General features: G+C 37.2%; 3 protein-coding genes, 2 long non-coding RNA genes and 4 pseudogenes across 41 annotated transcripts; 6 read left to right on the top strand and 3 right to left on the bottom strand.

Annotated features, from left to right (window-relative positions):
- Positions 1-37,547: 37,547 nt before the first annotated feature.
- On the top strand, positions 37,548-54,965 carry LOC100385293 (cytochrome c oxidase subunit 6C). The gene is made up of 4 exons (XR_614675.5): positions 37,548-37,587; positions 39,109-39,253; positions 45,490-45,618; positions 54,843-54,965. It is a non-coding gene; the product is annotated as a cytochrome c oxidase subunit 6C (long non-coding RNA).
- A 745-nt stretch (positions 54,966-55,710) lies between these two features.
- On the bottom strand, positions 55,711-877,917 carry VPS13B (vacuolar protein sorting 13 homolog B). 29 transcript variants are annotated; one of them, XM_078353467.1, is made up of 63 exons: positions 877,803-877,917; positions 877,532-877,575; positions 877,086-877,260; positions 860,601-860,744; positions 820,447-820,567; positions 814,821-814,988; positions 809,741-809,922; positions 806,112-806,286; positions 800,566-800,834; positions 787,110-787,205; positions 786,543-786,665; positions 785,947-786,084; positions 784,913-785,000; positions 775,490-775,681; positions 767,810-767,979; positions 761,253-761,447; positions 748,720-748,844; positions 710,015-710,196; positions 624,712-624,846; positions 623,804-623,977; positions 539,185-539,294; positions 534,709-534,856; positions 505,038-505,165; positions 494,113-494,347; positions 475,622-475,842; positions 461,308-461,511; positions 440,305-440,476; positions 439,627-439,741; positions 427,813-427,954; positions 423,889-424,297; positions 408,837-408,948; positions 356,355-356,558; positions 341,636-341,762; positions 338,831-338,974; positions 269,766-270,453; positions 247,979-248,116; positions 216,299-216,706; positions 203,145-203,347; positions 199,950-200,157; positions 199,453-199,637; positions 162,621-162,817; positions 152,387-152,568; positions 150,650-150,999; positions 145,173-145,334; positions 120,808-120,963; positions 112,467-112,730; positions 111,711-111,794; positions 111,357-111,532; positions 110,683-110,853; positions 110,143-110,344; positions 108,822-109,010; positions 106,336-106,482; positions 101,296-101,579; positions 98,599-98,726; positions 97,460-97,659; positions 83,601-83,719; positions 78,908-79,713; positions 73,612-73,788; positions 70,865-71,035; positions 64,557-64,733; positions 62,069-62,171; positions 61,261-61,510; positions 55,711-57,664 (listed from the first exon to the last, which is right to left on the bottom strand). In XM_078353467.1, exons 3-63 carry the CDS (start codon positions 877,230-877,232, stop codon positions 57,416-57,418), a joined length of 12,069 nt encoding a protein of 4,022 aa, XP_078209593.1. In that variant the 5' UTR covers positions 877,233-877,260; positions 877,532-877,575; positions 877,803-877,917; the 3' UTR covers positions 55,711-57,415. The 29 variants fall into 29 exon arrangements, 18 of the variants coding, with proteins under 18 accessions (XP_078209593.1, XP_078209594.1, XP_017821151.4 ...); XM_078353468.1 differs by having other exon boundaries at positions 877,528-877,575; XM_017965662.4 differs by lacking the exon at positions 877,532-877,575.
- On the bottom strand, positions 190,527-191,731 carry LOC118148583 (high mobility group protein B1 pseudogene; annotated as a pseudogene). The gene has a single exon (XR_013528196.1). The product of XR_013528196.1 is annotated as a high mobility group protein B1 pseudogene (transcript).
- On the top strand, positions 575,038-576,069 carry LOC144579789 (MSL complex subunit 3 pseudogene; annotated as a pseudogene).
- On the top strand, positions 673,942-675,152 carry LOC103788688 (insulin-like growth factor 2 mRNA-binding protein 2 pseudogene; annotated as a pseudogene).
- A 58,625-nt stretch (positions 877,918-936,542) lies between the features above and the next one.
- On the bottom strand, positions 936,543-946,789 carry OSR2 (odd-skipped related transciption factor 2). Of its 8 annotated transcripts, none has more exons than XM_035276878.3 (5): positions 943,746-944,126; positions 943,127-943,239; positions 939,030-939,798; positions 937,895-937,994; positions 936,543-937,049 (listed from the first exon to the last, which is right to left on the bottom strand). In XM_035276878.3, exons 3-5 carry the CDS (start codon positions 939,683-939,685, stop codon positions 936,975-936,977), a joined length of 831 nt encoding a protein of 276 aa, XP_035132769.1. In that variant the 5' UTR covers positions 939,686-939,798; positions 943,127-943,239; positions 943,746-944,126; the 3' UTR covers positions 936,543-936,974. The 8 variants fall into 8 exon arrangements, with proteins under 8 accessions (XP_035132769.1, XP_035132767.1, XP_078209607.1 ...); XM_035276876.3 differs by having other exon boundaries at positions 936,543-937,131; XM_078353481.1 differs by lacking the exons at positions 943,127-943,239; positions 943,746-944,126 and adding an exon at positions 946,484-946,789.
- On the top strand, positions 940,658-1,023,710 carry LOC128929840 (uncharacterized). Its single transcript, XR_013528201.1, has 5 exons — positions 940,658-940,823; positions 1,007,342-1,007,558; positions 1,022,218-1,022,266; positions 1,023,100-1,023,192; positions 1,023,636-1,023,710. It is a non-coding gene; the product is annotated as an uncharacterized LOC128929840 (long non-coding RNA).
- LOC144579823 (uncharacterized) lies at positions 946,115-951,299 on the top strand. Its single transcript, XM_078353538.1, has 3 exons — positions 946,115-946,255; positions 946,414-946,924; positions 947,026-951,299. Exons 1-3 carry the CDS (start codon positions 946,115-946,117, stop codon positions 947,268-947,270), a joined length of 897 nt encoding a protein of 298 aa, XP_078209664.1. The 3' UTR covers positions 947,271-951,299.
- Positions 983,607-984,416, top strand: LOC100386719 (RNA-binding protein 4B pseudogene; annotated as a pseudogene).
- Positions 1,023,711-1,043,724: the final 20,014 nt, after the last annotated feature.

Genomic DNA, 1,043,724 nt, shown 5'->3' on the forward strand with positions numbered 1-1,043,724 from the left:
TAAAGGAACTATATTATTATTATTATTATTAATTTGAGCTGGAGTCTCACTCTGTCACCCAGGCTGGAGTACATTAGCACTGTCTTGGCTCACTGCAACCTCTGCCCCCTGAGTTCAAGTGATTCTCCTGCCTCAGCCTCCTGAGTAGATGGGACTACAGCTGTGTACCATTATGTCTGGCTAATTTTTGTATTTTAGTAGAGACAGAGTTTTGAACTCCTGTCCTCAAGCAATCCCCTCACCTCAGCCTTTCGAGTTGCTGGGATTATAGGCATGAGCCACTATACCCAGCCTAACTATAACTTTTTTACCTTAAGAACTTTTAATTTTTTTTTTTTTTTAAGATGGAGTTTCGCTCTTGTTACCCAGGCCGAAGTGCAGTGGCGCAATCTCGGCTCATCGCAACCTCCACCTCCTGAGTTCAGGCAATTCTCCTGCCTCAGCCTCCTGAGTAACTGGGATTACAGGCACGCGCCACCATGCCCAGCTAATTTTTTGTATTTTTAGTAGAGACGGGGTTTCACCATGTTGACCAGGATGGTCTAGATCTCTTGACCTCGTGATCCACCGGCCTCGGCCTCCCAAAGTGCTGGGATTACAGGCTTGAGCCACCGCACCTGGCCAGAACTTTTAATTTTTTTAAAAAACTTTTTGACTCTTTTGTCATAACCCCTATCTTAAAATACAAACACGTCATAAGTTGTACAGAAATATTTTATTTATATCCTTATTCTGTAAGCTTTCATATATATATATATATATACTGCTGTCCTCCTTCACAACTTGTCCTACCAAAAGGTCTTCAGGGGCAGCAACATTTATGGAGCTGTCATCTTCTATAACAATGTCTTTTTCTGGAATACCTCCTGAAGGACTTGCCTGAGGTTGTTTCACAGGTCACTTTAAGATATTTCTTTAAGTGGGAGTACAGTCTAAAATAATTATTAAAAATATAGTAAATACATAAGCCAGTAACATAGTTGTTTATTATTACTATCAAGTGTTATATGCTAGACATAATTGTATGTGCTATACCTTTTTGCAAATCTCTTCAATATTTGGTCAACAAAGATGATCTGCTTCTACTTTCAATCTTATGACATCTTGTTTTGATCACACTATATGAAAAAAATCTGACCTCACACAAATTTAGTTGGAAAACGAAGGAGTATTTTAATAACCTTGTCAGATAATAATGGATATTCTTTATACTATACTAACACTTGAAAAAAAGGTAGATTTTTAAAGGTTAGTTGCAATGTGGAAACTGAAACCATATTAGTAATTTTCATACTCTGACATATGAAAATCCATTAGTCTTTTTTGCTCTTTGAATGCATCTTTTATCTATGTGTGATTTTGTAACATCATTGGTCTTTAGGGAAAAGAAAAAGTTCATTGAGTTATGCAGGTATTCCAAATTGATGTTTCATTGTACACTATCAAAAAATCACATTAATTAACATCACCACCAATATCATCAGAAAAATCTTTGAGTATTGGGAAGCGATCAGATTCACCACAGTAGATATGTTTTCCAAAATTCTGATTTTCACTTATAAGCTTGTATTTTAATCACTGGAAAAAATACTGTTTGTTGTTTTCCTTGAAATGATAGTCTCACTTTGTACATTTTTGAGAAAGTGTCTGCCAAATACCCAAGTCTGAATAGCTATAATTCATATGTAAGTCCTTAAAGTGAAAATGGTGTCCCATGAAACAAATGGCTAGGCCAGCTGGCAACTGAAACATTTGTACAAGTGCTTTTTCTGGAGATAACCATTATATTTTGGTATATGACAAACATACTTTGTGTACTTCCATTTCACCACACAGAATATTAAAAAGATACGTCCTCAAGGGTCAACATTTAATAAAGTTAATTTTTTTTGAACATTCTTAAGTGAAACTGGCAGACCTCAAATCTGTGGTCTTTTTTGTTCTTTTTCTTTCCTTGCTTAAAAAAAATCTTTATATATTGCTCATCAATATACAAATGAGGAATCTTTTCTTAAAAAAGAGCTTTATTGAGGCATAACATAAAAAACTCTACATATTTAATATATGCAATTTCATGGGTTTGGACATATGCATACACCCATAAAACCGTCATAGCAATAAAGGTTTAGACATAGCCATCACCTCTAAAAGTGACCTGGTTTCTTTTATTTTTTTTTTTTTTTATGACATGAGATCAACCTTCTTAAAATTTTAAGTGCACAATACTGTCAACCAGAAGCACTATGTTGTGCAGTAGATCTCTAGAACTTACTCATCTTGCATAACTAAAACTTTATGCTCATCGAACAACTCTCCGTTTATCCCTACCCCTGACCCCAGAAAACCACCATTCTAGTCTCTGCTCCCATGAGCTTGACTGTTTTAGATACCATATATAAATAGAACCATGTGGTATTTGTCCTTCTTCGATTGGCTGTTTCACTTAATAGAATGTCCTTCAGGTTCAACCATGTTGTCACACATGGCAGAATTTCCTTCTATTTTAAGGTCAAATAATATTCCATTATCTAAATAAGCCACATTTTCTTTCTTTTTCTTTCCTATTTTTAAGATGGGATTTCTCTGTTGCCCAGGCTAGAGTGCAATGCCATAATCATAGCTCACCCATCCTCAAACTCCCGGGGCCAAGCAGTCCTCCTGCCTCAGCTGACTGAATAGCTTGGACTACAGGTGTGCACCAACACGGCTGACTAATTTTTGTAGAGATGGGGTCTCTCTTTGTTAGTCTCAAACTCCTCTCATGAATCCAGGCTAGTCTCAAACTCCTGGATTCATGATCTTCCTGCCTTGGCCTCCCAAAGTGCTGGGCTCACAGACCTGAGCCACTGTGCCTGTCCTCCTTTTCTTTACCCATTCATCTGTTGATGAACATTTGAGTTGTTTTCATATCTTAGCTATTATGAATAATGCTACAATGAACATGAGAATACAAATATCGATTCAAGATACTAGTTTCAATTATTTTAGATATATGCCCAGAAGTAGGATTGCTGGATCATATGGTAGTTTCATTTTTCATTTTTTGAGGAATCTCCATGCTATTTTCCATAATGTATATCATTTTACATTCCCACTAATAGTGCACAAGGGTTCCAATTTCTCTACAAGCTCGCCAATGCTTATTATCTTTTTCTTCCTTTTTTTTTTTATAATCGCCATCCTCAACAGGTATAAAACCATATCTCATTATAGGGTTTGTTTGCATTTTTCTGGTGATTAGTGATATTGAGAACCTTTTTAAGATGACTATTGAGTATTGGTATGCCTTCTTTGGAAAAATGTCTATTCAAGCCCTTTGCCCATTTTAAAATTAGTTTGAGTTTCACATTTTCTTTTGAGTTGCAGGAGTTTCTTTTTCTTTTTCTTTATTGAGATGGAGTCTTGCTCTGTCACCAGGCTGGAATGCAGTGGCACAATCTCGGCTTACTGCAACCTCTGACTCCCTGGTTCAAGCGATTCTCCTGCCTCAGCCTTCCAAGTAGCTGGGATTACAGGCATGTGCCACCATACCCAGCTAATTTTTTATTTTTATTTTTTTAGTAGAGATGAAGTTTCTTCATGTTGGCTAGGATTGTCTCAATCTCCTGACCTTGTGATCTACCCATCTCGGCCTCTCAAAGTACTAGGATTACAGGTGTGAGCCACCATGCCTAGCCAAGTAGCAGGATTTTCGTCCACGTTTTGAATATTAGCCCATTGTCAGATATATGACTTGCAAATATTTTCTCCCATTCTTTTTGTTCTGTTGTTCATTTCCTTTGCGGTGTTGAAGTGTTTTAGTTTGATGTAGTCTCACTTGTCTGTTTTTGCCTTTGTTGCCTGTGCTTTTGGTGTCATATTCAAGAAATAATGGCTAAAACCAATCTCAATAAATTTTCCCCCTATTTTTTCTTCTAGGAATCTTACAGTTTCAGTTTCTTATGTGTCTTTAAATGTAAGACCTGAAACTATAAACTAAAAACTGTAAACTGAAACTGAAACTGTAAAATTCTTAGAAGCCAAATTAATTCTTTTAAAGAAATTTAAATAGATTTAATTCATCCATTTTGGGTTGAATTTTGTGTATGGTATAAGATAGGGGTCTAATTTATTATTTTACATTAGGATATCCAGTTTTGCCAACATCATTTATTAGAGAAATTGTTCTTTTCCAAGTGTGTATTCTTGGCGCCTTTGTCAAAGTTCCATTGACCACATATGTGTGTGTTTTTTGGGGGACTCTCTATTCTGTTTCATTGGTCTAAATGTCTGTCTTTATGCCAGTAGCATCCTTTTTAAATTATTGCAGCTTTGTAATGTATTTTGAAATCAGGAAATGTGATGCCTCTAGCTTTGTTCTTTCTCAAGATTTCTTTGACTACTTTGGGTCTCTTGTTGTTCCATATGAATTTTAGGAGACATTACAACTAATGTTACAGAAACAAAAAGGATCATAAGTACTAGTATGGATAATTATACACCAACAAATTGTACAATGTAAAAGAAATGGATAAATTCCTAGAAACACACATTCTCTTTTATTTTTGAAACAGTCTTGCTGCCTTACCCAGGCTGGAGTGCAGTGGCACAATTGAGGCTCACTGTAACCTCCAGCTCCTGGGCTCAAGCAACCCTCCCACCTCAATCTCCCAAATAGCTGGGACTACAGGCACATGCCATCATGCCCAGCAAATATTTATATATATATATATATATATATATATATATATATATATATATATATATATATTTTTTTAGAGATGGGGTTTCACCACATTGCCTAGGCAGGTCTTGAACTCCTGAGCTCAAGAATCTTCCCACCTTGGCCTCCTGAAGTTAAAAACAGACAATCCAACAAGACTGAATTATGAAGAAATAGAAAACCTGAACAGACTAATAACAAGTAAGGAGGCTGAATCCATCAAAGCCTCCTAACAATAGCATAAAAAGCCCAGGACCTTTGGCCTTCGCTGGTGAATTCTACCAAATATTTACATAAAATTAATTCCAGCTATTGTCAAACTTGTCAAAAAATCTGAAGATGGGGAAACACTTCCAGACCCTTGTATGAGACCATCATTACCCTGATACCAGACAAAACTATAGGCCAATATCCTCAATCAACATAGATGCAAACATTCTCAACAAAATACTAGCAAACCAGATTTGACGGCATATTAAAATAACCCTACACCATGATCAAGTGGGATTTATTCCTGGGATATAAGGATAGTTCAACATATGCAAATCAATAAATGTGATATACCACATTAATACAATAAAGGCTAAAAATCATGTGAGCATTTCAATAGATGCAGAAAAAGGACTTAAAACAATTCAACACCCTTTCATGTAAAAAAAATTCGATAAACTAGGTATAGAAGGACTGTACCGCAACATAATAAAGATCAAATGTGACAAACCCACAACTAACATTACAGTCTACAGGGAAAAACTGAAAGCTTTCCCTCTAAGATCAGGAACAAGGCAAGGATGCCCATTCTTACCACTTCTATTCAACATAATATTGGAAGATCTAGCCAGAACAATTAGGCAAGAAAAAAAAAAAGACATCCAAGAAGGAAACAAAGAAGTAAAGTTATATATTTGCATGATCTTCTACGTAGAAGCCCCTGAACACTTCACATACCAAAAAATAAAATAAAGAGCTAATAATGAATTTGGCAAAGTTACAGGATATAAAATAAAATCAACATGCAAAAGTCAAGTGTCCTTCTATATGCTAACAACAAACTGTCCCCAAAGGAAATTAAGAAAATCCCATTAACAAACAATAGTGTCAAAAATAATAAAATAATAAAATATTTAGGAATAAAATTAACCAAACAGGTTAAAGACTTGTGCACTGAGGATGGGCATAGTGGCTCATGCCTGTAATCCCAGCACATTGAGAGTACAAGGCAGGAAGTTTGCTTGAAGCCAGGAGTCTGAGATCAGCCTGGGCAACATAGTGAGACCCCATCACTAAAAAATAAAGAATTCACAATGTGTGGTGACACATACTTGTAGTCCCAACTACTTGGAAGGCTGAAGCAGGAGGATCACTTAAGCTCAGGAATTCAGTGTTATAGTGAGCTATGATCATGCCACTGCACTCCAGCCTGGGTGACAGTGCAAGACTCTGTTAATAATATTTCAGTAGTACTATGAAAATAGTTTTGGCTGGACAAGGTTGCTCACCCTGTAATCCCAGCACTGGGAGGCTGAGGCAGGTGGATCCTTATATCCCAGGGATAAATCCCACTTGATCCTGGTGTAGGATTATTTTGATATGCTGTTAAATTAAACCTGATTTGCTAGCATTTTGTTGATAATTTTTGCATCTATGTTGATTAAGGATATTGGCCTATAGTTTTCTATTTTTGTGGTGCCTTTGTCTGTCTTTGGTATCAGGGTAATGATGGCCTCATAAAAGAGTTTGGAAGTGTTCCCTCATCTTCAGTTTTTTGGAAGAGTTTGACAATAGCTGGAATAGGCCGGGCTTGAGAATACTTTGGGCTTGAGCCCAGGAGTTCAAGACCAGCCTGGTCACATGGCGAAACCCCGACTCAAAAAAAAAAAAAAGAAAAGAAAGGAAATAAACTAGTTTTGATCTCATTGAACCCCAGAATGAGAGGTTCACAGATCATACTTTGGGAACCACTGTACTATTATAAAATAAATTGCTTATGGCACACAAGTGGTCATGGCAGTTTCATAACTAGTTCTTCTGTCCGGGGATTTCTTCCCCTTTTAACTGCAGAGCTCCTATCCGTTTTTTCAAAAGTCCAACTTGAAAATTGTTTCGTTTGTAAAGCTGTCCCTGACCCCTTCCCTTTTCTTCTCCAACTGAGTTGGTCTTTTTCTCTTTTGACTTGCTATGGTACACATATATCTGCTTTAGTACTAAACAACAGCATTCCACTTTTTGTTTACATGTCTTACTTATATCCTTAGCACTTATTGGACACTCAATAATTTAATGAGACTGAAATTCTATAATTATTTACCAGTAAACTGTGGCAATGACTGTTTCTTCTTACTTCTGTGGATTGTTTTCTAGGGTTTAAACACAGTACGGCTGCCATTGAGTCGTGCTCTATTCCTTATAATTGTACTAGGTTGGTGTGAAAGTAATCTTGGTTTTTGCCATGAAAGGTAATGGCACCAACTTAATTGTTCTCAGTTGAAGCTTTTTCCTTGTTATTTACATGTACATATTACAATGAAATAGTAACCCACATATTCAATTCTCATCACAAGTTATACTGAGATTATGTGTTTTCAATCAAATTTGTTTCAGCTTTTATGTATCTTTCTAAGTTAAAGTAATATTTACTGGACTTTTTCATTTATCATCAAAAGAAGAAAATAGCTGAAAATATTTTAAAAGAATAATTAAATTGCTTATAAGGAAAACACTTTATAACATAGTGAAAACACTTATTTCATCTGAGGATTTTAAATGGATTGTTACAAAAAAGTCCATGTACATTTTTCATTGTGTGTACTATTTATTCATTTTTAAGGCTTGTTGGCAGAAAAGGAGAATGCACTTAATGGATTGTGATATTAATTGAAGGATTCTTTTGTCCATTAAGACTATTATGGGCATAGTCCTTTTACACCATATGTGTTTGAAGTTTCCATCCTGCCAAAAATATATATTTTTCAAATCAAGAGAATTATCTCTTCTCAGAAAAATATTCTTGCACACAGAAAAGCAATCATCTCATTAACTAGAATGTGAAATGAGACAAATGACAGAACAAACAAGGAACAAACACATTGTCATACAGGAAGAATGTGCTAGCGTGCAAGAGCTTATGCATTACTGCTGTTAAGACAAATAACTCAATATATCAACAAAATGTAACATACCATGTAAAAACTTTTATAAGTGTATGTGTGTGGGTTTATGTACTTGGAGAGTGGCTGTTCTTGTTGATAAGTCTTCATTATTATATTTTGGCCTAAGAGAAAATGACTGTTTTAATTTAGATATAATTCAGCAAAGACCACTGTGTAATCATTATAGCCATCAACAAACTGATTCATGTGCAGTTGGTCCAAAAGTCACAAAAACTGTTTCTGAGTTATTGTTTGTACCCACCATTTTAAGATTACATCAGAATTAAAGCATGCAGGACTTGAACTGACTTCAAAGACTAGTCTTAGATTTCTAGCTAGTTTAGACTTTTTCTTTTATTGGTTCATGTTTTCCATTTGGCTTCCCTATCCTGTTCTAGCGTGATGCCCCTTCTAGAATTTCATTTACAAGTCTTACAGCCTTGGTTGGTGAAACACATTAATTAATACTGTGATGGAGGCTGAGTATTTTAGCAATATCATGCCTCCTGCTTGGAAAAATATCTGATATTTTCTACCCATGTCTAGTACCATATTGAACATGGCAAAATGCATTGTAAGTGGAACTTACAAAATGTATTTAATAAAAATGCATTTAATGACAATGCATTAAAGAGGACTGTTTACACTGTTATCTGTTGCCAATACTATTACTCACAAGCTCAAACCTTTCAATGCAACAGAAATATGAGATCTACTTTTTCCTAATTAGATTTTTTTCAAGCAAAACAACAAAGTAAAAACAGCCCATCTTATGATTTTTTTAAAGTCCAAGTAATACGTACACTAATAGCACTCCAGCTTTTAAAAAATGGGCAATTCTATGGGTTTTGTAAATCCCTTATGACTATATTAAGCAATACTAATTTAGGGGACAAATTTCAGTTCCATGAGTCTTTGGCCTTCCTGGAAACTCTATGCAGACAGCCAAACTTAGATTTGCAGCTTTATGCTTGAAGAAGCTATGCCTGGGACCAACTTCTCAGTGCATTTTAATTAGTGCTACAGTACATCTATATTTTAGTTGGAATGGAATAAACCTAAAATTATTTATTTGCCTACCAAATCTGTAGCAGATCTAGAAGGGGTCATTTATTTTTAGTTGATTCGAAGGTCACATTATCTGTATTCTGTCTTGTAATAATGTAACTACATGTGAATTCAGTATTTTTTTTTTTTTTGAGCAGCATGTAGGGCTCAGGCTTTTAATAGGTTTAAAACCTTTGAAAATATAGTTGGGTGGCTATATAATAGTTGAGCACTTTTTAGAATGTGAGATTATAGTTAAGTTTTCAACTCGTAGATTTCTCTAACCCTAGCAAAGTGATGAAAAGAAAAGAAAGACCAATGACTCTTCAAACTCAAAATTCATTGAGCATGGAACATAACACTCTTGTTTAGTGGGCTGACTTGGCTATGTTAGTTGGCTGTCTGTAAACCAAGAGAGATGGAAAGGATGCTTTGTGAATTTGTGCTGTAGATGGTGCAATCTACACTGCCAAGTTCAAAGCCCTATTTGCCAGGTTCCCTTCTTATCCAAAGCCTCATATATTGGAAAGCTTTATGTGTCCCTTGAGATTTTCTGACAAATGTGATTCCATCATACTCCGAAGAACCCAAGGATCTAAGATTAGCTAGTGAAAAAGTAATTTATAATACATTTACCTTGAGCTCTGATTGGCAGTGTTTGTGTTAGTGCAGTCCCGTGTTCTGTCTAATATGTGTGTGTATATGCAAACACAAAAGAATGACAAGTTGGTTCCAAACAACAATTTTTAAAAGTATGGGGGGAAGACATAATTTTATGTCTTCTCCAAGACAACATGCTCTAATTTTTTTTAACATTTAATTGAAAATTTCTTTTGAAATATGGATAAATCTCATTCAGAAATGTATTCCCTGACTTCTGCTTTAAAAACACTTATCACAGCTTTCAGATACTTTAACATGTGTGCCATTTATAATATTCCTATTTTACTAAAGAGGTGGGAAGAAAGTCCCAAAATGATAAAATGTATTGTTTACACTCTTTTTCACATCGGTATACAAAGTAAATGACAAAGTTGTGGTCAGTACTAATACCATCTGAATTCCCTTACTATACTGATGATGATGATGATGACTGTTAACATTTATTAAGCAGTTTTTATGTACCAGCTTGTTCTATGCATTCCTCACAACAACCAGAACCATCAAGGAAAATTATTACTTTATAGATGAAATAACTGGGGCACAAAGAGGTTTAGTAACTTGTCTATTGTACTGCTACAGCTTATATCATTAAGGCACAATGTCTGACTGGGTGCAGTGGCTCGTGCCTGTAAGCCCAGCATTTTGGGAGGCCAGGGCAGGAGGACTGCTTGAGCCTAGGACTTTGAGAACAGCCTGAACAACATAGTGAGACCCCATCTCTAAAAAACAAAACAAAAAAACACAATGCCTTTCATCATTAATTCCCTTTTGATCCTGTCAAATACCAACTCAAATTTGAATAATGATAGCACTCAGATTTAGTGTCAGAGGAGAATTAAAATTCAAGTCTCATATTAAGCAAATTAGCCTTCTCATTTTACATTAATAATAACATTGCTTATTTCCTAGAAATAAAATAGACTATTAAGTAGTAAGTGTAGATCTTATACTTCTGTGGCAGATAGATAGAATAATCTCTTTAAAAGTATTTGGTTTTTCTAAAATGTGATGCCTTACTTTGGTTTTCGACTCTAGTATGTGGCCTAAAGAAACAGCGACTTTGTGCTGGGCATGGTGGCTCATGCCTGTAATCCCAGCACATTGGGAGGCCGAGGCAGGTGGATCACGAGGTCAGGAGTTCAAGACTAGACTGGTCAACATGGTGACACCCTGTCTCTACTAAAGATACAAAAAACTAGCCAGTCGTGGTGGCGTGTGCCTGTAATCTCAGCTACCTGGGAGGCTGAGGCAGGAGAATTTCTTGAACCCAGTGAGCCAAGGTTGTGCTATTACACTCCGGCCTGGGCAGCAGGGCTAGACTTCATCTTAAAAAAAAAAAAAAAAGGGTAACTTTGTTTTTAAATTAAATATTTATTTTTATAGATTAAGGGGGTACAAGTGCAGCTTTCTTACATGCATATATTTCATAGTGGTGAAAGTTTAGGCTTTTGGTATACCCATCACTCAAGTAGTGACATGGTACCCCATAGGTAGTTTTTCAGCCCTCACCCCGCTCCCATCCTCCTACCTTTCAGAGTCTCCAGTGTCTGTTATATCACTCTGTATGTCCCTGTGTACCCCTTGTTTAGTGCCCACTTGTAAGTGAGAATATGTGGTATTTGACTTTCTGAGTTAATTCATTAAGGGTAATGGCCTCCAGTTCCATTCATATTCCTGCAAAAGACATGATTTCATTCTTTTTGTGGTATTCCATGGCACGTATATACCACATTTTCTTTACCCAATCCTCTGTTGAGGACACTTAGGCTGATTTCACATCTTTGCTATTGTGAATAACTCTGTGATAAAATACGAGTGCAAGTTTCTTTTTAATATAATTATTTCTTTCCCTTTGGGTACCACCCAGTAGTGGATCGCTGGATCAAACAGTCATTCTATTTTCAGTTCTCTGAGTATTCTCCATACTGTTTTCCATTAAGTGTGCACCAATTTACATTCCTACTAACAGTATATAAGTGTTCCCTTCATTCCTTTTCTCCACATCCTTGCCAACATCTGTTGTTTTTGACTTTTTTTTGAGACAGTGTCTCGTTCTGTCACCCAGGCGGGAGTGTAGTGGCATGATCATAGCTGTCTGCAACCTCAAACTCCTGGGCTCAAGCATTCCTCCCAGGATCAGCTCAGCCTCCCGAGTAGCTGGGACTATAGACGTGTGGTTTTAATTTGCATTTCTCTGATAATTAAGGAAACATTGACTTTGAAGACTTTTTTCCCTCTGGTAAAATGTTATTTGGTAAGACAGTGCTTATGGGTATAATTTTGTATTGTTGGTCATATAAAAATTGATTAGCCACTTTAATTCTCAAAGTATGAAGTGAGAAAGTCAATCTTTTAAATATGGAAGTGATTTTCTGAATGATCTCTGAGATCTCTTTTAATGGCATGGCAACTTAAATGTATGTTGTGTATGTGTGCATGCATGCACGAGTGTTAAGATGGGTTTTGTATCTGAACTTTGCCATTCAAATATACACATGCTCATGGTATTGTTGTTCATGGGTGATAACAATATGGATACTTTGTAGCTTCCTTTTTTACATTTTAAAAAATTGTCTTATTACATGCTATGATTAGTACTGATGTCCAGAGAGGCCAAGCTCTGCTATTGTAATTAACCCTGAAATCTAAGTGGTTTAAAATCACAAGGAGGCTTCACGCCTGTAATCTCAGCACTTTGGTAGGCCGAGGCAGGTGGATCACCTGAGGTCAGGAGTTGGCGACCAGCCTGGCCAACGTGGTGAAACCCTGTCTCTACTAAAAATACAAAAATTAGGGCTGGGCGTAGTGGCTCACCCTGTAATCCCAGCACTTTGGGAGGCGGAGGTGGGCAGATGACCTGAGGTCAGGAATTCAAGACCAGCCTGGCCAACATGGAGAAACCCTGTCTCTACTAAAAATACAAAAAAATTAGCCAGGTGTTGTGGCAGTCACCTGTAATCACAGCTACTTGGGAGGCTGAAGCAAGGGAATTGCTTAAACCAGGGAGTCAGAGGTTGCAGTGAGCCATGATTCCGCCATTGTACTCCAACCTGGGTGACAAAGCAGGACTCCGTCTCAAAAAAAGAAAAAGGTAGGGGTGCAGAAAAAAAAAAATCACAGGGTGTTTGTTTCTTATCACAGTCTTAGTGGGTTAGTCGTCTCTCTTTTGTGACTCTCCTTCAAGCAGTGACTTAGATTTCTAGGCTCCTTCTATCTGTGAGGTTGCCATCCTAAAATCATGACCTTTGGGTCACTGTAGAAAGGGAAGGAAATTGAGGCAATTGTACAGGGGTGTAAGTGGGAAGGGAGCATTTTATGGAAGTCCTGGAAATAGTATATATTATTCCACATTGTACTGTCCAGGATTCAGTGACATTCCCCTAACATAGTTGCACAAGAGGCTGGGAAATGTAGAAATCTAGTGTACCTAGGATAAAGAAAGTGAAATGGAGCTTGGTGAACACATAGCATTGTCTCTGCCACAGTCAAAAGTCAACTTCTTGGACAGAAAAGTGAAGAGGTACAAACTACAACTACATTGTGACTAGCTACAGTTTCATACAAAATGTAAAATGTCCCTAATTCAGTATGTACATTCCCTCTTCTACATGAGAGATTTAGGGTTTAGCGGCTTCCAGATTGCAGTAGATCTAGTCTTAGAGCCAGTGGTCAAAGGAGATGGGGTTACTGAATTGTCTTCATATTCCAATAATTGAATGGCACTTGGATACTACTTGGATGGATTCTTGATGTTTTATCTTTATCTTCATGAATTAACAGATCATCTTCTCCATATGCTCAGTACATGTTAAGATTACTAAACTTGGCCAGGCACGGTGGCTCATGCTTATAATCCCAGCACTTTGGGAGTTCAAGGTGGGTGGATCACTTAAGGCCAGAAGTTCAAGACCAGCTTTGCCAAAATGGCAAAACTCCATCTCTGCTAAAACCCCCAATCCAAAAAAAAAATTTTTCTGGGCATGGTGGCTCCCACCTGTAATCCCAGCTACTCGAGAGGCCAAGGCATGAGAATCACCTGAACCCAGGAGGTGAAGATTGCAGTGAGCCAAGATCCTGCCACTACACTCCGGCCTGGGTGACAGAGTAAGATTCTGTCTCAAAAAAAAAAAAAAAAAAAAAATTACCAAACTTATAGGAAGCACAATGGTAAGGGTCACATGTGTTTCCTATCACATAGAGGACTAAACTGGAAATTACATGATATAGGTTTGTTTTTGTGCCTTTAATTTCTCACTGTATAAGAATAGGCTTGGTCTATAAGAATTTAAGAAGTATTTGTGCACTTCTCATACTGGTATGAGAAGTGCATAATGATGAAGTAACTAGTATCAGACCTTCCCTCCTTCCATGAACAACTATGAAACTAAACAAAATGTATAAAACAATTTCTTTTGGGCATCAGATAAGGAACATGCATTACTATAATCCTTGGGAGAGAATAAGCTCAAAATGAGAACTTCACATTCAACCCTGGGGGGCCATTTTCCAAACCACTTTCAGAGAATTGGAGTAGATAAATAGGCCGGACGGGGTGGCTCACGCCTGTAATCCCAGAACTTTGGGAGGCCAAGGCGGGTGGATCACGAGGTCAAGAGATCGAGACCATCCTGGTCAGCATGGTGAAACCCCGTCTCTACTAAAAATACAAAAAAAAATTAGCTGGGCATGGTGGCGCATGCCTGTAATCCCAGCTACTCAGGAGGTTGAGGCAGGAGAATTGCCTGAACCCAGGAGGCGGAGGTTGCGGTGAACTGAGATTGTACCATTGCATTCCAGCCTGGGTAACAAGCGAAACTCCGTCTCAAAAAAATAAAAATAAATTGGAGTTTGGGCCTGCAAAGTTTCCTTGACACGGTATGTAGACAGGAAAGAATGACAAAGAAGGAGCCCCAGGAATCTGCATAGGAGTTTTTTTTGCGGGGGGCCCTTGGCCAAATGCTAAACTGCATATGTGCTTGGAAAGATTCTGTAAGATATACAAGCAAAAAAACAGCTGGAGGAGCTGAAAGCCAAACCTAGATTTCGGAAGTTGCACAAAGCTATGAAGATATTGGAGTTCTGATCCACAGAGTGAGATACCATGTCGAGACCCCAAAAAGGCCATGCCCTAGGAGTAAGGACCATACCATTAAGTAAAAGCCAAATTCTAGAACTAAGGAAAACCTGAAATAGACTCACGTTAGAGGCCTAAAATAAGCCTCAACAGAATCAAAGTGATCCACCAGTAATTTAACTTTCTTTCAGAAAAATAGTCATCACTCTTCAGAGGAAGATAACAAAATCCAAAGTTTTTCCATGTTCAGCATAAGATTTTTTAAATTGCCGAATATGTAAATCAGCAGAGGAAAAACTGACCCATAATTAAGAGAAGAGGTGGTCAATTGAAAAGTTGTACAGATGACCAAGATTTTAGAATTAATGCAGAAGGACTTTAAAATCATAAATGTTTTAAAATTTAAAAGATCTTTCTCCTGTTGAACCTTATATGAGACCAAAGCCCTGCCTGGCACCTTGACTGTAACCTTATGAGTGAGCTTGACCCAGAGTCATCCAGCTAAGACAACTAAACCACACTCAGATTTCTGATCCACAGATAATGTGAGATAATAAATTACAGTATGTAAAGGAAAAGACTGAAGAAATGGCATAATAAATGGATGGAATTACAACAGAAAAAGAGAAACTCTGAGAATCGAATAAAAATTCTAAAACTGAAAAATATGGTAATCTGAAATGGAAAAATCCAGTGGATGGGCTTCCCAGCAAATGGTCACAGCTAAAAAAGGAATGAGTAAACTTAAAGACAGACTAATGGAAATTATCTAAACTAAAGCACAGAGAGAAAACAAAAGGAGAAAAATAGGACAGAGTTATAGAGAATAGTGGGATAATATAAAATAATCTAACAGGTATAATGGAGAGAGAATGGGTAGAAAAAAATATTTGAAGATAAAATTCCCTCAATTTTTCTGCATTTTTGAAAGATATCAACCTACAGGTGCAAGAAATTCAGAGAACCCCAAGCAGATAAATTATCTGCAGACCACACCTAGGCTCATTATAGTCAAAGTGCTGTAAACCAAAGATAAAGAGAAAATCTTAATTGCATCCAAAGAAAAAATACACATTACAATTTAAGTTACAACAATAAAAATGATGGCTGATTTTTTTTTTATAAGAAACAATGAAAACTAGAATGAAAAGTCATTTTTAAAGTGATGAGGCTGGGCACAGTGGCTCAGACCTGTAATCCCAGCACTTTGGGAGGCCAAGGTGGGTGGATCACCTGAGGTCAGGAGTTTGAGGCCAGCCTGGCCCACATGGTGAAACCCCATCTCTATTAAAAATATATAAATCAGTTGGATGTGGGGGTGGACACCTGTAATCCCAGCTACTTAGGAGGCTGAGGCATGAGAATCACATGGACCTGCTTGGTGGAGGTTGCAGTGATCCGAGATTACGTCACTGAACTCCAGCCTGGGTGACAGAGTGAGGCTCGGTCTCTGTAAATGAATAAATAAATAAAGTGATGAAAGAAGAAAATAATTTGTCAACTTGGAATTTTATATCCAGTGAAAATATTCTTTGATATTGAGGGCCTTCACTTCACTTTTTTCTTCCTCTTTGTCAGAGCCAAAAATTAGTCTGGCACAATCAGTGGGGCCAGGGTCAAGAATTTAGCTGGCAGGTTTGGCAGAGACAGGATTAAGAAGATGGCCTGTATAGTCAGGAGATCGATTACATATGGGGATTACCAAAAAGTATGTTGAAGATAATAGGAGCCAGGTTTTCACTGTTGGAGAAATTACAGACATGGTGAGGGAGGTTGCTAGAATAAATCTTGTGGTGCTGGATTGGTATTGGAAGTACTAGTGAGAATTCATGGTTTATATAGTTTCAAATTATCTTCCTATAAAATACTTACTAATTGTTAATAAGCACAGAGATTTATTCACTTGACAGTGAAGAAATAAGGCACATGCCATCTTTTTTAAAATTGTGGTAAAATTCAAATAATTAAAATTTACCATTTTAATCATTTTTACTGTATTTTCAGTGGCATTAAGTACACTCACATTGTTGTGCAACAGTCACGATTCTCTCTCTCCAAAACCTTCTGTCTTCCTAAACTGAAATTCTGTATCCATTAAGCAACAGTTACCTATAACATTTTCCCTTTCCTCCAGACCCTAGCAGCTACCATTCTACTTTCTGTCTTTGTGAGTTTTACTACTTTAGGTATCTCATATAAGTAAAATCATACTGTATTTGTCTTTTTGTGACTTGCTTATCTTACTTAGCATTATGTCCTCCAGGTTCATCCGTGTTGCAGAATTTTCTGTTTTTAAAGACTGAATAATATTCTGTCATATGTATATATTGTAAGGGTTGTTCTTGTAAGGTTTATTGCCGAGTTTAAAATGAGGAAATTGAGGCCAGCACACGAAAATTAAATGCCAATTTATTTATCTCCCCGAGGAGGTTCCATGGTCCCGGGGAAAGGGGCCAGGGAAATGTGCCGGACTTCTCTCGGGCATGGGGTTTTATAGGGAGGGAAGGCGTCCTGATTGGCTGTGGAGAAACAGGACGTGGATGGGGAAAGCTGCTATTGATAGGTAGGCTGGATTTCCGGTGAGCGGGCTGGATGGGGCAAAATGCTATTGGGCAGGTTTTGGGGGGGCTTCTTTTAAATTTTGGCGGGTTTTCCAATGGCTGGCTAGGTGCCAGTGCAGAGTTTAGTGTTGAGTGCAGATTCTGGTGCAGAGTGCAGAGGTGGGCGTGTGTTGAGTGCAGATTCTGGTGTGGAGTGCAGAGGTGGGTGTTGATGCCAGTGCAGAGTTTAGTGTTGAGTGCAGATTCTGGTGTGGAGTGCAGAGGTGGGCGTGTGTTGAGTGCAGATTCTGGTGTGGAGTGCAGAGGTGGGCGTGTGTTGAGTGCAGATTCTGGTGACATAATTTTCAGGCATGGAGAGGGATGGGCATGTCCGAGCTCCCGGTGAGGCAACCGGCCTTACATATACCACATTTTATCATTCATACATTAATGGTCACTTGGGTTGCTTCCATCTTCTGACTATTGAGAATAGTCTGCTGTGAACATGGGTGTAGAAGTAACTGAGTCTCTACTTCCAATTCTTTGAGGTATATATGGAATTGTAGCATTGTATGTAATTCTCTGTTTAAGTTTTTGAGGAACTGCCATACTATTTTCCATATTGGGTGCACCAGTGGGACAAAGGGTTCAAATTTCTCCACATCCTCAACACTTATTTTCTGTTTTGTTTGTTTGTTAGGTTTTTATAACAGTCATCCTAATGGGTATGAAGTGGCATCTCATTGTGGTTTTGATTTGCATTTCCCTAATGATTAGTGATGTTGAACATCTTGTGCTTTTTGGTGTCTGCATATCTTCTTGGAGAAATGCCTATTCAAGTTATTTGCCTTTTTTTTTTTTTTTTTAAAGAAATTGGTGCTCCTTATGTTACCCAGGATGGAAAGGCTAATCATAGTGTACTGCAGCCTTGAACTCCTGGGCTCAAGCAATCCTCTCATCTCAGCTATTCACCACCATCCCAGACCCCTTTGCTCATTTGCAAATTGGAGCTGTTGTTTTTGTTGAGTTGTAGGAATTCTTTTCATATTCTGAATACCAGCTATATGATTTGCAAATTTTTTCTACCATTTTGTCAGTTGCCTTTCACTTTATTGGTTGTGTCTTTTGATGCATAAAAGTTTTACATTTTGATGTAGTCCAATTGCTTTTTTTTTTTTTTTTTTTTTTTTTGAGACAGAGTCTCACTCTGCCACCCAGGCTAGAGTCCTGTGGCATGATCTCAGCTCACTGCAAACTCCGCCTCCCAGGTTCAAGTGATTCTCCTGCCTCAGCCTCCTGAGTAGTTGGGATTATAAACATGAGCCATCATGCCTGGCTAATTTTTATATTTTTAGTAGAGGTGGGGGTTTACCATGTTGACCAGGCTGGTCTCAAACTTCTGACCTCAAGTGATCCACCTTCTTTGGCCTCCCAAAGTGCTGGGATCATAGGCATGACCCACTGTGCCTGGCCAATTGCACTAATTATGCTAAACCTTGTCTCTACTAAAGATACAAAAAATTAGCCAGGTGTGGTAGCTCATGCCTGTAATCTTGGCTACTCGGGAGGCTGAGGCAAGAGATTGCTTGAACCCAGGAGTCAGAGGCTGCAGTGAATCAAGATCACGCCATTGCCCTCTAGCCTGGGTGACAGGGCAGAAACTAAATAAATAAAAAATAAAGCTGGGAAAGGGAATGAAGAACATTATCAAGACAAAGTGAAATTTGAGTAGAATATGTAGATTAGATAGTAATATTGTATCAGTGTGCATTCTCTGAATTGGGGTCCTTATATCTACAACTTATTTTTAAACAGTTTAAAAATTATTTTTGTGTCTGGCTGGGTGTGGTGACTCATGCCTGTAATCCCAGCACTTTGGGAGGCCAAGGTTTGAGGATTGCTTGAGGCCAGGAGTTTGAAATCATCCTGGGCAACATAGTGAGAAATCATCACTACAGAAAAAATTTTTTCTTTTTTTTGACTGACTTCCCCCTCCTCTACAAAAAATTTTTTAAAAAAAATTATGGGCCAGGTGTGTTGGCTCATGCCTGTCATCCCAGCACTTTGGGAGGCAAAGGAGGGCGGATTGCTTGAGCTTGGGAGTTCAAGACCAGCCTGGGAAACATGGTAAAACCCTGTATCTATAAAAAATACAAAAATTTGCCAAGCATGGTGGTACATGCCTGTGGTCCCAGCTACTTGGGAGGCTAAGGCAGGAGGATTGCTTGAACCCAGGAGGTAGAGGCTGTTATGAGCCGAGATCGTGCCATTGCACTCCAGCCTGGGTGGCAGAGTAAGACCCTGTCTCGAAAACAGAAAAAAGAAAGAAAAAGAAAAGAAAGATGTGGTGTGTGTAGTGGTGTAAGTGTATCCACACATACATAGAGACAGAGAGATTGATTAAGCAAATGTGGCAAAGTGTTAACAATTATATGTTACCAGCTGAAAAGAGTACTTGGGAGTTTCTGGTGCTATTGCAGTTTTTCTATAAGCTTAAAATTAATTCAAAGTAAAAAGTTTAAAAACCAGAAAAATGAAGGCCAAATATAGACATTTTTCAGACAAACAAAAGCTGAGAGAATCTGTTGGCAATAGACCTGCACTGCAGAAAATACTAAGGAAGTTCCCAGGGTTGAAAAGAAATGGTCCCAGATGGCAGCCTGCATCTGCAGGAAGGAAGAAGAGTGCTAGAAATGGTCAGATTTCTAAATGACGCTTTCAGACTGTAATTCAATATGGTGGATTAAGCACATGTGTTTAGCTCTTCTCCCTCCCAGCTCCTAAAAATTACTGTAAAGTCTGGAGTTATAAATCCACAAAAATAAATAGAAGGCATTAGTTGATGAAGAGATTTCAACATCTGCAGGGATTGGGTCGGAAAAAATCTATTTTAAAAAGTAAAAGTAAAAAATAAAAAGATTTCAACCAATTTCTGGAGACTGAAAGCGAATAATGGAGTAAGTATTGAAGGGGGAAGCAGGGAGGAGGAAAGCTCACTTAAAAGAATGTATGATGGATACTATAGTTGAGGAAACTGTACAGAAGCCTGCAGAGGCTTAGGATTCAGAAATTCCAGGTCCTGCAGAGATAGCCAAACATTAGGCTGAAAAGAGTGGGGTTACTGGAAAGTCTGTAGGCAGAACATTCAACTCATACATTCTGCAGAAAATGCCTCACTCTCCCCAGGCATAGATGGAAAGAGAGAGAGAGAGTGAGAGAAGGAGAGATTGGTTGATCTACTGATTTGAAAAAGAAATGAAAAAAGTATCTGGTGAGAGACTGGACAGTGAGCATGTGAATTGACAATGAGCAAGGCACAGCTCTCCTCATTCTATTTTTTAAGATCCAAAGAATAATGGCTGCTTCCTATCTGCTCAACTGAAGTGACTCCTGTCAGGTGGCAAGCCCTGCCATGACATCTAACTGATAATGAGTTTTTATATTGCTTCATTCTTAAATGTAGGTGGGCATGATAGAAAAAAGTGTGCAATATTAAGGAAAATGACCCAGATACATGCAAACAAAAACTACTCCATAGGAAATAGTTGATTCAAGGAAAAAATAACTTTTAAAAATGTGTAATTAGTGTCTTCAGATATCTGTATAGCTACAGATCTATAAAGATACATCAGAAAACAAAAACACAATGCTATGGGAAAAAACTCAAAGGAAGTGCATTTGGGAATAAAAAATAAGATTACCAAGTTGGATGTGGTAGCTGTAATCCCAGTACTTTGGGAGGCTGAGGGAGGCTGAGGCAGGAGGATTCTTGAGCCTAGGAGTTCCAGACCAGCCTGGGCAATATAGTGAGATCCTGTCTCTACAAAAAATAAGGAAATTAGCCAGGCATGCTGGCAAGCGCTTGCAATCCCAGCCACTCAGAGACTGAGGTGGGAAGATAGCCTGAGCCAAAGGAGGTTGAAGCTGCAGTGAGTATGATCATGCCACTGCACTCCAACTTGGGAAACAGAGTGAGACCCTGTCTCAAAAAGAAAAAATAGGGCCGGGCGCGGTGGCTTACGCCTGTAATCCCAGCACTTCGGGAGGCCGAGGCAGGTGGATCACGAGGTCAAGCGATCTAGACCATCCTGGTCAACATGGTGAAACCCTGTCTCTACTAAAAATACAAAAAATTAGCTGGGCACGGTGGCGCGTGCCTGTAATCCCAGCTACTCGGGAGGCTGAGGCAGGAGAATTGCCTGAACCCAGGAGGTGGAGGTTGCGGTGAGCCGAGATTGCACCATTGCACTCCAGCCTGGGTAACAAGAGCGAAACTCCGTCTCAAAAAAAAAAAAAAAGAAAAGAAAAGAAAAGAAAAAATAATAAAAGATCCATTGGAAGAGTTGGAACATACTCCTCACAAAGTAGAACACAAAAGGATGGGGAAAAGACCAAGAGGATGTATTGAGGATGTCCGATCTATAATTATTAGGATTTCTAGGAACGAACAGAGGCAGTTGTGGGGGAAATGATTAAGGAAACAATACAAGATAAAGGATGTGAGACATCAAATTGAGAGGGCAGGGCTCACTAGGTATCCATCAAAGTAAATACAGATCCATTCTCAGATTCATCATTCTGAAATTGTAGAATACCAAGGAAACAGATGTAATATAGAGAAAAAAAAAGCAGGCAGTAAATAAAGGAATGAATTATGAGACTAGCAGCAGCCTTCATATCAGCAAGAAACATAGGAAGGCTGTGAAGAAATGCCTTCAAACTTCTGAGGGAAAGGGATTTCATTGTAGAACTCTCTAGATCTCTTAAACGTGTGTAGTCAGAATACAGATATTTTCAAACATGTAAGGACTCAGATGTTTACCTTCTATGCACTGTAGTTCCTTAGAAAGTGAATGCAGCGCGGGTGAATGCGGACCGATCTCTGAGGTCCAGCCATGGAAACAGGCCTGGAGAGGACCTGGGAGGAAGAGCTTCAGAAGAAACATATGGAAGAATAAAGGATGAGAGTGATTCAAAACAATAGATATGTTGGTGGATATGAAAAAAAAAATTGAGGATATGTTAGACTAACCATATAACAAATTAATGCCAATATAAAGGAGGAACGCTGGAGAACTGGGAGAAACACATATGCAAGGAAAGAAATTTTATGATGCTTACTTTGGGTCTAAATTGAACCATATTTAAATCATAAGATAGCTTTGTTAATTTTGAGTTTTTTAAATCAAGATATAAATATAGAATTATTGTATGATCCAGCAGTCCCCTTGGATTAGTCTGTTTTCATGCTGTGATAAAGCCATACTCCAGATTGGGAAGAAAAATAGGTTTAATGGATTCACAGTTCCATGTTTTTGGGGAAGCCTCACAATCATGGCAGAAGGCAAAAGGCAATTCTTACATGGCAGGGGCAAGAGAAGATGCGGAAGAAGAGAAAGCAGAAACCCCTTATAAAACCATCAGATCTCATGAGACTTATTTACTACCACAACAGTTTAGGGGAAACCATCCCCCTGATTCAATTATCTCTCACTGGTTCTCTCCCACAACATGAGGAAATTATGGGAGCTACAACTTAAGATGAGATTTGGGTGGGGACACAGTCAAACAGTATCACCTCCTTTCTGGGCATATCCACAAAGAAACTGAAGGCAGGAACTCAAACAGATATTTGTACATCCATGTTTATAGCAGCACTATTTATAATAGCCAAAAGGTGGGTGCAGCCTCAATGTTAACCATTGACCAATAAATGGATTAGCAAAATGTGGTGTATGCATACTGCTGTCGTTTGGATATGGTTTGTCCCCCACAAAACTCATGTTAAAATTTGATCCCCAATGTGGCACTGTTGGGAGGTGGGGCCTAGTGGAAGGTGTTTGGGTGATGGGGATGAATCCCTCACAAATGGCTTGATGCCATTCTCACAGTAAGGGGTTCTTGTTCTTGAGGGAATGGATTAGTTCCCACAAGAGTGGGTTGTCATTAAAGCCAGGATGCTCCTCAGGTTTTGCCTCTCACGTGTCTCTGCTGCCCATCTGACCTTCTACCATGTTGTGAGGCAACACCAGAAAATGAGCAGATGTGTTTTAACACAATATGGACTAAGACAGCCATATTATTATTCAGCCCTAAAATAGAAGGAAATTCTGACACATGCTACAGTATGGTTGACCTTGAGGACATTATGCTAGGTCAATAAGCTCATTACAAAGAGACAGATACTGTATGATTCTACCTGTATGAGGAAACTAAAGTAGATTCATAAAGACAGAAAGTAGAATAGTAGTTGTCAGGGTCATGGAGAAGGGGGACTTGAGAGTTGCTTAATTGGCATAGACTTTCCATTTTGCAAGATAAAAAAGTCTAAAGATTGATTGTACATCAATGTGAATATACTTAACACTATTGGACTCTACACTTGAAAATAAGTAAGATAGTAAATTTTATGTTATATATGTTTTACCACAATTTTTAAGAAAATTTAAGAAAGGACCCTTGAACCCAGAGTTCAGGCATGTCCCAGCAGACCCTGGGGCTATGTTAGATATAGTTTATATATGTTTTACAGGCTAATTCTGCCTCCACAGGCCCAAGCCTCAGGACTACCCCTGTGCACCTAGGCTCCAGGCTCCAGGTCAGCCTCTGGGGACTCAGTACTTGACTCTACAGGCAATGAGATAGCATTGACAAACTTATTCTGGGGAGAAAATGGAGAGTTGTGCAGGAAGAGTGACCTAGGAGTCAGTCACTGGTGTGACTGCCTTCAGCCTGGTGGGTGGGGCAGTGATCCTTCTTGCTCTTGCTTCTTCCCAACTCTCCCTTCTTCCTTTCCCTTTCTTTCCTTCAAAAAATATTTATAAGTGCCTCCTATGTGCCAGGAACTTCAGTGTGTTACTATGGACACATTGTGTTATACATAAAACTATATTCATATATACATATATATATACACACACACATATATAAACCACATATATACATATATACATATTTATGTATTGTATGTATATATGTATTGTTGTATAAATATATAAAACAATACACATGTATATAAAAATACATATATAAACTATATATATATTATTATATACATATAATTATGTATATGTGTTATGTGTGTATAATGCATATATGTATGTATATATAATATATGTGTGTGTTATATATCACATATCTAACATTTATTCTACATATATTATGTCTTATATGTATGTATTATCTATCACACATACATATATATGTATATATAATATATATGAATATATATGTTATATATAAACATGTGTTATCTATCACACATATACATTATATATGTATATGTAATATATATGAATATATAATATATAAGTTATATATAACACATATATATATGTGTTACATATGGCTAATTTTGTTTTTCTTTTTGTAGAGATAGGATCTCACTATGTTGCCCAGGCTGGTCTTCAACATATATATGTGTTACATATGTTGTATGTGTTATATATAACATACATAATATACATAGTGTTACTATGTATAGTCAGTATGTAACACAGTATAGTCACTGTGTGGTCACCATGGATAGTCTGTGTTCCCCGGGGTGTGGGTCACCTTTCACTGCAATGTGATTTTAAGTGGAATATGGCCAATATATTTTTTTTAATCACAAAAATTTCAAAAGACGATAAAGAGATAGGGAGAAAACCAATAAATCAGAAGACATATCAACCAATGACAATGCATGGCCCTTATTTGGGTCCTGATTCAAGCAGTTAAAAGATACTTGGAAATCCGAACATTGGATATTTGATGATACCAAGAGATATTATTGTTTCAGATATGATAATGATATTGTAGTTATGAAGTAGACAAAATTTTAAAAAATATATCATGAAATATTTACTGATAAAATTATGTAATTTCTGAGATTTGCTTCAAAGTAACCGGTGAGGGGAGGGTCTAGGGGATTGGGATGAAAAACAGATGCCTCATGGTTTCACCATTGCTGCTGCTGAGTGATGGAGCCTTTCATCATACTAGTGTCAACCTGGCACATATTTGCAATTTTCCAAATTGAACATGTTAAATGATATAATAAAAAGGTGAATGCCTTTTGGTACTCTTTCAATCCATTTGACTTGACTAGGCTAAGTGGAAAGTCTCTAATCCTTTTTAAAACTCTTTTTCAAGAAACAACAACAACTACAAAACTCCAGGCTGGAGTGCAGTGGCAAGATCACGGCTCACAGCCTCAACCTCCTGGGCCCAAGCAATCCTCCCACTCACCCTCCCCAGTAGCTGGGACCACAGGTGTGCACCACCATGCCTGGATAATTTTCATTTTCTATTTGTAGAGATAGGGTGTCACTATCTTGTCCAGGCTGGTCTTGAACTCCTGGGTTCAACCGATCCTCCCACCTTAGCCTCCCAAAGTGCTGGGATTACAGGTGTGAACCACCATACCCAGCCTAACTTTTTTTTACATGAAGTTAGGCTCAGAACCTTCAACTAGACATTAATAAAATTGTTTGTTTTTTGGCCCGGCCAAAACCAAATAATTTTATTAATGTCTAGTTGAAATGACTCATGCCAGTAATCCCAGCACTTCGGGGGGCTGAGGCAGGTAGATCGTTTGAGTCCAGGAGCTTGAGATCATCCTGGGTAACATGGTGAAACCTTGTCTATACAAATAAGTTTAACTGGGTGTGGTGGTGTACACCTGCGATCCGAGCTACCTGGGAGACTGAGATGGGAGGATCACCTGAATCTGGGAAGTGGAGGTTGTAGTGAGCCAGGATTATGCCACTGCACTCCAGCCTGGCTGACAGCGTGAGACAATGTCTCAAAAAAAGAAAAAAGTTATTTGGTTTTCAAGTGATCCTGACATAAATTCTGCTGTGATATGTATTTTATACAAAATTTATTTTTAAAATTACTTAAAAACATAATATATAATTTATACATAATAAATCTTTCAAACAAAAATGTTAGTAGATATGAAGTTTATACAATGTGCTCCCATGTGTAAGAGTTGCAATTTTATTTCTCTGTAACTGAACTCAGGTTAGTTCTTGTGCCCTATTTCTTCTTCAGCAACAGAAAGTAAATTCAGTCAATCCTGATTTAAAATTCGATCTTTTCTGGGGTCAGATCAGAATCCTTGTTAGAATTATACCCCCTCCCCCTTCTCTTCTCTCTGAATTGACTCTTACTCTATTGTCAGGGAAAAACAGGGTGCCAGGTCTCCTCAGTTCCTTCACAGGGTGCAGTTTCCTGAGTCCTTCATATTATGCCTGGGCATTCGTTCCTGAAGTCTACTTTTTGTCCTTCTCACCTGCCTTCTGGCTCTGTAAGGTCCAGAGCTCAATCTCAGTTCCCAAATGCCTGAAGGAGAACATAGGAACTTTTAGGATGTTCTACCGCCTTGCTCTTCAAAATGTGGTCTGTGGATCAGCAACATCAGTATCACTTGGGAACTTGATAAAAATGTAGACTTTCAGGCCCCACCCCAGACCTACTAAGAATCCACATGACGTTAATGTTTAAGAAGCACTACTCTGCAGCACCTGCGACAATCGGCTGGAACCCCCTCTCTGCCACTGATGAAGCATCAAGCTCCAGCTACGTCCTCCCTGATTCTTCTCCTCCCATCTAATTTTATTTCCCTTAAAGCAGAGATTCATGTATATTTTGGACATATTGCTTATTCATTCTTTATAATCCTGTTTCCTGATGGAAGTTTCCCTTTCCTTAAAAAGAAAAGAAAAATTTCTCTTTCCTCAAAAAAATAAATCAGGTTGGGTGTGGTGACTTCTGCCTGTAATCCCAGCACTTTGGGAGGCCAAAGTGGGAGGGTCACTTGACTCCAGGAGTTCGAGACCAGGCTGGGCAATATAGTGAGGCCCCATCTTAAAAAAAAAAAAGATAAATCAAAAGATGTGGCTTTGAAGACTATTTATCTGCTGTGAGGTTTAAATCACTTCAACGTGTTGATCACCCTTGAGCATAGTGTGTGTCCATAGAAAGCTCTTCCTCCCGGGTGAATGGTGGAGATAGGAAATTTGGGAAAGCCCAAGTTATTGTCCCCAAATTTTAATGATTATTATTTTTAAATGAGTCAATCTAAAGAAAAATGTTAAGTAGTATTACTTAACTACTACTTAACAATTTGTTAAGTAATTGTTGAGGGATGTGCGAACAATTGAAACTTGGAAAACTCTAGGTTAGACTTCGGGTACCCTAGGACTCTTTCCTGGGGCTGCACCCATCTTTACTTGTCCTGAGTCAGTCTCTCTCTCTCTACAAGACAGAGGGGGATAGCACAGGTAATTGATCCACTGAACTTAACGCTGCCAATAATGAGGCTAGCTGATGATATTAAAGATACAGGAAGCTTGGAGGACAGTGTTCTGTTGTTCAGATGAGAAACAAGGGCTCTGTAGGACTCTGAACTCTCTAGAGTTTGAAACTGAGCTATGTTCATCCTCACTTCCACAGAAACTACCATGAAGTCTGGCACGTAGTAGCCTCAGTTAATATTTGTAGAATGGGCACCTGAGACTAAAAGAAAACAGAATATTTGTATTAAAGTATTAGAGAAAAGCTAGATGTGGTCTGATTCTACTTAAAATGGAATGGCTTAAAAAGAATGAGGGACCTAAAAGTGAAAATATAATAAAAGAAAGGAAAAAATGAAAATTAAAATATAATTGTGGATAATCTCAACATGGAAGAAAACAGGAACACCAAAACAAAAATAATGTGGTTGCTCAGGGAGAGAGTTTGGTTTGAAAGCCTATATACAAAAGGCAAAATGAAAGCTATGTGACCCCAGTTGGATATAAGAGGAATACTCACTTATAAGAATGCCAAGAAGGCTGAGGAGTGGTCTGAGGCTTGTGAATAACCTTAAAACATTCTGTTGTTTTAAATGGAAAGCATCAAACTTCTTTTATATGCAAAAGTAGACAGAATTTTAGTATTCACGTACTGCCATGTACTCATGATGCAGCTAAAATAATGATTATTTTACCAGAGGGGATCAAATCATGGTCCAAAGACCAAATCCAGCCCACTGAATGTTTTTGTAAATAAAGTTTTATTGGAACACAGTCACACTCATTTCTTCATATTTTGTCTGTGACTGCTTTCACATTACAATGCCAGAGTTGAGTAGTGGGCAACACAATTTGAGATCTTGGCCCACAGCTACTATCTGGCCTTTTATAAAAAAAAAAAGTTGTGGCTCACACTTGTAATCCTGGAACTTTGGGAGGCCAAGACAGGAGCTTGAGCCCAAGATCAGCTTGGGCAACATAGCAAGACCCTGTTTCTATATATAAAAAAAAAGGAAAACAAAAGAGAAAGCTGGTGACCTAGGTTTTACTTGCCTATGATCAACACCTTCCACTCCATCTGCCCACCTGCCTATGCCACGCATATTATTTTAAAGCAAATCATCATATCATTCGATTGGTAAATATTTCAGTGTGTATTTCTATTTTTTTTTAAGTGGCAAGGTCTCATTCTGACACCCAGGCTGGAGTGCAGTGGCATGATCATGGATTACTCTAACCTCAAACTCCTGGGCTTGAGCAATCCTCCCACCTCAGCCTCCTGAGTAGCTGGGACTACAGCTGCACACTATGCCTGGCTCATTTTTTATTATTTTATAGAGACAGGGTCTTGCTATGTTGCCCAGGCTGGTCTTGAAATTTTGGACTCAAGTGATCCTCCTGCCTGGGCCTCTCAAAGTGCTGGGATTACAGGCATGAGCCATTATGCCCTGCACCTCCAGATTTAAAATGTGGTGGTGTCAGGTGACCATACAATATTCTAACAACTGTGTCCTGCTATCAACACAGTGATTGTTTACTCAGAAGAGCGTGTGGAAGCTAAAGACATCCATGTTTGTTGAATCTGAGAGTTCACCACATCCATAAATTGAAATAAACATAAATTCAAAGTGGAATTCCAAAGTAACTACTAAGACATCCTTTTGCTAAAAAATCAATTAAAGTCATTATCAAGTGTCCTAACTTAGAATGATAATTTATATCTTTTGGCTCTGTTGTATCCTCTTAGAAGTTAAAGTAGATATTTCCTGCTCGTCTTGTTTTTTTTCTCATCTAGTAAAATTGGATTTTTTTTTTTCTGCTGTCTCTGTATTCACAATGCAGCTGAGTTGAACATGACTTTCATTTAACAGCTTCACTTCATGAAGGCTGTCATCAGGTTAGGTCATCTCTGTACAGCTTCTGTGACTGATGTCAGCCTGATTCTGAGAAAATTGTTTTAATTAGTGCTGCCTCCGAAATGCCCAAAGAAACACAAATATCTGGTACTTAGTTATTGCACAGACCTTATCATCTGAATAAATAGCCTCTTTGATTTTCTAAGTAGGACCTAGGAGGATTTATCAATTTAACTGAAAGAAACTGAAGGCTCTGGAATGATCTACTGATTTAGGAAGTACCCTCAGTAGCTTGATACTATCCTCTCAGCCATTAGGGACAGCCACACAGGGCACACCATCAGTGCTCAGTGAAGCATCCTAGAGTAATGAGGGCTATCTACTGAGATGGATTTGTTTCCTTGAATGTGCTCTCCACAGCCCTGCTGTGGAAGGTAGTTCCGAGATACTCACACTCTAGATTCCAGTCCCAGGGTTGCTGTTTTCCTGCCACTATTATCCTCAGTTTATTTACCTAAAAGCCAGAGGCCAGACATGGTGGTTCATGCCTTTAATTCCTGCACTTTAGGAGGAGAGATGGGAGGATCAGTTGAGCTGGGGGTTTGAGACCAGCCTGGGGAACATAGCAAGACCCTGTCTCAATAACAAAAAATTTTTTTAATGAGTTGGACGTGGTGGCATGAATCTGAAGTACCAGCTACTCAGGAGGCTGAGGCAGGAGGATCACTGAAGCCCAGGAGTTTGAGGCTGCAGTAAGCTGTGGTTGTACCACTGCACTCCAGCCCGGGTGACAGAGTGAGATCCTATCTCTAAATAATTTTTTAAAAAGCAGGAATTCCTGCTTATCTCACAGGATTATTGAGAGGGCAAAATGAAAACATATGTGAACATGTTCTGCAAATGACTAGGGGCTACATAGGACTTACAAATATAGTGAAGTGGGAACCCAGCCCTAGGAGAGGCTAGAAAACATTGTCCCCAATCCACCTACAAGCTTCAGGGGAGCCCAGTGTCCCCTAGAATGCAGTACTCCATCAGAAGTCTCAGGGAGCTGGAGCTTCAGGCGCTCAATCCCCAAAGGGACCCAACCATCCAGCGTTCCCCTAGGGCAGCAGCAAAGCAGGACTCTTAAGCAGAAGACAGATTCTACTTCAACACTCAGGGTCTTTTCACAGCTTCTCTAAAGGTCAGTCAGGGCTGAGAACGGGGAAGCCCTTAACATTAAAGGGCTGGGCTCCACCGTTACATTTTGTTTTAAATTTAGAAAAAACTGTAGTGATGAACGTAGCTTATTTCCAGTGCCATCTTAATGACCCCATTTCTTTTTTGTATTCCCACTGTCTCTGTCAGTTTATCTGCCTCAGCATTCACACACCTGCATTTTTTTAAAACCTCCTGTACCGGTCAGGATGAGCTGTTTGTCTGTAGGACCAAGCAATCCCTGAAGCTCAGTGGAGTGGCACACCACTTACTTTTTACTCACCATATCTGACCAGCACAGGTTGGTAGGAGGGCTCTCGTCATCCTAGTGTCTCACAGACCAGGGGATATAGGTGCCCTCTCCATAAATACTTCCATCCTATCAAAGACAGGGCAGAGAGAACATAGTAAACCACACACGTCTACCCGGAAAGGACACATGCCATTTCCACTCATATTGCTTGGCCAAAGGAAGTCATGTGGCTGCTTTGAAGGGAGCAAGGAAGTATCACCCCACTGTATGTCTGAAAGGAGAATGGAAATATTCATTATACGTGACCATACTTCTTGTGGTAGGCAGGATAACAGCTCTTCAAAGATGTCTATGTACTAATCCCTGGATTATGGTATGTTACATAGCAAAGGGAAATAAGGTTGCAGGTGGAATTAAGCTTGCTAATCAGCTGACACTAAAATAAGGAGACTGTTTCAGTTACCCAGGTGGGGCCACTATAATCACAAGAGAGAATGGGGAAGAGGGAGAGAGAAAGGAGAGGCAGAGGAAAAAATGTGATGGAGCTGGCTTTGAAGATGGAGGAAGAGAACTACAAACCAAGAAATGCAGGCAGCCTCTTGAGGCTAGAAAAGTCAGGGGCACGAATTCTTCTTCTAGAGCCTCTGGAAGGAATGTGACCCTGCTGATGCATTAACTTGAATCTAGAGAGAGCTGTGTCAGACTTTTCAACTACTGAACTGCAAGATAATGAACGTGTGTGGTTTTAAGCCACTAAATTTGTGGCAATGTGTTACACCAACAATAGGAAGCAAATATACCTCTCTTTTAAAAAATTCACATTTATTATTAATTTTTTTCTAAGCATAAAAGACATGGTAAAACTTGGTTCATATAAAAATTACTCACAAGTTTTTGGTATATATCCTTTCAGTATTATTTCCTGCTTATATCTACAGTACCTATGTATAAGTGAATTGTACATATTACAGAATTCGATCATGTGGCATAGCTTTGCAGCTTGCCTTTTCATTTAGCAATGGCTCAAGAACATTTTCCTATGACTAAAATGTTCTAATTGTGCTATCCAGTACAGTCAAATGCAGCTATTTAGCCACTTGAAATGTGGCTAGTCTGAATTGAATTGAGACATACAGTAAGTCCTCATTTAATGTCATCAATAGGTTCTTGGAAACTGTGACTTTAAGCAAAAAGATGTTCAACCAAACCAGTTTTTCCATGGGCTAATTGACATAAATAAGAGGTAAATTCCATCGGTATATTTCTGGTCACAAAAACATCATCAACTTTTAAAGAAGGACCAAAATGCTTCTAATATGAAACATTGAAATAAATGTGAGCTATACATAAATCTAGGCAAGATTAATAAAGGCCAGGCATAGTGGCTCATGCCTATAATCCCAGTGCTTTGGGAGACTGAGGCAAGAGGATCACTTGAGCCCTGGAGTTTCAGACAAGTCTGTGCAACATAGCAGGACCCTTGTCTCAAAGAAAAGAATAAGTTAAAAAAATAAAAATAAACAAGTAAGATAATTATTTACCCAATTATTTCAGTTCAGGGTCATTGGAAGCTAGAGCCAGCTCAGAGAACAAGGCAGGAACCAACCTTGGACAGGGCACCATTCCATCCCAAAGGATCACTCTGTCTCTGTCTCTCTGTCTCTCTCTGTCTCTCTCTCTCTCTCTCTCTCTCTCTCTCTCTCTCTCTCTCTCTCTCTCACACACACACACACACACACACACACACACACACACACACTGGAACCATGTAGCTATCGAATCCTCCTAAGATGCACATCTTTGGGATGTGGAAGGAAACCAGAGCAGCCCGAGAAAACCCATGCAGACATGAGGAGAATATGCAAATTTCACAGAGGGGCCCCAGCCAGGAATCAAGTTTTTAAATCAAAGTTACAATGAAGCAATGTTAAGCCAAACGATGTTATTCAAGGATATGCTATACTATAAGTGAAAAATACACACTAGAATTTAAAGATTGAGTATGAAAAAAGAATGTAAAGTAATAATTTTTTATATTAATTTCATGTTGAAATAATATTTTTGTTATATTGGGTGAATATTTTATTTTATTATTATTTTTTGAGATGGAGTCTCACTCTGTCATCCAGGCTGGAGTGCAGTGGTGTGATCTCGGCTCATTGCAACGACTGCCTCCCGGATTCAAGTGATTCTCCTGCCTCAGTCTCCTGAGTAGCTGGGATTACAGGTGCCTGCCATGATGCTCAGCTACTTTTTGTATTTTTAGTAAAGATAAGGTTTCACCATGTTGGCCAGGCTGGTCTCCAACTCCTGAACTCAGGTGATCCACCCGCCTCCGCCTCCCAAAATGCTGGGATTATAGGCGTGACCCACTGTGCCCAGCTGGGTTAAATATATTATCAAAACTAATTTCATTTGTCTCTTTTTACTTTTTTAATGTAGCTACTAGAAAATGTAATGTTATTTGCATGGCTAGCTTTATAATTATATTTGATAGCACTGTTCTAACACATTTTATTTATTTTTATTTTTGAAAATTAGAGACAGGGTCTTGCTATGTTGCTCAAGCTGATCTTGGACTCCTGAGGTCAAGCAATCCTCCTGCCTGGGCCTCCCAGAGTGTTGGGATTGCAGGCATAAGCCACCGCAGGGGGCCTATGTAAGATTTTACATGCAAATAATATTCATCACACAACTGATTTAAGAAGTTATTTGGGGCCAGGTGTGGTGGCTCGTGTCTGTAATCCCAGCACTTTGGGAGGCTGAGGCTGGTGGGTCACTGGAGATCAAGAATTTGAGACCAGCCTGGTCAACATGGTGAAACCCCATTTCTACCAAAAATACAAAAATTAGCTGGGCATGGTGGCACATACCTGTAATCTCAGCTACTTGGGAGGCTGCAGCAGGAGAATCACTTGAACCTGGGAGTTAGAGGCTGCAGTGAGCCAAGATCACGCCATTACACTTCAGCCTGGGTGACAGAGTGAGGCTCTCTCTCACAAAAAAAAAAAAAAAAAAAAAAAAGAAAGAAAGAAAAAAGAAAAGAACAAGAAGTTATTTGGAACTTTTATCATGTCTCTCCTAATTAAGGTGAGGTACAGGACCATCTTTGAGGAAAGAGTCAGGTTTCCTCTGAACTGTCCCTGTGGTTTGCCATAAGCTGCAATGAACTCTATTTATGGGATGCTGCTGCCGCTGATGAGCTTGGAACACTCCTCCAGGCTCCTTCTTAAACCATACCGGGTCTTCCTGAGCCTTCCAAGCTCCATGCCAAACAACATCAGTGGAGAATCTCTGGTAGACGCTGCCCTTTTTTGAGGCATGTAGAGTCAGCAAACCTCCATTTACCTCAAACTATGTTGAATGTCATCTAGGAGCAGGGGATCATTTGCAGATCATCACTCACAGCATTAGCGTAGTCAATAACAACACAGAAGAAATCACAATATCATTTTATCAGCCCTATGAGTTCCCTTGGATCCCTATTTACATGTTGGATATGGTCAGGTCAAATTAAGTACCCCAGACTCAAGCCTTGTGATAGTCCATATCATCAGCTGGATTCTTAGAATATAATTCAGGGGAAAGAATATGCCTCCTTTTACCTGTCCACTTACAGGGTTAGATAAGTTTCCCTGTTGAATCTGGCTGGTGATTTCTTATTTATTAATCAGTGGAAAGGCAGAGTAGAAACTAACTCGAGTTACATTATTGGGCTGCATCACTGAAATCCTAGATTTTCTTGGTAATAATGAATAATAGTAAAGAGAAAAAAATCTTTCCCTCCTCTCTCTCCCACTCTCTCTTTTAGAGACAAGGTCTTGCTCTGTTGCCTAGGCTGGAGTACAGTGTAGCTCACTCGCTGTAGTCTTGAATTCCTGGGCTTAAGTGATCCTCCCGCCTCAGCCTCCTGAGTAGTTGGGACTAGTGGTGTAAGCCACCACACCAGGCTAATTTAAAAAAAAATTTTTTTTTGGGTAGAGACGGGATCTTATTATATTGCCCAGGCTGGCCTTGAACTCCTGGCTTCAAGCTATCCTTCCACGTTGGCCTTCCAAAGTGCTGGGATTACGGGTGTAAGCCACCATGCCCAGCCTATCATTTCTTAACTCTAGGCTCTAACTTCGATTCAGCCCTCTTATAAATTTGAAAGTGGAAATAAATTACATGTAAAAGAGTCAGATCTACCTCTGAGGTTTGTCAGATACTGCAGCTGCTGCTATTTTACCTCAGGTAGAGGTTGTTTTTGTTGTTGCTTTTTAACTTCTAACTCTCACATTTTCTTAATCTATAAAATTATTTATGGCCCTTTCCATTGATACTATATACTACGGTTGAAAGGATTGAAAGTTTGTCCACTTTTGGCCTGGCACAGTGGCTCATGTCTGTAATCCTAGCACTCTGGAAGGCTCAGGCAGGCAGATCACAAGGTCAAGAGATCGAGACCATCCATCTTGGCCAACATAGTGAAACCCTGTTTCTACTAAAATACAAAAATTAGCCAGTTGTGGTGGCACACGCCTGTAGTCCCAGCTACTTGGGAGGATGAGGCAGGAAAATCACTTGAACCTGGGAGGTGGAGGTTGCAGTGAGCCAATATCATGCCATTGCACTCAGCCTGGGCAACAGAGCGAGACTTCATCGTAAACAAAAGAAAAATAAAAGTTTTTCACTACTGCCTCCGAGACCCGCTCGGCCATAGAGACCGCCCCCCGCCCCCACGCAGGTGATGCTGGAGGAATTGAGAGGCAGACACCCAGATAGAACAACAAAGGGGGACTATCCGAAGGGCCAACAGCCTTCCAAGCTGAGCGCCTCAGAGCCTGACAGCATTCTGGGCTGAAGGTCTCGAGCAGACTCTGACCCACGCATTTATTCTCTCTCAACAGGTCTTTATTATCAACAAATAGATGTTCGGTATTTTCTCACAACATAAAATATGCCAAATAGGCAGCTGGTACCCACTTACCACTGATCACACACAAACTAAAAAGTATTATCCAGGAGGGAGCCACGGGGTCAGGGTCAGTTATCTTAAAGAATTGTTTTAACCGGTGTATGATATTTACATATTGTCCTGCCACTTTGGAATGCCCCAAGTAGTTTTCTACTTGGGGTGGGGGGCACTGCTAGGTTTTCCTTGCCATCATTCTTCCTAGCAAACAATATATTCTATCATATACTCAGCATTTCTCAATATTCATAAACTTAACATTTCTAAACCACTTAACAGTTCTCAACAACTACCTAATTTGCTTCAAGGTCCATTTCATTCCTTTTAGCTCTTGGCATTGTAATTTGCTAATTTGCCTTTCCAGGTGTTATATACTTTTCACGTGAAAGGCTGCAGCACCTGCGAGAGGTCAGCTCACCTAAAAAGCATGTTCAGAGCAGGATAGTGATGGAGGAGCCAGGACATTTCCTGGTGTACTGTGGTAGGCAGCCTATGCAAACCTACCCCCAAAAGTCTAAGAAATTTGCCAGCTAGAAGTTGATGAGCTGGGTCTCAAATTCAGGTCTGTCTTCACCCTTATTCAGGTTTTATTCATATGCCACCCTCAGTCATTCACCATGGGTTCACTGGACAGCTAGGGAAGCACAGAACAAGCACTCAGTATTTCACTCAGGGCAGGCTCTGTGCCCTGAGTGTGTCTGTCTTTGCCATGTTCTTCCAGCCCATGTTGTCTCTTCAGTTCTCCAGTTTTCCAGCCTTTCCATTAGACTGAAACTCAGCTCTGCTTCCTTCTTGTCATATCTTGTCTGAAGTTTTCCCTGATAGTTTCACATACACTAATCCCTGTGAACCTTGAAGTTCACCACTTCTTCTTTGGGCCAGTGGTGGGGTGGGGATGGAAAGGGAGTAGAAACAAATTACGCTGTGGACAAATTCCATGCAAAGATTTTCAGCTGGGTAGATCTTTGATACGAGATCTGAAAAACTGTTGGTAAAGCCCAAACCTGCTTCTGAGCCTCAATTAGCACCTTTCTGTGTGGCTGAAAGGTTTCACTCTCCAGTGTGAAACCAGAAGTGTTTATTAACAAGTTCAGGACAAAGACCCGCTGACAAGAATGAGCCTCCCTGGAGACCTGTCCTCTTGTTTAGCAGAACCTGGCATGTAGTAGGTACTCAATCTATATATTGAGTCAGTATCATGCATCTGTTGTGTCCCAGATATCTTCCACAGGGCTTGATGGGTTGACTTAATACTTTTCAAATTCAGGTTAATTCAATAAAAACAGCCCAGCATCATTAAGGCACAAGAGCCTCGCCCTTTTACACACTTTCCACGAACTTTTGGTTGCCTTCCTTCAAAACACTTGTTAAGAACCCCACACAAATACCGCCCCTCCATCAAAACATCCTCAGCTTTGCCAGGTAGAGAATTGCTTCTGCAGGAGCTGGGTCACGTCTCTGCGGTAGTGCCCATCGCATGGGATCGGTATTAATCTGTCTGTCTCATCTTCTGGGTTCTGAGCTCCTAGAAGTCAAGCCAAACGGTTATTCGCATAAGGTTAGTTATAATTAAAATGTCGGTTCCTGCACATGGTTTGGGACTCTGTGTATGAGTACGATTAATATCTTCAATTTATTAAGAAGATAAGGAGGTCGATAAATAAAGAGGTCGAGCCCGTTTTGCAAGGTCACACAGGAGGAAACGGACCACGAAAACGAACGTACGCTGTCACCTGCGGTGAGCGCGCTAGAGGCCTTTTGACCTCCTTTGGCTACCGTCGCCGGCTTCCCGTGCGCACTTTTTCTGCGCCTGCGCGCGGTGGAGAGCCGTCCATTTTTCCATCCGTCTGGAAGGACGTTGGTGTTGAGGTGAGTCCGGGTCGCTTTTGCATCCGTCCCGCTTCGCGTTATCACAGCGGTCGCCTCCCGCTTTCTGTCTGCCTCGGAGTTTAGTCGCGACTCTTGTGTCTTGGCCGTGGTGAAGCTTTGGGCCTCTCTCCTGCATCTACTTCCTCACGCTTCCGTTGCGGCCTCAGAAGGGCGGCGGGCGGACCACGGGGACCGGGTGGGCTGCGACCGCCCCACAGAAGCTCGGTGGGCTACCGGAACCTCGGGTTGGCTTCGGAGTGAGCTGACCCGGGGCCGGTACCCGCTGCGCTTTTTTTTCCAACCAGTGTGACCTTGATGAGGTCATTTGACTTATCTGGCCCAGGTGTTTCTCTCGTTAAAAAAAAAAAAAAAAAAAACGGTTGGGGTGGGGGGTGGTTTTTTTTCTAACTGGTCGTGTGGCGCAAGGGTCGCTCGCTGTGTGGCAGCATTTTAAGTTAGAGCTGGGAAGCTGGAGGAGGATCACCGTGCCTGTCGCAGGAGTGAAAGGATGGGCTTCTGCCACCTCCCTCGCCCCACGGCTTCCCATCCTACCCCGAGCCGCGTCAGCGAATGCCTTCGGGGACGGCCGCGCGCGGGGGTCTTTAGGCCCCCGGATGGGGCTGGGCAAAGGAGCAGTTAGGGAATTTGGGCACTCAGGGCAATCGCTGCGCTCCCGGTGAAGCTTTAACGGTATACCGTGTGACGGTGGAAAACACCTGCCTCGTGATCTGACAGGGTTGTCGCGAAGGTTTAAGGAATGGATGGAAAATCTTTAGAAGAGTAAATGTTACGTAAATGAGTAATTAATACGGAACTGCTGCTTGTTTTTTCCTGTTTCTGGGATGGATTTTTGTTGCCTTTGCTTGCCCATTACTAGTGTGCCACGGTTAGTCGCGTCTATTTATGGTAGTAAATAGGAGGTGAAGCACGCTAAGCCAAGAGACAGCTTAGGCTTTGTGGGAGGAATCCGCCCACTGTCGTTCTGTGTCTCTCTGGGTAGTAAAATGCACTATGCGTGAGAGTTTCTTTGATATCTTATTCTCTTCTGAGGTTTTCTTTCATTTTACCCGAGAAAGGGAAAAAAAGCTCAGAGTAGTGACAGTTACATGAGGTATGCAGGCCCAGAGACCTGAGTTGAACTTGAGTCACGCCCCTCACCCACGTCTCAACCCAAATCTTACTCCTGAATTTGTGACACAAAGGACAACGTGTAGTCAATAGCTTATGTTATTTTACTGTAAATTCATGGTAAACAATTTAGCATTTGCCTCTAATTTTTTCTTAACCCACTTGTAGGCCGGAATCCCAGCACTTTGGGAGGACAAGTTAGGATGATCACTTGAGGCCAGAAGTTTAAGACCAGCCTGGGGAACTCTAAAAAAGAAAAACATTTTTATTTGTAACTGCTGCTAATCAGAGTGTATATTCAGGGCAACTCCAATCAATGCTTCCAGGTGGCCATTGTGAAGTTTTTGGCTTAAATAAACTCTGTACTTGATCATGTTTTCTGAATCTCTTAAGGTTGGAGTACGTATCAAGGATAGTAACTACCATGGCTTCTGAAGTTTTGGCAAAACCTCAGATGCGTGGCCTTCTGGCCAGGCGTCTGCGAATTCATATGGTTGGAGCATTCCTGGTATCCCTGGGGGTTGCAGCTCTCTATAAGGTATGTATGTTTGTTTTTTACTTTGTGTCTAAGATTATAAAGTACGTGTTTTTGGTGGAAAAATCTTTAAAAGAAACCCCCCTTGTAATATGTTTCCTTCTACCCTTTCTGCACTCACCTCAGTGTGACAGGAACTACCGCTTGGACTCCATCTTGAAATGAAGCTGTGTTAGTTTGCTGGGAATGCCGTAATAAAGAACCACGGACTGGGTGTCTTGAATTTGCTTGCAGGTCTGGAGGCTAGAAATCTGTTGGCAGGGTTGATGTCTTCTGAGGCCTCTGTGGGCTTGTAGATGGCTCTCTTCTCTGTCTTCACAGTGTCTTCTGTGGGCATATGTCTGTGGCTGAACCTCTTTTCTTTTTCTTTTCCTTTCCTTCTTTTCTTTTCCTTCTTTCCCTTTCCTTCTTTTCTTTTCCTTCTTTCCTTTTCCTTTCTTTGAGACAGGGTCTTACTCTGTCACCTGGTAGCTGGGACTACAGATACACAACATCAAAACTGGCTAATTTTCATATTTTTTTTTTTGTGGAGATGAGGTTTCGGAGACGGCCACATTGTCCTGGTCAGTCCTGAACTCCTGGGCTCAAGGGATACACCTGCGTTGGCATCCTAAAGAGCTGGGATCATAGGTGTGAGCCACTGCACTTGGCCTGCTGAATTTCTTAAAAGAATAGCAATCATATTGAATTAGGGCCCACCCTAAAGGCCTTATTTTAACTTAATTATCTCTTGAAAGCCGTTATTTCCAAAATCATTTAGATTCTGAGGTACTGAGAGTTAGGACTTATACACATGAATTTTGGTTGAACACAATTCAACCCATTACAGAAGCTAGTATGCAGAGGGTCTGGGAAGGCAGCATAGCTGCCCCTCTATCCATGGGGGATTGGTTCAGGAGCCGTAAGGATGCTTTAAATCATCTCTAGAGTACTTAAAATGCCCAATGCAATGCAAATGCTATGTCAGTAGTTTATACTGTATTTTAAATTTTGTGTTTTTTGTTGTATTTTTACCCCCAAGTATTTTCAGTCCTTGATTGACTGAGTCCATGAGTGTGGAACTTGCAAATATAGAGGGCCAATCATGGTTCTATTTGACACCTTGAATAATTGTCACAGAATTGCATTTTAACACTGCCTAATGTGGATTTTGTTAGCCGTTTATTTTTTATCAAAGCCTGCATATTTACAACTTTTTCCATAAAGATGTTTTTGATGATACATATGTCTATCACTCTTGTCATAATATCCCATGAAAGAATTTAGAGCTTTGCTTTTATAACTTACTGTATTTAATTTTTGTTTAGTGCATACTGGGCTGTGAGCCTCATTAAGTCAGATACCATGTCTTTTGTTTACTGTGGTACCCTGTTGTTGGGGGCCAGACACATAAATAAGTTCTAAAAAAGACCTGTTGAATAAGAGGCAGTGTGTAAAATTCAGTACAGTTTTAGGTAACGTACAGTTCCAAGTGCTTTGGAGGACACAAAAGGTGTGTGACTAAATCTCTGTTCTCAAAGAACTTACAGTTAAGTTGGGGAGGTGAAAAAGAAGACGTTGCAAGATAGAACATAACTGAAAGAATGGTTTTGGGGGATGTTGTGGGTCACAGTTACTTTGGGTCATACTCTATGATAGAGGAGGTGGAATTTGAGCCTTGCAAGTTAGGGAGAGGGGCTGGATCTGGTGGCTCCTTCCTGTAATCCTGGTGCTTTGGGAGGCCAAGGTGGGCAGATTACTTGAGTTCTTGAGTTCAAAACCAGCCTGGGCAATATAGTGAAACCGTCTCTACTAAAATACAAAAATTAGCTGGGGGCGTTTCTTCTAAAAATACAAAAATACATGCCCTAGCTACTTGGGAGGCTGAGGTGGGAGGTTGACTTGAGCCTGGGTGTCAGAGGTGTCATTCAGCCAAGATTGGGAGGCAAGGCCGGGTGCGGTGGCTCATGCCTGTGATCTCAGCATTTTGGGAGGCTGAGGCAGGTGGATCACCTGAGGTCAGCAGGAGTTTGAGACCAGCCTGGCCAACATGGTGAAACCCCATCTCTACTAAAAAATAGAAAAAAATTAGCTGGACCTTGTGGCGGATGCCTATAATTCTGGCTACTCGGCAGGCAGAGAATTGCTTGAACCCAGGAGGGGGAGGTTGCAGGGAGCCAAGTTCTCACCGTTGCACTGCAGCCTGGGTGACAGAGCAAGATGCTGTCTCAAAATAAAAATAATAGATTGGGGGGTGGAGGTTGCGGTGAGCCGAGATCGTGCCACTGCACTCCAGGCTGGGTGACAGAGCCAGACTTTATCTCAAAAAAGAAAAAACAGTTAGGGAGAACTGGGAGAGCGAAGAGGAGATGAAACATTGAGTGAAAGCACTAAGTGTACCTATGCTTTGGGACTCTTTGAAGAGACAAGCACAGAAAATCTTTCAGTCTTTGAGATTCCTGCTGCCTGACATATATAATGGGCATATATGTTTGTAGAAGGGATGGATGTGATACAGAATTCTTGCTCTTCAGCCACATCTGGGTTCTTATGTCACGACCAGGAGAAATTAGGCACATGGACACATTGAAGGATGAGGAGGGCTGAATTTATTGGGTGAAAGGAAAAAAGAAAAAAGACTCAGCAAATCGAGAGCGGGGTCTGCTAACAGGCCCTTAACTTAAAGATTGAATACCAGGCCAGCACACAGGAGCCCGAGACTAGGCTCCTCCCCTCTGTACAAGAAGCAACTTCCCCTACCTCTGCCCCATTCTTTCAGTGTGCCTGTAGCCATTATTGGAAAAGAATCTGCCCTGAAAGGGTGGGCAGATGTGCAGTTCTCCCTCAGGGTCCTGGGATCTGGGAAGCACAGTTCGACCTTTCAGCCTTCAGGCTGTTCTAGGCTTCAAGGTGGGGTTTTGCCGAGACTCTTGGCAGTCTCCTGTCTCTCAGATGGATGACTAAATGAAGTAAGGCTAAGTATAGAGAAATGTGATAGGGAACTCATTTCTTTACGCAGTCATAATTGTCACTAAAGTTCAGGTCTTTGCACCGTCTTGTGTGGATTCTCACCACTTTTAACTGGTAACCCCCTAATAAAGCTGTATGTCATCGGCCTCCCCGGTGTCTAGTGTGTAGGGCCTTTTAAACTTTTGATGTACATTAAGCAGTACATTTTTTGCATTGTGATTTAACGGGTACATGGATTTATGTGTAGATTTAAGTGTATGTACATATAATATGAAACCATTTGCAACACTTATATGTGGTCTCTTAATACTTTTTGTCGTTTTTTTCTTTTTTCTTTTTTTTTTTTTTTGAGATGCAGTTTCACTCTTGTTACCCAGACTGGAGTGCAATGGTGCGATCTCGGCTCACCACAACCTCCACCTCCTGGGTTCAGGCAATTCTCCTGCCTTAGCCTCCTGAGTAGCTGGGATTACAGGCATGCGCCACCGTGCCCAGCTAATTTTTTGTATTTTTAGTAGAGACGGGGTTTCACCATATTGACCAGGATGGTCTAGATCGCTTGACCTCCCTCGTGATCCACCCACCTCGGCCTCCCAAAGTGCTGGGATTACAGGCGTGAGCACCGCGCCCAGCCCCATTCTGTTTTTTAAAGTGCAGGCTGTAACCTTCTAAATTGGTTTCATGACCTATTAATGGGTTGTGGGTGATGTGAACAACACACCTACAAGGCCAGTGCTAATATTCTTGATTCTAAGACCCATCTGATTTGCCCCTCTGCCTTTCCATCGTCATCCCCGTCACTTCTAACATACCCACCTCTAAGCCCTTCAGAACTATTTGCTCTTACCCAATTCGGGTGTCTCACATGCTTATGTACATGCCAGGACTGTCTTGAATCTCACTGTCTGGCAAATTCCTGTTTGTCTTTTAAGGCTCACACAAAATGTTTTTTTTCTGTGGAGTGATGTGCAGTCTGTCCCACTGGATGTGTTAGCTGTGCTCTCCTGGGTTCTCAGGCAGTTTGTACCAGACTGTTTGTGGCATCGGGTACATTATATTTTAAGTAATATTTGCTTCAGGGTCTGTATTTTCTATTAAGAGCTGGTACCATGCCAGACACATGATGAAAAATAAAAAATACTTGCATGTGAGTCAGTGTTTGTATATAGTTAGCTATTAGTGTTTGATTGAAACCAAGGTTCCCAAACCATTGAGGAACCCAGATTGTTATTAAAGAATAAGGCAGGAATCACCTTTGTTCTTTTAGTAGATGTCACCTCCTTCATTTCCCCTACCCAGGTTATTAAATACTTTTGAGGACTTGGCTTTTCTTTATTTCAATTCCTGGTTTTGGCCAATTTTCATAGTTTCAATCAACTGTTGTATTCTTTACATGATGCAGCATTCAGTAAATCCTTTTTGGTCAAGTTAGTCTGCTGTTAGCCTAAACTCTTGAATGTGGGTTAGATTTTTAAGAGGCAAGTGAAAAGCATTTACTCCAAATGTGGAATTTTTTCCTAGGTTTACCAATTACTGTTATGAATTAGGCTTGCTCTTAATCTTCAGGTGTAGATTATTTTATGGCTTTCAAGTTACTCATAATCTGGAAGACCTAAATTGTTAATTCATACATATTTTTACTGAAGTTCAGATTTTTCAGACTTTAAAATCATTAAAAGTGTAACAAAATAATTTAGATGAAGTTATAAAATGACTTTGCTTTCTTTTTTTGGGTTCACTAACTGAATGTATTTTTAATTAATTTTTTAAAGATGGGTCTCTCTGTTGCCAGACTGGTCCTGAACTCTTGGGCTCAGGTGATCTGCTCGCTTCAGCCTCGAAAAGTGCTGGGATTACAGGTGGCTTTTAGCCTGTTAGTTTAAAATGATAAATATATATTTTTTTTGCTAATGAAATGCTCACGGTTGCTTTCTAATAAAAAGCATTTCTAATAAAATGCTCACCGGAGTGTATTAGTTTTCCAGAGAAATGGAGCTAATAGGATATATAGAGATACCTAGATCTAGATAGCTACCAATGGAAATTGCTTCATGCATTTATGGAGGTCAAGAAATTCTGTCTGCCATCTATAAGCTGGAGAACCAGGAAACTAGTGGTGTAATTCAGTTCAAGCCTGCAAATCAGCGGAGCGGATGTTATAAATCCAAAAGTGGGGAGAGAGCTGAGAGGCAGGTGGTGCTGCTGGTGTTAAGTCCTAGAGATATCAGAGGGCAAAAGAAGATGGAAATTACAGCTCAAGAAAGAGACTGCCCCTCTTTTGCCCTTTCTTTAAGAAACACCCTCACATACACACCTAGGAATAATGTTTTGATAGCTCTCTAGCTCAATCCAGTTGACACATAAATTAACTGTACATGGAATGATGGCCCCTAGCACGTGCCCTTCAGCCTCCCCACCCCCACCCCAGATGGAGTCTTGCTGTGTCACCCAGGCTATAGTGCAGTGGCATGTTGAAATCTGCAAAGCAGTGTTTTGTAGAAAATAAAACCTTTGCTATATGACAGACATAGGTTTGAATGCTGCTTGAGCCATCTGCCGCTGGTGCTTCTTGCTAAGTCACTTAAACTCTCCATTGTTGTCTTCAATCCTTTGTTCTTTCTCTGTTGAGCCCCGCCCCCCCCCCCCCCTTGTACACGGAAACCTCAAACAAAATAGACACCTTATCCCTCATTCTTTACTTTGCAAATTTAGCAGTTTCTTTCAGTGGTCAGTTGTCATCCTCAAGTTGTTCTCTCACTTGTAAATTGGGTCAGTGCCTACTCTTAGGGCTTGTATGTTGATGAAGTGTAAATCCCCCTGAGCTGTTCTGCTCTGCCTTTCAGAGGCAGATCATTACCAAATTAATCTCAAGCTTTTTTGAAATTCATAGTCTTAAATTAAATTTAACTGATATTTTAGCATGTCTCACCTGTGGGAAATTTAGGTTTTGTTGGAGGGAAGGCTTATCTCTAATACCTTTCAGTTTTTGGGTTATTGTCCTTCAGCTCCTGTTAGTCTGCATTCGTTTCCTGCCAAACATACATACACAACCCACCCAGGACAAGGTAGAATCTGTCCTTAGGCAAGGGGGGCTCCCCTTTCTGTGTAGTTTCTGTGAGATAACTTTCTCTTACTTTTTACCTGTCACCACCTCCACTCCTTAGGAAATGTAGGGCTAAAATTAAAAGATGAACAAAAATATGTGTTCTACCTTGTCTTTAGATATTATAATCTGGAATCTAATTTCTAATAATCTGAAAAATAAACTCTAATGGATGGTTGCCTTTTAGTTTGCTGTGGCTGAACCAAGAAAGAAGGCATATGCAGATTTCTACAAAAATTACAGTCCTGAGAAAGATTTTGAGGAGATGAAGAAGGCTGGTATCTTTCGTAGTATAAAGTGATCTTGGAATAGAAAGGTAATACGGTTTTTTGAAGTTGCTATAAATATAAGTTCTGATTGTGGTAAAATGCAAATATAGATGACTGTCCCTGACTTACAATGTTTAGACATAAGATTTTTTTACTTTATGATAGTGTAGAAACCATACTTTGAATTTTGATCTTTGTCCACATGAGCAGTAAGTGGCACAGTACTTTCATAATGTGGGGGAATAGCAATGACCACAGCTCCCAAACCCAGAAAGACACGTGATCACAAGGGTAAACAACTGATAATGTACTCTGTAGTGATATGTGAGATACTCAGTGTTTTATTATACGCTAGGCTTTGTGTTAGATCATTTTCTCCAACTGTAGGCTAACGTAAGTGTTCTGAAAACATTTAAGATAGGGAAGGCTAAGCTGTGGTGTAGGTTAGGTGTATTAAATGCATTTTCAACTTTAGATATTTTAAACTTATGATGGCTTTATCAGAATGTAACCTGACGGTAAGTTAAGGAGCAGCTGTAATATAAAATACACCATCTTAACCATTTTTAATTTTGCAGTTTCATAGTTTTAAGTGCATTCACATTGTGCATCCAGTCTCCAGAACTCGTCATCTTACAGAATTGAAACTTTATATCTATTAAGCAACCCACTCAGACCCTGGCAGCTGCTATGTTACTTTCTAAGAATTTGGCTACTCCAGATATCTCATAAATAGTCATACAGTATTTGTTTTCTTGTGACTGGCATATTTCATTTAGCATAATGTCCTCAAGGTTCATCCATGTTACAGCATGTGTCCGTTTTTCCTTTTTTTTTTTTTTTTAAAGCTGAATGATCTATTTTAGGTGTGTCACATTTTATTACCCATTCATCCGTCAATATATGCTTGGATTGCTTCCACTTTTTGATTGTTGTGAGTGATGCTGTGAACCTAGGTATACAAATATTCCTTGAAGGCTTTGCTTTCAATTCTTTTGGGATATATTCAGAAGTGGAATTGCTGGATCATACGATTTTTAATTTCTTAAGAAACTGCCGTACCATTTTCCATAGTGGCTGCACCGTTTTACACTCTCGACAGCCGCTCACCAACTTTCCTGTTTCTTTCCAACCTCCCCAGCACTTGATAATTATTTTAAAATTTTCTTTTAACCCAGTAGTTCTTTTAGAGGCTTTTATTTTTTTAAACAGGGTGTCCTTTTATCACCCAGGCTGGAGTGATGTAGTGCTGTCATGGCTCACTGCAGCCTCAACCCCCCAGGCTCAAGGGATCTTCCTGCTTCAGCCTCCCAAGTAGCTGGGACTAAAGGCATTTGCCACCACACATGGCTAACTTTTGTTTTTTTAGTAGAAACAGGGTTTCACCATATTACCCAGTCTGGTCTTGAATTCATGGGCTCAAGTGATCCGCCCACCTTGGCCTCCCAAAGTGTTGGGATTACCGGCATGAGCCACTGTGCCTGGCATAATTTTGGTATTTTTGATAGTAACCATCCTAATAGGTATGAGGTGGTATCTCATTGTGGTTTTGATTTGCATTTCCCTGATTATTTGTGATGTTGAGCATCTTTTTCATGTGCTTATTGGCCATTTATGTTATCTTTGGAGAAATGTTTATTCTGTTCTGTTCATTTTTGAATTTGGCTTTTTGTTTATTGGTTGTTGTAGTTCTGTATATATCCTGGATGTTAACCCCTTATCAGATGCATGATTTGTAAATATTTTCTTCCATTTCATAGGTTGCCTTTTCACTTTTGTGTCCCTTGATGCACAGAAATTTTGATGTTGAATTTGCTTTTACTTTTGTTCTATGTGCTTTTAGTGTCCTATTCAAAGTCATTGCCAAATCCAGTGTCATGTTTTTCTTATATGTTCTTCCAAGACTTGTATAGTTTTAGCTCTTCTGTTTATATCATTGATTCACTTGAATTTTTTGTCTAGGGTATAAAGATCCAGTGGTATTCTTTTACATGTGGTATCCAGTTTTCCCAAAATCATTTGTTAAGATTGTCCTTTTCCATGGAATGGTCTTGGCACCTTGGTGAAATCATAACTCTAAATGCAAGGGTTTATTTCTGGGCCTTTCAGTAATCTGTATGTCTGTCTTCATGTCAGTACCACACTGTTTTGATTACAGTAGTCACCTTTAATCCAAGATGTTATGTTTCAAGACCCCTCCAGTGAATTCTTGAAACCACAGATAGTACCAAACCCTATATATATATTTTCCTATATGTACACATACCTTTGATGATGTTTAACTCATATATTAGGCATAGTAAGAGATTAGCAATAACAAAATAGAACAATTACAGTGTATAGTAATAAAAAGTGAATGTGGTCTCTCAATATCTTGCTGTACTTTACTTACCTATTTTTGAACCACAGTTGACTATGAGTAACTGAAGCGGTAGAAGGTTAAACCACAAATAAGGGATGGCTACTACACTGTAGCTTTATAGTATGCTTTGAAATCAGGAAGTGTGAGCCCTCCAGCTTTGTTCTCTACCCCCTTATCCCCCACCCTAAGAGTATTTTAGCTATTTGGGGTTCCTTAAGTGTCTGTGAATTTTAGGTTGGATTTTTCTGTTTCTGCAAAAAACACCATTGGGATTTTGATAGGGATTGCATTAAATCTGTAGATTGCTTTTGGTAGTATGGACTCTTAACAATATTAAATATTCCAATCCATGAATGCAGGATGTCTTTCCTCTTTGTATCTTTAATTTCTTTTAGCAATATTTTGCATCTTTAATTTCTTTTAGTGTTGCTAATCTCTTACTCTGCCTAATTTATGAATTAACCTTTATCATAGTTATGTGTATATATGAAAAAAACATATGTATAGGGTTTAGTACCATCCATGGTTTCCGGAATGCACTGGAGGGGTCTTGAAACATATCACCTTGGATAAAAGACTACTATAATCAAAACGGTGTGTCTAAGGACACACATTTCTTTCATTTTATAGTGACGTGTTTCAGTTACCTTCTTATTTCCTTTTCTGTATTTTCTTTGTGGTTACCATGGGGATTGCATGTTTGAGATTTGCTAATTTCTTTTAGCAGTGTATAGAAATTTATTTCATCTAGGTCACCGTTGAAATCTTTCACATTCCTGGTTAAATGCATTTCTAAGTATTATTTTTGATGCAATTATGAATAGTATTTCTTAATTTCCTTCATGACCATTTATTGTTATTGTATAGAAAGAGCTAATTTTGTCTCTTCCAAGTTAGCAGAATTCATTTATTCTGACAGTTTTTTTGTGAGAACTCTTTAGGGTTTGCTGCAGGTAAGATGCGGTCTGTAAACAGAGAGTTTTACTTCTTCCCTTTTTTGGATGCTGCTTATTCCTTCTTGTCTCATTGCTCTGGCTAGGACTTCCAGTACTACACCGAGTAGAAGTGGCAAGAGTGGGCATCCTTCTGGTTTTAGATCTTAGAGGAAAAGCTTTCACGTTTTCCTTGTTCAGTATATTAGCTTGTCCTTTTTGGCTTTTATTGGGTTGAAGTACATTTCTCGTGTTGATAGTTGTGATTATGAAAGGATGTTGAATTTTGTCAAATACTTTCTCTGCATTTTTTGAGATGGTCATGTGTTTTTTAATCCTTAATTCTGTCAGTGTGGTGTATCGCATCTATTGATGTGCATATGTTGCATTGTCCTTGCATCCTAGGGATAAATCCCACTTAATCATGGTATATGATTCTTCTAATGTGCTGTCAAATCTGGTTTGCTTGTGTTTTGTTGAGGATTTTTGCGTCTGTGTTCAAAGATTTGGCCCATAGTTTTCTTGTGTGTTTGTCTGTCTTTGGTATCAGGATAATGCTGGCCTTATAGAACGAATGTGGAAATGTTCCCTTTTCCTCATTGTTTTTGGAAAAGCTTGAGGAGGATTGGTGCTGGTTTGATAGAGGGCTGGGCATAGTGGCTCATGCCTGTAATCCCAGCACTTTGGGAGGCTGAAGCAGGTGAATTGCTTGAGCCCAGGAGTTTGAGACCAGCCTGGGCAGCATGGTGAAACCCATCTCTACAAAAAAAAAAATACAAAAAATAACATGGATGTGATGGCTACTTGGGAGGCTGAGCTGGGAGGATCACCTGAGCCTGGGAGGTCAAGGCTGCAGTGAGCAGTGATTGCACCACTGGGCTCCAGCCTGGGCAACAGAGGGAGACCCTGTCTACCCCCTACCCCCCAATTTTTTTTTGAGTTGTGTATTTCTAGGAATGTATCTGTTACATCTAGGTCATCCAGTTTGTTTACATATAATTGTTCATAGCATTCTCAGTCCTTTTTAGATTTGTAAAATCAGTTGTAATGTTCCCTCTGTTAGTTATTTGATGGTTCTTTTTCTATTGGTCTGACTAAAGGTTTTTTGATTTGATCTTTTCAAAGAACTGTTGGCTTTGATTTTTTTTTTTCTATTTTCTGTAGTCTTATTTTCTTTATCTCCAATATTATTTACTTCCTTCAGCTACATGTGGGTTTAATTCCACTTTTTCCAGTTCTTAAGTAAAGTTAGATTGATACAATCTTTCTTTTAAAATTTCCTTGGGATTTATTTTTTAATCCATTGGTGGTTAGAGTCAGTTTAACTTAAACATATTTGTGGATTTTCCTCTTTTCCTTTGGCTTTTGATTTCTGGTTTCATGCCATTGTAATCAGAAAAGATACTTTGTATGATTTCCAGTCTTTTAAAATTTGTTAAGACTGACTATGTGACCTTACATACAGTTTGTCTTGGAGAATGTTCCATGTACACTAGGGAAAAATGTGTATTCTGTTGTTAGATGGAGTGTAAGTCCAGTTGATCAATAGTGTTGTTCAAGTCCTATGTTTTCTTATTAGTCCTTCTATCTAATTGTTTGATCTGTTACTGAAAGTGCACTATTGAAGTCTTCTACTGTTAGAGCTGTCTGCTTCTCCCTTCAATTGTGTCAGTGCTTGCTTCATATATTTAGAGCTCTGATGTTTGGTGCATATGTATTTATAATTGCTAGATCTTATTGGTGAATTAATCTTTTTATCATTATAGAATGTTGTTCTTTTGTCTCTTGTAACATTGTAGACTTGGTCTATTTTGTCTGATTTAGTGTAGCTAACCCCGTTGTCTTTTGGTTGCTCTATGTGTGGGACATTTCTTTCTACTCTTTTACTTTCCGCTTGTGTGTCCTTAGATCTACATTGAGGCTCTTGTGAACAGCATATAATTGGATCCAGGTTTTTAATCCATTCTGTCATTGTCTTTTGGTTGGGGAGTTTAATCCATTTACATTTAAGGTAATTACTGATAAAGACACAGTATTGCCATTTTGTTTTCTGGATGTTATAGCTTCTTTGTCCTTCATTCCTTTCCTTTTTTTTTTTTTAGTTTTGTAGTGGTAGGTTTCAGTTTCCTTCTTATTTCCTTTTGTGTATATTCAGTATTTTCTTTGTGGTTACCATGGGGATTACATGAAATACGCTAAAGTTAAAACAATTTAAACTGATAAAAACTTCAATTGCATATAAAAACTCCTTTACAGCACTACCCTCTTCCTCCTGTGTTACTGATTTCACACATTATATTTATATATTATGAATCCATTAATATGGACCTGTAGTTATTTCTTATGCTTTTGTCTTTTAAATCCTATAAAAAAAATTAAAAGTGAATTTACAAACCAATTTCTTTCTTTTTTTTTTTTTTTTTTTTTTTTTTAGGAGACAGAGTCTTACTCTGTCACCCAAGCTGGAATGCAGTGATGCAGTCTTGGCTCACTGCAATTTTGGCCTCCTGGGTTCAAGCAATTTTGTGCCTCAGCCTCCCGAGTAGCTTGATTTACAGATGCTCCCCACTATGCCCAGCTAATTTTTGTATTAGTAGAGATGGGATTTCACCATGTTGGCCAGGCTGGTCTCAAACACATGACCTCAAGTGTTTGGGCCTCCTGAAGTGCTGGGATTACAGACATGAGCCACTGTACCTGGCAGAAACCAGATTTTAATACAAGCTTCACATGGCTTTGAGTTACTAGTGTCCTTTTGTTTCAACTTGAAAGATTCCTTTTAGTATTTCTGTAGGGCAAATCTAATAGTAAAACTCCTTTGCCTTTTTCTTTTTAAATCTGAGAACTTCTTTGTTTTTGAAGGACAGTTTTGCAGGACATATGACAAGTGTTTTTTGTTTGTTTGTTTTTTTCTTTTAGATGGAGTCTCACAGTGTTGCCCAGGCTGTAGTGCAGTGGCGTGATGTTGGCCCACTGCAGTCTCAACCTCCTAGGTTCAAGCAATTCTCTTGCCTCAGCCTCCTGAGTAGCTGGGACTACAGGTGTGTGCCGCCATGCCCAGCTAATTTATTTTTATTTTTAGTAGAGATGGAGTTTCACCATGTTGGCCAGGATGGTCTAAATCTCCTGACATGGTGATCTGCCTGCCTCCACCTCCCAAAGTCCTAGGATTACAGGTGTGAGCCACTGTGCCCAGCCAAGTGTTTCTTTTTTTTCTTTTTTAGCTCTCTGCCCTTTTTCTCTTTTGGGACTCCCATAATACCTATATTGGTCTGCTTGGTGTAGTCATATCTCTTAAGCTAGTCCCTTCTTTTTTTTCTCTTCAGGCTTTTAAAATTTTAATTTAGTTTTATAGAGATGGGGGTCTCACCATGTTGGCTAGGCTGGTCTTGAACTCCTCAGGCCATCCTCCTGCCTTGGTCTCCCAGAGTTTTGGGATTAAAGGCATGAGCCACCATGTCTGGCCTGCTCTTCAGACTTGATAACTTCAAATGCTCTGTCCTCAAGTTTCCTGATTCTTTCCTCTGCCTTTTTGAGCCTGCTGTTAAATCCCTCTAGTAGATTCCTACTTCCCCTCCCCGCATTCAGTTACTCTATTTTTCAGCTCCAGAATGTTTGGATTTAGAAATAATTTTCTTTGTTGATATTCTCACTTGTTCATATAATTACCTAATTTTCTTAGTTGTCCACATTCTCCTTTAGCTCATTGAGGATATTTCAGACAGTTGCCTCTGTTCTTTTTTTTTTTTTTTTTTTTTTTTTTGAGGCTGAGTCTGCTGCCAGACTGGAGTACAGTGGCGCAATCTTGGCTCACTCCAATCTCTGGTTCCCTGGTTTCAAGCGATTCTCCTGCTAGGACTACAGGCATGTGCCACCACACCCAGCTGATTTTTCTATTTGTTTAGTAGAGACGGGATTTCACCATGTTTACCAGGATGGTCTCAATGTATTGACCTTGTGATCTGCCCACCTTGGCCTCCCAAAGTGATTGGATTACAGGTGTGAGCCAGCGCGCCTGGCCACCTCTGTATCTTTAGAGTTGACTTGTGGAGATTTCTTTATGTGCCTTGTGGTCTTTTGTGAAATTCAGGCATTCGTAAAACCAGCCACCTGTCCCCTTGCAGACTGGTTCCATGCATGGAAAGGCCTTCACTGATTAGCCCACCTTAAAGGCTTGGTGTCCTCTCAGACTTTTTCTAGGGATGCGTCTTCTCTGGGCCTGTGCATATGCATTATAGATTCCTCCTGTACGCAGCTGCCTTTCAGTTTTTCTTTGTTTTCCTGAGTTTGACTCCGGCCTCCTCTTGGAGCCTTAGCTATTCTGTTTTATTCCTCTGCCTGTGATTGCTTGCACACAGGTTTCTGAAGATCTGTGTTCCCCTGTAGCTCATTCATTCCATGGTACTCATCATTGCTTTCAGCTGTTTTCAACCTCCTATCCAAACTATGCTATTATTCCCATTAACACTCGGATTCAGGCAAAACTGAAAGCAGTCCCTTGGGCACCTCCACACAAACCAGAACATTGCAGGCCTGTTCCATTCTTTATGTCCTGAGGGAAGAGCCAGGGTAGTTTTCTTCTGACTGTATTGCACTGCAGAGGGAGTGTGGCAAGAGTGAGCAAAAATGCCACGAAATTTCCTGCTACTTTTGAGTGTGGCTTTTTCTTGGTTGCTGCTCAGCTGATTTCTAGAGTTCTCATAAAGCTAAACAGTTTTTAATTTTCGGTCTATATGTTCATTATCTTGTGGGGGTTAGGGGGCCTGGGTCTTGACAGTCTATTATCTTGCTGACATGATATTACTTTGTATGTTCAAAATCATTTTTATAGGTTATGCTGTTAATTGCTAGATTGGCATTATGCATGTTACACTTTGAGAAGTCACTTTTAAAAAGTATTTATGACAGTATAGTTAGGTGAGTGTTAACGAGTGACTAGCTGGCTTTCCATAGATCCTGGTTTGGTCTGTTGTATCCACAAGATCTTTATGCCTCATGGACAGTGTGAATTAAAGTTCTATATCTAGAAAAGGACTGACTGGTGTGCTGATGAAAAGTCATCTACCAAATTGACTTGATAGCATGTATAAAGTACCTGAGGAGACTTCCTACTCTGGAATCTTACGTGTAGATTTAACTTCATTCAAGCCCAACAAAAAAGAACAATGTAAAGTTTGTTTGCCACTTCCGTCTGTGTTTATGGCCTGTAAATGAGTGTGCTGTGACATGGAGAATGTGAATCTATTTTGTCAGGCTGTTCCTAAATCTTTCAGTTGCACTATATATGGGGGTTACAGCCCAATAAACCTTATATGTTGAGAATATCATGTCAAAATGCATTTAAGACCCCCCAAAAAACCCATTATAGAGTCAAAAAATTGTAAGTCAAGCCATCATAAGTTGGGTACCATGTATATTAAGGAAAAAAGATCAAGAAAATATTAATGGTTGTTTATAATCTTAACATACCTGCTTTAACTTTGAAACTTTCAGAATTTACAGTGAGCATGCATTTTATAATCAGAAGATGTTAATAGGCTAATTTAAATTTGTTAGATATTTACCATTATTATTTATAAGATTATGTTTAAAAAAATCTATGAGAGCAGATTTGGAGATAGGAACGTAAATATTGCTTGGAACAGAAACAGTATGTGGCTATAAGAGGGAATAGGGATGGGGTAGAATTGAGAAGGAGAAAAGCAGAATTTGTTAAATGAAAGCAAGAAATCAGAGTAAGATGTGGTATGCCCAAAATGGAAAAGATGCTATTCAGAGTGGTCAGGGAGCTTAGAGGAGCTTAAAGGAGAGTGAACTTGGGAGTCCAGGTGGCCTGAACTGTGCTTTTTCTGTGGCTGAGGGTGAGTGAACGAGGTACGACATCTACTAGTAGGAATAGACCTCAGTTGATCCTCAAAGATGGTGGATATTGAGAAAATGTTTATCATTAACTTAGCCTTTGTGTTTCTCTTCACAGAATTTCTTCAGGTTGAATTACCTACAAGTTTGTCACTGACTCGGGTTCCTGAACTATGACACATGAATATGTGGGCTAAGAATTAGTTTCTCTTGATAAATAAAAGTTAACAAATACATTGGACAGTAAGTCTTTCTCAGTTCTTAATGATAATGCAGGGCACTTTAGTAGCATCAGAATTGGTTTGGGATTTAACTGTTGATAAAGCTAACTTGATTTCTGTGTTCTTTACAATTTCATTGTTCTGGCACCTCTTTAACTGCAATAGTTTGCCCGTTTCATTGAGATATTCCTAGGTGCAGTTACTTGGTCCTGGGCCATGGATTAAAGTGTTCTTTATGAACCTATAAGACTGCTGTGGGCTCTAAGAAGAGACAATCCTAATAAAATCTGTCCCTGGCCTTCATTGCCAGTATTTGGTAGCTGTGCCACCACCAGATAGATGAAGTAGGTAATTCAAATGTAGGGTTTCTTACGCAGTATTGCTTTACTAATAACAAGCTAACAGTACGTAACAGAATTTGGATATATATCTAATCCAGGAGAAAGTTACTTAACTAGAATTGAATGTCTGCTAATGACTAGCAGAGTATGGTACTTTTTCAGAGGTTGTCTTAGGACTTTAATTCATGCCTATTTGCAAGCAAAGTGATACTGGAGAGCTTGGGAAAAAAAGACTCCTATTTTATTCAAAGCTAATTTAATCATTCACTTTATTAAGATAACAAAACCTGTGTATTACCCTTTTCAACTTGTGTAAAATTCAATGATGTGAGCTATATTAAACTCGGGTATTAGTGAAAATTGGCGTTGTAAAACCTGTTGGTAACAGTAGACATCTGTAGGTGGTCAGTAATTCAAGGATACCTTTTATTTTAAACGATTTAATAGTTCATATCAATATGCAAAATTACCATATACAAGGATTAATATTTATTTACATTTTAAAAAATAGTTACTCTTGAGGTTGACAACTGTCACTTTCCTAAATTAGTATTACAGAACAAACTGAAAGAGCCATTTCTCATAGTCAGAATTGTTCATTAAACCTTGCTTTCAGTAACAATTACAGAGTGACTTCTTAGCCCAACATGTGAGAGTTAAAGATGTGGTTATTGGGCATGGTGGCTCACACCTGTAATCTCAGCAGTTTGGGAGGCAGAGGCAGAGGAATGCTTGAACTCGGGAGTATGAGACCAGCCTAGGCAACACAGTGAGACCTCATCTCTAGAAAAAAATTTAAAGATTAGCCAGGTATGGTGGTGTATACCTGTGGTGGTGGTGGTATAGTCCCAACTGCTTGGGAGGCTGGGGTGAGATCACTTAAGTCTAGGAAGTGAGCTTGAGCTGCAGTGAGCCATGATTGTTCCACTGTACTCTAGCCTGGGTGACAGAATGAGATCCTGTCTCCAAAAAAAAAAAAAAACCAATAATGAGCATTTAAAATTGCATTCTCTTAGCACCTCAAAATTGTAGGTAACAAGCTATAGACCCAAGTTTAAATGTAATCAGCAAACATGTTCTAAGTTACTGGACAATTTACTGAACATTTAAGATACCTGATGACCCAAGATCTTGAGTCAAACCCATTCTTAGGTGCACTATATTGGACACTGGGAATATCTTAATGCTTTGTCAAGTCAATTCCACAGAATAACGATCTGGACTGGTATTGTTAACATTAATATTGGGGTTCTTGTGTGCTCCACAGTGTACCAGGGAGTTTCCATGATGTATGTTTTGTTTATGGAACCAGGCAAACTCACTTGAGAACTTTGGGACTGGATTTCAATATAGGACAAAGGATTTACTCAAAGTTTGCTTAGTAAAACACAAACTGGAAAAACACTTTTTCTAAAATGCACCTGGACAGTAATTGATACTGTTTTGTAAATTTTAGTAAAATGCAGACTTCAGAGGAAATATACATAGCAGCGTTCAGTAAAAGAACAGCATTGCAGTTAAGTGACAAATGTCACAAGCCACAAAGTCCTAAGCATTTCATTTAAAGAATCCTAGGCCTTTGCAGACAAAGGAGCATGAGGCCAAGGTGGTGACAGCCCAAAAACAGATGCAACTTGAAGTTTTAACTTTGGTTCTCCACTCTTAAGGCCTGGTCACATTCTGTGATGGAACAGTGTGTGTTAATAGATCCAAATTACAGTAGAAATTTTTGTGAGTGTCATAGAACAAAAAAAAATGCATCTTCTATGTGTGGTAAGAACATAAAGGGCCCTGTTAATCATTGTCTCCAAGTGGGAAAGGAGCATGGTTTTGTCACGTTGAAGTGTCTTTTAGAGGTAAGGTTCTAAATACTAAAGGAAACTGACACTATAAGGAACTGTTGGCCTTGTGTCCATACTGGATGTTAAAGCTGATGAAGCTTTTTAAAAAAACGGCAGCCCTGTATAGTGGCATGTACCTGCAGTCCCAGCTACTTGTGGGTTGCAGTGGGAAGATTGCTTGAACCCCAGAATTTGAGATCAGCATGAGAATACAGTGAGACCCTGTCTCAAACCCAGAGACTAAATCACACAAGAAGGAATCAATATCAGCAGCATCTCCGAGGGGACTCAAGGAAACCCTTTCCTCAGGGCTTTATTTTTCACTATGGTAAATTTACTAATGAAGACCTGAGCGAAATGTGGATCAACCAAGTAACGGTATGTTTTAACAGTGGAGGGGGGAGGTTCTGCAGCCACCACAGGGCATGGTGTTTGCATGGAAGAGCAGCTGGGGGGCAGGTGACAAGATGTCTTTGTGATATAGTCCACAAGTCTGTTGTACTGTTGCTCTGACAGTCTCTCTCGGACTCCGTCTACCTAGGATCCAAAAATAAAGACTAATCAATTACTAGACCCTTATGAGAGTTGCGGAACAAAATAATTTTTTGCCTTGATGCACTTGTACGTTATGCCTTTTAGGTCATCTATTAACGCCATTCCCAAAACAGTGTTTCCCGTTTCTCTCTGAGATAAGGCAATGGTAATGCAGTTTTAGCAATATAACAAAAGCTGTACATGAGACTATCAGTGCAGCCTCCTTTGAATGCGCAGTTAGTGTTGCATAAATTCCCATGCTTGAAAGCTGATGATTTGATAACATTCTGCTCATTAACTATTAGAACATTTGCCATTGCTTTTTAGCAACCAGCCCAAGGGAAAAAAAAACTTTCTTCTGCATAAATCTAATCAACAACATTAAACTCAGCAGTGAAATAAAAGCTCTGTTTGCCTGGCTCCCCAAACCTCTTCAGATAGATAGAAGGTCTTAAAGTGGAGAACACCTCTTTCAAACCAGTGGCTTTGGACAGAGCATTTTAAAAATACTGTTTGAACTGTAACATTTTCTGATTTTATAAGTCCTAGGATTTAAAGCCAGAAAAAATAGAAAAACTGGGCAGTGGAAGGGGAAATTTTTATGGAAAATAGGATGCGAAGTACATTTATGGTTCATAAAAGTCTGGCTCGTCTTCAGTGAAACAAATAGAACTGAGATGTACTAGGTTCTTCCGTGAGATTCTGAGAAAGCGCTCATCAAAGGCAGTTGAAGCTGTAGATTCTTCCCACCGTATCTAGTCTGTAGATCAAGTGCAGTTGGAAGTTTGCAGTTGTAAGCCACTGGTTTACTCTGGAAAAAGTGGTAAAGACTTTCTAGTTGTGTGTGTGGCCCAGAGATAATGCAATCAAGGTGTCTGAAAAGCTGGAGAAAGCCCTTGTGATGGCAGAGATACAGTAAAGGGGCTTGCTAAAGGAATAAGCAGGGAATCCCTTAGAGTTTGGATCTTGTGGTGGTAAGCGTGAGGAAAAGTCCCAAAAGATTCACTAACAGATGAAAGCTGTGCACCACCAGGCAAAAGCCAGAGCTCTGATATCATTTGATGGGGCCAGAATGCAGCTGGAAAGCTTTGAATACACAGAAAGTTTTAATTGCCCCTCCTGAACAGCAGCACAGGAAAACCCGTGTTGTGAAAGGAACGCAGCCAAGGAATAAATTGACCTTCTGACTCATTCTGAGCCTCTCATAAGGGATTTCAATAATGTGCCAGGCATATTAAGCAATTATTACCCCTAAACTGGTTTCATTTAACCAAGAAAAGCAAATGCTGATTTTAAAAAAATTTCAATCCTGCCATATTTAAATGTACCACATGATGTCATCTACAAATTAATTCCTTCCAAAATTCAAAGGAGCTGTGTTTCCTAGCATCTCAGGCAAAAGCTAAAAACCAGAAAAGTTGTTTATACAAAGATCTTAAAATACTGCTTTTAGTCTTCACTGGAAGTGTTCAGAGCAGACAGGGTTCCTTATGTCTGGATTATGCTGGGATGCACTAAGAGCCAGGCAGCTCAAGAAAGATCACTGACAAGGCAGCACTGCTGGCCCCCTCCCCTGCCCACTCATTTGAAAATACCTTGGATTACAGCACTTGGGAGGGTTTAGTCTCAGATGCTCTGCAGCTTGAGTTTTTGTGGGGGTGGGTAAGAGAGGTTAGGTTATAGACACAGGATTAAGGGAACAGTTACTCCTATTAATGACTTAAGGAGAGAAGTAAAGTGGAATAGAGAAAGCAGAACGTGGAGGATTAAGGCACGATGGCCTATCCACCTTCTGGCCAGTGCCCAGCTTTGGCTGTGTGGGCACAGTGCTCCTGCTCTCAGTCATGTCTTCCCACCTGTTTTAGGCCTTCCTTAATCCCAACCCTCTTTTAGCCCTGGATACCAGTGGAAAATCTGTGTTAAAAATCGTATCCAGAGCTTTAGTGCTGCTTCCTCTGATGCCACAGTCCCAATAATCTTGGCAACTTTTAGGTGTGGTGACTTCAGATATGACCTCAACCCCTAGAGAAACTGAGGTCTATTCCCCTCTAGCTATGATGATTCTCCACAGTACCTGCCTCAAACACAAAAGAGAAAGATCACAGTTGAAGACAGGTCAACAGCAAAAGAATCTCCAGTTGCAATAGTGTAAGGTCTCTGAACTGCTTCCCAAGCAGCGAAGGAATCATGATGGCCACAGGGCCTCGGAGGTTTCTCACTAAGGACTAAAGACTTGACAGTAATGTATCCCTTGCCAAGTCCTGTAGCCAGATCACTGCTGCTTTATTGTCAACTGATCAGAAGATTTTGGCAGATCTATTAAAGTCAGCCTGGACATCTGACCTCTGTTTATTCCCAGAAAGTCATCAACTCGAAGCAGCAATGTAGTCCTGGTGCCAAACCGTAGCTTAAAGCCTGTGATCATGATCCAAGAAACTGGAGAAATCTTAAGAGTTGTTGTGGTTGGCTGCTTTCCATCTTCTCAGATAATTTTTCCCAAACAGTGATGTGAGGGAGACAGGCTCCCATCCCAGGAAGAGAATAATGAAAGAAGGGATCAGGCAGGACCTGCTGGAGGCAGGTTTGCTGTCCTTTGCTAGGGCCATTCAGTCCCCAGGTTAGGGCCAGCAGACTCTAGTTTGCCACTGATCCACCACCATCTTGCTATGTGAGGAAAGACATCTGTTTTTAGGTAAATAAAAATGAGGGTCTCGTGGATCAGGCCATCATCTGGGAAGGAAGGGCAGAGAAGTTTTCCATTAGGTGCACCTGTTTACCCTGGGCTGGACTACAGGAAGCTGGGGTCTTTCTGATCAGAGCTCACCTCTGACTCCTGATACCCAGTATGCCTTGCCTGAACATCCGTTCCAGATTAATTTGTGCATGCCAGGAGCCAGCCACAGAGCTGCCCCAAGATCCTAAGTGTCATCCCCAGGGGGAACTCCGGTACTTAAGGAGTGGGAAACTATCCTGTGGGAAAGACAACACAGCCAGAGAATACCCGTGGATTTGAGAGACAGACCAACTCAAAAAATGTTGACCCTTGAAGTCTCCAGGTTTGGGGGTGTGGGAGGGAGTGGAGAGTCTCTGTTTCATGATGCCCCTTCTGCAGAGGGCCTCTCCAGCATCCACAGACCTGTTGCAGCCAATTGCAGGCCTCAGGCAGCCAAGGACCTGACTTTAGGCTTTCAGACCAGGAGCCTCCTTTGTGGAGCAGTCGCCTGGAATTGCTGCCCCAATCCTGGCCCTTCCTGTACCGACCCACTCATTTTGGAACTCCATTGTCACCCCAGCCCCATGACAGCCAAGCCAGATCAGCCTTGTTCAATCCACATGGTAACTTAGCCCGAGACCTTGAGATCTGCTGGCTGCCTGCGGGGCTCTCCTGGGCAACTCATGTTCACCTCTGGGTGGGGGCTTCCCAGTGCCCTTTTGTAGTGGCCTTCTGGCCTGCACACTCCCCCCTCTGCGTAGCAGCTCTCCTTGGTCTCCAGCAGCTACACAGTGGCGGTAGCTTGTAAATGCCTGGGTACCATAATCAGCCTGCTTCTCAACCTTCCTGGCAGCTAGTCTTGGTTGCCCTGTTTTCTGAAACATACCTCCAAATCACAAGCCACTCTTGGCTGCTTGAGCTGCACTGTGAGTAGATTGTTCTGTTTGCTGTCCTGTGCACAGTCGATCTCTGTGATGGGGAAGGCCTGCTGCTGTGTGTCCTCACTGACACTCACCACGAAGAGCACTTCCGATGTCAGCAGCAAGCACCCTTCATGCTCCTGGCCTGAGCCCCTCACCAGAACCACATCCAGGGCCATGTGGACTTCTGGTCTGCCCAGAGACTGAAGCATTTTCCTGTTTAAAAGGAGAAAAGTGAGGCCAGGGGCCAGATTTGAAAAGGTAGTCACTTATCAGTGCTCATTATTTACCAATGGATGGGGCAACACTATAGAAAGCTCCCCAAGGGCAAAGGGCCCTCACCAATCCAATTATTCATTTTAGCTTGAAATGTAATTGTCAACTGATTCTGGCTAAGAAAACCTGCTTCCTCCTGGGAACAAAGATTGCCTTTGCCTAGCTCCTTCTCTTCCCATTAGAAATGGCACCTCTGATTAGAGTGCTGGTTCCACAGGGAATCTTAGGCCCTCTAGCAAGACTGGGCTTCTCTGCCAATGTGTGACCTTCCTTGAGTGGTCAGGTATGGAGCAGAGGAGTTGTGCAGCCAGCCCCAAACCTGGGAACAGCAGCCTCTTCCTGTCCCTCTACAGTGCTCTGGTGTCGCCTGAGATGCCAGTGCCAACAATGGCCACGCCTGGGCTCCCTGGAAGCGTGGCTCATTATCTTGAGAGCAAGCCAGGAGCTATTAACATACAGTATGGATGTAAAGTTGAGCAAGTGTCTCAATAATTTTACCAGACATATTTGACATGGCTGTTTGGAGCCTGGTCAGCATGTAGATCACTTGGCTGATAGCGCTGTTTGGGAAGCTGAGAAAGTCCAGCTCCATGTAAAATACCTGTGGTAAGAGAAGTAAGGGAGTTTTACTAGTTGTTTTCTGGAAAACAGTTTCATGCTGCAATGATGTCATCTGCTCAGAGCCATCCATAAAACGTTACAGATCCAAAATGATGTCACATCTTTGGAAGCTAGTGTATAGATAATCTTTAAACATTACGATGTCCTTCACCTTGGTGACCTTGCATTAGTAAACTAAAATATGAATGTTACAGTCCAAGCACAGACTAGCAATTAGAGGAAGCAAAAATGCTCCCGAGAGAGGCTGGTCATGAACAATAGCTTAGACATCATCTGTGATTGATGTGTTAAGAAAAGTCTAGACAGGTCAGCCTGTATGGTGGCTTATGCCTGTAATGCCAGAAGTTTGGGAGGTCGAATCAAGGTGGTAGGATTGCTTGAGTCAAGGAGTTGAGAGACCAGCCTGGAAACAAAAGTGAGACCCCCATCTCTACAAAAAATAAATTAGCCAGGCATAGGGGTGCACGCCTGTAGTCCCAGCTACTCCAGAGGCTGAGGTGGGCGGATCACTTGAGCCCAGGAGTTGGAGGCTGCAGTGAGCTATGATTGTGCCACTGAATGCCAACCTGGATGACAGCAAGACCCTATGTTTAAAAAAAAAAAGTCTAGATTGTTAGTTGACTTTCTTAATATTAATACTTCTTTATCTGTTCTAGGGCTAGTCAAAAAATAAACACAACACACACATATATATACAAAGGCACACCCTTTGCCTAGATACAGTATTTAAATGCTAAGTGACTTAATCCAGCTGTTAAACACAAATCCATATACATTTATGAGCATGCTTGGGGTCTCTGGTTTATGACATGCTCTCCCTGGTGCCAGCACCAAATGAGGGCACCCAGCAGCAGCCACATAGGCCTTTACAGAGACTCTCCAGAACCAAAGATGGTACAGCATGTGTGCTTTCAGAGGGCTTGTAAATGTTTATAAACGAGGCATAGTCATTAGACTAAGAGTTAGCGGTTTGTAAAACCTTCAGTTTGGTAATAAAAGTTTTACAAGAGTGATAGAAACCAAAAAGGCCATGTGAAGCTCTGCTCTGAGATCCTCTTACATAAGGGAGCATTCCTCAACCCTGGGAAACACGGTGAGGGACAATGGCACTTTCAAAACCAAAAGAATTTATGAAGTATGACTTGACTTGACCTCACTGAGGTCTGCATCAAAAAGAATACTATTTTTATTCACATGTAAGCGCTTGATAAGGGAGAGTTTAACTTTTCCCACTAATAGGTTATAGCAAATCTTATTGTCAGTTTCTTGTGAGTGAAAATGTCATTCACAGAAGGAGAGGGAAATGAGGGAGACGAGGGAAAGCGAAGAGGAATGCATGCTGGCGTCCGTGTGGTCTCTTAAAGGACGCTATCCGGATGGCTGCCTGAAGAAGTATGGGCACTCATTCATCTCTACTCCCTTCCTTTCAGATGCTGTTTTTATGCCCTGATCTGGCTGCCTCTTGTCAGGCCTCCTTGAAACATCCCATGGGCTTTATGGCCAGATGTGGATGCAGACACAGTGTGCTCACATGTGTGACAAACCGGAGGGCACTCCTGTGGTTTGTGGTACTAGCTAGACAGCCTGCTTCATGACCAAAATGATGACACCAATTTTAGGTAAAATGGTTAACAGTTCCGGCCACAGGTTTATGGAAAGTCACTTTAATGCACTCTGCCAAGAATGCACAAAATGAGCCTGGGAGGAGGAGCTTCCTTTTACAGGCACCCACTACTCATGTGTGCACACTGCTGCATGGGGAGAGGCCCTGGCACACCCCATCCAAGTGCAAGTAGTGCCCTGCGCCCATGCACTCCACAGCTGTCTGCCTGGGGAAAGGGCTTTTAGTTGTAGACTCTTTGCTTCTGCTGGCCGGGGGACTCAGCCTGGCTGCAGGGAGTGGGATGGTTGTTTTATGGGTGAGAAGGCTACCCCAAACCCAAAGATCCATGTGCACATCCACACTGTCTCATTCTCTACTGCTTTTTAAAGTTATCTTCCCACAACCTCTCTCCTTCCACATTTCTCATAGGAAAAATCATAATTCTTTTCTCTACTGTATTCTCCATTCTGCCCTCCACCTCTAAACTGGTCACTTTTCATTATGGTCTATCAAGTGTACTGGAAAAAGATTCTATGACATATGTAGACTGAAACTAGTAACTGGTTTCCCGATTCTACAGTTTTATTATTTTTTCTTAGTAGTAAACTTCTACTCTGTGTAAATAAGCATAGAGAGGTAAGAAAGCCACTTGTTTCCTACCCCTCTGCCATGTGAAAGGTTACATTATCTTGGGAAACCCTTGGTATAATCACGCAAATCAGTAAAGTCTGGGTTGGCCTGACGGGTTTTCCACCAGCTTACCATAGCCAGTCTGTGACACCAGCTCAGCGGCTCCTCCGATGGGCTTTGTGAACACCCCCATGATTCCTTTCCCCACACCTGAGATGACACCCTTGGCCTTGTGTCCTGCTGAAGCCTGTGCCTCAGATGTTTTCTGGAAGTTCTGCATCGGCTGATCAACGATACCAGCAATTGCACCTGGAACAACAAAAGTCCTCAGTAAGGACAGAGGCTTAGAATCCTCAGAAAAGGAAAGGCTCCATCTGGAACATAGTTTTATCTGGATTGAAAATGAGTCCCCACCCTCATTATAAAGGTTTTACTACCCATTTATTTACCAATTATCTAAGTACAACGAGGGCAGCAGACATTTATTATCATCAACAAAATACAATGTTCAGACAGAGTTTGGTTCACACAGTGAGGATCTGTGAAGTTTGGTTCAGAATTTCACACACCTGTCAGGAATGCAAAGTGTCGCCCATACATCTTTCCTCAGAAATCAGGCAACACAGTTTAGAGGGAGAAGCTAACAGTTCCCGAGGAGCAGAGAAAGACTCTTCAGCCTAATACTGATTCAGGAGGATGAAAAACCAGAAGGGTTAGCCCCTTTCTAATGTTCCACTTTTAATAATAATCGTAACAATCCTAATAATTTAGTAGTAGTAATAGATTAATACATAAGAGTAATTATTGATATAGTAATGATTATTTTGATTACAGGTAATCTATCTTGAATGCTTACTAGGTCTGGGGACTGTGTTAAGGAGATTTTCCCAAGATCACAGCTGTTAAGTGCACAGAGGGTCTGAGTCACAGCATAGCTCTTAACCACCAAGATATTCACTTACCCTGTTTATAAAACAGGCTCTTCCTCTTTGCCAATCTTGGAAAACCTTTCTCTCTCACTTCAATTGAGGTTTGGCCACTCACTCCTCCTTGAGAAGAGCGACCAAAACCCTCTGCAGCCCTGCTCCCACAGCGGCAGCACAGGCCATCCCTCGCCTGCACTGAGCCTGAGGGTTACAGATGAAAGGAGCCCCTCAGGCAGTCCTGTGGATACAGCCCCTTGCTCCTCCTACTTTGAGAGGCCAACCGTGAGAGCTAAAGAAGCCTCACCATTCTGATTTTTTTCATGATGGAGTGGAGGGTTCCCTGACTCAGAAAGAAGGGAACATTTCTTTACAATTCTTGACAGAATTCTGTTTTCAACTCAAAGCTGCTAGGATTGGTGAAAATGCTGCAGCTGTGTGTAGAAGTTTTAGTGCACATAACATCAATTGTAAAGGAAATGTTCTTCATGGACTCCATTCCTCTGGGTTTTCACAGAGCCATTTAAGTTTTTGCACTGACATTCAGAATGGGCTGAGGCAACAGGCCTGTTTCTCAGCCCAGAGTTGTGCTGCCCAAACCATCTACAGAAACGACAAGGATGAGCAGAGGAAGCTGCTCCCGGCAGGCCCAGGCAGCCCCAGCAGTCAAGGGTGAGGGTCACTCTTTCAGCACCGCAGACAGCCAGGCCTGGCTCTTGGCGGGAAGCACCCCTCACTTCCTAGTGACACTCCACTCTCCATCTGGAAGATCAGAAGTCAGAGTGGCCACACTGAGGGACAGGCAGGAACCCTGGGTCTTCTCTTCTAGTCACCTCAGCAGATTATCCAAATGAACAGCATCAAATCAGAGGGTGGAGCCTGGACCAGCTGCAGTCACCAGCACAGGGCACTGATGGTCACCTGCTCCAGCACACACAGTTACTGGGTGAAGCCTCCTCTGTTCCTGCTCTTCCACTTTCTCCGGCCACAGTGAAGGCTCCAGTTACTGTGGCTTTGATAGATACGACTATTCGGGCAGCTCCAAAGTGAAAGCCTGAGCCCCGAGACAAGGTGTTAGATTCTGAGAGTCAGAGAGGGAGCTGTGGGACCACCTGCCCCCACCTTAGCAGCAGACCCTTGAGGGGGAAAGCTGGCCTGTCACACACACCAACATCTCACCGGCCACCAGGTGCCTTATCTCCCTCTGCTCACAAGCTGGAGAACAGAGAGGCCGGAAGAGCAGCAGCCGCTTCATGGTCCGTGTAGCCCTGCTTTGAGAGAGGCAGCCCCTCACAGAGCCTGGAATAGCTCTCCTCTGAAGTATAATCCAGCTAAATCCCACAACTGGTAAATTATTGACTGTCATAGACTCAAACTCTGCTCGAAGGCTTTCAGGAGTGGAAGCTGATCCCAAGACTTGCCTGCTGGCATCAGGCCCGCAGGGTGGGCGGCCACATGGAGATGGCTGTGATCTGATGGCCAGTGAGGAGAGACGAGCGTGCCTGGGAGGGGTTTCCAGGACTGAGTGAGTGCTGCATGTCGCACGACACCGGAGCTATTGCCTGTTGTGCCTTGGAAGAAAGAGGAGGGGGAGGAGGAGGAGGAGGAGGAAGGCCTTCATTGTAGAGTGGGAAACCATCAGGCTTTCCCTCACCTCTTTCTGTCACTTGCTCCTAAGCCTTGGGCAGAACTGGGTCACTGAGCTCTGGAAGTTCCTGGTGATGTGGCTGTTTTGATGCTGCCTTTACCATGTGGTGTAATTTTGTTTCTGGCATTTTTTTTGGTCACACTATCAGAAGCACAGGTGTAAGATGCGATACCACGACACACCTCACCATTCTGGAGAGAAACGAGACCCACAGAATATACTGCAACATTCCAGCTTGGCGCTGCTTTTTTGGCCAGAACAGATGAGCAAACTGAGAAGGAAGCACTTTTGCCTGCCGTTCCTAAATTCTCTGCTGACTGTAATATACATCAGTCTGCTAACGGCAGACAGTGGTACTGGAGGGATGACTCTTAAGTGCTGTCTCTTGGGATGTGCAACTCTTGAATCACTCCCTTGGAGGGGATTTTTCTTTATTCTTTTTTTTTCTTTTAACAATGTAAAGAGGTTTTAAAAATTGTGTATATGTAACATTAACCAGGATTATTTAAAGTCAATAAATTTTTATTGAAGGAATTCCATGTTGTGATATTTTCTACTGTTCAACAAGGTTACTTTAGATCCTCTAAAGAGCTGGAGTGAAAAGACTTCTCTTCAAGTTAGCCCATTTTCATGAAACTGATGCTTATTTTAATCCAGTTGTCCTGTCAGCCTATACTTCTTTTATTTTGGCTTCTGTCGTCTCCTCTTAAAATGGATATACTGATAAAGACTTCAAAATTCACCAAGAATCACTGGGATCTAATTTCTTCAACCAGTTTACTTTAGGGTCCTTTTTACTGTAGGAGGTGGATCTGCCTGGTTCTCAATTTGACACCCTCTCTTAACATATTCATCAAATCATATTGACTCCTAAGCGATCACACTCAAGAACAGTACAGGTGTGGAAATATGCCGCCAGTACTTTCAACTCCAGACATCCTGTTCTCAAGATAAAAGCCTTTAAAACAAAAGCCATCTTATATACCAAGTCAACATGAAATTGGAATGCAAAAGTAATACTCCGGAGGATTTCCCTCATATCTGGAGGGGACTTTTCTGATTCACCTGATGGAGGCCTGTTTTGTTGGGATTCCAGATGGCATAGCCAAAAGTGCCCAAGAGAGAGGGGGTGGTCTCTGGGGAATCTAACAGCACGTCACAAATCAGGAAGTGACCCAAAAGAAGCAGGGATGAGAGAAGCAATTCTCGACATCCCGGCTTTGGTGTTCCTGAGAAGGCATCAGGTCTGGGAGGAAACAGAATGCAGCTGTGACGTGGAGCTGCACGTCCATTCTTAGTGCAGGCTCCAGAGTGTAACAGAAAGTGAGGGTGTTTGGGGAACCAATCTGGTAGATGCAGGCAAGGCTGATGCTAATACTGCAGGCTAAACAGAATTTTTCCAAGAGCCGATGCTTTTGGAAAACTCATGGAGCTCATCCAAAAGCCTCGGTGGCATCTCTCAGCCAGCAGACACTTTTCCTTGCTGACCTGGGGCAATGCGGCTGGGCATATAGCTAAAGACTTCCTTCAATTTTCAAGAGCCTCGTAACGCTCCACAGTGTCCCCATGAGGGTGAAGCAGAGTCAAGAGGTCCCGCCGAATCCATAAACATTGAGGGGAAATGTGTTTTTTCCTCTACTGGAACTTGCAATTGTTCAATCTCCCCACATCCAGATTATTTCCAGGCCTGGAGCCCCGCAGGGGTAGGTGACATGGTAGGAAGGCCCAGGCTCCTGTCCTTACTGGAGGTTTGACCTAGCCAAGTCACTTCCCCTCATCCAAAGTGGTGAAGCTGTGAAGGGTTAAGAAGTCGTGAAGGTTGTGAAGATCAAGTAAGATGACATCTTTGAAAATGTGTGGGCTGGGCTGGGACTGGGGCAGGCCAGTGCTGGCGGGTGCAGCCAGCATCTACAGAGGAGGTTTATATTACCCCGAGAATTCATAATCTTCTGGAAATTACCAGATATGCAGAAAGACCCCATGAGCCCATTGCATTTTCCAAAAATGAATTCCCTGGCATGCAAAAGAATATGCAAGACACAATGTCTACAGCAAAGATCGGAGCGTTATGACTCACCCTCTTGACGGGACCCACGCCCAGAAAGGTGACCTTATTAGGGCAGATTTGTGATTCGTCATACAACTGATTTTTCTCATCAGGTACAATCTTACACACTGAAAACTCAGCAGTGGCTGGGGCTTCTGGGTGGGAAGAGACTGGAACCCTCAGGCTGGAAGGGAGTCAGGGGGTTGGGGTGGAGACAGCCACACACCAGTCAACCCAGATGTCTCTCTCTCTCGATTGCCTAAAAGCTGCTAGAAGGGCTGGGGTAGAGACAGGGAAGCTCTCAACCCCAGAGTAGTGGTACTTAGTTAAGCTTCCAGTTCATAGCATCAAAAGGTCCAGAGTCGTAAAACAATGACCTTGAAATCCCCAATATAACCTCATTGTCCCTTCCACCGGTTACAGCCACATAATCTATTGGATTAAGCAAAACTATCCTGCCATTGCTCAAATGTTTCTCTTTGCTGAGACACTCTTGGAAACCATGCAACTCTTAAGAGTTCACTTGCTACCATACTATGACAACGGTAGGTGCTATTTGCCAAACATGAGCACAGTGGCTGCCACATAACTACCCACTGTTATTTCTAACGATGGTATCACTAGGCCCAATATAAAAGAGAAACGCAGGTTCAGAGAAGAACTTGACTGAGATCACAAAGAAAGGACTTGGACACCCCAGCCTGAGGTCTGGGGCTTCTGAGTGCAGGGTCCACTGCCATCCCACCTTCCCCAAAAGAGTCACCATCACCTTTGGGTTACTGAGTTCAGCAAGAAGGATGCTCCTTTACCTAGCTCATTTATCACAGGTCACCAGCTTCCCAGTTTCCACATATTATCAAATGACAGTGCCACTGTCAGTCAGCCACACCACTGAATGTTTTTCACCATATAACTTCTAGCAACTGAACCTGAACTTGTAACATTTTGCCATTTCCTCCCAGAGCCTCAGCTGGCTGCAGTTGCCAGTCCCGGAGTTCTGCAGAGAACTGAAGATCAGAGAGAGGGCAAGTGCTTTCAAGCACATCTTTTCCACCCTTTGCTTTGCACTGCTTTGGGTCACTTTGATCTCTGGGAGGCACATTCCCTCAGGTGCGCAGAAGGCACATTGCCAAGCAATGCAGTTTTAAATTCCATTGCAAACAAATAAACAAAAAATATCCTTGAAAATCCTGCCCTGAAAATGTTTAGCTCTGAAGCTTCCTTTTTATAGATTTCTTTAAAGCAACTTATTTTCAAACATTTGTAATATTTTGAAATATCCATAGCAGTCTTCACCTCTATACCATCTGGCTGCTTTACAAACAATAATTGTTCGGAGTCAGGCTGATCTCAAAAAAGTAAAAGGACAAAGTGGGCTCTTCACTGAAGTTTACATGACATTTGCATGTTGCTCTAGTGCTTCTCAAACAAAAGCAAGCATCTCAGCATGTGTGGGAGTGAGGGAGCCAGTGCTTGGGAAGGGTTGCCCATCACACTCTTCAGAAAGCAAACAGTCGGACACCGCCGTCCTCGTGCAGACACCACTGTGCTCAGAGGGGGTCCTATCAAATTAGGGTTTCCTATGAAGAACTTTAGTGAGGCCCAAGACACCTTTCATACACAAAGCAAAGGCAGGCACTGCATGTGCGGCTGTGCAGGTGAGCCCCTGGTGGGACACACTGCAGAAGTCAGGGCAAGTGCCTCACCTTCTCTGAGTATTTCCTGGCCATCTCCAGGGAGAAGGCGAAGTTGCCCAGTCCTGGGAGACCATGCACCTCAGCCTGCTGAAGTCAGACAGGCGGGAGGCCCCGCAGCTCCTTACCAAGCAGGCTGATGCCCAGCCGGGACAGGCCCTGTCGGAGCCCCTCGCCCAGGCTCTCGGGGAGCTGCCGCCGCCACTCCTCCTGCCGGTTGTAGTGCTCCTCATCCAGCGAGAGCCGGTCCATGTTCCGGGCCAGGCTTGTGGCCAGGTTGGTGATGGATGTGAGGGTACCTGAGAGAAAAAGAGCACAGGGTTGGCCTCCTTGTCACATATATCATGGACCCCAAGGCAGCAGTTTTGGAGGCAGCAGGAGCTCTTGTGGCCCCTCCGGGACATGACCAGTGGTGAGTGATGGTGGCTCCCTCTTAGGCAATTTGAAGCAAGAGCCTTAAGAAAAGAGGTAAACCACTGGGGCCATGGCTCACGCCTGTAATCCTAGCACTTTGGGAGGCCAAGACAGGAGGATTGCTTGAGCCTAGCAGTTCGAGACCAGCCTGGACCACATGGTGAAATCCCGTCTCTAAGAAAAGTTAGAAAATTAACTGTGTGTGGTGGTGCACACCTGTAGTCTCAGCTACTCAGGAGGCTGAGGCGGGAGGATCGCTTGAGCCCAGGACATCAAGGCTGTGGTGAGCTGTGATCGCACCACTGCACTCCAGCCTGGGTGATAGAGTGAGACCTTGTCTCAAATAAAACAAGTAAATAAAATAAAATAGAAAATGAGGCAAAGATGAACACTTGCCCACAGGGGTGATGACACTCTTCAAAGGGTAAGAATCTCTCAGGTTCTAGAAAGCAGCCTAGAGTTTCACATGAAACTATCCTTCACTATAATTGTCAAGGTTTGGTTAAAACAGTTAGTATTTGGCTCACGCCTGTAATCCCTGCACTTTGGGAGGCCAAGGCAGGCAGATTACCTGAGGTCAGGAGTTTGAGACCAGCCTGGCCAACATGGTGAAACCCTGTCTCTTCTAAAAATACAAAAATTAGCTGGGTGTGGTGGTGCACGCCTGTAATCCCAGCTACTTGGGAGGTTGAGGCAGGAGAATTGCTTGAGCCCAGGAGACAGAGGTTGCAGTGAGCTGAGATCACGCCACTGCACTCCAGCCTGGCTGACAGAGCGAGACTCTGTCTCGAACAAAACAAAACAAAACACTGATTAGGACTGATGCCTTCACTGAAGCCCAATTTTGAAAATTAAAATCTGATCTGATTTTAAAGGGAAAGGTTATATTGTTGAGTTTTAAAAAGATTATAAATATTTCAACTTTAGGAATATATTTTATTCCTTCTCTGTAACTTCAGTCATAGCAAAGGGAGATACTAAACCTTATTGTTTGCCATTCTGAGGATGTAATTACTGTGCCATGGAGAATATGTACAGTTTTGATAGGATGTTAATTGAAAAAAGAGTCAGGGGAATAAAGGGAGTAAATCATGTGAGAGCCGTGAATCTGTCTGGTTTTCCTAAGAAAAGCTATTTCGGCATCTTGCTTTCAACAGCCACAATTCCCTCTAGCAAGTCTGCTCATCTTAGTGAGCGAAACTGAGTTGACTTTCATGGACAGATCTGGACGCTAACAAACGAGCTCATCTGTTATTGCAGGTCCAGTTTCAGGAGGAAATGGTCAATGTCGTTTTTGCAGCTGCATCTTTACCAGTAATCAGAAAAGAAAAATATCTGTGTGTGTGCTCACACAGATACCAACAAACTAAACAGATTTTGCTAAGAGAAAGGGAGAACAAGTGTAAAAAACATTCAATGAGTCAATATGCTGAAAATACCGCTGAAGTTCAATTTAGCAGGTGTTGGTTGTCTTATTTTAACATAAAAACAACAGAACCACAGAGATTCCAGTGTCAAGAGTGAGCGGTCTGCCAGTGACTCATCGGATGAGTTTCTGCAGCTCGGCCTCCAGGCCTCCCAGATGATTTGAGGCCTGGGGGAGTGTCCTTTTCATTGTCCGTGGAATTTGTTTTTATGACTCTGGCTGTTCTCTTGCCAGCCCCCCACCCATAGTCCCTCACCCCCTCTATGGATCACGGATTCTCATATTTCAAGCTCAAGTCTTCTTTTGAGGCCTTCCAGAGACGTCCATAACCTGTCCTATGGCCTATGGTCAGATGCCTTTTACGGGGAAGAAGCCCGTTGCCCTGTTTTCCCTGCCTCCTGCTGAGAAGAAAAGGGGACTCAGATGGCCCTTGTTAGTTCCCAAGTCTCTGCCAACCTGACCAAAATAACATCAAGCAAACACACACGGGTAAAACTAAAACACTGTTCTTGCGGGAAGCGCTTTGGTTTCCGGGCCCGATGACCCATCTGGGCCACAAGATGGCACTGTTTACGTGGCGTGCTAGAGAAAAGTTGGCTGTTTCACCCCAAATCCGCTTCCATGTCAGAATGTATCCGTATCCTTAAGAGAGTTATGACAACTGTATCTACATTTAAAAAACTATGATGAGGCAACACGGTGTAGGGTTTCTGATGTTTAGCAGAAATCCTGAACATCTTTAAGATTTCTGTATTCATCACATGGAGTAACAGTTGAGCCAATCCTTGTTCTCCCAATGGGAGGCTTAATATTCTGAAGTTTCTGAAACATTTTCACACACCACAGGCAAGCAGTGATCTGTTCAAAACATAAGACATTATATGTGAGCTTTGCTGCAAATCCACACTCACCGCAAGTTAAGAGGCCAAACAAAGCTAGAGGCAATCTGAATGCATTTCAAAGTTTAACACATTAATAATAATAAAAGAGACAGGGAAGGGGTGAGGCATTATCACAAGGAACGGAAACCACTACCTTTGGAGATGTGCTTTACAAACGATGTGGTCCCTCTGGAGACGCCACTTACGAAGGCTCCGGGGCCCCGGGTCAGTCCCTCATACGGAAGCCTGAAGAAGTCAGCGACCCCGTTCCCAATGCTTCTCACCAGGCTCACAGGGCTGCCAAGAATCTCCAGCGAGCCAACTACCCAGCCTGCAACGGACCAGAGGGAAGGGGTCATTGAAACCTCAAATGCAGAACTTTCAACATTTGTGAAAAAGTGACCCATTTTTCCTGCAATTTTTTTTTCACACTAGAATTGGGAAAGTAATCATTTCTTTGGAAGAAAATAAGGGAAATAAATCATTCCCGGTAAATTCATAAATGGCAAACTTTCATACTTTATAAATCAAAGTGATCCTCTGATGGCCCCACAAATGGCTTTAATATGACTGCCTTGCCGAGCCTCCCATATTCCTGCTAAGAGGGGGCCACGTTCTGGGGACACACTCTGCCACCACCTGAGGAAGGGCGCTTTCTTGGGCTGCGGGTGTTTGCAGGTGGGAGGTTCTCTCTGAAGCCTCCCCAGGGCAGCAGAGGCACCAGGATGGAGGAGACACCTGGTTGGGGGCAGCCAGATGCTCGGTGGGCTGTCACAAAGGGGATGCAAACTTCTGACAAGGATGGAGGGTGGTTTTTAATCTTTCCCAATCCCACTGAGTTGAGTGCTTCCCTTTGGAGCAAAGCTAGAGCCAGACAAATGTCTCCCCTTCAACTCCAGCTCTGATTATGTAAATACTAGTGACAGGGACACTTTTTTTTTTTTTTTTCAGACATACTCTCACTCTGTTGCCCAGGCTGGAGTGCAGTGGCATAATCTCAGCTCACTGCAACCTCTGACTCCCAGGTTCAAGCAATTCTCCTGCCTCAGCCTCCCAAGTAGCTGGGATTACAGGCACATGCCACCATGCCCAGCTGTTGCGTGTGTCTGTGTGTGTGTGTGTGTGTGTGTGTGTTTATTAGAGATGGGGATTCACCATGCTGGCCAAGCTGGCCTTGAACTCCGAGACAGGGACATTCTGATGAGGTTAGTGAGAGGGGAGTGTTCCCTGTGCATGTCCCAGGAGAGCAGCCTGAATCTGGTTTCCTCCTGAAGCTCGGGCTGGCCAGGAGCTTGCCTGCTGCTCTGCAGCTGCGCCCCATGGGAACGTGGCTGTGTACAGAGTCCGGTGGGCACTGCCCTTACTTGCTTCCCCGGGGTTGGGATTTGGGGCGGTAGACCCCAAGGACTTGGCGGCGGGGGGAAGTGAGGACACAGGAGAGGAGGAGTCCAAAAAGATAGCTTTCTCCAGGAAGCCACTGATCTCCCCAGCCTGGCGCTCAAAGCCCTGTAATGGGAAGGACATGGGGACAGGACTGGGTGGGAGCCATCCCTCCCTTACCAGTGGGCTCTGAAGAGGAGGACAATCCTGTGACAGAGACCCTCAGCTCAGGGATCTGAGGGGATCGGGAAGATGAAGGTACAAGAGCCAAGCCGAGGTCCTGAAGAATACCATGCCCAGTCCACGTAGAGAGGGACATTCTTACATTTGAGTCCTCCTCCCTTCTCTGGAACGTTAGGATGGTAACACTAGGGTTTAGGGCAAAGCAGGGAATAATTTCTGGAAGATAAAGACTACAAATGGGAGGCTCTATGGATGCCAGGCATTCCACACATTTAATTCTCACAGTAACTGCAAGGAAAGTATTTGCTCCCTTCAGTCAATGCAGGTTAGCTGGTGACTGAGCTGCTGCCTTGGTCCAGGAATGGGCGAGGCACAGCAGGCAGAGGGGAATGCGACATGGTGGTGCTGCTACCACAGCCTCACAGGCAGGAAAAGGGAGGCTGAGGCGTGGAGACTAAGCCAACTGCTCACAGTCTCCGGGATGATCAGCCTGTGGGCTGGGTTTCTAACCCAGTTCTCCTGATTCTGAAGCCCACCCACCTCTTCCTTCTATAAGCTCACGCTGCAAAGAGTCAGCAAGGGAGCTGCGGAGGCTGTGGAATATTCCTCTGTGGATGGACTTCTCTGGAGGTTAAGAAAGAGCAGATTCCCTTTAGCCTGGAATGGCTGTAAGGGCAAACGTAAAGGCAGAAAGTTGGTCTAGAAACATCTTAATTCCTCTTCTCTCCAGTGAGTCTGTGTATAAAAGAGATGAGAGTAGCTATGGCCAAGCAGAGTCCCCATGACAGGCCTGTTCGGGTGGGTGCCGTGGGCACGGAGGGAGTGGGAAACCGGCCTCACTCCTGCCAGTGGCGGGTCCTCCCCTGTCCTGTGGGCCACATGCAGGGTGGGGTTGGATCCCTGGAAAACTGAAGCCACTGCCTGATGGAAGGGCTACGTGGAGGCCAGAGCTACAGCTCAGTGGCATCTGAGCTGGCCAGAAAAGGGCAGACAGTATCCAGGGGTCCTCCTTTATTGTCCTCCAAAAGCGAATCTATCTTTTGCTTATCCGTTTGGAAATTGTGTTGAGGAAGGAAGTCTGCCTGGCTCCCATCACACTGAGACTTGGGGTTGGAGAGGGGCCTGAGGAAATGATAAAGGCCACATGCTTTCCTTCAGACAGGGTCAGTTACTAATTTCCAACTACTGTTTATTTATTTATTTATTTTTGAGACGGAGTTTCGCTCTTGTTACCCAGGCTGGAGTGCAATGGCACGATCTCGGCTCACGGCAACCTCCGCCTCCTGGGTTCAGGCAATTCTCCTGCCTCAGCCTCCCGAGTAGCCGGGATTACAGGCACGCGCCACCATGCCCAGCTAATTTTTTTGTGTTTTTAGTAGAGACGGGGTTTCACCATGTTGACCAGGACGGTCTCGATCTCTTGACCTCGTGATCCACTCGCCTTGGCCTCCCAAAGTGCTGGGATTACAGGCGTGAGACACTACGCCCGGCCCCAACTACTGTTTATTTTTATTTTTATTCTGCCTCTTTCACTCATAATTTTTTTTTCTTTTTAGTTGTTTATTTTTAAAACCTCTTCCAGTTGATACCACAACTTTCCTTGACCTAGAAATGAGGTCAGGGTGTTTTCCACACAGGCAAGGGCCCTCTGACCCAGGTGAGATGTGGGTGGGCAGCTTGCCCCCCCCTGCAGCCAGCCCTCCCCCTCCCCCTAGAAGGATGCTAACCTGGGAGTCTGGAGCCTCAGCAGCTTCCTATTTCCTACTCCTTCCATCACTGCTTTCTTTCAGATGGTCTTCAGATCGCCCATAGATTTTTAATGACACTGTTTCCAACAGGCTCTGAAAACTTGGCCCACTGCATTAGAATCCCTAATCTTGGTATACAGTGAGATCAGAATGTCAGTTTAGAGGATTTTTAGGTGTATTATATAAAATTCAAATAGAATGTTCTTGTGAAAGCTCATTAAAAATATAAACCAAAACAAAGAGAGGTGGGAGCACATGGGCTGCAGGGACAGTTACTTGGTGCCACAGGTCAAGCCTCCCTGCCGCTCACTGCACTGCTGTGTCGTCGTGCAGAGACTGAATGGGAGCCATCGTCCTTGCCAGGCCTCAGACTGGTGCTCAGAAACCCATGTGCTTTATTCTCATGTGAAAAGCAAAGGCTCTCTGAAGGGAAAGTTTCTGGAATTGTATATAAATATACCCATCTATTAAATTTGAAATGTGAACTGCTTATTTTAAATGAGTTTTTGGCAAGAGGGAAACGCTTTCTTCATTGTTGGGCAGGCTATCAAGACAACAGGTCCTGCAGGACGCTCTCCCTGATCTTGTCATTATCTTTTATAAAAGAGTCTAGATAACCCTAGGAAGTCTATACATTTCATTATGGAAGAAAATGTGATCTTACCAATGTTGTTACCAATATGGCAAAAACACAGGTCCATTTACTGCCATAATCTTAATCTTATATGGGAATGCATTCACCAAATACAACATTACAACGAGGACAGAACAGAGGCTCTCTCCTCTGCTACTTTCAGAAAGTAGGATTTCCATGTTCTTTATTGGGAAGGGCTGACAAGGCTAACTCTGGATGCTGTTCTTTGCTGGAATTCCTGGGAGCCTAATTATCAAACTAAAACTGCTTTAGAGTGAACTTGGCTCAGGAACACACATTGTGATGCCAATTACTGTAACATATCCTGAGATCACATGGTTCCCACTCAATCCTTATTTATTTTTTGGGACAAGGTCTTGCTCTGTCACCTCAGCTGGAGTGCAGTAGTGTGAGCATAGCTCACTGCAGCCTTGAAGTCTTGGGCTTGAGGAATCCTCCCACCTCAGCCTTCCTAATAGCAGGGACTACAGGTGCATGACATCACATCTGGGTAGTTTTTTTGACCTTAAGTTTTTGTAGAGATGAGGTTTCACAGTGTTGGCCAGGCTGGTCTTGAACTCCTGTGCTCAAGTGATCCACCTCAGCCTCCCAAAGTGCTGGGATTACAGGTGTGAGCCACTGCACCCACTACCCGCCAGTCAGTCTTTGGTATACAGTAGTCCCTAGAAGAAATTCTGGATGTATGTTCAAGCCACCCCCTGCAGACTTTTCCAGCCAGACTGAAAAGGGAATCCTTACCTTTCTCACTGAGTCCCTGAGAAACAGCAGTCCTCAGCCTGCGAGAGGCCGCTTGCCTGGCCCCAGAGAGTGGTAAGGCCAGATCAAGGGCCATTCCTTCTCTTTGAGCTCAGGTCTATGGAGAGGCCGAGACACCCACAGCTTTCCCTTTGCCAGCTGTTTAGACAGGCAATGCAGCACCAGAGAGAGAGGGCTCAATGTGTGTCTTACGAGCACACAAATCCTCTGAATTTCTCACCTACTGCTATTCATGAACAGCAATGAAGAAAACTAATAAAACGAGAACTGGACTCCTTTGTAGGCCCAGGGACTGAAGACCTGGGCTAGTTTTCTTGGTTGCTCTAATGTGCTAAGAAAGGGCTCTGTGCTTGCAAGGTGCGAAAAAAGTGTTTGCTAAACTGAACTAAAATTCTAAGTTATAGAATAGCTACTATTGCTTGAATGTTTATTCAGTGCCAAGCAAATGTTGGGTACCTCACATATTTTCATCTGATCATCTCAGAAATCTTCAAAGCCATTTTATCGATGAGAAAATGGAGACTCAGGAAGATTCAATAACTTGCCCAAAGTCTTACACCTAACAGTGGCAGGCTCTAGATTTAGATGCAGTTCTGTGTAACTGCAAAGCTCACGTATATCACCTCCAGCCAATGGCTCCCTTAGGTCTTGAAATGAGGTGCTACCCCAAAGCGTGTCATTTCTACCCAGGCTCTAGCTCATCACAGACCCTCAGCTTGTGTCCTTACCTGCTCTAAAAAGGGCCCCAGCAGCATAGTGCATTGCCAGTGCGTGCACAAGCTGCCTTGCCGTGGTGAAGATGGGTCCTCTTTCAAACACCGAGAAGGAGAGAGGAGTGTGGTCCGAGGCTATGTACAGCTTAAGGGAAGCGTGGATACTGACAAGCAGATTCACTGGCTGGATCACCAGTTTCCGTAACTTCACAGGATTCACCAAGGCTCTGGCGTGCTGTGTGACCTGCATGGGCAACACCTGTTTATCCCTGGAGAGGTGCGTGGAGTGACCAGCCAACCCGCTGTTAGGAAGGTAAGTGTCAAACAAAGTCTTGATGTAATATACAAATGTGTCTTCCACATATAACCGAGCAGGTTTTAATTCAAAGCTGAACTCGTTGATATCACAGAGGATGCTCTTGCCTTCACTTAAGGTGACGCAAAGTTTGATAAAACATTTTTCCTTGTATTCTTCCAAATCTTTGTTGGATATGAAGAGACTCTGCATTTTAGAACACTGAATGGGTTCTGTTTTTTCTCCCTGGCAGACTAAGACAGCAAAGTGGAAATTGGACTTGTTATAAAGCTGGTTGTCTAGCTGCAGGTCCTCACAGTAGATCTCTACACAGTAAAATTCAAACAACGCAGCCACAGGCTCTTCCCTAGGGAGGGGACCAGCCCCTGGGGCCATGCGGAGAAAAACATTGTCCAGTGTGAGTCTCAGAAGCTCAGCTGATGCTTTGTGGTGGGTGAGGTCATCAAATACTGCCAGGCTCAACTGAGTGATGAACATTTTGAATGTAACGATCTTCTCCAGGGCTCTAGAGGAGAAAGGGAAAAGAACATTAGTCTCCCCCGCTGCCTTTTCTTTTTTCTTTTTTAATGACAGTTCCCTATTAAATACCTCCTGATGGGACATCAGATTCTCATAAGAAAGAAGAACTTAACTTTCAGTACATTGTGTCTGGACAGAGCCAGTCACACTCCAACAGTATTGGGAAGTGTTCCCAGTGGGACCATTACAAGTTCTTGTCATGTTTCTGTGTGTTTCCCTTTTCAACACCAAATTTTTACTACAAAATCCCTCTGGTCTTTGTATACTGATTCTCTATCATGATGATCACAAGACAGAGATAATAAAATAACCGAGACTCCCTAAATTGAAAAAGTGATGTGGGCAGAAGAAAACTCAGCAGGAACTCCTGCCACAGCTGTCCACCAACCATTCCTGAGTCCATGCTCGGCTCTTCCCCATCTCCAGTTCTGGGGGAAAACCACCCATGCTTCTGTCTCAGGCAAACCCCTCCAAAGTGCACCAAATCACTCTGCTGTCACCTAATCAAGGACATCCCTCCAGCAACTCACCGCTGTCCTCCATCATCCTTTTCTTCATTACTGGCAGATTGTAAACATGCTCTCATTTCTCAGCTCAAAAAATCCCTCTTGTGACTCTACTCTCCTTTGGCTACCACTCATTTTTCTGATCCTTTCTACATAATAGAAACTCTAGTGTGTTCTATACACATTGTCTCCAACTTCTCTCCTTCCCTGCTCTCTAAGGCTTGCTCCAAGCAGCCTTTTGTGCTCCCACCCCAAGCCTAACGAAACAACTCGTCAAGGTCACCAGTGACTTCCATTTGGTTACATCAAATGATGGACTTTCAGGTTTTTGCTTATTCGACCTACTAACAGCATGTGATATTGCTGACAACTCCCTCCTCCTGCAAAGTCTTTCTTTCCTGTCTTCTCTCAGCTCGTCTGCCTCTCTGAACACTCATCCTGTTACCTATGCAGATCCCTCCTCCTCCCCTGACCTCTTAGAGTGCCTAAGGCTCAGTCCTTGGTCCTTTTCTCATCCCCATCCCCACTGACTTCGTTGGGGATCTCACGACCTGAAATACCATCTATATGTTGATGACTTTTAAAGCATTCACTTGGCCTGGAGCTCCCCTGAACTCAAATCTTGTGTATCTAACTGCCTATCCACACAGTCACTTAGATGTCTATAACCAATCTCTTGATCTTACCTCCTGAGCCCGCAGATAGTCTCTCTCATCTTAGTTAATGGCAACTGTATCCTACCAGTTGCTCAGACTAAAAATGTGGGTGTCATCCCTGATACCTGTATTTTTAGCATTATCCAATGTATTAGGGAAATCCCATTGACTTTTCCTTAGAAGTATATCCAGAATCTGACAGTCTCTGACACTTCCACTGACACCACTGTAGTCTCAGCCCTCTTATCTCTAATGTGGGTGACTGTAATAATCATCTCCTAACTAGTCTCCCTGCTTGCTTGTGCCCGGCTTCTTTACAGTCTACTTCAACAAGCAGTCAATGACCTTCTAGAAATTTAAGTCACAGGGTGTCAATTCTTTGTTCAAAATGCTCCAATGACTTCCTCATTTTCCTTAGAATTAAAGCTTAGCCCTTCAGTGGCCCATGAGGTCTCTCTCCTTCTAGCTTTTACCCCCTGGACCTCACGCACTGCTGCTTCCACTTCCACCCGCTCCACCGGGCCCACAACAGCCTCTTCCCTGCTCCTCCACGATGCCAGGCACGTTGCTGTGGCCTTTGAAATGGCTGTGCCCTCTGCCTGGGAAGCTCCTCTCAGAGAGTCACATTACTAAACCCCTACTGCCGTCCAGCCTCTGCCCAAATATCAACTTCACAGTGTGACTTACTTACACCAATTTGTTTAAAACTACACACTCTCCTGGTCCCTTGGCCCTGGCAGTCCCAGTCCCTCTTACTGAGCTCTGTTTTCATTCCTGTAGAATGCTAGCCTTCTATTGCACCGTAACATTTCCACCCAATTCCATGCCTATGAGAAAGTCATCTTCCCCAGGGCAGGATTGGGCCATTTTATTGATGGATGTATCCCTCTTCTGTGCTAGGCGTCCAGTAAGCCCTTGAAAAACATTTGTTGAATGAATGAAGGAAGGAAGTTCCAAGAAATATTTGTACATTTCTCATGATAGGTTGCGTCTATTATCATTAACATTTATGCCCTAGATAAAATGTTTCTAAAATTGTTGAATAAACTGAAATTTTGTGCTATTCTAGTTAAAAGTTAGTCTCCAATTTTGTTATGCTATTAATTTTTATGAACATTTTTGGGCAAAGAAAACATTCTATCCAACATTGTTTGAAATATTATAAATCCAAATTACCAGAGTCCAAATTAATGAGTTCTTAACCATATATGAGAAGCGATGAACTTTTTTTCTTTTTGAGATGGAGTCTCGCTCTGCCGCCCAGGCTGGAGTGCAGTGGCGTGATCTCGGCTCACTGCAACCTCTGCCTCCCAGGTTCAAGCAATTCTCCTGCCTCAGCCTCTTGAATAGCTAGGATTACAGGTGCCCACCACCACGCCTGGCTAATTTTAATACTTTTAGTAGAGACAGGGTTTCACCATGTTGGCTAGGCTGATCTCGAACTGCTGACCTGAGGTGATTTTGGCCTCCGAAAGTGCTGGAATTACAGGCATGAGCCACCACACCTAACCACAATGAACTTTTTAAAAGAAAGATTTAAACAAATGTATGAAAGTTGGTGGTATTTATATTTTAATATAATAATTACATATTAAATAACTCATTAACCCCACATCCATTACCAATTTTGATTGCTTCTTTTCTTTTCAGTCTTATTTATAAGAATGTTTTCTGTGTGTGTATGCCTACATATGTACTTATGTGTGTATGTATGTATAGACAACACATAACTAGGATCATATTTATATTCAACATTATATTTGGCTTGCTTTATTTTACATTACATAAATGCATTTTCTAGTCCATTAAAATTCTTTGAGATCTACTTTTTGTGGTTGTGACATTTATAGTACAATTACATATCATCTATTTCCTTATGGATAGGCATTTTTACTTTGAATATTTTGCCATTGTAACTGTGTGACATCTCTCACTGTGTACACCTCTCTGTGTATATCTTTGCCCACTTCTTTAATTATTTCCTTAACTCTTAAATGTTTAACACATTTAAATGTGGAATTTCCAAGCCAAAGGGATTTTAATTAAAGTTCCTAACACATATTACCAAAGTGCTTTCCAGAAAATAGTACCAATATATACTTTCACCAGGACTCCATAAAAAACAGCATTGCTAATTTGATAAATTAGCATTTCTTTATTTATATTTCTTCTTCTTCGAATTTTCTGTGCATGCCTATTGCCCCTATTTTTTGTTTCTGTAAGGCTATCTTTATATTATTCTTAGTGAATTATGTGAATTCTTTTAAATTAGGGATATTAACTCTCTCTGTTTCATGTCTTTAAAACCTGACGGCAATATTCAGGTCAAAGCGGGGGCAAATATGGCCCTAGGAGGCATATTTATATTTGATGTAGCTCTAATTGCTAAGTTTTATTATTAATTAATAAATTGTCATGCAGTTGCAGTGGTATTAATGTGCATTTCATGCTAATAATAGTGGTATAATTCCAAGATGTATAGTTTGTAAATCAGTTTGTTAAACTTACCACAGAATAGAAATGGTATCCAAGAAAGATGGTATATTGCTGCCCATTGAAGGTGTGATTTAATGCTAATATTTTTATGGATTGCACGATAACCAAAAGCTCTAATACATATGCAGAGATAACAAAGAATGGTAAATAGGAAATTTACGACTTTGTAACAGGAAAGCTTACTATGTTTTCACAGGGAAAATAATTAAACCTACCTGTTGGTATTAGTTACAATAGGTCCTGCTTTTCCTTCTGGGGCCACAGTGATGAAGAGTGTGCCACACTGATATACAATGTCCACATACACATAGCCAAAGCCAGTCAGGAACACAACCTGCAGAAAGAATATTCAAAATCTAACTAAAAAGAAATAAGAAACACTACTAAGTGGCTTGACTTCAAATGTCTCCAGGTCTGATACAATACCACAAACAATTCCTGGTTATATTTCTTTATATCCATGTGGACAGGCTGTTTAGTTGACTTGAAAAAAAAAAAAAGACCAAAAAAATCAAATCCAGGTTTTTCAATATTCAGCTGTAAGGTTCATAGAAAAGATGATGGATGATGGGGCATGAGTGTCTTCATTCTCTGCTTCTTTGGAATTGGCAAGTAACTCTGTGTGGGCTGGAGTCCAGACATGGGGCTCGCTTTATGTGAGCATATGAATCGATGTGGAAAAAAACCTAAAACTCGGGACTTGAAGTGCAACGTGCAAACAACTTTCAGGCTCTTGGGTGTTGACTTACTACGATGGGGGTGTCCTTCTGGGCTGGGGACACAAAAACATATCTCAAAACCCACCTAAAAACATACCAGAATCCCTCCAAGGTCTTTCACATAACTTGTAATAAGAAAGTTAGATAAGTTATTTTGCTCGGGGTAAAAAATTAATTTTTCTACTACGGGAAGGTGGACTAAAACCTAAAAAATGTTCTACCTCAGGATCCAGGTGCCAGGCAGTAGAACAAATACTCTTTCAGCATTTAACAGCGAGCTGCTTAAATGGGTAAATATTTGAAAACAGCACAGGGCTATTTAAAGAAACTCCAAGTTCACAGCCACGATTATCTGAGGGCAGGGGCAAAAAGTCCTTACGCTCTGGGGAGCTTGCTTCTGACGATCTGCAGTGTCAATGCAGTCCAAGTCTGGGCCCTTTGTTATATTGTTAGGGCAGCAAATAAAAGCAGACACACTGAAAATTCCTGGATGAAGAAACAAAGATGGGCTCTTGCTTGACCAGTAATGAATGTGTGTTCGAATTGTGACCACACGAAGACACACCAGAGAGAGTGTACACAGAGCCACAGACTCACATCTGGAAGCAACTTCAAGGTCATGGGGCTTCTTTCTCATGTACTTCAGAAATTCAGAATTTCTGACCATCTTCAGCATCTAGGTTACCTGGGTGTCATCTCTGCCTCCTCCCTCTTCTCCTTGCTGCAGCCCAGCCCCTCCAGCTCTGCCTGGTTCCTCCACTCACTGCTATCTTCTTTTTCTTTCCACAGCCTCTGCTTCAGCCAATGCCCTTGTCTGTGACTCACCACTCACACGCCTAGAACGTACTTTTCCCCATACAAGTCCTTTCAAAAGCCTATATGTCCTTGTGCATACAGCTTACAGGATAGCTTACTCCATAAGCCATTCTTTAATTTTTCAGTTCCCTTCTGATTGACACCTACTTCCACATTCTAAAAAAACTTTAACTATATTTCCATTTGACCGCAAATTTTATTGTCTGTACTAGTTACTTGTTCAAGTGCCTGACCTAATTACTAGATTGTAAACTTCTTGACAGCAGAAATGGAGTCTATTTGTTGTATCTGTATTCTCTATGAACATGTTTTCCAAATGGATTGTTCTGCAAAAATATGTTTCAAAAGTCTCTGTATTCTGAATTTGCCCTATTTATTCCATGGTAAAAATTAAACTTACAATAAAATTTGAAAATAAAACATAATTAATGGCTTAAAAATGGCTCAGTTCGGCCGGGCGCGGTGGCTCAAGCCTGTGATCCCAGCACTTTGGGAGGCCGAGGCGGGTGGATCACGAGGTCAAGAGATCAAGACCATCCTGGTCAACATGGTGAAACCCCGTCTCTACTAAAAATACAAAAAATTAGCTGGGCATGGTGGTGCGTGCCTGTAATCCCAGCTACTCAGGAGGCTGAGGCAGGAGAATTGCCTAAACCCAGGAGGCGGAAGTTGCAGTGAGCCGAGATCGCGCCATCGCACTCCAGCCTGGATAACAAGAGCGAAACTCCGTCTTAAAAAAAAAAAAAAAAAAAGGCTCAGCTCATGAATGTACAACAAAAGACATACTCTTTAAGAAATATTCCCATTTATAAAGGCCATCTCTTTGCATGATATTTAAGGTAAATCGATTGCTTTTACTAGGTTGAAAGATACGAATTATCCATTCAGTAGAAACCTTTTTAAGGCCCATTCTCCCATCTCACATTCCTCTTTCTAAGCCAGTTCCATAACTTCAGGGCCCCTTGGAGGAGAGAGGGTGGGGGTGTGAATAGAGAAATATTTCCAAGTGATCTTCAGGCATTATGAAATGAGGATACTTATACTTTCTAAGATAATAAACCTAAGGTAAGCTGACGGTTTCTGTTAAATGGCCCAAGGGCCTTCTGAAGGCAAATTAACCTGTGAACTCTTGCTATACATCTTCTGGCCAAAAGTCTAGACTCTGGAGGAAAATTTTTGCTTGGTATCTCCTTCACTCACTGCTAAGAATGGAAGCAACACAGACTTTAGTTCTTGCAGCCTCTTCTTATCTTTTCATTTTTAGAGAAACAACACACACCTGAGCTGTTAGGTGAGCCTGCGGGATAGAATTAGGTACTTGATAGAGGAATTAGGCATCTATATCCAGGTTCCCCACAAGCCTAAAGTAGATCCTTATCTTGGTCTAATAGTTTGAGTAATCAATTACCTGACAAACACTTAAAGAGTCTACAAATGATTAGTCACTGAATCAGGCAGAGAGAAGATACAATCCTACCCTTGCATTGCTCACAGCCCAGTTGGTGAAAAAGACAAGCACACAAAGCATGAGATGATAACTAACATTTCCAGAGCAGAGGTGTATAAAATGCTTTTCCCTCTCAGTGTATTCACCATTATGGACTCTGCATAAGCTCCAATGAGGGTACTGGTTTTGTGTCTGCTTCCTTTAGTACTTACAACCAGTGCCAGGTACTCAATAAAGACAAGGCAGATGATCTCAATGTGGCTTCCGCTGTACCGAATTCTAGTGTCCACACATGTCTAGCTCTTCTCTCCTTCCGGGAACAGAGTAGGATTTTACTCCCTGTAACCCCTGCAGTTATATATGGACTTATGACTAGTTTTGGCCAATGGGCTAAAGGCAGAATTGACAATGTATGATTTCTAGAGAATGAAGGTTTTATGTTCCACAGCTCAGTGGTGGGGCAAATCTGGTCTACTGCCTGCTACTGTGAACAGGGCTTTACTGGAACATGCTCATTTACTTACATATATTTCTGTCTAATGAGAAGTTGGGAAAACGTATGAACTGCAAAGCCTAAAATATTTACAATTCAGATCTTACAAAAATACTTGTTGACTCCTGCTCTAGATAGTTGTAGAAGACTGTTGCATAATCAATGAACTGTACACCCCAGTATCCATGTCCTTGTGTAGTACCTTCCCACACTGACATTGGGCTTGGCTATGTGACTTTCTTCAGCCAACATGACATCAGCAAAAAAGCAGCTTGCTACAGCTTGCTTATTGGGGTTTTCCCACTTGCCACCCTGTGAGGAAGCCTGTGCTAGCCTCCGTAAGGAGGACAGACAGCATGGTGAGGGAGATGCCCAGACTTCCCAGCTGAACCCATCCCTCAGCCAGCTCTCCAGCTGAATGCAGATGCATGAGTGATCTCAGACTCATCATGCAGAAAAGTCACCTGGCCAACTCCTCAGAATCATGAGAAGTTGTTAATCGCTCTTCTTTTAAGCCAGTAGGTTTTGGGGTGGTTAGTTACAAGGGGGAAGATATCAGATAATGGACTTTCTATCAATCTGGGTCCCTGAGTGACCATGTAGCACAGAACCCCTGAGGATACACAATAGGCATGTAGCATGAACAAGAAGTAAGTTCTAGGCTTATGTATGATAGGCAGCATAACTGAGTTTATACTATTAATATAGATATTGGTGACAAAAGTAGTGTTCTAGCAAAATCCTAAAGTATGAGACCCTGGCTTAATGGTCAGACAGTAGAAATAGATATTTAAAGCTATAAAAATGGGCATATATGTTTTGAAGTGGTAAGACATTCAGTAAAACTGTTGCTTGAGATGACTTGGGAGGTATATCATAAAATGATAAATCTGCAGCTCTAGAAGATGAGGTCTGAAAACCAAACATCAGTGGTGTTGTATCAGCTGCTGCTGCCTGTGTCTGGAACACTACTATGTTTTGTTTTATGAAGAGATGAGCTCAGGAAAGAATTGGCCAGGCTGCAAATAAAAATCAAAGATAATAGATTCCAGAAATTTAGAAGCTTGAAAGTTAGAATTTTTTTTTTTCTTTAGACAGAGTCTCACTCTGTTGCGCAGGCTGGGGTGCAGTGGCACAGTCTCTGCTCACTGCACTCCACCTCCCAGGTTTAAGCAATTCTCTGCCTCAGCCTCCCGAGTAGCTGGGACTACAGGTGCACGCCACCACACCTGGCTAATTTTTTGTATTTTTAGTAGAGATAGGGTTTCACCATCTTGGCCAGGCTGGTCTTGAACTCCTGACCTCCTGATCCACTTGCCTCAGCCTCCCAAAGTCCTGGGACTACAGCGTGAGCCACCACGCCCGGCCCAAAGTTAGAAATATTTTTAAACCTGCTATGGTCTGAATGTTTGTGTTCCCCCAAAATTCATATACTGAAGTTCTAGCACCCAAAGGTGATGATATTAGAAGGCAGGGCCTTTGGGATGCAATTAGTGTCCTTCTAAAAGAAACCTGAGAAAGCCCCTCATTCCTTTCATCCTGTGAGGTTATAGTGAAAAGACGCTCATCCATGACTAGGAAGTGAGTCCTCATCAGATACTGAATCTGACAGTTCCTTGATGTTGGACTCCCTAGACTCCAGAACTGTGACAGTAAGTTTCTGTTGTTTATAAACTACCAGTTTGAGGTATTTTGTTATAGCAGTCAGAACAGACTAAGATAAAACCTGAAACAGCAAGGTCTAAAATTAGAAAGCCTCTGAACACAAAGGCAGATTAACACTCAGCCTTAGGACTGACTAGAGGCAACATACTCACTATTAAAACTTCTTTTTCGGCCAGGCGCGGTGGCTCAAGCCTGTAATCCCAGCACTTTGGGAGGCCGAGGCGGGTGGATCACCAGGTCAACAGATCGAGACCATCCTGGTCAACATGGTGAAACCCCGTCTCTACTAAAAATTACAAAAAATTAGCTGGGCACGGTGGTGCGTGCCTGTAATCCCAGCTACTCGGGAGGCTGAGGCAGGAGAATTGCCTGAACCCAGGAGGTGGAGGTTGCGGTGAGCCGAGATTGCGCCATTGCACTCCAGCCTGGGTAACAAGAGCGAAACTCCGTCTCAAAAAAAAAAAACAACTACTTTTTCTTTTTTTCTCCTGTAGAAAATTTTAATTGAATCTAAAATTTTTTTCAGTTCTGTGTGTGTGTTGTGTATTTTATTTTTTTATTGCATTTTAGGTTTTGGGGTACATGTGAAGAACATGCAAGACTGTTGCATAAAAACTTCTTAACTGTTATGTTGACTTGGAAAAAAATGTAGATCAAGGGTATAACTTTCCTATAAAAGCTCTCTTAAATCCAGAAAGGAAGGAAGCAAGTTAGCAAAGAAATGTGTCTTAAGGTCTATAGATGTGGTTACTGGCACAGGGAATTTTCTGGAATCGAATAGGTAAGAGTAGAGAAATTACCACTGCCCTATACACTTGTGGAACTGGACTAACAGAGACTGTGATTATTTGAGATGCAATACAAGCTTCAGATGGCCACGGAAGGTCTCCCAGAGGGTGGAGCCAGGAACCTGAAGGACAACAGTAAGAGCAGAAACAGAGCTCAGTGAAAGCTGATTTCTTGCTTCCAGGGTACAGACCCCACAATATGTGCCCAGAAAACATTGAGAATTGCCATAGGCAAGAGATTGCTGTATGTCTCTCATTCTTCCCCCTTCCACAGTGGAAGGGTTACTGCTATCCAGTCCTATAAAATGGCAGGGAAAGGGGGAGCAGGTAAGTCCATAGGTCTCTAGATCAAATGGCATCACATCCAGACTGAACATTGCTCAGAAGTGCTGGACTTCAAGTGTGACGGAGTGACTGCTTCCAACCTTGGGGGGAAAATTTGTTTTGTGTATGGGGGAAAAATAATAAATGACTGATGGCCAGGGGGATTTTTTTTTTGAGCAGTTTGTCTTCACAGCATAACTTGGCCAGTCCTGATCAATGCCACCCTTTGATTCTTTTTTATTTTCATCATTTCACTAGTAGGGTGAGGTGGGGTGGCGTGGAAGGCTCTTGGTGACATATACTAAGAGACTCATTGTTTTGCCACTTGAATCTGTGTTAGAGCACGTCAGTAAGACATTATAATATTTATTTTTTGAGACAGGGGAGTGTAGTGGCACGATCATGGCTCACTGCAACCTCCACCTCCCTGGGCTCAGTTGATCCTCTCACTTCAGCCTCCTGAGTAGTTGGGATTACAGGCATTTGCCGCCATGCCCAGCTGCTTTTGCTATGTTGTCCATGCTGGTCTCAAACTCCTGGGCTCAAGCAGTCTGTCTTGGTCTCCCAAAGTGCTGGGATTACAGGCATGAGCCTCCATGCTAAGCTCTACCGTACATATGTTAGGTCTAAGAAAACTATCTGAGGCCTGGATACTGCTTTCCACTTAGTACAATATCTTCTACCACAATTACAACAAGAAGCATTTTAATATAACTTATGCTTTTCTATGTACTGTTATATTTAATTGAATGATTATATGTAAAAAATACTTTTTAAAATTATAACAATTTTACTAAGTAAATCAATTACAAGGTGACATAGAAAATAATGGGAAGTTTTTTTGTGTGTTTTTTAAAAAGTAGAGACAGGTTTTGCTCTGTCAACCAGGCTGGAATGTTATGGTGTGATCATAGCTCACTGCAGCCTCCGGCTCCTGGGCTCAAGTGATCCTCCTACCTTAGCATCCTGAGTAGTTGGGACTACAGGTATGCACCACCATACTTGGTGATTTTTTTAAAAAAATTTCTGTAGAAATAAGGGTTCTTGCTATGTTGCCAAGGCTGGTCTCAGACTCGTGGCCTCAAGCAATCCTCTTGCCTTGGCCTCCCGAACTGTTGGGATTATAGGCATGAGCCACTGCACCTAGCCTCCCTACTTTTGAACATTTAAGGTGAAGAGAGTATCACCCTCATCTTCTGCTGCAAGTTGATATGTCTAAACTGATCTGAAAATATGCTACTTACGCATTTTGTTTGTGCAGCTGACTTTGGGCTAAAAGTCATTTTCCACAAAAAATTTCATCCCCCATTTTGGGAAGGAATAAATTTAAAATGTACTACTGATCTCTCTATATAAGTACTTTGTAAAAGAGTATCTTAAGTAGGAAGCCATGCTATGTAAGAATTATAGACTTAAGACTTTGAAGAGGAGATTAAGCCCTGGCCTGCAGAGGGGGATCAGAAGTGAGACCAGGCCTGCTTGGTCTCAGGTAGAGGTCTGTTTTCAGTGACCTGGTGGACTAGGTACCCTTCTCTGGGCTGGAGTCTATATTTTAAGAACCATCTGGGGGTAGTTATGGAGAGAGACTTGATAGTGGAGAGGCTGACAATGGAAAGACCTATTAAGGGGCTATAGCTAAAATCTGGGAGAGAGATGATAAACCAAAGGCCTGAAGCAGATCCTGGTCACAGAGGGAAGGGGCAGATTCGTGAGACAACACTGGTTATAGTGGGAAGGGGGATTTGTGAGATGACCCCCGTCACAGAGGTAGGGGGCAGATTCCAGAGACGTTTCTGAGGTGTTTCTGATGGGAGCTGGTGACCTACTGGATGTGTGGAGGAACTGAAAGAAAGGAAGACACTGGGATGCAGTAGGCAGAGGGAGGCTGGGAAGCCAGACAGTCCCAGGTTTGAATCCCAGGATCATTTATCCTGAGCAAGTTCACATCTCTGAGCTTTGGGTAACATCTACTTTTAAAGGATGTGACAGGAACTAATGACTATATCTTTAGAGAGCTTGAGATAAAACAGGCATTCAATATTATTTGAATCCTTATTATTTACAGTTTTTGTACTGGGAAAACAGTGATGACATTAACTGATGCAGAGACTCTAGAAGAAGCTGGCTTGCAGTAAGAAAAATGATCATCTTGCTTTCAGATGTGTTGAATTTGAGGTGCTTGTAGGATTTTCAGGCTGAGATGTCTAATGGGTAGGCAGAAATACAGATTTGTACGCTGGGAGTAATGTGGGGGCCAGAGATCAATGTCCGGGAGTGACTTGGTGACAGGCAGTAGCTAAAGCTATGAGATGAATTAGATATTCGAGAGAGGAAAGGAAGATGCATTTCTAAGTTGATCAAGGTAGAAAGTATTGGATAGAGATGAAAAGAAAACTGGATATTCTGGATGTAATTTTTTCCTACTGTATACTTTTGAAACTCCTGAGCATCTTTGGAAAGAGTTGTGACTCAGCCAGAACAAGCTGTAACCACATAGGAGACTCTAGACCAGGGCACCTGGCAGACATTCAGAAGTCAGCACCAACTTGCTGGTATCTGTTCAACTCTGCCCTGGATGAGCGATGTGAGCAGGAAGTCAAAATACCTCACATTTTATAAATCAGACATTTGCTTGGATTGACAGCTTTTCTTTTCTTTATAAAAATTCCTGAATGGAGGGTAGAGGTAACTCTGCAAATTACTACCTGCTGCTTTAGGCTTTAGTGTTCAAGGTTACCTCTGTGGGTCTGCACCAAATGGAATGATTACACATTTTAGTCCTGGTTCATCAAGGCACTTATCTTGTAGATACTACCTTATACCATGTGGTTTACAAGTGACTGGAGAGGCATTTTCTTATTTAAGAAACATGGGCTAGGTGACAGGAGAGTCTGGCTGACTGACCCCATGCATTGGGGAAGTCTCTTGTGATTCACTGCAGTATGTAGACCATGAACTTGTCCTCTTAAACATATTTATAATGACTTGGATGAACATGTAGAATGCACGCTCACCACATCTATGGATGATATAAAGCTACCAGGGATACTTAATATGTTAGATGACAGCATCACAATTTTTTAAAAAGTGATTTCAACAAGCTGGACTAGGCCAATATCAACAAGACTTAATTGACTTGGGATAAATGTAAAGTCCTGTCTTCGGGTTCAAAAAGTCAACTGTATAGTAAGTCATACGATAAAGACCTGGGGGACGCGGCTGACCACAAGTTCAATAATAACAGTCTGAACTGATTAATAAAAAGCCAACTTGATCTTCTGCTTTATTAATGGAAGCATAGGGAGGTAATAGCTGGTTAGACTACATTTGGAATACTGTGTGTAATTCCGGCTGCCAGATTTTTAAAAGGGAACATAACACGCTAGATGCTCAGACAAGGGTAACTGTGGTGATGGGTCTGGAAATCACATTTACTGAAGGAATGATTCAAGGAACCAGAAATGTTTGGCCTGGACAGGGAACACTTAGCAAAGATGTTGGAGCTGCCTTCAAATAATTGTAGCATTGCTGTATTTAAGGGGAAATAAACAATCTGTGATGTCCCAGAGGACAAAACAAGGATGAATGAACGGATGCTACAGAGTAATCGTTTTCAGATTGATACAAGAAGAAAATTTCTCATAGCCACTGCTAGATAAGTAATGACTATTACACTGGGAGCCTTCTGGGGTAAGATGTCATGGAAGGGATTCTTGTATTAGGTAAACAGGACATTAGAAAATCTCTTCTAACCTGTGTTTTGATGAACTTTCAGGCAGCAGTATTTGCAGCCAGGGCAAGACTTCAGAGGACAGGCAGCGGCCTGGGCCTGGTGTAGGAAAAACTGGACTGGACCACATGGGCACAAGATCCAGGCTCCGGCTTGCTCCTGCTTAGTTGTAAGTCACCTAGCTGATTACTCTTTAAGCCTCAAATCTCTCACCAGTAAATAAACATAAAAACTATTGCCCTGACTATCTTAGAATTTCTGTATGATCAAAGGCTTTCTCTTCTCTTTACTGCATTTATTGGTTACTCAAGTCCTTGAAGGTGGGAATTATGCCTTACTTAGGGCAAAGGGTTTGGCACCTGATAGGTCCTCAGTAAAAGTCTGAACAAATGAATGGAAGAATGGAGACTGTGCCTGTGAAAACGCTGGGTAAATGGCACAGCGCTGTAGAAACATGAAGGACTTTCATTCTCTCCTCCCCACAAAACAATCAGTTTGGAAAGAAACAGCAGTGACACTAACCCAACTACCAATGTCTGCTAAGAATCAAAGATCATGAGAATTTACTGGATCTTTTTAGAAGGGAATTTACCTGCAAAAGAATCATTTTAATTCACTTTCTTGGGTTCAAACTACTCATTTTTTGCAGTTCAATGGCTCAGTGAGTACTTTTCACAAACAATCCAATCACTTCCCGAGACTCTTAAGATAAAAACCAAAATCCTTGATAGGACCTACAGAGCCTTGGCAGGTTTGGTCTCTCATTGCCTCCCTCTCTTACCCTCTGTCATGTGGCACTGCAGCCAGCCACACTGGCATTTAGTTCCCTGAAATGACCATGTTCCCTCTGAACACTGAAGCTCCAAACACGCTGCTCTTTCTACCTAGAAGATTTCCCACTCTCTTGTCTAGGGAGTGCCTGTTCATCTTGAAGACACAGAGGCAAAGTCTCTCATTCAGCGACAGCCTCCTTGGCTTCTCAAACTAGTCTGCTATAGACCCACATAGCACAACTGTACCTTTCCTGCATAGCTCTTCTCAGTGCTTATAATACAACTACCCATGGGATCACGCTTATTATCTACCTCTTCCACCTGTACACTTGAGGGCAAGGGCTCTGATCCATTTTTGTTCAGTATATTTTACATAGTCCCAGTACTAAGTTATAATGTCTGGCACATATTGGAAACTCAGTATTTGTTGACTGAATGAACAAAGCAGGCGTCTCAATGTTGCTGGTGGTTAGGTGGTAACTACTAGGTTTTCTTTGTTCCTTGTTTTGAATTTTTCAAAATGATGTTGCCTAATTCTGACAAAAATAGTTTCTAAGTATGAGAAATTAAAATCCTATACACTATGACAGGAGTCTGAACGATTTTCCTGTAGGATCAAAATTATGACTTGAAATTATCAGTGTAAACTTACTTTCATGCCTTTATTTACTGAGCACCTAAAGACTGTTTTTGCCCTAAAGTCAGCCTAACACCCACTATCAAATCATGGGTATGAGCATCAGGTGCCACCTTTAGGTCTCTGGCTGACTAACCATGAGGTGTCTTCTGACCTGGTGTGAGCCAGGGATCCAACTGCAGAAAACCCACAGCACCTTGGCAATCAGTATTCTGCAGCCTATGTGTTAATAGGTCTTCTTGTTAACTGCTGGTCCAAAAAATATTCTGAGATTATACAACTCAGAATATTTCCTCATGCGATACATTTCAAAATTCTACAACATGAGACTATCTTATCTATACAACAGAAGCAGAGGGCCTGAATGAAAAAAGTTAAAGGAGCTTTCTTCCTTGCAGCATAATGGTATTTTATGGTGTTTTAATTTTGCTTGTTTAGGTCAGCTTTGAAATTCACGGACCAAGGGCTGAAGAAGGTTCCTGGAAGACAAACTCCCTCCTCCAGAAGGACTGCTCCTTCCTTTCATCAAAGGATGCAGCTCTCTTTGCTCCCCAGTGATTTATATGCCCTGGGATATTACTGAGGAGATGTCGGTGAGAGTCTGAAACAAATCTTCCTCCAAAGTAGGAAGTAAACCATGGTCTGCAGGACATATGGCACACAGCTCCTAAAAGATTAATGGGAACATGAGACTGCTGGGTCCTCAGACCACGGATGATAAGGGTGTTGGAAAGAGCACCTCCTCTTAGCTTTGAAGTATCCCTGACTACAAATTTTTGAGGAAATTCAGAGTGAATGGGAGTCCCCAAAATAAGGTTTGACAGGAAGAATGTATATTGTAAAGAATTCCCTAGTCAAATATAAGCAAGATTTCAAAAATCTTCAAACCCATGCAGGGAGTTCAGGGACTCTTGAGAAGCTTGCAATATTTATTTTGTAAATTAATGAGGCTGGGAACATCTCCTGAGGCTGCACAGATCCCAGAGGTTTTCACTGTTCCGCCCTTGAGCACAGCCGATAGAAAGCACACCCCTGGGTAGTTTGTGGCCACTACAAATGCAGGTCTGCAGGTGAGTATGGCCCTCTAGGTTGCTCAGCCATCCCTTCCCCAGTCTCCAGCCAGATCCTTCACCAGTTTCCACAGCTACTGCTCATCCCAGGCCCCTCCCTTTTTCCTTCTCTCTCTTAGCAGATCATTCATTCTACACTTCACGAATATACTCCACAGGGGCTTTAATGAAATCTTGAGAGATGAGAAAGCATGTGCCAAGAGGACTGGGAAAAACAGGCAGCAAGGAGTTCCAGGTAAGGAAACAGCATGCATTGTGCTCAGAGTACCAGTTTTGCAGTTCTGCAGGTCTGGATGACATTCCAGGCCTTTTGCTTCTACTACATGCAAATTAGACCAAGGTACTTCTGGAGATCTTAGTTTCTACTTCCTCCTCTGTGGAGATGACGGCCCCTAACTTGTATGGCTGTTGTCAAGGTTAGTTACATGAGAATGAATGTAAAGTGATTAGCACAATGCTTTGCATGGAGTGATTATTCAATGATAACCATTATTATTACTGTAAATGCATTTATAACTTACTACGTGGCTTGTAACCATTACAATAGCCTACTTCACAAGCTTGTTGTGAAGGCCAAATGAATAAATGTGAAAAAACTTTTTAAAAAAGTATGACATAATATTATCCACTCATAAAAACGAATGGAGTTCTGATCTATGCTAAAACATGAATGAACCTTGAGAACATTATGCTAGGTGAAATAAGCCAGACACAAAAGGATGAATATTTTATGATTCTACTTATCTGAGATACTTAGAGCAGAAAAATTCATAGAGACAGAGACAAAGAAGAGAGGATACCAGGGGTTGGGGGAGGAGAGAATGGGGAATTACTGCTCAGTGGGTACAGAGTTTCTGTTTGAAATGATAAAGAAGTTTCAGAAATAGTAGTGATGGCTAGACAACACTGTAAGTATATTTAACGCCACTAAATTATACAATAACAAATGGTACATTTTAAGTTCAGAAGAAAGGAAATGCTAAGTTCTTATGCCATATTCAACAAAATTAGTACCACCACCATGCAGAGTAAGACAGAAACAAATCAGGACATTTTATCTGTTCAGGTTTTTAAAACAGTACTTACATTTGTGGAGTTTTATGTACTATTAGGATAAATATATGTATTTTAAAATTACTAATTATAAAATACATAATATAAATACATAATTTATATATAAATACATAACACATAAAATACATTAATAAAATACATAATTTTAAAATATATTACTAATTAAAAAATATATATAATTATTCCAATAATACACAGAAGAGAATTGGTATTACGATCGTACTAACATCTGGACAGCTGAACTATGTTCTAACTAAACAAGCCTGATAATTTGATTTGCATTTGGCCTTGGAGGAGGTCCAGGATGGGCCTGCTTTTACTAAGTGCTCCTCTCAAGTCAATGGCTGTTAGTCTACTTTGCAGATACATCCTTGAGCTTGAGAATTTATAACTTAATGAGGATATAAAAATGAATACACGAGCTCCCTCACAAAGAGAAAAGATGGTCAACATTTAGAAAATTATGTTTAAAAATAGGCAATGAACAAAACCTCAGAAAAGGGCATTTTTCTTTGAGTCACTTTTCATGCTCACTGACCTGTGTTCCCTGACTGTTGATGTCGACGGCATCACTCCACTCAGTTGTTACTTCATCTAGCAGTTCAACTCTCAAAAGGAGGCTTGGAAGTAAGTCTTTGGTCTTACAGTCTGGATAACTGGAAATCTGATGATACAGCTCATGATGAATGGAGCACTCGGAGGGAATTTTTTTGCAATAAACCTCAAACTTTGGAATATCTGAAATTTTAAAAAAAAGGCATATACAGAATTATCCCTTAAAGACAGAAACTTAGGTACAGTAAACATAATGTGGCATTCTTCAAGGATCTAGAACTAGAAATACCATTTGACCCAACAATCCCATTACTGGGTATATACCCAAAGGATTAGAAATCATTCTATTATAAAGACACATGCACATATATGTTTTTTGCAGCATTGTTCACAATAGCAAAGACTTGGAACCAACCCAAATGCCCATCAATGATAGACTAGATAAAGAAGATGTGGCACATATACACCATGGAATACTACACAGCCATAAAAAAGGATGAGTTCATGTCCTTTGCAGGGACATGGATGGAGCAGGAAACCATCATTCTCCACAAACTGACAGAAGAACAGAAAACCAAACACTGCATGCTCTCACTCATAAATGGGTGTTGAACAATGAAAACACATGGACACAGGGAGGGGAACATCACACACCAGGGCCTGTTGGGGGGTGGGGGTGGTAGGAGAGGGAGAACAGGGAGGTGGGGGTGCTGGGGAGGAACAGCAGTGGGGTAGGAGGCTAGGGGAGGGATAGCATTAGGAGAAATACCTAACGTAGATGATGGGGTGATGGATGCAGCAAACCACCACGTGTATACCTATGTAACAAACTGCACATTCTGCACATGTACCCCAGAACTTAAAGTATTAAAAGAAAAAGAAAAAGAGCAGACAGAAGTATTATTTTAAATCCATGCTGTGCAGTAGAGTAGCTGCTGGCCACAGGCAGCTATTTAAATTAAAATTAATTGAGATTAGAAAAAAAAGAAACTTCTCAAAAAGAGATGATTAATAATTTTATTTAAACATTTTTTTCACAGGGTCACAAACTACTAAATCAAAAAACCCCAGAAAAAGAAATACACATTTTGTATTATGTAAATTCAATAGTATAAAACATACCTTTAATATTTTCCTTTATAAGCATCGTTACTGGACATCTGTTGTGGATAATGACTCGAGGACTAGGGTCTTCTGAGAGGGTTAAATAAGTCACTCCAAGGTGTTCTTGGTATGTCAGCACTATAGCCCTAGAACAGAATCAAGTCAAATGATAGAAACGGTTTAGGAAAAGAATGAATGCTTTCTCTCTTGGAACATATTTGTTTAGATTAGCAAGATTCAGAACTCTAAAACATCTTCTTTATAACTCAGGGGAGATATTTTCCACAAAAAGGAGGCTTTCTTCTCATTAATTGCCATACACTAATTATATTACAAGTCTACTAATTTTTTTCTAATAGTAATATATATTTGTAACATTCATAAAATGTGAAAAAATCATCAAAGGAAAACAAAATAACTATCACTCAGAGAGAACTACAGCTAACCCTGTGCTAATATTTCCTGCTGTTCTTTTCTTCCCCATGCACATGCGTCTTAAACTCTTTAGCCTGGCAGGATACTTTATCTTCCTTAAAAGCAGTTGGTAGGCTGGGCATGGTGGCTCACACCTGTAATCCCAGCACTCTGTAAGCCCAGCACTTTGGGAGGCAAGGCAGGAGGACTGCTTAGGCCCAGGAGATCAAGACCAGCCTTAGCAACAGGGCAAAAACCCCATCTCTACAGCAAAATACAAAAATTAGCCAGGTGTGGTGGCACACACTTGTGGTCCCAGCTACTTGGGAGGCTGAGGTGGGAGAATGATGGGCTGGTGCCTGGGAGGTGAGCTGTGATTGTGCCATTGTGCTTGAGCCTGGGTGACAGAGCAAGACCCTGTCTCAAAAAAAAAAAAAAGAGCTGACCTGCTTTTAAAAAAATGACTACTAGAGAATTTGGGTGCTTTTTCTTTTTTTGAATTCTAAAGGTAGACAGGCTGATAATGTTTGGTGTCAATTTCTACAAGCCCATCACACTTTAAAAAATGTTCATTTTGATAACTAGGAGTAAAGCTGTATTATTTGGAGTTAGAAAACCAGTTGTGTGAACATGGGTTGCCTTCTGTGATGAAGAGAAATTTTCCTATTTAGATTACAGACTACCAAAAAGAGTATTTCACATTAAAGCAGGAAAAAAAATTACTCTGAAGCCTAAATTACATGGACTGATTGTCAAAATTAGTCAAAGAAATCAGATAATTTGCCAAATGCAGCCCTTAGCTGACTAAAAGGGGTCAGTACTGCTCTAAAAATCTTCCATGTGCCATCCATCCTATTTGCCAGTGTACTTCCCAAAGATTGTATTTGTGTGAAATGTCAGAGCGAATGGTCCATTAGCATTTGGTAAAAGCACAGTAATAACACCGTCTAACGTGTGCTGTTGGTTGGATTGATGGAAGGAAATAGATGAGGAGATGGGACAGCATGAAATAAATTCATTTTCAGAGTACAGTTCTTAGATAAACAGAGAAGTTCCTTTCCCAGCCTAATTTTAAAAGAGCTAGGCAAGCCATCCTCAGATAATTTCTTTTTGATAGCCAAGAAAGCTGGGGCCAGGACTCAAGTATGGTACTTTCTGTCCAATATCTAGCTAAGTATTTTAGATAAGATTAAATTATACTGTAATTCTCAGCATTTTAAACTTTATTTCCAAATTAAGCTTTGTTCGAAATTTTCTTTCAGTTTTAAAATGTTTTATTTATAGACATGAATTCACATAACTTTCAAAAACACCTCCTTAAACTCACTATACTTAACATCTCCAAACAGAATATAAGGATAACCACTCCTCTACAGTGTCAGGGATGAGAAATGTTTGTAAATTCAAGGATTTTGTGAATACTGTGAAAGGCGGAGGGATGTGTTTAGGGAACAGAGCCTTACCATTATGAATAATGTCAGTTAGGCTCATCTTTTAAAATATTACTATTAAAAATATCTGTTGTCTTTTAAAATATTTCATCAAAAGAACATGGCTAAAACCTCAAATAAAGTCTATAAATTCATAATCATGAAAATAAGGTACCTCTCATAAGGTCACAAGATGTTTCTTTTGTAGCTGTTATATATACTATAAATAAGTTATTCTTGACAGCTGCAGAAGGGACATATTACATGCAAAACAACCACACAATAGAAGTCCAGTATGAACAAACCATTATATGTCTCTGGCTTGATTCTGTGGTTATCATTCGCATAATTGGTAATCAGTAATTAGAGCAACTTGTGTGTAGGAACAACCACAGAACAGAGTCTTCTGTGACTTGTGTTTATCTAAGTTATCTCTCTTAATGACTCTTTGAGAAAAACAGCATTTTGAAGTAAAAGCAAAACATGGGAAAAGAAAAGGTTTTCCAACTTAACTTGTTCATATTTTAACCCTGGTAATTTTTTCATTACGATATCATCTTTTCATACAATGCTATTTATATGATCATACATAGGATCTTTTTATACACTGACATTCTGTGGTACAAGTACCATCATTTCCCCCCAGCATAAGCTCCATAAGGGAAAAATCTCTTAAGCAGTATACTGGGATAAGCCATATGTGATCATACCACTTGACCCGGTGTATACAATGGCTAGAAGTAATTAAAAATAAAGTAAAGCCTAGTGTTACATATGGGAAGGACTGCAACTATTCTATCTCTCTTGGCATCTAGATGAACAGATAGACTGACGAGCAAATAAGAAAGACATTTATATAAACATAAAATACCTGGTACAGAATCCATTTTCCCTGCAATTCTCAAAGGGTACGGCCACACTCTGTCTGGGAAACTCTGGTCTAACTATGGCTGGCAGGCTCCAGCACTGTGAGCTGTCAGCACCTGGGGCAGGAGAAAAGCCCAGCAAGATCTGTTTCTCAAGCAGGGATGCATCCAGCACTGACTGACTGATGTCAGGCATCAAGTCCCAGCAAGGAAGGGAGCTGGATTTCATAGCAGGCTGCTCTCCACCTGGGCAAACGCTAAAAGTAGCACTGTCTGGAACGTGGAAATACTAAAAGAAGAAAACACAATGCAGAGAGTACGTTAACTAAAGTAATACAGCAAAGTTAAACATTTTATAGCAAATTTTTTTTTTTTTTGAGATGGAGTCTCACTCCATTGCCCAGGCTAGAGTGCAATGGCACGATCTCGGCTCACTGCAACCTCTGCCTTCCAGGTTCAAGCAATTTTCATGCCTCAGTCTCCCAAGTAGCAGGGACTACAGGCACACACCAAATGCCCGGCTGGTCTCCAACTCCTGACCTCAAGTGATCACGAGGTCAGGAGTTTGAGACCAGCCTGGCCAACATGGTGAAACCCTGTATCTACTAAAAATATAAAAATTAGCTGGGCGTTGTGGTTTGTGCCTGTAGTCTCTGCTACTCGGGAGACTGAGGCAGGAGAATAGTTTGAACCTGGAAGGGGCAGAGGCTGCAGTGAGCCGAGATTGCACCATTATACTCTAGCCTGGGTGACAGGGCAAGACCCCATCTCAAAAAAAAAAAAAAAAAAAAGAATTCCTGGGCGAGATGGCTGAACAGGAACAGCTCCTGTGTGAGACCAACACAGAAGGTGGATAGTTTCTGCACTTCCAACTCAGGTACCTGCTTCATCTCACTGGGACTGGTTAGACAGAGGGTGAGCAGAAGCAGGGTGGGGGTTGCCTTACCTGGGAAGCACAAGGGGTTGGGGAACTCCCTCCCCTAGCCAAGGGAAGCCATGAGGGACTGTGCCATGAGGGATGGTGCTATCCAACCCCAAATATTATGGTTTTTCCGTTGTCTTCACAACCCATAAACCAGAAGATTCTCTTGGGTGGCTACACCACCAGGGCTCTGGGTTTCAAGCACAAAACTGGGAAGCCATTTGGGCAGAGACTGAGCTAGCTGCAGGAGTTTACTTTTGTACCCCATTAGCACATGGAATGCCAACAAGACAGAACCATTTACTCCCCTGGAAAGGGGGCTGAAGCTAGGGAGTCAAGCTAGGGGTCTTGCTCAGTGGATCCCCAATTCCTACAGAGCCCAGTAAGCTAAAATCCACTGGCTTGAAATTCTTGCTCCCAGCACAGCAGTCTGAAGTGGAGCTGGGGCTCTCGAGCTTAGCGGTGGGAGGGGCATCCACCATTACTGAGGCTTGAGTAGGCAATTTTCCTCTCACAGTGTAAACAAAGCCACCAGGAAGTTCAAACTGGGTGGAGCCCACTGCAGCACCACAAAGCTGCTGTAGCCAGACTGACTCTCTAGATTCCTCCTCTCTCAGCAGGGCATCTCTGAAAGAAAGGCAGCAACCCACTCAAGGGCTTATAGATAAAACTCCCATCTCTCTGGGACAGAGCACCTGGGGGAAGGGGTGGCTGTGGGCACAGCTTCAGCAGACTTAAATATTCCTGCTTGCTAGCTCTGAAGACAGCAGCAGTTCTCCCAACACAGCACACGAGCTCTGCTAAGGGACAAACTGCCTCCTCAAGTGGATCCCTGACCTCTGTGCCTCCTGATGGGGAGGCACCTTCCAGCAGGGGTGGACAGACAGCTCATACAGGAGAGCTCTGGCTGGAATCTGGTAGGTACCCCTCTGAGACAAAGATTCCAAAGGAAGGAGCAGGCAGCAATCTTTGCTGTTCTGCAGCCTCTGCTGGTGATAACCAGGCAAACAGGGTCTGGAGTGGATCCCCAGAAAACTCCAGCAGACCTGCAGAAAAGGGGCCCATTGTGTTTGAATGAAAACTAACAAACACAAAGCAACAGCATCAACATCAACAAAAAGGATGAGCATGCAAAAACTCCATCCAAACATCACCAACAGCAAAGACCAAAGGTCGATAAATCCATATAGATGAGGGAAACCAGTGCAAAAAGGCTGAAAATTCCAAAAACCAGAATGCCGCTCCTTTGCCAAAGTCTCACAACTCCTTGAAAGCAGGGGAACAAAACTAGATGAAGAATGAGTTTGACAAACTGACAGAAGTAGGGTTCAGAAGGTAGGTAATAACAAATTCCTCCAAGCTAAAGGAGCATGTTCTAACCCAATATAAGGAAGCTAAGAACCTTGAAAAAAGGTTAGACGAATTGCTAACTAGAATAACCATTTTAGAGAAAAACATAAATGACCTGATGGAGCTGAAAAACACAGCATGAGAACTTTGTGAAGTATACACAGTATCAATAGCTGAATTGATCAAGCAGAAGAAAGGATATCAGAGACTGAAGATCAACTTAATGAAATAAAGCAGAAAGAGCAGATTAGAGAAAAAAGAATGAAAAGGAACAAACAAAGCTTCCAAGAAATATGGGACCATGTGAAAAGACAAAACTACGTTTGATTGCTGAACCTGGAAGTGACAGGAAGAATGGAACCAAGCTGGAAAACACACTTCAGGATATTATCCAGGAGAACTTCACCAACCTAGAAAGACAGGCCAACATTCAAATTCAGAAAATACAGAGACCACCACAAAGATACTCCTTGAGAAGAGCAACCCCAAGACACATAAAAATCAGATTCACCAGGGTTGGAATGAGGGAAAAAATGTTAAGGGCACTCAGAGAGAAAGGTCAGGTTACCCACAAAGGGAAGCCCAACAGACCAGCAGCAGATCTCTCTGCACAAACCCTACATGTCAGAAGAGACTGGGGGCCAATATTCAACATTCTTAAAGAAAAGAATTTTCAACCCAGAATTTCATATCCAGCTAAACTAAGCTTCCTAAATGAAGGAAAAATAAAATTCTTTACAAACAAGCAAATGCTGAGGAATTTTGTTGCCATCAGGCTTGCCTTACAAGAGCTCCTGAAGGAAGCACTAAATATGGAAAGGGAAAACCAGTATTAGTCACTGCAAAAACATACCAAAATGTAAAGACCATAGACACTATGAAGAAACTGTACCAACTGATGGGCAAAATAACCAGATAGCATCATAATGACAGGATCAAATTCAAACATAATACTATTAACCTTAAATGTAAATGGGCTAAATGCTCCAGTTAAAAGGCACAGACTGGCAAATTGGATAAACAGTCAAAACCCATCAGTGTGCTGTATTCAGGAGACCCATCTCATGTGCAAAGACACACATAGGCTCAAAATAAAGGGATGGAGGAATATTTATCAAGCAAACGGAAAGCAAAAAAAAAGCAGTGGTTGCAATCCTACTCTCTGATAAAACAAACTTTAAACCAATAAAGATAAAAAAAGACAAAGAAGGAGATTACATAAAGTGATCAATGCAACAAGAAGAGTTATTTATCCATCTGACAAAGGGATAATCCAGAATCTACAATGAAGTTCAACAAATTTGCAGGAAAAAAACAACCCCATCAGAAAGTGGGTGAAGGATATGAACAGACAGTTTTCAAAAGAAGACATTTATGTGGCCAAGAAACATATGAAAAGAAGCTCATCATCACTTGTCATTAGAGAAATGCAAATCAAAACCACAATGAGATACTATCTCATGGCAGTTAGAATGGTGATCATTAAAAAGTCAGGAAACAATAGATGCTGGAGAGGATGTGGAGAAACAGGAATGCTTTTACACTGTTGGTGGGAGTGTAAATTATTTTAACCATTGTGGAAGACAGTGTGGCCATTCCTCAAGGATCTAGAACTAGTAATACCATTTGACCCAGCAATCCTATTACTGGGCATATACCCAAAAGATTATAAATCATTCTCCTATAAAGACACATGAACATGTATGTTTATTGCAGCACTATTCACGAAGGAAAGACTTGGAACTCAACCCAAATGTCCATCAATGATAGACTGGATAAAGAAAATGTGGCACATAGACACCATGGAATATTATGCAGCCATAAAGAAGAATGAGTTCATGTCTTTTGCAGGGACATAGATGAAGCTGGAAACCATCATTCTCAGCAAATTAACACAGGAACAGAAAACCAAACACCGCATGTTCTCACTCATTAAGTGGGAGTTGAACAATAAAAACATATGGGCACAGGGTGGGAAACATCACACACTGGGACCTGTCGGGGGTGGGGGATGGAGGGGATATAGCATTAGGAGAAATACCTAATGTAGATGATGGACTGATGGGTGCAGCAAACCACCATGGCACATGTATACCTATGTAACAAACCTGCACATTCTGCACATGTATCCCAGAATTTAAAGTATAATAATAATAAAAATCTAAGATGCAATGGAAAGAAAAAAAATCTCTCCTTACTCTCTTAAAATGTAACGATTCATTTTAATTGTACAAAGAACTGAACATTCTTAGATTTATTTTCCACATATTCTGCCATCAAGATCTTAACATAAATGAGCTGGTATATTTCCACATTATTCTCCTCATAACCAAAGAGCTCACCACCAGCAGATACACAGCTCAGTTAGGTCATAGCCCTTTGCCTGCATGGCTTCCCCAGGCACTGCAGCCTGTAAGGCAGATGTGCTTTTCCATGTGACCCAGGAGCCAGTCCTCAGGACGATGTCTCTGCTTGTGGGAGTCTAATGAGCATGCTAGAGGACTGGGCTGGAGTCTCTGAGCAGATGGGGCACAGGCAGGATTAATCCAGCAGTGTGTTACAGGCTGTTGCTTGGTAGCATTTCTGCTCATTAATTACCTTGGAAGCAGTGACCATGACATTCATGGTTTTAATTGTAATAAAAATAAGTGAATTTCTCTTTACCTACATTCAGAGTTGGCTTTTTATTTGCTGTAGGTTAAAGAGAAGTTGATCCTATTTATTGTTTCTTTATCAAAACTTAGACTAAAAAATCATGTTATGATTTGCTTACCTCCTTTCCAGACTGGGGATTGGGGACAGATAGCTGTGGTTTATAAAATATTTGATATGGGGTATTATTGATTATTGTAGTCTTATCTTCAATCTGAATAATTTGTATACCTTGCTGTATCATGGAAGAAATGCAGAACTGACAGAACTACAAGATAAATGAGAAAAACATAATTTTGACAATACTGTAAGGCATATCAAAATCTCAAGTATTGCTAAAAGGTTATTTTATCTATTTGTCTGCCCAGGACAGTACCAATTGTACCTTTTTTTTCCCCAGAGTATTTAATGGTGTTCCTTTCAGTCTCAGAAATGTTCTGGCCCTGTCAGTATTTACCCTACAACAGGGTGCTTTAGCAACCCCATTACTTTGCAGCTGGTGACAGATAATGACTTGTTTTCAGGTTAGTTTACCAATAACTTCACAAAGTGTTCATTTAGGAAGCATGTATATGTAAATACATGTCACTCATCTTACTTGGCAGAATTCCACCCAGCCTCCCTCCTCCTCCTCATGCTCTCCCAGCAGCCACCTTACTAATGTCTATGATGAACCAAGGAGGGTTCTGAGAACTTCAGTAATGACAATGACAATGAAGACAGTAAGGACCGACCTTCATATATTGCAATCTTGTGTTCCACTAGTTTCAAGTACTTTATACATATTAACTCACAAAATCCTCACAGTATCTACATGGGGGATTTACTATCATCCCCATTTTACAGAAGAGGAAAGTGAGGCACAAAAAGGTTAAGTAACTTGCCTAAGGTCACAAACATAAAGAGGGTCTAACTAGGGGGTTGGAACCTGGGCAGTCTGGCTCTGTGGTGCTGCTCTTAACAACTACATGTATCAGTTCATCACCTTACCCTGGTATGCAAAGAACAGTGCTCAGAGATGTTTTCTGTTTAAACACACCCATCTAGCGAGTAATAATATCAGAGGATTGGTTTTTTCAAAAGGTGGTCTGGAGACTCACAGGGAATCTCTGGGCATGAGGTCCCACAGTCAAAACTACTTTTGTAATAACAGTAAGATGCTATTCATCTTTTATACTTGAATTCTCTCATGCACATAGAGTAGAGTTTTCCAGAGGCAATATGATGTGTGATATTACTACTCTTGATAGCTGTTGGAATATATGTTTGCATTCTTATGTTTAAAAAATTTCTGTTTAAATTTCGAATCTGGTAAATATTGATACAACCCACAGAAACAAAAAGGTCTTTGGAGATTCTCAATAATTTTTTAGAGTATAAAGGGGTCCTGAGACTAAAAAGAGTCTAAAGGGGTCCTGAGTCACCACCAAAGCATAATGAGACGTCAATATATTTTCCAACAGTTCATTCATTGATTCACAAACAGTTATTCAACACTTGCTGTGGCCACTTTGTTAGGTGCTAGCGGTATTGGGTGTTGACTGAATATTGTAACATTTTTTCCAGGTTTTGATGGTAGTTCTCAACTTACAACTATTCAACTTTGGGTGATTCATGCTTACAGCTCTTTGCCATTTACACCCATGTTACACTACTTTGGCCGTCACAGCATAAACATGTGTTGCCCAGACAACTTTGAGGAAATGGATACCAGCCTTGAATGCTGAAGAAAGACCAATTTCTTTGTATCAAGGAAATTATTTTTTTAAAAGTCACCAAATGACCCTAACTTTTCTCAAAAGACTTTTCAAAGACACCGGTCAAAAATCTAACTTCTCCCCTGAAAAAGGTCATTCTGAATTCTACTACTCTGATGCAGTATCCCTGCTTTTTCTAATTTGGGACACCTACAATAATGAAGACATCAGAAGTACAGAATAAAACTTCCACATGGCACACTATGATATTGTACCTTAATATATAATGTGATTAGTTATATTATTCAGCTAATTGGTTTTCATAGACTAGATTTATATTGAAAAGCACATACCATTTATATTTAAATGACTTATGCTTTTTGTATCCATCTCTAAAAACATGGGCACCAGTCCAGTATTGAAGAATATAATTCCTTCTTATAACTGGTTCTGGGGGAGAATTAGAATTGATCCACGTAATTTTGCTCAGGATGTCCTTTCCAGAAATATAACCTTTGCTGCATGAGGAGCCTTTGTCCTTTCACTCTATGCTCAGAATGTTAGTGACTCTACTTCCTGCTCTAAAGGAGGAGGCCAAGTACAATTTGTGGATATTCTGGAGTAAGTTCATTTTCTCCCCACTAACTATAAATCAAGTGACTGCTGAGTGTTCTGAAATAGAACAATTATTGGATAAATTATGTGACACAGCTTTTATCACTGGTGAAGGAAAGAAAGCACTGTAAAACAGAGAGGTCTATGAAGTTAAGAAATCAAATGTTTCACTGTTATAAACTGTTTAGAACAAGGAATATGAAAAAGGTATTAAAAAGAAAAAGGCAGATTCATTTTAAACATGTTAAGGGGATGGCACACTATTTTCTCACAGCCACACAGACTTTGATCTTACCTTCTGATGTCCTGGAAAAGCACCAAGTCTTATTTCAGCATCAACAAACCCTTCTTCATCCAATGTCACTACTTCACCATTACCTCCATCTTTCCACTTTGGAGATGTCAGGTTATGGACCAGTTTAACTGCTACCGACTTATGCACAGTATTTGTATTTGCCCAGTATATTCCAATCTGAAAAGCTTCCTGGAAAAATAATATCTCAATTATAAAGTAATTTTCTCAACTTTGATATTTTTTACTTCAAATCTCAGGAATTTTAAAAATATTATATAATAGCTCTACTGAAGCAACCAAATATCCCTCCATTTGTGTGTGTGTATGTTTCTTTTTTCTTTTTGTAATGGCAACATATATTTTATTTTGGTTCCCAGTGTATTTCTTTTTTGATTCACAATAGAATTCATATTTATGGAAGGGAGGGGAAAACCACACTCAAACAGTGACTACACTGTAAATACCAAAGCCTTTAAAAATGGAAGGTTTCATCTCATTTGACAAGAGAATAATATGCAACATTAGGTCCATATAGGTCAACATTCCAATTCCATAAGGTAACATCATTTGATTATTTTATAAAAAAAAAAAGGAAAATGCAATTGAATAAAGATGTTTATAATGTAGAGCTTAAAAAAGAATTCTGAAATTGTTCTCTATCAGAAAAACATTTTATTTAGGAGTTCTTTTTACTCTGTTTTTTAAGTAGATTTGTGTGTCTTCTTGAAACAGACTAGCCTTCTAAAGATGACTTTGTGACAGAATATAAATCTTCCTGTGATATTTTGGTTTGTAATTAGATTTCTGTGTCAGTAATCATTCCACGTTTTTATAATAAACAACTGGGTAGACAGCCATAATTATGAACATCCAGGTCCACTTGTAAAGGAAAAGGGACCCTGACAAAAACAGTTGCTCTGAAACCCTCAATATCTTGCAGACTGCAGAGAACTTCCAGAAGAACAGCAAAGAATACCTAGGGTATGGAAAAACACACATGATGGCTCTATTTCCTTAATACATACTGATAGACCAGCCCTAATACTTATCAAATGTCCTATACACAATGGAAATGAGAATGTAACTAATGTAAGTTATCAAATTTAATGGTAACTCAAGCACCAATAGTGTTGATGGTTAAAAAGAAAAACACACACATCAGAAAAGTCCTTGAATATCAAAGAACATTCCATACCTCTTACATACGCATCTAAGAATTTTTCACAACTGATTCATTCTGTTAAGATCATAAACGCAACTTTACAATAAAATCTACTTGTTGAGAGAAAAGAATTCATATTAGTTTAAAAAGTTATAGTACCTGAAAATTAGGAGGAATAATAATTTTGCCAGCAGGAACCTGTAGAACAATCTTCTCTCCTTCAAATAGCCAGAGGTCCCATTTGGACTGATTGATAAGCAGGGCCCAGGGCAGAAGTTCTATCAACAAGGTTCTAACATATGGCTTCCAGACTGACAGCTTCACTCGCATTGGGCTATCCCACTGACTTAGCTGTTCATTCCTGTTCCAAGGACCACATCCAAGAAACTCAATGAAATATGATAACTTTAATATTTGCGAAATATGTTTAAAGATTCCAGACACACAACACTCCTGCATGATACCTTTTCATATCAGAATCTTTCAATGCTGAATTTGCATGCAGGATAAAGCAACTTTTCATACAATAATATTCTAGATCATGAGTAAAGAAATCTACAAAATACACCTACTAGATGATAAAAGGTAAGAATCTGGCAGACACATGCACATACCACTTTTGGTATTTAATATTTTTGTGAATGATCATTTGTTACTATTGAGAAATTTTTGTAGAAAAAGATGGTTGAAGAATGTTACCTTTCAGAATCCTTCTTATTATAGGGCCATATGGGTTGAAGTGACTTTTCTGGCCCATAAAATTCATCAAGGATCTGATTAACTGTGCCTTCAGGGTATACCTTAGTGGCTATTTGCTTAATGAGGGATGTTGAGATGGGAACCGCACAATCTGAAGGATCATATTCTTCTCTAGGAAATTGAAAGAAGAAACAAGAATAAATACCAGATTTCTAAAGTGGTCTACAATTTATTGAAAAATACTTAACTATAAATGTATTAGAGACAAACACCTTCTTGGTAGATTGAGTCCATTTATGGGACAGCATTTGGATGATCTGGGCCCTGACTTTTCCTCTTTCTTCCCCCACCCCTCAATTCCTAGGTGTAGATCTCTATTCACATCTTCTTTACTAGAGAAATCATGTGTCAGTGAAATCTAAATTAAATTAAAATTTCTGATGATCCCTCTTGGTTATTTCTAAGCTTAATGAGAAAGGCTGATTTTTATCTAAAACTATAGATGAGAATAAGAGATCACTAGGCAGGGCATTTTAAAATAACATTCTCAAAAGATAAGATATCATATAGAAAACTCCCTCCACCCCCATCCTCCCACCCCACCCCCCTCAGTGCAAGGTTACTTCTCTACTTAATTTCTCTTAGGAAAATGTATGGAAGGACTTTTCTAGTACCTTGCTTGGAATGTCAGGTGATGTACGAGGTCAGGTTCTATGTTTTGCAGTGTTTTTTCCTGTCCTTTTCCTGGAATAATTTGTGTTTCATTCAATCCCAGACTCCTTTTCTCCAAATGTATGATAATGGGGTCTGGAAGATGACTCCTCATGATAAAAAGAGGGCTGAACACAATCTATAAAAATAAAAAGACAGAACAACTTTCATATTTGCTTTGTTGCAGTATTCCAGCTGTTTGATGCTGAAACAAACTTGCAATAAATCTCTTCCCTGGGTCACTCTGACCTTAATTTATTTCAGAACAGGAAAGGTCAGAGTCATATACCATATTTTAGGATTGGGAAAGCACTCACCATTCGTTGTTGCACTTGAGAGTTGGGTTCTAAAGTCAAAACTGTGCACCAGACATAAATAATGGAACTGTTTGAAGATGGCACCTGCACATGAAACAGAAAAGGGTCCTATTAAATACTAAGCAGTTCACTAATTAATCAAAATAAGGCACAGATATATCAGTTTGGAAGATTAAAAAGAGTTTAAAGTTATAGGAAAAAAGCCATTATTTAAAAAAAAAAAACTAAGCAAAAACAGACTTCGTTATGGCATAAAGTAAATGTGCAGGAGTCAATGGGGCCAACTCCTTCCATAAAGACAAAGAGATTTGTGTAAGGAGAGACTGATATAAGACTGAGTGGCAGAATGAAACAGAATTTATCCTTTATGGGAATGAAAGTGATGATGGTAAAGACTTGGGAAGAGATAAAGTAACAGACCATCAGAAAGATTCTTAAGTGAGGAGGACACCACCCCCACAGTCCCAACCCACTGCTAACTCTGGGGCATCAGAATCTTTTTCAAGATATCACTTGCATCTCGGAGGGACAGAGTCTTGGCTGTAAGAACTACTGGAACTGATACAAATGTATTGTCGTGGGATGGGGAGGAAACAGTTTGAGAAGCACTATTCAAAGCCTTTCTGTATTATTTCAGATCTCCCTCTTTTTGTATATATCACTTTTTAATAAATTAAGTGCTGTACAGGTGAAGAACATTTTGAGACAATTTCACTGTGAAAGGTGCTCCATTCTAGATTGAACTTCTTCTCATACCTGAATGACAATGCTGTACTCGGGGGCTTTGGATTCCAGGCACACATCTCTTGACCAGTCTTCATCTCCTTTGGCCTTCACACACAGCTCTGTCAGCTCATTGTTTTCTAGTATGTATGAAGGCAATTTCTGTTTGGCTGTGAGGCAGTCAAAATGTTCTCGAACTACAGCTTGTCCATCTTGACCAATGTAATGCTGAACGACTTTTAGTTCTATGCTTTGAGACAAGTAACTACAGATGATCTGTCTTCCACAGATGATAATCTAAAAGGCAGTAAGTATATAAGCCTTCATCAATTCAGACTTCATTACCTGGAAATACGTTATCATTCAAACAGAGTAAGCTATGTTGATGTTAATGGAATGAAAATGAAGTAATTAGCTTAAACAGTACAAGAAGGAAAAAAAGACCTGAAGTCAAGAAGAAATTTTGCTTTGGCCATGTTGAGTTTGCAGTATTTAGAGAACAGACATGTAGGAGGAGTCCAGTCCTCAACTGGAAATGTTGGTCCAGTGCTTGAGAGAAAATGTGCAGGTGGAGATAATGATTTGCGAAAGAAGAGCCTTGCAAATATGTAAAAACAGAAGACGGTTTACCTGGAAGAGAGGGTGGAAGCTCAAACCCAGAAACTGACCATATTCCAGGGCAGACTTAGGTTGAGAAGCTAGAAAATGGGACCAGAGAAGAAGGGGTGAGGAGAAATGAGGTGAATCAGGGGACAGTAGTTTTGCTGAAGCCATAAGAGAAGTGCCTACCCAGGAAGTGGCAGAGAATCTTGTCAAGTGATGCAGAAATGGAAAAGACTGGAAATTCAAAACAATCATTTAGCTCTGGTAACTGAGAGGGCAATTGTGATCAATCTGTTCCTTGAAGTTGATTTTCAAGGGTTTATTGCACTCTTACCCAGTAAGAAATCTCTCTATAAACAGGTAATACAAATAATCTTTAACACAGACATCTAATTTTTAAAAATTTTATTCAGTTTACTTAGTTTTTTTAGACAGGGTCTTTCTCTTTCACCCAGGCTGGAGTGAAGTGGCATGATCACAGCTCAGTGCAATCCTCCCATCTCAGCCTCCTGAGTAGCTGGGTCTACAGGGAATGCACCACCTCACCTGGCTAATTTTTGTGTTTTTTGTAGGATGGGGTTTTACAATGTTGCCTAGGCTGGTTGCAAACTCCTGGGCTCAAGTAATCTTCACACCCCAGCCTCCCAAAATGCTGAGATTACAAGTATGAGCTATTGTGACCAGCCTATACTGGATAAGTTTTATCTTTATAAACACACAGAATTATCCACTAAACCTGTGGTTTATTCAACTTTACACCCTGGTAAGAGTATAGTTCATAGTAGGTATTAAGAAATGGGAGCCTTGGCCAGGCGCGGTGGCTCATGCCTATAATCCCAGCACTTTGAGAGGCAGAGGTGGGCAGATCACCTGAGGTCGAGAGTTTGAGACCAGCCTGGCCAACATGGTGAAACCTCATCTCTACTAAAAATACAAAATTAGCCGGGTGTGGTGGCACATGCCTGTAATCCCAGCTACTCGGGAGGCTGAGGCAAGATAATCACTTGAACCTGGGAGGCGGAGGTTGCGGTGAGCCAAGATCGCACCACTGCACTCCAGCCTGGGCAACAAGAGTGAAACTCCATCTCAAAAAAAAAAAGAAAAAAGAAAAAAAATAATGGGGCCTGGTATGGAGACTTATGTCCCAGTGCTTTGTGAGGCTAAGATTAAGTTTGAGACCAGCCTGGGGAACATAGCTAGATCCTATCTACACAAAAAATTTAAACATTAGCTAGGTATGGTGGTATATGCCTATAGTCCTAGCTACCTGGGAGGCTGAGGCAGGAGTATCACATGAGCCCAGGAGTTTAAGACTGAAGCAAACTATAATTGCACCACTGTACTCCATCCTCGGTGACAGAGCAAGACTCTGTCTCTACAAAAAACATCAAGACAAATGTTTTCTTAAATTGGTTGAAATTGGAAAGGTAATGCAAAATTTAATATGGTGAATTCTTTCAGAGAGCAAATCCTTCTGTAATATGAATATTCACAATAATTGGAGAAAATAGGACTTTCACATATTGAATTTCCTATCTGTAATATTTTTCCAGATTATAACATACAAACACACACACACACACACACACACACACACACACCCCTACACAAATACACACACAATATATGTACAGGTCTAAGCATATGATGTTTAATTTTATTACGTCAGCTTGACTGGTCATGGTATGACCAGACATTTAGTCAAACATTATTCTGGGTGTGTCTGTGAGGGTGTTTCTGAGTGAGATGAACATTTGAAGTCGTAGACTAAGTAAGGCAGATTGTCCTCCCCAACATGGATGGGTATCATCTAACCAAATGAAGACCTAATAGAAGGAAAAGGTTAAGTAAGAAGAAACTCATTTTGCCTTACTGCTTGAGCTAGGGCATTGGTCATTTCTGGCCTTTGGACTTGGGATGAAGCATCAGCTCTTTTTGGGTCTTGAACTTGCCAGATTTTGGACTTGGAACTTACACCATTGGCTCTTTTGGTTCTCAGGCCTTTGCACTCAGATGGGAGCTACACGTTGGCTCTCCTGGGTGTGCAGCTTGCTGACTGCAGATCTTGGGACTTCTCTAAGATTATGTCACATGTTTCATAATCATGAGTTAATTTATAATAAATCATTCTTTTTCCACACACCCATGCATGTGCACACACACATCCCCTCATTAGTGCTGTTTTTCTGGAGAACACATTCTTATAGCAACCTTATAAAGTAGGTGCTACTATGACTCCCCATCTTAACAGAGAGAAAAAGTATGCACAGAGATATTTAGTAATGTGCTTGGTATTATTAAATATCAGAATTTGTTGATTATCACCCTGATAGTCTGTCTCTCATAAAATTAATATCTACTCATTAAGAAAACTTAGAAACTATAAAAGAGAAAATAAAGGCTGCTCATTATAACATAAATATGTCACACACCATTGCTTCCCTTCCCAATAGCTGTTCTCTCCTTTCCTCTTATTGTTAAAAACCCTCATTTGATTTGGTTAGGTATCAAAAGGCAGCAAAAACTCAGGGAAGGTAGACACCTCCTTTGGCCCCCAGTGGCTGTATTGTGATTCGTATAAGCCAATCCTGTTAATTCCATTCTCCTTTTGCCATTGATTAGAGTAAACAGGGAACTCTATTTTGGCCAATAATATGAGAAGGGAAGACTGGTAAAAGGCTCTGGGAAAGATACTATTCCTTGATAATAAGGGAGACAATTTGAGAAGAGAAGCCTTTCTTTTCTGTCACAGAAGCTGTTATGAGAGGATGTATACAGCTTTTACTGCCATCTGAGACCAGACAGGCAAATCTAAGAGAATGACAGAGAAGCAAATACAACACTGAGTTGCTTAGTTAGCCAGTACTGAACCAGCTAATAAACAATAAATCATATTGTGAAACAATAAACAGAAAACAGAAAGAACAGTAACTTGCCATGAAGATTAACAAGCATATTTTGTAACTTCAAACTGAATGCATCCTAATTGATACATTTTCCTATGTCACTAAGAGTTCTCTGTAACCATCAATTTTAATGAACTATTATTTACACAAGTAATTATGAATAACTATTTACAAATGAACTATTAACATTATCACTATTTTTCGATGGGGGTCTTGCTCTATCATGCAGGGTGCGGTGCAGTGGCAAGATTTCAGCTCACTGCAGCCTTGAACTCCTGGGCTCAAGGGATCCTCTTGCCTCAGCCTCCTGAGTAGCTTGGATACAGGCACATGACACCATGCATGGCTAATTTATTCTATTTTTTGTAGAGATGGGGTCTCGCTATGTTGCCCAGGCTAGTCTTGAATCCCTGAGCCCAGGTGATTCTCCTGCCTCAGCTTCCAAAAGTGCTTGGATCATAGGCATGAGCCACTACACTGGGCTAAACTATTAGTTAACCAAAAGAAACCTGCTAGATTGAGGAACCAAAAATTAAATGTCTCTGTTGTTTTAATTTGCATTATTTGAATAGTGAGGTTTAGCTTTTTCTGAAACATTTATTTCTCAACTATCTGCTTATTTGAATTTTCTTTAGAAGGAGCACATCTGTAAAGCCAAGCTGTGCTTAACTGTTATATTTCCCCTAGATACTCCAGCCATTATAATCTTTTAAAACTGTACTTTCACAATAACAAACCATAAAAGTCAACTGAACTATGGTCCTAAATTAGGAAGCAAACTTTTCTTTAGCATATTCTAGGGGTTACTAGACACTCAGGATAAGTCTTATGATGCCATAGCATTGCCTAACTTTAAATAAACATTTGAAAACTCTGAAGCAGTATTTAACTCTGTTATTCTGGATGTGCCCAGGCCTGGCAATACATGCACATGGCTCTTGCTTCAGAACCTTTGGACCCCAGGAGATTTAGAAGGGAATTTTGCCGTCTTTCACAGAAACCACAGAATCTACAACCATCTGGGACTCACTTTGTTTAAAGACGAAGATCCTCTTGGTGGGTTTTTATAGTCTCATTTCCAACAAAAAGCCTGTTAAATAGGCTTTCAAATTTGATAAAAAGAAAATTCTTAAAACTGGCCAGGGAGGGAAGGCTACTTTAGATGCAGGAAAATCCAAAAATGGCCACTCACTGGAGTTGTGTGCTTTCATGGCTGCTCCAGGGCCAGGTTCAGGAGAGTTATATCTGCTTTTCTTCAAAGTGGCAAAACTTACAGTGCCTTTATTTTGAAAATTATGGTTAGAATTTCAAGATTAATTTATCAGTTGAAGACAGCTACTTAATTTTTTTAAATGCATGGTTTCTCTTTAATACACATTTCCAGGTTTCACACTAATTCCCCTCCTTCCCCAAAGCCACAAAGATGTGTATTGAAGATTTCCACATATGATTTTACTTAGCAGGTTTCAGAACTCTTATTAGATCAGTGCCAAGAAGAATAGTGATATTAAAGAATAACTCCAGAGCACCAGATGCACAGGAAAATGATATCTTAACCATGATTAAAAGTATGTGTATAAAGACACCATTATACACACATACATATGTACATTTGAGATTTTAGAGTAGTAAAGGTTTCTTCAACAAAAGGATGGGAAACATGGAAGCAAATAGGTGTACGTGAGTAGTTGCAGAACATACGAAGTTCCCATGAAACTTTCTGTGGTCAATTTTCATTCAGTTGGGGGAAATGAAAGGGGTACAGGAAAGACAAAGCACAGATAACCCAACATCAATGTTAAAAAAGAGCTTTAGCAATTCTCCATTATCCAGGAGCAATAAGGTACATCTCAGATCTGCATACACTCAGTGTGGTTAAGGTACATCAGGGATCTACATACACTCACCTTCCCAAATGGCCTTGGTAATTAGGCAGCTGCAGTTTATTAGAAATTTCCAGGCCCAGGTGGGGTAGAAGGAAAGAAGCCAAGATGTGAGGAAGGCAAGAATCCACAAAGCTCTTCTGAAGCTTGGTTCCCTTCCTCCTTCCTAACCTTGCCAACTGAGGAAATCCTATGTCTCTGATGTACTTTAACCAGAGCAAATCTGAACGCTAAACTACCCTGATAGCAAAAATTACATCCAGTTGAAAAAGACGTTTAACAATTTTGCTTGTGAGTGTGTGTATCTGAGTGCATGACGGGGGAGGGGAGAGGTAAAACTATGAGAATTTTTTAGAAATGTATTTTTCAAATAACCAACTTTTATGACATTTGGTAGGTATACTGTTGCAATGTGTAATATCTGTCCAGGAACACTGTATATGTTAATTTATCCCTGAAATTTAACATTATTTCTTGAAAATACATAATAGCGATACAAGAATGAGGCACTATTGTTATAATACAAAAAAGTCCAACTAGTGTTACTCATGCCTAATAATATTTCATTAGCATAATTGTAAGTACGGTGTTTTGGGCTATAGCAGGAGGGCAGGCACATTGTAAGCATTTTACATAAACTCACTTAGTTAATCCTCACACTAACTTCTTGAGGAAGGCACTATTACTATCCCCATTTTACAGATAAGGAAATTGATTCACAAAGTTTAGATGACTTGCAGAAGATCACACAACTAACAAGGGGACAGAATCCAGTTGCCTATGATCTTAACCACCAGGACATACCATTAAAACAATTTCTATACGGAGGGACCCTGCCATTTCAGTAATTGGTAAATGTTTCAGCAGCCACACTAAGAAGAGCTGAGCCACCTGGGAAAGTTTAGACTGGAGCTATGGTAGTCAAATTGTGGTCCCAAACCAGCAGCATTAGCAGCACCTGGGAACTTGTGAGAAATGCAAATTACAGGCCACACCCAATCTGAAACTCTGGGGTTGGGGACCCAGCAATCTGTGTTTTAACAAGCCCTCCAGGGGATTCTTGATGCAAACTCAAATTTGAGAAGGCCTAGAGAGAAGGAAACCAAAGGGAAACATGCTAGCTTCCCTTATGTTTTTGAAGGGCTATAATGTAGAGGAGAGGTGACTTGTGGAGTTCTCACAAGTTTTGTGCTTGTTGCATATGCTTCGTAGTTCTAAGGAATGGAGAAAGGTGGTGGAACAGTGAAAGATCTTTGGTTTAAAATTAGGAAAAAAACTTAGCTGGTAGTAGCCAACAACAGAAAGTGCTGTTGTGTGAGGGAATGCACCTCATGTCAGCTGAACTATTCAAAGAGGCTGGATGACCTTTTCTCAGGCATGATATTGAATGAGAAGGTGGATAAGACATTCTTGAAAGACCATGAGTGACAGAATCAGAAAACCAGTATATACTTACTGGGCAGATAGTCACTGAGAGCAAATTAACATAAGAATGTTCTGAGGGCAGATGGGAGTTCGTGACACTTCTTGTTCTTATGACTCTGGCTCAGTGCTCACACTAGTAGGCCAGTCCCCACAGGAATCCTTCAGTAAGACTCATTTGTCCCATGTTTGTCTCTTTATTTTTGCTATACAGTCTACTTGGAATGCTGTCTCTTAATCCAAATTCTACATATTTTCCAAAGCCCAGCTCAAGTCATATCTTCTCAGTGAAACATCTAAATTCCCTTTATACTTACTGTCAGTTGTATACACTGACATAAAATTGCAATTTAAAAGCAAAGGTTGTATCACATACTTGATGTTTTCCATTTTACCTTGTTCCACTGTAGGCAATCAATAAATATTCTGAGAAATGCTCAGTTAATTGGGAAGAGTCTTCCATGCTTCTTTTCTGAGACTCCTCTGCTACAGTTCTTTTTATTTCTGTGGCCCACAATAATAAGATCATCAAGTCCAGCTCTTTGATTAGGTGCAGACCAAGAATGCATATGGTGTGGGTCCTACTGTTCATCTCTCTAGCAGCTTCCTGCTTCCTCCTTGGCATGCACCAACAGAACAGCCCCTACTGCTCCACAGGGGAAGCTCCCCTTTTACAGGGATTAAGTGCTGTTTCTATCATGTCCTCAGTTCACATAAGCTCTGGATAGACTGTTACAATCCAGACGTAGATGTATATGTTGAAACTCTTATGACAAACCCAGTTATTATGTGTGCAGTGAAGCCAGTTTTCAGATTTTAATACTTCCTTTTTTTCTTTCTACTCCTGTCATATGCTCCATGCTTGAAAAACATCTTTTAGAAACCACATTTTCACATCTTAAGAACACAAAAAAAGTGTCAGATACTTTTTTTTCCCTTTGCAGTCTTAGAACTTCAAAAACAGCCAAAAGGAAGTTTTATAAAATACGTAAAAATATGTGCTGAGAGCTAAGGTTTTATATGCCAAGAGTTAGGCTGCAGTGAATTTTTACTGCAGTTAATATTAACTCCCAGGAAAAGAAAAGCTTGCTGGAGACCCAGGCCCACTCTGTCATGGGAGAGTATCACCGCACTCCTTTACAGATCATTCTCACGTGCATGAGAACCAACTCTTGGTTATCCACCGGTGGATTATCCAGGGTTCCCACCACTCTTTGCTGCTTTTCCTTCTCAATAAAGGACTTTTGGCTATTTCACAGCTCATTAGCACCTCCACCAGAAGGCAGGTGGTGACAGGGAGAAGAGGTGAAAGTAAAATCAGTGAATTTTACTGCTCGTTAGCAGCTCTTGTAAAAGAAGTGGGACAAAGGCTTTGAAGCCATCATCACTGTCCGGATCTTAGACAAGCGTTTATTAAGTGCTCACATGCATGGTAGTAGTAAGTATAACTAGGCATAACCGCTGTGATTTCTAAAGTTATTAATTGTTTTCATTTAGGTCTCATCTCCATTACACTGAATAATTAAGAGGTGTCTGCGTCATGAACACAAAGAAACTTACCTGTTTTTGTACTCCATTGAGTTGCTGAACCTTGATGATGAGAGAAGCAGTTCTACCCTTGTACTGAATTGTTCTAATAAAAATCCCGGCATGGTCCACACTGAAAGGCTCTGACCAACGCCAGTTGCCCCAGCCTTCAATACAGATGTGTAACAGCTGGAGAGAAAAACAATAATCATCATAATGCCAAACATGCCAACAAAAATCTAGTCTTCAAATGAAAGTCTCATTGCTGGAAAACCTTTCCATTTGTAATATTCAGCATCTGTTTTCTTTCTAACCTGCATTATTCATCCACTTCCAGCTTATTCCACCAGGCTAAGAATAGCAAATATGCCACATAGCGTCAATGTGGTTTTTCAGATCACATTTTAAACCTTCTTAAAAATAATTGTCCTATCAAATGGTAAAAGGCCTGCTGAACATTTGAGAAAAGACCATTTCATTCATCTGGAGGACAAAAAGGTTGAAATGTGAGATCAAAGAACCTTGGTATTGGCTGATAGTTTATTTCTTCTTATGGCTAGACAATAATTAAAGCTAAATTTGGTTTTTGTTGTTGTTTTTTTAACCATAAATTGCCATACCTTATTTTTTTCTTCTGATAAAGAACAAAATAGCAATTTGAATATGCAATTCATTTAATATACTCTCCTTCTGAGATCACAGATATGTCAAATTAGAAATACCCTCAACATTTAAAATGTAAGATATGATGTATCTGTTCTATTTTTTAGTTATATACCTATTGCAACTTTTACCAATTGAGTCTCCTGATACATATTTACATTTATTCATGTAGCATTGCCACATCTGGCCATATGTGGATTTGTTTTGTGGTCATTCAAATATGTCCCATTTCTACTCTTACCCACTAACTGCAGCTAAGAAAATCAGTTTAACTACATGAGTAGTCCAAAAATTATATAATAATTAGTACTTCTTTAGGAAAGAGATTAAATGAAAACAATGTTTTAGGATTTTTAAGTACAAGGAAAGAAAACTGACATTTTAAGAAAAATATATTTATATCATATGCAAACAATTTAAAGATTTCCTTCACATCACATATAATTTTTAAACAGAGCTAACTAAAGGTAAATCTCATGAAAAACTCACAATTAGTTAACAGAATAAAACTTTGAAAACGTCCTGTAAGACTGTCATAAAAGGCCTTATAATAAATACATTAAGGATTTACATCGAAATTGCCATAATACTAAAAATCTTGGTGGAAGCAGATTATTTTTTAGTTTCAGTATTAGGAGGAGTCCTAATAACATGCTTAAATTTAAAAATTTCCCAAGGTCATCACAACATACGGTTTCAATGTTAAGATAGGGCTTTAAAAAAAATCTGAATACATTATTAAAAAAAAAATCTCCTAACTCATCTCCTTGCTAATATGGCCTCACTCCAGTTCTTCCTCCACACTGCCAGTGATCCTGTGATAGTGAAAGGCTATCAGTTAGGTGACTTCTAAAAAAGGCTAATAGCTAAGAAAACACATATGTGCAAGCACGCACACACACCCGTGGATAGCAAATACCTTTAAGGAAAATATGGCCTTATAACATAAAAGTACCAGCATATCTTTGATGTTTAAATATTAGTAACAGAGAAAAAAAAGAAAAATAGCAGTGTTTGAACCATTTCAGTTTTTTATAGCAGCAACTGGGAATCAAGCTCAGGGTACACACAAAACTAAAAGAAATAAGAAAGTTGTTTTCTTTGGACGGACTAGTAGCTGGAAATGACAAAAAAAAATAATAATGAGGCAAGGTACCTAAGATTAAGCTCAGCTATATTTTTTCTGAACATTTCATAGACTCTAGAGAAAGTTTAAATGTGCACAAGGTAATTTTAATTGAGGAATGTTCACATTTGCATATGAGCTCAGTTTTAGATAGCTGCTCACTCTGTGTACACAGCTTTTAAGGACTGGATGTCACCAAGGAATATGCTGTTAGGTTTTCCTTGGCAGCTATTTGTTCTCAGAATGTTGGCACAGATATTTTCTGTGAATTATGAAAATTTAGATATGTTTAGATTTAGTTCAAGCAGGAAAATTAAGTGGGAGAAAAACATTTTAATACTTCTTCCCACATGCATCATCAATGGAACATTACTAATGTTTGGTCTACTGTTAAAAAACATCTAAATATCATTGGCAATTAGATGCATATAATTCATTAGGAAAGAACTACATTCTTAAGAGAGAAATCAACAAAAAGAAATTCAGGAGGCCTAGCGGTACTCCAGTCCTCCTTCCAATGGTGTAATCACCCACGCCTGGGAACCCGTGGCAATGGATTTGGGTACTGGATGGCAGTGAGTGCTCAGATACCCACAGACACCCAGTCAAGGTGAGAGATTTTGTTATTGCTGGACCCACTGACTAAATTTCACTGCTATAGGTACTGTAAGTCTCCATTTAGTAACAAATACTTGCATACCTATTTTTATTTCTATACAGAAGGAAGCATAAAATCAGGCACAAAAATATGAGATTTGTGTTAGACTACCTGATTCACATCAGATTTCTATCATCATCCAATACATTTTCATTACTCAAGTACTATAAGGAAGGCAATATGCTAGGCACTATGGAGGAAATATGGAGGAAGAGAGATGCTTTCTGCCCCACAAGGAGCTTATGATCTTACAGGGTAAATAAGGCAAGAACAAATAACCAACATGAGGCAGTCAGGAAAGGAGAGGAGCAGTCACATAGTAGTCCAGATAAGGAAGGGCCTGTTTCAGGTTGCTGTGATTAAGAAAACATCAGGAAGCAGCTGGGTCTCAGAGTTTGGGTAGGATTTCAACTGGCAAAGATGACAGCTCTTTCACATGCCAAAAAGACAGTGTGAGAAATGCAAAGTAGTACGCATGCTCAGGACAAGGTTAATCATCCCAATTGGCTGGAGAAAAGGGAACATGGAAAAATGGGTTGGGGGATAAGGTTAAATACAAAGATTTAGATTGTGGCTGGCACTGATTTACTAAACTAAGGAATTTGAAGTTCATGCAGGAATTAGTAGATAGTCACTGATACCTTCCCAACAGGCAAGCAATGTGCTGACAAAGAGTGAGAGGACGTGGAGAGGCAGGAAGACTGCAGGAGTCAGTGTGAGGAGCGATGTGGGCTAGAAATACAGGGTAGAGGAAACCAGTGGGCTTCACAAAAAAAATAACTATTTCTTCTGCCTGAAGCCCAAGGCATTTTTATGTTCTTTTATCAATTTGGAAATTTTCTTTCCACTTCTTTTCTATTAAGATTTTCCTTCCTTACTTTCTCTACCATCATTCAGTCTATCCAGGCTTTTCAGTCTCTGGTCTACTTAGACAGTGTCTAATATTTTTCCACTGGGGGGAAAAGTCAAACAGGAACCATTCGTGTTGGAAGTTTTTGATGACAACTAAAACTAAGCAATACGGCAGGTTCTACAGTGGCCACACTCAATGGAATGCCCCAAGAGGCTACATGTTCTTTTTTTCCAGCAGACCCCCAGTGCTGCGCTGGCAGCCAGACTAAATTCATAGTTTTCCCGCTGAAGACCTCAGATGGAAGCATATACAGCTTTCAACTCATTTTTTTTCTACACAAAATAAAACTTAAAACAAAATTACTGATCAGGGAATTGGGGATCAGCTCTGAGGACCACCCACAGTTTTGTCCAAAGGGAGAATATATTTAGGAGGAAAGAAAAATAAGATAAAATCTAGGAAATCAGAATACACCAAGGAAGAGAAAGAAACGGTGGATGGTTAAGTAATAAATGTTAAGCTGCATCTTAAAACATAAATGACAAAGGTACCAAATACTTTTTGTGAACTTACATATTCCACTACTCATTTTAAAACTATTGTCAAGATTTTTTCTACTTCAATAATCACAAATTAAAAATTTGTCTTCACACTCATTTGTGGGTTTTTTTCTTTTGCATTTTGTAATAATTTACCCTACAGTAATATGTAATGTTCTAAAAAAGAAACTGAAGATTTAAACAACTTCAAAACTTTTCCTAAATCATTGAATTCACGGTAGAAATTTTAGGAGTTCTTAAAAATTAACACGCAATCGAAGTGAAATAAACTACTGAACATATATATTCTAGTAATATATTTTTATATATTATATATTTACATATCTAAACTTAGGCACCATTTATTTTTATTATTTTTTAGAGAGAGAGTCACTCTATTGCCCAGCCTGAAAAGCAGTGGCATGATCATAGATAATTGCAACCTTGAACTACTGACCCCTCAAGTGATCTTCCTGCTTCAGTCTCTCGAGTAGCTAGGACTATAGGTGCATGCCACCATGCCTGGCTTTTAAACATTTTTTATTTTTTGTAAAGATGAGGTCTTGTTATTTTGCCCAGGCTGGTCTTGAACTCCTGGCTTCAATTAATTCTTCCCCTTTGGCCTCCCAAAGTGCTAGGATTATAGGTGTAAGCTATTGAACCTGGCCCATTTATTTTTTAAACTTCTAAACTCATCACAATATCCCAAGAGCCTAGCGTATAGCAGGCATTCAATAAATATTTGTTGAATAAATAAATCATGATTAATACAAAATAACCAAAAGTAAATATTTTAAAACATTAGTGGTGATATTTGTGCATAAAATGGTATCATAACACACGTATGAGTGGCTGCTGGGGCCAGAGACTGCAGCCACTCAGTTCCCAAGTCAGCCCCAGTTGTGGTCCACAGGCAATTACTGTACCTAACAGGATGTGACAGATATTTGATAGGAGGTTGGTCAAATTCTCAAATCCTGGTGAATGTGTTCCCCCTGCCTCCTGTTTTCTGCAGACCAAGACATGGGCACTGGGTACTGTTCTTGGGCCCACTCAATGCAGATCATGAAGGCAGAAAAGACTGTGACCACCAAGGGCTGCCGGCCAGCAGCCAAGCAATTCTACAACTCTGAGACCGAATTCCTGCTGCTTCATGGCGTCCTGTGTCGCCAGCACAAGCCAAGCTTCACCACCAAGGCCCAACCCCTTCTTCTAGGTGTTGGGCCCTCTCACCCCAAGTCTGTCCAAATAAACTCAAGAATGTGAAAACAAAACCAAAACCAAAATGAGTATAAAATAAAAATATTTAGAAAAGTTTCCTATTTTGAATGATCTTTCAACACAGATCTGTCTTACAGGGATAACAATATTAGATTAAACACCAAGTCAATGTAATACGTTAGATTCATAATTCAGATACTGCAGTACTGATACTAAAATATCAAGTAGGCCCCTAATGATATAATAGGTGAGCATCGTGAGTAAAAATTAAGTTAAAATACCAAAAAAATTATTGCCTATCCAAAATACTATCTGGAAAGTCAATTAAATCACTTGCTTGGAATACATGAGTCTAAGTGGAACTGATAGTACATTCTACACTACTAAATTAGCATACAAATGAAAGATGTTGCTCATTATTGCTTTTTCAAGGAATTTGAATTTCAGGATGTTCAGAGTATCTGAAATAATGCCAAATACCAAGTAAAAAAATTTCTAGGTAATGACTAATGCTTGGTGTCATGATTCAATGCTGAAATCTTTAACGCTGAAACTCTTAGGGCCCTATATTTCCTCTCACATTTATAGAATACAATTTCCCACCTAAAAGAATAAGTTGAAGTAAATACAACTGAATTACTTTTGGACTCTTTGATGTAATTTGCTTTGGTAGGAAAAAGAAAAAGAGAATGTAAGCTCGACTGTGAAAGCCTTCCCAAATCAATCTCTCAGGGTGTAATATAATAGAGGCTGCATTGTCATGTGTTGGCTAGGTTATTCTTCCACAACATATGGGTGCTGTAGGTTTTCCCTCAAGATTATTTGGGTTAACTGAAGGCCACAAATACTGTGCAGTTTGCATGAAACAACCTCTTACAGTAGAGGGAAACCCGACACATTCATAAAAAGCTGTTTGGAATGAAAATTGTGGCTGAAAGGTAATCCTTATATCGAAAATCTTAGTTGCAATACCTATTGATGCATCAATTCTATGAAATAATTTATCCTAAGATAGTAGTTACAGATGGGTGTAAAAAAAATGTATGCTTATCCCAGCATTATTTAAATAATAAAAATTTGGCAGCATTAGGAAATTGGTCAAATAACATATGGTAAAAATAAAAACAGCTTTCCTTTAGTAGACATTATGTGTCAAGCACTGGGGGGAAGTACTTTTTAATATTACTTATTTCTTAACACACTCTTGTAAGGTAGACACTTCTGTTCCCTTTTACAGATGAAAAAACAAATGGAGATACACAGAGGCTGAGTTATTTCTTCAGGGCCAGAGTGCTGGGGAGGGAAAGATATAAGATCTGAACTTATTCAGAGCCTATATTCACAACTATATTTATACTGTAGTGCTTTCAAATGACTGAAAAACAACCATAGCATGAAAACATGTTAATGCTATCAGTTAACAATAAATTGAAAATGTGTGTACATTACAAAAAGGTATGTGCAGTACACATCATTTTTGTAAAACAAATGAACAAAAAGTATATATGCCTATTCCAAAGGAAGACAAAGGCTAGAAATATGCCATAATGCTAACAGTGGTTATTTCAGGGTTACAGGATTATGCATTTTAAGTTTCCTTTTTTTATGATGTGTTTTGTGTGCTTTCATGTAATTTCCAAATTTTATATTGTAACTATGTCTTATTTGGCAATCAGACAAAAATTAATGTCATTAAAATAAAAAATGTCTAATCAAATGCATATGGAGGCCACATTTTAGGTAAAAAGAAATTATGCATTTCTATTTTACAAATTCAGATTCAGCCTCTTACAGGAAGTATCCCCACATGTAATAGTCGAAGCCAAATTTTCCCAACAAGAGGGTGACATGATCTTCAGTTCATCTCTGTAGCCTCCACAATTCCTAGCAGAGTCTGGCTTGCTATATTGCTATATTACATATTCACATGATTCTTAGGAGCCATTTAATGTGATTATCTGAGCTTTTTCCCCTAGGGCAACAGCCTGTTTTTGAGACAAGGTCTCCTTTTATTGCCCAGACTTGAGTGCAGTGGCATGATCATAACTCACTGTAGCCTCAACCTCCTGGGCTCAAGTGATCCTCCCACCTCAGCCTTCTGAGTAGCTGAGACTACAGACATGCACCACAATGCCCGACTAATTTTTGTATCTTTTGTAGAGATGGCATTTTGCTGCGTTGCCCAGGCTGCTCTGGAACTTCTGAGCTCAAGCAATCTGCCCACCTTGGCCTCCCAAAGTGCTGGGATTGCAGACATGTGCCACTGTACCTGGCCTAATTTTGCAAGTATTTTTAAGGATTTACAGCTATTAAATATTTACTATAAGCCAACTAACTGTACTACACATGGTAGATATAGAAAAGAACTAGATAGTTTGCTTGGGCTGAAAATGCTTACAATATAGTAGGATAAACAGATATTCAATAAGAATAATTACACTGCAAAATTTTATTAGAGTAAGAAAAACATAGGGCTTCAGGGGTGTTCTGCTTGGGGAAGTTAAAAGTTTTACCAGAGAATGTATTTTACTTACTCCCAAAAGTAGTATGAAGAAAGACAGGCTGAAATAGAAAAAAAGATGAGTAATATTACTTCTGAGAAACAAAAGCAGGTGACAATCTAACTTGTCATGTGACAACCAGGGATGAAGTGATTCTTTCGGCACACAATTTATATCTACAAACCATATTGACTGCATTAGAAACAAAGACAAGGCATAAATGCAGCAGGCTATGGCTTCAAACTATTTGTGAAAACAACTCCTGGTCATTTGTTTTGCCAACAGAATTTGGAAAATTAACTTTCTATTATCAACTTATCAGCTTTCTTTCCCCTAATAGTTTTGATTGTAACCCAAATGGAGTCACTGAATATTTATTTTGGAAAGAAGAAGTCACTCTGGAATAAAAAATGATTGTTTTAGGAGGTCAAATCTTGAGAGAGAGGATGGGAGAGTGAAAGTGAGTAAGGGGAGGGAGAGATACAGGAAAGAAGGGTGAAGAGGCAGTGAACTCTTAGGTCAGTAACTGCTATTTCCTCTCAGAGCATCAATCATCAATAAATGCCAGAGACTGATGCATAAAAGACAATGAAACCAAGTAGCTGACAAGAATGTCACTGTTTAGCTGTTTGAAATAATGCTATTCATATGTTATATCTATATTCCTCATAGCTTTAAAACAGTGCATTGCGTCATTTCATCATATAGTTTATAACAGTCATTTGAATTTCCCTGGGTAAGTTAGGATATCAAATGTCACACATTTCTAGCAAACGTTAATGTTTAATCAATGTTTCAACATATGTATAAGCAAGTCATAAAATCTTTTTATTATTTTCACTAATAACTATAAATACAACTCTAAATTCAAGGATTTATTTATTGTTTTTTATTGTTCAGGAATTAATCTCTGATCAATCTCTGGCTGAAATTTACATACTTAACCTAAGAAAAGTGGGGAGAATAGTAGCCACATTTTTCATTTAAATTATTATCAGCAAAATAATGAAATGCTTAATGGTTATTCTGGGCTAAAAACATTAAATCGAAGTGACTTAAATTAGGGAAAATGGATACACTGCACAAACATTTTTGCAAAAAGATTTACTAAGATGTTTCATGCATTAAAATATTTGATTTTTAAATTTTATGCATAACTTTGAATTTTTCAATCATGAAATCAGATATAAATACACACAGTTAAAGTATGAAATGATAAATAGACTTGTTTTAAAGAGGTCATTTCAACATTATACATATCTATTGTTTTCATTCTTCTAAAGGCTTCCCTATAGTTAGATGATATGTGACTGAAAAAACATGAGCTGTGATATTAATAGCTGCCTTAAGTCTAGAATTGTGGGACAATCTTTAAGACTATTTACCTGTGGTACCACCACAAAGGATTGAAAAGCACAGATCAAAGAACTTTGATATATATGTATATCTGTGTATACAGAAGAGGATGGACTGTCTATAAAATCTGAAATAATTCATATTTTCTTTTTAAAAAAATAAGTAAAATAAACTTTGATTGTTTAAGTTCTAAAAATAACCAGGAGATTTTGATGCTATGCAGACATACTCCCTTAGAGTGATAATCAATTGTAATCATGCATTTGGTTCAACCCAATTATTCAGTGGAATAGTTAAGAGTATGTAGAAGAAAATGATGATGAGTAATTTAGGTGAGCTGAGAAATGGGAACCAACAAGGTAAGAAATTGGAGAGGCTGTTAGTCATTCAGATTTGGATACTCTTTGAGTCAAATTGTCAGATTTTGTTTGTTTGAAAATCAATTTTGACAAAATACAAACAATAGAGAAACCTACCTAAAGTTTGAATAAAAACTTTCTTTTAAACTGTTCTCAGATGTAACATTCACTATTCAGCAAAATTAATGTCAAATAGAATACATGCCAACACATGTCCTAAGAAAAGATCAAGTGATTTTTCCACAATCTGCATTTTCAGTCATCATGGCAATATGGACAGTTTTAATTATCTTTAATTTTTAATTAGAAAAAAAAGTCAGTAGATGGATATAAGAGAAATCCAAAATTTTTACAGTTATTTATTTTCATTTAACTGAACTGCCTTGCTGTACTAAGAAAACATTTTTGTAAAGGTTAAATAAAGTATTTCATGGCAACCGCTGCTTCTTAGTGCCTGTATAACAAGAAATATGAGCCAGCCAAAGTTGTGCAAGTTGGTTTTCTTTCCCAGTAAGGGAATGTGGTATCTAAGACCTAGTCCTAACTCATTTTATCCCCAAGTGTAAGTCAAGCAAGTCAAATATGAACTAATGCCTGAAGGGAAGTCCCTGACTCAAGAAGTATGGATTATTTCACATTTATCTTAAAATCTGCTCTCAGAGTTCTTAAAATTCACTAACTTGGCAAGTCAGGAATTATCATGAGAAATGAAATAATTTCATAACTATGAAGTCATCCAACATTCCAAGCATCTGACACTCAGTGGGCTTGGCCATGTCTTGGGCATTATTCTGACCTTTAAATAACAAGCTTTTCAATATTCTGGAAATAATTTAAAAGCATGGAAATAATAAGTGCCACAGTATAATAGGTATGCCATTGTATTTGAGTTAATGCTTTTGTTACACAGACTCATGGTAACAGGTTATGATTAAAGACAATCACATTATGTATGCTGAAATCTTTATAACATTCTTAATCAGTATTTCCCATTACTTAAAAATGGCAAAATACCATGCTTTAATAGTCCAGCTGCATTCCCTTTCTCCAAGTGCTTTGTATTAAAATTCACATTTAAAATTAGCTGGTAAAGGACCTTTATGTTTAGACAGCAAGAATTTACATTTGCAGAGCACTGGCTTGTGAAAAAGCTTTGAGTGTCTTGTAAAAAGCTTAAGAAATCTTCAGTATATTTTTCTCCAAAGCTATATTTCAATATCTGAGATTTACTGCCAGGGGAGGAACAGAGAGACCATTAGCAGCACCAGCAGCCATTCCTCTGGGTGCCTTGCAGTTGAAATATCCCCATTCTCTTTCATGCAGGCTTGTAGAAAACTCCAGAAATCAGCCCTGGGACTGGATAAAGTATCCTATCACAATCCTATCTTTGCCATTTCTTGTGAAAGACCTTGAAAGTCTTAAAATTGGTCATTTTATAAACTAGTTTTACAAAGAAACTTTGAGATATAAAGGAAAAAGGAAATTCAACCCTAAACTTCTGCCTCTGGTTTAAGTAGAATGTATATCCCAACAGAAAATGAAAAAATTCCAAATATGCTCTGTGCATTAAATACTTAATGACCAAAACTGCTAGGGCCCCACTTACTTCTACTGGTGACTTCAAAAGGCACTGTAAGCTCCCTCAGAGAATGTAAGTTTCCTGGAATCCCTGATGAAACTAAATATATTTTAAAAGAGAAAAGTGAAGGGACAGAGTCTACCGACTTTTTCTTTTCTATTTCAATTATTGCTAAAAACTGAAATAAAAATGCAGTTGATGGCGGCTGGACGGTAGTTCCTAGGTACTCAAATGGAGCAAGTGTTTACAGAATATTTTGGATTAAAACCCTTGCCAGATGGTCCCAAGAAGTGTTTACCTCACCGTTGATCTTAGCTATCTTAATGTCAGCAACAATAAAAAGAAGCCTGTTACTGCCACTTGGGAGAAAAGGCATAAAATCCTCCTCCCCAAATAGAACTGCTAGTTGCAGACAGCTGTGCCCTACACAACAATAAGGGTGATACTGTAGATTTCTGGGAAACTATTTCCACAATTAGAGAAAGACAATATGTGGCAAATGACATCTACTTTAGATATATAATATTTAGTGATTACACTACATACTTTTAGTTTATAATAAACAAGAAGAATTTTCATAGAATAAGCACAAAGGGCTAAACAAAAATGTGAAGAGTTAGACATACATGAAAGTTGTGCCCAATTTGAAGTATATTGCTAATCTCTTACTGTAGCATGTTCCTATTTTATGAGTTTTCATTAGAGGCCGTAAGGAGGCCGAAGGGGCAGGAATGGGAAAAAGGGGAGGGGTGTGCAAACAAAAGCTACTCTTAAGAGTCCAACTGAATTGACAGTATACTGAGGCATGTATTTTGAGATCAGTGCCTCTTTTGTGTATGTGTATATATTAATAGTATATACAAAAGTATCCGGATCAGTGCCTCTTTTGTGTATGTGTATATATTAATAGTATATACAAAAGTATCCAACATTATAGAAAGAATAGTGTTCATAAATAATAATTAAGATTTTCCATACTATGTTACTGAGAAATCCCAAAACATATTTATTCAATGAATATTTACTGGCTGGGTGTGGTCGTTCACACCTGTAATCCCAGCACTTTGGGAAGCAGAGGTAAGAGGATCGCTTGAGCCCAGAAGTCAGCGGCTGTAGAGAGCTACAGATGTGCAACTACACTTCAGCCTGGGCCACAGAGCGAAACCCTGTCTCAAAAAAAAATAAAAAGTAAGAAAAAAGGAACACTTATATCGGCTATTATGAGCAAGATATAGGATTGAATGATATGTGGAAGCATTACCTTATTAAAGCCCTCTCTTTCTTTCCTTTCATTCTCAGCAAACATCCAATACAACTTCAACTATATTCATGCCCACCTTCATTCTCTCTCTCCTGTCTCAAGAATAGGAGGAGACTATTGTGGTACACCGCAAATGGCCACAAATTCTCTGCCGCAACTCTCAGCAAGATCCAGTCCCTTACCGTTTGGGTCTGGCTTAACCTAGTGACTTGCTCTGCGCAACAGAATGCGGTGGAAGTTATGCTGTGTGAGTTCTGAGCCCACTTTCAAGAGGCCTTGCATCTGCTCTCAATTCTCCTGGGACAGTGTTACCAGGTGAAGAAGCTTGGCTAGCTCGTTGGTGAGATCATGTGGATGAGAACCAAGGCACCTGGTAAACAGCCTGCTGACCACTAAACATGTGGGTGAGTCCATTGTAGACCATCCAGCCCTCACTGACCTCCAAGCTGACTTCAGCCTCCTAAGTGAGACCAAGTGAGACCCACAAAAAACCTCTTGAGTGTACCTAGATGTCTGACCAACAGACTCATGAGCTAATAAATGGTTTTTAAGTCACTAAGTGTTGGAATGGTTTGTTAAACAGCAATAAATATTTGGTATAAACTTGGTCCATTCAAGGTCAATCCTTCCACTTGTGATCTGAATTCTTTCCTTTTCTTCCTTTGTAAGACTATATGCCATTAGTCATTCTTTCTTCTCCTATATGAATGTGCCTAACTTTCTTCCATTTAAAATTGTTCCTTGACCCTGTGGGTTTCTGTAGCTAATACATAATTAAGATTAAAAACAAAAACACCACCACCACCACCACCAAAACTTTGTGCTCATCTTCACCACTTTATAATTTCCCATTCACTTGTCAGCCCACTGTGATCTGGCTTTTATCCTCCTGTCTCTACTGAAAGTGCTTTCCTTGAGCTATCAATGATGTTCCATTTACCAAATATAATGGTCTCCCTTTTTCAATTCTTACCTCACTCAGTCCCCTTAGGACATTTAACAACACTGGTAATTCTATCCCTCTAAATAGTCACCTTTTTGGATTTTAAAACACCATGATCTTCTGGCTTTCCTGTGACATCTTGGTTTTCCTCATAGCTCTTACTTCCCCTGAATATATTCTATTTCACAGCCCAACCCCCAAATTCTGCTACTGATCCTTTTGCAAGCTTACCTCCAAGACAGCCCCAGTAATCCTTGCCTCTTGTTATCTGTGCGTTTGTGTAGTCCCCTCTACACTGAACAGGGAAGCTCTGTGTAGGATATTGCAAATAAGACAATGAATGACTTCTGAGGCTAGGTCATAAAAGACATTGTGGCTTCTGCCTTGGATCCCTTGATCTGGAAGGCAGCAGCTGCCATGTCATGAGACTACTCGATTAACTCTCTGGAGAGATCCCTGTACGGAGCTCAGCACTGAGGCCTCCTAGCAAGAGCCATGTATTTTGGGGATGAATCTTCCAGACCAGATGAGCCTTCAGATGAGTGCAACTCCATTTGTTGCTTTGATTACCTTATCAGAAATGCTGAGCTGGAACCACCCAGTTAGACCATGCCCCAAATTCCTGACTAACAAAACTGTGGGATAATAAATGCTTGTTGCTTTAGCTACTCAAGTTTTCGAGTAATTTTTTATACAGCAATAGGTGACTAATAGCGATTCAGTATCTATAAATGGGATACTACTGTAACAAAAGCCTAAAATGTCAAGGAGGGTTGGAACTGGAAAGTGAGTAAAAACTGGAAGAACCTGGGAAGAGTGTTAGTGAATGTCTACGTACTTCAGAGAGACTATGAACAGAAACATGATGGCCCTAGAGGAGACTGCCAGCTAGGGAGTGAGAAAAATGTTACTGGAAATGGGTGGAAAGGGGATCCTTGCTATGTGGTGGCAGAAAGTTTTTCAACACTGTCACTTGCAGTAACATGGAAAGTAGAAAATGTGTGTAATAAACTACATGATCCAGCTAAGGAGATTTCCAGGCAGTGCTGAGGTGCCTCCTAGCTTCTACCTGCTGATAATATTACAATCCACTAGGGGAGATAGAAGCTCAAGGAAGAACTGTCAGATAAAAAGGGGCCAAGACTTGCTATTTTGAAAGTTCCTAGCTTTATCAGATGCAAATGATGCTAAAATCAAGAAATGGCTTCCTAGCAAAGGACAAATCCAAGACACAGCCAGAAAAGCTGGATCTAAATATGAAACAAAGAATATACCTGTACATTTTTTTGTTAAAACCTTAGAAAGACCGAAATTGATGGGCTCAGAGAGTTATTCAAACAAAAGGAGTTCTAAAACACTTATGGATGATGTCCCTCAGTAATGCCAGAAGAATCTTAAAGTAGAGAAGGGCTTATCTAAAAAAGATACATGGGTGTAATTTTGTCTAATATCGTAAACCTCAATAAGAATAACAAGAGACCCATAAAGTTGTTTAAAGAATAATATTGACAGAAACACTGCCAACTTAGACTGAAAGAGACAAAGACAGTACAAAATGGAAAGAACTCTGAACCTTTAAAGTTCTACCAGCAGAAAGCAGGCTGGGAAAACTAAAAGGTACATACAAAAGCTACTTTTCATGGAAACGAATGGGTGACTGAGAGGCTGCAGCCAACTGCACAAAGCCATGAGCAATGGAGAGATATTTCCAAGCAGGAGTAGTACTGAGTACTAATTAAGAAACTTCCAACATTTATCTGATTGAATTTAAGAATCTCTATGGTCCAGGAACTCCTGTGTGTCTTCTGTTTTCACCTTTTACACATGGAAATGTCTACTGTAGTTATCGTGTGCCTGTTTCACCATTGTATATTGTTCTGCAGTGCCACGTAACTCTTCTCTTAGCTCTCCTTCGGCGTGTTTATTTATTCCCACTTCCAGCTAGGCACCAAACAGGCCGAATTTATATCTCCAGGTCAGACTATTCTTTTGAGCTCCAGGCTCTTACATCCAATTTGCCTACTCTACCTGTCCGCTTGGATGTCTAGTTAGGGAAAAAGGACTAAAAAGGAACCCTTGGTTATAGAGAACAAAGTTCTTTTTACTTTAAAGAATGTTTTGTAGAGACAGGGTCTTGCTATTTTGCCCCAGGCTGGTCTCCAACACCTAGCCTCAAGCCATTTTTCCTACCTTAGCTTCTCAAAGTTTTGGGATTACAGGCGTGAGCCACCATTGTACCCAGCCAAGCTGAGTCCTTTACTGGGAACCTTATAAATGTTTTTCATGGAATATTCACAACAACGTCTTAATTATGCAGAAGAGGAAGTTAAAGCTCCAAGAAATTAAGAAACTGTCCATTCTTACACGCAGCTACCAAACCTTAGGAGTGAAACTCAGGTATTGATGGCTTAAAATTCGTGCTTTTTCTAATATACCATCCCTCTCGCCCTCCAAAGCAGCCTAAAATTCAATATACACAAAATGGTTCTCAGGATTACTCTGCTGTGCTCTTAGACCCTGCTCCATTTTCTGTCTCTCAAACATTGTCTTACTCAGCTCCCTGTCTTGGTCAATAGCAAAATTACCAACATGTCACCTAAGTCTGAAATCTCAGAGTCAAACCGGACCCTTCTCTTCTATGATCAATAATCAAATTCTGGTGATTTTAACCTCCCAAATATCTTCCAGACAGACCTCTATCAAGTTAAACCTTCTCTCAGCAATTTAAAGATGTTGTTCCATTGTCTTCTAGCCTCCCTGGTATCTAAAGAGAAGTCCATAGTAATTTGATTATTGTTGTTCTAATGTGTTGTAGGTAATGTGCTGTTTTCCTCTGGCTGCTTTCAAAATTTTCTCTTTATCTTAGGTTTTCAGTAGTTTCATAATGATGTTCTGGGTATTTTCAAATTTACTTTTTTCTTCCATCATGTATTTTATACATACAGAGAGAGGGCAAGACCCCATCTCCAAATGTATATATATTTTTTAATTAATTAATTTTTTGGAGACGGGGTCTTGCTCTGTTGCCCAGGCTGGACCTCAGTGGCACAATCTTAGCTCTCTGCAACCTCCACCTCCCATGGTCAAGCAATCGTCCCACTTCAGCCTCCTGAGTAGGTGGGTCTACAGGTATGCACCGTCATGTCTGGCTAATTTTTTTTTTTTTTGGGAGAGACAGGATCTTACCGTATTGCCCAGGCTGCTCTTTAACTCTTGAATTAAGTAACATTTTTTTTTTCTGACTCTCATCTGTCAAGTAATTTTGGATTATATTATGGACATTGTACATGTTTTGTTGTGGAGACTCTGGATTCTCTTATGACTATTCCAAAGAATGTTGATGTTTGTAGTTAATAAGTAACCAACTTGTTTAGACTCAAACTGGAAATTCTCATACCTGGGTCAGCAGCAGCTCAGATTAGTTTACTTCTTTAAGCTTTGGATACAAACTACATTCAGTTTGCCCCAATGCATGTGTGTGGTTCAGCACTCTGCTGAACAGTTGGGCCAAGTTTTAAAATATTACATTCCCATTTTATGGCTTTCTCCTCTCCAGGGTTTTCTTTTCACTCTCTAGCAGCCTTAGATGCCTGGGCTATTTCCCCTGATATCCTGGGCCAGAAAGATGATAGGCCACCCCTGTTCTGCCGTGACTGCAGTTGCCCTCAAGGCAAAGCCACAAAAGATGGGAAAGTCATCCTGCAAATTACTCACTTGACTCCCTTCCAAAATCTGCTTTTGTTTAGACTCCAGAGCCTTCAGGTAGTTTTTTGTTTGTTTGTTTTAAGTTCTGTTCAGAACATATTGCTGTTATTCAAAGAAATATTAGTTTCTTAGGCATTTATACCATTTAATGCCTTCTATTTTGTCTTAGCTCAGCCACTATAATCTCTCTTACTCCTGGACTATGCAGCAGTGCTCATAGTAGTCTCTGCTTGTATTCTCAATCTTCCCTAGACTGTCTTCTCAAAAACACTAGTAGAACTTCTCCAAAATACATCTGTGATCCTGGCATTCCTCTACTTAAACCCATTCAGTAGCCAAGAGCTGCCTATCACATATTTGTATATCTTCTTGAAATAGATTCCTAGGCTCTTGAGAACATAACTCCTCCAGACACTGGTGTGCTGGAGCTGGCTCATACTTGTTTGTGAATACCAGCAATTCAGTATTCAGAGATTTTGCAAACTGGTGGTCAACCCACTCACAGCTTAAAATAAGCTTTGGAGTGTTTACACCACGAAAGTTGGCCAATCCTACAATCAGGGCTTCTCCATCACTACCACTCTAAGAGCCAGTGGACCAGCACATATCTCTTATCTCTTCTGCAATTTTAATGACTGAGTGACACTGCACAAAACCTGAAATCCCTTGACTATAACTTGCTGTTTACGTATACCTCCCTGGTTCTTCTTGGTGTACTCCCTCCACTATCGTATACTAGGCCACCCTATAATTATCCTTCAAACTCAGCTTCTGTGGAAAGCTAACTTTGATCTCTCTGGGTACATAGATTATCATACCTTCATGCTATCACAGTCTCAAGAGAGCATGAAAACTTCTTAGCACAGCGTACAAGAGCCCTCATGGCTTTAGCCTATTTTCCCCTCTTGCAGCTCCACACATGTACTCTACACTGTGGCAAAATTAGTAAAATTCCCCTTCCATGCCATATTGTTTCATGTCTCTGTGGCTTTCCCACATGTTGGTCCCTTTAGCTGGAATACTGCCTCCACCTTCACTTCATTGACCTAGCTAACTCCTAGGCATTAACATGTAATGCAAATATCCCTTCTGCCAGGAAGCTTTGCCAGATTCCCATCCTCATGCCGGATTTGAAACATTTCCTTTGAGTTCTCATTAAGACTTTGTTCATATCCAGATGCAATTGATTTTACTTCCTGATTCCCTGGCATTTCTTTGCTATGGCTAGTGTTTCCATTGGTCACCCCTCATTTCTCTCTGTCCTAACTATTGCAGTGATATCCTGATAGACTGATAGATACTGGTCATGTCTATAACAATTTGTTTACTTTTCTGGGTTCCTCAATAGACAGTAAGTTCCTTACAAGAATGTATATAGTTACATGCAGTAGATAATACACGAAAATTTACTGATTAAAATATGCATGTGAAGGAGACTAAATAAACAGCTACAGAGAAATAATGGCAGATAGGAGGGTCTGTGAAAAGACTGAGTTAGGCCTTGGATGCCAGATAATTTGGATATTCTTTAATAAATCATAGTGTAGCCTGTGATGGTTTCTGGACAGAAAAGTGTAACAATCAAAGTATTTAGGAAAATTACTTGAGCTGTAGTCTGCGAGATAAATCAGAGTTTAAAAAGGGCAAAACTGTTAACTAAGTGAACAATTGAGGAAACTATTGCAACAGTTTGTATGAGAAGTAATAAAGATAACCCCTCTTGATACATCATTACACTTGCTGCTGTTCCTAAGAAAGTATTTGAAGTCCCTTTTAGTCTGTAAGTGAATTTTGGGCACTGGGGTGCTTAATGTCTCAAATTTAATTTCTTTGCCCTTATTAAGAAGTTGAAAAGTACATAAAAATGTGACAAAAATAGAAAAATATCACCTAGGCTGGGTGTGGTGTCTCATGCCTGTAATCTTAGCCCTTTGGGAGGCCAAGGCAGGCGGATCACAAGGTCAAGAGATTGAGACCATCCTGGCCAACGTGGTGAAACCCCATGTCTACTGAAAATACAAACATTAGCTGGGTGTGGTGGTGTGCACCAGTAGTCCCAGCTACTCAGGTGGCTGAGGTAGGAGAAGCGCTTGAAACCAGGAGGTGGAGGTTGCAGCGAGCCAAGATCATGCCACTGCCGTCCAGCCTGGTGGCAGTGATGAGACTTGGTCTCAAAAACCAAAAAAAAAAAAAAAAAAAATCACCTTAACCCAACATTCAGAGGCAACCACTGATAACATTTTGACATGTCTTTTTCCAGTATTTTTTATGCATTTGCTTGTGTGTTGTTATGATCACACTGTATATATAGAATTTTATATTCTGCTTTTCTGACTTATATGGTAGGTAGCACTTCCCCCATTCCATGTAAAAATGTAAAGATCCCATAATATATCTATAAGGTAGTTTTATAGATATGCCATATTTTACTTAACTCCCTATTTGAACATTTTGTTGCTTTAAATCTTGTGACAAACTGTGATAAAGTTTTTTGTATAAAAATCTTTGTTTTAATTTGCATTCTTTCCAGAGGGTAGATTACTATTAGGAGACTTACTGGGTCAAAGTCTATGATAATTTTAATAGCTCTGAAGTTTTTTACCCAGTTGCTTTCTAGAAATAAAGTACCAATTCCATTAGCAACCTCAGTGTGTTCAGAATTATAAATCCTGTATTACGTTAAAGCAGAGGAGGCAAACTTTTTGCTTGGAATAGTATTGCCTTTATCTTGTATATAAGGATTATGCATTTTATATAGTGTCTATTCATTTACCCTTTCTAAACAAACTAATATGCATGTACGCATAGGAGAACATTTGAAAAATTTATCAGCTTTGCCAATGCAAAGTATTTCTTTGTCCCCCATGTCTGCTTTTTAAGTTTTAAAATTGTTATTGTGGCAACAAGAAATGTGCTTTTTCTCTAGTATGTATGTATACACGGATTATAAAAGTGACTTTGTAAAGCATAGTAACTGAGTAAGAATTACAGTCTTGTTAATAAAATTGACAACTGGCTAGAAGTACTAAAAGATAGTCAGATAGTCAAAACCTGCCGCTTTCCCTTTTAGACAAATGAAAAAATGACCAGATCTCATTTAAAAATATTGTTACCTTCAAAAAGAAACTTTCTGGGATACACTGATTAGGACCAGAACAAGTATAATAAAAAATATTTTATTGTTATTTGGTGAGTACAGGTTAATGACATAAAAGTTGGATTTAAACTATTATCTGTCATTTCTCAATTTCTGGAACTTTGTACCAAGCTTTCAAATGATAAGAATACCAGTTATGTCAGAGTGAAAATAATTTTAAATCAAACCTTTAGTCTACTGAATTTTATCAACTGAGAAACCTTAAAGCAGGTGTTGGCAAACTTAGGCTTATAGGCCAAATTTGTTATGTAGCCTATTTTTAGATAGCCTGTGAACAGGGAATGGTTTTTACATTTTTAAATGGTTGGACAAAGTCAAGATAATATTTGTGATGTGTGAAAATTAGATTAAATTTACATTTTATTGCCCATAAATACAGTTTCATTGGCACATAGCCACACTCATTCATTTACATATAACCTATGGCTGATTTTACATAGAGTTGAGAAGCTGCAACAGACTGTAAAATCCTGAAAGCTCAAAATATTTACTATCTAGCCCTTTACAGGAAAAGTTTGCTTCCTCTGCTTTAAAGTAATATAGGATTTATATTTTTGTTACTATATGTCACTCTGTTTAATGAATATTTCCAAGGTACTCATCAAAATTAATTCTTACCTTATTATACTTTGCATTTTTTTTTAAGATGGGGTCTCATAATATTGCCCAGGCTAGTCTTGAACTCCTGGGCTCAAATAATACTCCTGCCTCAGCCTCCCAAGTAGCTAGGACTACAGGTATGTGCCATCACACCTCTCTAATTCTTAAATTTTTTTGTAGAGATTGGGTCTTGTTATGTTGCTCAGACTGGTCTTGAGAAGTTCTGGTCTCAAGTAATCCTCCTGCCTCAGCTTTCCAAAATGCTAGGGTTACAAGCATGAACTACTATGCCTGACCTGCAGTTTTAAATATCTGGTACTTTTTCACGAGCTTATGAAACTTCTGTTATATTCACTTCGGATAAATGTTCTATTATTTTCCATAGCTCTGTCTAGAGCCTATTTCCACTTGCTTGATGGTTTGATTACTACAATTAAGTCAACGGTAACTAGAATTCTACAATTCTGAAAAAATGCATAATCCAAAAATTGTACATGTTTGAGGCTAAAAGCAAGTGTATATCGTCACATACGAGATAAAGGCAATACTATTCCAAGCAGTTTAACCAACAGTGCCCTCAACCAACCAGGAAAAGAAGTTCGGTTTGAAGGAAGTTTGAAGGAAGCCTCTACATAAGTCCTATTAGTTGGTGGAGATGTCACTATCGCTGGTTTGTCTAAATTAAACAAAGCTTCCCTTGACTATGAACTGCACATATTGGCTATGTTGTGGGGAAACATTCCATAAACTCACACTTCTAGTCCCTAGAGTCAACTTAGTATCATGTGGCATACTTCTTTGAGGACTACTCCCTTTCTGGTTACTGTTCTCATCCAACCTGATCTAAAGTCTACTGAATTGGAATATTTAAGGGCCCTTTGTGATGGCATCTATGATTCTGTGCAGCTGAATATGTTCAATTATTCCCTAGGAAATAGTTTTCTTCTTCCTTTGTTTGTTTAGGCAAGAAATCATTGTGAGATATCCAGAATGTTAAGTGATTCTGCCCCAGAGCATGTGTTAGAAACTATAAGGAGCATTTTATGACTTTCAATTCTAAAAGGTTTGTCAGCTTTGGATTTCTAGAATTGGTTGTGTCCATGTTTCTTTTCATCCTATTTGGACTTACTGTTGTTAGCAACCTCTTGTGTGGTTTTAAGATATCTTGACCTCTTTGAAACCTTTCCAGGTGTCACTGCCACTTTCTTGATCTCTGCAATGTTAGCTACATTGTTTAGTGGAGTTCAGTTCCATGAACTTTAGAAATCCTCCCTGAGACTATGAATTGACTAACACCCAAGGTAGCATAAACATGTAGACACAAATGTTCCTAAAATGAAGCTTGCTGGGCAATGCAGGATATGACTTGGAGTCTGGAAAAAGGAATATTTTGCTCAATTGTGTATCTATGACAAGCTCCAGGTGCAGTTTGAAGCTGAGTGGCTAGTTTTTCTGATCCTCATGTAGCCTCTCATTAGAACACAGCAGAATTTGCAACTGGAAATGTAAGGAATTCCATGAAGACCCTCTGGGCCCATTAAGGCTTCTGGCTTCAGAGGGTCCTAGAACACACTTATACTAGCATAAGAAATATAGTAAAGAGACACTGTTTTTTCATAAATATCCTCTAGGTTTTAGTCTTAAGAAGATTATAATGACTGCAGCTTATTTTACAAGTTGCATCCAGAAGATGCAGTTACAAATTTAAAGGAAAAAACTGTTTTACGTTTACAGTTTATCATTAAAAAGCTCCTTTTATTTTTGGTAATACAGTTAAGACTTTGCAAGGGTTCATACTTGGACTAAGAATCCCCCTATTAGTTTAACGTTAGATGTGGCCTACTATTTCAGTGATTTCTTAGCCCTTCTTTTCAAATTTCATAGCGTGGCTATTCTAACAGACACATCATGTTGCCAAAACCTAGGGATGTGAGAAAATGTAGAAGTGACACTGTACTAAGAATCAAAAGATAAGGAATTCAGTCCTAACTCTACCACTACCTAACTTAACATTTCGATTTGTTTCCTTATCTATAAAATATGCATAATAATACATACTGCACAGGAATGCTGTGAAAATAAAACTTGTATAAATAAATAAATACAAAAAGGCCTTGAAATAGTGCAAAGGAGTAAGAAAATGAAAGGTGCTGGTAACAGTGGTTGTCTATTCATTCGTTCCTGCTGACACAGAAACTATATGTCTGTAATGTGAAAACTGCTGCTCCCCACCCTCCTGAGCCAGTGGTTATAATCACCCTTGCCATCCCGGCTCCAGTGTCCAGGGAATCCTAAGAGTCTCTGAGGGATATGCAAGCTATGCATCTTCAAATGACTATGGAGGAGCTTCCTCTGCTTTGCTTTCTATCAGCTAAGGCCTGGAGCTTGTTGTGTGTGCAACAGTAAAGTGGCTACAGGTACAGTATACAATTACACGTTAACTGCAGCTTCTCAGAGGCTTCTTTCTTGTCCCTCAGAATTCATTGCTGGGAATGCAATGACAATGGAAACTTAGAAGATCTGAAAGGTTATATAGCAAGTATTACCATGAGTTATTTCTAGGTGGTTGGGATTATAGGTGTTTTTTGTTCAGTTTTGTCAGTTTACCTGTATGCTCTTACTTTTGCAATCCATAGGAAAAAAAATTTTAAATAGACAATTTTGAAACAAATAAAACACACTTTATGTTACAAGTGGAAAACAACTTAAACACTTCTAACACAGACATTTCTCAAGAGGAAAATTAGAAGACAACGGCATGTGATTTACCCTAAAATATGAGTACAATACCATATCATACAAGAAAATTTTGAGAACAATTTTATGAAAAAAAGACATGTATTTCAGTGTCTTGCCAGATTAATGTGAAGTAAATATATTCAAATAAGAAATGCTGCATTATAACTACTTTTCCAAATTGTATACCAATAGTGTGGCAATCTGATGAAAAAACAAGTAAGAAATCAGAATCTAGCTACCCTCAGTTGGAGCCCGAGGGATAATGTATTCTGAAGCTGGTCTAGAGACCAGATGGGAAAACTTGTTCTCTAATCTAATGACTTTCTTTTAATCACAAGCAGGCAGTAGTTTCCTTATTACCCGGAGCTTAAGAAATACATTATTCTTGAGAGTACTTCCTAGGTTTTCTTTTGCTCACTTAAGACTACATCTTTGCATTTAATTCATCTTCATATTATTGCTGCAGGGCACATATCCCTAATTATTCCCATCTAAAGGGACAGGAAAATTAAATTACACTCCTTGGAAAGCAGACATCCTTTGGTATGTCTTTTCTCAGTGTTCCCTTGGACATAGTTTGTCATTGTCCTCATTGCACACAAGATGGTGAGCTGTCTTTGGAGGGCAAGGCCTGTGACTACCTGTCTTTGAATTTCCAGTGCCTAGCACGTGCCTGGTACCAAGGACACACACAGAAAAAAATGTGAAAAACAAACAATAATAACACCCAACACATAATGTTTATGTATTAATGCCTTACACATATGAATGCACTTAGTCCTTAGAACCCTTTGAAATAGGTACTACTTTTATCCCCATTTTACATATGAAAAAACTGAAGAACAGAAAGTAGCACAAGGTTACACAGAGCTAGGATCCAAATCTGGCTCTCGAGTCAGCTTCGTCATCACCACACGCTGCTGCCCCCCAAAGCGCCGTGCTAAACGGGAAAATGCTCCATTCCAAGAGAAGCCTGTGCTCCCATCTCTAAACCGTCTTGGGTTTCTGTCAGATGTAGCTACACTGTGTGGTTCCTTTGGAGACTTAAAAAGGGAAATAACTGGACAGGCACACAAGTGCAGAAGAAATGAATCCCCAAACTTAACAATGGCTGTTTGTAAGGGTGTTTCTCAAATACCTGTGGGGATCTGTGAGAGCGCCAGCTGTACTGGTGACTGTGGAGACTCGCCAGCAGAACATTTTCATCAGTATCCACCTGGCCAAACCGCAGTGTCTCCTGTGTGTCATTACAGATCACAAAATGGCTGAAGACCAACTCCTCTACCTCAGGGCATTTGTTCTGAAAGAAAAAGGATACGAAAGCCAATGTGGATCAGATTAATTGCAAGATGTTTGGCAGCTGTCTGCCCAGTGGCGACTGTTACAACACAGAAACCCTAAAGATCTGTTGTCATTAGCTCTGGTATACAAAGTATTCTGTACTGCCAGGATAAGCACACACAAAAAATACCTTTAAGAGATTTTAAATGTTCCAAGAATGTGTTTTGATTTATACTCCCTCAAAATAAATCATGCACACAGAAGAGTAAAAGAACAATGAGATCCCTCAAACTTTTAACATTTCTTAAAGTGAATTAACGTGCTACAAAGAGTGCTATACTGGGTAGTGAACGTTTTTGAGCAGAGTACTGGAGGCTAGAATTACCATGTTCCCGGCCTTCTAAACTCAACAATCAAGACCAATTACCAAAGCCACAGTTTGTACCCTACAGAAAGTAAGAATCACTTAGGTAAAACATCCCCAGATCCCTTAAGAGGGAGGGTGGATATGTGTGCGTGTGTAAATCTGCTCAGGGAGAGATGTAAATAAAACCATAACTTTCCCTCTATTGTTAAGAGGCTGAACATACAAAACAGATCAACTCCAGAGTCAGTGTAAGCCAAGTTGCAGCTTTCATGAGAAATAATGTTAGTTGAAATAGTTTTCAGTATCTGTTTCAGTTAATAGTCATCGATCGGCTAAAATCCTTCATTAGTCAGCTAAAGCGCAGCAAATTAATAATACATTCATGTGTTGATACCTCCTTTCTCATTTAATGGTGTCTCCACTGGTTGCTGTTACATTAAAACAACGGCAAAGTGATAAAGTACTTCCGTGCTTACTCTTTTATCACTCTGGTTAGGCTATGGCTTAAAAACAATAAACACACTTTTGGTAAACTAAAAGAATGCTAGATAAATGATTACTTGAGAATATAAGAAAAAAATCATAAGTAGCTAATTAATTTACAGATAATGGGAGATAACATGTAACTGATGCTTCTCCAGTTGGCCTCTATTTCCTGGCTATGTATCTAAATAATGTCAAAATGCCACACTCCATCATTTGCCACTTTACTAAGAAGTTGGGGAGTAAACAGAGATACAACTTAGAAGCACAGTGATTCAGGTACACAGGAGGCATGAAGCCAGCTAACACTATTTCTCATGAAAACTGCAACTTGGCTTACACTGACTCTGCAGTTGATCTGATTCCAGACTACAGATGAATATACCTGGAATCTGGCCTGGGGCATGACCAGACTTGTGCCTATCAGGGTACAGACTCATCCTGGGAAACAGAATCTACTCCTAGTCACCCAGAATGCCCTTGAAGTAGGTGGGCAGGCTCCATGCTGCAGATGGTTAAGTGGCCCTGACACACCTCATTCTTCTGGAGGCCCTTGAGGACTTCTAAGCCCTCTTGCTATCATCCATATATTCCCACTGAACTGAACCTTGATTGACAGTCACACTAAACACCAAAGAAGTTTCTGGCTAAGGGAGACAAAGTACTCATAACAATCATCTGTCATCTACCATAATTCTCTCTAGTATGGCTTTTAGTTGGTAGCAATGATTTCAAAACTTGCCTGCTGTTGGGTTTTAGATGTCTTATTTTACCCAGACCCTGCCCATGCCTCCAGCTGCATCTTGAGCTACTCTTCATTTGCTGAGGGCATTTGCTCAGGACACTCCAGCTCCACCAGTGTTTTCTAGTTCCTCTAGTACTACACTGACCTCCTTCTAACTCATCCAACACATCAAACTACTTCCTGCCTCAGAGCCTTTTCCCTGCATGAACATCTTTTTCTCCATCTCTTGCTTGACCAATTTGTTTCTACTCAACTTTCAGATTCCTGTTTTAAAGTTGGGTTTTAAGAACAGTCTTCTGAGATCCTCCTGAGGTCAAGTTAGATTCTCCTATTTTATGCTTACATGAGTCTATAGCTCATCTTCAGAGCACTTGTTAATTTGTACCATTATGGGTTCAAAATTGCCTCCCTCATTAGACTATGCTGCAGAAGGGCAGCAACCAGGTCTGTAGTCTTTGCAATTTTATCTTCAGTATCCAGCATAATGCCTGGCTGATAAATATTTAGGAAATAAACAAAAACCCCAGATTTAATTTGTAAAATTATAATTATATATTCATTATACAAAGTTAGAAAATACAGGGGAGGAGAAAGGAAGGGAAAAATTAGGAAATACAGAAAGTATAGATTTAAAAAAATCTTTAATTTTAAACTCAGCAATAATTACTATTAACATTTTGGTGAATTTTCTTTGAACAGTTTTTCCCTTCTGAATGTCCTGCCTGTTACTATTCTGGTCTATCCTATCCAATCCTTTCTTATATATTTATCTGCAAACCTTTAATCAAACTGGAATCATAGTATATAATTAGTTTTGATGAGATTTTTCCATTTAGCATTATATAATCAACATGAACTGCTCTCCTTGTAAACATTTTCTCTCCTTTCAGTCCGGGTACAGACATGAAGAAAGGGATATGATTCCAATCTCCCACTTAGTTACACATCCTGAGATTAAAATTCAGTTTTCATAATGAATTGGGATCAATCTTCTGTTAACACAGAGGTTAAGTTACCAGATGGGGCTTGAGTAGAAAAAAAATTATACTACTTCATCTCTAAAAACTGATCTTTAATACATGATGAGGGTTTTAGGAAAATATGTAAATTAAAGAACACAAGGAGGTTGTTTATATTTTTCTAAAGAATATTCAAAGTTCTCAGGGAAATGTTTCTCTACTGCTCCTTCATCTGTGGAGTTCATTATAACTGTAATAAGTTTAAGCATTTCTTGGAATGTTTTAAATTCTGTTATAATATTTAAAAGTTTGTATGCATTTGATGTCACATCATAGCTGTCGAGCCTCAGAATGCTCACTTGGAACCGTAATTAAAAGATGGCTTATCCACATTTAAGTTTCATGGAGTGTCACACAACCATTTGCAATTAAACAAAGATACCATTTTGGTGTAAGGGAAGACACATAAGTATAACCTTAATTTAAGAAAAAACCCTTTGAATACTATCTTGTCTAAATCTGGGAAAGTGATATAGAAATGTAAAACAAACTGCAAATGGCATTTTGGATCCTTAATGTGTTTTCACAAAATAATCATCATTTATAAAAGAGAAAAGAAAATCTGTAGCCAGAGAAATCAGACACTGATGAAGGCTTCTGTTAATCTTGAACTCATGACCTAAAGGTGGAAGGCCAAATTGTTTCATGCTTCAACTGTCTGGTCCATCCACACTGGGTAAAAATGACTTGTCTCCAATATGAATCCAATAAAAAGTATGTGGAGAACTCACATCACTTTGCTTGCTTATTAAATTCATATTTTTCACTGGCAGCAATTACACTGCATGTGAGCAGTATACACACAATAAAATCCAAGTCTGGGAAACTAAACTTCCCCTTCTAAAGGGAATAAACCACATTCAGAACATCTTAGAAACAATGAGCTTAATAACTCTCTGTAAGTCCATTTCAATGTCAAATGTCCTATAATTTCAAAGTAGTGCACTTGCATATTTACTTTAGAATACACAGGGTTAGGTGCCTACCACATTAAAACTTGGTGGCAAGTACCCTTGACATGAGAGGAAACAAGAAAATTACAGCAACAATTACAGAAGTATATCCTCTTGTGGCTCATGTTAACATTGCCAAATCCCTGTATAAATCAGAAACAACTATTCATAGAATGTACCTGTCAGCAATATGCTATGTGACATATGGCTCTACTTAATCAAATATACAATTCCATTAAAGAAAACTCAGAATATTCCTTCAAGGCACTATGTTAGCCAGTCAGTCATTCACACTCTGATGTGGTTTAAAACATTTAAATATTTATGCACCATATTTTATTTATATGTATAGCTGTGTCTAAGAGAGCATTTTTACCCTGGGAAGAAACTGGTATTTCTGAAGGCCATTTTGCAGTAGTTGCTACATATGAGTCCCCTTATAGTGGCTCTGATACCAAGACAAAAATATCCTGGGTTTAAATGCTCTATCAATGATTCTTTTGTATTTTCTAGGTTTGTTTTTTATTAAATGCATTGTTCAAAATATGACCAAAAAACAGAAATTGGAGCCACAGAGATTTTTTTCACATGGCTATTTGAACCAGCTGCAAAGATTTAGATCACACGAGCTCTTATTTTACGCATGTCCTTTGCTACAAGAAAACCATGGAATGCCCTTAAAAAAGATTTTAAAAATATAAAACAGATGTGTTATCTTCTTTCCCTTTGCTATTGTAGTGCCATATTAGGTAATTAATTCCTTGGTCTTGTATAGGTCTTCATGCATATAAAGGAAAACATTTATTCCCATACAAATTCTTAGAGAACTAAAGCTCCTCTACCCCTTCACTGCTCCATCCCAAAAGGAGGTCAGTGGGGGATGAAGGACCATTTCTCTTGGGGAGCTAGCTTTGCACAAATATTTGTAACATATACAAAACATGGGTGAAATGTCTCAGCTTAAATAGCAACACAAACTTGATGGCAATACAATATATATTACTAAAATCAGTAAGGAAAGCAGAAGTGATTTGTTCTAAAATTACTCAACATATTATAATCCAAATAAATATTCTGTGAAGTTACTTTTGTGCTAGCAGACACAGACAGGTTTCCCATTTTAAATATGCCACTTATCATAGACTTATACTTCATCCCAATGGTTAATTTCTGATAAGAAATAAAAATTTAAAAATTATTTAAAATAATCAAGGCTCTCTAACTGATTAAAAAAATCCATCATTCAGTATTTTTATAGTGAATCAAAAAAATTCAGAATGATAGTAGAGAAAAAAACTAAAACTGTATTGTACTCACATATTTCATCTTATTGCTTTTTCTATTTTGTTTCAAAAGATGGAATGCTTATCATCAGAAAGGCTCACACAGGTTCTTTATTTCTGCAATGGACACTTCAGACAATTTGATACATAGCTAAGTTGAAGTTCTGGCAAACTAAAGCCACAATACTTGGAAAAAATTTCTGGGAATATGTTACTTTCCACACAGATGTGGTACATTAGTCACAAAAATGTGGGCACGATCTCCAATGCATGTGTAGAGAACCCATATTCTCCAAAGTTTTTCAAAAACAACATGCATCACTTTGCCAAAACAGAGAAGGCCTCAAGTAAAACGGTGCCCATCAAATTCTTCATTCTCTCACATTTTTGCTTGTGTTTAACTTATTATCAGATGTGATAGGATACATAACCTAATAAAAGATCATATGTGGACAAATTGTAAACTGTTCTGGAATGTGCATACCTGTTGCCAAGCTTGTATTGCAGTGTTTAGAGAATGGACTACATGCTGTCCAACGTTTACAAATACAGAGTCAACTATCATGGTGCAGTCAAGCAGCTTTTCCACTGCATCGCTGGAAACTGCCATCTGCCCGAAGATGCTGAAGGGTTTCACCACACTTTGCATAGTGACATTTCTGCACTCGAGAAGTTTACAGTCTGCTTGAGCTGAGAACTGGATCTCCTGACAGACAGAATCATTATTCCACTGTCGAAGATACATGTGTGGTTCTCTGAAGGAAACAATCATGTATTCTAGTTCAGATGGCATACTTCTATCAGAAACAAATGGCTGTAGGTACTGTGGTGCAGCTGTTGAGAAAACAAACAAGGAAAACGGCAATTAAGATGAGCTAATACTTTGAGTAAAATGACATTCAAACTACTTACTTTTTGATTATTGAAATTAGTTTTCGGTGTTTAATAAATTCAAATTATTTCTTGAAGATATAATCTTTAGATTGCCATTTTATATTTGCAAACAAACTGTTTTGTTCAATTAGGCCTCTTAAATATATGTTGTCCAAAAGTTAGTTTCACAAAAAGTTGATCACAGAAGTCAATAAATATTTGAAAAGCAGATATCTATCTAAAGAGAATTTTATAGAACTGCTCTGTATCTACCAATCAAATCTCAAAAACAATAACAAAAACACGACTCAAAGAGAGGTAGAGAAAGCAGGTTCAACTTCGTTTTTGCTGAAAAGGCAAGATGCTTAATAGCAGTTATGCTTGGTTTTAATCTGATTTTCTCCTCCTCTCTTCATTATCTGTAGGTTAAAACCCTAATAAATGAATCAAAACATATCACCTAGAAAAGGTTTGGTACAGAACATAAAGCTTGAGAAATACTCACTCAGGTAATATTAGTAAACTTATAAAAGGCCACTTCAGGTGTGTGGGAAAATTTAAACTTCCTTCTAAACTTGAAAAAATGAGACCCCTTTAAATTAATTTGAGACTATGCCTATCTTTTGTGGAAGGTGTTCATGCTTTTGAAATCAGGCAACACCAAGTACTTTCGGAATCTGTTTGCTACTAATGTAATGACTCAGGATACTGAATAAAGAGATCTGATAAGGTTTTGTTGGGTCTCCACCCAGATCTCATTTTGAATTTCCATGTGTTGTGGAAAGGACCCAGTGGAAGATAATTGAATCATTGTGGAAGGTTTTTCATGTGCTGTTCTCGTGATAGTGAATACATCTCAGGAGATCTGATGGTTACATAAAAACAGGAGTTTCCCTGTACACGCTCTCTTTGCCTGCTGCCATCCATGTTAAGATGTGACTTGCTTCTCCTTGCCTTCTGCCATGACACGTGGAACTGTAAGTCCATTAAACCTCTTTTTCTTCCCAGTCCTGGGTACGTCTTTATCAGCAGTGTGACAATGGACTACTACAAGATCATAACTGGAATTATGATAAAACCAGCAATTTTTGTAACTTCCTTGAAAATTCTTATTAGGTAGCTCAAAAACATGTCAGCTTAATAACTTTGACAACTTATAGGTTCATAAGTTGGTTCAGAAGTAAAGTGTATGCCTCTGCCAAGTCAACCTCAGAATAACTTTGCCATTGCTCGCTTTATACTTCCAAAAAATAAATGATCTTAGACTGATGACTTTTGTCTTGAAGACACTCAAGAGAAAACGGTAGGTATTAAACGGGTGTTATTCTGATGCTAAAGCAAAGAGTACCTGTGCCTAGTTGGTCAAGATGATGACAAAGGCGGAATTCCAGGTGAGCAAACTGGAAGGAAATGCAAAGGGATGGGACAAACCATGGGGTAAAGCAGGAGTCGACTCTGGTACAGGCAGCCAGGGCTGTTGGAGTCACAAGTGGATCACAAGTGCTTTGAGAACCAGACTCACTTGCAGAGCTATGGGAAAAAGGGGATAAAAGAAGTTCAATAACCAAAATTGCTCAATATTACATAAGTGAAATGTTTTTTTATAAGGGTTTCTAAAACTAGTACTCAAAATCCTACAGTCAATATTTTATCAAATCTTCTGTATTTTCTGATGTGAATTAGTTGTTTTTTAAAATTAAGTTCGTGTTAGGCCAGGTGCAGTGGCTCATGCTTGTTATCCGAGTACTTTGGGAGGCCGAAGCAGCAGGATCACTTGCGTTCAGGAGTTCGAGACCAGCCTGGGTAACATAGGGAAACCTCATCTCTACAGAAAATTAGCTGGGTGTGGTGGCATGCACCTGCAGTCCCAGCTACTCAGTGGCTGAGGTGGGAGAACTGCTTCGGCACAGCAGGTCAAGGCTGCCAAGCACTGCATTCCTGCCTGGGTGACACAGCCAGACCCTGTCTAAAAAAAAAAGTTCATATTGATTATTCTCTATGAATTGTTCACAGAAAACTTTCAAAACATTCTTCAACTGTCAAGTCATGCTGACCTATCTCCAAATCAATTTGCTTCCATCCACATCTCACAAAACGTATGGGGCATTTGTTCGTTTTTAGTTTAAGACCAATGCAATTCAGCGAATGATTCTGCCATTCAAAAACCCAATACTTCGACATCAACGTAAATATTTCACTTCCGTTTTACTTCTCCAGATTGTCCATATCCATATTCCTATAGGAGTCAGTCAATACTCTTCATTAAGCACTCACTGAATACTGTACTCGGTACCATAAAAGTTATGACCATGTCAAGAAGAATGAGGGTCCTGTGGACAACTACAATGCATGGGTTCTCTCTTCACTTGCCCATCCTCTTAACACTATTTTAGACAAGTTAAATATTTTTTTGGGGGGCGGGGATGGACTATTGCTTTGTTGTCCAGGCCAGGCTGGAGTACAGTGGAATAATTATGGCTCACTGCAACCTCTGCCTCCCAGGTTCAAGTGATTCTTCTACCTCAGCCTCCCAAGTAGCTGAGATTGAAAGCGTCTGCCACCATGCCTGACTAATTTTTGTATTTTTAGTAGAGATGGGGTTTACCATGTTGATCAGGCTGGCCTTGAACTCCTGACCTCAAGTGATCCATCAGCCTCGGTCTCCCAAAGTTCTAGGGTTTCAGGTGTGAGCCACCATACCCAGCCTAGATTTAACAAGTTAAATGTAATTAAAATGAATATTGAAGGCATCCATAGAAGGGAAGATGTCTGCACATGGTGGCTGTTCAGTGCACAGGAAGCATGCTGCCTAGATTGCATTAATGCTAGTAGGAGCACAAGACCTGGGAATTTGGGATTCTTGGGGGAGAACAAGGTGTGTCCTGTTAATTGTGGATCACTGAATCGATATTGCCCTTTTCCCACTACTCACTGTCCTCCACTCTCTTCTTTTCAACCTGAAATATGCTCTGTAGCTATCACAGTCTGGCTCCCAAATCCATGAGAAGCCTAAGGACAAGCACTGTGATTTATAGTATTCTAGGGAGAACTATGACAGGAAACACTAAAGAAACAAATCCTTGATTTTCAAAGAACTCACAGTCTAACTGGTGATACTCAATACATAGACATTTACAAAAATGACCAAACAGATCAACCATTCAGGAATAGGAAAGTGGGAAGGGCTGCCAGAGTGGAAACACAAGGGGAGCTTAATGGCATGGGGGAGTCATGTGGGATTTTCAGAGGTGTGACTCTTCCACTGGATTTTGGAAGAGGTTGTGAACAGGCTGGTGAAAATGAAAGTTAGGAGCATCCCAACATATTTACTGCATTGTTTAACCTCAAAAAGTTTACAGTTATGTGGCATAAGCATTTACTGCAATGCTGGTAAACCTCCATTGCATACGAAGAAAACAGACTCTGGGGCACTAGGTTATTGACTATGCAAAAAATGCAGCTAAGTATAGTCTTATAGTCAACATCTATAATTGAGGAATGTAATCCAAGTAACTGTCTAGGAATTTATCTGTAGAGTTAACAAAAGATTTCATTGTCAAGATAAAACTAAAACTTGTATTTATTCAGAAACAGGAAAATATATTAGTTGTACATATGTTTTACACATTAGAACTCTTTCCCTTATACTAGTCATATAAGTTTTTAGAAATAGGGTACAATGTTAGTCAAAATATTTTTAAAAATCCAGGCAAGAGTTGTATGGGGCCAATTTTTAAAAATGAGTACACAGTTTGAGGTGTTTATCTGAAGCATTTTTCTGGCCAATTATAATTTTTGGCACGCTAAGATTTTCCAAGATTTATTTTCTACCTCCTGGGAGTGGCAAATATTATAACATATCGCAAAAGGTTGCTAAAACATCAGGAGTATCTAATACAATCTTTAGTTATAACAAATGATAAATCCTTCATTTTTCCTAAATTAAGTGCACAAAACAATAGCCAGACGTATTTTTAGCTGTATACAGTAACTCCTGAATCATAAAATCATACTCCAGTAAGCATTAGTGCAGTAGCACTACTCTAGTCAGCGATACTCCTTCAATCTTGGAATCCTGACTAAAATGGTTACTAGGTTAATCTGTATTCAAAAATTAAGACTTTTATTTAAAAATTGGAGTCAACAAAATCACACACTTCTTAAACACAAAATATAGTATATGTAATTTAAATATACTTCATTCATTAGCACATTTATAGTTTTTGATATTCTTAACTTAAATATCCATTATGTACTATAAAAGTAGCATGTATGTGTTTGCCTTTTACCTAAGGATTAAAGAGGTCTCAGTACAATAGGACTCAATAATCATAAAAATGAGTGATGACCCTGCTAGAGACTTGCAGTAGCTACATTTGTATAATTTTCCTAATTAGGTACAACAGTGGACTTTAATCTGATTCAGATCTCAAAAGGTAAAACATCACGTGCATAATAGGTAAAAATAGAGAAGTAAAAAAAACCTCACAACTTATAATAGTTATATTTCAACACTTCCCCTTTTCCCAAAAGACTTTTAAAAGAGGTCAAATTCATGGCCAATGGCAATGCTCACAGAATTACCTGGTGCTCTTCACTTTTAACATGCTGGAAAATAGCTCCTGGAAGCAAGACCTCTCAAATAGCAATAAACACAATTCAGAATTCAGTAGTTTATTCAAAGAGCTTGAAGTTCAGAGGTCTATTTAAGTGTTATTTTTAGAACAGTGGAAATATTCTAGACAGTGCAAAGGATGACAGGTGTTTTATTTATTCCTTCGTTTTAGCCAAAGAATTACTTACCAACTGTCCTGAGTGACCTATACAAGGGATCAATTCTTTAAACAAGGAGTGTCCGGTACATCTAGATGTAGACTGATCCTATCTTAATGGCACTGTGGGGATCTAGGCACAATCCCTAAACATCCAGCCCTGAATATCACTCTGGTGTAAACCCCTACAGCACAGCAGGTAAGGAAGCCCTCAACTTCTTCATGGATCCCTTTATGGTAATAAAGATTTTATAATATAGCATAGATATTAAGCAGAGAATGCCCAGGGTAGGAGAACCTAGAATAAAATGTATGCACTGCATCTATACTGTAGTATTGGACAAGTTATTTCACCTGACTAAATCTCAGTATTTTTCATTTACAAAATGAGTACAGTAATGAGACCTGCCTTTTTCAAATATTATTACATGAGCTACTGAATATAAACTACTTAGCATGATGTCCACTATTTGATTTTAAAAAATGATGGACAAAATCCACCCCTCTTTTTCTTGTTGGCAAGACAAGGTACCATACTGGCTACATAGGTTAGTGTTAAGTGATTCTCTTTAGCTTTCTAAGAGGGATCTCACAACAGCATATTGGCATTCTCTCAATAGGGCACAGCCTCTCAACCTTGGTTCACATACATTCTCCCCTACTCACTGCATGAACACTGCTCTGTCCATCCGAGGAGAGGACGGGGGAGGACATGTGTGCCTGCTGCACTGTGTTCCTTCCACTCCTTACAATGGTTGTTTTCTAAATGTCTTAACCCTAACTCCAAATAACAAGCACACTTTTATTGTGATCCAGTATACACACATAAAACAGGGAAAAAGATTTTCTGAAAATACGACACACACTATTTTCTATTGTGATAGTAGATTAATATATAAAACATATTTATCATTTTAACGTGTACAGTTGAGCGACATAAAGTACATTCACATTGTTGTGCACCCATCACCTCCATCCCTCTCTAGAACTTTTTAATTTTTCCAAGATGAAACTTCATGTCCATTAAACTCTCACTCCCCACAGACCCTGGCAGCCACTATACTCGCCATGAATCTGACTACTCTTGGGATCGCATATAAGTGAATCATATTTGTTTTTTCTCAAATTATTTTCTATTTTATGTCATTTAAAAAATTCCAGTTGTAACCCAGTTATTTAATAACCCACGAATGTGCTCCAATTTGTAGTTTGAAAAATAACCTGAAATTAGCCCTCAGGTAAAACACTCCTTTAAATCTAACTTACCAAAAAAAAAAAAAAAAAAAAAGGAAGAGTAATCTCCCAAGGTTCATAGAGTAAGCAACATGACACAGAGAGTTCATAAGTACCATCATCCAAGAACTCCGAGACCTGAGGAGCACCTGAGTACTTTGGGGTCTGTGTATGCGAGAAGGACTACATGGCAAATGCCAACTCCCTGGAGGACTTTGTACACAGAGTTCAATCACCAACTAAAAGGAAATTGCAAAGGGCCTCAAAAGCAAATGTGGTGAAAAAAGTAATTATTTTTTCTACTCAAGGAAGAGAAGACAAAACTCAGCTTTAGCCCTAGGGAAGGATAAAGGAAAGAATTTTCTGGATAAATCCTGGATTATACCAGTGTGTAACTAGAAACACAGGTGACAAAGCAGTTCCAAATGTCAAGATTTATGTCTGAATGGCTTATAAAACTAAACAAGTTACCCAAAAAATCTAGATACATGTAAAAGTGCAGACCCAAGTAGCCAAATGGAGAGAAACAATATCTGGAAGGCCACAATCAGTTTTTGGGAAGAGAGAGTTCAACCCACAGAGAGAAAAGAAATGATTCAGGGACTTATCCATCATCATGCTTTCTCTGATTCCTTCACTGACTGTATACACAAGAACCAAGGTTTTGTGGAATGAAAAGCTTCTTCACACTCACCTACTCATTCATACACACATAGGCTGTGGATCGCTGTCTCAAAGATGACCAAATATGAGTGGACAGTGATTTTTTAAATGAAATCTTAAGGAAGTAATAATAATAAGAAAAAAATATATATACATATATATACTAAAAAGCACATCCAAAGATGGAAGCACTTTATAAAACTCACCAGAGGTTTAATTTTTATCACATGAGGAAAGATCTATACACCCTTAAGCCATTTCTCTTTCCAAGATCCCTTCTGTCATGAGTCAGCATTTTGGGGGTAAGGATAAAAAGTCCTTATAACCAATCTGCTCTCACATGCTTTAATACTGTGAGAAGATGACCATGAAATATAGACAAGAAAGTACCAAAGTCTTGGGACAGATCAAGAGTTTAACATTATTATCAAACAACTTATACATATTGAGATCTGCACAGTTACCATTGTGTTATATGATAAATGTCTGTAATTTGTGTGACTTTCCACAGCCAAAATAAGTATTTCTGGAGTTAGCTCTTCAGGGGTAAGGTAAGAGAGAGAAAAAAAAGTAAAAAGTTGTTCCGATCCATCAGAAGACACCTGACTGACATCAAACCCAGGGAACCTGCCAGGTTCCCTTTTATTCCTCACAGGCCTAGTCACCTGGTAAGAAGCTGCCAGTTGCAAACGTGAGAGTGTGCTTGGTGGGTGTCTTCTGTTTGTTCTCTCAATCCACCTTCTACCATTCCCCACCTTCTTTTCTGCTTCTGGAAGGGAGCTTTCTAGACTGCACCAACAGGCTACTTTGTCCTCTGGCTTCTTCTTGGATTCAGTCAGCGGGAGGCACCCCTAAGGCAACTTAGGAGGCAGAAGGGGAGTGAGGTAATAGTATGTATTTTCCCAGTTCCTCTGCAGCCAGATCTCTGTACATTAGCTGTGTTCCTCTACCAAACATAGCTACAAACACCCACTCTGAGTTAGAGTTTTGACAATGATTCCATCACTTGGCTCCCTTTGGCCTAAGATTGGGACCATTTCTCAGGGTTCCTAGCCTGAGAATACTTTTGTAGTTCATTAAACACTCCTCAATCACCCAGTCTGAGATGCCATCTGTTTCTTGTCAGGACCTGACTGATGAGAGGTTTACTTAGGCTTTAGCAACAGGTAATGGGTGTGGACAAATACATACATGATGGGAGTAAGATAAACAGCTGAAATGATAGCGGGACCAGGGCTTCAGAAGCTGCATCCCTCGCCTCTAGACCAGTACACAGCAAATAGAAAGAAGGGTTTCAAAGCTCAACACCATACAGGTCAACATTTACTTCAAATGCTCCATCCCAAAAACCACAATAACATCAATCCACTTATTTTCATATGACTAAGCAAACCATTAAAGAGAGTGGAACCTAATTAATGACTCATTTTTTATTTTTTGAGACAGGGTCTCGCTCTGTCACCCAGGATGGAGTACAGTGGCATGATCTTGGCTCATTGTAACCTCTGCCTCCCAGGCTCAAGCAATCCTACCACCTTAGCCTCTTGATTAGCTGGGACTGCAGGCATGCACCGTTATGCTTGGCTAATTTTTAAATGTTTTGTGGAGAAAAAAGTCTTACTATATTGCCCAGTCTGGTCTTGAACTCCTGGGCTCAAGCCATCTTCCCAAAGTGCTGGGATTATAGGTGTTAGCCACTGAGCCCAGCCAATTATTGACTCTTTTTGTCTTTAGTCATTTTCATTGGAGGCTCCCTGTCATCCACTGAACTGGCTGGCACCTATTCATACCTTAAAGTCTCAGTTTAGAAATCAGTCTCTCAATACCAAAAAGCATACTGGTGATGGAGATAGGTCTTAAACCTAGGTCTTCCACCTTGAAAGGTAGAATAGAAGTCTTCTACCTTTATTAAAGACTACCTGTATTTATATATTTACAGTGATGCCATTACCATAGGAACATTAAAACTTCATCTCAATTATAGGCAAGAGGCTTTTTTTTTAAAATTAGGCTTCATGGAATGTATTTTTGTGACCTTTCTTCTAGTAATGTCTAATGTCAATCCTTCTCAACCCACTGAGACTATCCCTTATAAGACAATCTAAAAGTGCCAGGTTTTTATCCAGATTTAGATTTCTCATGTGACAGAATATACTGAGGCTAACTGTAAAAGCTTTCTGTCTGCATGAAATGTTGATGTGTTACAAAGCAGTACAGTTTTCTTTCTAGAAATTAGATGAATTATATTAAGGATACATATTATCCTTAATAGTGTTTTATTATGTTGACTTTTAAACCAACTCTTCTAATTTATTTCATTAATATCAATTTCTATCTGAAAAAGTGATTAATCCCAAACAATTTAAAGTGAGATCAATTGTGAAATATTAGGTAAGGTGAAACATCCCTGGCGAGGACAAAGATCTGTGATCACAATGTCAGAAGCTTGGTGAAAAACTGCCTGACTTTGATTGTCTGCTTAAATTTTTGTTTCCTAAAGGCTCCAATTTCTATACTGCTAAGCTTACCACAAAAGTAATTTTTATAAATGTTTCAGATTCCGAGGCATTAACTTTCTCTATGCTTCTTTCAATAATGAAAACACATTATTTCATAATTAGAATGAAGAAGTCATTTCTAACTTGATATTATTAATAAAACTCAAATTTAAAAAAATCAATGTAGTTATCCATAGCTCTATTTTCTGAGATTTCCTGGATTCTGATGAGATAACCTAAACTTCAAAAAGGCAATCTTTCCATCCATCTGACAATTCATCAAAGGATGGGTGTTCTTTTTATTACTGAATTATATACAAGTAAAATTAAAACACTACTTCTCTAATATATTTTCACTAATTCTGTAATAATAGCTAAACTGTTAGGAAGGTAAATATTTTTAAAGAGCCAAAATGACCTAGTAATAGAATATATGAAATATAAAACACACAACACATTATCAAGCATACAAAATAATCAATGAAAAAGACTATGAGGTCACAGACCAAAATGTTAACAGAAGTTATCTCAGTGTGATTATGGGCAGTGTTGTTTTATTTTCCAAATGTTCTTCAATGAACATATATTATTATTATCTTTTTTTTTTTTTTTTTTTAGATAGAGTCTCACTCTGTCTCCAGGCTGGAGTACAATGGCTTGATCTTGGCTCACTGCAACCTCTGCCTCCCGGGTTCAAGTGATTCTCCTGCATCAGCCTCCTGAGTAGCTGGGACTACAGGCACCTGCCACCACACCCAGCCAGTTTTTATATTTTTAGTAGAGACAGGGTTTTACCATGTTGGCCAGGAAGGTCTCGATCTCTTGACCTTGTGATCAACCTGCCATGGCCTCCCAAAGTTCTGGGATTACAGGCGTGAGTCACCGTGCCCGGCCTGAACATGTATTACTAATAAAAATAAATATTTCCAAAGAAAAAGTATTCACAATAATTTATAATAAAAAATAGGAACTAGACCACAAAGTGGTATGCTATGATTATAACCTTGTAAAATTGTGTACACATATGGGCAAAAATAAAGGTAACAGAGAAAAGAAAAAACATTTGATTTGCAAGGTATTGGAATGGTAGATGGTTTTTTATCTGTTATTGTCAGAATGTTGTTTCAGGGGAAAGAAGGAGGTATTACATAAAAGGAATAAGAGAACAACACTAAGCCAGCCCATCAGGGGAAGTGGCATGTGGGGCATCGACAGCAATGAACAGCATAGCCTCATAGTGCACATTATAATATATGACCCAAGAAAACTGTTTCACTGGTTGTGGTTTACTTTGTTTATCATCTTTTATGGGGGCATGAGCAAAAGGATTTAGCAGGGGTGTGTAAGCTAGAAGTGTTGAGGAATAGGTTGCTGAAGCCATTTTTCTCTACTGTAAATCAGTGGATGTGTTAAGTAGGTAAACACTGAAATATAATCTGGTCTAGAGATTTTATTTTATTTTTTTGGTGACAGGGTCTTACTTTGTCATTCAGGCTGGAGTGGAATGGTGAGATCACGGTTCACTACAGCCTCGCCCTCCAGAACTCAAGAGATCCTCCTCCGCCAGCTTCCCAAGTAGCTGGGACTACAGATGCGTGCCACCACACTCAGCTTTGTATTTTTAAACCTCATCTCTAGATAGGGTTTTACCACATTGTTCAGGCAGATCTCAAACTTCTGGGCTCAAGAAGTCTGCCTGCCTTGGCCTTCCAAAGTGCTGGGATTACAGCTGTGAGCCACTGTGCCTGGCCAGCTCTAAGGATTTTTTATTCCCAAAGAGACTTTATAGGTGGATAAAACTTTAGCTGCATAAAATCCTTTGAGTATGAATTATATGGGTTAGCTAGACAAGTTTCCTAATGTCTGGAGGCTTGTCTTTTATCTTTTATTGGGAGACAGTCACACTTTGTTGCCCGGGGGAGGCTTGCCTTTCGAAGTTTTAAAAAACCAATTAAGATGAAAATATTTCTAAAATGTACCTTTTAGAAGGGGACAATTCATTTTATTTAACATTTCTTTTAATGCCCTAGGATAATCACTAAACATATTGATTATGATGTCATTAAGATTCTACTGAGGTGTGTGTATGACTCTATTCCTCCGTATTTTGAGATTCAAGATGACTAGACTTTTTGTTTAGTTTGCCTTTTTGCATTATTTTTTCCTTTTAAATATTTAAGGAACAGGTTCTTATTGAGGGTTCACAGAGCTGCACTGAGTAAAAACACAGGATTTTGAGTGCACAGACTTTGAAACATCAGATTTTGTCTTTCTTTGTGATTCTCATCTGTTGTTCAGACAGATGCAGCTGCTAGACAGCTGAGATACAGTTAAGTGAGGGGTCACTAGATAGGAAAAGATGACTTGATAATTGTTTCCCAGGGTAATGCTCCCATCTCATCTTTCACCGAATTACCTTTGGTCATCAGCTCCATTTTGACTGCTGTTCAAGACAATTCTCCAAAGATCTGAAGATACTAATTTCTTCTGGTCATTCACGAGATTGATATCCGGCAACTGCAGTTCACAAACTTTGCTTTCAGACAGACTAAATTCTCTAAATGCAACAAAAACCTTCTGGAATTCATCCCAGTATTCCAAGCTACAAGGAACCTATGTTAAAATAAAAGAAAATTAGAAGTTGCAAATAGAAACTATGCTTTTATATTGGTTGAAATTCAAATTAAATCTTTATAGAAGTTATAATATTAAGACCTTTAGAGGAGAATTAGGTTATAAAAGACAGTAGTTAGAATTTATTTTCATATTACTGTAGATTCATCCTGTTTGTTTTTAAAGACCAATTCAAAAATAATAAATAAAAACAGCCAAAATTTAAAAAGTAATAATGGAACAAATTCTACAAGGTGTTAAATGTATTATAAACCCACAGTAAGAAAAAGATAAGGCTGGTGTAGTAACATACAAATAGATTAAAAGAAAAGAATAAAATAGCAGAGAAAGGGCTAAGTACAGAAAAAATTTTACTATGTAATGAAGGAGCTGGCCAGGCATGGCGGTTCATGCTTATAATGCCAGCACTTTGGGAGGCCGAGGCAGGTAGATCACCTGAGGTCAGGAGTTCGAGACCAGCCTGGCCAACACAGTGAAACCCTGTCTCCACTAAAAATACAAAAATTAGCTGGGCGTGGTGGCATGCACCTGTAATACCAGCTACTTGGGTGGCTGAGGCAGGGAAACTGCTTAAACTCAGGAGGCAGAGGTTGCAGTAAGCCGAGGTCATGCCACCAACTGCACTCCAGCCAGGGCAACAGAGCAAGATTGTGTCTCAAAAAAAAAAAAAAAAAATTAATGAAGTTGCCGTGTCAGATAACTTGGAGAAAGATGGAAAATGACATTGCAAGAACTGACTAGTCACTTGGTAAAACCAAAGTGGGTCCCTACATCATTCTTTAAAGTAAGCTCCAAAGGATAAAAATGCTGAAAGTGTAAGAGAAAAAACATGTTAGTATTTAAAAAATATTATAATAGGGTAGGCTTTTGTATGTATGGCATGAAACCCATGATAAAATCAAATTTAAAAAGTAAAACAGGATAAGACAGGTAATATTTGATGATAGGTCAAGGAATATTCATTCTGATAGGAGAGCGCTCTTACAAATCAATGAGAAAATGACATATAATCACAGAGAAAAGACTTTCTTTAAAAAAGGTAGATTTTACAAATTCCTCAACTGTGCCAAATGTCTACAGCAAGCAGAGCATCCCCCTGGGGGCTCTTCTGCATCACCCTTGTGGGACTTCGGAACGTGGAGAACCAATGAAAACATGATGCACACGCTGCTTGCCATGCCACAAGCAACAGACTTCTTTGCTTCTGACCAGGAGTCTTACGCCTTCTGCAAGTATCCATGAAACACCAACAAGAAAACTTACTAGCTTGCACTGGGTAAGATCCGAGAACCTGATAGCAATTAGATTACAGAGAAAAAAAACTATACCCAGTCAGTAAACACAAAAAGTTACTCAACGTTACCAATACTCAAAGCGATTCAAATTAAAGCAAAAATGTAATATTTAATAACCTTTCAGTTTAAGAAGACCGACACATCTAAGTACTATACAACTATAAGAAAAAAATTTTTTTTTTTTTTTTTCAGACAGAGTTTCACTTTTTCACCCAGGCTTGAGTGAAATGACACGATCTCGGCTCACTGCAACCTCTGCCTCAGCCTCCCAAGTAGCTGGGATTACAGGTGCCTGCCACCACGCCCAGCTAATTTTTGTATTTTTAGTAGAGACAGGGTTTCCCTATGTTTGTCAGGCTGTTCTTGAACTCCAGACCTTGTAATCTACCTGCCTTGGCCTCCCAAAATGCTGGGATTACAGGCATGAGCCACTTCACCTGACCGATTTTTGTATTTTTAGTAGAGAAGGGGTTTCGTCATGTTGGCCAGGCTGGTTGGTCTTGAACTCCTGACCTCAGGTGATCCACCCACCTCGGCCTCCGAAAGTGCTAGGATCACAAGCGTGAGCCACCACACCTGGCCAAAACTTTTTTTTTTCTGTAGGAAGTATGCTTCTAAGAATCTGTTTTACAGAGATTCCAAAGCAAGAGTATGTGTGTGCACTTCAGTACTGTGTTTATGGATAAGAAAAGTTGAATATCTGTCAACGGAGGATTGGTTAAATGTGACATGCAGCTCTATAGAATGTATTTCTATACAACTGTTAGAATGAATAAAGAATATCTCTAGGCCAGGTGCGGTGGCTCATGCCTCTAACCCTAACACTTTGGGACGTCAAGGCGGGTAGTAATGCCATATCCATGGCATTACACTTTTAGCCATCATTTCTGAGGTCAGGAGTTTGAGACCAGCCTGATCATCAAGGCAAAACCCGTCTCTACTAAAAATATAAAAATTAGCCAGGTGTGGTGGCAGGTGCCTGTAGTTCCAGCTACTCTGAAGGCTGAGACAGGAGAATTGCTTAAACTCAGGAGGTGGAGGTTGCAGTGAGCCTAGATCATGCCACTGCACTCCGTCCTGGGTAATGAAGTGAGACTGTCTAAAAAAAAAGAAGAAGAAGAAAATCTCTACATATGAACACAAAAGATATCTAGGAAATACTAAATTTAAAGTATTTTGTTTAGGATGAGAACATGTGGGTTGATCCTATTTGTCTTAAAAAATAAAAGAGTGGCTCAGATGTGTTTCTTTTTTGGAAGCATTCCCTAATTACCATCCTCAGAACTGACCACTTCCTCTCTTGTGTCATCTCTATACCTAGCACACTCCTCTATCATAGGACTCAATATATTTTGTAATTACTTATTTATATGTTTGTCTACTTTATTAGACTCTGAGATCCTTGAGGGCAGAAATGGCACATTATTTTAAAAAATATTCCTAGTACCTAAAACAGTTTGTGGACATAATGGGATCTCAAAAAAGCTTCTTTAATGAATAGATTTCTTCTTAACTTTTCTCTCCTAAATAAATAATTCTCAATCTTTCGACAGGAATGAATGTTGAAATAAATGTTACCTCCACCTATAATTAAGTTTCTTTTCTTTAAACAGAGACTTGAGTATCCATATATAATGAGATGCTAGAAGAAAGAAGGGAGAGCAAAATGGAAATGCAGAAGAGGCTAAATGTGATGAAAGAGAAGTACACGTCCTGGTTAGTGATAAGCGACACATCCATGGCGTTACACTTTCAGCCACCATTTCTTAACATTCTCTCTTTTCTGGCTTCCATGACATAATTTTCTCTAACTTCTTTTCTCTGGGTTATTGTTCCTATAGTCTCTCTCACCCTGAAACACCTCTATACTCCCTACTTTCTTACTGTTTCATGTCTAAATCCTTCCTATCATCAAGAACCAAATCAAATACCACCTTTCTCATCCTTTTTACCTCCCCAGATGGAAAAATACTTTTGCCTTTTCTGAACACCAATAATTTTTTAAAAATAGGAATCTCGTTTAGGGCGCTTACCACTGTAAACTTCACGTTATAGTTATTTCTGTATATGACATCTTCTCTGGTGGACACATTCCTTGAGGGAATGATTTCCATTTAGCTAACCTTTGAATTTTCACAGCATCTGGGATAGTGTACATGACAAATGTTCAAAAAGAGTTGCTGAATAAATGAAATAATTCATGAATGAATGAATGAATGTACACACACTGGGTGATTCAACCCATCTCTGTCACATTATAGATTCTCTACAAAGAAGTATAGAAGTTGAAAGCATGAACTTTGAATCAGATCCATTGGGATTCATCTCCTAGCTCCATTAGTTTTTTCTTGGGCAAATTAATTTTTCTTTTTCTAATTTTTTTGAGACAAGGTCTCGCTCTGTTGTCCAAGCTGGGGTGAAGTGGCATGATCACAGCTGAAGCCTTGATCTCCCTGGCCCAAACGATCTTCCCACTTCAGTCTCCTGAGTAGCTGGGACCACAGGCGCGTGCCACCATGCTTGACTAATTTTTGTATTTTTTATAGAGACATAGTCTCTCTACGTTGCCCACGCTAGTTTCAAACTCCCGGACTCAAGCAATCCTCCTACTTTGGCCTCCCAAAGTACTAGGATCGTAGGCGTGACCCACTGTGCCAGGCCTAAATTAATTTTTCTAATACAAGTTCCCATGTCTGTAAAAAGGGGAGAAGAATATAGCTACCCTAATGAATTGTTGTAAAGATTAAATAAGACAAAGCATTTTAGTCAACACCACATAGTAAGAGCTTAAGAAACGTTAGTCACTTTTTACCCCTGTCATGCTCAAAGAACACTTTAGAAGCTTATCTGTTGTTACTAGAATCAGCTAAATTTGAAGAGTTCTGCTTATTAGGTTTCTTCATAATGGGTTGGACTTCTGAGAAGAAAACAATAAACTATTAGCCTGGATGCTCAGGAACACAGTACCTACAGTTCAATATGATTTTCTGCTACATACCTGTTAAAGCGTGGCCCTCCATATTTGCTATGACTTCAGAGATAAAGAAATGTATCATTGCTTAACTACTCTCTGGACTGCCAGTGAGTCAGCCCTGTGGTTTAAGACACTCATAACTAGGGGAGAAAGAGAGATGGTAAATGGGATATAAATCCCTAGAGAGACATATAAAAATCTCAGTGGAGGTCAGTAGCAGTGGCTAATGCCTATAATCCCGGCACCTTGAGAAGTAGAGACAGGAGGATTGCTTGAGCCCAGGATTTGGAATCAGCCTGGGCAACTTGATAAGACCCTCTCTCTACAGGAAAAAAAAAAGTTGGACATGATGGCATGTTATTGTGGTTCCAGTTACTTGGGAGGCTGAGGTGGGAGGATCACTTGAACCCAGGAGGTCAAGGCTGCAGTGAGCTGGGATTACATCACCGCACCCAGCCTGGACAACAGACGGAGACCCTGTTAAAACACACACACACACACACACACACACACACACACACACACACACACAGTGGACAAGGACAAATGAGTTGAGAAAAAGCATATTAATAATTTAATGATATAGTCACTTTGTTGTGCTATCAAATATCAGATCTTATTTATTCTATGTCCATATCAAAACATTACATGTACCCCACATCTCTCACACACACACACACACACACACACACACGATTATGTACTTATAATATGGCTAAAATAGCTACAAATTAAAAATTAAAAAATGTTTATTATAAAATGTTGCATAAACACAAGTACAACAAAGAATATAAAATTGCCTATCATTCCCCACAAAAAGAAAAAGCATATTAATATATCTGTTGTTTTTGGTAATACAAATGATGGAATGTGAAGTTCAATGTAATGGTTTTGGTGAAGAGGTTAAAATATGCAAAAAAAAAAATACTTGTTTTTGGCATTTTTTCCTGAAATTCTACATTAAAATTAATATATAATAGCTTATAAAAGTTAACTGAAAGGCAGAATAGGACCTTAAAAACAAAGTACCAGTAAGTTTTGAAGTATAAGGCAAGGGTTGGAGTAGGTCCATAATATAAAGCAGTCCAAGCTGGGAACCCTGTGGGAAGTCATTAGGCAGCTTAGGGGGCAATGACGTGGACTGTACCAACAGTGAGGCTTAAGGAAGGAGGAACTGTGGGAGTTTAAAACAAAAGATGTGGAAGAATGCCAAAGAAAAACTTTATTAAGTTTACAACTTGTGTGAGGCTGGCTGTGTAGTTGCATACTTCAGCTGGAATATTCTCAGCTACTCTGAAAATTCAGAAAACAATAGATAACTACTATGGAGGTATATAGCAAAGTATGTCAGTTATGTATCAGAATTTTCCTTGATGTGCCCTGTTTTACTCAGTTAACAAAGGCATATTCCTAAATTTACTCCAAATGAAACCCCTATTAAAAATTTACGTCGTATGCCTTTAAATACATTTATAAAAGTCACATACTTATTCTTTTTTCCCATTGGTAGAACATATAATTATCCTTCAGTATCGACGGAGAGTGGGTTCTGGAACTACATGGACACCAAAATCTATGGCTGTTCAAGTCCCTTATATAAAATATTACGGTATTTGCATATAACCTATGCACATCCCCCCACATACTTTAAATCATCTCTAGATTCCTCATGATACCTAATACAATGTAAATGCTATGTAAATAGTTGTTATACTGTATTGTTTAGGGAATAATCACAAGAAAAATAAGCCTGTACCTGTGCAGTACAAACACAATTCTCTTTTCTTGAATATTTTTTATTTTTTTTTCTTGCAGAGACAGGGTCTTGCTATGTTACCCAGGCTGGTCTCGATCTTTTCTTGAATATTTTTGATTGGTAGTTGGCTGAATTCATGAATGCAGAACCAACAGGTACAAAAGGCCAACTCTATTTTTCTTTCTTTCCCTTTTTTTTTTTTTGAGACGGAGTTTCCCTCTTGTTACCCAGGCTGGAGTGCAAGGGCGCGATCTCGGCTCACCGCAACCTCCGCCTCCTGGGTTCAGGCAATTCTCCTGCCTCAGCCTCCCGAGTAGCTGGGATTACAGGCACGCACCACCGTGCCCAGGTCATTTTTTGTATTTTTAGTAGAGATGGGATTTCACCATGTTGACCAGGATGGTCTCGATCTCTTGACCTCATGATCCACCCGCCTCGGCCTCCCAAAGTGCTGGGATTACAGGCATGAGCCACCGCACCAGGCCCTAATTTTTCCTTTTTTTTTTTTTAAGACAGAGTCTCGCTGTCACCAGGCTGGAGTGCAGTGGTGTGATCTCAGTTCACTGCAAACTCCGCCTCCCAGGTTCAAGCGATTCTCCTGCCTCAGCCTCCCGGGTAGCTGGGACTACAGGTGCGCACTACCATGCCCAGCAAATTTTTGTATTTTTAGTAGAGACGGGGTTTCACCATGTTGGCCAGGATAGTCTCAATCTCTTTACCTTGTAATCCACACACCTCGGCCTCCCAAAGTGCTGTGATTACAGGCATGCGCCACTGCGCCTGGCTTATTTGTCTTTAATATTTCAAAACAAAACCTAAAAACCACACTGAGTATAATTAGTATTTTAAAGAGAATTATATTCAAATATATATTAAACTATAAATTTACTTTTAAAAGCATATAGATAACATCTTTATATTATTTCTCTATCCTAAAACAAAATGTCATTGGTGTCACACTCTGGCTAAAATCTGGGCCCTGCCACTTAAATCACTACTCTATTATCTTGGGCAACCTACTTAATGATTCTGAGCCTCAGTTCCCTCACCTGTAAACAAGGGTAATAAAACCTTTTGGGCCAAATGAAGGATTTTGACTTTATTTTCTTTGAAAGGTTGAAAGCAAAGAGGTGATGTCAAATTTATATTTTTCAAAGATTTTGGATACTATAGACAATGGATTAAAAAGAGGCAAGCATGGATGCAATAAGTCCAATTAGGGGGTCTAAGCTAGAAATGTTAAAAGCTGAGAGTATGGTTGGTGGCAACAGAGTGATATGTAGGAGATTCTTGAGACATACCAATTAATAAGTTTTACTGATTGATTGGCTATGCGAAGTGAGAGGGAAGCGTCAAGAAAAACTCCAAAGTTCCTAGCCTGAGCAGCCATGTGCTAATGTCATTTACAGGGATGGGTAAAACTGATAGACAGTATGTGTGGGTAGAGGAGGAGAGATCATAAGTTCATGTTTAGCCACTCCGAGTTGAAGGCACCAATGAGCCACCCCAGAAAAACTACTGAATAAGGGATTGGCAATTCTGGACACTGGAAGAGGAAGTTATCTGTGCTGACACATAGCTACAGTACACTAGCCTTTTGTCAGGAGGGTACAATGGAAAAACAGAGAGCAATAAAGTTCAGGGTACTCATTTGCAAGAAGGTATTTTAAATGATGAACTAGGAATGCAACCGGTTAAAACAGGATATGAAAATGGTGAGCTGATGAAAAGAGAAAATCAGAGAACTAGAGTTTACTGAATAGTTAGTTTAACAAATAAGTGTAGTAGGGGTTGTTGAATAAGCAGGGCAGAGAGCTATGAAAGACTGTGAGGGAGCTTGAGATGCTGGAATAATGACTTAGGAGGCACAGCAGTTGTGGATGATGACAAGATCCAGAGCTTGAGCGTGGGAGTGAGTAGTTAAATGGAGTGGAAAAGATTCCTAGAGATATGAGATCAAGGTAGGGTTTTGGCTGGGCCATTTATGGCAGTGAAGAAAAAGGCTGGCAGCCAGAGGGTGAGGACCGGTGAGAATGAGAGGGAATGACCAAAAAGTTAGTAGATGGCAACAACAAAGATGGATGAGAATATAGTTAGAGAGAATCAGAAGCAAGGGGATTTGACAAGAGGGTAGAAGACTAAAGGCCAGTGGCACTAGTGAACAAGGAGAACACTTCCTCTCCTGGCCTTGAGATAAAAAGGACACAAGAAATGAACAGCCTCCACTTCAGAGGGTTGCAGTTGTGAACTAGGCCCCCGGGGACAGTGAAATTTTATTCAAGGTAATGGAGTAGAAGAAATGCTGGAAGAACAGGTGGAGGTTTAGGGGAGAGTTCATTAATCAAGGAGCAGATGCTCCAGAGGGCAAAGTGGAAGGGCATGGGAGGCTGAGGAAGAGGGAGGATGGTAAGAGTAGGTAACAGTATCTAGACAGTTAGAAATAAATATTATTGTTTGGGTGGTGACTAGAAAAGAAGGAAATGAAGCATGTGGTGGAACTGACACCTTATTTAGGAGGAGCAGAGACAATGGCTGTGGTTCCAAAAGTAGTCTACCACTACTTCTTGAGTCCTGGCCTGCATGCCATGTGTTCTCGGACTATTATTCTTAAAGATAACAATACTACCTTCTTTAACAGTTTTATTCTAAAAAGATCTTGTTTAATACACTGATACTTTCATTCAAATTATTTTGCATTCATGGTAATTTTTAACAAACTTTGCATTAACTTAATTCACTAATCCTCTCTCGTCTTTCAGTTATAAGTTGACATTGCCCAACTAATCCCTAGGTGGTGGTGACATAATTAAGCTAAACATCTAATGTGGTTATATTGTTCTTATAACTTCATATGGTACCAATTAATTATTTTCAAGGAATAACTCTGGGCTCTATTTTATGTGATATATTTAAAATAACTTTATTATGTGCTTTTAGGTTTGAAATAGATGACGTGAATGATCTTCAGTTACAATATCTATAACTGAGGATTTGTTATTAATGCCTGTGCTGAATAACTTGAAGGAAAGATGACTATTCCAAGAAAGTTTGGTTGCCAAAAAATAGTTTAGAAAGCCTGAATATCTAGTACTGAGTCATGGGAAGTGGGAACAAGTAAATTGGTTTCACTGGAAAACATTCCACAAGTAACACATGGTACATTTCAAATGACTGTCAAGATTATATATATTTTTATTACATTTTGTTTCCCTATCCATTATTTGACAGGACCTAAAAAATTAGCCAGCCATACATAATAAACTGTACTCTAAGCATATGCGGTCTTTGCATATGAATATATCTTAGGTTGTATATCTGCCAGTTGGTAAAAGCCCATGTATTTTTGCATTTAAAATGTTATTCCACAATTTGTTTCCATTTGGTGGCTAATTTGGGAAGATTTGCACGTGTGTTGGCCATTTAAAAATATTTTTGGTACAAAGAATATTTTGGCACTTAATTTGTTTTTATTACTTAATAGTACTGCCAAGACTGTTAGCAGAGTAATGACTGCCCATCTGTCCTCATGGATTTCTTTGCACAGGGGCTGCTGAAGCTGGGCCATTACCCCTTTCTCTACTCAGTCCCACAAAGCAACCCCAGCAAAGGATACCAAGGAAGTGTTTTGCTGTATATATGTGCATAATAAAGATTCCGTAGGTAAAGAGGGGAGATCTAGCAATTGAGTTAGCCTATCAGTCTGCTTCAACTATGACAAAACAGGGTAGCTGACTGTGTAAGGCTGGATAGTGAGTACAAAGCCAGAGCTTCCATTCTAGACTTAGTTATTAAAGTTTGGTTATAGCAGAGGATACCGTCTTCATTGCTCTTCCTGCTATATTTCTAGACTTCCCAGGGTGCCAAGTCGGGTAATTACAGCAGGAGAAAAACAGCTATATTTCTGCCATCATCTGTGTTTTGATTGTAGCAGTTAGTGACGGCAGCTGTGGTAGAAGAAACTACCCTTTAAATAGTCCTTTACAAGATACAAATTTACAGATTTTTCTTACACATTATTTCAGGGAGGAAAATATTCCCATTTTACAAATGAGTGAAATATGGCTCACTAATATTAGGTAACCTGCTCAACATTAAACATTTAGTAAGTGCAAACCTTTTGGTTGTAAATGCTATGCTCTTTAATGATTTTTAGATTAAAGAAGAAAGATAGACCCCATAATGTGTCATTTACAATTTCCAGTTCCACTTTTTTTTTCAAAGTGGATTCTTAGGAAGCAGTAAACAGAATACATTTTGATTTTTGCCACTTGTCCCAGTCATTTATAGTTACTTTATTTGGCAGCTTTTTTTTTTCTCAGTAGTGTTCTTTTTATTTCAGTACTTTGAATATGTCATCTTACTACCTTCTGGTCTCTATGGCTTTTGATGTGAAATCAGCTGTTAATCTTATTATCTCTTATGTGTGATGAGTTACTTCTCTTGTTGCTTTCAATATTCCTTGTCTTTTGACAGTTTGTGTCTAGGTGTGGATATCTTTGAGTTTATTTAACGTGGAGTTCATTGACCTTCTTAGATGTATAGATAAATGTTTGTCATTGAAGTTGGGAAATGTTTGCCCATTATTCTTCAAATATCCTTTCTTGCCCTTTCTCTCCTCTCCTTCTGGGTCTTACCTTATGCATATATTGGTACACTTGATGGTATGTCACAGATCTCTGAAGCTAGTTTTCTCCATTCTTTTTATTTTTGGTTCTTTAGACTCAGTAATCTCAAATGACCTAATTTCATGCTCACTGATTCATTCTTCTGCCTGCTTAAATTGTTGTTGAGACCCTCTAGTGAATTTTTTATTTCAGTTATTATACTTTTCAATTCTGAAATTTGTACCTGTTTTTACAAATTATTTTGATTTCATTATTAATATTCTATATTTGGTGAGACATGATTCCCATACTTTAGCTTTTTAGACACGGCTTTTTTTAGTTCTTTGAATACATTTAAAATATGTGATTTAAAGTATCTGTCTAATGAGTTAAACATCTGGGGTTCCTCAGGGATAATTCTTATTGATTTTTTTTAAATATATGGGCTGTACTTTCTTATTTCTTAGCCCATCTCATACTACTCTCTTGAAAATGGCATTTTTAATGATGTAACATTTTATGATATGAATAAATAACATTATTAACTATATTATTATAAGTAAACAATGGCAACTCTAAAAATCAGACCCTTTCTCTTCCCTAGGGTTTGTTTATTTATTTATTTTGAGGTGGAGTCTTGCTTTGCCACCCAGGCCGGAGTGCAGTGGCATGATCTCCACTCACTACAACCTCTTCCTCCTGGGTTCAAGCAATTCTGCCTCAGCCCCTGGGGTCGCTGGGATTACAGGCATGCAGCACAATACTGGGCTAAATTTGTATTTTTAGTAGAGACAGGGTTTCACCATGTTGGCCAGGCTGGTCTTGAACTCCTGATCTCAGGTGATCTGCCCACCTTGGCCTCCCAAAGTGCTAATATTATAGGCATGAGCCACCATGCTCAGCCTTCTTAGGGTTTATTATCCTTGCTATACATTGCAGTGTTACTTAGTAATATTTATGAGCTAATATTGTAAAGTGTGTAATTTTCATTGTGTGGCCACTGAAATCTCTACTCGGTTAGCCAACTCCCCACTTGGTTAGTGTAGAGGTCAGTTAATAATTAAACAGATTCCTTAAAGGTCTGTAGCCAGTAAGCCTCCAGTTCTTTGTTGAAGGGCTCTTTGTGCTCTGGTGCATACCTTCAACTCCTCCAACTCCTCCTAGGCCTTTATTTACTGCTTGCACAGAGCTTTAAGGACAGAGGTGAGAGTGCAGGACCTTCTCAGGTCTTCCCTGGGCATGCACACATCCCTGGGTGTGTACGTAGTCCTATTCATGACCATGTACTTCTAGTTTCCCATGAATATGTTGGAACTTTTCAAAACCCCACGGACATCTCATTCCCCGTTTCCTTTCAAACATACTACTGCTTACCCCAACTATTTTCCACTGCCTCGAGCAACTTTAAAACCAATCAATTGCCTCTAATTATTTTTGACATATATCCCTAGGTGTTGTAGCTGGGGGTAAGGGGAGATGAAGGGGTGGAGGGTTGGGGGGGAGGCTTTTTGCCCGTGAAAGCTCCTAGTTTGTAACAACTGAAAGAGTAATTTCAAAACTCTTATTTCAATTATAGAAAGCTATTTTATGTCATTAACAAAGTAAAGACAATGTTAAGATAGTGATAAGACCAAATACATTCCAGACCCAAAGGGGAATGTACTAGAAAATCAGAGAAGTACATAGGTGAAAGAGTTTTACATTGATGACTGGAGGAGAGTAAGTAGAGTTAAAAAATAGAAAGTAATCTCTGAGCATGAAATAGACATGTTCAGTGACTAAGACAGCCCTTATCTAGAGATAGGGATAAACGGACAGCAATATGAACATTAAAATGTTTAAATAAGCTAAAAAACCAGCTTTGCCTCTGTACAATAAGAGGTTTCACTTTATGAATGTGTCAGGGCTTAACTGTCCTGTTAAACGTAAAGAGCATTTCTTAAAATCAGTTATTTATAATTTACAATAGGAGACACATATCTATCACTCAGATACAAATTGAGTAGAGATACTTTTCAATAGTTAATAAACAAAATGTTTTCCAGTAATGTAATTTGGTTTTTGAATTTCTATTTCATTTAAAAATCTACCAATTAAGAGATAAAAGATGAATGTGCTTGCAATCTCAAAAGCTTTAGCTTATAATATTATTTCTTTTTATATGTATCTGCTTTTTAGTTGATTTTGAAGAAGGAAAAGAAAAGCTTCTATACATCTTCAACTAATAGAAGTAATAAAAAAAAACCCTTATAATATTGGAACCAGTTGAGAAACCACAAGTATTCAAATGCAGGAAATCATGATTTTATAACATTTTAATGTGATCTACTCTTGGGAAACAAAGTTAACCAAACCTTATTTTTGTACAGGAAATATTCCAGCATACAGTTGTAATACACTGTGGTGAAGGGGTACAGCTGCAGATTTTTCACCTGTAATGCCCCACTGGTATTGTGGCTTACTGCATTGCATCAAGACTGCCTTCCTGTCCGGAAAACCCTCCAAGTACAAACAAGACTCTAAGTCCAGATTTTATTTTCCCCTGGTATCAGAATATGGTAATTTAAGAGCCCTGAGAAATACTTCTTAGATTTTAAAAGGAAATGTGTAACATTCTTTTATTAGAATCTATGTTTGGGTTGGTTTTTCAAAAAACTTAACATATGACCCAGTTATCTTATCGATTTATCAAGCTACCAGGTTTCAAGCAAATGCAGGTGTGTAATATGACATCTTTCAAGATAATATTTTTCCTTAAAGAGAAATAATAAAAACATACTCAAGAACTTCTGAGTAAAACTTAGAGCAGGGGCAACTTTACTAGTTTATGGTGTCTTTTAATGAGACTACAAACTCTAAACTTATATTTTAGTCTCCTTTCTAACTGTTCAGATATTTTACTTATTTGTATCAAACACAGTCAGATGTACATCATTTCTATAAATAGCAATAATTGGGAATCAGGGAAAGCTTAATTCTAATTTAAATTTACTTGTTAACTAGTTAGGTGACTTCAGTTAAAGTCACCTAACAATGTGAGATGACCTTAGTTTCCCTAACCACAAAAATTTAGGAAGATAGAATAAGATTACTTCAGTTCTTTCCAACTGTGAAGAGATATATAAATATAAGATTTACTTTTTTAAGTTTATATTTTAGGAAGAGAACTAATATTTCAAAGTGCATACTATATGTGAAGATTTACATTATTCAATTTTAATGGTAATTCTGTAAGTTAGTAAGAGTATATTCATTTTACAGATCAAGAAAATAAAGCTCAGAAGGGCGAAACAACCTGTCAAGGATCTCAATGACAATTAAGTGCAGACTGGGACTCCTGGAAATTCCAGGACCCAGGAAGCTCTTTCACCTTGTCATACTGACTCCTGTATTTCACTTACTTGATTGTGGTGGTCTTCATATAAAATTGGCAAATAAGCAATGCTCACAAACCAAACACTTATACTGTGATAACTCGTTACATGATTATTCTAAAAGTGAAAATACAGTAATCATTGACAGTAGGTTCTTTTAAAATTTATTTTCAAATTTTACATTCAGAGGTAGATAATAGGTTCTTAATAACCCTTGATAATGTGAAAACTATAGTACAGACAGGCAACTCTCAGTAATTGTGATGAAGTCAATAATTGTGATAAGTCAATAGAGAATAATTTAAAATTTTAAAATATTTTAAAACAAAAATCAAGTTAACGTATTTTATAAAGCCTTGTCATATGACAAATATTTAGGCTAGATCAAGGGTCAGTAAATGTTTCCTGTAAAGGGTGACAGAACAAATGCTTTAGGCTTTGTTTGACATATGGTCTCTGTTGCTACTACTTGACTCTACAGGTACTTGACTCTGACTATTGTAATATATAAGCAATATGTAAATGAATATGTGTCTATGTTCCAATAAAATTTTATTTACAAAAACAGATGGTGGGCTAGATTTGGCCCACAGGCTGTAGTTCGCTGATCCCTCGATTAGATAAAAAGTATTGCCCTTACAGAGGCCCTTTAGGGTATATGTCTACTAGGGGATAATTCTCCATGGGTCTAGCACATTTCCACATATCTAATAGGTAAAGTCATTGCCTGGCTTTTCCCCAAACTGTCTTCTCTTTTTTTAAAATTTATTTTTATTTTTTTAGAGATGTAGTCTTGCTATGTTTGCCCAGGCTGGCCTCAAACTCCTGGGCTCAAGTGATCCTCCTCTCACAGTCTCCTGAGTAGCTGGGATTACAGGCACATGCCACCATACCCAGTCCAGACTGTTTTCTCAAGAAGTCTATAATAAACAGCCAACGAAGACAGAGATAGTTGTCTCCCAAGAGAGAAAAGGACAGGCAGGCTTACTGTCCATTATAAAAGATTCAGGTCCTCCAAATCAGGGTCCTTTACTATAATACAACTCCCTGTGTGTGCAGATTTCAGATGGTCCTCTGCATGTCATCCTCAGAAACTTAGAGGTTTGAACTAGCACATCTTCAGACAATCTGCTGTAGGTAACAAACTATGTTTTATCTGTGATCCAGCATTCTCATGTTTTCTATCCACGAGACTTGCAAATAAGGTAAAACTCTAACTTTTCAAAATTTCTTGACAATGTCTATACTTTATTGAAAGTTATTTTTATATGTACCACAGATATTACATACACATAAATGTATGTTTAAAAATGTGCTTTAATTAGCCTATCAAGTATACTTAATCTATTTACCAAATATTTATTAAATGTTTCTACAATAAGTGTAAACTAGGGATACAATAGTCAGCAAGGCAGACAGACACGATTCCTGACTTCATAGAACTTACAAACAAGTAAAATAGTCAAGTACCTGGGGTTGCCAGAAGTGATTTGAAGTGTCATATATATATTTTCTTTTCCAATGTACTCATTCCATGCTTTTCTGGTAGATTTGAACATGTCTTTATATTCCAAATTAAATTAAATGAATTAATTTAACTATCAGTGGAAGAGATCATCTTCTCATAAAAGAAGTCCATAATTTCATATTATAGAGCTGATAAAAAGTAGGCAAGAGACTCATGATTTTGATTCTAATGTCGGCGCTGATGAAAATAAAAATTACTTATAGGCAGATAACAGGAAGGAGAAAGAATATAAAGCATGAAAATCTAAAAATAAGCCTACATAATTAGCCACTGAGTAAAGGGCAGACTGTATAGTGTAGTTTTGAAAATAATAACCTTAGTTGACCTCTGGTATTCTGGATCAATGTCCTAAGGGAATAAATCTCAGTGTGATCAAAACAGAATCGTGTGCAAATTCCATCAACATTCCTAAGGAATTAGGCCCCAATTCTGGCCCCTACCTCTCTGCCCAAACTAGTATGCTACTTTACACTACATAGACCTTTAGCTGTCATCAGTTTGTCTCAATCAGTTTCCTGAAATCTCATCCATCTTTCAAAACAACTCACTACACCTCTGACAAAAAAGAAAAACAAAACCAAAAAGCCCTCCACAGTCATCCAAATTAGAAGTAATTTCTGAATTCCCAAAACACCCATGTATGGCTTAAACTCTTATGGCACTTAATAATACTATCTAATTTTATCTGGGCATAGTGTGGACAGAGAACTCTAACTTATGTCTGCCTCTCCTCAATGGTGCCCTGTGTAGAATAAGCACTAATTTCAGCTTTTATGTCTTTGTTCAAAACTATCTCCAGAAGTGCTATAAAGGTCTTAAGCCTGCTCATTCAACAGGCTTTAGTAGATCCACCAACTAGATTATGATTACAGTATGTAAAGCCCAGACAACGGGCTTTAGATTTTTATTGCATTAAGATAATTTTCTATTTCATTTTAAGCTTTCACAAAGTCATAGTCAACACTCACTAAGTACTATGTTAGGCACTGAAGATCAAAGATAAATATCATACAAACTCTGTTCTCAAGAAGAGTAAAGTGGAAGAAATTAATATAAATGGGCCTGGGGAAAAAATTTTTGCAGTTTACCTATCTGACAAAGGGCTGATATCCAGAATTTACAAAGAACTCAAACAGATTTATAGGAAAAAAACAAGCCCATTCAAAAGTGGGCAAAGGATATGAACAGACACTTTACGAAAGAAGACATATATGAGGCCAACAATCATATGAAAAAATGCTCATTGTCACTGGTCATCAGAGATATGCAAATCAAAACCACATTGAGATACCATCTCACGCCAGTTAGAATGGCGATCATTAAAAAATCTGGAGACAACAGATGCTGGAGAGGATGTGGAGAAAAAGGAACACTTTTACACTGTTGGTGGGAGTGTAAATTAGTTCAACCATTGTGCAAGACAGTGTGGCGATTCCTCAAGGCCTTAGAAATAGAAATTCCATTTGACCCAGCAATCCCATTACTGGGTATATATCCAAAGGACTATAAATCGTTCTACTATAAGGACACATGTACACGAATGTTCATTGCAGCACTGTTTACAATAGCAAAGACCTGGAATCAACCCAAATGCCCATTGATAATAGGCTGGATTGGGAAAATGTGGCACATATATACCATGGAATATTATGCAGCAATCAGAAATGATGAGTTCGTATTGTTTGTAGGGACATGCATGAATCTGGAGAACATCATCCTCAGCAAACTGACACAAGAACAGAAAATGAAACACCGCATATTCTCACTCATAGGCAGGTGATGAAAAGTGAGAACACATGGACACAGGGAGGGGAGTACTAAACACTGGGGTCTATTGGGGGGAAAAGGGGAGGGCCAGTGGGAGGGGGAGGAGGGGAGGGATAGCCTGGGGAGAAATGCCAAATGTGGGTGAAGGGGAGAAAGGAAGCAAAACACACTGCCATGTGTGTACCTACGCAACTGTCTTGCATGTTCTGCTCATGTACCTGAAAACCTAAAATGCAATAAAAAATTAAAAAAAAAAATGGGCCTGGGGAAAGGGTAATATGAGTGTCTTAAAGTGGGGCAATTTTTCCACCTGGATGGAGACAGAGGATATTAGGAGAAGGCTTTTTGGAAGAAGGGTCAAGAAATAGACATATAAAAGTAACATAAATTTGCACATGTCCACAATGCATTTGCTATTTTCAGAGTCCAACCTAAGGTATTTTCTACCTTAGAAATACTTCATCATGAATGAATATAAAATATATACCATTAAACTAAAACTAAATGAATAAGAAATATAATCCTCTTCAAATACACATAAATCCAATCGACAGGAAACAAAAATGTAATTGTTGCAAACCATTGTGAAGTCTCTTTTTAAAAAATAGATAAGATGTTAAGATGTATTTGCATATAAACTTAAAAATCAGGAAACTGACTTTTTCATTATGTGCATAATAAGTTTTGTTCACGACACATAGAACTACTTTGTTTTAACCAAAAGGCAGGCAATAACAAATGCTAGTGAGGATGTGGGAAAAGGGGAACCCCTGTACACTGTTGGTGGAAATATACATTAGTATAATCACTATGGAGAACAGTATGGAAGTTCGTCAAAAAACTAAAAATAGAACTACCATATGATCCAGAAATACTGCTAGGTATATGCTCAAAGAAAGGAAGTCATATATTTAAGAGATATCTGCACTGTAATGTTTATTGCAGCACGATTAACAATAGCCAAGATTTGGAAGCAACTGGAGTGTCCATCAACAGATGAACAGATAAAGAAAATGTGGATATACACAATGGAGTCCTATTCAGTCATAAAAAAGAATGAAATCTTGTCATTTACAACATAGATGGAACTGGAGGACATTATGTTAAGTGAAATAAACCAGGTAAAAAAAAAAAGACAGTCTCTGCATGCTCTTACTAATTTATGGGAGCTAAAAATTAAAATGATTGAACTTGTGAAGATAAAGAATAGAAGGAAGGTTACCAGAAGGTAAGAAGAGTAGTCGGGCAGAGGGAGGGAGGTAGGTATAGCTAATGGGTACAAAAATATAGTTAGAATGAATAAGATCTAGTGTTTGATAGGACAACAGGGTGACTACAGTCAACAATATACTGTGCATTTAAAAATAATTAAAAGAATATAATTGGAATGTTTATAGCAGAAAGAAATGATAAATGCTTGAAGTGATGGATACTACACTTAACCTGTTGTGATTATGCATTGTATGAGTGTATGAAAATACCTCATGCACCTCATAAATATATACATCTACTATGTAACTATAAAATTGAAAATAAAATTTTCTAACTACTTGGAATTTCAAAATATTTGTTGAAATCTAATAAACATGAGTATACTCATGTTTATATAGTAAACTATATACTCATATAAACAATACATTCATGAGTATATAGTTTCCTAACTCAGTCATATTCTTAAATGACGACCTCAAAACTGCACCCACAAAGTGGAATGCAAAAAAAAGTAGTCAAGCACATATGTGACGTATACCATCATAAGGAAACATGAATGCCTTTGATATTGATCATGATTCTTTTTTCCTACTGTTTGTCATATCAAATTTGCTTGAAATAATGACTTATAGTAGTTTAGCACCAATCACTCTTAACCTTATACACACCTAAAAGCAGCCACAGGATTTTAGAAAATATGTCTATTTACATATCAACTGAACATATCAAACCATACATCTGTTCACTTAGTTGTTTTCAGGTTTCAGGTGGCCAAGGGAACAAAAGAGGCTCTCAAAGAATCTATAATTTTCTGTCTTGCAAAATCATCTCTTAGAAAATCTACAAAGAGGCAAATTTCCTGGGCTAGAGAGACTGGCTGTTAATTCATGAATTTGCAGATAGAATTTCTGGCTGCACTGACTGACCACTAATATTTGGTGGTAACCTATGTCCTATGTGGATCATCACATAGAAAGAATGTAATGTGGAAAGGATGAGTTTGGGAAGTGCTTTTTAGACAATTCAGTTAAATTCATAACACGTTACAGGGTAGAACAAAAGCCACAGGTACCTAATTAGCTGTTTAGAGGATACATTACAGATTATAGGTGGCAAATTTTTCTCTTGAAATTCATGGAAGATTTATTACAAAAATAAAAATGTAAAATAGAAAACTAAAAAATAGTATGGATGAATAAATGACAACAACAACAAATCCAACAACCAGTGGTACCCACAGACTAGGTCTTACATCACACAGAACAGTCCCTCAGAAACCTCCTCAGTTGTTCCCTACTCTGATCCTTTTCTCCTGACCCTGCTGCCCAAGAGAAAAAAAAGTATTCTTGGAACAATATACCCTTTAAAAAGTTAAAACAAAATAAAAACCTCACAAGGAACAAAATCTCCCTAATATAACAAATTCTCCAAAGTTTAGTATGTAATTAAAATGAATGGCATTAATTTAAGAGACTTTTCCCTCAATAAAACAATAAAAAATAATGACTTACTTTTTGGGTTAACAAGTATAAACATTTTTGCCATATGTGACATAATTAAACAATATTATAAAGGTTTTTATTTTTATTTATAATTCTTGATATGCAAACACTGACAATTCCAAAGGGCATCAGAATGATTTTACTTGTGAATGAAAAATGTAAGATTACAGAGTCTCTAAAAGGTACAATCTGGCACAGGTCTGAAGAACCGAGAGCTGGTCTGCATTCACTTGAATGTAAAGAATTATGATTTTTTCAACTATATATCCTTAACCACAGGACTTCACTGTCTCTCAACTGGATATTATAGCTTAATAGCTTTATCTCAATATAAAAAAATTATGGCTAAAAGCCAGTCAAAACTTTTTTTTTGTACAATAACATATATATTTCTAACTTCTGGCCCGTTTTTCTCTTTGGATCCCATCCCTGACAGACATCTGTATTTTGTAACTTTTCCTACATTCTGGCTCTGAAGATACTCCAAGCAAGTTCTGGCCCAATAATCCTTTTCTGTTTGGATTCATTAGTGTGAGAATCACAGGACTGAAAAGGACTTTGGGAGGTCATATAGACAATAACTTGCTGCTCTGAACAAGATGAACTCCAAACCATGAAAACAAACTGTATTTAAAGACTTATAGAAATGCTCTGTGATATAGTTTTTCATTTTATGAAAACATTATTTGGTGAATGTCATGGTGTTCTATAAAACAAACTACCATACATCTTATATTTTTGGTTCATTAAAGGGACATTTATCACTGAAATAAATTATCTGCAGGTCTCCAATGGTCCAGAATTGGGGCAAGGGAAGTACTAATCACGTATAACATTAGTATTGCTTTATCAATAGTAATACAAACGCTACAGATGTTGTTTCCATTCAGTTTTGTCTTGACTTTTAATCGATTTTATCCACTTCTACATATAAATGAGAATTAATATTTTCCAGATTAATTTTTCATAAAAACAACCCTCCAAACCTGCAGAACTGGGCTCCCTTACTAGCTACATGATCTTGAACAGATTAATCTCTGTAATCGCAGTTTCCTTTCCTATTAAGCTATTATGATGTATGGGATGTATAAGATTTGGGAAGAGCAAAGCACATGATGTAGGTAAACTGCTAAGCAGAATTTCTGGCACACACAACCTGCTCAATAAATGCAGGATGCCTCCTCCCTCCAAGTGGAGGAATTTAAATTCTGTGAGTTGGAGGAATTGCTGACAAACCATAATACCCATCAACAGATGCTTAAACCATGTGTAAAAGATTCATGGGGGACTTTATAATAATGCAGCCTTCTAATACTACCTGATCAATTTTAACATTGCTAAAAGTGAAATAAGCAGACATCTCTTGCCTCCTGTTGGGATGCGATAGGAGGAATATTATTCTATCACCTAAAAAGTATTCTTTTCAAAAAATCCAATTCAAGGCCAATCAACCTTCTATAAGACTAGATTACAGAAAATATAGAGGATAGAAAAACATGTTAAACAATATTATAAAGACACAGTGGGCCACAGTCCAGAAAGTGGGAAAATATACAGGCCAAATCATCCAATTTCTTCAATAAGTAAGTGGCATAAGGGGGATAAAAAGGGGACTCTTAATGACTAAAAGAGACTTAAGGAACCCATCAACTAATATCATGTGTGAACCTCAGTGGGATCCTAATTCAAACAAACCAAATCTAAACACAGATTTGTGAGACATGAGGGGAAAAATACAGACTGAGCATAATATGATATTAAGAAATTATTGTTAATTTTTGTTGACTCTGACAATATGGGTGAACTGATATATCTGAGACTTCCTTTGAAATACACCGAACAATAACAGTATCAAGAAAATGTGAAAGGAATAGATGCAACAAGGACAACAGGATACTGATAATTAGAGACTCAGAGTTTATTGTACTCATCTATTTTTTTTTTTTTTTGAGAGTCTCGCTCTGTTGCCAGGTGCCAGGCTGGAGTGCAATGGCGCGATCTTGGCTCACTGCAACCTCCACCTCCTGGGTTCAAGCAATTCTCCTGCCTCACGCTCCCGAGTAGCTAGGACTACAGGCGCACGCCACCACGCCCAGCTAATTTTTGTATTTTTAGTAGAGATGGGGTTTCACCATGTTGGCCAGGATGGTCTCATCTCTTGACCTTGTGATCCTCCCGCCTCAGCCTCCCAAAGTGCTGGGATTACAGGCATGAGCCACCGTGCCTGGCCATCATTTTTCTATTTTTATATAGAGTAGTCTTTCTTTATCCATGAGTGATTCATTCCAAGACCCCCCAATGGATGCCTGAAACTGCAGATATTATTGAACTCTCTCTCTCTCTCTCTCTCTCTCTAGATATATATGTACACAATATATGCTCTTTTATATATATACATACTATGGTAAAGTATAACTTATAAATTATGCATAGTAAAACATTAATAATATACACTATAATAAAATTTATGTGAATATGGTCTCTTTTAAAATACCTTATTGTACTATACTCACCTACGGGTAACTGAAACTGTGGAAAGTGAAGTCACAGAAAGTGAAGCCATGGATAAAGAGACATTATTGTACTTGAAATTTTTCACAATAGAAAAGTTTTTTTTTAAGGGAAATCATCAGAATTTTTTTCAATTAAAATTGATTGAATGTTAGAAGTCTCGGTCTGGATAATAAAACAGGACACATATAAAACAAGAAACTTAAAAAAATTATTTGGGGAAGACTAGGGGAGAGACAGTAGGGCGTGGGGAGGTTGGGGAGGGATAACATGGGGAGAAATACCAGATATAGGTGATGGGGGATGGAGGCAACAAACCAGCTTGCCATGCATATACCTATGCAACAATCCTCCATGATCTGCACAGGTACCCCAGAACCTAAAATACAAATATATACATGTATACATACATATATACATATACAGTAAAAGGCTAGAGAATGGCTACTTCATTGGCAGGGCAGCTCTGAAGGCAGCTGGCTGTCCATTTTACGGTTATTTCTTGATTATATGCTAAACAAGGGTGGATTATTCATGGGAAAGGGATGGGCAGTTTCTGGAACTGAGGGTTCCCCCCTTTTTAGAGCAGACAGGGTAATTTCTGGATGTTGCCATGGTTTCTGTAAACTGTCATGGCACCGGTGGGAGTGCAGCAGTGAGGACTACCAGAGGTCATTCTCGTTGCCATCTTGGTTTGGTGGGTTTTGTCTGGCTTCTTTCCTGTAGCCTGTTTATCAGCAAGGTTTATGACCTGTATCTAGTGCCAACCTCCTGTCTCATCCTGTGGCTAAGAACGTCCAACCTCCTGAGTATGCAGCCCATCCTGTCTCATCCTGTGGCTAAGAACATCCAACCTCCTGAGTATGCAGCCCATCCTGTCTCATCCTGTGGCTAAGAACGTCCAACCTCCTGAGTATGCAGCCCATCCGGTCCTCGCCTCATTTTAACCAGCCCCTATTCAAGACAGAGTTGTTCTGGTTCAAAAACTCTGATAGTAATGAGTGTGTTGATTAATTAGGTTGATTGGTTATTTTATAATGGATATATATTTCAGAGCATCACATTGTATACCACAAATATATACAATTTTGTCATTAACATAAAATTTAAAAAAAGAGAAAAAAATTATTTGAAGTTCTTCAAGATCAGTTTATGAATCACTTTGGAAGGTGGAGTTCATATGAGAGAGATAATTTTGATCAAACTAAATCCACATAACTTAAAAAAGGCCAAATTTGTATTGAATCAAAGAAAGAAAAAAGAGGTAGCCTAAAAGCTAAAAGAAAGTGCCATGCCTATTATATGCTATCAAACATATATTTTAATGTATTCAAAATACATACTTGAAAAAACTGTGTATCAGACAGGTTCTTTAACTTATCACTAGATGATAGCACTAGCACTAACATTAGTGAATTATTTATTTTATTGGTCTCTGTTTATTACATTAATATGATGGTATTTATGAAGATGTATTTTATACTCAATGGTAAAATAACTGGTAAAGATTTTCAACATGGCACAAATACTTTACAGACATCAAGGTATTTCCTGGAAAAAAATGTAAGGCTGTATATATAGAAGGAGTCAAACCTTCAATAGGATAAACTGTGAAAACGTTGATTCTTCAAGACTATCTTTTATTCTGAATATACAATTACCAAAAGTAGCTTACATCAAGGTTTAGCTCTGAATTTTCTTAATGTGTTCAAAAGAATGTTTTTCTTAAGAAAGAGAAAAAATTCAATAATTTGAGTACCCATCTTTTAAGATAATATTTAATAAAGTAGAAAGGAACTCTGAAAGTTTGCTATATTATAGATATACCATGATTTAGCTGAGAGGAAAAGATAGTTGATGTTTAGAATTTGGGTTGAAATGACTTTTCCTCATGGAGAATTAAAAATAAAAAAGATGTCATAATAAAGAATTAAAAATACGTGTAAGATTAATAAAGTCATTGTTTATTTTTCAAGAATGGTTGAAAGTTGACGTAGCAAATATTTCTATAATGCTGAAATATTTTTGAATCAACAAATATAAGATAAAACTGTGAATGTACTACTCTTATTATGTTTCAAGATCATTGCAATAAAATGAAGTCTGAGAGCTGTGTTAAGAGAGCTAGTTGTGGTGATAACGAGTCCTTTGAGAATCGTGGTTCAGCTTATATATAGTGAGACTCCCCAGAGTAAAGCACAACCACATTAGTCATCTCTCTTCACTAAAAATGCCCTTTGGTGAGTATTTCCTTGAGATAGTTAAAAGAAACTGTCTTCTATACCATATGTTGAATGTTAAAAGAGGCTGTCTCCTATACCATATGTTGAATAAGCAACCATTCCAGTCCAATATATGATATAGGAGAACCATTAACAAGGAAACACACTTATCATAATTCCTTCCAATAGTAGCCAAAAACCAACATATGATTTAGCTGCTTTGGCAGCATTCTGAATATCTCTTCTCAGTGATTCACCACTATGTGGCTGATAAAGCAGTGAAAAAAATGGTTGCCATCTGTAATTACTGATTTGTATAAGTCTAGGCTTTCAAAATATTGTGGCACCAAGGTAGAGAAAACTGCCTGATACATACTTTCGGTTTAGATTAATTTTATAATTGTAAGAGGATCTCTCCATTAACTAATAGTACAGGTAATGAAATTCGAATGCTATTTTATATGGCAAAACTAATAAAAATGCATAGTAGAGTAAAATATAGAATTTGGATAGAAAACAAGAGGTGATTTCAAAAAACATGCTTAGGGAAGGAGGCTGCTGCTTTGGAACGCTATTACTGTATCTATAGACTGGAAAAATTTAAGACGCACTGACCGTATGTGAAAGTGCATTGTAAGGAGGCTATCTTCAAAGGACATCCCGAAACACTTCAAACTCAACAGGACAGAATTTTTTATTAGACTACAAGTATATATCCATCTTTGCAGTTAAGAATGTAGGTTCTATCATCAGAAAGCCTGACAGAATCTCAGCTTTGCTATTTACCAGCGGTATGCCCTTGGGAAACTTATTTAACCTCTCTGGGCCTAGTTTTCTCATCTGTAAAATAAGAATGATAACAGTTTTTATAAAACAAGAATAAGTTTTTGTAACATGAAGACTGAATGAGATTATTATATAAAGCTGTCAGCACAATGTCTGACACTAGATAAGAAAACACTAAATGGAGGCAAAACAATAAGTAAAAAACTACGTCTTTCAGTCCTGAAATCTAGAGTTTTTTTCCAAGTTTGATTTTTGTCCTTAGTACACTACCGCTTGTCAAGGTTTGTGGGCTATATTACAATAGCACATGAACATTGCTCAAACTCTCATTTAGGTCTTGTCACCTCATGATTTCTTTTTTTTGGAGACAGTCTTGCTCTGTCACCCAGGCTGGAGTGCAGTGGTGTGAGCTCGGCTCACCACAACCTCCGCCTCCTGGGTTCAAGTGATTCTCCTGCCTCAGCCTCCCGAGTAGCTGGGATTACAGGTGCTTGCCACCGGCTTGGCTGATTTTTGTATTTTTAGTAGAGACAGGGTTTCACCATCCTGGCCAGGCTAATCTTGAACTCCTGACCTCATGATCTGCCTGCTTTAATCTCCCAAAGTGCTGGGATTACAGGTGTGAGCCACCACGCCCAGTCTTTTTTCTTTTTTTAAACTGATATTTTTATTTTTTGTTTTGTTTGTAGTTGGAGTCTTGCTCTGTCACCTAGACTGGAGTGCAGTAGTGTGGTCCGGCTCACTGCAACCTCCACCTCCTGAGTACAAGCAATTCTCCTGCCTTAGCCTCCTAACTAGCTGGGACTACAGGTGTGCACCACCACAGCCAGCTAACATTTTCTGTATTTTAAGTAGAGATGGGGTGTCACCATATTGGCCAGGCTCATCTCGAACTCCTGACCTCAAATAATCTGCCTACCTTGGCCTCCCAAAGTGCTGCGATTACAGGTGTTAGCCACCATGCCTGGCCTAAACTGATATTTTTACATCTAACTTCTCCTTTATCTAAAGAGAGAATCTTAGCATTCAACTCTCTTTCTATAAGTCCTCCTGAAAACAACCCCTTCATGTCCTAAAATCAAGTGTAAACTAAATTAATAACTTTCATTTCCTCACTTCTCTCCATCCTTCAATCCCTTCCACACATACTGAGCAATTGCTATGTTCAGTCTCTAGACAACAGGGAAACATTGGCAAAAAACAAAACGCATGGCCTCTGCTGCTATGAAACTTAACAGCGTATTGAGGATTTCAAACAATTAAGCCCACTGTGACCCAAGCACAGACAATGAACACAAGAGGGAGATGGGCTACTTTAAGGGCTCTACGTGGTGCTCTGGCAACTAAAATTGATCTCTCCAAGTCACTGGTGATCTGGAAGTTACAAATTCACAGCTTTTTCCACCCCCATTCCCTGTCCATAATATATTCTTTCTGCAGACGTGATACTACTGAGCTCTGTATACTTCTTGAGATTTTCACTATGTCTGGGCTTTCCTGGCTGTTGCCTCCAAGGCCTTCCTTTTTGACCACTCCTTTGTTGGTTCCGGTATTGGGGTTTCCTAGGGCTGCCATGAAAAATTATCACATGCTTATTGGCTTAAAACAATAGAGATTTAATCTCTGTCAGTTCTGGAGTTTAGAAGTCTGAAATTGAAATGTCATTAGGGTCACATTCCCTCTGAAGGCAAAAGATTCCTTTCTTGCCTCTTCCTAGTTTCTGGTGGCTCCCAGCAATCTTTGGTGTTCCTTGGCTTGTAGCTACAACATTCCAATCTCTGCCTCCATCTGCACATGGTCTTATCCTCTGTGTGTCTGTGTCTTTGTCTAAATTTCATTTGTCTTACAAGGGATACTGGTTATTGGATTATAGCCCACTCTAATGCAGTCTGACCTTATCATAACTCAATTGCATCTGCAAAAACCCTACTTCGAAATGAAGTCATATTCTGAGGTTCTAGGTGGAAATGAATTTGGGAGGGGAAAACTGTTCAACCCATTACAATTCCTCATCTACTATTTATTTACTAGATACAGTAAGTTTTCTTATGGTTCTATCTTCATCTTTCTAGTCTTTGAACTCTTTCTCTGAGTGTGACTTTTATTTTGCTTTTGTGGCTTCAGTTTTTACTTTTATGAAGGTAATTCCCAAAACCATTTCTTTTTTTTTTTTTTTTAATAAAAAAAATTGTATTTACTTAGAAGCATTCAGAATGTCAACAAAACAGCTGCGACTTTTTTTTTTTTTGCAATTACAGAGTGGTATTCAGTTAACAGAACAACAATTATTTCGTATAAGCTGCATCAGAGACAACTGAAGATGAAAAAACTACCATCCCCATATATAACTAATTTGTGCTGTGCACCAACAAGAACCTGCTTTAAATTTCCATGCCAATTTACAACCCCCATACTGTACCAGGCAAGGTTAGTGGCTATTGAAAATACCACCAGGACAGGGCTATCTAAAGACACATTCGGTAGTGTGTTAACTATACAAAAAAAGACACTGTACAGTTTAAAAACAAATCTTACACAGCCTTACATTTCAATTTTTTTCTTTAAAAGGAGTGAGTTGTGTACAGGGGGGTTAAATGCTTTATAGACAAGAAAACAAAACTGCGCTAGAACCAACTTATTCATCATCATCATCTTCTTCTTCATCTTCATCTTCTTCATCTTCCTCTTCCTCCTCATCCTCTTCATCTTCCTCATCTTCCTCCTCTTCCTTCTTTTTCTTGCTTTTTTCAGCCTTGACAACTCCCTTTTTGGCTGCATCAGGCTTTCCTTTAGCTCGATATGCAGCAATATCCTTTTCATATTTTTCCTTCAGCTTCGCGGCCTTCTTTTCATAAGGCTGCTTGTCATCTGCAGCAGTGTTACTCCACATCTTTCCCAGTTTCTTCGCAACATCACCAATGGACAGGCCAGGATGTTCTCCTTTAATTTTTGGGCGATACTCAGAGCAGAACAGGAAAAAGGCCGAAGGAGGCCTCTTGGGTGCATTGGGATCCTTGAACTTCTTTTTTGTCTCCCCTTTAGGAGGAATATAGGTTTTCATTTCCCTCTCATAACGGGCCTTATCCGCCTTTGCCATATCTTCAAATTTTCCTTTCTCTTTAGCAGACATGGTCTTCCACCTCTCTGAGCACTTCTTAGAAAACTCTGAGAAGTTGACTGAAGCATCTGGGTGCTTCTTCTTATGCTCCTCCCGACAAGTTTGCACAAAAAATGCATATGATGACATTTTGCCTCTCGGCTTCTTAGGATCTCCTTTGCCCATGTTTAGTTATTTTTCCTCAGCGAGGCACAGAGTCGCCCAGTGCCCGTCCGGCTCTCACTTGCCCCGGCGCTGTCTCTATGGAGCTCAATGAACTGCAATCCCAAAACCATTTCTTAACTAACTCTCCCTCTTCTCTGAATTGTCAGCCCACATGTCCAAACTTCTGGTGGCATTTTACTATGATTATTCCTCCAAAACCTTAAATTATAAGCATCCAATGTAGAACCTATTATCCCTTCCATACGCCTGGCTGCCCCACTTTTCTTACGACATTTCCAGTCCCCAGTAATGGTGCTCCATCCATCTAGTCATCTAGAATAGACATATAGGGTCATCTTTAATTTTCCCTTCCCATTACCACACACATCCGGTCATTGAAATCTCTTTGCCTCTAGATGTCTCTACTTACATTCATTTCCTCCTTCCCATTCCAACTGTCATTCTTGTTACTTGTGAATAATTATAATATGCTCTGAACAGTTCTCTAGGCATCCAATCTACAGTATGTCCTGATTCATCCTTTCCTTTGTAATTGGCCATGGTCATTGCTCAGCTTGATAGCCTTAATGACTGTCTTCACAGAATAAAGTGCTTACTTATAGAATAAAGCCCAAATGTCTCAGCAAGCACTTAAAACACTCCACTATCAAGCTTTAAGTCTACTTTTCACACTCAACTGCTATTATATCAACTCCTACCCCTGCCCTTTAGTTATAACACTTACTGTACTTTGCTGGGTAATTGCTGCCAAGCTGTTCCTTTCATGAAGCTTAGATTTTAAGCTTTCTGAAAAAATGTACGTTAAGAGTACCTTGTAAATATGATTAATCATCATCATCACCTTTTTGTCTTTCCCTTAAGTTTGTAGGACACAAAACAGTCTAAGTGAAGTAAATAAGGGTTCAAAAAGCACAAATACTCAAATGTCCATCAGCTGACGAATGGATAAGCAAATGTGGTATATCCATACAAAGCAATCTCATTTGGAAACAAAAAGGAATAAAATATAGATACATGATCCAACATGGATTAACTATGAAAACAACATGCTAAATGACAGAAGCTAGTCACAAAAAAACTATATATAATTTCATTTATGTGAAATGTCCAGAATAGGCAGATACATACCGACAGAAATGAGATTCATGATTACTTAGGGCTGGGGGTTGCAGAGTCTGGAAGGTGAGAGCTAAAGAGTCCTAGGTTTCTTTTTGAGGAAATAAAAATATTCCAAAATTAACTCTGGTGAAGACTTCACGACTCCATGAATATATTAAAATCCCTGAATTATACTCTTTATATTAGGGAATTATATAATTATACCTCAATAAAGCTGCTAAAAAGGTTGCTGCTAAAAAGCATGAGAGAACCAAGATCTTTAACTTTGATGTAGCATTTAAAAATGTTGCTAGAAAACATCTAAGGTAATACAGTTTCATTATTTTTTACTAGGTGTTAAATTTAAAAAATTGGAAGCCATGTATGCTTGACAAAAATAAGCTTTTTCTAATATCTTTATGGAAAGGGTAAAGAGGTCAAGAATTTGTAGTTTGCAATCAAAACTCAGGTTGCCTCCAAGATTCAAAATCTAGAGCAGAACAAGAGGCAAATTAGCACCTGGAGATGATAACCCCTTAGCAGAACATAATAACTGCTAACATTTATTCAGCACTAACTATGTGCTAGATGCTGTTCTACATGTTTTTTACATCCAACAGTAATTTATTCCTCCTAACAACTGAATGAAGGATGAGCTACAGTTATCCCTAATTTGCAGATGTGAAAGCTGAAGTACTAAGAAGTTACTTTACATAACTTGTCCAAGATCACCAGCTGACCCTGGATTTGGACCCAGAGACTTTAGCTCCAGAAGCTGTGCTCTTAACAGCTGGACAACATTGCTTTCCTGTATTTCCCTTTTTCCTTCTGTTTGCTGTTCTCTTCAACAATGTAGCTCTCAAGAAATGATCTGTGCTTAATGGATAATGGTTTTTATTGTGAATCTCACAGGGGGAAAATGCTTCTATTTGGCAGAGACCAATTCATAAAAAATGGTCACAGGCCATCAATTCATATTTACTATTCTTTCATTTTTTTACATCCCAAACATTTTTAATACTGAGCAGTGAACATCAAACACATTCTGATTGCTAAGCATAGTTCTTCATTTCAAGAAATGCTTCCCTTCCCCTTTTAAATGTGAGAGTATTTACTGGGAAAAGAGAAATAGGCTAATAAAATTTCTACCACCAAATACAGTGACAGGATAAAAATGACTTCAATATTCTTCCAGTTAGCAAATGTTTTCCATTTACTTTAAAAGCACGTCTTACTGACAGATTCCTTCCCCACCTCTCACTTTTTTGAAGGGCAAGGAATGCTAGCATTTCAAACTATTTATTATTTTTTTTTGTTTTGAAAATCCTATTTGCTTCTTAAGTGTTCTCTACAAATTCTGCCTTGGCATACCTTTCATTAGTGAAATTTTTCTTACTGCACCATAGACTAGATAATGAATCTCACAGTCAGGCAAGATGAGAAGCAGGTTACTGGGGGGATGGAGAGACTGTGGACACAGTTCCTTGGTGTTGCAGCTGTGATGCCAGTGGGGCTGATGTTGTTGCCCGATATCTCCTCTTTCCTTCTTCCTCTGCAAATGAGCCCCATTTCCCTTTTAACTTGGTGTGGCCATGTGACATAATTCTGGACTCTGGGATGTTGGCAGCACAGCAGTACAGTGTGTGGGTTCCAAGACCTATCCATAAAGGGAGAAGACATGCTCTGTTTTGGTCCTTTCCTCTTCCTATGGCTGGAGTAGGGACACGATGCTTCAAGTTTGTACAGCCAACTTGGACCATGAAGGAAAACCAAGTGCTGGGGACAGCAGAGCAGCACGCAGCAGGAAGAGGGGTCCTCATGACTTCATAGAGACATTCGCAGTCCTAGATTGCCAACCTCCAGATTGTTCCCATGTGTGACAGGAAATAAACTTCTATTTTACCTAAGCTACTGGTATTGTATATTTTCTGTCTTTCATATCTGAACCTCAATCCTAATTGACATAGAGCTTAAAAGCCCCAGCAGTGTTTCTTAAGTTCTTGTGATTCTTCACGAGAGACTCATACATAGCTTATAGGGGGATCTATAAACTTCCTGAAACTGTGTGAGAGGGGGCTGCTCACATAACTCTTCAGATCCTGAGCTTCCTCGTCGTAATAGGGGGATAACAACACTCTCTTCAGGCTTAGATAGAATCTGTGTAAAGTACCTCACAAAGTGAATAGTGTCTTGTACAGCAGGCACTCCTCTTTATTTCCAAAACTGCATAAATGCTTTTGCCATACTTCCCACTGAGCTTAAATCTTGCATTCACCTTGACGTCTCCTACTATTTGCTGTCAAGAACATCAATTTCTTCTCTATAACCTCTCTTGCATTCATTTCTTTTTCTCCTCCCCACTACTCTCTTCAGGTCACAGCCTGTCATCTCTCTCAGACCAGGTCTTCTTATTTTGGTCTCTCCTGATTCCATTCCACCTCCAGACTACTAATGTTTCCAAAGCTCTGGACTGCCAGTGGTTCTCCAATGCCTAACAAATGAACTATAAACACTACACTCTAAATGTCATTAAGGTAGCACAACAAAGAAGAAAGAATTATGATGTCATACAAACCAAGATTTGAGTTCCAGTTTTACTCCCATAACTTGCTTTATGATCTTGGAAAAATTAGTTTCTAAGAATCTGATTGACCTTAGCTCTAAACAGTATGTACCACACAGGGTTAGAATGAAGATAATGGTATATACCACACAGGGTTAGAAGGAAGAGAGAAGGGATATCACATGTAAAATAACATGTTTGGTGCTTGGTACATATTAGGTGCTCAAGAAATGAGTCTCCTTCTCTTTTCCCTCCATGGAATGAATGGAGATTAAGAAGCCCCATCTGTAGCCTATCACTTTTCCACTAATCTCATACTTGTCTAACCTGTGCTAGTCAAACCAGATTATTTGCCACTTCCCAGAAATATTATATTCTGCCCTCTTTATCTAGTTCTGAAAATTTGCTTATACTGAGTTTTTCTTTACATACACCTTCACTCCCATTTTTTTCAGTTTTAATCCTCTGCATCCTTCAAAGATCACCTCAGTAACCATCTCCTCCATGAAGCCTTGCCTTGATGTCGCAATTCAGATGTAAGCTTTCTTTGTTTAAAAATGCAGATTCTCTGTGGCTTTTTTGTGGTGTATCACAGGTTCTGCCCTGCTATGCTTTATGTATTTGTCTCTCCTAAAAAACTACAGGTACCTTGAGAGAACAGTTAGAGCCCTCTCCACTTCTATGTTTCTCTCTCAGCATTTAGCCCAGGTCCTTTCATCTGTATTCACTGAGTTAACCTTAAAATTCTCAGGCAGGGCTCTTTTTAATGTATTTGATATATATTTTTCATGCTTTTACAATACTATGAAGACAGAATGATTAAAAGTGTATTCAGGGAATACTTTTAGATTTTTCTCTGTCCAAAAAAGAAGGCAATGGCTTCTGGATGCAAAACACTTAGCAGTTGATCCGGCCCCATTACCCATCATTCAAAAACATTTATTATTGTGTCCACTGGGTACATGGGACTTGTTCCTTTCCTTTATTTCCTAAGAGTCTGGCTTAGCCTCCTACTTCCCCAAAGCCCCCAAGTCTTTTTTTTCTTTCTGCATTTCCACAACAATGAATCTCATATCTGGCTTTGAGCATCCCTCCTAAAGATGATGGATAAGAACAAAGTCTACTGGGACACATCAGTATAGCTGCCAGTGGGCAGGAGGTGCTTATAAAATAAAAAGGCTTAGGATTCTGGGAACATATGTGCAGCTATAAGTGAACCGCCCAACCCAGCTGAAAAGAAATACCCAAGAACATTTCCTTTTATTCTTTTTCAAGCTATGTGTGGAAGAGGCAAATCATATTCGATTGCAAATAACTCTCAGAAGAATTCTCCTTTTGTAGTGCCATCATGTGCTAATATCATAACCTTTGCCTATCAGGTCCATGTGCTTCAGAATTACAGAAAGCTTGTAAAGTCAAATTTAAAGCAGCAAAAGTATAGTTTCTAATTTATTGGGTAATAATAACTATTACGCTCTGACTCAGAATATTTTCAATGTAACTATGAAGAACACAAAAAACCCACACAACTATATTTAATGAAGTTTCAGTTCAGTCCATGGACAAGTAGTAGATAAAATGTTATTAGAAAACTAGACACAAGGAAAAGCTAAACACCATCAAGATACAGACATTAAACATTACATTGTAAACTCAATTTCAAAAACAGAAAATTACTTAATATGTAAAGCGCTCATACTTCATTAGAACTGGATGAGTATTTATAGAATATGTGAAGTTGTCCACGTATTACATAGTCATGGCATTAATAAACAAGCACTGGCCAAGAAAGGTATTGATCTTAAGCCCACTGGAGATAAGAAACCATCTCACGTGTGTCTGTAAGACAAAGGATCTTGCCTCACCTACATTTTGCGAGGACACTAGGGGAAGACAGTGAGGGGATTTAAAATGGTGTAAGGCTTTTCTCCAGAAAATAAATGGTATTCAATTAGGAAAAGAGGAAGTCAAATTGTCTCTATTTGCAGATGACACGATTGTATATTTAGAAGACCCCATCTTCTCAGTCCAAAATCTCCTGAAACTGATAAGCAACTTCAGCAAAGTCTCAGGATACAAAATCAATGTGCAGAAATCACAAGCATTTCTATATACCAATAACAGAGAGGCAAATCATGAGCAAACTCCCATTCATAATTGCTACAAAGAGAATAAAATACCTAGGAATACAACTAAAAAAGGATGTAAAGGACCTCTTCAAGGAGAACTACAAACCACTGCTCAAGGAAATAAGAGAGGACACAAACAGATGGAGAAACACTCCATGCTGATGGTTAGGAAGAATCAATATTGTGAAAATGGCCATACTGCCCAAAGTAATGTACAGAATCAGAGCTATCCCCATTAAGCTACCAATGACTTTCTTCACAGAACTAGAAAAAACCAACTTAAACTTCATATGGAAGCAAAAAAGAGCCCACATAGCCAAGACAATCCTAAGCAAAAAGAACAAAGCTGGAGGCATCATGATACCTGATTTCAAACTATACTATAAAGGTACAGTAATCAAAACAGCATGGTACTGATACCAATACAGAGATATAGACCAATGGAACAGAACAGAGGCCTTGGTGGCAATGCCACACATCTACAACCATCTGATCTTTGGCAAACCTTATAAAAACAAGCAATGGGGAAAGGATTCCCTGTTTAATAAATGGTGTTGGGAAAACTGGCTAGCAGTGTGCAAAAAGCAGAAACTGGACCCCTTCCTGAAACCTTACACTAAAATTAACTCCAGATGGATTAAAGACTTAAACATAAGACCTAACACCATAAAAACCCTAGGCAAAACCATTCAGGACATAAGCCTAGGCAACGACTTCATTTCTAACACATCAAAAGCATTGGCAACAAAAGCCAAAATAGACAAATGGGACCTAATTAAACTCCAGAGCTTCTGTACAGCAAAAGAAACAATCATTAGAGTGAACTGGCAACCAACAAAATGAGAAAAATTTTTTGCAATTTACCCATCTGACAAAGGGCTAATATCCAGAATCTACAAAGAACTAAAACAGATTTACAAGAAAAAAACAAACAAACCCATCCAAAAGTGGGAGAAGGATATGAAGAGATACTTTTCAAAAGAAGACATGTAAGAGGCCAACAAACATATGAAAAATGCTCATCATCACTGTTCATTAGAGAAATGCAAATCAAAACCACATTAAGATACCACCTCATGACAATTAGAACAGTGATCATTAACAAATCTGGAGACAACAGATGCTGGAGAGGATGTGAAGAAATAAGAACACTTTTACACTATTGGTAGGAGTATAAACTAGTTCAACCATTGTGGAAGACAGTGTGGTGCTTCCCCAAGGACCTAGAAATAGAAATTCCATTTGACCCAGCAATCCCATTACTGGGTATATACTCAAAGGATTATAAATTGTTTTATTATAAAGACACATGCACAAGTATGTTCATTGCGGCACTGTTTACAATAGCAAAAACCTGGAACCAACTCAAATGCCCATCAATGATAGACAGGACAAGGAAAATGTGGCACATATACAACATGGAATACTATGGAACCATAAAAATGATGAGTTCATGTCCTTTGTAGGGACATGGATGAATCTGGAAACCATCATTCTCAGCAAACTGACACAAGAACAGAAACTCAAACACTGCATGTTCTCACTCATAGGCAGGTGTGAACAATGAGAACACATGGACACAGGGAGGGGAGCATCACACACTGGGGTCTGTTTTTTTGGGGGGGCAAGGGAGGGACAGCAACGGGGTGGGGAGGTCGTGGAGGGATAACATGGGGAGAAATGCCAGATGTAGGTGACAGGGGGATGGATGCAGCAAACCACATTGCCATGTGTGTACCTATGCAACAATCCTGCCTGATCTGCACATGTACCCCAGAACCTAAAGTACAATAAAAAAAATTGCCACATATCATGAATTTGAATTACATTATTCCCTTATTTTAAAAAATCCTATTACATGTGTGTGAATACACACATGCTACACACAGATGCATATTTCTCTCTGATACTATTAATGTAAGAAATAAGTATATTCCAAACATTTTTCCTAATATATGACCATCCCTTTCTGACAGCATTTTCATTTCGCAATGAGTAGTCATTACATACCTGTAGCACATCGCCAAGGTCTGCTGTGCTAATATCTGGATCTTCTGTGGTGTTGAAAGGCACAGGAGTTATTCGTACAAGGGTTAGCACTCTAGGTTCTGGGTATCTCCATAACATCATCCCTGGGCAATCTTCAGTTTCATTACAAAATAAAACTTCATAAACCCCAGGCAATTTCAAAGATTCTGTCAAATAAAAGTATAATTAATTACATGATTTTAAAGGAGAACATGGCTTAGTAAAGCAAGAATAATTATGAGAATAAAAAACGTAAAGAAGCTAGTTGATCATTTTTATATATTCTGAGGCAGCAAGAAATCAACAACTTCCCAAAAGAGAGACTGAAGGATAATGTACTATTTTTACACTGCTAATTTTAATGCACTTCTGAAAGCGATCTCAATGTGATGGTAGTCAACATGCATTTAAAATGCACCTGCACACATACACAAACACACACACACATATTCTCTCATACCAAGGCTGTTGCTACTTACCAGCATCTTGTACATACTGAAACAGACCTGTCCGTAGGTCATCTGAACTTTGTTCACTTTTAAATGTCTGATTCTTTTCCACAGGAGATGACATTTGAAGCACTGGTTCAGAAACTTGTACTTCAAAATTTCCCTCCTTATTAAGGTATCCATTGAGTAATTCATGTAGAAGAACTAAACAATTCAAATGTTCTTGACCCCAGAAGACCTTGAAAATCATACAAAAAATTCTAATGGCTTTTAAATACAAATATTTCTTGAGAATAATTAGATATAATCATATTTGAATTAATGTAGGATTGTATTTATGTTCAATTTAATTACTTATAATAAATTATAATTTCTAAAAGGTAATTGACCTACAGGATAAAATTCTATTGCTTGAGTAAATATAGAACAACAAAAAATTAATTACATCATATTTTGTGTGAATAGCAACACATTTAAAATGTTGAATTCAAATTATGTCGATTAAAGTAATGTTTATGAATTAATTTAGCTAGGAGGGAAAAGAACACCTATTATAGTTGAGAGAAGGCAAAGAAGATCATCTGGGCCAAAATGTTAATAAAATCTTAATAGTAACTTTGTGGAATAGCTTTTCCATTTTGTTATGATATTTAAAAAGCAGTCCTTATTATAGGGTTCCTTTCTTTGCACTTTTGTTTTTCAAAGAAAAAGAGGGGGAGCCTTTTCAATGTACCTGAACTTAGAAGGCTCCCAATTTCCGTGTTTAGTAAGACTGTGCCAACACAGAGGATTCCAGAGCCCCTGAGAATCAGCTATACTAAAGAAGCTACAGTAGAGTTTCAGAACAAAAGGACTTACTGTTTCCTCTAATGGAGATTAAGTTTTCTTTTTCTGTACGTAATATTAGTCTATAACTAATAAGTTATTGACATATTGACCAGTAGGTTATAATGAAGATTAAAACTTTCACAAATGTTAAATTTCTCTGTAAATATTAAATAAAGGCAATACAACTATCAATTCTAAGAGAACCAGGTAACACAGAAAAGACAAAAGAATATACAGTAGCAGAATATAATAGCCCTATATTGTGTGGGTAAGTTTTAAACCCTAGACTTAGGTTCTGCTCTCGGGAATTAAGGCAACTCAGAAATGAAAGTAAGAGATCTAACACTAAATCTAGTTGTGTTCTCATCAATCTTATTTTTATTGGCTGCTGAAAAATAGAGATAGGTGAAAAGTAAAGTTGGAGAGTAGAATGTTGTGCTCTAGCCTTTAAATTGTCAAGAGACAATGACTGTAATGTAGAGATAATACACTGGACTTTGTTTTTGCTTTTATTAATGCTGTGGTTTTAAAATTTTCTTACTTTTTATTTTTAAGCACTTGATCATGTAAACAGATCACTGTACTTTTTAATGTGAAGTTACTTGGCTGCCTTGGAAAAAAGGTAAGACAATGAATATTCTTGATAAAGTAATACATGCTTATTGCTAAATATGTGAAGATTTCTGATAGATCCTGAAGATCTCCAAAGCAACACAAAACAGTAAGTTGTTAGGATCTTCCCAAATCTTGCTCTGTGTACTAAAACAAACAAACAAAAAAAACTGGTGAAAAGTTGAGACAATACAACTTTTAGACAAAAACAAAAAATTGGCCAGGTGCTAGGGCTCATGACTGTAATCCCAGCACGGGTGGAGAATTACTTGAGCCCATGAGTTTGAGACCAGTGTGGGCAACATAGTGAGATCCTATCTCTTAAAAAAAATAGATATAGTGGTGTAAGCTTGTGGTCCTAGTATTCAGGAAGTTGATGGGTAGGATCTTTTGAGCCCAGGAGGCTGAAGCTGCAATGAGCTGTTATCACACCATTGCACTTCAGGATGGACAACAAAATGAGATCCCGTCTCAAAAAAAAAAAAAAGAAAAAAAAAGAAAGAAAAGAAATTCATGTTTAATGTCTTCATTATTGTGCAATTAGTTGTTTTAATTTTCTATCACTGTGAATCTTTAAGCGTTTTGGATTTGTGTCAAGTTTAGAGTGACATCAAGGTACACAAAAATTACATTAAAATCTATCCAAATAAAAATAATCAAGAAATAAGTTGGATGCCTTCAACATTCTATACTCGGCTGCTAAGACAAATGCATTAAGAGGTTGCAATGTGACTAATTTATCAAGTGTTGAAATCAGATATCATAACATGTAAAATACTTAATATAAGAAAATGGTTCTTATGTATTGCTAGTGACACTGTACTTGCAACAGAGTGACTACTTTGTATTAACAGTTAGAAAATTCTACAGCCTGGACAACATAGACCTCATCTCTACTGAGAAAAAACAAAAACAAAAACATTGGCTGAGTGTGGTGGTACACAGTTCTAGCTCCTCAGGAGGCTGATGCAAGAGGATCACTTCAGCCCGGGAGATTGAGGCTACAGTGAGCTATTATCGTACCACTGAACTCCAGCCTGGGTGACAGAGCAAGACCCTGTCTCAAAAAAGAAAATTCTACACATAAAAAAAAAATAGACCCAGCAATTCTATTCCTAGTTATATGTCTAAGAGAAATGAAAATGTATGTCCACACAAAAAGTCATACACGAATGTTCATGGCAGCATTATTCATAGTAGCCAAAAGTGGAAAGAACCCAAATGTCTATCAATTGATGAATGAATACATAAAATGTGGTATATCCATATAATGGATTATTATTTGCCATAAAAAGGAATAAAACATTGACATTTGGTAAACACAGATGAATCGTGAAAACACGCTAAGTGAAAGAAGTCAGTCACAAAAGACCATAGGTTATATGATTCTATTTACATGAAATGTCAAGAATAGGCATATACGTGAAGATAGAAAGTAGATTAGTGATTTCCTAGGCCTGATGAAGGGGTTAGAGGGTAATGGTGAGTGACTGCTAGTGGATATGGGTTTTTTTTTGTTGGTGGTAATGAAAATGTTATGAAATTGATTGTGGCAATGATTGTGCAACTCTGTGAATATGCTAAAAAACATTGAATTGTATAATTTAAATAGGTAGATTGTCTGGTATATGAATTATATCTCAATAAAGTTGAAAATTTAGTAAGTTGCAATCTGACAAATACTCTTTCTTACCACACAAAGATTTGAAATTTAGTGAAACAGTTCAAAAGTGAAAAAAGACTAGTTAATAACCTATGGAAAAAGTAGGCCCAATACCCACAGACCTGTAGCAGACCTCCTCTTAAATCAATGGATATTTTTGGTATGGATTGTTCTGGGCCTGGATTGCCACTGTGTTTACACCATTTAGCTTCCAGATTGGCAGTAGCACGACATGGTCCTATCAGAATGCGACTTCTTTCTTTGAGGCTTGTTTTAAGAAGAAAATCATTTATACTGAGTAGAAATGATGATCCAAGAATTATGCCTGAAAAAAAAGAAATAGAGAAGAGTATATAATTCATCCTTATCAAACAAATGTTTGGGAAAGAACTATCTGTATTTTTTAAGAGTATTAATTCATCCTTTGTCAGAGTCTTCTTGCTCAGTTGCCGGTCCACCATTGGACCATGCCATTTATATGGAGTTCTAGTTATGAAGCAGGTATACCTCATTCACATTCCTGACAAAGTAATATTTGCCAAAACATTATGACTTTTTCCATGTGTGAGCATTTTAAGTTTTATGAGTAGAGACATTTTCATTAAATTTTGCAAGTTTTTCAAACGACTACATTAAGAATAAGAACAGCTGCTTCATTTGTCTATTGTTAACATGATGGGAAAGGGTAATTTTCTGTGATTTCCTAAAGTAACAGAGTACAGTATATTACTCCACTAGACACTTAAGTTTTTTACTGGCCCATGTTAAAATTCGAAACAATCAAAATATGTAACATGTGTTTTCTAAAAATTTTAGTTTAATCCAAACTTCACACATCATAACCACTTGAAGTTTACAAAGTCTTAAAAACAGATAGTGGCAGGTTAGATTTATGAGAAAAACTATATGCTATAGTTCAAAGTAAATATACCCAGAAAAGGAATACACTTTAAAATGTAGGTTTTCTTTTGAACTTAAAATAGGAGTGTAGATCAAAACCTTTTCATAAAACCAATGGCACATTTTAAGATATTTAGATGCAAAGTTAGAGTGGTGAGTTAACTTTCCTCCCAAGGAGCTCATATTCTAAATTATCATAGTGAATATTGAATTTCACCAGACCACGTTTGTAATGCCCATGGCTTATTTTTCTAATGATATTTGATCCCTAAAAAGATGAAAGATTAAAAAACACCTTAGGCCCATAGTATACACATGTTTCAAAGTACAGTAACCATACTGACTTTTCAATTCTGTGGAGACTTGAAAATTTCATATATGTTGTATATTCCTACTGCAGAAATAAGATATTCAATCTCTAATTCTCCACAGAAGGCATCACACCCACAAAAGCATTACAGATGAGATTTTGTTTAAAAATAATCATAGTGGAAATCAATTTCTTAAAATTTTTCATCAAATTGTGAAACTGAAACTACTGTTTCATTTACAATTATCCTGATTCAAAGCTTTCACTTAGTCTAAACATACATATATTATAAGCCAAAAAAAAAACTCTCCAGAAAATAAAAGAAACAGGCCCCAAAATACCCCCCCAAAAAAAAAACTTTATGAACAGAGTCCATAACTTAAGCCATAATTTTCTGACATAACAGCACTACTTTTCTAAAATATTTAAAACTTCTAAAAGTAACTATTTACTAAATGAAATATATCTATTCATCATCCAGAAATTTGTCATAAAGGAATAAAAGTACAGCCTTAATTCAATATAATTATTTAGTAAATAAGCATTAACAGAATGTCAGGATTTCAAATACACATATCTCTGTACAACCCCATATTGACATACTTAATCATCTGGTGGTAATCTTAATGTGATAGTCATATTGAATCCCTGTACACAGTATTTAGTACCAAAGGCCTCCTAGGTTGCTTATCTTATTTAGTGGTTATCAATATCTCTTCAGGCACCCAGATTGAAAAATTTCAGGCCCTCTTTGAAGGCTCTTATTTCCTTTGACAAATTTCCAAAATTTATCAATTTCTATTTCATTCTCTCCAATTCCATTACTTTAAAACATCAAAGAAGAGACATCTGAATAATATGAGTAACAGAGCAAAGATCGTACCATCTTCAAGCTCAAGTAGTGGCTCTGCTGGAGGCAAAGACCAGGTTACTCAGTGTAGCCCTGGGTATAACAGCAACTATTCAGGACATGTTCCATTGAACTGAATTGACAGTTTAGAATCTGATCCTATTTTTCAGCTGTCCCAACATGTTTCTTAATTGGTAGACAGGAAATAAAAGAGCTTACATCTTTGGTTTCATTTTGCACTACTATAACATAACAAGGCTGGATAGAAGAGATCTAGAAATCATCTACTCCAAGTCCCCTCACTTTGAAAAAAAAACAGCTTTCTATTTTGAAATAACTTTGGGCCTACATAAAAGTTGCAAAAACATACTGTGTAACGTTCCTGTATGCCCTTCACCAAGCTACGTAACTTCAGTACAAATACTGAAATCAGGAAATCCAAATCGATGTAATACTTTTAAATAATCTATACATCTTTTTAACATTTTGCCATTTTCCCCACTACTTTCCTCTTTCTGGTCTAGGATTCAACCCAGGATCCCTACTGTATTTAGTCATCAGAACTTCGTAGTCTTCTTGAATCTTTGACAGATCACCCAGCTTTGTCTTTTATGACCTTGATACTTACATATTACTACACACATAAACGTAGGGCCACAGAGACTACTCAGACTTCATGTAAACTAGATATTTATACATTCAACAACCTGGTATAAATGGCAACAGAAAGTGAGTTAAGGCATGTGTTATTCTTCTTAGGGGGACAAATGTACTGTTGGACAAAATGCCTACAAGTAAAAATTATAAAGAGCTAACTTCTCAACATTGGAACACTGGAGAAGGCCTGAATAATTTTGTAAGGCCCTCTGTGTGTTTGTGTTTATAGCAAATAAGACAAAATGTTTATATTTGTTCTAGCTCATGAGTATACAGGCATTTGATGAATCACCCTGTACATTTTCTCTACTTGTATTTTCTCCCTAAATTTCCAAAGATAATAAAGAAAAACTTTTCAAAAATATGATTCAAAAGTTTAGGATTTAAAATTATCACTTAAAATTTAAAAGCATGAATATTATTAAAGTTACTTACCTAATTGCTGATCAGGTAATTAAAAAAAAAATTTAAATTCTGAAACAATTTTAGGCTTTCAGCAAACTTGATATCCTTCACCTCTCAACGTTAGTAAGTTACATAAAATCAGATTATGATTCTGAAAAGCCAGTAAATTGGCAGTGATACAATACTACTAATTTAAAGACCTTTTCACCAGTTTCTCCTCCAATGTCCTTTTTCTGTTCCAGGATCCCATGTCACATTTAGCAATTATGTGATCTAGTCACTTTGACCAAGTATGTGGTATGACTTCTTCCCTCTACCTCCTTTCCTTCAAAAGAATGCTTTTCTAATGAATTTTTCTGTTGAATTTTTTTCAAAAATCTATCTTTAAGTTTTAGCAAACTAACTGCAGATATTTAATTATATTAAATGAAGTGTAGCAACATTGAGAAATAATTTCAGAAACAACTGGTGTGATAAACAGAACCAATCATGCTTTGTTTGAACACTTCGAGTATAAAATTTTACTTCAAGGAACAAATAGTTTCATAACCTTTCAAACACTCCTTCAGAAGACTAATAAATGCAAACTACTTCTTTTGAAAAATGTCTACAAAGTGCTGCCAGCTCCATATTGTCACTATCTACTAGATCCTTAGCAAGGCTCCTACTTTCTATATGCCGACTGAGCAAAATGCAATCTAAATCAAGCTTCTATATATCATTACAAAGAGTAGTCAATGATGACATTGCTAGCAAAGCCTATCCAGGTAATTTTTTATCCAGCTGTAAGTAATCTAAAGCTACTAGAAAATCAGCAAGCATGTGTTAGATACATCCAGAAGCTGATCTGCATAACAGCGAAGCATCAGGAAACCTCAGAATGTGAAAAGGACAACGTTTTGTAAGTATTGTCTATAAAGACATAATCAATCCCTCAAAAATAAGGTCTTCCATTCCTTCAACCAAATATGTTGAAGCAGATAAAAATGGCAATTGTGTGCTCTAACCATGGAAAAACCTGTTTCCCCCGACTTGATCAGAATCTATAAGTTAATCAGATCCTATTTAATTATATTTAATTCTGTAATAAGCCTACATATATATATATGTAGTACCTATTAATATAGTAAACTATAATACAAGAAGAAATGATATATGGGACAAAACATAACAAGACCAGTCAGAGAACTACATGGACACTGACGTTGAAGCTGTAAAAGGTGCCAGTATTCCCCAACAAATGAACTTAAAAGTCTAGTCATCAAAATAATAGACCAAATGGGTGGCCAGCCTACTAACATGTTTCCCTTCTCAAAGCACCTGATGACTTCTCATAGGTGAGATTTCCATTTCCCAGGGACTATGACTCAGTCTTTACCGTTGAGTAAAAGCTGGGATCCCCTAGTTTAATTCAAACCTTTTTATTTGGACATAAGAAAATGGAAAAACTCCTGGAAGAGGAGTTTTTTCTTTCCCATAAAGAAAGGCAGAATTTGTTATGAAAGATGAAATGTCTACTGAGTTGGCTACTCACACATGGCCATTGTCTGGGAAAGGTATTTTTTATGAAATGCTTTAGAATGCTAAGATTCTGGAAAAACAAAAACTAAAAATACCAAAGGGTGATGGTGGATATGCTTTGCCTCTTTCTTTCCGGCCAATCTGCCACCATGCTCACTGTTTTTACAGTTGTGTTAGTTTATTAGAAAAATAAAACTTGATTGGATCATGTGGCTATGTTAAAAAAAAAAGACTGGCAGATATGACTGTACATACTGGAAAGTGTATGACAAGCTTCTTACACAGGAAAGAATAAGAGCAAATACATACTTGAAAAGTTTCTGGGATAAATACAGTAGCTGGTTAATTGAATTATGCAAGGAAACTACTACAGAATCAATTTCTTTTAAAAGTAAGTCACATGTATGGAAAAATTGGTATAAACTTACTCAAATAATGTTGAAAACAACATGACTTGCTAAGTAATTTACTGCAATGCCTTAGAAAATGGTTTTGATCTAACTACATAATCCAGGTTTTGAAAGACTGATATAATAGAAAGGCCAGCAGCCAGGAGACGTGTGTTATAATCTCAGCTCCACCATAGTATCCCTGGGCAAACTGCTTAACCTCTCTACTCTCTACTCAATGAAGAAGTTAAGACCAGCTCCGTGGACTTCAACCCAAGGGTCCTTAACACTTAGTGGGTCCCACATAGTAATGGTGATCCATAAGTGATTTTTAGTATTCCTAAGAGCCTAAAATAAATCATGAATTTGTCTGAGGCTAGGTTGTAGTGGTGTTCTAAAATTTTGTTTGTTTTGGTTACAATTGTATCAGGTTGGTATAGTTAGCTATCTAATACCAAATGCAATGTGTCTGGACCATGAGGTCAATGGGAGAAAAGATAAGAAAGTTTATTGATAAAAAAGGATGACCTTTAAGGTAATTTTCAGCTGTGATATTTAATAATCTATTACCTCCATATTCATGTGGTGTGATTTCAGGGGAAGGAGTATATAAAAAGACCAGTATTACTCAGCACTTATTTTGTGCCAAGCAATGTGCCAGGTACTCTGCATACTTTAAGTCACCGAATCCTCTCAAAGTCTATGAATTAAATATTTTTGCCTTCACCTGGGAAATGCACTACAGAGTAACTTTTGACACAGCCAACTGGTCAGTAAGTAGCAGGGCTGGGATGCAGATTCTGTCTGCCTCTTTTCAGTACCATGTTGCTTTATACAAACTACTGTTATTAGTTCTTAGTAATTTCATTTTTCCAGTTGGTAACTGGGTTGTAAATAAATGCTTTTCCCTGTCCTCAGTTCTCTTGCACAGCCTCCGTGTGTTCAGCTAACAAGTCCAGTGGACCAACCAGAGAGTACAAGAACATCTAAGATATGCTGTCAGTTACTATCACTGTCAAGGTTGCTTTGCTAGAAGCTTTCCTAGCAAACAGCCTACTGCCTTAGATGGACAAGGGGGCCACTTGCTGCGACCACAAGCAAAACTAAATGCTGTCATAAATTCAGTCGAGTGAGGGATAGAGATTTACTTCTAATCTTTTATTTTCCAAAGTCCTTGGGCTGGGGCCACAATACTTGTCCATTTCACTTAATACTAAACTAATAAGGGCTATCATTAGGGTCCAAAGGAGAGGCTATTAAGAAAAACGTCTCTAGTACTTAATTATTAGGGCTGGAAACTTTCTTCTCCAATAACATTTTATACAATAAGATAGCAGCATGTTGATCGACAGCATTTTTGTTATCTCAAAGACCCTTTTTTTCTCCTTTCCAAGAAACACAATGTTTTAATATGTGTATATGTAAAACCTGTATCAGCTGTTTTTTCCAAATGTATTAATAAATCTAGAGAAAAGGTTCTTTATCATATGAAGCAGACAATATAAAAAGCACTGATTTTTTTTTTCTAGAGTACATAGGACACACAAGGTCCATCCAATGTAATGGGACACAATTCTAAAATAAATACCCTGAGGCCAGCAGTTTTCTAGCAAAGAGTCTAGATTAAGTTTGGAATTTGGTAACTAAAACCAATAACCAGAAATGACTAATTTGGCTAAAGATAAGATCTGAAGGTGAATTTACATGGAAGAGTATAATGACTACACAGGATTTCTCATTAGAAGGGAGCAGAGTCTCATGAAGATTTCACATTCCCCAAGAGAACTGTATTTACACAATTAACAATTCTTTTGTTGGGAAAAAGCTTTTCATTATTGCATGTGGACACATGTGGGCTGTGTAAAAATACAAGGGATGTGTAACACACGGTAAACAGAAAGTAATGATCTTAAACAGGCCAAATCCTTGAACTCGTCATTAATAAATGTCTCTCTTGCATTCAGCTACCCCGGCTGCTGGGAGCCTGTTTTCTTCAAGTACTTCAAACACTGAAATCCAGGAACATTTATTATTTTAATCCATTACAGGCAGTGCTTGATTTAACTTTATTGGTTGCGGTGGTGGTGGTGGTGGTTGTAAGTGGGGGTACAGCAATGTTCTTTTACACATCATTTCAAAAGGGCTTAATTATATTTTATAGTTTGGGCCAGGAATTCTGCTTGTTTTTTTGTCTAACAAGGTTCAAATGGAGTTCAGGTCAGTGATGAATCAGAAGAAAAAGTCAGAGATGGTTATCTCTCTGAAATGAGCTCATCTCCCTCTACGAAAGGCTGGGCAGGTACATCATGTTCACTACACCACAGCACATGAGATCGCTCTGATATCCTAAGTTTATTGCTTATTAGATAACTTTCATTTTTGTGCAGCTTTGAAATACATACACTAGAAACTCAACTTAGTGGCTATCTTCTATATCTCTGAAGTTACTATCCTATGTATTTTAAAGGCTTTCCTTTGGAATCCAAAACAGCTATCACAACCACATAGCACACAGACAAAAAATGTACATAAAGAACGTTTTAAGAGATGTACAAGCTCTTTATCACAGGACAATGAATATCTATCCCAAAATAAAAGATGTAGAATATTGTATTTACATAATTTGGCTAAACAAAACATTAAATGACTATGTAAATACAGCTGAGCAGCACAAATCTACTAGTGTTTTTTAACAATGTCAAACAGTCATAATTTTTAATCTCTCTTCTTCAGGGTGTGAAAAAGATCTTTTCTGAGGTAGTGTTATTTAATAATGTCTAGTCTATCTAATCACATAACAGTTTCAGCAAAGATAATATAATTTGTATGTTGAGATGTCTTCTCCACTGTATATAATTTCTAAGAGGAGGACAGGAGAATTATAGTATCTCATACATTTATGGTTTTTATTCTCATCATATTAGAAAAATAATATGGGATATTATTTTGAAAAACGTTAAGATAATTTTACTTGTTCTCCTTATTTCCCATCCAATTTTTATAAATTCCTCTTCTATTTTTTGTTGAATGCCTCAAGGTTCACCAGGATACACAGAAATATATCATAGTCAAAAATTATCAGTAATCTACAGATAATTTAAGGGTAAAAAAAAATACATGTCAGTTTATCAGTAGCAACTTTGAACCTTGTTATAAAGTAATGGGGGAAATCTGACCAGTATTAATAGTGGTATTCAGTCCTGGGAGGGGGAGGTGTCATGTTTCATGGACTCTAGGCCATCTGTTCTTCCGGCCTACATTTTACTTCTGCAAAACTATAAATGCACCTCTACCTCAGGGACTATAGAAAGGCATTAGAATTCTTCTGCTTTTCATTACCACAAGATTCAGTAACTCATTTCATTGTCAAGATAATCCCCTTTTACTCTTTCTTTTGCACTTGTGGGGTACGCCAAAATGACAAATAAAATCCCAGATGTTACAGACCCAATGAGGTCTCCACCTTTCCTTGAGTGTTGGGTTTAAGCTACTTGGGACATACTGTCAAAAATGACAGGACCCTGATGCCCACACCCAATATTCACTAAGAGTTGTTAGTGATTTGTATAGCTGTCTACAAGCTGTACTTCCACTTCAATCCTCAGTGGCTGCTTAAAAGTTAAGTTTGCCCTCTGGATTTAACTGTCAAAGAACTCATTTCCTATTGTTCAGGCATTGGACAGAGATGTTATTTCTTTAAAAGTAACAAAAGACTTTGGGATGTTGTAATTGGCTGGTTATTGCATGATATGATTTTAGGTAGTCATATCTAATTTAAAGTTCCCCTTAGGCTAACTTACATCTCTGCAGTATCCAAAGATTATGACAACGCTTTATAAGATTTTCCTTAGGAGATCCAGCTAACTATAGAATGAAAAGCTGGAGCTCTACTTTTTATCAGTTAATGACCTGGTTTCACTTTTCAGTACATGAAAAGGAACTTTAGGTTCCTTACATGTTATTGGTCCTGAATTCAGTGAATGTTAGAAGAGGCATTTTGTATATGTGAAAAATAATGTGGTATGCTCTCTCTCTACTTCTGTTTATTCAAAAAGATAAGTACATCTGGATGACAGAGGTGGGGTAGTGAAAGTTGCATAAGCCATAGCCCTTTAACTAGAAGGAGTTCAACTCACTGTTTTTTGGCTTGGGTGAAAAGTCACCCAAGTCCTTATGGCAGGGGATCTGTCTAAATTCTTCCGAATTTTGACTAAAATGCCAGCCAAGATGACCTTATTAAGGTTCTTCCCCCAATCTTTTGTTTCATCTAACTCGCTCATGTTCTATTTTCCTTTTCCTTATCTACATACACAGAGGCTGCCAATCTAAGTGCCCCCAAGAAAGAGCAAGGCAGCCTAAAGTACAGCTATTTCACAGCTCTGAACTGTGTTTGCTTGTCGAAATCTAAGGAGTGCCGCCCAAATAGAGCCATAATTTACTCTGACAAGGGGAGCTAAAGTCTGTAGCTCACTCTCCACCCTGCCCCTGGAAAGTGCTACACTGCCAGTTCACAATTTATAGCTACATACTTCAAATGGCAAAAAAGATTGTGTTGTACGTACATGTAAGTGAAAGCTATTTTTTTAAGAAAATACTGTAAGAATGGAATAAATTTAATGAATAGCAAAAGAAATATTTTGCTTTAAAATATTTTAAAATATAATTTCTAAAGGAGTTGTACTTTTAATACAATCATAGCATTTTCAGCTGTATTATATACCAACCTTAAAAATATAGGTATTACATCTACTGAAATCAGAACTTTTGGGTCATTTTACAAAAGATTCATGAGATAACGTAAGTATTCTAACAGAAGTAAGGGTCAGGTTATTGTAAGTCACTGCTACACCAGTATATGCAGAGTAGAATTTAAAAAAAAAATCAAATCCCACAAAACTCCCACAGTTTAGGGTCAAAGAATAATGCAGGAGGCTAAAAAGAACTAGTAGATATTTTTTGTAAAGTAGAAAATATTTAACCATTTTGCTTCATTCCAAGTGATAATTCCTTTAACTGCTTCAGTCAATAATTTGTAAATATTTAGTTTTAAAAATCAGTAAATAAATATAAAAGCACAGATTATTTAAATGTATTGAGAATGTTTAGGGGAGAAAAATTAACTTATGCCTTTCGATCATATTATTTCCTTTCATATACACTTCCTACAAGCTTATGACAGTTTAGATGATAAAAAATATAATCATTAGGTGAACTCAAATATTTTTCTACTTTTGAAAAATAAGAAAACATACCTAAAACATATTCTCAACGGTGTTTCTCTAAATATTACTTAGCACATAAGATTCCTCTAGCATTACAAATCTATTTCAGCTCCTAAATTAAAACTCATCTGGAAAGGACTGTTTTACCCTGTTTATATAACACTGTCACATAAAGAGTGTTAAAAAAATACTTCACTAAAAATAGCTTGCGTAAGTTAGGGATTAGAGTAGTTTCTGTTGCTATAATTGTTCCTTTGTAGTTTTTTCCATGATGTTTTTGCACAGTGTTTTTGACTGTGTTTATTAAAGTCAGCACATCAAAAAGGATCAAAGAGAAAGTGAGTGAGAACCAAAGAAACCCCAAGTGTGTTGTCTCATTGGGGAGTTATGCAGATTCGCATAAACAAGTGCAAATTGTTGAGGTTTTAATGAAAATTTTCTACAATTATTTTATCTGAAGTCATTCTATACAATAACATCTGTACAGCAGATGGCTATACTGTACCAAGGCAATGCTCCTTTTTCCTTCTGTTTAATAGTACATCTGAGATGACTACTTTTGTCACTGTGCTCAATTTGGTTCAGCAAATAATTCTGAAAAGTGCAGCTGCTACAGATGGTCACAACAGTTATATAAACTGTAAAATCAAAGACACAGTTAAGCATTTCTGTATTAGATTCAAACTATAAAAATCTGACATTAACTTCATTGAGCTCAAAAATATACTAGAGTATAAATAATTTCGGTTGAATGTAGAACAATGTCACTTGAAAACTGCAAAAAGAAATATGACTACTGGTAGGGGGCTTTTATGCGAGTATATTTGCTTTTTGGAGGTGGATAGTTTTTTACCACCTACCAAAATTATACTTCGAATATATGTTTACATGTATTTTATCCAAATTGCAAAGCATGAATTTTAAAGACATCTGACTATAAAATGAAATTAATGTTCAAAGCTTAAATAATGTTTTATTATAAAAATACAGTTAAAATAATTTTTTTGAAAAATATGTACAAATCTCTTAATCACAATTTCCAGAGAAATCAGTCCTTATAACTAGAAGTTAATATAATCTTATTTCATGTAATTGCAGTTTATTATTATTTTGCTAAACTTGTTATCCTAAACTGTTTGAGTATGCAAAAAGAAAAAAACTGCAGTTAAAATATATTTTGGTGTTTATTATAGTCTCATAACAAAATTGTTCCTATTAAGTAGCTAACCTCAACTGAGATTTGATTTGATGGAAATAATTACTTTAAAATATTTGCTGGACACTGCATGTTAGAGTTGTATAAAGTATGTTTAGTCAAAGCTGTAGTTGCCATTTTTGTGTTTAACTAGATTTAAGAACATAATTGTAAAAGGATTAAGGGTATGTTGTTTTTCTTATATAAAGGGGAAAAAAACAAGTTCCAAAACTAGAGTTTACTAATTTGTACAGCTTAGTGAGAGAAGGATTTCTTAATATTGTAGAGATGTTTACCAAAGACAGACATCATTAAACATGGATAAAATATGAGTATCAAATTAATAAAAAAGCAATGAGGATGAAAAAAAAAGGACCTAGAAGTGAGTACAGTATGTTTAAATTCTTCCATTTTGTTTGAGTCTTAACCCTTCCCTGCTATGACTGAGGAACAACTGGAAAGGCATGGGAATAGGCCCAGTGTTGTCTGGGTTGCAGTTTATTTGTGGATACATCAGATACTCCAGTATTTCATAGTCTTTCATGTCCCATGGACCTTACCTTTTTCACTTATAACTTTTAAGACAATTAAAAAAAAAAACACAGAGCTTTTAGTTGGCTTGGTCACAAATATTTCTGGTGAGAAAGAAATAAATCATCTGTTTTGGCCTAAAATTCACACTTCTCAACTATAAAACTTTTCCTTTCTCTTTTAACTACTGAGCCCAAACTGGCTATATGGAACTAAGTTACAGTTAGTCTGCAGCTGCCATTTAATTACTTTTTGATAAGCAACTAAGTTGCATATAAGGACTTGCTTTATCCCCTGCACTATCCCCAATCCCCTATTTCCCTCCACAAATTAAAGTGGGAAAAGACATGGTTCCCTTTTGCTACATTTACTTTCAGAGCAAACTTTCTGGCCCTGTGCCCTGAAATTTTACAGAAGCAGTTTCTGTGATTGAAAACTGCTATTTCCCACCTGTGTCTTGCCTTTCCTCTTCCCCTCCTTACAATCCTTCTGCCCACTCTTTTTGAAAAAGTATATAAGAATTTAGTCATGGTAACAGAGGAGGAAAATGTAGATGTCACTGCTGGTTGATTTCTCACCTCTCCTCCCATCAATGACACTCAGTTTTCAGGGTCTGTACCTCCCTTTGCTAGGCTAGGCACAGAAGCACAGCTTTTCCTTGCCAGGTGTGGCTGCCTGATAAAATGCCTCAGTAGCATTCTTGCAAAGTTGGACCCTGGCTTCTGTTATACTTTGTGTAGCATATCTGCCACCACAGTGACTTTTCTTTTTTAAGTAAACAGTTACCAGTGACTTAATGCTGTGCATCAGAATCACCTGTGGGGCTTGCTGAAGCACAGATTTCAGGGCTCCATGCCCAGAGTTTTGGATTCAGTAAATCATGGGTGGGGTCTGAGAATTAACAATTTCCCAGGTGATGCTGATGCTGCTAGTCCTGAGGTCACACTTTGAGAACCACTATTCTAATGGTTCATAAAACATATATTGTTGTTCCGCTATAGCTGTTTTAGGTAAAAGGAAATTTAGCAATTAACAGTTTTCAAGATAGCTATGAGAACATGCCTCAAGAGGAGGACAGAAACATTTCTGTTTAGACATTGAAATATCTACACTTAAAGGATTTGTTCTAAAATTGTATCTAAAAATAAGATCACAAAACAGAAATGTCTTCATCTCTAATGGCCTTTACAACTTTTAACTTCTACATAATATAAATCTTGAAAATAATGCATTTTCAGATGTTAACAAATCATACTGCTTGTTCTGACTCACCCCCTCTCCTTTTCTGTGACTTACCAGGTACTTTTTGTGCTGCTTTGACACTAAGGCTTCCACTGAGGTTTGAAAGAGATGCCAACAGGCATGGTTTACTAGGATGGGGGACAGTTTCCATGGAGATCACAATCTGAGTAGTTTGAACAGAAATTTTTTGAAAGCAGGAAACAGCTCTCCATATGTTTTCCTGAACTGAAATCTTTTGTACTCCATCACCATAAACTTTGGGTTTAGACAACTTTCCACAGTAATATTTGGAGACTGGAAGATCATCCTTATTCACCATGGTGTTGGGCAGGGCTGAAGTCTCTTCACTATGGGCTGAACTGTGTGCATTTCTAATCTTCTTTAAAAAAAGATTTATCTGATCCAGTTTGGTGAAACTCAGGTTTGCTTTCAAAGGCTTTGATATATCCAAATTGACATCTGCTATAGAAGTAAAAAAGAGAAAACAATTATTGAAGCTTTCTTATTGAATATAAGCCTTTACTTCTCTGTCAAGCTCTATTTAAGTATGTCAAGCTCCTATTTAAGTGTCCCAAGCTCCATATTATGGGCTCATTAGGATAACCAGAACATGATATATCTCTTACTCATCACTTAACGATTCTTTCCATGTTGTTACCTGAAGGAGAATTCTCCTTGGACTACATACTTGCCTACATTCCTGGCCAATCCTTGTGACAGCCTTGATATCTATGTGTGGCCCTGATACAAGGATATTAAGGCTGTCCATTTCCACTCTGCCCTAACACTCCAAGGCACAATGAAGCAGTTTCTTTAGTTTGTTACTTATCTGAAACTAGCCTTTCTTCCAAAAAAAAAGGGCTTTCCTTACTACCCAGAACAATGTTTGGCACAAATAATGGTATTATTAATAAATATTTATCCAAGTTTCTGGCTGAAGTAGCCTTCCCTACCATTCTCCAATCATTTATGCAGAAAATGTGTTTCCCCGTTATGACCTGTTGCAAACCAGAAGAGTCCCTGTAGCTTTCCCTACACTCTGCATTGATAAAAGGTCAAATACCTTGCCCAATGTAACACTGGTAGACTTATATTTCTTTAAATCTGTAGTCCATTTTATATGTACCATATACCAGATGTTGTCCTTCTTTGTATCTTACTTACCTGACACAAAAACGAGCCATATTGTTTTTAACCTTCTTATTTCATCTAAAATCACCTCCTTCTATTCATATTATCAAAAAGACAAAAGACTATAAGCAACATTAAGACAGAGCATGCCACACATCTCTGTAACTCAGTGCTTGGCACAATGTGTCTTACATATATATGTATATGATGAATGTTTGAGCGTAAGTGACCCTAACAAGTGCTCATTTCATCAGAGCTTGAGGATGTAACAGAAGATATAACCCCAAATGAAGCTAGGAATAGCAAAGTCATTAGGCATATTATTAAGTTATAAATCATATATAATATTCTTTTTGTGTGTGTGAAGGAAGACAGATCTATTGACACCAATATCTAGAAATCAAGGCTCACAGACGAATGCAGGCATCTTCAGCCCTGAGGAGGCTGGGCTGTGTCTCCTGAGTCTCTGAGGGTGGGCAAAGCTGACATCTCTGTGTGGGCAGAGTCCATGATGTCTTCATTCTCTTCCCTGGGGACAAGGCAGCCAAGACAGGCAGACACACATGACGGGGCACCTTTCTGCCCCAGCCTGGCCCGGTAGTCTCTGGAGTGAGGCGGCTGTGGCAGCTGCACCACACCACACCATAGGGTGGATCCATCATGAGTCTGTGGAAGGGTTCCAGGATTCTAGACTGAATGAATTTCCATGGAATGATGAAAATTAAAATTTACTTGATTATGGAAGTCTCTGATCCATTCTAGCCAAAGAATTACATGAGCCACTGAAAATCACCTCAAAGCAATTGCTCTCACGGCCCTCACCAGGGCAGTCGGGGAGCAGGAAGGCGGGTGCCTAGGCTAGCAGCTCTAGCTTTTCACCTCTGCAGGCTCTTTCTCTGCCTTCTCCTCCATCTTCTCTTTCTCTAAGTTTGCTACAATTTCAGGCACCTGGCTGGTAGAGATGTCTACAAACATCTTTGCCTACAAACATCTCTACATCATCTTTGTCTACAAACTCAATCACGCTGACAAGGTTGTCAGTGCTGCCTTTGCCATTCTTGTCTTCATCGAGTGCTTTGGCCAGGCTAGTGAGCTTGTTTTCTGGACTGCCTGACTTGCTTCACAGTGTGGTGCTGATGAGCTCAGTGACAGTGATGGTGTTCTCCCCTGAGGCATGCCCTAGGCCAGGCCCAGTTTCCAGCTGCTGGCCCATCTCCAGGTGCAAGATCAAGTCCTCCATCTGCCTGATCATCTGCTGCACCCTGTTGGTCAGTATCTTGCTGGCTTTAGATTCTTCTACATAAGTTTCTTTACTGGTGTTTGAAAGTTCCTTCTTCATCTCTTGCAAGTCCTTGCTGTAGTCCTGCATGTCCTCCTTCAGCAGCTCCAGCTCCATCTTCTCCTCGATGAGCAACTTCTGCTCCTTGAGCTTACAGCAGGCATTGCTGAGGATGCCTATTTCCTTCTTAGCTATTTCTTCCTCGTTAGAGCTCTCTAGCAGTGGGGCAGCGTCCTTCAGGGTCTCTGACCACAGGACTGCATCAAGCACTTCTGGCTGCAGTGAGGCCCCTGGCCTTTGAGGAGTGGCTTCCATACCTTCAGGCTTGACATCCTTTTCCACCTCCGAGCACTTCTGCAGCTCCTTCTTGTGGTGCTCCTGCTGGACAGCTTCCTCCTCCTACAGCATGGCCTCCGGCTTGGCCTTGTTGTCTACCCACTCACCCTCTATCTCGGCTGCTTTCACCTGTGCTTCCTTTGCCACAGTCTCTGGGAGGGACTGCAGTATGGACTTGAGCTGGTTGGCTGGCGAGATGGTGTCTAGAAGGTACATAGCCTGGGACAGGATGAGGAGAGATATGGGGATCTTTTGATGCAGGTGCAGGTCCAGCCACTGCTTCAGCTGATGCTGAACAGATGACAACTGACATTGACATATAACTCACATGCCTCCCTCCCCACACGCTGCCTGCAGCTACTTGACATTCAGGCTGTCCACCCCTCCTTAGATATCGGCTTGCCGTTGGCCTTTATGGAACAGAGCTGCATGGTGAGCTGGAAGCACAGAAGTTGTTGGTGTCAACGGACCGCAGCTCCAGCAGTATGCACAGTGCCATCAGCTGTGGCCATGACAGGTTGTCCAGGGTCAGCTTATTCTCAAATAATTTGAAAAAACGCACGATTTCTTCATTGCTGGGTCTCTCCCCCATCTCCCAGATCTTCTGAAAAAACAGAGTAGTCTGGTGGCACTGCCCTTGGCTGCCTGGTTCTTCAAGACCCTCTTCTTGATGGTGTCCTGGAGGAACTTCGCCAGCTCCAGGTTGACCTGAACTTCCTTCTTCAGCCTCTCCTCCTTGATGAACTGGGTCTCAAATGTGAATGATGGCATGTTGGGGAAGAACCTCAAGGTCATGGGCGGCAGGAACTCCATGAACTGGACCACCACAAACATGAGGAACCACACCAAGCAAAAGGGGGTGGTGCAGATCCGTAGAAACTGCTTGCGCTCCTGGCTGGTCAGGGTGTGGCTGGCAAGGATGTGCCAGAGCATGCGCACCGCCATCTTGGTGTGGCTCCACAGCAGGTGGAAGCCACAGCAGTAGTGCTTCAGCTTATCCAGCTACCTCTGCCAGAGGGACTTCTTCACCACCATGTCTGTGGGGTGGGTGGGGCAGTATACCTGGAATAAGCCTGTATAACAAGTTTTTTGTTTTTGTCCTTGAAGGACCCGAGGGACTTCTCTACTATCAAGTCATCGCAGATAGGTGCAAAGGGTGCCATCTGTGCACAGGAAGGCACTGAGGTCCCATGACCACAAAATCCACTGCAGTGGCCCATGGCACTCTTGCCACTGTGCGTGGGCAATCAGGCCTCAAAGCCCAACAGCCGAGGTGATGGCCTCTGAAGGAACGGTACACAGGGTGTACGGGAGTGCAGCAGCCAAATGGAACATTCGCCCCACTCCTCCACAGCAGGATGTTGGCACAGGTGAGACAAGCAAGATCACCAAGACTACCCAGAAGTTCTCATCAAGGCTTCATGATTGATTACGCCTTCACTCATACTTAATATTCTCCATCTTCATGAGCATGGCCCCTTCTCACTTTCCTCAGAGTCGGGATCTTTGGGTTCGCTCCTGGATACCAAGGCTCTCTCAGGGTCCCATCTTTTGTAAGTTTAGTTCCCTCTTGCTGGGACATTGTGTTTTCTTGTCAGGCCTAGCAAAACTCTGAGTCTTGCTTCTAGCTACTACGTGTGCACTGGAAAGGGTCAGACACTTGAGTCACCTGCACAAAATACTAAAACATTCCTTTCTCCCCATGTTTTTAAAAAGGAAAAACACCTGAATTCAAATAAATTATATTTAAAAGACACCTTATTGACATATAATTCATATGCCATAAAATTACCTATTAAAAGCATACTATTTGTTTTTAGTATATACAGTTATGCAACCACCGTCTCATCCCAGAAGATTATAATCGACACACACACACACACACACACACACTCTCCCATACTACTTAGCAATCACTCCTCACTCATTCTCCCCTTCAGCCCCAAGAAACCACTAATTTTCTTTCTGTCTCTACATGGAATCATATAATATGTGATCTTTGGTGTCTGGTTTCCTTCATATAGCATAACGCTTCCAAGGTTCATCCATGTATCAATGTATCAATACTTCATTCCATTTTGCGGCTGAATAGTACCCGAACATAAGCATATACCACAATCTTCTTATCTGTTATCACTTAATGAACATTTGGGTTGTTTCCACTTTTTAGCGATTATGAATAATGCTGCTATGAATATGTGCGTGCAAATTTGCCTTTTAATTTTCTGAAATATATACCTAGCAGTGGGACTGCAAAGATATATTTCATTGCAGCCTTCCTAGTGGGTGTGAAGGAGTATCTCATTGTGATTTTGATTTGTATTTCCCTAACTACTAATTATGTTTGGCCTTTTTTCATGTGCTTATTTACTGTATATATTGTTGGATAAATGTCTTTTCAAACCCTTTGCTCATTTTAAAATTTGATTATTTATCCTTTTATTATTGTAGGAGTTCTTTTTTATATTTTGGATACAAATTATAAGACTATTATATTTTCTTTTTTCTTTTTTTTTACTTTTTGCTTGAAAACTTTATTAAAATAAGGATTAAACCTGAAAAAAGATCGATGCGAATGCTAGCCCTTTGCATAAAATCAGCAAGTAAAAGGAAACAGGAAGAGAAAGAGAGGAAAGGAAGGAAGGGAGGGAGGAAGGAAGGAAGGAAGGGAGGAAGGGAGGGAGGGAGGGAGACTATTATATTTTCATATATAGAGATATATGATTTATACATATCAGATATATCACATATGATTTGCAAATATCATATCAGATATATGATTTGCAACTATTTTCTCCCATTCTGTAGATTATCTTTACTTTTTTGCAGCATAAAATAGTTTCATTTTTGCAAAGTCCAATATGTTTGTTATTTTGCTCCTGTTTTTGGTGTCATACTAAGAAACCATTGTTTAACCCAAGTTCACAAAGATTTACACCTATGTCTTCTTTTAAGAGTTTTGCAGTATTATCCCTTATGTGTAGACCTATGATCTTTCCTGAATTAACATTTGTGTGTATATGGTATGAGGTAGGGGTTCAACTTCATTCTTTTGTATGTGGCTATCTAGTTATTTCAGCAACATTTGTTGAAAGACATCATTATTTTTGACTTGTAGAATTTGGGTTGTGGAAGAGGCTGGTGGGAAAAATATTTTAGATAAATTGGATGACTAAAATGACCCACACATTTGCCTTTGCATCCCTGTATATGGGCTTCCAAATTCTGTGGCCTTACAAAATATAATACCTTTAACAACAAAAAAAGGAGAGCAATTTTAACAAATGATCAATAGAATAGAAAAACATAACTAAAGTAGAAAGAAGATTCCAATGTTGGATCCTGAAGCTGTCTGCTTTTTCTTGGGTTTATAAAATGAAAACCTAAAGAAGGGTCAGAAGCACTCATCTGGTAGAAACACTTTAGTAACCTACCCAGGAGGATGCCCAAATATCCACATAAACCAACTGCTGAACCTAAGGAATCCATTTCCCTGACTGCAGACTGGCAAAGCATCCATAGAGAGGTAAATACTGAAGCTGCTGATACTACCCTCATGTCTCAGGTACCATTGTGGTCCCAGGGACACAGAAAAAAAAAAAAAAACCTGTTTATAACTCTGGCTACTTGCTTTTCTCTTTTTTCCATAGGTTGCATCTCATTATATTGCCCAGGTTGGCCTCAAACTCCTAGGCTCAAGTAATCCTCATACCCCAGCCTCTCAAGTAGCTGGGACTTCAAGTGTGCACCACTGTGCCAAGCTCTAACTTTATTTTTGAGACTCAGACCTTGTGCCACTTTTGCCAGGATGTTCTTCTTGACCTTTGTTGATGTGAGGTGCCTCTCATCATTACCTTCAGAATATCCTGTGCATTTTGCCATGATCAGGCACCTATTTATATTATTTTTGTAGTTACCCGCTTAGGTATCTATCACAGTTCAGTGAACTGTGAGCTCTGGACTGTCCTATATTTTCATATTCTACCTAAACTACTGTTTGGTCTACAGGAAGTACTAAATGAATGCTGAAGGAAGTAAAAACATTTCATCTCAAAATATGGTTCCCAGGTGTGATGAGTATTTTACATTAAAAACTCTTAAGAGGTCAACAAGTACTAGAAGAGACATTTCCATTATCTGTATAAAGATGAAAAGAGAACAATTGTTCTTGTTCCCCTCTGTTATCTCATTGTCCTTTACAGGGAAGAGGGCCAAAAATATAATGACACCTGAATAGATCCTTTTTCAAGAAAGAGACTGTCCCAAGGTCATTTAAGTTATACATATAAATATTTACAAGTTATTCTCTGTTCTGCGGTCCAGTCATTCTCCCTAGTAATCATTTATTGCCCCCTCAATAGAATTGCTGTTCCATCCCTTCCCATAACATGTTTTAGCGGGATCAAGCCTTCTTTCTGTGACCTCGAGCTGGTTTATAAGCTTCCGTACCTCATTGAGATGCTGGGTGTTCACTCTGAAGGCTCCCATGTATACACATTAAATAAATTTGTATGGCTTTTCTATTAATCAATTTGCTACATTTCAGTTTTTCAGATAACCTTTAGGGGGCCAAAAGCCTATGGCCCCCGCAATGTTTAATGACGTAATGAAGAAAATATGAATAAATACAAGTCTGTCACCATTTTCTGATGAACTCTCACAGGCTCATCACGTTCATTTATTCAAACAATCCATTAACTCCTCTCAGACATGCTGTATTCCCTGTCTTAGATAATGGCTCTATAATCTACCAAGTGGCTTTAGTCAGAAATCTGACTTTTTGACTCCTCATTTCATTCCCTCTTTCTCTGGTCCCAAGCCAAAAACTGATTTAGTTCTGTCAATTTTAGTTCTCAAACATTGCTTGATTCCAACCCGCTTCTCTCCAAAATTCCATCCACTCCCTATTTTCCTCCACCATGTCTTTGATATGATTCAGTTATTATAAAGCCTCCTAAATGGGTCCCCTATCCAGACCAATTGCCTTTAGATTTAATACAGTCTCCACAGACTAATTTCCAAATAATTTGTTTTAAATGCAATCCTGAGTGGCTCACTCCTACTCAAAACCCTTTATTGACTCCTCCTTACCTAAGAAAGAAAAGACCAAGCTCCTCAGAAGGAAAAAGAAAGTTCTTGCCTTTCCTTATCTGTGGCCATTGCTTACCTCCTCATGCTTTACAGTTCCAGAAATACCTGAGATTGCAGAGCCCGCTTCCCTCAATTCTTGCTGTTATGTAACTAGGCCTTGTTCTTATTGCTCCCTTTATCTAATATACCCTTTCTTTACCAGTCTAATCAGCAGGATACTACTTCAGCATTTTCTCCAAGAAGTTGATTCACAAGGCTAGGCCAGGAGGGAGGCAGAGCAAGATGGCTGAATAGAAACCTGCCACAGCAACACCAAAATGAACAATTATCCATTAAAAAAAGGATCTCAGTAAGAACCAAAAATCAGGTAAGCAATCAGTACCTGTTTTTAACTGAGTATCACTGAAAGAAATACTGAAGAGGGTAGGAAAGACAGTCTTGAACTGCCAATGCCCGTCCTCCTCCATCCCCCACACCCGCCAAGGGTGGCTGTGTCTCACAGAGAATCTGTGCATTTTCGGGAGGGAGAGCACAGTGATTGTGGGAGTTGGCATTGGAACTCACGCTACCCTATTACAATGGAAATCAATACCAGGCAGAGCTCAGCTGGTGCCCATGTAGGGAGCATTTAGACCAGCCCTAGCCACAGGAGAACCATCTGTGGGCAGAATCTGAGTTATGACAAATCTTGCCACTGCAGGCTAAAGTACTCTGGGGTCGTAAATAAATGTGAAGGGCAGTCTAGGCCATAAGAACTGCAATTCTGGGGCAAGTCCTGGTTCAGTGCTGGGGTAGGAGCCAGTGAACCTGGGGGGTCATATAATCCAGTCAGATACCAGATGGGCCAGCTAAGGAAGTGCTTGTGGCACCCATCCTCCAATTCAGCACAGCTCACAGCTCTGGGAGAGTAGAGGGAGAGTAAAGGGGATTTTGTCTTGCAGCTTGGATACCAGATCATTCACAGCAGGATGAGACACCAGGCGGAGTCCTGAGGCCTCCATTCTAGGCCCTAGCTCCCAGATGACATTTGTAGAAACATTTTGGGCCAGAAGGGAACCTGTGCCTTAAGGAGACCCAGTGCTTGAAGGATTCATCACCTGCTGACTAAAGAGCCCTTAGGCCTTAAATAATTAGCAGCAGTACCCAGGCAATACTCACCACAGGGCTTGGGTGAAACACTCAAAGATATGCTGGTTTGAATTGTGACCCAGCACATTCCCAGCTATGGTGGCTACAGGGAGGGACTCCTGCTTAAGAAAAGGAGAGAGAAAAGTAAAGGGGAGTTTGCCTTGCAGCTTAGGTACCAGCTAGGCCATAGTGGGAAAGAACACCAAGTGGTTTCTATGGATTCCCAATACCAGGCCTTGGTTCTTGAATAGCATTTCATTTCGGGGCCTGCCCTGAGCCAGAGTGGAGCTGACTGCCTTGAGAAGAGTCTCAGGCCTGGCAGCATTCACCACAAGCTGACTGAAGAGCCCTTGGGCCTTGTGGAAACATCTGTGGTAGCCAGGCAGTGCTCACTGCAGGCCTGGGATGGTGGTTGCCATGGGAAGAGACTCCACTGTTTGTGGAAAAGGGAGGGAAGAGTGGGAAGTACTTCTTTTGTTGTTGTTGCTTGAGTGTCAGCTTATCCTTAGTAGAATGGAATACCATGTAGATTCCTAAGGTTTCTGACTCCAGGCCCTGGCTTCTGGACAGCATCTCTGGACGTACCTGGGACCAGAGAAATCTCACTGCCCTGTAGGGAAGGACACAAGTCTGGCAGGTTATAGAGCCCTACTAGGGCCTTGAGTGAACACAGGCGATAGCCAGGCAGGAGGTATTATGCGTCTTGGGTGAGGCCCAGTGCTGTGCTGGCTTCAGGTATGACGCAACACAGTGGCTACCAGCATTGTGGTGGCCACAGAGCTTGTGTTACCTTCCTTAGCTCCAGGCAGCTCAGGACAGAGAGACTGTTTGTTTGGGAGAAAGTAAGGAAAGAGAACAAGAGTCTCTGCTTGGTAATCCAAAGAATTCTTCTGGATCTCATCCAAGACCACCAAGGTGGCACCACTGTGAGTACGCAAGAGCCACAGAATTACTGGGCTTGGGGTGCCCCCTAATGCAGATTTGGCTACAGTGACTAATAACTTAGATCACAACACCCAAGTCTCTTTGTATCCCTGGAAAGCCTTCTTAAGAAAGACAGGCACAAACAAGCCCAGACCATGAAGACTATAATAAATACCTAACTATCCAATGCCCAGACACTGATGAACATCCACAAGCATGAAAACCATCCAGGAAAATGTGACCTCACCAAATGAACTAATTAAAGTACCAGGGACCAATCCTGGAGAGACAGATATGTGATCTTTCTTTCAGACAGAGAATTCAAAATAGTTGTTTTGAGGAAACTCAGCAAAATTCAAACCAATGCAGAGAAGGAATTCAGATCCTATCAGATAAATACAATAAAGAGATTGAAATAATTTAAAAGAAGCAAAAATTCTGGAGTTGAAAAATGCAACTGACATACTGAAGAATGCATCAGAGTCTCTTAATAGCAGAATTGATCAAGTGAAGAAAGAATTAGTTTGAAGATAGGCTATTTGAAAATACACAGTTAGGGGAGACAAAGAGAATGAATGGGTGGTCCCTAGGGCTTAAGGCAACCCTTGGACAACAGCTAATAAGGAACTAGAAACCTCAGTATTAAAGCCACAAGGAACTAGATTATGCAAATAATTGGAATGAGTTTGAAAGTATATTCTTTCCAGGAGTCTCTAGATTAGAACCCAGGCCAACTGGCAGCCTGATTTTGGTGAGACCCTGAACAGACAACTAGCTGAACTGACCTAGACTTCTGGCTGTAGAATTGTGAGATGATAAATTTGTGTTGCTACATTTGTTGTAATTTGTTATGCATCAATAGAAAAGCAATACAAATTCCACATGCACATTTGCCCACATGGCATTTCCAGTTTGAAAAGCAATTAAAATGAAGTTTCAAGACCTAGGTATATCTGTTCAAGTTTTGTTTATCTCTCCCCCCAAAGGAAAAATATCGAATATATCTTAAAAACATCTAATGATGTTAGTTGCCTACTCCTTCTTTTTAAACATTGTTTCAGCACTCTAGCTATGATGGAACCTGTCTCTTCCACTGAATGCAGCTACAAAATCTGGCCAAAAAAAAAAACCAACAAAAAAACCAGCTATAAAACCTACACAGAGCAACTATTTGAAAATTCTGTAAAGTGTATGGTAACAGGTAGATTGAGGAACAAGACTAGAATTTAAAACAATACCAAAATGGTGATGAGTTTCTAATTTTTCCTCCTCTAACCCCTGATCCTAGACTAATGGCAGCCCAAAGCTCAGACACGGATATCATGTGGAGATAGAGAACAAGGAGAAGCCCTCTGTTTCTGGCTTCAAGGAGTGTGAAGGAGGCTCCTAAAGCTGAGAGGGACTATGGAAATCTATTGTTTTCCTTCTTTCTTTTCTTCATTTCCCTGTCCTCCATAAAACAGAAGAGGAGAGAATACTTCTTAATTAATTTTTTAAGACCATAATTGCTGATACCAAAAGTTGACAGAGACAGTATAAAAAACAATATACAGGCCGGGCACGGTGGCTCACGCCTGTAATCCCAGCACTTTGGGAGGCTGAGGCGGGTGGATCACGAGGTCAAAAGATCGAGACCAACCTGGTCAACATGGTGAAACCCCATCTCTACTAAAAATACAAAACATTAGCTGGGCATGGTGGCGCGTGCCTGTAATCCCAGCTACTCAGGAGGCTGAGGCAGGAGAATTGCCTGAACCCAGGAGGCGGAGGTTGCGGTGAGCCAAGATCGCGCCATTGCACTCCAGCCTGGGTAACAAGAGCAAAACTCTGTCTCAAAAAAAAAAAAAAAAAAAAGAATAAGAAAACAATATACAGGGATATTGCTCAAGAAGAGACATAAAAATCCTCAAAAAAGTTAGCAAATCAAATCCATCAGCATACAGAACAACCACAACAAAATAGGGTTTGTTCTAGGACTAGAAGCCTGGATGAATCAATGTAAAAAATATGAACAGTTTACAACAATAACAAAGAGTATCAATTGATACAGAAAAGTTTTTTGAAAAATTCAATATCTATCATAATAACTCTAGGCAAACTATCAATAGAGGGAAACTTAACCTGATAAGGGATATATATGAAAAACCTACAGCTAACATCATAATTATGAGGAAGTGAATACTTTCCCCCGAAGAACAGAAACAAGGCAAGGATGTCCATTCTTACTACTTATATTCAACATAGTGTTGGAAATCACAGACAGTGCCACAAGAAAAGAAAAAAAGGGCATAAATAAAAAAATAAAACAATGCCTATTTACAAATGACATAATTGACCATGCAGAAAACTCAACAAGAATCTACAGAAAAGCCCCTAGAATTAATAAGTGAGTTTGGCAACAAGATCATCACACAAAAATCAATTCAGTTTCTACAAACTAACAATGTGCAGCTGGAAAACAAAAAAGCCTTAAAATAAATGATAGTATTTAAAACATATCCAAATAATAGGAACACAGGTATAAATCTAATCAAACAGTCAGAGGATCTGCATGCTGAAAACTACAAAATGTTGATAATAAATTTTAAAAGATCTACATAAATAGAGACATACCATAACATGCCATATTCATGAACTGGAGGGCAGCCAACATAATAAAGATACCAATTTCTCCCAGATTGATCTGTAGATTTCACACAATCCCAATTATAATCCCAGAAATATTTATTTTAAACATAGAGAAGCTGCTTCTAAAATTTACATTGTAAAGCAAATAAACTAGAATAACTGAAACATTTTTGAGAAAGAATAACAACATTGGAGGACTCAAACTACCTGATTTTAAGACTTACTATCAGCGATTATGATCGAGACAGCATAGTTCTGCAGAAGGAATATATATGTACCTCAGTGGAACAGAAAAGTGTCCAGAAATAGGGTCCAAACAATTATTATTAGTTGCTTTTTAAAATAAATGCAAAAAACAATTCAATGGAGAAAGGTAGTTTACAGATGGTGTTGAACATCTGTATACAAAAAAGGACCTTAAATTCATACTGTATACAAAAATTAACTCAAAATGAATCCTGAATTTAAATATAAAACATAAAACTAGAAAGCTCTTAAAGAAGATAACATAGGAGAAAATCTTCAAGTCCTAGAGTTCTTATACGTGATACCAAAAAAGCATAACTTATTTTAAAAATGTATAAGTTGGACTTCACCAAAATTAAAAACTTTTCCTTCGTAAAGGGTAGTATTAAGAGAATGAAAAGAGAAGCTATGTACTGGGACAAAATATCTGCAAATTACATATCTGACAAAAGACTTATATTAAAAAAAAAGCCATAAAGAAGTATTACAACTCAGCAATGAGAAAATAATCTAATTTTTAAATCAGTGAAAGACTTGGACAGTTCACCAAACAGGATATATGAATAGCAGATAAGCACAGACTGTACAAAAATGTTCAACATCATTAGTCATTAGAGAAGGGCAGATTTAAATGGCAATGAGATACCTATTAGAATGGCTAAAATAAAAAATACTGTCAATATAAAGTGCTGGAGAGGACACAGAGCCACAGGACTCTCATATATCACTGTTGGGAATGCCAAAGGATACAGACACTCTGAAAAACATTTTAGCAGTTTCTTATGTGACTTATATAACCCAGCAATCCCACACCTAGGTATCTCACTATAGAGGAACAAAAACTTATATTCACACAACTTATACAAATGTTATAATAGTGCTATCCATAATCACCAAAATTGGAAACAGCTTAGCTGTCCTTCGGTGGATGAATTATTAAAATGTGGTACATCCAAATAATGGAATAGCACTCAGCAATAAAAAAGAACGGACTGCTCATACATGCAATGACTTGAATCAATCTCAAAAGCAGTACATGAGTGAAAAAAAAAGTCTCAAAAGGTTACATGCCATATGATTCCATTTGTATGACATTCTCAAAAAGGTAAAATAAATAAGAAAAATACTAAAAATGATGAAGAGCAGTGGTTGTCAAGGGTTAGGGTTTGAGTGAGAGTGTAAGTATAAAGGAGTGCCAGGAAGGGCTTTTTGAGGATTACAGAACATATTCGTACTATGGTTTAGGTGTGGTTTGTTTGTCCCCACAAAATCTCATGTTGAAATTTAATCTCTAGTGTGGTGGTGTTGGGAGGTTGGGCCTGGTGGGAAGTGTTTAGCAAGGAGTATGTCTTCCCTCAGGGTGAGTATATTGTATATTTGTTTCCATACAGTGTTCTTACCATGTTAGGTATCATGAGAGTTGGTTGTTAAAAAGAGCATGGCAGTCCTCCACCCCCACTTTGTCTCCCAACATGTGATCTCTGCATAGGCCAGCTCCCCTTCACCTTCCACCATGAGTGGAAGCAGCCTAAGTCCCTTACCAGATGCTGATGTCCAATCTAGAACTGTCTAGCCATCCATGATTGTGAGTCAAATAAACCATTTTTCTTTATAAATTCATAGAACTGTATATCACAGTCAATTTTACTGCATATTAATTTTTAAATTATTTCAATGACTTTGTCATATGGGTGACACAATAGTTTTCCCACCCCATTTCATTGGTCTTTATCCTCATGTGTATCTTTCAAAAGACTAAAGGAACTGAATGGCCCATGGCTCTTATACACAGGGGAAGCCCATAAGTTTTTCACGTTTCCTTTCTACTCTCCACAGTCCCTCCAACATGGTAGTATAACATTTATGGTGAACCCTTTACCCTTCTGCAGAAAGTGAGAAAGCTGGAATGCTATTACTAAATGTTAGAAATGTCATAGGACCATTCCTGATCCTATTAATTCCAAAGGTTGTACAGATAAAATTTAGAAACTTTAATACCCAGAGTCAGTCAAATTTGCAAAATTCAAAACCACAGGTCAATTTGGCATGTTACAAAGTAGTTAAATTAGGAAAATTAATATATTCTTTCACATAACTTTGCTCATATTACAAAATAAATTTTAAAATAAAGTTCTTTTTTATCATTACAGTTTGAATTCTTATAATTCAGAAAAAATAATATAAATATGACCATAGTGGTGAATTTCAACTGTGAAACTATTTGAATTATATTATTGACCTTATTCTACCAAACATCTTTGAATAGTCTGAAATCAGAAAGATCTACTTCCCAAGGCAACATGAAGGGGCGTCCACAATATTTATTCAATACAAATATAGCAGACCTCAAAATAGAGATGGCAAATCAATAATTAATTACAGTTGCCTGTCTTGTTTTATTTTGTAAGAGTCATGAATCTCTATTAGATCACTAATACACATATATAACAACCAGGACTAAATATTTTATTTATTTATTTTGAGACAGTCTTGCTCTGTTGCCCAGGCTGGAGTACAGTGGCGTGGTCTTGGCTCACTATAACAACCTCCGCCTCTCAGGTTCAAGCAATTCTCATGCCTCAGCCTCCCAAGAAGTTGGGAGTACATGCATGTGCCACCATGCCTGTCTAATTTTTTATATTTTTAGTAGAATGGTGTTTTGCCATGTTGGCTAGGCTGGTCTCAAACTCCTGGCCTCAAGGAATCGCCTGTCTTGGCATTCCAAAGCGCTGGTGTGAGTCACCATGCCCGAACAGGACTAAATATTTCAGGAACAAGATAATCTGAAGCAATCTTGGATCTCTGTCTCTCCTACATTGTCCCAAAAGTCTTAGTGAGGTTTTAAACTTTAATAACTTCAGCAACATAAAAATGCTGCAGAATTATTTAAAAAACTTAATTTGAAAAGTTTATTTAAATCTTTTATATATTTATTTTGTTTTGTGAATTTGAACAATAAATTTTTAATGTTAACTTTTTGTGGTGCTGGTTTCTGGATGACCCTTTCTCAGAGCAGTGGATTTGGACACTTGGTCACTAGATCTACCTTTCCTATAAGGTTATGTCAAAACTTATTTGTGTATCAAAACTTCATTCTTTTGATGACCTTAAATTTAGTAATTTAGGATTACAAACACAACCTCTCGGGCACTGAGCAACAGTTGATGAAAGTTTTTAGAAAGTCTGAAAATCTGGTAGAGCTGTATGTAGTCCCAAACAGTTGCTATATTAACTTATTTATTTCTTAAGACAGAGTCTTGCTCTGCTGCCTAAGCTGGAGTGCAGTGGCACTATGCTCGCTCACTGCAGCCTCAATCTCCTAGACTCACATGATTATGTTAATGTTAAATAAGAAACAAACTGTTATTTAAGACATTTAATTTATTTTCAAATGTTTTTTGTATATTTGTTTCCATACAGTGCATACAGTGCAACCTCTGTACAAGATGTATGCTAGAAAGCCACAAAGTCCCTCTCCCTGGAGGGACTGAACCACACAGAGACACTGCTGAGCCACATTACTTGCAAACACATTTTGTGCTATGTGTGAACAGAGTGGCTATGGCACTCCCATCTGGGCAAGTCGGACAAGATGATAGGCCAACAACCAAAAGAGCAGAGTTAAAATTAGGGTATATTGTTATACTAGGGATTCCTTTCAAAAGTACCAGGTCCACCAAGAGACAGGAGGCAGGCACCAGAATGAGAAGCATCACAAGTGAAACAGTACCCTTTATTGTCATATAAAGTACATCAACATGTTTCTCTGAACTTTCACATCCTTGATCTAGCCAGTTGTTTGGTCAAAAATTAGTCTTCATTGCAAATATTTTCAGTCTAATAATGAGAGGAAGATTATTTTTACAAACAGAAAAAAAATATGTAACAATAGTGCCTGGTATTTTTTGACTTAAAAAATGAAAGTAAAAATTGAGCATTCCACTTTTTCTGTTTTTGATACTTTTAAAAAATTGATAAAAAATATTAATCTGATCATTAAGATACAAACATTAAAGAAACTGACTAGAACAGTTTTATTCAACAGAGAAACAGTGGGAGCTACAAAGAATAACGTTTTCACGAACTGGAAATATAACTGGATAGGGAACCAGGCACAGACTGTTACTGTAAATTTTATTCCAATTATTATCAGATTCTTATGTTTAAGAGTTTAAAATTGTGTTATAATCTTCATTGAACTTAATAAATGGATTACTTTCAAAGTTTTGATTTTAGGAATAAGCAGTAATAGAAAATCTCCCAGCTGAGTCATCTATTTCTCTGCCACATCTAATTTCTCACCTTTTTCAGAACATACTCTGTATCTTTAAGTAAGCCCATGCCTACCAATTATTAGAGTCTAATCACCCTTCAAAACTTTCTGAATAGCTACCAGGAAACAGAATGATGGCATGAGTATTAAGTTAAAAGATTAGACAAATGCAAATAAATTATACTTATTTTATGCTCCTATCATCTTAGAGGATGACTTAATAGTGAAAGGAAAAGAATCATATTGTAATAATGAAATCAGAGAGGGAATTCAAGCCCCAGAGGTGATTCCCATAAGTTTATGTTAATGCACACCTTGTGGGGGACCGAACATCAACTGGAAAAGTTTCCTGAAAACTGTTCCAGCTCTTTTCTCATTTAAAATGTTCCAACTTTACTTGACCCATTAGTCATCATATTACTTACATTTATGATGTATTATGAAATCTATTACCAAAAACCCAATGAATTCAATATGGCTTGTTATACTCAAATCATAACATTTATGAAAGAAAACTTCTTTGTTAAGTGTTTCTTCCTTTGGAATTTTATTTGCAAAAGATAAAAAAGTTTTTAGACAATCAAGGCTTGCAAGAAAACATTCAGTGCATATATGGGTGGCAATGTACAGACACAGAAACGATGTTTTATTCACCATTTTAGTAAATGCAAAACACAGAACTAGCAAACCCATAATCAAGGTTGACCTTAAGTATTCTAATAACCCTGGTAAAAAATATTTTTACTACTAGGTCATAGTACTTTTTTCTCTTATTCAACAATTCAAATTCAGATTTTTGTTATAGTGTTCAAGTAAAGGTATTCATGATGACAGTGGACAATGGAGATGAAGTACTCACAGGTGTGAGAGCTAGAAAACATGGAAAGCTGTCCATGACAATGAGATGGATGTGTTTTCATTGACGGTATGAAATGTAAAGACCTCAGTGATGGCAGACATGTGTGCTTTAATTAATGATGGTACACAAAGTGGAACAGGATATATGCTGTCTTATGTGCTATGAGGAAGCTCAGAGACATGAAATGAAAGGTTCTTGACCTGAGTAAGTCAGCAGCAGTTCATGATACTTATCAATGGGATCTGGGCATTATCACTACTAGCAAAATTACTCAGAAATGTATTTTTATGATCAAGCATTGAGTTTCTAAATTTCATTATCCTCCCCAAATCACAACACAAAATTACTAATTATAGGGTAACCGTATTGATTTGTAAAGTAAATGTACTGAACTAAACTCATCAAAATAAGTTTCCCTCCCTCTAAGTAATAACCTTTAGGGCTAACTATATTCCACTACGCCAATAAATTTGTATCTTTTTTGGTGCCTATGTCTTCCTTTGTTTGTTTCACTATTCTCAGTGATGGCATATACTCATCCTTGAAGACAAACATGATTTTTAGAAACAGCCAAATGTTGTTTTGAGATAAACTTAGTGAAAACGGTATTATCAAGCTGCGTATGAAAAAAGGAGAGATTAGCATGAATGGAAATGAAAAGGAAAATATTCCTTTAGGTTAACCTAAAGGCAGTGCAGAATTAGAGTGGGCGAAGAAAAAGGGGTAAGAATTCCAGACTAAGAGAACAACAAGCTTTAAAACATCTAGAGAAGCCAGTTTATAGAGGTTCCCGTTGCCAATGGGGAGACAACTTGAGAATCATTTAAATTAATGAGTTCAAAAGAATATCAAACAATATAAACTAACTAGCCACCACTGGAATATGCTAGAAAATGAACTCATTTTTGAAAATGAGTAAATAAAGGGAAAGAATTAAGCATTTATCCTGTCTTTCTGGATAAGCAATACTACTGAGTACCCAAATAGTAGGTTGGGGAGTGTTTCTCTTCAAAGAAGTATGCCAGCTAATATATGAAAAAAGAATGCTAGAATCAGAATGTTATCAGTATTGAAAACCTTCAATGAATTTAGGCATTGGGCACCAATGGGTGCTAGCATCAGAAAAAGAGAGACCTTTTGACATTATATGCTTCCTGATAGAACTATACAAAACCTCCTGCAAAGCACTTTTGCTTAAAAAAAACACCGGAATCAGATTAAGCCAAATGACCCATTTATATGTAAGACATACAGAGGACAGGTGCAGAGAGGTTTGGGGGCTGAGGAGAGCTTTGACTGGCTCAACTGAGGGCGGGAGGTAGCTAAGATTCAAATAAATTTGGCAGGGAAGGCAAATCTAGTAAGGGCATAGAAGACAGCATTACTGAGTAAACAGAGAATATGAAGTAAGGGCTACCAGAAAACAGAATGAGAAAGTAATCAAAGATTAAACCTAAACCAGAGAAGTAGCAGGCATAATGGAGGACTATTTCAAAGAAAAAAGTACAAGGACTTGAAATAAAAATAAGGATGACCTGAAGATGGTAGTAAATTGGGAGAGGACACAGCCAGACAAACTTTCCTATCATCAGCAGTTGTAAAAAAAAGTCTGAAGACTATACTAAGGGAAGAAGTGAACAAGGAGAGAGGAGAGAAATGGCTTAATTTACTGTGAACATGTTTAAATAACAAAGCGTGTCTATTAGTCAGATGCAGAAAGTCTTAGAGTTAGATAATAAGTCAAAAGAGCTGCATTTGGGAGTTGTTGGCATAAAAGAGACTATTATACAGGGATAAGAAAGGAAGGCTCAGAACTATGTCAATGGAAAGACATGGGGCTGGAGAGTTAGGGAAAAGAGAACTGCAGGCAGAAAGTTGGAAAGTTAGAGTTAGGATAAGCCAGACAATATTCTTTATCTCTTCCAACTTAGCTTACTCCATGTTCCTAGGAAGATATCTCCCAATTACTCTCATTCTTTTCTGCAGAAGAAAGAATTCTAACAGAATTAGGCTACATGAAGAAATAAAAAAATTTAAATAACTGTTACTCTACTGACTTCTCTGCATGAGACCTAGTACTGGCCCCCTACCTCCTTGCCACCTACACAACCACCTTCTGTGACTCTTTGAGTTCTATTACTTAGCCAAGTAGTTGAGAGGTGTAGTCCCTTGAGGGCACCACTTTCAGCCAGATAATTTTTCTAATTTCTTCCTAAAATACAAGTTATAGTTGAAAAACAAAAGCTGAAATAATAGAAGTCTTTTCCCTTTTTAAAAATTCTTAGTCCATTCCCTATTTGACATTCTGACATTAAGTTTACCGTTTCATTTTGATAAATCACAGAGAAAACAAACTATGATAATATAGTGCTGACAGTGGAAACCGGAACCCATAAAATTCAGGAAATGTAAAAGTCAAGGTTCTTACAGTTTCATTAACTAGTTTACATTTCTTAAATGTAGAAGATAGCCTGCTAGTATGGCTGTAGACTTGAATTAAGAATAAAGGGAGGACTCTCATGAGTAGGGTATAGGCCTTAGCCCAATTTTTGGCAAGAGAGAAGGAACAGAGGATTAAATATCATTTAAAAAATAATATTTTGGGCAAGATTAAGAGAAATAAATTATTTAAATTAACTTTTCTTTTCTTGAGACCGAGTTTTGCTCTTGTAGCCCAGGATGGAGTGCAATGGCAGGATCTTGGCTCACTGCAACCTCTACCTCCTAGGTTCAAGTGATTCTCCTGCCTCAGCCTCCCAATAGCTGGGACTACAGGCATGCACCACCATGCCTGGCTAATTTTGTAGTTTTAGTAGAGATGGGGTTTCACCATGTTGGCCAGGCTGGTCTCGAACTCCTGACCTCAGGTGATTCACCCATAACAGCCTCCCAAAGTACTGGGATTACAGGCGTGAGCCACTGCACCCATATTAAAATATTTCATTTTACTTTAATCTTCGTGCATTTAAAAATCATATTATGAGGGTGGAGCAGATGGTGGAAAAGGACTCTTCAGTGGTCATCCCCTCATATCAACATCATTTTGAAGAACTATCCACACAAGAAAATACCTTTATGAGAGCTAAAGAAATGAGGTGAGAGATCATAGTATCTGGTTATATCATAATAATATGAAAAGATGTACTTAAGAGGATAGGAAGGGCATTCCCTGTGTCAACTCTCCCCCAAGTAGCAACTTCAGAGTGACACTGCTTGGGAAAACTCAGAGGAAGTGAATGTAGCACTTTGTCTTGGTCTCCAACTCTGGGCCTGCCACAGCAAAATCCAGCATCAGCAGACTCCTGTAGCCCCTTATTTAGGTCAGTACCAATGCACTGAGCCTCTCGACCTGGCCCAGTGTCAGGCAGGATCCCATGGCCTCTGTGAAACAGGCTTGATCACTGGCCTGCATCACTACCAACTCTCTACAAGGCCTTTGGTTTCAAACAAACCTTAATGGCCATGGGCTTTGAATATGCTCCAGCACTGGGCCAACCTTGGTGGCCATGCTGTTGGGTTGGTGTGGCAGGCCTAGGTGTAGGGTGCCTTCTAGAGCTTCGGGGCTGTGGCAATTGTGGACTTAGGGACAATGTCAGACAACCTGACCAAAAAGTTGTAGACAGGCTGTTTAAAGGCATTCTCGGACAAAGCCAGACTGCAAAGACTGGAATAAGAACCTACTTCTTCAATGTGTAGACACTGATGCATGGCCAAAGAATAAAAAAAACAAAACTGGAAACATGACATCATCAAACAAAACAAAGTGCTAGTGACCAACCCCCCACCCTAGAATAGAGATACATGAACTGCTCAACTAATAATTCAAAACAATTGCTTTAAGAAAACTCAATAAACTTCAAGAAAATAGAGAAACAATTCATCAACGTAAGAAAAACAATTAGTGACCAGAATGGGAAATTTAAGAGATCGAAAGATTAACTTAAAAAAAACCAGAAATCCCACAGCTGAAACTACAATTAACTAAATGAAAGATGCCAAAGAGAGTAACTATAGCAGAACTGATCAAACGGAAGAAACAATCTATGAACTCAAAGACAGATTATTTGAAAATATACAGGCAAAAAATATACAGTAAAGGAATACAGAAAGTTTATAGGAATCATGGGACAGCAACAAAAGGGAAAATTGGGGTTATTGGTATTTAAGAGGATATAGAGATAGATAAAGGATTAGAAGGCATATACAAATAAAGAATAGCAGAAACCTTTCTAAACCTGGAGAAATATATACATATCCAGGTACAAGAAGGTCAAAGGTCTCCAATCAGATTCAATCCAAATAAGACTACTCAAAGACATATTATAATCAGTCTATCAAATATCAAAGACAAAGACAGGATCTTGAAAGCAGCAAGAAAAAAGAAGCAAAGAACATAGAAAGATATTCTAATGCACTTAGCAGCAGACTTCTCAACAGAAAAGAAATACTACAGACCAAAGGAGAATGGGACGATATATTTAAAGTGTTGGAAAGCAAACAAACAAACTCACCTGCAAACCAAGAATACTGTACCTACTAAAGTTGTCCTTTAATGAAAGAGGGAGAAGAACTTTCCTGGACAAACAAAAGCTGAGAGAGTTAATCGCTACCAGACCAGATCAGTCTTACAAGAAATGCTAAAGAGAGTTTTTCAAGCTGAAAGAAAAGGATGATAATAACACAAAAATATCTGAAATTATAAAAATCACTGGTGAAAGTAAGTATACCATCAAAGGCAGACTACTCTAATATTATAATGGTGGTGTGTAAATTATATCTTTAGTGTGAAGGTTCAAAGATAAAAATATTAATATTGCCAATTTGTTAAGGAATATACAATACACATATATGTAAATTTTGAAATAAAATATTCAAAATGTGGAGGGAGGGAGTGGAGTATATGAGTAGAGGTTTTTTTGTGTATGTGATCAAAGATAAGCTGTTATTTGCTTAAAATAATGTGTTATAACTATACTTTTTTAAAAAAAATATGCCTCATGGTAACCATGTAGATATGCAAACATTAAAAAGAAATGAAACCATACCAACAGAGAAAACTTACTTAAGCACAAAGAAGACAGCAAGAGGAAGAAAGAAATGAACAGTCCATAAAACAACCAGAAGACAATTAATAAAATGGCAATATTTAGTCCTTACCTTTCAATAATTACCTTGAATGTAAATGGCTTATATTCACCAATGAAAAGAGCATATTAATAGATTAAAAAAACAGACCCTAATATATACTGATTACAAGAGAATCAATTCACTTATAAGAACACACATAGGTTAAAAATGAAGGGATGGAAAAAGAAATTCCATGCAAATGGAAAACAAAAAAGAACAGGGGTAGCTATACTTATATGAGACTTTAAGTCAAAAACTGTAAAAAGAGATAACATAGGTCCTCATATAATGACAAAGGTATTAGTTCAGCAAGATGGCATAACAATTGTAGTATATAGGTACCAGACACTGGAGCATCTAAATATATAAAGCAAATATTAATAGGTCTAAAGGGAGAGATAGACTGCAATTTAATAACAGTAGAGGACTTTAACACTTTACTTTCAGCAATGGGTAGATCATCCAGACAGAAAACTAACCAGGAAATATCAGACTTAAGCTGCACTCTAGAACATTTGAACCTGACAAACATATAGAATGTTCTATCCAAAAGCTGCAGAATACACATTCTGCTTAATTGCACAAGGAACATCCTCCAAGACAGATCAGATGGTAGGCCACAAGACAAGTCATAACAAATTTAAGAAGAATGCAATAATATCAAGTATCTTTTCTGACAATAAGGGTATAAAACTAGCAATCAATAACAGGAAGAACTTCAGAAAATTCACAAGTTTATGGAAATTAAACAATGTGCTCCTGAATGGCCAATCACTGAAGAAATTAAAAGAAAAATTTAAAAATTTCTTGAGACAAATGAAATGGAAACACCACATACTTAAACCTAAAGGATATAGCAAAAGCGGTTCTAAGAGGTGACGTTTCCAGCAGTAAATACCTACAGTAAAAATGAAGACAGAGCTAAAATAAATAAACTAACAATAAAACACAAGGAACTAGAAAAACAAGAACAAACAAAGCCCCAAATTAGTAGGAGTGAAATAAAATAAAAATCAGAGCAGAAATAAATGAAACAGAGACTATAAAAATAATAGAAAAGATCAAAGAAACAAAGAACTAGTCTTTTGAAAAACCGGACAAACCTTTAGCTAGACTAAGAAAAAAAGAGAAAAGACTCAAATAAAAATCAGAGATGAAAAAGGAGACAGTATAACTGATACAAAGAATCCTTAGAGAATACTATGAACAATTATATGCCAACAAATTGAATAATCTAATGGATAAATTCCAGGACACATACAATCTGCCAAGAATAGATAATGAAGAAACAGAAAATCTGAACAAACCAATAATGAGTACAGAGATTGAATCAGTAATAAAAAGTCTCCGATCAAAAAAACCCCCAGGGTCCAATGCCTTCAATGCTGAATTCTGCCCAACACTTAAATAACGAATACCACCAATTCGAAATCAAGAAAACAAACTCATTTTATAATAGCTACAAAAATATTAAAATAATTAGAAATATATTTAATCAAGAGGTTAAAAATCTGGATGCTGAAAACTATAAAACAGTAATCAATGGAAAGATATCCTTTGTTCATGAATTGGAAGAATTAATATTATTAAAATGTCCATCCTACCCATGCTATTGATGTGCCCATGCTATTGATCATGCTAGGATTCAATGAAATTCCTGTCAAAATACCAATAACATTCGTCACAGAAATAGAAAAGGCAATCTTGAAATTTATGTGGAACCATAAAAGACCCTGAATAGCCAAAGCAATCTTGAGCAAAAGAAACAAAGCTAGAAGTATCACACTGTCTGACTTAAAAAAAAAAATACTATAAATCTATAACCAAAACAGCATGGTACTGGCATAAAAATAGACGTATAAAACAATGGAACAGAATAGAGAAACCAGAAAGGAATCCATGTATTAGCTAATTAGTTTTCAGCAAAGTTGCCAAGAACACAAAATGGGGAAAGGATGGTCTCTCCAGTAAATGCTGTTGGGAAAGCTAGATAGTCCATGCAGAAGAATGAAAATAGGTACTTATCCCTCACCATGTACAAAAGTCAACTAAACTTGCATGGCGGAGGCAGGAGGATCCCTTGACACTAGGAGTTTGGGGCCACAGTGAGCCTTGGCCACACCACTGCACTCCAGCCTAGGTAACAGAGTAAGACTTTGTCTCTCAAAAAACAAAAAACATAAACAAACCCAAAGGCCTCAAAGCCTTAAGATTGAAGACTTAAATGTATTAAGTACAAAAAAACCCAAGAAACTACTAGAAGAAAACAGGGGAAAAGCTCTCTGATACTGGTCTGCACAGTGATTTTCTGGATATTATCTGAAAAGCACTGGCAACAAAAGCAAAAATAGGATTCAAACAGGCTAAAAAGCTTCTGACTAGCAAAGAAAGCAATCAATAGAACGAAGAGACAAGCTACAGAAAGGGAGAAAACATTTTTTTTTTAATTTGTATTTATTTATTTATTTATTTATTTATTTTTAAATTATTTTTAATTTTTTTATTATTAACATTTGTAAACTATAAAAGAGGTAAATGTGTAAAATATATAAGAAACTCAAACAACTCAATAGCATTCATTGTCTTGTGTTTGATATAACCATGTTATTTAAATTATATAATGAACGCAGCATGCTAAGCACTGATTTATGATAAAACATAAATGACTTGGGAATGTTTTCCCAATTTGGCATTTTTGTTCTTTGTTGTCATTTAAATGTCATTTCATGACTACAATGACAGTGGCTCAAAAATTTGTGAAAGAACAATGAAAAAAATACCAGGGAGCTCAAATGTTTTTGCAAATAACCCTGAGTTAATCTTAAAAATAGGAAAAAGACCTAAAGAGACATTTCTTAAAAGAGAATATACAAATAGCTAACAGGTAAATGAAAAAATGCTCAATATACCTAACCATCAGAGAAATACAAATCAAAACCATGAAACACCACATCTTCCCTGCTAGAACAGCTATTACTAAAAAGACAAAAAGACAACAAGTGTTGGCAAGGATGTGGAGAAAAGGAAATCCTTGCACATTGTTGGTGGGAATGTAGACTGGTACAGTCATTATGGAAAACAGTGTGAAGATTCTTCAATAAATTAAAAATATAACTACCATATGATCCAGGAATCCCACTAATGGAAATGAAATGAAATCAGTATGCCAAAGAGATATATTTGCACTCCTATGTTTACTGCACCGCAATTCATAATAGTCAAGACGCAGAATCAACCTAAGCATTCATCAATGCATGCATTGAGGACAAAATGTGGTACATATTCACAATAGAATACTATTCACCTTTAAAAAGACGGAAATTCTGCCATTTGAGAAAACATGGATGAACTTGGAAGACATTATGCTAAATGCAATAAACTAGACAGAAACAGAAACTGCATGATTTTATTTATATGTGGAATCTAAAAACATCAAACTTATAAAAGGAGACGTTAGAATGTTCATTGCCAGGGGCTGTGGGAGGGGAAAATATGAAGAGGGTGGTGAACAGGTACAAAGTTTCAGTTATGCAGCACGTATAAGACCTGGAGATCTAATCTACAGCATCATGACTACATTTAATAAATACTGCTGTATTATATACTTAAAATTTGCCAAGAGAGATCTTAAGGGTTCTCACCACAAATAAAAGGTTGTAACTATGTGAGGTGATAAATATGTTAATTAGCTTGACTAGGTTAATCATTTCTCAATGACACATTTATCAAACATCACATTATATACCTTAAATGTCCATAATTTTTATTTGTCAATTATACTTCAATAAAGCTTGAATTAGGCAACTAAAAATCCATTTGAAATTTGCAATTGAAAAATAATTTAAAGATTATAAAACATATTATTTATTCTTCATTTTCTTCAGAAGAATCAGGAGACTATTTGATTAATCTTTCCCAGGTATCTTAATCCTTCTGAATCAGTTACCTTCAAGATATGTCTAAATTAATCCCCACTGAGTAATAAATTCGGTAATAATATAAAAGCAGGGTTAACCAAGGAAGGTAAAAACACTTAAAAAAATACATATATTTGGGGTAAACAACTTAAAGTTTCTACTTTATATTCATATTAACAAACCTATTCGAATGGTGTATTACTGTACCTAAGAAGTCTTTTACTAGTTTACAGCATTTAAGTACACATTTTCATTCAAATCAAGAGGTTTGTGGAAATGCAATTGTTTAAGGATGTTTAGGAATTATTTTAAGGTAGAAATGAAAATCATTGTAACCTATAAAACAGTTACATTAATTCACAAAATATAAGGAGAAAACTGAACAGTATTATAACCTGGTCAAGTCAACAGATTTTTTAAATCAAAATCAAAGCCAGAGATGAAACCAATCAAAAACCAGAATGAAATCAGAAACAGTGAAAACTAGATAGGCAAATTAATGATTGAGCTAAACAGGGTGAGACTAAACAAGCGATTCTATTAGGAGAAAAAGATCAGTGGCCATGTATTTCAAATACAGACACTATGTATACTAAACTCAAAGAAATGTGAAATTGCATTCATTATTTTGTGTTTGATATAACCATGTTATTTAAATTATATGATGAATGTGGCATGCTAAGCATTAATTTATAATAAAACATAAATGACTTGGGAATGTTTTCCCAATTTGGCAATTTTGTTCTCTGTTGTCATTTAAATGTCATTTCATGGCTACAATGACAGTGGCTCAAAAATTTGTGAAAGAACAATGAAAAAAATACCAGGGAGCTCAAATGTTTTTGCAAATAACCCAGAGTTAATTAGAAAAATCTGCACCCTTTCCAATTCTTCTTCTCACGTGTCAGCTCTCATTAAATTAAAAAATAAAATCGCATTTCAAAGTTAGGAAATCCTATGGTTAACAAAACTTTTAAAATGGGATCAAGTGGGCACATTCCTACATTTGGTATGATGTCATACCAAACACTTCACATCTAAATTTGAATTTGCAAGAAGTGTGATTGATTTTTCAATATAAGAAGTATCTGATCCAATGCTAATTTTTTCTATGGGCTAGCTGTGCTGGGAACAGGTGGCCCTGCTTTCAATTATGGAGGGCTAGCATGCCAGTGTGAGGCCTGGATTAGTTCACCTTCTCATGGGGAATTTTCCTCGGTTGGGAATGGATTTATTATGGCTTCACACATGGAATAGAGCTCATGTCAGCTGAGGGCAGTGACACATCATATGATTCAAATTAACCTGCTGTGGACTGTTCCGCAGGGTTTAGATTGTGTATTAAAATGACGACATTTTAAAAACAGCTTGAAAGAAACCGGGATTGCTGAACTGCAATGGTTCCAATTTGTTCCAACTAATCTATCACCTGCTGGAGATATTATTCAAGTGGGTTTCTGGTAGCTGCTGTTTTCCAGGTTTCTCCAAGCCACTGACCATGCTAACGTGTACAAGTGGAAAAGGCTGGGGGTTGGGAGAGCCTTGAAAGAGTTTCTGATGTAGAAGTTGGGACACACCACTTGCTCTATTAAGGTATCATTAAGTGAACCTTAATAGAGCAAATGGGGAAACCTTAATAGAGGCAATAAGGGAAAACTCAAGAACTCTTAAATTATTTTTCTAAAAACAAATGCTAAAGAACAGCATTTGTATCACGATGTTCAGAGAAAATAATCCCAGCAAAATAAATATGAAAGGTTAAATTTCAAAAGCTGTGAAGTTCACATCTTTTTGAAGAAAGCTTACGGTTAGACATTTATAATCAATATTCCTTCTACCTTTCAGGGTTGTAAATTTATTTATTTTTTGAGTCAGGTGCTCACTCTGTTGCCCAGACTGGAGTGAGTAGTGTGATCATAGCTCACTGGAGCCTTGACCTCCTGGGCTCGAGCAATCCTCCCACCTTGGCTCTCTGAGTAGCTAGGGCTACAGTAACATACCACCATGCCTGGCTAATTCAGAGTCATAACTTTCATTGTTACGATACCCTTCATTAAAGAACAAGAAAAAAATAGATGAAAATTACTAATACAGTTCCAGACATTCTCTGGAATGATACTTAAATAGATATGCATACAGATTAAAACATAAAAGTAGCTAAATATTCCTAATGATAACACAATGACATTACCTAAAAACTAAAAGTATTATCTGTAGTGCTTTTATTATTTTTTTTGTAATGCTTTTCTTTTTAAGGAAAGGGAATGTTATTGGGGAACATTATAAAGCTGAAATTTGTTTCCCAATCTCAACATAAATGATACTCCTCTTAGGATCCTATTACTTAACTGGAAAAAATATGATTTCCTGGAGTTGCCAAAATCTATAAAATGATACATTCATGTGGTAAAAACTGTTTTAATGTGTTCTGTTATTCCTATTTAATTAGTGGTATACAATTCTCAGTATCTAGGCCTTTTGATACCTAAATTAGTGTAAGTAGCATGCCAATCTGGCTGTGTAGTGAGATAATATACTCTATGAAATAACATCTACTTATCTACTCTAAAGCATGAATTGCTTACAGTAAGAAAATTTTTGTCTAAGCTAGTAAATTCTGGAGCACTTCAAGGCTGTTAGGTTAGTGTTTTAGAGCACACACACAGCTCCTTTATCATTTAAACTAATCTTCCCTCAAATTAAAAAAAATTATAAAAGTACTTTTGTTTAAAATGTTTTAGACTTTGAAGAATTTAAATCGTTCATTGGACATTATTCCTGATTATCCGTAATAAAAGCACAATTCTAAAAACCACTCATCTTTCTTTGTTATCATTTCCCTGTCCTGTGTCCCAAAATTACTGCGGTTTGGCTCTCAAAGACTGATACTAAAAAACCAAAATCATATATGATAAGTCATATATATGATCTTAAAAGATAATTTTGATAAGAATCATATAAAACTTGCTACATAAAGTACAGTCCCAGGCCAACAGCATCTACTTCATCTGGGAGCTTTTTAGACATGGCTTTCAAGCCCTCCCTTCTAGAACTATTAAGTCACCATTTGCATTTTAACAAACTCCCCAGAGAAGCTTCAAATGCAGAAACAAGTTTGAGAAGTGCTGCTGTAAAATAACTATTTCAGTTCATTTACTTAAAAGTTTAACTCTCCTAATATATTATCACTATTATAGCATGGACATAAAATCAGAAATTGTATATATTTAATTCCCAATTTTGAAAAGTTGGGAATAAGAAACACAAAGGTACAACTACTTTAAAAATCACATTTCTACTACTGAGTCATGTTAAATGCCATAGGACCTCATCCTCTACTACAAAAAAACAAAACAAACAAAACTACCTGGGCATGGTGGCATACACCTATAGTCCCAGCTACTTGGGAGACTGAAGCAGGAGAATTGCTGGAGCCCAAGTGAGCTATGATTGCACCACTGTACTTAGCCTGGGTAACACGACAAGACTGTCTCAAAAAAAGTAAGTAAACAAAAAATATAACGAAATAAAAATCTTAGTGAAAAAACGAATACTCATTTCATGGGTAACATTCTGAAGCACTGCAAGTATAAAGTAACAAAACAAAATGTGAAATGTAATAATTCCTGTTAAATAAATAACTAAGACTACACGTAGGTGAGGGAGAAGTAACAGAAGGGGAAGAACATGAGATGAAGGAAGAAAAGACAGAGGAGGAAGATCGAAGAAGAAAGGAAAAATCTTTAGTTATGCCCAAATTAGTATACTACAGAAGTTAAAATCTAGTCTTTGGAGTCATAAAGACAGGTTTGAATGGCTCCTCTGTCACTATACGTCAGGCAATTCATTTCACTTTTCTAAGTCTTAAGCTTCCTTATTCATAAAATAGGGATAACTAAACTATAGTGCAAACTAAAATGCATAGTGCCTGAGACATAATTAGCTCTCAAAACATTTTGATATCTCTATCTATTTAAAACTGAGTAAATTACTACGTCTCAAGCACATTGCTAAGCATGTGAAACAGTTACATTTAACTATCAAACCTAATCTATCTAGAGTATACTATCTTCTGTATCTATATATCATGTTTCCTATGCATTTATTCATCCAGCCTATCCTCTTCCTATACAGGTAAGAAAACTGAATTACAGAAGATTAGATCAACACCTAAGACCAAACAGTTAATTAATAGAAAAGGTAGAAATAAAATATTGGTGTTTTGGTTTCAACTATTCTTTATTATTATTATTATTCTTTAAATTCTGGGGTACATGTGCAGAACTTGCAAGATTGTTGCATAGGTACACACATGCCATCGTGGTTTGCTGCTTCCATTCCCCCGTCACCTACATCGGGCATTTCTCCCAGTGTTATCCCTCCCCACCCCCGCCACCTCCTGCTATCCCTTCCCTAGCTCCCCACTTCCCAGCAGACCCCAGTGTGTAATGTTACCCTCCCAGTGTCCATGTGTTCTCAATGTTCAACACCCACCTGTGAGTGAGAACATGCGGTGTTTGGTTTTCTGTTCTTGTGTAAGTTTGCTGAGAATGATGGTTTGGCTTCAACTGTTCTTTAATTGATAACTACCTTCGTATCAGACTGAAGGTAATTTTTAATGCATAGTTATATATGCCTTTTGATCTCTAAAAATGGGCAGACTGAAAAGCATACACTTCTGGGAAAAAATGAACTATTCATTTTTTGCATGGAATGTCAAGATTACTAACAGATCCTATATACACATTAATATATTCACATAAAAAAATGTACACACATTTTATAACTTTCTTACCTGGTCCATTCAGAAAGTCTTTAATCTGTAGCGTTATAAGGGAAGGTGGAATACCACTTTTGCTGTCTATTTCTCCAGGCACTGTCTGTAGCCAAACAGTGCAATAATCAAGGGCTTCAGGCAGAGTCTTCCCAGGATCTAAGGTGACAAAATTAAAATTAAAAACATCAATTACATAACAAACATCTCATTTTGATTATGACTTTGAGTTAATCAATGAGAAAAAAACTAGTTAAATAATTGTATGTAAGCTTTATTGTTTCATTTGTACACATACAGTAAACAAGCACTCATGATGAAAAAGATAAATTATCACTGTATGACATGGAATGACAAAACCATGTTTTCCAAAACTATGACAAAGAGGAAAAGAAATGTTCAAATTTAATTCATGTCATGAATGAGGGAAGGTAAAGTTTCTGTATTCTGAGCTGCTAACAGTTTAATAGTTGGATTTTTTTGAAAATGTTGTATTAAAAACAAATTTATAAAGGGCACTCTTGTCAGCTTTAAGAAAAGGCACATACATGTTCAAAGATAGAGTGGATGAGTACTACTTAGGGGCTATTTAATCTGTTTCAGAGTTTTATTGATATTACAATCACTTTTTACTGCTAGGCCTTTGAAGTTAACTTCAGTAGCTTTCCTATAACCTTCTTCTTTAATGAGAAAATTGGTCAGTCTGTTAATAGTTCCAATTATAATGAAAATGAGCTTTTTCTGTTTTGACTTTTTTTTTTCTGTTTAATACAATGTGTTTTAAAAATGTTCTGGGTAATACTGTATATTTTTAAAATAATATTTTTGGGTATTGGTTATGGCAAACTTAATTTGCTTTTTAATACTTAGGAATCCACAGTTTTTATTGAAATAGCTCTTTAAATAAAAATGACTGCTCTATCTTGGCATACAATGTAGCAGGCTTTTAAAAAACTTCTAAATATTCACAGTTTTTCTTTAGTTTCATGATTGTTTTACTCTCTGTGTTTTAATGGCCTCTGAATGTCAGTTTTATAGAGATGTTCTTGCCATAGAGTCCATCTATTCCATTTTCAGTCTATTTGAAATGTGTTATTAAAGTATTATTTATTTTAGGTTTTATTGATTGGATTGCTTTCAAGAATAGCATTTACATACAGTGTATTATATTCAACATATGGTTATTTAATATTACTGTCATATGTGAAGTGGGTATATAAATTCTGCCTTGGAATTTGTATTTCTTGACCTTATCATGTGATCCTTATGAAATTTGGCACATATGAACCTTATGTGATTTCAAAGAAAATGCTGAAAGCAACTGATCATGACGTTAGATCTGTGTGGTCAGGATCAAACATTAAGCTAGTGCATTCTTCTCTTTTTATATGATCAGTGATTTTTAAAGCAGGGAGAATATGCATAGTAGATCAATTCCATAGCAACACTGTGCTATTCTCTCTTTTAAATATAATGGTCAAGTCTGGTGAAAGGATAAGAAAAAGTCTGTTGCTCTTAAGATCTACAATCAGTTTGTAGGAGCTATGGAACCTGCCAGGACTTACGCATCTATTTCTAGGGCCCCACCACTGCAGCCATCATCAAAAGTGGTTATTATCAGGTAAGTAGTGCCATGATAGACCTAAACAAGGAGACATAATTCTTCATTTTGAAGAGAATATAATCTGCAGATAAAACAATGATCTAACAGTGAAAACACAGATCTTAAGTGACATAAATAACAAAATAATGAAGAGATGATTAAATTGATGTGGAAATATTAATGTCTAAAAAACTGGCAAATAAAACATGATAAATAAAACAAGTTACAATAACTGCATATTCAAACTTACATGACACTGACAATTGTTATTCTTGTGGCATATTTAATCAATTTTCTATATTTTTCTAGAAATAAAGATTCCAAGTAGCAAAATAATGCACACTGAAAGACGTGCATTAACTATCCTATTGTATAACAACAGTAATAACAAGACACTAACACTAAAAACATAAGGCTGACATATATGACCACACAAAACTTTTGTCAAAGAACACCATGATAAGTTAAGTGACAAAAAAGATGCAATTGTAACATAGGTGACAGTGAGAGAAAAGGGATACCATTAATATACAAAGCGTTCACATATTCAATATAGGTACCAATAGAAAAATCAGTGGATGATAGAATAAATAATTAATAAATGAAAATTACTAAACAAAACAATAAACAAAAGCAAATGATATACAAACATTTAAAAATACAAACATTAAAGGATACTAAATGTTAGCAATAACAAAAGAAAAAAATATTTTCAAATAAGGTAGAAATTTTCACCCATCAAATAGGCTAAGACTAAAAAAACTGACAACGGGCCTGTAATCCCAGCACTTTGGAGGCTGAGGTGAGCAGATCGCTCAACCCCAGTAGTTCGAGATCAGCCTGGGCAACATGGCGAAACCCCATCTCTAAAAAAAACTTAAAAAAATTTTGGCCGGGCATGGTGATGCCTACCATGCCTGTAGTCCCCATAGTAGCAGCTACTTAAAAGGATAAAGTGGGAGGATCACCTGAGTCTGGGAGGTTGAGACTGCAGTGAGCCACGATTGTGCCACACTCCAGCCTGAGCAACAGAGTGCGAACCTGTCTCAAATAAAAACAAAAACAACAATAAAAAAACCAACACCTGATAATGCCTATATTGGTAGTTTGTGATGAGAGATCCACTCTCATTAATTTCTTTCTGGAGAGTATTTTAAATGTGTATGTCACTTGACCTAGCAAATTAACGAGTAGGAATTTAATCCAAATAAGAAGTCAGGTAAGCATATAAATAAACATAGTGGAGAATAACCATAACAAAAATAGAAAACAACCTAGGTATCCATCAGTTAATGTTTAAATAGATTAATTAATGTTTAAATAAATAAATAATCTATGCAATTGTTTAAGAGAATAAAAATCTTTATGGTCGCCATAAGACAGTTGTTTTATATTGTTGGTAGGAAAAAAAAGCAAGCAGGTTAATCATTTTCATTTACTGGCCATTCAGAATTCCTTCTCTTCAAAGAATTTATTTACACGTTTTTCTCTTGAGTTCTTTTTCTGACTGACTTGTAGGAGCTCCGTTCTGGGTATTAGTGTTTTGTTTGCCTTATTTAGCAAAGGCTTCCTCATGTGAAGAGGCAGTGTTTAACTGTATTCTAATGCTTTTTGCATGTATACTTTTTCAACAGATATGGCTAAAAAATCTGTGAACTTTCACTTTATGAATTTATCCCCAGGTAATTATATATGTTCCTATAGTTTCTTAAAGCATTTTAAGCTTTTGTTTTTACCTTTAGCTGTTGAATCCTCCTGGAGAGCACTGCTTTAAGAAAAAATAGGAAAACTCTGCTCAGCTTCCTCTTAATCAGGGATATACAAATTAAAACAAGAAATAAAAATTTTCATCCATCAGATTAGCATAAATTAAAAAGATTGACAATATCTAATAACATGTATTGGGGGAGAAGGAGAAGAAACAAAGTCTCCCATGGATGATTAAGAGTGTACATGCAGTATTTTTGCATGAGCAGAGGAGAAACCTGACAATGAATGTTTATCAAAATTATAAATGTACATGTCCTTGGAATCAGAAAGGCTATCCATAGGACTGTCCCTTAAAGAAACACTTAAGAATATAAAAATAAATGTCCAAACAACTTGACTGCAACATCATTTGAAATATTCACAATTTGGGAAAATTTAAACTAAATATCTATGTATAGATAAATATAAAATAAATTTTGACTGTACCATAAATACTGCATAGAATACTATGCTGCTGATAAAGAGAATGGTGTGACTCACATATACTGAAACAGAAGAGCTTAAAAATGTATGGATCAGTGAATAAAACAAAAAAATAGGACATCAATTCAGCAAATTCAAATGTAACAAATCTATCTGCATACATAAATACACACACATATGCACATGCCTTAAGTACTGCTGGATGATCATCTCTAGGATGATCCTAAACATATGCTGACATAATATAAGTCATTCAGGACTTAAAACACAAAATAGCACTATTTACCAAGCATTTACAAAAGTTAAAGGGAAAAAGAAAAAACACTTCAGTGGGTATTTGATGCCCTTTTCTCAAAGTATAAACTAGGGATTGCAAAGTCTGATAATGTAGATAAGAGTTTCCTGGTAAGTGAAATGGATTTCTCTTTTGGCACGAGTTAGAGGACATGGCCATCTGGCACCAAGCCTCAGAGTCTACCCTGGGAAATCACAGGGGGATATGGCTTAATAGGAGACACAATAAACCAGCTGGCAATAGTAGAAAGCATAACAGAAATTAGAAATTAAATGAATAAAAGTCTAGGAAATCCATCTAAGGAATCCAAAATGACTATTTCCCAACAAAATGTTAGTACACCTGGTTTCTAAAGTATGCCTGAATTTACAGGGTTGATAAAACAGAATAAATGAAATTAGGACCATCCACAAAAATACAGGTTGCATAGTTAATGAATATTGAATGCAGAATAGGGCTGGTGGCTCCTTTCCCAGTTTTTGCTAAAATCTCTACTTTGGATATGCCTGTAGTCATTAACATCCACAAAGGTAAATATGCCTTTGTTTACCATTTGAGTCGTATAAAACATAATATGACTCAGTGCAGTCAGCTCAGAATGAAACTCTGAAAGCAGCTGTAGTAGCAGAAAGGTATGTCAGAACCCCAGAGAAATGGCTCAAGTTCAAAGTCACCCTTTAGTCCAATATGTTCTAATGGCTAGAAGGTGAGGGGCATGACTCCTAGTCTCCCTGTCTGTGCTCAATTTAACTTCTCCTTAATTCCATCATCAGGTCTAGAATATAGGATTCATATTACACATTCTTCAAGGTCAACACACTGGGGAATGCACAAGATAAATAAGATTAAGAAGCCTATGAATATAATACAAATGGAGTGACAAACAGAGAACTATTTTATATTGGAAGCTCTTTCAGACCTCTTCTGGATTTATTCAAGTCATAGGAAGTTCTCAAAAATAATAAACTCCTGCTAATGTTGATGAGCACATTTACGCTGCCATCCCTAAGCAGAAGAAACAGGAGAAAGTCGTATCTTATGAGGAGTAACAGAAGGTAGGAACTGTGTCAGAATAAATGACAAACTGCGTACAGTCATAAATTTGGTTCAAAGTGAGTTAGGAGTCACTTTAATAAGACACTTGTATAGACAAAGCTGTAATAATTGTTTTTCTTTTGGGTTGATTAGGTCTCAAAGAAAAAGAAAACAACAAAAAAAAACCCCAACACCCTGTCCCAAATCTCATCATACTATGTCATAAGGAATACTTAAAGAGAAGATTCAGAAAGCCCCAACTCAGTTCCCAGATGTATCAAGTCTTTCACGAAGACTTAAGACTGTATTCTTTGTGTTTATAGATTTGCTCTTCTTCAGGAAAAAACCTTAATTTCACTTAATTGTTTGGAAAGGCTTCCAGTAAATCTGATAAAAGTGGTCTTTTAAAGTCCTGCTAAGTTTTTTTAACCCTTAGCAAACATTCACAGATTTAAGTAAGTGTTTGCTTACCGCTTGAATTGTGTAAAATACAACATGATTCAGTGCAGCCAACTCAAAAATGAAACTCTAAAAACGAACTCACTTCTCTTCCTCCTCCTCTTCCTCTTCCCCCCTCCCCTTCTTCTTTCTTTCTTCTTTTTTCTTCTTCTTTTAACCTTTTATGCTTGGAACCTAATAGTACCTGACAGCAGGGAAGAGATAGTAGAGTGAGGAAAAGCATCTGACAAGGCCAGTTGGGGCAGAGGATGGGAAGGATGGAGACACCTTGGTTTGGAAGGCTAGGAAGCAGGCAAAGACTGGTTGTCACTACAAATCACTAACTGGGTCCACTGATTCCATCCACAATCCTAACCCACCTCCTCAGGACTCCCTATGCCTCAGTTTCTTACCATCAGTGAAATGCTAAATAGCAGCACCTACCACAGCCAAGAGATGAATTCTGAGCACTTAACACAACAGCAGTTTATGGATAAAAAAATACCTCTTACTCTGAACTCACATTTTATTTGTAATCTTCTACTTATCAAAAAATTTGTTTTTCCAAGCTCACATAGAACAGATCAATGCTGCAATTTTTAAAGCTTTGTTATTATTCTGCTTTGTTCCATTGTGTGGCATATTTTTTTCATAATGAAGTTGAGTTTTTACTAAGATCTTAAAGAAAACACATTTTCTCTACAGATTTAAGTGATAATGTCCTCATTTTTAGACTGATATAACACTGAATATATAATGAAGTCCTATTATACTGGATACTTCTCAGTGCTATCCATCAGAGACAGAGTTTTGATACTTAAAACGATATGAATAAAGAGCACTGAATCTTAAAAAGCCAAATGTCATAAAAATATGTTTATTTCAAAGTAAAATAACTATTATAAAGAGGACTAGAGTGAGACTTTTTTTTTTTTATTTTGAGACGGAGTCTTGCTCTGTCACCAGGCTGGAGTGCAGTGGCATGATCTCAGCTCACTGCAACCTCCACTTCCCGGGTTCAAGTGATCCTCCTGCCTCAGCCTCCTGAGTAGCTGAAACTACAGCCACATGCCACCACGCCCAGCTAATTTTTGTATTCTTAGTAGAGATGGGGTTTCACCATGTTGGCCAGGATGGTCTCCTGACCTCATGATCTGCCTGCCTTGGCCTCCCAAAGTGCTGGGATTACAGGCACGAGCCACCGCACCCGGCCTAGAGTGAGACTTTAAATCAACATCATTTTCCTCTTTATTCTTCTCCCTTCTCTTAACAATTATTTTCAATCAAACATAGGTTGATAATCCATGCCTCTTTCTGTTGGCTTATGAGCATTTCTGCAAATGAATTGGCTACAGAATGGCAGACAAATAAATTAGTATAATTAGTTATTTTCCCTGGCATTTCCAGGCAAAGATTATTGTTGTGGGAAGATTCCAGTAACAACAGTCACAATATTTTGGTTCTGCTGATTCAATTTCCTTATGAAACTCAGTCTTATATATTTCCATGGAAATTGCGTGCTTACTTAAATATGAAACACTATCAAGGAAACTAAATTTCACTATGGTGTATAATTCTTATAAATTTGTGCTACTAGAAAATGTCTAATTAAAATTTGAGGAATGAGCCCTAAAAAATAAACTTTTGATTCTGAGTGTACCTCATTTTCGCCATGTTTTCTTCAGCAAGCAAATAGTCTATCATCCTACTCCTGCTATTAACCTATTGTTGTATTATTCTGATGCTGTTGCTGCTTGCAAATCTGGGTAACAAAATCTTGCTCAACATTATCAACTTTGAAATTATACCATGCTGTAATTCTCTCTTTTTTTTTCAGACAGGGTCTCACTCTTGCCGAGGCTGGAGTGCAGTGATGCAATCCAATCATGGGTCACTGCAACCTCAACCTCCCTGGGTTCAGGTGATCCTACCTTAGCCTCCTGAGTAGGTGGGACTACAGGAGTGTGCCACGACACCCAGCTAATTTTTATATTTTTTGTAGAGATGGCGTTATGCCATATTGCCCAGGTTGGGCTTAAGTGATCCACCCATCTTTGTCTCCCAAAGTGCTAAGATTATAGATATGAGTCACCATGGCCGGCCTAATTCTCAGTCTTACTGATGGTAATATTGGCATCACTGATGATATATTACTGAATATGTAAATGATAAAAATATTACTGATGCTAATGTCAACATTATTAATGAAAATAATATTGTTTTTCCTAAATCATTATAGATTCAAATTTCAGTAACTTTTTGCTTTGATGTCACGTTGCACTGAATTTTCTGATAGTAGCACATGCTAAAAACACTGCAAATGTCTCAGAAGCATAATAAAACAAGCACTTGTATGCTGCAGCATTGCAAACAGCCTCAAGATTTACTTCTGCCTCCATTTTATGAGTTCTATAAAGTCCAAAGGACTTACTGTGACTTTTTTTTTTAAGGAAATAACAGAATATGTTTTATTCACTTTTTCTGTGAAGTCTTCAAAGACCTGTTATTATGGGTTATAAGCACACTATAGTCTGCTATAGCTAATGAGCCCAGGCCTGGCCCAGGCTGCCATAGAACCAAAGCGGTATCTATGGCTGCTCAACTAATTAAACAGAATTTTTTTTTTTTGAGACGGAGTTTCGCTCTTGTTACCCAGGCTGGAGTGCAATGGCGCTATCTCGGCTCACCGTAACCTCCGCCTCCTGGGTTCAGGCAATTCTCCTGCCTCAGCCTCCTGAGTAGCTGGGATTACAGGCACGCGTCACCATGTCCAGCTAATTTTTTGTATTTTTAGTAGAGATGTGGTTTCACCATGTTGACCAGGCTAGTCTCGATAATCTTGACCTCGTGATCCACCCGCCTCGGCCTCCCAAAGTGCTGGGATTACAGGCTTGAGCCACCACGCCCGGCCACTAATCAGAATTTAAATGACTGCTGATGAACTCAGGGACAACTGACAGGTGATATGATACCATCCTATAAACGAGGTCTGTGAAATAAATAGTTTGTCACTAACTCAGGATTCACAGCTTTACTTTCATGAAGCTTTCCCACATTTTGTTTTATGAAAATGTTTAATATGAAAGAATGTGTGGAGCAATGAAAGGAACATGGATTTTGGAGATAGTAAGATCTACGCATAAGTCCTAATCCCTTTAGCTGGGTAAATTTAACTTCTCTCTGTCCCAGTGTGTTTCAAAAATAGTGATAATAAACACAACTTGTGAAACTTTGAAAGCTTTGCTAATTAGTGGAAATTATACCCAGCTTTGCTCTGGTAAACATATTTCTATTTAGTTTTAAAAATAATAATAATCATTGAGGCTTGATATAATAGTCAAGATAGTTGCATTTCTGGCTGAGAAGAAATTACAGACCTGACAATTTCCCTCTACTTTGATTCTGATAATTATCAAAACTATATTCTTACCTTCTTTCCATCCCTTAGAAGTATTTGGCCTACATATGAATCAAGGAAGTAAATAATCTGCAAGCCAAAATACATACTTTCCATTTTCTAAACTAGAAGTTAGGGTGCTGATTTCTTTTCCAAAGTGTCTGGGTATATCAACTTTTATATAAAGAAGGGACTGAAATGAGACTTTAAAGTAATTTATAAGCAAACATGGTGAGCGCATCAGAACTTTTATTTCAAAGAGCTTTCTTTCTTTTTTTGGGAGGGGAGATAGAGTCTTGCACTGTTGCCTGGGCTGGAGTGCAGTGGCGTAATCTTGGCTCAATGTAACCTCCGCCTCCCAGGTTCAGGCCATTCTCCTGCCTCAGCCTCCCTAGTAGCTGGGAGTACAGGAGCCGCCACCATGCCCGGCTAATTTTTTGTATCTTTAGTAGAGATAGGGTTTTGCCATGTTGGTCAGGCTGGTCTCAAACTCCTGACCCTGTGATCCACCTGCCTCGGCCTCCCAAAGTGCTGGTGTGAGCCACTGCGCCCCGCCACAAAGTACAGGTGTGAGCCACTGCGCCCCACCACAAAGGTGTTTCTTTTTTTTTTTTTTTTTTTGAGACGGAGTTTCGCTCTTGTTACCCAGGCTGGAGTGCAATGGCGCAATCTCGGCTCACCGCAACCTCCGCCCCCTGGGTTCAGGCAATTCTCCTGCCTCAGCCTCCTGAGTAGCTGGGATTACAGGCACGCGCCACCGTGCCCAGCTAACTTTTTGTAATTTTTAGTAGAGACGGGGTTTCACCATGTTGACCAGGATGGTCTCGATCTGTTGACCTCGTGATCCACCCGCCTCGGCCTCCCAAAGTGCTGGGATTACAGGCTTGAGCCACCGCGCCCGGCCCACAAAGGTGTTTCTTAATAGAACTTAAAGAGAATTTAAAGGACAGCATTTTGGAAAGTCCTATCATACTGCATAGTCTATCTATAAAACTGATATTATTAAAGCTCCCAAGGAGCCTCTGCAAGAAGCCAAGGGTTGTCATTGGTTTTGGCTGTACTCATGGCTTCAAGTGTAATCCCCTGCAACAAGAGGTCACTATCAGAACAGTCACCTCTTGATCACTGGACATGTAAAAGGCAAGCTATAATCTTACTGAATTTCATGCATTTTTCTATGTTTACTTTTTGATTTATAGTTTAAATGGCTTTTTCTTTTTCTTATATACCCACAAAAGCAAATGTAGTCCACGGAGCCCCTATAAAACCTGCAAGTTAAATTGTGAAGGAACCTAGATCCATTAAACATCATAATAATTCAATGTCAGGACAGCAAAAATTAACCGAGAAACTAGTTCCAAACTGCTCTGGATGCTAAGTAAGTGCCACCATCTCCTTGTGGATATCCACACATTTGGCTAATTCTGTAAGTACTGTTTCACATGCTCACTATTCCACACCTATTCTGCATCTCATAAGACGTGATGCGAAGGGCAAGAGATTTCCTGGTTTGAAATCTGCAGTCCATAGGAAAAAGAAGAGGAAGAGAAAGGATTAAATTGGCTGCTGGAATGTTTGACCATCAATGCCACTTGCCCTTACTTTTAGAACCAACTCTTTCATATCTTGCTAAAAAGAAGTGTATTTTTCATACTAAATGATGCTAACCAGCAGATAATATGTGAAATACTAATTCAATGATTTCTTTTAATTCATTTTCTGTGCTGCTCTGTGTTCCTGATCTCTTTCTTAGTGATACTGGGTTGTTTCATATTGAATTCTAATGTGGGTTTCAGATATTTTACAGGCCAACATTTGATTAAAATTCAGCACAAGTAAACACAAGGTACTATTTGGTAAAAAAAAACATACAGTCACGTAGCCAAGGAAGATCAACTTAATCCCACCTGTAAACCTTTTCTTCTCTCTAAGCAAAGGTGGGTTCTGTAACATTAAAGCTAGTCACTGCCTTTAAATGATTTCCCTGATTTTCATTTCTTTTAAGTAAATGTTGATGATTACAATGGAAGTCACAAAGGCCAGAGCACTAATCTTTTCCTCATGTCTAAAAATGAAAGTCTCCCTTTTAATACTAATAATCACTGAAGTCTCAACTTATATTTGAATATTTCATATTTCCATATAATTTCATAAATATCTCACTTGAAACTAAGATTTAAGCACTAATCAACTGAGACCAGATATTATTACACCCGTTTTAGAGACGTGAAAACTAAAGCACCAAGAAATTTAGCTATTTGCATCTAAGAGCTCTGGCATTAGAACCAAGACTAAAAGTCCAGATTTCTGATTTCTGTTCTAATACCCTTCCTCATATACTATTATTTCCTTCAGCTGGTTGGGTCATTTCTTATTTAACCTTCTCACCACTTTTCTCTCTGAAGCATACACTGGAACGCCTGTCATTTAAGAGATCTACTTACTTGCTAATTCCTGTCAAAGTAATAATTTCATTTCACATTACTAGCCAGCAAGCAACGTTCCCAGCAGCTAAATTTTCAGATAAATGTTCAGAGTGTGATCATTATGACATTAAAGTCACAGGTTAATTCTAAGCCTTTCCAGGGATGTTAACAAAACCTTTGATTCTAAAGAGGTATATAATTCAATCTTTTTCTTAAAGTCACAATAACTAAATGAAATCAAGATATGATTTATGAGGTGTAAGAAGCCATTTTATGATTTTTCAACTGTTGGTTTACTCAAATGTCTCTGGCACATTTCTGCAGTCCTATTCATGAAAAGAGAAAAAAAAAACCCTCGATTATTGTAACTATACATTTTTAAACCACAATAGCTATAATTTTTTTGAAATAATGTGCATTTTTTAACCAATTACAACAACTACTTTGAAAAAACACTTACAGATATTAATAATGATGATAAAAGCAACAACATTTATTAGTACCCATTGAGCCTTGTGCCATACACTTAGCTAAGAACTTCATATACATTGTTTAATACTAAGAGCAACCATAGAAGGCTGCTCCCAGTATTATTCTCATATCACAGACAAGGAAACTGAGGCATAAAAAGAGGTTAAATAATGTGTTTGAGGTCACACAGCTGTAAGGAGTAGAATCAGGATCAAAACTTAGTACTGAGAGGTCTAATCCTGAGCTCTCATAGGACTCCATATTTCAAGTTTGACTCTTCATTGGACTTTAGGCATTTATAAAACTTCAAAATGCAGAAATTGTCTCATATTTGACAGCCTATCTTAAACATCACAGTGTCCGACAGAAAAGTGTGTTATGACCTCCTTTTTCAGTATGACACATTCAAGTAAACTTTAACTTCTATATTTTAGTATAGTTGATGTTTGAAAAGTTAGAATCAGGTTAGTAAGTTGCAAGATGGCCGAAGTAACTGTTTTCAGTTGGTTTCTTTGCTAGGTACTACCACACATTAATGGGTAACAAGATATTGTACTAAGGAGTTAGTTAAATTCCCTCAGAATTGTTCAACTTCTTCACAATTGACCAGATGGCACAGCCATTTCTTCAAAAACAAACAAAAAATCCCCAAACAAACAAGAAGAAAAATGACTTTTTGAGGCTGCCTTGGGCTGCATAGTCAAGATATGAGGCAATTTCAAATCTGGACTCCATTATCTTAAACAAAACAAATACCAATTTTTAAATATTTATAAACACAACTAATACGATTATGTTAAAAACAACTACATACATCTTTATTTAAATGAGAACTGCCAATAATACAGCTGCTATATATAAAGGTACTGGCAGAAGATCTCATTTCTGTTAGAGGTTGCTCCAGGTGGGAAGGGCATGGAAAAGCCCATTGCCACATTGTTCTAACATGTTTCAAAATAAGTTAACTCACAGACTTATCATCTATTTGGAAAATCATTTGAAGTAGATTATTAATATTAATATTCACAAAAAATTCAAGTTGATAATTTAGTCTTTAAATAGTCTGTTTTTAGGCCGGGCGCGGTGGCTCAAGCCTGTAATCCCAGCATTTTGGGAGGTCGAGGCGGGTCGATCACGAGGTCAAGATATCGAGACCATCCTGGTCAACATGGTGAAACCCCGTCTCTACTAAAGATACAAAAAATTAGCTGGGCATGGTGGCACGTGCCTGTAATCCCAGCTACTCAGGAGGCTGAGGTGGGAGAATTGCCTGAACCCAGGAGGCGGAGGTTGTGGTGAGCCGAGATAGCGCCATTGCACTCCAGCCTGGGTAACAAGAGCGAAACTCCGTCTCAAAAAAAAAAAAAAATAGTCTGTTTTTAAATTAATGATGAAAAGCATATTGCTATGTATAGCTTAAAGATAGTCAGCATAATTAAGAATCAGTAAGTTACACAGAATGTGAATTATACTCTATTAACAGGAGTTTCAAAATTATAATTGTCATAATTTTAATTTTACTTTGGCTTTCTAAAACAGAAATAGACATAGATTCCACTTATTTATGCTGGGAAGTATCTCAAATAGGGTTTTAAACATATATGTATAGAGTCATCTTTTGTTGTTCACAGAGGACTGGTTCCAGGACCTCCTGTGGTTGGCACCCTCCACAGATGCCCCAGTTCCTGATATAAAATGACCCGGTATTTGCATTATAACCTATTTATATCCTACTGTATACTTTAAATCATCTCTAGAATACTTATAATACCCAATAAAATATAAGTGCCATATAAATAGTTATTATGCTATATTGTTTAGAGGATAACAAGAAAGTTAGTGTATGTCCTGTAAAGAGGCAATTTTGTTTGGAATACTTTTGATCTATGGTTGGTTGAATCCATGGATGTGTAACCCATGAATACTGAGGGCCAACTTTATACAGTAATCCTCTGCCCTTATCTGTGGTTTCAGTTACCTGTAATTACTTGTGGTCTGAAAATATATTTTGAGAGAGAAAGAGAGACCACATTCACATAACTTTTATTACAGTATGTTGTTATAATTGTATTATTTCATTATTTATTATTGTTGTTAATCTCTCACTGTGCCAAATGTATAAATTAAACTTTATCATAGGTATGTACGTATAGGAAAACACAGTATATATAGGGGTCAGTACTATCCACAGTTTCAGGCCCCATTGGGGATCTTGGAACATGTTCCCTATGGATATGGGATATTACTACATAGTATACACATATATGTAACTATATATATTTACATTATATATATCAGTCACATGTGCTGGGGAAGGCAGGTTGTCAGGAAGGGCAATGAATCTCACAGCATTTTCCCCTTCTAACTTGATTTGATAGTATATGAAAGGAAAGCCCTATGGAATGTAGAGCAAGATCACCATTGCTGCCCTCTGAGTGTGTGCTTACTGGTGACACAGGAAGAATCAAGTTAATGCTGACAACTCCCTGGGAGCAGTAACGACTGATTAGGATATATGTAGCTGATTTGCGCTCAAGATGTAAAGATACAGAAGTATCACTTTTAGAGGAAATCCCCTATTAAATTTCCCAGAAAACCAGGTCCTGGCTAATGGACTAGAAAAATTCTTATTATTTTTAAATGGCATGATTTCTGGTGCCAGCCCAAACTGGAATAACATCACTGCAGCCTAACTCTCATGCTGCTTACAATTAAAAACTTTGTAAAAAACACAAAAAAAACAAATAAGTACCTGAGAATTCTGAAAAGTGTAAATCAGAACAATGTAGCCTGGGGAGGAAAGTCCAACCTGTGGCTATAATCTATGGGGTGATGAATTTCCCAGTTTGTGTTATTTGTGTCTTCTGTTATAACTTTGACTTGAGAGTGAGCCCTATGTTGTGGTGCACAGTGAAGGTGAGGACACATCTAAAACTCTAAGAGAAACATTATCTGGGTATTAAAGCCCCTGTGGTTTCCAGAGTGTGGGGGAAATCTTGGTGCTTTTTCTTTTTTTTCCCCCACTCTCTCTCCTGGCTTTGCCCTGAGGATGGACCCAATACCGAATGTGTGTGTGTGTGTGTGTGTGTGTGTGTGTGTGTAGAGGGGAGTGTTATAGTGGTGGTAGGTAAACACACCTGAAATGAATTGAAATATAAATTCTTAACAGAGAAATAGAAACTACAAAAAAAAACCAAATGAAAATTTTAGAAGTGAAAAATGTAATAGAAATTATCCAATCTGAAGAGTGGGGGAAAAGAAAGAAAAAAAATGTGTCTTAGACATTTGTAGGACAATATTAAAGAGTTTAATACTTGAATTCCAAAAGGAGAGAAGAGAATGGTACAGAAAGATTATTTGAAGAAAATAAGGGCCAAAAGTTTTCAAATTTAGTAAACAAAACCAAAGCAAAACACCCATGAATTTACAGCCAAGAAGATCAGAGAACCCCACACAGGACAGAATTAAAAAAACCAAGCCCAGACACACAAGAGTCAACCTACAGAAAACTGAAGATAAACAGTTGTCTTCAAAACAGCTAGAGAAAAGCAACGCATTACAAATATGGAAACAATCATTGGAATGAATATGGATTCCTCATCAGAAACCAAAGGGGAGAGAAGATCATAAAATACTATCTCTAAAATGCTAAAAGAATTGTCAACTCAGAATTTTACATCCAGCAAAAATATTCTTTAGGAATGAGAAAAAAAAAAAAGATACTTGCAGATGAAGGAAAAAGATACTTGCAGATGAAGGAAAACAGTATTTATTGCCAGCAGCTCTGCTCTAAAAGAAATGCAAAAGGAGGTTCCTAATGCTGAAGAAAAATGTACCAGGGGGAAACTTGGAACTCTGGGAATAAAGGAATAGCCCCAAACATGGTAAATGGCTGGGAATATAAAAGACCACTTTTCCCTTCTTCAGTTCTTTAAAATATGTAAGATTATTGAAACAAAGATCAAAATCTTATCTGGCAGGGTTTGAATATATAGATATAATATTTATGACAATTATAACATAAATGGAAGATAGTAAAGGAATCTATAGTTGTAAAACTCTCCCATCCTCCTTTAAGTGATGAAATATTACCTCTAAATAGACTGTGAATGATGAGGCATGCATACTGGAAACCATAGAGCAACCACTAAAATATACTGCAAAGAAATATAGCCAAAAGGCAAATATATAAGCTAGAATATTTAAAAATATTCTGAATTGCAGCTAGAGCTGAATATACTAATAATAAAAAAAAGAACTTTAAAGATGCATCCAAACAGTTTTTCTTAAACCATCTCATACAACTGATACTAGCTTTTCTAAATTGCTTCTCTGCAAGTTAAATAAAGGGCATAGCCTTTAACTCACAGCCTTTATTTAACTAATTTAAGTGTTTCACAATCCTCTCTGCCATGAAGATCTATATTCTGGTAAACCTTCAAAATTAATCATAGTAAGTATGGTTATTACACAAAGCAAAGTGCCTGAAGGCAGAAACTGAGTCTTATTACTGGTTTCTGAGCATCTTGCACACATCTTATCAACAGCAGGTGCTCAAATTCAGAGAATGATTGAATATTCCCAAAATTTATCTGGTATAGAAATGAAGGCACAATAGGAATAAGAGGCTCTTTCTGAAGTAGTAAGTCAAGCTGATTGTACAAGACAGGAGGGAAGATGTAATTTTAAAAGCCAGACTGATTAAAGTGGTCACTTTGGGATATTACACTGTATTCCAACAAAGCTCAAAATATTTTCAATATTTACTTTTGGGCTCTTCATTATAGTTGCCTGAATATGTGAAATTAAGCCAAATCTTCATAATTTAATGTCAACAATATTTCCATCTTTCTAGAATCATGCAGAGCCATGCTTTAACAATTAATAATGCCCATGATCAAGTGGCTCTTACAATTAAATTCTAGAATCAAAATCTCTTGAGATGACCAGGGCTTCAGAGATCCCCTGCGCATGAATTCTCTTGTAATATTCTTACAAATCAATGAGAAAAATGAATTATTAACGAGTCAAATAAAACCTTTGACATATATTCATTTTATATTTATATAAGAACTATGATTTTACCTTTTTTGAAAATTATTAAACCTCTTTAAAGAGTAAAACAAAATCCTTTATTTTCTTTTGTTCCATATGATTTACATTTAAAGGAACATGAGCACATATAGTAATGGTTTATGACTTGCATAGGAAACAGTAAACAATGACAAGCCACATTGTGCTAGGATTTTAAAAAAATTACCTAATGTTATTGTCATGAAAACAAAACAACCCAGAAAACCAATATCTCTATAACAACCTCAGGTATGTTTGAAATGTGACAATGGGGCAATTACTGAGATGCGCATTGTATGAGACTATTTTTGCATAACTATAAAGGAATACCTGAGATGGTAATTTACAAAGAAAAAAGATGTATTTGGATTATGGTTTTACAGGCTATACAAGCATGGCACTAACATCTGCTTGGCTTCTGGTGAGGCCTCAGGAAGCTATGATCATAACAGAAGGCAGAGGGGAAAGTCAGCATATCACAGAGGGAGAGAGGGAGCAAGGTAGTGGGGAGGTGTCACATTCTTTTAAACAACCAGATCATTCATGAACTCAGAGTGGGAACTCACTTATCACTAAAAGGATGGTGCTAAGCCATTCATGAAGAATATGCCCCTATAATCCAAACAACTCCCAGCAGGCCTTACCTCTAACTGAGAGTCACATTTCAAGATGAGATTTGGAGGGGATAAACATCCAAACCAAATCATACATATATGTTAAAATTGCTATCGATTGGTTGCCACTTGAGTTTCCTTATAGAAAAGAATAAATTATTTTGTGTTTGAGACAGGGTCTCACTCTGTCACTAAGGCTATAGTACAGTGGTATAATCATGGCTTACTGCAGCCTCGACTTCCCAGGCTCAGGTGATCCTCCTACCTCAGCCTCCTGGATAGCTCAGACTACAGGTGCATGTCACTGCAACTGGGTCATTTTTTTGTAATTTTTTGTAGAGATGGAGTCTCACTATGTTGTCTAGGCTAGTCTTGGACTCCTGAGCACAAGTGACCCACTCACCTTGGCCTCCCAAAATGCTGAGATTACAAGTGTGAGCCACTGTGCCCAGCCAAAAAGAATTTTAACATCCAGAGAAAAAGTATGAACCCTGTGGAAACACATGACATGTTACTTCTTTCACTTTTAACTTATGATGCCTTTAACTTTTCCTGGACCCTTCTTAGAACATTAGCTTCATGGTAATATCCCTTTTAGTCCCTCCAATTTAAAGACACTGCAATGACTCCTTCACTTTAGAATGCAGAAATGGAGCTAGCCACCCCCAACCTTGCTGATGCCTCTGCTTCCCTCCTCATGAATGTTAGCATTATAGTCATTTGTATTTTTCTCTTTTTTCTTATTCATAAGGTTGCTATCTCAGGACTTCCAAAAAACACTGGATATGGAACAGAACATTTTTCAGGAAAGAAAGTGCGACATAAAATGTTTCTGGATAATGAAATTGGCAATGGGACTTAGAAAATTCATTCAAGGGGACAAATATAAAACACATTTCCAGATCAGTGCTTGAAAAATAATTTCATTAACATTTAATAAAACTTATATATTTAAAACATTAAATAAACTAATTAGTGCTCCACTAGAATATCAAAGGAAATCTGAATCTTCAAAACAAGCAAAATATATTTCTACCTAATATGGTAGAGCCTTACAGATGTCGACTCTGTGAAGCCAAAGCTGAATTACAGAATTCAGAATTCCAAATTACAGAATGATGAAGCTTTAGAACTGGAGTGGACTTTGTTGACATCTATTGTAATCAGATTTTAAGATAAGAAAACAGAAAGTCAAAGAAGTAAACTGCCTAAGATGACTTTACTAATTGATGGCAGGGCCAGTAATAAAAATTCCAGGTTTTCTGCCTCCTAGGTAAGTATTCTTTCCACTATGATACTGACAGCTAAAATAGTACCAGCATACATTTACGAGGGCCTAGACCTGCTGGCTCAATGCTAAGTACTTCAGAAGTATTCATGAATTATCTCTTTTCATTTTCATTAAGTGTACTACGATATAGGTATACATATAAGTGACAGAATATAAACGCAGGTTTTCATGCCTGGGTACTGTGTAATCACATCATGGACACTGTTAACATACAAATTCACCAGTTAAAACTTAGAGAGGAGGCCGGCATGGTGGCTCACGCCTATAATCCCAGCACTTTGGGAGGCCGAGATGGGTGGATCAGGAGGTCAAGAGATCGAGACCATCCTGGTCAACAAGGTGAAACCCCGTCTCTACTAAAAATACAAAAAATTAGCTGGGCATGGTGGCACGTACCTGTAATCCCAGCTACTCAGGAGGCTCAGGCAGGAGAATTGCTTGAACCCAGGAGGTGGAGGTTGCAGTGAGCCGAGATCGCGCCATTGCACTCCAGTCTGGGTAACAAGAGTGAAACTCCATCTCAAAAAAAAAAAAAAACTTAGAGAGGTATGAAGTGGGACACGAGAGGCTGACAAAACCTCAAATTCACTTCTTTCTTTGCAGGGGATCCATAGAGCTTGAGAGTATAGACTCAGAAGTTCACACTTCTTAGCTTTGAATTGTAGCTCTGTTTATTGCTAGGCCTGTGACCTTGGTCAAGTTTCTTAACTTCTCTAGGCCTTACTTTCCTTATCTATAAGATAGAATAGAACATTTCCATAGAGTTGTCATTAACATGAAATGAGATAAGGCATTAAAGCAGTAAGTACAATGCCTAGCACAGAGTGATCACTCAATAAATGCCAGTTGAATTTTATTTTTAGTCATTGTATTTTAATTACTTGTCTCCTTTTGGGACTTCTGAAAAAATTTCCCTAGATCACTAAGATCATTTTTTAAGAAACATTATCATGCATATTGATCTTGTGCTTATTACTAAGAATCATCCTCTCGAGATAATATGTATGCCCAAGTAGATGCATTCTGTGTAGGGAAAGGCATCCATGACAATATTATGCAGAAAATGCTCCTTAGAAGGTATGTATGTGAGCCTTTCTCCTCCTACATTTACCATCCACCCCTATACTAAATCTGGCCCATGACCACCACTCTAGCTTCATCTACCAAAATTGGGTTCCAGGTCAGTTTCAATACAAGGTATTTTTCCCCCTTTAAGCAAGAAGCACTCTATTATTTTAAACTAGGAACTGATTATAACTCAAATGCTTATCTTTGGTATGAGCTCTTATAACTTTGCTGAACACTAGACTTAGATGAAAATGTATAAACACATGATTTGGAAGTATATCAATAAAACAGATTGAAGCCAAACTACTCTTACAATTTAGGAAAATGGAAACAAGTTCATCTTTGGCAGTTCTCTTCTATTACTGTGGAACCTGAATTGCCTCAGTTTAACCAACAGTTTCAAAGATTGAGGTTATACACAGAATATCTTTAGGTTGGGCTTGAAGTAAGCAAAATGAGGCTTCTGTGATCTCTGCACATCCTACAAAATTTAGGAAGTGGTCATAGCTGTTTCTCTCAGCCTGTTTTCCCCCACTACTTTCCTCTGCCTCTCCCAATATTTTTTAGTAGGGGCCACCACCTATCAAGTGACTGCAGCTGAGTGAACTTAATGAAGGGCTGAGAATTAAGAATTCATCTCCTAATCCTGAATTTAAGTTTTGGCTAATGCCAGGCAGACTTGCAAGCTACATAGGCATGAGATCTTGAATCACATAACGTGTTCCACTATATGAGTATCTCCCCCATTTTCAGTGCCCCCGAAGTACTTATTACATCACAGGCACCCAGCAAATGAGACCATGTTTGAGAAAGAGAGGCAGTAGTTGCTGGTAAGGGCTCTTGGAGTAGGAGAGTAGATATGATTGAGTTTGCAAGCATCTGTGGCATAAATACTTTCACAATGGCCAATTTAAACTACTAGTTGTTTAACAACTGTTTTTGCAAAGTTCCTGAGTCTAACAATCATCTCTTTTGACTAGTATGATCTATACAGGACAGAAGGCCAGTAAGCAGCCCAGGGGTAACCCTCAGCAACTGACCATTTACTCCTGACTTAGAGCAGGGGACTTGACTAAACCCTGGCAATAGCCTAGAGCTCCTTTGATCCTACTTCCTCAGGCTGAATCCTGAGTCCCACAGCTGCCATCTACAAAAGACCCTTTCCAGTCTTTTCCGCCAAATCTCCAAATCCGCACTTACTCAGGGAAAAGGCATAATGACTCCTTGCTCCACTTCACTGGCCCTTGTTACTTAACAGCTTGTATGTCTTAAATCTGAACGCTGCTCACTTTCCTAGTCTCAACAGGCAATAAGCTTCAGAAGTTTCATATAATTATTATAATTAGAATAAGGAAGGAATGGGTCAGGCAGCAAGAGCAAATTAGCCAACATCATTAATATATTTTCTGTAGATGTACAAAAATCTTTAATCTTTATTAATAAACCTTCTCAATTACATTTAATATGATGCTGTTGCATCAAGATGATGACATCAAAAGGATGCCAAAACAAACTTTATCTTCTAAGGCTTTTCTTCTTTAATCTGAATAGAGAAGCATTAACATGGAAAGCATACCTATGGGCCATTAATAGGAAAACAAGCTATGCTTTCCAAACACTGGAAATTGTTAAGCATCCCTATAGTCAAAAAAGAGTCCCTGTTTCATTCAGTTCCTGGAAAAAAAAATGAATATTTAGAGCACACAGAATAGTAAGGCTAAACCTCAATACATTTTAAACATTTACTTAAACAGGATTCAGCTGTGGAACATGAACTGTACGTATTCTGTAGAGAAAAGAAGTCTTGTCTGTCAGCTGTTTCTGTTTAATCAATCTCGAAACTATGGGAATAAAACTTATTAGACAGTAATTATTAGCACTCCAGTAAGTTTGAAGGTTCTTACCTGTACATTTGTAATCAGAGGCCACCCCTTTAAGCACAGCATCAAAAATGGATACTTCCACTCGCTGCTTTCTGTGGTGACAACTCAGAAGCAAGGAAGGCTGGGACACAATAAAGTACAGAAAAGGTTCTAGCTGTAAGTCACCAGTTCCCCTTCGACCAGGCTGCCGAACAATAGTTATACCAAGGGCTTGTCTAGCAGATGACCTTGTGGATTCATGAAGACTTTCAAGAGAGAGGACTCCTATTTTTTTCCCCGAAGGAAAAGAAATGCTGCTGCTTAAGAGATCTTCTGCTGTCATCGTAGAAATACATGCCTGGTTGGGCTTAGCAACATCTGAATCAACTTCTGGGAGATTTAATGAACTCTTGCCTGTTTTTTCATTATCCTTCTGTTCTTGTGATTTCGATTTGGATAAGGCCATACAGGAATAGGTCATTAGTGAGATTCTACTTGCAGTAATAAATATGTCAAAGGGAATAAAATTTAGATTTTTCACAATTGATGACTGGCGTGAGGGACGGGCAATGCGATGCTGACTGGCACCACTGTGCTGCTCTATTTGCACTATTCTGATTTTAACGCTGTCACTGCCAATTCCACTATCCTGAGCACCACTGTACCGAGATGAGGTTTCAGCCATGCCTCCATCAAATGTATCTACTTTTTTCTGTTCTTGTTTAGAGATCTGTAAGAAAAAAACAAAATATTTTAAATGAGTTATATGCCAAGTGTTACATAAACAATGTTATATAAACATGATGTTAAAAAGGACATTTTGAAAACGAGTCTAGAATAACTTAAAACAGTAATCAGAAAAACAGAAAAGGTGCCCACTTCCTACACCAGACCCCCAAAATCACCTTAAAATGCCAAGAAAATACTTGAGGAAGAGCATCTAATGTTCATTTCCATCATTAAAACACATTTTTGAGTGTCATATCTTCTTTCTTTGTATTAATACAGAAGCATATATTTTTTTTAAATGTCACTTTAAAGGATTATTTTAATACATATTTTTATAGTGTTTTCCCAAGCAATACAATAATCATGTCTCCAAATCATGATTACTGGTGGTTGAAATTATATTTTATGTAGGGGTAGTTTATATTATGTTCCTTACCTTTCTTATAAAACTGATTTATAGGTTTTTGGACAGTAAGAAAGGTAAAAAATCAGTAGTCCTAAATTAAGAAGGACAAAGAAAAGTACACTAAAATAAATGCATGCCATTTCAAAACATGTTTATTTTTCTCCTACTATGATAGGACTTAAAACCAGGACAAATTTAAGAGATAAAATAAAATCAAGTCAGTAATTGCACGGTGGCTCACGCTTGTAATCCCAGCACTTTGGGAGGCCGAGGCAGGTGGATCACAAGGTCAAGAGATCGAGACCATCCTGGTCAACATGGTGAAACCCCGTCTCTACTAAAAATACAAAAAATTAGCTGGGCACGGTGGCGCGTGCCTGTAATCCCAGCTACTCGGGAGGCTGAGGCAGGAGAATTGCCTGAACCCAGGAGGTGGAGGTTGCGGTGAGCCGAGATCGCGCCATTGCACTCCAGCCTGGGTAACAAGAGTGAAACTCCATCTCAAAAAAAAAAAAAAAAAAAAAAAATCCTTGAGGGTAGATTTTTTTTCTTTGTGCAATAAAGGCTACTAGTTCTCAAAAATTTTCAGCAATGACTCCCTATGTAGAGAACAAAGAGAAGCATGGTGGCAGCAGCAGTTATAATCATTTGGCTCCAAGAGCATCAGTTCCTCTTTCTTAGACTGCCTAACCGTCAGTCTGCAACTTGCTATTCTGCGCCTCGGCATTTTGCTGACTTTTTCAACAGAATTATTAAGGTAACCATAAAAAAATTTATAAGAATAAAAAAAATCTACCCCACCCCATCTTATCACCAAACATAACCAATAGTAATATTTCATGGCTCGTCCTCTCTCTTTTTCCTACCTATGCACAGGTTCACCTTTGTGGTGGTAATACCATAGGGACAAATTGAAAACTTACATTTTGACATGCTAATGTAGTCTTCATAAATATGATTTTTTTTTTTTTTTTTGAGATGAGTCTTGCTCTGTATGTAGCCCAGGCTGGAGTGCAATCTCGGCTCACTGCAACCTCCGCCACCCAGGTCACAGTTCAAGCAGTTCTCCTACCTCAGCCTCTCAAGTAGCTGAGATTACAGGAAAGAGCCACCACACCCAGCTAATTTTTGTATTTTTTAGTAGAGGTGAGTTTCACCATGTTGGCCGGTCTAGTCTTGAATTCCTGACTTTGTGACCCGCCGTCCTCGGCCCCCCAAAGCGCTGGGATTACAGGTGTGAGCCACCATGCCTGGCCCATAAGTATAATTTTTTAAAGCTGCATATTTAGTGTTAGGAACAAGTTGTTCTACCATTCCCATGTAACTGGATATTCAAGTTTTCAATTAGTGCCAACAAACACCTAGTAATATTTTCTTAGGACAGACGGCTCCTAGAAGTGAAATTATTAGGCCCGGTGCAGTGACTCACACCTGTAATTCCAGCACTTTGGGAAGCTGAGGTGGGAAGATTGCTTGAGTCCAGGGGTTCAAGACTGGCCTGGGCAATATGACAAAGCCCTGTCTCTACAAAAAAATGTGAAAAATTAGCTGGACCTGGTGGTGTGCACCTGTGATCCCAGCTACTTGGCAAGTTGATGGCTTGAGCCTGAGAGGTGGAGGTTGCAGCGAACCAAGATCATGCCACTGTACTCCAGCCTGGGTGACAGAGTGAGATCCTATTTCAAAAAAAAAACAAAAACAAAAAATTAAAACGATAAAAAGAGAAGTGGAATTCTTAGTCAAATGGTATGGAAAAGCTTAAAGTTACTGAATATTGTCAAACACCTATCCAAAAAGGCTGCTCAGTACTTAGGGAGACATTTTTTGTCGCTGATAGTAATGTAACTACTATTACTATTACTACTACTGCTACTACTACCATTTTTAAAGAGAGAGTCTTGTTCTGTTGCCCAGGTTGGAGTGTAGTGGTATGATCATAGCTCACTGCAGCCTACAACTCCTCAGTGATGTCTCCAGCAATACTCCTGCTTCACCCTCCTGGGGAGCTAGGACTAAAGGCATGCACTGCCATACCTGGCTTATTTTTAATTTCTTTGTAGAAATGAGGTCTCATAGTGTTGCACAAGCTGGTCTCACACTTCTGGCCTCAAGCAATCCTTCTGCTTCCGCCTCCGAAACCCACTTATTATTTTTAAAACTCTTCCTTGATCGGTAAAGAAATATGTATATGTATATATAATTTTGCCACATGCTACAAATTATTATACTGCTTATCTGGGGCTCATTGAGAAAATGTTAAATAACTGATAAACAGTTCAAGAAAGTGAGGTAACCATCATTAAAATTCTTTTAAGAATATTTCTTGTTAAGTGATGTTTATAGTATTGAGAAAGCCACATTGTTAGAGAAATCCAGCATTTGCTATTTGAAACAAAAAGGACTTGTTCCTGTACTTTGAAGATACCATATTCTTTCAAACCTTGCAGTCTATACTGTGCTCTTTCCCTTCCTGGAGTGCTCCTCTGAGCCTGCTGTAGCTGACAAGCATTTAGTTGTACATCAAGATAAATGACATTTGTCTGAGAACTGTTCTCTCACTCTTCCTTCTTGGTGATCTTAGTAGTTCACTTAGACTTCCATTATATATTTTACTAAAAGGTTTTGTGGTGACAGTATCAGAGAGCATTAAGACAATATTCAGGCTTTGGAGTCACACAGATGTGGGATCAAGTCCAACACTCTCTAATTATATGACTCTGAACAAATTACAAATCTTTCTAAGGCTATACAATCTCATTTGTGAAACGAGGATAACTTCTACCTTAAGAGTTACTATGATGACTGAATCAACTTACGTGTCTAAAGAGGTCAGCACAGTGCCTGCCTTACAGTAAATACCCAGTAATGAGCAGCTGTTATGGGTCTGCCTCTTTTACCAAGTGAAGAACTGTTAGAGGGAATGGAGCATACAATTCTGCTTCTATATCACTAAAGAGCAGGGCAATGCCTAACACATTGAGGAGAATCCATGAATGTTTGACATGGTTGTTTTTGATACAATGCTAAATGAAAAAATTGCCCAGGAGACTAGAGTTACATGATTGTTAAAATACAAATAAATATAGACCGAGAGTTCTCAATACTGTACTCTAAGGTCTTTCCCAGACATATTCATAGTGTTTTTTCCTGATCTACATACGTTATCCTGTGGGCTGATCATACTTCAAAGAATCATCTCTATCTCTGCCGTCTTTGTCCTCACATTGGGACATTAATACCTAACTCATAGGGTTGCTGCAGCATAAAATTAATTAGCATACTGAACAAACGCAGTAGGCACTCTAAAAAGGGTAAGTTAAAAAATTCACCTTCTTTGTGAAGACTTCAGCAACCCTTTCAGGTGGTACTAGTCTTTCCCACTTCTATACTTTTATAACAAACTAATGTTATAGCACTTTTCACACTATATTCTGTCTCAGAGATTGTGAACAATTGAAGAAAAAATAAAATAACACTGAGTACATTTATTATTTGCCAGACATTGTTATCATATTACATGTTTTCTTTACAAATATGTTATTTATAAATTTTTTTACTTCTGATTTACAGGTTTGTACTTAAAATCTACTCTCTCCCTCTTTAAAGTGGATTAAGTACTCCCATAGGTATTAACATAAAATGACAAACCACCTGTAGAGAAAGGTAAAGAAATTTAGCATCCAGCTTATATTATGCACTAAGATTGCCACATTAGCCTCCAGCAAATGTCAAGTGGTATGATCTTGAGATATAAATAACTGGCAGTGGTAGGATGGCAGCTATCAGCTCAGGTCACAAAGGTTACTGAACAGAAGTCAGATGGTAACTAATTCTAATCACTACTGAGCAGAATGGAATTTGAACCAATGACCTAGAGATGAAAGACTCTGACTTCCATTGAAAGGAAAAGTACAACTTACCCAGTACTAGAAAACTAAATTCCTAAAACTGAGTTAAAAGCCAAGATTTCCTCCATTTTCTAAGCCTCTAAACTATCTGTAGCACTGAAATAAACAAGCTGATGATTTTGAGACATATTTTAAAACCCCTGGTTTGTCACCAGTCCACTTCAAATTTATTACATTGAAGAGTATCTGGCCCACTACTGAGAAAAGTTTTATAATTAATTATGTGTCCTGGGCCCTAAACTTGGGCATCAATTTACCATTCCTTTGTGGAAAAGAAAGAGTTCACAGTGTAGTAATTCCGAAAGTAACATTTGCCTTATTGCTGTCCGAGGGGACTAATAATTTCAGTTGTCAAAAACAGCAGTATCTGCTGCTGTTGCTGCAGCAGAAACATGTATCTCTGGGTAGTGCTGTTACATCAGCTCTTTCACTCCTTACCTAACTTATTTAAGATGAACAATAAAAGTTTTCTTTAATTAGCTACTGGTGTGCATTAACATGATCATGATTAAACCATAAAAACCAACTGTACATTACTCCGGTCCTCTGTTCCATATGTTTTGAATTATTCTGTTTGAAAATGTACTTTGCGTCCCTTTCAAAAGTTCGGCCTTCTGCTTTCAGAGAATTAAATGCATATTACTGTAGTGAAGAAGATAATGTTTCAGACCTCCAGGCATATATTAAACACACTGGCAGCACTTGAGACAAAATGCTTTACTTATTAGATACTTCCTACTCTAAACAGTGTCATCAAAGGCTAAAAACAAAATCCATATAAAAGCTGCACAATGCTTCCACACAGAACCTGTGCCAAAATCCCAGTACTTTCCAACTAATGAGGAAAGGATGTGTACTCTTAACATATGAATGTAAGATTTTCCAAGCATTCACTTTAGGAAACTGGGCTATTGATTCCATATGGGTTATGTTAAATGGAACTGTATTGGTAAAATAACCTTTAAGATATCTGGCATGATAATGATAATTAAACAATATTTAAAAGACTAAAACAAAAGGGAATTTAGTTCCACAATGGCTAATTAAAATAAAATGAAAAAATACAGCATGCCATCTATCAAGATAAATTGTTATTGTTTAAGAACTATTTAAATGCTGTTAAAATATACTTTTAGATAAAATCTGAAAGAGCTAGAAAAATATTTGTGGCTTAAAAATGGATAGTTTGGTGAAAAAAAAGTACAGGACTCTGAAATTTTATGCAGAGATAACGGCTTTAAAGCCTTGAGCACAACCAGATGGTACTTAAATCAGAGGAATTCTACAGTTTCACTATCAATGGGTTTCAATATAAGACAGTTTTCAATAGCTAGGAAAACATGTCAAGTTGATAGTTCACTTCTTAGATCATTTCAGCGCATTTTCCCATTCTTTCACAGGTGAATATTATGGTACAGATATTAGCCACCATGGAGAAGGTGTTGAAAGCTGTACTAGTAGCTAAGGAACTGCAGCTAATTCCTCTTTTCAATGTATTAAGATAGGTAAGTTTACTAGCTCACACTAGGGTCTGGTTAAGAGCCATAGTGTCTCAGGAGTAGTAAATAAAACCACATTTGAATAATGTGACAATACCAAGGAATGCATTAAAATAATTTCAGGTTATATTAATTAGATTTTCTTCAGTAGCATTTTGGAGTGGGAAAAAATACATCTGATTGAAACTTCTTGGTTCAGCCATTTCAACATTTTTATGAACATATTCAAAAGTCAGCTCATTAATAAAAATGCTGCAAAGAAATGGATGTTTAAAATTTTAAAGAAAAACCTGTGGAAACCAACATTTTGAGAATTAACAAGGACCAAAACAAATACAATTTTTGATCTGATGGCGGACAAGAAAATGAAATTTAGCATCTATTTCAGGATTTTAATTCTAATTATGTCTTTTAATCTCTTTGTCTTTGTAAGGAAACTTATTATATACCAAACATATGCATATCCACATTTTTTCTAACTTCCTATATAATTATGGTTATAATACCAATGCTGAAATAATATTTCCAACAGGCAACAGTCATACTTTTTCCTTGATCAAAATATCTTTTGCCAATTATGAGATCATTTTTGATAACTTATAAATTATGAAAAGTCAAGTGTAAAACCACAGAATGAAAGTGACAATCACATCTATGCATAACCATGATCTTTATCCTAATTTAACTGCCCTTGCTATAATGTAGTAGTATTTTCAGAGAAGCTAACATCTTGTTTAACAAATACAGCAAAAAAAAAAAAACAATTATGGTATTTTAATGGTTTCACATACTGAAATTACAAAGAAGAACTTTTACAAACTTGAAAAAGTTATGTGCCTCATTGTGTAAACATTTGCAAACATCTAGTTCTATTTTTTTAAGTTTGGGGGATGAGGTAGGGTGGGGTGGTTGGGAGAGGCTGTCACATGCTTTTAACACAGAGATAATCTATACTGGAAGTTTTATATAAATAACAAATTGTATTAATTTAATCTAGAAAACAATAAGAATATATTTTTAAGTCTCAAAATTTCAATGATATCAGTATTATAGTTCATAAACCTTTACATTTTATTAATGAATTACCATCTCGGCTCAGTGATGTGCTAGATGAAATTTATCTTAGCAAGCACATTAAACAAATATGCATCAAAAATGGACTTCAATATGAAATGTCTCCTTCAGTGTCACCAATTAATGTTATTTTTAATGAAAAAAACCAAACTTGAACAAGCACCATGTGCACTAGCTTACTACAGATACCCAGTGCTAGAAAACAAGGGCTTTTTATCTTTTATTTCTTTAAAACTAAAAGCTATACAAGATCCAAATAATACAATTGTTCCCAGTTGAATGGCAAAAAAGGTTTTCACAATACTGCAGTAATTATGCAAAAGAGCAGAACTAATGATACCCATCACCGCTTAACAGACAGAATGCTACAGTACTATAGTTTCAAGTTTTCCCTTTCATGAAGTTCTTTTCCGGCTCTTTGAAGTAATAGTATGAGGCCACTACTGCCTGCTAAGTGCTAACTGCAATAAAAGCAGCCTGCAGATAGTTCAGTCAAGGTTGTGTTTTACTGCAGTCTGTGTTTGGTCTATTGTTCTAATTTAAGTTGTAAATTATGAAAAGGAACTAAGACTAGTGTTAAACTGACTAAAATACCTAGATCATTATCAGTGCCTATTTCAATATGATAAACTAAATAAAAAGTATACATATCAACCTACCCACTTGGGCACATAGGTAAGTTCAAATCCTACCTATTGAGATTTTATCTGCAGTGTTGACCTTTAGACTTTTGTGTCTGTTTGTCTCTTTATACATATATGATTTCACAGCATAAGCTTATTTTCAGGGGCTTCTAAGTTCATGAAAAAAAGAAAATTAGTTCCAGGCAAAACTTGGTATACAGTTTAACTCAGAAACACTTCTCCTGTTCCTTTCTTTCTCTATGTTGCTCACATATATTGTGAATAGGAATAGGTTGATCATTTTAGTTCAAGGAGACTGGATCTAATTGATTTATACTAGGTTCCAAATTTAAGTTTGACTGTTTGCTTTTTGTAATGAATTCAGTTAAAAAAAAATACACACACAATCACCTGACACATTCTGGCAACTTAGACCTTAATCAAAACAGATGCTCCTACATAAGAAACAACAACCTGCTTTGAAATGGCCATGATGTTAATTCTTACAAAGTGGCTACTGTGTGTACAAGGTAACTACTCTTCAGGCTGATGAAATCCAAGGTTCATTCCACTGATGTCAATGTGGAAACCATTTTGTTCCATGGCTGCTTAAAGATTTTCAATAGGATTAAATCAGCTGCAAGTCCTCATTATATCAGGGTTTACAATTGTGTCTGAGTTGGAGTCTGTTTCTCATAGAATTTGACTCAGAGACTGACTTAGATTGGCTCCTTGGAGCTAGTCTGATTTTACCAGAAACAACTGTATCACATCAGCCACTCTCATAAACTTGCTTTAAGATTGAATCAGCCCTGACCCTGAAGCAGATGAAAGTTTACCAAGTCTATACATAAGTCACAGAAAAGTTTGCATTTAGTTTCTGCAGCAATATAAAAGTAGACTGTGCTCATTAACTATTCCAGTGGGCCTCTGCCTTACACCTATGAATGTAATTTTCTGATAAGAAAACTATAGTTGAACTCGGAGACTTTTATATTGATAAAATACATATAAATCCTTATTTGACTGCTTTATCCCCGAAATCACATATATCCCTTTAAAGAAATTATGTAGTATTTATGAAAATAAAGCAAGAAAAAGGCATGCTTTTAAAAGTAATTTACCCCTGTATTCAGTACAACTTGAAAAGTGATGAAGATGTCCAAGCGTATCCATAATTGACTTTATCTAGTAGCTGGCTTTCCTTGCCAGATACAAATATTTGACCTGATTTTCATTATTACTTATTCTATTTAATTAAAAAACCTGATGTCATTAATGCTAGATTCTTTTCAAAGTAAACCCAAATCTCGATATTCTCTACTACCTAACTAATTTTATGGAAATCCATCAAGACCCAACAGAATGGAAGGTCATCTGCAACCTTGTATTAGCCACCCTTTACTTCATATAGATCATATCCAAACTGAATTAAAGCCATATATTGATTCTCTGTCATATGTTATCAATACCTTAAAAAGTAATGATGCAACAGACTTGAAATGCAATGGCTAAGATGTTAGAGAGAAATATTTGTTTATGCCCTGCAGCCAATTCTTCTTTTCCATTACAAATACTTTGTTCTTCTCTGCTACTCCATAAAAATAATCACTACACCAAAATGACCTTCCACACAAATGTTTTGATCATAACCTCTTCCTTCAATCCTTGGAAATTCAAAGTATTCTATAAATCAGGTAAAAATTCCTAACAATATCTCTGGTCAGCTGCCCCACAGCACCAGTACATTTTAATATGCCGATATGTCACAAGTCATTGTTGCTGTTCTAAGAAAGCAACTTTCTGTATATAATGACGGTAATCTAATCTATAGCTTAAGCTTGGATATTTTTGGTCATGTCATATGGAACTGCTTGAATAAGCTTTAAACGTAAGAAAGAAGACATTCTTTCTCTCAAATACCAAGCATCATCTTTTCAAACATTAAAGTAGTAATCTAGTCCGCAAACTGCTAAGAAAACTTTATTTAAAAATTATGAATTAAAAATAAATTTTAATCATACCTTGTATATGATTACCAGCTGATCTTATCAGAATGTCTTTTAAGGCTAAATTTTAGAAGACCACATTCACAAGGGTTTTATCAAATTAGCACCATTAAAGAGTGTTCTTAGACTTTAAAACTTTCTGACATTTCTCTAGTTAAGAAATAAAGTTTCTACTTTTTATTATATTAAGATAATATCATTTGGTTAAAAATATTATCAAATAATATTGTGCTGTTGGGCTTTAGTGATAATAATTTATTAGGATAAAATATTTCCTGAGCTGCTTGAAGACAGATTCAATGTCAAAATTAATTAGCAAAACGTGAAATAAAACTTAATTTCACATCATTCATTCATCAAATTGTTATTGAGCATCTACTACGTTTTAGGCACTAGCTAGGGATATAGAAAAAAACAAAACTTTTACCTTCATGAAGTTTATATTCTAGGGTGAAGTCAGACAATAAAATACATTTATATATATATAAAACACATATTTCCCCACAAATGTGGTAACATTTGTTGATAGATTGGATGTTTAGTGTTATGACAGAAAGACAGGAGTCAGGAATGATTTGAGTTTTTGTTTTTTTTTTTCTTTCGGTCAGAGCAACTACAAGAATGGAAAAAGATGATTTTCCAGATGATTACAAACAGCTTTCCAACCTGTCTATGCGTTATGCCAAAGCTTTTACAATTTGCTTTTCCAAACTTTGCCTGTTTGGCTAGGAATCATAAATGACCACAGTGATATTCCCAGAGGGGCATAACACTCACGACTATACCCAATTTTAAAGGAATCTCTAGTTCAATTATGTTGTCTTCCTAGTTCCTCCCACAAGCCAAACCATTAATCAGCTGAGAACCATTCAAAGGAAGGCCATGATTAGAGACAGTGTTCTAGGGTTGGACCTTGTCCTCCTCATTATAAACGAACATTTGGCAATCAGAGAAATGGGGCTAAGACATGCAGTCATACCATGATTCCCAGAAAAACCAATTGAATGAGACACAAAATATTTCTTGGGAAGAAATTTTGGTCCTGGAACAGTAAGGCAGACAGAATATTTTTGAGATAAGTCAGAGAAGAGGAAAAGGAGAGAGACCTGGCCTCTTAACACTTCTGTATTTCTAATTGCTACTAAGCATTTGGATGTCCCATTATCAACATCACAAACAATGTATCTAATACATCATAACATTTTAAATGTCTTTTACCAAAAATACTTCTCCATCTTACTTTTTATTTTTTTTTCTCAAAAGCTCAAATATTAAATATACTTTTATGGCCCCCATCAAATACTATTGATCATTCCTTCATTTCACTAATTACTCTTGCTGTTTCCTTTTTATTTTCTATTCTCACTGGCCCTTCCCACTGTATAAAGGCCACTTTGAAAGAGCTCCTTAGTTAATTTATTTCACAGGTCTTTCCCATTCCTAACATATCCCATACAGCACTGCCAGATTACTCTTCTCAAAACACTTCCTTTTTTTTTTTTTTTTTGAGACAGAGTTTTGCTCTTGTTACCCAGGCTGGAGTGCAATGGCGCGATCTTGGCTCACCGCAACTTCCGCCTCCTGGGTTCAGGCAATTCTCCTGCCTCAGCCTCCCAAGTAGCTGGGACTACAGGCACGTGCCACCATGCCCAGCTAATTTTTGCATTTTTAGTAGAGACGGGGTTACACCATGTTGACCAGGATGGTTTTGATCTCTTGACCTCGTGATCCACCTGCCTCGGCCTCCCAAAGTGCTGGGATTACAGGCATGAGCCACTGCGCCCAGCCCTCAAAACACTTTCAATATTTACTTATACACAGTTGCCCAGTGAGAATGTAAGGTCCATGAAAACAGAGTTTGAGAGTGTTTTTCCCCCCGATTTTATCACTAGCACCTTGAAGAGTGCGTTGGTAAACAGTAGGTGCTCAATAAATCTTGGAAGGAAGGAAGGAAGGAAGGAAGGAAGGAAGGAAGGAAGGAAGGAACGAACAAATGAAGGGAATCATTTGTAAGGTGCTCATTAGGTTCCTGGGTAGGGGAGCAGATAAAAGGATGAGTTAAATTCGGAGGCTACCTTTTAGGTTAGAGATGTACTCATTTACTAAAGATGCTTTCTGGACCTACCTAAATCAGGATAGAAAGAAGCCAGGATTTGGACTCGTTGAATTGGCAGTAGAGACAATGAGGTTGAGGGAAACACATAAAAAAGACACAAAAGATGAACAAAGAGCATAAGTTTAAGGAAAAGGTAAATGTACAGAAAAGAAAATGTCCCATTTGGCTCAAACAAATGGTGTGTTAATCAGAACAACAGAAGATATGGTTGAAAAGGCAGGATAAAGCAAGACTCTGGGTGGTAGGTTAAGGAACTTGCACTCCTCATTTTAGGCCTGTCTTCTTCAAAGCAGTACCTCTTGAGCACCTGAATCAGAATCATTTAAGGCACTTGTTTAAACAGATTCTCAGGCACCATGTCAGAAGCATCTGACCTGAAGGTGGAACTTAGTGATCTGCACTTACAACAAACTCCCAGTAATTTTTATGCAGGTTAATATTTCAGAAACACTGCTATGCACAATGGAGAACTTTACGAACTTTTCAAGCAAGTCGGTGACAAAAGGATGTTCGAGAAAAATTAATACAATAAAAACGTGCAGAGAGCAGTAGGGGACTAGAGACTGGGGCTAGCAACACCAGTTAGAAAGCAATCAGCTAGATGACAATTATGGGAATCGGAAATAAGGCAATATATAAAGTAGTAGGCCTCAGGTGAATGAGAGAAATCTTATTTGATTACTCCACCTCAGAATCTGGACATGGCAGACTACTGTTTACTGAATAACCAGTATTCTGGGACCTCCTCTTTAATCCAGACCTCACCGCTCCTCTATTCAAAGTCTCCATTCTGGAACTTCACATTCACCTTCCTATGTTCAAATCTTAATTTGTGCTATTCTTCCAGCTGAGAATGCCATCCCTCTTAAGAGTCCATTTTCCTCTGAGAAACCTTTTCTTTATGAGCCCACCGTAACTGCTCTCTGACCTACAATCCTGTAGGACATACTATCTCTATCACTTATCTAGCACTTAGTATATACTACCTTCTACTGTAATTTTCTTCTAATCCTTACACTCTGTATTGTAAGCTTCTTAACCAGGACCATGCTATATCCACTTCCAAAAATCTTGGGCACAATGCACATAAATGTGATAAGATAAGTATATGTAGATGGCAATGATAATGGTGATTAAGATAACAACAATGCTAACCTAATTAGTTGATTCCCTGATATTCTATAAAGCAACAAGGCCAACATATAGATAACACTTACTGGATGCACGGTATGTGCCAGGAAGTTTTTTATGTGGACCGCATACATCAACTCATTTAATCCTCAGAACAACTCTAATAAAGAAGGTTCTATTATTAGCTCCATTTTAAGGTAAAAAAAATTGAGGCCCTGAGAAGTTAAGCAACTTGCTCAAAATCAGATAGCTAGCCCAGGCATAGTGGCTCATTCCTATAATCCCAGCTCTTTGGGAGGCTGAGATGGGAAGACTTCTTGAGCCCAGAAGTTTGAGATCAGCCTGTACAACATAGTACGATCCCATCACCACAAAAAATAAAAAAAATTAGCTGGCATGGAGGTGCATGCTTGTAATCCCAGCTACTTGGGAGGCTGATGTGGGAGGACAGCTTGAGCTTAGGGGTTTGAGGCTGCAGTGAGCCATGATCATGACACTGCCCTCCAGCCTGGATGACAAAGCAAGATCCTGTCTGCTCACAAAAAAAAAAAAAAAATCACAAAGCTAGTATATGGTGCAGCTGGAATTTGAACACAGGCAATGTAACTTAGGAGTTCATTTTAAAATCACATCCTACATAGTTTGTCTTAGAACCTTATTTCTTTCATAGCTCTTAACCATGACTCAAACATCTTTAAAGTTTTTGTTGTTGTGGTTGTCCATATATGTTTTGCTACTAGATGGCAACATCCGTAATTGTAGGGACTAATTAACCTTGTTCACTGCTACATATGTAGTGTTGGGTACATAGCAGATGCTCCACTCCTCTACTCCTGCCTTCTGTTCCCTCTCCCTTATTTTTTTCATTCATAAAAAGATGAAGTAGATGAGATACCATTATGAAAAATGAAAAATTTTTTCATAAATGAATGAAAAATAAGGAAGAGGGTACAGAAGGCAGGAGTAGAGGACTGAAGCAAGAGGTATCATTACGAATATATAAGGGAGTTAGGGACATTTTTTATTTTTATTTTTTGCTGCAGATTTCAGACAAATGGCTTTCCAGAGAAAGCGCTTCATCAATATATGAATGTACTTTAAAATGCTGAAAGGAAAAATCCATTTGCAAGGTGCTGGAGCCAGGTGTCTCTATTTTAGCAAATCATTGAATTCAAGAACAGGAAGTAGGGCTTGAAGATAGAACACTGCACTAGAGAGCTGAAGACCTGGCTGAGTTCCACAGTTTCCACTAAGTCACACCTGTGTGTAGCTATGCAGGGGAAAAAACTGACTTTGTTCACAGCTTTTCTTTTGTCAGCACGGAGTTAAAATAGAATAATCTAGGCCAAGTTCAAATTCTCAATTCAATGCATCAGAATCATGACTTGTTAGAGCTGGAAGAGGTTCTGGATCTCATTGTTTCCAGAGATTTTCAAACTATGTTTCTGCCGCAGTACACCTTCTTCAAAGAACATCTTATGTGGTAATGGAGCAATGGTTGAGGGGTGAGTACAAGAGAGGGGATGTACAATCTGTAAAACATACAAAAGCAAAGTTGCCACAGGATGACTGTATAACACATGTGTGTGCATGTAATGTGAGGTCAACAAAGCCCATGCTACAGTTCAACTGCACCTTGATGTAATTTTTAGATTAGTATTATTTTTGATTGACAAATCATAACTATATACATCTATGGGGTACAGTGTGATGTTCTGATATCTGTATAAAATGTGGCATAATTAGGCCAGGCACAGTGGTTTACATCTATATCCCAGCACTTTGGGAGGCCGAGGCGGACAGATCATCTGAGGTCAGGAGTTAAAGACCACCCCAGCCAACATGGTGAAATCCCATCTCTACTAAAAATACAAAAATTAGCCAGGCGTGGTGGCATGCACCTGTAATTCCAACTACTAGGGAGGGGGAGGCTGCGGCTGCAGTGAGCCAAGATTGTACCACTGCACTCTAGCTTGGGAGACAGAGCAAGACTCAGTCTCAAAAAATAAAAATAAAATAAAATGTGGCATGATTAAATCAAGATAATTAACATATTCATCATCTTTATCATCTTGCTCTTGCTAACTTTTTTTTTTTTTTTTTTTTTTTGAGACAGAGTCGGGCTGTTGCCCAAGCTGGAGTACCTATCATTATTTTTAATGGTGATATCTCTGAAATTTAGTCTCTTATTTTGAAATATATAATACAGTATTATTGATGACAGTCACCCTGCTATCCAATAGATTCTCAAAACTTATGCCTCTTGTCTATCTGAAAGACTGTACTCATTGATCAACAACTCCCTCTCTCCGCCTTTCTCCCGCTCCCTGCAGCCTCTGGTAATCATTCTACTTTCTACTTATGAGAGTTCAACTTTTTTAGATTTCACATGTGAGATCCTACAGCATTTGTCTTTCCATACCTGACTTATTTCACTTAGCATAATGTCCTCCAGATTCATCTATGTCATCACAAAAGACAGGATTTCCCTCTCTTTTTAAACCTAAATACTATTCCATTCTTGACATATGCCACATTTTTTTTTAATCCATTCATCTGTTGATAAACATTTCGGCTGACTCTTAGCTATTGTGAAAAAAGCAGCAATGAACATGGGAATGCGCTTATTTCTTTGGCATATTGATTTCAGTTCCTTTGGGCATATACTCAGAAATGGATCACATGACAGTTCTATTTTGAGGGTTTTTTTTAAGAAACTTCCATACTCTTTTCCATAATGACTGTACACATTTACATTCCCACCAACAATGCATGAGTTCCTTTTTCTCTGCATCCTTTCGAACTTGTTACCCTTGATATAATTTTTCAATATATGCTTTAAGGTAATTCATATAATAATTCAACTATTTAAAGTAGATAAATGTTTTTTTGTATATTTAGAGTTATACAACCATCACCACAATCAATTTTAGAACATTTTTTATCACCCCCTCAAAAGAAGCCCCATATTCATTAGCAGGCACTTCCCCTACTACTCCACCTCCCCCACTTCTTGTGAGGCTGAGGTAACCAGAAATCTACTTTTCGTTTCTATGGTCTTGCTTATTGTAGACAATTCAAATAAATGAAACCATGTAGTATGTACTCTTTAAGGACTAGCTTCTTTCCCTTTGCACAATGTTTACAGGGTTCACCCATGTTATAACATGTACCTTATTCCTTTTTTATGGCCAAATAATATTCTATTGCATGGTACACTACACTTTTTATTTATCTATTCAGCAGTTGATGGATACAGGTTGTTTCTGCCTTTTAGCTATTATAAATGCTGCTATCACATGTAAAAGTTACTGTGTTGGCTATATGTTTTCATTCCATCTAAGATTACAAAAATTACTCCCATGTTTTCTTCTAAGAGTTTTATAATTCTGGTTCTCACATTTAGGTCTTGATTCATTTTGTATTAATTTTTGTATACAGTATGTGGTTTCTTCTAATTTTGTTTATTCTGTAAAGTCAATATTACTGTCACTTCTTTTATTTCAGATTTCAGTAATGTAGTCTTTTTTTTTTTTAATAATCAGACTAGCTAAGAATTGTCAATGTCACTGATCTTTTTTTTTAAGGGATTTATTTCATTGCCAAGGCTGGAGTACACTGGTGTGATCATAGCTCACTGCAGCCTCGACTTCCCAGGCTCAGGCAACCCTCCCACCTCAGCCTCAAAGGTAGCTGGGACTAGACTATAGGTGTGCACCACTATGCCTAGCTTATTTTTTGTAGAGTTCCAGGCTGGTCTGGAACTCTTGAACTTAGGCAATCCTCCCACCTCAGCTTCCCAAAGTGTTGGGATTACAGGCGTGAGCCATTGTGCCTGGCCTATTCTTTATTATTATTAACAATATATAAGAAACAGGTTCTCACTATGTTACCCGGGCTGGTCTTCAACTCCTGGACTCAAGTAATCCTCCCACCTCAGCCTCCCAAAGTGCTGGGTTGCTGATCTTTTTGAAGGGCCAATTTTGTTTTTAACATTTTCTCCACTGCTTTTCTATTCCCCTTTGATATTTTACAAAAGGGAAAGTCTTTTATACATACTTTATTAATCTATAAATCCGATCTGTTGTGTTGACCTGATTACTGCATGTTATTCGAAAACTTCATTTTATTTTGATCAAATGTGCTTATTTTTTTTTTCATGCCATACTGGTCTTTTAACTTTATTTAAAAGAGTATATTTTAGGAACTGAAGTTTTAAAACACTTTCAAAAACTTGTTTGTTAACATGAATTTGCTTGACATCAAAGTTAAATCACAATGAAAAACCTGATATGTTCAAGGTTTTCACTGGAATAAAAATGTTCATTAAAAGTGGGAAGAAATGTTACTGCAATAAAACACAATGATGAAATAAAGCTTCCTGAACACTGTGAAGACAGCGGGACAGAGACTCAAGGCAATGGCATACATTTCATTTTCATAATGTAGTTCACAGAATAGCAGCTGACTTTATCCTTAGAAACACATTTTACAAATAGCAGCGATGCATTTTTAGCTCTGGTTACACCTACCAGGAAAATGACGCAACCATTATTCACCTCTTCCAAGTACGATTTTTACTGGCATCTTCTATGAGTTACACTTTGGCACTCTTCTAAACATCATCAGGCCACAAGCTCAGTCTAAGTCAAATATTTTTACAAACTAAACAATCCAGTGCTAAAACCTACCTAGTTACAAAGACCTACTGCTGTTTCCATTCCAAGGAATCCAGTATTTTTATATGGGAAAATGTTCTTACTACATTAAAAGAAAAAAATCGTACTTTAAACCGAAAGAACTAGGCATTAGAAAAATCTAACCCCCTGTACTGGCCACCAACTGACATATATAACCCACCATTTTCCAATCTCTGTATAGGCAACTTAGTTCATTTGCTATTGGGTCAGTTAAATTGGGTTCACACAGGAAAAAAAATGAAGTTTCATGGACACAGCCTTCAACTCTAACTCTAACAACCTTGCAAATGTGAGCCCCTTTCAAATTACTGTTGCAAAAGAACAAGTGCATGTCCTGATAATGATAAATGAGTCCCGTTATCTCTGCACGTGGAGAGTATCTGATTTTCAAAAAACTGAGGGAATGTATATAAGCAATGTAGGCAAACTAACCTACTAAAGCCAGTGAAACTTGCATTTTTTTTCTGCACTTGATCTCAGCCAGAAGGCCAAGAAGTGACTGAATACACCCTTTCCAGTGGCTGCAATTATCTCCCCCTTCTACCACCTCTATCTGTAGTTCTACCACATAGGGCTTTGTATTGGTCAACTGCTGCCAGAACCAGAAAATAGTACCTCCTCAATAAAACTGTAACTTCTTTGCTTAGAGGTGTTCATTAATTATATCCATCATTTACTTATTTAACGAATTAGTAGTGAGCTCCTACTATGTGCCCAGTAATTTGAAGGCATTGGGGATATATCAGTAAAAATAAGCAAACAACAACAAAAAACTCTCCTCAAGGAGCCTATATTATGAGAGGGTAGGGAAATGTCACAAATATAATAACTAAGTAAATAATATGTAGTATGTTAGTAGATCATAAATGGTATGAGAAAGACAAGAGCAGAGTAAAGGAAATCGGGAAGGGTTCTAAGGGAAGGTTGCAATTTTAAATAGGAAAGTCATGGTAGGCCTCATTAAGAAGGAGACACTGAGTAAAGACTCAAGCTGCTGGGAAAGCACCTTTGCAAAGGTCTGGTGGCAGGAATCACAAAAGACATGCTCAAGGAACAGCAAGAAGTTCAGTGTGATGGAGAGTACAGTAGGAGGGGAGGTTAGAGAATGACGGAGGGGCTAGATCTCATAAGGCCTTGAAGGCCATCACTGTCAAGACTGGCCTTTCTCTAAGAGAAGCCAGACTCCCTGAAGAAAGCTTTTGAGGGGACAACAGAATCACTTAACTTATGTTTTAAAAAGATCACTGTGGGATCCTGTGTTGAGAATAGGGTACAAAAAGGAGATGAATTATGAGGCTACCTTAGTAATCTAGGTGAGAGACGTTGGTAGCTTGGACCAGAGACAGACAGTGAAGGTAGTGATAAAAAGTCAAATTATGGATGTATTTTGAAGTTAGCCAAGAAGATCTCCTGACAGATTAGATACAACATCTAAGAAAGAAACAGGAGGTGAGTATAAACTCATATTTGGCCTTAGGAACTGGAAAAGTGTTGTTGCCAATGACCGATGTGAGAAAGACTATGGATGCACCAGGTTTGGAAAAAGGGAAAGATCAGCATCTCCATTCTGAACATGCTAACCTCATATGGTGAAATGCCATAATCCTTATATTACAATGTCAGTTAATTCTCCTCATCATAAAATTATATGTAGATTAAAAACAAATCTTTGTGCTTTTGTTTTTTAGGCATACAATCTAAAATCATGTTGCATATCTCACATAAAATACCTATATCCATAACAGGATACTACTTCTCTCACTGGGGTACTTGGAAATTCTAGTCCACTAATTAAGCATTAAGGAAAGTTCCTTCTTGCCTTCCACTTACCAAAAATAAATATGCTTACAACTTCTTGTCCCCTAGATTCAAGAATAAAATAGCTCTGTAATCAGTGTCAGAAGAGCTGGAGGCCAAACCTTGGTTCTTACCCTTTCCTGTTACGAGACCCTAACCTCTTCGGGTCTTACTGACAATATAAATTGGAGAAAATACCTACTTTACAGGGATGGTGTGAGATTACATTAAATGATGTAAGTGAAAAATGTCATGGATTGTAAAGTGCTATACAAATGTTGGCAGCTACTAATATTGTCTCTTGCCTTGCAAAAATTTTGCATGTGACTTAATTGTTTTTGCTCATTCATTCATTGATATAGCTACCATCTTACAAAAAAGAATGAATGTTCAAGACCAGCCTGACCAACATGGCAAAAAATGCAAAAAAATTAGCTGGGCACGGTGGCAAGCACCTGTAGTCCCAGCTACTTGGGAGGCTGAGACAGGAGAATCACTTGAACCCAGGAGGCAGAGGTTGCAGTGAGCTGAGATCACGCCACTGCACTCTAGGCTCCTGGGCAACTGAGTGAGATGCTGTTAAAAAGAAAGAAAAAAAAAAGGAATGAATGAATGTAGATAAGAGTCCTTTAAGGAATCTCAAACTGGCGAAAGACTTCCAAGAAGCATTCTTGGGGTTTCTTCAGTCTTTCTGTCCATTCCTTTCCAAGACCTTTCTAGACAAAATGACTTATCTTACATAGGTGAGATTCTATTATAGTGAATTCCATACATAACAAGACAATCACTAAAATGAAAGGGGGAAAAAGCCCTGGTAAAGTTATAGGAGTTAGCATGACAAAGGAATTAAGCAGTGAAGAGTGGGCTATGTTACACATTACTAAAAAAGTCAACTGGGCTGATTCTAAAGTGCTAGGGTCAAAACAGTCAGACTCTTAACAGATAACCTCAGAGTGGCTTATGCCTGTAATCCCAGCATTTTGGGAGGTCAGTGCGGGCGGATCACGAGGTCTGGAGTTCGAGATCAGCCTGGCCAATATGGTGAACCCTCGTCTCTACTAAAAATACAGAATTAACTGGGCGTGGTGGCACATACCTGTCATCCCAGCTACTTGAGAGGCTGAAGCAGAAGAATCTCCTGAATTCTGGGAGGCAGAGTTTGCAGTGAGCCAAGACTGCGCCACTGCATTCCAGCCTGGGTGACAGAGCATAACTCAGTCTCAAAACAAAAACAAAAATAAAATAAAATAAAATAAAAAAACAAAAAAAACCCCAGATAACCCATGGGGGACAAGAAAATTATCTATAGCAGGTGAGGACAATGGAGATTAAATAACACAGGACTATTTTTAAATGACTTGGATTAAGGCTAAATCTCATAAAATTGTAATATCAGCTCTTTACAATTTTAGGTTAAAATCATCCTAGACTTCCTTCTTATACTGAAACACTTTAAAAATAATTATAATTTAGGCCAGGTGTGGTGGTTCACGGCTGCAACCCCAGCACTTTGGGAGGCTAAGGTGAGCAGAGTCAGGAGATAAAAGACCAGCCTGACCAACGCCTGCAACCTCAGCACCTTGGGAGCCCAAGGCAACCTGAGGTCTGAAGTTAAAGACCAGTCTGACCAACATGGAGAAACCCTGCTGTACTAAAAATAAAAAATTAGCTGAGCGTGGTGGCACATGCCTGTAATCCCAGCTACTTGTGGAGGCTTGAACCCTGGGAGGTGGAGGTTGCAATGAGCCAAGATTGTGCCATTGCACTCCAGCCTGGGCAACAAGAGTGAATCTCCGTCTCAAAAAAAATTATAATTTAAAATAAAAACTTTTTTAGGGAGTTATTTTTCTCTAATGAAATCACAGTAGCCTACATAATCCACAAGTAATTTCTGATGGTAAATCTTCATTCGCCTTTGAATTTGTCATTTTATTTCTTTTTGTTTATTTAACTGAGGGCTGTAAATTAGGTAAGTACTAAGAGGCTCCTATGGTGTGTGTCTGTAGTGTAGCTACCCAGGAAGCTAAGGCAGGAGGATTGCTTGAGGCCAGGAGTTCTGGGCTGCAGTGCGCTATGTCAGTTGGGTGTCCACACTAAGTTCAGCATCAATAGTGACCCTCTGAAACCAGGAGACCACCAGGTTGCCTAAGGAGAAATGACCAGCCCAGGTTGGAAACGGAGCAGGTCAAAACTCCTGTGCTGAGCAGTAGTGGGACTGCACCTGTGATGAGCCACTGCACTGCAGCCTGGGCAACATAGCAAGACATTTTCTTTTAAAATGATCTGTTCAGAGTATATATATATTTATGGTTTATTTTAGTTAAAATAAACCATATTTACTCAATTTTACATTTATATAACCTGTCATTCAGGTCCTGAGGTGCTTGGACATCTATGATAATTTACCACTGAACAATATGAAGACATGAAAACATTTTCACCTTTCCTTTATGCTCCAGGCTACTAACAAGTCCACATAACAAAACACATTAAGCACCTGGTACATAAAAGAAATTGTGCTATCTATTGTTTCACATACACAGGGAAGTATAGACGCTGCTCTTGCCAGTTCTTTCATAGTCTTTTTGAATGAAGCAAGGGAATAGGTGAATGGATAGATAGGAAAATAAAAATGTAGATAAATAAACAACCAAATAATAAATATTTTTTTAACTGCCTTAAGAAACTTTCAGTCTACTAAGAGGAATTGATTTAGAAAACATGAATTTATCATTGATCACTGGCCTGGTATTATGTAAGGCACCAGCAATGCTGAGATACATAATGCAGAGCATTTATGCCCAAAGAATGTAAAACAGGCTCTCTACCCTCCAGAAATACCTAAAAGGTATAAAAACATCGTCACATTTTGAGACATCAAAGATGTATTAGACTTTCAGCTTGTCTTTAAAAAAGATTTCAGGGTAGTAAATTGTCTTATTCATGAAAAATAATTATAAACAGGTGCAAAGGGTAAAGCTATCTAAGAGATTTTTAAAAAAAGATACAAGGGTGGTTTTGCATAGAAACTGTGGGGATTGGGAGAGATGGCGCTGTGAGAACAACCCAGGATTGGAGCTCTCTTGAGTCCTCGGAGAGGTGAGTCGGAGCTGCATTTCCAGACTGATCTTTGTTGCCCATGGAACGGGGAGATTCCCAAGTATAGGGGAGACGCTGGACGCCTGGCAGTGCCTTTACCTGGTGAAGCCGGCAGCTGGGGTGGTAGCGGCCGGCCCTGCCCATCGCTCCCCACAGGGTGTGCTTGTCCGGGTGCCCTGTTGAGCCGGCAACCTGAGACTTGAGAGGCCTGGACTTGAGACTGAGAGAGACTTGGACAGTGGGCCCGCCCGGGGGATTGCAGGGACAGAGCGTTTGGGCTAGCCCAGTGGGACGAACAAGACCACGATTTCAAGTGATCCCCGTGCAGTCGATCTGAGATGCTCTGTTGGGGAGGGGCGTCCATGATTACTGAGGCAACCCGCCCCAACTGAGATACACGTCCACTGCTGAGGAAGCCAGCCGTTGCCGAGGCAACCCGTCCCTACTGAGATACACGCCCACTGCTGATGCAGCCTGCCATTGCCGAGGCAACCCGCTACAACAGAGAGACTCCGCCTCAGGGTGTGGCGGAGACCACAGCAGAACAGCAGAGCCTGCCCTAACAGGGCGAGCCTCACAACAGCAGGGCGGAGCCTCGGCAGGCAAACAGTGGCTAGTCTGCCTCCTAGCTGGGCAGGACACCTCAACGAACATCCAAAAATATAGCCCAAACCCCCCAACACAGAGCATATGAGAAAAAAAGGGTTTTTTTAATGAGCTCTGTTGCAGCAGAATCAAACATAGCAGCCTAACAGCCCTGAATGAACAACAGAGATCACAGCTCAGCAATTGAGCTCCTATAAAGTACAGACTGTCTCCTCAAGCAGCTCCCTGACCTCTCTATATCCAAAAGACTGACATTTGGCAGGCATCATTCTGGGACAAAGATACCAGAAAAAGAAACTGGTAGCATCCCTCACTGTGCCACAGCTGCTAGAGGTGCACCCCAGACAAGCAGGGCCTGGAGTGGACCTCAGCAGTCATACAGCGAAGGGGCTAGACTGGTAGAAGGAAAACCAAGTAACAGAAATACTTCATCATCAACAATCTGGGTATCCACTCAGAGACCCAATTGAAAAGTCAGCAACTACGCAGATGACAAGCGGATAAACCCACAAAGATGAGAAGAAACCACCGAAAAAAGGAGGAAAACACCCGAAACCAGAACACCTCGCCTCCTAGAAAGGACCAAAACTCCTCACCAGCAAGGGAACAAAGCTGGATGGAGAATGACTGTGACGGAATGACGGAATTAGACTTCAGAAGGTGGATAATGAGAAACTTTTGTGAGCTAAAAGAACATGTATTAAATCAATGCAAAGAAACTAAGGAACTTGAAAAAAGATATGAGGAAATGATAACAAGAATGGATAACTTAGAGAGGAATATGAATGAATTAAAGGAGCTGAAAAACACAATACGAGAACTTCGCGAAGCATGCACAAGTTTCAATAGCCGAATTGACCAAGCAGAAGAAAGAATATCTGAAGTCGAAGACCAACTCAATGAAATAAAACGAGAAACGAAGATTAGAGAAAAAAGAGCAAAAAGGAATGAACAAAGTCTCCAAGAAATGTGGGACTATGTGAAAAGACCTAACCTACGTTTGATAGGTGTACCAGAAGAGGACGAAGAGAATGAATCCAAGCTGGAAAATACTCTTCAGGACATCATCCAGGAAAACTTCCCCCACCTAGCAAGACAGGCCAACACTCAAATACAGGAAATACAGAGAACACCACAAAGATATTCCGCAAGAAGAGCAACCCCAAGGCACATAATTGTCAGATTCAACAAGGCTGAAATAAAGGAGAAAATACTAAAGGCAGACAGAGAGAAAGGTCGGGTCACCCACAAAGGGAAGCCCATGAGACTCACAGCAGATCTCTCGGCAGAAACACTACAAGCCAGAAGAGAGTGGGGGCCAATATTCAACATCCTTAAAGAAAAGAACTTTCAACCCAGAATTTCATATCCAGCCAAACTGAGCTTCATAAGTGAAGAAAAAATAAAATCCTTTGTGAACAAGCAAGTACTCAGAGATTTTGTCACCACCAGGCCTGCTTTACAAGAGCTCCTAAAAGAGGCACTACACATAGAAAGGAACAACCAGTACCAGCCATTCCAAAATCACACTAAATGCTAAAGAGCATCAACATAATGAAGAATCTACAACAACTAACAGGCAAAACAGCCACTTAGCATCAAAATGGCAGTATCAAATTCACACATAACAATATTAACCCTAAATATAAATGGACTAAATGCACCAATCAAAAGACACAGACTGGCAAATTGGATAAAAATCCAAAACCCGAGTCTTAACGCCGCTGCTCTGGCCCTGGGAACTAACAACCTGGACGTCCATTCAAGAGACCTAATCTGAAAGTTGGTAATTTCAAAGATGACAGGAGGATAAATTTACAATGACGGGAAGAAACCAGCGTAAAAAAGCTGAGAATACTCAAAGTCAGAACGCCTCTCCCTCTAAAGATGATCACAGTTCCACATCAACAATGGAACAAGGCTTGATGGAGAAGGAGTGCCTCCTGATGACAGAATCACTCTTCAAGGAATGGATAATAACAAACTTCGGTGAGTTAAAAGAACATGTTGTAGCCCAACGTAAAGAAACTAGGAACTTTGAAAAAAGGTTTGAGGAAATCCTATTGGGAACAGACAACTTAGAGAGGAGTATGAGTGAATTAATGGAACTGAAGAATACAATACATGAACTCTGAGAAATATGCACAGGTTTAAACACTCGAATTGTTCAAGCAGAAGAAGGGATATCAGAGGTCAAAGTCCAACTTAATGAAATAAAACGTGAAGAAAAGATTAGAGAAAAAAGGATAAAAAGGAATGAGCAAAGTCTCCAAGAAATGTGCGATTATGTGAAAAGACCAAATTTACGTTTGATAGGTGTACCTGAATGCAACGGAGAGAATGAATCCAAGCTGGAAAATACCCTTCAGAATATTATTCAGGAAAATTTTCCTAAACTAGCAAAGCAGGTCAACATTCAACCCCAGGTAATACAGAGAACACTACAAAGATATTCCTCAAGAAGAGCAACCCCAAGCCACATAATCGTTAGATTCACTAAGGATGAAACGAAGGAGAAAATACTAAGGGCAGCCAGAGAGAAAGGTCATGTTACCCACAAAGGTAAGCCTATCAGACTTACAGCAGATCTCTCGGCAGAAACTCTACAGGCCAGAAGAGAGTGGGGGCCAATATTCAACATCCTCAAAGAACAGAACCTTCAGCCCAGAATTTCATATCCAGCCAAACTAAGCTTCACAACTGAAGGAAAAATAAAATCTTTTATGAACAAGCAAGAACTCAGAGATTTTATTACCACCAGGCCTGCTTTACAAAAGCTTCTGAAAGAAGCATTACACACAGAAAGAAACAACCAGTATTAGACTTTCGAAAAATAAACCAAAAAGTAAAGAGCACCAACATAAAGAAGGATTTACACCAACAAATGGATAAAACAGCCAGTCAACATCAAATGACAGTAACCCTAAATTTAAATTGACTAAATTCCCAATCAAAAGACACAGCCAAAACCCAATGGCATGTTACATCCAGACCTGTTTCACATGCAAGGATACACAAAGACTCAAAACAAAGGGATGGAGAAAGATTTACCAACCAAATGGAGAGCAAAAATAAATAATAAATAAATAAAAAGCAGGAGTTGCAATTCTTGTATCGGATAAAATAGATTTTAAAGCAACAAAGATATAGTGGTAAAAGGATCAATGCAACAACAAGAGCTAACGATCCTAACACTCAGATAGGAGACTTAGATTCAATAAGACAGAGAATTAATAAGGATATCAAGGACTCGAACTCAGATACAGAACAAGTAAACTTAATAAATATTTATAGAGCTCCCCACTTCAAATACACAAAATATACATTCTTGTCAATACCACATCACACCTACCCATTAGTTTAAATGAAACATTGATTGGCCATTATTAATACCCAATTTTTTTCAAAATAAAGCAATATTTCCATTTACTCTCCCTCTTTCTCTTCCTCTTTCTTCCTCTCCTTTACTTATTATTTTTTTTCCTTCCTTCTCTCAAAAAAAAAGAAATCAACTTGTAAACCTCTAGATCCAGGTTGGCAATGTCTCTTTCATTGCTTGATTTCCTTTCTTCCCATCCCTCCCTCCCTCCCTCCCTCCCCGCTTCCTCCCTTCCTTCCTTCCTTCATCCCTTCCTTTGTCCCTACTGTCCTTGTTCCCTTCCTTCCTGCCTTCCTCCCCTTCCCCACCCCCCCCCAAAAAAAATACAAAACCCAACACAACAGATGGAGAAACATTCCATGTTCATGGTTAGGAAGAATTAATATTGTGCAAATGGCTATACTGCCCAAAGTAATTTACAGAATCAACGCTATCCCCATCAAGCTACCATTGACTTTCTTCACAGAACTGGAAAAAACCACCATGAACTTCATATGGAACCAAAAGAGAGCCTGCATAGCCAAGTCAATTCTAAGCAAAAAGAACACAGCGGGGGGCATCACACTACCGGATTTCAAACTATACTACAAGGCTACAGTAATCAAAGCAGCATGGTACTGGTATCAAAACAGAGATATAGACCAATGGAACAAAACAGAGACACCGGAGGCAACACAACATATCTACAACTTATCTTTGATAAACCTGACAAAAACCAGCAATAAGGAAAGGATTCCCTGTTTAACAAATGGTGTTGGGAAAACTGGCTAGCCATGTGCAGAAAGCACGATAAAAACCGTAGAAGGAAATCTAGGAAAAACTATCCAGGACATAGGAGTAGGCAAGGACTTCATGAACAAAACACCAAAAGCATTGGCAACAAAAGCCAAAATAGACAAATGGGACCTAATGAAACTCCACAGCTTCTGCACGGCAAAAGAAACAGTCACTAGAGTGAATCGGCAACCAACAGAATGGGAAAAAATTTTTGCAGTTTACCCATCTGACAAAGGGCTGATATATATTATGCAGCAATCAGAAATGATGAGTTTGTGTCGTTAGTAGGGACATGGATGAATCTGGAGAACATCATCATCAGCAAACTGACACAAGAACAGAAAATGAAACACCACACATTCTCACTCATAGGCGGGTGATGAAAAATGAGAACACATGGACACAAAAAGGGGAGTACTAAACACTGGGGTCTATTGGGGGGAAAAGGGGATGTCCAGTGGGAGGGGGAGGTGGGGAGGGATAGCCTGGGGAGAAATGCCAAATGTGGGTGAAGGGGAGAAGCGAAGCAAAGCACACTGCCATGTGTGTACCTACGCAACTGTCTTGCATGCTCTACTCATGTACCCCAAAACTGAAAATCCAATAAAAAATTAAAAAAATAATAAAATTTAAAAAAAAAAAGAAACTGTGATGATCCAAAAATAAAAATGATCATTTAAGCTTGGCCTTGTAGGCTAGATAAGAAGACAACTGACACAGAATAGCAAGAGTAAAGGAATGAGAGTAAGAAAATAGGGAAGAGGTTCAGAGTAGAAGGTGGAACAAGCTGACTATCCATATTTGTGTGATCCATATTTGTGTGAGACAATTCATGTGTGAGACTATCACACTCACAGAATAATTTGGAGCTTTCCTGGTCCTAATTCTCTAAATGCTGAGTGTAGAACTTCAGTAATACTGACATTCTAAAACATTTCCAAACAACTGTATTCCCACTCCAAATAAGAGCTTACACAGCTTTCTGTGAGAAAGGATAAAGCAGGAAAGGAATTGGAGGCTTCAGTAGCAGTCTGAGTTCTTATTTAGTTCCGCAGGCAAAGGGAAGCAACGAAGGTTTTTGAACAAAGGATTGATATGACACTAAATAAACTTTAGGATAATTACTCTGGCTGCTGTGTATAATAGACTGGCTTAAAATAGAAGGCAGAGAGTCAGCAGAATATTTAATATTGTGGCACAGTTGTAAGGAACACATGGCTGGAAATCATTCAATAAGAGAGACTCTATTTCACCGCCATAGATATTTCCATTTACTGAGTACTTTAGCAGAAATGGGCTGAATACTTCACTTTCTTTTTATCCTCACAACATGCTCCCCAGGGAACTGTGATGCTCAAAATATTAAGAAAAGTTAAGCACCACTACTCTTATTTGATAGATGAGGAGAGTGAAGTTTAAAGAGTTTAGGCAAGTTGCACAAGAACACAATCTGTAAGCCAGGATTAGGAATCCAGATTGCTAGTCTAACGGCAGAAGCACAGCAGTACATTAGACATATAATCTGGGTTGAAATCATGGCTGCATCTCTTACCAATAATAGGACATTTGGAAAATAACTTAAATTTCTCTATACCTCAGTCCACCTTTTGAAAAGTGGGAATAAGAATAGTATCTATATTTTACGGCATTATAGAGAGAGCTAATACTCAGATAGTATTTACCATACTTAGCTAACAAGTATACAACAAAGATCATCACTATCTTTATCATTTTTAGTCCTCAGAGTCCTAAAATTTTTGGATCTCACATATTATCCTTTACCTATATTTCTTTTTTTTTTTTTTAATTTGTTTCTGGGTTCTCTATTCTGTTCCATTGGTCTATGTGTTGATTTTTATGCCAGTACCACACTGTTTTGGTTACTATAGCTCTGTAACATAATTTTGAGTCAGGTAATGTGATTTCTACAGTTTGATTTTTTGTTTGTTTCTTTCATATAGTTTTGGCTATTCTGGGTCTTTCCTGGTTCCATATAAATTTTCAGATTGTTTTTTCTATTACTGTGAAGAATGTCATGGGTATTTTGATAGGGATCGCATTGAATCTGTAGATTGCTTTGGGTAATATGAACATTTTAACAATCTTGATTTTTCCAATCCATGAATATGGAATATATTTCCCTTTTTGGTGTCCTGTTCAATTTCTTTCATCAGTGTTCTATAGTTTTAATTATAGAGAACTTTCACTTGTTGAATTCCTGGGTATTTAATTTTATGTGTGGGTATTATAAATGGTATTACTTTTTTAAAAATTGCATTATAGGTTTTGGGGTACATGTGAAGAATATGCAAGACTGTTGCATAGCTACACATGTGGAAGTGTGATTTGCTGCCTTCCTCCCCTTCACCTATATCTAGCATTTCTCCCCATGCTATCTCTCCCCAAATCCCCACCCACTGCCATCCCTCCCCTATTTCCCCCCAATAGACCCCAGTGTGTGGTGCTCCCCTGTGTCCATGTGTTCCCATTGTTCAACACCCACCTATGAGTGAGAATATGAGGTGTTTGATTTTCTGTTCTTGTGTCAGTTTGCTGAGAATGATGGTTTCCAGGTTCATCCATGTCCCTATAAAGAATACAAACTCATCGTTTTTGATGGCTGCATAAATTTCATATGTGCCACATTTTCCCAGTCCAGTCTATCATCGATGGGCATTTGGGTTGGTTCCAGGTCTTTGCTATTGTAAACTGTGCTGCAATGAACATTCGTGTGCATGTGTCCTTATAGTACAACGATTTATAATCCTTTGGATATATACCCAGTAATGGGATTGCTGGATCAAATGGAATTTCTATTTCTAGGTCCTTGAGGGATCGCCACACTGTCTTCCACAATGGTTGAACTAATTTACACTAACACCAACAGTGTAAAAGTGTTCCTATTTCTCCACATCCTCTCCAGCATCTGTTGTCTCCAAATTTTTAATGCCATTCTAACTGGCGTGAGATGGTATCTCAAGGTAGTTTTGATTTGCATTTCTCTAATGACCAGAGATAAGGAGCATTTTTTCATATGTTTGTTGGCCTCATGTATGTCTTCTTTTGTAAAGTGTCTGTTCATATCCTTCGCCCGCTTTTGAATGGGCTTGTTTGTTTTTTTATTGTAAATCTGTTTCGTTTTTTGTAAATTCTGGATATCAGCCCTTTGTCAGATGGGTAAACTGCAAACATTTTTTCCCATTCTGTTGGTTGCCGATTCACTCTAATGACTGTTTCTTTTGCCATTCAGAAGCTGTGAAGTTTGATTAGGTTCCATTTGTCTATTGTGGCTTTTGTGGTGTTTTGGTCATGAAGTCCTTGCCCACGCCTATGTGCTGAATGGTTTTGCCTAGATTTTTTTCTAGGGTTTTTATGGTGTTAGGTCTTATGTTTAAGTCTTTAATCCATCTGGAGTTAATTTTAGTGTAAGGTGTCAGGAAGGGGTCCAGTTTCTGCTTTCTGCACATGGCTAGCCAGTTTTCCCAACACCATTTATTAAACAGGGAATCCTTTCCCCATTGCTTGTTTTTGTTAGGTTTGTCAAAGATCAGATGGCTGTAGATATGTTGTGTTGCCTCTGAGGCCTCTGTTGTGTTTCATTGGTCTATATCTCTGTTTTGGTACCAGTCCCATGCTGTTTTGATTACTGTAGCCTTGTAGTATAGTTTGAAGTCAGGTAGTGTGATGCCTCCCACTTTTTTCTTTTTGCTTAGAATTGACTTGGCTATGTGGGGTCTCTTTTGGTTCCATATAAAGTTTAAGGTGGTTTTTTTCCAGTTCTGTGAAGGAGGACATTGGTAGCCTGATGGGAATAGAGTTGAATCTGTAAATTACTTTGGGCAGTATGGCCATTTTCTCGATATTGATTCTTCCTAACCATGAACATGGAATGTTTCTCCATCTGTTTGTGTCCTCTCTTATTTCGTTGAACACTGGTTTGTGGTCTCCTTGAAGAGGTCCTTTACATTCCTTGTTAGTTGTATTCCTAGGTATTTTATGATCTTTGTAGCAATTGTGAATGGCAGTTCGTTCTTGATTTGGCTCTCTTTAAGTCTGTTATTGGTGTATAGGAATGCTTGTGATTTTTGCACATTAATTTTTGTATTCTGAGACTTTGCTGAAGTTGCTTATCAGTTTCAGGAGACTTTGGGCTGAGACGATGGGGTCTTCTAGATATACAATCATGCTGTCTGCAAATAGAGACAATTTGACTTCCTCCTTTCCTACTGGAATACCCTTTACTTCTTTTTCTTTCCTGATTGCTCTAGCTAGAACTTCCAGTACTATATTGAATAGGAGTGGTGAGAGAGGGCATCCTTGTCTAGTGCCAGATTTCAAATGGAATGCTTCCAGGTTTTGCTCATTCAGTATCATATCAGCTGTTGGTTTGTTGTAAATACCTTTTATTATTTTGAGATACTTTTCATCAATATCTAGTTTATTGAGGGTTTTTAGCACAAAGATGTGTTGAATTTTGTCAAAGGCCTTCTCTGCGTCAATTGAGATAATCATGTGGTTTTTGTCTTTGGTTCTGTTTATGTGGTGAATTATGTTTATAGACTTGCGTATATTGAACTAGCCTTGCATCCCCAAGATGAAACCTACTTGATCATGGTGGATAAGCTTTTTGATATGCTGTTGCAATCGGCTTGCTAGGATTTTATTGAAGATTATGCATCTATGTTCGTCATGGATATTGGCCTGCAGTTCTCTTTGCTTGTTGAGTCTCTGCCAAGTTTTGGTATCAGGATGATGTTGGTCTCATAAAATGATTTGGGAAGGATTCTCTTTTTGGATTATCTATATTTCTTTAAAGAAAAATTCAACCAAACCCAGTCTATGAGAACAGCATTTCCAGAAAAAAAATGTTTTAAAGTTTATATAAAGGCTAAGAGACTTTCCAGTCCATTTTACTAGTGTTAAAGAGAGAAAAAAGCAAAACATTTACCCCAGAACAATCCTTATTATCAAACAGAAGACTGTTTAGAGTGTAAAAAACGCTGTTTCAGGGTAGTGAAATTACTCCTATAACAAATAAGTATGTCAATGATTACCACATCCAAAGCTTTGGGTTTTTTCTTGGTTTATTTGCTCCCAGTAAGAATAGTCTTCACATAGCTATTTGAGAATTAAATGAGATAATACACAGAACAGAAGAGATAGTACTTGTCACATGGTAAGCAGTCAATAAATATTATCTATTAATAATAATGTGATTATTTTAAAGTAGAAAAGTATAAATATATACTTTAAAAGTCTTCCGTGGGGGAGGACTCAAGATGGCGCTGTGAGAATAACCCAGGATTGAAGCTCTCAGTGCATGCACAGAGAGGGTGAGTCAGGGCCACATTTCCAGACGGATCTTTGTTGCCCACAGAACGGGGAAATTCCCAGGTATAAAAGAGATGCGGGACGCCAGGCAGAGGTTTTGGCTGGTATAGCCAGCAGCCGGTGCGGTGGCGGCCCACGCCTTAGCGCAGCGGTGCTACACAGTGCTGCGCCCAAAGCGCACTGGTCTGGGTGCCCTGTTGAACCGGCAACCTGAGACTTGAGAGGGCTGAACTTGAGACTGAACGGGACTTGGACAGTGAGCCAGCCCAGGAGATTCCAGGAACACAGCGTTTGGGGTAGTGCAGTGCGACAAACAAAACGGCGATTCCAAACACTCCCGGTGGAGAGGTTCCCTGAGAGCGCAGCTCCGTGGGGGAGGGGTGTCCGCTGAGGCAACCCGCCCCTACTGAGGTACACGCCCATTGCTGACGCAGCCTGCCATTGCCGAGGCAACCCGCTACAACAGAGATACTCCGCAGCAGGACGTAGCCCGTGAGAGCAGGGCAGAGACTGCAGCAGAAGGGCAGAGCCTGCAGCAACAGGGCGAACCTCACACCAGCAGGGCAGAGCCTCGGCAGGCAAATAGTGAGTAGACTGCCTCCTAGCTGGGCAGGACAGCACAATGGACACTCAAAAATAAAGCCCCAACCCCCCCAGACAGAGCATCTGAGAAAAAAAGGGTTTTTTAAATGAGTTCTGTTGCAGCAGAATTAAACATAGCAGCCTAACAGCCCTGAATGAACAACAGAGCTCACAGCTCAGCAATTGAGCTCCTATAAAGTACAGACTGTCTCCTCAAGCAGCTCCCTGACCTCTCTATATCCGAAAGATTGACATTTGGCAGGCATCATTCAGGGACAAAGATAGCAGAAAAAGAAACTGGTAGCATCCCTCGCTGTTCCGCAGCTGCTATAGGTGAACCCCAGACAAGCAGGGCCTGGAGTGGACCTCAGCGGTCGTACAGTGAAGGGGCTAGACTGGTAGAAGGAAAACCAAGTAACAGAAATACTTCATCATCAACAATCTGGGTGTCCATTCAGAGACCCAATCGAAAAGTCAGCAACTACACAGATGCCAGGTGGATAAATCCACAAAGATGGGAAGAAACCAGAGCAAAAAGGAGGAAAACACCTGAAACCAGAACATCTCACCTCCTAGAAAGGACCAAAACTCCTCACCTGCAAGGGAACAAAGCTGGACGGAGAATGACTGTGACGAAATGACGGAATTAGACTTTAGAAGGTAAATAATGAGAAACTTTTGTGAGCTAAAAGAACATGTTTTAAATCAATGCAAAGAAACTAAGAACCTTGAAAAAAGATATGAAAAAAGATTTGAGGAAATAACAAAAATGGATAACTTAGAGAGGAATATGAATGAATTAAAGGAGCTGAAAAACACAATACGAGAACTTCGCGAAGCATGCACAAGTTTCAATAGCCGAATTGACCAAGCAGAAGAAAGAATATCAGAAGTCGAAGATCAACTCAGTGAAATAAAATGAGAAACCAAGATCAGAGAAAAAAGCGCAAAAAGGAATGAACAAAGTCTCCAAAAAATCTGAGACTATGTCAAGAGACCTAACCTATGTTTGATAGGTGTACCAGAAGGGGACGAAGAGAATGAATCCAAGCTGGAAAATACTCTTCAGGACATTATCCAGGAAAATTTCCCCCACCTAGCAAGACAGGCCAACATCAAATGCAGGAAATACAGAGAACACCACAAAGATATTCCGCAAGAAGAGCATCCCCAAGGCACATAATCGTCAGATTCAACAAGGTGGAAATAAAGGAGAAAATACTAAGGGCAGCCAGAGAGAAAGGTCGGGTCACCCTCAAAGGGAAGCCCATCAGACTCACAGCAGATCTCTCGGCAGAAACACTACAAGCCAGAAGAGAGGGGAGGCCAATATTCAACATCCTTAAAGAAAAGAACTTTCAACCCAGAATTTCATATCCAGCCAAACTGAGCATCAGAAGTGAAGAAAAAATAAAATCCTTTGCAAACAAGCAAGTACTCAGAGATTTTGTCACCACCAGGCCTGCTTTACAAGAGCTCCTGAAAGAGGCACCACACATAGAAAGGAACAACCAGTACCAGGCATTCCAAAATCACACTAAATGCTAAAGAGCATCAACACAATGAAGAATCTACAACAACTAATGGGCAAAACAGCCAGCTAGCATCAAAATGGCAGAATCAAATTCACACATAACAATATTAACCCTAAATGTAAATGGACTAAATGCACCAATCAAAAGACACAGACTGGCAAATTGGATAAAAATCCAAAACTCATCAGTGTGCTGTATCCAGGAAACCCATCTCACATGCAAGGATACACAAAGGCTCAAAATAAAGCGATGGAGGAAGATTTACCAAGCAAATGGAGGGCAAAAAAAAGCAGGAGTTGCAATTCTCATCTCTGATATAATCGACTTTAAAGCAACAAATATCAAAAGAGACAAAGAAGGCCACTACATAATGGTAAAAGCACTGATACAAGAAGAGCTAACGATCCTAAACATATATGAACCCAATACAGGAGCACCCAGATACATAAGGCAAGTTCTTAATGACCTACAAAAAGACATAGACTCCCACACAATAATAGTGGGAGACTTTAACACTCCACTGTAAATATTAGACAGATCAACCAGACAGAAAATCAACAAGGATATCCAGGACTTGAACTCAGACCTGGAGCAAGCAAACCTGATAGACATTTACAGAACTCTCCACCCCAAATCCACAGAATATACATTCTTCTCAGCACCACATCACACCTACTCTAAAATTGACCACATAATTGGAAGTAAAGCACTGCTCAACAAATGCAAAACAACTGAAATAATAACAAACAGTCTCTCAGACCATAGTGCAATCAAGTTTGCACAGAATTCAGAAACGAACCCAGAACTGCACAGCTTCATGGAAACTGAACAACTGGCTCTTGAATGTTGACTGGATAAACAATGAAATGAAGGGAGAAATAAAGAAGTTCTTCAAAACCAATAAGAACGAAGACACAACATGCCAGAATCTCACACATTTAGAGCAGTCTCTAGAGGAAAGTATTTAGCAATAAGTGCCCATATGAGGAGAATGGAGAGATCCAAAATTGATACCCTATCACCAAAATTGAAAGAGCTAGAGGAGCAAGATAAAAAAAACTCAAAACCCAGCAGAAGACAAGAAATAACTAAGATCAGAGCTGAACTGAATGAGATTGAGACACGAAAAACCCTTCAAAAAATCAATAAATCCAAGAGCTGGTTTTTTAAAAGATCAACAAAAATAGATAGACCACTAGCCAGATTGATTGAAAAGAAAAGAGAGAACAACCAAGTAGATGCAATAAAAAATGATAAAGGGGAAATCACCACAGATTCCACAGAAATTCAAACCATCATCAGAGAATATTACAAACAACTCTATGCACATAAACTAGTAAACCTGGAAGAAATGGATAAATTCCTGGACTCCTGTGTCCTCCCAAGCCTAAACCAGGAGGAAGCTGAAACTATGAATAGACCAATAACAAAGTCAGAAGTCGAGGCAGCAATTAAGAGCCTACCACTCAAAAAAAGCCCAGGTCCAGACGGGTTCACAGCCGAATTCTACCAGACACACAAAGAGGAGCTGGTACCATTCCTTCTGAAACTATTCCAAATAATCCAAAAAGAGGGAATCCTTCCCAAATCATTTTATGAGACCAATATCATCCTGATACCAAAACCCGGCAGAGACCCAACAAGAAAACAAAACCTCAGGCCAATATCCATGATGAACATAGATGCAAAAATCTTCAATAAAATATTGGCAAGCCGATTGCAACAGCAAATCAAAAAACTTATTCATCATGATCAAGTAGGATTCATCTCGGGGATGCAAGGCTGGTTCAACATACGCAAGTCTATCAACGTAATTCACCACATAAACACAACCAAAAACAAAAACCACACGATTATCTCAATTGATGCAGAGAAGGTATTTGGCAAAATTCAGCAGCCCTTTATGCTAAAAACCCTCAATAAACTCGGTATCGATGGAACATATCTCAAAGTAATAAAAGCTATTTATGACAAACCAACAGCAAATATCATACTGAATGGGCAAAAACTAGAAGCATTCCTTTGAATTCCAGCACTAGACAAGGATGCCCTCTGTCTCCACTCCTATTCAATATAGTACTGGAAGGTCTAGCCAGAGCAATCAGGCAAGAAAAAGAAATAAAGGGTATTCAAATAGAAAAGGTGAAAGCCAAATTGTCTCTATTTGCAGATGACATGATAGTATACCTAGAAGACCCCATTGCCTCAGCTCAAAAACTCCTGAAACTGATAAGCAACTTCAGCAAAGTCTCAGGATATAAAATCAATGTGCAAAAATCACAAGCATTCCTATACACCAATAACAGACTTAAAGGGAGCAAAATCAAGAACAAACTGCCATTCACAATTGCTACAAAGAGAATAAAATACCTTGGAATACAACTAACAAGGAATGTAAAGACCTCTTCAAGGAGAACTACAAACCAGTGCTCAAGGAAATAAGAGAGGACACAAACAGATGGAGAAACATTCCATGTTCATGGTTAGGAAGAATTAATATCGTGAAAATGGCTATACTGCCCAAAGTAATTAACAGAATCAACACTATCCCCATCAAGCCACCATTGACTTTCTTCACAGAACTGGAAAAAACCACCATGAACTTCATATGGAACCAAAAGAGAGCCCGCATAGCCAAGTCAATTCTAAGCAAAAAGAACACAGAGGGGGGCATCACACTACCGGATTTCAAACTATACTACAAGGCTACAGTAATCAAAACAGCATGGTACTGGTATCAAAACAGAAATATAGACCAATAGAACAAAACAGAGGCATCGGAGGCAACACAACATATCTACAACCATACAATTTTTGATAAACCTGACAAAAACAAGCAATGGGGAAAGAATTCCCTGTTTAACAAATGGTGTTGGGAAAACTGGCTAGCCATGTGCAGAAAGCAGAAACTGGACCCCTTCCTGACACCTTACACTAAAATTAACTCCAGATGGATTAAAGACTTAAACAGAAGACCTGGCACCATAAAAACCCTAGAAGGAAATCTAGGCAAAACTATCCAAGACATAGGAGTAAGCAAGGACTTCATGAACAAAACACTAAAAGCATTGGCAACAAAGGCCAAAATAGACAAATGGGACCTAATGAAACTCCAGCTTCTGCACGGCAAAAGAAACAGTTACTAGAGTGAATCGGCAACCAACAGAATGGGAAAAAATGCTTGCAGTTTACCCACCTGACAAAGGGCTGATATCCAGAATTTACAAAGAACTCAAACAGATTTACAGGAAAAAAACAAACAAGCCCATTCAAAAGTGGGCAAAGGATATGAACAGACACTTTACGAAAGAAGACCTATATGAGGCCAACAATCATATGAAAAAATGCTCATCATCACTGGTCATTAGAGAGATGCAAATCAAAACCACATTGAGATACCATCTCACGCCAGTTAGAATGGCGATCATTAAAAAATCTGGAGACAACAGATGCTGGAGAGGATGTGGAGAAAAAGGAACACTTTTACACTGCTGGTGGGAGTGTAAATTAGTTCAACCATTGTGGAAGACAGTGTGGCGATTCCTCAAGGCCTTACAAATAGAAATTCCATTTGACCCAGCAATCCCATTACTGGGTATATATCCAAAGGAATATAAATTGTTCTACTATAAGGACACATGCACACGAATGTTCATTGCAGCACTGTTTACAATAGCAAAGACCTGGAATCAACCCAAATGCCCATTGATAATAGACTGGATTGGGAAAATGTGGCACATATACACCATGGAATATTATGCAGCAATCAGAAATGATGAGTTTGTGTCATTTGCAGGGACATGGATGAATCTGGAGAACATCATTCTCAGCAAACTGACACAAGAACAGAAAATGAAACACCGCATATTCTCACTCATAGGCGTGTGATGAAAAATGAGAACACATGGACACAGACAGGGGAGTACTAAACACTGGGGTCTATTGGAGGGAAAAGGGGAGGACCAGTGGGAGGGGGAGTAGGGGAGGGATAGCCTGGGGAGAAATGCCAAATGTGGGTGAAGGGGAGAAAGGAAGCAAAACACACTGCCATGTGTGTACCTACGCAACTGTCTTGCATGTTCTGCACATGTACCCCAAAACCTAAAATGCAATAAAAAATTTAAAAAAAGTCTTCCAAAATTCCTGCCAAACTATATCACAAAGCACTGACAAAAATGAATCAGATTTCAACCAGCTAAATACAATATCTACATATATTTTATGTCTATTATATTTTCTATAGGAAGTTTATTTACAGATTTTTATATAACTAATTCATTCAACCTACTGGAAAAGTCTTACGTATGTTTACAGCAGTAAGATGTTTTATAACTAAAGGCATATCTCATTCTTAAAATATTTCTTTAAGTTGTTCCAATGAATTCATTTCCCAGAGAACATTGCTTAGGGGAATTTAACTTGAGAATGTTAGAATGTCAGCATAATTCATATCCAATTTCTCAACTCTAACACTTTTTCTATAACAATTTTTGAAGACTAGAAGATTATTTGAAGATTATTGACTGTGACAGACAAATTGAGCCTACACTTTGGACTTTTTCTAAGTTATCATAATATTTCACATAGATTTTCTAGTAAAGGAGCCTATAAAGGCTTGGCTTTCAGCTTAGAACAAGCAAATTTACTACTCAACATTAGATAAATAAGTAAAAAGTAACATCGACTGTTTCCTCATTTTAATGTTATTTTCTGAATTTCTTTAGATTATGAATTTTTTTAATTACTACACTTTAAGTTCTGGGATACGCATACAGAATGTGCAGGTTTGTTACATAGGTATACATGTACCATAGTAGTTTGCTGCACCCATCAACCCGTCACCCACTTTAGGTATTTCTCCAAATGCTATCCCTCCCCTAGTCTTCTACCCTCTCATAGGCTCTGGTGTGTGATGTTCCCCTCCCTATGTCCATGCGTTCTCATTGTTCAACTCCCACTTATGAGTGAGAACATTCAGGTTTGGTTTTCCTCCCTGTGTCCATATGTTCTCATTGTTCAACCCCCACTATGAGTGAGAACCTGGGTGTTTGTTTTTCTGTTACTGTGTTAGTTTGCTGAGAAGGATGGTTTCCAGCTTCATCCATGTCCCTGCAAAGGACATGAACTCATCTTTTTTTATGGCTAAATAGTATTCCATGGTGTATATGTGCCACGTTTTCTTTATTCAGTCTATCATTGATGGGTATTTGGATTGGTTCCATGTCTTTGGTATTAGGAATAGTGCTGCAATAAACATGTGTGCATGTGTCTTAATAGAAGAATGATTTATAATCCTTTGGGTATATATCCAGTAATGGGATTTCTGGGTCAAATGGTATTTCTGGTTCTAGATCCTTGAGGAATCAAACAGGAGAAATATGATCAAAGCAACAGCATATTCTAAGATAACAAAAAATATATTGGTTTCCACTCAAAATGACAAATGATTTTTCACTAATCTTAACATTTTGGAAATACTATTTTTATAGAAAGAAAAACAGGGACAGAAAGTTGAGTGTGTGAGAGCATTTGTCAAAGCATGGTCCAGGGGTCCCCTGAGGTCCCAAGACCCTATCAAGGAATCTTTAACATCAAAACCAATTTCATAATAATACTAAAGCATCGCTTGTGTTTTTCACCATGTTGACATGTGCACTGATCATGCAACAGCAATACTAAGGGCCTTAGCATGAATCCAGGCAGTAGCACGAAAAGAGCTATTTCTTGCTGACTCCTTCCAACCATACACTTGAAGTAAAAAGCAAACCAAGTACCAGTTTCATTTAAGGATGTTCTTGATGAAACAGCAAGAATTATTCATTTTATTAAATCCTGACCCATGAATAAACATCTTTTTAACATTCAGTTCAATGAAATAGAGAGTACATATAAGACGTTTTTGCTGCATACCATAAAACAATAGCTGCCTTGAGGAAAGCAGATGTGCAATCAAACTGCAGGCTATACTAACTGATTTCTCTATGGAAAATCATTTCATTTGAGTAACTGACAAAACTACGGTTCCTCCAAATTGGGTACTTCACAAATATTTTCTGTATGATGAACAAAGTGGGCCTGTTACTTCAAGGAAAACTTACAGCGTTTGTTGCCAATGATAAAATTCAAACTTTCAAGCAAAAATTCGCATTTTTGAAAAATAAAAAGTGTCACTGTGAACCTGACAAAACTTCCCAATATTTAGATTGTTCTGATCAAATCAGTGTAATTCAAATGTGAACGTTGATATTTATATAATAAAATGTACAAACTTTTGGAAGATCTGCATAACTAACTAAACAAACATCTTCTAAATGACTAATATATAATGCTACCAAATCATGCATGGGTGAAAGACTCATTCTAAGTCAAGACAAACCAATGAACTACAACATAACAGAATAAGGAAAGTCTGTTGTCATGGTTTCAGATTTAACTTTGCAACTAACCTTTAAGAAACTACCATGGTTAAACAAGGACCTACCATGTGATCTAGCAATTTTATACCTAAGTACATTCCTAAGACAAATGAAATCACATGTCTACACAAAAACATGTACATGAATATTCATAACAACACAATTCACAATAGCCACAAAGTGGAAGCAACATAAAAGTCCATCACCTAATAAATGTATTTAAAAAAAAACCTAAGGTATATATCTATACTATAAAATATTACCCAACAATAAAAGTAAATATTGATACAGGCTAAAACAAAGAAAAATAATACGGACATTACACTACGTGAATGAAGCCAGTCACAAAGGACCGGACCCTATATTATATGACTCCATTTATATGAAATGTCCAGAGTAGGCAAATAGATAGAAAAAAAAGGTACGTTAGTAGTTGCCTAGCAGTGGAGAAGATGGGGAAATTGGGAGTAGTTATGAGGCTTTCTTTTGGCGTGAAAAATATTATAAGGCAAGGCGCGGTGGCTCATGCCTGTAATCCCAGCATTTGGGAGGCCTAGGCAGGCAGATCACGAGGTCAGGAGATCAAGACCATCCTGGCTAACATGGTGAAACTCCGTCTCGACTAAAATACAAAAAATTAGCCAGGCGTGGTTGTACGCACCTCTAGTTCCAGCTACTCAGGAGGCTGAGGCAGAGGAACTGCATGAACCTGGGCGGCAGAGGTTGCAGTGAGCCAAGATCATGCCACTGTACTCCAGAACAAGACTCCGTCTCAAAAAAAAAAAAACTATAAAATTGAACGTGCTGTTAAAATTATTCTAAAATTGTGCTGATGATTATGTAACTTTGAACATAATAAAGGTCATACAATATACATTTTATATGCATGCACTGTAGAATGTGTAAATTATATTTCAACACAGTTGTTTAACAAATACACTAAAAAATGTGGATAGGCCAGATGCGGTGACTTATGCCCATAATTCTAGCACTTTGGGAGGGCAAGGCAGGAGGATCACTTGAGCCCAGGAGTTCAAGACTAGCCTGGGCAAGAGAGTAAGGCCCTGTCACTACAAAAAAATTACAAAAGAAAATTAGCTGGGCATGATGGCATGTGCCTGTGGTCCCAGCTACTAGGGAGGCTGAGGTGGGTGATCCTAGTTGCTGTGAGCCACAGTCATGTCACTGCACTCCAGCCTGGGCAACGAAGTGAGACCCTGTCTCATAAAAAAAAAAAGTAGATTTAAAAAATATACTACCACTTGTTGAGTTTTAATGCATTACAAGGAAGACTATCCATGATTATCTTTAAGGTTATTAAATACCCTCTCTTCTACCTACATATCTATGTGAGGCTGTATTTTCTTCATATGCTTTAACCAAAACAAATCTTGAAACAGACTGAGATGGAGATGTAGCTGGAGCAAAGGGAGTTTTGCTGTTCTGACCAGCTTGAGTACAACATTTTTTAAAATGCACATTTGTCATGCTTTATAGACAGTTGAATATAGTGCTTTATGTAGTTCTTTATTCTTTAGATACTTGTAGAGAAGTCAAACACAATAAATAATAGCAAAAAGTCTGGGGAAATGGAAACCTTACATTGGATAGAAATAACCATTACTTTAGAAATATTTTAGAAACATGAACTAAGTACTGTATATGTTATGTTGGCTAAAGTAATTTTTTGTTTCTTTGCAAATGAGGTTTTACTTAAAAAAATCATAATTCTTAACTATCAAAGCGAACACAAGAACATGCACCAAACAGGCATGGACAGGTTACCAAGTGGATCTACACTGGGGACTGAAGGGAAGGGAGAGCTAAGGAAGTGCCTAAAACCAAGTGGTTAAGTGGAGGAGGAGGAGGAAGGGGAGAAGGCAAAGGAAGGAATGTTCAATTAGTGTGGTAAGTTGTCTTTATTCTTCTCCAGGATATGCAGTGCAGAGATCAAAGAACTCCCACATCAGATCTCCAATGATGTGGTTCTTATTCTTTGCCCCTAAAAATATGGTTTATATTTTCCTACAAAAGTTTTATTTATTCTGAATCACTGATTTGAAAATGAGCATGTGTTACTCTTTACATAGGCTACCTCAGTAAGTAGGCTTAATAAGATGATTACTTGCTATTCAGGAATAAAAGAATCATTACTGCTGCCAAATGAACAAAACCCAGGGCAATTTCAGCCCTCTTACCCTTCTATTTAATCAATAACAATTGTAGCTTCTGAAAACAATGGGTGATACTACATGGTACAAATATTTCCTTACTGAATAATGAAAGAATACATCCTCACTTATATTACAACGGGGGAAAATGTAACTATAATATTTATGTTTGAAGACCACATGCTTACAGATGACTGTTATCCATGTGTGAACTCAATTGAGAGGTTCAGCCTAAAATGGATCTGAACTTTGAGGCACACCTGTTTAAGTCATTCTCTAGCTGCACAAACATCAACTCCTCCTATTGTCCAAGGACTTAAGTAAAACATTTCAATCTCGTATTCAAAGTACTCCGAAGGACTTAAGTAAAACATTTCAATCCATGGTATGTACTTAACCTGTCTCCACCAAACATACAGTTAGAAGAATTAGAAGAATTCTTCTAATTCTTTTGAAGAATATGTTGTATACACCTTATCTTTTCTACTTCTAGGAACAGAAATGAGAATTACTATGAATTCAGGAATCCATTTAATTCATTCAGCAAGTATTTATTCAGCACTGAACTCCATTGTGTGCTCAGTATTTTCCCAGGGTTTTACCATCTCAGACTTAGAATACTGTAACATCTGATCAGTAAGGATTGTGCTTGGCCTTATGCAACAGTGAGCCAAATATTAATGGCTTAACTGTTTAGATTTAGTTTGCTCACATAACTAAATGTTAGGGCTGGTATAGTAGCTGCATGATGTCACTGATATTCAGGACCACTTTATCTGTCCATTTTGTTATCCTTATTGTGTGTTTTTTCTCTTCATGTTTGTCACATGGTCAGAAATGGCTGGTTACTAACATCGTTGTTATTCCAAGAATGAAGAGGAGAAAGGAAGTAAAGACTTCCCCAGAAATCTGTAGAACACTTCTCTTTACACCTCATTGACCAGAACTGTGTCAAGGGAGTCAGATGATACCATCAAGACTTCTGTCTCTCAAGAGACAGTTTTTTTTTTTCAAGTGTTTGCTCAAAAATCTTTCACTGATAGGAAGGGCTACACCATCATAGACTATTAGAGGCCAGAGGAGAATGAGGCCTACCCTGGGAGCCCTGTGCCTGCTAGAAGCACATTACGATATCCATCCATTGACACCACAGGGCCTATTTGGGTCCTTCTTCTCCACCACACTTATCTTGCAGGTCTCCTTGTTGAAGATTTTCCGGCAGTTGTGTCTGTCACAACCCACAGGTGTAGAAACAAGGGAGCAACATGATGTTTCTATGTCACAGAAAGCACATAGCTCACAGTCTTCAGTCCGCCACCTTGAGTCTATTGGGTGTTTGTTTCCTTTGAGATCCGTGCATTCTTTGATTGTCTCTCCTGGAACTATTTTATGACGTATTACATAGCATGATCCATTGCATAAAGTCACAAAGGTGGCAAAGAACACAAGGCCGCCCAGGAGAACATTCTGTAATCCCAGCACTTTGGGAGGCTGAGATGGCAGATTGCTTGAGCCCAGGAGTTCAAGACCAGCTTGGGCAACATAGTAAAATCCTGTCTCTACAAAAATTACAAATATCAGCTGGGCATGGTGGACCCAACTACTCAGGAAGCTGAGGTGGGTGGATCACCTGAGCCCAGGAAGGTTGAGCCTTCTGTGAATCATGACTGCACCACTGCACTCCAGCCTGGGTGACAGAGTGACACCCTGTCTCAAAAACAAACAAACAAACAAAGTCCAAAAAACCAAAGATTCTTCCTTAACACATAAGGGAAATGGTGAAGCAAATCAATGATACCTGCAATCATGTTAACTTCTGACACCACCAGGAGCCGAATAACACCTGAAGTGAACACCACTGAAGACTTAAACCCATATTGTAAAACAGGTAGCATTATCGCATTTATAAAAAGGCATTTTGGATGACCTTCGGTGTGGTTTGTCATCTTTTTAAATATTTTGTTTTATAATTATTCAATAAATGCTTTTATTTAAAAAAATTTCCCTTCTCCTCTAAATAAGAGACTTTTGTCTCTTATTTCTGTACATTTGACTCCTTCTCTCTTTTTCTCTAACACTGAGAGGTTTTCTTCATATGACAGTGGTAAAGAAGGACAGAGTATGGTCAATGAAAGCTTCAGTATTATACCTAAACTTACTATTACTATTTTTTGAGATGAAATCTTGCTCTGTTGCCAGGCTGGAGTAGAGTGGCCCTATCTGGGCACACTGCAATCTCCAGCTCTGGGTTCAAGCAATTCCCCTGCCTCAGTCTCCTGAGTAGGCAGGACTACAGGCACACACCACCAGGCCTGGCTAAATTTTTGTATTTTAGTAGCGATGGGGTTTCACCATGTTGGCCAGGATGGTCTTGATCTCTTGACCTCGTGATCTACATGACTTGGTCTCTCAAAGTGCTGGGATTACAGGCATGGGCCACCATGCCTGGCCCACCTAAACTTATTTAACTACAGAAAAGAGAGTTTACCTTTCTCACTGTCTTCATATGAAACACTATCTTCGTCTGGGCCCTGGTTGATGAGATCAACCAGTAAGGGTCAGGAGGATGGAGTACAACAATTGGCCAGGCCAGTGTCACAGGGCGACCCTATAATGGAAGCCCCATCAAAACCACAATGGAATAGGAGAATACTGTTTACCCAAAGAAACAGGAGTTCATCGTCAGATGAAGGGTAGAAACAATGGGAAAAGGCAGTATTTGTCCCTAAACAGTGTTAGCTTGCAAATTGTTCAGAAATACTTCTGAACTATTTGTGCCATATTATATGATACAGAACTTTAGGCTCTATTTGAGGATATGTTTGAAGAACCGAAGCTGCTTTCTCAGGAATATTCTAACTTTGCCTACCAGATAACCCTGAAGACTCTGTGGCCACGGATACTGGTTGTACTACAATATCCGTTATCAACTTCTTTCACAGTAAAATAATTTTTAGCAGGGCACATGTGAAACACTACATTTCTCTTCTGCAATTATACAGGCAGAATAAAAGAAAAGAGACTACATTTCTCAGCCTCCCTTGAAGCTGGGTGTGACCACATGGCTAAGTTCTGACCAACTGGATGTGAGCATGACTGGTATATGCAACTTCAGAGTTTGTCCTTGTAGGGAGGGGTCCCTACTTCCTGTTTCATTTCCCTTCTCCTCTAATATACTGTTTACAACACAGATTGATAAGCCATCTTGGACCAAGCCAGTGAGATACCTCAAAGATGATAAATTAATGAGAGGAGACAGGGTTTCTGATTGACCTTAAAGAGTAGAGCTACTATGCCAGTTTTAGACTACTGACCTAAGGACTGTTACCTGAGAAAGAAAGAAACTCCTATCTACTTTGGGTTTCTGTGACATGTAGCTAAAACAGTCTCCCAGTGAAATGTATGATCTTTACTTTCACAATTGACTTCTCTGCTAACTTACCCATTTCCGTCTGGTTTTTTAGTGTATGTATCTGTCCTTAATCAGAAGTACCACATCTTTGCTACTCTAGGCTCCAGCTGGGGAGTTATGTAACCCAAAACATGACAGTTTCTATTTTTTTTTTTACTATAAATTCAATTTATTGACATAAAATATGAGGCTATAATGTACAATCTCATGCTAATTTTGTTTTTCTTTGGGCTCTGGGGTACATGTGCACATCCTGCATTCTGCAGGATTGTTGCATAGGTACATATATGCCATGGTGGTTTGCTGTCTCCACCCCCCTGCCCCCACCCCGTTGCCTACATCAGGCATTTCTCCCATGATATCCCACCCTCCCTCGCAGTCCTTCCCCTTCCCTCCCCTCCACTCTCCCACCTATCCCTGTGAGTGTTGTTCCCTTACCTGTGCCCAAGTGTTCTCATTGTTCATCACCCGCCTATGAGTGAAAACATGCAGTGTTTGGTTTTCTGCTCTTGTGTCAGTTTGTTGAGAATGATGGTTTCTAGATTCATCCATGTCTCTACAAAGGACATGAACGTGTCATTTTTTATGGCTGCATAGTATTCCATGGTGTATATGTGCCACATTTTTTTTGTCTAGTCTGTTATCGATGGGCATTTGTGTTGGTTCCAGGTCTTTGCTATTGTAAACAGTGCCACAACAAACATACATTTGCATGTGTCTTTATAATAAAAAGATTTATAACCCTCTGGGTATATACCCAGTAATGGGATTGCTGGGTCAAATGGAATTTCTATTTCTAGATCATTGAGGAATTGCCACACCGTCTTCCACAATGGCTGAACTAATTTACACTCCCACCAACAGTGTAAAAGTGTTCCTTTTCCTCCACATCCTCTCCAGCACCTACTGTCTCCAAATTTTTTAATGATCGCCATTCTAACTGGCGTGAGATGATATCTCAGTGTGGTTTTGATTTGCATTTCTCTAATGACCAATGATGATAAGCATTTTTTCATATGTTTGTTGGCTGCATATTTGTTGTCTTTTGAAAGGTGTCTCTTCATATCCTTTGCCCACTTTTGAATGGGTTTGTTTTTTCTTGTAAATCTGCTTAAGTTCTTAGTATATTCTGGATATTAGCCCTTTGTCAGATGGGGAGATTGCAAAACCTTTTTCCCATTTTATTGGTTGCCAGTTTACACTAATGATGGTTTCTTTTGCTGTGCAGAAGCTCTTAAGTTTAATTAGATCCCATTTGTCTATTTTGGCTTTTGTTGCCCTTGCTTGTGGTGCTTTAGTCATGAAGTCCTTGACTGTGTTCACGTCCTCAATGTTGCTGCCTAGGTTTTCTTCTACGGTTTTTATGGTGTTACCTGTTATGTTTAAATTTTTAATCCATCTGGAGTTAATTTTTGTATGCAATGTAAGGAAGGGTCCAGTTTCAGCTCCTGCATATGACTAGCCAGTTTTCCCAATACCATTTATTAAACAGGGGGGAATCCTTTCCCCATTGCTTGTTTTTGTCTGGTTTGTCAAAGATCAGATGGTTGTAGATGTGTGGCATTGCTTCCAAGGCCTCTGTTCTGTTCCATTGGTCTGTATCTCTGTTTTGGTACCAGTAACATGCTGTTTTGATTACTGTAGCCTTGTAGTATAGTTTGAAGTCAGGTAGCATGATGCCTTCAGCTTTGTTCTTTTTGCTTAGCATTGTCTTGGCTATGTGGGCTCTCTTTTGGTTCCATATGAAGTTTAAAGTGTTTTTTTTCCGGATTGGTGAAGAAGATCAGTGGTAGCTTGGTAGGGTTAGCATTCAATCTATAAATTACTTTGGCAGTGTGGCCATTTTCACAATATTGATCTTCCTAACTATGAGCATAGAATGTTTTTCCATCTATTTGTGTCCTCTTTTATTTCCTTGATCAGTGGTTTGTAGTTCTCCTTGAAGAGATCTTTTACATCCATTGTTAGTTGTATTCCCAGGTATTTTATTCTCTTTGTAGTAATTGTAAATGGGAGTTCATTCATGATTTGGCACTTTGTTTGTGTGTTATTGGCATATAGGAATGATTGTGATTTCTGCACATTGATTTTGTATCATCAGACTTTGCTGAAGTTGCTTATCAACTTGAGGATGTTTTGGGCTGAGACGTTGGGGTCTTCTAAATATACGATCATGCTGTCTGCAAATAGGGACAATTTGACTTCTTCTTTTCCTAACTGAATACACTTTATTTCTTTTTCTTGCCTAATTGTTCTGGCTAGAACTTCCAATACTATATTGAATAGGAGTGGTGAGAGAGCGCATCCTTGTCTAGTGCCAGTTTTTAAACGGAATACTTCTAGTTTTTGCCCATTCAGTATGATATTGGCGTGGGTTTCTCGTAAATAGCTTTTATTGTTTTGAGATATGTTCCATCGATACCTAGTTTATCAAGAGATTTTATCATAAAGGGCTGCTGAATTTTGTTGAAGGCCTTCTCTGCATCTACTGAGAGATCATGTGGTTTTTGTCTTTGGTTCTGTTTATGCAGTGAATTACATTTATAGATTTGCATATGTTGAACCAGCCTTGCATCCCCGAGATAAAGCCTACTTGATTGTGGTGGATAAGCTTTTTGATGTGCTGTTGGATTTGGTTTACCAGTATTTTATTGAAGATTTTTGCATCAGTGTTCATCATGGATATTGGCCTGTAGTTTTCTTTTTTAATTGTGTCTCTGCCAGATTTTGGTATCAGGATGATTTTGGTCTCATAGAAAGAGGGAGGGAGGATTCCGTCTTTTTGTATTGTTTGGAATAGTTTCAACAGGAATGGTCCCAGCTCCTTTGTATGTCTGGTAGAATTCGGCTGTGAACCTGTCTGGACCTGTACTTTTTTTGGTTGGTAAGCTATTAATTGCTGCCTCAACTTTAGCCCTTGTTATTGGTCTATTCAGGGTTTCAACTTCTTCTTGGCTTAGTCTTGGGAGTGTGCAAGTGTCCAGGAATTTATCCATTTTTTCCACATTTACTGGTTTATGTGTATAGAGTTATTTGTAGAAATCTCTGATGGTAGTTTGTATTTCCGAGGAATCAGTGGTGATCTCCCCTGTATCATTTTTTATTGCATCTATTTGATTCCTCTCTCTTTCTATTAGTCTAGCTAGCGGTCTGTTTTGTTAATCTTCTAAAAAAACCAGCTCCTGGATTTATTGATTTTTTTTTTTTTTTTGAGATGGACTTTCGCTCGTTACCCAGGCTGGAGTGCAATGGTGCAATCTCGGCTCACCACAACCTCTGCCTCCTGAGGGAGGCAATTCTCCTGCCTCAGCCTCCTGAGTAGCTGGGATTACAGGCACGTGCCACTATGCCCAGCTAATTTTTTGTATTATTAGTAGAGACGGGTTTTCACCATGTTGACCAGGATGGTCTCGATCTCTTGACCTCGTGATCCACCCGCCTCGGCCTCCCAAAGTGCTGGGATTACAAGCTTGAGCCACCACACCCAGCTGATTTATTGATTTTTTGAAGGGTTTTTTTGTGTCTCTTTCTCCTTCAGTTCTGCTCTGATCTTAGTTATTTCTTGTTTTCTGCTTACTTTTGAGTTTTTTTGATCTTGCTCCTAACAGCAATATTCTTTTCAGAGAAGATACTTTAGGGCAGTAGCTGTCAAATGGTGATCTACTCAACTCTCAGAATTTTGCAAATGTGCCCCAACTGTCACTGTGGCAGTAGGTTATATAGGTAAACATTCTGGTCCACTGCAAGAGGGTTCCAATTTCTCTATATCCTTGCCCAAATTTGTTATTTGACTTTTTTGACTGCAGCCATTCTAGTCAATGTGGTGCTTTCTTGTGGCTTTGATTTGCATTTCCTAGATGGTTAATGATACTGAACAACTTCTCATGTGCGTACTGGTTATTTCTACATCATCTTTGGGGAAATGTTGATTCAGATTCTTTGAGCCCATTAAAAATGGATTATTTGTATTTTATTACTGAGTTGTAAGAGTCCTTTTATAGCTTAGATAGAAATCCCTTATCAAATATATGATTAGCAAATAGTTTCTCTGATTCTGTGAGCTGTCTTTTCACTTTGTTGGTGATGTCCTTTGAAGCACAAAAGCTTTAAGGTTTTTAAAGTTCAATTTATCTATTCTTTTCCTTTTTGGTTTTTGTGATTTGGTGTCATACCTAAAAAAACCTCTGCTTAATCAAAGATTGTGAACATTTTCACCTGTAGTATCTTCAAGAAGTTTTATAGTTTCAGTTCTTATATTTAGGTCTTTGATCCATTTTGAGTTACATATGATATGATTTAGGCATTTTCCTTCATTCTTTTGCATGTGAATATCCAGTCATCCTAGCATTATTCCTTGAAAACACTATTCTTTCCTCCACTGAATGATCTAGGCTACCTTGTCAAAAATCAGTTGACTATAGACAGGAGAGTTAGTACCTGAACTCTCAATTCTAGTTCATTGAGCCACATGTCTATCCTTATGCCAGCATCATATTGTCTTGATTACTGTTACTTTGTCATAAATTTTTATATTGATGAAAGTTCAACATTTTTCTTCTAATAAAATAAATCTATATGTAGTTCCCAACAAATAATTGAAAAAAGATAGGGCACTCAATATAGGTTTGGCTTTTGAAGCTCTTAACATTTTTAGAGAATCATATATGGGTCACTAACCACACAGAACTTATAAAGAAAAATACTGGGAATAATGAATCTTTGAGGAGAAAAGGAAGTATCTATCAGTGCAGCTTTAACAATTGGTTCATCTACTGCAAAGAGCTAAAATTTCAGCAATAATAAATTTGACCATAATGTGTTAATAACAATCTTGACTGATTTCATGAAGACTGGTTCTGTAAACCTTTCGTATGGCTGAGGAAAGTGAATAGTGGACCCTGAGTGAGTAGAGCAAGGTGAATAGAGCAAAGCAGTGGGATATACAAATCCTTCTGTTAGTCTGCCATCTGAAAACAACCCCAGTGCTTCCAGAAGCATCTTACTATCAACTTTGTAGTTTTAGCAAGATCGCATTTACCTGAGGAATAAGCTTCTGGGGCAAACTGTGTTATCAACTGAGCAGAAGAATAAGTCTATGGAGCATACACCCTTCCAAAGTCTGCCAGATGATAAATAGGATATTGGAGCATTTTATTACATCCTCCCTTCATCCAATCAAACTCAAAAACATTGAGAAATAATCATATATGCTCTATAATCAAGCAAACTAGAGAAGTATCTTGGGCAAGATATAATGTAGTACATAGAAAAGAGAGATAAAAATTAAGAATCTCTAGATTAGATGACAATGATAGTGATGGCTTTTATTGAGCCCTTATTATATAACAGTTACTATGAAAAATGCTTTAGAAACAGCTTCCCAATTAATCTCTACAACAACCCCTTTGAGGAAGACTATCATTTTCTCAATTTTACGGAAGATTAAATTGAAGCTCACAGGAATTAAAGTTACATGTCGAAGGCCACACAGAAAGTAAACACAGGAAATGGAATTTACTGCTGGGCTCCGACTACAAAACTCAAGTTCTTGATCACTGTGTTTTCCTTCTTACATGTCCCCTGAGACTTGTATCCTCAGAAAAACCAACAAAAAACAGGCCTTAGCTGCAAAAATTCTCTCCATTCTCTCTTATCTTCCTTGATGCAAAAGAAAAGCATTTTATTTTTCCTTTAACTTTTAATTTCAGTGGTACATGTGTAGGATGTGCAGGTTTGTCACACAGGTACATGTGCGCCATGGTGGTTTGCTGAACAGATCATCCCATCATCTAGGTATTAGGTGCAGCATCCATAAGCTATTCTTCCTGATACTCTCCATCTCTCCACCACCCCCCCGCCCCTGATGGACCCCAATGTGTGTTGTTCCCCCACCTGTTCTCATATTTCAGCTCCCATTTGTGAGAACATGTAGTGTTTGGTTTTCTGTTCTTGTGTTAGTCAGCTGAGCATAATGGCTTTGAACTCCATCCATCTCCCTACAAAGGACATGATCTCATTCCTTTTTATGGCTGCACAGTATTCCATGATGTATATGTACTACATTTTCTTTACCCAGTCTATAATGATAGACTGGGCATGTAGGTTGATTCCATGTTTTTGCTATTGTGAATAGTGCTGCAATGAGCATACACGTGTGTGTATCTTTATAATAGAAGGATTTATATTTCTTTGGGTACAAAATGGGATTGCTGTGTCAAATGGTATTTCTATCTCTAGGTCTTTGAAGAATTACCACACTGTCTCCCACAATGGTTGAATTAATTCACATTCCCACTCAACAGTGTAAAAGCATTCCTTTTTCTCCATAACCTTGCCAGCAACGGTTGTTTTCTGACTTTTTAATAATAGCCATTCTCACTGGCATGAAATGGTATCTCACTGTGGTTTTGATTTGCCTTTCTCTCACAATCAGTGATACTAAGCTGAGCCTTTTTTCATGTTTCTTGACCACATTTATGTCTTCTTTTGAGAAGTGTCTGTCCATGTCTTTGGCCCACTTTTTAATGGGGTTGTTTTTTCTTATAAATTTGGTTAAATTCCTTATAGATTCTGGATGTTAGACCTTTGTCAAATGGTTAGTTTGCAAAAATTTTCTGCTATTTTGTAGGTTGTCTGTTCACTCTGATAATAGTTTCTTTTTCTGTGCAGAAGCTCCTTAGTTTAATTAGATCCCATTTGTCAATTTTTTGCTTTTGTTGCAGTTGCTTGTTGGCATCTTCATCATGAAATCTTTGCCTGTGCTTATGTTTTGAATGGTATTGCCTAGGTTGTCTTCCAGGGTTTTTATTGTTTTGAGTTTTACATTTAAGTCTTTAATCCATCTTAACTTTTGTATATGGTGTAGGGAAGGGGTCCAGTTTCAATTTTCTGTGTATGGCTAGCCAGCACTCACAGCACCATGTATGAGAGAGTTCTTTCCCCATTGCTTGTTGTGTCAAGTTTGTCAAAGATCAAATGGTTGGAGGTACACAGTCTCATTTCTCAGTTCTCTATTTTGTTCCATTGGTTTATATGTCTGTTTTTGTACTAGTGTCATGCTGTTTTGGTTATTACAGCCTTATAGTATAGTTTGAAGTCTGGTAGTGTGAGGCCTCCAGCTTTGTTCTTTTTGTTTAGAATCATCTTAGTTATTTGGGATCTTTTTGGTTCCATTTGAACTTTAGGATAGTTTGTTCTAATTCTGGGAAGAGTGTCAATGGTAGTTTAATGAAAATAGCACTGAATCTATTAACTACTTTAGGCAGTATGGCCATTTTCACAATATCAATTCTTTCTATTCATGAGCATGGACTGTTTCTCCATTTGTTGAAAAGCACTTTCAAAGCTGTGCAAAATAATTGCTCTGTGGTTTAGGGTTTACTGGCCCATCTTTTCCCTCTCCCCACAAAGCCACCACTCAAATTTAACATGCATTTGACTAATCTGATTCTGTATCAGCCTTATATTAAAAGTCAGGGCATAACAGAAAAACAGTTAGAGGGACAGAAACCAGGGCATATTAAGAAGGGTTAGGCTAGTTGGGAAGATGGGATGACTCAGGTATTAGATACTGCTGTGTTGAATCTTCCTCTTCTATAAATGTTTTGGTGCCCTGGATAGTGAGTTAAGTACATAGATATAAAATGCTGACTGATCCATTCTAAGAATTTTCCAAATGGTAGATGGTAAATAAACAGCTCTGGGGCCTTAACTTGGCTTCCTAGAAAGGATTCCCTCAGAAAAATCATCTGGTTTTAAGAGAAGCAGTTATTGGGAAGAAATTTAAGAAAGAGAAAGCTATACTGTTTGAAGAAAACAGCTATCCTTGATAAACATCTTTTGAGAAGTATCTGTTCATATCTTTTGCCCATTTTTTGATGGGGTTGGTTTTTTTTCTTGTAAATTTGTTTAAGTTTTCCGTAGATTCTGGATATTAGCCCTTTGTCAGATGGGTAGATAGCTAAAATTTTTTCCTACTCTGTTGGTTGCTGGTTCACGCTAATGATAATACCTTTTGCATGCAGAAGCTCTTTAGTTTAATTAGATCCCATTTGTCTATTTTGGCTTTTGTTGCCATTGCTTTTGGTGTTAGTCATGAAGTCCTTGCCCATACCCATGTCCTGAATGGTACTGCCTAGGTTTTCTTCTAGGGTTTTTATGGTCTTAGGCCTTATGTTTAAATCTTTAATGCATCCTGAGTTAATTTTAGTGTATGGTGTCAGGAAGGGGTCCAGTTTCAGATTTCTGCATAATGCTAGCTAGTATTCCTAACTGAAAAGAGGAGTGGGGAGTGCAAGAAAGCTCACAGAGGGCAGCAAGAGGCTGAGCAGAGTTTCACTCTCACGAGGGCTAGTCTTTTATCATCAACTATGAAAATAACTGTCAGTTTTTCATAAATGTGATTTATCAAGTTGAATAAGTTCCTTTCTATTCCTAGTTTGTTGTGTGTTTTTATTATAAAAGGGTATTGGATTTTGTCAACATTTTTTATTCACATATTGAGATACTCATATGACTTAAAAAATTCTATTGATGGTTTTTTTGGGAGAAGATCCAAGATGGACAATTAGGAGCAGCTTAGGATTGCAGCTCCCAGTGAAAGCACAGAGGGTGAGTGGATGCCACATTCCAGATGGATTTTTATTGCCCACAGACTAGGAGATTCCCAGGCAGAGGAGCCCCATGGGTTGCCAGCACAGCTATTTTGGCCGGCGCGGGTGTTTTGCTGGTGCCCCAGTATGGCAGTTCTCTGTACAAAATACACTGATCTGGGTGCCCTTTTAGCTGGCAATTGGAGCTCCGGGAAAGCAGAGTTGCCCATTCATCTGATGAAAAAGGGGACTGAAACAGGGAGCCAGGCCAGGAGATTCTCAGGCAAAAAAGCACCAAGAATCTCAGCGCCACTGTTTCAGCAAGCACAGTGGGTCACTGCACGGGAAATCACACAGATCCCGGTGCCTTTTCAACAGGTAACTGGAACATCTGGGAGAGATTCTGCCGATCAACTAAAAAAAAGGCTCTGAGGCAGGGAGCCAGGTGATCAGGCTCAGCTGGTCCACCCCCACAAAAAAAAAATAGCAATTGGAAGTGCTCTGAGTTGAGAGTTTCACAGCAAGCACAGCTGAACATGGGACAGTCCAGCTCTGTGGGGGAGGGCATCCGCCATTACCAAGGCACTGCAGAGGTAGGCCACCATTGCTGAGGCAGAGTGCCATTGCCGAGGCAACCTGCCATTACAGAGAGAGTCTGCCTTTACAGAGGTGGGCCACCATTGACGAGGCAGTTCTAACTACACCCATATAAACAGAACTGCAGGGAAGTTCACATGGCAGCTGGGCGGAGCCCACAATAGCTCAGCAAAGCCTCTGCAGGCAGACAGTGATTAGGCTGCCTCCTTGCTGGGCAGGGCAGCCCTGAAAAAAAGGCAGCAGCGCAATGGAAACTCATAAATAAAGCCCTAACTCCCCAGGACAGAACACCTGGGGAAAAAAAGGGGTTTAAGAGTTCTGCTGCAGCAGACTTAAACGTACCTGTCCAGCAGCTCTGAATGAACAACGGAGCTCACAGCTCAGCATTTGAGCTCCTATAAAGGACAGACTGTCTCCTTAAGCAGCTCCCTGACCCTTGTATATCCAAAGAGTCACCTCAGAAAGGATAGATCAGACTGACATTTGGTGGGTATCCTTCCGGGACAAAGATAGGAGAAGAAGAAACTGGTAGCAACCCTCACTGTTCTGCAGCGGCTGCAGGTGGTCCCCAGGAAAGCAGGGCCTGGAGTGGACCTCAGCAGTCCTACAGCAGAGGTGCCAGACTGTTAGAAGGAAAACTAAGAAACAGCAAGAACTTCATCATCAATAATCTGGACGTCCAGTCAGAGACCCAATCTGAAAATCAGCAACTACAAAGATGGTGGATAAATCCACAAAGATGGGAAGAAACCAGTGCAAAAGGAATGAAAACACCCAAAACCAGAACACCTCTCCTCCTACAAGGGATCACAACTCCTCACCAGCAAGGGAACAAGAGTGGATGGAGAATGAGCGTGATAAAATGACAGAATCAGGCTTCAGAAGGTGGATAGTAAGAAACTTCTGTGAGCTAAAAGAACATGTTCTAACCCAATGCAAAGAAACTAAGAATCTTGAAAAAAGATTTGACGAAATATACACGAGAATGGACAACTTAGAGAGGAATATAAGTGAATTGATGGAGCTGAAAAACACAACACGAGAACTTTGTGAAGCGTGCACAAGTTTCAACAGCCGAATTGACCAGGCAGAAGAAAGGATGTCAGAGGTCGAAGATCAACTCAATGAAATAAAAGGAGAAGGCAAGATTAGAGAAAAAAGGGTAAAGAGGAATGAACAAAGTCTCCAAGAAATATGAGACTATGTGAAAAGACCTAATCTACGTTTGATAGGTGTACCGCAATGTGACGAAGAGAATGAATCCAAGCTGGAAAATACTCTTCAGAATATTATCCAGGAAAGCTTCCCCAACCTAGCAAGGCAGGCCAATATTCAAGCCCAGGAAATACAGAGAACACCACAAAGATATTCCTCAAGAAGAGCAACCCCAAGGCACATAATCGTCAGATTCACCAGGGTTGAAATGAAGGAGAAAATGCTAAAGGCAGCCAGAGAAAAGGTCAGGTTACTCACAAATGGAAGCCCATGAGACTCACAGCAGATCTCTTAGCAGAAACCCTACAAGCCAGAAGAGAGTGGGGGCCTATATTGAACATCCTTAAAGAAAAGAACTTTCAACCCAGAATTTCATATCCAGCCAAACTAAGCTTCATAAGCGCAGGAAAAAAAATCCTTTGTGAACAAGCAAGTACTCAGAGATTTCATCACTACCAAAAGCTCCTGAAAGAGGTATTACACATAGAAAGGAACAACTAGCACCAGCCATTCCAAATAATACCAAATGCTAAAGAGCATCAACACAATGAAGAATCTGTATCAACTAATGGGCAAAACAGCCAGCTAGCATCAAAATGGCAGTATCAAATTCACACATAACAACATTAACCCTATATGTAAATGAACTAAATGCCCCAATCAAAAGACACAGACTGGCAAGTTGGATAAAAAGTCAAAACCCATCAGTGTGCTGTATCCAGGAAACCCACCTCACATGCAAGGATACACAAAGGCTCAAAATAAAGCGATGGAGGAAGATTTACCAAGCAAATGGAGAGCAAAAAAAAGCAGGAGTTGCAATTCTCATCTCTGATAAAATAGACTTTAAAGAAACAAAGATCAAAAGAGACAAAGAAGGAGGACATTACGTAATGGTACAAGGATCGATACAACAAGAAGAGCTAAGGATCCTAAATGTATACACACCCAATACAGGAGCACGCAGAAACATAAGGCAAGTTCTTAACGACTTACAAAGAGACTTAGACTCCCACACAATAATAGTAGGAGACTTTAACACCCCATTGTCAATATTAGACAGATCAACCAGATAGAAAATTAACAAGGATATCCAGGACTTGAACTCAGACCTGGAACAAGCAAACCTGATAGACATTTACAGAACTCTCCACCCCAAATCCACAGAATATATATTCTTCTCAGCACCACATCACACCTACTCTAAAATTGACCACATAATTGGAAGTAAATCACTCTTCAGCAAATGCAAAAGAATGGAAATCATAACAAACAGTCTCTCAGACCATAGTGCAATCAAGTTAGAACTCAGAATTTAGAAACTAACTCAGAATCGCACAGCTTCATGGAAACTGAATAACTTGCTCTTGAATGTTGACTGGATAAACAATGAAATGAAGGCAGAAATAAAGAAGCTCTTCAAAACCAACGAGAACAAAGACACAACATACCAGAATCTCCGAGACAGATTTAAAGCAGTCTCCAAAGGAAAATATATAGCAATAAGTGCCCACATGAGAAGCCAGGAGAGTTCTAAAATTGACACCCCATCATCAAAATTGAAAGAGCTAGAGGAGCAACATCAGAAAAAGTCAAAACCTAGCAGAAGACAAGAAATAACTAAGATCAGAGCAGAAGTGAAGGAGATAGAGACACAAAAAACCCTTCAAAAAATCAATAAATCCAGGAGCTGGTTTTTCGAAAAGATCAACAAAATAGACCACTAGCCAGATTAATAAAAAAGAAAAGAGAGAATAACCAAATAGATGCAATAAAAAATGATAAAGGGGAAATCACCACAGATTCCACAGAAATTCAAACCGTCATCAGAGAATATTACAAACAACTCTATGCACATAAACTAGTAAACCTGGAAGAAATGGATAAATTCCTGGACACGTGCATCCTCCCAAGCCTAAACCAGGAAGAAGTCAAAACCCTGAATAGACCAACGACAAGGTCTGAAGTTGAGGCAGCAATTAAGAGCCTACCACCCACAAAAAGCCCAGGTCCAATATCATACTGAATGAGCAAAAACTGGAAGGATTCCCTTTGAAATCTGGCACTAGACAAGGATGCCCTCTCTCACCATTCCTATTCGATATAGTACTGGAAGTTCTAGCCAGAGCAATCAGGCAAGAAAAAGAAATAAAGGGTATTCACATAGGAAAAAAGGAAGTCAAATTGTCTCTATTTGCAGACAACATGATTGTTTATCTAGAAGACCCCATCATCTCAGCCCAAATCTCCTGAAACTGATAAGCAACTTCAGCAAAGTCTCAGGATACAAAATCAATGTGCAAAAATCACAGGCATTTCTAAACACCAATAACAGACTTAAAGAGAGCCAAATCAAGAACGAACTGCCATTCACAATTGCTACAAAGAGAATAAAATACCTTGGAATACAACTCACAAGGAACGTAAGGGACCTCTTCAAGGAGAACTACAAACCACTGCTCGACTAAATAAGAGAGGACACAAACAGATGGAGAAACATTCCATGTTCATGGTTAGGAAGAATCAATATCGAGAAAATGGCCATACTGCCCAAAGTAATTTACAGATTCAATGCTATCCCCATCAAGCTACCAATGACCTTCTTCACAGAACTGGAAAAAAACCACCTTAAACTTCATATGGAACCAAAAGGGAGCCCGCGTAGCCAAGTCAATTCTAAGCAAAAAGAACAAAGCAGGAGGCATCACACTACCAGACTTCAAACTATACTACAAGGCTACAGTAATGAAAACATCATGGCCCTGGTACCAAAACAGAGATATAGACCAATGGAACACAATAGAGGCCTCGGAGGCAACACAACATATCGACAACCGTCTGATCTTTGACAAACCTAACAAAAACAAGCAATGGGGAAAGGATTCCCTGTTTAATAAATGGTGTTGGGAAAACTGGCTAGCCATGTGCAGAAAGCAGAAACTGGACCCCTTCCTTACACCTTACACTAAAATTAACTCCAGATGGATTAAAGACTTAAACATAAGACCTAATACCATAAAAACCCTAGAAAAAAATCTAGGCAAAACCATCAGGACATAGGTGCAGGCAAGGACTTCATGACCAAAACACCAAAAGCACTGGCAACAAAAGCCACAATAGACAAATGGGACCTAATCAAACTCCACAGCTTCTGCATAGCAAAAGAAACAGTCATTAGAGTGAATCGGCAACCAACCGAATAGGAAAAAATTTTTGCAGTCTACCCATCTGACAAAGGGTTGATATCCAGAAATTACAAAGAACTAAAATAGATTTACAAGAAAAAAAACAAACAACCCTATTCAAAAGTGGGCAAAGGATATGAACAGACACTTTACAAAAGAAGACATACATGAGGTCAACAAACGTATGAAAAAATGCTCCTTATCACTGGTCATTAGAAAAATGCAAATCAAAACTACCTTGAGATACCATCTCACGCCAGTTAGAATGGTGATCATTAAAAAATTGGGAGACAAAAGATGCTGGAGAGGATGTGGAGAAATTACACTTTTACACTGTTGGTGGGAGTGTAAATTAGTTCAGCCAATATGGAAGACAGTGTGGCGATCCCTCAAGGACCTAGAAATAGAAATTCCATTTGATCCAGTAATCCCATTACTGGGTATATATCCAAAGGATTATAAATCATTCTACTATAAGGACACATGCACACGAATGTTCATTGCAGCACTGTTTACAATAGCAAAGACCTGAAACCAACCCAAATGCCCATCGATGATAGACTGGACAGGGACAATGTGGCACATATGGAATTTATGCAGCCATCAAAAATGATGAGTTTGTGTCCTTTGTAGGGACATGGATGAACCTGGAAACCATCATTCTCAGCAAACTGACACAAGAACAGAAAATCAAACACCGCATGTTCTCACTCATAGGCAATTGTCGAACAATGAGAACACATGGACATAGGGAGGGGAGCACTACACACTGGGGTGTGTTGGGGGGAAATACGGAGGGACAGTGGGAGGTGGGGATTTGGGGAGAGATAGCATGGGGAGAAATGCCAGATATAGATGAAGGGGAGGAAGGCAGCAAATCACACTGCCACGTTTGTAGCTATGCAACAATCTTGCATATTCTTCACATATACCCCAAACCCTAAAATGCAATTAAAAAATTCTATTGATTTAGTGCTTTACATTAATTGATTTTCAGATGTCAAACCAACCTTGCACTTCTGGGATAATTATAGTGTATAATTCAGTTTGCTAGTATTTTGTTGAGGATTGTTACATCTATATTCTTCAGATATGTTTTTTTGAATGTCACTTCAAATCCTTTGCCAAAAAAGACTAAGTATAACAGATTTCACTAAAATACCATTTCTCCCATGTCATCCCATTCACTCAAGTCAATAAAGTTTGGTTTCTAACTGCTCATGATGAAATACTCACTTCTTAGTGTATCTTCCATTATTTCCCTGCACAGTTCCTTCACTCTAGAAAAATTAATTTTTTTTCCCACCATCCTACCAAAAAATCCTAATGCTTAGAACCTCCATGTCTTTATTCATTTTATTTCTCCATGTTGAAACTATTTTTTATTGAGGGCAAATTTAATGTATACCTCCCCACTACTTCTCTTCTCTAACAACCAACATCCTTAAACTAAATGAAATTTAGGCTTCTAAGAAAGATGAAATCAGTTAGATAAATGAGAATGAGTAACTGTATTTATATTTTGAGCTTGCTCCAAATATTTATTATCTGTCTTCCCTACTAAATATATGAGCATTAGACATGAAAGCATAAATGTTACCTCTTTTGTTTAATGCTGTCACTCTAGTATCCACAATAGTATTTGACACATAGGAGCGGTTCAATATTTATTGAATAAATAAATAGGCTACTCTTTTCTATGTATTCCACTACTCCATGAAACTACATTGTTGATCACCTGGCCTACAGCCTTATCTTTATTCCTTCGACTCATAAGTCTAATTTTCCATAAAGTATATTTAACACTTTTTATATACAACTCTGAGTTCTTAGTTATCAGTCCATTTGTCTATGCTTTATTTCCTAACCAGATTATAAAAGCATAGAAGGCAGAGTCCATAGTGTATTTATTTTCAAACCTCTGTCAGACTGTAGCCAGTATATCTGGCATACAGTAAGCGTTCAATGAACGTTGCCAAATAAGGCTAGCGTAGACAGTTTACTAGAGCCTGAGGAAAATTTAATGCACTCACTGGATTTCTGGTGAAGAAATCTATAGGAATAAACATCATTATGGCTGAAAGTTTTTAAATTTTATTGTCTTCTTGATGTCTTACATCTACTTTGAGGCAAATATGATGAATTTCTGTCCCAGCACAAGCTTGTTTATCAGGAAAAATTTACACTAATTTTAACATTGACAAGTCCTAATTAAAATTGTGACAGGTGTGAGAGTTTAATGTACCTAAGAAATTCTTCCCTTGGAGAAGATAGGCAGTAAAATACTTAATATCTTTTCCAGGCCTATATTTTAAGAAATTTGAGGTATTCCGTCACAGCCCCTCTTGTCCATTTAAGGCTCTGCTTGAATCTATATTTTATTGGAGCCTGTGTTTATTGCCTGGTTACAAGTAGTCTATCCAGGTGCCTCTGAAAGGAAACAAAATACTCAGCATAGCAACACCAATGGAGGTCAGCCTATGGACATCATCCAGAATTCCCATCTCCCTTCCTAAATATAGAAATATGTAGCCTCTGATCTGGCCTTTTCCATTCATGACTACCTCAAGATAGAAGGAGCAAGAGAGACCAGAAAAATCAACATGCTCCCTCATGCCAGTCTCAGTTTCCTCTCTCAAACCCCCCTCTATCCTCATACATGCTGGGTATTCATTTCCTCTATATCCCTCATCTTACCTAAAATTCTATTCCAGAAGACATCTGTTGTTATACTACTATACACTTAAAGTCCCTTTCCTTCTTATTTACCTTCAAGTTTCTATTTCTAATTATTTCTGGCAATCCTTAGGTTGGTTAAGAATACCTTGGAGAATTTTTTACTTTCTACTAAAAGACAAGAATTTCTACTCCTAAAATAAAGCACAACTACAAAACACATTATTTCCAAGTTAAAATATTAGTAATCCACCCAAAACAACCTCTAACATCACTTCATATGGAATAAGCTTAATGATAGTTCATAGCAAAAAAGCCCAATGATTTTCTATTTTATATAAAAAATTAAAATATCCAAGTAGATTATATTAGCCAGACATATTATCACACTATATTACTTCACTAAGCAATGAACGATATTTACATCTTCTTTATAATGAAAACAATTAAGATTGACAAAGAATATGATATAAGAATACTGGGAAGATGGAAGTGTAGAAACGAAGTACGAAAGAGATGGAACTCTAATTTATAGCAAATAGCAAGTAAATATGGTTATAGTGCATCAAGAGATGACAGTCCATTCAGGTTATTTAGAAATATGGAGATACATAGTTGAGGAAATAGCTTATAAAGACTGGCTAACTGTTGGGCAGGATGAGGTAGGGATATCAGGGATTGGTGCTACTTTGATATATTTCATTAGCAAAATTTGGTTGTTAAAATTCATTTACTAATTGGATATAAATAAAACCATAATATAATAAATAAACTAATGGCCATGATTATATAATTGGGCCTTTATGAGACCAAGACTATCTTGTAAGAAGGTAAAGAACCTTCTGAAGGGCAAACCAATTGTGTCAACCATAGCCCGGTTAGACACTGGGAAAGAAATCAAGGCTGAGTAGTGGAGCTCTGTTTGGGGAGTAAACTTCAAATTATAAATTTGGCCTTGGCTGTTAAGGTATCTAAAAGGTGGACTCTCACTCATGTAAATGGCAGGGGACTAAGATGTAAGAGTCCCAGATAACGCGCCTGCTGTTCTAGTTCTCTAGAGCCAGATGCCACAGAGGCATGAATTACAGAATGGAGTGGTGAACTACTACAGCAAGCTAGAAAAGGAAGAACAGGTACTTTGTAATATGGAATACATTTTGGTTTTTGAATATTAAATTCCTGTTTCTTTTATGTGATTTCTCAGCTGTCATAACACAGTTTGAGTATCCTTAAACTGAAAATCCAAAATTCAAAATGCTCCAAAATCTGAAAATTTTTGAATATCAACATGATGTGACCCTTGAAGAAAACACTCAGTGAAGCATTTTAAATTTTGAGTTTTCAGATAAGGAACTCAACCTGTATGTATAGAGAAATAAGGTTCATTTAAAGGCAGAAACTAAATATTCTGGGGCTAGAAATCATGGACATTATAGAACTTGAACGGGACAGTGAAATCTAATAGTGCAAATAGTACAAATTTTTTTCCCACCATCCTACCAAAAAATCCTAATGCTTAGAACCTCCATGTCTTTATTCATTCTATTTCTCCATGTTGAAACTACTTTTTATTGAGGGCAAATTTAATGTATACCTCCCCACTACTTCTCTTCTCTAACAACCAACATCCTTAATCTAAATGAAATTTAGGCTTGTAAGAAAGATTAAATCAGTTAGAGAAATGAGAATGGGTAGCTGTATTTATATTTTGAGCTTGCTCTAAATATTTATAATTATCTGTCTTCCCTACTAGCCCATTGGTCTAGTGGCTTCACCCCATCTAAAACATATTTTTCAGAGCAAAAATGTTGGAAAATTTTTGTTTAACATGGGAGGCAATTTTCCTAACCCATCACCCAGTCATTCTGGCTGTGAACTTGTAAATTTCATTATGTGTTTGTTGTCTTTTTAATTAAAATTAATATTAAATATTGAGGGGCCGGGCACGGTGGCTCACGCCTGTAATCCCAGCACTTTGGGAGGCCGAGGCGGGTGGATCACGAGGTCAAGAGATTGAGACCATCCTGGTCAACATGGTGAAACCCCGTCTCTACTAAAAAAAATACAGAAAATCAGCTGGGCATGGTGGCACGTGCCTGTAATCCTAGCTACTGAGGAGGCTGAGGCAGGAGAATTGCCTGAACCCAGGAGGCGGAGGTTGCGGTGAGCCGAGATCGTGCCATTGCACTCCAGCCTGGGTAACAAGCGCGAAACTCTGTCTCAAAAAAAAAAAAATTAAATATTGATTCTAGCAAGAATCCTCAGATTATCCTATAGTTTTCACTTCTAGTTCTAAAGATATGTCCATTTTACCCCCTTTTTACTGTGTAGATATGTTTCCTCCACTAATACATAATCCCCCTATCATATTATACTTTTTTTTGAGACAGGGTCTCACTTTGTTACCTTACTGGAGTGAAGTGGCATGATCTTGGCTCACTCTCAGGTTCAAGTGATCCTCCTACCTCAGCCCCCCAAGTAGTGGAGACTACAGGCATGTGCCACCATGCCTGCCTAATTTTTGTTTTTGTTTTTTTGGGGTAGAGACTGGGTTTTGCCATGTTGCCAAGGTTGATCTTGAACTCCTGAGCTGAAGTGATCTGCCTGCACCTCAGGCTCCCAGGTGATATTATGCTCGATTATACTTGAATAATTTTTAATAATTTTTAATCTTCCCTGTATTTTTTTGAGACAGGGTCTCTTGCTCTGTTGCCCATCCTGGAGTGCAGTGGGGCAATCACAACTCATTTCAGCCTCAACCTCTAGGGTTCCAGTGATTCTCCCATCTCAGCCTCCTGAGTAGTTGGTACTACAGGCACACACCACCACACGCAACTAATTTTTAATTATTTTTTTTGAGAGACGGATCTCACTATACTGCCCAGGCTGGTTGTGAACTTCTGGGCTCAAGCAAGCCACCCACCTCAACCTCCCAAAGTGTTGGGATTACAGGCGTGAGCTACTATGTATCCAGCCAAAATTAATCTTTCAAATAAATCTTGCCAAAGGTTATCTGAAAATGTTAACACCTTCAAAAAATATACTTCATTAGGCTAGGCATATTGGCTCAAACCTGTAATCCCAGCAGTTTGAGAAGCCAAGGCAGATAGATCACTTGAGGCCAGGAGTTCAAGATCAGCCTGGGCAATATGGTGAAACCCCATCTCTACTTAAAAAAAACAAAACAAAACTATATATATGTAACATTAAATACACCTAATTTCTTCTCGTAGTACTATGTTACATAACTGCTGCATCAATATAGTATCAGATGGTGAACTTAGAACAGATATGACCTTTACTGGTCTATAATTCACAGGGCGCCTTCTAGAAATCCTGATAAATGGGATTCTCATTATTACTCCATCATTCCTATGAAATAGTAGTTGCTTATAATGTCGGAATTATATTGCATATACTAACATATACATCTTCCTCTATCTTCTCAGTAACTCAGCCAGGTTTAGTTTTCCTATTTTTCGTTTGTTCTCAAAAAGAATTTTTTAAAAAATTGTTGGCCAGGCACAGTGGTTAACACCTGTAATCCCAGCACTTTGGGAGGCTGAGGCAGGTGGATCACCTGAAGTCAGGAGTTGGAGACAAGCCAATACTCATCATTGTAATACCCAATCTCTACTAAAAATACAAAAATTAGCTGAGTATGGTGGTGTGCGCCTTTAATCCCAGTTACTTAGGAGGCTGAGGCAGGAGAATTGCTTGCACCCAGGAGGTGGAGGTTGCAGTGAGCCTAGTTGGCACTCCAACCTGGGCGACAGAGTGAGACTCCATCAAAAAAGAAAAAAACTGTGGTAGTGTGGTTGTGAAACTCACCCTATCAAACTATACCCTTGCCTTCTTACAGAGCATTCTATGTAAATAAAATGTCTTTATATTCATAGACTATCAGATATGAGTTCTGCTAATAATTTTAAAAGGGAATCATATGCCTCCACTACACTGTAGGTCTTTTCTAAAATACTGAAAGTTTTACAGATATATCCCACCAGGGTTAGAAAAAGGGCCAAACAGTCCTTTCTCATTAAAGCCTGTACTTTTTAACTGTGATATATACGCATAACATAAATTTACCATTTTAACCACTTAAAAATGTTCATATTGTCTATGCTACCAATATGATCTCTAAGATGAAACACATAGCTACAGATATCTTTTTAAAGCAGAAGAAAACAATGCCTATCTAGTTTATAGAATTGTCAGTAATGATTCAATATTCAGGGAAAGATAGTTAGTAACTCTGAGTATCCTTTTATTTACTGAAATTGATCCCCCTAAGAGGCATTAAAAGTATGTAGATAAAAGTTAATAACCAATTTGCTAAGTTATGTGAATTCTTAAAACAATCAGTAATCTGGGAGTTAGATTTATTTGATAGGAGAGATTTATAAAATAGGCACAATAACATCAGAATGTAATTTACTTTTATCCAACTCAGTTTGCTTCATAGGCTTCATTGAAAATGCATGGGGAAAAACTTTTTAATTTGCTTATTTTGATGTCACATAATTACATTTTTATGGATTCCCTAATGTATATTTAAGAAGTCAGTATTCTGGAGAATATGTGGTTCTGAAGTCCTTTTACAATAGATATTGAATAAATAGATAACATGGGTAGTAAAGGACGATTACGTTAGAAAATCTCCACTTATAAAAGGTAAAAGATTTATCATTTAAAGGAATTCTTTTAATAATCAAGAAGACTGAGAGAATAATGTAACAGTTACAGTACACAATCTGTGGCAGAGAGGAAACAGCGCTGACTTGAAAGACCTAAATTCCTCTTCCTTTCCTACCTTCTTACTAAACAGAACTTAAAGCCTTCTTTTAACTCATGACAAAAATAAAAGCAACACCTTTTTCATATATAAAGTTTGTTCACCTGAGTTTTTATAAAATATTTATTCTAAGTGCAGAATGTTAGATAAATGTGGAAACAAAATGCAAAGAATATATATCTTGAGAAGAATCTAACAAACAGCTTTCTTTGTTTCATGCTGACATACTTTGTGGTTACAATACAGGCTTCCAGTGAACACCGGATCAAAATTAAAATTCTAGGCAGGCATTCAACTTTTATGATTGTGTCCATTCATTTCCCACTGAGCATGGGAAATGAATACTTTACAAGTTATTTATTGAAGATATTCCCATAGTACTCTTACAAAGTTCACTTCCAAAAGAGGCCTTAGTACTGTAATGTATCTGAGTAAATGAAAGCTATACCAGGATTCTCGCATCATACTTTAGAATTTCAGCAGGGTAATAAAATTATGTTTATAACAGAGGTTCTTCTGAGGTCAGTCCACAGCAATTTTGCAAAGGTACATGATAAATAAGAGGAATAAAGACCAAACAAACTTCAAAAATAAAGAATATCAATCCAAAATGATTTATGACTAGATTCTGAATAAAGTTAAATACAGAATAATTAAGCAGAAAGCAGTTATCTTAATTATAGTTTTCCTACTGTGAATGTAAAGTTGGAACAAGTGCAGTAAGCCTGATCAAAGTCAGGTAAGTTACCTCAGAAGCCTTGTTTGATGGTTCCAGTCCAGTCATATTTGCTACTATTAACTGATGTAAGAGTTGAACTTGAGCCACACTTAGGAAGAAGTCCAGGTTTGTGGTTATATTCACTTCTAAGGAATGGCCACACACTAAAATCTCCTGAAGCAAAAAAGTAGAATACAGATAAAGAAACATGACAGCCTTCAGATCATAATTTATTATTCTTATTTATTTGACCTTCACTACTTTGATGATGTTCCCTAGGATTCAAGTTCATACTTTAATGGAAGAGCAAAAAAGGTGAGCAAAGCCACTTGACACAGTGTAACAGATAAAGTTCATAAATATTTATGAGGGACTGCTATGTGTTGGGCCTTGTGCTAGATATACACAACTAACAATAAGAAGTCTTCACCTTTTCATACCTGTTTGACTTTTTCATACTTCAAATTATTATTGTTTTCAGTATGTAAGCAACAATGTAATTGTGTAGCATAATCTTGTTCATTAATTCAAACTTACTGAGTATCTCCTAATTATCAGGTACCACAGTAGAGTCTTAGGAATATCACAAAGAATAAGGTTAGCCTTGAAAGGCAACCTGCTCTTGATGAGGTTATAATCTAGTTGGGCAGACAGATGTAAACAGACAATTGTAGGTGGGCAATTATAATTGCTAAGAGCTACAGTATGAGCTTTCTCCAAAGGGTACACTCAAAATGATTTATAAAAAAAACCGAGTGTTAAAACCAAAAGTAGCTAGACTAATTAACTTCATTTCTTCAAACTGCTAAAATCTTGGCAGCATTGAGTAGATGTCCACAACGTAATTGGTTCTGTTCTGCAAAACTGAGTTACTTGAACATTTAACACTGGAAAACCATTCAGACAAGGAAACCAGAACAGAACAAAACAAAACAAAACAACAATCCAGAAGCTTCGCTTCATAAGTCTTGCAACAGATATTCTCCTTATAGTATCATCCAGAAGAATGGATTTAAGGAGACCGTGACTAGTCCAAAGACTTAGAGGAGCTTTTATAATAAAGCCATAAAGAACAGCTTGTCTGAAATATTTATCCTTAATTGTTTTTGTTAAATAACTTTTTCCTCCACAAATTATCTATATGCATTCACGCTAATTAGAATTCTGATTCTATTCCTCAAGTATTGACAAAAAGGGAAAAAAGGATACCAATTCAGGATTTAAAAAAAATAGTCACTAACATTACCCAAGAGCATAAAAATGTGTACGAAAAGTATCTTAGCTCTATTGGTGGCATATATCCTGTGAAAACTTGCAAATGATTGATATTGTATTAGTGGGTTAAATAGTACGACTGTAATTGGTAGAATCAGCAGCTAATAACATAAAAATAAGGATAATTTTTATTTTTATAAAACTTTAGCTTTTCAGATTCCTCTTATAATTATTTTTTCTATTGACTGGTTTGAACCTTGTAACAATCTAGAGGGAAACAAGAGTAGCTGTATATGAGGTAACTAGGTTACGCATGAGAAAACTGATGGAAAAAAGCATTTAAATAAATAGCTTAGGACAACAGCATTTAGTATAAAGCTGAGCTTGTTCTAGAACTAGGTTTCCTGACCTTTAGATCCCTGCCTCTTTTACCTGGGAATGAGGACTTTTCTCGTAATGCCTTCAAATTATGCCTTCAAATGCCTTTGAAGATGAGTTAATTAAGATAGTACGATATTTCGTCAACACTTTGATATATTCTTATTTTCATTTCTGAATTCAATGATAAGTATTTGGAAATCCAAATACTAAGGAAAGAATATTTTTGGAGGAAAAAAATCTTAATAATGTAAAATGATTATGATATTCCATTTTTTTGAGTCAAATACACACAGGAAATAGAAGCATTTCTTAAACATGATTTTAATATGTGAGTCTTAATTCATATTTTTATACCAGCATTAGTATGTAAAAGGGCATATTATAAGGAGTTTCATGTATTCTAAGCCAATGGTGTTACTTAAGTAGCTGTAAAATATTAGTAGATTTACTTAATCTTTATATAACTTTTATGGATATATAAAAAATTGTATTACATATAAATTTTTCAAACTTTTTATAACAACTGACTTAAAATTTTGTAAATGAACAAAAAGTTTAGAATGTGTTTAGCATAAAAAATTTCTATGAGGAATTGTTTTAGCTATAGTAAACAATATTATTATTACATTTCTATTATAGGCATGGAGACAATAAACCGTAATGATCAGAATGGAAACCTGGATCCACCAGTTAATGTTGGTTATGTTACTTAATCTGTTTTGACCTTAGTTTCCTCATCTTTAAAATATGGAGACTAATAGTATCTAATTCATAAGAATGTTGTGAAGACTAAATAAGGTAATCTATGTAGAACTCACTATGTAAGGTAATGTAATTATCTGTCAGTATCACTGTTATTTGCACTAAAAAGAGGCTGTAGTACTTAGGAGTGCAGAGGCTGGAGTCACACCAGTTGGTTTCACAGCCTGCTCTATTTGTGAAAATCTGGGTAGCTTGTTTAGACAAGCTCATGCCTCAGACCTCCATGCCTCAGTTTCATCATCTATAAAGCAGGGGTATCAGGAATAGCAAGTAAGATTATTATGAAGATTAAATGAGTTACTACAAGGAAAGCAATAACTGAAGATTACTACAAAGTGCTCCATAAATATTAGTTCAATAGTAGCTATTATTAATGAGCTGATAAGTCCTATGGGCTGAAAGGGTGGAAATCCCTAACATACAAAAAGGAGCAATTCCATTATTTAAACTAAAATAAAATCAAAATTATGTTCTAACCTCAGAATGCAAGTTTTCTGGAGAAATTATTTTGGTGAAAATGATAGCAGGTGCTCCAGTTATTCGGACAGAAAAATCTGTCAAAATAGGGGTCAAAATTGCTCTTCTTTCTTGATGCCGCCGTATGCTAAAAGATAGAGTAAAAGATTATTAGCCATTTCATCTTTTTCAAAGATAATTTTCATTAAATTTGTACAAGTCTTTGTACTATAAACATGTGTGGCAAAATTACATTATTATTTTGAGGGTGCCTATTTGTGTATTTTACCATAATCATTTCTTAACTTCAATTCCATATGATTTATAATAGATGAAAACATCTTGAGATATTCAGCTGTAATTAAGCAATTTTATATTAGTATCATTCCAGGGCTTTTCAGTAAATTACTTTTTACATTTTTACTTCTTTTTATTTTTGCAAATAGTTTCATATCACTTGTTATCACCAATAATCTTACTATTTTTTGGAATAATTTTTAATTTCCTATTCTTAATATTTGACCTATTTGATAACTGCTGACTTCATCAGAGTCAAGAGAATACCCTTTTAATCTTTGAATTATTTTCTTTTTAAGGTCTAAGAACCATGTTAATTCAATTTTTTTTAAGACAGGTTCTTGCTCTGTCACCTAGTCTGGAGTGCAGTGGTGTGATCATGGCTCCCTGTAGCCTCAATCTCCTGGGCTCAAGTGATTCTCCCACCTTGGCCTCCCAAGTAGCTGGGGACTACAGGAATATGCCACCATGCCTGGCTAATTTATTTTTATTTTTTGTAGATAAAGAGTCTCCTTATGTTGTCCAGGCTGGTCTTGAACTCCTAGGCTCAAGCAATTCTCCTGACTAGGACTCTCAAAATGCTGGGATTGCAAGCACTGAGCAACCACGCCCATCTGTTTTCATGTAAGATACTAAATGCTTCCTCAAAACAATCCTGTATGTGAAGTAGGGACTGTTAATAGTCCCATTATGATCTGTAAGGAAATGAAGTTTAAGTACGGGGCTAAGGCTACACAATGACAATGAAGGCTCCAGAACTGGACATGGAGAGCAAGTTGACAACGGAACAGCATTTGGCTCCTATTTTAATTCATCTTTACACATTTCTAGCTTTGATCAGTTATTTAGCAGAATATTTTTACCTGACATTTAAAATTATTAATAATTTCAAAGGAAGTACATGGTAAAAGATGAAACTGGAAAACATTATTGAGAAACCAAAGCTTGTGCTGATACTGATCTTCAAGTCCACTATGTAAATTCTTAGTTTTCATTTTATCAAGTGATATACATTTATATTTTGTTAGCAAGCCATACCTCAAATTTTCCTTCTAACTATTAACTTAATATTCCTTTTAAATGTCCTTATTATTCCCTTATATCACAAAATGATAAAGTTGAAATCAGAGAATTGGTATAAATTATCTCATAAAAAGGCCTAGTTAAAATTCAAGTCTTTTCTAAACCAGTTTTTCTTTTTATCAGACTAGTTCCGAGAGTACTAATGTCTTTCGTTAAACCTGCAATGAGCAGGGCTCTATACGGTGTCTGCCAAAAAAGCAAATTGGATCATCTGGTTCTATGACATCTAAGTATTGGATTTCAAGAAAGTCAATTTTAAGGAATTAAGAGATTTGGTGAATAGAGAGTAACAGGAAAAAGTATTAAAATCTGTGACTATAGAGGAAGGGTTGAGATCCTGAGAGACACCATAATTATAGCCTAATAGCTCAAATTCCATAAAATGACCAATGTGAGAAACATGTAACATCTGATGTGCTCTCATAGGGGAATGCTAAAATATATGATGTATTAAAAATACCTTAAAATGGAAAAGGTGGCAGGGAACCAAATAAGAGCAAACATTAACCAAGGGCAATGAAAAAAAAGGTACTTGTCCATATTTCCATATTATACATTTCTCTCCATCATGTATAAATTAAATCAGTAATGCAAAATATAAAAGATCTTTGACCTTAGAAGTAATAACAAAATTTAAATGAGTCAGTAGTCCTATAAAGTTATAATTTATCTGGCATATAGTATTAACTTTTATTATATCTCTGGTAAATATTTAATGATATCTCTGGTAATGGTAAATATTTTTTAAAATCATTAAAAATCTTTACAGATTTAAAAGACACACACACACACACACACACACACACACATTTTTTCAGGGATGAATTCAAAAGAAAAACAGAAAAGAAATACTAAATATCTACAATTAAGAATTAAATTTTACCAATATCTTACCATATAACAGTCTAAGGTTCAAAATTCAAAAGAAGGAATTAAAATACAAAGTATTAACTGAGGTTGTTAATGACCTAAGGGTCATTAAATTGAGAGGGTCAGCACTCTTAATGAATCAAGGGAATAGACTTTTAACAGCTATTTGAAACAAGGCAAGAATTTTTAAATGAGCTGCCTATCGAGATCTGGGGCCCCTGAAAGTCCAGAAAAACATCCACCCCTCAGAAACAGGAAAGAATAAGTAAGTTTGCCTGTCTTGTCAAGAGAGCTTGATGAAAAAACAAATATTTCCCTGGAAAATTAAAAATAATAGGAAATTTCCTATATGTATTAAGTTGTTCTAACTTTTATTACCTGGGTGGTCCTCAAGTACCCCTTCTGAGTTATTTATATAGCAGTAGCATCAGAACCTTGATAACCCTGGGGCATCTGTCAGAAACAGATGCAAAACCTCTCTAGAAAACATGTCCTTAATGACAAAAAGGATACTCAGAGAAAAAGATCATTGAAGATAAGCTCCTCAAATACAGATTATTTTACATGCCCTCCAAAGAAACCCTTATTAGAAAAAAAAAATTAAACCACATTTTCAAATGCATTATCAAGAACTTTTGATAACAGATAATACATCACAACAAAATTTTTGTTGAAAATTACTAAAGACATATAAAATAGAATTTAAAAAATAAGAAAAAAAAAGCAAGGCACTACTAAAAAGGGCAAATCAAGTTTGAAAGACAACCAAACAGAATTTCCAAAGCTAAAAAATGCAGTTACTAAAGTTAAATACATGATAGGTAGAATAAATAGCATTTAGGTATAGCTTATGAAATAATCAGCAAACTAGAATATAGATTTGAGAATGTACTAAAGTAAATTTTCAAATGAAAAGTTTAAAAGGAAAATGAAGAAAAATGGAGAGATGAGTCCAACATATCTAACGAGAATTCCAAAATGAGAGAATAGAAAGAAAGGAAAAGAGAAAATATTAAAGAAATAATGGCTGAGGATTTTCCCAGAAATGATGAAATATAAGAATTCATAGACTTAGGAAGCACAATGAGTCCTACTTCAGACAAATACAAGGAAATTCACAAGTAGACATAGCGTGGTGAAGCTGCTGATCACCTATGATGATGAAAAGATATTAAATTCAGCTTGAGAAAACAGATTACAGCATGCCAAGGCACATTGGGTTAATTAGTATTTCGCTGATGTACTCCAATACAACAGTGGTTTAATACATGTCTACATTGTCCACATAAACAAAGAAATGGTATAATTATTTTTCCCTATCATGTAATATAGAGGATTATGTCCATAGAAATTTATTAAACCCTCATTGAAAATAACAAAACATTGACTATTGTAAGGTTCTAAGCAAATAACAGAAAAATAATCACGTGAGTTAGCAAAAGCTCTTTTATTAAGCTTTAGGAGGTACAGATTATAACCAAGAAAAAAGCATAGTTCTCTGAAATTGTTACTAAGCAAGAAGGCACAGGTGTGTGCCACATGCGCTCCACTCAAGGAAACACGTGTCAGAAAGGCTGTGGTCATCTTTCCTGGACTCAGAATATTTACACTAAGGTTCTTCTGCCCATCTGTCATATGTTTTGGTATGCCTTAGTGGGAAATATTAAAGGCATTTAAGAACCACACTTCAAAAACTGCACATTATGAAAGAACAGAGGTAGGAAAAGTGGTATTAAGGTTCCCAAAATATTTCACCAAAAAGTCAGAATAAGAAATGCTAGATGGTCTGTGTACACAGAGTAATTCTTTTTCTTTTCTTCTTCCTTTTTTTTTTTTTTTATGAGAAAGGGTCTCCCTTTGTTGACCAGGCTAGAGTGGAGTAGCATGATCTTGGCTCTCTGCAACCTCTGCTTCCTGGGATCAAGTCATCCCCCTACCTCAGCCTCCTAAGTAGTTGGGGCTATAGGTGTGTGACTTCACACCCAGCTAATTTTTGTAGAGACAGGGTTTAGCCAGGTTGCCCAGGTTGGTGCACAGAGCAATTCTTATGCAACATAAAGATTTTCGTAGTATGACATTATGGCTGAACTTTGAATGAAAAATAATGGAGCAGAAGATACTTAAAACTTGTTGAAATCACCTGAGACCATCTCTTACAGTAGTTATTCCTAAAATGAAAACAGTAATGTTCACAAACATTTATTATAAACAATCTGCTACCCGGAAAGCCATGTGTTACATAAACCTATTCCTAGATATTCTTATTTTTATATTGATGGGAGTCATAGAGATAAATAATTTGAGTCCTATAGGAACTTAAAAAATGAAATAGTTGGCCTGGCATGGTGGCTCATTAATACTAGCACTTTGGGAGGCTGAGGTGGGCAGATCACCTGGATCTGGAGTTCAAAATCAGTCTGGCCAACATGGTGAAACCCCATCTCTACAAAACTACAAAAATTAACTTGGTGTGGTGGCACAGGCCTGTAGTCCCAGCTACTTTGGAGGCTGAGGCAAAAGAATCTCTTGAATCAGGGAGGCAGAGGCTACAGTGAGCGGAGATTGCACCACTGCACTCCAGCCTGGGTGACAGAGCAAGACTCCATCTTAAAAAAAAAAAAAAGAAAAAGAAATAGTTATAAATCCACTTAGATGCTTGTTTCAACGGGAGCACTATCCAATGACTTTCAAATGCAATTAAAATAAAATTCAAACTCCTTCTGACTTAAAAAGCCATTCATTATTTAGCCCTTCTCTCCCTAAAACTCATCTACTATTATTACTCTCTCCTCCCCACCAGGCATGATCCCTTAAATGTGCTCCTACTTGTTCCTACTTGAGTGTCTTTGCTCTTTCTAAAACACTCTTGGCAGAAACACTCCAGGGGTATCTGAATGAATAGCTTTTTGTCATTCAGGTATTAGAAGGGGCCTTCCCTGAGCTCCAATCTAAGGTAATTTCCCAGTTATTCTTATCATAGTACCCAGTTATATTATTTTCATAGCATTTATCACTCTGAAATTGAGAAACATGTATCAAGGGCTCCCCATGGTGCCAGGTCCTTTTAGGTGCTGAGACAACAGAAAAACGGATACATAATGCTGATTCTCACGGAATTCAGTTTAGCAGAAAAGATAACTAAACAAAGTAATCATAGGTAGGATAAGTATAATATTAAGGAAAGTACAGAGAGGTGGGGAAATACTCAATAGGGGACCTAATCTTTTATCTCAAGGTGCTGAACATATACAAAGAATTAATCTATAAAGACACATAAGCCATCTCATGCACAATGCTATAAGAACTACAGTTTGAAATTAGGATGATTTTTTAAAATTACACTTTAAGTTCTGGGGTACATGTGCAGATTGTGCAGGATTGTTACATATGTATACATAAGCCATGGTGGTTTGCTGCATCCATCCCCGTCATCACATTAGGTATTTCTCTTAATGTTATCCCTCCCCAATTCCACTACCTTCTGCTAACCCTCCCCTAACCCCTCCACCCCCCAATAGGCCCTGGTGTGTGATGTTCCTATCCCTGTGTCCATGTGTTCTCATTGTTCAACACCCAATTATGAGTGAGAACATGAGGTGTTTGGTTTTTAAGGTACATTTAAAGAAAATGCCAGTACAAATTAAGTTTGGCAAAATTAAATAATGTTAAAATATTTTCATTCTTGAAAAAAAAACTTTCCAACCAAACTGAACAAAAGTTAATATATTTGTGACAGAGATCACAAGTGATATATCTACTTATCACAATATCTAGAAGACAGTTTTATGAGCATACTAAATTAAAATATTAACTTAATTCAATTTTACTGAGAAGTCCAATGGATAACAGCTCTGACTGTAATTTCCAGTTGTTTATATCTATAACCTGGAACTCTTGCTCATCTAATTTTACTTGTTAGACCTTTTCAAAAAAAAATTTAAAAAAAAGCTTCATTAAAGAGGAAAAGACAAGAGGTATTACTGAACATTTCTCAGAGAAGAGAACATTAGAAACTGTGTGTTGAGGATTTAGATAGGAATCCACTAAGGGAGAGAAAGTCAGGAAATTTTTAAAATTTCATTTTTAAAGCTTCAAAAATATAGCTGGGCACAGTGGCTCATGCCTATAGTTCAGCGATTGGGAGGCCAAGGCAGGAGGATCGTTAGGGCCCAGGGGTTAGACATTACAGTGAACTATGATGATGATATAGTGAACTGTAAATGACACAGTGAGACTTTATCATTCATAATTAAACAAGTAAACTTTAATAGTATGTATTGATATACCAGTTACAGTTCTCATAGAATTATACAGAATGTATACAAGTTATATGTTGGACATATGCTTTTAAAATACATTCTGTTTGGCCCCTTCTTTTAGAAGAAAACATCATGCCCAGGCATGGTGGCTCATGCCTGTAATCCCAGCACTTTGGGAGGCCAAGGATAGTAAGTCACCTGAGGTCAGGAGTTCAAGACCAGGCTTGCTAACATGGTGAAACCCCATCTCTACTAAAAATATAAAAATCAGCCGGGTGCAGTAGCACATGCCTATAATTCCAGCTACTCAAGAGGCTGAGGCAAGAGAATTATTTGAAGCCAGGAGGCAGAGGTTGCAGTGAACTGAGATTGCACCACTGCACTCTAGCCTGGCGACAGAGTGAGACTCCACCTAAAAAAATAATAATTATTATAATAAAAAGAAAAAGAAAACACCACTGCAGGGAAACTGGCTATTTAGGGCTTTGGTCAGTTGGATTTCAATGAATCAAGGTGTTATCTATGTATCTATCTTATCTAGCTATAAAATAACTGCAAAGAAACTGAAAATATAGAAAGTTTTAAAATTTAATTGTATACTACCATGATGATTATATACAATTTAAACCTTTTCTTATTTTTTAGTGCCTACTATCTGTCAGTAACTATACTAAGATATAACAAAGAGTAAGACCAGGCAAGACAGGATATGTGTCCTCTAATAGCTACACCATCTTTTTATACTGCCACAGGACACTCTTACCCAACAGGTAAGGAGGAAGATGTCTACTGGCTGCTAAGAATGAAAAACCAACTGCTCCTTCTTGTTGTATTATGAATCCTTTTGCCTTCACCCTCCATTTCCAGGAACTTTTTAAGCGGAAGAAAAAATCACATTTTTTTCATATAAAGGCATGGTAAGGTTTAAGGAAATTATCATGAAATCAATCATGCAAGTAGGTTTAGGTCAATCTAGGCATTAACCTACAAAGTATGAGAATCAGACTAACAAAGTTGAGAATCTGTAATTTTGCTTAGGTCTTAGCTTGACATCCTCACAAATTAATAAGATAAAAGTGATGATTTTCACGTTGAAAATTTTGCAGTGTGAACATTTGGGAAATAGCAGAAAAATAAAAATAAAAGAGATCTAAGTATACAGAGAATAGTTGTAATCGCTCAGAAATAAAGCTAGAAATATATGGTTTAGGAATTTTAATGTCTACACACAGCCATAGTTCCCCATATTCAATGTTACCAATCCTGGGAAGTATAAGACTGATAGGAATATGTCATGTCAGATTCAAATTTAGCTTGCTAAGCAAACACAGTAACAATAATTTTTAAAATTCTATGTGTGGAAAAAAAGCCCACAGAGTATTACATTTGATTTGTTATATGTATATAAAAATATTTTAACAAACAAAAACGCTATAACTATTTCTCTGACAATGAAGTTTAAAAGATAAATTACCTAACAAAATCGAGTCAGAGATAGGAACAAATAAAAGTATTATAATAAAAATAAAATTATTTACGTTTAAATGTACTTTTGCAAAGTCTATTGGAAGTATATCTTTAAATATTATACATAAGAAAATTATATTAATATTAACTTGGAGAACTCAGACTTAGTGGTTCTTTCAGGTAATCATAAGATAAACTTTCCACCTCCCCTAAAGCACTAGTAGCCATATAAAGCAGCAAGTGACTTGAATGCACAACCTGCACGTGGCAGATATCAGTACAGGTTACTTTAGTTCTCAGAACTTCATTTCCTCAGATTATAAAATAAACCCAGATGTAGCAAAAATGGTTGCTAAGAGAAAAAAGAAAAAGAAGGTGATTGTGATTAGCTAACGATGAACTTCAGCACAAGCCTATGAGAGCTTTGAGGAGAAGAAAAGTAGTTGACTAGTAAGAGGAAGGAAATCAAGGTTCTACACATAGCTCTATTTTTTTTGTGACATTGGACAAGCCCAAAGAACTTCCTCAAATTTAGTTTACTGTAGTAGTTTTTGTTTTATAACAATTTGCTAAGAATGATGCAGTTTAGATTTTTGCAAAAGGGAAACTTCAACAAGATTTGGAAGACGGAGGGAAATAGCCAATACTCTGCAAGTTTTCATGTTTTAAATGCAGTGAAAGACCAATGGAAAGGTGCTGGGAGATTCTAGCTTGTTCTCACTTTTTCTGGCTCTGTGACCACTTCTTCTTTCTCACTGTTGGCCCTGCTGACCAATAGCAACTCCAGCCCTGCAGCCCTACCCCAGATGCAGAGGCCACAGCCTCCTATTGATCTCTACCAGCCTTCTGATGCTCTCAGTCCACCAGTTGGATGTGTTGCTGGAGGTTTCCCAGGTTCCCTTGAAGGCTCTAAAGCTTTTACCCAGGTCAAGTACTTCAGGAGGATTGGTTGTGACTTTGATCCTTCAACTGCCTCTTCTGGATCCTTATCTTTCAGTTTTTTCCACAACTGGGTAAGATTTTATGCCTAAAATGAATCTCCTCTGCTGTAATACTCTAATGGTTCTACCACCTTAATTAAACTATGATATATTCCTTTGTCTGAAAAAAACTCAAAGTTTTAGGAGCAGAAGATCTTCAAGTTTTAAAATCTGATGATTCTCTATACTTCACTTCCCTACTCTCTGCTCCCTGCAACATACACATAGAAGTACATCACAATTAAAGACAAAATTTGAGTAATGTACCCAGAGGAACGAATGAAAATCATTATAAAGGTTGCCGTTTAATATTGGTCAGGCAAAGAAACACATATCCCCACTGTATCTTTTGAATTTCATCTGTAATATCTATTTAGAAACAGAATTATATTAAGGTCCTATTTATACTTCTGTCAAGATTAATCATCAGAACTCAGCTACAACTGATCTAAAATTTTCTGTCTTCATTTGAATGAAAATCTCTCATAAACATTCATTGTCTGGATTAGTTGGCACTACTTAATCATCACTTTTTCATTAATTAATGTAGCCTTTACTCAGTATCTACTATGTGCCAGCCTCTGGATCTACTGCTTCCTTGTTCAGAATGCTCCCTCTACTCTCCAGGTACCCGCACTCTATGGAAACAAGTTCAGAAGCCATGCGCTCTGTGAAACCATCTCTGAAACCCCACCCATAGAGTCAAGCATTCATTTCTCTTTTTTTTCTTTTAAATGAATGATTATTTTCTACCTACATCAACTTTACATTAATTTATATTTTTGCTTATGTGCCTATGCCTAAGTTCTCCTATGTATATGGAATATATTTATCTTGGTTTGGATGTGTTTCTTCTGTAAGCCTAAGTATGCTATATTTGTCTATCATAGCATTCTTCATACTGCACTCTACTGGTTAATTAACAAGTCTGTTTCTTTGATAGGATGCTGAACTTTTTACAGGACATACGTTAGAATAATGTTAGAAATTGTTTCATTTTGTTTCTCCAGTGTAAAAGACCTTCAATGGCATACACTGGGCTTTCAAAAGTCTTTATTTTTTATTATTAATTTATTCATTTGAGACAGGGTCTTGCTCTGTTGATGGGGAAGGAGGTAAAGTGATATGATCATAGCTCAATGCAGCCTTGAACTCCTATGCTCAAGTGATCCTCCTGCTTCAGCCTCAGGAGTAGCTAGGACCACAGGTGATGCCACCATGCCCAGCTAATAAAGAATTTTTGTTGTTGTTGTTGAGAGGAAGTCTCACTATGTTACCTAGGCTGGCCTAAAACTCCTGGCCTCAAGTGTTCCTCCCACTTTGGCCTCTCAAAGTGTTGGGATTACAAGCATCAGCCATCAAAAGTCTGTTAATTTTTGACCACGAACAGCTATCAAAGTCTTTGTCAATTTTTGATGAGAATGACAGGATCATTCAATGAGGAAAGACTAGTATCTTTATTAAATGATAACAAGACAACTGGATACCAACGTGTAAAAGAATGAATTTGGACCTTTACCTCACACCATATACAAAAAAATTCCATTATAAAAAAAAATCTTTTCTAAATCATATATCTGATAAGGATGTAGTATCTTGAATAAATAAAGAACTCTTACAACTCATCAACAAGAAGTCAAACAACTGAATTAAAAAATGGCCAAAAGGCAGGGTGTGGTGGCTCACACTGGTAATCCCAGCACTTTGGGAGGCCAAAGCTGATGGATCACTTGAGGTTAGAAGTTTGAGACCAGTCTGGCCAACCTAGTAAAACTCCATCTCTACTAAAAATACAAAAACTGGCTTGGCATGGTGGCAGGTGCCTGTAATCCCAGGTACTTGGGAGGCTGAGGAAGGAGAATTTTCTTGAACCCCGGAGGCAGAGGTTACAATGGTCTGAGATCATGCCACTGCACTCCAACCTGGGTGACAGAGCAACACTCTGTCTCAAAAAAGTGTGTGTGGGGGAGGGGAGGGGGGGTGGAGGGTAGGCAAAAGACAAACTTTTCTCCAAAGAAAATACACAAACAGCCAACAAGCACACAAAAAGCTCCTCAAGATCATTAATCATTATAGAGACGTAAGTGAAAAACACAAAAGAATATACCACATCATACAAAGTAGGATGATGTATTAGCTTGAAAGAGAGAGAGAGAGAGAGAGAGAGAGAGAGAGAAAAGAAAGAAAAAAAGAGAAAGAAAGAAGGAAAGAAAGAAAGAGAGAGAGAAAGAGAGAGAGAGAAAGAAAGAAAGAAAGAAAGAAAGAAAGAAAGAAAGAAAGAAAGAAAGAAAGAAAGAAAGAAAGAGAAAGAAAGAACTGGTAAGAATGTGGAGAAACTGGAACCCTCAAACACTGCTTGTGGGAATAGAAAATGGTTCAGTCATTTCATGGTTGAAAAGAGTTTGGCAGTTTCTCAAAAGCTGCACATAAAATTGCCATATGACTCTGTAATTCTACTCCTAGGTGTATACCCAAATATGTGAAAATACGTATTCAAACAGGTACTTATACAGCAATATCCATAGCAATATTATTCACAGTATCCAAAAAGCAGAAACAGCTCAAATTCAACTTAAAATGAGTTTATCAGGATATAACTCATTTTACAGTTGTTCAAACTGTAGTGTACAGATGATCCTCAACTCATAATGGAGTTATATCCTGATAAACTCATTTTAAGTTGAATTTATCAAAAGTCAAGAATGCATTTAATACACTTAACCAAACAAATGTCATAGCTTAGCCTAGCCTATCTTAAATGTGCTCAGCACACTTAAACAGTGGCCTCAGTTGGGCAAAATCATCTAACACAAAGCCTAGCTTATACTAAACATTGAATATCTCATGTAATTATTGAATACTATATTCAAAGTGAAAACCAGAATGGCTGTACAAATGGTATGCAAAGTACAGTTTCTACTGAATGCATTATAATTTTTCCATCATCATAAAGTTGAAAAACCTAAAGTTGATCCATTATAAGTCAGGATTCACTTGTATACACATAGTAGAATATTATTCGGCCATAAAAAGAATGAAGTACTGATACATGCTACAATTTGGCAATTTGAATGAATATACAAAACAGTATGCTAAGTAAAAGAGGCCAGATATAAAAGGTCACATTATCATATGATTCTATTTATATAAAATATTCAGAATACATAAATTCATACAGACAGGATAAATCCAGATTTGTGAATTTGGAGGCAGATTGGTGGTTGCTAGGGGGCTATAAGGAGGGAGAAGGATAGAGACAAACTGTCTACCAGGCAAGAAGTTTTACTTTGGGGTGAAAAAAATGTTTTGGAACTAGACAGAGGTGATAGTTGCTCAATAATGTAAATGAACTAAATGCCACTAAAATTAACCTTAAATGGTTAATTTTATGTTATGTGAATTTATCTCCACAAATTATTAAAACACAGACACACATACACTAACTATAAGTTAAATGAATTAAATAACAAATAGGAGATATATAACTAAGGCAAGGTGGCCATAAAATCTGCTAGGAATATAAGGGTCATGTTCTTTGCCATGACAGAATTTGTGATTTTTTAAGACACAACCTGTGACTTTTATAAACTGGCACCTCCTAAATCTGAAAACTGTGTAAAGATAAGGAATAAAAAGACTTGAAGCTTGCTGCTATCATGTGATATTTAGAGATTATGATTAGTGTAGCTGATGCTGTGGCATGCCACCAAGATCCTCCCTTTATGATGAAAATACTCACTTCCCAGCTGCCACGGAAGTTGCTTGCTGATGACTCCATAATGGCATCCCTCTCTTGAAATTTACCTTGGGTGGCTGTGTGTGCTTCTTCACCCAAATTTACACCCCTTCTCAGGGGCATATTCTATCACTTGTCAGTATGGGACTACAATAATACATTTTAGATATGGCAGTGCTATGTTCTAGGGACAAATCCATGAACAGGATGGCAATGATCTGTCCTTAGGACTCAGAGGTAGTTATATAAGTAATTAGAATTAAATACGCTAAGTGATGTGATAGGAGAACACACAAATGCGATTTGACTTGATCTTATGACAAGGTCAGGGAAGGCTTTTAGAAAACATGACAGCTACTCTGAGACTTGTTAAATGATAGGAGTTAGGCAAATGAAGAGGGTGGGTTAAGACAGTTAGAGGTATAGGGAAGATCACATCAAAAGGCCTAAGGAGTACAGACTATATCTTACTGTTTAGTTTTGATACATTATCTTGTGTAGGCCTCAGTTTCTTCATGTATAATTAGGGAAAATAATGGTTCTTACCTGATAGCATTATTGTGAAAATTAAGTGTAATAAGTTGGGTAAAGTTATAGGTATTGTATCATCCATTATTAATGCTATTATTATTGCCAAGACATGGACAAAAATATTTATGGTAATAAAGTGCAGAACCAAAGCAGTCAGCATTGGAAAAGGCATACAATAAAGTCTTCAGAAGATGTTTTAAAGAAATTCAATCAATAAACCACCATGGTATGTTACAAGTAACAGGTATTATTGATTCTGTCTTATAAAGAGAAAAGCAGAAGAAAAATAATACTTTCTTAAAATCATAAAGACTTCCAGTTTTATAATATAAAGGTAGGTAGCTTTAATGCCTAATACCTTCTTTCTAGCAAGCAATTCTACCTATCTCTCTGATGAGAACCACAAATAGCCTGGGAAAGATGGCAATGACTTTCTATAAATCATAAGAGAACATATTCAGGACCACTTCCTTTAAAAATGCTCTCTCTGAGATTCCTTAAAGAATAAAAATAGAACTACCATACAATCCAGCAGTGAAAAAGACACATGTACACACATGTTTATAGCAGCACAATTCTCAATTGCAAAGATAATGGAAACAATCTAAGTGCCCATAAACTAATGAGTGAATAAAGAAAATGTGGTATATATACACCATGGTCTACTACTCAGCCATAAAAAGGAATGAAATAATGTCTTTTGCACCAATTGGATGGAACTGGTGGCCATTATTCTAAGTAACCAGGAATGGAAGTAACCCAGGAATGAAAAACCAAATATCATATATTCTCACTTATAAGCTATGAGACTGCAAAGTCATAAGAATGATATAGTGGACTTTGGGAACTCAGGGGTGAGCGTGGTGAAGAAGGGGAGTGAGGGGAAAAAATACTACATATTGGGCTCAGTGTATACTGATCAGGTGACCGGTACACCAAAATCTCAGAAAACACCCCTAAATAACTTGCTCATGTAAACAAAACCTACCTGTACCCCCAAAACAATTGAAATAAAAAATAAATTTAAAAAATTTTCTATGAACACAGTTGCTTTTAAGTGGATGGAAAAAATCCTAGAGCCAGAAAGTCTTGTTTTTCCCCACACTCTGACTTAAACATAACTCTGTACGGTATTACTTTTCTCTTGTTATTATAAGCAAAAAGGAAAGGCTAAACATCAACCAAATAATTGACCCCAAATACAATAGATTTCAAGAGAAAATGTATATCATTTATCCTGAATGTAGATTCTTTCAACAAGTAGTAAGCTTTTCTTTTTTTTTTTGACTGAGGACATACTCCTAAATTTGTAATGATTTCAGTGTAACACTGGTAGGACTAACAGGTTTCCATGCTAAATCATCAGCTACAATTACAAAATTTTTTTTCTGTTTGTAATGAAAAGCAGAAGCAATACCAAAATACTTAGGTTAGTTGGACATATTAAAGATTGTATCACCAAGTGTACTGGCAATGCATTATTAGAAAGAGTAGGAAGTTCCTCAGTCGTTTCCGACCTGCTGGCCATGTTCCACTCGAGGGCTGGATTTTGAGAATTCCTTTCACTCTCTGTGAGCACCCCTCCTGTGCCACTTTCCTTTTCTGGTTTTAGTTGATCCCACTGTGCAGTACCAATATTGATGGACTGCAAGTCTATTTGGTATTGTCTATCTTCTATTTCTGATCCAGGATCTCGAAGAATTCCTAAGTTCAAGGCTCTCCTGTAAAGGTAGTAAAAAAGAAAAGAAAAGAAAAGAAATAAAATAAACATACTATGTTTATTTTGTTCACTAACACAATGTCAACACCATTTTTTTTTCCTTTGGATTACTGATGAATAAACTGGGGCACATCTACGAAAAAGGTTTCAGAAAGTTAGTACATATTATGACTTGAAAATATATCCCAAAATTTATCACTTACAGTAATCTACACTATAATGATTTCTGATGTTATTCCTGGCACCATACTCTTTTTCTAAGTACTTTCACATACATGATTTCAATCCCTGAGATGCTCTGAGGTTCTATTTTTATGTCCATTTTTACCAATGAGAAAATAATTCAGAGGTTGAAAGACAGCTAAAGTTACAAAACCTTATGTGACAAAACTACAACACAAATTCAGGTTTTTTTGTGTTTATTTGTTTTTTACTCAAAACTCTATCCCTTGCTCATCATCTACCTTCCTCTGAGCTTTGATTTCTTGTTAGAAAAGGTGATTGAGTCTTCTTAATCTATTTCACCCCTCAACCCTTGCTCTTCATTCTTCATATAACTCAAGTGTAGTTATTGAGAAATGACAAGGTTTCTGATGTAGAGTAACGTGAGGTTTACAGCCCCATACAGAGTTGGAACATACAATGATGATCTTATTGGGTTCATTGCTAAGCAAATGAATAAAATAATCTGTAGCTTAAAGCTAAATTAAAGGAAGCAAATAGACAAAAACGTTCATGAAGGTTTTAGAGTAAAATATAAGGCAGTAAGGAAGGGTGTGAAACAAAGTTTGAGAGCCAGACAAAACTTAAGTCTGCCTGAATTTGGGGCCTTTTTCTTATATTATGTTTTGTTGGTTAAGAAAAGTTTTAAAAAGTAGATGATCAAAAGAAAAATAGTATTTGGCCTCCATAAAAGTTTTTTCAGCAGAAAAGCTGAAATAACAAAGAGAATAAAAATAGTCTTACTATAGTAGAAATATTTTTTAAAAGCTTCAATCACAGACATTTAAAAAATACAATTAAGTTAATCACAACAATTGAACACTAATGAAACTTATTATTGGGAGGTTAAGGGGGGAAGTGTTGGGTCCTAGTGTGAAAAGTACAGAAAAAGGCAAAAATCTGATTCAGTTTATGCCTTGCTTGACTAATGTGTGAAGGTCAGACCAAGCACTCCCAGATGCTACTTAAATGGGAATAGACAGTGAATGAGGGCTCAGACTCAAAATAGCAGGTGTCTGGGCCAGCTGCTCAGGACTGGGCCAGGCAAAGTGAGGGATGACATTAACACAAGTGAAGAGAGAAGCAGGGAGCAGACCTGAGTGGAATAAGCAGGCAGCTCAGGTAGTGAGATGTCAGAGGGAGTTACAAACATGGGGAAAGGGGAACAAACAGCCACTGGTCAATGAGCCATAGCAGGAGCCACAGCAACTGAAGATAATTCTCAAGATTCCTAATTTGGACCTGTTTTTTCTCCTTTTTAACTTAGAAAAATCACAGGAAAGGTAACCTAAACTTTTATACAAATTTAAGAACTGCATTAGAAACAGGGCTTATAAATGGGCCATTAATCCTTTCAATCTGTCTTAATGAAGGTAAAGACAAAAGAAATGAATGAGAGTGGGAGTAGAAAGGAGAGGCATTTTTGAGTCTTGCTGTAGCAGAATGTTCTAGTTTTATTTAAATATTGGTGTAATTCTGTTAATTTTTAAAAGACCCAGTTCAGCTATCACTTTTTTTTAATGAAGCCTTTCCTGATCTCCCTTCCTCCAAACTTCCTCCTTCCGAAATCTGTGTGCTTAGGGTCTCTCTATACTTGTAAATACAGTAATATCACAATGACTTATCAGTCTTCCCAAATATACCATACATTTCTTGAGGTCAGGAACTATCTATACTATCTAGCAATAGGTAAATCCTGTTTCAATTCACTGATTTGAACTGACATAAATCTTTACAAAAATATCAGGTGGAGAACTTATCTGTACACAGCAATAAGAGCAAACAGTCTTTAAAACACTAAGCTTTTGAATCAGGGCCACATAAATTCTGAGAGTCAGCAAATATCTGAGATAGCTGTTTGCCTAACCTATTTCCCTAGATTATTATTTCCCATATAAACATTACTTTTACTTATTTTAAAACGGTCAATGCTCTCTACATTTTAAGTAAACTCCCTAAATATATTTTTAAGGTGAACTAAAATACTTTAAGAATATCTTTGAAGAAAAAGAAAATGAAACCCAAATTAGTGCTATATTAAAAGACAAATCAACCTAATCCCAACATAAACAACCATTTTTCTATGTCCCTTGACACATGGAAAAACTGTATAATCACAAGATTACAATCACAAAAACACTGAGTTTCATCAGAGTTCTCCAATGCATTTAGGCTTATTTCCCAAGGTTTTTTGGTTTTGTTTTGTTTTGGCCTTAAATTAAGCTATGTTCCTCCTCTCATTATTTGTCAAAAACATGATTTTCCACAAGTTCTTCTTCCCTATGCAAAAATACTTTGCATTATGAGTGATAGCCAGATACTTTCAAAGATGGTAATTTTCAAATTTCAAACTTTTAGGGCTCAGGATTAGTATTTCTATATTTTTTCTTATTGCTTGCTTTTAAAAGTAAATTATATGTTTGATATATTGACATATATGTGACATACTTGATTTGAAAAAATTCTGAGTAATTTATAACATTTGAGTATATAAATCCAATGTAAAAGTTAATTGCAAAACCTTTCAAATCTTCCAAAACCTTCCAGAGTTAATTGCAAAACTTTCCAGAGCTGTGGAAAGTGGGATAAACACCTGATTTATATGAGCACTTGATTTATGTAATTTATGTGAGTTTAAAAACTCACATGACCAAGACTTTCCAATGATTATGAGCATGGAGAAATTATTTAACTTCTCTGTGTTTTATTTTGATATAAGGACTATTATAAAGATAAATAAAATATATATGTAATTGAAAAATTATTCATAAATAAGTACCTTATAAATTTTATTAGCTTAGGGAAGTATATTATATTATATGATTCTGAATGAACAGCATATTTAAACCACCAACTAACCACAGATGCACAAGTATCAAAACCAAATCTACTTCTCTATGAATAACTACAATAAAAACTATAAAGATAAATGTTCCTTAACATTTCCAGTACCACCTGTTTCTGAATATGGCATATTAGAAACTCTGAATGAATCTCCTGGCTCTAATAATTAAATTGCTTTAAAAGAATTTAAAGTATTTTTTTCAGACACATCCCAGAGCCAACACCAATAACAGAAGCTGCAAAGTCTCCCAAATAATGTGAAACCAGGAACTACAATAAATAAGCACCTCCAAAGCTGACTTTTACTCTAAGGTTTTCTAGTAAATCCTGTAGACACTGATTTTCTATTCTGTTAAGTGTACAGGAGGTGATGAAGCTCAGGGCTCATACAAATGATGAATCTATTTAATAGAAGACAATTCACATAAAGCTGAGATCACCAAGGGTCACCAGCAGTGAAAGGGTGAATTAGAAACAGTCCTTCTGGGGAGCTCTGTGGAGACAGGACAGTTCTGTATCTTGATTTTTGTGATGGTGGTTACATGATCTACATGTGACAAAGTTACATAGAGCACTATACATATTCACACAAATAAGTGCATATAAAGCTGGCAGAATCTGAATACAACTGTGTATTGATTGTACTGATGTCAACTTCCTGGTCTTGATATTATACTATAGTTATACAAAAATTTTCCACTGAGGGAAACTGGGTGAAGTGCACACAGGACCTCTCTCTCTATTTTTTTGTAATTCTTTATGATTCTATATTTCAAAAATTTTTTTTAAGAAACAGTCATGCTCAGGTAGAAAGGGACAAGGTAATTTATCAACTTACCTGTCTTTACCTTACTAATGGGTGAAGAGGAAAAAAAAAAAAAAAAAAAACAAATAAATAAATAAAAAAACCAACAAAACCCAAACCAAAAAACAATGCTCCAAGATTTTGCAATCATGAGCCTGCACTTGGAAGTCTGAGTCTCAAATATGGAGAATCTTGCTTCAGGTTGATAGTTGCTGCCAGATGACAGGCAAAGGCCAAAGTAAAAGCACATTCTCTTGGGATGAAATCAATTTCAACTCAAAGCACTTCCACAGATCAGGTTCCAAGTGAAATGAGACTCACTTCAAAATTCACAATGCACACAAGAGCAGGAGCAATGGACAGACTAGTAGACATAAAATATAAAATGATTATTTAAAAAGTAAAAAAAATCTTCAAAATATGAGCAGGGAACAAGACTTTAATAAGAACCATGTAGAACTACAAATAAGAAAAAAAAAAAAAAAAAAACTCAAGCAGATTAAGCCCAGCTAAAGATAGCGAATTAAAAGAAAGATCCAATAAAATCCAGAATGTAATCAATCCAAAGAGGCAAAGAAATACTATAAATGAAAGAAGGTTAAGATTCAGGGAGAATAGAGAGAGAAAGTCTAAAAAATCCTTAATTAAATATTGAGGGAGGTAATATACAGAACAAGAAGGAGGCATCATTTGAAGAGATAACATCTGAAAATTATTCCACAATTATTGAAAAATACCAAGCCCTAAATCCAGGCAGCCCAAAGTATCCCAAGAACTAAACATAAGGAAAACTCTGGTAAATATATGAGTAAGTCTAAACCAATATTAGTTTAAATTAATAATAATGATGATGCCTAAACTGTGATGAGAAAACAGGCCAAAAATAAGACACTGGAAAATAATAGTATATAAATAAGGGGACCAGGTAATTTGAGATAAAAGGTTCTAGTTTCTTGTATTGTTTAGGAGGAAGAAAAATATATTAACTTCAGACTCTTGTTAAATACATGTTAACATAGCTATAGTAGCCACTAAAAATACATAGAACACAAAACTTCCAAATAAATAAAAATTAGAATGTCAGAAAAGAAAAACCAAAGTTGGCCAAGTAGAAAGCACGTAAGAAGATACAAATAAAAATCCAAACATAATAATCAGCATGAATATAAATAATTTAAACTCTCCCATTAAAAGATAAAAACTGTCATATTGCATTTAATAAATCAGTTAATATTCTGTTTTTTATGAGACACACCTAAAACTTTGGGGCACAGGAAGAGTCAGCAAATGGAAAAATATATACTAGGCAAACATTTGACCAAAAAATGTAAGTAATTATATTTACATTATACAACATAGACTTTAACTCTATTTAAAAACAGAGCTACTGTCTGAAGACAAAAGATTCAGTACATCTGGAAGTTAAGACAATTCTAAATTTATTTGTAAAAATAGCCTCAAAACATATAAAAGAAAAATTGATAGTTGTACAAGGAGAAATTGACAAATCTATCACCTATGGTGGAAAACTTTAACCCTTTAAGCAGATAGAAAAAAAAAAGAAAAATTGAAAAGCATAATATGTGTGATGACGTGAACATTTACAGACCACAGTAGCTGACAATTGGACAACAGATATTTTTCTCAAGCACATAGAAACATTTACAAAATCTGATAACTTGCTAGGCCATAAAGCTAGCCTCAGTACATTTCAGTGAATTAGTATCATATAGACTGAATCCTCTGAGCACAATATAATTCAGTTATTTTATTAAAGAAGCAAATTCACAAAACTGCCTATCTCTAGAAATTTTAAAACACAGTTCTAAATTAGTCATCCACTGGTCAAAAAATCATAATAAAAGTTGATACTTAAAAGCGAATGTTATGCATTAAATGTTGTAGGATGCAGTTCAAGTGGCATTTAGAGAAAAATTTATTATCTAAAATATTAGTTTTAGCAAATATTTGCTAATAAGGCTCAATAAGCTAAACACAAAAAGGCACAATAAACTAAAGAAAGAGGAAAGGATATAGAACACAGATTAACAAAAAAGAAAGGATCAACAAAGCAAAAATAGACAAATTTCTAGTATTCAAAAAGAAAAAAGATAAAGCTAGAAGGCAAAATAAACTGTATTTGCAAGAAAAAAGGAAATATAACCAGGATGTTGTGAAGATTAAATAGACAGTTAAATCAACAGGAAGATTTATAGAGACAAAGGTTTTATGACTTACTGTGAAAAAAAAACTTCTCTCCTAGTTGTCACTCTTCCTAGAAGATATTTCTATTAATACAGTATCCTCTAATTTCTTCTACCAAATATAACATTACTTCTCCTTCTATAGCTCTTTTTCTACATGAAAATGACTTCATTTTAAAAGCATACTGTGACAGTATAAAACTGCTAGTAATGTATTAAGTGGTGGAAAGCAATCGAGTTCTTACCTATTCATAGACTTAGTCAGGACTGTTAAAACTCTATTCTCCTACCAAAACAGCCCTTCCTCCAGTGACCTGACTTGCATTATTTGTTCAACAGAGGCACTGTATGGTAGGTATTGTGATAGGCCCTAAGAATAATAGGTCTCTGGATGATCCCTGCCCTCATACCGCTTACAGTCTAATGGGGGATTTAGAGGCAATTATACAACATGTAATACTCTAAAAGGTTATGTATAGAAAATGGGAAGCACATAGAAGGGACACCTGACCCAGACTTGGGAGGCCCAGGAAGGAAGGCGGCAATGTAGAAACAAGTTCAAAAAAGTCCAGTTATCTTGTTTCATACAAGAAAGAATCTCTAGCAGAGGAAATAGCAGGTTTAAAGGCTGAAAGTTATGAGGCAGTAGGACATCTAGAAACCCTGAAAAGGTTCTGAACAGCAGGCCTGGAGAGAGGCAGGGGAGAAGGCAATGCCATAAGGCATGGAGGCTTCCAGCTAAAGATGGGCCTTTCTGTACCAAGTGTCAGAGGCTTGTATGAGGCCCAGTGTTTGAAGAAGAGGTGAAGCCCACAAGATGGGCTTGCCTTGCAAACTGGCATTTTCTCCCCTGCCAAACAGGTTACATAAATTCTCTGTAGTAGCACAATAGCCAGGAGGAGAGAAAACCTGGGTTTCATTCTGAATTATGAAAATTAAGTGAGATAATATATAAAGAACCTGGCATAGAAATCATCATATCGAGAGAGAGATCCACGATGGCCTATCACTAGCAGCTCAGGATTGTAGCTCCCAGTGAAGTGCAGGGAAGGAGAGGACGCCACACTTTCAGATGAATTTTTGTTGCTCACGGACCAGGAGATTCCCAGCGGAGGAGCCCCACTGATTGCCAGTGAGACTCTTGTGGCCCGCTTGGCGGTTTTGCCGGCGCCCCAACGTGGTGGTTCTCAGTGCATAGTAAATGGGACTGAGTCCCCTTTTGGTTGACGTTTGGAGCTCCGGGAAGGCAGAGTCACCCATTCAGCTGATTGAAGAAGGGATTCAGGAGGGAAGCCAGACCGGAGATTCCCGGACAGAAAAGCACCAAGAATCTTGATGCCGCTATTTTAGCCAGTGCAGTGGGCTGCTCAGATTTTGGCACTGGGAATCAACAAGTTAGCGTCCACTCAGAGACCTAATTTGAAAGTCAGTAATTACAAAGATGACAGGGGGATAAATTTACAATGATGGGAAGAAACCATCATAAAAAGGCTGAGAATACTCAAAATCAGAATGCCTCTCCCTCTACAGGGGATCACAGTTCCTCATCAACAAGGGAACAAGGCTTGATGGAGAACCAGTGCATTCCAATAACAGAATTAGGCTTCAGAAAGTGGATAATAAGAAACTTCTGTGAGTTAAAAGAACATGTTCTAGCCCAATGTAAAGAAACAAATAACCTTGAAAAACGGTTTGATGAAATCCTAACAAGAATAGACAATTTAGAGAGGAATGTAAGTGAATTAATGGAACTGAAGAATACAATACAAGAACTCCATGAAGTATGCACAGGTTTTAACACTCAAATTGATCAAGCAGAAGAAAGGATATCAGAGGTTGAAGACCAACTTAATGAAATAAAATGGGAAGACAAGATTAGAGAAGAAAAAGTAAAAAGGAATGAGCAAAGTCTCCAAGAAATATGGGACTATGTGAAAAGGCCTAATTTATGTTTTATAGGTGTACCTGAATGTCTTGAAGAGAATGAATCCAAGCTGGTAAATATTCTTCAGGATATTATGCAGGAAAACTTTCCTAACCTAGTAAGGCAGGACAATACTCAACTCCAGGTAATACAGAGAACACCACAAAGATATTCCTCAAGTAGAGCGACCCCAAGACACATAATTGTTAGATTCACCAGGGTTGAAATAAAGGAGAAAATTCTAAGGGCAGTAGAGAGAAAGGTCAGGTTACCCATAAAGGGAAGCCTATCAGACTCACAGCAGATCTCTCAGCAGAAACCCTACAAACTAGATTATTCAATATCCTTAAAGAAAAGAATTTTCAACCCAGAAACTCATATCCAGCCAAACTAAGCTTCACAAATGAAGGAAAAATAAAATTTTTCATGAACAAACAAGCACTTAGAGATTTCATCACCACCAGGCCTGCTTTACAAGAACTTCTGAAAAAAAGCACTATATACAGAAAGGAACAACCAGTATCAGTCATCCCAAAAACTTACCAAAAGGTAAAGAGTATCTTCATAATGAAGAATCTATATAAACTATTGGGCAAAATAGCCAGCTAGCATTAAATGATAATATTAAACTCACAAATATCAATATTAATCCTAAATTTAAATGGATTAAACACCCTAATCAAAGACACAGACACACAAACTGAATAAAAAGTCAAAACACATCAGCACACTCTATACAGATCCATCTCATAAGCAAGGACACACAAAGACTCAAAACAAAAGGTTGGAGGAAGACTCACCAATCAAATGGAAAAAAAAAAACAACAGGAGTTGTAACTTTTGTCTCTGACAAAATAGACTTTAATAGTAACAAAGACTAAAAGAAACAAAGAAGGATATTACATAATGGTAAAAGGATCAATGCAACAATAGGAGTCAATGATCATAAATATATATGCACCCAATATAGGAGCACCCAGATACATAAGACAAGTTTTCAATGACTTATAAAGACACTTGGACTCCTGCACAATAATGGCGGGAGATGACACCACATTTTTAATATCTGATGGATCAACGAGATAGAAAATTAACAGGGACATTTATGATTTGAACTCAGACCTGGAACAAGTAAACTCAGTGAATATTTATAGAATTCTTCACCCCAGGTCCACAGAACATACATTTTTTTTCAGTATCACATTACACCTATTTTGAAAGTGACCACATAGAAAATTAACAGGGACATTTAGGATTTGAACTCAGACCTGGAACAAGTAAACTCAGTGAATATTTATAGAATTCTTCACCCCAGGTCCACAGAACATACATTTTTTTCAGTATCACATTACACCTATTTTGAAAGTGACCACATAAATGGAAGCAAATCACTCTTCAGCATTTGCATAGCATTTTACAGATTTAAATGAAATATTGGTTGGCTGTTTGTTTGTTATTTTCTTTCCTTATTTCTTCCTGTCTCAGCTGTTAAGCACAATCACCAGCCTAAAAGAGGTTTTTAATACCTATTTTTAGATTGCATTCCAGCCTGGGCAATAGAGCAAGACTCCTGTTCTCTCTCCCCCTTTCTCTTTCTCTCTTTCATTAAAAAAAAAAAAAAGTCATCATATCATAAAAACTTCAAAAAGTATCAGAGAAAAAAAAAAACCCACTTTGAAATCTTTCCTCAGCCTCTGTATAAAATGTCACATAGAAGTAAACATGGTGAAACCCAGTCTCTACTAAAAATACAAAAAATTAGCTGGGTGTGGCAGTGTGCACCTATAATCCCAGCTACTCAGAAGGCTGAGGTAGGAGAATTGCTTAAAGCTGGGAGGAGGAGGTTGCAGTGAGCTGAGATGGTGCCACTGCACTCCAGCCTAGGCAACCCAGTGAGACTCTGTCTCAAGAAAAAAAAAAAAGAGCAAAATGACTAAAAAGTCAGAGTAAGACAGACTTGGCTAGATTAAGCACATACTAGGATTCTAAAAAGAAACAAAAGCTGAACAGAGAAGACAACTGATATTCAATTTAATAAATCAAACTCAATGAATTCTACTCATATTTTCTAATTTGATCTGTTTCATCAACTTAACAATGTTTTAACACCATGCTGGCTAGCATGTAATAAATCCCTTACTTTCTAAGCCAAGAAAAAAATTATTGTGAAAAATTTAGGCCAATTAAAAATATACTTGCATCTTTAAAACACAGTTTCTCCAACAATCTTAGTCTCCTGAACTATCAAAACCAGTAAACATCAATGTATTTCCTCTGTAGATAATTAAAATTTATATTACAAATTATAAAGGTAGGTATAAAGGTATAATTTGAAGAATTAGCTAATATGTATAAAATTTACGAGTTTGGTTTAATTTTTCTCTGATAAAAACAAATACAGGATAGTTTTTTTCAGGCAGATAAAAATGTAATATTTCTTACTACATAATCACCAAGATTTATTTTTCTCTGTAGTTAAAAGAAAATACAGTTGTAATACACTTATTTACTTCATTTTTCCAAAAAGTACTTGAATTTTTTTCTCTCAACTTGAAATAGTGACTAATCTTTATTTTTTAAAGTGTAAGATATACCCCTATTTTATCCTATATATACTTAAACTGATTTCAGTTATATGAAATATTAAAAGCATTTTGCTTTGTTTTTCAATATGACATTAAGAAAACACACTAAAAAGGTTTTCAGATATCATATGTTAACTTTTTAAAATTTTTACTTTTAGTGGTAAATCATAATTGTTTGCATTTATGGGGTACATTAACTTTCATTAAGCACTATTAGAGCAAGATGTCTTCTGAAAGATATTTCACATCTCATGGCACACTAGACTTTTTTTAAAAGGTATAAATACAATGGTTTTTGGTAAATGGTTATAGACACAAGATTCAAAATAACTTATTTTTAATTTTTTCAAAGATTGAAAATCATTTTACAATTTTACAACTTTTAAAATGTTATTTTCCCTAAGCAAAGAACTTTATAACTTAAAAATTGACTGGTAGGAGTGAAAAATATTCTAATTGCAATGCAAAAAATGAAAGTATATTTTATGCAAGAGAACTTTTATTTATTTAGTATACCAAGTTTTTGTAGCAAAAATAACACTTGCAGAATAATTAGGGCAAATAATTCTCATAGAACGATATGTTACTAGGTAGCTAGCACAGGTAAAGAACTATAGCTGGTCCTACACGAGGGCCAGAATGTCTAATGTTAACAATGTCTTCCTTAACAAATAAAATGTAAACATCTCATAATAGAAAAGCCTTATATTATTGTTTCACTTACTAATTAAATGTTTCCTAGAAATGTTTACTATCATAAACCGTACATAAATTTTCTGGTCTCAACTTCACATACTTCTAAAAGCTCTATGAACTTTGCTCTCTCTCCTTATGGCAGCCTTTAAAACCTTTTAGCAATTCAAATCAGGAAAGGGGGTGAGTCAAGAAGCCCATGACTTCCTTACCCTTAGCACAAAAAGCTGCTTTACCGGCTAAAATGTAGGAGTTATAATTGTAATTGCTTTGCCCTTCCGAAACTCTTATCCCATACCATTTGGTGTAGGAGGATAAAGTAAAGTCTGCAATAGTTGGTCAATAATGTAATCATAAGGAACCAAAGAAGACTTTAAGTATATAACAGGAAACATAGCTTTAATGTTTTCCTTTTTAAATTGATTTAGTCTGGGTCAGGCCTTTTGTATGTTTACATAAGGAACAGCTCATGTTGAACCATTTACTACTCACTGCTGAATAGGCATATCTTGGGAATTCACTGTGAAGAAGTGAAATTCATTCACTTATAGCTCAATTGAGATCTACAAAATGTTAAATAAGGCAGAAAATAGGAATGAAAAAGAAGTAAACCTTTTATGCCTCGATTAAATTAAATGTCTACATATTTATCATCAAGTCTTCATAAGTGACAGCAATTTTGAGAGTAAATAGGACAGGTGATATAACAGTTACCCGTCAGGCTGAAACCAGTGCTAAGTTCCATCACCAATGATTAGGGTAGGGGTGTTATCTTCAGAGTGTAGAAGAATCACCCAAGGAGTCTGTTCAAAATGTTAAGCTCCCATCTTTAGAGATTACGATTCAGAAAGGCTGGACTAGGCTGAGGATCATGCCCTCTTTTATCTAAACTAGCAACCCTATCCTCAAAACCACATTCTGATACTTGGTGCATTATATATTGCTAACTTTGAACATTACATCTCTGCTATCTGAACGGAAGTGAGCAGAGAAAAGGTCCCCGAAAATCTAAGGCTGCCTCATTTATAAAACAAGAATTAATATTTGCTTTCTTCATTGAACTATTTAGAGGTAGCATCTCTTTTCTTCTTCAAGGCTAAGGTTTCTGTTAACTCACTACAACCTTGAAGGCTGGGCTATGTTCTTTTTTCTCACTTTCATGTACAAAGCAACAAGTGAAGGGCCTGGCACATGGTGGACTTTTTTTTTTTTTTTGAGACAGAGTCTTGCTCTGTCACCCAGGCTAGAGTGCAGTGGCGCAATCTCAGCTCACTGCAACCTCTGCCGCCTGGGTTGGAGCAATTCTCCTGCCTCAGCCTCCCAAGTAGCTAGGATTACAGGCACCTGCCACTGTGCCAGGCTAATTTTTGTATTTTTAGTAAAGACAGGGTTTCACCATCTTGGCCAGGCTGGTCTTAAACTTCTGATCTTGTGATCCACCGGACTCAGCCTCCCAAAGTGCTGGGGTTACAGGTGTGAGCCGCTATGCCTGCCCATGGTGGGCTTTTAATACATGAAAGTTTAATGAATACAAAGTTGAATGTATTACCCTGGAGAACACCAGTATTGGCAAACAAAAATTATTCCTCCTTAATCTCCTTTACTAGACTTCTTTCTTTTGTTTGCCAATACTGGTGTTCTCCAGGGCTCCATCTTCAGTTTTATTTTATGCTTTATGTGAAATCATTTGTGGCACAACTGATCCACAGATGCAAGTACATGTATTTGTCAACTGAAGGAGACTGGCTTATAATTTCTGGCCTAGTCAATTCTATGATGAATGGCACACATTTGTAAGATGGTTGGCTATTCTTAGGGTTCCATGGTCAATGACGGTGTGATATAATGTTATATTATGGGCATGAATCTTAAAGTCACAATTATATTCAAAATCTAGTTCTACTACTTCACAAGCTTTGTCCTTGAGAAAGTCAACTAAACCTCATCGAATATCAGAGTAAACGTTTACTTAGGTTTCTTTTGGAGTTAAATTTGGTAACTTTAATTGACATCCTTAGTGTCAAATAAATGACATCTAGGTATTGTTATTACTACAGTGGATAAGAGAGGGCCTGGCTGGCTTGCTTTGGGACTGAATCCATATAATCGGTTTCACTTACTCTGTGCTATAACATCCAAAAGAACACTGATGACACAGACAGTTTAATAAACAAAAGAGTCCCTTAGTAATTTCTTGAATTGAAACAGAATATTATGTAAGAAAATCATTTTCTCTATATCTTTAGTCCATGTGTTAAATTAATTCTAAAACATTCATCACCCATTTCACATTTGCAAAAGTAAGCAGCTTGCTTATAAGAGGAATGAAAATCAAGTATATCCAATTATTAACCTATTTTCTAAGAAAGCAATTGCATATCTTCTAGAAAAAATTTTTAATTACTATAAACTTTTTAATGAAGCGGCAATTTTATATTAAATGTTTCTATGACAGGGAAATAAAACTCACACTATTCAATTAAATTATTAAATAGTATAAAGTAATAATGACATGACAGTCAGCAGTATTTATCAGCTCTTTTCTTTCTGATAACTAAATTATAGGCACCTTCCTTAGAATTTAAATATTCCTCTCTTTCTACTTGAAGATTCTCAAAATATTCTCACTGGTTAAGGAAATAAACTAAATTTTCACAATGTTTCTTCTGGAAAACCTGAGCTTTGAATTTTTTTTTTATTTAGTGAACTGTCATAAATTTGAGCTGATAAATCCTCATTTGCTCACTTATGTTGTTAAATGGATTATACTGGCATGCTGATTTAAGAGGCTATAGGCATACAATGTTCAGTCAATGTGAAAGGTATCAAAATAGGCCGAACAATTTTCGTCTCATTAGAAATGTGTTCAAATGCAATACACTAACTGACCATAACTGCACTGAAAAATCTGTTGATTTTATTGAAGAATCTATGTGTGTTCTCAGATATTACAGACAAGGTGCTAGAGTAGAGAAAAATAACAATATGATTTCAATTTTGTTGAAAAGTTAACTATGTTGTTCTTCAACCAAATAGATTACTTGTTGGAAGGTTTTAAGCACTGAAAATAGGAAGCGTCTATACCAGGAGTTCTATGAGATAACCAAGAACACATTAAACCAAAGTAGACCCGTTTCCTTTTCTTGGTGACAGGATAAGGATAACAAATGAGAAAACAGCACCAATTTTATGAAATTCAGTGTTATAAAGATGTGTAAGTGATTAAATGAAGACACTTTCATTAACAGAGAAATAGGGACTTGAGGAAAACAGCAAAATGGATTCAGTGTTGATTTAATACCACATTCAAACAGTATTTATATGGAGTCAGGTCTCTAATAACATGCCAGAGGATTTGGCAGAACTAAATGTTTTTTTATCATTAATTTACATGAATTCATATCAATTAATCATCAAATTTTCAGATGTCAGAGTTAGAAAGTATAGCTAATATGGTAAATGAAAAAATCCAGATTCTATAATATCTCAAAATATTGGAACAAAGAGATAATCAAAACTAATAAGACAGAATTTAACAGCAACAAATATAAAATTCCATATATAGGTTCAAATAACCAACATACAGAATGTGAAAGACTTTACTTGAAAACATTTGAATATTTTTTTAAAAAAGGACAGTAATAAAACAACAAAGGAATGCCTAGGTTGGCTTATGAGAAAAAAAAGAAATATCAAAAGCATTGTCAAATGTGATTCCAGATTTTTAACTAGCATAACACATGCCACAGACATAAAGTATTACAAGATTAAGCAATCTCTTCCATAGTGCACTAATAAAATAGCACAATTCTTAAATATTATTCTTTAATATTCAAACATTAAATTTTAGGATAAGTACAAATTAATTGCTTAATTCAAGTAACTATATATAACAATTCATAACAAACAATACTTGAGATCAGAGAGATTTTTTGAGAATGTTATAATAATATTAATATATTACAGGTTTGTTTCCATAAAATCCTCATAGATTTCTTCATGGTACAAGTACTTGGCATACAAGTTAACTTCACATATATTGAAGTCCAGAATGATCTTTCTTAGCAGTGAAATACATATACTGCAATTCCCAAATTGGTTACTTTGAAAGGCTAACTGTAAATTTAGTAAAACTCTAAATTCTACATTTTTTAGGTTTCTAAAGATGGTAATAAGCACATCAAATTTATCATGTGTCCTTATTAAAGGCATTCAGACCTTCCATCTTCTTGCTTCTAATGTTTCTACAACATATTTTGGGCAACACTCCTGGTTTAAGGATTCTCCTATAAAATCTACCAGGGTTGCAAGTCAACTTCTATTTTACAAACCATGAACTACCTGGACTTTATTCCAACTGTGTGTGCATCCTTTCTCATTCAGATATTGTCTTCTCTCTATTCAATTTTTTTCATTTAGTTTACTTAGAATCCCTGATTTTGGTCATTAACAGTGTCCCTATTCATTTCCAAATCAAATTTGAGTATACTATTTGAAAATTTCTGTGAAATTCTCCTAGTGTTTGTAACATTCCCTCTTTATCTACTAATCAAAATTATTTCCCATCATTTCCTACTCATAAAATTATGTCAACATAGAAGACTTCCTTACAGAGATTATAAGTTAGGATTCAGAATTGACTCCCTTTTATTCATAATCTCAACTGAAATGGTCAGCAATAGTGGTATTTAAACACACTGCTGAGTCATTAAAAATAAGGCTTTAAAATAATATTTAATGACAGAGAGAAATGTTCATAGTACATTACTTTTTAAAGTCAGATTCTTAATTTTCTAAATAACTTCTATAATAAGAAAAATTCGTAGAAAAGTATTTGTGAAAAGCAAATTGTAGTTAAATTAGTTAAACTGTATGTAAACAAGTACTAATTCCAAATTGTTTGGGAAATCTTTAATAACAATTCTAACAAAGATATCTCCCTTTATCTCTCAACCAAATTCACTTGTATTACTATGTCCCTAATTATATTACTTAAACTTTTTTCTCTTTAATTACCTTCTTTCATTCCCAATCATTCCAATTCAAACTTTTTTCTCTTTAATTACATTCTTTCATTCCCAATCATTCCAATTCTACTACCAAATTATAAAGAGCTTTGCAATGCAAAATACAGAAATACATAAATGATAGTAATAATATTAATAATGCGACTTTACATTTGCTTACAGTTTAATGGTTTGCAAAGGGATTTCAATATTATCTAGGTAAATCATAACTCACAGGGTGCTATAGGTAAACTGCATTTTACAGATGCTGATGATTTAGATAAGGAGGATGAGAAACAGCATAGTCTAAATGGGAAACCACACCTTCTGACTACAAATTCAGTCCTTCTTGTTGCCTACTTTCTGTACCTAACAACATGAGAACTGGCCTTCAAAATAAAATAAAATGTAAGATTATGCTTTATTTAAATGTATTTGTGAGTTATGTAGTCAGATGTAAAACTGTGAGTCTTCAAGTTAAAGAGGACAAAGACTAAGTCCAAGGCAACAGATTAGAATTAATTTAAAACAGATAATTCGAGGAGAAAACAAAAAGAAACCCTTTAGATTTGGTACAGAACAAATCAACTCCTTTTAAATAAGTGTTGTCACATTATTTAACATAATTTATAATTATGGAGTTACTTCCAACCCACAAATATTATAAAATTGGTCAAGAAAGAATAGGACCAGAAGTTAGTACTCTCAAACTTACAATGATCATTAAGCAATTCTCTATTTGTAAAGAAAGGTATGAACTTTTAAAAATACACCAACAGTCCATAAAACCTCTTAATGTATGATGTTAAAATATGAAAAAAATATGCAAATTAATCGAATAAAGATGGTTTCTTTAAGGAGAAGTATCAATCATGAATCTTCTAGTCAGCAACAAGTGCTACTTAGTCTAACATTTGAACAGAAATTTTGATATATTTTCCCCACAGTAGCACAATGCCCTTCTATTACCATACATTAGAAGCATATCTAGTCATACTAGAGTATCATTCATTAAAGTATCACCTCCAGTTGTAGAGAGAAAATATTTTTCCTTAAACATCATCCAGAAATATCCAGTATCAAGGCAATCCTAAGTGTACAGTGCCTAATGCAACAGTATTAAAACTAAGTGTTTGCCAGAGAGCCATGAAACTCTTATACTCAGGAATTGGGAATATAAATCTCACACAACCTCTTGAGAGATCAATTTGGTGAAATCTATCAGCACTGAGGCTATGTAAACTATCACCCACCTAACAATTAAACTCCTAGATACATACTCCAGAGCTATGCTGTCCAATAGCTACTAGCTGTATATGTCTCTTTAAAATTAATTAAAATTAAGACCACTTGGACACAGGGAATAAAGCATCACACACTGGGGTCTGTTGGGGGGGCTAGGGGAAGGGCAGTGGGGGGTGGGGAAGGAGGGATAATACGGGTAGAAATGCCAGATATAGGTGACGGGGGGATGGAGGCAGCAAAGCACCTTGCCATGCATAGTTATGCAACAACCCTGCATGATCTGCACAGGTACCCAAGAAGCTAAAGTACAAAAAATAAAAATTAAATACAATTTTTAAAATTTAGCTCCTTAAGTTTCAGTAGCTACATGTAGCTAAATAATGCAGATACAGAAATTTCCACTATCACAGGACATTCTACTGGAAAGCACTGCCCTAGAAAATCTATTATATGTGTGTACAAGGAGAATGTTGAAGAATATTCATCTTAACACTACAAAGTAATAGTGAAAAATTAAAAATGCAAATGTCAATCAACAGAAGGTATGACATAAAAACCTGGTATATTCATGCAATAGAATATTATATCACAGTAAAAATCTATGAATGAAATTATGTCTAATAAGTCTTAACATGCTAGAGTTTAAAAAGCAAGGTCCAGAACAAAGGAAGGTGGTAGGTATAGAAAATGCATTTTCTTGTACTCTATATTGTTTTGATACAGTTGTTTCAATAAAAAAAGGCCAAACAGAATATGGTGTAGTGGTTAAGAGCACAAGCAAGCTGTATGATCTTAGGCATCCCTGAGCTTCATTTTCTCTGCTGTAAAATATGAATTCTAGCACTGAGTATTGCCCAAGAAGGGGGTGAAAGCTAAAGGAGAAAATACATACAAAAGTATCTGTAAACTGCAAAATGCTATTCAAATTCTAGCTAGTAATGTGGCCTATTATTAGGGAGGGCTTGAAACAACAAGTTGAAAATTATCTGGGAATTTTAAACTGATATAAACCTCTTGCATAGCTGGGAAGGATGCCTGTAAGGTTTTTTGTTTGTTTGCAGCACATACTAGATTACAATTTCTTAGTTCATCTTTGGTATTTCACTTATTTAATTTTGCATAAGCAAAAAGGGGTGGGTAGAATTCTTTCCACAATTCAATCAATATATTAAATACTAATAGTCAGACTATTTTAAAAACATTCATTAAGTATAAAAATTATGATTGAATTATAAAACTCAGTAAATATTTCTGAATACTTACAAAGTACCAGACAAGTTTTACACACATTAATTTATGTAATCCTCATAACAACCCTATGAGGTAGGGAGTATTATCCTCCCTGTTTACAAATAAAATTGAGGGAGCTAAGTGCTGTATGTTGGCCAGGGTCACTTTGAAAGGCTCTGCTCTTTAAACACTTACTATGTACTTGGCACTGCATTTAATTCTCCCAAAATAGTTCAGACCTGATAAAAAATACTCACAAGCTCTCCATCTACCTATGTAATAAAGCACAAATTCCTTAACCAGGAATTCAAAGCTTCCCCAATCTGATCGCAATCACTTTTCCCCACATTGCTCTCACTATGCCCCAGTAACATACCCTGATGCAAAAAACAAATATCTTAATGTCTCTAAATGTATCATGCTTTATTTCTGCCTTCTACCCTTTGACCACCTTCTTTTCCTCTACCTGGCCTATTTGCCATAGCTCAACATAGTCTTCAAAATCTCACCTATTTCCAACTCTTGCATTGAGTTTTGCAGTGGCTACTATAGCACCAAGACACTTCTCTGAGAAAGTCTCCCTTACCGAGCATCTATAATCAAGTTGTAATAAATTATGTAGATATTATTAGGCCCCTCTATGATTCTAAACAGCAATGAGGTGACAAAGAAATTCTGAGGATGTCCTTGTTAATAATAAAGGTACATGCTGTCAAGAAACGTGCTAGCTATGTTCCAAAGTTTGTCATTAGAACTTGCTTCTTTTGAAAATTTTTCCCTCTAGAAACTTAATCCTGTAAGTGGAGGTACTAGAAAGGTCTCCACTAAATCTAGAATTAAACACTATCCAGATTTCCAGCAATAATTATGTTTAACATATTACATATAACTATTCATAAGAACTCCAAATATAATATTTTATCCATGCATTCAGGAATTAATAAAGCTGAGAACAGATCACTACCTGTTTCATTTGGGAAATGAAGCATGGTTACGGCATTCTTAATATAAAGACAGATTTATTTCTTCAAGAAAAATCAGAATGTAAAAATCTTTTTCCCCATCTTTTCCAAAGTATCGAGATAGATTTATTTACTTTGGACATTAATGTTTTAACATGGCAAGAGTTATACAAATACGGCAATAATAAATGTGCTATGCCTTGTTCTCACTCATAAGTGGGAGCTGAACAATGAGAACACATGGACATAGGGAGGGGAACATCACACACTGGGACCTGTTGGAGGGTTGGGAGGAAAGGGGAGGGAGAGCATTAGGACAAATACCTAATGCATGCAGAGCTTAACACCTAGATGACAGGCTGATAGTTGCAGCAAATCACCATAATACATGTATGCCTATGTAACAAACCTGCACGTTCAGCACATGTAACCTAGAACTTAAAGTAAAATTTTAAAAAATGTGCTATGCTTATTCATAAGAATATATAGTAAGAGTTGACTTAGTACTATATCAAAAGCTTTAGCCACATAGAATTAACTTTAGTCAAAAAATAGCAACATTTGATGAAAATATTTAAGCTTTATTGTTCTGTTAATAAATTTTTAGATAACTTTTAATTGATACCAGAGAACAATATTCTTTGGTAATCTTAAAAAAAGATAAGTAATCCAGTATATAGTGTATAAATATATTACCCCTAGAGTTTTCTAAGCTATAATTAAAACAGAAAAGGCATAGGGAGAATTGAGGCAACATATAAAAAAATCACAATGTAAATTTGGCAGGTTTTATAAGCAGAATGATGACTAAAAAGTATTTAATCTTAGTATTTGTGCTTCTATACCATGACTCTATACATTTTAAGAAAATAACCCTGTAATAGAAAACACCGAGAAATAGTAAAGACAAACACTTAAAACATAAAAGTACAGTTACCTGAAATAGGGACTCAAAACCACAATAAAAATCCACAGAGCTATTACGTGGTTTTTGGATTTTGGTTACAAAAGAAATGCAAAAACAAGAATTTTTTTTATATCTTTCAAAAGAAATACAAAAGAAACTGAGATAATATAGAATATTATTTTACTGAAAAAATTCTTCAAGTTCAAAAATTTAGTTATAAAAATGGTAAAAAGTGGAGAAATAGCTAGGAAATACTCTATCAATAAAATTGAGACCTGAAAGTGGTGAAAAAGGATATTCTTCACACCTTAGCATGTGTGCTGAGGCAAAAGCATTCAATATAAAATTTATGAACTGAGAACAATGAGGTCAAACAGCTGTTAAAGAGATGCTACAAAAATGACTCCCAATTTAGCTAGCGATGAATTTTAGATCTCTTATTACATTAATTCTGTAAAGTATTCCTTAAAAACATAAATGCTTATAGAAATAACGATGTCCTTTTCTGTTTTAGGGTACCAAAAATAAAAGAAACAGAATATACTTCCAAAAATGAAACATCAATACTTACTTGCAGGCATCTTTTCCATTACCAATTTCTTTAAATGCATCTATTCATTATATCAAGTTAAATTTTTTTTTTTTTTGAGATGGGAGTCTTGCTCTGTTGCCCAGGCTGGAGTGCAGTGGTGCAATCTTGGCTCACTGCAACCTCCACCTCCTGGGTTCAAGCAATTTCCCTGCCTCATCCACCTGAGTAGCTGGGATTACAGGGGCATTCAACCATGCCCAACTAATTTTTTTTTATTTTTAGTAGAGACAGGGTTTCACCATCTTGGCCAGGCTTGTCTCGACCTCCGGACCTTGTGATCCCCCCGCCTTGGCCTCCCAAAGTGCTGGAATTACAGGTGTAAGCCACTGCATCCGACCCAATTTAATCAATTTAAGTTGTTTTTTTTTTTAAGAAACGAGGTCTTACTCTGTTGCCCAGGTTGGAGTGCAGTGGTGTGGTCACAGCTCATTGTAGTCTTGAACTCCTGGGCTCAAGTGATCCTCCTGCCTCAGCCTCCCAAATAGGTGGGACTACACGTGTGTGCTTGGCTAATGTTTTAAGTTTTTGTAAGGACAAGGTCTTGTTTGGCTGACCAGGCTGGTATTAAAATCCTGGCCTCAAGCAATACTCCCACCTTGGTCTCCCAAAATGCATGAATTACAAGCATAAGCCATGGCTCTGGCCTAATTTTTATTATGTATCAGTAATTTCTTCTCTAAATACTCTATATTCAAATCATATTTTGTGGGCATTAATAAAATCACATTTACCTTAAAATGTAATATAAAATACAAAAATTATAATCATACATCATTCTCATTCAATATTAATGTTTTTGAATTATATATGTTGTACACCTATATCTTAATATGTTCCAAGATAATGCGAAAGAATATGCAGAAAATTATTGTCCCTATTTTTTTGTTGTTTTTTTTTTCTGTTTGTTTGTTTTGAGATGGAGTTTCGCTCGTTACACAGGCTGGAGTGCAATGGCACAATCTCGGCTCACCACAACCTCTGCCTCCTGAGTTCAAGCAATTCTCCTGCCTCAGCCTCCCTAGTAGCTGGGACCACAGGTGCATGCCACCATGCCCAGCTAATTTTTGTATTTTTAGGAGACAGGCTTTCACCTTGTTGACCAGGATGGTCTCGATCTCTTGACCTTGTGATCCACCTGCCTTGGCCTCCCAAAGTGCTGGGATTATAGTCATGAGCCACCACACCTGGCCTATTGTACTTATTTTTTAAAGGCCAACAGAAAAATTCTTTACAAATTAATGGTGAAAGACCTCAGATATTTTAAAAAATATTTTCACACTCTTCATTATGCTTACAATGCAGTCATGACCATTTGGATCTTAAATATTAATACCATAAGCCACAACCTGAAAAGTTAGTTAAGCTATGATGACAATGGCTTAACTTATGAAACTGGTCAAATACTTTCTTATGGAATAAAATAAATGCAGGTACACTACACTCAGGACATAAAAAAATTCTGTGAGTTCTTCCTTTTTAATCTAAATGAGCCATATATTTCTCTACCTAGAGAAAATGATATTTACAAGAAATCAATTAAAAAATTTAAGTATAGCAATGAAGTCGATTAAACTATGTTCCATGAAGGTAAAGATTATGAATAATTTTGTCACCAGTGCAGCTTTACATCTAACAAATAGCTAGCAAATGGTAGGTGCTCACAAGTTATTCTTAAGAAATTAATAAGGGAGATAATAAAATTGATTCATTATGGATGGAGGAAAGACAATTTATTTTATCACATGAAGATCCTTTTTGGCATGTAGCCCTATTCAAATTAATGTATTAATGATATATCCAGCACTAGTCCTGAAAGAGACAGAAGGCAAACATCAAAAATATCTGGATACTCATATAAGGTGAAAAAATGAAACTGGCTCTTCAAATAAATAACCCTCAAAGACACACTCAGATACAGATAGACACACACATCCCAAAACAGAGCATATATTCTTTTCAAGCCATCACTGTCAAATTGACAAGTGCTAAATGACTAATAGGTGAGCAAATGATATCGAAGTTTAAAAAAGAATCCAAAAGCAAATTTAGAGGTCACAGTAAGATAAATGTGAAAGAATAAAGACCCTACTTTTACATATTTTAAACTGAGTAAATATTTGAAAACCTAAAAATTTAAATATCTGAATATGTGATCTTAGAATAACAAAGAACACATATAATCATATTTTATTTCATTATAGGTATATAATATTGCTGACAGCAATTTTATTAATTCTTATTGCCTCTGAGACTAACATCCAAGAAAACTATCATGTAAAGCTAGTTTCCATCTTGAACTTTATATACCCACAGGAAATTGTGGAAAGAAAATGCTGATTTAAAAACAAGGTCTACAAGGTAAAGTGAGGAAACCTAAAGAGCATCTGTCTACAGTAATGCTACTACTAGAAGTCTCTAATGTTGAATCATCTCTTTCACGAGAATCACAATCACTAGGTTGATTTTCCAATTATGAGAAATATTTTAATAAAAATGAGATGCAGTTGTTTAAAAGAAAGCACTAACCTTAATTACAATAATGCTGTTAGTATAGTTAATGACCGTATACATTAAGAAAAGTTGAACTTTAATGACCTGGACCACACCAGGGTCACAAATAGTAGCAGAACACTGATCATCATATAAAAGCCACCACCAAACACATGAAAAGAATTATAGTACATCACACATCAAACATTTTGGCCTGGTGCTTCCTTCCTCTAATTCTACTGGCAGGAAACGCTCTACATATCCTTTGAGGTGACCAGACACATTTAAAAGTAGTCCCTTGTTATAAAGAGCTCTTGGATACTGCAATTTGCTCCAAAGAGGAGGGCAACTTCTATTTAGCGCTGTTGCAATACATTTCCATTTGCAGCTGGAAGTGGAGCTCCACTGATAAGGTACTGTAACTGCATAATGTAACTTCTTCTTGGAGGGTTAAACTATGGAGAGCAAACCTGGAAAAATGGTTTTGCATGGTGTACGATATAAAAATCAGGCAAATTTACCTGTAAATGTTATAAATTTAACTATTTTATTATAGATATGTATAAATGAAGTATTATTATAAGTAAACATGTTTTGACCTATGTCACCTTAGAAGTTAGCTTTTCACACGAATTTATTTATAGCACTAGAATAAATTTTTAAATGTCTTTCAAACATGCCTATATTTTAACTTGGACAATGTAAAAATAATTTTGGTGCACCATTCCAAAAAAGGCTCCTAAATTTTTGATGATGGACATTTTCAAATTAAATAAATGGAGCTGGAAAAAAAACAGTGAGTGTTTCAGACTGAAGGATAATTTTCCCAGGGGGATATCTATTATTATATAAAAAAGATTAAAAAACCAAAACATATTAATTTTTATTTTGCAGTGTAAATATATTTACAGCATAATTTGACATGGTTTACCAGATTGAGAAGATTTTACTTTTCTATATATCTCATAACTTACAAATAATACTGCAATTCTGTAACTCTATGCATGTTATATTCTCCCCTAGTTTTTGGAAAATTCTTAAAGTTTAGTGGTACTATACCTCAGTTTTATCAGGTGTTCTTAAAATCACCTGGAAATACTGAGGTTGTGTCTCACTGAACATAAGCTTCGTGACGTCTATTCAGAATTTTAATGACTGGGGATGTGTTTAATGCCAAAGATATGCTGTCCACAGTGTGTTTGATAAGCTGACATGGGACAGGGATTCTTTTCACTGTTGTGTCAGTTTATCAAACCCATACTTGGATGACAGTCAATTCAGTTAAAGAATAATAGGGTCCCAGGATACAAAACACTATTTCCTTAACAGAAGCTATGCACTCTATGTTGTACAAATGCCTCACATATATGTATAGAACATTCTTCACTAAGTAACTATAGTATTAAGTAAAATTGATAGAAACTGGCTCAAAAGTTCATGTTATAGCTACAGTTATTAGGGTATATGGTAGGAATTTATATAAAAGAATGAAGATGTTATAAATTATAATGTTTAATCTCCAAATATGAATTTTTAATTTTTTCCCTTATGGTTACAAAGATTTATATGGAAAATACCAGAGTGAATGAATATATTATTTGATATTAAAGTTTAAAAATAAAGCTCAAAATTGTGCTTTAAATTCGGATTAAAATCAGGCCAGGTGCAGTGGCTCATGTCTGTAATCCCAGTACTTTGGGAGGCCGAGGTGGATGAATCACCTGAGATCAGGAGTTCAAGACCAGCCTGCACAATATGGCAAGACCTTGTCTCTACTAAAAATACAAAATTAGCCGGGCATGGTGCTGTGTGCCTGTAATCACAGCTACACGGGAGGCTGAGGCAGGAGAATCCCTTGAACCCAGAAAGTGGAGGTTGCAGTGAACCCGATAATGCCATTACACTCCAGCCTGGGCAAAAAGAGCAAAACTCTGTCTCAAAAAAACCCTGATTAAAATCATTTACATTTTGAATTATATGATCAGATATTGGCTCAGAAATTATGTCAAGTAGATACAGATGACAACCTATGTTGAGACAAAAGTTTTCACAATCTAAACATTGATAATTAACATTTAATTATGTCAAAACTAATACATAGCTACAGAGGTCAGAATAATGATTATCTTTGCACTACCAGATACTGGCTAGAATGAGAATGAGAATGAGGAAAGTTTCTGGGGTGCTGGTTTGTGGTAACATGTCTATATATATGTAAAACTTCATTCAACTGTACACAAATGATAAGTATGCATTCCTGAATGTAAGTTCTAAGTCAATTTAAAAAATGAAAAAAGTGAGAAGAAAAAAAATTAGCTATGTACCAACTTTTTACCTATTTTTAGAATCATGTTTGTATTTTTCATTACCTTTCTCAATGTAGAAAGCTTTTCAGATATCTGATTTTTGCTCAAAGTTCAATGTTAGAAATGATGAGCAAGAAAACTGTTTCAGATTGATCTGTCTACACGATAGAGGATGGAAGTTCTTCAAACAGATAAGCATTTCTAGTACATAAAACAGGCCAAATTATTTATTTATTCTAGGACAGTGATCTCAGTGAGCACAAAATAAAATTTAAAATAAAGATAAGTATATATATTTAAGAATTATTGTTTAAATTGGTATTTTGGAAAATCATTATTTACTTTGTTTCATGCAAAAATTATTAGGTCTTTTTTTTTTTTTGGTCACAACATTTTAACTTACCAGGGCTTAGCAAGTGCTCTTATTTAATGTGAAGAGGTAATTTATTAATGGTACACATTAAATGAATTCAGAGATGCTTGCTTCCTAATTTTCTTTTTAGTTAGCTTCTATTTTGGTTTAGGGGATATGAGGGGACTGGCTGTAAAGGGACACTAGCCAACAAAGGGTAAAATGTATCGTGCTGAAATTCTAACTACAAAGCTTACACTGCTTCTCACATTTACAGGTTCCTTACACTTGAAGTTGGTCAAAGATTTTTTGAAAAAAATCCATCGATTCTGTTCAAGCCTTTGTGATGATGTGCAGGTTACACTATACGAATCGTTATAGGAATAAACATTCAGATTACTCTTTAGTGACAATATTTGATCTTTGTTATTAAATGAAAAAAATGCAATTCTTCTTTTACATCAGACACTTCAGAGTAGCACAACGTTTTACTATATTTTAAACAGTTGTCTTATATGTCAGTGGTTATGGTGAATAGCCATCATATTCCAGAAGCCCCAAATATGTATTTTAAAGGTACTTTAGGCTTTCTCTCACGCGTCTTTAACTCAGAGATGTTTAGATATTAATTTCACATGACAATGTGAATGCCTTAATGAAAGTACACAATCAGAAATGGTTATGGTAAGATATTAGATATCCAGTGTACTTAATATAACCAAAATATATTTGAAAGAAGTACAAAATAGATTTTCCAAATTCAAAACACAAAACTGTTATGATGGGAACTCTAACATTCTATTATTCTGTAGCTTCTTTCTAACATGAATTTCTAGAAGAAAGTATAAAAATGGCAATAAAAAGTAAATATATCTAGAAAATTCTAAAATTTATGACAGTAGAACTTATAGTCATTTTCAACACTGTTATTGAGGTAGCTTTTGGCAGTAAATAGAAACATATTCATGGAAATCTATATCCTGCTACAGGAAGCCAAAAAAGATGCAGTTACTTTGGTGAGGGCCAAATGTAAATCCATGCCTTCAACTAGATCAGCTGAATAACACCACAAACTAAAACTCTGCCAATAATATTTTCAAACAAAGCTTTTAGGCAACTTAATCTAAATACCTACTATCCCAAACTCTCTGACTTACTAAAAGGGAATTATTTGAAACTAACACTAACCATTAAAGGATTAGGGTCATAACATCACTAGATATGAAGCATGACCTTTGCCAAAAACCAACACAATGGTTATTTTGAGAATGCTTTTATATAAAGAGAATTAGGAAGAAATTAACAGTTGAAAGGAGGCAGAAGGAAACAGTTTTGTGGGGATTTGTAGAATTGAATCTTAACACTGTGTCTAGAAACTACAGCTCAGTGTTACAGTTGATGATAAGCTAGGTTTTAGGAGAAACCATAATGACATATAAAAAAGAAATGCTATACCTTGAGGTACATTCATCAGGAATGAAGAAAAGCTATTATTAATGTTTCCATAAAAAAGAATGGATTTCCTATTTTAAAATAAACACAATTTGTTGAAGCATACAAACATAATTGTTGATGATGTTAAGCTCATCAATAAAAGGATGTTAATCTTGTCTGATTTTCTATTGGCCATATTCCTCAATCTTCAACTGAAAAAGTATATGCATAAAACAACACAAAAAATTTAGTCAATCTCAATCATGAATTTCATTGGTCACATTAATCTAATGTTACTTCATATTGGGAACATTAACCCCATTAAAAGTCAGGATGACCATTTAAAAATTAGCCAAGAGTATATGTAACAGGAGACATAAATTTGGAGTTTAAAAATTCTTTCGAAGATACTGTCAAGATTTTAATGCATGAAATAATGATGTCACTTGCAAATATCTGTATCTTGGATCACTTGGTAGTCCCTCAAGGTTAATTTATTTAAGACCTTCAATAAGATACTTAATTTTCAGGAAGTTATGATTTTTTAAATCTCAAATAAATTGGCTGGACAAGGCCTCCCAACATTTTGGGAGGCTGAGGCAGGTGGATCACCTGAAGTCAGGAGTTTGAGACCAGCCTGGACAACATAATAAAACCCTGTCTCTACTGAAAATGGAAAAATTAGCTAGACATGGTTGCACATGCCTGTAATCCCAGCTACCAGTGAGGGTGAGGCAGGAGAATCACTTGAACCCAGGAAGCAGAGGCTGCAGTGAGCCAGGATTGCTCCATTGAACTCCAGCCTGGGAGACAGAGTGAGATGCTGTCTCAAAAATATATAAATCAAAATAAATCTCAGTAAATTGAGTATGCACCAAAAAAAATTAAAATACATTCTATATTGATTTTGAAAACTTCTGCTCTTATATAAAACAGTAAATTTCTGAAGAAATGTATATTTTTGTGTTAAATATTTATGCTATTGACTTATATTACCATAAATATTTAACACAAAAATACAATGAAATACAGTGAATTTTTGTAATGAAAGTTAAATTTTTCATCAACTATGTTAAAAATAAGGCATATTTTCTCACTCTTCCTGTGACTGATGGTGTGTTATCAGACTCATAGTAAGAAACAGAGCAAACATTGCTGCAAAAGTTGACCACACAAAAAAAAAACAATAAGTAGATGGAAAACAAATTCTGTATGTATTTCTGGAAGAATTCTATTAATGCATGTATTCTAAGAGTAAAAGGTGAATCAGGTCCCTGTCTTTTATAATTCTTTAAAGGTTAAATTTCATGGATTAAACTGCCACAGAACAGGGTACACCTGTCAGAAGCCTCACTTATAAAAGATGTCTTTAAAAATTTGCCAAAATTACCATGCAGTTTTCATATAATACTTGTAGACATGTTTTAAGAGAATAAAATTCTCTATGGAGAAAAGCTAAAACCCATGCCAGAATCAAATCTATTAGTACTGAATGCACTGAAAAGGATTAGTGAATGTCTGCAAAAAAATTAAAAAATGTTGAAAAACTTCACAATTGACAATGTTTAAAAAGGAGTTTGGAATAAATTAGTCACAGATAAAATCCCAGAAGGGACTTCAGAAACCCACAAATATTTATGGCATGAACAAAAAGCTGTATGCAGAAGTTCACAAATGTCCAATTACAAGAAGGATATGCATCTCTCAAGTTAAAGATGAAAGTTTAAAAAACTTTCTAATTAAAAATACTACAGAAGGAAAAAGCTCTGCTTTGAATATTTTAAAGTTCTCTTACAACACATGAAATACTCTTGAAAAAAGTATGAGGTAGCACTATGTTAAAATCACTATTTTAAAAATCGATTCGAATAGATATGAAAAGCTTTTGTTAGTATTTTATACAATATGACAGAGCAATGACATAGGTGGTTGATATATAATGTTATGTGGCTTCCAAATTTATATACTGAATTCTATAAACACTTATTTTCAGATATATAGCTAGAATACAGTGTTTCTCAATTGCACAGGATTAGTGGGAAGGAAACATGAATTACCAGAAGCCGTCATAACATAGTCAACTTTAATATAATTTTCCTATATAAAAAATACATGTGAACAAAGTCGTAATTAGAAAAAAATAAAACCAGTATTTTTTCATCACAATTTATAAAGAAACTGATATATAAGTATACAAAGGGATGAAGAAAGGCATTTAACAAAAGTTTTAACTTTTTTTTTCTTTCATAATTTTGAGACAACTAGATTAATAACTAAATTTTACTAGGGGAAAGAGAAAAGACTCATAACTCTTCTGTTCTATAATGACTTTTAAATATTGCTTATAAATAAGAGCCATAAAATATATTGACTTTGTTAATCAGATACATTTACGTAAATATTTATCTGGTCATTCCTCATCTCAGACCTCATAAGAGATGTGAGAAAAACCCTGATGGCAATCAAAGTCATTAGCTGGGGAGCTATATTTGTAGAACAAATGCAGTATTAAGCACATTCTGATGGAAATTCTCTTAAAATGGATTGTATGTTCAAGTACCTTCAAGGACCAAAGAGCTCAAACACTGGGATTATAAATGTTTTCAGCATAAATTATGGTGCTAAGGTTGTACTATTAAGTCCGTCCTAGCTGAGACTGTTTTAAGGAACACAAAGAGAATGTACTGAAAATGGTACTTAATGTTTTCTTTTTGCAATATTTAAATAACAAAATTTAATGGAATGTAAATTTGAAAGTTCAAAAATAAGTTTCAAACTTAATGCTATAAACTGGTTATAAATAAGATGGTTTAATTAAAGCTGGTGTGTCTTACAAGAAAGTCAGATACAAGCAGCAAGATGTAGTGGTAAAGTGAATGGGCAATGGAACTGACGGTCCTGGTTCTGTCACTTATGTGTGGCCTAGGAAAAACTACTGAATGTCTACAGACTGAGTACTTTATTTCTTAAATACAGATAATCATAATACCTGACTCATGAGATTATTATAAGGCTCAACTGAGATCTAGGCAGTTGAAAGCATTACACAGAATCTTTGACACAAAGGAAGCACTCGATAGATGTTAGCTATTGCTGCTGCTGCTACTACTACTATTACTACTACTGCTGCTGCTGCTACTATTTTTATGTTTTTGTTTTTGTTTTTTTTTGTGTGTGTGAGACAGAGTCTCACTCTGTTGCCCAGGCTGGAGTGCAGAGGCGCAGTCTCCACTCACTGCAACCTCCACCTCCCGGTTCAAGCGATTCTCCTGCCTCAGCCTCCTAAGTAGCTGGGATTACAGGCACCTGCCATCACACCCAGCTAGTTTTTGTATTTTTGGTAGAGACTGGGTTTCACTATATTGGCCAGGCTGGTCTCAAACTCCTGACCTAAGGCAATCCACCTGCCTTGGCCTCGCAAAGTGCTGAGATTACAGACATAAGTCACCACACCTGGCCTGCTGCTGCCACTATTACTAATATTGTATTATAATTGTATAAAGGGAGGTCAGCCATTGCTGTTAAAGGCCAAAGAAAGGGGATATTTCTTCTAAGAAAATGAATATGAAAAATTTCAAAAAGCAAGCAAGATTTAAATGGGACATTAAAAGATAGATATGATTCTTAAGGATTTATTAAAATTAAATAGTGTTGAACATCAAATTTTAAAGGATCCAAACCTTCACCAATGTAAAGTTCTTCATAACAAAAACCCTGAGAGACTAAACTGTAAGATAGCTGTATTTCAAGAAAGTTAAAAATGCATACATAAACAAGAGCCACAGAAAGGGACATAATAAATATTATTGGATTAGACAAAATATTTAACTTGAGCAAGAGTCTTATGTAAGAAGGCAATTAGTGCTAAGATTTAGAGTACAGGATGAGGTCAGATCAGAGAGAAAGACGCATTTTGCGTAAAAGACAGGGATTTTTTCACATTTAAAACTGAACATTATGACAGGTGTTGAGCAGAGAGTTGATATTCTCAACATTTCAGCGTGGTTTGTTAAAGCCCAAACATCTGTGACATTCACACAGCAGTGTTGAACTGTGAATAATTTTGCCTTTGTGATTCAACTGGTAACAAGGAACACATCAGCTACAATAATTTCAATTTCCTATTTTTGCTGATATACTTGTTCTTCAAGGATTGCCCTGGTAACTCTTTCACTGAAGGAAAGACATCCTTCCCTTTTACATTTTATCATCTTTAATAAGGTTTGAGGTCAGGGAAGTCTCAGTCAGAGTACTGTATATAAAGAGTTTTTAAGTTTTAACTAAACTTTAATAGTGAGGAATATTTTCTTGGTTCAAGACAAAAATCAGTGTTTACATAGGTTTTTGATTTTTGCTGTCTAAAACAGTTCAAAAACAGGCCAGTATAATGTCAAGTCTAAATATGAGGATACTGAAAGATGAACACAATATATTATTGAGTTAAAACACAAGCAAGTTAAAGAATACTATCTATGTAGAGTATAATCCCATTATTTAGGAAAGACAGACACACACGCATAAAGATAAATGGTCTAAGAGTGTTGATCTAACAGTGGCCACAGAGTAAGGAAGTGGTTACAATTCAGAATAAGCCCTGGCAAGGAGGGATACTGCATACACTTTGGTGTTATTTGATTTTTAAAAAACAAACATGATTATCCTTTTATTTAGAAAAATTTAAATGCCTTATATAGGTACACTTATTTTCAAAAGTATGTGTACATAGTTTTGATTAAAATAAAGGTACACATAATTTCAAAAAGGTATCACTCTGCAAATTTATTTATAAATTTTTTCAAATGTTATTTTAACCTTTTCTTATTTTGATAAGACTAAATAATGAGCTAAAATTTAAATAATCAATACTTTTTAAAAACAGAATATAAATAGAATTTGAAAAAAAGATCATTAAAATGTACTGAAAAAGCAATGTATTTACTTAAATATACTCATGAATAATTAATGCTGATATTCCTATTCTCTTCACTACTTCTAAAAAGAAAAACTTGAATGAAATTTATGAACACTTTTCTTTATTCCTTTCTGTGAAAAACTGCAAACCTGGATGGAACTTCTAGGATCATTCTTTCTTCCTATAGTAATTTTGAGAAGATTGAACAGAATGCTGTAAGGCCACTTAATGATAAAAATGAGACCATGAAAAAAGTTTAGGCTGCAAGTTTTAAACTTCCTAATTTCATTTATTTCACCAATCTAGGCATTTTGGGAGGTGACGTAGACAAAACATGCAATTACTATGATATGGAATCTATCAGAACTACAATGAAGTGACAATGTAATTTTAAGAAAATGTGGTTGAGGTCTTGACTTCTGTGAAGTCATACAGTACCATAGGTTCTAGTAAAAAATAGATATCTATCATTGGTGTCTAGCCATCATAAGCACTCAATACATGTCTATTGAATAGCTGCAAATATTTAATCATTGTATATTTAATAAATAAATGAATTCAAGTAATAAATGAATGCATGCAAAGGAATGGCATAAATGTCTCAAAGATTCCTATTATATCAATAACTGCTAAGGTTATTCTATTTCTCATAAGTTATTTTTAGAAAATCCTTAAAAACCATGAAAATCAAGTCAAACTACTTGCAGACAGTATTCAGAATCAGAGAAAATGAGATTTTCAGAAAAGACATAGGAAATATAAATAATATAAATCCAGTGTAATCCTTCTATAGCAATTACAGAATAAAATGGCGCAAGATTCTGAGAACTGTTTTCATAAATTTCATAACTGTTAATAAGGTATAGCTAATACACCAGCATACTGTATAACATAAAGCTTCTAAGAAATATATGTCATTTATATAAGTGAAGAGTAACCAAGTTTCTTAACTTTTATTTTCAAAGAGGCTAGTCAAGTGAAGCAGTGGGAGTGGAGAAGAAAGAAAGAAACCTGTAACTGGTCATGATCAATTAGTTGTAAATATCACTTCACTTGGACCAGCCAATTTATTAAATTACCAATAGGCTTAAGTTATAAACATGTTTAAATATTTACATCCTGTTTGTTTATAATCTCTAATCAGCCTATGAAAAAAAACACTTTCAGCACAGGTAATTTTAAAAAATCTGCCTTTATAACATCTTACTTAACTGTTTCCTGCTTCTCGTTTGGCTTGAGACAAGGACCTGAACAATTTCTCAGGAGAAGAGGTTGTATAAGATAAAGGAACAACTTCAGGTCAGACTGTGCTTCAGGCCTATAGCATAAATCAGGGATATGGCTGAACACATCACCAAATAGGAGAATCTCAGATTGAGCTTAACGGAAACAGAGGTCAAAGTAAAAGAATGTAAAGGATTAAGGGAGGGTCAATGACAATACATACCTGGGGCTAAGCACTGCGCAATGACTGAATAAGTAACATGTTCTGTATGTTTTGTTGTTTTCCAGTGTATCAGATGTTTTTGAGAATAAAGTACAAATTCATATAAAGTATTAACAGAAGTGTTTTATTATCAACCACTATCAAACAAAAGTTTACGAAAATTTTGATGTTAAAAAAAGAATCCATTGAGCACAACCTCAGATACAGAGTGGGAACTACTGAGAATGGAGGATATTCAATGTTTCTCACAGAACCTTTCATGGTGTTTTGGCTTTTAGCATTAAAAATTGCTAGCATTCATTAAAAAATACATTTTTTAAATTGTCTCTGTTTAAAGTGTTTGCAAAAAAATTGATTTAATCATCTCCTACAAAAGGTGTAGCCTCTGAAATGGCACATCAGTATCACCCAGAATCAGTATCAGACCCAATCACCCAGGAGCCCAGAAGAAATGTAAAATTTTCGGCCTCAAATGAGACCTCGTAAGTCAAAATCCGCATTTTATCAAGATCCTCTGGTGATCTGGAAACACATTAAATTTAGGAAGTACTGGTTTAATTCAACATAAATCGTAACCCCTTTTAAGCCCTGTATGTGGTTGATTAGCCTCTGCCACATCAGAAAAGGGGAACTCACTAACTCCTGAGATAGTCAACATTTTCAAAAATAAACTCCTAATTTCCACCCACAAAATCCTCCAATACAAATCTTCCTACAGTTTTCCTTTTTCGGTTAATTTCATCCTTCCAGTTGTTTAGGCCATATATAACTGAATTATCTTTGTATCCTTTTTCTCAAACCCTATGTGCAAATTCTTTTGGCTCTACCTCTCATACATCTCCAGAATCTGACCATGTCTCATCACCTCCACAGCTACTAACTTTGCCCAAGCCACCACTATCTTCTTCCAAGATTACTGCATTAGCTTTTCTCTTTCCCTGCCTTTCTCTGCCTGAATCATCTGCTTAAGTATAAAAACAAACTTGTCACTTCACTGCTCAAACCCTCTGAGACCTAACTCCTCAATAAGTGAAAGAAATCAATACATAATCAGTTAAATCAAGCAGCAAAAATATTACTAATTCTTAACATGATTCTTTTAGGGTTGAATGTCACACATTCATTTGTCCTGAACTGTGAGTCCCTTTATTTTCAAACATATATTTAACCTCTTTTTAAATGTATATCTGTAGTCCCTGCTGGTGATTACCCCATTTCTTTCTGCAGGTAGACATTTAGTAAATAACAAAAGCATTACATATTTCAAAATTCTACATGTGTGGATAATTCGTCCCCCACAATGATGTCTCACTCCAACTAATAGCCAAAGTCCACCTGATAACCCTACATGGCTCCTCTACAATGTCCTTTTCCTCTCAGCCTGCTCAATTCCCCTGGCACACAATGCTCCAGCCACCACTGGCTTCTCTTACTTCTTCTGGCTTCAGGATCCTTGCACTTTCTCAATGAGGCGTCTTCTGACTAAGCCATGCTGTCCACCTCTAACTCTCCATTTTTTTCCCTTCCCAGCTTTGTTATCTACATGTCACTACTTGCATTCTAGTGTACCATACAAATTATTTATTAGCTTGTAATTCTCTCTCTCCCATTAGAATGCAAGTTCTGTGAGAGCAGGGATGTTTCCTTCTTTTGTAAACTGACATACACCCAGTATCTACAACAGTGCCTGATGTACAGTAGGCTCCCCCAAAATAATTATTAAATGAGTAAGAATGAAAAGTCCCAATTATTAGGCTTTTATAATTTAAAAAATTTTCATTCTATTGAGCTGCAATTAGTGTCATTGTAACACCCACTGATTTAATGATCCTAGGTCTGTTCTTCACTTTGGAAGGAACGAACTACTCCCTATGACAAATTATCGGCTACTTATTCAAAGAACAGTACCATGTCCCCTAGGAGTTTTCTCTGTTTCAAATTTAAGCCATTATTTTAAGCTGATGACAACACTGATTGCATAAACAAACAGACAAGGAGAAAATAAAAACTCTATGCTTTAACTTTGTCTTGCTGCTTTTTAACTTTTTGTTGTTTCTATTTATATCTTACTGTACTATGTCTTGAAAAGTTGTAGTTATTATTTTAATCATTTCATTTTTTAGTCTCTCTATTCAGTATATGAGTAGTTTACATATCACAATTGCAGTATTATAATATTCTGAGTTTTCTGTGTACTTATTATTACCAGCGAGTTCTGTACCTTCAGATCATTTTCCATTGTCCATTAACATCCCTTTCAGATTGAAGAACTCCCTTTAGCATTTCTTGTAGGACAGGTCTCGTGTTGATGAAATCCTTCAGCTTTTGTTTGAGAAAGGCTTCATTTCTGCTTCATGTTTGAAGGATATTTTCACAGCATATACAATTCTAGGATACACCTTTTTTTCCTTCAGCACTTAAATATGTCATGTTATTCTCTCCTGGCCTGTAAGGTTTCCACTGAAAATGCTGCCAGACATATCAGAGCTCTGTTGTATGGTTTTTGTTTGTTTTCAGAGACAAGGTCTCTCTCTGTCCCGCAGGCTGGAGTGTGGGGGTGTGATCAAAACTCACTGTAGCCTCAACCTCCTGTGCTCAAGTGATTCTCTCACCTCTGATTACAAAATAGCTGAGACTACAAGTGTGTGCCACCACACCTGACCAACTGTTGAATTTTTTTTATAGAGACGAAGTCTCATCATGTTGTCCATGCTGGTCTTGAACCATGGGCTCAAGCAATCCTCAGCCTCAAGCCTTCCAAAGGGCTGGGATGACAGGTATGAGCCATTGTACCTGGCTCCATTGTATGTTATTTGTTTCTTTTCTCTTGATTCTTTTAGGATCCTTTTTTATCGTTGACCTTTGGGAGTTTGATGATTAAATGCCTTGAGGTTAGCTTCCTGGTTATATCTGCTTTGTATTCTATAACCGTATACTTGAATTGATATCTTTCTCTAGGTTTAAGAAGTTGTCTGTTATTATCCCCTTGAATAAACTTTCTATTCCTATCACTCTCTCTACCTGTCTTTAAGGCCAATAACTCTTATCTATGCCCCTTTGAAGCTATTTTCTAGATCCTGTAGGTGTACTTCATTCTTTTCTTTTGTCTTCTCTGATTGTGTATTTTCAAATATCCAGTCTTCAAGCTTACTAATTCTTCTGCTTAACAAATTTTGCTGTTAAGAGACTCTGATGCATTCTTTAGTATTTTAATTGCTTTTTCAATTGCTGAATTCTACCTGATTCTTTTAAACGATTTCAATCTCTTTCTTAAATTTATCTAATACAATTCTGAATTCCTTCCCAACTATTTTGAATTTCTTTCCATTTCCTCAAAACAGCTATTTTGAATTCTCTGTCTGAAAGGTCACGTATCTCTGTCTATCCAGGATTAGTCCCTGGTGCCTTATTTAGTTTGTTTGGTGAGCTCATGTTTTCCTCAATGGTTTTGATGCTTATTAATGGTCATCAGTGCCTGAGCATTTAATAGTTAAGTATTTACTGTAGTCTTTGCAGTCTGGGCTTGTTTGTACCCATTTTTCTAGGGAAAGAATTCCAGCTATTTGAAAAAACTTGGGTGTGGTGATCTAAGTTTTTGGTCACTGCAGCCATATCTGCATTAGGGAGTAACCCAAGTCCAGTAACACTGTGGCTCTTGCAGACTTGTAGAGGTGCCACCTTGGTAGTCTTGGATAAGATCCAGAATAATTATCTGAATTACCAGGCAGAGACTCTTGTTCTCCTCCTTTTCTCCCAAACACAACCTCTCTGTGCTGAGCTGCCTGGAGCTATGGAAGTGGTGTGTGTGTGTGTGTGTGTGTGTGTGTGTGTGTGTGTGTCACAAGCACTGTGGCTGCCACCACCACAGGGACTGCTGGGTCAGACTTGAAGCCAGCACAGCACTGCGTCTCACCCAAAGCCTGTGGTAACCAAGACCTGACTATGGCCTGTGTTCACTCAAGGCCCTAGCACTCTGCAATTGGGAGACAGAAAAGGCAGCCAGATTTGTGTCCTTCCCTTCAGAGTGGTGAGTTCCCCTGGTCCCAACTGTATCCAGAGCTGCAGTCCAGGAGCCAGGGCCTGGAGTCAGAAACCTAAGGTATCTATACTTGATGCTCTGCTCTACTGAGGATAAGCTGACCCCCAAGCCACAAGTCAAAGTCCTTCCCACTCTTCCCTCCCCTTTCCACAAGCAGTAAAGTCTCTCCCCATGGCCACAACCATCCAAGGCCCACAGTGAGCCCTGGCCATCACAGATGTTCCCTCAAAGCCCAAAGGCTCTTCAGTCAGCTTGTGGTGAATGCTGCCAGGCCTAAGACTTATCCTCAGGGCAGTGGGCTCCCAAAGGCTCCCCTCTGGCCCAGGGTAGGTCCAGAAATCCCATTCAAAAGCTAAGGCCTGGAACTGGGTACCCTAAGAACCCACTTGGTGCTGTTTCCTACTGTGGCCTAGCTGATACCTAAGCTGCAGGACAAAGTCCCCTTTACTTTTCCCTCTCCATTCCTCAAGTAGGAGTCCCATCTTATAGCCACCACAGCTGGGAATGTGCTGGGTCACAGCTGAAGACAGGACGTCTTGGAGTATCTCACCCAAGGCCCAGGTGAGTACTGCCTGGGTACCCTGACTGTTTATTCAGGGCCCAAGGGCTCTTTAGTCAGCAGATGATGAATCCTGTCAGGAGTGAGTCTTTCCTTTCAAGGGAGCCGGTTTCATTCTGGCCGAAATTATGTCTAGAAATGTCATCTGGGGCCTAGGACCTGGAATGGGGGCCTCAGGACTCTACCTTGTGCCCTATCCAGCTGAGTTGGTATTCAAGTTGCAAGATAAAGTCCTCTTTACTCTTCCCTCTCTGCTTCTCAAGTGAAATGAAGGAGTCCCTCTCTGAGCTGTGAGCTATGCTGCCTGGAGTTGGAGAAGCGCTGGTGCAAGCACTCCCTTGGCTCCCCTTGCTGATATTTCACTAGTTCGCATGCTCCCCAGGCCAGCAGAGAATCAAGACTTGCCCAGGAACTGTAGTCTGTGGCCTAGACTAACCTTTCAAGTTTACTTAGGACCCCAGAGTAGTACTTCAGCATGTGGTGGTGAGGCTTACTGGAACTCAGGTTCCAATTGCAGGGATGAGTGGATCCCCTACGGCTAGGGCTGGTCTGTATCTTCCCTTTAAGGGTGCCAGCTGAGGTCTACCTGGTGTTGCTGTCTGTGACAGAGCAGCACTGAGTTCCAATGCAAAGTTTCATAATCACTGTGCTCTCCCTCCCCCAAGTGAACAGATTTTCTTTCAGTGCCAGGAGGCCACTGCAGGGAGGGGATGGGGGTAGGGTGGCATCAGCAATTCACGACTGTCTTTCCTACGCTCTTCAGTGCCTCTTTCAGTGATATGAAGTTGAAGCCAGGTACTGCAACTGCTCACCCGAATTTTGGTTTTTATTTAAGTGCTATTTTGTCCAATTTGGTATTCAGCCGTCTTTCTCCACCTCTCTCTCTTCTTCACATTTAAGATCTTCAATTGGGCCAGGCGCAGTGGCTCACACCTGTAAGCCCAGCACTTTGGGAGGCTGAGGCGGGAGGATCATGAGGTCAAGAGATCCAGACCATCCCCGCCATGGTGAAACCCCGTCTCTACTAAAAATACAAAAATTAGCCAGGCATGGTGGCACACGCCTGTGGTCCCAGCTACTCGGGAGGCTGAGGCTGAAGAATCGCTTGAACCCAGGCAGAGGTTGCAGTGAGCCGAGATTGTACCACTGCACTCCAGCCTGGTGACAGAGTAAGACTCCATCTCAAAAAAAAAAAAAAAAAAGATCTTCAATTACTTGAGTCTTACTATTGTTCCTTCAAAGGTAATAAATCTTTTTAAAAATGACTTCATCTTAGATTTTTCTCTTTCTTCTTTCTTAAAATAATAAAAATACCAAAATTTATTAAAGAAAAAGACTTCTCTCTCCTAAATACTGCCTTAGGCCTTAAATCCTGTGTTCATGGGGACATGTGGTTGCATGCTCTCCTTCTTCCCTTACCTTCTTCCCTCAGCACAGCAGAAGATAAAGAGGAGTCTCTATCTTAGGTTTTCAGAAATTTGACCATGTTATGCCTACAAGTATATTTCTTTGCATTTATTTTGCTTGGGTTAAGGATACAGTAATGAACTATTGTTGTTTTGATAGAGGGTCTTGCTCTGCTGCCCAGATTGGAGTGCACTGGTGCAATCATGGCTAACTGCAGCCTTGACCTCCCAAGTTCCAGCGATTGCCCCAAGGCTCTAGCGATCCTTATGCCTTAGCCTCCTGAGTAGCTGGGACCACAGGCATGCATCGCCTTGCCTGACTAATTGTTTTTTCTTTCTTTTTTTTTGTTTTTGGAGAGATGGGCTCTCCCTATGATGCCCATGCTGGTCTCAAACTCTTGAACTCAAGAGATCCTCCTGCCTCAGCCTCCCAATCTGATGGCATTATAGGCATGAGCCACTGCACTCAGTTGTAATAGGTCTTGTGAGTCTGCTGATTAATGACTTTTGTTAATTTTGGAAAGGCCTCAAGAATTATATCTTTAATTATTCCTTTTGTCCATTCTGTCTTCTACTTCTTGTACTCTCATTACCTATTAAATCATTTGAGAACTCTCCATGTATACTTCAGTTTGTTCTCTTTCCTTGTTCTTCTCCTTTAAATCATTTGAGAACTCTCCACGTATACTTCAGTTTGTTCTCTTTTCTTGTTCTTCTCCTTCTTTTCCATTCTTTTTTTCCCTATCTGTGCTTCAGTTTGTATAATTTCTATTCATCTATATCCAAGTGTACTAATCCTGTCTTCTGCTGTATCCATCTGCAGTTAAAGCTCCCCAATGAGTCCCTGATTTCAGACACTGTACTCTTCAGATAGAGATTTTTTAAAAATAGAATTTATGTCTCTGAAATCCATTTTTGACACTTAAAATATATTAATAACATTTATTTCAAACTCCTGTCTATTAATTCCACTATTTTAGTCATCTATGGGTCTTTTTCTACTGGCTAATTTTTCTTCTGACTGGGTCACATTTTTCTGTTTCTTTAAAATCTTACAATTTTTGATTATATATCAAACACTATATGTAAAAAGCCCAAGGACACTAAAGTCAATGTTATTTCCCCACGAAGAAGGCGTATCTTTTCCTGCCAGGAAAATCAGATAAAGGGTAGGTCATTTTAATCCAATCAGGAATTTAGCTGGGTTAAGGTTGGTTTACAAATTTAGTGGTATTTGTCTTTGATTTCAAATGTCTCAAGGGTGAGACTTATTCTACGTTTGTGCAGGCCTCTCCCTGTAGTATAACACTGTTTAGTGAAAATATAATGCAAACTACAAATGTGAGCCACCTTTGTAAATTAAAATTTGTGAATAGTTTTATCAAAGAGTGTTTTTGTTAAAAAGTGGAAATAGTTATAAATAATATGTAGCATTTAATTCATACACACTTATATTGCCATTTAAATATATAGTCAGTAAAAAGAATATTAATGAGATATTTTACTTTGTTTTGTTATTAAGTTTTTGAAACTTGATGTGTATTTTATACTTACAGAATGTCTCAATTTGGACTAGCCACATTTTAAATGTGGAATAGCCACATGCAGTTAGTGGCTACTATACTGGACAGTACATAAATGGGACCTAATTAAACTAAAGAGCTTCTTCTGCATAGCAAGAGAAACTATCAACAGAATAAACAGACAACCCACCGAATAGGAGAAAATATTTGCAAACTATACATCTGAGAAAGATCTAGTGTTCAGAATCTAAAAGGAAATTAAACAAATTAACGAGCAAAAACCCAACAACCCCATTAAAAAGTGGGCAAAGGACATGAACAGGGACTTTTCAAAAGAAGGCATATATGCAGTCAACAAGCATATGAGAAAAAAATGCTCAACACTACTAATCTTTAGAGAAATGAAAATCAAAACCACAATGAGATATTATTTCAGACCAGTCAGAATGGCTACCTTTAAAAAGTAAAAAAATAACAGATGCTATTAAGTTTATGGAGAAAGGAAATGCTTACACATTGCTGGTGGAAATGTAAATTAGTTCACCTACTGTGGAAAGCAGTTTGGAGATTCCTCAAACTAAACAGAACTACCATTTGACTTAGCAATCTCATTATTGCAGTGGTCCCCCAACCTTAGTGGCAGCAGGCACTGGTTTTGTAGAAAACAAATTTCCCATGAATTGGGCAGGGAGAGATAGGTTCAAAATGAAATTGTTCCACCTCAGATCATCAGGCATTAGATTCTCGAAAGAAACACGCAACCCAGATCCCTCATGTGCATTTAGAATAGGGTTCACAACCTATGAGAATCTAATGCCTGCCACTGACCTGACAGGTGATAGAGCTCAGGCGGTAATGATCTCTCTCCCACCATTCACCTTCTGCTGTGTAGCATGGTTCCTCACAAGCCACACACTGATACCAGTCCACGGCCTGGGGCTTGGGAACTGCATTAATGGGTATATATTCAAAAAAATATAAATTGTTGTATCATAAAGACAAATGCACATGTATCTTCAGTGCAGCACTATTCACAATAGCGCAGACATGGAATCAACCTAAATTCCCAAGGAAATGAGAGGGAACACAAAAAAAGGAAAAATATTCTATGCTCATGGATAGGAAGAATCAATATCATGAAAATGGCCATATTGCCCAAAGTAATTTATAGATTCAATGCTATTCCCATTAAGCTACCATTGACTTTCCTTACAGAATTGGAAAAAACTGCTTTAAATTTCATATGGAATCAAAAAAGAGCCTGTACAGCCAAGATAATGCTAAGCAAAAAGAATAAACCTGAAGGCATCACGCTATCTGACTTCTAACTATACTATAAGGGACAGGGACAGTAACCAAAGCAGCATGGTAACAGTAGCAAAACACATATACAGACCAATAGAACAGAACCAAGTCCTCAAAAATAATACCACACATCTACAGCCATTTGATCTTTGACAAACCTGACAAAAACAAGCAATGGGGAAAGGATAAACGGTGCTGGGAAAACTGGCTAGCCATATGCAGAAAACAGAAACTGGACCCCTTCCTTACACCTTATACAAAAATTAACTCAAAATTGATTAAAAATTTAAATGTAAAACCCAAAACCACAAAATCCCTAGAAGAAAACCTAGGCAATACCATTCAGGACATAGGCATGGGCAAAGACTTCATGACTAAAACATCAAAGGCAACTGCAACAAAGCCAAAATTGACAAATGGAATTTAATCAAACTGAAGAGCTTCTGCACAGCAGAAGAAACTACCATCAGAGTAAACAGGCAACCTACAGAATGGGAGAAAATTTTTGCAATCTATCCATTTGACAAAGGTCTAATATCCAGAATGTACAAGGAATTTAACAAATTTACAAGAAAAAACAATCCCATCAAAAAGTGGGAAGGATATGAAAAGACATTTCTCAAAAGAAGACATTTATGTGGCCAAAAACATATGGGAAAAAAAGCTCATAATCACTGGTCATTAGAGAAATACAAATCAAAACCACAATGAGATACCATCTCCCACCAGTTAGAATGGTGATCATTAAGGGAACAGGCCAGGCGCAGTGGCTGAAGACTATAATCCCAGCACTTTGGGAGGCCGAGGCAGGCAGATCATCTGAAGTTGGGATTTCAAGACCAGCCTGGCCAACACGGTGAAACCCCTCCTCTACTTAAAAATGCCAGAATCAGTTGGGCCTGGTAGCCTGCATCTGTAATTCCAGCTACATGGGAGGCTTAGGCAGGAGAATCTCTTGAACCCAGGATGCAGAAGTTGCAGTGAGCCGAGATTGTACCACTATACTCCAGCCTGGATAATAGAGCAAGACTCTGTCCAAAAAAAAAGGAAACAATAGATGCTGGTGAGGCTGTGGAGAAACAGGAACACTTTTACATCGTTGGTGGGAGTGTAAATTAGTTCAACCATTATGGAAGACAGGGTGGTGATTCCTCAAGAATCTAAATCCAGAAATACCATTTGACTCAGAAATCCCACTACTGGGTATATACCCAAAGAGTTAGAAATCATTCTATCATAAAGACACATGCACATGTATGTTTACTGTAGCACTATTTACAATAGCAAAGACTTGGAACCAACCCAAATGACCATCAATGATATATTGAATAAAGAAAATGTGGCATATATACACGATGGAATACTATGCAGCCATAAAAAGAATTCATGTCCTTTGCTGGGAGATGGATGAAGCTGGAAACCATCATCCTCAGCAAACTAACACATGAACAGAAAAACAAACATGATATGTTCTCATTCATAGTGGGAGTTGAACAATGAGAACACATGGACACAGGGAGGGGAACATCACACACTGGGGCCTGTCAGGGGATGGTGGACAAGGGGAGGGAGAGCATTAGGACAAATACCTAAAGCATGTGGGGATTAAAACCTAGATGATCGATTGACAGGTGCAGCAAACCACCATGGCCACATGTATACTAAGCAACAAACCTGCATATTGTGCACGTGTATGCCGGAACTTAAATAAAAATAAAAAACAAAAAGAAAAAGTAGACTGGTAAAGTAAATGTGGTACATATACAACATGGAATACTATGTAGTCATAAAAAGAACAAGATAATGTCCTTTGCAGCAACATGGATAAAGCTATAGGCTATTATCCTAAGCACACTAATGCAGGAACAGAAATCCAAACATCACATGTTCTCATGTATAAGTGGGAACCAAACACTGAGTCCACATGGACACAAACAAAGAAACAATAGACAGCAGGGCCTACTTGTGGATGGAGGGTGAAGACTGAAAAACTGCCTGTTGAGTACTATGCTTATTACCTGGGTGAAGAAATAATATGTACATCAATCTCCTGTGATATAGAACTAACCTATTTAACAAACCTGCATATATACCCCTGAAACTAAAATAAAAGTTAAAAAAAAAAGTCAAATTTTGAAAAGCGAATTTTCTTCTTGCTAGCATTCCCTTCTAAAAAAAGTACTGGAAGGGCTGTCTGTGTGTTTGGGGTTACTCTAGATTCCAATTTGTCACTCTAACCCTGTGACTGAGAAACATCCCCTGGTTTCTTTTTCCCACAACAAAATCCTTCTCCTTATACCCAGATAAGGAAAATACTTGTAGAGTAGAAAAGAGGACCTGACCTTACCTAGGAAGGGCATTTCCCTCTCTGGAATTTAATTCACTTGGACCCCTTTGTGACATCAATCCCTGATATTTTCCTAAAATCAAATTCACTGTTTCATTTTTTGAGACGGAGTCTTGCTCTGCTGCCCAGGGTGGATGCAGTGATGCAATATTGGCTCATAGCAACCTTCACCTCTGGGGTTCAAGTGATTCTAGTGCCTCAGCATCCCAAGTAGCTGCGATTACAGGTATATGCCACCAAGTCCAGCTAAGTTTTATATTTTTAGTAGACAAGGGGTTTCGCCATGTTGGCCATGGCTGTGATGGTGTTTTGTTTTTTTTTTCCCCCGAGACAGTCTCAATCTGTCTCCCAGGTTATAGCACAGTGACAGGATCTCAGCTCACTGCAACCTCTGCCTCCCAGGTTCAAGCAATTCTCCTGCCTCAGCCTCCTGAGTAGCTGGGATTACAGGCACCCACCGCTGTGCCCAGCTAATTTTTGTATTTTTTAGTAGAGATGGAGTTTCACTATGTTGACCAGGATGGTCTTGAACTCCTGACCTTGTGATTCACCTGCCTCGGCCTCCCAAAATGCTGAGATTACAGGCATAAACCACCATGCCCAACCCATGCTGGTCTTTAAGTCCTGACCTCAAGTGATCCAGCCACTTCGAACTCTCAAGGTGCTAGGATTACAGGCTGAGTCAATGTGCCCAGCCCAGATTTGTTGAGATATAACTGATTTGTCATAAATTTATCCCTCTGACATGTACAATTCAGTGGTTCCTAAAATATATTATCATTGTGCTCACTGTACATCACTTACTGTACATCTCACTTTACATCGCTACTTTCTAATTCAGAACATTTTCTTAACCCCAAAAAGAAATCACATACCCATTAGTTGTCATTCTCCTCTCCCTTCCAGTTTCTAGCCAGCACTATTCTATTTTCTGTCTCCAGATTTGTCCATTCTGGATATTTCATAGAAATGAAATCATAATATATGGTCTTTTGAGTCTGGCTTCTTTCACTGTGCATAATGATTCCAAGATTGATTCAGTTATAGCATGTATCATTACTTTACTGTTTTCTATGAAAGAATAGCATACTATCGTATGGATATACCACATTTTGTTTATCCATTCATTAGGTGTTGGACCTTTGCGTTGTTCTACTTTTTGGCTATTATGAACAGTGCTGCTATAAACATCTGTGTGCATGCTTCTGTGTGGACATATGTTTCCAATTTTCTTAGGTATACACCTAGGAGTGGAATTGCTGCATTATATGGTAACTCTGTGTTTAACATTATGAGAAACTTCCAAACCATTTTCTATAGCAGCTGTATCATTTCACATTTTCACCAGAAACGTATGGAAGTTCATGTGATATTGTGAAATACGGATTTAGTCTTCCTCCCAGTTTCCCGTCATATAGCTCCTAAAACCCATGGAATCTCGAGTGATTAAGAGTGTCTTTTGCATGCCGATGAGATGACTGACTGGCTGGGGGCCCACAGATAGCTTCAGAATGACAGCTATTCAAGAGAAAGCTGCAAGCATGATTGGAGAGGTGGAACTGGCTGGGGGCCTGTAGATAGCTTCAGAATGAGAGCTGTTCAAGAGAAAGCTGTAAGCATGATTGAAGATGTGGAACTTTCAGCCCCACCTCTCAAACTCCAGGGAGGGGAAAGAAGCTGAAGGATGAGTTGAGCACCAATGGCCAATGATATAATCAATCATGTCTAAATAATGAAGCCTTCATAAAACCCCAAAAGGACAGCATTTGGATGAGCTTCTGAATTGCTGAACACATGGAGGTACCTGGAGGGCTCTGTGTATCTCCTCCATTTGGCTGTTCATCTGTATCTTTTGTAATATAATAAGTGGACAAAGGTAAGCAAACGGTTTCCCGGAGTTCTGAGGGTTACTCTAGCAAATTAATCAGACCTGAGAAGGGAATCTTAGAAATCCTGGTGTATAGCCAGTCCATCAGAAGCACAGTCACAACCTGGGGCTTGCAAGTGAACTATGAAGTGGGAAGAGGGTAGTGTTGTGAGACTGAGCCCTTAATCTGGGGGATCGTACACAATCTGAAGTAGGCAGTATCCAAGTTGAATTCAATTATGGTGAACTAAATCATGGAAAACCCTGCTAAGCGTCTGCTTTGTATGTAGGGAAACAACCCTCACACATCCAGTGTCAGAAGCATTAGGATGGGTGCTCTATTGAACGTGTGAGAGTGGGAAAAACAACTTGGGTTTTCTATATATCCTCTATAATTCCAATATCTCCACATTTGATATCTTTTTTATTATCGCCATCCTAACAAGTGTGGTTTTAACTTCCAGTTCCCTAATGACTAATAGGGTTGAACATCTTTATATGTGTTTATTGGTCATTTTTATAACTTGGATATATATCTACTCAAATCCTTTGCCTATTTTAAATTAGGTTTTCATTTTATTTTTGAGTTGTAAGAGTTCTTTACATATTCTGGACACAGGTCCCTTATCAGATATGTGATTTATTTGTAAATATTTTATTGCATTCTTATGATTTCATTTTCTTGACAGAGTCCTTTGTAATACAAAAGTGTTTAATTTTGATAAAGTCCAATTTATCTAGTGTTTCTTTTAACCCTTCTGCTTTTGATGTCATAGTCAAGATAACCATTACATAATTCAAGGTCACAGAGATTTACTCCTAATTGTTCTCCAGTTTCAAGATTTCAGCACTACATTACAGTCTATGATCCATTTTGAGTTAATTTTTGTGTGTGATGTGAGGTAGGGGTTGAACTTCATGTGGATATCCAGTAGTCTAAGTACCATTTGTTGAAAAGGTTTTTCTTCACCACTGACTTACCCTGACATCATTATTTAAAAAACTGATAATAAATGTGACAGTTTACTTGAATGCTCAATTCTTTTCACTGATCTATATCCTTCTGTCAGTGTGTCACTATTTTGATTCCCATTGCTTAAGTTTTGAAATAAATATTATGAGTTCTCCAAATTCATACCTCTTTTTCAAGATTATTTTGGCTATTATGGGTCCCTCAGAATTTCATATATATTTTAGAATCAGCTTGCAAATTCTCACAAAGAGAGTTGAACTTCTGATGGGAATTGTGTGGAATCTGTAGGCAAATTTGAGGAGTACTGCTATCTAACGAAACTAAGTCTTCTGAAATACAAACATGGTATGTATTTCATGTATTTAAGTCATTTAAAATTTCTTTCAAGTAAGTTTTGTAGTTTTCAGAGTGTAAATTTTGCACCTTTTTGACAAATTTATTCATAAGTGTTGTATTCTTTTTAATGGTATTATAACTGGAATTGTGATTTTAATTTCGTTTTTTGATTGTTCATTGCTAATTGATTTTTATACATTTTTACATATTTTATTTTATATGTTTCATGCATTTTTATACATTGATCTTGTCGTAGCCTGCAACTTGGTTAAGCTTGCTTGCTTGCCCAACAGTTTTTCAGTGGATTCCTTAGGACTTTTTATTTATAAGATCATGTCATTTATAAAAAGACATAAATTTATTTCTTCTTTACAATCCAGAAGACTTTTATCTCATTTTCTTAATTACTCTGGCAATATCCTCTAATAAAATGCAGAATAGGAGTGTTAAAAGTGGACATCCTTGTCTTGTTTCCTTTTAGGAATTCATGGTGCATATAGTCTTTTAAGAGCTCTGAGAAGCCAGGCTGAAACAGTATTTTAATTCTGGACTACCAAGCATTTCCCAAACTTATTTGAGCAACCTTTAATATTACATGAGGCTTCTATCTCTCAGAAAACATTTTTGGGAACACTGTATTCTGGATCACAAAATGAGGCAAGTTACCTTTTACGAGAGAATAAAAAAATAAAATTTGTAGAGATTCAAAAAGAATGACATAACACAAACGGTCACACAAACTAAAGCCTTTAAATTTCCTAGCCAAAAAAAAAAAAAAAGTTTTGGAGATTATGAATGCTAATCCATTTAGCAGTAAAAAAGTCAAATTATCACCTAACTAGTAAAATAATTCAGGCTTGCCTAACATTCTCTTTCATTGAGATTTTTAAAATTGAAACATAAAATGACATTCTAGAAAATTCACCCTTTTGAAATACAGTAGTAGGATTTATCCTACTTCTCAGCAGGGGATACACTGAGGACTCCCAGTGCATGCCTGGAACTGGAGATAACAGCACACTGTACAAATTTAAATTTATAAATTAGGCACAGTAAAGAGATTAACAATATAAATAATAATAAAATAGATTATAATAATATATAGTAATAAGTTATACAAATGTGATCTCTTTCTCAAAGTATTTTATTGTACTGTACTCACCTATTTTTGGACCATAGTTGACCTGAAACCACAGAAAATAAAATCTTGGATAAGGGGGACTACTATATACAACTCAGTAGTTCTCAGTATATTCACACAGTTGTGCAACCATCACTACTATCTAATTCAAGAACATTTTCATCACCCCAAAATGATCTCCATCCTAGTTAGCATCACTTCCCCTCAAGCCCTGGCAACTACTAATATACTTTCTGTCTCTCTGAGTTTGTCTGTTCTGGACATTTCATAGAAATAGAATCATGTAATAGGTGGACTTTTGCATCTAGTTCACTGAGATTTTATGGTTAACGAAATCATGGGAATAATAAAATCAGCGCTAGTATGCAGGGTCTTTTGCTTTGTGGATATATTTGTATTCTAACTGTACCACTCCCACTCTGAATATTTCAGTCAAAAGTGGTTTCTAATTCTGCTGTTACTCTTTTTATATTGATGATACAGCATTTCACTGAGATCTTGAAACATTTTTTTATAAACTCTTATATGAATACTTTTTGTTAGTTTGTTTATTTAGAAGTGACTTTTGAATGTGCGCTTTCAAGGAAAAATAATTAGGTGGAGTTTGTCATCCAGCAACTAGAATTTTTTTTTTTTTTTTTTGAGATGGAATCTTGCTCTTTCACCAGGCTACAGTGCAGTGGCATGATCTCGGCTCACTGCAACCTCCATCTCCTGGATTCAAGCGATTCCCCTTGCCTCATCCTCCTGAGTAGCTGGGACTATAGGCGCACACCATCATGCCCAGCTAATTGTTTGTATTTTAGTAGAGACAGGGTTTCACCATGGCCAGGACGGTCTCGATATCCTGACCTCACAACCTGCCTGCCTCGGCCTCCCAAAGCGCTGGGATTAAAGGCGTGAGCCACCACGCCTAGCCCGGAATCTAGAATTTTATGCTTGACACTCTAACACATATTGCTAACCTTCATCTACAGGGCCACCCCAAAGTTACTCTACATGCTTGGAATTCAAGTTGTCCTGAGCGAAAAGACCAGATAGCCCCATCCAAGAAGAGTTGGGCCAAAAAGGAATAAAGGGAAGGCCCTAAGAAATACTAATATCAAAGAGATTAAGAGGAAGACCAGTAAAAATGACTGAAAAGAAGTTGCAAGAGAGACAGAAGGAAACCCTAAAAATAAGAATTTCACACAACTGTTCCCAGCAACTGAAAATACAACTCAAGTAAAAGTCACAATGTGGAAACAATACAGAGGAAAGGAATTATCTCAGTGGTTCACTTTACAGATGGTGATAAGATCTCTTAATATAAAGTATGTTTCTTCTGCCAAAAGTAAAGTAGGTCTGTATTTTAGGACCACTTACTTTTGAAGGAGGAAAGATAAAGACACCTGGAAGAATATTCCAATGTTAGAAAATTAAAGTATTTTCATCTAGAATTTATTTTCTATTATAATCATTTCTCTAGATCCTACAGGAGTCAGAAGATATGAGTTGTAATCTTGGCTCTATTAGTTTCACCAAAGACAACTAAAGTATTCTTTTGGCTATGCAGTTTCCTAATCTGTAAAGTAAGGAAGTTGAGTTAGACAATTCCTAAAGCCTCTTTCAGCTCTGAAATCCGAAGATTATTCATAAGCTAGCTACACAAAAACTTACTTAAGGGCTGAATACTATTAGATCCCTAAAAAAATAATACAAGAAAGAGATCATACATACATAAGACAAAAGAAAAGAATATAACTCAAATACCAAAGGTTCCTAGATCTGTTTAAAGTAAAAATAGTTATCACCCTCTAGACGGTAAATGTATCACCAAAATTAGAATCTTTTCCTAGCAGTAACACTTACTGGAGAGCAGCTGGAATTTATTTTTTAAAAGAGTAAGACTATAACATCTGAAAAACAGACCAGCGAGAAGAAAAAGACACTTGTTCATCTGTATTTCTGTGACTTTTCTCACTTGGTATTATTTGCAACTGTACTTTTCTGTCTGGCAGCAGTGCCAACTTCAGTATGAATCATATATTATTTTTATCATGTTGATTACATATGTTCACCAGTTTAGTTGTCCATATATGCTTGGTGTGGTTTGCAAATACTCAGTGACAAAATCCAGAGCATAGCATTTTCACAGAAAGTGTTTACTGTGAAATTTCTCTTTAGAAGTTTGCTTTTCTTTACAGCTTTGATCCATATGACATCCACATTCCTACATTTCAAATAATGGCTTACACTTAAATTAATAAAATGTTTCACTTTGATACAACATGACTACAGTAGGATGTGGTGGTTCTACAGACGACCTCATTTTCTTATGTGATTAGAGATTTGGTCAAATTTGACATCTGCTAAAATTTTCCAAACTATGCTTCTTCAGTTTTATGGTGACTTAGTACTTACATTCTGTTATTCATCAACACTTCACAGAAATACTTGATTTGTCTGAATGAATTAAAAAACCCACAACTGAAGAAAATCAGGAAAATCTGGTTTTAAATATCAAAAGATCTTGAATGAGAAATATTTCCACAGGCCACACTAAGTAAGTTATTGATGATCACTGTACATCTTAGCAGGATGAAAATTGTTGCAAGATTGGACATAAGAAAATATAACTTACTGATAAATATCTTTCCTAAGGACAGATCTGCCAAGGGGATTGTCAGCCTGGGGAGCCATGGCAACAGAGCCAATCTTCAAAACCACGGTATCTTCTTTTGCTGCCTGATTAACTGTATCAAAAGAAGGATATTCATGAATACACTGTGAATCTGTACATAACTTCATGCATAAAGAGAAATCTTTGAGGGAATGGAATACAGATACATTAAGATAAGATCAATACATGAGAAAAAGTAAAATGAAAAAAATTATGTTTAAAATAGAAATCTTTGATGCTGTTCTTAACTTGGTTCATACCCATTAAGTGGTTTTCTGTTAAAATACACAATTAAAACAGCAATAAAGAAACAAACAACTCCACTCCCAACATTAAGAGTTATGAGATTAAATATATACATAAGTAATATTAAGGCCAAATGTTTATCTAATTTCACAATCCGCATCTTTCTTCTAAATGATTTTCAACTTTGGGTTCTTAATACTTCATTGTTGTCTATAAATATATTGAAGGGTATTACAAAGTCAGTGAAAAATTCCCAAAGCCATTTAAATTTACATACTAAATAATTAAACACAATACACACACACACACACACACACACACACACACACACACACAGTATATCACTTCAAGCTCTAAAATGTCAGAAAATCCAAAAGAAATATGACAGCTGCAATGCGGAAGATGGCAAACATGGAAGAACATATCAACCTGTTATTCTAGATACTTTTTAATTTTAACAACTTCTGTAAAATTGCTTCAGAAATTGGAACCCACACCCATTTAAAAGTTCTACCTCCTAATGACATCTAAAACTATAACAAATCATCCCAGAAAACAAAAAAATGTAAAAGGATTTATCAGTTCTAATTCTTCTCTTTGTACTGAATGAAATGATATTTAACTATATGCTCTCATTTAGTGCTAAAGTTCAGCATTTTTTCCACAACTTACCAGCAAATTCAACATCTTTTCTAATGACTATTTGGGATGAATAGGGGTATTAATGGCCCCATTCGTTACATTTTACTCTCTATTCTCCAACAGATGATTCTACAATAGTAGCTGTATAAACACTGTTTTAAAAATGTTAACAATATACAACTTTTGAGGTCTTGAAGTAAACATACATTAAAACTTATAATTTCTCTCAAGGAACTATCATCTGCCAAAAATAGAACAGAAAATGACTGGCTTCAAGACCTAAGAAAATTCCTGAACAGAACCTGTCTACAAAGGCATACAATCCATATTTCCCAAACTGTGGTGCCCAAAGAATGCAAAAGCTACAAGATTATTTCCAGCTGTATTTCTAGTATATTATTTTCAGTATGTTTCAATATATTTTTGGAATATTGTTTCAGTATACTTAGTATGGTCTGACTCAGATTAGTCCAAGAAAAGAAAGTCACAATTAAGAAAATCAGAAAATAGTAAGATGCATAAGATATTCAGTGAGAGCAAGAAGGAACCAGAATGAGATAACCATGAAGGGAGCAGGGGAAGGCAAAATAGTAGGAAGGTGGGATAAGGGAGAGCAAAAGGAGAAAAAGGAGATAAACTATCATAACAAATATTAGCATATGGATGCCACAGTAAAGACAGTACTTTTACAGGTCCATAGTAAAAGATCAAACAGAAAACTACTTCTCATGCAGCTGCACTATTTTCAAATGACTTAGAGGTTTGGCTTGAGTATAGGTCCTTATACTATGAACATTGTTTACATTTTACAGATCTTGCATTTTATGCCAAGCTTATCAAATAGTTCCATGTGGGTAAAACCTCTGATTAAGCAGCAGGCATCAATTAAACTAATAAATAGTAAGCCTGAAGAATAGACCATACCACAAAAGTGCAATTCGTGTATTTGCTAACTGTTCTTCCAGGCTACAGATACTACCCACCATATGAAAGTCTGAAATGTAATAGAAACATTGCAGTAAATGAGGTACATATGGAGGAGAAATGACGTACTTGGTGCTACATACAAAGCCAGATCCAAGAACAGAATTCTGTTTCTGTTAGAGCCAAAATCGTTCTCAGTAGATTATACTGACTATGAAGTTATAATAAAAAAAGAGCACTTAATGCAGATCATTTATAAACTACATTAAAATAATTTTATTAGAGAAAGTATTCAGTTTATCAAAATATATCAGAGATGTAAGAAAAAAATAATAAAAATATGTATGTACACATCAAAGTGCCTTGAGTCATTTCTTCAGTTACTTTATTGTCAAAAAAAAAATCAACTTCTCTTTTTTTGGCTTATTTCACCTGTATTTAATAGTTGGCCCATATGAGGAAATGTTCCTTTTAGAAATATTTTCAACATGAAAATGAATACCTTCCTTCTTTGCTTTAACTCTGTTTTTTTAAAATTCAGCCTCATGAGGAACTACTCATTCTAGACAGACTAGATTTTTTAAAGTTCTCTACTGTGAAATAAAAAGATTACGCTGGAAGTCAAACACTGCAGATTTAGAATCCTGACAGTAACTGCACATGACGCAAACAATATCCAGGTTGAAAACCAGACTTTCAATATCACTTTTCTAAATAAAATATTAGAATATTTATGTATTTTTTCTGATCATTAATTGAATTTTAGATATGATTAAAGAGTCTGACATTAATGTAGCATGAATTATAAGTATGAAAGATTTTATCTATTCTTGGGGCAAGAGAGTGGTATATGTGTGTGTACAGATGCATAAATGTACATATGTGTATGGCATACGAAAAGGCTATAAACAACTCTGAAATCAAGAGTTTGTATCAGTAATCAAAAGCTTGAATAAAGACCAGAGTTTTCACACAATTGTCAGGTAAGACTGTTGCTTACAACAAAGTTTTAATTCCAACGTGAAATAAAAGTGTCCTGGAGATTTCAGCTTTCCTTTAAGATTCTCAATAAAAACTCAATTTAGTAAAACATCTGAAGTCTCAAGAGTATTTGAAATTCCCACTGTGTAATGTTATGCTTTTATAAAGCCAAAACTGTTGTGACAGCTTTCAACAAAAGGTTTTAATTAGTTATTCCCATACTGGCAGTTGAAGACAAAAGTTTCAATAAATGGGTAACAAATGACCATTATGCATATTAATAGAAGTTTAGTTGCATTTAATTTACCATCATCTTTGACACAGATTACTCTATGACAGGTACAGATTTCTCTGTAATATTTTTATAATAAAGTTTCTGCTGAAAAGCATGATGTAGCAAGATGTAGTTCTTTCAGGCTCATCAAAACAACTTACATATACTCAACTCAAACCCTTGGGCTCAAGCCATCTGCCCACCTTGGCCTCCCAAAGTGCGGGGATTACAGGCATGAGCCACCATGACTGGACTACATTTATAATTTAATTAATATGCTAATCACCTATTCAAACTTCCTTGTAAAGGTTTTCCAGAATAAAATGAATACTATACTCATGACTCCAACTTACAAGAGTCATTAACGATATTTATTTCTTATGAAATTGCTCCTTCATTCAATCATGATTTTCAGTCACATTATAGCTCTTAACATGTATTAAATGAATAGATCCAATCTCTGATATAAAATAAAATGTAAGAATTTATAATTTAAAATGGTGAATTTGATTATATGAATTTTACCTCAATAAAAAATTTTTCTCTGACCTTTTCACGGGTAATTTATGATCATTTAAATTAAGAGTAGCAATGAAGAAAGGTAAAATATCAAAAAAAGTTTAACATAATGTGTCAAAATCTGAAAATATGGCATGCATTTTTGTACTTGTATTCTTAGCTTAGGCACATAGTCTGGCTACTTGTAGCACCTCAAATAGAGATGCCAGTAGAGTTATAAGTTAAGATACAGATGCAAAGGCAGAACACAAAAAAGTAAAGATATGAGCAACATATATGCCAGACAAAAGAATTAATACACAAAAAAGTATCAAGTAATTAGGAAAAGATAAGCAACTCCTGAAAAAGTAGTGTACTTTTCACTCATGAGACCTACAAAAGACTAAACATAAACATCTGTTAGAGTAAGAAATAGCCATTTAGGAAGGTAATTAGACATCTCTTAATATTTTAAAGGTATGGAATCCTTTGATTTAGCAATCTTTTGCTGGTAATTTATTCTACAGATACACATACCCAGGCCACAAAAAAATGCCGCTAAAAAGTTGTTTGTGGCTAAGAGTATGCATATTAGCAAAAGATTACACTTAAAAGTCCACAGAAAAATAAAACAAATTATATTTTCCAAAGACAACTATACCAACATTCCCCCATCTCATATACTCTTATTAAAAGTGACCTTAAGAAGTACCTGAATTCTGAAATTATATGTTAAAAACCCGCCATAGTCACCACCAAAAAAGGAAGGAGCAGCAGCAGAAGAAGAGGAAGAAAGAGGAGGAGGAGGAGGAGGAGGAGGAGGAGGAGGAGGAGGAGGAGGAGGAGGAAGAGGAGGAGGAGGAGGAGGAGGAGGAAGAGGAGGAGGTGGCTGCAGCAGAAGCATATGAAGAAGCAGCAGAAGCAGCTTTAAAAATAAAATGGCAGAAGTCTGGAAATAGTTCTGCAATTATAATTAATTGGGGATTTTCCTAGTTGAAGCAACTCAATGGGAAACAATAAAACTGTGTGATATGGAGAACAATCCAAGATGGCTGATCGCTAACATCTCAGGATTGCAGCTCCCAGTGAAAGCGCAGAGAACAAGAGGATGCCACATGTTCAGACAAATTTTTGTCACTCACGAAGCAGAAGATTCCCAGTGGAGGAGCCCCACGGGTCGCCAGCGCAACTCTTGTCGCTGGTGCAGCAGTTTTGCCAGCACCTCAGCGCGGCAGCTCTTGGTGCAGAGTAAATGTTTGGAGCTCTGGGAAGGCAGAGTCACCTATTACGGACTCAAGAAGGAAGCCAGACTGGAGATTCCTGGGCAGAAAAGCACCATCAGTCTTAACGCCGCTGTTTTGGCTGGCGCAGTGGGTTGCTCATATTTCGGCCCTGGGAATTAACAACTTGAACGTCCACTCAGAGATCTAATTTGAAAGTTGGTAATTACAAAGATGACAGGTGAATAAATTTACAAGGATGGGAAGAAACCAGCATAAAAAGGCTGAGATTACTCAAAATCAGAATGCCTCTCCCTCTAAAGAGGATCACAGTTCCTCATCAACAAGGGAACAAGGCTTGATGGAGAACAAGCGCATCCCATTAACAGAATAAGGCTTCAGGGAATGGATAATAAGAAACTTCTGTGAGTTAAAAGAACACATTGTAGCCCAATGTAAAGAAACTAAGAACTTTGAAAAAAGGTTTAACGAAATCCTAATGAGAATAGACAACTTAGAGAGGAATATAAGTGAATTAATGGAACTGAAGAATACAATACGGGAACTCCGAGAAGTATGCACAGGTTTAAACACTCGAATTGGTCAAGCAGAAGAAAGGATATCAGAGGTCGAAGACCAACTTAATGAAATAAAACAAGAAGACAAGATTAGAGAAAAAAGGATTAAAAAGGAATGAGCAAAGTCTCCAAGAAATGTGGGACTACGTGAAAAGACCTAATTTATGTTTGATAGGTGTACCTGAATCGGAGAGAATGAATCCAAGCTGGAAAATATTCTTCAGGATATTATTCAGGAAAATTTTCCTAAACTAGCAAAGCAGGACAAGATTCAACCCCAGATAATACAGAGAACACCACAAAGATATTCCTCAAGAAGAGCAACCCCAAGGCACATAATCGTTAGATTCACCAGGGTTGAAACGAAGGAGAAAATACTAAGGGCAGCCAGAGAGAAAGGTCAGGTTACCCACAAAGGGAAGCCCATCAGACTTACAGCGGATCTCTCAGCAGAAACCCTACAAGCCAGAAGAGAGTGGGGGCCAATATTCAACATCCTTAAAGAAAAGAACTTTCAGCCCAGAATTTCATGTCCAGCCAAACTAAGCTTCACAACTGAAGGAAAAATAAAATCTTTTATGAACAAGCAAGTACTCAGAGATTTTATTACCACCAGGGCTGCTTTACAAGAGCTTCTGAAAGAAGCATTACACATAGAAAGAAACAACCAGTATTAGCCTTTCTACAAATATACCAAAAAGTAAAGAGCATCAACATAAAGAAGAATTTACATCAACGAATGGATAAAACAGCCAGTTAACATCAAATGGCAGTAACCCTAAATTTCAATTGACTAAATCCACCAATCAAAAGATACAGCCAAAACCCAATGGTATGCTACATCCAGACCCATTTCACATGCAAGTATACACAAAGACTCAAAACAAAGGGATGGAGAAAGATTTACCAACTAAATGGAGAGCAAAAATAAATAAATAAATAAATAAATAAATAAATAAATAAGCAGGAGTTGCAATTCTCGTATCTGATAAAATAGATTTTAAAGCAACAAAGATATAGTGGTAAAAGGATCAATGCAACAGTAAGAGCTAATGATCCTAACACCCAGATACATAGAGACTTAGACTCAATGAGACAGAAAATTAATAAGGATATCAAGGACTCGAACTCAGATCTGGAACCAGTAAACAATAAATATTTATAGAGCTCTCCACTTTATTTTTTTTTTAATATTCATCCTTTTATTGCCGGCTTATTTCACTTAGCATAATGTTTTCCATGTTCAATCCATATTGTAACATATGTTAAAGCTTCATTACATCTTAGGGCTGAAAAATATTCCATTGTAAGTATATATTGACAGACATTTCAGTTGTTTTCACCTTTTGGGTATTGCGAAAAATGTAGCAATGAACATCAGTGTACAAGTATCTGTTTGAATCCCTGTTTTCAGGTTGTTTGGGCATACAAATAGAAGTGGAATTGCTGAGTCATATGGTAATTCTAAGTTCTAAGAATTCTAAGAGGGTTCCAATTTCTTCACATTGTCATTAATACTTGTTATTCTCTGTTTTTGATTCTAGCCATTCTAGTGAGTATGAGGTGGTATCTTATTGTGGTTTTGATTTACATTTTCCTAATGACTTATAATATTGAACATCTTTCATGTGCTTTTTCAGCTGCCTATTTTCTTTTTTTTTTTTGCATAGGTACACACATGGCAGTGTGCTTTGCTTTTCTTTTTCCCTTCACCCACATTTGGCATTTCTCCCCAGGCTATCCCTCCCCACCTCCCCCTCCCACTGGCCCTCCCCTTTTCCCCCCAATAGACCCCAGTGTTTAGTACTCCCCTTTCTACTTTAAATACACAAAATATACATTCTTGTCAATACCACATCACACCTACTCATAGGTTTAAATGAAATATTGATTGGCCATTATTAATACCCATTATTTTTTAGAATAAAGCAACATTTCCATTCTCTCTCCCTCTTTTTCTTCCTCTTTCTTCCTCTCCTTCACTCCTTTTTTTTTCTTTCCTTCTCTCAAAAAAAAAAAAAAATCAACTTGTAGACCTCTAGATCCAGGTCGGCAATGTCTCTCTCACTGCCTGATTTCCTTCCTTCCCTTTTCTCCCTCCCTCCCTCCCTTCCTTCCCCCCTCCCTCCCTTCCTCCTTTCCTCCGTTCCTGCCTTCCTCCCTTCAAAAAACAAAACAAAAAAAACCTGTGTGATATGTAGTACTAATGTTTATAACACAATAAGCCCAAAACAAAAACATAAACAAATAAAAATAGCCCCGGAGAAAATAAAGCTGTTGTTTTTTTCCTCCCTTTTCTTAAATATCCTGATTTGTAATATTTCTGTTATAAATATATCAGTGAAACAGAACTATACCTTTGGTAAGTATAATAGAAAATAGCTAGAGTTAAACAATGAACTTCAGACCTCTGCCTCACCACAGAGCTGCTCACATGCTCAGTGCACAGGTGCTGCTATGCTAAGTGTGAGCTCCCTTGCTCTTCTCCTTGACTAAACCATACCTGCAACTTGGCATTGTTCAGAAAACACCACAAATTGTTCTTTACTCTACAAGGGCTTCGAACAAGTCTGATGGTTCCTCAAAAACAAAATTCCAAATAGAATTACCATGAAACCCAAAAATTCCACTCAGGTATACACCGCAAAAGAACTGAAAACAGGGCCTCCAACAGAAAGTTGCATGCCAGTGTTCACAGCAGCATTACTCACATTAACCAAACAAAAGGTGGAAATGACCCAAATGCCCAACAGATTAATGAATAAACAAAATATAATATAGCCATACAAAACAGTATTATTCAGCTATATAAAGAAAAGAAGTTCACAGGCAGTAACTTGGATGAACCTTGCAAACATTATGCTAAGAAAAATAAGCCAGACACAAAAGGATAAACATGTATGATTCCTCTTATATGAAATTTCTGGAGAAGGAAAATTCATAGAGACAGAAAATAGATTAGAAGTTACCAGAGAATGAGGGTAGCTATTACGTAATGGATACAGAGCTTTTGTTTGGGGTGACAAATACATTTGGAAATAGTGGCACATCATTGTGAATATAATTAATGCCACTGAATAACACACTTAAGATGATTAAAGTAGGAGTTGTAATCCTAGTCTCTGATAAAATGGACTTTAAACCAATGAAGATCAAAAGAGACAAAGAAGGGTATTACATAATGGTAAAAGGATCAATGAAGCAAGAAGAGCTAACAATCCTAAATATATATGCACCCAATACAGGAGCACCCAGATACATAAAGCAAGTTCTTAATGACCTACAGAGACACAGACTCCCACACATTAATAGTGGGAGACTTTAACACTCCACTGTCAATATTAGACATATCAACGAGACAGAAAATTAACAAGGATATCCAGAACTTGAACTCAGATATCGACCAAGCAAACCAAATAGACATTTACAGAACTCTCCACCCCAAATCCACAGAGTACACATTCTTCTCAGCACCACATCACACCTACTCTAAAATTGACCACATAATTGGAAGTAAATCACTGCTCATCAAATGTAAAAGAATGGAAATCATAACAAACAGTCTCTCAAACCACAGTGCAATCAAATTAGAACTCAGAATTCAGAAACTAACTCAGAACTGCACAACTTCATGGAAACTGAACAACTGGCTGCTGAATGTTACCTGGATAAACAATGAAAGGAAGGCAGAAATAAAGATGTTCTTTGAAACCAACGAAAATGAAGACACAACATGCCAGAATATCTGGGACACATTTAAAGCAGTGTCTAGAGGGAAATGTAGAGCAATAAATGCCCACATGAGAAGCAAGGAAAGATCTAACATCGACACCCTATCATCAAAATGGAAAGAGCTAGAGGAGCAAGATCAACAAAACTCAAAAGCCAGCAGAAGACAAGAAATAACTAAGATCAGAGCAGAAATGAAAGAGACAGAGACACAAAAAACCCTTCGAAAAAATCAATAAATCCAGGAGCTGGTTTTTGTAAAAGATCAACAAAATAGACTGCTAGCCAGATTAATAAAAAAGAAAAGGGAGAAGAATCAAATTGATGCAATTAAAACAATAAAGGGGATATCACCACCAATTCCACAGAAATACAAACTACCATCAAAGATTACTACAAACAACTCTATGCACATAAACCAGTAAACCTGGAAGAAATGGATAAATTCCTGGACAATTGCAACCTCCCAAGCTTAAACCAGGAAGAAGTTGAAACCCTGAATAGAATAATAACAAGGGCTGAAGTTGAGGCAGCAATTAATAGCCTACCAACCAAAAAAAGCCCAGGTCCAGATGGGTTCATAGCCAACTTCTACCAGAAATATAAAGAGGAGCTGATACCACTTCTTCCAAAACTATTCCAAACAATCCAAAAAGAGGGAATCCTTCCCAAATCATTTTAGGAGACCAACATCATCCTGATACCAAAATCCGGCAGAGACTCAACAAAAAAACAAACTTGAGGCCAATATCCATGATGAACATAGATGAAAAAATATTCAATAAAATACTCTCAAACCGACTGCAACAGCACATCAAAAAGCTTATCCACCATGATCAAGTAGGCTTCATCCTGGGGATGCAAGGCTGGTTCAACACACGCAAGTCTATAAATGTAATCCACCACATAAACATAACCAAAGACAAAAACCACATGATTATCTCAATTGATGCAGAGAAGGCCTTTGACAAATTCAACAACCCTTTATGCTAAAAACTCTCAATAAGCTAGGTATTGACGGAACATATCTCAAAATAATAAAAGCTATTTATGACAAACCCACAGTCAATATCATACTGAATAGGCAAAAACTGGAAGCATTCCCTTTGAAATTTGGCACTGGACAAGGATGCCCTCTCTCACCACTCCTATTCAATACAGTATTGGAAGTTCTAGCCAGGACAATCAGGAAAGAAAAAGAAATGAAGGGTATTCAATTAGGAAAGGAGGAAGTCAAATTGTCTCTATTTGCAGATGACATGATTGTATATTTAGAAGGCCCCATCATCTGAGCCCCAAATCTCCTGAAACTGATAAGCAACTTCAGCAAAGTCTCAGGATACAAAATCAATGTGCAGAAATCACAAGCATTCCTATACACCAATAACAGACTTAGAGCCAAATCAAGAGTGAACTGCCATTCACAATTGCTACAAAGAGAATAAAATACCTAGGAATACAACTAACAAAGGATGTAAAGGACCTCTTCAAGGAGACCTACAAACCACAGCTCAACAAAATAAGAGAGGACACAATCAGATGGAGAAACATTCCATGCTTATGGTTAGGAAAAATCAGTATTGTGAAAATAGCCATACTGCCCAAAGTAATTCATAGATTCAACGCTATCCCCATCAAGCTACCTATGACCGTCTTCACAGAACTGGGAAAAACCACCTTAAACTTCATATAGAACCAAAAGGGAACCCACATAGCTAAGACAATTTGAAGCAAATAGAACAAAGCTGGTGGCATCACGCTACCTGACTTCTAACTATGCTACAAGGCTACAGTAATCAAAACAGCATGGTATAGTACCAGAACAGAGATATAGACCAAAGGAACAGAACAGAGTCCTCGGAGGCAACACCACACATCTACAACCATCTGATCTTTGACAAACCTGACAAAAACAAGCAATGGGGAAAGGATTTCCTGTTTAATAAATGGTGTTGGGAAAAGTGGCAAGCCATGTGCAGAAAGCAGAAACTGGACCCCTTCTTGACACCTTACACCAAAATTAACTCCAGATGGATTAAAGACTTAAACCTAAGACCTCACATCACAAAAACCATAGAAGAAAACCTAAGCATAACCATTCAGGACATAGGCATAGGAAAGGACTTTATTACTAAAACAACAAAAGCATTGGCAACAAAAGCCCAAATAGACAAATGGGACCTAATTAAACTCCAGAGCTTCTGTATAGCAAAAGAAACAATCATTAGAGTGAACCGGCAACCAACAGGATGGGAAATTTTTTGCAATCTACCCATTGGACAAAGGCCTAATATCCAGAATCTACAAAAAACTAAAACATATTTACAAGAAAAAAAATCCATTCAAAAGTGGGTGAAGAACATGAAAAGACATTTTTCAAAAGAAGACATATATGAGGCCAACAAACATAAAGAAATGCTCATCATCACTGGTCATTAGAGAAATGCAAATCAAAACCATATTTAGATAGCACCTCACACCTGTTGGAATGGGGATCATTAAAAAATCTAGAGACAAAAGATGCTGGAGAGGATGTGGAGAAATAGAACAATTTTACACTGTTGGTGGGAGTGTAAATTAGTTCAACCATTGTGGAAGACAGTGTGGCAATTCCTCAAGGATCTAGAAATAGAAATTCCATTTGACCCAGCAATCCCATTACTGGGTAGATCCAAAGGATTATAAATCATTCTATTACAATAACACATGCACATGTATGTTCACTGCGGCAATGTTTACAAGAGTAAAGACCTGGAACCAACCCAAAGGCCCATCGATGATAGAATGGACAAGAAAAATGTGGCACATATACACCATGCTATAATACGCAGCCATAAAAAATGATGAGTTCATGTCCTTTGTAGGGACATGGATGAATCTGGACATCGTCATTCTCAGCAAACTAACACAAGAACAGAAAATCAAACACTGCATGTTCTCACTCATAGGCAGGTGATGAACAATGAGAACACATGAATACAAGGAGGGGTCTGCTGGAGGGGAATAGGTAAAGCACAGTGAGGGGTAGGGAATTTGGGGAGGGATAACATGAAGAGAAATGCCAGACATAGGTGATGGGGATGGAGGCAGCAAACCACATTGCCATGTATGTACTTATGCAACAATCCTGCGTGTTCTGTGCATGCACCCCAGAATGTAAAGTGCAATAAAAAAAGTAGATTTCTGTTTTCTAACCTATGTAACCTTAATGTAAATTATATTATTTAAAATTGCATTATATGCTCCTATATAATAAGGAGAAAGCATAAAGGTCATTACCTTTGCAATGAATATACACCTTCTTACTTTTCTGGTTAGCAAGTTGTTTATTACTTGCAATTGGTCAATAAGACTAACTCTTCATTCTTTACCATTTATGAGTTTCTACAAATTATCTGAACAGATGAAAGCAACTGTATTCTACTGTCAGAATATAGGATATTCAGAGAACAGTAATTTCACATCTCAAAGTACTTTTAAGATAGTGTCTAAGAAAAATTAGACATAAAAAGTAGAAACTGGCTTGTTTCAAGAATCTGAAAGTATAATACATAGAATTTAGTTCTAGACACCTTGTAATTAAGGACTATAAAATTCTACAAATATTTTATTATAAAAATGAAAAAAATTTCATAAACTTTAAATGTTGACAATACTATTAGGCAGAATACCTGCCCTAATTAAGATCATCTGTCTATGGCAAACAGAACAAAAAACAGAACTAAACTCTGAGAAGAAAGTGAATGATGCCTGATGCTTTTCCTGTTATCTATCATTAACGACCATTCAAGGTCTTCCTCTTCCCCATAATAACTACGAGACAAAAAAGATCTTTAATATTTTTTCTATGGCACACTACTACCTGTCCCTCAAATATCCTTCCTTTTCTCTTTCTCATATTCACAGGGCCCTAATTATTAGCTGGTGATATGCTATAGCTTGAATGTACCTTAAAAATTCATTATGTTGAAATTTAATACCCCAAGGTAAGGGTATTAAGAAGTGGAAACTTTGGGAGGTGGTTAGGCTATGAGGGCTCTCTCTTCATAGATAGCCTTAATAGAAGGCTTGAGAGAAGGAGTTCGTCCGTTTTTGCCCTTCTGTCGTGTGTGAACACAGCAATGAGGTGCCATCTTGGAAGCACAGGGCAGTCTTCACCAGACACTGAATCTGCTGACACCTTGATCTGGGACTTTCAAGCCTCTAACATTGTGAGAAATGAATTTTTGTTAATTATAAAGTACCCAATCTAAGGTACTTTGTTATAGCAGCAGGAACAGACTAACAGCATACTGCCAACCACGTTAGAGATTATATCTCAGCCTTTGTTGCAGCTGGGTACTGCCATAAGATTAAGTTTTGATGAATGAAGCATAAGTGGCAGTAAAAAGTAGGACATCTACAATTCTACTTTTAGAGTAAGGTCACAACCTTCTCATGAAAATACGCCTATTTATTGAGAACTATGGGTCTGACACTATTCGATAGTCTCATGTTGCTATCATTTCAAAGTAAACTATTAATACAGCCTAATATGAAGTTATGTATTACTATTACTATTTTATAGTAATCTTAGATGAACTTGCTCAAAATTTCAGTTTATAACTGGTAAAATTGGGATTTGAATTAAAGTCTGTGTAACTTCAAAGTCCATACCATTAACCATGGTGCCACAATGTCACCCAAAATACTTCAAGTTGTATAACTTTTTATAGCGTGGGGAAAAGCAAAACTTTAAAAATCAGTCTTGTTGGTGGAGGCAGTGGGATTATGAATTCAATTCAGTTCAAAACATAGAAGAATTTTACAAGGCACTGAGAAGCCTGACGAAGGCACAGTAAGGAGTCTTGATGTGTTGCCTCTTTTTTTTTTTTTGCTTACCCTCAGTCATCAGGTGGATATTTCTCATAGAAACTTTATACATTTCATCATTATAAACATTATTTTGTTTTTAATTAATTAATTTTATTTTTTTGAGAGACAGAGTCTCACTGTCACCTAAGCTAAAGTACAGTGGCGCAATTATAGCTCACTGCAGCCTCAACCTCCTGGGTTCAAGCAATACTCCTACCTCAGGCTGCAAAGTAGCTGAGGCTACAGGTGTGCAGCACCATGTTGGGCTAATTTCTTATTTTTGTACAGATGGGGTCTCACTATGTTGCCCAGGCTGGACGCAAATTCCTAGCCTCAGGTGATCATCCTACCTTGGCTTCTCAAAGTGTTAGGATTACAGGTATGAGTGACTGTGCCTGACCTTGTTTGTTTGTTTGTTTGTTTGTTTGTTTGTTTGTTTGTTTTGAAATGGAGTCTCCTGCTGTTGCCCAGGTTGGAGTGCAGTAGCATGATCTCGGCTCACTGCAACCTCTACCTTCAGAGTTCAAGTGATTATTCTGCCTCAGTCTTCCATGTAGCTGGGACTACAGGCATGCACCACCGCTCAGCTGATTTTTGTATTTTTAGTAGAGACAAGGTTTCACCACATTGGCCAGGCTGGTCTTGAACTCCTGACCTCCTGATCTGCCCACCTTGGCCTCCCAAAGTACTGGGATTACAGATGTAAGTCACCTGGCCGCCTGACCTTGTTTTTAAAAAAATTTAGTTATCTTAGATATTCAGAACCCAACATTTAAATTCAATAAAACAGATGATACAAAGTATATATACGCTTTACTGGCAAAGCCCTGAAGAAACAAACTCCTCATATTTCTTATCCTACTAATTAAATAAGTCAGATACTCACACGATATTCTGATATACTTCCTAATGATTTATAGAATATCTATATTGCTTCTAAAATATACGAAACTGCAAAGTACAACCAACTGTTCATATTTTTTAAAAGAAACAAAAAACCCCAAAAAACTAAGGTCTCTAGAAGAAAATTATTTAAAAACAGACGAAAAAAAATCAGAAGACAATACCTTCAACAGTTGGCTGCATTTCTTCTGTTTTTGGAACAAAAATTCTGATTACACTTGTGTTGATATAAATCAAAGGTAAATTGCGGGACGTCAGTGTATGGGTCCTCATGGGCTGACCAGGAGATTTTCTTTTCTCTTTTTGTGTCTTTGGTAGTTTTGCTTGAAATATACTTACAATGGCATTAAGCAAGGGAAAATAAAGAACAATATCAAAAGCTTGTGCTGAAAGAAGAATTTCATGAAGAAAATGAGGAGAGCCATCCATTAAGCCTTCAGATAACTTATGAAAACTTCTTCGCTCATTTCTTGATGTTAACTTGTGGCGGACATTTTTTGTTACAGCTTTTGTGTATGTCAGAGAGAGGAATCCATGCTGCTGATGAGTGCCATCTAGAAGTTTTGTAGTTGTCTGTTCCAGAAAAAGGAAACCACAATACATAGTTCATTAAAAACATTTTTTTTTTTAAATTGGAAAGAAGAAAATGACGTCAGTGAGTATTTTTACCTCTTGGTCTCACCCTACACCTCGTAATAGACACATGACTAATCAATTCTGCAGATGAGGGCAAAAAGCTTCTAAGATGGTTAGAATGACTGAACTAAAGATGGGACTCCTGAGTTCCAGTTCTAGATCTTGAAGGAGGTAATTAATCTTTTTGAGACTATTTCTGTGACCTCCGCCTTTTCTGTAACATTAATAATTTGGGATCAGGATGTGGCAGTTCACATTTGTAATCTCAGCACTTTGGGAGGCTGAGGTGGGCAGATAACTTGAGGCCAGGAGTTTGAGACCAGCCTGGCCAACATCATGAAATCCTGTTTGTACTAAAAATACAAAAAATTAGTCAGGCATGGTGGCGTGGTAGTACATGCCTGTAATCCCAGTTGCTCTGGAGTCTGAGGCATAAGAATCGCTTGAACCTGGGTAGCAGAGGCTACAGTGAGCTGAGACTGCACCACTGTACTCCAGCCTGGGCGACAGTGAGACCCTGCCTCAAACAGAAAATCGTAAGTTGGAAAAGAATACCTTGATTTTATCTTTTCATTTCCTGATAGTTTTTCATTATGAGTACCAAGAGCCTGTCATAGAATGGGTCACAGGTCACAGACAGGTTGTTTATTCAGGTGAAATTGAAATAACTACATTATATATTTTTATTTGAGATCAAATCTGAATAGGGCAGATGATTACTTTTACTAGACAGGATATGACATTTATAAGAATGGAGTTTTTCCTTCAATAATTTGGCTAATTTATATAAAGACAGAGCTTATAAAAGAAGCCTCACTGATACCATGCTTTGATAATTGAACTAAATAGTCACTGAATATTTAAACAGTAATGTAACATAACAATATATAACATTTGTCCTTCAGAACTTTACTACTGTCAATAGCTAACATATTTATAAAATCTAATTATCACTATCCTGTAACTTATAATCTTTGGGTGTACTACTATATTAGTACACATATAACATTTAACTGAGAATAAAAAAATTATAACTTCAATATTTTTGCTAAAACTATCTCAATTAGTTCTCCTATGCAAATTGCACTCCATAAACAAATTATAGCAAAACAGCATATTTTTAAAGGTAAAAAGTTAAAATGTATACTTTCATATTCTTCTACATATAAAAAGAATATCTCTTGAAAAAAAATCTTCCTCAGCCAATTAATAGACATAAACTACTGTTTTGCAAATCATTTAGCACAGAAGTAGAGGAGAACTGTTACAGTCCACATTCCCTGCTCCTCTTTCCAACACCTGAAAAAATTTTTTAATCAGTAGGGTCCAAAGAGGGGATTTTTAAGAGGAGAACTGAACTGGAACAAAGTAAAAAGAAGAAAATATATTCATGTAAACAGAAAAAAAAAAAAAACAGAGAAATAGGAAAGCAGTAATGAATCTGAGCCTATATTATTCCATAACTCCTAAACTTCTTTTGCTTCCATTTTCTCCCTCTCATACTGCTGCCTATCATATCACCCAATGATGTGGCAAGAAAAAAAAAACTATGCAATTCAACTATCACTGCTAATTTTGCTTTTAATTTAGACTTTATAATGAAGGAAGATAAGAAAATAAATTATCGTTGTATATAAGTTAATTGACCATTAAAAGTACTCTGGAAAGTAAGAATTAAATGGTTGTGCAATATCTTTCCCCATGATGGCCTGCTCTCAAAGCAACTTTCACTGTTCCCAACATTTTTTCTGCTTTTCTTTTTTTTTTTTGAGACAGAGTTTTACTCTTATTGCCCCAGCTGGAGTGCAATGGTGCAATCTTGGCTCACTGCAACCTCTGCCTCTCGGGTTCAAGCAATTCTCCTGCCTCAGACTCCTAAGTAGCTAGAACTACAGGTGCGTGCCACCACACCCAGCTAATTTTTGTATTTTTAGTAGAGACAGGGTTTCACCCTGTTGGCCAGGCTGGTCTTAAACTCCTGATGTCAGGTGATTCGCTCGCCTCAGGCCTCCCAAAGTGCTGGGATTACAGGCCTGAGCCACCATGCCTGGTTTTTACTGCTTTTCTTCCGATTCCCCTTCTTCTTTATTTCTGCATTCAAAACAAAAAGATGTATAGTAAAGTAGCAAAAGTTCTACCAGTCTTATTACCATATTGCTGGACAATGAGTAATAATGGATGGAGAAGAACTGTTAAGGTATACCCCTAGTGGAAGAAGCCACAGTGATGCTGTCTGTTCTAAATGTCTAAATCAGGGAAGGGTTAGTATTGAGCACTAACCTAAAAAATCTAATTCATAATAATCTTTATTAATAGTAACATTTGAATCCTGGAAGCAGTATAAAAGGTATTTTAATGTATAAATGTTTTAATTTGGAAAAATATTTTAAACATATGGAATGTAAGCAAACTTGCAAAGTAAGCCACATGAAGAAAAGGTGTTTTTTTTTAAACTAGTGCAACCCTAAACTCCCTTAACATAAAGGAAAAAAAATGAATACTGGTTGAGGTAATATAAATATCACTTTTCATATAGTAATAATACTTTATATTATTTACAATAAAATGTTAAAAAACACTAAGGAAACTTTTTAAATGACATTTAATTTAAAAGTTTAGAAAAAACGTCTGAAGAACATTAATAATAAATTTAGAGTTTCTTAATGAATATTTGTTGAAATTATTAAGAATGTTTTTCATAGACACTAATAAACATAAAAAGAGAGGGAAATAAATCTAAGCACTTCTTCTAACACAAAAGTCACATTTTTTTCCAGTACTAAGGATTAGAGACTACTGCTAGAAAAAGGTTAAAATAAAATCAGAACATATCACTTGCTATGCAAATACACTATTAAAAAATCAAATTTAAGAACAAAGTTAATTTAAAGAATATTGGCTAAAAGAATTAGCTTAAGAACATATCCAGATATGTTGTACCATCAGAAAAAGCAAGGTTCTAAACTTCTAAAAGTCACTGGTATAGTCTTGTGTTCATCTATCTAATCAGTGACAGAAATGCAGTCTTGTTCAGATTCAAGAGGGCACCAGACAAGTTACTTTAAAACAGTTGTTAAGAAGACAATGGCATAATAATAGAAAAAAAAAGTTTAAAAAGCAATCTTAGTAAGAATCATAAAAGGAATGACAAAAGCAGTATTGGTCAACTCTTGATCATTCAATACGTGCACCATTTTAAGAAATATGTTGCACGTTCTACTTTGATTTCCTTATACTGATGGTAAAATTAGTTTGTACTCATGCAAATGACCCAGAAACAAGTTATAGTGGAGAAGCAGTTCTATGATTTTAAATTACATTATAATTCATTTATAAAGTTTGTTATATGGAGGAAAACATAAATCAAGAGTTGACTCTATGAATCATTCAATTCCTTCTCTGGGTTCCTTTTAATGGGAGTTGTGTAGCATAATTTAAAAGTAATTTCTTACAGAAGGAAAGAAGCCAGAGCAATTACTGAAAGGGTCCTGCTTGCTGATGGGTCGAACCAACAAGGTGCGTCTGTTCAGCTTGTCAGTACAGGAAAGGAAGACACCTCCACATTGCCCCAAAGACCAACACTCTTCCCCAAGGCTTGAGGTGATGGACAGGAGCAAAGAAGGTGAAAAGACAAAAAGCAATAAAAGCCATAAGCAAAAAATATCTGGATAGTTTTAAATTCTGCTCAAGTTTGCATAAATTTAGGTTTGAGCAACTGCTAGGTATGGCCTCTGCCTGGACCATCTTCTGCAAAAGCAATGTTAATGAAAGTAAACAAAAGTAATCACTTTTAGTGTAAAATTATTGCTTCTAGTTTATGGTAAAGAACAATCCAGCATGAACTCACATAAGAACTGGGAAACAGTTCCAAAAAGTCAACATAATAGTACATCAAAGATAAAGTATATTAAAAAAAAGTAAGCCTACCTTTGCCTTTTTGATAAATTTACTTAATTGTTATAACAGGATGATGGTTACAAAACATGAGCAGTTTCAAAGAATAAGTAGCTTTAAATTTGTATGTAATTTTGAAGAAACAGGTTAGTAAGAATTTATTCTAAACTCAAATTCTTGTAACCATTAGTCCTATTTTATGAAATAACAAAGATAAACAGTTTAAAGTAGATTTTAAAAAATCATAATAACTAAATGGGTCTCACCACAGGTTTTTCTTTGCATTGTAGAAATACTCCTTCAAAATGTCCTGACTGCCAACCTTCCCCTGGCCTGGAAAACATAAGTTCACCTTATCTGTTCTCTTCAATTTTTCTGAGTTAAAAAATTGAACATACATAACTATTTCAAATAGGTCTAAAGTTCACAACACTGCACTGAACTAAAACATAAATCTGACAATGCAATCAATAGAACAATTTACATTAGCATCACACCCTGATAGTTCTGCACAGGAACATTTGTGTTAATGGTAAATTATATATTTATTTGGCTGATTATCTACTTCCATCTCCTCCACAAGGGTAACATCTCTATTTTTCTTTTTAAAAGATGAGGACTTGCTCTGTTGCCCAGGCTGGAGTGCAATGACGCAATCACAGCTCATCGTAACTTTGAACTCCTGGGCTTAAGCAATCCACCCACCTCAGCATCCCCAGCAGCTGGGACTACGGATATACAACACCATGCCCAGCTAACTTTTTGTTTATATGTGGTGATGGGGTCTCGCCATCTTGTCCCAGATGGTCTCAAATGCCTGGGCTCAAGTGATCCCCCTGCCTTGGTCTCCCAAAGTGCTGGGATCATAGGTGTTAGCCACCATGCCAGGCTATTTTTCTTAAACACTACATCCCCAGTGCTCATCTAGCATAGCACTTGATGCATATCACACACTCAACAAACATGTTCTTAATAAATTCATAAATTATCTGAATATTTAAAATTTACATAAATTTAGCAGTAAAGACAGGGATAAAGGACAACATAATACATAATATTCACAACATTAAAAATTATTTCAGCTAAAATATTGTATTGATATATCACTTGCAAAGATCATTTTGATACAGATACATACCATATCAAAGGAACTAAAGGCTCAAACATTCTATTATCAAAAGCCAATTAATAATTCATTGTTTAATACGATTGATAAGATAACACTATTAGAACAAGTGCTAACATATATTCAGCCAAATATTTTTATCCCATAATTGTGACAGATTTGATAATCACTGACATAAACAATATGATACATGCAATAATGGATAAAAATTCAAACACTTTTAATGTAGAGTTAGGAATCTGGTAAATTAAAAAATGACTTTTTAGAGCATGCAATGCATAAATATATGTACAGAAACATACAGGTGCTTCTGTTAGCACACAATGAAAAACTGTTAAATAAATGAATTCAATAAAAAATGGATTTTAAGGCATGTGAAGTTTAGTTCAATTACAAAAAGAAACATCGCTGTACTACTACAAAGCAAAAAAAAAAAGAAAGCATTTGTATTTCTGTTTCAAATAAATTAATGATAAAACTGCCATAGAGCTTTGTGAAAATATCTGAAAACTAGCTTTTTAACTAATGCTATTACTACAAGGCAAGCATATTTGCATGTAATCATACTTTTGATAGAAATTTCTTATGGCAGAAATGATGGTTCTAGGAACATCTACCACATACATAAAAATCACCTGTGAGATAAGACTCATCAAAGTGCTTAGGAAATAAGCTATTGCTCCATCTCAGTGCATGATTATATTGGTATAGAGAATGGATGGGAAGTATACTTCAAAAATCAGAGCCATCAACTGTGTTGCAAGCATCTTAGCAAATATAAACTATAGAAAATAAACCTTGTAAGATTAGTAAAAGTATCTTATTTCATTTAATATGGCAATGTGTATATTTATGAACAGATTTGTCATCCATTAAATTTTGTTATACTTCCTACATGAACGAATACTAAATAAAATTAACCAATGTATCTGTTAAGAATCCTCTTTGAGAATAAATACAGGCATACCTCGGTTTGATGGGCTTTGCTTTATTGCATAGTGCTGATATTATGTTTTTACCCAAATTGAAGGTCTGTGGCAGCCTTCATTGAGTAAGTCCATCAGCACATTTTTTTCCAACAATATACACTGACTTCCAGTCTCTATGTCACACATCGGTAATTCTTGTAATATTTCAAACTTTTTCATTATTATTATATCTGTTACGGTGATCTGTGATCAATGATTTTTGATGTTACCATCATAGTTATCTCAGGACATCATGAGCAGTGGCCAAATGAGATGCAAACATAATTGATCAATGTTGTGTTTTCTGATTGCTCCACTGACCCATCATTTCCCACCTTTCTCCCTCACCTCAGTTCTTCCTATTCCCTGAAACACAACAATATTGAAATGAAGATAATTAATCACCCTACAATGGCCCCTAAGTGTTTCAGTGAACGAAGAGTTGCAAATCTCTCACTCGGATAAAAAGCTAAAAATGATTAAGCTTAGTGAGGAAGGCAAGTCAAAAGCTGAGACAGGCTGGAAACGAAGCCTCTTGTGCCAAGTTGTGAATGCAAAGGAAAGTTCTTAAAGAAAATTAAAAGTGCTACTCCAGGGAACTCGCAAATGATAAGAAAGTGAAACAGCCTTATTGCTAATATACAGAAAGTCTGAGTGGTCTGAGTACAGGGTCAAACCAGCCACACCATTCTCTTAAATCCAAAGCAAGGCCCTAACTGTCTTCAATTCTGTAAGTAGAGAGAGGTGAGAAAGCTGCAGAAGTTAAGTTTGAAGCAAGCAGAAATTAGTTCATGAGACTTAAGGAAAGAAGTCATCTCTATAACATTAATGTGCAACATGAAGCGGCAAGTACTGTTGGATAAGTGGCAGCAAGTTATACAAAAGATCTATCTCAGTTTACTGATGAAAGTGGCTACACTAAATAACAGATTTTCAATGTAGACAAAACAGCCTTCTCCTGGAAGAAGACGGCATCTAAGACTTTGATAACTAAAGAGGAGGTCAATGTCCGGCTTTAAAGCTTCAAAGGACAGGCTACCTCTCTTGTTAGAGGTGAATGCAGCTGGTGAAGTTGAACATAATGCTCATTTACCATTCTGAAAATCCTAGAGCCGCTAACAGTTATGCTAAATCTACTCTCCCCCTGGGCTCTATACATGGAACAACTAAGCTGAGATGACAGCACATCTGTTAACAGCATGGTTTCCTGAATATTATAAGCCCTTTATTGAGAACCACTGCTTGTTCAGAAAAAAAAAAAAAAATTTCAAATACTACTGCTCGGGAGAGGACTCAAGATGGCGCTGTGAGAACAACCCAGGATTGAAGCTCTCACTGGATGCACGGAGAGGGTGAGTCGGGGACGCATTTCCAGACGGATATTAGTTGCCCACAGAACGGGGAAATTCCCAGGTATAAAAGAGACGCAGGACGCCAGGCAGAGGTCTTGGCTGGTGTAGCCGGCAGCCGGTGTGGCTGTGGCCCGCGCCGGAGCGCAGAGGCACTCCACAGCGCTCCATACAAAAGCGCACTGTTACGGGTGCCCAGTTGAACCGGCAAACTGAGACCTGAGAGGGCTGAACTTGAGACTGAACGGGACTTGGACAGTGAGCCACCCCAGGAAATCCCAGAAACACAGCGTTTGGGGGAGCACAGTGCGACAAACAAAACGGCGATTCCAAACGCTCCCGGTGAGGAGGTTTTCTTAAAGCGCAGCTCCGTGGGGGAGGGACGTCCACCATTACCAAGGCAATCAGCCCCTACTGAGGTACACGCTCATTGCTGACACAGCCTGCCATTGCCGAGGCAACCCGCTACAACACAGAGACTCCACCACAGGGCGTAGCCCTTGGCAACAGGGCGGAGACTGCAGCAGAAGGGCAGAGCTTACAGCAACAGGGCAAACCTCACACCAGCAGGGCGGAGCCTCGGCAGGAAAATAGTGACTAGACTGCCTCCTAGCTGGGCAGGACAGCGAGGCGGACACTCACAAGGAAAGCCCCAACCCACCCCCAGACAGAGCATCTGAGGAAAAAAAAAAGGTTTTTTTTTATCAGTTATGTTGCAGCAGAATTAAACATAGCAGCCTAACAGCCCTGAATGAACAACAGAGCTCACAGCTCAGCACTTGAGCTCCTACAAAGTACAGACTGTCTCCTCAAGCAGCTCCCTGACCCCTCTATATCCAAAAGACTGACATTTGGCAGGCATCATTCTGGGACAAAGATAGCAGAAAAAGAAACTGGTAGCATCCCTCACTGTTCCGCAGCTGCTATAGGTGCACCCCAGACAAGCAGGGCCTGGAGTGGACCTCAGCAGTAGTACAGCGAAGGGGCTAGACTGGTAGAAGGAAAACCAAGTAACAAAAATACTTCATCATCAACAATATGGGTGTCCATTCAGAGACCCAATCGAAAAGTCAGCAACTACACAGACAACAGGTGGATAAATCCACAAAGACGGGAAGAAACCAGTGCAAAAAGGAGGAAAACACCCGAAACCAGAACACATCACCGCCTAGAAAGGACCAAAACTCCTCACCAGCAAGGGAACAAAGCTGGATGGAGAATGACTGCGACAAAATGACGGAATTAGACTTCAGAAGGTGGATAATGAGAAACTTTTGTGAGCTAAAAGAGCATGTTTTAAATCAATGCAAAGAAACTAAGAACCTTGAAAAAAGATTTGAGGAAATGATAACAAGAACGGATACCTTAGAGAGGAATATGAATGAATTGAAGGAGCTGAAAAACACAATACGAGAACTTCGCGAAGCATGCACAAGTTTCAATAGCCGAATTGACCAAGCAGAAGAAAGAATATCAAAAGTCGAAGATCAACTCAATGAAATAAAACGAGAAACCAAGATCAGAGAAAAAAGCGCAAAAAGGAATGAACAAAGTCTCCAAGAAATCTGGGACTATGTGAAGAGACCTAACCTACGTTTGATAGGCGTACCAGAATGTGACAAAGAGAATGAATCCAAGCTGGAAAATGCTCTTCAGGACATTATCCAGGAAAATTTCCCCCACCTAGCAAGACAGGCCAACACTCAATTGCAGGAAATACAGAGAACACCACAAATATATTCCGTAAGAAGAGCATCCCCAAGGCACATAATCGTCAGATTCAACAAGGTTGAAATAAAGGAGAAAATACTAAGGGCAGCCAGAGAGAAAGTTCAGGTCACCCACAAAGGGAAGCCCATCAGACTCACAGCAGATCTCTCGGCAGAAACTCTACAAGCCAGAAGAGAGTGGGGGCCAATATTCAACATCCTTAAAGAAAAGAACTTTCAACCCAGAATTTCATATCCAGCCAAACTGAGCTTCAGAAGTGAAGGAAAAATAAAATCCTTTGTGAACAAGCAAGTACTCAGAGATTTTGTCACCACCAGGCCTGCTTTACAAGAGCTCCTGAAAGAGGCACTACACATAGAAAGGAACAAACAGTACCAGCCATTCCAAAATCACACTAAATACTGAAGAGCATCAACATAATGAAGAATCTACAACAACTAACAGGCAAAACAGCCACTTAGCATCAAAATGGCAGTATCAAATTCACACATAACAATATTAACCCTAAATGTAAATGGACTAAATGCACCAATCAAAAGACACAGACTGGCAAATTGGATAAAAAGCCAAAACCCATCAGTGTGCTGTATCCAGGAAACCCATCTCACATGCAAGGATACACAAAGGCTCAAAATAAAGGGATGGAGGAAGATTTACCAAGCAAATGGAGAGCAAAAAAAAAGCAGGAGTTGCAATTCTCATCTCTGATAAAATAGACTTTAAAGCAACAAAGATCAAAAGAGACAAAGAAGGCCATTACATAATGGTAAAAGAATCTATACAACAAGAAGAGCTAACGATCCTAAACATACATGGACCCAATACAGGAGCACCCAGATACATAAGGCAAGTTCTTAACGACTTACAAGGAGACTTAGACTCCCACACAATAATAGTGGGAGACTTTAACACTCCACTGTCAATATTAGACAGATCAACTGGACAGAAAATCAACAAGGATATCTAGGGCTTGAACTCAGACCTGGAGCAAGCAAACCTGATAGACATTTATAGAACTCTCCACCCCAATTCCACAGAATATACATTCTTCTCAGCACCACATCACACCTACTCTAAAATTGACCACATAATTGGAAGTAAAGCACTGCTCAGCAAATGCAAAACAACTGAATTCATAACAAACAGCCTCTCAGACTATAGTGCAATCAAGTTAGAACTCAGAATTCAGAAACCAACACAGAACCGCACAGCTTCATGGAAACTGAACAACTGGCTCTTGAATGTTGACTGGATAAACAACGAAATGAAGGCAGAAATAAAGAAGTTCTTCGAAACCAATGAGAACGAAGACACAACATGCCAGAATCTCTGGGACACATTTAAAGCAGTCTCTAGAGGAAAGTATATAGCAATAAGTGCCCATATGAGAAGAATGGAGAGATCCAAAATTGACACCCTATCATCGAAATTGAAAGAGCTAGAGGAGCAAGATCAAAAAAACTCAAAACCCAGCAGAAGACAAGAAATAACTAAGATCAGAGCTGAACTGAAGGAGATTGAGACTCGAAAAACCCTCCAAAAAATCAATAAATCCAAGAGCTGGTTTTTTGAAAAGATCTACATAATAGACAGACCACTAGCCAGACTGATTAAAAAGAAAAGCGAGAACAACCAAGTACATGCAATAAAAAATGATAAAGGGGAAATCACTACAGATTCCACAGAAATTCAAACCATCATCAGAGAATATTACAAACAACTCTATGCACATAAACTAGTAAACCTGGAAGAAATGGATAAATTCCTGGACTCCTGTGTCCTCCCAAGCCTAAACCAGGAGGAAGCTGAAACTATGAATAGACCAATAACAAGGTCTGAAGTTGAGGCAGCAATTAAGAGCCTACCACACAAAAAGAGCCCAGGTCCAGACAGGTTCACAGCCGAATTCTACCAGACACACAAAGAGGAGCTGGTACCATTTCTTCTGAAACTACTCCAAATAATCCAAAAAGAAGGAATCCTGCCCAAATCATTCTATGAGACCAATATCATCCTGATACCAAAACCCAGCAGAGACCCAACAGAAAAACAAAACTTCAGGCCAATATCCATGATGAACATAGATGCAAAAATCTTCAATAAAATATTGGCAAGCCGATTGCAACAGCAAATCAAAAAACTTATTCATCATGATCAAGTAGGATTCATCCCGGGGATGCAAGGCTGGTTCAACATACGCAAGCCTATAAACGTAATTCACCACATAAACACAACCAAAAACAAAAACCACATGATTATCTCTATTGATGCAGAGAAGGCATTTAACAAAATTCAACAGCCCTTTATGCTAAAAACCCTCAATAAACTCGGTATCGATGGAACATATCTCAAAGTAATAAAAGCTATTTATGACAAACCAACAGCCAATATCATACTTAATGGGCAAAAACTGGAAGCATTCCCTTTGAAATCCGGCACTAGACAAGGATGCCCTCTGTCACCACTTCTATTCAATATAGTACTGGAAGTTCTAGCCAGAGCAATAAGGCAAGAAAAAGAAATAAAGGGTGTTCAAATAGGAAAGGTGGAAGCCAAACTGTCTCTATTTGCAGACGACATGATAGTATACCTAGAAGACCCCATCACCTCAGCCCAAAACCTCCTGAAACTGATAAGCAACTTCAGCAAATCTCAGGATATAAAATCAATGTGCAAAAATCACAAGCATTCGTCTACACCAATAACAGACTTAAAGAAAGCCAATTCAAGAACGAACTGCCATTCACAATTGCTACAAAAAGAATAAAATACCTTGGAATACAACTCACAAGGAACGTAAGGGACCTCTTCAAGGAGAACTACAAACCACTGCTCAACGAAATCAGAGAGGACACAAACAGATGGAGAAACATTCCATGTTCATGGTTAGGAAGAATTAATATCATAAAAATGGCTATACTGCCCAAAGTAATTTACAGAATCAATGCTATACCCATCAAGCTACCATTGACTTTCTTCACAGAACTGGAAAAAACTACCATGAACTTCATATGGAACCAAAAGAGAGCCTGCATAGCCAAGTCAATTCTAAGCAAAAAGAACACAGCGGGGGGCATCACACTACTGGATTTCAAACTATACTACAAGGCTACAGTAATCAAAACAGCAGGGTACTGGTACCAAAACAGAGATATAGATCAATGGAACAGAACAGAGGCATCAGAGGCAACACAACATAGCTACAACCATACAATCTTTGATAAACCCAAGAAAAACAAGCAATGGGGAAAGGATTCCCTGTTCAACAAATGGTGCTGGGAAAACTGGCTAGCCATGTGTAGAAAGCAGAAACTGGACCCCTTCCTGACACCTTACACTTAAATTAACTCCAGATGGATTAAAGACTTAAACATAAGACCTGGCACCATAAAAACCCTAGAAGGAAATCTAGGCAAAACCATCCAGGACATAGGAGTAGGTAAGGACTTCATGAACAAAACACCAAAAGCATTGGCAACAAAAGCCAAAATAGACAAATGGGACCTAATGAAACTCCACAGCTTCTGCACGGCAAAAGAAACAGTCTCTAGAGTGAATCGGCAACCAACAGAATGGGAAAAAATTTTTGCAGTTTACCCATCTGACAAAGGGCTGATATCCAGAATTTACAAAGAACTCAAACAGATTTACAGGAAAAAAACAAACAAGCCCATTCAAAAGTGGGCAAAGGATATGAACAGACACTTTACGAAAGAAGACCTATATGAGGCCAACAATCATATGAAAAAATGCTCATCGTCACTGGTCATCAGAGAGATGCAAATCAAAACCACATTGAGATACCATCTCACGCCAGTTAGAATGGCGATCATTAAAAAATCTGGAGACAACAGATGCTGGAGAGGATGTGGAGAAAAAGGAACACTTTTACACTGTTGGTGGGAGTGTAAATTAGTTCAACCATTGTAGAAGACAGTGTGGCGATTCCTCAAGCCCTTAGAAATAGAAATTCCATTTGACCCAGCAATCCCATTACTGGGTATATATCCAAAGGACTATAAATCGTTCTACTATAAGGACACATGCACACGAATGTTCATTGCAGCACTGTTTACAATAGCAAAGACCTGGAATCAACCCAAATGCCCATCGATGATAGACTGGATTGGGAAAATGTGGCACATATACACCATGGAATATTATGCAGCAATCAGAAATGATGAGTTTGTGTCGTTTGCAGGGACATGGATGAATCTGAAGAACATCATCCTCAGCAAACTGACACAAGAACAGAAAATGAAACACCGCATATTCTCACTCATAGGCAGGTGATGAAAAATGAGAACACATGGACACAGAGAGGGGAGTACTAAACACTGGGGTCTATTGGGGGGAAAAGGGGAGGGCCAGTGGGAGGGGGAGGTGGGGAGGGATAGCCTGGGGAGAAATGCTAAATGTGGGTGAAGGGGAGAAAGCAAACAAAACACACTGCCATGTGTGTACCTATGCAACTGTATTGCATGCTCTGCACATGTACCCCAAAACCTAAAATGCAATAAAAAATTAAAAAAAAAAAAAAGAAATACTACTGCTCATTGACAACACACCTGGCCACCTAAGAGTTCTAATGGAGATATATACAAGGAGATGAATGTTGTCTTCATGCCTGGTAACATCTATTCTTCAGCTCATGGATCAAGCAGTAATTCTGACCTTTGAGTCTTATTATTTAAGAAATACATTCTGTAAGGCTATAGATGCCATAGATATAGTGTGTTAGTCCATTTTGCATTGCTATAAAGGAATACCTGAGACTGGGTAATTTATAAAGGAAGGAGTTTTATTTGGTTCATGGTTCTGCAGGCTGTACAAGCATGGCACTATCATTTGCTTGGCTTCTGGTGAGGCCTTAGGAAGCTTTTACTCACAGAAGAAGGCAAAGGGGAACAAGTGTGTCACAGGGTAAGAGAATGAGCAAGAGAGAGTGGGGAGGTGCCATTTTGTTTTAAAAAAAACAGCTCTTGCATGAACTAGAAATTGAGAGCTTCGCTTGTTACCACGGGGTGGGGGCACCAAGCCATTCATGAGAGATCCTCCCCTATAACCCAAATATCTCCCACTAGGACAAACCTCCAACACTAGGGATCACATTTCCACATGAGATCTGGATGGGATATATCTAAACTGTATCAGATAACAATTCTTCTGAAGGTTCTAGGCAAAGTAAATTGAAACACCTTCTGTAAAAGATTTACCACTGCAGACACCATTAAGAACATTCATGATTCACTGGAGGAAGTAAAAATACCAACATTAGGTGTTTGTAAGAGGTTGATTGCAACCCTCATGGGTGACTTTGAGGGTTTCAAGACCTCACTGGAGGAAGTAATGGTAGATGTGGTGAAAACAACATAAGAACTAGAATTAGGATTGGAGCCTAAAGATGGGACTGAATTGCTGTAATCTCATGACGAAACTTGAATGAAGGAGGTGTTGACTGAGCAAAGAAAGTGGTTTCTGGAGTTGGAAACTACTTTTGGGGAAGATGCTAGGAACACTGTTGAAATGACAACAAAGGATTTAGAATATTCTATAATCTCATTTTATAGAACAGCAGCAGAGTTTGAGAGGATTGACTCCAATTTTGAAAGAAGTTCTGTTGTGGGTAAAATGACATTAAAGAGCAGCACATGATACAGAGAACTCTTTCATAAAGAAAGATTCAATACATGTGGTGAACTACATTATTGACTTATTTTAAGAAACTGCCACAGCTACCCCAACCTTCAGCAATCACTACCCAGATCAGTCAGCAGCCATCAACATCAAAACAAGACCCTCCATCAGCAACAAGATTATGACGCACTGAGTGCTCAGATGATCATTACCACATTTTAGCAATCAGGTATTTTTAAATTAAGGTCTGTACATTTTAAAATACATAATGCTATTGTACACTTCACAGACTACAGTATACTATAAAGACAACTCTATATATACTGGGAAACCAAAAAATTTGTGCCACTTGCTTTATTGAAATATTTGCTTTATTGAGTATTCATTATTCTGATAGTCATTATTTATTGGAGTAGTCTGGAACCAGACTCTCAATATGTCTGAGGTATGCCTGTATAGTATTTTTGAAAATAACTAGCCAAATTAAAACAGAAAAAGTCTTATGGTAACTTTGTTCAAAGAAAAATACAGATTTTCTTATATTCATTATTGATTATTTACCTGCTTCTATAGTGATCAATATTGAAACTCTCTATTTTACATTTCACTTTGGTATATACATCCTGGACATCTATGGAAGCACTGAGATCTTCTAGTTCACTGACCATACAAACCTCTGCAATAAGAAGCAAACAGTAATATCAATACAGTCTTCACAATTAATATTACAAGTTTTTATTTTACATTTTACATTGACATATGCATACTGGATATGTACAGAGGCACTGAGATCATAAAAACTTCTAGAATAATAAGCAAAATTTATATCAACACAGGCCTTTCAATTAAGATAAGACATTTATTTCAAGAAAGGGGAAATCTCAGTGAATGTTTGAAGTGTTATATTTGGTATCAGCCAAGGATTTTCCCGATACTTTTAGTACTAACACTATAATGTATCAATATGACCACTGAGGAAAATTCCTCATGGTCTTTTAGATGAATTTTAATACAAATAGGACAAAATTTAGGTATTATAAAGTCAAGAAAAATATGTACATATAAACCTTAATTGTTAATAAGATTCAACATTTTAGCACAGCAATTAGAAATGTCTTGAATTAGATCTAATAATACTTATTTAATTACAAATGACAATAATAAATTAACTTTAATATTTCTTCCAAAATAGCATTTAATATTTGTACTTTTCAATAAAGAAGAAAAGCAATCCTGTACCTGTGCCTTTGTTTTCAGGATCTGGAGCAAACAGCTTTATAGTAATTTTGGGAAGCACCCACTGCATCCATAGACTAACACGTCCACTGGTTCCACCAATATTACTTGTAGTTTGTTCCAAGGTCACAGAATCTGAGAATGGTGAGTCCTCACCTGCTTGTATAGAATCTCCCTGGGGGGGAAGGAAAACAACAACAACAACTTATTTTGTAACGTAAACAAAAAATACAATTTATAAATTAAAATCAGTAATTATTATTTATAGCTTTTCCACATCTTTTATGCAAATGACAATTATATAAATGTTAATACTAATACATAAACATATACTTCTCAAATGATTTTTATTGTTATAAAGTACATGCATGTTTTCAGCTTCCTCTAAAAGTAGGTAAAATCTAAAAAAGGTCAGGATTATACTAGTGAGTATGTTCCTATCGTGTAGTCTGCAAGCTACAGTGAAGGGGCTAATCTGTATTGAGGAATAAAGTTTTACTAGATCACAGCCACATCCATTCATTTAATGACTATATCTGACTTCTTTTCAGCAGAGTTGAGTAGTTGCTACAGAGAAGTTATGATCCACAAAGCCTAAAGGTATTTATTAACTAGCCCTTTACAGAAAAAGTTTGCCTACCCCTTCTATAGATTATTTATAACTGAATCTAGAATAACTATACAGCAAAGTGATTGTCACAGTTTAAGAAACAGCAAAATATTAAGCATGCCTTCCATGCTAATTGAAAAGATATTAAAATTAGCTTTGACAAAAGATTTTTCAAAATGTTTCATACGGGGAAAGGTTTCTTAGTGGAACAGAGCATAAGCTTATCTGATTTAACAAATACATACTGAACTCTGAATAGTATTAGGTCCTAAATTCAGTGCTAATAAACTTCCTGTCAAAGGTTTGTTGGTCTGTTTTGGTCTTTTCAGCAGCTTTTAGTAGGCCAAATAAAATAAACCCTTTTATTTAAAGTTCAATTGGAGCTGATAGCTTCAGTCTCAAATGCAGAAGAGATGCTGCAATCATTGATATGTTGAGTTCTTTTAGAATTAGCTATGAAGTATTGGGGTCTTAAAATTCCAAACTTTGCTGTCCATTTGAAATTGGCAAACAAAACTTGGGAGTTTAACCCATATACTCTGAAAACAGACCAAACACAATATAACATTCTCATTTGTTTAAAGATGTGTGTATGTAGATATATATATTTAAAAAAATATATATATATATGTATTTACATGTCAGTTATATATACTTAGTTAAGCTTAATATGGCAGGCAGTATGGCATACCAGGTTAAGGTATTCAGATGCCAGTCATGTAATTTTAGGCAAGTAGTTTAACTTCTCTGAGTCCGTTTACTCCTCTGTAAAATTGTTATAACAATATTTATCTCTTACAGTTAAGATTAAATAACAATATTAATGTTAATAAAGTATATACACATAGAAAATATTTCATAAATGGTAGATATAATTATCATTATCAAGTTGAACCAGTGCTTAAGAAACTGTTCGGTCACATTCTTATAGAGTTTGGTCCCTCTACTGCTTTTCTCATTTTCTTTCTAACTTCAGCCACACTTGCTTTTGCTGTATATCCTCAACTTCCAATAGTTCATTGTTACTCTGAACATCTCAAACAAAAATGTTAATTTCCTGTGTTAAGGAGTCAACTGCCAGAACAAAACACCCCTTAAAAGTTAAATGAAGACAATATAATATGGTCAGTACGCCATTTTCCATAGACAGCTTGTCAGACCAGAAGTCACTCATCTCTAAACACTTAAAAGCAGGAATGATCATTAAAATCCTGTACAAAACAAACCAAAGCCTCGGCTCTCATTACCACAGACATGCCATCTAGACAAAGGTATATTCAGCTCCTACATGAAGCTTTTACTTTAACCTCATTGTTTTACAGCCTCTTTCAGTCAGAAGAAAATTCAATTTCCCTGCAACCTCAGAAGGAGGGCAAAGGGAAAGATTTTCATAGATCACAGGCAAATGTTTATTGCAAGAACACTCAGGCACCAAGCATAGCAAAGCAATAGTGTTCTGGGATTTACTATGAGAGAAAATTATAGAGTTAATCCTGAAGATAGTATAGTTACTCTTTGTCCCAATATACCAAGCAAAGCAAATAGCTCACTGTCTGTGGGGATTTCATATAAATGCTTTTACAAAATAAATAGTTCTAAATCTGCTACAATTGAAATTCCTAAAACTTGAAGAGCTATAAAAAAAAGCAGGTTTTTGGTTAGCTGTCTAATGTAAAACACACAACATCTAATAAAAAGCACAAACTAATTCCAGATAAGGATGCTTATGAAATAAAAGACAATATAAGATAGCCTTTCTTTATGGATAGTTTTTTAGAGTAGAAGTATGCTTAAATTAAGTCCTCCCTCCAACAGATACAACAACATCATATTCTAAGAATGAAAAACTGCAGAGAAAACAGCATCTCAAATCAACAAGACTTTAATTTTTAACACTACTGAGTACACTTGGTAAGAATGCTAAGAAAACTGTGGCTGCAAATTTAGTAAGCACTCCTCAGTAAAAGCTTTGCTCTACTTCCTCATGCAGTTTCAATTTTCATTTTGTATTTACAGCATTTGGTTTGGTATTGTTAAAGATGTTTGTGCATTAATTTTCTGCTCTGTTTCCAAATCTATTGTGAAAATCAGGCCAGAAATGAAGATGCTGAACTATTTTCCCATATGTCCTTAGGCCAAGTTCTAAAGTACACAGTTCAATTCTTTTACCATTTTGTTGCAAATTGACCAAAATACTAAGTTTATTTTCCTAGGCAAATTTATCTTTGTTCATTTGGAAGAGCAAACGCTTTATAGCCCTTCATCCTTGGCCTGCTTCAGAGCTTAAGGATGATCATAGTTTTGGCCCCATTGCTACTCTTATCAAAATAACTCCCGCATTCTTGTTCAATAACGAAACTCCCCAAAGGGCTAAACACTTTGACCATGGTGTGTACTTAAATCAATAGCAACAAGTGGCCTGCTGTGGTCTCCACTACCTTTGCTCTGTTTCAATGCAAGAGTGGGAAAAAAATGATTAAGTGTTTTAAGCTCAGTACTTAAGCTTCAAACTCATATTTCCCACTTTACCATGACTCAGATTGAAATACAGGAAGCTAGAGCTGTATGTGCACAAAAGTACAGTGCTCCTTATCAACATGTCAGCATGAAAAGAATTACTCATAAAGTATAAATCATCTAAGGATCATATAAACAAATACTTCTATTTAATACAAACAATTGTTAGAATGTGTTTTCTTTAACTAGATTCATTTACAGTAAGTTCTCTATATTCGATAGTTTTGACCCAACTAAGCAAGATAAACAATGTTTTAATAGTAAAATGTTTAAAAATTTGAATGACTGTTTTCTAGTGCAAATTACAATGTAAAAAAATCAAACCTCCAATTTCAAAGGGGTCCACAGATACATAATTGATATAAATAACACAAGAACTGTAAGATAACCTCAGATTATTAGGTTATATTTACATAATAAAACTGTGAATTTTTAAAAATCAAGTAGCCAATAATTTAGAGACAATTTTTGATATTAATATTTTGAAATAGGAAAGGCTTTATACACAAAACATTTCATTGAATGGCGTGTGATGGCCAAACAAGAACCTTCATTTTTCTAACCTATTTTATCTTTATTTTTTCCACACCTATTCAAATGATAAGATGATAGTCCAAATGTTATGATTTCTATAGTTTGAATAAAAGTTTCTCTCTAAATGTTAAGGATAAAACCACTTAAAGAATAATATGAAATCTAATAAAGTAAGTACTTTCAGGAGAAGATTTAAAACGATTTGAGAAATTCTAAAAATAGCAATTGAGCAAATTCAAACTAGATACACTATCTAAACGGTTGTTTGAATAATAATTTGAGGCAGACTACTGTGTAGGTTAATTGCACTTGAATAACTGAAAAACTGACAAGAGTTTTGCTACTACAGCAGACTCTGTTAACGACTCTAAAGTTAATGCAAAACAACCTCTCAGTCCAGTATTCACTTTTCAATTAACTGAAAATTAATGTATGTTAAACAGTTACTGGACATTAAATAAGGAACCATTTCATTCTTATTTATTTTAATTAGGCTGATAATAAAGCAATTTTAATTCTTGGATTAATAAACAATGCCTGTCACACTTTGTCATGACCCTAGACTTCCAAACATTGAGCGGTTAATATATCAATTTTTACTTTAGGTAGAGTTGTAAATAAATATTCTAGTAGTCACTCAGCATTTTAGATTTTTCTAAAGCTTTGAAATTATTTCCTATACTACTGCTGTGATTAAGGAAGATATTACCAAAAACATTTTGTATACACAGAAAAAGTTAAAAAACACACTAAATGATTTGCCTAAAATCACAACTTGGAGGAATTTAATTTTGTCAACACAATCTAATCTTTTAAAATCACATTTATTGAAACTACTGAAAACTCAGAGATCCAAAATATCATTTTCTATAGTTATAACAGTTTCCCAAAGACATATAGGTTATGAATGTGTCCTGTAACAGAAGGATGTGAGTGTGTGCATACGTGTGTATATATGTATGTATGTGTTTGCTTTGTTTACTTGTCATGAAGAGGAATCATCAAAATGTCAGTGCTTTTAATTAGTGTTTATTGTTGTGCTGTCCTGTAGGCAAAATAGCATAAAAATTTTAATGAGTATAATTACATAATGTTCCACTTTTTAGACCACTTACCTGAACAAAAATTTCTGACAACTTAAACTAGCTGAAGTACAGTGTAGTATGTTCATAAAATATAAATTTTTAATTATCTTTAGAACAAATGTAAGACTGAGTGCGGCAGTAACAGCTGGCTGTATCCCACCAAATTTTGCTCTCCCTTCTATAATACAAAATTGTCTCTGAGTAACAGTAATCCAACTACTGGCTAAATTTCTCAGCCCACCTTGGAATTATGTTTATACACACATCCATGCCCCATCATTATTGTAAATTCCTCTAAGAATAAAGGAACATATCTTGAATACGTAGATTTTAAAGAAAGGGCTAAACATTAATAAGCTAAGAAAAAAATTTAAGAAATTCGCAAAAAAAACAGAATAAAACCAATAAAAAAGCAATCTCTCTCTCAGCCTAAGTAGGTCAACAAAGTTACCCTTGAGAATTTTTAAAAACAACTCTAAAGTGGATATAGGTTTCAGGGCTTGATTTCATACTGCCTAAATGTTTCAAAAAACTTCTAGCTATAAAGTTAATAGTATGGTGGTTCCAAGCTAGTGGTAGCCCCTGAAGTCCCTTAGAGAAGCAAACACATGAAACCCCTTTGTTGGGGGACAGGCCCTCAACCACCATGTAAGGGCTTCATAGAAGAAGTTCCATTGATGAAGAACATCCAACACAAAATTACACAGTGCCCAAGAAAACAATCTAGCATAGGCAAAATTTAAGAAAACAATAAGTGGTCAGATTCAACTCTAAAGAAGTTCAGATACCAGATCTGATAAAAAAAAATGTTTAAAATGACTAAGGACATAAACAACAAACTGAAAATACAAACTCATTGTATATATAGTTTTATGTATTTACATAAAAATATGTGTAGCAACTTAATGAACATGTGCATCTCTATGCCATGTACCACAATAAATGTGATTTAAATTAATCATAATGTGAGTTAGTATTCCAAAATTATTTAACATCTATATTCTGAAGAAGAGTATGTTTATAACCTACTTTGAACCATGCTTAAAATAAATTGGGGTTATCCTTTGATAATAAAGATAATGAGTGATGAGTAGTGATGGAGAGTTTATATTTCACATCTTGTAAGTCATTGGAAGCCTCTCTGTTTGAATCATTTTACTTGTAATCTATAGTATTTGACTTAACAAATATTTCAGATAGAAAAGAAAAACAGTATAAAAAGTACAAGAAAAAGAAAAAGCATAGAAAAAGAAAAAGCAATTAAGGGCCAGTTTATCAATGTGTCTTTGGCTATTTGTACAGAGTTTAATTAGAGCCAAAAGAATGCTAGAGGTTTCCCTCCACAATAAAGAAAACTATAAAGAGATAATTATGGTCAATTTAAAATATTGCCTAATATTTTTCAAATAAACTGGAAAATTTATTCAAAAATTACTACAGTCCTCGCCAGAGAAATTAGGCAACAAAAAGAAATAAAAGGCAACCAAACTGGAAAGGAAAAAGTAAAACTGCAGCTTTTAGCAGATGATATAATCTTATATATATATATAACTACAGATTCCAAGAAAATTTTAGAACTAATAAGGAATTCCACAAAGCTGTGGTATACAACACCAACATACAAAAATCAGTTGTATTTCTATGCATTAAAAGTGAACAATACAGAAAGAAAATTAGTAGAATAATTCCATTTAAAATAGCATCTAAAATAATGAAATTCTTTAGAATAAACATAACGGAGGAGGTTAAAGACATATAATGAAAACTATGAAATATTGCTAAAAGAAATTAAGGTGACACAAATAAATAAAAAAAAATCCAGTGTTCATACATTGGAATATTTAATATTAAGATGCTGAGTTACTGTTTAATGGACACGAAGTTTTGGTTGGGGAAGATGAAAAAATACTGGAGACTGTTATGAAGGTTGTACAACAATATGAACGTACTTAATTCCACATAATTATATCCTTAAAATGGTAAATTTATGTTATGTATATTTTACCACAATAAAAAAATTAAGCCAAAAAAGTTAACAGTAACATAAAATCATGACTGTACAGTAACAAAAATACATTATATGCGTTTAGCATCTATAAGTTATAGGTTTGTTAGTTTTACTTGACATAAATTGGGCCACCAGAGTGGGATAGAAATATTTATCTTATCATTAAGTATTATTTTAACAATATATAGTATAAAATTTAATTCTAGGAACAAGGCAATATCAGTGTTGGAGATGGGTAAAAAAGATCAAGATGCTTCTCTATGTTCTCTTTAAAATAATTAGAGTCCTTTGGTCATACAGTCTTACCATTTCGTTTGCTCTCTGTTTGTTTTGTTTTTGAGACAGAGTCTTGCTCCGTCACGCAGGCTGGAGTGCAGTGGGGGGATCTCGGCTCACTGCAACTTCTGTCTCCCAAGTTCAAGCAGTTCTCCTGTCTGGACCTCCTGGGTAGCTGGGATTACTGGCACACGCCACCACGCCCGGCTACATTTTGTATTTTGAGTAGAGACAGGGTTTTGCCATGTTGGCCAGGCTGGTCTTGAACTCCTGACCTCAGGTGATCTGCCCACCTTGGCCTCCCAAATTGCTGAGATTACAGGTATGACCCACCGTGCCCAGCCTAGTCTCTTTCTCTTCTAATAATCTTCTAAGTTAAAACTTCTGCTATATCCAAATAACATCTGAACTAAGACCTTGCAATTTAGATCAGAAATGTTATAACCAAGTACCTTACAATTAGGATTACTTTGTTAACATGGGAATATATCGTGATTATGTGAATTTTCACATGAAAACCAGTCTTCTAGAGAGTAGGACAAGAGGGAACACTTGCTAACTCATTTACGAAGGCAGTGCAATCTTCTAATACCAAAAGATGACAAGGCTATAAGCAAAAAAAAGCATACAATTCCACAGAATTGGTAAAAAAAAAAAAAAAAAAAAAAAGTCAGTATCACTCATGACTATAGATACTAAAATCCTAAAAGGTTAACAAATTCAATTTAGTTATATACAAAAAGAAAAATATATCACAACCAAGTTGGATTTTTTCTAGAAATACATGGTTAGTTGAATACATGTGAAAATCAATTAGTATAATTAGTCACATTAACAGAATAAAGGAGATAAATTAAGTATACAATAATTTTAATCAAATAAAAATTTTAAATATTGTGGAATTAATTTATCACAAAGTGAGCAAGGCCTCTACAAAAGAAAAAAAAACCCAAATCTTAGCAACACTAAACAGGACAAAAATAGAGGGAAATGTATCATATTCATAGAATACTTGGAGAAACTATGCGTAGATTCAGTTAATAGTTGTACTAACATGTTGGAATGGTTATCAATATTATCCCCATATAACGGGTGATGAAGTTAAGGCACAGAGGTTAAATAAAGTGACCATAAGTTGAAAGCTGTAAAAAAGCAACTTGTCTTGCTTGTCTGACTCCAGAGTCTCTTCCAGAGGTTTCACTAACATAGAATCAAGCTAAAATGAGTCGGCACAGTCCCTACATAGTAATACTAATTTTAATTCACTGTGTTTCAGTTTTCCAGTATATAAAATAAAAATGCTGGTCCAAAGGATCCGTCTGACAATCTTTCTTGAAAATACCACTATAAGTTGACAGAATTAAGAGAAAGATCTTTGCTCACTTGTCAAGCTCCACAAAACTATTATACCAGTGAGAGGGAACCAATTCTTAGAGCTGAGAAAAGGAGAAAAGAGAGAGTTCATAACAACAAAGAGTAGGAAAGTAGCAGACAGTTTAGCTAGTTTTCCCAAGGAAAATACAATACACCTAAGAGAAAATAAATTACTAACGTTCGTTTTTGTTTGAAAGGTTGCTATAGAAACTAAACATACTACTCAAATTTCCCCCTTTTTCCCCTTTGGAACCCACATTTTCTGCCAAAACTTTGAAATATGCTTGAACACAGTAAGGGATAATATTAAGTGCTACTATAACTCTAGACAATTTAGGCTAGTACTAACCAAATGTTGTTAAAATGACAAAGTGCTCTTCTAAGTCAGATAAGTACTGAATAAAGAATCTTTAAAAACACTTCAATTTACTTTCTTTCCCCTCCCTCTATATTTTAACCCAAATACATCAGTTATCAACGAATTCAACAGGGTTAAAATATTAAATACTATTTCTTGTATTATATTAGTTTTAAAATGGTTTTTCAGGTACAAGTCATATAAAAAGCATACAATTTCTTCAAGGCAAAACTATTTCATCAAAAATTAATCATTCCTTATACACCAATGTTCAAAGTATTATTCACAACAGCCAAAAAGGCAGCAATAACCCAGATGTCCAGCCAAAAAAGAACAGATAAACTAAATGTGTTACAGACATACAATGAAATATTACTCAGCTATAAAAAGGAAAGGAATTCTGATACATAATGAATGAACCCTAAATATATTACACAAAGTAGAATAAGCCAGACATAAAAGGACAAATACCACACAATTCCTCTTATATGAAGTACCTAGAATAGGCAAATCTATAGAGACAGAAAGTAGAATAGAGGTTACCAAGGACAGAAGGAGAAGAAAAGATGGAGTAATTTGATGAGCATAGAGATTCTGTCTTGGATGGTGAAAAAGAAATTTGAATACAAGCAATATAGAGACTAAGCTGAAATGAACATTTAGCATTTGTACTACCAAAGCACAGATATTCTGGATAAAATATCAGGTGAATTTAATACAGGAAAGGGCTCTGTATCTTATCTTTGGCCCTCTTGATCTACTCTCCACCCATCACTACCCCCTGTGCTTGGGAAATTAATCTATATGAACAATATGATTGGATATCCTGGTCCTCTGTTTTTTTTCTTGGTTTCAGTCAATGAAAAACAGTGGCAGGAGGTAGAGGGGGTGGAGAATGAAGTCTGGATATTTACTCCCTGTACTGATAACCTCTCTCTCCAGCCCTTTAAGCCTATTGGTGTCAGCAACTGCTCCAGGGTACTCTATCATCTCCTGTTAACTGAGATTTCCTTTTCCAGTTAACATCTTTGTCCTTTTACTAAACTCTCTTAAATTGTCCAATTTCAGACTATCATCTTTTTCCAATACGATAATCAACTTGAAATAAAGACAAATACTATGGTGTCAGAAATGAAGATGAAACACAAAGTCAGGGTAACAAGTAGAAACAGTCCTTGATGGTATGTAGAAGTGTCAAACTCAGGTAAGGGTCTAGGGGTTGAGCAATGACATTGAAACATTCATTCAGGGTCTGCAGACATGGTCTAGAAACTGGTGAGTCCTTTCCATAAAGTCTGGAGATAAAAAGAGCTTCTTTTTAAACAAAAGATACACTAGATGCTAGGCTTCACCAGGCTAAGTAATGCCATGGATGTTTTCCAGATTCCTAAGACAGAGGAAAGGTGAAAGTGGGGGCATGAAAAAAGTCATTCACCGCTGGGCACAGTGGCTCACATCTGTAATCCAGTACTTTAGGAGACCGAGGCAGATGGATCACGAAGTCAGGATTTGAGACCAGCCTTGCCAACATGGTGAAACCCTGTCTCTACTAAAAATACAAAACTTGGCCAGCCATGGTGGCAGGTGCCTGGTGATCCCAGCTACTTGAGAGGCTGAGGCAGAAGAATTGCTTGAAACTGGAAGGCGGAGGTTGCAGTGAGCCAAGATTGTGCCACTGCACTCTACCTGGGCAACAAGAGTAAAACTCCATCTCAAAAAAAGAAGAAAAATTAAAACAAAACTCATTCATGAGAAACTAAATGCTATTACTTGCTAGTGTGGGATGTCAAGTGTCCTTCTTATATGGTAAGACAAACCCTTGTTGATAAAGAAACCTAAAAACTGCCCAAGGTTCCCTGAAATCTCTAGGGCCCTGGCAAGAGCAAATATCAAAATGCTCTAGAGGGACAAGTCTACAACAGAGGGCTCATAGGAATCACACAGAAAAATTAAACTGTTGAAGATGAGTTTACAATAAGAGATTACAAACCACATGAGAAAATGAACCACAAAAAGGGAGAGTCAGCAGACATAACAAAAACTTAGCATCTCAATAAATGCAATTAAGAAAATCTAAAAGGACTATAAGCCAATTATTTTTAAATGTTAAGAAATAAAAGAATGAACAAATCAGGACAGTGTCAGATAACAAAAAGACAAGCAGTGGATCCAGCAGGGACCAAACAGTTAAAGAGTGTTCAACAGATATTATTTAAGTAAAAGGACTTTAATAAAGTAATGACTCACAAAGGTGTGGGCAGGGTAAATGGATTTAACTAGCAATGTTGAGACATAAGGAGACTAGCAACAACAGGAAGCCAAAACCTTGTTTAAATCTTAATAGGCAAAAGAAGGAAGTAGTATTACCTAAGTCCAGTAAGAACTGGAATCACAAAAGAGATGTTCCCTGGCAGGACTGGTACTCCTGGAGAGACCCCATCAGTGCTAGAGATACATGTACTAAGGCCAGGGGAAAACAAGAAAGAAAAACACCATCCTCTCTCTCTTCTTACCCTCTAATCTCCTGATTGTATCAAACACAGAATAACACAAGTGGATTAGAAAAAGCTAAAGGAAGAATTAGTAAACTAGAAAAAGAGAGAGATTTGAGTAAACAACCTAGAAAGAAAACACATAGAGCTACTAATAGCATAAGGAGGGAAAGGAAAAAAAGTTATTGAGACTTTTTTAATAAGGAGAAAAAAATGAGAAGTCACAGAAAGAGAGAATAAAGATAATCAAGTGGTACCGATCAGTGAGAGAGAATTTTCAAGAAATGAAAAAAACATTCCATGAAACCCCAGGATAAAAAAGCACACATTACACTTGATGACAATAACTTACTTTAAAAGGAAGATTAGACTGAAGCAAATCAAGATAACCGTTTAGGAACAGCTCAGGATTGCAGCTCCCAGTGAAAGTGCAGAGGGTGAGTGGACGCCACATTTCCGGACGGATTTTTATTGCCCGCAGACCAGGAGATTGCCAGGCGGAGGAGCCCCATGGGTCGCTGGCATGGCTGTTTTGGCCGGCGCAGCTGTTTTGGCCAGTGTGGCTACTTTGCCCAGCGCGGCTGCTTTGTCAGTGCCCCGGCGTGGCGGTTCTCCAGACAAAATACACTGGTCCAGGTGCCCTTTTAGCTGGCGATTTGAGCCCTGGGAAGTCGCCCATTCATCTGATTAAAAAGGTGACTGAACAGGAAGCCAGGCCAGGAGATTCCTGGGCAAAGAAAGCGCCATGAATCTCAGCACCACTGTTTAAGCCAGCGCAGAGAGTCACCGCACGGGAAATCACAGAGATCCCGGTGCCTTTTCAGCAGGTGGCTGGGAACACCTGGGAGAGAGTCAACTGTTCAAAAAAAAAAAAGGCTCTGAGGCAGGGAGCCAGGTAATCAGGCTCAGCTGGTCCCACCCCCACAAAAGAACAGCAATCAGAAACTCTCTGGATTGAGAGTTTCACAGCAAGCACAGCTGAACCCGGGATGGTCCAGCTCTGTGGGGGAGGGGTGTCCGCCATTACCGAGGCACTCACCACTCTGGAGATAGTCCACCATGGCTGAGGCAGCCTGCCATTGCCAAGGCAACCTGCCATTACAGAGAGAGTCCTCCAATACAGAGGTGAACCACCATTGCCGAGGCAGTTCTAACTGCCCCCATATAAACAGGACTGCAGGGAAGTTCACACGGCAGTTGGACAAAGCCCACAGCAGCTCAGCAAAGCCTCTGCAGGCAGACAGTGGCTAGGCTGCCTACTTGCTGGGCAGGGAAGCCCTGAAAAAAAAGGCAGCAGCACAACAGAAACTCATAAATAAAGCCCTAACTCCCTGGGACAGAGCACCTGACAACAAAAAGCAGTTTATGAGTTCTGCTGCAGCAGACCTAAACGTACCTGCCCAGCAGCTCTGAATGAACAACAGAGCTCACAGCTCAGCACTTGAGCTCCCATAAAGAACAGACTGTCTCCTCAAGCAGCTCTCTGACCCTCGTATAGTCAAAGAGTCACCTGATAAAGGAGAGATCAGACTGACATTTGGTGGGTATCCTTCTGGGACAAAGATAGCAGAAGAAGAAACTGGTAGCAACCCTTACTGTTCTGCAGCTGCTGTAGCTGATCCCCAGCAAGCAGGGCCTGGAGTAGCCCTCAGCAGTCCTACAGCAGAGGAGCCAGACTGTTAGAAGGAAGAATAAGAAACAGAAATAACTTCATCATCAACGGGACGTCCTCTTAGAGACCCAATCTGAAAATCAGCAACTACAAAGATGACAGGTAGATAAATCCACAAAGATGGGAAGAAACCAGTGCAAAAAGGAGGAAAACACCCGAAACTAGAACACCTCTACACCTACAAGGGATCACAACTCCTCACCAGCAAGGAAGTGAGGCTGGATAGAGAATGAGTGTGATGCAAGGACAGAATCAGACTTCAGAAGGTGGGTAATGAGAAACTTCTGTGAGTTAAAAGAACATGTTCTAACCCAATGCAAAGAAACTAAGAACCTTGAAAAAAGATTTGACGAAATGCTAATGAGAATGGACAACTTAGAGAGGAATATAAGTGAATTAATGGAGCTGAAAAACACAACACGAGAACTTCACGAAGCATGCACAAGTTTCAACAGCCGAACTGACCAAGCAGAAGAAAGGATATCAGAGGTCGAGGATCAACTCAATGAAATAAAACGAGAAGGCAAGATTAGAGAAAAACGTGTAAAAAGAAATGAACAAAGTCTCCAAGAAACATGGAATTATGTGAAAAGACCTAATCTATGTTTGATAGGTGTACCTGAATGTGATGAAGAGAATGAATCCAAGCTGGAAAATACTCTTCAGGATATTATCCAGGAAAACTTCCCCAACCTAGCAAGGCAGGCCAATATTCAAGTCCAGGAAATAGAGAACACCACAAAGATGTTCCTCAAGAAGAGCAACCCCAAGGCACATAATCGTCAGATTCACCAGGGTTGAAATGAAGGAGAAAATGCTAAGGGCAGCCAGAGAGAAAGGTCGGGTCACCCACAAAGAAAAGCCTATCAGACTCACAGCAGATCTCACAGCAGAAACCCTCCAAGCCAGAAGAGAGTGGGGGCCAATATTCAACATCCTTAAAGAAAAGAACTTTCAACCCAGAATTTCATATCCAGCCAAACTAAGCTTCATAATTGAAGGAAAAATAAAATCCTTTGTGAACAAGCAAGTATTCAGAGATTTTGTCACCACCAGGCCCACTTTACAAGAGCTCCTGAAAGAGGCACTACACATAGAAAGGAACAACCAGTACCAGCCACTCCGAAAACATATCAAATGGTAAACAGCATAAACAAAATAAAGAATCTGCATCAACTAACCAGTAAAACAGCCAGCTAGCATCAAAATGGCAGAATCAAATTCACACATAACAATATTAACCCTAAATGTAAATGCCCCAATCAAAAGACACAGACTGGCAAGTTGGATAAAAAGGCAAAACCCATCAGCGTGCTGTATCCAGGAAACCCATCTCACATGCAAGGATACACAAAGGCTCAAAATAAAGGGATGGAGGAAGATTTACCAAGCAAATGGAGAGCAAAAAAAGGCAGGAGTTGCAATTCTCATCTCTGATAAAATAGACTTTAAAGCAACAAAGATCAAAAGACACAAAGAAGGACATTACATAATGGTAAAAGAATCAATGCAACAAGAAGAGCTAACAATCCTAAATATATATGCACCCAATACAGGAGCACCCAGATACATAAGGCAAGTTCTTAATGACTTACAAAGAGACTTAGACTCCCACAAAATAATAGTGGGAGACTTTAACACCCCATTGCCAATGTTAGACAGATCAACCAGACAGAAAATTACAAGGATATCTAGGACTTGAACTCAGACTTAAAACAAGCAAACCTAATAGACATTTTCAGAACTCTCCACCCCAAATCCACAGAATACACATTCTTCTCAGCACCACATCACACCTACTCTAAAATTGACCACATAATTGGAAGTAAATCACTCCTCAGCAAATGCAAAAGAACGGAAATCATAACAAACAGCCTCTCAGACCACAGTGCAATCAAGTTAGAACTCAGAATTCAGAAACCAACCCAAAACCGCACAGCTTCATGGAAACTGAACAACTGGCTCTTGAATGTTGACTGGATAAACAATGAAATGAAGGCAGAAATAAAGATGATCTTTGAAACCAACAAGAATGAAAACACAACATACCAGAATCTCTGGGACACATTTAAAGCAGTCTCCAGAGGAAAATATATAGCAATAAGTGCCCACATAAGAAGAAAGGAGAGATCTAAAATTGACACCCTATCATCAAAATTGAAAGGGCTGGAGGAGCAAGATCAAAAAAACCCAAAACCTAGCAGAAGACAAGAAATAACTAATACCAGAGCAGAACTGACGGAGATGGAGACACAAAAAAACCCTTAAAAAAAATCAATAAATCCAGGAGCTGGTTTTTTGAAAAGATCAACAAAATAGACCGCTGGCCAGATTAATAAAAAAGAAAAGGGAGAAGAATCGAATAGATGCAATAGAAAATGATAAATGGGATATCACCACCGATTTCACAGAAATGCAAACTACAATCAGAGATTACTATAAACAACTCGATGCACATAAACCAGTAAACCTGGAAGAAATGGATAAATTCCTGGACACTCACACCCTTCCAAGCCTAAACCAGGAAGAAGTTAAAACCTTGAATAGATCAATAATAAGGGCTGAAGTTGAGGCAGCAATTAATAGCCTACCAACCAAAAAAAGTCCACGTCCAGACAGGTTCACAGCTGAATTCTACCAGACATATAAAGAGGAGCACAGTTTACAATAGCAAAGACCTGGAAGCAACCCAAATGCCCATCCATGATAGACTGGACAGGGAAAATGTGGCACATATACACCATGGAATATTATGCAGCCATCAAAAATGATGAGTTCGTGTCCTTTGTAGGGACATGGATGAACCTGGAGACCATCATTCTCAGCAAACTGACACAAGAACAGAAAATGAAATACCGCATGTTCTCACTCAGAGGAGGGTGTTGAACAATGAGAACAATGGACACAGGGAGGGGAGCAGTACACACTGGGGTCTGTTGTGGGGAATACGGGAGGGACAGAGGTGGGTGGGGAGTTGGGGAGAGATAGCATGGGGAGAAATGCCAGATATAATTAAGGGGAGGAAAGCAGCAAATCACACTGCCACATGTGTACCTATGCAACTATCTTGCATGTTCTTCACATGTACCCCCAAACCTAAAATGCAATAAAAAATAAAAAATTTTTTAAAAAAAAGGAAGATTAACCAATGAAATAAGCCATTGAGTCATATAATAAAATCTAGGAACTCTAGAGTCAGGATGCAGAGGTTTTAATTTCAGCTCTGCTACTTATTATCTTTACGCCTTTGAGCAAATCACTTATCCTCAAATACTTCACTGTAAAATGGAAAGTGTAATATAACCTCCCTTATAATACTGGTTTGGGAATTATATGAGATAATGCTTGTAGCCTGGCAAGGTGGCTCACACATGTAATCCTAACACTTTGGGAGGCTGAGGCAGGTAGACTGCCTGAGCTCAGGAGTTCCAGACCACCCTGGGCCACATAGTGAAACTCTGTCTCTACTAAAATACAAAATACAAAAAAAATTTGCAGGGTGTGGTAGTGCACATCTGTAGTCACAGCCACTCAGGAGGCTGAGGCAGGAGAATTACTTGAACCCAGAAGATGGAGGTTGCAGTGAGACAAGATCTTACCATTATACTACAGCCTGGGCAACAGAGTGAGACTCTGTCCTGTCTCAAAAAGAGATAATGATTGTAAAGTACTTAGTTTAGTGAGTACTCCAAAGGGAAAGCTAATACAAATCTCCTTCATAAAATTTTTGCATTAGGCATGGAGTATAGGCAAATTTCTATATACACATGGTACTATTTAAACATTTTCAATTTAGTGAGTCTTCATTTTATGTTCCCAGCTCTTGTAAAGGTAGGAACAACACTAGGATTTACTCAAAACAGAGCAGGCAAGTAATCAGTCAGTGATATGCTTGATGTAACTTGGTAACAGATTTTTGAAAACCTATTAGAGTTAACTAACTATGTCATTTCAATTTAGTTTTTTATTTTCTTATTAGTCCTGGGCACAAGAAGATTCTGCCACACTAATCAAATGCTGTACCACAGGGGCCCTATGCTGTTATTTGTTATATCATTTTATTACAAAGAGGGAGGAAGGAGCTATAATTAAAAACAATTTCGATGTAACAATGTCATTTAAATTCATTAACACCTTATTAATCAGGCAATAAAAATACTAAGAACATATTTACAAAAGAGAAAGTATAACCTAGAGCTTGCTAACTACTGCACTGAAACACCATGAGATTTGTTACAGCTATGCTGAGACATGGATTACCTTGGCTTTTAGAGACTTTGGGTGGGTCCAGGGTGAATGAAGCTTTCAATGCTGTGGAGATTTTTCTGCTTGCCACATATACAAATAAAATTTCCTACATATGAAGTGATATGAAAAAGATTGGGAAGTACTACTATAACTAACCACAACATATACACTGTATATTTATACCTGTATGCAGATAGTTCTGTTGTCGACACGATAGTGTGGCTAACAGAAAATATTCTTTTAATCAAAAGATTATCAGGACAATGATTACCAGGAGCAGAGAAGGACCCCTAGAGCTTTCCAGCAATGCTACGTTCAAAGAAGCATAAAGGCTTTCGAATGGATTAAAACAAACACGCAAAAAATACAGATATATATAGTCTCCCCCTCATACAGGTCCTCTACAGTCCCATTCGTTCAGTAGCTTCAATAGCGAGAGACCAAGGCTTTATTTCCATCTGGCGGGTAACACATTTAAATACACAGGTAAATTCATCAAAATTACAAAAACATTTTTTACATGGGAATTCAAAGAACAATAACCTAACCTCCCATGTTAGAACCCAAAATAAATGGCATAAAAATAACAGGTCATTAAGCACAGTTCTAGCAGCATTATAAAATAAGGGAAATGGCTTGGACGCAACTTTTGAATTTTGGATGAACTAAATAAACACAGATTGAGTCACAGGTGAAGCATTCATACATCTTAGAGAAAACAATGACTATATTTTCTTACGTCATAATTTACTGACTAATTTTGAAAGAGGTAAATTTAAATCCAGATGCACACATAGTTAATCTTAATCTACCTATAAATATTTTTTGCGAGCAAGAATAGAAATCAAACATGAGATATTCAATAGATAAACACTTCCTTATAAGCTACAAGGTAAACTTGGATCAATGTCTTATTACTGATCACCATATCATAACCATCTTCATAAAAATCTTCCTGCCTGTAAAAAACAAATCAGCTAAATTATTCTAAGATACTTCTCAGCAAACAAGCTTCCCAAGTGGGTTTCAAATTGATATTGGACTAGTAGTAATCATCTATCTCTCTTCTTGACCACAATATATAAATAAGAGAAGAGGGTGCACTTTGAAAATATATGCCACTTCCCCTTCCACCTTCCCCCATGCCTCCATTTTATGAGCTGCTTTATGTGGTTTTTTCTGAATATTAATTTATGAAAGTTTTGCATTAAGATTTTGTCATTTTCAGATCTGTGTCATACAGATCAGATTAAATCTATAGATATTGCAAAACTAACACATCCACTATGAGCAGTTTTCATTGCTTGTCTTTATAGCCTAATCAGAAAAAAATCCTCAACTTTCTAATTCGAAATGAATTACAGTCATATAAAGCTATTGTTAAAATCAGAATTTACTTGTTTTTAAGCAATTTAGCAAAATTTTCCCTTCTTAACTTCCTCACTTTGGCTGATGAGGATACTATTCTTTCGGTATGTATTATTATACATCTACTAAAACAAAATTGTTACTCATGTCTTATTCATTTTTAAATATCCATCTCAAGTGTTATTTTCTCTACAAAATAGCCACAGATCTCTTAGAATGAACTTATTAATCCTTCCTCTATGAATCTAGGGCACGTTTACTTTTATTACATTTCACATCAGGGCCACCATGTCCTTTTGTGTTGTTTGTACACTGAACAATAATCCTACAGTGCATGATTCACACTATACATTGCATAAATGTCAGTCTCTAGATATATGACCAAAAGCTGCAACCATTTCATATGGGCCCTGTCTTTCCTAGACTTGAAATTTCTTTTAAATATTTCTTAAAAAAGAAAAATTTCCAAAAGAGTTGAGTGAGCCCTCCAAAATAGACGTCATGTTCCTCTAAACATTCCTGTAAACGCAGTACTTAGAAAACAACTGTTTCATGGAATATTCTCCTTTCAGCTACTTAATTGTCTCTAAGATTTAGCTGTATTTATCAGTTTCACTTGCACGATCCTTGTCTAGTAACTGATGAAACTTTGATTACTCTACCAAAGGATTTCACAAAATATATTTTGTACACTGTTAATAGGCAGACTAAGAAGACTGGGCTTTTGGTTAAATAAGTTTGGAAACTGCTTCATTCAATAAAGTTAAATAGCTTTTCTTACTGCAGGAATTCGAAAAGATTTTGTATGCTAATACATTGGAAATCTTCAAGAAAGAATTCATTGCTTTTACTCTAGAAAGGATGTATTCCATTAACTTGATACGGGCTCATTTCTAGACATTCTACCTCTTCCTCATTTGGGAAAAAGAAAAGAAAAAAGAAAAAAAATAATCTTATCACCTAGGTTATTGTGATTCTTAAGATGTGAAATGGGCAAGAGAGAAAATTTCCTTGTACAAGGGGTTAAACAGATGTACTCCAAAGTGTTAAAAGCTTTACAGCAGCTGAAATTTGCCCTTTTAATAACTGAGTTTGTTTGCTTTTACTGATTTGTAAGATAAAAGAAATTAACATCCCTTTTCCTTGATTCTTATCCCATTCTGTATCTTGCCAATAGCTTTATTTCCAGAGGAAATGGTGTGTTTTTGTAGAAACAAAAACAAAACTACCTCCATCTACTATAGAACCGCGGTTCTCGTTGGGGAGAGGTCTGTCCTCTAAGCAATGCTTTGGAAATGAATGGGGTATTTTTGGTTGACTCAATCCAGAGTATCATTATGGCATTTAAGGATTAGGAATTAGGGATTCAAGAAGTCCTGTATAGAATAGGGTACTCCTGAAAAATGAAGACTGTCTCACATATATACACATAGGTGAAAATCCTATTTATAAAATGTTAAATCTAAACCTTTTTTTTTCATTTTTGCATGATTTTAATATGCACCAAAAGTTCCAAAATTCAACACTATAATGAAAGACTGAACTATGTTTTGTTTGAAACTTTACCAACAGTTTGTCAGTATATTTTAGAAAATCACGTCGTCGACAGCAATACCACTTGTGGTATTAAACAAAGACAAGTTTATTTGCAGCCATCATATTCACATCAATTTTATGTATCTGACTACTCTATTATGTCTTCTAATGTAGTCATGCCTAAGCAAGGCATTTATATACTGAAGTACATATTACCGTATCTTAAATTACTTTCCTTGTATTTATGCTTTATAGTTTATATAAGATATTATATATTTTTGAAATTATATGTATATGTAAGTTACATTATTTTTTGTTTTCATTTCTGGTTATATTTTCGTTAGTAAAGAAGGCATTATAAAAATATTTCTTATACAAAAGAGGTAGTGGCATGCTATCTTAGGATGTTAAAAATAAAAAGAAAAGCTTTTATGATTGGGAGGAAGAAGGAGAGGGCACTGGGTCTGATAGGGTTGAAAACCACTAATCTAAACCAGGTGACTAGATAATAATAGTCACCTGTTCAAAAAGGTGTAGAGGAACAGAGGTAGAAAAAAGGGGAGCATGACCCTCTTTTTCATTCAGCTTCTACATTTCCATACTTCTGAGGAAACAAACCTTTACTGTGTCTCAGTTTTTACCATTTCACAGAGCCTGCATTGTCCTAGGATAAACGTTCAAGACTTTTCTACAGAAAAAGAACATATCCAACCTACTATTCCTACTATGGGGTACTATAACCTATTGAAAGTGATTAAAAAAAATTCTCGGACCTAAAAGGAATACACACTGCTGCCACAGCTCCTCTTAAACCTTCAGAATCTATCAGTTTTCACAGTGGTGAAGTTATCTTCATTTAAAACTATGATCTGGAGATCATGTTATATATTAACCGTCATTTTGTAAGAGGATTTTCAAAAACACTTACCTCAGTAGTAGTACCAATGTCAGCAGATGGACTGTATGTGCTGGTATCTGGAGGAGCTGTGCCTATACTGCTTCTAACTGGAGAAGTAGGAACTGGCCCTGCCATGGTCTCTGGAGAGCTTGAAGATAGGTTAAGATTGCCTCTCCTATGAATCTTACTCCAGACCTTATTCATGGTATCAGTTAGTTCACAGAAGAGCTGGACCTGAGAGCATAAGAAAAAGAGAATAGAAAATAAGTCTTTCAACTTCCAGTTTCAATCCACTAAAATACTATTAAGAGAAAATTAGTCCAGAAAGTAAGATTTACAAAACAAAACTCTACCAATGCATCACTGATCATTATTAACTTACACTTGAAATTTGCCTCTTACACTGTGATATTTAATAATCAACCTAGCATTTTTATGGATTAAAACCACTGTAATATAAGCACAGCTTATTAGCAAACAGTAGATTTATTTCAATATATGAATAATAGAACACATACAAATGCTCTCAAGCACAGGACAGAATCAAAAAACAAAGACATCCTAGTAAATGTAATTATTTAGTGTAATATAAAATAACTACGATCCTTATTTCTAAATAATTTCCATATCTAAATTTTCTCTGTGTTTCCCAGGAATAAATCTGAAACTGGATTCTTGTCCAACAAAACAAATTGAAAAAGAATGATATAATATCAAATAGTAAGAGGCAAATGTTACATATGAGATTTTTCTACAGATAAAGAACATATCCAACCTACTATTCCCAAAGGAGAGGTCATTCCAATATTCAGAGAAAAAACTGTTTAACTTGCACATTGTTTGACTGAGTCCTAAGATATTTACACAAGGTTTCATAAATAAGCATTAATCATGAAATTTGTATGACAATGTAGTGCCATATACTGTATAAAACAAGCCCAGGAAAAAAAATGCAAACACAATATATAAGCAAATCCACAGCTGGATACCATATTTTGCTTGCCATTAAAAAAAAGTAAAATTCTCATATTTATAAAAAGTTTCAGCCCCAGGACACATCCAGATGATGAAGCTGGCTTCTTATGTGGGCAGAACAGATGCATAAAAACACTGTTGTCAATCCATCCTCATTTGATATAAAACAGCACTTGGGTGTCCAATTTTCTCCTGGTTTTTGTGTACCAAAGTTTCAAATCTCAGGTTATAGCTATTTTTGTTTAAAAGTAATCTAATAGCTAAAAATATTATTTAAAAGTTCTTAGAAAAATATTTGTTCAATCCTTTTGTCCTTCATAATTATGAATGTTTCTCTCTATAAACAACTTTGTTGCAAACCAATTTTTGAGAAGATTATTTTGCTTTTTCTTAAATAATTAGAATTGATAAATAAAGCAAGCACAGACAACAACAACAAAAAGCCAAAACAGGTTCTAAATATTTCTAAGGACATAAAGCTTATTTATTTAAAACAAATCATGCTGCTTTTATTGTCACTACTTCTGATTCCTTTAAGTATTACCATTAAAATACTGTGGCTGAACGGCAATGAGTACATTGTGTGTTTAAAGTGCCATGCAAACCATGACATACACTTTAAACATATTTTTATTTTCAAAGAAGAAAGTTGTTAACAAAATTCAGACTTTTCAAATTCAGAGGGTTAAAGAAATAAGGCAAAACAATCTAGGATACATGTTCAACTTTTATCTCAAGTTGTACTAAAATACTATGCCAAGTAAAGCCACAATGAATTACCACCTCCCATCTTTAGAGTGTCTAAAATGAAAAAGCCTAACTGTATCAAGTATTAGCAAGGATGCAGAGCAACTAACACTCTCATTTTTTGCTGATAGGAATGTCAAACTTAGAACATGATTTGACTGTTTTTGAAAAAGGGATGTACCTACCATATACGATCCAGCCATTCCACTTCTAAATAGTTTCCCAAGAAAAATGAAGCCTATGTTCATACAGAGATGTGTACACAAATGTTCATGGCAGCATTATTTGTAACAGGCAAAAATTGGAAAAAAATCCCAAATGTACCTTGACAGGTACTGAACAAATTAAAGTACATTCATATGACAGGATGGTATTTAGCCATAAAAAGAAATAAACTATTGATGCAAGCAACAATATAATCTCAAAATAATTACGGAGAATGAAAGAAGCTAGGCTAAGAAAAACATGGTATGAATCAATTTACAGAGAATCCTAGAAAACAAAAATTAGTCTATAATGACAGAGTCAATTGTACCTGTGCTGGAGAGAAATGGGAAGGAGGACTGCATAAGAACATAAACTTTTGAAGATGTTAGATTGTGGGTGTAGTTTCATGTACGTATGCCGAATCTTAACAAATTAGATAATTTAAACATTCAGTTTATTGTATTTTAAGTATACCTCAAAAAGCATTTTTCAAAAATCTCTAAAAAAGTAAACACCATGTAAGGTGGCTTTATGTGAGTTCTGTATAAAGGTGAATGAATATCAACGTCTTGTGTATTGAATGCTGACTGAGTATAAAAATGTAACATTATTTTAAAAAAATCTTTTCACATACATTTTTTCATTTATAGCTGTTCAGAAAAGAGACTCAATTTCACTGGAGAGGCTAAGAAAAGCCTCAGGAAGATATATTTCTAAAGGAGAGACAGGATTTAGGTGAGTACAAAGTGTCATTCTACTCAGAAGTATGGAATGAACAAAAGCCAAGTGCAGGGGATGATTAAGACAAGCTAGAGGGCTCATGAAGAATAGGTAGGTGGCTAGAGAGGAAGGGCCCATTTTACAGGGTATCAGGAGATAGTGTCAGAACAGAATCACAAAAGGTAGAGAGGGAGAAGAAAAACCATGGATATACAATGTCAACGGAAATCAAGGAGAAATGGAATTTCACCAACCAATTTAGTGATCTGTGTTGAACAATGAAGAGAGCCCTAAGTTAATACAAACTTACAAAAACTGTTTCATTTGGTATGTACGTTGTTACTAACCATTAAAACTCAGTTTCAAAACATTTTTAACATAAAAACAATTTTCCATATAAAACATTACACTTGTCCAGTTTAATTTTGTTTAAAGGATAAAACAAAAATCATGAACTCAGGCTGGGAGTGGTGACTCAGGCCCGTAATCCTAGCACTTTGGGAGGCCAAGGTGGGTGGATCACCTGAGGACAGGAGTTGGAGAAGAGCCTGGCCAACATGATGAAATCCCATCTCTACTAAAAAAAAAAAAAAAAATTAGCAAGGCATGGTGGTGTGTACCTATAATCCCAGCTACTTGGGAGGCTGAGGCAGGAGAATTACTTGAACCCAGGAGACAGAGGTTGCAGTGAGCCAAGATCAAGCCATTGCACTCCAGCCTGGGCAACAAAAAGGAAATTCAGTCTAAAAAAAAAAAAAAAATCAAGAGCTCAGAGGAATTAAAATGGGTGAGTGGTTCAAGAATACAAATTGAGTTTTGTTTGAACTCAAAGCCTGTGTTCTTATGCATTAATGCCAAATTTGATTGCCTTGGTAAAAACTGATCAACATAACAGCAACAAAAACAATAAATATATAGAAAACTGGCATAAATCTGTTCTATCTCTAGTTCCACACACTTATAAACCCAAAAATGTTAAGATATTGGTGTTTAAAGACATGAAGGAGACTAGGGTAACTTTGGTCACATAGTTAAGATTAAGGGAAGGGATGACAGATATCTTTTCCAGTCATGAAATCACCAAATATTCAACCAAGATAAATATACACATCGTCTAAGAACACAGAATAGCAATGAAAGTTGCAGGACTAACATACACAGTAATGTCTGATACAGCAATAAATTTGCTCTAAGCCTACCTTACATACATAGCTTTCTCTATTTCTAAAATACATTAACTACATAGGGTTCTGTATCTAGGCAGCAATGAAATAAATGTAACAGTGTACAAGGATCACAATTGGGATATCATCCTAATGGATAAGCCAAAGAAAGGTATTTAAGTACGAATTATTTCCACAAAAGGTAATCAAGATACACACTGGCTACAATAAAAAGGCTACAACCTTCTAACAGTATATGTTGGTATGCAAACTTAATGGGTCTAAACAACATTCTGAGAAAAGGCTCACAGTTTTTGTCAGATAATCAAAGTAGCCAATGGTATAAAAAGGACAAGAAGTATTGATTTGCACCTCTTCTTTACAACAAATATATTTTGAAAAACAAAAACAAATAACAAAAACGGATGGATAATTGAGAAAGCACAAGAAAGAAATTCTGAGTCATTAATTTTAGGATCCTATGGTCATATGTATATCTGTGTGCATTTTAGGGATCCATGATACTCTTTTTAAGACAGGATACCCAGAAAATAAAAATGGATATATAGGTATCTCTGACCATGAGAGATTAAACATTTCTGGCAAAAGACGTCAAAAGTTTAAAGGAAAATTAACTGCATTACAGTTACAGGGTTTGTTATTTATAGAGTATAAAGAAAGCTTTTACAAATTGCTAAGAAAAATGAATTTAATAGAAGACTGGGTAAATGATATGAATTAACAAATCACAAAAGAGCAAATTCACTGGACAATAAACATTTGAAAAAATGTTCAATCTTATTAGTAATCAGGAAAATATAAATTATTTGTGAATTTGCAAATGAGCAAACTCAATGGTCAATAAACATTTGAAGAGATGCTCAGCCATCTGGTGTCATTTCCTTTGAGCGTAAAAAATGTTATTTAGTATTTTTTGTATGCAGTTCCTACTGGTGATAGATCATTGTCTTTGAAAATGTCTTTCTTTAGTTTCCATTTATAGAAGTTATTTTTGCTTAATTACAAACTTCTAAATTGAGAAGTTTTATTTTTTTATTTTCATAATTTAAACATGCTGTTCTTCTGGCCTTCATGGTTTCTTATGAGAAGTAAGCTGTTAATCAAATCTTGGTTCCCCTGAATGTAAGGTATCATACATGTATTTTCTTGTGATATATTCAAGATTTGTTCTGTACTTGTGGCTTTCGACAGCTGGATTATGACGTACGTAAATGTGATGTTCTTTGTATGTTTGTTTTATTCATCTTTGTTTACTTCATGTCTGCCTTACATAGAGTACTCAATAGTATTTGCTTATTGCATATGGCAAAAAATATCAAGCCATCCTTTGGAATCTTGAAAGAATCCAAAGAGTTGGGAAGCATAAGCTGAAGCAATCACTCACAACAAAGATGTTTAGAGTCTTATGTTTTGTCATTAAAATTTAGGTTAATGTCACATGAAGATATCAAAGAGTATTAATCCCTCACCAAATTTCTCAGTATACATAGATTCTTTAGTGCTATTGTTTTCTGGTTTCACATCTCTTCAGGAATGTTGCTATATTTCACCAGGGATGTTCACACCAATTTGTAAAGAGGGTCTCATATTTGAATCAGAGTCAGTCTACACTAACAAAATGATATTCATATAACATTTCAGTGTTTACAAAATATTTGCATAAATATATCAGACTTCCCAACAACCTTGTGATCAACTTTGGTTATACCAGGTGGTGAAAATTTAACACAATTTTGTTTATGAGGATTTACTGAGAAGATAAAGTGGAATTACATAAAGATATAAGAATTATTATACTTAGGGCCAGGTACGGTGGCTCAAGCCTGTAATACCAGCACTTTGGGAGGCCGAGGTGGGTGGATCACGAGGTCAAGAGATCAAGACCATCCTGGTCAATATAGTGAAACCTCGTCTCTACTAAAAATACAAAAAATTAGCTGGGCATGGTGGTGCGTGCCTGTAATCCCAGCTACTCAGGAGGCTGAGGCAGGAGAATTGCCTGAACCCAGGAGGCGGAGGTTGCGACGAGCCAAGATCGCGCCATTGCACTCCAGCCTGGGTAACAAGAGCGAAAGTCTGTCTCAAAAAAAAAAAAAAGAATGATTATACTTTGAGTAAAAATGAACTCTCAATGCATAAGGTTCACTCAGCCTTGGAATAATTCTTGATAAAAGGTTTTTGGTATCTGGAGAACAGAAGAAAGGAGGCACTGGGAGCCTCTGGAAGCTCTGGCCCTGGAAACCTGATAACTGAAGAAAGGACAACAGAGAAGGAAGAGACATATGAGGGAAATACAAGGCCAAACACAGGCCCCAGCCAGCTGATGACTTTGCTTAGAGCTGGTTTATATTTAAACAACAACAAAATCTGAGCTTAGCTCCAAATAAGGTAGATAGCTAGAGAATACACCCAATACTCTAGTTTTGAGCCAGAGTATTATATTTACTAACACCATAAAAATCACAAAACGATTAAGTATCTCAAAGAAAAATTTTTTAAATATGAATAATAATGGAATCTAAGAATTCTTTTGTGTTAGCTAGGATAGCTATGGATAACCAGAACATGTGGAGTAGGACTATCCTCTCACAGCTACAATAATCTTTCCTAAGTTATAAGAACTTTGGTAGGTAAGTGCAAGTAGCAGGGGACAATTATATGTAGCTTTATAGAGAGACTGAGCTACTACTAAATATGAACTATGACTTTAGAAAAACGATACTTCCATATCTTCGAAAAAATCTTCATATCCCTTTGTAACGTGTCCTCTTCCTATCACCCCCATTCCTTCTTTCTTCCTGTCCTGCTTCCAGGCAACCGTAACCTACTTTCTATCACTATATATTAATAGTAATCTGCATATTTTAATATTTTACATAAATAGAATTATAAAGTAAGTACTCTTTTTCCACCTGGGTTTTTTCAGTCAGCATAATGATCCCAAGATTCATCAATGATTTTGCATTTTATCAGTAATTCAGTCCTTTAATGGCTGACTAGTATTACCTTGATATGAGTAGGCCATAATTTTTTTTACTAATTCTCCTAATAATAAACTTGTGACTTGTGTCCAGTTTGGGGCTATACAAAAAAAGCTGCTATAAACATCTCTGTAAAAGACTTTTTGTGGACATATATTTTTGTTTCTCAGAGGAAATACTCAGGGAGGAATGGCTGGGTTGTATGGTGTGTGCTGAACTTTTTCAGAAATTGCCAAGGGGTTTCCAATGCTGTTACATCACTTTACATTCTCACAAGCAGTGTATGATGAGTTCCAGTTGGTGCATGTTTGGAGTCTACCATTTATTTTAACCAATCTAATAGGTGTGTAGTTTTATTTCTTCATGTTTTTCCCCTGATAATGATATTGGGCATATTTTCATATGCTTATTGACTACTTAAATATTTTGTGAAGTATCTGTTGAAGTCTTTTCTCCATTATTTGTCTTTATGCTTATCATCTATTGTTCGTCGTGTTACTGAGTGAAACTAATTTTTAGTCCAGGCGCAGTGGCTCACACCTGTAATCCAGCACTTTGTGAGGTTGAGGCTGGCAAACTGCTTGAGGTCAGGAGTTCAAGTCCAGTCTGGTACATGGTGAAACCCCCATCTCCACAAAAATACAAAAATTAGCTGGGCATGGTGGTGCACACCTGTAATCCCAGCTACTCAGGAGGCTGAGGCAGGAGAACCACTTCACCCGTGAGGAGAAAGTTGCAGTGAGCCCAGATCGTGTCACTACACAAAGGGGAGGAGAACAAAGAGGGGAGGAGAGGGGAGGGGAGGGGAGGGCAGGTCAGGGGAGGGGAGGGGAGGCCTGGTCAGGGGAGGGGAGGGGAGGGCAGGGGAAGGGAGGGGAGGGGAGGGAAAGGGGAAGGGAGGGGAGGGGAGGGAAAGGGGAAGGGAGGGGAGGGGGAGGGGAGGGGAGAAGAGGGGAGGGGAGGGGAGGGGAGGGGAGGGCAAGGAGGAGATTTTAAAATATTTTGGATAACAGTCCATTGTTGGAAAAATATCTTGTAAAAAACACCTTCTCCAAATGTCTGGCTTTCTGCTCTCTCAATGTGTCCTTCAAAAAAATAGTTTTTAAATTTGGTTAAGTCCTATATCAAGATCAATAAGCCATCAACAACTTGAGTCTTCCAATCTATGAGCAGATATATCTCTCTACTTCTTTTAGGCGTTTAGTTTTCTCAGCAATGCTTTTTGGTTTTCAGGATAGAGGTCTGGGATATTTTTTGTTAGATTTATTCATTTATGTTTCTTGGATGTTAGTAAAAGTGAAATTGATTTCATTCCATTTTCTAGTTGTTTGCTGCTAGTACAATTGGTTTTAATACATTAACTTGGTCTCATAAAAGCTTGGTGAGTTTTATTAGTTGTAATAACAGTTGGTTAGACTCCTTTTGGGTTTTCTATAATAGATGTTATATCCAAACAGCTTTATTTCTTCATTTACTACCTTTATGTCTTTTATTTTTCTTGGTTTACTGTAATGGTTAGAAACTCTTAATATGATACAAAATAGTGTTGAAAGTAGAAATCCTGAGCTTTTCCCTGGTCTCTGTGGGAAACAATTCAATATTGTACTATTAAGTACGATATTTACCATTGTTTTCTCTTCTATAACCTCTATCAGTTTGAGAATGTTATCTCCAACTTGTAATTTGCTGAGACTTTTCATCATGAATGCATGTTGAATTCTGTTAAATGTCTTACCTGGATTTATTGAGATGATTATATGATTTTTCTCCTTCGTTATTATAGTAAATTTTATTGAATGGTTTTTGAATGTTAAACCAAACTTGCATTTTTTAGATAAATCCTAGTTAGCCATTATGTATTATGCTTTTTAGATATCTTTGATTTGTTAATATTTGATTAAGAATGTATGTATCATTTTAATGAGGGATATTAATACCTAATTTTCTTCTTTTGTAAAGCCTTTTTGAAGTTTTGTTATTAAAGTTATGCTAGGTCATAAAACCAGTTGGGCAGGGATACTTTACCCTTTATTTCTGGGAAAACATTTGTGAAAAATTTATGTTATTTGTTCCATGAATATTTGATAGAATTCCTCCATGTAGGTTGGAAGTTTTCTCCCTGGAAAAGTTTTTGACATCACATTCAATTTTGTCAAAAGATACAGAACTATTCGAATTTTCTCTTTTCTTCTTGTGTCAACTTTGACACAATTATTTTCTGATAAAAATTTCCATTGCATCTAAGTTCTTGCAATTGTTGGCATAAAGTTGTTCATTATTCTTTTATTGTGCTTTTAATGTTATCAATACTCCTTCATTCCTGGTATCAATAGTTTGCATTTTTTTCTCCTCTTTCTTATTTCAGTATAGCTAACGAATTATCAATTTTGTTGATCTTTTCAAAGAACAGTTCATGGGTTTAATTTTCTATCTCTTTCTCACTGTTTTGTTAACTGTTCCATTCATATCTACTCATGTCTTTATTATTTTCTTCTTTTTACTTATTTTGGGTTTCTCCTGTTCTTTTCTTAGCTTTCTAAAGTTGAACCTAAATGGCTGAATTAAGATCTTTTTTCCTTTCTAATATGTCTTTAAAGTTATATTTCCCTCTAAACACTGCCTTAGCTTATCTACTTTTTTTGGTGTCATTCAGTATTTTCTAATTTCCCAAATAATTTTGTCTTTGCCTCATAAATTATGTAGAAGCATGTTGTTTAATGTTCACATATTTAAAGTTTTTCTAGCTGTTTTATTATTAATTTCTATTTAATTTGACTGTAGTCAGATAATACTTTCATGATTTTAATCCTCTTAAAAATGAGACCATGTATACCTGTAAAATAGTACATTCTATGGTTGTTGGATATACTGTTCTACAAATGCCAATTAGATCAAGCTGAGTTCATAGTATTTTCGTATCTTCTATATCTTCAATTATTTATTTTTAATTTGGTTGTTTTATCTATCACTGAAAGAGGTACTATAAAAATTTCTTACTATAGGCCGGGCATGGTGGCTCAAGCCTGTAATACTAGCACTTTGGGAGGCCGAGGCGGGTGGATCACGAGGTCAACATATCGAGACCATCCTGGTCAACATGGTGAAACCCCGTCTCTACTAAAAATACAAAAAATTAGCTGGGCACGGTGGCGCGTGCCTGTAATCCCAGCTACTCAGGATGCTGAGGCAGGAGAATTGCCTGAACCCAGGAGGCAGAGGTTGCGGTGAGCCGAGATTGAGCCATTGCACTCCAGCCTGGGTAACAAGAGCAAAACTCCGTCTCAAAAAAATAAATAAATAAAAATAAAAATAAATAAAAATTTCTTACTATGATTCGAGAATTGTCTATTTTTTCTTTCATTTTGTTAATTTTTGTTTCATGTCACTATCTATGGTAACACACTTATTTTTTAATCTTATCTAAGATTAAAGTAAGTCCAGCCTTCTTATGCTTTGTATGCTGTATCTTTTACTATGTATCTATTTATAATCGGTTTCTTTATATTTCAAGTAAAATACAATCTTAGGTATTATATGGTAGCATCTTGCTTTTCTTCCCACTCTATAGATCTTTGCCTTTTAATTAAAGTGTCTTGACCAATAATTTGTAAACTTTCTCTGTAAAGGGCCAGAGAGTAAATATCCTAGGCTTTGTAGTCCATACTGTTCTATTACTGTTACTCAGTTCTGTAGTTATGGCATGGCAGAAATCATAGACAATATGTAAATGAGTATAGCCAAATTTGGCCTACGGGCATTAGTTTGCACATCCCTAGTTAAGACCATAAATATTTCATGTAATCATTAATATAGTTGGCTTAGCTCTATTTTATTTTTTGTACTGTTTTACTGTTCATTTCTTGTTCCTTTGTTACTTTTCCTAACTTTTTTGGCTTCTTTGAATCTTCTTTAGTATTTAATTTTAATTCCTCTATTGGCTTTTTGGCTCTATCCTTTTGTATTTTTGCATTTACATACACACCAAAACTTTCAGTCTGCTTAAGTGTTTATATTGTACCACTTCATATGAGATATAGTAACTTGGCAACCATAGATCCTTTTACTCCATCTTCCTCTAGCCTTAATGTTATAGTTGTCTTGTATCTTCCATCTACATACACTGAAAAAAACAGCGGACAATTTTGTGCTTTTTGCTTTCAAAAGTCACACATATTTTTTAAATAGTTTTTCTCAAAATTATTTACTCAGCCATTTACCCTTTCTGTTGGTTTTCCTTCATTCTTGAAGATCTAATTTTTCATCCAGTATCATTTTCCTTTATCCTCAAGAATTTCCTTTGGCATTTCTTGTAGAACAGAGCAGCTGGTGACAAACTTACTTAGTTTTCCTTCATCTAAAAACGGGTTTATTTCTCTTACATTTCTATGGGGTATCTTCATTAGGTTAACAGTTCTTTTATGTTGGAACTTTCAAAATATTGTTCTAATGGCTTCTGTCTCTTGTGGTTTTTAAGGAAACTCTACTCTCATTCAAATAATTGTTTGCTTATATGGAATGTGTCTTTTCCTGTAACTGCTTTTTTAAAAATTTATTTTTGGTTTTCAATACTTTAATCACAATGTGTCCAAATGTGTGTTACTTTGGGTTTATCTTGTTTGGGATAAGGTGAACTTCTTAGATATGTAAAAGACTATCTCTTCCCCCAAATTGGCAACATTTTCTGAAATTATCTCTTCTTTTTCTAAATCCCAATCTTTTTCTCCTCTCCTTCTGAAACACCAAGTAGTACACAATATTAGACCTTTCTGTTCTATAGCCATTAAAGCTCTGTTCATTTTTTAAAAAAACTTATTTCCTTTCTTTTTCAAATTCAGTAATTTCTACTAATCTATGTTCAAGTTTAGCAACTCTTCTATCATCTCCAGTCTACCTACCTTTAAAGCCCATACAATATGGTTTTCCTCCCTCAGGTATTGTATTTTTTAGTTCTAAAATTCTATTTGATTCTTTTTATACTTTTTATTCCTCAGCTGAGAATTATTACCTTTTCATTCAGTGTGCTTTCCTTTACAACTCATAAAATTTCTAATAGCTGCCTTAAAGTCATTTTGTAATGTAATTATTTTAAAACAAGTTGAGAAAATGCAATTATGTGGGAATAGTCAACTGTTAATTTTTGAATTTTTCCCAGAGTATATAGGAATAATCAGCGGGAAAGATAGGCTGATAAAGCTTTTACTGCCATGCTAAGGGTTTTCCTTTTTAATAACTTCTTTGATAAAGGGTCTAAAGAAGTTGAATCTGCTCCTCTATATTCTATTTTGACAGAGCTGCCTTAATAAAGTACCATAAACTGGGTGGCTTAAAACAACAGAAACATATTGTCTCAAAGGTCTGGGAGGCTACAATCCAAAATCAAGGTATCAGTAGGGCCATGCACCCTCTGAAATTCTGAGTACAATCCTTCCTTGGCTCTCTGCCTAGCTTTTCTGGTGAGAACCAGTCGTCTTGGGTGTTCCTTGGCTTACAGCTCCAATAGTTCAATCTTTGCTTCCATGTTCACATGGCAATCTCCCTGCGTGTCTTTACATCATCCTCCCTTTGTATGTGTCTATGTCCAAATTTTTCTATTTTATAAGGATACCAGTCACACTGGTGACCTCATTTTAACTTACTTCTGTAACAAACCTATTACCAAATAATGTTATTTTCTGCGATACATAAGGTTAGAACTTCAACATATATTTTTGCAGGGACACAAAGCAACCCATAACAGTTTGCCTTCCTTTTAGAAACATTTTAAAGCAACCATTAGCAGTGGCTCACGAAGAGTAATCTCAAATAAGATAAGTCATTTCATAATTATTGTCTTCTATATCACTATGGGTTACAATAGAAAGGCAAATGGCCATTAAGCTGAAATATTTAGTAGCATTCAAAAGTATTCACTACTGATTCTAAAAGACATGACCTTCATGGCATGGTTCTCACACCATGTAATCCCAGCACTTTGAGAGGCTGAGGCAGAATAAGCACTCGAAGCGAGGAGTTCAAGATCACCCCAGACTATAAAACAAGACCCTGTCCCTACAAAAAATAAAAATGAAATAAATTAGCTAGTCATGGTGGCATGTGCATATAGTCCCAGCTATTTAGGAGGTTCAGATGGGATGACTGCTTGAACCTAGGAGTTTGAGGCTGCATGAGCTATGATCGCATTACTGCACTTCAGCCTGGGGAACAAAGCAAGACCTTGTCTTTGGGGAGAAAAAAAAAGAAGAAGAAGAAAAGAAGTAACTTTTATTATAATGGAGGATGAGTTTTAAAGTTTTTATAATAGTGTTCTTTTAATACAGCTGCCTTGTCATAATTCTAATTATATGCATTTTTATAATATGGCTCTTACCGATCTATTATTAGTATTAGGTCTAATCTTTTCAAAGTACACGAATACACATAAAAGTTAAATCAAGCAGTATAGTATATAGTAAAGAGAGAAAGACAGGAAGAAAAGAAGGATGAGGATGGTTTCAATGAAGAGGCTCTAGAAAATAAGGAATGTAAACTGATTCAAGGAGAAGTATCACTTATATGAGGAAAGGTGTAGGGAAGCACACAAATAAAAATACAGTTAATTGTCATGTGATAGTAAAGTATAAAACATTTAATATTTTTATTTAATTCTGTTCCATAAAAAGTGAATTAAAACAAAACAAAAAATTGTAAGAGACAGAGTCTTGCTTTACTGCCCAGGCTGGAGTGCAGTGGCTATTCCCAGGTGCAACCATAGCACACTACAGCCTCTAACTTCTGGGCTCAAGTGATCCTCCAGCCTCAGCCTCCTGAGTAGCTGGGACTAAAGGCATGTGCCAAGAAGCTCAACTAACTTGAACCTACTTAAAAAAACACTCTTTAAACAGTGGCTTAAAACAATTAATGCTAAGATAAATATAGATTTGTCAATATTGACCTAGAATATCCAATAATATTCTAAAAAGGATTATTTTAAAATATAACTCTAGTATTCAGCTTTGACAATCCAAGTAGAAAATATAGCATAGTCTATCTGAGGGTAAAGAAACAAGTGATAAATTGCAATGCAACTATTTGTGCAAACCCAAGTGATCTAAATTCATATTAAACTGTAAAATTGCAAGATACAACATGATTAGTCTATGACAACTGAAATCTTCTTTTAAAAAAATATTGCATGATAAGCAGAGAAGTTCTGAGTGAGAATCTGAATGAAAATTACATTTGATCAGTTTAACGGACTCTTCCAGTCTGACAGTAAAATAGTTCTTCAGCGTTTAAAAACATTACATCTGCAACTGATTTCATTCCATCAGCCAAAAGATGCATTTGTGCTGCTACCATTACATTTTCAGAAGAGTTTAAATTACACAAATTGAGAGAGCTTCAAAGCAATTCTTAATCTAACTACCCTGATCTTGATGGCCAAATTAAAAATAATTTAGGATACTTAAGAGAACTCTTCAACAAAATGGATAACAATTGCTTTTAAATCACATTACTTTAAATTTCCTTTCATAAATCAAATGTACCAACCTGGGGATTAGAGCATTTTATCTCTAGTGACTCTAGGTCAACATGGAGACAGACAACAAATGAATGTCGTGTATCAGGTCCAGTAGCAAGTAGTTTTTGAGATGTGACAGCTAGAGTGGAGGTGCAACCCATAGGTTCCACTAGGCAAAGCGTCACTTGTTTTCCAAGAAGGGTATATATGCTGAAATGATGCAAGCTGATAGTCCAAGGAAAAGCATCACCTGATATGGGGACAAAAGGGAATAGGGAAGCACACAAGCAAAAATACAATTAATTGTCACTTGACAGTAAAATGTTAAACAATTAACACTTATGACTAATACTGCATTATAAAAAGTGAATATAGTATTCCTAAGATCAAAGTGCTAAACAATTGACATCCTATGTAAAATTCTTTCAGTAATTATATACACAATAAACCATACATTAATAGAAATTCTGTATATGAGATAAAAATAAAAATAGAAGTTCTAAATTCCTCTTCCCATACCCTAGCCAGTTGTACTGTGAAACCGTTGGGGATGTATGCACCATAACTAGGAAGCCAGAGAAAACAGATCAAATTATGTAATGCAAGATGTTTTCTGTGGGACTGAAAATGACCATAGATCTTGCCATGGAATGAGAGAGGAAAAGAAAAACAACCTAATATGGTCTGTTGGATGACCTGCATCAGAATCACGTGGGATGCTAATTTAAAATAGAGGTTCCTAGAACATTAGACCTTCTTAATTAAAACCTCCGATGGTTAGACCCAAAATGAATTTTGATATTTCCCTAGATTATTCTTATATTAAAGTTATTTTGAAATAAAATGTACTTGATAAAAAATTGGCATTCATAAATTTCAGGATTAAAAGCAAAATTCCCTTTTAATACTTTTAGCTTTTACTAACTTATCTCAGGTAAGATTAATTTATTAATATAAACTGAGATAAAGCCATTTATTTCTTGTAAAGAAAAGTAATTTTTGAAATAACTTTTGAAAGTCCACTTAGTATCAGAATATTTTTAAACATTTATTATGTATTTTGAACTTTACAATTCTACTAGTGCTTGTCAGTACAGAGAGTATAATATGAACATAATTTTTAGTAATTAAATTATTTTAGAACAAATTGAGGACACTTATTTTCAAACTAGAATGGTAATAGGTACCAGACTGCAGATGATTTGGGAAATATAAGATATAAAGAAGAAAATATCACAACCATTCATAATTTACATTCTATCTTGCCACCCCGGATAATAAATACTATTAACACTTAGTTATAGTTCCTTCATATATATTTTTCCCTCTGTGGGTGATGGATGTGCCCAGGCAGATATGAGATCAGAGATCACTGCACTTGTAGTCTTACTTTGTTTTTTCATAGAAGGAAAGATACCAAGTGAATTACTAAGTAGATCATACTATGAATATTTTAGAGTCTAAATTTATATTCAATACTCAGTAGGCACCAGAATGTAGGGTCTCATAAGTTTGAATATTAAAAATGTCTTGACCAAATATAGTTAAAATTATTATAAAATTAGAAACTTTGACTTGCATAATAAAATAAATCTAGCAACATAGTAGTTCACAATAACTTGACTGGAAACAATGATAACTGCATAATAATGTGTGGTCAGTACTATGGTACTTTGCCTGTCTCAAGATTAAAAAGATTTTCCCCCCTAGTAAGTATAGCAAACCAAATCATCTGTAACTAATTCTAAAATTATTTTAAAACCTACATGAAATTCCACGCTACTTAAGAAATAAAGGCTCTGCCAAATTTGTCTTAAAATATTTTGGAATGATTTCAGTTTACATATTTTAAAAATAGTAGTGAGCTATATATTTTTTTCAAACCTTTATTTTATCCAAGAAATGCTAAATGGAGGTTATGTTGGATGGAAGAGCACCAAATTTAACTTTGTTAAATTTTTAAAAATCTCAAATGACATTGGTACTATCACAGTTACATTTCTGCTGCTTCTTTGGAATCGGATTAATACACTGAAATTGGGCATATCATATTCTAACTCTTTACAAAAAACCTTTTAAGGTAGTACTTCAGGTCCATTTATTTAGCATACAGATTGTTTTAAAAAGCACACTATACCTAGAAGATGAAATGTTAACATGTAACAACAAAAATTCCACAATTTCTCACTGTGAGAAAAATTCACAAAACACATTAACTGCACAAGTACTCCTTTCATACACACACACCCGAATAAAAACACCTTATCTACCTGCAATACTAGCAAAATAATGTTCTGGGTACTCCATAAAGTATGTTCAGACATCCGTGACTTTCCAGATCCACATACTATTCTGAGAACTTCATGTAGCTTTCTATCAACCTGGGAAGACCTTCAAGATTAAGATTATTTTACTTGGAAAGTTCTAATGCTACAATCTCAGTATTTCATTTTAGAGAAAATATTGCTGGCAGAATTCAAAAATTTGCAAACAAAATGTCTAAAGAAAAAAATTAAGCAGGAAGATTGAGAATCCCATTTGTATGTGAATTTGTTACCCCTCTATATTATCAATAGAGAAAATAATACAAACAAAATATTTCTCAAGAAAATGATGACCAAACACTGATGTAATTCAGACCAAATAATGTCAAAGAAAGTGAATATGACAGAAAGCTATGGGACTAAATGAATAAATAAAGAACCACCAGTGAGACTATGCGTTACATGTGTCAACACTAAGGGGTAGAGCAGGGAGGAGGTCCCCAAAGGAACATATTAACTTACAACTGAGTGAAACTTAAAAAGAAAATTACAGTGGGTTTCTTTATATAGCATCACATGTTGCCGATTTTACACCATGCTATGATCAGAAGATTATGGTTTACGTGACACAAAAATAATTTTAATCATATAAATATAAAAACGTTTTGTTAATGTTGGGGTTAGTGAACAGTGACTATACAAACTCTTATCACAGAAATATAATTTATGATTCTGAATCTTTTTTGGGTAGGAATCAATATTCTAGAAAGATAATCAGTCTTTCCCTTTCAAAAGACACTCTACTATACTACAGGAAAAAGTGTATGTACTTGAGGCCAGTGTGAATCACCTTACAAATATCTATTCAGCAAATGTGGAAAGAATGTTGGTTAATATTGGAGATACTTCCTCAGTTTTCTTTGTTTTCATTACCTTAGTCACTGAATGTTTAATTTGTCAAAAGAAATAACAAGAAAAAATGTCTTCCTCTTCTCCCAGTTTTTTCCTTATGTTCAACAAGCCAGTGAGGTTTTTCTTAAGTTCAACAAGCCAGTGACTCAGTCAGGTTTGTATTTCAAGTATGAACTAGTGTAACCGGAACATTCACCACCTATTGTGAAGGTAACACTTGAGAGAAAGATGTACTACAAATGTACATAGGCCAAGATTGCTGAGAATGTTTCCCCAAACTAGTTAGCATTTAATTTATTTAAAGACAGTTAAGGCCAGGCAAGGTGGCTTACGCCTGTAATCCCAGCCCTTTGGGAGCTAAGGTGGGTGGATCACCTGAGGTCAGAGGTCAAGACCAGCCTGACTAACATAGAGAAATCCTTGTCTCTACAAAAATACCAAAAAAAAAAAAAAAAAAAAATTAGCCAGGCGTAGTGGCACATGCCTATAATCCCAGCTACTCAGGAAGCTGAGGCAGGAGAATCACTTGAACCTCCTGTCTCAGCTAGGAGGCAGAGGCTGCAGAGAGCCAAGATAAAGCCGTTCCATTCCAGCCTGGGCAACAAGAGCGAAACTCCATCTCAAAATAAAATAATAGGTAAGATAAAGTATTTGTTAATTCTAAGTGATGTTAATTTAAGTAACAGGTACTTTTTAAAAACTCAAGACATTATGCATAATATACAATCCATCTTTATAGAAGACGAACACAATTGAAAGGTGCAGAAAGGAAACGAAAATAAGCAACCTACAGTTTTATTTGTTCTATAACTAAAATTCTACATTTGAAATACTGTTTTCTATTAGGAAATATGAAATGTACTGCATGTACAAAATATAATAATAATGACAATACTATTAAGAGATAATTGATTTCAAATTTGTGAAAAATCTTTTACCAATAGAAATCTATGTCACTACTAAAACTACTATTTACTTCTGAAAGTCATTACTGGCTTAATCATGACTCACTCATCAAAATTTCATTACTCATAAAGAAATATAATACTCTTTAAGATTCTGTAAAACATTATTTCAATTGTAAAAAATGCAAAACTAGAATAATCACTGCTTTTAAAAGAAGAAGGGACTGAAAAGAATAGCACTGCCCTTCAGACAGCAAAGGTATTAGTAGTCCCCCTATAGTTTTGCAAAAAATATGAATATTATAACAATGTGTAACTTAGGGTAAATTGGTATTGAGGACTCCTACTACTCTATAAGACAAGATTTTATCAGTAACATCAGTGCAATGGGGTGGATAGCTGTCTTGGCCAACAAAGGTTGTTATAACAAAATACCATAGACTAGTGGCTTAAACAATAGATATTCTTCTCTAAGAACTCTGGAAATTCTAACATCAAGGTGCTGGCAGATTTGGTTTTGGTAAGAACACTCTTTGAATCTGGATTATAGAGAGTTACCTTCTCACTCTGTTTTCACAGAACCGAGAGAGAGGAAACTCTGATATTTCTTGCTTTTCTTCTTAAGGCAATAATCCCACTGGCTCCAACCTCATGATGTTACAGAAACATAATTTCCTCCAAAATGGCCCACCTCCTGACCATCACACTGGATGTTAAAGGATCAACATATGAATTTGAGAGAATACAAATATTCAGTCCTTAACATTATTATAGATAAAACCAATATCTGTGCATATAAGAAAGGAACAAAGAAGCCAGGTATGTGAAAATCTTATAGATTTGTAAACCATCAGTGAAAGATGATGGCTAAAGTTTAGGGAATATGTACATATAAAGAATACCTGTATTTAAGAGAAAGGCACAGGAAAGGGAAAAAAACCCATGAAGAACATATATAATGAGTGGACAAGAGCCACAGAAAACCAAAGGAGAGTGGTTATCCAGGAGGTTAGGAAGGTATTCAACAAGGAATCAACCAATGATCTGAAGAATTTTAAAAAGTTCTATTCGATTTGACAATTAAAAGGTTTGTTTTCCTGATTAGATAAGGTGAAAAGATATCTCAATATTCTTACATGCCAGCATGGGGAAAATATAAAGTTTATGAGCAAGTTCTCCAAAAACACAGTACATAGCAAACAGTAAACAAAAGGAAGGGATGGAAGGAGGGGAAGTTGGGAAGCTGGGAGGAAGGAAGGAAAGGAGGGAGGGAGGGAAGGAGGGAGGGAGGGAGGCAGGCAGGCAAAAAGGGAGGCAAAAAGGAAGGCAGAAAGGGAGGCAGGGGAATGAATGAGTAAAAATGGCTGGGTCCTAAACATTGGCAGCAGTATGAGGATTGCTTCTAGTAAGGTAGAGTCTTTTGTTCAACAAATATTCTGAGTTAAAATTGTGTGACCTCATTCTAAGGTCTAGGGACAGAGCACGAGCAATGCACACTCACTGCTTTCATAGAGCTTGCATTCTAGTGGTAGAAAGATAATGAACTATTAATCAAATGATATTTAGTATGTTGGTATTGATAAAAGCTCTGGAGAACAACTGGTAGGGCAATGGGACACTAGCTGATGGTGGTGTCATTTTAAGATAAGATACTCCGGTAAGTTCTCTCTGAAAAAAGGGAAATTCTTCTAAGAGTGAGCTGTGGGACTATTTGGAAGAGAAATGGAATTCTAGGAGAATTGCAAAGGCTCTCTATTAAGAATGTGATCAGTCTGGATGAGAAATTGTCAATGCTTTCACTGACTTCCATGACAGTAGTATGAAGGTTGCCTCTTGAGTAGGGAAAATAATGAGATAACTTTAAAGAAACTGGTAAAAAAAAATTTATCATAGCTACTATAAAGAATGAAAATACATTAAAGAAGTTAGAAAAACTTACAAAATCATTAATGAAAGTCAAAAGTAATCTTTCCTAAATATTTTCAGGAATGTAAAAAGAAAAGCTCAGGTGTCAAAGAGTTGGAATGATCCAAAGGTGAACTTCATTTCATGAAAATGAAAATCTGAGAGAGTATGTAATTACATATTTGTGCTATTTGTTGCACAAACTCTGGATATCACCCTCACAGTTGTCTTCTGTTTAAAGCAGTCATGAGTAATTTTTTCTGCATAAGTCACAATGAATTGCATTTCCTTACTCGTAATGGGGCCAATTTAAGGAGACAGTGAAATGCAACCATTTTCAGGCTAAATATTAAAAAACAAAAACAGAAAACTAGTAACATATGAAGTAGCTTGAGAAAAGAAGAGGATTTGGGTTAGACTTGTAGTTATGGCCAAATAAGGAGGTTTTAAAAAATATTCCTTCCAAAAATAAATGCAAAGCTGGATATAGCTGATATAACACTTAACAAAAATCATAACCATTTTAGCACTCTAGGATTGAAATTAGGAGAAAAGCATTTAGGCTTGCAGAACTGTTGAACTTTGGATAAGAAGAGTGAGAATCTGTGATATTCTTGCATGAGACCATTTCTATCTCTACCACAGAGGGTTCTGCGAGCATAAGGCAGGCTATGAGGACTGGCAGCATTGCTGCCATGATCAAAGAGAGGTAAACAATTTAGAGTGATGAACAATGTCCACACTCAGCAACACTATCAATGGAAACTGATAACACTATCAAGGAAGAAAAAAAAAGTCAACCAATAATTTTATATCCAGCAAAACTACCCTTTAAAACGAAAAGTGAAACAATGAGGTTCTCTCATAAACAAGCGCTCAGTAATTCAATGGCGGCAGACTTTCCTTACAAGAAATATCTTGTCCTTCAAACTTTCAGGTGTTAACTCCAATGTACAGAAAGAACATATGACAAATATGTGGGTTATATGAAAGACTCTACAGATAGAGTATTTGTCATTTCTTCTCTTAAGTACTTGAAAATACTACTGAATATATACAGCAATAATTGTAACACTGTATCATTGGGTTATGTTACATGTAGATAAAATATATGGGTCAATACAGGGGGATAAAGACTAGATATAAGAACAAATTTTCCATAATTTACCAGAATTAAGTTAGGAGTTTAAATGAGGTAGAAAGTGATAAATTCATATCATAATATAGTTACCAGAGCCACCATTAAAAATATACATAGTAAAAAAAATGAACAGAGAAAATGAAATGGTACACTAAAATACAGATATAAAGCAAATAAAGTGCTAAAAGAGGAACAGAGTAATAAAAAAGACGTGAGAAACTGAAAGCAAATAGCAAATTATCAAGTGAGTTCAAATATATCATTATTTCATTAAATGGAAATGTTAAAAACCCCATTTTAAAATCAGAGGGTGTCAGATTGCACTAAATAGCAAGATTAAGAAAATACTGTTTTGAAACAGTTTCATTCAAAACCAAAACTAGGTTTAAAGTAAAAAGATGGAAAAAGATATACCATTAAACTATAACCATAAGAAAGCTGAAGTAGCTTTAATTAATAACAGTTAAAAACTGATTTAAGACACTAAGTATTAGAGAGAGAGAGGGATATTTCATAACAATAAACAGGGTCAACTTTTTAGACAAACCTAATAATTACAGGTACATATGCATCTAACAACAGAATTTCAAAATACATCAGGTGCTACATATTAATAATGACAGACTGCATATACAATGATGATCCCATAAGATTCTAAAACCATACTTCTATTGTACCTTTTCTATGTTTAGATATGTTTGAGATTAAAAAAAATACTTACCCTTATTAGCAATTAATACCAAAGCTTACAATAGGTATCCTATTTACATATACAGTTTGAGGATTAAAATCAAACACACTAAGTGAAACTGGAAAGATAATAATTGTAACAGTACATTACCATCTTTCAGAACAAGTGGAAATTATGATTATAAAACTATGACTTAAAAAACCTAGAATGGAACAATACATATAAACCACTAAGGTAAACAAGAATTACATGGAAAAACAGCCCCTGTGTTTTTCACAGATGCTAAATAATTTTCACATCAGTTTCTTTTAAAACTCACTAAATCCAACAACAGCAAAGTTTTAATTTATAAATGATCTCAATATTCCATTTCTGTCAAAATATTTTATTAAAGTCACAGGCAACTCAGTCAAAGAAGAAAAAACAAACCTCTACTAGGCATAGTGTAGAAACCCATCTGCTCAGAGGTGTTGGCTGGATATAGGAAATTACATCTGCAAGGCTCACTGCAAGTGCTCCCTAATGAAACTCAAGATGTTGATTTTGACCCAAACACCCTACACAGATCGGAGCTGGATATATTAGAGATCATCTCTCCCTTTCCACAGCAATTGAAATCAGATGACACATTTCAGCAAACAGTTCCTCATTTTGAACTTTAGAGTCCAAGTTCAGTATAGAAAGAATCTCAAATCTATAGAGAACTCTTTTTGTTCATCCTATTAATCATCTACATAATGCTTTTTTTTTCTTTTCCTTTTGTAAAGACCAGGAATTATTTTTCAATTGTTTATGGATCTTAAGATAAGTTAGAAGTTAACTTTTTAATTTCTTAAGTTCTTCCTCCCTTATGGCAGCCAACAACTATTTACTATGAATAGTCTGAAAACTTCATGTGGCCTGAGAATGTGCAGTGAGCTTCTGTGGCATGTATTGTGCTAGATAATGGCAACAGAGCAATGAACAAGATAGGTGTGGCTCCTGCTCTTTTCACCCTAGTAGGGGAATCAGATACTGATTAAAAAATAGTTAAAATTAGGCTAAAGTTTATGAAAGTGATGACTGGAGTACAAAGACAGCACAGAGTTGAGGGATCTGGTAAATGAAATACCCTAAAGCCTGAAGGAGGAGAAGAAAGACACCTAGAGAACAGATTGGGAAGGAGGAAGTCATATGCTAAGGCACTATGATAGGACAGTGCCGAACTTGTTCCAAGAACACAGAAAGGCTACTACGGCTGGAGTTGGGCAAAGCAAGCAGCAGAGGGTGCAGTAGAAAGTACAACTGGAGAGCGGGGTAGGGCCAACTCATACAGGGTCTTGGTCATGTTAAGGATTTTAAAATGTACCCTCAGATTGAAAGGAAACCACGAAAAGGATTGCATACACAAATAAATTACTCTGCATGACAAAAGGAGAGGAATTTGAAATTACTTTGGTCAAGAGATAAAAGAGGAAGAGAAAAGTGCCACATAGTACTGTGATGTACAAACTTGTCTAAGAGACTAAGAGCCACTTTAAAAACTGTTTGATACAGGGTACACCGGTACCACCTCTTCTCTGTGGTAGTACATCTTCAGCAAACTACTTTATTCTTTAATACTTCTTTGTGAGTGGATTCCACAAGTGAATTAAAAGAAGTAAAGAGTTGTAAGTCTAGAGAGAGTTCCATATAGTGTTCCAGGAACATGGCAACAGAAGAGACCAAGAAAGGAAAACGTATCTGAGAAACAGCAAAGATTGAAAACCAGGCCATGGAACGTGGAAATCCTATGCAGATATTGAGAACCATAATGGTTTTTACTGAGCACTTACCAGATACTGTTTAAAGTAACGTATATCTCATTTAATCTCTATAACCCTTAGGAAAAGATATCAATAGCCAGTAATAAATAAGATTCAACCAAGAACTATTGCACTACTCTTCCCAATACCTTGTAAAATATCAAACGGCAAGGACCAATCTGTCTTGTTCAAATCTGTATTCTCTGTGACCTACCAAGCCACTTTGTAGGTACTTAATATGTATTTGTTGAATGAATGGGACTAATATGGAGAATCTAGGAAGATAAAGAAATCCAAAAAAAGGCTGGAGGACTGAGTGGGATAGAGAGGACAGATGGTTGAAGTAAGTATGAGTCTGGGTTTTAGGAATTAAAAGAAAGAAACAGATACCCTTAGAATGCTGAAGCAACTAACTCCCTTACCTACAAAGTTGTAGATTATGTTTCAGGGCTTGCCGGAATCAAATTTATGTCTTTTTTTTCTATTTCTCAGGATGATGAAAAAGCTTTTAGGTGTGAATAAAAAGTCTCATGTTATTATATTTATTCTCATTCCATTCATAATTATAATCCTGAGTATTTTTTAAATGATTAAATTTTATATCATATTTTCTGCTTATAAAGTCAGATAAATATTAACAGATACAATATACCAAAATATTTCCATAAAAAATAAAAGGTTTGAGTATACAATCTTAGTTACAAAATAATCTGGTTTTTTTTGTTTGTTTTTCTTTATACAGAGTCTTACTTTGTCGCACAGGCTGGAGTGCAATGGCACAATCTCAGCGAACTATAACCTCTGCCTCCCAGGTTCGAGCAATCACTCCTGCCTCAGCCTCCTGAGTAGCTGGGATTACAGGTGTGCACCACCATGCCTGGCTAAATTTTGCATTTTTAGTAGAGATGGGGTTTCACTATGTTGGTTAGGCTGGTCTCAAACTCCTCACCTCATGAGCCACCTGCCTTGGCCTCCCAAAGTGCTGGGATTACAGGCGTGAGCCACTGTGCCTGGCCCCAAAAATCTGTTCTTTGTGGTCTATTCCATCATGAATCTAAATAACTGGTTTCAAAGAATTGCGAATTTAATAGAAATTTGGAATCCCAGAATGATAACCAAGCAATGCTAAAGATGGAGAAAAATAATTTCTCAGGAGTTATGAGGACAAGTAAAAATAAGATAAAGACATTTTTAACTGAACACAAGGTCTTCACAACCTTCAGAGTCAAATGGTGGGAATAATATTAAAATGTAACTAAAAGTGAAAGTTGTCTTCATATAGACAACGAATCATTAAATTTCATTTTTGCTTTAGTTATCCTGACTTGATTTTTTTCCTGCAACCAAAGAATATCAAGGTATATATACATCACGAAACCATCCTTTTTCTCCTGCCATTTTACAAATAATATTTATTAAACAAATTATTTGTTAAATCAGTTCTTCATTTCCTTTCAGTCCTCAAGACACCATCACTGACTGGTATTAAAATTATTCTTTTGAAAATATTGTGATAAAAGAAACCAGTTACCTAAAACTATCAAATCTTATTTATAGTATTTAGTCCTTATTTTATCGGCTACATTTATAAAGGATTCAGTCCTCTGTCTTCCATATGACTATTGCCTCACGGTTTTTCCTCTACTTACTTGACCTTCTATTGATAGTTTCCATCACGAATTATTCCTTTCTTTTTCATCCCATAACATTAGTGTTCTCCACCTGGTTATATGCAGATCCCACTTCATATGTCACTGTATAAGTAACTTTGGATAATCCCATCTTTTTTCATGTTTTCTTCATGGTCATTTTGTGTCTCTAACTATGATCCCTCTTTTGAGTTCTAGATCCATATATGCAGCAGCTCATCAGATTTATTTACTTGAATGTCCCACAGATACTTTACCATGTGGACCAAACTAAATTCATCCAACCCACCCTGGACACCAAAAACTGGCCCGCTTTCTTTATTCTTAACCATAATGTTAACTATATAAATGGGTACACAGACATCTAAGCTAGCAGATGAAGTTATTCTACAGAAATTTTTTCTCTCCTTCCTTATCTATAACTAATCCAGTCATTAAGTTTGGACAGGTTTTGGCAATCTTTTAAACATTTCTTTACTCTGTCCCAGTATCTCTTACCACTGCCCTGGTTCTGACAATCATTTCTTCTAAGCTATAGTGGCTACCTGAAATATTCAACTAATCTTGCCTCCAGGTTTCCTACTTTCTCCGATTCCCCCCAATCCATCCTCTATACTTATCAAAAAACATTTACTGAACAAAAATGAGCTAAAGATAAAACAGTAGTATCAAAGAGGTAGACTGGAAATGGGTGTAATAGGAGTTGGCATGGATTTAGACATCCCATATCTGCTTGAACATAAATGACTGAATGTTATCTACATTCTGAAACCAACAAAATGACAATGCAAAGGAAAAAGCATTATAAATCAAAAAGGACTAGTAAGAATAAGAGAGGAATTGAGAGTTGATGCAATATATCACACATTTTTTAAAGATGGAACGTGTGTAAATAGCAAATGACTGAGGACCAGAGGGGGAAGCTATAAAAGAGCAGTCTAATTCATGCTATCAGTCCCAATAATCAAGAAAGATTGAAAAAGAGAATACAGACATGACACTGAAACCAAAAGGGCTGTCTGAAAATTGGAAAATGAGTAAATAAACCTCCAAATTAGTTTTCTATCTGGGGACATGTATAGAGACGAAGAACAAATTTTTCTTAACACATATGCATCAAAGGCTTATATCCAAACATTTTTATAAACAGCATTTTAAATGCAGAAAAAAAGAAATTTATGGTTATTCATAAGACATGAATTTCTATAGTTTTTTAAGACCAAAAGAGGAATTAAATGTCTTGAAATGATCTCTTTTCCTCAGAGTAGGTTGGCCAATGAGAATAACCATATGGTTAAAAAGTTGTTTCTACTTTATGTTTCAATGTTGATTATGCAGTGACTCTATATTCTCTTAGGAATTATGAAAAATAGACTGGAAATTTCGATTTGATTCAAGCCCTCTCCATCTGGCATGTGATTTTTTTTTTTTTTAAGTACAAAATAAACTAAGTTTCTGTCTCAGTTCTAGCAGGAAAAAAAAAAAAACCTGAGAATATAATAGCATCTTATGCTTTAAAGATGGAGACTTCTGCAGTTCCTAAGTCATTCCTGATGTATGTGAAAAACAAGATGAAAATAAAATAATTTATCATATGAAAAAGACAAGCAGTATATGTTGGCAAGAATTTTATAGAAGTAAGAGACATTTTAAATGAGTACTGAAGGTATAAAGAATGATGGGCACTATATATCAGTCCTTTTACAAAATCATTTGAAAAGACAGAGTATAATATAGTGTCACATCTTCTTTAAAAAACATCACTCAGGTATTCTATTCACAGCAACATGGTAGAGTTAGTGCCTTGAATGATCCCTCTCCTAAAAAAATGATGAATACACTGTATTTGAACAATATTTATATGTGATACATACTATGAATGAAATTTATATAGTGTTTTACACATATACACATGCATGCACATACATACCAAATGATATCTTCTTAAATGTATCAATAAATTTCCAAAAAGAGGATTTATTAGAGGATTCCAAAAGGATTATTAAAGCCAGGGACTGAGTGAAGACAGAAACACAGAGGTATGCAAAGTAAATGCCCCAAGACATTTCAAAGTTGATTAAAACTGAGCATCCGTTTTCAACACTGAACTGAAGTCAACTTAAGTCTGGCTGAACATAAAGGCTGAGGCCCACTCATAGTGCAGAAAATAATAAAACATAAAGCTGGCATGCAAATGGCTAGAATATTCATGTACAGGTATAGTAGAAACAGAGTTGTCTGTTCTTCTCTTCTTTACATAATCCTCTCCCAAACCCTACCAGAAAACGAAACCTTGAATAGAGGAAGAAAAACCCACAACCACAAACCAGCCCTATTAAGAGGCTGTAGCTTGAATTTTCATTATCTAAGTGGGATGAAAACGTTTTAGCAAGAATTTAGCTTCAAATGGTTCTGAACTAGTAGTTCGGCCAACACATCAGAAGTAAATTCAAGCCTGCATAGGAGGAATCTTTCAGGCCAGTCTTCAAAAAATTTCTACAGAGAAATTTCTAAGGAAAATAAGTAGCACAGAAAAGAAAAGAATAAACAAGGCTTAGTAGGTATAGTAGGCAAGAGTCAGCAGGAATTAGACAATCATGTAAGTTAAATATTTCATGTATAAAGAAATAAAAGGAAGCCTTGAAAACATGAGTAATAAGAAGTTTTTTTTTTTTTTTTTTTTGAGACGGAGTTTCGCTCTTGTTACCCAGGCTGGAGTGCAATGGCACGATCTCGGCTCACTGCAACCTCCGCCTCCTGGGTTCAGGCAATTCTCCTGCCTCAGCCTCCGGAGTAGCTGGGATTACAGGCACGCGCCACCATGCCCAGCTAATTTTTTGTATTTTTAGTAGAGATTGGGTTTCACCATGTTGACCAGGATGCTCGATCTATTGACCTCGTGATCCACCCGCCTCGGCCTCCCAAAGTGCTGGGATTACAGGTGTGAGCCACCGCGCCCGGCAAAATAAGAAGTTTTAAATAGAATCAAGATTAAAAGAATATCCTATGTAAAAATTTAAATTCAATAAATAAAGTGCTATGAAGTTCAAAAGTAGGAAAACTAATTTATGATTTTAAATGTCAAACACAATTTGCCTCCAAGAGAAGATCTTCTGGGTACTGGGAGAATTCTTGATCTCTACTCAGGTACTAGCAACATGTATGGGTTTATTTGACAAAAATGTATCAAGTTGTATACTTAGTGTTGTACCATCTTCTATGTTAGACTTTCATTAAAGTTGACATTGAAAAATTCAAAGAACAACTTTAACAAAATATTAGACACAACTGAAAAGAAAGTTAATGAACTGCAGAACTCAATTAAAGAAACTAACTGGAATGCAGGCCAGCAAGTCAAAGAGAAAAAATATGAAAAAGCGAAGAAGCAACATGGAAAATACAGTAAAAAAGCAAAAAAGTCTAACATGTACGCAAAGAATGAAGTAGAGGTATCTGAATAGATAATGCCAGAAAACTTGCAAACTGCTAAGACTCCAATATTAAAACTTTAAAACACAAAGACTGAGAAGATCCTTAAAGAAGCCAGAGAAAAAGGACAAACTACTTCCAAGAAAACATGAAATGACATTGTATGTCCTAAAAGGCCAATGAAAAGCAAGAGTCAGCACAACAGTCTTTAATGAGCTGGAAGAAAATAACTATAAACAAGGAATTACATACCCAGAAAATAATCTTTTTCAAAAAAAGGCAAAGAAACAAAACTGAGAGTTTGCTAACATCAGATCATCGTAAATAGAGCTTCTAAAGGATGTACTTCAGGCAGAAGTAAATGAACTGAGAAAAGGGCTGAACTGTGAAAAAGAATGACTACTAGAGCACTAGTATATAGGCAGGCAAATGTGGCTCATGACCAAATGTAGCCAACCACCAGATTCTGTAAACAAGTTTTATTGGAACACAGTCATACCAATGTGTTGACATATTGTCTTTAGCTCTGCACTATAAAGCATGGTTGAATAGTTAAAACAGAAAACATATACCTGCTGAAATGAAAATACTTAATATCTGGCACTTTATTGAGAAAGTTTTCCAACCTCTACATTAGTTCTATATGTGCCAAATCTAAGCAATTATATTACAAAATAATAATATCATTTTAAAAATATAAGAAAATACATAACAATAACCTCAATCTGGAGAGAAGGATTAAAGTGTTTTAAGAACTGTGTTGCAGGCCGGGCGCGGTGGCTCATGCCTATAATCCCAGCACTTTGGGAGGCCGAGGTGGGTGGATCACCAGGTCAAGAGATCAAGACCCTCCTGGTCAACATGGTGAAACCCGGTCTCTACTAAAAATACAAAAATTAGCTGGGCATAGTGGCACACGCCTGTAGTCCCAGCTACTCGGAAGGCTGAGGCAGGAGAATTGCTTGAACCCAGGAGGCAGAGGTTGCGGTGAGCCGAGATCGCGCCATTGCACTCCAGCCTGGGTAACAAGAGGGAAACTCTGTCGCAAAAAAAAAAAAAAAAATAGAAGTGTGTTGCTCAGGTGGAAAGTAAATAGACTGATTTATTGTATCATTTAATAAATTAAATATGCATCTTAATATTTCTAAAACTGAATCTTTGTGGAAATCGTATTAATTTCTAATATAAAAAAAGGAATAGTAAAAAAATAATTGTCAATATAGCAAAGGAAAACTTTTTACATTATGTTTACATTTATATATGTATTACATTATATATACTTTACATAATTCTGCATTATATATTACTTTACATAATCATGTAAAATAAAATTACTTATATAGTTTATACTTATAATAAAATAGTATATATTACACAATATATATCATGTATTATATATATTTAGTTAATTAATTTACAGAGACAGGGTCTTGCTCTGTTGCTAAGGCTGGAATGCAGTGGTGCAATCGTAGCTCACTGCATCCTGGAATTCCTGGGCTCTAGCAATCCTCCCTCTTCAACCTCCCATGTAGCTAGAACTATAGGTGATAGCCACCACATCTGGGAAGTTTTAAAATTTTTTGTAGAGATGAAGTCTGCCAAAGTTTATACTACAAATATAATAGCAATTTATATCATATAAATGTATAATATAAATATTCATATCATACAACTTTTATATTGCAAATGACTATAAGACAAAGGAAGTGGAAAGACAGTGTATAAAATAGGAGAAAATATTTGCAAATCATGTATCTTATAAGGGTCTTCTATCTAGAATATTATAAAGAACTCTTACAACTCAACTCTAAGGTGGCAAATAACTGAACTAAAAAGTGGGCAAAAGATTTGAACAGAAGAAAATATTAGGCTGGGCATGGTGACTCACACCTATAATCCCAGTGCTTTTGGAGGCTGAGGCAGGCAGATCACTTGAGCCCAGGAGTTTGACACCAACCTGTGAAACATGGTGAAACCCTATCGCTACAAAAAAATTTAAAATTTAGACAGGCATGGTGGTGTGTGTCTATAGTCCCAGGTACACAGGAGGTGGGAGTATAGATTGAGCTCAGGAGCTCAAGGCAGCAGTGAGACATGATTATACTACTGGATTTCAGCCAGGGTAACAGAAAAAGACCCTATCCAAAAAAAAAAGTAAAAGAAAATATTAAAGAAGACATACAAATGGCCAACAAGCCCATGAAAATAAGCTCAACATTATTAGTTATTAGGGAAATGCAAACCGAAACGACAATGAAATACCACTTCACACCACTTTTATTATTTTTATAGTAAAAATAAGCACCATTTCCATAAAGTAAGCTTCAGTTTTATAAATATTAAGATGTGTATTTAGTATATTAAATGATGTACAAATCAATCTATTTACTCTCTGCCTGACCAACACATTCTTAAAAACACTTTAATTGTTCTCTCTAGTGTAAGAGGTTATTGTCTAGGATGGCTAGAACATAAAAAAGAAAAAGAAACAAAGCAGATAATAACAAATAGTGACAAAGATGTGGAAAAATGAGAACCTTTGTACATTGATGTGGAATTGTAAAATGGTGGCAGACAGTTGGGATGACAGTCTGGCAATTCCTGAAGAGCTCAAACCTAGTTACCATACAATTCAACAATTCTACTCCTGGGCATGTAGCTCAAAGAAATTAAAGCAAATCCACAAAAAAACCCTGTAAAAGAATGTTTATACCAGGATTGCTCATAAAAGTCAAAAAGTGAAAACAACCTCAACTAGCCATCATCTGATGAATGGATCAAGAAAATTTGGTATATCCATAAGATGGAACACTATTCAGCCATAAAAACCACAAAGACTGCTACAACATGAATCAGTCTTTAAAATATTATGGTGAATGAAAGAAACCAGTCACAAAAGACCATATGCTCTAAAAACATTACCTTTAACTTTAAAATTCTATGATTATATAAGAGTATTCATATTATTAAGGATTAAAAATGTATGAGCAAAATCATGCTTTCTTTTGACAAATATAAGAAAAGTAGATTTCAGTAGATATTTCAGTACAGAGAAAAGGAGAGAGAAATCAACATCAAAGTAGAAGTCAGAAATTACACAGGCTATGTCTGCTTTTCAGTGACAGTATGTAGAAATTTCAACGACATCAGGACTCATACACTTACATCCTAATAATGTGAACAAGGTGTTGACCTGTTTAGCACTGTCAAAAATTTGAGCCTTGTTATTAAAATATATATTCACGTTAGTTACTTTGTGACTCAAAACTTTTCCAGGTTCACATTTTGTTTGAAATGAATATGTCAAAGTTCAAAAGGTTATGAATTCATAACTGAAAACACAGAAATGTGAGAAATCAAGTATATATAGAAGAAACATGACTCTAATCATCATATAATTATTTACTTTGTGTAAACAAATGAGAAATCTAAAAATACATTATTCTTGCTATAAATAATATATTCATGCAATTATCTATATATATATAATACATTCATTCATAAATCAAGTAGCTTAAATTAATATCAACCTACTTATCATTTTTAGTTCAGCCTAATATCCAAAACCAACTTTATTCCCATTAATTTTTCCTGTGTTTATATTTTAGTTATATTATTTTGCATATGATCTTTTATAGATAACATATATGTAAATATATGACTGAGATTAAAAGATATGGATGGCAATAAATGGCGTGACTTAGTTCATTTACTTTGGTCATGAAAATCTTTCAATGAGAAGACTGATTTCTGTATACACTGACACATTTAAAGATATCAAAATATCAAAAAATATCCATATAAAACACTAACCATAGGAAAAAAAATTTTTTAATATACCTTCTTCAAGGATGGGTCGTGGGATAACAAATGGGATCTCCTGCAGAGGTTCCATATACTTGTGCCCAGCACTAATAATCTTTATTTGAGGTAAACAGAGGACAAGTGTTCCTGGCATGCTGGTCTGCCCATGGTACCAACTTCTTACTGTTCCAGGAATGTCACCACATACAATTGTACTTGGGGAAGGCAGACTTTCATTTGGAATAAACACACAACAAGATTGTACTTCAAGCTAGAAAAGAAAAGCAGAATTAAAATATTTGGATCAGACTAAATACACTGTCAAACACCTAATGTCTTCATCAGAATAAACAACCAAAAGAGTAAATGTTCCATATTTATGTCTTTATGACTTATTTTCACTAATGAATATAAAAAACACTTGAAAAGGTATTGCTTAAGCTTGTTATAAACTTGACACAAAATGCCCAGTGGCAAGTGATAAAAATATGTCTGCCCTTCCATAGTCTTTTCCAAGAAAAAAGACTGAGTTAGAAAGTGTGCTGGCAAAAGAAGATCAGAAAATCCTCCTTCTTTTGCAGTTGATTAGAAAATGTTAACACCAGATAAAGCCTAGAACTACCTAGCATTTTATTGCTGTTACTTTTTTTAAAAAGGGCTATATTTACGTGAATTTAGTTCTCCATTTTTACTTTACAGACTAGAGTATATGAAAAAGAGTATAAATTGTCTCAATTTATAACATGAGACAACCATTAAAGAACATGTTTATATCACATACTTTCACTTTTTATATATAACAATTCAAGTATACATACATATATCAGATGTATTATATATAAACAAATACATGGGAATAGGCAAAATCAGAAGACTTAAAAATCAGAGCATTATTTCTTCCTTTCTTCATTCTTCAAATTACCTAAGTTGTAATTTCACGTATTAATGCTCTCCTATCCCCACTGGAGTTACATTAAATTGCCAGCCCCTTAGAGATTAAGATAAAGAGATAAAGTAAGCCCAACACCAAAAATGAATTCATCATGACTTCTTAAGTCAGAAGCAATGTATATTAAAGTCTATTTGTCTTAGTGGTGCCTACATATTAATACTGCGTACTTCATTATTAAATTGCTCCAACAGCCTACGATACTTAAGTTATTGACAAAATACAAACCATATTGGTTGATTTTCTACAAAATCTCTGTCATACAAAGATGTTATCTGAAGGTGTGATAAAAATAATTTTTTAAAATTCATAAATTCTTGGATATTCAAAGAAACTATATTAGAAAAAGATTACATTTTTAAAAGATAATAGTAATATCTCTTCTCTTGGGGCTAATATACTACTCTGGTGACAGCATGATGATATGTAATAGGTTTAGAATTCCCAGATACGATAAAAAAATTTGCCAACCTATAAATAAACAAACCTGTTTGTCTTTGCTTCACATTTTGGGGCATGGACAAACTGATGAATTCAGTGAAAAAAAATACAGATAAAATTTTGCAAAAAACGTGTATCGGTTCATGAAGCATAAGCTCATTTTAGTTCTAAAATCTTATCCTGCAGATCAAAGTACATGTGTGTTAAGTAGTTTATTGATTTAAAATCATGACATGTTTTATTTATTTTGAAATAGAAATCTATATTGTCCCAGGTAAGTTACAATTATGCTTTAAAATATTTAACATAATTCATTAGTAATTTTCAGTTGCACAATTTAAAATGGCACACTAAGAGCATATCCTCTATTAATTCAGGTTAAAATGTCAAAATATGAAGTGTCAGTATTTAACACTTTATGTAGGTACTGATACTATGTTGAAAAATGCTTTCAAAAGTGTGAGGTAATTAGTTTAATATGTTAGTGTACACAAATATATGCATACATATCCTTAGGAGCAAATTTAAATCATGCCAAAATTTCCAAAATCATAAAACATAAAATTTCACTAATTTAAAACTCAATTATTCCATCAAGTATAAAGAATGTGAGCAATGCAAACAGAATCAATAGTATAGTAGCATCAGATACATTACAACTCTAAAATCAACTTTCTAAAATACGATATATGTTGTGAGAATTCCTTTAATGATAGGAATCATATAATTAAAATTACATGAAATTATTATGATGTTATATCTATTATATATACTAAAGCTATCACATAAATCTTTTTACACTTTTAAAATGACTGTTAAACTGTATGTATAAAATTATAGTTTTAATGTAAAATGTTGAGTGATTTATATTCCTGAATATAAATCTGCAGCAGTAAATTTTGAATTAATGTAAGGATCTGACAATCCGAGGGAAAGAAAATGAAGTAATCTGCCAGTAAGAAGTCCTCAAGCTGGGGGTCAGATCATGTTCATGGAAACCATCTGGTTGGGACCCTCTGAGCCACACCAAACCCAAATGATCTTTTAAAAAAATATCCTATTCATGAACACATCACAGCTGCACTGAGTGTTACTTCATTTTTCCATGGCAACATCCTTTCTGTTTCAAGGATCTTGTTTCAGTTTTGGTAGCAACGTGTTCTTTTGCCAATATTGAACACATTCATGTGTTAAAGTGAAGGGATTATTACAGATTCTTGAAGTAGAACTACCTCTATTTTGATTCCTACTAGGTCAAGGGCTACATATCTAAGTAGCATATATGACGATAAACCGATAAAGCAAAAATTATTTGTTATTCTTATTTTAATAAATGAAATGGTTACAATGCACTTTTTCCCCTGAAGATTCTAGTTTATATGTTATTTATAAGATATATGCCTTTGTAAGTCCCTACCCCTATATATGAGGTTTGGGAAACATTTTTTTTTTCTTTCAGTGCTCTATAATCATGATCCCAAGTCAGTTAAAAAGAAGAGACTAAGATAGATTTTATTTACCCATTCATCTGAAAATCCTAATTAACTACTGCCCATCATATAAAGCATTTTATAGATAAATGCTTTGAAATGTTGTACCACATTTTCTTGCTTTTTCAATAACATTACTATTTCCTATCCCCAAATAATATATTTAAAACTTGAAAATATGACAATTATATTTTGCATAATTTCTACAGAATCAAATGCTTTCTATATAAATATATGTTACTCTTCAGGAAACAGTTTCAAATAAAAAACAAAAATAAAGAAACATTGTAGGTTCTATTTCATTTACTTTTTCTCTCTTTTATTCATGTACTCTCTAATATCTATCACAAACTGATCCAGATGTTAGGAATACAGAGACAAAAGACATAGTCCCAGTCCTAAAAATGCTTAAAACAAGATCGCTTTCAAGTATTAATATCCTAACAGAATTCTCACTAGAACACAAGCTTTATGAAGTCAAACATTTGCCTATTTTGTTCATTATATAGTTTCTGTACATTGTACAGCAGTACATGTAGTATGTACTCAATAAACAATTGTTATATAAGTAGAAACAATTATTTTGATCAGAGACAGTAGTAAAAATAATTGCTTCATGCATATTATTCATCATTTCATTCCAGCAGCAACCTCTAAGGTGATAAATAAAACTGATTTGTTAACGAGATGAATTCAATTCAGATGTGGGATCTTTGACAAGTTATTTCGTCTCTCCATGACTTCAGTTTCCTCATCTGTAAATGAGGGAAATTATATCCCTCTTTATAAAGTCAATAAGTAACAGCAAGTCTCTCCTATATGCGAGATCCCACATATTATTAGTCGCCATAGATTTATAAAAGATGTCACAGTGCTTTTATTTTCAGATACTGTTGCTTACACTTTCACTATCTATGTTTATAGGATCCACCAAAATAGGTAGTATTCCATTTGCACTACAACAAGTATATAAACTATCACCCAAATCACAGTTTTCCTATTTGATAAATTTTCAGTGCATCATGAAAATATTATGGATATCATCGTATGCAGAACTTTAAATACACCTGATTTGGGGCCATAGATTAAAAGGCTATAGTTGTTTGTCTTGGTTGTCAACCTTTCCAGAATAAGTTAGTTATAAATCTTCACACTTTTTCCATAAAAATCTTGTCAAGGGAAGACATAAAAAATTCCTAGATTTGAATTCCAGACTTCCTCCTAACAAACTACCATGTAATGGCTGTCACTTGTTCAGTGCCTATAAATAAGAATGTGAGTCTTTGTGAAAAACAATTTGTAAGGTCTAAATATAAAATCTTACTTTTATAATTGGCATGATTAATAGTTGATCTCTCGGGCCTAAAATGCCTATTCCTATTTAATCCTGAAGATAAAGGCCAAGGAGCTTACTGGACACGAGGACATAAAGCGGTATGATATTTTTTCATCACTAGTCATGCTCTAGATGTAACTTCCTAGAAGAGAGAATTCACCTGGCTCAGCTTAACTGGCTTATGCTGCTTGAGACACCTTGACTGACACTCTCATCAAAATAACACAGAATGTGGGAAGTAGTTCTCAAAGGGAATAACAGAGCATTATTACCAACGGAAAGAGACCAGAAAGCTTGGTACTGAAATTAAAAATGCCATGAAACTACACTGTCCACTCAGAAGACTCCAGAGAGTACAAAAAAAAAAGGAAGGAAGAAAAGAAAATTGCTAGTAAATGCCATAGTCCAACATGATAAACTTCAATGTAAATGATAAAACAAAAAAGCTAAGTCTGGCAATAAGCAGAGAACTATCTTCCTCAAAAGGAGTAAATTCTAGTCAGCACATTTCTGTTTCATCAACTGGCCAATTGGCAACTATTGCCAATTGTGTGCTTCTGGAATAAAAACAGAGCTTTAATAGAATCCTTGTTAATGAGCAGTTTCAGAAAACTTGGAAAGAATAGGTCACTTATGCTAATCTATTGTTAAAAGTCCCCCAAAGTTCATATATTTTTATTTTGTTATTTTTATTTTTGAGACAGAGTCTCACTCTGCTGCCCAGGCTTGAGTGCAGTGGTGCAATTTCAGCTCACTGCAACCTCTACCTCCTGGGTTCAAGCGATTCTCCTGCCTCAGCCTCCTGGGTAGCTGGGACTACAGGTGGGCACCACCATGCCCAGCTAATTTTTGTATTTTTAGTAGAGACGCGCTTTCACTATGTTAGCCATGCCAGTCTTAAACTCCTAACCTCAAGTTGTCTGCCTACCTACGCCTCCCAAAGTGCTGGGATTACAGATGTAAGCTACCATGCCCAGCCAAAAGTTCATAGTTTGTTTTTTTTTTTTTAAAGACTGTCTAAGACTAGAGGGAGTATTATAAAATAATCCATTATAATTAAGTATGGAAAGTCCTTCTTCCACACTGAAAAACAAATAGGTTACAGCAAATATTGTTAATGATTTTACGTAATACACATCTTTCTTTTCTAGGTAAAAAAGAATATGGGCTTAGCAAATACCAACTTTGGCTCCAAAATCAACTTTCCAGAACTCTGGTTCCAAACATAATTACTTGCTCAAACTTCCACTAAAAGAATAATCATTTGAAACCTTTAAGTTATGATGTCCTGTTTTATCTGATGACAGCTTGCGGGGTTTTCTGTTTTATATTTTGACTCATAAAACATCCTAGTATCCTTTTAAAAATAAAACTCAGATTTTCAGAGACTAAATTGTAATAATTTAATCAGAATCTAATTTTATCTTTTAAAATGTTCATAATACATTAACATCTGGAAATGTTTAAACACAGAGTATGTTTAACACATGGCTGAGACTAGGGTGAGGCAAGCCAAGTACCTAGGTCATATTCAAGATAACCTATGTAAAGATGTGTTGTTTAGTACTGCCGTGATTATGTTAACTGATACGCAATACACTTACTCAAATGGAGGAACCACAAAATAAACCATAAACTTCCAAATAGTAAGGAAGATAAATTTTATGTAATATGTATTTTACCATAATTAGAGATAAAAAAGGAAAACCATTACCATCACTTACAATTAACTCAAAGTGATAGATTAAATTTGTTTGTGATGATAAAGCTAATAAAGTTACTGCATCATTGTAAAATAAGCAAAGGAATCACAAAATATTGTTAGAGTTGGAAGTGACCTTAAACATTACTTAATTTATCCGTTTCATACTGCAAAGAAGCAAGTAAAGCACATAGTTAACACCTAGAATTTGACATTGCTGGCCACTAGTTCCTTAAAATCCTATGCATTTTGTGCTTTCACGAACTCTCTAGTTTCTCCTCCTCCATTTCTGATCACTAACATAATTTCTTCAAGGACATTCTCTCTTCTACTATTTTTAAAATGGTATTCCTTTGGCCCATTGCTCTTTCAACTTTACATGCTTGCTTGAATGACCCATTCTCCTGGTTTGAAAACCATCTGTAGATAACTCCTAAAATTATTATCTCTTCTCTTAATCTGTGTCTTAAACTCCAGATATAAATATCTACTAGATACCTGGATGTCTCACACATATTTAAAATACATATGTAAATTCAAAATCCCTATTTGCCCCTAAACCAGAAAAGCTGCTTCATTTAATAGCATCACTGCCACCCACACACCAAATCTAGAATCTAGAAGACCTCTTAGACTCTTATCCCTTATTCTCCAAATCAATTAATTACTAAGCCCTGCTGGTTTTATCTTAAGTCTCTCAGGAGTCACTGTCCACTTGGCTTACTGCCTAGTGGTTTGAAAGCTTTGTGTTATATATTTCAGTAGTTTTTTGGTTATTTCAGGCAGTAAAATAAATCTGGTTCCTGTTACTTAATCCCAGCCAGAGAAAGACATTCTCCAGTATATCTTATACTGTAGAATACTGATATACCTACTAGTTTATAGTGTAAAGATTTCTGATATTACTTGGTATCTCAAATTGAAATATTTTCCTAGAGCTGTCAAACAATCATGTAAACCAATACTTTCATGTTCTCTATTGCAGAACTATTCAAAATGATATCAATAAAAAGATAATTATACCACCTTATTCAATTATTTATATGATAGATAAGAGGGAATTGGGTTATTTTTAATATAACTACTTCTGTTATCATGAAATAACATTTAGGACTTTAGTAAACTTTAAATAACTAAATATTATTGGTAGCTATCATATTCTAAACCATACAACGGTGTCAACTCAATCTTCCACAAAGCAATAAATATTCACCTAGGATAGGATCTAAATACAAGCCCTAGGCATCCTTTCAGTAAGTAACATTCCTCTTGGTATTCCCATTTCTCTTTTTTTGTTATTAAATTTTCTAAGGGGCTCCCTATAAGATACTTCATACCATGGCACTTAGCCTTTTGCCAGCTAGACCAGGACAACTATTATGTCTCTTCTGTTTTCTAGGAATATAGCCTACCACCTAACAAAAATTAAGTGCTGGATGTCACCACTGTACAATGGCTATCTCTAGGGGAGAAGGACAGGTAAGTCAATACAAGGAGTTAATAGGATATTTATTAAAAGGATTCATGATGGATGAGATTGGTGAAATATAGCTGATGTCACTAAAACAGTCATATTTCTGCAAGGTAAGAGTTAAAACCATAATAAAAGAATGACAAGCCATACTTTCTTCCTCCCATTTTTCTCTTAACTTTCTTATAAGCAGCATGCTCAGAAAATAAACACTGTAAAGGACTGCTAAAATCAAGGTTATTTGCTCTTATATTAGTATTTTTATGAACTGAAGATGTTTTGGATGATTTCTAAAAAGTCTTAATGACAGGTATGTATTTATTATAGTGATTAGACTACACTATAGCTATGCATAATTTGTCTATATCCATGAGTATTCATTTTCTATGCTATATAAGAAATCACCACAAATATAAGAGACATTTGTTGCAGTTTCTGTGGGTCAACAATCTGGGTATAGCTTAAATACTTGAAATATGGTCTCAAAAAGCTGCAATAAAAGTACTGACCATCTGTTTTTTCATCCAGAGGCTCACCTGGGGAAGAATACACTTCCAGATTCACCCTAGTAGTTGCTTTAGTTGCTCACAGAGACAATTTGCTCACATCTGTAGGACTAAGGGGTAGCTGGAGTGTAGGACAGACTAGGGATTTCATAAATATTTTCTGAATAAATAACAGAAATTTCATTCAACTGCTGAATTTTGATCTTAATCAAAACTCCTTTATTAAGTGCCACTTTTTTTTTTTTTTTTTTTTTTTTTGAGACAGAGTCTCACTCTGTTATCCAGGCTAGAGTGCAATGGCATGATCTCAGCTCACTGCCTCCCTGGTTCAAACGATTCCCCTGCCTCAGCCTCCTGAGTAGAAGGGATTACAGGTGCATATCGCCATGCACAGCTAATTTTTTTTGTATTTTAGTAGAAAGGGGGTTTCACCATGTTGGCCAGGTTGGCCTTGAACTCCTGACCTCAGGTGATCTACCTGCTTTGGCCTCCCAAAATGCTGGGATTACAGGCATGAGCCACCACACCCAGCCAAGTGCCACATATTTTTAACATTAAATTTAACTAGGGCTGAGTGCAGTGGCTCAGGGTGACAGAGTGAGATTCTGTCTCAAAAATAAAATAAATAATTGGAAAATAAAGAGAAAAAAAGCTAATAGCCAAAAGGCTGAAACATACTAAAACTTTCTCCTTGAATACTGTTTTTTTCAATATTCAGTTATTTTCCAACACATTTATACTTTCTTATATACTTCATTAATTTCTGAAAAACCTATATTCTATATGTTATAATTTCCTTTCAACCTAAATAATTTCTTTCAGAATATCTTTTAGTAAATTTCTATTGGAGAAAAGTTCTGTCTTTATGTATTTATTGGCCAACATTTTTGATGAATATTTTGCTGACTGGAGAATTCTATATTAATTCTATGTTATATGCTGATTTTCCGTAGCACATAAAAGGTGTTCTGGTTTCCATTGTTTCAATTGTCTTCTGGTTTCTATTGTTTCTAAGAAGATGTAAGGAGTTATTTTTAACACTGTTAATCTGTATATAACATGCCTTAACTGTCTACCTGCTTTTAAAATTTCTCAAAAGGACAGCAACTAAAATGGTGTGTTGGCAAGTCCTGGACATCTGGAGCTTAATTCTACTGAGGACACACTGACAGACAAGGAATGCTATAGAATCATCTCCATGGTAGGTGAAGGTAACACTAGGGGTGTTATCTCCATCACTTCTTGTCTGCCTGCTGAAGGGCAGTGTAGCCGTTAGCTGCTTTAGTGAAAAGCTACAGCTACTGGAGAGAAAGATGGAATGAAGAAAGAAAACACAAGAGTTACTGAGAACCCAAATGTTTCCTGATTCTTCTAGGGTTAGCTTAATTGACACATAATGTTCATGCAAGAGAATCATCATCATTATACTCAAATTATTTTAAGAACAATAATTTAATGAATTTCTCCTTGCCAAACTATGATCACCATGAAGGCAGGACTGCATTACCTTTCTTCAGTATGTTCTTTGAATACAGTAGGTTAACTTTTGCAAAATGAATCAATAAATGAATAAATTTTGTCAGTTGCTTTCATATACTTTATCACTCTATATTTTCCACCCTCTTCATGAAGAAGACATTATAATCTCCAACCTGTGGACATAGAATCAAGAAGAAACTCCCCAATATTACATTGCTAAGAAATACATATCTAGGTGTGCCTTACTTCTACTTTCAACCTCTTCCAGGATAGTCTTCTGGTAAACAAGAATATTGATACATAAAGATCTTACCACTTTAAATAAAATAAAATAAAATGTTCCCCTTGAGTTTTCAGTAGCTTTACTACTGGCAGTTAGCTACGTTCTCCTTTTTATATATTCTTGAAGTATTCTGAGATGCCCAGATTTCAAAAAGTGATTTGCTTGTCATGTTTATTTTTTATTTTAGCCCACTGCTTCTATAGCAATGTCAGTTTAAGACCTCAGATCTCTATGAGCTTAATATAGCTATAATTTTATAGATCATAAAGCCTCATTCTCATAGGTAAGACAGAAACTACTTTCTATTGCAACTTTTATATCTTAAGTCAAAGTGAAAGGCATTGACTTAAGGCTTTGATATTACTATCTGGTACATATAAAATCCTATAAGGATGCCTATGGTATCACAGAGAAAAAGTCTTATGCAAAAACTAAAATTCATAACTGTAAGCTTATCTAATAGCATCTAATTGTATATTTTCATCAGGTTAAACATAATCTTGAAGGAAAGTAATTCAACAAGATAAAATTGTGCATTTTAAAGCAAAAATAGATGAGAAGAAAATTTAATAACAATAAGGAAACAGCTATCATTATAATTTTCTTCTCCTTTTCTTTCTTGACAGAGTATTGCTCTATTGCCAGGCTGAAGTGTAGTGGCGCAATCTTGGCTTACTGTAACTCTGCCTCCTGGGTTCAAGTGATTCTCCTGCCTCAGCCTCCCAAGTAGCTGAAACTACAGGTGTGTGCCAGCATAAACCAGTAATTTTTTTATTTTTAGTAGAGACAGGGTTTCACCATGTTGGCCAAGATGGTCTTAATCTCCTGATCTTGTGATCTGCCCACCTCGGCCTCCCAAAGTGCTGGGATTACAGGCCTGAGCCACCATGCCCAGGCAGTTTAACTTATAGTTAGGGAGGAAAAACAATTAGATAACTCTTTCATGTTAATTTAATTCCAACTCAGACTTTATCTCACTACTGAGATATGAATGAATCTATATGTACATTAAGCATTTAAAATTGTAAAAATAAAACTTACACAAAAAGTAGAATTAACTAAAATATTTTAATTCAAGGAACATCTCAAAATGTGTATATTCTAATAAGTATAAGGAAGATCACGAGTTTCATAAAATTATTTTATGATAAGTGAAGTACACCAATTATTTTCAACTAAATTATAAAAATGAGATGGTATACATAATTGTTACATGTGAGAAAAGTCTTACCAATATTAACAATGCTGGGAATTAAAACATATTATAGAAATTAGATCCATAATATTTCTAACTTTTATTTTACCTGTAGTGTGAGATGCTTCACTGCATTCCAAACTATTCCAATAAATTCCTTCATTCTTTCTTCAGGACTTCTACAGCGTTCAGATATATTCAACACAGGTTTAACAGGAACTGACAATGGGCGGGATTCTAAGTATAAGAATGGCTAATTATTTAACAGAAACATACCTTACAATTTCACAAAAATACACCAAAAGTAATTTTAGAATTGTTTATTTTCTTGCTTAAAATTACAATTTTTATATGAGGTTACAAATTATCATTTTAGATCATTTTCTCTTATATAATTACTGATTTTTGTAAGTATTCAAAAATAAGTAGGACTAATTTGTTAGAAGTCAGGATAGCATTCACTCTTGTTCACTCTTGTCAGGATTAGCAACTGGGAGGTAGACTTAGGAAGTTATAGTATTGGTCTATTTATTAATTACATACATGTATTCACTTTGTAAGAATTCATTAAGCAATAACAACTTGTCCAATTCAGTATAAAGGTAATACATCAATAATTTTTTTTCTTGGGGGAAAGAAAAACAGAAATTCAACTACAAAGCACTTGATTCACCCAAAATTGATAGAAAGTGAGTCTTTCCATATGAAAATGGTAAATGTTCCTGATAACAAAAGGTTACCCATACAATCTCTCAATTTTAAAAAGTGATTCTGGCCAGGCACATTGGCTCACTCCTGTAATCCCAGCACTTTGGGAGGCCCAGCCAGGCAGATCATTTATGGTCAAAAGTTTAAGACAAACCTGGCCAACATGGTAAAACCTCACTTCTACTAAAAATTGGCCAGGTGTGGTGGCAGGTGCCTGTAATCCCAGCTACTTGGGAGGCTGAGGCAGGAGAATCACTTGAACCAGGGAGGAAGAGACTGCAATGAGCTGAGACTGCACCACTACAGCCTGGGTGACAGAGTGAGACTCCATCTTAGGGGGAAAAGAAGTGATTTTGATAATAACCAAAAGAGGTATGTGATTACATAAAAGGAAGATTTTTTAATAAAATGAAATGTGATCTTCCACTCTCTATATTATTTAAAATTTTGTTCATCCAAAGTATAGAAATTAAAGGATTTCAACCATGTTTTCATGATGAAAGGTTTCAGGAATTATTTTAAACAACTGAGTAATTTATAATAATGTATTAAAACTAAATAGATTGATTTAAAACTAAACAGATACATTTATATAATACATCTTATGTTAATGCAAATACATAATTTATATGTAGTATGTTAGGTACTTCTAAAGTAGCATAAAATAAATGTCAGATATAAATAAATTAAATTTGAAGATCCTATTATGCTCTCCAAAATAAGTAGTATCATAGCACCAGTAAGAGAATGACTAGTGGCCTTATCCACTATTCTTCCCCTCTCCCTGCAACTTGGTTAATATATGAGCATTGATACTATATTTTAAATACCTTAAGGGCATGAAGAACAGACTTTTTCTTTCTCATAGTTATAATGTCATATATGATCACATTGTGAATATCAGAAATTTTAAATAATGTTTATTAAAACAAACCAGTTTGGAAGAGATCCATGTAGATCTCATGGGGCAGAGCATTACAGTAGGCAGATGAAACAAAAACAACAAAAGCCTGGCTAGAGGAATGCTTGGGATTTTCAAGCAAAGTATGGAAGCAAAGATGGCTTGAGCAAAGTGAGTAAGGGTAAGAAAAATAGGAGATGAGGTTAGAGCTACATACAGGGACCAGATCACACAGGGCTCATGTAGGTTATAGTAAGGAGATGGTTTTTACTTGAGGGAACTGGAACAGAATAACAGATTCTGAATACAGTCATGGCACCATTGAATATCCACTTTGAAAAAACTTCTCTGGCTGCTATGCAAAAAATATACTAATGGATTAAGTGTTGAAAAAGAAAGACAGATTGCAGGGGATGGTAGAAGCAACAAGGTGGCAGGAAGTGCTGAAACGCTGCCTCCATTTCAAAGATACTGCCAATACGACTTACTGATGGATTAGATGTATAGTAGGAGAGAAAGCAAAGATGACTCCAAGGTATTAGGACTGAGCGACTGGAAGAACAGAGTTGTAGGAAAAGTACATTCGAGAGGAAAGGAAACTTAGGTTTAGATGTCTTAAACTGAGATTTCCATTAGCCATCCACATAAAGATATAGGTGGCAAACAGATAAACAACTACATGAAAATAGAAAAGAATATGCATAATTAATTTACAGAAAAAATATTTGGTTAGTAAACTTACGTTTTAAATGCTCAACTTTGCTAACAAAGAAATAAAAATTAAGATATCAGATATCCTTTTTATCAGATATCCAACAACGAGACATATTTTCATCTGTTACACTGGCAAACATTTTAAAGAGTTAATTTTTGTAACTACAAAAGTTGTCATTGTTGAAGTCTATTGTGAGAATGTTTTATATATGGGGAAAATAGGTATGCTGTATAGAATGGAATTGCAACAGAGGGTAATTTATAACTGTTACAAATTTAAACATGCCAGTCATTGTGGGTGGCTCACACCTATAATCTCAGCACTTCGGGAGGCTGAAGCAGGTGAATCATTCAGAGTCAGGTGTTCGAGACCAGCGTGGCTAACATGGTAAAACCCCCTCCCTACTAAAAATACCAAAAAAAAAAAAAAGCCAGGTGTGGTGACACACACCTGTAATCCAAGCTACTTGGATGGGTGAGGCAGGAGAATTGCTTAAGCCCAGGAGGTCAAGGCTGCAGTAAGCCAAGATTGTGCCACAGCATTCCAGCCTGGGCAACAGAGTGAGACTGTTTCAAAAGAAAAAAAAAAATTCAAACATGCTTGTTATATAAAATAATCCCATTTCTACGAATATGCTATGGAAAATTAAAAGATGTGTGGGTTCGTGCACACAATTTATAAAAGATATTCAGCATCAGTGGTAATATCTCTAATAGCAAAGAAGAAAGAAAGGAAAGGAGAGAAGATGAGAGGAAAGATGCTAAACAGTTTATCTGTCCATCAAAAAAGAAACAGCCAATTTGGGAATATTTGCAATAAAGATTATAATTCAACCATTTAAAGATGAGGTACGGTTATATGATTAAAGGCATATTTTTGGTATCTCAAGAAGTGAAAAAACTCAAACATATGTTTGGTATAATCCAAATATGTTTTTGAAACAATGTATTGAGTTTGTATTTGTCTTCCCACACATAGAAAAAGTTATAGAAGAGTAGAAAAGCAAGGCTTTGACAGAATACCTCTGACAAGGGAAAAATGGAAATGATGATAGGTAAAGGAGTGTTAAGTATTTAACTTTTAACTATGTATATTTCAGAATTAAATATGTTATAAAATAAATTACCTGTTGTAATGTTTTAAAACATATATATTAATTTACTTTGTAATTATTAGAACTTCTTGTTTTCCTATTGTACCTTAGTCATTATTAGAAGAAAATGTCTACCTAATATTGCTGTATAGCTCTAGCGATCTAAATAATTGGCTTAAAATACAGACCAAAATTTAAAATTACTTGAAACTATGAAAAGTAAAGGTTTGCACAAAAGTCTCACGGTCAAAATTTAAAAACCTACTGATGCAAATATTAGTACTATACGAGTACTATTATTACCATTTGAAAATAAATCTAGGTAATACATGCTAGCATTTCCAAGCACTATGGGCACTAACAAACTACTATCAAGAAATACTTCCAGTCACCACTAACCAAAACAGCTACATGTTTTTTGTAAATACTATATTCCCTAATGAAAAAATTTAGAGACCTTGAAATCTACATATGGCTTAAAAGTGTTGTTCAAATTGCTATGACAAACATAATCAGTTGAAAATTCTCATGAAGTAACATAATCCAGTTATTCAAAGAGTAAAAGTACACTATTTTGGATATACTAGTTTTCAATTCATTATATTTTTAAAAGATAATAGAAAGACAAGTTTCTAAAAAAGAAAAGACAATATTTTCTGTAGCTAAGTGTATTTTAAAGGCAAGACGGGTATACTTATAAAACTCGTCAAGCTTGACGCCCATCTATCTTATTCAATCAAAACCTCTACAGCACCTAGTACACGCCAGGCATTGCTACAAGTGCTTTATAAATATTAACCTGTTTGTCCAGGCATGATGGCTTATAGCTGTAATCCCAGCACCTTGGGAGGCTGAAGCAGGCAGACTGCTTGAGCCAAGGGGTTCAAGATCACCCTCGACAACATGGTGACATCCTGAGATAGGAGAATCTCTTGAGCCTGGGAGGTGGAGGTGGCAGTAAGCTGAGTTCATGCCACTGCACTCCAGACTGGGTGACAAAGTCTCAAAAAAATACTAACAATAACCTGTTTAACCCTTGTAAATACCTGAGAGAAAATATACTGTTTTCAGACTCTTATTATCACCATTTTCAGATATGAAAACTGATAACAAAGAGGTTAAGTAGCACCTCAAGTCACCCAGCTGGTAAGTGGCAAGACAAGAATGTTAATCTAAGCAGTCTGGTTCCAGGGTCCATCCTCTTAACTACCATGTTATGCTGCCTTTTCTATTATTCCATCTCCATAAGATGACTTCTAGTTCTATCAAATATATAATAAATGTATAATATTTCTACTATGGATCATGGACAATAAATAGTTCAGAAAACATAATATTTATTCATTTTCACTAGAGCTATATAAAGCCTAAATTTAACATGGTAATCTGATCTCAAACATAGCTGTTACACTTTCAGTTTTCAACCAATAAGTAAATAAATTTGAGACTCAAATTTCAGAGATTCAAATAACATATCAACAAATACATCTTGGGGATGAACCATTCAACTTGGTACAATATTATTCCTTCATTGGAATGATATTCTAATGAAGAAATAATGGAAAAATTACTACCCCTCTAGAGCCTGGCAAAATTCTGATTTAATTCCATGTAACGTATCATTCTTCATGGTACAACTTTAAACGTTTGAATGTGTGTTTGTCCAAAGGAGGAGCTGAACATAGTGATATACAGCAAGAAATAGTAGCAGTTAATGGTTTAACATTGATGACACATTCTGGTTATGGCATCTCCTACTCTTACTCTTCCAGTGATAAATAATCTTTATATACATATTTATTAACATGTAACCAACTAGACAGAATTTGAAGAAAAATCATAAAGCCAGAAATTCCAAGCCACAGAATTAAATTACTGTTTTTGCATCTATATTTCAATCAATGATTTATATGAAAACATCTCTTTACCTTCTTCAAGTTGAACTAGAACCTGATAACAATTACTCAAAGTCACTATGTCAAAATCTCTGTTCTTACTTTGGAAAACTGAATAATGATGTCAATGGTTAAATGGCAATTCTAAATATTCTGTAATATGTATAAACCCATGGCAATAAATATTCTGAAGTTTAAGAGTCTCACAATAACCACATTACTTCATCATATCAAAAAGTCAAGATACATTGGTTCAACTGTAATAATTCCGTTTTCATAGAGAGCGCTTCTAGGAATTAAGCCCTTTCTGTTCTAGGGTTTTTTATATATTTTTTTGAGACAGAGTTTTGCTCTTGTTGCCAAGGCTGGAGTGTGCAATGGCGCAATCTTGGCTCACCACAACCTCCACCTCCCGGGTTCAAGCCATTCTTCTGTCTTAACCTCCAAAGTAGCTGGAATTATAGGCATGCACCACCACACCCAGCTAATTTTTTTGTATTTTTAGTAGAAATGGGGTTTCTCCATGTTGGTGAGGCTCATCTCGAACTCCTGATTGCAGGTGATCCACCCACCTCGGCCTCCCAAAGTGTTGGGATTACAGGAGTGAGCCACTGACCCCTGTTCTAGGTTTTTATCATCTGCTAAGTAAAAGCCATAAAGAAAGGTGATTTCACTAAAGTAGGTTAGGCTTAGTACTTAGTCAATAAAGAATTATTATTTCTAATAGAATATTTAAATTTTTCCCTTTAAACATAAAACTTGTAACCATCAACTTATGTTTATGAACTTTATTCAGTACAGAGCTAATACTAACACAGTGTTCATTTTGCTGAAAGGAGAATTCATGTTTCTCTATTTCATGTAGCAGTAGTACAATATCTTGCTCAGTAAATAAACAATCAATTGATATCTTTTATAATAGAGAACAAATCATATGTGTACCTACTTAAAATCTTTTCCTATTAGTATATTATTAAGATTTTCCTAATAGCATTTGACATTCCATATCACCTTTGTGTAAGGTATCTATTTATAATTTGTGATTCCATTTTTATTTGAAAGTTTAATAGTTATCAAGAAGAAAAGTGTGTCAATTTTTATATCTCCTTTATGTTCATGGGAAATCAAACTGATAGCCAAGACAATATTATACTAGGCAGCAACAGCCTTGATCACAGTTCCGTTACCTAAAAGATTAAAATATAAAAATTTAAAACCTCTAGAAAATAAGTCTTGCAAACTCAGATCATAGATCATCCTGCAGAGGAAGCACTTTTTGAAGAGTCAAAAGCAGACAGAGAAGATGACTATGAAAAATAACCCATAATGAAAATTGTGTTAGTCTATTTGCACAATGCTATAAAGAACTAATGGAGACTGGGTAATTTATAAAGAAAAGACGCTTAATTGACTTGCAGTCCCACAGGCTTAAGAGGAAGCAAGGGAGGGGAAGAGAGGGGAAAGGAGGGGAAGGGAGGGGAGAGGCGCGGGGAGGGGAGGGGAAGACAGGCCGGAAGACAGGCAGGCAAAGATAAAGTGTTAAAGTGTTAACTGTTCATGGGCTTCAAGGTGTCTCTCGTTATTTGGTATAGTTTCAAAAATATTTTTATTAGATAAATAATATATGCTAATAGGAGAAAAATCAGAAAATACAGCTCACCAAAAAATAAGAAAGAAGAAGAAAGGAGGGAGGGAGGATGGAAAATTGAAATATCCCCTAATTTCAATATGTCAAAAAATATCATTCAAAAACTACTTGTGGAGTACCTATTACTTTCCTAAGGCTTAGGTTAAGAACTAGAAATTCTGTGATGAGCAAAACAGACACAGTCCCAGTCCTCAAGAAGCTTATGCTTATTTGTAGATGCTTTGAGGTTTAAAATAAAAACAAAAAAATCAAAAAAGTCTTTGTGACAGAATTTTGGATATCAGTAGGATTAATATATTTAAATAAAAGTTTCCTGAAAGCATGGACTGGGAGTACTCAGAAAACCTACGTTTCTTTTTTTATTCTACCAATTCAAGATAATGTGATCTTAAAATCATGTCAACTATTTAGATTTCAGCTTTTTCATGCATAATTTGCAGGATATAAACAATAAAGTCGACCCAGATCTAACTGGAAAGTCACGGAACAAGGCAGGGATTCTGAATTCTGTCAAGCAAGAAAAAACAAGAAATAAGTAAGGGAAAGGGAACAAAGAGGAGAAAAGCGGCAAAACAGTGAGAAAGTGAGTAAGAGTGAGCGTACTGATTAACAGTCTTGTTATAAACAGCAAAGTAAAGGCATGAATCTCTCTAGAACTCAACCTTCAAGTTATATTATCAAGATGATCATATTAATCCACTGAATATAAAATTCCTTTACCCTGGCCTCAATTCCAAAACAAATCACACAGACAACAACAAAAAATTGGAACTTCCAAAACTTGCTCAGCATGTGTATACACACAACCAACACCACCACCACCAGAAATAACAGCGCAAGGTAGTAATGAGCTAAAGCACTTCCAGATACCGTATCATGAGATCAGAGAGAAACAGTAAGAATTTTTAGGTTGAGAGAGGCAGTCTTTTTGCTTATAGCTGCAACAGGCTGGCACTGTTTTCCAATGTTTTATACTCAAAACTAAGATTCATTAAGATGAACGAATTATTCAAAGTGTGACTATAACGCAATATATCTGATTTTTATGTAGAATTATGAAAATGGTGTGGGCCAGGATGGTGGTTCACACCTGTAATAACAGCACTTTGGGAGGCCAAAGCAGAAGGATCAAGAGGTCAAGAGAGCAAGACCTTCCTGGTCAGTTGGTGAAACCCCGTCTCTAACAAAAATACAAAAATTCGCCAGGCGTGTTCTTCACAGAACAGGAAAAAAAACACCTGGAACTTCATATGGAACCAAAAAAAAAGCCCACAGAGCGGTGGCTCACGCCTGTAATCCCAGCACTTTGGGAGGCTGAGGCGGGTGGATCACGAGGTCAAGAGATCGAGACCATCCTGGTCAACAAGGTGAAACCTCGTCTCTACTAAAAATACAAAAATTAGCTGGGCACGGTGGTGTGCACCTATAGTCCTAGCTACTGGGGAGGCTGAGGCAGGAGAATTGCTTGAATCCAGAAGGCAGAGGCTGTGGTGAACAGAGATCGTGCCATTGCACTCCAGTCTGGGTAACAACAGCGAAACTCCGACTCAAAAAAATAAAATAAAAAAATAAAACAAAGCTTGAGGCATCATGCTACCAGACTTCAAACTATACTACAAGACTACAGTAATCAAAACAGCATGGGACTGACACCAAAACAGATATATAGACCAATAAAACAGAACAGAGGCCTCAGAAATAAGGCCACACATCTACAACCATCTTATCTTTGACAAACCTGACAAAAACAAGCAATGGGGAGAAGATTCCCTATTTAATAAATGATATTGGGAAAGCTGGCTAGCCATATGCAAAAACTGAAATTGGACCACTTCCACCCTATATAAAAATTAACATAAGATGGATTAAAGACTTAAATGTAAGACCTAAAACCATAAAAACCCTAGAAGAAAATGCAGGCAATACCATTCAGGACACAGGCATGGGCCAAGACTTCATGACTAAAACGCCAAAAGCAATGGTAACAAAAGCCAAAATTGACAAATGGGATCTAATTAAACAAAAGAGCTTCTGCAAAGAAGAAAAAAAAAAAACTATCATGAGAGGAAACAGGCAACCTACAGAATGAAAGAAAATTTTTGCAATCTATCCATCTGACAAAGGACTAAAACCCAGAAACTACAATGGACAATCAAATTTATAAGAAACAAACAACTGCATCAAAAGGGGGGCAAAGGATATGAAAAGACACTTCTCCAAAGAAGACATTTATGTGGCCAAAAAACATATGAATAAAAGCTCACCATCACTGGTCATTAGAGAAATGAAAATCAAAACCACAATGAGGTATCATTTCACACCAGTTAGAATGGCAATCATTAAAAAGTCAGGACACAACAGATGCTGGAGAAGATGTACAGAACTATTTCTGTACACTTTTATGTTTTTACACTGTGTAAAATGCTTTTACACTGTTGGTGGGAGTGCAAATTAGTTCAACCATTGTAGAAGACAGTGTGGCAATTCCTCAAGGATCTAGAAATAGATATATCATTTGACCTGGCAATCCCATTACTGGGTAAATACCCAAAGGATTATAAATCATTCTACTATAAAGACACATTCACACATATATTTATTGTGACACTGTTTACAATAGAAAAGACTTGGAACCAACCCAAACGCCCATCAATGATAGACTGGATAAAGAAAATGTGGCACATTCACACCAAGGAATACTATGTAGCCATAAAAAAAGGATGAGTTCATGTCTTTTGCAGGGACATGGATGAAGGTGAAAACCATCATTCTCAGCAAACTAACACAGGAACAGTAAACCAAACACAACATGTTCTCACTCATAAGTGGGAGCTGAACAATGAGAATACATGGACACATAGAGGAGAACATCACATACCAGGGCCTGTCATAGGTGGGGGCATTAGGAGAAATACCTAATGTAGATGACAGGATGATGGGTGCAGCAAACCACCATGGCACATGTATACCTATGTAACAGACCTGCATGTTCTGCAAATTTATCTAAGAACTTAAAGTAAAATAAATATATAATTCTGGTAATGCAGAAAGAATAAATTAATTCAATCAAATATTGGCAGGGAAGTCTCCACAAAGGAGGTGACATGGAGTTGGGTTGAGAAAGAATTCTTAAATCAAAGAAAGAAGGAATAGCAGACAGAAAGAAGATGCACAAAGGCATAGATTCAAAGTGCATTTTAAGTAGTTTCATGTGAATGAAATATACCACACAAAAAATGCAACTAGTGGAGAGATCCAAGATGGCCGACTGGCAGCAGCTCAAGAGTGTAGCTCCCAGTGAAAGCGCAGAGAGTAAGTGGACGCCACACTTCCAGATGAATTTTTGTTGCCCATGGACCAGGAGATTCCCAGCAGAGGAGCCCCGTGGGTGGCCAGTAGGACTCTTTTGGCTGGCGCGGCTGTTTTGCCGGCGCCCTGGTATGACGGTTCTCAGTGCAGAGTATATGGGACTGGGGGCCCTTTTAGTTGGCGTTTGGAGCTCCAGGAATGCAGTCGCCCATTCAGCTGATTGAAAAGGGGACTGAAGTAGGGAGCCAGACCTAGAGATTCCCAGGCAGAAAAGCACCATGAATCTCAACGCCACTGTTTCAGCCAGCACAGTGGGTTGCCGCAGGGGAAATTCCCCAACAAAAAAACAGCAACTGGAAGCCTGAGGATTGAGAGTTTCACAGCAATTACAGCTGAACCTGGGAAGGTCCAGCTCTGTGGGGGAGGGTGTCTGCTGAAGGAAAACTAAGAAACAGAAAAAACATCAACACCAACAAGCTGGACATCCACTCAGAGACCCAATCTGAAAGTTAGCAATTACAAAGATAGTAAGTGGATAAATCCACAAAGATGGGAACAAACCAGTGCAAAGGCTGAAAACATCAGATATCAGAATGTCTCTCCTCCTACAGGGGATCGGCTCCTCATCAGCAATGGAACAAGGCCTGATGGAGAACGAGTGTGATGAATTGACAGAATCAGGCTTCAGAAGGTGGATAATAAGAAAATTCTGTGAGTTAAAAGAACATGTTCTAACCCAATGTAAAAAAACTAAGAATCTTCAAAAAAGGTTTGATGAAATGCTAATGAGAATAGACAATTTAGAGAGGAATATAAGTGAATTAATGGAGCTGAAAAACACAATATGAGAACTCCGTGAAGTATGCACATGTTTTAACAGTTGAATTGATCAAGCAGAAGAAAGGATATCAGAGGTCGAAGACCAACTTAATGAAATAAAACGAGAAGACAAGTTTAGAGAAAAAAGTAAAAAGGAATGAGCAAAGTCTCCAAGAAAGATGGAACTATGTGAAAAGACCTAACCTACATTTGATAGGTGTACCTGAATGTGATGAAGAGAATGAATCCAAGCTAGAAAATATTCTTCAGGATATTATCCAGGAAAATTTTCCTAACCTAGCAAGGCAGGACAATACTCAACTCCAGGTAACACAGAGAACACCACAAAGATACTCCTCAAGAAGAGCAACCCCAAGGCACATAATCATTAGATTCACCAGGGTTGAAATGAAGGAGAAAATACTAAGGGCAGCTAGAGGGAAAGGTTAGGTTACCCATAAAGGGAAGCCTATCAGACTGACAGCAGATCTCTCAGCAGAAACCCTACAAACTAGAAGAGAGTGGGGGCCAATATTCAACATCCTTAAAGAAAAGAACTTTCAATCCAGAATTTCATATCCAGCCAACTAAGCTTCATAAGTGAAGGAAAAATAAAATTTTTTGCAAATAAGCAAGTACTTAGAGATTTCATCACCATCGGGCCTGCTTTACAAGAGCTTCTGAAAGAAGCATTACACATAGAAAAGAACAACCAGTATTAGCCATTCCAAAAACATACCAAAAGGTAAAGAGCATCACCATAATGAAGAATTTATATCAACTAATGGGCAAAACAGCCAGCTAGCATTAAATGGCAGTATCAAACTCACATATATCAATATCAATCCTAGATTTAAATGAACTAAATGCCCCAATAAAAAGACACAGACAGGCAAATTGGATAAAAAGCCAAAACCCATCAGTATGTTGTATCCAGACCCATCTCACATGCAAGGATACACAAAGGCTCAAAACAAAGGGATGGAGGAAGATTTACCAACCAAATGGAGAGCGGAAAAAAAAAAAGCAGTTGCAATCCTCGTCTCCGATAAAATAGACTTTAAAGCAATAAAGACTAAAAAAGACAAAGAAGGACATTACATAATGGTAAAAGGATCAATTCAACAAGATGAGCTAATGATCCTAAATATATACATACCCAATACAGGAGCACCCAGATACATAAGGCAAGTTCTTAATGACTTACAAGGAGACTTAGACTCCCACACAATAATAGTGGGAGACTTTAACACTACATTGTCAATATTAGACAGATCAACGAGACAGAAAATTAGCAAGGATATCCAGGACTTGAACTCAGACCTGGAACAAGTAAACTTAATAAACATTTACAGAACTCTCCATCCCAAATCCACGAAACATACATTTTACTCAGTATCACATCACAACTATTCTAAAAGTGACCACATAATTGGAAGTAAATCACTCCTCAGCAATTGCATAGCATAAAAATAATGCAACTGGTATACTAGAGGTAAGATCAGAAATATAAGATAAAGCCTCATTGTGAAGGGTCTTAAATATTTTGCAAAGACACATAAAATTCATTCTAAAGGACCACGAGACAGTAAAAACTGTTAAGCAATTAAGTGTAATAAAATTTGAGTTTTACAAGTGAAAGTTGTTTGTATTTTTAACAATTTTAAATTTTTTTCAATACCTGTAGGAATACAATTGGTTTTTGGTTACAAAGGTGAATGGTATAGTGATGAAGTCTGAAATTTTAGTGCACCTGTCACCTAAATATTCCTCCAACCCACCTTTTTAGTCTCTAATGTCTAATATACCACTCGGTATGCCTTTGCAAATGCACAGCTTAGCTCCTACTTATAAGTGAACACATTATATTTGTTTTTCCATTCCTGAGTTATTAAGTGAAAATTCTTATATTAACACAAAGGATATATAATTGGAAGAGGAAGAGATTGAAAACATAGACCAATTTAGGAGCTGTTTTGCTAATACTCAAAATTCTTCTCATTTGGTTCCCGATACAGGAATTGTAAGTTGAATCTATTATGACCCCAATATGTAGTCTGGATGTTACTTAAATAAATCCATTAAGTATGTTTATTTGATCTGCATTTAATTATTTCTCCTATAAATGGAGAGCAGAAAAAGAAAGTTATGATTATTGATTACTTTGTAGGGGTCTTTGCAATTCAAAGAAAAACCACAGGCCTAAAATTTTCATATTTTTTTTTTTGGTGTTTTAATTTGACATACATAATTGCAATCATCTAAAAAAAACCACTAACTATATAATTGTACATATTTACTGAATGCATAATTTAAATTTCTTCAAACTTGTTTCAGGTGGGGCATGGTGGCTCATGCCTATAATCCCAGAGGGATTGAAGACCACATCCCTCCAGCCCCAATACTCACAGCCTTGCCACCTAATTCTGCATTAGAAAAACCGGTACTAATTCCTTCATTCCCTTTATATTCTATTTACATTAGCCACCAAGAGAAGCCCAAAATTCTAAGAATACCCCTCATCACCCAGATTCTCATCACTAAACAGATCTTTGCAACCCCCATCTGACTTCATCTCTCGCTTCACACACTGGAATCTCCTCTTTTCTGCCCTCTAGAACTCATGATATGTCATCAGCAAAATCGCTATCTTTCTAAAACTCTTTTCTGAATCTGAGGCCCTAAGGATCCTCAGAGTAGCTAAACGAAAGGTGGTGGATTCACTGCTTGGAGAAGAGCTATCATACTGTGGACACAGTAATGGACTTCCCTTGAAAACAAAATGAATTCTTCTATGCTGAATCACTGAAATTTCCATGGCAGTTTTTTAGAGGCATTAACACTGACCTATTAGAGGAATCTGAAAAAGTTAATCATTTCCACCTCCTCAAAACACTGTCTTCACTTCTTTCTGAACACGATCATCTCTATGTTCCCATCCTACATCAGTTGTAGCTCTTTCTCAGTTTTCTTCCTAATTCTTCATTCTCCAGACCACTAAATGCTAGAATGTCCAAGGGTTCAGTACTTGGGCCATTTCTCTTCTCTACAAACACCTTCTTCTTAGATGATCTCACTCAATGTCATGGCTTTAAGTATTCTCTATGAGGATTCTATTTCCAGGGAATTGTCTGGATCTATCCTGTAAGCTCCAGACTATTTAACTGCCTACTGAATATCTCCATTTGGATATTCAATAGGAATTTCAAAGTTAATATAGCCAAAGCAAAACTCTTGAGTCTCTTTCTCAAAAGCCCCTATACTTTTCACTTAATAATCCTCCAAGTCTCAATAAACAGCAAATCCACCTTTCTGGCTGCTACATTAAAGTAAAAAAAAAAAAAAATGGCATCTCTCTCTTACATCATATATCTTGAAAATTACTATAATCTGATTAGCTTTACCTCAAAATCGATCCTGAATTTGACCTTGCATCCTCTGGTAATACTACCTGGCAGAGTTTCCATGATTGCAGGTATACACTATGGCCAAGAGCCATATGACACCTGGCTCTTCTCCTTCTATACTTTTCTCCCTACAGTCTATTCTCAATACAGCATCAAGAATAATATTGGTAAAATAACCAAAAAAGGTCATATCATGCCTCTACTCAAAACCCTTAAATGTCATCCCATCTTGCTCACTTTTCTTTTTGAGTCTTGCTCTATCTCAAAAAATGACATCTCTCTCTTACATCATAAGAGATGCCTCCTGCCAGCATGAGGCAGGAGTGCAGTGGCACGATCTCAGCTCACTGCAACCTCCAACTCCTGGGTTCGAGCAATTCTCCTGCCTCAGGCTCCCGAGTAGCTAGGACTACAGGCACGCGCCACCATGCCCAGCTAATTTTTGTATTTTAGTAGAGATCGAGTTCCACCATGTTGGCCAGGATGGTCTTGATCTCTTGACCTTGTAATACACCCAGCTTGGCCTCCCAAAGTGCTGGGATTATAGGTGTGAGCTACTGCACCCGGCCCTTGCTCACTTTTATTAGTCAAAGTTGTTAAAATGATTTTTAAGTCCCTACAGGATCTGGCTCCCTCTTGTCTTTTTTACTTCTCCCTCCATCCCTCTTCCCAGTGCTCTCTCTGGGCCAGCCATATTGTTTTCATTGCTAGTCCATGAAGAAAAGAATATTAGCAAGAATACAGGTTGAAGAACATAGCAGAAGGGAATCTCATCCTCATCACCTTTCTTGCAATCCCCCATTTCCTCACATCTTTAGAAGATCACAAAAAGATTTTTAAAATTTCAACAGTATAGCAGGAATAAAGTCAAACAGATGCCAACTTGTGAATCTTATTATACTGTATTCTTACATTCTTGGAAAACACTTCAAAATGAGATAAAGTAAAATGCTGGCCTCTTACAAGACTTATGAGCTATGGAAAAGTTGCTTAGTTCAATTCCATAAGCATAATTGAGTGCCTACTTGTGCTAGGTCACAGAGAAACAAAGAGGTATGACTGAGGTCACATCTCTAAGGTGCTCACATTATAAAGAAAGAAATAGATGGATAACAAAAAATTATACCATAATGTAGAAAGCATAATAATTGTAGAAGCACTGATGACCTCTCACTTTATTCTAAACCACATGTGTATGAGTATGAAAAAGAAGCTATTAGCATTTATGATCCTAAAAATGATTTGAAAATCTCTCAAAAGAAGTAAACATAAATTTACATATACTTCTTTTAAAGGATAAGAAAATAAGAACATTTTTAGTTTCAAAAATAACCTAAATCTGTACTTTCTTCTTTGTTTTCCTGGCTATCAATCTGTTGAAAATCTTCACCACTATAAAGATTTACTCATAGTTCTGAAAAGGGTCTCCCTCCTTTAGGTCCATCCTACAGACAATTCTCAGCTGTAGGATACTACTTAAGAATGAATCTCAGATAGAAAGCCAAAGTTCTCTATCTGACTTTCAAAGCCCTGTGTAAGCTGGTCTTGACTCTCTGAATCTCTGTTCACCTTTTTTTCCACTACTTAAAGACTCTACTCCAATCAGTGTCTTATCTCTGCTGTTCCCATCCAAATGTAAGCACCTTCTTGATTGTTAAAAATCCTGTATAAGACCTACCTTAAGGTCTTCTCAATGAAAACTTATCTAATTCCTTAAATCTATAATAATGATTCGTTCCACTCAGTTCCTCAATTCTCTAAAGTCTACTATGCTGTATATTACTTTTCTCTCTCCAGTTAAAACCTAAAGTTCATCACAACAGAAGCCATGTTGTATACTACTTGGAATTTCCCAACCTACGTAGCACAGGGTGGAGAACACTGACCAGAGGCAAAAATTTATCTTAATATCCTGCATTTTACTTGGACTATTCTTACAATAATTCAACATTTTAAAATATATCTAAATTTCTGATGTAGCAGGAATACCCTGGAAGATTACGCACACCAATTGAAATTGTACCATGAGCTGCTAACTCTTCCTGAATATCTGTTATCTATCTCTGAGAAACCAGAACAGATATGAAAAGTTATAGGACATCAATTTAAATCAATTAAACAACAGGGGTCTAAAAGATTAAGAAATGAGACTTTTACATCCCTAAATAAAAATAACAAGAAAGAAAAGGGTTATGGATTCATGCAACAACTATTTAATACATATATGCTCAATATCGGAAATGGCTATTAGACTCCAGGAAAACAAAGATGAACAAGTCATACATGGCCCTTGACATATATTCTAAAGAGGTAGGGAAAGAGAGAGAGAAAAAAAAAAGAGGATACATGGTAAGTGTTCTAAGGACAGAAACGGGTGTTAAAGAATCCTGGGTGAGTGGCACAGACCTATTTTAGGGAATAGGGAAGGTTTTTTTATTGAACATCTAAACTATAATCTGCAGTATGAAAAGCACACAGCTATGAAATAAAGCAATGGAAACAGAAAACAGCATATGCAAAAGATCTCAGGGCAAGATAAAGAATGAAGTATGTAAGAAAATGAAACAGGACCCAAGTAAGGAAAAATGACAAAAGATGCCATAGGAGAACCTGATAGAGGTGAGAGAATACCCAACTTTGTAGGGCATGGTAAGAAGTCTGGGTTATATCTTAACTGCAATACGAAGCAACTGACGTGTTTTAAGCAGGGAGTGACATGATCTAATTTAGGTTTTTAATAAGATGACTCTTGCTGCCATGTGGACAATGAATTGAGGTAACTGAGATCAGAGGATAACACTGAATGGCACCAGTAAGACTAGTTAGCATATCCTTACGTTACTCTACACAAAAAAAAAATGATGTGGTTCCATTTGTTGTGGCATATGAACAGACAAAAAGATTCAAGATATAACTTGGAAGTGGAATGGATAGGAAAGGGAGACACTAAGGATGAATCCCAAGTCTCAGCCTTGAACATCACAGTGAATGAAGGTGGGTGAGAGGTACACAGTTGTCTAAATTTAGGAAGCCGATGAAACAAGACATGTTAGGCTCCCCCACCCCATAAAATTCCTAAGTAGAGATGTGTAGGCAGTTGGATATGAGGCACCTTTAAAAAACAGAAAAAATAAAGTAAGAATGGTATAACAAAGCAGGTCAGCTAGACAAGCCTAAAAAAGAAGGCAGATCATCAGTGTGAAATAAATTTCATTATGTAGGCATCTGCACTGATATACTGGGGTTTAACGCAACTTGCAGATCACTAAGTTCCAAAGGAAAAAAGAAAGAATAAAATTTTACCACAAGGCTAGAAACTATTAGTCAAAATAAGCTTCACGATGCTTGAAAGTCTACAGCTTTCCCTTTAAAATTCAAACATCAAAAATGTGATCTTCACCTTCTGAATTGTGTTTTATCATTTTAAAGAACTTTCACGTCTTACTTTACTTGAGGTATTGATGAGTACACTTATCATCATTTTATAAATAAAGAAAATAAAACTGAGTGATGTTAGCTTAACATGGGGTGGCGTAAGATCAAAACCTAGGTGTTTTGGTCCCTAGGCTACTGTTTTATCTACCACACCTTCTTAATTCTTGATTTATATTTTTGTCAACTGCATTTGGCAATATAAATTTAAATAACTAGAAGAGAAAGTGACCTTTACATGGTACTATTTTTAATTTCTAAAAGTTAGATAATACTCAAAGCTTTAAGCCACTTGCCACAGAACTGCAATAATGCCTGAGACTTTTCATCAAAATAAAAACTACATTCAATACTATCACTCTTGAAAGCCCCTTGGGAAATAATGGCTTTTGGATTCTGCAAGTCAGCGTGACATGGCATGCAAAATTGCATCTCATGCTGAGCCAACCAGGAAAATATATGTCATCACTATGTGACATTCAGAATTTCATCTGGAAACTATAATCTTGTTCTGACTGCTAAAAGGGAGTGAAGAGACTGTAAAAAAAAAAAACAAAAAACAAGTTGGTTCAATTTTGCTGAATTCTTGCCAGTTTGTATAAAAACTAGAGTAACTTATACTTATTTCCAAAGAACTCTATATTTGAAAAAAGTTTACTTATTAACATTGTAATGTATTCTCAAAGAACTTTAAAATTAAGTGACATTATAGTTCAAATCACATATTATGATAATTCAAATTAATGGCTCTTTGGGAAAAAATTCTTTATAATGAAGCAGATGAAGTTGAAAAATAAATTGTGCTAAGCAGAACTGTATTGATCAAAACTATATAAACAAAAACATATCCTAATTCCTTTCCCTCAACTGAATAAACCCTGTTTAAAAAAATGAAAACAAAGCCTGTTATAAAGTCTGCAATCTGTCTCATCTCATGCAACTCATGTCTTTTCCTTCTAGACTTTTTCCTCTGTTCCCTAGTTCATGTAGCCAATACCTTCATAATGAATTTACCATCTTCCTATTGAAATAGTAATGTGTTTTAAACCTACTGTGATTAGTTGTAAAATAAAAAATTAGTAGATACGAACTGGAATAGCTGGAGTTATCCTCATGAGGCATGTTTCTGCTATTGCATTTTTTCTGCCATTTTATCTCATGCCCCAGAACACAGGGGTGAATACATGACTCAACTTAGGCTGCCACTAGGCCAATCATACTACAAAAACTTCCTGACCACAGTGACTGTGCAAGATGTAGGCACATGATCCAAGACAGTCAAGCAAAATTCTCTTCAATTACATTTTTTTTTTTTGAGACAGTCTTGCTCTGTGACCCAGGCTGGAGTGCAGTGGCACAATCTCAGCTTACTGCAACCTCCGCCTTCCGGGTTCAAGCAACTCTCCTGCCTCAGACTCCTGATTAGCTGAGACTACAGGCAGGCACCACCAGGCCAGATAATTTTTGTATTTTTAGTAGAGATGGGGTTTCACCATGTTGGCCAGGATGGTCCAAAACTCCTGGCCTCAGGTGATCTGCCTGCCTGCATCTCCCAAAGTGCTTCAATTACATTTTCAACAGGTACTGAATAAGACCTGTTTCTCTTTGACTATAGAGAATCAAGCATGTGAGTTCAGAGATACCCCAGCCATGTAAAAAACTGTGTCAAGAAATCTATGTTCAGTAAGAGAAAATTAAACCAACATGAAAAGACGGAGTCCTGATAGTGTGGAATCTCTGGTCTATCTTTGCCTGTACCATTTTGGTTATGGGATTCAATAAATAATCTGCCGCAACTTTTTTTTTTAACTGAAAATCATTTCAATGTAGTTTCTATCTCTTGCAATTGGAAAGTCCTTTCTAATTTAGGAATGTTTATTCACTAGTAAAGAAATCACCTTTTAATTTAGGAAAACCAGGCCAATAGGCTAGTAGTTGTATGTGCCCTAGCAACATCATTACATAGGCTGCATAGATCTCAAAATGCTTTAAGCATATCATGAGGCTTGTTTCCCCCTTTTCTCAGGCTTACGTCTTCAAGAACTGTTCAACTTCATTGCCTTCCTAGCTCACCTGGCTTTCAATCCTTCTATTAGCATATATTCACTGGTCATTATCCCATTGATATTCTCTGCCTGAGCTAGCAGATTTGGAGATGGTATTGATTTTTTTTTTTTACTTCTCTGATCAGGAGTAAAGATTTCTTTCACTATCTCAGCCAGTGCCTTTCTTAGTTTAAATTGGCTCCTTGGGACCTGCAGGACAGTTCTCTGGTGGCCTTGGACTACCCAGTTCTCCTCCTTTATTCACTTGTAGTTCTTAAGAAAAACTGTACAATGCAACTTAAGATAGGAAGGGACTGACCACAACAGCTCAAGTTCTGTTCCAGTCCTGAATAGAAACAGTACAGTGCAATGCTTTAGTGAGCAAGTCATATCACTGTGGAATATAAAACCCAGACAGAGATGTTTTCCAGGAACCCTCGGGCGTAGTTCAAGTGCAGCATGCACAGATGAGACACCATTTAATCTGAGCAGCTTTCTGGAATCTAGGGAACCAAATCACACTAAATCCTGGGCTTCTATTGTCCCTTGATGCCTATCTGTGACTACAGTCATAAATCTGCATCATACAACTCACTGCATGAGTGTGTTGTCTTACTGGACAAGTTGGTAATCACTGCACACCGAACCTGCTTCACAGGATGCTCTTATCTGAACCTTACATGAGAAGCCATCTCTACGTAATGCTAAACTTCCAAGTAACATTCTAACACAATAGCGTTCTCCAAAAAAATCTGGTGCAGAAAACTACCAGAACACCCATAGCAGTGAAAAATATGAGAATATCTACTTACACTTACTTTCATCTAAAATTAAGAAACACATATAATTTATTTTTATTTGTTTATTTATTTTGAGACAGAGTCTCGCTCTGTAGGCCAGGCTGGAGTACGGTCGTGGATCTTGGCTCACTGCAACCTCCACCTCTACAGTAGCTAAATCCTCCCCTCCTGAGCAGGATTATCCTGCCTCAGGAGTAGCTGGGACTATAGGCACATATCCTCATGCCCAGATAATTTTTGTATTTTTAGTAGAGATGGGTTTCCCCATATTGGCCAAGCTCATCTCGAACTCCTGACCTCAAGTGATCCACCCACCGTGGCCTTCCAAATGGCTGGGATTATAGGCAAGAGACACCGTGCCCAGCCACAGTTTATTAATATTTAGTAAAGCAGACCATCATTGGAGTCCTTCTGCATGACAGAAAGCCACAGATAACACTACATTAAGTATACGAAGGAAGAGGGACACTCAACAAGAAAGAACTGACAAGGGCTCTTTAATCCTTCATTTCTTTTCAGTTAACTGTGGCACATTACAATTTACTAGGCATAGTTAATCAGGTTTACAAATTTTACTATTTATTTTTAACTGAATTAATACTTATAAACTGTATATACACTTCACAAATATTCCTGTAAAACACACTTGAACATATGGATTAAAGACAAAACAAATTTATTTGAATTAAAAAAGGTAACACTACCCCATTAAATTGAAATAATTCATTTTTATGAGGAAGATAAAAATTTACTAGCCTTATGTCAGCCAAGCTTTGCAAAATAGATGGGACTGAAAAATAAATATCCTGAATACAGTCAATGATGCCCTTTTCACCTCTTCAATATGATGTATCTCAATGAGGCAGCTTTCCAATTATACCCGCCATTAAAAACAACAAATGGAATAAACTTAATTAAAAATTAAACTTAAGAGTTGCTATCATAACAAAGTATTAAATAAATATTTAAAAAGTAATATCACACAGGCTGGGCACAATGGCTCACACCTATAATACCAGCACTTTGGGATGCCAAGACGGACTGATCACCTGAGGTAAGGAGTTTGAGACCAGCCTGGCCAACACAGTCAAACCCTGTCTCTACTAAAAATACAAAAATCAGCTGGGTGTGGTGATGAGAGCTTGTAATCCCAGCTACTTAGGAGGCTGAGGCAGGAGAATTGCTTGAACCCGGGAGCAGAGGTTGTAATGAGCTGAGATTGAGCACTGCACTCCAGTCGGAGTGAAAGAGTGAGGCTCTGCCTCAAACAAAAAGAAAAGCAATACCATGCAATTCACCCACTGAAATATTATTGAAGTATTAAAATTCTATCTGAATAAGATTCAAATATTAATGAAATTAAAATAATCTTACATGCTTTATTACATAATATAGTGATACATATATTTAATGTATAAATCAATAACTACTATGGATGCTTGCTCAAAAAATTACTGATAGGAGTGCACTAAGAAAAATAACTGAAGACTATTATAAAGTTAACTATTTTTAAATAGTTTATGTTTTTTCTATTTGTTCTAATTTATTCCTTCTTAGTATTCAGTAATGCTCTTAATGAAAGGTTAGTCTGCCTCGGCTGTGCTGAAGGAAATCAGGAAACAATGTTTTGGGACAGGGGTAGGGGTTCTTGTTCCCCTACCCCCTTTTTGTTGTTTTGTTTCAGGTTTGGACCTGCATATTCAAAAGGGGAAGGGAGTGAGGTAGTGCTAACAGTACCAGAAGTCAAAGAACTCCAATAAGGTATAGAAGTAATTTCTCCACATTAAAATAGTTTACCTTCTAAAGCTTTCTCTTCTGAGAAAATTTAATGAAGTCTATGCTCTACCTTCAAAGTAAAAATAGAAAGCAAAACTTGATTAGAAGAAACCATACACAGATAAATCTGCTTTATAATCCTAGAGAAATAAAAAGTGAGCCAAAGAAGTATCAATAATTTTTTTAAAAATTGAATGTGGGATAATTGCTAGTCTCTTTTTTTGTCATTGTTGCTGTTCTATCTGGGTAAATAATTGCTAGTCTCTTGAGAAAAGGCTCCAAGAAGATAGGACATTATATCTATATTAAATATAGTACATTTAAAAATAAAAAATCAATAAACCTGGTTTGCTTAACAAACTGAATGCTTTCTTGGAATTAATCATCCAATACCATTTGAATGAACCCCTCCTCTCAGCCAGGGCATTTCCTGTATGAGAAAAATACTGATTTCCTGTATGAGAAAAATACGAGGCTTGTCTTGAGAAAAGTATATATTTTTTGATCTCTTAAAACAGTGTAAGAAAAACAATACTTGTCCCACCTAAATACTAGTTTATGGAAATAAAAATAACTAAGTCGATCTGTAATGATACAAAGTCTTATCTTTTTATCTTTATCTTAAAGAAGTGATTTTTCCTGAATGGTTAAGTCTCACATCTGTGCATGGATTTTATATCTTGCTTACTGTTATCTCACTGTAATAAATTATCCTGAGCCTTTGTGGTATCTCCAATTTTGTCTCCTTGTCTCTTTACATTTCTACTGCTATAGACACACCCCAGTGACTATATAGTCAAATTTCTCGAAAGATTGGTATACATAGGTTGTCCCTCCTTCAACTCATTCATTCCTTAAAAGTGAAGCTCTTCTGGCCAACTAACCTCAGACTAACAGCCTATTTTTCAGCCTCATTGTTCTTGATGACTCTACAGCATATCATGCATACCCACCTTCTTCTTGAAACTCTTTGCAATTATGTCACATATATACATGTAGCTTGTTGCTTACTTCTCATAATGATGCTTCTGAACTCCCTCCATTGGCTCCTTCCCCTCTTTCATAAGAGTTCCTTTGAATTTAATTTTGCACTCTCTTCTCATCCTGCTGTGCATGGTCTCCTGAGAAATCTTAACCATTCTGTGGCTTCCACTATGATCCATATGTTGATGACTCCCAAGTCTGTATCTCTTACTATGAAAAATCTAAGCAACACTAAACATTTTTTTAACCAGCTTTGTCTTGTGATATTCATACTAAAAGGAAAATACTTATATTTTCTTTTGTTTTCAAAAATTCGGCTTCTGACTTTCCATTTTAAGTTACTATGGTAGGGGCAACTAAATAATCTCTACTATCCACTCTCCCTTTCTTTTAGTTAGAATGCACAAGTCATAGTCAGGTACATGGCCTTTTATTTGTGAGACCTCTTATGTAGCTATATAGGACCACGTAACTAGCTTCTAAGCCAAGAGTATACAAACAAAATGGAGTGTGCAACTTCTGGGTAGTATTTAATGAGACAGAAAGCACATTTCTGCTCACTGAAATGCAGACTTGATTAACTGCTGAAGGAGCCATCAAGAACCATGAGGCAAGGATGGCAATGAAGGCCACTCAAATCAGAATAAAAAACTTCCTGATCTTGAAAGATCATAATAGTTTTAGGATGCCTATTAAACTTTCAAATGAGAGACAAAATTTGATCTTGTTCAAAGCACTGTTATTTAGAGTAGTCTTTTTTTCTCAGCCAAACTAAGCCTAAACAATATAACCATAGTAGTAAATTTTGGCATAAATTTAAAATATTACATGTTGAAACAAGGTCAGCAAAAAAACGTAATTAGAAATATTATACTCAATAACTAAAGTTCATTTCTCCAAAAAAAGATTATTTAAAAAAAAGGAATAATCTAAAACGTTTTATTATCTGTAATATAAACAAAGTACTTTTTAAGATTTTACGATTTCCATATTTAATTCTCTTGGAGACCTACGCCTAAGAGACAGATTTTCCATATGCCTGACAAAAATGGAAACATCTGAAGGACCATATTTTTTTTTATTTTGGTAGAAGCATCAGCATTCTAGAATATATTTACAGATATATCAAGGACGAAAAAATTATACCAACAGTAGTGTTTCACTTTTGAGGCTTATCAAGGAACTTAACTATGCACCAGTGAAGTGGCACCCAAATAAAGAAAGGTGGAACCATCAATGTCATTATGAAACATCATCATAAAAGGTATTTCTCAGTAGTATCCATCTTGCTAACTCTGATGCAAAATCCTTCACTATCTTAGTGCTATGGGATTTGGCTGCAAATTTAGAGTAATTCCTTGGCAAAAAAAAACAAAGGCACTGAAGTTGGCTAGCTATATATTAGGTATTAGAGATGAAATAGTAGATAACTAAAATTCTATAGACTTGATTTGCAGGACTGGCTATGCCATGAAGGAAAGAAAGAAGGAAATATTCAGAGTGAAAGAAGGAAATAATCATCAAGTACCTATACTCTGCCAATTTCAACTTTTAAAAAGTTTCATTAAATATCTTTTTAACCTTGGAAAAGTTGCTTGACCTCTTTTTGACCCAACTGTCTTAATTATAAAATGAAGGGGTTACAGTACACCATTTATGCATATGTGGGGGGGGCGGGGTGTGCATCCAAATCATTTATCCACAGATATCCGCATGGTTCATTCCCTTGCCTGCTTCAAGTATCTGGTCAAATGTGAACTTTCAGTGAGCCCTACCCTCACAACCATAATTAAGTATCATCCCACAGTTCAAGAAGGCTCTGTAGATTTTTTTCCTTTATTCTCTTTTTGCTTCATTTTGGCATGTTTCTATCACTATGTCTTCAAGTTCATTTAACTCTTTTTCTTGCATGTGTATTACTTTACATCTAATTCCATTGAAATTTTGTTTCAGATAGTTTATTTTTCATCTCTAGAATTGGTGTGGCTCTTTTATATATTTCCCATTTCTCTCCTCAGTGTGTCCAACTTCTTGTAAATACTTGAACATAGTGATGATATCTGTTTTAGCCCCACTGCTGTTGCTACCATGGGCTCTTTTTCCTCATAGCTTCCTCTATCTCTGGAATTTTATTTATCTCTGCCTCCCTAAACTTTAGTTCCTGTCTCTATATTTAATATACCTGCTAATTCTATCATCTGTGTAATTTCATAGCCTATTTCTATTGGCTAGTTTTTCTTCTGGTCATAGTTTCTCACTTCTTTGCACATCTGGGAGTTTTTGACTGAATGTTTGGCAGTGTTATATTTAAATTGTATGTCTTGAACTTACTGTATTCCTTTTAATGATGTTGGGCTACAATAGTACTGTACTCCTTTCAATAGTAACAGTTACTTGCTATTTTGTTTCCTTCAGAGGCTGATTTACAAGCTTGCTTAAGGTGAGTCTAGGGTAGCCTTTAATCTATAGATAGTTTAGTCCACTTTTGAGGCATAGTCCTTCTGGCCTCTACTGAACATCCTAAATAACCACTGAGAATAATATACGATGGACAGTAGGAACTTAATGCCTTCCAGCCCTGTGTAAGAGTGGGAATCATTAAGATCACAACTCCTAGGTTATTCTTTGCCAAACCCTGGGAGGTCTCATCTCATGCATTCATGTCTTGTTATTCAGCAAATTCTCAAGAAGAACTCTACTGCTGCGAACAGAGGCTCTTTTTCTGAAGAGCTTCCTCCATCTCTGGAATTTTATTTCTCTCTGCCTCCCTAAACTTCAGTTCCTGTCTCTATAACTCAGAAAGACTGCTGGAGCTCAGTTTGAGATGTCCTATCCTGCTCTGTATTCTAAAATGTGCCTTGAGACAGAAATCTAGGAAAATCCTAGGGCTCACCTTTGTTTCCTTTCTATGAGGAATCACACTCCTGCACTGACTGTTGTCCAATGTCCAGAAACAGGAGAATTTTCCCCACATATTTTGCCCAGTTTGTTAGTAGTTTACAGTAGGAATATAAATCTAAACCCTGTTACTCTATCATGACCAGAAGCTAAAAGTTCTATACTTTGAATTTATAGCATTATCTACTACATCTATATCATTATCACATGTCATTTATTATCTCAGCAATATTCAAGGAGTCTAAAAAGACTTCTATTATTTTAACTCTGTACTTATTATGTTGACTTGAAAAGTCATATATAAACATATAAGATAAAAACGGTTTATATCTTTTAGATAAGTATCATTTATGGAGTATTCTGCTTTTTAAGTTTTCATCTCCATTACAGACATTTTCATCAAGAATTCCAAATTAAGGTTTATAAATTTCAAAACCTAGGGTAAACAGATGTCATAGCTCTTAGGGGTTTCATTGTTTGGAAGGATATACAGATTCTCTGGAAGATTATTTACAATGCTATGATAATAAATTAACTTCATGTGGAACAGTAACTTTTTATTCTGGCTTAGTATGCCTTTACGTGACTGTATCATTAAAATAGTGGCATTCTGCTGTCAACGCATTTCCAGCCATCAAGCGCATGTCCCCCTGCAGCCAGCCACTTAGCATTGACTAACTCAGTTTGGAAGAGGAAAAGGTCTGCTTATCACTGAATAATTGAAAAGCAAAATCAAACCATGGGCAGTATCAGCAGGTCTTAGTATTTCTGTGCCAAAACCACTATATAACTTGTTGAGGATGAACTTAAAATCAACATTGGACCATAGGCTGCGAGGATAAAAATTTAAAAAATAATTTTACTAAGAACTTAGGCATAAACAACACTAACGTTTCTCCACTGTAACATGCAGTTAAAAAATACAGTGTGCATTTTACGACAATGTGATTATACCTAATGCTACTGATTTATATCTAATGCTACTGAAAATGGCTAAGACGGTTAAAAAAATAAAACCAACAACCAAAAAAGGTAGGCAGATGTGCAAAAGACTATGAATATCTTAACAAACTCATTACAATTCATGATGCAATATAAATAATAATTAAAACAGTGATAACTAAATTTAGATGTATACATTCTAAGAAATTATAAAATATAATTTTAATCTAAAAAAGAAGACCATATCCTTTTTAGACTGTATCCCTTAAAAATAAAACGAAGTATTAAAATATTATTCTAAGTAAAGAAAATGTTTAGCACAGAGTATTCTCGAAAAAAGAGAGAGTACCACTGCCAAGTTCCCCAGAGAATTAAAAAATAGTGGGCACCCAAGGGGGAAGAAATAGAATTCATAAACAATAAATGTTACACTCTCAAGGCCTTTTACCTTCTATAAATGCTCACAGTCACCAAACGGCAATCACAAGCATTAGCTGGATGTCTATTAATTTTTATGAAAGCTTAAGTAAGAATATGTATCTGGTGAAATACACATGTCCTTATCTGTAAGAAGACTATCTATAGGATATTTGAGGGTTCTAAAGATGGGGGAACACCAAAGACAGAATACACAATTATCCTTTATTCTAAAGGAAAGAACCATAGTTCATATTAATAATTTAAAATAAAAAACAATGTTATGTTTTCATAGTTTATAAAGTAATAATTAATGAGAAATTAGGTTTTCAACTTTTGTTATTTATTTTCCCTCACTAAAAATTATGAATTTCTTATAAAAACTTAAAGTATAATAAAGCAAAATAATTCTGAGATCAACTGATATTATTTATGAATTGATAAGTGATTGGTATGAGTTTACATATAAACTTTTCCAAGCATATGCAGATGCATTTTATAATCTGTAATCACATATTCTATATAGTTTTATATCATCTATTTTCATTTATATTATAAGCATTTTCTGTTACTATTAATTATCCTTAACCATTATTTTAAATATGTGGTTTATATGCATGTAAGGTAATTCTTACCATTTATTTTCACTAATAGACATTTCTTAACTAAAAAGTTATGTTTATAAATCTTTATGTAAATTACCAGCTCAATTATAAACCTTTATGTAAAACCTAAAGTCTTAAACTTAACATGGCATTTAAAGGAAAGAATATTTAATTTTATATCAAAACTCAACATAAATTATATAATTTTTCATGATACAAAATGAGACACAGGCATTTTTGTCAATTGATAAAATCTCAACAAAGTAGAAGGTTTGTGGTTATGGACAAGCAGAAGTCTAATGATTCCACAAAATAAACATAATTGATGTCATATTTAGGAAAAATAATAAAGCACAAAATAATACTTATGTATAAAATATGACAAAAATTTATTTCAGCATTTTGGTTGTTAAATATGATTTAAAATACAACAAATGCTAATTTGAATTTCCTCATATATATGATCATATTTTAAATTCTTTAAGTGTAGGAATCATCTTATTAATATTTCTGCCTTTAATTTCACTTAAAATAGTCTTGCCCATAAAAGACTTGATAAGTGCTTCTGATTTACTGAAACTATAAAACCTTTTTCAATATGGTTGGGAATCTCTGAGTTGTAAGAAATAAAGTTGAAGAAAAGATAGAAAATTATCCAAGGAAAGTGGCCAATTATCTTAAAAACTAGAGGCTAAGGAGAAAAAAAAAATCACAAAATGAAATCAGAAAGTTCTTTTTTTATTATATATTGACAAATTATATATGTAAAATTCTTTTTTACTACACAAAACAAAATCAAATAATTTTATAGAAGAATAGTTATACTTTATATTTGCATAGATGATCTAGCTGGGAATATGAGAGAAAGAGGAGGAAAGATGATTAAGATGCACTGTGGTTTTCAAGAATTCACTTAAAGAAGGGACATACTATTGAGAGACAATTCTCTATGAGTCTCTTAAGTAGAGGCAGTGAGTGTGTTTGTTCACTACTGTGTTTTTAAGGATGTTTGCATAGTGAATAGCCTCAAAAGGCAGAAATATGATCCTGCATCTGAGCAAAAGGCAAGTTTCCTTACACCCTCGCAAAGGAGACACAGCGCCTCCCTCTGGAGAAAAGGGCAGGCATGCTTTCTACCCATTATAAAAGGTTCAGGTTCCCTAAATTCAGAATTCCTCACCCTCTTCATGCCATCTATGGGAGCTGAGCTCAGGGCACTAACACAAGGAAATGCTAATACTGTGACTAATGCTGTGGATAATAAAGTTCTTTGTCTTGACATGAGGAGTTTCATGTCTTTGGTCAGCATCCATGAAATTGTAAATGGTAACTTAATAGGTTAAAAGTGGAGTAAAATCATAATCCATTACAGTACTTGACACATACCTGTTACTGTTTTTGTTTTTAAAGGGCTGCTGGCATATTCAGAGGCCTGATATGACTGTTGCTTTGCCAAGGGTGCACTTCCAATAGACACCTCATCCTCTTTCCTTCTACAAACTGGCATAACAAGAGGAACAGCTACCACAGGTTGCTGGAAAGAGCCAGAATGAAAAACTGAATTAGTCACTATTTCTTAAGCAGCAAAGATTAAACAGGGCAAAACTGAGGACAGTCCTTTAGAAGTTGGGGCTGAGACGTCATTATTTTAAATCAATCAATCTCTCCCTCTCTCCAGTCACCTCTCCCTGCACCCCACCCTTTATTTCTCTCTCTTTTTCTCTCTCTCTCTCTCTCACACACGCACACACGCACGCGCGCACACACACACACAAACACACACCAATGTTTATCCACTTAAATTTTAAATTAAAATTCTAAGTAAAAACCAAAGAGCCTGTAAGTACCCAGAAACCGTTTTAGTAAGAAGTATTAAACTAATATGGAAACAGCAAGTTAAAATTAAAATTCACTTTGAAAATTATGATTTCAAAAAATGGAAAAGAATGCTTATAAAGTTATGCTTATAAAATATTTTTAGAAACATACTTTTATGAACTGATTATGTACATGTTTAATATGAATAGTCAAACTTTTTTGAAGAATACTGAAAATCTCTGTATTTTGTCACACAAAAGATATCCATAGCATATTCGGAAGGCACAGAAAAACATAGTTAGAGAAAGCTGAAAAATATTATGATCGTCTATTGAATGCATGAGGACTGAGCTAGACAATAAAGCAGCTGTTTCATCTTTATTCACTTAAATAAAATCTGATGTTACTGCTGATGATGCCCAATACAATTCTGTCATGTTATTGGCAAAAAAAGGCACTTTTAAGTTTGCCATAGGATCACAAAGATCAATGCTGAAGTGGTTGGAAAACAATCACCAAATGTTGGGCTTTAGCCACAATTTTAGAAGAAAATTGTAGCTTGGGAAATAACAGATGATAACTGTAACACAGCTGTATCAGATGGTGAATCTGGTGGTGGTTGGTCAGGCTGCAGTGTATTCTAATGTTATCTTCAATACCCCAACCAAAGTTTTATAGATCCAACCTTAAGCCTCACCTAACGTACAATACTAATTTAAATTATGAAAAAGTATTTCAATGAAAACATGTTTATTATATGGCTATATAATAAAATCATGTTCTGACAGCGAAAAGGTCATATTATTTTACAAGTTGCTAGTCAGGCTGAGTTAATAAAAGGACAAGAAATTCAAAAATTAGAGAAAGAAAAGATTAAATAAATTGTCAGAAGCATTACAACATAGAGAATACCTGCTTTCATATCCAGTATTTAGTCAAACTGATGATACACAAATCTAAATTAGAAATCATTTTTAAGGCTTAGATGAGAAATGCTCCACATGCTGTTAAGCTGTGATGCATTTAACTTTCTTCATCTAAAAATTAATGAGGGGTAGAGATATTTACTAGAAAACCTCTTTATGCTCTAATATTTAGTGACTCCATAATCCCTTGAATTTCTGTCCATTTATATACCTGGAATACAATCCAAACTCTAAAAACTTACAACCAAGTTCAGGATTAAAATTAATATACAGCTGTCCCTTGAACAACATGAGTTAGAACCCCATGAGTTCACTTACATGTGGATTTTCTTCCACATCTGCCACTTCTGAGACAGCAAGACAAAGCCCTCCTCCTCTTCCTCCTCAGCCTACTATTCAACATGAAGACCTTCAGGAATAATCTACTTTCGTCCTATATAGTATTTTCTCTTCCTTGTGACTTTCTCAATAACATTTTCTTTTCTCTAGTTTATTGTAAGAGTATCATATATAATACGTATAATATATACAATAGGTGTTCATTAACTATTTGTTATTGTTAAGGCTTCTGATCAACAGTAGGCTATTAGTTAACTCTGGAGGAAGTCGAAAGTTATACATAAGTTTTTGACCAACCTGGGAGCTGGTGTCCCTAGCCTTGGTGTTGTTCTAGGGTCAACTATGTAATAAGTAACTAGAGAAAATTTATGTGCTATACAGTGTGAATTCAATCTGAATTCAAGCATAATAGCTGAAAGATGCAACTAATGAAAGCACAAAGTTTTATAGATCCAATAAATTTTCACAGTACTGGCAATACTAAACAACAAACAAAAAACCTTTGGATAGCTAAAACTCTGGGTGTATTTTCTTTTCTTTCTCTTTTTTTTAAGATGGTATCTCACTCGGTCACCCAGACTGGAGTATAGTAGTCTGGTCTTGGCCCACTGAAACTTCTGTGCCCTCCCCCAAGGTTCAAGCGATTCTCCTGCCTCAGCCTCCCAAGTAACTAGGATTACAGGCACTTGCCTCCACACACGGCTAATTCTTCTATTTTTAGTAGAAACGGTGTTTCACCATCTTGGCCAGGCCGGTCTTGAACTCCTGACTTTGTGGTCTACCTGCCTTGTCCTCCCAAAGTGGTGGGATTATAGGCGTGAGCCCCTGTGCCCAGCCAACTCTGGGTGTATTTTCACACAGCCAAGAATTAAAAGGTCAAGCCCTAGCAAAACCACTTTCTAACACAAGAGTAAGGCTCTTGTATGCCTTGTACACACCTGTATACAAAGTACCTATATTTGTTGAATGACAGCTAATAAAGGTGCTGCATGTCAGGGATTAAGTGATACCAGATAAGAAGTAAGACCAGTAATTTTCTCCACTATTCTAGAAATATGACTACCTTTGTCAAAAACATCAAAATAAGCAGTATTTATTTATTTATTATTTATTAGTTTACTTATTTCTGAGACAGAGTCTTGCTCTATCGCCCAGGCTGGAGTGCAGTGGCGTGATCTTGGCTCACTGTAACCTCTGCCTCCCAGGTTCAAGTGATTCTCCTGCCTCAGCCTCCCAAGTAGCTGGGACTATAGGCATCTGCCACCACACCCCACTAATTTTTGTATTTTTAGTAGAGATGGGGTTTCACCATATTGGCCAGGCTGGTCTCAAACTCCTGACCTTGTGATCCACCCACCTCAGCCTCCCAAAGTGCTAGAATTACAGGTGTGAGTCACCGTGCCTGGCCCAGCAGTATTTATTTTTAACAACGTTCTATTATCCTGCTTATATTCTTTTACCTTCTGGTACTGCAGCTCTCCTAAAATTTCAGTTGCACTCTAGCCCCAGAGCTGTTCTACCTTAAGCCCAAAAATGTCCCATGATCCCTAAATACCTAAAGCTTTTCATAGCTGCATCCTATAAAAGGTAACCATCTTAAACTAATTATTATTTTTTATTTATTTATTGCATTTTAGGTTTTGGGATACATGTGAAGAACATGCAAGATGGTTGCTTAGCTATACACATGGCAGTGTAATTTGCTGTCTTCCTCCCCTTCACCTATATCTGGCATTTCTCCCCATGCTCTCTCTCCCCAACTCCCCACCCCCCACTGTCCCCCCCATGTCCCCCCAACACACCCCAGTGTGTAGTGCTCCCCTCGTTGTGTCCATGTGTTCTCATTGTTCAACACCCACCTATGAGTGAGAACATGCGGTGTTTGTTTTTCTGTTCTTGTGTCAGTTTGCTGAGAATGATGGTTTTCAGGTTCATCCATGTCTCTACAAAGGACACAAACTCATCGTTTTGATGGCTGCATAATATTCCATGGTGTATATCTGCCACATTTTCCCTGTACAGTCTATCATCAATGGGCATTTGGGTTGATTCCAGGTCTTTGCTATTGTAAACAGTCCTGCAATGAACATTTGTGTGCATGTGTCCTTATAGTAGAATGATTTATAGTCCTTTGGATATATACCCAGTAATGGGATTGCTGGGTCAAATGGAATTTCTATTTCTACGTCCTTGAGGAATCGCCACACTGTCTTCCACAATGGTTGAACTAATTTACACTCCCACCAACAGTGTAAAAGTGTTCCTATTTCTCCACATCCTCTCCAGCAACTGTTGTCTTCTGATTTTTTAATGATCGCCATTCTAACTGGCATGAGATGGTATCTCAAGGTAGTTTTGATTTGCATTTCTCTAATGACTAGTGACGATGAGCATTTTTTCATATGTTTGTTGGCCTCATGTATGTCTTCTTTTGTAAAGTGTCTGTTCATATCCTTTGCCCACTTTTGAATGGGCTTGTTTAACTAGTTTCCATTTTATAAGCCATTGCATGGAAAGCGCCACTAGTGGTCAAAGAAACTTTATATTGGCATGCAAGTTCTCATGAAAAAATATGGAATAGAATTGTTTGAAAGGGGTAAAAGTATAATTCCTCAAGTTCTCATGCAAAATAAGGAATAGAATTGTTTGAAAGAGGTAAAATGAGAGACAAAGGAAATCTGGTACATTTGTTAAAAAAAGAACCAATCAAAAGACATATATAATTCTACTAAATAAGAAAAATATTTATTAAGAGAAAAAAATTGTAAAAATCTCTTACCTGTTGCATATGTCTACTTGTTCGTTTCTGAGGCTGATAGATGAGCCACGTATATAAGATTGGGTCAATATTAACTGCTAGTCCTTGTACACTGCAAAGAAGCACAACACCTAAAAGACAAGATTTTTAAATTGTTATATAATTCCTCATTAAAGAAAAACTAATAAGCTATTTATCACTTTACACCATGTAGGATAGCTATGATATAACTAACAAACAGTAACAAGTGTTGGAAAGGATATGGAAGAATGCAAATCTGATACATTGCTGGTAGGATTGTAAACTGGTGCAGCCACTTTGGAAAATGGTATGGCATAACTGGGTCATATTGTAACTATATGTCTTTTCAAGGAAATGTGGGCACCGAAAACTTATGCCCACACAAAAACTTGTATTCAAATGCTCATATCAGCAAAATTCTTAAGAGCCAAAAAGTGAAAGCAATATAAATTTCCAAGTTGATGGATAAATAAAATGTGGTGTTTCCATACAATGGAAAGGTATTCATCCATAAAAGGAAATGAAGTACTGATACATGCTACAGCACTGATGAATCTCGAAAACATAAGTGAAATCAGCCAGACCAATGTGTGTGTGTGTGTGTGTGTGTGTGTGTGTATTGGAATTCCACTTATATGAAATTGCCAGAAGAGACAAAAACAGAGAGACAAAAGTTGATTTGTGGTTACCAGGGCCTGTGGGAGGGGAAAGTAAAAATAACTGCTGAGAGTTATGTGGTTTTCCTGAGAGTGATGAAAATATTCTGAAATTGGAAAATAATTGTGCAGCCTGGTGAATATACTATAAACCACTGAATCACACAATATAAAATAATTGTATGTAAAGTGAATTAAATCTCATTAAAAGTGCATTCATCTATAAAATATAATAATAAGTTCAACTTTTTAGGGAAAGAACAATTTTTATATTGGGCCTGAAAATGAAATACTTTAGGGAAAATATTCCTAAATAACTTTTTCATTTATATTACAAAATTTATTCATGATTTGAAATAATTATAATCATTCAATAAATCATTGAAAAATTACAACTTTTAATGTTCAAAAGCAAAAAGAAAGAGCAGCCTAGATTAAATGCAGGCTAACATTCTGACATGAAACACAAAGCTGAAGTGTAACAAGTTGCAAGTCCAACTTACTAACTAACATATTTTTGACCCTTTCTGATGAAAAGTAATTCAAATAGAAATTACCTAAAGCAAATATACAATTCTCAGTTTATGTGAAGGTTATATACATCTGTAAATAAGTTTCTGTAATTGTACATATATTTTTAATACAAATATTATTAGCTCTGCTAGGATATATGGAATATGAAGGAAGGGATATTTGTCTATTTTGTTATCAGCTGTATATGTAGCATATAGAAAATATGCCCCAAATCAAGAAGTTCTTTGAAACTAATGAGAACACAGATCCAACATACCAGAATCTCTTGGACACAGCTAAGACAGTGTTAAGAGGAAAATCTATAGCACTAAACTCACTTCAAAAAGTTAGAATGATCTTAAATTAACAAACTAACATTACAAGTAAAAGAACTAGACAACCAAGAGCAAACCAACCCCAAAGGTAGCAAAAGACAAGAAGTATCCAAAATCAGAGCAGAACTGAAGATCAACACACAAAAAACCTAGAAAAGATCAATAAAACTATGGGTTGGTTATTTGAAAAAATTAATAAGATAGGCCACTAGCTAGACTAGTGAAGAAAAAAGAGAAGATTCAAATAAACACAAAGAGAAACAACAAAGGGTATGTTGCTACTGACCCCACAGAAAAACAGATAACCATCAGAGACTACCAGAAACACCTCCATGCATACAAACTAGAAATTCTAGAAGAAATGGATAAATTCCTAAACACATACACCCTCACAAGACTGAACCAAGAAGACACTGAATCCCTGAACAGACCAAAAACAAGTTCCAATTGAATCACGAATAAATAGCCTACAAACCAAAAAACTTCCATGACCAGACAGATATACATACAGCTGTATTTTACTAGACGAAGACCTGGTACCATTCCAGTTGAAACAATTCAAAAAAGTTGAAAAGGAAGGAAACCTTCCTAACTCATTCTATTAGGCCAGCACTATCCTAATATCAAAACCTGGCAGAAACACAACCAAAGAAAGAAAACTTCAGGCCAATGTTGTTTTCAGTGCCAAAATCCTCAACAAAATACTGGCAAACTTAACCCAGCAGCACATCCAAAAGCTTATCCACCATGATCAAGCAGTCTTTATCCCTGGAATGCAAGGTTGGTTCAACATATACAAATCAATAAATGTGGCCAGGCACGGTGGCTCATGCCTGTAATCCCAGCACTCTGGTAGGCCAAGGCAGGTGAATCACGAGGTCAAGAGATCAGGACCATTCTGGCCAACATAGTAAAACCCTGTCTCTACTAAAATATAAAAATTAACTGGGTGTGGTGACACACATCTGTAGCCCCAGCTACTTGGGAGGGTGAGGCAGGGGAATTGCTTGAACCTGGGAGGCGGAGGCTGCAGTGAGCCAAGATCGTGCCACTGCACTCCAGCCTGGTGCCTGGCAACAGAACAAGACTCTGTCTCAAAAAAATTAAAAAAAAAAAATAAATGTGATTCATCCCATAAAAAGAACTAAAAATCCCATGATCATCTCAAAACTTAAAAAGTCCATGATTATTTCAATAGATACAGAAAGGGCTTTAAATAAAATTCAATATCCCTTCATGTTAAAAATTCTCAATAAACTATATATTGAAGAAACAGACCTCAAAAGAATAAGAGCCATCTATGACAAACCCACTGCCAACACCATACTGAATCAGGGGAAGCTGGATGCATTCCCCTTGAAAACCGGCACAAAACAAGGATACCCTCTGTTATCACTCCTATTAGATATAGTACTGGAAGTCCTGGCCACAGAAATCAGGCAAAAGAAAGAAATGAAGTCTATCCAGATAGGAAGAGAAGTCAAATTATCTTTTTGCAGACAACATGAAAATATATATCTAGAAAATCCCATAGTTTTGCCCTAAAAGTTCCTTAAGCTGATGAACTTTAGTGAAGTCTTGGTATACAAATTCGACAGATAAAAATCATTAGCATTCCTATACGCTAACAACCATCAAGTGGGAGCCAAATCAGGAGTCCAATCCATTCACACTTGCCAAAAAAAAAGAATAAAAGACCTAGGAAGACAGTTAACCAGGGAGGTGAAAGATCCCTATAATGAGAAATACAAAACATGCTCAGAGAAGACAGAAACAAATGAGAAATTTTCCATGCTCATGGATAGGAAGAATCATTGTCATTAAAAGGACCATTCTAGCCAAAGCAATTTACAGATTCAATGCTATTCCTATTAAACTACCAATGACATTCTTCACAGAACTAGAAAAACCCATTTTAAAATTCATATGAAATGAAAAAGGAGCCTGAGTAGTCAAGGCAATCCTAAGCTAAAAGAACAAAGCTGGAGGCATCACATTACCCAACTTCAAACTATACTACAGAACTATAGTAACCAAAACAGCATGGCACCTTTACAAAAACAGATACATAAACCAATGGAACGGAATAGATAGCCAAGAAATAAGACCACACACCTACAACTATCTTATCTTCAACAAACCTGACAAAAACAGGCAATTGGGGAAAGGATTCCCTATGCAATAAATGGTGCTGGAATTGGCTACACATATACAAATAATTGAAACTGAACCCTTTCCTTAGACCATATACAAAAATAAACCAAAAATGGATCAAAGACTTAAATGTAAAACCCAAAACTATAAAAATCCTGGAAGACAATGTAGGCAACCATTCTGGACACAGGAACAGACAAAGATTTCATGATGATGATGCCATCATGAAACCATCAACAGACTAAACAGACAACCTACAGAATGGGAGAAAATGTTTGCAAACTATGCCTCTGACCAAGGGCTAATATTCAGCATCTATAAGGAACATAAACAAATCTATTTAAAAAAAAAAAATTAAAAAGTGGGCAAAAAACACGAACAGACACTTTTCAAAAGAAGACATACATGTGGCCAAAAAGCTTATGAAAAAAAGTTCCACATCATTGATCATTAGAGAAATGTAAATCAAAACTACAATGAGATACCATTTCACACCAGATAGAATGGCTATTATTAAAAAGGCAAAAAACAAAAACAAACAAACAAAAAAAAAAGAGGTTGGTGAGATTGTGGAGAAAAGGAAACACTTATACACTGTTGGTGGGAGTGTAAATTAGTTCAACCATTGTGGAAAACAGTGTGGCAATTCCTCAAAAAGCTAACAACAGAACTGCCATTCAACCCAGTCATCCCATTACAAGGTAGATACCAAAAACAATATAACTCATTCTACTGTAAAGACACCTGCACACATATGTCCACTGCAGCACTATTCACAGTAGCAAAGACATGGAATCAACCTAAATGCCCATCAATGGCAGTCTGGATAAAGGAAATGTGTTACATATACACAATAGAATACTATGCAACCATAAAAAAGAACAAATCATGTTTTTTGAGGAACATGGATAAAGATGCAGGCCATTATCCTTAGCAAACTAATGCAGGAACAAAAAACAAAATCCACATGTTCTCACTTATTAGTGGCAGCTAAATGGTGACAACACATGAATACACAGAGAGGAACAACAGATACTGGGGCCTATCAGAAAGTGGAGGGTGAAGGGTTGGAGAAGAGACAGGATAAGAAAAACTAACTCTTAGTTTATTTTTTAGTTCCTGGATAGTGAAATAATCTGCAAAACAAATCCCCATGACCCAAGCTTACATATATAATAAACATGCACTTTTATCCCTGAACTTAAAAGGTTTTTTTTTTTAATGTCTGCCACATGGTAGGAGGCTAAAAAAGAGTATGTCAGAATAAACGATAGCTGATTCTCAGGATAACTGAAAATAGTACATTTGTTCTATTAATTTATATATTATTTAAATGAGGAAAATTAGTATTAATAACAAGTCCTATGAAAATTATTATATAAAAAGACAGAAATAAAAGGATGGAAGAGAAGAAATAAGAGAAAAAGAAATTTATCCTATTTTCACAGAATCTTCAAATAACCAAAATTTTCCATGTATACTCCTGTTCCACCATGTAGTTCTACTTTTTCCATGGGCCCAGAATCAGTATAAATCCCTAGGCAGCATGCTCAGACAACAAAAGTAACGTACTTTCTTAAGTACCACTATGTGTACTGTGAGCAATGATTCACTCAAGCAAATGTCAGAAAAGAAAGACACAGAAAAGTTAAATGTAAGATGATTGCAAAAGGGGATTCATAATTAAAGTCAACTGTGAACCCAATTTAATATTTAATATATAATTTAACATATAATTCTTACTTTCATAGATTGCAAATTTCTCATAAGGACCTAAATTCTTCTATTTCTCAAGTATCACCTAAACACAGAATAAAAGCATAAAAATACTATATTAAAGGGAATAAATAGGACTTTACCAATATGATAGCCCATTTTGTAATAGAATTCTAGCAGCTCTATTACAGCAAAGATTGTCATTTCCACAGACTAACAAAAACAAAGTAGTATGATATATACAGTAAGATTTAATTTGTACTGTATTCTTATAACAACTGATTCTCTCAAAAAAATGCTACTGTGTGAGAAACAGAATATTACCCCAATATGAAAAATTATTTATAAGACTTTTTGATTTTAAAGCAATTAATTGAACATGATATAGAGAATTTAAAAGGTTTCTTTAAATTCAGGAATATATACTTCAACATCAAAGGTTAAAAGACCTTTCTAAAACCTATGTAGAGAAATAAAATTATAATTAGATTTAAATTACTATGAATTTCTGTCAAATGAGCCCCTTGTACTGTAATTCGTTCTATAACTAATATCACATGTCATATATAATAAATATTATTTATTAACAATAAAGAAAGCATTCACCAAAAGAAAAAGTGAATTACATGATGAAAGACGACTTTGGATCCAGAAGACAAAGGACCTAACACAGGAGAAAAGTGATGGGAATTCCAAGACTTACAACAGTCACAGGTATATAGAAAGCTTGGTAACAACAAAACACAATTATTAAATACATCAAATGTTACAAAGGAAAGAATAGCTAATCATAAGACACAAGACAACTGTGACATGAACAGTGTTAATAAATGGAATGATATAAATTCTGAAATAAATGAATAAACAATTTAATCAAACAAATTTAGGATATAATAACGTTGGGAGTATGAGCAAATAAGAACATGTAATAAAGACTGGAGAAAGTGAAAGATAGCCAATTATCATTTTCCACAGTAAGAAGTCAAGAAATAATACTCCAAGATGAATATTCAAGAAAAACCAAGAAAATCTATGTTATTTAAAAATATGGAAGTAAACACCAAAATAATTACTGAAAATTTGTGAAACTAGTTATAAGTAGAAGAGGAAACATTAGAAAAAGGAGTTCTGTTGTCCCCCCCCAAAAAAATATAGCTGAGATTCTGAAACTTGAGACAGCAGAAAAGAGAGATAGATGAGCCTTACAGTTTCTTATGAAGACAACAGTACCCCCCAACCTTTTTGGCACCAGGAATTGGTTTTGTGGAAGACAACTTTTCCTTGGACTTTGCGGGTGGAGAGATGGTTTCAGGATTAAACTGTTCAACCTCAGATCATCAGGTATTAATTCAAGACTCAAAAAGAGCATACACAACCTAGAACCCTTGCATGTGCAGGAACAATTGGGTTTGCCCTCCTATGAGAATCTAATGCCACCACTGATATGACAGAAGGCAGAGCTCAGGTGGTAATGCTTGCTTGTCTGCTGCTTATCTCCTTTTGTGTGGCCAGTTCCTAACAGGCCATGAGCTGGTACCGGTCCCTGACCCAGAGGTTGGGGACCTTAGCTCTAGACACTAGGGAAAAAAAAAAAACAACAGAAAAAAGTTTTCTCTCTGAGAAAGTCTCCAATTCATTGCTAGGTGATAGCCACAAATTATGATCTGTCATTTAAGTGTCCTATAACAAAAAATCAGCAAGGAGTGCAGAAAGCAAACCACTTTACTATTGGCTGAGAATTTGGTCATCAATTTATTTGCCTTTATAATTTTTTTCCTCAGATGATCTATCTTTTTGTTTTGAGAGAACTTTCCTGATCTTTTCTTTATCTTCACTTGTTTATACATTTTTTTTTTTTTGCTTTGTGTAGATTTATTTTAATTATTCAGTTTGGGGTATATTGGGCCTCCTAGATTTAAGGTTTATTATCTTTCAACATTTCTGTAAAATACGCAGCCATTACTTATTTTTTTAAAAACCATATGCAGTTGAAGAGAGAATTAAGGAAATGGAAGATATATAACAAGATAATTTAGAATGCAACCCCAGACTAAAAAATAATAAAACTTTTAAAATGAAGTTAGAGATAGAGATGTCTGAGTGAGAAGACCTAGCGAGTAGACAGATTTCAAAGAAAAATGAAAATCATAGAAATGACAAATTGTTAAAGTAAAAAACTCACTGAACATGTTATAAAGAACATTAGATGCAGCTGAAGAGAGAATTAAGGAAATGGAAGATACATAACAAGATAAGTTAGAATGCAACCCCAGATTGAAAGATAATGAAACTTTTAAAATGGAGTTTGAGATAGAGAGGTCTGAGTGAGAAGACCTAGCAAACATCTTACTGGACTTGGAAGATATACTAGAAAATGGTGAAAGGCAATATAGTTTAAAAAAAATAATGGCTAAGTATTTTACAGAAATGCTGAAAGATAATAAACCTTAAATCTAGGAGGCCCAACATACCCCAAACTGGATAATTAAAATAAATCTACACTAAGAAAAAAAAAGTTGTAAACAAGTGAAGATAAAGAGAAGATCAGGAAAGTTCTCTCAAAACAAAAAGAAAGATCACTTGAGAAAAGAATTTATAAAGGTAAATAAATTGGTGAGCAACTTCTCAGCCAACAGTAAATGATATTCATTACATAATTTTATTCAATACTTACATATGTTACATACTTTTATATGTACCTAATGTTATATTGAAAAAAAAATAGTAAAGAAAGAAAGAAGATACTGACTTGGTTTTTTAAATAACTCAGGATTATGTTCTTTTATATTATGCATCTAAGTACAGGCCATGTTATATACTATGAATTTTTTAATTATGATAAAAACATGGTAAACAAAATGGCATAAAAATTTAAATGTATGCAAACTGAACAAGATACAAGTATGTTGAGAAATTACGGCTATTCTCCATATTGTACAAATTATTATAAAAGTCTTTTCAGATGTGTCTATAACTGTGTTCAGTGAATTTTCAAAAACATTCTCAATATATGATTGACACACCATTTTATTTGAGATTTTAGAGAAATGAAAAAAAAAGTAAATATTTTCAAATGGAAAATTAAACTTGAAGATCTTATTTTACTATAATTAAGAAGTTAAAAAAAACTTCACCAAACTATGTAAGCTATATGATTACATTATACAAAAAAATGACCTCATGACTTACAGCCAACCTTAAAATTTATAAATATTATAGATGATAACAGGGAATAATCCACTAATTTAATACCAATTTGGTTGAAATTACAATTTAGAAATAATGTTTATTTACATTTAGAGAGTTTTTTCATCATATACTCGATTTACAAGATACCAACCTTTAAAAATAGCACACAAGTTCTACCATGTATGTCTGGGCAATTAGTTTGATACTTAATTGATACAGACAAGACCCATCATAGATCACTAAAATTTGGCAACATTTTATTCTGTTTAATTTTAGCCTGGGAGACAACTAATGAGAAAAGTGCAGTTTATTGCTCTCCTCACTGCCCAAATGGCTCACTTATCCACATTCCACTCAGGCTTCACCTATTAGTTAAATCAGGGTGCCACTGTCATTTGCAGTTACATCCTACACTGAAGAATGAGAGTTGAAATAAGAGTTAGAGACCAAAGTTACACAGTACTAAAATTAAACATACATGCTTCTTGACAGCTATAGAAGGTTGCAGTCAATGAGACTGTCCTATAAAATATCAAGCTATATTAGGAAGACGTATTGCGTGTTTTTTCTTAACCCAATGAATGAGAAAAAAATATTAATTTACATCTAATTTAAGTTGTTAAAACTCACTATTTTTCTATTCAGCATCTATACTAAAGAAATGTGTAGATTTGGATAGCTCCTAAGAAATTACTTGCTACTCTAATTTTTAAGAATTATTTTGATAACTTTGGCTAAACGGTTACGGAAACAACAAAAATAAAAGAAAGGAAGAATCACTACTTCAAAAACATGGGTAAAGAATACAGGCAAGAGAGGAGTCAGAGATTAAGTAATGACAAAGCAGAGATTAGCTGACAGAGCAGAGATTAACTACTGGCAACTTTATCTAGGGGAATTATCAAATTTAGTATAAATGAATTATAAGATTTGTAGCTGTGTGTATGTTAGCTCATTACTTCCTCTTCTCATAAGATGTACAAAACTGCAAGAGAATTCTACCCCACTGTAGCAACAAGAATGAAACATGTAATCTATCAAAGCTTTCTGACATTCATCAGAGCAGAGTTCCTAAAGGAATTCAATGAACAAAAACCGTAAAAGTCAAAGGTCTCTCATAGGAAAAAGAAAAAATGAATAGTGGCTTTCATTCTTGGCAGAGTAGTATGAGAAGAAAGTTGATAAGAAGAAAAGAACTGTACTTTTAACAAATGTTAAAAGACCTAGTGGGGGATGCATGCTAGTTTAGAATCACTGAGAACTCTAGGCACACGAGGATCCCATCCATTTGCCATCTATTTTCCACAGGTGTCCATCAATTGCTCATGAGAATGACAAGAGAAGCAGGGCTGGAAAGATGAGAAAGACCCCCGCTGAAGTACAGGCCCATAGATACGAATAAAGTCTGAGTGCAAAGTAGGAGAACAAAAAGAAATCTCATGAGTACTCTAAACCTTAAACTGAGTACCAGGAAGGGCAAGCTGTGTCTGGGAGAAAGAAAGCAGCTCTAAGAGAGTCCCCTCCCTAAGGCACAAGTGAACAAGGCATGCAGAATTCTGAAGGCGTATCAGAAGAACTAAGCAGAAACTACAAACCATACAAAACCAACAATCCTAATCTTGCTCTCAAAATACACTGGGTCCTATAGTGAACTTAATATAAATTTTAAAAGAATCAGATCTAGCTCAAGTATGGAATAAAAGGCAAACACCAGACCCAATGCGACTATACTAATGCCACGACAAAAGAAGAGGCATGTGTTTTTGTGGACACAAACATTATTTAACATAGGCTCCATTCTCTTTACACACAACATTTGGCATTACATAAAAAATACCAAGCAACATAAAAAAGCAAGAAGAAATGACTCATTATAAAAAGAGGAAATAATCAATACACCAGTCCAGAAGTGGCTCAGATATTGGAATTATCAAACAAGGACTTGTTCTGATAACGAACACAGTAAAGAATTAAGGCCAGGCGCAGTGGCTTATGCCTGTAATCCCAGCACTTTGGGAGGCCAACATGGGTGGATCACTAGGTCAGAAGTTCGAGACCACCCAGACCAACATGGTGAAACCCCGTCTCTACTAAAAATACAAAAATTAGCTGGGCATGGTGGCACGTGCCTCCAGCTACTCAGGAGGCTGAGGCAGGAGAATTGCCTGAACCTGGGAGGCAGAGATTGCAGTGAGCTGAGATCATGCCACTGAACTCCAGCCTGGGTGACAGAGTGAGACTCCATCTCAAAAAAAAAAAAAAAAAAAGAAAAGAAAAGAAAAAGATTTTAAAAGGGTACATAATATGTTTGACTTGAGGAAAAATTTTGGCAGAGAAAAAGTATAAAAAAGAGTCAAATGAAAATACTAGATTTTTTAAAATAATCACATCAGAGGTGAAAAACTATTTCCCAAACTGACATATATCAACCAATAGATTAAAAAAGCTCAAGAAACCCCAAGAGGAATAAATGAAAAGAAACCAGATGTAGACATCTCATGATCAAATGGCAGAAAATCAAACATAGAAAAAAATTTTAAATCATCCAGAAGAAAAAGAAAGACACAATACAGCCAACGAAATCATAAGGCTAATATCTCATCAGAAATCATGGTGGCCAGAAAATAACAGAATGTTTAAAATGTTAAAAATAAGTCAACCTAGATTTTTATTTCCATTGCAAATATCCTTTAAAAAGACAAAATAAAAATGACAGAATTTATGTTCAGAAAATTTGTGCTGAATGTGTTCAATGAATTTTCAAACACATTCTGAAGAAACAAATAAAATAAATGCTTTAGATTGAAAGGAAATAATACCAGATAGAAACTTAATTATAGAGAAAGAATGAAGAACACAGAGTAAATATGTTGGTAAACAAAGAAAAGTTTCTTTTGTTACTTTTTTGAAACAGGGTCTCACTCTGTTGCCTAGGCTGGAGTGTAGTGGCATGATCACAGCTCACTGCAGCCTCGCCCTCCCATATTGAAGTGATCCTCCCACCTCAACCTCAGGTGTGCCACCACAATCAGCTATTTTTATTTTTTGGTTTTTGCAGAGACAATGTCTCACTATGTTGTCCAGGCTGGTCTTGAACTCCTGGGCTCAAGCGATCCTTCCACCTCACACTCCCAAAGTGCTGACATTATAAGTGTGAGCCACAGTGCTTGTCTAAGTTAACATTTTATCTCTTTCTGACTGTCTTTCTTCTCATTTATCACAGAATCCACCAGGGAGATAGATGTAATGGTAACCTCAAACCAGAAGAGTCAGTAATTAATACTCTGAGATGTTCCAAAGTTGTCCTCTGACTTTATAATCACGATATAAACTACTAAAACAATAAAGGTAATTATAGACAGCTTTGACAAGAAAAAGCTTAGAATCTGTTATTATTTTAAGTTCTGGGACACATGCACAGAACATGCAGGTTTGTTACATAGGTATATATGTGCCAGGGTGGTTTGCTACACCTATAAACCTATCATGTAGGTTTTAAGCCCTGCATGCATTAGGTATTTGTTCTAATGCTATCCCTCCCTTGTCTCCCACCTCCCAACAGGTACCAGTGTGTGATGTTCCCCTCTGTGTCCATGTGTTCTCATTGTTCAACTCCCACTTATAAGTGAGAATATGTGGTGTTTGTTTTTTCTGTTCCTGTGTTAGTTTGTTGAGAATGATGGCTTCCAGCTTCACCCATGTCCCTGCAAAGGACATTAACTCATCCTTTTTTATGGCTGCATAATATTCCATGGTATATATATGCCACATTTCTTTATCCAGTCTATCATTGATGGGCATTTGGGTTGGTTCCAAGTCTTTGCTATTGTAAATAGTCCTGCAATAAACACACGTGTTCATGTGTCTTTATAGAATAATTTATAATCCTTTGGGTATACACCCAGTAATGGGATTGCTGGGTCAAATGCTATTTCTGGTTCTAGATCCTTGAGGAATGGCTACACTGACTACTGCAATGGATGAACTAATTTACACTCCCACACAACAGTGTAAAAGTGTTCCTATTTCTCCACATCCTCCCCAGCATCTGTTGTTTCCTCACTTTTTAATGATCACCATTCTAACTGGCGTGATTTGTTAACATTAAAGTTTTGATTTGCATTTCTCTGATGACCAGTAATGATGTTTGTTGGCCACATAAATGACTTCTTTTGAGACGTGTGTATTCATATCCTTCACTCACTTTTTGATGGGATTGTTTTTTTTCTTGTAAATTTAAGTTCTTTGTAGATTATGGATATTAGACCTTTGTCAGATAAGTAGACTGCAAAAATTTTCTCCCATTCTGGAAGGCTGCTTGTTCACTCTGATGATAGTTTCCTTTGCTGTGCAGAAGCTTTTTAGTTTGATTAGATTCTATTTGTCAATTTTGGCTTTTGTTGCGATTGCTTTTTGTGTTTTAGTCATGAAGTCTTTGCCCATGCCTGTGTCCTGAATGATACTGCCTATGTTTTCCTCTAGGGCTTTTATGGTTTTGGGTTTTACATTTAAGTCTTTAATCCATCTTGAGTAAATTTTTGTATAAGGTGTAAGGAAGGGGTCCAATTTCTTTTTTCCGCATATGGCTAGGAATACAACTTACAAAGGATGTGAACGACCTCTTCAAGAACTACAAACCACTGCTCAAGGAAATAAGAGAGGACACAAACGAATGGAAAAAAATTCATGCTCATGGACAGGAAGAATTAATATTGTGAAAATGGCCACGCTGCCCAAAGTAATTTATAGATTCGATGCTATTCCTATTAAGCTACCACTGACTTTCTTTGCAGAATTAGAAAAGGACTCCACCAAAAAACTATTAGAACTGATAAATTCAGTAAAGCTGCAGGATGCATAATGAACATACAAAAATCAGTAAGATTTATATATGCCAACACCAAATAATTGGAAAAAGAAATCAAGAAAGTAATCCCATTTACAATAGCTACAAATAACTAGGAATAAATTTAACCAAGGAAATGAAAGCTCTCTACAGTGAAAAGTATAAACACTGATGCAAGAAATTGATGGAGGTACAATAAAATAAATATTTCATGTTCAAGGATTAGAAGACTCAATATTGTTAAAACATCCATATTACCCAAAGCAATCTACAAATTCATTGCAATCCCTATCAAATTACCAATGATATTCTTCACAGAAAAAGAAAATAATAATCCTAAGAGTCAAAAATAGACCCAAAACAGCCAAAGCCATCTTGAACAATAAGAAAAAAATTAAAACATTACCTGATTTCAAGTTTTACCACAGAGTTATAGTAAACAAAATAACCTGGCACTGGCATGAAAACAGACATCGACCAATGGAACAGAACAGAGAACCCTGAAAAAGAAAACCATACATCTATAGTGAACTCATTTTTGACAAAGGTACCAAGAACATGTATTGAGGGAAGGACAATGTCTTCAATAAACGGTGCTTGGAAAACTAGATATCCATAGGCACAAGCATAAAGCTAGACCCCCATCCTTCTATCTCTTGCCATATGCCAAAAATCAAATCAGAGTGGATTAAAGGGTTAAATCTAAGTCCTCAAACTATTAAACTACTAAAAGTAATCACTGAGGAAATGCTCCAAAACATTTGTCTGAGCAGAGATTTCTTAATACCCCACAAACACAAGCAACCAATGCAAAAATGGACAAATGGGATCGCATCAAATTAAAACACTTCTGTACAGCAAAGGAAGCAATTGACAAAGTAAAGAGACACACAGAATGAAAGAATATTTGCGAATTACTCATCTGACAAGGGATTAATAACTAGAGTAGACATTTCTCAAAAGAAGACATACAAATGGTAAACACAGAGCTACCGTTCTATCCAGGAATTCCACTGCTAGGTTTAAGCCCAAAAGAAAGGAAATCAGTATATCAAAGAGGTATCTACACTCCCATGTTTGTTGCAGCACTGTTCACAATAGCCAAGATTTGGAAGAAACCTAAATGCCCACCAACAGATGAAAAGACTTTTTAAATGTGATGCATATATACAACAAAAGGGCATTTAAAACCTAAATGCCCTGAATGGGTTTTAGAAAAGACACTTTACTTTAAATGCTCCTCTTTACTCATACTACATTTTTAATGAAGTCCTAATTCAAATAAGATCATTTTTCCTTACTTCATCTTTATATTGAATCTGCCCTCAATTATTCAATCATTAACTAAATTAACATTTATTAGGTATCTACTGTTACAGAAACTCATGGCACAAAGAAAAATTAAAATATAATAGCTGCTTATCAAGATTTATTTAGTAAAAATGACAAAGTAAACAAAAGTCTTACTCCTAGACAAAGTTTAATGGAAACAGAGAGGTGCAGAAAGCTTTGGAGTCAAAGATGTGTGTCCATATCTGGCGCTGATTGTTATGTGTTCTTGATCATATCACTTCACTGCAGATTTCTTAAATGTAATATGAAACTAACACCACGTAACTTGTGGGGTCGTTATGAAGACTGAATGAGACATTTATAAGATGCCTATTATATAGCAGGAACTTAAAAAGTAATAGCTACTACCATAATTATCATAATCATTATCTTAGAGAAAAAAATTACATGAAGACCTAAAAATAGTTCTGCCTTCAGCTTTCCTATAACTGCAGGTGTCATGTTCCAGCACTAAAAGTTTGTTGAATTATCTGGCTAAGGTAACCAATCCTACAAAACAACCTTCTAAGAGAAAGTCAAAAAAGAGAAGACTCAGTGTGTCCTATGGGGGAGGAGAGGCAGTGCTCTGGTAGATACATTCCAAAAATGAAAATCTAGTAGGATTAAAATAACAGGTAAGAGTGGGGTATACGATAATCAAGAGGGCTTTAGAGCAGGTCTTTAAGGACACTGGCTTTATATGCCTAAAGGAAGCCATATAAAATAACACACCTTTTCTCCATTTATGTATGTCTTTATGATGGTTGATACAGAGAGAACTACTATTCTGACCCAACTGTTGATACCTGAGTAAAATAATTTTGCATACTAGTCACCCAGGAAAGAGGGGAGAAACCCTGATTTATCTAATAATCTAAGGAGCCAAGACTGATAACCCTGATCATATATTTTTCTAAATGTTGTCTTCAGATCAGATTGCTTTATGGTTGCACCAGAAGTACAATTCTGATATCCTTAATTTACAAAAGATACTATCTCTGATGCTGTCCTGTATTTTCTGCTATTCTGCTTTCACATGTTTTTACTCTATGAAAGGTGTCTGCAAACTACACTCTGCAAGCCAATATTGATTTGTCATCTGTTTTTATACCATCTGTCTTTATACAGATTGCAAACTAAGAATGGTTTTTAAATAGTTGAAAATAAATCAAAAAATATTGCATAACTTTTTGAAATCAAAAAAGTCAACAATTTGAAATTCAATTTAGTGTCTATAAATAAAGTTTTATTACAATGCAGCTACATTTATTCATTTACATATTGTCTATGGCTACTGATAGAATTTGACTCTGTGTCCCCACCCAAATCTCATGTCACACTGTAATCTCCACATGTCCAGGGTGGGGTGTTGGTGGGAGGTTAATTTTACTCTTGCTGTTCTCATGATAGTGAGTTCTCATGAGATCTGATGGTTTAAAAGTGTGTGGCACTTCCCCCTTTGAGCTCTCTTTCTCCTGCCACCATATGAAGAAGGTGCTTGCTTCCCCTTTCCCTTCCACCATGATTTTAAATTTCCTGAAGCCTCCCAGTCATGCTTCCTGTTAAGCCTACAGAAAGAGTCAATTGAACCTCTTTTCTTCATAAGTTACTCAGTCTTATGCAATGTGAAAACAGACTAATGTAGCTACTTTCCTGCTAAAACAGCAGAGTTTAGTAGTTTCAAAAGAGACCATTCAAAGACCAGGCCAAAAAGCCTAAAAAGTTATCTTGTCTTTTATTAAAAATTTGCCAACTCCTGTTATGACAAGGTATGGTATCTTAGCCTAAAAACTGAGAGGCACTGAATGCCGATCAGTTCCTCAATAATGCAGGTGAGTATCTAATGATTTTCCAATCAGCCTCTGATAAGATCATTCTGATTCTCTTCCAGTGATAATTCCTAGTAACAGCCATTATTTATTCAGTGCTTATTACTATATGCCAGGTATTATCTTCATTTTACAGATTAGGTAACTGAGGATCATTGAGAAGTGGTAACATCTTCAAAGTTAGTATAGATAACAAGTCAATCCCAGTGTTGTCTCCCCTAAAGCCTATGGGCATAAGCAGGACTGCCTGGCAAAAGAGAACAGAGAAGAATGGATTGAGAGTGAGGATTTCCCTCAAAGGACAATATCCCACAGGGATGTAGATAATAATGCAGTAATATTTTCTTTATAGAAATCAAAACCAATATCCCTGAAAGTATATATAATCTACCCAAGAAAACCTTTTGAAAATGACTAAAAACTTACTTGCATATCATAATTAGCTTCCACTGTGAATTCCCTTGCTTCTATCATTGGCACCACGTATCTTATATAACAGACTAGCTACGCCACCTTTTGCTCTTGCCAGTAGATCATACGCAAGCTGGTATACGTCCATGAAAAAAGTATAATCATAAAATAACATAAAATTACATAAATTAAGTCAGAATTTTATTCTATCTTCAAGTTTATAACAACTGTTTTCAAAAGAAAAAAACAGGTTGGGCATAATGGATCATGCCTGTAATCCCAGCATTTGAGAGGTCAAGGCGGGCACATCACTTGAGGTCAGGAGTTCAAGACCAGCATGGCCAATGTGCTGAAACCATATCTCTACTAAAAATACAAAAATTAGCTGGGCATGGTGCTGTGTGCCTGTAGTCCCAGTCACTCAGGAGTCTGAGACAGAATTGTTTGAACCCAGGAGGCAGAGACTACAGTGAGCCAAGATCGTACCACTGCATTCCAGCCTTGGCAACAGAGCAAGGTCCTGTTTTCTTTGTAATCAAGTACAGTAATACACATGGTTTTGGTTGTACACTGATTCTAATGTAGAAGCCATACTTTTCATTTAGAATGGGCACACTACTTAATATATAACTACTATGTGGCTAATCCATATATTGAATTAAGCTAATTCTATTTAACTCTACATTTAAACTGCTGTTTAATTTTATTGTAAATATACAAAATTAACTAACACAGAAAACTTTGAAAGTTTAAATTTCTTTTAAAGATACTTGTACATTTTTAAATTACATGAAGGATTTAAGTGTATCTAGTATATACTTCACTTTGTTGTCTAAAATACAAAATGTCTTTCAATGTGATATCTGTATTACTTATGATTCTTAGCCTTTATATTCATCTCTCTTCAAGAACATTGAAATATTTGTTAGAAATTACATACAACCCACAATCCAGAACATAATGACACATTTCGCTTTCAAGCCAAATTAAAAAAATCTGAAAAATGCTAATAAACAATAACATTAAGGAATCAACTGTTCAAAGTACAAAATTATAAAATAGAAACTTGAAAGAAAACACTTTTATAAAAATGTTGTTTCTAAAAATCAATGTTATTTTATGACTAATATTCTGTTAAAAAAATTAAAATTCTGTTGTAAGGTTAATGGCAAAGACTGCATTTTTGTATTTTATGACAGCAATCAAGACAAAATTCATTAAATATATGATATTAATTTTTAGTTCTTAAATATAAATTTTTTTAAATGACTTATTTATAATAATCTTATATAATTTAGAGAAAAAGTTATATCTACTAGAGTAGTCTTAAAACATTATTTCTGTACTTGCAAAGATATATTGTTATATATACCTAAGAATCTGAACAATCAATTATTATAATAGGCAAGATCTTACATTTAAGACCTTATGGAAATATTAAGGATTCAATAGTAATTAGCACCCAATGATTAAAATTTGCATGTACTTTCAAAAGATAATTGTTAAACTGAGGTCTCTCTACTAATTTTTCCCTGAGTATCTATCAAGAGCCATGTAATAATGGCAGGGCACTATAAGTAAATGGCAGGGTACAGCAGACACCACAAGGTGGTGCTAATATCCTCTCATAACTGGCTGCTATTCTTCAGATGTGTCCTAAAGTGAGACTCTCCAACCCTCAGGGTGAATACCAACTGTAACATTCTCTAGTCCAAAAAAAAAAGCAAAACATTAAAAATTTTTGAAGGTTTTGACTACTGGGTGTAGAAAATACTTTGAATTTATAATTTTCTGGAATAAATATTTGGTTTGTATCAACATTCTTCTCATGTGGTTACAGTATTTTACATGTAAAGGAAATAACTCTATAAGCAACTATCTTTACACTATTTTCAAATGAAATCACTAATTTACACTCAATGAATATATTATTATCAAGCACAAATCAAGACTCCTTTACCAATGAATACTTGGACACTGGTACAAAGTATAATTAAATAGTCCAGTATTATGAAACCCACAGTGATATGGCCCAAAATCCATTCCACAGATTAACACTTTTTTTTCAGTTCTCATCTTCTGAATGTAATGGACCCTTAGAAAAAAATGGAGTTTTCTCACAATTCATCTGAATGCAGCAAACCAACTGCTTGAATAGTCATAACTTCCTCAAGCTGCTTTTAGTCAGTCAAATAGAGGAAGGATGGAGGAAGAAGAGCAGTGGTCTGGCTCCACAAAAACAGTAGCAATACCAAAGCAAAACAGAACTGCCACTGGGCACATATTTTAAGTGTGGGGTGATTGTGTGTGTGTGTGTGTGTGTGTGTGTGTGTGTGTGTGAGATAGTTAATCCTCAAAATAAACCATCCCTATTTTACCAATGCAGAAACTGGGTTTCAGAAAAGCAAAGAGAGTTGCTGATGGTCACATAAGCAGCACAATCTATCTGAGCACCAAGCCTCTTTCCACTACGTTATGAAATAATTTCACTAATGTTGACGAGGATTGTTAGCGCTTAATTGACAGCGAAGTGTTAAGCATTTTACATTTACTTTCTCATTTAATGCGCACAGCAGCCCTAAAAGACAATAACATCTTCTTAATTACAGATGAGAAAACAGAAACATAGGCTGAATGACTTTACTAAGAACCTACAGCTATTAAGTAGTAAAACAGGGGACCAAATCTAAGTAATGTGTCCACAACAAGTGTACCACTGAACACCTCACGATAGGGTCACTCACAAAATACACAATCATTTCCTTTTGGAATAAAATAAATGGCTACTTAACGGGGAATAAAAACAAACCAAAAAAAGTTTATTAAGCACATAAAATGAATAAAAATGTTAGGACAGATGCTATGAAGAGACCTAAAAGAGCTTGAGATCTAGATAGAAATGTAACAGTTTGTTAATCTGAAACATATAGTGACAGAAACCACAAAACACAATAGAAAAAGTAAAATGACTAGTTACCAATGGTTAATGACAATAAATATTAGAAAGGGTAAAACATGATTAATTACAAACAACAGCTGACACAGGATAAAAAACATAAGCAACCACTTCAGATATAGCAGGTTCGGAAAGTCAATGAAAAGGGAGACTAACTGAATCCTTTTGGAGATAAACATTTTAATAGGAGAGGTAGAGGCAGAAAGGGCATTCTGATCAGGTTAATAATATTTATGTGAAAATAGAGATGTAGAAAACTAAAACTGTACTTAGGAGTTTATCAATTAGATTGAACGTAGTATTTTCACACAGAAGAAATTAAAGTGAAAAAGTTGAATTAGCTTTATTCTTTCAGGGTTCTCAAAGCCTAGAGGTGAATAACTATATCCATATATTTAGTAAATTAATTACATTTTCTATAACAAATATTTCAGAAAGCAAAAAACTAGATTTCAAATTACATAAAAATAAATAAAAAGGAAACTGGGTGATTATAATATAGGAAAGGAGGTGAAACAGAAATGAAAGAGCTAATACAGAAAAGGCTAAAGAAATTATTAAGTCTATCAGTTTGCAATTCATAAAACATTCAACAATACTAGAGATTCTCCAAAGTAATTAATTTTAACTTCCATCCTTGGATAGTACATGTAGTAAAATTGTAATATAAAACTGAAGCTCATCTTTTAAAATTACTTTATCAAAAAAAAAAAAAAAAAGGAAAACATACTTGTTTGTTTGAGACAGGGTATCACTTTGTCCCTCAGGCTGGAGTGTAGTGGCTTGAACACTGCTCACTGCAGCCTTGATCTCCTGGGCTCAAGGGATCCTCTCACCTCAGCCTCCCAGTAGCTGGGATCACAGGCATGCGTCACCATGGCCAGCTAATTTTTTAAATTTTTGTAGAGACAGGGGTCTTTCCATGTTGCCCAGGCTGGTCTTGAACTCCTGAGCTCCAGCAATCCTCCTGTCTGGGCCTCCCAAAGTACTGAAGTTATAGGTGTGAGCCTCTGCACCTGGCCCAAGATGCAACTTAAGTATTTTATTTCTTTTTTAGGGTGGTAAGAGAGAACTTAAAATAATTTAGTGCTTCATGAAAAACTCCTAAATATACTATTTCATTTAAATCTCAGAACAACTCTCTGAGATATTATTTTATACAAAAAAAAACATAGTAGCAAAAGTATAGTGACAGTCTAAATTATAAGTCAAAGTACTGAGATTTCAATCAGTTTTCCAGACTTCAACCTGAAAATTCTTTTTCAGTGTTATTATCAGGCCTCTATTTTCACCACAATAAAAATTATAATATAAGCAAATAGTTTCTGAAATCTGTGGACAATGTTACCTGCACCAGATACACTGATATGACATGGGTAGCACCCCTAACCTAGAGCAGTGGTTCATTCATTCATCCATCCAACCAACATTTCTTAGGCACCATCTCTATGCCAAGCACTAACAATATAGTAGTTAACAGAGAAATAAAACAAAGAAACAAACACAGAAAAAAACATCAAATTGTGATAAGTATAACTATAAGAATTATAAAAGTAATAGGAAAGAGAATGACTCGGTTATGTAATAACATTGAGTGGTAACAAATGCCTGTCTATGAAACTCGTATGTGAGCTGACATAGGACCAATCCAGTACAAAGCAGTAAGACAACTAAGCAAAACAGAAGGAACGGGTCGAACAGCAGCCCTAAATAGGAACATATTTGGTATGAAAGAAAGGGCAGAGTCATAGATTCATTTAGAGAGATAGGCTGGGAATTTGTTTTTTTGTTTTTTGTTTTTTTTTTTTGAAGAGTCTCACTATGTCGTCAGGCTGGAATCCAGTGGCACAATCTTGACTCCTTGGTTTAAGTGATTCTTCTGCCTCAACTTCCCCAGCAGCTGGGATTACAGGTGTGTGCCAACAGGCCCAGCTAATTTTTGTATTTTTAGCAGAGACAGGGTTTCACCATGTTGGCCAGGATGGTCTTGATCTCCTGACCTCGTAATCTACCCACCTCAGCCTCCCAAATGGCTGGGATTACAGACATGAGCCACCATGTCCAGCCGGTAGAGGATTTTTAAGTTAAAAAAAGCAGTTCAAATTTTTAATTCACAGTTTGAATAGAGAGGGTTTTATCAGGGGGATGACATAAGCTGATTTATATTAAAGGGGGAAAAAATGACTCTACATGAGATAGAAAGTGCGTAACAGAATAAGCTTGGAAGCAGAGACATCAATAGAACTTAAGTGGTACAGTAGTTCTTAATCTTTTCCTCGTCCTAAATACCTGAGGGAAATTATATCCTCCAACAAATAATAGCAATGGAGTTAAAACTCCTTCCCCCTTTCAGAAGCTCTGTTCTAACAGAATTATAGACAGCACACTTCCAAAGCTTACTCTCCAACTCCCTTTCTGCCATGACTAGGTTTTTGTTTGTCTGTCGGTTTTTTCTATTCTTAATTTTTCTCTGCCTAGGCTAAAAATCCACTCTGAGTGTTGCTCAAATCAGAGCTGGATTTTTGTCTCAAAAGACTACAGGGGCCTCGCATGGTGGCTCCTATAATCCTAGCACTTTGGGAGGCTGAGGTGAGAGGATCACTTAAGTCCAAGAGTTCAAGACCAGCCTAGGCAATTATAGCGAGACAAATTTTTTTTAAATAAAAAATAAAAGACTGTTGAGCCTTGACCTCACTGAATATTCTTGGTATTTTAAGACCTTTCAATTCTGAATAGAGGCAACTAAAAAGACATATCCATAAATAACCAGAATGCATTTCTAAAATAATAGCTTTTCCTATATATAAGAAATTCTAAACAAAACCATAATAGAATATTTCCATTTAAAAATCCTATTTTAACATGCTTTCTAAATGGAGGAAAATATTATGCAATTGGAGAACAAATATTTAAAGTTATATAAATTCCAACCTCGTGAACATATTAAAGACATCTATAGAAAATTAAAACCACTCTCAGGAATCTGATGAAATAGCAAATTTTAGTTTAATTTTCCCATTTCTTTGTACCCTGGGATATTTGTTCTCTTTTGTTTAGAAAGCAAAGACTGAAATACTAAAAAAAGGAGGGTGGCTTGAGTAGGAAGCTCACAATGATTTTCCCTAAAAGTTGTACATTTTCAACTATTAAGAGTGAAAAATCACTTCACAACTTGAATCAAATATTTCCAAATACTATCCAAGTCTCAGAAAGCAAATTATGCTTCTGAATTATTTGTAGTTAAGCAGGAAATAAGATGTAAATCTCATTTTCCTATAAGAAGAATGGTAAGGGAGAGAGAACCTTGGGAGAAATGCCTGATTAGGTGACGGGGGAATGGAGAGAGCAAACCACCATGGCATATGTGTACCTATGCAACAATCCTGCAAGATCTGCACCTGTACCCCAGAACTTAAAGTACAATGAAAATATAAAAATAATAAAAAAAAAGAAGGGTGATACAACGTTATTTTGTTAATCATGGATCTGATAATTTTGGAAATCAATTCAACCATATTTAATTATAAATGATACATTTATATACCATAAAGCTTTATAGAATGCAAAACACAATTACATAAAATCATAGACAATATTATATAATAATACAGTGTAGTCTTCAAAGTTTTTATTTTATTTTTCATAATAGTTTTCACTGCTACAAATCAGTAAAGAGCCTTTCCTTTATTGAGATTATGAAATCTAAGACTTCTTTGGAAATATGTTCAGTCACTTTGGGGGGAAAATAGAATTTTGGCAAAACTTAATGTCAAATAAATGGAATGACACTAAACAGATCCAGGAATGCCTCTAGTGCTATCTTTTCTTAATAAATGATAACATGAGCAAACAAGTGCTATGTATTGTTTTTTTTTTGAAAGAAGTCTGTCTTTTCTAGTAAGAATGTATCACCTCAAATGAGCACTTCAATTTACATATAAGATATGCCTTCAAAATTGATGAACCAATTTTTATTTGTTCTAAATTAATAATCCTTTATAACATACTGCTCCACAATGTCAAAGGATTGGAGTACTAAGGTTTCTTCTAACTCCACATGGCTAAATGTTTCACCACATAGGTTTCAGTCATGCAATTTTCCTTAGAATACAGTCACTACATCTGCTGTGCTTTAATCAGCTTTTTTTCTGAGGACTGATACATGGTTGACTATCAAAAACGTAAGTTTGGTCAGGGGTGGTGGTTCACACCAGTTATCCCAGCACTTCAGGAGGCCGAGGCAGGCAGATCACTTGACATCAGGAGTTTGACACCAGCCTGGCCAGCATGGTGAAACCTTCTCTATTAAAAATACAAAAAAAAAAAAAAATTAGCCAAGCATGGTGGAACATGCCTGTAATCCCAGCTACTTGGGAGGCTGCTGCACAAGAACTGCTTGAACCCAGGAGGCCGACGTTGCAGTAAGCCAAGATTATGCCACTGCACTCCAGCCTGGGTCTGGAGTGAGACTGTCTCAAAATAAAAATATATATATGTATATAATTATTATATATATTTATATATATATTATGTATATAATTATTAAAATATATATATAATTATTATAAGTATTTTTGTTTTGTTGTGTTTTCTTTTGGAGGCAGTCTTGCTCTATCTTCCAGGCTATAGTGCAGTGGCACAATCTTGGCTCACTGCAACCCTGCCTCCTGGGTTCAAGCAATTCTCCTGCTGAGGCCTCCCTAGTGGCTGGGATTACAGGCACCTGCCATCACACCTAGCTAATTTTTGTGTTTTTAGTACAGACCAGGTTTCGTCATTTTTGGCAAACTGGTATTGAACTCCTGACCTTGGGTGACCCGCCTGCCTCGGCCTAAAGTGTTGGGATTACAGGCGTGAGCCACATGCCTGGTCTTTTAAGCAAATTCATTAAAACTTAAAGTCTGGAAGAAAATACATTTAATCAAATAGGCTATTATTACATACAATTTTTTATGGTTTACCCTTTGGAATATCTTAAAAGAAAAAAAACTGGTTTTGTCTTGTTTTGTTTTGTTTTTTGAAACAGTTCTGCTCTTGTTGCCCAGGCTGGAGTGCAATGGTGCCAGCTCAGCTCACTGCAACCTCTGCCTCCCAGGTTCAAGGGACTCTCAAGTCTCAGCTTCCCAAGTAGCTAGGATTACAGGCATCCACCACCATTACTGGCTAATTTTTGTATTTTTAGAAGAGATGGGGTTTTGTCATGTCGGTATTTTTCAGACTGAAAAGAGATTCCAGAAAGAAAGGTGAACACATTCAAAGTCACCACGACATAAAAATACACACAGCACATACATGCACACATTCCTATTCTCTTATTCTCTCTTATTCTCTCTTATTCTCTCTCTCTCTCTCGGAAGGAAAAAAGAAATGAATATAAACTGGTCAAAAAGGTGATAGCTGGAAAACTTTAAGTTTAAACTTAACTCTTAAGAACCATAAAAGGAGGCCGGGCACGGTCTCCTATAATCCCAGCACACCTATAATCCCAGCACTTTGGGAGGCTGAGGCAGGTGGATCACGAGGTCAAGAGATCGAGACCATACCGGTCAACAAGGTGAAACCCCATCTCTACTAAAAATACAAAAATTAGCTGGGCATGGTGGTGTGTGCCTGTAGTCCCAGCTACTCGGGAGGCTGAGGCAGGAGAACTGCTTGAACCCAGGAGGTGGGGGTTGCCGTGAGCCGAGATCGTGCCATTGCACTCCAGTCTGGGTAACAACAGCGAAACTCCGTCTCAAAAAAAAAAGAACCACAAAAGGTTCTGAAGCAAAGGAATTACCTGGTCAGAATCTGTGTAGGAAAAGATAGATAAGTGAAGGGGATTGACTAACTAAAGACTGAGAAACTTGACATAAGGCTACAAACACTGTAAAATAAACATAAACAAGAGAACAAATACATTTAGGTACTGATTAGTCGACAAATGGCCTTATTTTAGAATAGATTTTCAATTCAAAAATCTATTTCTTCATAAAATAAATTATAAAAGGTAGAGAAAGTCTCCCCGGGAAAAGTTAAAAAGAAAAGCTCCACTTCTTATTTTTTATTTACCATTACTGTGGTTCTTTCATTTTAAATATACTTTAAAAATTTTATAATTAAAAAACTAATTTAAAATTATATCTATTTAATATGAACAGTACTAAATAACTAAAATTAATCTGAAGGGAACTCAAAATACTACATATTACAATCTCATGATTCATATATAATTCATTTTACATATTACATATAAATATATTGTATATCAATCATATTACATATTATATATGCCTATTATAATTACATATTATATATATATTCACATTACAATCTCCTGATTCATCTAACTCGTGCCATCATATAGAGCTAGCTTCACTTTAAGAATCCTATCTAAGTGATTTCATTTTAGTTGTTAACTTATCTCTGTAACTATTTTTAATTTTATTGGCTGTATTATTTTTAATTGCATCTCTGTGCAAATCAGAAACTCAGATATTATCTTTAATACTTCTCGCTTGGTGACTGCCACATATCAACAGCATCACTAAATCCCGAAAATTTTACCTCCTAAATTATCATAAAACCTCCCTACTAAGATCAAACTCCTATTTCTCTCTCTCATAGGAACTGCTACTATATTCTCTTTACTGGTCAACCAACACTCACTCTCATGCATACACTTACCCATCATACCAGTTCTCCACACTGCAACCAAAATGATCTTTCCAAAACACATTCTGATCCTGTTAACACCAGTATTGCCCCTTTCAATGGCTTACCGTTGCTTTAAAGATGAAAGCCTGAAACCTTACATAGAACACAAGTCTCCACATGGTGTGGCCCCTATGTTTCTCTCCAGCATTATCTTGCACTACTTTCTCTGGAGTTCTCTCTCCTGCTTTACTCCTTCCTATTCACCAAATTATTTCTCCACCTTCATTCTGTTTGAAAAGGCTTCCTAGTAACCGAGTTAATGCCTATACAAATTCCTTCATATCTAATCTCAAACTTCATTTCCTAAAGAAAGTTTCCTGTGATCGTCCAAACCAACAATATCCTCTGCTGTACAATCACATAACACTGATGTATCTCTTTTGTGATGTTTACTGCAATTGTAATTTATATGTGTGAAATATATGTTCACTCATATGCTCTATGATGGTTATGTATCAGATATTTCTATTTATTTTTGTCATCCACTGTATCCTTACCACTCCACCAAAAATGTATTAAAGAAGTGACTTAAGTATAAAAAATATACATATACTGAAATAAATTAAGGCAATGAAGAGACTACAAAGTATTTAAAATCTTCCTTCCTCCCCTCTAATTACCAGAAACAACCACCATTAATATTCTGCTGCATATTCCTGAAGACTTTTTTCAAGGATTATAGAAAAGCATGTATCTGGCTGGGCGCGGTGACTTATGCCTGTGATCCCAGCACTCTGGCAGGCCAAGGCGTGTGGATCACAAGGTCAGGAGTTCTAGACCAGCCTGGTCAATATGGTGAAACCCTGTCTCTACTAAAAATACAAAAATTAGCCAGGTGTTGTGGTGGGCACCTATAGTCCCAGCTACTTGGGAGGCTGAGGCAGGAGAATTGCTTGAACCTGGGAGGTGGAGGTTGCAGTGAGCCAGGATCGTGCCATTGCACTCCAGCCTGGGCGACAGGGCAAGACTCCGTCTCAAAAAAAAAAAAAGAAAGAAAGAAAAGTATGTATCTATAATTATATTTTTTAATACTGAATCATAATTAGGGTTGCCAGATTTAGCAAATACAAATACAAGATGACCAGCTACATTCAAATTTCAGATTAACATAAGCATGTCCTAAACACTATTTGTTGTTTACCTCAAACTCAAATTTAATTAGGCATCATGTATTTTTACCTGGCAATTCTAATCATAAGATACATACTATCCTAAACATGATTTTCTCCATCATGGATTCTAGATTTAGTTTTTGGTATATTTGTGGGAGATCTTAAATTGTACCTCCAATAAGAAACTATTAGTCTAAGTAGTAAAAGAAAGAAAAAGCATGCTATTTTCAAATATGAAAAATGTCTCATATCCTTTAAAAATATATTTATATTCTCCTTTTCGTGAGGCAGGAAGTAATCCATTTCAAGTATAAAAAACTGACATAACTGAAGTGTTATAAATTTTCTCAGGATAATACTCAAAGGTGGGCAACTGATTGCATGTTTTCGTGGTACAAAAGAAATTCCTCTAATTTCATGCACGTTTCAAAAAAAAGTAAATTATTATAACTATATATTAACATTGTATTACTAAAATCATGGGAGGCAAGTAATTTATACCTAAGAACAAAGCAAACAAAACACTATAAATTACTGAAAAATAAAGGCATTTGTTAGGTGGTTCCTCCCTGTAAGCAATGATTGTACTTTATTATTCCATGAAGACAAAATGATATGACCAATGTTACATCATTTAAAGCAAACTTTAAAATGTTAATACCAACACTAATTCTCTGATCAAAATCACCACATTTGACTTTTAGAATAGACAGTTGTTTTAAATGCTTCCACAGGGAAACTACCATCATCTAATTTATGCCCATGATGTTTAGCACTGCAGAGGTAAAACAAATAACTTTTGCATGTCTTTTGAAAAGTTTACTTTCATGACTGCTTTATTTAACAATCTTGAATTCATCTATAATCACAAATGCAATGTGCTAAATATGGGCTAGAGAGTTTATTTTGCTAGCAACTTAAAAACATAGGCCATAAAATTGATTTTTGTACCAAGTAGAGAACTCTTAAGGCAGGCAAACTCTGTTAGTGACCCTGTTGCAGAAATCCCTCCAGTGTGCAGAAATATCATGCAGCATCAGCTCTGTGCCAAAAGGCCAAGGTCCTCATGAGCTAACTGGAGTCAACAAGTATATCCACTATGACCTGCTAGAGAAGAACATTAAGAGTGTTAAATGATTGAACCAGCCCCTGATCCTCTTGGAGATTATGTATGGATACCTAGATGACCCCAGGCAACTGAGCAGGGAAAGATGTACCTACATAGGCATTCAAGATACCATGGACCATATGGCCACTGTGCAGGTCATCATCAGAAAGATGCCCAAATGGCCATATCATCCACCATCCACTGTGATCATCAGACAACACTCAGCTCAAGGGAAAGAAAGGTCTGTGCCAGGCCAAGGACATAAACCAGAAAGTATAATTTCCTGGCAACTGCAGATGTGAACTATCATGTGGGCTTTTAGAAGCTTGGACCTAGAGTCAATCACCAATCACCAGATCATTCTTGAAAGCTACGTATACACTAGGATTCTTCTTATTCCACTAATCCCACACCTTAGTAGTGGTGGCTTGCAGGGCATACACATTGGAGCTGGTAAGCTAATGTAGTGGATGGCATGGTTGAAATCATTTATGAGTTGAAGAGCCACAAGATGAATGGTGAAGCTGACGGGCACAATCTTAAGCTAGATCTGATCCACAGAGATGTGATCCTGAAGGTGGCACACACATACTGTGGAGTACAAGGGCCCTAGAGTATAGTCCATCTCATACACTGGAATGATGATAGCCTGAACATGTGTGTAGACATTGGGGCCTCAGTGTTCTCTTAGAATGAAGAAATAACTGAGTAAGACAGGCTAAGGAAACAAGGCCAATAAAAAGATAAAATCAAGGATCACTTGGTAACCGACCCTGATTGCCATTATAAATGACAGATAAAAATTAACCTCAACAAGCTGAAGCCACATGTCAATGACCCCTTTACCCCAACTTGGCCCACACTGTGGCAGAAGGAGGTACTTTAATGCAGAAGGAGAGATGGCCTTTGGACATCGAAGTGGGTCTGATCAACAGCAGTACCAACACAAGCTATGAGAACATCAGATGCTCAACAGCTATGGCCAAGCATGTGCTAGTTCATGGGCTCCAGTGCAAGTCACAGTTCACTGTGGCACTGGTATCTAAGCAGATTTACACCAATATTGAGCATAATAATTTACAGATCCTGTAGGATATGGTAGGCATTGTCTTGGCCACTGTCTGTGGCCCCTACATTTACCAGTAGAACAGAGAGGACAAAATAAAGATGGAGAAAATGTAATCATCGCCTCCTACAAGAGGAACTTCACAGGCTGCAATAAAGCAAACCTGAAGCCCATGTCTTCATCATGTCCCCAGAGATCCTCATAGCCCTGGCCATTTCTGGCACCATCAACTTCAACCAAGAGATTGACTTCCTGACAACCATGTATGGCAAGAAGTACAAACTGGAGTTTCCAGATGCAGATAAGCTTCTCTAAGCAGAGTTGACCCCAGAAAGGACACCTACCATCACCCTCACCCCAGTGATATCACGGGCAGGGGGTGGATATGAGCACACCCAACAAGAGCCTATGGCTCCTGGAGCCTTTTGACTAGTGGGATGGCAAAGACCTGGAGGAGCTACAGATATGCAGATCCTTATAAAAATCAAAAGGGGCTGGGCACCATGGCTCTCACCTGTAATCCCAGCACTTTGGGAGGCTGAGGCAGGAGGATCGCAAGGTCAGGAGTTTGAGACCTGCCTGGCCAATATGGTGAAACCCCATCTCTACTAAAAATACAAAAATTAGCCTGGCATGTTGGCAGGTGCCTGTAGTCCCAGCTACACAGGAGGCTGAGGCAGAAGAATCGCTTGAACCCGGAAGGCTGAGGTTGCAGTGAGCCGAAATTGCACCACTGCCCTCCAGCACTCCAGCCTGGGTGGCAGAGGAAGGCTCTGTCTCAAACAACAACAAAAAAATCAAAAGAAAGCATACCACTGACTACATTTTGAATGTTGGCATATGGCTCAAGTTATTGGGGCACCAGTATAACATCTCCAATAACCTGCTTACGGGTGCCATAAACACTGAAAACAATAAATGCCAACTCCTTAGGTAATGCTGTCACCAGGAGAATGCCCACTACTGTAAGAAACATGGCATCAGATGGATGGTTATCAATGACGAGAGCCATGGCAAGCTGGGAGAATATAGCACTAGACCCTGCCATCTTGGAAGATAGGGCAGTATCACAAAGAGCTTCACCAGGATCCATGAAACTAACCTTAAGAAGCCAGCCTGCTGCCCCTTACCTTTGCTGACATGATAAACTACAAGATCTACCCTGTGTGTAATCTCACCATCGAAGGATGGAAAGGCTTTGCCCTGGCAAGCCCCTGAAATGTATCATCAAGCACTCCCAAGAGGATCCAGGAAACCACCCTCGTAATCACAAACTTCTATAAGACCCTGATTCAATGGTTCCATGCTGGCAGTGCTGTAGTATGGACAGAATGAGGAGCTGTAGTACTGAGCTCCATGCCCATCCAACCACTGCTCTGCCTGTCCACTTGCCTGTCCACTCTGCTACCTGGATCCAGCTCAGGTGTCACAACTATAGTTACTTGTGTCATGAGAATTGGATCTGATCCAGCTATGGCTTTCTGCTCTAAGGTGGCATGGCTAAACGCTCCTTCCTGCCCTCTCCTCCCTAGACCTGAAGAATGACTCACGGTTGGAGGGGTTCTTAAAATAATTTTTCAGCCCCTTGCCTTCCTGTTTTCGGTTTGATTCAGATCTTGAGCAGCTCCATGCAACTGTATTTATTTCTGATGACAAGATTACCACCTAAAGAACTTTTTCTCCTGCCTGATCATTTCACTGGTGACTGAAGGATTTTAAATAACCCCTTTTGCTCACGTAAGGAAAATAAGAAGTATAACTTCACAAAAAGTATATATAAGAAAAGGGATATAAGAAATAGTGCAGACAATTTTGAGTAAAGGTGAACAAACTAAGTTCTACTATTTTATATGGCTCACGAATTAACAATGGTTTTACAATTTTAAATGATTGAATATAAAGAAAAACAAACATATATATACATAAAATGTGTATATGTGAACGTTACACAAAATACAACCGAAGTCATTCCTTTACATAGCCCATGGTTGATGCTGTACTACAATGACAGAATTCAGTAGTTGCAATAAAGGCTGTATGGCCTACAAGGCCTAAAATAGTTAACTATGGGCCGAGCGCCGTGGCTCACGCCCGTAATCCCAGCACTTTGGGAGGCCAAGGCGGGGGGATCACAAGGTCAATCAATCGAGACCATCTTGGTCAACATGGTGAAACCCCATCTCTACTAAGAATATAAAAAATTAGCTGGGCATGGTGGCACGTGCCTGTAATCCCAGCTACTCGGGAGGCTGAAGCAGGAGAATTGCCTGAACCCAGGAGGCGGAGGTTGCGGTGAGCCGAGATAGCGCCATTGCACTCCAGCCTGGGAAACAAGAGGGAAACTCCGTCTCAAAAAAAAAAAAAAAAGTTAACTATGTGGTCCTTTTAGAAATAGTTTACCAACCCCTGATTTTGAAAAAGAAGGTTAAGGTGGGCAGATTTGCTCTAGAAGACACCAAGAAATACAACACTTCAGTAATTAGACATTGGTATACAAATGAGGAAACAGGGAGGAATCAGACTAAGGAAAAAACTGGGTCCCTACCTAACACCAAAGGGTAAGGTAGGCGAGACTAAATTCCTAAATGAAAAGAGGAAAATCTGAAAATATTTAATATGCAGAGTATCTTTAAAATTTCAAGGCAGAAAAGGATTTCTTCAATAAGGCACACAAAACCCAAACCATAAAAGAAAAAATGTTACTTTAATACTGAAATTTCCCATGCCTCACAACTCATTATATAAAAAATTGGTAAGCAAGCCACACATATAATTAGCAAAAATTAGAATCCACAATATAAAAAGTTATACAAACCAATGGAGAAAAACCTCACTAGAAAAAAAGAGAAACACAAAACAGCTGAGTAAACTGAAATTTAAAAAAGTTTAAATTCTTTTTTTTAAACTAGTTTTTTTCAAAACTAGTAACCAGAGAAAACCACAATAAACCTACAATGACTTAACATTCAGATCAGCAAAAATTCATGTACATCTGACAATGCAAATATGGATTAAAATGTAGTATGAAGTAACAAGAAGTCTCTTGTTCTTCTAAAGGAAATATAATTTGGTACTGCTACTTCAGAGCAATTTGGCAATATCCAATGAAGTAAAAGTCACACCTTCCCTATAACTCAGCAATTTCAACCTAAGTATAGACCAAGAGAAATTCAAAAACACATGACGAAACAGAGTATACTTTCCCTAGACTAACATTGTGGAGCATTCCCCTATGTTTTCTCCTAGCAGTTCTACAGTTTCAGGTTTTATATTTCTTTAATCCATTTTTTACTTGATTTTTGTATATGGTATAAGGATCCAATTTCATTTTTCTGCATGTGCACAGCCAGTTTTTCCAACACCATTTAGTGAAGAGACTATCCTTTCCTCATTATGTATTCCTAGCACCTCTGTTGAAAATCAATTGCCTATAAATGTGTGGGTTTGTTTCTGGGCCTTCTAACTTGTTCCATTAATCAATGTATTTGTTTTCCTACCAGTATCATGCTGTTCTGATAACAATAGCTTTATAATGTTTTGAAATCAAAGCACTGGATATCATCAACTTTGTTCCTTTTGGTCAAGACTGTTTTGGCTACTTGGGGGTCTTTTGTGGGTTCGTAAGAATTGTTTTTTCTATTTCTGTGAAAAACGACATTGGACTTCTGATAGAGATTGCATTGAATCTGTAGATCATTTTGGATAGTACACACATTTTCACAATATTGATTCTTTCAATCCATAAATACAGGGTATCTTTATATTTATCTATGTTTTCTTCCACTTCTTTCATCAGTGTTTTATAGTCTTCAGAATGGTTTTACAATTTTAAATGACTGAAAAAATATTTCATTGCCTGGGTTTAATTTATACCTATGTGTTTTATTTTTTTGTTGTTGCTACTGTCAATTGAATTGCTTTCTTAATTTCCTTTTTGGATAGTTTGTTATTAGTGTACAGAAATGCTACTAATTTTGTATGTTGATTTTGTATTCTGCAACTTAAAGCACAGGCAATAACAACCAGAAAAACAGACAAATGAATGGCATCAAACTAAAAAGCACAGCAAAGGAAGCAATTAACAAGGTGAAGAGAAGAAAATATTTGCAAAGCATATATCTGTTAAGGAGTAATATATAAGAACTCGACCCAATAGCAAGAAAAACAACCTGATTGAAAAATGGTAAATAAACCTAAACATTTGTTATCTGTGTCTTTCAAAAGAAGACCTACAAAAAAAAGGCAAACAGGTACATGAAAAAAATGCTCAGCATCACTAATCAATAGGAAAATGCAAACTAAAACTACAGAAAGTCACCTCATACCTGTTAAGAAAGCTTTTAGCAAAAACATGAAAGATGACAGCTATTTGTGACAATGCAGAGAAAAGGAAAATCTACAGTTAGTAGAGATGTAAATTAATTCAGCCTTTATGGAAAATGGTATGGAGGTTTCTCAAAAAACTAAAAATAAAACTATCCTATGGCCCAGTAATCCCACTTCTGGGTATATAATCAAAGGAACTGAAATAAACATGACAAAGGGATATCTGCACTGCCATGTTCACTGCAACACTATTCACAATAGCCAAGATATGGAATCAACCTAAATGGCCATCAACAGATAAACTGATTTTCTTAATGCTACCTCTCCCTCCCTCCCCCTCCCTCCCTCTCTCTCACTCTCTCCATATATATATATATATATATATATATATATATATATATGCAATAGACTACTATTCAGCCTTAAAAAGGAAATAAAAATTTGTCATTTTGCAACAACATAGATTAACCTGGAGGACATTATGCTAAGTGAAATAAGCCATGCACACAAAGATACACCATATGACCTCACTTGTATGTGAAATTTTAGAAGCTGAACTTGTAGAAGCAGCACAGGTTACCAGAGGCTAGAAAAGTGTAGAGGGAGGGAATGGAAAATTCTTGATCAAAGAGTACAGAGCTTCAGACACAGAGGAGGCATAAGAGTTGAGATCTATTGTAAAGTGACTAAAGTCAGTAATAATGTATTATGTGTTTCAAAATAACAAAGAGTAAATTTCAAATGTCTCGCCATGAAAAAGGATAGGTAAACAAGATGACAGATATGCTAATTATCTTGATGTAATTATGCTACATTGTATACAAATATCAAGACATCATGCTGTACCCCATAAATGTATACAATTATGATTTTTCAATGAAAAAGAGTAATTTTTAAATAAAGAGTATACATCACAAAACTGTTTTACCAAATTCTGAAAATATATTATCAGCAATAAAAATAAATGCAGTATATTGTTCATAAAACTGAAATTACTATATAGCTATTAATTGCCTGAATTAAGAATTGTAGAACTTAAAATATAAAACTCTCCCAGCCCCAGTCAGGAGCCTCATGCCTGCGCTGTCCAGTCCAGGCCACCGTTTGGCCCTGCAGCCAGTGAAGGAGGCCTCTTAACTATAGTCTCTGTTTTGCATTAAATCTTTTATTCTTTTCTTCTCCTGTGTGGCCCAGTGCCACATGAGCTATGGTGGGACGCCTGGAGGTTCAACCCAGATTGCTGATGTTATTGGTGGGAAAGATGAGAGAGGCAGAAAGATCCCAGAATATCTAATCCATTTTAATAGCTGGAACAGAAGCTGTGATAGATGGGCAGCCAAACATCATGCGGACTATGATACAGGTGCAAATCACGGATGACGGCATAAATTGGCAAGAAAAGCTGAAGCTCACCTGAGAAGCACAGTAAGAAAGAAGTGCTGCAGGCTGTCCGGCATCAACTGTCTAAAAAAGCCTCCCAGTTGAAAGACAAAGTTGAAAATGCTGAAATTCAATAAGCAGTTCTCCAGCAGTAGTGAAAACAATGATAAAAAATAAAGTGTTACTAAAGAAGAGACTGAAGTGAAAGAACTAGAGCTGTAAACGAAAAGGGAAATGGAAGAAATAATAACTATAGAAATCCCTGAAGTTCTCATCAAGCAGCTTGAGGGTGATCACTACTACATTAACAGGAGGAAACAGTTAATGAAACTTCCATGACAAACCAACACTGTAATGATTTTGGAGTCCTACCAGAAGGATTTTGCTATCAACAAAGCTTTTTCAGCCAGTGAGAGGCCTTGCCACCATCATACTATGTGGCACGCCAACAAAACGGTGCATTATATCCCAGCAGAAAAGAATGCTGACCTTCGTAAGGAGATGGTGGATGGGTTAAGAATAACCTTTGATTACATTCCCCCATCAGTTTTAATCTATCCATGGGAATAAGCTCAAGATAAAAGGTGACTTCATCTGTTCTTTCAATTAAGGAAAGCACCACAGACACTAAAAGAAGCCACGGGGAGCTCTGTCCCAGCCCACCTTTGTTGAATCCATCCATACCACAGTCCACAGAGTGTGAGACAGCCACAGCTGAACTGGCCACGCACAAAAGGCGCAAAGCCAAGCCGGAAACATTGCCGGCTCTGAGGCAGTCCATGTGTCACGCCACCAACTGCAAGAGGCTGGCTGGTAACAGGCATCACTTCGCCCAAGTGCTAGCAGGAGGCCACATCAACCAGCATGCGCACGCTGCTCCTGCACCTGGAGAGGAAAACACCTGTGCATCATCTTCAATTACTCCTCTGCCTCCTAGCAAGGAAGAAAGTGCTGCATTTACTGGCTTTAAAGGGAAAAGAACTAATGAAATAAATGAGGTACTCTTGTGGAAGCTTGTGCCTGATAATTACCCCTCAGGCAACCAGCCACTTCCATCCTCTTCACATTTACAGGGCACATTTGCTCTGACTGTTGGTAAAACTTCCAGAAATCCTTGGAAAGATGTCCTAATCTGAGAAGAATCTGAAGGCTTTATTGAAACACTCTGATCACTTTCTCCAGTTTTTAGCAGAATACCATGATGACTTCTTCCCAGAGTAGGCTTATGTTGCTGCCTGTGAGGCATATTACAGCAGCTAGAACCGCCCTCCCGCCACCGGCACCAGCAATTTATTAAAGTGTTGAAGGTTCTGTAACAACTGCTCCATTTAGCTTTGCACTCTGGGTTCCAGCTGTTCCAACTAACAAGGCGTGGGTCTTATTTACCCAACCAACAAAAGCAATGCCCACCTGGGGGCTCTGGCAGAGGTGGTCCCTGTTGTTTGAGTTGCCCACATAACCCGTTATTATGTTAGGAATTACTTCTTAGGTGTCTGAAAATGCTCTGACAAGACACCTGCTACTAAGCAGGCTATCTGACATGGCAAGAAAAAAGGGCAACAGTGTTCACAGTGAAATGTTAATGAAATGTACAGAGGTTAGGCCATTTCACTAAAAGTTGGAATTAGTAAGCAGAAACCACATTGTTTTGTTATTTGTTAGCATTAAACACAATTTTTTTTGCAAACTATTATTCTATTGATGAGGCTGAGAAACTCTGTCCAACAAGTTTTCATTTATACTTGGAAACCACAAAGTAGTCTCAAAGTATTCTAGAGAGAATTGATATTGATGGGGGAAAAAAAATTGCAGCTACACATTTGCTTCTAACCGTTCTCTCTGTGAAACATTATTTTTGGTAACATAAAAGCACTGCCCTTTTTGTTTGAGATTTTACAGCTATACTTTGTTGTGTAATGTTATGGTTCCCTTTCTGTAAAACATTATTTTTAGTGACCTAAATAAAGCCTGTCTTACTTGGGAAAAAACTGAAAAAAAAAAAAACCTGATGTGATTTGGATCTTTGTCTCCACCAAATCTCATGTCAAATCGTAACCTTCAGTGTTGGAGGTGTGGCTTGGTGAAAAGTGACTAGATCATGGGGTGGATTTCTCATGAATGGTTTAGCACCATCCCCCTGCATACTGTCCTCATGATAGTAAGTTCTCATGAGATCTGGTCATTTAAAAGTGCGTACGTAGCACTCTCCCTCCATTCTCTTTTGCTCCTACTCTGCCTTGACCTTCCCCTGTGATTTTAAGCTTCCTGAGGCCTCCCTAGAAGTCAACCAGCTGTCAGCATCATGTTCCTGTACAGCCTACTGTGAGCTAATCAAACTTCTTTTCTTTGTAAGTTACCCAGTCTCAGGTATTTCTTTATAGCAATGCAGTAACGACCTAATACAAAACTCTTCCAAACTTAATACTGAATAAAAAGAAATTTTTAAAAGAATACAAATAGCAGACAAACCAAAACATGCAAAACAATATGAAACTTAAATATTTTTTAAATGATACATGTATATATATACTAAGAGTATTTACAGGCACAGGAATAATAATCACTAATTTTAGAATAGTGTCCAACTCTGATACAGTGGAATGGGAAAAGAAGATCATGAGGAAATTAAAAAATTGATTTTCTTTTTGATCTGTGATACTCATATTATTCTCTATTTGTATGTCTGACATACCTCATAATAAAAAGGAAAGGAAATAACCACTGATCTACCACAGATAGAATGGAAGAATACTTGTCTTCCTGTAGTGGACCTCATTATTAATCAAAGATACTAAAATGTTACCATGGTAACAAGCTCTGTTAACTATTAAAAAATATAAGAATGTCCAAGCTTCAATAAAATTCTGCAACGTATAAAACATTAAGAGATACTGAATTTCAAAATAACGCTTTCATGTTTAAACATAAGGTAACAAAATAATTTACATTGTTTTCATTAACTAGTTCTAACACTGAATCCATTTTTATATGCTAGGCAAAATAAAAGCTAAAATTAAGTATGATGTGCTTACAATAGGGTTTAATATGTGAATCACATACTGTCAAGGTTGTCAATTCTTAGAACTCAAATCTTATTTTCTCAGTTAGTATATAAATTTTGAAATACAAATATATACTTGTAGAAAAACATTCTGTGGGTTCCCTAACAGATTATAAAAAGAAAAAAATGGAATGTAGTAGTCAAGAAATAAGTACAAAAACCTCATGAGAAAAAGACCTAAAAAAATGATGAGAAACACTATGTTCAAGGATTAAAGATGCGACATTGTCAAAATATCCATTTTGTTCCTCAAGATTATCCACAAATTCAATGAAATCCCAATCAAAATTATGACAGGTGTTTTTAACAGAAACTAACCAGTTGATAATAAAATATACAGAAAAAACAAAAAAACATATAATAGTTTAAATAATCTTTTTTTATAAAGCAAAATAGAGGACTCATATTAATTGATTTGAAGATTCAGTATATAGCCACAGCAAACAAAAGCATGGTAATTGGCATGACCATGGACAAACAGATTAATAAATCAGAATAGAATTCCAGAAATAAAATATTGCATATGTTGTCAATTGATTTTCAACAAACATGCCAGGGCACTGAATGGGGAAAGTCTTTTTCAACACATGATGCTAATTGGATAAACAAATGAGAAAAAAAAGTCCAAAACTTAATCTCTACATCACAACTGTTCATAAAAGTTGATTTTTTGAATCATAGAATTAAAAGTAAAAGCTAGCCAGCCGTGGTGGCTCACACCTGTAATTCCAGCACTTTGGGAGGCTGAGGCAAGCAGATTACCTGCGGTCGGGAGTTCAAGACTACCCTGACCAACATGAAGAAACCCCATCTCTACTAAAAATACAAAATTAGCTGGCGTGATGGTGGATGCCTGTAATCCCAGCTACTTGGGGAGCTGAGGCAGGAGAATCACTTGAACCAGGGAAGCAGAGGTTCCCGCTTGATCCTGGGAGGCAGAGATTCTTGTGGTGAGCCAAGATAGTGCCATTGCACTCCAGCCTGGGCAATAAGAGCAAAACTCCATCTCAAAAAAAAAAAAAAAAAAAAAAAAAGGAAAAGCTAAACTATAAGGCTTTTAGAGGAAAATATAGAAAAATATCCTATATTTTTTAGAGAAGTCATAAAAGCACTAATCATTAAAAAATGATAAATTTGAATTTACCAATGTTTTAACATTTTGTTCTTTAGAAGATACTGTTATGAAAAAGAAAAACCAAGGAAAAGACTAAGAAAATATATTCTCCACAAATACAATTGATTTGTATTCAAAATATATAAAGAACTCTTACAATTCAATAAACGACAAACCACAGACATAAAATAGGCAAAAGACATTCAAGTCTTTCAAGACACTTCACAAAGGAAGGTATCTGAAATGCCAAAAGGATGAAAAGATGATTATTATTTGTTACTGAGAAACAAATTAAAACAAGAATGAGATATCATTTCAAGCTTAGTGAAACAGATAATGTGAACACACCTAATATTGGCAAAGATACGAATGGAACAATGTAATTCTCATTGTAACGCATATTGTTGGTGGGAGTGTTAAGTCATATAATCACTTGGAGAAAAGGTCTAGTAGTTTTTATAAAGTTAAACATACACCGACCTTATAATATCAATTCCACTTCTAAATACGTATACAATAGAAATGAACATTTATGTCCACAAAGGCTTGTAAAAGAATGTTATAGCAGGTTTAAACACAATAGCCCCAAAATAGAAACAATACAAAAGTCTATCAACAGTAGAATGAAGAAATAAACTATACTGTATTCATACAATTGAATGCTATTTGCCAGTTAAAAATGATAAACTACTGATACATACAACACAAATGATTTCAAAAACATTGTGTAAAACACTAGACAGTGATATATACATATATACATCCAGAGAATTATTCTGAGTGAAAAAGGCCAATCCCAGAAGGTTATACACTACATGACTATTTATATAACATTTTTGAAATGACAAAATTGGAGAAATAGAGATATTAGTAGTTGCCAATGGTTAAGACTTGGGGTTAGAGTGGATGGGGAGGAAGAAGCAGAAGAAAAATAAATGTGGGCCTAAAAGGATAACACAAAGGATTCTTACAGTCATGAAATTGTTCTGTATCTTTACTATGGTGGTAGGCACATGAATCTAAATATGTGATAAGACTACATAAAATTAAATACATACAAACGCAAATGAACACCAGTAAAGCAGGGGAAATCCGAACAAGATCTAGGTATTGTATCAATGTCAGTATTCTGGTTAGGGTATTGTATTACAGTTTTATCAGATGCTATCATTAAGAAAAACTGAGAAGAAGATACATAAGATCTTTCTGTATTATTTTGTACAACTGCACGTGCATCCACATAATTATCTTAAAAGAAAATGCTTAATTAAAAGAAAGTAAAGTTTAAAAAAAATTACCATATATATGACCTCTACTTTTCATGCACATCTTTCTCCAAAAACAGATTTTCATGTACATCTTTCTCCAAAAACTTTTACATGTCCCTGACCACATTCAGATATAAACAATTTTAAAGTTTAAGACTAATGTTACATTTCTAAATGTCAGATTCTTGTCTAAAATATACAGATTACAAAAATTAAAACTCTCATGACAAAGCTGTCGCTAACCTAATACTATTTAAAAAGACAAAAGTACTATTATTTAAAAAGATTCCTGATACATTTCTGAAGAATTACGATTACTCTCTCATGTCTTAAAAGATAAAGCAGTATCTGAAGTCTAAGCTCTTCTCTAAGTATGCCTTGGAATCATTTTTCTACTTCATCATTAAGAAAAATAAGCATCACTATTATATTTGACCACCTGCCATAAAAAAACATGTGAGCCAACTTTTTTCCTTTCCTATCAACATGAGATTAATGCAGTTCCAGTAGAATCTCAACATAAATGGACAAAAAAGTGTTATTAAAAGCCTGATATTTTAAAAAATTAGAATTCATATGAGAAATTTAGAAGAAATTTTATTAAGAAAACTCTGGAAAAAAATGGATAAAGTCCCTTAATCTAAAACTTTTATCTTGTTTTCTGTACTGTGCATTTAAGGATGTTCTGAAGAACAGCCTTTGTACATAAAGCACTGAAATGAGAATTCAGAGTAAGTGAAGCATTGACCTTACAAGTAAATTACTGTAAACATCCTTTCCACACTGCGCCTCTTGGGACACTCAGAGAATGTACTGAATTAACTCTTTAGAATATATCAAAGAATATTTGATTTGATCTAAAACACTTGAACTGATTGAACAACAACAACAAAAATTGACTCCTCTTACTTGCATAAAGTGGCTATGTATGGAAAGATTAATGTAGTAACCATAAATCTTAACATTATTTTCCAATTTTTCTATTTCCTTGCAAATGCTTGAGACTTGTTAAAAATAATCACTTAATTCAATTATCTCACATTTAATATTTAGCCATTTTCTTTATGAAGCACAAGACAAATACTGAAAAAATGTAAGTCACAGTCTATTATTTAAATGATCCAATAAATCTTTACACTGAGTTGATCTAATATAGTTTTGGATGTCAGAAGATAAGACTGACCAAATTTCTTCTATTCAATTTATCACTATGTTATAAGAAACCCCATTAAATTCATAATTTTCTACAATAAATAAAAACAAAGCTCTATTCTAACATATGTTGCTGGAGCAGCCAAAGTGTTGTAACAAAGATGCTCAAATTGCTGAAAAAAAAAATGATTTGGGGATATTTTAAATTTTTAAAAATCCCTTGAACAAAACAGAATTTATCCTATACTGTGTTAAGTATTCCTTCTTCTTAAATTACTAGTTATCCTTCTATAGTTACAATGTTGAATTCCAAATACAATTTCTTGTCACCCACCTATAAAACATTGTTAAGATCACCCAATGTATTCTTCTGTCTCATGTAATCACAAAATACTTTAAGTAAAATTCCACTATTTTTGTAGCAGCTTTTAGATTTCATTTCCATTCTTAAATTTTACAATTTAATCTACACCAAACAAACATCACCAAAGTAAAAATATACTAAGAATTTTATTGTATTGATTTGCACAAAAATACTCAAATACAACCTGGATGTTTCATATGTTGTTAATATATAACCAACTGGCCCTTACAGATTATATTTTAATTTCTTTCTTGATTTACTAGAAAAGTATCACTTTTTTAGCAATTCAGAATTTTTAAATTGATATTTCAATTAAACTACTAGTGGCTTTTATGCTAATGAGAACATGTCTATTTAAATGTTCCTTAAAAAAAATCTTAGTGCCCTTCAGCTCTAAACTGCAAGATTCTAGAAATAGTCTATAGGTAGTGTTCCTACACAGTCTGACAGTTCTACTGTCAATGTAGTAGCTACTGTAGTAAATGACTAGCGAGCAATGCAATAACCAGCAACACTACTTAAAATGAACAGGTTGATCCCTTAAGTAAGGTTTTCTAAGTACTTTATAGGACCAGTCCATTATTTAAAAACTACAAGTAAATTACCAGCATTCTTCACTGAAGTTTAATTTTTCTTCTATAGGTCTCATTCTCTGCCACAAACCAAATAAATAAGAGTTTAATGGAACCATTCATCCTTATTTTGAAAAGCATATTTTTTAAAAAATTAGAGGAAATTCAATGGATATTCCATAAATCAGAGATTCTGAAGGAGAACATTTTCATGTATATGAGAATGAAGCTGAAAGGTGAAGGAGCAATTCTTACCTGAAATGCAAGGAATTTTCTTTAAGAGACTCAACTTTACCTAATACTCTAATTCAATAAAAAACTAAATTAATCCTAAATTGCCTTACGACAAGGAGGACAAAAGAAATAAAATTCTGCTTAATGGCTTTACATGCTAACAATATGTTACCATGGGTACTTGGAAAGTCTCTATAAGCCTCTAAGAAACAAGATATTGATAAAGCACTGAAATGAGGATTTCAGTTCTGGTTGAAGACAATGACTAGGTCAAATAACTTCTTGAGGTAGCCAGTGGTACACTATACATTCTAAAATCCTTCACTTTTCAACCCAGCATTCCATTATCCCACAACTTGGAAGGTGAAAAGAAATTAAAAATTAAAATATGATGATAGGTGCTTAGATATACAAAATTGAGAGGCAAAAGAGGAAACAATTAATTCAGGCTGGGGGTAGGAGTGAGGGAAGACAGGGCACTTTGGGAGGCCAAGGTGAGCAGATCATGAGGTCAGGAGATCAAGACCATCCTGGCTAACACGGTGAAACCCGGTCTCTACTAAAAAATACAAAAAATTAGTCAGGCGTGGTGTCATGTGCCTGTGGTCCAGCTGCTAGGGAGGCTGTGGCAGGAGAATTGCTTGAACCTGGGAGGTGGAGGTTGCAGTGAGCCGAGATCTCGCCACGGCACTCCAGCCTGGCGACAGAGTGAGACTTTGTCTCAAAAAAAGAGAAAGAAAGAATCCAAGAGCTTCAGGTTGGGGTAAGAAACAACTATATTAAGCAATAGTTCAGAAAGTGAAATCCCGTTCTCTGATTCTGTTCTTTACTCAGTACTTGATTAAATCCCTGAATTTTCCTTTCTCATCCAAAGTCTCAACCTTCAAATAGAAAATATTAAAATTACATACACCCATCACTGGCCATCATTCATTCTCCATGAATGGCATAATATAATAGCAATGAGGATAATATTTTTTAATATTATATATTTTTAACACTGTATATATGATCAAAAGTTTTAATAAGGGATACTTAAAAGAAAACAATTCTAGTCCAGTGTGTTCTGAAATACTAGCCCCAAAATAACTAGTCCAAATAATATGTTCAAATATTCAAAGACAACATCGAATTATTTTCTAAAATCCTTGGAAGACATGCCTCTCCAAATAGGCATCTCAAATGAGTTAATGTATATTACAGAACAAAACATATACTCTAAACAGTGACTCTCAATCAGGGATGACTTTGTCACCCATAGGAAACACAGCATTGTCTGGAAACATTTTTGGTTATTACACTTGCAAGGGTGCCACTGGTATCTAGTGGGTATAAAGGTCAGGGACACTGCAGAGTACACAACAATATATAAGACAGAATTATGTGGCCCAAAATGTCATGCGATTGTCTACCATGCTTGAAAGGAATACTGAACACTATCATTTATTTTATTTTGTTTTTATTTGCTGCTGGAACCACTGTGTTGCAGTCTGTTATGAGAATCTGTCAAGATGATAAGAATGACCCTGTTTAGGAAAACCCTAGAGGAAATATATTCGTAGGAAAAACAGAAAGATAAAGTTCACTGAGAATGCTTAAGTGGTTATGTTTAATGTAATCCACTACAGCTGATGGCTCAGAAGGAAAGAAGTTGCTTTAAAAGTGAAACTAGCAATAATACTGCATAGGTGCAATTTTATTTATAATCTGGAATTAACAGGGTTTTTCCTCCTAAAGCAGATGGATTTCCTTGAACCACTAAAAACAAGCATTGGATGTCAGGGCAAAAAAAAAAAACAAAAACGTAAAAATAAAATTCTGATCAGCATTCCCTAAGGTGATTTTGTCAAAACAAAATATATATACCACAATGTTCTTCCATAATACCTTAAAAATGTATCTTTTCAAAATGAATAATCTTTCATTCTACTAAACACATGCTTGAAAATAGCTGTAATATACTATAGCAGCTTTTTATTAAAAGGAATCATTTTTTCAGAATATGCCCCAAACTAAAATATAGGGCAAAAGAAAGCCAAGAAAATTAAATTTTCACTCAACATGTTTCACATAAAAACTGGAAAGATAACATTTCACCAGTTTGAATACTTTAGAAGTCTCTAATCCAGAAATAGCCCAACTGGAAGAAATCTTAGAAATCATCATAAGCTAGACCTTTCAAAGGAGACTACTTATATATATATATAAGCATGTATAGTGGTAAGCTAAGAAGCAGTCAAATGAAAAAATAAGCACAGTAGGTCTTAGTAGATGAGCAACTTAACCTAATAACTAGGAGGAGGAGAGGTAAAATAAACAGAATGCATTGTGGAGTAGAATGTCAAACTTACAAAACTTTTAAATCTAAAATAAGAGACATAAAGTAGATTTTCCTTTGGTAGCTGGTTGCTTTGGGCTAGAATTTTCAGATATATGAATTCACACTTTTCTTCTACTGCAGGGGTGTAGCCGGACAAATTGAGAACTCCTCCGAAGATATCAAAGAACCTTTTGATTTAAAACACCCTAATCGATTTTTAAAAATTAACTGCTTCCTTATTTGCATAAAATAGCCATTTTATAAAAAAGACCAATGTGGTAACAAAAATCTTAACTTTATTAATTCATGACTTTTCTATCTGCTTGCAAGTACTTGAGACTTGTTAAACATACTCTTATTAATGGGAGGCTGAGGCAGGAGAATCACTCAAACTGAGGAAGTGGAGGTTGCAGTGAGCCGAGATTGCGCCACTGCACTCCAGCCTGGGCAACAGAGAAAGACTCCACCTCCCAAAAAACAGTAATAATAATAATAATAAATAGTCTTATCTGGCCAGGCACAATGGCTCATGCCTGTAATCCCAGCACTTTGGGAGGCGGAGGCAAGCGGATCACAAGGTCAAGAGATGGAGACTATCCTGGCCAACATGATGAACCCTGTCTCTAGTAAAATTACAAAAATTAGCTGGGCATGGGGGCACGAGCCCGTAGTCCTAGCACTTTGCGAGGCTGAGATGGGCCGATCACTTGAACTTACGAGTTTGAGACCAGCGTGGGCCATGTGGCAAAACCTAGTCTCTACAAAAAATATAAAAACTAGCAGGGCAGGTGAGCCTGGGAAGCAGAGGTTGCAGTAAGCTGAGATTGCACCACTGCACTCCAGCCTGGGCTGGAGTAAGAAGAGTGAGACTCTGTCTCAAAAAAAAAAAAACTATTAGAACCTAGAGATGACGGACAGAAAGAAATTCTGCCTTATTTCAAATTAATTTTTTCAGAAACCACTTACTTAGCAATTAGACAAATTTACATATACAAGAAGACATTATTTCAGCTCTCCCCAAGCTTAGAATCTAGTTGGGAAATAAGATAACATATGAAACATAAAATGTAAATAACACAAATTTATTCACTCAGTATATACTGAATACCTGTTGCACATACCTGTCTTTTAAACCAGGCTCCTCATCTGAATCATAAAGCACAAAATATTATTTGAGTCACTAGCTTCCCAATTCTTCCAATATAATACATTACTGTTTTTCTATGCACAGAATAGAAGGAAATGCAGTAAGAAATTGCCAAGAAGGAAAACTGCAGAGTAAGAGATACTTTTTGTTTTCAATAAACTGGTTACGAGGATATGTAAGTAAACCAATCATTAAGGTACAGCTTTGGGAGTATTGAGAAATGACCCCAAAAAACCATACGCTATGGAAAACAAGTAAATAATTTAATCAGGGCAAAAATCTAAAGAAGAAAACTTTATTTTAGTTGAGATAGTAAGTGCCTTAAAAGGAATGCATGATTTAAATATTTGGAATGTAGATAGAAAAAGATTAAACAAAAAGTCTTATAAGAGTTGATAGGCATTTATATAAAGACCTAAATAGGAAATTAGCTGATACTTGAAAGTTGATATGTCTGTTTCCTCCCACAACTGATCATTTCTCTAAGAGGAACTAACAAGAAACATTTTGACTAGGTCTTGCCAATCATGGAAAATAATGTTAAGGGAACTAAATAATAACTCTCCCCTGAGATGTCAGACTTAAGTTGATTGAGATTTTAGCTTGGGCTACAGATATACACAGATAAGAATCATACTGCTAAAGTTGCTTTGAGTAATACATTTCACAAAATTACCTTTGATGAAGAGGTATCATTTACTTAGGAGGCAGTATTCTGAAGACCAACGAAAACAGTTTGTTTCACTAAGTTAGACAGTATATGAGCAGTTGCAAAGGATGAAATGTATGGATTTTATCTGATAGTCTGTGCAGTTTATAAAGAATGAGTGAAAGAAGGCAAAATTAGCAAGAAAACACTCAAACTATCCAACCAATTCTGTGATTGATGGTGAGAAGTTAGTCTCAAGTAACGTAAGTAGAAATAAAATGCAAAAGATGAGTTTAAGAGAATCTTAGCCAGGCACAGTGGCTCATGCCTCTAATTCCAACACTTGGGAGGCCAGGTGAGAGAATTGCTTAAACCCAGGAGTTTGAACCCACCCTCAGCAATATATTAAAACTATATATTTTTTTCTTAAAGGAGAGAATCTCAAAGAATTTTAAGACCTGTTAACTAATTGGCTTAGCAGTAAAGCATAGATTAAAATATGTCATTAGCCAGGTGAGAACAATAAACCTACCTTACCTGTTCAGAACCTAAATGAAAATGAGATTAAGAAAAGTGTTTTAGACTTAATCCAAAAGATATCTTAATATTATTATACTGTGGAAGGAGAAGGGAGAGCCTTTAACTAAAAGTGAAATATCAAAATACAACAATTTTTAAAACCATATATAATCTCTGTAACTAATGTAATCCACAAAACTGACTGCATTATAGTAACAGATCTTAAAATTCCCCTCAATATATAAACAATTGGTTCTCTTCTTTAGAATGCAAGATTCAAGGTAATCTATACCCTTCTGCTCTATCACTTGAAATACATGATCAACAAAAGCACTGAAAATATATTTTACAATTAATATCCTTTAAATTAAATAGCTGTATGTGTGCTTTCAAACTTTCTTTGAAGCAGGACATTTTTTTCTTTTTTTCAAACAAAATCTCAGGAAGTAGTCTAACAAATAAATCAGACAAAAAGGCAGAGCTGCTTTGGTACAATCTAGAAGCAAGGACCTAGAACCCTACTCCCATGGCAACTCTAAGAAATGTTTCAGCTCTGCAAGCAAAGTTTGAAAATAAAATTAAATGAGAAAAGGAACACAGTATATTACTTTGGTCCAGTGGAATAAAATCTGCATAACTAACACTAGAATTAAATTAGCTATCTGATTGCTAGATGAACGTATACAAGTGAAATGGGCAGTACTTAAAAGCCGAACAGAATAAAAAGGCTAATACTTGGTTAGAGTAAATAGGTACTCAATAATTATTTACTTCAACAGTTTGGGAAAGTGAAAATCATCATGAGAGATTGTAATAGATTAACTTTAATTACTTTCCCATGTTCATACCGCTGCTTTGCTTCTAAGCCTAGGTTTCAGAAAGAGTTTGATCAACTGCTGAGCTTTAAAGATCTACTGCTTTTATCTTTTAGTAAAGCTTCTGTCTACAAAGACCTACCCCAAGAATCATGGAGTATGAACTACAGGATTGCTCATGTCTGGATGCTTGTAACTCAGCCTGCATTCATTACTTCACCCCATTAACATTCCACGCTGGGAGTCCTTTGCCAGTTTTATGAGGCGAAACCACAAAATGTCAGGTTAACAAAATCCTCACATAGCAATTTCACCTTAAAATATTGCCTGTCAAGAACTTACTTCCCAGATAGTCAATAAATCACTAATTCCATAAAGCAGGTTGCAAGTCAAATAATTACAATATTTTGTATTACGGCACAATCAAGATTAATCAAAATACAAGCTAATTATTTAGAACCACAACCTTATTGGGGAGGAGGAATACAGCACTGTTTTCAAGTGTACTTGGTGGTCTATCTAAGTTTTAATTGTGCTTAGATAGTAGCCTATCTAAGTTATACTTAACTATTACTCCCATTTCCAATTATTTAGACACTTGATTTGAGATGGCATGATACAATAGAGAGCTTTGGGGATATAAACATATTGGTTTATATTATATATAAACATATTGGTAAACATATTGGTTCAATTCCTGGTTGTGCCACTTATTAGTTATGTGTCTTTGAGATGGTTAATACGCCGTATGACAATATATTGCCTAAGCCTCTTTTCTCAATATAAAAATGAAGGAGTTCTTTCTTCATTGGGCTATTCTGAGTTTTTAAAGATGTAAGAAAATAAGAGCCAACCATAGTGTCTGGTAATAATGTTCAATAATTTTTAGTTTCCTTCCCTCTATCCTTTGTTGAGACAGAAAATGACCAACTTTCATTAAGAGTCATTGTTTAAAACGTTCTGTGCTCCCAGAGAGGATTATTAAGAAATCTTTCTCTATAACTACTGTCATGAAGCTAAGAGCGTCAGGATAGCTATGAAAGAAAAAACAAAAGTGAGTTTGTTCTGTATACATCAGCAAACACATACTATTAAACACATCTACCTGTACTTTCTCCCTTGCTCAACAAGAATGACAGAATATGAACTGGCCAAGCCTGTCTACCACACCCTCTAGGCTGACAATCTTGATTGGTCATTTCCAGTATTTGGCTCTCTTATGATAATTATTAAATAATGTTGGATAACTACGTCTAAGCAAGTATCTAATGTGGAATCCCTCCTCCTTAAATACATCTTGACACTCTCTTATTGACCATTCTACAGACGTTCCAAAGAAGCTTCACAGTGGACCTGAATGATTCCTAAATCACCAAAATGAACAGAAATTAATCCCAGCAAATCCTGAAACCTGTTCTGGGCTGCAGAGTCAGTTGCCAGAGAGCTCCTTTATTAAATAAGTCTTTATTTAATGGGTAACTAGTAAGTATCAGGCACATGTCTTTCTCAGGACTGTCATCAGGATTTCAAGCAGATGACCCACTTTTTAAGGCCTGAGACTATCTCTGCTAGAAAAAAAAATGGGTAGAAAAGATAAGGGCCTCAAACCATGTAACAGTCTAGGGAACTGACATGAAAGCAGGTCAAATTCACATTGTCCAGCACTAGTTTCCCAAAGAAAAGTAATTCACAGTCTGATAACTGTTCTATTCTTTTCTGATAAAAATTATTTGTACATCTTTTGTGACTTAGTACAGAATACAGAAGGTAACACACATCAGAAAGAACTATCAAGGAATTAAGACAATGGTATTTAAGAACTATACTTTATGTTTTCCTTGTGTCCTTGTTTCTGTTCTAATGATGGTTATTCCTTTTCCTTGCATCCATTCCAATTTCTTCAAATTCCTTTATAAATGCAGATACAAAACTGAACAGGATAAGAAAAGAAAATAAGGTTCTTGCAATAGCTAAGTCTTTGCATGTTTATACTTCCCATCACCAGACAAAAATACAAAAAACTTTGACACAGACATGTGAATTGCATTCATATTAAATTCCCAATTCAACATTTAAAGAGCAGTCACACTCTCAATCTCATAAGCAAAATAAGTCTAATGACCAACCCTCCAATTAAAAATGTACTTTTATTTTCCTCCCTTATTCTCTTAAGGAAAGATTTGTAGAAAATTTTTATGTGCAAAATTACACTCATGGCACCAGAGCAACATAAAGAGAAGCAGCGTACTCTTGAGTTACCGAAAACAATCAGAATCTCTATTCAGGAAAAAATTACTACCCTCAATTAAATCAAAATATTAGTGATCTAGTAAAACATAAATCTTGCGATTCAGTCTGATCTTACTAACTGAATACATTTTCATAGAGCATTTATACATTTTAATGATGCAGTTAGCTCTGAAGTATTCCATGAAAAAGGTGGCTCTATACTATTAATAAACAGCAGTTAATTACAAATGGCTTTGGCAAAAGCAAGGGCACAAACAACAAGGCTGCTTATCTGAAGGATACAACTAAAGGAACACATGGTCTTTTATTTGGCCAGTGAGCAAATGGGTGTCTAATTGTATTCTCTAACACCTAATAGCAGCTTGTTTGGCTTCCTATAATAATTGTGACACAAAAGGCAAAAATAGCCTTCCCAGGAATTTATATTTTGATACAACAACTCAAAGAAAACAGAAGTCTCTCTTTCCCAGGTAGTCTAAGTTTTGGAACTCTTTATTTCCAAAGAGATAGAAATGAGATTGAAGAGAACTAAATATGAATTATGGTTAAATGACAATGTTCTTAATATCCCGTAACACATTTCTCATATGGTAGAAGTTAAATGGTTCATAAGCTTACTAAACAAAAATAATGTTACATGCAAGTAAAATAAAATTACAAATGTTATTCAAATACAAATTTAAAATTCACCTTCTAAGCCTTGGAAATAAATAAATAATTTCTCTCATGTACTTACATCTTTAAGAAATAATTATCAGAGAATAGATAAAAATATTGCTTAAACTTTTTTTAGGAAATAATCATGTCCCTTACCTAATACAGTCATCTATATTAATTATTTAAGCGCATTTGAAAATTGTGAGTAGGCCAGGTACAGTGGCTCGAACCTGAAATCCCAACATTTTGGGAGACTGAGGTGGGGAAATTACTTGAGGTCAGGAAGTCGAGACCAACCTGGCCAACAGAGTGAAATCCCATCTCTACAACAATACAAAAATTAGTTGGGAATGGTGGTGTGTGCTGTAACCCTAGTTGCTCAGGAAGCTGAGGCAGGAAAATGGCTTGAACCTGAGAGATGGAGGCTCCAGTGAGCCAAGATCGCACCACTGCACTCTAGCCAGGGCAACAGAGCGAGACTCCGTCTCAAAAAAAAGAAAGAAAATTGTGAGTTAAAATATCTTCAGCTTCTAAAACAACCTAAAATCATCTGAACCAATTTAAATGATAACCTGATAGATTTTTCAGTAATTTATAGAATGCCCCAGAATCTGACTTTGGTACTACAGTCTGTAATTGACAATAGCTACTTTTCTTGTGGAGTGACTGAACATTTAAGAAGACAATTGTTGGTAAATCAAATGAATGCTAAATATTTGTTTAGTTTTAAAGATTTCAGCACTTACTGGCTCAAAACCAAACTAAAACTGAGTAACCAAGGTCCAAGGCAAGCAGATTTGTAAAAGCAGCAATGCCTGACCCAAAGGTGACCTAGAAGAATAAAAAGAAGAGAAAGTAAGTAGAAAATTTTAGCTTGTTCACACTGTGAATATCAAAGCAAAGTGACTGCTTTAAAAATTCTTATTCAGGCTGGACACAGTGGCTCACATCTGTAATTCCAGCACTTTGGGAGATGGAGGCAGGCAGATCACGAAGTCAGGAGTTCGAGACCAGCCTGGCCAATACGGTGAAATGCCATCTCTACTAAAAAATACAAAAATGAGGCAGGGGTGGTGGCAGGTGCCTATAGTACCAGCAACTCAGGAGGCTAAGACTGGAGAATAGCTGGAAGCCGGGAGGTGGAGATTGCAGTGAGCTCAGATCAAGCCACTGCACTCCAGCTTGGGCGACAGTGAAAAAAAGGGAAAAGAAAATTCTTATTCATAATAATCATCATACATTTGCATTAACATTTTAATAAACAACTATTTGGGAAAAACTTCAATACTTGTTAAGGTTCACCACTCTATAAAGCACAGAGCAGAATTTACTGATTAAATGCTTTCTCTGTCAAATAATTGACAATTTATAAAGGAAGACTAGGTGTCCCTTCTGACATTTTCAAAGTAATAAGTCTCACTAAAATTGCCAGAAGTAACTATTCTATCTTTTTTTTCTCTTGAGATGGAGTCTCGCTCTGTCACCAGGCTGGAGTGTAGTGGTATGATCTCAGCTTACTGCAACCTCCGCCTCCCAGATTCAAGTGATTCTCCTGCCTCAGCCTCCCACGTAGCTGGAACTACAAGCACACGCCACCACGCCCATCTAATATTTGTATTTTTTTTTTTAGTAGAAATAAGATTTCACCATGTTGGCCAGGATGGACTCAATCTCTTCACCTTGTGATCCGCCCACCTTAGCCTCCCAAAGTGCTGGGATTACAGGCCTGAGCCACCGTTCCTGGTCGCTATTCTATCTTATATTAGGAAACTGTTTGAATTAACTACAATGAAAATTAAACAAGTAACAGAACAAAGATAGCAAATATTTACTAAGTAAACAAAATATTTTAATATTAATTGGCCAAAATCACAAGAAGAGAAAAATGAAAATTGAGGAAGAGGAAGTAATTACTGATACTGTATTTTAAAAATTAGTGTAACAAAGATCAGGATTCCCAGGAGAAGGAGGTCCTTGGTCTTTTACATAGCCCCTACTATCCATCCTGACATTAGCAAAACAATATAAATCAATAAGAAAAAAACATTAGGATTCTGGGAAATGAGTATGTGTGCTTATTAAGGCAGACCCTCATCCCATAAATCCCTTTCAAATGGAAAGCAAACCATCATATTTCTAATTTAGTAAGGTCTTAGAAACTGAAGACCACAATTCCAAAGAACAAGCATTCTCAGCTAAGATTCCCAAGTTCTAAAACATTGAAAGGAAAGACACAGATGATATCCCTGGTACCTATTATAAACAATCACTCCTTCCATTGCTTTTAATATTGGAACACAGTGTGACATATAGGAGTTAAATAACAAGAGTAAGCATGTATTTATTAAGTCGCTACTAGCGATGAAAAGGTTAAAAGAGTATAGTCCCAAACCACATGAAGCACATGTCAGGTACCTAAAATATGTTATATTATTTAATCCATAAAATAACTTGTAAAATACTATCATCCCAGTTTTTCAGATAGGAAACTAAGACTGTAAAAGGTCAATTATCCTGTTCAATATAAAAACCGCAGTAAAAAGGCAGTAAGTGAAGAAATAAAAATCAAACTCAAGACTGTGACTCGTCTCGACTTTTCTTTGTTCTACAGCCAGTCAAGTCTATATGACAGTTGCACCACACTCTAGAGGCATTTTTAAAAATTAGTGTTTCTGGTTGTCACAATGATTAGGAGACACTACTGACATTAACCATCAACCAAGAATGATGAAGTTGTTCAATGCCCAAAACAATCCTTTTGCAACAAAGAATCGTCCTACATCCTGAACAATTTTCAAATATCTCCTAGACTTCCATGTAAGTGGAAAACCTTGATAATTATTTGAACTTAGACTGTAACTCAATTTTACATCGAAACACAAAGTGGTTTTCACCCACTTATTAGACCCAGAAAGTTCCAGAAATTTATCTCTCAGCAATACAGGAGAAAAATTTTATATCAAATTTTTTTATATCAATTGATATATCAAATTTTATATCAATTTTATATCATTTGGCATTTACCATTTTAGAAAATCATATCACTCACGGCTATTTCATTGCCAATATGCAACACATACGCACAGGTAAGACTTGTAACTGTCCAGTACAACACATGTGGCAGGTTGAGTATCTTACCTGCATACTTCATCATGTCTTTCAATCTAGTTATGCTGTAAATATCAAAATGTGTGTTTCTAATAAAAATTACTTTCCTTTTATTTCTCCCTTAATAAGATTATGACATTATATAGGTTTCTTTATAAACAATAGCTTAGAAAAGTACAATTATAAATTTTTTTTCAAGATAGTAAATACATGTTATAAAAAGGGGTATTAGATTTGATAGGGTTGAGAGCCACTATAGTACACCATTATGCCCCTAGTTGTAACAATAACTAGACTTTCTTTGGCCTAAAAATGACACACCTGAACAATCTCAATGATAAGATTCTTCTCTCATAAACACTTCCATGTAAGTTATTCTCAATGACAGGATATTTTCTTATATTAAAGGTCCTTACTCCACAATTTAAATTTGTTTATTCCTTTCTTCATCTTAAAATGAGATCTACTACACAGGACAGAAATAGATAAACTGGAAGTACCATAAAGAGGTTATATTTTTATGAATGGAATTTATTCATCAATCTCTCTCTTTTACATACCATATTACCCAGTAAGTAGTCAATGAATATTTGTTTACAGAATAATGTATTGCACAGCATTGTTATTCAACATCAGTATGCTCATGAACTGAATAAACGCATCAATGATTTTATGAATGTTTGCTCCTCAAAATATTCTTTTGACTACAGACTCAAATATTACCTCATCCAATAAAATATTCAAAAAGAATGCTTAATTTGCAAAGGCAATAAATTAGGGCAAGAACACAATGGCATAAGCTTACTATCTGAGTTTGAAACTACTGTCAAGGTTTTAAATGTTAACAGTGAATTAAAGTTTTCTAAAGGCTCCCTAATGTTCCCGACCCAAAAAAGAAACCACAGTTGTTTGTAATAAACACACAGAGAAACACATATATGCATATTTAAAACAGGTATCCCCTACTAGTTTGTAATTTTACAGTACCGTGGTGCATACACCTATTTTCATGACAAAACTTTTTAAAACAATGAATTGAGTAATTCATATGCTATTACAAATCCTCATTAATGATGAACAAGTCCTTCAGTAACTCTCACTACAAAGACAAGTACCACTGTTTAAGTAACAACTGAACGGTTCAGGTTCATGTTCTGTAGACCTTTTTTTTTTTATTCTTCAAGATATTTTTGTTATACCAAGGTAAATCCACATACATCTTCATACGCTATGATGTATTTTTAGAAGTCATTGCTTCAAATTAAGGGAGGACTGAGAAGAAGGAATGGTTACCCTAGAGGATTGAAGTTAACATATAACTTATTAAAAATAAAATGAATTTTATGTCTACACATACATTCACAGACACACAAATGTATATGAAAACCTAAAATTGTGGAAATAGTAACATTACTAAACTATATTCAGTAGATGCATAGTATTATTACTATAAATTCCTTGTAATTTGTATGCATATTTCAAAATGGCTAGAAGAGAAGATTTTCAGTGTTGTCGTCACAAATAAATGACAAGTGTTTGAGGTGATAGATATGCTAATTACCATGATTTAATCATTATACAATGTATACATGTATTGAAACATCACACTGTACCGCATAAATAAATACAAATTAAAAATAAAAACCCTTTCTCTACAGTTCAGATCCATAGCTACTCACTAAATAATCATCTAAGATATGATACCATGTTGACTTGCCAGATCTGTGGTAATGTCAAAGAGGTCTTGCTTATAAATAGAGCATGAGATACAGTAGATGAACTCATTATAACTTTGAGCCATGAAAGATGTTCCTACAAAGGCCATCATATGCCACCTGTGAAGCAGCCCCAAGGCTACGCACCATTTCTTATAGCTTGCATGCAGTTCCCTTTTAGTAACATCATTTGTTTCTGTATTTCATAATATCAGGATTCAACATTATTTCATATATCACTAAAACAGAAAAAGAAGAGTCCAAAATTTTTGTGCATTAGAAAAGTACTGCATAAAGATGGCACATCAAAGCTACTGGTATAACAGGATATAAGAAATAAAGCCACAAGAGAAGGGCTTCACAATGGCTGGCTAGAGGCATCTGGTACTCCTCTCCTTCATAAAGAAGAACCTAGTGAGTAAATAATCATTTTTCAAATAGATCACCTAAGAAAGAACAATGGAATTCAACAAGAAGTGAGAAAAAACACAAGATAAAGTATATATAAAAGAACCAAACAGAAATTATGGAAATAAAAAAATTACTGAATAAAATTAAAAATATACTTGGAAGTTTCAATAACAGACTAAATCAAGGAGAAGAAAAACATTCAGAGCTTGAAGACATCTTTTAAAATAACCAAGTCAGACCAAAAAAAAAAGAGAGAATTTTTAAAAACTGAAAAAGCCTGCATGAGACATAGGCCATTATAAAGCAACCAAGTATTTGAATTTTCAGTGTCCCAGAAGAGAAGGAGAAAACAAAAGGAATAAAGCTATTTAATGAAATAGTAGCTGAAAACTTCTAAAGTCTGGCAAGATATTTAGATATAAAGATACAGGATGCTAGAGATTCCCAAACATGTACAGTTCAAAAGAGTCTTCTCCATCGCACATTACTGTCAGACTAACAGATTTTACAGCAGAGACTTTATACAGGCCAGAAGAGAATAAAATAACATATGTAGTGTTAAAAGGGGAGAAAAAAACCTAGAAGACAAGAATACTAGACCCACTAAATTTACCTTTCATAAAAGAAGGAGAAATAGTCTTTCCCAGAAAAAGCTTAAGGAATTCATCACCACTAGACTAGTCCTATAATAAATGTTTAAGGGAGCCCTATACCTAGAAGTGAAAGGATGGTATCTACCATCATGAAAACACATGAAAGTATAAAAACCACTGGTGGAGCAAACACAGACAAATAATGAAGATAAATGATTCAAGTTTTACCACTTTAGAAAAGTACCAAACCACAATGATAAACAATAGGAAAGAAACAAACAAAGGACATACAAAACAATAAGAAATCAATTAATTTAAAAATGACATGACTAAGTCCTTACATATTAATAATAACCTTGGGGCCGGGCATGGTGGCTCATGCCTGTAATTCCAGGACTTTGGAAGCTGAGGTGAGTGGATTACCTGAGGTCAGGAGTTCAGACCAGCCTGGCCAACATAGTGAAACCCCATCTCTACTAAAAATACAAAAAAATTAGCTGGGCGTGGTGGTAGGTGCCTGCAACTCCAGCTATTTGGGAGGCTGATGCAGGAGAATCGCTTGAACCCAGGAGGCAAAGGCTGCAGTGAGCTGAGATCACGCCATTGCACTCCAGCCTGGGTGACAAGAGGACAAGAGCAAGACTCTGTCTCCAAAAATAAAAACTAAAAATAAAACCTTGAATGTAAACAGATTCACTTAAAAAAGAGAGACTGGCTGAATGGATTTTAGAAAAATGATCTAACTATATGCTGCCTAAAAGAAACTCATCTCACCTGTAAAGACACATACATAAAGATGGAAAAATAAAGTGATGGAAAAAAATATTCCATGCAAAGTGAAATAAGAAAAGAGCAGAGGCAGCTATACTTACAACAGAAAAAAAAGGCTTTAAGTCAAAACCAGTAAAAAGAGATAAAGAAGGTTATTATATAATAATAAAGGGATCAACCCAGCAAGAGGATATATTATTTAACAATTCTAAACATATATTCACCCAACATCAAGCAACCAGATATATAAAAGCAAATATCATTAGCTCTAAAATGAGAGATAGTCTGGTTGTAGTGGTTCTCACATGTAATCCCAGTACTTACAGAGGCCAAGGCAGGAGGATTGCTTGAGACCAGGAGTTTGAGACCAGCCCGGACAACACAGCAAGACTCCAACTCTAGAAAAAATTTAAAGGGTAGCCAGGCACAGTGATGCACACCTGTAGTCCCAGCTACTTCAAAGGCTGAGGTAGGACAATCACTTGAGCCCAGGAGCTGGACACTGCAGTGAGCCATAGCCAAACAATACCACTCTGGCCTGGGCAATGGAGGAAAACCCTATCTCTTTAAAAACAAAAGTAGTAAGAAATAGACTCCAATACAGTTATAGTTAGAGACTTCATTATCCCACTCTCAGCATGAGACAACTCATCTAGACAGAAAATTAGCAATGAAACAGTAGCTGAAAACTGCTATTTAATGAAATACTAGCTAAAACTTCTGAAGTTTGGCAAGATATTTAGATATATAGATACAGGATGCTAGAGATTCCCAAACATATACAATTCAAAAGGATCTTCTCCACAGCACATTACAATCAGACTATAAAAAATCAAAGACAAAAAGAATTCTAAAACCAGGAAGAAAAATGTATCAGTCACTTATAAGGGAATCCTCATCAGACTAACAGCAGATTTCACAACAGAGACCTTATACAGGCCAGGAGAGAATAAATTGATATACGTGAAGTGTTAAATTCACAAATCCAGTTTAGAGTAGATTTAAACTGCACATTAGACCAAAAGGACCTTACAAACATTTACAGAATATTTCATTCAACAGCTACAGAATACACATTCTTCTCATCAGCATGTGGAACATTCTCCAAGTTAGATCAAATGGTATGAAATAAAATAAGTCTCAACAAGTTTTTTAAAAATCAAAATTATATCAAGTATCTTCTCAGACCACAATGAGATAAAACTAGAAATCAATAACAGAAACTGTACAAGTATACAGAAATTAAACAAAATGCTACTGAATGACTACTGGATGAATGGAAGAAATTAAAGAGTAAATTGTAAAGTTTCTTGAAACAAATGAAAATCAAAACACAACATACTAAAACTTAAAGAATACTGAAAAAGCAGTACTAGTTAGGAAATTTACAGCAATAAATATCTAAATCAAAAAAGTAGAAAGATTTCAAATATCTATTGATGCACCTCAAGGAACTAGAAAAGCAAGAACAAACCAAATCCAAAATTAGGAGAGGACATGAAATAATAAAAACCAGAGCAGAACTAAAGGAAACAGAAACTTAAATGAAAAAGAGGATCAACAAAAGGAAAAGTTGTTTTATTTTAAAGATAAACAAAAGCAATAGTTGGCTAGTTAGAATAATCAAAAAAGAGATAACACCCAGTAAACAAAATCAGAAATGAAAATCACCAGTGAAATAGCATATATTGTTGCTGCTTCCAGAATTAATAAAAATAACTAAATGAAATTACATTTAGGAAACAAACTAAAAGGGACTCTATCTCAATATTCAGGGATTTAAAGAAAAATAATGTTCTAGCTATGAAATTTCATTTTATTATTAATAAAGTAGAAGCATCTTTCTTAGGAAGCATTTAAAAATGGGAGACTTTATAAAATATTTCTGTAATTTTATATCTGTGAGTAAAATTATATAACTGTACAAGCTGTAAAGCTTGAGGACAATAATTTTTAACAATTTTTCAAAGGGTCAAGCTAACTTAAAACTTAACATTTTAAAATACAATTAAAAAGTAAAAGTAAACCTTACACTATTTTCTCTGAAGTCAAATAAATATATACAAACATATGCAGAGATAGGCATATATTAAAGGACATAGAATACATATCTAGAACCCCAGATTATTACCATTCTCTATCAAGAGATTAAAGACAACAGGTGAATTTTAGAGTGTCATTTAATGTTAACCAAGCTCAGATCCACAATTTTTTTGGTAGTGAACCCAATTTAATTCTTTGAAAAATCCAAAAGACAGTGTGTGTACTTTTATTCATATAGTAATACTTATTTAATTGAGTTAATTAATTATAGCTTAACCAAAAAGCTCAAACAGACCTCACACAGCATTCAAAGAATAGCCTGAAATTTAACCCTGCCTCCCTCTTCTTTAAATTGGCCCTGAGAATGAAGTCAATAAACTGTCAATTAATAACATACTTTCTTTGATGACTCTTCTGTAATTCACTATCATCCCACTTCATAAATTTTTTAGTAAAAGTTCTGGGCTTTCAAGTAAGATACCTCCTCCCTGGGAAAATTCAGTTTAAGAGTTTTCTGCTACCAATAAAAGAATAACACAAACTGGCTGATGATCCTCCCACACCATACTGTGTAGGGATAAGCACTCAACCAGTGAAACCTTAATTTGTTCCACCAATAGCACAGAAAACTACTCCAATATGTTGACTAAATAAATCTGAACATTAGTCTCTTGCATTTAGTTAAGACCAAGTTTGAATTAGGTTACTTGTAGGCAAAAACAATCCTGAATCAAATAGGGTTAATAAAATAAACATGATTAGTATCCCACTACTAGGACCAAGATGCTCCGCTATGCATATATTCCATCACCTTCTAATGGTAATGCACTATTCTCAAGGCTTGCTTTCCCAAACAACACTATCTTCCCACTTAGTAGTCAAATACCTCTGAAGTATAATGAAGACATATAACCTTTACCTCACTAGTCCATCTGGTACTCTAGCCATCTCTTTTACCAACTGTCTACATATCCTGACCTATTTACTCAGATTCTCAGCCTCTTGCTCACTCTCAGAGAAACTCCCTAATTTATATATTTATCCTGCCCACATAGTTTACTGACCTCTTAGCCTATAAATAACAGGTCCCTGTCTTCATGCCCTTAATTCACTCCAAGGATTAGTCTTCCTCATTGCCAGATGCCCTTAAATAGGCTCAATGAATCCACTTCACATTTATTACAACCAATGTGCCAAACATGGGGGGAACCTTTTGTTTTAATAGCTATCTGACAAAACAAAAATAAACAGCATAACAAAAAGTATTAAAAAGAGAGTGGTGACATAACTAGGTTAAGTGAGAAACAGGCAATTTTTGACAGAGTTGATTAGTACTAACAAGAGAGCAGACAAGACCAAATAATTAACGCTAAACTGATAAACCAGTAAGAATAAGAAACAAGCAGAGTGGCTAATGTCAAATGGGTAAAAACATGAATGTCGGTCCATTTCTATATTTTTGTCTTTTTTTTTTTTTTTTTAATGGATCCTTGCTCTGTAGCCCAGGCTGGAGTGCAGTGGTGCAATCTCGGCTCACTGCAACCTCCGCCTCCCGGGTCCTGGTTCAAGCAATTCTCCTGCCTCAGTTTCCAGAGTAGCTGGGATTACAGAAGCACACCAGCATGCCCAGCTAATTTTTGTATTTTTAGTAGAGACGGGGTTTCACCATGATGACCAGGATGGTCTTGAACTCCTGACTTTGTGATCCGCCTGCCTCGGCCTCCCAAAGTTCTGGAATTACAGGTGTGAGCCACTGCGCCCAGCCTACTTTTGCCTCTTGATAATAGCTATTAGCAATTGATTCCCATTATCTCCCATTAAAGACAGGTTTATTACGTAAATTTTACTAATTCAAAACACTTAGTCCACACCAATCATATGCCTAAAAGTAAACATTAGGCACTCAGAGATAAATAGCCCCTGTATTTGAACTGTTCACAATTTAGTGGGAGACATTGATGAAAAATTAATAATCATATTGTTTGATAAGTGCTTTAATAAAGATGCAGTAATCCCTCAATATCTGGGAATTGGATCTAACAGTCTCAGTGGATACCAAAATCTGCTGATTCTCAAATCCCATATATAAAATGGTGTTGCATTTGCATATAACCTACACAAATCCTCCCATATACTTCAAATAATCTATAGATTCTATAATACCTAGTACAATGTAAATGCCATGTAAATAGTTATCATACTGTATTGGTTTTTATTTGTATTATTTTCTATTATTTATTATTTTTTATTGAATTTTTTTCCTAACATTTTTGATCCACCATTGGTTGAACCCACAAAGGTGGAATGTATTGACACAAAGAGCCAACTGTATTCATATGAGGTTACAGAATGCAAAGGTGAAGCAAATAGGACAGATGCCTAACCTGTCTTGGGAAGCAAATTTGTAAATAAATTTTCAGTGGGGTAATGACTGAGTTGAATAAAATGGAGAGGATAACCTAAGAGAAGAAGAAAAATAGTGAGCTTTCTAACCAATAAAAATTGATTACACTAATAAAATGGTGAGAATGGCATGTTCACGGAACTGCAAATAATTCCAGATGATGAGAGGATAATATGCACACGAAAATACCACACAATATGAGGCTCTTGTTGTCCTGCTAAGAAGTCTGAACTTTACACAGAAAACATCGGGAAGGGGGCAGTAAACAAAATTTTGAAAAGGGGCAAAAAGATCACATCTGTCTTACAGAAAACGTTTATAGAAAAGTCTTAGAATGTGTTGATTGCCCAGCTAGATGGAAAATGAGAGAAAATAAAAGTTTAGAATGATCCCCAGGATTATGAATGGACTGACTGACAATACTACCATTCATTGTACAAAGAATAAAGGTCAACGTGTATGCTTGGAGTAAAATGGTAAAATTAACCATAACACCTTAAGTGGTGGGTCTTATGTGCTCATGAATTATCCAAGAGACAATGTTCACAGATTATCAAAAATTCACCTGCAGTTCAGGAAAAATGTTGGGACTATCAATGTTAGAGAATAGCACAAATTTACCATTTCATCTTTACAGAACTGACTGGAATTATTCTGGGTACATAATATCAATTCCTTTTAGTCACTGGATTCAATGCCTTTTTCCATGGAAAAAAAAAAAAAGTAACCATGATTTTCTTTTAAAGCAATCACATCTGCCAATAGAAAATACGAATTTCTTTTAAATTTTCTTTTTTTTCTAATCCCTGAATATCCTCTCATAGGGAAGTGCTTTCTGATAAAACAGAAAACAAAGACCACCTTATTTCTGCTTTTTGAGTTCCATCACAAACTCGTGCCATTATAATAATAACTACTATTTTGATGTGCCAAATCTTATTCTAAATGTTTTAATTACATAAATTCATCAATCTTCATGACAACCCTGAGATAAATACTATCATTATACCCATTTCACCAATAAAAAAAAAAAAAAAAAAAGTTACCAAAGAGTCAGAAACTAGCCCATGATCACAAAACTCGTATGCAGTGGAAACAAAAATCAGTCTGCTTCTAAAGCTCATTCTTTTTAACCACTATACTACATAATCTGTCGTAAATGATACTACTCTCATAAATCAGGATTATGCAATCATCAAAATTTAACCAGAAGCTATGGGGAACTACAGATAGAAACATAAATAGATATGCATATAAATGGAAAAGTGGGTCACCTTACTGAGATAGATGTAGTATAAATATTTTGCCAGGGCTGAGCCACAACCGGCAAAACACAATCACAGGAAAGAAACACGTATTCTTTTTTTGTTGTTTTTTTTTTTTTTTTCTGAGATGGAGACTCACTCTGTCTTGTCCAGGGTGGAGAGCAGTGGCACAATCTGAGCTCACTGCAGCACTGGCTTCCCAGGTTCAAGCCATACTTGTTTCAGCCTCCTGAGTAGTTGGGACCACAGGCAAAGAAACACATATTCTAAAGCCACATTACATGCGGGGCTGTGCAGAGTTTCTGCAGCTGCTTCAGAATCTTGTTACTACTGGAATTTTACTGACTCTAAAATGCACCAGCCCTTAAAATACTTAAAACATTCTCTATTCTTAATGCCACTTTCATTCATTTAATGGTGGTATCATTATAGAAAAAATATGGCTAGTTACAAAGGTAAAGCCCTCTATGAATCACAGGGGAATCGGCACCATGGAGGATATGTGTGCCCATTGTCCAGAGCAACACTCTTGCAAAACACTGTTTCAATTCTTCTCCTTCTCAATTAATTTTAAACAACAAAGACAGACATACATATTTTCAGTAGAAACCATACTTCATGTGCCCATATAACCATTCTGTTTTTCACTTTCAAGAGAGTATTCAGGCCAGGCATGGTGGCTCATGCCTATAATCCCAGTATTTTGGGAGGCCAAAGTGGGTGGATCACCTGAGGTCAGACCAGTTCAAGACCACCCTGGGCAACATGGTGAAACCCCGTATCTACTAAAAATCCAAAAATTAGATGGCTGTGGTGGCACATGCCTGTAATCCCAGCTACTCGGGAGGCTGAGGCAGGAGAACTGCCTGAACCCCCGAGGCGGAGGTTGCAGTGAGCCAAGATCATGCCACTGCACTCCAGCCTAGGTGACAGAGCAAAACTCTGTCTTTAAAAAAAAAAATCAATAGCATATTCAATATATTACAAAATATTCAACACTGTATTATAAAGTAGGCTTTGTGTTAGAAGATTTTGCCCAGTAATAGGCTAAGGTAAGTGTTCTGAGCATATCTAAGGTAGGCTAAGCCAAGCTGAAGTTCAGTAGGTTAGGGATATTAAATGTATTTTTTACTTAACAATATTTCCAACTTACAACGGATTTATCGTAACAAAACCCCCAACATAAGTCAAAGAATATCTATAATTATCACTGGTATTTAGCATCAAAATAAAGTGTTCATCTGAAGCCAGCCCTGGTAATCTGGCTAGAGAGTTTGGAGCTACGGCAAGAGAAGTCAAGTAATGGCCAGAAAAGTTAGTATCTTCAAACTCTAGAATGATGACTTCATAGCAGCCTCGTGCAGCAGAAAATCTGGATGCCCCTGCTACCTTAGACTGAGTCCCATTAGGGGTAATTAAAGTAAGGAACTCCAAAACCCTCTTGTTTGACACTATGAGTACTGGTTCAGTTGATGAGGGGAAAAAATCATTTAAGAAATCACAAGAAAGAATACATTGACAGTCCAAACATTTTATTTAGCCAGGGTGCAGTGGCTTACACCTGTGATCCGAGCACTTGGGGAGGCCAAGGCAGAGGGATATTTTGAGCCCAAGAGTTTGAGAACAGCTTGGGCAACATAACAAGACCCCATCTCTATTTAAAAAACAAAAACAAAACCATTTTATTTAAACATAAAACACAGATGTATATTCATTCACTACCTTTGGATTTAGATAGAAATAAGGACTCTAACTTCTGCCTTATCTTACATAAATACCTTTAATATATCATCTACAATTTCTGCTTTCAACTTTTTTACTGAGTAAGCTCCTGTTCCCTTAAGTTACTATGAGGATAAAATGAGATGGGACTCTTAAAAGAGCACCTGATACTAATAAATACTAAAGGAAGTTATTTTATTTATTAATTTTTTTTTTTTGATACAAGGTATTGCTTTGTTACCCAGGTTGGAATGCAGTGGCATGCTCATGGCTCACCACAGCCTCGACCTCCCAGGCTCAAGTGATCCTTCCACCTCAGCCTTCCAAGTAGCTGGGACTTCAGGTGTGTACCACCACACCCAACTAATATTGGTATTTTTTTGTAGAGATGGGGTTGCACCATGTTGCCCAAGCTGGTCTCAAATTCCTGGGGCTCCAGTGATCCACTCACTAAAGTGCTGGGATGACAGGCACATGCCACCACGCCAGGCAAAAAGTTTTACTTTTATTATGCGTGCAGAACTTGGTTTACAAAAAAAGTAACATCTATATAGAAATTTGATTTTTTCCCAATAACCCATAAGGTAGGCTAACATTTATTAGTATTTCCATTTCACAGTGGAATACTTGAGGTACACAGCAGCACATAAATGACAAACACCTAATAAATGATATAGCTGAGGCTTAAAACCAGCTCTGTAAGAGTAATGCAGGCAATCTCTCTTGAATGAATAACTAAAGAAAAGGAACTAGAAAGAGAATGTAGGATGATTCATCATATCTCCCAGAAAACCTCTTTCAAAAATGATACCTAGACTGAAAGGGACAAAGCAGTAAGGACCTGTTATTATGTTGCTGTTGCATATTGTTGCAGTATTTACAGCCAATGCTTCATTGAGAAATATATATATTTTTTTAACTGACAATTTTTTTTCAAAAGCTGACATAAAATTATTTAGAATAAGTGACCTCCTGTTTATCAAAGAGCACATTAATGCCAAATATCCTATTCACATAGAGAATAGAAGAGATAAAGTGGACCAAGTAGTATTTGGGGATTGGAAAAGATAGAGGGCTTCCCAAAGGAGGGCATATGAAAACCTCAAAACACATTTTAGATTCCATTTAAAGCAGACAAATTAATTTTTATGTCTACATCATTTGCTATTTTTAGTGATCTGAATATATGTGATAAACTTTAGCAAAGTAAAAACATCTAGGTCCATATGTTTAATTTTTATAAATTTTAAATATTATAATATCTAAATATAATTTTTTTCTGCTACAAACGGCAGAGGCTTACTTCAGCAACTATAATCACTAAAAGTAACAGGTAAAGCTGGTCAGCATATAAATTGATCACATCTCTCTGAAGGCCAAAAACCTAGAAGATGACAAAAGAGCTCAACATTTTCCAGCTGCTGAGGGGTAAAAGCTTTCAACATTTAGATCTATGCAGGCATCTTATTTTCCCAGGATTTCAAAGTCCACATGCAGGCTGCTGTTCAGCTATTATAAATGGGTAATTCAAGTAGGGCATGACTGCTTCTTGTATTAACTTGATAAAGATGTTTCACTCTAAATGCATCAACAGTTGTGTTAAGTCATCCTTTCACAGGCTGGCTGAGGCTTACTTATGCCAAGCTTTGTTAACAACAAATCCAATAAAAACGTTTTCTTCACTTCTGCATTTGTTTTTCTACGGCCAAAAATCAAGTTCTACTTAATAATTAACTCCAAGCTTACCCACGTAAACTAAATTTAATCTAATAATCCCAAAATCTAAATTTTAAAAATGTCTTAGAAAACAAACCAGCAATAACAATCCAAATATCTTATATTCTACAATTACTTAACATTTTTAAATGATTCCCTAATTAGACTTATCTGAATATTCTGAAATACTATGGAGGGAAAACTACCTTACCACAATATGTATCAAACCCTTTTTAACAACAATTATACATTTTTACTTTAATAAAAATATTGCCTTCAACTAATAATTACCATTTAAAACAAGACAATATAACCTAATTGGAAATATCTGCAATGCTATAATAAGAATTTTCCACTCTTGTACAATCCTTTATTACTCAAGGCTTAAATATCAATCCTTCCTTGGAGAGCTTTCTAACATCATTCAGTCCTGTGTTTAAATTAATCTCTTTTTCCTCTATTTTTGGATAGGAAAACTTTTCTCCCAATCAATTATATCATTTTTGAAAGTCAAATTTGTTTTCAGAATTAGTTGTCTATGTGTCTATAGACTACTTTACCAGGGATCTGTATTGAATACCTTTCTATACCAGCCTCTAGCATGCAGCTAGCAGCCAATAAATAAAATTAAATAGAATTCAAGAACTTAAATAATGATTATTTAGAGTCTGAAATCTCCATAGCCTGTGCTCTTTCTTGTAATGGTGAAGAATATGAGCTCCATATTCAAATGCCTATATTCTACGTAAAATGCTTAGAATAATTCCTGGCACATAGAAAGAACTATTAGTATTATTACATGTATTGCTTCTATTAACCTAAAGAAAATTTAGTTCTTTTTTCTTTGTTCCTCATTTCAATGAAAGGCATTCTACTGTTCACGCAGCTCTTCAAACCCACATACAGGGTGCTTGCCTATTGTGCTTTTTCCTTTGGGCAACATATCCAAATAATCACCTCCTGTATTTCCAACCCATTAGTATCCCACGAATCTATGTAATTCTCTCCATTGACATTACCAGTTTTTCACTGCAACATATTCCTAACTTTTCTCATGGCCTCCTGTCATCTATTTCACCCACACTACTTCCTATGTTAGTTTCTAAAACATAAATATAAGAAAGCCTTTTAACTAGTCCCTTTTGCACTCAGTCCAAACCCTTTAAAATGACTTTCAAGGCCCTTTATAATCTGAGCAAGCTTTCTTATCTCATCAGGCACAAACTATTACCATTGATCTCATCCCATTCAAAGCTTCAATTAAACAGAAATTGTTTACAGTTTAGCCAAACTTGATCAATTGTTTCTTCTCCAACCCTTAATTAAGGACTCATCTTAGACGTGACTTATTCCAGAAATCCTTTCCCAAGTCAAAAAGACTGAGTTAAGGATATCTTTCAATGTGAATTTCTAATACTTTGTTTTATGGCATTCTTTCTATTACGTTTTAAATGTCTACTTACCTGTATGTCTCCATCAATGAACTACATATAAGCTTATTAACAAGACATAAAAGGGTCTTATTCATCTTTATATCATAAGGTTCTAGCACCAAGAAAATATGTGTTGAATGAATAAAGCTAACTACTTGGTCACCTGAAAATAGCCATTTAAAGTAATATAAATAATAAAAAGAACATCAAACAAGAAAGTCAGTCTTACCTCCTCCACTCACTAGATACCTAACTCTAATGACACTTGCCCAAATAAAATGTTTGCCTTTTTATTCTTCTGGACTAGAAATGATCTTGAAAGTCTCCCACTCAAAATATATGTATTTGTCTGCACAGGATAAGTAATTATAACAAATCTTGTTTTTAGGATAACTGATGATTGATGATTTAACAATATCAAACTGATTTTTTAAAAACTTGTCAGTAACTTATTTTAATATTGCCTGTTCCTCCTTCACTCTTTCCTCTCCATTCGGTGGCTGTCTATCACCCTGTCAGAGGTAATACGTTTTGGTCCAGTCACCTTCTTTCTTCCTGAAAAGAGTATTCACTAAGCTCTGCTTGCTTTTCATCAACTACAACTCATTATTTCAGAAATTCTCATGCCCACTTAGAAATGAATCATTTTTAGATCTTGACTTTTCTCTTCCTGTGTCTCTGTCAACTCTTATCCATCTATCCCAAGGAAATGTTCTATTTCTCAGCTTGAGCTCAAAAGTGATGCTAATCATAGCTAATAATTCTAAATAAAGTCCAAATCAAGAAGAGAGGAACTGACTGGAAGTGAGGATAAAAACAAAAAAGAGTGGCAATATGATCAACCTCCAATGTCCTATTATAGATATGCTGATAAATACCTTGATAGTGTCTCTACAGAAGTATCTATCCCATTCTCCTAACTAAACCTATTTTGCCTAGAGCAGATGATTTTAGATATTAATCAAGTTTGCTTATTAACTCTTCCTGTCAGATTATTATCTAGAGTGTTAACTTCCACTAGTTCCCATTAAGAATTTGGAATATTTCAACTTCATCAAAGGTTTAACAAAAAAAGATTACATAAGTTTACCTTTATTTATTTATTTGTTTATTGATTTATTGATTCAGGAAGGGGTCTCTCTATGCTGTCCAAGCTGGTCTCAAACTCCTGGACTCAAGTGACCGCCCAACCTCGGCCTCCCAAAGTGCTGAGATTTTAGGCATGAGCCACCACACCTGGCTGAACTTGGAGTTTAACTGTGACAATGAATATCTTTGTTCCTATGTAAAAATATATTCAAATATTCAAAGAGCTATTTTTCAAGTGAATATCTGGATCCTAATCATTTTGTACTATCCCTGAGAGTTGACTAATGATAAAATTCCAACTATACATCCAAAAGACAACACATTTTATATGTAACTAGAAAACAATTATCAGAAAAATAAACATTTCAGTGATTAGGCAAACTATTCAAAGAGAAATGCAAATTATGATCTTACAATTTGATATTTTATCCACATATACATTCAGAACCCTCTTACCTCCGCTTTACGCCCCCCTCCACCCACACTGCTGCAAAGTATCTTTAAAAATTGAGCTATAGACTGTGACTTTCAGGGCACATGTATTCTTTAAAAATAAAATTTAATTTAATTATTAAAAGTTATGTAAGAAGAATGCAAGAATGCTATGCATGAGCCAAATAACCATAATGATCTCTAAATAATTGATTGAAAATAAGTAATTATGGAGAAGAAATATTTTTAATGTCTATAATGATTGGAGAAAATATTTTTTAAAACATATAAGATTAAAAGTATAAATGGGAGTGCACTCCTAATCCCATCAAGCACTGCTACTTGATGGTACTATTAAAAATAATTTTTATGAATATATAAATATATATTCATGCATATAATCATATGTACATATTGAAAACATTTTATAAAACTGGAATCTAACATGAAGGTTTATACTTTTATTTTTTCACACAACCTTTTAATATGAACATTTTCCTTTGACATCAAATATTTCCTGCTGGCTGATTTCAAAGTATATTTACCAATCTACTTTATCAGTATATTCATAAAGGATGAATTTGGTAATTTGCCTACTATTAGGCAACAAAGATAATTTGTGATTATCATAAATTAGATGACATGAATACCCTTATAGCTTAAATACAAGGTTTTCAAATGTATCTTGGATTACTCACTTGGGATATAGTCTCAGAAGTGGGATTAAAAAAGATAACCACTCCTAATCTCTTCATAAATTTTACTAAATTGATTTTTAGAGACTGTACCAATTCATATATACCTGGCCAGACTTTTAAGGAAGTACTCATCTCACTGTAAGTTCTTCAGTGTTGTTATATCATTTAATAAATATTTATCAATTTCACAGGTTAAAAAAAATGTTCCTTAGTGTTTTAATATACATTTCTTTGACTACTTGTTAATTTGAATTTTTTTTATGTGTCTTTGATCATTTGTGTTTCTTACTTTTGTCTCCTCTGGCCATTTTCCTCTGGTGTATTTGTATTTTTATTATAACTCTGGCAATCATATTTTTACAGAAATTATCACAATATTTCAGATTTTTATGTTTTAGTGGAAATTAGATAAGATGTAAAAGTTACATCTTATCTAATTTCAATTCAAAGAAAGACTTCTGATAGTTTAAATAATACTATATAAAGTGTTATATTCCCATAAAAAATAAATTACTAAAATTAAAATATCATAATCAACAGAAGGTTACTTTGGTAAGGCTTGGAAACTCCACTTTCATGTGTGTAGATAGCTACACATATCCATCTATCATAGATCATATCATAAATCATCATAGAGATGTATCTATTTATACAATATGGAGATAAATATATACAGGTATCTCCTTAAGGCCTAAAGCAGCACCTAACCTATAATATATACTCAAATATTTGCTGCTGTATTTAAAAAAGTACATATAATTTAGAACACATTATGTACTTAATTAAACCAGGTTAGAATATTTTATTTATTTCATTAACCAAGCCTAAAACAAAACCAAAATGAGCCTTATTCTGGCAAGTTTCAGGTATTGGCAAAGCAATTGGCTGAAAGGAACTTAATATGGCAATATCTGAAAAGTAACACTCAAGTTAAGGTCGATAGAATTAGCCTAGAATTGTCAACAACCAATACTTCCTTTGTCTTCAAGAAACTGTTACTTCATCACTGCCCTCTGCCGGTGGTATCATTTCCCTTTAATTTTCCCACCATGCACTGAACCTTCATAAAATTATTTTTGATCTGCCTCTGTATTTAAACCACTCATAGCAAAAATAGCCTAGCCATCTGGAATTTAGTAAGGCTTTTAAGAAATGTATTGTGCTTCAAGGAAGAGCTCTGCATTGTTAAAAGCACACCCTTTCAAGTTATCTGAGTGTGACTCTTTCACTCTGCACCTTTCATTGCCTATACACTGTTTTACAAATCAGCAAATTACAGATAACTGATAGCAAAGCAAAATAATTCTTGACTGAAGGTGGACACATTCTGTCAGGTAGAAGTTCAATTGATCTCACTTCCCCATTAAGGAAAAAGCCCATTTATTCATTTCCAAATCTATTTTAATATTACTGATCTACAAATGCCTCTGTTTTTAAAATTCTCCTTTGATCTAGTTGTAACATATACCTGGTTATCTCATTAATGATGAGTTAAATGAAATCTTTAACACTTGTCTAACACATATCTATATGAAAGTTACGACTTTACATTTAAAAAATATTATTTAACAGACTGAAGCCAGACTACATTTTTCCCCACAGAGCAATTCAGAAATAAAATATGTGCCTGCAAACAATAGGGCTATGCCCAAATGGCAAAAATAATTTCCTTTGGACCAGCCTATATTTACCGAATACCTATCATACACTACTTATGGTTACCTGCCATTAGGAACTCCCAACTTCATGGGGAAAGAATCCTATAAACAGTCACGATATTTGCAGCCTTGATACAGCCAAAGTACTATGGTTGTGCTTAGAAAGGAGTAATTAATTGGGAAGGGAGGGGAGAGAAAAGGGATGAGGTGGACAAAGGGCAAAGTCAGAGGGAGGTGAAAATAAAAGAAATATCCTTAGTAAAGCAGTTAAACTCTCACGCATTAAGAGACCACAGAGTCTCACTTATTTACCAAACAGTGCAATGGCATAAGAATGATTCCCATGTATACTGGACTGAATAAAAGGAATGCAAAAGCTGTCAATAGAATGAAGTTTTTCCTAGAGGAGATAAAACAACTAGGAGAAGGGGCAGGTTGCAAACACTGATGTGAATTTCACCCCTAAGAGTTTTGTAAAGAACTCTACTGGTTCACTATAGTTTCTACTCCTCTTTTGGCCAATATGAAAGCTACTATACAGCCAACTTCCAAATCTGCACAGAATCATAAAGTTAATATCATTGGATCTTAAACACAAAAGCTATGAGTTGCAAAAATAAAAACTCACATAGAAAATGTGTATTATTTTCTAAGTAGAAAATAAAGTAATAATGGTACTTTTTGATCCATATAAAAGTATACTTTAAACAAATTATAAGCCAGTTCATATTTTCTAGTGAGGTTCACTCGCAGTGCAGTATACAACTTGAATATTTTTTGTATATTAATTTACTATTTACTAATGAAGCCACTATTTACTCTGAATACCAGTTTACATTTGCTATACAAGCAGTAAAAAATGCAGAAATTTTGACCATGTGCTACATAAATGAGGGAAACTGGTTACCCTCAAGGTTCAAATGATTTCTCCCTCTGGCTTCCTTCCAGAATCTGGGACCTTTCAAAGGAAGCCAGCAAAGTAATGTCCTGTTGCTACTGCAACTGTTCCTGACTCCTAACATCATAGCTTCCAGCAGACATTTCAATGTGGAAGGAGAATAACGGAACTAGGTAAAGGATTTACTCCTAGCTTCAGAATTGCATAATCATAGGATTGTACATTTTTACCTTCAGAAAAAAGTTAAAGTAGATACCATTAGCTGGGATGTTGAGATTAAGGAAGGAAAAGAAAAGACTCAGAGAAAAAACACACATTTTCAATGACAGGTTAATATAGAGTACTATTTTGAACAGAGTAATTAATACTTAAAATCCACATTATGCTTTTAAGTTTATAGTGTACTTGAAAGATAAGTAATTTAATCTTCACAACAATCAATCTTAGCAGATAAGAGTATCTCCATTTTATAGATGCAAACCAACACTGGGCCAGGCGCTGTGGCTCACGCCTGTAATCCCAGCACTTTGGGAGGTCAAGGTGGGAGGATTGCTTGAATCTACGAGTTCAAGACTAACCTGAGCAACATAGAGGGACTCTGTCTCTACAAAAAAAACCCAAAACTTTAGCCAGGAGTGGTGGCTCATGCCTGTATACCTAGCTACTTGGGAGGCTGAGAGGGGAGGATCTCTTGAGCCCAGGAGGTAGACACTGCAAGCATCACTGCACTTCTTACTGGATGACAGAGTGAGATCCTATCTCCAAAAAAAAAGCAAATACAAAAAGAAACCAATACTCAGAAAGGTTTACTTGCTCAAAGTAATATAATTTACAATGGATGAATGGAAATAATATAATTTACCAAATATAAGCCTTCATATCATTCATTCTTTCATTCATTCAGCTGTGGTTGTTTATATGTTGACTCCTCAATATATTAGAAGTTGATTCATTGTGGAGACTTAAATTTGCAATATACTTGTTAGATGAATAAACGAATGACTATGCTTAAAAAAAGTAGAGGAATAAAAACATGAGAATGGCAAAGAAATACTGCAAGGTGGTGCTTTAATAAAGATAAATTTGAGAATACAACACAAAGTAACTTCTTAATTTGAAAAAAGAAAACATATTTTAAACATACATATACGCTTTGTTTTCTGTAAACATTTAAATACATGCCTGTATTTAAATATCAGTAAATTCCCTTAGTTACTATCTAGCTAGAACTTGACATTTCTTGTACTTGAAAATAATGTTTTCACAAGATATGTATTAAACTTTTTGGGAAAAAAACAATCAAAATACATATGGCAAACAGTTTACCACACCTTTCATCGTGTGTGTGTGTGTGACTAAATGGGGAAAAAAAACTATATTTTAAGTAATTAGTAGTATAAAAAATTCTCTGCACTACAAATATAACATTTTCAAAAGGTAATGTCCTTACAATTATCATAATCCTTTAGAAATTGTTTGTATTATGATTAAAGGGTATTTTGCTCCTATGTTCCCACAACTAGCCCGTATGGTAAAGAAATCAGTAAACTTACTTTTATGTGTAACATCTTTAACATTTGCTCCCCTTTCTGGGCTTGTGATTAAATGTAACATTTTGAAATCCCAAAGTTCTGAGAAAAGCATAAATCCTTGTCTCACAGCTGCTGTTTGACTGTGGAAACACATGCATTTTCTTTTCAAGCATCTACCATCAAAACTCCCAAAGGGCTTGGATTGGAGAACACCTGCATCTCTTCATTTAGTTCCAATAACAGTGCCTAAACTCCAAAATTACAAAAATAGATGCTCTGTTCAGCTGCAGTTACATTTTGCCCCTAATTCCCGTGAACAAAAATGCTAGGAGCATGAAATCATTCAGGCAAACTCTGTCATCAAGAGGATAAGATTTTTTTGCACCAGAAGCCCAGTGGGAACATGACAGAAAACTGGCAACAATTACAGATAAAATACATAGTAAAGTCCTCAGGGAGGAAAGAGGAAATGTAATAAGATAGATGGGTATAATTTTTACACATTTATGCCCAAACCACAAATGTGAATTGTCTTTAATTGTTACAATATATAAGCATTCTTACTCATGTGTTCTGTCAAAAATACTAAAAATACAATTTCAAGGCAATTCCCTTATTTTTTTAGGAGCATAATTTTTTGAAACAACAAAAAAAATTACAAGTTACGATATAAAATACTGCCTCCATTTCTAAAACTGCTAAACAATTTATATTCTAACCAATCAATTGTGAATGGTAAAACAAAAGAGTGTGTCTTTTGTCTGTTTGCTGGTATGTTTTAATCAAGAGACAGAACCACCTCCCAATGTAATAGTTAATTTACAGAGATTACAATTATAATCGTGACTTTCCTTTCCAATAACAATGATCAAGAGTTTCCCAGATTTGATGAGTAAAATTTTTAATTATTTTTAATTTATCACAATTTTTAAGTTAAAAATTTTATACTATAAAATTACTTTATTTTCTACTTAGAAAATAATATACATTTTCTATGTGAGTTTTATTTTTGCAATTCATAGCTTTTGTGTTTAAGATCCAATGATATTAACCTTGTGATTCTGTGTAGATTTTGAAGTTGGCTGTATCATAGCTTTCATATAAGCAAAAAGAGGAGTAGAAACTGTAGTGAACCAGTAGGAGTTGCTTTACAAAACTCTTAGGGGTGAAATTCACATCAGTGTTTGCTACCTGCCCCTTCTCCTACTTGTTCTATCCCCTCTAGAAAAAACTTCATTCTACTGACAGCTGTTACATTCCTTTTATTCAGTCCAGTATACAGAGAAATCATTCTTATGCCACTGCATGGTTTGGTAAATAAGTGAGACTTCGTGGTCTGTTAACATATGAGAGTTTAAGTCTTCATTAATGGTGGACCAAAATCAATTAGGTGAAATTTGATAGAAATAAGTATAATGTTTTCCATGTAGATTCATAAACTAATGTAGACATATAAAATATGTAAAAATGTCTTAAGAGTAGTTCATGTGGAAAATAACCACGATTTCCATGTAGCATACAAGCTCAAGACAAAGAGCAACTGAATAGAATTTCCCTATACAAATCTGAGAAGTATACATGCTGTAGTTAGTGGTATGTGGAAGACTGTGTTAAATTCTGGAGTAACATTTTAAAGAAGACATGTTCAAACCTGTATTGGAAGTAGTCAGTTTGGGAATCTGAACACAAATCTTATAGAAAATTACTAAAATAAATTTAAGATGTTTTGCCTAGCATATTTAATTGGTGGGGTTGGGGGAAGCTTTTGTGAAACATCAACCATGTGCAGGGAAGAAAGGCAGAACTGAGGTAGTGCTGAAATTGACAGTATTAAGAGGGAAATAGTGTCATTAATTGAGAGAGTAAATAATGAAGTATGAAATAGGGAATAAAGAATTATACTGAGTTTAGTTTTCAATGTGTTAGGCACCATTAAAATATCCATAGAAAAGATTTAAGTAGCAGCTGAAATTTGCAGTCCAGCTCTCAAAAGAAAATAAATGGATAGAAAGATATAAACTTATGGTGACTAGGTCATTCAGATAGAAAGAGAAGGTCAATAATACAATCTTGGAAACAACCTATATTAAAGGCACAAAGGAAAGAAACATCTTTGAAGAGGGGAACAAAGCAAGGAATACCAAGAAACTACATTGTTCTGACGTCAGGAATTGTGAGCGACCTAAAATCATACACTACTACAGTTTCATGAATACTGTAGAAGACAAGGATCCTAAGTTACAGATAAGGGCTTTATTACTCATGGCACAGGAAGAAACACCAGTATCAACATATCTGCATCAGTTCCCTTTGCCTACAAGCCTCACAGAGGTGATAGTGTGCAGGTTTGTTCAGATGGCTGCCTATACATATAGTGAATTACATAACAAGAGATGAACCCTAAGTTAAGGAACCAAATGTTTTAAAATAGTAAGCATGTTTTCTCTTTGCTCCAGAATGAGACACGATATTTGTCTTCCAAGGCTGTTCACTGTAAGAGCATCTTTGAATAGACAGCCCAGAACAAAGGGCAGTCAGCGCCTCCATTCACAAGAAGTACAAAACCACAAAAGACCTATGGAACAGGGATCCCCAACCCCTGGGTGATGGACCTGTATCGGTCTGTGTCCTGTTAGGAGCAGCAGGCAAGCAAGCAAGCATTACTGCCTGAGCTCTGCCTGCTGTCAGATCAGCAGCAGCATTAGATTCTCACAGGAGCACAAAGCCTATTGCAAAATGGTCATGCGAGGGATTTAGGTTGTGCATTCCTTATGACAATCTAATGCCTGATGACCTGAAGTGGAAGAGTTTCATCCGGAAACCAACCCCACCAGCCAAGTCCATGGAAAAACTGTCTTCCACAAAACAGGTCCCTGCTACCAAAACAGTTGAGGGCCACTGCTATACAGACTTGTCTTTTAACATCTAGAAGCCAAGAGAGACTTAAGTTTTAATAGAAAGGGTATGAGCAACCATAGCAGTAAATGCTGGAGAGGATGAATACCGAATGAAATGAAGGGGAAAAAAAGGTAAGATAATATGTGTTGTCAGGTATATTTCAAGCTGATATATTATTTTGTGTCATCTATAATAATAAAATCAAACCAGAAAATGGAAGTTACAGTCCAGTGAACAAAGATTCTAATAGTAATCAGAACTGTCTTACAGAGGAAGATATTTTCTTTAATGGTAGATACATGCAGAAGAAAAAGGAAGACAAGGAAGAAAATAAAGAGAGAAAAGAAAAGGAGGCTAACATGTATTAAGAACTTATTTGTCAAATATATTTATAGCCTTGAGCATCTGTCATAGATGTTCATTCATTTATTCATTCCTTCAACAAATGATTTCACATGCATTCTTTGCATATTAATCAATGATAGGCCCTGGAGATAAAATGATAAGCAACCAGTGAATAATTCTGCCCTCAGGAACTTACTGTTAAGTGGTAAAAATAGGCTATATAAATATATACCATCTTAACAGCTATGAAAGAATGTAACGAAGGTACTTAATTAAATTGAGTGAGTTGGGAGGAAGTAGGGAAAAGGCCGAGTCACAGAAGTCTTCCTTGGAGTAGTAGTTGAGATGAGATCTTCAGACTGAGCTGGAAATAAACAGGTCTAAAAAGGGTAAGGATGGTTGTGAGAATCCTAGACAGAAAAAACAGTATATGTAAATATATAACCACCACAGAGAAAGTCAAAAAAGGCCAGCAGAGCTGAAACAAATAGCAAAGACATGTAAACAGAACTCCTAACACTGGCTTAGAAACTGAAATGATGGCCTAAATTCTTTGGATTCTAAGCTGATAGTAATTCGTGGTCATTTTATATCCCTAAATAGCAGACACTCCAAAATTTATTTACACATTAATACCATGATTAACAACAACTCAGAACTTTTTGGCAACCAGAACCTGCAATGAATCATAGGCAAAATATAGCATAAGAAGAGCTAAAGACCGTATTAAAGACAAAGGAGTCTGGGCACAATGATTCAGGCCAGTAATCTCAGCACTTTTGGAGGCCAAAGCAGGTGGATTACATGAGGCCAGGAGTTCGATACCAGCCTGGCCAACATGGTGAAACCTTGTCTCTTCTAAAAACACAAAAATTAGCCAGGCGTGGTGGTACACTTCTGTAATCCCAGCAACTCCAGAGGCTGAGGCATGAGAACCATTTGAACCTGAAAAGTGGAGGTTGCAGTAAGCTGAGATTGTGCCACTGCATTCCAACCTGGTGACAGAGCAAGGCTCTGTCTCAGAAAAAAAAAAAAAGATAAGGAAAGAAAAATACTTAAAATTCATTTTTATTTTTATTTAATTTATTTATTTTTGTGACAGGGTTGCATTCTGTCACCCAGGCTGCAGCGCAGTGCATGATTGTGGCTCACTGCAACCTCTGCCTCCCAGACTCAAGTGATCCTTCCACCTCAGCCTTCCCAAGGTGTTGGGATTGCAGGGATGAACCACTGCACCTGGAAGAACCTACTTTTAAATGTTTTACATATATCAGTTATAGTCACCAAGTGCTTCTACATATGAAGGAACCAGCGAAGCATCTATTTCTCTATTTGACTTGTTATACCTATACAAACGTAAGAAATGTGTCATTAAATGTGTTATTCTGTAACCATAAATACAGAATGTGTGCTAACACATTGTATTCTAATAAGAGCCTTCAGCTCCTTTGCTGTTTATCAGAGATAGTCAAGTGCAGATTGCAATCAAGTAGGGAAGAGGGAAAAGTATAAAGAGAATTGCTGGGCTTCAAAGACAAAGCAATGCTGTAAGATCGTGACCCTGTGGTTCTTTTGACAGTGCTTAATAGAAAGTAAAAAAGGAGATCCTTTAAGTTAGAAACTTTTAAGACTGGGCGATGCAGTGTTTGGCAAGGTGGATTCCAAGGTTAAAAGAGAAAATGGTAAACAACCCAGCGTGGTGGGAAAATGTTATAGTTAGAAGTCCCAAGTTCTAGTTCAAAGTCTGACTTGCTAGGCACTTGGGCAAGTCACTGAACTTCTAGGCACCTATTTCCTCCTCTGTAAGACACAAATATTATTTTGTTCCTAACACAGTTTTGATTTGTAAGCAAATAAAATAATTTACACAAATATGACTTTTTAATCACAAAGTACTGTTTTATAATGAGTTTTACTAATACCATTAATATTTCTTTCAGTCATAATTCCTAATCCCCATTAAAAAAGTTGTCCATTCCCTCATATTCTCAAATCAGTCAAAAGACTGCCTAAGTAAGTGTCTCTCAAAATTCACTTCCTGATTGACTTTTACATAACATGCACAACATTTACTGGTCCCCATGTTAACCACCCATACCCTTCAATTTTAAAGTATATGCACAATGGCAGCTGTCTTCCACACGTCATGCTGTGACCCTAAAAAGCCAGTTAGCATGATCATCATTCAAATTCTACAAGCCCATGGGAAAAGTTTATTAACAACCTCACCTGGGCATGTATCTGCTTGTGTGGTTTTTTGTTTGTTTTGAGACAGAGTCTCACTCTGTCACCAGGCTGGAGTACTTGGCATGATCTCGGCTCACTGCAATCTCTGCCTCCCTGGTTCAATCGATTCTTCTGCCTCAGCCTCCCAAGTAGCTGGGATTACAGGCATGTGTCACCATGCCTAGCTAATTTTTGTATTTTTAGTAGAGACGGGCTTTCACCATATTGCCAGGATGGTCTTGATCTCCTGACCTTGTGATCTGCCCACCTTGGCCTCCCAAAGTGCTGGCATTTCAGGCATGAGCCAAGGCACCTGGCCCATCTGTTTGTGAAAACACAAGCAGAGACTACTCCTGCTTCCCTTTAACTGTTCACCTAAAAGATTTAACCACCTAACATCTTTTTATTCCCTTACGCCTCCAGAAAGACTCCTGTCTCTTTTCCGTTAGATGCTTCGACTTCAAAAACCAAAGAAAAGTAGATGTAATCATTAGTGTTTGCTCATTCAATAAGTATTTATTGCTAACTTATGTGCCAAGTATTGGTCTAGACACTGAAATACAGCAGAGACCAAAAAGAGACAAAATGTCCTGCCCAAATGAAGCATAAAATTCTAATAGCAGGGGAAACAATCAACAATATAAATCAGTAATATACACAGTATGGTAGATTCTGAAAAGTACTAAAGAAGTGCAGAGAAATAAGAAGTGTCAAGACATGTGCAACAGACAGAGAAATTTAGATACAGTGGTCAGGAAAGTACTTGCTGAAAGGGTAATATTTCAGTCAAGTCTTGAAGGATTGTTAATAAATTATTAATTTTTTCATTTAAGATTTATTTATGATTTGTCTATAACATCAGTCATACTCACATATATACATATATATCCAATTTAAATCTTGTTACAACAACCTAAGATTAATCCAAATTATTTTAAAACTGGCAAAAAGTAGTACTTATGAGCTCTATAAACCCTATCATATATAACTAAGCCATGAATATGGGTGGCAGCTCTAAGGTGGATAAAAAATTTAAATTTAAAAATGCCCTAAATAAACTATGTGTAGTTTTAGTTAAAATATATTATATTTTAGATTTAAAACATACCCAAAGGAATATTTTCAAAGCACTAAATACATGATCACACTAAAACTTTACACACAAATCCATAAACCTACCGCTACACATAACACTAATGTTGCAGATTAGGTGAATTTCCTTAACAGCAAGAAAAAATTAAATCTTTATAAATATTATAGGTGTCATAGATAATTTTTCTTATACCAGTTTACTTTTAGAGCCATATAAAAAGTTAAAACCACAAATAAAATTTTGTGACCCTAGAAATGCATTTAAATTAAAAGACAATATAAATATTGTTAACAGATTAGATTACTTAAATAAGTTTGACTTCTTTATATATTTTAATTACATATATGGTAAAACAAATATTTGGAGTTCCTGTCCAACTCAAGAATAAGTGGCAAATTCAAGTAAGATTAATCTCTTCTTAGGTATCAAAATTGTAACTGAATGTTCTGGTCATTTTATTTTTATTTATTTATTTTATTTTATTTCATTTTTTATTATTATACTTTAAGTTCTGGGGTACGTGTACAGAACAGGCAGGTTTGTTATATAAGTACATGTGCCATGGTCATTTGCTGCATCCATCACCCCATCATCAACATTAGGTATTTCTCCTAATGCTATCCCTTCTTATTCCCCCTACCCTCGACTATCTCTCCCCTAGCCTCCCATCTCTGAACAGGCCCCAGTGTATGATGTTCCTCTCCTCATGTCCATGTGTTCTCATTGTTCAACATTCACTTACGAGTGAGAACATGCAGTGTTTGGTTTTCTGTTCTGGTGTCAGTTTGTTGAGAATGATGGTTTCCAGCTTAATCCATGTCCCTGCAAAGGCCATGAACTCATCCTTTTTTATAGCTGCATAGTATTCCATGGTATATATGCATCACATTTTCTTTATGCAGTCTACCATTGATGGGCATTTGGATTGGTTCCAAGTCTTTGCTATTGTGAACAGTACTGCAATAAACATACATGTGCATGTATCTTTATAACAGAATGATTTATAATCCTTTGAGTATATACCCAGTAATGAGATTGCTAGGTCAAATGGCATTTCTGGTTCTAGATCCTTGAGGAATTGCCACACTGTCTTCCACAATGGTTGAACTAGTTTACACTCCTACCAACAGTGTAAAAGTGTTCCTATTTCTCCACATCCTCTCCAGCATCTGTCGTCTCCTGATTTTTTAATGATCACCAATTTAACTGGGTGAGATGGTATCTCAATGTGGTTTTGATTTGCATTTCTCTAATGGGTCTGATCATTTTAATATCATCTTAAATTTGTTATTTGAAAACAAAAATTACTATATGGATAATTCTATGAAGAGGTTTACTAAATAACATATTTAAGAAACATAATTAAATAGGCATTAACAAAGTCATGATATTTAACCACCAATCCCTTCTTTCTATAAAAGTGTTAGACAAACCGCATAGGTCAAATCTGGCCCACCTCCTGCTTTTATAAACAAAGTTTTATTGAAACATGGTCACATCCATTGATTTAAGTCTTGTCTGTAGCTATTTTTGCGCTATAACAGCAGAAATAAATAGTTGAGATAGAGACTATATGGGCCATAAGCTCTAAAATATTAGCTGTCAGGCCTTTTAATAAAGTTTTTACCAATCTTTGCCTTATAAGATTCATAAAATCTTTTCTCCATAGGGACAACACTAGTTTTGATCCTGGAGTCATCTCCAATCATTCATTCTTTATGGCTCCATACCCATTCTTAGCAGGCTGAAATCTTTTTTGAGGTATGCTGTCCTTAGAAGAATGCTAAAAGAGAGCATCCTCAGACTCACCTTTCAAACATGAATTTCCAGTTTCCAGTGTGGATGCCATTCAGCTGCAAATATTACTGCAATACACTCATCTTTCAAATGTTTTGTGTTCCTGTACACATTCACTTGTGTACTGATTTATTCAATATTCACCTCTAGATAGTCTCTGCTCAGTTAATTACAAATCTTTTCATAGTTTCTACTTGAACATAATAGTGCTGAATACACTTTCTATAAACTGCAGTATTGTTGGATAATGTTAATGAATCTCTACTCTTAAGCAGCTATTTGAAACTACTCACTGGCCGATTACTTCTAGAGAGAATATGTGGACCACCTATCTTTTAAAACAAATGTTTCTATTACTATCATATTGATAGTCTCATTGACTGAACACTCTGACTTTGCTAATCTACATACTGGCTAAATGAATTCATGGCTGATACTGATCTCCACCTATCACACTTTTTACTTTTCTCAGTCTTCATTGATTCTTTTGATACCTCCTCTCAATATGAGAGGTATAGCTTTGCTATTACACTGTTGAATAAAATAAAACAGATTCTATTCAAAGTGCTACCAGAAAAAAATTAAACTCTAAGAAATGAGGTAATGACATCTGAGATTTTTTTCTCAGTTCTACCATCAAATCTATTCATTCCTAAAAAATTACAAAAGGTAAAAACATAATTTACACATGACAAACTGTGGGTTACAAAGTGCTACTATCCCAAGAAAATATGCATTATAATGATATACTATATTTTAAAACTCAATTGTTCCTTATACATATGAATCTGAAGTTAACTACTATATATAACACTAAATTCTGTCATATAAATAAAATCATCATTATTTATAAACACATTTCAATAAATAAAAGTGATACAAATATTTTTCCTTTGACTTTTGAAAAAGCGCAACTGCTGAGAGTATGCCAATTGACAAAAACTGCTTTTAAAAAAAGCCCAAATTTAAAAGCATTTCTAGAAAAAAAATGCAAAATAAAGGAATAATAGTAGGTTTGCTCTTACTGGAATTGTGGCAGTAGTCAATGTATTGTGGAACTTGGATTGTGAAGGCCATCAAATCCGGAGCTAAGAGGGACTCTGGCTTTCTACTCTCTCTGAGCCACTTGGTGCTATGAAGGTCTTTAGTGTCAGAAGGACCCTGAAGCAAGGGAATCAACTTCTCTTTTCCACTATCAACTGAAAAGAAATATTTATAAAACAACAATAAAAACAGAACATGAGAAGCTTCAGAATGTTTGATTTTAAAATATACTACCAATAATATAACATTTCAATTTTATTTGATAATTTTAGCTATACATTTAATTATACTGAGTCTGATGAAATGTAAATCATTTTTAACTTAAGTTTTCATATTTGCTAATGAATACAGAACATGTCCAGAAAGGTTTATAAAAGGAAACAACTAAATACACTATCTTCAAAAAATTAAATGAAATCTGTACCTTTATAAACTTATCTTAAAATTAGTTGACACTGAAAAAATCAAAGATAGTTTCTAAAAAATATTATGAAATAAAATATTGGTAGGAAGGTAAAGTCATTTACAACCAAAATTTAAAAACAATTGTGTCTCCTATTTAATTATATTATAATAACAACTTTTTAATTTCATCTTAAGTGACATATATATACCTCCTATTCCCCCAAAAAGTGTAATAAGCATTACTTTAATTTTTCTCCCTCATAATCATTCATAAATCTAAGTATTTTTCCCTAAATAAAAATTAATTTGTTAATGTCAAGAAGTATCATCCTGGCACAATTAGAAAAATTTTTAAGTAAAAATTTAAAACGTCTGATTCATAGGAACAATGAGCAAATTCTTGTTTCAGTAACGCTCCTTGTAAAACGCAAGGCCAATTCTCCTATACAGGCAATAAAGTTTTACACGGTCCAGCTGCACATACCTGGGGCTTTGGCACAAATTTTTATTGATCCCACGGTCCCAGAGGCACATTTGACCAATGATGTGCTGCAGTACTTCAATTCAACATTCTGGATTGAGCCCTCAAGAGTTGGCAGGGGATTCTTAGATTTCACACCTAATAAAAGAAAACTGCAAATGTACTAGCCGATTGAATTTAAATAATTTTTATACTCCTTCACCAAGGCATTTAAACTTAATTATACTTTAACTATCTACCTCAGATGTTCTTACAGTATATGTGTTAGTTTTCATAGTTTAGTGTTTCGGAGGTGAAAGAATGCAAATTTAAAATAAATGGGCTGAACTCTCATAACTATACTTACTCAATTCTTGATTAGTCAAACTCACGAAATAAAAGGAAATGCACAAATCCTTTCTAAGAAAACAAGACAGTTTTAAAGATTATATTTGGCTTTAAAAAACAGAGTAAGATTTTTACTTTTGAAACAAATTTAACTTATAAGTCAAGTTTGAAGACTTTTTTTTTTTAACACAGAGTCTCTATCACCCAGGCTAAAGTGTAGTGGCGTGGTATCAGCTCAGTGCAACCTCTGCCTCTCAGGTTGAAGCAATTTTCCTGCCTTAACCTCCCTAGCAGCTGGAATTGCAGGCATGTTCCACTAGCCTGGCTAATTTTTATATTTTTAGTAGAGATGAAGTTTTCCCATGTTGGCCAGGCTTGTCTTGAACTTCTGACCTCAGGTGACCCACCTGCCTCAGCCTTCCAAAGTGCTGGGATTACAGGTATGCACCACCATGCCAGGCCTAGGTGGAGACATTTAAACATAAAACTATCTGAGGAAACTTTTTCTCCCAATATCTTGGTCAGATGAAATGAGGAGACAGAAACAAAATACAGGTTGAAGATCCTTTATCCAAAATACCTGGGACCAGAAGTGTCTTGAATTTTGGATTTTGTTGGATTTTTGAATTTATATTATATACTCACCAGAGGAGCATCCCTACTGTGAAAATCAAAAATCCAAAATGCAGCCAGGTGCAGTGGCTCACACTTGTAATCCCAGCACTTTGGGAGGCCAAGGCAGGCAGATCACAAGGTCAAGAGGTTAAGACTACCCTGGCCAACATGGTGAAACCTCATCTCTACTAAAAAATACAAAAATTAGCTGGGCGTGGTGGTAAGCACCTGTAGTCCCAGTTACTCGGGAGGCTGAGGCAGAAGAATTGCTTGAACCTGGGAGGCAGAGGTTGCAGTGAGCTGAGATTGCACCACTGCACTGCAGCCTGGTGCCTGGTGACAGAGCGAGACTCTGTCTCAAAAAAAAAAAAAATCCAAAATGCTCCAATGAACATTTCCTTTGAGAGTCATGTTGGTTCTCAAAAAGTTTCAGATGTTAGAACACTTCAGATTTTGAATATTCAGACTAGGGTCACTCAGTCTGTAACTCAAAATAGCTCCTGTGTTAAAATACTTAACTTAAAATGCTCATAAATAAAATTTACATGCTCTGTATAAATAAAAAGGAAGCAAATGAATGTTTATCAGTTAACCAAGAAGTAGGTATTAACATCTTTATTATGTACTACTTGCTAAAGAATATAAAAGCACAGAAGGTACTAATTTCCATAAATCAATGGCTAGAAAAATGTAATCAAAAGAGAGAACCTCATTTTGATCCTTAAGGATAGGTGCGAATTATACAGGCAAAGAAACCTTAGGAATATTATACTGACAGTATGGACAACCACCACTACAATTATCATGACGGTGATAATGATGATGATGATGATGATGGCAATTAACTGCAATCAATTAACATTTACTGAGGACTTAAGTATGTATTATGTACATTATCACATTCAGTCCTTACAACAGGCCTATATTATAGCTATTATTATTATCTTCGTTTTACAGATGAGGATACAGTAGATTAGAGAAAGTAACTAATTTTTGCCCAGAGGAAAACAGTTACTATGTGAAAGACCTAGGGTGTTTAGCATAATCTGATCCTATCACAGACTTTATCACTCATTTCGCCAATTATTCATAAAAACCCACCAACATAATTTCGTTTCTTTTCCCCTTTCTACACTTTGGTTAAATATATTTCATCCTTTGCTTTTGATGCTCAACTATGTTTGAATAATTAAGAATATCATACACTTTCCATTATAGTTGTATTAGATATTATTCTAAAACCTTTGACTTCACACTTTAGGGTATTCAAGGAGACTCATAATATCGCAAAGAAATTATAATTCAGTCATCCTGAGCTATGGCCAGGATTCTGCTATTTAGCAAGCACATTAAATGATTTGCAAATGGTTAAAGGATGTTATCCTGAGAAATATCTTGTCCCATACCCACCCTTGGGATATGGTTTGGCTTTGTGTCCCACCCAAACCCATGTTGAATTATAAACCCAAGGTGTGAAGGAAGGAACCTGGTGGGAAGTAACTGGATTATGGGGGCAGTTTCCCCCATGCTGTTCTCATGATAGTGAGGGACTTCTCACAAACTCTGATGGTTTTAAAAGCATGGCACATCCTCACTCACTGGCAATTCTCTCTCCTGCCACCAGGTGAAGAAGGGACTTGCTTCCCTTTGCCTTCTGCCATAATTGTAAATTTCCTGAGCCCTCTCTAGCCATGTGGAACTGTGAGTCAATTAAACGTGTTTCCTTTATAAATTACCCAGTCTCAGGCAGTTCTTTACAGCAGTATGAAAACAAACTAATACTAGGAGCTATTAATTTGCCAATCTGTATTTTGTCTTTATATAATTGTGTACTGATTGGTTGCTATTTTCCAGTACTTGCCACCTGTATTGTGTCCATTTCAAGTGATATCCATTATCCTCTGAGAATGCGTTCTAAACCGATGGTTTATAGCACACTTTAAGGTGTCCATTACACCTATTAAACGGTATCTAAAATGCTGTATATTTATGCATTTTAAGAATTTTTAACAGATTTTCAAAATTCATGTCTCAGAAAATTTTAATATCTCAGAAAATTAAATGATGCCAACAATGCTAAAACAATCATTATCATCGTAGTATTAGTAGTAGCAGCAGCAGTAGTGTCAGTAATAATAATCATCCTACTTAACATTCACTGAGCACTTACTGACTGCCTTGCATGGTGCCTACTTTATTTATTCGGCATACACAAAATAATCCTTAGAAGATATTACTATTTTCATTCTACATATATTTAAAAAAGGATTGCAGACCGGATGTGGTGGCTCACACCTGTAATCCCACTTTGGGAGGCCAAGACAGGAGGATAACTGAGGTAAGGAGTTCGAGACCAGCCTGACCAGCATGGTGAAACCTTGTCTCTATTAAAAATACAAAATTAGCTGGATGTGGTGGCACATGCCTGTGATCCCAGCTACTCAAGAGGCTGAGACAGGAGTATCGCTTGAACCTGGGAGGCAGAGGTGGCAGTGAGCTGAGATGATGCCATTGCACTGCAGCCTGGGCAACAAGAGTGAAACTCCTTCTCAAAAGTAGAACTGCAAACCACTTCTCAAGGAAATAAGAGAGGACACTAACATATGAAAAAACATTCCATGCTCATGGATAAGAAGAATCAATATCATGAAAATAGCCAAACTGCCCAAAGTAATTTACAGATTCAATGCTATCCCCATAAAGCTACCACTGACTTTCTTCATAAAACTGAAAAAAACTACTTTAAATTTCAAATGGAACCAAAAAAGAGCCCACATAGCCAAGACAATCCTAAACAAAAAGAACAAAGCTGAAGGCATCATGCTATCCGACTTCAAACTATACTACAAGGCTACAGTAACCAAAACAGCATGGGACTGGTACCAAAACAAAGATATAGACCAATGGAACAGAACAGAGGCCTCAGAAATAATACCACACATCTGCAGCCATCTGATCTTTGACAAGCCTGACAAAAACAAGCAATGGGGAAAAGATTCCTATATAATAAATGGTGTTGGGAAAACTGGCTAGCCGACCCCTTCCTTACACCTTATACAAAAATTAGCTCAAAATGGATTCAAAATTTAAATGTAAGACCTAAAACCATAAAAACCCTAGAAGAAAACCTAGGCAATACCATTCAAGACATAGGCATGGGCAAAGACTTCATGACTAAAACACCAAAAACAATGGCAACAAAAGCCAAAATTGACAAATAGGATCTAATTAAACTCAAGAGCTTCTGCACAGCAAAAGAAACTATCATTAGAGTGAACCGGCAACCTATAGAATGGGAAAAAATTTTGCAATCTATCCATCTGACAAGGGGCGAATATTCGGAATCTACAAAAAAATTCAACTTTCAAGAAAAAAATAACTCCATCAAAAAGTTGGTGAACAATATGAACAGACACTTCTCAAAAGAAGACATTTATGTGGCCAAGAAACGTGAAAAAAAAGCTCATCATCACTGGTCATTAGGGAAATGCAAATGAAAATCACATTGAGATACCATCTTACACCAGTTAAACTGGCAATCATTTAAAAAATGAGGAGATAATAGATGCTGGAGAGGATGTGAAGAAATAGAAACACTTTTACACTGTTGGTGGGACTGTAAACTAGTTCAACCATTGTGGAAGACAATGTGGCAATTCCTCAAGGATCTAGAACCAGAAATACCATTTTTCTGGGCATATCACCAAAGGATTATAAATCATACTACATAAAGACACATGCACATGGATGTTTATTGCAGCACTGTTCACAATAGCAAAGACTTGGAACCAACCCAAATGCCCATCAATGATAGACTAGATAAAGAATATGCAACACATACACACCATGGAATACTATGAAGCCATAATAAAGGATGCATTCATGTCCTTTGCAGGGACATGGATGAAGCTGGAAACCATCATTCTCAGCAAACTACCACAAGAACAGGAAACCAAACACATGTTCTTGCTCATAAGCGGGAGTTGAACAATGAGAATACATGAACTCATGGAGTTTAACATTACACCCCAGGGCCTGTCAAGGGGTGGGAAGCTGGGGGAGGGATAGCATTAGGAGAAATAACTAATGTAGATGATAGGTTGATGGATGCAGCAAACCATAATAAACCTGCACATTCTGCACATGTACACCAGAACTTAAAGTATAATAATAAAATAATAGGATTGGAGAAATTAGGAGTTTGCAAAGGCCCAAGACAAAAAGCGGCAAAGCCTGGATCTCATTTCTCTTTATTAAAAAGGATGCTGAGCTAATCTATTTAACATCTATTGTGGTTGCAGGGAGCTATAATCAGTGAATAATTTACCTTGTTCCAATCACTATGTTAGATGATGAGACAGAAATAGAACTTAATAGAACTTAATAATACCCTCCCCTCCTCTAGCTCTCAATCCCTAAGGGTGAAACTCTCATTCTCTACCAAGTTTTCAAAAGAAATTTAGGAAATCTATATCACAGTCAACACAAAAGAGCTACTAAAAGGTTCTCTAAAGAGTTCTTCATGGTGTTCAGAATAAAAAATCTGAATTAGTTTCTGGAAATACACAAAAGCAAAAGAATATGGATAGACCAAATGACTTTCTTTAAAATTATTTTGTAACACAGATTTTTTTAAAGTTTCTAAAACTTAGTAATCTATTTTGCATTATAAATAATAGCTCTTTATTAATACTTCATACATGTTATATATAGACTCTTAATATAAGTTGTCTGAAACATCTAGTAAGAATCTTGCCCAGGTACAGTGGCTCATGCCTGTAATCCCAGCACTTTGGGAGGCTGAGGCAGGAGAATCACTTGCGTTCAGGAGTTTGAGACCAGCCTGGCAAATGTGGTGAAACCCCATCTGTACTAAAAATACAAAAAACTGGCTAGCTGATCCCTTCCTTATACCTTATACAAAAATTAGCTCAAAATGGATTCAAAATTTAAATGTCAAGCATGGTGGTGAGCATCTGTAATTCCACCTAATTAGGAGGCTGAAGCACAAGAATCACCTGAACACGGGAGGTAGAGGTTACAGTGAGCCAAGATTACACCACTGCACTCCAGCCTGGGCAACAGAGCAAGATTCTGCCTCAAAGCAAAAAAAAAAAAGAAGAATCTTATATACCTATATAAAGCACCTTGATTTAGACAACTACAGTCAAGAACATAGTTCAATACCTTTAATAACATTACATTTCTGAGGTATCAAATTTGTTTTAATAACTAAACATCATTATGTCATAATTTCTCCTTAAGAAAAGTTTTTAATAATTTGTTTTTAGTGCTAAAAGCTCAGATTTTGATAAGAAAAATACTTTTATACAAAAGTTATATTCATCTCTTGATAGACTTTGATATCAAATAGAGAAAAGTAGTTTCTTAGTTTCTTTCCACTCTACCATCAAACTGAAATTATAAAATGCCCCAAATGCGAGCAATAGAAAGGCAGAGGGAGTACCGTCTTAACATTATACAACTCAGGGCACCACTCATATTATGTCTACAGGAATGCTTCTCTCAGAAATTGTGAAAAGAAATCTACTATTAGAAAAGCAATGTGGTGAAACAAAAAGAGCAAATAAGCTAAATAAAATGTGGCTTCAGATAGGCATACCTTACCTTGTAATGTGACGGCTTAAGGCAAGTCACTATTTATTATTGTTACTTACGGAGACCAAAATAACTATAGTTACTATTCCAGGTACTTAACTCTGAGAATTTGGCTAAACTTTATACGGAACTTAATTCAGAAAAAGAGTACAATGTTTTTGTAGGGAGTATAGAAAGCTAACATGAGTCAAAAGAACAATCACAAAGATAGTGGGAAAAAAAACATATTTGAAAAAATTCTTTACTAAGTATTCACATATTCCTTTATTCAAATCTTCTGTTATAGTCCACTAGAAGAAGAAAAGAGGGTATCCCTAAGTCACTGCAATTGATATATAAATTACACTATACCACCAATATAATAATCTAAAAATAATTACCAATTTTTATAATAAGTTAAATATAGAATAATGCACTGCTATTTTCCTCCCATGTATTAGTCCATTCTCAGGCTGCTATGAAGAAATACTTGTGACTAGGTAATTTATAAAGGAAAGACGTTTAATTGACTCACAGTTCCACATGGCTGGGAAGGTTCAAGAAACTTACAATCACGGCAGAAGGGGAAGCAAACACGTCTTTCTTCACAAGGCAGCAGGAGAGAGAATTGCCGAGCAAAGGGGGAAAAGCTGCTTATAACACCATCAGATCTTCTAAGAACTCACTATCACAAGAACAGCATGAGGGTAACCATCTCCATGATCCAATTACCTCCCACTGGGTCCCTCCCACAACACGTCAGGATTATGGGAACTACAATTCAAGATGAGATTTGGATGGAGACACAGCCAAACCATATTATTCTACCCTGGCCCCTCCCAAATCTCATGTCCTCATACTTGAAAACACTCATGCCCTTCTGAGACTCCCCCAAACTCTTAATTCATTCCAGCAGTAACTCAAAAGTCCAATTCCAAAGTCTCATCTGAGACAAGGCAAGTTCCTTCTGCCCATGAGCCTGTAAAATCAATGGCAGGTTAGTAACTTCCTAGATACAATGGGAGTACAGGCACTGGGTAAATACATCCATTCCAAATGGAGAAACTGGCCAAAACAAAGGGGTTACAGGTCCCATGCTAGTCTAAAATCCAATAAGGCAGTCATTAAATCTTAAAGTTCCAAAATGGTCTCCTTTTACTCCATGTCTCATATCTGGATGCAAGAGGTAGGCTCCCACAGCCTTGGGCAGCTCTGTCCCTGTGCCTTTGCAGGGTATAGCTCTCCCTCTTGGCTGCTTCCACAGGCTGGTATTGAGTGTCTGCGGCTTTTCTGGCCACATGGTACAAGGTGTCAGTGGATCTACAATTCTGGACAGTGGCCCTCTTCTTACAGCCTACATGGCAGTGTCCCAGTGGAGACTCTATGTGGGGGCTCTGAGACATTTTCCCCATTGTCTTGGTGATTAACATTCTGCTCCTCGTTACTTATGCAAAGTTTTCCAGCCAGCTTGATTTTCTCCACAGAAAACTGGTTTTTCTTTTCTATCGCATCATCAGGCTGCCCTAGCAGAGGTTCTCCATGAGGGCTCTGCCCCTGTTGCAGACTTCTGACTGGACATCCAAGCATTTCCATACATCCTCTGAAATCTAAGCAGAGGTTCCCAAACCTCAATTTTTGTCTTCTGTGTAACACTCAGGACTAATATCATGTAGAACCTCCCAAGGCTGGGGGCTTCAACCCTCTGAAGCAACATCCTAAACTCTACCGTGGCCATTTTTACCCATGGATAGAATGGCTGGGACAGAGTACTAAGGCTACACATGGCAGAGGGGCCCTGGACCCAGCCCACGAAAGTATCTTTCCCTCCTAGATCTCCTGGCCTATGATGAGAGGGACTCTCATAAAGGTCTCTGACAAGCCCTGGAGACATTTTCCCCATTGTCTTGGTGATTAACATTCTGCTCCTCATTATGCAAAGTTTTCCAGCCAACTTGATTTTCTTCCCAGAAAACTGGTTTTTCTTTTCTGTCACATTGTCAGGCTGCAAATTTTCCAAACTTTTATGCTCTGCTTTCTCTTGAATGCTTTGCCACTTAGGACTTTCTTCCTCCAAATACCCCAAATCATCTCTCTCAAGTTCAAAGTTCCAGAGATCTCTAGGGAAGGAGCGAAAAGCCACCAACTTCTGTACTAAAGCATAGCAAGAGTTACCTTTGCTCCAGTTCCCAACAAGTTCTCCATCTCCAGTCAATACCACTTCAGCCTAGACTTCATTGTCCATATCACTGTTGGCATTTTAATCAAAGCCAAGTCTCTAGGAAGTTCAAAAGTCTCTAGGAAGTTCCAAACTTTCCCACATCTCCCTGTCTTCTGAGCCCTCCAAATCTCTAGTAAGTTCAAAACTTTCCCACATTTTCCTGTCTTCTTCTGAGTCCTCTAAACTGTTCCAACCTCTGCCTGTTACCCAGTTCCAAAGTAGCTTCCATATTTTTAGGTATCCTTACATCAGCACTCCACTCTACTGGTATGAATTTACTGTATTAGTCCATTCTAATGCTGTATGAAGAAATACTTGAAACTGGGTAATTTATAAAGAAAAGAGGTTTGATTGACTCACAGTTCCACATAGCTAGGAAGGCCTCAGGAAACTGACAATCATGGCAGAAGGGGAAACAGACTTCTCCTTCTTCACAATGCAGCAGGAGAAAGAAGTGCCAGGCAAAGGGGGAAACCTGCTTATAAAACTATCAGATCTCCGGAGAACTCACTATCACAAGAACAGCATGAACCACCCCAGTGATTCAATTACCTCCCACCGTGTCCGTCCAGAACTCACTATCATAAGAACAGCATGAGGGTAACCACCTCCATGATTCAGTTACCTCCTACCAGGTTCCTCCCCTGACACATGGGAATTATTGAAACTACAAATCAAGATGGGGACACAGCCAAACTATATCACCCTCCTAGTACTTTTCTGAAAAATATCAACTCCTAACACATAATCTTAGTCCTATGGCGCATCATTAAACTTACTTCTTTTCTTTTTAAGAGACAGAGTCTCACCCTGCTGCCCAGGCTGGAGTGCAGTAGTGCAATTATACTTCACTGTAATCTTGAGCTTCTGGACTCAAGTAATCTTCCCATCTCAGCCTCCTGAGTAGCTGGGACTATAGGCATATACTCCACCACACCTGTTTTTTTTTTTGTATTGACAGGGTCTTACTACGTTTCCCAGGCTAACCCTAATTATTTTTCCATCAACCTTCTTGCCTGCCATAATTCTTTAAGACTCATTGAGACCTTTCCCTCAGTGTCAACTTTCCAGTGTTCAGCAGTCAGCTTATGATCACTTCTGTAATTAGGACGTACATATTAAAAGATGAACTAATAAGAATAATCTGTATGTATCTGTGGAAGTAAAAGATTAAGGAGTGAAACCATATGATTACTTCTGTTCCCCACTGAAGTCCCCCAAAAGACTGTTAGGACATTATTTTAAGGCCCTAAACTAACAACAACAACAAAAAAAAAACGTAAAAAGACAAGAGCCAAATAGGCAGCTCTCAAACAGTCAAGAGCTATCACCTAATTTTGAAAGATGAAAATCTGATGAGCAAGTAGCAATGAGTAGCCTTAGTAGAACAGAGAAAAGTACCTGTGGGTAATTAAACTAAGAAGCAAACTGATCCTACAATAAGCCTCAGAAAGGTAAGAATTAAAAAGAGGTCAGTTGGCTCTGAAGGCAGGGATACAGAGGAGGCTAAAAAGATGAGGAGTGCAAAGTGCTGGGATTACAGGGGTGAGCCACCACACCCAACCTGCTTTAGCTTTCTTGTTTGTAAAATGGGGATAATGCTAGAATGAATTGTCTAAGACTGTTGCAAAATTCAATAAGGTGATGTATTAAATGAGCCAGCCACAAAGTAAAGTGCTCAGTAAGTTGGCTATTGCTATTTTTAGGTGTATTGATTTACCAAATATCCTGGTGTTGACTTACAAATTTTGAACTGCAAACTCATACAAAATATAAAATAATGTTACCTTCTTGCCTTGAATGATCTGCATTCAATGATTCTGGAAGCAGTTATATCTACCTTGCAGTGTGGGTAACCCCCCATCTGGGCACCAAGGAAGGAGAGCTAAGCAGATCCCTGGCACAATTAGTTTACAGTATTACTTAGTTTAGAATATCTTAGTTTACAGTATTACTATTCAGATATTCATTTTATATAATCCTTTGTATATAATCATATGTTAGTTTATAGTCAGAACAATTAGTGTCTGAAGAATATCTTACTACTCAGTTATTTCCATATATATATATAAAATTATATCTTAGTTCATAGTCAGAGGAACGCCTAGAGCAGACACGGTACAGAGCATGAATTAAGGAATAAGCAGCTTATAGTCGGAGGAATGTCTAGAGCAGACATGGTGCAGAGCATGATTTAAGGGAAAAATAGTTATACTAGGACAAGAATCTATGGCCCAAGCAAAGCGTTCAGTATTGTAAAGATACCCGCTGTATGGCAGGCTTGAGCAAGAGCCTCTCCTCCTGAAAAAGGAATTGTAGTACCTTGCGTCCAGTTCTTGTGGAAGGCTGTCCTCAGACCAGCAATCCCACGAACATCTGAGGGCTTAAAACCCCTCCAGTATATTGCACCTTGGTGACTGCATAACTTGTCAGTTCTCTAGCTACCGTGCTGATTCAGAGCATCCTCCTATAGAAATCACTAGAAGCTGCCAGCAGGTGGCTATAGACCTTGTAAGCTCTGTTGCTGCTCAAAGCATCCTCCTATAGAATTCCTTAGAAATAGCCTGCCCCTAGATAAGAGATACTGCACACTGCACCGTCTTCACTGCACACAGCCCACCTCCTTGCCTTGGTGACCTAATGGGAGTGGACCCCTTGCTGCACACAGCCCACCTCCTTGCCTAGGTGACCTAATGGGGATGGGCCCTTGTTTATTGCACACATAATTGTTATTGCACACCCTATCACTGTTCTTAAGATGACCTCACTACACTGCCCCCTACCCTATACCCAATAAATACAGATGCTTCTGGACTTTCAGGGCCTCTCCTGTCTCTGCTTATAAGTGGCATGGCCCCCCGAGCCCAGCTGAGCTTTGTCAAAAAAAAAAAAAAAAAAAGATGAGGGGTGACTAAAATTTTATTTAGTGAACACAGATCATTTTCCTTAATCCATTTAGGATCCTCTCCTTTAATCCATGCAGCTCAGTAACTACCTGACACTCAACTGGCAGAAGACGAAAGGGTTTACTTTGGAGAGGTTAAACCAGAAGGACTCTGGACTAAGGAATATGAGATACAACCATATGCTAAAAGGGGAAATTATCTTAGAATCTATATGGTGTACGTGTACTGATAATGAGATCTCCCTTCATTCACTAAGTACCAAGCTTAGAAACCTCAAAAAGGAAATGGACAGCTTTCTCTGTGCAAACGAGCAAGTTCAAGAAAAAGGAACAAAGAAACTGATAACTGATTATCCTTAAACCAAAAATTAGTTGTGTTCAGTTCCCCTACAATCAACAAGTTTCAACCCCACACACAGGTTTCAGTTAGTTATTTTGTACTTCATTATCCAGTATGAAGAATCATTAAATATTAGATGGAAATCACAAATGTGACAGGCAGATATTATTTTAAAACATAAAGAAACATGGAGGAAACAGACAAAGCCAGGAGCAGAAGAAAACTTCAAATAATAACAATAATGATTTCTATCCTCAAAGAGAGTCCAGAAGATACTGCAGTAAGAAGTGAACATTTATTCAGAATTTTCAAAGAACAAAATGAGCACTAAGAAATTAAAAATGTGATGCTAATTCTCTTTAAATTAATAGATAGGAACATAAAGTTGAGAAAATCTCCCATAAATTCAAATGAAAAAATCCAAAGAGATTGAAAATGGAAGATACAATGCAATATTAAAAAAAGAAGAAAATGGAAGAAAAATGAAAGTAAAATGAAAAGATGAACATAAGCAATCCAGTATCTAAAAACCAAAAGGTCTTGAAAGAACTATTAAAAGAAAATGGGGGAAATAATCAAAAATATAATTCAAGAATCTTTTTCAAACTGCAGAACAGGAGTCCCAAATTAAAAATGTCTACTCTGCGCCCAGTACAACAAATGAAAAAAAAAACACACCATAAACTCACACCACCTGAACATTAGGACTAAAGAGACACTTCTAAAAGCTTCTGACACAAGACAGACAGACAAAACAAAAACAGGTGACAAACAAAGGTTAAACAATTAGAATGGCATCAAACTTCTCAACAGAAATGCCAAAAGAAGGAAGACAATAATGTGATGTCAGATTCCTGTAGGAAAAACTATATACAGCCCAAACAATTACATGTAAAGATAAAATAAAGATTCATTCAGACATGCCAGATCTGAAAAAAAGTTCACTTTCTATACTAGGAAGATAACTAGAGGATAGTGCTTCACCAAAAAAAGAAAGTAAATTAAGAAAGAGTCACATATATGGTCTAATAAACAGGAGATCCAACAAGAGAAAAGAACCTCCCAGGATAATGATAAAACGAAATTTCAAGACATCTCTATAGTAGGCCTAGGGAACAAACAGAAAAACAAGAGGAAGGAGCATTAAAAAAAAAACTCCTAAAATTAAAAGTAATTATCTCATGCAATTGAAGACATTGAGAGAAGACATGTTTATGAGAGAGTTTTGGGGTTACAAGAACATAGGACATTAATCAAGTAATTAAAAGAATTTAACAAAAAAAATGACAGTTATTAACTCCAAGAATACAAGTTTTATAAGAAAAATAATGTAATGGTAACATATTGTAACTCATATATACATGTTTATAATATGTTCATACTAAGTATAAATTTAAGCAAAAATTGTGATATTATTATATACAAAGATTTAGGAAAAAAAATGAAAGAGATAGAGGCTGTGAGCATTGGCCCTAAAAGCTAAATCCTCTATGACAGGCAGATTAATGCCCCCACCACAAAAATGTGAATATTCTCAACCTCAGGACCTGTGAACATGTCATTTATAAGGCAAAGGAAAATTAAGATTCCAAATCAGCTGACCTTGAAATAGGGCGATGATCCCAGATTATTCAGGTGAACCCAATGTAATCAGAAGAATCTTTAAAAGTAGGAGGAGGAGGCAAAAAAGAAGAGTCAGAGAAAGAGATGTGATGACAGAAGCACAGTCATTGAAATGTAACATTGCTGGCTTTAGAGATACGGGAAGTGGGACAAGGAATTCAGAAACCTTCTAAAAGCTAGAAAAGGCAGGGAAAGGGGTTTTCTCTTAGAGCCTCTAAAAAGGAGCCCTACTGATACCTTGATTTTAGTCTGAGACCCATTTCATTCTTCTAAACTACATAATTGTAAGAAAATAAATGTGTGTTGTTTTAAGGCACTAGGTTTATGGTAATTTGTTACAGCAGCAATAGGAAACTAATATATCCTCATATTCAATAGTAAGTATCTGCCTAACACAGAGAATGCTTTAGCTTTTAGGGCCAACACTGACTTTCTCTATGAAAAAATATGGAAAATAAGAAAACTGTAACAAAGACTACGATTTAGGAAATTTAGAGGTATATATCTAAGAATAAGTTGAAAAATGATTGCCTCTAAAAAGCAATGAGAACGACAGGAGGGCAGAAGACTGTTCTTTTTTGTTACAAGCCTTGCAAAGCTGTAATTTATTATTATTATTATTATTATATTTTTAGAGACGGGGTCTCGCTATGTTGCCCAGGCTGGAGTGCAGTGGCTATTCACAGGCGCGATCCCACTACTGATCAGCCCGGGAGTTTTGACCTGCTCCGTTTACGACCTGGGCTGGTTCACTCCTCCTTAGGCAACCTGGTGGTCCCGGGAGGTCACCATATTGATGCCGAACTTAGTGCGGACACCTGATCGGCATATAGCGCATTGCAGCCCAGAACTCCTGGGCTCAAGCAATCCTCCCACCTCAGCCTCCCGAGTAGCTGGGACTATAGTTACAAGCCACCACGCCCAAAGCAAAGCTGTAATTTAATAAAATAAAACAAAAGATTGGCCAGGCGCAGCTCATGCCTATGGCCAATAGGTGGGAAGATCGCTTGAGCTCAGGAGTTTGGGACCCCATCTCTACAAAAAATAAAAAATTAGCTAGGCATGGTGGCACACACCTGTGGTCCAAGCTACTTGGGATGCTGAAGTGGGAGTATTGCTTGAGGCTTCAGTAGCCTGAGCAACAAAGCCAGACCCTGTGTGAAACAACAACAACAAAAAATCATCCAAAATATTTAAAAAGCCAGGAGCCATATCGATACTGGGAAATAAAATCACAGAAGAGTGTAACTATAATAAAGGTTTCTGAAAGATAAAAGAGGTAAACTCTTTTAAAAGATGCATAAAGGAGATAGCCAAGAGCTTCCAAATGTTTGATACAACAGTAGAAGGAAGTATTATCCTTTCAGGGGAATAATAAAGTGAAAAAGTGAAATGAGGGGAAGATTTATAACATAAGAAAAAAGTGAGGGGCCGGGCGCGGTGGCTCACACCTGTAATCCCAGCACTTTGGGAGGCCCAGGCTGGTGGATCATGAGGTCAAGAGATCGAGACCATCCTGGTCAACATGGTGAAACCCCGTCTCTACTAAAAATACAAAACATTAGCTGGGCATGGTGGCGCATGCCTGTAATCCCAGCTACTCAGGAGGCTGAGGCAGGAGAATTGCTTGAACCCAGGAGGCGGAGGTTGCGGTGAGCCAAGATCGCGCCATTGCACTCCAGCCTGGGTAGCAAGAGCAAAACTCCGTCTCAAAAAACAAAATCAAAAACAAAAAAAAGTGAAAAGCCTAAATAAAAATGGCTGGCAGTAAATAACTAATAAAACAGGCATACTATGAAAGCTAGTTAGTTCTAAGATTCAATAGGTGACCAAGACTGTAAAAAGCTCACTATGAAAAGAGAAACCTTAAGAGACAGCACACTTAAAAAGGTACAATCTCTCCTACATGTCTTTATCGCATGTCTTTAGCTACATATATTCTTGGAAAACTTATTTGCATTGCTAATAAGCATTAACCTCACTGACACCACCAAATGCTGGTGAGGATGTGGAGCAACAGAAACTCATCTACTGTGAGTGAGAATGCAAAATGGCTATACCACTGTGCAAGACAGTTTCATAGTTTCATACAAAACTAAATGTACACTTATCATACCATTTGTAGTCACTCTCTTTAGTATTTACCCAACAGAAGTGAAACATGACCACAAAAAAACCTGCATACAAATATTTGTAGCAGCTTCATTCATAGTTGCCAAAACACGAAAGCAACCAAGACATCTCTTAGTGGACGAATGGACAAACTGTGGTACCTCCAGACAAGAAATATTAGTGCTAAAAAAGAAATGAGCTATCAGGACATTGAGGAACCATAAATGCACATTACTACGAGAAAGAAGTCCATGTGAAAAGGCTACATTCTTGACAAGGCAAAATTACAGAAACAGTAAAAAGACCAGTGGTTGCTAGGGTTTGGCTTGTGGGGGACGGGATAAATAGAGAAATTTTAGGGCTGTGAAGCATTCTATATAAGGATGGGTACATATATACATTTTCCCAAATCCATAGAATGTGCAACACTAAGAGGAAAACCCCAAGTGGTCTATGGACTTGAGTAATTAGGACACATCAGTGTTGGTTCATGAAGGTAATAAACGTATCACTCTGATGGGGGATATTGATATTGACATTGATAATAGGGAAGAGACTATAAATGTTTTGGGGATATTGATATTGACATTGATAATACGGAAGAGACTATACATGTTTTGGGGTGGGGGTATATGGGAAATCTCTGTACCTTCCTCTCAATTGTACTGCAAATCTAAAACTGCTCTTAATTAAATTAAGTCTTTAAAAAAATTTAGGTAACTTGTTCCATTACAAGCTTATTTACTTTACTTTGATCTACTATGTCATAATTCCAAGTGTGGGAATAAGAACATTTCTAGGTACAAGAGACTAGAAAATTAGGTATTTTTATTTGGAAGTTGGCAGTTTTGTTCTTCAGAATATGGAAGAACTTACAACTTCTCTATATAGTCTCACAAGAAGATTCAATAACTCACATTGTCTAGAAAAAGGAGGATCACCAGATTGTATGTGCTTCAAAGAGGTGTTCTAGTGATCCCATCCAATCTAATGAATCTATTCCAGATAGGTTAATACAATGCCTCAAATATAATGTATGTTCAAGAAGAAATAAATTTTCTCTATCCTTGACATCTTCATTACCAAATATGGGAAACTGAGTAATTAACATATATGTTGGCAGATCATGCCATTAATTTATTTTCTCTCTGGTTGCTTTTAAAAATTTATGCTTATTTTTAGCACGCCAGAATTTGACCATTTAATCCATTAAGGACTTCTAACCTCCAAAAATTGTTTTCATTATAAAAGTTCTCTAGTCCTTATAATATCTTGTGCCTCCCTTATAGTTTCAATTCCATCTTTTACTTCTTTAACCTTTTCAAAACAGTCTTTTATACTGTTTCTGATATATTATCTGACATTCTAGAAGTTGAATTTGGCCACTGGAGGTTTCTGCTTACTCTTGCTCTTGGTGAATTATTTCCTCAAATTCTTTGTAATTTTAGATTATGAGTTTACATTTCAGAAGGCTTTCTTTTTCACATACATTGCCAAAAGGAAGGGTATGTGCCACAGCAAATACCTGTACTTACTACTAGATGCTCAGGGATGTAATTGGTCCACCAAGGATCACATTTAAACTTATTAGCTCAATGGTTCCTATGTCATGCAAGAAATTAAAATCTGAATGAGGACAGAGTTGTGGTTACAAATTCTCCAGGAAAGCCCCCTCTCCCTTCCCAATGAAGGCCAACACAAAGAAACTTCTTCATTAAATCTGGAGTGAAACAGATTTTTGAACACTTTATCTTTTCACTAGTGATTTGAAGTTATGAGCTTACTGAAGTGGAACATTACTTCCAATTCCTCCCTTCTTGCCCACAGTCCCTTCTGGTAATCAAGAGCCAACCCCATTGGTTAGCAGTGTTGCCATAGGCCATTAGGGGAACCTAGACAAAGCATCAGTTGCCTGCTTCCAACTCTAATTTTCATTTTTCTCTGTTTTTTAAATGTTTTATAAGTCTTGCTATATGTTTCTTAAGCAAAAAGTAGCTTATTAATGAATTTTCTCCTAAAATTTCATCCATGACAGCAGAGTAAGAAATATGTAAGTTTTGAGGTCAAATACTGCAGGATATGCAAAGAAATTAAATACATCATGAACCCCAAAATTTATTAAACTACTCTAAGTTTTCTTATCTGTAAAACAGGTATCAATCACTAGCTACTTCACAGAGTAATCATGAGCACTGAGTGGAATAATAAATGGACAGTGGTTAACAGTTCATTTGGCATGTAAATGCTCAATAAATGTCAGCTACCATATTGTCATTTTTGCTATTATTACTGTACACAGTACAAGCTGGGATGAGGGAAGTTCAGTTTACATACACTGAAAATTAATAAGGGAGTTTACTGAAAGATACACTAATCACTAGACCATTACTATAGTAAAAACTCTACCATCAAACAGATGTATAATGTTGCATTTAAACTTTTGTGACCCAGTTATTTCCCCAACATGTCCCTGGTGGGGAAAAAAGTGAGGGACTCGATTTGGTTAGGACTATGGTTGTTTTTATCTCTAAAAGCCATGATTATCTACAATGGATCAAAGAGAATAAATATGACAAAATTGAATATTAAAAAAACAGTTTTCCAGGTAGTAATATAGTCATGTAACTTCAACATTTTCAGAGGCAAAGAAAGCTTACACTAATTAATTAAATGAAGTAGTTATGTTTTTGAATATGGTAGAAAAAATATTGACTAGGCAAAGTCAGTCAGTGATAAAAGCTAAGACAAAATTTTAAAGGAATAATTATACATTTGTTTATAAACTGATATTGCAAGTAAAACTTTCCAAAACTTTGATATCTTCTCCTAGCCTTCAGAGCTATGTAGGAGAAGAATGATAACTAATTATTGTTGTGATACCAATAACAAAGTGATGCAATATTAGAGTGGTTTTTTTTCTCTATATAAAATTTATTGGCTAAAATAATACCCAATGATGTCCATTTAGTATTACCCACATATATTAACTTAAAAAAACACATGGCATAAATATGAAATAAAAACCTGACAAAAAAACAAAATGACTGCTTCTCATATCAGTTAATTTCGTAACACACAGGGGAAGAAAATACATGAAACTAAGTTCTTAGTAATAACCAATGGTACAAATATCTAAAGAAGGATTAACAGGTAAAAGTCATACAAACCACTGCTCAAGGAAATAAGAGAGGACACAATCAGATGGAAAAACATTCTATGCTCAAGGTTAGGAAAAATCAGTATCGTGAAAATGGCAATACTGCCCAAAGTAATTTATAAATTCAATGCTATCCCCATCAAGCTACTAGTGACTTTCTTCACAGAACAAGAAAAAAACACCTGAAATTCCATATGGAACCAAAAAAAGAGCCTCCATAGCCAAGATAATCCTAAGCAAAAAAAGCTTGAGGCATCACACTACCTGACTTCAAACTATACTACAAGACTACAGTAACCAAAACAGCATGGGACGGGTACCATAATAGAGATACAGACGAATGGAACAGAACAGAGGATTTGGAAGTAACGCCACACATCTACAACCATCTGCTCTTTGACAAATCTGACAAAAACAAGCAACGGGGAAAGGATCCCCTGTTTAGTAAATGGTGTTGGGAAAACTGGTTAGCAGTGTGCAGAAAGCAGAAACTGGACCCCTTCCTGATACCTTACACTAAAATAACTTCAGATGGATTAAAGACTTGAACATAAAACCTAACATCATAAAAATCCTAGAAGAAAATCTAGGCAATAACATTCAGCACACAGGCATGGACAAGGACTTCATGACTAAAACACCAAAGACAATGACAGCAAAAGCCAAAATAGACAAATGGGATTTAATTAAACTTAAGAGCTTTGGGACAGCAAAAGAAACTGTCATTAGAGTGAACCAGCAACCAACAGAATAGGAAAAAATTTTTGCAATCCACCCATCTGACAAATAGCTAATATCCAGAATCTACAAAGAACTTAAACAAATATACAAGAAAAAAACAACCCCATCAAAAAGTGGCCGAAGGATATGAACAGACACTTTTCTACAGAAGACTTTTATGCAACCAACAAACATATGAAAAAAGCTCATCATCACTGGTGATAAGAGAAATGCAAATCAAACCCACATTGAGATACATCTCACGCCAGTTAGAATGGTGATCATTAAAAAATCTGGAGACAACAGATGCTGGAGACTATATGAAGAAACAGGAATGCTTTTATGCTGTCAGGGGGGTGTAAATTAGTTCAACCATTGTCAAAGACAGTTTGGTAATTCCTAAAGGATCTAGAACCAGAAATACCATTTGACCCAGCAATCCCATTACTGGGTATATACCCAAAGAATTATAAATTGTTCTATTACAAAGACACATTCACATGTATGTTCACTGTGACACTGCTTACAATAGCAAAGATTTGGAACCAACCCAAATGCCCATCAATGATAGACTGGATAAAGAAAATGTGCCTCATCTACAGCATGGAATGCTATGCAGCCATAAAAAAAGGATGAGTTCATGTCCTTTGTAGGGACACGGATGAAGCTGGAAACCATCATTCTCAGAAAACTGACGCTAGAACAGAAAACCAAACACCGCATGTTCTCACTCATAAGTGGGTGTTGAACAATAAGAACACATGAACACAGGGAGAGAAACATCGCACACTGGGGCCTGTTGTGGGGTGTGGGGGCTAAGGGAGGGATAGCAGGGGGTGGAAGGATTGGGGAGGAATAACGTTAAGAGAAATAACTAATGTAGATGACAGGGGAATGGATGCAGCAAACCATCATGGCATGCGTATACCTATGTAACAATCCTGCATGATCTCCACATGTACCCCAGAATTTAAAGTATAATTAAAAAAATAAAATAATGAATTCAAAAAAACAAAAAAGCAATCAGGATTCTGAAGAAAAGAACCGATTATCCAAGAACTAAAGTAATATCAGAGAGCAATGAAATAATCATTATAAATTAAGTAGCTCATCATTAAAAAAAAAGTCATATTAAACCCCATATTCTGACAGCCCAAGAGGGAAAGAAAGAGAAACCCATCACTCTTGAGCACTAAGTTTAAAAAAAAAAAGAATAAACTATGTCAGCATTAGGGCAAAAATAAAATGAGGTCATTTAAAAATATTACACAGAAAACATAGGGTCTATTTTTAAATACCTTGTTATAAATACAGTAAGAGAAATGTGGTAAAGATTTTTAAAAATATTTTAAGCATGGCTAAAGATGCTAAATGACTAGCTGAAAGAAATAAGAGTCATAATAAGGACAAAACTGTGTTTTAAAGAAACGTGTGTGTGTACATATGCACATGCATGCATGTCTATGTTTAAAGGGAACTGGTAAACAGCACAGTGGAATAAAAATAAATATATTACTCACTATGCACAGATCACTCACTGTGCACAGATCACTCACTATGCACAGATCACTCACTCACTATGCACAGATCACTCACTATGCACAGATCACTCACTATGCACAGATCATTCTCCACTCCTTAGTTTAACTCACTGTGTGCCACAAGGCACTCTCAATAATGACACAATACAAAATGATCATCCTACAAGGATAATTACCTGACTAAGAAATCAGGACTCCAACAAGCTATTCTTTTTACTATAAGAACTCTGTGTGCAACCAAGATTCCAATTTTACTACGTTGATCAATGCCCTTCAATTCATGATAAAATCAAAGAACTACTGCACATAACTCTAACCTGTTTCTCACTTAAGTTTAGGGCAATCAGATGCTGCTATGGTTTCAATATGTATCACCTCCAAAACTCACATTGAAATGTAATCCCCCACTAGATTTTCATCCTAGCTTAAGGATGCAAGTTTTGTCTGCACCTAAGCATGATCATCTACCAATGGTAACTCATGTGGGGCAATCACATGCTGCTATGGTTTCAATATGTATCACCTCCAAAACTCACACCCACTAGATTTTCATCCTAGCTTAACAATGTAAGTTTTGTCTGCACCTAAGCCTGATCATCTACTAATGGTAACTCGTGTGTGGCAATAACTTTGATTCACATGTCTTTTATTAGGTCTCTCTCATTTAATTTATTCATTCCATAAATATTTACTATGAAACTATTCTATACCAAACTCAGCCTGGAGTTAGACAAGTAAATAAGACCAGTTCAGGCTCTTTCTCTTAGGCAATTCACAATCTAGTGAGAGAAGCAGTCATTAAAACAGTTACACATATATATACATATTCAACATTGTGAAAAATGCCAAAAAGAAGTTAGACTGTTATAAAAATATAAGGAGGAAAACAATATGAGAAAATATCTGCAAATCACTTATCTGATGAGATACTGTTATCTAGAATATATATATAATTTCTAGACCTAAATAAAAACAAAAAAAAACCTACATCAGAAATGGACAAAGGACTTGAATAGACGTTTCTCCAAAGAATATATGCAAATGGACCACAAAGACATGAAAAGATGCTCAGCAACACTAGTTAGGAAAATGCAAATCAAAACTACAATGACATATTACTTCATACCCATTAGGATGGCTACTATTTAAAAAACAGAAAATAACAAAGTATATCCGGAATATGAAGTAATTGGAACGCTTGTATATTGTTAGTGGGAATGTAACATCGTACAGAGGAAAACAGCATCATGTTTCCTCAAAAAATTAAACATAGAACTACCATATGATTCAGCAATTGTACTTCTGGGTATATGCCCAAAATAATTACAACCAGGGTTTCAAAAGATATTTGTACACCTGTGTTCATAACTGCATTATTTACAATAGCTAAAACATGGAAGCAACCCAAATGTCCAAAGAATGAATAAATAATCAAAATGTGGTATATACATACAATGGAATATTAGCCTTAAAAAGGAAGGGACATCTAGACCCAGGAAACAGCATGGTGGTAAGAATCACAGGTTTTGTTTTTGCTCATATATCCTAGAAGCCAGCAACCCAGAAAGTCCAATGGGTGCAGACAGAAAAGAGTTCCCCAACAATACCTGCTCTTCCTAGCCAAAGAACCATAAAGAGGTATCCTAGCAAAAAAGAAAATGGTTTAGGCAAAAACTGGTCTCCTCTACTGAAACACCACTCTAAAAATGGTGGTCCTACCACTACCAACAACAGCAAAGATCAAGTGGGAAGCCTAGACTTCCACCTTCAGCATACTCTAATAAGAACCCCAATATCCCTGCCTGGGTGGATTAAGAGTAGGCTGAAGAGAAAGCCTAGACTTTCAACTCAACCTAGCAGTAAGACTATGCCCCTCCCCCTTCCAGCTGCGGTAGTGTCAAGAGAGACCTAGTAGAGAGTCAAAAGTTTTACCAACCTGCAGCAATAATATACCACCTCACCACCACCATGATGTCAGTGGAGGCCTCACCTCGTGCATTAATGAGGCAGCCTAAACACTCCAAGCCAGGGATGTATCAACAGAGGTATCACTGAGAGCCAGATTTTCGATTCTGGACCAGAAGTAGTAAGAATCCACTTTAAATGGCAATGCAGGCCAAGTGGAAAACCTGGATTTCTACCAGCAGTAATAAATGGGGGCATGTTCCCTTCCACTGCTGGAGCATTTTCAGAGAAAGTCAGCTAACGCAGGTTTAAACACAACAGAGAATCTGGAAAAACAATACCCAAAACACACAGGTTTTAAATAAAAATCATTCATCATACCAAAAACCAAAAAGAACCCAAACTGAATAAAAAAAATAATAAATGTCACTGAGATGACACAGATGTTAGAACTATCTGAGAAAGATTTTAAAGCAGCCATCATAAAAATGCTCCAATTAGCATTTTGCTTGAAGCAAATGAAAATAGATTTTGGCAAAGAAATAGGAAGTTGTAGAGAAAAAAAAAGAAAAAAATGAACAATAATGACATAAAAACAAGCCAAATTTTAGTACTGAAAAATGCAATGACCAAAACAAGAAACTCAATAAATGGATTCCAAATATTTTAAGATAGAACAACAGAAGTTATCCGATGTGAAATAAAAAAAATAGAAAGTGGGGAGGGGGGGAGAAAAGACTCTTAATGACCTATGAGAAAGTCAGATAAAAAAGTCTACATTTCAAGTCATCAGAGACCAGTATGAAAAAAATAAAAAGATTAAGCAGAAAATGTACTTCAAAAAATAGGGGCTATCCAAGCAGGTGGCTGACGCCTGTAATCCCAGCACTCTGGGAGGCCAAAGTTGGTTGATCACCTGCAGTCAGAAGTTCAAGGCCAACCTGGCCTACATGGTGAAACCCCATCTCTGATAACAATATAAAAATTATCCAGACATGGTGGTGGGTGCCTGTAATCCCAGCTACTCAGGAGGCTGAGGGAGGAGAATCACTTGAATCTGGGGGCAGAGGTTGCAGTGAGCCAAGATTACGCCACTGCACTCCAGCCTGGGTGACAGAGACTCTGTCTCAAAATAATAATAATAATCAAGTAAATAAAAATAAAATAATAAATAAATTTAAAAATAAATTAATTTTTAAAAATAGTGGCCAATAACTTCCCATGTTTGACAAAACACAAAACCTAAACATTAAGAAACTAAGCTAAGCCTAACACAGTGAACTCAAAGAAACAATAACACATCATGAATAAACTTTTGAAAACTAAGAAAAATATTAAATGCAGCAAAAGAAAAACTACACCTTACGCATAAAGCGGGGAAAATAAAATGATAGTAGATATTACATTAGAAACAATAGAGGCTAGGAAGAAGTGGCATGACATTTTTCAACTGCTTAAAAAAAAAGTACCCCAAATTCTATATTCAGCAAAAATATACTACTGAAATGAAGGAGAAAACGAGACACTCTCAGGTAAAGAGTAACTTTAAAAAAAAAAAAGTGTCATTAGCAGATCTAAACTAAAAGGACAGGTAAACCTCTCCAAACAGAAAGTTAAGAATACAATAAGGATTTTTGGGATATCAGGGAAGAAAAGAGAACACAGTAAGCAAAAATACGGTACACAGACTTTGTCTCTTCTTGAGTTTTCTAAACTGTGTTTCATGTTGAAGCAAAAATAATATGTGATATGGTTCTCAATATACACAGAGGAAATATTTCAATTAGAAGGGTAAAGAAACATAAGAGCAATATGGATTCTACATCTCACTTGAACTGGAATAACACAATACCAGTAAACTCTGATGAGTCAGAAATGCAAAATGTAATGCCTAAAACAATCATTTGAAAAACTTGATGAGATACACTTAAAATTACTGCACATAAACAAAAATGGAATTCTAACAAATGTTCAAGTAATGTTCAAGCAACCCACAAGAAGACAGAAAAAGAAATCAAAAACAGATATCAAATAGAGAGCAAAAAATAAAATGGCAGACATGAAGTCTAACATATCAATCATTGCACTTAATATAAATGCTCTGAATATACCAATTAAAAGAAAAGACTGGCAGACTGGATTAAAGAGCAAAATCCAACTATATGGAGTCAATAAGTAAGTCACTTCAAATATAACAATGTAGGCGATCTGAAAGTGAAAGGGTGAAAAAAGTAGATTATAAAAACATCAATATGTACAAATTAGAACACAATGAGCTACCACTTCACACCAAGTAAAATGGCTATAATAAAAAGAGAAACAATAGCAAGTGTTGGTGAGGATGTGGAGACACTGAAACCCACATAAATTGCTGCTAGGAATGTCATATGGTCCAATGGCTATGGAAAACAATTTGGCAGTTAATCAAAAAGTACCATATGATCCAGCAGTATATCTCCTACCTAAATAACCAAGAGAACTGAAAATATATCTCCACACAAAAGCTTATATAAGAATGTTCATAAAAGCATTATTCCTAATAGCCAGAAAGTAGAAATAACTCAAATATCTACTACATAATGAATAGATAAACAAAATGTAATACAACCATACTGTGAAATATTAATCAGCCATAAAAAGAAATGAAGTGCTGAAACATACTACAAGAATAAATTTTGAAAAAATTATGCTTTGTGAAATAAGCCAGATACAAAAGATTACATATTCCACAATTCCATTTATAGAAAATATTCAAAATCAGGACTCCATAGAGACACTAAGTAGATTAGTGACTGCCAAGAGCTATGGGGAAATTGGAATGGAAAATGATTGCTTAATGGGCATGGGATTTCTTCTGGGGTGAAAAAAAGTTCTAAAATTAGACAGTGGTGATAACTGGACAGCTTTATGAATATACTAAAAACTTCTGAATTGTACATTTCAAAATAGCTAAATGATATGTTTTCTGTTATGTGAACTTTACCTCAATTTAAAAAAACTGATTATTTTAATGTCAAATAAGTATACTTCAGAGGAAAAGAATTATAAGAGCCAATCCTCTGAAAAGACACAGCAATTTGAAATATGTATAAACCAACCAAGACAGTTATAAAATATGTGAAGCAGAAAGAGACAGAGCTGAAAAAATTAATCTACAATTATATTTAGAGATTTCAATAACCCTCTCTACAACAACACAATAACTAGACAGAATATCAACAAGGATACAGAAAATGTCAAAAATGCCATCAAATAATAAGCTGTTTTCTAGATTATAGAATGGCAGAATACACATTCTTTTCAAATGCCCGCAAAATACCCTAACAAGGTAGATAATATTATACTGGGCCAGAAATGAACAAAATTAAAATAAAGTTATATAGCATCTGTTCTCACACCGCAATAGATTCCAATTAGAAATCAATTTTTTAAATGGTAGGAAATCCCCCCAAACTTGGAAACTAAACATATCTAGACAGTCCATAAGCCAAAGAGAAAGTTTCCAATGAAATAAAAGAAAAAAACTGTATTAATAAAAATACAGTGTATCAAAATTTGTAGGCCACAACTAAAGCAGTACAGAGAGAAATTTACAGCATTGAATGCACACAGAAAGTCTTAATTCCATAATCTAGCTCTTACCTAAAACACCAGAAACATGGAAAGTAAAATAAAACCAAAGTAAGCATGGGCAAAAAATAATAACGATAGCAGAAATCAACAAAATTTATATTTAAATTTTTAAAAATGTAAAATACATATATTTAAAATTTTTAATTAATTTTTAAAACTTTGTTTTTTTAAAGATGGCCAGTACTTACTATATTTTGAGATGGTTGCTAGGAAGAGTGGGAATAATTTGTTTACTGTAAAAGAATAAACTTTTTCAGATGATTGCAAGGGAAAAATAAAGTTAATTGAATTATATAATCAGTATTTAATGTCATAGATGAATTTTTAAGTGTAAGCAATTATTATATATAAAAGTCCCTAGTAATAAAATTATATTCACTTAAAAAAAAAAAATCAATAAAACTGAAAAAACTCTAGTAAGAAAGAGAGAAACCATCAATTACCAATATAATGAATGAAATAGGATATCACTACAGACCCTGCAGTTATTAAAAGGTTAATAAGGAAATACAACAAGCAACTCTACACACAAAATTTGAAAACAATGAATTTAGATAGTTCTTCAAGGAGAAAAAAATGAACCAAAAAAAGGAAATCTCCAGGTCTAAATAAAGAAATCTACCAAGTCTTCAATAATTAACATCCCTTCTACACAATATCTTTCAGGACACAGAAAAGGAGGAAAAACTTTTCATTTCATTTTATGAAGCTAGAATCATCCTGATACCAAAAGCAAAGGTATCACAAATAGGAACCTTATAGAAAAATGTTGCTTATCAACACAAATGTGAACTTATCAAAATAAAAATAGAATTCAGCAATGTGTTATTGTGTTTGTAAATACAAATATAAATAATATACCATGGCCTACTCAGGTTCATTCCAGAAACAGATGGTTGGTTCAATACCGAAAAAAATCAATGCAATCTACCATATTAATAGCCTAAGAAGAAAACTCCACGACAGTATCAAATGATGCAGAAAAAGCATTTGGCAAAATTCAACACTCTTTCATAATTAAAAAAAAAGAAAAAAAAAACTTTCAGGGAAACAGAAACGGAGAGGAACTTACATAAGAAAGATCATCTACAAAAGCACCTAAAATCACTTAACGGTAAAAGTGCTTTTTCCATTATGACTGGAACAAAGCCAAGGATTTTGGCTGTCATGGCTGTTATTCAACCTAATGCTGTGAGTTCTAGCAAATGCATAACAGAGAGACAAAAGGTATACAGAAGGGAAACGGAAAAAACAAACAAAAAAGCAATGTTGTCTGTCTCTGCATTTGACATAACTATGTATAAATCTCAAGGAATTTTAAAACTGACACACACACAGCCAGGTACGGTGGCTCATGCCTGTAATCCCAGCACTTTAGGAGGCTGAGGTGGGTGAATCACGAGGTCAGGAGATCAAGACCATCCTGGCCAACATGGTGAAACCCCGTCTCTACTAAAATATAAAAAAAGAAAGAAAGAAAAGAAAGAAAGAAAGAAAAGAAAATTAGCCAGGTGTGGTGGCATGTGCCTGTAGTCCCAGCTATTTAGAAGGCTGAGGCAGAGGAATCGCATGAACCCAGGAGGCAGAGGTTGCAGTGAGCCAAGACTGTGCCACTGCGCTTCAGCCTAGCAACAGAGACTCCAGCTCAAAAAACAAAACAAAACACACACACACACACACACACACACACACACACACAGAATAGGTGAGGTTAATTCCATAACGTCACAGGATACTAAATAAAAATAGAAATTGTCAGTCTATTTCTCAATTAATACATGTGAATACTAAAAATGAAAATGTAATACGATTTTAAATCACTGAAAAAAAACACTTAGATGTAAAACTAACAAAATATTTACAGGACATGTATGTAAAAAAGTGCTGATGAAAGAAATCAAAGATTATCTATGTAGTCCCAGCTGCTCTGGAGGCTCTGAGGTGGGAAAGATCACTTGAGCCTAGAAGTCTGAGTTTGCAGTGAGCTATAATTGTGCCACTGCACTCCAGCCTGTGTGACAGAGCAAGACCTTGTCTCAAAAAATTAAAATAAAAAAGAATAAACACATGAATTAGTGAACAGAATGAACCCAGAGACGAAAATATGCCAGATAATTTCTGACAAAGGTGCAAATAAAATTTAATGAAAGACAATCTTTTTAATAAATTATGCTAGAACAGGTGGATATCCATAGGCAAAAAAAATTAATGTCAAATCTAGGTCTAACGCCTTTTAAAAAAAGTCAGAAAAAAGCATAGGAGGAATTCTTTTGGATCTGCGTTAAAGAGTTGTTAATCTTAATGACAAAATTATAATTCATAAAAAGAAAAAATTGGCCTCATCAAAATTATAAACTTTTATTTTGCAAAAGATCCTGCTAAAAGAAGAAAAGCTACAGACTGAAAAAATATATTTGTAAACTATATACCCAAAGGACTAGCATCTAGAATAGTATAAAGAGCCCTCAAAACTCAGCAATAAAAGTGCAAACAATACATTTAGAAAATGGGCTAAAAATATGAACAGGCATTTCACTGAGGGGATATACTGATAGCCAATCCACATATTAAAAAATATTCAACATCATCTGTGTTGCTATCAGAGAAATGCAAATTATAACCACAATGAGATATCACTATACATCTATCCCAACAGCTAAAATATTTTTAAAAAAGAAAAAAGCAGCAAAATTAAATACCAGTGAGGATGTGAAGAAACTAGTAAGTCATATAATTGCTGATGGAAACGTAAAATGGTACAGCCACCCCTGAAAACTGTTTGATAATCCCCCTCCCTGCCATCCAAGAGACATAGTCTTGCACTGTCACCCAGGCTTAAGTGCAGTGCCAGGCTTAATAACTCACTGCAGCCTCAGCAAACTCCTAGGCTCAAGGAATCACCCCACCTTAGGTTTCCACAGTGTTGGGATTAAAGTCATGAGCCATCATGCCTGGCCCCAAGTTTGGCAGCTTCTTTAAAAATTAAACATTGAACTACCATATAGCCCAGCAACTATACTGTTAGGCATTAGTCCCAGAGAAATGAAAATGCATTTTCACACAAAAACTTGAACACAAGTGTTTATAGAAGCTTTATTTATAACAGCCAAAAACTGGAAAGAACAAATATGTCCTTCAACAGATAAATGATTTAACAAACTGTGGTACATCCTTACCGTGGAATGTTATGAGCAATAAAAAAATGAATGAACTATATTGATCCACACAACAATCTGGCTACATCTTTAGGGAAGAACAAAAGGTCACATTATATTTATATATGATTCCTTTAATATCAGATGTCCAGAACAGGAATATCTATAGAGACAGAAAGTAGATTAGATTAGAGGATACCAGGGGATAAGGGAGAAGAGGAATTATGAGCAATTACTTAAAAGCTACGGACTGTTTTTATGGAGTAATATAAAGATTTTGAAACTAAGGGCTGGTAGTACAACATTGTGAATGCACTAAATAACACTGAATCATATACTCTAAAATAGTTGATTGTATGTGAATGTCACCTAATAAGGGGAAGCAGGCGGGAGAGAAGATCAAGGGAGGGAGACACAGAGGGACTGAGAGATGGGAGCATGGGAAAATCAATGAATGAATGACAGAAAGAAAAGCATCTGGTTCAAATATTTAAAACCTAAGACGAATTTCAAAAATGCCTATTTATTATCGTTTTATATGTCCCTTTTAGTTTATAAAAATTCACTCATAAGAGAATGTTCAGTATTTAAACAATAAGCAGGTACTTATTCTCTGTGAAAAGTGTCAAAAAAGAGAAATATAGGAGCCTGTATATCTAGGTGGGATCACTGCAAATCTTTATGGACTAATACACTTTTTAATGCTTTATAATGTTCATCAACCAACTGCAGACCAAAAGAGAGTTACTGCATATTACAAAATTTATTCAATTTTAATGCCTATAAAATGTTCTATAGTTCTTAGAGAAAAGTGACAAAAACTACCAAGAAACATATTTAGAAAGTCCTTCAAAAATATTTTAAATGCAGATATATAACTTTCTATATATGTATACATTAAAAGAAATTTTGGAGTTTCATTTCCTTATCATTAACAAAGAAAAACAAAAAATTTTTTCCTCTCCTGAAAAAATTCTATCATAACCAAGTCACACATAAATTTCATATACTATACAATGTTATAGGGACAGGCTATTATACCAAAAGAATATTAAACATCAATCCCTGAATCATTAAAGAAATATCTTAATAGTTTTAGCCTCTTTATCTGGTCAAAGCACTGGAAGCTAAGTGGTGTCTGTATAAACCAATCATTTCACCAGCAGTTTTATATTTCTTTAAAGCCTCATATAAAAAGCACCTGCCTAAAGTGAGTAATGGAGTTTTATAATCATTGCACTTAGGAACAGCGTATGTAACCTATTCCGTTTTCCTCCCTTGTGGAATATATTTCAGCTTATATTGCACAACACATTACTGATGCATATAAAGACCCTCTGATCAGCCATTTGGACTGTAGTCAGCAACCTGCCTGATTGCCTTAGGTTTTTCCCTACCTAAATAATATATTCACTATATTTAACAAGAGAAATGAAAAAAAAATTAAGATAGTGATCTTTCTTAATAAATACATAAGACATGTAGGTGTACTAACTATAGCTGGAATACAAATGCTAAGACACAAGCGTTGAACAAAATTTGTGTAGTTAATAGTTTAAAAGAAAACTAGTTAAACACATCATTCTAGGGGAATAACATAGAACCAATACAGGACACTTTGTGTCTTTTTTCTGTCTTGAGCACCTACAATTTAAAAATCATGACTACACTAGCAGCAAAAGCCAAGCTAATTTCAACCCATTAAAGATCTGGAAGTAGAAAAAACTTATTATTAAAACGGAATCAACCTTATATCTGACAGACCACTGAGATATTTTCAAAACACAAATATCACAGTCATTGTCCAAACTCTCTGAAACAGGAATGAAGGTAATTTTTTAAAAGAGTAATGATGATGAAAATACGGTATGCTGTTTTGCAGCTTAGATCTAAACACTGAACACAAATAAGAGTAATGAAGGTTGATGGTAATTCCAGAAAAGGAAAAAAATTAAGAGATTTTCCAGAATTATAAAAATGATGACTTGGTAATATTCTAAAATACTATGTCTATTTTAATAGAAGAAAGAGTAAAAAACTAAAACTGAACATGCACAAAGCAAAAGCTCCACACTGCCCTTTACTGGTACCCTCTTGCAATAACCAAAGGCCAATAACTAGAATCAATTAATTTACTTACACCCAACCAGGCAAAATTAATATATTAGGGGTTAATGATTTCAAAGAGTTATAAAATATAGTACCTGCCCTCAAACAGCTCACAATCTATTAGGCAAGAAATAAAAAGATAATCAAAACTATCTAGCTAATTCACCAACAGATTACATGAAGTACCAACAAACATAAAATATATGCAAAACTGTTAATAATCAGAGTTCATAATGTTTTGTTGTTGTTGTTGTTGTTTTGAGACAGAGTGTCTCTCTGTCACCCAGGCTGGACTGCAGTGGCAACATCTCAGCTCGTTGCAACTTCTACCTCCTGGGTTCAAGCAATTCTCCTGCCTCAGCTTCCCCAGTAGCTAGGATTACAGGCATGTGCCATCACGCCTGCCTAATTTTTGTATTTTTAGTAGAGACTAAGTTTCATCATGTTGGCCAAACTGGTCTTGAACTCCTGACCTTGTGATCTACCCACCTGGGGCTCCCAAAGTGCTGGGATTACAGGCATGAGCCACTGCGCCAGGCCCAGAGCTCATAATCTAAAATGGGTTAGCAAATGCTTTTTATAAAGGTTAAACAATAAATATTTTAGGCTTTGCAAGACATATAGTCTTTACTGCATTTATTCAATCCTGCTGTTGTAGCACCACACCCATCAACATTCAGACCCCATCCTGAGAGATTTCAAAACAATGGGTGTGGTGTAGGGCCTGAAGGCCAGCATATATTAGAAGCTCTAACTACTGCTCTAGGGGCAAAGAGATTTTGATATGAGAAATCTAAAGTTAAGCCCTAGAGTTAAAACTTGTATTTTGAACCCATTGATTTTTGGCCAATGAATGGAGTGGAACCATGGTGGGAAAGTTTTGGAGACCAAACAGCTTGGTTGACAAAGTGAGACCCTATCTCAAAAAACAAAACTAAAAACAATCAAATATAATTGATTTTTAATACCAGATTATTCTGTGAGCATGAGGTACCACAGCTAGCTAGCTATTTGACAAACAGCTGTAATCAAGAACAATTTCCTAATGTTAGAAAAACTAAAATGAGAGACAATAAAATATTCATATCGCTTTGTCTATACTCAAAAAATAAATCAGGGCTGGGCGCAGTGGTTCACACCTGTAAACCCAGCATTTTGGGAGGCTGAGGCGGGCAGATCACATGAGGCCAGGAGTTTGAGACCAGCCTCGCCAACATGGAAAAACTCTGCCTGTACTAAAAAAAATACAGAACTTAGCCAGGCATGGTGGCAAGTGCCTGTAATCCCAGCTATTTGGGAGGCTGAGGTATGAGAATCTCTTGAACCCAGGAGACAGAGGTTGCAGTGAGCCAAGATCGTGCCACTTTGCTCCAGCCTGGGTGACAGAGCAAGACTCTGTCTCAATAAATAAATAAATAAATAAATAAGAATTGTTCTCATTTCTAGGGTCAAGGTATTTGACAAGAAAGGAATTATTATGACTAAAGGAAATCAGCACGATGAACTCTAAAAATTACAGAACTAATGACAAGTTCATTCAGATTAACTTCTGAGTTCTTAGAGGTTCAAATCATGGCAACAAATGCTTAGGAAGCAGCTAGGAGCAAGACAAAAACATTCCCTTTACTCAAGATGTTTGGATTCTAGCAGAAAATGTCTAAAGTTCACTGAACTTTTAAATAAGCACAAGGCACAATACTTTATATGAATTTTGAATACCACAAAACAACATAAGTTAAGAAACAGCCATTATTATCATTAAAAAACTAAGGACTTGATAGGTTAAGTAACTTGTTCAAAATCACACGTTATTATCAAACTGGAACTAAAATCCAATTTGACACTGAAGACCGTATTCTTAAACACTGTTACAGAGATTCGTTATTAAAAACAATGACAAGATTGTGAAACAAGAGAGAAAGCCAATAATGAGAAAGAAAGAATAAATTCTTAACATTCACTTACAGTTCTTCTCTCTATCACAGACATAAGCTCTGGTAGATAACAAAGAAATTTACTTCTCATGTGTTCCTCCCTACACATACATGCATCCATACACCTCACAGGTACACATATTTTAAATATCTAACCTATGTATCTTCTTCAGTAGTCTTCTGTTATGAGGTACTCATTTAGCTAATGCAATATAGTCCTTCTTCCTGTTTAATGAATAAGCACTTATATGGACTAATGCTGATGAGAAATAACTCTGTTGATTCAGACTCTTGTAAGTTTATCATTTTGAGATTTATGGACAAAAAGATGTATACTCTTAACATTATAATGGAACAATCTTCTAAAATATGACTATTTTACAGATAGATTCAGATATCTTTCAAATTGTTATTCGAATAACTCCAAGGGGAAAAAATGTGAGGATCACTTTTTTAAATGCATAGGTCCTCAGAATATTTTTCTCCATATAAATTTTTGCTCTGTAACCATGATAGATTTTATTTCCTGAAAAGTGTTATATCTAGCATATACTACTTTTAAAATCTACTTGAAAAAGCTGCAAGCAAAATACTAAATAACATTTTTAAAAAGCAAATTTCAACATCTACAAATTAACAATTAACTCTAAAAACTACTTATAAAAACTGGATTGTTCAGGGTTCACTGCCTTTTTAGTATCAGTAATTCTTAATGCAACTTGAAATATTTATAATCTTTTAAGTTTCAAAGAATTATTTTATAACTTGGCTTAATTTGTGAGAAAACAGCTTATATGAATGCCAGGTATACTTCTTTGGAAAGACAAATGTAAACCTATTTAGTGATCTGATTTTCTCTTTCATCTTGTCTCCAGTTTCTGTGTAGATTTATAATGTTCATTGTTTCCAATTTTAACAAATCACCTAATGGCAGAAAGGAAAATATGTTAACCTTAGAATTATTTGCAGTTGGAGAAATCCCTTTTGTCTGGCTCATACAGGGCCTGCAATCTGTTTTAAACACAGATTGTCTGTCTTTCGTCTGACAGCCACCAAGCTGCACAAATTACTTTCTGCCTGTTCACCTGTTTGCAGCTGTGTCTATAAGCTAAAGATTCTGCAGTTTGACTTGAGCAACCACTTCAGGATTGATGACATGTGCTGCTGATAAAGTGAGCAATTTGAAGAAATTACTGGCTATAGTTATTGAAAGACATCTGGGCATGAGCTGAGAACTAGAAGCCTTCAATCATGTGCTTGCAACCTGCAGTGGCGGCAGCAGTGTTTGAAGTGATATCCTACTAAAGGCAGTTGGCCCCAGCACTAAATAACCAAGCAACGTATGGAACATAATCTCTCAAATAAATAATAAAAGATTCTGTCTTTTAGCTGTAAACATTTGAGGTTTGATCCTTTCTTTAAAATGTATTTTCAGGAAAAAAAGCAAGGCATCAGTGAAGCTTCCCTATGTCTATCATTTTCTGAGTCAACTTTACATGTATATTTCCTATGTAATGAACTTTTTCAAACTGTTACTACCACTGCTATAAAAAAATCTACTATTATTGAACACCTACTATATGCTCCACACCCTGACCTAGGAACAGCTTTATGTCCATTATCTTATTATTAATACTCGCATCAATTTCAATCAGAATTATTATTCCCTTTCTCTGGTAGAAATAAACTAAAGTTTCAGGAAACTAGCCTAATAACATACAACTGTGAGTTACAGGACTAGAATTTTGTCTGTCTCCTGATCAAGAGTTCATTCAATGTATAATATACTTAAATACTTTACTTATATACTTGTACTTGTATATTTTGTCAGAAATGTCTTATCCCTCAGATCAGCCATTAGGAGATGTGGTTTCTAGTCCATCTTTCTGTCTCCTTACATAAAACTTATTCCAAACCAAATTTTCTTCATAAATTATGACACCTGATTCAGTCAAAATTTAGACTTTAAAGCTTAGGGACAATTCTAAAAGCTCAGGCCTTTCCCACATTTGATGAAATTTAATTACAGTAAAAATTGAAGTAAAATTATGCTAGAAAAAATAGCAAATATACATCCCTTTTATGACAAAAAAGGCATCATGCCTACCACTGAAGAAAAAAAAGACTCCTATTAAAAATCTATTTAAAATTTTAAAGACATTATAAACTATTTACAAGTTTGATGTTATCAATAAAAGTAATCAATAATTAGGAAAGCATACAAAATGACAGTGAAATGTAGTTAACTAAGGAACTATGATAAGGCAATTCTATAAGTAAAAAGGCAGAACTCAATTATAACTTACATTAATACCAGAAGAAGAATCAATATATCTAGATATACATATGTGAAAGACAAACTCAATGCATTTCAAATGCAAAACTGAATAGAAGATTATATAGGACAACATATTTTTACATTGCCATTAAAATCCTCTAATAAGAAACTTAACATTATTTCAATAAGCACTTTAACTACTTCACTCCATTTGCAAATATGTGCCTGTACAAATAAAATGAGACAAAACAATAAAGAGATTATAAATAAAGCAAAAACAAATATAACCATTCCGATAACCGACTCTTATTGAGCAATGTCTAAAAATTCTTAATTTGTACATATATTTCACATATAGTAAAAGTGAATAGTTTTGAAAATGATTCAACTGAAACATATTCATTAACATTAGAAGCCATAATTATATATGAAAAAACATCATTGCTTCATAAGCAATTATAGTTCTTAGAGAAAATGAATATATCCAATGCTAGCTTTAAAAAAAAGCTTCAACTTTCATTTACATTTACACTTAAGCAACAGATACAAATATTTCATTTGCAAATATTAATTTGAAGATCAATTTTCTAACTATCAAGTCATTTTTCTTGCTTAGGATGGACACATATGGTCAATAAAATATATTTCTTAATTTAGTTAAAGAAGACATATTAAAAGAAACAAAAAAATGCTTCTTTCAAAGATTCTTTTGAATAACTGGCTTTTCCACTATTTTTATATTGGTTTTAAACTTTCCATAGACTTGGGAAATATTATCCCTGGTATTTATAAACACTAGTATTTCTTTCAGAACAAATTTAAATACACTCTAAAAATGGCAAAAATGCACCATCCTTTCAACTTGTTAAAATCAAATGTACTTGAAAAATAGAATAGCCAAAGCCTTCAAGTAATTATACAAATCTGTCTTTCACATTTCAGCATTCATAAATTGGGATTCCACCCAGACCTGAATGACTCTAGCCACAAAAGATAAGATATATCATTCATGGTTATAATAAATCAAAACTTTATCTAATGATATAGCAGTAACAAGATTATTATACACAGGATAACAGTTAAGAAATATCATCTCTGTCACCATCCTCTTTCCTAATCATTTCATGAGTTCATATTTTTAATAGCAGCTTTTATTTTAAAAGACCTAAGTCATGAGAATATTCTTACATACCACTTCATAACTTTCACACAAAGTACATATAAAAAGATTAGACTTTATTTGGTATAAAATCAGTTGGCAGTTTTACATCTGTGCATGCAACATAAATACACCAGCTGGCATCCCAAGCACACACACACATATGGACTTCAAAACAGAAACTTCCTTATTTGCAGCACTGCCAGGGTAATTTTGTATCCTCTGCATACTATAGCTATTTGTCAAGCCCCTGCAGGTGTGCACTGCACATAAACACACAGCTGTAGTCCAGCAAGCCAAGTGTTCCATCAAACACATAAAGGGAGACCTCAGCAGTTGGATTAGTCATCTCTACAACAGGTCCAGAGAGAACAATATGGGTTAGTATTTTTGGAAAAAGCATGGATGGGAAATTTATGATTATGCTAGTCTTACCAAATAGCTAGTAGATTATGTCATTTTAAAAGCAATGCCTACTTATTAAGTTTTTCTTAGAATAGCTGGAGAAAGTGAAGATTTTTAGTTTTAAATAAGATAATAATGTGGTTTATGTACAAATGAGTTTATTAAGTGCAAAATGTAATAAGAGTTTTCAAATAGTTTTTAATTTTTGGAAACTGTTGCAACTGTATGCTTTGGCTATAATATTTACAAATCATAATGAGTACATATACCTAAAATATTTACCAGTTCTCTTTAACACTTCACTATACTCATAATCCTACCTTTTTATTCATATGTACTTTAGATGAACTTGTCAATTCAAGCTAACTGGGCTCAAAATTATGTATTAGAAAACATTTAACTACCTAGCATTGCATGCTGTATCAGACTGTAAGGAAATACTTCAAAAATATTTAGTTCTCAATTACATTATTAAATGGCTAGGGAATATATAAAAATGTAAGATATGATCATGACCACTTTACAATCATATGAGAGCTGCTAACCAAATTAAATGTAACCTTATTAATATTCTTTAAAATGCCAGGTTAAGTACTTCAATCAGTTGATAATTATGACTGGTTGCACCACATTTTCCAAAAAAATGCCCAGAGTCCACCTGGCAGTTGACAAAACATGAAAGATAACTTAGAAAACGAGCTTGAATGCACTATGCCTAATACACTAATCTTCAGTGAACTTTGAGGTCAAAGAGTTAGTAATCAAGAAACAGCAGTCTCTGGCATCAGGGGATTCACATTTCCTCCTACCTGGAATGCATAAAAGGACTTAGAAGTTACATTAATCTGATACAAATCCCACCCCTCTACATGAAACCTAACTTTATTAAGTATTATTTTAACTGGGCCACCAAAATACTATCTAAAGTAGAAAATAAAGTAAATGAGGGGGAAAGAGTGAAAGCTTCATAATTATTTAATTTCTTTAAAGTAAATTAGTGCATATCTTATTTTATTGTTCTGTTTAACTATATAAACAGAAAATGCTTGGATTCAACCTGGACTCCCTCATTATTGCTGGGTCCCTGAAGTATGATTCATGGCTCCTTAGCTTCCTAGTAGCCTTAGAGGCTTCAGTTTGGTTCTGGCTGAATTTTGATTCTTAACCTCAGAACCTCTCTTTATTTGCAATTGTGTGGAAATTATTTACATCAGTATCCCTTGGCCCAAAATACTGTCATCTAGAAAAGAGTTAAATGGTGAAGATGAGTAGAATAGCTTCGTTCTTTATTTCCATGATAAAATATATTTAAGACAAAATTTGATTAACAATATCTGTTCTGGTTTTTTGTTGCTATGGAAATGCTCCAAAACTAAATAGTCTAAAAGTACAATCTATTATTTCTATCTTACATTTCTATGGAATTTTGTAGACTTATCTGAGTGGTTCTTGGTTTGGTCTCACTCATGTAGCTTCAATCAGATGGTGGCTCGTGCTGGAATCATCTGAAGTTTCAATTGAGCTGGATATCCAAGATGGTTTTGTCACTCGTATGTCTGGTAACTTAGCTAAAATAACTGCAACAGCTGAGAGCTAGAGAAGCATTTCTCTCCCGCCTTCCTTACAACTAGCCTCTCTGTGTGGCTAGCTTAGGCATCCTCACAACATAGCAGTTTCAGGGATACTGGCCTTCACACACAGTGGCTGGCTTCTCCCAGAGCACATAGTCCAGGCGACTCACATGGAAAATGCAAGTCTCCTTATAACCTGTCCTCAGAAGTCAAACAGTATCACTTTCACCACAAGCAAATCAAAAGCAGGTCACAGGGCCAGCCCAGATTTAAGGGGAAAGGCCAATAGAAGGGCATAAATACTAGAAAGCCTGACTCACAGCCATCTTTTGAGGCTGACTACTTCAGTATAGTAATAATATCAATTTTTTAAACCCCAATATTTTCTATTGCTTGCTAACAATCTGTTAATGATTCAGTATTTTAATTTTATAATTGTTGTTTGCTAATGCTATTAGTTTCCAAGGATTTGATTATAAACTATGACAAAAGTAAAACAAATTATGACTTTTTTCAGATTCATTTCCCTGACTCATCAGAAACTAAATCTATACACCCAAAACGAATTTTATTTGTATCTTTAAACAACCAAACAGTGAAGTTTTGCTTAAACTGCCCAAAAAGGATCAATCTTTGTTTTGGGAGTTTAAAATATTAACTCCCAAATATTGAAAAGTTTGTCACTTACTTAAATGAATACTACCTTGTTGCTTTAAAGCACTATATTTAGTAAATAAATGCCAGAATTTTCAAAAGACTTCTTAATGGAAATGCGTTGGAAGTGGAGGGTATGGGGGGAACAGGATAAATTATCATAGACAGAAATAGCCAGCTATCTCTCACACACACACACACACACACACACACACACACACACACATACCAAAACATAGTGGGCATAATAATCTTCTTTATGAGAGGTTAACAGCAATTCTTGTAATGTTAAGAGCAAGATTAAAAGCTACATTTCCCCACACCATTACAAAAAAAAAAAATCAAGAGATAGTAGAAATAAGGAATACAGCAGAAAGAAAAAAAGAAACTTTAAAAGCCTTTATTTATTTGGTGGGGGCGTACAGTTCCTCCTCCCCTCATCTGAAAGGCACTTACAAAACAAAAAAGGTAAAACTCTCTTATAATTACATTAGTTTTAAAAAGTGTATAAAAAGGTAGGCCTCATATACTCCATTTTCCCAAGAAGTAATAACTCATAGTTGTTTTATATGAATTATTCTCCATTTTTCCAACCAAAACTGTCACTCTACCTATTCACCTATCTATATATCTATCTAACAATAAGATATATACATGCTCACACATACATGAATACAAACATCCTTCTCTAGAAATGAAAGGTGAAATGCTGCAAAAAGTATTGGTCTGTAACTTGTTTCTCACTTAGGACCTATTACTCTATCCTACTCAGTGGAATCGTTTACTAATTTTAAATAGCATAATACTCCACAGCACAGAAATATGTTGTATTTGTCTAACATCGATAAACCACCTAAACATTCTGTTGAGAGAAAGAAACCAGATACAAAAAATATACTGTAGAGTTCCATATATATGAACTTCAAGAATAGCAAGATTGAGCCTATGATGACAGAAATCACAAGAACTGCCTATGGGGTGACGATCAGGATGGACTGCAATAGGCAGAAATAAGCAAAATATACTGTATAGTTCCATATATATGAACTTCAAGAATAGCAAAATTGAACCCATGATGACAGAAATCACAAGAACTGCCTATGGGGGTGACGATCAGGATGGACTGCAATAGGCAGAAATAAGCTTTCTGATGCTGAGTTTGGAAAACTCTGACATTTCTGGTTCTAAGAGATAGAATCAAGTTAAGCAACAACATATCACTTAATATTTTCGCTTATTTTTCTTCAACTGCAAATAACTATCTTAAAATGTACGTCATTATTACCTGGATTTCGAAATTTTGGAGAGAACAGAGGTTCTGATGTCAAATGACTTAACCAAAATCCCATGTCTAATCAGGTAGATGCCACACCTAATACTAAAGCTTGAACAGTCCTACTTCAGAGCTCTTTTTCCTTCCTTTATCAATATTCTACTTTTTAGATTATATTACAATTTCATTAGAAGTTCTCAGCTGTTCTCTCTAAGCAAAAGAAGTAGGAACAACTAAGACAAATCTATAGTTAAAACTTAAGGCCTTAAAAAAAATACTTAGTGTGGCACTGTGGCTCACACCTGAAATCCCAGCAATTTGGGAGGCCGAGGTGGGAGGATCACTTGAGCCCAGGGGTTTGAGACTGGTCTAAACTACATAGGGAGACCCCCAACTCCACATAAAAAAAAAAAAAAAAGTAAAATTAGCTGGGTGAGCTGGCATGCACCTGTAGTCCCAGGTACTGGGGAAGCTGAGGAGGTAGCAGCACTTGAGCCCTGGAGATTGAAGCTGCAGTGAGCTATGACCACACCACTACACTCCAGTCTAGGTGACAGAGCAAGACCCTGTCTCAAAAAACAAACAAACAAAAAAAAAACACTTAAAAATTCAGAATTTGAAATTACTTTGTGACATCTTCCCTGTGGTAAAAATAAACCTTAGGAGGATTGCAATACAACAGATGTAATGAGTAGTAAAGAAAATTAAAAACAATTGAAAAAGTAATTTCCAATTTGTTAGCACATTGATAGTGTTCTGACTGTAGATTGATAGATGCTTTTTATTTCATTCTACGTGTTTTCCATATTCTATAGTCTATTTTTATAACAACAAGTACATAAAGTGTTGTTTATTTTATAAAGAAAATTCATTAAGCTAAAATACACATTATTTTTAACCCACAATCCTACATCTTTAATAAAACATAGAAAATGAATGCATAGATATCTATAAGCAAAGTTATCTGATTATAAGTAGTTACAATAAAAGGGGAAAATGACTAAGAAATAATGATACCCTCTTATACTATGGAATAGTACACAGCTATTAAGAAGAATAAGTTATAATTATACACTTATGCTGGAACAATAACCACAACGTGGTATTGTGTTTTAAAAAAGCAAGTTCCAAATTTTGCATATAATCCCATTAAAACACATACGCAACACAAACCTATATATATGTTTATGTTTGTATCAGCATAAAGAAAGTGAGGTGGGAAAAAAAGAGATGGAAAGATTAGCTTTTTAAAAAATATTTCTGTGCATACTGATGCACTGTTTCACACATTAAAATAAGTATGTACTACTTTTAACAGGTAAAAAACAAAATAATGTCTATGCTTTGTATTTTTTATAAGCAACATATAATCAAAAAATAACCAGGATTAAAAAGAAAGTTTTCTTTTTAAATGTATGTATACTTCAAGTTCTGGAATACATGTGCAGAGCATGCAGGTTTCTTACATAGGTATACAAGTACCATGGTGGTTTGCTGCTTCCATCACCCCATCATCTACATTAAGTATTTCTCCTAATGCTAACCTTCTGTTAGCCCCACACAGCCCTACTATCCCTCCTCTGGCCCTCCACCCCCCAACAGGTCCCACTGTGTGATGTTCCCATCCCTATGTCCACGTGTTCTCATTGTTCAACTCCCACTTACGAGTGAGAACATGCAGTGTTTGGTTTTCTGTTTTTGTGTTGGTTTGCTGAGAACAATGGTTTCCAATTTCAACCATGTCGCTGCAAAGGACATGAACTCATCCTTTTTTATGGCTGCATAGTGTTCCATTGTGTAAATGTGCCACATTTTCTTTATCCAGTCTATCATTGATGGGCATTTGGGTTGGTTCCAAGTCTTCGCTATTGTAAACAGTGCCACGATAAACATATGTGTAAATGTGTCTTTATAATTAGAACAATCTTTAATCCTTTGGGTATATACCCAGTAATGGGATTGCTGGGTCAAATGGTATTTCTATTTTGAGATCCTTGAGAAATCGCCACACTGTCTTCCACAATGGTTGAACTAATTTACACTCCCACCAACAGTGTAAAAGCATTCCTATTTCTCCACATCCTCTCCAGGGTCTGTAGTCGCCTGGTTTTTTAATGATCACTATTCTAACTGGCATGAGATGGTATCTCAATATGTTTCTAGGTGAAATGTCATGCATTCAGCAAGTTAACATTTCATTCAATGTACTTAAGATTACTCTAAATTTATGACACAATTGGATAGAACCTATTGAGAAGAACCTCAGATTTATATAGAATGTGTCAGCCACACCATTCAATGGCCGGGAGAATAAGGGTCAGTCATTACTATATGAATTACATATTACTGAAATACACATTATTATGCAATGTGATATCAAATTGGAAAATAATGTGTATTTCAATATATCACATTGGAATGTGATAACATCGGGATTCTCATTACAGGTCAAATGTAGTGTATACCTATTTAACAACCCTGCAAGATCTGCACATGTACCCTAGAACTTAAAGTATAAAAATAAAAAATTAAAAAGGTCAAATGCAAGGGTATCACCAGCAAAAACAAGACTGGCCTAAGAACCTACATTTTAGTATGACCCCAAGTGATTCTTACTCAGATGAAAGCTTGAGATACTGTCTTATGTAATTTGGGTAAGCCAAATAAATACCTTCCTCTCTCAGCAGAATTTTGTAGCAGGAAAAAAGATGTTCTTCCCTTGCCTTGCAAGATTCTGAATACAAGTTTTACCATATAACCAATATATATCTAAAAATAAATGCTTTTAGATATATCATGAGACTTATAACGTGGTCTTATCACTCACTAGACAATAATTATAGGGAAGTAAAATGCCACCAGTTCGCATATTACATCTTTTGCATATAATGCTATTTATTTTTGAAGACCCAGTTATTCTCTTATTATTTAAAAACAATTGTTTTGGCTTTTATTATGAATTGAAATAAAATAAACTAGCCAACAACTGTCAGTAATAACATGAAACATCTGGACATCAGACTTTTTTTAAAAATTTCATATAAATTTCTCAGTAATTTTTTTCAACATAAATTTTATTATAGTCTAACATCATTTAATTTACTTTTTATTCTACAAGAACAATGCCAAAATACATTGCAGAAGAAGTTCTTACCAAAATTTATTATATTTTTATGAGCAACTAGGTTCATATTAACTCATCCTACACAACTGAGCTCAAGCATCATCCTTCACCTAAGTTTGCCCTGTGGCCACTTGTATTCCCCTAATCCCACCAGGCTGGACTAAGAAGTAATGTTTAAGCATTTAATAAATGTTTCCTAAATCTGAAAATAGTATATACTAGAACCAGAATCAACTCATTCACAACATATTTCTACTGTGCTTATTAACTAAAGACATTGCCTTTTCACACACACACAAAATCTTATATTAACTTAGAGAAACGTACAATTAATATAAGCACTATGAGAGTGGAAGTATAGAACACTTTGAAATTATAAAGGGACCCTTATCCTGGATCCTAGATCATTAATATTCAAGGATAAAGAAAAGTGAACCAGGAAAGGGGATGAGAGTAGAGTAAATTGAAATACTCCAGGCAATGGAAAAGCATGACCCACAAACCTAAGGAAAGAACTAGAACTGCCTACAGGTCTATTACAGAAATTTACTGGTAGTACAGCCTATAGGAAGTAGGGATGAGAGCAGCAAGACCTGAAATTGAAGAAATGGAGGTCATTAAGTATTTTAGAAAGAGTTTGCCATTCTTAAGTTAAAGTTTAAAAAAAAAATCACCCTAACCTGCATAATGTAGGTCAGATAACCATTCTTTATGTATGAATTTTTTAAAATTTATTTTACTTTATTTCAATAATTTTGGGGGAACAGGTGGTTTGGGTTATATGGATAAGTTCTTTGGTGGTGATTTCTCTCATTTTGGTGCACTCATCACCCAAGCACATACACCACTCTACCCAATGTGTAGTCTTTTATCCCTCACCCCTAACTCAGTTAATTCTATATCCCTGGGGTATAGCCTATTAACCAAAAACATTTATGATTTCTTTTGTTTCAGTCATGACTTTTATTAAATATTTATTCATTTATTTTTCACTGACAATATATTTCCTTTTTACGGAAACAGTTTCCTTGCCTCCACTTTACCTTAGCCTGGTTGCTTACCCCAACATTTTGACAAAAAGCCTCAAATGTTACCCTTGAATTGTCAGTGCACTGAAAAATAACAGTGATCAAATGTTAAAGAGACACAATCCTCTATTTTCATAGTAATTTTTCCATTTTTAATCAAGCAATCCAAAAAGTATCTACAAAAGCAAACACAAAACATTTGGGGAGAAATACCATCATGTATCTCATTTGCTTCAAAAGTTATGGTGTTGTATTAGTCCTAGTCCGTTTTCACCCTGCTGATAAATATGCCTGAGACTGGCCAATTTACAAAGGAAAGAGGTTTCACTGGACTTACAGTTCCACGTGGCTGGGGAATCCTCACAATCATGGCGGAAGGCAAGGAGGAGCAAGTTACATCTTAAGTGGATGGTGGCAAGTAAAAAATGAGAGAGCTTGTGAAGGGGAATGCCTCTTTTTAAAACCATCAGATCTTGTGAGACTTATTCACTATCATGAGAACAGCACAGGAAAGACGTACCACCACGTCCCTCCCACAATATGTGGGAATTCAAGAAGAGATTTGGGTGGGGACACAGCTAAGCCATATCAGGTGTGGTTATAGAACTGGAATTTTTGAAACTACTCTATATCTAAAATAGCTACTACAGCATTATCAAATATAAGAGATCCCAGAATACTATACACATCACATGAGCAATGCCTCTTTTTTCTCCATTCTCCACTTACCTTTTTAAAAACATTCAGGTGATTTTACAGGGTGAATGTAATAGGACATAAAGATCATTGCTGTCTGTAGTTAGAAACATATTCAAATTCATCTGTTCTCTGCTTCAGCAGACATCATTTAAAAGCTACTTGGTGGCCAGGCATGGTAGCTCATGCCTGTAATCCCAGCACTATGGGAGGCCAAGGCAGGTGGATCACGAGGTCAGGAGTTGAAGACCAGCCTGGCCAAGATGGTAAAAGCTCATCTCTACTAAAAATATAAAAATTAGCTAGGTGCAGTGGCAGGTGCCTATAAGCCCAGCTACTTAGGAAGCTGAGGCAGAGAACTGCTTAAACCCAGGAGGCAGAGGTTGCAGTGAGCAGAGATTGCACCACTACACTCCAGCCTGGGCAACAGAGCAAGACTCTGTCTGAAAAAAAAGAAAAAGCTACTTGGTAAAACCATTACAGTTTCAAACTTTAAAGTCATTAAGAACAGAGTTTAGAAATCCCATCAAATTAAAATCAACAGGTCAGGCACCGTGGTTCATACCTATAATCCTATCACTTTGGGAGGCCAAGGCAGGTGGATCACTTGAGGCCAGGAGTTCAAGACCAACCTGGCCAACATGGCCAAGCCCTGTCTCTACTACAAATACAAAAATTAGTCAGACGTGGTGACACACACCTGTAATCCCAGCTACTCAGGAGACTGAGGCAGGAGAATTGCTTGAACCCAGGAGGCAGAGGTTGCAGTGAGCCAAGATCACACCAGTGCACTCCAGCCTGGGCAACAGAGCAAGACTATATTTAAAAAGAAAAAAATTGACATCAACAAATGAATTAGATGTTATACCTATCATTAAAGCAAAATCCTTGAGAACTGTTTTCCAGACCTTAGATAATGCCTCTACAACACAATTGGCCAATGAAAGTTGATGAAAAAGTGCTCTGAAGCATCAGCCAGTAAATGCCACCATAGTTTACCATGAGTGAGACGCACAACATATTAAACCACAGTTAATTAAATCAAACCAGTTCTTGCATTATTAAAATGTGTCCTCTATTGCTTATTTGCATACTATGCAGCTGTTTAACTTTAAGATCTCCACACCCGCCTACAGAAAACACTACTTAATCTTCATTTATTGACAATGAAATCAATGTGGTTACCATTGTTTTCTACTGCAGAGGAAAAAAAAGCAAAATTTTATTTTATTTCTCTATTACCTCTAATTCACAGTGAGTGTTTCTAATAAAAATCTCATGAAAGAACTAAAGGAAAATGAAATAACACTGAATATGTTTTATATGGTAGTACTTATTTTGTAATAAATTATGTTGAAAGGTACTTCAGTGGATTTAATGTAATGCATTACTTAGTCAAGAAGAAAAATAACTGGCAGTTCCTCTTTGTTGAAACATAAAAAATTCTTTAAATAATATATATAATATGTAGCTTACTAAATTGTTAGTTAAAATAGAAAGTAGCCTCTAAAAAATATTTAGGCTGAAAACACAGGATTTTTCTGTTATAATTACCCTCTTTTAAACTTACCCAACGTTTTGTATAATTTGGGTAAATTAATAAATATGTTAGGCACACAGAAGAAAAGGTATAGATTTTACTACTTTCCATATTGTTAAAATATAGCAAACCCCAGCACTTTGGGAGGCCAAGGCGGGTGGATCACGAGGTCAGGAGATTGAGACCATCCTGGTCAACATGGTGAAACCCCGTCTCTACTAAAAATACAAAAAATTAGCTGGGCATGGTGGCGCGTGCCTGTAATCCCAGCTACTCAGGAGGCTGAGGCAGAAGAATTGCCTGAACCCAGGAGGCGGATGCTGCGGTGAGCCGAGATCATGCCATTGCACTCCAGCCTGGGTAACAAGAGCGAAACTCCGTCTCAAAAAAAAAAAAAAAAAAATATGTATATATATATATATATATATATATATATATGGCAAACTGGCAAACTACTGCAGCAAAAGCCAAATATCATCATTACAGAATGACTTTTTGTAATACAAAGATAAATGTAGAATCTAATTTAAAAGAAATTTTCACTATAAATTTATATTAAGCATGGTAAGAGTTGATTTTTAATATGACACAATGGTACTCAATTTCTCACCTGCTATTGGCTGCTACATTATTACTATAATCTCTACACATTTGCAATAATAAAGGTGTTAATTCCAACTGAAATAGATGTGGAAGCAAGACTTTTTTGATAGCACTGAAGATGCTGATACTTCTAGCAACTTATTACATTTTCTTTCCTCTATAACAATTCATGAATTAAAAATCTACAGAGAAATGGTTGTAAAGCACTCTTGTAAAAGTCTTATTTTAAGATTACTGAGAAAGTAAGGTATGTTCTAGATAATCTAATATTTCTTTAACACTTTCTTCTTTTCATACTCTTCATATTTTTTCATCATTATATTTGAGTCAGGAATTATTTTCTTGCATACTGTTAATCATTTTGTTTTCCTTCCTCAAACATTCTATTTCTCTCTTTAATTCAATCTTATAAACGTAAATAAATCCCAAATAGGGCATTATTTTGAGAGACTTGTTGCAATTAAAAAGAAACTATATATATAGTTTAAATGTTTTATTAATGCTTGTACATTAACAATTTAAGAAATTATTCAAAGAATGAGGATATAATACAACCTCTATTAATGTCTTATTTTTATTTAAATGTTTATGAACATTTTGACTTAGAAAAATTATAAAGACTTTCATAAAGTTAATCATGTACCGAGGACTCAAGTTAGCACACCCCCCAACTCTACCCAGCACACACTCTGCTCTAAGCTGGGCAGACCCCCCAGCCCAGGCCAACACCCCCACCAACCCAACCCCAGCCTGGTGAGAGCCCCTTCCCCACCAGCATGTGGAGTGGGGGCAAGACAGCGGTAAGGCCAAGGTAAAGTAGAAATGCATGGGAAAATCATGGAAGTTGATTACTCAGTCTCTAAAAAGCTAAGGAGCAGGAAAATTCAGATTTGAAACATCCCTCCTCACCTGAAGTGGGAGGTGTTGGATAGATTTTTGGCTCAATATGGGGCAGTGGAGAATGTGGAACAAGTCAATACAGACACAGAACCTGCCATTGGCAACATCACATACGCAATAAGAGAAGCAGCAAAAATAGCCATGGAGAAGCAAAGCAGGCATCAGTTTGCAAACAACTCCTTCAAAATTTCCTACATCCCAGATGAAGAGGTGAGCTCCCTGTCATCCCCTCAGTGAGCCCAGGGTAGGGACCACTCTTCCCGGGAGCAAGGCCACGCCCCTGGGGGGCTCCTCTCAGGCCAGACAGATTGATTTCCCACTGCTGATCCTGGTCCCCACCCAGTTTGCTGGTGCCATTATCAGAAAAGAGGGCTTGACCATAAAAACACCCAGTAAGTAGACCCAGTCCCAGGTAGACATCCATAGAAAAGAGAACTCTGGAGCTGCAGATAAACCTGTCACTATCCATTCCACCCCAAAGGTGACTTCTGAAGGACACCACATGATTCTTGAAGTCATGCAGAAAGGCAGATGAGACCACATTTGCCAAAGATATTCCTCTGAAAATCTTGGCCTGCACAGCTTGGTTGGAAGACTGGAAAAGAAGTCAGAAATTTGAAGAAAATTGAACATGAAACAGGGACCAGGATAACAATCTCATCTTTGCAGGATCTGAACATATACAACCCGAAAGAACCATCACTTTGAAAGGCACATTTGAGGCTTGTGCCAGTGCTGAGATAGGGATTATGAAGAAGCTGCATGGGGCCTTTGAAAATGATATGCCGACTGTTAATACCCACTCCAGATACTTCTCCAGCCTGTACCTCCATCACCAGCGTGGTCCGTTTCCGTATCATCACTCTTACCCAGAGCAGGGGATTGTGAATCTCTTCATCCCAACCCAGGCTGTGGGTGCCATCATCAGGAAGAAAGGCGTGCACACGCAACAGGTGGTGAGGTTCTCTGGAGCCTCTATCAAGGCCCAGAAAAGGATCTTTGGGAAACTTAAAGAAGAAAACTTCTTGGACTCCAAAGAGGAAGTGAAGCTGGAAGCCTATATCAGAGTGCCCTCTTCCACAGCTGGTTGGGTGATTGGCAAAGGTGGCAAGACCATGAATGAAATGCAGAACTTAACTAGTGCAGAGGTCATCATGCCTCGTGGCCAAACGCGAGATGAAAATAAGGAAGTGATTGTCAGAATTGTCGGCATTTTTTGTTAGCCAGACTGCACAGCACAAGATCAGGGAAACTGTACAAGAGGTGAAGCAGCAGGAGCAAAAAATATCCTCAGGGAGTCACCTCACAGCACAGCAAGTAAGGCTCCCACAGGCACCAGCAAAACAACAGATGAATGTAGCCCTTCCAACACCTGACAGAATGGGACCAAACCCAGCCAGCCAGATTGGGAGCAAACCAAAAACCATCTGAGGAACGAGAAGTCTACAGTCTGCGGAGGCACCCAGGGTTCTGCAGAGGCACCCAGGGTCTCTGCAGAAGCCCTGAGAATCCCAGGGACCAAGGAGGGGTGGAGAAGGTCAGTCAGGTTTGTCAGACCACTGGGCCCCACATCCCACCCCCCCGCCAGGGCTTCTGCAGGCTTCAGCCATCCACTTTACCAACCACTTTACCATCCACTCGGATTTCTCCTTAACTCCAACAACCCCTATCACTTTTAGTCAAACTAACATAGGTGAACCTGTTCATAGCCAAGAAAAATGCACACCCTTTATTGTGGCAAATCATCTCTGTACATGTGTGTACACATTAGAAGGGGAAGATGTTAAGAAATGTGGCTTGTAGGTTACACAGGGTGCCTGGAGCAGTAATAGATTTTGAAAATAATATATCAAATAATTCAACTAACTCCAATTTTCAAACAATTATTACTTTTTTTTCCTTTTAAAGAGAAAGCAGGCTTTTCTAGACTCTAAAGAAGAAAGCCTTTCTTTGGGAGGTCTCACAGTAAAGACAGGAGCTTTGAGGCCACCCACACAACATTCATCCAGAGGGAAATCTCACCCTAAGGATACTCACAGCAGTTCTGGATCACCTGTGTAAGTCAACAGAAGGGATGCCATCTCCTTGAAGAGAAAACGCTGTCACTCCTCATGCCTATCTAGCTCATACACCCATTTCTCTTTGCCTCACAGGTTTCAAACTGTTTTTTTTTTTTTTTTTTGCATACTACTATATAATTCTCTGTCTCTCTGTTTACCTCTCCCCTCCCTCCCCTTCCCTCCTTCTCCATCTCCATTCTGCTGAATTCCCTCATCCCTCCATTTCAATCCCATATCTATGCACCCTCATCCAAGCAAAGCAGTGTTTTTGTATCATATCATACAAAAGGAACAAAAGCAAAACACATAAAGCAGTCTCAGCCTACACTTGCTTACTAAAAAGAACAAGAGTCAATGGTACATGTCCTATAATTTTGGAAGAGGAAAACAGGAGCCCATCAAACTAACCAATCAACCAAAGAAAAAATTCCACAATGAAAGAATGTATTTTGCCTTTTTGCATTTTGGTATATAAGCCATCAATATTAAGCAAAATAATGTCTTTCTTTAAAAAAAAAAAAATGGAAGAAGTAATTTACACAAGGTTGTTAGCCCAATGGGTTAAAGATTTTTTTTTAATGAGAAAAAAAACAGAAAATCTACCTAAGGTGTTTCTTTAACTCAGCAGCTTGCTCTTGTGTTCCCCCTAGAAATTTTGTAAAATTGATAGTTGGAGCATTTAAAAAAAAATTTTTTAATAAAAATGAGTTGGGAAAAAAAATAAGATATCAACTGCCCAGCCTGGAGAAAGTGACAGTCCAAGTGTGCAACAACTGTTCTGAATTGTCTTCCACTAGCCAAGAACCTATATGGCCTTCTTTTGGACAAATCTTGAAAAATGTTTATTTAGAAAACAAAAAGAGATGACAAAGAAAAACAGAGAGCAAATACTGGAGATGTCCTGAATTTCAAGAGGGTATGCGCCATTAGGCCTTTTTGTGCTAAAAGATGAATATGGACTAGTTTGTAATGAACAAGCCATTGCACCACCAGATTGCAATGTCAGTTTCCTTTACTGAAAACTGTTCTGTGACCAAAAAAAACAAAGAAAGAAAAAAAGGAAATATATCCAGCTAACAACAAGAAAAAAATGTACTAGGTTAGTATTTGTGTTAACTGTCAATCTCCTGACCTAATCATTGAACTTATGAAATCATGATTTCTATATATGAAACTAACAGCTTCTACAATTATTAACAATTATAGTATTTAACTCTGATGATAAACATTTATACTTTAACTCATTGACAGAACTCTAACACATAAAGCCTATGAGCATATGTTCATTGTTTGCTACATTTAGAATGCTTACCTGTAATTAAAAATAAACACTAAAACACTAACAAAAAAATTCAAATGACATGCCTCATTTATCTAAGTAATGTTAAGCTACTAGATATAATGGTAAGCATTTTCACACACAAATTCAAGATTTCCAGAAATGACACTGAAGTGACAATTCTGCTATTCAACTTCCCAAAGGCCAAGGCCAAAGCTGAAACCAAAGAGTAGATTTCAGATGAATACCCAACTTGAATCTGCATTTCTAGTATCCCTAATAAAAGTAACAGTAAAACTGTAACAATTTCCATTTATAGAACAGTCATGGTATACCAGACATTCTATATTATTTCACTTACTTCTCACTATACTCCTACAAAGCAAGTACTACTGGTGTTCCCCACTCTACAGAGGAGGAAACTGATTCTTAAAGAGGTAAAGAGACTTGCCTAAATCACATGGTTAACAAATGGCCTGGCCAAGGTTCAAACTTGGGCACTGAGAAGACATTTCTCAGAACCGGAACCTAGTTTTCATTAACAATTTTAAGTCTTAAATAAGAATCAACATAAGTAAACTTTCAATTAGGTAAGTCAATATTTTGGAGGGGGAAGAGATCTAAAATTTCCTATAGGAGGAGGACTTCTGACCTCAAGGAAAATAAAAGCAGTTCTGGAAGGCAGCACTGTGCAGGTCCCTGCTATATTCAGGAATCTTGGGAGTTTTCAATTGTGTCCTGTACTACAACAGAGAGCTATATGGCTTGAGTAAGGAACTAGTTAAACTTTAAAGACTCAGTACAGTCACATAACAAGTTGCCTAAAAAAAATTCCTACAGAAGCATTTATCTACTTTTTTTCAGAGCTAAGAATAGGCAAAAAAACACAAACATGTATAGTAAGTTATATAAACCCAACTAAAAATTAAAATTAATATAGTTCTTATAATTCAGTAATAAATAGTTACTTAAAAGCAAAATAACTGGTTAATGAGTTACTATAGAAACACAGGAAATTGATAAAATAAACTGTAATGATGGAATTAATGTATGTTTTCTGCAGATGTTACACAATTGCCAATAATAGAATTCTCCAAGTGACAACATAGTATGTCTTAAGTCAGAAGTCAAGATATAGTTGCATTATGACTATTAAATGTGGAAACAGGCAAGCAGTAAGTAAATTTTCTAAACCATAAGTCAAATTATATCACTCTTTTAGTTAAAGCCCTCCAGTGACCTCCCAATGCTATTAGAATAAAATCCAAAATTCTTACTGTGGCTTGCAAGGGTTTCAAATATGACACCTACCAAACTCTCTGACCTTGTTTCTCTGCACTTTTTTTTTTAATCTCAGCATTCTCTAGCCAAATTTGCCTTCTATCTCTCCTTCATGCCAAGGTCTTGTCCATAATAGGTCCTTTATGTCAGATTTTCTGTTTGCTTAGAAAATTCTTCTTCTGTATCCTTGCTCTACATGAGAACAGGGACATGTCTGTTTTGTTCATATCACTCATGCCTAACCCTAGCACACAGTGTCAAATCCTTAACACTGACTGACTGACTGATGAAAATCAATCAATCAATGAATAATTAGTAGCATCCCAAGGTCCACCCCACTTTCAACAAAGAACACAGAGCTGGGCTACAAGGAGCATGATTAGCTGACAGTCTTCAGCTGTTAGCTTTTATAAAAGTTGTATTCAACTTTTCAGCCAAGGGCATTCTCCTCTTGGAGAGGCCCAGAGCCAATGTCTGAATAATGGTGGTCAAGGGCCTAGCCATTTCCACTACTGAGGGCCAGGCCAAAACCTTCGCTCCAGAGGTCCCTACTGGGTTACCCAAAGACTTTGTAAAATCATGTTAACAATGAGATGACTCTTTCCATCCAATCTTGTTCCCAGCCTTTTCTTTTCACAGGTGTTGCTCACTAGCATGCAGTTTGCAGTCCTAACTCCATCTCAAGGTCAGCTTTCTGGAAAACCTAACCAGCCCTGATTCCACTCCTTATACTTACAAATAAAATGCCATTTCGAACAGTGCACAGAATATTCATTTTATATGAACCATGTGATAAATGAGCTTACTACAACCCTCATCCTCCACTAACATACACACATGCACACCCCAACCACAAAATGTCAACTCTTCTCTGAAGCCTTCAAATATAATCATCTGCTCTTCTCTTATGGCTTCCGTTTGAACATCTAGCAGTACATACCATACACTATTATAATTATGTGCTTATATATCCTTTTCCCTATTAAAGATGGAGCTCCTGCAATCTGTACCTTCTTTGCATTAATAACCCCAGTGCCTTATACCTGGTACAAGTACGATGTTCTATCAATTTCTTGATGAAGACAGAATACAAATTAAAGTAAGTTTTGTTTTAAAAAAAACTTTATATAAACTACATACGCTTTATCTGTGAGATTGAATAGCTGGCAAATTCAACCCCAAACATTCATAAGCTAAAAATAAATAACTTTATTTTTCTTAGTCAATAAATTTTTTTTGCTTTTGAGATACAGTTGTCAATGGTAAAATTGAAAGCTACTAGGCAACTTGAAGGACTATTCATTCTGAATTTTTTAGGACACTCCCCCGCAAGTACATATTGATTACCAAGGAAAAATGAAACACTGGTTTTTACAACTCATTAAATTTCTTTTCAACTTCATATAACCTGTCAGCTCTCAACGGCACCCTCCAGGGACAAAAATCAAGCCTAACATTCCTAGCACATAAGCACAAAATAAAAGTAATCCATGAAAAGCACATACAAAAAATAAAGTGTCTATAAGAAAAGTATTTTACAAATTACAAAATTTTAATTTTGAGAATTGCTAAGCCATTTTATTTTCTGAGAACAGTTAAGCAATTTTACTTTTTTTAAAATTCAGTGTGTTAAAATGGGCATTACTCCACCACCTAGAAATCACAGAATAGGTGAACAATTTAGAAATTCAAGTATTTGAAAGGACGGCTAAGCCTCCCATAGGAAATAAAAGTGGAAATGAGTCCAAGGGAGAAAATGGCTTGGTTCCACACCCTTAAAATTGCCTACACAAATGCATCAAAAAAATAAAAATAAGCCCCCTGAGTCTGGGTCAGCAGCATAGTGTTACTACTTAAGCATTCGGTCATCAATGGCAATGGTAGGCTGATTAATGGTTGAGGTAATATATTTACTTACTATAGTATGGAACTGTATAACAGCACCGCCAACAGTACAAAGAGTTCTTGTGTGGATATCATATACAAAGAAATACTACAACCATCTACCACATATATTTTAATATGAATATATGAAACACACCAGAACAGTTTAAAAAGTAGACACAAATAAACTATATTATAAATCCTAATCATTCAACTTGTTAAAAAAAAAATACTGAACTTCATTCAGCAATTTACTAGTTATATTTTCCCAAAAAAAGCACCTCGTTTTTGCTACTCATTATTAAAATGTGATTCTAATTAAAACAAAGATAAAAGAATCTTCCCAAAATCTAAAAGATAAAAGCAAAAATGTTAATATGAAAAAAGGCAGTTTTTCAAGTAAGCCATTCCCTCAACTATAAAAAAAATATATATTTTACACTTAATGGCATTAATGGGTTAAATATAACACTGATTTTTCTTTATATGTAATAGCCAGCCCCAATTAAATGTATGTAACTCCAAAAGTAACATATATAATACAGTCATACATGTGTACTGTACTCACTGGAGTCCAGTGCGTACAATAAACATGTATTATATATGTTACTTTTCAGAGCTCTTGAGAAATCTATTTTTAAATTAACCAAGAAAAGAAATAGGTAGGGGAAGAGTTTTACTATAAGTGTTCCGAGTGCCTGATACAGAAATTAACATACAACAGTGTCTATATATGTTTATTGAATACAAAAATTAATATTAGATCAATATCAGGTTTTTTTCTTAATGATAAAATATTTCTTTTTCTCAGTATGTGGAAGCTTAAAAAAGTTGATATCATAAAGGTGGACAATAGAATGATAGCCTCTGGTAGAGGCTGGGAACAGTGTGTGGATGAGTTGCAGGAGACAAAGAGAAATGGGTCAGCGAGTACAAACTTACAGGTAGAAGGTATAAGTTCTAATGTTGATAGCAGATAGGGAGGCAAGTAGCAACAATGTCTTGTATATTTTGAAGTAACTCAAAGAAAGAAACTGAAAACTCAACATATAGAAATGATAAATACTCAAAGTGATGCATACTCCAAATATTCTGACTTGATCATTATCCATCCTATGCATGCAACAAAATATCACATAAGCCACATAAATATGTAAAATATTATGTATCAATATTCTAAAATTTCTTTACACAGAGAAAATATTATCGGTACCAACAGTCTTGTTTTCTGAAAATTATTATACCTATAACATGTTAAGCAAGATTGATATTAAGAATAACTGCCTGAAAGGCAATGCCCAAGAGTCACAAGTGACCCTAATTTTGACCCAATATTTGTACTCTCAGAAATTTTTTCAGGAAAATAACTTTAAAATATCAACATGCATAAAGATACATAATGCTGTATCTAAAAAACAATAATAAACCACCTAAATTTCAACTGTTATGAATTTCTAAAAAAAAAAAAAAACCTCAGTGGAATAATATTAAATAACTCAACTTAAAAGTATATAAGGTATATACTATATAACTGGCACAACATGTTAGATAGCATACTCTAGGAACTTAAAAGAAGTATACCTAAAGCAGTCTGAAAGACTTGAAGCTTCAGCTATGTCTTCATGGAAAAGTAGGTTAAGGAGACAAGAAGAAATGGTTATGAGTGTAGGCAAGATATTGCAGGAAGACGGAGTAGCGAGTGTAACAGCAAGGAGGTATGAAAGACTGTATGTTTTGGCTAGAAGTGTACTGTAAGTACTTCAGCAGTTTGAAGTAGCTAAAGAAAGGGGCTTGAGGAAGACAGTTTCCCGCAATGAGTGAAAGAGAAGGTCATGAAATGACCATGTACTAACATGGGAATAAGTTCCAACTTTATCTTGAGGACAAATGAGAAACCACTGAAGGATACAATCAGAATTTAATTTTAGAAAGATCACTAAGACTTCAGTGGAGAGAATGAATTTTGCAAAAGAACAAGAGATAACTTGGAAAGATATTATTACAACAATACCAGTCAAAAACAAAAGCATGGTAACACAAAGTAGAGAGGCCAGGAAGATTCAGCCGGAGGAAATAACATAACATGATACTTTACAAAACGCAGACAAGAGAAAATCTTAAAGAGAATTCCTAGGTGTTTTACATAATACAAGGGATAAATTGTGATACCATTAGCCATGATTAGAAAAATTTAACAGTTAAATTTCCTTCTGAATACTGTGAATTTTAGATACCCTGGCATATTCAAATAAATTTAACAGTTTCAGAGAGAGGTTCTGGGCCAGAGCATTAAATTAAATGAAGCAGTTGTCAGTGTATGGGTTGTACCTGAAGGAACATAGGAGAGAGTACTCAATGTACTCCCTTAAGATCAAGGATAGAAAGACAAAGAAGAGCCCACAAATCAGAAGAGAGTTCTATGTATGTCAAATACAGAATCAGGAAGTTAGAACTACAAAATATACAATGGACTCAGCATCAAAGCTAACAGGAGAGGCAACGTGTATATAATTCTAAGTCATTTCTCTGTGACAGAAAAGAGTAAGATAAAATGAGACCTCAGGAGGAACTCTGAATCTAAGACAATTTTCTATTTTTATGCTTTCCACAATAAGAGAGACAGAGTGGTATGTGACCACCATAAAGAGAAATTTTAAAACATAATGTTATGAAAAGAAGAGCATAACATGAAATGGTAAACACATAATAAATAAAACCAAGTAAAAATTTATATATGAAGACATGAGTTGGAAGAGAACATGGAAAATTAAAAACAGGCATACAAGTACCTTCTTCCTTTTATAATTTCCTTTAATGCTGTCCTATGCTTCAATAATTTAAAAGTGAGTAAAAGGAAAATAACCACTCTATACATCTCCTCACCAAATCCCATCATGATATTAATATAATTAATTAGCTATGGATAGTCCTATGATTAATAACTTAATGAAAAATAAACTCATGATTTAATCCTAATTTTCTAATAATCATTTCATCTAATCCTAAAATGTGCATTCCTAAAAGTGATCTGGTTGTTTCCAAACATCTCAGTACTATAAGCTTTCCTATGTCTCACCACACTTGGAAAATATGAGGTAAATGACATGCTAACTTGAATAATCATAAAAATGCTTATAAAGTAAAAGGTTCATTTAACAAAAAAAAACTTAGAAATGTTTCCATATGTTTCTATGAAGTATTCTTTTCCCACTAAATGAACACATTCAAGATTTTATTTCTGGCTTTGTTTCAGAAAAAAAAAAACCCATCTGCATAGTACAGCACTTACAAGCACATCTCAGTCATGCAACAGTTATGTCACAGCTCATATATCAAATAAAAATCACATTCAAGCCCACACAACCTCACAGACCCAAAGTCTTCCTTTCTATTAAGAGTATTCCTGAGAGAGCTCTCATTGCACCCCGCTGCTGATGTCACATGACTTTTGTTAGGATGTTAAATCCTGAAGCTGAAATATCAAACAGTTTGGAATGCAGTTGTGAATGACCTAAAGAACCAACTTTCACTCTTTATAAACTATGAGTATTTCCTTTTCACAGAAGCAGGTGCAGAAGTGGTGAAAAAACTTACTATACCTCACCATACTTTGGTTTTTTAAATAAAGTATTATTTCTTTATATGAATGACAATAAAATAATGTTCCATTTAATACTTAGAATAATCTTTATAGATTCTTTGAATGCATCTCTATTCAATATATACATATGTAAAAATATGTTCATTGTAGATTAGAAATACTTTATTATCTAGAGTAGTTTTTACAAACTTCACGTATTTGTATGCCAATTTTATTAGGACTATCCTATCCATGTATCCTTTGTACTACTATTTAAAAAGCAGCAGTGATTACATAGGGGATAAGAGGTCAGACACTGTCAGAGTACATGGATTGACATTCCAGCTCTGGCACTTAATATGTTGACCTCTCTGTGCTCTAATGTCTCAGATTCTCATTTGTACAATGGAAATAATAATAGTATCTACCTCTCAAAACTGTTGTGAAGACTAAATGACACAACAGATACCAAGTATGGACAACAGTGCCTCGTATAGAATAAATACTCAATTATTATTAATACTATTAAAATTTTCTTTAAATTTACTCATTTTACAATTTTTAATTCACAATAAATTTATTTTATAAGCAAACTTTTATTCCACGATTATTTTAAGCAGTAATATTTTAAATCATGCATATAAATACGTGGGACATATTTTTCCTAATACGCAGTAAAATAATTTCTAAAATTAAAGTTTCTCACATATTACTTAAAATCATCTTCTATATCAGGCTGGGCACAGAGGCTCATGCCTGTAATCCCAGCACTTTGGGAGGCCAAGGTAGGCAGTTCACTTGAGATCAGCAATTCGAGACCAGCCTGGTGAAACCTGTCTCTACGGAAAACACAAAAATTAGCCAGACATGGTAATGTATGCCTGTAATCCCAGCTACTTAGAAGGCTGAAGCATGAGAATTGCTTGAACCCAGGAGGTGCAGATTGCTGTGAGCTGAGATAACACCACTGTACTCCACTCTGGGCGACACAGTAAGAGACTCCATCAAAATGAAATGAGATGAGATGAGATGAGATGAGATGAGATGAGATGAGATGAGATGAGATGAGATGAGATGAAATGAAATAAAATCATCTCCTATATCAAAGGTGATATATACACCAATATTTAGCACTTAATAATATATAATGGCCATCTTTTGTATTAGACATAAGTATTTGCCTCATGAAAAAACTGAGGTATACGTTAACAAAGCACCCACACAGTCCATTCAAAGGAAACTGATGTTAGAAAACAAATAATACAATGTCATACAATGAATAATTGTCATTCTGTCCTAGTTTTTAAAATCCACTGATTTTTCTTCTAATACACCTAAATTCCTTCCAGTTTCAACTCACTCCTTTCTTTTACAGAATTAGAAAACCCTGTTACCCTTCATAAAATCATAAAATCATCCAAGAGAGATTTGATCACTGCTGTTAATATAATTAATAACAGTAGCCACCAATTACAAAGCTAGGCACTGTGATTAATGCAACTTATCACAACCAAAACATGAAAAATGTATTATCCATATTTTACATGGAAGAAATTGTAAATTTCAAGAATCTAAGTAAGATGCTCAAAATACCACAAGTAGTAAATCGCAATATTGGGGGTGAAGTGGGAAGGAAGTTACATGCGGTTAGAATTTAAACCATAAGGTCCCGACTATGCTAGTGGATCAGACAGACAAAAATGTACTGTCCTTCTTACTACTCATAAGCTAACTGCATCAGTATTTCACTGATAAAAATATTTTTAGTACTCTTCATTCACAACTACATTTATGGGGTATAGGTCATCCTCTTAATTGTCCCAGTGATACCAAATCTTGATTGAGGGGTAAGTCTGAATATTTGAAACAAATAAATACCATTCAGAGCCAAGACCAGTGGATAAGATAAGTAACACTGGATCCCAACAAATCTGTATATTCTAATACAAGGCATAGTTCTGGATAAATAATCAAAATTGCATTTTGTTTCTATGTCCACCTCTTAGTCTCTAAAGCTCTAAAAGAAAAGGAAGTATGTGGGCATGGTGCCACACAGCTGTAGTAATAGCTGCTGGGGAAGCTGGGGTGAGAGTATGGCCTGAGCCAGGAGGTGGAGGTTGCAGTCAGCTATGATGGTTGTGCCCCTGCACTCCAGCCTGGGTGACAGAGTAAGACTCCATTCCTGAATAAATAGCTGAGGTACTGATTTCCTCATGTGGCCGCAAAATTGGCCACAAAAGAAAATTTCAAAGAAGTTTTAAAAATCTGATAACATGGTGTATCCATGGACTGAAAAGTATTAGCCAAAAGAATTATTTAGAAAAGCAACAGTCATTTAGATGTATGTTTTTTTCTGTGAAACAGAATAAACTTCAAAGACATATTTTTAAGAGAATAACTAAAGCCTCTCTCTAACTTTTAAAAAAAGTAACATTTATCTCCTTTTTTCTCATTTTTCTTCCTCTTCAAATAGCTTGTTGAAAACCTGATAGGTATTTTTACATCTTTTCTAATGTGTAATCAACAATACTGCTCAAAATTCTGGTTCGTAAAGAATACGAAGAAATTATCAGTTCTTCCTGGTCAATCTTCTGATGCAGAATCAATCCAAACTCATGTTAGCTCTCTCACCAATGTACTAACTCATGTTCAAAGTACAGATTCATATTCCCTAGGTGTCCAATATAACCCACAACTCTACAACTTTTCTTGCTTGTGTCAATCAAATCTTTATTTCTAATTTTATTACCTTTAATCCAAAGTATATTTTAACCTTTTATACTTCTTCTGTGTCTTAGAAAACCACTTCATATGCATACTAGCAACTCTGACCAATTTGGAAATTACATCTAATTTAATATGCATACATTTCTCATTTCTTCTTCCATGACATCAACATAAATAAATAGAAGTAAGTCTAGGTGAAATACAAATTAATATGTCTTAAATTAACATGCCAAACCATCAGTAATTATACTTGGCCTAAGAGAGTGATATGTATTTGTTAGGACTCATATTTTGGTCAGTGACAGAAAGCCAATTTAAACTAGCCTAAACAAAAGTCTGGGATTTATTGGTGAAAACCCAGAGAAGATAAGGGAGAGAAAAGGCCTCATAAACTATTGGAAGCAGAGTCTCAAATGACTCCAAAACTCTGCCTCTTTCTCTCCTTAGATGACTTTAAGCTCTCTGTAGACCTAATTTCTCATCATGGCAGGAAACATAAACAATGACAACTACCAATTCTTACTTTTTTGCCAGTAAAAACAAACTAACCTCATTTTTCTCTGGTTCCAAGTTCAAAACTCTCAGAAAAGAATTCTGTTTTACCCAACGTCAATTTTGTGGACTTTGAACTTATAGATAGATATCACAACTGGCTCGATCTGAGTAAGGTGGCTGCCCCTGGTCAAATATAAAAACAGCATATCCAAGAACATACCAGGCATGGCACCCAGAAGCTTTTGAATTTACATGAAAAAGTGGTAGCCATTCTGCTATGGTTTGAATGTTTGTCCATTGTGACAGTACTGGGAGACAGGATTTTTAAGACATATTCAGGTCATGAGGACTCTGCCCTCATGGATGGACTAATGCCATTATAGCGAAGGTAGGCTTCTTATCACAGAAGTAAACTGGCCCCTCTCACCAGTGTACACATACACATACACACACACACACACACACACACACACACTCTCTCTCTCTCTCTCTCTCACTCATTCTCTTTGCCCTTCCACCATGTAAAGAGGGTGTAAGAAGGCTCTTGCCAGATGCCAGCATCTCAATATTTGACCTCTCAGTCTCCAGAACTGTGAGCCAATAAATTTCCATTCATTATAAATTATTCTGCCCATGGAATTCTGTTACAGCAGCACAAAACAGAATAAGACGCACTCCCTTGGGGAGAACCTTGAACCGTCATTTTGCCACTTGAAGCCAAGCTGCAAGCCTAATGGGGCCTTTGATACAGGAAAATTCCCCAAAAAGTCAGAGTCTGATTCACTGATCATTCATTCAAATGAACTGAAACCCAATGATATACACTGTGCTACTACTGTTGCTTTACCTTAGCTCCAGATATCCAGTGGGCATAATGCAGGGAGTAAAATTCAAGGCCATTCTCATAATTCTGGCAAAGATTTCCCTTGAGGAATCTTGTTATAAAAGACTGATCCTTGGGTTGTTGCCAGTGGCCTACCTGTTTATGCTGCCACTTGGAAAACTAGAGTGGCAGATTTAAAGACTAAAACTTAGGGACCACAAACTATTGAAAAAAAATCACAGCTAATCAAATAATCTAGGTCACTCATGCTGATGACCACAGTAGGGGCCTATTCAAGGATGAGGTCAACTGGAATCAAGGTGTTGATCAAACCTGTACCACACAGATTGTCCTCATTGCTTCCTAGATCCATCACTTTATCACATATAGAAACATATCCACCATCATAGACTGGCAAAAAGTAAAGGACTATGTTTCTGATGCAGAGATGACCACTGTATGGCACACTTGTGACTACCAAAACTCAACCAGTTTGTATCATAAGAAAAGACACATTGCATGAGGCATTACCCCTCCATCCCTGTCCAGACTGCTCTTGGCAAACTTACTACATTCACACCCACCTCCCATTCATTCTGATCAGCTGACTCCCTCTGCACCACTGTGACCATCAAAATTAAACTATTACATATTTTCAGTTTTCAAGAAAATATGCCAGATGACAATGGCACTTTGACAATGCCCTTTTATCATAAAGAGTAGACAACAGCTCAACAGTTAGCAATATTTATGGATATTCCATACTCTCTATCTAATCCAGAGGCATCAAATATTATCAAACACTGAAACTGCATCCCGATAAATCAACCTAAACACAAAACTCCACCTCTCTTACCCTCTCTTAGTCTACAGTCCTAAGTAGAATGGACTAAGTAGAATAAATGTAGCTGTCATCACAAAGGGATCATCTCCTTTTGGCTACTACCAGGATGGTGATCAGAAAAAACAGTGCAGATTATGCAGACCAAGGATCAGCAAACTTCTTCTGTAAAGAGCCAGATAATAAATATTTTAGACTTTGTAGGTTGCATATAGTCTCTCACATTTCTTCTTCCTCCCCCTCTTTTTTCAGTTCTTTAACATGTAAAGAACACATTCTTATCTTGTAAGCAATACAAGACCAGGCTAGTGAAAGCTTCAGTTTGGCAACTCCTGGGATACACTTATCGTGAACCCTCATGATTCCACTCTGAACATACTTGGATATAATGAAAGTCCAATTTTCCCCTAAGAACAATCTCAAGGCTCTCTAACTGGTATATCTTCAAAGGAACAGCCCAAAGAAAACCTACGAGATTCCAATTTAATTGTGGTCCAGCACCTAGAGTCTTTTATTGGATTGATATGCTCATGAATCAGAAATTGGCAAATGTTTTATGCAAAAGCCTAAAAACTTTGTGAGCCATGAAATCTCTATTGCAATTACTCAAGTCTGCCATTGTGCAAAAGTCACCACAGACAATAAGTAAACAAACTGGCACAACCAGATAGAGTCCAAAGCAAGCCTAGCCACTAGCAAAACAAGAAGCTTTCTTTTCCCACTATTTTTTTTTTTGTTCTAGTGACAGCTCTATTTTTATCCTGTTAGGATTTGCCAAGAAAAGCAATCAACTCATGTGTCTTTTATAATGAGGTTTAGTGAGGTTCATATATGCATGGCTCTCTTGTATTCTAACATTCAAAACTATATTACCAAAAATGAAATACACAAAAATACCCATATATAATATAGCTGGAAAGTATAAACTAGAAACTACACCTTTTCAGTGTTATACAAATAAAAAAATGCCTACTGAATGCCTGGTATGTGAGCAGTCACATGTGGTAAGTCATATAACCAGAACTCTGAAAGTAAATTATCTTTGAATCACATTCAATACTCTACATCACATTCTTAGGTATCAGAATTATCAGGTATCAGAATTAAGACTCAAACATGCTGTGTCCTTGACCATGTTACTTACTGCCTCTGCACCCAGTTTCCTCATTTTTTAAAAGGGAATGATAATGACATCTAACAAACAGGACTATTTTAAGGATTAAATGGGTTAATATATATGAAGCCCTTAGAATAGTGCCAGGCACACAATCATCACTTATGTGTTAGCAATTATTGTTACTAATATAAATGTTATTAGGGTAGATAAACATAAACTGCTACACTTTAATAAACCTGTCAATTGATCTCTTATAGTTACTTTGATCATTTTCATTACACAATGAAAAAAGTGTAAACAGAAAATGTTGTCTGAATTTTGCCCCAAACTAGTACCAGTACAATATGTAAGAAAAGCTAATGTGCCATGTTTCAGATAGTTACTTTTTCTTGATAATAGCCTAAAGTTTAAATTCTTAGGACCATACATTTAAGGTAAAACGTCATTGCCTCACTTTCTAAGCAAGTACTGTCTATTAGAAAATGTCATTTAAAATCTTGTACTAACCACATTAAAAAAATAAAAGTAAGTGAAATCAATATTAACACTTTTACTTCTTCAATATATCCAAATATAATTTAATGACTTTAAAATGTAATGAAATTAAGATATTTTACATTCTATTTTTAATAGAAAGTATTTTAACCCAGTAAGTATTTTACACTTATTTCTTAATTCAGATTAGCCACATGTAAGTACCCAATAGCTACATGTGACTGGTGGCGACAATACTAGATAATGTAATTCTGTGACATTCTCAAAAATGTCACACAAATTTTAATCTCTCTTTCCCTCCTTTTCCTCTAGCACTCACCTTTTTGTCTCACCCAAATTTTACATTCATTCATTCATTCATTCATTCATTCATTCATTCATTCATATGACATGCTAGGATGAGAACATGTTCCTCTAGAAAAGGAAAAACAGTAAACAATTACAGTACAACTGAAAGTTAATACTGGGAGTAGCCAACCTAAGAGACATGGGAGGAGAGGGCAGTGAGGTATGGCAGATGAAGTTTAAATCAAGAAATAAAAAATAAGTGGTTATAAGCCAAGTAAAAATGGAAAGGATATGACAGGAAAAGTGAGTACCACAGTAAATACCATGCAGCAGAAGAAAGTTTGGTGTATTTAAAGAACAGAAAAGAGATCGATGTGGCGTAAGCACAGTGAAAGAGAGCAAGTATAGTACATGATGTACCCCACTAGCAATTCAAATTTTTCCGAAGGGAGACTTGAAAAGTATCTTAGCATCATAGTAGCTGCCTACCTACTACTCATTCCACTCTTAGTTACTAAAAGAACTTCAATTTTATTCAGTGTAGGAGTGTACGTATCTACCTAAAAGTACCTCTAAAACTAGAATAAAAAGCAAAGAACATTAGAAAACAGTAGTTTGAGAACAATACAAAAAAGACAACATAGCAAGCCTAAGACTGCTATCCTTTGGAAAGCCTGCTTGGAAAGCTGACCCTTGACTGGAGAAGTCTGGGAAGTTGCCTTCCCCTCATCCTCTAAGATAAGAGTGATTTGCTATGCCAAGCCTTCTATACAAAAAGTACAGCTTATACTAAACATCTGCTTTCCTTGTAGGAGTCCAGAATTTTGGTACTTGCAAGGCAGAGGTTGTTTATATGACCAGCCCCTAACAAAAACCCTGACACTGAAGGGACTTCAAACACTACACACATTAGTGTATTTTTTGCTACTGGAAAAAGGAGTATACTCAATACTCAAGTGCACCTGTGCTTTCACATGAGGCTAAGGGCAAAAGAAATCTCATGCATGAGTTTCTCCAGGCTCAACCTATGTCTTTCCTCTTATAACCCAAGTATGTATCCTTACTACATTGCTATAATAAATCTTAGTAATGAGTACAACTATATCTTGAATCCTATAAGTCCTTCTAGATGCTCTCTAAAGTAGGGATGGTCTTGAGGACTTTAAACACAGATAAAAATGCATATGGTAATTCTATTTTAACAATTTTTCACACATAAATCCCAGCTTTTTTTTTTAATAATAATTAATTCCTATAATCTAATTATCTCCTAGTTTAAATACCCTATACAACGCATGGTGTCAGGCAGGCAAAATAAGAGGTAATACTTAAGAATTAGTAGAATTTGTAAACTGTTTACATTTTGAACATTCACCAAAAGAGCAGACATACAACACTTATCATCTTTAGACATTCTGCAAAGTAAACGTTAGTTGCTGAGGATACAGCAGGGAAAAATATCACACATGCAACCTGTCTTTGAGGAACATATTTTCTACATAAAGAAGTCTCCTCTGAGGAACTGACATTTAAGCAGGGCTCCAAAGGATAAGCTGATATAAATAGATTAAATAGAGAAATGTGGGCACTGCAGAAATATGGAGTAGCTTGAGAAAAACTCCAAGATAGAAAAAAGCATAGTTCTTTTGAGAAGCTCAAAGGTTAATTGGGAATAGGTCCATATTTAAGCTTTTATCCTACAATTAATAGGAACTCAGTGAAAGGTTCATATTAATTGTTACATCTGAGTTTTTCAAAGTTCACTCTGGTACATAGTAGACAACTGATTGGATTGAAATGATGGAATTGCCTTAGGGTGACAGAAGTAAAAATGGAGAGAAATGAATATGTTGTAAAAGTATCGAGAAAATAAATTGGACAATACCTGTTATTTGGTACTACAGGTACATAATTAACACTGGTAAAAAGTGTCAATTAATATAATCAGTTAACCCTATATATTGTAGATGAGCTACTTTAACAAAATGATGGTAAAAAATAAAGGAAAATTAGCAAAAAAGTATAAAGTCTAAGACACATGGACACAGGGAAGGGAGTACCAAACACTGGGGTCTACTGGGGGGAAGAGGGGAGGGACAGTGGCGGGTGGGAAGGGGAGCTGGGGAGGGACAGCCTGGGGAGAAATGCCAAATGTGGGTGAAGGGGAGAAAGGCAGCAAAACACACTGCCATGCGTGTACCTATGCAAATGTCTTGCATGTTCTGCACATGTACCCCAAAACCTAAAATGCAATAAAAAAAAGACGTCTTCTGCCAATATTTGACTAAGTAAATTTTTAAATTACATGAAAAACCTGATACATGTCAATTTTTATTAAGATCTCTACAAATAAATAGTACAATGTTTGAAATAGGCACCAAATGAAAAGTACAAGGATATAAGCTATACTTTATGGAGTTGTCAAATTTTTTCTGATACAGGGCCAAATGTTTTCTCTGTGGCAATTACTCAACCCTACCATTGTAGGATAAATGTAGCCCCAGACAATAATGAAAGGAGCAAGCATGATTGTATTCCAATAAAATTTTATTTATAAAAGCAAACAGTAAGCCAAATTTGCAAACCCTGATCTCAAGAATTAGATGGAAGGCAAAAGTTGAGACAAGTGGTCCGGTGTCATACCTGTCCCAGTAAGAGACAATATAGTAGCTGTCCCAGCAGGAAAATACAATATAATGAATAATAACTTTTTAAAAAATGAAATGGGTAGTCAGCAAGTAGATGCCTCCGAATTAATCTGGTAATACTTATGAGGGAGTACCACATCCAGAGAGCTGGAATTAAAAAAAAAGCCTCCAGAACTTCTGGGAATCTAGAAAGGGAAATTCAGGACCTTAGCCTCTGATGTGCTGATGTGCTCGGATATCAAACCGGGAATGTGGTCCAGCAAGAACCAAAAAAAAAAAAGGCATACAGCAACTAAAATGGCAATTCAAGATGAAAGCTTAGTTAGCTCAAGTAGGAGCTTTCAATCCATAAAAGCTATGCACACAATCAAACCAACACACTGCAAAGTTGAATACATGCTCTTGAATCATGTAAATATTGAATAAATGTGCATAACTTATATCATCCCAGGTTTATACATAGGATTAGTCCTGAACCCTGGAGCACAGCTGAAAACAAAGGGGTTCTAACAATAGAGAAGAGAAAGGTGTGTACAAACTATTAAAGTAGGCTCTTAGAGAAATATTTACTTTAAAATAATTACTACTCCTTAAAAAAAAGGATCTAGAAAGCAAGTCAAGTCAGATAGGGAAAAAATTATTAGCCATTTTACTGAAAAACTGTTTTCCAAGTTACAAATAATATTAACCCAATTTTTGTCAGAGGACTATGCTTTTGACATGAAAATCTGGAAAAATATTATATTTGATTTAAATCAATGATTTATTGTATTTATTTGCAATGAATGGTTGCAATAAATTTTTAATTATTAGGATTAGGTAGCAATAACCAATAGAAACTTCTTAAGATGTGTATAAACAATATGATCTATTATAGCACATTAAATTTTATCAGAAAATCTCCATACAAAAGTAACTACAATGAAGAGTGATGTGTACAAAGAATACATGTCATATTACCTAGTTAGAATTAAAGAGCTTTGAAAACAGGATCCAAGTCTACCACTTAGTAGGTACAAAATATCTGTCAAACTAAACTGATATATTAATTATGATGATTCCACAAAGGAGAAAACAATCACATCTGCTTAAATGAAGGAGAAGTACTTGCAGAGGATACTTATTAAGACTAATCCTAAAGAAAGAACAAGATTTGGGGAGTATATGAAAACAGAAATATGAAAGCGTGACTTAGCCTAGAAACTTTATGGGGTTGACATGGTTAAGTACATCAAAAATATAAGAAATGCAAAGGCAAAGGGGAGAGCAATAGTTCTGAAAATGGAGCTACATACATTGGCAGAAAAGAATCATATCATAAAGAGCTTTTAATTTCATGCTCAGAAGTTTGGGTTTTATCCTGACAAACTATATCACATAAGATTCTTTATGATGCAAATAAAAGTAGCAGCAGCAAGAAAAAAGGAGAAGAGAAGGTAGGAAGAGAAAGACCACCTTAGATGAGCTTAAATGATGTGGTAATGTAGAATTCAGAGGCAGACCTGAGATTCACAATTTTATCATCTCACTGACTCCATTTCTCTGAGATTTCTCAGCTCTGCCTTCCTCCACACGTCTTCTTCAGATTTCCCATCTATGTGGTTGTAATGTAAGATAATGTAATGATAACATAATGGTTGCAACAGGTGCAGATCTCATAGGCTCATACCACACTTCCCAAGAAAAAGAGCCTATTTCTCTGATGGCTTCAGAGGCGAGACGATTTCTAATTTGTGATACCTCATTGGTTTCAATTAGGTTTTTCAACCTCACTGACCTCAATTAGGTTTCTCAATCAATCAAAATAGATGAAGAGAGGTGAAGAAAATGTTCTGATTGGCTAAAGCCAGTCAGAGCCCCTGCCTGAAATTTAGTCAGTCACTTCTATCAAAATTACAGGATTCAGATGGGCAGAGTCGCTCATGCCTGTAATCTCAGCACTTTGAGAAAACAAGTCGGGCATATCACTTGAGGTCAGGAGTTCAAGAGCAGCCTGGCCAACATGCTGAAACCCCATCTCTACTAAAACTACAAAAATTAGCTGAGCATGGTGGCGGGTGCCTGTAATCCCAGCTACTCAGGAGGCTGAGGCAGGAGACTTGCATGAACCCAGAAGAAAGAGATTGCAATGAGCCAAGATCACACCACTGTACTCCAGCTTGGGTGACAGAGTAAGACTCATCCCAAAAACAATAAAATTAAAAAATAAAATAAAATTGCACGATTGCTTCAAGGGGTAAAAGATGAGTTCTCCAAAAGAAATTCTTGGTACTACTGAAAGAACAAAAGTACTGAACCAATGACATTTATTACAGCAAGCATAAGTAATTTTTAGCAAGAAAGTGATTTCATTGGCCGGGCACGGTAGCTCACGCCGGCAATCCCAATACTTTGGGAGGCTGACGTGGGTAGATAACTTGAGGCCAGGAGTTCGAGACCAGCCTGATCAACATGGTGAAACCCCATCTCTACTAAAAATACAAAAATTAGCTGGGCGTCATTAATGCATGCCTGTAATCTCAGCTACTCAGGAGACTGAGGCAGGAGAATCTCTTGAACCCAAGAGGTAGAGGTTGCAGTGAGCCAAGATTGTGCCACTGCACTCCAGCCTGGGAGACAGAGGAGGACTCCATCTCAAAAAAAGGAAGTGATTTCATTTTATTTGTCTTTTAGACGACTGTCCAGTAGGGTAAAAGAACTGTAATAAAGTAAGACTAGAGCTAGGGAGATCAGTTGAAAATGTACAGCATAACAGACTAGGAACAGAAGGGAAGTTATTCAACTTAATAAAGGACATTCACAAAAAACCTACAGCTAGTATCACATTTATTGGTAAAAGTGTGAATATTTCCCCCAAGATCAGGAACAAGGATAAGGATGTTCACTTTCATCACTTTTATTCACAACTGTACTGGAAGTTCTAACCAGGACATCTTAGTTAAAAAAAAAAAAGTAATAGAAGACAAATATGCAAAATATTAAGTTTAAAATAAATTAATATTTTCCTTCCCTCTTTACCTTCCCCAATAACCTGTCTACTAAGGCAATTAAGGCTCCCCAGAAGAAGTAGAACACAGCAAACACTGAGTACTTTGCAAAATGAAAATGGTGGCTGTGTAATTTTAATTAGTGAAACAAGGAAGGAAAACCAGTAACAAGCAATTTTAAATAGATATACACACACAAACACAACTGCTTATATGACTGGCCCAGTGAAGTTTGTTTTTCATTATTCTGATATCTTGATAATGCTGGGTTAACTTTCTATTTATGATTCATTGCTGACATCTGTCAATAATAACTATAACATGGTATATTGGCAGAGAAGGCCCACAGCTTTCATGCAATCTGAACATATCATACAAGAATATCTCTCAATTATCTTTTCCGTGGAAAACTTAGTCCTTCTTGTCTAACCAACTAATGGTGGTCACCTAATTCCTTCTGTTAGCCTTCTGCTCTTGAAAAATGAGTCTCAAGGACCAATAAGTGGGAACAATAGACAGAGGTACTGTAACAGGCTCTAACAGCAAAAGTTTCTCCCACGTTGCTGCCAGCTAAACCACAGCTACATCTAACTCTCTTTTCCAAAACCCAACTTGTCTAAATCTACCAAGAAGGATCCTTAGAAATCCTGAACTGCCAAGGGCCTGGAGTTTCCTAATATAAAAGAGGATTGTCTTTCAGGACAGAGAACAAACCAAGTCCTCTCCCCTTCCTCCACTTTTGTTGCTGTACTTACTATTACCCAGTGGAAGCCTGGTGGAAGACATGCAAGAAGTGGGCAAGAATCCAGCCAGAGAGGTGTGTGTGAGTTAAAAAAAGTAAAAGGTAGACAGCTTCAAGCTTGTCCTCAAGTGTGAGTAAAGTGAGTGCCAGAAGCCTCCCTTATCTTGTCCTCTTGTGGCATAAGAAAACAAAGATGACTTTTGCCTACTCCTTCTCTCAGCATCTCATTTCTACAGGAAAATTTCACATGTAGGGACTGCTTCATCTTACAATCATGTTAGTAACAAGAATGAGTGCAAGGAAAAAAATCAAATGGGTTTGTGGAAAGTGAAGATGTCTGGCTGGCAGGCTCTCAGAACCAAGCACCACCTCCTGCGTCTTAGTCATGGGTCAACTGAGATAGTTCTCATATATATCCTTAATTTCCTAGCCCAATAATTCCATAGCAATAGGAAAAACAGTTAAACAACCAGTATTAGCCTTTCTAAAAATATACCAAAGAGTAAAGAGCATCAACATAAAGAAGAATTTACATCAACGAATGGATAAAACAGCCAGTTAACATCAAACAGCATTAATCCTAAATTTCAATTGACTAAATCCCCCAATCAAAAGATACAGCCAAAACCCAACGGTATGCTACATCCAGACCCATTTCACACGCAAGGATACACAAAGACTCAAAACAAAGGGATGGAGAAAGATTTACCAACCAAATGGAGAGCAAAAATAAATAAATAAATAAATAAATAAATAAGCAGGAGTTGCAATTCTCGTATCTGATAAAATAGATTTTAAAGCAACAAAGATATAGTGGTAAAAGGATCAATGCAACAACAAGAGCTAACGATCCTAACACCCAGATACATAGAGACTTAGACTCAATGAGACAGAAAATTAATAAGGATATCAAGGACTCGAACTCAGATCCAGAACAAGTAAACTTAATAAATATTTATAGAGCTCTCCACTTTAAATACACAAAATATACATTCTTGTCAATACCACATCACACCTACTCACAGGTTTAAATAAAATATTGATTGGCCATTATTAATACCCATTTTTTTTTAGAATAAAGCAATATTTCTGTTCTCTCTCCCACTTTTTCTTCCTCTTTCTTACTCTCCTTCACTACTTGTTTTTCTTTCCTTCTCTCAAAAAAAGAAAAAAAGAAATCAACTTGTAGACCTCTAGATCCAGGTCGGCAATGTCTCTCTCACTGCCTGATTTCCTTCTTTCCCCTCTCTCCCTCACTCCCTCCCTCCCTCCCTTCCTTCCTCCTTGCCTTCCTTCCTGCTTTCCTCCCTTCCTCCCTTCCTGCCTTCCTCCCTTCCTACAAAAAAAAAAAATTTTTTTTGAATGCTAAACCTAATATTAACATTTGGTATACACTATAAACCTTAAGTTCTATAACTGAAGTATTTGAAAACTTTTTAGAATAAACTATTTCAAATGTAATTTCTCTTTGAGACTTCCTTGTATAAAGAACAATTAATATGTAATGGTGAGCCATTTCAACTATACAATTATGTATTACATGAAATTATAACATAATTTATAAAGGGCCAGGCACAGTGGCTTGGTCCTCTAATCCCAGTTACTTCAGGAGGCTGAGGCAGGAGGAGTAACTTGAGGCCAGGAGTTCAAGATCAATCTGGGCAACATAGTGACATTAAATAAAAAAACTTTTTATTAAAATAATGTATAACAGTAGTGAACATATATGTCAATCTGCTGTAAGGAAGCTGTATATTTACCTACTAAACCAGAATTAAAATAATATTTACAAATTTTGCTCTTACCTATATTAAAATCAGTCAGAAATTTTAAAAGGATTCAAATTAATAAAGTCATCAAAGTCAAATATAAATTATACTTTAACATTCTATATGCCATAATGAGTAAAAATTTGGAATTGTATAACATACTACAGCATTGTTTCTTTTCTTTTCTTTTGATACAGAGTCTCGCTCTGTCAACAGGCTGGAGTGCAATGGCGCGACCTCGGCTCACTACAACCTCCACCTCCCAAGTTCAAGAGATTCTCCTGCCTCACCTTCCGAAGTAGCTGGGATTACAGGTGCCTGCCACCAAGCCTGGCAAATTTTTGTATTTTTAGTAGAGACGTAGTTTCACTATGTTGGCCAGGCTGGTCTTGAACTCCTGACCTCAGGTGATCACCTACCTCAGCCTCCAAAAGTACTGGGATTACAGGCGTGAGCCATTGCACCAGGCTGCATTATTTCTTTAAAAACAAACATAAATAGTTCTCTGAATACTACAGCCCAACTTCTCCTTCTGTTATTTTTATTTTTATTTTTATTTTTATTTTGAGACGGAGTTTCGCTTTTGTTAGCCAGGCTGTAGTGCAATGGCATGATCTCGGCTCACCGCAACCTCTGCCTCCCGGGATTAGGCAATTCTCCTGCCTCAGCCTCCCGAGTAGCTGGGACCATAGGCACACACCACCATGCCCAACTAATTTTTTTGTATAGTTAGTAGAAACGGGGTTTCACCATGTTGACCAGGATGGTCTCGATCTCTTGACCTCGTGATCCACCCGCCTTGGCCTCCCAAAGTGCTGGGATTACAGGCTTGAGCCACCGCGCCGGCCCTGTTATTTTTAAAATATCTTCAAGAGCTTTTCAACCTATAAAATATTGTTCAGATTTTCTACTTCAAAGAATGTAGAAGAGATTAAAGAAAATATGGAGTACAAAGAACTTATAAAATTATTTCATTACTGTTACTTGGCTTTCCTGTGAAAGTAAAAACTGTTTTAAAAATAGGAATTAGGAAGTCAATCTATGATAATAAGACTTTCATCATAATTTCATTTGTTGCAATAATTTTACCTGCATGTTCCATAGTATTTGCTTTACATAAAATATTTTATCTTTCAAATAAATCTCTGTGGTAAAGAGCAAACAAAAATAAAATCAACGTATTATTTAACCTTACATACAATATTAAAATGTTTATCATATGAGAAATATATTTAGAAAGGTGACTATAAAAAGATCTAGAATCAGGAAACTTTGGAGTAACGGGATTTTGCAACCAAATTTTCATTTTAAATCATGAAATGTTCTAATTTTCCTCCAAGTAGAATAGTTTGGATGTTTGTTGTTCCCCCAAATCTCATGCTGAAATGTAATTCCCAGTGAATGGAGGTGTTTGGGTCATGAGGGTGGATCCCTCATGGCTTGGTGCTGCGTGACAGTGAGTTCTCAGAAGATCTGTTTGTTTTAAAGTGTGTGGCACCTCCTCACAACTCTCTCTTTTGCTCCAACTCTGGCAATGTGACATGCCAGCTACCGCTTTGTCTTCCAACATGATTATAAGCAGCCCAATGCCTCAATAAATAAATTTCCTTTTCTTTAACCCACCTAGTTAGTGGTACTTTGTAAACAGCCGCCCTCAAAACCAAGAGTCCCTTTCTCTAGTGTATGTAAGTAACTCTTGTCCATTTTTAAAGCCAAACTTGATCTTGTAATTGGTGACACAGAAGATTCTACATTCACTACTACCATGTCTATTTCTTGTTAGCTATCTGCTCCCAGAACTGAACAGACTGCAAACTACATATTTTCAAATGTTTGGTAAGTAAATACAACTGGAAGAAATATATTTTAGGTTGTGAACCAATAGAAGACATAAAAATGAGCAAAAAATAAATAGGCAAATAAACAGCAAAAAATACATAAGGCAAAAAAGTGTCTTTTCTGCACAAATCTAACTCATTTATCTATTAATATCATGTTATCAACATTAATGTATTAAGACACATTTTTATGATGTTTTTATGAAAGATTTTCTGTAAGACTGAAAAATCATACTAAAGTCACACTGCCTACTTTTCAAAAATCCATTAAAATGTACTTAAATCATAATTTGAGGCATTGTGTTTTTCTCAAATCTCTGTACACACACACTTTATGTATCTTCTTTTACTGAATGACACCTAAAATTCACATTCCTGTACCATGAAGTATCATCAGAAAAAAAATTACAAACATCATAAAATGTTGAGACAGAATACAGAAAACAAAATTAAGGTCAGGAATAACTTAACATTCTAGGTGTGTTTTTAACCCATTTATGCCTAGTATTCCATTACTAGAATGCTAAGCTTGTAGGAGTTTTTTACACCCTAGTAATCAAGGTCATTGCCAAGGTCTGATTTTTCATAAGAAGAAAAAAAAAGTTGCAACCTCTGGCAAAAATGGGTTACACTTTACATTAACTACTCATTTCTTAATAATGACCACATTTTCTATAAATGAGCTCTCAATACCTGGACATGAGCTGTAGTAAAATGGAAACTTTAAATTCAATAAATATTCATATTACTAAAAGTGCATATGAGGACACCTTAAACTCATAAGATCCATAAAAATTAATGTCTTTTTACTCCAATTTGAACATCAAAAGGTCTTTTTGGTATTTCTTAATACAAATCTAACTCAATTCTTTTCTTAGGGAAGAATAAATGTATAGCCAATACCTGAATTTGGCAAGAAAATTTTGTAACATCTCAAAAATATATATCTTAGAACACATTAGAAGTATTTAGCAGACATGATGAAGAAGGGAAGTAGTTTGAAAACAGAGGAATAGAAAAAGCATATCGATATACCTCAATCTTTTTCCTAAGTGGTTAAAGAACTATTCGACAACTCCAAAATCCTTTTTATATGCACACCTGGGAAGAATACCTCCGTAACTTTATTCAGAGTTACAGTGATGTGGTTTTAGACCAGATGTTTAAATGTTACAGTGTGTACATTTTCTTCCCCTGTTCTAAGGCAGAAGTAAAGTAAGAGGAATATTTGACTTCACTCCACAAGAGACCTATTTAATAGTTTGGCAGTTATGTAAGTAAAGGTAGCTTGGCTAAGTCAATGTTGACGACATACAGAACGACATGATCCTAATGAGTTGGAAAATATTGGCCCTCATGAGAATAGACCAGATGCTACTGAGCTGAGAAAGCTACTGTATTATTGAATTTCATTTTTATGAGGTAAAATTTATTATTCAACCATTAAGGTATCCCACATGAAATCTTGCATAAAATACTTTAACAGTTACTTCCTGGAAAGTACATTTTTATTTTAACATTAAGACATAACTTAAATGACGGATTCAAATACCCATTTGATCACCTTTAGATTTTAAAGTCTGTAAGTTATTTCCCTGCAAATACCAGATTAATGGAACTAAACTGTCAACAAAATAATGAACTTCTGAACGAGGGAAAGTGGTAGCAAGTCCTTGTTTTCCAGAGCAAACGAAAGCCATGTGTGACTTTATATTTAATCTTCTGGCAAAAAGACAGGGTTAGAATTTCTGTGATTTAAGAACCATCAGAAACATGAATAACAAAAATATATAATTCAATAACCTGATTAACACATATTTAGCTCAAATTTTAATTTCTCCTTTATCCTTTATAATTTTAATTAAATTTATAATATTTGCTATAATTTCATTAATAATTTCTAATAAAGTAACAAAATTTATATACTCTATTTCTGATCTCATTTACCAGAGGTAGTTTGGTATTACAGAAAATTCCAAAGGCCTGGCTTCAAAAAATGACTCAGTCAGTGAATAGCTGTGGGATGATACTTAAAAAACACTAAATTGTTCTAAGCATAAATGTTCCCATCTGTAAAAAAAAATGATACAGAACCTTCCAACAGCAATATTCCTGGTAAGAAGTCAATGAAATTAATAAATGAGAAATATCTAAAATAGGTGAGCCAACTCAGTCTATCCAAGTAACATTAATAGTAACCAGTACACACGTTATGCAGCTCACTAGACGAACAATATTTAACAGACAACTGTAAAGTACATGAAAAGTAGATGAAAGAATAGAGTTTTGTATTTTTTTTAATACTTTAAGTTCTGGGATACATGTGCAAAATGTGTAGGTTTGTTATATAGGTATATGTGTGCCATACCTAGTTTGCTGAACCCATTAACCCATCATCTACATTAGGTATTTCTCCTAATGCTATCCCTCCCTTAGCTCCCACTCCCAACAGACCCTGGTGTGTGATGTTCCCCTCCCTATGTCCATGTGTCCTCATTGTTCAACTCCCACTTATGAGTGAGAACATGTGGCGTTTGGTTTTCTGTTCCTGTGTTAGTTTGCTGAGAATGATGGTTTCCAGCTTCACCCATGTCCCTGCAAAGGACATAAACTTATCCTTTTTATGGCTGGATAGTATTGCATGGTGTATATGTGCCACATTTTTCTTGTCCAGTCTATTGTTGATGGGCATTTGGGTTGGCTCCAAGTCTTTGCTATTGTGAATAGTGCTGCACTAAACATACGAATGCATGTGCCTTTATAGAATGATTTATATATCCTTGGGTATACACCCAGCAATGTGATTGCTGGGTCAAACAATATTTATGGTTCTAGATCCTTGAGGAATCGCCACACTGTCTTCCACAATGGTTGAACTAATTTACACTTCCACCAACAGTGTAAAAGCGTTCCTATTTCTCCACATCCTCTCCAGCATCTCATTTCCTGACTTGTTGATGATCGCCATTCTAACTGGTGTGAGATGGTATCTCACTGTGGTTTGGATTTGCATTTCTCTAATGACCACTGATGATGAGCTTCTTTTCATATGTTTGTTGGCTGCATAAAAGTCTTTTTTTTTTCCCCGCTCTTGGAGTTTTGCTCTTGTTGCCCAGGCTAGAGTGAAATAGCGCAATCTGGGTTCACTGCAACCTCCACCTCTTGGGTTCAAACAATTCTCCTGTCTCAGCCTCCTGAGTACCTGGAACTACAGGCATGCGTCACCATGTCCTGCTAATTTTGCATTTTTAGTAGAGACAGGGTTTCTCCATGTTGTTCACGCTGGTCTGGAACCCCCGACCTAAGGGGATCCATGTGCCTTGGCCTCCCAAAGTACTGAGATTATAGGTATGAGCCACTGTGCCCAACCATGTCTTTTTTTTGAGAAGTGCCTGTTCATATCCTTTGCCCACTTTTTGATAGGATTGTTTTTCTCTTGTAAATTTGTTTAAGTTCCTGTAGATTCTGGATATTAGCCCTTTGTCAGATGGACAGATTTTCTCTCATTGTGTAGGTTGCCTGTTCCCTCTGATGATAGTTTCTTTTCTTTTTTCTTTTTTTTTGACAGAGTTTTGCTCTTGTTGCCCAGGCTGAAATACAATACCACAATTTCAGTTCACTGCAACCTCCACTTCCCAGGTTCAAGTGACTCTCCTGCCTCAGCCTCCAGGGTAGCTGGGATTACAGGTGCATGCCAACATGCCCAACTAATATTTCGTATGTTTAGTAGAGATAGGCGTTTCACCATGTTAGTCAGGCTGGTCTCAAACTCCTGACCTCAGGTGATCCATTGCCTTGGCCTTCCAAAGTGCTGGGATTACAGGTATGAACCACCAAGTCTGGCCAATGATAGTTTGATAGTTTCTTTTGCTGTGCAGAAGCTTTTTAATTAGATCCCATTTATCAATTTTGGCTTTTGTTGCCATTGCTTTTGGTGTTTTAGTTATGAAGTCTTGGCCCATGCCTATATCCTGAATGGTATTGCCTAGGTTTTCTTTAGGGTTTTTATGGTTTTGGATCTTACTTTTAAGTCTTTAATCCATCTTGAGTTAATTTTCATATAAAGTATAAGGAAGGGGTGACGTTTCAGTTTTCTCAATATGGCTAGCCAGTTTTCCCAACACCATTTATTAAATAGGGAATCCTTCCCCATTGCTTGTTTTTGTCAGGTTTGTCAAAGATCAGATGGTGGTAGATGTGTATTTATGAAGCCACTGTTCTGTTTCATGGGTCAATATGTTTTTTTGATACCAGTATCATGCTGTTTTGGTTTCTGTAGCCTTGTAGCATAATTTGAAGTCAGGTAGTATGATGCCTCCAGCTTTGTTCTTTTTGCTTAGAATTGACTTGGCTATACAGGCTCTTTTTTGGTTCCATGTGAAATTTAAAGTAGTTTTTTCTAATTCTGTAAAAAAAGTCAATGATAGCTTGATGGTATAGCACTGAATCTATAAATTGCTTTGGGCAATACGGCCATTTTTACAATATTAATTCTTCCTATCCATGAGAATGGAATGTTTCTCCATTTGTATTCTCTCTTATTTACCTGAGCAGTGGTTTGTAGTTCTCCTTAAAAAGCTCCTTCACATCCTGTGTAAGTTGTATTCCTAGGTATTTTATTGTCTTTGTAGCAATTGTGAATGTGAGTTTACTGAAGATTTGGCTCTCTATTATTGGTGTATACAAATGCTTGTGATTTTTGCACATTGATTATGTATCCTGAAACACTGCTGTAGTTGCATATAAGCTTAAGGAGATTCTGGGCTGAGATGATAAAGTTTTCTAAATATACAATTATGTCATGTGCAAACAGAGACAATTTGACTTCTTCTTTTAAAAAAAAAAAATCTTGGGAAAAATCACAAATATGTGAAAATTAAAAATATGCTCCTCAATTACCAACAGATAAAAGATGAAATCAAAAAGTATCTTGAGACAAATGAAAATGAAAACACAAAATACACAACCTATGAAATGCAGCTGAAGTAGTTGTAAGAAAAAAGATTACAGCAATAAATGTCTATATCAAAAACAAAGATTTCAAATACCCAACCAACATTATACTTCAAGGAATTAGAAAAGGATCTAACATCAGCAGAAGGAAGAAAGTAACAAATAAAGAAATAGAAATACATAAAGACTAAGAAAACGATTTTTAAAATAAACAAAAAAAAGAAGGCTTTTTTGACAAGATAAACCCTTCAACAGACAAAGAAAAAAAGAGCTTGCTCAAATAAATAAAAATGAAACATGAGAAATTAACTGATAGAAACCACAGAAATATATATGCTCACCATAAGTGACTACTATGAACAATGCTACACCAATGAATTAGATAAGCTAAAAGAAATTAATAAATTCCTAGACACATCTAACATATCGAGACTCCATCAATCATGAGGGAACATAAAATACAAGTAGACCAATAATGAATAAGAAGACTGAATCAGTAACAAAAAGTCCCTGACAAAGAAAAGTTCTGGACTGGATGAATTCTGTCAGACATTTAAAGAACAACTAATATTGATCACTTCTCAAACTCTTCCAAAAATCTAGAATACTTCCAAACTCATTTTAGAAGGCCAGTATTACCCTCATACCAAGCCAGACACGGGCAGTGCATGAAAACAAACTTACAGACCAAAATCCTTGGTGAACATAGATGTAAAAATTCTCAACAAAATATTAATAAACAAAATTCAATAACACATTAATATAATATTTTGTCATGATACAGTGGTATTTATCCATGGGATGCAAGGATGGTTTGACAAATACAAGTCAATAAATATGATACATCACATTAACAAAATCAAAATCAAAATCATCTCAATAGATGCAGAAAAGGCATTTGACAAAATTCAATGGCATTTCACGATCAAAAACTATCAATAGATTAGGTATAGAAGGAATGTACCTAAACATAATAAAGGATACATAGGACAAGCCCAGGGCTAACGTCATATGGAATAGTGAAAAGCTGAAATCTTTTCTTTAAAGATCAGGGACATGACAAGAATGCTCACTCTCACTACTTCTTTTCCACATAGTACTACTGGAAGTCCTATTCAGAAAAAATAAGCAAGAGGAAGAAACAGAAGGCACTGTTAACAGTAAAGGAAAAAGTTAGATTGTCTCTGCTTCTTGACAATATGATCTTATATGTAAAAATCCTGGACAGGCATGGTGGCTCACACTTGTAATCCTAGAACTTTGAGAGGCTGAGGCTGGTGAATCACTTGAGGTCAGCAGTTCAAGACAAGCCTGACCAACATGGTGAAACCCCGTCTCTACCAAAAATACAAAAAAAAATTACCCAGGTATGGTGATGCGCCTGTAATCCCGGTTACGAACCCAGGAAGCAGAGGCTGCAGTGAGCCAAGATCACACCACTGCACACCAGCCTCGGTGACAGAAGGAGACTCAAACTCAAAAAAAAAAAAAAAATCCCTAAAGACTCCATCCAAAAACTTTTAGAACTGATAAGTGAATTCAGTAAAGGTGTAGGATACAAAATCAACATGTAAAAATCAGTACCATTTTTATGCATTAACATATCCAAAACTAAAGCTATTCAAAAAAAATTAGAAAAACGATCCCATTTAAAATAGTAACAAAAATACATATGTATAATATGTATTTTTAATAGCAACAAAATATATTTATATTATAATAGCAACATATTTATAATAGCAACAAAAATACATATGTATAAATTTAACCAAGGATATGAAAGACCTGTATACTGAAAAGTATAAAACACCGATAAACTAAAAAAAAAAAACAAATAAATGGAAAGATACTCTGTGTTCATTAAATGAGAGAAGTAATGTTTAAAAAAATCCTTAAATTCATATGGAATAAAAGACCTTAAAGAACCAAAGCAATCTTAAACAAAAAGAACAAAGCTGAAGGAATCACACTATCTCACTTTATACTAAAAAGCTATAGCAATCAAAACAGCATGGTACTGGCATGAAAACAGACACATCAACCTACAAAACAAGACAAAGAATCCAAAATAAAGCCACACATTTATGGACAATTAATTTTTGATGAAGGTGTCAATAACATACAATGGGAAAAGAACAGATTCTTCAATAAATTCTGCTGGGAAAACAGAATATCTACATGCACAACAATAAGATTAAATCCTTATCTGATACCATGAGGAAAAAACAATTCAGAACAGATTAAGGACTTAAATATTAAGACCTGGAGCTGTAAAACTACTACAAGAAACTTAGGGACAAAGCTTCACTGGTCTGGGCATTGACTAACCCGGAAAGCACAGGAAATAAAAGCAGTAACAGAAAAATGGGACTTCATCAAACAAAAGCTTCTGCACAGCAAAAGAAACAATTAATAGAGTGAAGGAAGAACCCAGAAACTGGGAGAAAAATCTGCAAACCATACATCTGACAAAGGGTTGCTATCCAAAATATCTAAGAAACTCAACTCAATAACAAGAAAACAACTCAATTTAAACATAGGCAGAGAACCTGAAAAGACATTTCTCAAAAGATGACAGATGGCCAACAGGTTCATGAAAAATGCAAATGGCCAACATACGAATGGTTCACACAAATGGCCAACAAGTATATAAAAACATACTCAACATCACTGATTAGTAAAGAAATGTAAATTAAATCCACAATGAGATATAAGCACACATCTGTTAGAATGACCAGTCTCAAAAAGATGAAAAATAAGTCTTAGCAAGGATTTGGAGGAAAAGAGACACTGTTGGTGGGAATGAAAAGTAGGACAACTATTACGAAAAATGATATGGAAGTTCCTAAAAAATCTAAAAATATAACTATCATATGATCTAGCAATCCCACTTCTGCGTATATGTCCAAAGAAAATGAAATCATGTTAAAGAGACATCTGCACTCCCATATTCATTGTAGTATTGGTCACAATAGACAAGATATTGAATCAGTATACGTGTCCATTAAGTAATGAATGGATAAAGGAAATATGGCATATATCCACAACAGCTTACTATTCTGCCTTACAAAAAGAAGGAAATTCTGTCATTTAGGACAACACAGTTGAACCTGGAGGACATTATACAAAGTGAAATAAGCACATACTGCAAGATCGCACTTAAATGTGGAATCTAAAAGTCAAACTCATAGATAGAGAACAGAATGGTGGTTAGAGCAGAACAGTGGTTACAAAATGTGGGTAGAATAAGGTAGGGGTGGGTATGCAATAAAAAGATGCTGTTCAAAGGGTACAAAGTTTCTATTAGACAGGAGCAGTAAGTTCAATTCAAAAAGAAGATATATATATGTATCTCTGGGTGTGTGTTTATATATACACTAAAATTTGCATATTATGTCAGGGGATTCAGAAAACTATCTTTTCAAAAGCTCCAAGTGAAGAATCTCTAGCCTACTCCAACATTTATTATGTTATTCTTTATATAATGCTAAAAGCCGGCAACAAAACTAGTACAGCTTGAGCATCCCTAATCTAAAATCTCAAAATCTGAAATGCTCCAAATTTAAAACTTTTTGAGCATTGACATGATACAGGTAGAAAATTCTACACCTGACCTCATGTGATTAAGTCACATAAAATTATTTAAAATATTATATAAAATTACCTTCAGACTATGTGCATAAAGTATATGGGAAATGTAAATGAATTTCATATTTAGACTTGAGTCACATTCCCAGTATATATGTACATGCAAATATTCCAGATATGGAAAAAATCTGAAATTTGAAACACTTCTGGTACCAAACACTTTGAATAAAGGATAATCAACCTGTATTTTACTTTAGTCAATAGCTAGGCCAAATAAAAAAACTCTAATTAAAATATAAGGTCCCAAATGAAAACCTTCAAAAGCATCATGTAAGCACGAAAGTCACCTTATTTTAATAGATAAATTAAAAATAATGTTACTTTAAGCATAATTACACTTAAAAATGTAACCTTCAAAAACTACCTATGTGTTACCAACAAACCTAACATTATTATTTTAAACAGAAACAACTTAAAACAAGTATCCTGTACTTATACTTGATTTGGCTGTCACTTCAAACACATGTATTGATAACCTCAAGTTATCCAAAAGGTAAATTATGCAAGAAGCTGGTGAAAAATAGTTATTTGCAATTATGAAACATAGGCAGAAATTGGTAGGAAGGAAAAAAACTGGATGGCTTAACTCATAATCTGGATTTTCTATCTTCACAGAAACATATTACAATTTAAGTTGACCACGCTAGACATATGTATTTTAATAATAAAATATTAGTTGCCTCTAACACAAATTTTCCATATTCTTATCAAAAAGATTGTGCTCTTACCTATACTTAGGAAGATTTCATTTATCAAAACTTCATTCACTGCAGAAGAGCTGACATTTCCAATATGAGACCAACTTTGATATATTGCTTGCAAGAGAAGTGTCTGTGCTCTTGTAGCTTGAATTGTGAGATTAGGAAGTTCAAATATACCTTCAGTTATAGCAATCTGAGATCTTTTGGTCCTGCACAAGAAAACAGAAAGAATCACAATACAGTAAATAGCATTTACAGACAACAAAATACTAAATGACTTAGGTTGCAAAAGAAGAAAGGGAATATATCCAAAGTATTTCAAAATTTGATTAAACAAAATAGGCAATTCTGCTAACTTTGTGTTTCACTATTTCAGAAACTTTGAATAATAAAATATAAAAATACAAACTAGAATGATGCCCATATACACATATTCACCTACACATATAGTGCTCAAGCAACTACTGCATAATCAAGGCAGTTATCATAAGTAAAAACAAAAATGGTGCTTGTTAACTCTTAGAGAGGATTACTAGAAAAACCGTATTGTTCTAGATTTCTTATAGTAACATGTTAAATTCTGCCATTATCTCTATGAGAGAAGTACTGTCATTATACTAGTTTTGCAAATGGGAAAACCAAGACATACACAGATATACTAAGGTATCAAATGTTACACTACTTAAAAAAAGGAAAAATTAGAATTTAAATCCAGGCAAGCTGATCTGGAGCCCTCTATCCTAATACTTTTTTTCAGAGGTATTTATGAAGTATTTACATTATACTCAGGACTCTACTTGATAGTAAATGAAGAATTATTTTTAAAATTTCTGCCCTGGAATATCTAATTTGTGATCCCTTATTCATTTTGAATAAAGTGAACCATGTAGTTAAATTTTCTAAACAACAGCTCCTTAAAGTAAAGAAACACTTCAATGTGTCTATAAGCAACAAGTTTATACTGAAGTGCAAGCAAGATAAAATAGAAGAACAAAAAAAAAAGATAGATATAAAAAAAAATGGGGATGCTACTATAGTAGACTGTCACCTGCTCTTTCCTCAGCCCCACAAACCTTCCATCATTTGTCATTTTCCCAACTGTAACTACACATGGAGAGTACAAAACATCTCTTGTATATCACCTAAAAAGCTTCTCCCCCTACCTCTTATTCTAGCCACTGCTATGGAGACCAATTCAATGTAAACTTTCACTCGCCTAAGGACACCATGCAACATGAGACACGAGCAAACTGCTTTGCATTCACACATACAGAACATGGAAATGCAGGAATAAATGCTTCCCTCTTTTCTCCCACTTGCTGACTCGTCTCTGAGGAGGTCCCAGGAAACTGACGACTAAGAAAGATAAAAGACTAAAATAACTGAACAAAGCTTTAATGAGATGTGGGACACTATCAAGCAATTTGAAAAAAACTATAAACCCAAATATCTAAGAAGTTCAACAAACCCCAAGCAGACAAGAATTAAAAACATACCAAAGCACATTATAATCAAATTTCTGAAAACTAATGTTAAAGAGAAAAATACACCACATATAAAGAAATAAAAGCTAGAAAATGAAAACAGACTCCTCACCAGAAATCATATACAACAGAAAGCAACAAAATAACATGATTGAAATGCTGAAAGAAAAAAGAAAAACTGTCAGCCTCGAATTCAGAAAAAAAATCTTTTAAAAATGTAAGCAAAAGAGCTTTTTTATGACTAAACACTGGGAAGAATTCCTGACCAGCATATCTGTACTACAAAAAATGTTAAAGAAAATTCTTCAGGCTAAATGAATGTGATACCCGATGGAAATATTTGTGGTTCTATACAAAGAAATTTGCAAAGTGCTGGGAATGGTAAATATATGGGTGAAAGGAAGAAAGAAGAAAGAAGAAAGAAGAAGAAGAAGAGCATTCTCATTAACAAGATTAAATAATTAACTGTTTAAAGCAAAACTCATAACAACATAGTTCAGAGTTTACAACATACGTAAAAGTGGAATCCATAAAGCCAATAGCAAAGGATAGAAAAAGGGAAATGGAGGTTCTTACACAATGTGTTACATGGTATAACATTATTTGAAGGTAGCTGTGATAAGTAAAAGATGTAAACTGTGAACCCTAGAACACCTAAAGCCATAAAACAAACAGGTAAAACTAATAAAAGCAATAGTGGAGATTGTGGAATAAGAATGGAAAGGAGAGGATGAAACAAACTCAATCTAAATAAAGTTAGGAAAAGAAAACAAACAACAGATGGGACAATTAGAAAACCCACAGCAAGATACTAGAACTAAACCCCAAAATATAAATATTAAATCTCAAACGTCTAAGTATACCAGTTAAAGGAAAAGATGCTCAGATTATATTCAACAAAACATCCAAGATCCAACTATATATCCACTTTAAATATAAAGAAGATAGATAGGTTAAAAATAAAGGGGATAAGGGCATGAAGGAGTAAAGGAATGAGCACAACAAACACCACATAACTCTAATTTAAAAAGAGTAATGCATTAATATTAGACATATTAAACTTCAGAACACAGACTATTACCATAGATACAGAGAGATTTTTTTCATAATGACAACATGGTTAATTAAGTTTGTAGGCACTACAGATCTTCAAAATTCATAAATTTTTTTAAACACAGAACTGAAAAGAGGAATTGACAAATCCAAAAACTAAAGATTGACACTCTTCTCTCAGGAGTTGATAAAACATATAGAATGTAAGTAAATAATTAAAAACAAAAACACCACCATCAATGAACTTGGCCTTATTGACATCTGTAGAACACCCACCCAACAATAGCAGAATACACATTCACCAAGGCATACTATAAGAATATAAAAGCAAGTCTATGTAAAAAGAAAAAGGCTGAAATCATACAGTATACGTGCTGATCATAATGCATTTAAACTATAAATTAATACCATAAGGTTATGTATAAATCTCCAAATATCAAGAAGTTCAACAAATAAAATATAACTCAAATTAGTCAGAATGATGGTAGATAAAATTTAGAAATCAACACAAAAATAACAATTTTGAAAAATAATAAAATGATTTTAGAAAAAGATACTGATATCAGTATCAGGAAAGGGCAATATACAATATACATAATCAGTGTTCCTAAAGAGAAAAACAAATAGAAAAGGGATAGTATATAGAAATATTTATCAAAAAAATTCTACGTAAAATAAATGCCTAAACTACAAAGTGCACAATGTGTCACAAACAATAATGATTCTGAATGATCATTATCCTAGGAAAGCCACGGAACACCGAAAAACACAGAAAAAATTCTGCAGGGATTCAAACAGTTAAGGCAATGTGCAGTTACCAAGAATTCTCCAGAATTTCTCAGACTTTCTACTATCCTTCCTACCCTATCTACTACAGTCAAGTATATATAGTCAATTTACATGCACAATTCATCTATAATAGAATATAAGGCAATTTCAAGCTGTAACCTGATATACTGACATACTAATAGTGTCAAGTAATGGCTACCTTTGTAAATTCCAGACATGCTTTAATTTCTGTCATCTTTCATGACAATGAGCTCCTTATGTAGCCACTGCTATGGTAGGCATAGTCCTATTTGTTATAAACCTAATATCCTTCAAAGCCAAGATTCAGTTTTTACTTTGTAGTTTCTAGGTCCACTAATAAATGAGCTATAATGTCCTTCCTATTATTTAACTACTGAGGTGTCAGATGAGGCCTAGTTAACTTCATGCTTCATGTTGAAGCTGTTCTCTAAAAAAACCTATCAGTTGAGTAAATATTTATTAATTGCCTACTCTGTAAGCAGTTATATTCTGGCTACTTAGGAAATCGCCATTTTAAGATTCCAATGAACAAACCAAGAATTTTACAAAATTAAAATCCTTGTCCTCAGAGAGTTTACATTCTAGTGGGGAGCAGAGGAAGACAGAAATCAATAAACATAAGAAAGTTATAAGAGAAAAACTACGAGAAATAGAAAAAGTAGAACATAGCCAGCTTGGTCAACATGGGAAACCCCATCTCTATCGAAAATACAAAAAATTAGCTGGGAATAGTGGTAGTTGCCTGTAGTCCCAGCTACTCGGAGGCTGAGACGGCAGAATGGCTTGACCCCGGGGTGGAGGTTGCAGTAAGCCAAATTCATGCCGCTGTACACCAGCCTGAGCGTCAGAGTGAAACTCCATCCCAAAAAAAAAGAAACAGAAAGAAAGAAAAAGAAAAAAGTGGAACGTAAGTGGAATGGGACTGCTTCAGAGTCAAAAATTTTATATACAGTAAGTAGGCTTTATTATACAGATAGATCTTATTAAATTGAAACTTGAGCAGTCTTGAAGGAGGTAAGAGACAGCTACTTGGGTATCTCTGGAAAGTCTTTCGGGCAGATGCAACAGTTTATGAACAAAGGCCCTGAGGTAGAACTGAGCATGTCAAGTGCAAGCAATGGCAAGGAAGCTAGTGTAACTATAGCTGTTTGAGAACGAATTCACAAATTCAGTTGATTTCCTATGGCTTCATCTACAAGAAATATTTAAATAGGCTTTATATGGCCATTCAACTGAGATTTAATCCACGTCTGACTGTGGAGGGCTTGATTTCCCACATTTATTTGTATTTTTAAATTTCTTGTCTGTAGCCCTACTTTCAAAGATTTTCATTTAAGGCAGGATACAAATTTTAAAAATCTTAGTTCTAATTCTGGCTTAATTATTCGTTTTGTGTTTGTAGGGGAAAATTACATAACTTTTCAAAGCTGCACTTTCCTATTTAAAAAATAGGTAGAATAAACCCTACTCAATCTACCACAATCAACTCTAGTGAAAAATCAATTGTATTTAATATTTAAAACATCACAGATGCAATATTCTGTCCTAGGATCTGAGGAGACGAGCACCATCTTTAATTTTTTTAATTTTCTTTTTTAGACAAACTCTCACTCTTTTGCCCAGGTTGGAGTGCAGGGGCACAATCTTGGCTCACTACAACCTCCACCTTCTCCTGGGTTCCAGTGATTCTCCCGCCTCAGCCACCCAAATACCTGGGATTTCTGGTGTCTGTCCAGCTAATTTTTGCAATTTTAATAGAAACAGAATTTCACCACATTGGCCAGGCTGGTCTTGAATTCCTGAGCTCAGATGATCCTTGATCTCGCAAAGTGATGGGATTACAAGTATGGGCCACTGTGCCTGGCCACCATCTTTACACTCAAAGAATTCAGAATCTAGGAATAAGGTTGGATGTGGTGGCTCACACCTGTAATCCCAGAACTTTGGGAGGCCAAGGCAGGTGGATCACTTGAGGTCAGGAGTTCAACACCTGCCTGGCCCAAGTGGTGAATCCCCATCCCTTCTAAAAATATAAAAATTAACCGGATATAATGGTGGGCACCTGTAGTTTTAGCTACTTGGGAGGCTGAGGCAGGAGAATCACTTGAACCCTGGAGGCAGAGGTTATAGTGAGCCAACATCATGCCACTGCACTCCAAGCTGGGTAATAGAGCAAGACTCTGTCTCAAAACAAAGTGGGGAGGGGGTTGATCCAATATGGTCGAATAGGAACAGCTCCAGAGTGCAGTTCCCAGCAAAAACAACACAGAAGGTGAATGCTCACCACATTTCCAAGCAAGTTTTCACTGCTCACAGACCAGGAGATTTGCGGGAGGAAAAGTGCCACGGGTTTTCAGCACGGCTGGTGCCGCAGGTTGGCACACACAAACTCACACAAATCTGGGCGGCCGTTTCAACTGGCGCCTGGAACACCTGGGAGACAGAGCCACCCATTCAACTGAAAGGGAGGGGGCTGAGACAGGGAGCCAGGAGATCTGGCTCAGCAGGTACCACTCCGACAAAACAAGCAATCTGAAATGCTCTGGATTGAGAGTTTCGTGGCAAGCATAGCTGGACCCGGGAGAGTCCAGCTCAGTGGGGGGTAAGGGTGTCCCCTACTACCAAGGCAGTCAGCCAATACCAAGGCAGTTCACACAGCAGCTGCGCAGAGCCTGTGGCAGCTCAGCAACACTTCTGCTGGCAGACTGTGACTAGACTACTACATGAGGGGCAGGGCGTCTCTGAAAAAAGGCAACAGCACTTCAGGAACTTATAAAAAAGCTGACCTTCCTAGGTCAGAGCACCTGGGAAAAGAGGCAGTTATGAGTTCTGCTGCAGCAGACTGAAAGGTATTATCTGCCCAGCAGCTCTGCATGGAACAATGGAGCTTCCAGCACAGCACTTGAGCTCCTATAAGGGACAGACTGTCTCCTCAAGCAGCTCCCTGACCTCCACATACCCAAAAAGCACCTCATAAAGAAGAGCTCAGGCCAACATCTTGCGGGTATCCTTCGGGGACAAAGATAACAGAAGAAGAAACCAGCAGCAACCCTTACTGTTCTGCAGGCCCTGTGGGTGATCCTCAGGCAAGCAGAGTCTGGAGTGGACCTCCAGCAGTCCCACAGCAGAGAGGCCTAACTGTTAAAAGAAAACTAATAAACAGAAAAAAATAGCTTAAACATTAACAAAACGGATGTCCACTCAGAGACCCCATCCAAAAGTCACCAATACAGAGACCACAGGTGGATAAAGCCACTAAGATGGGAAGAAACCAGAACAAAAAGGATGAAAACACCAAAAATCAGAATGCTTCTCCTCCTCCAAGGGATCACAATTCCTCACCATCCAGGGATCAAAGATGGATGGAGAATGAATCTGATGAACTGACAGAAACAGGCGTCAGAAGGTGGGTAATAACAAACTTCTCTGAGCTAAAAGAACATGTGCTAACCCAATGCAAAGAAACTAAGAACCTAGAAAAAAGGTTAGGTGAGATGCTAACTAGAATAAACAGCTTAGAGAAGAATATAAACGACCTGATGGAGCTGAAAAACACAGCACAAGAATTTCACAAAGCATACACAAGTTTCAATAGCTGAACTGACCAAGCAGAAGAAAGGATATCAGAGATTACAGATCAACTCAATGAAATACAACAAGAAGGCAAGAATAGAGAAAAAAGAGTGAAAATAAATGAACAAAGCCTCCAAGAAATGTGAGATTATGTGAAAAGACCTAATCTATGTTTGATAGGTGTACCTGAATGTGACGGAGAGAATAAATCCAAGCTGGAAAATACTCTTAAGGATATTATCCAGGAGAACTTCCCCAACCTAGCAAGTCAGGCCACCATTCAAGTCCAGAAAATACAGAGAATACCACAAAAATATTTCTCAAGAAGAACAACCCCAAGGCACATAATCGTCAGATTCACTAAAGATGAAATGAAGGAAAATATGTTAAGAGCAGCCAGAAAGACAGGTCGGGTTATCCACAAATGGCAGCCCATCAGACTAACAGCAGATCTCTCTATAGAAACTCTACAAGCCAGAATAAAGTGGGGGACAATATTCTATATTCTTAAAGAAAAGAATTTTCAAACTAGAATTTCATGTCTACCCAAACTAAGCATCAGAGCAAAGGAGAAATAAAATCCTTTACAGACAAGTAAATGCTGAGAAATTTTGTCACCACCAGGCCTCCTCACAAGACCTTCTGAAGGAGGCATTAAATATGGAAAGGAAAAACCAGTACCAGCCACTGCAAAAACATATCAAATTGTAAAGTCTATCAACACTATGAAGAAACTGTGCTAGAATTAGATATTTGCTGCCGCATAGAAAAATTAGTACTGAGACAAAGGATTTTTCAGCAATGCAATTTTTACTTCCTGGACTGCAGGAAGGGTATTCTCACTTGCCATTTTGCCACGAGAGGACAATGAACAAAGGAAAACAAACAAATTTATCCCTTACGCATTTGGAGTCATCCTTACGGCTGTATCTGATCTCCATTGGCTGCAGCCAGACCTCGCAATTTAAACTAAGAAATAACCAAAATCAGCACTAAACCAAAGGAGATTGAGATACACAAAACCATTCAAAAGACTAACAAATCCAGGAGGTGTTTTGAAAAAATTAATTAAAAAACACACTGCTAGCTAGACTAGTAACAAAGAAAAGAGAGATGATCCAAGTAAACACAATTAGAAACAACAACAGGAATATTACCAATGACCCCACAGAAATATGAATAACCATCAGAGAAGATTATGAACAATACTATCCACACAAACTACAAAATCTGTAAGAACTTTGGGAGGCCAAGGTGGGTGGATCACGAGGTCAAGAGATAGAGAACACCCTTGGTCAACATAGTAAAACCCCATCTCTACTAAAAATACAAAAATTAGCTGGGTGCGGTGGCAGGCACCTGTAGTCACAGCTATTTGGGAGGCTGAGACAGAATTGCTTGAACCCAGAGGCAGAGGTTGTAATTGAACTGAGATCATGCCAGGGCACTCCAGACTGGCAACAGAATGAGACTCCATGTCAAAAAAAAAAATCTAGAAAAAATAGATGAATTCCTGGATACATACACCCACCCAAGACTGAACCAGGAAGAAACTGAATCTCTAAATAGAACAGTATTGGGAGTCAAAATTGAATCAGTAATAAGTAGCATATCAGCCAAAAAAAGGCCCAGGACCAGATGAATTCACAGCAGAATTCTAGCAGATGTGCAAAAAAAAAATTGTTACCATTCCTCCTGAAACTACTCCAAAAACAGTGTCCTCATTCTATGAGGCCAGCATCATCCTGATATCAAAACCTGGCAGAAATATAGCAACAACAAAAAGAAAACTTCAAGTCAACATCTTTGAAGAACATCAATGCAAAAATCCTCAGCAAAATACTGGCAAACTGAATCCAGCAGCGCATCAAAAAGCCCAGCCACCATGATCTACTGGGCTTTTATCATGGGATGCAAGGTTGGTTCAACATATAAAAATCCATGTTATGGCTGGCCATAAACAGAAGATTGAAAGCAGATCCCTTTGTTATACTACATACGAAAACCAACTCAAGATGGATCAAAGACTTAAATGTAAAATTGCAAACTATAAACACCCTGGAAGACAACCTAGGCAATAACATTATGGACATAAAGAAAAAAAAAGATTTCATGACAGAGACTCCAAACACAACTGCAACAAAAGCAAAAACTGACAAATAAGATCTATTTAATTAAAGAGCTTCTGCACAGCAAAAGAAACTATCAAAAGAGTAAACAGACAACCTACAGAATGGGAGAAAAATTTTGCAAACTGTGCATCTGACAAAGGTCTAATATCCAACATCTATAAGGAACTTAAATCTACAAAAAAAAAAACACACATTAAAAAGCAGGCAATGGACATGAATAGACACTTTTCAAAAGAAGACCTAAATGCAGTCAAAAAGCACATGAAAAAAAAATGCTCAATATCATTGATTTTCAGAGAAATGCAAATCAAAACCACAATGAGATACCATCTCACACCAGTTACACTGGTTATTATTAAAAAGGTAAAAAAGGTGCTAGAGATGTTGCAGTGAATATAAACACTGACACAGTGCTGGTGGGAGTGTAAATTCGTTCAACTATTGTGGAAAGCTCGGTGGTGATTCTTGAAAGACCTAAAAACAGAAATAGCACTCAACCCAGCAATCCCATTACCAACTATATATCCAAAGAAACATAAATTGTTCTGTCATAAAGACACATGCACATATATGTTCAACGCAGCACTATTAACAGCAGCAAGACATGGAATCAAACTACATGTTCATCAGTGGTAGATGGATAAAGAAAATGTGTTACACAAACACTAAGGAATAATATGCAGTCAAAAAAGAAAATGACATCATGTCCTTTGCAGGAACATGGATGGAGCGGGAGGTCATTATCTTTAGTAAACTAATGAAAGAACAGAAAACCAAATATCACATGTTCTCACTTTTAAATGGGAGCTAAATGATGAGAACACATAGTCACACAGAGATGAACAACAGACACTGGGCCCAGTCAGAGGGTGAAGGGTAGGATGAAAGAGAGGATCAGTAAAAAAAAGTAATGGGTACAACACTTAATACCTGGGTATCAAAATAATGACAAACTCCCATTATATAAGTTTACCTATATAACAAACCTGCACTGTACCCCTGAACTTAAGTTTTTAAAAAATTAATACAAATGCAAAAGCAAGATATCAGCATTATCAATATATCCAACTGCCCCCTACCGCAACCTTGGATTACCAAACAGTTTCTTAATTCCTCCATGAAACAAACTTCACTTAAAACCTCCCTGAAGTGGTATGGCATCAGAATAAAGGGCAGAGTAAGGAATGTCCCAAAAGTCTGTCCTTTCATTAAAGCAACAAAAAAGCTGGCAAAAAACTGTCAGAAATTAACTTTTTCAAGAGTCTAAAAACTAACCAAGAGCATGCTGCAAACAGAAGAACACTTAATAAAGAAAACCCCACTGAATCTTAGAAAGAACTATAATCTTTGTGGTGTTTTCTTTCATTGCATCCCCCAGTCCCTACAGCTCACAGTCTCAGTATAGGCAACAGCAGAACAGTTTTGATTCACAAAGAATTGTGGTAATTTGTTTTGACATGTCTGTCTGGTGGCTACCTCCTGGACCAATTCAAAGAGCTTGCTTGATCTTTCTTAATTCAGAACTCACCCAAAGGTAAAACAATTACCCAGGGACATTTGTAGAAAATATATACAAGCAAATAAATTGGTGTTTCCTGCATGTAACAATGAATGCAAAACTGGGCAAACAACAGGTTAACCAAAAATTTAGACTGGAACTTGATGCTTTGAGTAATATGAACGCTGAACATTTCTCACATTTTCTAAGAATTAGAAGGCCATAATCATGCCAAAACAGGTCTGTGTGCATGCAGAGGAAAGACTAGCAAAAGACCTAAGCTTTCACCTCAGGTTTGTTTTCAAGGCCTGCACAAAAAAGAAGCAAAGGCTAAAGCAGAGTTGTAAAATGCCTGGTTTAGTTTTGAAGGCATCCTCCATCAGAAACCATTAAGGCCAAAAGGCAGTGCGATGAAATATTCAAAGTGCTGAAAGAAAAATACTATAAACCAATTATTCTAATTCTGGCAAAACTAATCTTCAAAAATGAAGTAGAAATCTCTTAACAAAGGAAAGTCCAAGATCACAAAGCTTGACTGGTGCATTAAACCAAACATTTAAAAAATAAACACCAATTTTTTCAAACTCTTGCAAAAAACAAAAGAGGATGGAATCTTTCCTAATTCCTTTTTGAGGCCAGAATTACCCAAGGGACCTCATATCGCGAAAATAATCTTGAAAAAGAAGAAGAAAGTTGAAAAACTCACACTTTCCAATTTCAAAACATACTACAAAGGTACAGTAATCAAAAAAGTGTCATACTTGCATAAAGATAAACATAGATGAATGCACAAAAAATTAACACCAAAGCCAAAGGCAACGGAAGAAACCTATAGACAAATTTCCCTTAAAAACTAGAGGCATAAATTCTTAATAAAATACTAGGAAAATAAAATTCAGCAAAATATCGAAAGGATTATACACTATGACAACTAAGAAATTATCTCAGGAATAAGAGTGTGGTTGAACATAAATCAATCAGTGCAATACATCACATTAACAGAATAAAGGATTAAAAATGTTCTATTAACACAGAAAAAGTTAAGTATTGGATGCGAGATTGAAATAATCAACCAAGACAAAAGTATGCCAAATTGCAGGGTCTTTATTGCCGGTGACCACGGAGGACTCACGTCTCTCCAACCCGGGGCCCCGAACTCAGGGGGAGCAGGGTATTTAAGCTGAAAAACCACATCCTGGATGCAGGGCAAGCAACTCTACAGAAGCTTATCTTGGTAACTACTGATAAGCAAAGGCCAGACAGTTACTAATAAGAAAAAGACAAGCAGCTTTACATGGTGTGCGTTCTTTAGAGCAAGCTAGCAGTTTTGTTTACAGAAGCCAAGGTCAGCAGTTATTGTAAGGAGAATGGGACAGTACAACTTATTTTTGGAAAAAACAGCATTGTCTTATAAAATGACGTTGCTCAGGCTCTAACTCTAGGCCCGCTATAGCACATAAGCATTTGACAAAATGTAATAATCTTTCATAATTAAAAACTCTTAGCAAAATAAGAATATTAGAGAACTTCTTCAACATGATACAAGGCATCATACTAAGTGGTAAAGACTGAAAGCTTTCTTCCAAAATCAGTAACAGGACAAGTGACTCTGTTCTTATCATTCTATTCAACATTGTAGTAGAAGCTCCAGTCAATAAATTCAGCAAGAAAAATAAAAGGCATTCCGACTGTAAAGGAAGAAGTGTATGATTTTTACTAGTCACAGACTTCATGATCTTATCCACAGAAAACCATAAAGAAACATACACACACAAACAAACAACTAAAACTGATTAAGTGGCCAAGCTCATTGGCTCACACCTGTAATCCCAACCCTTTAGAAGGCCAAGGTAGACAGATACCTTGAGTTCAGGAATTCAAGACCAGTCTGGGCAACATGGCCAAACCCCATCTCTATTATTTTTTCTTTTAATAAGCAGGGAAAAAACTAACAAGTGAATTCAAGAAAGTTGCAAGATACAAAGTAATTACACAAAAAACACTTTAGCAACTACACACTTACAATGAACAACCCAAAACTGAAATTAACAAAACAATTCCATTAACAGTACTAAAACAAAAAAAAAAAAAACACTTAGGAATAAATTTAACAAAGAGGCATAAAATCTGCATACTTTAAAATATAAAATATCGTTAAAGGAAATTTGAAAAGACTTGAATAAATGGAAAGAATTCCCATGTTTATGGATTAGAACATTTAATATTTTAGAAATGGCAACACTCTCCAAATTGACCAACAGATTTAATTCAATCTCTATCAAAAGCCCAGCTATCTATTTTGAAAAAATGAACAAGCTAATCCCAAAATTAATATGGAGTTTCAAGGGATATCAAATAGCAAAAACAATCTTGAAAAAGAAGAACAAATTTGGAAAACTCACAATTCCCAATTTCAAAACTTACTACACAAAGGTACAGTAATCAAAATAGTGGCACACTTACATAAAGATAAACACATAAATGAACACTAAAAATGACAGTAAAAATAAACCGATAAATCCATGGCCAATTGATTTTTGAAAAGGATGGATGTCAAGAACAACCAATGGGAAAAGAACATCTTTTCAGCAAATGGTTTTGGAACAACTGAATATGCCCATACAAAAGAATAAATTTAGACTAATACCTCAAGTGATATATAAAAATTTGAAATGGATCAAAGAGCTAAAATTATAAAGGTCCTAGAAGTAGGCAGAGATATAAATCTCCACAATACAGAATTAGACAATAGTTGCTTAGCTATAACAAGAAAAAAGCCACAGAATAAAAAAGATAAACCGCACATCATCAGAATTTTAAACTTTTGTGAATCAAGAGATACTATCAACAAAGTGAAAAGCCAATTTACACCAAGGGAGAAATATTTGCAAATCATATATCTAATAAGGGTCTAGTTTCCAGAATATTAAAAAACTCCCATAATGCAACAAGAACAAGATACACAGCCCAATTTTCAAAGTGAACATAGGACCTGGAAAGACATTTGTCCAAAGAAGATATAAAAATGGCCAATAGCACATGGAAAAACACTCAACATCATTAGACATTAGAAAAATAAAATCAAACCCACAAGATACTGCTTCACACACATCAGAAGGGATGAAATTTTTAAAAATAAAAATAAACAGAAAGTAACAAGTATGGCCTGAATAGGTAGAAACTGGAACATCGCACACAGAGGGGTAGTTACTATGGAAAACACAATTTGGCAATTTGGAAATAAGATGAACACTGAGTTATCATATGACCCAGAAATTATCTTCATAGGTATAAATACACCCAAGAGGATGAAAAACATGTTCATACCAAAAAATTGCACATGAATGTTCACAGTGGCAATATTCTTAGCCAAAAAATAATAACAACATACATGTACTCCAACCGTTGAATAAATAAAATGTCATCAAATGATACAAAGAAATATTATTCAGTAATAAAAAGGAAACACTGATACATGCTATAACATGAATGAACCTTTATAACATTATATAAACTGAAAGAAGTCAGACCAAAAAAGTCACATATTACAAAACTTCAGTAACATAAAATGTCTAGACTGATTTAGACAGAATTTTTTTTTAATTGTACTTTAGGTTCTGGGGTACATGTGCAGATCATGCAGGATTTTTTTTTCTACATCTTAAGAATATAGACAAACCAGAAGTATATCAGCCTTATTAAACCATACAACACAGCCTCAACTGCATCAAGATAATATGCTTTTACATATGCATTTTTGACAAAAGAAATGAATTATCACTGGAGGAAAATGTCATCTAGACACTTTATATTATTTTCCTAGGCAATGTCTAAAATTCAGTACAAATAATCAGTAAGCATACCAACAATTGGGATTCCATGACTTAAAACTGGAGAGAGATCAAAAGAGAAACACACACACACACACACACACACACACACACTCCAGAACTTTGAGATCTTTGAGATATCAGAAGAGATTTTTTTTAATTATAATACTTTTAATAAATCACAGAATAGGAAATGAAAAATTAAAAATACTATTTAGTCTACAAGGAAAAAGATGACTCAAATCTTTTTAAAGGAGAAAATGCTAATTAAGTGTAAATTCTAAAACTAAATCAATTTAAAATTAAATTATGTATTCAACAGAAGGGTTTATAGCAAATTACAAACAAGAAAATACTAGAGAATTTATTTATCAATTTTAAAATAATTGAATTGCACACAGAAATAGAGAAATAAGAAAAAAGCAAAAGAGAAATATTGTATGCAGTAAAAATATTTACACATTATATCAGAATAAAAATATGAATAAGAAAATGAAAATCATAGAAGTGATGTTTGTAGAAATATTCGCTTCTATCTCTCTAAATCTGATGAGACACCTGACTCCAAATTTAAGTTTTATGAACTACAAGCAGTATGAACTCAAAGAAAACTGCAAATAGGTGTGCTATAGTAGACAAGCTGAAAATTGAAAACAAACTGAAAATCTTTAAAGCAGCAATAAATACACACACACACACACACACCCCCACACCACACAAATACTATGCTGATGGAGCAACTGTAAGACTGATAGAAGACTTTTCAATGGAAACTGTAAAATATATAAAAAAGTAACACTTACACAAAATAACTGCTGACTTGGAATTATATATTCCATGAAAATGAGTACAGATAAGGGTGAAATAATAGCATTTTCAACCAATCAAAACTGGAAGAATATAAATTATTACCAGCAGAACTTCATTAAAGGAAACATGAATGGATATTATCCAGACACAATAGAAAACTAACCCATGTGCAAGTGAGAAAATGCAATAAAAATGCAAATCCTTTGAAAATGTGTGAAAATCTAAATTTATAATTTTTAAAATAAGAACTTTATGTGTGGTTTTAAACTTATATAGAATTAAAATGTCTGAAAATGATAGTGGAAAGCATGAGAGGGAGGGGATTAGAATCAAAATAATTCAGCTTTTTCACTGTCTAGGGACGAATAAAAGTACTAATTAGACTCTACTCTATCAAAGATGCATGTCATAGTCCCTGAGATAATTCATAAAAGACTTTTTTGAAACGCCAACAAGCTTTAACATACCACATAAAAAAGAAGTAAACACCTTCATCAAAATATTTTTCCCCAACAGGGAAACCTTGACACTGAGAAATCGCTTAAATTTGTATTAGGTTTATGAAAGAAATGATTGCAGAATGCTCCAGGCAACATTATACTTTTTATAAGCATCTCCTTCAGGCCATCACCTCTTCTCCAGGTAACTGTGTTTAATTATGTAGAAGTAGGATAATTCCTTCTGTCTTTTCTCCAGGTACACCTAGGTCTTACAACCATGAAAGTGTGTGTCAAGACTAGTTCTTGGTGTTTTCTTAGGCTTGTGCCTTAATTTAGAATCTTCAGAATTTTTATTAATACAATGGTGAAAAAAGGAAATAAAAGAAAATAGAAACTAAGAAAAACAATGGAGCACTAAAAGATTTTTTCCCAAAGGCCTGCTGCAGGTCTTTTCAAATTAGGTAACCAAGGTATCTATTTATTTTATTTTTTTTTAAGTACTGTCTTCCTCAGTTGTTTTTTTTTCTTGAAAAAGCAAAAGAAAGAAAAGAAAGAAAGAAAGAAAGAAAGAAAGAAAGAAAGAAAGAAAGAAAGAAAGAAAGAAAGAGAAAGAAAGAAAGAGAATGAAGGAGAGGAAGAGGAAAAGAAAGAGGGAGAGAAAATGGAAGTGTTGCTTTATTGCCCGGGCTAGCTAAAACTGGGTATTAAAAACCTCTTTTATGCCAATAATTGTGCTTAATAATGAAGACAGGAAAAAAATGAGGGAAGAAAATAACAAATGAGGAGCCAACCAGTATTTCATTTAAACCTGTGAGTAGGTGTGATATGGTACTGATAAGAGTGCATATTTTATGTATTTAAAGTGGAGAGTTCTATAAATGTTTATTAAGTTTATCTGTTCCAGATCTGAGTTCAAGTCCTGGATATCCTTATTAATTTTCTATCTCATTGATCTATCTAATATTGATGTTGAAGTCTCCCACTCTTATTGTGTGGGAGTCTAAGTCTCCTTATAAGTCTTATGTATCTGGGTGTTCCTGTATTGGGTGCGTATATATTTAGGATCACTAGCTCTTCTTGTTGCATTGATCCTTTTACCTTTATGTAATGATGTAATGACCTTCTTTGCCTCTTTTGATCTTTGTTGCTTTAAAATCTATTTTATTAGAGATGAGAATTGCAACTCCTGCTTTTTATTTATTCGTTTATTTTTGCTCTCCATTTGGTTGGAGATCTGCTGTAAGTCTGATGGGCTTCCCTTTGTGGGTAATCTGACCTTTCTCTCTGGCTGCCCTTAGTATTTTCTCCTTCATTTCAACCCTGGTGAATCTAACAATTATGTGTCTTGAGGTTGCTCTTCATGAGGAGTATCTTTGTGGTGTTCTCTGTATTACCTGGAGTTGAATATTGTCCTGCCTTGCTAGGTGGGGAAGGTTTTCCTGAATGATATCCTGAAGATTATTTTCCAGCTTGGATTCATTCTCTTCATCGCATTCAGGTACACCTATCAAATGTAGATTAGGTCTTTTCACATAGTCCCATATTTCTTGGAGACTTTGGTCATTCCTTTTTATTCTTTTTTCCCTATTTTTGTCTTCTTGTTTTATTTCATTAAGTTGGTCTTCGACCTCTGATATCCTTTCTTCTGCTTGATCAATTTGGCTGTTAAAACTTGTGCATACTTCACAAAGTTCTCATGTTGTGTTTTTCCACTCCATTAATTCACTTATATTCCTCTCTATATTATCTACTCTCGTTAGCATTTCGTCAAACCTTTTTCCAAAGTTCTTAGTTTCTTTGCATCATGTTAGAACAAGTTCTTTTAACTCCCAGAAGTTTCTTATCGTCCATCTTCTGAAGCCTACTTCTGTTAATGGAACACAGTCGTTCTCCATCAGGCCTTGTTCCACTGCTGATGAGAAACTGTGATCCCCCGTAGAGGGAGAGGCATTCTGATTTTGGGTATTCTCAGCCTTTTTAGGCTGGTTTCTTCCCTTTGTCATAAATTTATCCATCTGTCGTCTCTGTAATTACTGACTTTCTAATTAGGTTTCTGAGTTGATGTCCAATTTATTGATTCCCAAGGCTGGAATCTGAGCAACCCACTGCGCTGGCTAAAATGGCGTTAAGATTGATGGTGCTTTTCTGCCTGGGAATCTCTGGTCTGGCTTCCTTCGTGAGTCCATCCTTCAAGCAGCTGAATAGGTGACTCTGCCTTCCCGGAGCTCCAAACATCAGACAAAAAGGGAACCAGTCCTGTTTACTCTGCACCAAGAACCACCGCGACGAGGCACTGGCAAAACCGCTGTGCTAGCCACAAGAGTCGTGCTGGCAACCCGCAGGGCTCCTCCGCTGGGAATCTCCTGGTGCATGAGCAACAAAAATTAGTCTGAAAGTCTGGTGTCCTCTTGTTCTCTGCACTTTCACTGGGAGCTACAATCCCGAGCTGCTAGCAATCAGCCACCTTGGATCCATGCAGGATTGTTGCATAGCTACATACATGACAAGATGGTTTTTTTGTCTCCATCCCCCTGTCACTTACATCTGGCATTACTCCCCATGTTATCCCTCCCCAACCTTCCCGCACCCCTGCTGTCCCTCCCTTGCCCCCCCAACAAACCCCAGTGGGTGATGCTCCCTTCCCTGTGACCATGTGTTCTCATTGTTCAACACTTTCTATGAGTGAGAACATGCGGTGTTTCATTTTCTGTTCTTGTATCAGTTTGGTGAGAATGATGGTTTCCAGATTCATCCATGTCCCTATAAAGGACATGAACTCATCAATTTTTATGGTTGCATAATACTCCATGGTGTATATGTGCCACATTTTCCTTGTCCAGTCTATCATTGATGGGAATTTGGGTGGTTCCAAGTCTTAGCTATTGTATGCAATGAACATACGTGTGCATGTGTCTTTATAACAGAACGATTCATGTTCCTTTGGATATATACCCAGTAATGGGATTGCTGGGTCAAATGGAATTTCTGTTTCTAGCTCCTTGAGGAATCACCACACTGTCTTCCACAATGGTTGAACTAGTTTACGCTCCCACCAACAGTGTAAAAGTGTTCCTATTTCTCCACATCCTCTCCAGCATTTGTTGTCTCCAGATTTTTTAATGATCACCATTCTAACTGGCGTGAGGTGCTATCTAAATGTGGTTGTGATTTGCATTTCTCTAATAATCAGTGATGATGAGCATTTTTTCATGTTTGTTGGACTCATATATGTCTTCTTTTGAAAAGTGTCTGTTCATATCCTTCTCCCACTTTTGGATGTGTTTGGTTTTTTTCTTGTAAATCTGTTATAGTTCTTTATAGATTCTGGATATTAGCCCTTTGTCAGATGGGTAAATTGCGAAAATTTTTTCCCAATCTGTTGGTTGCAGGTTCACTCTAATGATTGCTTCTTTTGCTGTACAGAAGGTGTGGAGTTTAACTAGGTCCCATTTGTCTATTTTGGCTTTTATTGCCAATGTTTTTGGTGTTTTTAGTCATGAAGTCCTTGCCCATGCCTATGTCCTGAATGGTTTTGCCTAGGTTTTCTTCTAGGGTTTTTAGGGTGTTAGGTCTTATGTTCAAGTCTTTAATCCATCTGGAGTTAATTATAGTGTAAGGTGTCAGGAAGGGGTCCAGTTTCTGCTTTCTCCACATGGCTAGCCAGTTTTCCCAACACCATTTACTAAACAGGGAATCCTTTCCCCATTGCTTGTTTTTGTCAGGTTTGTCAAAGATCTGATGGTTGTAGATGTGTGGCGTTGCCTCCAAGGCCTCTGTTCTGTTCCATTGGTCTATATCTCTGTTTTGGTACCAGTACCATGCTGTTTTGATGACTGTAGCCTTGTAGTGTAGTTTGAAGTCAGGTAGTGTGATGCCTCCAGCTTTGTTCTTTTTGCTTAGAATTGACTTGGCTATGTGGGCTCTCCTTTGGCTCTATATAAAGTTTAAGGTGCTTTTTCCCAGTTCTGTGAAGGGGGTCACAGGTACCTTGATGGGGATAGCATTGAATCTATAAATTACTTTGGGCAGTATGGCCATTTTCACAATATTGGTTCTTCCTAACCATGAGCATGGAATGTTTCTCTACCTGTTTGTGTCCTCTTTTATTTCCTTGAGCAGTGGTCTGCAGTACTCCTTGAAGAGGTCCTTTACATCCTTTGTTAGTTATATTCTTAGGTATTTTATTCTTTGTAGCAGTTGTGAATGAGAGTTCGCTCTTGATTTGGCTCTCTGTTAGTCCATTATTGGTGTATAGAAATGCTTGTGATTCCTGTCCACTGATTTTGTACCCTAAGACTCTGCTGAAGTTGCTTATCAGTTTAAGGAGATTTTGGGCTGAGACGATGGGGTCTTCTAAATATACAATCATGTCGTCTGCAAAGAGAGACAATTTCACTTCCTCCTTTCCTAATTGAATACCCTTTATTTTTTTGTTCTTGCCTGATTGCTCTGGCTAGAACTTCCAATACTATATTGAATAGGAGTGGTGAGAGAGGGCATCCTTGTCTAGAGCCAGATTTCAAAGGGAATGCTTCCAGCTTTTGCCCATTCAGTATGATATTGGCTGTGGGTTTGTCATAAATAGCTTTATTTTGAGAAACTTTCCGTCAATACCTAGTTTATTGAGAGTTTTTAGCATGAAGGGTTGTTGAATATTGTCGAAGGCCTTCTGCACATTTATTGAGATAATCATGTGGTTTTTGTCTTTGGTTCTGTTTATGTGGTGGATTACATTTATAGAATTGTGTATGTTGAACCAGCCTTGCAACCCTGGGCTGAAGCCTAGTTGATGATAATGGATAAGTTTTTTTATGTGCTTTTGCAATCCGTGTGCCAGTATTTTATTGATGATTTTTGCATCAGTGTTCATCATGAATATTAGCCTGAAGTTTTCTTTTTTTGGTGAGTCTCTGCCGAGTGTTGGTATCAGGATGATGTTGGTCTCATTAAATGATTTGGAAAGGACTCCCTCTTTTTGGATTGTATGGAATAGTTTCAGAAGGAGTCATATCAGCTCCTCTTTGTATGTCTGGTAGGATTTGGCTCTGACCTGTCAAGACCTAAACTTTTTTTTGGATAGTAGGTTACTAATTGCTGCCTCAACTTCAGCCTTGTTATTAGTCTATTCAGGGTTTCCACTTCTTCCTGGCTTAGGCTTGGGAGGGTGCAAATGTCCAGGAATTTATCCATTTCTTCCAGGTTTACTGGTTTATGTGCATAGAGCTGTTTGTAATAATCATTGATGATAGTTTCTATTTCTGTGGAATCGGTGGTGATATTCACTTTATCGTTTTTTATTGCATCTATTTGATTTTTCTCTCTTTTCTTTTTTATGAATGTGGCTAGCAGTCTATTTTGTTGATCTTTCCTAAAAACCAGCTCCTGGATTTAATAATTTTTTGAAGGGTTTTGTGTCTTAATCTTCATTTCTGCTCTGATCTTAATCATTTCTTGTCTTCTGCTAGCTTTTGAGTTTTTCTGATCTTACTCTTATAGCTCTTTCAATTTTGACGATAGGGTACTGATTTTAGATCTTTCCTCGCTTCTCATGTGGGCATTTATTGCTATAAATTTCCCTCTAGATACTGCTTTAAATGTGTCCCACTGTTTCTGGTAAGTTCTGTCTTTGTTCTCATTGGTTTCAAAGAACAACTTTATTTCTGCCTTCATTTCATTGTTTATCCAGTCAACATTCAAGAGCAAGTTGTTCAGTTTCCATGAAGTTGTGAGGTTCTGAGTTAGTTTGTTAATCCTGAGTTCTAATTTGACTGCACTGTGGTCTGAGAGACTGTTTGTTATGATTTCCGTTCGTTTGCATTTGCTGAGGAGTGATTTACTTCCAATTATGTGGTCAATTTTAGAGTAGGTGTGATGTGGTGCTGAGAAAAATGTATATTCTGTGGATTTGGGGTGGAGAGTTCTGTAGATGTCTATTAGGTCCGCTTGGTCCAGATCTGAGTTCAAGTCCTGGACATCTTTGTTAATCTTCTGTCTCATTGATCTGTTTAATATTGACAGTGGAGCATTAAAGTCTCCCACTATTATGTTGTAGGAGTCTAAGTCTCTTTGTAGGTTGTTAAGAACTTGCTTTATGTATCTCGGTGCTCTTGTATAGGCTGCGTATATATTTAGGATCATTAGCTCTTCTTGAGACATTGATCCTTTTACCATTATGTAATGCCCTTCTTAGTCTCTTTTGATCTTTGTTGGTTTAAGGTCTATTTTATCAGAGACTAGGATTGCAACTCCTGCTGTTTTTTTTTCCTCTCCATTTGTTTGGCAAATCTTCCTCCATCCCTTTATTTTGAGCCTATGTGTTTCCCTGCATGTGAGATGGGTTTCCTGGATACAGCACACTGATGTGTCTTGACTTTTTATCCAATTTACCAATCTGTATTGTTTGATTGGGGCATTTAGTCCATTTACATTTAAGGTTTATATTGTTATCTGTGAATCTGATCCTTTTTTGAAGTTTTGAAAATGTTCTGGAATTAGACAGTGGTGATGACTGCACAAAAAACTGAATACAGGAAAAACCACTTAATTGTACACTTTATGAAATTTATGTTATAAAATTTAGCTCAGTGAAAACACACTAGCTCCCTAAAGTATAAGAACTCTGTTCTTAAGAACACTGATTCAAATACCATTGCCTTCCCTCACTCAAAAAAAAAAAAATCAAAACAACAAAAGCAAAAGCCTAGAGTCACCCTGCCCTCTGTCTCTCTGTCTCTATCTCTATCACTGTCACTGTCTCTCTCTCTCTTGAGGCAGAGTCTCATTCTACAGCCCAGGCTGGAATGCTGTGGCATGATCACGGCTCACTGCAGACTCCATCTCTCAGGCTTACGCAATCCTCCTACCACAGTATTCCGAGTAGCTGAGAATATAGGTACATACCACCACACCTGGCTAATTTTCATTATTTTGTAGAGACAGGGTCTCACTATATTGCCCAAGCTAGGCTTGAAATCCTGGGCTCAAGCAATCCTCCTGCCTCAGCCTCCCAAAGTGTTGGAATTACAGGCATAAGCCACTGCACTAAGCCTACCCATCTCTTTTAATTAGTATGTAAGATCAATCAAATACACAGGTGCCCAATGAGAAAGGTACCACCTCATACAACAACTCCCAAATCCTAAATAGCAATATGTGATACTATCTAAATGTGTTCCTCAATCTGCAAGCCTGATCATATTTTGCTATAAAAGCCAAAGGATTGGAATAAATGAACCAGAAAACAAATATCCTTTAAACAAAATATCCCTTATACCAAGCAGGTAAAATAGTAGAGATCAAAAGAAATAGAAGAATAAACAAATACGACTCAATTCACAAATCTGAATGTAATTATCCTTATTATTTCCTTTTGCTTTTCCAATATTTAGACCATTTTTAAAGTCATTTCCTTTTCTTTCTCATTTTTCTTTTTCTTCTACAAGCATTTTAAGATAATTAATTAGATCTTTCCACTATGTTCTCAACTTTCTGTTCAAATTCCAGACCCCCCACCACCACCAATAAAAACACACAACATTGTATTAGTAATGATAAGCAGTAAAGAAAACAGACATTGGGAGTACCTCCTACAATATGAAAATGTACAATTTATCTTCAGGCACTCTGTGGCATTTAGGAGGTCCTATTGTGTAGCAAGAGCAATGTTCATATAACTAGAGCACTAAGTATTTATATGGCAAAATTATAGATGGGATTCATTTTTTTTTTACAAACAGGTCTTACTACTTCATAATAAATTCAGCTACTATATATAGTACTCTTTCAGGCTATCTTGTATCACCTAAAATGGTTCCCAATGGATAACATAAACTCGAATAAAAACATAAACACATACAAATTCAGAAAGATTAATATATTGTATATTTTAGTAATCCCAAGGGTAGAAAAAATTCTCTCCCTCAGATTTATTTTAAAATCAAAGGAGGAGCTTACTTTGTACCAAAGATAGAATTCAACAAACATGCCAATTATACACACAGGGTATTTCTTTGTGGTTAATTTTTCAACTGTAACCCACAACAAATAAAAATACATTTTATTTATATGTCTGTTAAATATTCCAGCAGTATTTAAACTAGCATAAATGAATTTAAAACGGTTTGGCAATAGATGGTATCTTACACAATTATCTGTAAATGTAACAATACCAATAAAGAGAGGTGTTTCTCTTTTGCTATAGTCAATTTTAAAATATTTGTAACAGGTTAACAAATGTAGAAAATAACAATTACTCAATGTATTTTTACCAATGCATCAAGCCATAACATTATACCGTATTTACCTCAAAACTTTTTCTAAAGATCAACAGCTTTTACAACTTTATTTAAACTATTTCGGGGACTTGTTAAAATGTCAATAAAATGCACAATAAAAGTATATTTTTCCTTGTGATTTATACCACTACATATTTATTAAACTTTACTTAAAACAGTTTAATATAAATTTATACTAAATGTTTCTAACTTCTGGACTTACCTAATATTTTGAAATATCACTAAATTTCCATTTTAACAGTTAAGCTGTTGAATATAAAATTATTTAACACACTCCTTATTTCTTATATCCAGAAGTCTTAGTCTGAACATATGTTCATTTTACAGAATAGGTTTAAAAACTATCATTCAAAGACAACTCTCTAGAGGACAATAAATCCTAGTATAACTAGTGGGATAAACAACTCATTAAAACTCAACTTGGACAAACTCCAGGATAAATTAAAGGAAATAGGAGCAAGTAGGTCTTGATTGTATAGTAGCAAAGACCAGAAATGAATATAGCCTAATTAACAAATACTTTGAAAGACTTTGCTTCTACCATTTGCTGACAAACTATAATAGAGAGCTGATGAAATTTTAGGACCAAACTGATATTTCTATTAAAAAAAAAAATCCTTCTTCTAAATTTTAAATAAAAATGATAGAAGTGTGGTTCTTATTACTCAATGCAAAGAAATTAAACAATCCATTCAAGTTCATAGGCATACCATTAAATTTTTGCCATATGAACACTTAAGGAACAGCCATCCATTCTTTTAAAATCAACACACCTCATTTCAATTGAAAGAATATTCTCAGCAACAGCTGGATCTGAAGATTTATATAGAGTCCCAAAATGCAAAGTTTGAACCTACAAATTGGTTCCAAAAATGTATTTTTGTTATTACTCATATCCTGTACAGTAAAATAAGATTAGTTCACTTTTTCCAAAATAAAATGAGTACAATTCTTCACTAACTCAACTTAGAAATGAAAACAGTTTAAAAAGCTAAGAAATGTTTATTTCTTTATACAATGACTACTTAACTTACACAACACATCAATACTCAATAAAAAGAAAAAAAGTTTTAAAAGTTTTTAAAAATTAAATAGATAAAATAAAAAGTTAATACTATTTACTCCCTTAACTCCACACCCTATAGATAAGAACTTGTTATGAGTTTACCATATATCCCTGCAGACCTCTGTATATTCGTTTCATGCATTCAACTGTACGTTTATAATTTTAATGGGAATATACACATAGGTATAGGTTTACAGCCTACTTGATGTGACTACACAACGTATCTTAGAGATCACTAAGATCTTTACATGAATACAAATGCTTCTACAGTGGTCTTTTAATGCACACATGATATTACACTGAATTTTCACATACATAAGCAATGTATCAGAGTATCAACATCCATTACCTTTTATCTTTTTTTTTTTTGAGACACAGTCTCGCTGTTACCGAGGCTGGAGAGCAGCGGCATGATCTTAGCTCACTGTATCCTCCATCTCCCAGGTTCAAGCAACTGTTGTGTCTCAGCCTCCAAACTAGCTGGGATTACAGGCCCACATCACTATACCCGGTTAATTTTCCTATTTTTGGTAGAGACACGGTTTCACCATGTTGGCCAGGCTGGTCTCAAACTCCTGATCTCAAGTGATCCATCCACCTCAGCCTCCCAAAGCACTGGGATTACAGGCAGTTGTCAAATGTTTTTAATTACAAAGATTTTAGCATTTGCAAATAAAATACAAATTACACCCTCTTTATTGAGATATAAAAAGATGTTAACATTTTTCAAATTTCTGGGATAGTTTTATTTGAATTTAAATATTAGATAAAATATAGGAAAATGCAAGAAGTAAAAGCTACCTACCACTAAAATGTAAGTGTAATGAATGTCTTGATTATTCCAGTACATACAATACAAAATCTTAAAATGCACTAAGAAAACAAAAGTGAATTCTTACAAAACCACCACGAGATACTATTTCAACCCCATTGGAATGGACATAATCAAAAAGACAGACAATAACGAATGTCAGCAAGGCTGTGGAAAGGCAAGAACCTCATACATTGTTCGAAGGAATTTAAATGATATCATCATATTGGAAAACAGATTGGCAGTTTCCTAAAAAGTTAAACATAAATTTACTATATAATCCAACAATTCCACTGTAGGTATCTACCCAAGAGAAATGAAGCCATTAATTCCACACAAAGACTACATGCTCATGGCAGCATTTATCATAATAGCCTTAAAAGTGTAAACAAAATAAATGTCTATATACTGGTGAATGGTTACATGAAAAGTAATCTATCCAACCAATTGAATGCTATTTAGCAATAAAAAGAAGTGAACTACTGATACATGTTACAACATGGAGGAACCCTGAAACAAGACCACATATTATAGATTCCAGGGATAGAACATGTCTACAGATATCTTCTATTTCTAGAGATATAGAAAGTAAATCTACAGTTCCTTGAAGTTGGGGTGAGAACAAGGATTAACTGTAAAAAAGAGGATCTAATTAAGGTGATAGGATTATGGGATTGAACCCTCAAATTGGTAAATTAACTAAAAATCATTGAATTCTATCATTAGAGTGAACTAGCAACCAACAGAATGGGGCCAATATCCAGAATCTACAAAGAACTAAAACAGATTTACAAGAAAAAAACAGACATATTAAAAAAAAGGTCATTATCACTGGTCATTAGAGAAATGCAAATCACAACCACATTTAGATAGCACCTCACGCCAGTTAGAATGGCAATCATTAAAAAATCTGGAGACAGGATTTTTTTATCTCGAGAGGATGTGGAGAAATAGGAACACTTTTACACTGTTGGTGGGGGCGTAAATTAGTTCAACCATTGTGGTCCTTGTGGTGATTCCTCAAGGACCTAGAAACAGAAATTCCATTTGACCCAGCAATCCCATTACCGGGTATATATCCAAAGGATTATAAATCATTCTGTTATAAAGACACATGCACATGTATGTTCATTGCGGCACTGTTTACAATAGCAAAGACCTGGAACCAACCCAAATGCCCATTAATGATAGACTGGACAAGGAAAATGTGGCAGATATACACCATGGAATACTATGCAGCCATAAAAAACAATGAGTTCGTGTCCTTTGTAGAAACACGGATGAATCTGGAAACCATCATAGTCACAAGAACAGAAAATCAAATACCGCATGTTCTCACTCACAGGCGGGTGTTAAACAATGAGAACACATGGACAAAGCGAGGAGAGCATCACACACTGGGGTCTGTTGGGGAGGGCTATGGGAGGGACAGCAGGGGATGGGGAGGTTGGGGAGGGATAAGTAAGTACCTATGCAACAATCCTGCATGATCTGCACATGTACCCCAGAACACACAGACACACAAAGAAGGGAACAATAGACACTGGAGCCTACTTGAGGATAAAGGGTGGGAAGGGGGGAAAATAAAAAAACTACCTGTCAGGTATTTGTTATTACAATTATCACTTGAGTGACAAAATAATATGTATACCAAAGCCCTGTAACATGTAATTTAACTATATAACAAACCTGTGCATATACCCCTGATCCTAGAAGTCTAAAAAGAAAAAAAATCATTGAATCGTATGCTTAAAAACACATTAATTTAATGGTATGTAAATTATGCTTCAATATAGTCATTTTGAAAAAATGAATACTTGTAGTTTACTTATATAGTCAACCCTAGAATATACAGAAAGTGCTTTAAAAATTGCGTAACTCATATGATTAGTTGCTAACTCATGCCACTGCAAACTCCTGAGGTCAGGAGTTCAAGACCAGGCAGGACAAACTCCTAAAAATGAACATGCTGAATAAAAGATATTCATGTTTAAAGATTTTGATGGATATAGTCAAACTGCAAGGCAGAAAAGCTGTAAGCCTCTGTTATATTACATTTCCACCACTGGTTTCACAATTCTTAATATTATGAATATTATATTCATTTAACAGTATAATATCATATACGAAAGAGAGTTAACTCTACATTGTTTGAATTTTTATTTCTCTACTATTAAGGCTAAAAATTTATCAGATTTTACCCACTTATGTTGCTTTTGTGAACAGACCACGTCTTCAATTTAAACTCTTATCTATCTCCTTTCCTATGCACAGTCACACTTGACTTCTAGCAGTCCTTCAGTCAAACCATATCTATTTCTACCTCAAGACCTGTACCAGCTATTCCCAACACCTGCAACACAATTTTCCAAAATCTTTGTATGGCTGCCATAGTCTGGTCATTTAGGTTGGAGTCAAAAGCCACATCCACTTAAGAGACCTTCCTTGACCATGTTAGGCAAATAAACTCCCCACACCTACTCATTTTCTATCCCATTGACCGTAATTTTTCTTATCACTCATCATTATCCGAAATTCATATATTTTTCTTAGTGAAGTGTTGGCTCTACCTCTTCAGAAAATGAGCTCCATGAGAACAGAGACAAGGTCTATTTTGTTTACCACTGTGTTCCCAGCATGTAGAATGATGACTGGCATTATACCATGGACCCAATAAATATTTATAAATGAGTTGTATGAGTTGTAAGTCTCTGGAGGAAACAGCCGATATTCTAGACTTGCTCTGTAGGGGCCAAAAGGTGGTGCTAGTATTAAGGAACATGGAGCAGCTTAGTAAATAAATAATAATTAACTAATGTGTGGTAGCAAACAAAATATAAAAGAAGTAAGTTGCCTCTACATTATCTCATCTTCTACACAAGTTAATTTAAAACAGACAATTAATTCATCTACTTAAAATAAGAATGCTTAATGGAAAAAAGAGATGAAGTATTTTTATACAATATATTTTATATATGTAACTAATAACTTTCAAATATTACCTTGAGAATTCTGAATAGGAAAAGTCACTAAAATTTTAGTTTGATTTAGTAAATTTGACTTTCACTTTGGCCAAGAGCATGTTTTACATGTATAATGTAAACTAATAGGAGACAGAACTTGATTGTCAAAAAAGTACACAATCTAAAACCTCATAAATCAGAAAGCAAAAAAAAAAAAAAATTGAAACTGTTAAAGAAACAGCCAGATGCATACCAACAAATGTTTACTCATGTCTACAACAGATGCAAGGTTCTGAAAATAAATTGCCTTACAGAAAAAGAGACGATTCTTACAGAGCTTAAAATGAAATGAGTGGGAAAGGCTATTAAATAATCACAGCAGCCAATGTAAAATCACCTCTATGAAAAGTACGATGAAAAACAAGAACATTATCTCATATTTTAAAGCATATTTTAGGGGGATGCGACCTAGTCAGAAAAAGTATCAATTGGGCTAGCGTCTGGAGTGAGTTACATTTATTTAGAATATAGAATAGTAAAACAATATGGTGAACAACTGGGTAAAAGGAGAGAAATTTTTTAAAAGCAAGAAGGAGGGGACAGAGAGGAGGATGTTTCAGATGAGTATGTACAGCCAAGCAGAGGCCAGACCATAAAGGGCATCAAAGAATATTTTAAAGCTTTTAAACTTTACCATATAAGCTGTGAGAAGCAAAGTATTCTAGCAAAGAGAAGGTCATAATTAGATCTTCCAAAAACAAGCCAACAAACAAACTTGGCTGCAGATGTATGAGTTAGCCAGTGTTTAAGAACACCTGTCCTAATTCTTAAAGTGTCAAGAAAAGAAACACAAAGACCAGTGTTACTCAAACCGGCATTCCAAAGGCCTACAACACAACAGTTTCACATGATGGGCACCAAAAAAATTGTTTAATGAATAAATGAATCATTAGTCAGCTGAAATCTGAACAATGCTAAGTATTAACAGACTTTTCTAAGAAGCCAGCAGTATTTTTTAATTTATAAGTCATACTGAAAAATACAAAGTTCTTATCCAGAACCTGTTATTAATAGCTATTAACCAACATGCTATTAACAGTTCCAAAATCTACTAATTAAAAGATATCTAGACTGGGCACAGTGGCTCACACCTGTAATCTCTGTACTTTGGGAGGCCAAGGCAGGTGGATCACTTGAGGTTAGGAATTCAAGACCAGCCTGGCCAACATTGGGAAACTCCATCTCTACTGAAAATATAAAAATTAGCCAGGTATCATGACACACACCTGTAATCAGAGCTACTCAGGACTCTGAGGTAGGAGAAGCACTTGAATCCAGGAGATGAAGGTTGCTGTAGGCTGAAATTGTGCCACTGCACTCCAGCCTGGGTGACAGAGCAAGACTCTGTTTCAAAAAATAGAAAAATAAAATAATAAAAGATATCCAATACAAGTGATTTTATCTCTCTAGGTCTACCATATCAACTTCCCTAATCCTCCATTTCCACATCTATAAAATAGAAATAAGAATACCCAACCTGTTTATTTCAAAAGTTGGTTGTGGGTTTCAAAAAACTTCCTGTATACAGTGAAACTTAGTTAAGTACAAAATGCTATCTAAGGGGATTATGATGCTATTATTAAAAATTTTATTCTGCCACTAACCGAAGCACTATCTGATCTTTTGAATATCAGAACCTCCAATGATTATTTGTTCTTACATTTCAAGTTAATATATTAAAAAGAAATTAAATCATTAAAATACAGTTAAGAAAAAAATTTAAAGGTAGTCATAAAAAGAAAACCCAGGTTAAATTCAATAATTACTAACCAAGCCATTTCCCTTTTAAAAAATATATTAACAGCTTAGAGTTCTTTTGCACTCACAGAATACTACTGACTTTCACTCTCCCTCAAAAAAGTAATGAAACATAGATATATTTTTTTAAATGCTGTCACTAGAATACAAGGTTGTCACAGGATAATATTTTCCCACTGCTGTACATAGACGAAACCAAATACTGAGGAAAAGTCAACATAATTATTCTCACATAAAAATAGGTCATGTAGAAATATTCTCCAATAACCAAAAATCAAATTTAAATGCAATAAACTAAGAATGAGCTGTAAATGCTCATGTGGACACAACTAAAACTATTTTACTAAGTTTAAAACTTTAAACTAGGGAATTAGAAATGGATCACATTTGCCTATACAACTTCACACCCAACTGACCATAAAATTCCATGTGGAAAATATCAAATTTTCCAAAATCACAATCAAAGGAAACTTTCTGTTCTCATTGGACCAACACCCTCTTGCTTGTTAACATATGTCAAATGCTCTTTGTGCCCTTTCAAAAAAAAAAGAAAGAAAAAATCTAACTGATATAAAGATACACACTATTTACCTATAATTATGCTTTTAATATCTTTTTAACTTCATATACATGGGCCAGATTTTCAAAACTATAAATGTACGTATCTTTTGACTAATCATTTATTTAAACACATTATCAAATCAGAACCAAAACATAAGGAAAAACAGAAATTGGCAGGACCATTAATATATACAAAGATTGGTCAGTCTTTCCAAGAAATTTATTTCAAATAATGCAGTGCCTCTATCATAGGAGGATCCATGTCATTAAAAAAAGTCAAAAGCAATCTCGAATAATTGGAAGCCTTCTGCCACACCGTCTAATGTCAATTTCTTTTCTGGCACTGCTTCTCCTACTTTTTATTACCTGGTCTATGAGCACTCAGCACTCCTTACTAGTAAATGTCCTTTGCAGCATTTTCTTTTTCCAGTATAGGGCACTTGCATCTGCACTTAAAAATCTGTTCAGGAAGATAACCTTTCTCCTCAAGAATATCCTTAATGGCACCTAGGAAACTTTGGGCACTTTCGAAAGTCTGCTGACCAAGATGAGTTTCTGGGTAGCAGAAAGTACTTGTATTCTCTTGAAATCTTTTAGCCAGATCTCTTTCTAAAATTATCAAACCATTGTTTGCTGGCATTAAATTCTTCACCTTTAGATTCTTCATCTTCCTTTTGCTTTAAGTTGTCACATAATGACTTTACTTTTACTCAAATTATTTTAGATTCTCTAGTATTCCTTTCTTTTAGCAATCCTGCACCCACATAAAAGCTGCATTTTCAATACAAAATAAAAAGGTATTTCACAAAAAGTGAAAAGTGTTTGTGCTAGCCAGCAATGGTTTCACAGATTTCCTTTTACATTTTTTACAGTAGTCCTTATGCTGAATTCATCTTTCTTGAAAGGGCAGACAACTGAAGCTGCAGAACTCAATCTATGGAACATATCAAGCAACTCAACTTTGTCTTGTAATGTCATGGCTTTTTTCTGCTTCTTGGAACCACTTCCAACATCACTCTGTATGGATCCTCTGGTGTTATTCAAGGTTTACAGGGCTGGATGCAGTGGCTCACAGCTGTAATCCCAGCATTTTGGGAGGCCGAGGCGAGCAGTTCACTTGAGGCCAGGAGTTCAAGATCAGCCTAGCCAACATGGTCAAACCTATTCCCTACTAAAATTACAAAAATTAGCTGGACATGATGACTCATGCACTTTTAATCCCAGCTACTCGGAATGCTGAAGCACAAGAATCACTTCAGCCCAGGAGACAGAGGCTGCAGTGAGCTCAGACAGTGCCACCGTACTCCAGCCTGGGCAACAGACCATGACTCTGTCTTACAAAAAAAAAAAAAAAAAAAAAAAAAAAGGTTTACAGTATTGCATTAAGCCCAATGACAAATATTTGAGAACTTTTTATTGTAATACACAGTCATACTGGAGAGAGGTAACGCTCACAAGGAGATGATTAGCATCACACAGCATTTTAAGTAGATACAACACAAAAGCTCACCACAGTAGCAATAGGAGGTGGCTACAAAATTATTACAGTAATATACTATATACTACAGTTAACTTTATGCAGTTATAATTTAATACTGCATCTTATGTTTGTTTACATTTATCTCAGCTATGAATGTTGCCATGTGTGGTCCCTAAGCCTTTGTTTGCATAAGTTTTAACAAATTTTACCTTTTTGGTTTTTGGGTTTGAGACAGACAGGGTCTTGCTGTCACCCAGACTGGAGTGCACTGGCATGATCATGGCTCACTGCAGCCTCAACCTCCTGAGCTCAAGTGATCCTCCCACTCAGCCTCCAAAGTAGCTGAGACTACAGGCACATGCCACCATGTCTGGTTATCTCCTTATTTTCTAGAGGTGGGGTCTGGAACTCTTAAGCTCAAGGAATCCTCCCACCTTGGCCTACCAAAGTGCTGGAATTATAGGCGTAAGCACCATTCCTGGCCAAATTTTGACTTTTCATAATAAATTTATGTGTGGTAGCAAATAATAAAATATACTAAAATCTACATAATTTGTATTCATTCATGACATACCTAACTTTTTCTTCATTTTTTAATACTTCTAGGCTACATGGTTCATCTGCAAATTTTGTTCAAATTACTGCAAATCTCAAAAAAGTTTTCCAATATAGTTATTGAAAGAAATGGAACCCACATAGTTCAAGCCAATGTTGTTCAAACTATATGTGTTAAAATACCTGTTGAGATATCACATTTTTAGAAAAGTTTGCATTAAGTCTCGAATCATCAAATGCACACTGCAACATGCATTCAACCATAAGTGAAGAATGTTTTCAGAGCTGGTAAATAAAAAAGATATTTAATTTATTCAACGGGTTTTTTCATTTATCTGCAGGAATGTATATTTCAATTCCTGTCACTGTTTACTCGTAATTCAATGGTTTTCAGTTCAAACATGAATCATTAAGAAAAAGTTAAAATGCTGTATTCACTACAGTGTAAAAAATGATAATAGAAAAACATCAAATAATCCAAAAGTATTATGTTATCAAGAACTGTTTAAACACCTCCTTCCAAGACTCAGTACAGCAAAAAGGAAAATTTTATGATTCAGTTTTAGAAGACAATCTACATGGAGCAATTTTTCTCTCCTTAAAATTCCCTTATTTAAGAAAATTTTATTCTCTACTGCCATGAGGGGAAATAACTTGCCTATTTTGTTTATTAATGCATCTCCAGCCAGGTACCTGCAATGTAGTTCCATACAGTGGAGGAAAATACTTGCAAATCATATATCTGATAAGGGATTAATTTAGAGATCATATAAAGAAATTCTACAACTCAAAGAAAAAAACTAATTTAAAAATGAGCAAAGGACTTTAGGTAGGTATTTCCCCAAAGACATTCAAATGACCAATAATCACATGAAAAGATGTTCAACATCCCTAATCATTAGGAAAATGCAAATTAAAACCACAATGAGATACCACCTCAATTTTTGTTAGGATGGCTATTATCAAAAAATAGAAAATCGTAAGTGTTGATGAGAATATGGAGAAATTGGAACCTTTTTTCATCACTGTTGGGGTGTAAAATGGTGTGGAAATCAGTACGGCAGCTCTCACAAACTTAAACATAGAATTACCATATGATTCAACAATTCCACTTCTAGGTATATACTCAAAATAACTGAAAGCAGAGACTCGAACAGATATTTGTACATGCAGGTTCTTAGCAGCCTCATTCACAATAGCTAAAAGGTGAGAGGTGTCCATCAATGGATAAATGGATAAACAAAATGTGGCATATACATAAAATGGATAAATAAATTCAATCTCAGAAGTGAATGACTAAGGAAATTCTGATACATGCTACAATATGGATTAATCTTGAAAATACTATGCTAAGTGAAATGAGTCAGACACAAATGACAAATATTGAATTATTCCATTTAAATGAGGTATCTAGAATAGTCAAATTTATACAGACAGAAAGCAGAATGGTGGTACTATTGCACAACAATGTGAATGTCCTTAATGCTACTGAATTTTACATTTAAAAAGTTACTTTTTGAAATATTAATAGTAATTGTTTTAAGCAAAATGGTACAGTTGATAGAGTCTTGTATCAAGAAAGGATCAAATTGAGGCACTGATATTAATTAACTGTGTGTTCTTAGGCAAGAAATTTGACCTCTCTGGGACTCAGTTTTACCATCTTTGAAATGAGAAGATTGTAATAGATGTCAATGTTTCTTTTTATTCAAAACATTCCATAGAAGCACATCTTAGATGCCAGAAATAAAGCTGAAAATTTAGTCTAACACGAATCAAGTGGAGATAAGAGAATTACCATCCCATTTAAGTCTTAGTATTTTGAGGTATTTAGTTAAAGAGAATGTTAATCACAAAAGCAGACTGATGAACACAGTTTTGGAAGGAAAATCTATCTCCAGGTTCATTAAAAACACTCAAGTATAGCTTCTTGAAGCCTCAAACTGTGGTATTATTAAGAATAGGGCAGTCGAATAAACATCATTGTAAGTACTAGAAGGTTACTTATTTTCTATGTTTGCTCATAAGTATTACTGACATTTTTTTTTTTTTTTAGACTTGAAGGTCCCAGGATCCATTAAAACTAAAAGAATTTACTCTGGTGTCATTCTGAGCCAGGGCAAATGATCCCTTCAGTTTTCAGTTCCAGAGAGGCAAAACGACCAGTATCTGCCTCACGTATCCTTCAGATACAATGTCAGTATCACCAGCCTACCAGCACCAAGTCCTGTATCTTCTAATTAACACTGAACTCAAAGATTCCACAAAAGCATTTTTCTCCTACAGATGATCTGTTCCATAACTTTGCTAGTTAAAAACCAACATTTGGCACTGTGCTAAGTAAAAAATAGGAACTTAGGAGTCCCTCAATCTTAAAAAGAAATAGGTGTTTTCGCACATTTCTCTGAGAATAAAAATGCCTCATGATATATGTAATAATTAGAGAAGAAACATTATTCTGAGGCAGAAATCCAAGTATAAACTTCTCATATAAAAGTAGACTTTGATTAAAGAAAACAAAGAAATGTTGAGCTGCCCAATTATGGTTGGCTCACAAAGTAGCTAACATCCTTGAATAAAATGTTCAAGCATTAGACAGATGACAATAAACCAAAAGTATGTCATAAAGACTCAGTAACTGGCATAATGTCTAAGATTCCACCTAATGCCAACAGCTACAATTGTAAGATCAGCATTACAATAATATCTACATACTATTAACTAATACTAGCAGAGTTCAGATTTACCAGCTAGCCTGTCAATCCATGGACATTTACTTTAACTACAGGCCAGAAGCATATGGGCCTTCAAAACTGATTAACAAAAGATAATATATCTCCCCTTCACTCCTCGAAGTAACAAAACAATCAAAGATGTTCAAATCAGACAATCCACCATGAAAATCCTGTGAGGCCAGTGTGTGACTTTGGACAACTTCTTTAACCTCTTTGAAATTCAGGGAGAGTTTAAAAGAGAGAGTATCATCTTACCTCACAGGGCTGTTAGGAAAACTTTATTAAACTAGGTACCTAGTACTGTATAAAATAGTATAGTATACTCTCTCAGATTATACCCATTTTCAATAGGCTGCTTAAAAGTTACCCCTCCATGTTCTCCATCACTTTCTAAGCCAATATTTCTATACTCCAAACTTCTAAAATATATAGCATATATCTCTTTATAAATAAAATCACATGTTTGAACCCTCAATTATAGGACAAAGTGAATTTGAGACTATATTTTGGGTAGACTTTAACAAATCTGAACATAAAGAAATGGGACTAACGAATATTTGATTAACTGGTTAAACTATTTTTAAGTGTTCATATTAAAATGCTTAGATATCCTCACTTACGGACAAGTCTAAGCTAGAGTAACTTTCCAAATACTTCCCCTACTGTATCCAGTGATAGACACATAGATATCTGTCTCATCCATTAATGTCCAATTCTAACAAGACCTTATCTCATCAGCTATCTCTGATGTCCCAGGGAAATTGTCTGCTATCTTTAAACTTATAGGACATACTGCTTAAGCAGTATTTCATTGACTTCAAATTGCACTAAAACTAATCAATATCTAAATTGATTAAGTTTTGCCTTTTTATTTTCAAGTTAGAGTTATTAGTAGATTCATTAAACATGTCTTTTACATTTATTAAGGAAAACAATTTCAAGAAACTATTTCAAATCAACGTATTTCCATAAAGCATAGCAAAAATATCACTGAAATAACACAGCAATAGTCTTAACTACAAAAAAGCAAAACACATCCAAAAACTATTGGCATTCTGTGATCTCATGTTTTCAGTATTTAACTGGAATATCACTTCTAGATGTCTGCAGGCATATTTTAAGTAACATTTGACAGTATTCATAATAACCTGTAAGTACCCTTAAAATAAGCCTTACTTATTTTTCATTTCATATAAAGAAAGAAAAATGTGGACTTTTTAAAAGAAATTAAGAATTTTCTATAGTAAATTGCACTGTTCACAAAAAACTATTTTAGTCCTATTAATGGTAATTTAACTAGCATATAACTGAGATAATAGTTGACAAATACCTATTAAAATTGATATCACCATATCAACTGTGACATATCCCAGTTTATTTCTTGATTAGAACATAAAAGTTAGCTCAAATGCAACATACCATGTATGCTAACAAAAAGTTAAATCCATCTTTATGTAACATAATAAACAACATATGGAGGAGTAAGGACAAAATGAAATTTATCATTAGAAATTAAGAATAATAATGTAATAATCATTTCATTTTATAAAGGAATTGGTATTAAGAATTAACTACAACTTTTTAAAACTTTTTCTGTATCAGTAGTCCAATTTTCTTGAAAATATGAGCAATTATTTTACTAATTTCATTTTAAAAGTTATATATTATTAAAGAAACAAACTGTTAGCAACTTAAGTATTTTAGTTAAGAAATTAGCTGGGCACGGTGGCTCACACCTATAATCTCAGCATTTTGGGAGATTGAGGTGGACGGATCAGGAGGTCAAGAGATCAAGACCATCCTGGCCAACAGAGCAAAACCCCATCTCAACTAAAATACAAAAATTAGCTGTGCATGGTGGCATGCATCGGTAGTCCCAGCTACTAGGGAGTCTGAAGCAGGAGAATTGCTTGAACCCAGGAGGCAGATGTTGCAGTGAGCCCAGATTGCGCCACTGCACTCCAGCCTGGTTCCTGGTGACAGAGCAAAACTCTGTCTCAAAAAAAAGAAAAAAGAAAGAAAGAAATTAACGCTAATTTTCTAAAGGTTAAGCCACTTTTAGTAAAGAACTAATAGAAACACTATCTTGCAAAAATAAGCTTACTAATGAGAATGCAAAAGACATATTCTAAATAATTAAAATATTCACATTTTAAATTGGAAAGGTGGCTCACTAACAATTAATTTCATATATTTAAACATTTTATATATTTAAACAATGCATTAAAAGCATTCCTTAAAAATTTGTGATTGATAATTACTGGCTTTCTTTCTGTAAATCTCTTTGAATTTAAGAAAATGTGACCATCAAATATAGCAACTCAATCCTGAATGAAAATAGTGACCTACAATCAATTTCTTACAAAATACAGCTACTAGACATGTAAATACATTCTAACTCTATATAATGAGTATACTTTTGTCAGTGGCTATGAATATATATGAAATTACTACTTAATAAATACTTTTGCCTTGATATTAATTTATAACTTTTTAAAGTCTTTATACCCTCTTGAAAAAAAAGGCACTTGCTCTTACAGTTCCTATTATAATCTGAAGTAGTATTTTATATATATCCAACATGAAAGAACAGTTATTACCCTAATAACAGTTTTTATTGTCATAAAAGATGCTATGAACTAACAGATTCCAGAAACTTAAAAAAGATTTTTAGTGTCTCAATAAAAGTACAAGTTCAGATATTTTTTCTAAAGTTTTATATAAAACTAAAATGAGCATAAGACAGACACATTTGGGGTTTTTTCCCCTCATAAAAAATAGAAATTAACGTAAGTCACATTTTAACATGTAAGACTTACCAGCATGTGGGGAGTTTCAGAAGTTTACCATAAAGAGCAGTGCTGAAAGAGGGAATAATCGGCACAGGTAAGCAGTAAGATCCACTGCAATCCAAAGACGTCAGTCCTGCCTGGAAACCAAATATCTAAAACAAACAAACAAACAAAAATCAGTGTTCATACAGACAAAGTTTTAATAAGCACAGGATGAAATACTTCACTTTCAATTTGCTGTAAAACAGCTGCACACTAAATAAATTCCAAAGTCTTTTACCACTTCCCAAATTCTTTTATATAATTTGATTGTAGGTCAAAAGATATTTAAATATACAGTATTTATTTCACATCGCTGAAAGATCAATGATCTTTTGACTAATTTTTTACGTTTCACATTTTATTTCCATACAGATTCCTCGTTTAGTGTTTTATTATCTGCTAAAATATACATTTTCCATGAATATAAACATCTGACTGCATTTTCTACACTACAAACTACAAATTTTATAAATTAATGTTAATATTTTATGACTAAAAGAACATTAACTACAAGAAAAACTGTTTAAAATGTATTTTGTCTTCAACTTGCATAATGTACAAACAAAAAAAATATTAAAAAATATCCTAAAATGTTTCTTTCCACTTTCTTTTGTGAAAATAATTGTGGGATTGAGGTTTTAAACCCCAAGAAATTTGGTACATGGAATAAATTATTCCTCATATGTACAAGCATGTTTATGCGTAAAGCAAGCAGATCATACTACAAAATTTTATAAGCAATCCCTGAAATTCCTGGCTACTACATTTGTCATAACAGGAAGAAACAATATAACAATATATGTTACATGAATACTGCAGAGAACTGATGATATTTCTGCTTCAATTATTTCTAAAACAACAAAAGATAAACACCTCACAGTGGAAATCACACAAGGATACAAAACAAAGAGTTACTGTTTTCCAGTAAATGTAAAAGTAGCTTCATCTCAACATTTATCTTTGGTATAATTTTTTATCCCTTGGGTTTATAAAGCACTGACTTCCATATCTGTAGGATTAATTAACAATAACTGTAAAATCCTATAATAAAATATGTTTAACATTTCTTCATAACTGATTTTCAAAATACTATTTAATAAGCATAAAACAATTATCAATTTCTTTTAAAAATTAAGCTACTCCAAATAGTTTCAAAAAGCTATTATGCTAACATTCATCAAATTAACAATGTCAAATTATTTCTTATACACTCAGTTTTGAGTGAACAAAACAATGTTTTAGGAATAAAACATTATTAAAAATTACATTTTCAAGAAAAACTGCATTTCAAAGGACCTACTTATCTAATTACTATCAAGGAAAATAATAATGATGTACCCATCAATACCTATAATGTGCTATTAACCAACAGACGAGAAGTACAGAATTGAGAAAAAAAGAAAAAGATATGTTTCTAATAATCAAATGATTACATAAAATTATAACTTAAAATTAAAATATTTCACATTAATTTATTTTGAAGACCTGTTCTGGGCAACAATATATACAAAGCACTGTGTTGGTTACTGTACAATTTCAGAATTTCTTATTTCCTCATAAAGACCCACTATTCAAAGGATTCTGGAATTTACAGTTATTAATATAACAAAACACATTTTTGAAATAATGTCCAACTGCCAAATATTTCAAGTTTAAAATAAAGATAATACTTTATCACATCATATTAACTATGCTCAACTAAGAACTCTCTCAAAGCCACTTCTGAATTTTCCATTAAATGACCCAATGGTATAATCACAGACACTATCAACTATACTAAGGAAACTGGGTGTAGAGGAGATCCCTGGCTGTTGTCTGCAGAATTACAAAGGGCTTTGGGGAAACTGCATACTATTCCATCATTTTTTAAAAGCCTTTATTATATTTTTGTTTTGTTTAGAGATGCTTCTAAAAAAACACTCAAGCAGATGAAAATTACAATGAAAGAGGGTCTACTAGACAAAGAAGTTACCTTCTAAATATTGCCAAATTATTAAGTCATATTTTGCTTCTTCTGTTATCCACCAAATCAAAAATAACTATTTAAAAATAAATTTTTAACCTAGCTCTTTTAAATTATAGCAATCAGATACATCGATTTACAAAACCTATGTAACCTAATAATTTGTAAATAACCATTGACAAAGACTACAAATACTTAATTTGAAAAAGCAGAACCAGCACAGTATAAACTGAAGTTGCTTTCATGAAGGATAGTTCACATATTCAAAAATTGGTTTGGTAAATGTTGCAAACTAATAGTCTAGAGCAGTAAAAATGTATGAAACAGTAAGCCTAACTACCAACAGAAATTTTAGCTAAAGGAAATTGTAAAGTTGAGTAAAAGGACTTACACATCTCATTAAATGAGAAGTTAAACAGTATCAGCACTTGTTTTTAAAAATCCCAATTAGCAAATGATAAAAATACATTATTAACATTTTAACATTTTATGACATATGTTCTTGAATTAACATCTCAAATAGAAGAAATTGTAATGGATTTAGAAACATTATAAAGCAACTTACTTCTGTAAAATTTTGTCAGAAATTAGAATTTGCAATTTTAAAAAGACAAAAGTATAAAAGGCACATGCTAATTATAAATGAAAATAATACATTACAATTGTGATATATATCACTTTTGTTACTGCCATTATAAAAAAACATGGTATAATAATATTCTCAGCATCATAAAGTTTGTCCCTTTATGCATTTCCTTTATTTCAAAGGCTGGTATGTACACAATAATACACTGAAACACAAAAACTGAAGAAAAAATAATTGTAACTAGAATTATACAACATAATAAACATCTTATGAAGAAAAACTCTTCAAGCAAAAAGAATGAAATCAAAATTAACCACAGAATTTTAGAGTTCAAACTGCTTAAAGATTATTTAACTAAATCATCTCATTTTACATGTGGGAAAAATAAAGTCCAAAAGGATTAGGGACATCTCTGAAATTATATATTGCTGTAACAGTGATATGATGCTTCATTTGATGTAGCTCATCTATTAACTCACAATTTCACTCAATCTTCCTTCCTCCCTCCATTGCCTCCTTCCCTTCACCTAGAAAGGAATGGCTGATTCTCCACTTAAAGAGAAATAATCTTTCTCATCACCACCTTCCCCCTTCAATTATCAGTAAAACTACACTTCTCTCCTTTCATCAGCAAATATCTTGAATGAATAGTCAAGAGCAGCGATCCCCAACCTTTTTGGCACCAGGGAATGGTTTCATAGAAGAAAATTTTTTCATGGACTGGAGGTCAGGGGAACAGTTTCGAAATAAAATTGTTCCACCTCAGATCATCAGCCATTAGATTTTTATAAGGAATGTGCAACCCAGATCCCTCACATGTGCAGTTCACAATAGGTTCACTCTCCTATAAGAATCTAACACCACCACTGATCTAACAGGAGGCAGAGCTCAAGTGGCAATGCTTGCTTGCTCTGCTGCTCACCTCCTGCTGTAAAGTCAGGTTCCATGGCCCAGGGACTGGGGACCCCTGCTTATTCTCATCTTGAGATGTTTAAATTCCAGAGTTGGACTGGAGTGTCCAAATCTTGTTCACAGACACTGTTTTTACTGTGACTTGAGAAATCACAGAGGTTGGGGACCCCTGGTCTAGAGTGTGCTATAATGTTTCCATCACCTATTACTTCTTAAACCCTCTCAACTTAGTTTTTGTTGAGGGATCTATTGAAACAAAAGAAAACTGTGGACTAACACTGGTGCTATCCTTATGCTTTCCTCCAATGGAGGGCAAAAAAAGTATTTTCTCTTTATTTCGTTTCCACCAGCAATTTAAGCAAGTAAAATTATCAATACACTCTGATTTCATTTTCACCACCCATAATTTTAAAAATAAGAATAGTGACGTGCTGCCACTTGCATTGTTCAAGAAATAAAACACTTCAGAATACATAAAAGATGAATGCAACTTGACAACAAAGACAATCCAATTTTAAAATGGGCAAAAGACTACAATAGATATTTATCCAAAGAAGATATACAAATGACCAAAAGGTAATAAGTGCATTAAAAATGCTGAGTAGCATTAGTCATTATGGAAATATAAATCAAAACCACAGTGAGATGCCACTTTAACAACCATTAAGATTCCTAAGATCACAAAGACAGACAATAACAAAAGCAAAGAGTTAGTGAGGATGTGGAAAAACAGAAACTCTTACTTATCAGTGGTAGGATAATAAAACAATTCCTCAGAAACAAGTTTGGCAGTTCCTAAAAATATTAAAAAATACCATATGACCAGGCAATTCCAAACCTAGGTATATGTACCCAAGAGAAATAAAAAATTTTTATGCTGACATAAAAATTTAGACATGAATATTCATAGCCATATTATTCCTAATAGCCAAAAGCAGAAACAACCCAAATGTCCATCAATGAATAAATGAATAAACTGTAGTAGTATACCCATGCAATGAAATATTCAGGCATAAAAATGAAGTACTTTTTATAGGCCTTACATTTAGGTCTCTGTTCAAGTTTAACTTTTTTTTTTTTTAATATGGTGTTAAGGGTTTAACTTCATTCTTTTGCATATGCATTATCCAGTTTTCCCAGTGTCATTTGCTAAAAAGCCTGTCCTTTCCCATTTAATGGTCTTGACACTTGTCAAAAATCATTTGACCACATATATAATGGTTAATCTCTGGTCACTGTATTCTTTTCCACTGGTTCATATATCTGTTTTTACACCAGTACCACACTGTTTTGACTACTATAGCTCTGTAGTAAGTTCTGGAATCAGTAAGAGGAAGTCCTTCAGCTTTGTTCTTTTTCAAGACTGTTTTGGTTATTCAGGTTCTCTTTAGAGTCCATATGAATTTCAGGATGAGTTTTCCCACTTCTGCAAAAAACATTGGGATTGTAATGGAGACTGCACTGAATGTGTAGAATGGATAGCATGGGCAATATTAAGGCTTCTAATTCAAGAAGATGAGATGTGCTTCCATTTATGTATATCTTAGTTTCTTTCAGCTCTGTTTTGTGGTTCTCACTGCAAAAGTCTTTCACTTCCTTGGTTAATTCCTAAACAATAAACCTCTCAGAAGAAAACAGGGCAAAAATCAAGTATAACCTACAAGCCAAATCCCACACACTGCTTGTTCTGGGATACCCTATAAGCTAAGAATAATTTTTACATATGAACATTTTTATAATCAACATGATGATGGGAACAATAAGTTGAAACCCAATTAGGTAAAATGTTGTCCTCCAAAAATAATTTCATTCTTCTCATTAATAAAACTGTACTGCCCAGTTTGGGGGGCTTGCACCAGTAATCCCAGCACTTTGGGAGGCTGAGGTGGGCAGATCACAAGGTCAGAAGTTTGAGACCAGCCTGGCCAACATAGTGAAGCTCCATCTCCACTAAAAATACAAAAAATTAGCCAGGTGGGCACCTGTGATCTCAGCTACTTGGGAGGCTGAGGCAGGAGAATCACTTGAACTGGGAGGTAGGGGTGCAGTGAGCTGAGATCATGCCATTATACTCCAGCCCGGATGACAGTGCAAGACTCCATCTCAAAAAAATAAATAAATAAAAGAAAAATAAAACTGTATTACCCAAAAACTGTACTCAGTTATTATACACTCAAAATTTGTAAAATTTATCTCTTCTTATTTAAGTTCCTACATATTATCTTCAACTTTGCCACTTGGTCCACAAAGCCTAAAATATATACTGAGCCTATAGGAAAAACTTTGCTGATCCCTGCTAAAGGGTATACACTGAATATTGGAACAAATGGGTAGTAAGGTAGATGTGCTTTTGAATGTATTACATGCCACTACTTTCCAAAATAAATATACCAATTTATGTAACCACCAGACGTGTATAAAAATACCATTTCTTCCAAATCCCTTGAGATTTTCTTGAGGTCAAAAATTAACAGAACCAAAGAATCCAAAGGTTTTCATCCTACTCTAACTTCCTCTTCTGTCTGAAGTATGTATTGTAGCTGATACTTGTGAATAACAAGGTCTGAAAGTTATATACTATTCTACAAATTACAAAATACAGTCACATTACCAAATTTTCTACATATGTTTCAAATATCAGATGCCTTGAAACTCTTAGCTACTTGATACCATACATGTTCAAAGGATGAGTTTGCCAGATAAATAAAGAGGACTTGGTAATCCACAAGAAAGTGTCATCTCTCGGAAATAAGAGGTTAAAGAGATGTTAGGCAAAGCCTACAAAATTTCAATTAGATAGGAGGAATAAATTTAAAAGATCTATTTTACAACATGAAGACTATAGTAAACAATAATGCATTCTATTTCAAAAATCAATGACAGCAGATTTAAACTGTTCACACCACAAAAATGGTAAGTATGTGAAGTAATATGTATGTTAGTTGGCTAGAATGAGCTATTTCATAATGAATACATCTTTCAAAACATAAATAAATATATACAATTTTGTCAATTACAAATAAAAGGAAAGTTTCATCTGCATATTTTCTATACATATCCATCCGAACTCTCCCAATTGGTAAATCTGATTACATGAAGAAGGAATTATGAGTCATTTCATCATCTTGTCAATACAGTCAAAGTATACAAAATTAAAATTCAAGCATTTAAGAATTTAACTGAAAATTACATATGGACTAAAATGCCAAACACACAAATCCTCCTACTGTATGACTGCAACACTATAACACTAAAAGAAAAACTTTAAAAACTTCCTCAATGGCTACGGAAATCATCCCAAGTAATATGAACTGCTATAAACTTTATAGCAAATTGGTAAATGGAGTCATGTCGCAATAGCCATATAAACAAAAACTCTCTACCAAAATCCTTAAAGTATTAAAATGTCACAGTAGAAGTATGGAAATGAAATAGTCAAGAAAGACTCAAGGCTTTATTTTCAAAAGTATTTAGTATTCTTGGCCTAGTGCAGTGGCTCACATCTGTAATCCCAGCACTTTGGGAGGTTAAGGTGGGCAGATCGATTTGAGGCCAAGAGTTTGGGACCAGCCCGACCAACATGGTGAGACCCTGTCTCTACTAAAAATACAAAAATTAGTTGGGCGTGGTGGCATGCACCTATAATCCCAGCTACACGGGAGGCTGAGGGAGGAGAATCGCTTGAACATGGGAGGTGGAGGTTACAGTGACCCAAGATCACATCACTGCACTCCAGACTGGGTGACAGAGTAAGACTCTGTCTCAAAAAAAAAGGTTTAGTACTCTTAATGCCAGTGAATGGTTTTCCTACATGTATTATACCATTCCCATTCTACCTACCACCTTACTTCTTGAGACATTAAACTAGTCCATTATGACTCTATTCAAACAGGCCAAAATATAAAAGAAAACTAGACAGCATGTGTAGCAAAAACCCTTTTTCCAAAATATAATTGCATCGGTAGTATACTATAAATAACTTTAACATTACACTGGAAATGTGAGTTTTAACATACTGACAAATTGAAATGGTAAATAACTATTCCAATAAACTTTATGTCAGTATGGATGGTGACTATATTGATGACCAATGGTTTTGGTGAATATTCTCCTTGAGTATAGAGACACACTTTATCTATCTATAAGCCAAAGTCAATGTTTTATATTGATTGTATGTTAACTGATATTTGCATATATTGGGTTAAATAAAATATATTATTAACATGAAAAAACAAGGCAAATATTTTTAACACTGATATCTGATATTAAAGTTGTACCGCCGGGTGCAGTTGCTCATGCCTGTCATCACAGCACTTTGGAAGGTCGAGGCAGGTGGATTACCTGAGGTCAGGAGTTCAAGACCAGCCTGACCAACATGGCGAAACCTCATCTCTACTTAAAAATATATAAAAATTAGCCAGGTGCAGTGGCTGACACCTGTAATACCAGCTATTCTGGAGGCCGAGGCAGGAGAATCACTTGAACTCGGGAGGCGGAGGTTGCAGCGAGCTGAGATCACGCCACTGCAATCCAGCCTGGTCAACACAGGGAAACTCTGTCTCCAAAATAAAAAGAAGTAGAAGAAGAAGAAAAAAAGTGTCTCAATATTTTTGAAAATTATACATTTCTGCCAGGAGTGGTGGCTCACGCCTGTAATCCCAGCACTTTTGGAAGCTGAGGTGAGCAGATCACGAGGTCAGAAGATCAAGACCATCCTGGCTAATATGGTGAAACCCCATCTCTACTGAAAATACAAAAAATTAGCCAGGCATAGTGGCACATGCCTGTTGTCCCGGCTACTTAGGAGGCTGAGCCAGGAGAATTCCCTGGACCCGGGAGGCACAGGTTGCAGTGAGCCAAGATCGTGCCACTGCACTCCAGCCTGGGCCACAGAGAGGGACTCGATCTCGAAAGAAAAAACATTATACACTTCAATGTAGTAATTGTGACAATGAATTAAAAAGCATAAGTATAAAATATTATCTTTATAACTAGGTTTTAAAAGTATCTCTGCTACTCTCCATATGACATAACACATTATGGTAGATCACTAAAATAATGGCCCCAATGAGTCACACTTCCCTGTGTCCATACCCTTTTGCAATGTGATCTGTTGCTCTACCACAAAAGAGCCATCCTTGAGAAAAAGGACTTTGCAAAAACAATCAAGAACCAAGAAAACATGTTTTTCTATTCTTCATGGTTTGAAAACAGTCAAATGTTAACATCTTATATTTATATACAGCTGCAGGTAATCTAAAATTGGTATCTTGAAATTGGTTTATTTTTGTATTACAGATATACAAATACTTAAAAACTTCAAACTGTATAGCATAAACTAATTAGGTCAAGAGCCTATTTGTGGAGTCCTCTAATCTTCTGATACATCACAGAAAATTAGTGCTTTTTTAGTACTTTTTTTTTTTGAGACAAGCTCTCACTCTACTGCCTAAGGTGGAGTGCAGTGGCACAATCACAGTTCACTTCAGCCTTGACCTCCCAGGCTCAAGTGAATCTCCCACCTCAGCCTCCCAAGTAGCTGGAACTACAGGTGCACAACCACAGCACCTGGCTAATTTTTATATTTTTTGTAGAGATAAAGTTTCACCACGTTGCTCAGGGGGTCTCGACCTCCTGGGCTCAAGTGATGCACCCACCTCAGCCTCTCAAAGTGCTGAGATTACAGGTATTAACCACCAGGTACAGCCAGTACTTATTCTTAAATTCAACTTTGTATAGTTTTCTTTTGTTTATAAAACAGAAGTTGATTGTGTATACACTATTTCTATTTAAACCATACATCTCTGTTTGCTTAGCTACAACATGTACTGTTAAACATTTGCAGTTATTATTTGTATATACCTGCACTGGATGTATTACTTATTTTTCAAAAACTGAAAGAGCTGGGGACAGCTACCAATAATTCATTTTATATAATTAGATGGATGTACCCAAGAGATACCGCCCATTCAGTTCTACATCACCACAATACAACAAATATCACAATAATTTTTGGTTTCCTAATGCATATAATAAAAGTTATGTATACACTTATACTGTAGTTTCTTAAGTGTGTAATAACATTATGTCTTTAAAAAAACTTACATACATTAAAAAGCACTTTATTGGCAGGGCACAGTGGTTCACACTTGTAATCCCAGCACTTTGGGAAGTAAGGCAGACAGATAGATTGAGCTCAGGAATTCGAGACCAGCCTGGGCAACATGGCAAACCCAATCTTACCAAAAATACAAAAAAATTAGCTGAGCATGGTGATGTGCACCTGTGGTCCCAATACATCAGAGACTGAGATGGGAGAATCACTTGAGCCCAGGAGGTGGGGTTGCAGTGAGCTGAGATCGTGCCACTGCACTCCAGCCTGGGTAACAGAGTAAGACCCTGCCCCGTACCCCTTACAAAAAGGACTTTATTGCTTAAAAAAAAAATGCCAATGATCATCCCAACCTTCAGCAAGTAATAATCTTTTTGTCTCAATGTTTGTGGCTGTTTACTAATCAGGATGGCAGTTGCTAAAAGTGGTGGGAGTATCTGTAGCAATTTCTAAAAATAAGACAACAATGAAGTTTGCCATATTGAATAACTCTTCCTTTCATGAAAGATTTCTCCTTAGTAGGCAATGATGTTTGATTGAGGTTTGATGGCATTTTACCAGTAGTAAAACGTCTATCAAAATTGGAGTCAATCCTCTCAAACCATGCCATTGCTTTATCAACCAAGTTTACAGAACATTCCTAATTCTCTGTAATCATTGAACAACGGTCTCAGCATCTTTCCCAGGAGTACTTTCCAACCACAGAAATCACTTTCTTTGCTCATCCATAAGAAGCAACTCCTCCTTCATTCAAGTTTTATCATGAGATTACAGCAATTCAGTCACATCTTCAGACTCAACTTCTAATTCTAGTTCTCTTGATATTTCCATTACATCTGCAGTTACTTCCTCTATGGAAGCTTTGAACCCCTCAAAGTCATCCACGAGGATTTAAATCAACTTCTTCCAAACTCCTGTTAATGTAAGTAGTTGACCTCCTTCCATGAATCATGAATATTCTTAATAGCATCTAGGTTGATGAATCTTTTCCAGAAGGTTTTCAATTTGCTTTGTCCAGATCCATCAGAAGAATCGCTCTCTATGGTAGCTATAAGCCTTACAAATATATTTCTTAAATAATAATACCCCAAATTCAAAATTACTGTTAGTCCACAGGCTGCAGAATGAATGTCATGTTAACAGCCATGAAAACAACATTCATCTCCTTGTACATCTTCATCACACATGTAGGGTGACCAGGAGCATTGTCCTTGAGCACCAATATTTTGAGAGAAGTCTTTTCAGGGCAGTGCGTCTTCACAGGCTTGAAATATTTAGTAAACCATGCAATAAACAGATATACTGTCATTAAGGCTTTGTTGTTCCATTTGTAGAGCATGAGTGGTAAAGATTTAGCATAGTTCTTAAGACACCTTGGATTTTCAGAATGGTGGATGAGCATTATCTTCAACTTAAAAAGTCACCAGGTACTTTAGTCCCTAACAAGAGTCAGCCTAACTTTTGAAGTTTTGAAGCAAGGCACTGACTTCTCCTCTCTAGCTATGTAAGTCCTAGGCAGCATCTACTTCCAAGACAAGGTTACTTCGTCTAAACTGAAAATCTGTTTAGTGTAGCCACCTTCATCTATTAACTGAGCTAGATATGGATAACCTGCTGTAGTTTCTATGTCAGCACTTGCTGTTTCACCTTGCACTTTTATGTTATGGAGATGGCTTCTCTTACACTTCATGAACCAACCTCTGCTAGCTTCCAACTTTTCTTCTGCAGCTTTCTCAAGTCTCTCAGCATTTATAGAACTGAGAGAGTTATGGCCTTGCTTTGCATTTAAGGGAATGTTATAGCTGGTTTGATCTGCTATCCAGACCACTCAAACTTTATATCAACGATAAGGCTGTTTCACTTTCTTGTCATTCCTGTGTTCACTGGAGTAGCACTTTTAATTTCCTGGAGACTTTTCCTTTGAATTCACAATGTGGCTATTTGGTGAAAGAGGCCTAGCTTTCAGGCCTCATCTTGGCTTTTGACATCCTTCTTCACTAAGCTTAATTATTTCTAGCTTTTGATTTAAAGTAGAGTCGTGGGACTCTTCCTTTCACTTGAACATTTACAGGCCATTATAGGGTTATTAATTGGCCTAACTTCAATACTGTTGTATCTCAGGGATTGGGGCGGGGGGTGGGGGGGGACTAGTCAATGGAGAACCCAGAACACACACAACATTTATTAATTAAGTTCACTGTCTTAGATGGGTGCACTTCTTGGTACCCCAAAACATTACAATAGTAACAGCAAAGATCAGTGATCACACATCACAAGAGTTAAAATAATGAAAACTTGTTAAATACTGGGAGAATTACCAAAATAAGACACAGAGACACAAAGTGAGCATGTTATTGAAAAAATGGCACCAAAGCCTTGCTTAATGCAAGATTGCCACAAACCCTCAATTTGTTTTAAACACACACACACACACACACACACACACACACACACAATAACCATTAAGTACAATAAAGTAATGCATGATAAAATGGTATATGCTTGTATTTAGAATAAATTTCCCTTGCATCAAGAAATTAACATGAATTCAATAAAAGCGACAAAAAATGTTCTAAGCCCTCTTTATGCCTCACATAAACACTCCCTTCAAAAAAATCATGACTCTTCAAAGCATCCATATTAAACTAAGTGCTCTTTCACATTGCTTATAAAAACTACCATCAATGATACATAAAATTATTCAAAAGTTATAATTAACCATTTATGAACAAGCTACTAATATCACATAATTGAAAAATCTTTAAAATAAGTATATTTTTATTATTTTAATTCATTGAAATAAATAAAGCTATCTTAGTTCTTATTTAAATCTTACCTTTTAGAGTACTATTTCTCTGAAATTACAACTTCAAGAAAAAAGAAACTTATATGATGATCCCAAAGCCAAACCCATGCTAACAAACAAGAAAATTCACTTTTCATACCTTAAGACAGCAGTGTACATAACAATAATGAAGCAGGTTATCAGAAGGTTGAGTAAGGCTGCTGACCACAGGCACCAACTGTTCAGCATACATGGGCACTGAATGTTCCAGATTAATTTTATCCACCAATATTTGAATGGATGGTAAGGGCCGAAGAGACTGGAAGTTAGTAGTGTTCGTGAAGTTACTGGAGTTCTGGAAAATAATAGTGTTCACTTTATATTTTAAAAGTGGAGCAGTGACTGAATTGCAATTCCCTCTATTCAAGCTTGAGACCTGCACATTTGCAGTGATATCAAATCAATCTAGAAATGATGTCTTTCTACAGAAATCTCTTGCTATAACCAAATAACGAATGTCTTTCTATATATTTTAAATATGTCCCAGACTTCAAAGAGTGCATATTTTTTTCAAAATTATTGCCCTTTTAGCTCAAGTTGTTTTTCTTTTTCAATCAACTGGAATAGTATCACTACATGCCTCAGTAAGATGAAGATATTTTATTATGCTTAATTATTCCAAAATGTTTTCTAGATACCCAAAAATCAGAATCTTTTCATCTCTTTTATTCACATTTAGCTCATTAAGGAACTAAACGGACTAAACATTTTCTGTTTCCAGGAAAGAAAAATTCCTGCTCTCTATCATGTCTACTAGCAATACATATCTTCAGGGCTAATAAAATTGTAAGACTCTTGAGGAGGGCACAGTATTCTCGGTTTTACAGAATCTTTCTGAGCTTTCAAATAAATACAGGTAAGTTTCAAGATGTCCAGCATATACACCCTGAGTAGCTAGTGACCCCTGTCCTAGAACTCACTCATTCACTTCCTTAAAATGCTCTACTTATGGTTCTCAATGAGGAATGCCATGATTTTCTGTCCAGAAGAATATGACAGAATATGAGAAGAGCAGTTTCATTGCTTTGTCTGTCTTTCATTGTCACAATAATATTGGCCTTTAGAAGAAATTGGCCAAAGATAGAAAATGCTACATAATAATTCTCCAATCCAAAAAACCAAAAGTGAGAATCACTGTGCTTAAAACTAAGTTGAAAATATAATCCTGATTTTTTTACTCATTGCTAATAATTTTTAAACCACCACTTATTTCAGAACTACGTTGTTTTTTTAAGTGCCTTTCTTTGGAATTACTAAGAAATAACACAGAGTAAAGCACACAAATCTGAAGGGTAGAACTGAATGAATTTTTACATCCATAACCACCACCCAACTGAAGGACTCTACAAGGCTGTCCCATGTCCCTTTCAAGGCAATATTAAATCCTCAACAGATGTGGCTAATCACTTCAATTGCCATATATTAGTTTTCTCTCTTCTTGAACTTCATATAAATGAAATAATACAAGATATAATTTTTTACTCAATATTATACCTGTGAGAATTATCTATGTTCAGTTCATATATTTATCTTTATGAAGTGGCTCTCTTTAATTCTAGTGATACTTCTTACCTTAAAATCTACTTTATCTCTTAGTAAAATAGCCATATTATCTTTTGGTTAGCATTTAAATGGAATATTTTTTCCATCCTTTTCCTTCAAACCTGTATCCTTATGTTTTCCAGTTTCACAATTTAATTTCGTGCTTTTTTTTAAAATGGATTGAGGTCTCTTTTGAAATCTTCCACCTTTTTGTGTTTTTCCTTAAACAATTAGTCATAAATTCTATTTCTAACAATTCTAATACCTTAATCATCTCTATTTATATCACTGATTTTTTATTACATTTAATTCAATTGGTTCTACTTTTAGTATACATCATAATTTTGTATCAAGCAGCTGTTGTTATGGATAAAAAATTATAGAGGCTTTGACAATACTGTCTTCCCCTAAAGTAAGTTAACTATTCTTTGGCAAACAGACAGAATACAAGTATATCATCATGGTCCTATCCAGGAATGGAATTAGGCTTTCTTAGACTAATCTATTTCAATCTGTACTTATTCCTAGGGTGTAGCCCTTATAAGTTTTCAAAGGAAGGTCTCAGGTGCTAATGTAGCAGGGTCTGAACTCTAATTGTAGATACACAGCACCATGCAGATAGTAAAATTTCTACTTTGCTTTCTGCTGGGTTTCCTGAAGTCTTGCATTATACATAGGCAGTTTAGGAATTAGCCAACAATCTAAAGAAAATTTTATACAAATTTGTGGGTTGCCTTCTCAGTGAGGCCTCCTTATTAGCATTTTTCCCTTTGAGGAGCATACTGGAAGACTAGACATGGCTAACAAAAGAATCTCTATACTTGAAGATATCTCAGTAGAAACTGTCAAAATTGAAAAGCGAACCAAGAAAAAGAATCCAGAATATTTAAGATATGTGGGACAACTCCAAAAGATGTAACATACACATAATAGAAATTCTTTTTTTTTTTTTTTTTCCCCAGACAGAGTTTCGCTCTTGTTACCCAGGCTGGAGTGCAATGGCGCAATCTCGGCTCACCGCAACCTCCGCCTCCTGGGTTCAGGCAATTCTCCTGCCTCAGCATCCTGAGTAGCTGGGATTACAGGCATGTGCCACCATGCCCAGCTAATTTTTTGTATCTTTATTAGAGACGGGATTTCACCATGTTGACCTGAATGGTCTCAATCTCTTGAACTCGTGATCCACCCACCTCGGCCTCCCAAAGTGCTGGGATTACAAGCAGGAGCCACCACACCCACCCAAAACCCACTTTAAATGTAAAGACAAATGTAGATTAAAAGAAAATAGAGAAATATATACCATACTAAAACTAACCAAAAGAAAGTGGGAGTGGCTATATTAATTTCAGACAGAACAAAAATCAGACCAAGGAAAGCTATCAGAGATAAAGAAGGGATTAAGTAATGATAAAGATGTAATTCTATAGAACAACATAACAGTCCTTAACAAGGATGTATCTAAAAACACAGTACCAAAATTATGAAGCAAAAAATGATAAAATTTAAAGAAAAAAATTACAAATCCACTGTTTTAGATGGAGACTTCAATATCCCTTTTCAGAAATAATCAGCTCCAGCAGATAGAAAATCAGTAAGGACATAATTGAACTTACAATCATCTAGATATAATAAACATCAAAGGACTGCTTCATACAGCAACAGCAGAGTACACATTCTTCTAAAGCTTACGTAGAACATTCAACAACAGACCACATTCTAAGCCATAAAACAGACCTACACAGTCGAAATATAAAATAAATCATATACTGTCTGCTCTCAGACCATAATGGAATTAAAGTAAAAATCAGTAACAGTAATGTAACTAAAAAATGTCAAAATACTTGAAGATTAAATAACAAGCTTCTAAAGAACACAAGACAAAGAAAATAAAACTCATGAAATAAAAAATAATTTGAATTAAATGAGAATGAAAATACAACTTTTCAAAATTTGCAGCATGCAGTGAAAGCAATGCTTAGAGGGAAGTTTATAGTATTGGGTGCATATATTACAAAAAAGGAAAACCTAAAATCAATCGCCTAAGCTTACACCTCAGGAAATTAGATAAATCCAAAATAAGAAGAAAAGAATTTAAATAAAAACAAAAATCAATGAAACTGAAAATAGGAAATCAATAGAGAAAATAAACAAAACCAATAGCTAGCTCAAAAAAAACCAGTAAGCCTCTCTAGCCAAGCTAAGAAAAAAAGAGGATACACATTCCTAATGTTGAAATGAAAGAGGAACACTGTTATAAATCCCAAGGACACTAAAATGATAATTCTAAAAATACTATAAACAACTCTATGCCTACAAATTTAATAGCCTACATAAGATGGACCAATTCTTAAAAGATACAAGCTGATGACCCTGCGTATAGTGATGACCTTTAGATATAACACCAAAGGCACAATCTATAAAACAAAGAATTGATACGCTGGACTTCATTAAAAATTTAGAATTTCTCCTCTGCAAAATACAAGAAAATTAAAAGACAAGTCACAGAGTGGGGGAAAATATTTGCAAAAGACCTATCTGATAAAGGGCTGTTACCCAGAATATACAAGGAACTGTTAAAATTCAATATTAAGAAAACAAACAACTGTATTAAAAAAAAAAAAAACAGGCAACAGATCTGAAGAGATACCTCACCAAAGAAGATATACAGATGGCAAATAAGCATATGAAAAGATGGTCCACATCCTGTGTCATAAAGAAATAAAAATCAAACAATGAGACAACACTTCACATCTCTTAGAATGGCAAAGAATCAAAGTCCTGACATCAAATGTTGGTAGGGATGTGGAGCATATTCATTGCTGGCAGGGATGCAAAATCATACAGCCACTTTGGAAGACAATTTGGCAGCTTCTCACAGAACTAAACATAGTTTTAGCATACAATCCATCAATCACATTCCTTGGTATTTACCCAAAGCAGCTGAAAACATGCCCATACCAAAACTTGTATGTGGATGTATCTGACTGTTTTACTCCTAACTCTCAAAACTTGAAAGCAACCAAGATGCCCTTCAGTAGGTGAATGGATAAGTAAATTGTGGTACATCCATAATGGAATATTAGTAAGTGCAAAGAAGAAATCAGCTATCAAGCCATGAAAAGCCAAAGAGGAACCTTAAATCCATACTATTAAATTAAAGAAACCAATGTGAAAAGGTTACATAGTATATGATTCAAACTATATGACAGTCTAGAAAAGGCAAAACTATGGAGACAATAAAAAGATCAGTGGCTGCCAGTGGTTAGGGAGAGTGGGGGATGAATAGATAGAGCACAAAAAATTTGGGGAAAATTGAAACTACTCTATGTGATACTGTTATAGCAGAAAATTATACATTTGTCAATAGTCATATTACATAAAACACCAAGAGTCAACCCTAATGTAAACTATGGACTTTGGGTGAAAATGATGTGTCAAGATAGGTTCAATTATAACAAACATACTACTTTGTTGAGGGATGCTGACGATGGGGGAACCTATGTATATGGGGGTTGAGTTTATGACAAATCTCTGTATGTTTCAGTCCACTCTGTGAATCTAAAACAGCTCTAAAAAATGCTATCTACTTAAAAAGTTAGATGATAGCAAAAACAAAGCGATCAAGTGCAGACATATTTTAATTGTCCCCAGTGAAATTTTCTCTACATGGCCTCTCAATCACAATACACTACAGTACTTAATTATGAGTGGACAATAGAGAGCAAAAATAAAGTTAATGCAGCTGGGCGTGGTGGCTCACGCCCATAATCCCAGCCCTTTGGGAGGCTGAGGCAGGTGGATCACAAGGTCAGGAGTTCAAGATCAGCCTGGCCAAGATGGTAAACCCCATCTCAACTACAAATACAAAAATTATCTGGGCATGGCAGCAGGCACCTACTTGGAGGCTACTTGGGAGGCTGAGGCAGAGAATTGCTTAAACCCAGGCGACAGAGATTACAGTGAGCCAAGATTCCAACGCTACACTCCAGCCTGGGCAACAGTGTGAGACTTCATCTCAGAAAAATAAAAAATAAAGAAATAAATACAAAGTTAATGCATATAGTTAATTCCCTGCCATAACTGCTTCTTTAAAGTTAGGACACCTTTATTTCTATGACCAGCACTGTCAGCGGACCCCAACCTTTTTGGCATCAGGTATTAGTTTCATGGAGGACAACTTTTCTACACATCCAGGAGAAGGGGTATGGTTTCAGAATGAAACTATTCCACCTCAGATCACCAAGCATTTGATTCTCATAAGGAGTGTACAACCTAGATCCCTTGCATGCACAGTTCACAATAGAGTTAGTGCTCCTGTGAAAATCTAATGCTGTCGCTGATCTCACAAGAGGCAGAGCTCAGGCGGTAATGCTCACTCACTCGCCATTTACCTCCTTCTTTACAATCCAGTTCCTAACAGGCAACTGACCAGTAACTGGTCAACATCCCAGGGGTTGGGGACTCCAATCATTATATGGAATGAAAAGGAAAACAAGGCTTAGAGATGTAAAGTAATTGTCCATGGCATTATAGCTAGTATATGGTCTGACTTCTAGGCCCATATTCTTCAACACTTTTTAAACACTCTCAGCTTAAGTTCATTTTATTAAAAACATAAATTTAAAATTACATTTTAAAAATTAACATGGTTAATTTTTAGTTTATACAAATTTTTACATTGCTTTTACTTCATTATGGATAACTATACGCGCAGATTATTTTATCTTTTTCTTTTTTTTTTAATTGAGCCAGGGTCTCACTCTGACACCCAGGCTGACATGCAGTGGTATGATCATAGTTTACTGCAGCCTCCACTTCTGGGCTCAAGCAATCCTCCCACCTCAGCCTCCTGAAGAGTTGGGACTACAGGCATGTGCCACAGTGCCTATTTTTTTTTTTTTTTTTTTTTAATTTTTAGAGACAGGGTCTTGCTATGTTGCCTAGGTTGGCCTGAAAGTCATAGCCTCAAGTATGCATCCTGCCCAGCCTCCTGAGTTGCCAGTATTACAGGCTTAAGCCACTGTGCCCAGCTGCAGATATTCTTTTATTAAATGACCAAAAAAAAAAAAAATCTATATAAGAGGGGGAAAAAATGTAGTGAATTACAAAATATACCTTTTCTCCCATAATGACAGGTAGCAAATGGTCCAGCAAGTTGAATTCAGCCATGGAAATTGTGCAAGTACATTTGAGGAGAGTAACACTTGTATGTCGAGTAGGAATATATTCCTCTAGAAAAGCCACCTCTTCAGGATTCAATATTGCTTCATTTTCATCTTTAATATCTAAAATTAAAATAAAAATTTAGTAAAGAATATTTTTAAATAATTTTCTTAAATGACTGAAAAATGAATTAATGAGATCTCTAAACTATAAGGTCAAATCCTGTTTTTCAACAATGAAGCAGCTATAAAACAATAACAAATGTACCTTTTACAAATATAAGTTACTTTAACAAATATAAGTTACTCTATTCTAGAATGTAAATGTATATGTTATATAAAAATTTACCAGTTTTTTATTTTAATATATCTCTAAGAAATCCCCAATTTCTTTCTTTAAAAGAATAACAGCTTTTGGTCATTAAGATACCATTGAGATAATGTAAAGGCAAGATACAGACTAAGAGAAAATATTTGCCACAGATAGACAGGGCGGGGGAAGATCCAGCTTCATGAGGGACTTGTATCTATAGCATATTAAAAACAAAAACAAAAAAATCTCCTTAAAAAATGTTAAGAAATAAACAATCTCATGCCTGTAATCCCAGCACTTTGGGAGGCTGAGGCAGGTGGATCACCTGAGGTCAGAAGTTTGAAACCAGCCTGGCCAACATGGTGAAACCCTTTCTTTACTAAAAATACAAAAATTAGCCGTGGTGGTAGATGCCTATAATCCCAGCTATTTGGGAGCTGAGGCAGGAGAATCTCTTGAACCCGGGAGATGGAGGTTGCAGTGAGCCGAGATCCTGCCATTGCGCCCCAGCCTGGACAACAGGAGCAAAACTCCATCTCCCCCAAAAAAGAAAGGAAAGGGAAAGGGAAAGGGAAAGGGAAAGGGAAAGGGAAAGGGAAAGGGAAAGGGAAAGGGAAAAAGGGAAAGGGAAAAAGGAAAGGGGAAAAGGGAAAGGGGAAAAGGGAAAGGGAAAGGGAAAGGGAAAGGGAAAGGAAAGGAAAGGAAAGAAAGAAAAGAAAGAAGGAAGGAAGGAAAGAAGGAAGGAAGGAAGGAAGGAAGGAAGGAAGGAAGGAAGGAAGGAAGGAGAAAGAAAGAAAGAAAGAAAGAAAGAAAGAAAGAAAGGAAAGAAGGAAGGAAGGAAGGAAAGAAGGAAAGAAGGAAGGAATGAAGGAAAGAAAGAAGGAAAGAAGGAAGGAAGGAAGGAAGGAAGGAAGGAAGGAAGGAAGGAAGGAAGGAAGGAACAATCAACCTTTATTCTGAGATGAGATGGTGGTTTTCTATCATTTCTCATTAAACTATATTTATCATATATATATATATATATATATATATTTCCTGTTGAAGGCTGTTCTTTATTCTGAGATTGTAGTTTTCTATCATTTCACATTAAAATATTATTTGTCTTATAAAAAAAGACAATAAATAAATGGGCAATAAAAGACTTGAATAAGCAAAAGACTTGACCACCTATCTAACGGTCAAAAATGATACCAAAAGTTGGTCAACATAACTAGACATCAGGTAATTGCAAATTAAGTAGCAATGTGATAGCATTACATACCCATTGAAATGGCTAAAATGAAAAAGACTGGAGAATACTAAGCACAGAGCAAGCAAATAAAGCAAAGATCAGCAAACTTCTTTAAAGTGAGACACCGCGCCCGGCCAATAGGTTACTGCAGAGATCAGAGTAGTAACCAGAGGACACAATGGATACTTCTGAAGTGCTGGTAAGTTTCCATTTCCTTTTTTTTTTTTGAGAGGGAGTTTCGCTCTTGTTACCCAGGCTGGAGTGCAATGGCACGATCTCAGCTCACTACAACCTCCGCCTCCTGGGTTCAGGCAATTCTCCTGCCTCAGCCTCCTGAGTAGCTGGGATTACAGGCACACGCCACCATGCCCAGCTGATTTTTTTGTGTTTTTAGTAGAGACAGGGTTTCACCATGTTGACCAGGGTGGTCTTGATCTCTTGACCACATGATCCACCCGCCTCGGCCTCCCAAAGTGCTGGGATTACAGGCGTGAGCCACCACACCCGGCCCAGTTTCTATTTCTTTAACAGTTAGTCACATAGATGTGACTAAGTTTGCAAAATTCGGCCGGGCACAGTGGCTCACACCTGTAAGCCCTTGGCCTTGGGAAACCAAGGTGGGCAGATGACCTGAGGTCAGAAGTTTGAGACAAGTCTGGCCAACATGGCAATACCACCTCTCTACTAAAAAGCACAAAACTTAGCCAGGCATGGTGGTGCATGCCTGTAATCCCAGCTACTTAGGAGGCTGAGGCAGGAGAAATGTCTGAACCTGGGAGGCAGAGGTTGAACTGGGAGATGGAGATAGAATTGAGTCGAGATCACACCACTGCACTCCAGCCTGGGCAACAGAGAAATCCCCCAGAGATTTTGCAGAATAAAATGTTAGAATCTTATCCAAACATAGAAAGGAGTATATTAATTTACTAAGGTAGCACAGGAAAGCCATGCCATATTGTAAGTTATACAAAAAAGAAACAAAAACTGTTTGAACAATTCTTAAGTTTATTCAAAGAAATAAAATGCTTTAATTTTTAATACTCCTTTTAATATATTTTCATTTCTCTATATATTTATAACAAACAGTAAGGGAATGTTCAATTTGACAAGAATTTCTAAAGGTTGTGCAACAATTTAATTCTTCACACTGATAAAGATCACTTTGCATGGTCTTTTTATACTCCCAAGCTATCACAGCAAGAGACGATTGCATGCATATTAATGTCAGCTAGGTTACATACATCACATTTTTGAAATGGTACACCCCTTCAGACTTCAAATAAAGATTATACACACACATACATGATACGTCTACTGTGGCAGAGATTGCTAATTGCTCAAGAGTATTCATTTTCTCCTCCTTTCATTTAGCAATAAAACCCTCTGAATTCAAGTGAGGTATATGGACTCCTCCTAGAGATTACCTTGTAGTTAGGTGTAGGGACATGTCACTATTTTGGTGGATGGGATAAGAGTGCCATGTCCTTAAAATGAGACTACAGTGGTTAGTGTCCACCGTACACTAACCACACCAACCACTGTGTCCTTAAAATGACACTACAGTGGCTCACGCCTGTAATCCCTGCACTTTGGGAAGCCAAGGTGGGTGGAGCCCTTGAGGTCAGGAGTTTGAGACCAGCCTGGACAACATGGCAAAATGCCATCTGTACTAAAAATACAAAAATTAGCCAGCTATAGTGGCAGGCACCTGTAATCCCAGCTACTTGGGAGGCTAAGGCAGCACAATCACTTGAATCTGGGAGACAGAGGTTGCAGAGAGCCGAGATCACGCCACTGCACTCCAGTTTGAGCAACAGAGCAAGACTACATCATAGATAGCTACACAGACAGACAGACACAATAGACTACATACCTACCATTATGCTCTTGCTCCCCCTTCCTCCTCATTAAAATTACACACTATAATGGTGACCTAAACTGACTGTGTATATATGGTATATCTCAGGAGTTGGCAGAGCAACCGAAGAGAAGGAATCTGAGTCTAAGACAATCTCGTAAAACAGTTTCACTGAAATACTGACCACCTTAGATTTTTACATGAGAAAAATAAATAATGCCAACAGATATATATTTAAAAAGTCAAGGGCCAGCACAGTGGCTCATGCCTATAAACCCAGCACTTCAGGAGGCCAAAGCAGGATTGTTTGAGCCCAGGAGTTCAAGATAAGACTAGGCAACATAGTGAGAGTTCATCTCAACCAAAAAAAAAAAAAAAAAAACTTAGCTGGATGTGGAGATGCACACCTATGGTCCAGGCTACTCAGGAGGCTGAGGCAGGAGACTCACTTGATTTTAGGATATTAAGGCTACAGTGAGCCATAATCACACAACTGTATTCCAGCCTAAGTGACAAAGCAAGACCTCATCTCAAAACAAAACAGCCAAGTCAATATCCCATTAGAGATATATGTAAATGAAAGTTATAATGAGGTTATTTCTAACCTAAGCAAATGTACCCTCACAACCAAAATTAATAACTTCTCCTTCCAATATAAAGGTTTACTACAGAGTTACAGTAATAAAGTCAGCATGGTATTGACAGTGGGAAAGACCATAGATCTACTAATGGAAAACAAACTAGAGGACTCAGAAACAGACCCACACAAATATGCTCAATTGATTTTTGACAAAGGTACAAAACCAGTTCAATAAAGAAAAAATGGTCTTTTCAACAAATGGTGCTGGTGCAACTGAAAATTCAAAGATACATAAATAAACCCCTATGTAAACCTCATTCCTTAGGTAAAAAATTAATTCAAAATGATGACACACTTGAGTATAAAATAAAAATCATTTAACCTTTAAAATAAACTCAATTTTCAAAATGGGCAAAAGACCATATGAAATTCACTGAATAAATAAAAATTGCAAATAAGCACATAAAAAGTGTTCAACATCATTAGCCAATAAGAAAACACGACTTTAAAATCATAATGAGATGGCAGATTACTAATTAAAATGACACATCTATCAGAATGCTAAAATAAAAAACAGTGACAAAATAAAATGCAGGGAAAATGTAAAGAAGCTGGATCACACAGTCATTGTTGGATGGGGATGTAAAATGGTATGGCCACACCTGAAAATGGCTTGGCAGTTTCTTTAAAAAAATAATAAATATGCAACTACCATATGACCCAGTAACTGCACATGTAAGCATTTATCCCAAAGAAAAGTTCACACAAAAACAAGTACACAACTATTCAGAGCATTACTTGTAATAGCCCAAAACTAGAGAAATCCCAAATATTCTTCCATAGTGAAGGAATTAACAAACTGTAGTATATGTATACAATGGAATACTATTCAGCAGTAAAAAGAGACAAATTAGTGATACATGCAAGAACTTGAAGGAGTCTCCAGAGAATTATACTGAGTAAAATAAGTCAACCTCAAAAGCTTACATACTGTATGATTTCACTAACATTTTTGAAATGACAGAATTTTAGACATGGAAGACAAAAGTTTCCAGAAGTTATCCCTAGCCCATGGAAACGAGGAAGGAGAAAGGGACATGGTAGGTAAATGGAAGTGGCTATAAGATAGCAACATGGCAAATCCTTGTGGTACTGCAAGTGTTCATTTTCTTGACCATGGTAGTAAACATACAAACCTACAAAGGTGATGAAATTGTATAGAACTTAATACACATGCACACAAATGAGTACAAGTAGGGCTACTAAAAATCTAAATTTTATTAAATGAAAACATATTCCAACCCTACTATTTACTATTAAAGTAATAAGTCAATAACTCCTTATTCCAAACTTACTAATGATTTCTCATCACATTTAGAATAAAATTGATATTACTTGGTCCCTAAAACCCAACAGGGTGATTAATGTCTACCTCTATGACTTATAAATATTTATTGTGCTTCAGCTATACCAGCCTGTTTTTATCCCCATATGCTGCCAAAACTGTTCCTACCTCAAGGCGCTTGCACTTGTCTACATAAAACCCTCTTTTCACAAATACATGCATGATTCACTCCCTTATATCATTCACAAGTTACCTCACATATACACTCTCCAGAGAAAACTTTCCTGAAGTCCCTACTAAAACAGCTCTCCTCTCCTTCTGTTTCTAGCACTCTTCCTCACACTTTCTTTTATTTTTCCTCTGTAATATTTATCAATGACTGAAATGAGATTTTTACTTTTTTATTATTTGTCTACCCCATGAGGATATAAGCTCCATAGGAGCAAAGGCTTTGTATGTCTTGTTTGCCATACTATCCTAGCACACAGAAGAATGTCTGACACAGGGGAGGCATTCAAGTAAGATACAATAAATGAACGCATGAATTCGTCCAGCACTTACTGTATACTGTGTTAAGTGTGCTTTTACATGAACTATCTCATTTAGTGCTCAGAACAATCCTTGGAAGTGGTCCTATCAGTGTATCATTTAAGATAACAGTAAAGTTGCTTGGACAAAAGTAAAGTAATAGAAACTTCAACAAAAACAGAGACTTTCTTTTTTGAGACAGGGTCTTGTGTTGGTTAGGCTGGAGTGCAGTAGCACAATCACAGCTCACTGTAGTTTCAGCTTTTCAGGCTCAAGCAATCCTCCCTCCTCAGTCCGAGGACCACATGCACGAGCCACCCCACCCAGCTAATTTTTATTTTATTTTATTTTTTATAGAGACAGGGTCTTGCCATGTTTCCCAAGTTGGTCTCAAACTCCTGGGCTCAAGCAATCCTCCCAACTTGGCCTCTGCAAGTACAGGGATTACAGATATGAGTGACCATGGTCAGCCCTTATTTCTCTTTCACACAACAACCTAAAGTCTAAAGGATCCAGGGTTAACATAGTACCATCACAATACTGAAGATCTAGGTTCTTTTTATCTTGCTACCCTGTCATCCTAAGCATGCAGCTTTAATCTCAGGATCTAAAATGGCAGGTCCAGCCTGTGCCATTATATTTACTTTCCGACAATGCCTTCCTTTTAAAGTTATGGCCCAAAACATCACATAAAGTTCTGCTTCCATCCCAGCAGGCAGAACCTAGTCATATGACTACCCTTTAAATGTAGTCTTTATGTTATAGAAATTTCTATTACTATGAAAAATAGAAGGATGGATATTGAGGAGACAATTAGCCATCTCTGTCACAATATCTCAACTTACTATAGAGACAGAGAAATTAAACATCAAAGATATTAATTAAATTTCCTAAGGATACTGAGAAGTGAGGGTCAAATTTTAAACCGTAATCTGACTCCACAGGCACAGTTCTTAATTATTATCTTATACTTCCTCATTACACTATTATGCTTAACTCTAGAGTTGCTTTACTGCTTTAAAATGGAATTTGTGGCCAGCTGCGGTGGCTCACGCCTGTAATTCCAGCACTTTGGGAGGCTGAGGTGGGCAGATCACTAGGTCAAGAGAGTGAGACCATCCTGCCCAACATTGTGAACCCTGTCTCTACTAAAAAGACAAAAATTAGCTGGGCATGGTGGCCCGCACCTGTAGTCCCAGCTACCCAGGAGGCTGAGGCAGGAGAATCGCTTGAACCCAGAAGGCAGAGGTTGCAGTGAGCCAAGATCACACCACTGTACTCCGGGCTGGGCAATACAGCAAGACATCATCTCAAAAACATCAACAACAAAAAAAAAGAATTTGTATTTTATGAAACAGTGACAAACATAGCTATCCACCATGTAGAAAAAATTAGTTGTACAGCAAATTTTTTAATCCAATAGGGCCTAAGTTTTCTTGAATGTTAAATTTGTATGTTTAGAGCCCAACTTTATATCTGGCTCCTTAGAATCCATTAATGTGAAAAAATAATAATTTACAAGTATCCACTAGAAAAAGTATCAAAAGGTATAACAACAAAATACTGGCAAATAAAGTACTTGTGCAATGATTTTTAAATCTTGACCTCTCCAACTTCCACACACAAGTTTATTCTTCAAATAAACAGCTAAATATATCAAAGTCCTTGCAAACAGACAAATTACACTAAAAAGGTAAAGTTAACAAGACAACACAAATTGGATTGTATAATTATTCAAAACAAACTGGAATAGATTCAGAATTAATCCAGAAACAAACCTGATTTTAGCCTGCTATATGGTTCATATTCATGTTCCAAGGCACACACAATCATTTTCAAAATCCTATGCACCGCACTGCTATCCAAACGAAAATCAAGAGGACCTATAACAAGGCTTTTGGTGGACTTCTCCTGAACTGTTCCCAAATCTTCACTTTTCCCTGAAGAAAAGTCTTGTTGATTTGTAGAACCTAAAAGAAGTCGAATTTTATATTTTAAGCATCAATCAAATAAACTGAGTATATATTTTAAGATTACTCCTCTCTCATCTTTATAGCTTGTAGTTAATGCCTTAAAACAAATTCCCAATCAGCTGCATACAGAGGATCCTGCTGATTTGTATTTTTCTATGCATATATTACTGATAAAAAGCAATTCATTAAATCTATATTTATTCCTGTTATTTAATATTATAACAAGCAATATAAATCGTGTCATTCTTAGAATATTATGCTGCAAAACCTAATTGACTTATATCCAGTGATTCTATACACAATATGCATTGACTGAGGGGGGACTTAGAAGGAAAGTCCATTTCACTAATTTATCTTGAAGGTCTGTTGAAAATTACGTTATTAAAATAGCATGATGACAGGGTGCCTTGAGAGTTTTATAATGACCATGGAAATGAACAGTAGGTATTACCTCCTTTGAACTTTTTCTAGAATAGATTCATTATGGCTGTGCTCCTTGGTACAGAATTCTAGTTCCTAGATTCCTTATCTCCTCATACACTGTTTTCTAAATAAGATATTGGCCCCCCCTGTAGCCATGTGTCATTATCTAATATGTACACTTCTTATATGAGTTTTTTTTTTTTTTTTGAGACAGTCTTGCTCTGTTGCCCAGGCTGGAACACAGTGGTGTGATCTCGGCTCACTACAACCTCTGCTCCTGGGTTCAAGCAATTCTCGTGCCTCAGCCTCCCGAATAACTGGGACTACGGATGCGTGCCAACACGCCCAGCTAATTTTTGTATTTTTAGTAGAGATGGGGTTTCACCATATTGACCATGCTGCTCTCGAACTCCTGAGCTCGAAATCCATCCGCCTTGGCATCCCAGCGTGCTGGGATTACAGGCGTGAGCCACCACGCCTGGCAGAGAGATTTTTTTTGTATATATGAATCCATTATTATAAGTAATAAAAATAATTTTTAATTTATAATGTATTTTTTTTTTGACAAAAAGAAGACACATTTTTCCAAGATTTAATTACCTTTACAACCTAGAAAGGCCTACTTAAAATAAAACTTTTATATCTACACCTTCTAATAACTTTTATACAAAAATACATTTCCATTATTTCATGCAAAGGAGTACAGTTCAATCTTTAGTCATCATATGAACAAAAAGTAATTAAATTTATTACTCACATATATTTAACCAGATGACTCAGTGGGCAGATTTTTTTAAAGTTAACTACATAATACAAGTACAAATCTATTAGCCCATATAGACTTAAATGTCACATTAAATAAAACATACAATGTTAATCTCATACATATTTTATAAGATGTATGATTAATACTAACTCATATTAGGAATTAGGTATAAACATCATACCATTCACATTAAAAACCATTACTTTTCATAGCTAAAATCATTACATTTCTAGAATTACATGTAAAATAGAATGAGGTAACTTGAAGACAGAAGAACTTCAGTTACAAATCAACATACTCAAAACCCAAGAAAAATGCCCTGCTATGCGTCCTTTAAGGGACAAAAGGCTTCCTAAACAATGTCACTTCATAACAATACTCTTCTTTTACACCCCCAAATGTCTCTAAAATAACAGAAGCCAATGCCCCCATAATGATAACTGAATATAATGCAGTTTAAATTTAGATACCGATGGCTTGGCTGAAATGTAAAATCACAGCTTGCTTTTAGCTATATATTTTCAGCTATTTACTCGTGCCCACCTTTCATGTAATCTGGCCACTTTCAGCTCCCTGAATGTTTGGCTGCTCTTATTAAGAGTCAAGACTCTCTCAATCCTTGTCCTTCAATTCAATAACTTGTTTAAGATTTATCTCCTACTGTATCTCTAAAATCTTTCTGTTGTACATTACAATTTCAGCGATCTACTTTATGGTCCAAAACATTGGCAATAACTCCTTTAAACAGAAAAGACTAGAAAGGAGTCATCATAACAATAACAAATATTTACACAGTTATATCAATAACAAATATTTTAATTTAGTTGTGAAAACATCACAAAGTAATTGTCAGAACATGCTTATCTTGTGGAACACAAGGTTGAAACTTTTACTAGTGTCCATAAGAAGCTCATGGGGAAAAGACATTAATTTTTCCAGAGTTTCAGTTGTAAACCAAAATGACTAAAGAAAGTATACCCACAGAGAAAAAGGAGGAGGAGGAGAAGGAGAAGGAGAAGAGGAGAAAGAAAGAAGGAGGAGGAAAAAAGAAGAGAAGAAGCAGCAGCAGCTTATCATCAATATCAAATAGTAAAACAGGAAACTTAATTAATTTTTATTTATATGCCATACTATAATGTGGATAAGGGATTGCTATACCATTTATTACACAAAAAATAAATAGAAGCTTCCTTTATTACTGAATTTACTAGTTTCTTACATTAATTAGAATACTACCATGAACTTACTTAAAACATACAAAGCAAAATCCGCTTTCAAACTATCAGGACTCACTACAAACTTTGTAAAAGTATTGATTCGGTATGTGTTTAGATATTTACTTAGATAAAATTTAGGGCACTTTTTGATAACGTATACTACAGAAACAAAAAAAAGTCGTCAAAACAAACAACAGTTTTAGATACTAAAAGTATTTTTTTAAGTATTTACAAGTATCCTCTTACAGGAACTCAATACTTTTCCTATGTCATTAATATTTAAAATTCTACAAATTTCTTGTTTCAGGTAAGCCAAGAAAGAAAGAAATATCAACAGAGTAGTTATGAATTTAGGCTCTAGAGCTGGATAGGTTGGGTTCAAATCCCACATACTATGTATATAATCTTGGTCCTTGTTACTTTACCTGTATAGGGTTTGCTGTTTCCTCATGGGTAAAAAGGGGATAATTTTCCCAACTTACAAAGTTAAGAAAATTAAATAATATATGTAAAACACTTAGAACAGAGTCATACATTTAAAACCAAAAAATTAGCTATTATTATCACCATCATCATCATCGCTCTACAAGTAAGCATTGATCATGAAAAACATAAACATAAACAGTTACCTAAAAAGCAGGCAATATATTAACAGATTATTGAGTGAATGAATTAACATAAAGTATACGTGACATTCACAAATTAACAGTGGAATTCTATTATTTCCACCCCCGGCAAAGAAAACAGCTTATGCAACATAAGAAAGTAAATGCATAAGACAGAGAGAGATCCAAGATGGCACTAGCAGCTCAGGATTGTAGCTCCCAGTGAAAGTGCAGAGAACGAGAGGACGCCACACTTTCAGATGAATTTTTGTTGATCACGGACCAGGAGATTCCCAGTGAAGGAGTCCCACGGGTCGCCAGAGCGACTCTTGTGGCCGGTGTGGCGGTTCTTGGTGCAGAGTAAACGGGACTGGGTCCCCTTTTGGTTGATGTTTGGAGCTCCGGGAAGGCAGAGTCGCCTATTCAGCTGATTGAAAAAGGGACTCAAGAAGGAAGCCAGACCGGAGATTCCCGGGCAGAAAAGCACCATCAATCTTAACGCCGCTGTTTTAGCCAGCACAGTGGGTTGCTCAGATTCCAGTGCTGGGAATCACCAAGTTGGACGTCCACTCAGAGACCTAATTTGAAAGTCGGTAATTACAAAGACAACATGTGGGGCCGGGCACGGTGGCTCACGCCTGTAATCCCAGCACTTTGGGAGGCCGAGGTGGGTGGATCACAAGGTCAAGAGATTGAGAGACCATCCTGGTCACCATTGTGAAACCCTGTCTTTACTAAATATACAAAAAATTAGCTGGGTATGGTGGCCCGTGCCTGTAATCCCAGCGACTCAGGAGGCTGAGGCAGGAGAATTGCCTGAACCCAGGAGGCAGAGGTTGCGGTGAGCCGAGATCACGTCATTGCACTCCAGCCTGGGTAACAAGAGCGAAACTCCATCTCAAAAAACAAAACAAAACGAAAAAAGACAACAGGTGGATAAATTTACAATGATAGGAAGAAACCAGCCTAAAAAGGCTGAGAAAACACAAAATCAGAATGCCTCTCCCTCTACAGGGGATCACAGTTCCTCATCAACAAGGGAACAAGGCCTGATGGAGAATGAGTGTGTTCTAATAACAGAATTAGGCTTCAGAAGGTGGCTAATAAGAAAATTCTGTGAGTTGAAAGAACATGGTCTAGCCCAATGTAAAGAAACCAAGAACCTTGAAAAAAGGTTTGACAAAATCCTAAAGAGAATAGACAATTTAAAGAGGAATATAAGTGAATTAATGGAACTGAAGAATACAATACAAGAACTCCACAAAGTATGCACAGGTTTTAACAGTCGAATTGATCAAGCAGAAGAAAGGATATCAGAGGTCAAAGACCAACTTAATGAAATAAAACAAGAAGACAAGATTAGAGAACAAAGAGTAAAAAGGAATGAGCAAAGTCTCCAAGAAACATGGGACTATGTGAAAAGGCCTAATTTACATTTGATAGGCATACCTGAATGTCATAAAGAGAATGAATCCAAGCTGGAAAATATTCTTCAGGATATTATTCAGGAAAACTTTCCTAACCTAGTAAGGCAGGACAATACTCAACTCCAGGTAATACAGAGAACACCACAAAGATATTCCTCAAGTACAGCAACCCCAAGAGATATAATCATTAGATTCACCATGGTTGAAATAAAGGAGAAAATTCTTTTTTTTTTTTCTTTTTGAGATGGAGTTTCACTGTTGTTACCCATACTGGAGTGCAATGGCATGATCTCAGCTCACCGCAACCTCCGCCTTCTGGGTTCAAGCAATTCTCCTGCCTCAGCCTCCCAAGTAGCTGGGACTACAGGTGTGCACCACCATGCCCAGCTAATTATTGTATTTTTAGTAGAGACGGGGTTTCACCTTGTTGACCAGGATGGTCTCAATCTCTTGACCTTGTGATCCACCCGCCTCGGCCTCCCAAAGTGCCGGGATTATAGGCGTGAGCCACCACGCCTGGCCAGAAATAAAGGAGAAAATTTTAAGGGCAGCTAGAGAGAAAGGTCAGGTTACCCATAAAGGGAAGCCTATCAGACTCACAGCAGATCTCTCAGCTGAAACCCTACAAACTAGAAGAGAGTGGGGGGTCAATATTCAATATCCTCAAAGAAAAGAATTTTCAACCCAGAATCTCATATCCAGCCAAACTAAGCTTCATAAATGAAGGAAAAATAAAATTTTTCACAAACAAGCATGCACTCAGAGATTTCATCACCACCAGGCCTGCTTTACAAGAGCTTCTGAAAGAAGCACTATACACAAAAAGGAACAACCAGTAACAGTCATCCCAAAAACTTACCAAAAGGTAAAGAGTATCTCCATAATGAAGAATCTATATCAACTAATGAGCAAAATAGCCAGCTAGCATTAAACGATAACATTAAACTCACAAATATCACTATTAATCCTAAATTTAAATGGATTAAATGCCCCAATCAAAGACACAGACAGGCAAATTGAATAAAAAGTCAAAACCCATCGATACGCTGTATCCAGAAGGAAGGACACACAGAAACTTAAAACAAAGGGTTGGTAGAAGACTTACCAATCAAATGGAGACAAAAAAAAAAAAAAACAGGAGTTGTAACTTTCCTCTCTGACAAAATAGACTTTAATAGTAACAAAGACTAAAAGAAACAAAGAAGGATATTACATAATGGCAAAAGGATCAATGCAACAACAGGAGTCAATGATCATAAATATATATGCACCCAATATAGGAACACCCAGATACATAAGACAAATTCTTAATGACTTATAAAGAGACTTGGACTCCTGCACAATAATAGTGGGAGACTTTGACACCACATTGTTCATATTTGACAGATCAACGAGATAGAAAATTAACAGGGACATCTATTATTTGAACTCAGACCTGGAACAAGTAAACTCAGTGAATATTTATAGAATTCTTCACCCCAGGTCCACATAACATACATTTTTCTCAGTATCACATTACACCTATTTTGAAAGTGACCACATAATTGGAAATAAATCACTTTTCAGCATTTGCATAGCATTTCACAGACTTAAATGAAATATTGGTTGACTGTTTGTTATTTTCTTCCCTTATTCCTTCCTGTCTCAGCTGTTAAGCCCAATTATCAGCATAAAAGAGGTTTTTAATACCTATTTTTAGATTGCATTCCAGCCTGGGCAATAGAGTAAGACTCCTGTTCTCTCTCCCCCTTTCTCTTTCTCTTTCTTTCTTTCAAAAAAAAAAAATTCGAAGAAGAAAGTAAATGCATAAGTGGCAAACCAAAAGCAAGAGAGTGATTCCCAAAAATCTTAGAACAGCAGTCTTCTCCAGTAAAGAGGAAGAGTGTGGTAGAAAATAAATACGTAGGAGGCTTATTGGATACTAACAATGTTCTATTTCTTGGTGTGCATGGAGAATACACAGGTGTTCAGTTTTAAACTCTTTGCTATTCTGTACACGTGTAATTTTCCAACATTTTGTTTTGAAAGTTAAGGACTATGATATCTATAAAACTGTACACTATTCACATAAGTGAAAAATATGAAAACCCGAAGGTTAACAAACTACTGGCTTCTCAGAAGTAATATATAAATAATCTAACAACATAAATCATATTTCTATCTTTTAAAGACTGCAGGAGAGGCATATATACAAATGTTCTGTGCTAGATTTCCTTTGCTTGAAAGGTTAACTACTACATACTCCACCTCCTCACAAGATATGGAATCCACAGCATATGCATAAGACATTATATTGAACAAGAGGAAACCTACCAGCTTAAAAGTGGCAACTATAACGCTATAATAATTTGCAACACTCTTAGAACATAAGACTTCTGAGTTGCACTTTCTTATATATAATTGGCTAAGAAATATTTACACCTCAATGTCCATAGTTATCTCAAAACTCATCTTTTCCTCCAAAAATTTTCCTTGCTTATATAGCTTTCCTAATAATTATCACCATCCACCAAGTAACTCAAGACCAGAATCTAGTAAATTATTTAAATTTTGTTTTTAAATAAACCAATGTCAGGCCCATGAAAATTATAAGCAGAGATCCCTGTGATTGCAGTAGAAACTATAGGACTACAGTGAACGCAGGAAGACCAGTAAGAAAGTTTTAGGGCCAGGTGTGGTGACTCATGCCTGGAATCCCAGCACTTTGGGAGGCCAAGGCAGGCAGATCACCTGAGGTCAGGAATTCTAGACCAGCCTGACCAACATGGAGAACCCCTGTCTCTACTAAAAATACAAAATTAGCCAGGCGTGGTGGTGCATGCCTGTAATCCCAGTTACTCTGAGGCTGAGACAGAAGAATCACTTAAACCCAGGAGGTGGAGGTTGCGATGAGCCAAGATCACACAATTGCACTCCAGCCTGGGCAACAAGAGCGAAATCCTGAGAAAGGAAGAAAGAAGAAAGGGAAAGGGGGCGGTGGGGGGAGGGGGTAGAGGGGAAGAGACAGAGAGGGAGACAGAGAGGGGAAGAGAGAGAGAGAGAGAGAGAGAGAGAGAGAGAGAGAGAGAGAGAGAGAGAGAGAGAGCGCGCACGAGTGTGAGCAAGCTAGCTAGCTTTAGAACCTGGCTGGGTCCGGTGGCTCACACCTGTAATCCCAGCACTTCGGGAGGCCAAGATGGACAGATCACTTGAGATTAGGAGTGCAAGTCCAACATGGCCAACATGACAAAACCCTGTCTCTACTAAAAATACAAAAATCAGCCAGGCATGGTAGTACATGCCTATAGTCCCAGCCACTTAGGAGGCTGAGGCATGAGAATCACTTGAACCTGAGAGGCAGAGACTGCAGTGAGCCGAGATCATGCCACTACACCCCAGCCTTAGTGGCACAGCAAAACTCCTTCTCAAAAAAAAAAGCTATTAGAACCTAGAGATGATGGTAGATTGGTAGATGTAAACTAGATGCTAGTCCATATGGTAACAGTGATACCACTGTTACCATCCATGGACCAGATGGCTAGAAGTGAAGGAAAAAGTGTGTTATGATGACTCCCAGGTTTCTGGCTTGAGCAACAAGAAGATGATAGTACAAGTTTCCGAAAAGAGAGGCCTAAAAATAGAGAAGCAGATGTAGTAGGTGGTCAAAGGAATATTAACAACTTAATTTTGGACGAAATCAGTTTTGAGATATCTGTGAGACACATATGTAAGAGTGTCAAGTACGCACTGGATATTTAATTCCGAATCTTAGAAAAGTTTGGACTACAAAATTCAAATTTGGATATCAACAACAGATGGAAAGTACTTAAATCCATGGAAAAGAATGAGATTATCCTTGGGAGAAAGTTTAGGGAAAGAAATTAGGGATTGAACAATGAAAACATCAACATTTAGAAACCATTCCAAAAGCAGAAGCCAAAAAATTACTGCTCTTTCCTTATCAAAAACAAATTTACTTCAAGATCAACTCTGCAAAGTTTCAATCTTTCAAGCAAAAGTTTTCATTTTTTTTTACCCACACTTCTTTTAGTTCTCTATTTATATTACTCTTCTTAACATGCTATGTTATAATCATTTACTTAAATGTCTACTTCAACACCACCTATTGGCTCCTTGGGAAATATTTTGGTTTTCATTGCATTCACCCGTACCTAACATATGACCTAAACACTGAAATCATTTTTTTTAAACACGAAAAATTCACCAAAAAAATTGTAAACGTATTTTCACTAACTTTTCAACATAAAAAAGACTGAAATAGTTAGCACAACATTATATATTGATATAAAAGTAAAATAACAAATGTTGAAACTTTTAAATGTCATTTATTTCCAAAAATAGAATACTATAAGGTACAAAATAAAATAATACAATCTATGCATTTAAAGTCTCTGGAAGATATTCTATTTTTCTCACTGATACAACATATTCTTTTTAATTAAAAAATTAGTATCACCTTCAAAATGCATTTAGTATAGAAAAGGTTTATTCTTTTTGAAAACTTAATGTAATATAAAATTTGATGTATCAGAATCATTGTATTTGGTGTATATGAGAACTAATTCTAGTAGATTATACAAAATGTCTTCAATCAGGTATATAAAGAGTGGAATTGAAATGCCAAGAATCTAAGACAATTCTAACATGACATTAAAATTAAACCACTCCCCAAAGCACTAGAAGGTAAATCTTATGTAATAGAATAAAACTATTCAAAACCAATTGATTCTGAAGAAGTCTTTGCTTCAGTTGTTCAAGAAATGGCAAACATAAAGGAAAGAAGCCAATACCTTTGCCACTAGTGCTCTCCATTGTATACAGGTAATCCATATAAAAAGCCCCAAACCGTTGCATTCCAGCTATCTCAGTGTATGTCTCCTGCCAACGAAGCAATGCAAACAGAAAAAACATTGCATAAGAGGAACTTGCAAGTTTAAAACTTGATAGGTCAGACACACATCCTTATATACAATGTCTATCAACACAAAGGATTACCAAAATGAAAGAACAGAGGTTACTCTAAGAATTTACGTCTAAGAAAGATAACATTTCATCTGTTATAGACCACGCAAAGAGAACATCCATAATTTTATGAGACATTTTGACCACTTTATTAATCATATCTAGTTAATAAATACCTAGAATGGAGGAGATAGTACACTCCTGACCTTTATCACTATCACTAAACTATCTAATAATTTATACTTTCAATAGAGTTAATCCTTAAATACTTTAATACACTTATATGAAACAATTCAAACACTAAAGATATACTAAAATATTCTAAATGCATGTCAATTATGCAGGTCAACATTAAATATTTTAACAATGAAAGTAAATTTTAATGAAAAAGAGTAAAATGTAAATTATTCTACTGCATTAATCTTCAGGTAACTATTTGAATTTTTAACTTATTTCATAAATGTATTAATATTCCATAAACATATTAATATATTCTTACATTTAAAGAAAATACTAAGAAGTATACATAGTAAAAAGGTAAATTCCTCATTCTTTCCCATCAATTCCACACATTCAAAGTAACAAAAATTAACAGAGGTATTCTACATGTTTTCTCCATGACTAATTTTAAAGCAGGGCACAAATAAGCAAAATATGGTTACATACTAAATAAAAGTAAAGATCTCTGTGCACGTCTCAAACATTTCTACATGTATATGCTGTATAAATGCATTCTAAATGTTTTAATAAACAATTATCATTCAAAATATACTATTTGCAAAGAAAGCTAGAAATCACAACTATTCACACAATGTCCATCCAAACACAGCCCAGAATTTGGTTCAAATATATATTCTCTGACCTTATGATGCGTTGAATCCAAGATAAATTCTGCACGAGTACCATTATTTTCTGGGCTTCTGTAATCAAACAGTGAATTCGTAAGGTATGTGAACCCTTTCGTATTTAAATTTTCACCACAAATGAAGAAACAGGCTTCCTGAAAACAAATGCAAAATTACAAACAGGAAGAAAAATCATTAGCCTGTTAAACAAAATAAAACCTTGATTTTATGATGCCCATTTGCTAGTCAGAAGAAGTCACTCAAACAAAAAGATAAGGAATGCTGCTGCATCCATTTTCACTGACTATTTTGGCTAAGAACATTTTAACAAACCAAAAGGAAACTCCAAATAACTGCCATAAATAAAAAAGAAGAAACATTCATGAATCAGAAAGTAGTTGGAACAACTGTCCAGGTGTTAAGTGCTACCAACTTTCTAAACTCCCCAGAGCTCTATAATTTCTTGTAGGGGAAACACAGAGAGAAATAGTAAAGCTCCTCTCTCAAGCCTGAAATATATATAATCTAACAGATTTTATATGGTTAAACACTTCAATAAGCACTTCATCATCCCAGTATCCTATCCAAAAAAGGGTGGACGAAAGCGACTTACAGTTTCACTTCTATTCATATTCTCTTCAAAATCTTTAACACCCATAATTCCTTTAAGGCACAAGGCTCTGCAACCAACAAACCCAATCTGGCAATCAAAGAAAGGTTCTCCCATCATAAGGGCCTATAAGAGTTTAGAAAGGAAACATTAGAACTAAGAACTTGAATTTCATAAAAATGTTAGAGGCTTTCCTTGTAGAATCTCTAAATTAGTTAAATGTCTTTAGAATTATGTCATCTCTAAATTTATTCTCCTTGGATAGTAAACTCTATTAAAATAAGAAACATCTTACTTGTCTTTGTACCACAAACCTATACTTCATGAGCATTACATGTACATACACATACACACAAGCTAAATGAAAATAATGAAATAAGTTAATGTTGTATATTACAATAAAATTTTTATTAAATAATTATTTCAACAAATACCACTGATTATTAAAATAGAAATACAAAACTATAAACATACATATTTTTAAAAATACTACATCTGATAAAAACAGGCATTTATAAAATACTAAAGAACCAAAAGTTTTAAAATATAGATTCAATATTGAAAGATTACCTCAACTGTAGTTCCTTCTTGTTCCCAACACAATACTTCTTTAGATTTTACTTTCTGTGGACTGTAATAACTACTCTCAGCTTGCACTTCTGTGAGCTAAGAAATATAAGAATATTAAGTAAATCAAAATTAGTATTAAAGGGCAATAAATTGTCACTATTATGGTTAACTGATTAAAACAAGGCCAATTTTAAGATTCAGGAAATTTAATTATTAAGCAGGAAAGCAGGGGTAACAAAACCAGCTGTAACAGATTATACATGGTATAAAGGTTGAATATGCTAGTCTCAACTTATATAGAGAATTTAAATACTTTTCAAGCTCCTTTTTAATATTGTTTTAAAAAATGAAAGCTCTGTGCAGTAACAGTCCCATACTCATAAAATCATTCATGTAGTCTGCCAAAAATTTACACATAGTATAACCTCAGTTCATTTTATATTCACTAAAACATTCAACAATGTGTAGTTTCAGTCATTTCCAAGACTCCTCACTATTTGAAATAAAAAAAATAAAGTGGTAATGAAATACAAATAGTAAAATAAGTTCTTTTTAGTTCCTATGAAGGAAACAGAATCAAGCATATTTCTTTTCAAAGTATGTTTCCTACTAAATCTCATAGACTCATTCAATCATTCAACGAATACTCATTGAAGGCCAGCTAGATAAGTGAGGCAAACCTCACCGTACTGCAGTCTACTTTATTTTGCCTTGCAGATTTTTTTACAAATTGAAAGTCTGTAGCAACCCCATATTACTTAAGTCTATCAGCACCATTTTCCCAATAGCACATACTTACTTTGCGTCCCTGTGTCACATTTTGGTAATTCTCCCAATAGTTCAAAATTTTTCATTATTATCTGTTATGGTGATCTGTAATCATTGATAGTATCATTGTAATTATTTTGGGGCACCAGGAACATGCCCATATAAGATTGAGAACTTAATTGATAAATGTGTATGTTCTGACTGCTCCACTGTCTAGCCATTCCCTTCTCTCCCTTATCCTTGGGTCTCCCTATTTCCTGAGAAACAACAATATTAAAATTAGGCTAATTAGTAATATCACAATGGCCTAAGTATTTAAGTAAAAGGAATAGTCCCTGTGTCTCATTTTAAATCAAAAGCTAGAAATGATTAAGCTTAGTGAGGAAGGGATGTAAAAGCCAAGATAGGCCAAAAGCTAGGCCTCTTGCTTCAAACAGTTGGCCCAGTCATTAACGCAAAAGAAAAATGTCTTGAAGGAAATTAAAAATGTACACAGAAGTGATAAGGAAGTTGATATGGAAGAAGTCTGAGTGGTCTGGATAGACAATCTGACCAGCCACAACACTCCCTTAAGTCAAAGCCTAATCCAGAGCAAAGCCCTAACTCTTCAATTCTATGTAAGTTAATAGAGGTAAGAAAGCTGCAGCAGAAAAGTCTGAGAGTTTCCTGCTGCAGAGGTCTGTACACGAGGCTTATGGAAAGAAGACATCTCCATAACCATAAAAGTGCAAGATAAACAGCAAGTGTTGACATAGAAGCTGCACATAGTTACTCAGAAGACCTAGATAAGATAATTAACAAAAATGGCTACACTAATAGACAAATTTTCAACACAGACCCAACAGCCTTCTCTTGGAAGAAGATGTCATCTGAGCTAGAGAGGTCAGTGCTTGGCTTCAAAGCTTCAAAAGACAGGCTGACTCTCTTGTTAAGGGATAACATACCTGGTAACTTTAAGTTGAAGACAGTGTTCATTTACTATTCTGAAAATCCTAAGGCCCTTAAGAATCATGCTAAACCTACTCTGCTTGTGCTCTATAAATGGAACAGAAATAACTGAATGACAGTACATCTGTTTATGGCATGGTTTACTAAATATTTTAAGCCTATGGAAACCTACAGCTTTGAAAAAAAGGCCTCCTCTTAAAATATTACTGCTCACTGACAATGCACCTGGTCACCCTATACCTCTGATGGAGATACACAAAGAGATGAATATTGTTTTTCATGCCTGCTAAAATGACATCCATTCTGAAGCCCATGGATTAGGAGGAATGTTGACTTTCAAGTCTCATTATCTAAGAAATACATTTTGTAAGGCTATAGCCACCATACATAGAAATTCCTGTGATGAATCTAGGGAAAGTAAATTAAAAAAATTTTCTGAAAGGGTTCACCATTCCAGGTGCCATTAAGAATATCTGTGATTCATGGAAGGAGGTCAAACTATCCACATTAACAAGAGCTTGAAAGAAGCTGATTAACCCTCCTGGATGACTTTGAGGTGTTCAAGACTTAGGTGGAAGAAGTAACTACTAAAGAACTAGATTTAGAAGTGGAGCCTGAAGATGGTTCCCGGTCCCACTTGAGTAGATAAGGACTTGCTTCTGAGAGTTAAACAAAGAAAGTGATTTCTGCCAGTGTGGTGGCTCATGCCTATAATCCCAGCACTTTGGGAGGATGAGGCAGGCGGATCACAAGGCTAAAAATACAAAAATTAGCCAGGCGTGAAGGCAGGTACCTATAATCCCAACTACTTGGGAGGCTGAGGCAGGAGAATCGCTTGAACCCAGGAGGTGGAGAGACCGCACCATTGCACTCCAGCCTAGGTGACGGAACAGGACTCCATCAAGACAGAAAGACAGACAGAAGGGAGAGGGGAAGGGAGGGGAGGGGAAAGGAGAGGAGAGGGGAGGGGAGGGGAGAGGAGAGGTGAGAGAAGAGGGGAGAGGAGTGGGGAGAGAAGAGGGGAGAGGAGAGGGGAGAGAAGAGAGGGGAGGAGAGGGGAGGGGAGGGGAGAGGAGAGGGGAGGAAAAAGGGAAGAGGAAGAAAAAGGGAAGGGGAGGAAAAAGGGAAGAGGAGGAAAAGGGAAGGGGAGGAAAAAGGGAAGGGGAGAAAAAAGGGAAGGGGAGGAAAAAGGGAAGGGGGAGAGGAGGAGAGGAGGGGAGGAGGGCGAAAGGGAGAGGAGGGGGGGAGGGGAGGGGAGGGGAGAGGAGGGGAGGGGAGGGGCAATAACGAAGCAAGAAAGAAAGAGATTTCTGAACCTGAAATCTACTCCTGAAGATGCTAGGAACACAGTTGAAATGACAGTGAATTTGGAATGTTCTGTAAATTTAGTCAATAAAGCAGCAGTAAGTAGTGTTTGAAAGGACTCACTCCAATTTCAACAGAGGTTCTACTCTGGAGCCAGAAGTGGTGGCTCAAGCCTGCAATGCCAGCACTTTGGGAGGCCACATCAGGTGGATCACTTGAGGCGAGGAGTTCAAGACCAGCCTGGCCAACATGGTGAAACTCTGTCTCTACTAAAAATACAAAAATTACCCAGGTGTGGTGGTGCATGCCTGTAGTCCCAGCTACTCGGGAGGCTGAGGCACAAGAATTGCTTGAATCTGGGAGGCAGAGATTGCAGTGAGCCAAGATCACACCACTACATTCCAGCCTGGGTGACAGAGTGAGAAATTCTCCAAAAAAACAGTCCTACTCTGAGTAAAATGCAGTCAAACAGCATCCCATGCTACAGAGAAATCTTCCATGAAAGGAAGAGTCAGTTAATGTGGCACACTTCATCGCTGTCTTATTTTGAGAAATTGCCTCTGCCACTCCAGCCTTTAGCAACCACCACGCTGATCAGACAGCAACCATCAACATTGAGTCAAGTTCCTCCGCCAGCGAAAAGTTGACTTGCTAAAAGTACAGATGATCGTTAGCATTTTTTAACAATAAAGTACTTTTTAATTAAGGTATATAAACTGTTTTTAGACATATTATTGGACACTTAACAAACTACAGTACTGTGTAAGCATAACTTTTTATGCACTGGGAAAACCAAAAGATTTCTATGACTCGCTTTAGTGCTATATTGGCTTTATCGCAGTGGTATGAAACCAAACCAATAATATCTCCGAGGTACACCTAATCTAGATACTAACAAAACAAGAAATTCTTACTCCCCAGATGCTTACAACATATTATTTGTATGTTTCAAAAATTAAATAAGTTATTCAAAAGTACTATTTTAAATGCAATATGGTATCCTGGTTTGGATCATGGTACAGAAAAAAGATACCATGAAATTCAATTAATGTTTAAAATTCAACAGTAATGCATCAATGAAGGCTTCTTAGTTTTGACAAATATACTGTAATAACATAGCAATAAGGGAAACTGGGTAAGGAGTATAAGTGAACTCTCTGTACTATCTTTGCAACCTATCTGTAATTCTCAAATTATTCCAAAAAGAAAAGGATACCATTTTTAAAAAGGTATTCAGCCTGTGTTTGCTAATGATTTACTTCTCCTCATTCTTATAGATAGATTCTTCACTTCTACATGCAAAGTCAAAGCTCACATTTTTTAAAAATCAATATTTAACTTAGGCCCAATAAAAGCTCTTGAACTAAAACCTTACAATTTTTAGCACAGTGACTTATCTATACTGAGTATCAACTAATTATTCTCATTTGTTATAATAAAGCTTTTTATATTTTTTATTTTTATGTAACGTAGACTCCTATTTCTTGGATGTTTCTAGTACTAATATATACAATGTAGCTATTTTAAAGGACAATTCTGTAATCTAGAATGATTACTGAAGCAAACTTGAATTTTTTAAATTGATCCCTCTTCAGCAGTCTACAATTATGATAGAGAAAAAGCAATTAATTGATTAAAAGGACTCAAACATTACAAGAACAATTTTAAACATTATTGGAAAAATGCTAGATTTAATTTGGCATGATTTTTGCTGAACTGATATCAACTGTTCAAAACGCTAATGCAGAAACATGATCTTGTTCTCTTAACCAAATATGAAACACAAATTAATTCCATACATTCTTCAAATTCAGGCTGAACAATGAATTCTAATGCTTTCCTCCTTAATATCAAGGTACTTCACTAAAAGAAAACCTGGAGAAACATAAATGTTCTAAAGTTATAAAAAGATATATTAACTGTTGACAAATACTGCCCAAAAAGTCTTATATATAAAAGTTTTATATATAAATGACTATTTTGTTTTGTTATTGTTTGCTTTTCTTTTTGTTTTTGAGACAGGGTTTTCATCTGTCACCCAGGCTGCAGTGCAGTAGCATAACCATAGCTCTCACTACAGCATAAACCTCCACTTCAGCATCTAGAGTAGCTAGGACTACAGGTACACACTACCGCACCTGGCTACTTTTTTATTTGATTTTTTATAAAGATGGGGTCTCACTATGTTGCCCAGGTTGGATAAATGTCTGTTTTGACTGATTCACTTGAATACAGTTCCTCTCAATAATTAACAGAAATGTACCAGAATAATTTCAAATTCATTTCAAATGATTTCAAAAATCACCAAAAAGGATAGTACCTAACTAGTAATCCTTGACTTCCTTCACAAACTTCTTAAAAAAAAAGTGTTTTATTCTGATCATCTAAAACTGACAATATATCTTTTTTGTTTTTATAAAACATCAGACTTTTTAAATTAAATTTATTTATTATACTTTAAGTTCTGGGGTACATATGCACATTGTGCAAGTCTCTTACATAGGTATACACATGCCATGGTGGTAGTTTGCAGTATCCATCACCCCATCATCTACATTCGGTTTTTTTTTTTGTTTTTTTTTTAAGAGACACAGTCTTCCTCTGTCTCCCAAGCTGGAGTACAGTGGTGCAAACTCAGCTCATTGCAGCTCAAACTCCTGGACTCAAGTGATATCCCCACCTCAGACTCCTAAACTGCTAGGATTACAGGCAAGTGCCACCATGCCCCACTAATTTATTTATTTATTTTTTTATACACACAGGGTCTCACTACGTTGAGTAGGCTGTATATCAGACTTTTGATGTAAAAAAAAAACCTGACAATATATCCAACAATATTTGTCAAGTTGCCTCTTTATATTTGTTAATATCTTGTTTTATTATGTTTTAATTTTGAAAATGAATCCTTATCCCTTTAATGTCATCAAAGCTAAATCAGTGAATTCAATTATAGAAATTATTTGTTTCAGTAGAAGAACTAAAAATAATGATGTTAAAATACACAGCTAATATATGGATTATCATTTTTGCCCAAATTTTTAAAAAACTAAATCAATCAAGTTATGACACAAACTTTAGTTGAAACTTGGTCTCTGTATTTTCAACTCTGTCATATTAGAAAATACTGAATTATCTTAATAGAAAAGTCTTTAATATTAATTTTAAAATATTTTATAATTTGCCATCTGTTATAGTTATAAATTGTGTAGGTTTACTACTAATAGAAAGAAAATTATGTCAAGCAGTTAAACAATCTATGCTAAATTTAAAAACATGGGAATACGAACTTTTTTTTTCCACTGCTATAACTCCACAATGTAACAAGCTACCTGGAATAATATCTATACTACTATTTCAAAAGTTTAGCTCACTTCACATGGGTTTATCTCCTTTACAAAAATGCAGACTTAAAATGTATTAATACATCCACAAAAAATAAAATTGGAGAGGAAACAAAACCTGAAAAATTAGTCCATAAATTTTTATAAACTGAAAAGCTGATGAAAAGATGGGCAGATGGATGGACACACTTATTCAACAAATAAATATTTGTTGAAAACATACCAGGCAATTTCTAAGGGCTGATGAAACAACAAATTTTTTTGTTTGTTTGTTTGTTTTTTGAGACAGAGTCTTGCTCTGTCACCCAGGTTGGAGTGTAGTGGCACAATCTCTGCTCACTGCAACCTCCACCTCCCAGGTTCAGGCAATTCTCTTGCCTCAGTCTCCTGAGTAGCTGGGATTACAGGTACCCACCATCACACCCAGCTAATTTTTGTATTTTTAATATAGATGCGGTTTCACCACATTGGCCAGGCTGGTCTCTAACTCCTGACCTTGTGATCCACATCCTGTCCTCCCAAAGTGCTGGGATTATAGGTGTGAGTCACTGCACCCGGCCCAACAAATCTTTTTAAATGACCACTTAATGAGTTTTAGTGTAATATCAAAAAGAATATCCATAATTTTTGAAAGGGCTATTTAAAAACACCTTTCTTTCCAAATAAATATTTATGTGGAACTAGATGTTCTTCATCTACATTAATTAAAACATTTCCTAACAGACTGAATACTGAAGCAGACATGAGAATTCAGCTATCTTCTACTAAGCCAGACATTCAGTATATTAACAAAAATAAAAACAATGCAGGTCTCTTCTTACTTTTCAAAATATAGTAATTTTACTATAAAATGATATCCATATAAATACATAAATTTATTTTAAAATCAGTTAATAAATACATATGCTTAAGATTTGTTTTAATTTCTACTCTGATAAATACGACTAGATGTAATCTGAATAAACAAAAACTCCTTGGAGTTCTCAGTAAGTTTTAAGAATGCAAGGTTTCCTGGAGCCTTGAGATCAAAAAGTTTGAGAACTACTGGTCTGTAAGTTGCAATACAGGTGATGAGAAATAACTGCATCCTAAAGGTACAGCTGACAGAATATGCTGACTGATTAGATGTGGCAGGAGATGAACAGATACTGATAAATGTTAAGCTGGAACAAATCAGTAGACAATGCTGCAATTTAATAAAAGGTAAAATAGTGGGGGTGGGGGTGCACCACTGCAAAGAAAAATCAAGCGTTCTGTTTGTATGTGTTAAGTATTGATTACATGAAAGTGGAAATATAAAATAGGCAGCTGAATTCTAGAACTCAGGGAAAACTGAAAAGTTGAGACACAAATTTGATAGTCTATCAGCATTTATATCATGATCAAGTTATATCATCTTGGGAGTGTGTAGACAGAAGAGATGAGCCGGCCAAAGACCAAGCCCTGTATGCCAACATTTAAAGATCAGACAGAAGAAGAGGAGTACCAAAACAACTACAAAAAGCCCCTGGTAACCCAAACGTTATTTTTATTATTATTATTATTTTTTTTTTTTGGAGATAAGGTCTTGCCCCGTCACCCAGTCTGGAGTGGCAGTGGCACGATCTGAGCTCACTGCAACCTCCAACCCTCTGGCTTAAGTGACCTTCCCACCTCAGCCTCTAAGTAGCTGGTAATATAGGTGCACACCATCATGCTTGGCTAATTTTTGTATTTTTCTGTAGAGACAGCATTTCACCATGTTGGCAGGGCTGGTCTGGAAGCCGTGGGCTCAAGTGATCTGCCTGCTTTAGCCTCCTAAAGTGCTGGGATTATGGGTGTAATAAAGAAGTGTTCATTCAAACAGTAAGCTGACATCAGGGCATATATCCTAAAGAAACTGTTCTACATATATGTCAGAAGATCTGTACCAGACATTTATACCATCATTTTCAAAACATAGCAAATATATTGAACAGACTGTAAGACCCATCACCCCTCTTTCTTATGGTCATAAATCAATCCCACATTATTCTACTAGTTGTCTGAAGATTTTAGTTTTGAATTCAATCCCAAACTACCAGTCATAATTCTTGGTGATTTCAATATCCAGAGAGATGATTATTCCAAAAGTCTGATGTCTCAGTTTCTTGACCTCCTCTTCTGCAACTGATAATTGTCCTTCACATTATTTTCACCATCACCCTAACTAAAGCAGCAGAATATGACTAGAAAATACATACAACCACAACTGGTATATCTTCAAATTCATGATCACTTTTGTGTAGTAGGTCCTTAGTGTCCCTAGTGAACATATATATTCAAAGGCCATTAGTCCTCATCCTCCCCAAGATGACAATTTTATACCTTCTCCTCCTTCCCCATCTTTACTGAGTTAAGAGAACTATTCAAAGAAAAAAATCAGAAGAGAACTTTCAAAAACCTCTATCACCTTTTCTACTAAACCACTTATGTGGGTGCAAGATCACACACTGCTTTCTCTCCTGCTACCATGAATGAACGATCTGTTGTCCCATTAGAGGTCATCTGACTTTCCACCTCTACAATACGTGCCAATCCCTCTTATCTACTCAAGAATATTACTCCAGCAATTCTCCCCCTCATGCCTAGATCGATTTTTCCTCTCTATTAGATCAGTTTTATCACCAAACGTGCTATAATTACTCCCATCCTTCAAAAAAAACTTTAGCTCTATAACCTCAACCAGTTGTTTCCCTATTTCTATGCTCTTTAAAACAAAACCATGCCGAAAGAGTTTTCTGTACTCTTCATCAACAATTACTCTACTACTATTTGCATTTTAATCTGTCCTTTTTGCATGATAAAATATATAATAATAAAATTTATGGTTTTAACCATTTGTCAGTATACTACAATTCAGTGGCAATTTAGTACAAAATACTGCATAACTATCCCTACTATATATCTGCAGAGCTTTTACATCGTACGAGGCAGAAACTCTGTACCTATTAAGCACTAATTCCCCTGTCTCCTACAGCCTCTAGTAGTATCTACTCTACTCTGTGTTTCTGTGATTTTGCCTATTCTAAATACCTCATCTGTGATGGTTAACACTGACTGTCAACTTGAATGGATTGAAGGCTGCCAAGTATTGTTCCTGGGTATGTCTGTGAGGGTGGTCCCAAAGGAGATTAACATTTACATCAGTAGACTGGGAGACGCAGACCCAGCCTCAATCTGGGTGGGCACCATCTAATCAGCTGCGAGCACAGCTAGGAAAAAGCAGGCAGAAGAATGTGGAAGGACCAGACTTGCTGAGTTCTCAGGCCTTCATCTTTCTCTTGTGCTGGATGCTTCCTGCTCTTGAACATCAGACTCCCAAGTTCTTCAGCTTTTAGACTTCGGGACTTACACCTGTGGTTTGCCAGGAGCCCACAGGCCTTCAGCCACAGACTGAACTGTATTGTCAGCTTCCCTACTTTTAATGTTTTGGGACTTGGAATGATCTACCACTGGCTTCCTTGCTTCTCAACTTGCAGACAGCCTATCATAGAACTTAACCTTGTAATCGTGTAAATCAATTCTTCTTAATAAACTCCCTTTCATACATACATATATCCTATTAGTTTGGTCCCTCTAGAGAATATCATCTAAGTGGAATCATACAGTATTTGTCCTTTTATGTCTGGCTCATTTCACTCAGCATAGAGATTTCAAGGTTCATTCATGTTTAGCTCACATCAGAATGTCATTATTATTATTTTTTTTTAAATGGGGCTTAGCTATTGTTGCCCAGGCTGCAGTGCAATGGCACCATCTCGGCTCATTGCCGTCTCTGTCTTCTGGATTTAAGCGATTCTCCTTCCTTGGCCTCCCAAGTAGCTGGGATTAAAGGTGCCCACCACCACTCCTGGCTTTTTGTATCTTCAGTAGAGACAAGATTTCACTATGTTAGTCAGGCTGGTCTCAAACTCCTGATCTCAAGTGATCCGTCTGCCTCAGTGGATCCCAGAGTGCTGAGATTATAGGCGTAAGCCACCATGCCTGGCCAGAACTTCAGCTTTCTTTATGTCTGAATATTATTCCACTGTATGTATACACCACAACTTGTTTGTTCGTTCAACCACTGATGAACATTTGGATTGTTTCCATTTTGGGAGGTCACTAAATAGTGCTACTATAAACATTTATGTACATCAATTTGTTTGAATACCAGTTTTTTATTCTTTTGAGTACATACCTAGAAATACAATTGACAGATTATATGGTAATTCTACATTTAATTTTTTTTTGAAACCACCAAACAATATTCCACAGAAGATAACACTATTCTACACTTCTACCAATCTTCCCATTTGCTTTTAATCAACTCCAACTAAGGTTCCAACAGTGTCATATCACTGCTCTGCTCAAAATCACCAGTAATTTCCACATTGTCAAATCCAAGGATCCATTCTCACAAATAACCTACTCCCTCCTCTTTAAAACATTTATGGTACTTACCTTACAAACAGACAGTCTCTTGGTTTTCTGTCTACAACACTAACCACTTATTCTCAGCTTCCTTTGCTATTTCTTCCACATCATTCCAATTTCTTATCATCACAGTGCCCCAGAGCTAGGCTCTACAACCTCTCTTTTTTCTGTTCTACACTAATTGCCGTCTCAAATAGATGAACCTAGGCACATTTCTAATCTGAACTCTAGATCCATATATCCAACTGTCCACTGAATCACTCTACTTAAATATACAGTGGGCATCTTAAATCTATCCAAAACTAAATTCCTCATCTTCATCTCAAATCTAGTCTTCTCCCAATTCCAGTCATCTCAAAATGTAATTATTCAACAGCCATCCCTGGATCCTCTTTTTTTCATTCATTTATCTTAATAAAATCTATCAGAAAATTCTGCCTATTTGATCTTACCTAAAACACACAATCACTTTTCTTCACTTCTACTTGCTACCACCCTATTCCAAGTCATTACCATCTTTTGCTTGAAAATTGCAATCCTATCTATTTCTTTTCTTTACTTTTGCTTCCATTTTTAACACAGCAGCCAGAGTGATCCAGATTAAAATATAATCCTGATCATCATATAATTCTTCTGCTAAAAGCTGGCCAAATATTGCTTATCTCAATCAGAATAAAAGACGTATTCCCAAAAACAATCTATACAGTTTACAACGTACGAACTACTCCAAACCTCATCACCCCTCTTATCTTTAATACCATATTCACAACATCTCATGGCACTACTGCCCCACTGGCTTCCTTGCTGTTCCTCAAACTCTGATGCCTTTACATTTATTATTACTGGAATGTTCATTCTCACATATCAATAAGACTTCCTCTCACAGCTCTTTGCTTTCATATTCCCTTGATAATAAGACCTTCCCAAATAATCCAATTTTAAACTGCATAATTTTCCCTCTAGTGAAAGCAGTCGCTATTCCCCTTCCCACTTGATTTTTCTTTTTCCTTTCCTTTTTTTTTTAGACAGAGTTTCACTCTTGTTGCCCAGGCTGGAGTACAATAACGATATCCCAACTCACCACAACCTCTGCCTCCTGGGTTCAAGCGATTCTCCTGCCTCAGCCTCCTGAGTAGCTGGGATTACAGGCATGCGCCACCACACCCGGTAAATTGTTTGTTTGTTTGGGTTTTAGTAGATACAGGGTTTCTCCATGTTGGTCAGGCTGGTCTCCAACTCCCAACTTCAGGTGATCCGCCTGCCTTGGTCCTCCAAAGTGCTGAGATTACAGGTGTGAGCCACCAGCCCCTACTTGATTTTTCTACGTAATCTTTATCTTCAGTGAACATACTATGTACCTTATTTGTTTAAAATACCCATTTAAGTTTGAAAAAGCAAGAATTTATATCTGTTCACTCTGGTATCTCTGGAGACAAAACAATGCCTAAACACAGCTGGCATTAAAAATATTTGTTGAATGAATTAAGATATTATTCAGGAATATTACATGTGTGGTAATAGTATTATAAAAGTCCAAACAAATAACTCAAAATTAAGTTTGGGTTATAGGTGAGAGGAAGAGAAATAAAATATGATCAAAGAAGAACACATAGGGGGATCAAAGCTACTAGCAATTTTGTATTTCTCTTGGCTAAAGTGCATGAGTACTGGGATGACAGGTGCGAGCCACTGTGCCTGGCATAATTTCATATTTCTTCAAGTAAAAGCGTATTTACTTTATTATTCTTTAACCCGGACACACACATATTTGTATATTTTTTTGTATAGAAGAGAATATATATTTTACATACATTATTTTAATGAAGTGGTCAAATTATGTTAAATACTGCTGGAAAAATAGTTAGAAGAGGACCTAGTTAACAAATTTGACTGCCCTGAAAAGTAAAAGAGGTGAGGAAAGAGATAATTATATATAAACAATCCTTTATAAAAAAATTGTTATGAGGCTGGGCATGGTGGCTAACACCTGTAATCCCAGCATGATGGGAGGCCGAGGCGGGCAAATCCCTTGAGCCTAGGAGTAAAACCAGTGTGGGTAACATGGCCAAACCCCATTTCTACAAAGAAAAAAACTTAGCGAGGTGCAGTGGCGCGTGCCTGCAGTCCCAACTGCTCAGAGGCTGAGGTGGGAGGATGTCTTGAGCCTGGGAGGCAGAGGCCGTACTGAGCTGTGATCGCACCACTGAACTCCAGCCTAGGAAACAGAGCCTAAACCTGTCTCAAAAAAAGAAAAAAAGAGAGATTGTTATGATTGTTACGAAGGAGAGCAGAGAAATGAAATGAGTAAAAGTACCCAATGAGTAAAAGAATTCAGGAGGAAATTTTGCTGTTCCTTTCTTTTGTAATGACAATATTAAGGCATGTTTGTATACCAACTGAATGATTCACAGGGCAAAACACTATCCATGAAGCTAATAAAAAGAAATGTGGAGAAGTTCCTAAGAAGATAGGAAGGAATCAAAATTCAAAGACTTCAAGTGGAAGAGCCATGTAATTTTATGAAGTAAAAACTGTTAGAACTCTATCTCATATCTACTAAATGCAAAACAAACTTAAATGAAGGTAGAATTGTACTAACAATCAAAATTTAAGCATTAAATATGCTAGAGGTATAAACAACAAGAGTAAAGACCTACTTTGAAAGTCACCGTTGCCTTTGTACAATAAAATCCTATAGAAACAATAGGATCCTTCAAAGTCTGTGCTTTTTGTTGATGTGTGGTTGATGCAGGATCGTTCCCAACAAAGTCTTCCTCACCATCATCATAACTCACAATTGCAGGTACAAAGGACCAGGCCCATGATACCCATCCCTGTGGCTGCTCCTCATCTTGCTGTGAATATAGCTCTTGAACTTTATACTGAGCAGGATATTGTATATCTACTCTTGTTTCATCTTCAGAACCTATCAATTAAAATAAAGTCATTTTAAATAAATCAAAAGGATTAGAAACAGACATCAATTAAATTTTTCCTTCCATATCCTTCTAATATAAGGTATAAACAAATAATACATTGATTATCATTATTGGAAACAAATCATTTAGCATTACGACCCTCAAGTTTCTGTACATTGTACTGTATCAATCTTCTTTAGTAGGTTATGGTTATTGAGATGTGAAGAGTAGTTTATCAACTGTACATAGCTTTTAACTGTATTTGATAAATTCAAAGAATAATAAATTAATTGTTTAACATCACTCATGAATGTTTTAAACCAACAACAAAAAACCTACCTCTCAAAAATAAAGCTAATATATTGAAAAACTGACTTTTATCAAAAACATAGTACCACAAAGATCCAAGAAACATTCTCCATTTTCTGATGCACCCATGGAGTTAAAAAAAAAATGGCAAGTGCTTCTGGGCAAAATGCACGCCCGCCCAACCAAGAATTATCCCAAAGATGAAAGCAAATGTTACAATAAAATGACTTTTATATGTAGTTAAGAAAAATAATAATGTTGGGGCATCTTTCTTACTAGCAAGTAAGATATATTGTACCTTTCCTGTTCTACAGAAGAAAAAATTATAGTCAAGAAATTTTATTTGGTTAACAACTGGCAGACCAAAAATTTAGATCCCAACCACTCTTTAATTTATTCCACCTTTGTAAAGACAAACTCCATCAAAGTCCCTTAATATTATTTTAGCACTATAACCAAAAAGGCATATCATCATGAAATTTAGAAAGAAAAAAATTACTTTTTAAAAACTTCACAGGGGCCAGGAGTGGCAACTCGCACCTGTAATCCCAGCACTTTGGGAGGCTGAGGTTGGCAGACCACCTGAGCTCAGGAGTTCAAGAACAGCCTAGGCAAAATGGTGAAACCCTGTCCCTACTAAAAATACAAAAAATTGCCCAGGTGTGGTGGTGTGCACCTATGGTCCCAGCAACCTGAGAGGCTGAGATGGGAGAATTACTTGAACCTGGGAGGCAGGGGTTGCAGTGAGCCATGATCATATATATCACTGCACTGCAACGTGGGTGATAGACCAAGTCCCTGGATCCCATAAAAAAAAAAAAAACCCGCCATGGGATAAGTAGTCTCCAGCAGATTCACTCATAACTACTTTCCATTGATGAATCTATAAATACACATACTCCTTTAAATCTTTGAATAACACCCTTCATATTAGAAAATCTTTATAACTTTTTAAACTTTTATGACAGGAGACTCTTGGAACATTCTACATTTATAGGTTATGAACTTTTACCTTCTTTCACCTGAGAAGAAAAAGGCTTAATAAGAATTAACTAGAGTAACTAAAATAATAGTACCAAGAGACTTTGGTCATCCTAGTTCAGAATAAGTTTTATGTAAGTTACAAGCCCTGTTGGGCACAGTGGCTCATAACTGTAATCCCAGCATTTTAGGAGGCCAAGATGGGAGAATCACATGAAGTCACCAGAAGTTCAAGAACAGCCTATGTGACAAAACGAGACCCCCATCTCAAAAAAAAAAAAAAAAAAATTATCAACCATGCTCAGTGGCATGGTAGTCCCATGCACTCAGAAGGCTGAGGCTGGAGGATTCCTTGAGCTCAGGAGTTGAAGGCTGCAGTGAACTATGATCATACCCCAGCCTGGGCAACAGAGTAAGACTATGTCAACAAATAAATAATACATAAAGTAAAATAGAATTTTTTAAAGACACCAAAAAAGCTTTAAATGGACAGGTATTTAACACATACTTTCACAAAAGCAGATAAAGGCCTATAACTACATTAAAAAATTTAAAATAATTAGCCATCAAAAATGCAAACTAAAACCATGAGATACCAAAACACACTCATCACAATGGTAAAAATATCAAAAAATACACCATTGAATGTTGGCAAGGATGTAGGCCAACTGCAACTCTCACACATTGTTGACAGGAATATAAAATGGTACAACCACTTTAGAAAAGGTTCTGGAAGTTTCTTTGAAAAGTAAACATAAATTCTTAAGTATTTACCTAAGAGAAAGAATAGCACACGTCTACATGACATTTGTACAAAAATATCTATGAAAGCTTTATTTATAATAATAACCAAAAACTAAAAACAGCCCGTGTTCATCAACAAATGAATGGTAAACTAAACTATAGTATATTCACATGGCATATTCATACAATGTACCTAGCAATGAAAAGCAAAGAATGACTGCTATATGCAACATAGATAAATCCCAAACATACTATGCTTAATGAAAGAAACCTTTTATACATATTGAGTGATTCTATTTGCATGAAATCCTAGAACTGGCAAAACTAAATCTATGATTTTTAAAAACTTCCAAATCTCCAAGGGAGGCAAGCAGGTGGAGGCGGGTGACTAGAAAGGGGCGTAAGAAACTACCTGAGATGTTAATGACCTATATCTTGATGACTGTTTCACATCACACAGGTATACATACTTCTTAAATTCACTGAATTTTACTTTGGAGTTTAACCTCCAAAAATATAAAAAGACTCACTTAGTAGAAATTCTAGATAACAATATGCAGCTGAGGCTTACAGGTGAAGTGTACTAAGGTTTGTAACTTACCTTGAAAGACATCAAAAACATTGGTTGTATTGATAAAGAAAGGGATGTTAGGTGAACAGATATGTGATGAAACAAATGTAACAGAATATTAATAGTAGACTCTAGATGATAAGTATGTGAGTGTTCACCTAATAATAACACTTTCAGCTCTTCTATATATTTGAAATTTGTCATGTTAGAAAAAAATGAAACAAGTACCGTCTATGTGCTACATTTATTCCAGGTAAAAAACACTGTTTCTGTCTCAGAAGTTCATTGTCTAACCAAAATTCACCCTTTAGTGTGAAATACGGGTATGTTTTATAGCTATATACTCTAATGTTGTTTTCTATGCTTTAAGGTAGTAAGATTTTTTAATGCAATAATGTCTAAATAGCATAAAATTCAACCTTTAAAGGTGTACAATTCAGTGTTTTTTTTTAATTTTATAACATTTTCATCATTCCAAAAAGAAATCTACTTTTTTGCAGTTATGATCTCCTCTCCTCAACTCCTGGTTACTAATCTACTTCCTGCCTCTACAAAACTGCCTATTCTAAACATTACTAATGCAATCATGTATGTGTTATTCTTCCACTGGCTGCTTTCACTTAAGATAATGCTTTCAAGGTTCATCCATGCTATAGCCTGTATCAGTATTTCATTTTTCTGTATAGCTGAGTAATATTCCAATGCATATTGTAATTTGATAATCCATTCATCAGCTGATAAACATTTCAAATGTGTCCAGTTTTTGGCTACTATGAATATGCTACCATGAACATTCATATATAAGTTTTTACATGAACATATGTTATCAATTCTCTTGATATACAAATAGGAATGGAATTGCTGGAACAATATGATAACTGTATATTCAACTTTTTGAAGAACTGCCATATTGTTGTCCAAAGCAACTACACCATTTTATACCCCCAACAGCAGCTTACATGAGTTCCAGTTTCTCCACATCCTCACTAATACCTGTTATTTTGTATCTTTTTTATTACTGTTATCTAGTGCCTGTAAAGTGGTATTTCATTGAGGTTTTGACTTGCTTGTTTGCTATTTGTTTATCTTCTTTGGAGAAATGCCTCTTTGCCCATTTTTAATTGAGTTATTTGCCCCTAAGTTTGAAATGTCCTTCTCTTAGGGCTTTATCTATGGATATTAATCATCTTAGAACTTTCTGAGTCTCAGGCCCAATACCAAGTCAAAATCAATCATTCCTTTCATCTTTCTACAGCAGATCATTCATGTCACTATTTATCAAACTTTCTGCCATACATCATACTTAACTATTGACACGTCTGACCCATTTCATCTTAAAATTCTAAGGGAAAGAAACACATCAAAATGATCATTTCCCCATATTACATATCCTTCAATGAAGTTTACATTTTAATAATTAACAGCACTAAAATAACTCAATCTTAGTTAAGTGAACCTTCGTAAAAAAATTACTAGTACTATAATTCACTAGGAAATCTTGAGGTTATACTACTTCAACTTTTATAAAACATATATCCTGGGCCAGGCATAGTACCTCACACCTTTAATCCCAGCACTTTGTGACACTGAGGCGGGCAGATCGCTTATACCCTGGAGTTTGAGACCAGCCTGGGCAACACAGCAAAAATCTGTCTCTGCAAAAAACGCAAAAATTAGCCAGGCATGGCGGTGTGTTCCAGTAGTCCTACTTGGAAGGCCAAGGTAGAAGGATCACCTCAGCCTTGGAGGTCAAGGCTGCAATTACCCATGCTTGTGCCACTGCACTCAAGGCTGGGTGAGAGAGCAAAACCCTGTCTCATTCATAAATAAATAGTACATTCTGAACACTTATTTCTATTAGAAATATAAAAGTTGGGCCGGGCGCGATGGCTCACGCCTGTGGTCCCAGCACTTTGGGAGGCCGAGGCAGGTGGATCACGAGGTCAAGAGATCGAGACCATCTGGTCAACATGGTGAAACCCTGTCTCTACTAAAATACAAAAAAATTAGCTGAGCACGGTGGCGCGTGCCTGTAATCCCAACAATTCAGGAGGCTGAGGCAGGAGAATTGCCTGAACCCAGGAGGCGGAGGTTGCGGTGAGCCGAGGTCGTGCCATTGCACTCCAGCCTGGGTAACAAGCGCGAAACTCTGTCTCAAAAAAAAAAAAAGAAATATAAAAGTTATTTTAAGTATATAGGAAAAAATCATAATGTTATTCAGCATGTAGATAAAATTAAAGTAGTGTAGGACAGGCACAGTGGCTCATGCCTGTAATCCCAGCACTTTGGGAGGCCAAGGCAGGCAGATCACCTGAGATCAGGAGTTTGAGATCAGCCTGGTCAACATGGTGAAACCCCATCTCTACTAAAAAAATACAGAAATTACCCAGGCATGCTGGTGAATGTCTGTAATCCCAGCTACTCTCGGCAGGCTGAGACAGGAGAATCACCTGAACCTGAGAGGCAGAGGTTGTAGTGAGCTATGATTGCACCACTGCACTCCAGCGTGGGCAACAGAGTTAGACTCCATCTCGAAAAAAAAAAAATTAAAGTAGTGTAAAACAACCAAAATACCATCAGCTCATCCATTAGAATACTGTAAAACTCAATCAATACATTTTTTAAAGTTTCCCAAAGGTAAAATAAAGTTTTGATTTAATATAATTTTTACGTTACTTACCTGCAATGTTTCCTAGCATATCTTTATTGTAACAAGTAGGGTCCTCTATTTCTCCTTCTTTAAAATTGCCTATTTCTCCATAGTAAAGAGCAATTCCAAGTTGCATTATACGAATAAACATAGGCAGCTGTTGATCTGTGATAGAAAGTTTCAAACTTTCTACTAAAGTATGAATCTGCATTTTGAAATAGACAAAAACACCAACAAACACATGTTTTAAAAGAATACCTTTTATGTAAAGAAATTTTTTTAAGTCTTCAAATGGCATAACATAAAAGAAATGTTCCAAACATTTTAATACTTAAGTCAAAACAATACTTATTCTAAGATCTTAGGAATTAAGTACATTTTGCTGATAATCAATATATGTTAGATAGAAACTATATTAAACCAAATGATGTATAAATAGAATTAATAGTGAGAATATATAAACACATTAGATTTCCAGATTACTATTCCAGAAACAAAGTTAGCTATATAACCAAATACCTATTCTATAATATTCAGAGTATAACAGTACTACCCCCACAAAACAGAAAGATCTCTGAAAACCAAGAATAATAAAAATTTTATGTCATTTTAATAAAACTCAAATTATTCTTTCCAGTTTTATTTACCATAAAGAATATACATCCTAAAACCTTATGTTAACTGGGGAGAAGACCAATATTACAACTATGAAAGCATGTAAATAATAAAAATTGTTGTCAAATGTAGAAAACCAAATGAAATATATGTTAAAAAAAAAAGGGTTTTCAGACAAATTTTAAATATGCTTAAATAACAAAAGTTTTTCAAATTTTAGATAAGATTCAAATAACATAAAATATATTCAACTGATAAAAATGAAACAATTATAACAAAGTAATAAAATTAATTACTAGCAAATAGGGCATATAGCAGTCAAAGTTCTTAAAGAAAGAGACACCAGTGGAATATAAACACAGCTTCAGTGTAATGGTTTCCTCCTGTTATTGAAACATGCAGTAAAACCAATTAAGCTATAAAGTCAAGAAGGTTTATTTTGACTAAAGTATTTGAGTGTCTACAAAAGATGAAGCATTAGTAATAGTAATCATCATGTTTTTAGGGCTCAAAGCACCAAAAACATATATGTGAAGGTGGAGAAAATTGTATGAGGGAACTGTGAAATATCATATTTCAAATATAAGCACAAATTTTGGGTTTTTTTTTTTTTAGACGGAGTCTCACTGTGTTGCCAGCCTGGAGTGCAGTGGCGCAATCTCTGCTTGCTGCAATCTTGGTCTCCCAGGTTCAAGTGATTCTCCTGCCTCAGCCTCCCAAGAAGCTGTGACTACAGGCACCTACCACCACGCCCAGGTAATTTTTGTATTTTTAGTAGAGATGGGGTTTCACCATGTTGGCCAGGATGGTCCCGATCTCTTCACCTCGTAATCTGCCCGCCTCTGCCTCCCAAAGCGCTGGGATTACAGGGTCACCATGCCCGGCCAGAGCACAAGTTTTTAAAAACTGACCTAATAATCATACACAGAATAAACAATGAAGAGGTAAGAAAATGGGGAACGAGTATGGGAAGTGAGCAGGAAAGGAGAATTCTTATCTACTAAGGTTTCCTTAATTTCAAATGTCTCTGTCACATTCTTTTAAATATTGTATTACACCAATAGCATTGGTGATAAGCAGTCAGCAAAACCAATAACAAAGAATCTGTCCTAAGTATCTATTTAAAAACTCCTTAAAATGAGTAAGATTAATAATACTTAGTAGAAAAATGGATAAAGAACCTGAACTGATAATACAAAGAACAAATGGCCAGTGAATGTGTTTTCAAAAGTCTAACCTCACTAATAAATGGCAATTAAATTACATATCATTTGTTGTTCAACATGTTGGCAATTTTTAAATTATGAAAGGATAATGAGAATACAATATAGGCACTCCTCTTGAAGTTCATGGCTGTATAACCTGGTTAAATCTTGCTAGAAATAACTTGGCAATACAGATCGCAGGCCTTTAAAAAAAAAAGATATTTGCAATGATAACAAATCTTTCCTAAGGAATTACTCAGAAATGTGGTCAAAGATCTATGCAGAGAAATTCTTGTTCTGAGAAACTGCAAAGTGCATTTCTAAAAACAGGAGAAATGTTAAATAAATTATGTACCCCTAGGATCTGTACCTCATAAACATCATAATTACCAGAGCATATTTATTTCACACAAAAAATGGAAAATTATAAAAAGCCAACCTAAAATATAAATAAATACATTCAATAGCCACTTAAACATACATGAAAGATTTAAAAAGAAATAAGAGTATCTAGAACATTTTGAGAAACCTCTTGTTTGTAAGGTAATTAATGAGGTCGACCATATCTATTTAATACATATTCCCTAGGATTAGGAGTTGGAAGGATGATGGGTCTAACCCAAAATGGTAAATCTTAACATTACAATTGTTTTAGCAAAATACTCAGGTAGGCATGATGGCTCATGCCAGGAATCCAAGCACTTTGGGAGGCCTAGACAAGAGAAGTACTTGAGGCCAGGAGGTTCAAGACCAGCCTGGGCTGCATAGTGAGACTCCAGCTCCCAAAAAAAAAATTAAATATGAGCCAGGGATGGTGATAGGCACCTGTAGTCCTAGCTACTCAAGAGCCTGAGGCGGAAGGATTGCTTGAGCCCAGGTGTTCAAGGTTATAGTGAGCTATGATTGTGTCACTTCACTCCAGCCTGGGTGACAGGGAGCCTTGAAAGTAAAGAAAAAATAAAGGAAAAGAGGTCAAAGAAGAGAAAGACGAGGGGAGAAAAAAAGGAGAAGAGAAAAGAAGGAGAGGGGAGGGGAGGGGGTAGATGAGGGAAGGGTAGAGGAGGAGATGAAAAGGGAGGAAAGGGGAAAGGAGGGGAGGGAGAGGAGTGGGGAGCGGAAGGGAGGGAAGGGGAGAAAAGGGGAGGAAAGAGGAGGGAGGGGGAGGTAAGGAAAGGAGAGAGGAGGGAGAGAGGAGGAAACGGGAAAGAAAGGAAGGGGGAGGGGAGGGGGGAGGGGAAGGGAGGAAAGGGGAGGGGAGAGGAAGAGAGGAGAAGCGAAGGGCAATGGAAAGGAAGGAGGGGGAGAGGAGGAGGGAGGAGGGGAGAAGGGGGAAGGGAAGAAGGGGGAGGGGAGGAGCCGGGAGGGAAGGAGGGAGAAGGGAACCAATAAACTAAAATATTAGGTTAGCATATCAAGCTTTAAAAAGTCACTAAGTAAAGAGAAAAAAAAGTAATAGTCAGCAGATCATGCTGACCAAGATTACAGGAACTGAAATATAGAATACTGATATGCAGTCCATTATGGCTATAAATATACTTTTTAATATTATTTCCTCTATCTACTTAAAAAGAGAAACACTAATAAACAGCCAAATAAAATAAAAAAAAATTACAGTTAGAGAAAAATGTTGTCTCTAAACTCTACTAGAACACATTATACAGAAATGTATAAATATAACATAAAAATCATAAACAAAAAACTTTTATAAAAGCAAATAGCATACATATTTATAAGGTTAATTTCTTCATCATTTCTTAATAATAATTAGCATCCACAAGAGTCAATAAACAAAATAGAGACATACAACTTAAGCACAAAAAAAAAATAAGAAATACCTACTTTAATAACAGATGGCATCTTGGAATTTAGGTTGTCATATGTAAAGTGAAGACGAGTTCTGAAGGAACATTTGTACAATAAAGGATCCTGGTAAAATTCTATTTTACCACTGGCATTCCGTTTATCAAGACAAACTGTACAGTCAGAAAAATTGATAACCTTTCTCAGCACCAAATCAGTTGCTAAAAAGGAAAGAAAATATTTTAAGTAAAAAGGAAAATTAGCAGGGGAAAGGCAACTATTATTTATTAGAATAAACAGCAATAAAATTAACAATAACAAAATAAGAGTCACGAAACATTTAATACATACGTAATGCCAAAACATATGCAATGAACTTTTCATTGTATTATATAATTTAAATCTTCCAACAACTTTATGAAATAGGCACAACCCTCCCTATTTTATGTATGGAGAATTAGAGACCGAATTCGCTTACCCTCAATCTGCATATAACATAACTACACATTTTTTTAATTACGAAAAATTTCACTACAGTTCTCTTACACAGTGAGATAACAAAATTCTTAAGAATCCATATTAAAGATAATTCTTTGAAAAAGGCATTCATTTGACATTTATTTTATATTAAAAAACTCTCTGCTACTCTAAACCTGCACTATCCAATATGGTAGCCACCAGCCATATGTGGCTATTTGAATTAATTAAACTTATACAAAAATAAAAATTCAGGTCCTTGCTTGCACTAGCTTCATTTCAAGTGTTCAACAGCCACATGTGGCTAGTGGTTACCATACTGGAGAGTGAAAATATAAAACACTTCTATTATTATAGAAAGGTCTAGTGTACAACACCACATAAATAAAGAAATCACCAGCCTAGAGTATATTTTCAAAGAAATAAAAATAAAACAATTGATGGTAAAGTATAAAACTATAAAATGAAGCCTTTAGCAAATCAATAATTTTATTCTTAATTGATAAGCAATTCCTAGGTAAATATAAGGCTCAAATCTACACGCCCAGTGATTTTAAGTTAGCAATGGGAATTTAAGAAACAATAAAATGTATTTTAGTTCAGGTTATGATAACCCTATTTCTGAGTATATCCTGGCAACTTCTAATTAATTCAACATTTTATTTTATTTTTTAAGTTTTTAAAAAGAAAAAATTAGAAAAGCTGTGTCTAAACAGTAGCATTATTTGCAGATAAATTTCAAAGTTGTCCATTAGTTGAAAAAGATACATGACTACCATATCATTTCAAATTTACATATTATATGAATATATGATTTAGTTACTAATATTACATATATATACAAATTAAGAAATTACAAAAGTAGGACTAGAAATGAGAAAAAAAAATTAGATAACCTGTAGGTATTTCCTTCCCTCTCTTTATGATAAATAATTATCATTTACTGAGTATTTGATAATAGATACTACACTACATCTTTTACATCTTTTATCTGACAATATTTACACAGTCCTGTTAAAAGATGTGAAAACTGAGGCACAGTGGTAATAAATAATTTGTCTACTGTTGTACAGTTTATAAACATCAGAGCTGTAATTCAAACTCTGGCAACCTTACTGCAGAGTTCATGTTCTTATTTACTGTGCTATAAGAATGTAAGCTATTCAGGCCAGGCATAGTGGTTCTCACACCTATAATCCCCGCACTTTGGGAAGCCGAGGCAGATTGCTTGAGCCCAGGAGTTCAAAACCAGCCTAGGCAAAGTGGTGAAACCCCATCTCTACTACAAATACAAAAACTAGCTGGGCGTGGCAGAAAACGCTGCAATCCCAGCTACTCAGGAGGCTAAGGCATAAGAATGGCTTGAACCTGGGAGGCAGAACTTGCAGTGGGCCAAGATCAAGCCACTGCACTCCAGCCTGAACAACAGAGTAAGGCTGTCTTTTAAAAAAAGAATGTGAAGTACTGATACTTCAAGGTTACCCTAGAAAATTATTATTCAGTAAAAGAGGAAATTACTAAGTTTTAAAATGTTTTTGTTTTTGAGATGGAGTCTTGCTCTGTCACTCAGACGGGAGTGCAGTGGCATGATCTCGGCTCACTGCAACCTCCGCCTTCTGGGTTCAAGCAGGTCTTCTGCCTCAGTCTCCCAAGTAGCTGGGATTAAGGTGCCTGCCACCATACCCAGCTAATTTTTATATTTTTAAAAGTGACAGGGTTTCATCATCTTGGCCAGGCTGGTCTCAAACTCCTGACCTCATGATCCAACTGCCTCAGCCTCCAAAGTGCTGAGATTATGGGCGTAAACCACCACGCCTGGCCTAAAAATGCTTTTTCTTAAACACGAAATATAACAGCAACTATATTTCAAAAACTTACAAGATGAATTATAGTTTCTGGTACTTACTTTAGAAATGTGCTATAATTTAATCAGTAAAATATTATCACTGAAATTAGTGCTCTATAACTATATATGCCAGTATAAGGAAATATTAAAAGCATAGAATTGAATCTATTCAAACCACATTCTCAGCAAACTGACACAAAAACAGAAAACCAAACACCGCATGTTTTCACTCATAGGCAGGTAATGAACGAGAACACTTCGGCACAGGGAAGAGAACACCACTCACTGGGCTAGATTGGGTGGGGTGGGGAGGGACAGAGGGAGGGTGCGGGGGGACAGCGGGGTGGGGGAGCAGGGAGGATGGGGAGGGATAACACCAGAAAAAATGCCTGATATAGGTGACGGGGAAGGGGAGGATGGAGACAGCAAACCACCATGGCATATATGTACCTATGCAACAATCCTGCAGGATGCAGGATGTGCACATGTACCCCAGAGCCCAAAGTATAGTTAAAAAAAAAAAAAAAAGCATAATATTGATGGAAAACAGCAAACCCAAAATACAACATGTAAGAATACTATTTTTAAAAAGCGGGTAGGAAGCTTATTCAAAGAAATAGTAAGAGAAAACTTCCCAAGCCTGGAGAAAGCAATCAAAGAAAAGCCTGAGACCTGATGGGTTCACTGTCATATTCTACCATACATTTAAAGAATTAATACCAATATTCACAAACTATTCCAAAAAATTTAAGTGGAGGGAATTCTTCCAAAATCATTTCCATACTAGCCAAAGCAATCTGCGAAATAACACAATCCTTATCAAAATACCAATGACATTTTCACAGACATTTGAAAAAACAATCCTAAAATTTGCAAGGAACCACAAAGACCCGGATTACTCAAAGCAATTCCAAGCAAGAAGAATAAAGCTGGAGGCATCATACTCCCTGACTTTAAAATATGCTAGAAGCAATAATAACCAAAACAGCATGGTCCCGGCATAAAAAAAAAGGATACATAGCCCAATGGAATAGAATCAAGAACCCAGAAATAAATCTATGCATTTATAGCCAACTGATTTTCCATATAGGGGCCAAGAACACACACTGAGAAAAAGAACAGTCTCTTCAATAAACAAATGGTGCTGGGAAAACTGAGTATCTATTTGCAGAAGAATGAACCTAGACCCTTATCCCTCAATAAATCAACTCGAGATAGATTAAAGACTTCATTGTAAGAACTGACATTGGTCTAGGCAAAGAATTTGTGACTAAGACCTCAAAAGCATAGGCAATATGCTTTGAATATAAATCCTTGTACCATAAAGACACATGCCTGTGCATGTTCATTGCAGCACTATACACAATAGCAAAGACATGGAATCAGCCTAGATGCCCATCAACAGTGGACTAGATAAAGAAAGAAAATGTGAGACATATACACCCTGGGATACTACAAAGCCAAAAGAAAGGATAAAACCATGTCGTTTGCAGCAATGTGGATAGAGCTGGAGGACATTATCCTAAGCAAATTAATGCAGGAACAGAAAACCAAACACCGAGTGTTCTCAGTTATAGGTGGGAGCTAAGCACTGAATATACACAGACACAAAGAAGGGAACAATAAGTACCAAGGCCTACTTGAGGGTGGAGGGTGGGAAGAGGGTAAGAATAAAAGAAAACTAACCAGTAGGTACTATGCTCATTACTCGGGTGACAAAATAATCTAACAGATACATTGCCTTGCCTTTACCAAGCTTGGAAAAGCAACATGATGCCTTTCACCTTTCAGAAATATAAAAAATTCAAACTAAATATCATTTAACCTTTACTACTACAACCCACGGTACTGTAAAATATAGTCATCCACTGCACAACAATACTCAAGTCAATAACAGATCATATATTTATGATGGTTGTCCCATAAGATTATAATACCATATTTTTACTGTACCTTTTCTGTCCATTTGCACTTTTTTGTGTTTAGATACACAAATACTTATCACTGTGTTACAACTACCTAAAGTATTCAGCACAGTAACATGCTGTACAGGTTTGCAGCCTGGGAGCAATAAAAGCCTATACCATATAACTGAGGTGTGTAGTAGACCATACCATCTAGGTTTGTGTAGGCATACCCAGTGACATTTGCATAACAAGAAAATCACCTAAGATGCATTTCTCAAAATATGTCCTTGTTGTTAAGTAACGCATGATTGTATTACACATCACATTTGAAACAAGCATGTGGCAGGTAAGAAAGAATGAAAATTAAAAACAAGTTTAGGCCAGGCATAGTGGCTCACATCTGTAATCCCAGCACTTTGGGGAGCCAAAGCAGGCGAATCATTAGAGCTCAGGAGTTCAAGACCAACCTGGGCAACATGGTGAAACCTTGTCCCTACAAAAAACACAAAAATTAGCCAGGCATGGAAGCATGTGCCTGTAGTCCCAGCTACTCAGGAGGCTGAGGTGAGAGGATTGCTTGAACCTGAGGCAGAGGTTGCAGTGAGCTGAGATCACACCACTGCACTCCAGCCTGGGCAACAGAGCCAGACCTTGTCTCAAAAACAAAAGAACAAACAAAACCACAAGTATAGGGTTTCTGAATTTGGAGTGTCTACTAACCTCCTATAATTATATGCTACATTTTAGATATGTGCATTTTTTTCCCACACTGGAGGAATAAAGATTTAATAACATTTACCAGCAAGTCAGTTAGCACAAAGAGAAGTTAAGAGTCAAGGCAATTGTTTCAATTATAGAAAAATATACAGTATTCTTGACATTTACTCACCAGAAATATCCATGAATGCACGATCCCATAATTCACCTACTGTATAACACTCTGCAGAAGTGATGTTGACTGAAAGAACAATATCATCTTCAACATATTTTAGTATGAGATTATTTATCACAATGTTTACATTATTTACAACTCGTCTAATCAGACTCTGCACATACCCTATAAAATAGGAAAAAGAATTTAATTAGCCAGAAATTTCTCAGTAAACAATTATTTCTTAAAATGTTATTGAACTTAACGTATGAGAAAGGTGGTTATTCTTTAGCATATTTCCCAAAGAGAAATCAAAGTTCAGATGGGTTAAAAGGCTTGCCAAAGTGACACAGGTAATAAGTAGCAGATCCAGCCCAACAAATGTCGTTATCAAAATGTTCTATAGTGAAGTATTCACATACTAAGAGAAACAACAAAGACCAATATATTTTTTATAACATAATACTAGATCCCATACAATGATTATCCTATACTACAAGTACTTTGTTTGATTTCTGCTTCTTGTATTATATAAACATTTTCCAAAATAAAGCAATGTTACTATATGCTGATTATATAGTATATTTGAAGATAAGCTTCTTTAAGCTTCTTTTTAAACCAGCTATCATCATCTCTTCCTAGTTTAGCCATAAAGACATTTAAAAGTTATGCCTGGGATAGGAGAAACATGACCATCATAATGTATTCAATTCTATTTACTTATTAATATTCAATATTGAGAATAGAGGAGAAAATAAGAATAAAGAAGAAAATGTAGACAGAATGGGTTTAAAAAATATTTTTTAAAGACTACCATGAAGAAGGCAGAAAAAAGAAAAAACAAAAGTATGGAAGGAAGGAGAATATATAAAAGTAGAAGAACACAAGGAATAAGAAAAAAAAAATAGAAATACTGGTTAACTCAAAACACTAAAAGTAATTAATGAGCATTCTATTTCTCCATGGCTTGCTTAGAATCTCCAAAATTTTTCTCTTAATTTCATGCTACTGTGGAATACTCCATAATTTCACTTATGTTTCTCACATAAGTATGTATGTAGATACATTATTGAAGAAATTAGTTGAAAATATAAATAACACTTTATTAAAAGCATTTTAAAAGCCAGAAAAAAAATGTTTTTAATGTTTTCCACTGTAAAAAGCTGACTAAAAGGTAATACAGTTCCACTATTAAAAGAAACTATTTAAAAGGTAATTAAAATTTTAGCTATTTGATGAAATAACTATATGATTTTATTCTTTAACCCAGAATTTTACTGGACAAAACAGATTCAACTTTTGTCAGCAACTGACATTGTTAACACCTACACTAAAGCCTGATGGGAGAAAGCTTATTTAAATCTATTCAACCATAACCTGTTTGCAAAACCCAACTCCCTCATTCATTGTCAATGATGCAAATAGGAAAGAAATGTAATACAGCCCAGGTTGTATTTTCTGTCTGGGCATGGTGGCTCACAACTGTAATCCCAGCACTTTGGGAGGCCAAAGCAGGCAGATCGCTTGAGCTCAGGGGTTCAAGACCAGCCTGGGCAGAGTGATAAAACCTTGTCTCAGTAAAAATACAAAAATTAGGTGGGTGTGGTGACGTGTATATGCCTGTAGTCCCAGCTTCTCAGGAGGCTAAGGCAGGAGAATCACGTGAGCAGCAGAGGTAGAGGCTGCAGTGAGCTGAAGTTGTGCCATTGCACTCCAGCCTGGGTGACAGGAGTGAAACCCTGACTCAAAAAAAATAAAAGAAAAAAAAATACTTTCTTTCGATTTTGTATTATAAAACTGACATACAAATTGAGATGAACAAGCCAATTCACCAAAGTAAAAGAATCAAATATCGAAAGAACTACTTCTGTAGAAGACTATTTCTGTTTCCTTATTAAAAATGCAATGCTAAAATAAGTAACAGGAACTTATCAGTGGAATAAATGACACACTACTTCTACAATCCTTCATAGTAACTTGGTTTTAAGCAAGCTACAAGATAATGTCAAGTAGATCTAATAGCGCTCATCACTCCATACTTAGAGACAACCTGGGAGTATATTTGTTCAAATTAATAATCATCTGGGTCTATTCCACAAGCATCTGAAAATGGAAAGTCACAATGAGGATGAGAACCTACAAGATGTAATATTAGGTGGTTCTAAAACAGCTTGTTACTAGTCAATCTTTCTTCAGAAATTCTTATTATCTACCTTTCCCCATAGCTCATATACCCCCTTCTTCTAAACATACATCTATATCCACAGGACCAGATGAAAACACTACATTTTCACTAACTTTACTCATGTTCTTTCTCCTTTTTAGAACACTTTTTGTCCACTTGCACTTCTTGTTCAGGTGCAGTATAATTTTCCTCTACTTTATATTGTCTTCTCCAATGTCTCCTGTCCTATACATCAACATTAAAGAGAATGTCTCTACCACTTTGCATGGGCTTATGTTACTATTTGTCACTTGTTCATGCATATGTATACTTATCTTCTCTAATAAACTTTAAAATCCTAGATAAAAAAGATTATATCTTATTTATTTCTCTGATAGTTTTAAATTAAATGGCATGTATCAAAAAATGTTAGAAGAGATACCATCTGCAACTGATTCATCTTGATGTAGTCACTGGGGAGCCAAGTTGCTCATAGTCAGAAATTCCATGGTTCATGACTTGGTTAATAGTACATAAAAACATCTTAGTCAAGTTTTTGGTGTAAAATTTATTTGAGCATTATGTAGCATCAGATAGGAAATGTATGTTCAAATGGTTAAAGAGAAAATAAGTTTTTTATAATGTTCTTCTCTTTTATGGAACACTGAAATTGTTTCAAAATAAAAACTTAGTTAAAAGGCCAAGAATAAAAAATCTTTATTGTCAATGTTATAGACAGGCCCAATAAAATATGAATTAAAAACATTTATCAGATTTAATAACTAGGTAATAATTTTGGGCAGTTACTATAGGAGCTAAAAAAATAGACGTGAGTTGGTGAAACCATTTTATTTAAGATGTCACAGAAGTTCTTGACAATGAAATAAAGGGAAAAAAGAGAATTTAATGTAAGTATTGCAAAGGAGGAAAAAATCATTTCACAAAGATAACAGTACTTTTTATAAAGAAACTCCAAAAGAAGCAACTAAAAATTACTGAATACTGGTCAGCTAACAAAATATAAAAATTAGCTTTCCTACACAAAAAAGTAATAAAATGCCAGGTGCAGTGGCAAACTTCTGAAAAATCTTCTCTGGATTTACATAAATGCCCAAACTCCAAAGCTGTAAGCACAGATACTGGAAGAAATAACTTGCCCCAGAAAAATTCAAAAGCAGAAATGTATCTCTACCATGAAAGAACTGTAATTAATATAATTCCCAAGAAGAATGAGGTTGCCCGAAGAGTTCTCAAATAACCATATGAGTTAACCTTGAAATGATGACTTGATTTACTATTATCCAAATGAATTCTCAAATTACCCCTTTTTGTACTTTTGGCAAAATTAAGTTTAGCTGCTCTGCCAATCAGTAATTGGCCAACAGCTTCAGTTCCTTCTTATCTGTGATTTATGTCAGCATAAAAGAGACTATGAGTCCTCCTGTCAGGTAAAGGTAGAAAAGTACATACTAATCTAAAAACTACCTCAAGTAGTTCAGGTAGAGCACAATTCTGTTATATGCTACTAAAAATAGGATGTTTTAGGCTGGGCGTAGTGGCTCATGCCTGTAATCCCAGAATTTTGGGAGGCTGAGGTGGGTGGATCACTTGAGGTCAGGAGTTCAAAATCAGCCTGGCCAACATGGTGAAACCTTGTTTCTATAAAAAATACAAAAATTAGCCAGGCGTGGTGGTACAGCTACTTAGGAGGCTAACGCAGAAGAATTGCTTGAACCTGAGAGGCGGAGGTTGCAGTAAGCTTAGATTATGCCACTGCACTCCAGCCTGGGCCACAGAGTGAGACTGGGTCTCAAAAAAAAAAAAAAGCATGTTTTACATTATGTTGATGATTTCATGTTTTGTGCCACAAAAAATAGGCCAATTCTCCCAATTTTGAATAACAGTCTAAATTCTAATACAGGCAATAAAGAATCATTAAAAGTCTGGGACTTATTTTGAGTACAGGCAGGTTAGCCCATAGAAAGTTTCTATAAAATCAGCAATTGACAGTAGCTTTAATTTTTTTGTGTTTCCTTAGGAAAAATAAAATATCGAACAAAACAACAATTAAACCTACAATTGATTATTCTTTGCCAGGATACTGAGAGAGAGATCCCAATGCTTCTATACGCAAGCTGCTATAGGAACTCTTGAGACAATATGTAGTCATAAATTTGGAGAGATAAAAGGATTGCCCATTTAAAAAGAATAGCTACAGTTTAATTTCTCAGGATTTTTCCCAAGGCCTTAATTATTAAGAAAAAGTTTTCTAAATTCTGGAACCATCACACAACTCTAAATGCAAATAGAAGCATTTAGAAGTAAAATACCTTCTTCTGACACTTTTCCAGCTTATGATGATCTATCCAGAAGCCAGATGAATAACAAAGACCGTTTTAATAGAGTTCTGAAGAACACAAAGCATCAGTACTAATGTCACTACAGCACTAGCTAGCAGTGTTCAATTCAAATGTAACTTAGGACATATATTTGAGGGAGGTGGGTATATAAAATGGTATACCTAATTCCAGCTTCTTACAAGTAAATAGTGCCAAAAGGCTGCCAAAAAGTAATGAGAGTAGCAGAAAGCTTATAAACCTTTGGCACAGAAAACAACTACATACCGATGTCTAACATATCTCACAAAAACAGGAGTCATTGATAAATAAAATCAAAAGAAGTGACTGATAAAGAACTCATAACTATAAAAAGGCAGCAATGCACCTTGGCCACAGAGCTGACATGTAACAACACATGTCACGTGACAGTTTTTTCTTTAATTAAATATTTATCAAGAAACTGTTTTATGCAAGCCACTACTGTCCCACCTAAATAAAAACTCCAGGAAATTAAAATTATGTGATTCCATTAGTGAATTTTAGAGCTTCCAGATACTCAGAGTAATCTAGTGTCTTTTCTCTGTTTTTATCAAGCCACGGGAACAAAGAGACTGTTAGTCTTTGCTTACACTATAAGAAAGAAACTCAAAGAACAACGTATTGCAAAAGAGGCTCAAAATTTAAATGAAAGCCATTTGTGAAGCCTCTAGACCCAATCTGTTCTGAAGTCATGCAGCAAGTACATATGCACATATAGCTTAAAAGTTTTATGACACTAAAAATATATATTCTACAAAGGACTAAAACAATTTTTTTTTGAGACAGAGTCCCGCTCTGTAGCCCAGACTAGAATGCAGTGTCACAATCTCAGCTCACTGAAATCCTCACCTCCCAGGTTCAAGGGATTTTCCTGCCTCAGCCTCCCAAGTAGCTGGGATTACAGGCACACACCACCACACCTGGTTAATTTTTGTATTTTTAGTAGAAACAGGGTTTTACCATGTTGGTTAGCTTGGTCTCGAACTCCTGACCTCAAGTGATCCACTCATCTCGGCCTCCCAAAGTGCTAGGATTACAGGCATGAGCCACCACACCCAGCCAATATTTAAAATTTGGTTTTATCTATCCCAGTAGAAGTTACCTGGTGGTAAATCAGGATCTGTAGGAGCAGCCTGCTGAATTCTCCGGGGTTTGATTGATGATTTTGTGTTCTCAGTAGTACTACGATTGGTAGAGTTAGAACCACAGCTTTCATGGTCATCCTATTTTTATTTTAAAGAAAGAAAAATAAAACCATCAATCATATTTAAGAATTAGGGAAATATTTGTTGAATATATGCAGTTTATGGTAGCTAAAGGAGATAAGATCAACATAATTTTATTTTTTAGCTCTAAAAACTACATAAACAATTTTCATAATTTGCATTCTCAAACAGTATTTAAAAAATAACTAGTAGTTTAAAACTATAAATTCTTTTTTCTTTCACTGATATCAAAACAAACTACTTGAAAATGCCCAAAGAATTCTTATTTATGGCTCTAGCAAAAGAAAAAATTACTTAATGAAAGCTTTTAAATAACATCCGTCTCTATCTAAGTGCAAAGTAAATTAAAAGGTTCTTAATTTTTCCCCTATTTATTGTTTATAGGTTAAAATACTATTTTCAGGCCGGGCACGGTGGCTCAAGCCAGGAGGTGGAGGTTGCGGTGAGCCGAGATCACGCCATTGCACTCCAGCCTGGGTAACAAGAGCGAAACTCGGTCTCAAAAAAATAAAATACTATTTTCAAACCAAGCTATCTTGGTCATCTTTAATGATTAGTCTTAATTATCCTTATAATCCTCTCCATCTTATTAAACAATATATACTAAATTATTATTCATGTTAGGTATAAGTTTTAACTAGGTTTCAATATGAATAACAGAAACAAATAAATTATACATATTTTTGATATGTATAATTATCCCTTTAAACTGCAAATGAGTACTTTTTTCCTGTCCTGTTTCAACATTTATATAATGTTCTTACATGCCAATTGCTGGATTTACAAGGATAAATTAGATAAATGTATCTTTTATCCTATCCTCAAGGACTTCATAATCTATCAAACACATATATAACTAATTCTAAAAGAGCAATACTTTTTTTGTTTGTTTTTAAGTAATAAGGAGTATAAAAAGAGTCATTCTGTTTGAAAGAACTAGAAAGATCAGGCCATTCAAAATCAAATGTAGAAATGTTTTCAGTTAGGACTAGGGGCTAAATGGGGGTGCTGGTGGGGGCCATAAGCAAGAAAAAAACAGTATCAATGTATGTAGCATGTACAGAGAATGATGCTTAGTCAAATAAGGCCAGAATATACAGTATCTAAGATGGAAGAAGTTAAAAGCACAGACCTTTCAATAAAAATGGAGTAATGTTAACAACTTTGGAGATAATCTCAGTCCTCATTCTAGTTGACCTGTTTCAGGATTTGGTAATTAGGAAGAGGCTGCCAGTAACCTACAAGAAAGAAGACTTAGCAGTTCCCAAAGAGAGAGAGAGAAGTGGGAGCAGTAAATGAGTAGCTCAGAGTGAATGAGAAATTACAGTGGCGTCAATAAGAATAAACTGCTCTTTCAAGAAGACAGACATTACCAAGAGAAGACAGATGGAGTAAAACTTGAGGGAAAACCATCGGGCAACTAACTTCTTATTCCCTTTTTAAGGATAAAAGAATTCATTTTTGCTTGAAGTAAAGATGCATATGTGGAGTGAGAGATCAAAGATACTAATAAAAAGGGTAGCTGATAATGCACTGTACACCATGAATTCATTAATCAATAACACAATAATATTTACAAGAATGGTGTTAAATTTAGTTTTTCTACTTTATATATTTGAAGGAAACTTTTCAAGAGCATATAAAAAAAATCATCATTAATTCAGCAAACTAACAGGTTATTAGAGGCAAATAAGAACCATAAGACCTCTTTCAGAAAATTTTTATTCAATATCACATTAAGAGAAATATACAATAAAAGGTTAAGTGTTTTACAAAATAGCATGGCTTCAGATGGTAGTGATACATTAGAAAAAAATTGTTTGAAACTTCATACAAGCAAAAAGACTTGCAACCATAAACAACACTGAAAATTTTCTCATGAACTTACGTTCATTTTAAGTTAATGAAAAACAAACATCACAGGTTTCATTCCACAAAATAACTTCACTATTCAATCTTCATAAAGACATCTTCTGTTATTTTGGGGGATGTTATGGTCTTAAATACTAAAAGGCTACTACTGTGAATAAAACTTTACTGTAATTACTTTTAGTTCAACTTAAATCCTTAAAAACGTCCATAGTCATACACTTCTGCACAACATTAACATTAAAAGCACATTATTAATTTTTGAAACATGTGGTTGTCTCAAAAGCCCAGAAGTAAAACATGTTCATTAAAGATATGTGAAAAAGTTCCAAGTGAACTGCCAAAACTAGCATAATTATAAAAATATTTAACACTGAAACCATCTGAAATCACATACTGTATATAGATTATGGTGATGTCATAATAAACATTCCAGCCAAAATGCACTAAAACTACGGCAGTCCAATAAATCTGGCATATGTGAGATGACAAACATTTTAAAGCAAAAGAAAGAACAAGTTATTTTTACTCATTTTAAAAAAATTATTAACAGCAAAATGGGGTTAAATAAAACGATGAGTTTCAAATTTTTGTTTAAAAAAAGTAGATAAAACTTCACAAACTACGTTTTTATTATTCCAAAGAAAATCAAACTAAATAACTTAATTTGCCTTAACAAAATTTAATTAAAAACCTGAAATTTTAGTGTGCTTAAAAAACAAGCATTAACCATGATACTCATACAAATATATACTATAAACCAAACATTACCAAACACGTAAACACTTCTTTCTTAATTAGGGTTAGGAAACTTTGATTATATAAATATTATAATTAGAAATTAATCCTTTCAATGATTTGAACTTGTTTTCATTTCAATTATATTTTAGTTGTACCAAATAAACGTGAGTTTCCATTCAAATCATGTCTCGATCAAATTAAATAAATAAAAATAAAGCAAAATAAAAATATTTATAATATTTATGATTAAGACTGAAATTACTTCCATTAGTTTTGAATTCATCATCTGCTTTTAACCAGTAGGCATCACTGTGGACTATTACACAATTTTTATTCATTAAAAACCCTTAATTACTAATAAAAGAAACTCTGTTCTCTAAAATACTTTGAGATAATTTTTAACACCAAGCACATTATAGTTATATCTTATTTAGGTTGCGATTTTTCCAAAGTGTCTGGTAAGTATATTTCATGGCCAAAGAATGTTTTCTCTTGGGGACCACATAACTATTTCTGAAAATATTGCAATTTGCTCCTCATGAAACAAGCAAGAATGTCATTGCCCTACAAAAGTTCCTAACGGAGGGAAAATGTGTGGCAAAGACTGTATGTAAATAGATCCATTACTTTCATATTGACAGATCATGAGTTCATGCTGCACACTTTTTTCCCTGTCACTTACAGGGCTAGTCAACTAAAATTAGAAAACCATCAACTCCCAGATTCACAACAGTGTGAATAAAATTGAGAATAAAACTGAAGGCCAGGCATGGTGGCCCACACCTGCAATCCCAGCACTTTTGGGAGGCTAAGGCAGGCAGATCATCTGAGGCCAGGAGTTCAAGACCAGCCCAGCCAACTTGGTGAAACTCCATCTCTACTAAAAAGTACAAAAAATTAGCCAGGCATGGTGGTGGGTGCCTATAATGCCAGCAACTCGGGAGGCTGAGGCACGAGAATCACTTAATTCAGAAGGCAGAAGCTGCAGTGAGCCAAGATTGTGCCACTGCACTTCAGCCTGGGCAAAAGAGAGAGACTCCGTCTCAAAAAAAAAGAAAAGAAAAAACAGAAAACCAGTGAATAAATCGTTCAAGTCCTTGTCTAAAATTACAGAGCAAGAGGTTACGATGCAGGAAAGAGCTGAAGAAGGGGAAACTGAACAGTGAAACTAAAAGGTGATGTACTTTATGCTCTTCAACCCTGTGACACCAAACTTTGCAAGCAGAAAAGAACTAAGACTCACCTGTTAGCTCCGGTCACCAAAGGGGCTTAGAAATGAACTGCTACAAGGCTCCTAAGAACATTCAGCTCTATCCTCTCTAGCAGAAAGTACAATGCCAACTGCCAGATGCAATAAAGAATCTCTGAGAGTAACACTGCACACTTCAAAGTTAGAAAGCTAAATAAGGTCATTTACTCAGAGGTACACTTGGAGAGCACAAGAAAGAGCCAGGGAAAACACATTCACTAACTTTTATGGTAAAAATAGAAATCTGACTCAACTCTACCTTAAGAGCAATATTTAAAACCTTAACTTCAGTCATAAAGAAAATACCAAGCATGCTTAAATAAAGAGGAATGTATAGCACCAGTCTATACACACATCAACTTTCGTCCACAAGAAAGGCTGTTTCCATCTTCTCTTCTATCAAGGGTGGCAATAAGTGGTTACGATAGGTTGGAAAAAGGAAAAAGAAATGATCCTCCTTTGTATTCGTTTTACTTGATCATCTCAAAGAAAGATACAACTAATGTGAATGATCAAAAGCTGAACATTCATTGGGTCACATTTTAATAATAAAGGAGATCACTATACTCACTGTGAACACTTTTATGTGCTGATGTCTCTCTTCTAATCTCTGAGAGCCATGCTACTCAGTAAGAGGACCAGAGTCATTTTCCCAGATGACTCAACCATTAGCCATCTATCCTCTACCTTCTATTCACCCACATGGCCCCCTGACCCATGATATTGCCCCAGCCACAGAATGATCAAACTATTAAACTATGCCAGAACATATTTAAGGGAAATTGTAAAATATGTTAGGAAAAATTTGTTCTTTATTGCTGCCTATGACATTCCTTTCCTTCATATTGGTGGGTGTGTATCAGTTTGTCACCTCATTCTCCCACTTTTTTTAAACCACAAAATTGAAACTGTGAGACCCACTCTAAGATTTAGAAGGTAAAACAGGCAGAAATTCAGGGAGGAAAAAAGAAAAGTAAATACAGAATTACTCTGGCCTAAACCACATTCTACCATCTAATATTTACCAGAATTCACTAAGGGGAATTGGGTTATCCAACAGACTAATTTAACTGCTCTCTGTTTTCTTGTACACAAATTCCCTCAGCCAAAAATGTCCAAGCAAAGAAAAGTATGTGTTAGGCATCCTCAGAAAAAAAAAGTTGTAAAAGAGATATCTTTATCTAAGTATTTTACCTATTTACTTGAATAACAAGACCTATGTATATACTAAAAAGTTAGTAATTTAAGAGTTAATCAACGATGATATGTCACAAAGAAATAGCAGTTCCCCTTATTGAGTATACTCTACTTTTCTTATCCTTGAAATACTTGCAACAGGCAGCAAGTATTTCAAGGATACGAGAAGAATAGCTTCTCTTAAGAAATGTGGACAGTAGGTGTAAACTAAAAATAAAATTCTTAAACTTAACCTGAAAAATTCCAAACTTAACCTGAAAAATTACTTTAGGCTATGACGGGAGTGGGAGGTCAAACATGCCTCATTATACCTGCCTCTCTTTGGAATTCAGGCACAACTGACCAATATTAACATTAAAATAGAAATCTCAAGACTTTTTGTAGCAATAAGATACCAAATTCCACCCTGACTCTAGAATTGCATCACATGACAGATAGGAGGCCCTGAAAGAAATCAAAGTATTTGACCCTTATATTTCTCTGACATAGTTTGAAATGGCCCTACAAAGCTGTATCATGTAGAGAAAATCTATATTCTGCAGAGAATCCTTTTCCCTTTCCAGGTCTTTTCTCTGATCCAGGAGAGAATTAACTAAGAGTCTGGCACCTTTTTAAGTGTGATAAGAAACATTTACAATCTATTCCTTCTGAAGCCTGCTACCTGGAAACTTTATCTGCATAGTAAGAACTTCGTTCTCCACAACCCCTTACCTTAACCCAGACACTCCATTCTATGGATTCCAGGTCTTTAGATAAACTCTTTCAACCAACTGCAAATCTTTGATTCCACCTCTAAGTGGAAACCCCTTCCTTCTCAAGATGTCCTGCATTTCCAGACCAAACCAATGTACTTCTGATATATACTGATTGACGCCTTATGTCTCCCTAAAATGTACTAAACCAAAGCGTAGCCTGACCACCTTGGGCACATGTCATCAGGACCTCCTGATGCTTGTCTTTAACCTTGGCAAAATAATCTTCTAAATTGACTCAGACTTGTCTCGGATACTTTTTGGTTTACAAAGGGAAAGAAGAAGGCAGGCAGGGATGGATGAACAAGAGACAAAAAGAAAAACTTTGTAACACTTCCAATATGTCACATAATGCTAAAGACATATGTTTGTATCTCTCTCAATCCTCCTAATCAACTATATGAATGCAAGAATATCCCCATTTTATAGATAAGGAAACTAAGGGATAAAGAGATTAAATGCTTCAGAATCCCACAACTATTAAATGCCCAATCCTAACCACTTTGCCCTACTGCCTCCCTATGAGAAAAGGCTAACTGAAAAGTACAATACTGTATTAACAACCTATCCTTTCCTAACCTATCCAACCTCACCTTTCCTTATCTTGAGAAAGGAAAAATCAGAGTGAGATTGAGTACTCAGGAAAATATTACAAAGAACAAGAGATTTGAAAAGATTGTGCCGCGCAGGAATAAAAAAGGAAAGGTTGAACAAAGAAAGGTTAACATGCCATACTGAAAGGATAATGGATGGACCAATTTAGGTTAAACTGAGAGCAGTGAAATATCAAGCTGTAAAAAGAAACTACGGCAAATGGCACAGGGCCTATTCGTGGAAGAAATTTAAGCTTTTATTCTGTATATTAAACAAGCCAATTAAACTTATAAATGGGAGAATAACAAGATGAAGTACTTTATTTAGGGAGAAGAATTCTCTGAGTATGTAACGAAGAGCAAAAGCAGAAAAATCAACAACAGATTTCTTTAAAAGTTTAGAAATTAAATAATGAGGGAAATAGCACTGAGAAAAAAAAAATTCCTTATGTGAGCACCTCAAATTGAACGCGTCTAAAACAAATTCGTAACTCTGCAACTGTTTCAGCACCTCCCCCCACATTGTTTTCTCCCAAATCCTGTCCTTTATTCCCTAATTCAGTTAATGACACTATTATCTTCTCAGTCTCTTAAGAAAGAGGAACATAATCTTTTATGTCTCCTCTAACATTGCAAATTGATGCTAATGCTAATGAGCTTTACAAATTTCAGAACAGAAAAACAGATGCTTGACCATGAATCATATAGGACAACACTACTCTCTCAGCTCCAGGCTACCCAGGAAATGACCAACTGATTTTTTTTTAAGATCTGATATTAAAAGTAAAATGGTAAATTCAAATTTTTTTTTTTTTTTTTTGAGACAGGGTCTCACTCTGCTGCCCAGACTAGAGAACAGTGGCATGATCTCAGCTCACTGCAACCTCCACCTCCTAGGTTCAAGTGATTCTCCTGCCTCGGCCTCCTGAGTAGCTGGGATTAGACACGTGCCACCACGCCCGGCTAATTTTTGTATTTTTAATAGAAATGGGGTTTCGCCATATAGTCCAGGCTGGTCTTGAACTGCTGACCTTAAGTGATCTGTCCACCTTGGCCTCTCAAAGTGCTGGTATTACAGGTATGAGCCACCATGCCCAGCCTAGTAAATTCAATTTTTGATAGGTACTATTTCTAGTAAAGGCATGCCATACAATTATATATGTGCACAGGAAAGCTACATGTGTACTAGAAGAGACTGAAACAGAGATCAGTTAGATAAAGACTTAGGACTCATTTAAAATACAAGTGATATTTGGAGCCAGGCTTGGTAGCATATTCCTGTAATCCCAGCTACTCAGGAGGCTGAAGCAGGAGAAATGCTTGAACCCAAGAGTTGGCAGCCAGCCTTGACTACATAATCAGACCCTGTCTCTTAAAAACAAAATCGTGATATTTGAAGCTTTTAGATTTCCAATAAAAAGAAAAAAAAAGATTTATGTTTCTGATAAAGGCTGACTAGATAAAAAAACATTGAGCATGGGGGAGGACAAGAAATACTAGCAATAGTAAAAAAGATGAAAATTTTAGCCAGGCTCAAAGCATTAAGTCAGATTGAGAAAGACGTGGCTATGAAAAAGATGCAAAACCTGGCAAAGGCAGATGAAGGATAAAGAGAACTCAAAATGGTCATGTAAGACAGGAGACCATTACCAAGCTTAACACTTAAAACCAGTAATGGTGTGAAGCCCCAATTTTGAAGGAGGCAGAAAAAAGTTACTGCCAACCACTGCCTAGAATTTAACATGAAGATACATAGAAAGGGTGTCAGAAGGAAACAGACCTCATGAAAAAAGAAAGTCCAGAAAAGGGAAATTTACAGAGACAGAAAGTAGATTAGTGGTTTCTTGGGGCATAGAGTCTGGGAATAGTATTGTAACAGCCAAAGGATACAGTATTTCTTTTCAGGTGATGCAAATGTTCTAAAATGGATTGTGGTGAATGTTGTACATATCTGTGAATATATTAAAAATCACTGAATTGCACACTTTAAATGGGCAAATGAGTATAGTGTGTGAATTATATATCTCAATAAAAGTGCTTAAAAAAAGAAGTCAGATAAGCAATGCTTTGCTGTTACTCAGTACAGCAATGCAAGAGCCTTGAACTGTCAAGATAAGACTGGATTCTAGACTATCAAACACAGGAAGTAACTATAAAACTAACAATGAGCAGAGGCAGGGCTTGAGTAAGACAAGGAGAAGAGATGGTGAAATAGAGAAATAATGACCTTTCTGTTAAAAATAACCTTATAAACCACAATTCGAAAGCACACAAAGAAATCTAATGCTAAAACAGCTAAAGAAGTAAATAAAATTAAGTCACAATCAAATTAATATTCTAGAACAGCCTAAAACAATCTTAAATAATTATATTTAGAATTCTCAGAGATACTTGAATAATATCTATACAAACAAACACAAAATATAAAGTAAGTGGGGAAATTACCCCCACCCCACATTATGATTTATTTTAGAACCACTGTAATTTAAACAAATTACAATGGAACAGAGGAGAGCCCAGAAACAGATCCTAATATATACAGATAATGAATATGTCACAGGTAGCATTATAAATCAGAGGGGAAGAGAGACAATTCAAATGGTATAGGAAGAACCAGTTAGACATATGAAGTGCCATACCTTACACTGCACATGAAAACAAACCCCATTGATTAAAAGATGTAAATTAAAAAATAAAATTTTTAAATTACTACAAGGAACCATAGGAAATTTTATATGACCACAGGTCAGTTGAAAATTTAACATGAAACAAAAAAGCAAGAAATACAAAAGCAAAAACAGAAAAACCCAACTTCATTAAGACTAAAATAAGCTATTCTACACAATAAGACACGCTAAAGAAAGTTAACAGAAAAACCAAAGAGTGGCAGAATATATTTGAGTGTTCTGATTAAGGACCCTTGCAGTAAGAAAAAGACAAAATAAAAGAAACATTAATATCATATATAATATATACAAGTATATATTTACATATTAATATATGATGATATATTATTAACATAAGAAAACTAAAATAACTTGAACAAGCAATTTTTTAAAAATAAAAACCACTTTTTATGATAAAAAGTAAGTAAAAATGATAATGAGATAACATTTCACAACCAAAGATAACATTGCACAACTGGCAAAATTCAAGTATGAAAGTATCAAGTATGGATTTGGCTTCAGATAAATAGATATTCTCTTACAGTATAATCTAAAGAACAATTTTATATTAAGTGGGAAAATCAACATACATTAACTGTAACTCAACAATCTACTTTAAAACTCTAAAATCTATACACAAGTAGAAATAAAAGCAATATTCATATCAGGGTCATTATTTAATATTCACTAAACAATATACTATACAGCAGTTAACATTTATAAACTAGAATAAAATATCAACATGGATAGCATTACAACCAGGGTCTGGGTATCAACCTGGCCTGTCCACATCCACTGCAACCACATTCTATTTGAGGGGAGTGGGAGTAAGGACAAGAACAGCCCATGCAAACTGCCATCACAGTCACAGGTGTCATCTGGAGGCCTGGGCAATAATCTGCCCCAACCTGCTGTCATTGATAATAACACATATCATGATAGGAGGCCTGATAACAAGACCACCCCAGGTGTCACCACCACTTGCATACACACACCTGCCAATACCACTTGCCTGTCCAGGAATCAAAGGACAGGCACACCCAACCCACTACTACTGATATCCAAGCACAACATCTGGTGGCCTGGAGATGAAACCATCCAACCTGCTGGTGCCCGCACCCACATGTACCATCAGAAAGCTTAACCACAGACCAGCCATGCCCACCAATACTGCCTATGCCCATCCTCCAGGGTCCTGGAGACTGACTCACCACACCTGGCACCTATTATCTGGGAGCCTGGAGATTGATCCTACTGGCCTGCCACTGCCAGAAGCCATACACACCTTCCAGCAGCCTGAGGATGAATCTGCCCAGACAGCCATCTTTGCCATGTGCACTATCTGGGGAGCTAGATGTAGACCCACCGTAGCCACTGCTGGCATCAGTATGCATCTCTCAAGCGTCTATAGAACAACTTGCTTGGTTTCCCTTAGACAAGACCAAGTAATATGCTGGCTTCAGGTCTGACCCAGCGAGTCACAGTGGTGGCCACATGGATGCTTGTGTTACCTTTCTCCCAGCCTAAAGCAGCTCAGCTTGAAGCTGAGTAATCCAGGGTATTCTCTGCCTGGTAATCCAGGAAGTTCTCTTGGACCTTACTCAAGACCCGAAGGCAATAGCTCTACAAGTCTTCAAGAGTCACAGCATTACTAGGCTTCAGGTGTCCCCAGTGTGATATAGCAGCAACCAAAGACTTAGATCACAACACTCAATGCCCTTTAGACACTTGGAAAGCCCTTCCAAGAAGGACGGGTACAAACAAGCCCAGACTGTGAAAACTATAATAAATACCTAACTCTTCAATGCCGAGAAACCAACAAACATCCACAAGCATCAAGGCCATCCAGGATAACATGATCTCACCAAACAAACCAAATAAAGTGCCAATGACCAATCCTGGAGAGACAGAGATATGAGACCTTTCAGATAGAGGACTTAAAATACTTATTTTTAAGCTCAACGAACATCAACGTAACAGAGAGAAGGAAGTCAAAATCCTATCATATAAATTTAACAAAGATTAAAATAATTTTTGAAAGTCAAGCAGAAATTCTGGAGCTAAAAAACTCAATTGACATACTGAAGAATGCATCAGAAGCTCTCAACAGCAAAATAAACCAAGGAGAAGAAAGAATTAGTGAGATTGAAAACATACACAGAAGACAAAAGAAAAAAGAATAATAAAGAATGAAGCACACCTACAAGATCTAGAAACAATACTCAGTGACATAATAGTTTGAAAAATAAATACAGAATACAGAAGGAGAAAATTAAGAAATAAAATTAGAGAAAAGAAGGTAATGTAGACAGCCAGTGGAGAGGAAATCTGTAGATAATATATGTCTCTGAAGGGGAGTAATAGAAAAACGAAAAACAGAGAAAAAAATTAACTTTTACTACTTATTTTATTTACTTCTGTATCATCTGAATTATTTTGCAACAAGCATTACTTTCACGGCAGCCATAAGCAGTCAAATACTTAATCTCATGCAGTTGTAATTAATTTCAATAAGTATGAAATTGAGACTGCTCTAGAAAACTCAGGATATAATTTCCAAACTATGTACAAAGAAAGAATTAAAGTTTTCACAGAAAAATTTCATGCAGCCATTCCAAAACACTTCAAAATATTTAACTGACTGGACAGAAAATGTATTAGTATTTTAGGATGTTAATAACCTACTAACAGGATATAACAATTCACATATTTTAAGATAATCAAAGAACTAAAAGAAAAGTTCATAGGGCCAGGTGCTTTGGCTCACGCCTGTAATCCCAGCACTTTGGGAGGCTAAGGTAGGAGAACTGTTTGAGCCCAGAAGTTCAAGATAAGCCTGGGGAACACAATGAGACTGAGTCTCTACCAAAAAAAATTAAAAATTAAAAAATTAGCTGGGCATGGTGGTGCATGCCTATTGTCCAAGCTACTCAGGAAACTGTGTTGGGAAGATTGCTTGAACCCAGCAGTTTGAGGCTACAGAGATCTGTGACTGTGCCACCACACTTCAGCCTGGGTGGACAGAACAAGACCTTGTCTCTAAAACTTTTTCTAAAATTTAATTAAAACAATTAAAAATTAATGGAAAAAGTAGCAAGAGAATTTTTTTCAAATGTATTTAGAATCTTTTTAAAAGTAAACTATATGCGCTCTAAAGTTTTGTGCCGATACTCGTCCAATTTCCTTCTCAAGTTCAACATACTGAATATAACAACCTCTCATAGGCCTTTCTGAGAATAATGTCCAAGAACCATAACCCTGAATGGTGATGACAATTTACTCAGTAATACTAGATCCTTCTGTCATTCTCAGATCAACCTACTGTGAAGTCTAGACTTCACATGTGTAAATATCTCTGTGTATACAGATGTATACATATACGAATTATTAGAATATATATGTGCATATATATATAAGCATACTCTAATAATTTATTAGATACATACATACTCTAATAATTGAAATGCTGCATTATTAACCTGTTTTATGTCTCTTAATAACAAAACAACTCATTTTTTGAGACACGCTCTAGTTCTGTCACCCAGGCTGGCAGTGGTATGATCACAGCTCACAGTAGCATCAACCTTCCAGGCTCAATCCATCTGCCTGCCTCAGCCTCCTGAGTAGCTGAGACTATAAGCATGTGCCACCAAGCCCAACTAATATTTGTATTTTTTTTGTAGAGATAGGTTTGACCAAGTTGCCCCAGCTGGTCTCTAACTCCTAGGCTCAGGCAATCCACCCACCTCAGGCTCCAAATGTGCTGGGATTACAGGAGTGAACCACAATACCCAGCCCGACCCCATTTATTTAAGGGCTCAAATTATCTAGGTATTATGTTATCAAAATATCTGCTAATTTAAAAATGAGTAATAGTTCACCTTCCTTGCCTGTTTCTACATAAACCCAAAGTAAATATACAAAATAACTATCTTGTCCACACTCAAGTATGTCAACTTCTTAACATCAGTAACTCCAAGCTTTCTAAATTTTAGCAATTACCAGCATGCAAGTTCCTGCAAACAATCTACTAGAAAAAACAACGCAATTTTTAAATTATTTTATGCTTTTAATTTTAATGGAATTAAATGTCACATTTAGCCGGGCGTGGTGGCTCATGCCTGCAATCCTAGCCCTTTGGGAGACTGAGGCAGGCAGATCATGAGGTCAGGGGTATGAGACCAGCCTAACCAACATGGTGAAACCTCGTCTCTACTAAAAACACAAACATTAGCCAGGCATGGTGGTGCGCACCTATAATCCCAGCTACTCAGGAGGCTGAGGCAGGAGAATCACTTGAACCCAGAGGCAGAGGTTGCAGTGAGCCAAGATGGTGCCTCTGCACTTCAGCCTGGGTGACAGAGCAAGACTCCATCTAAATAAACATATATATACATGGGCTGGGCACGGTGGCTGGGAGAACGAGGCAGGTAGATCATGAGGTCAAGAGATCAAGACCATCCTGGCCAACATAGTGAAACCCTGTCTCTACTAAAATACAAAACTTAGCTGGGCGTAGTGGCCTGCACCTGTACTCCCAGCTCTTGGGAGGCTGAGGCAGGAGAATTGCTTGAAGCCGGGAGGCAGAGGTTGCAGTGAGCCAAGATCACACCACTGCACTCCAGTCTGGTGCATGGTGAAAAAGCGAGACTGTCTCAAAAAAAAAATTCACTTTTAAATGATTATATACATTAAAATAAGAGTAGGCGCCGGACACAGTGGCTCACACCTGTAATCTCAGCACTTTGGGAGGACGAGGTGGGCAGATCACCTGAGCTCATGAGTTCTAGACCAGCCTGACCAATATAGGGAAACCATGTCTCTACTAAAACTACAAAAAATTAGCCAGGGTATTGTGTCAGGCACCTGAAATCTTAGCTATTTGGGAGGCTAAGGCAGGAGAATCGCTTGAACCCAGGAGGCAGAGGTTGCAGTGAGCCGAGATACCACCATTGCACTCTAGCCTAGGCGAAGGCCCACCTCAAAAAAAAAAAAAAGTAGGGGAGGACTCAAGATGGCGCTGTGAGAACAACCCAGGATTGAAGCTCACAGTCAATGCGCGGAGGGGGTGAGTCACGGCCGCATTTCCAGACAGATCTTTGTTGCCCACAGAATGGGGAAATTCCTAGGTATAGAGGAGACGCGGGACACCAGGCAGCAGTTTTGGCTGGTGCAGCTGGCGGCCGGTGCGGTGGTGGCCCGCGCTGTGGCAGCACTACACAGCGCTCCGCACAAAGCGCGCTCGTCGGGGTGCCCTGTTGGGCCAGCAACCTGAGACTTGGGAGGGCTGAACTTGAGACTGAACGGGACTTGGACAGTGAGCCAACCCAGGAGATTCCAGGGTCCCAGCGTTTGGGGTAGCGCAGTGGGACAAACAAAACGGTGATTCCAAACGCTCCCGGTGACAAGGTTTTCTTAAACCGCAGCTCCATGAGGGAGGGACTCTGCCATTACCGAGGCAATCAGCCCCTACTGAAGTACACGCCCATTGCTGACGCAGCCTGCCGTTGCCGAGGCAACCCGTTACAACAGAGAGACTGCAGCAGGGCGTAGCCCATGACAGCAGGGCGGAGACCACAGCAGAAGGGCAGAGCCTGCAGCAACAGGCCGAACCTCACACCAGCAGGGTGGAGCCTCGGCAGGCAAATAGTGACTAGACTGCCTCCTAGCTGGGCACGACAGTGCGGCGGACACTCACAAGGAAAGCCCCAACCCCCCCAGACAAAGCATCTGAGAAAAAAGGGTTTTTTTAATGAGTTATGTTGCAGCAGAATTAAACATAGCAGCCTAACAGCCCTGAATGAACAACAGAGCTCACAGCTCAGCACTTGAGCTCCTATAAAGTACAGACTGTCTCCTCAAGCAGCTCCCTGACCCCTCTATATCCAAAAGACTGACATTTGGCAGGCATCATTCTGGGACAAAGATAGCAGAAAAAGAAACTGGTAGCATCCCTCACTGTTCCGCAGCGACTATAGGTTCACCCCAGACAAGCAGGGCCTGGAGTGGACCTCAGCAGTCGTACAGCGAAGGGGCTAAACTGGTAGAAGGAAAACCAAGTAACAGAAATACTTCATGATCGACAATCTGGGTGTCCACTCAGAGACCCAATTGAAAAGTCAGCAACTACACAGATGACAGGTGGATAAATCCACAAAGATGGGAAGAAACCAGCGCAAAAAGGAGGAAAACACCCGAAACCAGAACACCTCGCCTCCTAGAAAGGACCAAAACTCCTCACCAGCAAGGGAACAAAGTGGGATGAAGAATGACTGTGACGAAATGACGGAATTAGACTTCAGAAGGTGGATAATGAGAAACTTTTGTGAGCTAAAAGAACATGTTTTAAATCAATGCAAAGAAACTAAGAACCTTGAAAAAAGATATGAAAAAAGATTCGAGGAAATGATAACAAGAATGGATAACTTAGAGAGGAATATGAATGAATTAAAGAAGCTGAAAAACACAATACAAGAACTTCGTGAAGCATGCACAAGTTTCAATAGTCAAATTGACCAAACAGAAGAAAGAATCTCAGAAGTCGAAGATCAACTCAATGAAATAAAACGAGAAACCAAGATCAGAGAAAAAAAGCGCAAAAAGGAATGAACAAAGTCTCCAAGAAATCTGGGACTATGTGAAGAGACCTAACCTACGTTTGATAGGTGTACCAGAAGGGGACGAAGAGAATGAATCCAAGCTGGAAAATACTCTTCGGGACATTATCCAGGAAAATTTCACCCACCTAGCAAGACAGGCCAACACTCAAATGCAGGAAATAGAGAGAACACCACAAAGATATTCCACAAGAAGAGCAACCCCAAGGCACATAATCGTCAGATTCAACAGGGTTGAAATAAAGAAGAAAATACTAAGGGTAGCCAGAGAGAAAGGTCGGGTCACCCACAAAGGGAAGCCCATCAGACTTACAGCAGATCTCTCGGCAGAAACTCTACAAGCCAGAAGAGAGTGGGGGCCAATATTCAACATCCTTAAAGAAAAGAACTTTCAACCCAGAATTTCATATCCAGCCAAACTGAGCTTCAGAAGTGAAGAAAAAATAAAATCCTTTGCGAACAAGCAAGTACTCAGAGATTTTGTCACCGCCAGGCCTGCTTTACAAGAGCTCCTGAAAGAGGCACTACACATAGAAAGGAACAACCAGTACCAGCCATTCCAAAATCACACTAAATGCTAAAGAGCATCAACACAATAAAGAATCTACAACAACTAATGGTCAAAACAGCCAGCTAGCATCAAAAAGGCAGTATCAAATTCACACATAACAATATTAACCCTAAATGTAAATGGGCTAAATGCACCAATCAAAAGACACAGACTGGCAAATTGGATAAAAAAACAAAACCCATCAGTGTGCTGTATACAGGAAACCCATCTCACATGCAAGGATACACAAAGGCTCAAAATAAAGGGATGGAGGAAGATTTACCAAGCAAATGGAGAGCAAAAAAAAGTAGGAGTTGCAATTCTCATCTCTGATAAAATAGACTTTAAAGCAACAAAGATCAAAAGAGACAAAGAAGGCCATTACATAATGGTAAAAGGATCGATACAACAAGAAGAGCTAACGATCCTAAACATATATGGACCCAATACAGGAACACCCAGGTACATAAGGCAAGTTCTTAATGACTTACAAAGAGACTTAGACTCCCACACAATAATAGTGGGAGACTTTAACACCCCACTCTCAATATTAGACAGATCAACCAGACAGAAAATTAACAAGAATATCCAGGGCTTGAACTCAGACCTGGAGCAAGCAAACCTGATAGACATTTACAGAACTCTCCACCCCAAACCCACAGAATATACATTCTTCTCAGCACCACATCACACCTACTCTAAAATTGACCACATAATTGGAAGTAAAGCACTGCTCAGCAAATGCAAAACAACTGAAATCATAACAAACAGCCTCTCAGACCATAGTGCAATCAAGTTAGAACGCAGAATACAGAAACCAACCCAGAACCACACAGCTTCATGGAAACTGAACAACTGGCTCTTGAATGTTGACTGGGTAAACAACGAAATGAAGGCAGAAATAAAGAAGTTCTTCGAAACCAATGAGAACGAAGACACAACATGCCAGAATCTCTGGGACACATTTAAAGCAGTCTCTAGAGGAATGTACATAGCAATAAGTGCCCATATGAGAAGAATGGAGAGATCCAAAATTGACACCCTATCGTCAAAATTGAAAGAGCTAGAGGAGCAAGATCAAAAAAACTCAAAACCTAGCAGAAGACAAGAAATAACTAAGATCAGAGCTGAACTGAAGGAGATTGAGACACGAAAACCCCTCCAAAAAATCAATAAATCCAAGAGCTGGTTTTTTGAAAAGATCAACAAAATAGACAGACCACTAGCCAGATTGATTAAAAAGAACGAGAGAACAACCAAATAGATGCAATAAAAAATTATAAAGGGGAAATCACCACAGATTCCACAGAAATTCAAACCATCATCAGAGAATATTACAAACAACTCTATGCACATAAACTAGTAAACCTGGAAGAAACGGATAAATTCCTGGACTCCTGTGTCCTCCCAAGCCTAAACCACGAGGAAGCTGAAACTATGAATAGACCAATAACAAGGTCAGAAGTCGAGGCAGCAATTAAGAGCCTACCACACAAAAAAAGCCCAGGTCCAGACGGGTTCACAGCCGAATTCTACCAGACACACCAAGAGGAGCTGGTACCATTCCTTCTGAAACTATTCCAAATAATTCAAAAAGAAGGAATCCTTCCCAAATCATTCTATGAGACCAATATCATCCTGATACCAAAACCCAGCAGAGACCCAACAAGAAAAGAAAACTTCAGGCCAATATCCATGATGAACATAGATGCAAAAATCTTCAATAAAATATTTTCAAGCCGATTGCAACAGCAAATCAAAAAACTTATTCATCATGATCAAGTAGGATTCATCCCGGGGATGCAAGGCTGGTTCAACATACGCAAGTCTATAAACATAATTCACCACATAAACACAACCAAAAACAAAAACCACATGATTATCTCAATTGATGCAGAGAAGGCATTTGACAAAATTCAACAGCCCTTTATGCTAAAAACCCTCAATAAACTCGGTGTCGATGGAACGTTATCTCAAAGTAATAAAAGCTATTTATGACAAACCAACAGCCAATATCATACTGAATGGGCAAAAACTGGAAGCATTCCCTTTGAAATCCAGCACTAGAGAATGCCCTCTTTCACCACTCCTATTCAATATAGTACTGGAAGTTCTAGCCACAGCAATCAGGCAAGAAAAAGAAATAAAAGGTATTCAAATAGGAAAGGTGGAAGCCAAATTGTCTCTATTTGCAGACGACATGATGGTATACCTAGAAGACCCCATCGCCTCAGCCCAAAAACTCCTGAAACTGATAAGCAACTTCAGCAAAGTCTCAGGATATAAAATCAATGTGCAAAAATCACAAGCCTTCCTCTACATCAATAACAGACTTAAAGAGAGCCAAATCAAGAACAAACTGCCATTCACAATTGCTACAAAAAGAATAAAATACCTTGGAATACAACTCACAAGGAACGTAAGGGACCTCTGCAAGGAAAACTACAAACCACTGCTCAACGAAATCAAAGAGGACACAAACAGATAAAGAAACATTCCATGTTCATGGTTAGGAAGAATTAATATCGTGAAAATGGCTATACTGCCCAAAGTAATTTACAGAATCAACGCTATACCCATCAAGCTACCATTGACTTTCTTCACAGAACTGGAAAAAACCACCATGAACTTCATAAGGAACCAAAAGAGAGCCCGCATAGCCAAGTCAATTCTAAGCAAAAAGAACACAGCGGGGGGCATCACACTACCAGATTTCAAACTATACTACAAGGCTACAGTAATCAAAACAGCATGGTACTGGTACCAAAACAGAGATATAGACCAATGGAACAGAACAGAGGCATCAGAGGCAACACAACATATCTACAACCATACAATCTTTGATAAACCTGACAAAAATAAGCAATGGGGAAAGGATTCCCTGTTCAACAAATGGTGTTGGGAAAACTGGCTAGCCATGTGCAGAAAGCAGAAACTGGACCCCTTCCTGACACCTTACACCAAAATTAACTCCAGATGGATTAAAGACTTAAACATAAGACCTGGCACCATAAAAACCCTAGAGGAAAATCTAGGCAAAACCATCCAAGACATAGGAGTAGGCAAGGACTTCATGAACAAAACACCAAAAGCATTGGCAACAAAGGCCAAAATAGACAAATGGGACCTAATGAAACTCCACAGCTTCTACACGGCAAAAGAAACAGTCACTAGAGTGAATCGGCAACCAAGAGAATGGGAAAAAATTTTTGCAGTTTACCCATCTGACAAAGGGCTGATATCCAGAATTTACAAAGAACTCAAACAGATTTACAGGAAAAAAACAAAGAAGCCCATTCAAAATTGGGCAAAGAATATGAACAGACACTTTTCGAAAGAAGACATATATGAGGCCAACAATCATATGAAAAAATGCTCATGGTCACTGGTATCAGAGAGATGCAAATCAAAACCACATTGAGATACCATCTCACACCAGTTAGAATGGCGATCATTAAAAAATCTGGAGACAACAGATGCTGGAGAGGATGTGGAGAAATAGGAACACTTTTACACTGTTGGTGGGAGTGTAAATTAGTTCAACCATTGTGGAAGACGGTGTGGCGATTCCTCAAGGCCTTAGAAATAGAAATTCCATTTGACCCAGCAATCCCATTACTGGGTATATATCCAAAGGACTATAAATCGTTCTACTATAAGGACACATGCACACAAATGTTCATTGCAGCACTGTTTACAATAGCAAAGACCTGGAACCAACCCAAATCCCCATTGATGATAGACTGGATTGGGAAAATGTGGCACATATACACCATGGAATATTATGCAGCAATCAGAAATAATGAGTTCGTTTCGTTTATAGGGACATGGATGAATCTGGAGAACATCATTCTCAGCAAACTGACACAAGAACAGAAAATGAAACACCGCATATTCTCACTCATAGGCGGATGATGAAAAATGAGAACACATGGACACAGGGAGGGGAGTACTAAACACTGGGGTCTATTAGGGGGAAAAGGGGAGGGCCAGCGGGAGGGGGTGGTGGGGAGGGATAGCCTAGGGAGAAATACCAAATGTGGGTAAAGGGGAGAAAGGAAGCAAAACACACTGCCATGTGTGTACCTATGCAACTGTCTTGCATGTTCTGCACATGTACCCCCAAACCTCAAATGCAATAAAAAATGTTTAAAAAAAGTAGGCAAACTTTCTGTAAAAAGCCAGACAATAAATACTTTAGGCTTGCAAGCCATGTAGGCTTTAACAAAATGATATGGTTTAGCTCTGTATACCATCCCAAATTTCATCTAGAATTGTAGTCCCCACATATCAAAGGAGGGACCTGGTGGGAGGTGAATAGATCATGGGGACATTTCCCCAATGCTGTTCTCCTGTTAGTGAGTAAGTTCTCACGAGATCTAATGGTTTTAAAGTGTGGCATTCCCCCGACCCCTGCAACCACGTAAGATGTGCCCTGCTTTCCCTTCACCTTCTGCCATAATTGTAAGTTTTCTGAGGCCTCCCCAGCCATGCAGAACTGTGAGTCAATTAAACCTTTTCTTTATAAATTACCCAATCTCAGGTAGTTCTTTATAGCAGTGTGAAAACGGACTAATAAATGCAACTTCTCACTTCCGCCATTGAAGCATGAAAGCAACCATACACAATATTTATACAAGTAAGAGTGGCTGTGTTCCAAAACACTTTACAAAAACAGGCAGTAAGCCCATGGGCCATAGTTTGATTACCCTTACTCTAAATCATCTGTTCTTCTAAAAATTTACAAAACTATACAACCTATAATTGCTTTGTAACCTAATGATCTCATTATATAGGCAAAAATTTCAGACCACAAATATATCTGAATTATAAGAAAATCTATAAAAGAGCTAGGAAAGAAAAAAAAGCATAAAATTTATGCTTGGCAAAAGTACTACCAAGAAGACAAGGTATTTCTTGTTATTCCTTAACAGTTCTAATGAAAGGCTCAAGGTTTAATAAAAGAAAGGAAAGGAAGTATCCATAAGCAAATGGGCTGAAGAAGATTCTAGAGGCTCAAGGGAACAGAAAAATAAAAACATTTCTGAAAAGAAATAATATATGTAAGAGCTACATAATATAAAATAGCATATTCCAAACATATGCAAAAGTAAAAGTCAAAATCTAGCCAACATGATAAAGATCTAAAAGTGTCATGGGAAAACAACAAGAGCATGGAAGGAAAAACTAGAAATATCTTCTAATTATAACTAATTCCAAAGCAACAAACTCCAGGAGTATTCAATGTATAAGAAAAGAATGCATTTTAGATACATTTTCAGTAAACCACAAAATAATTTTCTCAATAGTACTTCAGATGCCAATTGAGATTATTTTAAAGAACTGAAGTAAAGGTTAAAAGGGTCAAATTATAAATTATAATAATATTAGCAAGTATAGTATTTTTAGACGCTTGTTGTTCTTGTTGTATTCTAGGTATTTCAAAATTTATAGACTCTTAAGTATTCAGATTACAATAATTCATTTCACTATTGCTACAAAAGAGACTCTGGTTCCTAAAAGAAAAAATGCATCCCGCTTCAAAAAAAAGTAAATAAAGAAAAAAGGCCATAGTGTTTACTATATTCATGTTTAACTTAATTAAGAAATATTTTATTTTGTAGTCGCAATCCTCTAACATCTATTCTATACTTGAGTGTCCATCTATATTCATGGATACTTTCAGTAATGGTTAAAAAAAGATTTGAATACCTTTAAACTATTATTAAGAGAATAATAGGAATTAAAAATTAAACATATAATGAAGTTATTTTTCAGGGCCCATATTCTTCAACAGTTGAATTGTTGTCTTATTTGAATAATAGAAAAGAATAATGATAATCTATTTTGTTTTGTAAAGGCATATCTATTCTCTTATTGGTTTTGATGTACATGAAAATTCTCTGTATGAACTACTACATACTATTTAGGGTTTTAGAGAAAACCCTAAATAAGAACAGTTTTCCCTTTTGTAGCATTGGCATTTGTATTATAATTGTTAGACTAATCTTATTCACAGGAAATGGCATGTCCTATCTTCCCTATAAAACGAATAGGGAATCAGAAGCAAATAACGGTTTTACTGAATAAGATATTGAAGTCGAGAATCAGTCTAACTAGGGGGAATATTTGGATTTAGACAAGTTGAAACAAATAAAAACATATCCCAGGAGGGGTGAGACATGAGCTTAGACTTAAGGAAGCATTTTAACAACCAAGGTGGACCATCATATGCACCTTTGTGGACACCGAAGCACAAAATAACAATGAACACCAAACAAGATTCACTCCTTAAAACGTATGTGAGTAAACACAACACTCTTGTTTTAATCTCTTAAAATTATTCAAAGCAATAATAATTATTATTGTACATTGTAAGTATATAACATACAGAAGTAAGAGTTATGACAACATTAGCACAAATGATGACAGGAGACTAAAGAGAAGCATACTCTCATAAGCATTCTAGGTAAGGGATAATATTTATGAAGTACAGCTAATTAATAATGGAGACAAAAGAATGCTAAGATATACTCAATTAATCCCAAAGAAGGCAGAAAAAAAAAAAGAAACAAAAATCAGATGGCACCAGAAAAAATAAAGACATTAAACTTAACCTAAACGCATTTAAAACTAAATGAAAGTAAACACTCCAATGAAATAGTCAGAAATTGTCAGACTAGTAAGACCCAACTATAATCTGTCCATAGAAAACTCAGGTCAGATAGAAAGACTACAGTCTCTGTGCAGTTTCTAAACACTAGGCATCTCAAGTTTCAAAAACTAGTCATGGCAAAATGAACAAGTTCAAGAAAAAAGAAAATCAACAGCATCTAATCATCAAAACAAAAATCAGAGAACTGTTGGATTTTATGGATTCAAAGGGAACCCAGAGAGTATGTGAACCAAATAGAAACCAAAAACATGCCAAAAACTGGAAGCTGCAATCTGTGTTCCTTATGTCTTTAATGCCAGATAACATATTGAGATGTCATAAAACTAAAGGGAAAAAGAAAACCTGCAACCACCATCAACTTCAAAGTTTCAAACTAAGGTTCTTTCAGTTTGCAGCATTTAGATATAAATTATAGTATCAAAAGCATTGAACACTATGATTAAAATTATATTGGCACTTCTGTTACAATGCCTTATTTTCACTCACTCATAACATTCTCAGAAAGGCTTTCATGAAACTAAAGACTTCCTTCCTTGTCTTGATCTAAATGTTTCTTCTTACTTAAAATAGTTGACAGAATAAAAATAAAATATACTGTTTTCAGCTCAAAAAGAAAAAAAAACTTCACAACTGTAAAACAAATACAGAATTCTAAAAACTTTCAGTTATGGCAAACAAGAACTAAAACATCCTCAATAAGTAAAAAAAAACAATAATGTATTATTGAACCAAAAATCTACTTTATGCCAAGTTTGGCTTTCATATGCCATAAATTTCAAGCTTATATGTGACATAATAAAAGATTCTATGACTTAAATCAATTTATGTTTTTTTTTTTTTTTGAAACGATATCTTGCTCTGTCACCCAGGCTGGAGTGTAGGAACGCAGTCTCGGCTCACTGCAACCTCCACCTCCTGGGTTCAAGCGATTCTCCCACCTCAGACTCCAGAGTGGCTAGGATTGCAGGTGCCTGCCACCACACTCAGCTAACCTTTGTATTTTTAGTAGAGACAAGGTTTCTTCATGTTGGCCAGGCTGGTCTCAAACTCCTGACCTCAAGTGGTCTGGCTGCCACAGCCTCCCAAAGTGCTGGAATTATAGGCATGAGCCACCACACCTAGCCCCACTTATGTATTTTTAAAGAACCAGATAAGTATAATATATTATAGCTCCTAAATAGCTAACTAAAAAGAATCCTCTATTACTTCTAGGATCTAGACACAAGTTGAAGTTCAAGAAACCATGATTTCTTGAGTTCCCAAACTCTCAAGGCACACACTACAGTTTGAAAAAAAATTACCTACTCTTTCATCCATCTACAAGTTATCTGCTTGTAGTTTGTAGTTTTTTTATGTCCTTTCAATAATGTACTTAAATGACCCCAATTATTTCACCTCAAAATGAAGCTAAACTTTGGCCACAGTGGCTCACGCCCATAAACCCAGAGTTTTCGGAGGCTGAAGTGGGCGGATCACCTGAGGTCAGCAGTTAGAGACCAGCCTGGCCGACATGGTGAAACCCGTCTCTACTAAAAAAATATATATACAAAAATTAGCCGGGCATAGTAGCACACGCCTGTAATCTCAGCTACTTGGGAGCCTGAGGCAGGAGAATTGCTTGAACCTGGGAGGCACAAGTTGTGGTAAGCCAAAATCTCACCACTGCACTCCAGCCTGGGTGACAGAGCAAGACCTTGTCTCTAAAATAACAGAAGCTAAACCTAAAACCAAAAGTTTAGTATCCAATGATTCTAAGATTACAAACAATACTTCATGTATAAATTAAAATTATAAACCACATGTGATATATAGTCATACCTCAGTATCTGCAGGAGATTGTTTCCAGGATCCCTGTGGATACTCAAGTACCCTACAGTCAGCCCTCTGCAGACAGGGGTTTCACATCCGCAGTACAGAGGGCCGACTGTCTCAGTTGACAAAGTCTTCTTAAAACTCCAAAAAGAGGCCGGGCGTGATGGCTCACACCTATAATCCCAGCAGTTTGGGAGGCCAAGGTGAGAAAATAGCTAACAGCTCAGTAGTTCGAGACCAGCCTGGCCAACATGGTGAAAACCCTTCTTTACCAAAAATACAAAAATTAGGGCAAAACCCTCAATAAGCATGTGTTGAATAAAGAAATGTTCAACTTTTCCTTCAAAGAAGGGAAGTAAGTACTAAAACAGTAATTTTGTATGGGGTTTACACACAATGCATAACGCCTACTTTCTGTATTATCCTTCAGTGAAATCTAATTACTAATTATGTTAGTATACAATGAGCTAGACAGACAAGTCTGAAAAGAATCTAAATCAATAGCACCATAATTCACACCAATCATCCTAAAGTAAAATTCCATAAACTTTTCCCAGAACTTCCTCTCTATATCCTCCTTCACAACCTATCACACCTCTACAATACCAGAGCCAGTGACTTAGTTCCATCTGGGCTGCATGACTTATCTTCTAAAATATGGCAAAAGGAATCTAACTAATTCTCTGAAATTATCTCCTCTAATACCTTTCCCTCCACTGTGAAAAACAGTCAACTACCAAAATTACAAATCCGGTCAAGCTGCTTACCAGTTTAAAATAATTCAACTTCAATTATGTAGTAATATATATGAGACCAGCAGCCCTTATACATTTTAATCTCAGGACCTCTTACTCTCTTAAAAATTACTGAAAATCACAAAAATGTTTTGTATGTGTGGGTTATATCCATTTGTATTTACCATAGTAGAAATACAAAAGAAAAAAATTCTAATATATGTTTATGTATTTTATAACTTATTTTTAAATAAATCCATTATTTATTCATTATAATCAAATTATGAATTTAAAATAAATTATAGAGTATAGGGTTTTCATATTTTATGAAAAATAGCTACATTTTCTAAAACAAAGATGAAAATTAGAAAAAAGGGAGCATTACTTTATATTTTTTTAAATCTGACTTAATAGAAGACAGCTACATTCTCATATTTGCTTCTGCATTCAGTCTGCTCCAGTGTCATACATAACCTCTGGAAAATTCCACACTACATTCATGAGAAAATGAGGGTGAAAAAAGTGAATCATGAATCAGGTGAAAAAAGTGAATCATGAATCATGTCTTAGTATTAGAAAAATAGTGTTAACTGTGTATATAAAAAGAAAAGATTGGGAACACCTTCAGGTCTTCAATCACACTTTGAAAACAACTGGATTACAAAAAAATTCAGTCTCTTTCTTATGAGTTGCACAAAAGTTTATAATCTGGGAAAATCATTGAACTAGAAAAAAGTTTTGAGGAAATGACCCACATTTAAGAATATCATGCCTAGAAGCATTGTGAAAAATGATTAGAAGTACCAATGAAAGCTAATAGACATATTCAAGAGATAGGAAAGCAGTAGAAAACAGACTAATGAATAATTGATATAAGGGATGTATAAAGTTTAGGATGACTTCAGGGTTTCTGGTTTGGATAGAAAGTACACAGTGGGATTGTTTACTGAAACAGAAAAGACATACAAAGGAAATAATTTGAAGTTTAAGATGAATTCAGTTTGGGACATTCTACGGGAAATATAGGTGAAGGCCCATTAAGCTCTTAGTGGTGGAGTTCAGGGAGAAACGACAACCCTAAAATAGCATTTTACGAGTAAAAAATATATAATGATAACTAAATCCACTGGGAATAAAGTTATCCAAGGAGAGTCAGGACTAAAATAATGAAAACCTACAAAACTCCTATTTAAACGTAGGAGAGATAGCAGGTAAGTAACAACAGGAGCCAAAGCCAGGGTGCCAAAGAGGCAGGAAAAGAATCAGAGGGGCCAAGAAAGTGAAGGTTTAGAAAGAGATGAGAAATATTAACTAGCAAAGGTAAATGAGAATCAAAAAAATAGATTTTTAAAATCCACTGGATTTTTTAAGCTTGATATTACTAATGAGCTCTGCCAAAGTGCTTATCATGGAGGCAGAATCCATGAAAAGAGGTATAAATATTAACTTGTAAGTTTAAAAAGGGTAGAAGGGCATATAGATTGGAAACAAAAAAAAAATACTTTTTGTGGCTGACATTATTGTCTATATAGATGATATTATTATCTATGGAGGAAATCTAAGGGAATCCACCCAAAAAACTCCTAGAATTAAAAAGTTAAGCAAGGTCACAGGACACAAGATCAATGCAGAAAAATAAACTGTATTTCTATAACCTAGCATTAAACAATCGAAATCAAAAATTAAACATGCTAATATTAAAACTGTTCCAAACAAAATAGTTAGGTATAAATCTAACAAAACATATATAGAACCTACATGTTGAAAAAAACAAAATGCTAATGTAAGAAACAAAAAGGAATCTAAATAATTAGAGAAGCATACTATGTACATGGATTGTAAGACTCAATATAGTAAAGATATGCCTGTGAAATATGTTTAAAGCCAACCAGCACAAAGATAGTGCATTGAACAATCAAAACTTAGGACCCTCACAGAGGCCATTTCACCCCCCTGCCACCTCCACTGATGGGAGGAATGAGGATGAGGAATAGAAGGAAACATCTATGAAAAACATACACGTAACATTATATTCAATAGTTAAAGGCTGAAAGCATTCCCTTGAAGATAAATAACAAGACAAGGTTGACCATTTTCACCACTGCTATTAAACACTGTGCTAGAAGTCTTAGCCAAAGAAATTCGACAAGAAAGAAAAGGCCTCCAATTGCAGAGAGAAAAGTAAAACTATCTCTATTTTCAGATGACATAATTCTATATATAGAAAATCCCACAGAATCCACCAAAAACTATTATACCTAATAAACTAATCTGGCAAATGTGTAGGATAAAAGATCAACCCACAGGCCAGGCATGATGGCTCACACCTGTAATCCCAGCACTTCGGGAGGCTAAGGCAGGCAGATTGCTTGAGCTCAGGACCAGACTGGACAAAATGGTGAAACCCCGTCTCTACAAAAACATACAAAAAAATTAGCCAGGCACAGTGGCACACACCTGTAGTCCCAGCTACAGGTGTAGCCTTGGGAGGCCGAGGTGGGAGGATCACTTCAGCCTGGGAGATGGAGGTTCCAGTGAACTGAGATCACACCACTGCACTCCAACCACAGCAACAGAATAAAACCCTGTCTCAAAAAAAAAGAGATCTCACAGCTAAGCATGTTGGCTCATGCCTGTAATCCCAGCACTTTGGGAGGACAATCACTTGAGCCCAGAAGTTAAAGATCAGCCTGGTCAAAATACCAAGACCCTCTCTCTACAAAAAAAAAAAAATTAGCCAAGCACTGTGGCATGTGTCTGTGGCCCCAGCTACTAGGGAGGATGAGGTGGAAGAATTGCTTGAGCCCAGGTGGTCAAGGCTGCAGTGAGCCATGATCACACCACTGTACTGCAGCTTGGGTGACAAAGCAAGACCTCATCTCAAAAACAGATAAATATATAAATAATAAAAGTTCAATTCACCAAAATTGGTGCTGTATCTGTATACTAGCAACAAATAATCCAAAATGGAAATTAAGAAAACAATTCCACTTACAATAGCACCCAAAATAATAATATACCTAGGAATAAATTTAACTAAGGAGCTGAAAGACACAATGAAAAATGTAACAGACTGCTAATACAATTAAAGATTACTTAAATAAATAGAAAGGCATCCCGTGTTCATGGATCACTACACTTAACATTTTTAAGATGGTAATACCACTACGCAACTGACAGATGCAATCCCTATCATAATTCCAATGGCCCTTTGAGCAAAACAGAAAAAGCTAATCTTCAAATTCAAATACAACTGCAAAGAGCCAAAACAATTTTGAAAAATAAATAAAAAATAGGGCCAGGCATGGTGGCTCACGCCTATAATTGCAACACTTTGGGAGGCTGAGGCAGGCAGATCCCTTTGAGCTCAGAAATCTAAGACCAGCCTGGGCAACAAGGCCAAACCTTGTCTCTACCAAAAATACAAAAGTTAACCAAATGTGACAGCTCATACTTACAGTCCCAAATAGAGACTCGCTTGAGCCCAGAAAGCAGAGGTTGCAAGAAGCTGAGATCACACCACTGCATGCCAGGCTGTGGAACAGAGTAAGACCCTGTCTCAAAAAAAGAAAAAAAATTTAAAAAGCCAGGCACAGTGGCTCATGCCTGTAATCCCTGCGCTTTGGAAGGCAGATCACCTGAGGTCATGAGTTCAAGACCAGCCTGACCAACATGGAGAAATCCTGTCTCTACTAAAAATACAAAAAATTAGCTGGGCATGGTAGCGCATGCCTGTAATCCCAGCTACTTGGGAGGCTGAGGCAGGAGATCGCTTGAACCCAGGAAGCAGAGATTGTGGTGAGCCAAGATCATGCCATTACCCTCCAGCCTGGGCAACAAGAGCAAAACTTTGTCTCAAAAAAAAAAAAAGGGGTGGAAAATGCAAAATAGGACATTTCTTCATTTCAAAATTTACTACAAAGCGTAAATCAAAATACTGTGGTTCAGACACAGGAACAAATGGAATAAAATGCTGGAGTCCAGAAATAAACTCTGTGGCCAGCATAGGCCTATGGGGTTTATTTTCAACAAGAATGACAAGACCATTCAATGGGCAAAGAAGAGTCTCTTCGACAAACAGTGCTTGGACCACCAAAGAGCCATAGAATTAAGTTGAACCCATATACAACATATCATTTATAAAATTAATCATCCATATATAACATTTAATTCAATATGGATCAATAGCCTAAATATGAAAGCTAAAACTTTAAAACTCTTGGAAGAAAACATAGGGGCAAATTTCCAAAACCTTAGATAAAGCAATGAACTCTTAGCTATGACACCAAAAGCACTAGCAATAAAAGTAATAGGCAAATAGGACTTTATTCAAATGAAATACTTTGTGCAACAAAATACATTCTCAAGAACATGACAAGACAACGTACAAAACAGATTAAATATTTGAAAATCATATATCTGCTAAGAACCTAGTACCTCAACTATAAAAAGAACTCTTGACTGGGTGCAGTGGCTCATGCCTGTAATCCCAGCACTTTGGGAGGCCGAGGAAGGTGGATCATCTGAGGTCAGGAGTTCAAGACCAGCCTGACCAACATGGTTAAACCCCATCTCTAATGAACATACAAAAATTAGCCAGGTATGCTGACACGCGCCTGTAATCCCTGCTACTCAGGGGGCTGAGGCAGGGGAATCGCTTGCATCGAGGAGGCAGAGGTTGCAGTGACTGGATATCGCGCCACTGAACTCCAATCTGGGGGACAGAGTGAGACTCTGTCTCAAAAAATAAAAATAAAAAAATTTTTAAGCCCAAAAACAAAAAGACAAACAACTGAATTTTAAAACTGTCAAAGACTGCAAACTTATTAAAATGGACACTATTCAAAGAACAGAAAATAAGTGTTGGTGAAGAGGTGAAGATGTGGCAAAACTGAAATCTTTGTACATTGGTGGTGAGAATACAATGGTATTGCCACATAGAAAACAGTATGGTAATTCCTGAAAAAACTGAACACAGAATTACTATGTGATCCAGCAATTCTACTTCTGAGTATATATGCAAAAGAACTGAAAGCAGGGTCTCAAAGAGATATTTGCACACCCATGTTCACTGCAGCATTATCCACAATAACCAAAAGATGAAAGCAACCCAAGTGTCCATCACTGAATGAATGGATAAACAAAATGTGGTAAATACACACACTAAAATATTATTCAGCCCTAGAAAAAAAGGAAATCCTGTCATATGCTACATTGATGAACCTTGAGGATACTGTGCTAAGTGAAATAAGCCAGACACAAAATGACAAATACTATATTATTCCACTTACTTAAGTAGAGTCAAAATCATAAAAACAGAAAGTATAATAGAAAGATGGCTGTCAGGGGCTGAAGGGAAGAGGAGAATGGAAAGTTACTACATAATAGTTACAGAGTTGCACCTTTGCAAGATGAAAAGCATGCAGAAGATCAGTGACAGTGACCCAGCTGGAGCTGAGTCAGTTTAGAGACCCAAGCCAAATACAGGGATACAGGAAGCAGCAGGAAAATCCTGTGAGCTCTCTGGGTCCCCTGGCAAGCCATTCTGCCTTGCCTCACAGGGGTCCCTGGAGAGGGCTGCCAGAGGCAATGGGAAAAGGCCACAGGGAGAAGGAAACCTCCAGCTGAACTTTTAACAATTCCAAAGAAATGAGAAGTCTCCCAGCCAGAACTCGGGGAGGGGATGAATCGGGTGTACAGACTCCACAGTGGGGGAAACACAAAGGCCCTATTTGCTTTCACACTGGGAAGCTGACAGCCTGGGACAAGTTATCAGTCCTGCGTTGATCAACCACTGCCTGGAAACAGACTCAGTGCTGTTGGGGGGCAGGCATGATGGGAGTGAGACCAGCCCTTCAGATTGCATAGGAGCTGTGTGAGGCCTGTGACTGCCAATTTTCCCTCATTTCCCTGACAACATGCATGATACAGTAGAGGCAGCCATAATCCTCCTAGGAATGTATCTCCATTGACCTGGGAACCTCACCCCACTCCCGACAGCAGTCACAGCAAGACCCACCCAAGGAAAGTCTGAGCTCAGACACTCTTAGCCCTGCCCCCATCAAATGGGTCTTCCCTATCCACCTTCGTAGCTGAAGAAAAACGTCATTATATTCCTGGGAGTTCTAAGGCCCTGTCTACCACTTGTTCCTCCCCATACTACCATACCTGACGCTCTCTTGAAAGTGCCACCTCCTGGCAGGAGGACAACTAACACAAAGATAGTGCATTAAGCAACAAAAACTAAAGACCTTCACAGAATCCATTGCACTCCCTGCCACGTCCACTGGAACAGGTGCTGGTACCACAACTGAGAGACCCACAGAAGGTTGACATCACAGGATTCTGTGCAGACAACTCCTAGTACCAGCCTGGAGCCTGGTAGACCTACTGGGGTGGCTAGACCCAGAAAAGAAATAACAATCACTATAGCTCAGCTCTCAGGAAGCCACATCTTTAGGAAAAGGGGGAGTACTACATCAGAAGAACATCACATAGGACAAAAGAATCTGAACAAGAGCCTTGAGCCCTAGATTTTCCCTCTGACAGAGCCTACCCAAATGAGAAGGAACCAGAAAACCAACTCCAGTATATGACAAAACGAAGTTCTTTAACAACCCCAAAAAGTCAAGATTCTGAACAAGAGCCTTGAACCCTAGATTATTCCCTCTGACAGAGCCTACCCAAATGAGAAGGAATCAGAAAACCAATTCCAATATATGACAAAACAAGGTACTTTAACACCCCCAAAAATTTAAACTATCTCACCAGCAATGGACCCAAACCAAAAAGAAATCCCTGATTTACCTGAAAAAGAATTCAGAAGGTCAGTTATTAAGCTACTTGAGGAAGCACCAGAGAAAGAAGTCCAATTTCTTGTATTTGGATGTCTGGCTAGAGACATTCATCTGAATACAAGAAGCTCAAAGAACACCTGGGAAATTCATCACAAAAACATCATCACCTAGGTATACTATCATCAAATTATCTAAAGTTAAGAAAAGAAAATAATCTAAAAGAGATGTGAGGCAAAAGCACCAGGTAACCTATGAAAAAGAAAACCTATTGGATTAACAGCAGATTTCTCAGCAGAAACCCTACAAACTAGAAGGGACTGGGGCCCTATCTTCAGCCTCCTTAAACAAAACAATTATCATCAAGACTTTTGTATCATGCAAAACTAAGATTCATAAATGAAGAAAAGATATAGTCTTTTTTTGGACAAACAAATACTGAGAGAATTTGCCACAACCAAGCCAGCAATTCAAGAACTGCTAAAAGGAGCACCGAATCTTGAAACAAATCCTATAAACATACCACGACAGAACCTCTTCAAAGCATAAATCTCACAGGACCTATAAAACAAAAATGCAATTTGAAAAAAAAAACAAGGTATATAGGCAACAAATAGCATGATGAATGGAATGGTACCTCACAATCTCAATACTAATGTTAAATGTAAACGGCCTTAATGCACCATTTAAAAGACACAAAATTGCAGAATGGGTAAGAATTCTGTCCATTTCATTTCTTAGATCTAGTAGTAATTGTTTTATAAATTTGAGAGCTCTAGGCTAGGCATAGTGGCCCATGCCTGTAATCCTAGCACTTTGGGGGGTTGAGGTGAGTGGATCACTAATGATCAGGAGTTAGAGACCAGCCTGGCCAACCAACTACCTGCTGCCTTCAAGAGACTCACCTACCACATAAGGACTCACATAAACTAAAGGTAAAGGGGTGGAAAAGACATTCCATGCAAATAGACACCAAAAGTGAGCTGGAATAGCTATTCTTATATCAGACAAAATAAACTTTAAAGCAACAGCAGTTAAAAAAGACAAAGAGGGATATTATATAATGATAAAAGGCTTTGTCCAACAGGAAAATATAAGAATCCTAAATATATATACACCTAACATTGGAGCTCCCAATTTTTCTTTTCTTTTCTTTTTTTTTTTTTTTTTTTGAGATAGAGTTTCACTCTGTGGCCCAACCTGGAGTGCAGTGGTGCTTTCTCGGTTCAATGCAAACTCCACCTCCCAGGTTCAAATGACTATCCTGCCTCAGCAGTTGGGATTACAGGCAACCACTACCACACCCAGCTAATTTTTGTATTTTTAGTAAAAATGAGGTTTCACCCTGTTGGCCAGGCTGGTCTCTAACTCCTGATCATTAGTGATCCACTCACCTCAACCCCCCAAAGTGCTAGGATTACAGGCATGGGCCACTATGCCTAGCCTAGAGCTCTCAAATTTATAAAACAATTACTACTAGATCTAAGAAATGAAATGGACAGCAACACAATAATAGTAGTGGACTTCAATACTCCACTGACAGCACTAGACAGGGCATCACAACAGAAAGTCAACAAAGAAACAATGGATTTAAACCATACACTTGAACAAATGGACTTAATAGATATTTACAGAACATTCTACCCAACAACCACAGAATATACATTGTATTCATCAGTGCATGAAAATGTATCCAACACAGACCACATGCAAGGCCACAAAACAATCCTCAGTCAATTTAAGAAAACTGACTCTCTCAGACCACAGTGGAACAAAACTGGAAATCAACTCCAAAAGGAACATCCAAAACCATGCAAATACATAGAAATTAAATAACCTGCTTCTGAGTGATCACTGGGTCAACAATAAAATCAAGATAGGAATTAAAAATTTCTTTGGACTTAATGACAACAGTAACACAACCTATCAAAACCTCTGGGATATAGCAAAGGCAGTGCTAAGAGGAAAGTTCATAGAGCAGAGCACAGTGGTTCATGCCTGTAATCTGAGCACTTTGGGAGGCCGAGGTGGGTGGATACACTGAGGTCAGAAGTTCAAAACCAGCCTGGCAAAAATGGTGAAACCATGTCTCTACTAAAAATACAAAAATTAGTTGCACATGGTGGCAGGCACCTGTAGTCCCAGCTACTTGGGAGAGTGAGGCATGAGAACTGCTTGAACTCCAGAGAAGGAGAGTACAGGGAGCCAGTATCACACCACTGCACTCCAGCCTGGGTGATAAAGCAAGACTCCATCTCAAAAAAAAAGTTCATAACCCTAAATGCCTACATCAAAAAGTCTGAAAGAACACAAACAGACAATCTAAGGTCACACCTCGAGGAACTAGACAACAAGAACAAACCAAATGGCCATATTGAAAATATGAAAAAATAATAGATGTTGGCATGGCTCCAGTAAACAAGGAACACTTCTACACTTCTGGTGGGAATGTAAACTAATATAACCACTAGAGAAGATAGTGTGGAGTTTCCTTAAAAAACTAAAAGTAGAACTACCATTTGATCCAGTAATCCCACTACTGGGTATCTACCCAGAGGAAAAGAAGTCATTATACAAAAAAGATACTTGCACATGCATGTTTAAAGCACACACATATTTATAGCAGAACAATCTGCAATTACAAAAATGTAGAACACAATGCCTGTCAATCAACAAGAAGATAAAGAAACTGTCGTATACGCACGCAGGTGCACATACACACACACACACACACACACACAAAATGGAATACTACTCAGTCATAAAAAAGAATCAATTAATGGCACCTGGAGGAGACTGGAGACTACTACTCAAAGTGAAGTAACTCAGGAATGGAAAAACCAAATATCATAGGTCCTCACTGATATGTGGATGCTAAGCTTTGAGGATGCAAAGGCCTAAGAATGACACAATGGAGTCTGGGGATTCAGGAGGAAAGGCTGGGAAAGGGATGAAGGAAAGACCACAAATTGGGTGCAGGGTATGCTCCTCATGTAATGGTGCACCAAAATCTCACAAATCACCACTAAAGAACTTACTCATGTAACTGAACACCACCTGTTCCCCAATAACCTATAGAAATAAAAAATTTCTAAAAATAAATAAATAATGGTTGATTGTATGTTATGTGAATTTCACTTCAATTTTAAAAAACACAAACATTGACTTCTTTTTTTAAAAAATGATTTGGTTATAAAGGAAAGAAAACATGGCTACGGAAAGGTATTTCCCCAAAATGTAGCAGAGAAATAAGTACTTTAAATGACAGCAAAGTGCCAAGAAAGCAAATGAGAGATTGAAGTGAAGAAATACTGTTAAAGTAAGATGTCAGGATCCACAATAAAGGGAATGCTTCAAGGAACAGCAAAGTCCACAGTGTAGCCATAAATGGATTGGCTGAAATAGAACAGAAATAAAGATGACAGAGTTGAAAATCAAGGAATTGTGTTGCCAGAGAGTTGTATAAGAATTCTTATGGACACTGAAATGACCTATGATAGATGAACTTCAATTGGAAAAAAAGTCTGCGAACCAGGTAACAAAATGTGCAGTCACAGTGGGGGAAAGACCACAAAATCAACAGATGATGGCTATCAGGGGACCATAAAAGGTTATATAGTCAGGTCACACGAGCTTCAAAAAATAAGAGAGATTTCTGAATATGGAAGAGTAATGGTCTAGTAACAGTCTAATTAGAAGACCATTTATTATAACATTCAAGCAATGACTTCACCAATGACAGTGATGATAAGCATAGACTTCAGCCAAGCTAAGAGAGAAGTGATATCTCCCTTGCAGGCCTCCTAATCTCAAATTCTAACTAATTGATTTTTTAAATCAATTAATAGAGACTGATTATTCTTAATAGTCTATCAACACAATTGTACTAGTTCAGTAATAATCAGCATTTAAAATTCCAATGATCACATGTCAAATTTCTACAATTACTTCATCCACCAAATCCCAGATGGTAAACAGAGCACATTGATGGCCAGATAAAATGGCCATCAAGTAAATAAAAAATCCTATCTAAATGTAAACAAAATAAAGAAAAAACTTTGTCCTGTAAAAGTATAGAAATTCTCTAGATCCCAAAAAAGTTCTACTAGATACATAGGTGGATGCTGGTGTGCAATCAAAGAAAGCTTTATTTCCCTGCTCTACAGTGGAAAAAAAATAATTCTGAAGCCCTTCATCACAATTAGGCATTCAAATCATAACAGCTGCCCCATATATTTAAATCTAATTACACTAACACAGACTTTTTAGAAAAACAAAGATAAACCACAAGATGAAATTATTTTAAAAGTTGATATAAAATGCCACAGTCAAGAGTAATGATATATCACTTCCTGATCAGGTCACCTAAATTCTATGGGCTGTTAGGACCAAATTTTTTTTCTTATTAATATTGGAAATCAGTGGCTTATGCTTGTAATTCCAGCAATTTGGGAGCCCAAGGCAGGAGGATCACTTGAGGCCAGGAGTTTGAGACCAGCCTGGACAACACAGCAAGACCCAGTATCAAAAACAGAAGCAAAACAAACAAAAAGGGACTTACTTGGTTTCTGACTTACAATGTTTAAGAAAGGAATCTGTGCTTATGGGAAACAGAAAACTAACTCTAAATTAAAATACCAAATATACAAATGTTTTTGCTTTTTTGTTTAAAATCTAGCTAAATCTGTAGGTATACAAGATAAAAACACCTTAGGTTTTCAAAACAAAAGATTTTTATAATCTTAAAAAACCATGCCAACAATTAGAAGGTTATGACAGTAAAGAAAGAAAATTAAACTTGCAAAAATGATTTTAAAAGAAGTTAAGCTAAAAAGGAGAAAGGTGGTAAAAATATATACATAAAAATAAGTTTCATCTAGAGTGAAATTACAAATTATTTCTCCTATTAGACAATAATCTCAGATATTTAGGTTCAAAAGATGTTTTTCAAATTTTTTATGAAAAATAAGTATTACTTCTACAAACAGCCTTACAAATAGTTGCATTTATTAGATTAAAAGATCTTTTAATGTTTATGTTCAGGTGGTACAAAAACCATAATAGGTAGTTTAGAAACAAATTTATTACTCTCTTTAAGTTGTAGAAGAATTTTTGCAAGATTTAATTTAATGATCAAAGAAAGCACATTAATCATATAACTTTTTTTTAACTATGTAGCAAGCCTTGTCCTAATTTGCAGATGAAGCCTAAAGAGGCTGAACAAATAAGAATATGAAAAAGGGGAGGAGTACATGGTTAAATGGAAGTTACTGGTAATGTTTTAGCTCTTGAGCTATGTTAACAAATATTTATGAGATTAGGGTTGACATGATGTATCATAAATCAAACTGTGTATCTGAAATCAAAAGCAGAATAAATGGTATATAAGTAATAACTCTACAAGATTTAAAAGTGAGGGGAATGACTAACATAGATATGTCTCTCAGAGTAAATAGGAACTCATTGACAACAACTTCATGAGTGAAGTTTCAATACATTTTTTAAAATTTAGAGTAAACATCAAGATGGACTTCATTTTATCTAACACAACAACCTGGTCACCCTCTCATCCTAAAAATCTCTGTAGTAAAACTGATTATAAAGATATGTTAAGGCAGTATATAAAAACCATGACCACTAGAATTACAATCATTATGAATCTCTTTTTCTAAGTGTCTTTCACTGAAATTATATAAATATTTCAGCAATGCTTTTCAGTGCAGTACAAAGTAGACAACCAACAAATGTTGGCAGAATTAAATTGACCGTTAAAAACAAGACATGCCTTCTTATCAAGGCATTTAACAATACCTTGTTTTTGGAATGATCTTATCTGAATTAAGCCTCATACTCCTGCCTTTTAATCATACTTTAATACATTACTATATACAATAGAATCTTTTTAACAGATTCATATCTTGCGGTACCTATAACTCTAAAAGGCCCCTTCACTTAACCTACCATTCCATTCCCAATTTCATTTAGAAAATAAGTCTTTACTTCATGGTGATTCTACAATGTAGTAACTTAAAATAATTTGAATATAAACTTACTCAGTTTTACTAGTACGTGCATAATTTTCAGCTTAATTACATACTATACTAATCAAAGCTTAAAAGAAAAAAATAAACTATTTTAAAATCTGTTTCATCTACAATGTTTAATTCCAATCACTAGCATAAACCCAACCATTACTCTCCAAGGGTATACACTGCTAAATAAGTTGTCCAAATGTCAACTGCAATTTTCAAAAATCCTCTCTAACTCAAAATTTTAAACATCTGTAAAAAATACTTGTTTTGAGAATGGTTTACATTCATGACATTTAACCTTTTGCTGTACGCACCACAAAATTCAAGTCTCAAATACCATGCAAGCAGGAAATCTGATCATTCCTGCAGTAGCCATCTGCATGGTCCAATATCAAATATTAGTTCTAGGTTGCACTAAGTCATGTGTTACAAATCTTTTTCTGCAGCCTCTATAATTAGTTGTAATTAGCCTTTGTTAAAATGTGTTTCTTATGGGACATCTGGCCTTCAAACTTCCACCTTCTCAATGAAAAAGTACTTAGTGTCTGGAAATTTTTTTCTCTTTTAATATGGAACACTGCATGGGTGGTATAACCAAGTCCAGACTTGAAAAAAAAAATTCCAAGAAAAGATAAGAACCATTTAAGTATTACCAACTATAAATGTAAAGCAAATGTAACTATCTATAGATTTCTAAATTAATCTCTCAAATATTAAAAGTTCACAAAATAACTTCATTTTCATAAGGCTGTAACATTGGTCTATTAACATCTAGAAACTATATTAAGTTAAATTGGATAATACATGTTTAGAATCAAAGATTTCATAAATGGAAAAAAAAGATCTGAGTCCAATGTGTTGATAGGACACTCAAAGTATCCACTTAAAATAGGAAATAATTTTAACAGTTCATAAATAACCCTAACTTCACTAAGATTAAAGTTAGATTTAGAATATGTTAAACTTACCTACACATTCATATGAAGTCATTTTAACAATACTTATCAGTTTAGTTGATTATAGCCAATCTTCCTTAAAACTCAAAGTTAAATGTTAAATGGGTGATAAAGAAAAATTAATAAAAATGAATGACAGACACACTACTCTTCTGCAATATGAAAGTGGAAACAATCTTCACAATAAGCTATGGTCCTATTTTGCTTTCCTAGATCAGAAAACTCTTAGTAGAAACTCTTTAAAACCAGTATTACACATATGCAAAAAAACACTGGCAAGAAATGTAAGAGGGGTCTGAGAATAAATAAATTTGAAAAAAAAAATTACTTTTTATATCTAAGCTTCAGAAACAATTTTAAAAATTTGGTGTAAATGTATTTTCATCTTCCCAAAAAGTAACTATAAAAACTCCCTTCAGATTTAGAAAAATTATGTAAAGAAAAAATTCATACAGGTCCTTTGCAAAAATTCAAAAATGTTAATGTAAAAACTGGACACAATTAGCAGTTAGATTCCACTTTCATTGTAGATATAAGTAATAAGCAATCTGCATGGTCCCTGGTAAAGCTATGATAAAGTAAGTAAAATCTGTATGAAAACATCCTTTACATATTTTATTCAACTTTAAAAATATCCTTTGCAAATAGTCATGTCACTTAAATAGGCATATAATAATTAAGTATATAAGCTAAGATTTGTTTATGTAACATTTGACATATTCAAAAAGGTAAAGAAATGTCGAATACTACTAAATTGTTTAACATAAACAACTTGGTGCAATAATTTCTTACCTGTATTCCATCCTTAAGTTTCAAAATGCATTCCATAGTGTTGATGGTAATTACCACGGGTTCTGAGCCCAGTTTTGTCCATGGTACATGAATCCTCAATTCATGAATATGTCCACTTAAAAAGGTGAATGGTAATTTCAGTTCCTTAAAACAGAAAACATTACATAAAAGTTAGTGAGTGCTTAATAACTTTATTATAATATAAAAATTCCTTTCTTAAAAAATAAAATTTCCAACACAAGACTATTTGGGGAATTACTGTTAAGTGCTCAATATTTTACATTCTAATATGCAAATTCCTTTCTTAAAAGATAAATAAAATGTCCAACACAAAAATATTTTTGGAATTACTATTTAACAAAAGGAAGCAACAAACAACTTGCTAGGCCATACTTAATGATAAATAACAATAATTTATGGTACAAGTTAACATTTGGTAAGTTATTTAAGCACTCTAGGCCTGTCTCCCACCTTGCTGAATGGAAATAATATATAATACCCAGTAAATGATGAAGGCTCATACATGGCAGTGACAAGAGTATACAGTAGCAGTACTTGAGATAACTGAAAGGATGTAATTTTTTAAACCTCTATCTATAAATATGGCTTCAAAATATGTTTTAAACTAATAGAATAGTATTCTAACTAAGTCAAGTTGGAAGGGGAGCTCAATTGGAGATTTGAGAATAACCTCACAAACTGAAAACTAATCAACCTAAAAAAAAAATCTATTCCACTTCACCTAATTTTATTGAACTGGATACTACTTGGTCATAAATTTTTAATGTTTTCTAACTGCTTTACATTGTAATTAGATAAAAGGTTAGACATGAAAAAATTCACCAAAATTGCTTTATGCTCATTTGTCTCACTTCTAGATACAATCTGTTTACAAATCAACATAGGACGAAGAAAAAATTGTATTCCCATCACATTTTTACAGTTATTTTAACTCTATTTGTGAAAGTTAATATAAATATTAAGCTTATTTATTCACGGTTTAGCCTATCTAGTTGGTTTAATGACATAGTAGCAATATACCTAAATACAGACAGTACAGCAAAGTAGTGATTAAGACCAATAACTCTGGAGCCAGAAGACATAGTTTATTGCATCTGTGCCTCAGTTTCATTATCTGTAAAATGTGTATAAAAAGATTCTATTTTAAATATTAGATCAATTAATGTATATACAGAGCTTAGAATACTACCTTCTTCGCAGAGAAATCATTATAAAGGTGCTGATTATTATTATTATTACAAAAGTGTGGCCCTAATTTCTTTCTTCAACCAGAGGATTTTTTTTTACAGGTCAGCTACTAAGTCTATTGTTAGTACTCTATGCTAATGGAATGTCACACTTCTTAGATATTTGTCATTATTACAGTATTTTTTTAATGCATTAATTTCTTCAAGCATTGTTCAACTAGCACAGATTATATATTGATTAGTGCCTGTAATTAACAGAGAAATACGGAGAACGAGATAGCCCAACAGGGTCTTGCCAGGGTCTCACATATATGTTACTGCTAGTCTAGAAAGTTGTATGCATGTGCAAGATTGTACTTACTCAGAAGACAATAGACAGTGCAGTAACTAGCAAGCTACTCATTTCTATTAACCATGAGGCCTCATAAACATAGAAGTTTAAAAAAAAACAGACTTATAATTCCCTGACTTTGAAAGTATTACCCAGTAAATGTATATATCCCATGCAAAAGAGTAAATACCTTACTAGCTCAAAAGTTTAAACAATCTCCAAACAATCACTGGCTGATGACTAAGTTATAGTAACCCAGTGAAATTTCTAGGATGCTGGGCTTAAAAATAAAACAGGGAATTTTTTTTAACGAGCAGAGAAATCACAGGGCACACAAAGCAGACATCACAAAATTAGTCGAGGCAAGTCAATGAACAAATACACCTGCGACAACAACCATCTCTGGGGGAGAAGAAATCAGAATCCAAGTTGCTGCTATGTATTGTATAAAATGTCCAATTGACAACAAACAACTATGACACATGCAAATTATACAGAAAAAAAAATAATCAATAGAAACTATCTCTGAAGGAGATCAAATGCAGGACTTCAAACATAAAGATTTCAAAACATCTATTCCAAATATGTTCAAAGAAATAAGGGAAATCATATTCAAATAAAAGAATATATGACAACAGTGATTCATCCATTAGAAAATGTCAATAAAAAGAAAATACCAAAAAAATGAAAATTTTGGAGTTTACAGTACAATCAACTAAATTAAAAATTCACTAAAAGGGCTCAGCAGCAGATCTGAGTTGGCCAAATAATCAGTGAATTCAAAATCAAATGCATCATAGTCAAAATGTAGAAAGACAGTGATAAAAAAAAAAATCTTGAGAGCAGAAAGACAAAAGCAATTTTTAGCTACCAGGAAACTTTTAGTAGATTAACACCTAATTTCTCCAAGAATTTTATATCCAGCAAAATTATCCTTCAATAATGCAAGCAAATTAAAATATCCTTAAAGAATAAGATAAATGATTCCTAGCAGAATATTAGTGGAAGTTTATTAGGCTGAAAGAAAGCAACAACAGATGATAAATACATCCAACAAAACAATCAATACAGGTAATCATGTTGGTAACTGTTAAATGACAGTATAAATGCTTTTTTTCTCTTGTTCTGATTTAAAAGGAAATTGCACAAAACACTAATGATAAAATTGTATAGTTGGACTTGCAACATATAAAGACACAATACATGTGACAATGAAAGCACAAGAAGCAGAAGAAAATGAAGTCAATAGTAGGGAAATTTTCTCTATTTTAATGGAATAAAGTTATCAATAATCTCAAGTAGTCTGCAGTAAATTAGATGCATATTATAATCCCCCAAGCAACCACAAAAAAAATAATTCAAAAGTAATTTGAAAATCAATAGAGGAATTAAAATAGAACATGAAAAATATATAAATTTATTATAAAATAAATTATAAGAGTATCAGAGGAACAAAAAATATATGAGGCACACAGAAAAAATAGCAAAATTATAAATTTAAATCCAATCATATGAATACAAATTAGAGGTGAAGAGATTAAAAACTTCAATCAAAATGGTACCCAAAGCTCATCTCCTCCACAAAGAAAAACCAAAACAAGTAAAGACACTGAGTTGAGTGTCTATGGGAGAACAATGGAATTCATCAGGATGTGATGAAGATCTAAGGCATAGAAACTCCACATGTCAGCATAAAGAAGAAAGGAGAACACCTGGCCAAGATCATCCTGGACCCAGAAAGGACTCCCCATTGAGGAGAAAAGTTAAGCAAGACATCCTTAGCAGTTCCCATGACCACTGTGGATACTTGCAATCCTAGCTACAGGGCAACTCCACAGTCCTCACAGGCCCTGAGTCCAGTATAGGGAGCTGCCAGGTCCATAAAGCTGGATTGCTCAGGAGAGAGAATTCACATTTGATCCACTGAATCCTTCAGGACACAAGCTGCTGCAGCACTGTATCATTTGGAGAATGAAGCAACTGCTAGAGTGCATTCTGCCTTGAGACCCAATATCCGTATCATCTCTACATCCCTTGGACCCTGTAATCAGAAAATGGCAGCTGAGAGATGGCAGCCATTTCTCAGGGACTAAAGACATTCCTCACCCCAAGCAAAGCCACACCACTGCCTCCACAAACATCCACAGTCTAGGCCACTCACAGAAAATGCTGATATTATGGCTGAAGAAATCATATAGAAATTACATTACTACACCCAGTGAGAAAAAAGCCTAAACACCCTACTCAACCAAAACTACAGGTAAAATCTACAGCAAAAAGTTTTTTTCTATGAAAAATACTTCATAAAATTGGAAGAGGTGGTTGTTCCACCAGATATCAAGCTAGGGGCAAAAGAAGCATAAAAAGTCAAGGAAACATGACACCTCCAAAGGAACACAGTAAGTCTCTAATTAAACATACCCCAAGGAAAACACACCTATAAAATGTCTGAAAAGGAATTCACAGTAATTTCTTAAGGAAACTCAGTGAAATACAAAAGAATATAGATAGTTAATTCAATAAAATCAGAAAAACAATTTGTAATCTGAATGAGAAATTCAACAAATAGATATATATCATAGAAAAGAATCAAACAGAAATCTTGGCACTGAAAAAGTCAATGAATGAAATAAAAAAAATACAACTGAAAGCTTTAGCAATACACTAGCTCAAGCAGAAGAGTTTGTGAACCTGAACATAAGTCTTTTCAAATATAGTAAGTCTTCACCTAACATCATCAGTGGGTTCTTGGAAACTGATTTAAATTAAACATGTAACAAGACTAATTTTACGTAAGCTAACTGATAAAAACAAAAGTTCCTACAGCCTATCGTAATCACGAAAACATCACCAATATTGTAAAGACTCAAACCACTTTTAATATCAAATATTGAAATAGATGCAGGCTATATGTACATTTAAGAAAGATTAACAAATTACTAAATTAGTATCAAATTTAATTATTATTAAATTAATATAATTATTAAGATTAATATTTACCAAATATATGGTGAATCGGTGAATGACAGCAGTCACAATGGTTGTGAATGAAATCATGAAATAAATGTTTGCAAAATGAAAACAGGAGTATCTTCTAGTGCCACACAGTTAAAAAACAATGAATATAGTGAGATCACTATGTGCTTTGTGAATGCATCATATATTATGCACTTGTGTGATGATCATATTATACTTCATGAATTATTTTATAGTAACGTGATTATTCACATACGATTATCATATACTTTGTGAATTTTTATTTTACGGTAACATGCAATTGTTCATTTTCCAACCTGCTTATTTCAGTTCAGGGTCACAGGTGGCCAAAGCCTATCCCAGCCACTCAGGGTAAAAAGTGGAAACCAGTCCTGGACAGGATACCATTACATCACAGTGCACACACACACACACACACACACACACTCACTCACTCACTCATACTATGACAATTTAGACATACCAGTTAACCAAACATTCACATTTTGGGGAAGCAGAAGGAAACTAGAGTTTCTGGAGAAAACTCATGCCAACGTGGGAAGAACAAGCAAACTCCATAAAGACAGAGGGCCTGACCCGGAATCGTTTTAACATTATAACTAAACAATGCCAAACATTACTTTGAGGTCCTGCTGTAACCCACTTAGCCAAAAAACAAAGAATAAAGAAGAATGAAGAAGAAAGCCTACAGGACCTATGGGATACTATTAAGTTAAAAAAAAAGCATACATTTTCAGAGGTCCAAGAGAAGAGACCAGAAAAGGCCTATAGAACCTATTTAAATAAATAATGACTGAAAACATCTCAAGTCATGGGAGAAATATAAACATCCAGGTCCAGGAAGCTCAAAGTTCCCCAAATAGGCTCAATCCAGAAAGATCCTTTCAGGGTACATTATAGTCAAACTGAGAAAAGATGAACAGTATAGTGAAACTGTCAAAATTCAACCATAAAGAGAATTTTAAAAATAGGAAAAGTGTGAAGTAACATACAAGAGAATCTCAATAAGACTAACAGCAGATTTCTTGGGAGAAACATAGACCAAGAGACAATGGAATGCATATTCAAAATGATGAAAGAAAACAAACTGTCAGCCAAGATTATCATATCCAGTAAACCTACCCTTCAGAAATGAAGGAGAAATAAAATCTTTCCCAGAGAAGCAAAAAATGAGGTAATTTATCACCACTAGACTGGATGTACAAGAAATGATTAAGGAGTCCCTAGAACTGAAAGTGAATAGACTATAACTATCATCATGAAAACATGTAGAAGTATCAATCTCCCTGGTAAAGCAGATTCATGAATGAGAAATAAAAATCAAAAATTATCACTACAGAAACTACCAAACTGCAAAGATAAACAGTAGGAGAGTAAGGAAGAATATATATTAAAAAAAAAAAAGCAATTAATAAAATGACAAGAGAAATTCCTCCCCTATCAATAATCTTGAATGGAACAAATAAAATGCCCAAATTAAAGGCTATAATCCCCAATTAAAAGCTAAAACTGGATGAATGGATTAACAAATAACAAGACCCACAGTGTTAATTGTTAATTAACAATTAACAAATAACAAGACCCACACTTTAGGAGGCTAAGGCAGGCCAATCACCTGAGGTCAGGAGTTCAAGACCAGCCTGGCGAATGTAGTGAAACCCCGTCAGTACAATGACAGGAAAATTACCTGGCATGATGACAGGTGCCTGTAATCCCAGCTACTTGGAAGGCTGAGGTGGGAGAATTGCTTGAACCCAGGAGGCGGAGGTGGCAGTGAGCTGAGATTGTATCACTGCATTCTAGGCTGAGTGACAGAGCAATACTCCATCTTGAAAAAAAAAATCCCCAACTATATGCTGCCTATAAGAAACTCACTTCTCTAAACATATACATAAACTTAAAGAAATAAAAAAGTAACAAAAAATGAACAGGAATAGTAATCCTTAAATGAGAAAAAACCTATTTCAAGTCAAAAACTATATAAGGAGACAAAGAAGGTTATTATATAATAATAATGAAGTCAATTTGGCAAGCATCTATAACAACTATAAATATATACACACTCATTACTAGAGCACTCAGATAAAGGAAAAATTATTAGATCTAAAGAGAGAGACAGACTCCATTACAATACTAGTTGGGGACTTTAACACCCACTCACAGCACTGCACAGATCATTGGCAGAAAATCAGCCAAAAATATCAAATTTCAATTGCACTTTAGACCAAAGAGACCTAACAGATATTTACAGAACAGCTGCAGAATACATTCTTGCCATTAGCACACAAAAAAAATCTCCAAAATGGACCATCAATCTCAAAAACTTTTAAAAGTCAAATTCATATTAACTTTATTTTCCAACCACAATAGAATAAAACTAAAAATCAGTTAACAAGAAAACTTTGGAAATTGCACACTACATGGAAATTAAACATCCTGTTCTTGAACAACCAATGGAGGGATGGATCATGTTCTATATAAACCATATTTGTTATAAATTACTACCATGACTGAAAAGCAAGAGAATTAGGGTTATGATTTTCCTATTTGATTTGTGTGTGTGACCTTGATCCAGTCAACCACTTTCTTCTTAAAATTCCAACACTCTCTCAAGAATATTAAAAGGATTATATGAAGTAATAAAAGGTTAAAATGCATTGGAAAAAAATTATTGTAGCACTGTTCACAATAACAAAGACTTGGAACCAACCCAAATGTCCATCAATGATAGACTGGATAAAGAAAATGTGGCACATACTCACCATGGAATACTCTGCAGCCATAAAAAAGGATAAGTTCATGTCCTTTGCAGAGACATGGATGAAACAGAAAACCATCATTCTCAGCAAACTAACACAAGAACAGAAAACCAAAGACCACATGTTCTCACCCACAAGTGGGAGTTGCACAATCAGAACACATGGACACAGGGAAGGGAACATCATACACCAGGGCCTGTCAGGGGATGGGGGACTAGGGGAGGGATAGCATTAGAAGAAATACCTAATGTAGATGATGGGTTACCAGAGGCAGCAAACCACCATGGCACGTGTATACCAATGTTCAAACTTGCACATTCTGCACATGTACCCCAGAACTTAAAGTATAATAATAAATAATAATAATAAAAAGATTTCAAATAAACAACCTAACAATGCATGTCAAGGACCTAGAAACCAAGAGGCCGGGCATGGTGGCTCACACCTGTAATCCCAGCACTTTGGGAGGCCAAGGCAGGTAGATCACAATGTCAGGAGTTCAAGACCAGCCTGACCAACATGGTGAAACCCCATCTCTACTAAAAATACAAAAATTAGCTGGGCATGGTGGCACGTGCCTGTAATCCCAGCTACTCGGGAGGGAGGCTGAGGCAGGAGAATTGCTTGAGCCCCAGAGGTGGAGGTTGCAATGAGCTGAGATCACACCACTGCACTCCAGCATAGGCGACAGAGCAAGACTCCATCTCAAAAAACAAAAAAAAAAAAAAAAAAGAAAAAGAAAAGCAAGAATAAAACAAACACAAAATTAGTAAAAGGAAAGATATAAGATATTATGAGGATCAGAATACAAATAAATGAAATAGTGATCAAACAGTACAAAAGATCAACAAAATGAAAAGCTGGTTTTTTGAAAGATAACCAAAATCAGCAACTATTACACAGAATAAGAAAAAAAGAGGAAAAAACACAGAAAGAAGAAAGGATCATTAGTCACTATTATGAACAAGTATACACCAGCAAATTAGTAAACCTAGAGAACACAAATAAATTCCTGGACACATATAAGCTACCAAGGTTGAACCAAGAAGAAACAGAAAACTTAACAGTCCAATAACAAGTAATGAGATTGAATCAGTAATAAAGTCATCCAACAAAGAAAAGCCTGGGACTGAATGGCTTCACTACCGAATTCTACTAAACTTTTTAAAAAGAACACCAATTCTCAAACTATTCCAAAAAACGGAAGGACAGAAAATCCTTCCTAACTCATTCTACAAGGCCAATATTACCCTAATAACAAAACCAAACAAGGAAACAACAGAAAAAGAAAACAAGACAATACGCCTGATGAACACAGATACAAAATCCTCAACAAAATACAGCAAACCAAATCCAACAACACAGCAAAAAGAGTATACACCATAATTAAGTGGGATTTATCCCAGGAATGTAAGAGTGGGCCAAAAAGCTTTGCCTCTAAGAACTGGAAGAAGACAAAATGCCCATTTTCACCACTGTTATTCAACATAGTACTGAAATCTTAGCCAGAGTAACTACGCAAGGGAAAAAAAAAATTTTAAACACGGTTCCAAATTGAAAATGAAAAACCCAAATTGTCCTTATTTGCAGATGGCATGTTCTCATGTGCAGAAATACTTAAAGACTCTATCAAAAAACTCTTAGAACTGATAAATTCAGTAAAGTTGCAGGATATAAAATCAACATATAAAAATTAGTAGCATTTCCATATAGCAATAACTAGCTGAAAAAGAAATTAAGAAAGCAATTCCATTTCCAACAGCTACAAAAAATAAAATATCCTAGGAATAAATTTAACCAAGGAAGCAAAAGATCCTGACAAAAAAAAAAAACTGAACACTGGTGAAAGAAATTGAAGAAAACAAAAAGAAATTAGAAAGACAGCTCATGTTCATAAATTGGAAAAATTGTTGTTAAAATGACCCAAAAAGATCTACAGATTCAATGCAATTCCTTTTAAATTACTAATGCTATTCTTTATGGATACATAAAAAACAAACATAAAATCGTATTTGGCTACAAGACTTTGAATAACCAAAGCAATTCTAAGCAAAAGAACAAATCTGCAAGCATCAAAATTTCTGACTTCAAAATAAATTACAAAACTATAGTAATCAAAACAGCATGGTACTTACATAGGAAGAGACATACTGAACAGGAGAACAGAAAAGCAAAACCAAAAATAAACCTACATATTAATAGCCAACAGATTTTTAACAAATGCACCAAGAACACAGATTAGGGAAAGGACAGTCTCCCCAATCGATGGTGCTAGGAAAACTGGATATCCATATGCAAAAGAATGACACTAGATACCAAAATCTTACCATATACAAAAATCAACTTAAGATGGACTAAAGAGTTAAATTTACTTGCTATTACAACAACTGCAAAAATATACATTCATATCAAGAGAAGTCAGAAAATATTTGAATTGGATAAAAATGAAAACACAACATCCCATACATTTTGGTATGTTGTGTTTTCATTTTTATCCAGTTCAAATATTCAGGTAAAGAAATTCATAGCTGCAAATGCCTGCAACAGGAAAAAAAAAAAACAGCCTGGCAACATAGCAAGACCTTGTCTCTACAAATAATTTTTTTTTTTTTTTAAGACAGAGTTTCGCTCTTGTTACCCAGACTGGAGTGCAACAGCGCGATCTTAGCTCACCGCAACCTCCGCCTCCTGGGTTCAGGCAATTCTCCTGCCTTAGCCTCCCTAGTAGCTGGGATTACTATTCAGGAGTAGTACACGCACCACCATGCCCAGCTAATTTTTTGTATTTTTAGTAGAGACAGGGTTTCACCATGTTGACCAGGATGGTCTCAATCTCTTGACCTTGTCATCCACCCGCCTCGGCCTGTAAGTGCTGAGATTACAGGCTTGAGCCACTGTGCCTGGCCAATAATTTATTTTTAATTAGCCAGGCATGGTGGCACACATCTGTGGTCCCAGCTACTTCAGAGGCTGAGGCAAGAGAATCAACTGAGCTTATATGGTCGAAGTTGCAGTGAGCAGTGATTAACATTACACTCTAGCCTGGGCAACAGAGCAAGGTATTGTCCCCCCCCCCAAAAAAAAAAAGAAAATAAATAAAAATCTCCAATCAATAACCGAAATGTCCACCTTGAGAGAAGAAAAACAAAAACCCAGCCCAAAACAAGAAATACGGAAATTCCTTGAAAGATACAACTCACCAAAACTAACAGCAGAAATAAAAGTCTACATGATCCTATATTTCTTAAATAAATCAGCAGTTTATAACTTTACACCATAACCCAGATTTTTTTTTCCTAACACTTAAAAAACTGAGAAGTTGGTGATCTCAAACTTCCTGATTCTGACACCCACTACGATGCTACAATAATCAAAACTGTGTGATACTGTCACAAAGGCAGACATATAAATCAATGGAATAGTATTGAAGGCCAGAAACAAACCCTCACATCTATGGTCAAAGGATTTTTTACAAGGGTGCCAAGACCATTTAGTGTGAAGGTACAGTTGTCAACAAATGGTGTTGGGAACACTGAATATTCACACTTTAAAAAGAAGAGAGAGAGAAAGATTGCAACACTATCTTTTACTACCTAAGGGCAAAAAAATTAGAAGAAAACTTAAGAGAAAAGCTTTATGACATTAGACTTGACAATGATTTCTTGGATATGACAGCAAAAATCTAGACGATGAAAAAAATAGCTAAGTTGGACTTCATCAAAATTTAAAACTTTGGTGCATCAAAGAACACTATTTTAGAGTAAAACACCACTGACAGCATGTGAGAAAATATCTGCAAATACCTTATCATGTATCTGATAAGGTACTGATATCCACAATACATAAAGAACTCCTATAACTCAACAACAACCAAAAACAAAGAACCCAATTCAAAATTGGGCAAAGGACTCAAATGGGCATTTCTCCAAAGAAAACAAACATAGCTAATAAGAACATAAGAGGGTTAACATCACTAATCATCAGAGAAATGCAAATTAATACCACATTGAGATATCATTTCATACCCATTAGGATAGCTATATTTAAACAAACAGAAAACAACAAATATTAGCACAAATATGGAGCAATTGGAACCTTCCCACATTGCTGGTAGGAATGTAAAACAATGTAATCACTATGGAAAACAGTATGGTGATTCCTCAAAAAAAAAAAAAAAAACACAGAATTACCATATGATCTAGCAATTCCACTTCTGGGTGTATACCCAAATAAATTAAAAGCAGGGTCTCAGGTATATGTGTACACCTACCTTCATATCGCCATTATAGGCAAAAGATGGAGGCAACCTAAGTATCTATCGATGAATGAATAAACAAACAAAATGTGGCATGTACATATAACTGATTATTTAGACTTAAAAACAAAGGACATAGTGGCATATGCTATAACATAAATAAGCATTTTTAGACATTGTGCTAAGTAAAATATGCCAGTAACAAAAGAACAAACACTGAATGATCCTACTCATATGAGATACTTAAAATAGTCAAATTCATACAGTCATAAGGTAAAATGGTGGTTGCAAGGGGCTAGGAAGAGGGGAAAATGGAAGTTAGCATTCTAATGGCTACAGAATTTCAGTTTGGGAAGATGAAAACATTCTAGAGATGGTAGCAATGATGGTTGCACAACAATGTAAATATAAGTAATATCACAGAATTGTATATTTAAAAAACAGTTAAGATAGGCCAGGCACAATGGCTCACACCTGTAATCCCAGAATTCTGGGAGGCCAAGGTGAGTGGACCACCTGAGGTCAGGAGTTCAAGACCACCCTGGCCAACATAATGAAACCCCATCTCTACTAAAAATACAAAAAATTAGCCAGGCATTGTGATGGGTGCCAGTAATTCCAGTTACTCAGGAGGCTGACGCAGAAGAATCACTTGAACCTGGGAAGTGGAGGTTGCAGTGACCTGAGATAGCACCATAACACTCCAGACTAGGCAACAAGAGTGAAACTTCATTTCAAAAAAATAAAAAACGGTTAAGATGATGTTATATTATATGCATTCTATCACAACTTAAAAAACTACTCACATCGATCTTATATAAACTGTCAGAGATTATAAAAAGAGTACTTCACAAATAAGGTAAATATATATTTTTATATATGACATTCAAAACTAGGTAATAACATTACAAGAAAGGAAAATCACAGGCTAGTATCACTTATAAGCAAAGACACAATAAAACCAATCAAAATTTAACAAATTGAATCCAGTAATATGTAAAAAAGATAATATATAATCAGGTTTATTCCAGGAATGCAAGGTTAAGATTTGAAAACGATGTAATTTACCACATTAACAAAATGAAACAGAAAAATCATGTATCAACTCATTAAATGTAATATTTGATAAAATTCAGCATTCATTCATGATTTTTAAACTCATTGGAAAAGTAGGAAAAGAAGATCTCAACTCAACAAAGGGTATTTATGGATAACAACATACTTAACGGTAAAACACTAAATACTTTCCCACTGAAATTAGAAACAAAAAAGGATGAATGTCTATTCTCATGATCTCTACTACACATTATATAAGAGGTCCTAGCCCAGTATAATAAGGAAATAAAAGATACAAGTACTGTATAGAAAGATGTAAAACTGTCATTATTTGCAGATGACATGATTGAACATAGACAATCCAAAAGAACCTACCAAATACTGGTAGACATGTTAGGCCACTAGATAGAAGGTCAACATACTAAAATCAATTTGATTTCTCTGTACTGGTAACAAATTATTAGGAAATGAAGGGGTTTTTTCGTTTGTTTTTGTTTTTTGGGACAGAGTCTCTCTTTGTCGCCAGGCTGGAGTGCAGTGGCATGATCTTGGCTCACTGCAACCTCCACCTCCCCAGTTCAAGTGATTCTCGTGCCTCAGCATCCCAAGTAGCTGGGATTACAGGCATGTGCCACCACACCTGGCTAATTTTTTTGTATTTTTAGTAGAGATGGGGTTTTTCCAAATTGGCCAGGCTGTTTCAAAACTCCTGACCTCAAATGATCCACCCACCTCGGCCTCCCAAAGCGCTATGATTGATTACAGGAAAGAGCCACTGAGCCTAGCCAGAAAATAAAGGTTTTTAAAATCTACTTAAACATCAATAAAAACAGATGAAATTTAATGAAATACATGCAAAATTTCTCTAAAAAGTTCAAAACATTGCTGAGAGAAATTAAAAGGCCTAAAAATATGAAAAGCATTGCTCTGTATATGAATGGAAAAACTCAAAACTATGTCAACTCAGTATGTTAATATGTTAATTCATCCAAAATTGACCTACAGAGTCAATGTAATCCCAGAAAAAACACCAACAGCTTTCCTTTTTGGAAATTAATTCTAAAAGTTACAAGTTGAAATCAAAATGTATATGATAGGCTGGCAGTGGTGGCTCATGCCTGTAATTCCAGCACTTCGGGAGGCCAAGGCAGGTGGATCACCTGAGGTCAGGAGTTTGAGACCAGCCTGGGCAACATGGTGAAATGCAGTCTCTAGTAAAAATACAAAAATTGCCCAGGCGTGATGGTGCATGCCTATAATCCCAGCTACTAGGGAGGCTGTGGCAGGAAAATTGCTTGAACCTGAGAGGCGAAGGTTGCACTGAGCCGAGATCGAGCCACTGCACTCCATCCTGCATAACAGAACAAGACTCAAAAAATAAATAAATAAAATGTATATGGAAATACAAAGGACTTAAAATAGTTATGACAATCTTGAAGGTGAACAGAACAAAATTGTATTAATTACAGATATCAAATCTTATTGGTAACCATATGGAGTGACACAAGAATAGACAAATAGATCAAAGAGTTCAGAAACAAATCCACTCATATATGGCAACCTGATTTACAGCAAAGGCTTACTGTAATTGAGTAGGGAAAGAAGAGTTCAAGAAATGGTATAGATCAACTGACGATCAATGGAAAAAAAATTAATCTTGACCTCTATTTCATATATGCAGAAAAACTAATTTGAGATGAATCATGTAATTCAATAAAGCTCCTAAAATAAATAGAAAAGAATATCTTCATGACATTGGTGTTAAGTAAAGATTTCTTAAACAACACAAGAAAAACCCTAAGCACAAGGGAAAAGATTGATAAATTGGACCTCCGTAAAATTGTTAACTTTTATTCATTAAGACACCTGTATGAGTAAAGTGACAAGCCACAAATTGAGAGTTAATATTGCAAAACATATATACTGACAAAGGACTCATTTCCAAAATATATAAAGAATTCCTATACATCAATAAGACAGAAAACCCAATTTTAAAAAAAGGAAAAAAGAATTCACAAAAAAAAAATAAGTAAAAGGCCAATAAGAATATTAAGAAGGTGCTCAACATCATTAGTCATTAGGAAAATGCAAGTTAAAATTACAATGAGATACCACTACACACCCACTGGAAAGGCTAACATTAAAATATTAATATAACAAGTAGCAGCAAAAATGTAAAATACATGGAATGCTCATACATTGTTGCTGAGACTGGAATTGTTACAATCACTTTGGAAGACTATCTGGCAGTATGAAAGCTAAACACATGCCTACTTTCTAGGTATACACCTAAGAGAAATTAATACTTATGTTACCAAGATTCATGTACCAGAATGTTTATGGAAGCTTTCTTCACAAGCCAAAAATATTAAAAACCCAAGTGTCCATCAACAGGAGAAAAGTAAATTGTAGAATCTTTATGCAATGGAATAGTAATGGCAATACAAAAAACAAACTCATCTAACAACATGGGTTAATCTTAGAAATGTTGAAAGAAAAAAAGCCAAACAATAAGTGATATCAACTTATTTCAGGTTCAAAAACAGGTAAAAGGTATCTATGTTGACAGAAGACAGATTACCAGTCACCTCTTTTAGGAGTGGGGAGTACTTTCCCCCACCCCCAAGAAGGAGTCTCACTCTGTCGCCCAGGATGGAGTACAGTTGCATGATCTCAGTTCACCGCAACCTCCGCCTCCCAGATAAAGCAATTCTCCTGCCTCAACCTCCCAAGTAGCTGGGATCATAGGCACATGCCACCATGTCCGGCTAATTTTCTGTATTTTTAGTAGAGATGGGTTTCACCATGTTGGCCAGGCTGGTCTTGAACTCCTGACCTCGTGATTCACCCATTTCGGCCTTCCAAAGTACTGGGATTAGAAGCATGAGCCACCGCGCCCAGCCTGGAGTACTTATTAAAAGTAAAACGGGTGAGGTTTTTGGGGTGCTGGAAACATTCTATTTTTTTATTGGACAGTAGTTGCACAGATATAAAACATTTTAAAATTGAGCTCTTATACTTGGGATTTGTACTCATTAAAAAGAAAAAACTAAAATGAAAATATTGAAAATATCCACTCAACCCTGAAAAGAGGAAAAAGAAGCAGCCAAGAATATTATTTCTTAGTGTTAAGTCTAGATTTACTTAATAAACGAGTAATAAAAGAGGCTGTGGACTATAACTACAAATGATCAATAACTATTACTATCAGATTAAGTCTTCCCTTATCCTAAAAACCAGTTGGTCTCTCTTCTGAGTTTCCACAGATGCTCAAGCCTAACAGAATTTTTTGGCATATGTTACTAATAAATGTACTAAATGAATTAATGAATATGTGAACCCTGAAGTTACAGTTTCTTGCATCAGACCAAGCTCATATTAAAAGGAACTAAAACGATTAATAAAGAAGTTTCCAATTTTACTGCCATTCTCAATGCATCTACTCAACACTCTGAGGATGCCGTGGGAAATGGGATCTGAACCTGCTCTTTTTTTTATTCTGGTCTTTTTTTTCTCAGCCCCACCAGCCAGCCACCCTTCCTGCTGGCTTTCAACCCCTTCCATTGCCCAAAAAGGATATTAAGAATGTAATCGAGTGGAGACATTACAGGCTTACACATAATAATTTTGACAATGTAAATTAGCACATTCGTAATGCTTGAAAATTGAGTATATAGACTGAACAATTCTGACACAACGAAATCGTTTTCCTGTCAAGGCAACTTTGAGTAATCCCATTCTAATATACCCTCACTGGGAACAAACTACTTTTTAAAATTATGTAGGCCGGGCCCGGTGGCTCACGCCTACAGTCCCAGTACTTTGGGAGACCGAGGCGGGCGGATCGCCTGAGGTCAGAATGACAGCTACATAGCTTACCTGTTCCAGCACATCCAACTTTAACTCGAGCTTGCTGAGTACCACGTCTCCACCCCATAGTGAAAGCTGCAGGTCCGACGGCTTTAAGTTCTTGATGTAGCGATTCACATAGCTCATTAAAATTGGAGTTACATATGACTCCAGCATCTTTTAAGGTAAGGAGTCAAAGTCAGAGCTGAAAGAAGAAAAGACAGAAACGTAAGCAGCTGGCGGTACACTGAAGGAAAAAGCGTTAGTTACCCGGCAGAAAGCAGTAGGTTCCCACCAAAGCGGCCGTTCGCCTCCTCTTAGAAGCAGAGAAAAGTCAAGCGGACCCCCCAGCTCCAGCTGCGACTTCCTCACAAGTACAACACCCCTAGCCAGGCTAAGTGAGGGAGGAAGAGACAGTGACCAGAAGATAGCGTGTCCCTCAGACCGGAAGAGTGAAGTGAAGCGGGCTTACCAACCTGGCCACCCCGCGGGGCCCTCGCCTCCCGGAAGCCAGCCGGATCTGCCACCAAAGAACCAGAGCTAAAGCCAGGCCCCCTCCCGCTCCCACTCCCTCTGCACTCCACCCTCGGCTCACTTGCCAGTCCCGCGGCCTTCCCTCCACCTCCAGGTTCCCGGCACCCGCCCCTGCCCGCAGCGCGGCTCCTGTATCGCGCCACTTCCGGGTGTGCCCCACTTGGTGCTCAAAACAAACTGCCCCTCCACCGCCGCCACTCTACGCAGCCGGACCGGATTGCTCAGGGTGGAGAAGCTACTCTGCGCGTCTTCGTGGAGGAGAACTCTTGCCTTCGGCTAGCCAGGGTCCCCGCTCCGACCCTGCTAGACAAAGCTCTAGGAAGTGTCTGAAGGGGTGAGGGGAACCGTAAAGTGGAAACACCCGAGATCCGGAAGTGGCGCTCCGGGGAAAAGGTGGATGCGGGTGCCGGGATCCGCTGCGCCGCGGCGGTTCCCCAGATGGAGGTTCGGCCTCGGTGGGGAAGCACAGAGGGTCGCTGGTTCGATGCGGAGAGACCAGACCTAGCACTTAAAGCCCTGAAAAATAGAGAGGGTTGTTTTTCTTGATAAATGAAAGGACTGGGAAGAGGAACCTGGGTTCAGTGAGGAGGGCAGAAGAAATAGGCCGCTGGTAGGAGGAGCAAGTGACAGATTTAAACTTAGTTCCGAGGTTTATTTGCTGGAAGGCAGGCGGATGTGGGAAGAGAAATGAAGGGATTCAGACGTATACCCTTGTAGGATGCGTTTTGGCCACACATGTAGACAAGCTCTCGCATTCTGTTACTTTCACAAAGCAATGACAGAGTATTCCCTAGTTGGCTGATGAGGGGCGGGGGAGGGATGGTCAAAGAGAAGATTGCAGAGAACCAAAGGATTGCGGTCTGACATGGGATTTAGGGAAGCTGCGGGAAGAACCAAAATGAAAGCGGAATTGAGAGTTCTAGAGACAAAGTGAAAGTAACTAGTAAGTAATGAATCCAGAGTTGTAAGCGTCGGTGTTGGTTGTATTAGGCTGTAATGAGTCTATAAAATATTACCTTTCCGTATAATAGCTTGCAAGCTAACAAAGTCAAGAAACTCAAACATTAACTCTGAAAATATACATTGGACTTAGAGGAATCGCATAGACATGCTGGACAAGTTTTGCCCAGCTTGTCTTATTTTTGGTTACCTCTGAAGAAAGCACCTTACCACTGCATTTTGAAAGTAAACTCCTGGCCAGGCCTGCACGCCTTGGCACGTTGGGAGGCCAAGCCCTCCAAAACCCGCCTCTACAAAATAATAATACAAAATTAGCTGGGCGTGGTGGCGTGACTGTAGTCCTTGCTACTCGGGAGGCTGAGGTGGGAGGATCACTTGAGCCCAGTAGGTGGAAGCTGCAGTGAGCAGGGATCACACCACTGCACTCCAGCCTGGGTGACAGAGTGAGACCCTGTCCAAAAGATTTTTTTTTAAATCAAACTAGGCTTATTAAAAGGTTGTTAAATACCCATCCAGGCCTAATGCTCTTTCCTGGAATTCAAAATTACCATTTCTTGAAAGAGCTTCATTAACTGCAATAGAAAAGAGGCCTGAGGATGCAAGGTGTTTAGATTTATTATTGAAAATAAGGAAATAAGTTCCACCAAAAAAGGCAGCAGCTAATTGCTAATTCAGAGCAGCTGTTCTGTCACAAAAAAAACGCCTTCATTAATAACTCAAATAATTTGAGTATTATCAAAACTTACCAAATTATACAAATGAATTATTTTTTAGTTGTCTGCTTCATCTGAAACACAGGTCAAAGCCATGACTTAGAGGTTTTGACTTAAAGAAAATTGTTCTACTAATTGTGTGGAACCTCCCGGTGGTCTACAACACTAGCTCCAGGTCTTGTCACTTTTCTAGAGAAAAAGGGCCTAGTTGTTTTTGTTTTTGTTTTTGTTTTTTTTGAGACAGAGTTTCGCTCTTGTTGCCGAGGCTAGAGTGCAATGGCACAATCTCAGCTCACCGCAACCTCCACCTCCCTGGTTCAAGTGATTGTCCTGCCTCAGCCTCCCACATAGCTGGGATTGCAGGCATGCGCCACCATGCCTGGCTAATCTTGTATTTCTAGTAGAGACAAGATTTATCCATGTTGATCAGGCTGGTCTCGAACTCCTGACTTTAGGTGATCCGCCCACTTTCAGCCTCCCAAAGTGCTGGGATTACAGGTGTGAGCCAACACACCTGTCCAAGGGCCTAGTTTTCTAATATGGTGATCTACTAAATAAAAACACTATGTTAAGATAAATTGGCCAAATATAGGAGTGGAAATGTTACTAAGATGTTTGAACAAATAACATATGGAATGCTAAACACTTTTTGTTCTCATATGCCATTTTTCTCCTGAAACCAACAAAAAATAGCCAAATTCCTCACTTGGGAAAATTATCTGGGAACTGTGTTTTCGTTTAAGTATCAAAAAATTTGTAGTTTTCAACCTGTGCTCCACTGTGCCCTTTACCATAAGTAGTCAAGATAAATTTAATTCCTTTTCACTGATAGTTTCATTGATCATTTTTTTAAATGTCAAATAGCAAGCCTTTTCCAAATCTACTACTATTATGTCTTCGTATTGTAAGATTTTTCTTCCCCCTACAAATAGTTTAAGGGTTCTCAAGAAGACATTGAGGCAGATTGGTTCTGTAGAGGCAGGCCTTGTTCTTAACAGGAAACCTACAAGTTTCTCCCCATTATGTATACTGTTAGCTGTAGGGTTTTTGTAGATGTTCTTTAGCAAGCTAAAGCTCACTGAAAGTTATTATCATAACATGGGTATTAGATTTTGTCAAATGCTTTTTCTGCATCTATTGATATGAACACGTGATTTTTCTTCTTTAGCCTGTTAATGTGATTAATTACAATAATTGATTAGTTGAATGTGTAACCAGCCTTGCATACTTTGGATAAGTCCCACTTTGTCATTGTTTATACTTCCTCTTATACATTGTTGGATTTAATTTGCTAATATTTTTTTGAAGATTTCTGCATCTGTGTCCATTAGAAATATTGGTTTAGTTTTCTTATAATGTCTTTATCTGATTTTGGTATTGTAGTAATGCTGGGCTCATGAATAAATTAGGAAGTATTCCTTTGCGTCTATCATCTGGAAGAGATTATACAGAATTGGTATAATTTCTTCCTTAAATGTTTGGTATTACTCACCAATGAATCCACCTCAGATAGTGTTTTCCATGTTAGAAGGTCATTAACCATTCTGTTTCTTCATTTCTGTATTTTATTTATTTTATTTATTTCCATCTCCCTGCTTACATTTTCCAGCTGCAAGATTTAAAAATTGAAAAAGCTGGAGAAAGGCTTCTTTTTTTATTTCGTTTTCTACTATGTGTGGTATATATATGGGATCTTCAACTACGGGGTCCTGTATCCCTAATGCCTCGCATATTATGTGGTACCTAATAGGTTATGTCAGTGATTTGCTTTAACAATTATTCAGAAAATCTGCTTACCTTTTCTTTCCGTACACATGGCTAGATTATTATTCTGGCTAATAGCCAGGTTTTGTCAAGTAACTGAGTTCTGATCACCTGAATGTGGATACAAGTGATGTAGGCACAGGCCTGGCTCATAAAAGCCTCCCACATGACAGCTTTAGTCTTTCTCCATTGCCAAGCAGGATAAAAATGTGCAGAGGACTCCAGGGTCTAAGGAGATGTTAAGGACAAAAACTAGGAGATTAAGTCTATAAATCATTGCCTGGAGAAACAACTGCTGATAACTAACATCCATTAGGATTTTCCATGATTGAGAAATAAACTACTGTTAAACTTACTGAGATATGGAGGGTTATCTGTCACAGCAATAAGTATTATTTTAAATAATTCATATAATAAACATAAGCTGATCTTATTTCAACTTTGTTATTTCAGAAACATTAAAATTGTAATCAACCTGAATCTTCTGACTTTATTTCTCCCCTTTTGAGAAGGAAAAAAGAAAAACCATTAATTACTACAATCAATAGCACAACAAAGTTTTCTGGATTTAAAGTCATACACATTAAGCAGCTGTATAGTGCACTTCTGACTGGCTTCCTAAAGAGTTGCAGCATATAAGGATTCTTAATATACCCTCAGAGTTAAGTGTGAACAAATATCCAATCACGTAGACATTACCTCATTTTGAAAATTGAGCACAGTATAGTTCATAAGTCCAATTGGCAAGAAATAACAATCATGATTGGCTCAAATTACTTATGTATATTAGTTTGATATTCTGAATTTACTCATTAACTCAGACATTCTTTGAATGCCCACTATGTGTTATACACCATACCAGTTACTTAGGCAGCCCACATTGAAGGAGCTCCATTTCATTGGAATCACAGATATAAATGACTAATTAAAATATCATATGATTAAGTGGATTATGTAAAAAGTGCTGTGGGACACTGAAAAAAATCATTTAGAACTATGTGAGAAAATCAGTCAAGGCTTAAGAGAGGAATTACCAGTTACAGATAACAACGTATTTTTTCCACTGACCTAAGCCTTTCAAGCAAAATCAGAAAAGTATAGTTTTCACTAAAATAAATCACCAATGGAATGGCCTGGTTTAATACCCTTTTGGAAGACAAAAAGAGTCCTAGAAATCCCTACTACATCAAAATAAATTGGAGGGATAGACAAACATGCCAATGTAACTGAATAAAGAGCCCAGAAAGAAACCCCCTCAAACATGACATCTTTATATATGACAGAGTAGGATTGCAAATCAATGGCAAAGAGTTTGCACATTTCAATCATTGATACTAGAACAATTACTCCCTATGTGGAGAAAGATTAAAATTAGAATCCTACCTCAGATGTAGGAAAGAAGTCTAAGTTTTATGAGGCCAAAAACTTATTATTTGGGGATTCCTAAGGAAATTCCAAAATAAATTATTTTTGAAAATTTTATAAAAACATAACCCATGTGAACATTACTTGGGCTTCTCCCAGAGCCTTGAAAAGAGCTTATGCAAGTGACGGTAGAGTAAATCTACCACTCTCCACAACAAACAAAAATAAACTCCAAATGGAGTAAGAATTCAGTGTGAATTTTTTTAATTTTTAGAGAAATTATAGGAAAAAATTATTATGCCTCAGAGAGGAAGGATTTCTTAAGTAAGGCATAAAGATATAAAGAGGACAAACTTTCAAAGAAAAGCTTACAAAGTTTATACATTAAAACTTAAGAAGCTTGTTCATCAAATAACGTCAAAATACAAGCCACAAACTGGGTGAAGATGATTAAATGTTCATTACTCAACGAAGAAAAGAATTCATTTTATAATAAACTACAAATTAATGAACAAATTCAATAGAAAACTGAGCAATTCATAGAAGAGGAAACCCAAATGTGTAATAATCACAAGAAAACATCTTCAGCTTCACTAATCAGGGGTATTCAATTTGAAACAATAATGATCTATTCCATACCTATCAGACTGATAATATTTTTAATGTATAATGTCAGTGAGTTGTAGGATAGGAATGTAGTACACTGTTACTGACAGCAACACAGTGGAGAGGAATTAAGCAACATCCAGCAGAGTTGAAAATGTATGCCCTATGACCCAACAATTCTATTTGTACATATTATAGAAACTTACATGTATGCACAAGGAGATATGTTTAATACTGTCTTGCAGCATTGTTTGTACAGGTTGAGGATCCCTTATCCAAAATGCTTGGAACCAGAAGTGTTTCAGATCTCAAATATTTTCAGATTTTGGAATATTTGCATTATACTTACCAATTTAGCAACACTAATCCAAAAATCTAAAATCCTCCAAAGACCATTTCCTTTGAGGGTCATGCTGGCACTCAAAAACTCAGATTTTGGAGCGTTTTTGATTTGGGAATTAGGATACTCAACCTGTATTAGTAAAACAGTAGAAACAATTGAAATGTCAGTTGGACACTAGTTAACTGTCATATTCATACAATAGAATATTATATACTAGTGAAAATGAATGTTATGACTTTTAAATATTTTACCTACAGTAAGAAATACATTTCACACCATGACTTAATACATATATGCATACATATATACATCACATACATATATGTATATAGGCATTAAATTGAGTACTTATGATATATTTTATTTTCTGTTCTATTTTTTTCTAAAGCAGTTGATGACCAGCTAAATTGATTTTGTATGCTACTAACGATTTGAAACCTACAATTTGAAAAACAAAAACCAAGTTACATATTTATCAACATCAATAAATCTGAAGAAATAACAGTATAACATATAGTGTGTGTATACGTCTACAGATATGTCTATATATTTACACATACATGTATATGGCATTCAAGAAATGCTATACATTATGATAGCTACATCTATATATAGGAATAACTTTTTAAACTTTTATGAGAAAGTAACTAAATTCAGGATAGTATCATTACCTCTGAAGAGGAAGACATGGGAAAATATAATGGGAAGGAAATACTGGGTTCTTCAACTATATCTGTAATGTTTACTTCTCTTCCAATAGGAAAAATGTTAATATTTGATAGGTGTTGAGTAACTGGGTGTTATTCATGTTTTATATATTTTCAAAATACTTGATTATTAAAAAGAATTAACTAGAACAGTATTTCTCAACTTTACATCACACTTTGAAAAATCTTCTCACTTTTTCCAAAAACGTATTTACAGGTATTTGATTATCTTGATTATTTATAGCAAAGTTTAAAGAAAGAAAACTTGCTGGGTATAGTGACTAACATCTGTAATCTCAGCACTTGGGAGGCCAGGGCAGGAGGCTCACTTGAGGCCAGGAGTTGGAGACCAGCCTGGGCAACATAGTGAGACCCCATCTCTACATACATATATATATACACACACATATAATATATATTATATAATATATGTATATATACACACACATATATATGTGTGTATATATGTATATAAAATATGTATTTTTTTAATTAGCCAGGTGTGGTGGTGTGCACCTGTAGTCCTAGCTACTCAAGAGACTGAGGCAAGAGAATCACGAATCACTTAAGGTCAGAAGGTCAAGACTGCAATGGACTATTGTGCTACTGCTTTCTAGCCAGGGTGACAGAGCAAGACTCTGTGTCTGAAAAAATAAATAAGGTAAAATAAAAATAAGAGGCCCAGTGCAGTGGCCTATGCCCATAATCATTCCCAATACTTCAGGAGGCCAAGGCAGGAGGATCACTTGAAACCAGGAGTTCAAGACCAGCCTGGGCAGCAAAGTAAGACCCAATTTCTACAAAAAATAAACAAAAAATTAGCTGGGCATGGTGTTGCATGCTTACAGTTCCAGCTGCTTGGGAAGCTGAAGTGGGAGGATTGCTTGAGCCTGGCTGTAGTGAGCTGAGATTGCATCACTGCACTCCAGCCTGGGTAACACAGTGAGGCCCTGTCTCAAAGAAATACAGCCAGGCATGGTGGCTCACGCCTCTAATCCCAACACTGGGAGGCCGAGGCAGGCAGATCATTTGAGGTCAGAAGTTTGAGACTAGCCTGACCAACATGATGAAACCTTGTCTCTACTGAAAATACAAAAAAATTAGTGGGGCATGGTGGTACATGACTGTAGTCCCAGCTACTCGGGAGGCTGAGGCAGGAGAATCGCTTCAACCAAGGAGGCAGAAGTTGCAGTGAGCCAAGATCATGCTGCTGCACTCCAGCTTGAGAGACAGGGCGAGATGCTGTATAATAAAAGAAAAAAGGAATAAAAATTCTTTTTAAGTAGTGGTCAAACTTTAGGGCTATCTTAAGTATCTTTTTTTTTTCAAGACAGGGTCTGACTCTGCCACCAAGACTGGGGTGTGGTGGTGCAATCATATAGCTCACTGTAAACTCAAATTCCTGGGCTCAAGTGATCCTCCTGCCTCAGCCTCCTGAGTAACTAGGACTACAGGTGTGCTTCACCATGCCTGGCTAATTTTAAATATTTTTTTTCTAATATGTGTGTGTGTGTGTGTGTGTGTGTGTGTGTGTGTGTGTGTGTGTGTCTATGAAATGGGGTCTCACTATATTGCCCAGGCTGGTCTTGAACTCCTGGCCTTAACTGATTCTCCGGCCTTGGCCTCCTAAAGTACTGGGAGGCCACAACTGGCCACTAGAGATTTTTTGTTCTCCAATTTTGCCACACAAATTAATAGAGATACTAGGTATAGTGGGCTAAATGGTGATCAAAACGACATGGCCACTTCCTAATCCCCAGAACCCATTACTATTGCCATATATAGTAAAAGACTGAATATTACCTTGTAATGCAAAATACATAGTTAAGAATTTTGGGGGTGGGGGGTAGGGGAGGGATAGCATTAGGAGAAATACCTAATGTAGATGACAGGGTGATAGATGCAGCAAACCACCATGGCATGTGTGGTGGTTTGCTGCATCCATCATCCAGAACTTAAAGTACAATTTAAAAAAAAATTGTTCAGGGCCAGCACGGTGGCTGATGCCTGTAATCCCAGCACTTTGAGAGTTAGAGGTGGGCAAATCACCTGAGGTCAGGAGTTCAAGACCAGCCTGACCAACATGGCAAAACCCCATCTCTACTAAATATACAAAAATTAGCTATGTGAGGTGGCATGCACCTGTAATCCCAGCTACTCGGGAGGCTGAGGTAGCTTGAACCCAGGAGGCGGGGTTGCAGTAAGCCAAATTGCACCACTGCACTCCAGCCTGGGCAATAGAGCAAGACTCCATATCAAAAAAGGAATTTTAAGAGGAGCATTATCCTGGATTTTCCAGGTGAGCTCTAAATCTAGTGACAAGTGTCCTTACAAGAATGAGGCAAAGGAAGATAACCCAGACAGGAGGAAGCAATGCCACCATGACAACACAGACTGGAATAACACAGCTAACAGTCAAAGATGCCAAGAACCACCAGAAACTGGAAGAGGCAGAAACAGATTCTCCTCTAGAGCCTCCAGAGAGAGTACAGCCCTGCTGACACCTTGACTTTGAACTTCTGACCTCCCGCATTGTGAAAGAATAAACTTCTGTTGTTTAAGCCACCCAGTTTACAGTCATTGGTTCTAGCAGTCATATTTTATGAAGAAAGCTCAGGAAATAAATTTGGTGTAATAAAATGTTACAGGAAATCTAGGCCCACCTTCCTGGTTATGGTGACAAGGGCTAAATACTTTTCTTGTTCTAATTAGCAACATCAGAAACATCTTTAGAGTCTTTTCCTATATGAATTTCCTTATTGGTTGCAGTGGTTTTAAAATATGTCCACAAATTCTTTAATTGTACCCTCTTCAGAAGGTGGCACCTAATTCTTCTCCCTTTGAGTATGGATTATATTTATTGACTTCTAACAAATACAATGTGGCAGAAGTGACAGTGTATGACTTGCAAAATTAGGACATAAAAGACTTTGTGACTTCCTCCTTGTTCTTTCACTTAGATTATTCACTCTGGGAGAAACCAGCTGCCATGTCATAAGGATACTCAAGATGCACTCTGCAATGTCCACATGGCAAAAAACTCAGTGCTTCTGCCAATAGGAAGCCCAAGAACTTGAGCTTTCTGCACAGTCAGCCTTAAAATGACTATAGTTTGGGATGACATCTTGACTGCAACCTCATGAGAGACGCTGAGCCAGAACCCCCTTGGTAAGGTGCTCCTAAATTCCTGAACCACAGCAGAAATTGTGAGATAATATTTAGTGCTTTAATCTACTAGATTTTGAGGTAATTGTCTTTCAAGACACAGTTTCACTCTTGTCACCCAGGCTGGAGTGCGAATGGCATGATCTCCTCTTACTGCAACCTCCACCTCCTGGGTTCAATCGATTCTCCTGCCTCAGCCTCCAAAGTAGCTGGGATTATAGGCACCCACCACCATGCCTAGCTAATTTTTGTATTCTTAGTAGAGACGGAGTTTCACCATGTTGTCCAGGCTGGTCTCAAACTCTTGAGCTCAGGTGATCCACCCTCCTTGGTCTCCCAAAGTGCTGGGATTACAGTTTTACGCCACCACACCCGGCCTTGAATTAATTTGTACACAGATAACTAATACATTGATGCTCCTTCTAAATAAAGTGCCATTTTTGTTCAAGAAGCCTTAGCATAACAAATATCCCAATCCTGTGAATCTCTAGAAGTTGTCATGTAGTAAATGATTACTGACACACTATAAGTTATAATACCTTAAGAATAATATACTGTTCATTCAGTACTTAATATATACATACATGAATTTTATAAACACAGAAACTTAGCCTAAGAATCTGCCTAATTCCCCTATTATTAACATCATACGTGAGTATGGTACATTAGTAATGATCAATGAACAAATATCAATCTATTATTACTAATTAAATTTCACACTTTATTCAAATTTCCTTACTTTCTCTTTAATCTCTAAAGTTCTATGAATCCATGGTTCTATTTCTGCACTGATTCACTTGTGTTTTTACTACAGACTTCTGCATCTAAAATACTATTTTTACTAGATTATTTTACCAAACTAATTTCACTGAATGTCTTCCAAAGTATGAACACTTTTATTTTAAAGTTTTCTTAATATTCTCATGGCAACATCAAAATTTAAGGAAGTCTGTTTGTCATCAGAAAGGGGTTTTGGTAACTTGTTCTGTTAGGTTTGCAAACTTTTCATACTATTTGTTCTTACATCACTTCCATGCTATTTCCTTTGCTTTTAGGGCATTACTTTTTTTCAAAATGTTGAAATAAATAAATGTTTATACATTATATTTTTAAGTATCTATTTCCTTAATCTACTAAGGTAAACTTTTCTCAAGCCATTTTTACTTAAAAGGATATTACATAGAAAAAAATAGTAGGAGAACAATAATATCTGACACATTTCAAATGTTCTTTGAACTTTGTTAGTTTAGTGTCAGTTATTGACTGCTTGAATTGGAGAACGCCCTGCTCATATCAGTTACAGCCAGTCAAAATTATCAAGAACACATCACAGGAATCACTGTCATCAGTTATTGATAGGAAGATTGCACAGTGAGTTGATGTATTCAATAGAAGATTGTATGTGGTAGAAAGAAAATAAAAATTGTAAATGTAAGTCAACAGTAAATCCAAAAGCCATGTCTTCCAAGGGAAATTTAAAAACTAGGTTTCCTACTTCCTTTCATCATTACAAGAGTTATTCATTTCTGGTTCAAAAATCTTGTTTACCTCCTTTTGAAAGTTATTCTTTAAAACATTAGGCCAGATGAGCTAATTTCAGATGGCTTATTTACCTGATCTTGGATTTATATGCCACCTGCTTTTGCTTTTTCTACAGATGCAAAGTCAACCTCTGGGGCAAAATTCCACCTTTCTCTTTCTGCCACACAAGTGGTAAATAACATGACCCAATAAATTTTAGCATTTCCCCAAATGTGTAGGATACAAAAAATGTATTCATTCATGTGAGATATAAAAATGTACACTCACACTTCTGAAATCAGCAGCCAGCCATTTCACACTTGGGCCAAAGGCAAACAAACATAATTCTCACTGGCAGCTGGACAACATTCCGAGCTGCCACCACATTAATTAACTCACCTCAATCGGATTCCACTTCAACTTGCACAGCTTGCTGCCAAGAAACCTAGCAATAAATTGTCAGGTTAAATACTGAACAAGGTAGGGAAATACCATATGGTATGTTGTTATAGAGGGTGGGATATTCTTGTTTAACACTAGTAGCAGAGTTTTCCATTTACTTTTTATTGTTGTCTCTTGTGATTTGAGAAAAATGAATATATGTTCTTGTTGATAAATGAACTTGCATGCCTTATTGTGAAGGGGAACGAATGGGATGGTAACAAGTTAACAAAACACCTTTGTCCACAAGCTTCTATAGTTGATATCCCCTAAATCTGAAGACAACAGCTTACTTAACAAGTGCTGGGTAAATTATTGGTATTAAACCTTTGGGGAATGTCAAGGAACAAAGAACTCAAATTCCCTTATTGGGAATTTATAAATAAATGCAAACTACTTATAACTAAAAATTGTAGCTTGGGAGTCAAGATTTAAGTATGAGTCCAGTTTCTGCCTCTGACTGGCTGTCCACTTCAGCCAAATCATTTGACTTCTCTCAAATTATGTCCTGTCACATGAAGGAGTAGAATGGTTCCCAAACCTTAATGCACACATCATTTTAAGAAGCTTGTTAAAAATGCAGATTCTGACTGCGGTGGCTCACGCCTGTAATCCCAGCACTTTGGGAGGCCAAGGCTGGTGGATCATGAGGTCAGGAGTTCGAGACCAGCCTGGCCAACATGGTGAAAACCCATCTCTACTAAAGATACAAAAAATTAGCTGGGCATGGTAGCACGGGCACCTGTAATCCTAGCTACTCAGGAGGCTGAGGCAAGAGAATTGCTTGAACCCAGAAGGCGGAGGTTGCAGTGAGCCAAGATTGCACCATTACACTCTAGCCTGGGCAACAGGGCGAGATTCTGTCTCCAAAAAAAGAAAGGAAAAGAAAAAAATGCAGTTTCTTGGATTCCACCCTTGGCTTGAAATTGATTAGTTTTGACATACAGCCTAGTAATCTGAATTTATAATAAGCAAGAAATTATTTTGTAGATATAGAACCCATACTTTGAGAAATAACTGGACTACATTTTCTATCCCTTTACCTCTGACAGTGTATTATTCTAATTACCAATCAGTATCATTGTTTTTATAACTTGTGGTGTGATTTTGGAAAGTGGTATAATTGGGAATGGTAACTCGAGGCTTAATATACAATAGGTAGTTCAAAACCCTAGTGGAAAAAGAATGAGAACATTTGAATGTGACTACCCAAATACCTGTGAGCATTTTCCTGGGGTTGTAGGATGGGTGATAGCTGACTGACTGTTCCCTCCAGAAAATTTGCCTGTATACATAGTAAGACTCCAAATATAAACAAAGAAAAACACTGAAAACCATCCTACAGCTTTATTCATATTCCTGATCACTCACCCAAGAGAAGACTTTCTGTGCCCTAAGGGTATTGTTACGAATGCTCATTTCTTTGCTTCTTGTGTATCTGGTATATTCTGCTTCTTTGTTAAATTCCAAAATCAAAAACAAGTATTTTGTATTTGTGAGATTTCAAAAGTCTAGGAACTTTTGAAAACCTCATTCTTTTAGCTTCTAAGACATGATTTGATAAGTAAAGAGAAAGCTCTTACTGGAAAAAGCTCATAACTTATTAAATAGGTGCGTATGAATTTATACTAATTCACATATCTTTTTCCAACTGATTCCTCTTATGACTAGCAGAAAGCCGTAATACAGCTGTCTGGGGCCAGCCTTAAATTAGGAAGAGGGCATGCTTAACAGGTCACATAAGAGGGTGTGCAACACAGGCTTTTCTCACCATGTCACAAAATTAACAGACTTGACACTCCAAAACTAGACATTATTAGTTTACTTTTAAAACTGTGAAATTACCTTTGTTATTAGTTTCTATCAGTGGGGATTGTAAAATGACAATGTGGTAGTTGCTTTGAAGAAGTCTGATTCTCTTATATTTAATCAGTTCTTTCCAAGCTGCTCTAATTGTCACAAACATTCCCAAGTTTTAATAATGTTCCTCAGAGTATGGATAGATTATCCTTATTGGTCTTTGTATTCTCCTCAGCCACTAAAATCTGGCTCTTAACTTGTAAATTCTCAATAATGGAATGTTGCCCTAAGATATTTTGGCAGAAAAGCAAGTGTTGAATCCTGCTGCAGACTTCCTCATCCCCTGCAGGTGGTGCTGGGAGATAGGTTCTCTATTTACTTATTTAATCATAATTAGTTGGGCTAGTAAAGGTGTTCTCAGTTCTTGGTTTAAAGCTGTTGCAATTATCTAAAGTTCTTCCTCCCCTTCACTGTTGTTATTGAGTTACAGAGGAGAAGAAAAAGACTAAAAAAGGTGATCCAACTGAAGAGAACAGAGACATTAAGATAACAGATGGTGTCTCCCATGCCTAGCAGTAGAAAGATGCTGCAGGGCTTTAGAAGAAAGAGAATTTGTACACTCTTACTTTCAAAAGAGAACACATATTCAGGAAATTTTTCTGTAGAACTATCTGACTATCTCACCAGATCTACTGTATTAACTCTAGTACTGAATCTGTCATCCTTATATGTCAAATATTTCTCACCATCGTCATATATCAGTGGTTGTTAGTATTTGGGACTTAGAGGTTTCCTGTACAACGCAGTTTATGACACCACCCAATTATGGTTAGCAGCTCTTTCCTCTGTCTTCATCCAGATTAATGAATGTATTGCTTATTTTACTATCTGAATCTTCCACTTAGTTGGGAGCTCCTATAAAGTACAGATTGTGTCTTTATCATCTTTGAATCACTAGTTCTTACCTTGCTTCTTTGAATGTAGTAAACACTAAATACATTAAAAGAGTAAAGCAATCAACAAATCAATTAGAATAGTGCCAGCCATATAACTTTAGAATTGCCTGAAACCAAGTATGAATTTCTTTTCTATCATTCCTGCCCTGAAGCTTTCTGATGCCAAAATTAGAGGTCAGTGAAGATGGTTCTGATTAAAGAAGCTGGTATTTTTAATTGATAGAACATGATCCCCCAACATACATTTCTAGCCATAGCTCCTCTACCTCCCCCATATGAATCTTTCACAACTACCAGACTGGTCTGTTCGCTCTCTCTATAACATGCCTTATGCCTTCCTACCTCTGAAATTATGCCATCCCTCTATTTTGCCCGTAGTTTCTTTTAATCAGTGGTTCTAAGAGTGCTTCTCGGAGGCCCGCTCACAATGGCAGTGCTGTGGTCACAATAACACTAAGATGGTGCTTGCCTTTTTACTCTCGCATTCTGTTACAGGTGTACAGTAGAGTTTTCCAGAGACTACATGACATACAGCATCACATGCTTCAGTATAACCGAAGCAAATATAAGAATCCACCAGTTTTCTATTAAAATGTAAAACAATACCACTTTCCCGTTTTTGTTTGGGGAAATACAGTTACTTTCCATAAAAATATTTATGTTAACATGTAATTTAGGTTAAAATAAATTAATACCTATGTTTGAATTTTCTCAGTTTTAATTTCTAATATGGTAAATAAAGACAGATATAACCCACATAAACAAAAGCTATTTGGGGTTCTCAATAATATTGAAATACAGGGGTCCTAAGGCCAAAGAATTTCACAATGCTAATCTAAGTCTTCCTTACCCATTAAAGTCCAAATGAAGGCTGGGAGCAGTAGCTAATGCCTTAACCCCAGTGCTTTGGGAGGCTGAGGGAGGATAATTATTTGAGGCCAGGAGTTTGAGACCAGACAGGGGAACATACAGAGACCCTGTTTCTACAAAAAAATTTTAAAAAGTAGTAAGTCATGGTGGCACATATCTGTAGTCCTAACTAGTTGGGAGGCTGAGGCAGGAAGATCACTTGAGCCCAGGAGCCTGAGGCTACAGTGAGCTATGGTTTCACCACTACACTCCAGCCTAGGTGACAGAGCAAAACCCTGTCTCTGAAAAAATAAATAAAATTGTTTTAAACTAAAAAAAAAAAGGTTCATATCAAAGCCTTTCTACTTGATAAGCCTTTGTGACCACTGCAACTAGAGAGGATCTTGTCTGTCTACTCCAAATACTACAGCCCTTACACACGTATGGCTCTTTTTTTTTTTTTTTTTTACCATTCATCTAGTATAGAACTTGTGCCAAAAAGGAATTTATATTGATGTGATTCTGAATGATAATTAAAGACTTATGTGTTTGATGGCGAATCATAAACAACCCTTTTACTTCGCAGCCTCTGATTATAGTCTTCCGAGCCTAAAGAAGAAAAAAAAATTCTTGACTTTTCAACCTACCCTTTTTCCTAAGGAAAATAATAATGAAGTTTAATAATGATATACATAAAATATCTGTTATGTGTTCTTTATTTTTAACTTGATAAATGTTCATTGGAAAAGAAAAAAAATTAGAAATTCAAAAAATTAAATTTAACCACAATGCCATCATCCTGAGGTAACAACTGCTAACATTTTAGTGTATACATGTCCAGCCTTCCCCATACATGTATTTTTCCATCATATTTACATTACATGGAACATACTGTTAACTTTTTTATATACTTTTTTAAGACACTATTTTGTTTTTTACTTACTGTCATGTGGTATTACATGGGATTTAAAGAAACAAGTAATGTTCTAACTATAATAAATGAGCTCAAAATTTTTTCATAATGTATTTTAAATATGTAATGAACATTTTTCTGTCATTAAGTATTCATTATCTCAAATCACTATAATAGTTCATTATATTTATATCTGTGTATGCACACACACACACACACGCACACACACACAAAAGAATTTATTTAACCCTACCATTAGACATTAAGATTATTCTAATTTTTTAATACTATACTTGGATTTTCTTCCTTGTGTACACATGTTGCCTATATTCTGATTATTCAGAATAAATTCTTAAAAGGAATTATGAGGTCAGGATATATAAACAAATTTAAGACAATCTAAACATGCAATCTTTTGATGCCACTTCATCTTTTTCAATAGAGTAAAAACAAAATTGTTATTTAAGAAAAAGGAAAAGTGTCTGAGAGATAGTGAGGAAAAGCTGGGAAAGCATATGGGAGAAGGAATACTCAGAAAAATTGGTGTCAAAGAAACAAGGAGAAGAAAAGCCAGAAGCATAAATAGAATTGAAGAATACATAGAAAGGGATAAAACAAGGCAAACTGAACAGAGGTTTGAGAGACACGCAGATGTGGATTTAAAAGACATCTACTAATTATCTGTAACCTTAAGCAAGTTACAGAACTTTTCTCTTCATTAAACTGTTTGTAAAAATTGGAAACAGAGCAAATCAGCTTCAATACTTATTATTTTGACTGACCTTGAACCCTGGAGCTTACACTTTATATCTGCGCTAGTGCATGTACTTGCTTTCTCTTCCATAAAGCAAAGAAGCAGGTAGCAACACCCTTTTGCCACTCTGCATTCTGTTACTTCATCTCTAGTCTTTGGTTTCTCTTCCACAAACTGAGAATAATATTAGGAATTAAGAGCTTAGTTGGACTAGAAACCTTGAGAAAACAGGTTGTCTTTTTCTCATGAAACCTTTGGCACTTCATGCTTCTAACTGTGCCAAGGAATGTCTTGGGACATTTTATTTGGCTTTTCTACTTGAAAATCAAAATAGAACCTGCCTGCACAGAGGTACAAGCCCATCACCAAAAGTTCAGTATGACTGAAACAGAAAGTCAAATGAGTTGTATATAAATTAATAGTAAAGACTTTAATAATTTTTTTTACTCTGAAATAATGCATTTCTACTGTTTGTAACTGCTTACTTAGTTTCAGGTTGGTAAAATTATCACCTCTGTGGGTGTTGAAAATTCACTGTAGTTTCCTTATTTTACTCCTCTTTTTCTGTTTGGAGGATGCTATAGATAGGGGTGATAGTGACTTTTCCCATAGCAAAAACATTTTAGGCACCTGGCAAGAAACATTAAAGTGTCACATAGCAAATATTTCACATACTTTAGCTGAGGTCAGTCATCTACAAAATGGGGGAATAAAGGACAATTTGAAATAAAGAATGGGAGACAAAGGTGATTTTCATTTCAATCTAACAGAAGCACTAAGTGGGATTAGACTAGACCAAATTTCTGATTTATTCTGGGCTCTTCAATCTATCCATTAATCTCATCTCCTCCCACTCAGCAACAGTAACTTCCAGGCAATTTTTCTTCATTTTTTTCTTTTCTTTTTTTTGAGACAGAGTCTCACTCTGTCTTCCAGGCTGGAGTACACTGGTGCAATCCCGACTCACTGCAACCTCCGCCTCCCAGGTTCAAGCGATTCTTGTGCTTCAGCCTACAGAGTTGCTGGGATTACAGGCACCTGCCATCATGCCTGGCTAATTTTTGTATTTTTAGTAGATATGGGGTTTTGCCATGTTCACCAGGCTGGTCTCGAACTCCTGGTCTCAAGTGATATGCCAGCCTTAGCCTCCAAAAGTGCAGGAATTAAAGGTGTGAGCTACCGAGCCCAGCCCTTCTTCACTTTTTTAATACCCATCTTGCCAAAGCTCTCAAGTAATTGTGGATTACAACAGACTCTAGTTAAAAATCTGTGTACATATTCTAGATAACTTCAGCTTTCCTAAATCAACTTAGCTATATTTTTCTCGCTTCTTCCCTTATCTTTACCCTTTAACTTCCTTCCTTTAGTAATTCCCTCCACCCTTAGCCCCAGTGCACAGACTTAAGTTGAACAAACTGTTTGATTACATCCTTATACTTGGTGAAATTCTTAGGTGTTGATTATGTAATATATAATCTTTCTGGCTCTCAGTTTTCCAAAAATGTTAGTCAGGTCTTAGAGATTCTCAGCAAAGATAATTAAAGACTCTTACAAAAGGTGTCAGTTGGTTTATATTAAAATTCTTAATGTACAACTAGCATCATTTATTATCTTTTCTGTACCTACATTATAGATCCCTTAAGAACAATGATAGTATCCTTTAAGATATTCAGTTATTTTTAAAATATTAAATACATTGAATACCCTTTTAAGATATTCAGGTTTTTTTTTTTTTGAGACGGAGTTTCGCTCCTGTTACCCAGGCTGGAGTGCAATGGCGCGATCTCGGCTCACCGCAACCTCTGTCTCCTGGGTTTAGGCAATTCTCCTGCCTCAGCCTCCTGAGTAGCTGGGATTACAGGCACGAGCCACCATGCCCAGCTAATTTTTCGTATTTTTAGTAGAGACGGGGTTTCACCATGTTGACCAGGATGGTCTCGATCTCTTGACCTCGTGATCTACCCTCCTTGGCCTCCCAAACTGCTGGGATTACAGGCTTCAGCCACCGCGCCCAGCCCAGTTATTTTTAAAATATCAAATACATCGAGTTTTTTCAGGCTATGAAGATACTTTTCATACAAAAATTTGCATCTCCCTAATAGGAAAACATATAATCAGTATTATGGATTATGGACAACCTGATTATGGATAGTATTTTTCTTATGCCACATGCCTTATTTAAAAGTTTTTTTAAAACTTTATTGATAATATTATATAGCCTAGATCTGCACTGTCCAACATAGCAGCCACTTGCTACATGTGGCTATTTAGATTTAAATTGTAATTAATTAAAATGGAATAAAATTATAAATTTGGTTCCTCAGACACAAAGCCACATTCAAATGCTCAATAGCCACATATAGCTATTAGCTACCCTATCAGGTAGCGTAGAAAGTTTTATTGGATAGCACTTGTCTAGAATTAAATATAGTATCAGATAATAGTATAATAATCTGCCAGTCATAAATACTTTTAACTATATCTAAAAAAGTAATCATTTATCTTTTATAATAAAGTAACAAGGTGGTTTTAATATGCTCCTAATGAAGCAGCTGGAAAAAAATAGTGTTTATTGGAGAATTTAGCAAAACTGCAACTCACATAAACTATATATGAAACATTTCTTGCACCCTTCTTATAAGTAAATTGACAAGTGCATATGTACCCTTCAAAATGTATATGAATCTTATCAGTATTTTATTTTATTTATTTGAAGAAGGGTCTCCCTTTGTCACCCAGGCTGGAGAGCAGTAGCAGGATCATGGCTTACTCCAGCCTCGACCTACTGGGATCAAGCCATCCTCCTACCCGAGCCTTCCAAATAACTGGGACTACAGGCATGCACCACCACACCTGGTTAATTTTTTGTTAATTTTTGGCCAGGCGTAGTGCTCATGCCTGTAATCCCAGCACTCTGGGAGGTGGATAGATCACTTGAAGTTAGCAGCTAGAGACCACCCTGGCCAACATGGTGAAACCCCGTCTCTACTAAAATATACAATACTTAGCCAGGCCTGGGGGCGCATGCCTTTAGTCCCAGCTGCTGGGGAGACTGAGCCACAAGAATTGGTTGAATCTGGGAGGTTGAAGCTGCAGTGAGCCAAGATTTTGCCTCTGTACTCCACCCTGGGTGACAGAGCAAAACTCCGTCCCCCCCCACAAAAAAAAACTTTTTTTTTGAGGGCCAGGCGCAATGGCTAATATCTGTAACGTCTGTAATCCCAGCACTTTAGGAGGCTGAGTTGGCCAGATTGCTTGAGCTACAGAATTTGAGACCAACCTGGACAACGTGGCAAAACGCCATCTCTACAAAAATACTAAAATTAGCTGCGTGTGGTGCCGGGCACCCACTGTCACAGCTACTCAGGAGGCTGAGCTGGGAAGATGGCTTAAGCCTCGGGCTTAAGCCTGGTAAGGCAAGGCTGCCGTGAACCAAGATCTACCACTGCACTACAGCCTGGGCGATAAAACACTCTTTCTCCAAAAACAAAAAAAAAGTTTCAGACAGGGTCTTGCTATCTTGCTTAGGCTTACCTCAAACTCCTGGGCTCAAGCTGTCTTCCCACCTCTGCCTCCCAAAGCACTGGGATTATGGGTGTGAGCCACCATGCCAGGCCTCTCATCACTGTTTTAAAATGCTAACTTCCCATAAATTCTAAGGAAGTTCTTCTCCCAAAAACATATGGGAATGAGTCAAGTTCCATGAGAATGGGTGGAAGTAGAGATTAGCATTAATATTCATCCTTATTGCTTGGGGTTACAATGTGCATTGTTCCACTGGTGCATGCACTGAATACCCTCATTTCCCACAACACAATATACCATTGTAGCAAAATTTCACTTGTACCCCAGGAATATATACAAATAACAAAATATGCTTTACTAAATGTGTTTAAAATTCTCTTGTCTTTTAAATTTTTTTTGAGAGATTATGCTTCATCAACTGTAGCAAACTGGCTGGATGAAAAGTAACTTGTTCTGTTGCCATCCTTCCAAGAATGCGGACAGTCAATTCATTCCAATATATCCCTTGCCAAAGGCTTTTGGAGACTGGCTACAGACTGAGGTTCTTCTGGAGCTGGAATCAGTTAGCTGTATATTTCTTTCCCAGTGTTATGCTGTTGTCAGCATACACTGGGAAACACACCTGCTGCACAGAGTTTATCATTTCTAAAATGATCTGAGAGTTTATTAGTCATGCCAAAAGCTGTCCAAGTCAGACAGTTCCACAAAGGAAATAGAAAATTTCAGGCCAGTCTCAGTGGCTCACACCTGTAATCCTAGCACTCTGGGAAGCCAAGGTGGGTGGATCACCTGAGGTCAGGAGTTCGAGACCAGCCTGGCCAACATGGTAAAACCTGTCTCTACTAAAAATACAAAAAAAAAAAAAAAAATGCTGGGTATGCTGGTGGGCACCTGTAATCCCAGCTACTCAGGAAGCTGAGGCAGGAGAATCACTTGAACACTTGAACCCCAGAGGTGGAGGTTGCACCTCTATACCAACCAAGTAGCTGTTGTCCCAAAATGAATTTTATTTTTATCTGTATTACCTGGTTTGGATGCCAAGGGAGTTCTGATTAATTGGATAATTTCAAGTCTTCATCTGATTTTGGATATTTATCACCACTATACCAAGAGCCAAGATTGGGCCACTTCACTCCAGCCTGGGTGAAAGAGCGAAACGAAGAAAGGAAGGAAGGAAGGAAGGGAGGAAGGGAGGAAGGGAGAAAGGGAGGGAGGGAGGGACGGAGGGAGGAAAAATTCCCTTGATCCAGAATTTTCAGGTTGTAATGCTGTGGCTCACTCCTTCAACATAAATGAATTCAAAATAGGATAATGTTAAAAGTGTAGGTTACTGGATAAGTTCCCTTTTATCAATAAAACCATAGGAAACCGATAATGTGCTTTTCTGTTTGGTTTTCCCATTTATCAGCACCCTTCACAGCACATACAACTTTTTTTATGTAGACCTGACAGAAGTTCAATTCAACAGGGATTTTGTTTGTTTGTTTGTTTCTGAGACAAGGCTGGAGTGCAGTGGTATGATCAAGGCTCGCTGCAGCCTCCACCTCCCAGCTTAAACAATCCTCCAGCCTCAGCCTCCTGAGTAGGTGGGACCAGAGGCACTTGCCGTCACACCCACCTGTGCACATAGGGTCTCATTATGTTTCCCAGGCTTGTTTTGAACTCCTGTGCTCAAGAGATCCTTCCACCTGGGCCTCTCAAAGTGCTGGGATTATAGGCATGAGCCACCACACCTGGCCTGAACAGGTATTTTTTTTACAATACTTTCTTCAAAAAGCCAACTACAATTTGGCCCTTGCCCACAAAAAGCTCGTTCTTTAGTGACTGCTAGCCATAAACAGTTAAGTGCCATGACAGTTAAGCAAAGCCTACAGTGGAAAATCAAAAGAAACAGGGTCACATGATCAACCAGTAAGATTCCCTAAAAGTAATCATATCCAAGTAGAATCTTGATGAACAGCAGTTATCCAAGTAAAAAATGAGTGAGAAAGGGATAAAATTTTAGGTAAGAAAGACCATAAGCACAGAGGTGTGAAGATAGCATAATGAGTTCAAGAAATTACATGTACTCCCATATTGCCAAAATAAGTGTTAGGAGATTAGCAGGAACTAGATCATTGATTTATTTTTTCTCTATAGATGATGGGGAGTTATTAAGTGGTTTTTTTAAGGAGGAGTGGTTTGTTCTCGTTTGTGTTTTAGATGAATCACTTTGTTAGACTCTGGAAATCATACTGATAGGGAAGAGGCAGTTTTGAGAAGTGTTAGGAATAATGACAGCACAACTTAGTAGGATTTAAAGAGAAGAGCTGAGGTGATTCCAACATTTTGGGCTTCTTGGCTAGGTTCCACATAACTGAAATGGAAAATACAGGAGAAAGAGTAGGTATGGAAGAAAATTGGTTTAGTTTCGGTTTTGCTAAAACTGTGGTGTTTTGTGCCATCTAGGTGGATATGTCCATAGGCAATTAAATATATGTCTTGACTTAGAGGGAATGTTGGGAGTAGAGATACCTACCTAATGGTGATGCCTAAGGATTTAAAAATAGAAGAGAACTATATGGCAAGAATGGAAATGAGGGTGGGAATACTGAGAGCAGGCAGGGTGAAAAGAGAATAAAGGGCAGGAGCCTGGGAATTCTAACCTCTAAGGAAAATTACAGGGGACATGGATCCAGTGGAAATATGTGAAGAAATAAGAGTGGTCTAAGGAGATCCACAATAAAATGAAAGAAAGTCAGTTGCTGTGTTCTGTCCTTAGGTAAACAAAATTATTGAAGGAATTCAAAGATCAAAGAACTGTAACAACAAATCTACTATAACCCAACCTTCTCCACTTAACCCTTTGTCAGACACCATTCCTGGGATGCCTAGTTCAGAATGTTCACAGCCTCTTCAACAAAGGGCTTGGAATTCCTTTCTCCAACATCAATGAGGCAAACATTAATTTATGCTGCAAAGCCTCTTCAGAAAAGGGAAAACTGGAATCAATTACTCATACACATATCAAAAAACTAGAAGAGGACTATCTTGGTAGACAATCTAAGATAATACCTACCAAGTAGCTGTTGTCCCAAAATGAATTTTATTTTTATCTGTATTACCTGGTTTGGATGCCAAGGGAGTTCTGATTTATTGGATAATTTCAAGTCTTCATCTAATTTTGGATATTTATCACCTCTATACCAAAGGCTTTTTGAAGACAAGAATTGATAAGCAAAATTTCTAAAGGAAAAAACTACCAGACTCCAAGTAATTTTTGAAGGTAATAATCAAGAAATAAAATTAAAAAGAAACTACATATGAGGAGTCAAGATTTTCAGGAGGGCAGGAAGGGATTTCAGGCTTTTATATGGTTTATTGGTTGATTTTTATTAGAACCTGTATGAAAGACAAAGTAACTAGAGAACAGAATCAGCAAAAAAGTATACAGTGATTTTAGGAAAAAACTTATGAAACAAAAAATAAATAAAGGACTGATAATATAGTCAGCAAAATCTTGATTATGAATATAAGCAAACCAAAAGTCAAGTACTAACCTGTACCAAATTTGGAAACACAGTTGAAGATCTTCATTAATGATACAGAGCTGAGGAGGAGAAAGACATTCTCTTGGTTAAGAAGATGATGTAATTATACTAAGGAAAAAAAAGATAAAAAATTAACACAATTTTAAGAAGTCAACAATTAGGGTAGGCTAAAATATAAGCCAACTCAAAATTAAGCCCTAGATCTCTGTCTCCAAGAGCTGTGGTATTCAAACATCAATCTATGGGAAGGCTTGTTTTGTTTTGTTTTATGTAAATGGCTGCCATAAAAATTCTGCCAGTGAGGTATTTTAAAGAGTAGGGGGGAAACTTATTTGACTTAAAAAGCAAATTTTAAGAATTTCTTAAAATAGGATTTTATGGTTTCCTGCCTTCAAAACATTCATAACAACATCTGCATTTTAAGGATTTGGACAAGCATTTTCATTGCTTTTGTAGATGCTCCCACAAAGCACCACACACACACACACACACACACACACACACACGCGTTTTCAAACCTGTTTTAATTACTTGGTCTTTCGAAATGAACAGATAAATGACCAAAAGAATGAAAGTAAAGTGGTGCTGAATGGGAAATCCAACTAAACAATACAAAAAATAATACTTTGCAGGAATTGGAAGCAAAACCTTTTCTTGCTCATGTGAAAAGATAGCCAAAAAACTTAAGCTGATGTTGGATTATTGCACATAAACAGTTCCTGACTCGTTCACCATGTGAAACAAAAGTTGCAAATGTTTTTCTGTCCTTCTAACATTTTGGGAAAGGCTCCTGGAAGAAAAAAAAGAGAACAGTAATTTAATCAAATCACACAAACACATACACATGAACACTTTTTTTCTTCTTTAGGAAGAATTAAACTACTTGAACAATAACTTCCATTCCATTATATAATTTTAAATTGCAAGAGCATGAATTATCAATGTTTAAAGTAAGAAGTCTCAAATCACTATAATGGAATCACTGTTTAGTAGAAAAACAAAAATACAAATAGTTTGAAAACAACAATATGAAAAAAGCCCTAGCATTAAGTAAAATATAATTACCTATATATAGGTCTTAAATTGTTCAATTTAAATTGTATTTATACTTTTTTATCTTCAGCTGGCTGAAATTTACCATTATGGGTGAAGTATCTGTTGCTTTTTTTTTTTAATGCAATATAATTTTATTTGATACAGGATAAAATACAGTCAGAGAAAATTGTATAATTCAAAGAAGCTGCTATTACTCAGATGACTAAATGTCCTCTTATTACATGATTAGATAATGAATAATCCAAATTATCAGAATTCAAAACAGGGAACTCAAATTTTCAATACCACAAAAATAATTGTTAAATAATTACTGTGGTTTTTTTTTATTTTTAATTATCCAATTATGAGTTTTAACAATTTTATATGCAAAAATTTATAAAATGAAAAATAGGTATAAGAAGCAAAACAATAGACCAGATTTGGAGAGAAAGGGCTTTCTACTTAAGAAAGCCACAGAAAATAAAAATCACAAAAAATAGATTTATAAAAAATTAATATTTTTAGACTATTAAGCTAAAAATGTAAAATATAAAATGACTGAAATTTATAAATTCATATTCAAATTAAATAATATTTTTTTCCTTATTTTTTTATTGCATTTTAGGTTTTGGGGTACATGTGCAGAGCATGCAATACAGTTGCATAGGTACACACATGGCAGTGTGTTCTGTTTGCTTTCACCCCTTCACCCACATTTGGCGTTTCTCCCCAGGCTATCCCTCCCCCAAATTAAATAATATTAACAGCAACCACCATTATTAAGTGTTCACTCTGTGTCAAGCACTGTGCTGGGCATTTTATATATACATCATCTCATTTAATCACCATAACCATGCATAAAGGGCCTCACTATTTATCCATGTCAAATACTTTCAAATTTTAAAATAACATTCTTATAATTATCTTATATTCACATTATGCTATGAAATAGACGAAAGCAAATATTAGCCCTATGTAAATTGCAGGCAAGAAAATAGACACAGATATTAAAATCACTGAGTTAAAGAAAAGAAACAGAATTAGAGTTTGTTTCCTAACTTCAAACCCCAATTAATTGTACACTAGATAATATTAAAATTAGAGAGCATTAGTGAGCCTAAATTTTCGAGGAAATAGTTTAAGGTTAATAAGAAAGCATTCAATGAGTTTCATTATTATATAGAGCACAGACGTATTTGTGGATACAGAAAGAAATAGAAAAAAATGGGGGGAAAATGGAAACAGAAAGGAAGAAAGGAAAAGAGGAGTCCATTGAAGAACTTAGTATCTGGCTGAGAAGAAAACATTAATTTTGAGAATAATTATAAAGTAGTATATCATTAAGTGCAAAGTAACAATTGTGAAAATTACCTGAGGTAATTTAACCCAGATCAACTCTGCTGCTACTAAATTATGTATCTTTTGTTTATTTAAATTAATCAAATCCCAGAAAATGTTTTTGAATTAACCTAACTCTTTGGCTAAACAGAAACCCTATTATACAAATTACTGCTGAAAAGAAAAAGGTCAACAGCTGGAGACTAACAGGCAATCTTTGCAGAAATTTTTGTTCTAATAGAACAAATTTTATTTGAGTTAAATTTAAAAGGTTCCAAATATTTATCAAAATCTCCACAAAGAAACTATCAATAGGTATAGATGAAAAAGTTTAAATTCATTACCATACTTAAGCTATTATCAAGCAAATATTACTATGCAGGGGGGAACCTTCGTACTGCTAAAAATCAAAGAAGAAAAAAATATGATTTATAGACAAATAGTATTTGGCTTGGAGTACCAATTAAAGAATGGTAATAAAAAAAAGTTAAACAAAGCTTACAAGATATTTCTTAGAAAAAAAAATCATCAAAATGCAACTTCTCTCTCTCTCTCTCTCTCTCTCTCTCACACACACACACATACACACACACACACACACACACACACACAAGTACATAGAAAAGCAGTTAGGTGAAAGACATTATATGGTTCTGAGATAATAGGTTCCAAGATAAAATTATTACAGGAATAAATTCATTCTGTAAAGCCAATTTTCATTCTGACTTTAAAACAGTGGCGTCTGAAAAAGATACAATTTAGCACTTAATATAACTTCTTACACAGAACTAACACATTGTTACTTCATAAATGTTTCATGTTCGCCTTTTAATTACTAATAATTTTCTTCCAATCTCTTTCAGAAGCTTCACAGAGCCTGTATAGATAACTTTTTTCCCTTACTTTTTTTTTTTTTTTTTAAGATAAGGTCTCATTCTGCTACCCAGGTTAGAGTATAGTGGCATGATCTTAGCTCACTGCAGCTCAACTTCCTGGGCTCAAGTCATCCTCCTGCTTCAGCCTCCTGCATAGCTGGGACTACAGGCACACAACACCAAACCTGGCTAATTTTTGTATTTTTTTGTAGAGGCAGGGTCTTGCTATGTTGCCCAGGCTGGTCTCAAATTCCTGGCCTCAAGTGATCCTCCCACCTTGTCCAATCAAAGTGCTATAATTATAGGCATAATCCACAACACCCAACCCAGTAACATTTCTGAAATTAGATCAAGTACAATTAAAACACTCAACAAACATTGTTGGAATACCATCTATGTGCTGAGCACTGAAGAATAAAAGGTAATTAATACACAGTAAGTATCTTCAAAAAAGTTTAGCTAAAGCTTTTCAAACTGCAGATTATGTCAGAACTCCCTACAGGGAGTTTTAAATCAATTTAGTGGGTTTCTGACATAACCATTTTAAAAGAATAAAATAAATCAGAACAGTATTTAAAAATGTTTGTGTATCACACACAGTAAGATAAGTATTGCTTCACAAAAGTTGTTTCAGTTGCCTGTATGTGTACTGGATCACAATGCAAAATTTCTTTCATACTGTGGGCTGCAGGCAAAGTTTTGGGAAAAAAAACCCTTGTTTATAAGTACCAACAAGAAATTTTCACAAAAAGGTTCATTCTGTAAAGATTATCACAAACTGGTAATTTCAAATTTTTAAATCTAAATTAGCTGTCAAGACTGAATAAACGTCTTACGGAACAGGTAGTCAAGCACCAGCAAATGTTTTTCTTTTAAAAAATGTTATCTTTATTTAGATCTCCTTTATTAAAATGTTCACCAGTCAATCACAATGCTATGCAGTTCCAACCAAATATTTTTACCATTAGTTAATACAACATAAAGTTAAATGAATATGATACTCCTCTAACATGCTTAAGACTCTGACGAAAGAGATTGGGGATATAGTTATAATATCCTTGATGATAATAAATTAGAAACATTATACTCTGGCATTAATTCGTAAGGGTTACAAGTTTTTTTCAATGGCAAACCACTTTATATTAATCAAGGACTGCATGGTATCAAAATATTTACATTATGAAATACTAAGTAATTTAAACAGTTTCAACAAAAGGTTGAAGAGCCAGTCATACCGCACTTTTAAAGGCTGATTCATTCCAGCTGAACATAATCTGAGTTCCATAGAGCTTGTTGTGTTTACTTAGATTTTTTAACTATTTAAAGTAAACTCTTAATTAAATCCTAAACAACTTGAAAGCAAAATAACATACCTTATTCAGTACTTTGCGTACACACAGTGAATGTTAACTGATTAATGTTAAATGCACTGTTGATATTAATTTATTTTGTATTTTCATTTTACCAAAATATCTGAGTCTATATTCCAGATACGGATTTAGATTTTCTAAGGAATATATCTCTCTATGTAGAGATATCTGAATATATTACCTATGCCTTTGTCATCCTTAAATAATTAAAATGAATGATTATTCATGGAAATTGTTTTGTCTTAGCAAATACAGAAACAGATCTAAATGATAGAATAAGAGAGTTTAAAGGTCACCTGACTCTACCTTCTTTAAAGATGAAAACTGAATCTCAGAGAGGTTCAGTGATTTGCACAAGGCTGTTTAGATAATCTGTGCAGTGCTAGAACTAGAACCCAGGTCTTAGGAGTCCCATTGGTATTCATTGAAGTACTTACAAATAGGAAAATATACACAAAAATACATTTAAATATTTATGCAGAATTAAGCTTTTGCAAATTACCACAGTCATCAATTCAAATCTCATTCTTCTCTGAAAAGTAATTCCTGACCACTCCAAACTGCAATACTTTCTCTCTACACTAGTAGAAAAAGCACCAGATAGGCAACATAAAACCTGGGTTTGTGTGTGGCTTAACCATTAACTAGATGTTAGAAAAATTATTATTGAACTTTATGTTACTCATTTGCAAAACAGGGAGGGGGTCAGGGGTAAATAATCTTTAAAGATCTAAGATCCCAGCACTAATTGTCTATACCAGTTCATTCAAACCCTATGCTGCACATCGCAGCTGTCCACTTATACCCATAGGTTGCCACTATGATCCTCACTTGTGGCAACTGTCTGGGACTCTCACTTACCCTTAATTCCTCTCTTTCCCAGTGTCTCTTTGCTTCGTTTTTTGGGCCATCTCTTAACCCCTTGATGACTAAACTCAGTTTCCCTGTTTTGACTCTTAGTGCTCCCTAAATAACTCAGTTTGTACAGATATTCTGGTTCTTCTTATGCCTGGACACATCAGAAAATACTACCATTTTACCTGCCTCTGCCCCTGGGATCTAGGACTGAGTACCTGCCTATTTGTAGGGACACCCCACAGAGACACCATCACCTAAGTACTAGCAATTTTCCAAATACTGATTTTAAAGATTTCTACTATTACTTTATTATTTGATATTTAAATATTTTATCACCTAACTTTTGTACATTATGCAGATTCCCAAAAGTCATGAAGTCTGATGTTTTTGGAATTTGGGAATTTTCACATTTCAACGGTAATGTAAAACATAACATTAAAATCAAAACATTAATATTTCCACAGTGAAACATATGAATATTCTTCTTAAGTGGAATAAATGAAGACTATAGAGTCACACCAGTTCAGGTTTCTCTGCCAAATAACTTAATCTTGTTTTAGATTTTACTGCCAAATACTTTATCAAAAATAAATAAGTAAATCTATTTTCAGGGATTTTTGGATTTCAGAATTACATATAAAGGGATTCTGGATCTAATAAATGATGTGGATCTTAGTATGAATGACTGCTTGTCTCCTGGCTAAACTGCATCTATCACAGAGGCAGAGACCACGTATTTCAACTCATATATTTGTCTTACTGAATACTTAAAAATAAAAAAAAAGTTGATGTTTTAAGAATTCTTCACTGAGTGAGTACCACAGGCCATGCCAAAACTACACTCAGGAGTTGTGAGGCTTTAAAAAAAAATTGTATAATACATAGAACATGACCTCAGGGGCATTACAGTCTCAAGAGGAACAAAGCATAAAATAAATGTTAAAATGGTAGTCTCTGGTTAAGTGCCAAAATCAGTAACTCAGGCAATAAGGATGTCAGAATTAAGAGTAGTAAGTTATATGTGAAAAGTGTGATTTAGTTTAACAGTCAAAAGCTGTCAAGTTCTCACAACTGTCAAAGCTGGCATAATGATTTATAGTCACTACTGGAAAGGAAGTAGTGTGTAGTTTGGTAAGAGAATTCTATTAGTCATAAAAGGTTACATTGAAAATTCCTTTTTTTATTGCATTTTAGGTTTTGGGGTATATGTGAAGAACATGCAAGATTGCTGCATAGGTACACATGTGGCAGTGTGATTTGCTGCCTTCCTCCCCTTCACCTATATCTGGCATTTCTCCCCATGCTATCTCTCCCCAACTCCCCACCCTATAACTTTTGCTTCAGATAGTTTCAGGCAGAGTTTCATTCACATTGATTCCATAAATGAACACTCAGAGGGATGACTCCACAGCCTTAAAAATGAAGGTTCGTAAGACCATGAAGAATTAGCACTACAGAACTAACCTAGATGAGACAATCTAACTCTGTGCAAAGAGGAAATTGTTTTTGACAAAATGAAACTTCAGTTCAACTTGGGTTTTTTGGTTGGTTGGGTCTAGGTTGAAAGAAGTGGTAGATTCTGGTAAAAGTTAGTATCTTTTTGAGCCAAGAACAGAGCAGAGAGGAATGAGACACATTCATTCAGAACATTCATCATTTGTAAATCACTAAGCAATTTTAAAGATACAAGTGATCTAATAATAGGTTGTAATATATTAATGAATTTTTATAATAGAACTTATCTGACATCTCTTCTATCAAAATGTTAAATATTCCTCAAAAATGATAAATATGATTATGCCTATTTTACAAATGAAAACCTTGAACCTGGTGATACTGAATGACTAAAGGTCAATTAGATAATCAGTACCTTGTAATAGGTTTTATTTATTTATTCTAAACAAATTATTTAGAGTGAAGATCTTACCAAGTTGCCCAGGACTCGAACTCCTGGACTCTAACAGTTCTCCCACCTCAGCACCCCCTAGTAACTGGGATTATAGGCACTTGCCATCACTCCGGTGCTGTAATGGATTTTAAATAAAATAATATCAACTCCAGCTTCACTGAATTAACCACTAACTACCAGTAACCAACCTAGACAAAGCAATTTGAAAATTCAATGACCTGACTTCTTTCCCAATAAATACATATAACTACCTTTAAGTAGCCAAGTAAGTCAATCTAATCACATGATTTGTCCATAAAAACACTTCCTAAGCCTCACTTGTCAGTTCTTTAAGTTTCTGGAACATAAAGACGCAGCAGTAATAAACAAGTTATCAGACAAAAAGTAAAGTCTATTCTGTTGTTTCCTACAGTATTCTCTACATAGGCTTAAAGCAGTAACATTCTACTATGGATTTATAAATTAAATAATAATAATTGTTGTTTTATTTAATACCATCAATTATAACAAAGAAAAATTATCTTTTCATTATGATCCTCCTTAGGAAGCTGCTGTGATTTGAATGTTTATCTCCTCCAAAACTGTTGAAATTTAATTGCCATTGTAAATTTATTGGTTGGTGGGGCCATTAAGAGGTGATTACACAATAAGGGTTCTGCCATCATTGGAGTAGTTTAATACTTTTTTCTTTTAAGGCTTTCAGAAGGAGGTCTCCTTTGCTCTCTCACACTCTCTTGCTCTTCCACTTCCATGATGGGATGGCAAGACATGAAGACTCTCACCAGATGTGGGCCCCTTGACCTTGGACTTCCCAGCCTCCAGAGCTATGAGAAATAAATCTATTTTCTTTATAAATTATCCAGCCTGTAGCATACTGTTGCAGCAACACAAAACAGAGCAAGACAGAAAACCAGTAGCAAGAAGTGAAGCTGTTACTAAAACAAACACTAGAAAATGTGAAAGTGGCTTTGGGACTGAGTAACAGATAAAGGTTGGAAGAATTTAAAGGAAAGGGGTGGAAAATGGCTAGATTATAATGAATGAAGCATTAAGGGTAATTCTGGTAAGGACTCAGCGGAAAAGAAGAGCTATAGGGAAAGTCTGACACACTTAGAGATTACTCAAGCGGTCATGATCAGTATAATGGTAGAAGCATGGACAGTAAACGCCATTCTGATGAGGTCCCAGATGGAAATGAAGAACAAGGTATTGGAAACTCAAGTAAAGCCCATACTTGTTATACAGTTGCAAAGAACTTGGCTGAATTGTGTCCATTCTCAAGAGCTTTGCGGAAGGCCTTATTTAAGAACAATGAACTAGGATATCTAGTAAAAGAAATATCTAAGCCGCAAAGCAGTCAGTCTTCTGCATGGCTGCTTCTAACCACATAGAGTAAGACATGAGAGGAAAGAAATGACGTAAAGATGGAATTTGTAATTAATAGAGAAACTGAGTGAAAGACTTAGAAAATTCACATCTTGGCCATGTTAAGAATAAAGAAGTATGTTTTTATAGGCACAGTGGTTCATGCGTGTAATCCCAGCATTTTGGGAGGCTGAGACAGGTGGATCACTCTCAGGAGTTTGACAGCAGCCTGGCCAATATGGCGAAACCCCATCTCTACTAAAAATAAAAAAATTACCTGGATATGAGGCATGCAACTGTAATCCCAGCTACTCAGGAGGCTGAGGCTCGAGAATTGCTCAAACCTGGGAGGCAGAGGCTGCAATGAGCCAAGATCATACCACTGCACTCCAGCCTGGGTGACAGAGCAAGACTCTGTCTCAAAAAGATAATAACAAAATGAAATTAAATTAAAATTAAAGTGTGTTTGGGAGAGAATATTAAAAGTATGGCCAAAGACTGTTTGCTAATGAGATTAGGATGGATAGAAGAAAACTAGGTGCTATCCATCAAGAAAATGGTAGAGAGATCCCCAAAGGCACTTCAAAGATCCTCAAGGCTGCTCCTCCCATCACAGGCCTAGATCTCTAGATCAGAATGGCTTGAAGGATGGGCCCAGGGCACCTAGGGACTCTGCTCCCTATAATCCAGCACAGTGCTCCTTGGCCACCCCAGTTCTGGCTCAAGCAGGCCCACTGTGGCTCTAGCCACCACTCCAGAAGGTGCAAGTGGTAAGCCTTGGCAGTATCCATGGGATATTAAGCCTGCAGGCTGGTAGAATGCAAGAGCTGTGGGGACATGGCTACCTCCACCAAACCTTCAAAGGATATAGCAGACAGCCTGGGACTCCAGGCAGAAACCTGTAGCAGAGCCAGAGCTGCTACAGAATACCCACTAGGGCAATGCTTACAGGAGCCATGCAAGTGTAGCAGTGCTCAAGACCTCAGAACTGTAGGTCCACCTCTAGCCTAGGAAAGCTAAAGGCAAGAGACTCAAGTCTGTAAGAGCTGCTGGATGTCGGAGCCCAGCAAGGCCATCAGGATAATGTTACCTGAGGTCTTGAGGGCCCATCCCCACCCTAGTGTATCCAGGACACAGGACAGAGTCAAAGGAGATTATTCTCCAGTTTAAGATTCAATGTTGTTTTCCCTATTGGGTTTTGGACTTACTTGAGACCAGTTACCCCTTTCTTCTTGCTATTCTTCCATTTTGGAATGGGAATGTCTATACTCTGCCTGTTCCATATTGCATTTTGGAATTAGATAATATGTTTTGATTTCATAGGTTTCATTATTTCATACGTGAAGAGAATGTACCTCAGAATGAATCATGGCTTGACTTTCATATGATTTACATGAGAACTTGGACTTCTGAGCTGATGCTGCAACAAGTTAAGACTTTTTGGGGTATTGGGATAGAATGAATGTATTTTGCCTGTGAGAAGGGACTATGAGTTTTGAGGGGCTAAGGGTGAATGCTATGATTTGAATGTTTATCCCCTCCAAAACTCTTGTTAAAATTTAATTGCCAGTATAACAGCCTTGGGTGGCGGGGCCTTTAAGAAGTGATTAAGCCACAAGGGCTCTGCCCTCATGCGTGGATTTTATGTCTTTTAATAGGAAGGCTTTGGGGAGCAGTTCTCTTTTGCACTCTCATACTCTCTTGCCTTTCCACCTTCCATCATGGGATGATGCAGCACAAAGGCCCTCACCAGATGTGGGCCCCTTGGCCTTGGACTTCCTAGCCTCCAGAGTTATAATAAATAAATTTCTTTCTTTATAAATTACTCAGCCTATGGTATTATGTTATAAAAACAGAAAATGGACTAAGACAAAAGCTAAATTCATTATCTGATTAGAATGGATTATGAAGTATTTTTAGAAGAGTTTTTTTTTCCATCAATTGAAAAAAAGAAAAAAAAAACATCCTAGCTGTCCAAATAGGAAGAAAAACCTGGCAAAGACTATTACTGGTAAAAATGAAAGGAAGCCTATAAGTAATATCAGATGACATCTTCTATGGGGTTATTTTAGCAGGGATATCATCTGACATCTTCTATAAGGTTATTTGGGGTGAGTATGACATTTTCTTAAATGAGATGATTAGGAAGTTGCCCTAAAACAGCCTTATATAATGTATAAGGCCAAGGAACATATGGATAAAGTGTTGCTGAAGAAGTGTAAATATGACTCTTGAAGTAGTAAATGAAGGTTAAACATAAACAGCTGGTCCAGGGGAAATGAGGGGGAAAAAAAGTAAGCTGTCTGTTTCAGACTGGTGTTTCACTAACCAGTAAGTCATCTTTATCTGTTTTCTATTTCAAGTCACCTGGCCAAAATATATTGCATTTCAAAGTCTGAGGAAATAAACTTTTAAAAGTTGCTTTGATTTAGTTGAATAAACCAAAAAAGACGTTCCAGGATTATGACTTTAAATTTCAAGTTGCAGAGGCTTTTTCAAAGAAAGCAGAGCTATTTTAGCTATAAATATATCACAGTATTGGTTTTTAAAGACACACATTTTGTACTTTTATATATTAAATCTTAAGACTAGAAACATCATCTCTTCCCCACACAACTCTCACTTCAAAACTGTATCATAACTTGTTTCCCCATTGTCTAGCTCCAAATCCATTCATTTGGTTCAGGGACACCAAGTCTTCTATGCAATTTGAAATCAAGGTATTACTGGTTGCTGGTTTCTCCAGTTGCACAGCAGAGTTACAATTCAATTACAGTTAATTGAATCAAATGTAAGAATCAAGGCTGGACACAGTGGCTCACCCCTGTAATCCCAGCACTTTGGCAGGCTGAGGTGGGAGGATCACTGGAACCCAGGAATTCAAGACCAGCCTGGCAACATAGTAAGATCCTGTCTCTACAAAAAAATTTTTTAATTAGCCAGGCATGGCAACACACACATGTGGTGCTAGCTACTCTGGAGGCTGAGGTGGGAAAACCAGGAGGTTTTCAAAACCTTGAACCCAGGAGGTTGAGGTTGCAGTGAGCGGTGATTATGCCACTGCAGTCTAGCCTGGGAGACAGAGCAAGACCCTGTCTCAAAAAAATAAAAAAATAAGATACAAATCAAATGTCCTAACAAACTTACTATTGAATATTATTCCAAAGAGCCCACATGTAGTGCTCATTCTGCAGGATATAGAATAAATTTCAGTCCACAAATATATATATATATATAGCCCTAGTACACTTCTTCGAGTAGGGTATATATAAAATGACTGGTGTGAAAAGTAAGAATTTTCCCCTTAGACCAAATCATTACAAACTTTAGAAGCAGAATAAATAAAGCTGAAAAACAACTCCTTTTGCCTCAATGGTTTTTAGGGGTTTAAAAAAACTGCTGATGACCCATTTTTTAAAATCTTGCCATTAAACGAATAATTTCTTTATAGAGTTAAAAAATAAATGAAATAATACAAAATATTAATCAGTCTTTGATCTCTGAAAAATATATGCAACAGTCTTGTTATAGCATACATTTCTGCTCTTTATAGTCTGGAGAAGTATTTGTAATTTGGTGAATGAATTGTTAGTCATAAAAGGTAATACCGAAAAGTCCTATAACTTTTGCTCTATATAAGGTTAATGTTAACAGTTGCAGTAAATATAAAGCCAAATGCTGAATTTTATATCATGAAGCAAAAAATTATAGATTTCCCCTAATGAAAATGATTATGACCAATATTCAGTGTATAAGTTATTTTTCCAGGGCAAATATATATTTACTTATACGTTTTATTATACAATATATAAGCAAGTTATATGAATTCATATTGGATAGACAGTTTTGGTTTTTTTCACTGCATGCCTTGTACCATGTTAGACAAAGCGTCTCTGCCCTCAAGAAGCTTACAGTCTAGAAGACAAAACATGTACACAAATAAGAGTTACACAATGAGAATATGATAAGTACTCTAAGTATACTATAATGTATTATAGTAAATACACTGGAATTCCAGTTACATATTGGAAGTACAGGTACTTTACCTTCTTCCTGTTACTGATATGTGATCTTCTCTCAGAAATAAGCAGAAAGAGTCCCCTTGTATGAATCTTTATTTCAACAAAAGAATTAGAAGCAAACTTCTAAATGAATCTGTCTTATGAGTGTTTACAAAACCTTAGGATCCTTAACAAACGGCAACAATAAGCGAGCCCTTCGCAGACAGTCAGGGATTAGAATATCTGTCTTATACCTTGAAGTGCCGATGTCAGCAAATTTAAAATTTTACACACACACACATAAACACACACTCTCTCTCTCTCTCTCTCTTTTAAAAGGGGAGAGAGGCGGTGGAGGAGACACTAACGCCCCTAAGGTCTGAATCCGGTCACTCAACTAAGAGCAGCGTCCAAAGACAGGATGCGGAAACGCCTCACCTACGAGCTTTTTCTCTTTTAATTCCTACCTCCTACGGGTCCTGAAGGCGCAGGGAAGGGCAGACCCCCTGGGCTGCTCGCGGAAGGCGGGAAAACCCGAGCTGCCTCCCCGCCCGACGACCCGACCCCCACCCGGAGAGGAAGCGGGGACCTTAGTCCCTGCTCCGTCTCGGTCGCGGATCCGGGATCCAGTGGCCTTGCAGGGGCCTCAACTGCTCCCACCGACGTCAGGCCTGTCGCCCAGGGCCGCTCCTGCCAAATCCACCGACGCTTCACTCCGCGGTCCGAACATTCGGACCGAGCCCAGCGCGCGCCCCTAGCCTTGTCGAGCGCGCAGCGACTTACCTCCATGTCCCGGCGCGGGGCCTGCAGGGAGGGCCGAGCTTGGGACGTCCCAGCTGCTTCCGTGCAGACTGCAGCGAGAAGTCCATATTCCCGCTCGGATCTCATTGCCTCTACGTTTCCGCAACCTCCCAGGGGACACTGGTGGTCACACTGCCATTTAATCCCCGCGTGCGCTGAGGCAAGAGAAAACACAGACGTGGCTCAAAGGACAGTTCACTGCCGGGCCCTCTCTCCCAGGGCCAGTCCTCGGAGTTGGATGGGCTTCTCTGCCACCTGGGGCCTGCGCCGTCTGTCGCTGCAGAAGCTTCCTTCCAGGTTCAAGCGATTCTCCTGCCTCAGCCTCCCAAGTAGCCGGGATTATAGAGGGCCAGATGCGCGCGCCCGGGGTCTCGGGGTTGCCCAGGACGGGTGGGCACGGCGCCGGGGAGAGGCTAAGGGTTTGTGGGACTTCTCCAAGGGAAGCCGGCCACGTGGAGAGGCCTCGTGGACACGAACTAGGCCTAGGCCTCTCCCGCCTTCTCCATCCCCGTCGACCGCAGCCCCTTCCCCCATCCGCGTCTACAGCCGCGCTCCGTCCTAACCCCGCCGCACCGCCCCCGGCCCAGTTCGCCCCGCAGCTTTTCCCTCCCTTCCCCCCGCTCCATACCTCCTCGCCCTCCGCTTCCCTCGCCCCTTCCACCTGCTCGCCTCTCACGTCTCTAACCCTTCCCTTTTGCGCTTTCTCCACTTAATCTCACTCCTCCTGGTTTGCTTGCCCCCCAAGCACGCTTCTCTGGTTTGAGCGCTCACCTTTTTTCTTTTCTTTCTTTCGATACAGAGTCTGTTGCTCGCCCAGGCTGGAGTGCCCTGACGTGATCTCAGCTCACTGCAACCTCTGCCTCCCGGGCTCAGGCGATCCTCCCACCTCAGCCTCCCCAGTAGCTGGGACTACAGGTGCCCGCCACTACGCCCTGCTATTTTTTTTTTTTTTTTTTTTTTTTTTTTTTTGTATTTTTAGTAGAGACGGGGGTTTCACCATGTTGGCCAGGCTGGTCTCAAACTCCTGACCTCAAGTGATCCGCCCGCCTCGGCCTCCCAAAGTGCTGAGATTACAGGCGGACCGCGCCTCGCCCCTCACTGTCTTTTAATGTAATTGTTTCTTAGTTTATGTGGAAATAAGCTGCCTCCCGCCCCCCTCCCGACATAAAGCTAACTTCATCTTTTCTACTCACAGTGCAAAACAGTTTCTACTACGCAAAGGACGCTGCACAAATACAGAATAAACTGTCCAAAGGAAATCGATCTCCACGCGAAGATGTTTTCCTCCGTTGGTCAAGTCGAAGGTCCTCGTTGGCAGTCGGTGAAACAGGAGAGCTTTCTACATTGGTTCTTAGACAAGTCTCTTTCTTCCAGAGACTGAGACCGGGCCGCGGTGCCTCTTACAGGCTGCACGCGGGGCTGTGAGCAGCCCTGGACAGCGGCTGAGGATCGTAAAACGCCCCGGCGCGAGCAGGGCGCGCAGGCAGCGGACTCGGTCTGTCTGGCTATGGGCCTAGGCCGCGGCTGCGGGTCGCCGGCAAATACCCAGGCCCGCCGGCCACGTGCCCAGAGCCCCGCCCGAGCCCCAAATCTGTGGCCCCTGAGCTTTGAGCTGCCACCGGAAAGTGAGGCCGGTGCGGCTCTCCGCAGATTACTCCCAACCAGTTCCTGGACGGCACTGAAGAAGGACGCGCCTCTGGGTCGCTCAGGCCCTCTGCTGTTCCCCGCAGGCGCGGCCCTGGCTTTCCCTCCAGGCCCTGGGGGAGCAGTGGTTCCGTGCAGCCCGAGGCTCCCGGTGTTCTAGAACCTGAAGTCCCTCGTCAACCTTTCTTACTCTCCCAGCGGCAAAATACAGAGAGCCAAATATGAGCCCTGAGCTTCGACAATGTGGCCTCTTACTAGTGTGTTAAGCTCATATGGTTTTTAAAAATTATATATAATATATATTAGATACAATAAACATGTTTGCCAGTTACCTCGGCTTGCATAGATAGAACGTATCAGCTGTGGACACAAGTACAAGCGTCTCCAAAGGAAAAGATTGCGAAGACTGGAACTTGGAGGATTTAGGGCCAAAATACTCTTGCTTTCAGCTGCTTAAGTGATTTTGGGCAAGTCACTAACCTCTTTCCTTCATCTCGTTATTTACCCACTAAAGTTATTAGGTAAGCTCTGATTCCTAAGGTATTTTCCAACTCAGAGACTCTCCCCCACAAAGAAGCTTTTTAAAAAATTTGATTAACGTTTGAATAAGTTGGTTTTGCTTTGTCTTCTTTGCTTTTCTCTGTTTAAAAGAGAGACCCTTTGTCTCTATTACTTTCGGAAAAAGGTAGGAAACAACTTCAAAAGGTGAAAACATCCAGAAAGATCTGAAAAAAATGGAAAAACAGAAAGTGAAGAGATCAACTAATGTCATAAAAACCTATCCAGTTTCTCCAGTGAAAATGAAACCAAACAGAGCCATTTAGAGCCCAGCCTGTGATTCAGGTTTTCACAGGATTATTGAATCTTAAGTTTGTAGAGGGCAGGATGTGTATTCCATTGACAGGTCCCAATTCAGACTATCTTATTATCTTCCTAGTCTAGCAAATGGAATACTCAGGATCTTAACTGTTTGTTCCGTAGAACGTGTCTAAAACATGTGTCTTCATGTTCCTACGGTGAGTGGTGGAACCTGGCCATCAGTGAAGTGGAGAAGAAAGGACCGTAGGAGGAATGAGGCTTAAGAAATCTCCAGTAGTGTGCCACCTTAACCCAAAGTCCTACCTTTCACTTAGCTGCTGCTGCTGCTGCTGCTCTCTTTTTTTATTTTTGACAGATAATCTCTCTGTCACCCAGGCTGGAGTGCAGTGGTGCGATGTTGGCTCACTACAACCTCTGCCTCCCAAGTTTAAGAAATTCTTCTGCCTCTGCCTCCCGAGTAGCTGGAATTACAGGTGTCCGCCACCATGCCCGAATATTTTTTTAATTATTTATTTATTTTTTGATTTTTTAAGTAGAGACAGGGTTTCACCGCATTGGCCAGGGTGATGTCAAACTCTTTACCTCAAGTGCCTTGGCCTCCCAAAGTGCTGGGATTATAGGCGTGAGCCACCGCACCTGGCCAGCTTCCTAGGTGCACACACAACATAGCCAAGGGTTAAAAACTCTCTTCTTGAATTCACTCCTTCATTAACCAGCAGTCTGCATTGGTTATGAGCTAGGCACTAGGAATTAGGTGCTGGGGACACAATAGGAAATAAACTTTGGGGTCCAGTTTACAAACTAGTGACAGAGATGTGTCGTATGAAAAGTGCTCTTATAGAGCAATGAACAGATGTCATGGGAGCATTAAAAAGAAACACCAGAGTCAACATTAAGGAAAACTGTCCAGACAAATGCCCTTGAGCTGAGCTTTAAGGAAAGAGTCGAGGGGGATTTGGGGGGCAAGGGAATGGGTAGGCACCCAAGGACATGCCTGAAGGTCCAAGGCTAGAAATAGCTTCCTTTGGAAGTAATCCTTTAAAGCAGAAACAAATGGTTTCTGCTTTATGAAACCATAAATGAAAATGAAATAATACAGAGCAAATGAAAAAATACAGAGTGGGAAATACAGCTAAAGAGGCAGGAAGCAGCTATATCCATAAGGGTTTAGTGTGCTGAATTTGAACTTTATTCTGAAAGCTATGGAAAGCTCTTGAAAGAGTTTTGAGTGGGAAATGCATGATGTGGATTTGCTTTTTAGAAAGATCATTTTGACAGTACAATTGAGGACAGATAGGAGGGTTGGGTAGATTGTAGGGAAATGAGTTAGGAGACTGTTGCAATAATGCTTGATAGAAGTGATGAGTTTGAATTTAGGCAGTGATTGTGGCTGTGGAAATGAAATTGTGGGAGGATAGGGAGAGAGGGAGGGACTGATGCAAATGATAATAAGAAGGGAGACTTGAGATAACCTGATGACTAGTTGAGTGTAAGGGATGACTGAAAATGAGTAGACAAAGATTCCCAGGCCTTGGCTTAGGTATCTAGAGATTCAGTAATGCCACTTTCTGAGAGACAGGCCAAGAGTGAAACAGAAAGATGTGAGTTTGGGACTTTCTGAGTTCATATGTCTGTGAGACATCCAAGTGGAGATATCAGCAGTGATCTGGCCTGGAGGTTCAGATTTAGAAGTCACTAGCATAAAAACAGTAGCTGAAGCCCTGGGTTTGGATGAAGTCACTCAAGGAGAGCATTGGTTTGAAGAACAAATTTGGGGAACACTAGTTTAACAGACCATCAGTGGAAAAGGAACCCTTGAAGGATATTAAGAAGGAATGGCCAGAAAGACCATAAGGATAAGCACTATTTGGGGGATACCTATTATCTTCTAGTTAATGGTCCAGAATATTTATATATATTATTTCATGGAATCCTTATAGCAATCCTAGAAAGTAGATGTTTTCAAATAATAATAATAATAAAAACAAAAACCTAAAGTCTTAGAAGTTATGTAACTTGACTAGAAATGTTCAGCCTCTGGAGTCAGATGAAACCTTGGTTTAAATCCCAACTCCCAATAGCTATAGTATATATGCAAATACTTAATTTCTCTGAGTCTCAGTTTCCTCATCTGCAAAAAGAGACTAATAAAACCTATGTTTGAGAATTATTGTGAAGACTAGATGAGATAGCATAGTAAAATGGTGGGCACAGAGTACATAACTGATGGTTATTATCCTTAATAATAACCATAACCACATATCACTATGTTACCTCCAGTTCTACCATCTATTCTTTAGCCCTTTGGCCCAAACATGGACTCCAAATTCTCCTGGTGCTTAATGCACCACTGAGACCTAAGCCAGGCCAAAGTATAATAATAAGCCTTTACTAAGGGTTTGGGAATAGCCAGATAAAAAAGAACATAGAGAAACATAAAGCAAGATAATCTGAACATTTATCACTTCATTGTTAGGAAACCCTTCAAGAGTACTGCCTTCTTAACTAGCCCCTAGGAGAAGCCATCCTCAAAGAGTCCATTGACCTGAAAGTCCAGCAAGAACATGATTCCAGAGGAAGTCAGAAGTTTTTGCTCAAGACCAAAACCCATCTTCCAAGATTCTATTACCTGTCAGAGGACCTGCCTCTTCCAGAGAAGGGATACAGAGAATGTGCACTTTCTTCAGAAAAGGTCATGTCTACCTCTAAGAGAGTGGCCTTTTTATAGGGCCTCAACAGTAGAGCCTTAGAACACAAAAGAAGTCCAACATTCAAATAAAGATTATACACTTTTTATTATTCCTAGAAAAGATGAGACTTCTCATCTGAACTCTTCTTAATCTTTCACGACCCTTAGGTCTTCTTTTACTCAAAAAGTCACTACAAAAAGTAGTGACTTTTCTAGCTTTATCTAAAGCCAGAAACTGACTATAGTCCAAGTACAACAACAAAAGGAACCTCTCAGACTGAAGGTAGGGGAAAGATTTTGTCGGTATAATTGAGGAAAAATAACAGTATTTATATTATCAAAATTAAAAGGTATAGGTAGATATGGAAATGAATAAATTATTGGTTAGTGTTCACTCATGTGTTTTTAATCCTCTAATATGATTAGGTATTTCAAAGTATAGAGACTTTTGATCATGGCTTTAGTACAATTCATGATGGCAGTTCTTTAATTTTTTTCTTCACACTTGTTTCAAGGAATGTAGAGACATATTCTGCCTTAGGGCTTTAGTCTGTTCACCTCTAAGGTGAGGATCCTAGATTTTTTGAGAGTTAGGCACACAGCTTCAGGAAGCTAGAGACTCTAAGTCATGGCCTATTTTGCCCATTATAAAAGCTATTGCCATTAACCATTTTTTTAGTCACCTGTGAAACATGGAAAAGATAAAATGTGTGGTTAGGTTTTATTTCATTGACCCATACCATCCATTTTTTATGGGAATTAACATCTTTAGGTTAAGAATTTTAGTGACATCCTTCAGAATGGCAATAGGTCCCCCAACAACAAGAAAGAATGGTTATGGTCAGGGTAGTATGGGAAATGCTGGGTTATACTGTGTTGATCAAGTTTCTTTACTGCCAGACTTCTCAGAGACATTAATTGTTAGCATACATTGTGACGTTTCAGATGTATTTGACTATAAAATTCCTTTTTCTCAGTGTGTCTAAAAATACTTTTGTGTCATGCATGAGGCTTTTAATAAAACTGATATTTGCCATTACTATGATCATTACCAGGAGAGCATACTTCCATGGGAGAAAGTCACCTGAATGCTCTCTCACCTTTGAAACCACATTCACCTTCTCCAATGAGTCTTCCTTATCCCCTCTCTTCCACCCTCACTGACAGGGGAACTCCACATAAATCCATAGAAGCCTACACATACCCATATCATAGCATATGTATTTCTTTATTGATGTTTTTCTTTATTTATCCCTAATACTAAATTAATACAGTGCCTAACACACTGAGATACTCAAATATTTGTTGAATGACTATCAAATGAATAAGTATTGGAAAATTATATATATATATATATATATTCAATCAAAGAATATATGTCCAAGTTACAGATATGTCCAAGGGTTCTTCATAGGACACAATGTTGTAGAAAAATTAAAACAAAAAAAAGGACACCCCCTCTGTTGACACACCCAATAGGCAAACACCTATCCCATATCCTTCTGTCCAGGCAAACTTAATCATTACCAAGAGCTCCTGTGAGTCAAACCATAGCTATATAATTCCATTGGATTGTTTCCATAAGGTTTTAGCTCAAGAAAGAAAACATGACTAGAGGAAAGGAATCCTTAATTACATCTTTAAAATATGATCAAAAGCAACATTGAAGAAAAGTGTTTCCAGGGAAGAGCTGAGGATGACACCCAGTTTATAATAATTCATGTTCCCAAACCTCAGAGCATGTGATCAAAGCTGATATACATTATCTCAGTCTTGCTACCAGGGTGACTCTTTTTTTTTTTTTTTTTTACTTTTTTTGAAGTTATTATTTGGATGAATAAATAGATGAGGAGGTGCCAAACTAGGGCCAGTTAGGATCTGCAATCATTCCTTTTTTTTTTTTTTTTTTTTTTTAAATAAAGAAGCTGTGGCCTTTGACAGCTTGAGATATTATCATGCAACTCAGACCCTTTTGAGTCAAGATGGGAACATAGCATGTTAGAACTTGCAAGAGAAGGACAATGGAACCTCCTAATTAGAAGTAGAGGAGGTTGCAATCCGATAAGTTTTTAGGCAAATCAATGTGATACAAGTACTCTTGACAACCTGTATGCTCAATACTGGGATCATTCAGTTAATCTGGGCCAGGGATTTAAGAGGTTTATACCCAGTACAGCTTCAGATCAAACCAGTTAATCCTCCTGCCTACCACACCACCAGAGGAGGAAATAAAACCATGAAATTTCTAGTTCCTTCTCTCTCCTCCCATAAGGTGTACTAACGTTGATTTATTAGTAATTATTGCCAGATGTCCAAGAAAGACTGAAAATTTGCTAAATTCCTTGGCATATTTGGATGAGAGAGATGAAAACTTCCTAGTCTAGAATCTGCATAAAGAAGGAATATGCAATGTATTTTTCTGAGGACCTGGTGGTGTGGTGACACCATTCTCTAAAAATTCTAAACATTTTACAAAGTCCAGCTCAAACATCTCATCTGTTTATGAAAGAGGAATTCTCCCCTTCCCCCAAGTTTACAGCTTAGAGAAAGTACAGGGCAGGATTGGAACCAATCATTGGAAGGTGCAATGAAGTGGATTTTTGATTAAACGTTAAGACTTTTCTAGCATTCAGAGTTATCTAATAATAATGGTACCTACAATTTCACAAAATAGTAAGGGCTCCTACCTTTAATAATACTGTATGAGGGATGAACAAGGACATTTCTAAAGTTCCTTCCAATTCAAAGATATTGCTATTCTTGAAACATAATAGAGATTACAAGTTTGAAAATATGCTAGCTGTTCTGACTAGCAAACCTGTGACTTATCAACTCTGTACCTCACATTCTTTGATAAGTAATGGTTTTTTTCTTCATTGGTTCTGAAAATCTGACAGGAAAGAGGAGATGAAAGGTAGAAAAAAACAAAACAAAACAACTTTTGAGCAATGAAAACACCTTGAACTACGTATTCACTATTTTATATTTTTTAACAGAAAACGTAAAAGTTGTTCTCTGTTTACGAAAGGAAGAATTATATTGAAATAAATATTCCTAGGTCACCAAATTGTGAGATACCTATAATAAGTAGAAAGCTAATTGGGAATAATAATTTTACTCCACAAAACCAATTTTCAACTGTTCTTTAATAATTGTACTCTAAGAAGGGCCTAAAAATGAACTTTTAATCTGATGTTTTCCAATCGTGTTACTTGTATAACAGCATATGTTACTTATAATATCAAAGAATAAGATTTTTTTTAACTTTACATTGTCTCCTGACTATTTTAGGGATAGGCTAAATTCTTTTAGTCTTTAAACCCTATGCTAACATATATAACATGACTCTATCAATTGTATTTTAATGTTTTTTGTTTTTTAACATTTATTTGACACCTATTATATGCCACCATTGTGCTAGAAACTTTTACATAATTTGTATTTGGATAGATAGTTCTGGATCAGTGAGTTGCAGAGGAGATTAAATTGTTAGTTTATAGGAAGACTTCAGAGAATTTATAGAGTTAAGCAGTGCATGTAAAATGATGTATAATAATTATAACTAGATTTTATGGTGCAGTTTATATTTTTCTAATACTTATGTAAATTCCTGTAGTTTATTCTTTTTTTCTGTTTCACTGCTTTCTATTCTTTTGCAATAGCTTAATAGCTTTATTAAGATATAATGCACATACCTTTTTTTTTTTTTTTTGAGATGGAGTTTTGCTTTTTTTGCCCAGGCTGGAGTGCAATGGCATGATCTCGGCTCACTGCAACCTCCGCCTCCTGGATTCAAGTGATTCTCTTGCCTCTGCCTCCCAAGTAGCTGGGATTACAGGTGCCCACCACCGTGCCCAGCTAATTTTGTATTTTTAGTAGAGACGGGGTTTCTCCATGTTGGTCAGGCTGGTCTCAAATTCCCGACCTCAGGTGATCTGCCCACGCCAGCCTCCCAAAGTGCTGTGATTACAGGCATAAGTCACCAAACCTGGCACCTTTACTAATTTCTAACCTTTTTTTTTTTTTTGAGACAGAGTGCTCAGGCTGGAGTGCAGTAGCACCATCTTGGCTCACTGCAACCTCCACCTCCCTGGCTCACGCAATTCTCCTGCCTCAACCTCCCGAATAGCTGGGATTACAGGTGCCCACCACAATACCCAGCTAATTTTTGTATTTTCTAAGTACCCACCACAATACCCAGCTAATTTTTGTATTTTCTAAGTATAGACGGGGTTTCACCATGTTGGCCAGGCTGCTCTCAAACTCCAGACCTCAAATGATCCACCCGCATCTGCCTCCCAAAGTGTTGGGATTACAGGAGTGAACCACTGCGCCCAACTTTAACTGTATTTAAATAGTAAGAGAGAAATTTGATGCTAAAGAACAAAACAAGGCCTTAACTATTAAACAAAAATTGACAACTCCAACAGTCTATTTTCCACTAATATTTACATTTAAGTATGCTTTTAAGAACAGATGAAAATATTTTGAGGCAAAAAGAGAAAGACAAAGTTTGAGGAGAAATTAAGGGCATCTGAAAAATAGTATAAGAAAAAAAAAGTCAACAACATGCAGTATGTATATGAATAAGGTAGACAGTGTGGAGCCTGGACACTGAGTTTAGTTGGGTAAAATCAAGAGGGTACATCAGGGCTCTTGAGAGAGGATGGGAAAAATTAAGAGACCAGCCGTGTTAATTTGGAAACAAGCCAGGTTCACATATAATAAGCTAAAGAACTGTCTGAGAGGATAGGTAATTCAAGAAGGTGGCTAAGGAAGGTTTGCTGGAAAAGGAGCAAAGATAAAACAAAGTAGACATGCTTGAAGTTTAGCTAAGGGGGAAAAATAACCTGTATATACTCCTATGATACAAAACCAAGACAAGTGGCAGATAGCCTATTAGGCAAAGAGTTTTGTTCTATTTCTGCATTCTCTCTTTTGATTCCAGGCTAAGTGGGTGATTCACAAAGAAAACCACATTGAAAAAAATGTTAGTTAATCACATTGAAAAAATGTTAGTTCAATGTATACTAAATAATCTGCTTTTAAAATAAAATGTAATTATAGGAGGATCCAGTTAAAACAACACTTTTAAAAAATCATATGCAGAGAAGAAATAACATATTACATTTTAATTTAAAATATGACATTTTAAATTTTACCAAATGTTCCAAGTCTAAATGGAACTAGAGTTAGTGTAATGATGATCAGATTATTTGGTATTCATTTAAAATGTTACAAAACTTAAAAATATTCAGTGGCTTTTTCATTGCAGAATTTATTTCACTTATTGTTTTTTATAAAATTTAACTGCTGTTTTTACTCAGTGGGTTCTAGTCATAATATAAATTAATTCTTGCCACTTTACTGTAAGTAGAGCATAATTAATTAACCCAACAAGTAGAAAACTTCTTTCTATTATTACATGTAATTAAAAAAACTTTCAAGCTGCTTTGTTCTTTTACTACTTTGTACCACCACCACAAGGTATTTCCACTTTTCAACTACTCTTTTTATGTTGTGTATTGTAAATACCCAGTCAGGTTATTTTTATTACACCTGGTTAGATCAGATTGTGTATACAGGTAAATTAGTTATAATTGAGATTTCACAGATACCTAAAAATTCTGATCATTTGTTAACATTTAAAAATTAGTATATCTTACTTGCATTTTAAAATTTACATACATTTATAGACAGTGTGTTTTTAATAAAAAGAGAAATATAAAACTCTGCTTATACAGATACTTAGAAAATTTTAAGATACCTAAATAAGTAAGAAAATAAACAATTCCTTAACCTTTTTTGAATCACAGATGTCCCTGAAAATCTGATGAAAGCTACAGTTTCCACTCCCTAGGGGGAAAAAAATACACATGTGTATATGCAAGTGAAATTTTGCTTACAATTTCACAAAGCTTATGGACTCTCTGAAGTCTGTCTATGGACCCACTAAAGGTCCATGAACTCTAGGTTAAAAACTTCTGCGATAAACCCACACTTTGTTTTGGCAAGATGGAAAACTTAACTATTACAAAATATGACTGTTTAAGCTTTCATTCTTTAGGGGCATGTATCTGAAAGGAATAATTTCTTTTTTAATCTCCTATTCCCTAAAAAAATTTGGCTCAGTTATCCCTCCTGTTTAGCCTTAAAAAGAGGACCAATTTCCTTTGGGTCAAACCCCAAACTCTTAGTGTCTTGACTTTCTAAATGCTTGACAACTATAGACACTTTAATGAAATCCAAATGGGTGAAATTCAACACTTCATTCTGATGCTCTTTACAGATGTTCTTAATAAGAACACTGAAGAAGTCCTTGGAAACATAGCTTCACACATCAGCCAAGGGAAGAAAGAATTCATTAGAAAATGAAGATAATAAGTAATTCCGGATAATAAGTATCTGTATCCTGTACCAGTCAATATTATGCACTTACAACATAAACCTGTAATCAACTTTGTAGGGAAGTATGTGGCACACAGTCCGTCTGCTGACAGACTCCTGGGTAGCAATACCATTACACCATAGTACCTTCTGATGTTGGATATTTAAATTCTGCTTAGAATAATTCTTCCCCATGAGAACTTCATTTCTACAAGTGACCATTTCTTTTTTAAGAAACTCAGGAAGAAGAAGAAGAAGAAGAAGCTGAAACAATCGCCTTCAGCTATCATAATGTTAAAACAATTATTTAAATAGAAATGAAGATAATTACTTTAAAATAAACTTTATGAATGCTAGAGTTTTGTCAGTAAAATGAACATCATAACACCATCTACGTAGCTTAGGTTACCGTAATCATTTTGTTCTTCTACTCTTTTTTCTTTCCAACAGTGGATAAAAGCTCATCTGATACCTGTCATCAAAGCTCTGAATAGAACAGTTTATGATCTGGAAAATGATTTCCCTGAACATTCTTTGAGACCATCTGGAGAGAAGAGTTTGCACACTTAGGTGGACACAAAAGGTTACATTAAACCTGTTTACCAATGAATTTGCAACTTTGAAGGTAAAAAAATACTCAATTCATCTGACAAGATATTACTGGTAAGTGTCCTTTGCTTACAATTTTCAAGAGTGTTAGCTTTACAGGAACGTGTGGAAGCGAGGCACATTAACCTGAAAGGGACGATCAGAAAGAAAGGTACTCCAGATTTTGCATTAGATTAAGTCAGAGCTCTGAATTCTGATCCTGAACCTGTCACTCTTGTTTCCTACAGAGCCTTAGGCAATTTACTTCACCCCATTACTACTCCCCCATTCATCTCTTTCTTCACGCATGAAACAAAGATAATGCCAACCTACCTAACAGAAGAAGTTTGTGTAAATTTAATGTCATGTTCAAAATATTCAATAATTTTAAAGCTATTTAGTTAAATTTCAGTATTTGATAAATTTGTACCTATGCCAAAGAGATGGTTGCAAAACAAGTGAGACACTATCAATGTGCTTGTGTCTAACACCATCAATATTCAGAATAACATGAAGTTAGAGGGAGATCAGAGGAAAATAGAAGTATATGGAAAGACAGAGAGGAAGCAAGGTCCTAGAATTGGCTTGTACCTTGGGAAAATCACTTGACCTTTGGCACCTCCATTTCTTCACCCTCAAATGAAATAAAATCCTCTGTATGATCTATATTAATATTCTGTTTATTTTTAAATTTGGTCTCTTTCTGATAGAATGTAAGCTCCAGGGATATAGAGACCTGGTGTCTCGAATGCTCCAGAGTAATCCTAACATCACGGAGTAGCTACTCATTAAAAGTCCTATTATTAGACATTTCCTAAATGTCCCTTTCAGCTCTGATGTCTGATTCTTTTATTAAAACAGTTTATTATGAACATTCCCAAGTATATAGAACAGTAGAGAGACTAAAATAATTAACACCCCTATATTTATCACTCAGCTTTTCCAAGTCTTAATTTCTATATATTTTTTCAGATATCTTGAAGAAATAAAATGTCATAAATACAATTGAAGTCCCCCGTCAACATGTACTGGTCTCTAACGTCTTTCCTCTTTCTCTCCAAAGGTATCCACCATGCAGACTTTGATGTGTAGTGTATAACATTTCCAAGAACATTTATAGAAAGTACAAAATTTCCAAGAACATCTTATACTTTCACTACACTTATTTGAACTACATGTCTTCAAACTTCATATGAATGGTAGGTACTTATCATTCTGCAACTAATTTCTTTTCCATGTAACATTATGTGCTTGAGATTAATCCATGCTGATACATTTACTGCTAAACTGGTCATTTTAACCACTATATGGTATTCCATTATGTGAATAGTCATTATTTATTTATCCATTCTCATGCTAGGGGGCATTAACTTTTTTTTTAGTTTTTCTCTATTAAAAACAATATTTCAGAGAACATTCTTGCCCATGTATCTTTCTGTAGATGTGTTTGACTTTCTCTAGTGGAATCACTGGGTTGAAGGGATATGTATCTTTAATTTCACTAGCCTAGGCGAAATATTGATTTACTTGCCCATATTCTTACTGAGGTGGTTGGTGATATTATTTATTTATTTTTTCATTTTCTTTTCTTATTTTGCCCTGGGCAGGAAATGAAGTGTTAATCAAGTTGACAAAAGCATCATTTTTCTATTTCTAACCTTTCCTAGGTTTAAACAGACAGAAATGGGACAGAATTATTTTAGAAGTCGAGAAGACTAACATAAACTAAGGAGCTTTCAGATGGATTTTGATCAGAACCACATAAAAATATGGCCATGTCCTGTCATCACATTATGAAATTTACAACACAGCACTGTCAATATGTGATGTTGCAAAAACAGTGCCACATGGTAAACATTGCTGAGGTCTGTGAATAAGCCCCTCCGAGAGCTTATGACTCTTTATGACCCAGTTCACAAGTGAAATGACTTTTAGAGAAACACTGACTTTATAGATCAAGATAATGGGAAATGTTAAATTCTGACCCATAACACAAACTGAACTACTGTTTTAATGCTGTCCTTAAACAGGCAACATGTCTATTAGTTTAATTTGGCATTCCGAATGCTGGATCTTATGCAATTCCTTTAGCCTTGTATTTAAGATGATCTATTTGGAAAGAAAATTATGGGAAAAGTTTCTTAGTTTCAGTCCCTGAAATTAAGCAGCTTTTGTTTCCTCATTCAATAGATATTAAAATATAATAAAGAACATGAGAGTATATTATCTACTTAATGTATTTTCTTTTTCCTGTATTTATTTTCTTATTTAGATAAAAGATGTAGGGCATGAACAATGCAGTTTCACTGGGAGGTTTACGTTGATAAAAAGACAGGAGCTATTACATTCTATCTTGTCAATGATCCATGGATAATGGGTCAGCAGGGGATTTAAGAACTGTATCTTTCAGTTCTTGCCAGGGAGATATATCAATGTGCACTGAGGTGAACCATAATGTGACACACCTTGCCGAACCCTCAAAACCCTTCAGGCACTCTAAGCTGCCTTTATGAAGATAGGGTACTAAAGGTTGTCAGTTAAGGATGGCGTTTTGTAAATAATTTCAGTAACAGAATGATTTCCCTATTTCTCCATATTAAATTTTAATGCCTAAGAATTAATCCTCAGGTTTAAAAGTCGTTAGTTTGTTTCATTTATTTCCATTACATTAGCAGCAGATCTGTTTATACTGATAGGGTAAAACAGACTGAATCTATACATTGTTTTATCCATACATTATTTTATATATACATCATTTATTGTTAAGTGGGTGTGGATGGAAGCAAGCTGAAAAATAGTATTGTGGTATGATACTATTTGTGTGTGACTGTCCAAATTAAATTGGGGTGGGAGCAGGTGATAAGAAACTTACCTTATAAACTAATAGGTACTGTTTAAATATTTTAAAATAAGTATAATTGTTTTTATCATCCAAAAAAAGTAAATTTGCTTTTCAGTGTAAAAATATTACTTTCAATTGAAAATCTTCTGTACGGTCTTTGAAATTTCAACAGTTTTAAGGAAACAAATGATATGCATTTCAAGTAAAAATTAGATTTATTTTTATTGAGTTAATAAAAATTTTTATGGGACAGAAGGGATCTGATTTCTTGGTATTTTCTAACTTTGGTGAAATCATTGATACTTTTCTAGGAATGCACTTATTTTCTCAATTAAAATCATATATCTTATGAGTTAGAGAGAATGTTATAAATTGTGTAGTGCAAATTCTCATTTTACAGATGAGAAACTGAGTCTCAGAGAATTTAACTGTTTTGTCCATAAACAATTTCAGAGCTTTAAAAAAATTAAATCCATCTCTGACTTCACGTTTATGGCTCTTTCTATTAAAAAAAACGGCCTCTTTCAGCTCTAAGTTTAGTGTGATTATAACATAAATAATCTAAAAGCAATTTAGTTTAGCTCTAATCCTAAAACCAGCACACTCAACACATAAAGTATTACTGCAGCAAATGAATGCTCTTATACAAAAGCTGACGTAAGCCATTTGGTGACACTATTTTCATTAGTAAATTGAAAGAAAATTATTTTCACTCCGTGATTTTCCCATTTCAACCAATTATTAGAGTCTCTTTCTTCTGCTGCTTCTTTAAATTAGGGAGCAGATCAAGAGAATGAAGAAGAACAAATAAATAAAATATCAAAGCTAAACATGTCTGTTAATATTAAAAGAAAAAACTGAAATTAAGGACAGCAACAATAGAAAAGAAAAGTACATGGGAAAGACCACAGAAGGGCAGTAAGCATCAAAGCAGAGGAGAATTTGACAACTTCAAGGACAGTGAGTAAATAAGTAAAGAAAAGAGGGTTGAGATCTGTTTTATGTTTATTACGGTAGGCACATAGTAAATGGCTGATGGATAAGATAAAGGGAATGAGGGTGTCAAAGGCTAACGCAGAAGTTCTGTCTCTAATACACATAAGAACTACCTGAAGAGTTTGTTTAAAATAGAGTACTTAGTCTTTATCACCAGAAATTCCAATTCACCCACTTAAGGAAGGCACAGAAATAAGTACCTTGGGTCATTCTAACATTCACGCCTTGAGAATTATCGAAGCTCTTAAGAGGGTGAAAATCTGGAACCAGGATAAAGAAACCTAGAGAAGAGAAGAGACAGGAAAAGGAGCTCTGAATGGAAATCAAGAAAGAAAGGTAAACTAGAAAGTGAAGATGTAACTAAGTTAGAAGAATGGTTTAGAAGTGGCATGGGGATTACACGAGCGTGTATTCAAGGGGACAAGCAAAGATTGGTCACAGACAGTAAATCAAGATGAAAAATTGCAAATTAAGGCTTTATTTTAGATATGTAAAAATATTATTTTCCTTTATAAAAGTAAAATGTGCTCATTGTGGAAGGGTTGAAAAATTTAAAAAGGAGAAGAAAAATGTGCCCTTAGTTTGTCACTCATGAAGTTCCTGTTAACATTTTGGTATATTTTCTGCTAGTCTTTATTTCTGCTTAGTTTTTGAAAGGTGTTGTTTGTTTTATACAGTTGAGATAATACTGTTTATGCCTTTAAGCATCCCTTGTCTAACATCAACATATTCTAACACAAGGTATTTAATGGAAACTTCATTTTAAACATCTGCCTAATATTAACAATACCCAGTTCTCCTTTCTTTCCTGCTAAGAGAACTCAGGTTTGTTCAGGTGGTCAAGGGCTTCAGGCTCGAAGGTTGACTCCATTTCCACTCAAAAAAGGTGACTTTTTATTTAGTTTAAGCCAATCATGGTACAATTCTATTCCCCTTATCAGTGATTGGCTGAGGAAGGGGCACCTGACATACTTCTGACCAATAAGATATAAGGGCAAATCTATATGTTAGATTCGTGAAAGAGATTCTTAGTTCCTTAAAAGTGATAGAAGGAAGACATAATCCCTTTTTCTGCTTACGGAATGTGTGTAAGGAGGAGGCAGCAGAGCTAGTGCTTGGCACCGTCAGCCATTTTGTGGCCATAGAGGAAGCCCAGCATACACACTAAAGATGGAAGAACAGAAAAGTAGGAAGAATTGGACTCTAGTTGATCGTGACACTCCAATTAATTATGCATCCCTGGACCCTACTTTGAGACTTTTTGTCATGTAAGAAAATAAATTCCGAGCTGGGCGCGGTGGCTCACGCCTGTAATCCCAGCACTGTGGGAGACCGAGGCGGGTGGATCACGAGGTCAAGAGATCGAGGCCATCCTGGTCAACATGGTGAAACACTGTCTCTACTGAAAATACAAAAATTAGCTGGGCATGGTGGTGCGTGCCTATAGTCCCAGCTACTCGGGAGGCTGAGGCGGCAAGAGAATTGCCTGAACTCAGGAGGCGGAGGTGAGCCGAGATCGCGCCCTTGCACTCTAGCCTGGATAACAAGAGCGAAACTCCGTCTCAAAAAAAAAAAAAAAGAAAAAAGAAAGAAAGAAAAGAAAAAGAAAATAAATTCTCTATTACTTAAGCCCCTTTTAGGTGGGTTTTCTGTTCTATGCAGTAGAAAACATTCTAACAGATATAGCATGATAATTTACTTAAAACTTTTCCTCTTAATGGACTATAAGGTCATTTACAGTTTTTCACTATCAGTTTTTGCCTGGGATAGTTTCAAGAGAAAAAGTTACATAGCATAAATAATAAGGTGGCTTGTGTTGGGGGAAAAAAACAACAAGCAATAAAAAAAAGAAACAGGAATGAACTTGAAATATCTAAGGTCATCAAAGCTGAATCATTCTGAATCTCCACACCCTTTATTGCTCATTGCTGTCAGCAGAGGTGGTTATCAGTGACAACTTACACTATAGAAGGAAAAATTGAGAAACACAGTCTCAATATAACATACTAATAAAGGCAAACACGAATAAACTCCTAAAATACAAAAGTCATTCCTATTTGCAGTGCATAATATGGGGTCCTCAATTGTTTAAATCTTTCCTTATTATAATAATATTAAAATTAGTTTGATAATAAGAAAGGCAACCCATTATGCTAATACTTTTCTTGTATCAAAATTTGCTGTTGATTCTACACACTGTTTAGCGCAAATGCATCTATTTCGTCATGCTGATGATCTTCAAGCACTAATGTTTCCCAAGTGCCTTTCAAGGGTAGGCTGCCCCTCCAGAATCAAAGCTGGGGTAAAAGTATCTGATCGAACATTATTTAAGAGGTCCAAATGCCTGTGCTAACATCAACAGGTGAACAGATGAAACTCCCAGTAACCACCTGTGGTTTTATCACTAGTGGTAGTTGGGCCTATTTATAATTTGAGAGTTTTGATTTGTTGACTTTTTAAGTATTTAGTTGTTCTACAGTCAAATTTTTAAAACGCTTCCTCATGTAAAAAAGGGTGTGCCTGTGCAAAATAGCAATTTTAATTGCTACAATTATAAAGCACTAGTACTACAATGACCTACATTTCAAGGTTGGCATCAGTAAGAGCACCTAACACACATTAGTAATTTTATAATGACAATTGATTATAATGTAATTCATTTGTAGAAATTATTTTTAAAGCCTTACTGCATAGACTACACAATGAGATTACAGTCACAGCTCAAGAGTAAATACCTAACTTGTTCATGAAGCTCTTCAGTGCTGTGGTTATGACGCGTGATATTTCCAACTCCTGGTCTCTTGCTAGGAGCATTGATTCATGAGTTGACTATGGTAAGGAGTGTAAAAAAACACAGGCTAATCTAAAACTCAAATAATGACTCTTCTCTGAACCAAAAAAACCAGCATATCAATTTCCTAAGATACAGGGTATTTTCCCTATGATGTCTCATAAATTTATTTATTTTCTGTACACTTGAACAGTCTAAAGAAGAAGAAAACAAAACCCAGAATTTTGAGAGGAACTCACCATTTAAAGGTTCACCTGGCCAGGTGCTGTGGCTCACCCCTGTAATCCCAGTGCTTTGGGAGGCCAAGGCAGGTGGATCACTTGAGGTCAGGCATTTGAGACTAACCTGGCCAATATGGTGAAACTCCATCTCTACAAAAAATACAAAAATTAGCCGGGCACTGTGGCGGGCACCTTTAGTTCCAGCTACTTGAGAGGCTGAGAGGCAGGAGAATCATTTAGAACCGAGGGGGTGGAGGTTCCAGTGAACCAAGATTGTGCCACTTGCACTCCAGCCTGAGCAATGAGACTCCATCTTAAAAATAAAAATAAAAATAAAAAGTTCACCTAAGATCATGAAGAGTGTGTAGAAAGAGTCTACCCTGACAGAAGCTCCTTTCTGAGCCTAGATGAATGCTGGATTTAAGAGTCTAGATTTAGGGGAGCTGCTAAATTAGCCCTATCACAGGTTTTTAAATTATCTAAGTAGCCAAGATTCCAAGAATGTGTCACTAGTTATAGAAAGGCAGAAACTGATCATGAAAATCAGTGGAACCTAGCACAGGGCTTGACACATGAAAAACATAAACGTTTATTAAATTAATGAGTAAATAAATTAATTACAAATAAATTAACCTAAACTTTTTAAATAGTATGTGTATCAGATGGGGAACTGCTTTCTCCACTTCCTCCTCTCTTCTTCTTCTTTCCCTTCTGATTCCCATTTCTTCAACTAAAACAAATGGAGAGAAACAGTTTTCTGTTTACACCTACCTATGTATTCCTGTAATAGGGACTTCAAGGATATGCCTGCAGCTTGATAGCGAGCAAGGGTCATTCTTTGATAATTGGACTGAACCCTGTGTGATGGAACTGTGACACTTGTAGTCAGTGGGGGTGGGTGGGGCTGTGAGATTGACTATGTAGAAAAAGCCTGCAGGATTACGGGGGCTTTAGGGACAGTCAATGTTAACTCTGCTCTAAAGTATTCAAATCTTCCGTACCAAAGCAGGCAGGATCTTGAGAGAGGAGGGGCAGGGAGGTAACTGAGTTAATTCTGTACAAACAAAAGAAAGTAAACAGCTGTTTCATTCCTCTAAATAACACAAGCACATGCACTCCATACTCCATCCCTGCCCCTACTCCTCAGGAAGACTTTGAGCTCATCCCATGCTGGGGAATGCATTTGTGTGAGCATTAGGCACACAGGCTGGTGAGTGGACATTTTGTCGCAGAGAATTAATCTCTGGTGAGAGATAAATATGGCTTCTAGCCAGCTCCTCTGAAAGCAGAGCAAGCAATTAGTCAGGAACACTATTTGAAACCTCTTAGTAAGTTGTGTTGAACAAAGTACTGTGGAGCAATTTTGAGTCTAGTCCTCAAGTCTCTATTTTTCTGGAAGATTCTTAAGTACAAATATAGGATGTGTTGCTTGGAATCACTCTGAAAGTAAAATATGCCATCTCTACACAAATATACACATTTTAAAAAAATTTGATAATGCCTTGTTTACCCTATTGTTCCATAAGAAACAGTTTGTGAGAGCCTACTGGGCCACAGGTTCCTCTGTCATTCCCCCTTTAAGCTAAATCACTTTCCTTCGAGTCTCTGCATAGTACTACCCTTTTTCTCCTTCCAAAGCCATCCAACTAAACCCTACACTATACTTCAGGCTTGTCACTGTACTAGAGTCACGTTTCCCGGGAACCATTTAGGAAAAGTTGCAATGCTTCAGAAGGTGATTACATATTCGCCATGAGCTCTATACATGGAGTAACCAGCACTTCTGGCATTTTCCCAGGGACAAAAACCATCCAGTGATGGAAACTTCACTGGTAACCTCAGTTTCCTTTGCAGAGAAATCCTAACCTTCTAGAAGAAAGGATCCCCACCCTTGCAAAGAAATATTTTGTGAACATAGCTAAGTGGTTTCTCTTTTCTCCTCTTCTCTCCCATCTTCTCGAAGGTCGTATCTTCCTGTACACTTCTGTAGGATTTTAGACTTCTCTCCTAAAGGCAGGATAAAGTCTCTGTCTATAGTGATAAATCATAGTGTTCAAAGTCTAATGGTAAGAGAATTTGCCCATCATAAACTGTAACAATAGGCCAAGGACTTTTCAAAAATGAGGTGGCAAGAAGCTCTCACCTCTTCTATGCTTCCTGCTGCTTCCCATGCTGTGCTTTGAAGTGGGACAACCATGAAAGTTGCATGTTATATTAAGATATTGCATTTATCTGAAGGAATAATACACAAGGAATCAAAATAAACAAAAGGGGATAAAAAACTCAGGGGCATTAATGTTTTAATATCTTTGAAAAACAAAGAAACAGCCCAATTCTCTAATTCCAAAATGCCACCATACAAAAAGGGAAGGGCTGAAGTTGCAGAATAAGAATTCTGAGAAATCCTATTTTTTAAACCTAGGGATAAAGAATACCTTTTAGTATTGAATTCTATAGAGGCAGCCCACTCTTCCAGAATCTGGAGGAAAAACAATTGAAATAGCAAGACACCTTTGCAGGAGTGTTGAAACAAACAAGAAAAAGTTTTATTTTGAAAATACAGTCTTCAAAGATAAAATTTGGCTTCCATTTTCCATATCTAGGTGCATCCGACAAGATACAAAAACAAACAAAACAAGAAAACAAAGGCCCACAACATTATGTACAGAGCTCTAAAATGAGCTGTGAATATCTACAAGAAACTAGCATATACTCTTTGTGAAGGGATGTAGTGTGTGGCTTTCTACAGTTCTCAGTCCCCTAGAAGAAGAGTTAACTCCCTGGAGCTGCAGGTGCGGCTGCAGCAAGGGAAGAGCTGGGGTCAGTGAAGGGCTAGGGGTGCGACCTCCCAGGTAGGAGACGTAGAGAGGTGTCTGGGGAGGGGAGCAGCGGCGGCACGGGACAGATCCTGGGCTTCTCTAGAAGTCCTGCCGCGGGGTGTGAGTCAGGCTGTGCCGCCGCAGATCACAGTTTCGCCTGAACACTTTGCCGCACTGCTCGCAGCTGTAGGGCTTGATGTCTGTATGGGTGAGAAGGTGAGTTTTCAGATTACTTCTCTGATTAAAGGTTCTTCCACATGTGGGACATTTGTGTGGAGATTCCTGTTCAGATGTGAAGCAAGCAAAGGATTAATCCTTCACACCACCACTGCACCCTTTTCAATAGCTTCTGTCTTATCGGTATCACAAGCGTTAACATAACACTCGCATGACAACAAAAGAGGGGACTTGCAGGAACAAATCTGTGCTCCTAATCCTCCAATCATGAAAACACACGTGCAGGCATAAACAGAGGCCAATTACAGTGATAACTTCGGAGGCAGACCCGAGGCCACCTCGGTGGGCTTTGTGATTTCCAGCTCTTCACATTTCATCACCATGTCATAGGCAGGAAAAGCGGGAAGGAAAAGCTCTAATCCTCTCTTAAGGAATTACATTCTCCTGGGTAACAAGGCTCCTCTTTGCTGGAAAACTAAACTATTCCTCAATGTCCTGAAAGCTACAAATTATGAGGCCCCTGGGAAAGAGAGAGTATGGGATTTCTCCATGCCTCCATTATCAAAATTACCTTTATTTCCTCCTAAACACGAAAGCTTTAAATACAGGGCAGATTGAATGAAAAAAAATTTCTAAAATTAGGATTTATGATAATCAAAGTGGCCTGTTCTTTAAGAAATATTTTAAAATGCTTTATGTTAAGATTAATTTTATGTATTAAAAAAATCAAGAGGGCTGCTTTACCCCACCTAGAGAACCAATCTAAATAGAGCCTTTTGAGAGAAAGATTCTGCCATTGAACACCTTTTGTAAAGCAATAATGATAAAATGAACCAGCCACTGTTTTAGAACAAGAAGCCAAGCTTACCTGCATGTGTAAAGTTTTGTGAACTGCTAGAGTTCTGGACTGACAAAATCCTTTCCCACACTCCTGACATTTGAAGGGTTTTTCTTTGGAATGGATATACCTGCAAATTAATATAAGGTTTCATTGAAATAAACTTACCCCGATGGTGAAGAGTTACTTTTAACAATTAATCAAAAAAGAAGTCATGGAAGAAACAAGATTTTCATTTACATTTTAGGATTTTTTTTTCCCCTATGTAATTCTGTTTATGGTTAACCTCAACTAACAGATTCTCTTCAAAATATTCACCAGCCCGTAGGGCTTTATCTACACTTGATCGCCTTCTCTGCCATATTCTGGAGTTCGAAATCCCTCTGACTGAGCCTTTCTTGGCCTCCAAGGTTTTCTCTGGGATTTAAACTGGCCAAATCGCAAGGCTGAGTTTAGAGGTGCTAATTTTAGTGAATCCCTTAACAGCCTTGGAGGGTGAGTACGGAAGTTTCATCTCCAAAGAATAGTAGGTAGAGTCCAGAAGAGATCCCCTAAAAAGAACTCCCCCATTCCTGAGAAGTTTTACCCAATGACAACGCTTACATTATTGTATGTCTTCAATTGCATTGTATTAATGCAGAGTTTAAGGTCGTGGAAGGGATGTGGGAGCTGTTTGTAAATTAGGTGACCTCAAGACACCCCCCCAACCCACAAATTCTTAAAAGAAGGTTTCCTGTGGCAGGCTCTGGGGCGTACCTGGGTGGGGGGAAGCTTGAGGAGGGGTGAGGGGAGGGAGGAAACCCCACAAAGGTGGCCAGACGGCAGCCCGAACAGGTACCACAGGGTCCGTCAGTTCTTCCTGTACCACTCCCCACAGCACCAGGAGGAGAGAGGATAACCCTCCCAAGACTAAGACCCCACCGGAATGTTCCTCCCCAAGACTGAGGAAAGTCCCTCCCTCATCCCAAACAAGAACACAGCAGGCGCAGGGTGTTGGGGAAAAGGGTAGATGTTGGGAGTTAGCTGAACCGGGCTGCGGAGCGTGTTTGAGGGCGTATTCTAGATCACAGGGGATTATAAATGATACTTGGAATGTCTATAGGACTTAGTGTATCCAGGACAAATTCGCTTTCCCTCTCCCTGCCATCCTCCTTGCCCGACTCACCTGTGATCCCGCAGGTGATCTTGCCTCCGGAACGCCTTGTGGCAGATATCACACGTGTATGGCCTCTCATCCGTGTGGGTCCTCTCATGGATGAGCAAATTGTAGGATTTGGTAAAGTGTCTGCCGCAAAACTTGCAGATAAACTCTTTTTTCGTTTTAGAGGGCAACCTCCCTCGAGAGGGCTTTCTGTCCGGAGTCAATTTACTGAGGCCTGAGATGGGGCCACCCAGCCCCGGACTCAGCTTGGTCAGGTCTGCCATCTTAGGAGGATCCTCTTGCGTGGCAGCCACTGCCAAGTTGGCAAAGTCAAAACGGGGCCGGTCCTTGTGCAGGGCTGGGAGGACGTGGGCAATGGCCCCCTGCTTGGGGTGAAATAGGTGGGTGGTAAAAGGCAGGGCCGGGAAGGGGAAGCGAGCATCCACAAGCCCCTGCGCCGCAGCCATCTCCGTGATGGTGGAGCGGGTGATCTCGTGCACATTGGGATACCCCAGCGTCCAGTGGTTCATGTGCATGGTCTGCACTGCGCTGAGACCATACAGGCCCTGCAGGTGGTCCACCGCAGCCGGGAAGGTGTTCACGGCCTGCAGGAAGGAGTAATTGGTGAGCTGCAGCGATGGGTGGAGCGGGATGGGTGCTGGCAGGGCCTTGCTCCCCATTTTCCAGGATGCTGGGGAGCTGAGGGGACCACTCCTTTCTTCCAGGACTCAGAGGCGGGAGAGCTTGGGGCTCCGGCAAAAACCCAGTGAGACAACAGCACGTAGAGAAATCTCTAAAAACGACAGGGAAGAGAGGAAGCGATAGTGAGTATAATTCAAAGCTGCTCTTTCTGCCCTTTGGCACCCGCGCAGGTTACCACACCTAAGTCTCCCTCCCCACCCGACTCCAAGACCCCCCCGAAAGAAGCAGTGAGGGGACCCCGTAGCACCTGCTCAAATCCACAGGCAGATTAGCCCTGGGCCTGGGCAAGAAGTGCTCTGCGGGAGAGCGAGCGCCCGGCAACCTTTCAGGGCGCTCAGAGGACGGAAGGTCAGATTCGGACTCTGGGGAGGCACGGAGCGGAAGACTCCTCGGTACCAGGAAAACGAAAGGCGGACATTGGGGCAGCACCCAACCCAGCCCACCCTCCCCAAGCCCATCAGGCGAAGCTCAGAGAACTGCAACGACAATGCTGTCAGGCCGGAGAGAGCCTCTGTCGCTGCTGCTGCTCTGAGCTGCAGGGAACGATAGGTTGACGGGTGGATTGTGGATCCAGCGCCCTGCAGCCGCCTTTCCAGAGTTTACCTGGACGGCACCTGGCGTGCGAGAGTACAGCCAGCGCGCTTCATCCTCCTGGGCTGGAGGACTCTGGGAGGGGCCGTCTCGCCCTACACTGACCTCAGAGGTTTTCTTTTCTCTTCCTTTGCCCTCAGTCCCATTTATCAGTGGTGACGGGCCACAGGAAAGAAAAGTGACACCTCATGGGCTGGATTGGGCCTAAAATCGCCCCCTCCTCCTATCCAGGGGCTCTCCTCCCAACCCCCCACCAAGATCCCTTCCAGATGGTTCAGGCTCTTAAGGGGTGGGGTGGGGGCGGAGAACGTCCCTGAGGCCGAAATCCCTTTTCCCAGGCTGCTCCTCAACTGCTTCTCAGTCGGGTGCCGAGGAGAGACGAGAAAGGACGGAGAGAGGAGAGAGGGAGGAGAGGAGAGAGGACACTCTGCCGAGGGTGAAGAAAGACGCTACAGGGGAGCCCTCAGTAGGCCACGCACAGGGTGGTCCTGCCGGCCTGCAGGAACCTTGTCTGTCGACCTGGAGGTGAGTGCGGCTGCGCTCCCGCCACCAGGACGCCGTCTGGGGTCTGCGGCCTGGGCCTAAGCAGGGCGCTCCCCCTCCCCGTGCTCCCAATGGCAACATAGGTCCGATTTTAGACCCCTGTTCTTCGGGAGCACCTCGCCTGCCTTCACGGTGGGTCCACCTTCTCCCACTGCCAGCCCCTTTTTAGAAAGGGATTCTGCCAGCTCGTGGGACCAGGGCCTTCCTTCTGAGAGCCGCCCCCCAGGTGTAGGAGTCAGAGCTAAGCACTTGTCCCGGAGAGGGGCAACCCAGCCACTCTGCGCCAACAACCGCCAGGCCTGGCGTTTGAACCCAGCGGGAAGGCAGAAGATTCCAGCCTTCCCTTCCCACCTAAACCCTTCCCGCGCCTGAGTTGTCCTCTGCAGCGCCTTGTCTGCGGTTCAATCTGTGAGCCGACTTAGGGGGCTACACTAATGACAGAATGCTCTGGCTAGGCACGATTTGGCTGCCTCGGCGGGGCCCACACCTTCCTCTGTTTGGAAGGGCTTGGAGACAGAGATTTATTAACGAATCGCTTCGGCTGGGTGGTATGCGGTCTGGGAGTTCAAGCTAGGAGTTAATGAGAGGTGTGTAACAGTCAGAGGGTCTCAGTCAGACCATTCAACCACAACTGCAAACTCCCATTAGTAATCAGATTTCCCACCACAAATCACGATTCATTTTTGCTCCGCGGCATCTCTCGAGTCCTCTCTTAGGAAGGCAGGAAAAAAGGATTCTACTAACATTCCTTGTAATCTATCTGATTATTTCCTTTTAATTAAAAATAACAAATTACACCTTTATTTCCTTCTCTTTGCGTAATGAGGATTTTCCAGAGATTAAAAATATTATTTTTCCCTTAGTGTTGAAAAGTAGCCTCTCTCCCATAGAGAGGAAACCGAAATTATTATTTGGGTGTATTCCCAGACTAGATTTCTTAGAAATAAATACAGGAGGCAAAGCACAACTCCCACCACAGGATTATGTGTTGTTGGGGGGAGAGGTTGGGGGGAGTGGTGTCAGCTAAAGTACTGTTGTGACCTGTGACTTCTATTCCAAATGCACAGTGAACTCTGCCATAAAGTTTACACTGCCACAAAGTTCAGTGCCATCTTTTTCCTTTTTTTCTGAATGGTTTATAACACAGAAATTAACGACTAGTATAATGCAGGTTCATGTTGGCCAAAAAAAAAAAAAAAAAAAAAAGTGCTATTTCATAGGACGTTTTAATTTGCAGGGCAGATAGTTTCTTCACAGGGGAAGGGCAGACCATTGGTCCCTTTAAAATCCTTTTTTAAACAGAACCACCTTAAATATCCACCAGTGGCTCTTGCCACAAATAATTCGGAAGTTTAAGTTTCCACACTCCCATTGAGTTGCTGGAAATGTATATCAAAAGAAGTATTTTAAGCGAATGCAGAGATCCTAAAGTACTTTCGTTTTGTCTAGAGCTGAGCCCTGTAGTTCCCACACTCCCTTTCAGGAAATAACAGTGATCATTGCTGTCATTTCTCCACCATCCCGTTTCAGACCACTGGTTACTTTTAATTTTGCAAGGAAATAACTTAAACTAATGAAGAGGCATAAATATTTTGGTGGAGTTGAGGCTACTTTTCTTTCATCAGTCTTCTTTACAGGAATTTCCAGCCATGTGGAGAAACGTTGTAAAATTTAGTTGACTGGCTGTCAACAAGGGAGATGTGTACACACTTAGTTCAGTGAAGCTCTCAAAACATTGAGGAAAAAAGGTAAGAAGTAACTTGATAAGGAGTTTTGCTCTTTGGTAATGGTATTATTACATTGCATTATCTAAAAAGAATATACAGTCAGCGTTCATCTACTAAAACCTGTGCATCTGTATCTGAAAGAAATGATTGATGGTTGGATAGGCTCGCTGAAATTTCAGCCCAAACCACAACAGAATTTTACATAAATCAGAGAGCTATAGACTAAGTAGATCTAAGGAGATCATTAAAAAGAAAAAAATTGTTTAAGGCCAGACTGTATCAGACGAATAGAGAAATGGCTGCGAAGTTCCTGCCCCTTCAAAGCGCCTCTGCCTTCCCAAGGAGTTAATTAAATTAAGATGCCTTCCGCATAATCTGGGTTCTGTTTCTCTCTGCTCCCCTTGCTCCCCCTATGTAATTTTCTTGTTCTGTGCTCAGGACTGGTTTGTTTAGCAGAGAAAGTGGCTGTCTGCGCCCTTTAGCTTCGGGAAATGCCAGCCCCCTTTTGTTCTCTGCTAACAGGTAGGAAGACAGATCCAGGGCTCCCTCGACAAATACCTTTTCCTCGCTCCTTCTTCGAACAACGGCAACTCCTTTCTCACTTGCCGTTTCTCGGGAATCCGAGCGTTTAAGCCCCTGAGGAGTTTGCTTTTGGCCCCCGTCTGTCAGGACTGGAAAGTGGAAGGAAAATTTAAAAGCCAGCAAAAGGTTGACGAATTGCCGAGGAGTGAACTATTTCACTCTGGAAACGCACCTTCAGCGTTGCTGGCTGGGCAGGCACCGTGTGTCCGGGCCCGTCCAAGCTGCGCTGCCGCGGCTGCCCCGGGACAGGTCGACCCGGGCTTGCTAGGGCAGAGCCAGAAACACCATGGGGTTGTGGGATTTGATCTCAGTGTACGTCGACCAGCTTTTATAAGAAGTCTTGCTGACTGCTTAAATATTCCAAAACAAAACTAAGAAACAGTACGTAGAAGTGTGTGTGACTGGGTGTTAGCTGGGAGTCGCGTGCCAGGTACCAAGGAAGAGAGAAATACAGTGCCCTGGGATTGCATCCCTATGATCTATTTTCACATCTGAATTTGGGGCACACCAGACCGAGAGTCTGAACGCCTCTTGGACCCCCAAATCCTTCCTTCCAAAGGGCGGCTTACAGCTCCGTCCCAGAGCAGACACTCACCTCCGGGAGAAAGGTCTGCTTGGGCAGCCCGGCTCAGACCCGGTCCAGGCAGCTAGGCGCACAGCTTGGAAAGATCACTGAGTCCACGTCTGGCAAACTTCTTCTCCCGCGCGGAGTGGCGGGAGTCGCGGACATGATCTGGAGGACCGCGAGCAGCGAAAGCGAGAGCGGATCCACGTCTTCGTCGAGTCTGTGAACGCCGACTATGTAAAGACCCAGGGTGCTTGGAGCGGGCGCTCAGCTCTCGTCCAGAACCCCGTGCCTCGGCGAGCCTCTCGCTGAGGACTTCGGATGAGGTTGGAGCCCGCAGCCTTGCAGGGCCATCACCCTCCAGCAGTAAGCGCGCAGAGCTCCGTCCCCGCCCGCGTCCCTCCCCAGGCTGCCCGAGGCTGGGAGTCCAGGGCTTTAGTAGCGGCCCCGCCTCCCCTTCGGGCCGGCGTCCCGCCGCCGCGCGGGGCCCTAAGCGCCCTGGCTCCGCCTTCGCGCCCGGCGTCTGCTAATGGTCCACTCTGTTTACTTGTGTTTGGATAGCAACTGAGTCTTAAAGACACAGGTTTGCTTGAGGTTTCCCTGTTACAGAGACGCAGTTGTAGGTGACTCAGTTCAAAACTCACACAAAACACAAAGCCCACCCTCTTCCTTCTCATCGCCACTTTTCCTCATACTATTAGAAACTCAACTACTGCTTCTCTGCCTCTCAAAGACCCTGCAGAGAAACCCAAAGGACATTTAGTAGTTTTATTTGGTGCGCTTGCCGGCTTAATTTGCACATCTTAACATACTCACTACAACTACCTTCTTCGTAGAGTAAAATCGATCAGTTCTAGACTGTATTCTCCAGCACAAATCACTCTTTCCCCAATTTTAAAGAGCTTTGTACATACTTTTGGTCAATTATGACTACATGTGTAGTCTGCTTTCGCCTGCTGTTTTCTAAACGAAGTTTGTTTATAGAGGTGACAATTGACTAATTTAGTAATTATTGCAAAGACCTGTGGAATGCCCCAGGAGAAATTTCTTCCAATTTTTAAGCTTTAATCAGCAAATGTTCATTTCATACGCAGTAAACCAACTTGGTTAAAGGAGTGGGCATCTGCAACCCATTGGCAAATAATAAAGAATCCATCTGGAATGGGTGAAGAACAATCATTTTTAAAATTTAGAAAAATGCGATTCTAGTTTTTCAAAACATTCATATCTTCATTCCCAGCAAAAATTGAGTTCACTGTTCAGTCGCCAGGAAGGTTAATCGAATTCAAAGTACAGTGATACATTTTTCAAGTTCTTCTAAAGGTTTGGTCTTGTGTGAGTGAAACTGCAGAAGGCACCTCAACCACTCTGGAATGGGGGTGACCGAGTGACAGGAAGGAAATGATACACCCATTTTAAGCAGCTTCTTTTCAGATGAAATCTGTGTGATCAAAACTAAGCAAAAACGCCCTTTGTCCCAGACGAGTCGCCAGAGGGGATCTGCGTTACTCCCACGGCAAGCCCGGACTTTGAGGACGTAGATCTTCAACGAAGAGGCTGTAAAATTCAAAAGTGTTCCGTCGATAGATGGTTTGGGATGAGACTCCCCAAAGGACAATTTTTAAAAATCTCAATTGTGCGGGGAAGTAGACAAATATAAGCAGAGGCTAAAAACAGTCAAAAGGCTAAGCAGTAATTGGGGAATCAGGCAGAAGCTCCCAGATATGTTTTTTAAGATAAAAATCTTTCTATTTTATTTATGCCGAAGTGGAGAGAATTTTTCGTTCCTTTGGTAAAGCATAACAGGGGTCGCAGAACTTTCCCTTTTTAAGTTCGCAAAGATTAAAAAGTGAGCTTGAAACGGAGATCCGAGTGTTTAATATCCTACAGTACTTAACTGCTTCAAAGTAGATTTGACACACAGAACGGAAGCAGCAGAATGCCTAAGCATTTAGATTTTTTTTTAAAATGTTTTCCCTGGTGGGTCCCATAGGGGTGCTTTCATTTTAGAGCTCAGTCCTGAGCCTCAGCTGCGGGATGCCTGCGGTCCCCTCTCTCCAACTGTTTAATTCCTCTCGCAGCTTTTCTCAATTTGGGAAATTTGGAGGGAGCTTTCTCTCCTTTCACACTCCCCAAGTCTCACGGGATGGTGACCTGAAGAGCGTTTCTGCTCTTCACATTTCCTTTTCATCAAAGGGGAGGCAGCTCCCCAGCAGCGGGCTTCACACCTTTCCGGCCCTTAAGTGTGTGTACGTTGGGTGCGGAACCGTGTGGTTTTCCCCAGGGATAGACAGAATTTCCAACCACCCACGAGCTGCGCCCTCTTTCCGCAAACCTCCTAACCCCGGGGTTTTTCCATAAATGTGTTTACTTCGTCCCCCAGCCTGCGAAGTTCCAAAATGGAGTCTGGGCCACGCCGGCTGTCTGGGCACGACTGCAGTCGCTTAATAGGTAAGGAAGAGGCGGTGAGCTCCGGCTTTAGGGGGTGCCCCGTGGCCCGGCCGTGCCTCGGCCGCCTGCTGGCCCTGCCGCCTCGAAGGGCAGGTGCGCGCCGGGCGTGGCGAGCGACCGGGAGGCTTAGAGCGGCGCAGCACCGTCCGCGGGCCCTCCTAGGCCACCTCCGCGCCCACCCCGGGCGGGCCCTGGACGTTTCTCCAGGCTCAGACCCAGCCAGCCCGTCGTCCCGGCCGGCGCCTAGGGCGCAGGCACTGCGGGGCCCACCCAAGAGCAAGTCACCCGCCAGGTTCCCCGCCCGCCTCCAGCAGTACCCGGTGCAGAAGACAGGCCACCGGGCCCACGGGCGAGTAGTGCGGTTCGGGTGTGCGAACAGGGAAATCCCGGAGTCCGCAGTGGCCCAGCTGCGCCCCGGGGGCTGTGTCTCCACGGAGTCGTTCCACTCCCGCCGCAGCGCCGGGGACCTGGGTTGCTGGCTCGCTCTGAGATTTCCGCTGACCGGGTCATCTGCTGTCCTCGCGGCTCTGGGCTTTCGACACCAAGGACGCTCCCAGGGAAACGGCCAACCGACGAGGGGCGCGCGAGCAGTGGCTGCCTGAACCCGACCGCTGCGAGTTTACGCCGGGGGAGGCCGGGACGAAGGCCAGCGGGAGGAAACGCGGAGGAGGTGGAGGAGGAGCGGGCGCGCGGCGCAGGCCCCTGCACCCCCCGCCCCCGGCCCACCCGGGAGGCTCTGCCAGCGAAGCAGCGAGCAGGTGTCAGACACAAACTTCCCTGGAGTTGACTCCCAGCCTCTCCCACTCGGTTTCGGATCCTAGAAACGTCTAATCTTTACGGAAACCTTGGATTTTTCCAGGAATCCCAGCCGCTACCTCCGGGGACCTCGCCTCCCTTCTCAGCCAGGGTGCGGCTGGGACCTTCTGCGTTTCAACTTCCCGCACTGCTTGCCGTTTTCGCCACAACCTAGAGGAACCGGGAGCTCAGCTCTGCTCAGGGTGCCTGCGTCCTGGCCCCGGAGTAGCAAGGACGTCTGGGGAGCCCAGGGGACAATTGCGTGTTCTAGGCCGAGCTGAGGGTGCGGACGCAAGGGCAAAAAGCTAAGGGCTGCATCTTGTAGAACAGCGCATCTCCGCGGGGCTGACCGGAGTCGGGAAAGCGCTGCCGCGGGCTGTACTGAGCAGCCGGCGGGAAGGGCCGCAGCGCCCCCTGGAGGCAGGTCCCCAGCTCTGCGTGGCGCGGGCTGAAGGGGCGGCCACCCCGGCGGGCTCCGAGGCGTGAGGGCTGGGCCACCGGCCGGCTCCCTGTACCCTGCAGAGCCAGAGTTGCGTGCGCGGCAGGGGTCCTGGGAAGAGGGCCTGGGCCTGTTATCAGGGCCAATAAGCCACTCCACCCCCACCGTCGGGGCCATTGTGGGAGTCCCACACGGTGCACCCCACCCCCAGAGACTTTTCTCCTAGTGGGTTTCTGATACGAATTTTTCAGACCCACGACCCCACTGCGGGCTGCCCTGACATCCCCAGAGGAGGTGAAAGACACCCGTTCTGACCTCAGCACAGGGAGTTAGCAGGCGGTCCGGTGCAGGGCGGGGCAGATTCCAAGGCGGGGGACCTTGTCCCGGAGGGAGATGCACAGGGGTTTCCCAGGGGACCACATGTGGACAGGCTGCCCCACTCCCACGGATCACGCGGGGACCTTGCCGCGTCTGCTAGAGCTGAGGGTCGTTCCTTGCTCCAGGAGTCCCGCCACCCCGAGCCGGGGCCAGGCCAGCCGGCCGCAGGCACAGGCCTTGCCCGTCGACTCTTCCCTCGGGGAGAGGGTGAAGGCGTTTGGGGCCCGGGGGCACTCTCCTAGCCTGCTCCCCTCGCTCTGCTTCATTCCGCAGGAGGCCACGGCGGGTGCCCCCGCAGCCACCAACCTGCGAGGCACTGAGTCACCGGGAAGGCGAGCTCTGTGGGGAGGCCGAGCACCGGGTCGCAGGGCAAGTTGTGTGGCCGTGGCCGGGGTGGGCTAGCCTGGGGGCGGACAGTTCCTGGAGTCCCGTCCAGCCGGGGTTTGGATTTCACAGGTAAGGTCCTCGGCTGCAGCAGCGGCTCAGCCCACAGCCGGCGGAAGGCCACCCAAGCCACCCATCAGCCCCTCCCTAGTCGCGATATGCCTCTGCAACCCTGGAGCGTGAGGGTGGTCCCGGAGGAGGAGGCGGCGGAGGCGCAGACCGGCTCCCGCATCTGCTGGATACGGCTCGGGCTCCGAGGTCTCCAGGCCCGCACCGCGCGCCGAGGGGGTAGTCGCGGGCTCCTCGCGTGCACTGGCACAGGGCGTGCTTTCGCCTTCCAGTGGCTCCAGGGAAGGGGATCTCCTGGAGTTTGCCTCGTCTGAGAGAGCCAGGCCCACACCCATGTTCCCGCGTCCAAGGCTGCTTCGAGTTCGTGGTGCTTTTCGAACCGAGCGCGTCAGTGTCTGTGACAAGGAAGACCAGGTTTACAGACAACACCGCAGTGGAGGGCAGGCCCCAGGCGCCTCCGGAGAGGGGGGCTCTGCGCACTGGGCTCCTCTGTGAAGGCCCCAACTGTCCAGGGCTAGACCGACCCGGCTGTTGTGCTCAGCCTGGTTAGAAGACAAAAAAGAACATCCTCGCAAAAGTCTAGGGCATGGTCTGCAAATTATTTTTGTTAGGCTTTCATGTTGTGTGTGTTTTTCAACGCGCTTGCCAACGCTTAAACATTCGGAAAATTCAAACGGAAATCTTGATTTCCGATGATCTACGTTCCTACGCGGGAGCGAGTTGGCTGGAGCCGAGCAGCTCTACCCTCCCATCTTTGGACTTGTTTTTAAAAGGCTGGCCGAAGATTGCCTTGGACGTTCCTATTCCCACTGCAGATTTCGTTTCCTTGGAACGCTGGGATAGGTCTGAGTTATTCTCTAGAGCAGCGGTTCTCAAAGTGTGGTCCAGCAGCATCCGCATCATCTGGAACTTGTTAGAAATGCAAACTCTAGCCTCACCTAAGTCAGAAACTAGGAGTGGGGCTGGGCAATCTGTGTTTGAGCAAGCCCTCTGGGTTTCTGATGCGTGACAAAGTTTGAGAACCACTGACCTTTTTCAAATTGACACTGGGGTCCATCGCGGGCAGGTGCCATTTATCTTTCCCATGCATGCTCTCTCTCCTGCTCCAACCCTATCTCTTCCTTCGTCCTCCACTAGAGAGAGTGCACGCATAAACGCACCTGCTTTAGACAGCTTATTCATTTATTCATTCACTCACTTCTCATTCATCAGACTTTCTAAAGGCACCTCTAAGTACTTGGAAACGTGCTGAGGATACCTAGGGGAACAAGGTTCCATCCCTCCCCGCAAGGAATCGCCATAAGATGGTGGGGGGAGCAATGGAGAGAAAGTGCGGCCCGATGTTTGTTGTTAATTAGTATTTTTATCTAAAACTAGATCTGACTAGTATTTCAGGAAATGTCACACCTCATTTTACAGTTTCTAACCATTTGGAGCACTTGCCTGCCTTCCTTGTCCATGCCAATGTCATTCTCTTATTTTCATCACATTTTAGAGATTCTGTGTGACTACTGCACAAACTTCCACACACATCTTGACACACATTACCCACACCTCGCCTACCCTCTCTGCATTAAGTCAGAGTGCGTGGCACTAGGGATGAGGGAGTGTCACAATCCAAGAGACCGTGGGGTGGGCCAGGGCTCAGAGTCTCTGCACCCCTGGATTACCCTGATGCTGGCAGGATGGTCTGAGGACAGCTGGAACTGACTCATATGTTCCCCTCATCCACTTGGTGCACACTAGCTCCCACCCTGCTGCCTGCTGCCCCAAACTGCCTAGCTCTCCACCTTCAGGTGCCTCCAGCATTGAAGTCCTGATTTGTCACCTTAAGATTGAATCAAGTCCCTTTGCCTTTTTCTAGGAAGTACAAGAGTCTCGCTTCTCCCCCAGCTAAAAATCTTATGACACTGGCACTTTCTAGTCTTCTTATCCCAAGTCAACTTCCCTTATGATTGTTCATTTTGCACTTTCTCTCTAGGACCTTCACTTGAACTTCTGTCCTCAGCCAGCCAAAGAACTGCCTCCACCGGACCATTTGCTTCCCTCTGGGATTTTCTAGTTTTGGGCAGTGAACAGTAGAAGGCACTTTACCTCCCCAAAATCCCGTCTAACTAGAAGCCTCTTGTCATCATCTATTTTCAAGTTTTTTGGTGTTTTTTTTTTAAGCTTTCATTTTAGCGAGTCAGTGCATGGAAGCCACTGAAAACACATACAAACAAAAATGAATTTTCATACTGACCACAGTCATAAATTGTACAAAAGTGTCCATCATCTCTGCTTTGACAAAGAGTTGCTATTTTCAAATGATCTTTTCTTATGGGGATGCTCAAAATATAGAATGAATAGTGGTCAGAAATGTGGTCATCTCTTTACTACCAGTGATCATAGTTCTTTCTTCTCTCTCTCTCTCTCTCTCTCTCTCTCTCTCTCTCTCTCTCTCTTTCTTTCTTCTTCCTTTCTTGTTTTGTTTTGTTTTGTTTTTGAGACAGAGTCTCACTCTGTCGCCCAGGCTGGAGTGCAGTGGCACAATCTTGGCTCACTGCAACCTCCACCTCCCAGGTTCAAGCAATTCTGCCTCAGCCTCCCAAGTAGCAGGGACTACAGGCACCCACCACCATGCCCAGCTAATTTTTGTATTTTTAATAGAGACGGGGTTTCACCATGTTGGCCAGGCTGGTCTCGAACTCCTGACCTTGTAATTCACCAGCCTCGGCCTCACAAAGTGTTGGGATTACAGGTATGAATCACTGTGCCTGGCCCCAGTGATCCTATTTCTTAACAGAATTTTGCTTCCCAGTACAGATGGTTTGATATAGTAACATTTGAAGCAGCCAGCCCTTAGGAAACACCAAGGCCTATATTTGAATATAGATACAAGTTATAACAAAGGAAAATGTAGTATATCTTTGTAGCTGTTTGCCTATAAATATTCCCCTGAAGGATTAATACACTATTCCTGAATCTAATCCAAGTCAAGCCAACTCTAAAAATCCTGTGAAGTACCAACTCATAAGGCACATACAATTTGTTTTCAATAAATATTTTTGAGCGTCTACTATGTACCAGGTACAAGGAGATTGTGTTATTATTTGAAAATTTGAACTTTGATCCTCACTTGGGGGTGGGAGTGAGGACAAGGAGGGTGGAATTTTAAGGTTGGATTCCCTTGGTTTTGTAAAATCGTTAAAGTATTTGTACTTAATGGCAATCTTTAAAACATTTATTGAATTCTCTCTTACATTTGTAGCCATTTTTATAAGTCAAGGAGAGAAAATCAGAGTTTAAGCCAGCCCATTTATTAGAAAGTGTATGCCAGCACAGGCTTAACTTCTGGCTTTCCAACTGGAAGACAACATTTTATAATAGTGTTATTTCACTTCATGCCAGGTGATAATTCCACTGTAGATTCCTTGTGATTGGTGACCATAGCTCACTCAAGCTGATTCTCGCTTCCTGACTGTAAGTAGCCACAGAGAAAAAACAAATCATTCTTCTTCTGGCACCCTTGCTGGAGGAGGAGTAAGGGAAGTGGCAGATGGCTAGATTGGCCCCATCCTCATAGTTTCTTGGGAGAATTTGGAGCAGGACCAGCTCAGGTCAAAGTTTCAAAGAATCCAGGCCTGTAAGAAGTGATGAACTCTGTTATCTTTGTCTCTGAGCCCAAAACACAGACAACTTCAATGGATCTGGCGACATACCAGTATGAGAAGCCCCCCTCCACTCTCCGCTTACTATATCACAGTGTCGGCTCACACTGTGTGTCTAAGCCTCATACTTCATTTTTCAGTCACCAAACCCCTCTTTCCATGTCCTTTCTCCCTATACCCTCCCTGGCCCATGCTTGGCAAATGGGCTTGCCTCCAGGAATCAAATTGGGTGGATGCTATGATGTCAGGACACTAGGCAGCAGCGTTTCTAACGTGTTAGACCACAGTTGCCTTTTTCTTTTCCTGGAAAAGTACACAAAGTGCAAATTGTCTCCCAAGCCATGAGGCACACATCCAAATGCCCTACGTGGTGGGCCCGCCCAGGCCCAGGAGAGTGTGGAGAACAAGTGTGTCATATGGGTGTGTTCACTAGTCCTGCTCCCCCTCTGTCTCATCCTTAACCACATTCTCTTGACAAGCCATATGGCCTGGGAGTGACCTGGAATATATTAAGGGCATGGGCTTGTAGAACCCTTGCAGAGCAAGGGGGCAATAGCAGAGTGCTTTTTTAGACTTGTTAATTCATTTAACATGCATTTATTGAGGATGTTTGGCATGGTAGGCCTCATGATAAGTACTGGGAATGCAATAATGAATCTGGAGCTATGGTCTAGTGGGAAGACATACACGCAAATAGGCAACTGTGATATAGTATGCATCAGAAAACCTGGATCCAAGACCCCCAGTTAATAGCTCTATTACGTTGGGCAAGTCATGTTGCTTATTGAACTCTCAGTTTATGAATCTGCAAATTAAGAATATTCTGGGGGTTAAATAATGTGGATGTGCATTAATGCTCTCAGTAGTTATGACTTTTTTCTTAATCATTAACATGAACTGACCTTATATGCACAAAATTATTCCTTCAATCCATGTAAGAAGTTGGAGATGAGACCAAGGGATGAAATTTGACTCAATACCTATTATCTGGTTTTCAAGAGTATACCAATTAAGCAATTGCAACAAATGTTAGAGAAAAAGTTACTCGTCTGCTTTGACAGTAAGACTTTTGTCAAGAGAAAATGTCTACATTTTCATTTTTTACTGAAAAGTTGGAATACAGTACCATGCATTATATTTTATTATAATCTTGTTTTTATTGCAACTATAGAAATACATGAAGTGAATCTATAATTAATAGGTTGTTTTAGGCTTCTAAGTTATTATTTTGGAGCTATTCTCTAATGGAATAATGATACAATTAATTTGGTCATGCTATTGATGTATGAGGCTTTAAGGAAGGAAATTGTATTAGAATACAATTGAGCTGTGTGTATCAGAAAATCGAAAATAACATGGGTTTAAACAACAGAGAAGTTTACTTTTCCTACACAAATATAGATAGGCCAGCATCAATATGGTGGATAATTTATCAATATTCAGGTACTTAGGCTTCTTCTATCATGTGGTTTCACCAACTTCAAGACATGACTCTTACTTTATGGTCCAAGATAGCTGCATTCTGGCCCATAGCAAGAAGGATGGCATGAAGGAGGGTAAGCCCCACTTCTAAGGAGACTCCATAGAAGCCAGAACCTAGTCACCAGGCATATCTAGCTGCAAGGGAGGCTGGAAAAATGTAGTCTTTATTCTGGGTAGCTATGTGCCTAGCTTAAATTCAGACTTCTATTACTAAAAAAAGGAGAATGGATATAGGGAGACAACCAATAGTCTCAGCCATAGGATGTCTAGGCCTTGTGCTTTGTACTTTATATATGTCATCTTTTTTTTTTTTTTTTTTTTTGACATGGAGTCTCACTCTGCTGCCCAGGCTGGAGTACAGTGGTGCAATCTCAGCTCACTGAAACCTCTGCCTCCTGGGTTCAAGCCAATTCTCCTGCCTCAGCCTTTTGAGTAGCTGGGATTGCAGGCATGTGCCACTACACCTGGCTGATTTTTGTATTTTTAGCAGAGATGGGGTTTCACCATGTTGACCAGGCTGGTCTCAAACTCCTGACCTCAGGTGATCCACCCACCTTGGCCTCCCAAAGTGCTGAGATTATAGGTGTGAGCCACCGCACCTGGCCTATATATGTAATCTTATATGTGTTGGCACCATAATCACTGTCATTGATTCTAGATAGTTCTCACTGACCCCTTTGCTGCTTTTATGAGTTTTAAGCACTATATGCATTGGCAGGATTCTACTTTGGAACCCCTGAGCATATTACTACTGCTTGCTCCTCTTTGTTCACTCTCAGTTGTGGCTGCTGATATGCAACTTTCTGCTTAAGGTGGGGAGGTGTGAACAAGGAAGGTGGGTTGGACTTGGAAAAAAGAGGTTTTGGGAGCCTGGCTGGGGATTGTTGGGAAAGTCCACTTGTACCACATGGCAGTATTCCCTTTGTCAGATACGTACTTACTAGGTGTCAGGTAGGCCTAGTGACTGAGTCTTCTGCAGCAGCACTTCATTTTTTCCTTGGAAGATGGAATAGGAAATGAGACAAAACAGTACAGACTGGTGGAAAAGTCCCTGTATTGAAGCCCTGTATTCTTCCTGGTTCTGTTGCCATATAAAGCCGACTTGGTCAGCAACTGCTTAAGTCAGGAATGGCCTTTTTATTAATATAACCTCATAGTCAGAAGCTGCTGAAAAAAATGAGCAGCTCAGGTTCCCCAGAGGGGCAGAGTCAAAACTGCAAGCAGACCCCACACACAGCAGGGAAGGCCCTGCTCAGCCAGAGCCCAAGGACAATCTCTGAAAGATAAGTGTGGAGAGACTTAATTACCATTTAAAACTGTCCTGGCTTGACCTCTCTGCTTGGTGGGTTAACTTTGCTTGTGAGCCTTGTCCAGTGTTAATACTTACAGGCTCTATTCTCCCTTCCAAACCTAGAAGTGTATTTAGTAACATGATCTTCCAGGTATAGAGAGAGGGTGGTAGGAAGGGCCTAGGGCTCCCCAGCCTCACCTGAAGTCACTCTTCAGGATGCTGCTTGGCTTGGAGCAAGTTTGAGTATGGAGGTTACATGCAGGGTATTGATGCCAATATATAGGGAGAGGGATTCTTTTCCTGCAGAAACATCTGCAGTGACACTGAGGACATACTTATACACTATTTACATGAGCCCCAGGGGCTTCCCATGCCTGAGAGAACTAGCTAGAGAGTTCCTATTACACATTTATTTCCTTAAAGGGGATATTTTATATTCTACCCTGTAATTCAATTCTTTTGACTCCCCACTCTGCTAAAAAGAAAAAGAACATATAGTCCAAACAATTTTTAAAATCTATGTTCCCCCTCCAAATAGTAAATGTGCACAATTTGTGCATATTTACACACATCTGTAAGCTATGGCTTGTTTATATCAGTCCTCACAATATTTTAAAAATAAAGTGTAATGTTTTTCAGTCTGTATACAATAGCATTTTCTTTTATCAACCGCCCACATACAAATGTATTTCCCTTCTTTAGGGTGTTATTACATGTCTAAATAGTAATGTACACAACTGATATATGGGAAGGACATATATGTTTTACAACAAACATACCAAAGGATTTAAAATACTCATGCTGACTCTTTAGAATACAATACCTAACAACTTGCAGCATTAGAAAAGCCCACCTAACTCGGTCTGACCCTATTCTATGTGTTGGAGTTAGAGGATTTGGGATCATAGAATGTAGTTTAGAGATGATATAATCCAGGCATCTCATTTTACCTATGTGGCCACAGAGGCTCAGAGGGAAAGTAATTTTCTCAAACTACTTAATTTCCACAGCACAGACCTGGGGCTCCTGATTTCAGGCAAAGACTCTTTCTCTTATGACTAGGTAACAGTTTAGATTGAAGCTGGAGTTTGGCTCTGGGAAAAAGCGACGACTTGATCCCAGCAGAGCATTCAGCCATATCAAGATATTCAGCTGTATCAGGAGCCTCTGAGTACCAGAATTCTATCCAGCCCCAGCTGTCCTCCCAGGGTCTAACTTTTCAAAATATGACTGGAGGACCAGAAGCACTGGCCTCACCTGGGGCTGGTTAGAAATGCAGCAGACCTCCTAAATAAGAATCTGAATTTTAACAAGATAGTTCCCTTGGTGGTTTGCCTATAGACTAAATTTGGAAAGAACTGTTCCAGGCCACTGTTCCTCTCTACTGCCAGATAATTTCCTTAAAATCCTTTTAAATCTCTTTCCTCTGATTCATTAAACAGCTGCAATGACTTCCTATTGCTTATCTCTTCCTATTCAAATGTTTCTGAAAGTCAACTGCCAATCTACCTAATAAACCTGGGGAGTACTGTTTCCCTGGTCATATACTTGACTTGCTCCAAAGCTAGATGTGGGAATCCAGCTACTAATATTTAAAGACCTCCTTCAGTGACTAGCCTTCATGGGTTCTTAAATTGGCTGTTTGAGAACTATTGATCCAAAATGTTGCTTAGGAATAACTAAGAATAGACAAATCTTAGAAAACAGCAAGCACTACTCCCAGCTACCTTGTTTTTCTCAGATGCCAAATCATAAAGACTGTTTTCCTACTGATAGTATTTTCTCTCATTTTTTTCTCCCTTTCATTGCCTTCTCACTTGCTCCCAATCTGAGATGATAAACTCTGCATGATTTCCAAATTATTTCTTCCATTTGCCACTTTTAATTATTATTACTATCAGGAGTGAACTATCCTGGAGGCCCATTTAGATCAATTGGAGATCCAGGCATTTTGTTGATCTGGCTTAGATATCTGACTACCAGAATTTCTTTGAATTATCTGGTTCACTAACTGTAAGTCTCTACTTACCTCAACATTTCATTAAAATCCCTCCCAAAATTGTGCTTTGGTCAAAAGGAACAACATTCCTGGAGTGAGAAGGACCATTCATTAGTCAAGTTGAAATCAATTAAGGAGCTCTATTTTTTAGAGTAAAAGAAAGTACATTTAACCACAGTTCCCAGCTCTTACCTGGCACTGACATATCCAGGAAAGGACATGGTTGTGTATTTCAGAGTGTTATCTAGTTCAGCATAACTGTTTTTGTTCTGACAGTGCTCCTCTCTTACAAGGCAATGATTTAGGGCAGGGCCAGTCAGCAAAGTTTTTTGTACTTAACAAAAATGGCTGGTACCAAAAGCCAGTGCCTCTCTTGGCTGTTCACTCTTACCTCATTACAACTGTGATGTTATCTGCTGGGTATCTGGGTTTACCACTGACCACAAGCAGAGACTTGGACATCATTTGCTCAAAACAATTTTCTTCTCTTCCCTTTGTTAAGTATGTGCATGAGAGGTCAGGCTGGAGCAGGCCGGGTGGGCGTAGGAGTAGTTAGTCCACGGAGTACAATGTGTACTTTTTCAGCATTGTACTTATTTCCATAAAGTAGACTTTATGAGCTGTATGCTTGCATTGTTTTCTAACTTATTGTTCTCTATCCTACAATTCTTCTATTAATTTGATAGTATATGGTTTTAGCCAAACATTTGTTCTAAATTCTGCCAGATTAAGGGGAGATTTCCAGACAAAATGCTGCCCGGGGGCCTTCCTATACAAGCAGCACGACTTCAGTTCATCACCTGGCCACTGCAGCATCTCCTTACAGGTCTTCAGGAGTGGAGTGGGGTCAATGGTTGGACATGAGCTCAGCTGATTTCAAGGATACTTCGTCTCTTTGTGGCAGGGCACATCCACAGGCAAATCTAAAACCAGCTCAGTGGCAGAAACATGGGTCAGAAAGAAGCCATGGGTTAGGAACTTGATCTGAGTGTTGAGAAATGAAGCACAGAAGCTTGTAGGGTCAGCTCCATCCTTCGTGGGTTAAGCATTTTCCTTAAGGCGCTGCGCAGGCCTGTTCTCAGAATGACATTCACATTCCACTCAAGTAGTCTGCTTTTGCAATTCCCTGGAGATTTTCATGAGTATAGAGGTCACTGTCTTTGACAATTAAGCTTTGAAGTTAATTCCCAAGATAAATAGAGCAAATTGACACCACTTTGGTTGTAATTTTTCTTGCTTCAAATTCTAAAAGACAACAGTGAACTGGCTGCCAGATTCAGTTGCTAGAAATCCAAGAAACATGGGCATTTTATTTTTTAACCTTTCTAAATGAGGCAATTTAAGGCTGTTAGAAACAACAAAATCCATGTAAATGTCTTAATTCTACAATTTTGCTTGCATTTCTGAGAAGACAGAGAATCATTGTTTCTATTTTTTTTTTAAGCTACATAAGTAGTGGTTTCTTTTAAAACTGGAATGATAGAGGGGTTCTAATCTTTTTAATTCAGACCTTGCAGCAGAAAAGCTGGATTTACTTGTAAACTGTATTATTCAGTAACGCACTCTGCATGGAACAGGGAATGTAAATAACTGAACACATACTTTATAATTACACACGGGAGGAATTCAAAGCTACAGTGCAGGGAATGGAGTTTGGGGGCCTGGGGCAGCAGCTGCAGTTTCTGGCTTCTCCCTCCCTACATGCTGAGGGCTTGAGAGAGAACAGGAACCTGGAGTTCCCAGTAGGCCTCCCATTACCCCCACAACTGCCTTCCCCTCCTCCCCAGGGGAGTGAGGGAGTTGAGATGAAGGATTTGTCACTCTAGGCCTCAGCTTACAGGAACATAATTAAGATTTACAGAACAAATTGTGAGCCCAGGCGGGGACTCTAGAGATTCACTACACCATTTCCTACATGGTGTTCAGGATACCTCAAGATCTCAATAACTTTGAGGAAAAAAGATTCCATTGTCAAGTAAGTTTGAGAAAGGTTATATATTGGAGAATCAAAGTATAGGTTAGCACAACCAAAGCTCTAAGAAGGCCTACGGTTAAGACATGTTTAATCCAGTCTTCTTTACACCTATTTGATTTCTAAAGTTCCTTTAGCTACAAAGTTCTGAAGGTTCTTGTTGACCAAGCACTTTCTGTTTTCAAGCGAGTTTATAGGAAGACAGAGAAAGTCATGATAATTAATTCAGATTTTAAAAATCAGATTATAACACACTGAAAAATAGGGATATAATTATTTTCATTGTCAAGGGAGACCAAGAGGCTAGCACACTTTAATTGTACTAACCTGATTTTTACTCCTTTATGACAGGTTCTGGCTCTGTTGCCCAGGCTGGAGTACAGTAGTGTGATCTTGGCTTACAACAACCTCCGCCTCCTGGTCTCAAGAGATCCTCCCATTTTAGCCTCCTGAGTAGCTGAGACTACAGCTGTGTGCCAGGACTACAGCTATGTGCCATCACACTCAGCTAATTTTTTGCAGAGATGGGGTTTCGCCACTTTCGCCAGGCTGGTCTAGAACTCCTGAGCTCAAGCAATCCTCCTTCTTGCCCTCCCAAAGTGCTGGATTACAGGCATGAGACAGCACATCTGGCCTCCCAACCTGATCTTTGAATCACAACACTGTTACTCATCAGCTGTGTAACTCTTGGCATTCATTTGCCTTAGTTTCTCAAGGTGGTTTTTTTTTTTAGATGGAGTTTTGCTCTTATTGCCCAGGCTAGAGTGCAATGGCATGGTCTCGGCTCACTGCAACCTCTGCCTCGTGGGTTTAAGCAATTCTCCTGCCTCACCCTCCCAAGTAGCTGGGATTATAGGCTTCCACCACCAAACCTGGCTAATTTTTGTATTTTTAGTAGAGACAGGGTTTCAGCATGCTGGCCAGGCTGGTCTCCAACTCCTGACCTCAGATGATCCACCTGCCTTGGTATCCCACAGTGCTAGGATTACAACCATGAGCCACCATGCCTGGCCTATTTCTCAAGTTTTGACCTTTGAATTAAAAATCTTTTCCAGCTCACCCCTTGTCCATGTGTGGGAATATTGATTGGAGCTTCTTTCAGTAGTCCATACAGTTGTTAAAGCCCTCCTCATTCATTTTCACCACAGAACCTGTTATCAGATTTAGAAATTACTTTCTGGTCCAAAAAGCCAGTTTTGCAGGATTTATTTCAAAGTAAAGAATCTGTGCTTCCTTTTGGGAGAATCAGCAACTTATTACAATTTTTTTTAACCGGAAAGGTAATAACAGTATTGTAGAATCTTTGGAAAACCTAGAAGAGAAGAAAGGATGTTGCTTGGTCAACGAGCACTTATTACATGCCAGATACAGCTCTAAGAGCTTCGCTTGTATTAACCTCAAGGCCAAGCCACACAAAGGCCCACTGCTCTGCAGTGCAGAAACCTAGAAAGGACACTTTAGTCAAAGGCAGAATAACAATGGAATATGTCTAGCTATTCCTGAGGGACTAACTAACCATCCAATCACCAAATTCCCCAACCTTAATTTTAAACGAGATATATAGGTATATTTCAAAGCACAGCCTTTGCAATCGCATTCTTTTTTCAGTTTCTTGGGTGTGGCCGTTTCGTGTTCAACCAGCATCCTACAGGTTATTTGCAGTGTGCTATATAAATCCAGGCATTGATAAGGCAGAGCAAACATTTTCTCCTGGTGAGGTGATACCCTGCATTGCTCTCTGGGGGCCAGTGGACTGTGTCTGTGTAGGAACAGTTGGTTTATAGACCATCAACTGAAGCAGGGCATAATAGTAAGGTAAAGACAACTGGAGCTGTGAAATGCCACCATAATGGCATGCGTGTCGTAGGATGCCAACCTGGGTTTAACACATTCTGACCCATTTCTTCTGTTCTCATCTTCTCAGGCTCCCTGCTGCATACTGAAGTACCCTACAGACAAGCCTGTATTAGTCAGGACTCCTGTTTGCAAGTGACAAAAACCCAACTCTAACTAGTTTAAGCAATAAAGGGAGTTTAGTGGTCCATGTAACCGAGAAGTCCATGAGTTGAATAGCTTCAGGCACACCTAGATCCAGGTACTCAAACCACGTCATGAGGGTCTCTTTCCTTCTTTTCATACACATGACCTGATTCTCCTCTACTGCAGACAGCTCCAACTCTGTGGCCTGGGAAGGTGGCCACTTATATAGTTTCAGCTTATGTTATCCTTATAGTTTATAACCCTAGAGCAGGGAAGTGTGTCTTTCCTTGCATGTTACTAGCATAAGTTCTGGGACAAGACTGCCTAGGTACACAGTCTGTCTCCACCATTTAGTTGTATGATCTTAGACAAGTTATTCTATCTTTGCTTCAGTTTCTTTATCTGTATAGGGGTGATGATAATAATAGCATTACCTTATCAAGTTATATGATAATTAAATGAGATAGTGCATCTGAAGCATTTAAACAGTTCCCAGCACATGGTAAGCACCCAATAAATGTTAGTAGGAGGAGGAGACCTTCCCCAGGAGAATTAGCTCAGCTTGTGCCATATGCCTATCTCTGGATAAATCACTGTGGGTTGGAGAATAAAGGAATCTGATTGGCCAGACCTGAGACACATTCCCACCCTTGTGTCCTGGGGGTGCAATGCCCAAACCACACTGAATTACAGAGACGTTATTCCCAAAGGAAGGACAGTTGGGCAGACAATTAACACTATAGGGCCAACACATGGTCCAATTCTGACCAACACAGATAGTCTCAGCCCTGCCCTCCAGTGTGACTTGAAATACATTTGGATTGCCAGCATGATCTCATATTCAGGGATTAAGCAACAGGCCTAATGCAGCCCTAAAGTGGAAGTATCATCACCCTCATTCTCTCAGAACTGCACCCATCCAGATGTCTTGATTCCAGCTTGATACCCACTTGGTTGCCCTGCCTAGAACTCCTGGCTCTGCATAGAGCTGGGATACACTGTGAACTTCACTTTGCTTGGCTGTGGCCCTACACAGCCTAGTCTGCCTTCTGGCCCCATGTCCCTGCAGTTCTGACTGACACCCACACAACCACCCACCATTGCTGCCCGGAACCTCTTACCTACTGATTTTGGCCCAGCTGGAACCATTGCACACCTAAGCTTGCTGTGTCCTAACATACCATGCCGTAGCTATCCTGCAGTCAGTTTCCTTATGGTTTCACCTCTACCCTGCCTAACTTCCTCTTTTGTTGCCCCAAATCCCCATGTGCTTTGGCCCCATTTTCAGAGGATCTGGCTATGCCTTATTTCTCAATGGCCTTAATTTTACAACTGTATTTGCATGTTGTCTTTTCTTTGCTGGTTATTCTTTTAGGACTTTGGTTCTTATTCAAAAACCTCTTCCCATTTCCCCATCCATATTACTGCATTATAGATGGGTGTGTGTGTGTGTGTGTGTGTGTGTGTGTGTGTGTGTTGTTTTACTTTCTCTTGAAGACAGTATTATTTTCAGTGTCTTAGCCCAGGGCACTAATATGGGGGCATCATGGGGTATGATAAACTTGAGTCTCCATAAGTGGCATCTTGGGTAGAATGGAAAGTTCCATATTCCATATGTTTGCATAGACAACTGTTCTGTAGCTGACTAATAAATTACATTTCCAGGTCAATGAATAGGTTTTTATTTCACAATGAATGATTCCCCAAATACAAGAACTTCTAAAGAGCAGATAAAAGCAGCTGAAAATGTGATCTAGGAATAAATATCAAGAAAGGAAACTCAAGCAGCCTGCAGAATTCCAGCTGCTCTCCCCCAAACCTTATCAGTGTTCTAATGGTCAGGCACATTCTGAAGTTGGAAGGCAAATTTCCAACAGCTCTTGTCCTTATATGTGGTTCTTGAAATAGTGCAGACATTCTGGTTCCTATCAAAATAGTAGTCACTGTCTCCAAAATTACTCACTTCCTTCTCATCCTCTGTTCTCCCCCTGGCCCCTCTTTGGCATCTGCATCTTCCATCCTGATACTCAAGATGACAAATCCTGATTATGGGGAGGCTCTGATGCTACATACTTTAATATGAGCTGAGCGGAGCCAAGTTTAGCCTGTGATTTATGTGATCATTCAACTCACTAGGGCAAACAAGGCTTTCTTAATCCCATACCTTTAATCCTTGCCTCCTCCAAACCACATTTCCATCTTATTGTTGCAGCTGCAGTGGGTTCCTTGAAACTAAACTGCAGTGTTCCAGGGATGGTAATTCCATCTTCCCGAGCCGATTCAAAGATTAAACAGAGTGCTTTAGAGATTGCATTCACAGCAAGCAGCAAGGGCAATCAAAAAGTGGTGTTTGGGCCAACAACAATACAAATGTCAGATGGAAAAGGGGGCTGAAAAAATATTTAAAATTAGAGGGGTTTGAATGAGTTTTTATTCTTGACATTGAAACCTCTGGGGGTGCCTTCTATACCATAAAGTGCTAAAGATTTGACATCCCTATTTACTCAAAACCTGAGTCCCTCAGGTAAACAAGTGAGAGAGGAATACAGCACAGAAAACAGTTTCTCTCCAGTTCTGCTCCCAATCTGCTCCCCAATCTTGGGAGAGCTAAGGAACTTGTTTCAGAATAGTCACAGATCTCTCTTTAGATTTCCAGTAATTGTCTTTTCCTGCCTTGTGATGCCACAAGTCTGGATGCCTTATTTTGTAGTTTTTACTTGAAAGGTAAGCAATCACTATCAATAAGCCGGGCAGGAAAATCAGAGTTATTGAGCCAACAGAAGGATAAAAGATTTCTTAGGGGTTTTCAGGAGAGCAATGGCAGCCCTGTGCCTAGAGAGAAGTAACATTGAGTCTAATGAGTGACTTTGGGAGCAGATGGGCCCTAAAGCCTCACTCTGTCCGGTCAATCTAACCTTCCTGTGGCTACTCTAGAGAAAGTTTTGGACGTTAACGTCATTCTCATTACAGGACAACATTTCAGAGGAAACCTAGCTTTGAATCATCGGTGTGAGTAGTTTGTTTTCATTTCTCCTCTACAATCCTTTTCTCCTTTGTCCCTCATCATTTGAAAATCAGAGGAAGTTGTCCTCTTCCTTGTTGTTGGTACCATACTATGCCTTACACCAGCAACAATCCCGAGGCATTTTATAGGCACAGTGTCCGGGCTCCACTCCCCTATGGGAAGAGAAAAAGAAGTTCATCCTCATTCCCTTTCATTGCACCTTCTGCTTTCCACAGACCTAGCTTCTCATACTGAGTTTCCCTCCTTTTAGTTGTTCGATCATGAGCCAGTAAGTTAAACTGTACCTCAGGTTTGTTCCTCAGTTCTGGCTTTTTACAAGGACTGCTGCCTATGTGGTATGACTTAAGATTGTCATTCCCAAGTGTAAACCCAATTTCCATGCCCAAAATTCCATCTGTAGTGATCATTCCCTGGGCTAGTGCCTCTATTGTTTTGATTTAAAGAATCCTGAGAAGAAATCTACTGGTTCCTTACGAGGTTGATGCAAGATGAAAATAGTGGCTTCATGAGCCATCTGGGCCTTTGAAAGAGGGAAAGTATGCATAAAGAAGAAGCAAGGATCCCATAGAAATAAACTGTACTGACTTCACAACTCTACTCAAGGCTGCCTGCTTATACAACCTTGTCATTTCTTTTTCCTGTGTACATAAAGCCTTTATATAACCAGTTAGGATAAGCAAAAACTCAATTTAGCAGAGAAACAGAAGCAGATCATGTTTATTTATTGACAAGGGAAGCAATCAGCCTTTGTTCACAAACTTATTAAACAGACAAGGTTCTCCCTGCTGTCTAAACTGCAATCTGAAGAAACAAGAAGGCAGAGGCCTGCCAAGGATGGAGAACAGCAAAGTTTTCAAGGGGAAAAACGAAATCTTTGTCTTCATGTTTCTCTACTTTCTTCAAATGGACTCTCTGAGCCTCTAAACCTCCGTGAGCTCAAGAAGGCCTGACAACTCTTTTAGGATATAATGGCTGGTTTTTGTGCTATGGTTTTTCTTTTCTTTAATATATTGAATCTAAACAGATTCCACAGGGAGGAAAAAAAATAAAAAGAACTGGCTGGCTCAACATAAAACCATTGACATGATTCCAAATTCTCTCCCATCATTGTCAGCACCACACACACATACACACATGTTTTTGCAAAACTGAAATCTGTATGTACACACAGTTTTAGGTTCTGCTTTTTCACTTCACTTTATTCCATATGCACATTTCCATGACTTGGGGGGTACCCCTGACTTCAACACTTTTAATGGCTCAAGAGTATTCCATCTTATTTATATCTCTGGTTGTGTGACCATTCACTCTTCTACTGTGGGCTTCTGGGCTGTTCTAGCCTAGGGAGACTCCATCTATCTGTGGTTAAGGAAATGCCCCTGGGGTTTCTCAGGCCATGTTCACAAGTAGTGCTAGGTTTAGGTTTGTTGTTTTCATGATTTCTTCTGTCATAGTTTTCATTTTATGTTTGCATGAGGATGTTATTTCTGGATTTGGGTGCTTTAAAAAATATCATATTCATCTTTGCCAACTATTAATGCATTTGTTCTGAAATGCAATCAAGGCCTACTCTAAAAAGCAAACAATACAAGTGTTGCCACCTGTTGATGGAAACTGTATTACTCTTGTTTCACTGGAGCTCTGATGAAGAACAGCATGAAAGGAAAAGAGAAACTTCATTATAATTCCCACAAACTCAATCCCCAGACTTATTAACATAATATTTGCATTATTACTATATTCATTTTGTTATTTCAGAGCTTTTATAACATGGGTCATTGACTGTAAGCGAGTATACATTTCGCTTCATTACAATTTGCAGTAGATATATTTTAAATCTTTCCATTTGATCAAGGCTCCACATTTCTTTTTAATTTAAAAGTTTCAAACATCAAACATTTTGAAACCCCATGAATGGTGTATTCCCTAGTGCTCTATATGAAATGATGTCAGCAAACAGCCAGGGTTTGACAATCCTCAGTGGAATCAATTTTAACTAATTTCAAAGAAGAAAAATAGTTTCCATATTTCATAAAAAGGGTTTTACTAATAAACATAATAGAGGAAATAGGGGAAGTTACTTTTCTCTAAGTTTCAAGAATAAATATGTGTGCATTAAGAAAATAAACAGCATGCACTTTGACAAACCATAATTTATATAAATCAAAGGACAAGAACCAAGAAATACAATAGTTTGTAACCAACGCCTTATAAATACTATAGTTCTAAATATTCAAGCAAACAATAAAGTCTGAGAACAGCCCTCATTCCACAATCAGCAATGTCATGTATATTAATAGTAGAACAATAAATAAACTTCTGAATCCCTTTTTATTTGTTTCCTGTTTTGTTTGTTCATTAACTTAATAATATTTGAGCTCTTACTATGTACCAGGAATAACAAGTTGAATAAAACACTGTCACTATCCATGTATCTAATGTGGAAGTAAGAAAAGTCCCAGTTATGAAATATTTGAATGCAGGTAATGGAGAATAGAATGAGACTAATTGTGACTCAAACATTACAGATATTCCTATTATCTCACTTAACAAGAAGGCTGGAGGTAGGTGGTTCTAAAGATGGTTCAGTGACTTCATGAAACCCAGATTATTTTTGTTTCTCCTCCACAATCCTTAGGTGTTGCATTTTCCTCTTCATGCTTGTCACTACTGGTTGTAAGATGACTGTCACAGTGTCTAGCTTTACTGTCCACATTCATAACAAAAAGAAGGAAAAAAGGGCAATGCCAGAAAGTGATTTTATCTGGGTTTCTTTTTTTAATCAGAAAACAAAATTTCTCTCCCAGAAATACACCGGCAGTTTCCCTCTTATGGCTTATTGGCCAGAACTGGCTACCCCTAGCTGCAAGGGCACTTTCCAACCTCTGTAGTGAGAAGGAGAAAGGAGATTAGAAATGGCTGTGGATAGGCCAGGCATGGTGGCTTATGCTTGTAATCCCAGCACTTTGGGAGGCCGAGGCAGGTGGATCACTTGAGACTAGGTGTGCGAGACCAGCCTGGCCAACATGGCAAAACTCCATCTCTACTAAAAATACAAAAAATTAACCAGGCTTGGTGGTGCACACCTGTAGTCCCAGCTACTTGAGAGGCCAAGGCAAGAGAATGGCTTGAACTTGGGAGGCAGGGGTTGCAGTGAGCCAAGATCATGCAATCCTGCACGACAACATGGGCAGTAGAGTGAGACTGTTTCAAAATAAAGAAAAGAGAGAAAAAGAAACGACTGTGGCTATCCAGCTAACAAAGTTTGCCACAAGGGACCTAGTATAGTATGAAATGCCTCCAGGCCATCATAGGCTGTAACAACCTGAACATTAAAGATTCAACATATTCACATGTGAAGGTGATCTGGCTCTGACATCTGTCACCTCATTGATCCGCCAGGGTTGATTTGGCTGATCTGGCTAGGCGGGTGTCCCCTTCCTCCCTCACTGCTGTATGTGTGTCCCTCCCAAAGCTGTGTACTCAGTCAAAGTGGACAACCATCTCCAATAGAGAAGGACCAGTCTTCAGCCAAGGGTATAGAGTAGCTGTGCTGCCTGCTAGAACCTCCAGACAAGCTCTCAAGATTCAACATATTCATGCATGCAGTGGAGTTTTTTTGAAGGCTTTCTCTAGGCCAGACCCTGAAGATAGAGCAGTGAATAAGATAGACACAACTCCTTCCCTTGAATAACTTAAAGTCTAGAAGGGGAAAAAGACAGTAGACAAATAATTACACTAAAATATGGTGAGCATATCATTACCAGATACTAATGACCTCCACCAGGATTTTCTCCCAAATCCAATTGCACCAGGCTGATCTGCAGCTTACAAACCAAGAAAAGATTTTTTTTTTTTCTTTTTGAGATGGAGTCTCACTCCGTTACCCAGGCTGGGGTGAAGTGTGATAGGATCTTGGCTCACTGCAACCTCCGCCACTCCAGTTAAAACGATTCTCCTACTTCAGCCTCCCAAGTAGCCGGGACTATAGACGCCCACCACCATGCCCCACTAATTTTTGTATTTTTAGTAGAGATGGTATTTCACCATGTAGGCCAGGCTGGTCTTGAACTCCTGACCTTGTGATCCGCCCCGCCATGACCTCCCAAGGTGCTGAGATTACAGGCATGAGCCATCAAGCCTGGCCTGGAAAAGATCTTATCAACTAAATAGATCTAAGGACTCTTTTAACTTGATACCCCATCCAACCACTCATCCAACCAACTAACCAACTTATTTCAAGGGTGTATTTCAAACACGGGTATTACAAATAGGCTTTTTTTTCTTTTTTGCAGTTTCACAGGTATGCCTGTAATAAGCAGTTTTTGTGTTAATCTGTCACCTCCCAGCTCTTTGCACTGTGTTAAGAACCTGGACCCTGACAAGGCAGGTTAAACAGTTTCTCAGGGTGAGGTTGTAACCCTCTGCTGTTCTAACTTCAGCCTCTTGCCCTGCTTCTCCAGGGGCTGCAGGATGCTGCCAGGCAGTGAGCATGGCTGCAGGCCAGCACAGGAGCATGGGGGGCTTGCTCATTGCACACGGGTATCATTTGGACAAACTGGAGCTTCTGGAAAAATCAAAGAACAAAGCCCCAGCCCTGAGAAAAACCTACAATGGATTCCGCCAGGTCCAAATAACGGCTGGGCCACTTGTGGCAACATAAAAGGCCAACATCCCGGCCATGAGTAATGTGCTCTTGGCAGCTGTTAAAAGGGGCCTAAAACCCCACTGGCTCCCAGACCCAGCCGGACGGGCCAGGTGCAGGCTGACAGGAGAGCTGTGTTGATTTTAAAGGCCAGAGATGTTATTTTGAGGTTTGACTGTTTATGTCTCATTACTGCTAATTTCCATGAGTTTGCAGGCCTTGTTCTGTCAACTCTATCCCCTGGTGGAGAAATCTATCTACACATGAAGGCTATTCACTAACCTACCCCAGCCCCCAATTTTTTGTGTGTGATGAGCATCATTTCTGGGAATACAACCATCTACATGTGGAAGTTTCTTAAGCAATTTTAGTTTGGGTTTGTGGGTCCCTCTCCTCTGAAGTTCTCTCATTTGGTATGGGCTGGCCTGGGACATATTTAAACCACGTTGTAACCTGCTAGTTCCCCTCCTCTTAGGAAGCTTGTAACGATTAATACAGTGGCCTGTGCAAACACATGAAAGTATTAGCTTTCTTTTCTGAAGTTAGAAAATGAAATGGGAAAAGATCAGATTCATAAGACAAAAGAATATGTAACATGTGGGATGAAACTTGTCAAAAATGTGCGGGGGACAAAAGGCTCCTTCCTCCCTCCCCCTGACATTTTCATATATTCTCCATGCAGCCCTTTGACTGTGTGGGCCCGCATCCCACAAACCTCCTTCCTGGTCCCTAGTCCTACCTTCTACTGCATCTGACAAAGGACAATGGCTTTTCTTAACATTTTAAATGGAAAATTCTAAATATATACACTGTAATCTAACAGTATAATGAACTCTCATGTACCCATCACATTCTGCCATCTCTATATTATCTATACCTCCAATCTCCCATTGCATTATTATTTTTCTTAGAGTTATTCAAGGTAAAATTTACATACATTGAAATATTCAGCTGTTGGGCTCTTAGCTGTCCAAGTTTGACAAATGGAGACATCACCCATGTAACTTATTCCCTATCACAACATAGAATTTCCCCCTCCCTTGAGAGTTCCTTCATGTATTTCCCAGTCAATCCCCCCCACCAAGCAACCATTGTTCTGATTTTTTTTTTAACCTCAGATTTATTGTTAGTAGAACTGACGACCATTTTTATAATCTGTGTCCTACCTATCTCTGAACTCTACTCTTAGTTTCCTAACAAGAGAGCTGGCTTATCTACTAAGACAACACACCCATCTACGGGTAGGTTCTAATGGGTAGATGTGTTACCTCTCTCAAGTCAGACCTTGGCATTTCACAGAGGTCTTTGGAGACAGAAACTAGCCCCAGAAAGATCCTTCTTCCAAGGTGAGATCTTGTGTCAGGTTGTGGTAAGGGAGGCATATCAGGGGCCCTTCAACTCTTATCCCCTGGGGCCTGTTGGATATGGTACCATATGTATGGGAGAATATAGGGTTCATAAACTGATGCACAGGCAGCTCTTGCTTGTGAAATCTTGGCTTACAAACGTTCTCTACTTCCTTGCCTCATTACCAGGACTTATTCTCACTGTTTTGAGGCCATCTCCCTGAGCCAGTTCTCCTAACCCTTTCTTCTGCTTGGCCATGACACTGCTATGGCCTCTTACTCTCAAGCCAGTCCTGACATGGCTGACAGAGGTGCCAGCAACCCTTCTCATGTTCTGACTGTCAGCTTCTCTGCTGAGGCATGAATTTGAACATTGGAGAGTTCCACCTTAAACAAAGGTTTAGGTTGTCTTTTTGAGACAGGGTCTTGCTCTGTTGCCTAGGCTAGAATATAGTGGCATGATCATGACTCACTGCAGCCTTGACCTCCTAAGCTCAAGTGATCCTCCTCCCTCAGACCATAGGTTCATGCCACCACCACAACTAATTTTTTATTTTTTGTAGAGTCGGAGTCTTGCTATGTTGCTCAGGCTGATCTCAAACTCCCAGGTGCAAGCAGTCCTCTTGCCTAGGCCTCCCAAAGTGCTGGGATTACAGGGATGAGCCACCACACCTGACCTTCTTTTCTACTGTTAATACCAAGTTGTCTTCTCTGAGATAGGACAGATACCTTTTCATGTAGCTCTGGATCTCAGCAGAGAGGAAAGAATATTTGTTAAGCATCTATTATGCTCCAGGCTCTTGATCAGTCTCTAGGATATGTTAGCAGCAAGATATACCCCAAATGCCTGGCTTTTGCAAGTCTCTCAGCAGGGCTTTGACCTGCCAGGGGTCAAATTAGGGCTTGGCTTCACTAAGGGAGACGTGATAACATCACTATTATTATAGCTACAGTATGTCAGGCACCCACTATGGAGCAAGCACTTCATATACATTATCTCTTCTAGTGCTTTTGAAGGCGGACATTTTAGTCTTCACAGCAAAAGGTGGAGAGGACAAATGTTGATTGTATATTGATTTGCAACTCACATCTCAGCCCATGAGGTAGGCACTATTACTGTCCCTTCTTGAAGATTAAATGAGATAATACATGTAAGGTCTTTAGAACAATGTCTGCCCCATAGAAAGTACTACATAAACATTTAACTTTATTGTTATTAGGTAATTCACTTGCTCAAGGTTACATTGCTAGAAAGGAGTGCAGAATGGGTCTTGAGCTGTTGGTTTTTTCCCTCCCACACTCCCCAGAGATGGTTTTGAAGTCTTGGGACCCAGAAGACATGACACTAACCTTAAGCTCAGTTCTTAGTGTTTGCTTGGCAGGGTGTTGGTGGGATCTGCAATTTACAGTGGAATAGGAGAGGTTTCTTCCAAGATGGATGATGTCTTAGCTTGTTTGGGTTGCTATAACAGAATACCATAGACTGGATAGCTTATGAACAACAGATATTTATTTTCTCATGGTTCTGGAGGCTGGGCTTTCAAGATTAAGAGGCTGGCGGATCCAGTGTCTGATGAGGGCCCTCTTCCGGGTCCTTGCCATGTCCTCACATGACAAACAGGGCAAACGAGCTCTCTGGGGTTTCTTTTAAAAGTATGCTAATCTAATTCCTAAGGGGTGCACCCTCATGACCAAAAGCTAACCTCCAAATACCATCACCAAATTAGGGGTTAGAATTTAGAGATATGATTTTTGGGCAGTCACCAACATTCAATCCATTACAGATGAGAAGCCCCCCTCTGGATTCTGCTCCCTGGAATGCAACTTGCATTCCTGTCCTCTTTAAAAAGGCTATGCTGGTATATCCACCATTTGCTTAGAGCCCTGGTCAATTAGACGGCTGTTAGATCACAGATTTATCTAAGACATCATGTCTATAGGAAGTCAATGAATCTAAATATTTATTAAATGCCTATTGTGTGTCAAGACAATTACACAGGAACATGTGCATTTCAGCAAGATTTCTGGAATAATCCTTACCATGACCTAGATGCACTGATTTCCATCTGTTTTTTGACTTTATCCTCTGTCCCTCTCCCTTGCTCACTGTGCTCCAAGAACACGGGTTGTCTTTCTAGTCCACTGACACATCAACATCATGCCCAACACAGGACCTGCACAAAGAATTGCAGATGACCTTCTCAGAACAGAACACTCCTCCTCCAAATCTGTTCATGACTGGCTTTTTCCCATTGCTCAGGACTCAGCTCCCAAATCCCCATCAGAAAGGACTGACTAACATAGAACCACTCCCACCTCCACCCTGTTAACTTTTATTTTTAAAAAATTACATTGCTCTCTTTATTTCCTACTAAGAACTAATCCCAAACTAAAAAATATCTTACAATTACTTAGGAAGCTGCATGAGGGGCAGGCATCTCAGTCTGATGATTTAATGCTATATCCCCAGAGTCTAGAACAGTGATCTCAGTATTTGTTGAATGCATGATGGATAACAATAATAATAATATCTTAGGTAATGAATTGCTGCCACTCTTGGTCATGTGGTCCTTTCAATAACCAGTGGAGACAGGAGGGCAATTATATTTATATCTCAGGAAGAGAAACTAAGTCTCAGTTGTGAAGACTGTAGATACAGTGCTTGTTCCCTTTTCCTTCAGTGGAGACAGGAGGGCAATTATATTTATATCGCAGGAAGAGAAACTAAGTCTCAGTTGTGAAGACTGTAGATACAGTGCTTGTTCCCTTTTCCTTCAGTGGAGACAGGAGGGCAATTATATTTATATCTCAGGAAGAGAAACTAAGTCTCAGTTGTGAAGACTGTAGATACAGTGCTTGTTCCCTTTTCCTTCAGTGGAGACAGGAGGGCAATTATATTTATATCTCAGGAAGAGAAACTAAGTCTCAGTTGTGAAGACTGTAGATACAGTGCTTGTTCCCTTTTCCTTCAGTGGAGACAGGAGGGCAATTATATTTATATTGCAGGAAGAGAAACTAAGTCTCAGTTGTGAAGACTGTGGATACAGTGCTTGTTCCCTTTTCCTTCAGTGGAGACAGGAGGGCAATTATATTTATATCGCAGGAAGAGAAACTAAGTCTCAGTTGTGAAGACTGTAGATACAGTGCTTGTTCCCTTTTCCTTCAGTGGAGACAGGAGGGCAATTATATTTATATCTCAGGAAGAGAAACTAAGTCTCAGTTGTGAAGACTGTAGATACAGTGCTTGTTCCCTTTTCCTTCAGTGGAGACAGGAGGGCAATTATATTTATATCGCAGGAAGAGAAACTAAGTCTCAGTTGTGAAGACTGTAGATACAGTGCTTGTTCCCTTTTCCTTCAGTGGAGACAGGAGGGCAATTATATTTATATCTCAGGAAGAGAAACTAAGTCTCAGTTGTGAAGACTGTAGATACAGTGCTTGTTCCCTTTTCCTTCTTAAGCTTTCTTCTTCCTTCACTGCATGTCCAGCACTACGCTGGAAGCTGAACGTACCCAGGCTGGAGTGCAGTGGCACGATCTCAGCTCACTGCAACCTCTGCCTCCTGGGTTCAAGTAATTCTCCTGTTTCAGCCTCTTGAGTAGCTGGGATTACAGGTGTCCACCACCATGCCTGGTTAATTTTTGTATTTTTAGTAGAGATGGTGTTTCACTGTGTTGGCCAAGCTGGTCTCAAAATCCTGACCTCAAGTGATGCACCCACCTTGGCCTCCCGAAGTGCTGGAATTAAGGCATGAGCCACTGTGCCTGGCAAGTTTCTGTATTTTTTTAAACAGGGGTTTTAACACTCCCTTTCTTTTGAGAACACTTTGCTCTCTTTAGCTTTTGCAGGCTTATGGCACAGCAGGAAAAAGAAATGCATTTGAGACAGTGAATAAAGGCTCCTTGTAGCTTTTCCGGCAGAAACTGGTGAATCTCCTACTGCTTTGTAGGTCTTTGAAACAGGAGGAATTTTCTTCTGCCTTTCTTTGAAAAGGCTGTGCTGGTACATCTGCCATTTGCTCAGAGCCCTGGTCAATTAGATGGCTGTTAGATCATAGATTTATGTAAGACATTATGTTTCTGAAAAAGCTATCCTAAAATAAATAGGTAAAATGATACCAGTCACTAGAAAAGGAAATATGAGATAACCATGTTGCTGCAAAAAGGAAGGGAGGGACTGCTCTTGGATAAGAACTGGATGTGTGTGGACAGGCGGAGGATGGATATTTTCTCTGAATGGTGGGCACCCTGTGTAACAGAATGATGAATACATGCTATCTGGGGAAATTTTTTATAAGACTTCATTTTAAAAATCACACACAGATAGACAAACAGACACACACACATCAATCAATCAGCATTAATTATTATTTCCATTTCAAAAAGATTTCTCAAATGATAAAGTAATTATTTTAATATTCAAATAAAAAATTTTGAATGTATTAAGTACCAGGCAACTTTACAGTTTCTTATTCAATCTTTAAAACCACTGTAATGGGGTTCTCTAGAGGACAGAATCTCTCTCTCTCTCTGTATCTGTGTGTATATATATATATATATATATGCACACAAGAGTTTATTAAGTATTAACTCACACGACCACAAGGTCCCACAATAGGCTGTCTGCAAGCTGGGGAGCAAGGCGAGCCAGTCCGAGTTCTAAAACGGAAGAACTTAAGTTTCAGGAGTCCAATGTTCGAGGGCAGGAAGTATGTATCTAGCATGGGAGAAAGATGTAGGCTGAGGAATTAAGCCCATCTCTCTTTTTATATTCTAGCCTTGCTGGCAGCTGATTAGATGGTGCCCACCCAGATTAAGGGTGGGTCTGCCTTTCCCAGCCCTCTGACTCAAAAATTATCTCCTTTGGCAACACCCTCACAGACACACCCGGGATCAGTACTTTGTACCCTTCAATCCGATCCAGTTGACACTTAGTATTAACCATCACAACCACCCTTTCCTTTGAGGTGGGTGTCTAATTTGCACTTTTAGAGGAGAAACCGAAGCTCAGAGAGAGTGCTTACGGATCTTGCCCAAGTTGCACAGTAAGTGGCAGAAATGCATTTGGACCTAAATCCAGGGTTCTTTTTACGTTTACATTTTTAAAATGTGGTCCTAAATAGAGACTTGTCCTACAACACATAAAATTTGACTCTGTTTAATGAAAGATGTATTTGTTTTCAATTTTTCAGGAACTTTTCCTTCAGTCAACCACTGTGTATTGTCCTTGTGTCATATCCATCTTTCAGGCACATATTCAGGGTATCATCATGTTTAGCTCTTACATGCCCCCAAGCACATGGGGCTGGCTCCACTATCCTGTTTTGAGGACCCATGTTTAGAAATCCATTCTGCTTAAAGAGAGACAAGGACAGTTGAGAGGATAGAAAACAATCCAGTACAATTAACATGTCAATAGCGGCAACATGAAACCCAGTGTTGAGCAATTTGGGCCTGTGTGAACAAACAACTGAAATAATTTCAAGCCCTTTATTTTAAGAGTGGAGTGTGTGTGTGTGTGTGTGTGTGTAGGCATGTGCTTGCACACAAGCCTAGCTTACCGGTTTTTCGTTTGTTTGTTTGTTTGTTTTAGACAGGGTCTTGCTCTGTTGCCCAATTTGGAGGGCAGTGGCACAATCATGACTCATTGCAGCCTCAACCTCCTAGGATCAAGCGATCCTCCCACCTTAGCCTCTGGAGTAGCTGGGACTATACAGGCATGTGCAACCACACCTGGCTAATTTTTGTATTTTTTGTAGAGACGAATTATTGCCATGTTGCCTAGGCTGGCCTCAAACTCCTGAGCTCTAGGGATCTGCCTGCCTCAGCCTACCTAAGTGTTGAGGTTACAGGTGTGAGCCACTGTGCCTGGCTAGGTTTTTTGGTATTTTTTTAATTTAAAAGAATATATTTTTTATTTTTACAGACTTAGGGTATACAAGTGTAAATTTGTTACATGGACATATTGCATAGTGATAAAGTCTGGGGTTAGTTTTTATTTTTTTAATTGTCTTTAACTGAATGATCAATCACTGAAATAAATTTCACCTTAATTTATTGAATTACCATAAGAATGTTTGGATAGAAAGAAACTGAAGAACCATAGAATCTCAAAGCAGTTCCCACCAGATAAATCCAGCCTCTGTATTTTTGAGATAAGGAAATAGAGGCTGAAAGAGGCTAAATGGTCTCAAAGTCTCTCAGTGAAGAGAGACCCCCGGTATCTCAGCCTGTGGCTGCCAGAGGCAATTGCCTTGGAGAACTCTGTTCTCACTCCTGGACTTCTGATTGCTCCTAAGCAGAAATATACATTTGTGCCTGGTGTGGAAGATTATTTTCCTCAGGTTCAGTCACACTGTAGTGTGGAAAGGGATTTAGTTTAATGCCTGAGTGGGTAATTGTGATGCAAGAGGTTTGTACACTGAAATTCCTATGTGAAAATCTTCTTACCTGGCACCTCCTTGGTGGCATTCAGGTACATGTGGACACCTTGTCCCAAAGAGTCTGGATGAAGGCCAGGAGTCTTGCACAGCAAGTATGTGTGTTGAATCAACATTTCTGGTTATGACTCTCCAGGGACTCTTCGTTGAAGATTATGCAACTCCAGCTAAGAGGATGGGCTTTCCTTACCAGCTTTACACACTGGATTAACATTTAAAAAACAAACAACAGTTTCTCTACCCTCTTTTAGAGATTCCATTTCTGTTTCTGGCTAAGTAGTGTTTAGGGAAGGAGAGAGAATTCTGTTAGACATGAAAATGGATTTCTAATTTTTGTTTCAATTTGCAAGTTATTTTTTATTTGTGGAATTTGAAAGAAGCATACATCAAGTGAAAATATTATTGTACATTTTAAAAAGAAGGCTCTTACTTGTTTTTCCAAATACAACAGTCTTCTCTGCTTAATGATTTTTTTTTTTTTTTTGCCATTTATGTGACCTCCAAATTTTTTTTATCAATTTAGTTTCAAAAATAGTCAAAACAGTCTGGGCGTGGTAGCTCATGCCTGTAATCTCAGCTATTTGGGAGGCTGAGGCACAAGAATTGCTTGAACCTGGGAGGTGGAAGCTGCAGTCAGCTGAGACCATGCTACTGCACTCCAGCTTAGGGGATAGAGTGAGACTCTGTCTCGAAAAAAACAAAACAAAACAAAACTCACAACTAGTCAAAACTATTCCTTAGGATCACATGGCCCTTGATCTCATAATTCTGTATGGAAGACTTCGTTTCTTAAAGTAACATTCCTTCTCTCTCTGTCTCTCTGTCTCTCTCTTTGTCTCTCTCGCTCTCTCTCTCTCTCTCTATATATATATGTGTGTGTGTATATATATATATATATATATTTTTTTTTTTTTTTTTTTTTTTTTTTGAGACAGAGTCTTGCCCTGTCACCAGGCTGGTGTGCACGGTCTCAGCTCACTGTAACCTCTGCCTCCCAGATTCAAGCGATTCTCCAGCCTCAGCCTCCTGAGTAGCTGGGATTATAGGTGCCCACCATGCCTATTATGTACAATTAGAAAAATAGAAAAATTAGCCCACCTGGCTAATTTTTGTATTTTTAGTAGAGATGGGGTTTCACCATCTTGGCCAGGCTGGTCTTGAACTCCTGACCTCATGATCCACCTGCCTCAGCCTCCCAAAGTGGTGAGATTTCAGGTGTGAGACATATGCCTAGCCCTCCTGGTCTCCCTTTACTGCTTCCCCGACCTCTGGTGCTTGGACATAAGAACTAGTCATACGTGGCTCAGCCTCATGGGCTCCACTTTCCTGTTAGCTTAGGTGTCTGCAGAGAGTGTGTTCTTTGGTCTGTTCTATGCATAGAGTTGTTAGTAGGGCACATTCCATCCCTGTGAAGAAAGCCTGTGGCTTTCCAACTCTTCCTGTGACCAGGCAGATAAGTTTAATTTGGGGCAAAATGTAAGTCACAGATTTAAAACCATGATCTCCAATCTAGCTTTACCAGTGATCAAGATAAAGTTTTTTGCTTTTGTTGTTTTTGTTTTGTTTTGCTTTTTGAGATGGAGTCTCACTTTGTCTGTCGCCAGGCTGGAGTGCAATGGCACCATCTCAGCCAACTGCAACCTCCGCCTCCTGGGATCAAGCAATTCTCCTGCCTCAGCCTCCTGAGTAGCTGGGATTACAGGCATGCACCACCATGTGGGGCTAAGTTTTGTATTTTTAATAGAAACAAGGTTTTGCCATGTTGGACACGCTGGTCTTGAACTCCTGACCTCACATTATCTGCCTGCCTTGGCCTCCCAAAGTTCTGGGATTGCAGGCATGAGCTACAGCGCCTGGCCCAAGATAAAGTTTTTGATCTTCAACTGTCTGCCTGTGGTGTCTATCTCTCAGTTGGTCTTAAACTCAGATGGGGGGAAAAGGGCTTAGTTTTATAAAACTTCAATGCATATAATGTTGTGTAGGCAAATTCTTAATATTTTTCTATAACCTAATGTTTTGAACTGGGAGTAATCTATTTTGGTCAATATTTCAAGGGTGGAAAGCACTACTATAGGAACTGTAAGAAATCTGAATTATTTAGAAATAAGATTTTTTACTTTTTATTAGTTTTCATTTTTTTAAAATGCTCATTATGTACAATTAGAAAAATAGAAAAAAGTGGGATAAATACTCTTATTATAAGACGCCCATTTGAAATATACTAAAGCCACAGTTTTGGTATATTTTCATTAATAATATTTTCTGAGCTGGACATGGTGGCTCATGCTTGTACTTCCAGTACTTTGGGAGGCTGATGCAGGCAGATTACTTGAGGCCAGGAGTTCTAGACCAGCATGGCCAACATGGTGAAACCCTGTCTCTACTAAAAATACAAAAATTAGCCAGGCATAGTGGCATGTGCCTGTAATCCCAGCTACTTGGGAGGCTGAGGCACAAGAATCTTTTGAACCTGGGGGCAGAGGTTGCAGGAAGCCAAGATTGTGCCACTGCACTACAGCCTGGGCAACAGGGCAAGACCTTCTCTCTCAAAATAAATAAATAAATATATAAATAAAAAGAATTTTTTTTATCAGTAACACATCCTGTGGCTGCATTAGCAATTTTGTAAGGGAGGCTGCTGATAGATGATTAATCACTGCAAAAGCAGAATCTTGACGTAATAATTAGTTGTGGTCTACCTAATATATCTATACCTAAAAAGCTTTTTAAATGTAGAACTTTAGGAAGACAATAAATTGTTGAGAATGACCGACCCACCCATGGTGAAAAAACTAGAGTTTGCTTACAAGATTATATGCAACAAACTACAAAAAATGAACAGTGACATCTGACTCCAGACCCTAGTTCTTCCTCATAAAGAACTAGTGGTAACCTTTTTCCAGCATGTGCTTCTTCCAGCAGTCCACAAAATTGCTGGCTACCTGCTGCCTTGCTATGTATGGACCTCACCAGAAGCCCTGTGATGTGTCAACTCTGTTTCCCTTGCTAAGTGCAATGGCTGACCACTAAGCTCCCTCCAGTGGGCTATTCCCTTAGGCTCTCCTTGGGGCTGTAATCTCTCTGCCCAGTCAGTTTTCTCTTGAGCACTGTAACCATGGGAGGGACATGTTTAACACCTTTCAGTGAAAAGACTCATTTCCTCTGGAGTCTAAGTTGAAGAAGGATATTCTCACAGGCAGGTCGTAGACTGTGTTAAACACTTCCTGTGTGATGTCATTTAACACTGCAATCTCCTACAACCCAGCAGTAATGCACAGGGACTAATGTCATCCAATAATGTGGGCTACATGGGCTTTATTTTAAAACACAGTTGTAAATTATGTAATATACCACATATATCCAATAAAAGACAGGATTTTCCTAAAAATATTCCTCAGAAAACAGTCACCATATGTTCAAGTCTTTACAAAGTTGATCATACTGTAGAAGGCTCCTTCTCAATTATTTTATACTGAATAACAACATATTGTTTAGGGAAGACGTATTAGTTTGAAAAAAACTTCAACCAATGCTAGTTCTTCATGTTTATTGAGGTCATCTGCTGGAATATTTAAAAGTTACTGAAAAACTTAATATGGAGTCAGTAATTCATTCCTGAGGTTACTACTACACAATTTTAAGTGCTGGTTATATTTATAAAGTAAGTTTTTAAAAAATTATTTTAAAAAGTATAAGTGGTTATGTTAATACATATCAATGTGGCAAATTAGAAAAATTATCTATCCTACAACTCAATAAAAAATTCAATTAAAAATGGGCAAAGGATCTGAATAGACATTTCTCCAAAAAAGCTATACAAGAAACCAATAAACACATGAAAAGATGCTTAGCATTATCACAGAAGTACAGTAAGATACTAGTTCATAATTACTAGGTTGGCTGGAAACAAAAAGTCAGATAACCACAAATGGTGGTGAGGGTGTGGAGAAATCAGAATTCTCATACACTGCTGGTGGAAATGCAAAATGGTGCAGCTGCTTTGAAAAAAATCTGGCAGTTCCTCAAATGATTAAATATAGTATTACCATATTCTACTCCAGGTATATGCCTAAGCAAAATGAAAACATATGTTCATGTAGAAACATGTACATGAATGTTTATAGCAACTTTATTCATAGTAGCCAAAAGCTGGAAACAACCCAAATGTTCATCAACTGATGAATGGATAAACAAGATGTTGTATATTTATACGGTGGAATATTATTTGGCTGTAGAAAGAAATGAAGCATTGATACATGCTACAACATGGGTAACCCTTGAAAATGGCATGCCAAGTGAAAGAAGCCAGTCACAAAGGACCACATAGTATATGATTCCATTTGTATGAAATCCAGAACAGGGAACTCTATAGAACAGAAAGCAGATGGGCCTCCCAGGCCCATTAGTTACTTGGGCCTGGGGGAGGGGATGGGTAGATAAGGAGGTGGTAGTTAAAGGGTATGGAGATTTCTTTTCAAAGTGATGAAAATGTTTTAAAACTGATTGTGGTGATGCTTACATATATCTGTGAATATACAAAAAAAATTGGATCATACACTTTAAATTTGGAAGTTGCATGATATGTGAATTCTATCTCAAAAATTCAACATCTGTTGGTAAGATACAAATATCCACTGAAAAAAAGGTCAACTATCCTAATAGTTTATAACTGGTTGGTTGTATCTTATAATAAAAATTCCAGGGCCAGAAGCCTATATAAAATAAAAAGTAGCATATCACAAACAAGATAAAACAAAGCTAAGTTTTTGTTTTTGTTTGAGACAGAATCTTACTCTGTTGCCCAGGCTAGAGTGTAGTGGCTTGATCTTGGCTCACTGCAGCGTCTGTCTCCTGGGTTCAAGCATTTCTCCTGCCTCAATCATAGAATAGCTTGGATTACAGGTGTGCGCCACCATGCCCAGCTAATTTTTGTATTTTTAATAGAGACAGAGTTTCACCATGTTGACCAGGTTGGTCTCAAACTCTTGACTCAAGTGATCCACCCACTTCAACCTCACAAAGTGCTGGGATTGTGCTCCCGTCCAGCCTTGTTTTTGTTTGGACAAAAGGTCTTGGTTTGTTGCCCAGGCTGGAGTGCAATGGGGTAAGCATAGCTCACTGCAGCCTCAAACTCCTGGGCTCAAGTGGTCCTCCCACCTTGGCCTCCCAAAGTGTTGAGATTACAAGCATGACCCACTATGCCCACCCAAAAGGAAAACCAAGTAATTCAGAGACATTAGGTCACTCTTGATGGATGTTAGAAAGCCAACTCATTATTCTGAAAACTTATAAAGAGAAGGAATCACACATTTATCTTGTCTTTCCTGCAGATTGCACCTTAGGGTAATCAAAAGTTGACAAGGAAACACTTTCCTAGTGGAAGTATTCTAGCTAACAAATTAAGAAGAAATGATAGAATCAGAGTATCACTGTTTTGTGCCCTTTCTGAAATGGTGAATCTAGGTAGTGATGATTAATGATTATAATAACACAAAAAGAAAAACAACCAACCAATTAGCCTCTTGATGAAAGTGCTAAGAAATATTCTTGCCAAAAAACAGATAGAATGTGAATGTGATAGTCTCTAGAGCTACCTACTAGTTCCCAGGAGTTAAAGGGGAGCAGAGGAACATTTATGAAACATCACAGGAATGTACTCAGCAAAATTCCAGATGTGGGAAACTCTAAAGGGCTGATCAACAAATAAATTGTATGCAAGGGAAAAAGAGCCAGAGGAAGGAGGACACTCACAGATTAAAAGATAATTTAAAAGCATATCAACTAAATGCAAGGTATCGACCTAGTCTGGATCCTGATTTAAACAACTTTACGGCATAATTGGGGAAATCCGAACACTTACTAAATGTTTAGATGTGAAGAAATTTAATTTTTAGGTACTATACTGCTATTGCAGTTATATTTTATAAAAAGAGCTTTCTCGTAAGGATACATATTGAAATATTTTTGGGTGAAATGAAAAGATGTCTGGAATGCTTAAAAACAATTCAGGAAGGAGGGCTTGGAGGACTATGAACAAAGCATTGGCCATGAGTTGATAGTTGTTGAGATTTCTATATACTTCTACTTGTGTTTGAAGTTTTCTGTAACAAATTTTGTTTGTTTGTTTGCTTTTGAGACAGGATCTTGCTCTGTCACCTGGGCTGGAGTGCAGTGGCACAATCATGGCTCACTGTAGCCTCCAAATCCTGGGTTCAAGCAATCATCTCACCTCAGCCTCTAGAGTAGCTGGGACTACAGGTACATGCCACCATGCCTGGCTAATTTCTTTTTTTTTTTTTTTTTGGTAGAGATGGGGTTAACCCTATGTTTCTCAGCCTGGTCTCAAACTCCTGACCTCAAGGGATTTGCCCTCCTTAGCCTCCCAAAATGCTGGGATTATAGGTGTGAGCCACCATACCCAGTCTGTAATACATTTTTTGTTTTTAAGAAAAAAGTACTATGTTGAAAATAGTTTGAATGGAAGTGAAAATGAGGTGGTCAGGAAAATTGGTAGAGAACATCTCTTTAGAGGTGATGAAAGATTCTATAAAAAGCTTGAATAAAATGTTTTCATGAAATGTGTGAGTGGGAAAAAGCAATTTTTAAAAATAACATTTTTTAATACATGCAGTTTTGTATATGCATTTTAAACTAAATTACTGTTATATATTATAAGAAGATAGTTAAATACTTCATCTTTGCATCAGTGGCCAAAACGACTTGGCTGTCTGATGAGTGCAGCCCAAGGTTCCAAGTTTCTGACTGCCCTCCTGTGTTGTGGTCGCATTTCTGGAAGGCAGTGAATCTGGAAGCACTGGTGGCCGCAGACCATGAGAACTACCACTGAGCAAGCGTGTCCTACCTGACCACACGCAGAAGCTCAACCACACTCCTTCCATGCCGTGAAGGCGGCCAACACTTCCAAGTGCCGCTCTCATAGATTTGTTGTAGACTAGCTCAGCCATCACAATGTCACCAAGAAACAGCCCCAACTCTGAGCCTCACTCTAGATTTTATGGATCATGGTGCTGCCCTCTTTGTTACCTATTCTTGAAACTGAAAACTGTAGCTTCTATGGAAATGTTAACCTTTGGACCAGGATCTTATTAAGACTGTTAAATCAAGTTTAGCCTAAAGCTGCCTCCTTACATATTTTAATTTTGACCAACAGGTTTCTCTGTACATCATGAACTATAACAAGTGGAGGTGTAAACAGACCGTAGCCTACACATGTGTCAATCGCTGAGTTTTGACCAATCACATGTAGCCAACTGTTCCAATGGTGTTCACATAAGGCAAACACTGAGCTGTAAACAACCTGGCTGTTTCTGTACCTTACTTCTGTTTTCTGCACACTTTCCTTTTTCTGTCCATAAATCTCCTTCCACCATGTGGCTGTGTGTGAGCCTACTCTGGCTCTGGATTTGTGAATCGTTAATTGCTCAAATTTAATTTGGCTGAAGTTTTTCTTTTATCAAGACAAACTACTTTGTAGGGTTCTCTCTGATGCAGGAGCTGCCTCTGCCGCCGCCACCTGGAGGCCTTGCCAGGATGGTGAAGCTGTTCATCCGAAACCTGCCCTGGGAGGCCACAGAGCAGGAGATCTGCTCTCTTTTCAAGGAGTATGGCAAGGTGCTGGAGTATGACATCATTATGAACTATGGCTTTGTACAGACAAGATGGAAGCTGAGGATGCCATAGGCAATCTGTACCATTACAAACTTCATGGGGTGAACGTTAGTGTGGAAGCCAGCAACAAGAAGAGCAAAGCTTCAACCAAGTTACACGTAGGGAACATCAGTCCCACTTGTACCAACCAAGAGCTTCGAGCCAAGTTTGAGGAGTATGGTCCAGTCATCGAATGTGACATCATGAAAGATTATGCCTTTGTATACGTGGAGCGGTCAGAGGATGCAGTGGAGACCATCAGGGGCCTTGACAACACAGTGTTTCAAGGCAAAATAATGCATGTGCAGTTGTCCACAAGCTGGCTTCGGACTGCCCCTGGGATAGGAGACCAGAGTGGCCGCTATTAGTGTAAGTAAGAAGGTCAATGGTCCAAAGAGTGCCCAGTAGATCGTGTGGCCGACTTTACTGAGCAGTATAATAAACAGTATGGAGCAGTTTGCACACCTTCCACCATGGGCTACTGGGAATCCAGGTATTACAATGATGCATATGGAGCATTCAACTACTATAAGCGATACTGGATTTGCTCTTAAGAGGCAGTAGCAGCAGTGGCAGCAGCTTCTGCATACGATTAGGCAGAGCAGGCCATGTCCCATCTGCCTCAAGTCCAAAGCACAACTGTGACCAGCCACCTCAACTCTACTTCTGTCAATCCCGATGACAGACACCTATTGCCAAACTCTTACACTGCTGCCACTTCAGCTGCTATGGCTGCTTCTGCGGCCACCACTTCTGCCTATTGTAGAAAGGACAGGAGTCCACTGCACCATGCTACTGCCATGCTACTGCCATGCTCCCCATGGTTGGAGAGGGCTACGGTTATGGGTCAGAAAGTGAGTTATCTCAGGCTTCAGCAGTTACACGGAATTCTCTGTATGACATGGCCCAGTATGAATGGAAGCAGTATGTGAACCGAGCCTAGTACTCAGCCTTTTAAAAACTGGAGGTCGGATATTTGCAGACTGAACCCTTGGGCTGTGGTCATATATAAGAACTTGCTCCCCAGGGTTCCCTTTGTCAGGATGTTTCCATTGCTTCATGTTTCAGTACACTAAAGGAATTTGTGACCAACCATTTTCTTTCGTAACTTAATTCTTCTAAATTGACTTTTCTTTCATCCTGATACTAGTCTCTGTAGCCTTCTACTCTCTTGCTTATGTTCTCAGCCTCTGAGCAGCCTTAGGATTATGCTGATACTCTCTTTTTCCTGTGCAGTGGAACCCCTCTTATCTTGTTTCCCTAGGAGATGAATCCTTTTCCCTGCCCACCTGCAGCATCTCTTTTCCCTTTAAAATGACTATACAGTGGTAAGCAGCCTTTTACTCTGCTCTGTTAGCTCTGGACTCTAACATTGAAGTTAATCTTCTGAAATTGCCAGGACCAAGTTTTGTCGTTGCTGTTTTGGTTTTTTATGTCTGACCTGTGATTGTAGTATAGCATTAGCTGAAATTTAGCCTTGTTTTACTCCACTCCTCCCATTTTTAAAAATATTTTTTTTTTTTGGCCGGGCGCGGTGGCTCACGCCTGTAATCCCAGCACTTTGGAAGGCCGAGGCGGGTGGATCACGAGGTCAAGAGATCGAGACCATCCTGGTCAACATGGTGAAACCCCGTCTCTACTAAAAATACAAAAAATTAGCTGGGCACAGTGGCGCGTGCCTGTAATCCCAGCTACTCAGGAGGCTGAAGCAGGAGAATTGCCTGAGCCCAGGAGGTGGAGGTTGTGGTGAGCCGAGATTGCGCCATTGCACTCCAGCCTGGGTAACAAGAGCAAAACTCCGTCTCAAAAAATAATAATAATAATAATAATTTTTTGACAAATAAATGTTTTTAACATATAAGAAAAATAAAGACAAGCATGAGCATAGTGGTCTGCATATAGAATATCTAGGGCTCTAAACTCCCAAATATTTAAAAGTATAATCACTGTCCTGTTGTGTTTCTTATTTATTTATTTTTGGTTACCTTGTTACTTGAGAACTCTTTTCTTATTTCTTTAGGCTAGTAGGAAGATATTAGGGTTTTCCTGTGTGACAGATGATAAAAAAAAAAGTATTTTGAATGAAAGCTACAACAAATCTACAAACTATGATTTGTGGTCTTTGCTTAAGTGTAAGATATTTGATGAGGACTTTATAATGCAGCATTAGTTTTCATACCTTCTGTCAAAAATAATTGCCTAAGGCCAGGCACAGTGACTCACATCTGTAATGCAGTGTTTTGGAAGGCTGAGGTAGAGGATCACTTGAACCCAGCAGTTGGACTGCGATTGTGCCACCGTATCCAGCCTGAGTGACAGAGCAAGACCCCACTTAAAAAAAAAAAAAGAAGAAGAACTGCCTAAATTTAAGTGGAAATATTAGCTTTTTCAGTTAAACATATTCCTAAAAAATAGCATTTTCTTCTGGGATTTGACTACTAAAAATAGCATTTTCTTCTGGGATTTATCAGAAAAAAAAAATCATCCCCATTGCTAAAAGTTTCAATTTTCCATCACCTGCCCATAAAAAACCCAATTGTTTTAATATTTTAATCAGGATAACTTGGGACTGCATAATAGTCAAAGTTGCCTCCTATTCAGGCAAATATAATATAAGCAATTATGCATTTTCATTCAGTGCATTCAATGTCATATCCTAGCCATTTCCCTGTGCTATAATGAAATTGCAGTCAACATAATTTCAATGGCCCCTTAGGGTATTAGAGTCACTGAAACAACATCCACATGGCTAGAACACACTGAACAATGGAGATGCAGAAGGGGATGGTGCTAGAGAGAGGGTGGAGGCCAGAGTCTTTTAGGTTATGTTAGGGAATTTGGATTTCATCTTAAGTGAAAGGCAGGATAGTGGTGACTGAGAGACTTGGGTTTTGGAGTCAGACTGACTGAGTTGAAATCTTAACTCTACACTGTTCTAGCTGTCAGTTTGGGCAAATTACTCAATTTCTCCAAACCTCAATTTCCTTATCTGTAAAATAGGATGGTAATCACAAGGCTGTGACGACTAAGATAAGGCATGTGTGTAATGCATGATAATCTCTGCAAAGTGCCTGACACATTGACTATTAATAAGTGCAATGGGAAGCCATTGAAGTGTTTTTGTGTAGGATAATGACATAACCCCATTTACTATGTTTTTAAATGATTCCTGGTTTTCATACGGAGGGCTCAGGGTGATTAACTAGCTGGCTATCAGAGAGAAGGCTTGGACTAGCACGGTGGCAGTGGGAAGATGTAAGAAAAATTGTAGAGAAGAAATTGAGAGATTTGTGATCAATCGGATGGGGATGGTGAGGGAAGACAATGAATCAAAGATGACTTCTAGGTCTCAGGTATGCTTGAACTAATGAGCAGAGGGGAATCACTGAGATTTACTAAGAGAGTAACACTGAATGAAGGGACAATTTGGGAGAATATGTATTTGGGCGTTAAGATCAAGAGTTTTGGACATGTTAAGTTACAAAAGATCTTAGAGACATTCAAGTGGAGATGTGTGTATCCATGGTATTGGACAAATACGTCCAAAGCTCAGAGAAGTCGGAGCTGAAGATAAAAAAAAAATTTAGGATTAGGTGATATTTCAAATCTTGGAAATGGATGAGGTCATCTAGGGAGAGGGAAAGTTCATAAAGAGGACAGAGCTTAAAGCCATCCCCTAAGGAACTCTGACATTTAGAGGTCAAGTAGAGGAGAAATGGCAGACAAAGGAGAGAGAGATGGAACATCTAGAAAAGCAGAAGAAAGCATGGGAGAGAGGATGGCATCATGGAAGCCAAGAGAATAGAGTGTTTCCAGAACCAGGGAGTGCTCACTTCTGTGGAATGCTTCTGAAGCCTTCCTGGGGCAGCAAAAAGCATCTTGTGTGTTGCAGGCAATGGAGTATGGGAGTAGAGGGCACATGTAAAGTCAGGCATTCTGAGAAGGGTTAGGATGGACCCTTTGTCTTCTTTACTGCCCATTCTTTCCCAGCTCGCCTATTAATGATTTATTTGACTCACACCAGTTTCACATTTCTATGTAGGGATCCGCTCTACTTTGAAGGCTGAGGATTTCAGACAACTGAGAAGCTCTCACAGAACACAGAAAGCTGCCCTGACCTCCCCAGCTGCCTCTATCCCAGGCCACAGCGGCTTCGGTCATCCCGAGGGAGCCAGTGTGGAATGAGGCTGCCTGAGGGAGCAGGTGGGCACAGCCCACACATTCCAGCAGTGACCAGATCTGCTCTGTGAGCTACCTGGGAATGGAATTTCAGCCTGGGAACCCCTGCTGCTCCTGCAGTTGCGAGAGTTGCAAGAAAAGGGCTAAGGCAGTCACCGCATGTATTCAGAGCGTCTAGCAGAGCCTTCCAGCTCCCAGGATTTCTTCTATTTTTCTCCGCCTTTCACCTCTCCCTCTCTTAAACCAACGTAATCACTAAAAGCATATTTCTCTAAAGCCATTGATTAACAGAAAATGTGAAGTAATCCTGTTTGGATGGGGAACGAGAAGCCTCCAGTTAAGAATAGCTATAGTTAATAAAAGCTAATTGTGACCAGGAAAGGCATAACGGCTTTACCAGTGTTACCTCACTTAGTCCTCGCAATAATCCTCTGATGTAGGAATCATCAGCCCCATTTTACAAATAAGTAAACAGAGGCTTAGAGAGTTAGGAACTTTCCTAAAGTCACATGGTGATAAGTGGTAGAGCTGAGGATTCTATTCTAGATTTCTCTTACAGAGTCCAAACTCATCTGAAGAAGAAAAAAAAAATATTCTAGAATGGTTCACTTATTTTGCGATTAAAGATGGTAAGTATAGGCTGGGCATGGTGGTTCATGCCTATAATCCCAGCACTTTGGGAGGCTGAGGTGGGTGGATCACCTGAGGTCAGGAGTTTGAGACCAGCCTGGCCAACATGATGAAACCCCATTTCTACTAAAAATACAAAAATTAGCCTGGCATGGTGGTGGGCTGGGTGCCTGTAATCCCAGCTACTTGGGAGGTTGAGGCAGGAGAATCACTTGGACTCAGGAGAAGGAGGTTGTAGTGAGCTGAGATTGTACCGTTGCATTCCAGCCTGGGTGACAGAACAAAACTTCATCTCAAAAAAAAGATGGTAAGTATAAATAGGATGTAGCATAGTCTTCATATTATTTATGATATTCATATTTATGACAATGCTAAGTGAAAAAAATAGAATATAAAACTATAAGCTGGGTGCAGTGGCTCACATCTGTAATCCAAGCAATTTAGGAGCCAAGGCAGGCAGATCATTTGAGGCCAGGAGTTCAAGACTAGCCTGGCCAACATGCTGAAACATTCCCTCTGCTAAAAATACAAAATTTAGCTAGGTGTCATGGCATAATCCCAGCTACTCTGAAGGCTGAGACAGGAGAATCACCTGAAACCAGTAGGGGGAGGTTGCAGTGAGCCAAGATTGTGCCACTGCAGTCCAGCCCAGGCGATAGAGCAAGACCCTGTTTCAGAAAAAAAAAAAAAAAAAAGAATATAAAGCTATCACAATTTTTTAAAAAAATACATGGAAAAACAGCAGGAGAAAATATGCAAAAAACTATGTGTAATGTATACATATATCAAAATACCATATTACATACTGTAAATATATACAATTTTTGTCCCTGATACCTTACTAAAGCTAGGAAGGGAAAACTCCCCAGTACGATGGAATTTGGGGTGATTGCATATTCTCCTTCTGCATTTTGTACTTGTGGTAATGCTATATTAGACTTCTTTAAAAATGTTTTTAAAAAGCAGACTGGAAGCCGGGCATGGTGGCTCATGCCTGTAATCCCAGCAGTTTGGGAGGCTAAGGTGAGTGAATCACTTGAAGTCAGGAGTTTGAGATCAGCCTGGCCAACATGGTGAAACCCTGTCCTACTAAAAAAACAAAAATTAGCTGGGTGTGGCAGCGGGCACCTGTAATCCTAGCTACTCGGGAGGCTGAGGCAGAAGAATCACTTGAACTTGAGAGGTGGAGATTGCAGTGAGCCGAGATTGTGCCACTGCACTCCAGACTGGGCGACAGAGGAAGACTCTGTCTCATAAATAAATAAATAAAAAGCAGACTGGAAATCAAGGAAACCAGTTTTTGGACAGCAGGTCTCTTTGTGACTTCAGTATTTCATGTGTAAATTTATATTACTAGCCAACAGTTATTAAGCAACTACTATGTTCCAGTCAAGTTTACAAAAAAACAAAATGTAAATCTCCCTACAGTTTTCTTTTCTTTTTTTTTTTTTTTGAGAGAAGGAAAGGAAAAAAAAGGAGTGAAGGAGAGGAACAAAGAGGAAGAAAAAGAGGGAGAGAGAACGGAAATGTGCTTTATTCTAAAAAAATGGGTATTAATAATGGCCAATCAATATTTCATTTAAACCTATAAGTAGGTGTGATGTGGTATTGACAAGAATGTATATTTTGTGTATTTAAAGTGGAGAGCTCTAAAAATATTTATTAAGTTTACTTGTTCCAGATCTGAGTTCGAGTCCTGGATATCCTTATTAATTTTCTGTCTCATTGAGACTAAGTCTCTATGTATCTGGGTGTTAGGATCATTTAGCTCTTATTGTTGCATTGATCCTTTTACCACTATATCTTTGTTGCTTTAATATCTATTTTATCAGATATGAGAATTGCAATGCCTGCTTTTTATTTATTTTTTTATTTTTGCTCTCCATTTGGTTGGTAAATCTTTCTCCATCCCTTTGTTTTGAGTCTTTGTGTATCCTTGCATGTGAAATGGGTCTGGATGTAGCATACCATTGGGTTTTGGCTGTATCTTTTGATTGGGGGATTTAGTCAATTGAAATTTAGGATTAATGCCGTTTGATGTTAACTGGCTGTTTTATCCATTTGTTGATGTAAATTCTTCTTTATGTTGATGCTCTTTACTCTTTGGTATATTTTTAGAAAGGCTAATACTGGTTGTTTCTTTCTATGTTTAATGCTTCTTTCAGAAGCTCTTGTAAAGCAGGCCTGGTGGTAATAAAATCTCTGAGTACTTGCTTGTTCATAAAAGATTTTATTTTTCCTTCAGTTGTGAAGCTTAGTTTGGCTGGATATGAAATTCTGGGCTGAAGGTTCTGTTCTTTGAGGATGTTGAATATTGGCCCCCACTCTCTTCTGGCTTGGAGAGTCCCTGCTGAGAGATCTGCTGTAAGTCTGATAGGCTTGCCTTTGTGGGTAATCTGACCTTTCTCTCTGGCTGCCCTTAGTATTTTCTCCTTCGTTTCAACCCTGGTGAATCTAACGATTATGTGCCTTGGGGTTGCTCTTCTTGAGGAATATCTTTGTGGTGTTCTCTGTATTACCTGGGGTTGAATCTTGTCCTGCTTTGCTAGTTTAGGAAAATTTTCCTGAATAATATCCTGAAGAATATTTTCCAGCTTGGATTCATTCTCTCCGTTGCATTCAGGTACACCTATGAAACGTAAATTAGGTCTTTTCACATAGTCCCACATTTCTTGGAGACTTTGCTCATTCCTTTTTATCCTTTTTTCTCTAATCTTGTCTTCTCATTTTATTTCATTAAGTTAGACTTCAACCTCTGATAGCCTTTCTTCTGCTTGAACAATTTGAGTGTTTAAACCTGCGCATACTTCTTGGGAATTCCTGTATTGTATTCTTCAGTTCCATTAATTCACTTATATTCCTCTCTAAGTTGTCTATTCTCATTAGGATTTCGTCAAACCTTTTTTCAAAGTTCTTAGTTTCTTTACATTGGGCTACAACATGTTCTTTTAACTCACAGAAGTTTCTTATTATCCATCTTCTGAAGCCTGGTTCTGTTAATAGGATGTGCTCGTTCTCCATCAAGCCTTGTTCCCTTGTTGATGAGGAACTGTGATCCTCTTTAGAGGGAGAGGCATTCTGATTTTGAGTATTCTAAGCCTTTTTACGCTGGTTTCTTCCCATCATTGTAAATTTATCCACCTGTCGTCTTTGTAATTACCAACTTTCAAATTAGGTCTCTGAGTGGACGTTCAAGTTGTTAATTCCCAGGGCCGAAATATGAGCGACCCAATGAGCCGGCCAAAACAGCGGTGTTAAGACTGATGGTGCTTTTCTGCCCAGGAATCTCCAGTCTGGCTTCCTTCTTGAGTCCTTAGTAGGTGACTCTGCCTTCTTGGAACTCCAAACGTCGGTCAGAAGGGAAACCAGTCCCGTTTACTCTGCACCAAAAGCTGCCGCGCCGAGGTGCCGGCAAAACTGCTGCCCTGGCCACAAGAGTAGCGCTGGCGACCCGTGCGGCTCCTCCACTGGGAATCTTCTGCTCCGTGAGCGACAAAAATTTGTCTGAATGTGTGGCGTCCTCTCGTTCTCTGCGCTTTCACTGGGAGCTGCAATCCTGAGATGTTAGCGATCAGCCATCTTGGATCGTTCTCATCTTCCTACAGTTTTCTAAGGAATGTATTATTATAGCTATTCTATAAATGAGGAAATGAACTCTCAGGGAGGATGAATAGGAAAGGTGATAGAGCTTCAGACCTGGCTTTGAATCTTGGCTTCCCTCCTGCATGTTACTATCTCAGAGACTCAATAATTTCTACCTCCCAGGGTTCTTGTGAAGAGTAAGTATCATTATGCATATCATGCCCTTGGTACAGAATAAAGTACAGTTATCCCCAGCATCCAAGGGGAATTGGTTCCAGGACTCCCCATGGATACTCAAATCTAAAGATGCTCAAGTCCCTGATATAAAATGGTGTAATATTTGCATTTAACCTATGCATATCTTCTCATACTTTAAATCATCTCTAGATTACTTATAATACCCAATACAGTATAAATGCTGTAAAAATCATTGTTATTAATGTAATATACTGTTTAAGGAATAACAACAAGAAAAAAGTCTGTACATGTTCAGTATAAATACAGTTTTTCCCAGATATTTTCGATCTGAGGTTGGTTGAATCCAGATATGTGGAACTCATGGATAGGGAGGGCTGACTGTGCTGGATGAATGGTAACTATTATTAATATTAAGCACTCTAAAAACATTTTTTTGCAAACTGGGGCAAGACAAAATAGGAATTCAATCCTAGGGCTGTATGAGAGCGAAGTCTAGGCTCTTTTCTCCATGAGGTACTGCCTAGGTGATCCTATGGCAACCTCTATGCTATCTTCCAGGTGTAACAGATATGATACTGACATTCTCAAATCTGCTTTTGAAATGATAGTTGAAAACGTAATGTCATATTTTGTTTACTTCTATTTATAAAAAAGTATCCGTTGCCAAAGGCCTTGGACTCAAGAGTCAGCCCCTGATTTATCTGCTTAAGCGAGATGTGTGGGCTAGCGCACCCCAACCCATTCTGAAAAGCACACTTGTGTCTGCATCTTAGGAGAGGGGACCCGGGACTGGTCCACAGGCTGGAGATCTTGTTACTGGCTGTGGCTGAGCACTTACCAGGCAGGCTGTGTTTGAATTAGCTGCATGTCAGAAGGTTATAAAACACTTTTACTCTCTGTGTCCTCTTAAAAGTATTTCTTTCTTTTTAAATACTGGAGGAACACTACATTATATTTAAGATCTTTGGATCCTGTAAAGTCTTTAGGGGGGTCAGTTTTCAGCCATTTGTGTAGTTAGCCTCTTCTCTAGGTCTTCTTCCTGTATGCATTTCTACTGTGCAGAAAGATTAAGTTACTACTAAGTGAATAATGTAATCTTTCATTTATGATGCACATTTAATGCTTTTTATGATGATTGTCAGTATTTGGTTAAATCACATAAAAATGTTTTAGAAAGGGAGAGAAAAGAGTTTATGGAGCTGTAGGTTATACCACACCTGCATCCCCCTTTTCTGAGAATTATGACCCAAATTAGTTATTCCCTACATAAAGTGGCTCAACTATTCCCTGAGTGAAACTGACCTTGTCGTTTCGGTCCTAGCTGATTAGACCAGGGATTAGCATCCAAGCCAAAGACACTAATGTGGAAGCTGGGTAAGCAGGAGGTTAAAAGCCTCAACAGATTTTGTTGTGAAACTCTGCCCTACCGGCAGAGTCTGTTCGATGGGTTTAAACTGATGATGCTTTCACACAGAGAAGGGTAGTCATGCTCCATGGCAGGAGCTGTTGTGCCAGTTTTCCACGAGGTCCAGCATAAGGCCATGACTAGGAAGTCCAGGAACTCAGAGTAAAGCTCCTTCTTCTCTCAGCAAACCTGAAGAACATCCCTAATAATGACCCTCGGAAATAATATAATCATGTCCCTTCTTACAGATGAGGAAAACCAAGGTCCAGAAGACAAAAGACCACATGGCTAGTTAGTAGTGCACCTGGGGGAGAAGAGCTTTGATTTCTTGATTCCTAGTAGTTCTTCCAGCTGTAGGGCTGTCTCGTGTCTTATGGTGTGGTGATCACATCAGTATGCTTTAGAAGATACAAATAAATATTTGTCTTAACATATATTCATTATGTATTCATTTATTTAATACCTGCTAAATGGCTAGAACTGAGCCAGGAAACCGGGGTAAAGAAGAGAAAATGTAGGCCTCAGCTTCCAGTCATTTATAATCGAACTGAGGAACCACACACATCAAACTATTTTACAATTAAGTGCCAATGTGAGTCACTAAAATGATGGAATGAGGACTGTATTTACTGCAGAGGAGAAAAAGACATTTATTTAGAGTAAGAAATAATAGGATTGGTAGTGGTTGACCGATGTGATACATGGAAACGAACTGTGGAGCTATCAAACTCAGAGGAAAACCAGATTGGTGAATTGGGATCGATTGGTCATGCCTGCCCTGTGGATGCTTGGAGTGTGTGTTCCATGTTGTTTTCAGGTTTCTAGTGGAGGTGAATCCGTTTTGCATAGACACAGAGGTGGACACACAATGTTTCTTTTTTTTTTCTTTCTTCTCTTTTTTTTTTTAGATAGGGGCTCTGATTCCCAGGCTGAAGAGCAGTGACACTGTCAGAGGTCACTGCAGTCTCCACGTACTGGATTCAAGTGATCCTCCCTCCTCAGCCTCCTGAATAACTGGGATCACAGGTATGAGCCACCACACCCAGCTAATTTTTGTATTTTTTAATAAGATGGTGTTTCACCATGTTGCCCAGGCTGGTCTCAAACTCCTGACTTCAAGTTATCCACCAGCCTCTGCCTCCTAAAGTGCTGGGTTACCGTGATTACAGGTGTGAGCCACTGGGCCCAGCCCATACATTTCTGATGCAAGAAAATGCCTACGCAAAGAGTTGAGTGTGTATGTTTGAAGGGTAGTGGCGAGGTTGGACTTGATCAAATCAAGAATGTGGGCAGATAATAGAGGTAGGTAATAGATTGACAAGTGGAAGTTTTTAATTTTACTGTATGGCAAGGCTACTGCTTGTGAAACTATGTGAAATGAAGGCACCAGTTGAACTCTACCACTACTCAGGCAGAGGGTGTATTGGGATGTGAGGTAGGGGTGTGGGTAGGGAGGGGACAAGATTCTGGGTGTCTCACTTCTACAGCACAGCACTAGTTTGTCTATTTAATACACTGTGACTTTGTATAAGAACATTTTTTGCTTCTGAAGAAACAGTTTCTTGCTTTCATAAAACAAGCTTGAAAATCACTGCTTTAAGCAACAGAGGGTATCTGAAGATTTTTCTCTCATGAATTTGATGCTTTAGGAAGATTAATTGGGTACTAGTCTGTAGACTGGATCTGAGAGGGGTGTTAGGGCACTGTTGCAATTTTCAAGTGTAAGGAGGCAAAGCTCTGTTTGAAGATGAAGGCAGTTGTACCAGGGCAGAGATGATTAATAAAGAACTATTTCAGGGGGCAGAGTTAGGGAGGGAGAAGTAGTCCCCATCCAAGTATATAAATAATTTAAAATGAAATCATGCTCATCTCAGAAATTTAAACTCTATCAAATTAATTTATCATCTAGTCCATAAATTTTATGAGAATTATGCCTGTCTTGTTTATCTGATGCCTGGGACATAGTAATATTCAATAAATATTTGTTTTCTAAACAAATAAACAAAAATCAGATGTAACCATTTGGGTAATTTCTGCTGCAAGTAGAAGTCTTGACCTCAAATTGGCTTAAACAATAAGGACATTTATCGTTTCACATACCGGAAAGATCAGAGGTAGATGAGGTTCCAGGATCAACACAATTAGCAGCTAAGTGGCATCATCAAGGACCCACGTTCTCTCCCTCTCTCCACTCAGCACCCGTGGCATTGGTTTAATATTGAGGCTGATGCTTTTCATGTTGGAGGATGGCTGCCTGTAGCAATCAAGCCATATGCTTCTTTAAGGACAGCAGCATAAAAAGAAAAACCTTTCCCCTAAACAGATCATACATCCTTTCTTCTCATTCCATTCTCACCCAGTAATCAACCAAAAGAATGCCTTGTCCTGATTGGCCGAGCTCGAATCCAGTCTAACCCCGGAGCTGGGACTAAGACCCCTTCCCCTGCATACTGGAGGAGGGAATGTTAGTTACATGAACAAAATCTGAGTCTAGTAAAAAGAAATAAGGGAGATGGGTGCTGAGTTGAGTACATTTGTTACTCTGTGTGTGGTTTGAGGACCAGCAGCCTCAACATCACCTTGGGCCTTGTTAGAGATGAGAAATCTTAGGGCTTATCTCAGGCTCAACAAATCAGAGTCTATTTTAACAAGAGTCCCCAGGCGACTCATGCAAATAACATTTGAGAAACATTGCTCCGTACCATACACTTGAATCCCTTTGCGGCCCTTTACCCAGCACGGAGAGCAGACGAACATCTATGTCTTCTTCCAGACCCAGGCATGAAGAATGATCTTCAGTGCCATCACTCCTGAGCTCCCATGGCATTTTGTTCCTACTTCTATTATATATCTTTATCCCACTGCATCATATTTAGTTATTTAAAATATCTAGAATCCCCAAGCACCTAGCTTAATACTTGGTACTAAAAGGTACTCAATGAGTTCCTATCCATTTGTTCAATTATTCAACAGATTTTGATTGAACACCTATACTACCTGGTGCCATTCTAGATTCTGGGGACATAACTGTTAACAAAGCAGCCAAAAATCTCTACTACACAGACTGTGAGTTCCAATCAGAGGAGTAAGGTATTTTAAGTTACATTATTTGTTATATTACATATATACTTGTAGAGTGAATGAATTAATTGAACAAATACTTACTGAGGACTTACTATATGTTGGACACTGTTATAAGCACAGAGATGAGATCCATGAACAGAAATCCCTGTCTTCTTGGGGACAGAATGATAAATAATATCATTCTGAATGATAGATAAATAAATTACGTGGCATACTAGAAAATGCTATGGAACAAACAGAACACTTTAAGGGGGAATCAAGAATGCTGGGGCCATAGAGATGAAATTTTAAATGGAGTAGTCAAGGTGGCCCTTATTGATGAGGTGACAGTTTATGTTCTAGTGGGAGGAATGAGTTTTCTGAAATGTAACTAAGAGAATAATGGTGTACTGGAAAAAGTCAGGATGTTGCATCTATCTGTGGCTCAAATATTTTTTGGAGGAAGATAAGATAACACGGTAGTGTGGGCTTGTTGGGTTGAAGCTATTGATGAATTATCCAAAGGAGAATGCCCTATAGACAAGTAAATATGTGGGGCTGGAGTCTGCTTATGAGGTCAGGGTGGATGTATTAGATTTAGGTATCATCAATATATAGAATTGTTTCACCAAAGAAAGAATAGAGAGGAAAAAAATTGGGGGCTCATGTCTGAGGCTTAGAAAATGTCCTTTATCATGGGTTAGAAGGAAGAAGATATTTTTGTATTGTCTAGAAACATCACTGGGTGATTGATTAAGGTCAGTAGTAAAACAAACAAACAAGCCAGTGAACACATTTTACATCTTATCCTTCCCCAGTCCTGATAATAGATGAAAAAGTACACTTGGGGAGGAAAATATATGAAGCATGGGCTGCCAAAACTTCAATACTTTTCCAAAAGGCTGTGATAAGCAAAAAATTCGTCATAACCATCTGTGACTAGGGGCGACAGAGGCTGTCCAGTCCACTCTGCCTAGTTCTTGCAACTTCTCCATGGAATAGGCTGGGAATATGGCACAGTCATTGAGTCAACTGTGGGTGGAGCCACAGGCCAAGTGCAGGTACTTCACTGTTCAACCCATGCAGAGGAACCAATTTTTCTTGGTGGTAACCTTGGGGATGAAATCAGGGACAGAACTCAAGCCTTGGTTGCTATTACTTTTAAGTTCTTTTCCCTCCCCTCCCCTCCCCTCCCCTCCCTTCCCCTCTCCTCCCCCTCCTCCCTGTCTTCCCCTCCCCTCCCCTCTCCTTCCCTTCCCTTGTCTTCCTTCTTTCCTTCCTCTCTCTCTCTTTCTCTTTCCCTCTTTCTCTCTTTCTTTTCTTTTCTTCTTTCTTGACAAGTCTTACTCTGTCGCCCAGGCTGAAGTGTAGTGGTGCAATCTTGACTCACTACAATGTCCACCTCCTCGGTTCTAGTGATTCTCCTGCCTCAGCCTCCCAAGTAGCTGGGACTACAGGCATGCACCACCATGCCCAGTTAATTTTTATATTTTTGGTAGAGACAGGTTTTCACCATGTAGGCCAGGCTGGTCTTGAACTCCTGACCTCAAGTGATCCACCTGCCTCAGCTTCCCAAAGTACTGAGATTACAGGCATGGGCCACCACACCCAGCTGCTATTTTCTTTTTATCCATAAAGGACCCCAATCTAAGCAATCCCAACAGTTCCTGTTCTTATCTTCCTTCCCAGTTCCTTTCTCTCTTGGCTAACCATTGCCTTTATACTGTCCCAATTCTGCCTTTATTTCATTAACACTCTCAAATATAGTCTTAGAGAGCTGTAGCAAGAAAAATCACACTGAAGTGTGAATTACCAACATTGTTAATAAAAGATAAGGCATTTACTAGAATTCACTTGTTCATCTAGTCAACAGATATTTGTTGAGTGACTATCATGAGACAAGCACTTGCTAGGTCCTGGAAATAAAGTAGCGAGTAAGTAGCAGTTCTGGCATTCGTCAAATACATAGTCCTAATTCAGAAAGAATTAGAGAGTCAGATGGGTAAAACTTACATAGTAAGAAAGTGCTAAAATAGGGATAAATTAAGGGCAATGCAGTCTTTGGGAACAGGGGTAGGAAAGGGGAGAGAGTATTCCAAGCCAGGGGGGCAATGTGCACGAAGGCCTGGAAGCAAGAATAAGGGACTAAGAAAAGGTGAGTGCACTGATGGGGAGGTAGTAGCATAGGAAAGCCTGCAGTGGTCAGCAATGGCCAGAGCATAAGGGCTTGTAAACACTATTAAGGAATCTGGACTTCATGCTGAGGGCCTTGAGGACCCAGCTAATGGTTTTAATCTGGGGATTGTCATAATCAGATCTGCATCTTAGAAAGATCACATTTGTTGCAGTTGCAGTGTGGAGAACAAATTGGAGGCAGAGACAGGTCAGGAGGTAACCACAGTCATCCTGGCAGGAGTCGACAGTGACCTGAACTATGTACTGTCAGAGGGGATGAAGATAAAGGGACAGAGTCAAGAGATAGGAAGAAGGCATTCATGATGGATTGAATGGGGTCAGAGAAGGAGAGAGAGGAGTCAAGGATGATTCCTAAGTCTCTGACTGGGATGGAAATACTCCATGATGGTATAATTGCTGGCATCCGTGACCTGGGTCTATAGCATAGATATTTTTTTGGGTGGAGTGCATGCTTGTGACACTTAAAATCACATTATGCAAACAGCTGTTTATCCCAAATATTTACCTTTGAGGATGGCTCTGGCAATCATTTTTACTTCCTGGCATAGGGAGTTCTTTTGTCATGTGAGGACCGGGAGTGTTTGTGGCCTGAGTACTTTCAGAGTCTAGTGAAGGACCACAGAGTATTTTCTAGAATTATTCAGGGTATTGGCAGTTTTCATCTGAATGATGATAACTTGAGTCCAGCCCCCTGCCCTCACATCATGAAGTCTCACTTTTATGCAATCTCGTTTCCCTCTAGATCCCATTCTTGCCACCTCCCGTTTAAAGTGGAAGCACTTGACAGCTGGAAGTCTTAACTGTGTGACATACTGAATTGAATCAGCTTTCCTTTACTACTGTTTATATCTGAGCACTGTGTATCTCTCTCATACACACACACACACACACACACACACACACACACACATACACGCGCACGCGCGCATGCGCATGCACACACACACACACACACACACAGATTTATTTAAAGATAAAGTCTGCACAACTTGACAAACTTAACAAAACTCTGGGCATCCTAAATTGCAATCCCTGCTATGTACATATTGAGAGTGCTATGCCATAGATATTTCGATGTTGTACGTCTAAAGGAGTCTACCTAAAAATCAGGAATTATCATTAAATATGTTTTATAAAAGTTCTCATTATAGTTTATAATGTAACCAAGGATGGTTAATGTTGCACGTAAGGAGTGTTAGAGCTGTAAATGAGAATACTTGACAAAGCAATGAGATTTAAAAAGAAAATAAGTGCACCTGGTCTGCCTTAAATGCTTTCTAAAAGACTCTTTCAGGAAAGTTCCTGCAAGTGAATTAAGTCTCTGTTTCTCCCGGAGCTGCCAGCACTTTCTTTAGCCAACACAACAGCTGCACCATGCGGTGCTGAGCTGCAAAAGGCGCAGCATGGCTGTGGTCACTGCCCCAGCCCTGGCAGACTGACCTTCAGAGGCTCCTAGCCGGCACATTTAACAACTGTTAGGAGGCCAGATTTTTCACTTGCGCAACAGTAGATAAACCATTTGCTTTCAAATATTCAGTCCCTATTAACTGAATAGAAGGCATCTGAAGGCGAACAGCATGGCCATCCTTCAAGTTAGGCCTCCTGGTTACTGGCATTGATAACCATGCTCAAGGCTGAGATGATAAAATGGTATCGTTCTTCAATTCAAGGACAAACACGACACCAAGCTGACTGGTGTTTTAGAAGATGTATTTTTAACAAAATAATGGTTTATCTGTACATCTGTGCTTTCAGATAATGGATTGTCTTGAACCCTGGCCAAAACTCCTGAAGGGTTTCATATCTCTGGAATTAGAAAAAGATATAGTTTTATAGGTGTTTTCTTTTCTTCCTCAAGGGATTCTTGTTGCTGAATTATGTGCCTACCAAGGCCTGTGGTGGAAGAGGGTAGGTTTGTGAATTAGAGAGGTCCAGTGAAAACTTCTATTTATGTGACCCCTGATGGCTGATGGGAGTGATTGGTAAACCTAGACAATTTTTCTTAAAGGCTAATTTCCTTCCAATAACAGAGTAGCGCATTGATGCCTGGTCTGGTTGGTGTTTCCTGAGATTCTATCACTGCTTGCTGTCACATAGACAAGGTACATAGAAAAGTAAATACATGGGTCTACATTCATTAAGGTATCCTCCCGATATTGTCATTAAAAGCTGTTGTGGCTATTGGCTGGCCCATTTTGACTGCCTGTCTTAGGCTACAAAGACATGAACAAAAGGGAGGGTGGGAATTCTTGCTTTGGGGATTATACCTTTACCAATGCGGAGAAAATGAAAAGGTAGAAAGCTGTGGAGAAATTGGGATGAATCAGAATCATGTTGGCTTCTTTGTTCCTTGCCAAGCCCATGTATCCCATTTTATTCCAGCAAGGGCCAGAGCACTGGAGTGGGATTCAGGACAACTGGGTACTTTGTCCCAGTACTACCATGGACTCACTGGGAGACTGCACAAATTGATTCCCTCTAAGTGTAAATTTCCTCAGTGGGAAAATGAAAATGCTGCACCAGGCAGTGCCAGTTTTTGGATCACCCAGAACTAGTTGCTTTGCCTTTTACTCTTCCTCACACTGCTAGAGATGGCTGGGGTCTTCTCCTTAAAGATACTGCTAGTTCAAAGCTTGCAGAAATCGGTAAACGTCTGCCTGTTTTTCCAATAGATTTGTAATTGACCATGTAGGAAATTTCCATCAGCAGTTCTTAAAATGTAATCCAGAACTGGTGGAAGTTGTTAGCAATGCATATTCTTCAGACCCCCTTCAGATCTGCCAAATCTGAGATTGTGAAGGTGTGGTTCAACAATCTGTATTTAATAAGCCTTGAATTCAGGTGATTCTGACTCATGCTAATATTTGAGACCACTGGTCTAAATGAAGTACAATGCATTCGATGAGGCTAAAAAGCATTGGACTCTTGTTCTATTATGTCTTGCTGATCTTGGTCACAGTTGGTATTTTTATCTTTTAAAACATGCCCAAGGACACCTGAGATAAGATGAAATTTGAAACGAGCTGAGTCAACTCTGCAGGTCAAAAGCTTGTCACATTTAAACATTTCTGCTTTTTTTGGTGGGGGACTATTACAGAATGGTAAAATATAGCCCCAGGCCTGAGCAAAGAGAATTTTGGGAAATGTAGTTTATTTATTCATTATAGGGGTGCTTTGTAAAGGGGAGGGAGGGTTCTGGGAACCATCTCCCTGGGGAGGTCTGAAGTTTTCCAGGGCACCCCAGACTTGGCTGAAAGACAGCCATTTCTGCCGGCACTGGCAGCAGCTCTCTGTAAAAGCCCGTGCATTTTATCTTTGCGTGTTTGTTTTTTCTGCCTGTTGAACACTGGCTCTCATACCATCTTGTTCTGTAATTCAAAACTGACTTTTTAATTAGGTCTGAAAAGGAATGGTTTCCAGGCAATTCCTTTACAAAACTGGTAAGGACAGTTGCATTTGCTTTGACTTGTTTTGATGTAATTTGTCTGAGAGGGCTGCAGGGTCGCTCTGTTTTAAGTTATATTGGGCTGGCCTCTCCCCTGTGTTTGTTGTGGGAGGGGAGGCGGGCTGAATTCTGCTCTTGGGAACTTCGTGGGGATGAGCAGAAGATGCTGGCAGACTTTTCTGTTTCATTTTTAGAGAGTAAACTGAATTGCTTCATGTGTTCAAGTCCACCTGGCTCAAGTTTAGCCATTGGCCAGAGGAAAATCTTAACCAGCTAAATTACAGGGGCCATGGGGCCTGCTAAGAGAGCAGACTGAAAACAGTGACTGAGGTGCTAGTCCAAAAGTTCCCTTCTCAGGTTCTATCTAACTGAGACTGGAGACATTCTAGTTAATTTGCATACCTGAAAATTGGGATTCAAATCTAACTTCTCAATTGAGAAAATTATTATTGCGTTTTTAAATTCTTTTTTGCTTTAACACCCAGGTGTGGGACCCTCAGGAGGCCTGAAAATCAAGGATGAAGTTGCTACCAGAGCAACCCCACTTTGTTTTGGTCATTTACACTTTTATTTAAGAATTACTTTAGAAAAAATGTTCCACTGCTTTACAAAGTTTGAAAATCATTGATTTAGACTGGGAGTGTCCGGCCAACCTTGGCCTTAGGAATCAGGATTGTCTACTCCCTCCTAGTCCACAGAGCAAGGCTCAGACACCTGCGGCTCTGGGACCACTCTTCCTCAGCCCCTGTGCTATTTGATTTTTTTCCAATGGCGTGGACTTTACTTATTTATTTATTTTTGAGATAGAGTCTCACTCTGTTGTCCAGGCTGGAGGACAACGGTGCGATCTCAGCTCACTGCATCCTCCACCTCCCGGCTTCAAGCGATTCTCCTGCCTCAGCTTCCCAAGTAGCTGGGGTTACAGGCACAAACCACTATGCCTGGCTAATTTTTGTACTTTTAGTAGAGACGGGGTTTCACCATGTTGGCCAGGCTGGTCTCGAGCTCCTGACCTCAAGTGATTCACTCACCTTGGCCTCCCAAGTGCTGGCATTACAGGCATGAGCCACTGCACCTGGCCCCCAATAGTTCAGACTTTAGATCCACCTCTAGCCCCACATTCAGCCATTCCTCTGCTTCTCCCCTAGCATGTAAATACTCACTCAGGTCTCCAACTGTCTGGCATCTAGTCACATCACTAAGCACCTGCTTCAAAGACAGAAAGGCCAGAGAATGCCTTGAGCCATATGTTCTCCATAACTGCTTGGCTTTGTGGTACTTTGTGCAGGCCTACATAACAGGTCTTCTTAGTGGCCTTGTCCAGAATGGAGTCATCCCTGCTGTCTGCTCCTTGCTCTGGGGTCATCTCTAATACTACAGTTTCACAAGAAGTCTACTATAAATAGTTCTCTCATGTACATCTATTTTCTAGTTTCTATATTTTTACAGTCATTCAGTCTCTATGGTCTCATACTGGGGTGTGTGTATGTGTACACTTTCATTTTACTCCATTTAGTGGGATTTCAGAAGTAAATGAAGGCAAACATATATGCTGAATGTTGTTTTACTAGAAATAACTTACACTCCTTAAAAGATGTTTTTATTTTGAAGCCATTCTAGATTCACAGAAAGTTGCAAACATACAGGTTGAGTATTCCTTATCCAAAATGCTTGGGACCAGAAGTGTTTTGGATTTCAGATTTTGGAATATTTCATTATACTTACCAGTTGAGCATCCCTAATCAAAAAAATCTGAACTCCGAATGACTGAATGAGTATTTTCTTTGAGCACCATTTTAGCACTTGAAAAATTTCAGATTTTGACTTGGGGGAAAATGGATGGTTGTCTCTGTACTGAACATGGACAGATCTTTTTTTGGTCATTATTCCCTACGCAATATACTGTAACAACTATTACATGGCATTTACATTGTATTAGGTATTATGAGTAACCCAAAGATGATTTTTGTTTTTGAGATGAAGACTTGCTCTGTCGCCCAGGCTGGAGTACAGTGGTGAGATCTCGGTTCACTGCAACCTCCGCCTCCCAGTTCAAGCCATTCTCCTGTTTCAGCCTCCGGAGTAGCTGGGATTACAGGTGTGCACCACTATGCCTGGCTAATTTTTGTATTTTTAGTAGAGACAGGGTTTCGCCATGTTGGCCAGAGTGGTCTCAAACACCTAACCTCAGGTAATCCACCCACCTCAGTCTCCCAAAGTGCTGGGATTATAGGCATGAGCCACCATGCCTGGCCCAAAAGATGATCTTAAGTATTCAGGAGGATGTGTATAGGTTATATGCAAATACTCCACCATTATGTATAAGGGACTTAAGCATTTGTGGATTTTAGGGAGTCCTGGAACCAATCTCTTATGGATAATGACAAATGACTGTTCTCTCTTTTTCTGAGCACAATATTCTTTAAAGTTTTTAAATTACAAAAGTAGTATAACAGTGTTGAAATATCTAAAGAAAAAGTTAATGTGTATTTCTTTACTCCCAGGGTAACCACTTGTAACAGTTTAGCATGTGTACGCCCTCATTTCTTTCCATATTATCTTAATGCTGCATGTGAATAATTGGCCTAAACCATCCCTTACTGATGAGCCTTTATATTGCTTAAATTGTTTTGCTCTTATAAATATATTGCATTGAACATTTGTTTTTATACGTTTCAAATTTTGAGCATTTCAGATTTCAGGTTTTCAGATTAGGGTTGCTCAACGTGTCATGTGGAGGTTTCATGTATACTTCACCCAGATTTCACCAATGCCAAAATCTTACTCAACTCCAGTACAGGATCAGAATTAGGAAGTTGACATTGGTACAATTCAGATCTTATTGATTTCACCAATTTTAGATGTAGTTGCGTGTATGTGTGCATAATTCTGCACAATTTTATCTAGTGTAGGCATGTGTAACCACCACCACAATCAAGATACAGAGCTGTTCTACCACAAAGATTCATTATGCTACTATCTTATAGTCATGCCTTTCCCGCCTTCTTACTCCCAACTTCTGGAAATCACAAGCTGTTCTCTATCTCTATAATTTGGTCGTTTAGAGAATGTTATATAAGTGGAATCACACAATATGTATTTGATATTGGCTTTTTCCCCACTTAGCATAATTCCCTTGACATCCACTGGAGGTGTTGTGGGTATCAATAACTTGTTCCTTTTTACTGCTGAGTCATATTCCATGATATAGCTGTTCCACATTCTAATCTTTTGCCCAACTGAGGGACATTTGAAGTGTTTCCAATTTTTAGCTGTTACAAATAAATGCAATGCTTTTCTAATAAATAAAAACCCAAATCATAAAATTCTAAGAAATTACACAAATGTTGAATTTGACACCATTTTTGCACTTTTCAAAGAAAGGGAAAAGTTTGGCTTCAACATTGTTAGTGATTGGCAAGTCCTTGGTCTGAAGCCTCCTTTACTCACCATGAAACATAAACTATGCTCTCTTGAAATCAGTGCACATCTGTGCTGTGGCAAGGAAGCAGGCCTGGTCTTGGCTCAGTTAATTACCCAGTGATTTTATACTCCTGGTAAGACCAGACTCTGGTATGTAATGAGAAGTTTGTTCAAGTCCCTAAGGCCATTCTCCGTAATAATGTGGCCATTTACAATGAGTTATAGGTGATTTCGCTAACACATTCTACATTGTTAATAGGGTAGTTCATTTGTTTGCAATTTATTTAATCTTTTTTACAAAGCCAGGCCCAACCACAGGGAAGATAGTATTGCAGTGTTCTTTGAGTTTTTAGGCAAAACAATTCTCTTAACAATGGTTTCCAGCATCATAAAATGTTTTAAAGGAATTTATTTATTCATTTGTTTAATAAATAAGTATTCATTGAACACATAATATGTGCTAGACACTATTTTAGGTACCAGGAATATAATGGTGACCAAAGCAACCCGACATGGTTACTACCCTCATGAAGCTTATATTCTAATGGGGGAGACAAATTAATCAAATAATCACAAGGAGAAATGTGAAGTTACAACTGGAACACATTCTATACAGGAGAGATGCTATGAAATTGTATAATGACCTGATTATTTCCCAAAAGCCCGACCTCCTAATGCTATCATCTTGGGTGTTCAGATTTCAACATATTAATTTTGAGGGGACATAAGCATTCAGTCCATTGCAATCCTGAACCAGAAAAAGAAAATTAAGGGGACAGTTGACAAAATTTAAATAAGATCTGTAGGATAAGCTATTGTATTCTTAATTCCTTAGTTTTGATAAATTATGCTGATGTACCAAGTTATATTTGGGGAATCTGGGAATTCTTTATACCATATTTACAACTTTGTAAAAAGTCTGAGATTACTTCCAAATGGGAATTTTTATTTAAAAAAATTAAAATGAAGATTAAAAAGGGGGCTCCCCATGTAAGTGCCCAGGGCAATAAATAAAAATAGACTCACATCTTAGAATATCATCATGAAGTTTTAGAACACCACAGGTAAAGAAATATCCTGAAGGCTTTCAGAGAGGGGAAAAAATAGATCACATACATAATTATGAAAATCCTATGGGCACAAAACTTATCAATGGCGTTATTGAAAACTACAAGTCACAGCAAAATAGTCTTGGTGGTAAGGGCTCGGTGACCTCATTCCTTACAGTAGCTAATAAGTGCTATCTTGGAAGATGTCCTTACTGTGTCCACGTTGGCTGTGTGGAACTTACAGGATGTAGTAGTAGTACACCTTGGGGAACTCCTGCTCTTCTTAGAATGACTCCCTTCGCTCTTCCCTCCCTGTTCCCAACATGCTAAGGTCACCCCCCAGAAACCCTATTTATATGTGACTCTGCCCCTCTGGCTTCAGTGGATGGAATTAAGTAGTGAATTTTTTATTCTAAATAGGCCATTCAATGTCCCTTCTTCAGGAATTTGGAAAAAGGATGGAGATGTCTCTCTGAGCTAGACTCGTCAGTGGAGGAAATGTTACAACTCATGGACCGTGGCGTTACCATCTGCCTTAGGAACAGAGCAGCCCCTCTGTCTTCAAGAAAAAAGACTAGAGCACCGGGAGAAGAAAACAGAAGCAAGATGGGTAAAGAAATGCCTGGTTGCAGTCCCTCCTGAGACCAGGCAGCAGTTTTGGTATTGAATTTCTTTTGATGTTTATTGTCCTAAAAATAAATTCCTCTTTTTATTTATCTTAAATTGATGTGTTACTTGGAACCAAATGACTTAAGTAATAGAGAAGAGTGTTTGGATTTCCAAATATCTTAGCCCAAGAGAGTGATTTAGATAGTTTCGATGAAATTTTATAATATGCTGTACTTTCTGGCAGACCAGACTAATCCATAAGGGATGTGATGAATGGTGGAGAATGACCTCATCAAGTCCCAGTGAATGTACATTGTTGGGTAGTTTCCAAACTGGATGGTTAATCACCAGCATTGCCTGGAGGCGCTTTTTAAAAATGCAGATTCTGGACTCCCTCTCACCCTTAGCTATGGAAGGAAAACAGTAAAGGGAAAAGGGGGGATAAATTAGTTTTGCGTAAGGGTGCCTGGATACTTTTGAGAGATTCCATGTTAGATATTCAACTTTCTTTCAATACTTTCTCAAACAAAACAAAACAAAACCCTTGCTGATAATGTGCTTGTGCTTATCATAGCCATTTTCTCACTTTGCAAAGAAAGATAGACCCATAACCATCCCAAATCATGCTGGCCTTGGGTATGAGAACTCCCAGGACACCAAAGAGAAGGCTCCTACAATGATGTGGTTCCCACACAGGGCTTAGAAAACCCTTATTTAGAAAACTTTATTTCTGAGAGTAAAAGCAGCATTCGCATTAGAAATAGGCATTTTGGCTTTGAGATATGTGGTTGACGGTGATGGTAGGAGTAATGATAATTGTTGTTTAACATCTTTCATCTTTAATCTGAGCAGCCCTTTCCTAGTGGTTCCTCTAAATAAGGCGGCTGTTAAAGAATGCATTACCTGGTGAGGAAAAGAAGAGGATATTGGGCTGGGTGTGATGGCTCTCGCCTGTAATCCCAGCACTTTGGGAGGCCGAGGTGGGTGGATCACCTGAGGTCAGGAGTTTGAGACCAGCCTGACCAACATGGTGAAACCCCATCTCTACTAAAAATACAAAAACTAGCCGGGCGTGGGGCACGCACCTATAATCCCAGCTACTTGAGGCTGAGGGCAGGAGAATGGCTTGAACCTGGGACACAGAGGTGGCAGTGAGCCAAGACTGCACCATTGCATTCCAGCCTGGGCAACAGAGCAAGACTCCACTGCAAAAAAAAAAAAACGATATTGGTATGAAAAAGTGAATGCCAATATATTTAAATATTGATTTTTTTTTACCTCTCCAATTACTTATTCCTAAAATCAATTAGAAAGGAACCCATAATCATGTACACCTACTACGTACCCACAAAAATTAAAAATAAAAAAAGTTTATAAAGGAAAGGGAAGCAACTATGAATAGCCAAAGAGTACAGGTGAATAATTCTGATTATTTGAAATGTTTTTCATGAGTACCTAATTTTTTAGGAATAAGCCATAGATAAATTTTTTATGTATTTGGATTTGCTATATATTATTATATAAATATAGTTAAAATTGATTATCAAATTATATCATGAAATATTTATTTCAAATATGGTCAGTTCTCTTCTTTAAAAATGTATTTTGAATAGAAAAACAATTTTTTTAGAGGCAGGGTCTTGCTCTGCCACCCAGGCTGAAGTGCAGTGGCATGATACTAGCTCACTGTGGCCTCAACCTCCTGGCCTCAAGCCTCTGGCCTTCTCCCTCCTTGGTGTAATTCTCATTTTCGTTCATTAAATTTTGCATATTTTTTTCTTCTGATAACCAAGAAATAACATGCTAGCTTCTGGAATTTTTTTTTTTTTTTTGCAATGCATACACTTTTCTTTCATTAATTCATAGGGAAATTTTGATCATGATTTAAACAAAATTATAGAGTTTGATATTTTTTAAATTAACAGACTTCTGGAGCAATTTTAGGTTTAAAGAAAAAAATGACTGAAAAGTACAGAGAGTTCCCATATATCTCCTTGCCTCTTCCTCGGCCCCCGAAGTTTCCCTGATTATTAATATCTTGCATTAGTATGGTACGTTTGTTATAATTGATGAGCCAATTTTGATTCATTATTATTAACTAAAGTCCACAGTTTACATTAGGGTTAATTCTTTGTGTAATGTATTCTATGGGTTTTTACAAATGTATAATGACATATACCCACCATAACAGTATCAGACAGAAGAGTTTTACTGCTCTGAAATGCTCGTGTGGTCCACCTGTTCTTCCATCTCTTCCCCACAACTTCAGAAACAACTCACCTTTTACTGTCTGCATAGTTTTGCCTTTTCCGGAATGTCATATAGTTGGAATCATATAGTATGTAGCCTTTTGCGGTCGGCTTCTTTCACTTAGTAATATGCACTAAAGGATCCTCTGTGTCTTTTCATGGATTGATAACTCACTACATGCTAGTGCTGAATAATATCCATTGTATGGATGTACTACAGCTTGTCTACCCATTAACCTGTTGAAGGAAATTGTCGTCGTGTTCAAGTTTTAGCAATTACAAATGAAGCTGCTATGTTTATTATTAATTAAATAATAATATGCTATATGTTATTGGCATAAATATGTTATTTATTTATTAACTAAACATTCATATGCAGGTTTTGGGGTAGACATAAGTTTGAGTGATACCAAGGAGCCAAACTGTTGCTGCATGATTAAGAGTGTTTAATTTTACGAAAAACTGCCAAACTGAACGTTCACGCTGGCTCTATCATTTGCAGTGAATTGAAGGTTTTGTTGCTCCACATTCTCATCAGCATTTTGTGTTGTCAGTGTTTTCCATTTTAGCTATTCAAATAGGTGTGTAGTAGTTACTAATTTTTGTTTTGATTTGTAATTCCCTAATAACATATGATGTTGAACTTCTTTTCATATGCTTACTTCAGTCTGTATATCTTTGGTGAAGTGAGGTCTTTTCAGGTCTTGCCTATCCTTTATCAGATAATGCAAATATTTTCTCCCAGTCTGTGGCTTGTCTTTTTATTTTCATAATGGAGTTTGATTTTTATTCTTGATTCTTATCCTTTCCCAAAAAATGAACACCAGAGTTCAATTAAAATAAAATTTTCAGAAGAATATTATGCCTTTTATGATACCTCTAACTTTACAAATAACCTAAAAATTTAGTCACACATTCTATTACATTTTTACAAGGTATCAGTTTAGTGCAAAAGTAATTGCAGTTTTTGCATTGTTGAAATTTGCCATTTGATATTGGAATACATTCTTAAATAAATGTGGTTATGTTATATATCATTTTAAAGCACATTTCTCACTTCTTTTTTGCTGATGACTTATTACTTGCTGCTTATTTTATATTAATTTTGTTTTATTTATCTATTTATTTATTTTTTTTTTTGAGATGGAGGCTCGCTCTGTCACCTAGGCCAGAGGGCAGTGATGCAATTTTGGCTCACTACAACCTCCGTCTTTTAGGTTCAAGCAATTCTCCTGCTTCAGCCACCCAAATAGCTGGGATTACAGAGGATATGCATAAGTTATATGAAAATGCTATGACATTTCATATTAGGGACTTGAGTATCTGTGGATTTTGGTATATGAGCATGCTTACACAAATACACCAATTTACGGCTGGGTGCTGTGGCTCACACCTGTAATCCTAGCTACTTGGGGGGCTGAGACAGGAGAATCCCTTGAACCCAGGAGGCGGAGGTTTCAGTGAGCTGAAATCATGCCATTGCACTCCAGCCTGGGCGACAGAGCAAGACTCCATCTCAAAAACAATTTAAAAAAAACAAAAAACAAAAAAAACACCAATTTGAAATAGCCCTCTTTCTAAAAGAATTCTTTATCAATGGATTTTGGCCAGGCTTGGTAGCTCACCCCTGTAATCCCAGCACTTTGGGAGGCCGAGGTGGATAGATCACTTGAGCCCAGGAGTTCGAGACCAGCCTCGAACGTTGTTTGGGTGAAACCCATACAAAGATTAGCTGGGCATAGTGGCTCACACCTGTAATCCCCGCTCCTCAGGAGGCTGAGACAAGACTCACTTGAGCCAGGGAGGCAGAGTTTGCAGTAAGCTGAGATCATACCACTGCACTCCAAGAAGTCTTTTTTTTTTTTTTTTTTTTTTTGCAACAAATTTGGTTGTGATTTACTAACACCAGTTTGAGCAGGTCAGTTCATCCAGACCTCTGGGGCCCATTTCTTTATTTGTAAAATTGGACGAGCGACTATTTCTTTTAGGTTTCCTCAATCTCTATAATTCTTTTATTTTATTATTGTCTTAAAAGTGTCTGGAAAACATTTTTAAAGTACTATATAATAATTATTTCAATATTTTTTCAAGTTTTTTCCCCCACAAAACATGGAATGACTGAATTTATTAATATATTGCTGCTAAATTTTTTTAAGTGAGCCTAAGAGTGAAAAGTCTAAATAATCAGTTGAAGGCATTTTTTCCAACACCTTAAGCTTTGGAGTTTGAAAAGTAGACTGTACAGTCTCCTGAGCTAGAACAGAGACCATCTGGAGGCTGTCAACCTGCCTATTATTTTAAATTCCAGACTCACAAAGAGTTGCAAGTGCTGACCAATACTTCTTTGTTATCAAAACGCCCGTTTGTATTGTCATTACATAGCCTAGATAAACCTTAAAAGACCTGTTTACTTTGAATCTTTAGTTATATGGTAATGCATATTGTTTTTAAAATCTTTTGGAACAGATGTTATAATTCAGAATCACAGTTATCTGTCTAATCGTTCTAGCTAACAAAGCTTGCAAAGTGTGTAACAAATTCTTAGATAACACTGCAAGGCTATGTTAGCGTTTTAACAGAATAGCCAGGATCTTTTTGTTCTAGGCGGTACAAAAGTTCCTTTATCTTTTCTGCAAGGAGTTGGCAGTTTACTCAAGGGCATTTCTAGCTTTTCCATATGCAAACTTACAAGCACATTGCCTACATTTACTCTTTTGACCTGCACAGCAGTTCTCAGCGATAGACAGGGGTGCCGAAACAGTGAGACTGAGGCTTTCTCACTTTTGCACAGCTCCTTAGAGACAATTAAGCAACAAGTTTATTGAGCCCTACTAGGAGCAAGTCATTGTTCCAGTCCTAGAAGTCATCTATAATATCCTGGCCTCAAGAGACTTTCCTCTAGTCCCGGGCAGGAGAACAAAGCTTTGTGGAGCCACAGTGTAGTAGAGTGTTCCCGTGGACCTTCCCAATACAAACGCCTCTCTGCCTCTCTTGCCTATGCCTTTGGTTTATTATTCCTGGGCACTACTTGGCTTGTTAGCTTCTCAAATAGCAGCCAGAGATCTTTGATTTCTGACTCTAGGGCAGACTCCAAATTCTGGAATTTAGGGATATTTCTCCTGAATACAATAATGTGGTAGCTGGATCCATTGAGAGATTAATTTCTCTTAGGTTTCTTATAGTAAGAAAACATGAAAACAATAAGTAGAATTTTTTCCTATTGGTCTTTGACCCCACTCTTCCAAGCAGTCAAGTGAGCCTGCTTTTGTTCTCTAGTGGAATTAAAAGACTTTTCCTTACCCAACCTCTCAAGCCCTAGGTTCCTAAAGGTGCTGGATTATCCAAGAAGCAGAGGGATCTCAAAGGCTGAAGGGGGCTAAGTGGACCAGCTGCTCCCAGGTTGTACCCCAGACGGGACTGGACATTTGATGGGAATGGGGAGCACTGGTGTTGGGGGACCAGACTGAACACCAAGAACCATTGCCTTTGGTGTCACAATGGAAATTTTCTATGACTCTGCTTGATACTGAGTGTAGTGGAGAGAATAGCGTCCTTCACCTTTGAACTGACCCTGCAGGTTTGGCCAATAAGCATCTGCTACTGTGATGGCCTGAGAAATAAAGCCTCTTTTACTATTTTTTGGGAACCACATTATCCTACCCCTATCTCTGCTGTTATCCAAAGGAGGTCCAACTCATACTCATCATCGAAAACTCACACTCATCATCATGGTGATGACGTACCATGCACTGAGATACACCATATACCTGGCACACTGTTTACTTAGCAGGACAGTTTGTGAAAATTTTCACGTGGCAGAATAACTTGATTACAGAGTTAACTGTATCTTGTGTTCAAGGCTGTAGGCTCATCAGCAAAGAATGAGAGGAATTTTTCCAGATCTCTTCCAACAAAGAAGCCTAGGCACTGTGTTCTGAAACCTAGATGTCTTTTGACCTCTGGGAAGAATGAAATGGTGTTAATTTATAAAGGTCTAAATCACAGGTGGAAACTTGAAGGACTGAGCTTCTGGATTTTATTTGGACTGAAAATGTTTTAAGATAATTTGAATTAGATACTTGCATTTAAAAACAGGAGTTTTCATATAAAAACCACAAAATTTCCAGTATCTCTTTAAAAATCAGAAGATTTGATAACATTCAGCCTTACTTCTTTGAGACAACAGGCAGTTGGGGATGAGTTGGAGCTCCACTCAAGACAAGAATGCTCCTTCCAGTTTGCCACAGTACCCAGGATGCCTGAACATCTTCTATGGTATCAACAGCATATTTTCTGCCTGGCTTATATAGATATTTCCATTTTTGATCTCTGGTCTGAGTCTATTGATGGGAAAAGAACTGAATATTTCTACTGCATTATTGAGGAAGATTGGCTCAATCTCAGAAGTGACTTCCTCAAATCTGGACAAAGGAATAGGATCTGGGACCTATCCATTGATGCTATATGAGTTTCAAGCCTTCCAATTATTTATTCAGAAAAATATGTAGTGCACACACTCATTGGGTAATGGATAGTTGTCATGTATCACTTCAAAATAAAAATTGGATCATGTTGTTTACAACTTGCATTTTAAATTTACTGAATATATTTAAAAATTATAAATAAGGGCCAGGTGTGGTGGCTCATGCCTATAATCCCAGCTCTTTGGGAGGCTAGGGTGAGGGGATTGCTTGAGGCTAGAAATTTGAGAACAGCCTGGGCAATATAATGAGACCCCATCTCTACAAAAAAAAAAAAAGAAAAATAGCAGGATGTGATGGGTGTGCAGGTGTAGTCCAAGCTATTGGGGAGGCTGAGGTGAGAGGATTGCTTGAGACCAGGAGTTCAAGAAAGACTGCAGTGAACTATGATCATACCACTACATTCCAGCCTGGGTGACAGAGGGAGACTTTGTCTCAAAAAAAAAAAAAAAAAAAAAAAAAAAAAAAAAATATATATATATATATATATATATATATATATATATATATATATATAAACATCTTAATGGATAGCACAGATGGGTTCCTATGTAACCCATATGTGTGCATGGATACACGCACACACACACACATATGGATTATATAGGAAACAATGAAGCAAGACTGTCTATTTGAGTTAGCCAATCTTGCTGTATTAGTTTCCTGTGGATGCTGTAACAAATTATTACAAGCTTGGTGGCTTAAAACAACAGGAGTTTATTCTTTCCTAGTTTTGGAGGCCAAAAGTCTGACATAAAGGACAGTGCTCACTCTGAAGACTCTAGGGGAAAATCCTCCCTTGCCTCTCCCAGCTTTGGTGGCATCCCTTAGCTATGGCTGCATAACTCTAATCTCTACCTCTGTCTTCATATGGCCTTATTTTCTGTGTTTCTCAAATCTCCTTCTGCCATTCTCTTTAAGGACACCTATCATTGAATTTAAGGCCTGCCCATATTATTCAGGATGATTACACCTAGAGATTCTTTTTTATTTTATTTATTTATTTTTTGAGACAGGGTCTCACTTTGTCACCCAGGCTGGAGTGCAGTGGCATGATTTCCACTCATTGTAACCTCCACCTCCTGGGCTCAAGAGATACTCATGCCTCAGCCTCCTGAGTAGCTGAGATTACAAGTATGAGCCATCACACCCAGCTAATTTTTGTATTTTTGGTAGAGATTGGTTTTCACCACATTGGCTAGGCTGGTCTTGAACTCCTGGGCTAGAGTGATCTGCCGTAGGCCTCCTAAAGTGCTGGGATTACAGGTAAGAGCCACCAGACCCAGCATGAGATTCTTAATGATATCAGCAAAAAATCCTTTTATTTTATTTTTTTCCTTCCTTCCTTCCTTCCTTCCTTCCTTCCTTCCTTCCTTCCTTCCTTCCTTCCCTCCTTCTTTCCTCTCTCTCTCTCTTTCTTTCTCTCTTGCTTTCTTTCATCAAGGTCTCACTCTGTCAGGCAAACTCAGGTGCAGTGGAATGATCACAGCTCACTACAGCCTTGACCTCCCAGGTTTAGGCCATCCTCCACCTCAGCCTCTTGAGTAGCTGGGACCACAAGTGTGTGCCACCACAGCTATCTTTTTTTTTTTTTAATTTTTAGTAGAGATGAAGTCTTACTATGTTGCCCAGGCTGGTCTCAAACTCCTGAGCTCAAGCCATCCACAGCCCTGGCCTCCCAAAGTGCTGGGATTTACAGGCACAAGCCACTGCACTAGATCCTGTTTTCTAAATAAGGTCATGTTCACAAGTTCCAAGTGGACATATCTTTTTGGAGGGCTCTGCTGAGACTTGCCTACCATTTCAAAGAATGATGCCTGTCTCTGAGCACCACACATAGCCTCACTATACTTCATTAAATTATTTTCTTCTTAAAAATTATTTTTTAAAGGAGTGATTGATTTAAATTTCCAGGTCTTTTTATCACATGGCTGTATGGTAGGCAGAACTGAGCTATGACAGAACTCACTGAGTGGCTCCAGCGGGGATGGGGGATATACGGTAACAAATGGTCCACACACCTAAGAAACATGCACTGTTGCATGTTTGCATGCAAACATGCTCCCTGAGCTTTGCTATCCAGAGGAAGTGGTGGTGAAATTGTAGCAATAAGGTTAATGACCTTTCTCCCTAGGCTGTGGGATTTGGATTACAAAACTCAACTGAGGCTTCTTTGAGAATTGAATAGCTTCCAATCATGCACTGTCCAAGATTTCTACAAAGTTGACTTCAACAAAAGATATTTTGTTTGGCAGACAATAAAGAGGTGTTTTTGTTTTTACAGTTTTATTTATTCTGCCTCCAGGATTATACATTGAAGGTATAGGTGTTGTTGGCACTTGCTCCCTTTCATATTTCAGGAGTCACCCTGACTATCTAAAAGCTGGATTTAAAAAATTATTCAGATTGGTGGAACATCTAGAGCCTTCACTGTGGATGAGGCTGTGTGTGGTGCTCAGGGACAGGCATCATTCTTTGAAATGGTAGGCAAGTCTCAGCAGAGCCCCTAAAGAGAGTATTCCTGCACTGTCAAAAGAGTTACCATAAATGGGAATATTATAATAGTAGCTAACCTTTAGCAGGGGCTTATGATAGGCCTGGCTCAGTCCTAGGCTCTGGCATGTGCTGCATTTATTCTCTCATTTAAACTGTAATAACCCTATGAAACATAAACTATTATTATTTCCATTTCAGAAATGAGAAAACCAGTGCATGGAGAGGTTAAATTCTTGCCCAAGGTTGGGAAGCAAGGAAGCTGAGCTACAAACCAGTTAGAGTAGCTCCAGAGACTGTGCTCATAACCACTTTGTAATCTGCATCTTCTGATCCATTTCTGACAAAATTGTGCAGTGGGTGAGGCTGTCTCCAGTGTTTTTCCATGCCCTCACCCCTTTGCTTTTTCCTTTCTGAGGTAGGGTGGCATAGAAAGCATATGGATGTTTTAGTCAATCTAACCCAGCTATGTGAGCCTAGACAGGTTAGATAAACTTCCTGAGCCTCAGTTTCTCCATTAAAAAATTATTTTTTCAAGACATGGTTTCACTCCTATTGCTCAGGCTGGAGTGCAGTGGTGCGATCTCCGTTCACTGAAACCTCTGCCTCCCAGGCTTAAGTGAGCCTCTCACCCTACCCTCCTGTACCTGGGACTACAGGCATGCCCCACCACACCCAACTGATTTTTGATTTTTTGTATAGGTGGGGTTTCACCATGTTGCCCAGGCTGGTCTCCAACTCCTGGGCTCAAGCAATCTACCCGAATAGGCCTCCCAAAGTGCTGGGATTACAGGCGTGAGCCACTGTGCCAGGCCAGTCTCCCCATTTTGAAATGATAATTATAATGACAACTTCATAGGATGGTCCTGTGGATTAAATAATACAGTGTGGTGGATGTTGCGGTGTGCGGTCCAGATCACCCTTTTAGGATCAAGGCACTCTTCCCTGGCTCCCCTCCTGCCAAGAGAATTATCTGTTAACAGTTTGCAACTGAGCCTCGGCCAGAAATTGCCTTCAGCTGAAGGTATTCAGTCCAAAATTATGCCCCTCCCCAGGGGCATCTGGCATCTACTGACTTATCAATTGTGTGTGGGAAGAGCATGAAGTTCCACTCCCTTACTTCAACTTAGGACACCTATGAAGGACCACCCCAGTTCTAGCAGCTTCCTGTAGAAGGATTGGTTGAAACCTCTACTGCAACTATTCCTTCATTTTTTCCTCTGCCCAATCCCATTTCCTTCAGTCCTCTCAGGAATTGGTGCTGAGATCACTTCCCAGTGAACCTCTACATTCAGCTCTCCATTTCAGAGTCTGTTTCCTGGGGAGCCTGACTTACACCAGCTGATGTATACAGAACGCCTGACACACAGTACACATTCAATAAACTCCTTCCAGTGTTCCTACCCACCTCGTATTCTTCCTACTGCAATGCCTCACCACCCAGAGCACTTGTGCCTTGAGCTACCTGTTTCAGTGAAATTTAGCAGCCCCACATCTTGCCACAGCAAAGCACCTTGTCAAAAGCTGGTTAGTCATGAGTCAATTAATGTCTCTGTTCACCTGGGTTGTGGGGTTCATAACCTCCTAGACTTCATTAAACAGTCACAGGGTGAGGGCTTGATTCTAGAGGAGATCCAATTACACCATGTAGGTAGCTGCCCACAGCCCTAGACATAACAGGCTTTCAGTGAATGTTTGTTGTTGATGATGTAAGGCCACTACTGATGCTGCAAAATGAACACTCAGTTTGTAGATTTTAAATAGGTAGAATTCAAAAACTAGACAGATACTCTCTCAACAGTGAGTGATTTGAGAACTTCACAAAATTTGGAATTTCTGCTCCATCAGCAACATGCCTAAGAGATCTGAGCACCATGGTCTAAAAACTATAGGGTATAGATAGAGCAGAAAGCAGCAGCCACAGTGTGCAGGCAGCTACACACAGCAAGGAGGCACACGATCCTGCACCCCAGAAACGCTGCTTGCAGATCCTCTGCCCACTCCAGGCTAGGGGACTGTGTGGCCAGGAGGAAGAAACAGTCTGTGGCAGCCCTGCATGTTGCCCTGTGGGCAGGCGACAGGCCTTGCAGAACACCTAGTGGGCTATTTCACACAGTGATCACTGTAGGGCAGTAATGGGGCTTTGATATTCCACTGTGTTGCAAGGTCACATAGACTTTGATGGATTTCAGAATGGACTTTGATGTCCATAATGGTACTCTGTAGCCAATGGCATTGGCCTACTTCTATTTTAAAGGCACGTGGTATAACTTTATTAGGGAGTACACCTGAGAAATGACTTGTGCTTAAAAATAGCAGACTAGGCTAGACACAGTGGCTCATGCCTATAATCCTAGTGTTTGGGGAGACCAAGGTTGGAGGACAAAGACCAGCCTGGGCGACACAATGAAACACCATCTCTAAAAACATTTTTAAAGATAAGCTGGGTGTGGTGGTACACACCTGTAGTTCTAGCTACTTGGGAGGCTGAGGCAAAAGGATTGCTTAAGCCCAGGAGGTTGAGGCTGCAATGAGCTATGATCATATCATTGCACTCCAGCCTGGGCAACAGAGTGAAACCCGGTCTTAAAAAAAAAAAAAGTGGTAAACTATATGGCACAGAAAGGCCATTTTGGATTGCTTATGTTGGGAGGCTAAGAGGTATAGAGGAAGGAACACAATCTCTGGCAAAATTAACCTGGTTTCAAATTGGGTCCACTACACCCGCCCAATTGTTAGAAAACTTTTTGTAGAGACAGTGTCTTGCTATGTTGCCCTGTCTGGTCTTGAACTCCTGGACTCATGTAATCCTCCTACTTTGGCCTTCTAAAGCACTGGGATTACAGGTGTGAGCCGCCATGCCTGGCCTCTTCTTTTATGCTAATAATTATGTATGGCTTCTATTGGTCGCCCTGAAAAAGACTGTATCTCTGATCTGTCCTGGCATCCGGGTGTGACCATGGGACTAGGTTCTATAAAGTGTGATGAAAGCTGAAGTGATAATATGCAACTTCTGGGCCATATCCTAAAGAGAAAGGAGCTTGTTTTTCCCACCTCTTATTTCTCTCTGACTAAAATGCAGCTGTAATAGAAGGAGTGGAAGCAGCCCGGAGTTTACCATATTAGCCTTGGGTTCTTACGTTCAGAGTGTTATGTGACAGATATAAACTTCTACCTTATTTAAGCTACTGTTATTCTGACCTTTGATGTAGCAAATAAACGAGTATTTTACCTAAACTCTTAAATCTCAGAAAGTTTGCCTGTTGCATACCTTTCTCATGAATTTACCTGGGACACGCTCCACCAATATAGGGTAATCAACCAAGAAAAAAGAAACCATGAGATTCAGGAAACAGAGTATTTAATACAAGGTAGAGACAATGGAAGTACTCGGGAATCTAGTTTAGTTATATGAAAACAGATATTTTCAATAGCTAGTGGCTTGGACAAGAGGTTTTCTCTCACCAAATGAAAGATCCAGAAGACAGCAGTTCCTGGCAGGTACAGCTGTTCTATAATGCTCTTAGTAGAGACTCAGTCTCCTTCTAGTTTTATATTCCACCATTCCCATGGTGTGCTTTTTTTACTCAGGTTTACAAGATGGTTGCTGGAACTTCAGCCATCACTCCCATGTTTTAGACAGCAGGAAGGGGGAAGATTGATGACAAACTGGAGTGAAATTCAGCTGTTCCTAGAAGCCCCACCCAACAACTTCCGTTTGCATCTCATTGGTCATAAATCAGTCACATGCCTGATCTTATTTGCAAGGAAGGCTGGGAAATATAGTTTGCTACCCACAAGAAAATCAGGATGTAGTTAATAAGGAAGAAGGAAAGAATAAATATTGCATAGGCAAATGGTTGTTTCTACCTTGTACTTCTTTCCCAAAATATTTCCATTGCCTATGGATAGTGAGAATATGGATGGTAATGCGTTGTTTTCATTTAAAAATTTTTTGTATACTGGTTGTTTTATAGCAAATATGTATTATTTTTTCAATCACCCACACAGAAATATAATAACCAATAACTTTATTGATTACCACATGCTAGGCATGCTGTAAACAGTTGGTGGTGTGTGTGTGTGCACGTGCGCATGCGTGTATGTATTTATGAATTTCTCGAAGTAAATCTTTGAGGTGGATGCTACTGTTATCTCTGTTACATATGGGGAGACTGAGGCACATGGCAATTAAGCGACTTGCCTAATGTCACTCATTTAGCCAGTGGGAGAGCAGTGTTGAAACCCAGGGAATCTAGCTGATAGTCTGCCTTCAGCTCAAGGTTGTACTGCCCTTCCTAAAAGGAAATTAAACAAAGAAAATAAAAAGGCAAATGCTTCTCATCTCAATGATAACACAATTCTCACTATTTTCACAAAGGCAAGAGCTGAAACTCTAGCGTCCTTCATATTATGTTGATGTTGTCTGTGTCAGGTAACATCCTTGGCTGGGGGCCTCCTGCTCATACCACAGAAAAAGAATCATATCCTCCTGAAATCAACCATGTCTTCACCCAGAGGGCAGCAGGCTTGGGCTCCACTCACTTTTAAATACATTTGACATCCTTGGCAGCCCTGGCCATCATCAGTACCACTTAACATATTTCCAAGGAGTCTGGTATGTTTGGGAGTGCCTCCTTGCCTCAGACCAAATTGGCCAATCCACCGAGTGTCTGAATCTCTGCTAGGCTGGTTTGAACCTGTTGTGTGTACATTAAGAATGAAAAACATTAGACATGTGTCACTTCATCCAATTGAGTCCTACCTTGATTTATTAATAGAACTAAGGGCCTCATTTACGTCTCCTGACTCCTACTTCAGTAGATGCCATTTCAATAGATTTTGCAATCCCTCTGACACCAGCGTCCTTCTTTCTGCCTTCTTCATTCTTTAAATGATTACATTAACTAAAATTGCATGTGCTTGAAATTGCATTGACTGCCGCTAGTGACATTTGAGAGTTCCAATGTTTCTAAAAAGCCCTGTTCAGTCTGGCCATTGAGCCATCACCAAATGAAAAACCCATTTTCCTGGCAAGGAATACCATGAACCTAGACTAACATGGTATTAAAGGGGCCTATGAATTTACAAAGCTAAAGAGTGTTTGCTGGAATCCCAGGTCAAGCAGTGTAAAAAATGTTTTCCCTTGTTGGATATACTGCGCATTGATTTGAGCTTAACTTGGTTTAAATTCTGGCAAGTGGGGTTGATAGTTCTTATGTTTGGATTTTGTTATCAAAATCCTGGCAATAAATGATTTTAGCCCTATTATATTTTAACACCATTGAAACCAATGTCTGTGTTAGCTTCCTGCATTAAGAAGGGATAAAATACATTACTCCAGAACTTCCAGAGTTTCTCTTCTCAGAATCCTTTTTGGCATGAAGCTAAACTTCATTTTTCACACATCTTTCCTCAATTCATTGCCTCGTAAGTAGTACTAGCTTCTCCTACTCACCTCACCTTCTTTCTGCCCTTTCTCCTTAGGATCTGTGGACTCCCTATTCCCCACCCAGAGAGGGCCCCCAAGATTTGGGTGAGTTGGGGCCACAGGCTTGACTGGGAAAAAAGACCACTTAGCATTTACTGAATCTGGCAGGCACTTTCATTTAAATTATCCAATTAAATCTCTGTAACAAATCTCTCAGGCTGACATTCTTTCAGATGAGGAAACTGAGACTTCGAATAATAAATTTTCTCTAGGATCCACAATGAGGCAAGTCCATGAACAGGGTACCTGGTTCACAAGGCTGTGTCTGCTGCCTCCTTAAAACCATCTCTTTACTCTGTTCTGATTCAGAAGCTGCAAGTGCCTCATTACTATCTCTTGCCTTGTTATAAACATGGAAGGACTATAATTATAATTATAAGTTCATACCAAGGTGCTGCCATTCTCTCATAACAGAGACCTCTTAAAGACTAAATATCCAAGGAAATGAAGCCCTAATGATACACTGCAAGGCATGACATGTAAAGTGTTTCTCCTCCCCAGAGTGAGTCCTGAGAGGTTTCTGGTGGAAGAGGAAGTGGATTTGATTGACCTTTCAAGGGTCATTCAAACCCTGCAGTGTAAGGAGTTTAGTCTTGCAGCCCATATCCCAGTCCGGGACAGTACGCTCTTTGCCGTTCTTGCAGCTGCTACTACTCCCACAGGACAGTTTACTTAGCCTGGTCCAGATTTTTTCTTTTTCTTTTGGGATAGAGTGTTGCTCTGTCCCCCAGGATGGAGTCCAGTGGCATGATCTCAGCTCACTGCAACCTCCACCTCCTGGGTTCAAGCAGTCCTCTCATCTCAGCCTCCCGAGTAGCCAGGACTGCAGGCATGTATCACTACACCTGGCTAATTTGTAGTTGTTGTTTTATTTGTAGGAACGGGGTTTCACCATGTTGCTCAAGCTGATCTCGAACTCCTGGACTCAAGTGATCTGCCCACCTTGGCCTCCCAAAGTGTTGGAATTACAGGTTTGACAGCCACCCTGTGTCCAGATTTTTTTGTGTTTATGGTACCCTGGTCCATACTGTCCACAGTCCCTCTTCCTGAACATTATGCTCCTAGCTCTTTCTGAAAGTATAATTCATAACCTATGATCTTTCACTCCTGTTTCACATTTAAAAGAAAATTGATCTGCCTTGTAAATATGTGCAATTTGCATGCTATCATATACTTGCTGACATGTTCTCTTTCTTCTGTTGGGCTGTGAGGGTTGAGAGATCCACCAAAGCAAGAACCAGGTCTTCCTCAAGCCTTGTCTCTCTGGCTTCTCCAGGCTTGCTGAGCGATAACTGATCTGCTTTTCAAGCACACCAAGCTCCTTCCCACCTCAGGGCCTTCCCACTTGCTGTTCCCTCTGCCTGGAAAGCTCTCCCTGGGCATTTTCCCACAGCAGACTCCTTCTCATCAACAGGTATCACAGACCACCTCGCTGGGATACCTCTTCTGACCCCATATAAAGGAGCCACCAATCTCCAGCCACTCCATCACATGGTTTGTGTTGTTTTCTTCACTGCACTTATCTATTTAATGTTATCACATCTATTTTGATCCCTTTAAAAATCTGTCCTAACTTTATGAGAATAGGGATCTTGTCTTGTTTATTGCTATATCCCAGCACCTAGAAAAGTGGCTGGCACACAGCAATAAATAAATATTGATTAATACATGAATGAACAGTGGTATTCAACAAATGTTAGTTGAATTAACTGATGCATAAATAACTAACAGAATTTGTTTACCCTTCTTCTGAACAGCCACAGCCGTACCTCTCGGACAGCATAATTATCAACTCCTCCATATTACAATAGTTCTATTTCTCTGAGTAGATTTGGAGCCCAAGTAGGCAAGCACACTGTCTAATTTATCTGCATATCCTTCCTAAACCCAGCAGAGTGCCTTTCACATTGTAACTTCTCAATAAACGTTCCTCCATTTTCTGGTACCTATCAGAGCCCAAGAAATGCTACCTGGGTTCTTACCAGTGATGTGGCCAACCCACATTCTGTCCTCATGCGTAAGCATGGCCATGCTGTGTGATACGACTGCACAGGGTAGAAAAGCATGCCCTGCACGGCCAGCTGCTTCCATTCATGCTTCTGGGTCTCAGAGCCAAACGTGCTGAGAGGCGTCATGACAGCCATGTTGTTCACGGATAGGAAAGTCAACAGCGTCAGTCATCTTGTTTCCAGTAATCTTGTGCTGATTTTTTGACTGTCAGCAGCACATTGGGATATCTTTAAAAAGCAGCCTCAGTGACGCCTAGAGTCCTGTGCCCCATGGTGACTCGGCAATGAAATCCATATATAACTAGAGCTTGGATAATTTCCTCACTACTGTGCTTGTTAACTTATATATAGGCCACAATTATTCTGTTTTTGCTTTGCATAGTTTATCCTTGTCATTTTGACATCTCACTCCCTATAGAAATTTAGTATCATTTTCAAATGTAGAGATTTTACTGTCTTTTCCAAAATATAATAAACTATTACATCAGACTGACCCATAATTGCTTCCTGAGGAAATACCACAACTTACACTTCTCCATTTAATGACGTCTCTGCCCTACTACCTTGATGTTAATTCTTTTCTCATAGTAAAACCCTAAGCTAATTCAATTAAGGAATAGCGACTGGTGTGAAAATTTTTCAAAGATTTTCCCAAAATCAAATAAATTCATGTTTTCCCCTCTTTCTCTGTAAATTTGTTTTCCTTCTGAAAGAATAGTAAAGAATGACTTATTCTTATAGACACTGAGTTGGCTTTCCTCTAACTGACAAATATTCAGTAATTTTCTTTCATTCACATTGCTGCCAATCTGCAAAGATCTCCCTTTTAGAGGCTTGACCCCTCCCACTAGCCCTTCAGACAGAGAAAATAATGATTAAGTCTAGGAACTCAATTTTCTTTTCCTTTTTTTTTTTTTTTTTTTTTTTTTTTTGCTAAACATAAGACATAGGTACAAGAGAATGTTTTTTGAAAAAAATTACTGGGACTGGAGTGGTGGCTTGGGCCTGGCACGGTGGCTTGCACCTTCTAGCACATTGGGAGGCTGAGTCGGATGGATCATGACGTCAGGAGTTCAAGACCAGCCTGGCTTTGGCTGGTCTTGAACATGGTAAAACCCTGTTTGTACGAAACATACAACAATTAACCAGGCGTGGTGGCGTGTGCCTATAGTCCCAGCTACTCAGGAGGCTGAGGCAGTAGAATTGCTTGAACCCAGGAGGCAGAGGTTGCAGTGAGCCAAGATGGTGCCATTGCATTCTAGCTGGGCAACAGAGTGAGACTCTGTCTCAATAAATAAATAAATAAATAAATAAATATTACCAGGTCTACCATATATATTTAGTAGTGTGTATATATATATATATAGATATATTATAGATGCACACCATCTCACCAGGCTAATTTTTGTATTTTTAGTAGATACAGGGTTTCGTCATGTTGGCCAGGCTGGTGCTGAATTCCTGATTTCAAGTGATCTGTCCACCTTGGCCTCCCTCGGGCTATGATTACAGGCATGAGCCACCCTGCCTGTCCCTACCTTATATTTTTAAAACTCATTTTATTGCATGATAAAAATTGTTGTCCATTTGCACATCCAGCCATTGGTAAACATGTGAGAAGTTAGTTTTTAAAAATGAGCCTATCAAAATTATCATATTTTTCAACATCCAGTTAAATATTTCACACAGGCTTTTCTTTTCCTTTTCTTTCTCCAGTTCTGCATCTAACCGATTCTGTTATTATCCTCCTATCCAGATATTGTTACGGCCCTTTCATCAGGATTTATATTTTTCTTTTCCTCTTATCCCTATCTCAATGACTCTGTATTTAGTTTAACGGCTTATGGCCGGTAGTTGGTCTAGTAATTAATTTTAACTTGAAATACTCATTCAGCTTCTATTTTATGGTTATTGATGTCACTCTTAGAAGATTTAAATGGACTTTAATGTATGTTTTTAAAGAACTTGAAATGCTATTATTCACTACCATACTTCTGCAAACAATGAGCAAATAAGCCATTTAATCTTTTTTTATTCTGCTCTTTTAATAGAAACTTAGTACTCTTGATTTGTTAATAAGGCAAACACATTCTCCTTTGAAAGGCATGACAAGTGCTGTTCTTGTGCTTAGAATCATAACTAGAAATTCTAAGCTCCCAAGTAACAGTTTTCGAGAGACTAGAGAATGTACCTTTAACCTTTGTTAATTGCAAAATAAACACATCCATGAAGCTAAACCTTCACGAATCTGCACTAGATGTTCAAAGTTTTCAATGTTCTGAAAAGTCATCAAATACAGTCCTTGGGTGGATTTGGTTATTGTTTTTTTGTTTTTATAGAGACAGGGTTTTACCATGTTGGCCAGGCTAGTCTCGAACTCCTGACCTCAGGTGATCCACCCACCATGGCCTCCCAAAGTGCTGGGATTACAGGCATGAGCCACTGTGCCTGGTCCTGTTTGTTTGTTTCTAAAGCTTTATTGAGATATAATTCTCATACTATACAATTCACTCTTTAAAGTGTGTGATTTGGTGGCCTTTAGCACATTCACAAATATGTGCAACCATTACCATAGTCAATTTTAGAATATTTTCATCATCTCAAGAAGAAACCCCCTAATCTTTAGCTATATGCTCCCTCACTCTCTACCCACTGTCCTCCCCTGCCCTAAGCAACTATTAATCCAGGTTTTTTCTTTATAGATTGCTCTACTCTGGACTTTTCTATACATGGAATCCTATGGGATGTAGTCTTCTGTGACTGGTTCCTTTCCCTTACGATAATGTTTTCAAGGTTCATCTATGTTATGGTAGTATATCAGTACTTTGTTCTATTTCATGGCCCAGTAATATTCCATGCATAGATGTGCCACATTTCATTTATCTGTTCACTAGTTGATGGACATTTGGGTTGTTTCCACCTTTAGGCTCTTATAATAATGCTGCTATAAACATTCGAATACAAGTGTCTGTGTGGACAAATGTTTTCATCTTTCTTGGGCATATACCTAAGAGTGAAATTGCTGGGTTACTTCTGGTAATCTTATGTTTAATAGTTTGAGGAGCACCCAGACTGTTTTCCAAAGTGGTTGTGCCATTTTACATTCCCACTAGTAGTGTATGAGAGTTCTAACTTTCAAACATCTTCACCAACACTTAATTGCTATTTGACTTTTTATTCTAGCCAGCCTACTGTGTGCAATGGTGTCTCACTGTGGCTTCAGTCTGTGTCTCCTTAGTGACTAAAATGTCAACCATTTTTTCCTGTGCTTATTGGCCATTTATTTGTATCTCTTTCTTGGTAAACATCTATTCAGACATTTGCTCATTTTGAAATTGTGTTATTTGGCTTTTTATTATTGAGTTGAAATAGTTCCTTTTTTTTTTTTTTTTGAGATGGAGTCTCACTCACTCTGTCACCCAGGCTGGAGTGCAATGACATGATCTCAGCTAACAGCCACCTTTGCCTCCCAGATTCAAGGGATTCTCCTGCCTCGGCCTCTCAGCTAATTTTTGTATTTTCAGTAGAGATGGGGTTTCATCATTTTGGCCAGGTTGGTCTCAGACTCCTGATCTCTAATAATCCTCCTGCCTCAACTTCCCAAAGTGCTGAGATTACAGGTGTGAGCTACTGTGCCCAGCCTGAAAGACTTCTTTACATAGTCTAGATACAAACCCCTCAGCACGAAAGCTCTTAATGTTGATGGTGTCTAATACATTTACTTTTTTCTTGTGTTGCTCTTGCTTCTGGTATAATATCTAAGAAACTATGGCTGAATCTAAGGTCATGAAGATATACCCCTATATTTTTCTCTAATGGTTTATAGTTTTTGCTCTTCCATGATGTCACTAACCAATTTTGAGTTAATTTTTTAAAATAGTGTGAGGTAAGTATCCAACTTCATTTTTTTGCATGTGGTTATCCAGTGTCTCAGCATCATTTATTGAAGAAAACTATTCTTTCCCCATTGAATGATCTTGGTTCTTTTGTCAAAAATCAGTTGATTGACCATAGCTATATAAATTTATTTCTAGACTCTCTGACTGCTCTATATGTCTGTCCTTTTACCAGTACCACATTGTCTTGATTACTGTTGCTTTGTAGTAAGTTTTGAAATTGAGACGTATGAGTTTTCCTACTTTATTCTTCTTTTTCAAAATTGTTTTGGCTACTCTGGGTCCCTTGCAATTCTATATGAATTTAAGAATCAGCTTGTAGATTTGTACAAAGCTGTCATTTGAGATGATATTAGAATTGCATTGAATCTATAGATCAGTTTGGAGAGTATTAACATTTTGTTGTGGTGGTGGTTTTGAGACAGTGTCTCAATCTGTGTCGCCCAGTCTGGAATGCAGTGGCGTGATCTTGGCTCACTGCAACCTCTGCCTCCCAGTTTCAAGTGAATCTCATGCCTCAGCCTCCCTAGTAGCTGAGATTACAGGTGCATGCCACCACGCCTGACTAATTTTTGTATTTTTAGTAGAGATGGTGTTTCACGATATTTACCTGGCTGGTCTCGAACTCCTGACCTCAAAGTGATCTGCCCACCTAGGCCTTCCAAAGTGCTGGGATGATAAGTGTGAACCACCATGCTCAGCCTTGGAGAGTATTAATAACATGTTAACAATGTTGAGTCTTTTGATCCTTGAACATGGGACATTTTTCCATTTATTTAGATCTTCTTTAATTTCTTTACAGAATGTTTTTAGTTTTCAGAGTATGTTTTGCGCTTCTTTTGTTAAACTTACTATAAATGAGTTTTAATTTTAATTTTAAATGATCATTGCAAAGCTATAAAAATACAATTTTTGTATATTAATTAATAATTTTGTATATTAATGCTTGTATCCTGTAGCATTGCTGAATTCATTTATTAACTATAATTTTTTATGTTCTAAGGATGTTCTATATACAAGATTATATCATCTTTAAAAATAGTTTTAGGCCAGGCACGGTGGCTCATGGCTGTAATTCTAGCACTTTGGGAGGCCAAGGTGGGTGGATCACTTGAGGCCAGGAGTTTGAGATCAGCCTGGCCAACATGGTAAAACCCCATCTCTACTAAAAATATAAAAATTGGCTGGACTTTGTGGTGGGCACCTGTAATCCCAGCTACTCAGGAGGCTGAGGCAGGAGAATCACTTGAACCCGGAAGGTGGGGGTTGCAGCGAGCCGAGATCACACCATTGCACTCCAGCCTGAGTGACAGAACAAAACTCCATCTAAAAAATAAATAAATAAAAGTAGTTTACTTCTTCCTTTCCAAATGCAATGCCTTTTATTTCTTTTTCTTGCCCAGTTACATTCATATTCATAAGAGATATTGGTCTATACTTTTCTTGTGATACGTAGGTGTGATTTTAATATCTAGGTAATATTGACCTCACAGAATGATTTGGGAAGGAAGTGTTCCTGCCTCTTTTATTTTCGGAAGAGTTTGTGAAAAACTGGTATCCTCGCGGAATGTCTGGTAGAATTCAGTGGGGATGATATCTGGGCCTGGGTCTGTCTTTATGGGCATTACAAAAAGTACAAATTAATTATTCATTACTAGTTACTAAATCAATCTTACGTAATTCTTTTCAGACTTTCTATTTCTTCTTGAGTCAGTTTCAGCAGTTGCTGTCTTTTTTTTGGTTCCTGATTCTGTCTGAGCTTCCCCACTTCCATTATCTCTAAGTGTTGGCAGATGTGATGAATCAGCACTAGGATTGTGGAGCATAAATGAGTGGCTAGAGGCAAGACTTGGAAGGATTAAAAAGCAGTCAGAGGTCAGCAACCCATGGAGCAGTAGAAGCCAGAATGTGCAGTAGCAGAGAAGTCAAGACCAGCCATAAAACAGAGCCAGTGGGAGATTAAACCCAGAGGGAAAATAAGAACCAGGAGGTATGCAAAGCAGGGGAGGGAAAACAGCAATAAAAGAAAACACAGGCCAAGGCTTAGCCAGACAGACCAGAGACCAGCAGTAAGAGCAGGGCTCACTCCCTGGTACTGAACCAACTTCTGCCTCAACCCACGACCTTATCTTTTTTTTTGTCCCCCAGGCTGGAGTACAATGGCATGATCTCAGCTCGCTGCAAGCTCCGCCTTCCGGTTTCAAGTGATTCTCCTGCCTCAGCCTCCTGAGTAGCTGGGATTACAGGCCCCCACCAATGCGCCCAGCTAATTTCTGTATTTTTAGTAGAGACAGGGTTTCACCATGTTGGCCAGGCTGGTCTCAAACTCCTGACCTTGTGATTTGCCCACCTCGGCCTCCCAAAGTGCTGGGATTACAGACATGAGCCACCACACCTGGCCAACCCAGGACCTTTTCTGAACTGTGTTGAAGGTAGGAACCACTCTCTGAGCTTGGTGCCATGGGATTCAAAGATAGAGATATGTGGGACTGTCTGACAATATTAGGTAATGAAAGAGTGATAATTGAAATAATGTGAGAGTCCAGTCAGGTGCGGTGCGCACGCCTGTAATCCAAGCACTTTAGGAGGCTGAGGCAGGTGGATCACAGGGTCAAGAGTTCGAGACTATCCTGGCCAACGTGGTGAAAACCCGTCTTTACTAAAAACACAAAAAGTAGCTGAGCATGGTGGTTCGTGCCTGTAGTCCCAGCTACTCAGGAGGCTGAGGCAGGAAAATTGCTTGAACCCAGGAGGTGGAGGATGCCGTGAGCCGAGATCAGGCTACTGCACTCCAGCCTGGGTGACAGAGCTAGATTCCATCTCAAAAAGAAAAAAGAAAAAGAAACAATGTGAGAATCCTAAAAGGATCTATATAGCCTGCTTGTAATACCCTATACCAAACTCTTTTAAGTATGAGAGAGATATCCTAGGAAAAATTAATTTAATATTAGTATACATAATTTCATATTCCTTAGAACTACACATGACTATACCAAACAATGCACAATTAGATTGACATTTTATATGTCCCAGAAACAATAAAGTATTTTTTTCATATTTTGGAATATAAAAGCTGAGCTTTTATTCCAAATTAATTCTCTTCCAAAAAGAATGGGTAACATGAATCCATTAAATAAATAAAAGAAGTAAAATGGAAAATATTTTTGATCACACATTTGATTAAAATATTTAGTATGATGTGTATCTGGAAGAAATGGTCCCTTGAGGAATACAAATTCCAAGTAAGATGGGGTTTATTTTAAAGGGCGAAAGCCACAGCTATGCTAATAATCCCTTTTAAGATTCTGTGGATAACATGAGACCCACAGTAGTATCTTACATAAACATGTAAGGAGATTTGAGAGAAACACAAAAATAAACTGTGAGAATTGCCCCTGCAAAGTTTTTTCCACCCTCCAGCTTTTTTAAAATCTCAAGGAAAAGATGAGAGTAGAAAAGATAAAGGAAAAGAATTCAAAGAGTGAATTGTGAACTATGTCCTTGAAGAATATATTAACAAATAAGTGTAGGGATAGATTGATTATTTGATTTGTTATTAAGTGGGTCAGGGCATTTTTACTTGAAAGTGCCCAAAGCCAATATAAATTAGTTTAGCTTGAAAGGCAGCTTGTTGGTTCGTAGAATTGCAAAGTCTAAGAGATGTAGCTGAACACTATACATTATTCTCTTGTCCTTCCATCTCTTGGCTCTGCCTTCTTCTTTTTTCTTTTTCATGTATTTATTAAGAGCAGATCTCACTCTGTTGACCAGGTTGGAATACAGTGCCACAATCATAGTTCGTTACACCCTCGAACCTCTGGGCTCAAGAGATCCTCACACCTCAGCCTCTCAAGTAGGTAGGACTGCAGGTTTGCATCACTATACCTGACTGTTTGAAAAAATTGTTTAGTAGAGACTGGGTTTCACCATGTTGGCCAGGATGGTCTTGATTTCCTGATCTGGTGATCCACCCGCCTCGGCCTCCCAAAGTGCTGGGAATTGCTGGAAACCCCATCTCAATTAAAAATTAGCTGGGTGTGGTGGTGCACTCTTGCAATCCCAGCTACTTAGGAGGCTGAGGCAGGAGAATCGGTTGAACCCAGGAGGCAGAGGTTGCAGTGAACCAAGATTGTGCCATTGCACTCCAGCCTGGCGACAGATCGAGACTCTGTTTAAAAAAAAAAAAAAAAAAAAACCAACATGTGGACCAGGCTGGTCTCAAACTCCTGGCCTCAAGCGATTCTCCCACCTTGACCTCCCACAATGTTGGGATTACAGGCATGAGCAACCATGCTCAGCTCCTCTCTCTTTTTCTATTCCTCCCCACCCTCCTTTCCTCATCCTTCTTTGTCTTCTTCTCTTCTTTTTCTTTAATCTCATGTTGCTTTAATCCATTCTAAAAATGTATTTTTCCATGTAGTTGGGGAAGACAGTTTCTGACAAAAATGTAATGTCATACTCCTTAGAGCTAATTGTTAATTACATTAAAGAACTAACAACACACTTCAGGCCAGTAGAGCTGTAGTAACACAGAAGACAAGAGGCTCAGAGAATGGTCATATCTGAAGGTCCCTCTGACTCTGTAACCTCTGTCTTTTCAACCAAGACCTTGCCACAAGAGCCTTTCTCTATACTAGTGTGGGCTTGAGGAACTTCCACATATTGCCTGAAGATGAGATGGCTTTAGTTCATTTGACATTCATCCACTAAACACATGCTCTTAAGCTCCTACTCTGTGTGGGCTCTAGAGTACAGAGAACAGGAAAATAGATGAGTCCTGTCCTCATGGAAATTATACTTGAGTCAGGCTGATGGTTGGGGGTGTTGCTCCCTTGGAATGGTGAAGGCCTCTTCGAGATGTGACATCTGCTCTCAAAGATGAGGAGGCTTTAGCCATATGAAGATCACTTTCTACGAGAGCAGAGAAAATCTCCAAGGAGATGGCTGCTGAACTTCTGACAATCACAAGAAGGAGCTGGGCATGTGAAGATCACACACCTGCCACACTTTCATAATTGAGGCCCTCACTGTCTCTCGCCATTGTGGCTGCAATAACCTCTTGAACAATCTTCTTGATTCTGAAGGCCCCTAGAGTTGCCTTTCTAAAATGCAGCTCCGATCCCGACACTCTCCTGTTTAAACCCTTCCACTGCCTCAGGTTAAACTCTGAACCCCCAGGCACACAGGTGCAGTGTGGTTGATGACCTGGCCCCTGTGCTCCTCACCAGCCTCATTCTTGCTGCCCATGACGCACTGCATGTTGCAGTCATATTGAAATCACTGGTGTTCCTCTTTTTTGACAGGCCCTTTCAGATATTCATGCCTTGGTACTTACTGCTCCATGACCGGAAATTCGCTTTCTTCTTTGGCCCCCATTCCCTGTGTAATCAATACTCATTCTTGAAAGATGTCACCACCTTTAGGAAACCTTTGCATGCCCCCAAGCTGGATTGGATGCCTGTGCTGTGCCCCCGAGTTTACCCTAATCTTATTGTTTTATTGTAATTGTCTGCTTCTTGGTTTCGTCCTCCTTTAGACAGTAATCTCTCTGAAGACAGGGTCCTTGTCCTAGCCCACTACCCAGAGCAGAGTAGATTCATGATAAGCATTTAAATACATACATCAAAGCCAAGTGTAGTGACATGTTGGCTGTAGTCCCAGCTACTTAGGAAGCTGAGGGGGAGGAGTGCTTGAGCCCAGGAGTTCAAAGCTGTAGTGAGCTATGATTATGCCTGTGAATAGCCACTGCACTACAGCCTAGGCAACATAGAGAGACTCCATCTCTAAAAAAAAAAAAAAAAATTAAATAAATATTTAAATCATTTTAAAAAATCTACACAGAAACCAAAGTGCAGAAGGTGAATTGTAAACTCTACCTTGCAGAAAACTGAATAAATGATGTACAGGGCAAATTTGAGAAACATTTCAAAGGAAACATATAAAAGTGATAAAGAGATAAAAATGAAAATTATGAGATTGAATAATAGAAACAGAAAGTATTGAACAGGTGTTTCTTTTCTGTTTTGCAGGCATATTTTCCTTTCAGTAACCTCTCATCCCATACCTACGGTGGATAGCAATCATTTGACCCCTGATTCCTGCCATAGGAATGGGCCTGTGACCCAGGCTGACCAGCTATTCCCTTGGACTTGGAAATTGAACCAGGAGAAGAAATGATCCCCACCCCCACCTCCAAGGAGGGCCAGTTAACAGTTTATGAAGAGACTGATGTGGACCTCTTTAGGTATCTGAAATTATGAGCTTCTAAGTGTACTTTTGTTGTCAAGCAGAGCAAGCCGACCTGAGAGTTAAACCAAAGCAGAGAAAGGATTGCTGAAAAGTAGAAAGCTGACATCTGTCTCTGTTCAGTTTGAACCCTTGCATCCAGCTATATCTGAAGTCAGGTCTCCCAAACTTCCCAGTTATGTGAGACCTAACTCTTTGGTTTACCTGCAATCATAAGGTAAATATTGGTAACTAGAAGTGGAGTACAGCAAGTTTCGGGCCTTGACACAAAGAACTGGGTGAATTGAGGTATGTAAGTGGGAATGAGGATTCTTCTGTCCCCATCTAAGAACTGTACACTGGATTGTAGGGTAACCACACATGTTATATTTGGAAAATCTGATCAAGTCTTCTATGGCTAGTGTTTTGGTGACCTGAAAATGTCCAGAACTTGGAATAAGTTGATGATTTTTTGATGCTTTTAATAACTTCGATAAAATTATGGCCTTCATCAAGCAGTTAAGCATATTGTTGGGATATGGCCCAGCAATTCCACTCCTAGGTATTCCAAAAGAAATACAAACACATGTTCACATCAAAACTTGTACATGAATGTTTATAGCAATATTATCGTAATAGCCAAGAGTAAGAAACAACCAAATGTCCACCAACTAATGAATGGATAAGGAAAATGTAGTACATCCACATAAAGAAATATTATCCAGAAATAAAGGAGAAGTTCTGATGTGTGCTACCACATGGCCGAACCTTGACAACATTATGCTAAATGAAAGAGGCCAGTCACAAAGCACCACATTTTAAGTGATTCCATTGATATAAAATGTCGAGAATAGGTAAATCTAAAGAGACAGAAAGTAGATCAGGCCAGGGACGGTGGCTCACACCTGTAATCCTGGCACTTTGGGAGGCCAAGGTGGGGTGATCACCTGAGGTCGGGAGTTTGAGACCAGCCTGACCAATATGGAGAAACCCCGTCTCTACTAAAAATGCAAAATTAGCTGGGTGTGATGGCATATGCCTGTAATCCCTGCTACTCAGAAGGCTGAGGCAGGAGAATTGCTGGAACCCAGGAAGTGGAGGTTGCAATGAGCCGAGATCGTGTCATTGCACTCCAGCCTGGGCAACAAGAGTGAAATTATGTCTAAAAAAGAAAAAAAGTAGATTAGTAGTTGCCGGGGACTGGGAGGGATGAGGAAATTCAGAGGTTAGAGCTAGGTTTCTTCGGAGTGATAAAAATGTTCTGAAATGGATTATGGTGCTGGATGCACAACTTTGTGAAGATATTAAAAAGTCATTGAACTTTACACTTTGAATGAGTGAATTGCATGGCATGGAAATGGTATCTCAATAAAACTGTTTTTTTTTTTTAAACAAGAAGGCTTTAGCCTGAACAGCATGCTGAAAGGGAATGGCATATACCTTTGTGGAGAGGCCCCTTCTGTCTGTAAACAGCAAAATACCTGAGATGCCGGTAGGATAATTAAGAGGCAGCTAATCCTGCATTTGGAGAAGTCTAAGAACACTATTCCCTACTTGAACCTGGAGCTAAAGTTAGTGAGAGGTAAGGCAGGGAGGTGGGAACTGCAGAAGATAAAACTGGCTGGGGTTAAGTAAGCACATAATTAGGAAGAAATATTTTTGAAAGTAAAAACCAAAAAAATCCTTTTTTTAAAAAAAGGAAAAAAGACTGACTGTAGTAGAAGCTTGACCCCCAGGCCTCCTACAGACACCTCTTGCTGTTACTTCTCAGCACTACAAAGGTGAGAGTAATTCAGCTGCTAAAGGCAGCCACTGGGATGTGGTCTGAGAAAGACTATTGGATCTTGGGGTGTTGGGTCACAGCCAGGAGCAAAACAGTTAAACCAAGACCAAGGAATATGAGCAAAGCATCAAGCTCTGTGGCCAAGAGAAACAGCCACCGGGCTGTGGGTTCAGGTTCAAAAATCAGGCCCGGCCAGATCTTTGGCTTTGGTTACTAGCTCACGGAGTTGACAATGCAAGATTCACCCTACTGCCAGGGCAGACTTCTTACTTTTTCTTTTAGCAGCACAAGTGTATGCTATAAAGTGGTGGCCCCTGGAAATTGGCTCTCAGTTTTCAAATAAGAGGTTTTGTTGTGGTTTCCTGATTTACCTTGTATGTTGCAAAACTGAATATTCAGGCTGGAGCACAGTGGCTATTCACAGACACAGTCATAGCATAGCAACCTCAAACTCCTGGCCTCAAGCAATTATCACACCTCAGCCTCCTGAGTAGCTGGGACTACAGGTACTCACCACTGTGCCCAGCCTATATTTTTAATTTATCCATTGGTTATTAAATGGTGAAGAGTCATATCTAGACCTAAAATTCTGGGACTTTAGAGCACAATATGGTGACTAGACAAGTTTTGGGATTTCTTCTTTTGGGAAGAGTGTGTTTTTTTTGTGGAAGAAAATTTTGCATTGTCATTGCGGGGATCTTTTAAAAGTATATGGAAGAGTGTGTGTGTGTGTGTGCATGCGTGTATGTGTGTGTAGGATCCTGAATAGGAATGGAATGCACATCAACTCTGTGGTTTCAGCACATTTTGTGTTTGGGAACAGTCTCTATACATCTGGTGGACAAACGGTACATGCCCCTCCTCAATACCCTGATTGGTCTTGGATGCATCATACAATAAAATCAATTAGAATTTTTTTATTTACTTTTTTTTTTTTTAGATGGGGTTTCACCATGTTGGCCAGGCTGGTCCTGAACTACTGATCTTGTGATCCGCCCACCACAGCCTCCCAACGTGCTGGGATTACATGCGTGAGCCACCATGGCCAGCCCAGAATCTTTTTATTGTGTGGAATTTATATGGCTTTGGGGAAGGAAAGCCCTTTCTCCTTGTGATAGTTCAAGCACTAAGTAACCTGTAAGTTTGCAGCTTCTGGGAACTAGTTTTGCCACCATTTTCAAATAATCTGACAGAAAACAAAGCTAATCCAGAGGAAAATAAGGACCAAAGCGGGGAAAGACTTATGTAAGCTTTGTTCACTGTGGCATCTCAGCACTTAGAACAGTGTCTGGAGCGTAGTAGGTGCTTTTTTTTTTTTTTTTTTTGAGACAGAGTTTCGCTCTTGTTTCCCAGGCTGGAGTGCAATGGCGTGATCTCGGCTCACCGCAACCTCCGCCCCCTGGGTTCAGGCAATTCTCCTGCCTCAGCCTCCTGAGTAGCTGGGATTACAGGCACGCGCCACCGTACCCAGCTAATTTTTTGTAATTTTTAGTAGAGACGGGGTTTCACCATGTTGACCAGGATGGTCTTGATCTGTTGACCTAGTGATCCACCCGCCTCGGCCTCCCAAAGTGCTGGGATTACAGGCTTGAGCCACCGGCGTAGTAGGTGCTTAATAAATGTTAGTTAAATGAATAAAAGTAGAACTGAAAAATAGGAAGAGAGAAAGAATGCTGGTGACATGGTTTGAATTTCTGCTTCCATTTGTGTCTATAGCCAGCTCTATTCCTTGGCCTTCCCAGGGACATGAGTCAACACATTTCTTTCATTCTAATGAGTATGGCATAGACATTGTACATAAGTTTACTCAATACTGCTCCAAAACCATACTAACATGACTTTGTGTACATCAGGGGCTAGAAGATGGAAGTCTGCATTACCCACACGCCTTTGCAATGAAGATTTCTGCATGGGATGCAGCATCCACCAAATAGATGCATATGAATGAGATTTGGAAGAGGGTTATGGGTCCTTTGAGGTGGCTATGCTGGCAGCACAGCGGCAGAGGCATTTTGGTGCTTTTGCAGCCACTGTCAGTAGCCCTGAGTCTAGTGAATTCCTAGCTCTGTGTATTCAGCAGTGACAACAGCAACTTCCTACTCTCACAGCTTTCTTGACCATGGCCTACAGGCAGCCTGGTCTTTAGGTCAGTAGTGGTGCAGCAGCAGTGGTAGCAGCAACTTTGCTAAGGTAGATTTCAATGTAGCTCCAGGAGTTCCTGAAAGTCCAGTCATTTCAACTGATTGAGTGATCTGTTCTCTGTGACGTAAACGTCACTTTATCATAAACAACATTTCCAGATAGAAATGGTTCTGTTCTGGGCTTATTATTTATTATAGATATAAATTTATCTATATCTAAGTTATACCACACCTTGTTTTTGAGAGTGAGCCTCATTCCATTACCCAGGCTGTAGCGCATGATAGCATGATCTTGGCTCACTTCATCCTCCGCCTCCCAGGCTCAAGCAATCCTCCCACCTTAGCCTCCTGAGTAGCTGGGACCACAGACGTGTGTCACCACTCCCAGCTAATTTTTGTGTACTTTTGATGAGACAGGGGGTCTCACCATGTTGCACAGGCTGGTCTCAAGCTTCTGAGCTCAAGCAGTTCACCTGCCTCAGCCTAAAGTTCTGTAATGACAGGCATGAGCCACTGCATTCAGCCAATACCACACCGTTTTAATTTCCATTGTTTTGTTTTTTGTTTTTGAGGTAGGGTCTCACTCTGTTGTTCAGACTAGAGTGCCATGGTGTCATCAAGGCTCACTGCAGCCTCAACCTCCCAGGTTCAAGTAATCCTGCCACCTCAGTGTCTTGAATATCTGGGACTACAGGTGTGTGCCACCATGTCCAGCTAATTTTTTGTAGAGACTTGATTTCCCCATGTTGTCCAGGCTGCTTTCAAACTCTTGAGTTAAAACGATCCGCCGACTTTGGCCTCCCAAAGTGCAGGTGTGAGACTGGCCAGTTTCCACAGTTTTATCCCATGTTTTGCCAACTGCTAGGACAAACCTCTCCTCATTGCTCATTTTTTCAAAAACTTATTGGCTCTTTTTGTGTATTTTTTTTTCCATTTGCACCTGAGAATTAACTTGTTAAATTCTGTAAAAAGTCCTTATGAGACTTTAAGAAATTGGAGTTAACTAAATTTATATATTAAGTCAAGGAGAATTTGAAAATTTAAATATTGAATCTTTTCATTTAGGAACATGGTGTACCTTTTATTTAGAGCTCTTGTATGCCCTTTAATAATTTTTTTATTCATATAGGTTTTGTATGTTTTTTATTTGGATTATTTCTACATATTTTATGGAGTTTGTGATTTTTGTGAATGCTATCTTTTTCTTTCTCAATTTCTAATTGATTATTGCTGATGAACTAGAACTGTGATTCTCAAAGTATAGTCTCTGGACCAGCAGCAGCAACATTTCCTGAAAACTTAGAAATAAATATTTTCGAAGTGATTTTAGTGTATGCTAAAGTTAGAGCCACTACATTAGAAAGATACCTTGTTGTTCCTGATTGTCGAAGTCCTATTTTTCCTATAGTTTGCAATAGACAACCTTGTATTTTTTATTACTATATTTTTATCTTTTTCCATTTTCCATATAACTGTCAAGTCCACACTTTTTAATTCTCTTTTAACTTTTTTTTTTTTTTTTAGACTAGATCTCTCTTTGTTGCCCAGACTGGGGTTCAGTGGAGCTCATTGTAATCTCCAACTCCTGGGCTCAAACAATCCTCTTACTATAGCCTCCCAAAGCCATGGGGTTACAGGCATGAGCCACCATGCTAGACCCTGTAATATTTTTTCTTTTTTTTTTGAGTTCTTAAGGTGAAATAGCAAAATTATCAAGATAATTCCTGCTTTCAAAAACCTCAGTTTTGCACACAGATAAAATAATGCTTTATTTTTGAAACAGCTTTATTGAGATATGATTGACATACAATAAACTGCACGTATTTCAAGTGCAGTTTATTGTATGTCAATTGTTGGATAAGTTTTGATTTATATACACCGTTGTGAAACCATCACCACAGTCAAGACAATGAACAAATCCATCCCTCCCAACAGTTCTCTCTTGGGAATCCTCTCTCTGTGTAATCCTCTCCCTTTGAGTGTGGGCTGGACGTAGTGATTTGCTTCTAACTTATAGAACACAGAAAATAATAGGATGTCACTTCTGTGATTAGGTTGCAAAAGACTGACTTCCATCTTGCTTGTTCTCTTGTCTTCTCTCACTTGTTCACTTGGATGAAGACAGCCTCTGTGCTGGGGGCTGCCCTCTAGAGACGGCCACATGCTGGAACCCTAGGGGCCTCTCAGAGGCCAGCTAGTAGTAAGGAATGGAAGTCTTGAGCTCAGCACCCATGAGGAATGAATCCTGCCAACAACCCCCAAATGAGCTTGGAAGAGAATCCTGTCCCAGTTAAATCTTGAGGTGACTGTGGCCCTGGCCACCACCTTGACTAAAGCCTTGTGAGAGACGCAGGTCCGGTGCCTCAGTTGCAGCCTTTTGAGAGGCCCTGAACTGAAGGGCCCTGCTAAGTTGCACCTGGATTCCTGACTTATAGAAACTGGGAGATAATAAATGTGTTTTGGCTGGGCGCTGTGGCTCATGCTTGTAAACCTAGCGCTTTGGGAGGTCAACATGGGTGGAATACGAGGTCAGGAATTCGAGACCAGCCTGGCCAACACAGTGAAACTCTGTCTCTACTAAAAATACAAAAATTATCTGGGTAGTGGTTGTGGCGGGTGCCTGTAATCACAGCTACTCAGGAGGCTGAGACAGGAGAATCGCTTGAACCCAGAAGGCAAAGGTTGTAGTGAGCCAAGTTCGTGCCACTGCACTCTAGCCTGGGCAACAGAGCTAGACTTTTGTCTCAAAAATAAATAAATAAATGTGTGTTAAATGGTTCCATTTAGGGGTAACTTGATATGCAGCAATAGGCAACTAATACAGATAGAAATTAATAAAATGTTTGTGTATATATATATAAAATGTGTGTATATACCTACATTATTATACATTAAATGTATATATTATATAACATACAAACACATATACACATTTTTTTTTGAGACAGGTTCTCAGTCTGTTGCTTCAGGCTGAAGTGCAGTGGTGTGATCACACTTACAGCATCTTCACCTCCCGGGCTCGAGAGATCCTCCCACCTCAGTCTCCTGAATAGCTGAGACTGCAGATGGGCGCCACCATACCCAGGTAATTTTTGTAGAGACAAGGTTTCACCATGTTGCCCAGGCTGGTCTTTATTTTATTTTATTTTATTTTTTTGAGACAGAGTCTCTGTTGCCCAGGCTGTAGTGCAGTGAAATGGTGCATTCTTGGCTCACTGCAACCTCTGCCTCCTGGGTTCAAGTGATTCTCATGCCTCAGCCTCGTGAATAGCTAGATTACAGACATGCGCCACCATGCCTAGCTAATTTTTTGTATTTTTAGCAGAGATGGAGTTTCACCATGTTGACCATGCTGCTCTCGAACTCCTGGCTTCAATGATCCATCTGCCTCAGTCTCCCAAAGTGCTGGGATTACAGACATGAGCCACCATGCCCAGCCCCAGGCTTGTCTTGAACCCCTTGGCTCAGGTGATCCTCCTGCCTCAGCCTCCCAAAGTGCTGGAATTATTACAGTGTCAGCCACTGGACCCAGCCTATATTTTTTAATGCTCTTACTATTTATTTTTTTCAAAATAATTTCAGTTTACTAAGCATACATCTGTGGTGTTCAGAAGCTTCTCTGACTCTTTCCCCCCTTATTTGTGGCTAACTATAAAGAGATAATTCAACAGTTCTTTGTTGAGGGTATTTTATAACAACTGATTATATGGCAGAAAAATCTATTTTTTTTTTTTTTACTTTCGAGCTATTCAAAACCCTTGGATGATGATTTATTAGCAAGGTGCCCCTGAGATAACTTTCCTAATACCTTTGATTTTTTTTTCAAAGGAAATTTTAGAAGCCACAGTCATCTTACTCTCTTTCTCAGTGAAGACTGAGATTGAATAATAGTTTAAATGCCTGAGGGAAATTAACCATGTAAAAATATTACATGGATAATTTTTGTAAAATAATCATCTCAATAAGCAAAAAGTAATAATAATAATAACTGTTCTAAGAGAATCACTCCCTTTGGAAAGGAAATCCAAAGAAAGAGCAAAAGGAAGGTTGTAATGGGGCTACTCCGCCATTACAGAGGTTAGGTTAGGGACCACACTTGATTATCTGTGTCTGGCAACTTAGTAAATAAATGTTAATAAAAAGAATGTTTGAAAGGAACAAAAATACTCAAGTTTAAATATTCAGTCTTTCTCCCTCCTGCTTCTCCCACCCACTAAAGGAAGGATCCTTCGGTTTTTTATCTCTCTATAAAATGTTGCATTAAGAAGGAGGTTGGGCTGGGCATGGTGGCTCATGCCTGTAATCCTACTACTTGGGAGGCTGAAGCAGGAGGATTGCTTTAGCCCAGAAGTTCAAGACCAGCCTAGGCAACATAGTGGGACCCCTCCATTGCTATGAAAAATTTTAAAAATTAGCCAGGCCTACTGGCACACACCTGTAGTCCCAGCTACTCTGGAGGCTGAGACAAAAGCATTACCTGAGCCTGGGAATTTGAGGCTGCAGTGAGCCTAGATCACGCAGCTGGACTCCAGCCTGGGTGACAGAGTAAGAACTTGTCTCAATCCCCAACTAAACAAACAAACAACAAAAGCAAAGAAGAAGAAGGTTAAATTATTCTCTTGTGTGTCAGCAAACGGCTTGAAATAACAGCCAAGGAGAGTAAACTGCCTAATAATAGGGTGGGGGCCAAGCTGCTGGGGAGGGAGAGAATGGTGAGGATGAGAAATGGGAAGAAACTTGAGAGTTTGGTGAGCAAGGGAAAAGTTATTTGGGCAGCTTTTCAGGAAAACTTTAGGGACAAAGACTGGTAGAGACGGTTTTGAGGAAAGTTTGCTGTGTTAATACGTATGTAATTCCTCCCTCAGCATTTGCATGAGATTGTTAGTAAAAAATCTTCATCTTTCCTAACTTTTTGCAATTGAATTTGAGCTTGCTTTGAATGTATCACATGCTCAGACTGGCTTTAGAGCGGCTCACTGTTACTCCAGCTTCTCTCTAAGCATCTACCTCCCCTCCTTTCTCCCTCCTGCCTTAGGCCTCATTGCCCTGTTTTCCAACAGCATTAACTGATGCCACCACTACACACTTATCTAGGGGTATTCTTACTTCCCTAACTTCCCTTGCCTAGAAGTAAGCAAGTCTTCTTTCTACTTAGTTCAGTCAAGACGCAATAGAAATTATTCAGAGACCACAGGCAGGAATAAAAAGAAATTGAAAGACCAAAAATACATAAAGAAAAATGATTAAAGTATGACACATATTGGTTTATAGATTTTAGGTTTCTTATATATTTTCTAATTAATGTATTTTTGACAGAGTCTCATTCTGTCACCTAGGCTGCAGTGCAATGGCATTATCTTGGCCCACTGCAACCTCCACCTCTAGGATCCAAGCGATTCTTCTGCCTCAGCCTCTAGAGTAGCTGGGAATGCAGGTGTGCCTTACCACA

This window comes from Callithrix jacchus, chromosome 16 (assembly GCF_049354715.1).
Source record: "Callithrix jacchus isolate 240 chromosome 16, calJac240_pri, whole genome shotgun sequence".
Classification (NCBI taxonomy): domain Eukaryota; kingdom Metazoa; phylum Chordata; class Mammalia; order Primates; family Cebidae; genus Callithrix; species Callithrix jacchus.

Excerpts from the sequence above, each read along its gene's own strand:
- VPS13B (XM_017965662.4), bottom strand. The coding sequence starts at position 877,232 with ATGCTGGAGTCATATGTAACTCCAATTTTAATGAGCTATGTGAATCGC. Across the intron at positions 786,666-787,109 it reads AAGAAGGAACTACAGTTGAG|GCCCTTATGATGGGAGAACC; the intron begins GTAATCTTTCAA and ends AAACTCTTATAG. Across the intron at positions 203,348-216,298 it reads AGCAGCACAAAAAGTACCTG|GCATAATTCTTGGATCATCA; the intron begins GTAAGTCACAGA and ends CTTTTTTTTCAG.
- OSR2 (XM_078353478.1), bottom strand. The coding sequence starts at position 939,685 with ATGGGGAGCAAGGCCCTGCCAGCACCCATCCCGCTCCACCCATCGCTG. Across the intron at positions 937,995-939,029 it reads GATCACCTGCGGGATCACAG|GTATATCCATTCCAAAGAAA; the intron begins GTGAGTCGGGCA and ends ATTAATTTGCAG. Across the intron at positions 937,132-937,894 it reads ACAAAACTTTACACATGCAG|GAATCTCCACACAAATGTCC; the intron begins GTAAGCTTGGCT and ends ACATCTGAACAG.
- LOC144579823 (XM_078353538.1), top strand. The coding sequence starts at position 946,115 with ATGGAGTCTGGGCCACGCCGGCTGTCTGGGCACGACTGCAGTCGCTTA. Across the intron at positions 946,256-946,413 it reads TGGCCCTGCCGCCTCGAAGG|GGCGCAGGCACTGCGGGGCC; the intron begins GCAGGTGCGCGC and ends GCCGGCGCCTAG. Across the intron at positions 946,925-947,025 it reads GCCAGCGAAGCAGCGAGCAG|GAATCCCAGCCGCTACCTCC; the intron begins GTGTCAGACACA and ends GGATTTTTCCAG.